Source organism: Lissotriton vulgaris, chromosome 9 (assembly GCF_964263255.1).
Source record: "Lissotriton vulgaris chromosome 9, aLisVul1.2, whole genome shotgun sequence".
Classification (NCBI taxonomy): domain Eukaryota; kingdom Metazoa; phylum Chordata; class Amphibia; order Caudata; family Salamandridae; genus Lissotriton; species Lissotriton vulgaris.
The window spans coordinates 476,085,145-477,138,098 of record NC_141697.1 but is presented as its reverse complement, the minus strand read 5'-3'; the positions used below and the strand labels follow the sequence as shown (position 1 = coordinate 477,138,098).

Sequence of the window (1,052,954 nt, the reverse complement as noted above, 5' to 3'; positions counted from 1 at the left end):
CCAAAACAAATAACACTGGGCGAAGGACTTCCCTACGCCCACGGAGTGGGCGTAGTGTCGCCTACTTCGCCCTTTGCAAAGTAGGCGTAGCAGTCAACACTACGCCCACTCCGTGGGCGTAGCGAAGTTGCCCGCCACCCGCCTCCCTCCCGCCCTCCCCATCATTCGTAATTTGTGTTAGATAGTCTTAGAAAAGTAAATAAAAAGCACTTACGTTGTCCTCTGCGTCCCGGGGCTCCCTCTTCTAATCGCACCGCTGTCTTGGATACCAATGTGTATGTGCGGCCGCCCGCGCATGCGCATTTCTCGCGAGAAACATCAACATTGCCAATCAAAAAATGTTTAGGGCCCTTGTCTGTCGTGGGTTCTTGGGCCTCCCACACAAGTGAGGCACCATTTCTATAGGGAGACCTGTCGGTATGCTGGGCAGTAGGAAATTTGTGTGAGCCTGGTGATGCCACACTTTCCCTCACAAAAATGTGTGAAAAAACAGATTTTTTCAGCTAAAATTGAGGTTTGCAAGGGATTCTGGGTAAGGAAACGTTGGGGGATACACGCAAGCCATACCTCCTTGGAAGCCCCCGGGTGTCTAGTTTTCAGAAATGTGTGGGCTTGGTAGGCTTTCCTAGATGGCCACCGAGCACGGGGCCAAAAACCCAGGTGACCCCCCTTGCCTGTTGCGGGTACTTAGCCCACACAAGTGAGGCACCATTTTTATCGGGAGACCTAGGGGTACTCTGGGTGGTAGGAAATTTGTGTGAGACCAGTGATACCACACTTTCCCACACAAAAATGTGTGAGACAACTTATTTTTTCAGCTAAAATCCACGCAAGCCATACCTCCTTGGAAGCCCCCGGGTATCTAGTTTTCAGAAATGTGTGGGCTTGGTAGGTTTCCCTAGATGGCCACCGAGCACGGGGCCAAAAACCCAGGTGGCTCCCCTTGCAAAACCAGGTGGTTTTGAGATAGGCAATTTTGATGTCGCCTCACTGCGTTTTGGGGCCTTGCCTGTCGCAGGTACTTAGGTCTCCCACACAAGTGAGGCACCATTTTTATCGGGAGACCTGGGGGAACACTGGGTGGTAGGAAAACTGTGCGAGCCCGGTGATACCACACTTTCCCATACAAAAATGTGTGAAACAACGTATTTTTCAGCTAATATTGAGGTTTGCAAGGGATTCTGGGTAAGGAAACGTTGTGGGATGCACGCAAGCCATACCTCCTTTGAAGCCCCCGGGTATCTAGTTTTCAGAAATGTGTGGGCTTGGTAGGTTTCCCTAGATGGCCGCCGAGCACGAGGCCAAAAACCCAGGTGACCCCGCTTGCAAAACCAGGTGGTTTTTACATAATTATGTGTTTATTTCTGCAACATGAGATTTTTGGCACAATATTGCAAGGAAAATGTGACAGACATTTTTAAGTTTGCAGGACATTGTGGTTAAAATAACTTGTCGGAATTCACAAGAGAGACATCACCATGTGCTCCCATGGGTTAACAATAATATCTACATTTGGTAGGTTATTCTTAGATTAAATGTACACCTTGACAGAGAGACTCAAAAGACAAAGATTCCAGCACAGCCATCTATTCCTCAAATACACACACATGCTGGTTGGATTTGGCACGAGGGCGAATGATGGTTCAGTACATAGAATTTTATTAACAAGAGATTTCACAAAAATGAAATGCACTGTCAATAATTAAATGCACAAAAAACCGAACCATTGACTCGCAGCTTATGAACTGTAAAGCCACACAAGGCACCAACCGTATTACAGGCCATTCACGCACCTTTCATATGTGATACACACAAGACCATTCACACCACCATGCACAAAACCAACACATTACAACATTCACAAAAAGGGACAAGGTACACCCTGCTTCAGAAAGACAAAAAAGACAAATATTAATGCACAGCCATCTAATCCTCAAGCACACACACATACTGGTTGGATTTGGCAAGAGGATGTGTGATGATTCAGTGTACACAATTGTATTAGCAAGTGATTTCACAAAAATGAAATGCACTGTTAATAAGTGACAGGACGAGAAACTGAACCATTGACTCACGGCTCGTGAGCTGTAAAGCCACGACAAGGCACCAACCTCTTTACAGGCCATTTATACGCCTTTCATGCGTGTGACACATACAAAACATTCACACCGCCAGACGCGGGCCCATCACATTACAACACTCACACCAGCAGACAGCGCTATTCAAGGGCCCATCACTTACACACTCCCACATTCCTGACACAGCAACTACACAAACGGATGGATTGCGTGGAGTGGCGCTTAGCTAGCAGTGTGTGTAGGGACTAACAGCAAGTCACTACTCACACCCCCCCAGCCGAGCGCCAGTCCACGCACACCGCCATCCAAGCACCAGTCCCTGTACACCGCCAGCCAAGCGCCAATCCATGCACACCGCCAGCCAAGCACCAGTCCACGCACACAGCCAGCCAAGCAGCAGTCAACGCACACCGCCAGCCAATCGCCAATCCCCGCACACCAGCAGCCATGCGCCAGTCCACGCACACCGCCAGCCAAGCGCCAGTCCACGCACACCGCCAGCCAAGCGCCAGTCCACGCACACCGCCATCACATTTAGGATTTTTTATACAAAAAAACCACAAACAAATTGCAAATAGATACAAATCTACTAACACAAAATCTGAAACTAAATACATTGCACTAATGCCAACCTTGAAACAGAATACAAATGTTTAAACAATACAGACCAGGCAGTTCACTTTACCACTCCTGGATACTCCCAGAAAATTATTTTGCGTCCGGTACGCTCTATAACAAGCAGGCACACACAGCCCAGGCTTAGAAGGACACCCGGGGCAGAAAAGACAAGTCTCCTTCCGCAAACCTCTTCACCAACAAACATCTCCTAGTGGGAAAGTCTTTGGAAGTTGTGGGAGGAATGTAATCAGGAATGTGGCGATCTTTCAATGGAGCCACATCCTCCACCACTCCAAATCTAGGAACACTTACCTGTTCCACAACAACAAGGCTAGTTATCACAGAGTGCTGAAACTGAAGAAATGTCACCTTTGACGCAGGAGAACACTCCTTGAACACAATAAAAGCATTGAAAGTTGCAAAGTTGAAAAAATGGATGACCAATTTCTTATACCAAACATAAGCCTTCCGAATAGCAGTGTAAGGTTCCAATCTTTGATCTACTCTGTCAACACCACCCATGTGCTTATTGTAGTCTACAATGCACACAGGTACTCTCATCATGGATGGTAGTCAGCATGTACACATTCCTCCTGTCCACAAATTTCAAGGCCAGTAGTTTCACACTACGCAAGGAACTGCACTGATCCCTCAGATAGCCTTTGCTGTTAGAGCGGATTGTGCCACATGCAAAAGTGTCCACTTTAAACAATTCCTTAAATAATTGCACAGCAGTGTAGAAGTTATCAAGGTACAAATGGGGGCCTCTGTTAAACAGTCTTCTAGCAATATCCCATACAATTTCTCTGAAACTCCAAAAGTGGATGCACAACCTGTGGGGTCAAATGTGGAATCTCTACCAGTGTACACACGAAAATGTAAAACATATCCTGTCCTACTCTCAGACAATATATACAGCCTAATTCCATAGCGGCCCTCTTGCTAGGGATGTACTGCCTAAAAACCAAACGACCCTTAAACAAAACCAAAGACTCATCAATAGATATTTCTTTCCCTGGAGTATAGATCTCTGAAAATTGATCTACAAAGTGATCAAGAACAGGCTGAAACTTAAAAAGACGGTCACAGTCAGGGTGAATACGTGGCAACGCCAAAGAATTATCAACAAAATGCAGCATGCGTAGCAACAGTAAATACCAATCACGAGTCATAACTGCAGGAAATATGGCTGATGCCATCAAGGGGCTGGAAGACCAATATGAAGCCAGGTTCGGCTTCCTTAGCAAACCCATCAATAAAGTCGAACCCAGAAACTTCTTAATCTCTTCCAGATTTTTGGGAGTCCATCGGGTAGCTCTACAGTGGGGCCTAAGTTTGTTACTGTTGTCCCTAAAAAACTGTTCAGCATACAAATTAGTCTGCTCAACAATTTCACCCCGAAATACATCATCCATAAATAACTGAAAAAACTGTATAGGCAAAACATTTTCACAATCCACTCTACACCCTGCATCACCGCTAAAGGCAGGCAACACCGGCTGCACCATGTTTGGATCAATCCAGAGTCCAGCACTTCCATTAGGAAGCCTAGAAGCCTCAGGCTGCAATCGGGATGCCTCTTGCACCATCGGCACAGCAGAATCCTCCTCTAAAACAGGCACTTCATCTGCACTGAGAGAACCTTCATCATCTGATGATTCCATGTGGAGAGAAAACTCACTGCCAGAATCTCCCCCCCCTCCTCTCCCTCAGACGCACTGTCAGTGTCATAATCCGTCTCAGAGGAAGATTCAAGAAGCATACCAACCACCTGCTGAGCAGTCATTCTACGGCTAGCCATAATGATTACTAATAAAGGTAACTTGTCAAACAAGTCAACAACAACAAACACTTTGTAAAATAAGTAATAAACAAAATGCACCTTTATCAAAAACACCTATACACTCCAAAACGATACCACTCACTTGCAAAAAGCAGCTAAACTCAGCTAAACTCACTACCACATACTCTGCACAGACACAGTATGGATCAACAATATCCCACTAAAAAAGAAAGAGAAAAGAAAATTACACATAAAACAATGCAAAACACATCACAAAGATTTTTATGCTCAAAACACTAACTAAATATGCTGCCACTATGACACCACTTACAAAAAAATTCATTCATACATTACAATATTACTCATTTGGAGTACATACAAAAACATTTTTTTCTTACCAAAAAAATGCAACTACACAAAACTGCAGAACAACCACTGTCGCAAACAGGAATCTAAAGCTTTACACTAGATTTAAAAGGAGAAAAAACATTACAATCACATATGCAAATAATGCACCAGTCCACCTGCCAAGCTAAGGGGTAGGTGGGCCTAACAGTATAAATTCAGTATTCACCCCCGTAAAAGGAAAGCAACCCTTGCCCTTGAGGCCACCCCCCAAAACAAACATTTTAAAAACTCTGGTGTCTAGTGGCTTCTGCCCCCCTGGGGGCAGATGGGCCTAAACACATACTGCTACTCTGCCACCCAAAGAGGGCAGAAATGGCCACAATCATCCTCCCATAAAGGGGAGCGACCCATGTCCAAGGGGCGGCTCCCCAACATAAAAATAAACCCTGGTGCACTAGTGGCCCTACAAAAAAAAAACAGCCGAACTGCCCCTCAAGGTGATACCAAAGGGAATGATGGACGGAGTGCTTGAACAAATCTAGTACTCACCCCGTCAACTGATCTTGGTTTAATCCATCATCATTGTTTAGCTCACTCCACCACCCCAGTTCAGACATGGCCATATGCAAATCAGTGTGACCCTGTGCGCCTTGATTGCCCTAAGTTGGTAGGGTATGCCCAGACGCGGGTCCTTGCTCACTTTGCCACTGGACTCAAGCTAGCCTGGCTGATGACGGCTGATTAGCCAGAAACCGGTCCCAGGATGGTTGTTTCTGGGCCAGGGACGATATGGGTTTGGCAGTTTGGGCTGGACTGTTCTCATGAGGCACAGGGTCTGACTAATTTGCATAGGGCCATGCCTGAACTGGGGTGGTGGAGTGAGCTAAAGCATGATGATGGATTAAAGCATGATGATGGATTAAACCAACCAAACCTAACATCATGGGCATACTTAAAGGGCCCCTAAAGGGGAGTGACCCTTGCCCAAGGGGCCACTCCCCACTATATTTCGTTTCAATCCCCCCCTCCCCAGCTCCAAAACTCACCTCTAAGTTCGCTGACGCGCAGGAAGCAAATGGCTTTCTGCAAGTATGTAAACACAGGGAAATCTCCAATGACAGCGTACAACGTCATTGATGACGCAGAGGGGGTGGGGCGGGGGAGGCAGGGGAAGACCTTCCCCGGTGCAAAGACGCCGATTGACCGCCCACGTGGGAGCGCCAGCGCTTCCCCGTTGGGTGGGTGTCATGACAAGCGGAGCTCGTCATGAGCACACAGCAAATGTGTGCCATGACGAGCTCAGCTCGTCATTAGCACACAAGGGGTTAATAGTACTACTTACATACTACAAAATCGTATTCGAAAACCTAAGTGTCGCCTCTAGTATCTGTCCTAGGCAGAGTTATTAAGGTCTCCACACACATAGGTATACCATTTAATAGTAAATGTGGAGGAACCTGGAGGAATGACTGGAAAATGGTGAATATCTATTCCTAAGAGTGGTAATGATAGGTTCAGTGAGGGTTGGGGGGGAGTTTAGGAAGAAACATTAAAATATAAACAGCCACTAAAGAGTATGCCTATTGCTATTCTTAGACAGTTCTACATTTACTACAGTCAAAAATGACCCGAAACAGTAGAATAAATACTCCAATCTAGCCTTGGAGTAAGTCCAGTATCATACATGGGCAATTACGGTACTGAAATTCAGATGGTTACTTTTATTTTATGTATTTTTCTTTTTTTGCAGTTTTATATAGTGCAAACTCGGCTCCAGAGCATCAGAGTGCTTTACATGAACACCACATTACATTACACAAGGTCAGATTATTATTCTCTTTCAGGTGTCAGGAGATTATGGCCCATATTTATCATGGTTTTGCATCGCCCTTGCAAGGGCGACACAAAACCTTGAATTATATTAAAATTACCAAGCCAAGTAAGGCGACCTGGCGTGGCCCTGCATGGCTGGGTAAATGTGGAGTATCCCAAGGCAAATCAAATCACTACCATGCGTTATTCTGCCATAGGGAGGCCTTACATGGGTGGAACGTGGGTGTTCCCACGCACCCATCCAGGTATTTTGGCATATTCCCATATTTTTCATTACCTATGAATGCGTCATATTCCTATGCCACCCCGTAGCGGGTGTTTCTGTGCATTCTCCCATGGGTTTTGGCGCATTCCCATATTTACTAAGACTAAATCTGGGAATGCGTCAAAATGCTACACCTCAGGTGAGACATGTGGGAGAGAAATATGTCCTTGTTATTTCCTCTTTGAATGTGTGCTGCAGAATGCAGCACACATTGAAAGAGGAACATGCCTCAGGATTGTTTTTGTGCAGGAAGTTGTCCCTTCCTGCACAAGAGCAATCCTGGCTGTAACGTAGGTGCCCTGGCACAATGGCGGTAGGGTGCTTGCATTGGCGCTTGGTAGCCATAAGTGCACCAGCAGAGACAGAGCAGGAATGCGGCATATATTAGTAATTATGGTGCATTCCAACTCTGTCTATTTGATGCAGCACAGTGCAGCAACTTTTCTTGCTGTGCTGCGTTGTGCCAAAATTTGATAAATCTGTGCCCGGGATTCAAACCTAGGGGCCCATTAGGATGTCGGACGGTTTGCCCCCGCCAGGCTGGCGGTAGCCACCGCCATCCTTCCCAGAATTCCCCCCCGCCATATTACAATGGCGGGGGGACCGCAGCGGAGTAAAACACCACCGCCCGCCACTTGTCCGCCCCGGTCGCCTTGCGGCCGGGGGGGAAAAGGAATAATATGGTGGCGGTGTCTATCGGACACCGCCAACCATATTATGATGTGCTTTAGGCAATGCCTTTCCGTGGCGGCAGGCGGACTTCATTCTGGGGGCCCCTTGCGGGCCCCCAGAGTGAAGGAGAGTAGGGGGGTGCACATGAGGGGTACCTGTGGTACCCCCCTGCATTTTCATAACCAAAGCGGCAGGCACCGTGCGTTGCCTGCCGCTTTGATTATGCAAATGTAAAAGTGTTTTTTAAGCATTGTGGCGGGCAGTGCTGAGAGCAACGCCCGCCACAATGCTTTACATGCAGGATGTGCCCGCCATTGTGGCGGGCACATCCTAATACCACCCCCGGGATCCCCGCCCTTATGGCGTCCCATACTGACAGGATGGCGGGTGGACAAAGTCCGCCCATCATCCTAATGACCCCCCTAGTTCCGCTGTTCTAAAGTTACCAGTTATGGTCATTAGGCCGCATCTCCTCCCAACACCTACTTCTAACTGCAGATTTCTCACCAAGTCATGTAAAGAGTGCACCAAAGGTGATCCCAGACTGGAAATTTAAGCTGTATGTCACCGAACACTAGAAAAAGTTGCAGGTCTCCAGTAAATCCCACTTCTTCTCCAAGTAGAGAGCAAGGACCAGCTATTGCTTCTGAGGTTGTTTCCGTTGGAAGCTGCCCCCTCAATATACTGTACTAAAATAATAATCCCAAATGCTCTCTTTTGTGGTAGTGTGGGTGAGCAGTTTAGGCTTATCAGAGGACACCAATTTATAAAAATAAAACTGTTTTTTATATGAATTTAGACACTAAGATCATTGTAATCAAGTAAGTACTTTTTGAGCCAGTGATTTTTCAAGACTTCTTTAAAGCAGTAATGTTATCCTATGGGGGAAAAATATATACTGAATTTGGTCACTTGGCAATGACCTACAGAACTGTTCTTCTGGACTTAAGGTTAGTATGGGGCAAGGTCCAAGGAAGCACCAACAAGTCGCTTCAGTCAGCTCTGAGGCATCCGGGTGCAGAGGTGCTTTTCGGCATCGGGTGCCACTTTTAAGTCAATGGGAAACGGTCCTGTTGAAAAGAGGCCGCACTCGAGGACTGGGAGCCAGTCTGGTAGATCTCAAATGGGTACTCAAGTCTTGAGGTTTTTGGCATGCAGGGACACCATCAGTACACTCAAACTCGGGCTTGGGGGTTCATGAGCAATGGGACTTTGTCCGGCGGGGTCTTGTCGCCGAAGACTCTTGCAATTCTCGGTTGCTGCAGAAAGAGGCTACAGGTGGTGACTGGGGAACCAGTCTGACCAAACTCAAGGGTGGGCTCAGCTCTTAAGGGTCTCAGGACCACGTTGGGACTGTCGCCTCTCTGGAACTAGGTGCGCAGGTGCATGGGAGCTTTGAGGTGTCGGTTAACGGTCAATCAGACACTCATTTTGTGTCTTGGTGACGTGGCGAGGAGGGGAAACTGGGCAGCACAGCCACTTTTGGTGCTGGCCTGGTGGATAATGAAATCTCTCAACAGTAGGTCTGGCTTTGCACTGTTGGAGTCCGGACAGGACCATCAACAACCTTGGTACTGCAACTGTTCCGGTACCCAAGGTATTGGTGCTGGGGAGGTCCTGTTGTCTCCAAACCTGTCAAGGAGATTGCTATGACCTCCTGGAGAACAAAGACCTTTCTCCTGTCAAACAGCTCCTTAGGTGAGCCCACAGGCTAGCATCAGGGTGGACCGGCAGATGCTTTGAGGTGACTGTAGATGCAACGGAGAAGCTCCCTTACTATAATGGAGATCTTTCCTGGTTGTTGTGCTGGACAGTCATCCAAGGGTTTTGGGGAGGGTGACCAGCGTTTGTCAAAGTCAGTCCAGCGATGGTCAAAGTGCAAGCAGCCTGGCAGGGTTCTGTGCCAATGTTTGGTGCATGTCTTCAGTTCTCGCTCTCTCAGTCCTTCTTCTTTCTTCCTCGGTTCCCAGTAGTTGAATCTGTTTTCCTGGTGTCAGGGGGCCACTCAAATTACTACATTTAGGGGCATTAAGGGGAGTGAACGGTGGTAGCTAATTGACTGCTTATCCCTGAGGTCACTACACCTCTTCAATAACCACTTCCTATGGGGAGTGAGCCATCACCCTGTCCCATAGTTCCTAATTCCACCACACACAAGATAGCGGAATCTTACTGTTCGAGGCTTTTGAGCTGTAGATCACATGCTTTGCATAAGTCTGCCATCTAGTGTTGGGTCTGGATGTTTACACTTTGTTTTTGTTCAAAGAAGTCTTTTCCAGTCACGAGGTAGGTGACTCCTCTTTTCGGTGCATCGACTCCATTGTTAGATTGTTTTTTTCTGCCATCAGGTTTGGACGTGAATCCCTTCGCTCCGGTTCGACACCGTTCTTGGGTTCCCCTCGGTGCACAATCCACTACCCTCGATGGTATTGTTTCTCAATCACGTATTTCTAACTTCACGTATCGTATACATTCCTAAAAACTCTTGTGCAAGCCCTTTGGGCCTAGTGACGTCGCCCAAGTTTGCATTAGATGGAATGGACTCCATTCCAATTCTGCCCCGGATGCCACTCTTAGGACCCCCGCCCCGATCTACATGACGTGTGCAATTTGTGTTTATCCTCTGAGCACAACGAAGACGACTACAAAGCCTGACGATCGTTCTGATTGAAGAAGACGCTCCGTGACTGTCGGGCACGACGTCACGAAATGGATCAGCAACACAGAGACTCCGCTCCAGATCTTTTCAGAGAAAATGTCGACCAGGAGATTCTCGAAGCACATGGAGCCGAGGCAGAGGAGGAAGACCACATCTACGAGTCCGAGGAAGACATCACGCCCGGTCAGCGTACCATGAGTAAAGATACTCCTCTGCCCCAAAAGGTACACTCTAAAAAGGTTCTGGTCCCTCCTCTGCCTTCAGGCCAAGGTCGGAACCAAGTTAAAGTTTTGACCGCTCCACCTTCGGGCCCGGCACCAAAACACCTATCAAAGCCTTCCGGCTTGGGAACGAGTCGCCCTCCTTCGGGGACCGAGCCCAAAACTTCGGCACTGAAAACCAAATCCACTGATTCCTCAAACACTTTTGCACCGAAACAGCCTTCGGATCCAAAATCCTCGGCTCTGGAATCATCAGCACCAAAATCTTCCACCATGAAAATTCAGTCCCCAAGAGAAACAGCGGCTCCTCCATCATCTAAGGAACCTTGTTTGGATGTTCCGCATGCTACCACAGACCCCAAACAAAAGGAACTTGCTATTAACCCTAAAACAGGACACCTTTATGCAAAGTTGCCTGGAAAAAGAAATCCAAATTTGAGGACTCTTATATCCCTTTAAAGAGAAAGAGTATAAGTACTAACATTTCTCCACCACCTCTTTCACCTTCTTCACCTTCTCCACCTATTGATCCTAATTTGTTCATAACGTCCACAAATTCCCCTCAACGACAATCTCCAGATCATCAAGCTTATGGGGATGGGGATCAAGATGGGGGACACACATGGGGATGTGCCACAAGATAATGCTCCAGACCCATAGACCAACTATAACACTGATCCCAATAATGACCCAGACCTCTACCCATCTGAGCCTTCTCCTCCAGATGACAATGTGAGGTTCATTGAACTGCTTAATAGAGCTGCACAGTACCATGGAGTACAGCTCCATAAGGAGCCCCTTGAGGAAGATTTCTAATTTGAGACACCAAGTGCATCGCAAAAGACTACACATACATTATCTATGCTCAAAGGTATGTTAAAACATGTAGATGAGGTATTTAAAGATTAAGTGTGAGCTAGGGTCCTCACACCTAGAGTTGACAAAAAATTATAATGCTGCAACTACAGACCCAATTTACATCAGGGATCAGGTTCCATTAGATTTTTAAGTGGTATCAAATACTTGTAAACAAGCTAATTCTCAAACAACATGAGACGCGCGCCTCCTGATAAAGAATCTAAATTTATAAGATTCCTCAGGCAAAAGAGTAGACTGTTACTACCAAGTTAACTAGGACATTAGACCAACAATTGTAAAGTCGTCATGCTTTATTTCGCTTAGTTGGTAACTTTTTAACAAAGACAAAATTAAATCATTAGGTCTCACCTACGCAGCGCGCAAGTGTTGCGTAGGAAGGAGACCTTTAGCAATTGATTAGCCTATTCAGCCAAAAACGTGCACGGGTTGCATTGCCTTCAATGGCAACGCGTGCACGTTTGGTGATTCCCTTGCGGGAGCAAGCTTTGACAAATGGTTCCTGTTCACTCTTGCAAGGGAAACCGGCGCTGGCCCTCTCTTCTCTCCCTGCTGCTGCGCGAGGTGCTCACGCTTGATTTTTTTTAAAAAAGGTACAGCTTGTGCTTTTACATCAGAGATGCTGCCTGAAGACGTTATTCGACAAGAGCCCTGCACGATTTAATGAGTTGTATATTATATATGGACTTTTATTACAAATGTTAGCACAATCAGTCCATTCAATGCCTTTCAGTGTTGTTTCATAATCGTGCTCACATCAGTCTACCTACTTGTGTTTCACGTAAATCATTTATACAAATACTTACCTATGAAAGTGGTACATCAGCTACTGATCCATCCATCGATCTCAGACAAGGAACTTAGGGGCATATTACCAAGCAATAGCGATAATTATCGCTGTTGCTTGGTTAGAGACAAAAATTTACCGCTGAGCTGCGGCGATTTTTACCGCAAATAAACCTTGGTATTACCAAGGTTTATCGCTAATGCGATAAAAATCGCCGCAATGCATGAATATCGCTGAAAAGTAAGCAATATTCATGCATTACCGAGCTAATGCTCTTAGCCATGTTATCCACCTCCCATTGGATAACATGGCTAAGAACTGCTCAGGGCAGGTGTTAGCTTTTGGAGATATTCGCGCTTAGCGCGAATATCTCCAAAAGTTGGTAATAGGAGATAGCGATGTTAGCGATTGTTTTCAGTCGCTAACATCTTGGCACGCCCACTTTGCATGTCATTAGTGATAAATATCACTGACATGCAAAGTGGGGCCCAAGATGGTCGCTATCTCCTACCAGCTGTCGCTAACTTGTGTTAGCGACAACTAGGTAATAGGGAGATAATTTTATCTCCGCTTTCTTGGCTTTTAAAGCCAAAAAAGCGGAGATAAACCCCCTTGATAATATGCCCCTTTGTTCTGTGAAAGTTGATGTCTTGCTTAGAAACAAGAATAACAGAACAGAACATTTTTCATTCAAGATTCTGTTTAAATAGTGCCTTGTGTAATGGGTGGTTTCAAAGCACTAGGAAAGAGTGAAATACTTAATAAAAATGCATATTCAAACATTTAGTTTACTTCTATTGGGAACTTATATTCCAGTAATAGTAATAATGTAAAAACCCCTTAAAGTATTCCTGCTGTAATGCCGCTGCTGTCTCGCTCAATAAAATTTTAAAGGAAAAGTTCATTGCCTCTCCTTTGTAATCCTTAAACATGTGACAAGGGACCACTGCAGGGCATTTTCAAGGAGGAGAGATATGCGAATGGAGCCATTCATCCCTGTTTATCCTTCTGCGCCAAGGCTTTAATGGACACATTGCAAGTGGGCTGAAGGGAGAGCGGAACTACAGGGGCCACAAACAGCAATTAAGAAACAACCTCCTTGACTCTTCAAAGTCCTTTGGTTGGCCTGTGAAACAATATTCAGCCTTGCGTGCACATCAGCTCTGCTGTGAGAGTCCTGCCTGCCTTAGAAGCAGCTCTGGCTACAGTGCACACCTGAGGGAGAGGAGAGCAGGGGCTGAATCACTTTTAGCCCAATCTGCGTTGCGTGCCTGATAGCATGCCACTCCAAGTGGTTGGCAAGCAACATGCACGTAATGCTAACTTCAACTCCCGTATTCCTGTCTTCCGGAGGTAAAGTTGAAGTACTTTATCTGAGAACACGTGTTACCCACAACAAAAGGACTTCATAGCAGAACTTAACCAGAGTGAAAATGCTCAAGGGCTCTTAAGGCAGTTAAGGAACTTTCCGACCTGTATCATGTGTCACTACTTTCCATTCTTCATAATAGTCCGCAAACTAAACAATAAGGAAAGTTCTAGGATTCCCTACGACCACGCGTTTGCTCCAGTATGCACTTCCGCCTGGGGGCAACAAGCGCTGTAGGCATGGCAGAGGTAGGTGCAGAGATTGGATTCATCTGCGTTCCTGATATATTCAAATGCACTTGGCTCCTTCTTTACTATTTATTTTCTTTGAAGATGGCCCTGCCTTGTAGTGATGAGTCATTGTCAGAGCATATTTTTCGTGGTTCAGTCCATCAAGAAGGCATGTCTCACCCTATATTGTTTTTGCTTTTAACTATGTGAAGTGTGTACCTTGGCCCAACAATTTGTTTAACTGTGACATGGGAGGAGAGAGTGTGCCTTTTTAGGTCAAGCCTGGGCAATGCATGCACTGCTCTGTGAGGCATGCTGTATTCGAGTATGGACTTGAAGCTGCTCCCACTCTCTACCCATCTTTTCAATTGGCTTGTGTCATTGTTCTTTGTAAATGCTGGCTTCTGATTCGTTAATAGGCTTGTTAGTCCCTCCTTAGTACCGCCTTGTCCTCATTTGTAACCTTCCATGAGAACTGACCCTTTTACTTCCGTTATTACATGGTACGTCTTATTTAGTTTGTAAGCACTATTTTCTTAAATGAGTTTCTCCTACTGCAAGCACAACATGGTTTCCTGCAACATTCAATGTGCATTGCGCCCTTTCACTTGTCAAGCAGGCCAGGACAATGGCGGCCGCTTCTTTGAAATGAAATAGGTCTTGCATTTACAAGAATTTGAGCTTATGGCATTGTAAATGATAATGCCTTTTATTTGTGTGTTAATTATCAAAACAGATAAATAAAAGGCATTCTCATTTATAATGCCAATAGCTTAAACTCTCGCAAATCCGAGACCTATTGCATTGCTAATGCTTGTTTTTTCTTTGTCATGAAATCGGCAACACATCATTTGGATGCACATTATCATATGATAAACATTTGTACACAAATGCACATAACACATCAAAACAACACAATTGTGAAAAAACACAGTGCAACAAAGTCAAAACAAAAATGGGAACGTACATAGACACTCACCCAAGAAAATAGCGCCCAAGACCAGTCCAATCCCTAAGGAGACCGTCCTAGCAAGTTGGGGTTCGAAAAGCGTTGGCTCCAGAGTATGGGTTAACCGACACAGGGTGTGCCATGCGGGAATGATTTAGAAGTGTTTTCCCCCCTCAGACAAAACTGGTTGAAACTGTGTAACCCTATGACTCATCACATAGGCAGGACAACAGGCGCATGCCTTGGTGCAAAACAAGATAGCGTTCGCCTAGTGCAAGCCTTGATTTTGGGACTGGTTAATTGCATTGTTTATTGAGTGTCTATATACGTTCACATTTTTGTTCTGATTTTGTTGCACTGTGTTTTTGTCACAACTGTTTTGCTGTGTTATGTGCTTTTTCGTACAAATGTTTATCATATGAAAATGTGCATCCAAATGATGTGTTACCCATTTCATGGCAAAGAAAACATTATATAATGTTGTCTTTGTTAAAAAGCTAAAAACTAAGCAAAATAATGCATAAAGACTTTAGAATTGTTGGTCTAAGGTCCTAGGTAACTTGGTAGTAACAGTCTACTTGTACACTAGGTTTGTTTGATATTATTGAAGTGATCCAGTCCAGGTAGTTAAGGGACCCAAGCCTTGCTTGTTTATAAAGTCAGGCAAAAGAGTAGCAGGGCAAGTAGCCAATTATTGGTGCATAGCTAATACACAAGCACGCTTAGCAAGGTATGACAGAGCTCATTATGATGAGCTAGAGCAGCTAATCCATCATCTGGCCTGGTGAGTATAAAGCTAAAGCTTACAACCTCATCCAGTAAGAGAAGCTTATTTCCAACACTTCAATCAGGTGTCCTCTAGACTCAGCCGACACTACTTCACACGCTATTAACACCAGTGTCCTACTTAGACGTCAATGTACAAAGAAATAATTCCCTTGAACAGAACTAGATAAACAAGGCACAAAGGTCAAAAGAACAATAAAAAGATTCGCTTATGTAAAAAGAATTCTTAACAATTTATTGAAAATACAAATGTTAAAAAAGTGGACATACAAGAACCACTATGGCAGAACTTAAAAAACAATAAAACTGTTTAACATTCAATATTGACCAGCAAGATTGAAACATGAAGACAGAACACAGTGAGACATGAAACTTGTACAGTACTAAATGTATATTCCAACTCTATTTCCAACACCTATGTTATGCGCACCACAGAATCGCATATCAACAAAGGTGTATGAGTCATGAATTATACTGCGATGGTGCGTCGACGCGTTTCGGTGGGTTTCCACGTTTTTATCCACCTTTGTCAAGACAACATTTGGCAATCAGTCGTAGTGAGTAGGTCAATATGATCTCCCTGATATTAGAACTTGAAGGCGTTGACTTAGCTGTTGTCTAGTATTTAGGCCTTGTGATGCAATTTCTTTTATTTATTAAAAGACCAGAGGCGCTTAAGTCGTGTCCTTGCGTCGTGAATTAATGTTTCACACTGTGGCGCAGAGGGACTGCTTACTTCCCTGGTTCTAGGGGGTTTTCTTAAGGCGCTTTCGTCATGTCCCTGTGGCGCATGGGCGTATATCACTGCTGTTCCATCAGGGACTGCCTGCTTCTCTGGTTACGAAACTAGAGAAGCAGCCAGTCCCTGATGGAACAGCAGTGATATACGCCCATGTGCCACAGGGACATGTCGAAAGCGCCTCTGGTACTTTTTTAAGAAAACCCCCTAGAACCAGGGAAGTAAGCAGTCCCTCTGCGCCACAGTGTGAAACATTAATTCACAACGCAAGGACACGACTTAAGCGCCTCTGGTCTTTTAATAAATAAAAGAAAACGCATAACAAGGCCTAAATACTAGACAACAGCTAAAGTCAACGCCTTCAAGTTCTAATATCAGGGAGATCATATTGACCTACTTACTACGACAGATACCAAATGATGTCTTGACAAAGGTGGATAAAAACGTGGAAACCCACCGAAACGCGTCGACGCACCATCGCAGTATAATTCATGACTCATACACCTTTGTTGATATGCGATTCTGTGGTGTGCACAACATAGGTGTTGGAAATAGAGTTGGAATATACATTTAGTACTGTACAAGTTTCATGTCTCACTGTGTTATGTCTTTATGTTTCAATCTTGCTGGTCAATATTGAATGTTAAACAGTTTTATTGTTTTTTAAATTCTGCCATAGTGGTTCTTGTATGTCCACTTTTTTAACATTTGTATTTTCAATAAATTGTTAAGAATTATTTTTACATAAGCGAATCTTTTTATTGTTCTTTTGACCTTTGTGCCTTGTTTATCTAGTTCTGTTCAAGGGAATTATTTCTTTGTACATTGGTTGGTTGACCCTATTTCCCTTGACCTTGTTTAAGGGGTACCTCTCACACTCTTCCATTCCCTACTTAGACGTCACACATGGCTAAGGGTATCATGATTTAGACCGGAGGTTTAAGCTTCCATTTTAAATGTACCATTTAACAAGGAACATTTATTTAGCCCGACAGTTGACACTTCATTAGAAAAAATGAAGAAAGACACTGAGGTAGCCAAATTAATGGGAGCACTGCAGTTTTCATCAAACCGTGGTTCCTTTTACCGCTCCTTTTACAGGGGAGGCTCAAAGGCCATGCCTACTGACAGGTCCTCTACTTCATATTGACGCAATAGTCAATCCCTTCTATGGTTGCTTGAAAGTGGAATTTTAACACTGCCACCTAATGTTCATGTTTCGGAACTGTTTAGTGATCAGCAAACTATTGATATTTCTTGCTGGTCCTTTACTGGGTTTAGCACACTACTTTGTTTTGGATAACCACTCAGTGCTGATTTAACAGTGATTGGCACACTGCTGTTTCTACAGTGATCAGCACATTTTTTCAGCATAAGTTATTGCTGTTATATGTCTTTAAGTAAATTTACATTTATTTAAGGTATTACCTAAAAGTGGAGTAACATTTATTTGCCATGATGCAAGAGGTTACTCCACCGGCCCCATTTTTACAAGCACCTGGAGAACCCCCTTTAAGATAGTGTGTTTGGTTTAGAACATTAAATAAGTATCTTGGGGCCAGTGATTGTATGAAATTCAAACCTGACAGGAAACGCAGTTCATTGTATTACCATTTAGGCATTGAAGGTCAAAATGTGTTTGATCACTTATCAGAGAATGTTAGTTATGATTAAGAAAAATATGATGAGTTTGAATAGCTGTTAAACAATTGGAAATGTATTTTGTAGGAAAAATCAATTCAATGGTACTCTTTCACAAATTCTTCACTTGAGTTCAGTCTCCCAATGAATCCATTGATTTCCACGTCAGAGCGTTAAAGGTACTAACAGCGTATTGCAAATTTGAGAGTTTGACCTCACAACTTATTACAGATCAAATTGTTTCCAGATGTTACTATAAGAAAATTTAACAAATGATAATCAAAGGTGACCTGGACTGGTCTAGATACACGGCAATATGGCTGGCCCTGGCTTTGGTAATCGTGAAACGCGACATTGCTAGGGGGTGGGGGTCGCCGGCGCCTCCCCAGCTGGAGGAATGGAAACGAGAACTTGACTGGTGCCAACGGGCCAAAGATACGGTGTATAAAAGCAGGGGATGTGCTAAAAAATCGAAAAGAGTGAGGGCGCCCTGGCGAAAATACAGAGAACCTGTGGTGTTTACATAGATGTATACTGGATGGGTATCTCTGTGCTGTCATTGTTGTTACCTCATGAATGTTTTGTTATTGTTCTCGTGATCACCTCATGGATAGATCTACGAAATTGTCATGTATGGCATGGTCTCTTGAGCACTTGTTAATAAAAAGAATTACAAAAAAAATTCAACAAAGACAATTGGCTTGTAAAATATCTATAGCTTAACAAAGCTATAGGCATTGCACAAAGTACTGAATAGTCACTTGAGGATTCCAAACAACTAGAACTTTATAAATCAGTAACTTGTGTAGCTAAAGTTTCTCAAGTTAATCCACACAATGACCACACCCATGCTTTTTCTCTTAATAAACAAACTGCTTCACAACAACCACGTTTTAGTACAAACAGAGCCAAAACATCTGTTTGGGGCATAAGTAAGCCTGTGTGTTATGGCTGTGGTTCATTATTGCATTAGTCAAATTTACAAGCTGTCCAGCTACACACCAAGAATGCTGGAAATGCAAGAAAGTAGGACATTTTGGGAAAGTATGTAGAGGTAGGGGCAAATGATTGGGAATACGCAGATGATGAATGTAGCATGTCCAACAAAGTGGAGGAGTTCGTACTTTCTGAGGACTGTATTAAAATTGGGAGCATACATAGCAACAGGTACCGGATCCGGAAATTCCTAAATTTATTGAGGCCATTTTAATTCCCTTGTTGTAGGATTCTGGAGCGAAGATTATGATTATTTTCATTGAAAAATAGAAGGAATTCTGGGCAGATAAAGGTTGTCTTCCTCCTGATGTTATTACGACAGCATTTGAGAGTAGCAGAATTGATTTAGTTTGCAACTTTTGGGCAAATCTGTCGTTTGAAACTAAAATCATGAGAGCTAAAGTGTATGTGGCCCACAAAGGAATTACTTTACTTGGCTGGTGGTATCAAGCAGACTTTAATGTGTTAATCAGACCTGGACATAAACATCCAGTATCTCTGATCAATTCAGTTTTGCATGTTGACTGGAAAAAAAACTTAAAAGAAGTTTTTCAGGATAAAGAGGGCAAAATCAAAACGTTTGTGCATAAAATAAAAGGTAAGGACGGTGTTACTCAGGTAAAACACAAATTGTGAAACGTGCTCTCATGGAGTAACTGGGTACATTTCTACCACCCTAAAAAAGATGCGAAACTATGGCATAATAGAACCTGTTGATGCCACTTTGTCGCTCTCTCTAATTGTTTTAGTAAAAAACAAATCGGGAGAGTTAAGGCTGCAGATTGAATTGCGATCAGTTAATAAGGCCATTTGGGCAGACAATTTCCTTTAACACGCATTGATAACGTCATCAACGCTGTAAGTCAGACCAAGTGGTTCTTGCAATTAGAACTTCGAGCAGCATATCATTCAGTGGATTTGGATGAACAAAGTAGCCATTTAACGGCATTTGTAACACCTGATGGGACATTTCAATTTTGCCGCATACCATTTGGACTGGCCTCGGCTGCTGTTGTTTTTGAAACGGTTATGTTTAGAATGTCTGAAAATATGTACAATGTTGTAATATGTCAGTACAACATTATATTTTTGGAGAAAACTGAGGAAAAACAGAAAGAGTGTGTGGAGAGAGTGCTGGCAATCTTTGAGCTGAATGCTGTCAGGGAGAGCGGAACTACAGGGGCCACAAACAGCAATAAGAAACAACCTCCTTGACTTCTCAAAGTCCTTTAGTTGGCCTGCAAAACAATATTCAGCCCTGCGTGCACATCAGCACTGCTGTGAGAGTCCTACCTGCCTAAGAAGCAGCTCTGGCTACAGTGCAGACCTGAGGGAGAGGAGAGCAGGGGCTAAATGACTTTTAGCCCAATCTGCGTTGCGTGCCTGATAGCATGCCACTCCAAGTGGTTGGCAAGCAACATGCACGTAATGCTAACTTCAAGTCCCGTATTCCTGTCTTCTGGAGGTAAAGTTGAAGTACTTTATCTGAGAACACGTGTGACCCACAACAAAAAGACTTCATAGCAGAACTTAACCAGAGTGTAATTGCTCAAGGGATCTTATGGCAGTTAAGGAACTTTCTGTCCTGTATCATGTGTCACTACTTTCCATTCTTCATAATAGTCCGCAAACTAAACAATAAGGAAAGTTCTAGGATTACCTCAGACCACGCGTTTGCTCCAGTATGCACTTCCGCCTGGGTGTAACAAGCCCTGTAGGCATGGCAGAGGTAGGTGCAGAGATTGGATTCATCTGCGTTCCTGATATATTCAAATGCACTTGGCTCCTTCTTTACTGTTTAACTTGTTTGAAGATGGCCCTGCCTTGTAGTGATGAGTCATTGACAGAGCATATTTTTGGTGGTTCAGTCCATCAAGAAGGCATGTCTCACCCTATATTGTTTTTGCTTTTAACTATGTGAAGTGTGTACCTTGGCCCAACAATTTGTTTAACTGTGACATGGGAGGAGAGAGTGTGCCTTTTTAGGTCAAGCCTGGGCAATGCATGCACTGCTCTGTGAGGCATGCTGTATTCGAGTATGGACTTGAAGCTGCTCCCACTCTCCACCCATCTTTTCAATTGACTTGTGTCATTGTTCTTTGTAAAGGCTGGCTTCTGATTCGTTAATAGGCTTGTTAGTCCCTCCTTAGTACGGCCTTGTCCTTATTTGTAACCTTCCATGAGAACTGGCCCTTTTACTTCGGTTATTACATGGTACGTCTTATTTAGTTTGTAAGCACTATTTTCTTAAATGAGTTTCTCCTACTGCAGGCACAACATGGTTTCCTGCAACATTCAGTGTGCATTGCGCCCTTTCACTTTTCAAGCAGGCCAGGACAATGGCGGCCACTTCTTTGAAATGAAATAGGTCTTGCATTTACAAGAATTTGAGCTTATGGCATTGAAATTATAATGCCTTTTATTTGTGTGTTAATTATCAAAACAGATAAATAAAAGGCATTCTCATTTATAATGCCAATAGCCTAAACTCTCGCAAATCTGAGACCTATTGCATTGCTAATGCTTGTTTTTTCTTTGTCATGAAATGGGCAACACATCATTTGGATGCACATTATCATATGATAAACATTTGTAAAAAATGCACATAACACATCAAAACAACACAATTGTGAAAAAACACAGTGCAAAAAAGTCAAAACGAAAATGGGAACGTACATAGACACTCACTCAAGAAAACAGCGTCCAAGACCAGTCCAAGCCCTGAGGAGACCGTCATAGCAAGTTGGGGTTCGAAATGCGTTGGCTCCTGAGTATGGGTTAACCGACACAGGGTGTGCCGCGAGGGAATGATTTAGAAGTGTTTTCCCCCCTCAGACAAAACTGGTTGAAACTGTGTAACCCTATTACTCATCACACAGGCAGGACAACAGGCGTATGCCTTGGTGCAAAACAAGATAGTGTCCTTCTAGTGCAAGCCTTGATTTTGGGACTGGTTAATTGCATTGTTTATTGAGTGTCTGCAGTTTCACTGCAGTTTCCATCAAACCGTGGTTCCTTTTACCGCTCCTTTTACAGGGGATGCTCAAAGGCAATGCCTATTGACGGGTCCTCTACTTCATATTGAGGCAATAGTCAATCCCTTCTATGGTTGCTTGAAAGTGGAATTCTAACACTGCCACCTAATGTTCATGTTTCGGAACTGTTTAGTGATCAGCAAACTATTTATATTTCTTGCAGGTCCTTTACTGGGTTTAGCACACTACTTTGTTTGGATAACCACTCAGTGCTGATTTAACAGTGATTGGCACACTGCTGTTTCTACAGTGATCAGCACATTTTTTCAGCATAAGTTATTGCTGTTTTATTTCTTTAACTAAATTTACATTTATTTAAGGTAATACTTAAAAGTGGAGTAACATTTATTTGCCATGATGCAAGAGGTTACTCCACCGGCCCAATTTTTACAAGCACCTGGAGAACCCCCTTTAAGATGGTGTGTTTGGTTTAGAACATTAAATGAGTATCTTGGGGCCAGTGATTGTATGAAATTCAAACCTGACAGGAAACGCAATTCATTGTATTACCATTTAGGCATTGAAGGTCAAAATGTGTTTGATCAATTATCAGAGAATGTTAGTTATGATGAAGAAAAATATGATGCGTTTGAATAGCTGTTAAACAATTGGACATTTATTTTGTAGGAAAAATCAATTCAATGGTACTCTATCACAAGTTCTTCACTTGAGTTCAGTCTCCCTATGAATCCATTGACTTCTACATCAGAGCGTTAAAGGTACTAGCAGCGTATTGCAAATTTGAGAGTTTGAACTCACGACTTATTATATATCAAATTGTTTCCAGATGTTACTATAAAAAAATTCAACACATGATAATCAAAGGTGACCTGAACTGGTCTAGATACACGGCAATATGGCTGGTCCTGGCTGCGGGAATCGCGAAACGCGACATTGCTAGGTGGTGGGGGTCGCCGGCGCCTCCCCAGCTGGAGGAATGGAAATGAGACCTTAACTGGTGTCAACGGGCCGAAGATACGGTGTATAAAAGCAGGGGATATGCCAAAAAATCGAGAAGAGTGTGGGCGCCCTGGCAAAAATACAGAGAATCTGGGGTGTTTACATAGATGTATACTGGATGGGTATCTCTGTGCTGTCATTGTTGTTACCTCATGAATGTTTTGTTATTGTTCTCGTGATCCCCTCATGGATAGATCTACGGAATTGTCATGTATGGCATGGTCTCATGAGCACTTGTTAATAAAAAGAATTACAAAAAAAATTCAACAAAGACTATTGGTTTGCAAAATATCTATCGCTCAACAATGCTATAGGCATTGCACAAAGTACTGAATAGTCACTTGAGGATTCCAAACAACTAGAACTTCATAAATCAGTAACTTGTGTAGCTAAAGTTTCTCAAGTTAATCCACACAATGACCACACACATGCTTTTTCTCTTAATAAACATACTGCTTCACAACAACCACGTTTTAGTACAAACAGAGACAAAACATCTTTTTGGGGCACGAGTAAGCCTGTGTGTTATGGCTGTGGTTCATTATTGCATTTGTCAAATTTACGAGCTGTCCAGCTACACACCAAGAATGCTGGAAATGCAAGAAAGTAGGACATTTTGGGAATTTATGTAGAGGTAGAGCAAATGATTGGGAATGAGCAGATGATGAATGTAGCATGTCCCACAAAGTGGAGGAGTTAGTACTTTCTGAGGACTGTATTAAAATTGGGAGCATACATAGCAACAGGTACCGGATCCGGAAATTCCTAAATTTATTGAGGCCATTTTAATTCCCTTGTTGTAGGATTCTGGAGCGAAGATTATGATTATTTTCATTGATAAATGCAAGGAATTCTGGGCAGATAAAGGCTGTCTTCCTCCTGATGTTATTACGACAGCATTTGAGAGTAGCAGAATTGATTTAGTTTGCAACTTTTGGGCAAATCTGTCGTTTGAAACTAAAATCATGAGAGGTAAAGTGTATGTGGCCCACAAAGGAATTAATTTACTTGGCTGGTGGTATCAAGCAGACTTTAACGTGTTAATCAGACCTGGACATAAACATCCAGTCTCTCTGATCAATTCAGTTTTGCATGTTGACTGGAAAAAAAAGTTAAAAGAAGTTTTTCAGGATAAAGAGGGCAAAATCAAAACGTTTGTGCATAAAATAAAAGGTAAGGACGGTGTTACTCCGGTAAAACACAAATTGTGAAACGTGCCTCATGGAGTAACGAGGTAAATTTCTACCACCCTAAAAAAGATGCAAAACTATGAAATAATAGAACCTGTTGATGCCACTTTGTCGCTTTCTCTAATTGTTTTAGTAAAAAACAAATCGGGAGAGTTAAGGCTGCAGATTGATTTGCGATCAGTTAATAAGGCCATTTAGGCAGACAATTTCCTTAAACACGCATTGATAACGTAATCAACGCTGTAAATCAGACCAAGTGGTTCTTGCAATTAGAACTTTGAGCAGCATATCATTAAGTGGATTCAGATGAACAAAGTAGCCATTTAACGGCATTTGTAACACCTGATGGGACATTTCAATTTTGCCGCATACCATTTGGACTGGCCTCGGCTGCTGTTGTTTTTGAAACGGTTATGTTTAGAATGTCTGAAAATATGTACAATGTTGTAATATGTCAGTACAACATTATATTTTTGGAGAAACTGAGGAAAAACAGAAAGAGTGTGTAGAGAGAGTGTTGGCAATCTTTGAGCTGAATGCTGTCAGGGAGAGCGGAACTACAGGGGCCACAAACAGCAATTAAGAAACAACCTCCTTGACTTTTCAAAGTCCTTTGGTTGGCCTGTAAAACAATATGGTTGGGATACCCGACACCCCCTCTCAACACAATCCCCAAGGATGGGAAGACGGAAACGGTTCTGAACTTTTGGAAGGCGGGAGGGAGTTACCCTCCCGGCCGTATTTATTAAAAATATGAAACAAAATTAAAACATTAAAATAGCAGTTTCATATCATGTACAATTTCATTTACACATTACGATGTTCATGGCTAACCTTAACACATCTCTAATACAAAGGTTCTCCTAGCCGATACTAAAACATCCTGTAAATGCATTTCTCAAAATTGAAATTGTACATCCTAACATTACGGGCCAACGGCAAGGTCGTAACCGGTGTCAGATCCCTAATACCAGAACCCCCCCCCCCACTTGTGAGGGGCGGGCGCACAGAGGACTGTACCTCTGTGCCAACTTCCAATTTCCCTTGTCTTAACGGGGGCCCCATATTTACTCGACGCCATCTTAGTGGTCGTCCGAGGACTCGTGTGAGGTGTCTAGAAGGTAGCGTAGACCCCCCTCCCACCCCACACTGCTTACCACATCTGCCGTCGCAGATGTCCTGGCCCCGGGAAATTCCCAGGAGGGGCCCGTAGCCCCTCCTCCCCAGGGAGGGGCCTTGACCGCCTTCCCTTTCGGCGTCCCCATCCTTAGAAGGGGACCGCCTCCCCGTTTGAGGGGCCAATGGCCACCTCCCCCCAGGCGCTCCCATCCATAATGGGTGACGCCCCACCTCTAGGGATCTCCAATTACTGCTCACCGATCATGACCTTACCGCCCGACCAAAAATAAATACGACATTTTGAACTAAGAGAGAATACAACAGACAATTATACTGAGCAATTCAACGTATAATTTCTACTAAGCACTACATTTAACTCTGCTGTAATTACTTTGTCGAAACACATGCTGAAAGATCAACCACTTTATTACATATCAAAATTATCAACTTTATTCACAACAACCTGAAAAAGAAACAGTATCATGTCACTCGACTTTATTCAAAACAAATCGCTGTCATCAGGGGCTGGTGGGTGGGTCAAAATTGGCTCTTCGTTCCGTCTCGAGCTCACGTGCAACGGGGAGGTGCAGCTTCAGAGCACAGGAACAAGAGGATGCTTCCTTGGCTTGTTGCTCCTTTTATCCTTCTTCGGGCGGGCGTGGACCCTCCTCCAATCCGCCTACGGGGCGTGGCCATCGGTGTCGGTGTCTAGGACAGCCCCCTCTTGGGCGGGAAAAGGCGCGCCCCGGCTACGCCGCTTCGGGCATACCAGCCGAGACTCGCCTCCCGCCCAAAATGGCTTCCCGGGGGGGATCGGGGTACTCCACCATACGTTCGGGGGGACCGAGCGGTCGCCCCTTTCCATATTCAGCCCTGCGTGCACATCAGCTCTGCTGTGAGAGTCCTGCCTGCCTTAGAAGCAGCTCTGGCTACAGTGCACACCTGAGGTAGAGGAGAACAGGGGCTGCATCACTTTTAGCCCAATCTGCATTGCATGCCTGATAGCATGCCACTCCAAGTGGTTGGCAAGCAACATGCACGTAATGCTAACTTCAACTCCCGTATTCCTGTCTTCCGGAGGTAAAGTTGAAGTACTTTATCTAAGAACACGTGTGACCCACAACAAAAGGACTTCATAGCAGAACTTAACCAGAGTGTAAATGCTCAAGGGCTCTTAAGGCAGTTAAGGAACATTCTGTCCTGTATCATGTGTCACTACTTTCCATTCTTCATAATAGTCCTCAAACTAAACAATAAGGAAAGTTCTAGGATTCCCTCAGACCACGCATTTGCTCCAGTATGCACTTCCGCCTGGGGGCAACAAGCGCTGTAGGCATGGCAGAGGTAGGTGCAGAGATTGGCTTCATCTGCGGACCTGATATATTCAAATGCACTTGGCTCCTTCATTACTATTTAACTTCTTTGAAGATGGCCCTGCCTTGTAGAGATGAGTCATTGACAGAGCATATTTTTCGTGGTTCAGTCCATCAAGAAGGCATGTCTCACCCTATATTGTTTTTGCTTTTAACTATGTGAAGTGTGTACCTTGGCCCAACAATTTGTTTAACTGTGACATGGGAGGAGAGAGTCTGCCTTTTTAGGTCAAGCCTGGGCAATGCATGCACTGCTCTGTGAGGCATGCCGTATTCGAGTATGGACTTGAAGCTGCTCCCACTCTCCACCCATCTTTTCAATTGGCTTGTGTGATTGTTCTTTGTAAATACTGGCTTCTGATTCGTTAATAGGCTTGTTAGTCCCTCCTTAGTACCGCCTTGTCCTCATTTGTAACCTTCCATGAGAACTGGCCCTTGTACTTCGGTTATTACATGGTACGTCTTATTTAGTTCGTAAGCACTATTTTCTTAAATGAGTTTCTCCTACTGCAGGCACGACAGGGTTTCCTGCAACATTCAGTGTGCATTGCGCCCTTTCACTTTTCAAGCAGGCCAGCACAATGGCGGCCACTTCTTTGAAATGAAATAGGTCTTGCATTTACAAGAATTTGAGCTTATGGCATTGTAAATGATAATGCCTTTTATTTGTGTGTTAATTATCAAAACAGATAAATAAAAGGCATTCTCATTTATAATGCCAATAGCTTAAACTCTCGCAAATCCGAGACCTATTGCATTGCTAATGCTTGTTTTTTCTTTGTCATGAAATGGGCAAGACATCATTTGGAAGCACATTATCATATGATAAACATTTGCACAAAAATGCACATAACACATCAAAACAACAGAATTGTGAAAAACACAGTGCAACAAAGTCAAAACAAAAATGGGAATGTACATAGACACTCACCCAAGAAAACAGCGCCCAAGACCAGTCCAAGCCCTGAGGAGACCGTCCATGCAAGTTGGGGTTCGAAACGCGTTGGCTCCAGAGTATGGGTTAACCGACACAGGGTGTGCCGCGAGGGAATGATTTAGCAGTGTTTTCTCCCCTCAGACAAAACTGGTTGAAACTGTGTAACCCTATTACTCATCACACAGGCAGGACAACAGGCGTATGCCGTGGTGCAAAACAAGACGGTGTCCTCCTAGTGCAAGCCTTGATTTTGGGACTGGTTAATTGCATTGTTTATTGAGTGTCTATATACGTTCACATTTTTGTTCTGAATTTGTTGCACTGTATTTTTGTCACAACTGTTTTGCTATGTTATGTGCATTTTTGCACAAATGTTTATCATATGATAATGTACATCCAAATGATGTGTTGCCCATCTCATGGCAAAGAAAAAAGTTATATAATTTTGTCTTTGTTAAAAAGCTAAAAACTAAGCGAAATAAAGCATAAAGACTTTAGAATTGTTGGTCTAAGGTCCTAGGTAACTTGGTAGTAACAGTCTACTTGTACACTAGGTTTGTTTGATATTATTGAAGTGGTCCAGTCCAGTTAGTTAAGGGACCCAAGCCTTGCTTGTTTATAAAGTCAGGCAAAAGAGTAGCAGGGCAAGTAGCCAATTATTGGTACATAGCTAATACACAAGCACGCTTAGCAAGGTATGACAGAGCTCATTATGATGAGCTAGAGCAGCTAATCCATCATATGCCTGGTGAGCATAACGCTAAAGCTTATAACCTCATCCAGGAAGGGAAGCTTATTTCCAACACTTCAATCAGGTGTGCTCTAAACTCAGCCGACACTGCTTCACACGCTATTAACACCAGTTTCCTACTTAGACGTCACACATGGCTAAGGGTATCATGATTTAAACCGGAGGTTTAAGCTTCCATTTTAAATGTACCATTTAACAAGGAACATTTATTTAGCCCGACAGTTGACACTTCATTAGAAAAAATGAAGAAAGACACTGAGGTAGCCAAATTAATGGGAGCACTGCAGTTTCCATCAAACCGTGGTTCCTTTTACCGCTCCTTTTACAGGGGATGCTCAAAGGCAATGCCTATTGACGGGTCGTCTACTTCATATTGAGGCAATAGTCAATCCCTTCTATGGTTGCTTGAAAGTGGAATTCTAACGCTGCCACCTAATGTTCATGTTTCGGGACTGTTTAGTGATCAGCAAACTATTGAAATTTCTTGCTGGTCCTTTACTGGGTTTAGCACACTACTTTGTTTGGATAACCACTCAGTGCTGATTTAACAGTGATTGGCACACTGCTGTTTCTACAGTGATCAGCACATTTTTTCAGCATAAGTTATTGCTGTTTTATTTCTTTATCTAAATTTACATTTATTTAAGGTATTACCTAAAAGTGGAGTAACATTTATTTGCCATGATGCAAGAGGTTACTCTACCGGCCCCATTTTTACAAGCACCTGGAGAACCCCCTTTAAGATGGTGTGTTTGGTTTAGAACATTAAATGAGTATCTTGGGGCCAGGGATTGTATGAAATTCAAACCTGACAGTAAACGCAATTCATTGTATTACCATTTAGGCATTGAAGGTCAAAATGTGTTTGATCACTTATCAGAGAATGTTAGTTATGATGAAGAAAAATATGATGCGTTTGAATAGCTGTTAAACAATTGGAAATGTATTTTGTAGGAAAAATCAATTCAATGGTACTCTTTCACAAGTTCTTCACTCGAGTTCAGTCTCCCAATGAATCCATTGACTTCTACGTCAGAGCGTTAAAGGTTCTAGCAGCGTATTGCAAATTTGAGAGTTTGACCTCACGACTTATTACAGATTAAATTGTTTCCAGATGTTACTATAAAAAAATTCAACAAATGATAATCAAAGGTGACCTGAACTGGTCTAGATACACGGCAATATGGCTGGCCCTGGCTGCGGGAATCGCAAAATGCGACATTGCTAGGGTTTGGGGGTCGCCGGCGCCTCCCCAGCTGGAGGAATGGAAACGAGACCTTGACTGGTGTCAACAGGCCGAAGATACGGTGTATAAAAGCAGGGGATGTCCTAAAAAATCGAAAAGAGTGAGGGCGCCCTGGCGAAAATACAGAGAACCTGTGGTGTTTACATAGCTGTATACTGGATGGGTATCTCTGTGCTGTCATTGTTGTTACCTCATGAATGTTTTGTTATTGTTCTCGTGATCACCTCATGGATAGATCTACGGAATTGTCATGTATGGCATGGTCTCATGAGCACTTGTTAATAAAAAGAATTACAAAAAAAATTCAACAAAGACAATTGGCTTGTAAAATATCTATCGCTTAACAAAGCTATAGGCATTGCACAAAGTACTGAATAGTCACTTGAGGATTCCAAAGAACTAGAACTTTATAAATCAGTAACTTATGTAGCTAAAGTTTCTCAAGTTAATCTACACAATTACCACACACATGCTTTTTCTCTTAATAAAAAAACTGCTTCACAACAACCACGTTTTAGTAAAAACAGAGACAAAATATCTATTTGGGGCACAAGTAAGCCTGTGTGTTATGGCTGTGGTTGTTTGTTGCATTTGTCAAATTTACGAGCTGTCCAGCTACACACCAATGCCTGGCTGCATCAACCTTTTTAGGATGTGCAAACGGTGCGATTCGCAAAAATCGGCCTTTTGCACTTCCTAAAATGGTTTTTGGGATGCATCAAGCATTTTTGGGAAATCGCTTTTTTTTGCGAGTTCCAAAAATGCGATTGCTTTTAAGGAATCGCAAATTTGCGATTCCTTAAATGCAATGCATCATTCTCAACACATTTGCGATTTTCAAAATTGCAAATGCAAATTACCACGAAGTTGAACTTCGTGGTAATTTGCAAAACTGTTTAAAAACGCACAAAAATGCATTTTTTAAACTGTTAAGTTACAGACACACATGTCCTTAGGACATGTGTGTATGTAACTTACATGTAAAAGTGCATTTCATAGATGCAGGGGGGGGTCCTTTGGACCCCCCTCTCCACCCTTGAAAGGCTTTGTTGAATTCCGTTTTCAAATTGCGAATTCGCAATTCCCATTCATTCCTATGGGCATTTCAGCCCATAGGAATGAATGGGAATTGCGAATTCGCAATTTGAAACTCGCAATTTTATTGCGATCCGGTAAAAATTACGATTTTTACCGAATCTCAATAAAATAGCGAAATTAATGATGCATTGCCATTTGCGATTCCTTATTTGCGATTCCTTATTTTTCGCAAATAAGGAATCGCAAATGACAACGTTGATGCATCTAGGGGCAAGAATGCTGGAAATGCAAGAAAGTAGGACATTTTGGGAAAGTATGTAGAGGTAGGGGCAAATGATTGGGAATAAGCAGATGATGAATGTAGCATGTCCAACAAAGTAGAGGAGTTAGTACTTTCTGAGGAATTGTATTAAAATTGGGGAGCATACATAGCAACAGGTACCGGATTGTATGAAATTCAAACCTGACAGTAAACGCAATTCATTGTATTACCATTTAGGCATTGAAGGTCAAAATGTGTTTGATCACTTATCAGAGAATGTTAGTTATGATGAAGAAAAATATGATGCATTTGAATAGCTGTTAAACAATTGGAAATGTATTTTGTAGGAAAAATCAATTCAATGGTACTCTTTCACAAGTTCTTCACTCGAGTTCAGTCTCCCAATGAATCCATTGACTTCTACGTCAGAGCGTTAAAGGTTCTAGCAGCGTATTGCAAATTTGAGAGTTTGACCTCACGACTTATTACAGATTAAATTGTTTCCAGATGTTACTATAAAAAAATTCAACAAATGATAATCAAAGGTGACCTGAACTGGTCTAGATACACGGCAATATGGCTGGCCCTGGCTGCGGGAATCGCGAAATGCGACATTGCTAGGGGTTGGAGGTCGCCGGCGCCTCCCCAGCTGGAGGAATGGAAACGAGACCTTGACTGGTATCAACAGGCCGAAGATACGGTGTATAAAAGCAGGGGATGTCCTAAAAAATCGAAAAGAGTGAGGGCGCCATGGCGAAAATACAGAGAATCTGGGGTGTTTACATAGATGTATACTGGATGGGTATCTCTGTGCTGTCATTGTTGTTACCTCATGAATGTTTTGTTATTGTTCTCGTGATCACCTCATGGATAGATCTACGGAATTGCCATGTATGGCATGGTCTCATGAGCACTTGTTAATAAAAAGAATTACAAAAAAAATCAACAAAGACAATTGGCTTGTAAAATATCTATCGCTTAACAAAGCTATAGGCATTGCACACCAAGAATGCTGGAAATGCAAGAAAGTAGGACATTTTGGGAAAGTATGTAGAGGTAGGGGCAAATGATTGGGAATAAGCAGATGATGAATGTAGCATGTCCAACAAAGTGGAGGAGTTAGTACTTTCTGAGGAATTGTATTAAAATTGGGGAGCATACATAGCAACAGGTACCGGATCCAGAAATTCCTAAATTTATTGAGGCCATTTTAATTCCCTTGTTGTAGGATTCTGGAGCGAAGATTATGATTATTTTCATTGATAAATACAAGGAATTCTGGTCAGAGAAAGGCTGTCTTCCTCCTGATGTTATTACGACAGCATTTGAGAGTAGCAGAATTGATTTAGTTTGCAACTTTTGGGCAAATCTGTCGTTTGAAACTAAAATCATGAGAGGTAAAGTGTATGTGGCCCACAAAGGAATTAATTTACTTGGCTGGTGGTATCAAGCAGACTTTAACGTGTTAATCAGACCTGGACATAAACATCCAGTATCTCTGATCAATTCAGTTTTGCATGTTGACTGGAAAAAAATTAAAAGAAGTTTTTCAGGATAAAGAGGGCAAAATCAAAACGTTTGTGCATAAAATAAAAGGTAAGGACGGTGTTACTCCGGTAAAACACAAATTGTAAAACGTGCCTCATGGAGTAACGGGGTAAATTTCTACCACCCTACAAAAGATGCAAAACTATGAAATAATAGAACCTGTTGATGCCACTTTGTCGCTTTCTCTAATTGTTTTAGTAAAAAACAAATCGGGAGAGTTAAGGCTGCAGATTGATTTGCGATCAGTTAATAAGGCCATTTAGGCGGACAATTTCCTTTAACACGCATTGATAACGTCATCAACGCTGTAAATCAGACCAAGTGGTTCTTGCAATTAGAACTTTGAGCAGCATATCATTCAGTGGATTCGGATGAACAAAGTAGCCATTTAACGGCATTTGTAACACCTGATGGGACATTTCAATTTTGCCGCATACCATTTGGACTGGCCTCGGCTGCTGTTGTTTTTGAAACGGTTATGTTTAGAATGTCTGAAAATATGTACAATGTTGTAATATGTCAGTACAACATTATATTTTTGGAGAAACTGAGGAAAAACAGAAATAGTGTGTAGAGAGAGTGTTGGCAATCTTTGAGCTGAATGCTATCAGGGAGAGCGGAACTACAGGGGCCACAAACAGCAATTAAGAAACAACCTCCTTGACTTTTCAAAGTCCTTTGGTTGGCCTGCGAAACAATATTCAGCCCTGCGTGCACATCAGCTCTGCTATGAGAGTCCTGCCTGCCTTAGAAGCAGCTCTGGCTACAGTGCACACCTGAGGTAGAGGAGAACAGGGGCTAAATCACTTTTAGCCCAATCTGCGTTGCATGCCTGATAGCATGCCAAGTGGTTGGCAAGCAACATGCACGTAATGCTAACTTCAACTCCTGTATTCCTGTCTTCCGGAGGTAAAGTTGAAGTACTTTATCTGAGAACACGTGTGACCCACAACAAAAGGACTTCATAGCAGAACTTAACCAGAGTGTAAATGCTCAAAGGCTCTTAAGGCAGTTAAGGAACTTTCTGTCCTGTATCATGTGTCACTACTTTCCATTCTTCATAATAGTCCTCAAACTAAACAATAAGGAAAGTTCTAGGATTCCCTCAGACCACGCATTTGCTCCAGTATGCACTTCCGCCTGGGGGCAACAAGCGCTGTAGGCATGGCAGAGGTAGGTGCAGAGATTGGCTTCATCTGCGTTCCTGATATATCCAAATGCACTTGGCTCCTTCATTAATATATAACGTCTTTGAAGATGGCCCTGCCTTGTAGTGATGAGTCATTGACAGAGCATATTTTTCGTGGTTCAGTCCATCAAGAAGGCATGTCCCACCCTATATTGTTTTTGCTTTTAACTATGTGAAGTGTGTACCTTGGCCCAACAATTTGTTTAACTGTGACATGGGAGGAGAGAGTCTGCCTTTTTAGGTCAAGCCTGGGAAATGCATGCACTGCTCTGTGAGGCATGCTGTATTCGAGTATGGACTTGAAGCTGCTCCCACTCTCCACCCATCTTTTCAATTGGCTTGTGTCATTGTTCTTTGTAAATGCTGGCTTCTGATTCGTTAATAGGCTTGTTAGTCCCTCCTTAGTACCGCCTTGTCCTAATTTGTAACCTTCCATGAGAACTGGCCCTTGTACTTCGGTTATTACATGGTACGTCTTATTTAGTTTGTAAGCACTATTTTCTTAAATGAGTTTCTCCTACTGCTGGCACGACATGGTTTCCTGCAACATTCAGTGTGCATTGCGCCCTTTCACTTTTCAAGCAGGCGAGCACAATGGCGGCCACTTCTTTGAAATGAAATAGGTCTTGCTTTTACAAGAATTTGAGCTTATGGCATTGTAAATGATAATGCCTTTTATTTGTGTGTTAATTATCCAAACAGATAAATAAAAGGCATTCTCATTTATAATGCCAATAGCTTAAACTCTCGCAAATCCGAGACCTATTGCATTGCTAATGCTTGTTTATTCTTTGTCATGAAATGGGCAAGACATCATTTGGAAGCACATTATCATATGATAAACATTTGTACAAAAAGGCACATAACACATCAAAACAACAGAATTGTGAAAAACACAGTGCAACAAAGTCAAAACAAAAATGGGAACGTACATAGACACTCACCCAAGAAAACAGCGCCCAAGACCAGTCCAAGCCCTGAGGAGACTGTCCATGCAAGTTGGGGTTCGAAACGCGTTGGCTCCAGAGTATGGGTTAACCGACACAGGGTGTGCCGCGAGGGAATGATTTAGAAGTGTTTTCTCCCCTCAGACAAAACTGGTTGAAACTGTTTAACCCTTTTACTCATCACACAGGCAGAACAACAGGCGTATGCCGTGGTGCAAAACAAGACGGTGCCCTCCTAGTGCAAGCCTTGATTTTGGGACTCGTTAATTGCATTGTTTATTGAGTGTCTATATACGTTCACATTTTTGTTCTGATTTTGTTGCACTGTGTTTTTGTCACAATTGTTTTGCTGTGTTATGTGCATTTTTGTACAAATGTTTATCATATAATAATGTACATCCAAATGATGTGTTGCCCATCTCATGGCAATTAAAACTTATATAATTTTGTCTTTGTTAAAAAGCTAAAAACTAAGCAAAATAAAGCATAAAGACTTTAGAATTGTTGGTCTAAGGTCCTAGGTAACTTGGTAGTAACAGTCTACTTGTACACTAGGTTTGTTTGATATTATTGAAGTGGTCCAGTCCAGGTAGTTAAGGGACCCAAGCTTGCTTGTTTATAAAGTCAGGCAAAAGAGTAGCAGGGCAAGTAGCCAATTATTGGTGCATAGCTAATACACAAGCACGCTTAGCAAGGTATGACAGAGCTCATTATGATGAGCTAGAGCAGCTAATCCATCATCTGCCTGGTGAGCATAACGCTAAAGCTTATAACCTCATCCAGGAAGGGAAGCTTATTTCCAACACTTCAATCAGGTGTGCTCTAGACTCAGCCGACACTGCTTCACACGCTATTAACACCAGTGTCCTACTTAGACGTCACACATGGCTAAGGGTATCATGATTTAAACCGGAGGTTTAAGCTTCCATTTTAAATGTACCATTTAACAAGGAACATTTATTTAGCCCGACAGTTGACACCTCATTAGAAAAAATGAAGAAAGACACTGAGGTAGCCAAATTAATGGGAGCACTGCAGTTTCCATCAAACCGTGGTTCCTTTTACCGCTCCTTTTACAGGGGAGGCTCAAAGGCAATGCCTATTGACGGGTTCTCTACTTCATATTGAGGCAATAGTCAATCCCTTCTATGGTTGCTTGAAAGTGGAATTCTAACACTGCCACCTAATGTTCATGTTTTGGAACTGTTTAGTGATCAGCAATCTATTGATATTTCTTACTGGCCCTTTACTGGGTTTAGCACACTACTTTGTTTGGATAACCACTCAGTGCTGATTTAACAGTGATTGGCACACTGCTGTTTCTACAGTGATCAGCACATTTTTTCAGCATAAGTTATTCCTGTTTTATTTCTTTAACAAAATTTACATTTATTTAAGGTATTACCTAAAAGTGGAGTAACATTTATTTGCCATGATGCAAGAGGTTACGCCACCGGCCCCATTTTTACAAGCACCTGGAGAACCCCCTTTAAGATGGTGTGTTTGGTTTAGATTATTAAATGAGTATCTGGGGGCGAGTGATTGTATGAAATTCAAACCTGACAGGAAACACAATTCATTGTATTACCATTTAGGCATTGAAGGTCAAAATGTGTTTGATCACTTATCAGAGAATGTTAGTTATGATGATGAAAAATATGATGCATTTGAATAGCTGTTAAACAATTGGAAATTTATTGTGTAGGAAAAATCAATTCAATGGTACTCTTTCACAAGTTCTTCACTTGAGTTCAGTCTCCCAATGAATCCATTGACTTCTATGTCAGAGCGTTAAAGGTACTAGCAGCGTATTGCAAATTTGAGAGTTTGACCTCACGACTTATTAGAGATCAAATTGTTTCCAGATGTTACTATAAAAAAATTCTACAAATGATAATCAAGATACAGGCCAATATGGCTGGCCGTGGCTGCGGGAATCGCGAAACATGACATTGCTAGGGGGTGGGGGTCGGCGGCGCCTCCCCAGCAGGAGGAATGGAAACGAGACCTTGACTCGTGGCAACGGGCCGAAGATACGGTGTATAAAAGCAGGGGATGTGCTAAAAAATGGAAAAGAGTGTGGGCCCCCTGGCGAAAATACTGAGAATCTGGGGTGTTTACATAGATGTGTACTGGATGGGTATCTCTGTACTGTCATTGTTGTTACCTCATGAATGTTTTGTTATTGTTCTCTGTGATCACCTCATGGATGGATCTACGGAATTGTCATGTATGGCATGGTCTCATGAGCATTTGTTAATAAAAAGAATTACAAAAAAAAATTCAACAAAGTCTATTGGCCTGTAAAATATCTATCGCTCAACAAAGCTATAAGCATTGCACAAAGTACTGAATAGTCACTTGAGGATTCCAAACAACTAGAACTTTATAAATCAGTAACTTGTGTAGCTAAAGTTTCTCAAGTTAATCCACACAATGACCACACACATGCTTTTTCTCTTAATAAACAAACTGCTTCACAACAACCACGTTTTAGTACAAACAGAGGCAAAACATCTGTTTGGGGCATAAGTAAGCCTGTGTGTTATGGCTGTGGTTCATTATTGCATTTGTCAAATTGACGAACTGAACAGCTACACACCAAGAATGCTGAAAATGCAAGAAAGTAGGACATTTTGGGAAAGTATGTAGAGGTAGGGGCAAATGATTGGGAATAAGCAGATGATGAATGTAGCATGTCCAACAAAGTAGAGGAGTTAGTACTTTCTGAGGATTGTATTAAAATTGGGAGCATACATAGCAACAGGTACCGGATCCGGAAATTCCTAAATTTATTGAGGCTATTTTAATTCCCTTGTTGTAGGATTCTGGAGCAAAGATTATGATTATTTTCATTGATAAATACAAGGAATTCTGGGCAGATAAAGGTCGTCTTCCTCTTGATGTTATTACGACAGGATTTGAGAGTAGCAGAATTGATTTAGTTTGCAACTTTTGGGCAAATCTGTCGTTTGAAACTAAAATCATGAGAGGTAAAGTGTATGTGGCCCACAAAGGAATTAATTTACTGGGCTGGTGGTATCAAGCAGACTTTAACCTGTTAATCAGACCTGGACATAAACATCCAGTAACTCTGATCAATTCAGTTTTGAATGTTGACTGGAAAAAAAATTAAAAGAAGTTTTTCAGGATAAAGTGGGCACAATCAAAACGTTTGTGCATAAAATAAAAGGTAAGGAAGGTGTTACTCCGGTAAAACACAAATTGTGTAACGTGCCTCATGGAGTAACAGGGTAAATTTCTACCACCCTAAAAAAGATGCGAAACTATGGAATAATAGTACCTGTTGATGCCACTTTGTCGCTTTTTTTAATTGTTTTAGTAAAAAACTAATCGGGAGAGTTAACGCTGCAGATTGAATTGCGATCAGTTAATAATGCCATTTGGGCAGACAATTTCCATTAACACGCATTGAGGATGTCATCAACGCTGTAAGTCAGACCAAGTGGTTCTTGCAATTAGAACTTCGAGCAGCATATCATTAAGTGGATTTGGATGAACAAAGTAGCCATTTAACGGCATTTGTAAACCTTATGGGACATTTCAATTTTGCCGCACACCATTTGGACTGGCCTCGACTGCTGTTATTTTTGAAACAGTTATGTTTAGAATGTCTGAAAATATGTACAATGTTGTAATATTTCAGTACAACATTATATTTTTGGAGAAACTGAGGAAAAACAGAAAGAGTGTGCGGAGAGAGTGTTGGCAATCTTTGAGCTGAATGGTGTCACTATGTGTGAAAACAAATGTATATTTGGGGTGAATGAAAGAGTATTTAGGACATGTTTTAACATCTAACCGTGTCAAACTTAGACTAAGCATCATTAATGGGATTCTAAAGGCTCCTCATCCAACTGACTGATTAAGATCTTTTCTAGGTCTTTGTGAATGTTTTTATTACTCTAAGTTCATTAGAGATTTTGCAGGAATGACTGAATGTGTGAGGTTTCTTCTGAAAAAGAACACTAATTTTGACCCATTTGAAAGTCTTGCGGAGGATGCGGAGGGTGTTGAAGCAGCTGAAGGTGACGACGTTGACCTGTCGGTTTATGGTAAGTGATGAGTCGAGTACGATGCCGGGGTTTTTGGCGTGGTCTGAGGGGGTAGGTGGGCTTCCAAGGGCGGTTGGCCACCAGGTGTTGTCCCATGCTGAAGGGGTCATTCCAAGGACGAGGACTTCTGTCTTCTCTCTGGGGGCAGAAAACTTTGCATAAGAACAGACCATTGGTTGACATTTTGTAAGGCATGGTTGACAACTAAATTTGGAACTCAATTTTGATGTTGTTCGCATTGCAGGAGGGAAAAATGACAGAGCTTATTTTTTGTCTCGTCTACCAGTTGAGGATGATTCTGTTGACATGGAAGATCAAGAGGAAATTGAAGAATGCATTATAGCTTTGGTTGAAGATGTGGTTGTGTGTTTGGATATGGAAACGTGGTGTAGTCAGCTGAAGATGATGTAATTTTGAGTCAGGTCTTACAGCATGTGAAAATGGGATGGGCTAGAGAAAAAAGATTGAAAGCTTCCTTACAAAATTATAGGAGAGTGGCTAATGAGTTGTTTTTGGAAGGAAATTTGTCACTGAGAGGGGACAAATTGATACCTCTGGAATTTATTTCTTAGGTAGGCTGGAAATTGCTCATGTTGGACATTTAGAGATGACTGCTACGAAACGCAGATTGAGAAATGTTTTCTGGTGGCCTGGCATTGATGGTGATGTGGAGAGATTGGTAATGTAATGCATACAATTTTGTTGTAGTGGCAAGGATTTAATTGCTGCAATCTCTGACACAAGTCAGGTATTGTCTCCAAAGTACTGCTATTGATTTTCTAGGACCACTTCATATCCTGCCGCACAATAGGAAGTATTTTATTGTGATAATGGATCATCTTTCCATGTAGGTGAACATACATGGGGTGACCAAGCCTAATAACAAAGCAGTAATTCAATTTTTCAATGAGGTATTTACCAGAGAGGGTTTTTCTGAAGACATATTAACTGACTATGGTGTGCGATTTACCTCCTCAACCGAGACTTGTGGTATTAAACATCTACGCACTACACTTTATCACCCTCAAGCACATGGCAAAGTCGAGAGATTTAATAGGATATTTGTGTAGTGTATACAAAGTGCTATGAAATATGGAAAGAAATGTGCTACGAAATATGGAAAGAAATGTGAAACTGCTGTTAGAGATCTAATTTGGGCTTACAGATCTACTCCCCATTCGATCAAAGGAAGAGTTCCATTTGAACATATGAGAGGCAGAAACTTATTTTCTTCTTTATGTCCCTTGTGAAGGATGAAAATGAAGGGTCAAGGATGTGACATTCTGATGCATTTCGAAATATCAAAGAAACAAGGCATTCTAGGGATTTTCCAACAGGAAAACAAAGTTTGAAATTGGTTATCTGGTACACATCAAAGAACTCATTATTCTTAAGAAAGGGTCTGTAAAATTTAGAGATCCTGTTAGTGTCATTGAAGTTAGAGAAAATTCTGAACGAGTGTCGATGAACAATGGTGGAATATAGGAAGAGCAGCTAAAATTGACATAAAGAATGTTGTGAGGTTGATTCAAGAAGTGTAAAAGACCTCAAACATTTTTCAGACAATAATGATCACAAGTCTAATGTGAGAAAAACTCAGGGTATTGTAGTAAGTGCCGCTTTTGACACGGCCTCCCACCCCATCCTTATCAATGCCCTTAGATCATCAGGCATCACCGGCCCAGCCCTTAACTGGCTTATTAGTTTTCTTTCAGACCGTACTTTCCAAGTCTTTTCCCCCTTTTCTGTTTCTCAAACCTTTAAATCGGCGCATGGTGTTCCCCAGGGCTCCATTTTAAGCCCCTTACTTTTCAATCTGTATGTCGGTTCTCTGGCTAACATTGCGGAACAAGCGGGGCTAACCATCTACTCATACGCCGATGATACACAGATCATCTACTCTCTTTCAACCGGTTCTCACTCCACCCCTTCTTCCCTCTGTGTTGGCCTCAGTAACATCGCCAAATGGATGCACAAAAACAAACTTAAGTTGAACGGGGAAAAACAGAGCTCCTTCTATTTGGTAAGAACACTGCTCTGTGGGGGCCCCAACATTGGCCCACACAAATGGGTACGCTCCCCGTTCCATCTAAAACAGCTCGCAATCTGGGCATCACTTTTGATGATCAACTTTCCATGAAACACCACGTGGTAAAAACCTCCTCCACCTGCATTACCATCATCAAGTGGCTCCGTAAGATAATTTGGATGCTCCCTCAGGAGACCCAGAAAACCGTAGTCCAGGCCTTAATCACCTCTACACTGGACTACGGCAATATTCTTCTCCTGGGGGCGTGCAAAGAGGTGACCCGTAAATTACAGACAGGCCAAAACATGGTGGCTCGACTGCTCTGCAAACTTCCCAACCTATCCCCCACCTCCAACGCTCTTCGCAAATTGCACTGGTTACGCATCGAAAGTCGCACGAAATTTAAGGCCCTCTGCTACATGCACAGGATCAACGCAGGCCTGGCTCCATCCTACCTTAGTACTTTAGTGCATTGATACTGCCCTGCCCACACCCTTCGATCTTCCAATCAGTACAGGTTTCAAGTTCCCAGAGTTAAGAGAGCCAGGATGGGTGGTCGTTCTTTCTCTGTCCTGGCTCCCTCCCTCTGGAACTCTCTTCCACCATCTCTTCGCACTGAATCCTGTTACCTCAAGTTTCGCAGACAAATCTTAATCTGGTCCTTAGCGCCGGGAAACCTCCGGGTAGCTGTGCGCTTTACAAGCTTAAATATAATAATAATAATAATAATAATAATAATAAAGCAGCTCTAGAACGCTCAGGGTAACTATGTAATTTTGAATTAACTATTTATTCCTGCTTTGTTTATGGAAATATGTTTTCTATTTAAATTGTTGAGTATAAGTGCATTATGCATTTAGTAAGTGCATGATCATTATTCATATGCTATATAAGATCTTTCTGAAATGGATTTTCTTTTCTTTTTTTCCCTCCTCTGCTTTTCTTTTAAAAAAAGGAAGAGGAAAGATGTGTGGCATCTTGTCATATTATATTCTAGTATTAGATTGCTAATTAAATTGCTTTCATGTCATTGGTTAAGGCATTCATTCTCTTTTGGAATCCTATAGTGTCTGGATTTGAATGTATTAACAGTTGGGGCACTTCTCTGGCCTTTGTACACCTTGGAAGCTGTGTCTTTCTTCTATCAAAAAATTTCTATGAAATGGAATTGAATTTGTCTTCTACACTTTAGGCTGGGGTTTTATTATTTAAACAGCGTCTGTTTTAAATTTGGTGAGCGGCACTTCACACTGGAGTTGTCATGGAAGCTGTTGTGAGCTGTGACTGAGATGCAGCTCCAAAGGCCCTGACATTCATCCTAAGATGGAAGATAGCAGTGCAAACAGACATGTGTGCAGGCTTACAGACTCAGATGGAGTGCATTTGTTATTGCAATGATGCCAGCTTCCTGAGACTTAATCCAAGGTGTGGGGCTAGATCATTCCAATAAAATTACTCCCACAGTGCTCTCCCTAGATTATCGGTATTAATGATATATAGTGTAACATTAGGATCAATTAAACATGGTTGAATTGTTCATTTTCACCATTCTAATAATGATTATAACAATGAAGTGTCTCATCTGTGTAATAATGGTAGGTCATGTTTTACTTACATTGATTTGATCATTTAAATACAGATTTGAAAATGTATCATTGTCTCTTCTCTTTGTGAAACATTGGGCATGCAAAAGTGACAAAGGAAAGGGTTAGATCTGTTTCCACAAATTCCTTGGAAATAAGAGTGGTCATGTTCGAGGTTGCTGACAGCATCTATAACTCTGAAGGTTTCAGAGTTTAGATGTGGTACTGTGAGCTGGCCTTGATGATATAAGAAGACTCTTTGCCTATATTATTAAGTTTTTGATCTATTACACAGACCTACTAAATTTGTAGGAACCGTATAACAGAAAGGCTCAAAACGCAACATTGATACATCACATTTTTCCACTCAAATCTGACCTTTTTGTTGCAAGTCGATAGCTGTGGATTTGTATGATTCTCACCAGGTGTTTTACCCAGAATCCCTTGCAAACCTCAAACTTTGACAAAAAAACATTTTCCTCACATTTCTGTGATGGAAAGTTCCTTCCACCCAGCATCCCCCTAAGTTTACCTATACAAATAGTACTTCACATGTGTGGATAGGTCTAGTGCCCACGATAGGAAATGTCCCACAATCCAACATGGACACATCACATGTTTAGCCCACTTTTATTCAATATTTACCTGGTTCCACTCTTCACGCTGATTGCAAACTGAGGGGTCAAGGCAATTTCATATGCCGACGACACCCAACTGGTGTTTCCATATTCAGAAGTGTCGGAGATGTCCTTTTTGAGCTTCAAGGGCTGTCTCCAAGATGTGGCTTGCTGGATGAACACAAATAAACTAAAACTTAACGCTAACAAGACGGAAGTCCCCCTCCTCCATCTGAATTTTGGTGGCCGGCAGAGATGGGACAAGCCCCCTCGTCTAGCCATTCGGCAAAAAATGTGGGGGTGCGGTGGGACGACAGTCTGTCCTTTGCATCACATATCCAGCAAATAGCTGGCTGCTGTCTGTGTAAGCTGAGGAATCTCCGTAAGATTCTGCGACTCTTACCAGCAAGCTGCCGAAAAACAGTAATCCATGCCACAGTGACATCCAGGCTGGATTACGCTAACGGCCTGTATCTGGGCTTACCAAAGTACCTTATACAGCGACTGCAACTGGTCCAAAACGCGGCTGAGAGACTATTAATGCGGATCCCCTTCAAGCATTCAGCCTCTCCGCATCTTCTCTCCCTTCATTGGTTACCAGTAGCAAGCAGAATAAAATTTAAGGCACTTACACTGGCCTTCAGATCTCTGTATGGCACCTGCCCAAACTATCTGAAAGCCCGACTGCCAAGATACACCCAAGCTCGCTCTCTCCGATCCAACAACTGTGTTCAGATTGCAGTTCCTAGAGCAAAAAGAGCTCGGCTGGGAGGACGGACTTTTTCGGCCAATGTGGCGACACTTTGGAACTCCCTGCCCCCTGCTCTTCAACAGGCCCCCTCCGAGTTATGCTTCAAGCGTTTGCTGAAAACCTGGCTCTTCGCCCAACCGCGCTAGAGGCCAACACCCCTAGCCCTCATGGTAAAAAAATATCTTGTTCATATAGCGCCGGGACACCTCCTCGCGAGGTAGCTGTTCGCGCTTTATAAAATTCCGTATTATTATTATTATTATTATTATTATTTTTCCAACTGGTTATTTTTATGCAACGGGGGTAGCAGTGGATTTTGAGCCCTAGCTCAGTGGGAACCTGGGCAAACCTAACAAACCTGCACATTTCTGAAAACTAGACAACCAGGGAAGTCATGGGGTGCATGACTCACAGGGCTTTTACCAGGTATGTGTACCCAGAAGCCTTTGCAAACGTCAAACTTTGGTAAAAAGCACACATTTTCCTCATATTTCTGTGACAAAAGCTCTGGAATCTGTGAGGAGCCATACATCTCCCATTACCCTGAGTTTCCGCACATCTCCCGATAACAACGGTATCCCACCTGTGTGAGTGGGCCATGACAGCACTTTCCTAAAGTTCTACATTGAAAACAAAGCAAAAGGGGTAACTGCTGTATTTGATGCTGTGCTGTGGCGCCACCCATGCAAACTTATGAACCCCTGACATTTTTGAAAACTAGTCAACCAGGGGAGTCCAGGGTGGTGTGCCTTCAGTGGATCCCACAAGGTTTTCTTACCCACAATGCCCTACAAACCTCAGACTTTGCCGAAAATAACAGATTTTCCTTACATTTATGTGATGGAAACTTCCGGAATCACAGAAATCCACAAAATTCCTACCACCCTGCATTAACCTTCTTGTGCTAATAACAATGCTGCCCTACTTGTGTGGCTGGGCCTAGTGCCCACTACAGAAACGGATCAAACCAAGATCAACGGGAGTCTTTAACTATGAAAAAGAAATCTTCTGGTGTGAGACCTGGAAGATCTCTTGTAGCTCTCCCCACTGCCGGCCAAGACCCGACATATGCTTTGATGAAAGGTTTCGGGTGTTGGCCATTGGTGAATACCGGCACCAATGGCATTAAAAACCATTGCCTACATGCATGAGTAAAATATTTTCTAGCAAACCTCATTCACAGCAGCATATACAAGGGTTTGAGTGTAATTAAGAATTTTTTGTTTTTTTGTTCAAATCTGTTTTTATTGATTTTAGTTTTTCCATAGTCATGATGGGCAACTTACATGAAAACATACAGTTGTGCATGGGGTCATTCACCAACCTCTGGGTTTATATTGTCTTCGGGTGCACATGCATACTGAGTATGCCGTAATTCATAAGTGGAGCACTCACACAGGAACAAAGTTAACTTTGATATGGGAGTCATATTACAGAACGCAGAGGTTACCGTTCAATAGCAGTGCGTTAACAGCATGACAGCGTTAAGGTCCTTTCCAGTTCTCTCCCCTTTGGCGTTTAAACAGATGACATAAGTAAGAACCAAGAAAACCGTAACAAAAGCAGCATTGACCGGTATATATACATTTAACTCCCTCACCCCCTCCCCACACCCCGCACCCAGTGTCCGTCATTTACATGGTGATTGTAGCTGTGCATTAGTGGCGACTACTTGTGTGTAGTAGCTTAATCAACGGGTGAAGCTGTACTGGCATATCATGGCAGTGTGTTAATGGAGGGCGCATTCCCTCCTGAGTGTTCATTTTCCATTCCCTCAGGGTGTCTCCCTGGTACCTCCCTCTCCATCTGTTGTAATGCACAGAGTATTTCTTCCCAAAGATCTGCTATGGGTTCTTTCTGTAGCCCCAGTGTTTCTTCCCTCAGAATGGCAATTCTCTCCACCTTAGCCCATGCCAAAAGCGAATAGCTCCATGCCCGCATGTGCAGAGGGTCCTGCGCTTTCCACCGCTTTGTTAAGAGACGTTTCGCAACCACTAGTCCCAGATCTAGGAACCAGGACATCACCTTTTCCGCAGGGGTCCTCCTGAAATGGTGCAAGAGGTTCACAGGCCATTCAAATGGTATAGTGCAGCCTGTACATCCTTGTAACAGCCTGATGATTGTATGCCAGTATATACCTAGCCTAGGGCAACTCCGCAACATATGTAGTAGTCCTGCCCCTTGATCACTACACCTGGGGCATGCCGCATAGTTGCGGTGAAAATACCTGTTGATCAGCTCAGGTGTAAGATATGCCCTATGGACAATGAATAACTGTATTTGGTAGAATATCATGTTTCTGAGATAATGCACCAGGCTTTTTAGTATCCTCTCCCATTCCTTATCTGCTTACTGCCGCCCCAGATCCAGTTCCCATTTGCGGCGGAGTGGTTCTAGGCTTAATGCTGTGTGTTTTCGGAACGACGCCGCAAAACAGCAAACAAGGTGCCTGCCTCTTCCCATAACACAAGAGATACTGTATGATTAGGTGGGCTCTGTGGTCATATCCCCCCATTTGGCTGTCAGCTTTGCCACTAAGTCAAGTCAAGTCAAGTCAAGTCAAGTCAAGTCAAAAATATTTGTATAGCGCGCTACATACCCAGAGGGTCTCAAGGCGCTTGAAGAAGGGTGGGGAGTTACTTGTCGAATATCCAAGTTTTGAGTTGCTTTCTGAATGCTAGGTGGTTCTGGGTAAGGCGAAGGTGAGTGGGAAGTGAGTTCCAACTTTTAGCTGCTAGGTAGGAGAAGGATCTACCTCCCATGGTGGTTTTGTTGATGCGAGGTACAGTGGCAAGGGCTTGGTTGGAGGATCGTAGCTGGCGGGAGGGGGTGTAGAAGGATAGTCGTGTGTTGAGGCATTCGGGTCCGATTTCGTAGAGTGCTTTGTGTGCGTGGGTTAGGAGCCGGAAAGTGATTCTCTTATTGACGGGGAGTCAGTGGAGGTTTTTCAGGTGATCAGAGATGTGTTCTTTACGCGGGATGTCTAATATTAGCCTGGCTGAGGCGTTCTGGATGCGTTGTAGTTTTTTCTGGAGTTTTGCGGTGGTGCCGTCGGGATGGGTGCTTTTCCAAGGGCCTCTGGCCACCAAGAGTCGTCCCAGGCGGAGGGGGAGGTACCTAAGATGAGGACTTCTGTTTTGTCCGAGTTCAGTTTCAGACGGCTGTGCTTCATCCATTCGGCTACTTCTTTCATTCCTTTGTGTAGGTTGGTTTTGGCTGTGTTAGGGTCTCTGGTGAGTGATAGGATCAGTTGAGTGTCGTCGGCGTAGGAGATGATGTTGAGGTTATGCTGGCGTGCGATGGTCGCGAGGGGGCTCATGTAAACGTTGAAGAGGGTGGGACTGAGTGAGGACCCTTGAGGTACGCCGCAGATGACTTCAGTAGCCTCTGACTTGAATGGTGGAAGGCGGACTCTCTGGGTTCTTCCGGTGAGGAACGAGGTGATCCATTCCAGTGCTTTTCCTTGGATTCCGACGTTTCTGAGGCGCTGTAATAGGGTGTTATGACAGACTGTGTCGAAGGCTGCGGAGAGGTCGAGGAGGATGAGGGCGACTGTGTCTCCATTGTCCAGTAGAGTCCGAATGTCGTCTGTTGCTGCGATGAGGGCGGTTTCGGTGCTGTGCTTGGCTCGGAAGCCGGATTGTGAGGAGTCGAGGGATTTGTTAGTTTCGAGGAATGCGGCGAGTTGGTTGTTGACAGCTTTCTTGATGACTTTGGCCGGGAAGGGAAGGAGTGAGATAGGGCGATAGTTTTTGAGATCGGTGGGGTCAGCTGTGGGTTTCTTCAGGAGGGCGCTGAGTTCGGCATGTTTCCAACTTTCCGGGAAGGTTGCGGAGTTGAGGGAGCAGTTGATGACGTCTCGGAGGTGCGGTGCAATAATGGAGTCTGCTTTGTTAAAGATGTACAGCCTTATTCATCAAGGCCAAATCGGCTCGCAAAGGGCCAGATTCTGAGAATCTGGCCCTTTGCGAGTGCGATTTTTGCATTTGGGATTCAACATCCCAAATGCAAAAATCGCTATTTGCTAATTCGCATATTTGCGAGGATTTACATTTAAGGAATCTCTATTTGAGATTCCTTAAATGTAATTCATCATCCATTTTACAATTGCGAAATCGCAATTTCGGGCCGCAATTTACCGCGAGGTCAAACCTCGTGGTAAATTGCGAAAACTGCATTTTTCTGAGTTGCACTTTACACACACACATGTCCTTTGGACATGTGTGTGTGCAACACCTGTGTTAATTTCCATTGCAGGGGTGCTACAGGGTGTCCTTTGGACACCCCTGGCACCCTTGTACTCGCAATCACATTTGCGATTAGCTAATTGCTAATCGCAAATGAGGAATGACTCCCCATGCATTTCTATGGGCCTTTTGGCCCATAGGAATGCATGGGGAATGCATGGGGAGTTATTCCTTATTTGCGATTAGCAATTAGCTAATCGCAAATAAGGAATCAGTGGGAATCGCAATTAATATTGCGATTCCTACATGAATACCGTTTTGCGAGTCTCAAATAGCGATTCCTTATGATTCGCTATTTGAGCCTCGCAAAACGGCCCGTTCATGAATCAGGCTGGTAGTGAGGGCAGGGGTCTGTGGGGGATCCTGAGTGGATAGAGTTCATCAGACGGAGGGTGTCCTCAGTAGAGATTGGCTTCCAGTCATTGAGGATGTTCAGGGGGGGAGGGGGTCCTGCAGGGGAATGGGTGGGTTGATCTCCGGGTTGGTTGTCGAAGCTGTTGTGGATGTCTGCAATTTTGTTGTAGAAGAATGAGGCTAGGGAGTCACAGAGGGCTTGAGAGGGGGTGATGTCGTTGGAGTTGGCTGATGGGTTGGTAAATTCCTTGACGATGTTGAATAATTCCTTGCTGTTGTGGGCGTTGTTGTCTAGTCGGTCTTTGAATGCGGCTTTCTTGGCAGACCGGATCAGTTGGTGGTGTATGCTGGTGGCGTTTTTGAAGGCGTCCTTGGTGCTGGTGGTTGGGTCTTTTTTCCAGGCCTTCTCGAGGGAGCGACAGAATTTCTTGGATTTCTTAAGGTCATCGTTGAACCAGGAGGCCTTCTTGCTGCCTAGTTTAATTTGTCGTTTTTTCAGTGGTGCTAGGATGTCGGCGCTGTTGGATAACCATTGAGTGAGGTTGGTGGCTGCTTGGTCAGGGTTAGAGGATTGGGCGGGGGGCTTTTGAAGAAGCGATGAGGAGATCTGGTCGATGGTGATTTTGTTCCAGTTTCTTTGCAATGTGGGTCGGGGGTGGTTGTTGGATGTAGGCTTGTTGTAGGTGAAGTGAACGCAGTTGTGGTCAGTCCAAAGGAGGGCTGTGGTGTGGCTGAAGGAAACATGCTTGCTGGAGGTGAAGATGGGGTCGAGAGTGTGACCTGCGATGTGAGTGGGGGTAGTGACAAGTTGTTTAAGACCGAGGTTTGCGAGGTTGTCCAAAAGGGTGGTGGTGTTGCAGTCGTTGTTCTTTTCAAGGTGAAAGTTGAGGTCTCCCAAAAGGATGTAGTCCTCGGAGGGGAGCGCGTGTGGAGTGATGAAGTCCGTGATGTCTTCACTAAATTGTGCGCGGGGTCCTGGTGGCCTGTAAAGGAGGGTGCCTCTGAGTGTGGTCTTGGGGTCGATGTGGATCTGAAAGTGAAGGTGTTCAGACTTGGCGAGATTGACGTCTGAGCTGGTTGAGATGCGGATGGATTTCTTATGGATGATAGCGATGCCTCCTCCTGTGTGGCCGGTGCGGTCCTTGCGAATGATCTTATAGTCTTCCGGGATGGCAATGGGGATGTCTGGGGCTGAAGAGGTATTCATCCATGTTTCTGTTAGGAAGGCGACGTCCGGAGAGATGGTGTCGAGTAGATTCCAGAGGTCAATGGCGTGTCTGTGGACCGAGCGGGTGTTGAGCAGGATGCATTGTAGGTGGTTGGGATCGGATATCTGTTGTGTGTTCGTGGATGAGGAGTTGTTCTTGGTGCCGTCGAACTTGCATGAGTAGCAGGAAAAGGGTCCATGGGTGTGTCCAGGAGCGGCTTGGACGCAGTTGGGGGAACGGCCGGGGTTGAGGGCTAGGAGGGTGCTGGCATCGTATGTGATGCGGGAGGGGTGGACTTTACGAGGACCAGGGGCTCTGGCGCTGGGCGCGGTCCAGGCGCGGACGGGCGTAGACGGGCTTACCTTTGGCGCATCTTCGGCGCGGATTGGGCGCGGTCGCTGCGCGTGAACGCTGCGCGTTAATGCAGCGGTCATATATGGATGGTGGAGGGGGAGGGGCGAGGGCGGCTCAGCTGGGAGGCGGGGCGGTCTCCAGAGGACGACAACAACAAACAAAATGGCAGCGTGGGGTCAGCACAGCAGAGCGCTTGGGGCAAACGCGCAAACAGAGTGAAAGTTTCAATTGCAAATCAAAAAGTGCATACAAAGCAAAGCGGCAACCAGGCAGACAGCAGGCAATAATTATTATGCAGTTTTGATCAGTAGCGCAGCACAACGATACCGAATGTCGCCAGGGACACTGGGGAGCGACCACTCAGCCCGAGAGAGAGGAGCGAGTCACGGCGCTTTTAGGTAAGGGAGCGCTGTTTGTAGTTTGTGGGAGGGCGGCTCAGCTGGGAGGCGGGGCGGTCTCCAGAGGACGACAACAACAAACAAAATGGCAGCGTGGGGTCAGCACAGCAGAGCGCTTGGGGCAAACGCGCAAACAGAGTGAAAGTTTCAATTGCAAATCAAAAAGTGCATACAAAGCAAAGCGGCAACCAGGCAGACAGCAGGCAATAATTATTATGCAGTTTTGATCAGTAGCACAGCACAACGATACCGAATGTCGCCAGGGACACTGGGGAGCGACCACTCAGCCCGAGAGAGAGGAGCGAGTCACGGCGCTTTTAAGTAAGGGAGCGCTGTTTATAGTTTGTGGGAGGGCGGCTCAGCTGGGAGGCGGGGCGGTCTCCAGAGGACGACAACAACAAACAAAATGGCAGCGTGGGGTCAGCACAGCAGAGCGCTTGGGGCAAACGCGCAAACAGAGTGAAAGTTTCAATTGCAAATCAAAAAGTGCATACAAAGCAAAGCGGCAACCAGGCAGACAGCAGGCAATAATTATTATGCAGTTTTGATCAGTAGCGCAGCACAACGATACCGAATGTCGCCAGGGACACTGGGGAGCGACCACTCAGCCCGAGAGAGAGGAGCGAGTCACGGCGCTTTTAGGTAAGGGAGCGCTGTTTGTAGTTTGTGGGCGGGCGGCTCAGCTGGGAGGCGGGGCGGTCTCCAGAGGACGACAACAACAAACAAAATGGCAGCGTGGGGTCAGCACAGCAGAGCGCTTGGGGCAAACGCGCAAACAGAGTGAAAGTTTCAATTGCAAATCAAAAAGTGCATACAAAGCAAAGCGGCAACCAGGCAGACAGCAGGCAATAATTATTATGCAGTTTTGATCAGTAGCACAGCACAACGATACCGAATGTCGCCAGGGACACTGGGGAGCGACCACTCAGCCCGAAGGAGCAGTGCGCTAAAAACTGCCCGGGTGGGAGCACGTCACCAGGGACTCGTATGGTACGACCGTGCCATCTCGGTATAAATCCCAGAGGGTTTGTATATCAGCCTCCCTCCATTCTGCGAGTGTAGGAGCCATGAGTACTCCCTCTCTGCTAGGGGATCCCTCCAGTGGCATTGCGGGGGCATAGGGGACAGTAGTTTTTGTTAGATATAGGGCCCTATGGTAGCATTTATATGCCACCGCTAGTACAAGCCGCGCTGGCGGGGTGACACTGGCAGCAGAGTGAAAGAGTCGAGTTATATGCTCCAGCGAGCATGGCGGCAGCATTGTTGCTGTGTCCTCTCGGCCTCTGTCTGCGAGCCAGCGGGCAACCCATTGCAGTTGGGCAGCAAGATCATAGTGTTCAAAACAGGGCGCAGTTATGCCTCCCTGATTCGTAGGCAAATATAATTTCGCTAATGCCAGTCTATGCCGAGCGTCACCCCAGATAAAGTCCCTTAGCAGTTTGGTGAGGGTGGCTCTGTTCTTTTTTAAACCATCGCTGTGACCATGTAACGACTTTTGATTGGGCACTAATGGATTGTTATTGCTTTCAATGTTCACTATGACAAACATGTAAACAGGTGTTTCCTTGCTTATTTTAACTAATGGTTTACAGTGAAAATATTTGAGATTATTCGGCTTTACATGATCATCGCCATGCTTGGTTGAGAGGAACTGGTGATCACAATGCAGGTCCCTACTATAAGACCTGTATATAAATCAAGACATTCACTATATCCTGTAATTCTAAACTGTTCCCTCCCCAATTAATTTCTGGCTATCATTGTATCTTGAATCACCATAGTTTCTATGAAGTATCTAGTATCTTTGCTTCTTTTAAGACTTAACATTTTAATATAGGTTCTTTGTATACTTAACGACATTGGGACCAACACCTATTTTTTTGGCTTGCTCTCTTTTCTCTCCCTAGGATACTTTGCCTTTTAATGAGAAGCTTCTGGAATTATATTTGAAAAACATTTTTCTTGCATACCATGGAGAGAGTACGCTGTCACTATATTATTTTAAGTAAGCTATCTCTACTAAAATTAACCTTAGAAATTAACTGCGTATGCCCTCACTTTCTTCTTTGTCTAAACTCTTTATTCATTGACGATTTTTCACAGCATTTCATTTTTGATCAACACCACTGATGAAACATATTCAGTTCAGAATCTGCCCTTTATATATCATCAGGTATGCACTTTTTGCAGCAAATGTCTAAAATAACGTTAGATACGTACAAATAGGGTTGTTCCTCCGTTCCCCATTTTCTGACTATATATTTGTACATATATATTCTCTCTGCACTTTTGTTGTATGTTTGATATGGTTTGGAGCATTACAATGGATATACAAATGTTGTTATCATATTGCAGATATGTTCATGTATGTTTATGCATAGGGTATGTCATGTTTAGGACATATATACATAAAGTCAACTGTTTCTCTTCTCCCTCTCTTTAATAGTTTTTTAAATATTGTTCATGTATTGTCGATGTCTGTATAAATTCATTATTTATTCGTACAATCTTGTAAATAGTCTCTTTTCTGTACACTTTTGCAGCCCTGAAGAAGCCCCTGAAGGGGACGAAACGCGTTGGCGGTTTCAAAAGTAATTTAAAAAAAAAAGGGATTGAATAAAGAATTGAAACTCAATGCAGCATCTACTCATCTTTGGATCAATCCTTACTTTTTGATTGTTGTACTATTGTAACATTTATGCGCATAAGTGTGCTGGGCTATTCAATATATTAGGGTGGCATAGAAGGCTGCTGGCATAAATAGGGGTAAATAGATGAAAATAGTACGGAGTCGGGGGGAGCATGATCATTTTAGCGAGCGGTACCATGCCAGTGGTCGTCAGCGGTAGCATGTTCCAAAAGCGCACCTGTGATTTAATCGCCGTTATAGCCCTCCCTAGATTCCCGTCGAACAGGTCATTCGGTTGGCAGTATATATGTATCCCCAAGTAGCGGAATGTACACTCCTTACACTGTACTCGTGTACCGCCAAGGGTGTACCCCGGGTCCAGGTTTCCCTCACCGAATGCATAAATGCAGGATTCCCGGAGTCCCGAAAGGGTGGCGAAGTTATGCAGTAGGTGAGCCACCTGGTTAGGTATGTTCTCCATGTCCTTCACATATACCAACAGGTCGTTGGCGTAGAGCGACACCTGATGGACCGCGTCCCCTAGTGGTATTCCATCCCCTAGCTTTGCACGTATCGCCACGGTAATAATAATCAGACCCACAGCCCAGCTGTTCTCTCTCTAAATTGATGCTATGTACTTTAGGTACATACCAGATTGGGTATTGGGTCACCTTTGTGAGCCCCTGTATAGTGTACCATAGGTATCCAGGGCATAGGTGCATCCAAGGCCTACCAGGAGCTGCAGCGTGTAATATGCCACCCCTGGCTGGCCCTCCAAACTGACACCACAGGCTGATCACTCAGCTTGGGTAAGGTGGTGTAATCACCCATTATTTAGATATAGTATATTTATATCTACCTATACAGATAGACACATATGCACCTATAAGTCACTCCTATGGTAGGCCTCCATAATCCTGGCGGCAGCGTGCTTGGTTTTATGTGAGAAAGTGCCCTAGCATGAGTTGAACCCCTCTGCCCCTTTCGGAAACATCTCCTTATAGCTGTTCTATGGTATAGCCATACCATATATTCTTAAATGTATTATTAGACACATATGCACATATAAGTCACTCCTATGGTAGGCCTCAACAATCCTGGAGGCAGAGTGCTTGGTTTTATGTGAGAGGGTGCCCTAGAATGAGCTGAGACCCTCTGCAGCTTTCTGAACCATCTCCTTATAGCTGTTGTATGATATAGCCATACCATATACTCTTAAGTGCATTGCAATCCTCGCAGGTAATGCTAACTTTGGTTTGGCTTTGTCAGAACATGTCGTGTAAGGTATCAAACACTTTGGAATACTACCCCCCCCCCCCCCCCCCCCCCCCCACCAATTCTGGTTGTGGGGTAGCATTCCACCCTTCTAGAGGGAAAAGACATGACATGTATTTTACTGCTTTACCCGGTTAAAGTTCAACAGAGCCCCAGCATCACAAAATGGATGCTGCTGCCACAGACACAAGTCTGACCTCCTGCTGCTGGACAAAACTCCAGCAGGGGAGGCCTGGACAATAGGTTTCCTGTCCAGGGAGGTGCCAGCACCTCCCCAGACAGGCAGATATGTATTGGGACAGGGAGGGCTGCATCAGCAGATGCTTTTTGAGACACTGCCTGGGGCACACAAGGTGCTCCATGCATAGCCCGGTTCAAACCAGTTCCTGGGGCACTCCAGCCCCAGATCTGGCGCGAAACTGGACAAAGGGAAAGGAGTGTAACCACCCCCTTCCTAGGTCCACCCATAGGAGGGACCTAGGCAGTTAATCCAGTCCCTTAGCTTAGTATAAATATAGGAGCTCTGTCCCCAGGATTTATGATTATCCTGGAAAGAAACTTTGATACAGAACTCTTGGACCTTCGACATTCTATTCTGACTAGAAGACGGAAGACATCTCCTTTGTGGTCAAGGAGTGACCACCCTGTGCAAACAGGCACCACCAGTAACTTGCCAGTCTGCTTTGTCGATGCTCCCACTGGAACCCGAAGACTCAGCGACACAGGAACTGGACTCTCAGACTTTCCTAACTCCGACCCACATTCACAGCAAAGCTGAGACCCGTGGCAGACACGAGAGACGTGGGACCGGACACCGTGGACATCCTGCATTTTGCTAACTGCTCAACTATCGAGGTATCCTCGCAGTTGTGCATTGGGGTACGAGAAACCCTAGACCCGAGCCCCATTTGCACCGAAGCTCAGCCCTCCAAACTTCACGAGTGCCACGCGGGGCCCGCTCTTGCATGTCAGCTTGATGTGTCTTCCCAGTTCCTTGCCCATTAGCTAGTGAGCCCCCTGAAGACTTTCCTTTTAAACTAAACTGCTTTCCTGGTTGCTCAAGGCTTGCTCCAGCTTCCCTTCAAAGGAGAAGTGCCACAGAACTTGCTGGTCTGCGACAGAGCCAATCTTGACATTCTGCGTGGGTTGCGGTTGCCAAGGCTTGTTGGGTCCAATCTGGATACCGACACCGCAGTCAAGTAGATCCATCATGAGATAGCTTGAATCCAGCGACTGGTCATCGCCGATGCCTCCTGGACCTCGTGGCTGAAGAGACAAGCTCACCTTCTTCACCTTCAAGTACGTGACATCACCTGGTTCCTTCCTGGTTCCTTCCTGGTCACTGGCTAGTGACCCAGACTCTGTCCCCTCTGCTTTCAGGTTCTTCACATCACCGATCCACCCTTGGATCCACCTGGACACTTTTCCTCTGGTCGCCTGCAGCACCTCTTTGCAGCTCTCCATAGAAAACGACGACGAAACCCGACACCAAAAGGCACCTATGCACCCGGCTTCCCTGGGTGAGGTAACACGAGTAGTCCGGTGCTCCCGTGGATCTTGACTCTCAAATTGTCCTAGTCTAAAGGGGTATCATAGTCCATCCGGAAGTGTCCTTAAACAGTAACTTTGTAACTTCTTAGTTTCCCATTATAAGTCAATGGTAACTCGCGACTGTGTTTAGACACTGCAAGCGTCTCCCAGGGCCTCCTACTTCCTAACCTTTGGTTGTTTAGTGTAGCCCCAGCGATTCTACAGGCCCTAGGCCTGCTGTCTAACTCTCACATGGTTCTTATACCACTTCTTTTGTATATGGTTTGTGAGGCCCCTAGGGCATAACTGTATTTCTGCAACTTATTGTATGCTAATTGAGTAACTTGTGATGTACTTTTACCTCTGACCTCATAAAGAGTGCAGAGGGGTTGTGTTTAGAATAAATACTTATATATTTGATATATACCTTGTGTGGTGTCCTTTCATTTGGTATTCAAGGGATTATATTTGGTAAAACAGCTTGCCTCACATGCTCTCTGAAGTCTTAGCCTAAGTCTGCTGGTCCATGCTACCACTATGATAGCTTGTCTATAAGGTTGACTTTACAACCAACATCAATAAGGGTCGATTAGACTGGTGCAAGGTGCCCACTACAATAGTGGACATCATATGCCAGGCTAACTTTTCACATTGGTGGCAGCGGTGGGATAAGAGCTTGCTGTTGTTTTACCATATAATCTTAAAATATCATTTGAAAGATCACATTAAGGTACCTGTAGGTACATATACATCAAGTTCTTATAATACATAAGCTCTACTGAACTTAGCAGTTGTAGGTGGTAAGGGCCTAGCACACCCTGACTACAATTCCTAGAGAGGTTCTAGTAGGAAAACATTTAGTGTTGGTAGGTGCACACACCACACCTCACTAGAAAAAGTCCTTGGATGCAGGGCTTAGTGGGCCTCTGCCAGAAGCTGACCCTCCCAGGGCACCTTCTAAATATGACACATTCACTGTTCATGACTTGAGGAGCCTATGTACAGCCAAAAGGCTGAGACAAGAACAGAGTCCAACCTTTAACCACCTAGTAGATATTTTAGTGGAGTATGATGTAGAAAAGACATCCATCCCAGATCAAACAGGTAGTACAGAGGGGGGCCATCCCTCAACAGAAGATCTCACTGGTGAGAACCAAGTGGAGTCTGATGATGATGTGGATGCTAACCAGGTAGAAGTCAGGGAACAGAACCAGGTTAACCTAGGACTATTTGGGACTGGAGGAGGAAGAATCCAATCCAGACCCCCAAGTAGGCCTAACCCTGAGCACAGAAGAGGAAGAACACTCTCTAGTGAGTCCAACCACTCTGATGACTCAGTAGGGTCCCATGCCCCAGCTCTAGGGAGAATGACTTCCCCTCAGAGAAGAGAGCATAAGGCTAGGATGAGGGAATCCAAGTTTAGAATTAGGAGGCCAGAAGTTGCCCTTGCAAAAGAGACCCTGGCGCTTGAAAGAGAGAAAATGTTGTGTGGGCTAGAGCCCACTGGTGGCAGCACAGTACCTAGAAATAGGGAAAGGTCTCATGACTAGAGAAACCTGAATAAGATTGTCCCTCCCTAAAGGTTGGGGATGACATCCTCAACTGGATAACTGCTTTGGAGAGGGCTTGCAAAGTACAGCAGGTACCCCAAAGTCAGTGGGCGGCAATCTTGTGGCTCTCCTTTTCAGATAAAGGCAGAGACAAGCTCCTGACAGTTAATGAACAGGATGCTGACAACTACTATGTCCTGAAGAGTGCTCTGATAGATGGGTTTGGCTTAACCGCTGAGCAGTACAGGTTGCTGTTCAGAGATACACAGAAGACAGACTCAGGACTGGACTGACTTTGTAAATTGTGCTACTAAGGCTCTGGAAAGCTGGTTACTGGGCAGTAAGGTTAATGACTATACAGGATTGTATAATTTGATCATGAGAGAACAAATTCTTAACAACTGTCAAAACCAGTTATTGCATCAGCACCTGATTGACTCTGATTTGACCTCTCCCCAAGAATTGGGAAAGAAGGCAGACAAAAGGGTCAGAGCCAGGGTAAAGCAGAAGGTACAGAACCAAGGTGGTGATCAGCAGAAGCAAGACCAAAAGGGTGGGGAGAAAGCAAAAGACCAGGAGTCTTCTCAAGGTCCCCCAAAAACTTCTAATGGTGGGGGTTCCCAACCTGCAAAAAGAGAGAAGGTCCTAAGAAACCATGGTGCAAAGTATGTAAGGTAAATACTCACTGGACCAGTGAATGCACCAAGAAGGAGGCTGCTCCAGCCACCATTGCCCCTAAGGCAACAGTTCCCCCTAGTACAGCTAATAGTGGTGGTTCTCAACAGAAGGGTGTAGTAGGGTTAACCCTGGGAACTGAGGTGGATTCTGGCCTAGTCAGAATACCAACTCAAGCTGTTCTTGTCTGTGATGTTGACATGGCCATGTCCTCTACTGTGAGCCCCAGTAACTTGGGCAAGTACAGACAGACTCCTTTAATTAATAAAAAAGCGGCTCAGGCCTACAGGGACACCTGTGCTAGTGTCACAATGGTGACACCCAGCTTTGTGGACCCTGGACAGATCATACAAGGTGAAAATTACCTAGTGACCAATGCAAGCAATGTCACTACCACCCATATTATGGCAATTGTTAATTTCTCCTGAGGAGAAGCAGTAGTATTAAGGCAGTGCCTTCCCCCTTGCCTCTGGAAGAGGATCAGCCTTCTCAGGAAGCTGATTGTGAGACCCAGGAGGAAACTGTCCTAGAAGAGCTTGAGCCTGATCAGGTTGAGTTTCTTGGGACATGGGGACCCTCCAGGGCAGATCTGATGCAGGCGCAGTTGGACTGCCCTTCTCTTGAACCCATCAGACAACAAGCTGCTGCTGAGGGTGCTGGGAATGCTAGTGGGACCCACAAAGTCTATTGGGATGATGGGCTCCTGTATTCCGAGGCTAGAGACCCCAAGCCTGGTGCTTCCAGGAGGTTGGTCATACCTTTGGAATTCAGGGGCTTCCTTCTCACACTAGCCCATGATATTCCCCTTTCAGGACATCTTGGCCAGAACAGGCTTGTCCCTCACTTTCCCTGGCACCACAGGTCAGAAGACACCAAGGAGTTTTGTCACTCAAGTGTCACCTGCCAAGCCAGTGGCAAATCAGGTGGCACCACAAAGGCCCCCCTAATACCACCACCTGTGGTGGGGGAGGGGTCCCATTGAAAGAGTAGGGATTGACATTGTTGGACCAATGGATCCCCAAACAGCCTCTGGGTACAGGTTTATTCTGGTGGTAGTGGATCATACCACCAGATACCCAGAAGCTATTCCCCTAAGGACCACAACAGCACCTGTTGTGGCAAGAGCCCTCCTGGGAGTTTTCTCAAGAGTGGGTTTTCCAAAGGAGGTTGTATCAGACAGAGGTGCGAACGTTATGTCTGGATATTTGACTGCTATGTGGAAGGAGTGTGGAGTGAACTACAAGTTCACCACACCCTATCATCCACAGTGGAATGGTCTGGTGGAGAAATTCAACAAGACCTTAAAGGGCATGACAAGGGTTTACCTGAAAAGCTTAGGCGAAGATGGGACATCCTGCTGCCCTACCTTTTGTTTGCTTACAGAAAGGTCCCACAGAAGGGGGTTGGCTACAGCCCCTTTGAGCTTCTGTTTGGGCATCCTGTAAGAGGACCCACTTGTCTGGTGAAGGAGGGATGGGAGTTACCTCTCAAACCTCCCAAACAGGACATTGTGGATTATGTACTTGTTCTTCGCTCCAGGATGGCTGAGTATATGAAAAAGGCATCCAAAAACCTTGAGGCTAGCCAGGAATTACAGAAAGCCTGGCATGACCAAAAGGGTGTTAGAGCCAGTGGCCCCAGCAGCTCTCCAAGACAAATGGTCTGGACCCCACACTATTGTTGAGCAAAAGGGAGAGGTAACCTATTTGGTTGATCTTGGAACTCCCAGGAGCCCCCACAGGGTGCTTCATGTCAACAGATTGAAACTATATGTTGACAGGGCAGACATGGGCTTGGTCCTGGCTACAGATGAGGGACAGGAGGAGGAGAGTGACCCTCTCCCAGACCTGCTTTCTCAGAACCCTGATGATGGTTCAGTTGATGGTGTAGCCTTGGCAGGCAGCCTCACTGACCGACAGCAACAGGACTGCAGCCAAGTTCTACAGTCCTACAGACATATGTTTTCTCTGACTCCAAGTCAGACTACCTGGTGCACTCATGAAGTGGACACTGGGGACAGTCTGCCTGTTAAAAGTAAGATTTACAGGCAACCTGATCATGTCAGGGACTGTATCAGGACAGAGGTCCAAAAGATGCTGGAGCTGGGAGTCATTCAGCCCTCAGAGAGCCCTTGGGCCAGTCTGGTAGTCCTAGTGCCTAAACCTCTCACCCAAGATGGTAAGAGAGAGATGAGGTTTTGCGTGGATTACAGAGGCCTCAATGCTGTCGCTAGGACAGATACCCACCCAATACCCAGGGAAGATGAACTCATTGACAGATTGGCATCTGCCAAGTTTTTGAGTACATTTGACTTGACAGCTAGCTACTGGCAGATTAGACTAGCTGATGATGCAAAAGCCAAAACAGCATTTTCAACCCCAGGAGGACATTATCAATTTGCAGTAATGCCCTTTGATCTGAAAAATGCACCTGCCACATTCCAAAGGTTGGTGAACCAAGTCCTCTCAGTTCTGGATGACTACTGTGCTGCTTATCTAGTTGATATTGCTGTCTTTAGCTCCACTTGTTGCGTGCTAATCTAGGACCCTGATCGATACTGTGACCTTATGCCCCTATTCGGCTATAAATCCATTTATTCCCTATATTGGCATAACCGTTCAAGTGCAATATTCAGAAACTCGTCTCTGGCCTCACACGAACAGAGCCACATTTCAGAATAGCTTTCTCTGCCACTTCCTTTGCAACCAATTAGTGCAATGACATAGCAGAAGTTACTATCTGAGATTCCTAGATTAACACTCCGAGTTCTTCAAGAAGATAAAAACTCAGCAACCTGGAAATCCCCGCTTGCTGTGTTTTAATTAGTAATAGAACTCTAATGAGCACTGATAGACGATCACTTCCTAGTGACATCTTTATTGACGTCTTATGTCCAAAAACTTACGTCAAACAAGGCACCTTTCAGGTATAAATATTACCAACGTTGCCTTAAGCAAACGCTGTCTGCTGCTGTCTGCTGTGTTGCTGTCTGCCGTTGTTTCGCTGAAGCTGATGCTGCCAGCTATCTCGCTGCTGCTGAAGAAGCTGTCATGCTGATGATACCATAGCTGCTATCGCTACTGCTATCGCTGCTAACTAGCGAATGATGGTGTGGTGAACTTAGGAGCTGAACAGCCGTCCCCTGCAAGAGCCCAGCAGATGCAAGCTGCCCGCGGACGCAGCCCCTCCTCCTCCTCCTCGACGCGCTGAGAAGAGACGCTGTCTTTCTCCTGCAGAGAAACCCAGCTCCGGCGTTTCTAGTCTACCCTTGCGGGTGACTGGGATATCGAGTCCTGAGGGAGATACCAGACCTCCATCATTCTATTCCAGAGGTATGGTGTTGACTAAACCCTTAGAGAGAATTCTTGAAGCAAACCTTGGCAAAACCAACTTAACTTAAAGCTACTTACTTACTCCCCTCCCAAGTATTAGGCTTAGGTCAGGTACACTGGGGTAGGCGTACTTAGAAGCACCAGTTGAGTATTTTAGCCTAATGTATATATGAATGTCTATATGTTTTATTCCTTTTAAACCATTGTATGGCTAAGAAACCATATCAATGCTTTTACAGTATTATTTCGCAATACTTATCTTACTGTACGTACTTTTTATAATAACAAGTCTTGCAATTGTGGCAATTCATTTCTCTTGTACGAGAAGAAAGACTGTTCAATAAATGTTACCCTTTATTGACAACGCCTGTCTCTCTATTCTCTACATATTGTGAAAGTAATCTGCACCAACCTGACTGAGTAAAATAACTGTCTATTGTTTCACACGACCCTAGAGATTGACTCTTGATCTGAGGAGCAAAGTTGTCATGTTGCACGGTTGCTGGAAAACTGAATCCCTTCTTGTCTGTGCCAGGGAAGCTGATCACTTTCTATTCAGTCAAGAAAGTTTCCAGTGACCTCTGAGCTAGTTGGTAACAACCCCAATTAAGTTTAGCATAGTCAGTGGAGGCCTGGAAGATCCGCACTTCTACGTCGATACTACTGTTTATGTTATTCCAATGCGCAGGGCCTATTGGGAAAATAGGAACTACACTACATGGCGCCCAACGTTTGGTAAGGCGATAAACTAACGCAAGACGTTAGAGTAACTCAGTCGTGCATATTTCACACAGACCCCTTTCTCCCGTAAATACTCCAATAGACGTCTGGAGTGGGTGAAAGGTTAAAATCCGCCCGACCTTAGTAGGAAGAGATTCCTATGTAAAGCTCTGGTTTATTCAACGTTGAAGGATACAGTGTTACAAAATATTGTGCACCTAATCTTTGTCTCCTTGGAGACCTAGTCTGCAAAGCCTGCATTTATAAAATGTCAGACAGTGAAGAAGAAAGGGAAGCAGCTAGGTTTGCAACCCTACTAATAGAGGAAGACTCGAGTCTCCTACAGACTGACCCGGATGCTATCGACATCCCGGTACATTTAAGAAAATCTATAACTTTAAAGCTTATAGAAAACGGACTGACACCACAAGGTGGTACAGTAATTTCCGTGATAGAGGCACACGAATATCGGCAGACAGAGGTATTCTATTCATGGATAAACTTTCCAGCGGCAAACGCTAGAACAAAAGAGTTTCACTATTACAAAATAGAGAAACCACCGGAAGAGTACGCTCCTTTCGAGGAGACTGAAATCCCACTAAAATTCCAAGAGCACCTGCTCTGGTTTAATAGCGCCCTAAAACATAATGATCATATTACCAGGCTCGGTCCACTAGGTAGACCAGGAGCAACGTGGCCGGTTCTAGCCAGCTACACACCACATCCGGACATTGCAAAAATGTCTAGAGAAGAGCTGTTAGTACAGCTAAAAACACTTATAAAAATACATAGGCAATTAGTCCAATATGTAATGCGGACTGCAACAGTCCAACCAGCTGTTAATGTACCACAGCTGACCCCTCATCAGGGGAACACTAATAAAATTACACCACAGAACATACAGTCATGTCTTGGTAAAACACCCGTAAAACGGGAACAAATTCCTTTCTGGTTAGCACAGAAAATCACTCAAATAGAGGCAGTATTTCCGGATACTACCCCTATTGAGAAACACAGAATCTTGACCATCTGCCTTCCTATGAGAATCGCACCACACATGGAGGACTGTGACACTTGAGGTACAGTCTTTGCTTCCATTTACACAAAAACACATGGTGTTCCATCTATGGCGGTAATACCGGATGTGCTAAAACAGATTCAGAATGAATACGGTCCAGAGCCCGCTTTAACTCTTGGTATGAAATTACTGAAAGACTTCAAGCAGGTCTCGGCTATATTATTAGCCAACATAAAGGGAGAAGCAGCATCTGTGGCGAAGTTGAAGGAAACAGATATAACAGATCAGCCAATTGAGCTTGCCAGAATCATAGAAAAATGCTATGAAGAATTAGGTAGAGACAGCTTGGGTGGAAAACCAGTAAAGCCCCAACTGCTCGAAAATCCTGAAAAATTATTTATTAAAAATAATTTAAACACTCCTAAAAAGAGCTGGGATGGAAATAAACAATCCACTCCCAAGGAAAAAGTTTTCCAGTCCAGAGGAAGGTCTCCTCGACGGAGGGAAAGAACTCCGACTCGAGAACACCAGTCTCCCCAGAGGGAGCCCTCTGAGAAAAGATATATCCTTAGAAATAGGGATAATTTGAAAAAACCTGATAGATATCAAAGTATTGATACACGTCCCTCTCGATCTTTTTCGCAGAAATCGGAACGAAGAGGACGGTCAGACCCAGGAGAGCACACCAAGTCCAAAGACAAGGAACCTGCTCAGAGTAAAAAATCTCAATTTCCAAAAAAGAAGGTAGCCAGTATTAGAGTAATCAACCATGCCGAGAATACTGAGGACACAGTTGAAAAACGGGGAGTGGGCACAGACAATGCTAGACAGTGCAGCAGAAATCAGTATAGCCCGCAAGATCCTGATGAGTCATCTGGAGACAGTGGACACGAATGAATACATTCAGGTCGAAACTGCCGACACCAGACTTAGCGAGCCCCATAAAATATACGAAATAACATTGCGTATAGAGGGTGATACGACTAGGAAAATAAAGGGTCTATTTTGGGATAAACTCTCAAAAGGCTATGATATTCTGTTAGCTGAAAAAGATTGGCCCCCAGATTTTGTCAGGGAGTGCCCTCGTGGCGAAGAAATGATTATGCCTGCCTTCTCGAATCACATTCCGATTCACAAAAAATATACATATGCAAGGAAATGGGCAGTGGCCCAGGCACCGGCATTATATAAAAATCATGTAGGATGGGATGAGGACTCTCCTCCCCACAAAATCCAGTTAAAAAGTGAACCAACTGCCCAACGGCAGTATCCCATTAAGCAAGAAGCTAAAAAACAAGTCAGGGAGATCTTAGATCAACTTGAATACCAGGGGGTGATTGAAACATGCACCTCTCAAATGAACAATCCTTTGTTTCCTGTCTCCAAGCCAGACAATTCATATTGTCTAGTTTTGGACTACAGACACCTTAATGCATGTTGCAAAACATTTGCAGTACAAAACTCGCATAGTGCAGCCCTAATGAATAACATAGTTAGGAAAAAATATAAAAAGACATTAGACATATCTAATGGTTTCTTTTGTCAAAACATTGCACCAGAAAGCAGATACTTGACCGCTTTCTCAGCATTTGGGTCGCAGAAAAAATTCTCTCGACTCCCACAGGGGTTCAAGAACAGCCCAGGACTATTCTCAGCTAGGGTAACAGAGTTACTACAAATATATGATGATGAGGCATTGTCTTACGTAGATGATATCTATCTCACAGACGACGACTTGGATACTCACTTGAAAAGAGTGAACACCATTATACTTGGGTTCGCGGCAGAGGGTTACAAATTCAACTTTAAAAAGTCTCGAATTGCCCATCTGACAGTACTATTCTTAGGGTACGAATTATCAAGTGAAGAAAAAAGCCTAGCGGACAACTTCTAAGAGAAGTGCGCTGTACTCCAAGCTCCAAAAACGCTGAAGAATTTACAATCCATTTTAGGTTTTCTGAATTTCGGAAGAACCTACATTCTAAATTACGCGGAGAGGGTTAAACCTCTCTACGAACTAATTAAACCTGATTTTAAACAAATCACCTGGACTCAAAAACAAACAGAAATTTTGAGATCACTGCAAACAGACATGTTAGCTAAAACTAAATTAGATACACGTGACAACACACGCGATCTTGTAATCCGAGTCATCCCAGGAGGATGCGGATTCACGTACCTGACCTCTAATGAGGGTGAAAAGGTACCAATTTCATTTAAATATCACTTGTACACACAAGTAGAAAAAACATTCAGTCACACAGAAAGAACTGTGAAAGCAGTGCAAATTGCATTAGCAAATGAAAGAGAACTAGCACACGGCAAACGGATTAATATCCTCACAGCGGAATCCGCCTTCGAGGCGCTATTCAGCCCAGTAAACCTGCCTACAGTGTCACTGGATCCGAAATGGATACAGTGTATAGATTCTCTAGGAGCGGAAGATGTGAAATACTATTTCGCCTCGCAATTCGAAGAACTGAATGATTTAGAATATGAAGAAGAATATCCTCTGCCAATCGAACTTCTGCCTCTCCCACAGTACGCCTGTATAATCTATACAGATAGATTTGTACAGCATTTCAACGTAGAGAGCAAATCCTACGATGCAGCCTGTGCGATTATTAAAGGTCGTTGGCTGTGCGGTAAATTCAGACCGAAAGTAACAAAAACTGAATCAGTAAGAAACTGTTCGGCTCAGAGAGCTGAAATCAGATCTTTAAAGATGGCGCTCGAAAATGCAGAACGTGAATTCCCGACACTTATCGTGTGTGATTCTCATTTATGCGTCAACTCTTACAATAATAAACTGCAGAGCTGGATTGAAAACGATTACAAAGATGATACAGGTGCCACAATAAAGCATAAATTGCTCTGGAAACAGGTAGCTCTTTTACAGAAAGAACTACAAAAGACTCACGTGATACACACTCTGAGTCATCAACGTGATGGCGTTCACGTTGCAGGGAATTTATTGGCTAACACAGCCACAGCGGAAGCAACTAAACCGGCTTCCGTAGCCACAAAAAAGCGTGCAGAAAAATACATAGACGGGGAAACCATGCTGGCAGTAAAAACGACCGTAAAAGGCGACTGTGCTGCACTACCCGTGAACTATCCACTCAATTATGCATACATAATCGATGCAAACTCCGTTCCTTTTGCTCGAATCCCTGGAGTGGGGGATAGGGTAATTCCAAACACGAACAGGAGAATATTTTTAATAGCAGACGCACACATGGGTTTGGGTCCTAAGCACAGAAAGATCAAGGAATCCCGGACTGAATTACAATCAGTATACTGGTGGCCGGGAATGAGTGTACAACACCAAATATATGCAAACAACTGTGAAAACTGTAACAGGGATCGCACTAGTGAACTATGCTACCGGCTACCAATCAGAAACAGCGTAACGCTGTCTACACCCCATCCTGCGTCCTATTAATCGTTAAGGCAAAACACACTTAAAAAATGTGGCCTCCAGCGCTCGGCTGACGCTAGAACGGTTATAAAAGATCTGCGAGTCTTTATCGGCACATACGCAATTACCACGTTCCATTCTGACCAGGGTCCTGCTTTTAGCTCTCGAGCTTATAGGGAGGCCATGGCCAGCATGGAAATTGGGTTGCGGTATTCTTGTCCGTCGCACCCCGAAGGGAATAGTGTGGTAGAAAGAAAAAACCGGGACATAAAGCGATCTATAACAGCGAAGGTATTAGGTTCAGGCGCTGGGTGGGTCAAACATTTAATAAGTGTCCAGACCAGTCTTAACAATTTGCCAAGAAAATCTCTAAAAGGTTTCAGCCCATACGAACTATTGTTCGGAATTAGAATGACAATTCAGGACTTAGATAGTCAGATATCAGTGGTACAAGAAAAAACAACAGGCTTTGACATCAAAGATCGTTTGGCTGTTTTACAGGAACTGAATGAAACAAGAAAATCCATAAGCAACATAAAGTTAAAACAACAGCCAGATACCACTGACGAGGCACCACAAGCAACAGCCCCAGCAAGGCCTGTCTGGATTCCAAAGATTGGGGATCTAGTCAGAGCAAAAATCGCGGTGAAGAAGGAATTTGGGCCTTCTTACAGAAAAGCAGTACCTGTCTTGGCAGTCACCGGAACAAGATCAGTAGTACTACCGCCCCTTGCTGGTAAAAAGGAGAACAGAGTTGTATCTATAGACCTGGTAAAACCACAAGCATGTGGCCTATAATCAACAGTAGGCCCAGTGGACTCCCAAGAAACAACAGAATACCCAAACTTGCAACAATCCAAGAGGTTCAAACTGAAAGACTAATCACATTCGATCAGCTTGCAGTGCACAGAGAAGGACTATGCAATAATGCCATGGAACTCGTGCCTCTTGAGACACAGATTGAAACAGTTCGTCAAGAAACACCAGTCTACAATAATGTGGCATCAGAAAGTGCTACCGAAAGACAGATTGAAAGAACAATCCAACCAATTGACAGAACTGCCTCTGGTTATTTCATCGACTTCGACAACTTTTCCGAGGATCAAAGTAACCCCGAAGTGATGCGAGAAATAAAAATGACTTTTAAAGAAAAAGCAACGGAACTCTTTCATCAACTGAAGGAAATCTACCTTATTTCCCCTTGGTTAGAGTTCTGGTTCGGTCTAGGTGTATTTTTCCTCCTGCTTTGGCTCATCATGGTACTTTGTTTGGGAAAATTCATTGAGGGAAAATATAGTACAATGGACACAGCAAGTCAGAACATCAACCTAGTCCTCAAACCACACAGATCATCCCACGTGAAGAAAAGAGAACTGTCAACAGTAAATGTCACAGCCATTCCAATACCCGGTGGGGTAGTATGGGAGAAAACTGACTATGAGATCTATGGTCCGGTCGAAATCCTGAAGTATCCTCATCAACTGAAGGTTTCCTTAAGTAACTTTGTAAAACCTAGTACATTCTCTGATGATTGGGATTATAACAGTATTAATGACATGATGTCTGATTTAGTAATGTCAGCTAGATTCACAGAACATGATTATTTACAAGGTTCGTCTAGTTATGAACAGTTATTCTGTTTTACACATTATGGCGATCATTATTTGCATAAATCTGTACAGCCTAGAAATGTTTTTAAGTATAATCAATGGGAACATTGTGCTACACCACCTAAAAGCAGTTCTAAAACATTTTTTGAGAAATTCAAGTACTTCTCAGGGTTTAACACCAGTGATGCAGAAACGTTTTATTACAAACTGTTAGATAAAACAGGAATGAAAACAATGCTGACAAATACTAAATTAATATATTCAGAAGCATTTTATGAAAAAATGATGACATTTGGCTTTGATTATTGGAAAAATAACATTGAAACAAAAACCATTTGGGGTACAAAAGATTGGCAGGTACAAGGCCTAGAAGCACTATTCAGAACCTGCATGATACCAGAACAAATGATGTTCTTAAATGACACAATTCACCAAACATCCTGATTGGAAACAGTGGTTAATCTGGCTTACTGACACAAACAACTGTCAAGATAGATTCCTGAACAAAACACAGGGGTTAAAAATGACCAGACAAGACCCTAGATACTCCCAGAGACAACATCCAGGGATAGTAACAACATACAGTGTAGGGAAACTCTGCCTTGAATGGCTAGGATCATCCACACTGGCTGAAATTAAGCAACACTTATCTTTACTTAAAGATGGTGCTGATTTGCGCGATTTCATTCTTGGACCACGCAAACAGCGTCAAAAGTGTTTCATAGCGGCCAGCATCTATGCTGCGTACAACGAGGCTTGGAAAGTCACAGAAATTGAAACAGCAGAAAAAATATGAGAAATTGATCGTATTAATTTGAAAAAATCACTTTCTGTAGTGGACAATGGGTTAATGACTCTGTCCTCCAGAATATATTTGTTGGACATTATTGTATCTTCTGCCTTTGACATAATAGACAGAGACTTGCTAATGTTACAGCATGGCCAATCTCAATTACGTTCTATTGTACAATTAGGCTGGACGCTGCAAAATCTTCGTTCAGGCTATGTGTCTTGGCGTTTAATCAACACAACGTCATTGTTTTCCATTTTTAACCTTACTGATAAACAAATCAGTTTGGCACAGAAAGGAGCAGACTATACAATCCTGAGCATCGAAAAACTTGAGAGATTACCATTGACAATGTCAGAAAGTCCTGTCATTGAATGGATAATACACGGAATTATCACTATTCCGATAACAACTTTCCGATTTAAAAAGTGCCTTGAATACATACCTACTGGCCAGTATGAACGATTAGGTAAAGGTTATGTTAAATCAGCATGGAAATTACCATACACACATTCATGCTATGGTGACAGCGACAAAAATGTATTTCTTAGTGGTGAAAACTGTAAACGTTCACTAAGCGGTATACTTTTGTGCCAGGGTATTAATTTACATGGAGCCTGTGAAGGTAATACTAACAACCTTTCATGCCACCAGCTTGTCACACCTGCAACGCAGATAGAGCCCTTCTTTATGCAACTCGCGAATGGGAGTTACATTCTAAGAACGGATCACAGATGTTGTGGCCTTGTTCCAGGGAAAAGTTATCTCGTAAGCGTAACTTCCATGGTCAAATGCTGTATGCAAGCATTGTTCCCGAGCGGGCCTGGAGACATAGAGACTCCCATCTGGCCTCGTCTGCATTTCTCTTCTACACGAATTGATACTTTAAGCAAAATGAAGTCTGTGCTTTTACAGACAACAGTGCCCATAACGTCATCGAAAGAGACGTATGATCTCCTAGTTGCAAGGACAGCTACGGAGGTTCATGACCTTTTATCAACAAATTGCCCCGTGCATTTCGTAGAAATGCTTAGCCAACTCCTTAACATGTCCAGTGCCACAGGCATCCCAGGCATATTTAAGACGATTTTTACGGGACTGCTAACACCATTTCAAGCAATTCTGGGAATCGTTCCAAATTTTGTCCACTCTGTTTTTGGCGGCATACCCCTATTTTTGGGACTTGTAGCAGGGATTTTATTTTTGACCCTCCTGCTTCATTATGGCAAGCCACAGCTCAGACATGACTCCTATGGGAATGGAAGAGACAATCCTAGCAATCCGCTACCGGGACAGAATAACTAGAGTCCTTGGATTGGCCAGGCTGAGAGATCTAAACATGACCTGGTTCCTTTCATTCAGACCGATATGGCAAAATTGCATCTTACCTGTACTACGATGTATGCTATGCGGAGATGAGTGCGTGTTGGACATCTGTCTTTCACTTCCATCAGCAGTACCAATGGATATCGATACTTTGCTAAGTCTGATAACGGCTCACGCATTGTGTTGTCCTCAGCGGCTACCAATCCTGATGACGGCATTCGTTGAGACTCCTGTGCTACGACTAGGTGGTAACAGTGGAGCGAGTGACAAAAGCAACATCACCCAGGTACGACCTTCTGTGAGCATTGCTGATCCCGACTTTGATGACAGCAATCATTCTCACACCTGCCAAGTTACAGCACTATCGAATTTGGTCGAACTGTCACCTGATTTTGTAGACCAATTCTTTGAGAGCCTGTCTGATATGATGTTCTCACCCGAACAGAAACAATAACTTTGGAGAAGCATTCCGACACACAGCGTTCCCATGAACTCTGAATTCGGCCTTCAGTTTTGAACAACAAAAACTGCTAAAAGCGTTGGAACTCTATTTTTCCCGTTCAAGCATTAATTCTTTTGAATTGAACACTTTTTAATATTCACGTTTTTCTGGCACGAAAAATTCTTTGCTTAAAGTAAAACTATTTATAGAGAACAGAAGCTTCAACTTCTATTTCTAAATACATCTAGAGACATAATAACTTTACACCAGCCTCTAGCACATTTATTACAATGCATTTATATGTGATGAAATTATCTCGCCCTTCTTCTGTTTCATAGATATTTCATGTGTAATTCTTTTTGCATAATCGTTCATTGATTTCATATGCTATAATTTTTGAATGATTTCTATGCTTCAAAAACGTACAGTACCTAAATTTTCACGTATTACAAATACGCCTATTTCAAATGCACATATGTATTTTGGGGTGGGCAATGTTACACATGCATCTTATTGCTCTAGTTTTAGTAATTTGATGGACATGAATTCGTGGAGTGGGTGTTGCGTGCTAATCTAGGACCCTGATCGATACTGTGACCTTATGCCCCTATTCGGCTATAAATCCATTTATTCCCTATATTGGCATAACCGTTCAAGTGCAATATTCAGAAACTCATCTCTGGCCTCACACGAACAGAGCCACATTTCAGAATAGCTTTCTCTGCCACTTCCTTTGCAACCAATTAGTGCAATGACATAGCAGAAGTTACTATCTGAGATTCCTAGCTTAACACTCCGAGTTCTTCAACAAGATAAAAACTCAGCAACCTGGAAATCCCCGCTTGCTGTGTTTTGATTAGTAATAGAACTCTAATGAGCACTAATAGACGATCACTTCCTAGTGACATCTTTATTGACGTCTTATGTCCAAAAACTTACGTCAAACAAGGCACCTTTCAGGTATAAATATTACCAACGTTGCCTTAAGCAAACGCTGTCTGCTGCTGTCTGCTGTGTTGCTGTCTGCCATTGTTTCGCTGAAGCTGATGCTGCCAGCTATCTCGCTGCTGCTGAAGAAGCTGTCATGCTGATGATACCATAGCTGCTATCGCTACTGCTATCGCTGCTAACTAGTGAACGATGGTGTGGTGAACTTAGGAGCTGAACAGCCGTCCCCTGCAAGAGCCCAGCAGATGCAAGCTGCCCGCGGACGCTGCCCCTCCTCTTCCTCCTCGACGCGCTGAGAAGAGACGCTGTCTTTCTCCTGCAGAGAAACCCAGCTCCGGCGTTTCTAGTCTACCCTTGCGGGTGACTGGGATATCGAGTCCTGAGGGAGATACCAGACCTCCATCATTCTATTCCAGAGGTATGGTGTTGACTAAACCCTTAGAGAGAATTCTTGAAGCAAACCTTGGCAAAACCAACTTAACTTAAAGCTACTTACTTACTCCCCTCCCAAGTATTAGGCTTAGGTCAGGTACACTGGGGTAGGCGTAGTTAGAAGCACCAGTTGAGAATTTTAGCCTAATGTATATATGAATGTATATATGTTTTATTCCTTTTAAACCATTGTATGGCTAAGAAACCATATCAATGCTTTTACAGTATTATTTCGCAATACTTATCTTACTGTACGTAATTTTTATAATAACAAGTCTTGCAATTGTGGCAATTCATTTCTCTTGTACGAGAAGAAAGACTGTTCAATAAATGTTACCCTTTATTGACAACGCCCGTCTCTCTATTCTCTACATATTGTGAAAGTAATCTGCACCAACCTGACTGAGTAAAATAACTGTCTATTGTTTCACACGACCCTAGAGATTGACTCTTGATCTGAGGAGCAAAGTTGTCATGTTGCACGGTTGTTGGAAAACTGAATCCCTTCTTGTCTGCGCCAGGGAAGCTGATCACTTCCTATTCAGTCAAGAAAGTTTCCAGTGACCTCTGAGCTAGTTGGTAACAACCCCAATTAAGTTTAGCATAGTAAGTGGAGGCCTGGAAGATCCGCACTTCTACGTCGATACTACTGTTTATGTTATTCCAATGCGCAGGGCCTATTGGGAAAATAGGAACTACACTACACACTTGGGAAGATCACCTGATCCACCTGAAGAATGTTTTGGAGGCCCTACAAAAGGCAGGCCTAACTATCAAAGCTACCAAGTGCCAGATAGGGCAGAGCAAGGTTGTATACCTGGGCCACCTTGTAGGTGGAGGTCAGGTTCAACCATTGGAGATCAAGATCCAGACCATAAAAGACTGGACTGCTCCCACCACCACGGGTCAGAGCTTTCTTGGGCCTGACTGGGTACTACAGGAAATTTGTTAAGGGGTATGGTTCCATAGTGACACCCCTTAATGACTTAACTTCCAAGAAAATGCCAAAGAAAGTTCAGTGGACAGTAAGCTGTCAAAAAACATTTGATGACCTGAAGCAGGCCATGTGCACTGCTCCTGTTCTGCAAAGTCCAGACTACTCCAAATAATTAATAGTTCAAACAGATGCTTCTGAGTTGGGTGTAGGTGCTGTTCTTTCACAACTGAATAAAGATGGTCAAGACCAGCCAGTAGCTTTTATTAGCAGAAGGCTGACCCCTAGAGAGAAACTTTGGTCAGCTATTGAGAGGGAGGCCTTTGCTGTGGTTTGGGCACTGAAGAAGCTGAGGCCATACTTGTTTGGTACTCACTTCAGGATTCAGATAGACCATAAGCCCCTCTTGTGGCTAAATCAGATGAAGGGTGAAAATCCCGAACTGCTTAGGTGGTCCATTTCCCTACAGGGGATGGACTGTACACGGAACATAGACCTGGGACTGACCATGCCAATGCAGATGGACTCTCCAGATATTTCCACTTAGAACATGAAGACTCAACTGGTCAAGGTTAGTTTAATGTCCCTGCGTTTGGGGGGAGGGGGGTTGTGTAGGAGAGTAGGATCTGCTTCCTTTGGTCACCCCCACTTTTTTGCTGTGATTTTCTGGTTTTTCGACTTTAATGTGGCTGTGAACCTGCTAATCAGACCCACAGCCCAGCTGTTCTCTCTCTAAATTGATACCATGGGCCTCATTTATGAAAAGTGACGCATCGCTGGGTGTAAACAGCGATGCGTCACTTTTTATTGCGCCCTCCTTGCGACACCAATGATGCGTCATATTTACAGTACGACGCATCATGTCGCAAGGAGTTACAGATACGTCAGCATTTCTGACGTATCTATAGGCACAAAAGTGACGCATTGCTGGAGTGTGTCACAAAAGTGAAGCAACTCCAGCAATGTGTCCTTTCACACAGGGCAAGCCCCATGTGAAAGGGCCTGCATTAGTCTTACACCTGCTGTGAGGCAGGCGTAAGATTTTGACGCATTTGAGTCCCAGAAGTGGCGCAGTAAAATCTCATAGATTTCACTGCATCACTTCTATGACCCTTTCTTTCGTCAAAACACCCCCCTGCATACATTATACCTGGCGCAGATATAATGTAGCGCAGGGGTTTACAAAGTGATGCATCTACCTAGATGCGTCACTTTGTAAATATGGTGCAACAAGGCAAATTTTTTACGCTGCTGGTGCGTCAAAAAAAGTGACGCACCGGCGGCGTAAAATTGACGCACGGCCTCATAAATGAGGCCCCATGTACTTTAGGTACATACCAGATTGGGTATTGGGTCACCTTTGTGAGCCCCTGTATAGTGTACCATAGGTACCCAGGGCATGGGTGCATCAAAGGCCTACCAGGGGCTGCAGCATGTATTATACCACCCCTGGCTGGCCCTCCAAACTGACACCACAGGCTGATCACTCAGCGTGGGTAAGGTGGTGTAATCACCCCTTACTTAGATATAGTATATCTATGTCTACCTATACAGATAGACACATATGCACCTATAAGTCACTCCTATGGTAGGCCTCCATAATCCTGGAGGCAGCGTGCTTGGTTTTATGTGAGAAAGTGCCCTAGCATGAGTTGAACCCCTCTGCCCCTTTCGGAAACATCTCCTTATAGCTGTTCTATGATATAGCCATACCATATATTCTTAAATGCATTATAATCCTCTCGGTTAATGCTAACTTTGGTTTGGTTTTATAAAAACATGTTGTGTAAGGTGTCAAACACTTTGGAATACTACGCCACCCCTGCCAATTCTGGCGGTGGGGGTAGCATTCCACCCTTCTAGATGGAAAAGACATGTATGTTACTGCTTTACCCGGTTAAAGTTAAACAGAGCCCCAGCATCACAAAATGGATGCTGCTGCCACAGACACAAGTCTGATCTCCTGCTGCTGGACAAAACTCCTGCAGGGGAGGCCTGGACAATAGGTTGGGACAGGGAGGGCTACATCAGCAGATGCTTTTTGAGACACTGCCTGGGGCACACAAGGTGCTCCATGCATAGCCCAGTTCAAACCAGTTGCTGGAGCACTCCAGCCCCAGCTCTGACGCGAAATTGGACAAAGGGAAAGGGGTGTGAACACCCCCTTCTCAGGTCCACCCATAGGAGGGACCTAGGCAGGTAATCCAGGCCCCTAGCTTAGTAAAAGTATAGGAGCTGTGTCCCCAGGACTTCAGATTATCCTGGAAAGACAATTTGATACAGAACTCTTGGACCTTCGACATTCTATTCTGACTAGAAGATGAAAGACATCTCCTTTGTGGTCAAGGAGTGACCACCCTGTGCAAACAGGCACCACCAGTAACTTGCCGGTCTGCTTTGTCGATGCTCCACCTGGAACCTGAAGACTCAGCGACACAGGAACTAGACTCTCAGACTTCTCTAACTCCGACCCACGTTCACAGCAAAGCTAAGACCCGTGGCGAACACGAGAGACGTAGGACCGGAGACTCTGGACATCCTGCATTTTGCTAACTGCTCAACTACCGAGGTACCCTCGCAGTTGTGTATTAAGGTATGAAAAGCCCCAGACCCGAACACCATTTGCACCAAAGCTCAGCCCTTCACACTGCATGAGTGCCACGTGGCGCCCGCTCTTGCATTTCAGTTCAAATGCGTCTTCCCGGTTCCTTGCCCGTTGGCTAGCGAGCCCCCAGAAGGCTTTCCTTTTGAACTAAACTGCTTTCCTGATTACTCCAGGCTTGCTCCAGCTTCCCTTTAAAGGAAAAGCACAACAGACCTTGCTGATCTGCAACAGAGCCAATCTCGACACCCTGCGTGGGTTGCACTTGCCAAGGCTTGTTGGGTCCAATCCGGATACCGACAGCGCAGTCAACTAGATCCGTTGTGGGTCAGCTCGAATCCCATGCCTGGTCATCGTCGATGCCTCCTGGACCTCGTGGCTGAAGAGACAAGCTCACCTTCTTCACATTCAAGTACGCGACATCGCCTGGTTCCTTCCTGATTCCTTCCTGGTCACTGGCTAGTGACCCAGACTCTATCCCCTCTGCTTTTAGGTTCTTCACATCACCGATCCACCTGGACACTTTTTCTCTGGTCGCCTGCAGCACTTCTTTGCAGCTCTCCATAGAAAACGATGACGAATCCCGACACCAAAAGGCACCTATGCACCCGGCTTCCCTGGGTGAGGTAAAATTAGTACTCTGGTGCTCCAGTGGGTCTTGACTCTCGAAGTGTCCTAGTCTAAAGGGGTTTTATCGTAGTCCATCCGGAAGTGTCCTTAAACAGTAACTTTGTAACTTCTTTGTTTTCCATTATAAGTCAATGGTAACTCGCGACTGTGTTTATACACTGCACGCGTCTCCTGTGGGCCTCCTACTTCCTAACATTTGGTTGTTTAGTGTAGCCCCAGCAGTTCTACAGGCCCTAGGCCTGCTGTCTAACTCTTACGTGGTTTTTATACCACTTCTTTAGTATATGGTTTGTGAGACCCCTAGGGCATAACTGTATTTGTGCAACTTATCGTATGCTAATTGAGTAACTTGTGATGTACTTTTACCTCTGACCTCATAAAGAGTGCAGAGGGGTTGTGTTTAGAATAAATACATATATATTTGATATATACCTTGTAAGACTGCTGGTCCATGCTACCACTAGGATAGCTTGTCTATAAGGTTGACTTTACAACCACCATCAATAAGGGTCGATTAGACTGGTGCAAGGTGCCCACTAGAATAGTGGACATCATATGCCAGGCTAACTTCTCACAATCTCTAGCATCTCTGTGTAAATAATGCCTTTAGCTATTTCCTATTAGGTCACATTATACAAAGCTCCCCTTTGCTACCATTTCTTAGACTGCTCGCAGATACGAAAGTTCCTTCGAGTGGGGTCTGCACTGAAATATGAACAGATCATTGTTACCTTTTTCTAAAACAAACGTGCATTAATACTAGAACCCCATTGCAAACCACTAAAATCCCACTTTAAGAGGCCTGTCATGCACCCAAGTAGCTTCAAAGCTTGCTGCATACCCAGCAGCATTTACCCTCACTAATGTCTACAGGGCACACCTAAGCTGGATGTCACTGGCCCAGTCAACAAATGAGAGAGTCATCGTCAGGGAAAATATGGCGGTCAGCTAGAGTAGTGGGTCGCAAGCTCCACCCACTGGATTCTAGGAGCGTCGTAAGAAAGCATGCCGTAACCTCGTTCTCCCTTTTGAGTTGGGTATATCTTATAATTCCACTCTGAGCAAAGATTGAACTTTTCTTTTCATTGTTGGCTCCTGTAAGGCCTGATGTACGCGCATTTGGGGCTGCAAGTGGTCTCTGGCGGTGAACGTGCTCCACGATGTGGTGAGTTAGCGTGCCAGCGTTTCGTGCTGATGCACGTGACGGAAATGTCCGGCCCCAGGGTTTGCGCTGGAGGGCGGAGCACATAGTTAAAATAAATGGGGCAAGACTCCGCTAGGAGGTCCGCCGCCAACACTAACAGTGTGTGGGTGTATAGTCAATGCTGCGGCGCTCAGACAATGCGCGCTAGGCGCCACGTGGCCCCCTTGATGGCCTCACACTTTACACTGGCGACAAGAGGTGTTACGGCCCACGCTCCAGGCCACCCTAAGGAGGGCAGCTGCAGCACTCCCCATAGTGTGCAGTCCACACTGAGGACCACCATTACAACAAGCTAACCATCCCAGGTGACACCATTTGGCAGGAGGCCTCCCGCCTGTCCTCAGGGAGGTCCAGATGGTGGCACAGCAGGACAAGGTCACTCTAAATTTAGTGAGTTGTGCATGACACGCAGGAGAGGCATACAGGCGGTTTCCAGCGTGGCAGAGGTCACCCACGTGCCACAGGGCTGCGCTCACAGGCGCTGCCCGTGCCGGACCCCAGCAGTGCCAGTTCCACTGGCCAACATGCCAAATCTGGCCCTTTTGGCACTACACCCTCATTCAAACACAGAGACATCTCCTCAGCTGGCATTATGGGAGACCAAGGAGATGGAGAACAGCCCCCAGTGAGAGCCACGATACAGGACCCTACCTCCAGAGTCCTACCTCCTTTTAGTGAATCGGCAGACCCCTCTACGGCCTCGCTGAGGTGGCAGGTTTGGCTCGGCCACCCGAAAATTTTAAGCTGAGGCAAGCAAGACAAAGGGAAGGAGAATCTGTGGACTCTTTTCACGCAAAGCCGAGGGCGCTCGCTAGCACTCACCTTGTAGGGGACAGTGCCCCAGAATAAATCAGGGCACAACTGATTCTGGGGATCCACAGTAAAGTCCTACAAGGCCTCATCCTAAGGCAGCCAAATATACCAATGAATGACATACTGGTGTTGGCACGATCCCATGACCTCTCAGCCGAGTGTGCTGAAGAAATGGACCTTGCGCTCATGCGCAACACAGAAGATGCGTCGCCGTCAAGACTGAACATGCTGATGTCATCAAGATGCGGGACAGGACCAACACACCAAGAGATCGCCCACCACCAACCCCGAAAGGCCAATGTGGGTACTGCGGTTTTGAGAAACATCCCCCGCAGTCATGTCCAGCACAAGGGAAAACATGCACTAACTGCGGAATTGCAAACCATTTCGCCTCCGTATGCAGAAAGAAACTACCATGAAAAGAAGGCAAACAACCCAAGCCTATGCGGAGGATGGTCCGCAAACTATCAAGCGTATTGCCATCGTCCTCGTCAGGGAGAAAGTAGACAGGCACAACCGTCTACCAAGCCAACAACTCCTCACCAGATCAGGAAGGAGAGACATGCCTAGTCTTTTCACTCAAGCCCTGAAAAAACAGAGACGTCCTCAACCCCGATCCAGGGTGTTGATAGCAGGGTCAGAAGTCAAAGCCATAATAGACACCGGAGGATCTGTCATCGTCATGGGAATCCAACAATATAACAAATTGAAGCCCAGGCCAGAGCGGCGTCCCTCAAAGACAAAGATCTTCGCCTATGGGAGTGATTCGCCATTACCCCTCCGAGGCAAAATGACTGTGCCTGTATGGTCAGAAGACAACACAATCACGGTTGACATCCACATCATCAACCAAGAGGCCGACACACTGCTGAGCAGCCACATGGCTGAAGACCTGGGACTAGTAAAGTTTGCCACAAGCCTGCAAAACAACCAGACCAAAGAGCTACTCGGGGGGGGGGGAGCTTCGCGCGCATCCGAGATGGCCGCCTGAGCACAGGGCTCCCGCATATATCCTGAACGGTATCCTGATTATGAAGACGGGTTATTGGAGATGAAACTCAGCTGATGGATTAGCTGCTTTCAAAAATTGATTCGGACTTCGGGAACCGCTACTACGACAACCTGAACTTTTGAGGCCCATCCCATGGCGACGCCTAGGGCTCGAGTCATTGAGATACCCAGGAACTAGTTGAATAACAACGGCCCATGGGGCTCTGCTCATTGCCTTGGAGTTAACTTTCATTTTCGCTTTTGGGTCTTTGGCCTTATCCTATCTCAAGATCGATCTGGTTGCCCGAGGTCTATCCGAACTCTGTGAATCCACTGTGTGCCAACGATCGCTAGTGTCTGTGTGCTGAGCTACAGCTGCTGGCGCCTGCTTTTGAAGACTCCGGTCGGTTGACCTCGAAGGGCCATTTTCACCAGGTTTCACAGGCCCCTCGGGGGCACATTACCCAGCATGGCAGGCAGGCCCAACAACGAGAAGCGAAAAACCAAGACGCCTCTTCGGGGGGGAACCGTTCAAACGAATGTCATGGATCGATATACCCATTCCAAGGGGTCCCCAGGTGGTATGAATAAGACCCTGGAAGAGGCAAAGGAAGACCCGGCTGCGTCGATCGAGTTGACTCTACAGGATGTCATGGGCGCCATTGCTGGTATTAAGACTTCCATTGGCCAGCAATATGAGGCTCTCGCCCTTAAGCTCGACACTGTAGCCATTGACGTCAATTTGATTAGAGCGGACTTATCGAAGACTAACGAGAAGGTCAAATCCTTAGATCTGAAGACCTCCAGCCTCACAACCGATGTGTCCGACTTACAGACGGAGGTCGGCAATCTGCGATCCTCCAATGATCTCATGGCTCGTCGACTGGAGGATTTTGAAAATAGGGCCAGACGCAATAATGTACGTATTATTGGGGTCCCTGAAAAATCGGAAAATCCCGCTGCAGATCTCCTTGTGGAGGATCTCATCTTAAATTACCTCGCCCCAAAAGGCCTAAGTAAATTCTTTGCTGTGGAGCGTGCCCACCGGGTGCCGGGTGGGAAGCCTAAGCCGGGTGCCCCCCGAGGGCGATTATCGCCAGAATTTTCAACTTTAGAGACAGAGACGCTATCCTGCAGGAATCACGGGTGGGCAGCCCCGTGAAGTTTGAAAACACGACAGTGAGCTTCTACCCGGACTTTACCCAGTTCGTTCAGAGGCAGAGGATGGGGTTTCAGGGGGTGAAGCGACGGTTGAGAGACATGGGCTTGAAATACGCGATGCTATTTCCAACCAGGCTCCGTGTCGAATATGAGGACCGGACGTTTTTCTCTGACCGTCCCGAGAGAGTGAGTGACTGGCTGGATACACTACCAATTCGAAGCGATCGAATGCAACACTCGGGTGGAGCAGGGGGTGGAGTGCCGGAGCAAGAATGACAATGTGGTTCCTGATTTATGAACAATTAACATACCATACAGCTCGGTTTGATGTCTTTCATACTTATGTGATGTATGGTGGCATACCCGAGGGTGGCGGGGGGAGTGGGACTCTTTCCTCCTCTGGGTTTCTTTTTGTAGACTAGTTTAATGTTAGGGCGACAGGCACACTGCAAGTTGGGGTGGCTCTCGAGTCTAACGCAGGGGTGCAGGGTGGGGGGTATTGAAACGGGTCACTGTGGAGGGGGGAGTTTGGGTATGTTTCATTTTTTCTCAAGGCAACGTATTGTTTTATTCTTGGATCTGGGTACTGTGTTCGCTATGGGGTGGATTCTGCATTAATTTCCGGGATGGGGGGTAGTGGGTTGAAACTGATGTGTTGGAATGTCAATGCGTTGGGGGATAGGATAAAGCGGGGAGTAGTGTTGCAATTGCTGAGACACCTCTCCCCTGATGTTGTGTTGTTGCAGGAGACGCACTTGATTGGAAACACTTGCCATGCCATGAACCGGCGAGGATATTGTCTTGCTGTACACTCTGGGTTTACTACTGGTTCTAGGGGCGTGGGCATCCTAGTCAAGAATTCTCTCCCATTGGAAATAGACAACATAATCCTTGATGACAGGGGGCGCTACGCTGCTCTCACAGGGAGGTGGGAGGGGAGGACTGTCTCGCTGGTTTCTGTGTATGTCCCGCCTGGTCTACAGACCTCGACTTTTGCTGATCTTGGGTGTGTGGTACTGGGGCTTCCGGATGGTATCCATGTGGTGGGCGGAGATTCCTACTCGGTTGTCTCCGGTAGTGTAGATCGCTACCCCCCAGAGACCTCACTCGGTCACAGTCATAGTTAAGTGGGTTTTTGGAGACACTGGGTTTGGTAGATTGTTGGCGACTGATGCATCCGGGACAGGTACAATACACCTTTCACTCTGGGGCCCACGGCAGTCTCTCTAGGCTTGATTATGTTTTGATGCCTGCGGGCAGGCCTCCTCTGTCAGGGAGATTAGGCATCTGGCCCGGGGTATTTCAGATCACTCCCCACTGTGGCTCCAGATCGGCACTAGCATGGGTGTCGAGAGACGGATTGCCCCGATCAACCCCTGGTATCTTCGCAACCCCAAAACACGTGCTGAGTTGATCACGTCCCTGGATCAGTACTTTGCTGAGAACTAGGGGTCTGTGTCCTCTTCTGTGTCACTCTGGGAGGCATTTAAGATGGTCATCCGTGGACAGGCATTGTTGTTAATCGCTGGTGCCAAGAAAAGTAAAAATGAGGAGGTGGTGGTTTAGAGAATGAAATAACTGAGTTAGAAAGGGATTTGGAGCTAGATGTGACTCGTAACAAGCTTCATGACTTCAGCCTCAAACAACTGGATTATAGGACCCTGGTGACGGATGCAGCTAAAGTCATGAGTAGAGAGCAGCAGGGCAGACTGTATGATTTGGGAGATAAGGCAGGGAAACTGATTGCTTGGCTGGATAAAAAGGAGAGGGCGAATCGTGTGGTTCCTGTGATTGAGAAAAATGATGGAGTGTGTGTGACCGACCCGACTGAGATAGTCAAGTGTTTCGCGGAACATTTCCAAAATGTGTATTCTCCGATAGACCGGAGGATGACTCCCACCTGTTGCTGCGTGACATTGCATTGCCTCGTCTGTCGGATTCAGATAGGGACCTAATGGACGCTGCATTCTCAGCTGACGAGGTGGCCCTCACTATTTGCTCTGTGCGCTCGGGCAAAGCTATGGGCCCTAATGGTTTTCCCATCGAACTCTACAAGTTGCGCCCCAACAAAATGGCGCCGTATCTCCGTGATATGTTTTTAGACATCGGCTCCCTTCCTCGTGATCAGCGTCTTGCGACCATCGTGGTGATTCATAAGGAGGGGAAACCGCGTGATCGCTGTGCGTCCTACAGGCCCATTTCGCTCTTAAATGCCGAAACCAAAGATTCTCGCTAAGTTGCTGGAAAACCGCTTGATAAAAGTAATTAGTGACTTGATTCACCCGGATCAGTCCGGTTTCATCCCGCACCGCAATACAGCACTTAACCTGAGGCGCTTGCACGGTGTTCTAGCGCGGGCGGCGTCGCTGTGTGAGCCGGCTATTTTGGCTTCCTTGGACGCTACGATGGCCTTTGATACGGTGGAGTGGCCGTACCTCTGGGCAGCTCTTGCGAAATTTGGCTTCGGTCCTGGTTTCATTGGCTGGGTGAAACTTTTGTATGAGGAGCCATTGGCGCAGGTAGTAGTGAATGGTCGAGTGTCTAAGCCCTTTGTTCTCGGGAGGGGTACGCGGCAGGGCTGCCCGTTGTCCCCACTTCTTTTCGCCCTCGCCCCTCTGGCTGCCTGGCTGAGATGGGAGCCTTCGATGAAGGGTATTCAGTGGACCCAGGAATTCGAGGATCGCATATCGTTCTATGCAGACGACATTTTGTTGTACCTCACGTCCCCTCGTAAGTCGTTAAATGTATTGTTTGATGTGCTCACCTCGTTTGGAAGGAACTCCGGCCTTGTGATCAATTGGACCAAGTCCTGTGTGTATGTGCTTTCGGGTGATATACCCCCCTTACCGCACGGATGTCCCATCCAGGTGTCGCAGATGGGATTTAAGTACTTGGGGATTTTTATAACTTTAGATCCCGTGGCTCGTTATGACCGTAATCTGCTCCCTCCTCTTCAGAGGTTAAAATCTGACGTTGCGGGCTGGCTCAGGCTACCACTTTCACCACTTGGGCGAGCAGCTCTCTTTAAAATTATGTCCTTACCGTGATTTCTATACGCGCTCCAGAATACGTTTGATGTTATTCCGGCGAGTTATTTTCGGGAGGTGGAGAGTCTGCAGAGACGATTGATCTGGGATGGACGCTCGCGTATTGCCCTCTCCAAGCTCACAGTTCCCTGATTTGACGGAGGTATAGCGCTTCCGGATATCAGGCGATATTATTGGGCCTCTCAGTTCGGAGCGATTAATCATGGAATGTATGGACCAGCCTCTAACCCCGCATTCGAGATGGGTAAGTACTTGTTACCGGGTGGGGACTATAACAGGGCCCTTTATTCCAAAGCAGCGGGAAGGGAACTCTCGGGACCCACCAAGATAGCGGTGCGAGTGTGGCATGATGCAAATGCGGCAACGGGATGGAGGGATCGACTGACCCGTGCGACTCCGCTTTACGCGTCTGAAAGACTGGGTGGCCTGTGGAAGACGAAAGGATGTGAAAAATGTGACATGATTGGTATTAGTAGGGTGAGTGATCTGTGGGTCAAGGGTAAAATCAAGACCTTCGAGGCACTGAAGGTAGAGTATGAGCTGAGTGACAGGGAATTCTTCCATTATGTACAGATCACCCACGCATTGAATTCGGTCTTTCCTGAGGGTACTGACATGCCAGAATCCTCCCCACTAGAAGATCGGGTGCTTGAGGGCTACATGCCTTACAGCAGTATTTCTTTGATATATAAGAAATTGATTAATAATCGAACGGATCTGTTGGTGCGGCTCAGAGAGGTTTGGACCAGCGACGGTTTAGAGTTGGACGACGAGGACTGGCAGTCGGCGCTATTCTCTCCTAAGGAGGTCGCGATTCTGGCCCGTCTCCGACTCCTTCAACTTAAAATCCTACATCGGATATATGTTACTGGCCCGCGATTGATTCATATGGGTTATTCAGTGGATGGGTTGTGTAGGCGTGGTTGTGGACTGGTTGGAACCTTCCTCCATATAATTTGGGAGTGTCCGGGGGTGGTGGTATTCTGGAATCGTGTACATGCTGTGATGGAAAGAGTCACGGGGGTGACATTATTACCCGAAGCTAGGCGTTGCCTGTTGAATGTCTGGGAACCGAATGACTATGATGTGGCACAAACGCAGTGGGCGACCCTTGGGAATATGATTGCTAAGAGAGACATCGCGCAGTTGTGGGGCTCCCAGCGGCCCCCACGGTTTTGGCATGGAAGGAGAACATGGACTGGTGTATGTTCAGGGAATAAAATTTGGAGCCAGTGGAACGCCTACCGCGGAAATATATGCACGCCTCCATTCGTGGAGAACCCAGAGGTTCCCCTTTCCCCCTGATCCGGCATTCCAAGTCTTGTGTAGCTATTATGATCACTGATTTTGTTTCCTCACTGCCCCCCCCTGCAGCAATGATGTTTGTATTATATTGTACTGCAGTGGCCCTCCTCTTTGAACACATGTCCGAATGTATTGTCTCATTGCCTTGTGTATAAGTTCTTTTTCTTTAATAAAATAAAAATTATACCAAAATAAAAAAAGAGCTACTCAGCCAGTTTAAGGATCTGTTCGGAGGACTGGGACAGATTAAAAAAGCCCCCATAAACTGCACATTGACCCAACCGTCGTGCCAAAGGCACTACATCACAGGAGGATCCTCTTCTACCTCCAGCCGCTGGTGGAAGAAGATCTGCAGAAGCTAGAAGACCAAGGGGTCATAGAGAAGGTCTCAGGGCCCACACCCTGGGTGTACTCCATGGTGATCGCTGAAAAGCCTCATCAACCAGGGAAAATAAGACTCTGCATTGACATGCACCTTCCCAACAAGGCCATTCGGCGCGAACGCCACATTAAGCCGACCTTGGACGATATCTTGGCCGACCTGAATGGGTCCTGGTGGTTTTCGAAAATAGACTGGAATGCGGGCTACCACCAGCTGGTGCTCGCGAAAGAAAGCTAATACATAAACACTTTCAGCATGCACTTGGGACTCAGAAGGTACAATAGCCTGAATTTTGGCATATCTTCAGCTGCTGAATTTTTCCAGAATGCAGTCAAAGAAATCCTGGTCGGGCTACTAAACATGAGTGACGACATCCTCATCCACTCACGGACTGCCGAGGAACACTACCTGCACCTGAGAGCCACGCTGCAAAGGCTCCAAGACCACAAGGTCACATTACATCGGGAGAACTGTCTGCTGCTCCAACAACGCATAGAATTCTTCAGCTACACATTCACGCAGGATGGAATCCAGGTCGACCCCCAGAAGTCGCAAGCCATCAAAAACGCAGCTGCACCCCTCACCGTGGCTGAAGTTCGCAGTTTCCTCGGAATGGCAACCTACTGTGGCTGCTTCATCTCGGAGCTGCTCCGAAATCCCACGCGAGCCGATGCCATGTGGCAGTGGGGCCCAAGTGAAGAAGCGGCCTTCAAGCAGTCAAGAATGTTCTCCCCGACCACACCACACTAGTATACTTCAATCCCACCAAACTGACTGAAATACTAATAGACGCCAGCCCCGTGTGCTAGGAGCTGTCCTTACCTAGGAGCAAGAGCCAGGACAGTGAGCTGCCCTAGCATATGCCAGCAAATCGCTTTCCCTGACCAAGAAACGATATGCCCAGATTGAGAGGGAAGACCTAGCCATTCACTGGGCATGCCGGCATTTTCATTTGTACATATATGGGCACCCATTCAAAATCATTACGGATCATCAACCCCTTGTACCATTGTTCAAAGGATCAGCGCCTCACCCCGCAATGCATCGAACGATGGACCATTGGACTACAGCAGTACGAGATGGACGTGGCATACCGACCGGGCGCCAAGAACACTGCCGATTTCCTCTCTAGACACCCGGGACTAGCGACAGACGAAGGCGAATAACTAAGGTGCTGATCCCACTGAGACACACTTGAACATGATTGCTGCACTCACGTGCTCCTGAGCGCTGACCCTTGAGGAGGTGGCATCTGCAGCGGAGGTAGACCCAGTCATTGCCAAGGTCCGAGCAGCCATCCAAGGAGGGCACTGGCACCAGTTCCTTCAATGAGCCAACTCATAGGTGGGCCCAGAGAAGCAGAATCTAGTGCACATGTGGCGGGTCAGAAATTAACTGAGCGTGACCCAACAAGGAATCCTGCTGAGAGGCTCGCAGATTGTGATCCCTGCATCACTCCAGTCACAAGAGACACAACTCGCCCACGGAGGACACCAAGGGGTCAAGAAGATGAAGGTCCGCATGCGAGAGAAGGTTTGGTTTCCAGTTATGGAGGCCCATGCTGACGAGACCGTGCAGAGATGTCCCTCCTGTCAGGTGACAAGTGGCCCCGAAAGACCTGCGCCCATCCACACCAAAGAGCACGGGAAGAATCCATGGGAGAAGCTGAGCGTGGACTTCAGGAGCTTCTCAGACGGCAGAGTTATCCAGGCTCTGATCAACAGCTACTTGAAGTACCCAATCATAAAGATAATCCCCTCAATGGCCTTTTCTCACGTCGGCCCCATGCTAGTAAAGATATTTGCCATATTTGCCATGTTTGGATGCCCAGAATTGTATTGTATTGTATTGTATTGTATATTGGATTTATATAGCGCTTATCACCCAGGGGTCTCTAAGCGCTTGCCTTGGGAACCCGTCCTGGCTTTTCCCTGTGAGATAGCCCCTACAGGGCATTCCCAAGGTGAAAGCCAGGCATCCCACCGCGGGGGGCAGTTGTGGAGATTAAGCAAGCTTAATGCCCAGAGTTGCAGAGTATGAACCCATGATTAGGTCAGGCACCGAAGCGAGAATTATCGAGTCCGTGGACATTTGAGCTCAAGACCCTGCCGCGTCGGGAATTGAACCCTGGTCCCGGGTCTGACCTCTGCTTCAGGGTCTGCCTGCTCTAACCAGTGAGCCACACTTCTCCACCGAAGAACTCCGAAGTGATAACGGACCTCCGTTTCAAGGGCACAAGTTGCAGGAGTTCATGCAACGCCATGGCATCCGACACAGAGGCATCCCCCCGCAGTGGTCCCAAGGGAACTGCGAGATCAAACGATTTATGAGGATGATTAACAAAGCCCTACACATCGCCGTAGCTGAGCAGGCCGATCTGGAACAACACCTACAGAAGTTCCTGCGGGAATACCGGAGCACCCCTCGAAGCTCCACCTTTCGAGCACAGTGGGCGCTGATGTTCAAAGGGTCCCGCTGCGATGGTCTCCCTTACGCCCCAGGGTGGAAACCCACTCCCTTTGATGAAGAAGGCACCTTCCAGAAGAGGGAACAATGCAGCATCACAGCCAGCCAAACCAGAAGAGCTGTGTCTCGTCATATGCAATGAGGGGACACCGTCATCATGAGGGACTGGAGGTCAGGGGGGAAGTTCTGAACCCGCTATGAACAGGGCTACTGGACTGTGACAGACGTAAAAGGAACCATGGTGACAGTTGACAAGGAAGGAGAAGTCATCACCCGCAACATCTCATTGTTCAAAAATGTGGTCAACCCCGAACACTGTACTGAAGCAACCAGCGATCCTGGGGAACCGAGGGCGACATCAGCAGAGCCAGGAGAGGCAGAGGACTACAAACCAGCATCTGCCTCCCCACCAAGTGCCCCAGAAGTGACCAAAAGGCCCCCATAGGCACCACCCCAGCTCAACGAATCAGCCGCCGAACCCAGGTCCGGCCGTGGCCAGCACAGGTGTGCTCTGAGAATCACTGACAAATTATCGGTTTAACTAAAATCGACCTACACAAATATCGAGTCTCAAACATCGATTACAATTACATCGACACCCTATACTTATTTAAAAAAATACTAAAACTTCAATCCCACAATATCGATATACAAAAACATTGACTAAACAAATTTCGAAAGCACATTTATCGAAATATATAATATCGGCATTTATAATTAAATATAGAACATTAAAATTATATTGATTACTCTAATATCGACAGCACATATTTCGACTATCTCTAAATGAATAAATACATATTTTCTTAACACTACTCATGAAAGACTATTAAAAATACACCCATAGAAATATATTTTAACATACAAAAGACATTTATATGAATACATCTCTCTAAAACAATTATTAAAAATTACAACATCAATAAATAAAATGTATACACACACATTTAATATATAGACTGTCTTAAACAAAGATTAATCTTATTTTACAACCTATAAAAATTCAATAAAGTATTAGTAAAATACTTACTAATACACTACTCCTCTGTATAAACTTTTAACAGACAACTAACTTAATTAATTAACTTAAAAAAATTCAAACTAACCAATACAAACACACCTCAAGGTATGTGACCAATCACAAAACAACACTAATTAAACATACCCTATATAAAGAAGTTAAAATAATACCTTAAAACCAGCAGAAAATATTCAGCTTCAAGATATACTGCCAAATTTTCGACGACCTTAAAGATTCTTCTGTGAAGGAAAATACTGCAAACTACAAAAAGTAAGTAATGTTATAGCTCAGAATGAAATGTTTTATCTAATGTAACCTACTACTCATACTCAAAAGTTTATAACTGATTATTTCTTTCCACTACAGATTCTACTATAAAAAACAGATGAACATTCTCATCAAAAGTACTACAACCTAATTATAACGTAAGTATATTAAAAATCGTTTATTTACACTGAAAAAACCTAAATAAATAGGTAAAATGATAAAAAAAAGTAATAAATTAGACTTCACTTTCTAACGTTTAAAAATTAGTAAACACAGGTTTAAAAGACAAAACAAGTGAAATTATTTTTGTAAAAAATGAAACTTCTATTATAAATACTGAACTAATTATTACTCATACATTTTTATTTTACAACAGATAACTGAAAAACGAAAATCTGCAGGACATCATCAAAAAATCTACATTCAACAACTAAGAATTAACACTTGGCAAGTATATAATACAAACACATGTACTAATATTTAGCTTTCAGAAATCGACAATGTTAGTACTTGAATTTATTAAAAGTTATAAATGTGTTTTCTGAAAATGTTATCTATTTTAAAATAAATAAACTGAACTATTGCATTATAAAAGGTAACACCCTACCAAATGTGTAACCAAAAAACACATATAAACATTGTCTAAAATATTGTTTTCTTTCTTTCAACAGACCAGTACAAACTATAAAAGCATCAAGCTAAAAAGACATCTACATTCACAATCTACAATTTTACTGTTGGTAAGTAAGTAGCTACAAATTATACAAAAATAATTAAATACTCTTTTAAAGTATAAACTTTTCCTAATATTATATAATACACCCTTTCTAGATTTAAGAAAACAACAATGACAGAAGAAGCAAGATTTATAACATCTCAGAAAGGAAAATGTTTATTATGCTATATGGGGTATACTTATACTCAGGAAAAACAAAAAGACCTTAAAGTTAACTGGAAATGTACTAAGTATTACTCTAACAAATGCTATGGGCGTGCAACAACCAGAGAAACAAGTGTCATTAATACTACTGAACATAACCGTCCACCTAACATCTCAGAAATAGAGGTTAGATCTACTCTAGAAAATATTAAAGAATGAAGTAGCATATCTGACCTACCAACAAGTGTAATTCTTAAAGAATTACTTCCTAGAGTACCTAGAGAAGCAAGAGGTCAGTTACCATCAATAGCCTCTATAAAAAGAACAATAGCCAGGACCAAAAAATCCAGTAGACCAACAATACCAATACCTAAAACTTTTGAAGAGATCATAATTCCACCTGAGCTTACAATAACACATAATGATGAAACTTTTATCTTCTACGATAATAACAACAAAGATAAAAGGATAATAATGTTTGCTACAAATAACAACCTTTAAAAATGAAAAGACAGTCAAACATGGATGATGGATGGCACTTTTACCATATGCCCTAAACCATTCTATCAATTATATACCATACATGGTCAATACCATAATACCTGTATCCCATTCATCTATTGTTTGTTACCAAACAAACAAACATCTACTTACACAGAAATATTGAACAATATAAAAGAAGAAACATCAGACTTCTTTCCACTAAAATTCATAATAGACTTCGAACAAGCAATGATCAATTCCATTCTTAAAACATATCCACACACATCCATACAAGGATGTTACTTCCATTTTAACCAATGTCTATGGAGACATTTGCAAAAATCAACACTTAGGGGTCCATTACGATGTCGGGCGGTTTGCCACCACCAGGCTGGCGGTGGCCACCGCCGGCCTGGCGGAGGCAAACCGCCCGACATCGCAAGCCCAAATCCCCCCCGCCATATTAGGATGGCGGAGGAGAAGGTGGCGGTGCAAAATCCCGCCCGCCTGTTTTCCGCCCCAGTCGCCTTGCGGCCGGGGCGGAAAACGAGTGACATATAGGCGGTGTCTGTCAGACACCGCCGGCAATATTGCAATGGGCTTTTTTCAATTGCATACCAAATCAAACACCTAATAGCCCTAGCATACGTGCCAATAACCGATGTGGCTGAACACTATAACCTTTTAATAGAAAGTCCTTTCTACACACAAAACGAACAAAAACTAGCTCCACTTTTGGATTACTTTGAGGACACCTGGGTGGGGAGACTACACAGGTCAGGCCACAGACGCCAACCTAAGTTCCTAATACCTTGGTGGAATGTATATCTACAAACCCTAAACCAAGAAACCAAGACAAACAACGCAGTTGAGGGTTGGCATAATGCCTTCCTATCTTCAACTGGACGGATAACTCCCACACTACACAAACTCCTAACAGCAATCCAAAAAGAGCAAAGTTTTCAAGAATTAAGAATGGAGCAATCTGTCTTACAACTAAAACCCAAACTATCAAGACAAACTGTCCAAATGTACCAATATTTACAACAACAAGTACAACTTTACCCTACAACAAGAGGACTCGAATACTTGAAAATGATAGCCAAAACACTAAACTAAAAACACTAACCATAAAAAAGGATCAAAATCCTAATAAAACCTGAAATATAACACCACACATCTCCATAGAAAATCATAACATATTTATTTTGTCTAATATATTTATTTAATTTTAAATATATATACAAAATAATTATGTAACTATAGTAATAAAGCTGAATAATAGCACATTTCCCAACCCACATAAATATTAATATTAAATCACTTACCTTTCACAGCAACGTAATAGGCAAATCCAATAATCCATAACAATCCATGTAGTGATAAATCCACAAAATATTTAAAAAAAAACATAAAATGAAAAAACTACAACTGTGCTAAATCCATCCAACATCCAAATAAATCGATAGTTCCAAATCCATCAAAAACCCGAACATAGTTAAAAAATGTAATAAACGCTCCAGGAAACCCGATAAATAAAGGAAGTGTAAAAAACATCTCAGTTAAAACTACTGAAACACACTTCCTTTAATAAAAAAAAACGTCACAGCTCGGAAACGGAAAAGGCTGTATCCAAACACCTAGAAGAAAAAAAGAAACATTCCCACCCACGTAAAACTTAGAACGATACATTAATAATAAACATAACATACATATTTTTAACAAAATATAAATAAACATTCACAAACACACTAACTCCAACTTCAGGAAACAACAAAACGCCTCGAAAACAGAAAAATTTACCTACTCAACTCCATAATATTTAAATCCTAATATACTAATCCACAAACCCTAAATAACAAACTACTACCTTCAAAAGTTAGTGAAAATAGTTAAAATATAACGAAAAGTACTCTTATCTGCTCATACGTGAAGTAACTTCCAACCGCAAGCTTCAATCTTCAAAAATGACCCAAAAAGACTAAGAGCGGTTACAAAATAAAAGACCCAAATAATACTATTATCAAGGAAATAGTGAAAAAAATGTCAAATACATTTATTTTACTAAGAGAAAAATTGTTAAAATGTTACAAATTGTTTACCAACATGATACCAATTTATTTATATTCCTCCCATTACTATATTTTTTATATTTATTACATTAAATATTATTACAGTTTAATATTTAATGAAATAATTATTAAAAAATCTTCTGTTAAAATTGTGAAAATAAATGTATAATTTGTCTGTATTTATTTTTCCTATTTCACTAAGAATTTCTAAATTATTAATATTAATAATATAAAATTAATAATAATACATTTAAAATATATAAATGATATTATAATTTTGAAATGTTATTGAAATTATGTTGATTGTATTATATAAAATATTTCTAATATCAATGTTCCAATTCAAACATATAAAAATATGTATAACATCATTTGTACTGCACATTAATATGTTAAAAAATGTAATAAATGTTCATTTAATATCAATGTATAAATATTTTAATTTCTATCAAAATGTATGTACTCTATGTATTGTATTCCTCAATCTATTTTCATTTACTACATTATTTGTATATACCTAACATTTACTTTACTGAACAACTATGCAAAAATCTATAATTTCAAATTACATTGTACTTATACTTATTTGTTGAAATATTATACATTTATAATTTACTTTATGTACTATATGAACAAATAAAAAAACATTGAAAAACAGCTGTGTTATTTTTGTCTACTACCTATTATAAAATCATGACTAAAATATAATACATTTTTATTTAATAAACTTTATATAGATATATATATAAAAATTATAAATAAATAAATTACAATATTGTAAACCTTTTAATATTCACACATATAACTACAATTAATTTAGGTAGATACTACACACTTAACCTATTTAATTTACCATTCCTACTCAAATTACATTTAATTAAGGTAGGTGCTGGACTCTGAACCTATTTAATTTACTATTCCAACTCCAATCTACATTTAAATAGGGTAGGAGCTGGACACTGAACCTAATTATTTTATTATTCCAACTCCAATCTACATTTAATTAGGGTAGGTGCTGGACACTGAAAAAATGTAATTTACTATTCCAACTCCAATCTACATTTAATTAGGGTAGGTGCTGGACACTGAAAAAAATTAATTTACTATTCCAACTCCAATATACATTTAATTAGGGTAGGTGCTGGACACTGAACCTAATTATTTTACTATTCCAACTCCAATCTACATTTAATTAGGGTAGGTGCTTGACACTGAACCTATATAATTTACTATTCCAACACCAATCTACATTTAATTAGGGTAGGTGCTGGACACTGAACCTAATTAATTTACTATTCCAACTCCAATCTACATTTAATTAGGGTAGGTGCTGGACACTGAACCTAATTAATTTACTATTCCAACTCCAATCTACATTTAATTAGGGTAAGTGCTGGACACTGAAAAAATTTAGTTTACTATTGCAACTCCAATCTACATTTAATTAGGGTAGTTGCTGGACACTGAACCTAATTATTTTACTATTCCAACTCCAATCTACATTTAATTAGGGTAGGTGCTGGACACTGAACCTAATTAATTTACTATTCCATCTCCAATCTATATTTAATTAGGGTAGGTGCTGGACACTGAACCTAATTAATTTACTATTCCAACTCCAATCTACATTTAATTAGAGTAGGTGGTAGACACTAAACCTATTTAATTTACTATTCCAACTCCAATCTACATTTAATTAGGGTAGGTGCTGGACACTGAACCTATTTAATTTACTATTCCAACTAGAATCTACATTTAAGTAGGGTAGGTGCTGGACACTGGAAAAATGTAATGTACTATTCCAAGTCCAATCTACATTTAATTAGGGTAGGTGCTGGACACTGAAAAAATTTAATTTACTATTCCAACTCCAATCTACCTATAATTAGGGTAGGTGCTTGGCACTGAACCTATATTATTTACTATTCCAACACCAATCTACATTTAATTAAGGTAGGTGCTGGACACTGAACCTGATTAATTTACTATTCCAACTCCAATCTACATTTAATTAGGGTAGGTGCTGGACACTGAACCTATTTAGTTTACTATTCCAACTCCAATCTACATTTAATTAGAGTAGGTGCTGGACACTGAACCTAATTATTTTACTATTCCATCTCCAATCTACATTTAATTAGGGTAGGTGCTTGACACCGAACCTATATAATTTACTATTCCAACACTAATCTACATTTAATTAGGGTAGGTGCTGGACACTGAACCTAATTAATTTACTATTCCAACTGCAATCTACATTTATTTAGGGTAGGTGCTGGACAATGAACCTAATTAATTTACTATTCCAACTCCAATCTACATTTAATTAGAGTAGGTGCTGGACACTGAACCTAATTAATTTACTATTCCAACTCCAATCTACATTTAATTAGAGTAGGTGGTGGACACTAAACCTAATTAATTTACTATTCCAACTCCAATCTACATTTAATTAGGTAGGTGCTGGACACTGAACCTATTTAGTTTACTATTCCAACTCCAATGTACATTTCATTAGGGTAGGTGCTGGACACTAAACCTAATTAACTTACTATTCCAACTCCAATCCACATTTAATTAGGGTAGGTGCTGAACACTGAAAAAATTTAATTTACTATTCAAACTCCAATCTACATTTAATTAGGGTAGGTGCTGTACAATGAAGCTATTTAAATTAATATTCAACATCTAATTTAGATAGAATTACTCCCCATACTTATACCCTATAAACCCTACATCCCACTTGTAAAAAAATATTATTATAAAAAAACAAATATTTTATTTCCAAAAATAATGAACATTTTCGAATTTCTATAATTTTTCTAATTTCTAATTTGCATTTCACATTTCTAACTTTTTTTGTCAAACATATTATATACTCTATATATATTTTAAAAACACTCCCCAACCTTATCCCCTATAAACCCTACATCCCACTACTAACAATTAAAATAATATAATTGTTTTTTATTTTTTCAAATGTATAATTTCAAAATAAATTCTAAATTCTAATTTTCAATTCAAATTTCTAATTAATATTTTTAAATCTTTTAAATAAACTCAGTATATATTTTTATAACACTCCCCACCCTTATCCCCTATAAACCCTACATCCCACTACAAAAATGAAATTACAATTGTAATTTAATTTTCTAATCTAATTTCGATATTTGAAATAATTTCGATTTTCTAATTTTCAATTCAAATTTGTATGTAATTTTTTTTTAATTTAAAAAAAAAAATCAGTATATATTTTTAAAACACTCCCCACCCTTATCCCCTATAAACCCTACATCCCACTACTAAAAATTAAATCAAATTTTTTATTTCAATTTTTAATGTAATTTCAATTTTTTAACTAATTTCGATGTTCAAATTTTCAATTCTAATTTGTTTTTAATTTTTTTTTTAAATTGTAAAAAAATTAATATATATTTTTAAAACACTCCCTACCCTTATCCCCTATAAACCCTACATCCCGCTACTAAAAACTTATATTAAATTTGTAATTGAAATTTTAAATCTAATTTCGAATTTTGAAATAATTTCAAATTTCTAATTTTAAATTCACATTTCAATTTAATTATTTTATAAAAAAATTACAAACTCAGTATATATTTTTAAAACACTCCCCACTCTTATCCCCTATAAACCCTATATCCCGCTCCTAAAAATTTAAATTTTTTTAACATTTCTAATTTCTAAATCTTATTTCTATTTCATTATTTAAAATTTTTTTATATTATAAATACAACATTTTAAAACACTCCCCACCCATGTCCCCTATAAACCCAACATCCCGCTCCTAAATATATATATTAATTTATAAAACTATTTATTACTAATATAAACTATTATAGCTAAAATTTTACACATTTAGTAGTTTACAAACATTTAACAAACACTTTTTAACATGTCGATATTTTTGCTTTTCGATATTTTTAACATCGATATTTGTTATCTCGACATTACTTAACTCGATATTTTTTCCTATACACAAAAAACGATATTTAGTACAACGATATTTCAAACATCGACATTTCTTACCTTCGCTTTTTTATACTCGATATTAGTGCAAGTCAACATAAAAAACTCAATATTTTGACTGTGTACCGTGCTCTGAGGAGCAACCCACAGCCGAGCATGCGCCCAAGGGACCTCACAATGAAGTGAACTATGAGACACTTGGGATCCAGTCAAGGACTGAGTTAAGATGGGATGTGGAGAGTTAGCGTGCCAGCGTTTGGTGCTGATGCACAAGCAGGAAATGTCCAGCCCCAGGGCTCACGCCGGAAGCCCGTAGTAAAAATAAACGGGGCGTGACCGTGCTAGGTGGTCCGCGGCCAACACTAACAGCATGTGGGTGTATATTCATTACTGCGGCGCTCAGGCAAAGCGCGCTAGGTGCCACGTGGGCCCCCATGCTGGCCTCACACTTTATTCACAGAATCAGAGTGGCTCAGCGTGTCTACTGAGGACATGGGAGCAATCTTGGCAGAATTATCACAAGCGAAGGTAAACAAGTGGTTGAGGGAAGGCCACAACTTGGCAAGCAAGGGCGATATATGTCTTGTGGAACTGAACCGAATCAAGAGAGGGGATAATGTCCAACTAAGACAGCAGTTGGGAACTGGGAGACGGTGGTTGGGGAGTAAGGCTACATTTGGGGAGTCAGGAATAGCTCGGGGAGAACATAAGAGCTCTGATGCTGACAGGCAGGCTCTGGGATAAGAGGCATTCAGTAAGAGGTATAGATTGAGTCTGACCCCCTAGTTGTGGCTGGCGAAGTGAAGGGTAGTCTTCAGGTTAAGCAGCCAACACATTAAGAAGCCTTCAAATAAAGCCCCACCAAGAAAGGATCCTGTGTTAACAGACAGGAACAGTGGCACAGTCACTAGAAACTCCAGAGTAAAACCTTCACTGAGGTCTTATTTTAAGGTAACTGTGATGAGTAGCTGGTCTCTTAAATGTTAGATCTATGGTCAAACATAATGTTCAGACAGCCGAGCTAATTGAAAGCCAACATTTGGACCTTCTGTTCGTAACCGAAACATGGGCAGATGAAGCCTCAGATACAGATCTGACTCTAGCAATCCCAGAGGGCTTCTCCATTTATAGAGCAGACAGAAAAATAAAACGAGGAGGAGGTTTAGCAATCTTAGCGAAGGAGGGACTACAGATTAAAAGTTCAGACAAAGGAAGTAACCCAGACTGTGAAACGCTATCTTTCGAAATAAAAATCACCAATAATTATACTTTTAGTGGTCCACTAATTTACAGTAATGAATATAAAGGAGAAGCACACCTGAATTTTAAACTGTTTTAACTCTATGTATATATTAACTTAACGTAAATATTCTATGCGTGCTACAGTGGTGGCTCGTATGTCCTTACGTGCCGAAACTGACCCTACCTACCTCGAGTGAAATCACACCCGACCACTGTGCACTGTTGCAGGACAATTTTTGTTTATTTGATTGTGAAAGGTTTTATCATTTTCCGTTTTCAAAATTAAATCAAATTTAAACACATTTTTTTTATTCAAAACATTGAACAAAACATTCTCAGTTGTTTCAACAATTAGCAAATCTGACAGCAAGATTAGTATAATCAACAAGCATATCAAGTAATTCATTGCATTTTACTAGGCTCTTCTTCCGGGGCCTGAAAACTAAACAGAGATGAAACATATGTGTAAGAAACAATCCGGCAGATGGGGGACCAAAACATTTATATATAGTGCATGTTTGTGCTCTAACTAAAAAACCTCCACCTCTAACCACGTGATTAAAGAAAAACGCTTACCCTGCGCCTTTTATCACTCAATTCGTTATCTACAAATACAAAAAATGGGTGGCACACCAACATTACCCTGAGTCAAAATTAAGAGAGGTTACTCTCAGTACAAACTCTGTTTGAAAAGAACCTGATTGCTTCGAGGAAGCAAAACTCACCCTTGGTGAACAAAATGGAACTCGTCTGTTCTGAAAAACATTAAAAAGGAAACAAAGACTAAGAAAACTGATTCTGGCTCACTACCTTACTTCAAACCGCTGGGTTCAACGCATACCTTAAGTGCTCGTTGTTTCGACTCCTCTGCCGTCTCCGCTAATGCTGCAGTGATTGCATTCACGACCGGGACCATCATTTTTACGCGACGTACCTCAAACCTATTGTCCAATCAAAACGGACCATCCTGCATTGCCAACAAATTACAACTAGAACGCACCTAGTTGCATGAGCGGCTGTGCTTCCTAGTTCCTCCTTGGTCATGTGAACGCTCTCCACTCACTAATCCTATCAAAAGTCCGCAAAAAATCGACGCGTTTTTAGATGGGAGCCAATCTGGTTTCTATAAAGTACGCTGTGCTCTGAACCCCTACAAGCTAAAAGATCGGTGAAAAAGACTCTTATTTAGACGGCGCAATTTCAAGGAAAAAGTGAATAAATAAAGTGAAGAAAATAAAGTGAAAAAAATAAATAAAGTGAAAAAATAAAACACAAGAGATCATGCAGTGACATGATTTATCTTTGATCAAGTCTTAATGGCTACTAATTTACAGACCACCAAATGCTAAAACACCTCTAATTGATCTATTAAGCCCATTTCTAGAATCTAGTGTGACATACTGTGACTACACAATTCTAGGAGATTTTAATTTACACCTAGGAAAAACATCAGACCCTAAGGTAAAGTCATTTAAAGATGAAATGACAAATTTTGATTTAGAGCAGAAAGTATATACAGATACGCATTGCGCCGGCCACACTCTGGATGGAATTTTTACCTCATGTCAGAAGTTAAATATAACTGACACGCTCTCGATCCCGTGGTCAGACCACAAGATGGTCTCTTTCCAGTTAGAAAATACGCAAGATATGGGAAAACCGGTCAAAGCTAAAAAAAACACATATCATGAATGGTCCAAAATTCAGCCCCAAAGACTCATAGATACTTAATGTTCCTCGTACCCAACTTTAGATGAAGACTGCAACAAAGCATGTAAACAAATTAATACATGGCTAGAGAACGCAGTCCAACTAACTACTCCAATGAAGCAAATCACTCTCCAAAGAAAAACCCCTTCACAGCCATGGTTCTCAGAAGCTCTGAAGGAAAAAAAACAATAATGTGGAAGAGCAGAAAAGAAATGGAGAGCTAACTATGAGGTACAGCAAAGACAAGAATACAAAACAATACTCACCAGCTATAAAAAATTAATAACATCAGAGAAACGTAGATACTTTGTCCAAAAAATTAATGAATCAAAAAATTCTAGGAAAACTCTTTTCTCCACTGTTAAAAAACTTTCAAAAATAGAAAATAACAGGCCAGAAGAAATATCACCTGATTTTTGCAATACTTTGGGTAATTTCTTTAATAAAGTTTCGTCAGTCTACGATTCTTTTAAAAAATACAAATCAGATAAAACTAATCAAACAGATGAAGTCATAGTTCAAACAATAAATTTAGAGGAACAACCAGTCGAACCTACAATGTTCCAATTCACTATTCCAACAAAAGACCAAATTCAAAAAGAATTACTTAACATTTATTCAGGCAGTCCAACAGACCCATGTCTGCCCAAAATAATGCACATTTGTTCAGAACAAATGAGCATTGTACTAGAAAGATTATTTGGCCAAATAATTGATACCAACACCTTTCCGGATGACTGGAAAAAGATTTCCATTAGACCACTACTAAAAAAGCCCAATCTGGATAGAGACGAACCAAGCAGTTATAGACCCATAGCCAGAATTCCTTTCGCTGCCAAAATTTTGGAAAAACTCCTGAATAAACAACTATCCCGCTACCTGATTGACGGCAACTGGCTGGATGACTCTCAGTTTGGCTTCCGGGAAGCACACGGAACATAAACTGCTCTAATCACAGCAGTAGAAGAACTCCGAAAAGTGATGGACAATGGAGCGAAGGCCGCCTTGATATTACCTGACTTATCGGCCGCCTTCGACACGGTCAGTCATGAAACTCTTTTACAACGATTAAAAACAGCAGAAATACATGACTCAACTTGTACCCTCATTGAATCCTATCTTGCTAACAGAACTTTTACAGTAGAAGTAGAAGGATCAAAATCTAAAGCCTTTTCTCTACCATGTGAAGTTCCGCAGGGATCATCATTAAGTCCCACCCTTTTTCACCTTTATGTAGCCCCACTTGCAGAGATAATAAGAAACTGTGGTTTCACCCCAATATCATACGCTGATGACACTCAGATTGTAGTGACCATCAACAAAGACATAGACGAAACAGCAGAAAAACTCCAACATTGTATGATACAGGTCAGCCAATGGATGGAAAGGAATTGCCTGAAGCTCAATGGAGACAAGAGTGAAGTGATGATAATAGGGGGTGACACAAACATCTGGTCCCCCGCCTGGTGGCCCAAGGACATGGGCAGATGCCCTGGATCATCAGAAAAAGTGAAGAATCTGGGTTTCACCATTGATATGAATTTATCATTTGAAGCTCAACCAACAAGCTGTCATCAACACTCTGGTACATCGTAAAAATGATAAAAAAACTATTTCCATATCTACCACAAGATTCTCGTAAAACGGTAGTTACAGCATTAGCACTAGCAAGACTGGACTATGGAAATGGTCTATATGCCGGAGCCAGGAAAAAGGTCATAGATAAACTACAACGCCTACAAAATACAGCAGCTAGACTGGTTCTAGACATACCCAGGTTTGAGCCAATCAGACATAGACTGAAAAATTTACACTGGCTGCCAATCGAAAAGAGGGTGAAATTTAAATCACTCTGTCTAACCTACAAGGCACTTCAGGGAAAAGGTTCACAATTTCTGAGGGACCACTTGAAACAGTATAAACCCATGAGACCTTTGAGATCGGGCCAGTTCGATAAATCTCTGCCACCTTTACTACTGGAGCAGGCATCAGCCGGTGAGGGTAGCAGCTTGGCTGGCTGAGGGGTTATCCAGGAGATGCTTAATCAGCTGTTACAAGAGATTAAGGGACGTTTTTCAACTTCTGAAGCAAGTCAGGGAGAAATACAGGCTACATGCTTTAGCTTGGAGGAGAAAATGTTAAGTCTGGCGCAGTGGACGGATGCATTAGAAAGTAGGGTTCACAAGCTAAGCTTACCTGTGAGTGCAAATGTAAATGTAAATGTGTGTATACTTGTAAAGCGCACTATCACCTAGAAGGTATCTTGGCGCTGTATACCGCTGTGGAACCCTTCCTGGCTTTCCCTGTGAGATGCCCCTTACTGGGCACCTCCAAGGTGAGGCCAGGCATCCTAGCGCTTTCAGGGCCATTGTGTAGATTAAGCAAGCTATTGCCCAGAGTTGCAGAGTGGGACCCATGATTAGAGTAGGCACCTAGGCGAGAATTATCGAGTCCATGGACATTGAGCCCAAGACCCTGCCGCGTCGGGAATTGATCCCTGGTCCCGGGCCAGACCTCTGCCTCAGGGTCTGCCGCTCGAATTGGTGAGCCACACTTCTCCAATATGTAGGAGGTAGCTCTGCTGAGGCATAGGGAAAAGGAGCTAACCAGGGAACAAGTCCTAAAACAAGAAGTCAAGGGACTAACCAGGATAGGCAGTATGCAAGTGAAATCATGACGCATTACATTTTGATAAATATAGCTGTAACGACCTAAATTTGTTAAGGGTTTTCCACGAGGCACAGCACAATTTTTCTCTGCACTCATACGAGCATATTTATGAGAATGTCATGCAGCACAGTGCAGCAATTCAACTTGCTGTGCTGCGTTGCAGGGAAAGGGCAGGAATGCACCACGTTTAAAATAATATGGCACATTCCTGCCTTTGTCCCTGCGCTGGCGGGGTTTTGGCTGCCTACCGCCAACGCAGGCACCCTTGCACCATGCTGTAAAGGTGACTGTGTTGCATGCAGGATTGGTTTTGTGCAGGAAATGGACACCTTCTTGCACAAAAAGAATCCAGAGAGGTATATTCCTCTTTCTATGTGTGCTGCAGAATGCATGCTCACATTAAATGAAGAAGTAACTCAACATCTGGCCCCCTGATGGTCTGGAGTTTGTCTTATTTTCAGATGATTGTCAGTACAGCAGTCATATGTTTATGCTGAAAGGAACCACCATTACAGCAGTTCCTTTCAAGGTACAAAACGTTTGGTGGATGGCCGTCTTTGTTTTTGACAGCCATCCACCATATTTTTAAAATTTTGTTTCTCAAAATGGAAGTTTGTTATTGAAAAACAAAATATGAATGATCTCCACACCCTGGGAATTTTCTATGAAGTTATTGGGGATGGGAGCTCTATTTTTCGGTCCCTCAATGCCAGGTTTATCCTGGCAGTCGCAGACAGAACTCCCCTCCCCCATCAGATTATCCAGTCTGAATATAGTGGGTGCAGTGAAGGCTTTACTTCAACATCCCTACTACGTTTATGGTCAGAGGTAGCTTCCATCGATGGAGCATTGAGGTCTGTACTGAAAGTTGACGATTCAGCCATCTCTAAATGAGGCAGGTGGACCGTGAGTTTAGCGGACACAAGGTACTCTGTCCCCTTTAGTTTATAATTGAATATGAGGAGTAGAAGCAAATGACATACATTCATGTACTTGGCAGATTTCCAGAATGGATTTATTTAACTTCGCTGCAAAAATGGTTTCATCTTATACTTGACTAAACACACACACATACATGTCCAAGTGCATCTGCGAAATTAAGCTACCAATTGGAATGCCTTCAGAAACCTCAATGCACTGCAAGATATACTTGGATTTTAGTGGCAAAATGGATGCACTGGCCAAAGACTATAAATCCTCTATACAAAGGCATTTTGTGGTACATAAAGTAGTACTTCTGCTGTACTCTTTTACATACTCTTACATGCCTTTGTGAGTTGGTCCCAAAAATAAAAAATGGGAAAATATGAGAATATTCAGGAAATATTCATATATAAGTAGTACAAATAGAAAGGACTGTGCCCTATTCTGACTTTTACTAATAGAGAGTATGATATTTCAGGATGATTCACAAAGGCATGTTACAATATGTAAAACAGTACTCCTGTAGTGCTAATTCCCATACTCATAAATGCTTTTGTGAATCTGCCCCAGTGTATCCAAAATTGCATGTCTTCTGTTGAAAGGGAATTAGCACACAGTGGAATAACTGCAACACTCAAACAGTGTTACGTTTTGAGTTCTACCCGTTCCTTTCTCTCCTATTCCCTACAGATATTGGACATCAGGACTAATTACCCAATTTCATTAAATCACTTCTGGTGTCATTGGCATTACTTCAAATGCCTTCAACATTAACAACACATCTTCTCTCTAGCTCAGAGTCAGACCAGTGTGTAAAGAATCCAATTGGTAAGGCAGTAGGGGAGAAAGGCTACAGTTTCAATGTGAGGTATAACTCCCACATTGCCCAAATAAAATTGCCCACAAGTGTAAAACCAGTTTGACATATCTTATGCTTAGATGATGATGGATGAGGCCCTTTCTGTAGGGTCACCCCCAAATGTCTTGTCTTCCTCTTCCTCTTTTTGCTGAATTCATTTTTGCTGGCTATAGGATTCAGTGCACTTAACCACTGCTAACCAGTGCTAACGTACATATGTGCTGTACTCATAACCTGGTAACATTGGTAACATTGGCTTATCCATAATGGGTATAATTAATTTGCTTGTAAGTCTCTTGTAAAGTGCACTATATTTTCCCAGGGCCTGTACATTAAGTGCTACTAGTGGGCCTGTGGCACTGATTGTGTCAGCCACTTCAGTAGTCCTTTAAACATGGCTCAAGCCTGCCACTGTAGAGCCGTGTGGGCAGTCTAAACTGCCATTTTGACCTGGCAAGTTGATCTACTTGCAGGGTCCAAACCTTCCTTTTTATTACATATGTCACCCCTAAGATAGGCCCTAGGCAGCCCTATTGGCCAGGGCAGTATATTTACACAATAGGACATTTACTTTTGTAATGTCCTGGTAGTGAAAAACTGTTAAATTCGCTTTTCACTACTGCAAGTCCTATCTCTTCAATTGGTTAGAATTGGGATTGCCTTAAAACATATTTTAAGTGTAACTTCCAATTGGGAAAAGATAGAGATTTGGAGTTTGGTGTTTCGGGACTCACAATTTAAAGTCACAACTTATGGTGAAGTCGGATTTTAAATTGTAAGTCTGAAAATGCCACTTTTAGAAAGTTTACATTTTCTTACTTTAACCATTCTGTGCCTCTGCTTGTCTCAGAATACACACCTGGGATGGGTGAGAGCTGGGATTTGTGCATTCCCTCTAGACAGTCACACAAAGGGGGCAGGGGTCTGACATTTGCATCCTGATGGGCCATCACCACACTGATAGGCCTTCCTGAGGTAGAATGGGAGAGAGGAGCTGACACTTGCACCTAAATAGGGCTGTGCCTGCCCCCACACAAAGAGCTGTATACCCCCCTGTAGTGAGTCTGGAGCCAGCGCAGAAAAGCCAGGGACCTTGTAATCTTCAAAGGCCTCTTCGTTGTCTCCTTCCCTTCAAACGTCACATTTGGGTATAAGCCCGGAGACCCCTGACTCCACCAAATCAGAACTTTGCTGGAAACAAGGACATTCTGCCTGGAAGAAGAGCTGCTGAGTTGCAGAAGGCACTGCCGCTTTGTTACCTGCATTGCTGTGTTGGGCTGCTAATTGCTATGTGTATGAGCAACTGCCACTTTGCTACCTGCTCTGCAGTGTTAGCCTGTTGCTTTTTGCCTGGGAGTGAGAGGGAATGGACCTGCTCTCTACATCCTTGAACCCAAGTTTCTAGATGGGCTTGTTAGCTTGGTTTTTGTTTGTTCTGCGAAGTCTCTGGGTCACAAAAGACATCCTGCAACTCTGCTGATGCTGCTGAACTCTGCCATCTGTGAGTTGAACAGTTGGACCGCTGCAAGGCTCAACTCCGACGCAGCACGACCCTTCGACACAGATTTCGAGGCTTGACATCAACTGTGAGGCTTATCTTCGACTCATCGCCCTGACTGCGTGAATCGGAACCAGCACAAAGAGTTTTCGACACCGAGCCAAGGTACTTTTTCCGTTGGCCCCTGCATGGTGGAGTGGTGTGGCTCACTGGTTAGAGGCGGCAGACCCAGAAGCAGAGGACGGCCCGGGGCCAGGGTTCAATTCTCGACGCGGCAGGGTCGTGGACCAGGGTCAGCGGACTAGATAATTTTCACCTCGGTGCCTACTCTAACCAGGGATCACACTCGGCAACTCTGGGCATTAGCTTGCCACATCTCCACAATGGCCCCCCACATACGCCGGGGATGCCTGGTTTCACCCTGGAGATACCCAGTAGGGTCCATCTCACAGGGAAAGCCAGGACGGGTTCCCCAGTGGTCTACAGCGCGGAGATACTCCTTGTGGGGTGGTTCATGCGCTTTACAAGACATCATTACATGACATTACATTACATGGGTCATGTAGCTGGCCTGCCTTCATTGCGGTTGGCCTGGAACTTTGGATTTACTGCAGTATAGCATGACCTCAAGTAACCTTTTAGTGCTATTTAGTTCTAAGCACTGTTTTTGGATTTAAGTTCTACTTATTGGAGTTTTGTCGTTTTGGGATTGTTTTCCTCAGATAAATATTCGCTATTTTCCTAAACCAGCTTGGAGTCCTTTTGTTTTTTAAATTTTTTTTATTGTGTTTATCATGAAAAAGAAAGGCACATTACATAGTACGAAGAGCCATTCGCCTACATCCCGTCGCGGGCCGGCAGTGGGCTGCCTCGCCATAACCATGACACATATGTATAACAAGCAGAAGGACATACAGAGCAAGTCCAGGTCTCCACAGTGGTGTGGCCTATTCTGGGCTACCCCCGCCTGCCAATCCGATTTGTGTTGCGGTGTGCACTGTATGAATATGGACAAAACTATACATTTTTATCATTTTCTCCCAACCAACACTCCAACCCCTGAACCCCCCCACCCCACAACTGGTCCCCTGTTGGTGCTCCTCGTGTTTGGTGGTGTGCGTTGCGGTAATGTGTTTTGGCTCGTGCAGCATACTACTCTCCAGCATTTCAGAGGGTGATTCCTATAGTCTCACACAGCTAGGGGTGGGGAGACTCCCCCACCCAGTGACGTTCTATAGTGTAGGGAAGAGCCCCGGAAGAGTTATCCAGGCTCCACGTGCGGGTCACTCTCATGATCCTCCCCCTCAACTTCCGCTAATACATCCTCGTCCATTCTGGAAGTTAGGTAGGTCTGATACAGCCCCCAGAAGTTCTTGGGTCGACTTCGGGGCGGGAGGAGCTCACTGTATGCGTCCGCTTGAGTGTTGCAGTACTTCATGTCGCCAGCCCACCGCTTCAGTGTAGGTAGGGGGCCCCTCATCCAGCATAAAGCCACTACCCGTTTTGCAAGGAGCATGCCCATGCTCACCAATTTCCTCACTGAGACGGGTATCTTTCTTGTGTATCCCATCAGAGCGAGGGCCGGGTCAAGCACCAAGTCCAGCTCCACTATATTGCTAAGTTCTGTAAATATGCAGGTCCAGAACTTCTGAACCCCCGGGCACCACCAGGCTAAATGCAGGAAGTCCGCAACCTGGGCATGACATCTCTCACAGCATGCTGTGTCCCGTAGGCCGTATCTGTGCAGTCGTTCCGGCGTGTGATATACTCGTTGCAAGAATTTAAAGTGGATCAGGCGGTGCCTCCCGTTCAGGGAAATGCGCCTAGAGGCCGCACAGCAGTACTCCCACATGCCGTCGTCAATTTGGGTCCCTAAATCAGTCTGCCAGGCTAAGCGCGCCCTCGTGTAGTGGAGTGCCGTGTGCTCGTGGCCTATCTTATAAAGCCTGGAAACCAGCTTCTTCGGGTTCTCAGTCTCTATGACATATGCCAGTTCCGGGACTTCAGGAGGCTCTTCCAAGTCAGGGCCCAGCTGCTCCAGCAGCGCGCTTCTTACCCTATGGTACTGGAAGCGTTGAAGCAAGGAGGTGCGCTCCCTCCCGTGTGCGAGCTGTTCCCACTTCTTCACCTTCCCCTGCTCAAAAAGGTCTCCCATGGTGCGTGCGCCTAGATCGTTGAGAGCCTTGCATACACCAGGCTCCGTCAATGTTGGGAGCCAAAGCGCCCATTGTATCGGCATGTTGGGTGCCTACATCAACACCTTGTCCTGCCGCTGCACTATAGAGTGCCAGGCATGGTTAGTGGACAGAAGAAAGTCCAGCATGCCCACTCTGCGGTCCTTGGGACCGCAGACGGTCGCTGGGAGTGGGGTGGGGTCCGCAAACAGCCGCTCCATGATCACATGCGGAATGTCCTGGTTACCATGTATCCAGGTGTGGAGATGGGAGGCTTGCGCAATCCTGTAATAGCGCTCCAGGTCTGGGGCAGCCAGACCCCCTTGCTCGTATGGCAATTGGAGCACCTTCCATTGCACTCTAGGTTGCTTACCAGCCCACGCCAGTCTCACTAATAATTTGTTCATGGTCGCAAAAAAAGCTTTCGAGAGGACCATCGGGAGGGTATTGAAGAGAAACAGAAACCTCGGGAGAATGACCATTTTCATCATGGCTATTCTTCCCATCAGCGACAGCGGAAGCTTTATCCAAAGCTCCACGTCGTCCACGAGCTTGCTGTATGCAACCCCGTAGTTCTCCCTCATCATAATGTCAGGATCTGTGTGGAGCATAATGCCCAAGTACCTTACCGGTTCTGTGGACCATTGGAGCGGGTAGTCCATCTCAAAAGGTTCGGTTATTGGGGTCAGCGGGAAAGCCACCGATTTTGACCAGTTGACCTTTAGTCCCGACAGTGCGCCAAACCTAACCACTTCCCTCAAGACCGATGACAGATTATTGGTCGGGTCCCTGATGTACAACAGGGTGTCATCCGCATACGTGGATATGCCGATCTTGTAGGTAGGGTAGTTGATGGCTTCGTAAGAGTGGTATTCCCGAATCGCGCACGCCAGTGGCTCCGCCACCAATGCGTATAGTAGCGGGGAGAGGGGGCACCCCTGCCTCGTGCCTCTCCTTATGGTGATCGGTTTCGAGACTGCGTCCCCAAGTCTGATCCTCGCCGTGGGCATATGGTAAAGCGCGCCCAGGAGTTGGAGGAATAGCTCCCCCAGCCCCAGCTTCTTTAGGACTCTACGCATGAAGGGCCACTCCACGGAGTCAAAGGCCTTCTCCATGTTGAGGAAGACCGCCATGGCTTTGGTATCATGTCTAGTGTGCTGCATGACCCCCATGACAGTACGGATGTTGTAAGTGAGGTTCCTAGCTGGGATAAACCCTGCTTGTTCCGGGACTACTAGATCCGGGGCCACAAGTGCCAGTCTGGTCGCCAGGACCTTCGCATAGAGCTTAGCATCTACATTTAGAAGGGACAGGGGGCGGTATGAACCCGGAAGATCAGGAGGCTTGCCTGGCTTCAAGATCGTGACGATGAGTGCCTCTCTCATAGAGAGCGGCATAGAACCGTAGTCACATATCTCGTCAAAGAGGGTGGAGAGGTAAGGCAATAGCTTGTCTTTGTACGCCTTGTAGAATGCCACCGTCAGTCCATCAACCCCGGGCGCACTTTCGGACCTCATGGAGTCTAGCGCGTCTGATATTTCCTCACGGAGTATAGGGGACATCAGGAATTCCCTCTGCCAGTTCTCGAGGAACGGCATTTTGATATAGTCTAAATAGTTGTCAATTTGGTCTTCCACCCCTGTGATCTTGGTGGTGTAGAGGTCCTCGTAGAATCTCCTAAACTCCGCTAGGATGTCTTCCTCCGCGGTTACCCTCACCCCCCCCTGGAGTTTGTAGTTCCAGGACTGCCTGACTGCGCCTGGCGCCCTTCATAATCCTAGCTAGGAGTGCTCCAGGTCGTTCTCCCTCTCCATACGTGCGCGCTGTCGCATATTTCCCTAGATGTCTGACCTCCCTGTCTGCCTCCTCATGGAACTCTTTCAGTAGGCCTTGCAAGGACTCATCCCCAAGCAGTGTCGGGCCCAGTAGCTGGCGGCGTTCACAGTCTGCAATCTGCCCCTCAAGATGCTTCAGCCTGTTTCTAATTGCCTTTAGGACACTAGAGTGTTTCGCCATGACCACCCCCCTGACGTAAACTTTGAATGCCTCCCAAACTGTGCCAAAACTGCCTAAAAAGTTAGTGGCGAAGAAGGTATCTATGTCCTCCCCCAGGTCAGCCCTAAACGCCTCATCTAGTAGTGAATAAGGCGGAAAACGCCACGTGAACGGGGGAATCCTGTGCTTGGGAGTGGTCAGTACCAGCAATACTGGGGAGTGGTCCGAGAGGGTGCGGGGAAGCACCCTGCAGCCCCTGATCATGGGGAGCAGTGTATGCGTGGACAGCCAGTAATCTATCCTGGTATGGATGTTATGAAACGCGGAGTAGTGTGTGTATGCCCCCTTGTCACTGTGCCTATCTCTCCAAACATCTACCAGGCCTAGTCGCACCATTTCAGCTTGCATCTGTTGCGCGGCCGCCGCCGGGCGCCGAGGGGGGCCCGCCGACCTATCTAGCTCTGCGCTAAATGTGAAGTTGAAGTCACCCCCCCAAAGCATTCTATCTGTGGGGCACTCAGCACAGTGGTCCGCCACTGCCGCGTAGAAGTCAGGGGAGTCATAGTTCGGGCCATAGACGTTCATAACTAGTATGTCGTGGCCGTTGCCTACGCACCTGCTCAACGCAAACCTCCCTTCCGGGTCCGCCTTCAGTAGTGTGAGGGATAACTTGGATTTCGGGTTGACCCATGTGAGTACCCCCCTCGCGTGTGTGGTGAAGCCTGCGTAAGTGGAGTTTCCCTGAAGCCCCCTGTGTGTGAGCATCTTACTGGTGTTGGGCAAGTGAGTCTCCTGCAGTAGCGCCAGGTCTATGTGGTGCCTGAGTAGGTACTGCAGCACCTTGCAGAGTTTTCGGTAGTCATTTAACCCCCTCACGTTCCACGTGACGGCCTTGAGGGTCTCTGTATCACTCAGCAAATCATCATGTGGTGCATCAGCCATTGTCCCTGAAAGAGCACATCAGTGTCAAAGCCCATACAATCACCACCCCCCTCTGTACGTAGCAGCCGCCTACGCTCTCTATGGCATACAACATTTCAGAGCACAGTTTGGACCCCCCCCCCGAACATCCCTGAACCCAGAACTCCCAACTCCCCCCACCTCCCACAGCCAACCAACCCCAACCTGGTGTGACCGAGTTCCCTGCATCCCTCCCCCCCACCCGCCTTCAATCCCATTCAAAACTTCCCCAATCAGGCTCAATAAGAGCCGTAAGCACTCTAAGCACCAGGGCAGAGGTAGCCTACTCAATGTCCTTATCGACCACAGTCCGGTCGTGCCTCCCGTGCAATGTCAATAAGCCGCCCCTTCGCCAGCGCCCCCAAACACTAGTGCGGCATTGAGTAGAGAGTGCAGTATCATACCAGCATTTACGGGCCTTCCTGCCCCCTCCCCCCCCCACCCCAACCCGATCGCTTTGTTCCTTCCATGTGTCGGGCCCCCCCCGAGACCACCCCGGCTCAGTCTAACAGTAGCATGGTGAGCGCCGCCCCCCATTGGAACCAATGTAGCCTGTGCAGATCTCACCCACAATCTCAGATACAGTAGTCCGCCCACGTCAATGGCGCGCCCCGAGTGGGCTCTTCCCGGTCCGGCAGATGGGGATTGTCACATTGGCCGGACTAGCAGAGTCTCTGGAAATTGCCACCGTGCCCCCCCCTCTCATCAGTCCTGCTCATCCAGGTCCCCTTCGCCAGTGTGCTCCTCCGCGGGCGCAGTCGGGTCCCCTCGGTTCTCCTTGATCCATTGCTTCAACGATTTTTGCAGTTCTCTGGGATCGGTGAAAAAGTGCGAGTGGCCTTGCCTGTTGATGCGCAGCCGCGCCGGGTACAACATGGCGTAGTCCAAGCCCAGGTCTCTGAGTTGCTGCTTGTAGGGAACGAATCGCCGCCTCTCCTCCTGTACCTTGGAGGTGAAATCAGGGTATAACGAAATGTTCATTCCTTCGTACTGCAATTTCCCCTTCTCTCGAGCGGCACGGAGGGCAGCGTCCCTGTAGTTGAGGATTTTCGCTATTATCGGCCTAGGATTCGCGCCCGGAGGAGGCCTTGGTCCCAGGGTGCGGTGGGCTCGCTCCACTATAAACATGGGGGAAAAGGTGTCGTCCCCCAATAAAGCCTTAAGAAGTTTCTCGACAAATAGTTCCATTTTACCCGTTTGGGTCGACTCCGCCACACCCGTGACGCGGATGTTAGACCGCCTGGAGCGTGCTTCCAAGTCTTCCGATTTCTCCTGTATCACCTGAAGCAGCCTCCCAAATTGCTTGCGGTCAGCGTCCCATTCTGTCTGTGCCTCCTCCGCCTCCGTCAACCTGCGCTCTGCCATGTCCAGCCTCTCCGCATGCTTGTCCACTCTCTCCGTCATCCTGTCCATCCGGTACGCAAGGGCGTCAATCTTGGTGCCAATGGCTGACATGCTTTCCTGCAGGCCTTTCTCCATCGTGTTAAGCATACCTTTTATTTCTGCACACAGTGCGGCACTCGGGTCAGCAGCAGCTCCCGGGGACTGTGCAGCCGGAGGCGCTGGCGCCTTCTGCTTCCTCTGATCAAACGTGAGTTTCGTCTGCGTCCTGTCGCCCTTGCCCATCGTTGCAGCGACTGGGGAGGCCAGTGTCCACAGGCTTAAATTGTCGATGGTCCCCCAAATGAGCGATGCGGGATCCCTCCCCGTCCGTAGGCCGGTACCGGGGGTCCGTTGGCCTGGTCACCTGTTGCGTACGGCCTGGCGCGCTCAGTGAGGCCCACAGGCCAAGATGGGCGCCCGCCGTTATCTCCCACACAAGGTACGTCGGTTCTAGGACGCCCCCGGACCTTCTCAGCGTGCAGCCCTCGTGGTGTGAGCTCTCCGTCCCAGAGCCGCCTTTCTCTCCCCAAGTCTCTCTCCGCAAGGTCGGGTGGCCAGGGAGTTCTTACCGGCAGAGTGTAGAGGCGCTCGTGATAGCGCAGGGCTCCGCCGGCGCCACGTGTGCACGATTGGTGACTTCCCTGCAACGTCGCCACACTCTCGATTCCTCTGAGCGCTTTGGGGTGGTCAGCCAGCTCTTCAGGGGCCCCACGTTGTGGTTGAAGCATGCAGGAGGGGCCGCGGGAGCTGCCGATCACGGGGCCCGCTCAGCGTCGGGGCGCCCTCACCAGGCGGCCGCACGTCGGGTGACGCAACCCGGCTTCGCGTCCCAGGATAGAGCGGGGATCTTGGCCTGGTCCGCAGCTCTCCGGTCGGTGGTGCTGCAGGGGGTTCCCGTGCACGCACCTCATTCAAAGTCACATCGGAGGTCCGCTGGGGGTAGGGGAGTTAGCCCCCGCTGGAATTACGCAAAGTTCGCCGCTGTAAAAGGATATATTACGGATAATTGGCAGCGCTAGCACGGAGCTCCGCTCTTATGCGTCCGCCATGAACGCCGGCTAGCTCCGCCCCCCACTTGGAGTCCTTTTGTGGTGCTGTAATTGTGTTACTGTAATTTAAGTGTTGCACTAATACTTTACAAATTGCTTCTTAAGTTAAGCCTAACTGCTCTCTGCCAAGTTACCAGAGGGGGAGCACAGGTTAATTTAGGTTGTTTATCTGACTTATCCTGACTAGGATTGTGGCTCCAGCTTTGACAGGGTGCATACTCTGCCAACCAGAAACCTCAATTCATAACAGATAACCTCTGGTAGATTGGACTGAACAGTAAGGAGAATGTCCAGATAAAGGTCTTAGATTTTTCTATGCACTAAACCAAACAAGAATAGACGAAAAGACTTCAAATATGTAGACTAAGTTTAGTTAAAAAGACGGATACAAATGTAATACGCTAAGGGGCTTATTTACAAGGATTGAGCGTTGCAGGAGTGGTAATTTTTTCAATGTTACATCGCTTTTTTTTATCCCATTTTTACAAGTTGCCACAAAGTCCAGTTAGCTGCATTTCTTCCAGCGTTAATATGATTTTTTCATAGCTGCACTTCTGTTAGCGTGACTTACCCAAAATGAGATGCAAAGTAGGTGTTCCAGCATAAAACACCCGCAAGACACACAACACGATATTTACAAGGATTTCTATGTACGTTGCTAAAAAAGAAAAACTGCTGCTATGTCCCATTAGAGGCAGTTTTTGAAAGTCAGAAACTAGCTGGTCTTAAAAATGGTGCAAATACATTTGGGGCCTAATTTAAGAGGATTTGGTGCAGGACAGCGCTGTAAGGAATCTTGCTGCATTGTCCTGCAGCAAAACAAAGGGGCAGGAATGTGCCCTATCAAAAAGATAGGGCACGTTTCTGTCTTTTTTGCCTTCGTTGGCGCACAATGGCTGCTGTGCGCCAATGCAGGCAGCCTTGTGCCATGGTGCAAGGGTGCCTGCGTTGCACAGCTGATTGATGTTGTGCAGGTAGGGACACCCTCCTGCACTAAATCAATCAATCCAGGCGAATTCCTCTTTCTATCTGTGCTACAGAATGCTGCACACATAGAAAAGGGAAAACATTAGGAGAAATGAAACTTTGTTGTGCCTCCCAAATGCCCCCTTAGGGTGGTGTTAGATTCTGACACATTTCCAGGTTTACGGTTTCCTCGTAAATCTGGGTATGCTTCCGATTCCATAGGTTTTGGGTGGGAACGCCCACAGCAACACCCACGGAACTCCTCTGTCACCCTGTTTTATGTGTGAAAGGGCACATATTTAAAGTGGTTCTACGTGGCCTTGTAAATATGCTGTGACACATTGCGCTACCGGAACATCAAAAAAGTGATGTTCCAGCTGTGCTAAAGTGCCGCTAGGGCTTCAGAAATAAGGCCCTTGCATAATAGAAGAACTCCCACAATTCATCCTTGGCAAGGTCAATGATGCCATGGACCTCCTGCCATTGCAGCTAGGAGCACCATGGAGACCACCACCACCCCCCTGTCATGTGCACTCCCCTGAACAACTGCTCAGTTCCCTTTGGATAACGACTGGACCTGATCCTCTCTAAGTGCTGACCTCGGTAGACTGGACCATCATTAACAGGAACCTGGAGACCGGGAACTGCAGAAAGTCAGAGACTCTCTGGAGCCGCCTGGAACCGTGGAAGAAGGCGAGACGCATGACTAGTTAACTTTAAATTAGGTCCTCTGCCATCTGATGAGTCACATCAGGAGGCCGCCCGACTCCGCACCGGATGGCCCCGTGGAGCCATCATCGCTGGGGAAGCGTTCAGGGGACGAGTCGGGATTGGGTCTGTGAGTGCAATTGTGCATCATCGCGGATTAGGAGCGGCTTATAGTTGTGGCGGGGTAGGCCTGCTCCTCTAAAGTCTCCCACTATGACTGGCTCCCCGAATGACAGCTTGTTGTGCAGATCCTTCACTACCCGGTCCGCAGCACCTGGCGACCAGTAGATTCCAGGCAGGTCCAGACCTGTTTAGCGGCGTCAAAGAATCGCCTGTTACAATCTGAGACCACTAGCAGCCTTGCCGGGAAGGAGGGAGTATTTGATGCCCAACTCTCAGAGGAGTTGCTTAACCACTAGAAACAAGACACTCTGCCTCTGTACCCCCGTGGCGTAGTCAGGTAAGAAAAGTACTGTGGTGTTATCCACTTTCAACTCCACCAGCTTGTGTACCATCATCAGGACAGCATCATGATCCCTGTAGGAGGCAGAAGAGAAAGGGTCTAGGACCTGTCCCCGGCGTTGGACAGCTCACCGGCACTCAATTGGCCCGCTCCACAACAAAGAATGAGGAGAGTGCACCTGCTGGCACTAGGTCACACAACCATGTCTCAGTATATGCCACTGCATCAGCTCCTTCTGCTAACTCAGGCATACCCACACCCACCCACACGTTGTTCCACTGGGAGAGGCCCTCTGCATCCTCCACTGTTCTTTCTAGTGACTTCACACATGCCATTAGCTGCTGTACCTTCAATACTGTGGCCCGGGTAAAAGGGTGGACTTTGGCCAGTTCTTGCTCAATATTGTGTATCTTGTCAGTCAGCTTGCGATGATCTGCGCACTCTAGGGTGAAGTCAACTGTTATTTTGTCAATGTAATGGTAAGTGCGCATTTGTTCGACGGAGGTACCTATTTTCTCCACAGCCTCAAGTACAGAGTCTAGTTTGGAGTCCAGGGTGTCCGCGGTCACCTGCCCTGGCAGCCAGCGACCCTCAGCCGCTCGGCCCACAGACACAGAGGGGTGGCCAGGTGTCAACGCCGTCCCCGTGTGCAGGTGGCCCATCTTTTTGCCAGATGCCCAAGCACTATGCATGATATGATAAAAGAATTTATACAGCGCACATTCACCAACGGCTTCTTGGCGCTTTGGACAAACAGAGGAGGGAACTGCCGGATGAAAACCTCAGTCATTTGATGACTAATCGAATGCTTGAGAGAATAACCAAGTCTTCAACACCTTCCTAAAGGAGTGAAAGGAAGGAATAAGACGGAGGCCATATGGCAGGGAGTTCCAGAAGAGGGGAGCTTGGGAAGCGAATCTAAGTCCCCCCAATCCTTTCCGCTTGAAAGGGCATTGCAGCAGCAGATTGGAACTCGAGGAATGGAGGGCTCGGGAAGGGATATATCGATGAAGACGAGAGGAAATGAAAGCCGGGCCTTGTTGGGCAAGGGCTTGATGAATCAGGCAGCCCACCTTAAAGAGGCTGCGCTGGATCACAGGGAGCCAGTGCAAGTTCTTCAGGAGGGGCTTTGCCGAGCTAGTCCTAGGCTGCCGGAAGACCAGCCTGGCTGCTTGGTTCTGGATAAGCTGGAGCTGGTGGGACTGATAGAGGGGATACCAGCATACAGCGCAGTCCCATAATCAATACAGGAAACAACCAGCCCAAGCATAGTCTGAACCAGGGCCTCGTGAGTGAGGAACCTGCTAATCTTTCTGATACGGCGGAGATGGAAGAAACAAGCCGAGAGAACAGATTTAATTTGGGGTTTCATGGTCAGGTCCTAACTAATGGTGACTCCAAGACTCTTGACCAAGCTCATCGGGCAGGGGGGACTGCCCAGTGAGTGTGGCCAGAAGCCGGAGCTCCAAGGGTTGGCCGGGGGCCCAGTAAGCACAAGCTCGGTCTTTCCTGGGTTCAGCTTAAGTTGGTTTGCACTCATCCAATTGCTGATGAAAGACATGGTAGATTGGAAATTCTCAATAAAGGTAGGAGAAGAATCAATATCAAAAATGAGCTGGAGATCATCAGCATAATTGAGGATGACCCCTGGTTGCTCACGCAGTCTGGAAATGAGAGGGGAGATGTAAAGGTTAAATAATAACGGGGAAAGGGAAGAGCCCTGAGGGACCCCACAAGTAAGGTCTTTAGCTTCAGATGTAAAGGGGCCAAGGCGAACACCTTGTAGAAAGGAGGTGAGCCACCTTAGCGGGAGTCAAGGAGCACCAAGGCTTGGGAGATATTATTGTCCGCCCCCTTTCTCAGTTCGTCGTGGACTGCCACCATCACAGCTTCTGTGGAGTGCTTCGGTCCAAAACCGGCCTGATGTTCGTCTAGAAACGGAGAACTTTCCACAAAAGAGCCAAGGCAGCTAGTTACATAGGCCTCGAGAGGTTTGCCCAGAAAAGGGAGCAGGGATATTGGACGAAAATTGCTCAAAATCAGTGGGTCTGCCCCAGGTTTCTTAAGGATGGGTGAGACGACAGCAGATTTGAATGCGCTAGGGACCATCCCCGCTGCGAGGGAATTGTTAAGCAGCAAGAGAGGTACCTCTGGGAGACTAAGAAAGATCTCACGGGCAATGTGGGCAGGGCAGCAGTCGGCGGGAGAGCCAGAGCGAACCTTCCTGAGCAGAGATATAAACATTTCCCGTGTGATTCGAGGGAAGTTCGAAAATGAGGCAGGGTTGTCAAGAATACTGCCTGTGTAGAAACCTGCATCGGGTGTGGGGATACTTGCCTTAATTAAGGCGATTTTCTCAACAAAATAGTTGTTGGGAGAGTCACAGAGAGGCTGTGAGAAGGAGGGGGTCATTGTAATCCGGTCAGGTTTAGCCAACTCATCAACAATGGTGAATATCTCCCAGGACCTGTTGGTGGAATTCAGAATTTTTTCGGAAAAGTATTTGGTTTTGGCCTCAAGAATGGCCAGTTTATATTCTTTCAGCGCGGCTAGGAATATAAGCTTTTTGAGCGGACAATAATCCGCCCTCCACTTGCGCTCAGCTTGTCGAAGTGCCTGCTTCAGGTCAATCAGGGACTTGCAAAACCAGCGCTGTACATCATGAGGGCGCTTGGTCCTGAGCTTCTTAAGAGGGGCAACGGTGTCTCGAGCGTCTGCAATCCAAGTATGAATTCTCTCGGCCTGGGTATGAACAGACAGACGGGAGCCTGCCTCGTCCAATAGGGAGGGAGTTGTAGTGGCCAATGAGAGACAAAGCGAGGGGATGTCTACCTTGCCCCAGTTACGGATGAGTATGCGATAAATGGGGCGCAATTTAATGGCGGGGGCTTTAGGTACCAAGAAGGAAATAAAAAAATGGTCTGACCATGCGCATGGGGAGATCTGTAAGTTTAAGACTTCCTGATTTAAGGCCCATAACTGGTCCAGGATGTGACCCGTGACATGGGTAGCAGCGTGGACGTGTTGGAGAAAATTTAGACCGGTTAACAGGTCCATGAACTCCCTAGAGGAAGCACTTTCATGTTGGGTCTGGGGCCAATAGTTAAAATCTCCTAAGATGAGAGACCTGGCGTGGTTGATGGCCAGTTCAGCCGCTATATCGCCAAAAGAATACAGGAAGCCGGACAACTGTCCTGGGGGACGATAAAAGACAGCAACAGTGAGGGGAAAGCTTTCTAATTCAAATTTGAAGATTACATAATCCACTGACTGTATGGGGTGCATACTGAGAGATTTAACTTTGTGGGCATGAGAGAATATGGCGGCGACCCCCCCCCCAGTCTTCCCCTGCTGCCGATTTGCCTGAAGGATATAATAACCGTCAGGAACGGCAGCCAAGAAGTCGGGAATAGAATCAGGTGTGAGCCACGTTTCGGACAGCAACAATATATCTGGCTTATTTGTTTCTAAGTGGTAGAATATCTCAGCTTGGTGTTTCATCAGTGAGCGGGTGTTTAAGTACCAGAAAGATAGACAGTTCTGTTCACAGCCAGGACGGCCAGGGGAAGCGTTTTGTTGTAAAACAACAGGGTCTGAATCAGCGACAGGCATAGTGGTCAAGGTGGCCTGCATGACATGTAGTGTAGTGCAGTGTGGCCAGCCGGCCCCTCTCCTCCAGTCAAGTGTATGCTAGCCAGGAATCTTCATTCAGCGACACAGAGGGAATCCCCCATATGCCCAAAAGCACACTAACAGGGGGCGAGGAAAGACAGCACCACCCAGTCACCTCCTCCGATCTAGCAGTGGTGACCAGATTCCGTGTTCCCTAGTGCCCCAGTGAGTAACGGCAGATCAAGCTGCGTGCCTAAGGGCCTGGACCTGAACTGACCCAGTGCCCCTGGCACCAGCTGCCACCCGCTGCCACCAACAGCTGATATCAGTAACTTGAACCAGTTAGTGGAGTCCCCCACCAGTCTTGTACAGTGTGGGTCCTCCGCAGCACAGGGATTACTCAGGGCACGGTGTGTGGTGGTAGACCTGGGCCCAACACGACCCCCAGGCTTCCTCCGCTCCCCGTCCCATCTTCTACTCACCTGAACTTCGACACCGGGGCTCAATCCGCCGCGCTCTCTCCGCATCTGTGCATCAGCCACCAGGAGCCTCAGCGTGGCTGGATTTCACAAGCCTGGGTACAGCAGTCAGCGCCAAGTACGCTGGGGAACCTCCCGATACAGGTGATGCAAAAGGGCCCTCTTAGACCGTAAGTCGTGGCGCCCCTGCCACACAGGTTCGGCGCTGCTCAGGGGCCTCACCCTCCATAGTATCATGGCAGCAACACCTCCTCCAGCCTGTGACGGAGAGAGGCATGGCCCACCACCGGCAATCTCCTCCATGCACCCTGGTGTAGTGGAGGCGCATGTTATGCAATGCAGACCTCCCCACACTTGGTGCGCAGGAGCGCCTCTACCGATCACAGCTCCTAGTGGTACTAGACGGTCTTCTCACACAGGGCAGCAATGTGTCTACCAGCCAGACTTCGCGATCAGGTAAGGGAGATCACCGACGCCTCAATGTATACCGCTGCGGCCCACCTCCACCATCAGTCCGCAGTATCTCCACAGCACCGGCCCTTCCCAATCAGGGCCTCAGATGCAGGTCCAGCGAGGCCTCCAGGCCCCGGTGACTGTCCGCGCCTCCAGGCAACAGCTGCCATGGTGTCGCAAGGATGGTGCAAAGAAAAGTGCTGAATCACTGTTTTTTCCCAGTGATGCACCACTTTTCATAAATGAGGCCCTGATTTTGCATTTCCTCTTCCCCTGGGACTCTGGCTGGTCTTCCTGGCTGTTGGAGAGTCTGGAGTGGGGTTGTGGACCTGTGTTGAACTTAGTCTTGGTTGATCCTTTCTGCCTTCCAGTGTTTTTCTTTTCCTTAGAGGTGTATTTGTAAGCTCTTTTTGCTTCTAGAGGCTGAAAAGTGAGGTTGGACTGACTGACATGAATTTTTTTTGCCGCTAATTGGCCGTTTGTCACTTTTTTCACACAAGCATCAAGGTTTTTATCTCTGTGACACTAGAGTTAGCAGCAATTTTCGCCGCCGCTAGCTGATCCTAACGCCATGTAACGACATATTGTAAATATTTAGCAAATATGGCAATGGATTTCGGCGATAGACAGCAGTAAAAAAAATTGCTGCTAAGCAACGTCAAAACTGCTTAGCAGCAATTCTTGTAAATATACCCCTCAATGTCACAACATGGAGAAATCCAGTAAGGGCAGAAAATAGGAAGATGAACTTCAATTTAAGTATATAAGAGTGGTAGGAATCTGAAAAGGGACAACATTCCCTACTACATTGCTCAATTGGACCTAGGGACGTAGGTGGAATCACCTATGTGTACACGCTGTCAAATAGATGTTTCCTTTTGAGCCCCTTAAAGTTCATACACCTTTGGACTTTTAACCGTTTATAGAAGACAATTCAAAGTAAATGGGGCTAATTCAGTAGCTCAGTGAACAGCCTTTACAGAGGTGAAAAATCTCAGATCTAGTCTGGTATATTGGTTTATCCACAGATGTTGCATATTTCGTGTTTCAGAGACTTGCAGGCGACTGAATACCTGTATGAAAAGGACTTGTTCCAAACTGGCAGTATCATAACTCTGCTGCTATTTCCTCCCACAAGCAAGTTTCTTCCCAGAAAGTAGAGATCCTCCTCCCTCAATAATTTCCAGTTTCCAAGAAATTTGTGCCTAGATGGCAGGTGCTAACATAGCATTATTCAGCACCCCTAATACCCTAATACTGTGCTGCCTTTTATTTGCCCAATATCCCTTTTGCAGCAGTGGGATATAGTTTCACGTTTGAGACTTGGAACATGGTTAGTATAACCCTCCCAAAAAATTACCTATTAATTTCAAATGACTAACACACCTCTTGTATCGTCAGACCTCAGACCCGAAATGAAGACTTGTTCTCTCCACATTCCTAGGGGCATATTGACAAGGGGATTGCGCCACGGAGCGTCACTTTTCTAGACTTTCTGGTGTGGCAATGCTGTGCATCATATTTGCAAAGTGGCATTAAGCCGCTTTGCATGGCTTAACACCGCTTTGTAAATATGGTACCCTTTCATGCAGGTATCGATGTGAAAGGGTCGTGGAATGGGTGTTGCTGTGGACATTCCATCGCAACACCCTTTGCTTTTTGACGCTGCTCCTGATTTACAAGGATGTGTTAATCTGAGGTAGCACCAAAAAACTAACGCCATGTAAAAGCAGTCATTAGATTGATGCAATGGGGAGAAATACTTTTATTTCTCCTCCTTTTTGCTCTCTGAATGCCGCACACATAGACAGAGCAAATAGCCTTTAAAGAATGTTTATGTGCAATTTGATTATCAAAAAAAGATTGTTTATGTGCAGGAAGGTGTCCATTACTGCAATTAAAAAATAATTCCCTGCAACACAGACACCCTTGCACTGTGGTGCAAGGGTGCCTATGTTGGTACCAGGCAGCTATTTTTGCGCCAGTGGAAAGGAAAACACAGGGGTGCGCTGTATTCTTGTGAATACCGCGCATCCCTGAATTTTTAAAATTATGAAGTGCGGCGCTGCAAACGTTTGCCACAGTGCTGCGCGATTTCATTGTGAATATACCCCTAGCTTCTTGTTTGGCACAGAAAATCGCCTCTCCTCATTTCCATCCATTGTCCAGGACGCCTTTGTAACTGAGAGCAGAAGAGGTGTCCTGCCAGTCACATCTGCATATGCGAATTGTTTCTGTCTCCAGTCCTGAGGTGTGAATAGCTAGATGAAGTATAAAATAGTAAACATATGATAATAAAATCACAAAATCGTTAAAAAAAATTGTAAAAATGAGTTTTGATTTGTGTGTTTTGACTCAATTACATACATTTTTTAAATATCTTTTCAGTTTTGCTTCCAGACCTTCAAGTGAATTTAGGTCAAATGCATTTGTAGGCGATGTGCTGCTGCAAGTATAGCATGTCAGCTTTCCAAGTGCACATAAAGACCAAATTAGACATATTTGACTGTGGAAAAAATCTCTAGTTCCACAGTAACCTAATAAAACACATGAATAACTGAACAGTAACTTATAAAGTGCTGGTTATTTGATGATTGACACATTACACTGTCCTGGTACAATGCCAGCTACATAGTGAATCAAAATAGAACACAATTTTAGATTTAATACTTGTCGGTGAAGCTTGGTCAGTCAACACCAAGGGAAGATGTAAACCTTGTAGTTCCTGCTCTTGCCCCAAAACTTGTGTCATGAACTGTTCAGTGAATATCTCCCCCCTAAGCCACACGACTCTTGCTATACTTGTTGTCAAAGATGGCATCACACACACACTGTTAGGCCTGGAATCTTTTGGCGTGATTTCCCCCAGACTTTTTGCCCTCTGACTTCTGTTTTGACGGTGTGCTGAACTTCGTTTTTGCTGGCTATAGGACTCTACACTTTTTCACTGCTGGCATGCTCTTTGTGTCTAAAATGTGATGGAATCTGGTTTCTCCATGATTGTCTTATTTGATTTACTGATAAGTTCCTAGTACAGTGCACTATATGTGTCCAGGGTCTTTAAATCAAATGCTACTAGTGGGCCTACAGCACTGAATGTGCCACCCACGTGAGTAGCCCTTCAAACCTGTCTCAGGCCTGCAACTGAAGAGCCTCAATTACAAGAAAGTGCTGCAGCCCTTTGGCTGAGCCACGCTGCAGCACTTTCGAAGCACAGGAATGCAACATATTTACAATATTATGTTGCATTCCTGTGCTGGCACACAATGGTCTGCCATGCACCAATAAAGGCACCCTTGCACCATGGTGCAAAGATGCCTGCGTCCCAGGGATGATTGTTTGTGTGCAGGAAGGGTTTCCTTAATGCACATAAACAATCTGAAATCTGGCGTTTTTCAAATTCTATGAGTGCTGCATTAGCACACATAGAACTAGCAAAATTCATTTTTTTAATGATTGTTTATGTGCAGGAAGGGACACCTTCCTGTACATAAACAATCACCAGAGGTGATTTCCTTGTTTTATGTGTGCTGCAGAATGCAGCAGGCATAGAAAGAGGAAAAAATGAGGAGAAATTAATACATTTATCCTTGTTGCGCCTCCCAACGCCCCCATGGGGAGGCTTCGCATTAGACGCATTTCCAGGTTTACAATATCTTGTTAATCTGGAAATGCGTCAGGTTCCATGGGTGTTGCCTGAGAACACCCACAGCAACACCCATAGAATGCCCCCTTCACCCAAACTGCTGCGTGTAATGGGGCCATATTTATGGACAGGAAAAGCAATGCAGGGTGGCCTTTCCTGTCCTTTTAAATATGGGGCAGTAAAATGCGCCACCACTGCGTCACAAAAAGTGACGCACCAGTGGCACAGGGGCTTGTATATAAGCTCCTGTGTCTGCAGCTTTAAACTGTCATTTCGACCTGACTAGTTAACCTACTTGTTAGACCTAAATCTTCCTTTTTATGACACATAGGGCACCCCTAGAGTCGGCCCTGGACTGCCTATGGACGGTGCAGTTTATTAAAAAAAAGGTGGGACATATACCTTTCAGTTTTACATGTCCTAGTTGCGAAATACTCTTACATTTATATTTTACTACAGCAAGGTCTAACTTTCCCACAGGTTAGCATTGGAGCTGCCTTGGAACATGTTATAAGTGTAACTGCCAATTGAGAAAATATAGGAAGTGTACGTTTGGTGTTGCTAGAATTACAATTTAAAAATACATCTTTTAATGAAGTTGGTTTAACCGCATCGCTGCGGCGGCTTTTCCCGCTGTGCGCGGCAAATTCGAAATTACCGCGTTACGTGACGAGCTGGCCTTGTCATCCGCGCAGGACAGGTAAGCGCGATGACGAGCCCAGCTCGTCAATAGCCTCGAAGGGGTTAAGTTGCAGGTCTGAAATTGCCCCTTTTAGAAAGGTGGCATTTTCTTACTTCTGGGTTGGGTGACCGCTGGACTTTGTGCATTCCCTCTAGATAGTCACAAAGAGAGCTCAGGTGTGCCACTCACATACTGATGGCCCATCACCAGGCTGATGGGTCTTCCTGAGCTAGACTGAGAGGGAGCAGCTGACACGTGCACCTGTGCCTGTCCTCACACATAGGGTTGCATGCACCCGCTATAGTGAGTCTGAAGTCAGTGTGGGAAAGGGCAGGGTCTTGTGTATGTCAACAACCTTTCTTTGACGCCTCCCTACTTCAAAGGTCAAAATGGATGTAAGTACTGGACCTTTTCCACCATATACTATGAACACTTCTGGAACTGAGGGTATTCTACCAAGAAGAAGAGCTATTGTGCTGCCAGGAGGGACTGCCACATTGCTGCTTGCTTTGCTGTGTTGGCCTGCTTCTTGCCTTGGTGTGAGGGGACATGACTTGACTCTCTACAGCATGCATCTCTAAAGGTTCTCCAAAAGCTTGTTGGGCTTACCTCCTGTTTCTCAAGTCTCAGGGATATCAAAGACTTCACCTGCACCTTACTACCAGCACCTGTGCTCCTCTGCTGTGAGTCCTGCTCTGCCAAGTGGTGCCAAATCCAGTCCTTGTCCCCTGGATGTTAGTGTTTGGTGCTGCAATCCAAGAGACTTACAACACAGCCCTGACTTTGTCAATGCAGTGCCTTCACATCACTGCTGCTGCACTAGTCTCAGACACCTCCCAGTACTCCAATGCATTCCCGGCCATGCAAGGCTTTGCACCAACATATCGCCTACAGCCCAGTGGTTCAACATCGACACATTGGCCCGATGCACAGTGCTCTTGAGCTCAACACATCAACGACGTTGTAGAAACGTGGAGGCAGCACCAGTTAGAAAATAACTTGCAGAGGCATCTAGTTGTATCAAAATTTCTTTTATTGTTCTTTTTTCAAAAGTGCACAAGACAGCCAACGCGTTTCGCTCCCATCTCGGGAGCTTCTTCAGGGCAGAGTAAAAGTCAAGGTCTGGATTGAATATTCCAGAAACTGCAGGGCAGTGTGACGTTCGGTTGAACTTCAGATGAATCAAAATGATCAACAGAAGGGTTCGATTTGTAGTCAATGGGGCGTGTCACCGGATATGGATTTATGTCGATATAATACGAAAAACGGTACCAATCACAGTGATATATAAATGGTGGCAAACTGTAGTCGATTTTGTTTAGCTGGTAACTCGTGAAAGTACTTCAGTCACCAGGTGTAAGGATGTATATCAAGTAGTTATAGAAAAGAAGTTTCTGGTGCGTAATCCGATGTTGATGCCCCAAACGGGATAAGCAGACCTTAATAAGCTGCCAAGGAACCTCGTTCTGAAGGCTAAAGGTAGCCGGTGTTGTCCTACGAATCGGGACGCCAGACGTTCCACCATTTATATAGCACTTTGATTGGTACCGTTTTTCGTATTATATCGGCATAAATCCATATCCGGTGATACACCCTATTGACTACAAATCGAACCCTTCTGTTGATAATTTTGATTCATCTGAAGTTCATACGAACGTCACACTGCCCTGCAGTTTCTGGAATATTCAATCCAGACCTTGACTTTAACTCTGCCCTGACGAAGCTTGAGGTTCCGTGACAATTGTAAGTGGTGTTTCCGACTCGCACGAATATGGTCGAGTCTGGTATCTATGAACCGCAAATGACGGGTTTAGTGGGTATACGCGTTTTCGCTGTGCTAGCCTAAACCGTTTGTTTGTTTCGTGGGTTTCTTCATCTAAACCCACGGGTTCCATCTTAGATACGGCATCCATTTTGCTTCTTGCCCTCAAGTAGCCAGCGAACGGACGCTGTCCGCTTCGCGACCCTGGGATTCCCAAACTCTTGCGGAAGACACGTGTTCCTTTGAAGGTGCCTTTATGATGAGGGGGATGACACTGTAAGGCAGATGGCCCCGCTCGAGGCTCATCTTGCCGTGCCGGTCTATTGTCTTAGTTGTGCATTCATTAGGCACGTCCCTTTGATGCCTGCAACTCGTGTTTCTTGATACCAACCCTTTTACACCCTCTTCGATCTGTTCACTGTCCTCGTTTTCCTCTGCACCTGTTTTTGTCTCTTCCTTGATTCGTTTACTGCCGAACGGAATGTACTAATGGTGGGAAGATGTACTTTTACAGTTGGGAACTGCCAAATGCTACTGTAATTATGTTCCGGGCCCTGAATACATGAAAGCGACCCCTTATGATCTTTACGATGGGAACCAGGTTGTAATTCTTTGTGCACCATGTTATCCTATGCCCAAAACCTGTATAAAAAGAGCGATCCACAGATACAATTTGAAGCAGATTCCTCGAACTTGCACATGTTGTACTTCCTGTGACTTCTGTGTTCCCTGCAGTAATAAACCTCGAATCTTTGACGCCGAAGGAAGTGTCCCGTGTCTCTGTCATTTGTACGCTGGAACAGGTTACCCACGAAGGTTTTAGGTGTTATCCCTGGCACCGCTGGGTTTTAGGAAGACCCAGTCCTTCAGTTGGCGACCAACGTGGGGCTGCATCAGTGGTACCGGTCCAAAGCCCGACGATCGTGAGGAACTTCGTGTGAAATCTCCGAGGGAAGGTACACCCCGCTTCATCGATCCTGTTGTCGAAACAAGTGGCCCGACGACTTTTCCCGCGAAGATCCCCGCCTCCTGACGGCTGTGACGGACTGCTGCCCTGACTGTAGACCTGTTTTGGCGCCTGGCGTAGACCTTGGTACAGCAAGATGATTGACGGGCCTTCCTGGTGACGCCATTGATCTTTGAGTTAAGTATTTGTGGGTCGCTCCCAGAGTCCTTTGTTGTGGGTGCTTAGTTGTTGCATGGTTCCATTGCATTTGTGGTTCTTGGTATTTTGTTCTTTGTTGTGATATTTGACGTCTGCAGTCGCCAAAAACCGAGGGTTTTTGCTCTTTGCAGGGACATTGTAATCCTATAACCCTTGACGTTTGTGAAACTCGGCTAGTGTGCACGATGCCTGGCCGTAGTACTTTGTTCAGTTGCTTTAGAGGTTGTGGTGCGGATTCCCGACTGGAGGACTCGTGTCCGATACCTCCGGTTGGAACTCCTACTTACGAATTGTATAGCCAACACGGCTTGGGTCCAATTGCATTCAATGAGTGTTGGGTTCGTTACACTAAAAAAGACGGTGTCCTTAGTTGGCCACCTCATGGTAGTTTTGAGGCCCCGATTTTAGATAATCTTGAAGCTAACTTGTTCCGAAGAAAAGCAACGCCGGCCATGTTTGATTCCTTTCGGTTGTGGCGTAAAGAAGCCAAGCAGAAAGAAATCAAGCAGCTTAAACGTAATAAGAGAGAAGGAATTGTTACCACGGTAAGAAATGCAGAGCAGTTCCAGCGAGATAAGGAGGAAAAGGAAAAGGAAGTTTTCGATAGATTGCAGCGTATGACTGTGGATAAGTGTTACCCCGCTTTACCGACGGGTACGGACACGACAGAGGAGGTAGTAGAGGACCCTTTGTTGTCCTATCTCTTGAAGTCACCACCTCCGTATGCACAGGGTACCGCAGTTCCTGTGGTTCCCCCTGTCCCTGTTCCTCAACCTGTTCCTGTTCCTGTTCCCCATCCTGTTCCTGCTCCCTTACCTGCTCCTGTCCCTACTGCTCCCCCGCTTGTGCTTCCTCATACTCCTGTTCCCACTACTTCTACTGTTTTGGTTACTCCTGCTGTCCCTTCTGTTCCTGACACTTCTCTTGTTACCCCGTTGAGTTACTCTTCTACCCCATCTGCTCGACGTCGTGTCCCTTCTGTTGCTGCTAACTTCTTTACTTCTCTTGGACCGATTCTTGAGTCAGCTGGTTCTGATGCTCCCCAAAGACGAAGTCAGCTTCCTGGTGGTAAGGAACGTGACTCGCTATATAATATGGCGATGAGTTGGATTAGATACCCCCTTAGGAATCCTCCGCGTGTGGTGCTTGATACGTTCTCTCAATTCAACGAACCGACACAGAGGTTCGTGTTTGAGGAAATGTGCAAGCTTTTACGTGATCAAATATCAGCCGATGCGACTGATGATGTATTGGCTGCTCTAACTAATCTTCAGTTTCAGTTTGCGAGCGGAATAATGGTGGGTAGCAATGTTCGACGTGCTGTCGAGCAGTTGCTATCTTTTCATCCTTCTATAATGCCTCGGGCATTGTTTTTAGAAGACATTGAGGAACCGCCAGCAGCGCCTGGTCAGTATCCCATGCGCGAAGTTCCACCGGTGTGGATGCCTGGCGATCCTACTGCTAATCCCATTATTCCGCCATATTTCCAGAGAGTGTGGATACATCTTCCGTGGAAACGGTCGGAAGTTTTGCAGGTTAAGCAGACTTTGCCCGACCCTCGCAAAAATCCTGCAGGGTACTATAAAGAATTGTCGCAGCTAGTGGATGCAACGATAATGAATCTTGCCGACATCGATATGCTATTCGGCAATGTTGTACCACAACCGGTATGGGCAAAGATTTGTCAGGAAGACCATGCGGCAGAATTAGGTGGTGACTGGCCTGCACTTCTTGCTGCGGATGCCTTGCAAGTCGGTGGGGCTAAACCCGAACAGCTGATTTCTAATCTCCCTCAGAGAATAATAACTCTTATGAAAACGTTTATGCCAGCTATGAAGGTGAATTGGGACAAGTTGTCTGCTTGTAAACAAAAGAAGGATGAGAGTGTCTCTGATTTCTTTACAAGATTTGAGGAGGCATTCATTGATCATAGTGGTCAAGATATGGGTACCGAGGGTGGTCAGAGATTGTTTGTGGACAAGTTTGTGTCGAATTTGTTGCCGGACCTAAGCAACAAATTAAGGAATTCAGAAAGTGCGTGGGCCGTTTCCACTTCTGCTCAAATATTGGCTACGGCCCAATATTATGAGAATAGAGAGAAAGAGGAAAATGATCGCGCCGATAAAAAGACGAAAGAACTCAAAACGAAAGTGTTGCTGCAACAGGCGTATCCTCCACGTTCGAATCAGAATGACTCGCAACAGCGGAATCGATCGCAGTCTCAGTCGAATAGGCCGCAATCACGAAATGACTCCTCTTCGCAGAGATCTACGTTGGGGTACAATCAGTGTGCCTATTGTAGGGGAGAGGGTCATTTGAAATTCGATTGTCCAGTTTTGCGTGATCGAAATAGTGTTAATTCATCTAGAGGAGGTCGTAGTGGTCCTCAACAGGCCTCTCGTGGTAGAGGTCGCAGTGCTCAAAATGATCGTTCAAATAATTCTTCTGATTCTAATAATTGTTTCGATCAGCGTGGATCGTCGCAAGGAAGATCTGCGCAGTACAATGCAGACGATTATTACGTTGATCAGGGCACTGACGATGGTAATTACTAGGACAGCCATAGACAAGGAGAGGGAGTAGTATCAGTTCCGGTTGATCAGAGAGGGCCTTATTTATTTATTTATTTATTTATTTACGTCGCAGTTGCCACCTCGGGCGTCGTTGAGCCTTTTCTGTTGGACACTGGTGCAGCGAAAAGTTCCATCATGCATTCGAAACTCCCTGGCGCACCTTTGTCTGGCTTAACAAATGTTTCCGTTGGATTCTCTGGCGCCCCTGTTAGCAATCCGGTTTCGCGCCCTTTGCCCCTTGCAATTGGGCCTCGTGCGCTGAAAGCTCCTTTGATTTTGACAACTCGTTGTGGTGAAAATCTTTTGGGCCTGGATTTGCTGAAACGTCTGTATGCGACTTTGTATTGTTCTCCTGCGGGAGTGAAGCTTACATTGGGTGAGAAAGTTGTCTCTCCTATGTACTTGTCCATTGACAAGCTTCCACCGGAATTGAGTTCTCTTCCTGCATCTTTGTGGGCAGCAGGTCCCAATGACATGGGCCTGCTTGACATCTCCCCTTATGTTGTTCACTTGAAATCTAATGTGCGTTTGCCACGTATTCCCCAGTATCGTATCTCCCTTGATGGCGAGCGAGCACTGTTAGCGATCATCTACGATTTGATTGAGAAAGATGTTATCGAGGAGGCTCGGGGAAACGTGTGCAATAGCCCTGTGTTGCCCATTCTGAAATGCACTGATCCATCAAAGCCTCCTGTTTATCGTTTTGTCATCGATTTACGGGAGGTGAATAAAATTGTGATTCCTCAGTTCCCTGTGGTGCCCGACATAACGGCTCTACTGACTCTGATTCCAGCCTCTGCATCTTGGTTCACAGTGATCGATCTGAAGAATGCTTTCTTCAGCATTCCGATTGCTGAGGAGAGTAGGGACCTTTTCGGTTTCTCTCTTGGTGGCCGCAGCTTTAGGTTTAAACGCGCTCCTCAGGGCTACTGTGAGAGTCCATCGATATACAGCTAAGCCTTGAAGAGTCAACTTGATGCGTTTGTGTTGCCGGCCGGTGCGGCCTTGATCCAATATGTCGATGACTTATTGGTGGCTGCGGACACTCAGGACATTTGCAAAATTGCTACGGTGTCGTTGTTGCAGCATCTCTGTGACTTACATCACAAGGTGTCACCTTCTAAACTGCAATATTGTTGCCAAGAAGTGACCTATCTAGGTCACTTATTGTCAAAGGAGGGAAGAAGGTTGACCCGAGAGAGAATTGCAGCGATTGCTCGAATGACTGTGCCAACAACTCAGAGAGATGTGCGTGCCTTTTTAGGTATCACGTCATACTGCAGGCAATGGATCCCAAATTTTTCATTGCTAGCGAAACCATTGGTGGCTCTTACGTGCAAGGATGTTCCAACTCCTTTACCATGGACGGAAGAATGTCAGAAAAGTTTTTCTGAACTACGTGACGCGTTGTGTTCGGCCCCTGTGTTAGGTACCCCTGACTACAGTAAGCCGTTTACACTATACGTTCACGAGAGGGAAGGTTGCGCGTTGAGTGTCTTGACGCAACAATTTGGTGGTAAGCAGCGTCCATGTGCATATTTTTCCTCGACCTTGGACCCAGTAGCTAGAGCATTGCCGAGTTGTTTGAGAGCAACGGCGGCAGCTGCGGTGTCCATCCAACAATCTGCAGGATTGGTCATGGATAATATGCTTACGGTGATGGTTCCGCATGCAGTTGACACTCTCTTGAACCGTACGAAAACCCAACACCTGACGAGTGCAAGGTTGTCTGGGTATGAGTTGACGCTTTTGGCGAGTCACATTCAAATAAAACGCTGTAATGTCCTGAACCCGGCGACCTTGTTGCCAATCAGTATGGAATCAGACGAAGTAGCACCTCATGACTGCTACTTACGAACTGAGGAGGAAACAAAAGGTCGTGTGGATCTGAAAAATACTCCATTGGAAGACCCCGATGGTACCCTGTATGTGGATGGGTCGTGTTTTAAGTTGCCGAATGGTGATGTGACGACTGCGTATGCTGTGGTGACATTGAGTACGGTTGTGGAGACTGCGAGACTGAATCAGAATTCTGCACAGGCGGCAGAGCTGATTGCCTTGACTAGAGCGTGCGTGTTGTCGAAAGGGAAACGGGTGAATGTGTTTACGGACAGCCAGTATGCATTTGGTGTTGCTCATAGCTTCGGACGTTTGTGGAGAGAGAGAGGTTTTATGACGTCGCATGGTACAAAGATTCAGCATGGACAGCTTGTGAATGATCTTTTGGATGCACTTACATTGCCTGAGCAGGTGGCGATTATTAAATGTAGTGCACACCGTAAGGTGACGGATGATGTTGGTCGTGGCAATGCGTTCGCTGATGAGATTGCTAAAGAGACTGCCAGGAACCTTAGCACTAAAATGTATGTGACGAGTTCGGTAAGGTGGCCTGCAGAAACTGGTATGTGTGAGGACACTATTGAGAGTGTGAAAGCGATTCAGAACGAGGCCACTAAATCTGAAAAGACGAAGTGGAAAGAGAGTACGGGAAAATTGGATGCGAATGGCTGTTGGATCGATTTGTCGGAGAATAAGAGGTGGATGTTGCCGGATGCGTATGTGCTAGCTGTTGTGACGATGGCACACGGCTTGGCACATATTAGTGCGAAAGGTATCTGCAAGTTGTTGTCCCCTGTATGGAAAAATGATGGTATTACTAAGTGTGCTGAGAGATTGGTTAAGAATTGTATGATATGTATGATGTACAATCCTGGTAAGGGGACTCTTACACCCCCTGGCCATTTTGCCCCTCCGTCATGTCCCTTTGAGGTGATTCAGCTAGACTTCATCCATATGGAGCGATGCAATAATCTAAAGTACGTTTTAGTTGTGGTTTGCGCATTCTCCCGATGGATTGAAGCCTACCCTCTTAAAGACAACACTGCTCTGTCCACTGCAAAACTCCTACTGAAGGAATACTTTCCTCGGTATGGAATGCCACGGATTGTATGGTCCGATAACAGAAGTGAGTTTGTGGGGAGTGTGATGAAGAATGTGTGTAAGGGCCTTGGAATTACACAGAAATTCCACAGCGCCAATCATCCCCAGTCAGCAGGTTTGGTTGAAGGGTACAATGGCACCCTTAAATTGAAACTAGCGAATATTCAGGCTACGACTGGTCTCTCGTGGCCTGACTCTTTGCCCTTAGCTCTTCTGTCAACCAGGGCGACTGTGCACTCCCGAGTAGGGCTCAGTCCCTATGAGATTGTGTTCGGCCGCCCTGCCAATGTTTGGGGGGTCCCTAGACCCAGTGTGTTCTCTGATCTTGAATATCCAATGTTGATCGATTATCTTCATGATCTGACTGCTAAACTGAGGTTAATTCACCAACAGGTCTTTGAAGCACTGCCGACGCAGACGGAGGGTCCAGGCCACCAGCTCCAGCCCGGAGACTGGGTGGTGACGAGGAATTTTGGCCGAAAACGCAACCTTGAGCCTCGTTTCACCGGACCCTACCAGGTGCTCCTTGCCACGAGGACTGCTGTTCTTTTGGAGGGGCGTAAGAATTGGGTACACGCCACCCATACCAAAAAGGTACCTATACCTTTACCAGCGGACTCGTGGGTGAGGAAGGGCATCGCCTCGTCTGAAGTTGAAACTGTACCGAACTTTGTTCCATTCAGCGACGCTCAGCCTGTCGGAGATACCTCAGTGCAGCAGAACGATATTGTTGAACATTTGTCATCACAGAACTCAAGATCTGAACAATTGGCTGGTCAACACAACTCTGTGTCATCATCGGACTAACTGTTTGACGAACAGACTCGTCCTGGGAGAAGCCGATATTTTCTGCGCTCCAACACCAGAGACTAATAAACAAATATCTTTGCTTTCTCCCCTGACATCCACGTTACCCCATTGCCACTATCCAGTCTGAACACACTTGCATAATTGTGATTTTGTAAATTTTGAGTCTCTTTCCACCTATGTGTTTTTGCTTCCACAGCTAGGAGGTTTTTTATATATTGTTGATTAAAAAATACCTTACATCCGGGTGGACCGTAGGGCCGCGAGGGTACTTCCTTCTGGTTAGTAGGTCTTGACACTAGGTCAGAGACCGTCGATTCCTAGGAACTCCTGGGGATTGACTACTGCTACACAGAACGAAGTGCGTCAAGAACGTTGCGGACGGTCTTAGAGGATGGCTTTCTCGAAGCTGTCGGAATTGGAAAAGGCTCAGGCTCAAAGATTCGAATTGCATGGAATTGCACGTACAAAATGCTTCATGTTTCAGGTGTTCCTTCTATTCCTAACTGTTTCTTCGTTATTGGTGGGTGGGGTGTATTACATGATACAGTCATTGTTGCCTTCTGCCTCACCTACCCCTTCCTCTGAACCTAAACTTACCTCCACTGTCTCTCCTCATTCCTTCCACATCTTACCCCAACACGAGCAGGTTAGACGTGCGGAATTCATGAACAATTCCTTCGTTCAGCTCCTTCATCAGCATCAGTTGGTGATGAATACTACCAATTGTTGGGTGTGTGGGTTAATGCCACATACCACCGATAAGGGAATTCCGTACTTGGTCCTTCCTTATAGTTCCCAGGGTTCAGCTCGAGCATTTCAAACAATGTTTCGAAGCGCACTAGATTCTTACCCCAATCGAGAGCCACGTTCTCCACACTTTGGTACCGGTCCGTACCATAAGCCTTTGGCAATAGCGATTGCTGATTTAGATAGGGATATCTATGAACCATCGCTCATCCCAGAGGAAGAGGTGCGAGCCTATAGGGATCTGAGTGAGGTTGAGTATAGTGCGCTCGTGGGCGAAAGACAGCTCAAAAGTTCATCTCCAATATGGATCGTACCCCACCTTGGTAATTTCTGTCTAAAAGGTCGTGGCCGAAGCCCAAGAGCTCACCTTGTGGAGAGTGCTTGCTCTGAGATGTATGTTTTACCAATGCTCTCTTCCCCTGTTCTCCTGACTGCCAAGGGTACGTACTTTGTCTGTTACGATAGTGCATATACATGGTTGCCCCTTGACTTCGCAGGCACCTGTTACATTGCAAACTTGTTGCCACCGACTTTTACAGTCGCCTCCGATTATCACAAGACCAGAGTAGTGAGGGGCGTGATTAGCAAAGAGGACACTGCCGGTCAAGAGGCAGGAGACTTTTTCAAGGGTTTCTTGCCGTTTTGGGGGCCTATGATCAATAGTAGGAACCTGAGACAGTTGACTCGAGTGGTGGAATCGACAGCTAACATCACTGCCAGTGCCCTTGGTAATATCACAGCAGAGCTTCAGGCGGATAGGCTTATGACGTTACAAAATCGTATGGTTTTAGACGTCGTCTTAGCAGATCGAGGTGGAGTATGTAAGGTGATCCATTCGAGTTGTTGTATATTCATGCCAGACAACGCTCCGACTGTCTATCAAGCCATCTCGAAGTTGCATAAGATCTCTGAGTCCATACACGTGGACGTAGGGGATTGGACGCTACTCGGGTGGTTTTGGGGCCTAATGTCGACTTGGGGTTGGAAGATTCTGATGATCATTGGGGTTGTTGTAGCATTTCTGTTCACGTGTTGTCTTTGTGTGCAGTGTGGTCCTGCCTTATGTGGCCTCTGTGCTACGACGTGTATAAGACAGCTGCCTGTTACCAAAGGAGCTCTGATGGATAGAATTATGCTGCAACGGCATCAAGATGGTCTGATGAATATCGAGATCGATTTTGATTCCGATTAGTGCTTGCCTACATGAGGGCAAAAGGAGCGTCTGAGGTTCCGTGACAATTGTAAGTGGTGTTTCCGACTCGCACGAATATGGTCGAGTCTGGTATCTATGAACCGCAAATGACGGGATTAGTGGGTGTACGCGTTTTCGCTGTGCTAGCCTAAACCGTTTGTTTGTTTCGTGGGTTTCTTCATCTGAACCCACAGGTTCCATCTTAGATACGGCATCCATTTTGTTTCTTGCCCTCAAGTAGCCAGCGAACGGACGCTGTCCGCTTCGCGACCCTGGGATTCCCAAACTCTTGCGGAAGACACGTGTTCCTTTGAAGGTGCCTTTATGATGAGGGGATGACACTGTAAGGCAGATGGCCCCGCTCGAGGCTCATCTTGCCGTGCCGGTCTATTGTCTTAGTTGTGCATTCATTAGGCACGTCCCTTTGATGCCTGCAACTCGTGTTTCTTGATACCACCCCTTTTACACCCTCTTCGATCTGTTCACTGTCCTCGTTTTCCTCTGCACCTGTTTTTGTCTCTTCCTTGATTCGTTTACTGCCGAACGGAATGTACTAATGGTGGGAAGATGTACTTTTACAGTTGGGAACTGCCAAATGCTACTGTAATTATGTTCCGGGCCCTGAATACATGAAAGCGACCCCTTATGATCTTTACGATGGGAACCAGGTTGTAATTCTTTGTGCACCATGTTATCCTATGCCCAAAACCTGTATAAAAAGAGCGATCCACAGATACAATTTGAAGCAGACTCCTCGAACTTGCACATGTTGTACTTCCTGTGACTTCTGTGTTCCCTGCAGTAATAAACCTCGAATCTTTGACGCCGAAGGAAGTGTCCCGTGTCTCTGTCATTTGTACGCCGGAACAGGTTACCCACGAAGGTTTTAGGTGTTATCCCTGGCACCGCTGGGTTTTAGGAAGACCCAGTCCTTCAAGCTCCCGGGGTGGGAGCGAAACGCGTTGGCTGTCTTGTGCACTTTTGAAAAAAGAACAATAAAAGAAATGTTGATACAACTAGATGCCTCTGCAAGTTACTTTCTAACTGGTGCTGCCTCCAGGTTTCTACAAGTTGTTATCTGGAAATCCAGTGGGACCGAAACACAGCTGGTCTTGGAGGTTGTACAGCACAGAACTTTTAACACTGTTTGGGACTACTGAAGTTTGAGGTGCTTATTGCTTGGTCCGCTGTGGTGATCTTTTTGTTGACATCAATGACGTTGATCGACTTCAGAAATGATGCATCATCTTTGACAGCAACGCATCCCCTCCTTTAGTCAATGCATCAACTTTCAGCAGGTCTGTGAGACTCCTGTATTCAGCCCATGCTCCCTCACGATCAAACAGAACTTTTGGATTGGCCCAGGACAAGCGTGAACAGATAGCCTCAATTGGAGATATTGATGTCAAGGCACTGCTTTTTTTAATCTAATCTTGCTAAATTTGCATCTTGACATGTGTGTTGGATTTTTATCGTTCTGGTCTTCTTTTGCTCAGATAATTATTGGCTATTTGTCTAAACTAGTGTGGAGTACTTCTGTGGTTCTTTCACTCTGTGTTGTGCACAAACACTTTACATATTGCCTCTTTAGTTTTGCCTGACTGCTCTGTGCCCATCTATCAGAAGGTGAGCACAGGTAAACATTTAGTGTGTCCTAGCACTTACCCTGACTCATTGATGGCATTTACTCTTTCTATGTGTGCTGCAGAATGAGGGAAAAACAAGGAGAAATACAAGTATTTCTCCTCATTGCAGTCAGACTCATTCACAGGTTTACAAAAAGTTGTAAATCTAGGAATGTGTCAGATTCCATGGATGTTGCTTGGGAACACCCACAACAATGCCCATGTAATGCCACTTTCATGCAGAGTAATGCTTGAAAGAGGCCCATATTTACATGGCAATGAAAAGTCATTCAGGGTGACTTTACGTGGCCTTGTAACTATGGGCAAGCCTATTGCGTCACTGGTGCATCAAAAAAAGTGAGTCACCGGCAGCGTAATGGGCTTGTAAATGAGGCCCAAAAGCTAATCACAGTCCTGATCTTGTAAAATGTGTACATCCAAGAACATGAATCCATGTACACTGTGCTGTGCATTATTGACAATAGGCATCAACAAAAGAAACACTTAAACTGTATGAAGTTTATTTTTACATAAAAATGTACAACATGATGCAAAATTCTGAAAACTTCACATTGTAATCCTTCTCTCTAGGAAGAAAGCGTTTAATTTGTCCATTTTTCCACTGGAAACTTCTACGTGGCAATGAAAGAAATTGTGAAAGTTCCCAGGTTTTGTATGATACCAAAAATATTTACATAGGTATGAACCTTCCTAAGAATAATAAGTTATGCATTTATTTTGGAGGCCTTTTTCCAATACAAAGTTCAGTATAAGATATTTGTACACAACATCTACAGCTCAAATTGCAAATGGATCCAAGTTACCATACAAACATGGTTGGTTGAGTGGTTCTGGTAGAAGAGGTTAACGTTGACGTTGAGTCATGCCATGATTGTGTCTTAAATAGTGGTTCATTGATCTTAAAATGGACATATAGAGAGAGATGTATTAGCGCTTGTAGTTTTTGCAAGGCACAAGCTTAAGTTGCCGGCAGATCTCGCAGCATCCAGACAATGGCTGGAGTGACGTACGGTGACTAGTGACCAGGTCCCTCGTCAATTGCAGTTGCCCTTATGTACACGCTCCTATGGACATTCAGAGCACAGATACCTCTCCACCTCCAGTGGTTCTGTCAGTCATGACTTATGAGCGTCATGTTCCAATAAATCTCAAAATGGTCGGTGACTTGGTCTCTTTCAGTGCTATCTGCTCCACCTCTGCCACGCCATCAAGTCACTGAGCTGTCAAACACGAGTCCCTCTTTTCATGCTCCTTCGATGGGCTGCTAGAAGAGCCAGCGTTTATGGGCTTCCTGTGCTCTCTCAGGGTGTGAGCATTCAGCATCTCCAGCAACAAGTCGTAGACTGGTACAACATTTTTACACCTCATGCTGAGGAGATGTTCCATCCCTTTGTTGCTGTGAATAGAAACAAAGAAGTGTGTGATTTCTCTCTGATTTCATTTAGGAAGTCACAGAAGACAAGCAGTTATTTTCATCTGTTAGGAGGTATAATGTAATTGCATGTAAAGCTAGTCTAATGTTGAAACAGTTTCCCATATTACTTCATACGAGCTGTTGTTTAGATTCACCGAACACAAGCATTGGAAACATCCTTAACAACGCGGGCATTACCCCGCGCTGCTATAACGACGCTGCCTTTACAACGAAGTCGTTACGACGACTTGCACTGGAGGGCGCTATTGTATAGGGAATAGTTAATTTTCTATTCCAACACCTTCCCTACTGTAACGTGGGCTGGAGTTGGAAAAGAAAATTAAACTATTCCACTATCCAGCCCTTACAGCACAAGTCATTGTAACGACTTGCGTTGTAAAAACAGCGTTGTAACGGCACGCGGTGTAAAAGCCTGCGTTGTAATGCCATACATCCACAAGCATACAACGGTCTAGTTTTAATCTGCTGATATAAGTAAACTGGATGTGTGCTTGCATGGGTTAGCACATTAAAGCAGATCTAGAGGCATATTTATCAGAGTTTTGCGTCACCCTTGCTCCACACAAGGGGACTTAAGGTCACACAAAATCGAAACGAGATTTATGAAGCGATGCTAGGCCACCTTGCGGCTCTGAGTGGAGTGACTTGATGAATCTAGAGTAACGCAGTAGGAGCCAGTGTCCGGGCAAAGTGGTGGGGCCGGGGGATGGGGGACCGAAGGGGACGGACAAACAAATAAAAAAATTTTTTAAAACTTACCTGCCGCATTGCCGGTCTTCAGCTCCTCTATGGCTCCAGTCCACGGCAGGCACAGGCTCCCAGACTACCCTGGGGGTAATCCTGACAATGCGTTCATGCTGCACAGCATAAGAGCTGTGTCAGGATTGGCCTGAGCACCCTCATTTTGCATCCCAGTGAGACTGGAAGCCTGTGCCTGCTATCTCAAACCCAGCATAACAGCTCGGGTTGGAGACAGATTCAGTGCGCATGCCGGTTTGGCCGTCCTGAGACGGCCGGCCAAACCTGCATGCACACTGAAGCTAGTGAGTGCAACCACTCCCCTCAGTGCCTGTCATCCCCCTGGCCCTTCCCCAAAGACTCAGCCAAGAAACAAAATAAAACGATAATAAACCCAGGATTATTATTGTTTTCTTTTTTTTAGGCTGCTGTCAGGGGGGCGACGCTCCTCCCCCATAGCATTGGCGCCACTGCTGGAGTAACATAAGGCAGCACAAATCACTGCTTTGTTTTACTCTGCACCAGGAAGGCATGCCATGGGTGGAGTGTGGGTGTTCTCAAGCCTTCACCCCTGGATTCAGACATATTTCCAGAGTTACCCATTGTGGTAGACCTGGGAATGCAGACTGGGTAGATTAGGCACGGCGCACAGCGATGGGTGTCAGGGGAGGGTTAAGTGTGGGTTGAAAAAGGTGATCAGTTTAAGGTGCTCCTGCAGGTGACGTAACTGTTCAGGTGCGTCCTAGAGGATTAAGGGGTTGAGTGCGCTACTGAGGTGTAGGCGCATCCCTGCGATGGGCACACTTGTGTGGTGCTGTGTGTGGAACACAGCAAATTCCAGATATAGTTCAAATAAAGTTCAAATGAATTTGGAGTTTCAAGATTTATTTAACGTTTTCTATAGAAATGTGCTTCATATTTCTTTCATATGCGTCGTCAGACAATTGATTTTAACAACATCAAAGATTGAGATAGCTCCAATGCATTTCGGACGGAAAGTCCTTTTTCAAGGAGCACTGCAACAAAGAATATACAAAAAATGCGAATCAGTACAAATGGTTGTGCACAGCAAAGTGATAGAGGTTACGCTGGTGTCTAGGTGAATAGATCTCATGCATCCCTAGAGAAGGATAAGAATAGTGAGAAGCGAGGAAAGTCACACCAGGGTTTGAAAGGTGAATCGGGATGTGGTCGGCTCGAAAAAGACGTGTATACGGATCGGTGATGTGGGGAATAACGGAGTGGTCGGAGTTAAAGATAGGAATGCGAGGTGATGTGCCCGGAGGTTAGAGGAAAGTGAAAAGGCGGTGTGCCCAAGTTGCGGAGAAAAGTGAAACAAGTACAAAAGTGAATTCAAACTGCTCGGGGAAATACGAGGCTTACGTGAACATCTTCAGTGTTCAAGTGGATCCTAAAAGGAAAGAATTGTGATCTGGCATAAGCTAAAGACGCGGAAAAGTAAAAGGAATCCAGTGCGGGTGGTGAGATTAAAGGAAGCCTTACTTGATCTGACGGTTGGGCATGGAGTGTACGAGTCGGGTTCCGTGTGTGAGAAACTCCGCGGAGTGAATGCGGAGTTTGGGAAAAAGTGGTGGTAGTAGAAGAGGGACTGCTGGGGAAAAGGAAACTAGCGCGGCCATCTTGAAGAGGGGAAGAAGGCGAGGTGAAAGAGGTGGAATGTCAAGAAAGTGAAAGAACAAACATGAACAAAAATGAACGAAGTAACAATCAGCAAAACAGAATTAGGATGCATCAATAAACGCCCGCTATTGGCATCATAAGTAGCAGCTCAGTTCAGTGCGGTCATTGAGACCGAATGGTTTCTGCGATTGCAATCTGTATATCCATGCTGTTTCTCTTTGCAGAAGAGTCTTATTGTTGTCTCTCCCTTCAGTTTTAGGGACAATTTCAAGGACCATATACTTAAGTTGGGCCACGCTGTGGTTGGCCTCGTTGAAGTGGATGGCAACATTAGATTTGGTGTTTTTAGTCCGTATGTTGGACTTGTGTTTGTTCAACCGAGTCTTAATTTTTCTGCTGGTCTTGCCCACGTAGGTTTTGCCACATGGGCACTTGAGGAGATAGATTAAGTTAGAGGAGTCGCATGTAGCGTCCACGTTTAGTTTGAGGTTGAACCCTCTCATGGGGTGGTTGAGGGTGTTACCTTTAATGGTATTATTGCAGTTGCTGCAATGATGGCAGGGACGTGTACCAGTGTGGATGGTTGGAGTGGATTGGATTGTTCTCTTAGACAGAATTTCTTTGAGGTTCATTGGTCGGGTGTAGGCAAAGATAGGGGGTTCCTTAAAAAGGTCCCCGAAATCCGGTTCAGATGATAGGATACGCCAGTGTTTCAGTATAATTTTTTTGTTGTAGTTCTTGCTTGAGGTAGAGTATCTTGAGACGAGTACCATTCTCTGGTTGTCTGTTTTGGGTGTGCTCCGTAGAGCTTCTATCCATGAGGTTGCAGAGGTTCGGTCAATGGCCTCCTTGAGAATAGCGTCTGGGTAACCTCTGTTGCGGAATCTTGTTGCCATGGATGAGATTTGATTAGTTCTGGTGTCTGGGTCAGAGACAATGCGGGTTACTCTTAGCATTTGGCTGTAAGGCAAGTGTCTTTTTAATGAATTCTGGTGGAAGCTGCTGTAAAGTAGGGCATTATTACAGTCCGTGGTTTTGCGAAATAAGTCTGTCTGATTCCATGAGGGGATATCTTAATGAGGACATCAAGGAATGCTATCTCCTGGTGGTTGATATTCCAAGTAAAGTCTATACGGTCGTCTTTGGAATTGAGATCTGTTAGAGCAAGTTCTAAATTCTCTTCGGAGTCCATCCAAATGAAGAACAGATCGTCGATGTAACGAACATATAGTTTGAGGTTGTCCATCCAATTCCTGTTCTTATAAATGTGGTTAAGTTCAAAATTGCCCATGTACAGATTGGCGTACGTGGGAGCCGCACAATTGCCCATAGCCATTCCGGACATTTGCAGATACCATTTCTCTTCGTGTTTGAAATAACTATGGTATAGGGTATATACCATGAGTTCAAGAATGAAAGGTTTCAAAGAATCGCTGATTTCAGATTGAAGTAAGGCATGTTCCACAGCGTTTATTCCTCCTTCGTGAGGGATCGAGGTGTATAAACTCCTTACGTCGGCTGTGCATAAGATTAATTTCTCATTTTCAAGAACTTGTATGGTGGACAGTTTGTTCAGGAACTCCGTGGTGTGTTTGATATAGCTTGGTAGACCTGAAACGGTGGGTTGCAGGTATCGGTCTATGAATTTCCCAGTAGGCTCGTGGATGGAGCCTCTGGTGGAGACAATTGGACGGAATGGGGGATCCATCAAATTCTTGTGTATTTTGGGCAGCATGGTGATAGATGGGCTCCTAGGATGTTCTGTGGGCAGGTATTTTCTTGTTCTGTCATCGATGACTCCATCTGCTGCAGCTTTGTCAATAATGGTGAGTAGTTCTGTTTTATACTCGTTGGTAGGGTTACCATCAAGTGGGAGGTAAACGTTTGGGTCCGTGACATGTTCTGTCGTTCTCTGATTGTACAAATCCGTGTTGAGGATGACAAGGGCACCCCCCTTGTCGGCTTTCAGGCATTTGATGGAGGGATTCCTGGCGATGTTCTTTAAGGTGTCCATGTCTTTGTTTGTCATGTTCTTGCGAGTCCTCTTACGGAAATTGATTTTAGAGATATCCTGTTTCACGAGGGTTTCAAAAGTATCAATGCTTTTGTGACTTACAGAAGGCACAAAAGTGCTGGAAGGTCGTAAACCCATTAGCTGGTCAGGTTTTGGGTCTATAGGAGGGTCTAAAATGTTTTCAAAGAAGTGCCTTAGTCTTAATTTTCTTGTGAGTTTGAACGTGCTCACGTCTAATTCAAGTAGGTTGGTATCGCTGGTGGGAGCGAATGACATGCCTTTTTGGAGCATTCTCGTTTCATGATCAGTAAGATGGACATTTGAAATGTTAATTACTAGCGATTCTTCCTGGTCTTCTGTTTGACCTTCAAGGGTTGTTGGGTGTCTGCGTTGTCTTTTTCCTGCCCTTTTGCCCCGTCTGGGTCTGCGATTTTGTCTGGGCCTCCCTCTAAAAAAGGCTCGGTGGTGGTTAAATCGATGTTACGTGTCGAAGGTGTTGCACTGGGTGGAGGGATGGATGTCGGTGCTCCTGTCGGAGTTCTCTTGGGTGGACGGTTGGTACTGTCACTCCCTGATGAAGAAGTGTCGGTGTTGGGGTTGAAGGGTTTGTTCCTGCGCCGTTGAGCGTAGACGTCCGCCCACGTATACACCTCTCCTAGTTTGTAATCCAAGGTGTCCCGACGGAATTTCCGTAGCTTGCGCTCATTAATTTCTTTTGTGTGTCTATCCAATTGTACTTTGATATCTTGAAGTGTGGCGGTTAATTCTTCCGGGGTGATTAGTTCCTTTAACTCACTCTCAATGGTAGTAATTTCATGTGATAGTTCAGACAAGATACCTGATAATTCCTCGACTATTAGTAGTATCAAATCGAGACTGCACTTGTTGAGGATGGCGTTCCATCTCTCAATAAATGTCTTCGAGTTCTTACATAGGGACGGTTTCAGGGCGATCCGTAGGCCACGGGGAATGCGGAGTACCTTGTGGTACTTGATCAGAGTATTAGCATGTAGTTTTTGATTAATGCGGCGTCTTGAAAGATACAAGAGTTGCTTTCACCTCGCCTTCTTCCCCTCTTCAAGATGGCCGCGCTAGTTTCCTTTTCCCCAGCAGTCCCTCTTCTACTACCACCACTTTTTCCCAAACTCTGCATTCACTCCGCGGAGTTTCTCACACACGGAACCCGACTCGTACACTCCATGCCCAACCGTCAGATCAAGTAAGGCTTCCTTTAATCTCACCACCCACACTGGATTCCTTTTACTTTTCCGCGTCTTTAGCTTATGCCAGATCACAATTCTTTCCTTTTAGGATCCACTTGAACACTGAAGATGTTCACATAAGCCTCGTATTTCCCCGAGCAGTTTGAATTAACTTTTGTACTTGTTTCACTTTTCTCCGCAACTTGGGCACACCGCCTTTTCACTTTCCTCTAACCTCCGGGCACATCACCTCGCATTTCTATCTTTAACTCCGACCACTCCGTTATTCCCCACTTCACCGATCAGTATACACGTCTTTTTCGAGCCGACCACATCCCGATTCACCTTTCAAACCCTGGTGTGACTTTCCTCGCTTCTCACTATTCTTATCCTTCTCTAGGGATGCATGAGATCTATTCACCTAGACACCAGCGTAACCTCTATCACTTTGCTGTGCACAACCATTTGTACTGATTCGCATTTTTTTTATATTCTTTGTTGCAGTGCTCCTTGAAAAAGGACTTTCCGTCCGAAATGCATTGGAGCTATCTCAATCTTTGATGTTGTTAAAATCAATTGTCTGACGACGCATATGAAAGAAATATGAAGCACATTTCTATAGAAAACGTTAAATAAATCTTGAAACTCCAAATTCATTTGAACTATATCTGGAATTTGCTGTGTTCCACACACAGCACCACACAAGTGTGCCCATCGCAGGGATGCGCCTACACCTCAGTAGCGCACTCAACCCCTTAATCCTCTAGGACGCACCTGAACAGTTACGTCACCTGCAGGAGCACCTTAAACTGATCACCTTTTTCAACCCACACTTAACCCTCCCCTGACACCCATCGCTGTGCGCCGTGCCTAATCTACCCAGTCTGCTTGTACCCTACACTGTTCTTGTGGCTGGCAGCACGCAACTCTTCAACATGCAATACGAAGAAATCTCCAAATCGACGGAAGCTCGAGCTGAAACCCAAGCTTTTGACACTGATGCAACAGAGAGAATATACGCACTTATCAATGAAGATCTCACCCAGACTACAACCAGCAGAACGAAGGAACAATGCATCAAGCAACTCTTATATCTTTCAAGACGCCGCATTAATCAAAAACTACATGCTAATACTCTGATCAAGTACCACAAGGTACTCCGCATTCCCCGTGGCCTACGGATCGCCCTGAAACCGTCCCTATGTAAGAACTCGAAGACATTTATTGAGAGATGGAACGCCATCCTCAACAAGTGCAGTCTCGATTTGATACTACTAATAGTCGAGGAATTATCAGGTATCTTGTCTGAACTATCACATGAAATTACTACCATTGAGAGTGAGTTAAAGGAACTAATCACCCCGGAAGAATTAACCGCCACACTTCAAGATATCAACGTACAATTGGATAGACACACAAAAGAAATTAATGAGCGCAAGCTACGGAAATTCCGTCGGGACACCTTGGATTACAAACTAGGAGAGGTGTATACGTGGGCGGACGTCTACGCTCAACGGCGCAGGAACAAACCCTTCAACCCCAACACCGACACTTCTTCATCAGGGAGTGACAGTACCTACCGTCCACCCAAGAGAACTCCGACAGGAGCACCGACATCCATCCCTCCACCCAGTGCAACACCTTCGACACGTAACATCGATTTAACCACCACCGAGCCTTTTTTAGAGGGAGGCCCAGACAAAATCGCAGACCCAGACGGGGCAAAAGGGCAGGAAAAAGACAACGCAGACACCCAACAACCCTTGAAGGTCAAACAGAAGACCAGGAAGAATCGCTAGTAATTAACATTTCAAATGTCCATCTTACTGATCATGAAACGAGAATTCTCCAAAAAGGCATGTCATTCGTTCCCACCAGCGATACCAACCTACTTGAATTAGACGTGAGCACGTTCAAACTCACAAGAAAATTAAGACTAAGGCACTTCTTTGAAAACATTTTAGACCCTCCTATAGACCCAAAACCTGACCAGCTAATGGGTTTACGACCTTCCAGCACTTTTGTGCCTTCTGTAAGTCACAAAAGCATTGATACTTTTGAAACCCTCGTGAAACAGGATATCTCTAAAATCAATTTCCGTAAGAGGACTCGCAAGAACATGACAAACAAAGACATGGACACCTTAAAGAACATCGCCAGGAATCCCTCCATCAAATGCCTGAAAGCCGACAAGGGGGGTGCCCTTGTCATCCTCAACACGGATTTGTACAATCAGAGAACGACAGAACATGTCACGGACCCAAACGTTTACCTCCCACTTGATGGTAACCCTACCAACGAGTATAAAACAGAACTACTCACCATTATTGACAAAGCTGCAGCAGATGGAGTCATCGATGACAGAACAAGAAAATACCTGCCCACAGAACATCCTAGGAGCCCATCTATCACCATGCTGCCCAAAATACACAAGAATTTGATGGATCCCCCATTCCGTCCAATTGTCTCCACCAGAGGCTCCATCCACGAGCCTACTGGGAAATTCATAGACCGATACCTGCAACCCACCGTTTCAGGTCTACCAAGCTATATCAAACACACCACGGAGTTCCTGAACAAACTGTCCACCATACAAGTTCTTGAAAATGAGAAATTAATCTTATGCACAGCCGACGTAAGGAGTTTATACACCTCGATCCCTCACGAAGGAGGAATAAACGCTGTGGAACATGCCTTACTTCAATCTGAAATCAGCGATTCTTTGAAACCTTTCATTCTTGAACTCATGGTATATACCCTATACCATAGTTATTTCAAACACGAAGAGAAATGGTATCTGCAAATGTCCGGAATGGCTATGGGCAATTGTGCGGCTCCCACGTACGCCAATCTGTACATGGGCAATTTTGAACTTAACCACATTTATAAGAACAGGAATTGGATGGACAACCTCAAACTATATGTTCGTTACATCGACGATCTGTTCTTCATTTGGAAGGACTCCGAAGAGAATTTAGAACTTGCTCTAACAGATCTCAATTCCAAAGACGACCGTATAGACTTTACTTGGAATATCAACCACCAGGAGATAGCATTCCTTGATGTCCTCATTAAGATATCCCCTCATGGAATCCAGACAGACTTATTTCGCAAAACCACGGACCGTAATAATGCCCTACTTTACAGCAGCTTCCACCAGAATTCATTAAAAAGACACTTGCCTTACAGCCAAATGCTAAGAGTAACCCGCATTGTCTCTGACCCAGACACCAGAACTAATCAAATCTCATCCATGGCAACAAGATTCTGCAACAGAGGTTACCCAGACACTATTCTCAAGGAGGCCATTGACCGAACCTCTGCAACCTCACGGATAGAAGCTCTACGGAGCACACCCAAAACAGACAACCAGAGAATGGTACTCGTCTCAAGATACTCTACCTCAAGCAAGAACTACAAAAAAATCATACTGAAACACTGGCGTATCCTATCATCTGAACCGGATTTCGGGGACCTTTTTAAGGAACCCCCTATCTTTGCCTACACCCGACCAATGAACCTCAAAGAAATTCTGTCTAAGAGAACAATCCAATCCACTCCAACCATCCACACTGGTACACGTCCCTGCCATCATTGCAGCAACTGCAATAATACCATTAAAGGTAACACCCTCAACCACCCCATGAGAGGGTTCAACATCAAACTAAACGTGGACGCTACATGCGACTCCTCTAACTTAATCTATCTCCTCAAGTGCCCATGTGGCAAAACCTACGTGGGCAAGACCAGCAGAAAAATTAAGACTCGGTTGAACGAACACAAGTCCAACATACGGACTAAAAACACCAAATCTAATGTTGCCATCCACTTCAACGAGGCCAACCACAGCGTGGCCCAACTTAAGTATATGGTCCTTGAAATTGTCCCTAAAACTGAAGGGAGAGACAACAATAAGACTCTTCTGCAAAGAGAAACAGCATGGATATACAGATTGCAATCGCAGAAACCATTCGGTCTCAATGACCGCACTGAACTGAGCTGCTACTTATGATGCCAATAGCGGGCGTTTATTGATGCATCCTAATTCTGTTTTGCTGATTGTTACTTCGTTCATTTTTGTTCATGTTTGTTCTTTCACTTTCTTGACATTCCACCTCTTTCACCTCGCCTTCTTCCCCTCTTCAAGATGGCCGCGCTAGTTTCCTTTTCCCCAGCAGTCCCTCTTCTACTACCACCACTTTTTCCCAAACTCCGCATTCACTCCGCGGAGTTTCTCACACACGGAACCCGACTCGTACACTCCATGCCCAACCGTCAGATCAAGTAAGGCTTCCTTTAATCTCACCACCCGCACTGGATTCCTTTTACTTTTCCGCGTCTTTAGCTTATGCCAGATCACAATTCTTTCCTTTTAGGATCCACTTGAACACTGAAGATGTTCACGTAAGCCTCGTATTTCCCCGAGCAGTTTGAATTCACTTTTGTACTTGTTTCACTTTTCTCCGCAACTTGGGCACACCGCCTTTTCACTTTCCTCTAACCTCCGGGCACATCACCTCGCATTCCTATCTTTAACTCCGACCACTCCGTTATTCCCCACTTCACCGATCCGTATACACGTCTTTTTCGAGCCGACCACATCCCGATTCACCTTTCAAACCCTGGTGTGACTTTCCTCGCTTCTCACTATTCTTATCCTTCTCTAGGGATGCATGAGATCTATTCACCTAGACACCAGCGTAACCTCTATCACTTTGCTGTGCACAACCATTTGTACTGATTCGCATTTTTTGTATATTCTTTGTTGCAGTGCTCCTTGAAAAAGGAATTTCCGTCCGAAATGCATTGGAGCTATCTCAATCTTTGATGTTGTTAAAATCAATTGTCTGACGACGCATATGAAAGAAATATGAAGCACATTTCTATAGAAAACGTTAAATAAATCTTGAAACTCCAAATTCATTTGAACTTTATTTGAACTATATCTGGAATTTGCTGTGTTCCACACACAGCACCACACAAGTGTGCCCATCGCAGGGATGCGCCTACACCTCAGTAGCGCACTCAACCCCTTAGACCTGGGAATGCATCAGAAATGTATCCCTCCCCACCAGAGGTGTAACAAGGAGAAAATCCTTTATTTCTCCTTGGTGTCTACTCTTTCTAAGTGTGCTGAATTGTGTAGCACACTAAGAGGACAATCCCTCCGAGGTTTGCTTTTCTGTAGGAAGGCGCTTCTCCCTGCGCAAAAACTATCCTGCCTGCAATGCGGGCACCCAATGCAACATGATGTAAGGGTGCCTGCATTGGCGATAGGCAGCCAATAGTGCACCAGCACTAAGGGGCAGATTTATGAATTCTGGCGCATCTCTGCAAATCAGCAGGGATGCGCCAGAACTGATGCGTCACGCAATTCCCTCCTTGCGGCACCACAGATGCGCCGCATTTACAATGCGGCGCACCATGGTGCAAGGAAGGGCAGATGCGTGACGCATCTTGTGGTGTACGGGCGGCGCATTGCTGTTGTAGCGTCGCAAGTGCGACGCAACTCCTGCAATGTACAGAGGCCACCCATATATAACGTGGTGCGTCACTCCTTGCGCCTGCTTCAAGCAGGCGTAAGGATTTGACGGAGCAGCCTCGTAAAACTGACTCAGTGAAATCTTGTAGATTTCACTGCGTCAGTTTCACGGGGCTTTCCTACGAGGGAACGCCCATCCTGCGACAGAACGCCCACATGAAACCTGACGCAGGTTTCATGTGGTGCAGGGCTTTACAACGTGACGCATCTGCCTAGATGCGTCACGTTGTAAATAGGTCGCAGGGATGCGCCAAGTTTCCGCGCCGTTGCATCACGCAACGGCGGCGTAAACGTGGCGCAAGTCCATCATAAATCTGCCCCTAAGAAAGGACAGGAATGAGCTGCATAATAGTAAATACAGCACATTGCTTCCCTTTCATGCAGAACAGCGCAGCAAGGCGGCGTGCTGTGTTGCGTGTATTTTTGATAAATATTGCTTTGCTCTTACTTGTTTTCTCCTTTTTGCTTTTATGTTTTGACTGTAAACATATCCTATGAGATAATAGAAAAGGCCCATTTTGTCTTTGCCTGTTAACTGGAGTTAAGCTTAGGAAAAGAAAACACTGGAGATGTTGGGAAATTGAACTTCAGATCTCATTTGTGCAAACTCACACCCTATCACTGAGCAACAGCCTCATTGCTGTGACACCACAGGACGAGTAGAAGGGCAGGGGGTTGGAAAAATCATCTAAAGGCACACTCTTCTGCATAGAAATAAAAACACTCAGCAAGTGGTACGTCCATATTCACGTTTGAAAAAATCACCCATAATATTCTAAAAAAGGCAGACTTTGATCGTGAAACATCTGTATGAAATTAATATTCCTACATCCACAAACATGACAGAAAATGCACAAATACATTTTTGGGAAAAAATGCAGGTGGAAGGGTCCTCACCCACTAAGCTACAGCCACATTGCTGTGATATGGATGTGGAGTAATGAGTAGTGAACAGAGAGGTGTGTATAAAAGTGAAAGTGTTGGAAAGGGGAAAGGATAGTTCTGGATTGGGAACAGAAGCAAGCCCTGGCAATTCCTCTCGACAGGCCATGGGGGTGGGAAGGAGTTGCTACTGAGAAGCCTCGGCCCTTGGGGAGAGGGGGTGGGGTGCTAGTGTCAAGCACCGCTGCCACTTGTGTTGCAGGGGGCCGATATTGCAGCACTGCTGTGAAACCGGCCCCCAGTAACAAAACCAGCCCCCACCCTTCTGGCTCACCGGGAAAATGCCCAGTGCCCGCTACGGCCAGTCCAACACTGGAAGATAGATGGGTGGAAAGATGTTCGAAAAATTTGCATGAAAATTGTCCATCTTGCTTGAAACAACTGAATTTAGAAAATTCAATTTAGCAAACAACTCAATAATGCCTGCTTTTATACTTGTGTGAAACTGTGAAAAAGGTCCTAGTGCAAGAAAGATTCAGAAAAGGGGGTGGTGATGAACAGAGTGTCTGAATTAAGCAGACCACTCTTACCCAGTCCAAAGATCAGGGCTTGATACATCACCGTTATTTATCTCACTGCACCATCCCAGCTCAGAACCTGGCTATATGCAAATCAGTCTGTCCCTGGCCCAGTGCATCATGGGAACAGGGCATACTAAACTACCAAGCCAATTCTTCACCAGAAAGGAGACAAGCTACCGGGGACCGGTTTCTGGCATTTCATCCGTCTTCGGCCCGGCTTGCTTGAATCCTGATGGTGCAGTGAGAAAGGGACTCATGTCTGAGTATACCCTGCCACACCTATAGTGGCCAAAAACGATTCAGAAAAGGGGGTGGTGATGAACAGAGTGTCTGAATTAAGCAGACCACTCTTACCCAGTCCAAAGATCAGGGCTTGATACATCACCGTTATTTATCTCACTGCACCATCCCAGCTCAGAACCTGGCTATATGCAAATCAGTCTGTCCCTGGCCCAGTGCATCATGGGAACAGGGCAGACTAAACTACCAAGCCAATTCTTCACCAGAAAGGAGACAAGCTACCGGGGACCGGTTTCTGGCATTTCAGCCGTCTTCGGCCCGGCTTGCTTGAATCCTGATGGTGCAGTGAGAAAGGGACTCATGTCTGAGTATACCCTGCCACACCTATAGTGGCCAAAAACGATTCATTTTTGTCCACCATAAGCGTGGAAGGGTATACTCAGATGTGAGTCCCTAGCTCATTACACCATCAGGATTCAAGCAAGCCGGGCCGAAGACGGCTGAAATGCCAGAAACCGGTCCCCGGTAGCTTATTTCCTTCCCAGTATAAGAATTGGCTTGGTAGTTTGGTCTGCCCTGTTCCCATGATGCACTGGGCCAGGGTCAGACTAATTTGCATATAGCCAAGTTCTGAGCTGGGATGGTGCAGTGAGCTAAAAAACGGTGATGGATCAAGCCCTGATCTTTGGACTAGGTAAGAGTGGTCTGCTTAATTCAGACACTCTGTTCATCACCACCCCCTTTTCTGAATCATTTTTGTCCACCATAAGCGTGGAAGGGTATACTCAGATGTGAGTCCCTAGCTCATTGCACCATCAGGATTCAAGCAAGCCGGGCCGAAGACGGCTGAAATGCCAGAAACCGGTCCCCGGTAGCTTGTTTCCTTCCCAGTATAAGAATTGGCTTGGTAGTTTGGTTTGGTCTGCTCTGTTCCCATGATGCACTGGGCCAGGGTCAGACTAATTTGCATATAGCCAAGTTCCGAGCTGTGATGGTGCAGTGAGCTAAAAAACGGTGATGGATCAAGACCTGATCTTTGGACTAGGTAAGAGTGGTCTGCTTAATTCAGACACTCTGTTCATCACCACCCCCTTTTCTGAATCTAGTGCAAGAAAGGCAAACCCCTTACCTGCCATGATGTCTGTAGGAAATGAATAAAATACTGATGCCCAGATTTATCAAACTGTCACGCAACTCAACACAGCAAGAACACCTTGCGGCGCTGTGTGAAAAGGAGATGACAGGAATGTACCATATTTGGGATTATATGACGGATTCCTGTCTTCTCCTTGCGCTGGCACACAATGTGCTGCCTTGCTCCAACACAGGCACTCTTGGCCGTGGTGCAAGAGTGCCTGTGTTGTAGACAGGATTTTCTTTTGCAGGAAGGAAGTCTTTCCTAGATAAAAACAATCCTTAGAGGCTTTTTCCATATTCTATGAAACACATGTAGAAAGAGGAAGAAATGGGGAGAAATAAACATAATTCTACTTGTTATGCCTCCACTTGGAAGGCGCAGCATTTTGACACATTTCTAGGTCCACCGCTCATGGAAAATCTGGGAATGCGCCAAAATCCTTGGATGAATTAATGGGAACATCCACGCTCTACCCATGGCACGCTTTCACAGGGCAGAGTAACACAAGGCCGTGACTTACACTTCCCTGCGTTACCCCAGATTTGCCAAGCACCACAGGGCCATGCAAGGTGGCCGAGCATTGCTTGGGAAATCTGACTTTAGTGTTGGGTTGCCCTTGCGTTACCTTGTGTGATGCAATGCAACACTATAATAAATCTATCCCTGAATATATAAACACAATTGAAAAAACAAGAACTGATTTTATCAATTAACGAATTTGAAAACTCATTTATGAAGAGCACTTTCCAAATCTTTGAGATAGAACAACCTTGGTGCTTCACTGTACAGATTGTGTTTTTTTCATACACACTTTGCTGTAACCAAAGGTTCCTTTTATCTAGAGGTGCTGGAGATGCTACCTAGCCTTACAACCAGGGCAGCGCACACAGTCAGCTCCAGTGGACAGGTCTTAATGGAATGTGCTGATGCCCTAAGGCTGACTCCTTTGTCTCTCAGAGCACACACATTCTTGCTGCCGGTGAAGATGCAATGAGGGAAAATGATGACACTCACACTTGCAGACACTACAAACACTAAATAGCTATTGTGTGGGTTGATGAACAAGTTACTTACCTTCAGGAACAATATATCTGTAAGAAACATTAGTTAGTGATAGATACCTTAAATTAGGATTACCCCAGGCGTCAAACTGGATCCGGAAAGTTTTTGTCAGCAGTACCCCTGCGCGTCGGAAGGTGGCGTTGTGCGGCTCCGCGTCCGTCGTTGGCGTAGAGATTAAGTTGTGGCAGCTACTTGGACGTCACCCTCGTGTGCTGACGTCAGTTCTGTATGCGACTTTCCATGCCAGGAACGCAGAGCCATGCAAGATACTGACCACTGGTGCATCAAAACTAGGGCCCTGAAAAGGATGACCTTAACCCTAGCAATCAGTTTGCAGAACGGGGAGGATGGGTGGGGCGGTAAGGAATCTATCACTAACTAATGTTTTTTGCAGATATATTGTTACCGAAGGTAAGTAACTACTTGTTCATCTGAAAGAAAAACGTAGTGATAGATTCCTTACCTTAGAATAGATACTCCAGCTATACCAACCCCGGAGGTGGGTCTGCGAACCAAGATCACACCAGAAAGTCCCGGAGAACAGAACGGCCAAAGAAGCTGTTTCTCCGGACTTGGCTGTCCAGGCAATAGTGCTTAGTAAAAGTGTGCAGCGAGGCCCACGTAGCTGCCTGACAGATGTCTTGTCGCAATGCCGTGGTGGCAGCCGTCGCCCTGGTGGAATGGGCACGTAGCCCCACTGGAAGCTCCTTTTTAGGCAGAGAATAACAGGCTTAATACCCAAGAAGGCCCATCTGGAGATATTCCGCTTGTGCAGGGCCCAACCTTTCTTGGCGCCAACGTAGCCAACAAAGAGCTGGTCATCCACCCGGAACTGTTGTGTGCGGTTCAGGTAAAAGGAGAGCGCACTTTTTGGATCCAGATGGTGGAGCCTCTCTGGAAGGATGTGGAGGCGGAAAGAAGGTGGGCAAAGTGATGGTCTGCCCGATGTGAAAGGCAGTGACAACCTTTGGCAGAAAGGATGGACGGGTCTGAGCACAACCTTGTCCGAATGGACAGATAAAGAGGTTTACAAGAAAGAGACTGGAGCTCACTCACCCTCCTGACGGAGGTGATAGCAACCAGGAAAGCAGACTTCAAAGTCAGCAGACGAAGAGGACAGTTGTGAAGAGGCTCAAAGGGAGCGCACATTAAATATGTAAGAACCAGGTTCAAGTCCCACTGTGGTATTATGAAAGGAATAGGAGGGGAAAGATGGGTAATGCCTTTGAGGAATCTATTTACAACAGGGGACTTGAAAAGAGAGGGCTGATCAGGGAGCTGGAGAAAGGCTGAAATAGCAGAAAGGTAGCCATTGATAGTGCCCAGTGTCAAAAGTAACAAGGGAACCCTCAAGGTAATTAAGGACCTTGGGTATCAGTTATAGACATAAACAGTGGTCTGTAAATAATCAGTGTTAGACCTGGCACCTTGGCGTGAGTCTCCTTTCCACTTTTTGCTGATGTGCCTCAGATGTTTTGCTGGTGTTCGATGCTCAGGGCACTGCGCCACGGCCAATCCGTGCTGCAGTGCAAGTGCTCCCAATATAAAGTGTATCCGTAATTGATTTCCATGATTGGCTTATTTGGTTTACTGTCAGTCCCCAGTAACGTGCACAAGGAGTGCCGGGGCTTGTAGATACAAATGCCGCTAGTGGGCCTGCAGCGCTGGTTGCGCCACCCACTGAAGTGGCCTCGTAAAAGATGTCTCGGATCTGCCATCACAGACCCTGCGTACGGTCTGGTACTGTCACACACTTGCCAGTCCCTAAACCTTCCCTAACCTTCATATCAATCACCCCTATGGTAGGCCTACGGGCCGGGTGCATTGTAAGTGTAAGGTAGGACAAGCCCTGATGTGTGTGGCATGTCCTAGTAGTGAATTACCGTCCTTTTGCGTTCTTCACTATTGAAGGGCTGCCTGTTCTCTTAGGCCAAGGTGAGCTGCTGGAATTATTACACGCTATAGTCCCGGCCGGCTCAGGGAACACGGTGGCACGTCGAGTTTGATAAGCCTGAACTCAGAATAATAAAATACTTCCGTTAGCAAGGTTTATTTTAATATCCTGTGTTTGCAAATGCTACTTTTAGAAAGTTAGCATTTGCTCGCCTGACTATTTCAGCCCGCCTCTGCCAGGATGTGTATCTATTGTCTGGGTTTGTGTGAGTGACAGGGCTGGGGAATTCCCAGGGACAGTCGGGGTTACTAGGTGGTGAATAGGGTGCTTACACCAGGATGGGTGGGCAGAGTAGTCCTTGACTCTGAATAGGGTTGTGCTCCACCACCACAATACTGGCTCCACCTCCTGCGGAGCGTCTGATGTACCTGCCCTGCACCCTGAAAGAAGATGGCAGCTTCCTGTCAACAGAGTACTCCAAAACCGGGTTGAACCAGGCGAGGCCCCCTGGCCTGCCAAGACAAAAGAAACAGAGTATAAAGGTAGGAGCCCTGCTCCTAAGAAATTAGATCCAGTTTTGACCACGACGAACCTCTGTCTGACTAGAAGGACCAAGAGAAGCTGAGGAAAGGAAACCTGCAGTGGTGCCTTGCTGAGGACGGAGAGGAAAAGACCAGAGAGGACTTTGAAGACTTGTGCCTGAAACTATCTCCAAGGGCTTGATCACGAGCTTGCCCCCTGAACGGAACCCCAGGACCATTGGGTTCTATTCTGCCTGTGCCCGTTTGCTGTGGGCCTTTGGTTCTTATTCCCTCGGCGGAGTTGTGACTCGGGTGCCTTCGCCCTCCAAGGTCGTGACAGCTCGGAGCCTGGTCGCCCCGCTGTTGAGAGCCCCACTCAAGCTTGAGTCGCTCTCCGCTTCAGAGCTGGGCCGCCCGCTCTCCTGTCACCTCGCCTCCTACGGAGCACGCTGTGCGCCTCTCATCTTCTCCCACCGGAATCTGCACGGAGCGCATCTGATAGCCTCGGACGGTCCGTACGTCGTAACGTACCCGACTGTCTCGCTTTGCTCTCCTGCATACCAAGGCCGTACCGCACCTCAAGAAAGGCCTTCCGTACTGTGGTACCGAAGGCCCGGTGCTGCACCCGTCTGCCTGAGAACACGACGCCCCACACAAATCCACAGGTACGACCTGACGTGCTAAGACGTAGTACACCCGCAGGCCTGAACGGCGCCTCGCCCCGTGAGCTGCATCAGACCCCGGATCGCCACAACCCTCCACACCGTCCCGCTCACCCGCCTCGCACCTCGAGGGGGCTTCGAGCCAGATAGATCCTTTAGAGAACCGTTGGCCTCGTCCTGGGTCCGCCCTCCCCAGTAGCCACGCCTGAAACGCCTCGGACACTCATCACAAGGTACACTTGAACTCTATCCCGAGTTCGCATCGGATCCAGGGTCCGCAACGTTTGTTTTCCCTGTCATCGTACCTTGCTAACCAAGAACACTTAAGAACAATCGCCTATTCAAATCTGGTGGCCTTCAATCGCTAAACGTTATATGGTCTTGTGATAAATCTGCATATGAAGTACTTTTACATAAAGTCTACGTATTTTTGATACAATCCTATGACTGGTGTCCGTCTGTGGTGGGTCAGTGGGTTTCCTGTATGTGATCATAAATGCTTAACTAACTATCGCCCTGAAGATTAGCCTTGTCTGCCCGCACCACACTACCTAGAGGGTGAGCAAGGGTTATTTCTAAAGGAGTAGTTCTCTTACCCTGACTAGAAGAGAGGGTCCCTGTTTGCTACAAGTGTATACCTGTGCCAACCATAGACCCCCGATTCTAACAATCAGATATCTAACATGATAAATATTGACTGAAATCAGAGCTATATTAAACATGTCCAGCCGGACAGTAATTTTTAATAATGCGAACAGTTGGACAACTGTAGTTGAGAACATCAATCTAGTGGGACACAATCCTGTATCCTCTGTGGAACATGACAAGTACAAAACATACACAAAGACATTTCAGGCAAGACAGGTATAGCTTGTCAAATTACAAATTCTACCAAGCTTAGTATAGACAGTCAGTGCACTTGTTTTACACAGTGGATTAATGCGCAAAGCTGTCTAACATGGGTCGACGACTTTTAGATCCTTTCAGCACGATAATAGGATCATCTTCAGGACAATGATAAGTACATGCCTGATTCGATTAAGAAATTGCCTCAACATGTGAGGGAACCGACTTCTATCGTCCACTACAAGGGAGATCCAAACACTGGGATATTCCGGAGTGTGGTTAATCAGTTCTCTGTAAGTAATTTAATCCCTGAGAAATTCATCAATTCAATCCAGAGACCGCACCTACATATCCTAACAATGTATGATATCATGCAGCGTCCTCGCTGAGAATCGACGAGTGAAAGAAGGAACAGAAAAACTTCTGAAAGAGGGTCAGAAAGGGGATCCACAGCCTTTGCTGTGCACCACAAATGTATTCCACCTGCAGGCGTATACCAACTTAGTGGAGAGACCCCTGGCTGCCAGAATGACATCACAGACTTCAGGAGGCAAGTCAAAAGGAATCAACTGCTGCCGCTCAATCTCTACGCAAAGAGGTGGAGACTGGACAGGTTCGGTGGAGGACTGTCCCCTGCTGCTGCGACAGAGGATCCTCCCGAAGAGGCCGTCAGATCGGGGGATAGATCGTCATAACGAGTAGCTCTGGATACCAAACTCTTCGAGCCCATTCCGAAGCCACAAGAATGACTTGGGCCCGGTCGCATCTGAGCTTCTTCAGCACTCTGGGCAGAAGTGGCATAAGCGGAAAGGCGTACAACAGACAGCAACTCAACTCACGATGAAAAGCATCGCCTAGCGAGTGCCGCCTTGGAAATTGCACTGCGCAGAATTGCTGACATTGCACGCTCTCTTTGGTGACAAATAGATCTAACCAAGGCTGTCCCCACTGTTGAAAGAGATCTTGCGCCATGTCCGAGTGAAGATGCCATTCGTGATCAATCATGCACCTGCGGCTGAGTTTGTCCGCCCTGGCATTCAGTGAACCTGGCAGGTGTTGAACCACCAGGGAAATACCCTGCTGTTCCAGCCATGTCCAGAGGTGCAGAGCCTCCTGACATGGGGTCCATGACCCCACCCCCCCTGTTTGTTGCAGTACCACATGGCGGTGGTGTTGTCTGTGAACACCTGCACCACTTTCCCTTTGACAGAGGGAAGGAATGCCTTCAGTGCAAGTCGGATCGCCCGAAGCTCCAAAAGGTTGATATGGAGCTTGGACTCTGCTCTCCGCCTCTCCCATGTGGCCCCCCATCCTAGGAGGGATGCGTCTGTCACTACTGTGTGCTACTGTGTGCTCCGGTTGGGGAAGGGAGAGGGAGAGGGATCTGCTTTGGACCCAATGCTGGTTCGTGAGCCACCACTGCAGCTGCTGTGCAGTGCCCCCTGAGATCTGGACATAATCAGATAGGTTCCCCTGATGCTGCGCCCACTGGAACTTCAGGTCCCACTGCAGAGCCCGCATATGCAATCTGGCATGAGTGACCAGCAGGATGCAGGAGGCCATGAAGCCCAGCAGCCTCAGGGTCATCCTGACCGAAACCCAGGATAGAGGATGAAAGATTGGAATCAGAGCCTGAATATCCAGGACTCGCCGTTTGGGAGGATGGGCCCGTATCCAGACCCGCTCTGATGAAGAGGAGCTTATGAGAGGGAGTCAGGTGCGACTTTGGCACATTGATGGAGAACCCCAAATGCAGGAGGTCGGCCGTAGTCTGGAGGTGGGAGACAACTGTCCGGGACGAGGCCGCCTTCAACAACCAGTCTGATCTGTGCTGATGAGCTGCGACCACTGCCATCACCTTCGGAAACACCCGAGGGGCAATCGTAAGGCCAAAGGGCACAGGGTAAACTGAAAGTGCTCGTGACCTACCGTGAACCGCAGGTAAAACCTGTGGGCCGGTAGGACGGGAATGTGGAAATATGCATCCTGCAGGTCCAATGCTACCATCCAGTCTACAGGGTTCAGGGCAGACAAGACCTGGGCGAGGGCTAGCATCTTGAAATTCTCCTTCTGGAAGAAGCGATTGACGTCCCTGGGGTCCAAAATAGGGCACAGGCCCTTGTCCTCCTTGGGCACCAGAAAGTACCAGAAAGTAGTGGGAATAACAACCACGTCCTACTTCTGGCGCAGGAACGTGCTTGATGGCCCCCTTGGCCAAGAGGGCAGTGACTTCCGGTTGAAGAAGTGCCAAATGATCCCCCGACATGCAGTGGTACTGGGGTGGCATGGCTGGAGAGGTAGTCTTGAAGAGGAGGGAGTAGCCCCTTCGGACTATTTACAAAAGCCACCTGTCCGAAGTGATGGTGCGCCTGTGGGGGAGGTGATGGCGAATCCTGCCACCCACTGGTGTTTGATGGGCCTGAAAGACCGGACTAGGAAGGTTTTGGTGGCAATGGTGGCTGGGGTGAATTGGACTCAACAACCCGCTGGCCCCCTGACCCGCCTCTGCGGGTCCCACGTCTACAGCTGCGCTGAGACTGCTGCTGCTTCTGCTGCAGCCTGTGGCTCTGAAGCGAACGTGTTGGGGGACTCCTTCTGTGGCCACTAAAGGAGCGAAAAACAGAAGGCGGAGGAGGGCGAGTGTCCAAAATGCCCAAGGACTTGGCCGTAGCCCGCAAGTCCTTAAAACGCTCCAACGCACTATCTGCCTTGTTTCCAAAAGGCAAATGCCATCAAAGGGCATGTCTATCAGGGTGTTCTGGACATCCTCTGAGAAGCCAGTAGTCCTCAGCCAGGCATGGCAGCGGAGCGCCACTGAAGTGGAAATCGCCCTGCCCAGCGAGTCGGCGGTGTCAAGGCCACATCGTATTGTGAACTTCGCTGCATGTCTCCCCTCAGCAATAGCCTGAGAGAGTATTGTCTGTGTCTCCTCTGGATAATGAGGTAGCACATGCGTCACCGTATCCCACACAGAGTGGGAATAACAGCCCAAGAGGCATGCGGTGTTCACAGACCACAACCCTGAACTGGCGGAAGAAAAGATCATCTTCCCAACCTGTTCCAGTCTCTTGGATTCCCTGTCCGGGGGTGCCATAGGGAATGCACTCTGGGACGTGGAGGCTTGGACAACCAAGCTCTCAGGGGTGTGGTGTTGGGAGAGGAAAAAGGGGTCGCCTGGGCAATGGTGTTGGGCCACATTCCTATCCACAGGAGCCCCTGTGTTGGGCCTGGACCAGGTGTCCAAAAGAACGTCAGAAAGTGCATCATTGAAAGGCAGCAATGGCTCTGCAGAGGTAGCCGCTGGCTGAAACACTTATGTCAGGAGGTTAGTCCTGATGGCCACTGTAGGAAGTTGAAGGTGGAAAGCCTTGGCCGCCCTACGCAACACCACTGCATAACTCGCACCCTCCTCCATAGCCACGGTAGGAGTAGTTAGCAGGCCAAGGTCAGGAGAGGTGTCAAGACCGCTGGTATCCCCCAATTCCTCAACCCAGTCCGGGTCCAACTCATACTGTTCTGTGAGAGGGTCCTCAGACCCCTCCCAGTCCTCCCTTCCTCCGAAGGCTGCTGGACAGGCCAAAAAAAAGGAGGCTGGACATAGGGGTAGAAAGGCCACATCAGCGTCGAGTGACGCCATTTCGGCGCCGTGTCCACATCAGGGCTGAAACTGGGGCTCTGTCATCCGGGGGCACAGGCGACATCAGAAGTGGTGCTGTTGGTGTCGACGTCAGCGGAGGTGTCACTAGGTCAACCAGCATCGACAGGGATCCAGGCCTGGATCCTTTGGGGCCCTGCAGCACCGGGTTCAGAGCCAACAGCGATGCTGGAGCCATCAACAGTGAAGGGTGAGGACCCCCAGTCAGGCCTAAAAGCTCGCCGGTGGGGTCGACGGCCCAAAGAGGCGGGCCATGTCTGACAGAAATTCCTGCAGCTGGGCCTGAGTCACCGACGGACCCGGGAAGGGTGGGTAGGCCGACGGTGACACCATGGCTTCTGCTAGAGCCAAGGGGGAGGCACCACCTGCACCGTCAGCCGCGTCACGCGATAGCCGAGGGAAGTCGGTGAGCGATGACGCTTCTCCGATTTCTTGTGATGCTTCGTCTTACCTGACCCCGAGACTTCGTTTCTGACGAACGATGGTGATGGCTCTGCGACCGGTCCCTCGACCTCCCACGGGACCAGGACCTTGAGCGGCGCGGAGCCGACCCCCGGACTTCAGGCAACTTTTGGGACTGCTCCAGCAAAGTCTTCGGTGCCATGGCCCAGCAGTCGGGGCACAACTTGGGGTCGTGTTCGCGCCCCAGGCAGTAGAGTCACGCACAGTGCGGTTCCGTCACCGACATCATTGGATGACAGTCCCGGCAGGACTTGAAACCGGGCATCCCACCAGGAGTCGATAGACTCAAAAAAAGGGAGACAAAAGCCTTGAAAAACTCAGTCAAAAAGTGACTGGGGCTACCACTCTCTCTGGATCTGCACTTGCTGGCGCAGATAAAGAAAGAATTGACGTCAGCGTGCAAAGGCGGCTTCTAAGTAGCTGCCGCAATGTCATCTCGGCGACCATGATGCCAATAATGGACATGGAGCTGCACAACACCACCTTCCGACGCGCAGGGGTACTGCTGACAAAAACTTTCCAGATCCAGTTTGATGCCTGGGGGTAATTCCAAGGTACGGAATGTATCACTGCATGTTTCTTTCAGATCTAAAATGCGGATGATGCAAAGCCAGTGGATGAAAGGGAGTTGATCCATTCCCAACTCTATTTTTGCTTTTCTATAGGCCGAGCAAAATTGTGAAATGGCACTTCAATCAAGCAATGACTGTAGGAGGCTGACTCAAAGCCCGTCTCTGTACAAAATTATTTAAGGTGATCTTCTATCTATGTTAATGTTCTAATATCTAAGGTTCAGTCAGGCCACTAACACTTGTGCCAGACTTAAAAAGAGGTGTTATGACTGATTAACAATATCATCCAGTAGAGTATCACACAAATTACACAACATTTTCCGAAAAAGTCCATCAATGGTGTGTTATGGTCATAATTTAAAACCAAAAACCTACTGGAATTGCCTAGTTATGGTTAGCTATAAGACAGCCCTTATACATTACTCGCAACCTCTATAGTTGACCTTACAGATTACATCACAAATGACACAAATGATGATATCACTTGACAACACATACAAAATCACCAGTACCTTAGTCACACCATTGGTGTGGCATCACATGACATTTATTACCTCAAGAAGAAAGACTGCAATACACTGAAAGGCAAAATGAGAAATGTCATGCACAACAAAGGCTGTAGTTCCACTAACAACCAACAGGTGGCATCTGTAGGCTAACATAGGTAAGAAGGCCACAGTTCCACTGACTACAAAGCACATCTTTGCACAGTTAACCAGGGGAGGAAAGGCTGCATTTGCCGTCAGCAGAGGGCATATTTACGAAAATACTGGGTTAGTGCAGCAAGTTACCTTTCATCATTGGGAAAGGCCAGGAATGTGCTGTATTTATCCAATATGACACATTTCTGTTCTTTCCCTCTGGTGCCGGGTCTGTAGGCCCAGCGCAGGCACCCTTGCAGCATAGAGGCATTTTCCTCTTTCAGTGTGCTGCAGAGAAAAACTGAGAAGATATACAAATATTTCGCCTTATTGCGGCTCACCTGGGGAGGCATATTTTATTGGCGCATTTCAGGGGGATGCGTAACAAAACATGGGATTTGCGCGAAAACACCTGCCGCAACACCCATGGAACACCTCCTTGCGCAGAGTATTGCAACGCAGCATTTTGCACTGCATTGCATTACTTCACATTTTTGAAGCCATTCAAAGCCACGCAAAGTGGCTTTCAATGGCTTAATAAATATGACTTAGAGCTTTGCATTTTACATGTACACGTTGAGTGGTACAAGCCTGTTCCACAGTTCTCTTAAATATGCCCATATGTGTGTTCAACATTAAGGGAAAGTGCTCACCATTTCAGGGACTCTGAAGTTGGAAGAGGCGCTAGATTTCAGTGCAATCAGACATGGGGCGGGGCTATCAAGATTGCTGCAGAATAACGCGGTGTGAAAATTAGATTTGCTACTAAACGTTTGCAATTTAGTGTAATGTATATGTTCTTCATGGGGCAATGGTTAGGTCACCTTAAGGCACAGGCACACAAAGAACCCCATGCTCTGCAATACAAGAGTCACACAAATGATAAACTACGGATCACTGACAAAATATTGAATACAAAAATATAGAAGAAAAAATATCGAAGTAAAAATATAGAAAGCAAAAACATTGAAGTCCTATCTACAAACAGGTAAGTACAAAAATATCAAATCAAAAATATCGAAAAAATATATAGTAAATCAAAATATCGAATTTTTTTAAAGTCTTAAAAGTAACTTAAGATTAATGAAATAACTAACTAAAACATACTTAAAAATACTTAAATAACTTTAAAAGTATTACATAATTAATTTAAGTTAACAAAATAAACATACAATTTAACTTTTTTAACACACATATATATATATATTAACATAATATTAATTAATAATCTACAATATTTTTACTGTAGGATAGCGGGAGAGTAAAATTTACTATTACCACTCCAGCAACTGCAACAGTAGGGTAAACGATGGATAGCGTGGGGATAAAAATTACTATTCCCACTCCCGTGAGTGCAACAGTAGGAAAAGCGTTGGATAGCGTAGGGGTAAAAATTACTATTCCCACTCTAGTGAGTGCAACAGTAGGGAAAGCGTTGGATAGCGTAGGGGTAAAAATTACTATTCCCACTCCAGTGAGTGCAACAGTAGGGAAAGCCTTGGATAGCATAGGGGTTACAAATTACTATTCCCACTCCAGAGAGTACAACAGTAGGGAAAGCGTTGGATAGCGTAGGGGTAAAAATTACTATTCCCACTCCAGACAGTGAACAGTAGGGAAAGCATTGGATAGCATAGGGGTAAAAATTACTATTCCCACCCAGAGAGTGCAACAGTAGGGAAAGCGTTGGATAGCGTAGGGGTAAAAATTACTATTCCCACTCCAGAGAGTGCAACAGTAGGGAAAGCGTTAAATAGCGTAAGGGTAAAAATTACTATTCCCACTCCAGAGAGTGCAACCTTAGGGAAAGCGTTGGATAGCGTAGGGGTAAAAATTACTATTCCCACTCCAGTGAGTGCAACAGTAGGGAAAGTAATTACTTCATATATTAATACAAATAAATTAAATATTAATACCAATAAAAAATGTATCAAAAGTAATTTCCAATTTAATATAATATAATAATTAATCGATTAAAAACACAAATAAAAATTAATTAAAATGCATTACCTATTATTACAAATTAATTAGCAATCATCAATTGCGGTGAGTGAGCAGTGGCAGGGCTTACAGCTGCTTTGCGCGCAGGCATTGTGTTTTAAACAGCGGTCACGCTGGGCTTTTAACTACGGACTGTGCTGCACAGCATAATTTTAATTTGTTTTCCTGTTTGTTTTTCGGCGGCATTCGTGGCAGTGATTCCTCCGGGGTCAAGTGGGCTGGTGGGCTAGTGGGCTGTCAAGTCCTAGTGGGCTGAGGCTTTGTTAACACCCCCGTATCCCCCCGTATCCCCCGACTCACCGGACGCATTTGGGGTGACTGTCTTGTCTTCCCTCCTCCACGCCTCGGTCCGACAGGGTGGCTAGCACCGTTGAGCGGAGGGCGTGGAGGTGAGAGACAGTCACTTCCGCTTCCGCCTGTGAGTGACCGGTTAGTGGTCTAGTGGCTGTGAGGCAGACGGGCTGAGGGCTTCAAAAGGGAACCAGAGACGTGGGGCGAGTGGCGGTGAGTGAGCAGTGGCAGGGCTTACAGCTGCTTTGCGCGCAGGCATTGTGTTTTAAACAGCGGTCACGCTGGGCTTTTAACTACGGACTGTGCTGCACAGCATAATTTTAATTTGTTTTCCTGTTTGTTTTTCGGCGGCATTCGTGGCGGTGATTCCGCCGGGGTCAAGTCCTAGTGGGCTGTCAAGTCCTAGTGGGCTGAGGCTTTGTTAACCCCCCCGTATCCCCCCCGTATCCCCCGACTCACCGGACGCATTTGGGGTGACTGTCTTGTCTTCCCTCCTCCACGCCTCGGTCCGACAGGGTGGCTAGCACCGTTGAGCGGAGGGCGTGGAGGTGAGAGACAGTCACTTCCGCTTCCGCCTGTGAGTGACCGGTTAGCGGTCTAGTGGCTGTGAGGCAGACGGGCTGAGGGCTTCAAAAGGAGGATGTCCTTCCGGAAGCGCAGCGGGCGCGACGAAGGCGCGCCGAAGTGTCGCCAAAGTCGAGCCCGTCTGCGCCCGTCCGCGGCCGACCGCGGGCTAGGGCTAGAACCCCTGGTCCGGTCAGTAACATCTGCTGGGACAGGGAGCAGCTCCTTAGCCTACGGCCGGTGACCATTTGCTCCCGCTTGCATGGCATGTCAAGTGAGGATAAGGAGTGTGGCCAATGCCGGTATCATTTCACCACCGTGCTGGATACCATCGAGGAGCGTGCCGCACTATTGTGCGGACTTCTCAATGTGAGGTCACTGCGTAAGCACAGACTCGATATCTTCGAGCTGCTCACGGAGAGAAAGTTTGATCTCCTGTTCCTCACGGAAACGTGGTTAGACCAGTTTTCCGACTCTGATGTCATCGAGGCCATGCCTGAGAATTACTCCATGGTCAGGCAGGATAGGCCTGTGGGGAAGGGAGGAGGAATTGCTATCCTTTTTAAGAAAAATCTTGATTGTGCACTGGAGTCCACCCCGGTTGCGGAGAGTGAAGCAGGTACTTTTACCATACAAATACATGGGGGGACGGTGATTAAAGGCTTTCTTGTCTACCGACCCCCTGGGCCTTGCACCAAGTTTAGAGAGAGCCTGGTAGAGAGTCTTACCGAGGCTGCGTTACGTAGGGACAAATTTCTTTTACTGGGAGATCTGAATTTACACCTTAATAGCCCAGAGGATAAAGGAGCGGAGGATTTCTGTAGGGACATCCAAGCACTTCAGCTTGAACTCAAGCTCTCTAGTCCCACGCATCGTCAAGGACATCTGCTGGACCCGGTGTTTGCTAACTGGGGAGGGGTTCAAGTCTCTTCAATTGAGCCAATTCCCTGGACAGACCACTCTCTGGTGGCATTCTCTATAAATAACATGAAACCTATAAAGTGTAGTCAGGCACCCCTGAACTATTCCCGGAGGAAATGGGCAAAATTCTCTTTGGAGGAGTTTAATCTAGCACTGATAAGGGAAGGCCAGCCTGGAGGTGCGGACATTGAATCTGCTGTTTTCAACCTGAATAGGCGCATCACTGAGGCGTTAGATCAGACAGCGCCACTCTGCCGCACATCTGAGGGCGGCCGCAAGGAAAGATCTGCTCCTTGGTTCAATGGAGAGCTGCGGCGGACAAAGGCAGAGTGTAAGCGTGCTGAACGAGCCTGGAGGGTATCTTATGATGCTCACGCCAGGGAACTGTTCTTAGCGAAGAGGCGGCTGCATCACAGACTGATCAAAAAGTCGAAGGCTGCCTTTTACGCAGGGAAAATTCTAGGGGCAAAAAACTCTGCTAAGGAGCTCTTCTGTATCTACAAGTCACTGACCACAATCGACTCGTCTGTTGACCCGAAGAGCTGTTCGATTGAAACATGTGACCGCATCGCCAACTATTTCTCCACCAAAGTCGAGAAAATCTACTCGACCTTCCCCAACCCTCCTCCCATGGGGGCTGAGTTTGAAGTTACGGCAGTGGGTAGGGAGATCCTGGGATCCCTCACAAATTTCATCACGCCACCTCCCGAGGAGCTGGTCAGGACGTGCCTCTCGGTAAAATCTGGCTCCCCTATGGACCCGGTGTCTCCTAAGCGGCTGGGGGACAGTCTGAGTGTCCTGGAGCCTTACATAAGGCACGTCTTGGATATTTCCTTCAACTCTGGCACGCTTCCTGAGGGGTGGAAACAGGCGGTGGTACTCCCCCTCCGTAAGAAGTCTCACATTGGTTTTGAGGTGTTGGAAAATCTGAGGCCCATCTCACTCCTACCTTTTCTGTCCAAAGTGGCTGAGAAGGTAGTGAACACCCAAATCATGAAGCATGTAGAGGAGGTGGGTTTGCTCCACGATACGCAGTTTGGTTTCAGACCGCGTCATTCTACAGAGTCCGCCCTTCTCATGGCAACCGAACATCTGCGACAGGGCGTAGACGAGGGGCAAACCATGGCCTTGATCCTGCTTGACCTCAGCGCGGCGTTCGACACTGTAGCACATTCCACCTTGCTGCAGTGTCTGAGCAAAGGTGGCATCGCCGGCACCGCGCTGAGGTGGATCCAGGCCTTCCTTACAGGAAGGAGCTTTCAAGTGAGGCTGGGCGACTACTACTCCAAAGGGGTACCTTTGGGCCAGGGCGTGCCTCAGGGCTCGTCCCTGAGCCCGACCCTTTTTAACTTGTATGTGGCACCTGTTGCATCGATTGTGGAGAGCTATGGCCTCCAATTGGTAACTTACGCTGACGACACGCAGCTGGTCATCTCCCTGTCGCACGCGCCCTGTCTTGCTGCAGATGGCTTCCAATCGTGCATGAAAGATCTTGCCGATTGGATGGCCATGAATTGTTTGAAGCTAAACGGCAGCAAGACAGAGGTGCTGGTGGTAGGGAGAGCCCAGTCAGCCTGGTCGTCAGCCTGGTGGCCATCCTGTCTTGGACCAACTCCTGCCCCTTGTCAGGAGGCCAAAAACCTGGGCGTTTGGTTCGATGCGGCTTTGACCTTTGGGCCTCAGATCAATCGGGTGGCAGGAGTATGCTTCGGGGTCCTGAAGAGACTAAGGAAAGTCCTAGACCTTCTGCCATTGGAAGCCCGCCAAACCTTGGTGCATGCCCTGGTGACCGCAAGGCTTGACTATGCGAACCTGCTGTACCTTGGGGCACCGAGTAAAAGCGTGGCACGTCTTCAGGTGCTGCAGAATGCGGCGGCACGCCTGATTCTTAGGCTGCCCAAAAGGGCGCCCTCGAAGCTGGCACTTCAAAAATTACACTGGCTACCAGTAAAGAGCAGAGTTGAGTACAAAGCCCTCTGCACATGTCACCGGATTTTATATGGTAGGGCGCCCCGACCTCTGCAGAAACTGATCGAAGCCTATGAACCTCCCAGAGCGCTCAGATCTGCGGGCGGAGGACTGCTGAGGACTCCCAGGATAAAGAAAGCTCGTATGGGAGGTAGGTCCTTCAGGCACCTGGCCCCCAACCACTGGAACAAACTCCCAGTGGACCTTCGCCTGGAACCAGCAGAAATGGAGTTTCGAGCTAAGCTAAAAACCTACCTCTTTACTAGATAATTGTGTCCTGCCAGCACTGTTTTCCCTGTTTTATGTTTTCTCACTGTCAGCGCGGGGACACGCCGGTGCGCGTAACTCAGCGCTTTATAAATGCCCCTATTATTATTATTATTATTAACTAATTAATTAGTAATTAAAAATTAATTAACAAATAATTCAAAATAAATACCAATAAATAAATTAAAATATTAAATTAATTAAAATTAAATTACTTCCCACCCTATTCTCCTATAAACCTACAACCCACTACGGAAAATCAATTAATAAAATTAACATAATTATCAAATAATCAATTAAATAAAATTAATTACCAATTAAAATTTAATTATTACCAATTAAAAATGAATTAACAATTAATTCAAAATAAATACCAATAAATACATTTAAATATTTAATTAATTATAATTAAATTACTTCCCACCCTATTTCCCTATAAACCCATAACCCGCTACAGAATTAAATTACGCAAAAATTAAGGGGCATATGTATCAAGCAAATTCGCATTCGCAAAGGCCGAAATTCACCGAATTTCGGCCTTAGCGAATGCAAATAGGCCGAACGGTATGTATGAAAGCAAAAGCCATGCAAAATAGGGAATCGCTAAAAATGCGAATCTGTAGAATGCGAAAAGAGCCATTCTGCGAAAAAATAGCGATATTGAATTTTTGCGATTTTCCTGTTAGCGAAAATCGCAAAATGAAAATCGCTAATGTAGGAATTCGCATAAAAATTGCAGAATGGCCTTTTTCACAATGTACAGAATCGCAATGATATGTATGAAAAAATCGCAATTAGCAATTTTCGCAAATTTCGCAAAATACAGAATCGCAATTACCACCAAGTAGGAGCAGGTGGTAACCAGGTGCAAACTATTTAAGCAGCAACAGAATTCAAACAACTGTGTACCACAATGGCGGGGCTTTACATCATAGCAAGGAGGATGCATCTGAGAGCTGCTGCACAGAGGAGGCTGCGGCAGGAAAGGGTATTCCGTTTGCGCATCAGCATCTCCCAGCGCCTTGAGGAGGACCTCTACACCAATTACAGGCTTGATGAAGACAGCATAAATGATTTAATAGCAGAACTCAGACCCTACCTTGAACATCCCACTCGCAGGACAAATGCCATTCCCACTGAAATACAGGTCCTGTGTTCACTACACCTCTTGGCCTCTGGAAGTTTCCAGGGAGTGATAGCGTCAGCAGGAGGGGTGTCACAAAGTTCTCTTTCACTATTCTTCCATGCCTTCCTAGATGCCATGGTTCGGAGGATGCACCATCACATTTACTTCCCCAGCACACCCCAGGCAATTGCACAGACAAAGCAGGACTTCTATCAAATATCGCATTTCCCACACGTGATAGGATGTATTGATGGCACACATGTTGCTATACCCCCCCCCCTCAAACAATGAATACATCTTTAGAAATCGGAAGTGCTACCACTCACTGAACATTCAGGTGGTGTGTGATGCCAAACACATCATAACTGACATTGTAGCAAAGTACCCTGGCAGCACACATGATGCTTTCATCTTCAGACACAGTGGGATATATCGTAGACTCTCAAGAGGGGAGTTTGGCGAGGGATACCTACTCAGTAAATACCTTCAGACATAGGGGTCATTAGTACCAACTACCATGTGCATGTCACAGGCTAGCATATTTTTGTCTAACCCTCAGGTGACAGTGCTTATGCTGTACGTGATTTCATCTTGACTCCCTACCTCAATCCCAACAATGGAAGTGAACGCAGATACAACAGGGCACACATTGCTACCAGAGGCACCATCGAACGGACATTTGGTATCCTGAAAAGCAGATTCCGGTGCCTCCATAAGAGTGGAGGTGCACTCCAATACAGCCCCAATACGTGTTGTAAAATAGTGGTGGCTTGTGCCATGCTCCATAACATTACCACAAGAAAAGGGACACCAGTGGAACGGAGTGACTCTGGATCCTCTGATGTAGAGGGGCCAGGACCTGGACGTATGGTAGCTGGTAGAGCTGTTGCAGCAGCTGGGCGACAGAGGCGTGATGAGATTATGGGCAACTATTTTTAGGTAAGAAAAAACGACATAATGCCAAGTAATGTAAGTGAGAAAATTTGCTTTTAATCCTTAATAGCAGGATATGTATGAACTGAAAACGTACAGTAGTGTACAAGACATTTTTTGCACATGTTAAATTCACAGTGCCCTCAAAAGAAATGGAATGACGCACAAGTCAAATGCTGCACAGCCTATTGTTCATTTGTAGGTGCAGCCCGATTGTTCCTGGCACTACGGCGTCTCTCTAGGGTTGGCGGTGGGGTGGTGCTGCTCCGAACAGACTGGTTGTCTTCCTCACTGGGAGTCAGCACTCCCAGCCCTGTTGCGCGTATTTGGCGCAACTCATCCACAGCGGTGGTCACCTGCAAAAGTGCGTTAGCAATGTCTTGTGCAGCATGAGTAAATTGGCGCTGCATCTCAATGCTGCGCCTGGACTGGATGTTAGACATAGCCGCCAAGCGGTTGATGGCCCGGGTGTACCTGTCTTGGCGTTGACTACCTCTGCGCATTTGATCACATACGGCCTGTAGGACATCCTGCAGGTCCTTCCTGAGTCCACGGAATCCCTCCCTCATCTCCCTTTGTAAGAGTTTCATATTTTTTGCCTGCAGGCGCCACACCTGCAACATGTTCAGTTCCAGTCCTGCATACACAGATTCATCACCTCGCCCTTCAAATAAGTTGGCTGCACGTCGTCTGCGCCTGGCTGCACTACGTGGGACGTGCTGGTCTGTTGCAGGTCCCTCTTGCTCTGGCTGTGTGTCCACATTGTTTTCATTGTCACCAATTACATCTGCCTCATCCTGGATTGGCGCCAGAGAACTGACAATGTGTCTCCTCCTATGTCTGCGGGTGGTCACTGGGCTGTCATCTCCATCTGTGTTGACATCTTGGCAGGCATCTCCTGACTCGTGACTCTCAACCACTGTCCCACTGCCCGAGGGTTGTGTTGTAGATGGTGCTGTGAATAGAACAGCACACATTAATTTACTTCACTAACTTGCACTGTGTTAATACATTTTTCAAAAATATTTCTTTTACATTGGGCTCTTGTTTCACTGTCAAGACCAGCAGATTATGTGGTAGACTATTTGTCTTGCAATTTTTACACTTTGAATTACATGTGACTACATCTCCCATAATGCATTGCTATGGCTGCCTGTGTGCCTGCTCTGGACTACCTATCTAGTTTCCCGCCCCTGGCTCACTGCTGGGGGGTGTTAGGGGGTGTGAGGGGGTGTGAGGGTTGTGAGGGCATGATTCTTACCTTTTCCTGCTGCTGGCTGGTCAGAACTGTCAAAATCAGCCACTCCTCCCACACTCTCTGGTTGCAGGGTCCCCTCAACCAGTTCCTCCAGGGGTGTAGAATCAGGAACAGATGAGGTCCCACCACCTGTTAACCTGGACTGTTCAAGCCTGGAAGCTAGTTTCTCCTTAGAGCGCAGGCGCAGGTCGTGCCATCGCTTTCGGAGGTCCTCTACACTCCGGGGTGTCACACCCACAGCATTGACCTTGTGCTGGATTTCTTCCCAGATCCTCCTTTTGCGGCTCTCTGGCACCTCTCTGGATTTCCTTCCAAAAAATAGTTCATGGTTTAACACCATTTCATGTATCAGAGCCTCCAATTCTGTCTCTGAAAACTTTTGTTTTCTCTTCCTGGAGCTCTCAGTCTCCTGCTGCTGGGAATCCTGCCTGGGCGTGGCTCCACTCTCAGCCATGTTTCTCCAGGTGCACACTGCTCAGTTCCAAACACTCCTTCACTCTGCCTCAGATTCAGGAAGTCAGGTGCAGCATGGGAAGTCAATCACTTCCTGGTTGTGATGTCATCATGCTGCACCAGAGTTCCTGATTGGCTCATTTGCGAAAATCACAAAATTGCGATTTTTTTCCCGCGATTTGCGATTTTTCGCTATTATTGCGAATTTTAGGTGCGATTTCTAAAATTGTGTGATTCCTACTGGTTCAGGAATCGCATTTGGGGAAATCGCAAATAAATAGCGATTTTTAAGGAATCGCTATTTATTTGCGATTTCTTTCATACATACCCATTTGCGATTCTGAATGTGCGATTCGGTAAGAATCGCATTTTCAGAATCGCAATTCAGCACTTTCATACATATGCCCCTAAATAACATAAAATTCATTACTTTAAATAAATTATAAATTAAATATACACTTTTCACACATATACTAACATACAAAACACTTTAAAAAATTTGATATTATTAAAAATTCGATATATTTAATACCTATATAATAAACTTCGATATTTTGACTTTCTTTATTTATGAAAATCGATATTAAATTACTTACCTTAAATTCGATATTTTTGTTGACTATATTCTGTCCATTCGATATTTTGTCCATTCTATATTTTCACTTTGATATTAGTGCTATTCTATATTTTTGATTCGATATTATGTCTGTATACCACGGGTCAAATATAGTATGATGACTTACACCGAAGTGCTCTTCACTCTGTATCACCTGGCGAGAGAAATGCTCCATATATTTAAAGTAATGGTGTAGTACTGCTGTCTCCAAACACTGGCACACTTGTGGCGTCCTAGCTCAAACACAAGTGCCCTTGCTCCAAAGTGCAAGGGCGCCTGTGTTATGGGCAGGATAGATTTTGTGCTGGAAGTGGTATCTTCTTCCTGAACTGAATATCCTTGGTGGCTTTTTTCTTTTTGTACGTCTGCTGCAGAATGCAGCGCACGTGCGTGCAAAGAGGAAATAAGAAGGAGAAATTAAGATGTATCTCCTCGTTAATCCAGCCTCAGACAAGCACACCTTTTTTTTAATCTCAAACCATGTCCACTCATCCCAGGCCGTGGCTTTTGGACACACCTGGTGCCAAGCACCTCCTGCTCCTTGCGCTGCACGTACCAATGAGAAATGCTCATTTGGGAGACAGTTTTGTGAACCCATGTTACTCCACTTTACCCATGCGCAATATGCAGGCAACTAACTTAGATGACCGTATATTGTAAAGTTTGGTAGGGATTCGTTATGGAAGCAAGGTTATAAATAATCAAATACATGAATTTAATATTATAATAGTAATTGTCTTTATGTAGTGCTAACTTGCCCTGATGCGGCGCTGAAGTGCTTTTTCGGCGAGTAGCACTCCGAAACCCAAAAAGGATTAGTGGTGAATTAGTATAGGGAAATATACAATTAATTTGAGTATTGGACATGTTAGTCTGTTATTTGGATTTAAAAGGACAATGGCAGGATAGAAGAAGGAAGGGTTTGCATTTATATAGCGCTTGCTACCCCTGATGAGGTGTTGAAGTGGTTTTCGGAGAGTAGCGCACTACTCCGGACCCAAAACAGAATAGTGGCGAATTAGTATAGGGAAATATAAAATTAATTTGAGCGGTGGACATGTTAGTCTGTTATTTGGATTGAAAAAAATAGTGGAGGGATAGAAGATGGAAGGTTTTGCATGTATGTAGTGCATGCTACTCCTGATGAGGTGTTGACGCTCTTTATCTGCGAGTAGCACACTACTCTGGCTGCATTCCTTATATGATAGTACTAGCTGTCACTGGGAACCGAGGGGCATATTTAGTAGGAAGTGATAGAGAGTGGCGTTAGCCTCCTTAGCTTAAGGCTGCCTCTTTCGAAACACCTCCAGCGCCAACGCAGACACCCTTGCACCATAGTGCAAGGGTTCTTGCGTTGCAGGAGAAGATTGTTTATGTGCATGCAGGTGTCCCTTCCTACACCTAAACAATCTGAAATTTCGTTTTTTAATGTGTATGTGTGCTGCTTAATGCAGCACACATAGAAGTTGCAAAATGTCTTTTTTTAAATGTTTTTTTATGTGCAGAAAGGGACACCGTCCTGCACATTAACAATCAATGGGCTTTTGCTGTTTCTAGGTGGGCTGCACAACGTAGGACACATGAAAACAGCAAAAACAAGAAGAAATTAAACATTTTTCCTTGTTGCGCAATTTTGGTGCTGCCTCATATTTACGCCACCCTTGTAAATATGGGGAAGCATCAAAATCAATGGGGGTTGCGGTGGAAAGCCCACCCCAACAGCCATTGCCCACCCTTTTCACACTCAGTATAGCGTGAAAGGGTGAATTATTTACAAGGCACCGTTAAGCCACGTGCCTTAATGCTGCCTTGTAAATAAGGCCTCTATCTCCACCACAACGTCAGAAAAATTGACGTTGTGGTGGCGATAGGGGCTTGTAAATATGCCCCAAAGTATGGCTGAGGGAAATGTCCTGAGTACAGTACTACCTGATTCTGGTTCAGGGATAGTAGTTGGGGTAATAAAGTAAAGGGAATATTGAAATATAAAAACATTGCATATTGTCTTGCAATTGAAATATCAGATTCACAAGTTCTCCAGCCAAATTTTGCCTTCATTTTTTTTTTATGACACTTTCTCCTTCTCTGCCTGTACTCGCCTCATTCTTTCTGTAGTAGAGTGTGTCCGCTACATACCCTTGATGACTGCAAATGATGGTTTTCACAGCTCAGTTTGTTGTGTGAGTCACGCAACAATTTTGTCTACTCGCAAGTTCCAACTGTTGGTTTGCTCTTCTATATCTATCAGAAAGAGGGATTTTGATTTGAGACCCAATTTAAAACTCAAACTGGCACAAGCCAATAAATGTTCCTTTTGCCGATATTTCAAAAACAGCTTGACAAATTTACACAAAAATCACAGAAAGCAATCGGAAATCAATGTCCATTGTCCTCGTGTCAGGTTTAGTGTAATTTCATCATGTGGTTCTTGGGCTGTTCCAGAAGCAGAAAATACTGCTTAATGCACTCTTTTCTTTCTTTCTGTTTACAAATAGAAGTGCCAGGGCACGTGTTTTCGAAGGAGGCTGCCGCCTGCTTACACTGTAGCCCAATTTTGAGGTCTCACCAGCCCTACAGCATGTGTTGGTACTAATTATGTGATCTATTAAGTGTGGTTGTGGTTAACACTGTAGGTTTTGGGAAGTGCACACTTGTGCTGTTTCTTTCATAACATTCAACACTGTGCCAGCCAATAAAGAAACACAGTAAGAGGTGAATGACACAGCAGCTGCGCACGGCTTGTTAACTTGCTGCTCTGTGTGTGGTCGCCAAGCGCCACATGCTACAACCTAGCAGACTGCCTCAGCATTTCATCCTCTGATGTTAAATAAATCAATAGTTGTGAGTTATTTTGGTATAGCAATTACAGTAAAGCACCAAGGGACAATGTAGCCTGGAGACTGGGTAGGCTGCGTCGGCTCCTCAGCTATGGCGGAGGAGCGTATCCCCACCTGCCGGCAGCAGCTGCAAAACTTGATAAATAAAATGATAATAAAGCATGTTTATTATCGTATTTTTCTCCTACCATGGACTCTAGGGGGCGGGGCATTGGGAATGACAGGTACGAGGTGGTTGGTGGGTGCACTGTTGTCAGTGCGCATGACGGTTTGGCCGGCCATCTCAGGGCGGCCAAACCGCTATTCTCACTGATGCAGTCTCCAACCTGAGCTGCGTTGCCGTGTTGGAGACAGCAGGAACAGGCTCTCCGTCTCCCTGGGAGCACAAACTAAAGGGTGCTCAGGCCAATCCTGAGGCTGCATTCAAGCTGTGAGAGCAGCGTAAGGATTGACGCAGGACAGTCTTGGAGCCTATGCCAGCAGTGGAGCCAGAAGAGCGGCGATGTGGAAGAATACAGGAAAGTTTTTTATTTTATTTGGCGTTTGTTTTGTCCCCCACCCTCTTTTCCCGCCTGACACTTTTCCCTGACACCAGCCACATCTGTGCGTAGGTCTGCCAAGGGTACCACCTTGCATGTGATACAATTGCAAATTAGATCTAACCCAACACTGCAGTCTAATGGTCAAGTCACACAGATTTCTCAGTTTTTATAGCTGATCTGTTTTGGTGGGATACACGTCAGCTGTCAAACGAAGGGCTAGCACTTGTGCTAGTGAGAAATGTGTCTAAGCTGTCCTTTCTGATAGCAAGGGGCATGTTTACTAATGTTTCATGCAAACAGGGCAGCAAACAAAGTTGTTGTGCTGCACTGCGTGAAGCAAACAGCGCAGAAATGCTCCATATTTACAAATAAATTAACATTTCTTCTCTATCCTTGCTGTGGGGCACTGTGTAATCCTTAAGGCCAACGCAGGCACCCTGGCACCATAGTGCCAGGATACCTGCCTAAAGGGCGGGATTTTTGTACGAGGAGGGATGCCTTCCTGCACCAAAGTATCCTTAGAGCCATTTTCCTTGTTCTACGCATGATACAGAATGCATCACACGTACAAAGAGGAAATAACAAAGAGAAAAAGATTTTTCTCGTTGTTATGTCATTCTCTGGGAGGTGTACTAACTTGACGCAATCCCAGGTTTACAGACCTGTATAAATCTCACATTGTGCCAAATCCATAGGTCGACGCACCGGAAAGCCCATGCTCCACCCATGCGACGCTTACCAGCTTAAATGTAAAAGCAGCTCCTGCCTCTGTGTTGAGTTACAGTTCCTTACAAAGCCATGCAAGTCGCCTTGTGTTGTTAAAGATTGCAAGAATCGCTGTTAGCATGAGCTGAAAGCCATTTTGTACTTGGCAGCCATCTTAATAGCCATGTGTTTGCCATGTGCTTTCTCCCTCTTCCAGAGCCTTGCACATGCTCAGAAAGGCCCAGCTGTCAGAATGCATCTGCTCCTAGTATAGAACTGTCAGGCTATTCTTGCTGATGTAAGGAGAAATGTCCCCCCTCCCACTTTGTTGACCAAGCAAATTTCGTATAGCCATATTAGTCAGTAAGCATGCTTACATATGCCAGGACCTCCCCTTGGTTTTATGCTGACTAATGTAACCTATGCATATATAAGGCCCCTGTTCTCAGTACTCCTTCGAATGCCTCCTACAGTGGCTTGAGTGTAGTTTGTGACGCAATCTCCCTCATCTGAGGTTAATAAAAGTATTATTTTTATATTACAGCTTCTGTGCTAATTTCTTCTTTGTTGGTTAAAAGGACCAGGTGTATCAGTGAACCCCTTAGGAGGTTTATATTTCTTCAGTGTGACTCAAAGAAAATGCAAAGGCTTAGTAAATCTGTAACAAGGCTTATTCTTGTTTTCCATATACATTCAAAGCTTCAGTATTTAGGGCTAGCTTTTATAAATATTTACAAGTCTTTATTTAAATTCTCAGTCAAGCAGTGCACAGAGGCGTTTCAACGCACAGGCAAAGTGGCAATTGCCCATGACCTTAACGTTCCAAGGGGCCCCTTGGCAAAATTAACTTTCCTTCTGTTTTTCCCCTGTCTTCTGTATTTATCTATCTAAACCTCTCTACCTACCTCTACTTCTTACTTTGTCTCACTACCCATTGTCATCTCAAAGATTTCTGGGGCCTTATGCAAGACTTAATTCAGCTGTTGTTTTTTGACCCTGTTAAAGATTCAAATATAATTTAGTACAGTTTTACATCACGCAAGCTCTAATTAGCAGGGAATTGGTAAAAAAAAATCATTTTTTTCCGTACCGGGACCCCCAACTATGTTTTGCCCAGAGCCCCCAAAATCCATATGATGACACTGTGTATGGGGATAACAGGGTTTTTCAGGAGAGGGTCGAACAAGGTTAAACCTACCTCATTTGTAAATAGTCATTTTTGATCTCTTTATTTATTTTTCATTACATGTATGTTTGGGTTGTATGACATGACAACGGGTGGTATTACCACACGTGCCATTACAACGCAGGAATTACAACAAAAGTCGTTACAACGACTTTGGCTGGAGGACGATGGATAGTGGAAAAGTTTAATTTTCTATTCCAACTCCAGCCCACGTTGACAGTAGGGAAGGAGTTTGATAGAAAATTAAACTATTCCCTATCCAAGAGTGCCCTCCAGCGAAAGTCGTTGTAACGACTTTCAATGTAATTCCTGCGTTGTAATGGCAGTGCGGGGTAATCCCCGCGTTGTCATGGCTGTTCACCGTATGTTTGCATTAACAAGTGGGAAAAGTAAAAAAAAGGTGATCAGAAAGCAAGGAACAACATAGGACTAGAAAAGCTATCTAACCTGACATGGAACAATTTGCGATTCGCTGTTATAAAATTATCAGGTTATGGCTTTGCTTGAAACACATATTTTTTTTCACTCTCCCGAATAAATGTGTCTTCCACCATAGGATTTTGGTATATGTCCTAATGCTTTCATTATAAATACAAAACTTTTATCGCGTGACATTGTCAATCGAAGTGTTACACATGAGCCCTGCCAACGTCACATAGGGGGCGGGGCACACTGCAAATTTAATGGAACACATGCATATCGAAAGTGGGTGGGTCAGCTGTGGCTAATTTTCTACTTTCATTGTAGTGTAGGTCAGTGCTTAATGTGAGCCTGTAGTTTCCGGTGTTCAGCCCCAGCACTTATAACAGTCTGCTGTTTGACTAAATTAGAGATGAACACAACGACAGTTGTTTAGAAATAATAAAATATACATTAAAAATGACTAATACCTGCTGCCCAAGCCTTAGGGGGCCTGGAGTAGTCTGAATTGTCACACTTGTAGGGTGTGATGGTTAGTAGTTGCGTTGATATTGTCACTGGCGGCGCTGGCAATGGCAATGGGTGGTGTAAGCTGCAGTGGAATCCTGGCAAGGGCCCTGGCACTTATTTATTTTACAAATTAAGCACTGTAGGTATGGAGCAGATTCCACTTCTTGCATTGGGCCTTAAACCTATATCAGCCCATAGTGGGTGGCCGAAGGGGGAGGGAATTGTAAAGAAGCCAGTACTGCAGCTCAATCTCTTTTAGAATTGGACATAATGAGTTACAGGTCACAGGGTGCCCTCTACCAGGCCTACATAAAAAATAATTTAAAAAATCAGTAACTGTCTGAGAGACGAGCGCAGCCCCACGCTACACAAAATGTCCCGACATCCAAGAATACATATCGACACTCAGCAGAGAACTCTAACTTTGCTCTGGAGAAGACATCGACTTATAAATTGAGCTACCCTTTATTTCATGGGGTACCGTGCAGAGAAAATAATGCTCACTTAGGATTTATTAATTGTATAAATTGATTTATTAAAAGGAAAAAATCATGGAGCGTGGTCAAGCGCTCCGTAGGATGGCCGCAAGCCTGTGAGGCTCCGCACGACACTGGAGGCGAAACGCGAATGCTGGCGGCGGTGATGGATTCCGCGGTTCATGGGTGAGAAGATTCGGTGTGTGAGCGTGGGGAAGTGAGGTATTTTCCTTTTTTTGGCTTTTTTATAAGCATTTACCTCTCTTTTGCTTCCCCAAGTTGCACACCACAGAGACGGCAGTTGCGGCTGCCATTTTGTTAGTTGCTGAGGTGCGCTGGTGCCGGTTTTGGCTCTTGGTCGTGCTGCTATATTTATTTATTTTCAAGGCTCCCAGGTCCATTTTGAAGACATAGTAGCCTGGAAGACCTATTTTCCTTTATGTTCCCTGCCACACAATGGTTGATATATTGTGTCTTGGCAATTTAGGAATATAAATGCATATGGCATCATCCTCAATACATATTAAGTAATGTGCTGAAATTAGTTTTGGACTGCAATTTAAAAAAAATCGTCTCTATATATTTATCCGCTTGATTTCAATATTTCAGTTTTGAAGGAAATGGTCGTACTCACTATTTAATGCACAGGACAGCTCACAGCTTGGTCTGTGTTTGAATATACTCTACTTTCAAGACAACAAACTTTGCTCATATTCAATAATATTTTTCAGTGTGTTGCATTTTCCCATTTACTGCGTTTTTTTGCATTCTTATGGAGTCCTCTGTAAAAGCTCCTATTCCATCTCTAAGCATGCCCATGGCTCGTAAAGACTCAAATGCTCCACCTAAGAGGCAAAAAAAGGACCCAAGTTCTGCCACTAAGCCTCCCTTACTTGTTAGAAGACAATAAGCATTTGAAGCCCTTTGTCATGGAGACTAATAAAGCACTCCAAGGTATTGGAGAAGTGGTCTGCACTGGAGTCCAGAGTGACAAATGTCGAACAACGGATAAGTGATGTGCAAGACGTTGCTGTCAAGTTTGAGGGTATGTCTAAGGAGATAGCACTTTTGAAACAACAGACAGAAGAGATAGAAAATCGCAACAGGTGTAACAATCTTCGAATTTATGGAATTCCGGAGGGAGCTGAAGGATCAGACATGCTTGGCTTTTTTTTGGGGTACATATCCCAAAACTGGTAAGCCTGGAAGAAGGCACTCCTCTCAAATTGCAACATGCCCATCGCATTGGTCTGAATTCTACACATGCTTTAAGTTCTGGCCAACCCAGAGGAAGAATTGTTCTTTTTCTGGAATACACTTAAATGCTTATGGTTCTAATAGCAGCTAAGCAAAGAAAGCAAATTCTATGGTCTGGACAGAAAGTTTTTATCTCTCAAGATGTAGCTTTCTCAACTGCTGCCGGACGAAAAGGAATTTTTGTCTTTCGGACCAACCCTACGATCCATGAACAGAAGATATGGACTTGTGCACCCATGCTTCTTTAAAGTCTCTCCATGAAACCATTATCTCATTAAGGGCCTTACCTGTTCATCCTTTATGTTAAATTGATAACCATTGCTGGAATCTAGTGTCTCATTATGAATGAGTCTGCACATTTTTCAAAAACTCATGCAGCGCAGCAAGTCACTTTGCTGCGCTGTGCGATAGAGAAAGGGCAGGAATGCTCTGTTTTCAACATTATATGCCGCATTCCTGTCTTTTTCCTGGGTTGGCGCACAATGTGCTGCCTAGCGCCAACACAGCCTCCCTTGCACCTTGGTGCAAGGGTGCCTGCGTTGTAAGCAGGATTGTTTTTGTGCAGCAAGGGGCACCTTTCTACACAAAAACAATCCTATGAGGCATTGTCCTCTTTCTAGCACACTTATAAAGAGGAAGTAACAAGGAGAAATAAAGATATTTCTCCTCATTATGCCTCACCTGGGGAGGCATAACTTTATGACACATTCCCAGATCTACTCGTGTTGGTAAATCTTGGAATGTGCCAAAATCCATGGATGGATTTGTGGCACCACTCACGCTCCACCCATGGAACGACTGCCTGGGGCAGAGTAACACAACACAGCGATTTGAGATGCTTTGTGTTACACTAGATTATCAAGCCAAGCAGGGCCACGCAAAGTGGCCTTGCATGGCTTGATAAATCTATCTTGGTAGTTGCATCGCCATCGTCGCCCTATTGCGTGGCGCAAGGGCGATGCAACTATTTTATAAATCTGGCCCTCTATATGGTGCAATACTTTTACTATGTTTAGAATACATCTTTCTTTTTTACAAGCTGAAGCAGTAAATTGAGCTTAAATGCACAGCACTGCCTCCGTTCTGTTGTTCCAAATGATTAGCCCGTACTGTAGAAAGTCAGTGCCAGAAGCCAGTAATTTTGGGCTCGGATCATAGGTATCTTTGAGTGTCGAGAATAAATACTGATATTTCAATCTGTAAATCGAGCAAAACTATGGAACACAGCAACTCCATTTGACATCCAACCAAACTGCCAAAATACTAAAAATCATTTATTAGTCAGGTCCTCAATCAAATTAGGTTCACTTGTCGTAACACAAAGGCCACCATGGCCAAAGAAAGAAAGAAGAGAGAAGCTAAGAAACAATAAGATGAAATAACACTCTTGCAAACTACATTGGAGACTACACTTCCATCAACCCATGTACACCTCCCTGCCAAGGGCTACACCAAAAACTTGCACAAATTATCCTCAAAGGATCTGACAGGCTTAACTGACAAGAAAGCATATCTTCTGATCTTTTGCGCCTCTTAGAACTTGACACAATGTCCTCATGTCCCTTACAGTAATTTCATATTTCACCTGTAAAAATGCTATCTTTTTGGCCAATGTGTCCAGGGTTAATGTCAGAGAAGAATAGGAGTCAATGTTTGCCAGAGCAGAAGGCAACCAACTCTTCAATTGCATCTTTGATCTGCATTAATCAGCTTTCCAACAACTGTACTCTTCTGGTAGACTTATCAGTCTAGGCTCCTGCTGTGCTTGTTACATTGTTATGCTATTGAACTGGATTTACTTTGTGGACCAATGCTCTTTTGAAATTCTGTATCTGAACAATGCTGAATTTGCATGAATTTGAATTGATCGCTAATTTGTAGTAAACCCTTTGACTTTAGTTACTGATTCCTGCTCCTTATTGTGTGGCCAAATGGGTTACACAAATTTCAACTGGTTTGTTGAATGCCAACTCTACTTTTTCTCCCTCAACCACAAAGGTCTGTGGCATGTAAATTGCAACTGCATGCCAACATTTAGGGGCTTATTTATCAAATTTGTGTGTCGCCCTTGTGCCATGCAAGAGGTGCAGGGTGACGCGAAACCTAGAATTAAATTTACCAAGCCACCCCAGGCCACCTTGCGGGCCCTAGTGGCATGGTAAATCTGGAGTAATGCAAGGCAGTGCATGTCATGGCCTTGCGTTAATCTACCCATGTGAGGCATTCTATGGGTGGCACATCGGTGTACTCCTGCATCGACCCATGGATTCTGAAGCATTCCCACATTAACCATGAGGGATAGATCTGGCAATGCATCAGAATGCTACACCTTCCCCAGGGAGGCTTAACGATGGGAAATGTCTTTATTTCTCCTTATTTTTCCCCTTTCTACATCTACTGCATTCTGCAGCACATGAAGAAAAAGAAAAAAAAACGTAGAGGTTTATTTTTGTGCAGGGAGGTGTTCCTTCCAGCACAAAAACAATCCTGACTGTTACAGAGGCACCCTTGCACCATGGTGTAAGGGTGCCTGCCTTGGCACAAGGCAGACGTTTATGAAACTGCGCAGGCAGAGAGCAGGAATGTTCAATACCTTGATAAATATGTTGCATTCCTGACCTCTCCATTTCATGCAGCGCAGTGTAGTGTCTCGCTGAGTTGCATTGCAAGAAATAATGATAATCACGGCCCTTTGTTTTTATTCCAATACCTTCATGGCTGATTTAATGCTTTTGGTTTCCTGGGAGTTCACTCACTGAAGGATCTACCAAAGCCCTTTCATCTCCCAAGTTGGGGTTGTAAGTCATTTTTGAAAGAGAATGGTTCTTTGTGAAATAACATTTTCAAAAGTAGTCAGTGTTCCAACGCTGCTCCGTTTCATTTAAGAAAAAAGGTCTGATTTTAAAAAAAATAGTTTACTTAATTTAATTGCAATCACAGACATGGTGGTCTGCTGACCCCAGCAGGCCACCATCCTTGTAATGGCTCCAGTGCTTAATTTGTAAAAAAAAAAAAGTGCAGGTGCTGAAAATGTTGCCAAGGAGGCCACAGCACACGTCTTCCTCCAGTGAGCCCCACTTCAAACACTCTCACTGCCTCAGTCTCTATCTTCTAACCTTGATCTGTTGTCTGTCCCCTATGTCTTTGCTCTAAGAATCTATCCTCTCACCTCTCTAATTGTTTTCTATAACCTTTGTCACACCCTGTATTTCTGATTTACCGTCTATTCTTTTTTATCCCTGCCCTTTTTTCTCTTCACTTTTATCCATGCTCCGCTCTCTCTCCCCTCGATCTTGGCTCTTTACTATCACTCTCTAGCAGTGATTAGCTGTGTCTCCATTTTATCATTTGTCTGTTTTTTTTCCTCTGTCCTGTCCTCCAGATCCTTTCATTCTATCTTCTCTCTTCTTAATGGTCTCTTCTTCACATCATGGCTGCTTTCTCTTTGTATGTGATTTGCTCTCCTCCTTTTCTTCTACCTTGCTCCGTTTTATCTCTCTCCTCTCTTGTTGTTTCTTCTCCTTTTTACTCTCGCTGTCTCTCATCTCTAACACTGCTGATGCCTGTGACCCCTGTCGTCAGCCTGTACATGTCCCTGCTATTTTGAACTCTGTATTTTCCTGTTGTCATTCCTAAAGAAGCTGAAGATGTTTTACTTTCGTACCTACACTAAGTGCAAAAACAAAATGTACACCAAATGAAATTGCTTTTTTGCATATATTAATCAGTGTGGTATGACTGGGTTTATTGCGGAACAGGTGGCTGCTTGAGCAAAGCAGGTCATGTCACTGCTAGTGCTGCCTGCAATTAGTAGGTCCAGGGATGGCGACGCCATCAGCATCCACTGCTCAACTTGCAGTGAACCTGCCTGCTACAGCACAGGCATTGACCCCAGCAATAATGCTGCCAATGCCGGTAAGTATGGCTGTGGTGCCTTCTGGACTCACTCAGGCTCAGCAATTACCATGCTGGGGTGCAGCGCACAGATTCCACTGGTGATGCCATGGCGCACAAAAGTTGTGTTGGGCCGCAGCCTCATCGAGCACATTGAGCATAGCAGCAATGCAGGGCTGCCGGATATGCTACTCTGGCTACGCAACAAGATGGGAGGTCCACACTTACTTTCATTTATTCTTCCTCAAGAGCCCTCACTTCCAAGTTCTAAATGCGCTCTTGCAGTGTCCTTGTCTCAACTCTGTCATGAGCCATCCTCCAGCTACAATTATTCAATGGGAGGTTTAGGCTCAGGCAGTGGCAGGGTGCAGCAGACTAGGGGAATAGAATGCAAGACATAGTTTGTCGATGACTACTTGGATTTGTGATCAGCGTGATGATATCACCATTAACGCGGTGATACACAATCATGCCTGCCGGACAGGCATATGCTGGCCTGCCTATGAACATTTACCAGCCAGTCACCATGCAATGTATGTTATTCTTTTTATTTTTAATTGAACAAATAATATTGAGACCAGCACCTGCAGGTTCAGAAATTGTAGCCCCGGCCCTGTGAAAGAAGTGCAGGTGCTGAGCACCTGAAAGCACCTGCTCAAATTAAGCACTGAATGGCTCCGATTCAGAGTAAGTCTCAATTTGAGTCCATCTTTTTAATATTTATGAGGTAGATCATCAGATGGCGACCCACTCAGAATGGAAATTGTATATATATAATTTAATGTATATATACATATATATATATATATACATATATATATATATATATATATATATATATATATATATATATATATATATATATATATATATATATATATATATATATATATATATATATATATATATATAGTGGATATAGTGGATGCTGCAATACATTGGTAGTACCAAATTGCAGGTCCACAAAAGGGTACTCCAGCATATTAGGGCAATCAACACTAATGACGCCACATACCCTGTCGCACGACACTTTAAGGAGTTCCATGATAACAACAGTGGTCTCCTTAAATATTATGCTATTGACTCAGTGGGCCCTTTGAGGAGAGGGGGTAACCGGGATCGTATCTTAAGGGCACTTGAGACCAGATACATCCTAGAGATGGACAGCAAAAGCCCGAATGGCCTCAACTCCATGGAGGATTTTTACACCTGTTTGTAAGAATTACAATATCTGAAAGCCTTTTGCTGCACTTTTACCATCCTTTCCTCTCATAAATAGTGTTGGCTATAGGCAGAAATGTTACCTGTTTTAGCCGTTATTGTCAGGTGTGGTGGTGATGAAATATGACTATACAAGATATAAGATACTAGGTCATATGAATAACGTCGGTAATTAGTGGTTGTAATAAGACCTCAGAAGTTCCATGTAACTGTTGTTAAGCTTAGTTCTCCAGAGAGAAGAAAAAAAATACTGTTTTTTAATATTGCACTTATTTTTATTTAACACTCTCAACAGCGATGGCTTTTTGGTATGATTGTTTGTTAACACCTAATAGTGGGTTAGGTAGGGGACAGTTTAATATGTACGCATAGCGTTGCCCTTCCTATCCGGTAGTTAGACTACTACACCGTATGTATTTATCTGGATGGTAGTAGCTTGAAATATTTATGATGTATATAGATGTAAATATATGAAATTTTGTGTATATATTTTATATATGTGGGACGTTTGGGTATGTTGTGCATTGACTTTTGCAGCATTTAAGGCATTTATGCCGGCAGCACTTAGACATATGCTTTTCAATACAATTTGATTTTGTTTGAGGGTTTCCCTTTGCACATTTTGTAATTATATGAAATTTCATATGAAGCTTGTAAATACCCTATGTGCCCATGAATTGACTAAAATCTGTAATTATCGGATATTACTAATGTATTTAAACAGTTATCAAAGTGAAAGGCAATTGCGTAAATAAGTTTGGTTCCCCGCCCTTGCAATTGCAAGTAAATCAGTATCAAGCGTGGTAAAACACTCCCACTGTTTCAAATGTAACCAATCAAATGTGTCCATCAATGCTGCGTGAGCACTTTAAATTTCTTGCAACTCTCTCAGTGCGCCATGTGACCAAGGCCTCTGTGTAGGCCGAAACGTTATGCTGGCGTGGTGTGCTGAAGATTAAAGAAAACTCACCTGCACTCTGGGTCTTCCGTGTTTTTCCTGTCAGATGGCTGAGAATTCAAGTCTGTTGCAGTAAAGGCGCAGTGCGGAAATATATATATATATATATATATATATATATATATATATATATATATATATATATATATACACACACACACACACACAATATAATAAAATATATGTACAAATATGTATTTATTTTAAAATATATACTTGACTTGATTCTTATTATAGAACTCAAGGTTTAAAATAAGCTGTCCTTAATTAATTGATGAGGCATGAGGTCAATTTCGGCATTTTTTAGGGGATAAGTATTTTCACACAGTACAAACATATCGCAACTACATGGAAATATGTATAGTTTGTAGATAGCAATGAAACTTTTGGACAGCAATATAAAATTCTTTTAAAGGCATTTTTATAATAGATAATTGAGTGATCTTGCACATTTTGTCCCTGGGCAGCATACAGCATTTGATACATCGGTTAAAACCATTACCTAGGCTTCTTTAGGTATCTGCATCATGAATTGTATAACCATGGTCTCCTGAGAGCGCTTTACTGTGGACAGATTAATATAAAAGTCCATCAAGCACTAAACTAAATTCACGCCGCTGGCACATTTACCACTCGACCTAACCTCCCCACTGAAGTAAGGGCATCTTTAGCAGATGTTAGCCGCCTGCTCTTTGTACAGGCGAAGGTGGAAATAAACCATGCTTCAGCAAGGATTTGCTGATGTGGATTTGACCGATCTTACACTCACCAACCCTTTTGAACGCAGTAACTTAATGATGGAATCTGCCCAAGGCACAGTGGAGACGCGGAAAATTGAGGAGACATGTAGAGATATGGACTTGAGGAGGCATGAGCATACTTTGACATCTGCAGAGCCTGCTGCTGTCTCCTTTTAATAAATATCACAGGGACTATCATTCAGAATGTCCCCAATCTGGCCGCGGATTTAGAAAACAAGGACCAATCACTCTTTGTCAAGATCTTTATCCTTGTTGTCCCCATCAAGCTAACCAATCCTTTGATGGTAATCAGACCTGTGGGTGTAGCTGATTGAGGTAGTGGTGGGCTAGAAGAGAATTGAGATATTGGCTGCCCTCTATCTTCGGATTGTGTGGTGGTGATCTATCCTAGATTAGAAAGTTTACTGATTTTTTTTTAAATGCTCGGATTGAACCGTGTTTCCAAAACTACTGTTGAAAACCAACCTTAGCCTATTTTTTGGCCTTTCTTTGCCTGACCTACCACCTGGTACTGAACCTCATTCAGTGATCTGCACACATTCTACCAATCACCATCATAAAACCTTTCTTTTCGATCACAAAATCTTATAAAGTACATCTCAAAAATGATGATGATTCTTCCAATCAGTACACTGCTGCCGCAGTCAGTCTGAAAGGACCCAAAGGTGTGAACTGCCAAGTAACCCGCCCCCTGCGCATGACATTTTCTACGTTGCTTAATCTGCAACCTTTTGTGCTCCAAAACACCTAAAGGCTAGGATTGTCCCTCGAGGGGTATACACATTCTAGTCTTGGAGTGCTGTGGTCATTCTCGTATTACCCTCTTCAAGGACTTTTTGAGTTCTAAGGAAAGTAGTCGCCTTTTCCTGACCCCCAGTAGTCTCAGACTCCAGTGACTGCAGCAGCGGCCGGTGCAGGTAAGGGTGGTGGGGCAGTGGGGCGGGTCGCTGCGCGGGGATGTCAACGGACGACGGAACTGGAGTTATTTATTTAATAATTTCCCCTATTCTATCGTCTGTCGACATACACCTCGCACCACCGCACTTACCTGCACCGGCTGCCGCTGAGTGACTGCAGGTTAAATGGACCTCTGACTGCTATTTGGGTTGTAAAGTACAGCAATAATCAGCGTTCGTGGGGGCTGGCAGCCAATCGGCCCTGTTGCCACTGCACCTATTGCACAATGGAAGCTCCATTATTGTTTATCCCTCTCAATTAGATGAGCACCGTTTCCAAACAAGGGGCTTCTCTCTGATCTCCCATTGAGTGCAACTGTATCTGAAGTGGTTGTAATTTCCGCTGCTGGTCCTTCCACACTTCCACTATGATTTTCTAAAGCATAATATGCAGGAATTGCACTGTACAGCAGCCATTCGCATTATTTCTGTTCTGCCTTCAACCGAAAAGAGCACATTTACAACAGGAATTACTGCATGGACAAAAATGCTTGATAACAGACAACAAAGTGGAAGTGGGGCTGCAAAAGAGGAGGGGATGGCAGACAGAGATCACAAAAGAAGGTATGACCTACTGGAAACCTTACATGAGTGATCCCTTTTGAAAATGAGCACTTTATGATTCTCAGATTTAGCCCACGCTATTTCCATCATCGCTTTTACTAGGCTCAAGCCCTTTTATGAGTTGGAGTAAAAGCCAAAAGGCCGACCAAGCTACTGACAAATGTGTGCGTCATTAGCACATAGCAAAAGGAAATGCCAAGAACCCGTAATAGTCCCACAGGAGGCAACAGCTAAATGCTGAAAAATGTTTCTCAAAGTTAAGCAAAATGAAAACTTATTTTTTCTTTTATTTAATTAATAAGTGGTTGGCGTGCACGAATCAGGCACAAAAATGAGAAACGCTGAACAAACCAAAGCGCTGAAAACTGTAACCGTCAACCCTGAAAGGGAGGAAAGTACAACACGGCTGAGCAGTTTCCGTCCCCGGCATCTGTTTTTTTCTAGAAAAAGGAGGTTCCACTCCGATGTTTTGTGTAGCATGGCTACTAAACAGATGAAAACAATGGCAAGCCGGGTAACCACAAAATGCGTTTTGCTAAAGTTATGGACACTGATTTTTGCTCCCACAAAAAACATTGAGCCCCTCATAACTAAATGAAGGAAAACAGGATTCAACTTACAAAAGCACAAAGTGGGGCAAAATACCACCTCGGTGCTCAATTAGAACAGAGTAAAAAAAAAACAATACTTTTTCAATGTTAAGTAACTTGGCCCTAGAGTATAGGTTTAATATTTTGCATCAAAGTTTTAATGAGCTGTGTTGCTAGATCACGTGATCTGTTTTACACTCTTTCTGTACTGCAGCACTACCCAATTCATACACAGCAGCCCACACCACCAACAACAAAGAGGTCAAGGCGCATACACCTGTTCCTTAAACACACACACAACTAAGCTAACCCCGGGTTATATACATTAAAATATGGAAGACAGCAGTTCAAACAGAAGTGCACATTACCTGGCATGCCTAACATGAGAAAGCAGCATCAACAAGTTTGCCAAGCGAGTCGACTGTTGCCGGAAAGGGATTCCGCTCTTTGCAATAATCCACACCAATGCATCTGTGATTGCATTAAGCAACTGATGTATCTTCCTGTTGCCTTCTGGTTCGTCTGAAGCAGTAGCCACAGGAATCATATCTGTACAAGAGAATGCACGTCAGTTAATGAGTTGTCCATAGATTCCACACATACACTGTACTGAAAGTAAGCATTGAAAAGGGTGGGATGAAGCCTATAAATTCTCACTATTAAAGATATTTACAACAATTTTTTTTTGATGAAACATGGTAACTGCCTAAGTCGAAAAATCTGACACCTCACGCAGAGTGTTCGACAATGATAATACAAACACTTAGAGGAAGAGAGAAACAATGATAAGTACACATGTACGTATTTACGTGATATGAAAATAAACAAAATATAGCTAACATAGAGAGTGATGTGACGATAATATTCCAATGAGCGTTAAAATTGAAATAAATGTCTGCATAATGAAGCTTCTGAAAATCCAGTGGAGGACCGCGATCTATGGTAATGAGTGTGTATTATACTAATGGGCTCAGTTGTAATTGTGTGTTTGTGATTAAAAGAAAATTATATGAGCTTTCCGCTGCATCAGGTTTATCTGCATCCGGGGACTTTCATTGGACACCACACATTGGGCCAATTCACAAAGGACGTCCGCGCTTGTGGCACAGGCCTTGCACTCATGGCGGGAGGGTGGGTGGGGGCTCGCAGTTGTGGCAGGACCGCCGCAATGAGAAACTGCAATGCGGAAGTCCCGCCACGAGTGCAGGGTCCTTAACATGAGTGCGGGGCCTCTGACACGAGTGCAGGGCCTCTGCCACGAGTTCGGAGGCCCTTTGTGAATCGGGTCTATTATGTTTATGCTGTATAGTTTAAGATAGTGATGCAAAATGTTAGTCTTTCTAACCCAAACTTTAGAAACTGGCATGGCTGAGGATCCAGCAGATTTAAGGGGCATATTAACAAGGCCAGGCGATAATTATCACTAAGCGCACTTAGCGCTAGGATAATTATCGCCGGCCATCTCTGAATTTTATCACGGAGATAGCGTGCTATCAGCAACGCTTATCTCTAAAGCGATAAAATTCAGAGCGCAAGCTGCCAATTGTGAGATTATCGCTGAAAATATAGCGATAATCCCACAAGGTTTGGCAATAGCTTGCTGATAGCGATAGACATACTTAGCCATGATATCCACCTTACATAGGACATCATGGCTAAATCAGAAAAACACCAGGCGTAAAAAAGCAGTGTTAACCATGGTTAGCGCTGCTTTTCTTTTTCCATCGCTAACAGGGTTAGCAATATCCTTGATAATAGGAGAAATGTCGCTTAATGACATTTCTCCCATTATTTTACTCTGGAAAGCCCCCTTTGCATCTCATTAGAGATGCAAGGGGAAGCGTCGAGTAAAAGGATGTTAACATGCCAATTTGCGTGTTAGCACCCTGTTGCTGATAGGGCGCTAGTTTTATCTCTGCTTTTTTGGCTTTTAAAGCCAAGAAAGCAGAGATAAAGCCCTTGTTAATATGCTAATATGCCCCTAAATTCGTTAAGATTTTAGCAGTGATAAGGAGTACATGACATAGTGTTAATCTCCATTCTATCTTCTTAATGTTTACTAAAATAAGTTGTGCGACCCTTTACCGTAGCCCGACAATGAGAAGATTTCCAGCTGAAGCCTTCAAGATACCGTCTGGATATCATGGTGTCTATTCCTTTCACTTGCCACCAAGCTTGATCTTATCATGGTTTCTATTCCTTTTCGCTTCCCACCAAGTTCAATCTAATGCAAATTGAGGTGTACAATTCTCCCTAAACTGTTATGTATTAGATGAAGTACCCACTACCATACATACATTATAAAGATGTTGCAAATCAATGAGAAGTTCCTTGATCATATAGAGGAACAAGATAGAGAGCCTTTCTAAAGTCTTGGAAGTGGCTTGAATATCCTAATAATGTAATGCAGTAGGTGGAATTTTATACCTTTCAATACATTGTAACACAAACACTCTTCCGCAAGCCCTCTTTGAAATAATTCGACTCCTACTCATTCTTAAGAAAGGGATACTGTGGGTGAAGATTAGTAGAATACACGGGGAAGTAAATACACCAATATGCAACTGGAAGAAGTATATTTTCAGCTGTTGAAAAAAAGTCACTTTAAAACATGTGAAGTTGAAAATGTATATTGACTTGCAGATGATCGAAATTCAATCTTTCTTGTCATAAATTCCAGCGGTGTAATAAATAAACATTCTCAGCGTAAAAGCCTTGTTATTAGCTAATCACTGTAAGTATACAGGCAAAAATAGTCCAGAAGAAAGAGTTGAAACAATAGTTATCCCTTTCATTATGGCATACCACATTGGGGAAAGCAGACACCAGTCCAGCGGGTTCATTGCTGTATGCCTTATATTAAAAAAAGTTGCAGCTTCATTCTCTTTTAGGGGATTGGGCTACTATGTCGGTGTTAGAACTGGAGGTCTCTAGTTGGCAATGGTATACACCTTTGACTAAATAGGGACCCTTGCTTCTAAGTCAGGGAAAGGGGATTACACTATTGGATTACCCCTGCTCACCTCCTTGGTAGCTTGGCACGAGCAGACAGGTTTATCTCAGAGGCAGTGTTTTAAGCATTTGTGAACACACTTAGTAATACAGGGAAAACACTACAGATGAACACCACATAGGTTTTATAAAAAGAAGTATTCTTTAAATAGACTTATCACAAGACCATAAACGACAAAAATCCACAATACCGAATTCAATAAGAATTCTTCCAGATGGTAGAATTAGTTCAAAAATAGGTTATTCACTTAAAAATACTCTGTAGCAACGAATAACCCCACCTGGAATTATCCCGATGTCAAGGTCAAAGAAATCCCAAAGTACGGCGCCGAACACGAGGTGCGCGGCACCAGGCCCGGAGTCAAAACAGACCCACAGAGAACACTACCTGGGACAAGTGAAAACAAAGAACTAGAAGGGGTGTGCAGTTCCTGTCAGGACTTGTGGGAAAGACAGGTCTTTCTTTGTGATACCCTCACACACCCAGAGAGGTGTCATGCTTCATCATCGGGCGTTTGCCCCTTGTCAGGCCGGCGCTACAATGCCTGACGGGCTCCCGAAGCCGGGGCTCTTTGCCGGGGATCTATTGAAGAAGAAGCCGTATGGTGCATGCAGGTGTGGGGGCTAGGTAGAGCACAAGGGGGTGAAATAATTAAAAAAGGTATGGAGCAGTCCTGTTGAATAAAATGTTAATAAACTAGGTAGCTCTGACCTAATTAAAAACTGTGCGTATGCCCCTGTGTGAAAAATAATGTTCATTGTTGTATACTGAAGAACCGTACTTTAGATAAAACCATAGATGTGGCAAGACATATGGAGAATACTTGTTGCTATGTTAAAGAGTAAGGTGGTGCAAGGGCTAAGGGTGGTGCTGAGCCAGTAAGAGTGTGTTGTGTGAACACAGTAAGGAAATCCACATGAAGAATTTGTGATGGGAATAGAAGGGAGTGAAAACTTTAGAGTTTGAGAAAAAGAAAGTGTGTGTTACAGGTGTGGTAGCATGTGGCACACAGCTGAGGCAATTAATTGCCCGCTGCAAATAGCACTTTTTAAAAATGTAAAAAGATAGGTCACGTCTCTAGAGTGTGTAAGATGTTAGACAACTTAAGTTCCAGGGGCCTTATTTATGAAGGCCTTGCGCCGCCGGTGCGTCACTTTTAAAATGGGAAAAAGTGACGCACCGGTGGCGCAAGGCCTTCATAAATAAGGCCCCAGAAAAGCTGTAAATTTGATAAATGAACAAGAAACATCAGGGTACAAAGAGGATTTGAGTATGAGTGAAGAGGATGAAATTGAAGTGTTAGTGGTATGTGAGATGGAACCACAGCTTGCAGATCATTCAAGGGAGATGGGTGACATGTAACCCCAGCAAAGTGTGCTTTCACGATGAACGGTAAGGAAGGACACGTTTGGGTGGATTCGTGCTCACCATTTATGCTCATGGACAAATCAAAGTTTGGATGGATGCTAGTTGTGTCCCTCGGATGTAGAGACTGAATGGATGATTGGTTATGGGATATTTCTGGGTTGGACAGGAAGTTCAGGATAGGAAGGCATAGAGAAACATTTATGTGGTCAAGGAGGGGAGGTTGTTCTTAGGATGGGAGGAGTAATGTGCTTTCTTGATTATCTTGAACCACGGTCATCCTAAGCAGGTATTTCTGACAGCCTCCCAAGGAATGAATGAATGGGTCACAATGTTTCCAAGTTTATTTGGAAAAAAATTGGGGTGTTTAAAGAAATTTGAACATTAGATCATGCTGACAAGAGGAGCAGTGCCGAAGGTACACAAGTTGCGAATCATACCAATGGCTTTGAGGGGATCAGAAAGAGGAACTGTAACGTTAGTGTTAGGAGGGCGTGATCGAACCAATAGAAGCGCCTGAGTGGTTAAGTTTGATTGTCATAGCTAAAAAACCAAATGGTAGCATATGCATGTGTGTTGACCTCAGGGATGGGAATGAGTGCACATATAAATGAAATGCTGATGGATGCGATGGGGGCAGATGTTTTACTACCCTAGACTTCTTTACCATCAGGTACGATTGCACTCTGAGTCCAGGCATTTGATGTCCTTCATAACACCTGAGGGAGCGCACCAATTTATCCACATTCCTTTTGGGCTGGCCTCTGAATCAGCAGTGTTCCAGAGAGTAATTCAAGTTTTTTTAAAGTCTTGTTGAATGTGCAGGTATTCCAGGATGATGAATTAGTCTGGGGAGTAGACAGGGAAAAGCATGATGGATTATTAAAGAACATTTTGCAAAGGTTGGAAAAGGAAAGGCGGGACTTGCCATTGGGCCGGAGAAGTGCAAGTTTGTCATGTAAGAAGTGGAGTACTTGGGGCATACTTTGAATAAGGAAGGCATTAAATCCAAACTCAGCTTGGTGGAGACGATTTAAAAGGCACTCTATCCTCAGGATAAGGATCAGTTAAGATTGTTCCTGGGTCTTTGTCAGAAGAGTGTCAGCAGGCATTTGAGCAAGTGAAGGATTCCATAGAAAAGCTATTGCTTTGAAACCATTTGACCCTGATGATGAGACCATCGTTGTGATGGATATCTAAATTGCCCTTGAAAGTTGACACCAGGGTTGCTGAAGTTGAATGGATGGTAGAGGATATCAAAGAAGCATGTGGAGCTACAGGAGGGGATGAGTGGAGGGAAGCTATTTTAGAGGATCCATCATTAGTCAAATTGACAGAGGCACAACTAGATGTGCAGGGTTGGGAAATGGCACAGGGGTTTTAGATGTTTAAGAGTGTGTGGGAGGAGATGTCAGTGGTGGAAGGCATTGTAAGGAGAAGTGAAAGGTTGGTGGTGCTGAGCAACTTGTGGCAAAGATTATTAGTATTGCTACTTGAGGAGCATGGGGAATTTCGGCGAGTGGGAATAGATAAAAATGTCTTCAAATTGGATGAGAACATTTACCTACGAAAGCACGGGGCCAGCATGGGCAGCACTGAAAATAGCTGGTCTCTAAGCACACAACCTTGAAAAACACAAATTCCTATGCTCCCAGAATCCTTACATCATGCACATCAGGGTATGGAAACGATATATGTATATGACATTTTCGTCATTTGTCAAGGAGAGAAAGATCTAGCTTTTGGGATTTTCTCAAATGGTTCAACAGACATTTCAAACCAACAGCCAAAAACTGCCTCCTTTCCTTTGACAGTTTCCATCCCAGACACCTCAAAGGAAACTTGCCCTTCAGACAATTCCTTTGACTCAGACGCAATCAGACTAAACTGGGCGACTGTAAAGAACAGGCGAAGAGCTTGGCCTCTAAGTTAAAAGCTAGGAACTATCCTGACAGATTTGTACCTAAAGCAATGCAATAACCCAGAAACAACCATAGGGAGGCACTGTTAGAAATCAACCCAAACCAACATTAGAAAGACCCATATGCATAGCAACTTACAATTACGTTTCCAATCAAGTGAGCAAGCACTGGCACACACTTAATGGCGGCACCCTTAATTTTCCAAAACCGATGTTCTCGCACAGAAGGGGACGCATTTTACATGTCATCCTGGTGCATACCCGACCACGTATGACAAACGTAACTATAGGTAATCAAGGTTTATAGCACCTATCAAAGAACACCACCCCTGTGGGATTTGAAATGTCTGCCACCTCACCAAGACAACTCAACAGATCACATTTAATAACAATACCAGCTGGTAAATGAGACACTTACTTTACTAACTTCAGTTAGGCAATCTCCGCGTATTAAAATGCATGAAGCATGGAAACTTATTGCCTCTGATGTGATGGTTAAAAACTAATGAAACTTTGGAATAAACTGGATTAACTTGGATAAACTGCGGAGTACATGTGAATATTGTCTACTGATGTGTGTATCGCTATACAACTCCTTTATGACACGCAGTTTGTGTGTCACAAAATTCATTTTACTAACTGCAACTCCCAACTAGTTGTATGCATGATCACGCACCCTTGTAACTTACATTACATAGGAATGATGACAGGCAAAGTTAAGACCAGGATATACAAACATCACAGCAATCTGAGATGTGGGCGCGCTACGACTAAGATGTCAGCACACTACATTGAACATGGTCATACTGTAAGGGATCTACACTGGGTCATCCTTGAACGAGTCAGCAAAGAATAAATGCTTTTTGAGAAGGAGCAACAATGGGTTTTCAGGCTCAAGACCCACATCAAGGGTCTGAACGAAAATATTCCCTAGAGCCTATTCAAGTGATACCCAAGTGGAGGTAGTTCCTAATGTGGATGCTACTTAAAATCTCTATTTTCGGACCCTTTAAAAATTCTTTAGGTGAGTTTTTAAATACTTTTTTTGATAATCCCTAAGATTTTTCCATAACGTTTCTTTCTCATAAATTACATTCTTTGAGGGGTTTAACTAAGACATGTTCTGCTCCCCTGCTTTTTAGAGTAATAACCACACATGATGGACATGAAAAGTAAACATCAACTAAAGGAATTACTCCTTTAAGTTGAACATTTATCTGTTTTATACACTCCATTCATCCCTTTCTCTTCCTTCCTTTAAGAAATGTACATTTTTACTATATCGCATAGATTACAGGAGATGCAAACTCACACCGGTGGACTAAGGCACAAGGAAGTAGTCCCGCACTAGGCGGCCATCTTTTAAAGATCGACTTTTCAGTCTTTTTGAGACACGAGGACGCCAACATCAAATCCGGTTCCAGGACACCCAAGCAGTGCCGACACACTTGTGGGCATCTCCGAAGTCACAGGTGGAGGCGCACCCTGATTGAGGCAGTAGCTTGAAGAAGCAAGCACTAAAGCTCTCTTTTCCTGTCTTTGTTTTCCCCTCAGGCAAGACACCCTATGCAATAACGCTTGTGACTATTATTTTTCCTCACACAGTGTGACTACAAGCGTCCCCCTTTCCACCGTTTTGGACTCATGATGCCTACTTAAGCTTACAACATGTATGTTATTTTCCCTAGTTTGGCATGTTGAGATTTATATTTGTGCGTGTCTTTATGTTTTATGTCATGCGTCATTTTTGGACATGGTATCACTAGAAGTGGTCACTGTTACAGCAGAAAAATATATCACCATTGCGCACTGAGATGTAACACAATAAGTGCAACATGACCTAGTAACTTTTAACCTTTTCACTTCATGTACTCTACAGATTCTCAAAGTTTGATACCAATTAAGTGCTGTTTGTTTTTCACCTTTGTTATTATTATTTTTCTGATTAGCATGCAATAAATTGCACAGTTTACAGGAGTGGTATCAGGGAGTAGACACCTTGGTCCTGAATAAAAGCCTTGGGGTAGGGCATGGGACATTTTCCCTTAGGATATTCTCTTTTCCCCATTTTTAACCATACTGTGCAGGGGTGCAAATAAACAGTGTTTTTTCCCACTGTGCAGATATTTTTAGATCACTTTATACAAGCCCCCCCACTCCTAGTTTTCATCAGTAATACTCTTCCATCATGATTAATCATAATACTATCAGTGGTCCCACGTAGTCGTTGGTCGCAGCATGCCCCGTTCCACAGCGGAACAGGAAGAACCCAAAGATGAAGCATGCCACCTAGGGGATATCCTGGTGGGTGAGGGTTATCCAAATAAACGTTTCTATCTCTCAGCAGACCAGTAGGCCATACAATAATCTCTTCACAATACATTTTTCTATAGAAACATGACAGAGCGACTCTGTCTTTTTTTAGATTTAAAAGTTTTTCTTCAGTGAGGGAATAGCTGGATTCCGGTTAAAAAAAATACCCCTACCAAATGTGTATCAAGGTCTTGTCCTATCCAAACCAATAGAAGTAGGTAAGACTACCCATTGTACACATTGTTCCTTTATATGCTAAAATGGAACACAGTGCAAGTAATGAAAGTGGAAAATACTCAGGAGAGAATTGTAGAAGGACAGGCAAATGCCTCATGTTAACTAGAAATACCATGTGTCTGAAAGATATTTTTGGGCTTGCACTGAGGCATGAGGATAGAAGGGTAATATGAGACAACAGCAATCGTGTTATGGCAACAGTGTACCAAGCCATTTGTGCCTACATCCTGCATCTGAAGGGTACCAGTCTGACTGTGGCTTGTGCCATAATCCATTTTGGAGACACCTGACTGCGACGCCTTCAGTTTTAGGAGCCTGTTATTGCTGTAGCTTTGCATTGGCAGGCATTGTGAGCTGAAGTGCGAGGTGTGGCTCTTGCATTGCTGTTCGCCGCTGTGGCGTGAAAAACAGGTCTCACTGGAGCTTTGCTTTGCTGGTTGTTGCCGGTGGCAGAGTCTTGGCGGGAATGGGCCCATTCGCGGCCACGAGTAGCCCAAACTTCAGGATTTTCACCTTTTCCTTTAGGAGGAGTACACTTTGATGCCAGGCAAGCGTCCTAGAGCCGGGGTGGCACCTCTTGGGTATCAGGGACTCACTCAAGCAGAGGTAAACAGGGCTCATGCAGGTCCAGTTGCAGGTCCAGGCAGGCAGCAGAGCATTGCAGGGAGGCCTCTGAAGTTATTCTGACCCTGTAGCTCACACAGGAGGGCAGCAAACTGACCATTGGTGTCACTCTGTTTAGCTTGGGATGAAGGCAAGTAGGTCCAATCTTTCTTCTCAGACAGCAAGACAGCCCTTCAAGCAGCAGGGCAGTCCTCCAGCAGTAAGGCAGTTCTTCTTTTACTGTAACTTCAACAAGGTCAGGAGTGTTCTACAGAGTTGCTCTGGAGGTCCAATATTTATACCTGGTGCCAGCCTTTATGTGGGAGGACTCCCTGTTTTACCCCCACATCTTGTTCTCAAAAGTTCTTTCTATTCCCTGTCAAGTCTCCAAACTGACTGGGGGTGACAAAAGTCAGGGTAGGCCTGTCGTCGGATTCTATTTGTGTGCAGGAGGCAATGCTCTTTGAAGTGTAAACAAGGCGGGGTACAGCTCTTCTGCAGTCATGGTACCATGATGACCCATTCTGTCTGAATCACGCCTCATTTGTGTCACTGTTGGGAAATAATACACAATCCCCAACAGTAGAGCCATTACAGTCATGAGACCCAGGACGCTGGCAGAAGGTACGGATGGCTGGGATAAGTTAATGCCAACTTTCTGAAAGTGGCATTTTCAGAATTGTAACATAAAATCTGATTACACCATTAAAGGCCAGGTCCAACATGACCACCCTCCAGCCTGAAATCAGAAGAGACTAATTAATACTTTGAGGGGCTTTTCTTCTCTGGGGTTACAAAGTGGACAACTACCCTCTTCTTCAGAACACCTTGTCTCTTAAGCTCACATCATCTAACCAATGTGGCACTGTGGCAAACAAGCCTTTGCTCTGGTGGAATGAGCACACAAACTGTAGTAATGGGTTATGTTTTGTAAGCCTGACTTAGAATGTTGTGGGGGTTCGTTATACTTCATGTGGTATATGGAATGCCCAGGAGTCAGTAGTGTTTATGCTGTGCAGCGGTGATATCGTGCTGTGTACATCTTTGCATATGGAACAAATATTTTAAATACAGAAGATATATGTGCTTCATCTCTACAGTATTTTGGTGATGATCAGGAACAACAACCTTTGGATCGATGACCTTTTAAAACCGGATCCTACTTTGTGGAACTGAAAACTATAGTGTTGAATGAGAATTCACCCTCCAGGCTAAGAACTTTGCAAGGGTATTTATTTATCGGCAAACATCAGTGAAGCTGTGTGGCCAGTGTGATTTTTGGGGGACTTTACCATAGGAAGCATCAGAACCGAGTGACCGTTGGTTCACGCTGACCGTTATCGAGTGCATGAAGGCTGCAGTGTGAGGTTAACTGGCTTGTGCTGGCAACATTACCCTCTGCTGGTGAAGTACTGCTAAGAGGTATTTCCTTTGGAAACAAATGAGCAGTGACGTAAGACATGCTGCTCTATTGGCCTGTGAAAACAATGCGCAACCACCATGTTGGACCATCGGGAAGAACTCAATTGCACTCTTTTGAACATGCGTCGTTCAGATAAACGCGGAGATAATTATGTGCCATTTTGCCAGATTGATGTATTTTCCCTTCAGGGTTGACAGAAGGTAGAGTGTGATATCTACATTGGCAGGGTGCAGGTAATGTAGTGAACTTTGAAGGTGTGTTCTATTAGGAAAATTTGCACCGCAGAGGATTTCAGCAAGGATATATGCAGGGTTGTAAGTGAAAAAACGATTGAATATCATTTTTGTGTGTAGGATAGTTCTCGTACTAAGCTAGCATGTCATCTAGCAAAACTGAGTATCCCATACATTCAAATTCACCCAAAGAGGTCTTGTCGTCTCGCAGGGAACTGGCAGTACAGTGGAGCGACTGGAAGGAGTACTTCTTGAACGATATAGTGAATGTAGGAAGTTTTTAAAACATTTTGCTTCCCCCTGGACAGGTTTCCTGACATAGAGTTACCAATTTGGATGCTTTGGCTACTTCGCCACTGCTGATAAGTGTTAAAGTACAAGTGTTCCCTATGTAAAGTGTAATGGTAATTGGTTTGCCATGATTGGTATGCTTGCCTTACTAGTAAAGTCCCTAGTGATGTGCACTGTGTGCCATGCCAGGGCTAGTAATGCAAAGGAATGCAGAGAAGGGAACTCAGGCCTGCAGTCTAGGGCCTGTGCGCAGTTTGCTAAGATAGCATGTTGCCTGACAGTGCAACCACTTGTCAGGCCTTACTTTGCCTTTTGCATACACCTTGGGCACCCCTGTGGTAGGTCCCAGGTAACCCCAGGGCAGGGTGCAGGGTAAGTAAAAGGCAGGACATATGTATACTAAGGTGTGTGTTATGTCCTGACAGTGAAAGACACTACATTTCGTTTTTTACAGCTGAAAGGCCACCCTGCGCATAGGACAGAATGAAGGAGGCTGGGTGTTGTGTTTGTTAGCCAAGTTTCCTATAAGTTTAAAATGGAGAGGTGAAGTTTAATATGTATGAACTCACAGTGTCATAACACATCTTTCTGTGAAAATGGTTTTGTCACTGTGTGTTCAGAAACCACTCTTTTAGAAAGTGGCTGAGTTGTGTGCTTTAAGCACTTCTGTGTGTCTCTGTTGAATGTAGATTGACTGTCTGGATCTGAGAGGTGAGAGAAGCTGGGAGAGGTCTTGACCCAGGGAGGGGCTGAGATGGCACCAGGCTACCCTGCATCGGGAGAGTAGGGGGAGGAGAAGCCCGGGAGGTGAAAAGGCCTGGGCTGGTGCTATAAACCAATTGACCCATCTCCTGCTGGGTGATTAAGGATCCAGACCCCCAGTATCAAAGGGAGAAAGGTGACAATGGGAAGGAGACAATCAGAAATAATTTAAGGAGGGGTCAGGTACGCCCGAGCACAACAAACTTCAAAGTCATTGAGGGGTTTAACTATGAGAGCTGAAACCCCTGAACGTTGGAATGAAACAGAAATGGATTGCGACTGAAAAGGCCATTTTGTGTTCAAGAGGAACCTCTGCTAAAGAAGGAGCAACTGAAGAGAGTGCTGTGGAAAGACCAATCCTTGCTTCGTGATCTGGGGCTGGTCTGCAGTTTGCTGTCTAACCAAGGAAGAGGCTGTTGGGACTGTTCTTGGAGGTGCTGGGCCCCCCTGCTTGACAAAGACTGTGCATTGTGCTGTGTATTGAACCCCAAGGGCCCGAGGTGAGCTGGGTCCCTGTTTGAAAACACAGGAACATAAAAGATTCTGGAGATGTCCCAAGCAATGTGGTGTGCGCATGCTTTTGCAACTTGAGACCCTCAGAAGTTTTGCCTTGTGATTGTGGGCATGCAGGAGTGAGCTGAGTCTCGGACGCTCGGGGTGCATGTCGTGGTGCAGCCAAAGCGTTGGTGAGGAGCGCCTGGTCGTTGTGTGCACCAAAAGAAGAAGTGAGTCTCGGATGTGCAGGGTGCGTGTCGTGGTGCAAGCCAGGGCACTGGTGAAGAGCACCTTGTCATCATGAGCATCGAGCGTAGAAGTGAGTATCGGAGATGCAGAGTGTGTGTCATGGTGCAAGCCTGGGTGTTGATGAAGAGCGCCTGGTCGTTGTGTGCACCGGGAGAAGAGGTGAGACTCGTATGCACAGGGTGTGTGTCGAGGTGCAAGCCGAGGCGTTGGTGAAGAGCACCTGGTCATAGTGTGCACCAGAGAAGAGGCGAGACTCGGACGCCAGAGTGCGTGTCGAGGTGCAACCAGAGGAGCTGGTGAGGAGTGCCTGGGTAGTGTGTGTTCGAATTTGAAGTGCTGAGACCGGGTCTCGGTGACCACTGAGACCGCCGGAAGGAGGGCCAGGCCATTAGGTCCTCGGAGTGAAACAGCAGCGGCCCGGACCGGCAGCCCCGGAGGAGCTGAGCCACCGGCCAGAGCTCGCCATGCCTATTGACGGAGTTCTGGATCAAGGCTCGAGTCATTAAAAGAGGAGAGGAGAGTGGGGTCGCGCCCCCCCCCCCCAGGTAAAGTGGATCACCACCAGGGGTGGGGTGTGAGCCCGGAGGGACACTCGGCCTCTCGCTTCTGTCAGCTGCGCAAGCCTGTTGCTTCGGCTCGGATCTTGGCCCGTGCTAGCCCAAGGAGGTGCAGTACTGGGGCCCGAGTGAGAAGCGGTACCTTTGTGTCATCATTGACCCATATTGAGGGCACTGTTAAAGGAGCACCTAAACTGTTGTAGTACACTTTGCATTATTGCTGCTAACGAATGATTGAACTGTCATATGACGTCTGACCTTATTTGTGCCTGACGAACTACATGCTTGGTGCGCTACGCACTGCATTATTTTTCCCTTGCAGAGTACGTGATTGTAACATGGCGCATTGCATTATTTCTTCATCGCACAGTACATGATTATAACGTGGCGCATTGCATTATTTCATCATTGCACAGTACATGATTGTAGCGTGACAAACTACTTTGTTTCTTCCTTGCACAGGGCCTGCTGGTAGTGATACGCATTCCATTATTCCTTCTATTGCAAAGTACATGACTGGGCGCTATGTATTTCCTTTTTTCTCTATTGGACAGTACAGGAATATATCGTTACGCATTGCAGTATTTCTTTTCTTTTGCAAGGTGGGTGATTCTAGCAATACGTCTTGCCTAACCTTTTGGAAACGGTTAGAAGTAAGCTTAACTGTTGGTTAGAAGCTGTGGTTGGGATTAGAACATACCGATCCACCGGAAGGAATACTACCCATTATTATATGTTGGTTTTATATCGTGTGATCATATCTTATATCTTCTTATAAAAAGATTATACTTGTTTTATAAAAACTTGTGTGGAGTCTATTTGTGGTGACATCATTGGGTTGCTCTGAGTGTGGTTGCACATACTGTACACTTGTGCCTTGGAGATAAGCCTTACAAAAGGGGGTGGTGATGGACGGAGCATCTGAATCAATCAAACACTCACACCCAGTCAAAAGATCTAGGTTTAATCCATCACCATTCTTTAGCCCACTCTGCCACCCCAGTTCAGACATGGCTATATGCAAATCAGTCTGACCCTGTGCCTCATGGAAAAAGTCCAGCCCGAACAGCCAAGCCATGTCTTCCCTGGACCGAAAACAAGCTTCCGAGGACCGGTTTCTTGCATTCCAGCAATCTTCAGCCCGGCTTGCTTGAATCCAGTGGCAAAGTGAGCAAGGGACTCACGTCTGAGCATTACCTGCCACACTTATGGCGGCCAAAAGCGGTACAAAAGGGGGTGGTGATGGACGGAGCATCTGAATCAATCAAACACTCACACCCAGTCAAAAGATCTGGGTTTAATCCATCACCGTTCTTTAGCCCACTCTTCCACCCCAGTTCAGACATGGCTATATACAAATCAGTCTGACCCTGGGTTTGTACCGCTTTTGGCCGCCATAAGTGTGGCAGGGTATGCTCAGACGTGAGTCCCTTGCTCACTTTGCCACTGGATTCAAGCAAGCTGGGCTGAAGACGGCTGGAATGCCAGAAACCGGTCCTCGGAAGCTTGTTTCCGGTCCAGGGAAGACATGGCTTGGCAGATCGGGCTGGACTGTTCCCATGAGGCACAGGGCCAGACTGATTTGCATATAGCCATGTCTGAACTGGGGTGGCAGAGTGGGCTAAAGAACGGTGATGGATTAAACCCAGATCTTTTGACTGGGTGTGAGTGTTTGGTTGATTCAGATGCTCCATCCATCACCACCCCCTTTTGTACCGTTTGAGATAAGCCTGGCTGCTCATGCCATGCTACTAAGGGGGTGAGGAGGGCTGGCTCAGATGGTGTCCTTACTTAGCCTAAGGTTGAAACGAGGGGTCCAGATCTCGCACTTGGCGACAGCGGAGTGGGACAAGGACTCCCGCCTCCAGCATTTGCTGGCGGGGGTGAGGGATAAGGATTCCCACTTCCAACATTTGGCGGCAGAGTGGTGGGATTAGATCCTGGTATAAATTAAAGGCGTATGTGCAAAATCACTCACAGTAATTGATGTACATTATAAATTGATTGCAGACCACAACGTAACAACATATAGTTTTGATTTGGTGGGTCTATTGTTAAGTAACCTTTAATCCAAACATCATGTCTCAGGGAGAGAGCCAGATAGCCGGTGAGGCTGAAGCTGCAGAATTAGAGTTTGACATTGAGGCACGTGTTTACCTACAAGGTTGATCAGTTGAGGTGATTCTGCAGAGCTTTGGGATGTCCCATGAAGAGTAGCTCCAGGAACGAGGAGCTGCAAGTTGCCTTGAAGGGCTGGTGGAAAGCCAAAGAGGCTCAGGAGACGGGTGATGTTGAGGTTGATGAGGATGACCCATGAAATGGATTTGGTCCACAGGATTTACCAGTGGAGGGACCAGCTGCAGTGGCTGATAGCAGCCCTTCAGGGAGGAGTTTTTCACCAAAGGAGTTGGAGGAAAACCAAAGGGTCAGGCTGCATGAGTTGAAGATGTTATAACTTAAAACTCAAGCAGAGGAGAGCAGGAATGCTCTCATGTTGGAAGAGAAACGGATTCCCTTAGTTCATGAGTTCAGCATGAGGGAATCGGACATTAAGGGCGGACAAGGTGAGTTCAGTGTGATTGGTGGCAGCACACAGCCAGTGCTTAGTGTGGATGAGTACAAGTGTGCACTGGAAGATTGGGTAGTGGTTAGCATGATAAATGATTTGGAAGGGTTGTCCAATTTGGCCCCAGGGGAGTCTAGGCTCAGATATTATTTTCCAGGATTGCGCCACCACGGATTAAGGTGTGGGCTCTTTGATTTTCGGGAGCCTGCACCAGAACCGGACCCCTGGTCATGGGTCCAGGGGCCTCAAAAGGCCCCAGAGAGGAAAGAAGGGCCAAGTGGCACGAGGAGATCCCAGAGTAGTGAGTAGGGGTTGCTTACTAGCCCCTTGTCTCAAAAGAAGGGGAGGCAGAAAGAGCAGCATGCCCAGAGATCAGCAGCACCACGCGGGAAACTGGGTGGGCCGTGGGAGAGTCCCCAGGTGGAGACCTAGTGCCTATTTGCAAGAGGTGTGAGGAAGGACACCTAGTGTTAGGAGGGTGTGGGGAGTCGGAATCCAGAACTCCTGCCGCCCTCAAGTCTGTGGGTGCTAATTCTAAGTGGCAGGCCCAGAAGATTAAATGGAAGATTAAGAGAGGGTTGTGTTCCCCAGTGGGGACACCAATGGGCCATTGTCCAGCCAGTAGGGTTGGGTGCCCTAGAAATGACCAAGGTAGACCTACTCTTCAGGATAATTGGAGGTAGTATCCTGACTGATGGGTCTTTCCAAGGTACCACTCCAGGGGGGGTTGGCATGGGTCCAGCACCCTTGGAGGGGTCCCCCTAGCAGGGAGGGATTCATGAAACAGCATTGCTGGCTTAGGGGTTGGGATCAAGCAGTCCCCCTGGGGGCAGGAAGGCGAGGAACAGGAGGGGGTACCTGTGGTGGAGGGCCTGCATCCTGGTTCTATTGCCCGAAGCCGGGACGTCCATCAAAGTAATGATTGGTCTACCCTGGCTTTTGGCTGGGAGGGGGTTGTGTAGGACTTGGCATTTTTGGCTAAAGTTCCCTAAACGTTTTGCTTTCTTTCCCCTTAGACCATTTTCCTGACATAGAGTTGCCAATTTAGATGCTTTGGGTACTATGCCACTGCTGATAAGTGTAAAAGTACAAGTGTTCCCTATGTAAAGTGTAATGATACTAGGCTGGCCATGATTGATATGCTTGCCTTACTAGTAAAGTCCCTAGTGATGTGCACTGTATGCGCCAGGGCTAGTAATACAAAGGTGCGTGGAGAAGGGAACTCAGACCGGCTGTGTAGGGCCTGCGCGCAGTTTGCTAAGTTTGCATGTTGTCCTGACAAGTGCAACCACTTGTCAGGCCTTACTTTCCCTTTTGCATACACCTTGGGCACCCCTGTGGTAGGTCCCGGGTAATCCCTGGGCAGGGTGCAGTGTAGGTAAAAGGCAGGACATATACTAAGGTGTGTGTCCTGACAGTGAAAAACACTCCATTTAGTTTTTCACTGCTGAAAGGCCATCCTGCCCACAGGACTGAATGGGGGAGGCTGGTTGTGGTGTTTGTTAGCCTAGTTTCCTATAGTTTAAAATGGAGTGGTGAAGTTTAGTATGTATAAACTCACAGTGTCATAACACATTTTTCTGTGAAAATGGTTTTGTCACTGTATGTTCAGAAACCACTCTTTTAGAAAGTGACTGAGTTTTGTGCTTTAAGCATTTCTGTGTATCTCTGTTGATTGTGGGTTGACTGTCTGGATCTGAGAGGTGAGAGGAGCTCGGAGAGGTTTTGTCCCAGGGAGGGGTTGAGATGGCACCAGGCTGCCCTGCATCTGGAGAGTAGGGGAGGAGAAGCCTGGGAGGGGAAAAGGCCTGGGCTGGTGCTATAAACAAATTGACCCATCTCCTGCTGAGTGATTAAGGATCCAAACCCCCAGTATCAAAGGGAGAAAGGTGACACTGGGAGGGAGACAGGTTTTCAAAGGGAGGGAGGCGAAAGGACACTATTTACCACTCAAGGTGGTGGAAGGTCCAGTAGCAGCTCAGTGTCCGTACTAAGTACTAGAGATACCAACAAAAGGAGAGGGTGCTGCAGGGGAGACACCCAGAACTGATTTAGGGAGGGGTCAGGGACCCCTGAGCAAAACAAACTTCAAAGACATTAAGGGGTATAACTATGAGAGCTGAAACCTCTGAACGTTGGAATAAAACAGAAATGGATTGAGGCTGAAAAGGCTTGGACCCGTTTCGTGGTCATGAGGAACCTCTGTTAAAGAAGGAGCAACTGAAGAGACTGCTGTGGAAAGACCAAACCTTGCTTCATGATCTGGGACTGGTCTGCAGTTTGATGTTTGCCGGGAGAAGAGGTGAGACTCGGACGTGTAGGGTGCATGTTGCGGTGCAAGCCGAGGTGTTGGTGAAGAGCGCCTTGTCATTGTGTGCAGCAGAGAAGAGGTGAGTCTCAGACGCGCAGAGTGCATGTCGAGGTGCATCCAGAGGCGCTGCTGAGGAGTGCCTGGGTAGTGTGCGCACCAAATTCAAAGTAAGTCTCCACAGTGATGAGGGCGGGTCTCGGTGTCCACTGAGACCGCCGGAAGGAGGCCCAGGTCATTGGGCCCTTTGAGTGACACTGTAGCGGCACCGGACCGGCAGCCCCGGAGGAGCTGAGCCGTTGGCCAGAGCTCGCCTTGCCCATTGATGGAGTTCTGGATCAAGGTCCAAGTCACTGAAGGAGGAGAGCAGAGTAGGGTTGCGCCTCCCCCCAGGTAACCTGGATCACCACTTGGGGTGGGGTGCGGACCTGGAGGGACACTCTCTCGGCCTCTCGCTTCTGTCAGCTGCGCAAGCCTGTTGCTTCGGCTCGGATTTAGGCCTGTGCTGGCCCAAGGAGGGGCAGTACTGGGGCTGGAGTGAGAAGCGGTGCTTTTGTGTTATCATTGTTATTAACGGAGCACCTAAACTGTCGTATTACACTTTGCATTATTGCTGCTAACGATCTATCGAACTATCTTATGACGCCTGACCTTATTTGTGCCTGACGAACTACATGCTTAGTGCGCTACGCACTGAGTTATTTTTCCCTTGCAGAGTACATGATTGTAACGTGGGGCATTGCATTATTTCTTCATCGCACAGTACAAGATTATAACATGGTACATTGCATTATTTCTTCATTGCACCGTACATGATTGTAGCGTGACGCATTGCATTATTTCTTCATTGCACAGTACATGATTGTAGCGTGACACATTGCTTTGTTTCTTCCTTGCACAGGGTATGCTGGTAGTGATACGTATTGCTTTATTCTATTGCAAAGTACATGACTGTGGCACTACATATGGCATTCGTTCCCAATTGCATAGTACAGGAATATATCAGTATTTCTTTTCTTTTGCAACATGTGTGATTCTAGCAATACTACTTGCCTAACCTTTTGGAAACAGTTAGAAGTAAGCTTAACTGTTGGTTCGAAGTGGTGGGTGGGATTAGAACCTACCAATCCACCGGAAGTAATACTACCCAATATTATATGTTGGTTTTGTATTGTGTGGTCATATGGTATATCTTCTTATATAAAGTTTATACTTGTTTTATAAACACTTGTGTGAAGTCTATTTGTGGTGACATCACTGGGTTGCTGTGAGTGTGGTTGCACATACTGTACGATCGTGCCTTGGAGATAAGCCTGGCTGCTCGTGCCAAGGTACTAAGGGGGTGAGCAGGGCTATCTCAGACGGTGTCCTTACTTAGCCTATCATTGAAACGAGGGGTCCGGATCTCGCACTTGGCGACATCGGTGTGAGACAGGGACTCCCGCCTCCAGCATTTGGTGGCGGCGGTGAGGGATGAGGATCCCCACTTCAAACAGTGAACATAGAAGATAGTAATGGTTTATTCGCAGTTGAGAGGAAGAAAATAATCCTAATGTTCTGCCTAGGTCTGGAAGGTTATGCATTTATAATCAATTACAGAAACCTGACAGGAGTGGAGGTGATATAGATGTTTTTTAAAGTGCAATACAGGATTTGGATGAGCACTTTTCACACACGGCGTGCACTGCGGTAACACAGCATGCATTCTTTCAAAGGAAACAGGAGAAGCATGAGAATATTGAAGACTATTTTTCTGTCTTGAAGAAGTTGGGGATCTTGAGTAGGTTTGGGAATTCGCATGACAAACTGCTTCATGATCAAATTGTGATGTATGCAAAAAACAAATCTATACAAGAGATGTTGTGGGTGGAAGCTGAGGCGAACCTCAAAGATATTGTGGCAATTGTCAAGAAAGCAGAAATTTTGGAGCATTGCACTAAAGCTACATTAACACAGGAAAATAAAGTGTTGAAGGCAGTGAATAAAGTGTCAATAGGAAGACAGAAGAGTGCACAGACTGGGCGATTTGCAGACCAAAGGAAAAATAGGAGGAAAGTCAACAATTTGAAACAAGCTAAAAGTTTGAGCATTGTATGTTTCTGATGGGGTAGCACATCACATTCAGATAGGTTTGAGAGGTGTCTGGCTAAAGCTGCCTAATGATTGGAATGCAGCATAATAGGACATTATGCAGAGTATGCAAGAGAAAACAAAGGAAGAAGAGCAGTACCACCACGCAACAGTGATGGGGAAGAGTCTTCAAGGGAAAGTGAAGAGAGTAAAGAGACGGGTAGGCACACAGGGCGGAAGAAGGTGGTGCTGAATGTTGCAGGGGAAGGGAGTAGTAAACCTTTGTGTTGGTTAACCTTTGGAGGAGTCTGACTCGGGGTCCCCGTACACTATCATTGCTGAGAGTATTTGGAAGGAATTCTTTGTGAGCAAGGTTGGGGATCAATTGGAACCCCGACATATCTTCGGAGAGCTATACTGGAGATGGGATAGACATAGTGGGGTTAGGTAATTAGTCTTCAGTTTCAAAAACAGACATCTGTTGGTTAAACTCTATATAGTCAAAGAGTGGCCTTCAATATTGGCCTTGAAAGAATTAAAGAACTTGAGTGTAGTCCTGGATCTGACTAGCAAGTCTTATTAGCATGTGAGGAGGAAGACACTAAAAGGTGGGCGTTAGAGGAATTTCTTGGGGTCTTCCAAGGTAATATTGGCCACCATTGCATACAATTAAATGAATGAGCTTTGCCCAAAATTCATAATGTGTGCAGTATTCCTTTCATTTTGGAGAGCAGGTGCAGAAAGAGTTAGAGAAGTTACATCAGTCACAGGTCATTGAATCTGTAGAGTCATCAGAATGGGTGTCTCCTTTGGTCGTTGCAAGCAAGGTTCGTTTGTGTGTGGACTTGAAGGGACTTAACAATAATATTGTGGTGGATCACTTCCCACTGCCTTCCATTGAGGTTATCATGTCTTTAACTCGAAACGCTAAATGGTTTTCAATGCTGGGCTTGTCTGCAGTGTATCACCAAGTAGTACTGGATCACAACAGCAGACATTTCACTACATTCTGCACACTGTTCGGTTATTACCAATTTAAATGCATGCCATGTCGATTGGCATCAGCCGCAGAGGTGTTCCAGAGATTGACTGCACAACTGACTTTAAATGCAGGTTTACTCAGAAGAAGGTCATGTATTTGGGCCATGAAATCAGCGATGAAGGGATCAAACCAAAGAAAACGCTTGTGGAAACTATTGTAAATGCTCCATCTCCAAAATCCAAAGAAGAATTGATCTCTTTTTGAGGATTGGCAGGATTTTATTCAAATTTGGTGGTGAATTTTTCACACAAGTCCCATGAAATGAGGCTTTTATTGAAGAATAAAGTCAAGTTTGAATGGAATGAAAGCTGTCAATCAGCATTTCTAGGGAGATAGGCAAGCTATAGCTAATGCACTGAGGTTTCAAGGTTTTGATCCTAAAGCATACTTGATTGACACCACTGATACTAGTGGTAAGTGTCTTGGTGGTGTATTGACTCAGAAAAACAAATGGGGTAATAAATGTGAGATTGCATTTGCTTCTCACTGTTTATCACCCACGGAGGAGAAGTACTCCGTGAAAGAGAGAAAAAGTCTAGCATGTGTGTGGGTTCTTGAGCATTTTCATAAGTTTATTTAGGGGAGAAAATTCATTTTGGGGTCTTATCACAATGCGCTTTCCAAATTACTTACCACAGAGGGTAGGTCCAGGGCCTCTGCGACGAGTGCTAGACTGTCCATGAGACTTGAAGATTTCTTCTATGATGTGCAGTATGTACCAGGAGCTAAAAATATGAATGCTGATTTTTTTAACAGAATGTCAATGCCTCTGAAAGAATTAAATTAGGATCCCTGGAATGAGTGGTGTGTTGCATGGATTTTTACAGGAGGGATTGCGAGCACTATACAACAAGAAGAGTGGATGGAGGCATACGGCAAGGATTAAGGAGGAATTGAAAGCCTTCTGGGAGGTGAGAGATGAGCTGAGTGTGGATGATGCATTTATGTGTAGAGGTGAAAAAGTTATTCCCCCTGTGGCATTAGACAAAGGATTATTTCCATTGGACTTGGAGGACACTTCGGTATCATATGTACAAAAAAGTTTAAAAATGCTATATTGTTGGCCTAAAGTGGATTTAGAGATGGAGAGGTATCTATGAGAGTATGTTTATCATGAGACTAGTGACAAATTGCAGAAAATGTTGACTCCTCCCATGTCCTCGCTAGGTTGTCCCATGTCACAATGGGACAAAGTAGCATTGGACATCATGGGTCCCATTATATGGTGTGATGGCACATGTAAATGCATAGTTGCTCTGGTGGATTAGTTCTCCAAGAGGATTGAGTTGATTGTGGCGCAAAGTGTTAATACTGTGATGAAGGAAGTGTTTCTTAGGGACGGATTTCTGCTGTCTATACTAACGGATAAGGGTGTGTACTTTAAGTCAGAGGAAATTAGAATGTTTCTTAAGATGGCTGGCATAGAACAGAAATTCACAGAGTTGTATCATCCTTGGGGTGATTCTGTGGTGGAAAGAGTTAATAAAGCGATTAGAGGAATTATTTGGATGGCGAAAAAGGTCAGAAGAACTGGGAACATGAGCATAAAAAGATGGATTAGCGCACAGAAGGACGCCTCATGTGACTGTTGGTGAAGTCCTTTTGGGTTAAAGAGAGGCAGACCACGTATTCCAGAGTGAATCTGGGGTGGATGATCAGGAGTAAGAAATTGAATTGGGAGGCAAAGAATGTGAGGAGATGTATTTTTCGCTTAAAATAAGATTACAAATATTTTGATGCTAAGCATGGAGTGAAAGGGGTACATGTAAAAGTTGGGCAAGGGGTGCGTGTGAAGTCGGTCAAAAAAGTGGTTAAAGGAGAAAGTAAATTCAGTAACCCAAAAAGGGTCAAGAGGGTGATGAAGATTACGATGCACTTAGAAGATGGCAGCATTTGTCAAATGCGTTGTATTGCTCTGGTCAAAGGAGGTAGAGCCGATGAAAGTTGTGAATAAAGAAAGTTGTAGAAAGTAAGAGGTGACAGGTATTGGTGTTTGAATGAGTCTGTGGATGGGAAAGGGAACAGCAGGATAAGTGATGGAAGGTTTGGGTCAAAGGATTTAGTCAAAACGAGTAGGTCCTTGACGGAATGCGATGTGAGGGAGACCGTAGGTGTTCATCCTGAAGAGAGGGGAGAGAATTTGATGGAAGCAAGAGTAGAATGAGCACTTTTGGAAGAATTTTAAGGAAACCTAGGATGGTAGAGGATTTTGTTTGTCAGTAAGTGCTCATCAACAAGGCAAAATCGACCAAACAGGCAATTCACTTTTGTTTCATCAACTTTAAGGCATCCTTTGACAATGTTAATCGAGTACGACTGTGGAGGAAGCTGGCGCTTTGGGGAATACCGTCAGCTCTTTTGAACCTTTTAATATACCTCCATACCAACACATGGATACAGGTAAATCCAGGCAACGGCTCACATCTATCGAGGTGCATACCTACCACCAAAGGCCTCAAACAGGGATGTGTGCTTGCATCAACACTGTTTACGGCAGGTATGACATCAGTTCTAGGCACTTGCAACCCGCATGCACCTCGACTCGATGGAAAAGCCATCTCTAGTATTTCGTATGCCAATGACGTTGTCCTGGTAAGCCACACCCAAGTTGGCCTGCAATGCTTACTCAACACAATGCATGAGTATCCAGTAGAAAATCATCGAAAAGTGAATCTCAACAAAGCAAAAACCTTGACAATTAATGCAAACAACAGTCCAATTCTTGATACCTGAAAAAACTCCAATTGTGAACATCCTGGCCTACAAATACTTAGGGGTAACCATCGAAGAGGGTTGTCGATTTGCCAACCAACTTGAGGCAATCAGGAGGAAGGGGATGGCAATAGCAATAACATTAAGGCTGTTAAAAACAAAATTCACAGGCCCTATTCTTTCCCCTCTCCTTCGGGTAGCACAAGATAAAATTCTACCCACCATCGCCTATGGTAGTGAAGCACTAAGGGGCAGGGACGCAAAATTTCTGGACACCACCATGGCCAGGGCCTATAGAGTTATGTTTAACCTTAAAAACCTATGCCTCACCAGCACAGATTCGATTAGAGTTTGGCATAACCAAACAAATCCTAGCAAGGCAAGGTTCCTATATAACGTGTTGGCACAAAATTAAGAACTCTTCCCCGAATACACTGAACCATCAGCTCTGGCAAGAAAGTTGCAAAATTTCCAACTCGCCGGCCAGACAGTATTTGAAGGATTCACTTGTCTCTACCGGGTTAGCTGACCTATGGGAAACTCAAACTACCCATTCCGTTTTCAAGCAAATAGTAAAAAAAGTAATCAAGAAAATCTCCCTTGTAGAAGATAAGGCTGCCTTTGCCCGCAGGAGCCAAGCCTGGATGACACTGAGTGGCTATAAATCACTTAGGTCACAGGCATACTTCGAATTGGGGTACTCCAGGAAGACCAAAGAACAATTCTTAAAATACAGACTAGGAATCCTTGCACCATGGCTGAGGGAGAACTACCACATGCAGACTATGCGGCAACAGTACTGAGAATATGGTATACCTAATCTGCACTTTTACTAACTTAAAGGAGGTAAGGGATGGACTACTAAAGGCGCACTTTAAAGAATGAGGGATTCAAGCTCAGAGACAGGCAGTGATTGCATGCTTTGACTCCAAGGACCCGCTGCTAAATGGGAAGCTAGTGAAATGTTTGTCACTAGTAGAAACCAAGCAAGGGAGAGCAGCACCCCTTGCAAATGCAAAAACAGAATGAGGTAGTTTCAACTCACACAACTGAAAACATTTAATACAGACATTCGAACCTCTTCAGAAAACGCCAAACAAGGCGCTTTTACACTAGAAGCGTTTATGTTTTTAGAAACGTTAAAAAAAAATGCCTCCTTTCCCTTCCTCACATGATTCTTTATCTACTCTCTCTTGTCTTAAGAAGCATGCATATGCTATGTGTACTTCTTGTAATGGTTTTAAATAATCAAATACAATAAATTATTACAATCTCTCTAGATGTCGGTAAGTGGGGGATAACAGTATTTTTACGTTAACTAGAAAAGGGGAATTGGGATGTAGAGTTTTCATGTTACTTTCTCTGTTAGTCCAGTTTTAAATTATAAGAAAAAGGGATGTGTAGCAATGGGTATGTATTATAGGCCTGACATAGAAAGTGCATAGGATAGAATGTTGTGGGGGCTCCTTCTACTTAATACGCTGTATGGAATGTCCCGGAATCAGTAGTGTTTATGCTGCACTGCGATGATATTGTGATGTGTACATCCTTGTATATGGAATAAAATGTAAGTAAAGAAGATACGTACACTTCATCTCTGCACAAACCCTCTGGGGTTTCTCCTTGGCCATTGCGTAGCAGATTTTAATTCAGAGCATGAGCCATCAGGAGATGGTCCATTTCTACACTGCCTTCCCTTTCTTCGTTCGAACATACCCCACATAGGGATGGTAATCTGCAAGGACCTCTTTTGTGCAGTCAAGGTAGAATGATAATGTTCTTTTTGGGTCCAATCGATGGAGTCGTTTTAATGGTAAGTAGATTCATAGGACAGTTGTGTAGCCTCTCAAAGGGAGTGCATATGAGAAAGGTGAGTATTAAATTTAGGTCTCACTTGGGCATGATGATGGATAAAGGTGGGAGAATGTGTTAGAGACCTTTCAAAAACCTATTCACAATAGGGGATTTGAACAAGGATGTCTGATTTTGTCACCACAGAAATGCTGAGGTGGCCGAAAGATAGCCTTTTAAGGTGCCACTGTAGGGGATGAGAAAGAAAAAACTGAAGGACCAGAGAAAGGGGGCAGAAAAGGCGTTACCCGGGTCTTTCTGCACACAATGCCACAAACTTTCCCCAATAGCAGGTATATATGCCTTGGTGGAGAGACGACTGGCTACAGAGATAACATTACAGACTTCATGAGGAAGTTTGAAAGCTGTCAATTGTCGCCGCTTAATCTACACACATGAAGGTGAAGTATTGGCAGGTTTGGGTGGAGAACCCCAGGCTTCTGCTGCAAATGAAGATCCTCCCGGAGGAGCAGTCTGATCAGAGGACCAACGACCATGCTCAACTGCTCAGGATACCAAACTCACTGAGCCCAGTCCAGAGCTACAAGGATGAATTGGTCAGGTCGTTCCTGATCTTCTTTAGAACTCTGGGCAGGAGTGGTATGGGCAGAAAAGCGTACAGGAGGCCTGAGCTTCACTTGAGGTGAAAACATCTTGAGCCCTCAGAACCGCTTACATTGAAGGTTGTCAATGGTGGCGAATCAAGGCTCTCCCCACTGCTGAAAGAGTGCACCATTTCCGTATGGAAATGCTATTCATGATCCGCTAGGCATCTTTGGCTGAGTTTGTCCACCCTGGCATTCAGGGAGCCCGACAAGTGTTGAACCACCAGGAATATGCCCTGCTGTTTCAGACATGTCAAAATATGCAGGGCCTCTTGACATAGGGTCCACCATCCCACCCTTCCCTGCTTGTTGCATCCTACTTGGCGGTGGTGTTTTCTGTGACCACCTGCACTAGACTTTCCTTGATGGAGAGTAGTAAGGCTTTCAATGCCAGTCTGATCACTTGGAGCTTCAAAAGAGTGATGTGGAGCCCAGATTTCTCTGGAGACCAGAGGGCTCTGATCTCCATCTCTCCCAGATGGCCACCCCATCCCAGGAGTGACACATCTGTCACTGAGGTCAGATCTGGTTGGGTAAGGGAGAGGGGTCTGCTGCTGACTCAATCGCAGTTCGTTAACTACCACTGCAGATCCTTTGCAGTACCCTCCGAGATCTGGACCATGTCGGAGACATTTCCCCTGATGCTGCGCCCACTGGAAATTCAGTTACCACTGCAGAGCCTGCATATACGAGCAGGCAGGTGTCACAAGTAGGATGCAGGTGGACATAAGGTCCAGCAGAGTCAGTCTCACTGAAACACAGAACAGAGGCTGAAATATTGGAATCATAGTCTTAATTCAGGACCCCACTTTGGGAGGATAATCCAGAAACGTTACCATGTCCAAAACAGCTCTGATGAAAAGAAGCATCCCAGAGGGAGTCAAGTATGTCTTCGGCATGTTAATAGTGAAACCCAGTGAGTGCAGGAGGTCCGCCATAGACTGGTGGTAGGAGAGGGCTCCCTGGGGCGAGCCCTGCTTTAACAGCCAATTTTCGAGATAGGGAAAGACTGGCACCCTGATCTCAGCAGAATAGCTGGCCCCACTGACATCACCTTGGTGAACACCTAAGCGGCGCTGGTATGGTCAAAAGGGAACATGCCAAATTGAAAGTGCTCACAGCCCACCATGACCCACAGGCAGGACGGCAATGTGAAGGTATGAGTACAGCAAGTACAATACCACCATCCAGTATCCCGGTCCGATCGTAGACAGAACTTGTAAGACTTGAGCGTCAGTAGTAAATGGAGAGGGCGCAGATCTAGGATAGGACAAAGCCTTTTGTTCTTCTTTGCCACCAGAAAGTAGCAGGAATAACAATGACGACCTACTTCTGGTATTGGTACCCTCTCCATGGTTCTCTTGGCAAAAAGAGCATCCTGTTGGAGTAATGAGAGATGGTCCTCCATCAGCCTGTGACAAGTAGATGGCATGGGTGGAGGGGCAGTCATGAAGGGTAGGGAGTAGCCCCTTTGAACAATCTGGAGGACTCAGTGGTCTGATGTTATCAACCTCCAGTCGGTCAGGTGATGGCATATCTTGCCTACCACCGGTTGCCCATAGTGGTTGAAGGGCAAACTAAAGAGGCTTGGAGGTTTTGGCTGCTGGGGGAGGGTGGTGGACTGGCCTGACCTCTGGCTGCCTGATCCAGTGGGTCTGTGGGTACCGAGTCCTTGGCCACGCAGAGGCTGGGAGCTTGCAGGATTTGGTGGCTGGGCAGGTAAGGACACTGCTGGACACCCCTCCCATAGCCACAAAAGGAGCAAAAGGTGGACTGGGTTGAGGGGGGCTATGGAAAGGCCCAAGGACATGGCCATAACCCTGCTGTCCGTGAAGCACTCCAGTGCTTAGTCCGCCTCAACTCCAAAGAAAAAGGCACCATCAAAGGGAATGTCCATAAGCAAAGCTTGGACATCCCCTGAAAAGCCAGTTGTCCTTAGCCAGATGTGGTACCTTAAGGCCACCAAGAAAGAAACCGCTCTGCCTAGCAAGTCAGTCTTGTCCAGCCAACATTGAATTCTGAACTTGGGCATGTCTCTGCCATCTCTCATTTTTTGGGAGAATGGCCTGGGCGTCCTCCGGGACCATGGGCAGCTGCTGCGCAATTGATACCGAAGGACATGGGAGCAATAGCCCAAAGGCATTCAGTATTTACAGACCGCAATCCAGGTTTGTAGAAGGAACATTTTATTATCAATGGTGTCCAGCCTTTTGAATTCCCTACCCCGTAGAGTAGTAGGGAATGCACAAGAATTGACTCAGAATGTGTAGACTTGAACCACCAAGCTCTCAGAGGAGGATCGCTCCCTCAAGGCATTGGGGTGTACGCAGCGACAATTGATGCAAGTCTTGGCATCGTGGTCTCGCTCAAGAAACCAGAGGAAAATGAGGTGTGGGTCTGTCACTGACATTTGTTAGTGCAGGTGCCGCAGGGCTCACAATCAGCCTTCCTAGTAGACACACCTGCCACACCAGGAGATATGTCTCCAAAAACCTCAACAAAATGTCGAAAAAGAGCAGTCAAAAAATGACTGGGGGTACCTCTCTCCGGATCTTCACTGAATGGAGCAAAAAGAAAAGAAGTGACATCAGTGCACTGGGGTAGCTCCTATGTAAGTAAAGCGCAAGTCACTTCTGGTGCGGATGACATTGACAACACCACACAGAGCTGAACTATGCTACTTACTGGTGCACAGGGGTACTGCTCACGAATAATGACTGGATCCAGTCTGACGCTTGGGGATAATTCTAAGGGAAAGAATCTGCGGCTAGAAGTCTCTATCAGATGTGACGGCGTAAGCGTAGCATTTTGAGGCATTCCATGGTTCACTTCCCTTGGTAAATCTGGTTCTGATCCAAAATTCATGTGTGCATCAATTGGGAACACCCACACTCCACACATGGAATGCCTTCCCAGCACAGAGTAACACAAGGCTTTCTGGCGTTACTCTGGAATTACCAAACCACGCAAGGTGGCTTAGCGTGGCTTGGTAAATCGGACTTAATCCCTTGCATTGCTTTGTGTCACCTTGCTTTACACAAGGGCAATGCAAGGGGTTAGTAAATCTGGGCCTAAATTTCATATTCGAGAAGCTTATACATTCTAGCACATCAAAGAATAGAAACAGAACTATCTTATTCACTCTCGAGGTCTGAATAAAGCACTTTAAAAAAGGGTATTACATTTTATTTAATTAATACAATCCCCTTAATTAGAACTAACCTGGACATATCATATCAGAAAACCCCCAAACCCCCTGCATTACAAATGTTGAATAATTGATTAGGATAGGATAGACCATATCAAACTTTTTCCATCATTTGCATGGTTTTCACCAGGAAGCATAGTATGTGGGAAATACTATTGCAAACCTGCAATAAATCAAAGGCGAATTCTTCATGGACTCACTGGAGTTAAGAAGGATCAATGCTTTGAGACAAACAAATTCCTTCTGTTGCAGCTTTAGTTCTCGAAATCTTGAAGTTGCAGCTAGTAACATGTCAAAGATTTCATGAAGTCCTTCCACACATTTCTCTTCATTCCTGTAAAATAAAAGTAAGAATTATTATGTTAAAAACGCAAATGCTAATTACATTGATGTCACCTTAGAAATTTGTAGCATGCAACATGGGTATGTTATTGCACTCAAAACATTTCAAACATTTGGTCATGCTTTCAATAGCTAAATGTGGGTTATCAATAACGTTAAGCCTTATGTTTGAGAGAGATGTTACATTTTATACAAATATTTCCGGCATAATATAAGGAAAAAGGTAGGACAGACAGAGTGATGATATTTTGTTTTACTTTCAGCGAGATGTAAAATTAATAGGGATGTAAATGGTCCAACACCACAACTGGGGCCAAAATATTCTTCAGTTATGACACATAAAGATAAAATATGGGGGCATATTATCAAGGGGGTTTAGCTCTGCTTTTTTGGCTTTAAAAGCCAAGAAAGCGGAGATAAAATTATCTCCCTATTACCTAGCTGCCGCTAACACCAGTTACCGACAGCTAGTAGGAGATAACGACCATCTTGGGCCCCACTTTGCATGTCAGTGATATTTATCACTAATGAGATGCAAAGTGGGCGTGCCAAGATGTTAGCGACTGAAAACATCGCTATCTCCTATTACCAACTTTTGGAGATATTCGCGCTAAGCGGGAATATCTCCAAAAGCTAACACCTGCCCTGAGCAGTTCTTAGCCATGTTATCCAATGGGAGGTGGATAACATGGCTAAGAGCATTAGCTCGCTAATGCATGAATATCGCTGACTTTTCAGCGATATTCATGCTTTGCAGCGATTTTTACCGCATTTGCGTTAAACCTTGGTAATACCAAGTAAAAATCGCCGCAGCGCTGCAGTAAATTTTTCTCTCTAACCAAGCAATAGCGATAATTATCGCTATTGCTTGGTAATATGCCCCATGGTCTTCATATCAAAGAAAGGATTCCATTGGTGACCCTTGACCCTTCCAGGTAGGTCGCTCCCCCTCCGCACAGCACCGCCTGTGTGTCCCTGCCCCAGCTTCGGCTGCTGAGGAAGTTCGAGGCCTTCCTCCACCCTCAGGCCACCACCTGCGCCTCCTCCCTGGTGGCCAGTGGTAGGCCGTAGGTTTGCTCATCCTCCATTGTATTACCTGTATTTTCTTTCATTGCTCCCGTTGAAGTGACTGCATTTTCATTGTTGTATCTGTGACTGCTGTTGTCTTCTCCCCCGCTGCCTGTACGTGGTCTGCGCCCATTCTCTCCCTCTGTTCCCCTCACTGCCCCCGTGTCTCTCTGCCCAGTTTCCCTTCTGCTCCACTCGCTGCCCCCATGTCTATCTGTCTGTTTTTTCCTTCAGCTCCCCTTGTGGCCCCCGTGTCTCTATGCCCATTTTTGCCTTCTGTTGCTTAGCTGCCCCTGCATTTCTGTGACCTTTCTGCCTTCTGTGCCACTCGTTCCCCCCCGTTTTTTGTGACCTTTCTGCCCTTTTCTGTTGATCTTTTGCCTTCTGTGCCACTCGTTTCCCCCGTTTTCTGGGACCTTTTGCCCTTTTGTGACCTTTCTGCCCTCTGTGCCACTCGTTTACCCCTCAATTGTTGTGCCCTTTGCCTTCTGTTTCCTTCGTCGCCCCTCACTGCCCCCGCTGCTGTGTCCTCTGCGTTCTGCCCCCTGACTACCCATTCCCTGCCCCTGCATCCCGCCTCCCAGCTGCTCCTCACTCCCACCACCCCATACATGCCGGCCGCTGCGCAGTCACGCCGCTGGCGTGCGGCAAGCCCTTCTGTGCTGTCCGCGCCTGGACCACACCCAGCGCTAGCACCCCAGGCCCCCGCACCCACCATGACGACCGCCGCCACTATGACGCCAGCACGCTCTCAACCCCGGACGGACCCACAACTGCTTCAAGGCCGCCGCTAAACGCACACACGATCCTTTCACCTGTCGGAACTGCAGTTACACCAGCCACAGAGCCGACAAACCACCCACCAAGAAAGACCTCAACCACCTCCAATGCATACTACTGAACACCCGCTCCGCACTCAAACATGCCGTCGAGCTCTGGGATCTGCTCAACACAACCTTCCCGGACGTCGCCTTCCTGATAGAAACCTGGTTGAACAACTCCTCTGCACCCGACATCGCCATAGCCATCCCAAACGGCTACAAGATCACCCGCAGAGACCGCACCAACAGAGTAGGAGGAGGAATCACCATCGTCCACAAGAACAGCATCAGGATCTCGACTAGCACAGACGACGCGCTCAGCACCGCCGAACACATGCATTTCCAGATTCACACAGACCCCAACTCCAACCTCAGAGACACCCTCGTCTAACGATCCCCCGGACCCCACCCCCAGTTCAACGACTCCATCGCGGACTTCATCAGCACACATGCCCTGACCTCCACCGACTACATCCTCCTTGGAGACCTGAACTTTCACCTTGAGAACAACAATGACAACAACTCTACAACCCTGATGGATAACCTTGCCAACCTCGGACTGAGACAACTCGTCATAACGCCCACCCACTCCGCCGGCCACACGCTCGACCCCGCCTTCTCCTCAAGCCCGCACGTCTCCGTCAGCCACACCACCGAACTCCCTGGACCGGCCACCATTGTATCCACTTCACTTTCCAGAAACCCACCACACACCACCGCACCCAACAGATCCCCCGCCGCCGCTGGAGCAAAATCACTAAATACCAACTACATGCAAACCTCACTCTCAGCCCACCCACCGAACCCTCCAACACAGACGTTACTGCCCACAACTTCAGACGCTGGATCGAGGACTGCACCAACACCCTCGCCCTGCTGAAGAAACCCCCCCACAGAGACACCAGCAAGAGGGCCAGCTGGTTCACAGCAGAACTCCTAGATTCCAAGCAAGCCTGCCGGAAACTAGAGAAGAAATGGCACAGTGAACAAACTCCGGACAGCCACGCAGCACACAAGGACGTCGTCCGCAACCCACAACACCTCATTAGAGCTGCCAAGCCCTCTTTCAAAGACCACCTCGACAACAATGCACACAACAGCAAGGAGCTCTTTTACATCGTGAAGGAACTCTCTAACCCCAGCTCCAACACCAACGACATCCCGCCGTCGCAAGCCCTGTGCGAGTCCCTCGCCACCTTCTTCCACCGCAAGATAGCAGACATCCACGACAGCTTCAACACCCAGACAGCCCCAACAGACAGCACCACAACAGACCCTCCGCACATCATCGACCATGTCCCCTTACTAGCCTGGAGAAGCGTGAGCGTCGATGACACCATCAAGACCATGAGCACAATCCACTCCTGCTCTCCGTCAGACCCATTCCCGCACCACGTCTTCAACAAAGGAAGCAGCTCCATCGCACCCCACCTACGCAACGTCATCAATCTCTCCCTTGAGACTGCGACCTTCCCAGAGAGCTGGAAACACGCTCAGATCAACGCACTACTAAAAACACCTAAGGCAGACCCAAGAGACCTCAAGAACTTTCGACCTATCTCTCTGCTCCCATTCCCGGCCAAGGTCTTCGAGAAAATCGTTAACAGACAGCTAACCCGATACCTTGAAAAGAACAGAATCCTTGACCCTTCCCAGTCAGGGTTCCGCAGCAACCACAGCACCGAAACCGCCCTCATCGCCGCCACCGACGACATCAGGACCCTGCTAGACAACGAGGAGACTGCAGCACTCATCCTCCTAGACCTCTCCGCCGCCTTCGACACCGTCTGCCACCGCACACTACGTGCACATCTCCACGCCGCAGGGATCCGAGACAAGGCTCTGGAATGGATCACCTCCTTCCTCTCCGGCAGAACCCAAAGCGTCCGCCTCCCCCATTCCGTTCCGAAGCCTCCGAGATCATCTGCGGCGTACCCCAAGGATCCTCCAGCAGCCTGACACTGTTCAACATTTACATGGCCCCGCATGCACACGTCGCCCGACAGCACGACCTCAATATAATCTCCTACGCTGATGACACTCAACTGATCCTCTCCCTCACCAAGGACCCCTTCACCGCCAAAGCCAACCTCCATGAAGGAATGAAGGCCGTCATCGACAGGATGAAGATCAGCCGTCTGAAGCTGAACTCAGACAAGATGGAGGTCCTCATCCTCGGCTCCAACCCGTTAGCCGGGACGACTCCTGGTGGCCAACAGCACTGGGGACAGCCCCGACCCACACCGACCACGCACGCAACCTGGTAATCATCCTCGACTCAACGCTCTCAATGACCAAGCAAGTCAACGCCGTCTCCTCCTCCTGCTTCAACACCCTCCACATGCTCCGCAAGATCTACAGATGGATCCTGACAGATACAAGAAAGACAGTCACCCAGGCCCTCGTCAGCAGCAGACTCGAATACGGAAACACCCTCTACGCGGGAGCCCCAACCAAGCTCATCAATCGAGTACAACGCATCCAAAACGCCTTGGCACGACTGATCCTCGATGTACCACAACATGGCCACATCACCCCCCACCTGAGAAACCTGCACTGGCTCCCCGTCAACAAGAGTATATCCTTCAAGCTCCTCATCCACGCACACAAGGCACTCCACAAGACCGGCCCAGCCTACCTCAACAGACGGCTCTCCTTCTACACCCCCAACCGCCAGCTACGCTCCGCCGACCTCTCACTCGCCACCGACCCACGCATCCGAAGAACAACCACCGGCGGGAGATCCTTCTCCCACCTCGCCGCCAAGACATGGAACACCCTCTCACTGAGCCTACGACAGACCCAAGACCTGCAGACCTTCACAAGGACACTAAAGACCTAGCTGTTTGATCAGTAGCGGCCCCCACCTGCCCCCCAGTGCCTTGAGACCCTCACAGGTATGTAGTGCACTTAACAAATGACTGATTGATTGATTGTGTTAAATGAAATAATCAACACTGCTGAACAAGTTAATACACAAAATAACGGAATGTTGAACCTATACACTGAAGGCGAATAGAATGTAGTAAGCTAAAGTAGGTTACCCCTCAGCCCCTGGCTAATGTAGGAGTCATTCACATATTGACCAGTCAGTATGCATCAGCATTGGCTGATGTTAACTGTTGGTTATGACTCAGTCTTTACCCACAGTATTTCATTGGTAGAATTAACCAGAGCTGCTGCACGTCTGCACAGTGGGAAGTTGCTGCACCATAGACAAGCCCATCTGTGCCTGTCCGGACCTGGTTGACGCCAGATGCCTGCCTTTTCAACATGGATCTATAGATGACACTGACATACGCTCACTCCTTCTCTCCTTTAGGGGCCCCTTTATGTCTAGTGATAAATGCTGTAAAGCCACTCCTGTTACCAGTGAAAGTCCTATTTCCTGCTTGCACTCCAGGACCTTGTGCGCCTCCACAAAAGCCTGGAAGATGCTACCACCTTCTTGAGATCAATTAATAATTCTCCATTAAGTCATGTGACTTCTAGTTTAGCCGTGGGCCCCCCTGCTCAGTGTAACACACAGCTAAATATTATTTGTTCCTACTTTAATACAGGATCTTTCTCTAAGCACAATATACCAGTGTGGGACACTGTACATAATTTAACACCAGATCTATGATAAGGAAACTTGCTCAGTGTCTCAACAAACCCATACATTTCGTTTGCCGTTCTATGGGGCTCAAAAGGTATTAGTTTGGAGAGTCCTCACAAAATATACAGAGGTTTGCTAATAACTTCGATTATACACACCAAAGTACTCTGGAAGAAAACATTTGCACCACCAGATATGACATTCTTCTGTTTTGTATGGCTTTGTAACCACCGCCTCTTCTGTGTCGAGTTTTGATCTACAGACCCTCCTGGGATCTACAGACCTCCTGTCTTCTGAACCTGTTTCTGTTGGTGTTTATGACTCTGCACTTTACCCCAGCTAACCAGTGCTTAAGGGCTAGTGGTCTCTCCTTAAAACATGGTAGAATTGGTTTTCATCCAATTGGCCTATTTAATGTACTTCTAAGTACTACATGTGCTCAGGGCCTATAAATTAAATGCTACTTGTGGGCAGCAGCACTGATTGTGCTACCCACTCAAGTAGCACATTAACATGTCTCATACCTTCCATTGCAGCCTGTGTGTGCAGTTTCTAAACTGGGATATCAAACTGGCAAAATAAACCTTTTTCCAGGATCAAAACATTCCTTTTATGTACATATACTTAGGGCTCCCAGCTTATGGTATTTATTTTTGTAACATTTCCATCTGCATTTTCCATATTTATTTTTGGGCCATTTTATCAGTATTTATCCATATCTATTTTGTGTTCCATCAATAAATGAAATGGTAAAATGGTATAGTTCCACATTTTTTAGCTAATAAATATGCATTCATACCTTGACACCTGTCTTGTCTTAGCAAATTAGGTAGCCAAATATTACATGGCAATATACCCACAGGTATATATTAGAATGGATGTTGACATATGTTGGTATTTAAGGAAATGTTATACTGTTTTTTAACTCCCCTTGCCATCTGTTTGCTCATCTGTTATGCTGGAATTAATGAAAGACAGTATGGAAAGTCACACAAAAGAAGCCCCATTTTCTATATTTTTCCATTTTTTAAAATAAATACAGACAAAAACTATACTGTTTTCTGTCTGTATTTATCTGTAAAAATGATTAAAAACAGAAAACAGGGAGGAGGAGCTACGCGGGCATCCAAGATGGTCGCGTGAGCAGAGGGCTCCCGAGACCCGCGCCGCCCTTATTGATTTATCCTTCGGCTATCCTGGTCACTTTGACGGGCTTTTGAAGTGTTACTCTTGCTGATGCTGCTGAACTTTTTTGGTCCGGGATCGGACTTCGGGGACCATTTTTACGTCGTCTCAAGTTTTCTGGCCTAGCCCCAGACGGGACCGGGGACTCTGCTACCTCGGATGGCCGAGCAGTAATGCAACAACAACGGCTGCCTGGCATCTGCTTCGCCGATGATGTGCCACTTTCACTTTCGGTTTCTGGTCCACCCTTGTATTGACTGCCTGAGACCTGCTCTATAATCCTGGCTTGGTGCTTTCACTGGCAGCACGCTTCCTTTGCAGCGCCGGCTCAGTGGTCTGTGACTTTTTCTTGCAAAAACCAGGCTTTCGGGGTTCGAGGATTGCTGCCATTCTATCGCACCCGGGAGGTCCCAGTGAGGTGCTGAATTCAACATGGCGACGAAACCCGAGGTGGAGAAGCGCAGGAAGGCCACCACTCGTGGGGGATCGGTCCAGTCTAACGTGATCGATCGCTATATGCAGCCGAGAGGTTCCCCCAGTGCTGCCAGCCGTGACTCGGTGGACCCAAAGACGAACATGGCGACATCTTCGGAAGTGTCACTTCAGGACCTACTGGCCGCCATTGCGGGGCTCAAGGCTGATATGGGCCAGCAATATGAGGCCATCGTGTCCAAGATAGACACGGTGGCGGTTGATGTTACCCTTATTCGAGCAGATCTAGCCAAGACGAATGAGAGGGTCAAGGCACTGGACCTGAAGGCGTCCAGTTAGGTAACGGACATGGTGGAAGCGCAGTCGGAGATTGGGAATCTGCGTTCATCACAAGACCTGCTAACCAAACGCATGGAGGAATACGATAATAGGGCCCGACGAAACAACATCCGCTTAGTCGGGGTGCCCGAGGACAGTTGCGCTGCCTCGATCGATTTACTGGTCGAGGAGCTGATTGTTGCTAAACTCGCTCCCGCAGGCCTTAGTAAGTTCTTTGCGGTCGAGCGCGCCTATCGCTTCCCAGGTGGGCAAGTTAAGCCGGGGGCACCCCCGAGGCCTATAATCGCTAGGCTGTTTCACTTTCGAGACAGGAACGCCATTCTTCAGGCCGCCCGTAAGCACGGCCCGTTAAAGTTCAACAACAATTCTGTCTCGATCTATCCTGACTTTACTCCTCAAGTGCAGTGGCAACGTTCTGGATTCCTCGGAGTGAAGCGTCGCTTGAGGGATTTGGGACTAAAATATGCGATGTTGTTTCCCGCTTGCCTGCGTATCGAATACAGGGACCGTGCTTACTTCTTCGATCAGCCGGACAGTGCCAGTTACTGGTTGGACTCATTGCCAAAGGACGACGCCGAGAGCGGAGGCCCCGGAGGTGCGGACGGAGGCGCAACGGCGCAGGACTGAATTTTGGCCCCCGAGGTCCGGTTTTGGATCGTAATCTTTACAGAGTAACTTTATCATGTGCTTTATGTTTATGTCCGGGGTGGGGCGGGTTGGGGCAGTTTCTCCCTTCCTCCTCAGGGGTTTATTTGTGTAGATCAGATGGGGCAACAGGCACACTGCAGTTTGGGGTGGCTCTTTAGTCAGCAGGGGTGCAGGGTGGGGGGCGTTGTAACGGGTTCATGGTTGGGGGGTGGGTGGTGGGGACTTGGTTGTGCTGCGTGTTTTTTGTTTCTCTTTTCACATGGTATTCTATTGCTTGCGTACATCCTTGATTTGAGGTTCCGGGAGGGGGTCGGGCTGGGACACTCTTTTTGGGATGGGGGGGGGGGGGGTGATGTGAAGGTTCTTTCTTGGAACGTCAATGGCTTGGGAGATAGGATTAAACGTGGTATTGTGTTGCAATTTATAAGACGTCATGCCCCTGATGTTGTTTTACTTCAAGAAACCCATTTGATTGGTAGTGCCTGTAAAGCTCTCGACCGCCGAGGTTACCGGCTTGTCGCTCATGCTGGTTTTACGTCCGGCTCTCGAGGGGTGGGTATAATGGTAAAATCCTCCTTGGCCCTTGAAATTGATGATGTCACCCTTGATGATCGTGGTCGATATGCAGCTGTCTCGGGGAGATGGGAGGGGAAGCTAATAGTGATAGTTACTGTCTATGTTCCCCCGGGGCTGCAGGCTACCACTTATGCTGATCTCGGCAAGACTCTCCTGGGGCTCCCTGATGGACTGCTGATCATGGGTGGGGATTTTAACTCGGTGATGTCGGGTGAATGTGATCGGCTGCCCCCTAGAGTTCTGCCATTGTCCCAGATGTGGCTAGCTGACATGACGGAAACTTTTGGTCTGGTTGATGTTTGCCGATCGTTACACCCCTCACAGACTCAATACACTTTCCACTCTGGTGCCATGGCAGCCTCTCAAGGATAGACTACTTTTTTATGCTGACTTCTAACTTATCCTTAGTGCGGGAAGTTTGACATCTCCCCTTTCAGATCATTTCCCCTTACTGCTTGAAGTTTCCGTGGGAGGTATTTTTGGAAGCAGGGTTCCCCCTGTCCCGCCCTGGTACTTTCGGAACCCTCGGCTCCGCTCAGACTTGGTTAAGGCGATTGATTGCTACTTCGATGAGAATGTAGGTTCAGTAGCTTCCCCTACGGTTCTTTGGGAGGCCTTCAAGACTGTTATACGGGGTTCCGCCCTGTCTCTCATTGCTGCTGAAAGGAAAGCCAGGAGGGAGATTGTGCTGGCCCTTGAAACCGAAATAACCGCACTTAAAAGTGAGTTGGGTGGGGATGATACGCCTGCGCTCCTACACTCCTACACTCCTTGGAACTGAAACAGGCGGACTATAGAGCTTGTGTGACTGATGCTGCTAAGGTGATGCGTGTGAATCAGCTGGGCCGTTTGTATGATGTGGGTGACAAGGCTAGCAAGCTCCTTGCGTGGCTGGATAAGGCTGAAAGAATGAATCGTGTTGTACCCGTCATTACCCGCGAGACTGGTGAAAGTGTGTCTGACCCCGGTGAGATTGTTGACTGTTTCGTGGACCATTTTCGGAAGGTTTACAGCCCGGTTAGTGACCGGGATGAGGCTGACTCCCGTTTACTGTTGCGTGATATTGCTCTTCCCTGTGTCTCAGAGGAGGACAGATTAGCCCTGGAAGCCCCTTTTACGGTAGACGAGATCGCTCTTGCCATTAGATCCCTGCGATCGGGTAAAGCGATGGGGCCCAATGGCTTGCCTATCGAGCTCTATAAACTTCGACCAGACAAAATGGCCGCCCACTTGCAGACCATGTTTCTGGATGCATTTGAGGCTGGAGTCCTTCCATCTGAACAGCGCCTGGCTACCATAGTGGTCATTCATAAAGATGGCAAGCCTCGGGACCGCTGCACCTCCTATCGCCCCATCTCATTACTAAATGCTGAGCCCAAAATTCTTGCCAAAGTCCTGGCTAATCGGTTGTTGTCTGTTATCTGTGACTTGATCCATCCGGATCAATCCGGTTTTATACCCCATCGAAACACAGCCCTTAATCTGCGTAGACTCCACGGCGTTCTCGCGAGAGCCGGAACTCTCGCTGGGCCTGCTGTGGTGGCCTCCCTAGACGCTACAATGGCTTTTGATACCATCGAATGGCCATATTTGTGGGCGGCCCTTTCCAAGTTCGGCTTCGGCCCTAGTTTCATTGCGTGGGTGAGGCTCCTGTACGAGCGACCGTTGGCTCAAGTCGTAGTGAACGGCAGAAGCTCCGATTCATTTCCATTGGGACGTGGCACCCGTCAGGGGTGCCCGCTTTCCCCACTTCTTTTTGCACTGGCGCTTGAGCCCCTTGCGGCGTGGCTTCGGTGGGAGCCCTCGATTAAAGGGATCCGGTGGGCGCCGGATCTGGAGGATCGCGTCTCGCTTTACGCCAACGACATCCTTCTCTATTTCACCTCTCCCCAGAAGTCTTTGAACGTGCTCTTTGACGTTCTCACTTCCTTTGGTAAGAACTCCGGGCTGGTTATCAATTGGACCAAGTCATGTGTTTATGTCATAGCGGGGGTACTACCTCCGCTGCCCCGTAGGTTTCATATCCAGGTGGCGGAAGATGGTTTCAAATATCTGGGGGTTTTTGTCTCCATGGATTCCTCGATGCGATACGATCGGAACCTCTACGCTCCCCTCCGTTGCCTCAAGCAGGTCGTGCGGCGGTGGCGTGAACTCCCCTTGTCCCCATTGGGACGAGCGGCACTTTTTAAAATGATGTTGCTTCCCAGGTTCCTTTATGCCTTGCAGAATTTTTTCGACCCGGTCCCCGCTCGCTATTTCCGTGAAATTGAAAGCCTACAGAGGCAATTGATTTGGGATGGACGTGCCCCTATTGCATTATCTAAACTTACACTCCCCTGGTATGATGGCGGTATCGCTTTACCCGACATTAAACAGTACTACTGGGCCTCACATTTAAGTGCAATCAATCATGTGACATATTCTTCTGAGCCCGCTCCCGCTTTTGCCCTGGATAAACTCCTGTTGCCAGGCGGTAACTTTAATAGAGCTTTGTACTCAAAGCCACCACTACGTCTCCTGACTGGTCCTACAAAATGTGCAGTGCGTGCCTGGAAGGATGCTACTGTGGCTACAGGTTGGGGCGGCAGATTGACGCGCATGACCCCGTTGTATGATTCTGAACGATTGGGCAACCTGTGGCGGACGAAAGGGTTTGATAGATGGTATATGATCGGGATTAGCAAGGTGGAGGATCTCTGGGCCAGGGGTACTGTGAAATCCTTTGAGGCCCTGAAGGTGGAATACCAACTGGATGATAGGGAGTATTTTCGATATCTTCAGGTACGGCATGCCATATCCTCCGCTTTACCCCCCGGGACTGACGTCCCCCAGTCATCCCCGTTGGAAGACCGCATTCTTGATGGCCACGTCCCTGACAGTACGATTTCCTTAATTTATAAGAAACTTATTAACAACAGGGCTGACCTGCTGGAGAAGCTTCGTGCCTCCTGGGTGGCGGATGGCCTCGAACTGGATGACGAAGACTGGCAAATGGCTATTTCTTCCCCTAAGGAGGTGGCTATTCCGGCTCGGCTTCGTTTTGTCCAATTAAAGATCCTCCACCATGTGTATGTGACTGGTACGCGTCTGGTACGGATGGGGCTTGCGACGGACGGACTGTGTAGACGTGGCTGTGGTATGGATGGTACCTTTCTGCATGTGTTATGGGAATGCCCGGTTACCTCCACCTTTTGGTCTAGGGTCCATGATGTGATGGGACGTGTTACTGGAGTCCCCCTCCTTCCCGAGGCACGACGCTGTTTACTCAATGTGTGGGAGCCTACGGACTGTACGGCTGCTCAGACCTTCTGGATCACTCTGGGCAACATGGTCGCCAAGAGAGACATAGCTCAGCTCTGGGGCTCCAATAGACCGCCTAGGCTCAGTGCCTGGAAAGAAAACATGGACTGGTGCATGTTTCGGGAGAAGACGGTGTACGAGGCACCGGGTCGTTCTAGGAAGTGGAACAGGATCTGGGCGCAATGGAATGCTTACCGGGGTGATATCTGTACCCCTCCGCTTGATTATGCCGAGGCCATTCCCTCCTCCCCATAACTTGCGTTCTTTTTATTATTTTTACTCTACATTCCCTTCATCAACCCCTCCCATAGTAGACTTGCTTCCATTCTTTTCTACTGATTCCCGTCCCCCCCCCCTCCTGTGAGCCTTGCCATTAATTTACCATGTGTTTGTTTCCTTTTTTTTCGTTTTTCATTTCGACAAAATTACAAAATTAAACCTTTGTTATCCTTTTGATTGTTGTATTATGCACTGCACCATAATGGACCGCGAAGCGGCCACCCCTGCTACATACTGTGTTCTACTTTTCGAATGTTTGTCATAGCGGCCGGCCCGACAGGGTTGTAGGCAGACGCTGTGTATTGTGCATTTGATAAATAAAGGTTTTCAAAAAAAAAAAAAAAAAAACCAAAACAGGGAGCCTTACATTTAAGTCATCCCTAGGTCAGGCCCTGAATTGCACGGAGAGTATGGTGCATTGTTTTGAAAAGTGGACATGCATATTAACTTTTACATGTCCTAGTAGTAAAAACCCCAAAATGTGTTTTTCACTACTTCAAGGCATACCTCTCCTGAAAGATTACATTGGGCTATCTTTTTACATTTAATAACTGATAACTTCCAATTGGGAGCAGGTTGACAGATCACGTTTTGTGTCTAGAAGAATTGTAATTGAAAGCCACCTATAATGGTAAAGCCAGAGTGTTACACAAAGTAGCAATCTCCCAGGGGGGGGTTGTCCCCCAGTGCACCGCGTTGTATGATACCCGTAGGTATGATAAAGTTCAAACAAATACCAAGTTCATTCCAAAATATTTAGTAGTAGTGTTCAAATTTACATTACACATCCATTTGTTTTTTCATGTGGTACAATTATTCCTTAAATGTCAGTAAATACATCCACAGTTTTTCTCTACATCCCTACTGTGGATGTATTTACTGACATTTAAGGAATGCTTGTACCACATGAAAAAACAAATGGATTTGTAATGTAAATTTGAACACTACTTCTAAATATTTTGGAATGAACTTGGTATTTGTTTGAACTTTATCATACCTACGGGTATCATACAACGCGGTGCACTGGGGGACAACTCCCACTGGGAGATTGCTACTTTGTGTTGATCTTAACGATGTTTTGTTCAGACAGCGAAGCCCTGGTCTGCACGCAACAACCTTTCATCTATTCAACTTTTGGTATACTGATACGGTGCGTGTCTTATCCTATTTGTGTAAAGCCAGAGTGTTAGTCATAATTCTTTAAATGCCATTTTTAGAAAATTAAAAATTAAACATTGAGACCCCTCATACCATAGATGCATTCGCTATTTTCAAAAGGCTACGTAATGAATCCGTACATTTCAAAGTCAACTATGGTTGTAGGTTTTACTCTGTTTCTTGTTTTAATATAAAGAAATCCTCTCACTAGTGTATTACACTTTTTTGCAAATAGGTGTCAGGTTTCCAAATAACATAAAATGTACAAATTTTGGTTGAGACAGAAAGAAAACACAGAAGACCATATGTTCTCTATGGGTTTGTCCATTACCCAAATTATTTTGATTCCTTTTAAAAAAAAGAAAAAATGTATTGAACCAGATCCGAACAGACAGTATAAACAGAAAAAGACAGATTACACTAGCTTATTACAAATAATACAAATACAGATAATACATCAATACTGAATCAATAAAACTATTGAGAGAAATGACATACAGTTGTAAAACAAGGCATATAACAAAAAAGCATATATAACAAGAACATTGGCTTAACTCATAGTTACGACACCAGTTTCCCAATTTGTTATTGGGTGCCATATTGAATCATCACGTTTCTTTGCTCTAGTTCCCCTAGTAGCATAAATAGCCGTCTCAAAGCTAAAAACTGCTAAGAATCGAGCTAACCACATGTGGAAGCTAGGGGGTTCTAGTTCTTTCCAGCGGGCTGACAAAATGATTCTAAGAACAGCCGTTCCAATAAATAACAATCTTTCCTCTTGTTTTAAGAGTTCGACCGAGGAGTCATAGCCAAACATAAACAGTGTTTCGGATTCAGGGAGTTTATGCCCAAATATCACCTGCCAATAATCACTAATCGCTATTTTAATGAGATCGAGCTTTGGACAATTGCTAAACATATGTATTAGTGTCGCTGGGCCCTGCGAACATCTAGGACACAAATCATTTTCCCTTTTACCCCAGTTGAATAGTTTGGCAGGAGTATAGTAAAGGTTGAATACAGTTTTATACGTCTGAGCTTTAAGATTACTAGCCATAAACAAAGAACCACTTAGTTCCAACACTTTATAACTATCGACATTAGGATTACTAATTTTTCTAGCCCAGTTTGCTTCAGTTTTTTCCAAATCATCTTGGATGTTAGTTAATAAAATATCATACAGTAATCCTATTTTTATATTTGGTCTATTAACAGCTTCTATAATATCCACTCTTGTTAGACTTATGGCCGATCCTTTTGCTTTGAGATTAGCATAGATTTGCACATATTTAATATAATCACCCTTAGATAATTGATATTTATTCTTTAAATCTATAAACTTAGTTTCAAAATTATTTAACAGAAAATCCTTTATTCTACAGATTCCAAGTCTTTGCCATTTCCTAGCTATAACATCATGGGAGAGGCCATGAGTAGTTTTCGGTTGCCATAGTGAGGTGTATCTATTAAATTTCGTAATTTTCATATGTTTATCAATCTTAGCCCAAACCTTCCAAGCACTGCTTACAATTTCGAATTTACATATCTTTCTAATATCGTTGGCTTCTGTTTGTTGTAAAAACAGCCCATTTACATCTCTTCCGAGACCTAGCTCATAAATTGATGGTAAAACACGGACGTCTACGATAGCTATCTCAGGACTAAAATTAAGCAGGGGTGACATTTGTTTAAGGAGTGCTGCCCAATGATATAGGCTAGTATTGGGAATGGCAAGCCCACCTCTATCTCTAGGTGATGATAATAACTTGTGGGATCTCCTGATCTTTCCTTGTTGCCATAAAAATTTGCTCATAAGAGAGTCGAGTATTTTTAGGGATTTAGAGGCTACTGCAAAGGGAATTGCACGGCCACTATTTATGTAAATCGATGTCTTGCACATTGGAATCAAGTTATTTTGATTCCAATGTGCAAGACATCGATTTACATAAATAGAGGCTTAAAAACACAATAACAAATACATTTACAAAGTCTCACATAACTAATCAGTGCATAAATTAACATTATTTGCAGATTTTTGAAATAACAAGTAAATATATAACCAACATAAGTGTTCAACATTTAAAGTGTTATTTTTAGAAAATTTGCCAGACTGAAAACATATCATTTAAGCATCCCTTAAGTACTGAAAATTACCGTCACACTGATATGTTTGTAACTCAGGCGATAAATATATATCACCCTCTATCTTATAGTCCTTCAGATACCAAGATGTCCCTATGAAATCGGGGCAAACAACAGCAGTTTAAATGAACATGGAGTAAAGAGTTATCAATTCTCTCATTCTTTTCCGTGATGATTTAGTCATATTTTCTAGATACTGGGTGCCCTCAAATTGCTAATGCATCTATGGTACAAGGGGTCTCCATTTTTATTTTTTTTATTTTGAGTGAACAGGATCTCTCCCCTTTTTTGATACATACTTTTAGAAAAGTGGAAATTTCTTGTCCTAACTACTTAGTGCTGCAGTCTGATCCTGCATCACATGATTAGGTGTAGCTGGCAGTTGGTCTTTGTGTATTGTTCCAGATAGTGAGACAAAGGAAAGCTTTGTGTTGGCAGGATGGACCACTCTGAGTTGATGAGGGGAAGAAGCTGTCACCTACCACACTTGCACATCACAAAGGCTCTACCTGAGCACTCTCACAAAGGGCGATTGACACTGGTCTTTTGTGACCCCAGACAAGCTGGGGCCTGGACAGGGAGGAGGGGATGCCTGATACCTCAGGAGGATGGAAATCTCTACAAGCTTCCTCTAATAAAGTGGACGATAAATAAAAATATTGAACGCTTAGACCCAGCTCTTCAGTACCTGGATCTGTGGACTATGCCAGGAACAATGACTGCTGAGCTGTTGAAAGGACTGCCATTCTGCTGGACAGCTGCACTGAAGAAATGCTGCCCTGCTGCCCTCTTTCCTAGATGAGATGTCCTGGAACGTCAACTCTAAACCCAGGACCCGAGAGTGACTCCAAGTGCCTGTTGGCTGGTCTCAGATCAGAAGCCTTAGGGACAGAACAGGCTTCCAACAACTGTAAATCCAGCACCTGGACTATGCCAACTATGAGTCCTACCCTCCCAAGTGGTGTCATCCCAGTGGGAGGGGCTACCCCAGTGGAAATCAGCAAAGACCTACCAGCAAACAACCTGTGTGTGGGCGTGGCGAAAAAGAAGCCTGACAGAGACAGCTGGGGCAGCTCCAGTAGGTAAGCAACAGACACTGCTTTTGTTAGGAGTGGGGGAGGCTCGCACCTCCAGGGAACACTTGGCTAGGCATGTCACACAGGAGGTTATAGAAAAAATAGGGAAGGGGAGTTATGTTAATATGTTTTTTTTGCTGTTAGATGATATGGAAAGGGAAGAGGCCAAGAAACAGAAGAACTGGATGCTCTGAGGGAATGGGCTAATGAATTACTCAAGTATAGGATTGACGAGAATGTTATTAATTGGGTCAGAGGTTTCTCAGTTTACATGGCAATCATGGCAGACCGTTTCCCCAATATGCAGGCAGAAATGGCATGCTGTTTATGTTCATTTCACCTAACTGAGAGTACTACACATGAATGCTGCCGGTCGTTGTCTAATTGCACATAATGTTAAGCTTTAGAATGTCTTCCACGGTGTCATTGTAAGTGCATTTTGTTATACGGAGAAATTAGAAAATAAAGTAAAGAAAAAAAGAAATGGCATGCTACCAGAGCAGGATCACTGGCGCGCATGACAAATATGGGGGGGGGGGGATGGAAAGAGTAAGACAAAACTTTCAGGAGAGCTAAAGCGTCCGACCCCTCACTTTCTTGGAAACAAATCGATATGATTGCCTGGTTAGACCAGTTTGGCTGTGGGTCCCAGGAGATGCCCAAAGTGCAGTCCTTAAAGTCCTTTCAGCCCTTTCGGTCACAACCCCCTGGGAGTTCCCATGCAGGTCCCAGCAGTGCGGGGGGAGGAAAGGGACATGTTGGGATTTCAATAGGCGCACATGTACTAGAGCCGCAGGCACGTGTAAGTTCAAACATGCATGCTCTTTCTATGCCAATCCATCTCACCCTGAGTCCATATGTTTCAAAAAGTTAAAGGACAAAGAGAGAAAGGAGCAAGAGTAAGGGTATTGTGTCACAGATGGCACGCGGACCCATTAGGGTTACGGCATTGACACCTTGGTTAAACAGATATCCTTATTATTCAAAGGCAAAATTGTTACTAGATGGTTTCAGTTACGGTTTTAGGATCCCCACACCAGATTATGTTGGTACCCCAGAATGCAAGAATCAGCTCTCTGTAAGGGATAACCCCATGTGGTGGCAACAAACATTGAAAAGGAGTTGCGCTTGGGCAGAATAGCAGGGCCTTTTGACAGCATCCCAGTAAAGAATTTAGGTGTGGTTCCTAAAAAAGAGAAGGGGGAATTCAGGTTGATCCATAACCTATCTGCTCCTAGGGGAAAATCCTTCAATGATGCCATCAGTGAAGAGTTATGTAGTGTAAAATATTCATCTTTTGACCAAGCAGTGGAGATGCTCAGGTGTTTGGGTCCAGGCGCTTTACTGGCAAAGTCAGACATTGAGTCAGCTTTCCGCTTGTTGCTGATCCATCTTTCAGATTTCCACCTACTGGGGTTCCAATTCCAGATTTTTTTTTTACATGGATATGTGTATGCCAATGGGGTGCTCTGTCTCCTGCGGCTATTTTGAGAAATTGAGTTCATTTTTGGAATGGGTTTTTAGGCAAGTGACAGGGCACCAATATGTTTTGCATTACCTTGATGACTTCCTTCTATTGTGGTCACCATGCTCTCGAGAGCGTGGGTGAGCACTGTAGGAATTTTGCGCGCTCATGCGGGCTTTCGGGGTCTCTTTGGCACCTGGAAAGACGGTTGGGCCAACAACAGCGATACCGTTCTTGGGGATTGAGCTAGACTCCATCCAGGGTTGTTTTAGGTTGCCTGAATAGAAGATTGTTGAATTCAGGGCAGGGTTGCAGCAATGTTTGGCGAAAGACAAAGGTACCTTTCACCAACTGCAACAGACAGTAGGACAACTGAACTTCGCTTTGCGGGTTATCCCTATGGCGCGACCTTTCTCAAAATCCATCACGCGACCTCAAGGAGAAACACCATCACACCAGGTTGTCAGCTGAGGTTCGGCAGCATATACTGATATGGTTGGCATTCTTGTAGGACTTCAATGGCAAGGTAGTGTGCCCCGGTCTGCTCACCACTTTGGCAGAGTTGGGTTTGATGACTGACGCGGCTGGTAGTGAGGGATTTGGTGCTATACTCGGTACTGAGTGGGTGGCACAGTGATGGCCGGCATGGTGGGTGCAGAGCGGTTTGACAGCAAACATTGGTTGCTTGGAGCTGTTCCACATCTGTGTGACACTGTCAGTCTGGCCAGAACAACTGCAAAATCAAGCTGTGTTGTTCTGGTCAGATAATATGACAGTAGTGGAATGCATCAACCAACAGGCAGCACGATGTAAGATGATCCGTTTGTTGAAGGAAATAGTCTTGTTATCCATGAGATTAAATATGCAATTTAGGGTGAAACATGTCCCGGGGGTACTGTATCATGCAGCTGATGCACTCTCTCGTTTCAAGATGCAGGTTTTCAGGGAACACCTCCCGAATGCATCCAAGGACCCCACATGCTTCCAAGAACTACTCTGGCAGATTGGTGCCCCAACTACCGAACCTCGTGGCAGCTAGTCTAGCACCCAGGACCAGGAAGGCATATGAAGGGGCGTTTGGTTCATACAGTACCTTTTTGCAAAAAGATGGGTCTAAGAGGTGGCATGACACGGGCGGATCTTGCTTACCTTGGGGCTCTGCATAAGGAAGGGCAGTCAGCAGCGGGGGCTAGGCGACATGTGGCAGCAATCTCTTTCTTTGCACAGGCTAAAGGAGTAGGGGATCCCACCAATAGTTTCACGGTCAGGAAAGATTTGAAGGGGTGCAAGTGCTTACAAGGGGCAGAACCAGACACAAGGCGGCCGATAGGGGTGGATATTCTAGGGTCTTTACTGGAGGCCCTACACCATATTTGCCACTCCACAGAGGAAGCCCAGTTGTTCAGCGCTGCCTTTACATTGGCTTTCTATGGTGCACTGAGAATTGGTGAACTGGTAGCAAAAAACAAACAGGATGAACAAGGGTATCTGCAGTTTGACTGCGTTAAGATCCAGGGAAACTCCTTATTGATATCTATTCAGAGGTCAAAACTGATCAGGAGGCTTGAGGGGAAGGTGTGATGCTACATCGGGCACGTGGTAATGCTTGCTGCCCTATCGCAAACCTGGAGGTATTTCTGAAGGGGAGACCCAGGGACAAGGGGGGAGTCATTGTTAATGCATGCTGGTGGTACCCCACTCACGAGATTTCAGTTCAAAAGAGTCTAGGAAGGCAGGCCTGGACCCGAGTTGCTTTGGTACTCATTCATTCAGGATGGGGCCGCCACCGAAGCGACAGCGAGGGGCTTTCACAGGGTGACGTGCAAAGAATTGGCAGATGGTCCATCAATTGTTACAAGAGCTATGTGCTGCTGCATATATTATGAGTACGACATGGGCCTTGTTCTGATACGTGTTTTTTTATCTCTGCTCAATTTTTAGTTTCTCAAGCCTGTCACTCGGGGGAACCCAACAGCAGCACAGCAACAGCATTAATTGGCCACAGGACAATTATGCGCTCTCAAGGAAGGACCACAGGTCATTTGGGTGATCGGTCATTCATATGTGCGGCGCTTGAATAATTTTTTCCTTACAGGCACTTATGAGTCCCGAGCAAGGCAAGCTGTTTTTAGGGTGTCATTCCATGGTCAGGGGGTCTCCGCTTCAATCAATTCAGGGGGGTGGTGCTAGACTTGCTGGGCAGAAGTAGTCTTCCTAATGTTATTATCCTACATTTGGGAGAGAATGATCTGGTAAATCTGGGTAGAAGAGGGCTGACAGAGACTCTACTTACTGAAGTGGGTTTGCTAGCAAGGACATGCCCGGGGTGTACCATAGTTTGGTCACAAACGGTGCCAAGATTTCAGTGGCGGGGGGGTGAGTCGGTGAGGGCACTGAACCATTCGGTAAGGAGGATTAATAATAAAATGGAGAGACTTTTCAGGGCCCCGCATTTGCAAACGATCGCCCATGGATGCATCAGGGGGAGCCATGCTTTTTAAAAGATGGCGTACATCTGTCTAACCTGGGTAGTCAAATCTTCATGGAAAATCTGCTAGCTTGGTTGGGTGGCTTTAAGGATAGGTCATGACCTTGCAGTGAGGGTAGGGGGGTGGCCTGTCGCGGTAAGGTCATAATTGGTGAGCAGTAAATGTAAGGTATTTAGAGGACGGCGCCATTCTTGAATGGGGTCGACCAAGGGGGAGGGACAAGTGGTCTCTCATAGAACTCCAGGGGCGTTACAGCCGGTTGGATGGATGGGTGCGGGGGAATGGGAGTTACGCTTTCCAGCAGGCTAGTTGGCCAGCACGCACATGTGCACAATGGCACAAGTAAACGGCGCATAACTGCAACGGCCCCTTATGGAGATAAGCTACAGAGCATACGGGGTGACCGGGGGGGCGGGCGTACCCTCACGGTGAATGGGCCCTTGGCGCATGCGCACTCCGGTTGGAGGGCGGGCATATTTGATAAGGATCTTATTCCAGTTATTGACCTTGCCGTAGACTCAAATAGGGATACGCAGAAATTAGATGCTATTATGACTATTTTGAATAAGGTATGTTAAGATTCGGATAGGTATATCTTTGTATTAGAGATATGTTAAGGTTAGCAATCTGACATCTGTACCTAGCAATGTAAGACGATTTTTGTTGCCTATTATGTAAATAATGTATACTAATGGTTTTAAAAAAAAAAGTTTATTTTAATAAAATATGGCCAGGGGGTTACATGACTCCCTAATCCAAAAAACTCAATTCTAATAGTAAACGTGTTACTATCTGGGTAATGAGAAGGGAGGAGGGGTTCTAGGCTGTAACTGGCCTTAAGGACTTCAGTCTGTCGATGAGACAGCAGTTTTGTAATTGACTTGTAGTCTTATTTCTCTGGCAAGAAAAAACTTCAGCTGTGTTACACACGCCTTTATATCCATATCGAGAGGTCAGGCTGCCATAGCCACTGGTTGTTGTAAGTGCCATTCACATGTTGATCATCCATTCAGCTAGAGGTTCACTCAAAATGTCAATGATCACTTTTGGAGTTTTCTCATTTTCTGTCCTGCTGACATTTCATTCAGAAATTGAATTGACCCACTTACGGAAGAGCAACCACTCCACCTTAAAGTCGAACTCCAGAGCCACGGCCATGCACCCCATCCCACATCAGACCTTTCTGAAGCTACTCTCCAGCATGGCACACAGGTAGTGGGGCGAAAGACACCACCGTGGCTTGCACTTTGGGTAACTAGACTGTGACTCAGCAGAAGCATTTGTAGCACCCTCTAGTGCCATGTGGCATGTAGCTTTATCATGAAAATGTGCGGGTATCACTTACCATGAGGTTCGAGGGTAGCTAGGTACCAGGAACAAGCTTTGAGAGCAAGTACCACTGCCTATACACAGGCCCTGCATGTAGCTGCTGTGCTAAGTAATGCAGGTAGTAGGGCCAGAGGCATTTCCACAATTCCCTGCACATACCTAGACTGTAATTCTGCAGCAGCATCTGTGCTGCACTCTGGAGTCAAGTGCCATCCAGCCTGTACCCACATCATAAGTGTGTGCAGGGGATCCCGTCTCCACAGCTCTATGCTTTCCCTGTGGCTGCAGAAGAGCTGCTGGAAAGCACCACCAATTCAAATCAGACGAGGAGCTTTCTGAGCACAAAGAGCAAGGTTGAGAACAGAAGATTGAGGTATATAGAAAAAAACTATAACTATATGGCATTGTTGTGTGTGTGGTGGTACATGTCTCCTTGTATATCAGAGAAAAAGTGTGTGACAGGGTGCCTGTATTACTGTAACTAGTGATCTATCCCCTATATCTCAGATCACCAATGTCACCTGGTGCCCCGCAACGCATTCTGGGGCCTCGTCTGAAGTGATATGGTCCAAGTCATAACAATTTTAATTCCTGACATGATATGATTTATTTTCAGCATCATGTATGTATCAACAGCATGATGGTGCCCACTCCTAGCATAATGCTGGCCCTGGCATAAACGTGGACATTCTTTGCAAACTGTAGACACCTTTTTCATGATAGCGCCCACCTCTGACATAATTGTGGCCCTGGCATTATAGTGGCAATTCATGGAAAAATGGTGGCAATTCTTGGAACGAGGTGGGCAACCATGGAATTATGACGCCTACTCCAACCACAAAGCTGCAAATTATGGAATATTTTGGCATAACGGATAACAATGCCCACTTCTGGCCTAGTGCTGGCACTGGAATAACAGTGGTTATTCGTAGCCCATTGAGGACATTCATTGCATGATGTTGCCCACCCGGCAGCAATGGCATCAAGATATCTACTTTTGGCATAATGCTGATGTCAGCATCATGGTAGCAACTCTAGGTGTATTGGGGGCATCCTCACACATACACTACAAGTTACTTTTAAGAAAAGATGGTGGGGATGGTTTGCAACAATGTTTAACAGGTTGAGAAAGACAGACCGCTTGCATCTTACCCTTTAATGGCAAGCCTAACCTGCCAACAATCCGACATAAATATACCGAAAAAGTCCCATTTATCCATCAATGTACACACTCAAACATCCATCCAAGCGCTGACTGCTTCCCACCTCCATGCTTTTATCCACTCATGGACTCATTCTTACATCCATCCACCCACTCATCCACAGTACCAGGCAAACAAATTTGCCAATCAGTGAAGAAACACGTTCAATTACTATACATCCAGACTGGCTTTATATTTATAAACCAGAATAAAAGGGTTACAGACATAGCAGATACATTATTATCCCTGTATAGCTCTTGTAAGCCATTAATGCCTGCTCAGAAATATGATATTTGTGGGCAGAAAGTTTTTGTTGTACTATTAGAACCCTTCCCCAGACGGCTGCCGAGCTCGGAGCCAGAAGAAACAGAAATGAATTATACCACTCCTACGTCTCTCTTGCTTGTGTGGTTGGCCCTCCCGCTGTCCTCTCTCCCCCACCCCTCATTAGTCCCTCACCCCCGCCTCCTTTCCCCTTCTTGATTTCTGCATAGAACTGTTTGTACTGTAAAAATCTCTGTTTAATAAGATATTGTCCAGTATAAAAACAATTTATAGCTCTATTTTATCGTTTTTCCGTGTACTTTCCAGTTTAAATCTCCAAAGCGAGATTTATCTGTAAAAATACTGTGGCCTAACACCCAAACAGCTGTTGGGCACCTGGAAATACATCAACTTGCTGCACTCAAAAGGTTGCATTGTGGTGAACTTTCTAAGAACACAGATCTCAAAGCCAATAAGCCATCTGACTCGTGTGCACTAAAAATACACAACGAAAAGATAAAAGAAGTTACCAAAAAAGCCGAAGTTAAGATTTCGATGCAAACTGAAATATAAGAGCAGTGCTTGGAAATATATTCCTCTCTTGTTTCTCCATTGAAATAAGGATGTTACAGGCCTGGCCTACATAGGAGGAAAATGGGAGATCATTTTTACTCATATTGCCATGGCGAGGGACGATAAGCATCATATACATTAGAAATATCTAAACACATCCTATAATAGTCTCTTGGCAGTAAAACGCTCAACTGTTGCAGATTAGTTTAGGAAAGTTAGACACATTTAGTATAGGCACAGATCACGCTACCTGCAGCGGGTTTCCGGACAAAGGGTAAACACGAGTAAAACAAGTATTTAGAAAGTCAGTAGGTTTGACCTTTGTATAGTACACGCTCCAGGCACACAACCCCCCCCCCCACACACACACACAAAAACTGATATAAATCAAGCATGAATGCAAAGAAGCAGACCAAGTAATATGCCCACACATATTTAACACACAGACCAGCACGGCTTCAAACATAAGCACTGTGGAGACCCACCCAGCTTCTACATTCAAATGTATCTATTGCAAACCTCGATGCTGGGCTCGGCCCAAGGGTATAAATAAATGGGCTGAAGGTCGCTCTGGGTCTTAGCCGAGATATAGCTGGTGTGTGTGCTTCAGCTTCTTCGGCGGACCATATAGGCCTGGATGGCCGTTCCTCAGGCAACTTCACACTGGTAACGAGGAGGTATGACCCCTCACTTTAACTCTGTTGCAACCCTTGCTCATGTGCCGCTACCAGCAGAGGCCGTCAACCGCACTGCTAACGCCACCCCTACCTCCAGCTCCAGCGCTGGGCCTGCTTGCTCCCCATGGCCACGGCAATACCCTGGCTGGAGATCTCCTGGTGCCTGCCCGCTTGCATCCAGCAGCTCCAGGTGTATCAGACCGCTGTCCCTAGGTGCGCCGTCTGCACGGTTGAGGCTGGCTCTGCATTCGGGTTGCGCCATGCTCCTGTGGCTCCGGTGCATGCGGCTTTCCACCTGGCTCGGCCTCGGTGGCTGTGCCTCCGGCCTTGCCAGACACCCTACCAGCTCCACCTGCACTGGTACACTGCTCCTCCCCACCGGCCCAGGACCAAGCTCATGATGTGCAAAGCTGTCGGTAGACCTGCACGTGGCATGCACCAGCAGCACATGGCACATGGTCAGGACAAGGAACTTACTCCCCACGCCAGGTATCATGCTTTACCTGGGTCTCTCCCTGCTTGTCCCCCACTCTACTAAATTTTGCCATAGACAGGGTGGGGACCGTGCCTGGCTAGGCTGCAGGACCTGCAAAAAGAAACAAGCATTGGCATAGCCAATAGGTCTCGCCTGGGACCTTATAAGTGTTTAGCCACGCAACAGTTGATGTTGTTGCACCAAGGATATTGTGCTGCATAGCTAAATACTTAGAATGTCCAGCAGCTGGGCAGGAAAGGGTTGCCACAAAGGTTTGAAAAGAAGTTTAAAAACTACGTAAAAGAAACCACTTCACAGAGAGTGGGAATACACTGCATGATTTTCAGAAGGGCACAGCAGACCTGCAATGCATTTAGCTGCAGCCTGGGACTTACAAGGTCAGTAAAATTCAATTGATTGCCTCTGCACCTCGTTTTTACCGAGCCTCAGAGCGCTGCAAAAAAAGTCTAGTGAAACCACTAATAGCAGAACGCATAAGGGAACCCAGAAGACAAAAACACATGCTACTACAGTGCTGCAACGGCGATCGGTCGTGCCATTAAAATCCACTTCAAACGAGTTCTGCAAGTATGAAATGTCGGACGAGCATGCGTTTTAATTAAAGGGTGTTCACAGTCTGCGGGCAGGTTAATGAGTTCGAGGATAACACTGAGGCAAGGTTATTCGAGTTAATTAGAGGCAAACGCACTTTAGCTCCAGCCGGAACTGCTCGCCTCTAGCAAGTGCACCAAACCACTGTGGTGCCGGCGGCCTCACACAGTTGGAATCATGCCAGACTCACATTATGTTCAAAAGTTTCACCGTCCGGAACCGCAAGAAAATAATTACAGGGCAGAATTATAAACACGTGGGAATACCCGATGCGGCGCTGCTATGGATTCTGATGGTACCATACATCATACGACAAATCTCACACCATCTGCCCGGTTTCTGCCAGTGGTTGTTGATGGAGTAAGAGCAGAGCCTGCCCCAATGGTCTCTGCTTCCACTGGCGAACTAAGTCAATCACTGCAATATCACTCTGAGGCTTAAGGTGAGTGGTTAAGCAATCTGGTGGGCACTACAACCTTCCTCTAAGGAACTGGATGCTGGATACTTGGCAAGTTGGATCCTGCTGCTACACACTTAACCAAAAAAAGTTTGATTTGCAAGTATTAAAATTGCGAAGTTTTATAGAGGTGAGTTGACTAGAAATGTTACTGGGCCAGTTGAACTTGACTCTGTTTAAAAAACAAATTTCGGCTACAATAAGCTTTTGCACTTGTTATAAGAAAAGCCAAAGCCTCAATGTTAATAGTTCAAGCAGGTTTGTTTGATTTAAAATTCCGCACGACTTTATGGTGTGCAGACTATCAGGTAAAGAAACAAGCTCAAACACATCATCGCGATCACGAATGCTAGGAAAGCGAATGTGATCGCGATGACGCGCTAAAACACGCAAGAGATGCACGCACAGGCACGCGTCCTTGTGCGCATTCTAGCAAGCTGGTCGCCGCTTTGGGAGCACTTCCCAAAGCTGCTACTAAATGTCTCTCCGAACAGCGCATGCGTGATGACTCAGCGAGACCTAAAAAGAGACAACAGGAGACAAGAACAAGTTCATAGAAGGATCAGTCCATTCACACTTGGCATCGATGGAGACCCACCACCACAGGGCCCGGCGCCCCCTGCGCCCTAAACACATGCTTCTGTCACGCTTCTGTCACCCCTCTGCCTCCTTTCAGCCAGCTGGCTGTCCCCGCAATGGCTACGCCCCGATGGAGGCTGTAGCTTGGCCAATTCAATCACTACTTTCACGGCACAAGAGAGAAGGATGGTGCTGTGAAATGATTGCTGATGATGCATTACGGTGTAATGCGCTCTACGAACTGTTTGAGACTCTGCAAAATGTGGGGGAAGACGATGACTATGACGCTGCAATAGCTGCCCTCAATAGGCATTTTGATCGACAGATGAATCCAGACTATAAGCGCTTTAAGTTGCATCAAAGAAAACAGGAGGACTCTGAGTCAATTAACATGTTGTAGTGTAGTTCCTATTTTCCCAATAGGCTCTGCGTATTGGAATAACATAAACAGCAGTGTAGACGTAGGACTGAGGTCATCTAGGTCTCTACTGACTATGTTAGACTTAATTTAGGTTTGCGCCAGCTAGCTCAGAGGTCACTGGAAACTTTCTTGAATGAATAGGAAGCGATCAGCTTCCCTGGCTCAGACAAGAAGGTATTCAGTTTCCGACAACCGCATAAACATGACAATTTTGCTCCCTCAGAATAGGAGTAAATCTCTAGAGTCGTGTGAAAACAATAGACAGCTATTTCACTCAGTCAGATGTGCATTCTTAGTTTCACCAGAGTGCAGAGAATAGAGAGACGGGCGTTTTCAATAAAAGATATTATTTATTGAGCAGTCTGCCTTCTCATGCAAGAGAAATGAATTGCCACAATTGCAATACTTAATATAAAGTAAAGTACGTACAGTAAAAGGAGTATTATGAAATAATACTGTAAAAGCATTGATATGGTTTCTTAGCCATAAGACACTTTAAAATGGATAAAATGGATAAAATATATACATACATATATACATAGGCTAACGTGCTCAACTGGTGCTTCTAAAATACGCCTACCCCGGTGTACCTGACCTAAGCCTAATACGCGGGAAGGAGTAAGGAAGTGGCAGTTAAGTCAAGTTGGTTTTGCCAAGAATCTGACTCAAGAATTCTCTCTAAGGGTTTAGTCAGCACTGTACCTTGGGAATAGAATGTAGGAGGTCTGGTATCTCTCTCTCAGGACTCGATATCCCAGTCGCCCGCAAGGGTAGGCTGGAAACACCGGAGCTGGATTTTCTCGGCAGGAGAAAAGACAGCGTCTTTCTCAGCGCGTCAAAGAGCAGGGGCAGCGTCCGTGGGCTCTCCGCGTCTGCTGGGCTCTCGGCAAGTAGATTAGCTGCTCTGCTCCAAAACCACCACCGTGTGTTTGCTTAAGGCAACGTTGGTATATTTATACCTGAAAGGTGCCAAGTTTGACGTAAGGTTTGGACATAAGACGTCAATAAAGATGTCACTAAGAACTGGCCGTTCTTACAGTGCTCGCAGGAGTTCTATTACAAATCAAAACAAAGCAAGTGGGGATTTCCCAGGTTGCTGGAGGTTTGGTGTGTTGAAAGAACTCGTTGTGCTTTCTAGGAATCTAAGGAAATAGCTTTTGCCGTGCCTTGGACTGCAAGGGCGATTTACTGAAATATGGATCTGATTCTTATGCCATTATAGAGATATTATTCATTATAGCCGTACAAGGGCATACAATGGTAATATTGATTCAGGTTCCTAGATAAAAACACAATACCCACTCCACGATCTAATGTCCATAAATTACTAAAACTAAGCAATAAAGGTGCATGTGTATTCCATCCCACCCCAAAATACATTTTGCATTCGAAATGGTGTATGCGGAATACACGAAAGATTATAGGTACTGTACTTTTTTAAGCAGTGTAATCATTCACTAAAAAAAGGGATGCATATATATTTAGCTGAACGATTTGCGAAAATTACACATGAAATGTCTCTTAATACAGAAAAGAAGGTCGAGACTATTTGATCACATATAAATGAAATTACTTGTAAGTCTGCTAGACGCTAAGGTAATATTTTGTCTAGAATTACTAAAAATAGAAGCTCTGTTCTTTATGAATATTTCTACTGTAAGCAGAGTACATGTGCCAAAAAAAAAAAGGTAAATATTTTGGAATTTTGGAAAAAATGATTTCGTTTTCAGGGGAAAAAATAGTTGAAAATGTTTTCAGTAGCTTTTGTTTATCAAAGCTGAAGGCCAAATTCAGAGTTCAGAGGAACGCTGTGTGCCGGTTTGCTTAAAAGTTATTCTTTCGGTTCAGGGGAGAACATTACTTCAGACAGATGTGCAAACAACAGTCTACAGCTTCAGGTGAAAGTTCGACCATGGTTGAAAATGCTGTAACCGAGCAGTCGTGAGAATGATTGCTATCATCGGTGTCCGGATCAGCAGTGCTCACAGAAGGTCGCACCTGGGTGATGTTGCTCTAATTTCTTGCTTCACTCCCACCTAATGGTAGTGGTGAAGTTTCAACGAATGCCGTCATCGGGATTGGTAACCGCTGGGGGCAACACGATGCATGAGCCGTTACAGGACTTAGCAAAGTATCGATATCCATTGGTACTGCTGATTGTAGTGTAATACAGGTGTCCAACACGCATTCTTCTCCGCATAGCATACATCGAAGCACAGGTAAGATGCAGTTCTGCCATATAGGTCTGAATGAAAGAAACTAGGTCATATTCAGATCTCTTAGCCGGGCTAATCCAAGGACTTTAGTTATGCGGTCCCGGTAGCGTATAGCTAGGATCGTTTCTTCCATTGTTGCTGGAGTCATGTCTGCGTTTTGGCTTGCCATATCGGAGCAGAAGGGTCAAAAATAAAATTCCTGCTACGAGTCCCAAAAGTAGTGGTAGGCCGCCAAAGACCGAATGGACAAAATTGGGAAAGATGCCCAGGACTGCTTCGAAGGGTGTTAACAGTCCCGAAAAAATTGGCTTAAATACATGTGCGATACCACTGGTATCTGACATATTTAGGATTTGGCTTAGCATTTCTACAAAATGCACGGGGCAATTAGTTGATAAAAGTGTATGTATCTCTGCTGTTGTCCTTGCAACTTGAAGATCATACGTTTCTTTTGATGACGAAATAGGCACTGTTGTCTGTAAAAGCACAGACTTCATTCTGCTTAAAGTATCAATTCGTATAGAAGAGATATTCAAGGGAGCCCAAATCGTCGCCTCTGTATCAGTAGGGACGTTTGGATACAATGCTTGCATACAGCAAGTGGCCATGGAACTAACGCTTATGAGATATGCTTTCCCTGGCACTATGCCACAACAGCTTTGATCTGTTATTAGAACGTAACTCCCGTTAGAAAGTTGTCTAAAGAATGGCTCTATTTGTGCTGCAGGTGTGCCGTGCTGGTGGCATGAAAGGTTATTTGAAGTTCCCTCACAGGCCCCATGTAAATTAATACCTTGGCACAGAAGTATACCGCTTAGTGATCGTTTACAATTATTACCACTAAGAAATACATTCTGGTTTTTGTCACTATAACATGTATGTGTATAAGGTAATTTCCATGATGACTTAATATACCCTTTACCCAACCTTTCATACTGGCCTGCTGGTATATACTCTTGGCATTTTTTAAATTGGAAAGTTGTTATCGGAATTGTGATTATTCCGTGTATTATCCATTCAATAACAGATCTTTCTGGCATTGTCAATGGTAATCTCTCAAGTTTTTCAATGCTCAGAATCGTATAGTCTGCTCCTTTTTGTGCCAAAGTGATTTGTTAATCAGTAAGGTTAAAGATAGAGAACAATGACGTTGTGTTGATTAAACGCCAAGGCACATAGCCTGAACGCAGATTTTGCAATGTCCAGCCTAGCTGTACAATAGAACGTAATTGGGACTGACCGTGTTGTAACATTAGTAAGTCCTGATCTATTATATCTATAGCAGATGATACAATACTGTCCAGTGAATATATTCTGGAGGACAGAGTCATTAACCCATTGTCCACAACAGAAAGTGATTTTTCCAAATTAATACGATCAATTTCTCGTATTTTCTCTGCTGTCTCAATTTGAGTCACTTTCCAAGCTTCGTTGTACGCAGCGTATATACTGGCCGCTATGAAACGTTTTTGACACTGTTTGCGTGGTCCCATTATGAAATCGTGCAAGTAATGTAATGTAGTGTTGTAATGTTGGCTTCTTATATAGCGCACTAATCACCCCAAAGGGTCTCAAGGCGCTTGCTTTGGGAACACGTCCTGGTTTTTCCCTGTGAGATAGCCCCTACTGGGCACCCCCAAGGTGAAAGCCAGGCATCCCGCTGCTGGGGCCGTAGTGGAGATTGAGCAAGCTATTGTCCAGAGTTGCAGAGTGTGAGCCCCTGATTTGAGTAGGCACCAAAGCGAGAATTATCGAGTCCGTGGACATTTTGAGCTCAGGACCCTGCCGCGTCGGGAATTGAACCCTGGTCCCGGTCTGACCTCTGCTTCAGGGTCTGCCTCCTCTAACCAGTGAGCCACACTTCTCCAGTCAGCACCGTCTTTAAGTAAAGTCAAGTGTTGCTTAATTTCTGCCAGTGTGGATGTCTGTAGCCATTCAAGGCATAATTTCCCTACACTGTATGTTGTTACTATCCCTGGATGTTGTCTCTGGGAGTATCTAGGGTCTGGTCTGGTCATTTTTGAACCCCTGTATTTTGTTCAGGAATCTATCTTGACATTTATTTGTGTCTGTTGGCCAGATTAACCATTTTTTCCAATCAGGATGTGTTCTGTTTTGATGTAAAATTTGGGATACGTCTATCTCAATATCTGTGGTTGTATTATCAGGCATTGGATTTGGAATAGACGGTTTGTTTAAGTCTTTGATCTTGGCTAGGCCAAGACAGGTAGTTTGTTGAATGGTGTCATTCAAGAACATTATTTGTTCTGGGATCATGCAGGCTCCAAATAATGCTTCTAATCCTTGGACCTGCCATTCTTTTGTACCCCAGATGGTTTTTGTTTCAATGTTGTTTTTCCAGAAGTCAAAACCAAATGTAATCATTTTTTCATAAAATGTTTCCGAATAAATCAATTTAGTATTTGTCAGCATGGTTTTTGTCCCTGTTTTATCTAACAGTTTGTAATAAAATGTTTCTGCATCACTTGTGTTAAACCCTGAGAAGTATGGGAATTTCTCATAGAATGTTTTCGAACTGCTTTTAGGTGGAGTTGCACAATGTTCCCATTGATTATATTTAAAAACATTTCTAGGTTGAGCAGATTTGTGCAAATAGTGGCGTGCATAGTGGTTATAGCAATACATCTGTTCATAGTTCGATGAACCCTGTAAATAATCATGTTCTGTGAATTTTGCTGACATTACTAGATCTGACATCATAATATTTATGCTTTCAAAGTCCCAATCATCAGAGAAAGTACTTGGTTTTACAAAGTCACTCAATGAAACCTTAAACTGATGAGGATATTTCAAGAGTTCGACCGGGCCATAGATTTCGTAATCTGTTTTGTCCCAAACTACCCGCCGGGTATTGGAATGGCTGTGACATTCACTGATGATAGTTCTCTTTTCTTGATGTGAGATGACTTGTGTGGCTTTAGGACCAAGTTGATGTTCTGACTTGCTGTGTCCATTGTACTGTATTTTCCCTCAATGAATTTTCCCAAACAAAGTACCATGATGAGCCAAAGAGAAAAGTACACCTAACACAATCCAAAATTCTATCCATGGAGAAATAAGATAGGTATCTTTGAGTTGATGAAAGAGTTCTGTTACTTTGTCTTTAAAACTTTTTGTTGCTGGCGTTACTTCAGGGTCGCTTTGATCTTCAGAAAAGTTATCAAAATTGATGAAGTAGCCAGATGCAGTTCTGTCAATTGTTGGGATTGTTTTTTCAATTTGTCTTTCATTAGAACAGTCTGAGGCTACATCGTTGTAGACTGGTGTTTCTTTTTTTTTTGTTTGTTTTTTCTGGAGAACCTTTATTATTACTTCAAGCAATTACAAGTATGGGCCTACAACCACCCCGGCCGGCCGCTAGTCAGAGCAAAAGTACAACAAAGCAATGCGAAAAATTGTAGCAGTTCGAAAACCGGGGTCTTACAAATGTGCAGGACACGACTTGTATTGAGGCGTACAGGTCTGAATGCAGGAGTATAAAGGTTCATTTTATAATAAAGGAGTAACTAAAAGTAATTGCCATACAGTCATACATGGTCCCACAATAGTGAGCATAAATCAGGATATCCACGAATAGTACAAATACAAATGAAGCAGTGGGGAGAAGGTAAGCAAATCAGGATAAATGTAGGCACAAAGCCGTTACGTAGCAAAGCTCAACCCCACCCCTCAATACGAAACATATTGTTGGAGACATGACGATCGACGACACTAAAGAAGGAGAAAGACTAAAGGGCCATAGAAACAAATAACGGACACTTGAACAAACCCCATCCCCCCTACCCCCCACCCTGCACCCCTGCAGAAGGCCACGGCCTACCCCCCCCCAGCAGCGGCCTGTCGCCCTAATGGAGACCCGAAATGTAGAAAGAGGAGAAAGAAGAAGAGAAGAAAAAAGTGGAGGAGGGCCCTCATTCTTACCACCCGGCCCCACCCTACACCCCTATGCCCAGGAGACATCCCAAATGCAAGAGCAGAATAACCGTGGAGAACGTCAATCATCGACCAAACCAGCCTTACAGTCCCGGTCGAGTGTCCCCTAAGCACTGTCAGTCAACAATAAGTCCACTAGACTCTAGACGGTGTCATCCCTGGCCTTGTCTATCAATGGAACCAATGTACGTCCACTTATCAATCGGTACACAGAGCGGCGTGGAAGGTCCAAGGGATCCGGGCGGGCAAGGCCGAGTTACCGCTGCATGGGACTTCAGCAACCCGAACCCATCCGAACATGCATGGCGGAAATCCGTTTGCGTCGACATTGACCCCGGGAACATCCCCAAGGCCGTACACAGTCTCATCGTCCAAGGAGGGAGAGTCACACAACATGGCAAGCGCCGAGACAGCGCCGGGGCAGTCCAAAATAGAGATCGGCGTTGTTTTCCCAGCCTCCAAGTAGACGTGTGCCCCGAAGAGACACTCGCATGCATCACCAAGCTGTCCAGGGCGATAAAAGGAGACGGGTCTTGCAGCGGCTCCAGGAAATTAGGTGTAGCTGGAGCACTCCGCACGGACACAGAGGCGGGCACGGCGGCACTCCGTTGAGGTCGAACTGTGCCTGCATGAAACAGCGGGACAGCAATGGCGGCCATCCTTCTTCCCAAGTCTCGGGCATTACAGATCAGGGTTTCGTGCATGTTCGTTAGTGCAGCCAGTACATCTTTGTACGTGGGCTCCTTCTCGCGCCGCCAGTCCCCTGATCTCATCCACACGGCAGCCATTGGACCTAGATGTGGTCCGCATAGGGGGGCGCCGGCCGCCATCTTAGCCGATCCGGCCACATCCTTCTACACCTCACCTCGGGGACCAGGCCCCAAACCAGGGCGCTACAGGGTGCACAACCGGGACTCCAAAATGCAAGGCAGGCTCCCCGGAGAAGAGTCACCAAAGGGCTAAACAAAATCTCTGCTGCCCCCCGGGAGCCGCCCACCGATTCCGGGGGTAGTTCTTGAGTATGCCCGGACACAGACCTGGGGAGGGGGGCCAGATACCATGCACCCCCCTCGACCCTGCTTTGCCACGCAGCCCCACGGGGCACTCCGTTAAGTGGACTGGGTCGTCACTGCCGCCATCGGCCCATCAATTCACCGGCGCCCTCTGGCCGACTCCTCACCACCACCAGTGGCCGCTGTTGTCGCAGTCGCGGCCGGCTGCTCCTTCCAATCGACACCCCGGTCTCAGCGCCGCGAGGGTCTCAGAAGAGTCGGGGACATATCTCCGGGTCCGTCGCATGTAGAAGCCTCAGGAGCAGACGGTGAGTGGCAGTTCTCCTTCGCCTACTTGAATATGCCGTTACGGCTCAGGATAGTTGCCAGGATATATGCGTGGGGTGAAATGGCTCACGGAGCCGGGCATCTATGCGGCCATCTCGGTCGCTGGCTTGGCTCCTCCCCCAGACTGGTGTTTCTTGACGGACTGCTTCAATTTGGGTTTCAAGAGGCACAAGTTCCATGGCATTGTTGCGTAGTCCTGTTGTATTCACTGTAGGTTTATCAAATGTGATTAGTCTCTCAGTTTGAACCTCTTGGTTTGTAGCAAATTTTGGTATTCTGCTATTTCTTGGGAGTCCACTGGGCCTACTACTTATTATTGGCCACATGATTGTGGTTTTACCAGGTCGATGGATACAACTCGGTTCTCCTTTTTACCACAAGGGGTGGTAGTACAACTGATCTTGTTCCGTTGATAGCTAAGACAGGTACTGCTTTTCTGTAAGAAGGCCCAAATTCCTTCTTCACCGCTATCTTCTCTCTGACCAGATCCCCAATCTTTGGAATCCAGATAGGTCTTGCTGGGACAGGTGGTGTATCTTCAGTGGTTGGTGGCTGTTGTTTTAACTTTATGTTGCTCAGGGCTTTTCTTGTTTCATTTAAGTCCTGTAAAACAGCCAAACGATCTTTGATGTCAAAGCATTTTTTCTTATCTTCTAGCACTGAAGTCTGACTATCTAAATCCTGAATATACATTCTAGTTCCGAACAATAGTTCGTATGGGCTGAAACCTTTTAGAGAATTTCTTGGCAGATTGTTAAGACTACGTTGGACACTTATTAAATGCTGGACCCACCCATCACCCGAACCTAGTACCTTTGCCGTTATAGATTGCTTTATGTCTCGGTTTTTTCTTTCCACAATCCCATTTCCCTCAGGATGGAAGAGACAAGAGTACCGCAACTCAATGCCCATGCTGGTCATGGCCTCCTTATAAGCTCGAGAGCTAAAAGCAGGACCCTGGTCAGAATGTAGCATGGCAATTGCGTATGTGCCGATAAAGATTTCAAATCTTTTATAACAGTTTTGGCGTCAGCCGAGCGCTGGGGCCACATTTTTAAGTGAACCTAGTCTTAAAAGGAATTAATGGGACGCAGGATTTTTCGTATTAGGTAGCCTTATGCTAACTACAGAAATGGCCAAGGCAATACTCCGGTTGGCTCGTTACTGCGATCTCTGTTGCAGTCTGGACAGCTTTTTGCAAATTTATAATGTTGCAGGCTCATCCCCGGCCATCAGTATTCTGATTGTAATTCTGTCAGAGATTCCTTGATCTGTTTGTGCCTTGGACCTTCACCCATGTGTGCATCTGATATTACTAAGATTCTCCTGTTCATGTTTGGAATTACTCTATCCCCCACTCCAGTGATTTGAGCAAAATGAACGGAGTTTGCGTCAATTGCGTATGTATAATTGAGTGGATAGTTCACGGGTAGTGCTGCACAGTTGCCTTTTGAAGACGTTTTTACCTCCAGCATGGTTTCCCCGTCTATGTATTTTTCTGAACTTTTTTTGTGGCTACGGAAGCCGGTTTACTTGCTTCCGCTTTGGCTGTATTAGCCAATGAATTCCCTGCAACGTGAACGCCATCACGTTGATGACTCAGAGTGTGTATCACGTGAGTCTTTTGTAGTTCTTTTTGTAAAAGAACTACCTGTTTCCAAAGCATTTTATGCTTGATTGTGGCACCTGTGTCATCTTTGTAATCGTTTTGAACCCAGTTCTGCAAATCATTATTGTAAGATCTGACGCAGAAATGCAAATCGCACACTATTAGTGTCGGGAATTCACGATCGGCATTTTCAAGCGCCATCTTTAAAGATCTGATTTCAGCTCGCTGAGCCAAACAGTTTCTCAGTGATTCAGTTTTTGTTATTTTCGGTCTGAATTTACTGCAGAGCCAGCGACCTTTAACAATCGTGCAGGCTGCATTGTAGGATTTATCATCTACATTGTAATGCTGTACAAATCTGTCTGTATAGATTATACAAGAGTACTGTTGGAGAGGTAGAATTTCGATTGGCAGAGGATATTCTTCTTCATATTTGAAATCATTCAGTTTTTTCATGTTCGGGACAAAATAGTATGTCACGTCTTCTGCAGCAAGAGAATTTTCCCACTGTATCCATTTTGGATTTAGTGCCACCGTTTTTAGATTAACTGGGCTGAATAATGCCTCAAAGGCTGATTCTGCTGTAAAAACAGTTATTCTTTTGCCTTGGGCTAGGGCTCTTACTTTTGCTATAGCCGTCTGACCGCCTTTCTGTAAGACTGAATGTTTTTTCTGCTTGTGTGTACAAATGTGATTTGTATGCTATTGGTACCGTTTCTCCCTCATTAGAGGTCAGGTACGTGAATCCGCATCTTCCTGGGATGACTCGGATTACAAGGTTGCGTGTATTGTCGCGTGTTTCTAATTTTGTTTTAGCTAACATGTCTGTTTGCAGTGATCTCAAAATTTCTGTGTGTTTTTGAGTCCAATTTATTGGTTTGAAATCAGGTTTTATTCATTCGTAGAGAGGTTTAACCCTCTCTGCATAATTTAGAATGTAAGTTCTTACGAAATTCAGGAAGCCTAGTATCGATTGTAAGTTCTTCAGCGTTTTTGGTGCTTGGAGTACAGCGCACTTCTCTAAGAAGTTGTCTGCTAGGCTTTTGCCTTCACTTGATAATTCATATCCTAAAAATAGGACAGTTAGATGGGCAATTTGTGACTTTTTAAAGTTGAATTTGTAACCCTCTGCTGCGAACCCAAGTATTATGGTGTTCACTCTTTTCAAGTGAGTATCCAAGTCGTCATTTGTGAGATAGATGTCATCGACATAAGATAATGCCTCATCATCATACATTTGTAGTAACTCTGTTACTCTTGCTGTGAATAATCCTGGGCTATTCATGAATCCCTGTGGGAGTCGACAGAAATTTTTCTGTGACCCCATTATTGAGAAAGCGGTTAAATACCTGCTTTCCGGTGCAATGTTTTGACAAAAGACTCCATTAGAAATGTCTAATGTTGTTTTGTATTTTTTGCAAACTATGTTATTCATTAGTGCCGCACTGTGCGAATTTTGTACCGCAAATGTTTTGCAACATGAGTTAAGGTGTCTGTTGTCCAAGACTAGACAATATGAATCGTCTGGTTTGGAGACAGGAAACAAAGGATTGTTCATTTGATAGGTGCATGTTTCAATCACCCCTTGGTATTCAAGTTGATCTAAGATCTCCCTGACCTGTTTTTTCGCTTCTTGCTTAATTGGGTACTGTCTTTGTGCAGTCGGTTGACTTTTTAACTGGATTTTGTGAGGAGGAGAGTCCTCATCCCATCCTACATGATTCTTATATAATGCAGGTGCTTGAGCTACTGCCCATTTTCTGGCATATATTTATTTTCTATGTATTGGAATATGATTTGAGAAGGCAGGCATAATCATTTCTTCGCCATGAGGGCACTCCCTGACAAACTCTGGTGGCCAGTCTTTTTCAGCTAATAGGATGTCATAACCTTTTGAGAGGTTATCCCAAAATAGACCCCTTACCTTCCTAGTCTTATCTCCCTCTATACGCCGTGTTATTTTGTATATTTTATGAGGTTCGCTAACTCTGGTATCTGCAGTTTCCACCTGAATGTATTAATTCGTGTCCACTGTCTCCAGATGATTCATCAGGATCTTGCGAGCTATGGTGACTTCTGCTGCACTGTCTAGTATTGTCTATGCCCACTCTCCGTTTTTCAGCTGTGTCCTCAGTATCCTCGGCATGTTCGATTATTTTAATACTGGCTACCTTCTTTCTTGGAAATTGTAATTTTTTTCTTTGAGCAGGTTCCTTGTCTTTGGACTTGACGTGCTCTTCCCTGTGTTCTGACCGTCCTCTTCTTTCCGATTCCTGCGAAAAAGATCGAGAGGGACGTGTATCAATATTTTGATATCTATCAGGCTTTTTCAAATTATCCCTATTTCTAAGGTTGTATCTTTTCTCAGAGGGCTCCCTTTGGGGAGACTGGTGTTCTCAGTTCGGAGTTCTTTCCCTCCACCGAGGAGACCTTCCTCTGGACTGGAATCTTTTTTCTTCGGGAGTGGATTGTTTATTTCCATCCCGGCTCTTTTTTGGAGTGTTTAGATTATTTTTAATAAATATCTTTTCAGGATTTTCAAGTAGTTGGGGTTTTACTGGTTTCCCACCCAAACTATCTCTACCTAGTTCTTCATAGGATTTTTCTATGATTCTGGCAAGTTCAATTGGTTGTCTGCTGTATCGGTTTCTTTCAATTTCTGGCGGATCGCCACAGATGCTGCTTCTCCTTTTATGTTGGCTAATAATATAGCCGAGACCTGCTTGAAGTCTTTCAGTAATTTCATACCAAGAGTTAAAGCAGGTTCTGGACCGTATTCATTTTGAATTTGTCTTAGCACATCTGGTATTACCGCCAGAGACGGAACACCATGTGTTTTTGTATAAATGGAAGCAAAGACTGTGCCCCAAGTGTCACAGTCCTCCACATGTGGTGCGACCCCCATTGGAAGGCAGATAGTCAGAATTCTGTGTTTCTCACTAGGGGTAGTATTTGGGAATACTGCCTCTATTTGAGTTATTTTCTGTGCTAGCCAGAATGGAATTTGTTCCCGTTTTGCAGGTGTTTTACCAAGACATGATTGTATGTTCTGTGGTGTAATTTTATTTGTGTTCCCCTGATGAGGGGTCAGCAGTGGAATGTTAACAGCTGGTTGGACTGTTGCAGTCCGCATTACATATTGGACTAACTGTCTGTGAATTTTAATTAGTAATTTTAGCTGGGCTAAAAGTTCCTTGTCTGACATTTTTTCTATGTCTGGATGTGGTGTGTAGCTGGCTAGAACCGGCCACGTTGCTCCTGGTCTACCTAGTGGACCGAGCCTGGTGATGTGATCATTAGGTTTTAGGGCGCCTTTAAACCAGAGCAGGTGCTCTTGGTAATTTAGTGGAATTTCCACATCCTCGAAAGGAGTGTATTCATCCGGAGGTTCCTCTATTTTGTAATAGTGGAATTCGTGTGTTGTAGCGTTTGCCGCTGGAAAGTTTATCCATGAATAGAATACCTCTGTCTGCCGATATTAGTGTGCCTCTATCACAAAAATGACTGTACCACCTCGTGATGTCAGTCCGTTTTCTATAAGTTTTAAAGTTATAGTTTCTCTTATGTTTGCCGGGAAGATAATTGCACCCGGTTCATTTTCATTAAATCCTGCAACATCGAACCCCCGTTGATTCGCATCTACTGCGGCTTCATTGGTTTCGTTGTTGTCGCCGTTATTTGACATTGTTTTAATGAAAGTTTGCAGAACAGGTTTCCAAGGAGACAAAAGATTAGGTGCACAATATTTTGGAACACTGTATCCTTCAACGTTGACTAAACCAAAAACTCTACATAGGAATCTCTTCCTACTAAATTCTGGCGGATTTTAAGCTTTCACCCACTCCAGACGTCTATTGGAGTATTTACGGGAAAAAAGAGTCCGCGTGAAAAAGCACGACTGAGTTACTCTAGCGTCTTGCGTTAGTTTTATCGCCTTACCAAACGTTGGGCGCCATGTAGTGTAGTTCCTATTTTCCCAATAGGCTCTGCCCATTGGAATAACATAAACAGCAGTGTAGACGTAGGACAGAGGTCATCTAGGTCTCTACTGACTATGTTAGACTTAATTTAGGTTTGCGCCAGCTAGCTCAGAGGTCACTGGAAACTTTCCTGAATGAATAGGAAGGGATCAGCTTCCCTGGCTCAGACAAGAAGGGATTCAGTTTCCGACAACCGCATAAACATGACAACTTTGCTCCCTCAGAATAAGAGTAAATCTCTAGAGTCGTGTGAAAACAATAGACAGCTATTTCACTCAGTCAGATGTGCATTCTTAGTTTTCATGCAAGAGAAATGAATTGCCACAATTGCAATAGTTAATATAAAGTAAAGTACGTACAGTAAAAGGAGTATTATGAAATAATACTGTAAAAGCATTGATATGGTTTCTTAGCCATAAGACACTTTAAAATGGATAAAATATATACATACATATATACATAGGCTAACGTGCTCAACTGGTGCTTCTAAAATACGCCTACCCCGGTGTACCTGACCTAAGCCCAATACGCAGGAAGGAGTAAGGAAGTAGCAGTTTAAGTCAAGTTGGTTTTGCCAAGAATCTGACTCAAGAATTCTCTCTAAGGGTTTAGTCAGCACTGTACCTTGGGAATAGAATGTAGGAGGTCTGGTATCTCTCTCTCAGGACTCGATATCCAAGCCACCCGCAAGGGTAGGCTGGAAACGCCGGAGCTGGATTTTCTCGGCAGGAGAAAAGACAGCGTATTTCTCAGCGCGTCAAAGAGGAGGGGCAGCGTCCGTGGGCTCTCCGCGTCTGCTGGGCTCTCGGCAAGTAGATTAGCTGCTCTGCTCCAAAACCACCACCGTGTGTTTGCTTAAGGCAACGTTGGTATATTTATACCTGAAAGGTGCCGAGTTTGACGTAAGGTTTGGACATAAGACGTCAATAAAGATGTCACTAAGAACTGGCCGTTCTTACAGTGCTCGCAGGAGTTCTATTACAAATCAAAACAAAGCAAGTGGGGATTTCCAAGGTTGCTGGAGGTTTGGTGTGTTGAAAGAACTCGTTGTGCTTTCTAGGAATCTAAGGAAGTAGCTTTTGCCGTGCCTTGGACTGCTAGGGCGATTTACTGAAATATGGATCTGATTCTTATGCCATTATAGGGATATTATTGATTATAGCCGTACAAGGGCATAAAATGGTAATATTGATTCAGGTTCCTAGATAAAAACACAATAATGTTTTACACCAGACTGCGGAAAATCGCACGCATGTGCATAGCCATTGACCAACGCAAGAAAATACGCACACAAATCATCCAAGGGTGCAAGTCTGTCACACTTCATTGCCTCATACTCCGCCAGCCAGGGGTATCCTTGGACGAGAACCTGTTTCTTGCATGATTTCATGAACTGTTAAATTGCCGAGCAGAGGAGATGGAAGCCGCCTGCGTCAGAACTACACCCGCCCCTTCAGCCACGCGGGCATCCAGTATCAAGGAGGAAAGGGTAGATGCGGTGAAAAGGCACCTGGACAATCACAGCCATGAGGAGCCCCTGGAAAGCACTGCAAAGAAGTGTGGCTACTGTGGATTTGACCGCAAACCATCCAAAACATGCCCAGCCAAAGGTCAGACCTGTTCTAAGTGTGGAAGACTCAACCATTATGCGAGCGTTTGCCGGGGTGGAAGGTGCAGACTGAGAAGCGTGCCTCCAAGGGACGCTCACTGACTCTGAGACATCTGACACTGGAGGAAACAGCCGAGGCGAAACTGCGGCCACCCCTCTTTGTCATCTCATTCGCCGGACGCTCGAGCTGAAAATGACGTCCCCCCACCCATGTGCACAGTACACATGAAGCACATCCCAGTGCTAACCTTGATAGACACTTTTTCATCAATGAATGTGGTGGACTCCATGCAATAAAAAAATGTGATATCCTGTCTCACAAGATCGGAGCCCTATGGTTCTCAAAGTTAGATCTAAACTCAGGGTATCATCAGTTGTAGTTAACACTGGAAAGTCAGTAATCACAACATTTTCCACGCATGTGGGTCTCCAGCGTTACACGCGGCTGAGCTTCAGCGTCCCCTCTACCGCAGAGGTGTTCCAGAACGCCATCAAAGAAACACTCTCATGGCTGATAGGCATGATAAATCTTAGCGGCGATATCCTCATCAGCAAAGCCTGGAAGAACACCACGTCTGACTTTGGGCCACCCTCAAATGCTTATAGGAATGTGGCCTCACCCTACACTGGAAAAAATGTTACTTCTACTAGAATTTTGATTGACTTTTTTGGATATGCCTTCTTCCGGGACAGGCTCAAGGTTGACCCAGGGAAGATAAAGCCAATCCAGAATGTATCGACACCTTTAGAGCCTGACAGAGGTACGAAGTTTCCTGGGAATGGCAACATACTGCGGGAGAGAACGTGAGTCTCTTGCTATCCAGTGGGCATGTCAACATTTCCATCTCTACCTGTTCGGTTACAAGTTCCGGGTGATAATGGATCATTAGGTGCTGATATCACTGCTCACTGGTTCATCTCAACTTGTCCCACCGCTAATAAAACTGTGGACCATACAACTCCAGGCCTACACCTTCCAACTGGTCTACAGATCTGGCGCCAGCAACCTCATGGAATTCCTGTCACACCACCCGGAGCAGAGAACCCTCAGTCAGCAGGACCATGAAGAAGACTGCCCAGAGTGTTTTGTAAGGAAGGTCCTAGATAATGCCTGCCCGTTGCCGTCACCCTGGTGGACATACAGGATGCCACGGATGCAGATGACATCCTCATAAAAGTGACTGAGGCTCTGGCCCAAGGTCAATGGCACTGGTTCCCGGACAGATACAGGTCGATGATGTGGGAGGAGAAGAACATGTGCTATCAGCTCTGGGGAGTAAGACACAAGCTCGGTGTGAGTAGCACCAGTCTGGTGCTGCAAGGACAATGAATCACCATCCCTAAAACCCTCCAGAGTCAGATGGTCACCCTCGCCCAACAAGGACACCAAGGGGCCGCGAAGACCAAGGCAAGACTGAGAGCCAAGATCTGGTTCCTGGGCATGGATGATCTGGTCAATGAGGAGCTCAGAAAATGTCACCCATGGGCCATAAACAGCAAAGACTCAATCTCTGCATCCGTGCTGACAGAGGAGCTACGTCTCACCCTGTGGTGAAAGGTCATCATCAACTTCAGGAGTTTTCCTAATGGGCGCAACACCCTGGTGGTCATGTACTAATACTAAACGTTACCCCGTGGTTGAACTGGTTCCCTGCACTGTGTTTGCCCACGTCTAACCAGCACTGGAGAAAACTTTTGCTTTGCCAGGTGTGCCCAAGGAGGTGAAGTCTGAAAATACACTCCAACCCTTCCAGGGGCAAGATTCCAGGACTTCTTGGCGTGGCAAGAATTCCGGCACTGGAGAATTACCCCCAATGGACAAAGGCCAACAGGGAGGTAGAGAGGACATTAAACCGGGCCCTTCGAATTGGGTAGTCCAACACCAGAATGCTGAAGTCTGCCTCCATCAATTCCTTCAACATACCACCAGACCCCACATTCAACTACAGGTTGTGCCCCAGCGGCGCTTCTGTTCAAGCGAATACCTCGAGACATCATTCCCGAAGATCATGATTGGATGTCCCCAAGCATTGATGTGGAGAAGGCCCAGAAAAAGCGACACATGACAAACGAAAAGGCCAGTGTGGATCGGCATGTGAAGATCCCGACTCTGAAGGTTGGGGCACAATTTGTTCTCAAAGACCTCCACCCAGGGTAGAAGTTTAGGACACCATATGAACTTGAGGTATGGCCTGTCATGCAAATCAAAGGGACCATGGTAACAGCGAAATGTGGTTGGCAGAAAGTCACAAGAAATATTTCATGGTCCAAGGAGATATCGAGAGGCACTGAGCCCGCTAGTGCAAGAAGAGGCGATAACTGCAACAAGGAAGAGATCGATGACACGCAGGACGTGGCCGAAGGTGAAGGCCTTCCTGTGTTGCTTCAGCAAGTGGTGAAGAACAAGAGCGTCATCTGGGTGCCATTTGACAGGTCCCCATAGTCTCCGTCAGCCCATCCAATGAGGTTCCACAAGGAGAGCAGCACAATGGGCAGGAACCGGACGCAATGCCCAGGAGCCAAAGGTACCAGCTGCACCCAAACCCGGCACCCAGTCAGAAATTAAAAGACTTGTGATGCTAATGTTCTGGTTGTGTTTTCTGGGCATGCCTTTTGATTAAAATATGGAAGGGATGCAGAGAGCCATCGGCCTCTATGTTCAAATGTATCCATTGCAACACTCGAGGCTGGGCTCAGCCCAAGGGTATAAATAAAGGGCTGAAGGTCGCTCGGGCCTTAGCCAAGATTTACCTGTGGTGTGTGCTTCCCCTTTTTTGGTGGCCCTTATAGGCCTAGCTGGTCATTGCTTTGGCCACTTCACAAGTATGTGTAGACCAACAGAAAAACAGACACCCATGACTGCGGATCACCAGACATGCAGTACTCATGAAAACAGACAAGTAGGCTTTTTATGTTGTTTGCCTACATGAAATCTCAAAGCGCGGTAGATTGGGTAAACAGCGACCTGTTGAAAGCAGAGCAGAGACTGGAACAGGCTATTACTGAGGGGTGGGAGTTGGAACAATATCTAATGGAGACCAGGATGGCTAAAGCGGAAGCAGAAGAGAGTATAGCAATAAAATCAGCTAAGATTTACAATGCTAAGAGAGAGCAATGCTATGAATACAGCGAAAGGGTAGGGCGGACACTCGGAACACGCATGAGACAAGGGATGGCAAAAGGTGAAATTAAAGAGATAAGAGACAGCGGGGGTAATATGGTTTCCGATAGGGAAGGTATCCTCGAGGTCTTTAGGGAGTTCTATAGCAAGCTTTATGAGGAGGAGCAGGACAGGGATCCTGCCGATATTCAGAGGTACCTGCAAGACCTACCAATTAAAACCCTACAGGAGATAGATAGGGACTCTCTCTCGACCTGCTTAGAGGCAGAAGAAATTCAGGAGGATATGCTCAGCCTGCCTTCCGGTAAGGCTGCCGGGCCGGATTTGATACCCGGGGAATTTTACAAAGTGTTTTTTGCATCAATTATCGCAGAGCTAGTCAGGAAACTTAGGGAGGGACAGGCGGGGCATTCTATACCAGCCAGCTGGGCAGGGGCAGATATTGTTGTAATCCTTAAAAAAGGGAAACCCCCCGCAGAGCCCGGATCATACCGCCCGATTACACTGATTAATGCTGACCTAAAAATATTCTCTAAAACATTAGCGAACAGACTTGCTAGGGTAATAGAGCAATTAGTAAGCATTAATCAGCATGGCTTTATTACACACAGAGGAACTACACTCCATGTTAGAAAAATGATCACGCTATTTGACGTAAAAGGGGAGGAGGAGAAACCTATGGCAGCTATGTTACTAGATGCCGAAAAGGCCTTCGACCGCGTGGCGTGTGGCCAGTGCTAAGGAAAGGGAGAATCGGAGAAGGATTTATAAAATCGATACAATCATTGTATGTAGGACCAACGGCGTGTGTAAGGGTGAATGCAAGCCGCACTACCCCATTTAGAATTACACTGGGCACACGACAGGGGTGCCCGTGCTCACCCCTGCTCTTTGCACTTTACATAGACCCATTAATTAAGAAATTGGAGCTAAATGATGGAATTAGGCCACTAGATACTAAGATGGAACTGATTAAGGTACTAGCATACGCAGATGATATCGCGATTATCACACCCTCACCATCAGAGGCCATCAGCAAAATAGAACAGGAGGCGGAGCAATTTGGGCAGGTGGCGGGGTACGCACTAAATAAAACTAAGACACAAATTATAAAGAACATATACGCAACATGCACAGATTCATGGGTGGTGGCTGAGGGGGTTTACTTAGGAATAACAATCACTGCTGACCTGGGCAATTTAGTGGACTTAAACACTTCTCCTATCATTGCGAAAGCGAAGAAGGATTTGGATAGGTTACATAATCTGCACATGTCTATAGTTGGCAGGGTACATTTTATCAAAATGAATCTCCTCCCGAAATTTCTATATATATTTAGAACTATAGCTCTATTTTTTAGCCCACTTTTGTTTGGTAGAATAGAGCTCATAATAAACCGGTTTATTTGGTCACAGGGTAAAACAAGAAGGGCACTAAAATTTATGGCATTACCAAGAGAGAGGGGGGGGTGGGCACTACCGGATCTGAGACTCTATTACTGGGCTGCAGTGCTGCAGCAAATAACGGGCCTCATTGGCGGGGCCGAGATGGAAACAGAATTCTATACCGGCTCGTTAGAGATTTTCGGTTTGATTTTAGGTGTGGAGGCACAGAATGTGTTCCTGAGATATACTGAACTGAGTTATTTTAAGAGGACCAGATTCAAGACCCTGTAGGCAGCCTATAAGGTGTGGAAAGCATTTAAAAAGAGCTTTGGACTGGGTAGATACAATGCATATACTAGGTTAGGGAACAACCCCACATTATCGCCAGAGATCTTTGCTGATACTGTTTTCAAGGAATGGGGACGGTTAGGAGTGAAAAGAATGGGGGATTTGATAGGCCCGCTAGGAGTGCGCCAATTCTCAGAGATACAGAGAAAATTTGGGGTCATTACAAGGACATTTTTTAAGTATTTACAGATAAGAAGCTTATTGGCTGGAAAGAGAGGATGCCCCTAGGATTTGGAGACAATTCAATATTACAAGTAATAGAAGGGGGACACGGCTGCACGATAAAAAGGTTCTACCAGAACTTATAGCACACAGGGGAGATGACTTGGGTAAATTTGAAGCAAAATGGATGGATGCACCAGGGATTACGGAGGGGATCTTTGAGAAGTCATTGCAGATGGGACAGGAGGTTCTCTGCTCTTCTTCACTGCAAGCCCAGCACTATAAGACCTTGTACAAGCTATACTATACCCCAGCCAGAATTGCACAGTGGGGGAGGGGGGGCACACATGGGATAACATGCTCAAGATGCGACAGCCAGGAGGGAGACATAGTTCACATGTTTGGCGAATGCCCCAACCTGGTTCCTCTGATAAAAGAAATCGAAGGGTTTTTAGATAGATCACTGAATTGTAAGTTAACGATGACACCCAAAGTAATATCAATGGGATTGGACGGAACTGGAGAGCAATCACAGTTGGAGAACTTTCTGTTTGTAGCCATTACAGTATTTCGTCTATGCATAGCTTCAGCATGGCGAGACAAGCTCCCCCCCACCATTCAGTAATGGTTGGCCAGGCTTTTATATATATATACACAACATGGAAAAAGCACTATATGCCAGAAAAGGGAAGAAGGGCAGATCCCTTGGTCTGCAGATCTGGAAACCAATAACAGATTGGAAGAATAGAGTGGCAGGAAACATAGAACCTCCATAGGGTCTCAAGGCGGGTATATAATGTAAATCAGGAATATTATTCAAGCTGTATGCATGGGTTTATGTTTAGATGTTCGCCCTTCAAGGGGTTTTTACCAGCTGTTTTTGACTGATGCTCTAGCTTACCCAGTATAATTTGCCAGGCTGAATTATTGTAACTTGAGATATAGTAATGTCGTGGAAAAAACGAAACTTGATTGTATTTTTTTGCTTTTTTTTCATGTCCTGTGCAGGGGGGGGGGAGGAGTTAGGGGAATAAATGTTGAATATTTTTTTTGAATCAAAATATAAAAAATAAAAAAAAATAGAAATCTCAAAGCGCTATAGGTAACATGAGTGAAAAGGCGAGCCAAAGAGAAGGAATGTAAAGAAACATTGTGAATTAAATGATATTCTAAAAAATTAAGCAGTATTGAGCAGCTAATCTTAGATGCTTAGTTAGCAAGAATACAGCAACTGAAAACGTAGGAACTAACCATGGCCTGAGAGAGAGAGGGTGAGATGCAAGAGCAAGTCAGTGAGGACCAGCACCTATGTACACACATAAGTGGACACACGCAGACAGCAAACATAAAGACACACATACAGTCCTAAACAACACAGAAGGAGGACAGCAGCAAAAAGCCAGGTACATATATAGAGATGGGAGTGGAATAGAGTTTGGATGGATGTTTGTCAAATTGATGTCCATCTATTCTTTAGTTTACAGCACAGAGAAGGTGGCAGGTACTATTGCTGCACTAACAGACAGTTGTTATAATCGTTCTTTAGATCACACTAAGTTTTCCACTCTTGCCCACCTCCTAAGACCAGCCACCAATGTTGGTCTTAACATGTAAACTTATTTTGCACAGCTATGGAGAGGCAAAGCGTATCAATACATGTTGATAGCTTTAAATGCCGTATATATAAACAGACATAGATGACAGGAGTAATGGTTTTCCAGACGATGACGTGATTTTCAGATGCTTTTATTGTGTTTCACAAAAATTCATAGCCAAAATCCACAGCCTACGCGTTTCGCCCAACACGGGCTTCTTCAGGGCTTGTTTTCGTATCTTGGTAATACAGAGGCTCCAAATCTGGATGTCTCAGATACTGTAGTCCCAACCACTGGTGAATAAGTCCCACTTCCTGGGATCACGTTTTCATTAGGGGATTTTGGTGTTTGTCCCGTAATCCTTTCTATGTTGGCAGATTCCGTGGTTCTGAGGATGACGAAAGAACTTAGTAAATAGCCATGTCGCTCTACCTTGCCGATTAGGTCACAGTGTACCGTCTCCTGTGTCGGAGTTCTTCTACAAGGAAGTGTACCGTCTCCTGTGTCGGAGTTCTTCTACCTTGTAGAAGAACTCCGACACAGGAGACGGTACACTGTGCCCTAATCGGCAAGGCAGAGCGGCACGGCTATTTACTAAGTTCTTTCGTCATCCTCAGAACCACGGAATCTGCCAACATAGAAAGGATTACGGGACAAACACCTAAATCCCCTAATGAAAACGTGATCCCAGGAAGTGGGACTTATTCACCAGTGGTTGGGACTACAGTATCTGAGACATCCAGATTTAGAGCCACTGTATTACCAAGATACAAGCCCTGAAGAAGCCCGTGTTGGGCGAAACGCGTAGGCTGTGGATTTTGGCTATGGATTTTTGTGAAACACAATAAAAGCATCTGAAAATCACGTCATCGTCTGGAAAACCATCTATTCTTTATCCTGTTTCTGGTGAAATCAAATTGGCTTCTTCTTGAACAAATCACAGCAAGGGGATGACAGACTACTTTAGACTTTGTGCCCATCCAAACCATGCCCTCTTTCTAATGGACACTGGTAGGTAGTAATGAAGTGTTCTCTGCATAACCATGTGTTCCTTGGCCACTCTTGTATAAGCCTTAATGTGCAGCACTGCTTTTAAGTACTGACTCTTGGGTTTGGCTGGTCGCTCTACATATACCGAACAGCCGCGACAGAAATGGAGTGGTGGGGCAGAGGGGAATGAAAAAAAAAGAAGAAAAACAGCACTTACCTGGGAATGTTCAGCTACCTCCCGCTGTTTTCTTCATCTTCTTTCTTCCTGCCTCCAGTCCTGGCAGCAGAAAGCACCCAGGCTCCCCTAAGCCAATCACAACGCTGCAATGCCTACCTCGGCATGCTAGGGCATCAGAGCTGCTTGCTTCCCTTCATTGGCTTCCTGTCAAGAAGCGGATTACTTTCAAAGCTCTCACATTAGCCCACAAGGCACTTCATTCGATGGGGGCCTCGTACATCCAAAAACGGCTTGTTTTTTACAAACCCACCAGATCTCTCCGATCTGAATGTCTTGGCCTCGCAACGGTTCCTCCCATTAGGAGGGTCAGGATAGGGGGACGTTCCTTTAAACATCTCGCCCCTAAACTTTGGAACTCCCTTCCTGTTGATCTTCGTCGTACTTCCAATCTGCTTGCCTTCAGAAAGGCCTTGAAAACTTGGCTCTATAATCAGTAATGTGTTATGTTCTGTTTCCCCTTTTCTCTGATGTGGGTCAGAAAGCGCCGGGACACTCCTCGGAGTAGCCGTGCGCTATATAAGCAACCCCCATTAACATTAACAATGCAGCATTGTGAGTGGTCTGAGAGCTGTGGTTTAATGCTCAGACGGGGACTGGGAGGCTGTGCATGTTACCCTCCAGGCTGTGGTTGCATCCTTGCAGGGAACAAGCAAAGTGCACATGACTGTCTGATCGGCCCAAGACGGCCAGCAAAACAGTCATGCGCACTTAGAGAGTGCATATATGCTTCCCCCCTGCTCTGCTCAGCCCTTCCTCTCCCCACATGAAACAGAGCCACTAACTGCAATATGAAAAATGTAATTATAATATCGATGCATTTTTATAATTTTATTTTTCCTTTTGAGCAGTGGGGCGACACTCCTCTGCCTTAGAGGAGGAGCCACCACTGAACCCCAAGTATCCAGCATCAGACCCTTCACAAATACTTATCAAATGCATTGGTTTGATTGAAGCCAAGAATTCACTGAACTGTTAAAGAAAAGCCCACAATTAGAAACATGGGGCCAGATTTATTAAAGGTTTTTCCACGTATCCAACCATAGATCTTGGAGCATTCTCAAATTTACCATGAGTGGTAGACCAGGAAATGAGTCAAAATGCTATGCCTCCCCAGGTGTTGCGTTACGAGGAGAAATGTCTTAATTTCTCCTCGTTTTTTCCTCTTTCTATGTGTGCTGCATTCTGTGGCACACACAGAAAGAGGAACGGCCTTAATGGATTGTGTTTGTGCAGGAAGATCTCCTTTCTTGCAGACAAAACCATCCTGCACCACAGAGCAAGGGTGGCCGCTTTAGCGATAGGCAGCACATAGGAATGCACTATATAATGTTAAATATGGTGCAATCCTGCCCTCTCCCACTCACGCAATGCAGCTCGCCAAGGTGTCTGAGCTGCTATGCAGGACATTTTGATAAATCTGCCCCATAGTGCTTGGCAAACCTGGAGCAAACTGGCAAAATATTTTCCTACATCTGCTTTCAAACAAAGTAACTCTGTCCTGGCATTTGGCAGAGGAAAAAACGTACACTGTGCTGAAAAAATATTTGCTGTTCATGATGTTTCATTTCATACTGCTGCTTGAAAATTAATGTTAGGATTTGATTTATTTTTCTTTCTGATAAGTGCTTCCATGCACTAAATAAATCAGTGTGAAGGTGTGAAGAATTTTGCAAACTGAGCCATGTTTAGAAAAGAGTATTGCACCAGAATACATTGCTATCTATCACAACAGATGCATGCCTCAAAGTGCTCTCAGTATTGACCCGCCCTTGGCTCAGATTTATTAAATTTACGCAACACAATGCAGTACAGCAAGGGAACTTGCTGCATTGCGTAAAAGGGGGAGAGCAGAAAAGAACCATATGTACTAAGATGTGGTGCACTTCTGCTCTGTCCTTGTAGTGGAGCAGCTGTGACAACTTAGCACCAATGCCTGCACCCAAGCTCAACAACGCAAATGTGCCTATGTTGTGGTCACAACAGCTTTAGTGTAGGGAGGAATATCTTCCTGAACAAAAAAGCATCCTTATGAGGCTAGTTCCTCTTTGCATATGTGCTGCAGAATGCAGTCCTTCACCTCCAAAAAGGGATCAGCTAGACGCCCCTTCTTTAATCGGACTAAGGGGGAGGAAGGTGCTTCCAAGAATTGGGATGAGATCCCTTTATTGTCATTAAACCAGCCAACAAGGGTGGAGCGGTTATGGATGCTGTGATGTACCGGGCTGAGTGTTTACGCCAGCTACAAGACACCAAACACTACAAGCTGATCACACATGAACCCAAAACTAGACTTCAAAAAAACATCTCCAATATTGTCAGAATTTACGCTGGCATCCTCTCACCATGTAGATCACCTTCTCTGCGACCATAAATAGATCGATATTAGACCTCCATTCTGTGAGAGTAGGAAGTCGTTGAGCCCTCCAACACTTAGCTATATCTCTCTTGGCTACTACTAACCCTAAGTTAGCCAACAGGAGCATATGTCGCGGTAGGTCAATATCTGTGGGGATACCCAATAAGAGAAACTTTGCATCCAACCCCAGCTGAGCTCCAAGGACATCATTCAATTCTTCCACTATCCTGTGCCAGTAGGTTTGAATGTGTCTGCACTTCCAGAGGGTGTGTATATACGTACCACGCTCCATATGGCATCTAAGACAATCTGGGTTCTCTGCCCTGTCAAAATAGGTTATATGTAGGATCTTATATTGTATGATGCACAGTCGCAATCTAGTCGCTACTTCACGTGGGTGCATAAGGGTCGCTTCCCAATCAATATCGTCTAGTGGGCCGGTGGTGAGTTCCCATTTGGCACGGAGCGGACCAAGGTTGTCGGGTATATTATTGATTTGTGTCTTATATGTCAAGTATATGGCTTGGGTCGGGATCTCCTTTTGTAGGAGCCTACCTTCTAACGGGGCATATTCTGACAGTGTCTCAACGTTCAACCCCTCAGCATGCCAGGTGTGTTTAAGTCTAAGGTAGGCATATGCTTGGGAATCATTGAGTTGGTATTAAGACTGCAGTGAATAAACGAGTCTAGAGAGCCCATCTCCAACAAATCCCCTATCTTAGAAATACCTATGAGGTCCCACTTCTTAAAGCCCCTCAATTTTCTGATCTCGGTCAATCTAGCGCCCTCCCACAGAGGGGTCTCCCGTGTATGTTTCCCATCCCATTTCATCTGCTTTTCCGCACTCTTCCAGGTCACCAGCTATAGTCGGGTGGCTGGCAGGAGACACGCACCACCAGCACCCCGTATATGTACTGTAATTAGGAGTGTTTCGGAATTGCAGTCTTTCCAGTCTATAGGTAGGATGATCTCCCGGCGCGTGATTCCATTCGTTGATGACTATAAGATGGGCCGCTCTATCGTATGCTCTGATATCCGGTAGGGCCAAACCCCTATTATATGGATTGCATTGCAACCTTCGCAGCGCTATTCGTGGATGGGCTCCCTTGCAGAGAAGGAGACGTAGTTCACTGTTAATGGAAGTAAAAATGGTGTCTGGTAGTTTGTAGTAGGTATTTTGTAAAATACAAAGGAGCTGAGGAAGCGTTATCATCTTATACATGGTGGCCCTCCCCATGATGGTCAGAGGGAGTTTCCTCCACCTCTTCACACCTTCCTGAAAATTCAGAAGCACTCGTCTAATATTATGGTCCAGTCTAGCCACAGGGTCAGTGGTAATATAGAGTCCCAAGTAGGTAAACCCGCAATAGAGAGCCGCAACCGGGTAGGTGTGAGGCTCCACCTCCCCACTCAACGGATATAGGGTAGATTTATTCCAGTTAATCTTATAGCCCACGTGGTTACCATACTCTCCAAATATTTGGGGGTGTATCTCGACCGGTTGTGACATAGAGCAGTATGTAATCTGCATATAGTGTTATGCTTTCCCCGTCTAGAAGATGGGACTCTTCTAAGAAGCCGCCAAGTTCTCGTCGGGTTCTGACCACACAGGCCAATGGTTCCAAGATGAGGTCAAACAGTTGAGGAGATAGGGGGGGAACCTTTCCTGGTGCTCCGTTGAATCTGCCAGCTCGCTGAAACAACCCCATTGACCCGGACCCTAGCCTCAGGTGCGTTGTATAAAAGGGCCAACCAGTCTCGGAACACCGGGCCAAAGCCCAGTCTTTCCAGGGTGCACCACATGAAGGGCCAGTGAATCGTGTCAAATGCTTTCTTGGGGTCAAGCGAGAGAAGCAGATGGGGGCTATCTCGACTCTGTACTGTGTCCATACAGTTAGCAAGACGGCAAAAATTAAAACGCGTGCCACGCTTCGGCATAAAACCTGACTGGTCCCTATGTATCGGGGGGGTTAATTACTGCCAGGAGGCGCCTAGCTAGTATTGTGGCCAGAATCTTTGTCATAATATTGAGTAGGGATATGGGGCGATATGACCCACACTTATCTGGGGATTTACCCGCCTTAGGAATGACCACCACTGTGGCCAGACCGAGGTCCAGTGGCAAAATCCCCTGACTCCTTGAACATCTTATGCAGGTGTGGCACCAGCAATGTATTATTTAGTTTAAAAACTTCACTAGGAAGACCGTTAGGACCCGAGGTTTTGCCCACCCTCTGCTGGCCAATAGCCTTGGTCACTTCTGCCAATGTCAAATCCCCTTCTAGACTGTCTCTCTCCTCTTGTGTGAGCGAGGGCAGGTCAATTGCATTTAAGTATTGGGGTATTTGCGGCTCCTCCTTCTGGTGTTTGGCTGCGTACAGTGCTGTTTTGTATCGCACAAAGGCCCCCGCTATAGCCTTGGGTGTGGTGTGTGTGAGTGTTTTTCTTAATAGACATTACCCATCGTGCCTCTATTGTCTTCCTTCCTAAACATGCTAGTAGCTTCCATGCTCTATCCCCCCTTTCGTAAAGCCGATGTTGGGTTGCCAGTTGTTGCGTCCTCACCTCGTTGGTCGCAAGGGCTAGATAGTCTCATTTAGTTACTTAAATTTGGCGGAGGGTATGAGCAGTTTGTGCGGTAGGGTCGCTCTCCTCCAGACTTAAAAGTTTGTGTTCTAAATCTTCAGTCTCCTGAATTTCGCGTTTCTTTTTGTGGGTAATTATATTTTGTGCTCTATCACGGAGAACCGTTTTGTATGCCTCCCACAAAGTGACCGCCGACTGTACCGAGCCTGCATCTATATATATATAAAAACGAATGTATGTCTGTATGTCTGTCTGTCCTTTATGCATTACTACACCATTCATCCGATCGGCATGAAACTTTGGGAAGTTGTTGAGTACACTCCAGCGAAGGTTTCTGGCAAAAAAAAAAAAAAATTGGTAAAAGTTGTTGAGTACACTCCCGCGAAGGTTTCTGGCAAAAAAAAATAGAAAAATGTGTTAAATATCGGCCCTCATAATCTTTCCAATACTGAACGTTTACAGTTTCCGGTGCGACTCGCTTTGCAATGATCATCAACAAAGCACAAGGACAATCGCTGCAAGTGTGTGGACTAGATTTGGAGAATCCGTGCTTCTCACATGGACAACTGTATGTGGCCAGCTCTCGCGTCGGAAAACCTTCTGATTTATTTGTGTACGCACCAGACGGAAAAACAAAAAATACAGTGTATCCACAAGCACTCGAATAAATAAACAGAATTGAAACAACACTTTAAAATGTTTTCCATATTATAAATGAATAAGTTTCAATAAAAATGACACAATGTAAATTAAAGGTTATCATAACAAGTTTTCTTAAATTTCCTTTCTTCTGAGAGCGCAGCAACGTGCAACGGGTAAGCTAGTTTTCATTAGAATAGAGCTTGGAGCCTACCCAAAGCTCTTTAGTAACTGTCTCGTCCTGCAATGTCCAAGAGTTCAATCGCCACTGTGCTACTTGGTGCCTTCCCCTTCCACCCACCTTCATTAGGAGAGGTGAGTGGTCAGAGATGCCCATAGCTAGATATTCTACGGTGTCCACCTGACGGACCTCTCCCGCCGGGGCAAGAAAGTAGTCCACCCATTAGAAAACTCTGTGGCCCCCCGAAAAGTAAGAGTATGCTCGTTGATGTGGGTGGTGTCGCCCCCACAGGTCAGTCAGTCCCAGGATGTCTAAAAATTGAGCCAGAGTTGTAGTCTTGTGGATTCCAGGTTGGATGCGGGTGCGGTTCAAAGAGGGATCAAGCATGTCATTAAAATCTCCCCCCATTATATGTATGGCAGGGCCAGAATGCAAGAGGAGTTCAGTCAATAAACCCAACGTACGTTGCTGCATCTGAGGGGGTGCATATACACTAATAAGTCCCTTCTGTGTCTTCCCATTGTTGTGTGACATGGAAGGGAGGAGACTTTTTAATGAGAATTGCCACCCGTTGTGAACCTTTGGTAAATCCCACATGAGCCAGAGCTGTGTACTGCCCCCTTCCCAGGAAAGAACAGCTCGAGCCCAGCAGGTGGGTTTCCTGTAAAAATATTATATATGGTTTATGCCTCTTGAGATACCGGGTCACCAACACCCTCTTGACCTTAGTACCTGACCCATTAACATTCCATGTCAGTAATGTATATTTGTAGTCTACCAATGTGATATATCTCTCTAATCATCACCTGCCCAGTGTCCCACCGGAAGTCTGCTCCTCCTGCCCCCACCCTCCCTTGCCCTAGCATTATGTTCAACAAATTGAGCCAAACACTCCCTTTTCCCATAAAACAATATCAACTAACTATGCCAAACAGTGTTCAGATCACCCCCACCCCACACTCTTCAGAAACCCACACCACCCCCCAATTCGTCAACATGACAACTCTGGCATGGGTAATCCACTAAAAGGTCTGTAGCCCTCCCTTACCCCCCACTCAATTAATTACACAATAATAAAACAGAATCACACATAAGGTATTTCCCCGGCATGGGCACAAGTCTTAGAATGCCCATTAGGTCTTAGGAAAGTCCTACTGTTTGTTGGCGGCCATCTGGGCACGATTCTGAGTCCTCCTCGCCATTGTTGGATAGTTGTTGCCGCTGCGCATCAGGTGCAGGCCGGTTCTGCTCCGATGCTTCTAGTCGTTGAATGCTTTCAAGCAGCGGGTGCTCACTGTCCGGACTGCTGAATCCTCTCTCTCGGTTTGGCCGGCGTCATCTGATCTAATCAGGGTCTGCGATGGGCGTGAACTAAACACCTCCTCTTCAGGCTCCGACAGGTGTGTCTCGGCATCTCTGGATCACAATTGTCTTCCCGGTGTGCCCCCCATAGAGTTCCGGGTCTTAACACTCGTCTCCGATGCTTTTCCTTGTGTCTTTTCTACCTTGGGCCCCCTCGTTTTGTCAAGAGTTGGCTTGAGGCATTTGGTGTCGCCGCCGCAACTGTGGCTGCTCCTCAATTCAGGACCATGCCTCATCTGGGGTTTGAAAAAACAATGTGGAGCCTTGAAAGATAACCTTCAGCTAGGCCAGGAATAGTAACATATATTGAAGTCCAAGCGCCCTTAACTTAACTTCACCTTGACCGGGTCAAACGTCCGTCGTTGCTTCTGCACATCACAGGAATAGTCCGGGAAAACCATCCCTTGAGTGTTCTCGTAGCGGACCTCTTCTTTCTTTAGCAATTCTAGCAATATCAAATCTCTGTCTTGAAAGTTTTGAAAACAAGCTATCCGGGGTCGGAGAGGAGCTCCCGGAGGCAGAGGGAAATTCGGCATTCTGTGTGTACGTCCTATGACAAAACAGGTTCAGAGTGGCACTTGTGGTAGGGTGTCTTTTTAGGAATGTCAAAAGAAATTGTCCCGGATCTCACCCCTCTGCTTTTTCCAGAAAACCAATAAATCGCAGGTTATTCGTTCGAGCCCTATTTTCGGCGCCGTTCACCCTCCAGGCAACCTCCACCATAGATGTCAAGAGTCCTGTTACATCCTTCTGTGTGGTTTGGGAGACATCCTCAAGTTCTGAGATGTGGTGCTCAGCCTCAGTCACCCGTTGAGAGACTTTGCTGAGGTCGTGACAAAGCAGCGTCACCTCTGAACGGATCCCCGCTATCTTCCCCTCAAGGCTTTCTCTGGACTCATGTATGGCTTGCAGGATGGTTGCAGTGTCTGGACGAGGAGCAGGGCTGCCCTCTGTTGTCGTTGGGAGCACCTTGCCATAACGGTCCAGTTTACCTTGTCGGGACGCTTTGAGTTCTTTATCCTTCTCCATTGTGGGTGGCCCGAGTCAATGTACGCCGCAATAAATCTGCTCACGGCCTCTGCCCTTGGCGCTTCTTCAGCAACTTTACCACACCTGTTCCCCCCAGAGGTCTCGGCATTCCCAGATCAGTTACGGCAACACCGGGCAGTCGCAGAAACCAGAGTAGGGCTTTAAAAGCGCCCTCTTAGATGTGCCGGCCCATGGAGAGAATCAGCATCCCAAGGCGCTGGTTAGGCCCCCAATAGGCAGCTTCTACAGAATCATTCCGGGTAGGCTGTGGGTATTATGATCAGGTGCCCCGGCTGAGTGGGTAGAGTGGCGTAGATCGCCCGGTGTTCAATGCATGCGACATGGGAAAGCGTAAGGTCCAAATATAACGCAACTCATCATCGACTCACCCCCAGAAGCATGTGCAACTGTGCAGGTTGGTGGGTTCAAGGGTAGAAGTGTAAATCAGGGCAGGAGGCGGACAGAGCAAAGCCAAGTGCCAGAGCCCAGACAGTCAATAGGTGAGGGAGGTGCTACCCCTCCATGGGTCACTACCCAGCTCCCCTCCTCCAGTAGTGTGGTCAGTTCATTATCTGTAAAAGTGAAGGCTGAGTGGAGGGGGGATAACGCGGCTGCAGCCCGAGCGGGCCTCACCCCATGGTGTCACCCCTCCCTCATTACCAGCACCGGGCGAAGCCGCAGGCCAAGGCAGGGCCCTCACCGCCCTATTTGGAAGGGTGCCGATACTCGCAGCAGATTTTCAGGGACTGTTGGATGTACTGCAGCCAGGTCCGGGCGTGAGCCACCTCCAGGTGCGAGTCCAGGGATGGGACGCAGGGACGGTGTTGCCTTCAGGGGACATCGCGGAAAGACTCGCCGCTCAACCAGCCGCACGCCATAGTCCACATCAGAGGGGAGGCCTCGATCCCTCTCACCAGGAACTCTGTGAGGCCGTCCCCTCACCTCAAAGACCTCTGCGGGGCTCCAGGAGACAGGTGGCGACCCGCGATCGCTTGTTCCAGCCGCGTAGATTTCCTGTTCAGCAGTGCGGGTGGGGGTATTCCAAGCATCCCTTCCCCACACCACCAGCTGCGGTCGCTCGGCAGCGGCGTCAGGGTCTCCCAGCGCAGTTCAGGGCCGCCGACGGCACCGTCGAGGATCAAAGCTGTTTGCAGCCGCAACCTCCTTAATCGCCATTGGTATTCACCTGGACCTCCTGTCTTCAGGTCTCAGAGGAGAACCACAGCTTCGGCCTCAGGACTCGATCAACATATAGCAGGTGCCATTTTGAGAGGGACCGTGCGCCGACCAGCGTGCCGAAGAGGTCTCTAATTTGGGTCAGGAAAGCCGCAGCACAGCTACCGGGGCACACAAGTGCTTTCCGGTGTCCAGTAGTCGCCAGTAGCTCGGTGTGACGGCGAAAAGGAATGGGATTACATCAGGATTTCAATCGGGCCAGCGGAGTAATGTATATTTGTAGTCTACCAATGTGATATATCTCTCTAATCCTCACCTGCCCAGTGTCCCACCGGAAGTCTGCTCCTCCTGCCCCCACCCTCCCTCGTCCTAGCATTATGTTCAACAAATTGAGCCAAACACTCCCTTTTCCCATAAAACAATATCAACTAACTATGCCAAACAGTGTTCAGATCACCCCCACCCCACACTCTTCAGAAACCCACATCACCCCCCAATTCGTCAACATGACAACTCTGGCATGGGTAATCCACTAAAAGGTCTGTAGCCCTCCCTTACCCCCCACTCAATTAATTACACAATAATAAAACAGAATCACACATAAGGTATTTCCCCAGCATGGGCACAAGTCTTAGAATGCCCATTAGGTCTTAGTAAAGTCTTACTGTTTGTTGGCGGCCATCTGGGCACGATTCTGAGTCCTCTTCGCCATTGTTGGATAGTTGTTGCTGCTGCGCATCAGGTGCAGGCCGGTTCTGCTCCGATGCTTCTAGTCGTTGAATGCTTTCAAGCAGCGGGTGCTCACTGTCCGGACTGCTGAATCCTCTCTCTCGGTTTGGCCGGCGTCATCTGATCTAATCAGGGTCTGCGATGGGCGTGAACTAAACACCTCCTCTTCAGGCTCCGACAGGTGTGTCTCGGCATCTCTGGATCACAATTGTCTTCCCGGTGTGCCCCCCATAGAGTTCCGGGTCTTAACACTCGTCTCCGATGCTTTTCCTTGGGTCTTTTCTACCTTGGGCCCCCTCGTTTTGTCAAGAGTTGGCTTGAGGCATTTGGTGTCGCCCGCCGCAACTGTGGCTGCTCCTCAATTCAGGACCATGCCTCATCTGGGGTTTGAAAAAACAATGTGGAGCCTTGAAAGATAACCTTCAGCTAGGCCAGGAATAGTAACATATATTGAAGTCCAAGCGCCCTTAACTTAACTTCACCTTGACCGGGTCAAACGTCCGTCTTTGCTTCTGCACATCACAGGAATAGTCCGGGAAAACCATCACTTGAGTGTTCTCGTAGCGGACCTCTTCTTTCTTTAGCAATTCTAGCAATATCAAATCTCTGTCTTGAAAGTTTTGAAAACAAGCTATCCGGGGTCGGAGAGGAGCTCCCGGAGGCGGAGGGAAATTCGGCATTCTGTGTGTACGTCCTATGACAAAACAGGTTCAGAGTGGCACTTGTGGTAGGGTGTCTTTTTAGGAATGTCAAAAGAAATTGTCCCGGATCTCACCCCTCTGCTTTTTCCAGAAAACCAATAAATCGCAGGTTATTCGTTCGAGCCCTATTTTCGGCGCCGTTCACCCTCCAGGCAACCTCCACCATAGATGTCAAGAGTCTTGTTACATCCTTCTGTGTGGTTTGGAAGACATCCTCAAGTTCTGAGATGTGGTGCTCAGCCTCAGTCACCCGTTGAGAGACTTTGCTGAGGTCGTGACGAAGCAGCGTCACCTCTGAACGGATCCCCGCTATCTTCCCCTCAAGGCTTTCTCTGGACTCATGTATGGCTTGCAGGATGGTTGCAGTGTCTGGACGAGGAGCAGGGCTGCCCTCTGTTGTCGTTGGGAGCACCTTGCCATAACGGTCCAGTTTACCTTGTCGGGACGCTTTGAGTTCTTTATCCTTCTCCATTGTGGGTGGCCCGAGTCAATGTACGCCGCAATAAATCTGCTCACGGCCTCTGCCCTTGGCGCTTCTTTAGCAACTTTACCACACCTGTTCCCCCCAGAGGTCTCGGCATTCCCAGATCAGTTACGGCGACACTGGGCAGTCGCAGAAACCAGAGTAGGGCTTTAAAAGCGCCCTCCTAGATGTGCCGGCCCATGGAGAGAATCAGCATCCCAAGGCGCTGGTTAGGCCCCCAATAGGCAGCGTCTACAGAATCATTCCGGGTAGGCTGTGGGTATTATGATCAGGTGCCCCGGCTGAGTGGGTAGAGTGGCGTAGATCGCCCGGTGTTCAATGCATGCGACATGGGAAAGCGTAAGGTCCAAATATAACGCAACTCATCATCGACTCACCCCCAGAAGCATGTGCAACTGTGCAGGTTGGTGGGTTCAAGGGTAGAAGTGTAAATCAGGGCAGGAGGCGGACAGAGCAAAGCCAAGTGCCAGAGCCCAGACAGTCAATAGGTGAGGGAGGTGCTACCCCTCCATGGGTCAATACCCAGCTCCCCTCCTCCAGTAGTGTGGTCAGTTCATTATCTGTAAAAGTGAAGGCTGAGTGGAGGGGGGATAACGCGGCTGCAGCCCGAGCGGGCCTCACCCCACGGTGTCACCCCTCCCTCATTACCAGCACCGGGTGAAGCCGCAGGCCAAGGCAGGGCCCTCACCGCCCTATTTGGAAGGGTGCCGATACTCGCAGCAGATTTTCAGGGACTGTTGGATGTACTGCGGCCAGGTCCGGGCGTGAGCCACCACCAGGTGAGTCCAGGGATGGGACGCAGGGACGGTGTTGCCTTCAGGGGACACCGCGGCAAGACTCGCCGCTCAACCAGCCGCACGGCATAGTCCACATCAGAGGGGAGGCCTCGATCCCTCTCACCAGGAACTCTGTGAGGCCGTCCCCTCACCTCAAAGACCTCTGCGGGGCTCCAGGAGACAAGTGGCGACCCGCCATCGCTTGTTCCAGCCGCGTACATTTCCTGTTCAGCAGTGCGGGTGGGGGTATTCCAAGCATCCCTTCCCCACACCACCAGCTGCGGTCGCTCGGCAGCGGCGTCAGGGTCTCCCAGCGCAGTTGAGGGCCGCCGTCGAGGATCAAAGCTGTTTGCAGCCGCAACCTCCTTAATCGCCATTGGTATTCACCTGGACCTCCTGTCGTCACGTCTCAGAGGAGAACCACAGCTTCGGACTCAGGTCTCGATCAACATATAGCAGGTGCCATTTTGAGAGGGACCGTGCGCCGACCAGCGTGCCGAAGAGCTCTCTAATTTGGGTCAGGAAAGCCGCAGCACAGCTACCGGGGCACACAAGTGCTTTCCGGTGTCCAGTAGTCGCCAGTAGCTCGGTGTGACGGCGAAAAGGAATGGGATTACACCAGGATTTCAATCGGGGCCAGCGGAGCTCACAAGCAACACTGCTATCTCGGCCATGTTGCTGGCCACGCCCCCTTACTTCATATTTTCTGATTTATCTCCCGGAATCTTCTCTTTGCAAGTGCTTTGTTTGTTTATGCTACAAGCCCGTTTGGCCTATTTTGTGGGTTGCCTCGCCTTTAACCAGAGTCGGGCCCCTACAATAAGTACATTCCATATCGCGCAATAAACAGACCACGCAGTTATAGGCGTAAAAGGCCATTTATTAGACCAGAACTGCGCATAACAATAGAACAGTAAACAATAACAGAAACATCCCACTCATACATCCCCCCCATTCGTTTTCAATCATTCCTGTCAGTACTGAGCCCTAGCGGCTCCAAACACCCTCCACTTGCCGTCAATCACCCTTCCAGCCCCCAGCCATTGCCAACTTCAAAACCAGTTCGATCCGTCCTGACCAAGTCTCCCCCCCCAAGGGATGGGTATGCCCGCTCTTGACCCCCTATCCCTTCGGAACCTGCCTACCGCAGCTCTGGCCTAAACTGGCAACGCAACCAAGCCAACCCACAAGCCACCTCTAACTGCCGGGTGGGTGGGTGGTCTTTTTCGAGCTCCCTCCCGATGGTGCCAGGCGCGGAAAAGAGGAAGATCCCTTCCTCCCCCGCGCTTAAGTACCCACCCCCTAACTCCTCCCCTTCCCCTGCCTGGACTATCCCCTGCGCGAAAGACCCCGGGGAAAGACTAGTCTGCGACTCTGCTTTCCCCGGGGCCCGGCATCGCGCAATAAACAGACCACGCAGTTATAGGCGTAAAAGGCCATTTATTAGACCAGAACTGCGCATAACAATAGAACAGTAAACAATAACAGAAACATCCCACTCATACATCCCCCCCATTCGTTTTCAATCATTCCTGTCAGTACTGAGCCCTAGCGGCTCCAAACACCCTCCACTTGCCGTCAATCACCCTTCCAGCCCCCAGCCATTGCCAACTTCAAAACCAGTTCGATCCGTCCTGACCAAGTCTCCCCCCCCAAGGGATGGGTATGCCCGCTCTTGACCCCCTATCCCTTCGGAACCTGCCACCCAGTGGACCCCCTGTAGGGCGGTACACTGCCCCACCCCCCCCGCCCCGGGGCTGTCCGTCTGTCAGGGCCAAGTCACTCCCTCCGACACCAGATCGATTCATTCCACAGCTTGCTCACCACATCCCTCAGCTCCATCATATACCAAGCATTCCCCAGCCGAGACAGATGTACACCGTCCTCCCTAAAGGCTAAAGGCTCCTCCAGGCGAATTCCAGGATGTGAGATGACCTTCACCCCCCTGTCAACACAGTAAAGTCTCATTGCCCGATTCAACTTCCTCCGGGCCTTCTCAACGGCCCCATGTTTCATGGCCCCTCTCCAAACTTTTCGGGGGACCAGCTCCGTCCAGGCAATGCAGGCCCCCGACATCCTCGATTTAAGCACATCCAAGTCCCTCTGCATCAATTGCAACAGAGCCAGTCCGGACAATTGCACCAGGTCGTTCTCCCCCAGATGGATGATCAACAAATCCGGGCAGCCCCTCTGGGGCACCATCTTCGCGAGCCAGGGCAGTAGTGCCCCCCATCGCATTCCGCTCTTTCCCCACCACTTCACCTCGTGCAATTGTCCTCTCAGTCCCAGGTTACGTCCGTAAACCTGTTGGTCAGCGTACTTGGATGCCCAGTGCACAAAAGAGTGCCCGACGATCCACGTCACCGTCTTACCACCCGGGCCACCCACGCAACCTACGAAGAAAAAAGAAGTTAGAAACGGGCAAAACAGAAATCACAAACCAACAACCTGCCTGGGACCCCCACTACTTCCTCACATACCGCTCGCAACAGCGAGACTTCCAACGACCAATGCTCCGAATCCGGTCCCAGGACCAACCCAGACGGGCCGCTGCAGTGGCAGCACCAATCCGGAAGGAATGAGTACCAAACCCCGTACCATTCATCCCCAGTCGACCCAAAGCCTTCCTCAACACCGCCAACAGCTGGCCCGCCGTCAACCTTGCACCCGAAGCATGCCGGAAAATCTCGCCCCCCCGCGGGCCCCCCGCCCCGCAGAAGGAGCGCCACTCTCGCACCGGGCAAACCGCCCCACCAGCCTCGTTCAACCACACCCACGTACCCCGGCCCAACTGATCAGTCTTCGAGCGGCCCAGCCAGATCCCCAAACGACCCGCATCCACTCGCACATCCTCGCACAAGCGCCCAGGCCCCCGCCTCGTGCCCAGCAACTCAGACACCCGGAAGGCCCCAAAAAACATCCACACCATGCACAAACGAAACAGGCCCACCTCAGTACCGTCATAGCAACACTCAGGCAACACCCCCACCAGACGCACCAACAGGTCAAACGTCACCGCCTCCCGCGGGCGCCCCCCCCCAACACTCCTCTCCCGACCCCACCCCCGCAACATGCGAGCCAGTACCACATCCTTGGTGGGGTCGTAACCCAGAAACAAAACACAGTAAAAAGAAATGCCAGCCAGCTTTCCAGATATCGTAGCAGCAGTCAGGCCCCGGTCCATGCAAGAGAGCACATAGCCCCGCACACCACCCCGGACCTCCGACTCCCCACTCACCACACCATCCACCGTCCAACCCATGAAAGAACTAAATTCAGACCATGCCAAACGATATGTCCTCCTCGTGGACGGGGCCAACGAACCCTCCACCAGACCAATCATCCTCACTCCCCCAAGGCCCAGATGCCGGCCGGCAGCTCGGTCTTGCAGGCATCCGCTCCCGGCGCCAGATGTCGGAACCGCTGCCACTGCGAACGAGACAAAGCATCCGCAATGTCATTATTCGCCCCAGGGACATGCTTGGCCCGAAACACCACATTCAATTGCAGACAAGCCAACATGAACCTCCTCAACAGCTTCAACACTCGCAGGTCCCTCGCCCTCTGGTTATTCACAAGGTCCACAACCGTCATGTTGTCAACGTGGAAAAGCACTGCCCTGTCCCGAAAGTCCTCCCCCCACACCACCAGAGCCACCAGCAAAGGGAAGAACTCGAGAAAAGCAATACTCCTGCCCTGCTTCATCCAGGAGGCCGGCCAGCTCTCCGCGCACCATCGCCCGTCCCAAAAGACTCCAAACCCCGCTGACCCAGCCGCGTCAGAAAAGATCTGGCATTGCCACACTGCCCTCTCCTCATCAAACTCCAAGGGCACTCCCTGAAACTCCTGCAAAAAGGTGATCCAAGTCCTCAAATCCGACCGCACCCCCAGCGAGATCCTCACCCGGTGATGCGGAAGCACTGCCCCCGACATGGCCATGCCGAGCCGCCGACAGAACGTGCGCCCCGCCCGCACAACCCGGCAAGCGAAGTTAAGGAAACCCAGCAACCTCTGAACCGCCCGCAACGGAATCCGCCTCTCCCCCACAGCCCACTCCAGACACTCCAAAATCTCCTTCACCTTAGTCGCAGGCAGACGCGCCAACCAATCAACCGAGTCCAATTCGATCCCCAGGAACGTGAGGCAACAGCTGGGACCAGCCGTCTTCTCAGGCGCGAGAGGCACTCCAAACTGCACCGCCAAGGCCTGGAAACGCGACAGAGCCCTGCCACAATCCCCCGACCCCGCCCTGCCCAGGAAGAGAAAATCGTCCAGGTAGTGAGTGACCTCGCGGCACCCGCTCACCCGCACCATGACCCACTGCAGAAACGTGCTAAACAATTCAAACAAAGCACAGGAGACGGCACAACCCATGGGCAGGACCTTGTCGACATAGATGGCACCCCCGAATTGCATGCCCAAGAGCCCGAAATCCGCTGGGTGAATAGGCAGGAGCCGGAAAGCTGACTTGATGTCGCACTTCGCCAGCTCCGCCCCGGGCCCGCAAGAACGCACCATCCGAACCGCATCGTCCACCGACGCATACAGCACCCTCGAGTCGTCCTCGGCGATGAAGTCATTCACCGACCTACCCTCCGGCCAAGACAAGTGATGAATCATCCTGAACTCCCCCACCTCCTTCTTCGGCACAACCCCCAGTGGCGAGACAATCAGGTCAGGCATCGGCCAGGCTAGGAAAGGTCCCGCAACTCTCCCCTCCGCCACCTCCTTCTGCAGCTTCGCAGCCACCACCTCCGGCAGTTCCCGCGCCGACCTCAAATTCTCGGCCCACCGCCGCTCCCTGGGGCCCTGATAACCCACCCGAAAGCCCTCGGTGAATCCCCAAAAGAGCCGCGCCGCAGCCTCGCGGTCAGGGTAGCACGCGAGCCACGGGGCCATCGCCTCCACCCTAACCGGAGTAGGCGCCCTTCGGGCCAGGCTGTCCTCGCCCCCTGGCATTCCGCCACTGTTCAGAGGGGGTTGCGAGCGAGAGGCACTGAGTGATAGGGTGCTTCCCACCGCACTTAGAACACTCATGTTTAAACTTGCACGGGTACCTGGAGCAGAAACCCCGACTGTAGCTCCAACACACTCCTGTGGTGGCCCCCCCTCCCCCTGGCTTGGGCGACTGTCCGGACACAATGGTGCTGGGCACAGTTCCGCCCCCCGCCCCGCCCTGGGCGGGACGCGTCGGAAAAGACCGATACAACACCGGGAGACCGCTGGCCGTATGAGTAGAGGCCGACGAGTGCGACGACGCCATCCACTGCATCCAGAGTTCCTGATCCACCTCCCCCCAGCACTTCTCAGGATCGGCGCTGACCCGGGCCCGAAACTCCTCATCATAGCTCAACCAAGCAAAGCCCCCAAACTGCATCTGCGCCTTGCGCACAATGTCCATGTATTTGAACAAGGCAATCGCCCGGTCAAGGTACTTCACACAATACACACTAGCATAGGTCAGAAAAGCCGAAGTCCAATTCTCCATCGTGATAGGCACTCTAGGCCGCCTCGTCAACTCCCACTCCTCCTCCTTGGAACCCTCCTTCGCCTGCACCTCCCTGTGCAACAACTTAAAAACATCCACAAACTCATGTTTCCAGATCCTTTCCCTCATTTTCTCGGACAAATGGGACCCCAACGGCATTGCCAGCCCCATGTACGGCATCTTCTTCGGGACCTTCACCCCTTTCTCATCCTTCCCGTCACCCTTGTCAGTTTGTACCCCCAAAGTCACCGACTTACCATCCACCTTCTTACCATCCTCAGGTGGACCGCCCGAAGGCGCCCCCCCCCTCCCGCACAGACCCATCTCCCACTCCCACCGAACGGCAGGGCCGCTTCCTCCCCTCCCCCCCCCGGGGCACGTCATCCCAAACCGCCCACCAGGCACTCTCACCTGTTGGTGCCTCCGTCCGCTCCCGGGGCCGTTCCCTGGACTCCGTCCCACGGGCCTTCACCGGTCCAGTCCTCTTCCGAGATCCGGGGTCGACCTGCAAGACACCAAGGTCGTCACCCCCCGCTGCGCGGCCTACGCCTTCCAGGTCATCCCGCACCTCCCCTTCTTCCAACTCCTCGCTCTCAGCACCGTAATCCAGTTCAAGCACCGGTTCCTGATCCACACCTTCAGACGAGACACCTTTCATTGCACGTTTCACACCCTTGGCTCCACACACGCGGCCACGCTGTACGGTGGCGCCACCAGAAACCGTTGCCCGATCCCGCGGGGGAGGGACAGCCGCCGCGGACTGCCCTGCTGCTTCCGGCCTGCGTCTCGGAGCCGTGTTGCGCCCCGCTAGGCCCCCCTTGGCTCTGCCGACACCTGCCGACTTGGATCCCCTCCCGCCCCCCAGGTCGCTCGAACCTGGCAGGGCCCCGGCACCATCGGGCCTCAAAGCCGTGCTGGCCGTCCCTACCCCGGCCGCGCCCCCAGGAGGGTGGGCGGCCAGGCCTGACCTCTGCAACCTCGCCCGCCGAATCTCCTCCTCCTGCCTCTCAGCCTCCCTCTCCTCCTCCGAGGTGGGGGTGGGGGGCCCTTCAATGTCGGGGCCCCACACAGAACCAACCCGGGCCCTGGTCTCCTCGGCCCACCTGACCTCCTGAATCTGCTCCAAGATACGTTCTCCCCTGGCCCTCTCATCCCAGGAGACTGAACCCCAGATCGGGGGGGGGAGCGGCTGGCCGCGGCCATAAAAGTCGCACCCCCGGGGGAAGAACCCCACCTGATGGAAACCCTGGACCCAACCCGGGCCGCCAATGGGAACCAGAGAGGGGGAAGCACTCCTGCCCACCGAAAACCCAGGCAACAACGGCCGAACCACGGCCGGGGTGCCCGCCCTCGAGCCCCGGGACAAGTCAATCGGGCCGCCCCCAGACACCCGCAGGTCCAGCCCAGGCCCATCCCCACTAAAAGAAGCCCCATCCAAACGAACCAAGGCCCCGGGGGCCCCGTCGTCACCCCCCGACCCGACCAGGCCCTGCGCGGGCCCAGCCCGGGCGTCACCTAGCTCCACCCCCTGCTCAGCACCGTCCGGCGCCATCAGAGGACCCCGGAGCGGAAGTCCCTCGGGCACGGCCCGCACGGCCGCCCCCGAGGCCCCAGGCACAAAATCCAGTTGGGGGAAGGGGCGAGTGGAAGTCGACCGGCGCTTCCCGCCCCGCGCAGTATCTTTAGGGACACCCCCCCCCCTCCCGGCCTCCGAGCCACCCTCCTGGACCTGATCGTCCTCCAGGCAGGCAAAAACCGCCGCCTGCACCCCCGCCGAGGCAGCCCTCATGCCTCTGGTGGCCCCCACCCAGGCCTGATCCATGACCCCGGGCCTAATCAAGTCATCGCGGCCGGCCCTAGCAAGCAGCAGCAAAGCCTCACGGACCTGTTCCGCCGGCACCCCAGACATCCCACCCAACACAGTAACAACAAACAAGGGGAAGAAGCACAAACCCAGCCGTCGAACGAACAGCTCCGAGAACAAATCCTAAAAGTAGCACTAGGCCTCATCTACGCACTAACTACAACTCTTTTTCGAGCTCCCTCCCGATGGTGCCAGGCGCGGAAAAGAGGAAGATCCCTTCCTCCCCCGCGCTTAAGTACCCACCCCCTAACTCCTCCCCTTCCCCTGCCTGGACTATCCCCTGCGCGAAAGACCCCGGGAAAGACTAGTCTGCGACTCTGCTTTCCCCGGGGCCCGGCATTGTCAGCGGAGCGGCAAATTTTAACACGGGAGCGCCGAAGGATGCTTTTTTCCTCATTATGTTGCTACGGCTACGGCAATTATTCATTGGGTTCTCAGCAGGACGCTTCCTCCTTGGCCGCATTGCTCTGACAACCACAAATACGCATGTCGTTTTCGACGTCACACGTATGCGGACATGGTAGTCAATTTCAATTTGGTGCATTTTTAGTTCCACTTCCACCTTAAAGACACTCCGACTAGGCGGCTCCTCACTCCCTCCAGAGGCTATGACGAGGGCCATCGTGATACGTAAGGTGAGTGTAGTCAATTGCTCTGCCTGATTTTGCCGGCAAGGCAACGCAGTGCATATTTTAGCCGGGTGGGGTGGTTGTAGAGCCCCTTTAGCTTGTTAATCTTTAGGGTTTCTCCATTATACTAAAACTGACAGACCTAAAATGGGTCGGTTCCTTTAGGGCCTTCTTTATTTTGTTAACCTTTGGGGCATTGTCTATATTGCAGAGCTTGCAGACATTCTTTTTGTTGAGTAACCGTCCAGTATTTTGGCTTGCCTAGATGTTTCCCGATATTAAGTGTCTGGATACCATCTCAGTATTTTTACAGATGACCACACTTAGACCTAAATGCCCTTTGTACGCTAGTGTGTGGGCCTCGTTACAGCTCCGGGCCTCTTTACAGTTCCTGGACCCATAAAGCTCCACACATGAGGTCCTTTATAGCTTAGTCTTCCTGGAGCCATTACACTGTTTGTTTACCTGTTATGTGCCACATTGCACTGACTTTTATTGTGAAATGTGATAAATTCACAGCAGACCACCATGGAGACACTATGAAGCCCTCATTATGTCTTAATGATGGCACCGTTGATGGGCCATGAATCAGTGCACTTTCTGCAGCTGAATGCACACAATTACTCTGCATTTCTTTCAGCATTCATTGAGGATGGGTGCCTTTCAAATTTCGATGCAACCACACACTTATTCAATACGTAATTGGTTTGCCGTAGCACTCTATAAAGTAAAGACGTTTTGTACAATGACAATATACAAGCATGTTCCAGAGCACAAAATGACAGAAGTTGACAAATTCCACAAGATGAGTAAATCTTGGCGTCTTTAATGAAGATTACAGCCAGCCGACACGTGTTTCATCGCCTTCGCGATTCATCAGGGCTGAAACAAATAAATAAGTTGCATATAGCATATACTTTGTACATATAAATTACTTATACCAGACCATGTTGTCTGGGTATTAAATCTATAAAATAAATGCTTCCTCCAGCAGTGAGCATACAGTGATTAGTTCCAGCTTGTCATTTCTAGTGCTACCACAACACATCCGTGTCGAATCCAGTGTCTACCGTCGAAATTAAAACAGACGTGAGTGTACGTGATAGTGATCGTGAAGGGATGTGTGGGAGAAGGTGGTAATTCACTGTATGTGGTTATGGTATTCAATGACACAGAGTGACAAAAACCTAAGGCGCAACGAGAGTGTCCTGACCGTGCGCGGCTCTTACATCCTTCATGCCAAACTTGTGATAGAGTGCAACAATGTGTCATTGAGAAGACATACCTAGACGGCCGTGTCAACATCCGAAGGTCTATATTAATGTTCAAAAAGGGAGAAAAAACCGAAAGATCTCATCACCAAATGTACTAGAGTGATGTCTGGGCAAGAAATCGTCACAGTAAGACTCATCTAAAAACTTGCAATTGAACTCACCGCTTAGCTGGTGATAATTCCAACCCAGCCGGGCCTTCCCTGTTAGCACTAGTGTGAGTGCGTCCAGAAGCGGTGAAAATCCTAGTATCTGTGACATAATTGAGATAAAATATGTCACTAACGATATGCAGTGTCGCCATCATCTATTAGTGGCTCTAAGCAGAATCTGCCTACGCCAGAGATGTCACAGGCATTTTTAAACTGAAGTCCTATTGCTATATACCAGTGCTATGGAATTCGCTGTTTACTATGGTAAATGATACATGTTCATTAGTCTCTACACTTCTGTATTCCTGCGTAGGATACTTTATGTACTATCATACACGGAAGTGCACTTAGACTTACATCTGTTATGACAGTATATACTTTCAAGGACGGGCTCGGAAATCACTCGAAATCTTACATCAGACTTTCGAAACTTCTCTGGTTAGAAGTATGCTGTAAAAGGGAGAATACTGTTTTTATCTGTACTATTATGAATCGTTATCATATAGTGCTAATATCTGCTCACGCGTGATTCTAGTCTTACCCACATTAGTTCAATACCATGAGAACCTGGTGCGGTCCCCAGATTGGTTGGTGTCGTAAGCTGTAGACAGTAAGAAAAGGCGGGATTAAGGAAACTCACTCGTTGCTACTAAATACCCACATTCTGCACCCATCTTGATAAGCGTGGACGCATCGTTCCCACTTACCCGTGTGCGGCGTTTCTACGGAGCAGCAAGTGAGTGCAGCTCTTCCCGGGCCCGGTTCCGTGTATGGACACGTGACCACGTTTACGCCTATTTAACAGCGCGTCATGAGCGCACGATGCTGCTTGCAATGTGAGTGTAGTCTGGGACGAAAAACGGGTCGGCCATATTAGAACGATGGATTATCGTATCTCTACATAATAAATAGGTTTTAACTGTTGTTCCTGCATTTAATTAGTAGAGATGGATATTACGATTAAAGCTGAGAATTGTATTTAATCGGCGAAACAGTATTACCGTCAAAGAGTGAAACAGTAAAACGCCATAATGACGTGCGCAATATACTACGTCATGAATACAGAATTTAGTGTTTGTCTGCATCACGGAATTCCATATCATTATTTGTTACGTTCCCATTCCCCAGTGCATAGTGACATGTGTGTGCTATGGTGCAGCATGCACCGTGATTAAAACTATGTAAAATATCCATTTGTCTATTATTGTGAGAAATGCCCAATCATACTGTGACAGCCTATCACAATACAATAAGTATTTTCTCTTGATCCATGTTTCAGTATTTACATCAGTATCTGTCGGCGCGGGAAATACATCCTAGCATTAAGAGAGATGTAACATCACAATCCTCTCACATGTATCCACATATGATGATCTACAGTTTTGCTGAATCTCTTGACCCTCTAAGATACGTTCAAAATCACAATCTATTATATTCAGTCACCCAAAAAGTATTGCATCTCATGGTCATAATTCAAACCCAATTTTACAGATTTCAAACGCATAATCCAGGTCGCTTCTGTGCGTCTTAGTCTTAATTCGCGATTGCCACCTCTTATGGCCAAAGGTATCGTTTCTATGCCAAAAAATTGTACATTTTTGTTTGTGTGACTTTGTTGGCAGGAGGCCACATGTAAAGCCACCGGATATTTGGGGTCACAGTTGACAATAGCTCTCATATGTTCCAACATTCTTTCTTTCAAAGATCTGATCGTGCTCCCCACATATCTTTTGCCACATAAACATTCAATGATATAGATGACAAATTTAGTTGTGCAGTTAATATTGCTTTTGATGTTATAACATACTCCATCAGGGCCCTTAAAACAGGTTGTTCCATGTTTAGCCCATTTACACATGCTGCAGAATCCGCATTTGTGGAAACCCAGACCACGTTGTGTCAACCAATCTGCACTCCTAGTGTCCCGGGGTACAGTGGGACTCAACTTGTTCCGTAATGTATTGCCTCTTCTGAATGAGATAAGTGGTCGTTCTGTGATGCAGTCACACAGTGCTTTTTCGGACTTCAAAAAACTCCAGTGTTTCGTTAGACTTTTTCTTAGATCAGAGTGGAGTGAGTTGAAGTCCGTGACCATTCTTATGATATTCTTATCATCAGTATTCAGTTTTTGTTTAGTGGTTAGAGTGTCTATTCTCTTCACTTTCTTAATCCTCTGTTCAGCTTTCACAATAGAGTTTTTTACATAGCCCCTGGCCTGAAATCTTTCTTTCATGCTAGTCATGCATCTCCCGAACTCAACATCCTCACTACAGTTTCTTCTTGCCCGTACAAATTCACCAAAAGGTATGGCGTTAATTTGGTGTGGGGGGTGAGAGCTGGTGGCATGCAAGATTGCATTGCATGCTGTTGACTTCCTGAACAATCTACTGTGCAAGCAATTAGAAGATACATAGAATTCAATGTCTAGGAATTCTATATTTGTTTTGCTCCACTGCATAGTGAAGCTGATTTTCCATGTATTGTCATTTAAATATTGAAAGAAATGTTGTAGTAATTCCTCTGAGCCTGACCAAATAAGGATGCAATCAAACACTATGAAGCCCTCATTATGTCTTAATGATGGCACCGTTGATGGGCCATGAATTAGTGCACTTTCTGCAGCTGAATGCACACAATTACTCTGCATTTCTTTCAGCATTCATTGAGGATGGGTGCCTTTCAAATTTCGATGCAACCACACACTTATTCAATAGTAGCTACATTGAAGCATATGTCTGTTTCCTGACCTTTTCATGCTTGTGATGCATTTTTGTTGTACCTCTAACTAGAGGAATTTAAGTGGTGAGAGACTCTGTAGATTGCAGAGTCGGACTATACACGTTGTTCATAGGTAAGACCACTATGAACTTATTGTGGAAAAGGTATTCATTTGTGTACATGGTGATAGTGCACACTGGTGTTTTGTTATAACTTCTTGAAATGTTGTTTTTATTGTTCTTCTATCACAGGGCCATCTGACCTTCTCCACTGATTGTTACTGCTACGCATGGTTGGTCAAGAGTAGAGGCCTGAGTATATTTCTTATTTTACTTTTGCACGTTTTTCTAGCAGAGTGACTGAAGATCTTGGTCCTGATGAATTCCTTGAACTTATATGTTAAATAGGGCAGAAACATGTTGACCATACTACAGGGTACACATCCATAACCCTGTCTCACATTGCTTTTATCCCCTATCCCGTAGGACGTAATAATAAAGTTGTTGTCCGTACTTAGATAGTTTTAAACACACACTTTTTTGTTGCACTCTGCCCCTCACTTTCACCCTTGAGGTTTTGAAATCTGACGTGCTCTACATAAAACACTCTTGCTCCTTCCCTGAGGGGAAGTTGTAGTCCACAGTTGGCACCATGCGGTCCCAGTAGGTTGAAGGAACCCAGTGATAAAGCATGTCAACCTCGGTTGAGTGAGGGTTCTCGTCCAAACACATATTGTGCCTCTCCTGTCACAGCCTTTCCTTAGTTGCATCCTGCTACCCTATATCTTGTGTGAGTAATATGTTATTACATTCACAATTCTAACATTTATTTTATTTAAGAGGTTTTATATAGCGCTGGCCAGACCCAAGGGTATCGGAGCGCTTTACAGTAGATATAGGGGAGAAATCACATAAAAGAGGCAAAGGTAAGCATAAATGTTCGAAAGGCCCAGTGTGCTGTGCGTCATTGAGGTAGACAGGTCCTTAGGTATTCTCGATGCATGCACAGAGTCTTGGGCTAAACCTCCCTCCAAGGGGAGGTGAACGAAGAGGGGGTTAGGGAGCGGGAATGAGGAAGGTAGTGGTGGAACATTGAAGAGGGTCTGTAAAGTGCAGGAAGAGGTAGGTTGCGGTGGAACATTGCCTGGTGGCTGCAGAGTGCAGGCTTGTGCGTTTCGGTGACAGTTCTCAGTTCGGGAAGGCGTGGTTGAGGTAGAGGTCTTTTAGGAGTCTTTTGAATTTTATAAAAGAAGGGATAGTCCTGATATCGGCTGGGATAGAGTTCCAGATTTTGGGTGCGTTTCCAGCGAAGGATCGTGCCCTGGTTTTTTGTTTGCGTTTTTTGAAAGGGATGAGTAAGACGGTGTTGGAGCTCCTGAAGTTTCTTGTCTGGCTGGCTTTCTTAAATTTGGAGGCCAGGTATTCCGGTTTCCTTGTATGCAGGGCTTTGTGCATGAGGCAGGCAGTTCTAAAGCTGGCACGCATTTCGACTAGGAGCGTTTTGATTCTCTGAGTGCGGGAGATAAGTGGTCATATTTTTTAACTCTGGTGACCATTCTGGCAGCAGCATTGAGTTGCTTTGAGTGGTGCTAGGTGGGAACAAGCTGTACCGGAGAGGACTGCGTTCCCATAGTCAAGTCTAGATAACACCAGTCATTGGGTGGCTGTTTTGAGGTCCATGGGCGAGATGAAGGGTTTAATTTTGTTGAGAAGCTTCAGATTGAGGAAGGCACTCTTTGCGGAGATCTTAATGTGTTTGGTCATGCTTAATTTTTGGTCGAGGGTGATTCCTAGAGATTTCACTGAGTTAGCCAGGGTGAGATTACCGTTGAGAGCATCGATTGCGTTCAGCCACTCTACGATTTGAGGGTTTACTTCTTTGTTGGAGATGAGGAGGATTTCGGTTTTATCTTGATTGAGTTATGGTGGGTTGTTGATAGCCACTGTTGAACTTCTCTAAGAGTGTTGTTAACACTCTATATTAATACAACAAAAGATTATATGCGGGTGCGATCTACAAGTGATTATACTGGACCCCTACAAATACAATGCATTTTCTGCCACATCAAATGCAAACTGACCAAGGCTACTGATAAGACAACCACAGATAAATAGGTCAAAAGCCTTTTTCCCTCTTCCCATGACACAGGATGGCAATCAAATGGCTCAACTTAGAGAATGCCAAATTCACACGGGCCTAAAAGTTCCCAATATTACATTATAGCTGCTAATCCGATAAAAAACCCTGTTACATTTAATATAGCAGATGTTTAAACAGATTTTGTACATGGACGTCTGTTAATTTTAAGGTGCATTGTTACCTGCATTTTGCACGGATATTGACCGGTATGAACTGCACAGCACTGGATTTTTTCCAGGAACACTGATATTTGCTGACCCAAAAGGTAAGTGACACTGGGATCTAAAGAGAAACCATCTTTCAAATGTCTTCTGGTGGATCTTGGGCTTTTATTTAAGTATTAATTATTTAAAAAGTTAAAAGCCATTGCTATTTGTAATATCAATACATCTAAGTCACGTAAATACAAAACATGTTGCATTACAAATGCGATAGGTGTCACATTTGCAAAAGATAAAAGTATTGGCATTGTAAATGACAAAGCTATTAATTTCGCTATTTTCAAAACCAACACATAAATAAAAAAATTGTCATTTTCAAGACCAATAGTTCAAACTTTCCTAATGCGAGACCTATTGTATTGCAAATGCTTGTTTATCGAGAGGCCAGTTTCATGGGAGGAACAAGAGATGGGGCCCAGAAAGAGGGGAGCCACAACAGATGGCGCCTCAACATCAGCAGCCATATTTGAAAACAGGGAAACAGCAGTCTTGGCGTTAGAGATGGTTGATGGAGGAGAACAGGGAAGAACAGATACTCTACCCATTTTCAATCTATCATCATCTAGCCTGAATCAGGAAGAACGCTTAGTTTTAAGTAGAGGTCTGTCGTTCGTTCCAAGTACCCGCCCAAATCTTTTCAAATTACACCAAGATTTATTTGCCTTCTTCAGGAAAGTAAAACTGAAAAAATATTTTCAAGATCGACCCATGGTAACCGATGAGGTCAATCGTTCAAGGTGTAAACCGCCATCGCAATTCACCCTGACCCTTGAAATGGTGGGCCCGAAATCCACATCTTTGAACAGAATGTTTTGAAAGAAATAGCTAGGGCTATTAAACACCCTCCTTTGGTACATAAGAACTTGTCACCTACAGAAAATGAGGCACTACAAAATATTAGAACTAACAAAGATCTGATTATTAAACTCTGTGACAAGGGAGGAGGTATAACTGTTATGGATAAATGCGAGTATGATGACAATATGGAGAAAATGCTGGCGGTGACACACCACTATAAAAAATCTCACCCAAGAGAATTGTCATAACTAAAGGATCGTATAAAATCAGTGACGATGAGAGCATTGGAACAGGGTGACATTTGTCTACAGGAGTACAACTTCTTGAATAAATCCTGCCCTAGAACGCCGGCACTGTATGGTCTTCCGAAAACGCACAAAGATGTAGTCAATCCACCCATGCGCCCTATTATATCGACCATAGGCTCAAGTACAGAGCCCTTATCAAAGTATGTTGATTCATATCTGTGTCCTTTAACACAAACTTATGCATCATTTATTCGGGACACTGGAGACATCATTGGAAAGTTGGAAGGTATGCAGTTTGACTCTGAGATGGAGATACTAGTAACGCTTGACATTGAGACTTTGTACACCAACATTCCTCAATGTCAGGCGTTACAGGCAGTAGCTGACTTGCTACAAAGAACTCCAGGAGATAGACCAGACAAATGTATTCTTGATTGCCTGGAGATAGTCTTTCTGAATAACTTTTTTGAATTTAATGGATCCCTGCACCAGCAAATTAAGGGCACCAGCATGGGGGCTTCCTGTGTGCTGAGTGTCGCGAATATATATATGGGAGAATGGGAGAGAAGGAATGTCTTCAATGAGGTGGCTCCATTTTTTGACCAGGTCATCACATCGAGGCGCTTCATTGACGACATTTTCTTCATCTGGAAGGGCGACAGCGACTCCCTTGACAAATATGTGGCATGGCTAAATGCGAGTGATCAAAATCTAAAATTTACTGCCAGGAGTAGCCCCCAATGCGTAGAGTTTCTTGACATCCTTATTTCAGGATGTAATTCTGTCCTAGAAGTTCGCTTATTTCATAAACCTATTGCGAAAAATACAATACTGCAATACCAGAGCTACCATCCTGGCATTCAAAAGGATTCCATCCCCTTTGGGGAATTCCTTCATATTAGGAGGAATTGTACCAACATGGGTGAATTCCACAAACATGGAGATGCTTTAAAAGAGAGACTGCTGATAAGAGGCTATCCAAGAAGGCTAGTTCGTCACGCATACAAGAGGGCAAAATACTATAACCGTGATGCTCTACTAGAAGGAAGAACACGTAGTCCAAGTGAACAGGTGGTTTGTGTTGTGAATCATTCACAATTCAATTTTAAAATAAAAAACATCATACAGAAAAACTGGAAAATTTTGAATACAGCCGGGGAGGAAACCAAGCTAGAACAACCGCTGGTTGCCTTCTGGAGAAACCAAAATCTACGTGATATACTTGTTCATACATGGCCTTACAAGCAGGACAAGATTCGACAAACAACTGTTACAGGGCTACCATTAGTGATAGGTAATCACAGATGTGGCTCTTGCCACGCCTGCGATACAGCTATGGTAACAAATTGTGTAGAATATCACGGGAAGAAATTCCAGTTAAGAGACTTAACAAATTGCAGGAGCCAAAATGTTATTTATAGCATAACCTGCCCTTGCGATTTATCCTACATTGGAGAAGCATCGCGTGAGTTCAGTGTACAGTACAGTGAACATAAATCTGCTGTACGAAGAAGCAGAAGTAATGCCCCCTTAGTACAACATTGTTTAGCCAAGCAACACACAGAAAATGATTTTAAATGGTGTATTTTGGAAAAGGTAAAAGGGCAGCCAGGGACGCCAATGGATATTGTGCGGAAAAGAAGAGAATGTTTTTGGATTTTCACTATGGATACGGTTAAAAATGCCCTAAACGAGGAAATCCAATGGAATATCACTAAGCCCCGGTAAAATTCAAAATTTAAAAGACATCTGTGATATGGGTCAGTCAGTGGGTTAGACGGATGATGGAATATAGACCTGGTATGGGATACTTATTTGGTTAATGAAGAAGGTTGTGTTCCGGTCACCCTCTTATTTGTGTGATAAGGATGTAGGTATGAATCATGTAAGGTAAGGACGACTTGGTAGGGAACAATGACCTTAGATTAATAGTGCCTATGTATTGGTTCTGCAAATATGAATATTTGATATTCATAAACTCTTATCTATAGCATCAGGTCTAATACGGTCCCCCCTTTTTTATGGTACTTTTATAGAGGTAATTTTTTTGTTTGTTATATATATATATATATATATATATATATATATATATATATATATATATTCACTGAAAAAACCATAGGTTATAGACCATATATAGTTAGGAATTCGCATTTACAAAACCTTATTTTACTCACACAAAACCATTGAAATTCCATATATAGTTAGTTGCACTAACTATATATCGCGCACCCGCAATCCACTGCTGATGATGTCACATATTACATCATTCATGACATGGTCAGTGACATCACTGATGACATCACTGATGACATCTCAAATGACATCACTGATGACATCTCAAATGACATCACTGATGACATCACTGATGACATCTCATTTGACATTACTGATCACATCACTGATGATATCATTCATGTGATAATACGATGAACCTCTTCAGACTCTAATATAACCTTAGATACAATCAGTGTAAACAGACACTCACAGACTGTCACTCATCCATGGAGTTACTCACACACCTAGTCAGTCATGCAAAGAATCAATCACACCTCCATTTCCTCAACTATACAGTTATACAAACTTTACTTATTCAAACATATACTAACACATATTTACTCTCTTATACAATCCCTGATACAAGTTCACAATGATCCATACAGCCACTCACACATTCACTGGCTCTTATGCACAGTTATTTATATATGTCAACTCTCACATGTACTGTGTTTTACATATGTACTTACTTTGACATGTAGCACTGAGATATCCATTCACTCACCAATACAGTCATGCACACAGTCAACCGCCCATACAGCTGTTTCCACATGCACTTTTGAAACCATACATCTAGTGAATCAACTGCTCACACATCTATGCACAGAGTCATACACCTCCCAGCCACCCACACACACACTCAGTCTCCCATACAAATACTTGGGCAACCAATCAATAACCCATATAGTTACTCATATAGCTACTTATCAACACATGCAACAGTTTACAGAACAACAGACATAATGATGCACAAATTAAGACAGTTTAGTCACTAACCCATGCACTCAGTGAGACACATTTAATCACTCACTCATACAGTCAGTCATGCACCTACTAAATCCTTCATCCAGACACTTATACATCCACTCATTCTTCAATATGTAAGACATATTTTAACTTTACAGAAACATACAGTCACTGGATGTTGTCATCAGTGATGTCATCAGTGATGTCATTTGAGATGTCATCAGTGATGTCATCAGTGATGTCACTGACCATGTCATGAATGATGTAATATGTGACATCATCAGCAGTGGATTGCGGGTGCGCGATATATAGTTAGTGCAACTAACTATATATGGAATTTCAATGGTTTTGTGTGAGTAAAATAAGGTTTTGTAAATGCGAATTCCTAACTATATATGGTCTATAACCTATGGTTTTTTCAGTGAATTTTCAAGGTTTTGTAAATGCTAATTCCTAACTATATATGGTCTATAACCTATGGTTTTTTCAGTGAATTTTCAAGGTTTTGTAAATGCTAATTCCTAACTATATATGGTCTATAACCTATGGTTTTTTCAGTGAATATATATATATATATATACATACATATATAAACATATATCATCTGTATATCTATATAAATACAAACATAAATGCATGCATACATATACTTATATGCATACAGATGCATGTTATTTACATGAAAGTTGAAAAAACACTAATAAAAGCAAAGCTAAAAAGCCACCTCATTACAAACAGAATGACTTTAACTTAAACGAGGGCGAGATCTATTGCATTTTCAATGCTTGTTTACTTTGGTTCCATCAAGAAGGCATTCAGATGTGTCACACATTTGCCATAAATTCTGAATGTTAGCACTCTAGTTGCACATTAGATCACTGTAGTAAAGCTACTGATCACCAGGGACGTCTGCTGCTGGTATTCAAAGTGCATGTTTCAGTCTGCATGTCAGAATTTTTTTAATGAAATAGAAGAGGATTTGAGAAGTCACTCAAAATGATCCCTAATTTTTCTTTCTGAAGCACTAATCATACTTTCTATGGCAAAATTAACCCCCTCATGTTGTTCCTTTTTAAATTGATTTTTTTCAGACTTACCACTTCATTCCAATCAAGATGGCTTCTGGTGTGCCATACTTTTGTCATAAGTAAGACTGTTAGCGCTCTAGTTGTTCTTTAGAACACTCTGGGACATTGTGTCATTGGGCTATACTTGGGGTACATCTGGGTGATATTTGGGCTACATTTAGGCTCTTTTGTCTCTGGTGGCCATCTTGGGAGACTGTATGTCAGAATTTTTTAATGAAATTGAAGAGGGTTTGAGAAGTCACTCAAAATGTGCCCTAATTTTTCTTTCTGCAGCACTAATCATAATTCATATGGCAAAATATACCCCCTCATTTTGTTCCTTTTTAAATTAAATGTTTTAAGAGTTACCACTTTATTCCAATCAAGATGGCTTCAGGTGTGCCATACCTTTGTAATAAGTAGGACTGTTAGCGCTCTAGTTGTTCTTTAGAACACTCTGGGACATTCTGTCATTGGGCTATACTTGGGCTACATCTGGGTGATATTTGGGCTACATTTGGGCTCTTTTGTCTCTGGTGGCCATTTTGGGAGACTGCATGTCAGAATGTTTTAATGAAATAGAAAAGGATTTGAGAAGTCACTCAAAATGTGCCCTAATTTTTCATTCTGCAGCACTAATCATACTTTCTATGGCAAAATATACCCCCTGTTTTAAGAGTTACCACTTTATTCCAATCAAGATGGCTTCAGGTGTGCCATACCTTTGTAATAAGTAGGACTGTTAGCGCTCTAGTTGTTCCTTAGAACACTGTAGGAGGCTGCAGTAGAACACAAAGGAATCAACTGACAGTCTCTGTCCTTGTTGGATGTACATGTTTTACTGAGAATGTCAGACTTCATTTTCACATGACTGAGAAAGATAATGTGAATTTACAGAAAATATGCTTTCAGTTTAGCTTATAGATCCCCTTCCAAACCACTGTGGGAAAATCATGAGATATTAGTTTTCTTTCAAACAATATTCATGATATCACAGCAGAAGGTTTTTTCACATGGTAAAATCACCTTAGAACCCACCACAATTCCTAAAACGAGTATGGTACCATCAACAAATGATTTATAATGTAACTAAAGTCCTAAAACCCTCTATTAACTACAATGCTTTTTAATGAGGTGCTATCATGTATATTGGTCCCAAGATGGCTGCCAACACTTCTTGGATGAAGTGCTGACAGCCAATCAGATCAGATGTGTGGTTAGGCTCCGCCCAGATATATATCTTTTTTTGAACCTAAATTACTCAAAATCCACTGGAGCACATATATTGAGACCTAGCAAAGGCACATCGGGCTAACAGTCCCTACAATTTTGCCAAGTTTCGTGCAAATCCATTCAGCCGTTCGAGCTAAAAGTGAGGCCAACCGCCCTATGGAAATTAACATGGGAAAAACGCGTTTTGGGACCCCCCTTTTTTCTCGGCCCCCCCTTGATGAAACCCCCCCAAATTGTCAGGGGCTGCTCAGAAACAAAATGTTCCATTTTCCTGAAAATTTCAGCCAATTCCGTCCACAAACGCCAAAGTTATTAGACATAGAATTTTCAAAAATCCCATAGAGAAAAAATCCTAACTATATATACCTACTGGCGACCGCCAGTAGGTAATATATATATATATATATATATATATATATATATATATATATATATATATATATATATATATATATATATATATATATATATATATATATATATATATATATATATATATATATATATATATATATATATATATTTTTTTTTTAATAACCTCATGTGTAAACATGTAATAAAAATAGGAAGATAGGTGCCCACAAAAGGTTTGAAGGATACCTGGTGCCATACTAATACCATCTTAAGATGGCGCCTGTAAAATTTGTACACTTGTGGCTTTGGTCAGTGCTTTAAATGGGGAAAAATAAGTGCAGGTACTCATCAAATTGAGGTAGGGGCGGGGCAAGGGGCGGAGCTGGGGGCGGGGCATAATTATATAAAGACACTACTGCCATCTGTCAAGTAATCATTTTGCCCTTAAACACTTATCAACAGTCTCAAATTGCCTGGATGTGCAAATTACCTCTGCACATGTGCGCATGACATATGTAGACAATTAATAACCTGTCTCCTAATATGCCCCTTTCAACTGTGTAAGCCGCTCATTGCATTTAAAGGAACATGTTAGTTACAGCAGTTTCAGCACACACAAAAAAACATGATAAATGTATGAACATAAAGTGGTTATTTCCTCACAAAAAATTACATCAAGGCCAAACAATGTGTTATGCTTTAGTTTCTGCGTTTTTTTTATATTTGCAGCTTCAGATCTTATTTGTTTTATTTTGGTACAGCATTCATACATTCTTGCCTATGAGCATGCGCTCATACACAGGCCCAAGATCAAGCCGACATGCACACACAAAACATTCCTCACATTTTCAGTTAAAATACCTTCATATTATGTCCCGATGCTCTCTCTGTCGCTTCCGCTCTCTCACACAAAAGCACATATTCAATGACACAAAAGGCTCACCACAGAATTAACAAGCAATGGCATAGCCAATGGGTCTCGCCTTTGGGACCTTATAAGTGTAACAGCTGATGTTGTTGCACCAAGCATATTGTGCTGCGTAACTAAATACTTATGAGGTCCCAAAAGCGTGACCTATTGGCAATGCCAACACAGAGACATCTGACTTCAAGCCCAAATCTGAAGATCCCAGAACTCAGCTCAGGGATGATCCCAGCCTTGGGTCCAACCCACCCCAGCCAAGTCTAGAGCTAATCTCCTTCAGTGAACCAGTCCTGCCCTCAGCTCACCTCTCTTTGGAAGTGCAACCCAACCCTGCCCTTTAATCTATCCTACCCTTGGCTCAGCCCTTTCCTTCTCACAGCACAGCCAAGAGCCAGTCTGTCCCCTGCTCAGACGAGGGTGGAGTCCAGCTCAGGGCCTAACACAGGACCCAGCCCAGAACACAGCTGTGTCCAGAAGAACCCAGTGCAGAACCCAACCTTATCCAGAAGAACACAGCCCAGAACACAACCCTGTCCAGAAGAACCCAGTCCAGAACCCTAGAACCCAGTCCAGAACCTAACCCTCCCCAGAAGAACTCAGTCCAGAATACAACCCTGCCCAGAAGAACCCAGTGCAGAATCCAACCCTGCCCAGAAGAACCCAGTGCAGAATCCAACCCTGCCCAGAAGAACCCAGTCCAGAACCCAAAAACCCAGTCCAGAACCTAACCCTGCCCAAAAGATTTTTATCCAGAACCCAACGCTGCCTGAACAACAGAGTCCTGAACCCACTCCTATCTAGAAGAACCCAACCCAGAACACAACCCTGCCCAGAAGAACCCAGCCCATAACCCAACCCTGCCCAGAAGAACTCAGTTCAGATTCCAACCCTGTCCGAAGAACCCAGTGCAGAACCTAACCCTGCCCAGAAGAACTCAGTCCAGAACCCAACTCCCAGAACACAACCCTGCCCAGAAGAACCCAGTGCAGAATCCAACCCTGCCCAGAAGAACCCGGTCCAGAACCCAAGAACCCAGTCCAGAACCTAACTCTGCCCTGAAGAACTCAGTCCAGAATCCAACTCTGCCCAGAAGAACCCAGTGCAGAATCCAACCCTGCCTAGAAGAACCCAGTCAAGGACCCAGTCCAGAACCTAACCCTGCCCAGAAGAACCCAGTCCAGAACCCAAGAACCCAGTCCAGAACTTAATCCTGCCCAGAAGAACTCAGTCCAGACGACCCCAACCCTGCCCAGAAGAACCGAGCCCTGAACCCAACCCTATCTAGAAGAACCCAACCCAGAACCCAATCCTGCCCAGAAGAACCCAGCCCATAACCCAACCCTGCCCAGAAGAACTCAGTGCAGAAGCCAACCCTGCCCAGAAGAACCCAGCCCATAACCCAACCATGTCCGAAGAACCCAGTGCAGAATCCAACCCTGCCCAGAAGAACACAGTCCAGAACCCAAGAACCCAGTCCAGAGCCTAACTCTGCCCAGAGAACTCAGTCCAGAACCATTCTGCCCAGAAGAACCCAATGCAGTATCCAACCTTGCTCAGTAGAACCCAGTCCAGAACCTAACCCTGCCCAGAAGAACTCAGTCCCAAACCCAACTCTGCCCAGAAGAACCCAGTCCATACCCAACCCTGCCCAGAAGAACTCCGTGCAGAGCCCAACCCTATCCAGAATAACTCAGTGCAGAACCCAACCCTATCCAGGAGAACCCAACCCTACCCAAAATGACCCAGCCCATAACCCTGCCTGGGCCAGAGACAGGAGCTGCTTGCGAGCCACTCCCTGTTCTTGTGAGGCGATGTGTGAGTAGTAAGTGTTGTCAGTTCGTCTTCGGTAAGTGTGTGGCTGGTGCGGATCTGTCCCAGTTGTGCTTTCTGTGAGTAAACTCCAGCATCAGCCTCCCACGTGCAGCCATTTTATCACCCGTTTTCAGCGCGCCCATGTCTGCAGCTCACTCCAGTCCTGTTCTCTGTCCAACTGGGTGAGGGTTAATGATTCTAGCCCATTCACTGACCAGTTGATGAACCAGCACAGCTCAGAGCCCACCTAAGTTTAGAATTTAGTTTTTTTGTCCAGCTCAGAGCCTAGATAAGCACATAATTCATCAATCTCTCCGGCTGGGCACAAAACGCAGCCCAGGCCTAGCCATCTTCCAGCCTAAAACTAGAGACCACCCCCAGTCCCACAGAGACCCTAAATCACAGTCCAGTTCAGCTTTGAAACCTGAAAAGATTTCAAATCCAACCCCACCCCGACCACAGCTCAACCTTGCTCGGATTTTCAGACCAGAGGCCAGGCTCAGGACAGCATGGATATTAATTACCAGGAGCAGACCATGGCGGTAAGCTGTGTATCAACAGGAACAGAGCCTTAAATATGTAAGTCTTTAGCTCCTTTCACTTTCAAATAAATAACCCACACGATTCCTTTACTATACACCAGTTTTCATGACTCTTGTCAATAATCAGAATTCGCCAGAGCCCTAGTTTTATGTATTTATGCTTCGTGGTGTGCAGTATACAAACTTTAGCCTCATTATTTGTGAACATACCTTAAATTCATCCAGATCACAATTCTGTACAAATTTTATTTTGATTATAATATACGGACTGCTGACTGGAACCATCCCTGATGAACACCACATAAACCACTATGGTTCCCCATCCCGAATGCTTCTGCAGATGCCGGTGAATATGCATTTTTTTTCTTTACTTCGGTGGCTACCGGTAAATGGTAGGAACTAGACGGAGCCAGTAGAGACATCTCGATGACGAAAAGTGAAGGAGCAGCAGACAGGGAAGATAGAAGCCTACACTACAGAAAAGGGAGAGAGACAGTGACTTCCAACACCCCTCTCACCCGGTCAAGAGAGCATCAATGCCGCCAGTTCCTATCTCCCACGGCTTTCTAAGTGCAGACTCTCAGCCAGTTGTCTGGACCTTGAGTGGCTGCGAAATTTCACACCTGTGATTAATAGTGCAGGGTCTGATCGGACCCTGTCACCCACAGCGTGATACTGAGCGTGCCCCCCTTTCACTCACAGCGTGATACTGAGGTTGCTCCCCTGCCACGCTGCTGAATGATTCAGCCGCGGCTCGGCACAGGGCTACGGTGGCGCTTTGTCTGAGTTGTGTTCAGACAACCTCATCCTCAGCAGCACAATGAGTACCGGTACGCTCCATGACGATGAAAAAAGTGCCGGTACTCGGGAGGTTAAAAATTAAAAGTGCCGGTACTCAGTACCGGTGAGTACCGGCCCATTTAAAGCACTGGCTTTGGTTAATAATACCGGCACTCTGTGACATCGAGGGACCGTACCATACTGTAATAACATTTCTATCCTTTACATATGGCCTTTATAATTCATAACCTGTGAGATATGCCAACCTCATTGGAATGTTTTGTACAGACGAAGAGTCCGTAGTCCATGATTAGGGACGTGTAATACACTCTAGCCATTCTAAGATGGCGCTCAGAGTGGATAACGAATGAGACAAACCTAGTGTATTGGGACTCTGTGTAAAAGTGATGAGTCAGTTGTTTGTCTCGATGATCATTGACAGGTGCGCTCACTTGTTTGAATTTGGCGGTAGGGGTTACACGGCCGAACACGTATAAATAGATCATTTACGAATATCACAAATCTGATGCTGACGGCGTGCAATGCAGGACGGAGACGCGTGAAATGGCTTAAAATTGGTAAGTGTAGGTCAGCGCTCTCTTAGCTCTGAGAATTCATAATCGGTAAATAGTTCTAATTTCCCCGAGATAAGTTTGTAATTAGTATTTAGTAACGCATGTCACAGCCCGGATTATCAGCGATGGTGTAGAAGTTCGTATTTGAGCTATGCGTGTCCGCAAATGAGCTCTGCAGTCATAGACACATTTTTTAAAACCGTTACCTCGTGTAATTCAGAACAGTAAGTCGGAATAATATGTCTAGTTCATGAGAGAAAATCCCAGAAAACATGTAAGCTTCTCCATGACATGAGTATAATAAAGAAATGACTCGTGTCTGCTATGAGAGCTGCAACAATGGAAAAGTCTTTGTATTTGTCATCTCGTGTTTTTTGATTAACGGTCAGTCGTATTGATCAAGTTCACGAGAGAGAGTTTCTAACCTGCAAAAGTTTTTCAGTGACATGAGTAAAACACAAAAGTGATTCGTGTCCGTATATTCCTGCAGTTAGTATCCGCCTGGAGAAAATATGCGTGTCTGCAGGAGTACTCCCTGAATGGAATATATTCATCGCAAACATTAAGGTACTCTCCTTTCGAAACAATACAGAAATGTGGAGTTCGTCCATAAGTCTCTAAAGAAAAATGGGCAGCCTATTTAGGTATTGTTATTGTATCTTTTTGCAAACAGGTGACGACAGTATTTAATGGAACTTCACTTACTAGTAACAGCGAATGCAGATTTTGACTAAAGGACTTAACGGTGGATGTCCTTTTTCAATCTTGGCCTAACCCATTTAAAGGTAAATACCTCTTGTGTTAGCGAGTGATACAGGCCTTTGCTTTAGAACAACAAACAATAGAACAATGTCTCACATTGTTTTGCTGAAGTTCTTTTTGAAATACCTGGAGCTAGCCGCTGTATTTACATATATTAGAAAAAGGAAGGAGAGAGTAGATGTCCCTCCATTTTGCTGAAAAAACTACAGGTAAAATGGGTAGAGTTATGGTGAAAGTAGGGACCATGGAGTTTATTTGTAAATAGGTATATAAACTTTATTCTATCTGTCCTTCAGGTAACATTAGCAAAGTCTGCTGGTAATTAGATGCTCTTCTAGCAAGTTGTTAGAGGAAAAAAAACAACGAAAAAGATCAGAGTTTTTGAGTAAGTTGGGATTCCAATATTTGAAAATAGCAGACAAGTGATATGTGTTAAAGTTGAAAGCGTAGGATGATCTCAAGTGGTGGTCATATGAAGGATAGGTATGAAACTGACCTTTTGCCTTGAGTAGGTGAAGGCAAGTTGGAGCTCAAATTTATATACTGTATTCTGTAGAATAGTGGGTTAATCACCTCCAGTTTGGGGTATAAGGTAGCACTTGTGGGTGATGTGTGTGTAAGCCGTAATGTACATAGATGTGCGGTCCAAACAATGTTCCTTATTTATAATTTTAGAAATATTGTGGGCATTAAGATAATTAAGGCTTTCTCTTTGCAGATCCTAACCAGAGTAGAAAGAACATAGACTGGTAAATCTGGCGGGTCCTGATGAAGGTGGTTCTAACGCCTTTTCCTTCCACCGAAACGCGTTGACCTAAGTCCTCTTAACATCCCACTGAATTGAGTGGATACATACTGGACAATAGAGACAACAAATAATAGGAATGTTAAAATGCCCAGACATATGAGTGTTATGACTGTGTGTGATTGTGAGTAAATGTGGAGTGTGTATGTTTGTGTTCTCTACCTGGCTATCGGTTTAGTATTTGTGTATGAATAATATAAAATGTTGGTTGGAATCATGATGTCTTTCTGACTACAATAAATTATGTAAAGAAATGAATTGCTTTTAAAGATTGAAAAAAGTGTTATGAAAATAATCATGTTATAATCGTTTAAAAAAAGTAAGAAAATAATAACTTTAATAAAAAAAGAAATGAAAAAGTAAAAATGATGTATTATTACTGATTGGTTATGCCCAGATAATCCAAGGTAAAACCTGTGAAAATAATAAGAGGCCATGGGGGAGTTGTTTTTTGACTGAAGAGAAGTTACACCAGTACCTAGTGGACTCAAAGCTGTATAGTCCTACAGAGCTAGTCAAGGCAGCTGATGAGTGGGTGAGAACCTGGGTTTGTTCTCAGCACCAAGGGGTAAGCGGTAGAAAGTAGGTACTGGTCCGTCCCCAGGGGAAAGCCCAGGGTAAGGAAGGTCAAAAACAGAAGGAGTCCTCCAAAGACCTACTAAAACCTGATCAAGGAGGTGGACCCGGGCCAACCTAAATTCAAAGGGAGGGAGTATCAGGGAAAGAATGGCAGGTTCTTTGATCCCTCAAAGGTGGGTAAGGGCTTTGACTGCAACCAGCCAGGACACAAAAAGGGAGATACTGTCTGCACCAAGAAGCTCCCCCCTAAGGGTCCATTCCCGGGGATTGCCAGTGTACGTGTGGGGGTGGAGAGTGGTGCTCCAGATAGGGGTAGGCAGGTGGTAGAACGCCTTGTATCCCTGGATATGGTGAATATTGCAACCCTTGCTGTCTTACTTCCAAACTTGGACAAGTACAGGCAGAGGCCTAAAGTGAATGGGACTGAGGTTGAGCTTATCGGAGACACACCGGCTAGTGTAACTATGGTCCTGGACGTCCAGAGAGGTTGCTACCTGGTGAGTAGGTTACCTATGCAGACAGCACTACCAAACTCCATCCATTCATTGGCTGTGATGGATTTAGAATGGGGAGGTGTGATAGGCCCTATGAAGGTAGCTGTGTCTATGGTGCTCCCAGTGCAGTGTTTACTGGGCAATGTTCTTGAAGCCTCTGAGTGATCAGAGGTGGAGAGAGGACTCAATATGAAAATGTTCACAGACTAGTCACCCCACATACCCAGTCAGGGAGCTCCAACATTCAAGTGATCAGCCTTTCCCTTCTGGCTAGGTCACAGACTAGCCAGAAGGGAAAGGCTGGACACTTAGACCCTGGAACATAGGGCCATACATCCAAGGGTACTGGGCATGCTGAGCCAGCCCAGGGAACTCCATAGGTACAGGAAGGCTCTAGCCCTGATGGGGAGGATCTGGCCTATGAGGGAGGGACTCCAAACCTGCTAGAGCTGTCAGAATTGGCCGAACTGACAGGAGCAGGTTGACCCTCCAGTAGTTCAGTAAGGGACAGAGAGGCTGGGGATGACAGTGGGTTTCACAGAATCTACTAGGAGGATGGCCTGCTTTATACTCAGGCCAGAAACCCAAGGAGGGTGCCACAGAAGTACAGAGTTCATCCTGACTTTGGGTCCTTATACCCCCTTGGCAGGACATTCAGGACATACAACACAATGAACCGGGTGAACCATTTCTACTGGTCTCATATATCTGAAAAGGTAAAGGAGTTTGGCAGCTCCTGTGTCACCTGATAGGCCAGTGGCAAGGCAGCGGGCAAGGTAAAGGCTCCCCTAATACCACTGCCAGTAATTGGGGTACCTTTTTAAAGGGTGGGGATGGGCATTGTTGTTCACCTAGACTCACCTATCACATCAGGCAATAGGTATATCTTGGTGGTAGTGGACCATGCCACTAGATACCCTACAGCAATCCCTCTTAGAACAATTGATGCTCCTGCAGTGGCTAGGGCACTGCTTGGTGTGTTCACCAGGGTTGGTTTTCCGAAAGAGTTTGTATCAGCTAGGGGCACAAACCTTCTGTCCAGCCATCTGACTGCTGTGCGGGATGAGTGTGGTGCCAACTACAAGTTCACCACCCCCCTATAACCCTCAAACAAATGGTCTAGTTGAGAGGTTTAACAAGACCATGAAAGGCATGATAAATGGGTTGTCAGAGAAACTCAGGAGGAGATAGGATGTTCTCCTTCCATGCCTGCTGTTTGTCGACAGGGAGGTTCCACAGAAAAGGGTTGCCCCTTTGAGTTGCTGTTTGGACACCCTGTGAGGGGGCCATTGTGCCTGTTCAGAGAGCCTTTAGAGAAGCCTCTTAAAGAAGCAAAGGGCAATGTGCTTAATTATGTACTAGGCCCGAGATCTAGAATGGCAGAGTACATGTACAATGCAATTAGGAAACTGGAGGCAAGGCAGGAGCGTATGAAGCACTGGTATGATCAGAAGGTCATAATGCCTGAGTATACAATAGGACAATTTGTGTGGGTGTTGGAGCCTGTAGCTCCCTGGGGCATGCATGATAAGTGGAGTGGGCCTTATCCCATCTTAGAAAAGAAGGGTGAGGTTACCAATTTAGTTGACCTTGGCAACCACAGGAACCCTCATAGGAACCTGAACGTGAACAGTTTGCAACCCCACCATGACAGGGCAGACATGACCATGTTACTGGTCACTGATGAGGGAGTGGAGGAGGGAACTGAGCCAGTGCCCAACCTCCTCTCCACTAATGTGCATGATGGGTCAGTGAAGGGAGTTGTACTCTCTCCCAAGTTCACAGACCAGCCGTATAGAGACTGCAAGCAGGTGCTGGAGCACTTTGTTGGCCTGTTCTCTTTAACCCCAGGTATCACTTAGTGGTGTGTGCCCCACATTGATACTGGTGACAGCCTACCTGTCAAAAAGAAGCTGTACATGTTGTCTGACCACGTCAATGCCATCATTAACGCTGATGTAGCTAAAATGCAGGAATTTGGGCTAATTGGGCCATCTGAAAGTCCAGGGGCCAGTCCAGTGGTGCTGGTGCCCAAACCTAATCGTCAGGGGGGCCCACGGAGTTAAGGTTCTATGTGGACTACAGAGGATTGAATGCATCCACAAAGACTGATGCTCACCCTATAGCAGAGCTGATGAGCTCATTGACAGGTTATGGACTGCTAAGTACCTGAGTACTTTTGATTTGACTGCAGGTTATTGACAGATTGCCCTCACTGCTGGAGCAAAGGATAGGTCAGTGTTCTCCACACCAGGGGGACATTATCATTTCAAGATAATGCCCTTTGGATTAAAGAATGCACCTGCCACCTTCCAAAAGTTGGTGAACAGGGTCTTGTCTGGGTTGTAACAGTTCAGTGCAGCTTATCTGTATGATATAGCTGTATACAGTTCTACCTGGCGTGAATCACGTAAGCCACCTAAGGGAAGTGTTTCAGGCAGTGCAGCAGGCAGGCCTGACTACTAAGGGGCTACATGCCAAATAGGGCAGAGTTCTGCGGTGTACCTGGGCCACCTGGTAGGTGGAGGCCATGTACATCCTCTCTAGGCCACGACTCAAACTATTTTGGATTGGACAGCTTCTGTTACCGAGACTCAGGTCAGGGCATTCCTTGGACTGACAGGGTATTATAAAAGGTTTTTTCAAAATTATGGGTCCAACGTGCAGCCACTAACATAACTCACTTCTAAGAAGAGGCCCAAAAAGGTGGATTGGACCCCAGAGTGTCAGAAGACTTTTGACACTCTGAAAGGTACAATGTGTTCAACACCAGTGTTGCTGCCCCGGACTACACAAAAGAATGTGTGGTTCAGACAAATGCTTCAGACCAAGATATTGGGGCAGTGTTGTCACAGCTAAATGAAGAGTGCTTTGACCAGCCAGATGCCTTTATTAGCAGGCAACTTCTTCCCAGAGAGCAGAGGTGGAGTGCCATTGAGAGAGAGGCTTTTACTGTGGTGTGGTCCCTGAAAAAGCTGAAACCATATTTGTTTGGGACTCACTTTCATGCTCAAACTGACCACAGGCTTCTCAGATAAGTCATGCAGATAGAAGGGGAGAATCCCAAGCTGTTAAGGTGGTCCGTTTCCCTACAGGACATGGACTTTACAGTGGAACATAGACATGGGGTTGCCCATGCAAATGCGGATGAACTTTCCAAGTTTTTCCACTTAGCTGATGAGGACTACTAGTGTGTAGGTTAGTAACCCATCATCTTTCGTTGGAGGAGGGGAGGATATGTTTCAAAGTCATCTTGTGCCCTGGGCATGACCCCAACTTTTTTTGCTGACTGGTACTGGTGGTAACTGACCTTGGGCTCCCGCCTAATCAAGCACATGACCAGTGCTATGCTGAAAGAGACACTTAGAATACAGTGAAAACACCCACATACACTATGGTACACTATGAGTTAGGATACCCCTATGATTGGTATGACCTCCCCTACAAGGGCCAAGTACATACTAGGGTATGGGGGTTGAAACTACCTTTAGGTCCCTAGTATTTAATAGGGCATGGCAGTTTAGAGGCCATCAGCCATTGCTGCACGTGCATGTGTTCACTACTGCAGCCTGGGGTCAGTTTAAAAGCAGTCCTTGGGTGCAGGCCTGCTTTTAAAATGCAAATTGTGCCCAAACTCGACTTTGGTGTTTGGGGCACTTACAAATTGTTGAACTACAATGTTTTGGCATTTTAGGATCTCCCCTAGGTGTCACAGGTGTGGTATTTTGGGAATACCCTTTTCAAATGAGTTTTATATGCCCTGGGTTACATGAAATTGCACATTTGGGAGTGGAGTGAAGATCTGAAATATGTTTACATATTCAGAACCCCTAAAATCTCCCCTCAGTATCCCAGGGATGTGGGGTTCTGTAGATATAAGCAGGGTCCTTCCTTATAAAAGATGTTTTATAAGCCCTGGTGTTGGAAAAATGGCCCAAGTCATTTTACCCACTGTAAATCGCCTGACACATAGGTTAACATGGCAATAAGTTGTTAACTTAACAATTCCGGCTAGGAGAAAAATCATAAAATATCCATTCAAAAAATTCCTAAAATGGTATTGATACATCCAACAATATTGTATTGTTGAATTTCTCCTAAAGGGTACAGAAAAGAAGTTATACGACGTTCTTGTCTGTAAGCCAAAATGCAGCCTTCCAGTGGTCTGTCCTGGTTGGTCAGTATTAAGTGGATTAGCCAGGCTCCTTTGATGAGGTGATAAATAGCCCCTGGGATTAGTCAGCAATTCTGGCAGGGCAGGGTTCTACTACATAGGAATGCCAGAGCAGGGGGAGGGGTCGTAAACAATATCCTTCAACGGAAGGAGGAGACAGGCAGACAGTGTCATTTACACCTCTCCTCTTTGAACACAGCCATGTGGTAGGATTAAGGAAGGAATGAACAGATGCAAGGGGGAGGTACTATGGAGATTAACCAACCTGGGGGTATGTTCAGTCAGCTCTTCTCTCCCTCATGGAAAATCAGCCAAGAGGAATTTTGGGGAAATGGTACTCTCTTGGAGAAAATAGTGCCACACTTTGGAGGATGTGGTCATTCCCTGGGGTGTAGCCCTGCACCTCATTGTACAGAAGTGCCCTCCTATTTGATACAGAAAGCTTGGAATAAGTATCTGAGAGGGGCAGAGCCTCTCAGATCTGCTGCTTGAAACTTAAGAGAGATGAAGGGTCCATGCTGAGACGTTTGATTTGCACCAACCAGGCCCTGCACTGTGAAGACTGCACCTGCTTACAATCCAGAACTTCAGCCCTGTGGACTTCCTTACTTCAGAAGAACTAAAGATTGGACTCCCTGCAAGCTACAGGTTAACAGAGCTCACTTGAAACTCCACCACCAAGAATCCTCAACCTGGATTACTACCTATGGATTTGTAAGGGTTTTGTCTAAGTGGATTGTGGGAAATGAAGTCTCAAACTTTTGAGGATCCAGATCATTTGGAGTAAGTTTTGAACATTTTTAGGCCCTTTGGGGAACTTCAGGAAGAAGTTCCAGACGTTTGGAGAATTTTGGAGCAAACTTTGGAAAAAGTTCCATAAGTGGACCAACTCAACCTGGCCAACCAAGCTGGCGACCGTCAACAGCTAGTCGGCCTGCTGCCCAGATTAGTCTAGCTGAAAAGCTCCAGAGGTCCTACGTCCAGAGTTTGACCGGGAGTAAGCTGAAACCCAAGCTGGCGAACCCTCACCAAATTCGGCTTGGTGAAGAGCATCGAGGGACCCTGCAAGAATAAGCTTAGTAAAAGTTTCTAAGTCTGAACGTAGGAAAGGTGACCGGGACCAACCACGAGAGCCAATCCGCCCAACTTCAACCACGAGCCGACCTGGATCCCTAGTTCGTCACGCTGGAAGGTTCCAGAGGTCAGACTTCCACAAGCTTGACCGGGAGCTCGTTGCAAGGCTAGTCGGTGAACTCTCACTGAATCCGGACTGGCTCAGAGGATCGTGGGACCCCGGGAAGAAAGGCTCCAGAAAAGTTTCAAAGTCAGAAGGTAAAAACTTTGACCGAGACCTACTGCGCGGGTTAGCTGCACAGGGCTCCATCGTGGTTGGCCTGAAACTTTGACTTTGACCTGGTCTAGCATGACCAGATGCCCCAATAGGCGCTATAGGTTTCTATGTGCTATATAGTGCTAAATCTTTCAAAATGCATATCTCCGTGGCCTTCATGAATCTCTCCTCCGCTTTTGACTGTCAATCGGGGGAAGATGTGGCAGTCCATGAGGGCCATGGGGGTGGAGGCAGATTTGGTGGACGTTCTGATGGATTTGCATAAAGACACCAAGGCAAACATCAGATTCGCCCAGGACCTGAGGGTCTTTAGGTACTTTAGTACAGAAAGGGGTGTACGGCAGGGGTGCATTCTAGCCATGCTTCTTTTTAACCTTTATATCAACGATTTAGATAAAATCTTAAGAGAAACAGGGGCTGACTTCCCATTTGTGGGACGCAGGGGACTGCCCGTCTTGCTTTATGTAGACAATGCAGTTCTCCTGGCCCGCACCCCAAAAAGCTTACAGATTTTGCTTGACACTTTTCGTAGGTTTATGGCCGAACATGATCTGGCCATAAACAATTCTAAATCCTACGTAATGCAAGTCGGGCTGCGCCCCAAGAAACAGTACTCCTTTAAGGTGAACGGAGAAAAAGTACCTATAACATCAACTTTCTCCTACCTGGATGTCTTATTGGATGACCGCCTGGACTGGGGTCCCTTACTTAGGAAGAAAAGGGGGGGAAGTGTCTAGGACTAATGCAGCGATTTTTAACTTCGATACAAAAATGGGCAAGCGCCCGATAGTTGCCATGATAAAAATTTATCAAGCAAAGAGTGTAGCGATTGCCAGTTATGGTAGCAAATTGTGGGGATATTCAGGTCTGGAGGGTATTCAGGTGGTAGAAAATAATTTTTAAAAACAGCTGTTGGGGTTCCTAAAGGGACCTCGAACTTAATAGTTCACGAAGAGACTGGACTAACATTTATTGGTGATATTCTGGCTATGAGCCCATTGCTTTTTTGGCTCAATTGCTGGCTGAACGAGGATCTCGACCTTACTCAAGAGTTAATGAAAGAAATTCTGAGCCTGGATCACATGATTGAAATGCCCTGGTTAAAATACCTAAAGGGTTGCTTTGGAGAGCTGGGACGTCTGGACCTTTTTCAAGACCTGATTGTATCACTAGATCAGATGTGGCCTTTGTGAAGCAATCTTTTATTTTGCAATAAAAACTAAAAAGAGATGGGATGGAATTGTAAGTACGTGATGCTCAAGTCTACTCCAGATATGGAGCCATACCTGTCGTGGCCTGTGTCGGCTCACAAGCGTTTTTTTTTTTTTACTATTTAGGTTCCGACTGGATTGTTTCCATCTTTTACTTGCCGTACCAAAGGGGTGTCACAAAGGACAAGTGTTAGCACCCTGTGGCTTCGACAGTCTGTCTCCACAGTATCTGCTGCACTTTGTGTTTTTTTTTAGTTTTTATGATGCCCCTCGGAGGCTCTTTTTAAAATCTTTTTGAAAAAAGTTACATTTTAGTCAGGTTCGCCCCGCTCTCTATTTTATGCAATTATTAAAGCCAGATTGTATCCCATTTGTGGTTGGTTTTCTGAAATCTTCCTTAAGGTACAGAAACTATGTGGATCCCTAAAAATTGGTTGATATATTTTATGAAGTGACTTTTTAAACCTCGACGATGTTGTGTTCAAATCTTTTTTTAATTTGCTGTATGTATTGGGATATTTGTATAATATGTCTGGATATGTATATTTGTGCTTTTTATATTTTTAAGAATGAATTGCAAACTTTTATGGTTTTCTAACATGTAAACCGAATAAAGTATTTTGAAATATCTCCGGTTCCCTACAATGGATTTTTTTTCATTTTGGTGTTGGATTTTTATTGCGTGATGTGTCTTAATTATTTACTGCATTGGTGTTTTTAAATGCTTTACATACCTGTCTTTGAAGGTAAGCAGGCCTCCTCGCAACCAAGCTACCAAGGGCTTCGCATTGGGTATACTTTTCTAAGGCCTGTACTTAGCCTACATTGTGTTAGTAGCTTTATTGCCAGTGATAGATATACATGTATCACTACTAATAACTTACTTTCCAACAGTGTAAAACTAAAAATCCCTGTACATAATAATCTGACATCAAATACATTTTTAAAAAATTCTCCTTGATTGGCTATTGTTTCCTTTTTGCAAATTCAACACTTACCTCATTTTGTGTGCCTGTGACTCTTGTCTGCAAAGATGGAGTTGGATATCGACAACCATGAAAGGTGCAGTATGAATGAGCTGAAAAAGTTGTGCTGGGAGAGGGGACTGAAGCCAACCAAGGGCTCTCTAAAGTTGTAGTATGAGATAGCCCTCTGAGCCTGGGAGGATGTCCACAGAATGTGAGCTGCAGCACAGGAGGAGGGGAATGATGAGGGGGATGAAATGAATGAGGAGCAGGATGAAATAATGGCTGAGGAGGATAGATTTGAAACAGCTCCAGAGCTAGAAGGAGAGGAGAATCTTTAGCCTCTGGCCCTAGAACCAGAGGAGAAAGGCCAGCTACTGGCTCCGGTACAGAAAGTAGTATCTTCGCCAACCTCAGGTTCCCAGAGGAACTGGAGGACAAGAACGGTCAAAAGGAGTTCAAGCTAACAGCAGGAACTGGCTGCAAAAGCAACCAGGGCTGAGGCAGAGACTGCCCAGGATAGGGCTTGGAGTAGAGAAAGCTACTTCTGGGAGAAAATAAACTTCTGTGGGCTCATGAAGTGAGTGAAAAGGAGCTGGACTTAAAGATCAAGCAAGTCAGAGAGTCCAGTGGTAATGGTGGCAGCAACAACACAGTGTCCAATGGAGACAGAAGGTTCCACATACTCATAGACTTGGTTCCTAGCTTTGAGGTGGCGAATATTATTGGTGGTTTACAGCCTATGAGAGAGGCCTAAGAATGCATATGGTCCCAGAGGAATGTGGGGGGCTACTCTATGGAAGCCCATGCCAAAATTTTAGAGGGTTACCCAGTTGGCTTTAGAGGTGGCTGGCCATATATCCTATGCCCCCAAGAAAGCAGCACTTATTCCAAAGTTTGGCCTGACCCTAGTAGGAGATTGCTTAAGATTTAGGGACAGTCACAGACTGTCTGACAAGTCTTGGATAGATTTTATTGACTTCTCCAATAAAGTGCTGGATGGTTAGGTGAAGGGCAGAAATAAGAATAGTTATCAAGAGCTGTACAATCTATTTTCGAGAGAGCACATGTTTAGTGACTGTTTTCCAGAGCTGCACCAACAGCTGAAAAACAGCAAGCTCACTGATTCCAGGGAGATTGCCAAGGAAGTGGACCTGTGGCTCAGCACCACAGTCCACAAGAAGGTACCAGGAAGTGACCCCAAGGAGGGTGGCTCAGATTCCCCCCAGCAGAGAGAGGAATAGGTCCACACTGACCAAGACAGGCTCCAAAATAGTGTGGGGGAAAGGTTTCCCATGTCCCTTGTTAGATTAGGGGAGGTTCTTATGGGCAAACGCCCAGGGAACCCATTTCTAACCCAGTGCTTTGATTGCTCTCAGTTGGGGCACAAGCAAAGGAACCTGGTCTGTACCAAGAGACCATCCACTAGTGGGAGCTCCACAAAGTTAGCCAGTGAGGTCTTAGTGAGTGGTAGTCCCCAGGTGCAGCGGATAGAGCATACACTGGTGTTCCTTAGTGAATTCCAAGGGTGAACTTGTGACCGCTGAGGGTGGGGGCATCACTTCCATTAGGTATGGAGGCCTAGATGGAGGAGTAGGAGGTGAACAGTCTACAGTGGGAGGACCAGTAGATCAGGGGTTGCCAGCTCTTAGAAAAGAGCACACCAAGACGGACACTGTTGAGGCCACTACTGACCTGGAGGTGCTCTCTGCACTGCCAGAGAGACCTGCACCAGGTAGACTCCTGCATGACACAGACAGTGTATGTCACCCTTGAAGGGGGTAATGGTTCCCACCTAAAAGTCCTGGATTCCCTGGCACCTGTTCAGTCTCAGAGTACCCTGGGCAGGGAGACCAGCCTCAGGATATCACCTCTGAGCTGATAGGAGGGAGAGTGGAAGTAGGGTGCCCAGCACCCCGGGCTGTTGCCTCCCACTCTCACAGACCTCAAAGGTCTGGGAAAACTCATCAGCAGTTAGGGAACTCCTTGCCAGCCCCAAGGCTCTCGCTAGGACACCTCAATTGGCAGTGGATGCCCTGGGGCATGGCTCTTGACACTGGCAGCTGTCAGTGGCTTCTGGTGGTTGTTGTCCTTATAGGCAGAATATCTACTGGGTGGGGGACAGAGGTCTGATCCAAAGAGGTCTGATCCAAGGGGCTGAAGGAAGGGGCTGAAGGGCCACATCACTTTGTTGGCCATGGTGGTACTGTCTGCATACTGGGATGCATCTGTGAGCAAACGAAGGTTAGGAGCTTCATAGATGGGGTCCACAAGTGAGGAGATGGGTTCCCATGGGCCAGTCTAGTAATTTCAGAGAGTGTTGACAGAAATGTCTACTTCACTGAGTTGAAGGCTTTCCGTAAGTCGACGGACAGAAGGCTCCTGTGTCTGGATTGTGTCTCACTCAAGGCTATCACGTAAGAAACTCACCAAAAATTGTGCCGAGTAGCACGCTGGGGCATGAACCCGTACTGATTTGGATAGACTAATCAAATTTTGGCCCAATCTTTGTCCTCCATGTTTAAGAGTGAAACAGGATGAAAATCGCCACAATGAGCACCCTCCAAACCTGGTTTTGTCAATATCACTATCGAGGTGGGTCAGAGGTCGGAGGGTTATTCTCCCTCCACCAAGGCCTCCTGAAAAAATGCAAACAGCATGCTAATCTGCAGCCATTCCAGATGCCTAAAACGCAGCCAGAAAACTGTTAGGTCCAGCCCTCTTCCCAGCGTTAAGCTGTGCCAGGGCGCTGCTCAGCTTGTTCCTTGTAACGTCTGCTCCCAGTGCCTCGTGTTCTACGAAGGACAAGCCAGGCAACTGGAGATCTGATGCAGGTCATCGCAAAGTCTCATTGTGTCTGCTCCATATAAAGAATGGTAGTATGCCCGCAAATACGTCTAAGATGAGCCCACTTCCAGTTATCCTCGAGCCATCCCCTGCCACTGGGTAGGCTACCGAGGCCCCACCTCCCTGGGGCTGCACAGCAATGCAGTGTTTTGCTAGCCTTATTGCTCCATTGATATACTGTAGTATGTGTGGCTAATCAGGCCTTCATCACCTCCTGTGTGAGTTCTGCCGAAGCAGGGTTTGAGTATACAGTGATTCGCGCAGGATAGAGCCTTGTATTGTTGACAAATATTGTTGTTCCAACTCCAGCACTCTGCCCTCCAGGTATTTGAACTTCCTCTCACTCCTGTCCCTTTGGCCTTTAACATAACTAATGATGCACTCCCAAAGTGTGGCCTTCTGAGCCTCCCAGACCGAAGCACTGGAAGTCACAGGACCCTGTATTCAGTAAGGAAACGCTGACATGTATTTTGACTTATCTCTCAGAAATCATACTTCTGAAGAAGGCAGCTATCTAGTTGCCATCTCCTTCCTGATTCCCTCAACACCGATGACTCGATGTCCATCTCGACCATGCATGAAGAAGTGATCTAATTGAGAGAAGGAGTGGTGGGCACCCAAGTAAAAGGTGTATCCCCTTTCCAGGGAATGTGGACCCACCACACATCCATCAATCCCCAGTTATTCATAAAGGAGGACAGGAGTGTGGACCCATGACTAGGCCCTGAACTCACTGAGGAGTGTTTTAAAGCCATATCACACACCCTGTAAAAATCACCTACCATAATCCCTGGTACCTTCAGCAACTCCCTTACCAGGTCCCCAAGTCTGATCGTACTCTGAGGAAAGGTGCAGTGGTATAAACACAAATCAATTAGAGGGTTTATCCATGGAGTCCCCTGATCACCACAAAGTGACCTAGCCTGTCGTTCCACCTCTAGAGAACGCTAAAGGGGTGCAGCCCTGAATGAGGATGGCTGTCCCCCTGGATCCCCTATGAAACCCAGAGTGATAAACTTGTGTGTAGGCTTTACGGGTCAGAAAGGAGAATTTAGTACCCATTAGATGGGTTTATTGGAGCATAACAACATCTGCATTGGCCCAAAGGGTCGTCTTAAGTACTGCCTCTCTCTTTATTTAATCCAAAATGCCGTTAACGTCCCATGACAGGAGCGCAAATATGTTCTGGACTATGCAATCCTGCGTGGAGCCAGGTATGTTAAGGGTGTCACTTATGACTCTGGTGGAACTGTGTAGTGTTACTAACTCCTAGAGATGTCTCAAGAGTCCACACACATGGTCTCCATGCCAGAACAAAAACAGAATCAACAACAAAAGTCTATCACCTGCCCCCACCCTCAACACCCCCCCATACTTTGTGAATGGGTGTACCTGTTGTGGTGCAGCTTGGGATTGACACCAACAGGGCAGTCTTGTGAACTGTATCAACCCTTCCTCCTTTCCCCCTCCCACAACTCAAACTATCCCTAAGGAATTAGTCTAAAGGAGAGTAAAGACCAAGAACAGCAGAGCAGAACAATGAAACAAGTGTGCATCGCTCTTCAGCAATACCACCAGAGAGCATCACTGTGTAGAAGACGCCGCCTACAGGAGGTCATCAGTGCCGGATAGCATAGAATGTTCATCTCCTGAAGCAAGCAAGACCGCTCCAGGGGCCACGTGGTCAGGACCCAGTGAACGAGCCCTTCGATATCTTCTCTGAGCGTTTGTGCTGGGCCATGCGCCATTCCCTTGTCAGGCATCCACCACCTCTTCGGGCCCCTCCCTCTCTTTCGGTGGAGGAAGCAGCTGTTTGGTGCTGAGCAAGCCTCTCCTCTATCCATTCCCACACCGCCTCAGGAGAGTCAAAGAACAGGCTTTTGTCTTGGAAGAGTACTTTCAGATGGACTGGGAACAAGTGCATATCTGTAAGTCCCTTGGCGCTCAGTTTGTGTTTAGCTGTGTGAAAGGACTGGCACCACTGCTGTACCTTCAGAGTGTGATGCGGGAAGATAATCACCAGAGATGATTGGAAAGTCAATTGACTGGCCTTGCGGGCAGCCCAAAGGGCAGCATCCCTGTCCGTGTAGTTGAGTTCGTGCAGAATAAACGCTCTAAATGGTTCACCGACCGGAGGCTTGTAAATCAGTGCCCTGTATGCCTGCTCCACAATGAAGCATCCTGACACGTCATCCCTAGGGACCCAGCTGTTCAGCCTTTCCCATATGATTTTCATTGGTGCAGAGTCCTCTGCACCCTGTGGCATACTCACCACGGGCAGATTGTTCCCCGGGACCTGTCTTCCACGCGTCCTCCAGCTGACCCACCAGGCGCTGTAGGGTGACCAAGCGCATTCATGCGATTTGAGGGTGTCTTCAGCCTCAAACACCTTAAGTTCCCCCATTTTGCATTCTAAAGTGTCCTTGAGGTCTTTGGATAGCATTGAGCATAGTTGAGGTCAACTGGCACATGAGCACCTTCCTTCGCTGCCGTCCCCCGCGGGGGTCTGTTCTGTAGTGTACTTATCTATTTTTTGTTGGGAGGCTGTAGTGGCTAGTCTGTCTTTTGCTATGTCGTTTCGGGTCAAAGGGGAAATGTCGCCAGGAGGGAAACACTGTCAAGACAGAATCCACTGTTGGAAGGCAGACACCTCACCAACCCGCTGGTATAATCTCCCACTCAAAAGACCGAATCTCAGCACACCGCCCCCAGGTCCCCGCTCATCAGCACACTCCTTTGTGGAACAGCTGTTAAGAGGGAGGGAAGGGAACTCCAAGCAATCTCACCGACCTTCCACGCCACCTTCACCAATCAGATCCAAGTGGGGTCTACTCCAGAGCTCCAGCCAGGGGTGGAAAAAGCGTGACTCTCAGAAGTCGATGCAGCACAGTGTCTCGGGCCTAGTAGAGGAACAGGGGGGCAAGGGAGGGTGTCAAAGTGACCCCAATGCCAATAGAGCCCAAACCAACAGTCTTAAAGCACAATAGCAGTGCGGGCCAGGGCAGTCAGAGCAAGCCTCGTCCCCCAGGTCGCACCTTATAAGTCTAGACAAGCCACACATGGGAGGCCCCAACAGTTCTGATTTAAGTTTCTACAGGGCCCACAACTCTTCACTCAAATCAAACCGGCATCATAGTCATTCGCCATGAAGGGAGGTCCAGACACTCCGCCTCCTTTTTTAAATTTGAAGGGTTCCCCCCCCTCAATCCTCCGCACACTTGTGGTAAAATGGGGTGCCCCCTAGCACTCATCGGCGAGGGGCAGACAGGAAGCCATCGTGGCTCGTCCCGCCCGATGCTGTACATTTGCTTCATTCCCCAGGGACTTTGACATGCCAATTACTCTCTGCCATGGTCAGGTCACAGAGCTCTTCAATGCCTCCTCAGTGCACATTCTGGGCCCAACCCCAAAGATAGGCCGTCACAACAGACAGTGGGCCTGTCCTTTGTTCGGGTCCCTTCAGGCAGAATCAATATGTCAGCAGCCGCATGCTGCCAATAATGCCTCCCCCTGCACCTCCGGTTTGTGCTACGCATCTCCTCTCGGCCACTGTGGTCACCCTCCCAAGATAGCACCAATCACTCTCTTGCAGGTAATGGCAGCTGCAAGCCACATGGCTATTTTGACTCTCTGGGGGTCTTGTTGAGCCAGAAAAATGTGTCCATGATGGCGCTCTGGTTCTCCACCACAATTCAACTCAAACCGGGGAAGATAGCCTCTGGGAGCGGCGGTGGAATGATGGATTCATTGTTCTTCAAGCAAAGCTATTCACAGAGTGACAGCCATGCTCCCTGGCTAAGCCACTCCCCTCCCACACTATATAATTTTATCAGTAAAACTGAATGTTAGTGGGAATGATTTTTGCCATTACAATGGGAAATTTACTGTCTGAAAATGCCAGTGTACTACCACATCATGCTTTAGTAATATATTTATCAAAAGTGAGGGCCATGTTTATAGGCACGTCATGCAGTGCAGGAAGTCATCTTGCTGTGCTGCACTGTGTGACAGGAAAAGGGCAGGAATACACTGTATTTAAGGCAATACGGAGCATTCCTGTGTTTTCCCCTGCCCTGGCTGAGAGATGCAGTTGAACTTTGACCAAGAGGTGGCGCTGTCGAGACAAGACGAGACGGTTCGAGTCAGAAAGTGAGGAGCGTACTGAGTGGAGCGGTGAAGAGGAGCGCAGCCACTGAGGAACCGCAAATCAGCGGCAGGGGCAGGGGGCCGCGGAGCCCTATCGACATCCATTCCCCTCATTTCCTCGTGAGGCGCAGCTCGGCAGCGGCAAGCAGCGGCGGTAGTGACTCGCGACCCACAAGTGGTCAGCGGAAACAAACCAGCCGCTACCTGTGAGGAGCTGCGAGGAGGAAGTAGCAGCACCTGTGGAAAAAGGTTGGGCCGATGACCTTTTTCAAAGTTGCCCGGCGCTAACCGCCTCTATTACCACTCAAGTTACCAAACAAAGAGGCAGGCGCTGGAGACTGGAAGACATGAAACAGAAGTTTTATTCCAACGGAGCAGAACACATCAAATCAGACAACAGGGTATCTTCTCGAGGTGCTCTAACCGCATCTCTCAGGCCTGGCCTCTTATACACAGGTTTATGGTCTTTATTACATTTTATTGCATGTGGTACATTCTTGCAAATGCTTTGAAGTATGAAAGGACATCCTCGGAATCCCCGCTTCAGGCCCGTTCCCACACACATTTACAGTTGAAGTTCCCACCCCGGTCACAACAGGTGACGATTGTTGCGCAGCTGGACATTCCGCCGATTCACGGAATGTATGTGGTTGATCGGATCTCATGGGGTGGGGGCTTTGATCAACTCGTGGATCCTTTGATGGGAGAAGCTTCCTACTGTATGGGGGGGCAATAAACAGCATCCGCAGGGCCAGGCGGCGGCCTGGGAACGAGTAAGACAATCGAGCACAGAGGAAAGGGGGTTTTATCAAAGGACCCGGGATCATGAAAGGAATGGAGGGAGGTGTTGAGCTGGGAACAGGATGGGGTTCCGAGGCAGAGTTGCGCTGAAGAGGGGTTTATGGCCCAAGGCATGTGAGAGCGGGGGCTGTCAGCGCGCGGGGGATACCTGCGCGCGGGGGATACCTGCGAGGTCGAGAGAGAGAGAGAGAGAGAGAGAGAGAGAGACGCGCTGGCTGTGGGCGATGGGCAGAGAGGCCATGGTATTTTAAAATGGCTGCCGCTTACGCGCATGAATGGGCTCAAAAGGGAAACAAGATGGCGCCGATAATGTTGACACTGCAGTCTAGGTTTTAACAGTCCTCCCTTTCCAACATATCTAGCCAGCTTGTCTACTCAATGTCTATCTGCATTAGATTCCTAACCTCATCATACAGTGCTCCCATGCGTTCCTTTCCAAAGTCCACAGTCTTAGGGCAGATACAATTCGCACATAATGAACACAGAGGTGGCAGGCATTGAATTCCTAAGCAGAACCCACATATTACAACCACAGGAATCAGGATAATGGTAAACAGTCTCCAGCCCCAGTTCTTAACAGTACTCCAAAACCATCCACCAAGCGACCATTCTTCCTGCTCCTGGTGAACTTCTCAGGAGAGTCTGTGGAGATGATCGATGGCTTTGTACACTGAGGGTGAATTGTCCGGTGTATATGTACAGCAGCTGGACCCAATAATGCGGCATGCTCCACCACGATCCGCTAGAACCACATCTAGAACAAGGCGGTTCTGGAGAGCCACCAGGCGGACCGCTTGAAGCTCGGCTGTGTTGTTTGCAAGGATACCAGCTGTGATGTTCATTGTTGTCTCGACTGCCTGAGTCAAATGTCGGATGGCACGGCTGTTTGCCATCGGGCCCCAGAGTGGAACAAGTCCCTTCATTGCATCGAGGAACTGTGCTCCTGTAGAGTCGGCTTGTTCAATGTCCTTGGCTCGTTTTTGTCTATGGTGATTCGCCGGAGCCACATAGGTCGGAGGAAGGATGAAGGAGATAAAACAAGTGCCCCCCCAGCCTTTGGGGAGCCAGGTGTAAGCTTTTGTGCCGCAAACAAAGTACATATTTGGAGAGGATACAAAGGAAGGTGGATCGGTGGAGTCCAAAGTTCTGGTGATGCGGCAAGCACTGCGGCCCACCAGCTGTGTCCCAAGCCCTTCTATGCACATAAGGCCTGTGACGTTGATGACAGATAGGGCCACAGTCAGGGTGGCGGCTGTTCGCTTCCGAAGGTAGGAGAAGGTGGGTCTGGTCGGATTGTTGAACACCTGCATTTCAATTCGTTCTTTGGCAGGAATGTCCATGTGGATAGAGTCGTTGGAGGTCTGCGGGCAGAATTGTGTCTTCGTTTTGTTTCGCCAGACCTCATGAAAGAAATGAGTCATAGTTTTGCTGGAGGTGGCATTGTCCCTATAGCTCTCTTGCAGGAGGATCAGCCAAGCAAGGCAGGAGCCGTGAATTGAGAAGGGTGAAGGGATGAAGGGTATCGAATGTCCAGTGGCGTGGGGTAGCAACCCACAGATCCAGCAGTTGGTGGCATTGGTGGCAAGATTGTGCTGGTGCAGCAGCTGCACAAAGGAGTTGTTCCAAAACTCCTTTCGCCTTTCTCTGAGTTGGGGAGAGAGAGAAATCAAATAATGTTCCTTCATGGTGGTAGGCTGTGCAGTGGTCAGGAATGTCTCATGAGCGGGTGCGTTTTCTTCCACAATCCAGAGTGTGGTCATGAGGAGAAGGCAGAAGAGGATTGTGATAAAAAGTGCAATTGTCTTTGAACTGTGGATTCTGTCTGTCTTTGGGTTTCTGTAGCGAATTTTCGGAGGTCCGGTTGCTTCCATCATCTTCTTATCGGGCGCTTCCATCATCTTCTTATCGGGCGCTTGCATCATCTTCTTATCGGGTGCTTCCATCATCTTCAAGGGAGCTCGGTAGCGGGCAGAACCAAAAACCTCGTCTGGCTTTCTCTCCTGACAGCCTTTGTAGTGTTAGGCCACCGATCTGAGAATTATGACATAGTCAATGGTCTGCTTAGCCGAAACTCCCTCCTTTCGTCGCAGGTTATACCCTTCTTTGGATGGCACGGTGGGGTCAGGAATCTTTGCTAGTTCGAGTGTCTCTGTGTCTGGATAGCAGTTCAGTGATGGTCGGTCTTTGTTCAGGAGCTCTTCCTGGACGGTCACGTCTTCGGTCGTCGTCAGAGTCGGGGGAATCCGTTTGCAGTGGTGCGCATGCACCCAGGTCTGCTTTCCTTCCACTCGAAGAGCTATTCGGGTGGTGAGTAGGACTTGCCAGGGGCCCGTCCACCGGGGTTCCAGACTTTTGGCGCGCTGGAAATTCTTTATCAATACGAAATCCCCGGGTTGCAGGTTGTGTCCGGGACCCCTGGAAGCGTCAGGGATGGCATGCAGCACCTGTTGGTGAATGACAGACAGAGTTTCAGTCAATTTATACAAGTAATCAGACATTAGGACGTCCGGGACGTCATGAATGGAAGTCGGTTTTGGTGCAGACCAGACGCTCATGGGTCGGCCGAAAACGACCTCGTAAGGTGTCAAGTGGTGTTTGGTGGGGGTGGAACGCATCGATAGCAATGCCAGTGGGAGAGCGTCTGGCCATTTCAGTCCTGTGGTAGCCACTATCTTGGCTAGTTTTAGTTTTAGTGTGGCATTGTGTCGCTCAACAAGTCCAGCAGACTGGGGGTGGAAGACTGCGTGGAACTTCTGTTTTACACCCAGCCCTTTCAAGATGAGCTGGATAACTTCGGCTACGAAGTGGGGGCCATTGTCGCTCCACAAAATTCGACAAAGGCCGTAGCGAGGGAAAAATTATTTTAATAGTACTTTTGCAGTGGCCATAGCAGTGTTATCACGGGTTGGGTATGCTTCCACCCATTTGCTGAATGCACACACCACAACAAGTACGTATTTCAGGCCTTGGCATCTGTCTAGTTGGATGTAGTCCATCTGCAGGACTTCAAATGGGTGATTGGGAACCCCAAACCCTCCCCGGGGTACCACAGTTCCTTTCCCGGGGTTATGTTGCAAGCATATCAAGCATTGTTGGACCAGACATTTGGCGGAGTCTGTGATTTTGGCGTTGTGCCAAACTCTGGAGACAAGTTCAATCATGGGGGCTGATCCTATTTGTGCAGGGGAGTGTGCCATAGTCAATATGGGAATCAGGTATGAGTCAGGTAGCAACCATTTGTTCATGTCCTTTGTCCGCCAGCAGCCTTCATCGTCTTTCAGTCCCACCCGTGCCCATTCAGTCAATTCGTGTTGTGAGCTAGCCATTTGAATGTCCCTAATAGTGTCCCTAGCGTCGGTCCATTTCTCTGCTTGGGACCTGGTCATGTACATGCGCGTCGTCGTCCTATTTTCAGCTGTGGTTCGAGCAGTGATGTCGGCTAGTGCATTTCCCTGTCCAATAACGTCTGTCACTTTCTTGTGTGCCTGGCATTTGATGACCGCAAGTCTTTTGGGGAGAAGGACGGCTTCGATCAGGGCGGAGACTAGATCTCCATTTAAGATGGGGGTGCCGTGTGAGGTCAAGAATCCCCTTTCCTTCCAAAGGAGCCCAAAATGGTGAACCACCCCGAAGGCATACTGGCTGTTGGTGTAAATGTTCGCTGTGGTTCCTGCTGCTAGGATGCATGCTCGTGTCAGGGCAATCAGTTCTGCTGCCTGTGCAGATCGTTGTGTGATGCGGGCTGTCTCTAGTACAGTTCGGGCCGTGGTGACTGCATAGGCAGCTGAAGTGGTGCCATCGGGGAGTTTGATGCAAGAGCCGTCCACCCACAGCTCTCCGTCAGGGTCAGGAAAAGCCGTGTCTCTGAGGTCAACCCTACTTCTAGTCTGTTCGTCTGTGAGGGTCACACAGTCATGTACAGGGGACACATTTGGATCGTTCTCCGGTAGGGGCAACAAAGTTGCCGGGTTCAGTGTGGTGCATCTTTTCAGGGTGATGTGGGGTGCAAGCAAAGTCAGTTCGTATCCAGTCAGTCGTGCACTCGTCAGGTGTTGCGTCTTAGTTTGGTTCAGGAGGGTGTCAACTGCATGGGGTACTAATACCGTGAGGGAATTCGAGAGCACGATCCCCTCACTCTGTCGGATAGAGATAGCAGCGGCAGCTACAGCTCGAAGGCAGGCAGGCAAGGCTCTGGCTACGGGGTCAAGAGTGGCAGAGAAGTAAGCGCATGGTCGTTGCTTTGGGCCAATGGACTGGGTCAAGACAGGTAAAGCATACCCCTCCCTTTCGTGAGTATAGAGGGAGAAGGGCTTCGTGTAGTCGGGGGTTACTAGGACAGGGGCTGAACAAAGGGCATCTCGTAGCTCTATGAAGGAGGATTGGCATTCAGGGGTCCAAGGGAGGGGGAAGGGGACATCTTTAGCTAGCAGAGAAAGCAGCGGTTTCACAATGAGGCTGAAGTTTGGCAATCACTGTCGACAGAAGGAGGTGAGGCCTAGTAGGGAGCGGACCTGTTTCTGAGTCTTAGGGACAGGGGTTTCAAGAATGGTTTGGATCCGGTCGGGAGTAAGTTTCCTTCCGTCTTTGGACAAAAGGTGGCCTAAGTAAGTGACCTGGGGTTGGCAGAATTGCAACTTCTTCTTGGAGACCTTGTGGCCATTTTCCACAAGGAAGTGCAGGAGTTGAATGGTGGCTGTGACTGCTAGTGGAGTGGTATCGGCCGCCAAAAGGATGTCATTGACGTATTGTATTAACACCACTCCATCGGGTAACTGGACCTCATCCAGTTGTCTCTTGAGGGCCTGACTGTAGATGCTGGGGCTTTCTGTGTAGCCTTGGGGTGCTCGACAGAATCTATATGAGCGGGCTTTTAGGGTGAAGCCGAAGAGATATCGGCTGTCTGGGTGGATGGGGATAGAGAAAAATGCGTTTTTGAGGTCAATGACAGTGAAGGTGGTGGCAGTAGAAGGAATCAAAGTCAGGATAGTGGTGATGTCTGAGACCACGGGGTACTGAGGTACAACTACTTTGTTGATCTCTCGAAGGTCGATGATGAAGCGGTATGCTTTCTCATCTCCCTCTCCTTGTTTCTTGATGATGGGCAAGATAGGGCTGTTGCAAACGTTGCTAACCACTTCCTCTACCACTCCTGCGTCTATCAGTGACTGAATAATCTTTACCAATGCCTTCTCGCCCTCGGGCGATATCCGATATTGTGGAAGTTTTGGGAGTATTGCGTCCGGTCGAACAGTGATGTGCACTGGGTCAATCATCATGCGTCCTACGTCCGAATCTGTCTTGGCCCACAGATACGGAGGCAGAGTGTCAAGTAGGGACGAGTCAGTGTCAGTGATAGAAAACATGCGTCGGGAAGGGCAATGTCTGAGCAGAATGGGGTTGTCGTACAGGAAAACTCGAACTCAGTCTTGTGAACATCTAATAGTCGCTCGGAAATGCTTCAGCAAGTCAAGTCCCATAATGGCGTCAGGAGTATTGGCGGAAAGCAAAAACGTTGTGTCAGTTGTGTTGTTCTCTAAGTCAAAGGGGATCGGTGTGGACAAAGGGTTAGTGGAGGGCGTTCCATCGAAACCTATCGATGTTACAAGTGAGCCAGACAAGGGTGCCCTTGGAATCAGTCCTTTAGATAACGCACTACGTGTCGCGCCAGTGTCTACCAGAAATGGAGACTTTGTACCCAGGACCTTAGCGGTGACATAAGGACCTTGCTGGTCAACATAGAGCTCGACTGGATCCCTCCCTTGCCCTTGGCAGTCCTATGCGAAGTCATGGGCATCGTCGCAGTCAGACTGCTGGTACTGGTTCTGTCGGGGTCGGTCAAATGTATTTGGTCTGTTTGATCTATCGTTAGTCGTGTCATTTGCGGACCCCCGTTGCTGTCCTCTATTTCTCGGTCCACCCGCTACGTCCTTGGGGGTCCCTATTTCTGTTCATCTCCAACAGAACCGGGCACTGGGATTTCCAATGGCCGAATCCTTTGCAGAAGGCACACTGGTCCTCGCTAATGTCTCTACGTCCAATGTGGGGTGTTGGGGTGCGGTCTTTAGGAGGTGCGTTCCTAGGGACATTTGTCTGGTAGTTCCCTTTATATTGCTCTCGTCCTATAGTCACCCCTTGCAACTCCACAATCATTACCCTTTCTTTTAAGTCTTTCTTCTTTTTCTCTGTTGCTCTATCGTTTTCATTTTTCTGGTGCTCGTAATATTGGGCCATCTGAAGGATAGCCGCAGGTTTGGAGGCCGCCCAACTACTCTCAATGGCCTGCAGTTTCTGAGAGACCTCCGGCGACAAACCCTTTACATAATTCTGGACAAACAGATGGAGTCCGGTTGCAGTGGTCATGTCCTGGCCGCTGTAATCGGAGAACACTGTTTCAAACCGGGAGAAGTAGTCCGATACGTCTTCCTGGGGTTTCTGACGACAAGCCGTTACTATCGACCAGTCCACTTTCTTTTCTGGGATCAGGGTTTTCAATTTCTGTACAATTTTGTCTGGGAGGTCTAAAATGGATTTCAAAGGGTTCTGTCCAGGTTCTCGTTGCCTATCTATGCCATCGAGTTGTGACCAGGTATGTCCGAACAGCTCAAGGTGGTCAACTTTCCGGATTTGCTTCCACACATCAGCTGGCAGACATAACCTGAAAAACAAGTCGATGTCAGCCACGGTCATAATCGTTGAACCTAGGGCTGTACCTAATTCAGTGTAGAAGGCAGTGGGGTTTTTACGTAAATCGGGCAGAGATTTCCGGAACGTCAGAATATCTTGCCGATCCCATGGCTGGTAGACCCAGTTGTACACTACCCTCCCTCTTGCATCTTGGTGGTTGACGTCATTGTGTGTTCCTAGACCTCGTGGAGGAACCCAGTAGGGGGCAGCCTCTCTTATAGTCATCATGGTGCTAGCTCGCTCAGTTCGTGGTTCGGTTGCTACGGGTGTCGTAGGTTTAGCTTCCGATTCCTGTTCAGTGAGGTGGCGGAAAACCTCAAGCGTACGCGTAAGGAGGTCCGTCACGTCACACTCATCCCCGATATCGACCTTTCTATACAGAGTCGTTAGGCTCTCGGGACCTTTGTCTCGATATCGGTCCTCGTACGCATTCAGGGCATGATAACACAGTCGTAAGGCAAAATGCCGTCTGTGGCTCCCTGCATATGAGTTGAACATATCCGTGATGTGCTCCTCACTCTCCTTTCTTTCTACCAGTGTCCTCACTATCTTGTCAATCCCTGCTCGCTCATCCTTGCTTAATCTGTTCGTTCTTGTGGAATCTGCCTTTCGGGTCTCTGGGTCATCTAACACTGTCGCTTGTGCTGTATCTAGTACAAGGGGTTCGGCCGGCGCGGAGGCCATGGGGACCGAAGCTCTGGTACTACTCTTGTCTGTGCTTGGGGGTAGCGAGTGCTGTGCTAAGGGTTGGGAAGGGGCATATGGAGGGGGCATGTAGATGATCGGAGGACCTAACAAAAGATCATCGTTGGCTCGCTGTTTCAAGGGCAATTCAGGATAGAGCGTAGAGGGCGTTCTAACCGGACACTGGCTTGATGTCTCTACCTCTAGTTTCTGTTTGGCTTCTTCGCTTTCCTTAATCTCTTCTTCTAATTTTTTAGCAGCTAGGTGGGCTGCCTTTCGCAGCTCTTTTCCCAACCTACTTTCATTTCTCTTTTTACGCTGCTCGGTTTCTTTGCGCCACATGCCGAGACTATCAAGCATAGTGGGCGTTGTCTTGTGTTTCCCAAGGGCTGTTTCTAGCGCGCTTCTTTTATCTTCGTCGAAGGATCCTATCAGTGGCCACTGACTTTTCTGATCCTTCTTCATATATTTATGCCACAGCTTGCTATAAGCTATAGCGATCAATCCATGCTTCATGAACATGTCCTTATTAGGGGTGCCCTCCAGTGGAGCTGGATGGTTCATCTCTAATAAGCGGTCCGGGCTAAACAGGCTACCAATCAGTGGGGAGAAGATAGGCATGACGGATTACAACGGGGACAAAAGTCTGCACTACCTATCTTATCACTGCGTGCAAAGACTAGACAGAATATTTCTATTCTTCGTTGTTTGCAGGCGGTGAATACCTCAAAAGAACCAATATCGAACAGTCAATGTTCGGTCAAACAAACAATCAATGGGGAGAATAAGTAGGCACGACGGGTTACAACGGGGACAAAAGTCTGCGTTACCTACCCTTTCACTACCTGCAAAGAGAGAACCTGTTCTTCCCTGTTTGCAGACAGAGAATCTCCAGAAAACAATCCGCGAACAACAGTTCGGGCCAAACAATCAATCAGTGGGGGAGGAAGATAGGCACGACGGATTACAACGGGGACAAAAGTCTGCGTTACCTATCCTTCACTGCTTGCAAAGAGAGAGCCTGTTGTTTCTCCGTTTGCAGACAGTGAATCTCCAAATGAACCAACAATTCAAAGAGTAATACTAGTATTATCCAAATCAAACAATCATTTCGCAATTTGTCGCGTTACACGACCTTACCCGGACCGCATGGACAGTTTCTTGTCTTCCGAATCCAGCGCCCGATCGTCCTCTATTCTTCGTGATCTTCGCGGCACTCCTGATGGTTCCCAGTCAGGACTGTAGATCACTCGAGAGAGGTCTGTTCGGAACCAGTGAAGTTCGGATGATCGGCTGCCAGACGAGGGTCTATCGGGCAGGTGCACTCCCGATCGTTGCAGTCGTTCACTCTGTCGTCAGGACCTCTCCCACTGGATCCACGAGTCACTGATGGGCCCCACGTTTGGGATGCCAATTGTGGAAAAAGGTAGGGCCGATGACCTTTTTCAAAGTTGCCCGGCGCTAACCGCCTCTATTACCACTCAAGTTACCAAACAAAGAGGCAGGCGCTGGAGACTGGAAGGCAGGAAACAGATGTTTTATTCTGACGGAGCAGAACACATCAAATCAGACAACAGGGTATCTTCTCGAGGTGCTCTAACCGCATCTCTCAGGCCTGGCCTCTTATACACAGGTTTATGGTCTTTATTACATTTTATTGCATGTGGTACATTCTTGCAAATGCTTTGAAGTATGAAAGGACATCCTCGGAATCCCCGCTTCAGGCCCGTTCCCACACACATTTACAGTTGAAGTTCCTACCCCGGTCACAACAGGTGACGATTGTTGCGCAGCTGGACATTCCGCCGATTCACGGAATGTATGTGGTTGATCGGATCTCATGGGGTGGGGGCTTTGATCAACTCGTGGATCCTTTGATGGGAGAAGCTTCTTACTGTATGGGGGGGGGCAATAAACAGCATCCGCAGGGCCAGGTGGCGGCCTGGGAACGAGTAAGACAATCGAGCACAGAGGAAAGGGGGTTTTATCAAAGGACCCGGGATCATGAAAGGAATGGAGGGAGGTGTTGAGCTGGGAACAGGATGGGGTTCCGAGGCAGAGTTGCGCTGAAGAGGGGTTTATGGCCCAAGGCATGTGAGAGCGGGGGCTGTCAGCGCGCGGGGGATACCCGCGAGGTCGAGAGAGAGACGCGCTGGCTGTGGGCGATGGGCAGAGAGGCCATGGTATTTTAAAATGGCTGCCGCTTACGCGCATGAATGGGCTCAAAAGGGAAACAAGATGGCGCCGATAATGTTGACACTGCAGTCTAGGTTTTAACAGTCGGTGGTGAAGAGGACTGGCGTCGAAGAAGTTGGTGCTTGACAAACTTCCCGGAAAGCCGTTCCTGTGACATAGGACCTGTTTCTCCTGAAGCATTTCGAATCTGTGTCCTGATTAAAGACAGAAGGTACAGTTCATTCCTATGTTCATCCCTATGTTCCCGTAAAGGGTCAAAGACCGCGCTTCCTCACACTCCCGTGTCTCGGAGGACTACAAGCGGCCATTATTTCCCACAAGCTGCTCTTGAGCATTTCATTGTTGGTTACTGCACGAGAGTCGGAGACTGTGCATGAGGCGCTCTCCTCGCGTTTGTACATTACGGTCAACGTTTCCCTGCAAGCTGCATCTTAGGCCATTCTTTCTTTCTTTATTTGAAGCACGCGAGTCGGAGGCAGCGCATAAAGGCGCTCTCCTTGCGTTTGAACATTGCGGTTAACGCTTTCCTGCAAGCCGCTTCCTGGGCCATTCTTTCTTTATCCTTTATTTGAATCACGCGAGTCGGAGACAACGCATAAAGGCGCTCTCCTCGCGTTTGAACATTGTGGCCAACATCTGCCTGCAAGCCGCTTCCTGGGCCATTCTATAATTATTGAAAACATGCGAGTCGGAGACAGCGCATAAGGGGCTTTCCTCGTATGCTTCACTGCAACTTTGCATTTACAGGAAGGCGCTTTACTCGTGACATTATACCGCAGTAATCCTTTCTTGTATACAGCTTTTACACAGCTCCCCAGGGCACGTTCTGTGTTTAAGGCTCTATTAAATACAACTGGGAATTGTCCTGTAACTGGAGCAGCAGTGTTCGATACTGTACTATTTCAAGTACATATAGAATATTACCCTTGAGGTATCTGAGCTCTGGTGATTGTTAAGAATACTCAGAATTACCCAAGGAAGGCAGACGGCTATCCAGATTAGTGCCCGCAGGTCCCTATCCGTCATCCCCCGACGGCTGCTGTTCGCAGTGCCCGGCCCATTACCATTTGCCTTGCTTGTTTCATATTGGAGGTTTTACCAGTAAAGGCAATTGAGTGTTGGGCACTTACCTAGCGAGCAGACAAGCAGGGGGAGGCCATGTTGGACCCTGTGGGTTTCTGGTGGAGCGCGAAACGCCGGTGTGCTCCAATAGTTGGAGATCTGAGGTGCAATGTGTAGAGAGGTGTGGAGGTTGAAGAAAGACACAGGTCTAACCCAACTAAATTTAATCATCTTAAGAGTCTGTGGATATGAGATCTGGCAACCAACGTGGGACGCTACCCAAACAGAAAAAAAGACTAAAAAGGGAGGAGAATAAGGACATTACTACTCCACCCAAGCAGAGCCAAGAACATGTAAATGAAGCCTGCCCCGGAGTTTGCGCTAAGGAGGCAACCGAGTATAAAATTGAGTTGGCAGAGGCAGTAACATCGGCCTTAAGAAAGGAAAATCCAAATGACCAGGCCCAACTGGTTGTAGCTCCTACTACCTTAGGTCAAGACAACAAGGTCGTGCCACATGTCACCCATGCTATTCAGCCATCCATTCAGAGTCTTTTTCTTAATTATCAACAAAAACAGACACAAAAACAACAAAGAAAAAACAAAAATAATTGTGGATATGATGACACCTGTGAAATGTTTTCTTCATCCTCAGTTCCATGGGGTAAAAAGGGAGCTAAACCATGTGTATTATCAGAGGCCTCCTTAGAAATAGATGAACCGAAGGAGGTCGTAGTCAACTACAACAAGATCATTCCTAGTATGGGCAAAAAGGGGAATAGTGCAGAAAAGGCTGAAAAGGTAGACAATGTTTAAAATGAAAAAAAGGCAGGGACAACATCAGAGCCTAAACTTTCCTATCAGTCTTCGGGTCAGATTGGGTCAAAAGCAACATTTCATAAAGCCCAAATTCATTCGCACAACTTGCATGACTCTGTATTATGTTGTACGGAGTCCATCGGGGTCGGTAGCGGACCGGCCCCACTCGGTACCCGGATGGCTGGAGGTTCAGTTATCAATATCTCCTCCGGTCTAGAACAGAATTCAGTCAGTCAGTCAGGATTCTTTATTTGATGATTAAAAATCTTCATAAAAGTACAAACATACAAAATACATTCACCCCCAACTTTTCCCCATTTTTGTTTAAAAATGTAACAATTCAATTTGCATGAATCCCAATGTTAATACAGACAAATCACAATGTTAAAAGGAGACATAACTGGCCTTTAACAGGAATCAGTAAAACCTCACAGTTCCCCTCCCCCTCTAGTAGCTCTCAGACGAACCGCGACTTTATTAAAATTAATAATACAGCACAAAGTTATAGGATCAGGCCGCTTGTTGCAGAAAAATCAAAGCTTTTTGAGCACTTTTTATGTTAACTTGTTTTAAAATATCAACCAGGAATCTACGCCTAGGCTCAGAATAAAAAGAACATAACAATACAAAATGAAGGGAATCCTGCGGAGACCTATTGTCGCAACCGCAGGTTCCCTTTGCTCAATCGTGGATGAGTACCCTAATGGTGATGCCAATAAATACGGTAAAAGATGGAGCCCAAAACGGTTCATTAAAAACATGTCCTGTGCATTGTGTATCAAATATAGGTAAGGTTCCATTCCTTCTTTAATCTTTACTAGATTGTAGGCACACACTGTGGTTTTTTTCTTGCTCTGTTCTCTGTATAGCCCTGTGTTCCAAAAACGCTTTTTTTACAGTCCTTTTATGTTGTGCGGTAATTGCTCCTGGATCGGAGAATAAATTCCCAAGGCCCAAAATTTCCAATGCTGACTTAATATAACTGAGCCACGGGATTCGCCTCCATTTATCTCTTCCCGACAATCATTCATGATTTCCCTACTTAAAGTTGCATCTGGGTTAACCCAGATTTTTAACCAAGCTAAGATAGGCTTAACCTTCACCAGGTCTTCAAGATAAGGTATCCCTAACTCCCTGTGTGTAATTGATGCTGCTAAGCTCTGTGGGGCTTTCAGGACAGAGAGTAGATGTTTATTCTCTTCCCGCTGTAGATGACAAGTGTTCACAAAGCCCCACACCTCTGCCCCATAGATGACCTTAGAGCAACATATAGAGTTATATAGATTCAGGAACTGTTCAGGGCACCATCTCCCCAACCTTCGCCCATATCCTGCAATTGCCCCATTTGTGACGTTCATTTTACGACAGTGTTCCTCCACCAAGTGATTACATTTTAATGCACCATCGAATAGTAAGCCTAGATATGAGAATGATTTTACTTTCTCTATCTTGTGGCTCCCTATTGTGAATGTACATTTATTACAGGGGTTATTGCCTACGGCTAAAACATAAAATTTACTCAAGTTAACCGACAGATCTAATGACGCCATAAAAAATACAAAACCATCAATTAAAATCTGTAGACTCCTTGGTGTACGTCCGAGAAGGACCGCGTCATCTGCGTAAAGTAACACAGGAACATGACGGGTCCCTGCTCGTGGGCAATCTGTTCTCAGCTGAAGAAGATGCTGCTCCAAATTATTGATATATAGGGAGAACAGAAATGGCGCCAGAATACAACCTTGGCGTACTCCACTATTACAAGAAAAGGAGTCAGTACATCCACCCTCAATGTTATACCTAACCTTCGCTGAGGTACTGCTATGCAATTCTCTTAGGATGTTAATGAGGCCGATCTCTATCCCCATTCTGGTCATCATATTCCAGAGCTTGTCCCTATTTACATGGTCAAAAGCAGCTGCCAGATCCATGAATCCCATATAAATTGATTCATTACTGGCCTTCGTGTATTTGGCTGCTAACATGTAAAGGTTCAGGCATTGGTCACTTGTAGACCGGCCCGTCCTGAAGCCGTACTGGGTGTCTGAGATTATGTTGTTTGCCTCTGTCTATTCCGACAGCAGGTTTAATATCCCCCTCCCTAAAATTGTGGCTGATACGTCAATCAGGGAGATTGGGCGATAGCATTGGGGGTCGTCTCTGCTGCCCTTTTTATAAATAGGGACTATAATGGCCGTTGACCAGGATGGCGGTAATCCATAACATATTGCTGTATTAATGACTCTTGTCATTAGAGGGGCCCATAATTCCACCGAGCTTAGGAATAAGTCTGGCGGGATGCCGTCTGGGCCAGGGGCTTTGTTTTTAGATAAACCCTCAATTCCGTCCTTAATTTCCTTTAATGAGAACACTACGGGCTGGCCCTGATCAGCATCCCACTGTTTACTAGACGTTTCCATTTCGTGGTTATATAAACCCCTATAATGAGTGATCCACATATCAGGCGTAATGTTCGTTCCTATTTCAGGTGCCCTATCATCCTGGAATGTGGGTCTATTAATAATCCTCCAAAATTCCGACATGTCCCTCTTTTCCCCCGCCTCCCGTAAGTCTGCCCATCCTTCTGCTTGAAGTGCCAATTTTCTCCTACTCAGTTCACTCCTGTATTTTTGCCTACAAATTGCAACTCGGGAGGCATCCCTTGGCTTCGCTTTAATACTGTTCTTGAGCTCCCTCAAGGCCTTCGAGCAATCCCGGTCAAACCATCGCGGCTGGCTGCAAATACTTTTTACCGGGGCGCTAGTCTTTAACAGGCCATCTACTAATCCAGCAATCTGATCGAAGGCTATAAGTATCTGCTGCCCTTCTATTGATGTATTTAGACATTTTTCAAAAGCTGGTTTCCCCTTTTCCATCAGTGATCTATAAGACTGTTCTCCATTAATTTTAGACCACCTAAGGCGTCTGCCCTGGTCAGTGACCCTCTCAGGTATCGCAATAGGCATACTCCCTCTTGGACAAGCCCAGTAAAGTACATCTAGCACCAGGGGGTTATGGTCACTGAACAGGTTCCAGTCAATACCAACTCTATAAATTCTATTTTTAAAAACCCTTGAGACAATAATATAGTCAATATATGAGGAACATCCCCTTCCCTTAAAGGTTGTTGGCAGAGTACCATCCTGCGGTATATGCATCATATCCATGGTATGAACCAGATCTTGGTTATGTAAAAATGTTGTTAGAGCATGACCATCCATTGAGTGCTCAAAATGAGCCCCGTTGTCCTCTGGGCAGCGTGACCAAGCCTTGTCTAGAGGGAAAAGAGCCGGGCAGAGATGACAATTAAGGTCCCCCATGACCAGAATATTTTGGCCAACGCTCCCCCTTTCATCAACCAAATCCAGGCACAATCTGCACTCTAGTTCGCTTATCAGTGTGTTACAATCTCCACCCCCTCCGTTGTTATAAACATTAAACATGGTCAATTTTAATCCTTTACCATTAAACCGGACCTCTTGGATGTTTTGTGAGTTACGGTTTAAGGTCGACCATGTGCCGGGGATGTTCAGGTCCACATACAATGATAGCCCTACCATGGCTCTGCCTGAGCTAGATTTCTTTGCAGGAACAAAGAAGCATTTGTAACCTTGAATATGTAGGGACCTATTGTCCACTGCCCAAGTTTCTTGTAAACAGATTATATTAGATTTGCTTACATACTGTCGCCATTCTTTGTTGTTAAATTTGGCTGCCAAACCGGCTATGTTCCAGGACACTATTCTAACTGCTGTGTATCACACACAAGGTACTTTACAATACAGGCCCTACCATTCTACACAATAAAGTCAAATTCCATAGACCATCGAGGAACCTTCGATCCAGAACTTCAGGAAGAGCAAACACTACCCACGTGAAGACTGTCAGGATGGGAGAGCGGGCTTTCTCTCATCTAGCTGCAACCAAGTGGAATGATCTACCTCCCAATCTCAGACTGACAGAATGTCTCTTATCATTTAGGAAACAATTAAAGACACTACTCTTCCCTAAACCAGAATAATCAGTAACCAATGCGGTCACCGTACCCCTCAGCACCAAACCTCAGCGCCGTGATATCCTACCTAGGATGATTGTTAGCGCTTTATAAATAAATTAAATACAAATACAAATGTACGTGATCTGTTTGCCCATCAACTACTTCTACATTAGCTATCTGTATTTCCTGGGTGCCTATGTGCTTTAGGGAAGGTAAATGTATGCCGTTATAATTTAATTCAACCGTTAAGGAGGGCCCCTTCTGTGAAGCACCAATATCCTCATCTGATGCTCCCCCTAAAGCAAGTCAGTCAACTCCCTCCATGCCCGCCAGCACCGAAAAACGGTTGTAAGTGGGCAAGGAGTAGTCGACCTGTTGCAGGGGGATTTGACTAAATCCGCCTCCATGCCTGGGGAGTGAAGACCCAAAACCCAAGCCAACACCCTAGTAACCAGGTATAAAACCAGAGAGACTACTCTGATGATAAAGCAGGGGCCTAAGGTTAGGTGCCGCGACCACTATTCCTCTGGGATAGAAGTAAGTCAGATCGCGTACCATGATAGAATTATTAGTGTTATGGGGGAACCAATTAACAATGTGTCTAACTGCTCTCTCGTCACGAAAATTAATCATGATAATGTCACCCATTGTGTCCTTAGGTCTATGTCCTAACCATGGTAGGCGCCTAACATTAAGAATGACCCCATTTATATCAGGGGGTAGTGGGCAATTTTGTCTCAGCCAATGAATAACTTTATTTTTCAGCTGGAACTGATCTTCTCTACTGCCATCCTTTAAAACTGGCACTCCCGTAAGAACCACTACATACGGGACTGCTTCCGGAGGCAGTTCTACTCTAAACCTTTTGGGAGGGAATGCCCTATCTGTTTTGTCCTGACCAGTGGGTTTGGGGGCATTTCCTAAGGGATTCGATTTTGCGCACTCCTGTATGTCCTTTTCCTTATTCTTACTGTTTATCTCTGCTGTGTTAGGGAGCATTATTTTCCGGGGTTTCGGTTTAGGCAAAATAGGTAAATTAGTCTTATTTGAACCATTTTTGTCGGTAATAGTTGGGTGCAACCCAGGGGTTGGGGGTACTGGTGTTAGTTTAGTTAAATCCTTGATTGCCACTTTAATTTCCCCGACTGCCCGTTCTAATTTCTCCAGTTGAGAGGTTAAGCCTTTTAGTCTCTCTACTAATGGCAATGAAAATGATTTCATTAAAAATTCTATACTGCCCATTAGCTTAACACTAGCTGGATCATTTGTAGAAGTAAATATAGGGTTAACCATTATGGGGGGTGTGGGTAGATTTGATGTGGAGCTTTCACTAAGTTGTAACTTATTGTTATCAGAGGTCTTATTTTACCGTAAGTAGTTCCCCCTCTTTTTTCTTCTTTTGGGTGGAGGACCTTGGGCTCTTGGGGTCTTAGAGCTTTCATTTAAGTTATGAGCTGGATCAACTCGCGGTTGCAAAGCGTCATGCAAAACTTCTACCTCCGGTGTTATATTACAATGCAGTACCGACTCATTAGTAATCATATCAGTAATTACAACAGCAGGGGGCGTTATATCTTGCAGAAGTAATGGTATACTGTCATTGAAGGATGCCTCGTGAACCTCATTTATAGAGGGAGTACTATGGATTGGTGAGATCGCCATTTGGAGCGAGCCCAGGGATGATCGCTTATTCTTGATGGATTCGATGGAGCGGCGTCTCTCAGCCCGTCGTTCCGCGAGAGCGATTTCCTTATCAGTTCCTGGGACTACCCTGATTATATAATTATCAAGCGTGCGTTGGGTAGCTCCTCCTGTTGGTGACAGCTTGGCCTTAATTGGAGACGACATCTCCTATCGCTTGTAAGATCTGTTCAAACCGCGCTATTACAACCCACCCTGATGAGTCAGATAACAGTCTTTACAAGCAATCCAATTAAGTGTTAGATGTATATCGACTTACTGTTGCATAATACCGGGTAATAGACTCCCCAACGTAACTTCAAAAGGGGGGGGCCCAGCCCGGTCTTCTTCAGTCTCTGAGGGCCTCAGAGGGCCCGCCCTTTGCCCGGGCTTAGCCCGGGCGCTCCTGTGCAGCGGTGGTGTGCACTCGATAATATAGGTGGAATACGTGCTGTGGGCGTGGCGGGCAGGGAGCGCTGACCAGGTGTAACAGGTCAAGCAGGGACTCCTGGGAAAGCGAGTCCCTGCAGCGTTGCTCCACCTGCCTCGCCCCACAGGCAAACAGCTCCTCCGGTCTCCTCCACTTGGCAGAAGTCAGCGCAGCGGCACCCGCCAAGCGGGTGCGGCAAGCAGTTGCAGCGGGTCCCCTCACAGGCAAGACTCCGTACTAGCGCCCACACGTCAGCAAGGTAGGCAGGATTCAAGTGATGAGGTTTTTGTATTGGATCATATTGCCAAAGATATGGCTTTACTAACTATTGATCTAGTATCTAGCCCAAACGGTCATCCTGAGAATGATGGCGATGTAAGACCTCTCAAACTGGACCAATCAAGTATAATCTTGGAGAATAGTTACTACTTGAATAAATCACTACTGGTTCCAGGCGCAGTTAATGGTGAAAAGGTCCATTGTATATCTGAACGAAAAAAATCCATTATCTCAGATCTAAAAGATCGGATGAATCCACTGGATTTTTCTTTGCTAACAAAATTTGATGGGTATTTTCAACCAAGATCAGAGCAGAGAGAAAATAAAACTGGTCGTGAAGGTGACTTATGGGCCAATCTTCTGCACACTATGAATTCAATCACTAATGCCCTAAACTTTCATTCAGATAAATTAGATATGCAGGTTGATATTTTAAGTACATTAGCAACACATGTAGTTGGAATAGATGAAAAGTTGCACCATTTATCTGATTGATTACTTGGGTACAAAAGGATAATGAAGGCCAACTAATAACTTGTACCCGTGCTCAACTGATTGATAAAATATCAGATCTACCGGTAATTGTTAGCTCTTTGACCGTCCTGATTCACTCAGAAGCGGTCGCTCCACCACGCTCCCTGGCCACTTAAGTATCTGTGCTTCGCTTTGATAGCAGCGCGCATTGCTTGGTTGTTTGCATCTTCGGTGACGCTTTAAAGCCCATTTCCTCTGTGCATTATTTGTCTCGTAGCGCTTCATTGAAATCAGCTGTTTGATTGCCATAATTACATGCGAAGTGCCTGTAGCATATCGTAAGCCTCGCTTTGTATTTTAAAGAACATATTCATCAGCGCGCTTTATAATCATAGCGCTTCATTGCTCCCAGTGCCCACTGCTGTAACTTTATTCGTCCTGCGCCTGGAATCATCGTGTTTATCCTGCGGCCATTTTACTGTTTGTTGTTCTGCCTCCTGGCCCGTCTGTACACCCCGCCCCCGCTTCCCAGCTGACCCTCCCTCCCACGATTAGATCTGGAGTGTCCTGCCTAGTGAAGCGCTGTGACCGTCCTGATTCACTCAGAAGCGGTCGCTCCACCACGCTCACTGGCCACTTAAGTATCTGTGCTTCGCTTTGATAGCAGCACGCATTGCTTGGTTGTTTGCATCTCCTGTGACGCTTTAAAGCCCATTTCCTCTGTGCATTATTTGTCTTGTAGCGCTTCATTGAAATCATCTGTTTGATTGCCATAATTACATGCGAAGTGCCTGTAGCATATCGTAAGCCTCGCTTTGTATTTTAAAGAACATATTCATCAGCGCGCTTTATAATCATAGCGCTTCATTGCTCCCAGTGCCCACTGCTGTAACTTTATTCGTCCTGCGCCTGGAATCATCGTGTTTATCCTGCGGCCATTTTACTGTTTGTTGTTCTGCCTCCTGGCCCGTCTGTACACCCCGCCCCCGCCTCCCAGCTGACCCTCCCTCGCCCCTCCCCTTCCACTATCCACATATGACAGATGCATTCGCGTGCAGCGTTCACGCGCAGCGATCGCGCCCCAGTCGCGCCGAAGGTGCGCCAAAGGTAAGCCCGTCTGTGCCCGTCCGCGCCTGGACCGCGCCCAGTACCTGTCCCCCTTGTCCCCGCCGCTCCCAACCCACTAGACTCACATATAATGCCGCAACTCTCCTCGCCCTCAACCCCGGACGCACATCACAATGCTGCGAAGAAACCCCAGGACGTATCCACGGCCCATTCGCCTGCCTCTCCTGCAAGTTCAACTGCTTCAGGACCCTCACCAAACCCACTTCCTCCACACACAGCTCCGACTCCAACCGCCTGAAGTGCATCCTGCTTAACACCCGCTCGGTCCACAGACACGCAACTGAACTCTGGGACCTACTCGACACTGCGTCACCGGACATCGCCTTCCTGACAGAAACATGGATGAACACATCATCAGCACCCGACATCGCCATAGCCATACCGGACGCTTACAAGATTATCCGAAAAGACCGCACCAATCAAACAGGAGGAGGCATCGCCATCATCCACAGGAACACCATCAAAATCACCACCAGCTCCAACGATAATCTTGCTACCGCCGAACATCTCCACTTCCAAATTCACACCGACCCTAGGACCACACTTAGAGGCACCCTCATCTACAGACCTCCAGGTACCCGCACTCAATTCAGCGATGACATCACGGACTTCGTCAGCCCACATGCCCTCGCCTCCGAGAACTACATTCTTTTAGGAGATCTCAACTACCACCTTGAAAACAAACACGACAGCAACACCACCACCCTTCTGGACAACCTGGCCAATCTCGGACTCAAACAACTTGTTGACACCCCCACCCATGCAGCCGGACACACGCTCGACCTTATCTTCACCTCCAGCAAGCACATCTCCTTCGATCGCACCACAGCTCTCCACTGGACGGATCACAGCTGTGTTCATTTCAGCTACAAAACCACCATGACCCACTACCGTCCACAACCTATTCCTCTGAGAAACTGGAACAAAATCACCTCCGACCAACTCCTCACATCACTCAACCAAAACCCTCCCACCCTCTCAATGGACCCAGACCAAGCGGCCACCAACCTCAGGCAATGGATTACTCACAGTGCGGACGAATTAGCACCCCTGAAAAAGCACCAGATGAAATCAGCCAGCAAAAAGGCTTCCTGGTTCAATGATGAACTCAAAAGATCCAAGAAGCTATGCCGCACCATGGAGAAGAATTGGGGAAAAAACCCAACCTCAGACAACATGGCCTCCCTCAAGACAGCCACCCGCAAACACCACCAACTGATTCAATCCGCCAAGAAATCAGCATTCAAGGATCGTCTCGACAACAACACTCACACCAGCAAGGAACTCTTCAATATCGTCAAAGAATTCACCAACCCCACCGCAGCATCTAACGACATCACTCCCTCCCAAGACCTCTGCAATGCGCTATCCTCCTTCTTCTACAACAAAATTGCCGACATCCACAACAGCTTCGAGAATTCTCCCAGTGATCAACCCGCCCCACCCCCCTCAGATCCTACCCCTCCAACTAACAACCTCCTCAGCGCCTGGAACCCAATCACCACTGAAGACACCATTCGCCTCATGAACTCAATCCACTCTGGCTCGCCTTCTGACCCCTGTCCCCACCACATCTTCAACAAAGCTGACTCCATCATCGCACCCCAACTCCGCGATGTCATCAACTGCTCTTTTAACTCTGCCACCTTTCCAGATAGCTGGAAACACGCCGAACTCAGCGCCCTTCTGAAGAAACCCACAGCAGACCCCTCAGAACCGAAAAACTACCGACCCATATCCCTCCTCCCTTTTCCGGCCAAAGTCATCGAGAAAGCCGTCAACAGCCAGCTTGCCGCCTTCCTTGAATCCAACAACTCCCTTGATCCATCTCAATCCGGGTTTCGAGCCAAACACAGCACCGAAACCGCCCTCATTGCAGCGACCGACGACATCCGAACACTCCTGGACAACGGAGAAACAGTGGCCTCATCCTACTCGACCTTTCCGCCGCTTTCGACACAGTCTGCCACAGCACCCTTATACATCGCCTCAGCAACATCGGCATACAAGGAAAAGCCTTGGACTGGATCATCTCATTCCTCGCTGGGAGAACTCAAAGTGTCCGACTTCCCCCATTCTACTCAGAGGCCACCGAAGTCATCTGCGGCGTACCTCAAGGATCCTCACTCAGCCCCACCCTCTTCAACGTCTACATGAGTCCTCTCGCTTCCATCCCGCGTCAACACAACCTCAACATCATCTCTTACGCCGACGACACCCAGCTAATCCTTTCCCTCACCAAAGACCCCAACACCGCCAAAACCAATCTTCACGAAGGCATGAAAGAAGTAGCCGAATGGATGAAACAGAGCCGCCTAAAACTCAACTCAGACAAAACGGAGGTGCTCATCCTAGGATCTTCGCCCTCAGCTTGGGACGACTCTTGGTGGCCTTCCACTCTGGGCACAGCACCCACGCCCACAGACCATGCACGTAACCTTGGCTTCATCCTAGACTCATCTCTCTCGATGTCCAGACAAGTCAACGCCGTCTCGTCCTCCTGCTTCAACGTACTTCGCATTCTCAAAAAGATCTTCCGCTGGATCCCCCTCGAGACAAGAAAGACTGTCACCCATGCACTGGTCACGAGTCGACTGGATTATGGTAACACACTTTACGCCGGAATCACAACAAAATTACAGAAAAAACTCCAGCGCATCCAAAACCCGTCAGCGAGGCTCATATTAGACATCCCGCGCCAAGATCACATCACCGGACATCTAAAAGACCTCCACTGGCTTCCCGTCAACAAAAGAATTACTTTCCGCCTTCTCACCCACGCACACAAGGCCCTCTACAATCTAGGTCCCGAATGCCTCAACACTCGACTGTCCTTCTACAAACCCACCCGCCAACTAAGATCATCCAATCAAGCCCTCGCCGCAGTCCCGCGCATCTGGAAATCCACCATGGGTGGCAGATCCTTCTCCTTCCTGGCTGCCAAGACCTGGAACTCACTCCCCACCCACCTCCGCCTTACTCAGAACCACATCTCCTTCAGAAAAGAACTGAAAACCTGGCTATTCGACAAATAATGAACCCCTCCCTCTAGCGCCTTGAGACCCTCTGGGTGAGTAGTGCACTATACAAATGCCCGAACTTGAACTTGAACTTTGGTACAGGAGGTAAAATTGCTATCTGTTAGAAAGGTTCAAGGTATCAAAGAGGGTATAAATTGTTTATGTAGACAATCTACTACCAATGACCTCATGGATGGTGGGGGGAATATCACAGATAAAACAGGTTTTATATATGAAGACAGGCACAAATCAGTTAACGATAATAAAATAAACCAGTCTCTACTGTTGCATGAAGAAACGACAAGTAAAGTTGTGGAGACAAATAAAACGTTAATTGATATCTCCAATAAAGCTCAAGATATACAGCCACCAGAAATTAGTCAAGTTCTGAACGTAAAACATAATCATAAAATCTTATCTAAAAGGGAAAGAAAAAGATTGAGGAAGAACCATAATAAAACCCCTTTTGGAACAAAACATATTATAGATGAGGTAACCACAAATCATATAAATATCAAAGACTCCTCAAGAGTGGAAGTTACTGTAAACCGTACCAAAGAATTTGGAAAAAAAGCTCTATTTCCAATTTGTAAGCGTGTTAATAAACCTGAACCTAAAATAAGGGATGTACAAAATGATATCCACTTAACACAGGGTGAGGCCCTTTTTAATGCATGTCCTGAGGCTGCTCAAAAAAGGGATCCCATGTCTGACCATCCATGTGGTAAATCGGTGAAACAACTTGGAGTGCAAACAACCCCAAATGGGGAAACTGTAAGTTTTACAAATCCTCATGTTTCAAGAACAAAACCCTATGTTGCTCCCCTCTGTACTTTAGCACAGAAATCCATTGAGTTGCCTACCTCATGTCAACAGGTAGAGCCTATATTGGACCATGTTGTTGTGAGGAAGTTACAGGTTGTTTCTTTAGATAAGGATGAAGCCGAATCCTCAATAGGACAAATGGATAAAAGGAAAGTAGTCTTCAGCCCTGAGTACATCACGAGAGGAACTCATGATGTTCTGAACCGTGGCAATATCCTGAAGTTATTTACTGCAATCCCAGATCTGATAGACATAACATCGGAAGATCTGGAATTTGTGGAGTTTAAGATCGATCGCAATATTGAAACAACTGTGACTACTTGGCGAATTGAGGATATTGTCAGTAAAATATTGGCCAATGCCGATACATTTGAAAAATGGGGCATTAAACTCAGGACCATTTGTGAAACTCAATACCCAACTTTGTTGATTCCGGTTAAATCACCTTGCAATATGATACAAACAAAGGGTATACAAAAAACAGCTTATGGTTCACCGGTTAGAGTACTGAAAGGTGCCTCAGGTCCATCAACTGAGGTGAATATGATGCGGGTGTTAAGATTAAGAGCTGTCAGTCTGGATCCTGAGTCTTTGTTGAATTACGGTCCACACCTAATCCAACTGAGGATTGAAGTTGGCTTCCCTCAATACTATCAAAGGTTAACTCTGCAAAGAAGGACTGAAAGCTATCTTCCTCTGAAAAAACATTTAAATCTCTAAAGTTTTGTTCTTGGAACGTAAACGGTCTCAAAACACTTCTTGAGGATCCGAGTGTAACAAGTATTTTGTACTCCTTTGATATCTTAATATTGCAGGAGACCATTTGGACTCAATGATCATTATAACTGGGGATTTTAATATGCATCTTTTCTCATATAAAAAAGGAATGGTACCATCATCCACCCTATTAGAATGGTCTAATTGTGAGTTCAGAAAATATAACTTAAATATTCTCAAAGATGCTGATAATACTCCCACATTTAGGAAAAGTGTTAGTCCTTCGATAATAGACTACAGCATAATTTCCGAAAATCTTGTAAAGGCAGTCCAAAGTTATCAAGTTGTACCAAGGATTGAGAGTGACCAGAACCCACAAGTTATTACTCTTGCTTTAGCGTTCAATTATCTGCCTGAGTCAAAAACAATTAGAACATCAACTTCCGCCTTTAATTTCAAAAGGCTCATATGGAATGATAAAATTAAAAAGGATATCTTGGACTTTCTAGCTGGCCTAATTGCTGATTTACAAGATGCGATACTTGAGGGAAAAAATCCGGTAGACCTTTGGCCTTGTTTATGTACTGCACTTTTGTCAAATTTTTCTAAATTAAAATCTACAGGTGGTAAGACGTTAACTCAAAAGAACCCAGGATGGTTTTCCCCTCGCGTAAAATATCTTAAAAGAAAACTCAATAAAATCCTAAAATCACCATATAGGAAAGCGAAAGGGTCCATTTGTGCTGTGGTCGCTCAACAAATTAGACAATTAAAAAAGATTTACAGGAATGAAAGTTGGAAGTCCAAACAAGTCTATTATGAAACAATTTGGTCCAAATTATATTATGCCTGCAAATCGAAAAACCCTAGGCTCTTTGGAGTTTAATTAATAATTTAGAAAATGGAAACAATAGAAGCAACAGTGCAAATATTGATGAATCAACTTGGGTATCTTTTCTAAATAACTCGAAAATGGCTCAATTAGGCCCTCGGTTTGTTCAAGACAAATCTATTCTTATGCGTAATAAATGTCCAGAGATCACCGTAATATCTGGGCAACCCCCGACAAATATCCTGGTTATTGAGCCATGGACAGTTGATAAAGTAAAAAAAGTGGTACATAGGATTCGATCAAATGGTGCGCCTGGCCCTAACGGAATGCCAAATGCAATATTTAAAGCTGCCTTGAAGGATTGGCCAGAGGTTCTTACCCTGCTGTTTAATGATGTACTTAGAACCAGTAAAATTCCAGACTCTTGGCAGGGTAGTATCGTTCAACCAATCTACAAAAGCGGCCCTCAAGATAATCCAGCAAATTATAGATTAATAGCCCTAACTGATGTTGATGCTAAAATATTCGCAACCTGCTTGCTAGAGGAATTGGAATTATGGGCCTCAAAAGAAAAACTGATACCAAATTTACAAACTGGCTTCAGAAAGGGAGAATCAACCTGCTCAAATTTAGTTTTATTAACTCTATTAGGCGAAAGAGCTAAAATTAGGAAACAAAATCTGTATATATGTTTTATTGATTTAAAAGCAGCCTTCGACTCTGTGCCCCGCGACATATTATGGTCAAAATTAGCTAATTGGGGAATATCCGACGCACTCTTAAAAATGATTAAACTGCTATATTCGGATACTTGGGTCCAGATTAAAGTAGGCGACGGTAGTCATTTAACCCGCCGCCTGGAAACAAAACATCAGCTTGAAACAAGGTTGTGTTTTGGCCCCTTGCCTTTTTAATCTTTTTATGTCTGATCTCCCTGCCCATTTTAAAGATATTAATGCTCATTCCCCTTTTGTGATGGGCCAAGAGATTAAATATTTACAATACGCTGACGATACTATTTTATTAAGTCAGACAGCTATTGGCCTTAAAAGATTAATAGACTCTTTTAATGTCTATGTCGCAAGGAATGGTCTAAAAATAAATATTAAAAAAACAAAAATAATGACCATGGGAAAAGGTAAACTAGGTGTTAAAGAATAGAATATCAATGGTATGGTTGTTGACTGTGTAAAAACCTATAAATATTTGGGTATTGCATTTGATCATAATTTATCTTTCAGGAAACATTTTAACAACCTAGAAGCTAAAGGCTCATCTCTTACATTTGCCTTTAGACAATTGAGGGATAAGTTACAATGCCCAAATCATGACCATTTGATGAAGGCCATGAAAGTGAAGTTAATTCCTTCATTGGACTATGGTTCTGTTATTTTTCGGGGCAAAGATGCGAAACTTTTAGATGATATTGAAATAAGATCATATAAATCGGTATTTAGAATCCCAAAAAACATCAGTCGAGCGAATGTCAGACTGGAATTTGGATTGAAGAAACAGTGTCTCCATAGGCAATCTACATTTTTAAAATCTTTACTGTTATTATCCAGATCAGAGGAAGGCTCGCTGGCCAACCTTTGTTGGCTTGAGATTCAAAGAGGGGCCTATTCGGGAAGCTGGCGAACTTATTTAAACAAATGTTTGCTTGCCTTTGATTGCCCGAACTTAGAGGACGAAACAAGGTGTAAAATGGTCTTTAGAAAAACAATCAATCAATCAGCAGCACTTTTGTCTTGTATACGGATAAAGACGATTTAAGGGAAAAAAACATCTTTGGACAATAGCAAACTCTTTTAACAATTTGTATCCCCAGCCTTATTTGAAATTTTATTTAAAACCTTATATTAAAAATAAATTCATGCTGCTACGGTTTGGGAGATACCCAACCAAAGATGGAATCCCAAAATGGGAAAAAAATTGGCCCTCTAATTTCTGTAGATTATGTGGTAAGAACGAAGAAACTCTACAGCATATTGTAACTTTGTGCCCAAGATTGCTTGTTGAACGAAAGATGTTTTTAAAACCGCTTTTTAAGGAAATGGGAGTAAGAACGTGCAGAACTGCAATCATTGTATGTCTAAGAGGTATTACACCTAGATTAGTTCGTCAGTTTGTTAAATATGTCCTTATAGTGGAAACAAAATTATGTAAGTAAGACACTACAACTGATGAAATCCATGTAATGAATGCTATCTAAAATGTCAATGACTCTATAATAGTAAATGCTTTTAGGTATCATGAGGAAATTTTATAGAAATTTTTAATTTTAATTGTTATAAATGTATTACTTCATTTTATAGATAATATTTGCTGTTAGCATACAATTTTTTTAATTTGTTGCCTTAAAGTACATCAAATCAGTTGGGGAGATAGTATACTAATTTTATTCTAAGTTTAAAATGGTTTTATCAGAATTCTTTGATTAGCATCTAAAGTATTTGATATGGAACTAGAGCGTACATTGCACTTTATTTAACTTTTGCTGCTAAATCGTTCGTTGTCAACTCGTTGAACTTTATTTCACTTTCGCTGCTAAATTGTTCATTGATCATCCTACTACAGCTGAACTAAGTATGTATATGGGCGCTGGATAATCTGGTTCTGTGTTATTGCTTTTCTCAAATCAGGTTGTAAACTGAATTTGCTCTTTGCTGTTTGTAATGGTTTTAATTAATCAACAAAATAAACTTTACTTTACACTTTACTTTACACCCTGCGCTGGCTGCCTAACACCAATGCAGGCACCCTTGCAACATGGTGCAAGGGTGCCTGGGTTTTAAGGAGGATGGTTTTTGTGCAGAAGGAACTACTTCCTGCACAAAACCATTCCCCTGAGGCTTTTTCCTCTTTCTATGTGTGCTGAAGAATGCAGCACACAGAGAAAGAGGAAAAAACAAGAAGAACTAAACATATTTCTCTTTGTTATGCTTTACCTGGGGATGAGTAGGCTTTTGGCGCATTCCCAGGTCTATCATATGTGGTAAATCTGGGAATGCGTCACAATCCAAGGATGTTGCATGGGAACACCCAAGCAACGCCCATGGAAATGCCTCCCTGGTACAGAGTAATGCAACGCAGCAATTTGCACTGCGTTGCATTACTTGAGATTTATGAAGCGACTCAGGGTGACGTAAGGTAGCCTTGCATAGCTTCATAAATCTCATTTTGAAGTTTTGTCACTCCTGCACCACGTTGTGTGGTGCAAGAGCAATGCAAAGAGGCTTTTAAATATGCCCCTGAGTTTTAAGCATGAACTAAGAAACACTCCTGCTCTGCCCTGATGTCAATGCTATTAGTGAACTGAGAGGCAAGTCAAGGATCATGAGTACCCTATATGTAGGCTAGATTCTTATTATACATTCAGCAAACGTTTAGTCTATTTAGTTAAACAAAAGAGGTTTTCTTGCAAAGCATAAATGCTGAGCTCACGTATGTGAAGATGCTCTCAAATATGATAATGAAGAAAAAGGTGGCTCTGTAAAATAAAATATTTGCCTAGGTTTACACAATTTGAGACCAGTTTAGCGGTCAAGTACATTACAGTTAGGTAAAGTAGATTAGTCAAGTTACTAGACTTGCAGGTCTATTAAAATTTTTATGATTTTTCAAGGCCTGATTATTGGTAAACCTTTTGCATAAGGACTGGACCAAATGTGGATCCCAGGGCAAACTGGCTTGGTGGCTGCAGTCCTCTCTACAGATTTCACTTCAAATTCCCATCAAAGAGTAATTGTTGGTGTGGAACTAAGAAGGTTATAGTTTATAATAAAATGAATGTGGGAAACAAGTGAAGCATTAGCGTCAATTGACCCACATAGCTCAGCTCCATAAATGGGGCTGAGATCACACAACCTTCCATCTTGAAATTATACAGCTATGATACGTGTGTTGTGTTCACCAGATGTTGCTATCTGTTATGGACTTGAGCTGTCCATTCACTACAAATGCATAAATGCTGCCTTGAATGACCAAACCTCTCAACTGGCCCAGCTTAATCACAATTAAGAGGAAGGATTTACATTGGATAACCTCTTTTCCAAGGACAACATTTTAAATTTACCAGCATTTATTTTTTACTTTTTGGTACCAATAAAATGCAAGAACAACTAATAGTTAGCATAGAACGAACTCTAGCCATGAGGTCAGTGTTGTCAGTGTATATAATGCTAGAATTAGTACTCCATTAAAATTAGGGACAGCTGATGTCCCTTTAAACAGAATAGAAACAGGTCTCTTGCCCATATGGGCAGGATGCAAGCAGTGGATGGAAATTATACACAAATATTTAGTGACTTTCATGTCATTTTGCGATGTGACTTATGCATGAATAGGCAGCATCGCAAAATGCCCATTTGCAGAGGATATCAAAATGAACCATCTAATTATTATTAATTAGGCAGGTCACTATTTGTTCCCCTGTATTTGCCTATGAATGCATTGATGGTGGCCTACAAGGGGCAAGTGTCCCTTCCATCCATGCGTTTACGTCCTACATGATAAACTCTTTTGTTAGCAACCCAGATCTTTTAAAGGGAGAGGTGCTGCTGTTAAAATACGTTTTACATTTAGGGGGAGCATGCAGTGTTTTCCCAGTTGAAGTGTCTGCTCAACCTCCCTAGCAACTGAGATGATTTACAAAGGGAGAGCTGTCCAACAGGAATAGCTTAGCTTTGAAACAAGATTCCACCCCAGCTCAGGTGTCCCTATCTGAGCAATAGTTTTCAGCAGCAATTGTGGGCACAGTTAGGAAAGGTTAACCCCCTTTTACTCCCTCGGCTGAATTGCAAATTAAAATGAAATCGCAAATTAAAAAAACCCTTTTGTGATTTGACAGTTTTTTCTGACTCGCAAAGGTATTTGTACATACCAAAACACTCTTTGGTAGGGGGCATGGCTTGAGCAGCCACAGGATGGCCGCACCCGGCTGAGGCTCCACATTTCGAGCGGGTCCTACATATATTCCAGAACCGTTTCTGCCGAGTTTTGGGGCAATGCAGTGATTCCCCTTGAAAAGCAGGCGCGGAGGCATAGGTAGCAATCTTTTTTTTCAATTTTTTTTGCTGTTTTATGCCGTTTCCTCCTCACCTCAGATTTCTTAGCCGTGGCTGCCATTTTGCTGCAGCGGGATGTCGCTTTGATTTATTGCCTTTTTTTCATTGCCTGGGATACGTCTTTGGGGCAACGCTGATCTATGCCCCTGAATGCTTTATGTTTTTGTCAAGTATTTTATTCCTAAAGTAAGGAGAAATCTTTAAACAACATCATAACTTTCTTTTGCCTGAAGTGTCCCAAATGTTGGGAACAATGTGTACTTCAACAAGTTGGCCTCATCCACTGAGACCACATTTCTTGAACTGGTTTGCCTCTCCTGTGAGACTGGTGCTGCTGAATCTGGGCATGGTGTGTTAAGTGATCTCTTCATTTGTGTATCAGCAGCATTTGACACTCTGCTCCCAGCGGTCTGTGGTGGTGTTCAGTGGAATTTTCTGACTACCTGTTTCTTGATATGCTGCAATCTCTATTAGCAGTCAGCAAGTAGCGCTTATTCAACACATTTCAACTGCTTTTAGATTCCTCTGGGCTGACTTTGCAACCTCCCAACACCAATCTCATTATTGGATCAATTTTTTACTTTTTTGACTGCTCTGCACGTTGCTGAAGAGCGTTTTGTGTCTCTCGAGTCTTCAATATCCTAGTATACTCTTCTATATGGAGTCCTCTTCCTCCCTTGGTCAGAAGAATACTTCTGAAAGTATGTCTTCCCTCCGCAAGGATTCTAACTCTGCGAACTCCACCAAAAGAAGGAACCAAACACTCCCACTAAATCTCCTCTTCCTATAACACCGGAAGATCTCATAAAAGAGGTAAAGTCTTTTGTGATTGACACAAACGCAACCCTTCAAAGGATTGAAGAGAAGTGGTCTAACTTGGATTCAAGAGTGTCCCTAGTGGAGCTACTCAAAAACAAACTTTCTCTACCATAATACTTATTATGCGCTATAAGTCGCTAATATACAAACACCCAGGGAGCTGGCCAAAAAGACAAAGGCATGTCACAACGCACAATTTAGAAACATATCAAAATGTATTAATAATTCATTAGCATCCTATTTGTAAAATGAACGTATATAAGATCCCACGCTACACTCACACATTCATACCAGCAGATTCATACTCTCACGTACTAACACATCCTGGAAATCAGGAATTCAATCATACTCATACCAACAATACAGAAGATAAGAATAAATAGACCAATTTAACAGATAAAAATAACAATAGTCATAATCCGAAAACAGATAAATACTCCAACATTCAGGTAGCGCCAAACATATCCAGGGTCCTCAAGATACATTGGAATAAGGATGATAACCAAGAGTATAGATCATGAGTTTAGATGTGGTCCATAGAGTAGAAACAACGCTGACGCGAGTTTCGGTGATCAGCCCAATGCGGGTCTCACCTTCCTCAGTGCAGAAAGCTCCAAAGGCGTGGCTGTAGGATGAGCCTGTAATAATTACAAGCCATCAAACATACAATATTCAAAGAGGATTTTCAACAGCATTAAGATGAATACACATGATGCTACGAAAATAATGTGCATGCCATGCTTGTCAAAAAAAGGGACTCAGCTGCCAGAGTTTAAGGTTCAATTAATAGTCAGGTACCCAGAAGCACACAGAAAAATAAAGTGCACAAAAATAAAATATGCAAGGTGCATAATAACGTAAAGAGCAACAACCAGTGTCTCGGAATATAAACCAAGATATGAAGAGTCAATATAGTAGATGGTGCAGATCAGAAATGGTGACAAAATCAAGTATGAAAGAAAACACCCCATGAACCAATACCGCCATGAACCATGGCGGAAGACATAAATATAAAGAGAAAAATAAGATAAGTGCTCAGAAACAAATGAAAAGTAGCGATAATTACCAAGCTCAAGAAACCAACTAGGAAGTTCTGAAGTTCACAGCAAAAGAGATTAGAATCAAAGTAGAGTACTTATCTCTAGAGGAGACTAGAAGAATCAAAAAAGAGAATAAGGGTATCCAGTCAACATATAGAAAAAAACGAAACCATGTAAACATCTGAACAGCACACAGGTCTTACCCTAAATAGTAATGCAGGAATCTAAACAAAGAGAGGAGAAGACTCCATTCAGGCTAAGTACAAAGTACATAGAAGAAGAGGTAAAAGACATGTCCTCCGCATATATTAATGGACGCAAGGTTCCGTCTAAATAAGGAAAGAGAGCAACGGATCAGTGATACTGAGGATGTAATCCCTCAAGTTGCTCCTCTGTCTAAAGAGATCGCTCTCCTCAAACTGTAAACGGAAGACTTAGAAAATTGCAACAGGCACAACACTCTTCGAATTTATGGTATTCCTGAGGGAGAGGAGGGGTCTGACATGCTCGCCTTTTTAAAGACTCACATTCCGAAGATTGCTGGTCTTAAAGATGGTACTACCCTCAACCTGCAACGTGCCCATCATATCGGTCCTAAATCTGGAGGTTCCCCTTCTACCTTTCAGTCAACCGCCCCAGAGGGATTATTGTTTTATATCTGGAGTACACTGAACTGTTAATGGTTCTCTCTGTGGCAAAGCTAAGAGAGCAGATGCTGTGGTCTGGTCAAAAGGTTTTCTCCTCTCAAGATGTGGCTCGAGCCACTGCTGCTCGTCGCAAGGAATTCCTCTCTCTTCGGCCATTCGGCTATTCCGTAAATAATGAAACCCAGACATCTGGTTCATGAGTACAGAGACCAGTTAACATAAAAAAAAGAAAGAATGACATATAAGCAAACAAAGCAATTTCATATGGCAACTAAAAGACAAACAAAAAGAGAGCCAAACCCCGAATCAATTCAATTCATATCAGAGCTGGAAAAAGACATCCCCAGATTCTGTGTACTTTCTTAAGTGCTCTATCACCCCTTTTCCTAGCTAGAGATAATTCCATATCATGTATCTCTTTCACCAGAAACCACCATTCGTTTACATGAGGTGGTTGATCGGAAATCCATACCCTTGCAATAATCAATCTTGCACATGATAACAAAATGAAAACAAGATCGGTAAATGGAGCAGTAGTTGGCTGCATACCTAGAAGAATCATTTCAGGTAATAGTGGTGTGTAGATTAACTGTTTCTGTTTCAAAATGTTTTCTAAACTATCCCAAAATAAAAGCAAAGCAGGGCATGAAACAATCATATGTTCTAGGTCAGCAGCCTGTAAATGACACTTTGGGCATTTCGTGCGATCATTAAAAGCATTATTAGAAGACCACTCACAGATTTGTAGCGGAGTATAGTATAACTGGCATACGGTCTTATAGGCTTGAAGTTTTAAACTGGATGAGTGAACAAGAGTATCAATATTATTTAAAAATGAAGAAATGTTGTTCGTGGAGATACCAGTCGTAAATTTTGAGGCGCATTTCTGCGCCAGTTTAGGTCAGTCATCTATTTTAAATTGACTGAAACATTTATAACCTAGGCTAATCATAGCTTTATTTTTCCCCCCTCCCCCATACATACAAGTCCAAAAATATGAATCTGAAATCTCTTTAAGTTTTAGTTTCCCAATAAGAAAATCACGGATTTTTATGGATTTGAAGTGCGCCTGCTTGGGTAATTTATAAAGTAGCCTAAGTGTTTCAAACTCTAAAAAGCCGGATGAGCCATATAGATCGCCCAATTTCATTATGCCTAGATTGGCCCAAATCCTCCACCCTGAATCACTAAAAATGCCCGGTAAACCCGGGTTATTCCAAAGAGTTAGATTAGGGTGAAAAATCGAGGTTTTTTTCAGAGCCAATATTATATTCCATATATGAATCGTGTCTTTAGCGGGCTTAAACCTGACTCTTTTAAAATAGTTTGGGTCGTTAGTTCTAGCAAGGAATTGTAAGGAATTGGATCCAAGCATAAATTGGTGAAAATAATAAGGGTTGCTGAAGTTAAAGAGACTGTAAACGCCCCAAAAAGGAGGCGAGAAAATAAGTTCTAAAATCTGGAAAATTAAGACCGCCCTTGCTAAACGGTAACTTGAAGTGGAGAGTGCTCTGCGTTTTTTTTAAGCCCCATATAAAAGTTCCTAGAATACCATCAAGTTTTCTGAAATATAATGTATTAATTTTCAAAGGGATACACCTAAATAAATACAAAAATGTTGGCAGAATGTTCATTTTAATAAGGTTTATTCGTTCAATGAGGTTTAGGGGAACTTTATGCCATTTTTTAAGAAGAACATTAGTATCCTTTAATAGAGCATCATAATTCAGTGCCATAATGCCCCTAATGTTGGATGTAATTTTAATACCTAAATAGGTAGCTGTGTGGCATATGCCCGAGAATGGGATCCGTGGTTTATGATTAACTATACTTTGTGGTCTTACTCAGGTTTGATTTATAGCCCGAGACAGCACCAAAAACGTCGGCTTCTTTAATGATTCCGGCCATGGCTTCTGTCACATCGGTTGTATATATCGCCAAGTCGTCAGCATATGCTGTAATTTTAAGTGAATTAGCACCAAAATTGAATGATTTTATACGTTCCTGAGATTGTATAGCATTGATAAATGGCTCCATAGTAAGAGCAAATAGGAGCGGTGATAGCGGGCACCCCTGATGAGTGCCTCTTTAAATTGGGAACCTAGAAGACAACAAATTATCATATCCTATTATAGCATTTGGACAGTCATAAAGTGCTTGTATTCTCATTAGGAACTGTGTTTTAAAACCAATTTCTCTAAGAGTAGCCCAAAGATATTCCAACCCAATCGGTCAAATGCTTTTTCAGCGTCGAGTAGTACCATGCCGAGTGGGGAGGAATTAGTTGCTGCAACATCCAACACTGTGATGGTCATATTAACATGGTCATATTAACATGTAAGGTTGTGTCTCTGCCTTCAACGAAACCGTGTTGGTGTTGGCTAACTAACTTGGGCATAAGAGGAGAAAGTCTTGTTGCAATTAATTTAGCGTATGCTTTAGCATCTGCATTAATCAGAGAAATGGGCTGGTAGGACCCACACTCTACAGGTACTTTATTCTTTTTTAGGAAAAAAATAATTTTAGCAGTTCTCCAAGAAGTCGGAGCCCTACCAGTTTCCCCTATCTGATTAATGACAGAGCAGAGTAGAGGAAGGAGCTCCTCACTACAACTTTTATATATTATATATTTCGATCGGGAGCGAGTCGTCTCCAGCGGCTTTCCCAGATGGAAGAGAAAAGATAGTTAATTTTAATTCTGCAAGGCTAAAGACTTTTCCAGTTCTTCCATCACTTCTGCATCTCTTTCTAATAGCCAGTTATTTCTAATGTATCTTTGCACAGATTCAATCGGGGGAAAGTACTCAGGAGTATAAAGTTTAGTGTAGTACTTAACAAATTGTTGAAGAATCTGCTCGGTTTGTGTGTAATTAGTTCCGTCGGCCCCTCTTATGCTCTTAATTAAAGAACTAGCTCTGTCCTCTGCAACCTTATAGGCGAGAATTTTACCAATTCTATCACCACTCTCATATTGTGATAGCTTGTACTTATGGAGCTTAGTACTAACTCTATCTCTAAGAAATGTTTTGGTCTCACAGCGTAAGGTAATTAATTTAAGTTCCAGTTTTGCTTTGTTTAAGTTAATAGTTATCCCTGCACCTTCCTGCCTTATAATTTCTGCCAGATGTTCTAAAGCCCGGATACTTGATGTAATGCCCCAGATCTCCTCTTTTCGATTAGCATTCTGCTGAATGATAAACTGCTGGGTAAACCCTCTAATACTTGCTTTGCAAGCATCCCACACATAAATAAGTTGGGCAGAGTCGATATTAAACTCCAGAAATTCTTTAATATGTTCTTTCAGCTGATTAATAAATAAGGAGTCGGATATCAAATGTCTGGGAAATGAAAATAACCTGGGTTCTTGTTTTTTAGATATAATATTAAAACATAAAAGAATGGGATTGTGGTCCGAAGTTACTCTAGGACAGATCTACATTTTACAACCTTCAAGTATATTATCAGCGGCCCAAGCCATATCGATGCGGGAGCACATTTTATGTGGTATTGAATAATAAGTATATCCTGCCAGTGTAGGGTGGAGATTCCTCCAAACGTCTTTTAAATTATGTCTACGTGCAAGTTCTCAGATGGCGGCTCTTGTTTTACGCATAAGTTGTGAGGGGATGCCCTACGTAGTATCTTTTGCATAATTAATAACACAATTGAAATCGCCCAATAATATTAGCTCCCCCTCCCAATCTAGTAATTCAATAGGAAGCTTCTGGGATGTTACTAAAAATGTATTCCAAATTCTATGGAGGTGTTGGACCCGGCCCATTAGGCAGGTTCACCCCTAGACTTTTTGCTTTTTCCTAGCCTCTTTCTGGAACCTGGTGTTGGTGATTTTAGGCCTCTGCGCACTTTTTCACTGTGGTACAGTGTAAAGTGCTTGAGCTCTCTGTATGAAGGGTGAGTGACCTGCCCTCCCATAGGAATGAATGGGGAATATGTATGCCCATGGTAGTTCCTGTTGTGTGGGGAGTGCAGGGGTCGAGTTTGGTATGTATAAACTCGTGAGAATGAATGCTGCAAAATGATGTATGCGGCATGACTGTGTCTAGTCTAGAAGTATTACTTTTGGAAGTTGGTATATTTGTGTAAGTTGGTTCTGGCGTGTGATTGGCTGGTGAGTCTGCCCAGGAGTGCCTGGACCTGCTGGTGGATGGACTATCTGGTTTGAGTAGGACAGGGTCTGCAGGGTCTGCAAGGCCCCGGAGGAGGGGGTCTGAGTCAGCCGTAGATGAACGGCCCCTCTGCTGTCAGGGATGGGAGGAAAGAGCGTCTGGTGGTGCCGGGCTGTGCCTGCCGCCCACCCTGCTGGCTCTCCATCCTGACGGCCCACTGTCACCTCTGGCCCTGAAGCTGTCAGGAAGACGAAAACCAGAAACATTCCAGTAATCAGGGCCCCTTGCACGAAGTACTTCAAAGGCATTTCTGTGTATAAGAAGGGGCTGTGTCTCCTTCCAACTTGTTCTTGTTCTTGCTCTTGTGGCTGACTTGGATCTACCAGGGGTGGGCGCTGCCCAGCCCCTGGATGCCTGGATTCCTGGACTCCTGGGGGACCCTTCTGCCCTGCCTGGGCTGAAGGGGGGACTTGGCTTTGCCCCTGGGGAAGTTCTGGGGCCATGGCAGCATGGAGAAGCTGCCTTTTCCTGTGGAGAGCGCTGGAGTTGGTTTCTAGCGCCTGGAGGCGCTGGGCTTCGCCTTGAGCGCCTGGGAGCGCTCTGCCTGCTGTCTAGCGCTTTGGAGCGCTTAATTTCCCCCAAGCGCTTGAGAGCGCTTTCTCTGGACTCTCTAGCGCTTAGGAGCGCCTTCCTGCTTGCTTATAGTGCTGGACGCGCTGAGGATTCCTGCCTGCGTTGATTTAATTATTTCCGAGTGCCCACCTCGATTTGCCGCGGAGAAAAACCACCACGAAGGGGCCGCGACGGGATTGGCCCGTGGATCGTCGTGTCATCGGCGAGGCCGCGCTGCCATTGGTTGGCGGCCTCGCGTCATGAGGGGCTCGTCGCAGGAGCCGCGACGTGATTGGCTGGGCCGCCCTGAGGCCGGGGGCACGAGGGATGAGGCGGAGGAGAAGCATGGCGGCGGGTCGGCCGGGCTCCCGTGATCTGAGGGAACCCGGCGGCCTCTGAAGAGGCGTGTGGTCGGCTTCGGGGGCTCCCGTGGGCAGAGGGAGCCCCGAGTGAAGGAGGAGCGGCAGGCGGAGACTTGCGGCGGGGGCGCAAGGCACGTTGTCGGTGCCTGCCCCACCGCGAGCGAAGGAGAGCCCCGCCCACTGCCGGTGAAGAGACCTGGTCCCAGGGAGGGAGACCGGGCAAAGAGGAGCCCCCGCCGAGAACAGCCCGGTGAGTCAAGAGGGCTGGGGGGGGCTCCGTGATGCTGCTGCTCTGTGAGGGAGCAGATGGGTTCTCGTGGTGCCGGTCGAGGCCCCAAGGAAGGGCGGCCCCGAATGGCAGTGGGTCGCCCCACCGTGAGCACAGAGCCCGCGAGGGGCTCTTGAGGGCCCGCATTGCTTCGTGTTGGTGCCGGTTTAGAGGCACTGCTTCAGGGCGGCCCCGGATGGCAGCGGGCCGCCCCAACGGTGTGTAGAGCCTGTTGAGGCTCGTGGGGGCCATGATAGATAAGCGGGGGCGTCGGGGCATATTGTCGGTGCTCGTCCCCTCCTGCCTGGGAGAAGCTCGTGTCCAGAGTCCGGCGAGGCTCATGGGGGCACCATTGTTTTAAGAGCCTCTGTGGCTCCAACGTCTGGGGCATGTGCTATGCCCAGAGCCTGTGTGGCTCCAGCAGTGGCGCAGTTGGCGCCTAAGGGCCAGTGAGGGCCCTGGCGCAGTTCTGTTGTTCTCCAGGTGCCCAGCACTTTGTGGGCACCTGCTACGTTTAGGCTTTTTGTACTGAGACTGGCGCTGCATGGCAGCGCACCCCTGACACTGAGACTCAGGGCGTCTGAGCCCCAACAAGGCCATTGGCCTAGGGACTGCCACAGGTAGTGGCTTATGTGAGTTTGCGCAATGGTATGGTTATTGCACCTCTGAATGTGATCTCTTGCATCATGTGTTATTCCTGCACCTCTGAAGGTTTTTAGGCCTCATGTGATATTTGCGCTATGGTATTACTCTTGACGCCTCTGGATGTTTTATGCATTATGTGTCTTTCTTTTCATGCGCTGCACCTCTGAATGTTTAGTCATCATGTGTCTTCTTGCGCTGCACCCCTGAATGTATTTTGATTGCATCATGTGCTCTGTCTTTAACACCGCTGAATGTGTAGGTCTATACATCATGTGTTTTCTTTCTTTACCACTCCTCTGAATGTATATTCATGCATCATGGGTAATGTGTTCTGATTTATACCCCTAAGTGGATTTTATCCTTAGGTGGTTGTTCTTTCTAGTACAGGTGGTCCTAGCGAGGTCCTGGTTACCTGCGTGACATGCTCCTAAGGTGTTTAGGGTTGCGTAGTGTGTACTTACCTGTTCCCAGTAGTTACTGGATGTGATTCATAACTGTTACTTTGTGCTACAGTGATTTTATATTCTTTTATTCTAAGTTCTGACAGTATTTCATTTCTACTAAGTGCTGATTATGACAGTGGCCCATGTGGCCCTGTCTTGTGAATAATCCCATGTGAATATTGCCCGTGCCAGTTGGCACCATGTATATGTGTGATTTTATCTGATGTGCTTTTACAATACAAAAGTTATTTTTATAATAACCTTGTGTGGAGTCTCTTTTGTGGTGTGCCTAGTATGTTGTTGCTGTTGTGCGCTGACGCAAATGCCTTACACATTGCCTCTGAGTTTAGCCTAGACTGCTCGTGCCAAGCTACCAATGGGGTGAGCAGGGGTTATCTTGGCGTGTGACTTCCTTGCCCTGACTAGATTGGTGGTTTCTGCCTGGCTTTGGCGTCAGCCTTAGCCTACCAGAAATTGCCAGTTCTAACAGGAGGTTACAATAGAGCCGGTAAATTGCTGGCAAACAATTTGAAGATTAAATCCTAAAGATCTAGAATAATTAAAATCACTGACGATAGTGGCCTTAATCACTTCAAGGACGAAGATATACTGAATTGTTTCACAGACTAATATAAGACCCTTTATACTCCTCAATCCTCCCCGTCTGATGCTGCCTTGGATTCATTTTTTTATTCACTACCCCCACTTTCCTCCTCCCCCTGATTGTTCCATACTGGATACAGATATGTTTCTCTCTGAGATTAAGTCAGCCTTGGCTAAGTTACCTAAGGTTAAGGCCACTGGTCCGGACGGCTTTACTGCCGAATTTTATTCCTGTTTCTCTCAAATCCTTTTGCCTCATCCTTTATCTCTTTTTCAATATTTTATTTCTCACAATGAGGCTCACAGCTCTTTTCTCAAGGTTATGATTTGTTTAATTCCAAAAAAAGATAATGATCCCTCATTGTGTGATAATTATCGCCCTATTTCATTGATCAATTTAGATTGTAAAATTTTTGCCAGGGTACTGGCCCTTCGAATAAATCAGGTACTTCTAGAACTGATTGGTTCTGAACAGACAGGATTTGTTAAGGGAAGGACTTTGGCTGATAACTCTAGAACTTTTCTTAATATCATCCATCTTTCTTCTAAGAGTTCAACTCCTGTAGCAGCCATAACCCTTGACACTGAGAAAGCTTTTGATCGTATTCACTAGCTTATCATGATGCGTGCCCACAGGTGGCATGGTTTCGGCCCTCCTAGTCCTTCCCTTATCAATTTGTTATACTCCTTTCCTACTACCTCAGTGTTTGTTAATGGACCTCAATCTTCTTATTTCACTTTGCAACGGGGTACTCGCCAAGGGTGCCCTCTTTCTCCCTTGCTCTTTATCCTCTCTCTTGAACCTTTTCTTCACTCTCTACGTCATTCATCCACTTTTCGAGGTTTCAAACACAAGGCAACCGAAGTTAAATTCCCTGCTTATGCGGATGACGTCATGCTATACATTTCTGATCCCTATACCTCTCGGCCCACCTTCACACATCTCCTCTTCTCTTATGCCGCTCTGTCTGGTTACAAGTTACATTTTTCCAAATCTGAAGTGCTTCCATTAAATAAGTATTGTTTAAAGAGCATGTTCGACGGGATTGATTTTAAATGGAATATTAATGGTATCACTTGCCTAGGCATTAAGTATTCTTCTTCAATTGTGAGAACTGTTCAGATTAATTTGGACGATGTTTTATGAAAAGTAAATAATATGGTAGGAAGATGGCCCCCCCCCCCGTTTTTTGTCATGGTGGGGTAGACTGGACACAATCAAAATGATGATGCTCCCTGTTATTAATTTCTATCTTTCCATGCTACCAGTGAAACTTCCACAAAATGTTTTTAAAACCCTCAATGGTGTTTTGAGTAAATTCCTTTGGAATGGTCGTAAAGCCCGTATTTCTCTATCTTTCCTGTCTGCTCCCAAGGATCGGGGAGGTGTCAATTTTCTCAATTTTCGTCAATATCATTCCTCCTTTTTAATTCGTCAAGTGCTACTATATTTGTCCCCCTCGGACCTTATTCCCTCATCAGTTTGGCATAAACTGGAAGAATCTGATTCATCCTTTCCCCTTTTCCTCGCTAGTTAATTTTACCCATCCTCCTCGTTCTTTTAACTATCCAACCATTTCGTAATTTATTTCAACCTTCCATCCGGCCCAGCGCAAATCCCATACTCCTTTACAAATATTTCTAGATCCACCTTTTTGGCATACCAAATCCATTAAACTGTCCAACCACACTATTTTCTGGAAAAACTGGGCAGCTAAGGGGATCCTCTTAGTTAAACACCTAAAAAATATTTCGATTTTTCTTTCTCCACAGGAAGTTCAATCCAGGTTTGGCCTACCTGTCTCCTCACTTCTTAGGTATGACTTTCTACGATTGCTCTTAACAAATCAATTTTCTCTCCTCTCCGGATCTCCCCCCTCTGCTTCAGATCCCGGCTTGGAGCCTTTGTCCACCTCTCCTTCCCTTCGGGCTTCTCATAATTATAAATATGTTCATTTCTCCTCCCCTAACTGTCCCAAGAGTAAGGTTGAAGTCCTATGGGAATCCGATTTGCAGCGTACCCTCTCTACTCATACATGGAACTCGATTTGGGCACGCATTCATCACACTTTCTGCACTGCAAGCACTCCTCAGACCCTTTACTATTTTTATCATAGGTTATTTCTAACACCATTATCCCTTTCCAAGTATAGTTTAGGCCTATCCCCGAACTGCTGGTCCTATTAAAACACCCGGCTCATTTAAATATTCCTTTTTTCTTTGCCCCAGCATTACTCTGTTTTGGACCAAGGTGTGTGAATCAATCTCTTCCATTTGCTCTGTTAATTTTTCTTTTGACGTTTACTCCATATTTCTGGGAAGTAATTCTGTAAAGTGGTTTGGATCTCGCAAGGTGGGTATTTTTGTGGATTTGTTAATTGCTATTGCCTTTCAGGTAATTACATCCAATTGGAAGGATGCCACTAAGGTGTCTTTTTCTGCTTGGTGGAACCTTCTCTGCTACCATCACACACTGGATAGAACTTCTGCTATCACCTCTCAGCAGCTTTTTCGAAAAGAAGTCTTCTGGTCCCAACTCACTATTTATCTTTCGGCATCTGCATTGCACAACAAGGACAATGTCTTTGTTTATCAGCCACCATGACTATTTCATTTCTCTTTTCTTAAATAGTTTTTATAAGTCAACGTTTAATCGCTACTCTGCTTTGCAGGATATAATATACTGATTGTACCTTGGTGGTCTTACATATGTTCTCTGATAAGGGTGCTAAATTCTCTTCTTTTATTTTCTTTTCTTTCCTTTCCTTTCCTTTTCCTTTTTCTCTTTTCTTTTTCTTTTCTTTTCTTTTCTTTTCTTTTCTTTTCTTTTCTTTCCTACCTTCCTTTCTCTTTTTCTAGCTTCCCTTTCAATCTGGAAATATAAAACGCTACTTTGTTTAACGATACAATCCATCACTAATACCTTCACTCTCTGGTTTTATTCGTTTGACAATGGTAGTTTCTTAAGTTATCATTTTTTGCTGTTATACATCTTGCTTGTTAGTTTTTTACATTTTTCTATAATCATTGCTGTAATGTTGTACACATGTTCTTATTTGCTTCATTAAAGCTCTTTAAAGTAAAAAAAAACACTCTTTGGTGTTACAAGCCAATTGCAAGGGTTGCAATCTCAAAAGTGGGTTGTGCATTACGTATTGCGACATTTATAAACACAAAAGTGGGTACCTACATTCTTAAGATACTCCTCTTATGTACCTCAAATTCTTATGTACAGTTGCCTTGAAGCCTTCACATCATGGCTGCCATGCAATTTTAATGTAAGCAAAAAATAGCTTCATTGAAATCGAAGGACACATTACGGCAAGTCAATAATTTTCTCAACAGGTATCAACTGCAGAATCTAAACCAAAACAGGACTAAAAATTCAGGCAGTCTTAAATAAAATAAAAATTGTTATGACCAGCTTATTCCACTGGCCATGCTCCACTGTACCAAATGGTTTACTGAATAAGGATTGATTTGCCTCTATTGTCCCTTTTGAATCCATCATTTCTTGTAGTATATTGCATAAACCCTTCCCATGGAGCTTTCCATGGTTTGCATTTCGGAGTCGTCTTGTACATTTCTTGGCAGGCTTTTAGGAAGCCTTCCTGTATGGTTGCTACATTTTTATTGGGTTCAAATGAGGAGAGCTTGACAGGTAGCTTCAAGGTTTCCAAACAAAAGTCCAAGTTTATTGTATAAAAATCATGCAGAATCAATAAAGTCCACCACATGCATAGCAAAAGTAGATCAGAAAAATAAATAGTAATTAGAAAATAGTGTACATTTGCAACAAACCGATTCCTGTGATTATACATACTTTAAAAGTTTAAACAACCACGTATGCTAAGAATAATTACGTATGCATCCTCAAATATCCTACACTAGGGCTACTTTTGTCCTAAAGTTGTGCATATATATGATATCTCCGAGCTAGCGCCTTGAAATTGTTCACTCTTTATAAAAATCTATAACATAATATAAAATTGCAATTTGATCATAAGCTGACTGGAATCAATAAAAACCATCACATTCATCATACATACCAATTAAAGACAGTTCAAATTTGTGTCAAACAAGATCCTGTGATTATCCATACTTAAATTAGAAGTTAAAGGTTAAAAAGACCACATATACTGACATTGGTTATGCTCACGCGCCTGCACTAGGCCTACTTTTGCCCTATAAATAAGCATACATTTTATGTAATTGTAGTTTAGTATTGGATTTGCAGGATTCTGTACCTCCACCGCGGCTTGACAGCAAGTCCGGACTAAGAGATAATTAAACAGTGAACGGTGCATTGAGCGCCGCTCTTTCAAAAGTACCAGAAAGATACATAGAGCATGCAACAATGTTTCTTCTGTTGCCCCACATAGCCTGCAACTCAGGTCGTCATTGCTTTTCTGCCAGGGTGGAAAGGTAGATAAGGTGGAGTGGATACCAAAACTATGTAATACCAATTTTATTTTTAAATGTTTTGGAAAGCTGCTATCAAAGTATGTTTGTACCTTTAAAATTGTATAAGAGTTTACAATTTGCCAGGACTTTCGTTTTACTATTAAATCTAAGGGTCCCATTAGGATGTCGGGCGGATTGCCATCGCCATGCAGGCGGTGGCGATCCGCCCGACATCCTTCCCCGCCCGCTACCCATATTACTATGGAGGGGGGACCGTGGCGGACGGAAAGACCGCCCACCACTTTTCCACCCGGTCAATGAGTTGAGTGACAAATGTGCAGGGTATTTGGGAGGTGAGCAATATATACAGTGCGAACATATATATAGAATCTTTTTGATGCTGGACCTAATGTTACATTAGGTCCAGCATCAACAAGATTATAAACTTAGATAGATAGAAATCCTTGTTTGTGTAACATTTTTCTGGCCTATCCTTACTTACTGCTTGTACATATGTATATGTTCGCACTGTATATATCGCTCACCACCCAAATACCCTGCACATTTGTCACTCTCTTCACTTTGTATTCTTCTTGACAGTCTGTATTAAGATATTGTATTTATCAGTGAATGAAGTAATTCTGTGATAAAATATTTTTGATCAAGCAATTTGGTTTTTTCTCATGCTTTATTCATTAAGTATGTCCAAACAATTGATTCTTACATGCTTCATTTATTAAGTATGTTTTTGTGTGTCTAAAGCCTCAATTCTAAGACTGCAGTAATAGCATTGGTCAATTTATGTTTGCTAAACCCGACAGAACCACTTTTGCTATATTTAACAAGCCCCTGGAGTCACTCTGGGTTCAAGTGATGCAGGCCCAATCCTTCTCACCTAGGCACAGAGAGAGGGGCAGCAGTAGGGCAACACAGCAAGGCAAGAGTTCATCAAACAGCAGATCCTCTTCTTTCTGCCAGTGTTGTCACAGGTTCAGAAGTGTATTTCATTGTTGGGCCATAGTTCCAGTACTTATACCCAAATGTGCCTTTGAAGCAGGGTGATTTTAAAGAATGGGCTTTAAAGTGCACCAGGTCCTTTCTTCCCAGCTTGGTCTCCAGACTATCAGTAGGGGGTAATCCGCCCATTGTGTGGGGTCAGGCCACTACCTTTTGAAGTGTGTCAGCCCTTCCCTCCCTTCTTGCTCAGGAAGTGCCATCAGAATGCAGATGTATGTAGATGGGTACTCAGACAAACCTAGCCTTCTTGTGTTTTTGGCTGTCTAGAGAGAAGGCATAAAGTGTAGCTGTCTCCCAACCCAGAGGTGTACTGGAGGCAGATTGCAAGGTACACAGAGCTAAGAGCAGAGAAATGCCCACTTTTTAAAAGTGAAAAACTGGGGGAGTTACCTTGCTACTATTTAGTGTTCCTGCTCATAAATTCAACAGATACACATAACGAACTAGCATTATATTACGCTTAGATCTGGTTATTTATTTAACCTTTTTTCTTTTATAACTTTCAAGACTGCTTATGGGTCTTAAAGCGTCTGATCATGACGGAAACACTTTACATTTATATACATTCAAAATCACAATCTTTGAACAAACAAATAAACAAGAATTCATAACTGTGAAATTTATAATTTATTTATATTCATTACACTCCTTGACGACACACCAACGTTCTTGGCTAAAAATCTCCCCAAGAGCTTAGACTAATCAACACACTCACCAGGTTTGAGCATAACCTAAAACAATTCCTGCATAAGCATCTAACATGAACAAGTCAATGAAATCCGTTGCTGCCACCCCACAAGTCTCCATAGTGATCTGTTTCCCTTACCTTCCCTCCCACTTCATTCTGCTTACCATCACATTTTAAGTCCACTTGATGCTTAAATATATCCCAACAGTCTTTATTTTTGACACTATGCAGATTTCCATTCTGTCATGACTGCTTATTGTATGACCTCTACACTTGTTTTACCTTATGCTTGGTCATTTCCTCTTGTTTTATTTCTCTGCACTTGTTTGTTGTATACTGCACCTAGAAGCTGGATTCCTGGCACTTGCTGCATAATACTAATAACCAGTAACAATAATAGCCTAAAAGTGATTTTTTGCAGCTATCTGCACTGTGTTGTAGGAGTTTTAATGCAGAAGGGACTGCTACCTTGGTTTTCTCATTTCCTTTAACCTCATGCGCGCGGCGGCTTTTCCCGCTGTGCGCTGAAGTTTTGTAAATACCGCGGTTCATGACGAGCTCAGCTTGTCATGAGCGTACGAGAGGTGTACCTCATGACGAGCTCAGCTGGTCATCAGCGAGGAAGGGGTTAAAATTGTTTGGTGGGTGGGGCACAAAAAAATGGCTGTATGAGTAGGCGTACATTTTTATGGAGCGAGACTTTCCATGCAACAAACTAGTGTTTCTGGCCAGCTCCCAGATTTATGAGAAAGAAAATGGGAATAATTTTCAGGGCCGGTCAGGCCTTTTATTCCACTGGGCATTTTGGCAGCAGGCCGAAGGCCTCTGGGTTGAACGCCCAGGGCTGCTCACTCTCTCCAGCTACCTGAGGTTAATTGCAGCAGGCACAGAGGGGATTCAAGAGAGAAAAAAAGAGAGGGAGGGAGGTGCAACGTATAGAGAAAGCGATCAATGAATTAAAAGCGGGAGAGGATGGATGGAAGGAGAGAGATTGTGCAAGGAGACTAAAGCAGCAGGGCTGGTTTGAGCATTTTCGCCAGGGCTGCTTTTGGTTCCCCACTCCTACCCTATTGGTTTTGAGAAATTTCAAGCCATTCACAGATAATACAATTAGGAAATCTGATTGAGCATGAAATCAGCACCAGCCAAAATAACTGTCAAAAAGAAAGCAGGAAAAAAAATACAGAACTTGTCAGATACCTTATTCGTACATGGTGGTCAAAATTCAGGGCACGAGTCAGGGGTACCCCACTATTTTCACAGGGTGAACGCTGTACACCCTGCCAAGAATTTGGGCCCCACTGAATAATGTGCTAAACTCATCCCGGTGTAATTTCCAAACACGGGGACACTATTAGCAGCGCCTGCATGTTGTCTGCTTTCCATCTGCAACAAGCAACAATGTGCAGGCAGGGACGGGGCTTTCTTATTTAAGACTCCTGCTGGGCCCATAACAAAGGTAGAATTTGAGGGGTCATCAGGCCTACTTTTGGTAGAGTCTCTTGGCTCGGAGGAGTCAGGAGTATCACACCTGATGCAAATGAAGCGGAGGGGAAACAAAGTCTCATGCCTTGTTAGCACTTCACACATACTTAAGAGAGGCAGCTTTTCACTTTGTTCAGTCCCTGTTTAGGAGATATGCATGCACTGTAAGAATGTCAGGTGTGTTGGTCTCTCCCAGTATTTACACAAAGCAAATTGCATTTATATAGAGCTTACTACACCTGAGGAGGCATTAAAATGATTAATTACCGCAATTTTTTCTTGTATTGCCCTACTCATCCCAATGCCGGATGTCAGAGCGCTTTAAATGTAAATGTAAATGTAAGAGACATTTCTACCGCGCAACTTCCACTCCAAGGAGTATCTTGGCGCTCATACAACTCAGATAGGGGAGTTGGAAAGGGAAAAAGAGTGCCCTGATGTCTGCACACACATTACACTAAGGTCCTACAGGTGGCGTCAGGCAAAGAGAAAATCCACGTTTTTAATGCCTTCCTGAAGGGGGCTTCTTGGGAGAAAGACCGCAAGGAAAGAGGAAGTTTGTTCCAGGCTTTAGTTCCCAGTACAAAAAGGGATTTGCCACCCTTTGTGGCCAGCTTGAAATAAGGTGGAGTAAGTAGGTTTTGGCTTGCAGATCTCAGACAACGCGCTGGATGGTATCTTTTAAACCCATTTCGTAAATAGGTAGGGCCTCGTTGGTGGAATGCCCTAAAGGTGATTAAAAGAAGTTTAAACAAAATTCTTTTACCTATTGGCAGCCAATGGAGAGTGTTTAAGGCTGCTGGGGCTGACGACTTACGGGGCAGGCGCAGAACAAGGCGGGCTGCCGCATTTTGGACCATCTGTAATTTATGGAGAACGGTTTTATTAGCTCCAACGTACAGTCCATTACAATAGTCCAGCCTAGAACTTATTAAGGCCACTGCGACTGTCTTCCTCGCCGATAGTGGGAGAAGATCAAAGAACTTCCTAAGTGCTTTTATGATTTGAAAGCACATGCCTGCTACTGCTACAGCCTGGGGTTTAAAGGATAGGTGATTGTCAAATTTAATGCCCAGATTGCGGGCGGATGCAATTGTATTGGGGGGCACTTCAGCATCCGATGGCCAGCATGCTGTGGGGGAAAACAAATTGTGATTCCCTATGGGTAGGATTTCGGTTTTTCCGGCGTTGCACTTTAAATGGTTGTTGGTCATCCATTTAAAAGTTGCTGCAAGGCAGTCCTTAAGATCTTCCGCGGCGCCTGGCCGCTCCCTGTCCAACACCAATATCAATTGGGTGTCGTCAGCGTATGAGATAGAACTGATCCTGAATGACGCGATCAGATTCATCAGTGGTGCCATATATAAGTTGAAAAGAACAAGGCTCAAAGTAGAGCCCTGTGGCACCCCCGAGCTGACGTTTTTAGCCTCAGATTGATATGGGCCTAGCACTGTTATTTGGCGTCTGTCGGTCAGGAAATTCCTACACCAGGCCAACACCTGTCCTCCTACTCCTGCGGCAGCCAACCGGTCTACTAAGATGTTGTGGGAGACCGTATCGAAGGCTGCCGACAGGTCAAGTAGGATGAGGACAGCCTTCTTTCCTTGATCCATTGCTGCCCTTAAAGTTTCTGCAGTGTATAATAGGGCTGATTCGGTGGAGTGTTCTGACCGAAATCCTGACTGATTAGGATGGAGAACGTTATTCTTCTCCAAAAAGTTAGTCAGTTGACTGTTGACAAACTTTTCAGTCAGCTTGAATAGAATGGGTAACAAGGAAATCGGGCGTAGGTTGGAAAGGGTAGTAGGATCGGCAAGGGCCTTTTTTTGGAGTGGCTTAACAGCTGCCAATTTCCAATCGTTAAGGATAGTTGCCGTTGCTAGAGAGGAATTGATGATCTTGTTAATCATTGGATTAACCATCTCTATTAGAAGATGCAACACCGGGGGGGGACAGGGATCAAAAGGGGAACCCGATTTGCTGGATAAGATCGCTTTGGCAGTTTCCTCCAGGGATACTGGGGCGAAATCATCAAAGCAGGGGGAAGATGTCGTCTTCACTATCTCTTCAACATCCATCGTTGCGGTAGCTCCCGATGGAAAGGTCTTTGTAACGGCCAGGATTTTATTGTCAAAATAATCAGATATCGCATTACAGAGGTCTTGTGATGGAGGGATCTCTTGCGATAGAGCTGAAGGATTCATAAAATTACATCAACAAGTGCATATTACATGTACAATAAATTATAGACGTCAGTCCAGATTTTGTTGTTATGCAATCGAGGACTTGTAATGTGTATACCATTAGGAAATTATAACTTAAAGTCCCAGAATGCCGAGAATTTTATATAACTGAGTGCTCGAGAGACTCAGGCCTCTATCTGTGACACTTGAGATCCCTGCATATGCATGCAATATGAATTCCACCAACTACTGATTGGAGTCTGTCAACCTAAAAAACAAGCATGGGCATAACCAATAGGTCTCGCTTTTGGGACCTTATCAGTATTTAGTTATGCAGCACGATATCCTTGGTGCAACATCAACTGTTGCATGGTTAAATACTTATAAGGTCCCAAAGGCGAGACCTATTGGCTATGCCAATGCTTGTTTAGGACTTGTGCCTTGTCAAAATAACTCTCTGTAACTAAACATAGCAGTTTGTCACGGACATCTGTTTTGGTGTTTGCCCAAAAACAGTCAGCTCCGGTCTAAAAATGACAAACGCGCATCGAAACGCCGCAGTCACGCTTGCTTCAAAGAAAAGGAACGAAATAGAGCACCCATTTGGCACGGGAAACGAACAGCCAAATAGACATATAACAACGTGCTACATCGGACAGCGATTAATACAGAAACAGGAGATATTCTTGGAAAGGGTTTTAGTCTTTGAATTAAGTGGACTTAAAAATAGCCCCACTGCCCGCATTCACATACGTGTATTAAGTGCCACCAGATTCGGATACATTTACAATTTCTTCACATCTGTGTCTGTTTCGTCACTGCACATCTGGACGGCCTTTATTTCTCTGTATTTTGTTTTAAGCTAAACAATGGCTTAAAAAATACATTGAATACCCCCTTAAATTAGGCTGGCGGTGACCCTAGAAAGGACACTGCCTGGGTCGGTCCCCGCGGCTCGCAGCCCCGTGGTGACCCTTATGTAAAACAGCAAATGCAGGGGCTGCGGCAGGGTTACTGGGACCAGCAAAGTGGACACAGCGTACATAATACATCACTGCTTGGAAACGTTTTAACTTTTTACTGCTTAATAAAGACAGTGCGTCGACGGAATATCCTAGCCAAGTGCGAACTCTGCTTTAACTTATCAAAGAAGACTGAGTATGTTGCCTTCCAGCCAGGACTTGCAGTTTATAAAACAAACTCTTGAAACTGAGTAGTTCATGGAAAACCAAAATGTAACATCACTAATGAATGACGTAAATTATTTGCAAGTTAAATGTGTGCCGTTGTATCACCGAAAACACCAGTTACAAATAACAATCAGACAACTGTGAAGTTGGAAGGGACCCCATGGACTACTGCCTTCAATTCATTGCTGTGGGGCAGAGCCCCGTCTAGACCACTAAACTAATCACGTTAATCGATCAAGCTTGATTGGAAAGGTGTGTCCTGACAGAAGAGTCATTAAGGGGCATATTTACAATTATCGCCGCTCTAGCCGCTAAAGCGGTGATAATGGGCTTGATAATAGGCTCTTGAGAATTCCTGCGAATTCCAATAGAGGCCCACGTTTATACCAGAACATGGGCTTCTATTGGAATTCTCTGGAATTCTCAAGAGCCTATTATCAAGCCCATTATCGCCGCTTTAGCAGCAGTTTCCTGCCGCTAAAGAGGCGATAATTTTAACTCCGTCCTTCTAAACATGCCCCCTAATGTTTTACTATAAAAACATAAGACTTGTACGAGCATTTAGAACATTTTCCAGGGCCAGAGTTTTCACAAGGCGAGGTAAGGCAGCAGCCTTCTGGCGCCACCTAATGACAATAAAATACCTTACTTAGCTATGGTTGTATGACGTTTCAACGCATGCTTTTACCACGCATGCCTTTACAACGCAGGTATTACAACGCAAGTCGTTACGACTTGCGTTGGGGGGCGCTGGATAGTAGAATAGTTTAATTTTCTGTTCCAACTCCAGTACCCACGGATAGTAGGGAAGGTGTTGGATAGAAAATTAAACTATTCCCTATCCAACAGCGTCCTCCAGCGAAAGTCGTTGTAACGACTTTCGTTGTAATTCCTGCGTTGTAATGGTAGTGCGTGGTAAAAGTTTTGTTGTAAACGATGTTCCCCCATAGCTATGTTGGCAGAGGAGCTCGCCAGGCATAATGTGATTTTGCCTAGTGTGCTCAACACGCTTGCATTGTTCCTGAAATTAATGCATTCTTGTGGATTCTTACCCTCTACGATTTCTATAGTTTAACAGCATGCCACCTTTAAATCCAATTATTCACAAAAGTAGCATAAGGGATATGTAAATAAAGCCAGCAGTAATGGTAAATACCTGCAAGTGGTTCATTTACTACCAGCTTAGACAGGTGAAATAGTGCCAGTGAACGGTGATAAAAGTGCAGCAGAAAATCATGCTGCGCTGCTGCTTGATTAAGATGGCCATAATCCTTACCATTGCTTTTCTGGACTAACAGATGTGCAAATCTAAATCACCTTTAGCACAAGTGAGCCAGCAAATAGAAGGTCAAACCCACTTTACAATAACGGAGTTGGTGGTAGATGAAAACTCTTCTTTTCCTTATAAGTATAATGCCAGCTATAATTCTTAGCTGAAGTAATTTAGGATATTATTCATAAAGAATACGCCTTGCTCAACTTTATTCAAATACACATAATTCAATGCAGTACTGCACAATTGGAAAGGGAGTTTGGAGTCTTCTATGTTACCCATATTCAGCTCCACCACCTATTGTCTTTAAAGTTTTGTAGCAACCATGGCTGCGAAAGGTATGTCTTGTCTTTACCACTGTATGACAAGTTCATCACACTTACGGAGGAACTGTGTTTTCGTCTGACACTGTGAGGGATGAATTGGGTGGAGCCATATTTCATCAGGCCCTAAAGCTAGCAAGTAGTAGTATAGGAGATACCGAAGACCCCCGTGAAAAAATTGGGGCCGATTAGGATGGCGGACGGACTTTGTCATCCGCCATCCCGTCGTAGGAAGGGACCGTCCGCCACAGGGGCGTAAGTCCAGTGTGACGAATTAGGATGCATCCGACACAGTGGCGGGTGCATGCATCCTGCATTTTTAACATTGCGGCGGGCGGTGCTGAAAGCACGTCCGCTGCAATGCCAAAAATGCATGTTGTGCGTTTCAAAGCACAACATGACAGGCACTGTGCCGTGCCTGCCATGTTGTACTTTGAAACGCAGAGGGGTACAATAGGTACCCCCCATGTGCACCCCCCACCCCCCTTCACCGTGGGGGCCTGCAACGGGCCCCCAAAGCAAAGACCGTATGCCTTTCCACGGCGGCAATGTCGCTGTGGAAATGCATAGGACCGCCGGCATCGTAATATGGTTGGTGGCGTCTCGCAGACACCTTCTCCATTTGTAAGCACTTTTTTCCACCTGTCATGAAGGTGAACGGCGGAAAAGTGGCAGACGGTCTTGCTGTCCGCCGCGGACTCCCCCGCCATCCTAATGTGGCGGGGGTCATTTCTGTGAGGATGGCAGACGGATTGCCCCCGCCGGGCCGGCGGTGGCTACCGCCAGCCCGGCGGGGGCAATCCGTCCGCCATCCTAATAGGCCCCATTGTTTGGTAAACCTGTTATTCTACAATCCCCATCCGAAAAAAATGATAATCACTTTCAAGATACTCCTGATAAAGGCTTCAGAGGACAGAAACCTACACCAATCCTGGGTTCCATTTTCCTTTAAATGCATCAGTGGTCATACATGCATTACTTGAGTGTTTTAACTTTACTCCTCATCAAGCGAAATTTCATAATTCTGTGTGTTGTAGGGTAACTTACAAATAAAGAAATAGACAGACTCCTCTTGGCATTGTAAAGACAAATCGTTAGTGTTGCGACAGGGAGAGTGACAGTGTCCACACATGTAAACAGCTGGTCTCAATCTACTGCTTCACAGTCAGATAATACTTTATATTTTTATACTGAGTCAGACAATACTTTATTACAAAACTTTAAATAATAAATCGCTTTGTGGTTACATATTAGTTGTGGAAAAACATCATGTCACATGTGACCCTAAATGTTAACCTAATTCTCTCAACATACTTTATTGCAGTTCTAAGAAGGCATAACAAACGAACCATTTTTTACTCTTGAATGCAGGTGTATTTGTGGTGAATGCATATACATTTGCATTAAATGCATGTGTATTTGTGTGTGTGCTTTAACATTGTGCTCCTATGACCTCTTATTTTGTTTGTTCTTGGCTAATTTAATCCTTCCCGCTCCTATTGTCTAATCATTTTCCAATCTATTGAAAACACAGAATACATTCCAGTGTGCCTGTGTGCTAAGGACATAAATTCCCTTACATTAGTCAAACACAAGTTTTCCTTATTTTTTGGCCTGCACTGCTTTTCACTACGTATATCTGTGTGACGCTCTCTGCTGTTATCTGCTGTAGCGCCATGTTTTCATATTTCATTTCTTCCATAACACGTGTCAACAATGACGTAAATCAAGGGCAGTACCAGCTTCTGCATAAAACTTTACTATCTCAACCCACGGCTGAGTATTGTCTCAAGTTCCTTTGCCTGTTTCAACAAGAGCCACCACTTAGAGATATGTACCTAGCGTCGCCGAGACTATCTATCCCTCTTGTGCCATAAGCAAGGGGAGACTAAACCAACCCAGCTTGAGAGTCCTCTTTAGAGGCCCTTATATACAGCTCCTACAGACACTATTCAAGTTTGAACTCTAATGTCCAGATGAACCTTGACGGATACACAGTCCTTAAGAACCCTAAGGCTAGTACAGGCTGCCATCTTGTTACAGTGTCTTAGTGAGGTAGATGCATAGGATAAGCATGAACCACTCTATGTGTGTACTGCTTAAGGGAACCCATTCATATCATACTCAGGAGAAATCAAGACAGAACATCCACCACTGTTTTTAAGTCTGGAGATAGCCAAGACCTTTTGATTTTTCAAAACAATATATGTATAATAAACATATTTAAAGAGCTTTTGGCCAGCTGTCTTTCAGCCATTGGTCTGTTTGTGCGTCATTCACATTTTGCTTCCACTAAACCACAGCATACAGCATGGGGCAGGGGGTCAGCCCACTTCATCCACTGAGTAACTTCACTTTGAGTGACTGCATTTTGCTCTTTCACAAGGTGCACATCCACACACAAGGGGACAGTGTTTTTCTTTTTTTCATTATTGCTCTGGTATTGCCTTTTGGTTTAGAGACTGATATAATAGCAGGAGGCTTTCTACTAGCTCTTACATGTTGGAAACAAGGAGCATTCCAGCTTTATCAGTTCATATCTCCTGCTAAAGGTGTTATGTGTTCCTTTTGAAGTGGCCTTTTTTCTTTTCTCGCTGCTTCTATTTCTCAGCATATCAAATTCTACTTGAAACGGTTTCAGGAAATTGTTATTTGTTTATGAAGTGCATTTCTAACTGCACTCCTGTATGCTATTCTAGTATATATTTTAATTTAGGGCTACAGTTATATTTGTAAACCAATTTAGTCCATATGTCCTGTCTGTATGGCTTTCTAGTTTGCATTCAGTGCTTTTGTATGTCATTATATATTTCTAAATCAATTTAGTCTCTGTCCTGCTTGTATGGCTTTCTAGTGTGCTTTCAGCACTATTGTAAGGCCTCCTTATATAGACATGTAACTATTACATTACTAATTTTACCTCTGCCAATTTTTGCAGTTTCACTATCTACCTATCTATCTATCTATCTATCTATCTATCTATCTATCTATCTATCTATCTATCTATCTATCTATCTATCTATCTATCTATCTATCTATCTATCTATCTATCTATCTATCTATCTATCTATCTATCTATCTATCTATCTATCTATCTGTCTGTCTGTCTGTCTGTCTGTCTGTCTGTCTGTCTGTCTGTCTATCTTTACCCTTGCAACTCTGTCTGTCTGTCTGTCCATCTACCTTTGTAACTGTATATAACTGTGTGTCTGCCCATCTGTCTTTGGAACCCTATCTATCTGCCTGTCTGTCCATCTATATTTGCAACTCTGTCTGAAAGGACATCTATCTTTGTAATTCTGTCTGTCTGTGCAAGCCTCTCTGTCTGTCTGTGCAAGCTTCTGTCTGTTTGTGCACGCCTTTCTGTCTATCTGTTTGTGCAAGTGTTAGATCTGTTTGCCATAGGGTAGACCTCCTCCAAATGTTTTGCCTTCACCCTTCTTATTTTGGCTGATCTCGTTTTCGCTGGTTTTAGGACTCCGCACTTTACCACTGCTAGCCAGTGTTAAAGTGCTTGTGCTCTCTCCGTTATACATGGTGGAATTGGTGAATACCCGATTGTCACATTTAATGTACTTGTATGTCCCTAGTAAAGAGGTACTACAGGTTTCCAGGACCTGTACATTTAATGCTACTAGTAGGCCTGCAGCACTTATTGTGCCACCATCTTAAGTAGCCCTTTTAATCATGTCTTAGGTATGCCATTGCAGCCTGTGTGTGTGCAGTTTTGAACTGCCATTTCCACTTGGCGAAATAAATGTTTGCCAGGCAAAATCTGCCTTTTTAATACATATAAGTCACCCCTAGGGTAGGCTCTACACAGTCCAAAGGGCCGAGTGCAGTGTATTTAAAAAGGTGGACATGCACTTTTAGGTACATGTCCTGATAGTGAAAAACTCCTGAATTAATTTTTACTACCTAGCTCTCCCATAGGACAACACCAGGTTACATTTTTACATTTAATACATGATCATTTCCAATTGGCAGGAAGTTGACAGGTCAAGGTTGGTGACTAACGAATTGTAATTAAAAGTCCACTGTGATGGGCTTCAAGTTAGATTTATTAATCAGAATTCTGAAAAGGACACTTTTAGAAAATTGGAATTTTCTTGTCCTAACCCTTTGGTGTCTGTTGCCTGTATCCTGGGGCACATGACTAGGTGTAGTTGGCAGTTGGTTGTTGTGTATTGCTTCCAGACAGTGAGACAAAAGGATAGCTAGGTGTTGGTAGGATGGCCACTTTGAGTTATCGAGTGGAAGGAGCTGTCACCTACCACACTTGCACATCACGAAGGCCCTGCCTGAGCACTCCCACAAAGGGGGTTGACACTTGTCTATTGTGACCTCAGACAAGCTGAAGCTACGGCAGGGAGGCAGGAAGTTCCAAGCACCTCTGAAAGGGGTAGTGGAAACCTCTAAAAGCTTTTCCTACTTCAAAAGGGCTATCAGACATAACTATTGCACCTCAGACCCTAAAGTCTGGACCTGTGAAATACTCAGCAGAAGGACTGCAGTGCTGCTTGCTGCAAGAAGAGTCTGCCACTCTTCTGCCCTGCTGCCCCCTGCCTGAGTGAGAAGGCCTGGACTTGCATCCTAAATCCAGGACCACCAGAGTGACTAAGGGCTAGTTGACTGGCTTCCTCATAACCAACAGGGGGAGAGAAGCAGACATACTCAGCTTCCCATTGCACTATCCCCAATCAAAGGAGAGTGAACCACAAACATTTGATAGGATCTCTAGGAGGATTGTCTTGCAGTACCTCAACCACATCTTCATAGTCAATGGTGTATGTCATCACCTTAGGTGTTTTATGGTGAATAGATATACTAGACCCAATGATGTTTCTATCCACCATATCACGGCTAGGGTGATGACATACACCATTAGCTGTGAAGACGTGGTTGAGGGTCTTTGAGACAATCCTCTTAGAGATCCAGTCAAATGTTTGTGGTTCACTATCCTTTGATTATGGATAGTTGTCTGGCCTCCTGATCAGAAGCCTTAGGGACAGAACAGTGTTCCTCCATCTTGAAACCTGTAAGCTGGGCGTCCTGACCGCCCAAGTGCTGCCTCCCCAGTCCTAGACCCTTGGAAGCGGGCCTGAAGGTGCTCTGCCAGCCCAACTGTGGTATCAGAAGAACCAACACAGCGGCTCCCTATAACTCCACATCAAAGCTGCTGTGTGATGCATCGCCTCACAAAACTCCGCATCGGGACCGCTCTGTAAAGTATTCCTGGAACAGAACTTCACATTGCCTCCTGCAACTTTCCATGAACCTCAGCTGAGTGATGCATGCTAAAAACAGGCATTCGCATTGCAAGCCCCTTATCAATGGCATCCTCGATGATGATGCAGGACTCCACTTTGCAAGCCCCGCAGCTCCTTCGGAACCAGCCAGTGCACGATACATCTCGACGCAGAACTTCTCATCACATGCCCCTTGTCCATGGCATTCTCGATGACGATACAGGACCTTGCTTTGCAGCTCCTAGGAATCACCACTGCGCTACAAATTCTTAACCTTGGACTCTGCATCGCTCCGCAACCAGGATTAAAAGTACTCTTGTTCGGTAGGCCTAACTCGGTCTCTGTAGTCAGAGCCCACTCCATTGCGGTTGGACTTCCCTTTGTCCTTATCTGGATAGCCACAGTTTGGTGCTTTGTGTTTTTTTGGTGCTATTTTCATTAAATCTTTAAAACTGCATATCTCTGTTAATACTGATTGGATTTATGTCATTGTGGGCTTAAAATATTTATTACATTTTAATCTATTTCTCTTTCAATTGGTGGGGGATTTTTCCTGTGCTGTGTTTCACTTTATCACTGTTTGAAGTGCTGTAAAATTACACATTGCCTCTAAGTTAAGCCTGACTGCTTTTGTGCTAAGGTACCGAGGGATACACAGAGGTTAATTTGGAGTTTGCTCATGACTTCAGCCTGACAAGGAGTGTGGTTGCTGCTTGAGTAGGGTTTCACCCACCACTCCCGAACCAGTGACCCAGTTTCACATAGCGAGCCTTTATGCCTGTGCAAGCCTGTCTGTCTGTGCAAGACTCTGTCTGTCTCTTCAAGCCTTTCTTTCCATCTATCTAAGCCCCTATGGCTGTATGTCAGTATGTGCCAGCCTGTCTGTTTGCCCACACCTCTCTGTTTGTCTGTCTGTGCAAGCCTGTCTGTATGTGCAAGCCTCTCTTTCTGTCTGTCTCTCTGTGCAAACTTGTCTGTCCATTCCAGCCTCTCTGTCTGTACAAAACCTATTTCTTTAAAGTAGCTGAAAACAATCAGCGCATATTCAAAACATTTTTACCTTCAAGGGTGTTGCTCATGTGTCTACACCAAATCATAAATGAACTCAGTTCCTTAGAAAAAGATATATCACTACAGCACCAATATATCAAAGAAGGCAAGAAAACAATGTTTAATTCATCGTTTCTAATCACATAACTGATAATTTTTTACAATTTTATCCATATTTTCAAATGAAAAGATTGCCCAAAGGAGCGTGCACAGAAAGATGTGATCAAAATAGGAGTGAGGTGAATCAAGAAAGAAAAGGAAAAATTAAAGAGATAAGCAAAAAATTAATAATTTCATTGATTTTTCTGTAGTCACGGTTTTACAATTTCCGTGACGCAACAACCTGGCCCACATAGAATTTTAATACCAACTCATCTGTAAATCATACAAACACAACAGTAATGTCGATTTGTGTGCACTTTATGTAGAAACTGGGTCCAAGTTGAGTTTAGTGTCGTCGACAAACAGTCAGTTGGACGATTGATTAATCCACACGACTAGAGAATTAAGGATCCGGTCTTGCTAGAGCACGAGGTTGACGCACCGTAGCCTTATACCCTTGGGGTCATCTTTTACCCCTGGTTGCCCATCTTTCAATGTCCTGATGAAGACTCGCATGGTCCAGGTTTAATTCACCGGTTGACCTCAAGTCGAGTCGAAACGTCAACGACACTAAACTCACCTTGGACCCAGTTTCTACATAAAGTGCACACAAATCGACATTACTGTTGTGTTTGTATGATTTACAGATAAGTTGGTATTAAAATTCTATGTGGGCCAGGTTGTTGCATCACAGAAATTGTAAAACCGTGACTACAGAAAATCAATGAAATTATAAATTTTTTGCTTATCTCTTTGATTTTTCCTTTTCTTTCTTGATTCACCTCACTCCTTTTTTGATCACATCTTTCTGTGCACACTCCTTTGGGCAATCTTTTCATTTGAAAATATGGATAAAATTGTAAAAAATTATCAGTTATGTGATTAGAAACGATGAATTAAACATTGTTTTCTTGCCTTCTTTGATATATTGGTGCTGTAGTGATATATTTTTTTCTAAGGAACTGAGTTCATTTATGATTTGGTGTAGACACATGAGCAACACCCTTGAAGGTAAAAATGTTTTGAATACGCGCTGATTGTTTTCAGCTACTTTAAAGAAATAGGTTTTGGACCACTGTCTTTTCTTACCGCATTATACCCAGGTCCTTATCCTTTGGGTCACCCCCTTGTATTAACGGTTCCCTGTCTGTACAAGCCTTTCTGTCTGTGCAAGCTTCTATGTCCGTCAGTTTGTCTGTGCAAGCCTCTATCTGTCTGCTGAGTCTCTCTTTCTGAATGTCTGTCTGTCTGTCAGTGCAAGCATTTCTTCCTGTTTAGGTGCAAGTCTCTCTGTCAGTACACGTCTCTCTGTATATCTGTCTGAACAACTCTCTCTGTTTGTCTGTGCAAGCCGTTCTTTCTGTCTGTCTCTCTGAACAAGCTTGTCTGTCTGCTCAAGACTCTCTGTCTGTACAAGCCTGTCTGTCTGTGCAAGCTTCTCTGTCTGCCAGTTAGCAGGTGCACGTCTCTGTCTGCTAAGCATCTCTTTCTGAATGTCTGTCTGTATGTGTAAGCATTTCATTCTGTCTGTGCAAGCATCTCTGCCTGTCTGTCTGTGCATGTCTCTCTGTCTATCTGTGCAAGCCTCTCTGTCTCTACGTGCAAGTCTTTCTGTCTGTCAGTACAAGTCTCTCTGTATGTCTGTCTGAGCAACTCTCTCTATGCAAGCCTCTGTCTGTCTATCTGTCTATCTGTCTGTGCAAGACTCTCTGTATCTGTGTTTGTAAGAAAGTTTTAACAACATTTTTACATAAAAGTAAAGGCAATAGGCTGGTAGACAACAGAAAACCAATTGTTATTTTAGCTCTGGTGTTGGCGAAGATCTTTTCATTTGTCTAGAGGCATGTGCATGATATAGTTACTTATAGGGTTTTTTGCCCAGACTTCATCTATTAGTCTGTTCTTGTGACGTTCACATTCTTTTCTAGCACTGCAGCCTGCATCATGGGTAGGCTATCTGGCTTTAGATTTAAACCTATAATAACTGATAAAACCCCACCGAAAGGTAAATAGCCATCACCAGTGTAAACACATAAACACTGAAAAAACACATTTGCAACAACAAACTAAGTGCCATTCAAGGAAAGGAAAAGATGAGTGAAAGAGACATGTTTATTTCTTCCTGAAGGGGCCAGTATAATGTAACTTTGCTATACATGGTAGCATGAAGAAAGACTGGGCTAACATTATTCTGCTTGAGTTTTGTTTTTTAGGGATGTCACTAAAACATTGTCTCTTCTTCCTTCAGCTTTTTTCAGTTTTGTGGTCTTTGGCCTGAAGATGCAGTGTTTATAAGCATGTTTTAGGTCTTATTTAGCTATTTTATAAGCTGTAGAGAATCGGGAAATATCAAAATCATATTTGGATATTTTAATTTCACTGATAGATAAAATGGCTGGTTTCATAAGAATCTTTCCCAGACGTGGGTCCCGTGCTCACTAAGCCACTGGAGTCAAGCTATCCTGGCTGAAGATGGCTGATAGCCAGAAACCGGTCCTAGGATGCTTGATTCCGGTCCAGGAAAGACCTTGCTTGGCAGTTCGATCTGGACTGTTCCCATGAGGCACAGGGTCAAGACTGATTTGCATATGGCCATGTCTGAACTGGGGTGGCTTGGTGATCAAAATAACGATGGATTAAACCCAGATCTGTGACTGGGGGTGAATGTTTTGCCATTGTGCAACATTCCGTCCATCATCTTGTGTATTTTGCTGTTCACCCTATGTGGGAAGGGTATGCCCAGACGTGGGTCCCGTGCTCACTAAGCCACTGGAGTCAAGCTATCCTGGCTGAAGATGGCAGATAGCCAGAAACCGGTCCTAGGATGCTTGATTCCGGTCCAGGAAAGACATGGCTTGGCAGTTCGGTCTGGACTGTTCCCATGAGGCACAGGGTCAAGACTGATTTGCATATGGCCATGTCTGAACTGGGGTGGCTTGGTGAGAAAAATAACGATGGATTAAACACAGATCTGTGACTGGGGGTGAATGTTTTGCCATTGTGCAACATTCCGTCCATCATCTTGTGTATTTTGCTGTTCACCCGATGTGGGAAGGGTATGCCAGGATGTGGGTCCTGTGCTCACTAAGCCACTGGAGTCAAGCTATCCTGGCTGAAGATGGCTGATAGCCAGAAACCGGTCCTAGGATGCTTGATTCCGGTCCTGGAAAGACATGGCTTGGCAGCTCGGTCTGGACTGTTCCCATGAGGCACAGGGGCACAACTTATTTGCATATGACCATGTCTGAACTGGGGTGGCTTGGTGAGCAAAATAATGACGGATTAAACCCAGATCTGTGACTGGGGGTGAATGTTTTGCCATTGTGCAACATTCCGTCCATCATCTTGTGTATTTTGCTGTTCACCCTATGTGGGAAGGGTATTCTCAGACGTGGGTCCCGTGCTCACTAAGCCACTGGAGTCAAGCTATCCTGGCTGAAGATGGATGATAGCCAGAAACCAGTCGTAGGATGCATTATTCCGGTCCAGGAAAGACATGGCTAAGCAGTTCGGTCTGGACTGCTCCAATGAGGCACAGGGTCAAGACTTATTTGCATATGGCCATGTCTGAAATGGGGTGGCTTGGTAAGAAAAATAACGATGGATTAAACCCAGATCTGTGACTGGGGGTGAATGTTTTGCCATTGTGCAACATTCCGTCCATCATCTTGTGCATTTTGCTGTTCACCCTATGTGGGAAGGGTGTGCCCAGACGTGGGTCCCGTGCTCACTAAGCCACTGGAGTCAAGCTATCCTGGCTGAAGATGGCTGACAGCCAGAAACCGGTCCTAGGATGCTTGATTCCGGTCCAGGAAAGACATGGCTTGGCAGTTCTGTCTGGACTGTTCCCATGAGGCACAGAGTCAAGACTGATTTGCATATGGCCATGTCTGAACTGGGGACGCTTGGTGAGCAAAATAACGATGGATTAAACCCAGATCTGTGACTGGGGGTGAATGTTTTGCCATTGTGCAACATTCCGTCCATCATCTTGTGTATTTTGCTGTTCACCCTATGTGGGAAGGGTATGCCCAGACGTGGGTCCCGTGCTCACTAAGCCACTGGAGTCAAGCTATCCTGGCTGAAGATGGCTGACAGCCAGAAATTGGTCCTAGGATGCTTCATTCCGGTCCAGGAAAGACATGGCTTGGCAGTTCGGTCTGGACTGTTCCCATGAGACACAGGGTCAAGACTGATTTGCATATGGCCATGTCTGAACTGGGGAGGCTTGGTAAGCAAAATAACGAAGGATTAAACCCAGATCTGTGACTGGGGGTGAATGTTTTGCAATTGTGCAACATTCCGTCCATCATCTTGTGTATTTGGCTGTTCACCCTCTGTGGGAAGGTTATGCCCAGACGTGGGTACCGTGCTCACTAAGCCACTAGAGTCAAGCTATCCTGGCTGAAGATGCCTGATAGCCAGAAACCAGTCGTAGGATGCTTGATTCCGGTCCAGGAAAGACATGGCTAAGCAGTTCAGTCTGGACTGTTCCCATGAGGCACAGGGTCAAGACTAATTAGTATATGGCCATGTCTGAACTGGGGTGACTTGGTGAGCAAATTAACGATGGATTAAACCCAGATCTGTGACTGGGGGTGAATGTTTTACCATTGTGCAACATTCCGTCAATCATATTGTGTATTTTGCTGTTCACCCTATGTGGGAAGGGTATGCCCAGACTTGGGTCCCGTCTCACAAAGCCACTGGAGTCGAGCTATCCTGGCTGAGGATGGCTGATAACCAGAAACCGGTCCTAGGATGCTTGATTCCGGTCCAGAAAAGACATGGCTTGGCATTTTGGTCTGGACTGTTCCCATGAGGCACAGGGTCAAGACTGATTTGTATATGGCCATGTCTGAACTGGAGTAGCTTGGTGAGCAAAATAACGATGGATTAAACCAAGATCTGTGCCTGGGGGTGAATGTTTTGCCATTGTGCAACATTCCGTCCATCATCTTGTGTATTTTGCTGTTCACCCTATGTGGGAAGGGTATGCCCAGGCGTGGGTCCCTTGCTCACTAAGCCACTGGAGTCAAGCTATCCTGGCTGAAGATTGCTGATAGCCAGAAACCGGTCCTAGGATGCTTGATTCCAGTCCAGGAAAGACATGGCTTGGCAGTTTGGTCTGGACTGTTCCCATGAGGGACAGGGTCAAGACTGATTTGCATATGGCCATGTCTGAACTGGGGTGGCCTGGTGAGCAAAATAACAATGGATTAAACCCAGATCTGTGACTGGGGTGAATGTTTTGCCATTGTGCAACATTCCGTCCACCATCGTCTGTATTTTGCTGTTCACCCTATGTGGGAAGGTATGCCCGGATGTGGTTCCCGTGCTCACTAAGCCACTGGAGTCAAGCTATCCTGGCTGAAGATGGCTGATAGCCAGAAACCAGTCCTAGGATGCTTGATTCTAGTCCAGGAAAGACATGGCTTGGCAGTTCGATCTGGACTGTTCCCATGAGGCACAGGGTGAAGACTGATTTGCATATGGCCATGTTTGAACTGGGGAGGCTTGGTGAGCAAAATGACGATGGATTAAACCCAGATCTGTGACTGGGAGTGAATGTTTTGCCATTGTGCAACATTCCGTCCATCATCTTGTGTATTTTGCTGTTCACCCTATGTGGGAAGGGTATGCCCAGACGTGGGTCCCGTGCTCACTAAGCCACTGGAGTCAAGCTATCCTGGCTGAAGATGGCTGACAGCCAGAAACCGGTCCTAGGATGCTTGATTCCGGTCCAGGAAAGACATGGCTTGGCAGTTCTGTCTGGACTGTTCCCATGAGGCACAGAGTCAAGACTGATTTGCATATGGCCATGTCTGAACTGGGGAGGCTTGGTGAGCAAAATAACGATGGATTAAACCCAGATCTGTGACTGGGGGTGAATGTTTTGCCATTGTGCAACATTCCGTCCATCATCTTGTGTATTTTGCTGTTCACCCTATGTGGGAAGGGTATGCCCAGACTTGGGTCCCGTACTCACTAAGCCACTGGAGTCAAGCTATCCTGGCTGAGGATGGCTGACAGCCAGAAACTGGTCCTAGGATGCTTCATTCCGGTCCAGGAAAGACATGGCTTGGCAGTTCGGTCTGGACTGTTCCCATGAGACACAGGGTCAAGACTGATTTGCATATGGCCCTGTCTGAACTGGGGAGGCTTGGTAAGCAAAATAACGAAGGATTAAACCCAGATCTGTGACTGGGGGTGAATGTTTTGCAATTGTGCAACATTCCGTCCATCATCTTGTGTATTTGGCTGTTCACCCTCTGTGGGAAGGGTATGCCCAGACGTGGGTCCCGTGCTCACTAAGCCACTAGAGTCAAGCTATCCTGGCTGAAGATGCCTGATAGCCAGAAACCAGTCGTAGGATGCTTGATTCCGGTCCAGGAAAGACATGGCTAAGCAGTTCAGTCTGGACCGTTCCCATGAGACACTGGGTCAAGACTAATTAGTATATGGCCATGTCTGAACTGGGGTGGCTTGGTGAGCAAAATAACGATGGATTAAACCCAGATCTGTGACTGGGGGTGAATGTTTTGCCATTGTGCAACATTCCGTCCATCATATTGTGTATTTTGCTGTTTACCCTATGTGGGAAGGGTATGCCCAGACTTGGGTCCCGTCTCACAAAGCCACTGGAGTCGAGCTATCCTGGCTGAGGATGGCTGATAACCAGAAACCGGTCCTAGGATGCTTGATTCCGGTCCAGAAAAGACATGGCTTGGCATTTTGGTCTGGACTGTTCCCATGAGGCACAGGGTCAAGACTGATTTGTATATGGCCATGTCTGAACTGGAGTAGCTTGGTGAGCAAAATAACGATGGATTAAACCCAGATCTGTGCCTGGGGGTGAATGTTTTGCCATTGTGCAACATTCCGTCCATCATCTTGTGTATTTTGCTGTTCACCCTATGTGGGAAGGGTATGCCCAGGCGTGGGTCCCTTGCTCACTAAGCCACTGGAGTCAAGTCAAGTCAAGTCAAGTCAAAGGATTTATATAGCCCACTACATACCCAGAGGGTCTCAAGGCGCTTAAGAGGGGGTGGGGAGTTACTTGTCAAATATCCACGTTTTAAGTTGCTTTCTGAATGCTAGGTGGTTCTGGGTAAGGCGAAGGTAAGTGGGAAGAGAGTTCCAGGTTTTAGCTGCCAGGTAGGAGAAGGATCTACCTCCCATGGTGGTCTTGTTGATGCGGGGTACAGTGGCAAGGGCTTGGTTGGAAGATCGAAGCTGGCGGGAGGGGGTGTAGAAGGACAGTCGTGTGTTGAGGCATTCTGGTCCGATTTCGTAGAAACCGGTCCTAGGATGCTTGATTCCAGTCCTGGAAAGACATGGCTTGGCAGTTTGGTCTGGACTGTTCCCATGAGGGACAGGGCCAAGACTGATTTGCATATGGCCATGTCTGAACTGGGGTGGCTTGGTGAGCAAAATAACGATGGATTAAACCCAGATCTGTGACTGGGGGTGAATGTTTTGACATTGTGCAACATTCCGTCCATCATCGTCTGTATTTTGCTGTTCACCCTATGTGGGAAGGTATGCCCAGATGTGGGTCCCGTGCTCACTAAGTCACTGGAGTCAAGCTATCCTGGCTGAAGATGGCTGATAGCCAGAAACCAGTCCTAGGATGCTTGATTCTGGTCCAGGAAAGACATGGCTTAGCAGTTCGATCTGGACTGTTCCCATGAGGTACAGGGTGAAGACTGATTTGCATATGGCCATGTCTGAACTGGGGAGGCTTGGTGAGCAAAATAACGATAGATTAAACCCAGATCTGTGACTGGGGGTGAATGTTTTGCCATTGTGCAACATTCCGTCCATCATCTTGTGTATTTTGCTGTTCACCCTATGTGGGAAGGGTATGCCCAGACTTGGGTCCCGTCTCACAAAGCCACTGGAGTCGAGCTATCCTGGCTGAGGATGGCTGATAACCAGAAACCGGTCCTAGGATGCTTGATTCCGGTCCAGAAAAGACATGGCTTGGCATTTTGGTCTGGACTGTTCCCATGAGGCACAGGGTCAAGACTGATTTGCATATGGCCATATCTGAACTGGGGTGGCTTGGTGAGAAAAATAATGATGGATTAAACCCAGATCTGTGACTGGGGTGAATGTTTTGCCATTGTGCAACATTCCGTCCATCATCTTGTGTATTTTGCTGTTCACCCTATGGGGGAAGGGTATTCCCAGACGTGGGTCCCGTGCTCACTAAGCCACTGGAGTCAAGTTATCCTGGCTGAAGATGGCTGATAGCCAGAAACCAGTCGTAGGATGCTTGATTCCGGTCCAGGAAAGACATGGCTGAGCAGTTTGTTCTGGACTGTTCTCATGAGGCAGAGGGTCAAGACTGATTTGCATATGGCCATGTCTTAACTGGGGTGGCTTGGTGAGCAAAATAACGATGGATTAAACCCAGATCTGTGACTGGGGGTAAATGTTTTGCCATTGTGCAACATTCCATCCATCATCTTGTGTATTTTGCTGTTCACCCTATGTGGGAAGGGTATGCCTAGACGTGGGTCCCGTGCTCACTAAGACACTGGAGTCAAGCTATCCTGGCTGAAGATGGCTGATAGCCAGAAACCGGTCCTAGGATGCTTGATTCCGGTCCAGAAAAGACATGGCTTGGCATTTTTGGTCTGGACTGTTCCCATGAGGCACAGGGTCAAGACTAATTTGTATAAGGCCATGTCTGAACTGGAGTGGCTTGGTGAGCAAAATAACGATGGATTAAACCCAGATCTGTACCTGGGGGTGAATGTTTTGCCATTGTGCAACATTCCGTCCATCATCTTGTGTATTTTGCTGTTCACCCTATGTGGGAAGGGTATGCCCAGGCGTGGGTCCCTTGCTCACTAAGCCACTGGAGTCAAGCCATCCTGGCTGAAGATTGCTGATAGCCAGAAACCGGTCCTAGGATGCTTGATTCCAGTCCAGGAAAGACATGGCTTGGCAGTTTGGTCTGGACTGTTCCCATGAGGGACAGGGTCAAGGCTGATTTGCATATGGCCATGTCTGAACTGGGGAGGCTTGGTGAGCAAAATAACGATGGATTAAACCCAGATCTGTGACTGGGGGTGAATGTTTTGCCATTGTGCAACATTCTGTCCATTATCTTGTGTATTTTGCTGTTCACCCTATGTGGGAAGGGTATGCCCAGACGTTGGTCCCGTGCTCACTAAGCCACTGGAGTCAAGTTATCCTGGCTGAAGATGGCTGATAGCCAGAAACCAGTCGTAGGATGCTTGATTCCGGTCCAGGAAAGACATGGCTAAGCAGTTTGTTCTGGACTGTTCCCATGAGGCACAGGGTCAAGACTGATTTGCATATGGCCATGTCTTAACTGGGGTGGCTTGGTGAGCAAAATAACGATGGATTAAACCCAGATCTGTGACTGGGGGTAAATGTTTTGCCATTGTGCAACATTCCATCCATCATCTTGTGTATTTTGCTGTTCACCCTATGTGGGGAGGGTATTCCCAGACGTGGGTCCCGTGCTCACTAAGCCACTGGAGTCAAGCTATCCTGGCTGAAGATGGCTCATAGCCAGAAACCGGTCCTAGGATGCTTGATTTAGGTCCAGGAAAGACATGGCTTGGCAGTTCGGTCTGGACGGTTCCCATGAGGCACAGGGTCAAGAATGATTTGCATATGGCCATGTCTGAACTGGGGTGGCTTGGTGAGCAAAATAACTATGGATTAAACCCAGATCTGTGACTGGGGTGAATGTTTTGCCATTGTGCAACATTCCGTCCATCATCTTGTGTATTTTGCTGTTCACCCTATGTGGGAAGGGTATGCCCAGACGTGGGTCCCGTGCTCACTAAGCCAATGGAGTCAAGCTATCCTGGCTGAAGATGGCTGATAGCCAGAAACCGGTCCTAGGATGCTTGATTCCGGTCCAGGAAAGGCCTGGCTTGGTAGTTGGGTCTGGACTGTTCCCATGAGGCACAGGGTCAAGACTGATGTGCATATGGCCATGTCTGAACTGGGGTGGCTTGGTGAGCAAAATAATGATGGATTAAACCCAGATCTGTGACTGGGGTGAATGTTTTGCCATTGTGCAACATTCCATCCATCATCTTGTGTATTTTGCTGTTCACCCTATGTGGGGAGGGTATTCCCAGACGTTGGTCCCGTGCTCACTAAGCCACTGGAGTCAAGCTATCCTGGCTGAAGATGGCTCATAGCCAGAAACCAGTCGTAGGATGCTTGATTCCGGTCCAGGAAAGACATGGCTAAGCAGTTTGTTCTGGACTGTTCCCATGAGGCACAGGGTCAAGACTGATTTGCATATGGCCATGTCTTAACTGGGGTGGCTTGGTGAGCAAAATAACGATGAATTAAACCCAGATCTGTGACTGGGGGTAAATGTTTTGCCATTGTGCAACATTCCATCCATCATCTTGTGTATTTTGCTGTTCACCCTATGTGGGAAGGGTATGCCCAGACGCGGGTCCCGTGCTCACTAAGACACTGGAGTCAAGCTATCCTGGCTGAAGATGGCTGATAGCCAGAAACCGGTCCTAGGATGCTTGATTCCGGTCCAGAAAAGACATGGCTTGGCATTTTTGGTCTGGACTGTTCCCATGAGGCACAGGGTCAAGACTAATTTGTATAAGGCCATGTCTGAACTGGAGTGGCTTGGTGAGCAAAATAACGATGGATTAAACCCAGATCTGTGCCTGGGGGTGAATGTTTTGCCATTGTGCAACATTCCGTCCATCATCTTGTGTATTTTGCTGTTCACCCTATGTGGGAAGGGTATGCCCAGGCGTGGGTCCCTTGCTCTCTAAGCCACTGGAGTCAAGCCATCCTGGCTGAAGATTGCTGATAGCCAGAAACCGGTCCTAGGATGCTTGATTCCAGTCCAGGAAAGACATGGCTTGGCAGTTTGGTCTGGACTGTTCCCATGAGGGACAGGGTCAAGGCTGATTTGCATATGGCCATGTCTGAACTGGGGTGGCTTGGTGAGCAAAATCACCGGATTAAACCCAGATTTGTGACTGGGGGTGAATGTTTTGCCATTGTGCAACATTCCGTCCATCATCATCTGTATTTTGCTGTTCACCCTATGTGGGAAGGGTATGCCCAGGCGTGGGTCCCTTGCTCACTAAGCCACTGGAGTCAAGCCATCCTGGCTGAAGATTGCTGATAGCCAGAAACCGGTCGTAGGATGCTTGATTCCAGTCCAGGAAAGACATGGCTTGGCAGTTTGGTCTGGACTGTTCCCATGAGGCACAGGGTCAAGACTGATTTGCATATGGCCATGTCTTAACTGGGGTGGCTTGGTGAGCAAAATAACGATGGATTAAACCCAGATCTGTGACTGGGGGTAAATGTTTTGCCATTGTGCAACATTCCATCCATCATCTTGTGTATTTTGCTGTTCACCCTATGTGGGGAGGGTATTCCCAGACGTGGGTCCCGTGCTCACTAAGCCACTGGAGTCAAGCTATCCTGGCTGAAGATGGCTCATAGCCAGAAACCGGTCCTAGGATGCTTGATTTAGGTCCAGGAAAGACATGGCTTGGCAGTTCGGTCTGGACGGTTCCCATGAGGCACAGGGTCAAGAATGATTTGCATATGGCCATGTCTGAACTGGGGTGGCTTGGTGAGCAAAATAACTATGGATTAAACCCAGATCTGTGACTGGGGTGAATGTTTTGCCATTGTGCAACATTCCGTCCATCATCTTGTGTATTTTGCTGTTCACCCTATGTGGGAAGGGTATGCCCAGACGTGGGTCCCGTGCTCACTAAGCCAATGGAGTCAAGCTATCCTGGCTGAAGATGGCTGATAGCCAGAAACCAGTCCTAGGATGCTTGATTCCGGTCCAGGAAAGGCATGGCTTGGTAGTTGGGTCTGGACTGTTCCCATGAGGCACAGGGTCAAGACTGATGTGCATATGGCCATGTCTGAACTGGGGTGGCTTGGTGAGCAAAATAATGATGGATTAAACCCAGATCTGTGACTGGGGTGAATGTTTTGCCGTTGTGCAACATTCCATCCATCATCTTGTGTATTTTGCTGTTCACCCTATGTGGGGAGGGTATTCCCAGACGTGGGTCCCGTGCTCACTAAGCCACTGGAGTCAAGCTATCCTGGCTGAAGATGGCTCATAGCCAGAAACCAGTCGTAGGATGCTTGATTCCGGTCCAGGAAAGACATGGCTAAGCAGTTTGTTCTGGACTGTTCCCATGAGGCACAGGGTCAAGACTGATTTGCATATGGCCATGTCTTAACTGGGGTGGCTTGGTGAGCAAAATAACGATGAATTAAACCCAGATCTGTGACTGGGGGTAAATGTTTTGCCATTGTGCAACATTCCATCCATCATCTTGTGTATTTTGCTGTTCACCCTATGTGGGAAGGGTATGCCCAGACGTGGGTCCCGTGCTCACTAAGACACTGGAGTCAAGCTATCCTGGCTGAAGATGGCTGATAGCCAGAAACCGGTCCTAGGATGCTTGATTCCGGTCCAGAAAAGACATGGCTTGGCATTTTTGGTCTGGACTGTTCCCATGAGGCACAGGGTCAAGACTAATTTGTATAAGGCCATGTCTGAACTGGAGTGGCTTGGTGAGCAAAATAACGATGGATTAAACCCAGATCTGTGCCTGGGGGTGAATGTTTTGCCATTGTGCAACATTCCGTCCATCATCTTGTGTATTTTGCTGTTCACCCTATGTGGGAAGGGTATGCCCAGGCGTGGGTCCCTTGCTCACTAAGCCACTGGAGTCAAGCCATCCTGGCTGAAGATTGCTGATAGCCAGAAACCGGTCCTAGGATGCTTGATTCCAGTCCAGGAAAGACATGGCTTGGCAGTTTGGTCTGGACTGTTCCCATGAGGGACAGGGTCAAGGCTGATTTGCATATGGCCATGTCTGAACTGGGGTGGCTTGGTGAGCAAAATCACCGGATTAAACCCAGATTTGTGACTGGGGGTGAATGTTTTGCCATTGTGCAACATTCCGTCCATCATCATCTGTATTTTGCTGTTCACCCTATGTGGGAAGGTATGCCCGGATGTGGGTCCCGTGCTCACTAAGCCACTGGAGTCAAGCTATCCTGGCTGAAGATGGCTGATAGCCAGAAACCAGTCCTAGGATGCTTGATTCTAGTCCAGGAAAGACATGGCTTGGCAGTTCGATCTGGACTGTTCCCATGAGGCACAGGGTGAAGACTGATTTGCATATGGCCATGTTTGAACTGGGGAGGCTTGGTGAGCAAAATGACGATGGATTAAACCCAGATCTGTGACTGGGAGTGAATGTTTTGCCATTGTGCAACATTCTGTCCATTATCTTGTGTATTTTGCTGTTCACCCTATGTGGGAAGGGTATGCCCAGATGTGGGTCCCGTGCTCACTAAGCCACTGGAGTCAAGCTATCTTGGCTGAAGATGGCTGATAGCCAGAAACCGGTCCTAGGATGCTTGATTCCGGTCCAGGAAAGACATGGCTTGGTAGTTGGGTCTGGACTTTTCCCATGAGGCACAGGGTCAAGACTGATTTGCATATAGCCATATCTGAACTGGGGTGGCTTGGTGAGCAAAATAATGATGGATTAAACCCAGATCTGTGACTGGGGTGAATGTTTTGCCATTGTGCAACATTCCGTCCATCATCTTGTGTATTTTGCTGTTCACCCTATGGGGGAAGGGTATGCCCAGACGTTGGTCCCGTGCTCACTAAGCCACTGGAGTCAAGTTATCCTGGCTGAAGATGGCTGATAGCCAGAAACCAGTCGTAGGATGCTTGATTCCGGTCCAGGAAAGACATGGCTAAGCAGTTTGTTCTGGACTGTTCCCATGAGGCACAGGGTCAAGACTGATTTGCATATGGCCATGTCTTAACTGGGGTGGCTTGGTGAGCAAAATAACGATGGATTAAACCCAGATCTGTGACTGGGGGTAAATGTTTTGCCATTGTGCAACATTCCATCCATCATCTTGTGTATTTTGCTGTTCACCCTATGTGGGGAGGGTATTCCCAGACGTGGGTCCCGTGCTCACTAAGCCACTGGAGTCAAGCTATCCTGGCTGAAGATGGCTCATAGCCAGAAACCGGTCCTAGGATGCTTGATTTAGGTCCAGGAAAGACATGGCTTGGCAGTTCGGTCTGGACGGTTCCCATGAGGCACAGGGTCAAGAATGATTTGCATATGGCCATGTCTGAACTGGGGTGGCTTGGTGAGCAAAATAACTATGGATTAAACCCAGATCTGTGACTGGGGTGAATGTTTTGCCATTGTGCAACATTCCGTCCATCATCTTGTGTATTTTGCTGTTCACCCTATGTGGGAAGGGTATGCCCAGACGTGGGTCCCGTGCTCACTAAGCCAATGGAGTCAAGCTATCCTGGCTGAAGATGGCTGATAGCCAGAAACCGGTCCTAGGATGCTTGATTCCGGTCCAGGAAAGGCATGGCTTGGTAGTTGGGTCTGGACTGTTCCCATGAGGCACAGGGTCAAGACTGATGTGCATATGGCCATGTCTGAACTGGGGTGGCTTGGTGAGCAAAATAATGATGGATTAAACCCAGATCTGTGACTGGGGTGAATGTTTTGCCATTGTGCAACATTCCATCCATCATCTTGTGTATTTTGCTGTTCACCCTATGTGGGGAGGGTATTCCCAGACGTGGGTCCCGTGCTCACTAAGCCACTGGAGTCAAGCTATCCTGGCTGAAGATGGCTCATAGCCAGAAACCAGTCGTAGGATGCTTGATTCCGGTCCAGGAAAGACATGGCTAAGCAGTTTGTTCTGGACTGTTCCCATGAGGCACAGGGTCAAGACTGATTTGCATATGGCCATGTCTTAACTGGGGTGGCTTGGTGAGCAAAATAACGATGAATTAAACCCAGATCTGTGACTGGGGGTAAATGTTTTGCCATTGTGCAACATTCCATCCATCATCTTGTGTATTTTGCTGTTCACCCTATGTGGGAAGGGTATGCCCAGACGCGGGTCCCGTGCTCACTAAGACACTGGAGTCAAGCTATCCTGGCTGAAGATGGCTGATAGCCAGAAACCGGTCCTAGGATGCTTGATTCCGGTCCAGAAAAGACATGGCTTGGCATTTTTGGTCTGGACTGTTCCCATGAGGCACAGGGTCAAGACTAATTTGTATAAGGCCATGTCTGAACTGGAGTGGCTTGGTGAGCAAAATAACGATGGATTAAACCCAGATCTGTGCCTGGGGGTGAATGTTTTGCCATTGTGCAACATTCCGTCCATCATCTTGTGTATTTTGCTGTTCACCCTATGTGGGAAGGGTATGCCCAGGCGTGGGTCCCTTGCTCACTAAGCCACTGGAGTCAAGCCATCCTGGCTGAAGATTGCTGATAGCCAGAAACCGGTCCTAGGATGCTTGATTCCAGTCCAGGAAAGACATGGCTTGGCAGTTTGGTCTGGACTGTTCCCATGAGGGACAGGGTCAAGGCTGATTTGCATATGGCCATGTCTGAACTGGGGTGGCTTGGTGAGCAAAATCACCGGATTAAACCCAGATTTGTGACTGGGGGTGAATGTTTTGCCATTGTGCAACATTCCGTCCATCATCATCTGTATTTTGCTGTTCACCCTATGTGGGAAGGGTATGCCCAGGCGTGGTTCCCTTGCTCACTAAGCCACTGGAGTCAAGCCATCCTGGCTGAAGATTGCTGATAGCCAGAAACCGGTCGTAGGATGCTTGATTCCAGTCCAGGAAAGACATGGCTTGGCAGTTTGGTCTGGACTGTTCCCATGAGGCACAGGGTCAAGACTGATTTGCATATGGCCATGTCTTAACTGGGGTGGCTTGGTGAGCAAAATAACGATGGATTAAACCCAGATCTGTGACTGGGGGTAAATGTTTTGCCATTGTGCAACATTCCATCCATCATCTTGTGTATTTTGCTGTTCACCCTATGTGGGGAGGGTATTCCCAGACGTGGGTCCCGTGCTCACTAAGCCACTGGAGTCAAGCTATCCTGGCTGAAGATGGCTCATAGCCAGAAACCGGTCCTAGGATGCTTGATTTAGGTCCAGGAAAGACATGGCTTGGCAGTTCGGTCTGGACGGTTCCCATGAGGCACAGGGTCAAGAATGATTTGCATATGGCCATGTCTGAACTGGGGTGGCTTGGTGAGCAAAATAACTATGGATTAAACCCAGATCTGTGACTGGGGTGAATGTTTTGCCATTGTGCAACATTCCGTCCATCATCTTGTGTATTTTGCTGTTCACCCTATGTGGGAAGGGTATGCCCAGACGTGGGTCCCGTGCTCACTAAGCCAATGGAGTCAAGCTATCCTGGCTGAAGATGGCTGATAGCCAGAAACCGGTCCTAGGATGCTTGATTCCGGTCCAGGAAAGGCATGGCTTGGTAGTTGGGTCTGGACTGTTCCCATGAGGCACAGGGTCAAGACTGATGTGCATATGGCCATGTCTGAACTGGGGTGGCTTGGTGAGCAAAATAATGATGGATTAAACCCAGATCTGTGACTGGGGTGAATGTTTTGCCATTGTGCAACATTCCATCCATCATCTTGTGTATTTTGCTGTTCACCCTATGTGGGGAGGGTATTCCCAGACGTGGGTCCCGTGCTCACTAAGCCACTGGAGTCAAGCTATCCTGGCTGAAGATGGCTCATAGCCAGAAACCAGTCGTAGGATGCTTGATTCCGGTCCAGGAAAGACATGGCTAAGCAGTTTGTTCTGGACTGTTCCCATGAGGCACAGGGTCAAGACTGATTTGCATATGGCCATGTCTTAACTGGGGTGGCTTGGTGAGCAAAATAACGATGAATTAAACCCAGATCTGTGACTGGGGGTAAATGTTTTGCCATTGTGCAACATTCCATCCATCATCTTGTGTATTTTGCTGTTCACCCTATGTGGGAAGGGTATGCCCAGACGTGGGTCCCGTGCTCACTAAGACACTGGAGTCAAGCTATCCTGGCTGAAGATGGCTGATAGCCAGAAATCGGTCCTAGGATGCTTGATTCCGGTCCAGAAAAGACATGGCTTGGCATTTTTGCTCTGGACTGTTCCCATGAGGCACAGGGTCAAGACTAATTTGTATAAGGCCATGTCTGAACTGGAGTGGCTTGGTGAGCAAAATAACGATGGATTAAACCCAGATCTGTGCCTGGGGGTGAATGTTTTGCCATTGTGCAACATTCCGTCCATCATCTTGTGTATTTTGCTGTTCACCCTATGTGGGAAGGGTATGCCCAGGCGTGGGTCCCTTGCTCACTAAGCCACTGGAGTCAAGCCATCCTGGCTGAAGATTGCTGATAGCCAGAAACCGGTCCTAGGATGCTTGATTCCAGTCCAGGAAAGACATGGCTTGGCAGTTTGGTCTGGACTGTTCCCATGAGGGACAGGGTCAAGGCTGATTTGCATATGGCCATGTCTGAACTGGGGTGGCTTGGTGAGCAAAATCACCGGATTAAACCCAGATTTGTGACTGGGGGTGAATGTTTTGCCATTGTGCAACATTCCGTCCATCATCATCTGTATTTTGCTGTTCACCCTATGTGGGAAGGTATGCCCGGATGTGGGTCCCGTGCTCACTAAGCCACTGGAGTCAAGCTATCCTGGCTGAAGATGGCTGATAGCCAGAAACCAGTCCTAGGATGCTTGATTCTAGTCCAGGAAAGACATGGCTTGGCAGTTCGATCTGGACTGTTCCCATGAGGCACAGGGTGAAGACTGATTTGCATATGGCCATGTTTGAACTGGGGAGGCTTGGTGAGCAAAATGACGATGGATTAAACCCAGATCTGTGACTGGGAGTGAATGTTTTGCCATTGTGCAACATTCTGTCCATTATCTTGTGTATTTTGCTGTTCACCCTATGTGGGAAGGGTATGCCCAGATGTGGGTCCCGTGCTCACTAAGCCACTGGAGTCAAGCTATCTTGGCTGAAGATGGCTGATAGCCAGAAACCGGTCCTAGGATGCTTGATTCCGGTCCAGGAAAGACATGGCTTGGTAGTTGGGTCTGGACTTTTCCCATGAGGCACAGGGTCAAGACTGATTTGCATATAGCCATATCTGAACTGGGGTGGCTTGGTGAGCAAAATAATAATGGATTAAACCCAGATCTGTGACTGGGGTGAATGTTTTGCCATTGTGCAACATTCCGTCCATCATCTTGTGTATTTTGCTGTTCACCCTATGGGGGAAGGGTATGCCCAGACGTTGGTCCCGTGCTCACTAAGCCACTGGAGTCAAGTTATCCTGGCTGAAGATGGCTGATAGCCAGAAACCAGTCGTAGGATGCTTGATTCCGGTCCAGGAAAGACATGGCTAAGCAGTTTGTTCTGGACTGTTCCCATGAGGCACAGGGTCAAGACTGATTTGCATATGGCCATGTCTTAACTGGGGTGGCTTGGTGAGCAAAATAACGATGGATTAAACCCAGATCTGTGACTGGGGGTAAATGTTTTGCCATTGTGCAACATTCCATTCATCATCTTGTGTATTTTGCGGTTCACCCTATGTGGGGAGGGTATTCCCAGACGTGGGTCCCGTGCTCACTAAGCCACTGGAGTCAAGCTATCCTGGCTGAAGATGGCTCATAGCCAGAAACCGGTCCTAGGATGCTTGATTTAGGTCCTGGAAAGACATGGCTTGGCAGTTCGGTCTGGACGGTTCCTATGAGGCACAGGGTCAAGACTGATTTGCATATGGCCATGTCTGAACTGGGGTGGCTTGGTGAGCAAAATAACTATGGATTAAACCCAGATCTGTGACTGGGGTGAATGTTTTGCCATTGTGCAACATTCCGTCCATCATCTTGTGTATTTTGCTGTTCACCCTATGTGGGAAGGGTATGCCCAGACGTGGGTCCCGTGCTCACTAAGCCAATGCAGTCAAGCTATCCTGGCTGAAGATGGCTGATAGCCAGAAACCGGTCCTAGGATGCTTGATTCCGGTCCAGGAAAGGCATGGCTTGGTAGTTGGGTCTGGACTGTTCCCATGAGGCACAGGGTCAAGACTGATGTGCATATGGCCATGTCTGAACTGGGGTGGCTTGGTGAGCAAAATAATGATGGATTAAACCCAGATCTGTGACTGGGGTGAATGTTTTGCCATTGTGCAACATTCCATCCATCATCTTGTGTATTTTGCTGTTCACCCTATGTGGGGAGGGTATTCCCAGACGTGGGTCCCGTGCTCACTAAGCCACTGGAGTCAAGCTATCCTGGCTGAAGATGGCTCATAGCCAGAAACCAGTCGTAGGATGCTTGATTCCGGTCCAGGAAAGACATGGCTAAGCAGTTTGTTCTGGACTGTTCCCATGAGGCACAGGGTCAAGACTGATTTGCATATGGCCATGTCTTAACTGGGGTGGCTTGGTGAGCAAAATAACGATGGATTAAACCCAGATCTGTGACTGGGGTAAATGTTTTGCCATTGTGCAACATTCCATCCATCATCTTGTGTTTTTTGCTGTTCACCCTATGTGGGAAGGGTATGCCCAGACGTGGGTCCCGTGCTCACTAAGACACTGGAGTCAAGCTATCCTGGCTGAAGATGGCTGATAGCCAGAAACCGGTCCTAGGATGCTTGATTCCAGTCCAGGAAAGACATGGCTTGGCAGTTTGGTCTGGACTGTTCCCATGAGGGACAGGGTCAAGGCTGATTTGCATATGGCCATGTCTGAACTGGGGTGGCTTGGTGAGCAAAATCACCGGATGAAACCCAGATCTGTGACTGGGGGTAAATGTTTTGCCATTGTGCAACATTCCATCCATCATCTTGTGTTTTTTGCTGTTCACCCTATGTGGGGAGGGTATTCCCAGACGTGGGTCCCGTGCTCACTAAGCCACTGGAGTCAAGCTATCCTGGCTGAAGATGGCTCATAGCCAGAAACCAGTCGTAGGATGCTTGATTCCGGTCCAGGAAAGACATGGCTAAGCAGTTTGTTCTGGACTGTTCCCATGAGGCACAAGGTCAAGACTGATTTGCATTTGGCCATGTCTTAACTGGGGTGGCTTGGTGAGCAAAATAACGATGGATTAAACCCAGATCTGTGACTGGGGGTAAATGTTTTGCCATTGTGCAACATTCCATCCATCATCTTGTGTTTTTTGCAGTTCACCGTATGTGGGAAGGGTATGCCCAGACGTGGGTCCCGTGCTCACTAAGACACTGGAGTCAAGCTATCCTGGCTGAAGATGGCTGATAGCCAGAAACCGGTCCTAGGATGCTTGATTCCGGTCCAGAAAAGACATGGCTTGGCATTTTTGGTCTGGACTGTTCCCATGAGGCACAGGGTCAAGACTAATTTGTATAAGGCCATGTCTGAACTGGAGTGGCTTGGTGAGCAAAATAACGATGGATTAAACCCAGATCTGTGCCTGGGGGTGAATGTTTTGCCATTGTGCAACATTCCGTCCATCATCTTGTGTATTTTGCTGTTCACCCTATGTGGGAAGGGTATGCCCAGGCGTGGGTCCCTTGCTCACTAAGCCACTGGAGTCAAGCCATCCTGGCTGAAGATTGCTGATAGCCAGAAACCGGTCCTAGGATGCTTGATTCCAGTCCAGGAAAGACATGGCTTGGCAGTTTGGTCTGGACTGTTCCCATGAGGGACAGGGTCAAGGCTGATTTGCATATGGCCATGTCTGAACTGGGGTGGCTTGGTGAGCAAAATCACCGGATGAAACCCAGATCCGTGACTGGGGGTGAATGTTTTGCAATTGTGCAACATTCCGTCCATCATCTTGTGTATTTTGCTGTTCACCCTATGTGGGAAGGGTATTCCCAGACTAGGGTCCCGTGCTCACTAAGATACTGGAGTCAAGCTATCCTGGCTGAAGATGGATGATAGCCAGAAACCAGTCGTAGGATGCTTGATTCCGGTCCAGAAAAGACATGGCTAAGCAGTTCGGTCTGGACTGTTCCCATGAGGCACAGGGTCAAGTCTGATTTGCATATGGCCATGTCTGAACTGGGGCGGCTTGGTAAGAAAAATAACGATGCATTAAACCCAGATCTGTGACTGGGGGTGAATGTTTTACCATTGTGCAACATTCCGTCCATCATCTTGTGTATTTTGCTGTTCACCCTATGTGGGAAGGGTATGCCCAGATGTGGGTCCCGTGCTCACTAAGCCACTGGAGTCAAACTATCCTGGCTGAGGTTGGCTGATAGCCAGAAACCGGTCCTAGGATGCCTGATTCCGGTCCAGGAAAGACATGGTTTGGCAGTTCGGTCTGGACTGTTCCCATGAGGCACAGGGTCAAGACTGATTTGCATATGGCCATGTCTGAACTGGGGTGGCTTGGTGAGCAAAATAATGATGGATTAAACCCAGATCTGTGACTGGGGGTGAATGTTTTGCAATTGTGCAACATTCCGTCCATCATCTTGTGTATTTTGCTGTTCACCCTATGTGGGAAGGGTATGCCCAGACGTGGGTCCCGTGCTCACTAGGGGCCAGATGTAGGTAGGCATTTACCGGTCGGTAACGGCCGAATTCGGCCGTTACCGACCGGTAAATGCAATTTGAGATGTAGGGCCCTGTATTTTACAGAATCGGTAAATTTACCGATCGGTAAATTTACCGATTCTGTAAAATACCGAATCGGTATTTTTTCCGATTCGGTAAAATTGATATATAGGTGGGACTCTTCTGAGTCCCACAAGCATTACAGAATTGGTATTTTACCATCAAATACTATTTGATGGTAAAATAACGATTCTGGTGTGCATGCACATGTGTGCATGCACACCTGTGCCATATGACAGGCAGACCTGCCCTTAGGGCAGGTATGCCTGCCACATGGCCCCCGAAGCTTTTTTGGGGGTGCTAGAGGGTGTCAAAGTGACCCCCCCTGCACCCTTGTCAGAATCGGTATTTACCGATTCGGTAAATACCGAATCGGTAAAGCCTATTGGTTCCTATGGGCTTTGAAGCCCATAGGAATCAATAGGCTTTACCGATTCGGTATTTACCGAATCGGTAAATACCGACTTTTACCGATTCGGTAAAAGGGAACATCTGGATTCCCTACATACCAACCCCTCACATTTACCGAATCTTAATTACCGAATCGGTAAAATTCGGTAATTTTCGGTAATTAAGATTCGGTAAATGTTACTTACCTACATCTGGCCCTAAGCCACTAGAGTCAAGCTATCCTGGCTGAAGATGGCTGATAGCCAGAAACCAGTCGTAGGATGCTTGATTCCGGTCCAAGAAAGACATGGCTAAGCAGTTCGGTCTGGACTGTTCCCATGAGGCACAGGGTCAAGACTAATTTGCATATGGCCATGTCTGAACTGGGGTGGCTTGGTGAACAAAATAACAATGGATTAAACCCAGATCTGTGACTGGGGGTGAATGTTTTGCCATTGTGCAACATTCCGTCCATCATCTTGTGTATTTTTCTGTTCACCCTATGTGGGATGGGTATGCCCAGACTTGGGTCTCGTCTCACAAAGCCACTGGAGTCAAGCTATCCTGGCTGAAGATGGCTGATAGCAAGAAACCGGTCCTAGGATGCTTGATTCCGGTCCAGGAAAGACATGGCTTGGCAGTTCGGTCTGGACTGTTCCCATGAGGCACAGGGTCAAGACTGATTTGCATATGGCCATGTCTGAACTGGGGTGGCTTGGTGAGCAAAATAATGATGGATTAAACCCAGATCTGTGACAGGAGGTGAATGTTTTGCCATAGTGCAACATTCCGTCCATCATCTTGTGTATTTTGCTGTTCACCCTATGTGAGAAGGGTATGCCCAGACGCGGGTCCCGTGCTCACTAAGCCACTGGAGTCAAGCTATCCTGGCTGAAGATGGCTGATAGCTAGAAACCGGTCCATGGATTCTTGATTCCGGTCCAGGCAAGACATGGCTTGTCAGTTCGGTCTGGACTGTTCCCATGAGGCACAGGTTCAAGACTGATTTGCTCATGGCCATGTCTGAACTGGGGTGGCTTGGTAAGCAAAATAACGATGGATTAAACCCAGATCTGTGACTTGGGTGAATGTTTTGCCATTGTGCAACATTCCGTCCATCATCTTGTGTATTTTGCTGTTCACCCTATGTGGGAAGGGTATGCCCAGACGTGGGTCCCTTGCTCACTATGCCACTGGAGTCAAGCTTTTATGTCTGAAGATGGCTGATAGCCAGAAACCGGTCCTAGGATGCTTGATTCTGGTCCAGGAAAGACATGGCTTAGCAGTTCGATCTGGACTGTTCCCATGAGGCACAGGGTGAAGACTGATTTGCATATGGCCATGTCTGAACTGGGGTGGCTTGGTGAGCAAAATAACGATGGGTTAAACCCAGATCTGTGACTGGGGGTGAATGTTTTGCCATTGTGCAACATTCCGTCCATCATCTTGTGTATTTTGCTGTTCATCCTATTTGGGTAGGGTATGCCCAGACGTGGGTCCCGTGCCAACTAAGCCACTGGAGTCAAGCTATCCTGGCTGAAGATGGCTGATAGCCAGAAACCAGTCCTAGGATGCTTGATTCCGGTCCAGGAAAGACATGGCTTAGCAGTTCGATCTGGACTCTTCCCATGAGGCAGAGGGTCCAGACTGATTTGCATATGGCCATGTCTGAACTGGGGTGGCTTGGTGAGAAAAATAACAATGGATTAAAGCCAGATCTGTGACTGGGGTGAATGTTTTTCCATTGTGCAACATTCCGTCCATCATCTTGTGTATTTTGTCTTTCCTAATATGTACCATAAAATGTACCCACAGACAGAGAATGGGTGAAATCCATTGATACATCAGCCCCCTTTTCTAGTGAGTCAGTATTGATTGTAAGTTAATTGCCTAACACTGCAAGCTTTAAAAATGCAATGCAAGATGAACTGACAGGTATATGTGAAAAGAATATTGTCACCAAACATCTGAGATAGTGGTGAAAACATGACACCAGACGTTTGGTAAACATGGAACGCAGTCACTTCGAATGTTAATGAAAAAAGTTTCTACCAAGTACAATAAAGATTAGAGTGATATTGTTTGCATTTGCAGTAATTCAGGTACCTATGTGAAAAAGTTGCATGATGGTCTGTCAAAATCGATAGCTGAGCTGAAGTGCTTCTCTGTAAGAGATGCTTGTCACTTGCTAGATGGTATGTTGAAAGCATCTTTACAATCTTCAGAGTTAATGAAGAACGCTATCGACTTTGTAGTCCATTCTGGTGCAGTAAAAATGTATTTGGACCTCATATACCCTGTGCACATGCTATCTATACCGATGCACTATCAGTGCAGAAAGCAAGCAATAATTAAAATTAAATAAAAGTTCCATAAACACTGGAAAAACATTGTTTCTGTTGTTTTTAATGGCACAAAAATGTGTAACCACTGATAACCACTGTTTTTTTAAGATATTGAAAAAAACTCACCAGAATTAACCAAAAATAGAAACTGAAAACAGAAAAGCCTAATCATGGGGCAGTGGAGTATCACACTTCAGTCACTGCTTGATTTCACTTTGACTTACTGCAAGCTACTCTTTCACAAAGAAGCATTCAAAAAAGTGATGGATGAATGATTTAATTAATCTTAGCAACTGGTATTTACTTGGGCAACATCCCAGTCTATCATTATTCTGCACAACTTGCCACTTTAGTTTGCACCTTAGTTTGCACCTTCGTTGGACTGCAAATCAGTCTTAACCTTACTTCAGTGGGAGCAATCCATCCAGGTCCTCCATGAAACAGAGCACAAGCAACCCAGGACTGGTTTTGCCCTGATTATGGCTCATCAGCCAGGAATAGCTTTAAAAAGGTGCACACCCACACACAAAGTAGTCCTCTTCAGCGCCACAGACTGCTTCGTCAATGTGTGCTTTTTTGAACCCCAAAAATATTTTGGGCTTAGTGAATGATTTTTTTAGATTGATAGCCTGGCTGATTCCCTAACAATAAGGTTTTGCACACACCATGACAGAATTAAACAAGAATTGCCAAAGCCAAAAGGCTAGTGACGAATGACTGACCTATTGGCTTTGCCAATGCTTGTTGAAATGTGAGACATCTCCCATGAAGAATTAGGGCCCTGACTCTAGAAGAAGAGCAATGAAAAATGTTCTAAACTGAAACACAGAAGCTCACCAGGGAACCTCCAGAGTATGTTGATTCTTTATTACAAACACCTCACTACTTCCTCTTTTCAAATCTACTCCTATCATTCTATCCCCACCCCATCCTTTACTAAACACACAAGAAATCAAAAGCACATTCCTAACACAACTAATGCACAAGGAAAAACAAAACAAAACAATTGTACTAACCTACTAACTACTAATTTCGGGTTCTGGAGTAGCATGCTACTCCCCGAAAGAAGCCCGTCAATGCATTGTCAGGGCTTGTCAGCGCTATATAAACGCGTTTACAATTAGATGCCTTCAGTCCAGATAGACCGACACAAGATAAAGCGCCTGCATTGTGAACTAAATCTAACAAGACATATGCTAACTCAGGCTAGGGACACTGCACCGTAATTAACTGACTTCAGTCTAAAGAGATCTCCAACACACCTAAAAAGCGAAATCCTGAAGTAACTCAGGGACCTATTTATGAGGCCATTTGCATCGCTTTTGCACCACACAACAGGGTGCAAGAATGACGCCAACCTTAAGACAGAAATTTAGAAGTCACATATAGCCACTTTGCTTTGCTCTGAGTGGCTCCAATAATCTGGAGTAACACAACGCAGTGGAAATGGCTGCATTGCGTTACGCTGCCCTGGGAAGGCGTTCCATGGGCATTGCGTGGGTGTTCCCATGCAACTCCCATGAATTTTGATGCATCCCCAGACTTACAAAAACGTGTAAAACTGAGGATGCGTCAAAATCTGAAACCTTCCCAGGGGATGCAGATCTAGGAGAAATACCTACATTTCTCCTCGTTTTATCCTGTTTCTAGGGAAAGAGGAATATGCCTCCCAGGATTGTTTTTGTGCAGGTAGGTGCTGGTTCTTCATCATCACGTAGACCACCACAGGATTGAGAAACCACAGATCTGTCACTGTATTTTTTAAACTAAACCATTGTTTACCTGTGAGACTTACTACTACGTTCTAGATCTTCCGGGTCATGTGCCCTTACACATCTAAACAATCTGGCTTTAGCTTATCTAGTTAAATTGATTTAGAAATACTCTCCCTTATGGGCAGTGTTCTCTGTAGATCAGGATCTCTTGCTCATTCCCAGATATAAAATTGTAAGAGGGTGCTTTCCCATCTCAGCGCCTTGTTTAGGCAACAGTCTTTCCCCTGCTTTCAAGATTCCCCATCATCATGTTTTCCATTGTGTGTTTAACACTCACTTGTTTTAATGCCTGGGTTCTTGGAACTGTTTTCTGAAATGATGTTTTACATCAGGTGCTTAGTATCCAGAAACAATTTGTTTTCCGAGAGGTACTACACAAATATTTCAAACAAAAAATACACTTTTTTCTGCTTGACCAAATTCCACCACTAACTGAAGCAGCCACATTGCCATATGACTAGTCCTGAAACTAGTGCGCCACGAAGACGCACAAGACAACAGTTAGTATTTCTACAAGACATTTTGCACCTGTATTCTATAGACTTTAAAAAATAGGTTTTCCTAAAAATCTTTTTTCTAATGCTATAATACTTAATTCTCATTTGGCAAGATGCAGTGTTATGGCCAGGTCTTGTTCCTTCCTTACTGGCACAAGTCTTTGCCCATCCATCCAGAGTTGTCATTGATCTGTGGTGTGAATCAGGGTTCAGCACTTTCACCAAACCTATTAAATCATGTTGCTCCTTTGGCCAAGCTCATCCGCTTAATGAGGGTCACCTTCTATATGCATGCTGATGATACCCAACTTCCATTGAGGCTGGGAGGTAATCTATTGTCTGGTACTAACTTCTAGTAATGCATAAGTGACAGCTGTGAATAGATAATTAGTAACTAGCTAAAACTCAAGGAAGAGGATTTTTACTGGCCTTTAGAGATGAGTTCACTTACTGTGTCTGTCTGAGTTTAGGTGTCATAATTAATTCTAAACTATCCATATTCAATCAGACCTTAGACATGAAGCCAACAGACTCTTTCCATATGAAAAATATAACACAACTTCTTTGTTTACTTTCGTTGGAGAGTCAAAGATAAGCCATTTCAGCGATCACTGGCTCAAGGCTGGACAATGCTAATCTATATATATAAAAATGAAAGTATGTCTGTTTCTCCTTTATGCATTACTACACCATTCATCCGATCGGCATGAAACTTTGGGAAGTTGTTGAGTACACTCCTGCCAAGGTTTCTGGCAAAATAAAAAAATACATTTGTTAAAAGTTGTTGAGTACACTCCCACAAAGTGTTCTGGCAAAAAAAAGAAAAATGTGTTAAATATCGGCCCCCGGCCCTCCAGGGCCCTCATAATCTTTCCAATACTGAACGTTTACAGTTTCCGGTGCGACTCGCTTTTGCAATGACCATCAACAAATCACAAGGACAATCGCTGCAAGTGTGTGGACTAGATTTGGAGAATCTGTGCTTCTCACATGGACAACTGTATGTGGCCAGCTCACGCGTCGGTAAACCTTCTGATTAATCTTTCAAACACTGAAATAGACAGCGAATTTGCGAGCATCGTCGACAGTTATAACCCCCAAACGGAAATCGATTGGTCAATCTACATCAGAAGCACGAAAGAAAAAGGCATTATGAGCTTCAGAAACAGATGAGCAACGGGAAGCAAGATTAGAAGCTGTTCGAATACAAACTGCTCAAGTCCGTAATTCTCAAACAAACGAGCAACGGGAATCAAGATTGGAAGCCGATCGAGTACGCACTGCTCAAGCCTGTTCTTCTCAAATGAACAAGCAACGAGAATTAAGATTGGAAACAGATCGATTACGCACTGCTCAAGCCCGCTCAAATGAAACAGGAGAGCAACAAGAATCAAGGTTGGAAAATGATCAATTACGCACTGCTCAATCCAGCTCGAATGAAACAGGAGAGCAACCAGAATCAGGATTGGAAGCCAATCGAGGACGCACTGCTCAAGCCACACTTAGAAATGTATTCCATATTAAAATTAATAAGTTTCAATAACAATGACACAATGTAAATTGAATGTTATCATAACGAGTTTCCTTGAATTTCCTTTCTTCTGAGCTTGCAGCAACGCGCGACTGGTAAGCTAGTTTGTTATATCTTTTCTCACTAGAATAGATGCTGTGCTGTATAAGCTATAGGCTATCCAGCATCAGCTATGTTTGTCTATTGCTAAAAAGAATTAAATTACACTGGCTCCTCATTAAGATGCGCATAGTCTTTAACCCTTTGACGCAGATTTACAAACATTTTGCTCTGTGTTTAAAAGTGCAATTTTTTGTTTGTTATTTACTTTTCATCACAAAACTTCACCACAAACAGAGCCATCCCTGGATTTTGACACATTCCCAGCTTTCCCATGAGTGGTAGACCTGGGAATGCAACAAAAGGCTACACCTACTTAGGGAAGTCGTACTGAGGAAAAATGTGTATAGAAGAGAATATAGCTTCGGAGGATTGCTTTTGTGCTGGAAGGTGTCCTTTCCTGCACAAAAACAATATTGCCTGCAACGAAGGCACCCTTCCACCATGGTGCAAGGGTGCCTGCATTGGCGCTAGGCAGCACATAGTGCACCAGCGCAAGTACAGGACTGCACCATATAATGGTAAATATGGTGCACTCCTGCCCTCTCCTTGTCACGTAACACAGCACAGCAAGGTGTCTAGCTGCACTGCGTGACATTTTGATAAATCTGCCCCAATGTGTACTTTTTATTCCTTAATGTCTTTATGCTGTAGAGCTTAGGTATGCTTTATTACTTCAAGAGATACTTGTTAACATTTTGAATATTGTTCTTAAAAATTGTTATTTTTATTAGTTGTGAATTAATTTTTATAATAACCAAATATAATGAATTGGTAGATTGTTATACCTTACTCTGACAACAATAAAAAATGATGAATTGAAATCCGATTGTTCCTGACAGTCTGTCTATAGATATGTGATATACAGATTGTAGGGAATTGAGTTATTAGTTGTGCAGGATGTGAAGCCTGTCCTACTACTGGGAACCATGCACCTCTTTTTAGCGCTTGACTCTCTCAGGGAAGTGAAGCAAAGCAGTCCAAGGACTACTCAGAGGAGGTGATGTGGGCTAGTAGACACCATTTGCTGGCAAACATTAATAACACTCAATAAATGATCGTCCAGTCAGTGGTTTTTCTTTAGAAAAGGAAAAGTACATGTAATACACATTAATTTATAAATATATGCATAAGGCAGATAGAAAATACCTTAGGTTACATTAAGAAATCACACTTGACCTCTAAAGGGTCATGACCCCCAAAGTCACAGACAGCACATCACAATATAACACGGTATCACTTTAAATAAAACAAACCAGGTACACCACTGTTAAAGGCAAACAAACCATATGTTAAACATCATCAACCTTTCACTATTATCATCAGTCATGTGTAAATGTAATCCTTAATATCAATAAAGCATTAATCAAAATCAGAGTGAGCATAAAGGGTTAGTAACTTATTGAAAATAAACATTATGTGTTTTTTATACGCTTTCAGGCCACATAAAATGCAGTGATAGAACCATGTACTGGCGAACACAGTACTACTGTACTCCCAACCATAAATCTAGAGCTCTATCCTTGGAAGTTCTTAAATATTTATGAAAGTTCTTTGGAGGGAGCATACTTTTGGATGTTTATAGACTCTAGTCTCTCAAATTGACTCCAAGTAAATCAAGTCTCCAAGCATAGTTTCTATGTTATGAGATAACTTTGGTAAGTCTTCCCATACCTTGACTATCGCAAACAAAAATGTCCAAACTACTATTGACTTAATACGTTTTCTCCTTCACAATGCCAACAGGCCATACATTGGAGCACTTCCTGCTGGTACTTTGAACATTTCAGAGAATTCAAAAGGCAGCAGCCAGACAATTTCTCAATCTGTTGATCCAAGCTCAAATCACAACAGGCACACTATCATTACACAGAATTCTGATGACTAAATGCCTTATCTTTAAGGCAGTGAGCATTACTAATTGAGCAATCCATTGGATTACACCATTTTCCTTCAGTGGAAATTAAGCACCTTTCACCACAAAAAATCCGTAGTTTACAGGAACTATTCTCTTTTGACAATCCCTTCTTTAAAAATGTCACAAACAGTATCGGCAGCGATGTAGTGAGACGTGCTTTCCGCGAGCTCCGGTGCTCTGCCGCCTTTATGAGCCTTATTTAGCGGAATTGGGGTGCTGCACTGTGAGCCCAGGAGTGGTGGAGGCTGCCTGCGGAGAGCAGTGATCTGTTGGGAAATTGCACTGCGGGTTGGCGGCGACTGCCAACGTTCCTGGGAGCAGCCATGCCTGCCATTTTGTGCAACCCGGCGGAGAAGGTGACCCGCGCCCAGGGGGCTGCCTGGGGTCCCGCTTAGCTCCGCCTGTGTGTCTCCTGCGGACTGGGTCTGGGCTGGCAGTGGAGCACTCTGGAGCAGGAGCTTTGCCGACAGTTGCGAAGCAAGACCCGACGAGGCAGTGTGGCGAGAGGAGGCGGCGCGGCCTTGTGGGGCCGCCGTGGTGAAGAACGCAGTGGACTGACGGCGCCTGGCCCCGAGGTGGTGCAGCAGTTGGTGCGTGGGCCGGCCTTGAACTGCAGCCTCTCAAAGGAGCGGTGAGTCCACGGAGAACAGCGGTGCCCGGCTGTGCTATATGTAGTGGAGTGGAGGCCCGGGGGTGAAACAGCAGAGGCGGCGCAGGATTGGCGGACGCTGCTCTGCGGGCCTGAGCTGAAGTGGCCTGAGAGGTGAGGTGGACCGGCGGGTCCCTCTTGGACGAGCGGCAGGAGGCAGGCTGCAGACCCGGCCTTGTAGCACCAGAGGCGGGTCATTGAGCTTTGTGAAGGGCTTTACCGACAGTTGCAGAGGGCAGGCCTGACGAGGCAATGCGGCGAGAGGAGGCAGCAAGACCTGGTGGGGCCACCCTGGTGAAGAGCTCGGTGGACTGACGGCGCCTGGCCCGAGGTGGTGCGGGAGTTGGTGCGCGGGCTGGTTTTGAACTGCGGCCCCGACGGAGCGGTGAGTCCCCGGAGAACAGTTTGCCTGTCTCTGCTCTGTGTAGTGGAGCGGAGGCCCGGGGTGAACCAGTGGAGGCGGCGCAAGATTGGCAGGTGATGCTCGGCGGCGGCTCTGGCTTCGACCGCCATTTTGAGACTGAGGCCTGGAGGTACTGACCGCCTCGACCACGGCTCGCACTGCACTGCTGTGGGCGAGTGTTCTCCGGTGGTCGCCCTCTGAGACATGTGAGGGGGCTGTGGAGCGGGTATTGCTGGGGGTGACGGAGACATTTGGCACTGGCAAGGGAGGGCGAACATTTCAGGGCGCCAGTGTCGCCATTTCATGACTTTAACTCGTTGCCTGGAGTTTAGCACTCTGGAGAGAGGGGACCATTTTATGTAGCTGTGTGACTACCCTGGGGCTGGGGCTGGTGAGCTGGAGTGGAGAGGCTGTGGCCCAGATTGACCTGCAGGGGTCGGCGCGGACTGGTGCATTCGCCCTGCGCAGCCCCCCCCTTTTCTTCCTCTCTCCTGGGCGCATACTGACCAACAGGCACAGTGTATGCTGATTGGCCACAGCCGCAGAACTGGCAATGACGCGGTCTAAGGGGATAGGGCCGACTCAGCGGCAACAACCAGAGACAACTCAGTTGTAGCCATGTGGGGCAAGGCCGGGGCAACGACGCCTGCTGAGGGATCTTTGTAGGCTGCTGGAGACTCGCTGCCGGTGACCAAGGCTTTTATGACCTCCTTTATGTCTGAGCGCAAGATGGAAATAGGCTCCCTACGCTCCGAGGTGCATTCTTGCGTCAAGGAATTGCGGAAAGAGGTCACCGACTTGTGAGACCGGGTCGACGGGCTTGAGAAAATAGTAGATGCACGTATGGAAGACCAGGAGCAATTGTGACAATGCCTAGCAGCGCTGGAGGAACAAAATATAGAATTACAAGTCAAGCAGGAGGACCTTGAAAACAGAAGCTGCCGGAACAACCTCCACATCCGGGGGGTTCCTCTCGGAGCGGAGGGAAAGGACATTATGACCTATGTGGCACAACTCCTCCACGAGGTTTGGGGGGATGAGGACGCCTCTCCGCCGGCTTTGGACCGAGCCCATTGAGTTTCCGGGCCCGCGTGGAGGCCGGGTATCCTTCCAGACATTCTGACGCAAGTGCATTTCTTCACCGAGACAAGCCAGATCTTAGCTATGACGGTCACAAGATCCAAATCTTTCAGGACTTGGCGCCCAACACCCTGTGCAGACGGAGGGCTTTCATGCCGGTGACGGAGAAGTTACGGGCCCTCCGCATCTCCTACCAATGGGGTCACCCATTCGCCCTCATCTTTCACTGGGACGATAAACACAGAGTATTCAGGACCTATCGGGAAGTGGCACAACTGCTTAAACTACCGGAGTCGCCGGCGCATAGCCCTCCTTGACCGCGGCGCCAGGAGAGGATCCCGGTCGGACCGTCCTGGACCCTGGTGCAGCGCCGCTGTCGCTCCCCTCCGCTGGATGAGAGATCCACCTCACAGGCTAAATAAGACATCATAGCGCACATCCGGTCTCTCGAAGGGGAGTGCGAGGGACCGCCGTCACACCCATCCACCCCGTAACCTAGCGGCTGTTTCCCTGAGCTCCAGCTTCTGATCGGGCGGTAGGGGTACCGGGGCTCTGGGGATGTTAGTTCCGGAGATTACTGTAGGTACCCCCCAAACTGTTACCTAGGGAGTGACATCTCTGAGTGCATCTGAACCCTTGGGTAGAAGATGCCCTGTGACTGGGACAGTATAATGTGGCCCTGTTGGCCTCTGTTGACATCTTTTGTCGAAAGGCCTAATTGGCCGCCTATGGAGCTCCTATCCCTTTCCTCCCTATCTGCCTCCTTCCTGACTCTCTTCCCTTTCTATCTTCTCTTTTCTTGTGTGCAATGGGGTGTGGATCGAGTTGCCGCAATCTCCTGGGCGGGTGGGGATGGGGGGTGCTGCTCCTGTGTCCCTTCCCTCACAGTGGCGGGAGTGGGGGGTGTGGGTGAGCCCCAATTGTTACGCAGTCTGGCTGTGACTGTCCCCAGTCCTTTAAAGATCTTAACACTTAATGTTAAGGGCTTAAACTCCCCCAACACACGTAGACAGACATGGTGCTATCTTCTCCAGCAGAACCCCCGACACAATATTCCTACAGCAAACCCATTTGCTGCAAGCGGACACGAAGCGCATGGCACACCCTAAGTATCCTCTTCAGTTTTGGGCTGCTGCTGACACTAAAACGGCGGGTGTGGCCATATTGTGCAGGGCTGGCTTCAGGCGGGGGGGACACTAAGCCTTTTAGGGGTAGAGATGGGCGTTTCCTTAAAGTTAAGGTACACATGGGGAGGCGTCAGTTCACTTTATGTAATATATATGCACCCAACCAGATGCAGGATAGATACCTCCAGACACTTCTGCGGGAGCAGATGCCATGTGGTGACCCGTCCTTGGTACTGGGAGGGGACTTTAACTTAGTTTGGGTTCCGGACATGGACAGTAGCGACGCCTCATTCAGCAGAACCGGGGCTATGTCCTCTGCGTTGCACACACAGATTACGGAGCTGGGGTTGATTGACGCATGGCGCTACCACTGCCCGGGGCTGAGGGACTATTCATTTTATTCTCACGCCCACCGGTCATACTCCTGCATAGATTTCTTATTTACCTCGCTTGATCTGGTGCGGGACACGCTGGGAGCCTCCATGTCAGACATTTCGCTCATGTTGAGCTGCTCTTGCAGGACCCGCCCATATGCCCTACTCGGGAGGCACGTTGGTGTTTGCCACCGAGTATCCTCTGAGATGCCACTGACGTTGAAGGCATTCAGGAGCCCATAGATTCTTATTTTAATAGTATTGACATCCCGGAGTCACCCTTCCCTGTGGTATGGGACGCCTTCAAGGCCACGATCCGGGGCCATATCACCTCCCTAGCGATCGCGCGGCGACGCATAGCCTGTAAATTGGAAGTTAGCCTGACGAAGGACATAAAAAGTGCTGAGATCCAGGATCTGGAGCGTTCGTCACTAGAGTCCAGAAGGAGGCTTGCCAACCTAAGAGGGCAGCTCAGGCTTCTAAGCACCAACAAGGCAGAACACTTTCTGCTGGCACTGAAGCAGAGATACTTTGAGGGAGGAGACAAGGTGGTACACCTGCTGGCGAGGAGGTTGAGAGCGCGTGCGGCTAGGGCCCACATAGCTAATGTCCAGCTCCTGGATGGGAACAGGGCTGTCTCAGAGAGGGACAAACGCGAGGCTTTCAAGGGCTACTACACCGCCCTGTATCGGAGGGAGACCCCCCGCCAGACGCAATTGCGGCTGTCCTTGTCAATTACGAGGGGACACCGCTGCCCCCAGTGTGCGCGGCGGAGCTGGAGGATCCCATCCTCGAGAAGGAGATAACGACAGCAATCAGAGATCTCCCTTTGGGGAAAACACCAGGGCAGGATGGCCTACCCCTGTCCTTTTATCGCACGTTCCAGACCCAGCTTAGACCTTACCTTCTGAGACTGTTCAACTCTTTCACAGATACAGAGGGACCATCCTCCGACATGGGTATGGTGGAGATCGCGTTGATACCGAAGCCTGGAAAAGACCCCACAATGTGTGCATCCTATCGCCCTACAGCTTTACTGAATACTGACCTTAAAATCTATACTAAGTTCCTCGCCAAACGCCTGCACCCCTATATGCCGGGGCTTGTGGACCCAGACCAGGCCGGCTTTATCCGGGACCGGCAGGGAGCGGACAATGTGCGCAAGCTTGCACATCTTGTGGGGAAGGTGCATCATTGGAAAATCCCGGCCTGCCTTCTGTCGCTAGACGCAGAGAAGGCCTTCGACCAGGTGGACTGGACCTTCCTTCGGGCGATACTTCACAAATTTGGACTGGGCCCGCAGATGATTACAAGGATCATGGCCCCGTATGTAGGGCCGCAGGCCAGAATTCGGGTCAATGGCCATCTTACGCCGCCGTTACCTATCCATAGGGGCACAAGACAGGGGTGCCCTCTATCGCCCCTGCTGTTTGCCCTCGCAGTAGAGCCTCTCGCAGAGATGATACGCCAAGAGCCAGATATCCACTGCGTTATTCATGGTGGGTGGGACAATAAGGTGGCAGTTTTTTATGGATGACCTGATACTAACTCTTACACGTCCGCAGGAGTCTCTCCCGGCCCTGCACAGGGTCCTCTGCCTCTATGAGAGGGTTTCTGGTCTCAAGATCAACCATGACAAGTCTTGGGCCCTTAACCTCACCATCCCCAAGGAGGAGATACCCTCTTTGAAAGACGCAGCACCCTATCAGTGGGCTGAGCACCATATCCGCTACCTAGGCCTTCTTCTGACCCTCTCTTTGGACGCATGGTCATCGGTAAACTAGCGGAAATGTCGAAAAACGGTCCTAGAGGACCTACGGAGGTGGAAGCCTCTGATGTTGCCGTGGTTGGGTAGACTCCACGCCGTTAAGATGTCAATCCTTCCCAAAATCCTGTATGTATTTCAATGTCTCCCCACTCCGATCCCGCTTCACTGTATACAGGGTTTGCAACGTGAGCTCACGTCCTTCATATGGGGCGGAAAACGGTCCAGCCTGCCCCAACCTAGTGCACTATTACTGGGCCTCTCACCTCCGCTTTGTGGTGGAGTGGGAAGTGCGAAAGAGCGAGAAAGGATGGTCACATATGGATCGAGCAGTAACGGGGCGAACCATCTGGGACCTAGCATGGTTACACCGGACGGCCCGCTCTAAAAATGCTTACATGGCGGTGCCCACGAGGACGGTCTTAGACATATGGGACAGCGTAGCCGTGTCCAAGGGACTTACCACGTTTCCATCCCCGCATACCCCCATAGTGGGGAACCCACACTTCCCACCGGCCTATCAATCTCGAGCATTTGACAAATGGACACAAGGAGATTGCAGGGTGATTTGCCACCTATATGAAGGGGGCACACTCAAAACCTTTGACCCCTGTCGGGAGGAGTTTTGAGTACCATCGGAGGCAAGACTGCAATATGCGCAGTTGCGACACTGGGTCTCTGAAGGGGAAATGTACCAGGCAGCCACACACAATTTCACCCCTTTCGAGAAGCTGGCGCGCTCCCTTGGGAGATTAAAGGGGCTGATCTCCCAGATCTACCACATCCTACAACACCCGCCGACTGTGCCCTCTCACCCATACCAACTGGCGGTCGGCGCGGACATTGAGCCCTCGCAGTGGGACAGACTTTGGAGAGATATTCCCAAGATATATCGGAGCATCCCGCAAAGGGAAAGTGCTTACAAACTCCTGACCCAGTGGTACTACACGCCCCTGCGGCTCCATAAGATGTTCCCCACGGTCTCTCCCTTGTGCTGGAGGTGTCAGTCTGCATCCGGGGATTTTATCCATGTTTGGTGGGCGTGCCCGATCCTGACTGTCTTTTGCAAGGAGGTTCTCAGCCACATTAGAGGGGTGCTGGGGTTCCCCCTGCCTGAAGCCGTGAGCACAATCCTACTTGGTATCAGACCTGCCACCTTTAAGGCACTCACCCGCAGCGATTGGATCCTGGCGCTCCAAATGCTGGGGGCGGCCAAGCAGCTTACAGCCCTATACTGAAAGAGAACCGAAGCCCCACCTATAGCAGTCTGGTTTGTACGGCTTTGGCATGTCATAGCGATGGAACTTCTCACAGCACGACTGCAAGCACGCGACATGCGTTTTGGGGCGGTTTGGCGGCCCCTAGTGTGATACCTCTGCTCCATAGAACACGTGCGCCACATGCCTACCAAGCTCAGAAGAACCCTGCGCCTCTTTGACGACGCTGTCGCCCCTCCAGACCCCGACAGACTACTCCCTTAGACATCCTCTATGACGCTAGAGTTACCTGGGGCGTCTTCTCCCCGCTGACCCCCCCCCATGGCGCACGCACACTCTGCCTTCACTGTTCTCTTTATATCTCCCACCTCTCCTATTCTGCTTTCATTTTCTACTCTCCTTTTCTCTGCTTTTAGACTCTACACATGTTTACTGAGCCACGTTGGGCTGCCCTTAAGTGTTGGGCCAGTTGCCCGGTAGTCAATTGCCAATGGACCTGTGATCTGGGTTATCTACACGCCAAATGGATACAACAGCTTATGTCATGCCACGCGGCCGCCCCGTGGGGTTGTAGGCAAGGCGCTGTGTAAATTTGTTTTTTTGTGCAAGCCCTCTGGCCCTAACGCTGTTTTCCTTCGCCGCCGGCCCTTGTCTAGGGTTGTAGGCTTAACGCTGTGTTTAAATGACCCTGTTATGAGTGTTAACTCTTAAAAATAAAACAGACTTGAAACAAAGGCTTGTCAAAGGCAAAAAAAAATGTCGCAAACAGGCAGAAGCTTGTTCTTCATCCAGCTTTCCTATTTCTGTGACTTAATCCTTGTACAAATACGAAGTATTTACAATCACATTTCATTTCAGAGATCATTCAAAGCCTGCCTTTTTCCATCACAGAATAACAGGATTCAGAAGACCTACTATATAAAAAGGAAGGTAGCTATACACAAATGGATCTACTCTCACACTCTCCACGATAGGCCATGCTATTTGCAAAGTATTATATAGCAAAACAAATTTGAGGCATCTCTTTGATGCTAATTCACCTCACCCAAACGTCTCCCAGGCAGAACATAATATATCCAAATTCCTTCAAACCACATACACAGGAATCTGATGTGCATCACAGCACTTTTTGTCTTTGTAATGGGTATGAAGTATATGCACATTCTGCAAAACAACACAATATAGTCAAAGCTAATGCAATTTAAGCACATCAACGTGGCTTGTATTCACAGATGAGGCTTCATATATTCCCAGTCTGATCAGAGTTTTGCCTGAGATGTGGGGGCAGCCCGGCCTCCCTTATACCTATGACTGGTCCCACCCAAGAATAGTCCCCTATTGGACCACAGTGGTGGACGAGCTACAGGGCGTGATGGTGCTGGATAGGTGACAGCTACGATAAAGCACTGTTTGCTGGAGCTCATACCTACACTTACGAGGGGACAAAAGATGAGGAACAGATTTGCACTGCTGGGCATTCTACTGGGTAAGGAGCGTCGGAGAGTTATTCGCTGTCTCTCCCCCGCGAGCCACAACTCCCCCTCCTGGGAGGTGGATGTGAATGAATGGGCTTTTGCTGAGCTACAGAGTCATTGTCAGCTGAGAGTGGAGGAGCATGGGAGGGGAACCTTGATATTTGGCAGGGTATGCTTGAGAAATTCATACAGGCCCAAGGAGTTATATTCTGAGTTCAGGTGAGGAGCCCAACTAACCTACTCCCTTGAAGGACTGCTGGAGGAGGGACAGGAATGTCAGGATAGCGAAGCCTGAAGGGAGGGATGCAAGACTTTATTTATTTATAGTTTATTTTACTTATCTCTCCTGCTTTGAGGCCTTCACCAGCGCCAGCTTAATTGCACTTATTGTTTGCCTCCTATGCAGCTTCCCTATGCCTTGACTCATAAAAAATACACTGATTATAATGTATGAAGTTGTATTCTGCTGAAAACCATATCTCATAATTCGATTTTGCAACACATCTGTAAAGATTCTAAAATGTGAACCTACAATCTGCGTCTCATGTCCTATATGTAGACGCGGAAGTGCAGAGTTCCTTTATTTTAATTGGTACTGACCTGGAGTAAATGAATTATGTTCTATAGTTGAATCCTTGTGTTGTAGCTCTTTCACAAACTCTTTTTTTAGTCTATGGACATAAAACCCAACACTCCTTCTCGATAATGTCATACATGAGACCCCCAGGAATATGTCTTTTACATGCACGTTTCACTTTTACCTCATCAAGTGTGGTCTCCTATGAGGATATGAGTTTCTTACCTCCCACCCCTAGACAGGTTTAGCTCCATCCCTTGTATGCTCTAATCACACTTTTTAATGCTTTTCCTCCTCTTTGCTTCATCTAAATTTGAAATTTTCCCTTCATTGCTGTGCTGAGTCTGCAATCACCGGGGATGTCACATCCAGACCTTGGCAGCGCATATTGGAGGCAGTTATGGTAGGAGTTTATATGAGAGTCTCTATAGATTTTTCGAGTGCATCTAAGCAGCACAGATGAAAGCAGGGTGAAACTTCAACATCCAATAATTACTCGAGTATTAATCTGGAATGAAATATATGTAGCACTTGAATTCAAGAGAGGTCGATCACTGAGGAATCAATTCTTAGCTGGTCAATCCCAGGTACAGGCACTTTGAAATCGTGCTTTACAAGCTTCTCTGCTGGTTTGCAGATCATGCACAGCAGTTAACTTGCTTATTTTTAATATACTTGATAACACCTCGAAGGCTACTGGAGGTACTCTGTGCTCCAGTGTGTGCACTTGAGTGGTAAATAGTAAACATTTCTTTTCAAAGGGGTCTTTGAACTAGAGTCCTCCAACAGGACTTGCTGATCAATAACATGGCAATGCAGTGCAGTGGTAATAGCTTTAAAGCAAGGTAATGTCACAGTATTTAGGGCCAGATGTAGGACACCAAATACCGGTCGGTAACGGCCGATTTCGGCCGTTACTGACCGGTATTTGGTGTTTGAGATGTAGGGGCCTTTAAATTTACCGAATTAGTAAATTTACCGATTCGGTAAAATACCGAATCGGTAAATTTACCGAATCAGTAAATCTATATGTAGGTGGCACTAAAAACAGTGCCACAGGCCCTTAAGAATTCGTTATTTACCACCAAATACTATTTGATGGTAAATAACGAATTCCTGTGTACATGCACATCTGTGCATCTACACCTGTGCCATGTGGCACACATACTGCCTGAATCAGGGGTGCAACAGGGTGTCAAAGTGACACCCTGTTCCCCTTGACAATTCAGTAATTTTACCGATTCGGTAATTACCGAATCGGTATTTGCCATTGATTCCTATGGGCCTCAAGGCCCATAGGAATCAATGGCAAATACCGATTTGGTAATTACTGAATCGGTAAATACCGAATCCTACCGATTCGGTATTTTTTACTGAATTTTTACCCACATCTCTTTGCCCGAATCTAAAATACCGAATCGGTAAACTTCGGTATTTTAAAGACGGTAAACGAGATTTACCTACATCTGGCCCTTAGTGATTTGCACGTATTGGTGGGAAATAATCAGTGTGCATTTATTTATTGGTGGCAAACTCTGCATTTTCCTTGAGCTGTTTTCTGGTATTCATGGAATAGTGGTGATCCGATATTACCTTGAGTTGTCAAGATAATATATGGAAATTATTGGAGCACAGCGGCTAAAATGTTCAGTAACCAGGCATTTGTACTGCTTTGCTCTATGGCCAACAAACTGGAGAAAAGGACGTGATGGGCCAAACGTTTATTGCCAACAATTAAAAAAGATGTGTGACTCCACATTAGAAATCCCTCTTTGGAAGATGTGCTTTAGGGATTCCTCACAAATTGTAATTGTTTAGCAAGTGTCTCGATGTTTTGCGAATTAAATCCATGTGCAAAACACTGAAAACGTTAATCTCCAGAGTTGGGCTTGTAAACCATTCACAAAAGGGAAGAGGTTCCCAGGTGATCCCTTCCCCTTTAGGAATAAAAAAAATGTTCGGGAGGAAGCAGGGGTCCAGGGCATCACTACCATCTCTTTAACAAACATTTTTAAAAAGCAATTATTTTTAAACGCAGCTCTGTATCCTTTATGGAAAACAGTCTTTAAAAAAAAAAAAAAAGTTTGATGCAATTACAAACATGAAATCACAAACAAGCAAACGCAGACATAAATGGCATCCAATCAGAATGAGACACAATTTGCAAATTAAATCATTGATATTCATGAGATAGGTCGGATAGCAAACCTCTCAGAATTGGACAGTTCTGAACCAACCTATTTGTATTTAGGTTGATTCACAAAATTTCTCGCTGTTCGCAAAAATATGGGCTGCAAATTGTATGCAATATTTTGCTACCAGTGTTTTGTACATCAGGCTCCTAGGGGCACATGCATCCAGCATTTTTTCTTCGAAAATGGTCCGATTTGCAGAATCGGCGCATTTGCGAACACAAAAAATGCTTTTCAGATGCATGAAACCCCATTTTGTGATTCGATAACCTGTTCCAAATACACAAAATGGGTTTGCGATTTGCTATTAGGAAGGGGTGTGTTTATGGCGGGCGTTCCCAATACCAAATCGCATCGGTATGTAGGAATGTTTTGCAACCAAAATGCAGTCGCAAAACATTTACATTTTACTACCTACTTCAAGTAGGTGGTAACCCATTCGCAAATGGGAAGGGGTCCCCAAGAGACCCACTTCTCCTCTGTGAATGTTTGTAAAAGCATTTTTTAAGAACAGACAGTGAGAAAACGTTTAATTTTTATTTTTGTAAAGTATCCCATTTTCCTTTAGTGAAAACGGGTTGCTTTACAAAAAAAAAGATTGCTTTATTTCAAAGCAATCACGGACATGGTGGTCTGCTGACCCCAGTAGGCCACCATCCCTGGGATTTTTGCAATTCCTAATGCGTCGCAAATTGCGACCTACCTCATTAATATCCATGAGGTAGGTCATTTGCGATCCCCAAGGAATCACAGAAAGTGTTCAACACACTTTCATGCATGCTGTTTAGCGATTTCCTAAAAGCGAAGCGCAAGGATTGCTCAGTGAGGTTGCTTTTGTCTGTATGATTACTTAACTTTACACTGGTATGGCACGTCAAGGGATGTATGACATCACAACGCATGCTTTTACATTGCATGCTTTTACATCGCAAGTTTTACAATGCATGCCTTTACAACGCATAGTGTTGAGGGGTGCTGGATAGTGAATAGTTTAATTTACTATTCCAACTCCAATCCCCGTGGATAGTAGGGAAGGTGTTGGATAGTAAATTAAATCTAATCCCTATCCTAGAGCGCCCCCCCAGTGCAATGCGTTGTAATGGTTTGCGTTGTAAAAGTTTCGATGTAAAAGCACTGCGTGGTAAAAGTTGCGTTGTAAAGGATGTTTCCTCACGTCAAGGAATTATATACACCAGGGTGCATATTATGGGATTCTTGCAGTGAATAGGAACTATACTGTGCCTCTCTCCCCATCGCCCTTAAATCCCCACCTGTTATATAAATGCTGTACAAGTAATAAAATAAGACAAATAGGTAAAAAATTATTTCAGAAGCATACGATCTGATGTTATAGTTTGTTTTTAAGAGTTCATGTTCCAGATATTTAATGCTGTCCTTTTACTTTTAAGTATTACATGAATTACAAATGTTTAGCCGCAAATTTAACATAAGTGTCTGTAAAGCAGTGCGATGACGAAATTAATTGTGCAGGAAAGGGTGCATTGTCTAACTTTTGTCTTTTCCTTTTCAATTAAAATTCAAGGTCAGTGAAGGTCTTACAAACACCCATTTCCAAGTGAAAAACGCGGTTTCGCAGCCACACATTATGAAGCACTATAGTGCCACTTGAAAGGCTCTAAAGTCTGCAGAGGCACTGTTCCAGGTTTCTAGGATTCTTGACATTAGAAAGAGCTCATGACATTACAACATCAACAACTTGCAATTTTTGGTGTGAAATCTCTTTTTTTTGCAGTATTCCTGTGATTGTGCTCCTCTTGGTCAAAATGCAGAGCTTATACGATTAAATACTCTCGTCTTCAAAAGTAAATCAATGCCCAGGGAGCACCTATTTTTTTTAGAAAAACGCAGAAAAAAGAAATGGTGTGCAGTATCACAGAGTAGAAAGAAACTTTCGCTCACCTGTTCACCACAAGGTCTGGTGCGAAGATGAGCTGACCAGGATGATCGATGGAGCGCCACATTAGACCGACCATCAACACCTCCAACCAACAGCTCTCAAGTAACCGCACTTGATCATACAGACTGAGCTCGATGAAACCTTAAAGAATGGAAAAGACTGTGTCGGATAAGTTTGTCGTAAAGAGCATAAATGTTTACGGTGCCCTTAGGCAGTAGAGCTTGCTGGTAATCTTCAACTAATCCCTGATTTGTTATGTTATCTTATGTTATGTTAAACAAATTTGTAAGGCGCAACTAACACCATTAGGTTTCTTGATTTGCAGAGTGCATAGTGGATCCAGTGATTGAATAATTAATTGATACTAAACAGTCCCAAGCGATTTTTAAAAAACTTTGTTTAGCTTTTGGCAGAAACAATACAATGTTACTTCTAATGCATCGACTATTTGCACCTTCGATTCTACAGTCTCTAATAGCTTAACAATCAATTTTCTTAGTGCTGAACAAAGAAAAAGTCACATGGATTTTTCTGAGAGTAGATATACAATTAATTCAAGTGGACTTTCATGGAAGAGGATGTTTAAAGTTCAGTCAGTACCATAGTGAGTAAGTAAAGGTGAGTTCATTAGCAAGACATTAGCAACTTACTTAGAATAAATCAAGAGAAGTATTCCTGCTGTTAGGATCAAAGGGGTGCACAACCAGCATTTGCACCTCTGAGGTTTGTCTATTGGCGTAATTTTGAAAGGATGTCCAAATTCTCTCAATTAGTGATAATTTATCGTTCACCATTACTATCAATCTGGCTGCGGCGTTCTGGATGGTTTGGAGTTTGTGTAGAAGGGTTCTGTTTATACCGGCGCATAGGGCATTGCCATAGTCCAGTCTGCTGGTTATGAGTGTGTGGGTGACAGTTCTTCTGCATTTGGGGGGGAATCCACTTGAAGATCTTGTAGAGGATGCGTAGGCAGTTGAAACTGGTGGAGGCGACGGCGTTGATCTGGTGGTTCATGGAGCGGGAGGAGTTGAGGATGATGCTGAGGTTTTGTACATGGTCTGTGGGGGTGGGTGGGCTGCTGAAGGCAGCGAGCCACCATGTGTTGTCCCAGGCGGAGGGGAAGGTTCTGAGGATGAGGACCTCTGTTTTCTCAGAGTTGAGCTTCAAACAGCTGTCTTTCATCCAGGCTGCCACAATCTTCATTACTTCTTGGGCTTCTTTGTGAATGAGAGGATGAGCTGGGTGTCGTTAGCATAGGATACCATGCTGAGCCCATGCTGTCTGACAATGGCAGCTAGGGGGGCCATGTAGATGTTGAAGAGCGTGGGGCTGAGCGTTGATCCTTGGGGTACTCCGCAGATGATATTGGTGGATTCGGAGAGGAAGGGAGGGAGTCTGATCCTCTGGGTTTGGCCGGAGAGGAAGGATTGTATCCAGTCGAGGGCAGTTCCTTGTATCCCTGCGTCGTGAATTCTGGCTGCGAGTATGCGATGTGAGATGGTGTCGAGGGCTGCGGAGAGGTCCAGAAGGATGAGGGCCGCCGTGTGTCCCGGGTCAAGTAGAATGCGTATGTCATCTGTTGCGGCAAGAAGGGCGGTCTCAGTGCTGTGGTTGCTGTGGAATCCAAACAGGGAGGCATCCAGGATGGAGTTCTCTTCGATGAAGGCAGTCAGTTGGGTGTTTTCGAGTCTCTCTGTGACTTTGGCAGGAAAGGGGAGGAGAGAGATGGGCCGATAGTTTTTCAGGTCCGATGGGTCGGCCGTTGGTTTCTTGAGGAGGGGTTTAATCTCCGCCTGCTTCCACTTGTCTTGGAAGTTGCAGGACCTGAAGGAGGCGTTGAGGGTCTGTCCTAGTTCGGGAGCGATGGCAGTGGTGGCCCAGTGGAATATGTGCGGTGGGCAGGGGTCCGTTAGGGCATACTCGTAATATCTTTATTTTGAGATACCTTTAAGCATGGGTAAATTTTGCGAATCTGGCGTTCGTGAATTTGCGTATTTGCGAACTCGCAATCCGCAAAATCCGTGAATTCTCGCGAATTTGCGGATTTTTTTTTGTGTTCGCAAGGGTTTCTGCCAGTTCGCGAGGGTTTTGTACCAGTTCGCAATTGCGAACTTACTTGTCGGCTCGCAACGGTCGCGACTTTGTTGTTTCTACGTCTGGTTCATCATCACAGGTTCACAGCACCCTCTGTTTCACCACTGCCTCCCTCTGATTCACCCATGCCACCCTCTGGTACATCACTGCCACCCTCTGATTCATCACTGTAGATTATGGGGGATAAAAGCAAGCACACCTGCCCTGCTTCAACTGACATGAATTAATTTGGGGTTGATTAATGCGTCACTGAATTTAAACTTCCTGTCTGGCACCTGCTTCCTTATCTGTAATTTGCTTTCTGTTGCAGTGCAATTTTTTTTCCCAGGACCTTTGTGGCCTACTTGTAGCTATTCTATGAGCCTGCTGTGAGGGTCAGAGCAGGGTCATAGAACTCTACAGGGAATGGTTACTAATGATGACTTTGAACTTTTGCACCTGCTGAGTGCTTTCAGTTTTGCAAAACTCGTTTTTCTGCAGAACAGCAACTGTAATGCCCCAAACAAACGTAGGCAACTGAACTCTGGAGGGGCCCCCTCAGGAAGCACTACAGGGAATGGTTACTAATGATGAGTGAACTTTTGCACCTGCTGAGTGCTTTAAGTTTTGCAAAACTCGTTTTTCTGCAGAACAGCAACTGTAATGCCCCAAACAAACTTACTTGTGAAAGTTGATTTCTAATCCAAAAGTGATCCAAAGAAAGTCAAAAAGGCCTCAAATCCAAAAAAGTGCAGGCAAATGTCAACCTGAGGAGTTATTCTGATAAAAATCATCATTTATGCTGCTTGCTGGTGGATTTCTTGTGGAGAATTGCAAATTTTGTAATTTCGCGAGTGCGAGATTGTTGCTGCCCGCCGCATCTACATGTTCGCAATTGCGAACTCTCGCAATGGGTCGCCAAACTCAGGTGGGATCTCGCAGCAAGATCCAAAATGGCGCAGCACTCGCAAAATATCGAGAAAAACAACTCGGCAAACGCTGAATGACGGTAAGTGAACGCCGCAATATTGTATCACCAAGAAAAAAAATCCGCTGCGTGCGAATTTGCGGATTTTCGGTAAATTCGCGAGAGTTTGCGGATTGCGAATTTACCAAAAATCCGCAAAATCCGCGAGCGGAACGGATTTTTCGCCCATGCTTAGATACCTTCTTAAAATAAGTCTGGATGTATCTATACCTCCAAAACATGAGGTAGAGGTATCCTCTATCACTGCACCCTTTATGGCATATTTCAAAGCTCCCATATATGGCTTTACAGGAAGTGTCACAGGAGGCCCTTACATGTTTAAAGTCTAATTTGCACCTTGGTTTGTGATCAGACAAGGACACCCATGTAAGAATTGTCATTCACTGTGTTGCTTATGTATATATGTTTATGCAAGGAGCTCTGCGCCCACCATCATATGAGATTCTATAAAGTATTACATTAGCTACTTGAGTGGATTTGTTGTAAAATATACAATTCCAAATCTTCATCTGTATATTTCTCACTGAATCTATTTGGATAGCTCTAGGTAAAGGCTTGGCCAGGTATAGGGATCTAGGTACAACATTGATATTTCTCCCTATTAATGACATTTGAAGTTTTACCCATCTGTATAGGTCCTTATATAATCTCCTCCAGTGCTTTTGCTGCCCCATACCCAGGGACTTTCTAGAGTTGACTTTAAAATCTACCACAGCAAGGACCTTTGGTAATTCTTCTAACAGTGCTGGGAAAGGAGTAGATAGATTTATTAAAAAGCGAAGTATGTCACCTACAAATAGTGCCAATTTTATTTGACCTTTTGTGGCAAGCTTATAACCTATCTGTCCTCCATTACATTTTGCATGAAAGATTCCATAGTCAACACAAATACAGAAGGTAAAAATGGACACCCTTGTCTCGTTGCTGTGGACAGGACATTTCGATCTGATAGTCTGGACCTCACTGTTATGTTCTGAACGTTAAGAAGAATTCCAGTGGGCTTAGTGAAGGGTAAAGTGAGGTTTGGAATGTTCTTGAGGATAGCATTGAGGAGTATTCCGGGGCAGCTGGTAGCAACAGCTGAGCTGACACAACATGTACGGGTACTCCTGTATTAATTAAACTTACCTTTTCAACCTGAGAGCTGTGTATGCCGTCATCATTTAACTAAAATCACTAAACCTTTTGTTGGTGACGAGTGAGAGCCAGAGCTGCCATTACTAGGATGACCCATGCAAAATTTAGAAAGACTGAAACCGCAAATGACATTCAATCTTAATCCACCACCTCCATTTTTAGAATGTCTGTGTGAACCAACTGTGTCTTGGAGGAACTAGTTTGATGCATTCCAAACATATCTTGGGGCAATAGGTGCTTCAAGGTTCCAATAATCCAGAAAGAAGTGCCTGCTTTAAACACTTGCGATTTGAAAGGTGTGCAATTTTCAAACATCTACCAGAAATTGAGGTTACAAATGAGGAACCAGTGAATGAGTACACAGAAACCATCACAAAGTTGGAAAAAGCATTTGATGTCCAATTAAGCATTTTTGTGCTACAACATAAATTCTTATTGAGAAAACAATTCAATGGAGAGGGTGTGAATGCACATGTACCTGCAGCTTAGGAGATTAGTCACAGATTGCAATTTTGAAAACTTTACAGATCAGCTAGTACAAGATCAATTCATCTGTCACTGTATCAATAAAGCCATCCAGAAGAAGCTCTTATCATTAAACAATCTGTTATTTGAAGAAACTTTGAGGATTACATCACAAATGTCAGTTTAGGAGCTTGAGGAAAAAAACTGAAGTAGTGGAGAACGTTCGTCTAAAGAGTAAAATCACTTCAAATGAGTGCACATGAATAAGGAAGTATCAAGAACAGCTAAGGCATTTTTCAAACAAACCATGTTTGTTTTAGATGTGGGAATATACAGCACTTTAAGTCAGAGAAAAAAATGTTCAGCCAAAAATGTGGTTTGCAGCAAATGTGGTAAGGTGGGACATTTTTAAAAAGTTTGCCAAAGTAAATTGATCCCAATAAAGAATAGCACCAATGGTTGTTGCAAATCTAACTGGTGATGATCATGATACACATCTAGAGAAGATATAGAATGGTATCCGGTATATTGCGTTGGTGGATGGGGATGAAGTTTGCATCAGGGATCCATCAGAGTGCCATGATCCTTATGTGGAGGTACTAGTGGGTAATAGCTCTATCAAGCTTTTTGGTTGATTCTGGTGCAAGAATCACAAAGGTGTCAAGAAGTTTTTGATGAATTGTGACCCAGAAGAATCCTGGAACCACCGGATCTTGCTCCAGTTTTGTATGAAAGGAGACATTTATCAGGGTATTTTGAGAAGACTTTAGTCTTCAAGAGCCAAAAGATTTTTGGCAAAGTCTATGTAGCAGTCAAAGGAATAAACATGTCTTCAGAATTGTTCTGAGACCTGGCACAAAAGACCAAAGGCCTGAATATGAGTTTGGTGGTCTTGTAGCGGGCCACCATACCAGAGCCACCTGCCCAACAGATTACGAGTCATTTCGTGGTCTGACGGGCAGGGGGCGGGGCAGTCCTGCGGCAGTGCAGGTCAAAGGCTCATATGTGAGCCTTTGAAAGGCACCATCGAAGGAGCACCAAAGCAATTCCCTCCACATCATGGACTTTGCAATCAATGCCATGCAGGAACTGAGGTGCATTCACACAGGGGGGCACACCATGTGCCTTCCTGCATGCACTACCATGCATAAGGGCACCAGGGGGCCCTGTAGGGCTCTCTTACTTTCCTGACCACCACACTTTTCATGGTGAGATCAGAACCATGAAAAGTGTGGAGATCAGGAAAGTCATAATATGCTTGGCGGTGCTGCAGCTGCTCCAGCAGCATATTACTGGCCCAGACCACCACGCCAATGCAGAGGGATCACGGATCCCCAGCAGTTGTGGCAGTCCGACTGCCAAAGTTGTAACACGGTGGTCAGACCTCTGGTGCGGCAGTAGCTGCCACGCCACCCTGAGTTTGGCGCTCCTATGGCCCTCTAAACTCAAAATTAGGCTCCGAGTGTCTGTGGTCACAGGAGATTCAGCTGGTGACATCAGTATCAGATATCCGAAAAACATTTTCAGGCAAGTTGGGCACTATAAAGGGGTTCAGCATAAAATTAAGGTCAAGCAAGATGCAATCCTCACTAAGCACAAAATGCAAAATGTCCCATTTTCTGCAAGGGAGGATTGGGAAAAAGTTAAAGAAATTACGTGTCAGTGGCATCATTGCACTCATATAGTCATTGTTATAGTTATCTCCCCTGGTAGTGGCTTGTAAGAAAAATGGTGAATTGAGGGTCTGCGTTGATTTGCGGGGCCTAACAGTGCCATTTGGGTTGATTTGCACCCACGCCCTAGGAATATCAACTTGTTGACAATAATGGCAGGAGCAAGTTGTTTTACAAAACTTGATTTAGCATCTGCCTTTCACAGGGTTGTTTTGGAACCTGAGTCAAGACATCTCATACCTTTTGTGTCACCAACCGGTACATTTCATTATTGCCGGATGCCTTTCGGTTTGGCCTCTGCAGCATCCATTTTCAGCAGATCATGTATCATCTGCTCAAGTATATAAAAGGTGTAGTTACCTTTCAGGATGACAATTTGTTTTTGTGTTAACAAAAATTAGGAACATGATACAATATTAGACCAAGTGTTGCTTCTCCCACAGGAAAGGGGAGTTGTGCTAAAATTGAGAAATACGAAATTGCCAAGACAAGGGTTGAATATCTGGGACATGTGGTTTTAGGTAATGACATTGAGTGAAGACTAGGTCTATTAAATGTCATCATCAATGCAAAGCCACCAGCTGACAAGTTGGATTTGAAATTGTTCATGGAAATGTGAGAATTTTATTATCGCTTTATCCCTGACTATGCATCTCATATCCAACCTTTGACCAATCTGTTGAAGAAAATGCAATATTGAACTGGGACACCATGTGCAAAAAGTAATTTGAAAGGGTTAAGAAAGAACTAGTCAGCTCAAGGGTGTTGAGGCTATTTGACCCAAGGTTACAATGTTCCATAATGTTTGATGCCTCCAAATGGTGATTAGAGGAATTCTCACACAACTAGATGGTAAGGATGAGAACAATATCTGCTATACATCTCGAGTTTTGAGGGAGTCAAACCCACTATTCCACAAGTATTATTGGCTTGTTGGTTGGTGATTCAAAAGTTTGAATCATATGAGTGGGAAACTAAGTTTACGATTGTGACTATCATAAACCATTAGTTGTCATTCTTTCTGGGGCTAACATAAAGGAGCTGATCCCTAGGATTGCTAGGATCACAGTAAAATTGTTGCAATATCAATTTGACATAAAGCACATCAAAGGTGCAAATAATGCTTGGGCTGATTTTTTGTCAAGGTTTCCAGCCTCAGATGGAAATCCACAAGACAAAAGTGAGGGTGTTGCTGAGGATTGTCTTATTGCTTCAATGGATTTAGAGTAAATTTGCCCAGTGTCCAAGGATGACAGAAAATCACAGTTTGCTCAAGATGAGGTTTTAAAACTGGTTATATTTATGTGAAAGGAGAGTGGCCACAAGAGAGATCATTAGAGTTACCAGTTACCATGTCAGCCTTTTTGGAACAAACATGATGAATTGTCTATAGTGGATGGTTTTCTTTTGAGAAGAGATAAATTGATCTAACCGTAAGATATCAGAGTTAGGCTAATCCAAATGGGTCATTATGGATTTTTAGGAAAGACCGTTACTAAGCGCAACATCAGACAGATGTTGTGGTGGCCATCCATGGATAAAGAGATCTACAATGTTGTAGAAAGGTGTGTGGTGTGTTCAATTGCAGAAAAGAGGTTGGTTGTCAGGAAGCCTACATTGCAACCAATTGAGTGTCCTTCAAAAGCCTGGGAGAAAATTGGCATTGATTTTGCCAGCCCATTCAACTGCTTACCAAACTATCTACATTATGCATTGGTAGTAGCGGATCTCTATTCAAAATGGCCTGACATAAAATTAATTCCAGTGCCCAGTACTAAGGCTGTTATAATTTGTTTAAATGAAATTATTCTTAGAGAAAGTTTCCCCAGGTTCCTAACATCAGAAAATGGGGTTCAGTTTTTGAGTGGGAAGATGGAGAAGTTTCTGAAAGCAGGTGACATCAAGCATCTCAGGACATCACTCTACCATCCCCAAACAAACACCCAACAAAGTTTTAAACTAGTTTGTGCAATGGGCGGTGGCAAACAGATATGTTGTTTTGAATGCTGTACACTCTATGTTAAGCTTTTATAGAACAAGTCCCCATTCCATCACTTAAGTGTCCCTTTTTGAACTCTTGCTGTGAAGAAGCCGTCCACACTAGATTTGTCCCAGTTGCATGAGCAGATGTGTCAAGTTTGTTTTTAATTCTAGTTTTGATGATCTTAGAAAAGTTTTTCACATCACTATTTCAAAGGATGACTGCGCTATATGAATGACAAGACTCTGGGTCTTTATTCGGTTTCAGTATTAGAGTGAGGATTGATTTAATCATACGTGAAGTCACAGTTCCAGACTCTGAAATGGAGTTGAACAGTTTGGTCAGTGGGGAGATGAATATATCAATACATTCCTTATAAAAGGAGTTCAAGAGCCCATCTAGGCCCACCACCTTGTTATTAGGAAGTAATATAGTGGCCAGATGCACCTCTCCTTCAGATATTGGGGTTTTAAGCTCCTTTCAAAATCATGGGTGGGATTGCAGGAAAGTGTTCTTCCTGTAGTGAAGGATTCCTAATTTGCATCATACATGCACATACAGAAGCAAGTACAGGGTTTTATGTATCTTGGTCCAATGTCTGACCAACATTAATTGTATCTTATCCTGCTCCTATATAGTTCCCAGTCTGTGCTTTACTGATTTTATACACCAATAATTTATCTTCATTGTCATCATTTTAGTATTATGTCTGTTTGATAGCTAGTAGTTTACAAGCAGCCTCTTTGTCTAAGGGCTTCTAGTTCTTTTCTAGACCGTCAGCATATAGTCATTACTTTTGTGTTCAGATTCAGGTCTACTAATTTTGTGCTATTACTTCACCTCTCATCACAGCTTTTGTTTCAGCCTGCATCATAGCCCAGGGCATACCCTCAGTATCATTTTCTGACAAGTAATTGGTTAATACTTCTCAAAGAGGGCCGCTCAACTATAGACCATTGCCTTGGTTTATGGGCAATAGCAAAAAAGGCAATGGAAGTGTGAGGAAATCTGTTCTGCTGATTTGTTGATTTCCCAGCTGCCTTTGACTCGGTAGACCTTAGTCTGCTGTGGACTATGCTGGCAAAGCTTGGAATCAACATGACGGTACTTTCATTAATTCAGAAAATCCATTCTCAGAACTGGGCCAGAGTAATCTTGGATACAATTGGAACTTTATCTAAGAAAATTCAGATAAAGAATGTATTGTGCCAGGGCTATGTTTTGGCCCCACTGTTAGTTTCTTTGTTCCTTTCTGACTTACCAATTAAGGCTGGTGGATTAATCCCTAAAATGGGGGGGGACCCATATATCATATCCACTATACGCCGATGATCTAGTGATAACAGACATGACAGAGCGGGGTTTGCAAAACAAATTGGACAGTTTTTACGATTATTGCTTAAAAATACGTCTCACGGTTAATTTGGAAAAGACTAAAATAATGGTGTTGGGTAAAAGAAAGAGCTCCTTTTACTGGAAGCTGGGTGAGGTTAAAATTGAAGAAGTGGACAAATATAAATACTTGGGTATGTGGTTCGATTGCAAGTAAAATTTGGAGGGACCACATAGAGTCATTAAAATCAAAGGCTCCGTCTTCAGTATAGGGGTTCAAACAATTTAAGCAGAAGTATGGTGGACCCTCCATGCAGCCCATATTATCAGCTTTTAATGCAATGGTTCGCCCACAATTCCAATACGGTTCAGAGGTTTTATCCTTGGGTGGTAAATTGGATTGAAATCTAGAGGAGGGTAAACATGTGAAACAGCTCCTTACTCTTTCCCTGTCAACTATGACACAGGTTGTGAGAGTGGAATGTCATCTCACAGCCTGGAATTTTCAGAGAATGCAAACACAATTGAATGTTTGGCAGAGATTGAATAGAGAAGGATCCCCCAAAATATCAAATCTTTGCAAAAAGGAAAGAGGAAAGTGAACCTAATTGGGCATCCCAAGTTAGACATGAACTAGATAAGCTATGCGTTAAACTTTCATTAGAACGAGGTCAACGGAAAGCAGGGCAGCAGACCCCTAAGCAGGAACTACGTGATATCACTAACATTAAGGCCTTTGAGCAAAATCGTCCACCCAATTTTTGGTAAACGGGTGGACTAATGATCAGATGTTCTCCTACATCGAGGCCATGCCAAACTCAAAGTTTCGAAATGCAGTATTGAAAGTCAGAATCGGTCTGAATCCTTGCAATGCTGATTGGAAGATGAAATCGGCAATGACGAATGAACAGGGTCTGTGCACATGTGGTTTACAAGTAAAATGCAGGGGTCCACATATTTTGTTGGATTGTTTGTGGTTCCAGAAAGAATGGAAAGAACTTTTAAAACCTCTTTTTATTGCCTATAAAATTGATAATAGGGACCAAGCACTTAGCCTATAGACAAACATGAGATTTTTAAATGTGACATGTGCAATAGGAAGAGTTTTAATTGCAATACAGGAATCACTGAATGAATTGATAATATAATCTGAATTGGACTTGGGGTAAATATATTCTGAACTGGACTTGAGGTAGCAATATGATGACCTGGGAACATTTCTGTTCATTGGAGGCCTGTATGTGTGTGGGAATGTATATTTAATGTACAAGTGACCCTTTCTTCATATGGCAAATGGCAATTAATTAAGATCGTTTTATAGAGTGGCACAGATTCCTTTTCATATTTTATTACTATTTTATTGAATTTTATACAGCCTTTGCAGCAGCAATGTTTGTGCAATTTGTATTTTAACTGTATGGTGTAGTGTAATATCTTTCTTTTTATAGCTTTATGCCGAATAAAAAAATATTATTAACAACAATACTTCTCAAACATTAGCCAGAGACGCTTATATCTAGTGTTTTGACTGTCTCTGTCGAAGTAGATGATATTAGGAAATAATCCGTTAGTGAGTAGGCTCTATGAACATTAGAATTGAACCTGAAGTCCCTGCCTCATGCATATGTAGTTCATGATATGTCAGTAAATTCAAATCTGTAATCCTTGCTGCTATTGATAGTGGGTCATTGATAGTAGCCATTAATCTAATGCCAGAGATTATCTACTTAATGTCATATCCAGCACTATGCTAAAGTTCCTCCAATCACTAATCCAATGCTAGTGAATCAAGCAATTGTAGGGAATAATTATGAATAGAGTGTTTCTTTGTTGTCAGTATGACCATAAATTGAATTACTGTATGGAGCTTGCTTGAGGCCTAGTACCCTTCCCTCTCAATCTTTATGCATAATTTTGCAGGGAAAAGCCTAACTTTTAACCTCTGCATGTCCTGTGCTAATATATGTGTGTATTGATGAAGTACAACATCTCCCACTTTTGTATGCTGCCATTTTATAAGTGCTTTTGGGGGAATCTAGGCCTGTGTATTAAGATTCTAAAAGTTGTTTCAGAGCCTGTTGGCCAATATGGCAGAAGCTTAACTTCATGTCTCTGCTGCAACCCACTACTATCCCCTACTATCCTACATCATTATACTCGTTAGGGGCTTGGAGACATAATAAAAAGTGGTTGTCTTCCCTCACATATTGATTAGCTAATGGAAGGGAACTTCTTTGACTGAAAAGGGAGCGGTAAGGCAAGCATATCCCAGGGACTCCCTCTGAGCATGCAAGTACAAGATGGCAGCCATAAGAAGGAGTCATGAGCGAGCCAACGGTAGGAGTCAGCAAGGTTGGAATCCTTTTGATGTCCCTGACGAGGGGGGAGATTCACTTTAATTAACCAGATACAATGCTATTTACTGTTCAAGAATACACAGGACAAGAGGAAGTTCCTGGTTCAGGCCACTTGGATAAATCAGGTGAAAAAAACAGAAGGGCTGGAGGTGGAGTTAGGAAATTAGTTAATATTTATTTGTAATACTTCCTGCATCCAATGTGCATCCTACACAATTGTTAGGGTTGAACTGAACAATCTAATGAATTTAAGGCACTGGTACTATTCAAAAAGAGTAATAAAACAACAAAATAGTGGGTCAAAGAGAAAGGACAGAGACGCAGTTGCTCTCTGGTGTGCAATGGTACTTTTGCACACAACACAACTCCTGCCCCCAAGTCTGTAAAATTTCTTAAGAATTTAAGGCCCTCTATTGTGACAATACTCCCTATTTAGTGGACGTCCATTTGGATTTATATGAACATTGAATGTCTTCGCTTGGTCTCCATGGTAATCCAATTAAAATGCTTTAAACAAATTGGAGTGTCTCCCCAGAATATAGGTCCTTCATTAGGAGTTTAGCAGCAGGATATTATATCATGTAGCAAGTAAACAGTGGCAAAACCTGTAAGAAACTTACAGCCAGATTCATGAAAACCAGTTTTTTATGAAACCCATTCTGCGAATTCTAAATTGCGATTAATACCGAATCGCAATTTAGAATTCGCAGAATGGGTTTCATTAAAAACTGCGATAAAATAAAGCGAATCGCAACCGGCCGCAAAAGGCGATAGCGATTCTCCAAAATCTCAGAAAAATCGCTAAATCCGTCCCATTCCGTGTAGGAATAGCGATCTCGCAATTTGCAAAAGGGTTTTACATACTATTCCGCTCCACACCAAACCTGTGTAAGATTGGACTACTTTTTCGTTTCAAGTACAGTTCTTTCGGACTCAAAGATAGAAAGACTCCCGCGGATCCTCAGATCCTGTGGACTTTTGAAAGAGGGCTTCTACAAGAAGATAAATATGTGGAACATATGAAAAAATGGATTAGGGAATTTTTTTAGATCAACAGGGGTAGTGCTATTACAGGGGTAGTTTGGGATGCCTTTAAGGCGGGGGTCCGGGGGGAGACGTTGAGCTTTAATTCTTTTAAATGAAAGCAGGAGCAATTGCGGAATATAGAAATAGCGGGGGCAGTACTTAAGGCTGAGGAGGAGTTGGAGAAGTGTGTCATGACTGGAACCCCATTAGATACTGTTATGATAGAACTCCTGAAAGCTAAAGGGGAGGCAGAGGGAGATATTGCTAGAAAAGCTGCGAAAATATATACGACAAAAAGAGAGAGATGTCATGAATTCAGTGAGACAGTAGGGAGAACTCTGGCTATACGAACAAGGCAACAAGAAGCGTCGGGCACTGTGAGGGAGATCAGGGATACCGCAGGCAGGATTCATACTGATTCAGAGGAAATAAGGGAGGTTTTCAGAACCTTTTATGAGAAATTGTATGATGAACCAACGAGGGGAGATATCCGGGGAATCAGAGATTACTTACAGGAGATTCCGGTAGTTAAGTTCACGGAGGAGGAGGCAGAAGGTTTGGAAGAGGTTTTGCATGTAGAAGAAATCAAAAATGCTATCTTGAACCTCCCCTCAGGGAAAGCTGCGGGCCCTGATCAAATCCCAATAGAGTTTTATAGAGTGTTCTGGGACACCCTAGAAGGGGATATAATTAAGACAATGCAGCAGGCACAGATAGGTGAATCTATTCCTGGATCATGGGGGGGTGCGGAAATCACGATAATTTTGAAAAAAGGGAAGCCTCCGGAAGAACCTGGATCATATAGGCCCATCACCCCAATACGGATACTAAGGTATTTTCTAAAGCGCTAGCAACAAGATATGCTAGGATAATAGATAAGGTGGTGAGCAAGAGTCAGCATGGCTTTATACCTGGAAGGGGCACTACCCACCACACACGTAAGGTGATAACTCTATTTGATGCCATAGCAGTCTCAGGGGACCCAATGGCGGTTATGCTGTGAGATGCAGAAAAAGCATTTGATTGGGTCTCCTGGGACTACCTCTGGCACGTAATGGAAAGATCAGGTGTTAAAAAGCGATTTGTTAAAGCAATCCAGGCACTATATGTAGATCCAGTGGCTTCTGTACGAGTGAATGCGGGGTCCACAGGACAATTTCGGATAAAGAGAGGTACGAGACAGGGATGCCCCTGCTCACCACTTTTATTCGCCATGTATATGGATCCACTGATCCGTAGAATAGAGATGTGTGAGCTAGTAACGCCATTGCCTACACGTATTGGCCATTGTAAGATACTAGCATACGCCGACGACGTTGCAGTGATCACACCGACCCCTATGGAGGCTATTGTCCAAGTTGAAATTGAGGCCCTGAGGTTTGGGCAGATTTCGGGCTACAAACTAAATACGGCCAAGACACAGATAATTAAAAACTGTCATACTATCTGTACAGATAGCCGAGTGGTCCAGGCAGGAACATACTTAGGGGTGACTATCTCGGCGGATCTAGATAGCTTAGTAGAAAAGAATATAACACCTCTAATCAATAAAGTGCGGAAGGACTTGGATAGATTGGATAATCTGCATCTTTCTATTGTGGGGTGGACGAATGTCGTAAAGATGTTGGTTTTACCCAAGTTTTTATATTTTTTTAGAGCAATACCCCTATTATTTGAGGCCAAGCTGTTTAAGAACATCGAACATTTGATCAATAGATTCATTTAGGCAAAGGGGAAAACTAGGAGGGCACTCAGGTTTATGACACTTCCACGGGAGAGGGGAGGGTGGGCACTGCCAGATTTAAAGCTATATTATTGGGCAGCAGCTTTACAATATATGGTAGGCTTGGTGGGGGGGCAGAGTCTGAAGGCTGGAGTGAGCTTGGCTCATTGGCGATATATGGTCTAGTTTTGGGACCAGAAGCTGAGAATGTACTTTTAAAATATACGGAGCCTAGCTATTTCAAAAGGACACGGTTTAAGACGCTCATTGCGGCTTATACAGTTTGGAAAGCTTTCGCTAAAAGGTTTGGGCTGGGGAGGTATAATTTTTATACTTGATTGAAAGAAAATCCAAATCTGCCAGAGGAGGTCTTCGCTGGCCCTATATTCATAGAATGGGAAAGGAAGGGAGTCAGAAGGGTAGGCGATGTTTTGGGACAGCAAGGGGTCTACCAGTTTTCTGAACTACAGACAAAGTATGCTTGAGACAATAGACAATTTTATAAATATCTACAAATAAGGAGCTTTTTGTATAATAAGAAGGGAGGACCGGCGGGCTTCAGCAAAAATCCTATTATGGAAGTGATCCAAGTAGGGGAGGATTGTACAATAAAGAGGTTCTACGCTGAATTGATAATCTCAAAGGAGGATGATACTGAAAAATGGGCAAACAAATGGAAAAATAGCTTGGATATTAGGGAGGAAAGCTTCCACATGTCTCTAGAAAAGGGATATACACTGTTGTGCTCAGTGCCTCTCCAGGCACAACACTATAAAACTATATACCATCTTTATCACACGCCTGCAAAGATAGCTCAGTGGGGAGGCACAACAGGAATCAGCTGTTTTAGGTGTGGAAGCTTGGATGCAGATTTGCTACATGTGTTTGCAACATGCCCTCACCTGCAACTGCTTAAAAAAGGCATCGAGGGTTTTATAAATAAAGTATTAGGAGCTGAAACTCTCTTAACCCCTTCGATAATTCTTTTGGGAGTGAAGGAGGATGAGGGGCAATTGCAGGGTGGGGGTGAATTCTTGTTTGTAGCTATATCAGTTATGAGACTTTGCATTGCATCTGCATGGTTAGACCCTCTGCCACCTTCATTTCATCATTGGTTGGCCAAATTACTAGTAGTATATAACCTGGAGACTGAGATATATGCAAGGAAGGGGAAAAAGGGAAGGAAGCTTGGTAAACAAATCTGGGGTCCCATTACCCGATGGAAAGAAGGGAGCATGGATTAAACTGTTAGAAATATATATGTTTACTGTGTGTCGGACCATATAATGTGAGTGCTTGATGTTTTCCTTAAACCCCCTCTGTGCTCTGTTTTTTTATTGTTTGGTAATTATTATTTATACCTGGTACTAGATGTTAAAGTGAAGAGACTTTATGTACTAGAAAGATTTGAAGTATGTCAATTGCTTTCCATTCTGATTGTATTGTGGCTTATTCTTTAACAGAGAAGAAAAAGTGAAATATATTATATTTAGTTTGGTTGTAACAAGTTGCCGTGCCCTGCACGTAAAAGTGAAAAATCTTTAATAAAAATAAAAAATAAATAAAAAAAAGGCCTTAAAATTAATTGAGGAGTGGTTTAACCCCTTTGAGAAGGTCTTGTTACCAATTGTATGGGCATTTCATAATTTCTGCAAGTTTATATAAGGGGAGATTGTCATAATAAATCACCTATGAAACTCTCCAATACTTGAAAAGCGATCAAATCATAGATGGTATTTGTTATATTCCCACATCAATAGTTAGCTGATTACTTTGCAATTGTTCTCATAGAAATAAGATTTGGACAATTCAACATGGAAGACTATTTATAATCCTCACACAAATTCTAAAATGAGATCTTGTGTAAGAGAACACCTACACTAAATAAAGCTGTAAGTTCCTTCACCATCTGAAAAGAGATGGGTGATGAAATTGTGGCCAGCCCAGTTAGTGATTAAAGCACTGAACTTCGAAGTAGTTTAGCACCTTAACCATTGTCAATTTACAAATGGCAGTCAACCAAAAATGGGATTAATTGTGGAGAAGTGTGGCTCAAGTGGTTGGAGCGGCAGACCCTGATGCAGAGGTCTGGCCCGGACCAGGGTTCAATTCCCCGCCTCGGCGGGTCTTGGGCTCAAATCTCCCCAGACCTGACAATTCTCGCCTCAGCGCCTATTCCAATCATGGAGTCCCACTCTGCAACTCTGGGCAATAGCTTGCTTAATCTCCATGATGGCCCCCCGCAGCGGGATGCCTGGCTTTCACCTTGGGGATGCCCAGTAATGGGTTATCTAACAGGGGAATACCAGGACGGGTTCCCTAAGCGAAGCGCTTAGAAACCGGTCGGTGATACAGCGCTATATAAATGAATCTACATTTACATTAATTATTTATTGTAATAGACCCTCATTATGTTCAATACGGATTTGTTGCCTAGCTGGATATACAGAGATATGTTCTGTTCAAATAAGAATCATTAAAGTATGGGAATCTGATCCAAGTCACTGATGGCCTCGTAGAGTCTAAAGGGTTTACTATTTATTGGAGGAAGACTAAGGGTCCCTCCTGGGTAGCAGGGACCCATAAGGTCAGAAATTATGAAGCAAATAGATAGGATAATGAGGGTGCACGATAATGAGGGTGCACTGCATGGACAATATAGTGTCCTGGGGCATCTTTAAAGTGAAAACCAAACTTCTTATGTGACTCCGATCTCAGGATAGGAAAGAGGATCAACTATTTACTCTCCACTGGCAGCTTCACACCACACATGCAAATTTAATTAAAACCCAAGAAAAAGATCCAATAATTGGCCTGAATTATAACTACATCCACGATTCCCAAACCAATCATCTCACCTCATATGCTTGTGCAGGGAAAGAGGAAATAAAAAGTGCTTTTAAACATTAAAAGTCATTTGAAATAAATATGGATTGTTGGTGCGAAAGTACCAATTTGATAGACTCAAGCCTTTAGAGGTATCATGCAGTATCATGTTCACTCAGCAATTACAGCAGAACAACAGTGTGTTAAAAATCATTTCTGAGAGTTTAGGAGAGGCTGGTTATCGATCCTTATTCAAAGCATGATATCGAAATTTATTGCAGAGACTATTTAATTTGTGCGCAGTTTCAGCCCAATTCTCCCCAACACTGCAAGACAGAGGTTTAGCAGCTCTACCCTGTTTCGACCTCTAGAATGATTGTAATGCAGAGATGGCAGCCCTTTTGATTATAAACTAACCCACTTTTCCTCGTATTTACCCTGCCACACAGGTTGAAATATGCCCACACTTGCTATAGCAATCACACAGTGGTTTGTAGCAGTTCAACTATCTACTTGCCCAACGCACCCTTCTACAGCAAGTGCCGAAGGAAGCCGACCCTCCAGCAGATGCACTGAGAGAGAGGCTGTCTTTTCTCCTGCTGAGAAATCCAGCTCCAGTGTTTCCAAGCTACCCTTGCAGGTTGTTGGGAAATCGATTCCGGAGATTGAATCTCTTCTTTCTAACCCAAGGTATGAAGCTGATTAGACCCTAAGAGAAATCTTGGATAGATTCTTGGCAAAGAATACTAAATTTATGCTACACCTCACTTACTTCTTCCCTCGTACTAAGCTTAGGTTAGGTACATCGGGGTAGGCATATTGTAGAAGCACCAGTTGAGTACTTTTTAGCCTCTGTTATTTATGTATGTATTTATCTATGGTCTAGGAACCATACAATGCTCTTATAGTATTATTTTATTCTACTCTTATTACTGTATGCACTATATTTTGCAACCAGTTTTACGATTGTAGCAGTTCATTTCTTATGCTTGAGAAAGAAGACTGTTCAATAAATTATTTTATTGAAAACACCTGTATATCTATTTCTCTGCACCTATGGTGAAACGAAGCATGCATGAATGACTGAGTAAAATATCTATCTATTGTTTCCACAACTCTGAAGATTAGTTTTATCTTGGGAAACAAAGTTGTCATGTTTATGCGGTTGTCAGAAACTAAATCCCTTCTTGTGAACTAGAGAACGTTTCTAGTGACCTCTGAGCTAGCTGGCACTCACAAGTAAGTCTAATATATTTCAATAGAGACCTAATCAACATAAGTGGAAAGAGCCTGGAGGAAGCACTATCTAGAGTCAGATAGGGCTCCTTTTAAACAGGCACTCCTGGACTACAAAGCACAGATCAAGTGTGCCAAAGCCAAATATCTTGAGGATATGTTGGCTCAGGCAGGGAACAAATCACAGACCCTTTTTAAAATTGTCAATGACTTTTTCCATCCGGCCTGTGCCACTAATAACATCCCGGCCTCTCAGTCCTTATGTGACTCCTTGGCATCTGCCTTTGAAGATAAGATCGCTAACATTCTCCGATCCGAGCACTCCCTGTTTCCAGCCCTCGGATGATTTAGCACCTTCACCAACTCCAGGGACTTTTAAGGAAGTTATAGGGTGTCCACGGCTGGACAGTTTCACTCTCCCTTCCTATGAGGATTTTTGTCTTGTGGCCAACGGTGTGTCTTCAGGCTCCCCGCTGGACCCGCTACCTCATAAATTCTGGAAGCTGTTCCAGGAGGAACTCTTTCCCCTTCTCTACTCTCTTTGCTGCCAGTCCCTTAGCACCGCTACAGTTCCTGAAGGTTGGAAACTAGCAGTGGCCTCTCCTCTTCTGAAGAAGGCCACGCTGGACCCCACTTGTTCGGCGAACTATAGAGCTATTTCGCTGCTCCCTTACCCCATTAAGATCTTGGAGAAACTTGTCACCAAGTCTCTGTCCAGTTTTCTGGAGACTAATGTCTGTTTGGACATGGCTCAGTTCGGCTTCCGGCCAGCTCATGGCACGGAGACCGCGCTGGTGGTGGCCCTGGATGATCTTCGTTCGCGGGTCGACCCTGGTCGGGCAGCTTTTTTAGTGCTGCTCGACATGACGGCCGCGTTCGACACGGTCAACCACGCCACTTTAAACAGCAGACTGGAAGAGATTGGGGTAGCTGGCCTGGCCCGAGATTGGTTAGTTTCCTACCTTCAGAACAGGCGCCAAATGGTGGCTTTGCCGCCTTTTAGATCTGGCATTAAGAAAGTGGGGCAAGGCATGCCTCAAGGGTCGGCAATTAGTCCGATTTTATTTAACCTGTACCTCCGCCCTCTGATCAAGCTGATCAAATCTTTCGGTATATCGGTAATTAATTACGCCGACGATACGCAGCTCATATTCTCCTTTGAAGGCAGGGATGCTGTTTCTAAGGAGACTTTTCATCGCTGCATGACAGCCACCGCGGATTGGTTGAGAAATAATTCCCTCCAGTTCAATGGTCCCAAAACCGAGGTACTGCACTGTTCAATGGACCGAACCCCTCGCCCCCTGCAGGCGGATTTTTGGCCAGTTTCCTCCTTGGGCACGGTTGCGGCGACGGATGCTGCCCGCAACTTGGGTATTATGTTTGGCCCTAACTTACAGCTGGAGGCCTTTGTGAACAAGACAATTGCCACATGTATGATGCTGCTCCGGACTCTGCGTAAGATCCTTCCAATGCTTCCGGCACTTGCTAGACCAGAGGTAGTGCGTAGTATTATTCTTAGCAGGCTTGATTACTGCAACGCACTGCTTCTGGGTGCCCCCAGCACTTTGATTGGTAAGCTGCAGCACGTACAGAACATGGCTGCTAAGCTGGCCCTTTCGCGGCTGCGCTCAGCCTCTTCTACTTTGGCGCTTAAAGATCTTCACTGGCTACCAATCCATCAGCGTATATGCTTTAAAGCGTCTTGCATAGTTTTTAGGGCCCTGCACGGACAGGGTCCTGTCTTGTTGCAAGAACTCTTTTCTTGGTACTCAGCAGCCAGACCTTTACGGTCTGTGTCGGCCTGCCTGGCGGTAGTCCCCAGAATTCAGAGGATACGGATGGGTGGCCGTTCCTTTGGTTATACTGCCGCTAAACTCTGGAATTCTCTTCCCCTGTGTCTGAGAAATCTGAGGGAACTCTCCTCCTTTAGAAAAGGACTGAAGTCCCATCTCTTCCCCAGGGCAGTGTAATCTTGTGATTACGTAAAGTTAGGTAGAGTCAAAGCGCCAGGATACCCTCTGGGTGACAGTCTGCTCTATAAAAGTACGCGATGCATACATACATAAGTCCTAAGTCAACATCTATAGGATATATTATTCCAATGCGCAGAGCCTATTGGAAATATAGGAACTACACTACAATACATATAGGCCAGCCACAACATAGTGTCAACTTCATGTGTTTTGCAATAAATAATAAACAGTAAGGTTTCAATATGAAGACATGGGAAAAATCCCTCATCGAAAACAGCTTTCCCAGTGCCTCTTTCACCTGCTGGTTGAACCCTAAAGTGAGTTGTTCACTTAATCAGCCATAAAACAACCCCACAGTGCATGAAATAGTTTCAATCGCCCCACCTTCTTTGCGAGCAACCTCTCTCTGCCCCCTATTCTCGTAATTTTACCGAACCAATCCGTGACGGATAGGGTGATTTTGGATCTCCAATTTCGATCTAGCCACAAACATTGAAATAAATCAAATTTTCTTCTGATGCCTCTTCGCTACCAAAGCAATATGGCAATAGCCCAGCAGCCCGAGTAAGGGAATCTGGGAAATCTCAATCTGCAGTTCATATTCCAGAATTTTAACAAGGCTGTTCCAAAAGTTGCCTAATTTAGCACAGTGCCAGAGTGTGTGACACCAGGTCCATCCCCTCACATCTAAAGCATTGATTAGGATGGTCTTTGTATGGTTTACTTAAAAATTGAGGAGTCCGATAAAAGAGGCATTTTGAAAAAAATGCATTTTGCCAAAATTGCAGCCCCTCAAAATTCAGAAATTAAATTAATTTATTGCAAGGCAAATGTCTTGTGTCAATAATAATCCTTCCCCCTTAGACCAGTTTGCAGAGATTGAGCTATATATAGGCTATCCTGTTTTAGGTTTAAACCTATAATAACTGATAAATCCCAGCTGAAAGGAAACTAGCTCTCACCAGTGTAAATTATAAGCACTGAAAAACACCTTCCCAACCTCAAGCTAAATGCCATTCAAAGAAAGGAAAAGGTAATTGAAAATATTTTTTTTTTTTTCCTGAAGGGTTCAATACAATGTAACTTTGTTATACAAGACAGCAGCAAGAAAGACTGGGCTAAAATTATTCTACTCAAGGTTTGTTGTTTAGTAATGTCACTAAAATATTGTTTCTTCTTCCTATGCTTTTTTCAGTTTTATGGTCTTTATTTCTAGAGATGCAGGATTTAGAAGCATGTTTCAGGTCTTACTTATTTATTTTATAAAATGTAGAGAATCAGGAAGTACCAAAATCATATTTTATATTTTGGCTACGTGCGATTCTTTCACTGATAGGTAAAATGGCTGAGTTAATAAGAATCTTTCCCAATATGTACCATCACATTTACCCACAGACAGAGAATGGATGAAACCCTTTGATACATCAGCCCCCTTTTCTAGCGAGTCAGTACTTATAGTAGGTGAATTGACAAACACCCCAAGCTTTAAACATTGAATGCAAAGTGTAGTGACAGGTATATGTGGAAAGAGTGCTGTCACCAAGCATCTGGGACGGTGGTGAAAACATGAGACCAGATGTTTGGAAAACATGGAACGCAGTGTCACTTGGAATGCTGCTGCAAAAAGTTCTTCCCAAGTTCAACAAAGATTGGAGTGATATTGTTTGTATTTGCAATAATTCAGCTCTGTATATGAAAAAGTTGTGTGATGACCTGTCAAAATCGATACCTGAGCTGAAGTGCTTCACTGTAAGAGATCCTTGTCACTTGCTAGTTGGTATGCTGAAAGTATCTTTTTCATCTTCAGAATTAAAGAAGAATACTATTGACTTTATAGTCCATTCTGGCGCACTGTTTCATTATTCTTGGGAACTAAAATGCAAATATTTCTTCTTTTGTGCTTTGTGTGACATAAAAGAAAGTCATTCCAACTGTGTCATTTAGCTGGTGGTTCTCGGTCCGAGAGGATGTGAATGCTTCATTATCCATGTGGTGACCATTTACTGAATTTTTACTTAGTGATGATGCCAAAGGCAAGAAATGTGAGGATCTTTAGCCGCATATTATTAGTGATGTGAAACAAAGTACACTCTACTGCATTCTTAGATTTTTACAGTAAAACATGACTGCTGTAGTGGACATAATCAAAAAACCGAGAGTGTGAAAACACCCTTGTCTACCAAGTGTTCAGCATAATTGGTGTAGATGGGAAACATCTCCTTGAGAGTAGAGTGGGTAACACTTTTAGTGACTTCGGCACTGCAACATGTTCCATGTTAGAATGCTTGCCACTTAGTAAGCAAAGAAATGTTGAGGAGAAATTCAGGACATTTCATTTTACAGTGCATGGGCAATGGCTTGCCGTGATGCAAAGAAATGTCCCTTCACCAACCATGGCATTTGAAGTCAATGAAGCCTCACTGAGGTACTCTGCACACGTTCTAGATCTCTTCCGTAAAGGAGATTTTTGTCTGGACTTTGAAAAGTACTGCCTCATTTTTGACCACTTCAATAACTGAGGGCCTATGCGCCCAGTTCAATGCATATGTTGCAGAACCTGTCCCAGAGAGGCGCAATCTTCAGGTGCACCAGTATTGGCATGGAAAGTTATGTCAGTGGCCAGAGTTAACAAATTGCGTACTGGCTGTTCTGCTGTTGCCTGTCTCCAGTACCAATGTTGGGAGGGCCTTTTCACAGATAAACCTTTACATATGAAGGAAAGACAGAGTGCGCATGACCAAAGACTCACTAAAGAAGTATTGTAGTATGTACTCCAATAAGTTTGATTTGTAAAAATGTATTTGTACCTCATAGACCCTGTACGCACACCATGTATACATATACACTATCAGTGCAGAAAGCAAGCAAAAATAAAAGCATAAGATTCCATAAATACCAGAAAAACACTTTCTGTTGTTTTTAATGGTGCGGAAATTTGTAACCACTGATAACCAGCTTTTTTAAGGTATTGAAAACACAGGAAAAAAAACACCAAAATGTATCAAAAATAGAAACTAAAAATAGGAAAGTCTAGCCACATATTTTAATTTTCTCACATGATAACGAATAGCTAACCAGAACCCAACTTCTTCTTAAGAGGGATTCTAATTAGATTTTCAGCTAACTCCCTCTTCTCGGCCAGGGCCTTGAGATCGATGTGCTGCAGATAGTCATTAATGTCCCAAAACAACTGATAGAGCCAGATTATATTACTAGTGACAGAAGACTTTATTTCTTCCCAGATTTTCATTTATCACAGACCAGGTAATCATCTAATTAAGCAAATCTGTCGGCTTGCCAACTTTTAGCAGTGGCTGCATCCAATAATATACTGACTCCCCATTTGATCTGACCTATAATGGACTCTGAATTTATAAAAGGGAAATTATATTTTTTGTTAAATTGCGCTTTCCTTCCAAATAAAAAACCATTGAAGAGTCTTATATCTAACTTTGTTTTTTAGATTTGGACAAGTGTAAGGGATCAAAAATTATGTTTTCCGAGGTCATTATATCAACAAGATTGTTGTGCAGATGGTTAAGCGATGGACAAGGTTTTCTAAATCTAAAAGCAAACTGTGCAAAATGAGCACAATAATGTAATCTCAAATTTAGAAGGGCTAGTCCCCATCACAAACATTCCTAGATAAAATTTCTAAGGATACACTCAGGCTACCTTTGGTCCTCGGAATGACGAGATCATTGAATCAGGTTTTTAAAAAATCAGGAGCACTGTATACAGGGAGCAGCAGTGAACAAGATATTAAATAAAGGGAGATTAAATAAATGGGGGGAACTCTGATCTTTATAAGAGCAACCCATCCCAATATTGTAAGAGGTAAAAGCATCCACTTATTTAATAATGCTTTTACTTTATTCAGAAGGGGCTTATAATTCACGTCATACAGCCCACCTAAATCCTCAGAGACAAAGACGCCCAAATAACGTTTAGGTCAAGTATGCATGCAAGGCCTAAACTCAACCAGCTGTTTCTCACTCAGACAGTTGCAGAGAATGACTTTGGTCTTGGCTTTAGTGATTTTATAGCCCCCTAGGATGCTAAATGCCATAAAAATCTCAAACACCCTCTCTTGCACTGAACTCTCCAGTGCCAGTAATAACATTACATCACAGCATATAATTTGATTTTGGACATTTGGGACAAAGGTGCCTGATAGAGCACTTACAGCACTCTATAAATTGTATGGGTGCCCTATACTCATGGATTAAACGGATTCATGTATTTTTATTGTTTGCAGTGTTTCACGATTATTAAGATGCATTTATTCAAAGTTATATTAGCATTGAAATGTAGTGTGCACATTTAAGTATGATTTTGTATGTATTAAAGAAACCTATATTTCCTGTATGTATACGTTGCATAAGGAAATATTATTGCATGCAATGTAATTCATGTCTAGTTTAACACCTTGGCTGCTAAGGCAATTCCCCTCCTCTGCTGGAAATTGCTATAGTCCATAATTCATGACGAGCTCAGCTCGTCATAAGCACAGCTCCAGTGTGCCTCATGACGAGCTGAGCTCGTCATGAGCAGCGAAGGGGTTACGTTGCCTGAATTGTATGCTCAAACTGCAAGTTGTTCTGAGTTTGGTGTCTCCTTGGATTGCTCAAGAATTATAATTAAAATTAATCCTTTTAGTGTTTGAAGACAGTATGTTCTCATCCTACTGCAAGTGCAGGAATTGGACCTCGTTATTCTTAGATTTAAGGAGATATCCGGAATTTCTTTGAAGAAGGCTGGAGAGTAAAAAGGGAGGACACCTTTCGTGCATGGCCTATCTGAAACCCAAGACCACTGAACATGGACTGATTTAATTAAAGCTTCTGTGGAAACCTACCGACTATGTTGCAAATGGAAAAGTTTATCTTATGACGTATTGTGGGTTGAACTGTGCCTTTTTGTATGATGTGCAGGGACAGATTCAGGAGACTTCTGCTTATTTTTGGAGGAGAAGGAGCATCCTAGAAAGAGCTCCATATCTTTAAGCTATCCAACCCATTTGATGTGGGTACTTCTTAGGAAGTCAAAACGTGCTGACATCTATGGGATAGAATAGGGGAAATAGGTAGGATTTCCATAAAGAGCAGTGTAGGTAAAGACACTTTTCTGTTCTTCTCTAATGAAAAGAGAATTTGACTGAGCATCTATTCTTTGTTGCATTTTGATTTTGGAGTTCATTATATATATATATATATATATATATATATATATATATATATATATATATATATATATATATATATATATATATATATGTATATATATATATATATTATGCCTTTTGTGCCGAATCAATTATATGCATAGATTCGGCTCAGTAGTGATTTTTATATATCTGTATACTCTGATATTGAGGTGTGTTTATATTCAATTATTTTTGGCCTTATAGTAAATCCACAAAACTGAATTTGGAGTCTGTGGTCCTTTACAAGCATGACTCAATTGAAAGTATAACCTTGCGTTGTTTGCTCCCCTCAAACACTTTTAGCGGCAATAAAAAGACCATCCGATTTGACTTTAGGAGGGAAAATAAGGAGTATAATTTGGCGTAATCATGCCTCAATGCCTACATCTTGTATGATGGCCTAAGCTAAGAGCTCAATAAAGTAGGTACAACGGGCAGGCGAGAGGGGGCAGTTCTGCCTGGTCCCTCGTGGGACTTTGGAAAAAAAACAGCCTTAGATGCATTCAAAATTAAGTATGCCTCGGCGTTAACATACATTTTTCTTATAAATCCTGTGGTCTGAGAGGAAAAGACAAATCACTCAAGTATCCGGTACAGCGTTTCCCAAACCACAAAATGAAATGCCTTTTCAGCATCCAAAAGAAAAATTGCGTCTGGGACCTGCTTTGTGACTCATATGTTAATAGCCTTAATTGAATAATTAGTGTTAATGTAAAGCACTCGCCCGCTACAAACCCATTCTGATCCTCATGTATCAGCTTAGAAGCCACATCGTGGAGCCTATTAGGAAATAGCTTCATTGTAATGTTATAGTCTGCATTAAGCAATGTCCTAGGGCGATAAGAATTAGGGTCTAGAGCATCTTTACCTTTTTTCACAAAGCGTATTATATTGCCCCAGTTACAAGTAGGGGGTTGACCCATCTTTCAATATAAAGTTAGCCACTTTCAATAGGAAAGGGTTTAAGAGATCCCCAGACATCTTATACAATTCAGATGGAAATCCATGTGACACACCTAAAGTTCAATTGTCCTCAGATAAAACTGGAATTAACATATCCTTTAAAAAATAAAGCAGCACCACCTGATTAATTTATTTTTAAATTCTTTTTATTGATTGCAACAAAAAACAGTACAGATTTCACAATTATTACAGCGGTTAATTCACCAGATTCATTAACGCGGAACGCTTGGGTCAGTTTCATTAATTTATGTGTTGTAATGCTTGTAGATGCTTAGCGTTATTTAGTTCTATTGTTCCATGAGTCTGCATTCCAGTCTCCATGGTGATGTCTCTCTCTCAGGCAGATTGAGACTGGAGACTGGAAGGGCAGGAAGCGTCTGTTGGTGGTGTCTCCTAATAAATTTCTTTTGGATATATCCAGTGTACATCTTATTTAACACTGGCGGCGATGGAAAGCTAGGAAGGGACAAGCTATGACACCACCATTTAACCATTGAACCCACAAAATATTTTTCATATGCGTCTGGTGTATACCCTCAAGATTGAACAAGAGATTTACTTTGAGTGCAGTTTACTCTTGGAACGGCTTTATTTTGGACGCCTGTAAGTAAAACATTTTTACTTATTACTAACCCACTGTGCCTCTTACGGAAGTACTACAGTTTGCTGAACTGGCTCTGACACGTCCTGCCACGATTTTATTGCATAAATACCACTGTTTCTGAGTGACTTGGCACAGTTTGACCATTACGCACATTTGCTACTGATGAAGCGAACTTTTAGAATTAATTGTATTTTTGTTCGCAGATTTCAACTTCCATAATGAAATAATAATATTAATGAGTGTTGCATGTTTTTGTATTAATTCAACCTAGAATAATGTGCACCTTCATAAACACGCGGGATTAATATTATGTGCTCTTGTTGCATTTGTTGGTACGTTCAAATAATATATTAACTTTGTCTTTTCATTTTGTCAACATTAACTGCGGCTGATTAACCCCTTCGCTGCGGCGGCTATTCCGCCGCAGCGCTAAGGGGGCGGGGCGGCCACGCGGCGGCCGCATGCTGGTGACGGAGCCACTCCGTCACCAGCCTCAGTTGAGCTGTGCTGATGACGGAGCGGTTCCGTCATGGCCCGCCCCGCTCAATAGAACGTTCAGCGCAGGCGCGAAATTCACGCCGCGCATGAGCGCCAACCGGCCATGACGGTACCGCTCCGTCATCAGCACAGCGCACCCGCAGCTGATGACTGAGCGGTTCCGTCATCAGCGTGCAACGGGTTAAATAATAGCATGTGCTTATTTTTAAATGTGCTCTTGTCTATGTTGTGTCTTTTATGTGACAGAGTTTTGTTCATTTCTTGTGCTTAAAGCAAGGTAACATAAACTAATGGGTTAACATTAGTGAAGGGGGAGGGTAGCAGAATAATTTTCATTACTCAAATTAATTGATGTCTTGTGTTTCCTTGCATTCTAGAGTCTCGGTAAAGAGGCCTGTGGCCTGTTCTAAATGGATGTCCCCGAAGTCCTGTCGAGATGGGCCACGCACAGCAAAGAATGAATAAAAGCTTTTTGTTTATAATCTTCGAAAGACAAATACGTGGAACTTAACTGTGCAGGATGTGCCTAGCGTTGTATAACTTTTCTTTGCCAAGGACAGGACATAGCGGCGGAAAAGCTTGAACTGAGGAAGCAACAAACTGTTATTTAATAAAATGTTGCGAAGATCCTCGGAAGAGCTAGTGTCACACGTAGACAATGGACAAGGCCGCTTTTAAAAAATATGATTTTGAATGAGAAGGCGATGACTTCATGGACTGACGCTTGACAGCCAATCATTTACCGAGATGGTTTGTTAACTGTATTCTTTTAGCTAGTTTTAGATAGAGAAAAGGTATAAAACTTGGCCCCTTGGGAGGAGCGTTGTTGGCTCGTTCCTGTGTTCGTGAGATGCTGTCGGACTTTTGACTCACGTAAGACAACTCTGAACTTTACATTTACCCTTTAGGTTTCATTTATTTAAGACAGAGAATTAGAGTTTAGGGGATGAGACTCAATTTGCTTGAATACTTCTTGCGCTGATTTGATTTGAACTGACAGTCAAATGTGCCTTACTAAATAAAATGATGCTTATTAAATGCAAATAAAAGAATTAATATTCTGAAATTGCTCTTTACTTGATAATAAAGTTAATAAAATAGATTTTGAAATGACAAGCTGGTCTTAGTTATTTCGTGTCAAGTTACCATCAGTTAATCCATTGCCTAGGTTTTTGACTTAATTAAATGTACATATATAAGAATGACAAAGATAAACTGCAGTTGTTTATAAATATAAATAGTTTTGTGAATAGTTTGATTAATTAGGTCACATGATTTAGTTGGTAAATTCTTGTCTCAGTCATTTATGGGCCTAGTGTTGATTTTATGAATAATGGTGAGTATCATGGTGTAGAGTTGTGCATATGAGACAGAATTTCCTTTGGCCCGCTGGATCAATTTCCTGGTAGCAGAGTTCGGTTACTATGGTAACTGGCATGTTACATGGTAATTACATAGGATACATGTTTAACATATGTTAAGGTTTGTCTAGTTGTTATATGTAGTCGAAAGGTTTTTTCCAGCAGTGTGAAAATTCCTGGTTAAGTTCCGGCAGAGTGGTGTGACAGGTGAAGTTACACAGTTCATTTGTTCTGTTTCAAATTAGTGGTATTGAATATATCACTAGTGTTGTGGACGTACAGCACAAGTTTTAGGGATTTTTAGGTATGACAGGTTGTATGTATAGTGAGGTTTGTATATGAAATTTTAGCTCTGAGTATAGGGACTAGGAGCCCGTTTTAAAACTCGTTGCGAAAAGAGTAGTAGGATTTTTTCCGAGCTTGAGTGAAGGGTAAGGAGGCGTCGTCTATTCTTACTGGCGATTGAGGATTTCTATTGGTTGGTTAAAGTCCTGCCAAAGATTTCATGTATACGTGAACAGGGTTTTTCCGTTTGAATGCGTAAAATTGATTTTGTAAAAATAGCGTCGTCTACTTCACGAGAGTGAAAACTTGAATGTCTGATAAAAACTATCACTTTGTTTAGCAAAACAGACAAATGGTTTGTTTTTCTGTAGTTATTAACTGAAATTCATTGAAAAGAATTGTTTTAAAATGGCGCTGTGAAAATATTTTGTGAAGGAGGGGTGAGTTTGTGGTGCGGAGACAGCGAAGCTGCAGCGGCAGTATACGTCACAGGGTTCGCGCTGCGATTGGTCGACATACGTCACAACAAGCGCACTGATTGGTTCATGTGACCAAAACAAGCTGTTAGCTGATTGGTCCTTTCTGAAAACAGTATTTTCATTGGTTGAGCAAGGTAGTGACGTAGCTTAACCTGATTGGCTTGTTGGTGAGTTTCGCGCACAGATTGGCTAGAGTAGCGGAACAACAAGGAAATATTTACGATCTTTTCTAAATTAAACGAAATAGTTTTAAATCATGAGTTATTGGTACAATAAAGAGGAAAAGAAGCCTTCATGGTTACAGAAATTTAAAAATGTATTCAACCCCGACAAGAAAATTGAAACGCGTGGTGGAAAATGACTTCATAAGTACAAAACACCCGCAGCATACATGGCAGGTGAATATGGTTATTATACTGTTCACTGGTTTGAAAATTGGATGCAATATACCAAAGATGATGGTGTATTAGCGTGGCCGGAAGACGGATCATTTAATGTTAAGGTTTTGAGAAATTTAAGAGACAAAATGATGGCTCTTACGCCAAAGCCCAGACCCACTCAATTTAAAGCTTTAGTTGAATGGGAGATTGAAATGATAGAACTCGAACGAGAAAGCAGGGGAATATCAAGAGGCCCAAAATTAGATATAAATAGGGAAACTCATCAAGATAGAGTGCGTCGTTGGAGAAAAGCAGACATGCATGATGGTTTGTACCCAGTTAGAGAAATGGTTGTTGAAACATCAGGTCAAAAGAATACCCGAAAGAAAGGTCATCTTGATGAAGAATTAGATGATGCAGTTTTAGAAGAAATTCTTACTAATCCACCACCTTATCAGCCAAGCTGTTCACAGTCAACCCCGAGAGATTCTTCAGGAATCTCTCCTAGTGCACCTCCTAGAGATGATGAAAATTCACCCAGATTTTTAAGATTACCTGAAAGGGTAAGGTCAAGAAGCAAATCAAATACCCCAAGAGAAAGCAGACATTATCCAGAAATTCCAGAATTGAGAAATAATTTCCCGAAAAATTATAAAAGAGCAGATGTACCTGAAGATATACCAAATATGTCAGAATATTTAAAAGCGAAGGAAGAATTAATTCAGCAATTAACAAAAGGGATGGAAGCAGTAACGGTACCAGTAACAATTGGTCCTGTTGTACCAGTTTTTGAGCAAGGTGACAACAGACATTCAGCTCTGACTATTCCATTAAATGCGGAAATTCAGAAAGTGGCTGAAAATTTTTATTCGGAATTAACAGAAATCCATCGAGATAAAACAATGCCAAATTTAACTTTTAATCAAAGTTTGTCAAATGGTCTGACACCATCAGCTGCAGGATCTGATTCTGGGTCTTTAGAAAAGACCATGAACAAAACAGATTTAATACAGATTCCATTAATTCCACAAGTTTCTGAGTCTAAACAACTTGATGTTGCAAAATTAAAAGCAGATTTAGAAGAATTAATAATTGGCACAATTGAAACTGACTGTTTAAAGCAATATCAGGATGATGAATTGTTATTTATCTGCAAAAGTATTCAATGTTATGTTATGTTATGTTATTGGTTTTTGTACCGCGCACAGCTGCCCCAGCAAAGGGGCGTCCTGGCGCCAAGAAAGGTATACACAACATCACAAAACGCAACTGAATCAAGAAGTATTAATTAAAAAGAAAGGTTTTAATGGCGCGTCTGAACTGAAATAGATCCTCCATAGCTCGGATTTCACTGGGAAGAGAGTTCCACAATTTGGCCGCTACTACTTGGAAGGAGCGGCCACCCATCCGACTCAGCAGAAAGCGTGGAACAACAGACAGATTCTGACCCATCGATCTCAAGGATCGAGAGGGAACATATGGGGTTAGTAAGTTCATCAAAATAGGTGGGGCCGTACCTTTCAAAATTTTAAAAGCCAGGCAGAGCACCTTGAACTCGATCCGACGAGCAACAGACAACCAATGAAGCGATTGCAGTGCTCTGGACACTGAGCAACGCCTGGGCAACCCTAGTACCGCTCTTGCGGCGGCATTCTGCACTCGTTGCAACCGCATGAGTTCTGCCTTGTTCGTGCCTGCTAGCAGGACACTGGCATAGTCTATCCTAGATAGTACAGAGGCCTGAACCACAAGCTGTCTAGTGGGGGCATCAAAGAATTTCAGCACCGGCCTGATACCCCTGATTATGCCAAAACAGGAGGCAGCCACCCTCTTAGATTGGCAGGTAAAACTAAGTGTGGGGTCCAGCCATACCCCAAAATTTTTTATTTCCATAGCAGGAGATGGAATCATTCCTAGCTCGGGGGGCCACCAGTTGTCATTCCACCATCCAGGTTGCTTCCCAACCACCATCACCTCGGTCTTCTTTGTGTTCAATTTGAGACAGTTTTGGTTCATCCAATTGGCCACCGCACGTAGCCCCTCACAAAAGTTGAGGGCGTCTACAGCCGAGTCCCCACTTAATGTGACCGCCAGCTGCGTGTCATCCGCATAGGACACCATTGTCAGGCCCCAGCGTTTGACTACCGCAGCCAGCGGACTCACATAAAGATTAAAAAGAGTGGGGCTCAAAGATGATCCCTGTGGGACTCCCAAGGTGAGCGGGTGAGAGGTGGATTTACCGGGTGGTATCGCAACCTGAAAAGATCTGTTGGAAAGGAAGGAGCGGAACCACCCTAGAGCCAAACCCCTGACCCCAGCTTCCTCTAACCGCCGCAACAGGATCTCGTGGGATACCGTATCGAAGGCGGCACTCAGATCTAACAACAAGAGTGCCGCTGTTCGTCCGGTATCCAGCACGGAGCGCAGATGTTCAACCATGTATAACAAGGCAGTCTCCGTGCTGTGGCCTGCACGGAATCCATTTTGCGTGGGATCTAAGATGTCAGCTTTGGCAAGATGGTCGGCCAGGATCCTATTCACGTGGGCTTCGGTGACTTTAGCAGCCCACGGCAGCAGTGAGATGGGGCGATAGTTCTCGGGTTTTATAGGATCAAGGGTAGGCTTTTTTAGTATGGGTGTAACTACCACTTGCTTCCACTTGGTGGGCACCATCCCTGAGGCCAGTGACATGTTGATAAGGGCCAACAGGGGTGAGCGACATGTTGCCTGCATGGTTTTGAACTGGGCCGGTATGAGGGGATCTGCAGGGGAGCCAGATTTAATTTTTTGGCTCAGTAGATCAAAACCCTCCTCAGAAAGGGGGGCCAACATATCTAAGGTCAAAGCATTGCGCTTTGAACAGACGACTGAGTCCGCGAGGTGCATGGTAGTTGGAAAGGTGCGGTAGATTACTTGCACCTTTTGGACAAAGAAAGAGGCCAGACTCTCGCAAAATGAATAAGATCAATTTGAAGAGGTGGCTGCTGAATTAGACATAGATTTAAGTCGACAGAAGCAATTGCAAAAACATGACAGAGTAGATTTTTCTGAGAAAGACATTGAGAATCTGAATACCACAGGCAGGATAACCCATGTAAAAGAGTTAATTGTGTTTCTAAAAAGATTGGGTGAAATAAGTAAATGGAGAGTTAAATGGACAAAGAAAAGAGAAGAAGAAAAAAGAGAAAGAGGAGAAGTCATAAACGAGTTTCCTATGAGGGAAATAGCTGGTGGAGGTTATGTTCATGTTCCTTGGTCAAGACAGGATATTTTGCTCTTTACGAATGATTTCCCTCGGCTGAGAGAGAAGCCAGTGGAATGGTATTGTCAGGTAGACAGATTTATAAAAGTCTCAAAAGTTCTGTGGATTGATCTTGATGGTTTCTTTGACATTGTTGTCCCATCTGATCTTTGGACAGTATGTAAAATTTCTGTAGGTTGGCTCAGAGAAGAACCAGCTCAAAATAAAATAACAGGTGCTCCTTCAGCCGATGTCATGGATTTCTATGACAAAGTAATTGTGTGGCTGAAAAATAAGATTCCTCCAAAAGAAGTAGATTGGGTTAAAATTGACAGAACAAATCAAGAACCAAAAGAATCAGTTCATTCCTTTTATGAAAGATTACTTCTGGTATTTAAACAATACAGTGGCTATGAAAAATTAAGTGAGAAGGACATGAGCCACTTCATTTACAGGTTTGTTTATGGCTTAAGACCTGAAATTGGAGAAATGATTAGAAACGGAATTGTCGGCTGGCAATCACTTACAGTTGACGATATCCTGAGAAAAGCAAAATACTGTAGTGATGAGATAGATGCTAAACAGAAAAAGTTTAAAGAAAAGGCAATGTGGGCACAAGTGAAGGTAGCTGAACAGCAAATAGCAACCTTAGAAAATAAAAATGTTCAGCAGAATCAAGGAAAATTCAAGGGAAATTTTGTGAATAAACCAAAATTTAATGTAAATATTGAAGAGCTTAAATAAAAGCTCCCATGTTTTAATTACGGCAAGATTGGACACTGGAAGCGAGAATGTAAAAATCCGCCCAGAAATTTTAAAAATTCATCATTAAATCCACAGATGCAGAATGAGATAAATCAGCAGCAACAGCTACAGCGACAGTTAAATGAAATAAGTCAGCAGCAACAGCTACAGCAACAGTTAGTGAATCAGCAGAGCCAGTTGAATCAGCAGAGCCAAATTCCACAGCCACCACTACCAAATTGTATGAATGCACAGAGATTCAGTCCTGAGACGGGATTCTGCGGAGCTGAACAGGTAAACAGATCACAAAGAGTGAATGTGTCGAATGTCTCTCAACAATTTTGGCTAAAGGAAAATGAGAGCAGTGACTCAGAAGATTACTCATGACGGTGCCTGAGAGAGGAGGAAGAGTGTGTGCTTTGAGCCACTCTTGAGGTAGATCACTCAGGTCCATTTGTAAATGGTAAAGTGAATGATGTAGATGCCACTTTTCTTGTGGACACTGGTGCTACTCGTTCTACTGTTAGATCAGTGGAAATTGAAAACCTTCCTCTCTCGGGTGAAACAATCCAGGTTGTAGGTGTAGCTAATCAACAAATTAAAACAGATTTGACAGAACCAGTTAATATGGAAATTGGAAATTACAAAGATAAACACAGATTTGTTGTCTGTAACAGCAGTCCCGTTAACCTATTAGGTCAGGATTTGTTGTGTAAGATGAACTGTAAAATGTATTGCTCACCGGATGGTATTGAGCTTCAGACCTTAGAAGAAGATGGTCTGTATAAATTAACAATGCTAATGGTTGAAGAAGAAAACAAAATCTTTACTGCCTTTGATAAAAACAATTTGCCTGATGAATTGAAAGAGGCAGTTAATCTGAAAATTTGGGATTTAACTGGTGATGAAATGGGTTTAATGAAAAATGTGGACCCAGTAAAAATTACTGTAAAGCAAGGGATAGATTTTCCAAACATTCCCCAGTATAAAATGAAAGCTGAAACTATTGAAGGTGTCATTCCTGTGATTGAAAAATTCATTAAGCAAGGTGTTTTAAAAGAAATTGAGAGCAGCCCATGTAATTCACCGATTATGGGAATCAAAAAGCCAAATGGGACTTACAGAATAGTTCAGGACCTGAGAAAGGTTAACCAAATTGTTGTTCCTTGCTGTCCAGTTGTACCAAACCCAGCGATAATTCTATATCAGATTCCGCATGATGCAGAATGGTATACGGTCATTGACCTATGTAATGCCTTCTTTACAGTTCCACTGCATCCAGAAAGCCAACACATTTTTGCGTTCAGATTCCATGGTGTCGTATCCCTCAGGGATATACTGAGAGTCCATCTATCTTTAATCAGTTGTTAAAGAAATCCTTGGAAGATTTAGAGTTGCCTGGAAAATCAACATTGGTCCAGTATATTGATGACCTCCTTGTGGCTGCAAAAACTAGAGAAAATTGTGTGACAGACACCATTACACTTTTGAATCGGTTAGCAGATGAGGGACATAAAGTGTCACCTGCGAAACTACAGTTTTGCAAACAAGAGGTAAAATACCTTGGCCATAGAATTGCAAAAGGAGTCAGACAAGTGACAATTGAAAGAATAAAAATGATTCGAGCAATACAACCTCCAACAACACAAAGACAGATCAGAATGTTTCTAGGAATGGTAGGTTATTGTCGTCAATGGATTAGTGGATTTTCAGTAATTGCGAAGCCACTACAAAGGCTGACAAAAGCAGACATAAAAGACCCAATTATTTTGACAAACACTGAATTAGAAGCTTTTGAAAAACTAAAGAGAATCGAGCGGTCACAGGACGCACCATATGGGACCTGCCATGGCTCCCGTGGATGGCACGTTCCAGAAGTGCGTACATGGCAGTCCCCACAAAAACGGTCCTGGATATTTGAGACAGGGTACCTGTGTCTAGAGGTCTCACCACATTCCCATCCCCGCACACCCCGATACCGGGAAACCCACAATTCCCCCCGGCCTACCGGACTCGGGCGTTTGAAAAATGGACGCAAGGGGACTGCAGAGTTATTGGGGACCTCTTTCTCGGGGGCTCGCCCAAAACTTGGGAGGACTGCAGGGAGGAATTCAGGATACCACCGACAGCTGGCTTGCAGTATGCCCAGTTACGCCACTGGACTACGGGTGAAGACATGTACCAAGCGGCCACTAGGGCCTACACGCCCTTCAAGAAGCTTGCACGTTCCCTTGGGGGATGAAGAGGCTAATCTCGCAAATATACTACATACTGCAGCACCCTACATCGACGCCTGCACACCCCTATCAGAGACAATGGCAATTAGCGGCAGACTCAGACATTGAACCCTCCCAATGGCACAGACTATGGCGAGATATCCCCAAAATATACCGCAGTGTCCCGCAGAGGGAAAATGCCTATAAGCTGCTCACTCAATGGTACTACACCCCGCTGCGACTCAGCAAGATGTTCCCCAACGCCTCGCCGATGTGCTGGAGATGTGGCTCTGCGACTGGTGACTTTGTGCCCTATATGGTGGACGTGTCCGACCCTAGCTGTTTTCTGGAAGGAGGTGCTCAGCCATATCAAAGGGGTGCTGGGTTTCCCCCTGCCTGAAGACGTGAGCACGATCTTGCTTGGCATTCGGCCTACCGCACTTAGGGCACTCACCCACAGTGACTGGATCCTTACGCTCCAAATGCTGGGTACAGCTAAACAACTCATCGCCCTATACTGGAAGCGAACTGAGGCGCCACCAATAGCTTCCTGGTTTGTGCGCCTCTGGCAGGTCTTGGCAATGGAAATACTCACGGCAAGGTTACAGGCCTGGGACACATGCTTCAAAGCGGTTTGGGAGCCCTTAGTGCGGTATCTCTGCTCTATAAGTTATGCGCGACATATGCCCCCTAGACTCCGCGCTCTGCACCTCTTTGAAGACGCAATCGCCCCTGCGGATCCTGTCAGGCTATGCCCTTGACTACCATCCACATTACAGATTCTGCTGCCGCTTCACCCCCCCCCATACCCTACTCCCTGACACGCCGCGCATAACCACCACCCTCTCTCCTTTTCTCTGCCTACACTCAGGCTCTCTGGTCTCACATACCTCCTTCCTTCCTACTTGCCACTCTGGCCTTTGTCTCTCTATGAGACAGTTGCGCCCTGTTGGGCTATTTGTGACAATTGAGCCAGTTACCCGCCATATACCTTCCTTACAAAGCGGATAAACACCTGCATGCGACAAGCCTCTGCGAAACTCACTCCTAAGCCACGCGGCCGGCCCTCCCTAGAGGGTTGTAGGCAAGGCGCTGTGTTAAAGCTCCTTCCCCGTCCAAGTTGGCACAGAAACACAAGAGCTATCATATACGCGGCCGGCCTCGGCATGAGGTTGTAGGCTTAACGCTGTGTTCACAATAAAAACAGATTTGAACTAAAAACTAAAGAGAAGTCTGTGTGAAGCTCCAGCATTGGGAATGCCAGATTATGATAAGAAGTTTGAGCTGTACTGCAGTGAAAGGGAAGGTTGTGCATTGTCAGTTCTGATTCAGAGACATGGAAAAATTAGAAAGCCAATAGCTTACTTTTCAGCTGTTATTGATCCTGTTGCGAAAGCATTGCCAGGTTGCTTAAAAGCAGTGGCTGCAACAAGTGTAAGCCTTGAGCAAAGTGAAGGAATCATGATGGGGTTTCCTGTAAAAGTATATGTACCTCATTCAGTTGAAACTCTTCTTACCAGATGTAAAACACAGCACCTGTCGAGTAACAGGTTGACCAAATATGAAAAGGTTATTCTAGGATCAGATAATGTATCAATTGCGAGGTGTGTTAATCTTAACCCCTCTACACTTTTACCAGATGGTGTGGTTACTGAAATTGGAAATGAAGCTGATGTTGATCATGAGTGCTTGGATGTTTTGGAAAACTGTACTAAACCTAGAAAAGACATTAAGGATGTGCCTTTACCAGAATCAGATATTATTTATTTTGTTGATGGCTCCTGTCTGAGAACAGATAAGGGCATTCTAAGAGCAGCATATTCAGTTTGCACAGTTGCGGAAGCAGTTGAAGGTTCAACTCTTGAAGGAATTCGTTCAGCTCAAGTGGCAGAATTAATTGGCTTAATTCGTGCATGTGAAAGAGCAAAAGGGAAAAAGGTTACCATAGTGACTGATAGTCAGTATGGATATGGCGTAGTCCATGACTATGGCCAGCTCTGGTCTCAAAGAGGTTATTTGACTTCTGCGGGAACACCAATTAGAAATGCAAAATTGATCAAAAGACTGATCGATGGCATTCAATTACCTGAGAAAATAGCTGTTGTGAAATGTGGAGCACACAAAAAGGGTGAGGCTTATATTACTAAATGCAATTCCTTTGCAGATGAAATTGCACGTTATTGTGTGAAAAACAATCTTTCAATTAATCAGGAAAAAGACAATGATCACATTATGAACTCTCTTATGCTAATATCTGTAGTTAAAACATGGCAGGGAGTAAAAGATTTAGAAGATGAGGCAAATGATGAGGAGAAAACACATGGCTAAAAGAAGGTTGCAGACTGAGGGAGGAAGATGAAATTTGGGTTTACAAAGATGGCAGACCTGTTATGCCAAATTGCATGATTGCTGACATGGCACGGATGTACCATGGTCCAGGTCATTTAGGAAGAGACTCAATGATTAGAATGTTCAGGGAGACTTGGTATAATCCAAAATTTAGGATTATTGCGGAGTCACTTTGCCAAAGATGTTTGATCTTCCAGCAAATCAATCCAAACAGAAAAACAGTTTGAAGCATGGGAACAATAGGTCGGGAGGGTGGTCCTTTTACCAGGTTGCAAATGGATTTTATTGACATGCCGCCCCATAACAAGCTGAGATATGTCCTTGTTATTTTCTGTCTATTTTCAAGATGGGTGGAAGCGTTCCCAACTCGTCACAATGACTCAGTTACTGTGGCAAAATTGCTTTTAAGGGAGATCATACCAAGGTACAGATTTCCAGTAACAATTGAAAGTGATCGCGGCACACACTTTGAAAACAGATTGCTGAAATTAATTTGTGAGGCCTTCAGCATAAAGCAGAAATTACACTGTGCATACAGACCAAAAGCATCAGGTGTTGTTGAGCAAATTAATGGCACAATTAAAAATAGAATTGGAAAAATGTGCCTAGCTACAGGAATGAAATGGACAGATGCACACCCACTTGTTTTGATGTCTTTGAGGAGCACACCTGATAAAAAGACAGGTCTTTGCCCTCATGATGTTCTCATGGGAAGAGTAATGAGACAGGCTTTTATACCAGTTGGAAAATTGTTGAGCATAAATGAAAGTGCAATTATGGAGTATTGCAAACAATTATCTGACGTGGTAACTTCTGTATTCCATCAGGTGGGAACAGATGTGATTTCAAAAGAAAAGGAGCAGGCTCATGATCTGTTGCCAGGAGACTGGGTCAGAACAAAAGTTCATCGGAGAAGAAACTGTTTAGTACCCAGGTGGCAAAAGGCAAGACTGGTGATACTAGTCACAACAAATGCAGTTAAATGCAAAGGTCTGAAAAGGTGGGTGCATGCAAGTCATACCATTCGTGTACCACCTCCTGATAATCCTGATGAGGATAGTGACAACACAAAAACTGATTCAGACTCTGAAGAAGAACCTGAAAATCCAGATTCTGAAGATCGACAAGAAAGTCGACATCTGGAAGATTCAGATGCGGATCAGGCATCTAATGAAAAAGATCTAGAGATTGTGATTCTAGATTCAGAAAACGATGAAAATGTTCTAGAAAAAGGAACTGAAAAAGAAACTGTGTCAGAAGAGATTCAAGATCAGGAGAGTATTGAAAAGCAGATTGAAAGCTCTGAAAGCAGGAACAAAAATTCTGAAACTGGGAAGTTAGAAGTAATTCCAGAAGAGGAGAAAGACGAATTACCAAGTACCAGCTACAGGGATGTTGTTCCTAACGGAGTGAAGCTGCCGAGTAAAGAAGTTCCTAGATTTAAAATTGAAATCTCTGAAACTGACTTGCAGGAGAGTGATGAAGAGTCTGAAATAAGAAAATTCTGAAAAAGGGCTTGGAAAGCTGAATGTAATGAAACAGAGCCTAAGGAGAAACTCTTGAGAAAGGGTGATATCTGGCCAAAAGAAAATCTAAAGTTCAAATTGGTGAACAAATCAAGGGAGCAGATCAATGAGATATCAAGTCGAAAGGGTGACTCAGATAAAACAGATCAACAGGAAAGAAAATTGAAGTAATTAGCAGAAGGGGCAAAAGACCATTGAGGCCAAATCAAAAGTACAAGTCTCCTGAGTGGACCTACATAATTATCCCACCAGTAGTGGAGATCAGTAGCAGTAGTCAGGAGGATTTGGAAGAAAACAGTGACAAAGATTAGAAATAATTCTCTTTAGGTTGGGGTTTTATTTTTGGCATAAGGCTGGAGAAATTGTGTTAGGTGACACAAGGTCGAAGAAATTGTGTTAACTGGAAAAACACTTTGATGTAAGACGCAAGGTCGAAGAAAAGCTGTTAGAGGGTTACTAAAAAAATTAAAAAGGGGAGGTGTATATAGTACTACTATTTTTAAATTTTTGTTTAAGTAAAAACTTTGTAAAAAAAAATGCCTAATACTGACAATTCAAGGTGTGCTATTCTTAGGAGATGTTGTAAAATGTCTTCTATTTGTGTGATTTTAATTATTTTAGTTTGGTTAATTTTGGCAGTTATTTCTCCTCTTGGCATAGACAAGGAGGATTATAAAGTAAATATGACAAGCAAAGCTGAATCTAAACAAGCTGTTCATGGTGTTGCAGGCAAAACTAACAGAATTATTGAGCACAAGCCAGAGATCCACCAAGATAGATCTGTTGGTGATTTTTCTACCAATTCTTTTTCAAGACTTCTGTCAGAATATGTAAGGGTCATGGATGTAAAAGACTGTTAAGTTTGTGTAAAGCTTCCTACTTCAGTTTCAGAAGGGGCCAAATATAACATGCTTCCCCTTACTTATGGAATAACATGTAGTGTTATAGCTAGTTTGTTTTATCAAACAGGTCGTCTGGAGTACTATTACTCAGATTTTGATTAAATCTTTGCTAACTTGACAGTTGTAAATAGCTTAAACAAAGTTAGACCTGCTAAACAGATGAGGGAATTCTTTTTGGTGACTAATGAACTCACCTACGAATATGCTTACAAAAACAATTTAACCTGCAAAATGAGAGATGAAGAAAGGTCTTTTCTCAAATTGGTTGAGGAGAGAAGGGCGATTTACAAAAGAAATGAGATGCTGAAACAGACAAAATCCAAGTTTTGGCAGCTTGAGGACGAGAAGCTCAATGGTGAAAATAGATATGCTGCTATTCACATAGATGATCCTGTTAGTGGGAAATTCTGTATTAGAAGAAACAACACGCTTTACGACAATTATTTAGTCGGTGCTAGCCAATGTGAGGACACTTATCGTATTGTAGGGGGATGGGGATTTAACCCCTTCCATGCTGATGACGAACCCCAGCCGTCATGCACTACGGTGCTCGTGTGCTGATGATGGCTGGGGTTCGTCACGGCCCGCCCCTGTTCGTGCTGTTTACAGCACACCAGGGGAATCGCGGCCGCATGGAAAGGGTTAAAGGGGGTAAGGATCCAATTTTCCCTAGAATTTATTTTGTTTGTGGGAACAAAGCATACTTTAGTCTCCCAGACCATTGGTATGGGACGTGCTACCTTGGTCTAGTTTTTTCCAAAATTTTTCATGAGGACAGAAATGGAGAAGGTTCATTTGAAATTGGCAAACACCTGAACAGGTACAAGAGAGAAAGCTTCTCTGAAATTATGGGAGATATCTTTGGTGCAATAATTCCTATGGTGGGAATAACCCTGAATGCAATTAAAATTAGAAAAGTTTCTACAATTGTTGACAGATTGTCCACTCATACTGCAAGTGGTTTCCAATTAGTTAATACTGAACTTATTGCCACCAGAAGCATGGTTATGCAGAACCGTCTTGCTTTAGACAGTCTGCTAGCAAAAGAGGGAGGAGTCTGTGGGATTTTACATGTTCAGCATTGCTGTACTTATATCCCAGACAAAAGCCAGAACATAGAGATGCTTATAAAAAATATTACTGAATTTCACTCAGAAATCGAACCCATGGAAAGTGACAATTTTTCAGAACGTCTGAGCAAAAGATTTGAGGCAATTAGGAAATGGTTTGCTGAAATTGGCAGTTCAATCATTGGCAAAGCACTTTATCCTGTAATAATCATTGCTATAGTGACACTTTTGTTAAAAATCAGTTGCATGATTCACAAGAGAAAGAAGCATGTGAGGGAAAAGAAGAGAATATACAAACTCAGAAAAGCTCAGGAGAAGGAGAAAGAAATGGAAGAATTTCGTAGGGCTCAATATGAGAGCTCCAGATAAACTGATGAAACAGGGGTTTAGAAATACTAACACAGAGAGGGTTCATAATGTGATGTTTTTAAAAGTTAAATTTTGGTAAAAGTTTTGGGTTTTGTTTGGTGATTTTGAATTCACCAGATGAGGGAGTTGATGAAGCGAACTTTTAGAATTAATTGTATTTTTGGTCGCAGATTTCAACTTCCATAATGAAATAATAATATTAATGAGTGTTGCATGTTTTTGTATTAATTCAACCTAGAATAATGTGCACCTTCATAAACACGCGGGATTAATATTATGTGCTCTTGTTGCATTTGTTGGTACATTCAAATAATATATTAACTTTGTCTTTTCGTTTTGTCAATATTAACTGCGGCTGATTAAATAATAGCATGTGCTTATTTTTAAATGTGCTCTTGTCTATGTAGTGTCTTTTATGTGACAGAGTTTTGTTCATTTCTTGTGCTTAAAGCTAGGTAACGTAAACTAATGGGTTACCATTAGTGAAGGGGGTGGATAACAGAATAATTTTCATTACTCAAATTAATTGATGTCTTGTGTTTCCTTGCATACTAGAGTCTCGTTAAAGAGGCCTGTGGCCTGTTCTAAAATGGATGTCCCCGAAGTCCTGTTGAGATGGGCCACGCACAGCAAAGAATGAATAAAAGCTTTTTGTTTATAATCTTCGAAAGACAAATACATGGAACTGAACTGTGCAGGATGTGCCTAGCGTTGTATAACTTTTCTTTGCCAAGGACAGGACATAGCGGCGGAAAAGCTTGAGCTGAGGAAGCAACAAACTGTTATTTAATAAAATGTTGCGAAGCTCCTCGGAAGAGCTAGTGTCACACGTAGACAATGGACAAGGCCGCTTTTAAAAAATATGATTTTGAATGAGAAGGCAATGACTTCATGGACTGACGCTTGACAGCCAATCATTTTGCGAGATGGTTTGTTAACTGTATTCTTTTAGCTAGTTTTAGATAGAGAAAAGGTATAAAACGTGGCCCCTTGGGAGGAGCGTTGTTGGCTCGTTTCTGTGTTCGTGAGATGCTGTCGGACTTTTGACTCACGTAAGACAACTCTGAACTTTACATTTTCCCTTTAGGTTTCATTTAGTTAAGACAGGGAATTAGGGTTTAGGGGATGAGACTCAATTTGCTTGAATACTTCCTGCGCTGATTTGATTTGAACTGACAGTCTAATGTGCCTTACTAAATAAAATGATGCTTATTAAATGCAAATAAAAGAATTAATATTCTGAAATTGCTCTTTACTTGATAATAAAGTTAATAAAATAGATTTTGAAATGACAAGCTGGTCTTAGTTATTTCGTGTCAAGTTACCATTAGTTAATCCATTGCCTAGGTTTTTGACTTAATTAAATGTACATATATAGGAATGACAAAGATAAACTGCAGTTGTTTATAAATATAAATAGTTTTGTGAATAGTTTGATTAATTAGGTCACATGATTTAGTTGGTCAATTCTTGTCTCAGTCATTTATGGGCCTAGTGTTGATTTTATGAATAATGGTGAGTATCGTGGTGTAGAGTTGTGCATATGTGACAGAATTTCCTTTGGCCCGCTGGATCACTACCTTTTCAATTTGCTTTTGAAGAGACATTGGGATTCAGTGTGTAACGAAGACATTAATATTCAGCGCGCAATGCTCTTTGCTTATGTTTAACTTGCAATGGTCACACTCTCCGTTTACTACTTGCGCTTCCGTCTTCACTCACGCGCAACGCCCATTCAGTCGGAGTTCTTCCTTTCTCTGTTGTGTGTGGTGTGACGCGCGATGCGACGTACGGTGTCTAAACACCACGTCACGCACGTAGACACGCAGTCACGCACGTAGACACGCAGTCACGCACGTAAACACGTAAAGGAAGCCATCTCGGAAACCCATAGCAACGCATCTACGGAGCTTGAAAAAAATCACGAAGCGGATTCTTGTGTATTTAGTGCTCAAACCAAGCATTCACCAAGTGCATTAATTCAGTATTTAGGATATCGACTTACAGTGTATTACTGCAGTGGTACACTCACTTGTCATCATCATCAAAAAAAAAAATTGGGGGGTTTTCTTAGGTGTGTTTAACAGTGACACACACACTTTCATGACAACAGTGTGTTCAACAGTGACATACACACTTTTACGACAACAGTGACACACACACTTTTGTGACTTGTTTCCTGAGTAAAAAACTTTTTTTATCTCTGCTTACAGTATTAATCTTTGTTTTTGTTGAAGTTTACATTTTATTATCTCATTTTATTAGCTAATACAGCACAGCAAAATGTCTTCAAGTTCTATGAGCCAACCTCCAGCCTTCCTCTGTGAAAAAGGTGAGCCTTTACTTCCATGGAAAAGGTGGAAGAACTTATTTGACTCTTATCTTGTAGCAATTGGTGGAGAAAGTTTTTCTGCGTTCAGGAAACAAGCTATTCTTCTTCATAATCTTGGGGTTGAAGGTCGTAATATCTATGACAGTATTGATGAACTACCGATTGGTGAGGGTTCTGACGAACCTTCTGATATTTTTGAAATGTTGTTGAAAATGTTGGAGAATTACTTTGGGCCACGAATTAATGTGGTTCTTGAACGGCACACATTTTTTATGGGGATACAAGAGCCTAATTAGAAAGTTGGAAACTATGTGGCATCCTTAAAAACATTAGCACAAACCTGTGAGTTTGGCAAACTTACTGAATCATTGATCCGTGATCAGCTTGTGAGATGCACAAACAGCTCCAGAGTGCAAGAGAAGCTCTTATCAAAAAATCCTTCTTTAAGAGAGGCCATATCTATTGTGGAAGGAATAGAGAATACTTCAGGAAGGGCGAAGGAAATGAAGGAACATAAGACTTCCACAGACTGTTCCCCCACTCCCAGTAATATTCACGAGGTTTCTAGTGGTACCCAACCAATTGCAACTGGAGTTCCTGATGGTATCCAACCAATTGCATTTGGAGACAGTATTTGTAAAGTTATTCAGAACCCAAAAACAAAAGTTCAATTTGACCGTAGTAAGATAAAATGTTATCGTTGTGGAAGTGCTAGTCACTACTCCTCTTTTCCTAATTGTTATGCTAAATCAGCAACGTGTCTTAAGTGTGGTATAAAAGGGCATTACGCTAGGGTTTGTAGGTCTACTGGGAAGGTTCAGTGTGTAGAGAATGTTGAAGCTGTATCTGCTAATCCAAGGCTGGTTATATCCAGTGTAAGAAGTGATGGAGTGATTGATGCTGATCCTATTACTATGCCTGAATGCAAAGTTGAGATTGGTGGTGACATTTTTGTAGTTCTAGCAGATTCAGGTTCTCCCTTCACAATGATTGGTAATGAAATCTGGACCAAAACCTTTCCTAATGAACAACTACTTGAACCTGATAGTAATCCAGTCAGCTATGGTGGCTCTCATATTGATGTCTCTGTTTATACCGTTATAAGGATACATTTTAAAGGTTGTGAAACTGTTGGTAAAATATATGTTGCTCACAGAGGGGACAAACTATTAGGATGGAGACATCAAAGAGATTTGGGTATCATCCTTAATCCCAATGCCCTCAAACTATCTGATCAAGTCATGTTAATTGATCAAATTTCCTCCTCTAACACATTCTTTTATGAGTTTCCAAAAGTGTTTTCAGACAAACTTGGTTTGCTGAAGGATTTTGAGCATTGTATTATTCTCAAGAAGAATGCTGTACCGTGTGTACATAAAGTCAGGAAGGTCCCAAATTTGATGCTAGCTCCCCTCAAAGATGAACTTGATATACTGAAAGGGTTGAACATATTGAGGAGATAGAATCATCAGAGTGGTTGGCCCCAGTGGTTTTGGCCCCCAAGGATCGTGGGAAGAGTATTCGCATGTGTGTGGATCTCAGGGGTTGAATAAATGGATATGAGTTGATCGACAACTCCTTCAAATATTGCTGAATCTATCACAATGCTCGCTGGAGCAAGGGTATTTTCGGTACTTGACTTGTCTTAGGTGTATCATCAGGTGCCTCTTCATCAAGTCTCAAAACATCTGACGTCCTTCGTTACGCCGTTGGGGGCATTTCGTTTTGTCAGAATGCCTTTTGGCTTGGCGTCGGCCGCAGCATGTTTTCAACGGATTATGAAGTTGGTAATTGGTGAGATGTCGAATGTGATCTTTTTCCAAGATGATATTTTGATTTATGGCAAAGATGATTGTGAACATGATGCTGTCTTGAGGGGGGTTCTGGAAAAGCTGGCCAACAAAGGTCTCACTGTGAACAAGGCTAAATGTAAAATTGGGATATCTTCAGTAACTTACTTAGGTCATGTGATTTCAGGTGAGGGGATCCAACCAAAACATGAACTAGCCAAGAGTATTGTAGACGCTCCTACTCCGAGTGACAAGGATCAGTAGATCTTTCCTTGTGTGAGCAGAATTTTATGCCAAGTTTATTAAAGGTTTTGCATCTGTAGTGGAACCGATTAGGAATTTATTGAAGAAAGGTTCCCATTTTGAATGGAATGATGAGTGCAAGAACGCTTTCATGATTGTTAAAAAAACTATCAGTCAATTACCCAGTCTTGATCACTTTGACACCAAAAAGAAAACCTTTTTAACAACAGATGCCAGTTTATCTGGTCTTGGTGCCATTCTCACTCAAGGTGATGCTGGGGAAGAGAAAGTTGTGGCATTTGCTTAACGAGGTTTAAAAAAGGCTGAAGGACAATATTCATGCATTGAGAGAGAAGCTCTTGCTATTATCTGGGCTGTTAAACATTTTAAGTTTTATCTTTGAGGCATTCCTTTCATTGTGAGATCAGATCATCGGCCCTTAGTGCAAGTGTTTTCTTGTATGAAGAGCGAAATATTAACTCCAAGACTAAAACGTTGAAGTGAAGGGTTGGAGGAGTTTAATTTCCAAGTGCAATATTTGCCTGGTTCTTCCAATAAAGCTGCAGATTGTCTCTCTAGATTGCCTTTGCAGATCCAAGATGACCATGTAGATGTTGAAACTATCAGAGTTTCTTGGGTCAGGAAAACCGCTTTTTCTCATGAAGAATGGGAAGAAGCCAAATCTCATGATCAAGTATATTCCCTTGTAAAAAATTTGGTTATAAAAGGTTGGCCTGCACGCAGCAAAGGGATTGATTCTGATCTTATGCCTTTTTGGTCTGTCAAAGAAGAATTGACTGTAATAGATGATATTTTAATAAGGGGAGATAGATTGGTTACTCCTATGAATTTGAGACCTAAATTGATCAATCTTGCTCATGAAGGACACCTTGGAAGGAGTCTTACAAAATCGTGTTTGCGTGAGCGGTATTGGTGGCCTAATATGGACCATCAAGTGGACAGTGTGGTCAAGGATTGTTACCACTGTTCAACCAATGACAAATCTAAAGTTGTTAACAATGCGCCTTTGTCACAAGTTGAAGTTCCAGGTCAACCCTGGTCAAAGTTAGGGTTAGATATAATGGGTCCTTTGATCTATTGTTACCTTCTGAAAGGTTTGTGATTATTTTAGTAGAATACACATCTAAATGGGTCTCCACCAAGTGTGTGGGTACTGTTAATACAAAAGTTGTCTTGGATTTTCTTAGAGACGAATTTGCATGTGAAGGAATCCCTAAATGTCTTTTTACAGATAATGGTGTGCAATTTGTTTCTATGGAAATGAAAGATTTCCTGGATGACCATGGTATGTTGCATCTCAAGACTGCACTTTACTCTCCACAAGCTAACGGTCTTGCGGAACGCATGAACCGTGTGGTTAAAGGTTGTGTCCAAAGATCTTTGGATACTAAGACTCCTCTTAAGGATGTTTTACGTGATATTTGGCGGGCTCATCGCACCACAGTTAATCACGTCTTGTTGAAGAACTCTCCTTTCATTTTATTGCAGGGTAGCAAGCCAATTCCAAGCTAAATCCTGCATGGCTATCTACTCAAAATCTAGTTCCTTTGGAAAGAGAAGAGGTGGAGTCTAGATCACTCTTATCCAAAAAATACAAGGAACGTTATGATTCAAAGAATTCTACAAGATACAAATTATGGAACAGAATTTATGGGTCCTTTTAGGATCATTTCCACATACAGAAACGTTGTTACCATGCAAAATGGTTGTAAATAGAGCATGTCTAGACTTGTAAAATTCTCTGATGCTAAACCTCCACCTTCATCATGTTTTGATTGGGCTTCAACTTCTCACTCTTCTTTTAAATCTGGTGATGTTCAATCAAGGAGGTTTCCTCAGAGATCTCATTGTACTCCTGCACGTTTTAAAGATTTTGTGTAGAGTTTTTGCTTAATGTTGTTTATTTTTATTTATGCCAGTTTTGCATTTTTCTTTTCCTTATTCTTTCTGTTCTTTGTCCTTCAAGTATAGGAGATGTGTTATTTAACATTATCCCTGCCCTTTGTTCGATTATTCTTGAATCTCAAATGTCCAATTAGTTTGAGGAGGCCTGTTACGGTAATACATATATCTGTAGGCGTTCCATCGACCCCATATTTACATCCACTTTCTCGGGCACACCTGGCCACATATAATGTTGTGACCTTGAACATGCACCAGTCCATTTCATTTTCCCATTCCTCCACAGTCTGTACATCCTGTGCCCTCCATTTCCTTGCTATGTTTCTCTTAGCAACCATCTCAACCAGAGAAACCCATGCTCTCTCCTTACTGCCCAAATCTGTTGGTTCCCACCCATGTAGCAAACAACGTTTTGGCTCTGGTGCTAGTCTATCTCCCAGTACTGCCCCTTACAACGGACAACAGCACTCCCGTACCTAGTAATGTATGGGCATTCCCATGTAATATGTAGGAACGTACCCTCCAGGCCACATTTTCTTCTGCAGTTAGGGTCTTGCCTATATCCCATCTTGACAAATGCTTGCCTCGTGACATATATTCTGTGCAATATTTTCAGGTGCATTAACTTCAATTTAGGGGATATGCTACCTTCTTTGGCGATGCCAATGCCTCCTCCCACTCCTCCTCCTCTAGCTCCGACAAGTCTTTCTCCCACATTTCACGGAGTTGCAGAAGGGGATCTGGTGAGTGGTTTATCAATTTCGAATAAGTCAGGGAAATTGCCTTACGTGGCATGTAGCCATCCAGGACCCTACTCCCGTTGGGATCACCGAACCCCACGGCATGTCATACCTGCAACTACTGGAATCTCTCGGTTTCCGCCACCTCATGTTCTCGTTGTAGTGTCTCGAAGGGCATCACCTCTCCCTTTTTCTACAGGTCCCCCACCCGAGATATCCCAATGTTATCCCATTTATCAAAATCCTTTGTTCTTCAGAGGGAATCCAATTGTTCCATATCCCACAGCAGAGTGGCCAGTGTTAAGGTCTTAGCTCATCCCATACTCCTCTGTACCGAATGCCACACCTGCACTGAGACCGTTTTTCGTGGGTCTAGAATATAACGCCTGTGTATGATTACTCCCAGGCTGGAGCCACCTATCCATAGCATATACTGGATCACTCTGAAGCTGGTATAAGCAATGGTTAATGGCTGCTATATGCGCTGCCCAGTAATACTTTTTGATGTTTGCCAGCCCAATTCCTCCATCATACCAGCCCCTTACTAATTTCGGAAAGTATAATAAAGTTTGAGATCTTTCGTAATGAACAGCCCTAGATATTCAAAGCTGTCTTTGGCTAACGCCACTTTGGAGGCCCTGGGAAGGCTTGGTGGGTTGCCATTCAATACAAATAATATTGATTTTGACCAGTTGATGGTATAACCGGAATAGGTACCAAAGTTAGTATTTATATTAAGAACCCTATGTAGGGACCTCTCTGGAGAGGCCAGGTATAGCAGAATGTCATCTGCGTATAGGGAGATACGTTTTCCCAACCCTCTACCCCTCACAGTCCCCGAATTATAGGGTCTTTTCGTATCCAGTAGGCTTGGGGCTCTAATGTTAATGCAAATAATAGCAGTGAAATTGGACAACCCTGTTGCGTTCCTCTGTGGAGCTGAAAGACGGCTGACTTTTTGTTGTTAACAACTACCTGGGTGAGGGGGGTCTGCATATAGGAGTCATACCCAGTCAATACATTTCAGACCAAACCCAAGTTTCTCCAGGACAGCAAAGAGATATGGCCATTCAATGGTATCAGATGCCAAGGTGGCATCCAAGGCACCACTACTGCATCTTCTCTTATGGTGTCCACCCTTCCAATCACTCCAAGCAATTGTCGCACGTTTAATAATGTGTTTCTGGATGGCATAAAGCCTGATTGGTCCAGATGGACTAAACCTGCAATTACCTGAGCCAGTCAGGTGGTTAGTAATTTAGCCAGAATTTTGACCCCTGCATTCAGCAGCAAATTAGGTCAATATGAAGAGTATTTATTTTTAGGTTTTCGATCTTTGTAAATCACCACCAGAGTGGCTATCCTCTGGTCTCGTGGAAGGCGTCCCTTCTCAAGGCTTTCTTCATACATCCCCTTAAGGTGTGGGGCTATTCTATCCAGCCTCAATTAATAAAGCTCAATCTGGAGACCATTTGGGTCCATCGCTTTCCCTGTCTGATGAGTCCGAATAGCTTGAGTTATTTCTTCCAGGGCGAGCTCCCTATCTAGCAAAGTTCTAGCTCCTTTGGCTAGTAACCTTAGACGCATTTCCGACAGCAACCCTTTCAATTCCCTGTCCTGCCTGGTTACCACAGATGTGTAAAATTGCTTGTAATATATAGTAAATTTGTTAACGATGTCTTGCATTTGTGTGAGACTGTCCCCAGAGTCCCTTACAAGTGCTGTGACCAGCCGACTCGCCATGTCTCTCCTGTCCAGCCATGCCAGCAGCTTCCTGGCTTTGTCCCCTAGCTCAAATATGTACCCCCAGCATGTTTCTAGCCAGCATTCTCACCATATCTCTCGCTTCACTCCTATACTTCTCCTACTTCAACTTGAGAATTTCCGCACTATCTCGCCACTCCGGTGCAGACAGTTCACTTTCTAGTTTCAGTATCTCCTCTTCTAATCGGAAAAGCACTGTATTATTTTCCTTCTTTGCTCCTGCTATCTGGAACACCACATGACCCCGTATCACCATTTTGAAGACTTCCCAGAGGATCTGTGCCCCGTCTACAGAACCTTCATTTTCCCTAAAATAGTGATCTATTTCCTGAGTGACTTTCAACTTGATATTGGGATTGCGGCTACGGGTTTATGGGTGCCAACCTAGTACTGCTACACTTCCCCATCTCCACTTGCCCCCAAACTGGAGAGTGGTCTGATATACCCCTCACTAAATGCCTGATCTCCTGAACGTACCTGACATGGTCAGCAGGGGTAAGAATATAGTCGATTCATGAGAAACTATTATGGGTCCCAGAATGAAAAGTAAAGTGTGACTCAGTTGGTGATGAACCCGACAAGGTATCCTCTCTGCCCAGTGTGTCTAGGAAATGCACAAGTATTACCTGCAATGGGGCTATATCTCTCGGGGGATATTGAGCTACCCTTCCCGAAAGCACAGAATTAAGGTTCCCCCATAATCAATATCCCCGTGAGAAACATTAACATCACCTTCCCAAGATCTCTGAGTGCAGCCTCCTGCAGGCCTGGTGGCAAGTATACCGCTAATATGTTAAGCACTTTGCATTCCCAAATTCCAGACACCGCTGCATATCTCCCCAAACTATTGGTATACACATGATCTACTGCAATGGGAAACAACCTGGGGGCATATTACCAAGCAATAGCGATAATTATCGCTATTGCTTGGTTAGAGACAAAAATTTAATGGAGCGATTTTTATCGCAAATAAACCTTGGTATTACCAAGGTTTATCGCAAATGCGATAAAAATCGTCCGCAATGCATGAATATCGCTGAAAAGTCAGCGATATTCATGCATTACCGAGCTAATGCTCTTAGCCATGTTATCCACCTCCCATTGGATAACAAGGCTAAGAACTGCTCAGGGCAGGTGTTAGCTTTTGGAGATATTCGCGCTTAGCACGAATATCTCCAAAAGTTGGTAATAGGAGATAGCGATGTTAGCAACTGTTTCCAGTCGCTAACATCTTGGCACGCCCACTTTGCATGTCATTAGTGATAAATATCACTGACATGCAAAGTGGGGCCCAAGATGGTCGCTATCTCCTACTAGCTGTCGCTAACTGGTGTTAGCGACAGCTAGGTAATAGGGAGATAATTTTATCTCCGCTTTCTTGGCTTTTAAAGCCAAAAAAGTGGAGATAAACCCCTTTGATAATATGCCCCCTTGTTCTCATGATACCCACTCCTTGTGAGCCCGTGGTAAACCCTGAGTGTGCCACCAGTTGATAACCCCATCGAGCTAGAGCCTTACACATATTACAGATCAGGTGAGTTTCCTGGAGTAATACTATCTCCGGGGCAGATTGTTTAATAAACTGTAATACAATTCCCCTTTTGAGTTTGTCCTGCAATACTTTTACATTCCAGGACAGGAGCCAGAATCTCTCTCAGTTCAGATGACGTGCAATAGTAAATGACTAGGTGTTGTGTCTTACATATGGTGTTGTCTCTGTTATGCTGGTCATAACGGTTTTTGTAATTTGAGCCGATCAATTTCCTCTGTATTACATGTACTGTATTCTTAAGTGTCTATTGGGTCATACATGTGATGTCATATGTTTTTAAAAAGAATTGTTTTTAATCTTGTATTTTTTAATAAAAACTTTTGAAATGTGTGTATTGAATATGGTATTTGCAATTCTGATGTATTGTTAAACATTGCGTATTGACATTAGTGTGTGGTCAAGGGAATTAGTCCTTTTTTTTGGTTGTAAGTACCTCCCCGATACTTGTCAGCATCTCCATGTCCACCAATTGCGCTCCCCGCAACTTGAGGCTGAGGCCCCACCTTCCGTCCAGGCTGCACCTCTTGTCCCGAGCTGGCTGCGCTTTCTTCAACCTCCACTCAACCAGCACCGCCTTCCCTTTGAGTTTCGGCATGAGATGCAGCTATTTTCAGGATTAATTATTGGCAGAAGCCCGGGGAGACACAGAGCCTCACAGAAGTGCGGACATCGCTCCAGGCGCCGAAGCCATGACCCCACCTCATCTACGTTGATAGCAGTGCCATAAATATTCTTATACTGCTCCCAAAAAAAGCTTCCTATTTTCCAAGTCAGAGGTAAAAATAGCACTTGTCTTAGGGCAGTTTATCCTGTTAATTACATTATTATTACAGCGCTCCCAGGTTTGCCATGCCATGAATCCTCCATGCACAATTGCTCTCTTCATAGAGTTTATGCAGGTAAGGAGGGTTCTGCACGAAATTTCAGCAAAGCAATAATCCTGAAGCATCAATTTAGCCTCATACAGGTTTTCCTGCTTTCTCTAGACCCCACTCAAGAAATGTCAGGTATTTATTATTAATTCAACTTTCCAGATAGATTTGCTCAGCTTTTGAAAATTTAAATCAGGATATATCTCCGGAGAATAGAAAAGCTTATAGAGAGGCTTTTATGGCATCCCAGACCACAGTCACAGAGATTGTTCCTATATTTTTCTCCAGGAAATTCTCAATGTCAATTCTGCAAGTGTCCAGCCAATTGTTATCCTTCAAATTAAGCTTATTAAAGACCAACATCTTTTATTTATAATCTAAGTCACAAAAGGATGTCTCCGGAGAAAAGAAACCGTAACCCACTGACCTATTTTTTTTATATGCACTTTGTGATCTGAATGGTACACATTCTTTGCGGCAGGAACATTAACTCTCTGCGCTACTTTACTACGAGTCAAAACTTCCAAAAGACAAACCTTCGATCTCTCTCTAAGAAGCACATTCATCACCGGAGTTATCTTGACATTTGTATTTTTGCCTGTAAAAGACTGATTGGCATATGGCTGGGTCCAAACTGAGGCGGCATGGTGTGCAAAATAACGATGGATCAGGATACAGCCCAACGTAATTACTAGTGACTAAGATTAATTCAAGCATTCCATCAATCACTTTTTGTATACTTTTATAGCAGTATTGAGCTTCTAGGAAACTGGCCCATCTTTTTGGTCTGAATACAGGGCAGTGGATGCCGGGACACTGGTACAGCCCATATCATCACCCAGAGGTCCAGAGACCAAAATAAGTAATCTGTCCATCAATACAAAGACCTTAAAACTATAAGAATTGACAATACATGTACTTTGGCTTTTCTATGCTTTAATTTACAGAGATATAGAGGATTATATGCTAATAATATTTTAATACATAAATTATTATCTCATTTCCTCAAAGCAAGATCAAAAGCTTATACCTTGATGTAATGGCAATAGGAAGATCTATGGTGTATCTTAACCATGAACATCACTGGAGTTGGAAAAGAATAAGGAATACTATTGTTCTTCATTATTAGGTGTAATTAACCTCTTTTTCAGTTTTGAGTGAGAGAATGAATCTCTACATCAAGCAAAAAGATTGAGATGTTCATTGACGTTATATATTGCAATATTTCCTGTTTTTTTTTAAACTAATTTGATTCAACATACAGCATACAACAGCCAACACACTGATAGTTTTCTAGTCCTTTGATAGTTTTTTTATACACCACACATATGATTACTAGGAGTTTGTATATAGTTTACCATCAGCGTTACATGGATTTCATACATTTACCCACTACAAGATGGCCCCCAGTTTGACCCGTAGCGAGTCTCTCTTTTATGTCTAATATTCCGCTGTTGAACGCGGATTTCTAGCTTTATTTAACAAAGCTACACACAACCTTGCGGTAACCACATCGAGTGATGATGCAGGTTGACTGATACTACTCTGAGTAAGTACATTTTCCCAATGTTGACCCTTGGGGCGTTTACGAGATAATCTATAGTTAGCCGAAACTGGACTTTACCTCACGAATGTTGAGATTGTTTTTTACGCATATCCAAATGACATTCAGACCGCACAGCAATTTCTAACAGCTATAAACATTGTGCGACTTCAATTTAATTACATTTGTTTCCGAGTGTAAACTGTTAACGGAAAGTACACACATTAAGATGACTCGAACGCGTTACTAGATTATAACACAACATTCACACTTAATGGTGGGGAGGATGTCTATATACCAGTAAACATGCGTAACCAACTGCTTTTCTACACAAGAACATCGTTTGATAGAGTATGTTTTGAAAGAACCGCTGCTTCAACAATGCCAATTTTGCCATAAGATGCAGTATCACTTATTATTATTATTTTTATTCATTATTACTGTCAATGATTTTTTTAAATGATGTAACGTTGATACATGTTGAATGAAATAGACTACAGAGGACTGACCACCATAATCAGACTAATTTATTTTTGTTACAGAGATTTCCCCTGATGAAGTGCTTTGAAAGGCACGAAATGCATAGGGATCTATGTTGAAATGCTTTGGGAAACTCAGATTGATAAAATGAAGAATTGAATCGGATTGTACAAATGATTGATAATTTGGACATCAAAAACTAAATGAAGTAAAGAACTTAATTAATTGACAATCGCATTGGTGTACTTTCTATATATACCCTACTAAGGGTCCATTTATGCTGTGCAACGGGGGGACAAACCCTAATAGGATTTGCTCTATAGATTAATGTGTAATGTACCCATGTTTCAGGATTGAACCAGAAACGCTACTAATCAAATCAATTTAAAGGGGCTAGGCAAAATACACAAGCTCCGGATAAAGTCTATCAGCCGGTGAGATCCTTAATGACAATGAACTAACTTCTCCAGGCTGTTCCTCAAGTCCGCCATCAACCTTTTAGAGGGTGGCCTTTTTCTTTTTTAGCAGACCCTTGCTCCAATGTTTTAGGCAGGTTGCAGACTTCCGCGAATTTAGGGAGGCGCAGAAGACATGGTTAATTAGATAGCATTTCTAGCTGGTCTTTCAAGGTGTAATTTTGATTCTGATGTCTTTTGAGGTCTGAGTTAGTTTCTTAGCGCCATGATACTCCTTTGGGATGAATGCAGCGCGTTACAAAACACCTAATTTGAGCCAAATTAAACTAAAAGTGGAATCCAGGAAAAGAAAACACACTTTGGGCCTCATTTATGAAGCCCTAGTGGCACTTTTGCGCCATCAGCAAGTCACTTTTTCGACTCTCCATTGGCACAATGTGGCGGAACATATTTGCCATACAACACCCATGGAATCTGAAGCATTCCCAGATTTACAAGTAATTGTCAACCTGGGAATGCGTCAGATTCTAATGCCACCTAGGGAGGTGCACTGAAGCAAAATATCCTTATTTCTCCTTGTTTTTTCCTCTTTCTATGTGTGTTGCAGAAACCTCTTTCTATGTGTGCTGCATTCTGCACTTTTAGAATGGCGCAGCGCAGCACTGCAAAATTGCTTGCAGCATCTTGCTGCGCCCTTCTATTGAAAATGAGGCCCTTTGTCTGTGTAAGGTTTTGACACACAAGAGGTTTTTAGTGCTCAGTGGGAATTTATACAAACAACAGTACTCCTGCCAACAACAAAACCATTTTTTATACAATATGAGTCCTATACAGATCTTGTCTTGGAATATTAATGGCCTGCGAACCAGACCTAGAAGTGATAGGATAATACAGTATCTCCAAGATTCACCAGCCCAGGTCCTGATACTTCAGGAAACACATCTCCTAAAGGAAGAGAAATGTTCTCTTCTTAAAAGTAAAAGCTGGGTAGGTTCATATATATGCACAAACCAGACAGTTAATGTTAGAAGAGTCCTTATAATGTTCAAGAAATCATCCCAAGCTCATGTTTTACCGCAATTGGTTAACCTAGGTGGCAGATGGGTCATTGCTAAAGTTAAGATGATGGAAACTCTATATACTTTGGTTGGCTATTACGGACCTAACCGAGATGATCCCTCAACTCTTAAGACCATCTTTTCCCATTTATTAGATTTTCCTGAGGCAATATTTATGACCGGAGATTTCAATAAAGTTCTAAATCCTGGCCTGGATAAAACCACAAATAGCAGAGCTGCAGCCCTTTTTAAATCTCGTGTTTTCCTTCTAGAGGCAATGCAGCAATTTGCTCTTTTAGATCTATGGAGAGAAAGATCAGGCCTGCAGCAGGGGGTATCAATTAGAAATTATAAATATCGGCATCCATCAAGAATTGATTATATGCTGATAAGTAATTTGCTCAGGGATAGAGTTAACAACATGATCAACATCACTTATCTGGCGAATCATCTTTCTGATCACTGAGGCGTTCTTTTATGCTTGGATGGGCAATCAACAGAGCCTATTTGCACTTGGTTATTTGATCGTTCTTTACTTTTGATGGAGGACGAACACTTTTTTTATTAGAAGAAACGGAATGGTTCTTTGAAGTAAACTTGGAGTCAACATCAATATTAAATGTGTGGGACTCTTTCAAATCTTTCTTACGGGGTCAGATTATTAGCAGGGCAAGTCTCAGGAATAAGAAATATAAAGATGAGGTATCCTCTATCGAGGGGAGTTGAAAGATCTAGAAGCCGACACATCCCCGTTAGCCTCGCCCGAAGCCCAGCAAGAGTGGAAAGTCAAATGGGATAGCTTAAAAGAGCAATTAGAAAATGTACTTCAGTCCAGGCTTATACGCAGATGGGAGGCCAGCAAAATTGCCCATTTTGAATATGGAGAAGGAGGGGCAAACTCCTTGCCTGGAAGGCCAAGTCTGATCGGGCTAGGAATCATATTATGAGATTATCAGTGGAGATGAGACCTTCCGCACAGACTGGGATATCAGCCAGACCTTTCAGAGGTATTTTCAAGATATATATTGCGAGGATAAAAACTTAGATGTTGCCACTGCTCAGAACTGGTTAAGGGATATTCCTCTTCCCTTGTTAGAGCAGGACCAGCAGCAAGACTTAGATCAAGCCTTCACTCAATTTGGGGTTAGGGAAGCTATCCAATGCTCTAAGTCCGAGAAAGCGGCAGGCCCTGATGACCTTCCTGCAGAAATGTATAAGATGCTGGGAGAAAAGATCATCCCCGTCTTAACGCAGTTGTTTAATCATGTGCTGAAGGTCGGCCTAGGGCTCCCTGCCTCTTGGAACGATGCCTTAATAATTTTGATATTAAAACCCGGGAAGCCTCCATCAAGTTGTGGGTTGTATAGACCGATCTCGCTTCTTAACGTAGATTATAAAATGTTCACTTCTATTTTGTCAGCGAGATTGGGTCTCATTGTGGGAGATGTCCTTCATCTAGATCAGAAAGGTTTTGTAAGGAACCGGCAGCTTTCTGATCTCACGTATAATCTTATTGGCGCCATTGATCTCGCCTCTACATATTCCCTCCCATTGGCTGCAATGACATTGGATGCCACCAAGGCCTTCGACAGAGTCAATTGGATCTATCTGTCGGAGGCCTTGAAGAAGTTTAATATAGGGGAAGGATTTCGCAATATGGTACGGTTGATCTACTAGAATCCCAGGGCTAGGCTGATGGTCAATGGGAATATCACCGACTCGTTTGAGATCACAAAAGGAACCAGACAGGGCTGCCCACTCTCCCCACTCCTTTTCCATCTTTACATTGAGCCACTTGCTCAAAGGCTCAGGGCGGACCCTAACATAGCGCCATTTAAGTATGAAGGGTGGGAGAGGAAGGTAGCCCTGTATGCCAATGATATCCTGTTTTTTTCGGCAGACTTACAATTGGCTTTCCCAGGAGTCGTCAGCTTGGCCAGGGAGTTTGGCTCTGTATCTGGATACGAGATCAACGCTACAAAAACCGAAATCATGTCCTGGAATTTGTCAGAGTCTCAGCAGGGTTACCAGCCTAACTCCAAAATGAGATATCTGAGAGTTCAGGTAGTTCAGGACATCTCAAAGATAGCTGAGATTCACTTAGCTACGGTGGCAAGGGAGTGTAGAATGCTTAGGAAATCTTGGACTTTTCTTCCACTATCAATCTTGGGAAGAACTAACCTGGTTAAGATGACGATACTCCCAAAGATCTCTTTTCTTTTTAATTGCATCCCCCTTTATTTTGAAAAATCCACGATTGCGAAGCTTCGGAGCGACATCAATTCCTTTATCTGGGCATCCAAGACATCTAGGATTGCTTGGAAGAAGTTGAGTTGGAAAAGAAAGAAGGGTGGCCTGGCCTTACCAGATCTCCAGCAATATGCTTGGGCTTTCCAGCTCTCACATTTATTTATTTATTTATTACATTTTGTAAAGCGCTTGGTTACACTAGCAAGTGTGTCCCTGCGCTGGTAGCTTAGCATCCGCATTCTCGTATGCTATTGAGAATGCCTGTGGATGCGGGGCATGAGGGATGTTTTTGGCCATGTTAAGGGGTGTTAACTTGCCAGAGAACGGGTTTTTGTTTAAATTTGGGGACCCGAAGTTTTACTAAAAAATCAGGATGAAGGTTCTTCAGGAGGTAGCTAAAACCAGGGCCCAAGTTAGGGGGGCAGTGGGTCTTGATTATTTTTCCAGCTTAGCTCCCCTTTGGGATTCTCCTGGAACCCCAGAATGTTTAAGGGACAGTTTGGCAAAACCCTTGAGGGATGCAGGGCTTTCGGTATGGGGGGACCTTCTGCTGGGAGGTGCACTTATTCCTTGGGAACATCTCCAGGACAGGGTTGGGGGAGGACTCTTCAGGTTTAAGCATTATCAGCTTGCAGGTTAGGTCCATGCTCACCCACGGAAGCATGCCTTGGGAGGCAGCAGCATTTTAGAACATCAGCTTGCGACCAAGCCCGCAGGTAAGAAAAAAGTCTCCCTTTGGTACCAAACCCTGTTGGAGGAAGTAGATGGTGAATTTAAGTTGGCCGAAGAATTGGGGGGGGGGTCTTTGCCCACACATGATAGTACTAAACTTTGGCAGAAATCATGTAAGATTTTGCATAAAGCAGTGAAACCAGCTTGGCTAAAAAGAAATCACCTGTTCACCATCCACAGGGCCTTCTTTACTTCCCATAAATTGACATAAATCTCAGATGGGCCACCAGTTAGCTGTAAAAATGTGGCCTGGTTTCTGCCTCAGATATTCACATGTTTATGGAATGTCTTTCTCTCGCTTCCTTCTGGCAGGAGGTTGGAAATGTTTTGAGAGGTGTTTTTGGCTGTGCTATTAATGTAGATTTGTCTTTAATAATATTTGGTTTTACAGAACACATTCGGGGCCTGCGGAAACTCTGCTTTTTTACTCTGTCCTGCTAGCTAGGAGGCAAATCTGCATAAATTGGACTGAATTTAGTCCTCCTACTTTTGCGGACTGGTAGTCATCAGTTTTAGCAGTCTCCAAATTGGACCTGGCCAGACAGTGAAGTAGTAAAAAGAAGACATTCTGGAATCTTTTGCAACTTAAATGGGATTCTCAGATGAGGAGGTGAAATCGTGTTTTTTTCCCCTTAAGTCCTATGAATATGCTGTTAATACCCTTCGGGCTAAGCCCTGTGTCGCCAGATATTGTGGTGGTTTATCGGCGAAAGTCAACTAGCCTTGAGCTTGGCAGAAAAGGTATCTCAGTGGATCCTTCATTTTGATACCCAGAGTGGCTCTGGCACAAGTAGGCGGGCCCCATTCCAATAGCCTGCTATCCTCAGGTCATGAGAGTGAGTACAGATGCCCAAGGTGGATAATGAAGGGCGATAGACAGCGAATGAGGATAAAAAAAACCCAACAAAAAAACAAAACAATTTCTTACCAGGCTCCAGAAAAGACTGAAGGGAGAAGTAGCAGAACTATCTCTGAATAATTGGTAGCTACTAGGTGAAAGGTAGCTGATTTAAAATGCGTTTTTGAAAACAGGACTGAGTGGGACTAAATAGCAGCTGCAATTTGACCTGCAAGAACACTGCACCTCATTCCCAATGGGGTCGCAAAATGCGAGGCTCATAAATATTAATGAGCCACTCGCAATTTGCGACCCCACTGGGAATGACTGGCCCTCCCAGGGATGGTAGTCTGCTGGGCTCAGCAGACCTCCATGTCTGGGACTGCTTGTCAATAAAGCAGTTTTTTTTTAAATGCACCGTTTTCCTTAAAAAATAATGGGACACATTTAAAAAATAAAGAAATAAAACGTTTTTGTTTCATTATTCATGGGCAGGTAGTGGTCCCTTAATAAATACTTTTAGAGCCAGTTACAAAGGGGAAAGCGACCCCTAGGGACTCCTTCCCATTTGAAACTCTATTACCACCCTCTTGAAGAGGGCGGTAAATTGTGAGTGTTTTGCGACTGCAATTGCGGTCGCAAAACATTCATACATGGCTAGAGTTTCACTATTAGGGAGGGAACACCCTTTCCTAATATCAAGTTGCAAAACACTATTCTGTGAGTTGCAATTTTTTGCGACTCGCAAAATAGTGTTTATACATAGCCATGTAGGTTTTGCGTGCACAAACGGGTCGCAACCCCGTTTGGGCATGCAATAACTGGTTGTACATCTGGCCCTTTCTCTTTTAGCTTCTCTGTTGATGACAGTAAACGGGCGTCCCCGTAGAAGCCCAATGTTTCTTCATCAGCCTACACCTCCTTGGTGTTGGTATGAAGAGAGCTTGAGCAGGTGTACCTCAACAGGGTGCCACCCTGTTGAGATGAATGACCGGCTTTTAGGGGCATACTGCGCATGTGTACACAGGCTATACACAACTCAACAATATTTGCTGCACATCTGTGCAGAGGGTGCACCGCTGGCATGCTGAAGGTGCACCAGGGGGAAGCGGGTTTTTGCTGGTCCATGGTCAGGGCAGATTACCTACCTGGCACTTCGTAAGTTGTGCTATAGCTGGAGAGAGCTGTAGGACCCGTGGCGTACACAGGCCCCCACAGCACCAGGGTTGTGAGGAGGCACCGAGCTGCAGGGGGCCCCCTCAGCACAATACTCTGGTTTCAGTACACTGCTGTCTAGGACCTTAATAATTTATCATATACCATCTTTCTAACACAATGCAGGCAATAGGAAGGGATATGTATTGACTTGTCATGGGGATCGTTTCAGCAGAAACAGTCTTGGTGCATGTCCGTTGAGCTCTCGCTCATAAGATATACCTGGCAGGGTTGCCTTTAGTCAAACATTTATGGCCAGCTTATTATATGTCTGCTTGCTTCATGCCCACAGCACCTAAATAGCCAACAATCTCCAGGGGATGTAAGTGGGATACTGTTTTTCTGATCGAGACTGGAATGAGACCTCTATGCCAGAGCTTGCTGAGCTTATTCTGGAGCCGTTTAGAATCCTTCAGGTACACAATGCAGGTAAATGGGTTGCATTAGTGCTCTTGTTCTTCGCAAGCCTTTTGTCAGCACTATTGCTGACACTTTTGGGGGAGATAATGTAGAGGCGCTGATCTGTAGATGCACATTATCCATTGAATGTGCTTTTCATTTTCTTTTAATTCATCATTCCTTTACTTCATATATTTTACTTACATCAGTCTCTACCGTGCAGCCCTGTAATATTGTTGTTAGTATCATTTAATAAATGTCCTAAAAGACCCTAAGGAGATCCTAACTGCTGGTTCAGAAGTGCAAACAGAAATGGTGATCATCATCTAATGATAATGATTTTTCTAAATAGAAAATTAAAACAGAACAATTAGATTTTCCAGGCTAAATCTCTGAATATTGTAGATATTAGTCATGCTTTGTTTTATCCTGCTAAAGATCTATTCAAATCCATAAAGTCTTTGATATCCCTGCAGTCCTCTTTTTTCTCAGTCGGCCCACTGCTACTCTTTGGTGCAAGCTGGCCAATCCATTTACATTCAAGATTTAAAACATTTACAAGAGTATTTAGAATTCTGTAGTTTCTCTGCCTGATTTTCAGGAATTGAGGGCATTGCCTTCTCCCTTACTTCCTAATCATCTTTCAGCTTAAATGACCTCAAAGACGTGAACATTTTGTTGAAGATGGTAAAACCAGGCTCTCCTGATGACCCTTGTCTGGTGGCTTTCTTACATCCTTGAGCCTCTGATATTCTACCTATTCGGGTGGAGATTATTACTCTGTCCCTCATGACTCTATAGTTGATCAGGGTGACTCAGAGGTCCTCTTGTTAAAGGATCTGTCTGCGAGGCAGATCAAAACATCATGATACAACGCCTGGGAGAATTTTGCTTAAAGCATCAGGTACTTGCCTAGTTTGCATCTGTTTTGATTAATCATACACAGGCGGTGGTTCTACAACCATTTTGCTCTTAAATAGAAGGGATTTCCTGTGCTTCCCGCACCCAAGGTTCCTTCTTCTTGCCTATGCTCTTTAACACTTGCGTATGCTCTTTAACATTTGTATCCCTCATTTGAAGCCATTCATTGAATCTGATGTCTGCTCGTTTGCATCCTATGCAGATGATATCCAGATTATAATTCAACTAGACTTGGCTTTTCCACACATTAAAATAATTTGCTTATAGCTATCCAGTGCTGGATGCTACTAAACTTAAAATAAATCAGTGCTAACAAGAGGTGTTCCTTTAAATAGGCATACACCTGGATCCATGGTATAACTTTCTATGGCCCATTCTTTTGGGTTCTGTACCGATGACATGAACTTTGGTGAAATCTCTGGGATCTACTTTGTCCCCAATGTTTATGCTGCCCCAGATTAAGGTTGTGGTCTCGCCTCTCTTTTTCCATACAAAGTATTAATCAAGGCTCTTTGATTTCTGCCACAACAGCTGCATGGTCAATTTATTAGATACATGTTTTTCTTTATTTGATTTGAACATACTTCAATAACTTTTTTAATTTACAAATTAATGTAACCTTATTTTTCTTAAAATAGTTAATTACTTTTAATTAATACTACTAATTATCTCTTTTAATAATTAATAATACATAATGAACAATAGTTTTATTATTGAATATTTAAAAAAAACTAATGTTATTTGAATTAATTAAATATTTGATTCAAAATGATAGTGCTGTAGCATCATTTTTTAAATTTTCTCTTTAGATTACCCTCCCCCGGTGGTGGATATCACCCTGTGGTAAAGTATAGGGAAAAGTAAAAGAATTTACGAAACATGAAAAAAATTGTAAAAATATTTTTATGCTACATATAATTGTAAAAAACTGTATGCATTCTTTTTATCGGTGGGGCAAATAAAAAAATGTGAAAGCACTATAAACTTAAATATTTAACATTACTTTTTTCTGAAGTTTTAATAAAAATAACCTGAGCTAAATAAAATATATTATATTTTCTGTTATGCATTTTTAATTATTAAAAGTGATGTATAGAATCAAATAAAAGCAATGTAAATGTAATGTTATTAAAAATTAATGTTACATTATATTTGAATTCAAAAATGTTATCGAAATATTAAAGATTATTTTATTTTTAGACTTTTAAGATTAAATGTACTTTATTTACATTTTTAGCTATATAAAAATGTGATTATATTTAACATTATATCCTATGAGGGTTTATTTTCAGTCCTTACTGCCATTATTTTCTATGGACCGGTGTTGCAGTACCAGTGCTTGGCCGAGTGTGGTGCTGAAGTTACTAAAGCTCTGAAATGAGTACACTTACTACTGTTGGGATCTTTTTGGCTGCGGTAACTTTAAATGTGAAGTTTGTGAATAGGATTACTCTTTTGTGAGTTGGGGCACGTTTCTCGCTCCTCTTTAAACCTTCCTAATTCTTTCTTTAGCATCTCACTACCACTACTCCCCCTTGTCGATCCCCTTGCCTTTCCCACAATGACTACTAAAAGATATACTTACATGTGCAGAGACTCCGCATAAAAAAAGGTAGGAGAGGTGGATGTGGAACCTACACACATACGTTTGTGAATAGCATTGGCTGTACATTGGTAGTTCCAATATAGTACTACAAAATGTACTGTAAAATGCAGTTTGTGAATAGATCCATCTGTGCAATAAAATACATCATTGCCTAGACCAGATAGTCTAAGTAAGTCATCTTTTGTCTACGATAGCTTCTGAGTGCCATGAGGATTGATGTCCTACAAAAGTGAAGGTCTGCAGAAGAATATGCATCAAGCTTAATTGCGTTTCTGTGTGCAAGGCTAAGATGTTAAAATGATATAAGAAAATGACAACATCCAAAAGAGACTTGGGTGTTAATGTGACAGCATCAGAAAAGGAAGTTGGACACTGAACATAAAATGGTACTTTCAACCACCACCAGAAAGGCCAATATGATCAAAGTTTACGGCCAAGCTACTCCATCCCCAGGAGCATCTCAGATTTCAAACATGTAAGAAGACCATCTACTTGAGCCTGTTAGAAAAAACATGTATGGTCAATGCACAGCCTAAGCTCAAACATAGGTCCTCCCCAAGCAGCCACTAATACCTAGTGGTTATTTACAAAATGGATTGATACTGATCAGATGAAATTATACAAAAACTCTTATGGATCATCAAGTGCATATGAGGAAAACATCTAGTACATTCCAAAGGCATTACAAAGGAGGAGATGCCTGATCATTTAGTAGCCTGAGAATAAAAGGGGTTAATGACAATTTAAATCTTAAGGTACAGCGTGCTCATCAGGACCGCACAATAAAAGTCAGTAAGTCAAAGGGTTTATTACAAACTCAAAACCAAAGTACTATAAATCAATCTCAAGAATATACCTTAGAAACATAATATTATCAAAGGAAGACAAAAGTGGCGTACACTATTAGTCATCAACAGCAAAGAGCATATAAGAATTTCTGTGGCAGCAATGCAAAAAATAAGGAAAAGGCTTTGATGGCTAGACAAATAGTTTTGTATCCTTCTCCCTATACATGGAAAAGATTTGCAACATCTACTAAACCCTACACTAACCTAAAAATATGGGGAACCCTGTTGACCAAGGAAGCAAGTTAGGTGTCAGCATCAGAACCTCTGCAACAGATCTATATGTAAGGCGTTATGTATAGCATGAAGCCACACAATCGGAGATGACAAGATAGGTCTGTACCTTTCCGGGTCTACTTGTAATCTGACTAAATCCAAAGTGGGTTCACTAATTAAAATGCACAAATGAACATTTGCAAAACATGACCTCATACACATCATACTACTGAAGAATACTTTATTGTTTGATTAATAAAAATCATTACAATAATGGGCCTGCATCAATGAAAAAAAAATGTATGTCGAACAATTGCTGAAATATTTACACATAAAGTAGTAAACAATCATTAACTAAATCCTGTGTTTTTGCTCACATTATTTCCTCTTGCTTTTTTAGAATCCGCCTAAATGTGTCCATTTAATGCATTAATACCGTCGCAAGCAAATAGAAAAATGTGAAGTTCAACAATAAATAGTAAAAAAAACGAATAATCTATTATTATTCATGATGTTAAGATGTAAACTTCATCTAGACAATTTGGCCTTTTTAAGAAACAGTTAAGAAGCAGTTGAGAGTCATGGTGGTCAGTCCTAATTTGGCATCAACTAAGGCCACAGGGCAAGACATTAATCATTATTAAAAAGCTGATAACTAAACTGCTAATAGTGCAATTCTATTTATAAATTAAAACCCCTTCATGCAATAGTTTAAAGTTCCACGGTCGCACAAGACAGAGAACAGTAAGTAAACCATGTGCAAAGAGCCATATTCCACTGCTGTTAAGTAGCACGGTGAAGGGAGTAGATCGAAAAAACAACATCGGGCTTAGTTCTCCCCGTTATGGATTAACAGTTGTTAGCTTGCTGGCTCTTGCAGTTTATAAGTCTTTTTTATGCTCTTGTGACAAACTTGGTGAACCGGATATTCAGCAGTGGATTGTCTGGATTCATAGATGCAAGGATAGCTTGTCGACCAGTGCCGATGCCAAGTTTGTTCCATTCGCCCTTTAGCAAAATCTTTTGATCATTAAGGAGTGCAGGGCAAAGACATACCACATGCTCAATTGTTTACTTGCTGCTCCCACACCCCCTGCACGTTATGTTGGCACTTGTGCGGGGCCAACTTGGCAAGTGATACAGGAATGGCCATTCACCCATTCTGAGGGCCCAAAAATGTTTTTTCACATCACTGAGTGGGTGCATGACACATGAGGCGCCACAATCCCTGGCTTATACCCTGATACGATTGACCGGGTGTGATTATGTTGTACCAGTTGGGCTCTGTCCGAATGGAAAGAACAGAAGCAGACGCTTTGTTTCATGTAGATTTTAAGTGCCTGCTGGGATGGATTGGAGCTCCAGAGTCTTGTAAATAGCACCGGTCCGATCTACTAAGCTGACCGACTGAGATTTCCTGCCACAAACAGGCCTACAAGCTTCCTTCTCTGGAGGTATGTAACTTGTCACACAACCTGATGAATGCTCCAGCCCCTACTGCTCGGTGATCTTGGAGAAAAAACTCAAGTCGTATTTGAGTGGAGGATGAGGTTTTTTGTGAGGCTCAGCACTTGTTTGAAGATTCTTGTTATTATTTTGTTCACAAGACTGTTGTCTTCTCCTTGCATGCTCTCCTGGCTGTAAATGAGGAAATTGAGGGTTTTCGTCTTCATGACACTTATGAGAGGGGTCAGACTTGGGCCGGGCAACTGCCTTGCGAGGTTCTTAAATGCCACCTGGATTGTCATAGCTTTGGCTTCTACCTCGTCTCTATGTTTGGAGAATGAACCCCTTCTAACCACGTGGATCCCCAGATATTTATATGAAGCAGCCCTATCAATACTTTTACCCTTTAACTGCCAACCGCCACCTTGGTATTTCCTTAACCCAAAGGTGATTGCCCTTGTCTTTGATAAGTTCAATTCCAGTTTGTTTTCGATGGTGTAAGAAGACAGCCGATCGAGTAATCTCTGCAAGCCGACCCTGGTATGGCTGAGCAGGACAAGGTCATCCGCATACAGTAAATTCCTAACTCTAACCCCAGCAAGTTTTGGAGGATGAGAGTTGACTTCGTTGAGTGACTCCGACAGGTCGGAAATGAAGAGATTAAAAAGGAGGGACACCAGCACTCAACTTTGTTTTACTCCACAAGATGTTTGTATTTCCCTGGAGATATAGGATCCGTCTCCAAGTTTTATAGGGATCCGTGTGTTAGTGTGTAGCTCCATTATGGCTTGTAAAAGCACTGGTGGAACCCCCCATTTCCGGAGTTTGAGCCATAATCGGCGTCGGGGCACATGGTCGAAAGTGGCCTTGAAGTCAACAAAACAGCCATGCATTAGCATTCCTGACGCTGCCATTTATCCAACATGACAGATATTGTAAGCAAGTTGGTTATAGTACCTGATTTTGGCACAAATCCTGTCTGGTTAAAGGGTATAAGATGTTTTTTTTGTAGCCCAAGACGCCAGATCTTGAAGGAGCAGCTTGGCGTAGTATTTGGATTCCACATCCAATAGAGTAATCATCCTGTAATTTTTCAGATCTGATCTCGTGCCACCTTTGTAAATTGGGTGTATAATGGCGCCACACCAAGATTCCGGTAATACCTAGTTAATCCAGCAGTAAGTAAGTAAGGGTGCCAATTGTTTAGCCCAGAATTTAGTTTCCTGTTTGTACAGAGCCTGGGGTAGACCATTGGGCCGAGGAGCTCTGTCTGAGCGGCCCTCGGTTATAATTCGTGATGTTTTTGTCATTAGAATTTCTAGCATTGTGGGTACCCATTGAGGCAGTTCTTCATGCTGGAGCAACAATTTGGTATTGGTTACTGATGGCATCCTTATATTCAATTCAGCGGGTTCCTCAAGTGTCCCAACATGTGCTGTACCTAGCGATTTGCTTAAGTTAGGTTGCGGGCCAAAGTTGGAGGTTTGGCAGATGGACCTTCTTCCTTTTCTGTTTTTTCAAAATGGGTCGTTAGAAAGGATACCCATTCGACTTCAGAGATGTTCGCACTACTTTGTCCTCTTTGGTTATGTGTTTTTGAATTAACAAGCGACCAAAAAAATTTTGGGGTGTGGTTTTTACTTGCATGTATCAGTTTTAATGAGAACTGCTCGGAGCGGTTGTTGTTCTCTAGGAATATTGCATGTTGAATTGCTTTTTGAGCTTGCTTATATGTATTGAATATGTGATATTCCCAGTGTCTACGTGCTTGTTTTAGCGCACTGTTGTGTAGTGATTTTCATTTCTTAATTTCAGCAGTTGTCATTGTTGAATTTCCTTTTTTGGATTTTCATGTGGTACATTGAAAGTTTTTAAGCAGTTCCTGGGAGAAGAGTTCCCATGCTGCAGTGGGCAGGATTACATTGATGTTCCTTAAATGTTGCAGAGCTCTGCATTTGGTCATTATTGTTGGTATAAAAGAATCTGACCATTTCAACCTTTTGAGGTTTTCAGTGCCAATTCCTCTTGTGGTCTGGCTTGTCGCGGTGTGCAGGCTACGTGGAGTGACATAGTGATCACTTGAAGTAGATGTTCACTATCTCCTCATGCAGATGGTGAAATCTAGAAAGGAATGAGTATGACCGTTAGATCTTGTCCAGTTTGGTGGACTTCCATGGGGAAGCGACCGTTCAGAATTGTGTAACCCAGAATACTGAGTTGTAGCACCATGTATTCGCCAAGTTTGCTATGTTTGTTACCAGTAGGCTTTGTTTGTTTCAAAATATCTGGCCATGGTGCATCATACTCTTCAGGAAGTTCTTGAAAAAGGTTTGCCTTAAAGTCGCCAGATATTAAACGGGCTGTTCTTCTGGGATTACTTTATTGGTTACACAAAATCTGGATTAGATGGTCGAACTTGGATTTTTTTCTCCCTGACGCTTGATGAAATGTAGACGTTATTCAAGAACAGTTGTTCAGTCTGTTCGGAGTTGCCAATCCTTATGCCGGAGATCCAGTCTTCCTCGAGCGTCAGTTGAGTATATTAGCATTTAACTTGGCTGAAATGTAGATTAAAAGACTTGCGAAGCCTCTGGGCCGGTGTCCTATATTCCAAATAACCTTCTATTGGAAGGCTAGCCACAGGCCAAGTTTCCTGCAATAGTATAACCTTGTGGTGTTTTAAAAACTGTATCATTTCTGGAGATTGAAATTTTGGGGTAAGGCCGTTAATATTCCATGAGCATACTGAGAGACCGGGTTGAGTGCCGGTTCAATTGTGGTTCCCCCGTCCAGGGCCGCTGGCAGCCATGCACAATCAATCACTGTGGTTTTGGACTCCTCTATTTCAGGGTGGGTAGCCCTTCTGGGGGATCGACCTTTAGCTGATCTTAGTATTGAAAAAGATGGTAGTCCGAATTTATCTAGTGGGGCCGGGGATTTTGCAAGTACCAATAGATACCGTGGTTCGTTTTGGAGAACTATTTTAATGCCCCATTTGTTAAATAGATCAGACCTTAGTAATACCTGCTCCTTAATTACTACAGTTGAAAAAGTAATTAGCGTTGGTTCGGTGGGTTGGTTACTTCTGATGGATTTAAATTCAATTGAAATTATATCGCTAGATTCAATATGACGGAGTTCAGAGGTAGATTTGAAGAGTATGAGGGAGGATCATTCTATTCAAGATGTCCTGTGGTCCTAGAGTGAGGAATTCAGGGATAAATAACAATTTAGCTTTTTGGTTTATTTGAGTAGAAACCTGGCCAGGGATCGTGTGGTTACTTTTATCCGTTGTCTGGGGTAGATCAATTCTTCTTTGAATGTGTGATAGTTGTTGCTTGTGTCGCACTTGCAAACCTCAAGGTTGGTAATCCACTTTATTGGGAGGGTGTTTACCCATTTGTGTTGTGTTCGAATTCTTTAACAGTGTTATCTGAAAATTCTCCTTGCCTCTTGACCTATATTCATCCTCATACTGTTCTGTGGCTTCCCTATTTTGGTCCTCCTTGTGTGTGTTTGCCATATTTATTGGAGTTGTTGAGTCTTCTAGTCCGGTCTTGAAGATATAAGGTAGTGGTTTTGACTTGCTGACCTTTTCCAGCTCATCCATGATCAAGGGTTGTGGGGTCTTCGCTGAAACCTCTCCCCTGGCCCCAAGAGGATCCTTGTGGTCTTTACAGTGGGTGGGTGCTAATGATGCCTTGCTAATCAGCTCTATTATTGTTGTGGCAATGGGGGATTGCTATCAGAACTTGCAGAGCTGATCGAGCCAAGTCGTGTGTTACCTTTTTTGGTAGGGGAGAGATCACTGGTCGTGTTTTGAGTCACTATTCTGCGCTTATCGTGTTTTTTCGTAGTCTCTTTCTTTCCCTTTTACTCAGATGTTGATTTTGAGGGGATTTATTTATTATTCCCATCCCATGGCCAGCGTCTCTAATGTCAGTACTTTGCGTTATCTTGGACGTAAACAAATGTTCTATTTTTGACGTAATTTTATTCTTATTGTTTGGTTTGGCAGTTTGGAAAATACCATATTCCTTTGAGTGCCGCTTGAACACTATTCCCATATTCCATTCCCTACTTCCAAAGCATCCTTGGATTCCTCCCTTCGTCTGATATTACCAACTGGTAACATTCCCTTTGTTCTTCATTATACTTTGTTGACCTTGCCAGTTTTTGCTGCCTCACTACCTCTGTAATACAATGTGCTTTCACTAAGTAATGAATGCCTTTGGTCTACTCTGCACCTGCAGAGGAGAAAACATGCTGAACAAAACTTTCTTGTTAGTATTGAGTGTCTTGACTGCAAGCTTAAGGCCCACAATCACGCTATCTTAACAGTTTCTTTTAAGAACTGCGGCCGACTTCGGGCTAGGGCGATAACCCCTGCTCCTGATGGTCTACTGGGACAGGGAGCAGCTCCTCGGCCTACGTCCGGACACCACCTATCCTTGCAGGCACGGCATGTCAAGTGAGGATGCGGAATGTGGGCATTGTTGGTTTCGTTTCATCACCTTGTTGCAAGGTACTGGGGAGCAAGCTGCGCTATTATGCGGCCTTCTTAACGTGAGATCACTGCGTAAGCATAGACTCGATATATTCGAGCTGCTCACGGAGAGAAAGTTTGATCTTTTGTTCCTCACGGAAACGTGGCTAGACCAGTTTTCCGACTCGGATATTATCGAGGCTATGCCTGAGAACTACTCCATGGTCAGGCAGGATAGGCCAGAGGGGAAGGGAGGGGGGATAGCGAATATTTTTAAGAAAAGTCTTGGATGTTTATTGGAGTCTACCCCGGTCGCTGAGAGTGAGGCGGGAGCTTTCACCATACAAATTAATGGGGGGATGACGATTAAAGGCTTTCTTATATATAGACCCCCTGGGTCCTGTACTAAGTTCAGGGAGAGTCTGTTAGAAAGTGTAACAGAGGCAGCGCTACGCAGGGACAAATTCCTCCTACTGGGAGATTTGAATTTGCATCTGAACAGTCCAGAGGATAAGGGAGCGGAGGAGTTTTGCAGGGGCATTCAAGCCCTTCAGCTCGAACTCAAGCTCTCAAGTCCCACGCATCGTCAAGGTCATCTTTTGGACCCGGTCTTTGCAAACTGGGGAGGGGTTGAGGTCTCCACAGTCGAGCCGATCCCCTGGACAGATCACTTTCTGGTGGTATTCTCCATAAATAGCACTAAAACCATAAAACATAGTCAGGCACCCCTGAACTATTAAGGAGGAAGTGGGCAAAATTCTCCTTGGAAGACTTTAATGAAGCACTGACAAGGGAAGGCCAGCCTGGAGGTGAGGACATAGAATCTGCTGTTTTTAACTTGAATAGTCGCATTATAGAGGCGCTAGATCAGACCGCACCACTCTGCCGAACATCCGCGTGCGGCCGCAAGGAAAGATCTGCCCCTTGGTTCAATGGAGAGCTGCGGCGGACTAAGGCAGAATGTAAGCGAGCTGAAAGAGCCTGGAGGGTATCATATGACACTCAGGCCAGGGAACTGTTCTTAGAAAAAAGGCGGCTGCACCATAGGCTGATTAAAAAGTCGAAGGCGGCATTCTATGCAGGGCAAATTCTAGGGGCAAAAAATTCTGCTAAGGAGCTCTTCTGCATTTACAAGTCTTTGACTACTATAGACTCATCTGCAGACCCGGAGAGTTGTGCGACGGAAACATGCGATCGCATCGCCGACTACTTCTCCACTAAAGTCGAGAAAATTTACTCAACCTTCCCTAATCCTCCCCCCACAGGGGTTGAGTTTGAGGTAACATCGGAGGGCACGGAGAATTCGGGGCTCCTCACAAATTTCACCACTCCTCCTCCTGAAGAGCAAGTCAGGGTATGTCTCTAAGTAAAATCTGGCTCCCCTCTGGACCCGGTGTCCCCTAAACGGCTGGGGGACAGCTTGGAAGTCCTGGAGCCCTACATAAGGCATGTCCTGGATACCTCCTTTAAGTCTGGCATGTTACCCAAGGGGTGGAAACAGGCGGTGGTGCTCCCTCTCCGGAAGAAATCTCACATTGGTTTTGAGGTGTTGGAAAATCTGAGGCCCATCTCACTCCTGCCTTTTCTGTCCAAAGTGGCTGAGAAGGTGGTAAACACCCAAATCATGGAACATGTGGAGGAGGCGGGTTTGCTCCACGCTACGCAGTTCGGTTTCAGACCGCGTCACTCCACAGAGTCCGCCCTTCTTATGGCAACAGAACATCTGAGACAGGGTGTAGATGAGGGGCAAACTATGGCCTTGATCCTGCTAGACCTCAGCGCGGCGTTCGACACTCTAGCACACTCCACCTTGCTACAGTGTCTGAACAGAGGTGGCATCGCTAACACCGCGCTGAGGTGGATCCAGGCCTTCCTAACGGGAAGAAGCTTCCAAGTGAGGCAGGGCGACTGCTATTCCAAAGGGGTACTTTTGGGCCAGGGCGTGCCTCAGGGCTCGTCCCTGAGCCCGACCCTTTTTAACTTGTATGTAGCGCCTGTTGCCTCTATTGTGGAGAGTCATGGCCTCCAAATGGTATCTTACGCCGATGATACGCAACTGGTCATCTCCCTGTCGCATGCGCCCTGTCTTGCTGCAGATGGCTTCTGATCGTGCATGAAAGATCTTGCCGATTGGATGGCCACGAATTGTTTGAAACTTAACGGCAGCAAGACAGAGGTGCTGGTGGTAGGGAGAGCCCAGTCTGCCTGGTCATCGGCCTGGTGGCCATCCTGTCTAGGACCGACCCCCACCCCTTGTCTGGAGGCAAAAAACCTAGGAGTATGGTTCGATGCGGGTCTTACTTTTGGGCCCCAGATCAACCGCGTGGTCGGCGTGTGCTTCGGGGTCTTGAAAAGGCTGAGGAAAGTCCTTGACCTACTGCCGATGGAAGCTCGTCAAACCCTGGTACATGCATTGGTGACCGCAAGGCTGGACTATGCGAACCTGCTGTATCTGGGGGCACCGGGTAAAAGTGTTGGTCGCCTTCAAGTGCTGCAGAATGCGGCAGCACGTTGGATCCTTAGGCTGCCCAAAAGGGCGCCCTCGAAGGTGGCCCTGCAGAAGCTACATTGGCTCCCTGTGAGGAGCAGAGTCGAGTACAAGGCTCTCTGCACTTGTCAACGGATTCTGAATGGCAGGGCACCTCGACCACTGCAGAGACTGATTGAAGCCGATGAACCTGCCCGCGCGCTTAGATCTACGGGTGGGGGACTGCTGAGGATCCCCAAGGTGAAGAAAGCTCGCATGGGAGGCAGATCCTTTAGGTATTTAGCGCCAAACCACTGGAACAAACTCCTAGTCGACCTACGCTTGGAACCAGCAGAAACGAGGTTTCGAGCTAAATTAAAAACCTACCTCTATGTTAGATAGTGGCCTGCCTGGCAGCTCCATTTCCCTGTTTTCCGCCTCTCTCATCGTCAGCGCGGGGACACGCCGGTGTGCGTAACTCAGCGCTCTATAAATGCCCCTATTATTATTAATATTATTAATAAATACAGATTAGGTCTACAATTTACATACAATCCAATAAATGAACTCTTCAATAAAGGAATCAAACTATTTTATACTGTACTCTTATATATGGAACAGTAAACTAATACATATATTAATAAACAAAATGACTACTGGTCACAATTTAGAAAGAAAGCATTGAACAGACATATCATTCATTCTCACCAATCCCTGGTGAAGGCACTGCATTAGATGTATTTTAGAGCACCACTTAACAATCTAAACCTATATCAGCAAACCAGATATAAATATATGTATATATCTATGACCTAGTCAAACATAGAAGGATGGAGACAAAATTATACTATTCCAGACCTAAGACCTGCAAGTAAGGTCAGATACACAGACATCATTTAAGGGTCGCCAGTGGTTGCACCTGCCTTGTCCCTTGTGACCCCTGTCACTGTCTTTGCGATCTCTAGCTTCATGGATAGTCAAGTCTGTGCCAGGAACACAGGGGCATCTTGTCATTATGGACTTCGGTTGGAGCCCATCTCTCCTTGTTTTATGTCAATCTTTTTATACTAATAGTGAATAATATTGCATTATTCACTACTAGGGTTATAAAAATGGAGTACAAATAGCTGGAAAATTAATGTAGTGCTTTTAAATGTATGTTTGTGTGCATGCTTGTGGTACTTTATGTATTAGTGAATGCATGTGTATACGTAAGCAGAGTGCATGTATATATGAATATGTGAGTGTGAGTGAAAGCGAAGGGCATGTGATGTCCCTCCCACTACCCCTTGCATTTTGGTGAGTTGACATCTGTGGCCAGAGACTGGATACTGCCCCCTCTAGACAATTGCAAATAGATTTGACAACACACACACACACACATGCACACACACATGCACAGAGGTTTGAAATAAACGTACATACAATAAAACTTACTTTCAAAATAGAACTGCACACATTTTAAAAAAATACAACCTGTGAGACCTTTACACCACTACACATCTCCATGGAAAGTGCAGCTAAAAAAACAACACACAAAATCATATTGGAAACAATCTCTCTAAATAAAAAAATAATATTTCTCCCCTATGTACACGCACACATATGTCTCACGAATGCACTACTTCACACGCTTGCCAATCCTGTGTGTCTATAAACAGACATATAACCACACACACACAAACACACCTGCACACTCACTCACATATATGTGTGACAAACATGAGTGCACTGAAGTTGCAGAGATTATTGAAGGAATTGCACCATTTCCATCGCTGTTGTAAGTGCACCTTTCTTAAACCTTTCTTACACATTTGTAACAGGGCTTGCATTGTTTTGTCTTGAACCTTATGAATGCCTAAACTGTAACTAGAATCTCCATAGCAGGTATAAAAAGCTTACAAACACTACCTACTTGCCACAAGTATTTATTTTATACTGAACACTTGCATCTTCAACAGACTGGCAAAAAGTGATCAAGGGTAGATCAGTGAACAGGATAATGGCCAGCGAAGTACAGGAGATGGGCTCAAGAGTTGCAATCAGCTGTGTCTTTGATTTTGTGGATACTTCTTATTTGATGTATAGAATTTCGACTTATAGGAGGTAGTATTGCATCGTGGGCTTGGTGATTTCTACATAACCTGTAGGGGTAGCCCGGGCTGGGGGTAGCCGGGCGCTTAATACATTTCAATAAGAATAATAATAATAACCTACATTGGAGTTTTTTGACAAAAAATTAAAAGTTCAAAAATGTCATGGTATTTTGACTTGAACATTACAGGTCAATTTAATATTCAGATTTTTGTTGTTAAGCAATGGCAGGTACCTTATGGTGGATCTTTTGTCACCATGGCAGATTAGGAGGATACTATCTATAAATATCTGCCAAAAGATGAACATCTTTTCATGTTCACTGCTGAAACAAGCTTCCTGGGACCGGTTTCGGGGTAGCACCCCTCATCAGCCAAGCTAGCTTGAATCCAGTGGGCAAGTGAGCAAGGGACCCATGTCTGGGCAAGGAAAGACCTGGCTTAGCAGTTTGGGCTGGATTGTTCCCATGAGGCACAGGGTCAAGACTGATTTGCATATAGCTGGGTCTGAACTGGGGTGGCGAAGTGAGCTGAAGAACAATGATAGATTCAACCCATTACTATGAATAAGGGTGAGTTTCTGAAAGGTTTCAGTGTACCCTCCATCATCTCCTTCAGTTTGCTTTGTTCACCCTACGTTTGCAGGGTATGCCCAGACGTGGGTCCCTTGATCACTTTGCCACTGGATTCAAGCTAGACTGGCTGATATGGGGTGTTTCCCCAAAACCGGTCCCAGGATGCTTGATCTATGACTGGAGGTGAGTGTCTCAAAAGTTTCAGAGCTCCGCCCATCATTTCTTTGTGTTTGCTTTGTTCGCCCTAAGTTGGCAGGGTATGCCCAGACATGGGTCCCTTGCTCACTTTGCCACTGGATTCAAGCTAACCTCGCTGATGAGGGGTGTTACCCTGAAACCGGCCCCAGGATGCTTGTTTCCGGTCCATGGAAGACATGGCTTAACAGTTCAGACCGGACTGTTGCCATGAGGCTGGGGGTGAGTGTCTGAAAGGTTTCAGCACTTTGTACATCATCTCCTTGTGCTTGCATAAGCAGTGAATACCAGAGGGCAAGTTATATATTAGCTCAGCCAGTTATAACTGGTAAAGTACATTTTTTTTGGTTTAAAACAATAGTTTTTTATATTTTTACAAGGCCATACTATAACTTCAATGGAATCTTTGTTTTTTCAGTGAAAAAAATCTATTCACAAAACAAAGTATGTTAAAGGGACATTATAGTTAGGTGAAAATGTCCATAAAAACACACTGCTTTTGTTTTTTTGCAATATAAAATATAATAAAATAAGTCATTAGTTGAATTCCCAGATATGACATGACTTTGCCCTTTGGGGTTTTTCAGTTAATAGTTTTTTTTAACGTAAACTATGATGTCCATCACTGTACGCTGCATGAGGTTGGGCGAATGACTTTGAACTATGGTTACTCAAAAACCACTGAATGGATTTATACCAAATCACAAAACCACTCTTTTGGAACCAAGAATTACTTTCTGACAAATCTGGTGCAATTCCTTTCAGCCGTTCTTGTAGTATTGCTGGTCAACTTGGAAAATTGTATGGAGAACATGTGTTTTGGTATCCCTCTTTTTTCTTGGCTCTGGGTTAATGGATCACCCCTAAACATTCAAAGAAGCTGAACTGAATAAGTCTTTTTTTTGGGGAAGTTTTGTGAAGGTTTATACCCAACATTATTGTGCAGTGTACAAATTATGCTAATCAGAGAGACTTTCTTTTCTCTGTTATTTTTAACCCAGTGGGTTTGAATGACAAAGTGCTTATATTTTAGAGCTACAAATCTTTTCTATATTATTTAGTGCAACACCCTTTCAAGAAAATATGGATATGAGAGTATTAGCACTCATTCACGTATGCCTTGTGGCGTGTGTAGCTTCTGACAATGTACCTACGATCCAAGCACTGATATAATCATAAAAAGCAGATAGCACCGCTCTGCACATTTAGACATTTTTCCATGTAAACATACTTGTATATATGTTTGCACCAGATCGCTGACATAAAATCGTGAACATTAAGATATAGAGACAAAAATATTGTGTCAAACAAATCATTAGCCAAAGAAACTGTGATCCTATACTCATAATGTACTACATAAATAAATATTGACTTTAATGTAATGTATTTGGTGAAGTTTATTATTTAAAAGTAATACATTATGAAATGTTCAAAAATAATAATAATAGAAACAAGAAATCAACAAAAAGCTGTATAAATAAAAAATGATAAACTTTACCAGTTTAGTAAATATAAAAAACTTGTACTAATATGAGAAACCTAAACAAATGTTAACAACAAACATAAATATTAATAATTATAAGAAAATAAAAATCACTATTCTCAATCAAGTCTAAGCAACAGTAGGGAAAGTATTGGACTTCGAAGGGGTTAGAATTATCATTCCCACACCAATTTAAGCAACAATAAAGCATTGGCTTTTGGAGGGATTAGATTTAATGAACAAGTTACTTACCGCTGGTAACACCTTATTTGGTAGAGACTCCATCTGCCATAGAGTCCTCACCTTAGAATGTTCCCCAGGCGTCAGACTGGATCCAGAACTTTTTTTTTTAGAGCAGTACTCCTGAGCACCAGTAGGTGGCGTCTTTCAGCTCTTTGTGGCATTAGTGTTGTCTGCCCTGTAAATCTTGTGTCCAGTGCCAACATAGGAGCCACCCCAGCATGCTGACACCAGTTCTTTTCTTTCTGCTCCAGGCAAAGCAGATTTGAAGAGAGCTACCTGCAGTCACCTTATGTTTCAATAAACGGAACATACACATTTATAGGTCAGTGTTGCATGGGTTCAGGCCAACTCTAAATTTCAGGATTATATTTCTAAGGTTTGAGTTAAGCATGGCCTCAATATAGGGGAATATATGATCATTGGTCCACCCGTTTATCAAGAACTGGGAGGACGATTTGCTCCTCAAAGCACCCAAATCTTCTTCTCGGGCCTTCGTATTAACCGCATCGCTGCAGCGGTTATTTTTCCGCTGTGTGGCTTTTTTCTAAAAGCCGCGTTACATGACGAGCTCAGCTCGTCATCCGCACACGACCACCGTGGCTGATGACGTGCTGAGCTCGTCATCAGCAGCGAAGGGGTTAATAATAGCACCAACACCGACTTGGGAATCTGCTGCCCCAAACTCCATTGATCTGGTTCTAGGGAAAGTTTCTATCTAGCTTATTTCTAGCATGGAAAGCCCAATTTAATTTGCTATCCTCTATTTGTTTTTTTACGCTTGCACACCCCGAAAATTCCAGGCTGTAAGATGACATACCACCTGTATCATAGTTGATGAAGGGAGTGCGAGGAGCTGTTTAACGCATTTGCCCTCCTCTAAGTTCCAATGCGATTTACCTCCCATAAATAAAACCTCTACGCCATAGTGGAACTGTGGGCGGACCAATACATTAAAAGCCGATAGAATTGGCCGCAACGAGGGGCCTCCATACTTTTGCTTAAATTGTTTAAGGCCCCATACTGAGGAGAGAGCCTTTGATTTGAGTGACTGTATGTGATCCCTTCAGTTTAGCTTACTGTTGAACCACATACCCAAATATTTATATTTATCCATTTCTTTGACTCTGACCTCTCACAATTTCCAGTACAAGGAGCTCTTCTTTTTACCCAGGACCATTATTTTGGTCTTTTTTAGGTTGACCATGAGGCATTTTTTTTGGCAATATTCATAAAAGGCATCCAGTTTTTTTGCAAGCCCAACTCTGTCCTATCGGTTATCACAAAATCATCTGCATATAGCAGACAAGATATATGCCCCACACCCATCTTGGGGCTTACACCACCTGCCCTATGTAATATATTAGGTAAATCAGATAAAAACAGGGAGAATAACAATGGGACAAGAACACAGCCCTGCCGCAAACCATTCATTAACTGAATTTTATTAAATATGATTCCATGGGTATCCAAGATAACCTTGGCCCAATTCCTTGAGTGCATTTCCTGAATTAAAGCAAGTACTGCCTTGTTGATTCCAAGCTCTGCCAGTATACTCCACAATAGACAATAGATCTACTGATTTGAAGGCAGCTCGGAAGTTCAGAAAGCAGCAGAATAGGTTACCTCGCACTTCTATTGCCTTTTTTGACATTGCTCATAAACTAAGACAATTGTCGATAGTTGGCCCTCCTTAAACCCACCTTGCTCTATTGGTATCAAGTTATACTGCTCTGCCCAGGTCTTCACTATGCCTAATATTATCTTAGAAAAACATTCTCCCCCACATCCAGCAAACTTATAAGGCAGTAATTCTGAGGTAATGTATCATCCTCTTTTTTATAAATTGGCCTAACGATAGCCCCTTTCCAACTATGTGAAAACTCCCAGAAATTAAAATGTTTTGGAAGGTCGCATTTAAGAAGCTTGCCCACCATTCTCTACTATTTTTTAATATGATTGCAGGTAGATTATTTGGCCCTGAAACTTTAGTTAACTTTAGGGATTGAACAGTTTCTTTTATGTTTTGAAAGAAGTGCAGCCTCATTAGTTCTGTCTCCTCACACCTTATTTCCAAGATCTTTTTCTTATTATTACCATTATACAGATTACTCAAATGGTTAATCCAATTGTCTTCATCCACTAAACACTGCATTTCCTCTTGTACATTTCCCTCTTTTACCAGACGCCAGAATAATCTTATATTATTTGAGTTTATCACTTCTAACATTGTATCCCAATTTTTGGACATATATTCTAATTTCCTGTCTTTCAACTTATTTTTATATTCCAATTTGCCACTCTAAGGCTCCCCATAGTACCCTTATCCGGTCTTTTCCTTAATTCTCTTTCCCATTTTCGTACCCTCAATTTTAAATTTCTACACTCATTATTGAACCAACCATTTGTTCGCACTTATTTCTTAAAGGCGGGCCCTGCTTTTACTTGTATCCTTGGACAGTTTACGACCTACTCAATTGTATGCTCGTACCGGGTTAGAATTGTATCTCCTTGCGCCAGTTCATCAACGGCCCTATAATCAATCATTAAATTATTAACCAATTCCAGGCTATCTTCAATTATGCGCGTTGTTATACGTCTAGGATGTTCAATCTGTAAGGGGACTACTTTTTCTCTTTCCGACTCTTGTTCTATCTTGATTAGTAATTGTAAGAGCCAGTGTTCGCTACCTTCACACTGCAGTATTTCAAATCGTTCTACTTTCGTAAAATATCATATTGGGCAATTGTGATTCCCTGTGTGGAAGGTCTTCCTTGCAGGGCAGTCAGTATTTCACCGTCCATTGGCACAAAATAATCCTATGGATCCAAGGAATTTAACTAAATGTTTATCTTGTTATCAAAATTTGCTCCTGGTACTTGTGCAATGGTTAAAAGGTCTCTAAACAATTTGTCGCTATAGGAAGGATCTAGTTTATGGTTAAAATCTCCTAAGATCATTATCAGATATGGTGCTTTTACTATACTAATAGCCTCTAGGTCCTTCTCTAGCAAATCCAGTTGATTTTCATAATCTAGTATTGCACCTGGCTGAATATATACGTTGATCACTACTATTAGTTCCCTTGCCCGCATACCACTGTACAATTCTACCTGACAGGCTAACAGCCACCTACATTTCACCCGGCCCTGATAATTTCACTTGTGAATGTTATAAAGTATTTTGCCCCACAGAATGTGCCAACATTGACAAAAGTTCTGCAATCAATAGCAAACAACGGAGGAGTTAAGCCAACAATGATGGAGGCAGATTTAATTTAATACCCTAAGTCTAGGACAGAGCATCTGGACTGCAAGGCCTGTAGAGCAACTGTACTCTTAAACATAAATAATAACTACGCTTGAAAGTCCTGGCCCACAGGCTGGATGAATTATTCCTGTATTAATACACAAAGAGCAATCAGGCTTCATCAAAACATACAGACTTTCGATACTATTGGGAATTAAGCTTGCCACATCAAAAAGGGCAACAGGAAAAGAATAAGCACTGTCATAATTGACGTAGATGCAGAGAAGGTATTCAATAGTTTGAGTTGGGAAGAGGGGTGGAGCAGAGGTGCCCATTATTTCATCACTGTTTGCCATTACCATAGAACTGCTACCAAATATGATTAAGGCCTCAGTGAAAATTCTGGGAGTGCTATTTGGTGGGATAGAGGGGAATTGAATTTTTCTGTTTGTGGATGATGACATGTTCAACTCACAGAACCAACCTTGTTGCAGGTACTGTAGAATATTGCTGTGGCACCGTGATATACAATTGCTATACAAAGATCCCTGATTTTACCAATACCTACAGGGAGGGAGGGGAGCAATAAAACCTACACCATTTAAGCTGGCAAAGGAATCAATTAAATACTTCGGGGTAAATATCAAGGAGGAATTAAGTAAACGTATCCTACCAGTGTAACCGAAATACTAGGCAAAATGAAAAAAGATTAACATAGATCAAGAGACAAATACATCTTCTGGCTCATTTGAATAGCTTAAAAATGAACGTCTCCTCCCAGATTCAGTGGCAGACAAGGCATAGATTCATACCATAATGTGAGGGCATTTTTATCGAATTTTTAAACCTTTTAGCCACCATTTCCTTAGAGCAGTCAACTGGCTTATGCAATATTTGTTCGTATCTTCTGATTTGTACTAGACTTAGCACTTTACTTTTTACAGTGCATAAAACTTTACAAATTACTGAAGTATTGTAAATAACAGCGTCACATTATGCTGCTTTGCAGGCGTGGATAGATGTAATTAATTTTATCAACCAATCTTAGAAACTCTTGGCCAAAATTGCAGACATGCTGAACTTTCTTTGTTAAATGTCTTTATGATTATTATGTTATTACAATTACGCATCTGCACTTTATACCGCTAATTGTGATTAGTTTGATATGTTTTTAGTACATCATAAATCAGAAACGTGTTTGACTTGTATACTTCTTTTAAAAACTTGTTCGCACTTTAACGGATTTAGAGCCAGATGTACGACCCTTTTTTGCGTCTGCAAATGGGAGATCCTTCCGCTTGTGACAGTAAAACAGTTCAATGGTATGTACAAATGTTATCTTGCGTGTCACTGACTCACAAAATAGAATTTGCGACTCTAGCTATTAGGAAGGGGTGTCCCTTCTTAACAGCGAGACACACTACTATGTACTCGCAAAACACTTGCTGTTTACCATCTACTTGAAGTAGGTGGTAAAATACTCGCAAATGGGAAGGAGTCCCCAGGGGACTCCTTCCCCTATGTGAGCATGTGAAAACATATTTTTTAAGAGCAGGCAGTGGTCCCTGTGAGTGCTAGCCATTCCCAATGGGGTTGCATATTGCGACTGCCTCATGAATTTTAATGAGGAATGCAATTTGCGACCCCAATGGGAATCGCAAAAAGTGTCTGAAACACTGATGTACATTCACATTTACGAGTCGCACATTGCGAGCCGCAATTGGATGCAATTTGCGACTCGCAAATGTGAATGCTTGTACATCGGGCCCTCCACTATCTAAATTGAGTAAAATGAACTTAAAGCTAGAAAAAGAACAAGGATAGCCAACAATAATCATCAGGATATTAGACATCTCTAATATCACAGCTGCCCCACCGTCAATGCAGTATTCTTTTATGATCAGATGTATCACAAAAAAACATGATCACATTAGCTGTTTCCCCAGTCGAGGTAGAAACCCAAAGGAACACTTGTCCTGCAGATCTTCACTGCATTCGTTTCTTTATCTGGATTAGCAGATCGTTGTCATGAGGAGAATAGATAACCCAAGAAGTTCTCTTGTTTCACTAATTTGGCTGGATGAATGCCTTAAAGACAGCTATGGCCATCGACAGATTTGGTCCCTACTCCCAACATCTGTGAAAGGAGATTCCCCCATGAACAAGTCAGCTTGCCTAATTCTGTCCAATTTCCGAGCATCTTTTTTTAGTGGGCGTGCTGAAAAATGTTTTCTGCTGCCAGAGAGAAATGTAACTCAAAAAATAACAGCTCCTTCAAAATCACCAAATTGTCGTTTTTAAACTCCTAAGAATGGTGTCTGCGGTGGCTGACACAGTGGATAATGGCAGTGACTTTTCAGAGTGGTCAGCTGAGCCTGCTAAACAGCTCCCCACAATACAAGCTTGCCTAAAAATGAAAAAGATTTCGCAATTAAACTGGAACATTTGACCCTTTTATAAGAACGCTGTAAAACTTTATTCCAGTAACATGTGAAGCAAAGCCTGCAATATGACCTATACAACAACCATGCAGTAGCAACTGCTAAGTCTGGATTTTTCAAGAGTGAAAAGTAAAACGTTTGTTGGCATTTAAAATGATAGATTTACCCCTCTTTACGTCAGCACGAAATTTGATTGTGCAGGTGGCAGTATAAAACAATCACCATGACATTAAACATTTTTTTCCAACGGAATCGATATAAAAAACACAATCACATTTAACAGTGTGTAAGAAAATAAGGATTCAAATCATTGAACATGTATTCATAATCTTCAGTGCAAAAATTACTTTTGAACATAATCACATTTCTGCCTAGAGATTGACAGGTCTTACGTGCTGGCCCTAAGTAATCTCTTTAGCTGTATCTCATTCGGCTTCTGCATAATACCTGATGTTCAAACCTCACCTTTATTGTCCAACACATATATAAAACGACTAGCTAGTATAATCTATAAGCGTTTCATAAAGTTTTACTTGTATATGCGTCAATACAAAAACTTGGGTAGTGAAGGCATATAAAAAAATACAATTCAGTAAGGAATACTGGTATATATGAAGCACACATATGTATATGTCCTTATAGGACAACAATCTTTACACTCAAAGAATTATTTACTTGAAGTAGGTGGTTGGATGAACAAGACCTGATTGAAATGAAACTGATTACACGCACTGTGGTAGATGTAGAATTGGAACAAGATTTAAAGGGTGACAGGTATTTCTCGTCACGGTTTTAAGTAATTAGCTTGAGCATCCTCTTAATTAGTGAATTTCACCATCTAAGAGCACAGTTCGACTCTAGCCGCAACATGCATGTCATTGTAGACAAGACATGCCTGTAGATACAGTGAGTGCAAGTTGTATTATCCAGGGATCCTGTAATAATTGGAAGGAGCACACACCTTGCAGATCCAACACTAGTGAAGACACTGCTTTGAGATGTCAAATCCATTTAAGATACCCGCTCTTGCTTTTACCTGAATGGACACCTAAATAAATACAAAACTGACTTATTCCACCACATTTCAGGAAAATGTGCTGCACACTCTTCATGTAATAAAACAAGACAATGGTCCCTTTGGGGGAAGTATAAGCCTCTATGTCCTTGGCAATTATCACAAGACAATCAATTAAATTGCTTGTTAAAGAGATAATAATCAGTTTTTCTTTAATAAAGGCAACTGATATATTTTATCAGAATATGTACAAATATATATATGGACACATTGTACCCAAATGTGCTCCACAAAATGATGCAGTGACAGTGAATACATGAAATAAAGGGCGCAAGGGGTAAATGTAAGGCATATATACGCAACGTTAGAGGCTAATATGTTTGTAAATTTCAATGACACACCTCAAAGTCAGAGATGATGTGAATAATCTTAATTATAATCAATCAATCAATGTACTGACCCTAAAAAATATTATTTTGAGACAGGGTCATCATCCTATGAGTTCAGTCCTGACCTCTCCCTTCCTCCCCTACACAGACAGAGCAGAAATAGGAGCATATACTGCCATCCTGCTAGTTTCAATATTTCATGAAAAAAAAAATGCACCCAATACAAGAGTTCATTAGACAGCCTCACAAACATGGACCATTAATCCTGAGAGATCATACGTAGCAGCCCCTGTGCTTCATCAATGTCCGTGAATAAGTGAAATTTGCCCTTCACCAAAACTTCTAATTTTGATTGCTGAGCAATCATTGCAGGCGCTCCCCTGTCTTTAAACAATTGCAGCATTTTTACGAATTCCTTCCTCCTCCTAGCCGCGACAGCAGACATGTCTGAAAAGATCCGGCATTTAGTGGAAGAGTTAACCGAGAATTGCCTTTGCTTGAAGGCCTTAGAGAGAATAGTTTCTTTCACTCGGATATCTGAAAAATTAACAAGAATAGTCCGGTCAAGGGGTGCTAATCCAAGGCACCTTATGGGTAGGAGTGGTCCCGCATGGCCAGCGTGGGGGAAGGGCCATAAAGGAAGGGCGCGTTACAGGGGTTGGGGGGGAGAGGAGGGCAGGGGGCACAAAACAAAAAAAAGAAGTCTTGGATATGTGCATGTAATTTCCTTCTTTATAGTTGGAAGGCTAAGTATGTTATGAATACTGGATTGGTGTATTTGTTGAAAAATGGGGTACCTAAATGGTTTACTATCAGCTTTGGAGTTCGGGTGTGGGGTGTTTTTTGTGTTCACTCTTTATTATGGGGCTGAAAATTATTTCCTTTAACGTAAATGGCCTAAATAATAAGAAAAAAATGAGAGCAATAGAATTATGGGCCAAAACGCAACAACCTGATGTGATTCTATTACAAGAGACCCATATACCTAGGTTAAAACTTGAGGAATTCTCTATGTTTAAAAGTTGAGCTTCTTGTAGAGCATTTTCTTCATGTTCTGAGTCACAGAGGGGAGTGGCGTAATTTTGTCAGTAAAAAATTAGAGGCCCAGATGGGCCAAGTGGAACAAGGGGGGTCGGGCCGATGGTGCTGGGCCACCTGTGTGATTCCAAATAGAATCAATCCTGTTACGTTAGTGAGTTTTTATGCTCCAACAGAGGATAGACCAGAGATATATGAGGAGCTTTTTCATTCTTTGTTGATGGTCAAGGGTGAGATTATTATTGTTGGGGATTTCAACATTATGATGAACAGAGAGCTGGATTCATCCAGCAAGTCGAAGACACAATTTAAGCCTAAATCTCTTAGGTCTATCAAGAATAATATGTTGCTATTTAACCTGTGGGACCCTTGGCGTAATCAAAATCCGGACAAAAGAAAATATACTTGTTGGTCCGGCAGATTTAATTCGTCCTCTCGAACTGATTTTTTTCTAATTTCACGTAAAATCATTTTTTCTAAACAGACGCTGCTCCACAACGGGTTCTCGGATCATGCAATGATTATTATGGAATTGGGATTGGTAGATAGGGTAAGAACCCCTAAACGTTGGGTCTTTAATAAAAAATATTTGACTGATGACACTTGGGTGGTGGCTATTAAAATTGAGATATCAGCCTTATTTTCTCGGAATATGGGAACTGCCCCCCTCAACTATGTGTGGGACTCCAGGCGTATATTCGAGGCCTGGTGATTGGTAGAGATGCAGCAGATTTTTCAGCAGTTAAGAATAAAAATAAATTGCTCCAACAAAAAATTCAGGCTCTGACTGTACTCAGGCAACAAAATTCTGCTAGATCGGTTCAAGATCAATTAAATGCGGCCAACCGAGAGCTCTCTCAGGAGCTCTATACTCAGAGTGATGAGATCTTTCGCAAGAGCTCACAAAAAATTTATGAAGAGAGTAACTTTACTGGTAAACTCCTGGCGTGGCAGGCCAGAGAGCAAGCCTCGTCTAATCTTATACACTCTCTACATTCTCCAGACACTCTTAGGGATACATCGGTTCTAGCTGAAATTGGAGAAATAATGGTCGCACACTATAAAAGGATCTATAACACTCAATCGACGATAGATCATCAAAAATTATTGAATTATCTGGAAAAGTACTCTCTTCCCACTCTTTCCCCTGTAGATCAAGTTAGCATGGCAACTACATTTACTAGAGAGGAAGTAGAGAAAGTTGGACAACAGCTTCCACTAGGGAAAGCGGCCGGCCCGGATGGGTTTCCCTCAGAGTTTTTTAAAAGTTTTTTTAGTTCCTTCTCAGATTTTTTAGTTCAATTATTAAACTTTATGTTGTCTGGTGGATATGTCCCGGATTCTTTCAGGGAAGGAACAGTAGTAGGTTTTCTTAAAAAGGGTAAACCCCCCAACGATCCGAATTCTTATAGACCCATCACGCTACTGAACACAGATTACAAAATTACCACTAAATTATTATCTACACGATTTAACTCTTTTTCTTCAGATTTGATTCACGCAGACCAGAATGGCTTTGTTGCCGGCAGGCAACTGTTGACTAACACTCATTTTTTAACAGAGGATTTAGATTTTTTTGAGTCACGTAAGGTCCCCGCTTTAATTTTATTATTTGATGCCGAAAAAGCTTTTGATTTGGTGGTATGGGAGACACTTTTTATTATTTTACAGCACTTTGCTATCCCAAAGGTAATTATAAATTTGATTCGGAGTCTTTATTCAGGGGCTAGGGCTAATATTATAATTAATGCCGAGTCTGTGGGGCTAGTATCGGTTAAACGCGGTACTAGACAAGGTTGTCCACTGTCTCCGGTATTATTTGCTTTCTTCATTGAACCCTTAGCAACTGCAATCAGGAAAGCTCCTCTTTTATTCCCCCTATTAATTTGATGCCTAAAGTCAAACTTTACGCAGACGATATCATTTTGTTAATTAAGCCGGAAATGCAATGTCAATCTCATGCACTTCAAATTTTTGAAGAGTTTGAGGCGTTGGGGGGCTATCGGATAAACAAAAAAAAAACGAAATCCTAGTTTGCGGGGGCATTAATCCTGTAATTCACCCTGATTTAAGATCATGCATTAATAACAAACCGAAAAGATATTTGGGGGTTATGTTCTCTCCCTCAGTTTCAGATCTTTACAGTTTGAATTTCGTACCATTGTTACAGAAGGTACGAGCAATGTTTGAAAGATGGAATCCTTTACCATGAACTATTATTGGTCGTGTTGCACTAATTAAGATGTAGGTCCTTCCTTTATTTAATTTTTTATTTTCAACCATACCTTGTGCTCTGCCGGGATCATTCTTCTCCAAAGCTGAATCCTTGTTTTCCTCCTTTATTTGGGAAAAAAGACGCCTCGTATTGCCTTGAATACTTTATTCGAAGATATGGGACAAGGTGGGCTGGCCCTTCCCAATCTTAAAGACTATTATAATGCATATTTGGCTCAATTCATGACCAGATTCAAGGATAACAATCAGCAAATTTTATTAATTTTTTCATTGAGTTGATTTGTGAAGAAACCCAGATTCCCTCCCGCTTAAATTATTTAAATCACCAAAAACAGTCAGGTATAAGGTGCTGCACTGGTTTTTTAAGAGACGTTCAGCACTCCTAAAGAGATACTCCCTTTCTTTTCTCAATACATCCTCTTCCCTCAGCTCGGCTTTCTCATTTTTCGGAGTGGATATTAGCATGGATCTGCTAGAAAAATGGCAGAGGATAGGGTTTAAGAAGTTAAGCGATTATATGGAATATGGCGCTTTGATTAGGATGTCTGATATGTCATACCTGGTTCAAGGTCATTTCTTATTGCTGGGATCGTATCAGTTGATTTATGGAGTTTTGACCCAATTAGACCCTTCACTCCTTTTTTCCCCTGCTCCGTTATTCAATGAATTATTTTTTTTAATACGTGAAAGAAAGCCGGGGGAGTGGAAACGATGCTTAACCGCGAATAGGGACCCGGACTTAAGTCTCAAAGCAATCAATAAGTGGCAAGGGCAGGAAAATATGGTATTAACCCCTGCTATATGGAAGAGAATTAATGAACTGAATTTTTCCGTATTAAAAGGTGCCAACTGGCACAGAATGCTGTTTTTTAGTAAATGGCTTCTGTATTTCACTCCGGCAACAGTTAGTAAAATGTATCCTAATTGCTCTTCCAATTGTTATAGGTGTCTGCATTATAACCCTGCTAATTGGTCTCATGTTGTTGCTCAATGTTCTAAAATTGTACCTTTTTGGGAAGAAATATTTGCATTTATACAAAACCAGTGTAAAATATCAATTTCGGTTAATGTTAAATTGATTTTGTTTGGATTTGATCCTGAATTGATGTTAGATGGGCAACTAGTTAAACTAATATATATAGCTATGGCTGTAGCAAGACCGCTAATTCTTCAGAACTGGCGTTCACAATATTGCCCTAATTTACATGAATGGTGCTATAAAATGCAAAAAGTCAGAAATAGCGAACATTTGTATGCTCAAAGAGTTGGGGCGACTCATAAATTTGAGAAAATCTGGGGTTCGTATTTAGATTTTAATTGATTCAAATTGATTATGTTGGTTTGTTCTTTTTTCAGTGTTTTACCTTCATGAGATGGCCTTATGTGTGGCTTCTGAATTTGTTGTGGTATCTGTATATTATGGCTAGCACATGATATGTTAGCGTATGTTTTTGCTTAGATTATCCAAGACTTCAATAAAAAATAAAAAAAAATTAAAAAGAGACAGGATCATCATCAGAACTAAAATCAAGGTAGTACTAATCTCAACCTCTTGTCACTTTCAGGATACCCCACCTTATATCACTCTTAGGTGGATTAAGCCAGGAGCGAGTACAAAATGTAGCAAAAGAATTCACTGTATCACCGTCAACAGATCGCTTACACCTGGCTTGCATTAGTTTAGAGCTCTAAGCTGGATGTTGTATGTTTCAGAATCTGTCAGAAGGTGACAGAGCGAAGTCTTTTGCCGCATTTTTACTCGCTGGTCTAATGTTCACTGCTGTCATTGTGTACCTAGTAATCTTCCTATCACAACAACAAATTATTCCATACATCTGGAAATGGAAAAAGAGCAGCTGGATAAATCAGATGTTCATCCCTTTTCAATACTTTTTTACATGAAGAAATTAGTTAGTTAATGATCATACATACCAGGTATTTTCTTGGCCCAGCCAATCATATGGACCAGTTCTTTGTCAGCAAGTTTTGTTAGTGACATCATCATGGATGCTTCAGTGAATGGCTTGGCTGGGCTGTTCATTAGCAGTATATTTGGTGGTTCAGCTTCTACTAGTGTCAAAACAAAGTGCTCTGGACTAAGGACACTAGTAGCAATGTCTTTGACCCGGGATCCGTTTTCAATGCTCTTTTTGGACTTGGCGATGCAATGCAGTTGATCTTCTGAATGGCGTCGATGCCGTACGATGCGATAACCACACCGCTCCCGTCTCGTACCTGCATAACAAAACATACTTAGCTTGTTCTCCTTATAACCATTTCTACTTTTCAAATAATTCAAGGATCCTGGAGAATAGACTATGATATGTTTTAACTTGTATCTAACAATAGTTATTTTTAATCATTGTCTTCACATGAAAGAAATGCTTAACTTTAGCAGACAGAAAATATTAAACAGTCTCAATTACAGCTTAGCCCCTATTGTCCAGTGCTATAATTCCTTAGAGGAAGGTATCAAAGAAACATTATCATATGGAACAGGCTGCTTCATTTAGTTAGTCAGATGTTTTTAATTTCTTAGTGCTTGAGTCTCAGAATGCCAGTAGTGACTGTGGTACAGCAGGAGTCATGATCGTTGGATTGTGTTATGAATGGTCAACACCCTCTCACCCAAATTAGGCATTTCCAAATGGCAACCTCATGAAGGTGGATGTCCTGTCAAAACAAAATCTAGATCTCTTACATCATATTTCTTCATCTACAATCACCAATAATAAGGATTCCAAAATGTCGCTGTGTTTATTGACATCTGGTTGGATTGTAAAACATATTGCGATATAACTCACAGGTGGTTGTATGATAAAGGCACACATTGTTAAACAATGCGTGCATCTTAAGCACACATTCCTCTACCACACATGCTTTTACCACACAATTTCGTGGCATAGGCATGAATGGTAAAGGGGCTTGTGTGGCTACGGTTGGTACTCCTCCACCCCCTCACCCCCCAAGTTGTCACTAAATCCCTTCACCTTTACAAACACTACCCTGACACCCCCACCCCCTGCGTTGTCCCTAAACCTACCCTGTATACCCATTCCCCTGCCCCTACCCTAAGGCTGGAAACCCTGCCCCATTACATGCATTACCTCGACCCACCCCCACCCCACGCGCACCTCTGCTCTCCAGAGCACGCAGTGCTGTGTCTGCAGCACACAGCACATCCCGGGAGAGCGTTCCTGCGACAAAAGGCAGAAAATGCTCATGCACTTACTGCCTTTCTTTTCTAATTAAAGTGCAGCTGTGGGCTGATTGTGGGCCTTTGGAAAGTATTTATGTTGATCACAGCGGCCACCAAGGGCTTCATTTAACACAAATACTTTCAAAGGCAAATAATCAGCCCCACAGCTGTGCTTTATTGCTTTATTTAGAAAAGAAATGCAGCAAGTCTACAAACACAAGGTGTGTTTTAAGAATCACCTGAAAGCACATGATCGTGCTTTTAAACTTGATGCATTTCTTTTCTAAATAGAGCTCGGCTGTGGGGCTGATTGTGTGCCTTTTGAAAGTATTTATGTTAAATGCAGCCCTTGATGGGAGCCGTGATGAACATAAATACTTTCAAAAGGCACACAATCAGCCCCGCAGCCGTGCTGCATTAAGATAAGAAATGCAGCAAGTTAAAAAGCACAATGTGTGCTTTCAGATGATCCTGGATCCTGAAAGCACACGTTGTGCTTTTAAACTTACTGCAACGCCCATAGGGCTAAAAGCGCGACAGAAACCCCCCCACCCTCCGGTCGTGTGTCGCAGCCCGGGCTGCTGCGGCTCGAGTTGGACATTGTCTGTAGTCTTTACTTCGGCACACCCTCGTTTTTCACAGGTCTTTAAAGACCATTTGCATATTTACATACCTTTGTAAACTGGTTACTGAGGCTTAGTTTATTTTTTCTGGTTTCAATATCCCCTGGGCCCCCACCGTGACTATTTCTTACATTTGTATTTTACATTTACTGCCATAGTTTGAGAATGCATTTCATGAAAAGGCATATCAAGTAGGGTTGCCAAAACAAAAATGCCAGTCATGTGTTGTTTAAAGAGCCTGCAAGTACCTCGCCTTGACACTAAATAGGGTTATAAATAAAAAACTATGTATTCATTTATAATGTGACTTTTCTTTCTTTGTTCATTCAGGCAGCCCTAGAACACAATTAAAAGTGCTTTCTATTTATATTTGCTATTCAAAGTATGCACAGATAAGTGCTGAAAATACTACTTTAGGTGACTGCTTATTTTTGTACCGTCTGGGACATCAAAATAATGAGCTGACCACCTTAATAAGACTGAAAGTTTGTTGCAGGATCAGCACATTATTTGTTTCCTCCAACCTAGATCCCTGATTAATGCCATAATAGCAATAGTTTAACTTATATCTGAAACCCTAAGCCGCTGTCAATAACTAGCTGAGTTACTTCAAGTGTCTGAGAATGCACCCTGCATTCAGACAACTCATTCCTCATTTTTTCCCTTCACTTTCCTGCTCACCCTGCACTCACACTGATCACAATGCAATCACACTCATCACCATGCTCTCACACCCAGCACTGGCTCACCCTGCACTCAGTGATCACTCTGCACTCACAATACACTTGTGCTGTTCACCCTGTACTTTGCCCTGCAGTCACACAAGCACACTACTCACCCTGCACTCATGTGATACTTCACTCACCTGTAATCCTCACTGCTCAATCTGCAATCTCACTCAAACAAACCCATCACTAACCATACATTTATTTGCCCCACTCAGCACTTACATACGCACCCAAATACATATTGTCACCTTACTCACCCTGCAGTCACTCCTCTTACCCTACTCTCACACTGTTGCATCACTCACCATACACTCACATGGGCACTCCTGCCACCCACATAGTTCAGAGGGTTAATGTGCCTTCTACAAAGAACGTGTGTACCATGCAGATCACAGAACTGAGTGTGAGTAAACTAGGAGCAGCGAAATAAAAAAATTAAATGTTTGTCAGAAAGGTGCTATAGAGAGATGAGGTGCATTGTTGGTGAGTGGTAGTGAGGGAATTCATGGAGGAAATGGGGGAGGGTGACAAAAAAGACTTCTGCACAGAGTGCTGCCAGTGCTAGGGCCACACATGGCTGGGAGTCTTAGCACCCCCCCCCCCCGAAGTTCGGGTCTAGTTGCTCCTCTGATCACAGCGTCTGTCATGGGCTGTTTTTAAAATAAATTCTTTCAAAAGGCTAACCATCTGCCTCACATTTAGAAAAAAAATGCTGCAAGTTTTATATAGTGTGAACTCAACCCAAAAGTATTGGAGCGATTTACATGATTTATTAATTTATTTATTTTTATGCATGGGGAGATTCATTGATTTGCTGAGAATCACAGGATGTTTATCAGACCCGAGACTCAAAACCCATCTCCTAAATCAGCAGCTCGAGCATTATGTTACAACCTCTACCACAAGGTCAGAAGCATTTTCCATACTATATACAACTTTATGCAACAAACAACCATTGAGAAAGCCAATAGTCCTGGCTTCTTGTAGGTGTAGTGTTACTTGTATGATATATCTGGGTGCAATGACAGAAGAAGCAAAATATCAGTCAGATGGCAAACTATGCTAAGCACAGATGTTTAGCTTAATTGCTTTTAAGCCACGCCCTTAATTCCATCAGCCATGCCCCTTTGAGAGACCCCCTGGTTTTTCATCCCACTTAAAGCCCTGGTCTACACATACGGTCAGGTTCTTGGCGCACGTAGCCTTGGCTGCAGCACACAGAGACCTTACTCTTCCACACATAGATTAAAAAAAATAAGAGAGAACATTGCTACCCGACCCCCTCCGGCACCCCGCCCTGAAAACTACCCCCTAGCCCAACTTACGTCACCCCATCTCTTCCTGGTGTCTTCCTGCTTCTGCCTTCCCCACGGTGATGGATCAAGCCCTGATCTTTGGACTGGGTAGGAGTGTTCTGCTTAATTCAGATACTCTGTCCATCACCACCCCCTTTTCTGAATCTGCCTTCCCCACAGCAGCAGTAGCCAGCAGCTAGATCACTCACTGCCTTAACCACGCATATGCCTGGTTAAGGCAAGCGTGGTTGAGCTTGCGTAGTTGGAACACGCATGGTTAAGACTGCAGTGTTCGGACTGTTACCCTTCACGGGAAGACAACTTTAAAATTCTCTGTCTCACTACTTTCAATATGCACTACTTTCAATATATTTCTTCATTTACTAGGAACTGGCATAGGGCAGCACCACAAGTCATTTTTCGGTGCTGCCCTCCGCCAATTCAAAAAAGTAGGAATGCACTGCATTTAGAAGATACATTGTAAAACATACCTGGTCTTTCAGCCAGCGTCGGCGCATCACAATCTACAGTCAACAATTAAACTAATATTGTAGGAGAATGTAAACCATATTGTTGGCTACCAGGAAAATGTTATCTGAATTTATGTGCATCAACACAACCTTTTGAGATAATTGAATCACAGGAAATACACATATTTCAATCAGTCAAGAAAAACATAGAGCAGATCTTACTCATTGAGATACTTGTGTCTCTCTGTCACTCCTACACTATGAAATATATCAAACATGAATTTTTTTAAACACAAACTTTATTGCATTTTCACATACAGACATGCACCACTGTATAGCGATGTATAGAGGAGCACAGTTACCAATCTCCGCGCCATGTGAGTGAAAGCAGCAATTGTTGGAAATGACAGTACAGGTGGAAGAAATGTCAAGGAAATCAAATCTGCCATACATGTGGTCATTGGAATGTGTTTAAAATAATCTTCAAACATAAACAATCAACCTCATCCCTCCCCACCCCCAAACCTCACATCGTCACAATATTCATATATAATATGCAAGTGAGTGGAGACATCCATGTGGGGACAAGACTAGTGGGACAAACGAGCCCATGGACATCAGGCACAATGTGTATACTGGTTCACACCAGACCCAAACCAAATAGCACAACGAGGCAGACCACAATTGGGATACAGGGACATTTTCCCTGTGGCAATTGCAGTAGTTGTCATCTCACGCAGAAAAGCAACACCTTGACATTCAGAAATGGCACAACCTGGGAGCAACGACAATTCACAAATTGCAATACTAAGAATGTTGTGTACATGATCACATGCCCATGTGGTTTGGAATAGGTGGGCATGACCACGAGGCCTGTAAAAACGAGAGTGGGTGAACATAAAAGCAACGTCCGCTGCAAGAAGTCCACAACAAAAATGGCCAGTCATTACTTGAAAAAGCAACACAACCTCAACATCATCTCTTACGCGGATGACACTCAACTGATCCTTTCTCTCACCAATGACCCCAACACTGCCAAAACTAACCTACACGAAGGAATGAAAGAAGTTGCCGAATGGATGAAACACAGCCGTCTGAAACTGAATTCAGATAAAACTGAAGTCCTCATCTTAGGTACATCCCCCTCTGCATGGGACGACTCTTGGTGGCCGGAAGCCCTTGGAAAAGCACCCATCCCGACAGACCACGCACGGAACCTAGGCATTATCCTGGATTCTTCACTTTCAATGAATAGACAAGTCAGCGCCGTATCCTCATCCTGCTTCAACATTCTTCGCATGCTCAAAAAAACATTTCGTTGGATCCCCACCGAGACCAGAAAAACAGTCACCCATGCTCTGGTCACGAGCCGACTGGACTACGGAAACACCCTCTACGCAGGTACTACCGCTAAACTCCAGAAGAAACTCCAACGAATCCAAAACGCCTCAGCCAGGATCATATTAGACATCCCGCGTAACGAACACATCTCTGGTCACCTGAGAGACCTCCACTGGCTACCCGTCAACAAGAGGATCACTTTCCGACTGCTCACCCACGCACACAAATCACTCTACGACATCGGACCAGAATGCCTCAACTCACGACTGTCCTTCTACACCCCCTCCCGCCAACTGCGCTCTTCCAGCCAAGCCCTCGCCACTATACCTCGCATCAACAAGACAACCATGGGAGGCAGATCCTTCTCATACCTGGCTGCTAAAACATGGAACTCACTCCCCACTCACCTTCGCCTTACCCAGAACCACCTAGCATTCAGAAAGCAACTTAAAACGTGGATATTTGACAAATAATCCTCCTCCCCTCCCTAAGCGCCTTGAGACCCTCTGGGTATGTAGTGCACTATATAAATTCTTTGACTTGACTTGACTTGACTTGAACGATTTAAAATGGACTGTAATCGAACACATGCCATCGGAAATAGGTCTATTCCAAAAGGAGCAACGATGGGTGTTCCACCTGGGCACACACACCCAGGGTCTGAACGATGATGTCCCTTGGGGTCAGCTGTCTAGCTAACCAAAATGCCCCCTACAGTAAATTGGGTCAACTACCCAGTACCCTCTGCAGGCTTAATGGCAGTTCTCACATTGTGATTATGTGAATAAAGATAAGAGTCTCACAAACATATTGCTGCAACAATCCACCGATTTAGTACCATCACTAGGGTACACTCGCGTTGCACTGTGACTAGCGTCGCTATAATAATCCCCTTCCCCACAACGTATGCGCAACTAAGAGAATAATCGCGCATGCGCATCCGAGAGACCTACGCACTGGTACAGACGCTTCCCAATCGCGCATGCGCCTCTTAGAGATCAACACGCTGGAATAGCCGCTTTCCACACACGTGCGCACGTCATAGAAACTTTGCGCATGCGCGCTTCTAGCAACTGACACCGCACCGAGGCTGAGTGTTTACGCTGAGTTGCTTAAACCGGACATACCATATAAGGTGTGTCAACTAACCATTAAGTGGACGGATTATCAATATATGGGCATCAGGCGCATCTGAGAATTAGCCTATGACTGCCAAACCAATTAGTGAATCTTAGCATAAATACCACACGGCGTGCATCCACAGCCATTACCAGCGGAGCAGCGTGTGGGGTAGCACGGAGGCAAACTCGGCCCGAGTCTGTGAGTATTGGGTAAACAAAACACCATTTCCCGTCCAAAAAGTGAGTACAAGATACTAAAACTGATTCTTTATCCATCTAGATTGCAAAATTAGCAATCAACCCCAGACGTTCTTGAATGCTCATGAAGCAAGACAACTCTTAACAATGAGTATGACCAAAGTGTTTCAAATAACTTTATGTGTGTTATCTATGTTGTGTGTCTTGTCTGTCATTTTCCTTTACAGGGCTAATATGCCAATGGTGTTCCAGGTGACTGCACCTGTATGAGCCACCCTAATCAGGGTAACCATATTCATTTTTCTTTTTTGCTCTTTTCAGGTCATGCAAATGCATGGTCATAAACCGCTGTAGGCACATTATAGCCTTAATCTAGCATTAAAACACTGTAAATAGTCCTGCACTTTTGGTTATTTACACAAACTATAGAGATACGTGAGTAAGGTGGGGAAGTTGTACCCCCGTCCTGAAGAAGGAGCAAATGCTCCGAAACATGTCGACGCACACCAGAGGTACTGTCCATAGTCACGACAGATAATTACCTCACACTGCACTTCTTTTAACAGTAGCAGCCCGGGGTTGTGAATAAAGTTTTTTCCTATACACCCATGAGCCAGGTACTTTTTAAACCTTCACTATATCCCACCACTCACATCAAAATACCCCAACCACTTCCACCACACACACCACACATAGTCCATACTTTCAGTGCTCCCACGTAGTCGTAGGTCGCAGCACGCCGCATCCCGTTAGAGGGGTGCGAAGACCCCTATGATGAAGCATGACACCAAGGGGCCTGTTGGTGTGTGAGGGGTATTTTACAAAACACTGAGTGTCCCCACACTTGTGGTAGACACTTTCCTTTTCCACTGTGAGTAGGATTCCTTTTGTTTATGTAACAATCTGTAGAGCAACATGCAAAGCCATAGTGCTTATTATTTTCACGGTGCCACTTTCAGTCTTTCCCCACCTCAACACCTCCTCCCACCACTGGGAGACAAGGGGTGAAACCGGAGACTTCTATAGTCTCGTTAGGAGGGGCTTTGCTAGGAAAAGTGCTAAATCCATGAAACACCAGCACTCTGAGCCCTTGGGTCTGGGATGTTATCACAGAGCACAGTCTTCCACAGTATGCCAGTGTTCCAACTCAGTCAACTCCGATAAAGTGGTTCGGATATCTACCCAATAGGAGATAACAAGGGACAGACCAATAACACATGCAGAAGATCTGTGTCAGGAGTTCGGCAATGGGGGCAGTCTAGTTGGTCCCCTGATCACAGTGTCCGTCATGGGCTGCTTTTAACATAAATTCTTTCAAAAGGCAAACCATCAGCCCCGCATTTAGAAAAGAAATGCCAAAAGTTTTATATAGTGTGAACTCAACCCAAAAGTATTGGAGCGATTTACATTATTTATTAATTTATTTATTTTTATGCATGGGGAGATTCATTGATTTGCTGAGAATCACAGGATGTTTATCAGACCCGAGACTCAAAACCCATCTCCTAAATCGGCAGCTCGAGCATTATGTTACAACCTCTACCACAAGGTGGGAAGCATTTTCCATACTATATACAACTTTATGCAACAAACAACCATTTACAAAGCCAATAGTCCTGGCTTCTTGTATGTGTAATGGGTGCAATGAAAGAAGAAGCAAAATATCAGTCAGATGGCAAACTATGCTAAGCACAGATGTTTAGCTTAATGGCTTTTAAGCCACGCCCTTAATTCCATCAGTCATGACCCTTTGAGAGACCCCCTATTTTTTCATCCCACTTAAAGCCCTGGTCTACACACACGGTCGGGGTCTTAGCGCACATAGTCTTGGTTGCAACGCACAGAGACCTTACTCTGCCACACATAGATTAAAAAAATTAGAGGGAACATTGCTACCCTGACCCCCTCCAGCACCTCAGCCCTGAAAACTACCCCCTAGCCCAACTTACGTCACTGTATCTCTTCCTGGGGTCTTCCTGCTTCTTCCTTCTCTACAGCAGCAGTAGCCAGCAGCTAGATCACTCACTGCCTTAACCACGCATATGCCTGGTTAAGGCAAGCGTAAATTGAGCTTGCGTAGTTGGAACACGCATGGTTAAGACTGCAGTGTTCGGACTGTTACCCTTCACGGGAAGGCAACTTTAAAATTCTCTGTCTCACTACTTTCAATATAGTTCCTCTTTTACTAGGAACTGGCATAGGGCAGCACCGCAAGTCATTTTTCTGTTCTGCCCTCCGCCAATTCAAAAAGGCAGGAATGCACCGCATTTAGAAGATACAGTGCATAACTGTTCTTTCAGCCAGCGTCGGCGCATCACAATCTACAGTCAAAAATGAAACTAATATTGTGGGAAAATGTAAACCATATTGTGGGCTATCAAGAAAATGTTATCTCAATTTATGTGCATCATCACAACCTTTTGAGATAATCGAATCACAGGAAACACACATATTTCAATCAGTCAAGAAAAACATGGAGTAGATCTCACTCATTGAGATACTTGAGTCTCTCTGTCACTCCTACACAATGAAGTATATCAAACATGATTTTTTTGAAACACAAACTGTATTGCATTTTCACATACAGACATGCACCACTGTATAGCGATGTATAGAGGAGCACAATTACCAATCTTCGCGCCATGTAAGTGAAATCAGGAATTGTTGGAAATGACAGTACAGGTGGAAAAAATGTTAAGGAAATCAAATCTGCCATACATGTGGTCATTGGAATGTGTTGGATAATGGATAATACAATGGCGAATTGGAGCCTGGGCAGATCAGATAGTGCAGTTTACCCTGATTAAGCATAGGGTTTCTATACCCAGTCTCTGTCAGATTATGGCTGACCAGCAAATATAATAGCCATTGCAGTTGTCCAGCCTAGAAGTAGGCTTTAAAATCCAGGGAGCCCATCACTCCCTTATCGGAGGACAACTGCATCTTGATCAAACTAACACTGCACTGTCCAGTGCCTCACACCTAATCAATCAATAGTGTATTAAAAGATTTGAAAACCTGGGCTGGTACAAGCACCGGTAAATTTACAAAGTGGGATAGTAATTGGGGCAACATTTTATCAAGAGTCGGTCAACCCGCCACTGACAATGTTAAAGTAATCTGAAAGCCACTTTGATGATTTGAGGAACAAGGTCATTCTCAAGAGATTCCGAACTAATAAATATTGCGATTCCCAATATATTGTATGCCTAAATAACGGAATGTCTGGGATTTGACAATTTACATCACCAAAAGGCAGAGAATGCCCATTATAAGTGTCCACAAATGAAAAGGCATAGGACTTATTGAAGTTTAGGTGGAGACTGGAGAAATTGCCAAATGTGGAGAGCTACTGGGAGATCTCATTCTGATCTACACCGAGATTCTTTACATACAATACACTGTCATCAGCGTACAAGAATACTACATGTATTGTGGGACCCTAGGGGATCCTCCACCTATGAACATCCTGCCGAATCATCTGTGTCAGAGGCTCCAGTGCAAGAACAAAGAGCAATGGGGAAAGCAAAGATATCTCTCTCTAGTGCCACGTCACACTAGATATAGAAAGGAGATATTTGGTCTCGTTCGAGCCCGTGCGGTGGGACAGGTGTACAGTCATTTAACCCAGCACAGATAGGTGGAATGAATACCAAAATGAGTCAGGGCAGCAAATATGAAGTCCCACCCCAGGGTATCAAAGGCCTGCCGAAGATCTAACGAGAGGCTACCGGTCATCAGGTATTGACCTTGGACAATATCTATGATCTGGTAAAAGCGCTGTATGTTCAGTGAGGTATTACGGAGCACAACAAACCCCAATGATCAGCCTGTATCAACGGTGGGAGCAGGGGGAGCAACCAGCATGCCAGGACCTGATTCGGGATTTTATATTTAGGGTTGTGGAATGGCAAAGGCCTGTAATAGGGCATTTCATCCAGAGGCTCGCCTGACTTTAAAAGAGAGGAGACCAGGGCGTGGCTAGCAGCTGAGCAAGATGGCCACAGCTTAATAGAGCTCCATAACCGACGGGGATTCTCCAAATCAATCCGCTCAATAATCCTGTCACCACACGGTAATATTTGACAAGACCGTGATCCGCATTACTTGCGATAACGGCTAAGCTGAACTGAGCTCCCGGGGGTGAGACGGCCACGACGCTGGACCGAGGTAAAAAATACGGCCTGCAAGTCGCGCTGAGACCAGGGCCTTGCATAGTAGCTGGACCGACGGAGATGCAGACCCGAGGGGCCCGTGAACAGCGGAAGACCAGTGCACATAAATTAGCCCTGCCGGACCCAAAGCAATCGACTCGTGCAGCGGAAAGCAACATTATTTGCAGATTTACATCCTGGAGGGAGAAACTAGAAGAGCGGCAAGGGGGGACAACGATCACGCCAAATCCCATTGATCACACAAGAAAGTGCGGGACCAGCCATAATCCAGGGGTCGGCGGCACCCCTCCCGGGGGGAAGCAACGCTTACACGTCCATTAAGGTTTGCAGGAGCGGGCTCCAGAAGGCACGGCTTATTAAACGATAATATCACTCCTTGTGCCGAAATCTGGTATTGGCGTTTACAGCAGTGAGCCAGTTATGGTAAAAACATCCTCAATAGCTGAGTTCAAATATATCCGGTTACGAGTTTAAAAAACGTTGCGCAAATCAGGCTTGCAGAGCGGGAGCTAAATGTTCTGTGGCAAGATAAAGACTCTGACCATGTCCGAGTACTGAAGATTCGTTTAGAATAAGCCAGCTGTTAGCAACGTGTTGGTAGTTGCAAAACCCGTAGTTGTTAAGTCAGAGTAGAAAAGGATTAGATTATAAGCTATCTGTGTTGAAATCCGCGTTGCTGACCTGAGTGGCTTCTAGTACCTGATTAAGCAGATCGAAAAACCTGGCATCCACAAGCCTGTGTGCTCCCAAGGTCTGAGGGACAAGTGGATCGCAACTAAGCTGCTGGCACTGTACAGCCCCATGCCCCACAGCACACTCCGGCCCGCAGCCTGCGCATACCTCGGAGCCGATCGGCGCTTCGTGGATCATTCTGCGAAACTCTGCTGGTTCCACTGTAGTGCTATCTGAGGGACAGCCACCCCCACAGGCTGTAACAGGTAGTCAGGGGATATACATTGCCATCTACACCACCCCCTTGTTGACACAGCAGGTGTCTTGATCTTAGCTGCAGGCCCCAGAATCATGGTGGCTGCCCTTGCAGCAGGACTCAGTAATCGCCAGGTCACCTCAGTTGTTGTATAGAGTCTGTCGGCACCCGCAGCACGCTGTAACACCTGCAATGCCCTTATAATTGGTTAATAGAGGGGGATTCCAGGGCTCGGGTCTGGAGTGCTCAAATCATACACCCGCCATCTTTGGCAGTAATCCACACCCCCACACACGTCTTCTCTTTCTTGCTTCAGGCGTGAGGCATATCCACTCTCGCTAGCAGCATCCAAAAAGACTTGAGAAAATCCACTGAATGTGAGATTTTCTCTATGGAAGTGGCGGGTCCACCATCAGTGGTGGTGCCAAGCTCATGTGAATATGGGTGTTAGCCCTGCCAGCCACAGGGTGGCCTTCCCCCAAACCTTTGCCTTCACTCCTCCTGTTTTGCTGGAATTTGTTTTCATTGGCCTTAGGAATCTAATCACTGCTAAAGTTCTTGTATACACTTCCCTAAGCATGTGCCTGATTGGCACATTTAATTTACTTATAAGTCCCAAGTAAAGTGGTACGACATGTACGCATGGCCTTTAAATGCTACAAGTGGACCTGCAGCACTTATTGTGCCGGATCTATGACAGAATTTCGACAGACAGAATTTCGACCTACACAAATATCGGCGTAATTATATCGATAGCAAAAATATCGAAGCCCTATGTACAACATGGTAAGTACCAAAATATAGAAAATATAATATTGATGTAAAAAATATCGTTGTTAAATATATCGATTTTTATTAAATTTAAAATAACATAAAAAATACTGTAAATAATACTTATTAATTACTTAAACATATTTAAATATATGTAATAATGGTAAAAAATGTAATAATACATATTTAATTTAAAAAATAATAATTAAAAATCATATATAATATATACTTACTTAACAATAATTACTATTCCCACTCCAGTGGGTGCAACAGTAGGGAAAACTGACCCTGAACCCTAAAAATACCCCTTTACCCAAAAACCTAAAACTGACCCTGAACCCTAAAAATACCCCTTTACCCAAAAACTGAAAACTGACCCTGAACCCAAAAAATACCCCTTTACCCAAAAACTGAAAACTGACCCTGAACCCCAAAAATACCCCTTTACCCAAAAACTGAAAACTGACCCTGAACCCTAAAAATACCCCTTTACCCAAAAACTGAAAACTGACCCTGAACCCTAAAAATACCCCTTTACCGAAAAACTGAAAACTGACCCTGAATCCTAAAAATACCCCTTTACCCCAAAAACCAAAACTGACCCAGAACACTAAAAATACCCCTTTACCCAAAAACCCAAAACTGACCCTGAACACTAAAAATACTCCTTTACCCAAAATTAATTAATATTACAATTAAATTACTTCCCACCCTATTCCCCTATAAACCCACAACCCGCTCCAGTAGTAAAACATATAATTTAGTTAAAAATAAACATAAATTATCAAATAATTATTCTATTAATCAATTGAAATAATTCATTGCCAATTAATATTTAATAGCAAAATAAATAAATCATTAAAAAAGAATTATTTAATTACAAATAAATTACTTCCCACCATATTCCCCTATAAACCCACAACCCGCTCCAGTAGTAAAACATATAATTTAATTAAAAAAATACATAAATTATCAATTAATTAATCAATTAATCAATTAAAATAATTCATTGCCAATTAATATTGAATTAAAAAATAAATTAATCATTGAAAAATAATTATTTAATTACAAATAAATTACTTCCCACCCTATTCCCCTACAAACCCACAACCCGCTCCAGTAGTAAAACATATAATTTACTTAAAAATATACATAAATTATCAATTAATTAATCAATTAATCAATTAAAATAATTCATTGCCAATTAATATTTAATTGCAAAATAAATTAATCATTAAAAAACAATTATTTAATTACAAATAAATTACTTCCCACCCTATTCCCCTAAAAACCCACAACCCGCTCTGGTAGTAAAACATATTATTTACTTTTATATATTTTTTATTTATAAAAACATATTAAACACATATTATAACAATTAATTTAAATACTTAACTAAAATTTCTAACACATATTAGTAAATCGAAATTACTTACATCGATATATATGCTATCGATATAAGTAATTTCGATATTACTTACCTTATGGTCGATATTCTGGCCATCGATATTCTGGACATCGATATTCTGTCCCATCGATATTAGCAACTCGATATAAGTGTAAGTCGAAATTAAAAAATCGATATTTTGACTGTTTACCTATTGTGCCACCCACTTAAATAGCCTTTTAAAACATGTCTCAGTCCTGCCATTGCAGCCTGTTTCAGTTTTAAATTGCCAATTCGACCCAGGAAAATTAACCTTTTGCCAGGTCTGAAACTCCCTTTTTAATGCACATAGGTCATTCCTGAGGTAGGTCCCACACAACCCATAGGGCAAGGTGCAGAGCACTTAAAACGTTGGACATTTACTTTTTAGTTTTACATGTCCTGGTAGTGTAAAACTCAAAAACAGTTTTATCTCTACTATGAGACCTACTTCTCCCATATGATAAAATTGAGTTACCTTATTACTGGTAACTTTTGTTTGGGAGCTGGTAGAAATGTCATGTTTGGTGTCTAAAGAATTGTAATTGTGTATCCTCTTTAATGGTGAAGTTGGATTGTAAGCCACAATTCAGAAAATGCCACTTTTAGAAAGTTGCTATTTTCTTGTCCTAACCATTTGGTGCCTGCAGTGAGTATGCTGGTGTCACCTGACTGTAATTACCATGGCAGTTGGCGTTTGTGTATTCCTTCCAGACAGTAACACAAAAAGGGACTACCTGTTGGCAGGATGGGCCATCCTGCCTGATGGGAGGAGTGGAGCTGTGCAAAACCATACTTACATTTCATAGGAGCTTCCTCGGCACACTCAAAAAGGGGTTCACACTAACCTTTTGTCAACCCAGACATCCTAGGACCATGGCAGGAGGAAGGAAATTCCAGAACCGTTTGTGAGTGTCCGGGAGAGAACTCCAGAAGTTTCCACCACTTCAAAGCTGGCCTCAGGTATAACAAGCATTTGCAATGCAATAGACCTCGCATTAGGAAAGTTTGAGCTTTTGGTATTGTAAATGACACATTTTGTATTTATGTGTTGCTTTTGAAAATAGCTAAATTAATAGCTTTGTCATTTACAATGCCAATAGTTTAAACTTTCGCAAATATTACACCTATAGCATTTGTAATGCAATATGTGTTGTATTTATGTGACTTAGATGTATTGATATTACAAATAAAAATGGCTTTTTTTAATAATGAATACTTAAATAAAAGTTACTGTAATTTATATTGGCAATAGCTTTTGTAAATAACTTTTGTGAAGATTATGTTCATTGTATTTTATTGTGACGAAAAACCAAGAACAGAAGCTTGAAACATTGAGAGAACATATTTGAACCAGTTGTTGTTGAATGGTTGCACAGATTGATGCAGTGGTGCGCTGAGTGATGTTGTGGTGGCGACGAGTGATGCTGTGGCGTACAGTGATGCTGTGGTAGCGCATAGTGATGTTTTGCTGCCCCTGAGTGATGCTGTGGTGGTGCTGAGTGATGCTATGGTGATGCGATAGAGTGAGTGCGATAGATAGAGTGAGGGCCATAGATAGATAGATAGAGTGAGGGTGATCAATAGATAGATAGAGTGATGGCGATAGATAGAGTGAGTGCGATAGATAGACAGATAGAGTGAGGGCATAGATAGATAGACAGATAGATAAAGTGTATCTATGTTGCATTGAGTAGAGTGTAAGTATGAGGTGTGTAATTATATGGCACTGAGTGGTAATATGGGGAGTGTATGTTGTATTCAGTAGAGTGTATTTTTGTGGCATGTAATTATGTGGTACCGAGTGGTATTTAGAGTGTATGCTGCATTGAGTGCAGTGTAATTATGTAGCATATAATTATATGGCACTGAGTGGTATTGTTTGGAGTGTATGTTGCATTGAATGCAGTGTAATTATGAAGCATATAATTATGTGGCACTGAGTGTATGTTGCATTGAGTGCTGTGTAATTATGTGGCACTGAGTGGGATTTGGAGTGTATGTTGCATTGAGTGCAGTGCAATTATGTGGCGTGTAATTATGTGGCACTGAGTGGTACTTGGAGTGTATGTTGCATTGAGTGCAGAGTAATTATGTGGCGTGTAGTTATGTGGCACTGAGTGGTATTTGGAGTGTATGTTGCATTGAGTGCAGTGTAATTATGTGGCATGAAATTATGTGGCACTGAGTGGTATTTGGAGTGTATGTGGCATTGAGTGCAGTGTAATTATGTGGTGTGTAATTATGTGGCACTGAGTGGTATTTGGAGTGTATGTTGCATTGAGTGCTGTGTAATTATGTGGCGTGTAATTATGTGGCACTGAAATCAAAGATACTTGCTATGGATGCAATAAATGTGCTGGTTTGTAGAGAGGATTCCTGTAAACAACAAGCTCTTGGCATTACTGTGATTAGGGGGGGAGGAGAAATGCAGCTTGGGAGCAAATGGGGGAAGGAGGCAGGGAGGCCAGAGGAGCTGTGAAGGTGAGGCCAGAAAGAGATGAGAAGGGCGGATGGAGAGGGGAGAGAGGACATATGGCGATGGGGATGGAAACATGCTAGAAATGACGAGCAGAAAGTGAACAAGAAAACGAGTGCAATCAGGGGAGCAGAAGACACGAAAAACGAGTACAATCAGAGGAGAAGAAGGCACAAAAAATAGAAGAAATGGAGAAGCATGGGGAGCGGGCAGGAAAGAGATGGGGGTGAGAGGATAAAGAGTTAGATAGAAGGAACAGGAGAAAATGATGGAAGGTGGTGAGAAGAGGGTGGATGAGATAAGGGCGAGGATGTAGGTGGAAGAGAGAGACTCAAAAGAGATGGGAGTGGAAAGAGACTATAGAGGAAAAGGAGGCTGGAGAGGAGAGGAGCAAGAAAGAGATCAGGGGGGAGGGGCATGGAGGCCAGAGGAGCTGTGAAGCATCCAGACTGTCCTGAAGAAAATAAGGTGCGAGGTCGAGGTGAGGCCAGAAAGAGATGCAGGGGTTGCGCTGAGTGAAGCAGGGTTCGCGCTGAGTGATGCAGGGGTTGCGCTGCGTGATGCAGGGGTTGCGCTGAGTGATGCAGGCGTTGCGCTGAGTGATGCAGGCGTTGCGCTGAGTGATGCAGGGGTTGCGCTGAGTGATGCAGGGGTTGTGCTGAGTGATACAGGGGTTGCACTGAGTGATGCAGGGGTTACGATGAGTGATGCAGGGGTTGCGCTGAGTGTTGCAGGGGTTGTGCTGAGTGATGCAGGGGTTGCGCTGAGTGATGCAGGGGTTGCGCTGATGAGTGATGTAGGGGTTGCGCTGAGTGATGCAGGGGTTGCGCTGAGTGATGCAGGGGTTGTGCTGAGTGATGCAGGGGTTGCGCTGAGTGATGCAGGGGTTGCGCTGAGTGAGGCAGGGGTTGGGCTGAGTGATGCAGGGGTTGCGCTGAGTGATGCCGGGGTTGCGCTGAGTGATGCTGGGGTTGCGCTGAGTGATGCTGGGGTCGCGCTGAGTGATGATGGGGTTGCGCTGAGTGATGCAGGTGTTGGGCTGTGTGATGCAGTATTGGGGGCTGTGGCCAGATGATGAAGAAAGGAGTGCAGTTTGTGGTGCATTATATCTGCAGAGCTGCCATTTGTGTAAAGAGCAGGAGCTCTGGGACAGTGTATCAGAAAGCTACGAAACGTTGTGGTTACGACTCTTACTTGTGCAGGGACTGGACTGTATACAAGGGATGTACAGTAGAGTGAGGTGCAGACACAGTGTGTGATCGTGTGCACTTTTACAGCAGCGGTAAAGCCGCAGATGCACAATCTGTCCGTTCACACTGTGCAACAGACAAGTATGTTTATCTGCAGTCAGACCTAGCATTTGCACAGAAAGCGCCGTGGGCCAAAGCAAGGTTTGGGCCTCCTCCCAGCGTGCGTTTTCAATTGTCTGAGTGTTGGAAAAATGGGAGGGGCGGGGGAAGGTGAGGGTACAGGAGTTAGGAGAGCTGGCAGAGAAAAACTAGGAGGGGCGGACAAGAGATTTTCAAAGGCAGCCGTGCTCAAAGCTGTGCTCTTAAAGTGACGTCACGTATTAACCATAGCGAAGGAGAAGGTGTGCTGAAATGAACAAGGTATAATCAAAAGCTTACCTTTGAAGCCGTCCGCTGTTGGGAGCCGTCTAGCCGCGCAGCCAAGCTGTTTGTTTCTGAGCTATGCTGTCTGCATTTTTTGCAGTAATTTGGTTATTTTTCATGTTAATGGGTATGCCGAATACCGAAAAAAGAAAGCGCAGACACTTATTCATAGCAACCTGAAGTTCGGGAGCGTGAAGCCGGTTGTGCGGCGGGACTTCCACCTTCTGCGTGAATCCCGCATCCACGGAGTGCCAGAGAGCAGCATTGGTGACGCGGGGCTCCCATGCCTGAGCGAGAGCCCCGCGGTGGCTGCAGAAGGCAGGAGTGGTGACGATGCGGTGAGTGGGGCTTAGTTGTAAGGGGGGCAGGGGTGTGTGTCTGTGTGTGTGTGCAGGGGGGGTAGGGAGCGGCGGCGTGTGTATGCGTGCGTGCGTGTCTGTGTGTGTGCGAGTCTGTATGTGTGTGTGTGTGCAGGGGGGGTGGGGGGCGGCAGCGTGTGTATGTGTGCGCGCACCTGTGTGTGTGTAGGGGGGTGGGGGCTGACTGTGTGTGTGTGTGCGCCGTTAGTGCATGCGAGCCAAGCGAAAGCAGGGGCTGTGTGTGCGTCTGCGCAAGTACGTCTCAGAAGCGCGCTCACATGGACAAATCTGAGACAGGAGAGGCGCGTGGCCGAACGCTGTCTCAGATTCCCAGGAAACTAACCACAATAGATGTCGAGCTAGACCGCATGGTACGCATGCGCAACTCTAGCTCGACCTAAAAACAGGGCCCTCGGACACAATCTTCAGTTCACTTCTGGACTTGTAGAGGACCCCCATAGGACTTCCCTGCTACTTGAAGCCTGCTGTATACTTCAGAGTACTGCCTTGCTAATTCCAGAGGACTGCCCTGAAGCCTGTCCTGTGCGCCCAGAGAACTTACTGACTCAGTCCTTGTGATATGCTTTGCTGCCTGAAACCAGGACTACCAGAGTGACTCATAGGTCTAGTTGGCTGGACTCCACTTCAGAGCTACAGGGACATAACAAGCTCCAAGAACTTGAACCCTGCACCTGAACACAGCCTGAAGTGAGGCCTATCATCCAAGTGGTGCCTATCAAGTCCTGGATCCTTGGAAGTGGTGCTAACGGTGCCCAAACAGCCAAAATCCACAACTTGGGACTTTCAGCCCAAATGTGCTGTGAGAACTAATGGGAGACCAGGACCTACCTGCTCATCGATCCACCCAAGATGCATCGCCGTTCGGTCTGACTTCATGGTAGCTCCAGCTACATTTATCTCTAAAGCAGCAAATTCTGTTCAGCAGCACTTGGAGAATGGGTATCAAGCCTCCTGGAACTCTTGTTGGCAAAAGCATTTAGCCTTGTCCCACTGGAGATGTTCAACTTCCAAAAAAGTGACAAAGTCGGAATGAAGAAATCTTCACTGCAACCTTGTCCAGCGATTCTCCGACACTGATGCCTCCTCCTCCACCACCTGCTGCCTTGCCCTGCTGACCTCTACCTTCTCAAACATTTTTTTCCAAAATGTCTTCTAAGTACAAAGGTAAACGGAGACCGGGCCCCATCTACCTACCAACACAACCAGATATCCATAGTTAGCGCGTTGTGGTTTTTGGTGCTATTGTCACTAAAATACTTCAAATTGTATACCTCCGGTTCTACTGATATGGGTTTCCTTTTTGGAGTGTTTTTAATGTATTACTGTTTGAAGTGTTGCACAGATACATTACACGTTGCCTCTAAGTTAAGCCTGACTGTTCTGTTCCAAGCTATCAAAGGGTTGATCATTGGTTAATTTAGGGTTAGCTTGTGTCTCGTCCTGACGAGGAATGTGGTTGCTGCTTGGCAGCGCTCACGCGTTAGTCAACCAACAACCCAATTTCTTACTGCCACAATTTGTGTAATGTGCATTCCTTATTAGCCCGATCCTGTTCAATCTTTACCTCCGTCCCCTAATTCAGTTGATAAAATCTTATGGCATAGCAGTCACCAACTATGCGGATGACACCCAACTTGTCTTCGCTTTCGAGGGCAAGGAGGCAGTGTCACAAGAGACGTTTCATCAGTGCATGTCCATGACGGCGGAATGGTTGAGTCGGAATTCTCTGCAATTCAATGGCTCTAAAACGGAAGTGTTGCACTGCTCTATGGACCATTCTCCTAGGCCTTTGCCATCGAACTTCTGGCCTTAAACCTTCCAGGACACCAGTATGCCGGCCCAATCAGTCCGTAACCTGGGAGTGATGTTTGATTCCAACCTGCAGCTAGATGTGTCGGTAAATAAAACAGTGGCCACTTGTATGGCTCTTCTGCGAATGTTGCGGAAAATATTACCGATGCTCCTGATTCAATCTAGGCCAGAAGTAGTGAGAAGCATAATCTTAAGTAGACTTGACTACTGTAACTCACTACTTCTAGGGACACCAAAGACTCTGGTGGCAAAATTGCAACGTGTGCAAAATCTTGCTGCCAAGCTGGCTCTCTCGCGTAGTCGTTTTGACTCTTCAACAAAAGCACTTAGGGAGCTCCATTGGCTTCCAATCCCTCAGAGGATTGAGTTTAAAGCCCTTTGCTTGGTACATAAGGCCCTTCATGGACAGGGTCCCTCTTCCCTGCAAAATCAGTTCACCTGGTATGTACCCTCTCGACCCCTCCACTCGGCCTTAGCGTGTACGGTGACAGTTCCCAAGATTCAGAGGATTCGGTTGGGTGGCCGATCCTTTAGATTCACAGCGGCAAAACTGTGGAACTCTATACCACTTGGTCTACGTCGCACCGATGATTTTATTTCCTTTAAGAAGAATTTGAAAACCTACTAGTTTCCTAAAAATTGCTAAAACTCTTCTTTAAGCCATGCAATCTGTTTATATACTGTGTATGTATCATCTAAGTCTAAGCGCCAGGATACCCGATGGGTGACAGTCAATGCGCTATATAAAAGCATCTATACATACATACATACATGGAACTTCCTTTTCTGGTATTCACATTTAAGTTAATATAATCGTGCTTTGTTCTGTTTAATCATTAAGGCGGTCCCTAGTGAAATATATGTGCGCCTTTGTTAAACACAGAGACATAGTCTAGTGGTGACATTTTGAACTTTGAAACCATGAATCTTGGGTTTTTATAAATGGAAGACGGGGACATAGGTAAATGTGACTTGTGATCGAATTTAACATACTGTTACAGGCTTGTTGGCAAATGCTTTTATGATATACAGCCCAGACCATCCAGTCTTTGTATCGCGGCTTCCCCAATAGATCGCAATGAATAATTCTTAGTAAAGCAATCTTCCCATGCCTCAGAATGTCCCTTAGTAAGGCTTAGAAACTGGCAAAAATCAGACATTACACGCTACATTAAAACCTGCACATTTGCAAGTGTTTACTTTCATCCAGATGTGCAGGAATAAAGAAATCTTACATATGCACAAGTCCACTAGCATTCTCCGTTGTCCTTCATAAGTCACAACGCGTTGTTCAATTTTTTTTCCTAATATTATGTGTGAAATAATTTCTTCTTTCCAGAGTTCTGGGACTGCAGAACGCAGATCCTTTCAGCTCTTGCTAACAATAACTTTTGATGAATGGCAGCATGCAAATTGAAAATCTCTTTAATCATAAATGTAATGTCTTTCGATACTTTTTTTATTCCCAATATAGCCAATTTCCAATGACATTCATAAAATCCAGCTGAACTCCTTCTTTCAATTCTGCTAATGATTCTTGCCTTTTATATGCAAAGCATACCTTCCAAAATGTACCCAAAGGCAATATGTTTCAAAAACAGCTTAAAATCAATATTGGGTCAAATACATTAATTCACAGTACGAGCACATAGAAACTATAAATTGTGAAAAGTTTGTGTCATATTTTCATTGCCTAAAATGTCACGGCCATCTATTCAACATTTAAAATGTACTTTTTACCCCATGTTTTCCTCCTAAGTGATCAATCGGCGAGCTCGAGGAAATTATCCCATACTTAGTTGTACATTGTGGCATGGCGTTCATGTTATAGCTCAACATATATAATACTGATTGATGAGACGTTTCCCCTTTCGTTACGCCTTTTTGAGTTAATGTATAACTTGATGGTCTTCAAAGGAATGCAAAGTGGGGGCTCGTTTCACAAACGTTTTGCTATGAGTAGACTAGTGGGGTCAGAGGGCTCCTTAAAGCATTGAAGCTTTCAACAACCCCAGCCATTCAGACAAAGATGCCAATATTCATTTCAGTGGCCCATTCTGGATTGTACTGAGCTTGTTATTGGCTATTGAACACAGTCAGGTATGATTTCAAATTAATCTACCACACATCTCGTGAGGTCCATCTTAAACAGGAATCATGCTCTAATTCTTAGGAGTCAGGCACCTTGTTTTATATTTTGGAAAACCTAACTTCCGGGACCCCAATACTGTGGCTCTTTGTAAGGCGGCATTATTTACTCTCTTGAGTACTGGTGTTCACATCAATGGGTGGTGGGATAAGCTGAGGCTTCCTTTTTAGAACCTAAATTTGAACAATTCTACCTGAGGCCCCAAGCTTAACCAGGCCTTCATATATTTTGACTAAAATGCCCCAATCCCCGGCAGGTGTCTCCAACCTTTTCTGTACTGAGAGCTACCTACGTTCAATGAAATGCATTGAGAGCTACTAATATTATTAGTATTGTATTATCTCAATTTGGTTATATATAATTACTTCAACCAAGCAAAAGCTTTCTAATTTATTAACTGGGTGGAACCCAGGTGAGCTACTCAGATGTAGCTGGAGAGCTACAGTAGCTCACAAGCTACTGGTTGGAGACCCCTGTGTGGCATACTGTAAATGGTGGTTATATTTCCCAATCCTGACTGTATCAGTCCATTTGTCACTTCAATCCAAATTTTCAAATGCCTGGAAAGGCTTTCAGAACCAATTTAGGCTGGACAGGGAATCTTGAGTGAGTTTTCCTTGGCTCTATACCAGGTCTTTAAAGTTGTGCTTCATGGTAATGTGTAAAGAATAGAGGTTGAAAGATATTTACAGTTGATTCGTTTTGGAATTAAGATTTGCAATGGGTTAAATTTCTCAAGTCTTACAAATCTTTACAAATAGGCCAAGATTCGCCATTTGAAACATACACCATCTTGGCCTGCTTGTACTTTTTCTAGGGGAGCTGTATGTGTTGACTACAAAAATATGTATCACGGTTGAAAGAGAACATCTGCCTTGTCCCACAAGCAAATGGTAATATTTTGCTTTCTTCAAGATACCAACATTGTGCCTTGATCCTGTGTTACAAGTCCTAATACCTCCTGTGAAGAACATGGAACTAGCCAGGGAAAAGGACTGCACAGAAAAACTGAAACATGAGCTTTGTTTTGTCTAGACGTGATTTGTAGGTGCACCAGAGAGATGTTCCTAATCTTGCCAAATTCTCGGTGTCAAAACCAATGCTGCAGTCTGACCACTTCGACAATTGAATATCAATCCTGAAGATGCAGTCAAAACGAGGAGGCAGTTTCAAAGTCTACTTAACAGCACTTGCAGGGAAGAATTATGACCCAAGAAAGATTTGTGAACTTCTCATCAACCATCCAAAGGACCAAGATAAAGTGACCAAATAGATTTAGAAACTCCTGCTGCTTTTTAACTGCTTTGCCTTACTCACAGCTTTTATCACTCAGCAGAATAATTCACCCAAGAGCTCCTGCTCAAGCAATATGGCCTTGCTGTTCCCTACCCAACATCACCCTTCTGTACCTCACAGTTAGACACATCTGAGCTGTTTCTGGCACTGAAGAACTGACTGGGAGATGGCTTACATGTCCCATCAACCACAGACCGTTACCATCCTAGTCAGGAGCATTTGACTAAGGGCCTTCTTACAAGTATGGCTGCCCTGGGACCGCCGTACTCGCGTGGGCAGTCCGACCACTGACACCCATCTGTCCAGGTACAAGTGTGGTGGAGGGACTATCGCAAGCCCACCGCCTCTACTGGAATCCAGGATCCCGCTGAGGCGGTGGTCTGACAACTGATCTGAATATGCTGGCAGAGACAATGCCGCCACCGAGCATATTCGGACCTGCATATTCACTGCCCTATTCATGGTGGGGACCCCATCATGAAAAAGGTGGTGAACATGCAGGAAAGGGGGCCCTAACAGGGCCCCCAGCAGATTCTGGGCCTGGGGGTGCATGCAGGGGGCACATGTTGTTCCCCCCTGGAATTGCACTCTTGTTCCTGCATGGCATTCGTGACATGGTGCATGACACACCATGCAGGAATGTCCTACAGGCTCTCCCACAGCAGTAGTATGCTTGTTAGGCTCTCCTATGAGCCTAACATACTACTGTCGTGATACCACTGCAGTACCACCCGCCCACCCTGGAACAAAGTCGTAATCCAGTGGGCAGGCTCATCATAGCTTTGGCGGTCTTCCTGGAACCGCGGCTGTGTCAATCCCAGTTGAAGACCGCCAAAGTCGTAATAAGGCCCTACATTTTCTAATCCTTATTTAGAGGCTCAAGCCAATACTTTACAAGTTTATGGAACTCATATCAGCCAGTGCTTGCAGACTGCTAAAATTATTTGTGCTGAGCCCCAGTACAAAGGCAACATATTTTACTATCCACAAGCTTTTCCTTAAGTCCCAATATATCCACTCATGATTCACGCATAGGTGTTTGGCTTTGTCTAAGAGAAAGTCTCATCTTTGTAATTTTGCATCAGTGCATACATTACACAGGCTTTTGTGATCTTCCATAGACTCCTACTTTTATTTGGGACTCTCACTGATATTTTTAACATTTGCTCTATTGCTCATTTCGAAACCTTTTACCTTGTTTAATTTAATTAATGCACATTTACAAATTACCTTCTTTGTATATTTGGTGTTTCTATTAACCTACAGTTTTGGATAATGATTTCTGTCCACACTGTCTCACAACCAGCACCTCTGGTCTGCTCTAACACTGGCAAGCGAAAGCACACTTCAAATAGCCCTACGTGCCTTTGTTAGCAAACCTTTAGCAGTATATGTTGTGAGAGCTTGTCAAAGGTGAGTTAAACCTCCACCAACTCTCCCTCTGCTGCCAGTCAGTCACTCAAATGCACTCAATCACCAATGAAAAAGTCTGGTTTCACAGTCGTTTTTGATATTTGAGCTCAGAGTATATTGTTTACCCTAATACAATGGTTGCAGTACAAGCCATTTGAATTAAGATCAAAAGCAAGGCAGTAGTGAAACAATTCTCCAATCTGGATCCTACAGCATTTCTTATCAAAAATGTAACTCCAAGGCATTAGTATGTGCAGAAAACAAACATACTTTTAGATTTTTTTAAATATACAGAAGTTTCTCTTGGCCCAAGAGCTGGATAACAGAAATTCATAGAAAGACAAATTGAGCAGTGGCACTGGATAGCTAACAAGAAATTCAAACTAATGAGTAGAAAACAACCACGTAAAGAAGATGATGAACAGTCAAATCCACTGATTTTGGTTGACTTGTCAGACCATCATGCCCTCCCATTATCCCTTTGGATGGCCTCCAAAGTAATGATTAACGATCAATTAAAAAAACATAGATATGGATCAAAGACCCCAAATAAATTGAGATCTCCAATCTGTTATCAAGAATTTCATCAAAACTACAAATGCCTAAGAAATGATTCAGGTGAACTCTTTTGGAGTCCTTTTGAACAGCAGCTTGAGAGAATTTATAATGCACTATCCCCCATGACATTTGGTAGACCTATCAGCCTTAAGGTGATCTTCCCCCAAACGTTTTACCTTACTCCTCCTATTTTTGCTGATTTTATTTTTGTTGGCTTTAGGTCTCTGCACACTTTACCATAGATAACCAGCTCCAAATTACTTATGCTCTCTCCTTTAAACGTGGTGAAATTGACTTGCACCCAATTGACCCATTTATTTACTTGTAAGCCCCTAGTAAAGTGGTACTATATCTACACAGGACATGTAAATTAAATACTAGTAGAGGGCCTGAAGCACTCATTGTGCCACCCCTTTGAGTAGCCCTTTAAACATATTCCAGACCTGCCACTGCAGTCTATGTGTGCAGTTTTAAACTTCCATTTTGGCCTTGCAAAATAAACATTTTTCCAGGCCTAAACGTTTCTTTTAATACACATAATTCAACTGTAGGGGAGGCCCCAAACTGCTCATATTGCAGGTTGCAGTGTTATTAAAAAGCTGGTCACGTATTTTTAACTTTTACATGACCTGGTTGTGAAAAATTCTTATATTCGTTTTCTTAGGTCTCACCTACGCAGCATGCATGCGCTACATAGGAAAGAGACCTTTAGAAATCGTTCCAGGTTTGCAGACTAAAACATGGACGTGTTGCTTTGCTTTAACTGGCAACACGTGCACGTTTGGCGATTCCCTTGCGGGAGCGAGCAGCACCATGTGTTAGTATTTATCGCAAATACATGGTGCCCCTAACTCGCTCTCGCACGGGAAACGCTTTGGTTGCTCTCGGCCGCACTTCCCTCAACCCTCCCACTTTTAGCGCGAAGTGCACGCTTGTTTATTTCCTTTTTGCACGTGCGCGCGCACACAACTCCCGGTCTGGCTGAAAATCACTGCAGCTGGTTTCAAAGCACTTCTAATAGTTTGCGCGTGCTGCCTTCTTGAAAGAATCAAATGTGCACTAGTTGTGAAACAGAACACCTGTTTCTTTTTTAGCATGTGTTTCTGCTGATGATTGTTGTTGTCAAAGCAACTTGATGCCGACCAGCCCTGTTTACATTCCTGTTCCCCCCAAAGGATTAACAGCGTTCTCTCAATATATTTGCAGCCTTTTCTCCTCTTAGAGGTGGCTGATTCCGAGGGTGGTGTGAACAAGGCAACAAGTGCCTGCTAATCATTTGAACATACATAATTAGTGACAGTCTGGTGCACTGGAGTCTTTGTACCACTGACTGGCAGGCCTGGGTAACAATGGCGTAGGCAAGATGGTCCGCCATTGGATCAGCCGCACTTGAAGTAAAAAACATCAGACATTTTAAGTAGATTATCTTATCATGGTTCTTCACTGTGGAACAGATTGTTAGCACTGGTCTGTTGTTATTAGTTCATCTCATCTGTGTTATTGGCTTCCCTTCTGTGGATTCTATTGACTCGAGTCGTCCACCCTTTCATGCATTCGACAGGCTATTGTGAATAGAAGGCAGAAGCTGGGTTAATGAGAAGGAGGAATGATTTATTAGCCTGTGAGATCCATGTGGTGGTTATAAATATTCGCCACGTTTCAGCCGGCTGTAGTAAATTGCGAGCATTCTTCAGAATTGTTATTGTTAAGATAAAATTTGAAATGCTAGAGTTTCCCTATTTGTTGGCATTAGGTTCCTGCTTATATTAATTTTACTAGAGGTGGACAAGCAAGGTAGAGCCCGAGCATGGTTCTGTCCAGATATCAAGGTCTGGCTGGGCTCTTGGTCACATGGTTTCTGGCAAGCCAAAATAGAGCTGGACCATGCACACCAGGCACTTATCCTCCCTAATGCCTTTTTGAAATACACAAATGCTGTCCTATTTTTTTGTTTCAAGTTTTAGTTTTAGCAGATTTCACTGGATGTGGTGAAGTAATGGAATGTACTAAATTGAAATACAGAGGTGGAACATTTTTTCAATTTTAAAGGGGCTGCATGATATTTTTACATCATATTGCATGAGATGCATGCCCAATCTTTCAAGGGCATGACTCGCGCTTCGACTCTTACAGTTACGCCATTCTATGACGTGGCTCTATCTTGGCTCACTTTATGAATTGGCTTGCTAACCCACCTCTACTTTCTGTCTTGCTCTTAGACCCCACCCGGTTTTACTATTTAACTTCCCATCTTGCTCTTTGACTCATGAATAATACTCCATCTACTAAGAGGAGACAGTGCTCATCTGACAACCAGCCCGGTGCAGTGAAACACTACCAATGCCAACACACAACAGCACTCTATGAAAGGATTGGTTTGTGTGAGCTTTCCCACATCAAACAGGTTTCTAGAAAATGTACAGTGGTAGATCCCTCACAGTGAAATAGGTATCCAGTTAATTTACAAGATGGTGCTAGTATCACAATGAATCTACCTCTCTCTCTCTACCTCTCTTCCTCTCTCTCTACCTCTCTCTACCTCTCTCTCTCTACCTCTCTCTCTACCTCTCTACCCCTCTCTCTCTACCCCTCCCCTCTCTCTATCCCTACCTCTACCAACCTCTCTCTACCCACATCTCTCTACACACCTCTCTCTACACACCTCTCTCTACATACCTCTCTCTCTCTCTCTACACACCCCTCTCTCTCTACACACCTTTCTCTCTCTACACACCTCTCTCTCTCTCTCTCTACACCTCTCCCTCTCTCTCTCTCTCTCTACCTCAACCTCTCTCTCTCTACCTCTACCTGTCTCTCTCTACCTCTACCTCTCTCTCTGTACCTCTACCTCTCTCTCTACCTCTACCTCTACCTCTCTACCTCTTTCTCTACCTCTCTCTACCTCTCACTACCTCTCTCTACCTCTGTCTACCTCTCTCTCTCTACCTCTCTAACTCTCTCTCTACCTCTCTACCTCTCTCTACCGCTCTTTCTCTACCTCTCTACCTCTCTTTAACTCTCTCTCTACCTCTCTCTACCGCTCTCTCTCTACCTCTGTACCTCTCTCTCAACCTCTCTACACCTCTCTCTACACCCCTCTCTCTAGACCCCTCTCTCCACACCCCTCTCTCTAGACCTCTCTCTCTAAACCTCTTTCTCCACACCTCTCTCTCTACACCTCTCTATCTACCCCTTTCTCTGCCCCTCTTTCTCTGCCCCTCTCTCTCTAACCCTCTCTCTCTACCCCTCTCGCTACCCCTCTCTCTCTACCCCTCTATACCCACCTCTCTCAACTCACCTCTCTCTACCCACCTCTCTCTACACACCTCTTTCTTTCCCTCTACACACCTCTCTCTCCCTCTCCACACACCCCTCTCTCTCTCTCTCTCTCTCTCTCTACACATCTCTCTCTCTCTCTTCACACCTCTCTCTCTCTCTTCACACCTCTCTCTCTCTCTCTACCTCTAAGTGGCAGCCGGAGCCTGATAGCACTGCTTGTCCTTTAAAAAACAAAACAAAACATTGCCATAGCCAATAGGTCTCGCCTTTTGGACCTTATAAGTGTTTAACCATGCAACAGTTAATGTTGTTGCACCAAGGATATTGTGCTGCATACCTAGATACTTATGAGGTCCCAAAAGCGAGACCTATTGGCCATGCCAATGCTTGTTACAATTGCAAGGCCTAACTTTTCCATAGCATAACATTTGGTTACCTTATTACATTTACTAAGCAATACTTTCCAATTGGGAGCAGGTAAGAATGCCGAGTTTTGTCTCTAACTAATTGTAATTTAAAACCCTCTTTAAAAGTAATGATGAATTTTAAGTCACAATTCTGAAAAACGCCACTTTTAGAGTGTTGTTTTTTTCTTGTCCCAACCATTTGGTGCCTGCAGCCTGTATCCTGGGCCACATGACTAGAGTTAGCTGGCAGTTGCTCTTTGTGTATTACTCTAAGATAGTGAGACAAAGGGGGGGATAGGGGGGATAGGTGATGGCGGATGGGCCATCTCTGACTTGAGAGGGGGGCGGAGCTGTCACCTATCACACTTGCATAACCAGAGAATATGGCTCAGAACACTCACAACGGTTTTCACACTAGTCTTTTGTGCCCCTAGGCAAGCTGGTACCAGGGCAGAGAGACAGGAAATTCCAGAAACCTCTGTAGTGGGAGGGCTCAAGAAGCTTCTACCACTTCAAAGTGGGCACCACATTAAACATAAAGAGCACTTTCATTATTTGCGCTGGGCGCACTTTTAAAAAGGTTCGCCCACCATAAATAATGAAAATGCCCCCGATTACTATAAATTAACTGTCCTAGAGCAGCCGTGAACTTGTGCATTCAGGTGAAATATTTTCACAGTGCAGGCGGCAACCTGCCTGCACTTTTGAAAGGGATTAGAGATCCCCTTCCAGGTGGGTGCAGTCAGTGACTATATCCGCCTGCAAGGGGATGTCTGGGGGTCCATGGGACCCCTTATCTCACGCCAGAGGGCTGCTATCAGGGGGCACACTGACAGTGCGTCACCTGTTCGGTAGCACACTGTCAGTGCGCCTCGTGAGGGCTTCTTTGGCTCTGCTCCCATGTTGGTAATACGGTGTGGGTGCGAGGCAAAGGGATTCCTTCATTAGCATGGGCCACACACCCATACAAATGAGGCAACACCCTCTTGAAGATAGAGAGAATGCCCCCTTAAAGACACATGTGTGCCAGTGCTATTGGTATTACAAAAGGGGCCACACAAATATCCGCTGCCCCTTCGGTAATACCAAAGTGCCCTGGGGGCCCCCAAAGCAGGCGTAAAACCTGTTGTGTCCCTGCAAAATTTTATGTAATAAGGTCACAGGTGTAAATATTGGTCCCTAAGAGCCAACTCTACAGTACTCCTCTGGGCCTGTGGAACACTCAGAAGAACTGCTGTGCTGCTCTGCTGCCAGAAGGACTGCTACTCTTCTGCACAGCTACTATGCTGCCCTACTGCCTGAGTAAGAAGGATTGGACTTGCACTTTCAACCCAGGACCACCAGAATGACACTAAGGACTTGTTGGCTGGCCTCCTGAGCAGAGTCTTAGGGACACAAAATACCCCAAGCACCTTGAACCCTGCACCTTGACTCTGTCTGCTGTGAGTCCAGCCCCCCACATATTGTCATCCCAGTCCTGGTCCCTTGTAAGTGAGCCTGGAGATGCTCTGCCAGCCGAGCTGTGGTCCTAGCAGTACTGATGCAGGGCGATGCATCCCCTAGCAGCTCCGCATCAGAACTGGCGCAGTACGTTTTATCTCCAAACCAGGATTTCGCAGCTCCACAGGACCGCAGCTGCGTGATGCATCCTTGACGCAGGAACTTGCATTGAAGCCCCGCAGCTCCTCAAAACCACAGCTGCCCCATGCATCCTTGATGCAGGACCTCACATTGCAGCCCACTGAAATCACTGCTGCATGATGCATTCTCAACACAGAGCCTTGCATACGCTGCTGCGCGACGCATCCTTTGCACAGGATCTTACAAGGATCCGCACCCAAATTTTAAGGTACTTTGTTCAGCAGGCCAAACATGGTTCTTGTATCTGGCCCAGACTCCATTGCAGTCAATCTGAACTTATGACGTTGGGCTTGATTAGGTACATCCGACCGCCATCCCTTCAGAAACGGAACCGCCCGACTGCCTCTAAGCAGTCCCGCAATCGGTATCACGAAGCGACCAACTTCAAGGCGGTCGCAATGTGTTTCTCTTGTATTGGGACATGTGCTGCTGGCTGCAGCACATGCTGCAGTACAAAAGATACACTCTGTACATATCCCTGCACTATGTGGCAGGCACCATGCAGTGTCTACCACATGGTGAAGGGATATGTAGGGGGCACCATAGGTGTCCCCCAGGGCCCATGTCCGAGAGCCAGGGGAGAAGGGGTGCCTGCTACGGGCCCCTAATGTCCCTTTCCACCTGCCTTTTCATGAAGGTTAAACCTCCATGAAACGTCCGGCGATAAAGAAGGGGCTCATTACGATGACGGTGAACCCACCACCTACTGGCTGTCGGTGGCGGGCTCACCTCCATCCTGAGGCCATTTCCCGCCAGCCATATTATAATTGTGGGTGAGTCCGCGGCGGTCGGAAATTTTGACCGCCATGCATCCGACAGGCTCCTTGAGCCCACCGGTGTAGCGGAAGCCTTCCCACCCCCAAGATGGTGGCGGTGCCTATCAGGTATCGCCATAGGGATTATGGCCATGAAAAGGCTGGTGGGGATGGACATTGGGGTCCGTAGCGGGCCCCACTCCGTCCCTGCGACCAAGTTCTGGGCACTTGGGGACACCCTTGGTGCCTGCCACGTAGTGCAGGGAAATGTTACATGTGCCGTTTTTACATTGTGGTAGGTGCTGCACCCAGCAGCACCCACTGCAATGTAAAACATAGCCATTGCGCCTGCCGTGGTGGCAGTCACATCCTAATCCCTACTATGGGACTGCTGACAGCATGTCGGGTGGTCCCATTCCCCAATCCGCAGTCCGTCCGCTATCGTAACCACCCCTTAACATTGTAATACCTATGGCATTGCCTGAGCAGGCACCGCCGCCATTGAGGGCAATACACTCCGTCTGGCGGTGCGACAGGCTCCTTTAGCCCGTCAGATCTGTGACCTTGAGTCTCTCCAACTATCTGCCCGCTGTCATAATGTGACAGGCGGTAATGCAGGATCCTATAGCTGTGGGACCACCACCGATGGGCTGACGGGCGTGGTCCCAAGAGCCATTGTAATGAGGACCTTCGTCCAAGTCCACAGTTGGCACTATGTGCTTTTAGGCACTATTTTTTTATCGAAATATTTAAAATTGCCTATCACTGGTTTGACAAATTAGATTTTCATCATTTTGGTGTCAAATAACTTATTACATTTTATTTTATATTTCTAAATTGATGAGGGGTTTTAGCTATGCTGTGATTTAACTTTATTACTGTTTAAAATGCTGCTTAAATACTTTACTCATTGCCTCTAAGTTGAGCCCGATTGATTGTGTCAAGCTAACCGAGGGTTAACACACATTATGTTGGGGTTTGCTTTTGTTTCACCCTGACAAGAAATGGGGTTGTTGCTTGAGCAATCACCCCTACCAGTAAACAGTAATCTAACTTCATACAACATTAAAAAAAGAAAAAGAAAAAAAGTAATTAGCAACAGGTGACTTAAAATATTTCTAACAAAAGACGTCAGCTCATCTCATGCCCCTTCCTAGACTAACCTTATAAATGCATTGATGCCTAATAAAAAATTCCCACATTGCCTTAAAAAAGTGCATGTCCAACAATTTTTGACTTGAAACAAAGGTACGCCTTTTAGAAAAAGTTATGGAAAGTCACAAAACAGAGAAACTCATTGATGACAAACTATGGGAATTAGGTCATGCTGTAAAAAACAGAAACAGCTAATTTTCAACTGGACATCAGAGACATGTTGAATTAAATCCTGGGAGAAATATGCGAAATGAAAGAAGCACAGCAGATGGAAATCACTGCCCTGCATCAAAGATTGGGGAATATTGAGGAAGTAATATCTGGCTTTCCCATTAGATTGCCGGAGGCAGAAGTCAGAATTTCCGCATTGGAGGATCAAATGAATGTGGCCATGGGAGAGGCAAAAGAGGCGGCTAAAAGGAAAACCTACCTCAAGAATCAACTAGAGGAACTGGAAAATCATTCTCGGAGGTCCAACCTCCGGCTCGTTGGGGTCCCAGAAGGGATTGAAGGCTCTTAACCCCTCCAATGGGTTAACACATTTATTAAACAGAAGGTTCTGTCTGACTTCGAGGGTGACCTTACTATTACACGAGCTCACCGAGTTCCAGCGCAACCATTTCCTAATTCTACCATACCTAGAACTAATCTGCTGAATTTCGCGGACTTTCGTATCAAGGAGAGAGTTTTGACAAGAGCGATTCAGCAAAGACAGTTTCCTGTCGACGGGACCAACGAATGCCGCATATTTTCAGATATGACTGCTGCCGCTGCACGCAGAAGAGAATTTGTAAAAATCTTGCATTTGTTTAAAGCCCATGGTGCGCAAGCATCAATCGCTCACAGTCAAAACTAAGAGTTTTAGTTAAAGGGAATTTTTATATGTTTTCAGACTTGGAAGAAGCACAGGCTTTGCTAAAAGAGATTTCAACAGGGTCTAGTATGTGAATATTGATATATATATAGAGTTATCAGTTGAAATGACAATATTTAGCGAATTGACTTTCTTTAGGATTGTCGGGGGCCGGGGGTCTGTAGCGTCACTAAGGGTGTAATTACATGACACCCAGGAAGTTTGGGAGGGGAAAATGTAGGTAGCCTGGGTGGTGGGGTTTTTTCCACATTTCAAGGGGTGGGTATTTCTTTTCTGGGGTGGGAAGCGGAGCAAAGCAGGAAAAAGAGCACGAGTAAAAGGTTCGGAAAGTATAGGAAATGCACAAGTAAGGGTCAATCATGGAGACCTGTAAATGTAAGATCTTGTCAGTCAACACTAATGGTTTATATAGCAAAAGGAAATATGGTGCTTTTATTAGGTAGTTATCTTCATTAAATACCCAAGTATTGTTTTTTCAGGAGACCCATTTTAAATCTAATTCTCCTAATCTGTTTATACCCAAGGTTTTTTCTAAAGCATTTTTTGCTTCTTCAGGTTTTGCGGTTAGAGGGGTAGCAATCTACTTTTCTAGCAAACTTCCCTGGGAAATCACACAAGTACACAGGGATATACATGGGAGGTGGATATGGGTAGTAGCCAAACTACAGGAGAAAACGCTAAACTTTATAAATTATTATGGTCCAGTTTCGGATGATATCGTTGCCCTGACCCAGATTAATGATTTACTGATAGGATCCCCCGGGGAGGTGATATTTGGTGGGGACTATATACGGGATATTAGGAAAGACACCTCGAATAAAAACAAAAAACAACTAAAACCTTATACAAAGAAAATAATGGGAACCATTACTCGCGAACACCAATTGGTGGACCCATGGCGGAAAGTTCATCTAGATAAAGAATTCTACACCTGCTACTCACATGCTGAATAGATTATTTTCTTACTTCTAGATCCCTACGGATTCAAGATGCCTGCATAGGCTGTAACCCATTTTCAGGCCATGCCTATGTTGGGATAGATTTGGTGCTTAGGGGAAGAGGTAGGGAACGTACAAGGTGGCAGCTGAATCGTCTCCTATTGCAAAATGAAGAATGGGTTCAGGGATTTAGAAAGTGGATTTTAGAATATTTTTTAATTAATGAGAACACGGCTTCCCCTTTCTCTGTGTGGGGGGGTTTAAGGCAGCAGCCCGTGGACAGATAATAGCCTACACAGCCGCTCAGTCCAGTACCCGGAACACTAAGATAGCCCAGCTGCAAACCGAAGTGGATCAAGAGTATGCTCTCCATCTTCAGCTTCTTCCAAATTGATATGAGCAGGCAAGAACAGCGCTGAGGGACTTTTTTTTATTTTAGAAGAGGTCTGTAATTCACAAATATTTCAACAGCAGGTTTATGAAGAAAGCCAGCTAATTGGTAAATTTCTGGCAAACTCCACGAGGAAAAAACAAGAATCATCTATAATAACTAATATCATGGATCCTCTGACTGGCCCAGAAACAGCCAATAGCAGTAATATTTTACAGATCTCTTTGGAACATTTTCGCCAGCTATACTCTGCTGAGTATTTAGTGGAGGAGGACCACATTCAGGAATATTTTATCAATATGAATGTCCCCAAATTATCAGACAATTGGATTGGGGAATTAGGAAGGGAAGTAGATGCTACCGAGATTTCAACAGCTATTAAATCAACAGCTGGGGCAAAATTCCATGGGCAGGATGGCTTCCCTATCGAGTTTTATGAAGTATTTCTAAAAGAACTTGCTACTCCGTTGAAAAATTTGTTTAACTTTGTTAAGAAAAGTAGTGAAGTCCCAGAGATTTTTAAAGAAGCAATAATTGTCTCTTTCGTAAAAAAGGATAAAAATCCGGAAGATGTGAATTCATATAGGCCCATTAGTCTGTTGAATTCGGACTACAAAAGTTTGATGAAGATATGGGCAGAGCACTTTTTACGGGCCACCCAAGAAATAATCCACAGTGATCAAACCGGCTTTATAGCTGGAAGATCAATGGCCACTAATACCCAGTTTTTAATACATGTCCTGGGTTATTTTAACACAAATTGCATCCCAGCTAGTATAATAATGGTTGATGCAGAAAAAGCCTTTGATCTTGTTACCTGGAAGACTTTGGGCCAGATGTAGGTAATTCTATTTTACCGATTCATAAATACCAAATTTTACCGATTTGGTATTTATGAATCGGTAAAATAGAAGGGGGGAGATGTAGGTGAAATCGGTAATTGAATTACCGATTCTGTAACAATCGGTATTTACCGAATCGGTAAATACCGATTCGGTAATGCCCATTGATTCCTATGGGCATTGAAGCCCATAGGAATCAATGGGCATTACCGAATCGGTATTTACCGATTCGGTAAATACAGATTCCAGCAAGGGTGCAGGGGGTGTCACTTTGACACCCTCTAGCACCCCAAATACTGGCATGTGTGCCATGTGGCACACAGACATGCCCTGAGGGCATGTCTGTCTGTTACATGGCATAGGTGTGCATGCACACATGTGCATGCACACCTGGATTCGGTATTTTACCACCCAATTGGATTGGGTGGTAGAATACCGAATCTGTAAGGCCATTGGGACTCAGAAGAGTCCCACCTACATTAGGAAGTTACCAAATCGGTAAAAATACCGATTTGGTATTTTACCGATTCGGTAAATTTACCGAATCGGTAAAATAGGGCCCCTACATGCCAATTACTAAATACCGGTCGGTAACGGCCGAAATCGGCCGTTTTCCTACCGGTATTTCGGCTCCTACATCTGGCCCTTTGTTTTTTACCTTGGGCCAGTTCGGGTTTCCTGCACAGGTAGTTAATATGTTACGAAATATATACCAGGGGCAACCACCCAGGTTATAATTAACTCAAACTGTGCAGGAACCATAAATATCAATTGCGGCACCAGGCAGGCCTGCCCGCTTTTGCCTCTACTTTTTACCTTTTTTATAGAACCTCTGGTTTTAAAGATTCAAAATAATGCTGCTATCCAACCCCCGATACCTGGTATGGCTAAAGTAAAACTTTTTGCCCACGACAATATTTTATACCTGATTCCTGACAGAGAGAACCTCGAAACAGCTTTGAGAGAATTTTCACAGTTTGAGCAAATAGGCGGTTATAAAATAAATACCAGAAAAACCGAGGTTTTGGCCCTCAATGCTGATGTGAATTCCTTTCCATCTTGTCTAAGGATACAAGCAATTAAAACTGATCCCATAAGATATCTCGGGATATACGTATCTAACCAATTTCATCAGGTATTTAAATTGAATTATTTAAGAACGAAGGGCAAGATTAAGAAGATGCTGGAACAATGGACACTACTCCCACTTTCGATTGTGGGTAGTCTCAATGATTAAAATGTCTGTACTCCCTCTGCTTACTTTTCTATTTTCTAATGTCCTGATTAAAATAAATAAGTCATATTTTAACGAAATCAATACATTACTTAGGGAATTTATATGGGGTAGGAAAGTTTCTAGAGTGAAATTAAATGTGGTCCAATTACCTGTAGGTCAAGGGGGCTTAGCGCTACCTCACTCGAGGACTTACTATGAGGCTGCCCTATTGAATTTAGTGTCTGGTTTGATAGGATCTAATTGTACTAATGACAGCTTTTTTATAGATAAAATGACACAAGAAATTGGATCTTTACCCCAAGTCTTTTTAAAAACTGCTAAACTTCCAAAAAAGACACGCTATAAGACTTTAAAATATTATTCTATTAGACTCCAATCCTTTTTCAAGAAGACGGGCTTGTCTGGTCTCCAGTACTTAAAATTAAGAGAATGTGTGAGTCTCGGCCTCCAGTTACAATAAAGGCATATAAGGATTTGGGAAGGCTACGGATTTTTTGAGCTAAGACATTTTATAGTCCCAAATAGGCCAATCTCCTGACAAGAAATAACTGCAAGGGCGGAAGGCCATCAAACCCAACTTTTCTCGAATATTTACGAGTTGTGCATTTCATAACGAATACCAGTGGTATTTTGGACACCCCTAGTCAACTCATAATTGCTCTTTATGGGGTCAATATTAAAGGGGTGGGAAACTGGTATAAGATGATACATAAGGAGGGACAGGCCTTCGTGATAGAGACTCATCTGGACAAAATAATTCGGGAGATAGGTGTAGGTTGAATGTGAAGAAATGGGAATCTATATGCCTCCCAGGAAGTAATTCCTTGCGTGCCGCAAATTTTAAAAGGATGGCCTTCCTATCACGATGGCTATCTTATTTAACTACGGCCACTTTAAATAAAAGATTTCCAGGCATAGAAAATAGGTGCTTTCGTTGCCAAATGGATGGGGAGGGTGGGTGGTATCATATTTTTTTCACATGCTCAGGACTTAGGCCTTTTTGGGAAGAAGTTTTTTGGGATATTGGGCAAGCAATCGATAAGAGTATTTCGCTCGAGGCCGAAGCTGTATTGTTCGGTACCAGTCGAGATGAAAAGATACTATCAAAGCTTGAAAAGGCCTTTCTATCTATCTCATGTATGGTCGCTCGCTCCCTAATTTTACAGAATTGGAAATTTAGGGAAATACCTTCTCATCTGAAGTGGTTCAATAAAATGAAAAAAACTCAAAAATGTGAAAAGAATTGGAAGTTTTTTAATGAACTGATAGAGTTTAAAGAAAGATCATAGTGCCAGGGATGGCTAATTAATGTAAGCAGCTCTTTGGTAAATTGCATTAGCACTTTGTTCTTATTGCACTTTAATAGCATTTGCACTTTTTCTGGCACTTTGTAGAATGTATTTTGCACTGTGGCCTAAGATGTAAGAAATTGCTACTGCCACCAAATATAAATTAATTGTATTTATGCTGGTCCTTAGGCGATAAGATGGCACTAGCACTTTATCTATATTGCAAAATAGAAGTATTGGGAATGTGCTCTTATTACTTTGTCCTAAGACTAAGTTGCAAAACACAATTAGCTGAGTTCGTTTTAGCTTCTTGTCTTTTTCTGTTATGTGGTTTTTGGTTGTCAATCTAATTTTGTAACTAGTTTTAATGCTAATATCAGTGTAATGTGCTTTAGTACAGCATGTATTTACCTGAACCTAATGCTCTGCTCAATAAAAAGTTTTATTTTAAAAAAAAAGCATAAAAGTTGTTTTTTCCAGTGACATTAGATTCAAAGCTGGTATGTTCCATATGCAAATTAAAGCATCGGCGTTTTTTTATCAGATTATCTCTGTTTGTCTCACAGCATAGTTGTAACCCCAGTAATTCTGACCCCCTCTCCGCACCATCCAACCAGTAAAATGGGCCAAAGAGAAGGACCACATACCTGCATTTTAAGGACCCAGGAGGGAGCTACTGGAGGGAACATTCTGTGAGCTTTCCTTAGTGGTTTCTTCCAGGGGAACCACCGTACGCCCGACCACCTCACCTTCTACATCCTTATTTTCCCATATAAGGCGATAGTATAAGCACCCCATCCACCTTCTTCCTCTTTCCTCTTTCCCCCTATATACCCTTTTTAACACCCCTTCACCTTTTACACCTTCTTTCGCCACCACTTTAATTAATACCCCTGGGAGGTCTAGGGCTTGCCAGTGACCCAGCATGGCATACAAGTAAATTGAAGTGGGAGGATGGCCTGTACCACAGGAACCTTTTCCAGCACTATGCCTAGGATTGGGAATCAACTGGAGCACTACAGATGAGGGTAAGAGTAATGTGTCTTAGAGGTGTAATGGAAAAGAATCGGACACTGATGGTTAAACTCTGTGTTTGAGTTTGCATGTTAGAACAATGAAAATAAAAATTAGAAAAAAAAGTTAGAAAAATGCAAATCTGTGGCCTAATGTTACGTGCAATACTTTGGAATAGGCACATTAACCCTCCAAACTATGCCTCTTTGGGCACTAGAAAGAGACATTATTGGCAGTGCTTTGAAACCATTTGAGGAATGAGGTGCTATTGCAAAAGCACCTTATAACCTGGACTCCTTTCCAAAATCCGTCTCAAAAGGCTTGGTATGACTTCTGCACTTAGGATCACAAAGGGCAAGCCAGGGGTCGCAGCAGCGACCCTGGCAACCACTAAATGACGTCCATGCCCGTGACGTTTGTCATCTCAAGTGCAATTACATCATATATGGGGGGGCGGGGCAGATGTCTCTTCACATAATCATGCTTCTGTCCCTCCTCCCACATGGGTGATAGGGACCAATAGATTACTGTCAGGACATTTACACAGCTCTCCTGCTCACCACTTAGCCCCATCACAACGTGGAAGTCCTCTTTGTGAGTGTGGTCCTTGTTAATCATACCATTTGCCAATGATGCTTTAGACTCCTAAAGGCCCCTTGTGTGAATAGAATAAATATATTACTTTTTTTTCTCCAAATAGCCTAGAGTCCATTTATGCTTCATTTTATTATTTTAATTTCAATGTATAGTGCGTATCTAGTGACCAAACAAAATAGACACAACATTTAAAATAAAACTTAAAATGTAACTGCTCAATGCTGTTAGATATTGGCAAAATAAGACTTGGCAAATGCTAAGTAATGCTATTTTAAGAAATGTTTCTGGGTTCTAAAGACGAAAACCAATGAATTTCAACGCAGTATCCCAATTTAACACGCAAGTTCCCAAAGTTAACACTTTAGTTTTATTATCACTGAAATCATACGCATTTGCACTTAAACTAATGGAAGAGCAACATATTCAAGCAAAATACTGTAATAATCATGAACATTACAAGCAGAGATTTCATCATATTACGGCAAAATTACATGATTTTATTTAATGATTGGAAAAAAGAGCTTTACACAGAGTGGCTGCGCAGAATACTCCTCCCATTAGGCAAAAGAAAAGGTTGGGTACATTATTTTTAATTTTTGGCTAGAGAAAGCTTGTGCTGTCTGCTAGAGCTTCTGCGGTACTATAATTGTAAAAGAAAGAGTGCTGGTGCCCAAAAGCTCTGCTCAGAAGCCTGTGGCTGCTGCTATTAAATGTCAGCCCGCCGAATGCCAAGGCTGCTTGCTCTTAAATCCACCCCAGCCCTCTTTAATCCACTGCAAGACACATCCGGCACATTTATCTCACTCTTGTGGGTTGCTGCTTTCTCTATTTGTGACGGCTTTTTCATCTTTCACTGCCCTATGTGTGTTTTTCCCTATTTTGCTCTCTGGATACGTCTGAAAAGGAAAAATAGGTGCTGGACCTCAAAATGAGTGCCGCTAGCCCCCACCATTAACCCCCGGCTCAAATTAAGCACTGGGCTTGTCCAATAACAAAAATGATTAAATGACACTGGAGAGTTTATACTGTTAACTCTGTGACAAATACAATAGGAAATTGCATTACATTGCTAACTCTGTGGCAAATGCCATAAGAAGGGGGTGTACGTTGCTTAACACAGAATCCTTCTTACAAAGATCTGCATTTAGGAGGAGCTAGAAAGGTTGAGAATTCATTGTGTTCAAATGACATTTTATGCTTAGTATTTAAGTGTGTGTGAGTTGAGGCATTTAATCTTTTAAACAATGAAAGTACTGGCTGGACATTGATTTGTTAAGTGTTACTGCATGTTTGGCATAGGTCTAAGTTCTTTTTTACCAACTCAACCTCCATGAGTTATCTTTGGACAGCTTTGCATTTTTACCCAGATGGCCAAGCACTAAAGGATGTGCCTGGTGTTCAGTTTGATTACAAAGGGATGGTGGCTCTAGGGATATGGCGCCTCACTTTTGCAGATCTTCTTTAGGGGTATTTTATTAGGCAGCTGCTGTGTCCGTCTGCCTTGTACCTTAACGCATAACTGGTTGACGCATTGTTAACAAAACCCACAGTACCTCCAAGTAAGACTTGGACTGCTGTACCTCTCTGCACCCTGACAGTCGGTGCTACCGGGCTGTGCTCGGTGCTCATTTTGAGTGCAATAGTAATGCGGCTCCAGGGCTCTACTCCTTCCTTAATCTTCTTCTTTATGAGTAATTGGGCAGCAGTTAAGTTGGTCCACCCATGAAGTGATGCTATTCTTCATAACTGATAGAGACTTGCTCATGCAGTCTAAAGGCCAAACGCATTAGGAAGGGGTTTTGTGTGGTGCACGCCTTTGCCAATTTCAGTGAGAGGAGATGTTTACTTTGTGAACCCTCTAACAACTCCCTGACAAATGCAGCAGTAAGAGATGTTCCTTCTTTAAAAAGAAAGTGCACAGATTTGACAATGATATATTAAGTGTTATTGTTAATTTTGTGAAGTACTGTGTTTCTAAGCAATATCATTTCTCTGAAAACATTTGGAATGCTTTCCCTTGCTGCCCTGAAATGTAAGTCCTAAAGATTGGCAACTGTGGCTAGGTTTGGGCTCAAATATAAGAGGGGCTCAGATCACCAGTGGTAAAAGACTTCAAATTGTCAGGATCGGACCCCAGTAGTCCATGATCATCCTGAGACCCTCAAACCAGTTTCCACATTCCCCTCTGAACTGCAATGGAGGTATCTTGCAATTGCCCATCTCCTCGAAAGAAACCAGTCCAGCTGCTGCCCATCTCACCCAGTGCCCTGGGAGGTGGCACTGCAGGCTCCAATAGCTTCAGTGCCAGTCGCCTCTGAAAAACTATCACCTCATACTACATGAGCTAGCAGCAGCAAAACTGGTAAAATATGGCATTATCTACTCCGAAGGTAGCAACTGAGTTCAAACATAAATCATACAGCATCATATAAAATGGGCTGGCGGGGGTTACATTTTGCAGTTAACACCCTGAAGCCAGTCTGGGACCTTCCCCAGACCGGATTCAGGGATTGGTGTACTGGGACCGGTGTCAACCAGAGAGCAGCTACAGAAAACCGCTGTTGATCAACTCATATGCCACCAGAGACAAGGCTTTGGTTAGAGTCTGATTATCTCCAAGTGCTATTTGATAAGAGGTAAGGGGCTGAAACTCTGTTCACTGGTCTGACTAGCGTGTGGGTGGCAGAGACCTGCCAGCAGTCATTGGGTGAAGGGTCTCAATAGTAAACACATTAACACACAAATGAATTAATGCCCCACCAAATCATTGAGCAGCACCATTAAGGAAAACTGACCTCAAGCTCAAAAGCAGAGGAAGAGGACTCTTCTTAAGAAGGATTGCTACAGAAATGTTCCAAGAGTAAAACTCATCCAGCATTAACCGCATGCGCGCTAGCGGGTTTTCCCGCTGCGCGCTGAAGATTCGAAATTCGCGGGTTACGTGACAAAGCCAGCTCGTCATGCGCGCAGCGCAGGTAACGCCCATGACGAGTTGGCTTTGTCATCCGCATCGAAGGGGTTGAAGAAGAATAGAGCCTGCCTTAATTAAAACATTGTGGAAAAGTAAAACACCCTAAATATCAACAACTCTCTTATACCCATCTCAGAGAACCGGTCACATGCTACCAGAAGCATTCCTTTCCCCCTCAAAGTACTCACACACTACCAACAGTACTCACACCGGTGCAAGCTCTCATAGACTTGTAGTCACACACCACCAACAGTACTTCCACCTCTCAAAGAGTAACAGTCTGACACTACCTATAGCAGCCTCACACCGCTCATTCACCGGCTAGCACACATTACTGAGAGCACTCACATGCCCCTCATAGTCCAGGAGACAGACACTAAGGGGCATATTTACTAAACGTTTATGCAGCGCAGCAATCAAAGTTGCTGCGCTGTGCTGTGTTGCATGAATGGGAGAGAGCTGAACAGCTAGATTTTACCAAGATATGGCACTCTTCAGCTCTCTACCTGTGCTGGCACATGAGGTTGGCTAGCGACAACGCAGGCACCCTTGGGGCATGCTGCAAGGGTGCCTGCTACAGGCAGGATTGTATTTGTGCAGGAAGAGACACCTTCCTACACAAAAACAATCCTAAGAGGCAATTCCCTTTTCGTATGCTCAGGGGTCTTCATCTAGTTTTATTAAGACTTACATGCAAAATATATTAACAGATAACCTACTGCATACAATTTAATACACCAATATATAAGATCGGGATATACAAGATGTCAATTTAACCAAGCAGCAGCTATAACTGAAGACATTTGATCTGAAGACAACAATTTATTTTCAAAAAAGGGAAATGCTGGGGGCCCACTGTTCAGTAAACAATTGACTTCTGTTTGCAGTGACAGACCAGTGACAAACCGTATACAAATATTGTTTACTAGAAGAAGGTGGACTGCTGTGAGTCATTTTAAAGCATATAAGTAACGGAATCCTTAAATCAATAATGTATCCTTGTAGATAACACTAATGTGAAAGATGCTTACAGGTTTTTCCTCACTTGGACGAGCAATGCAGACAACCGTGCCCCAACGCTGACAATAGGTCTACTGGCTAGTAATTGTAGTCGTGTCTGACAGGAATAAACTAGGAGAGTGCCTATTAGAACTCCGCGCTGCAGCGAGAGCCACACGGTTCATGTCAATCTGTGTCTCACAAAAGGAACGTAATGGAGGCAGTTCATGAGAAGATTGCAACGTTTTATTTCAGTAACCTCCCAGCTCTTTGGTTAAAATAGAAAGAAATACCATATCAAATTGGCAGTTTTTCTATCCAAAAGACTCATATACGAAGTACATTTATTTGACCGAATTTTTCTTTTTTGAATGAGCTGGAACTCGGGCTGCTTTTAAAACAAGCATTAAGGAAATCAATGATTCTAGCTTTTTGTGAATTCATGTTATTTCATCTGTACTTGAGTGTACTTGTGGAAACTGGACAATAGACTGGTTTGGATGTATTGTTGTCTTTTAGTGAGTGCTTGGATTTTTGGTAATATCAATCAGTTAAATCCATCAGTAATCTTATAAAGCGTGACTACTCACCCGTGAGGGTCTCAAGGCGCTATGTATGCTTATGCGTAGTTTCTCATAGCCGTCAAGTTTTCAAAATGCACATGGGTGTGACATTTGTGTGCTTGCTGCGGTCTTATGAGTGGTATTTCAACGCCCCGAGTACACCTGGCAACATTTGGGAGCATCTAGGCATTCATCAGTTTTAGAGGGACGGAGGTTCCAAGTAGGACAAGGTTCAAATATCATCATTAAGATGGAAAATAACTGAGGGCCTGATTTAGAGTTTGGCGAATGGGCTACTTGCCACAAACGTGAAGGATATCCCAGATATAATATGTAATATGGCGGACTTTATATCCATCATGTTTGTGATGGAGTAACCTGTTCCACAAACTCTAAAGCAGGCCCTGAGTGTTTTCGTCCTGAATCTGGACTTTTGATGTGTCTGATTTCTGTGAAAGCCTAAAGTATTCTGGGTATTGTAGTGTATTGTAGTGGAGGAGTGTGGCTCACTGATTAGAACGGCAGACCCTGATGCAGAGGTCTGGCCCGGGACCAGGGTTCAATTCCCGACGCGGCAGGGTCCTGAGCCCAAAATTTCCACGGACTTGATAATTCTCGCCTCGGTGCCTACTCTAATCATGGGGTCCCATGCTGCAACTCTGGGCAATAGCTTGCTTAATCTCCACTATGGCGGCCCACCTGCTGCAGGATGCCTGACTTTCACCTTGGGGATGCCCAGTAGGGGTTATCTCACAGGGAAAAAGCCAGGACGGGTTCCCAAGGCAAGCGCCTTGATGCCTTCGGGTGATACGTGCGCTATATAAGTCGCAATACACATACATACATTAGTCTTGGGTAACATCCATCTAACCAATTAGACTAATACTCCTGATAGCCCAGGACTGGAAGCAGCGTCCACAATGATAAGGAATGACTTATCCTCCCTGTTTTCAGTCTTGTTTTAAACTTTGTAGATCCCTGTGGTTCAGTATTTATAGAGAAAATATCTAAACTACAAGTAGCAGAATACAACGTAGTAAGCAAAGATCTATTCACAACTGACGGGACAACAGAGATCTCCTAATTTGCCCACAGTCAGATCCCATCTTACTTTTTTCTTTGTGACTTAGCCCCTTTTTTCTTGAGTGCAATTAAAATTGTTTTTGACGCGAAAGGACTACTTTCTAAAATGTGTAACATATCTTAACTAATCCTAACTTTCTGCATGCAATGTGTAATTAGCTCATTCCATTGAATGCTGGGGACTAGTGCTTAAATTCGGTTAGCTTTCTTAACAAGAAGGTAAGAAAGACAAACTCAATCATACTTTTGAACCTTTCTTATATATCTATAAGTGATTGATATGTGGCTGTTTGTAGGCAAATTTAGCTTTATATATTTTCATTGTATACAGAATTTTGAATTGATATAATGTGCTGCATATGTTTAGCTTACGCATAGTGGCAGCTGGCATCTATGGGGCGGGCGCACGTGCAAATAATATATTAAATAAAACGTGCGTGCAAATAATATATAAAACAAACCCCACTTACCTTACACGAACGTGAAGTTCTCCGGTCAGGACCTTTTCTTTTGCAGGAACTGGAACTGCATGCAGCAACTCCCTTGGCAATCCTGGTGCTGCTCACACCAGCGTGACAGCAGCACTAGGATTGGTGGGAGCGGCCTCACTCAGCGCTCCACAGTGCTCTGGAGGCTGTAGCTTGTCCGAAGACAGCTGTGTTAGAGATGTTTAAAGTGCACATGTGTCACAAGATGGTCAGCCAAAAAGAGAAACGCACTTTAAACAATGCAAGGCCATCCTACCCTCCTCCCTGCTGCTGTCATTCAGCAGTGGCCCGCCCCTGTCCTGACACTCTGTTCGGGATGGGGCATGAAAAAGATGATGGTAATAAATTGCAATTTTATTTTTCATCTCTGGGCCTTTGGGGGTGGGGTTTAGCGGGGCAATGCTCCTCCGCTCCAATGGAGGAGCAGCCCCTGCTTATACTGCTTTCTAAATTTACATAGGGTGTTTTTGATGTAATGGGTATAAGTTGTATTATGTAAGTTTGGAAGCACAAACAGAAAACTCAAATCAAGAAACCCATATGCACACAGATGCAAATGAACACACACAGATAATGGGCATATCAACATATAGGCAACATGCATGTGAACACATTATGACACTGATAGAGGGGGGTCCGGTTTCAGCGATGGTGGTACCCGGTGCAAAAATGTTTGTTGGCACCCCCAATTACCACCTCCACCGCTGATTCTCTCACTACCACCCTTTAACACAGTGGCATAACAAAAGTTTAAAGGGCCCACCTACTATGAACAGAGAGGGGCCCCTGCTCCGGATTTTATCCGGAGTGCTCAGACCTCAGTAGTAGTACTGTGCTGAGGGGGTTCCCCGCATCGCGGGGTATGCGGGGGCCTGTGGTACGCCCCTGCTTTAACAGTGCCACTCAAGTCTCCATTACCACTCTCTCTCAGATTAATTTAATTTTGTTTTATAGCGCCACTAATACCAGGTAGAGTTTCAGAGCACTTTACATCACACACACATTACACAGAGACAATCAATCATACGTGTGCAAATCAGGTTATGGTAGATTGTATGTAAGACAGAGGACTACCAGGTGTAGGAGCCACTTCCTTACTGGTAGACAGTATACTTTAAGGGGGCTTGGTCTGGAGAAGCACAAACTCAGAATTTAAAACGTAAAACCATGGTTGGAGGTTCTGTTTAGTAATAAGAATTGATTTCTACCCAAATTAACACCTCTTTGCAACGTTAGGATAATGAAAGACTGGGAAAAAATCACACCACTCTAATCTATACCTTGCAGTTTTCATGAAGCTCTTTGATGACATTTAATAGCTCACTGTTCTATTTTAACTTATAAACTGCAAGTAACACAACTATCTTTCTGACAAAAGCAGTAACCCATTGATCTATTTATATTATATGCACTTTCTGATCTGCATAGTACATGTTCTTTGCAGCAGGCATATAAACCCTCTGTGCTACCCTAGGATGAGTCGAAACTTCCACTATACAAAACTCCACTCTCTCTTCAGGAAGAACATTAACCGGACCCGAAGTCAGTGCCCTGTGCGGTGGCACCAGTGGCAGCGCCCTAGAGCCGGCCCTTGGTGAGCCAACAGATTAACAGGGAGAGCTAAGAGTTGACTGGCACTAAGAGCCCATGCACGGGACTATTCTTGAAAATATTTGTCATATGAATCATGCAACAAAGAACACGTTAGAATAAGATAAGGGGTTTTTCAAAATAAAAAAAAAGGTTATTCTTTAACAAAGGCGTTTCACCTTAGTACATCAGAATTTTTGAGAAATATACATTAAAAGTGAGAGTTTTAAAATATGTACTAAGAAACAGTGAGAGTTTTAAAATATGTACTAAGAAACATTCCTGCCCCGCCATGATGACAATGCTATTTGTGAGGCTCGTCCGGATTCGTGTGCAGGCCGTATATGGCTATGAATTTTACATAAATGGAGCAATATTATATGCTATTAAACACAAAAGAGATTTTTGTACAGCACTTTTGTTGAATTCGCATATTTGAAGGTGCTCTTGCACCTGGTAATTAACAAAAAGAAGACTGGGTGAAATCACGTATTTACCTACAATCACCCAATTTGGTCAGGCAGAGAAGTTGAAATGGTTTCAGATCTCTCAGTTTCACACTCTGCAATTCATTCACTGAATGGGTATTTCTTACGGGCTTCAAAAGTTACACGTTTGCCTTTCATTCACGGAAGATGTAATTAGCGCGTGGAAGACAGGCAGAATTGACATTTAATTTTGGGTAGTTTTACATAGTGCAAACTTTGCCCACGGATATAAGGGCGCATCCTAACAAACAGTGTTACACGTTTATTTTTTCATCACGTGGTGATTTACCGGGATTCATAGGATGGTGAGCGGAGATTAGGATTCGAACCGGGTCCTGAATGGTAATCAGCTTTAGACACTACAAGAGGACCAGGAGCAGAGCCAGAGCCAGACATCTGGACTGAGTCTGGCTCAAGCTTTCATTGGCCAGCCCACCTCAAGCTGCAGGTGGATGTTGGTTAGATGATTGAATGGCTGGATTGATCACAATGAGGCTTGATAGTTGATTAATAGGTGGTTGGACGGCTGTAGGTGCACACAATGGCGGATTGCTAGAAGGATGGGTGTGGTTGCATAGCTGAAGGGATGAAAGCATGGATGGATGAATGAACGCTTGATTGAGGGTTGATGGATGAATGCATATGTATACGGATATGTTCTTATGTGAACGCGTGGTAATACAATGTGACTAGAAGAGTGGAGGGACAGATTATATGGCTACATTTGTGAGTGTAGAAGGACAAGTGGATGTTTTTGAATTCAGTAACTAATTTCCAATTACAATGTTTTACTAGCGAATACCAAATATTTCATACAAGTATAGAGAAGTGTTAGCATTAGCATTAGAATAAGTATTTTATATATGTCAATTCGTTGTTGTTCGAGGAGATGTACAATATACGTGAAGGGGTGTGAATAGACAATTTGACAACACTGTCCATGGTGAGGTCTTGCTCTACAAGAGAGGCATCTTCCATCTTGCTTCAGACAAGTTACAGCCTGAAATAATTCCTTTGGTAGTCAATATTCAGTGTCAGTGCCCAAAGATCTACTCAGAAGCCCGCCACTGGCGCTACTGAATGTTGGTGCCCGCAATGAGTTTATTCCACCCTATGCCTCTTTCATCCACTGCCAGGCGTACCCTGCCCCTTTATCTCTCTGAGTGCATAGGAACCCATTTAGAGAATGTGTGCTCTATTATATACAAAGGCACTGTATCAATCGTCTCGAGCGAAATATTCAGGCAAGTTTTGGAAGAGGCGAAATGTGCTCTTTTGTCCTGTCTATGGGGTATAATTTGGGTTGCTCTGATGCAATACAAGCAGAAAAAAAGCACAACTCACTGTGTGCAGCAATATGAAGGGTCAGACTATGTATTTAACCGAATAATAATTGCACTAAGGTACATATATTTGTCAGACTCCAGACAGTGCCCTTGAAGGCAATTTCCACAGCAGAGAAGCCTTTGTGCAGCACCTGCTTCCAGGTTCCTCCAAGCACTCTAGCAGGCAAGCACCCCACACAGGCTTACTGACAGAAATTGAAATATTATTTGGGAGCCTGGGAACCCTACAAACCTAATAAACGCAGTCTGATTTGACGGATACACTGTTTTTAGAGACTCTCTGCGCAACTCCTGGTAGGTCTGGCAAAAGCAGATGGCAATCTCACCAGAGAAATATTCATGAAGTGCAAACATTACCAACACTTTTAAAGTCAAGAAAAAAAACACAATAAAACGCCCAAACCAATTTAGAAACTGCAGAGAAAAATGTAATGAGCACAAAGACACACAGATCATTAAAATGGATGAAGGAAACCAGAGATATGAATCTTTAAAATTGTAAGGACAAAGAGCACCCAGAAAAAATAAAGCACTATTGAAAAACAACAGTGAGGGGTTCATCAGGACCTAGCCGAGTTTACAAATCAAATGGGATGGAATAAAGGTCAGATACTACAAGCAGGCTATCCCCTTCAAGGTTTTGACTTTCAGAGTTAGGGGGAGATTTACTCCGTTTTTGCATCGTCTTTGCGTCAGAAAAGTGATCCAAAAAAGCACAAAATCTTTTTTTCCTAATTTACTTTCCAGCGTTAGTCAGTCAGTCAAAACATCTTTATTTGACTGACTATCTGTCATAAAAGAATGCATCAAAAGACATTTAAAACATGAGTTAAAAAGGTGATACAGACAATAAATGTGTTTCGAAGCAATGACAATTCATAATCAGAATATCTTAGTAATAATCACTGAATTAGCACAAGGTAGCAGTATAAATTAGAGACAGGGTATAAATGAATTCAGAACAATCCCCTGTGAGCAATAGGGCCGAGAGATGGATTGTTAAAACAGATAAAATAATTTTCCAACAATGTCACTCAAACGAACAGCCGAAGAAATATATCTATAAATCATTAGACAAGTACATTCATCATTTAAAAGCTGGAGATGATATAAAGCTGCATGACACTTCCTGATGTTTAAAAACTTTAGGAGAGGGATGATAAAATCACACCTTGGCTAAATATAAAGTTGACAAAAGAAGATGAAATGAAGCGTGCTTTAGTGGACTTGGAGTCACAAGGGCACAGATCCAGTTTGGCATCACAGTAGACTTTGCAGGGATAGGAGACCAAAAATGCAAAATACCAAAACTGAATCTAATGAGGTAGAACAATTTGGTATGACTAAAATAAAAGGAGAGATAAGGCTCAACGCCTAATGAGCGTACCAGAAGCGACTGTTCTAAGACACTTATGGCCGGGATGCCCGTCACCCCCTCCCAACACAATCCCCAAGGATGGGAAGTCGGACACAGCTTCGAACTTTTGGAAGGCGGGAGGGAGTCACCCTCCCGGCAGTATTTATTAAAATATGAAACAAAATTTAAAACATTAAATAAAAGTTTCATAATCATGTACAATTTTCATTTATTACATTTCGATGAAGACATGTTCTTTGGCTAACCTTAACAAATCTCTAATACAAAGGTTTCCTAGTCGAGCCGAGCCGAAAATTGAACAACCTAGCGTTAAGGGCCAACGGCAAGGTCTTAACCGGTGTCAGATCCCTACTACCAAAAACTCTCGCCTCACGGTGTGAGTGGCGGCCGCGCAGAGGACTGTACCCTCCTTGCCAACTCTAATTTCCCTTGTCTTGTCGGGGGCCCTCCTTTCCGCTCGACGCCATCTTAAGGTCGTCCGAGCACCCGTGTGAGGTATCTGTAGGAAGGACAGCGTGGACTCCCCCACCACCCCCACACTCTCTATCACATCCGCCGTCTCAGATATCCGGGCCCCGGGAAATTCGTAGGAGGGGCATATAGCCGCCTCCTCCCCTGGAAGGGGCCAATGACCGTCTCCCCTTAGGCGACCCATCCTTAGTGGGTGCCGCCTCCCAGTGGGAGGGGCCAATGGCCGCCTCCCCCCGGGCGCTCCCATCCATATTGGGTGGCGCCCCCCTCTAGGGACCTTGAAATTACTGCTCACCGATCATGACCTTACCGCCCGACCAAAGAATAAATACGACATTTGTTTACCTACTAAGGAAGAAAAATATCAGCCTGTCCAATTGTATCAAGCTATCTACTCATAAAAGAAAAACAGTAACCTACAGACAGAAGTCACATCATCAACTCGACATTTATTTTCCTTCTATACGGAGGGAAAAAAGGGGGTTATCAGAGCAAAACTTTATTGCAAAACCAAACATTGCCATAAGGGGCTGGTGGGTGGGTCAAAATTGCTCCTTGTTCCGTCGAGGGCTCACGAGCAATGAGTGGGTGCAGCCTTCCAAGCACAGGAACAAGAGGGCGCTTCTTCGGATTCCCGCTCCATTTATTCTTCTTCGGGAGAGCGTGTACCCTCCCCCAGTACGCCTACTGGGCGTGGCCTTCGGTGTAGGTGTCTAGGACAAACCCCCTTGGGCGGGAAAAGGCGCGCCCCGGCTACGCCGCTTCGGGCACACCAGCCGAGACACGCCTCCCGCCCAAAACGGTTTCCCGGGAGGATCGGGGCACCCAACCATACGTTCGGGGGGACCGAGTGGTCGCCCCTTTCCATATGGCCGGGATGCCAGTCACCCCCTCCCAACACAATCCCCAAGGATGGGAAGTCGGACACAGCTTCAAACTTTTGGAAGGCGGGAGGGAGTCACCCTCCCGGCCGTATTTATTAAAATATGAAACAAAATTTAAAACATTAAATAAAAGTTTCATAATCATGTACAATTTTCATTTATTACATTTCGATGAAGACATGTTCTTTGGCTAACCTTAACAAATCTCTAATACAAAGGTTTCCTAGCCGAGTCTAACATCCTGCAAATGCATACATTCTAATTAAAATTGTACAACCTAGCATTAAGGGCCAACGGCAAGGTCTTAACCGGTGTCAGATCCCTACTACCAAAAACTCTCGCCTCACGGTGTGAGTGGCGGCCGCGCAGAGGACTGTACCCTCCTTGCCAACTCTAATTTCCCTTGTCTTGTCGGGGGCCCTCCTTTCCGCTCGACGCCATCTTAAGGTCGTCCGAGCACCCGTGTGAGGTATGTGTAGGAAGGACAGCGTGGACTCCCCCCCCACCCCCACACTCTCTATCACATCCGCCGTCGCGGATATCCGGGCCCCGGGAAATTCGTAGGAGGGGCATATAGCCGCCTCCTCCCCTGGAAGGGGCCTATGGCCGTCTCCCCATCCTTAGTGGGTGCCACCTCCCAGTGGGAGGGGCCAATGGCCGCCTCTCCCCGGGCGCTCCCATCCATATTGGGTGGAGCCCCCCTCTAGGGACCTTGAAATTACTGCTCACCGATCATGACCTTACCGCCACAGGCCGGATAGTTGACCGGCTATCCGCCCCCCCCCAAACTCCTCCTAAAGGTCATGCTTCCTCAAACCCCTTAGCCATGCTATGAAGTCTCCTATGAGTAAAACATTCCCCTCCTGGGACAGATGAACCCCATCATTCTGATACATGTGATCACCCCGAATACACCCATGAGGAATGCTATGCAACTGGGCAGAGCGAAACAATCTACCAATCTTGTTGTTAACCTTCTTCACCGACTGGTTCAGTGCTGACACGGAAAGGCCCCCCGCCATACCTTTCTGGGAATCATGTGGGACCAGGCAATCGTGCACCCCGGGATTCTTTTAGCCAACCAGCTAACGGCAGACAAAATTTGCTCGAGTAACACTCGTCTACCCAGTGTCACCAAGTCATTGCCCCCCAGGTGTACTATGACTACAGATGGCGGTGACCTCTGCCGCCCTAAGAGACCCTCAATGAAACATTCGAACTGGTCAATACAGACCCCGCCCCTTCCGTGGAAGGCCACTCTGTACCCGTATCCCCCAGCTGCGCGAGTCGCGTCACCTGCATTGAATACGTCCCCGGCCTGCCTCACGTATGAGTGGCCCACGACCCAAACCACTCTCTCCTCAGACGGTGATCCATGACCGCTGGTCCCCTGGTACTGGGTCAACTGCAAATTCCGCCCCGCATGACATGCTCGCGAAACTGTAATTCAAACAGAAGACAAGAAGCATGAGTGCATGTTACTTGACTTCACAACATGTGCAATCGCACGTACCTTTTGAAACAATTTGAGGACCATCGTCCCAACTGTTTCACTTCTTCTGCACTCTGACCCCTGGCTGTAGCCTCCGTAGCAGCCCCTGTCCTAAAGGAGTGGGTCCCAAAATCGCACGGGTCCATGCCCGCCGCAGCGATTGTCAGTGCTAACACCCTCTGGAACTGAAACCTCGATAGTGGGGTGCCATCGATGTGCCTCAGCAAACTTCCCCCCCATGTATCCGCCCTCAGTGTCAAGTATTCCTCTAAACACATTATCGGGCACGAGGGGGACCCTCGCATGCGCTGGACAACAACACTGTTTCCCATGGCTCCCTGGTCAGTCTTGGACCTAGCTATCGTGACTACCATCGAATCACCCCTAATTAGGATGTGATCCCTGCACAGGCCTCCCTTCACATCTTTCTTATTCCTTGCGACCAGTTCGCTCACCCGCATAGCCCCATGGAATGCTAATGCGAAAGCTGCCCGGAACAGAGCTACTTCAAATTGGGAGGAGCATGTCGAGACTAGCTTCGCCAAGAGTAAGGACAACCTCTCTAAGCCAATCGGGTGCCTCACATCTTGCTTGCGACCCTCGAGGCGCTGCCAGCCACGAAGGGCTTTTTTCGCCAAAAAGGAACCAGTTGGGTCTTTGATGCCATGCACCTGCGCCATGAATGAGATGGCCGCCCTGTGCCTATTGGCTGTTGCCACTGATCGGCCTTCCCTATGCAGTGCTACCAGGAAACCTAGGAATGAATCCTCCTGACCCCAGTTCTGATTCCCTGTCAGACCCAAAAATGCACAATAGGAACGAAACGCTCCTTCGTATGCCTTCCTCGTCCTGGGGGCTAAGCTTGCTGCCACGAGGTCTTGTAATCCGGGGCACCGATTAGCCAGAGTGCTTCAGGGAATGGTGCCGCCGCTAGGTCCGCTGTAGGTAGATAACCCCTGAACGCCTGCATATGTGAACAAGAGAGTGCATCAGCCGCATGATTCAGTACACCCGGCACATGTTTCGCCCTGAACTGCACATTCAGTCTCATGCAAAGCAGCACAATTTCTTTTAACAATCGCAAGATCCATTTGCAGCGTGCTGCCTGTTGGTTAATACATTCTACAACAGTCATATTATCAGACCAAAATACCACAGAGCGGTCCCTGAACTTGTCTGGCCATGCCATCAGAGCAACAAAGATAGAGAATAGCTCAAGGAACCCTATGTTACCTGTGAGACCGCTGGTGTGCAACCACGTCGGCCATGTTTGCGCCGACCATCGATTACCAAAGATGGCGCCAAATCCCACGCTCCCCGCCGAGTCAGTCCACAGACCCAGCTCGTCCGAAGACGCTGGCGGCTTGTTCCACACTACTCGACCGTTGAAATCCGCCAGAAATGCCAACCAAATGCGCATATCCTGGCGAACCTCTGCAGACAGTCTTGTGCGGTGGTGCCCTTCCTTGAGACCAACCATAGCTTGTGCAATAGAGCGTGAAAAAGGGCGGGCCATTGGTATCACTCTCAAGGCAAAGTTAAGCTGATCCACTGCTTGCTGCAACTGGTGCAGGGTCACTTTCCCCTTACTAAGGCAAAGTTCCAGGGAAGCCCTAAATTTAGCTACCTTTTCCGCTGGCAAACGGAAACATCCCTCCACGAAATCGAGCTCAATCCCCAGAAACTCCAGTGAAGTAGATGGTCCGACCGTCTTACCTGGTGCCAATGGGACTCCAAACTGACTCATGAGGCTGCCAAATTCCTGCAGCGCCTGCGCACATCCCGTGTGGCCGGCTGCTCCCAAGAACAGAAAATCATCTAAGTAATGCATAACATGCTTATGCCCTGTGGCCTCGGTGAATGCCCATTCTAAAAAACAGCTGAATTTTTCAAAATAAGCACAAGAGATGAAGCAACCCATCGGCATGCATTTATCCATGTAAAAACGCTCTTGGAACGCAAAACCCAGCAAACACTGATCCTGTGGGTGTACCGGGAGCAACCGGAACGCTGATTCGATATCAGATTTCGCCATCAGCGCCCCGGGGCCCAGGCGATGTAACATGGTGACGGCAACATCGAATGATGCGTACCGCACCGAACAAACTTCTGGGTTAATAGCATCGTTTACTGATAAACCCCTTGGTGCAGACAGATTATGGATCAACCTAAACTCCCCCGGGTCCTTCTTGGGGACCACCCCTAATGGGGAACAGATGAAATCCGCCACTGGCGGGTGCTGAAAAGGCCCCGCCACTCGGCCTAGGCTCACCTCTTTAGCAATTTTTCTCTCCACTACACCGGGATTATGCTGTGCCGAAAGCTGGTTTTTACAAAACGGTTCCCCACAAAAATCCCCCGCCGGGATGTGGAAGCCATATAAGAATCCCTTCTTCAACACCCCGGCAGAGACATAATCAGGGTATTTGTTTAACCAGGGAGTCATAGCCATGATATCAACGGGAGTAGGCAATTGCACACTACAATCCACCTCAGTCTGGTTTGGGCCCTCCTTTTCCTCCTGACCCGCTATTCTTTGATCTGCAAGAACTCTCCGGGTGAGAGGAATTCCCACAACCCACACACACATGCTTGAACCTACAAGTACCTTACGGTCTGTTACAGTTGCCCCTATTGAAGCCCCAACAGACCCCCCGCCTTCCACCATTCCCGCCACCATTCCCGCCGGTTCTCGGCTGGTGATCACCACCGGTGCCTGCACGAAAGGGCAAAGCGGGCTTTTGGCGGGAAACACCCGACCCGTTCCCGCCTGGCGAAGATGTCCCTGTCGCCCCAGGCAGGAGCTGCTTATGCCAAGAAATAGAGTTGAGGCAATTCCATGTCAGAGAGGAATCATACTCTTTTGCTTTACGAAATTTCATGTTGTAACCTTTCCATTCGTCCCCCTCATACATTCCGTAAAAATCCATTATAAGTGCCTGATAACAAGACAGTTCGGTCAATACCTCGGGCTTACGTTCACCAATAATCGCCGTAAACATTGCAAAGGCCTTTGCCCAATTCGTTATCGTCTCCTCCACCCTGAACTCCGCCATCTTGGCGCGCCAGACGCTCGGGTGCCATAGATCTTTCTGGGTTTTAGCATATTCCATCTCGCGATGGTCAGTCAACAACGAAAACATATTGACATACTTGTCTGCCCATATCAATTCTTTCGTGGCCAGCAGTATATGTTGAACCACCCTTTCCCGCCTTGAGGGTAATGAGCCCTCCCCAGCTACTGGCAAAGCGAGCTTACCAGATTCTGTCGTTGTTCCCGCCGTTTTCTCGAGACCAGCTGCTGGTCCTTCCGGTATCACCTGTGGGGGAACAAGAGGGAGATTCGCCTTCGCAGCATCTCGCGACTGCCGCAACTGCTGCATTAGTAATTTGGCCTCTTCGGCCGTGTCTCCAGGCGCCGTAGCACCCCCTGCTTTCCTATTGAGCCATGCGGCCAACTGGGTGGCCAATTCAGGAGGCATATCCTCCTCGTTAGCGGGCGTGATCACAACCGGAATCGGTTGACCCGCGTCTGGGGTTGGTACTGGGTCATCGGATGGTATGGCAGGGATGACTGGGGATACCTCAGGGACCGGGACTTCCCCTGCAACCGCCCTCCTCTTGGCCCGTTTCCCTCTACCCTCGGGGACGACTCCCGGCAATGCCGGGCCTATTACCTTCCTCGGGTTACCAGGCTTGTTCATTGCGGCCAGTTGTTTCTTGATGCCCGCCGTATCCCGACCAAGCGCTGGGACTTGTCCGATGCTTCGTTCCATTCTCGCTATTCTGTTCACCAACATGCGAAGCACCTGGTCTGTCTCGGAACCCTTTCCTGCCTTCTTGCCAGACATGGTTTCGATTATCCACTCCGGGTCGATCCACACGGTCCGAACCCTTCGCTGTAAAGTCCCTGAAAGAGAAATACAAGAATTACAAGTTCTCAAAATTGCTCCTTGTTCCGTCGAGGGCTCACGAGCAACGAGTGGGTGCAGCCTTCCAAGCACAGGAACAAGAGGGCGCTTCTTCGGATTCCCGCTCCATTTATTCTTCTTCGGGAGGGCGTGTACCCTCCCCCAGTACGCCTACTGGGCGTGGCCTTCGGTGTAGGTGTCTAGGACAACCCCCCTTGGGCGGGAAAAGGCGCGCACCGGCTACGCCGCTTCGGGCATACCAGCCGAGACACGCCTCCCGCCCAAAACGGTTTCCCGGGAGGATCGGGGCACCCAACCATACGTTCGGGGGGACCGAGTGGTCGCCCCTTTCCATATTTTTGCTGTCTCTACATTTCCTCTGGTTGAATTTAGGCAGGTTAGGAGGTCTCTTTTCAGATTTGCTTTTGGGTTCTTGGCAATATTAGCTGGATTATGAAAACAATCCACCAACCCCAGAGACTCAAACTGTTTTATTTACATAACTGAGCCAAGGTGTCTTCGACATGTAATCCAGTTTAAAACAGTCTAAGAAAATTGCGCAGTTACGGCTGGTTCTTCCTTCACCCAGATGTAATGCCAAAATAGAGTAGGGTCTATTGTATGCGGAAGAACAAAGTAATCAAGCTTTTCCCTGTGACAGACAGTAGCAGGGAGGCTATTGGGGACTGTCAACAAGCGTCTCATAAAGATATTCTCGGCTCTCTGTAGACCCACCGGGTTACAAAAACCCCATACTCCTGCCCCATACAGCACAACAGAACAAGAGCGAGCCTTGTAGATGTTAATGATTGTATTAATCGGCCATGAGCCTAGCTTTCGCCTAAATCTGAATATCGCCTCCAGGTTTTGGTTGAAGCTACTGATCCTTGTTTCAACTAGGTGGTGCCAGGTGCTTTTTTGATCGAATTGGATTCCCAAATAAGAAAAAGTAGGGACATATGACAGCTTTTAATTTTTGATAAAACATCGATTTTAAAATGGTGGGGGATTTGCCCACCACCATAGTGTAAGAATTCCCTATATTGGTCTTTAAACCAAGTCCATTCATAACATTTTTAAACCTGGTCACAAGTTTCTGCAAACCCACACTAGTTCTAGATATTAGAACACAATCATCTGCGTAAAGTTATGCCAGAACATTTCTGGTACCTATCTTGGAGGCATCCACATTCCCACAATTAATGTAACTTTCTAAATCATTGATATATAAACAAAATAAAAAGGGGTCTAGGACACAGCCTTGGCGAACCCCACGATTCATTTCTACTGGAGCAGAGAGTTCCCCGCCCACTCCATATCTTACCCTCCCAGTCACATCTTGATGCATTGTGGCTAAAAAATGGACAATACATGGGGCAATGCCAAGTTCAACATCTTTCCCCATAGTCTCCTTCTCTGCACTCAGTCCAAAGCAGACGTAAGGTCCATGAACCCGAGATAGAGAGATCCGGGCTTGGCTGTTGTATACTTGCTTATGACCAGATGCAAATTAAGACATTGTTCCATGGTTCTCAGGCCCCTCATAAACCATTTTGCACATCTGAAATTCCCCACTGTTTTTTACCCAGACCTCCAAATGCTCTAATATAACCCTACCCATCAATTTGCAGGTGCAGTCAATTAATGAAATGGGCTGATAACATTTTGGGTCTGACCTGTCCCGTTTCTTAAAAATGGGGACTATTATCACGGATCCCTATGATTTAGGAGGGCCCTGGGATGCTATGCAGCTTAAAATGTTAGTCAGCAGAGGGAGCCATAAAGGAGAGTAAGCCAAAAACAGATCTGCTGGGATGCCGTCAGGGCTAGGTGCCTTGTGCTTCACTGTTTGGTTTATTGCTCTTTCGACTTCGTCAAGCGTTGGCGGAGCCAGCTCTGATGCCCCCTAATTTAAGTTGGAATAGTGCTCACCATTGGTGCTGTATACACAGGAAAAATATTCTACCCACACTTCAGGCATGATTGTAACATCAATACTGCTATTGTGGGAGCTCTGGAGAAAGTCCAAATTAACAGTATTCCAGAAGAGTCTGGGGTCTTTACTTTGACAAACTACATGCAGTTGTTTCCAAGATTCTTTTCTTATATCTAGTTTGTGTCTCCCTAGCGCCTGTTTATATTTATATCGAATATGTTTTACCACCAAGTTGTCCTGTTTTTTTCCCCAGTGCCTTGACAAGTTTATTGTGGGATTGTGAGCAATCACTGTTAAACCACTTGCATTGCTTCCGGGGTCTCATTCTGTAGTCACTGGCTAAAGCAGCATTAATAGTCTCAGATATTGTAGCAAAGGCATTTAATATGGATGGTGGATTTACACTATCTTCCAGGCATTCTAAGACTTTGCTCATGTTGGTGGTCAAGATCCGTTGAAGAATGGAGTCTGGATTAACGGTAGACCACTTGCCTAATAGCCCCTTGTTTTTTTTATAGGTTATGGGACATATTTTAATTGTCCCAGAGGCGTCACCAAGTTTGAAACTCTAAACGGATAGACAGTGGGTAATGATCACTAATAGAAAAGGTCACAGATTGAGGTTTAAAATATTCAGAAAGGGCAATAACATCAATTAGAGTCCCTTGCCCTCTACCCATGAATGAGACTAAGTCCAGACCTTCTGGTTGAATAAGATCAACTGTGAGAAATTTTGAGAGCAGTGAATTAAAAATATTCACAGGGGGTTGTGATAAAAGTGGCTACCAACGTCCCTGACCCAATCTAGCAAACAACATACAGACTGCTTTGATAAAGGGCATAATTTACAGTTAAAATCACCCCTCAAGAGAACAATAAAATCTGTATTTATCTCCTGTATGTGTCTGCATAATGAATTCTCTAGGTCTTTGGCAATGGCGGTATTATTGGAAATAAAATTGCTATGATGAAAATTAACAAAGACCAACGTCACAGTCTGTCTAAAAGGAATATTAATAATTAGAAAATGTGGTTAATGAAGCTGGGTCTTACCTACTCTGTCTGATAGTGTTATCACTACCAAAGTTATTAGACCACCCTTAGAATGACTGCCCAGAGCTGTATTGGCTGGGATGTATATGGAGGCTTAACCATTAATATAAACAGTCTCTCTCATCCCGGTTTCTAGTGGACATACACTACTATAACCTTTTATCAAATCAAACCATTGTATAGATTTCAGCTTATTAGACAGGCCAACAATATTCCCAAAAAGGCAGCCATAGACAATTGTGCTGTGTGACTGCGAAATGCTTCCTCAATGCTTGTATGAGCAGTTATCTCACAGTTACCCTCGAATTTATTGGCCATATGAGAAGGCACAAAGTGTTGGACCTGCTTGCCTGGTGGGATGTTATTGGATTCCATCAATACTAACCTTGATACGTCGAGGAGGATAGGGCTGCCTACATGTAGGAGGACATTCTGTGTTCATTTTTCCTAGCCACCAGTGCTACGCTTGGCAAAGCTCTGTTCTAAATCACGCATAGTGTACCAAGCAGATCCATGCACCGTATAGTGTAGTTAATCCACGTGATCAAGAGGAGAAAAACAATTAGAAATAGAAAAATTATCTATACCATTATCAGTTGTAAAAAGTGGCCTATGCGCTACGACTGAATATGGCTTATAAAAATAGCCCTGGGGTACTGCCTCGATAGGGCCAATGGCATTGCTGCACGGAAAGAGCCTATCAATAAGGGAATTAACTAATGACCTGCTTTTAAAATTTACAACACAATCGCCCGAATACATTTTAGGATGTGTGCCCACCCATGAAACTCGTTCAACATTGTTTATGTGCTGGAATAAATCTTCGCTTTTCGGCCAGTCCGTGACTTTCACTTGCCAATGTACAGTTTTGTTCTTTAACTGCGACAAGTCTTACTCCTTGCTAGATGGCAGAGATGGCACATTCTTAAGGACTATTACCAGCGGATTAGCTTCAGGTGGGAGATGGAGGGTTCTTTTGTGACTTTTCCTTAATTTAACATGACGATTGACAGCAGGATTAAGAGCTCAAACATCATTTGTCCCATTTAAAATGGTTGACTGACCTCCAGCTAAGAGAGGTGCAATATTTGTTTGAGATTGAGAGAGGCTAGATAAAATATTAGTGTTAATAGCAGAGCAGCGACCTAGAGGCGTGTCCGAAATCGAGGGGGATAAGCTCGGGGTGGGCAAAGTAGTATGGCACGAATGCAAAGGGTCAAAATCTGGTGCGTTTTTTGTCCCTGAGGTTAGGCTAGATAGACTTGAACCAATCAGAATTTTCAGTGACATATCAATGCTTTTTAAAATGCTTAAAAATGGGATTTCACTACTAATTCGAGGGAACTGACTAATTGTGCATGCAACAGTAAGTCTCCACTGTCTCCATTATCTTTGGGACCTACGTCAACTTCCAAGTCAGGAACCTTACGCTTTTCCTCGGGTGCTGGTGTTTTTCTCAGAGATCTACAACTGCACATCTTAAGGTTCTGGAGTCTCTCCAAATAGGTAAAGGTCCCTCAAATATATGAAATCTCCTCCCATGAGACCTGTTTTTTTGTACTTCTTAGCCCACCCTGCTCATGGCTAGTGGGTTAATCCCATCTGCTGACTCTTTTTTCAGTTTCCTATAATAAATTAGTATCTTCCCCCTCACTTTACAAGCCCAGGCTAGTTTGCTTTGCAATATCTCCTTTTTACACATCAGGGAAATTCTTAAGACTTCCACTCTATCAATTTGTAGTCAACATTTTATAATCTCTATATGTGCTAAATGAGTCAATGTTGTCCGGCCTGTTTCCATTCTGACTGCCTGTACCATAGACGATGATGGAAGCAAAAGTAGCCTTTTCAGACACCTGCCTTCTTCAAGGGGCCACCTCTTTTGCCCCCTAATCATATCACCATTCTAAAACTGGGGCCTTATCATTGCCTGATATGCCACCAGCGCTGACCGCAGGGAGGGCCACTCATAACGGTTATCAAATGTCTTCAATCCCCCTACAGAGGAAAGAGCTTTGGCTTGTGTCAAGGTGAGATGATACTTCCATCCTAAAACATGAGAGAACCATACCCCTAGGTATTTTTATTTTTTTAACCCTCTCGATCCTGACTGTATTTATTGCCCAACACAGACTGTGCCTTTGTTTCCCTATCGGGAGCACTCTGGTCTTTTCCATATATTTTTTTAATTTCCTCACCTTGCAGCAGTCTGTGAATATATCTAACTTTCTTTGGAGCCCTATTCCTGTCAGATCAAAGATCACTAAGTCGTCTGCATACAGAAGACAGCTCACTATTGGGGCTTACAGTATTTGATTTTAGGAAGACCAGCCAGAAACAATGAACATAGTGGTGGTGCCAATAGGCACCCTTGTCTCAGGCCATTTTTTATGTTTATTATTTTGGAAAGTGATCCGTCACTATCTAGTTCTACTTGGGCCCAGTTGTCTCTATGAAGCTCCTGTAAAATTAAAAGCAAATCTTTTGGGATCCCATATGTCAATAATGCTTCCCATAGCAGGGTACGATTGACAGAGTTGAAGTCTACAAAACAGCAACACACTGCTCCATACACTTCTTGGCAATGGCCCAAAGACTAAAGCAGTGGTCAATCGTTAAGTGGTTCCACTTAAAACCACCCTATTCGTGAGGAATAATCGAATTTGCTTCAGCCCACTCCTTTAACATTCCCAACAGAATTTTTAAGTATACCTTTCCACTTACATCCGGCAGGTTTATTTGCTGGTAGTTTCTAGGAAGGGTCTACTCGTCCATTTTTATATATTGGTTTGATCACTGCTCTCTTCCATCTATCCGGAAATATTCCTGCTGCAAGAATTTCCTGGAAGAGGGTGTGAAGTGGATTACTACTGCAGGTAGATTATCGGGGCTGGCAGCCCGTGTAAATTTTAACGTTACAATCCTTTTTTTATCATTTCTGGCTCTGTGAATCCATCCTTCACCTCCTTCCCTATAATAAACCTATTGGGACTCTGGACAGTTGTGCTTGGTTTCTATAGTCCCCCCTTGGCCAGTTCCTACTTACACAACTAGTATCATCAGACCACCAGACAAGAAAGAGTATTAACTCTCTCTTCCGTAAGTGTGTGCAGGGTACCTTAAATTCTGATGGTAGCCTGAACTATCTGGATTCTTTTATAGAAAAATATGAGTTTATCTTCAAAGTCAATTTAGTGAGAAGATAAAACCCCCGAGTTATATCATGGGTGCCTCACACAGGTAATGTTCCTTATCTTCAGTTGCAGAGGGGAGGCAAGCGATTCGTGGTCTAACTTTCTTGAGGAGACGTCCTGTTATTTAAAACGGTGAGGTGTACTCTTCAGTCCTTTTTAATGTGATGCCTTTTTCAAATCGATTTAATTCCTCTCTTCCTTAATAGCTGCAGTCTTGCTGTATTATTTTTCCAGGTCCGTTCGGTCGTCTTGCCTCATGCCGCTCGTTCAAACTAATGCAGGGCTAAATCAGAATTTAAGGTACTCTGCACACACTTACGGAAGAGAGAGTTAATACTCTTTCTTGTCTGGTCCTGAGGAAGGTGGTTTCAATCCACCGAAACGCGCGTAGACCTGGCGTGGATAAGACACAAATGACATCTGTGTCACTTTAACCTTAGAATCAGCCTTTTGCTAGGATTAGAATAAATGTGGAGAATGTATGAATGTGTCAGTGTGATTGTTGGTTGATGTGTGTATGGCACAACTCTGTGAAGATCATGGTACTGTGTACTACAATTTTAAATTGAACTGAATTGAGAATGATATTTATGAATTTGATGTATAGAAAAGAAATGATTCAAAAAAGTAAAATATAAAAAAATATATATATCTTTTGATACACTTTTAAAAAAAGAAAATAAACGAAATATATATAATTAAATTTTTGTCGTTGCCTTACCTATGCTACTAAGAAGGTGAATACATTTGTTTGATGATACTAGTTGTGTAAGTAGGAACTGGCCAAGGGGGGATTTTTGTATGCTCATATTGTCGTTTTTCTCTCCTTCCCCTGGTCATTAATCCAAACATAGAGAGGGTCCCATTTTTCATGTGACTTGGTTTGTATAGTCTCCATCGTTGTTTCCCAATATTTAGCATTTGCTTCTCTCTTCTTCCTATTTACGTTTTTTTTAAATTATTTCTTTAAACTAAGCAGATGGAGCCCCCCAACTTTATTTCTTGAGCATCTAGTGTATCTTTCGAGCTTTTGAATATTACTTTTTAAGATTGAACATAATTTATCGAACCAACTGTTTCTGGCCTGCCTCACAGATCTTATTTTCATTTGTGTGGTATTTTATTCATGGCCACTTCAATTTTTAAACAAGCAACAACCTTTCTTATTACTTTTTCATAGCAGGATCAGACACCCGACATGGTTATCCCATGTAATAATCCTTCATACTTATGTTGAAGGGTCTCCAATAATCTTGGATGCTTCTCTGAGAGTCTTGTTCTCAGACACTTGGAGCAGCCGATCTTTAAAGGGAGGACTCTCATCTGCATTGGTGCGGTGTCCAATTTATGAATTGTACTTAACGGGTAATGGTCACTCCCCTCCATCAGGAAAACATCAAATTTTCAGATTAAATGAAAAACACACTTGTACCTGTACCAATACATAGTCGATTGGGCAGTTCGGATTACCATGCTGGAATGTTTTCCTTGCGGGGATGTCCCCCGGGCATTCGCCTGTTTAGGCTCACAAAAACACTTGATAGAAGGAAGTCTAATAATGCTTCCTCTTTCCCTGAGGCTTCATTTAACAAGGGGCAAGCTTGTTGTACATTGTTTGGGAGAGTCCCTATTCAACCATTTGCTTGCTTGTGTCAGCTGCCCTACCATCATTGGCTTGATACATTTTCAGCCACAATTTGGAACAGTCAGGAAGAGTATTTATCTCTCACCATCATGATATTGGCTCATTATATGTATTCTTTATCTTCTGGTGAGTGGGTCAATTCCACTGAATAGGGGCTGTTGTTCAAAGATGCAGGGAGTACTTGCTTCAGTGCAAAACCATCTTGAATAGAAGGCTTTCCCCACCAAAGCTTCCTAAACAAAGATTTAACCCCTTCCATGCTGATGACGGAATCGCTCCGTCATCAGCTACAGTTGAGCTGTGCTGATGACGGAGCGGTTCCGTCATGGCCCGGCCGCCGCGCCTGCGCGGCGCTGATTTCGCGCCTGCGCGGGCGTTCTAAAGAGCGGGGCGGGTCATGACGGAACCGCTCCGTCACCAGCACAGCTCAACTGTAGCTGGTGACGGAGCGGTTCTGTCACCAGCATGCGGCGGCCGCGCGGCCGCCCCGCCCCTTTAGCGCTGCGGCGGAATAGCCGCCGCAGCGAAGGGGTTAGTGAAAGTAAAATATAAATAAGTTTGTACATGCTTTGCAATGTCTGACAGGTCTTACTTTTCAAGACAACCTTTGGAGTGCCCAAGAAGAGGAAACACAATATATGAATTACTTGGCGCCTGATTCACAAAGGTAACCTGACACTTTCATGTAACTTTACATTTTCTTTTTGCTATTCACAAGTTACGAGCTAATAGTTTGTTTACAACTGCAAAGACTCCGCAGTACGGCACAGAACTTTGCATATAAATAGATGGACCTGTCTTCTGTATGTGCTGAGTTCTCCACTCTGACTGCGGAATCTCTGCAGTCGTAACCTAACAATTAACGCGTAGTTTGTGAATAGCAAAAAGTAGTAAACTTACTCAAAGGGTCAGTTTACCTTTGTGAATTAGGCCCTTGACAATTAAAAAAAAAAAAGTAAGACCTCTCAAATGTATGTGCATTTTTTCAGTAGGAGCGGCCATTTAGTCAAAGATATTGCATTGCTTGTTTGTTTCCTTCTTCCTTTCCTTTTCCACAAAGTTATAAAATGTTCTCAAAACACAGTTTCCTTTCTGGGGGGAGAAACAGATACTCCCATAAAGATCCCTTTGAGTCTTTCCTTCCATTCTGTCCACTTTCTCTGTGTCAAAGCTTATGTTATGTGTTTGTATTGTCAAAGGTTTATACATATTGCTCGGAATTTCTCAAAGTTAATGTTAGTGGGGTTATGCAACATGATGACGCCCCCTTGCAGAATGTGGTGAGGGGCCCCAGAGACTCATGTACCTCACAGATATTCTTTGGCATTAGGCTGAATGGGACCCCCCTAAACAATTAGGGTCCCCTTGATGGGTTGGGGGCCCACATGCACTCCAGGGGCTGCAGGTGTACTGCGTTACCCCTGGTTATTGTATGGATGTCAGAGATCACAAGTCAGAAATCGAGAAATCCTGCCCACTTTGGGGCCTATTTACAAGTCCCTATTGCCAATACAATGTCACTTTCAGTGACTTTGCGATGATGATAGGGGTCTCACCTTATTTACAAGGCAGCGTTATGCCACTTAACGTGGGCACCCTTTCACACTGTATTTATTGTGAAAGGGGAGGGAATGGGTGTTGTGGTGGACGTTCCACTGAAGCACCCATTGATTTTGACGCTGTCCTCTTCTTACAAGGCCATATAGGAGACAGCGCCAAAAGTAAGAACAGGCAAAACAAGGAGAAATGCTTTATTTCTCCTCGTTTTTGCTGTTTCCATGTATGTTGCCTTGTGAAGCACACATAGAAACAACAAATTGCCTATGATTGTTTATGTGCAGGAAGATACACCTTCCTGCACATAAACAATCTTCCCCTCAACACAGGCACTGTTGCACTATGGTGCAAGGGTGCCTGCTTTGGTTCTAAGCAGCTAAAGTTAGCCCCAGCGCAAGGGTAAACACAGGGCTGCACCATATTCTAGTAAATATGATGCAGCCCTGCGTTTCTAAAGAGACAAAGCGTGTCATTAGCCTTTTTGCCTTAACAGCACACTTCACCACTTTATTATAAATATGCCCCTGTATCCGACGGGTGTTGTCTGCATGTCATTCATTAACTAGAGATCATCTGAAACTCCTGAAAACAAGCACTTGGCTCTGTGCTGAGGCAGCACAATTGTTCATTATACGGCCCTCTATGTTTATCGCTGCTCCCAATCGAAATAAAGCGCCAGCAGAGAGCGTAGAGCTTGTTGTCTTCTTTCTCGTGTTCACGGACAGTTGCATTTTGTGCCATGTCTCTAAGGGAAGGGCAACGAGGGCAAAACCTGCCATAGTGATGTAATAAAGCAGGGGTTTATGTTGGCCAGAAAGACTGGTGGGTGGGGTGACCTTCAGATTTTCCAACAATCACACTGGCATGTCCAGTTAAAATATATGAATATGACAAGGACGGCAGGGAGGGGCTGAAGGAGCAGTGGCGAGGGAGAGGTGTATGGATTGTTAGAGCAACTAAGTGGCAGAAAACATCATTTTTTTGCAAAGTAACCAACATTTTCAAAGACCTTTAAAACAGATGGGGGGTGCAAGAGAGATAGAAGGAGAGAGTGTCTGTGTGCGTGAGAGTTCTTGTCTTTGAGTGAATATTAAATTCCAGGTGAAATCTGACAGTTACCTCACTTTACTGACTGAGAGCAACAGTACCACACTATCTACTTCAGAATATATAAAAAAAACTTGAAGCTATGCCCCTGGACAAATAAACGTGAGCCATTTCTACGGTCATGGGCTCAGTGGACTTGGACGATGCATTAGAAGTGCAGCTCACTTCAGATCACGTTTCAGTGTTTATCTTTCGGTGTGGCCATGAGTTTTCCTGGTAGCATAGCAATGCACATGATCCAATTGTGCATATGCCATCTCTTTGTGGGCATACCGCTGCTTGGCACTGTTGTGCAATAAGACGGGCTTTTGAAGTTGTTTGCATCAAACTTCAGCTGCATAAAAGTTGCTAACGGCAACTTAAATATACCCTAAATAAAGATGCGGTGCCTATGGAGCAATAACTTAAATATATATAGTTTTGAAGTGTTATATAGCAACAACCCCGCCTAAGGGCATTAAGTGCTTTACAACAGAACCCGATTTCATTTCACATTTTCTGCCCTCCTTTGGAGAAGCTGGCTGATAAGGTGTTTTTCCCAGAATCACAGGATGCTGAGTCAATCCTGGGTTTCAAATAACTTCCCCATATTTTAAGGTCAGCGGATCTAGTAGACACTAGGCCAGATCGCTTGTTATTGTTTACCTTCTGCTTTTAAATTGCAAATAATGAAACACTACATTTTTGAACTTCTGGAGTAGTTAAGTTGGAAGGCTTCTTTATATAGGCTCTCCTTCCAAGCGGAATGGCCCTGGAGCCATGGTCAATTTGCATGCACATGTATTGTTATTGAGCAGTAGATCGAATACAGTACCATGCAATTACAAGTTAACCCGTGGAATAGGGAATTATCATGCGGGGCTAATATTTACAGTTGTAAAACCACATGTAATTCCCATCATTTACCAACCACCCAGCATCCCTCCATGAAAAAAAGCAGAATAAGCCTTGCCTGCTCCTGAAGCTAAAGTTTTATGCGATACAACCATGAAGTATTATCATACGGAAAATTGCATCTGGTTTTCCAACACCAGGAATAACCATATTGAAGATTTGCTAAACTGTGACGCAATGCAACACAGCAAGGAAAGTTGCTGTGCTGGATTGCGTAAGGGAGAGAGCAAAAATGCACCAAGATATTGTTAGAAATGGGGGTCTCTAATTGGCAGTGGTATGCACCCAGTCCAAGTAGGGACCCTTCGTTCTCGTCAGGGTAAGAGAGTTACACACCCAAGATAACCCCTGCTCACACCTTCGTAGCTTGGCTCGAGAGCAGTCAGGCCTATCTCAGAGGCAATGTGTAATGAATTTGTCCTTAACACACACAGTAAGACAGTGAAAACACGACAAATGGACACCACATCAGTTTAGAAAAATAACCAATGTTTATCTAAACCAAACAAGACAAAAATCCAACATGCACAAGTAGAAATATCACTTTTTCAAATTTGTCAATAGAACTTTATAGATACATTGATTTTAGCGCAAATTACCTTTGATGCGTCAAAATCCAAGACGAAAAACAGCCGTAAAGGAGGGACGCATGGGAAAGCACAAGCGATGCATCAATTCTTGAGTCCTAGGAAAAGTGTTGTTTTTATTGCTTACTGAGAGGAGAAGCGATGTGTTGATTCTTAGGGATGGCACCTTACTGTGGGACGATGTGGTGGAAACTTGGTGCACAGGTGCGATGCATGGAAAAAACAGGATACGCTAGGACGATGCAGCGGCAAAACAGGCGCTGCGTCGATTCCTCCTGTCACAAACAGGAGATGTGTTCATTTCTTCAGCTGTACAGCAGGGCCTGCGTCGGGCCAGGGTCTTGGACATTAGAGACATGGACTTGGGCGCAGCATTGATTTTTGGACGGCACCATGGCGATGAGTTGGTTTTTCAACTGCACTGCAACCTTGGAAAAGACAAACTTACAGTAGTAAAAATGGTGCTAAAGAGTTATGTGTGTATTTTCAGCTCTTGAAGCAGCCAAACCCCCTCCAAGGGCCCAGAACTGGAGTTGGCATCACTTGGCAGGTCAGAACTCCCAACAGAGAAGTTCTGGGCGCTTCGGATGAAGTCTTTGATGGTCCTGAGACTTCCAAATGGAGGCAAGCACACACAAGCCCTTGGTGAACTTTGAGCAGCAGGATTCAAGAAAGTAAAGTCCAGTTCTTTCACTTCCCACAGACAGAAGCAGCAATTGCAGGCCAACCCAGCAAGGCAACACAGCAAAGGGGGCAGTACTCCTGACAGCTCTTCAGGTCTTCTTCTTGGCAGAGTCCTCAGTCCAAAAGTGTTCTACTAATGTGGGGTTACAGGCCCACTACTTATCCCCCTTTCTGTCTTTGAAGTAGGCATACTTCAAAGGATAGTCTTTGTAGTGCACTGATCATGCCTTACCCTGACCTGGCTCCAGACACATTACAGGTGAGTGGAGACAGCATTGTGCAAAGACAGGCACAGCCCCATTCAGGTGTCAGTGACAACTCCTACCACCACTCTAGCTCAGGAAGGCCCATTAGCCTGATGAAGGCCAATCAGGATATGGAGGACACACCTCAGCTCCCTTTGTGTGACTGTCTAGAGTGAAGTTGAACGCAAAAACAGACCAACTGTCAGTCTAAACCAGACATGGATTCCACAGGCAAGCAGAGGCACAGGATGGTAAAGCAAGAAAATGCTTCCTTTCTAAAAGTGGCATTTCCAAACACATAATTTAAAAACCACCTTCACAGAAAGATGTGTTGTTAAATTCTGAGTTCAGGGAGCCCAAAATCCAAATCACAATCACTTCCCAATTAAAAGTTACATGTGTAAGGTGTCACCAGTCAGCTTCAATGATAACCTATGGGAGAGGTTGCAATAGTGAAAATTGAAATTAGCAGTATTACACTAGCAAAACATGTAAAACACACCAGTACATGTCTTACCTTTCACATACACTGCACCCTCCCCATGGGGCTAGCTTGGCCCTGCCTTAGGGGTGCCTTACATGTCGAAAAAGAGAAGGTTTGTGTCTGGCAAGTAGATGCACTTGCCAGGTTGACGTGGCAGTTTAAAAATGCACTCAAAACACTGCAGTGACAGGTAAGAGGCATGTTTACAAGGCTACTCATGTTGTGTTACATAAGCACTGCTGGAGGCCCACTAGTAGCATTTGATTTACAGGCCCTGGACAAACACAGTGCACTTTACTAGTGACTTACCAGTAAATCAAATATGCCAATTATGGATAACCAATCACAACCATATTTTACACAAGGAGTACTTGCACTTTAGCACTGATCAGCAGTGGTAAAGTGCCCAGAGTGCAGAAACTAAGTCCAGCATATAGTCAAAAATACAGGAGGCAGAAGCAAAATAACTGGGAAAACCATGCCAAGGATTCAAGGTCTAACAGGTATTGTGCAGTCCTACTTTTTCTTAGTGCTAGCAAACATCTGACTGCCTGGCACAGACTCATGTACCCATGTGCTGTGGTGCACTGGTGCCTGTGTTACGTTCAGAATAGATTAATGCAGGAATTATCCCTTTCTGCACAAAAATATTTTTAGAGGCATATTCCTCTTTGTGTGTGTGCTTTAGAATGCAGCACACATGCAAAGAGGAAATAACAATATTTCTCCTTGTTATGCCAGCCTCGGATAGGCACACCATTTTAGCACAAACCATTGTTTACTGACTTTAGTAGATATGGGTTTGTGACAAAATACATGAGGGGATACGTAGAAACACCCATGCTCCACCATGCAATGACTCCCCAACGCAAGGTAACTTTTTGCACTACCATTTGAATTTCATGACGTTTCTTATATATATACTCCGGGTTACGGGAGCAGTGTCAGCACAAGCAGCGCACGAGGCATGGAGCTTTAGTAAAGCCCGCTCGACTCCCGTAAACATCCGAGGAAGTGTGACAATTTCACACTTAAGGTACACTGTGACCTTCCATACTGAAAAGAAACAGGTTGAATTTTTCATTTTCTTACACTGTTTATAATGAGGCAATATTTGTTATAAACACTCACATTTTTCACCTTGCATTATTGGTCCTGAAGAAAGCCCATAAGACCTAACCAGGCAAATTGGGCTGAAACATGTCGGCCACGTTTTAATCATTTACCTCTGAGTGCGTTAGAATACATTACACATTCGCTGAACGCACAACTTTTTAATACCCAGTGACGGGCTACCCGAATCCAGACCGAATAAAGTGAAATATCTGGCTGTCCGGGTATTTTATTTAATCTGAGCACTGTCCACATCACTCGATCACTACTGTTTTAACCATGGGTAGAAACCTCCTTGTGGAGGCTGCATAACCAAACTGACCCTATGATTATGCACACACGTGAATGAAGAGCGGAGAACCAACATATACCGCTACCTCGACTTTCACATCATGTGCATGAGGGTTTTTTATTGTGAGGCACCCCACAAAGTTCCTGTATACCCTGGTTGTACAGGACAAGTGATCCTTTCCCTATGATTAATTGAGATTGAATACCAGGAAACTGAATGGATCAGAACATCCTCCTCCCCCACAATATTGATAGAGTTTCTTATATGGGGCCATATGTATGAGGGCAATTTTGCGATGCGATCGCAAAACAGCAGTGTCATATGTTTGACACAAAAGTACCCCTTGCAAAATAAGGAATCGTGATTCCTTAAATGCAATGTAAGAAGCACAGAAAAAGTGCAATTTGGACTAAATGAATCTCAAATTACCAGCAACTTCAAGTTCGTGGTAATTTGCGTTTTCCTTGAAAAATACACTTTTATGCATTTTTGAAAGTGCCATGTGACACATACATGCCCTTAGGGCATGTATGTGCGCCACATCTGCAGCCATGCTCATTTCAGGGGTGCAGCAGGGTGTATTTTTGACACCCTTTCTCCCTTGAAATTGAATTCTCAATTTGCGATTCTCTAATTGAGAATTGCAAATTGAGAATGTCTTTCCATTCATTCCTATGGGCCTCTACGCCCATAGGAATGAATGGGGAAGTATTTCTTAATTGCGATTCGCAATTTGCGATTCGCAGTTAAGGAATATGTAGGAGTCGCAAAATTATTTGCAAATCCTACAAACCCCCTCAGTAATGAAGTACAACCCCCTCAGTATAAAGCATTCGAAACTGCACCACCAGTATCCCCATTGGTAGACTCAAAAGTTACAAGTATGGTCACGAAGAAACCTGCACAAAAAAACTCAAGCAGAAAACCTTACAATTCACAAAAACTCAAGTGGCACAAAACTCTATTAACCCGGAACCAACCCCTCCTGAACTCGTGCCAACACGAGGAAGAGTGGATACCGCCATGGCTAACAATACTGAGTCCTCCCTACATTCGACACCTACACCGGCTAGTATCACCGGGAATTCACACATAGCCAATAATCAACGTGAACAATCAAACGCTCCAGTTATACCAGACGCAAGTAACCTTTCTCAACCAACCCAACAGGGAGTCAAGAGACCACCGCTGGACCCAACCAAACTACAGTTGGTGAACAGTCCAACACCAATCCTTTTCATCCCGGAATATACATCTTGTGGCAGGAGTGACATACTGAATAGGGGAAGCATAATAAGGCTAATGCATTCAATACCAAATCTATCAAACATCAGTTCATCTGATCTTTTGGCAATTGAATTCCAGTCAAACACCGAACCTCATTGTCCAGAAATCACAAAAGCAACTTGGCACTCACTTGAGACAGCACTTAAAATTATGGAAGAAATAGCGACGTTTCAGCTATGGGGGATAGAGCTTAGACTTGAAGAAAGACCTCGCTATCCTACCCCTTTTCTTCCTTTAGACAGACCCCCAGCGCAAAAAAGCACTACCTCAATATTAAAAGGAGCGAGAAGCAGCTCGCCTGGGCCATGCCCCCGAGACAAAGAAAATCCCAATTCTGAACAAAACCAAAAGCTTAGCAGTTGTTTACCGCGTAAAACTAGTCACAATTGGAACTTAATTCAACGCACATTCACAAGTTCCACTATCAACAACTGACAGAAAGGGAAAGAGCTTACTAACCCATCAGAGGGAAATATGGACATTAGAATTTGCTCTTGGAACATCAACGGTTTGGCGACCAAAAGACATGACCCCGAGTTTCTAGAATATCTGACTACATTTGACCTTATCCTGCTCCAAGAGACTTGGGAAGAAAAAGCATTCGAGCTCCAAGGGTTCACGTCCTGCTGTATTCCAGCAAACAAAAACTCAACCTTTGGCCGAAGATCAGGCGGTCTGATGTTCTTTGCATCAATATCGACAATAGGCGAAATCGAGGCAATGGATCTTCAGATTCCTCCCCCAAGTGTCATTCAGGTGGTAAAAATCCCACTCTGGCTAAAGAAGCAGCCCCAAGCAGTAACTATAATTAACACATACATCCATCCCAAAGACAAACAAAAAGGTGCGAAAGACCTAGCCAAACTGATGAAAAAAACAATGGAGGAAAGCGTGTCTGATTCATTCATCTTGACAGGGGACTTCAATATGCTTCTAATTAATAAAGAGCAACCTAGCGACCTCTCCCGGGACCTGAACGCTGCATGGGGCGTGCCGACGCAAGGCCTTACAAAAAACAAGAATTCAACAAAGTATTCAAAACTTTTACTTCAACATTTGGAACAACTGAACTTAAGGGCCCTGAACGGCCGCTACCCTGATGATGATCCACCAGTTGCCACCTTCCATGCGAATAATCAATCCTCCCATCTCGACTACATGTTCACATCCCTAAACATGCTTTGTCGGGTAAAGTCCTTTAGAATAGGTACGACCGACCTCAGTGATCACCTGCCACAAGAGGCCACAATAAATACCACTTCCCACCTGGGAACTGAAACCTTCATAGGCCTTGACACAGATATTGCCCCAAATTTAAGGCGGCTTTGTTGTACCGCCGAGAACATCGATTCAATTAGCCCCATGGTGAAAAACCTCTTCTCCCAAGCCACCAGCTATGCATCCAAGGGATCGGAAGTCTGGGACATTTTCATCAAAACCATTAGGGAGCAAATGGCAAAAAAGGTTCCCACCAAGTTACATCATCAACAGTTGCCCATTCGTGGGATTCACTCATGTCCAGAAATGAAACTACAAAAAAGATTAGTAAATCAATTACTGAGACAGTTGCGAAAGGATCCCACAAATCATAGCTTGCAAACTGCCCTACGGGGAGCTAAAACAAAATTGAAACAGATAAAATGGGGCAACCAGCAGCGAAGGAACGAAGAACTATGGGTGAAACTAGTGTACGAGGGGAAGCAGAAGAACAGCTCCAGATTCTGGCAAATAGTTAAAAGAATACAGAATCCTGACCTCCCTGGTCAGAACTCGCACATAACTGAAGAAGTATGGTCGAAATACCTACTAGCGCACTTCAACAACGATGGGACCATAGACAAAGTTACTACAAATAAATCTTCCCTAACAATTACAAAGCATAACAAAAAATCAAACCTTAATTATTACACCCCCACAAACCCCCCTGGAATGGGGGAACACACTGTCATGAATACACCAAAAATTGACAAACCAAAATTGGATGAAAACCTAACAAAAGCTCTTGAGTTAGGGCCCAAGCCAACTCGCCAATCAGACATCCAACGACAAATATCAAGGGGGCGACCAACCGGTGCTCCTGGGCCGAATGGCTTACCACCTATGCTCTACAAATCAGATGCCGAATTTTGGAGCGCATCTTTAGCACCAGTGTTTAACAGTATCAGACTCACACAGACCCTTCCTGAGTCTTGGCACGGTTCAATCATCAGCCCGATACACAAACAAGGTAGCAAGAGTCTTCCAAACAACTACCGCCTTATTGCTCTCCTAGACGTGGAGGCAAAATACTTTGCTGGCCTTATCCTGGAGGAGCTAACATCATGGGCAACTGAGAATGCCATCATGCCAATCAACCAAACGGGTTTCTGTAAAGGCCAAGGGACTACAACCAATCTAATGGCACTATCACTGCTGATGGAAGCAGCAAAAGAAACTAAGTCATCTCTATTCTTTTCATTTATTGACTATACCGCTGCATTTGACCATGTGGACCGAAACAAACTTTGGATGAAACTGGACAAATTGGGAATACCTAAACACCTATTAGACGTCCTAATACTGCTCCACTCAAACACCTGGATCAAAATCAAACTTGGGGCTGGAACACATCTTTCAAAACCCATAACGACAACAAAAGGATTGAAACAGGGATGTCTACTTGCACCGATCCTATTCAATCTTTTTTTAGCCGATTTACCTGGGCAACTAGACAAATGCTCCAACCATGCACCGAAACTAGGGAAAATCATCCTCTCAAACCTGTTATATGCGGCTGATCTGTTGTTGATAAGTCGGACCCCAATGGGCCTCCAACATCTTTTGAACACAACCAATGCCTTTTCAGTAAAAAATGCACTACAAATAAACTTCAATAAATCAAAGGTGATCGCTGTGAATTATAAGAAAAAAAAGAACCCTTGCTAGTACTTGAATGGCAAAAAGCTCGACCAGGTCACCACATACAAGTACTTGGGAGTAATTCTGGACTCAAATAACACCTCGAGGGCGCAGTTTAAATCTTTGAGAGGGAAGGCTACAGTGACTTATCTGGCTCTAAAATCATTGAAGGCCAAACTACCTGATCTGACACTTAAACCTCTTCTCGAACTATTGAGTGCCAAATTAAAACCGACTCTCACTTACGGGAGTGAATCACATCACGGCAAGGATGCGGCGTTACTAGACACACTCATTGCCAATTCATACAGGGCTATTTTCAATCTTCCCAAATACGTTTCCCCGGCTCAGATTCGATTAGAATTCGGTATCTTGAAACAAACTCTAGAGAGGCGGAGCGTATATGCAACAATCTGGCACAAAATCCGCAATGCAAATGCTGGATCTTTATGTGCAAACTTATGGGAAGAACTATTTCGGCACCGCAACCTCGCGCCGAGAGCCTACTTATATGAATCACTCAAAGTTCTAGGCCTGATTGACACCTGGGAAACATCAATCGATCTCTTGTCCTTTAAAAAAGTAGCTAAAAAATCAGCTAGCATCATCTCAGCGATAGAAGACAAGAAAGACCTAGCTAATAGAGCACATGGATGGCTAACGGTGGGTGCCTATGATAAACTGCGGCCACAAGCGTACTTCAACATCGGCATGAAAATAACCGTTAAAGAAAAATTCCTAAAACTACGGCTCGGGGTAATTCCCATACTTCCACATCTTCCACCTTGGGAGAGAAATAACCCCTCACAACAGTGTCGCATGTGCAAAACCGGCAAGGAGGACATAATTCATGTGATTTGCATCTGCCCTAGTGTAAAGGACTTGAGGATCAATCTCTTACGTCCTTTTTTTAACCTTCACGCCGTTCGGACCTGTGTACAGGCAGCCATACTGTGCTTTTCTACTAGCGACACTAAACTGAACTGTCAAGTTGTGAAATTCTTTGACCTAATAAGAAAGAGACTTAACCATGCTAGATGAACTTTTTAAATCCTTTGATGGTAACCATAAAACTGTTAATAACACTGTAATTTTATGCATCCCATTTTATTGTTATGTTTAAGTAACAACAACTATGGACGTTTTTCAATTTTGTAAAAGATTTTAATTAATCATAAACAAATAAACACTTACTTACTTACTTACAAACATAGGGTTTTGCGATTCTCAAATAGCGATTCGCAAAAAATTGCTATTTCAGAATCGCAAATGGTACTTTTCATACATATGGCCCATGATTCCTATTTTTTTTCAAGACTGAATTCCACCTTAATTTCATATAACCTCGCCAAAGAAAAAGTGTCACGTTCGCATAAGTGCTTTAATAATTTCAATATCTGCGGAGATGACTGGACAGCACAAGGAAAGGTATTTCACAATAGCAAAGTTTAATACAACAGAAGCATTTAATAAAAAGCCTCCATCTTTTATTTTTTCGTGGCATGTGAACAATAGATGTCAGATACTTGTTCATTAAACTGAGGCATTGTATGCGTGTGTGCATTTATGACAGGGCGGGGTTGCTTACACAGTGATCCTACCGCCTTTCATGTTGTTTTTAATCATTCTGCACCTTGCATTTATGCTATATCTCTGAGCAACCTGCCCCTATCTTTGCCTTCTGCTTCTGTGTCCTATTTTTATTTCCAAATCTTCAAGTGCTGCAAGGCCCCAGCACCTGAAGCTCAGGAATTAAAAAAAGCTGTACCGTAGGTTTGGCGAATAGAACGCAGGGCACAATCTTGCGAGCGACAGGTATAGATGAGTTTCACAAACACATGATACAAATTGTTGATGGTGTTTCGTTTTCAAGAATTTTTTTATTGTTTTGAATAGATCAGTAAAATATATTCAACATTCTCAAAATCGAAAATACTACCCGTGCAACTTCAAAGTGAATGCAATGTCTTCACATTCCTCAAATGCATTCCTAGAGCCCAGCAAGTATCAGCTTTGTACACAAACTGTACACTTCTTACTTGTTCAAAGAGGTCTAAGCATTGTACACTAAAATAACATACATTGCTATGCGAGGTTGCCCGGCTGAGATAATATACTTTAAATTAAGAGTGAAATCGAGAAACCAAAAGAAACAATGCATTTTTAAGCCCTTCTGTTTGTCTACATTTTTGAGGACTCCGGTATATAACTGTGGAGTGTGTTTAAAGGGCTTTTATCTCCATGTAGCACGCGACTTGAGTAGATCTGACAATGTTTAAATTTGCATCTGATTGTTCTAAGTACTGTAAATGATGATTTGAGTTCTTGACGGAAATAGAAATCCACAGATAAGCTTATTATGATTCCCTCAGAACACAATGTCAAATTGTGTTACAAACTGAGATGAAAATATCAAATCATGGACTGCTTTGTGCTCTGAGATTCTACAGACAGCTAGACAGGGCGAATTGTAAAATATGTTTTCCTTTAAACAACTGATCGGCATTTGCCCAGTCCCTTCCCATTATGGCAGAAACAAGCTACCGTATTTTCCGGCGTATAAGACGACCCGGCGTATAAGACGACCCCCTACTTTTCTTGAAAAAATTTAGGTTTTGTGCTATATTCGCCGTATAAGACTACCCGTGATTCTAGCCCTCCTCCGTGACATGAAGTGTAAAGAACTTTCCATCCGATCTTAAAAAGAATGTATGAAAAAACTGTTTAAAAAGGTACTAACATTTCTTGTATCAAGAGCAAGCAGCAATTTAAACCTGCCAGAACAGGCAGACTGTGATCGCTCACAGCCTCTGATTACATGGTGTTAATTTCTCGCAAAAAGAATGGAATGTCTTCTCATAGACTTAAGTTTACTTTTAGAGTTACTTGCTGGCTTAATTGGAATTTACTCGGGATTCCAGAAGAAGTGTACTGTTATCACCCTTCTGAAATACCGTACGGTAACTGCAGCAAAACATTATGTTGCTGTATTGCCGGCGGGGAAATATTACAGTCCCCTTTCTATGGCCATTAACTGACGCTCCTCTCCTTCCGATGACCGCGAGATTTCTGGCCACATCGGAAGGAGAGAGACGCCAGATCAGGACATGCTGCTGCATCCCCCCACCCTCCCACGAGCAGTGGCAGATAACAGGGCGCCCGAATTCCTCCCCACTGGAGCTGCTGCGCTGCCATCACTGACTGCACCGACGCGGAGGCATATTTTTTTGGCCCAGCTGAGTGGCATCAGTACCTGGGTCGTGAAAGCGGAGCGGCACGTCTACCATAGCAGGTAAGGACAACAGCAGGCAGGCATAGGCAAGGTTGGTCGAGCGGTAACATTTGGTTACCGGCGTATAAGACGACCCCCGACTTTCTAGCACATTTTAAAGGGTTAAAAAGTCGTCTTATACGCCGGAAAATACGGTATACAAATATGGAATGGAATGCTATCCATGGGAATTCTCTGTGACTGAGAAACTTAGTTTTAGAAATTTCCATTTCTCTCCTTTTTGTTCTTTCATTGAGCTTCTCTGAGTGGTGTGGCTATGTCGAAACATGATTTCCCTACTTGCTGTACCTAGATACTCAACCTGAAGCTCAACGTTGGGGTCCACGAACGCTCAAGCATGTCTGGGTGTGTTTGTGATTCCATTGGGAGATGATGGGGTCTAGCAGCTCCTCCTGGTGGGTTGTTTCTTTAAAGTAGGGGAGGAGATGTGGCAATATGGCCAAAGCTTCCGACTGGAACTGGGTAACCAGGTTGGAGTCTTGACATCGGCTAAACATCATGAACTGTCACCTTGTGTCACTCAGCTGATTAGAAGTTGCAGTGGTGTAATAAAGTACAGGAAGATGTATACTGGCATGAAATAACCTCTTTAAAACACTATGCTTTTGGGCAAATCACTTAATCTCCCCGTGACTAAAAACAATAATATAACAAAAATAATCTGGTCTTGTGTAATGTAACTAGTGCTCATGTAAAGCACTACAGTACCTTTTTTAAAAAAGTAACGCACAGACCGAGGAATATATTTATAAGGCCTGTGGGCCGCTGGAGTGTCACTTTTTGTGATACTGCAGCAGCACAAACCACAAAATCATATTTATGAGGTCACACAGGAGCCACTTTAAGTAGCTTTTTTAATGGTTTCATAGATGTAGAGTAAGGCACGGCAGCGCAAATTGCTGCATTGCCTTACTCTGAGCTAATGAGACTTCCATGGGTGAGGGGGGAGGGTGTTCCCATGCACCACCCATGGATTTTGATGCGGCCCTAGATTTAAAAAACCACGTAAACCTGGCGATACTCCAATGTGGTACAAGTCATTGGGCATTCCCACTGGTTAAATAGGGGAGACAGCGTTTACAACCCTGTCAGTACCACCTGCACTGGTAACAACGCGGACGTTACATCATCCGTGTGGTTACCACGCACGGCATTACATAGCGAGTCGTTTCTACGACTTGTGCTAGATGGTGTGCAACACCAGGGAATGTGTTGGATTTTAAGTCCAACACATTCCCTGCTGTTGCGCTAACTGGAGTAGAAATAGAAATTTATGCTATTCCTAAATCCAGTGCGCCATCTAGTGCAAGTCGTAGAAATGACTTGTGCTGCAATGCCATGCGTGGTAACAACGCGGACGATGTAAGGTCCGCGCTGTTACCTACCGCAATGTAATGTGGCGTTGTAATATCACATATTCGTTAAATAGTATTGTTCAAGCATTTTACTCCATCACTTTATTGTTGTCTCAGTGTCATTACCTAAGTTGTGGCTATATCCAGAACTAGGGTCCTGAGCCTGCTATGTGTATAAACTGGAGTTGCATCTAACTCAGTTGGACAGGGGCCAGTCTGGGGTTTCATATCTGCCTATACAGAATGGACAAGGCAGAGCAGTTTGGGGTAGACTGTTCTGCATTGTCAGGCCTTTCCTATCCTAATAATGAACAGTTAAATATGTATGAAACTGAATGCTATTCAGAGGAATTCCCAGGGTTTAGGCAACTGCTTTCTCAAGCATTTCCACCCATCACTTGTTGGATTCTACGGGATATTAAAGAGAGTAAAACATATTTTCTGCAGCTGCTTGGCGTGTAAAGTAGGAAACAACACAGTATCTGATTCCTAGGCAATGAATTGCAAGAATATGTTCCAAGAGAGATTTATTAAGGGCCCAATCAGCCTCAGTGGATGGTAGAAAAAATGTGCAGCAATAGTGGCCTTGGCAGCTCGCCCCACTCAGAAGGTCAAAAAGGTAAAAAAATAAAATGATACTAACTCATTGGTATTATCATTTTATTTTTTATGTCCTTGCTCAGCTGGGGCGAGGCTGCTCTGCTAACAGAGCAGGGCGGACGAGGCGTCGTATGCCCACTCCTAGCGTCACGCACACTTTGTATGTTCTCCATGCAGGCTGTAATGCAGCCTGCAAGGAGAACATGCCCAGCCTCCCTTTCTCAGGCTGAGCAACGATCCACAGCGCTCAGACCAATCACAACGGTGCATTGCAGCGTTGTGCTTGGCTTTCGGGAAGCTGGGAGCAGGTTTCTTCCTGCTTCCTGCCCTGTGGGCGAAGAGGACTAAGAGGAGGAGGCAGCAGCGGCAGAAGACAGGTAAGTGCATTTTTATTTTAAGTCCACCCCGCGCCCCCCCCCCCCCACTGCCAGTAAATGCAAGCTGCCACTAAATAGTAGGGGTAGCTAATCCTGAAAGGTTTTTAGTGTCAGATAAGCAATGGGCGCTCTGCCATCAGTAGGCGCATATGTAATGTGGCGTGTTAAGTATAAGTGGTGCAACTGGGTGAGTAGGAAAACCCTTGGAACCACTCAAAGGTTGGTAAACAGGTCCACCAACCAACTGAAACAAAAGGAATACCCTATGCACACACATGAAAATACATTAAGTCGTATATGAGTCAATATACAATGCAAAAAGCATCAAAGCAACAGAAAATTCTGGGATCTCCTTTAAGGTGATAGTCCGATGAAATTCTTTTATTTTGTAAAACAGCCAGCTTCTGGGAGGAACCGAAGGCTGTAGAAAAGATCCCAGTGAATAGATAACATTGCCATGACATGCATTGCAGTTTAGCAGCGACAGACTTCCAATAAAGTTACCAAAAGATTATATTTCTTAAATGCAGGGTGAAAGCCACAATTTTTACTAGCAGTCATAGCAATGCATTTTCCAGAGCAACTAGGAATTTCAAGTCATGCTTATCCCATCGTCAGCACTGGCCACCCATCCTCACAAAACAAGTCATACGTGCACCAGATCCATGGCAGCAGTGGGCATTCGGCCTGCAGCTTTTACAGCATTTACAAACTCTAGCCGAGAAGTTTACAGCATTCAAAGGAATTGAGACAGATGAGGTAAGTACTTCCATTTGTCTTATTGCCAGATTTTGGAAAGGCTTAGAAGGACCGAATTTCATGTACTAATGTGATTAAAATATTGTCCAACTAGTTTTATGTTTTATCTTTCCTCCATATCCAGTTCCATTTCATTGCCAAAGACCTCCTGCCAAGGACTTTTATGTGTGCGCATCAATGTTTCACTAGAAATTTGCTTTATCCTGGACAGTAAGGGCTCATTTAACAAACATGAAAATTGCACAAATCGTTCCATCATTCAAGAATTGTGTCACCAGAGACACAGGAGTCCCTGGAATTGTAATTTGAATGCAGGAAAGAAAAATATTTTCACTTTTTTATGTCTTTTATTCATAACCATATATGTTATGGTATTTTATTTAATCTTGATATAGCACATGACTCACTCCCGAAGGAGTATCTCGGCACTTGGCTGCTCAGAAACAAATGCACTTTAGAACATCCACATTTTTAACTTCTTCTTAAAATTTGTGAAATCGGAGTAGGTGTGGATATGAAAAGGAAGTTTCTTCCAATGAAAAGGGGCCAAATATGAGAAAGATCTGCCCCTAAATCTGTAGCTGCCTATGCGTGGGATCTGCAAGAAAGCTTACTTGTGGGCCTTAACTGTCTGGAGGAGTGATAAATAAGGAGTCTCGAATGAAGATAGAAAGGAAGGGTCTTATTTGTCAGGCAGTATAGCTTGAAAATTGCCCAGTTCCCGATAGTTCCTGAAAGGCAACAAATGTTGTTGTTTAAGAGAGGGGCTGATGAGGACTATGGAGGAAGGCTGCAAATCATCCGTGCAGCTGTATTCTGCACAACCTGCAGTTTCACCAGCAAGTTGTCTTTATCTGCTACCAAGAATGCATTCTCAAAGTCCAAGCGACTAGTAGTAAGTGCCTGGAGAAGGGTTTTTCTGGAGGTGGAAGGGAGCCAGGGAAAAACTTTTTAAGAGCCTCATTGTGGCAAAACAAGTGCTGCATGTTGCTTTGACTTAATCTTTCACAGATAGCATTTGGTCTATTTTGAGAGATTTTTCACCATGAAGAGGCTGGGGCAAGTTTAATGAGCTGGGCCACCAACCATCAGCCAACACAAGCTCATGTGCCTTACCAAATAGCACAATCACAGTCTTCTGGACATTTAGCTGGAGACAGTTGATGGTCATCCAGTTCGCGATTCCCCTCATACAGCTCATAAATTGAGATTGAACTTTTTCTGGATTTGGTCTGAAGGAGATGAGAAGGTGGGGTCATCGGCATATGACATCATTTATTTATTTTATTGACTTGTAAAGCGCCCGAATCACCCTCAAAGAGGTCTCTCTGCACTACGGAGGTGCAGCAGTCAGGGCAGATTAGATGTAGGTATTTTAGAAATATTATTTATTTTATTGACTTGAAAAAAGCCTGCCTCACCTCCAAAGGGGGTGCTCCACACTGCAAGATCCCACAAATTGTTCCAGAGGTGCTACATAGATATTAAATAGTATTGGGCCCAGTCACGAACGACTTTGGGATGCCAAACATCTTTCTCCATCTGAAGGGGTGAGACAGACATTTTGGGAACGTGTGTTAAAAAAGACCCAGGGACAGTGTAGCACTCTGCTTAAAGTCCTGCCTCATGTAATCTGCGGATAGAGTGAGAGACTGTGTCAATAGATCCAGTAATACCAACATGTGTGGAGTTCCTGCATCTAATGAGAGTCTGACGGTATCAGTGACTGCCACCAATGTGGTCTTGGTATTGTATAACGCTCTGAAACCAGATTGTGAGGAGTCTAAGGTCCTATGTTCATTTAGAAAGTTTATTAGCTTTTATCAATGTAATTTTCTAGTGTTTTTTCAAGAAGAGCATAATGTACAAATTGATTGTCACACATACGTATTTTTTTCAGTTACACATGTGCATAAGTATGATGTAGTTAAAAATCCACACTGTGACATCCATACTTTACGCATGAATCATAAATTGTAATGGAGTGTACACAAATATCACAAAAGTTGTAAACGATGTATAACTGTAAGCATAGTGTATACTTTACTTAGGTCACAGGTTTAAGCAAATACATTTGTGAACGAGTCTATGCCATTGTTGAAGCTAAGTTTGAATTGTCATGGTCAAACTCACATCAACAAGGAATCAAAGCTTGAAAAAGGAGTTTCTTTGATTTAGTTACAACCGGCTATCCACACTACTTTTCAAATTAAAGCACCTAAACAAAAACAAGACTTCTTGACTTTTTCAAACATCTTTAAGCCAGAACAGTGGATATGAGCTTCTCCCAAACGATATAAGAACATTTGAAATTCACAATTCTCTGCACACTCTGTTCCTTCACTCTCCTTATTTATTTGGCACAAGTTTAAGACTGAGGCCAAGGAGGCCTGATTAAAAAGCAACTTTAAAATGTACAGGTCATTCACATATTCAGTTTTGCAGGCATTGCGGTGACATACACATGCATAATTCGAGATATGCTCATTCTCGTTATAAATGACACTAGAATAGAAGTATAGTCATTTTGATAGAAGTGAGGCTGGCGGGTCAAGAAAAATGCAATAAAAAGGACGTGAACACCCTCTCGGTTATCGCTTTATGAATATTCATAAACATTTGCAACATCTCTCCACATATGCACTTCCTAACTTACACCTAAACCTCTTAGATGGAAATGGTGCTACTTCTCAGAACCACCCACACTTCCACAACATAAGGCAAGTTCTGCCTGATCTACTAATAAGATCACAGTCTGCGCCCACACAGATTACGCTTTATTCACATTTGACTCCAAAACACTATAGCAAAACAACATGCAAACCAACCCACACCACATTTGCACACCCCACCTCCATGAAACAATGCTAACTTTTTACAAGATGTATACATGACCACAATTAAACATCTATACTCATGAGAGCATTGCCGCGTTTATCTCAACAAACAGAATGAGTAACTTCAATCTAAAAAGCAACGGTAAGGTCAATCAAAATCAGTAAATATCACATCTTGAACAAATCTTACGTTTTCAACAAACAGAATTAAGGCCCATCATAGCGCTGACACACAATTAAATGAGCGGGTAATTGAGAGACAGGCATTCTTCACTATAATTCCTCTTCAGTTTCCAAAAATGTCCATAGACAGCAGCATGCATGCTTCCTGGTACTTTTAGTCAAAGGTTAGGAGAAGGAGAACATTGAATAGCCATTAGGAGGGAGAGATTATAGAACACAGAATCTATGGTTAAACTCTGAGACCATAAATATGGCATCACTCACATTAGAAGGATCCCAGTCTGCAAACTGAAGCACCAGATGGGATGGTCACAGGGTTGGAGGGGGGCGAGGCTATTGCTCCAGGCCCGCACCTTTCCATGCCGACGCTGCAAATGTATTTAATGTTCAAAGCCCTAGAACTCCATGAAGAAGCTAAAGGTAAATGTTAAACTCAATGATGCCACATCCACGAGCTGCTTGACGATATGAACAGTATTTAGCTTTTCCCTCAGAATTTTGAGGCCTGTTGTAATATGCATATTAATGGAGTTTCGAGTCCTTCTCAATTGGCTCCAATGGTTCAGAACGCTACAGTAATTCACTTGAGACATTTTCAATGACATCTTGATTCAGGTTTTTGGTGAAATTTAGTCTCACTGTCTTTCTCTGTGCTGTTTGGATTTTTTTAAATAACTTTTTATTAAGCAGTTGTTCAAATTCACAAAAGTACAGATGGGAGGATTAAGAAATCTCATGGGCCCTTGCAGGGAGTTTGTGCACATTTAGGGCCAGATGTAGGAAGGCTATTACCGGTTGGTAACGGGCGAAATTGTCCGTTACCGACGAGTAATAGACTTTTCCTATGTAGGGGGCATATTTACAGATTCCTTAAATAACGAATCGGTATTTACCGATTCGGGAATTGCCATTCATTCCTATGGGCCTCCAGGCCCATAGGAATGAATGGCAAAAACCGAATCGGTAATTACCAATTCGGTAAATACCGAATCTTAACGATTCGGTATTTTTTACTGATTAATTACCCAAATAGCATTTACCGATTCGAAAATACTGAATCGGTAAAATTCGGTATTTAGACTCAACACTAATAACACCCAGCCCTTGCACATGTACAGTGCATATCACACCGGCTACACCAACTGATGCATCCAGCATCGGGCTGCCTTGCCCCCTCCCCTATTACCCTCCCAGTCCCTCCCTTAGGTCCCCGTGTATTGTGTCCATGGTCCCCAAATCTTATCAAATTAATGGTCCGACCCTGATAGATCCTGCGTTCTGCCATCCAACACCAGTCAAGGTAATTTTCCCAGTCCTGGACTGTTGGGGGTCTGCTGGCTCCCCACAATCTAGCCAAATTTCTCTTTGCTACCCCAGCGGCTACTGTTTGGTACTAGGGACATTTCTGTTCCCCAGTGATACCCAGGAGCAGCCCTTTGGCTTCCAGTGGGAGTGTAAGTCCTGTAACTGCAGCCATCACTGCTGTGACCTTCCTCCAGAAGCACCGAATTATTGGGCAGTCCCAGATTGTGTGATAGAAGGTACCTGGTGCCCCACACCCCTGGGTACATCGAGCCGAGTCACATCTCCCCATCCTATGTAGTCTGGTGCGAGAGAAGAAGGATCTGTGTAGTATGCAGAGCTGCACCAGTTGGATTTGGGCTATCGGTCTTGAGCTCTGGAGGGCCACCGCCCAGTTCTTGTCCTTCATGGGTCCCAAATCTCCCTCCCATGCCTCTCGTAATTGATGTAGAATGTCAGGTAAAGTGTTAATTTGTTTCTTGTATATTAGGGAGCCTGCCTTTGTCAGCATGGGATCAAGCAGCAGTCAATCCTCCATGAGCGAGTAATCTGGTAGCTGCTCATCCTCAGGTAGGAGGCACCTCAGTGCATGTTTCAGCTGCAAGTATCGGAAAATCTCCCTTTGCTCCAGAGTGTATTGTGTCTGAAAGCTCAGTGAAAGGAAGCATTGAGCCCTCTATCCAGACATCTCCTAGCTTGTCCACCCCAATCAGACCCCATTTTATATGATTTAGCAGTTTCTTCATCTACCCAAGGCAGTCGCTATCATTGTCCCTGCTGTTAGTTTAGCACTGTTTGGATTTATCCATTTATTGTAATGTGATGCATGGGGGTTTATTTACATATAAACATGAAGAACAATTATCACACCTTCGATATTACAAGTCCAACTTTCATGCTTTTTGGCAGGGCTCAAGTGAGATCTTGTCACTGAGAAGGCTGTCCATGAACTCTTGTCCACTGCAGCTGGGCCCCCTTCTTAGTGTCAAACTCGAGTACATACAAAAATAATCTCTGATGTGGTAACATCTAAATACTATGACAAAAATAGCAAAAGCACCAGGGTATTTTTTTGATGTTGTCAGATCTGAGATGGCTGTCTGACAGCTCCTCTCCCTCGTTGCATGAGTGTTATTCACACACTGAGCAGGCCAACAGATGTCCTTCCCTAGTGTTGCGGTTCCTTTGTTCTGCAGCTGACCTGCTGCATCCTATCAATGTGCGAGGTGGATCTGCTGTGTGCGCGCTGCCTGGTTGCTATTGCTGCAGCGGGACTAGAGGCTCCTGTTGCAGCTGTAGCTTTTTACTCAGATCAACCTAACACTGGGCCCATACAAGTAAAATAGGATTGATTTAATTCTTTACTTCACCATTCAGAGGCTATGTTCCTCAAACTGATATTTATTTGTCATAGTGATGAATAAGAAATCAGGATGTCCCACTGCCAACCATCCAATGAGGACCCTTAATTGATAGCCAACTCACAACTTGGAGATCAGGTTAAAATATATTACTCTCTGAACCACGCTGTAAAAACAGATTATTGCAACTGGAAAACCAAATATCCTAAAGAAATTTAGCTTGACAAGAATCATACAAACCAATAAATACCTCTGCTGTGGCTACACAGAACAAGAGTAAAAGAACCTGATGTTCTGAAGATAATCTGTGACCTTCCCTATTTTGCATTTAAAAATCAGATTATTGAAGGCCCACTTTCTGTGGAAAGGACATCATGACACCATAAAAGACTCAGACAAATTTAGATAGTTTGGTTATTGTATTAAAGATTCAAAATCAATCCATATAAGTGGCATTTTAATAAGCTCAGTCATGAGTGTTGAAATATAAAGTCACACATCTAGCCAAAGTAAATCTACTGCTTAATACAGGCATCCATAAAAGGATGGTTCCAATTGTTAGAGATTCGGACCACTCACAAAGGTAGGGTGATGATTTCACAAGGGTTTTCTTAGCATGGGAAATGAAGTTAAAGTCCACTAAGTAAAAGTCCATGGGCATGGGCAAGGGTAGTGGAGTGGAGCAGAAATGTCTGCTATCTCACCAAACTGCTCCAAATTGTTCAACAGGCAAGTTCATCAGTATAGGCAAAAAAGCAAGGGGCATGATAGAGAAAGTCAGGCAGTCGGGCTGAAATCAGGGGGAAAGTGGAAAGGGGGTAGCCGGGCCTCCCTCCTCCTAGTAAAGTCACTTTTCACAGTACAAATTGTCCAATAGTGACATCAAGTGTTACCCTACGATCGTCTGATCATCATGTGACCATTCTTCTATTCTCCAAGTACGAATTGATACTCCAGCTTACTTTCCCATGCTCCTCATGGGAAATGACTGTCCATTCTGTCTTCACAGTTTAGTTGACAAAAAACCTATTTACTTTGTTGTTTTCCATGGATATAGTGACAAGGTCAGGTCCTCACCATTCATACACAAAGAAATGCTGCTAGAAAGTCTCTTGTTGCTTAAAGAATGTTGCATGAAGAAGAACAAATAAAGCAACATTTGAAGAAACGTCTTAAAGTCCATTGCACAAGGCTATGAAATAATGCCTAATCGCACACTGAGAAGAAAGGCAATGTAGATCACTTTTAAAGAGAGATAAAGAATGGCAAAGTGCAATGCTTAGAAAAGACTGCCCTCACCCACACGTTTGTATTGTCTTCCCCACCCTATTGCTCCACCTCATACGTTGATCTGCGCAGAGGTTTTTGTAGCAGCCCAATGATGAAGCATGCCACAAACTTTTGTGGGTTAGGGCAGTTTTTTCTAAGAATTGCACTTTGCCATTCTTTATCTCTCTTTAAAAGCGATCTACATTTCCTTACTTCTCAGTGTGTGATTAGGTATACCCAGAGGAGGGCGAAGTAAGGTTATTTCCTCCTCCCCCTCTTTCTGTGTGAGGTTTATGAGATAATGCTGCCTAAGGAGAAAATAAAATCAAATGCTTTTTAAAGTTAACATTTCTTATTTAGTGAAATAAACTCCTAATTAAGGGGCCTATTAGGATGGCGGACGAACTTGCGTCCGTCCGCCACCCCCAGGTGGAGGGACCGTCCGCAAGGGCAGCGGCGTTCCCTCCATGCCAATTAGGATGTGACTGCCACCCTGGCGGTCACATCCTGTATCTTTAACATTGCGGCGGGTGCTGCTTCAAGCAGCACCTGCCGCAATGTTAAAAATGCATGCATTGCATTTGCATGCACAAAGCGGCAGGCACTGCGCGGTGCCTACCGCTTTGTGCATGCAATTGCAGGGCGGTACCATAGGTACACCCCATGTGCACCACCACCCCCCCCTTCACCCTGGGGGCCTCCCAGATGCAAAGGTCCACATGCTTTTCCACGGCGGAAAAACCAACGCGGAAAAGCATGTTTACACACGCTTCCTAATTTGGCTGGCGGTGTCCGCCACCAAATAGCAGGCTACATCCCGCAGATCAGCGGCGGACGGACCTGCCGTCCGCCGCCGATCCTACCGCCATCCTGATCTGGCGGGTGGTGTTTACAGGGACCGCAGCGGTTAATCCGCATCCTCCGGGCCGGTGGTGGCTTCCACCAGCCCGGAGGATGCGGATTCACCGCCATCCTAATCGACCCCTAAGTTCGAGGAAAATAAAATATATCCTATATGACTATTTTGTGAGGTTGTCAGTGATTGTTTGGCCTACTACCACAATTTCAAAAAGTAGCAACATGTAAACTATTTCTAGAAATCATGAAAATAAAATCATTTCTATGATTAAAAGATCTTTATAATGTTAGACACTTATACTGAAAGGTGAAATCATATAGCACATTGCATGCACAAATTGTCGAGTTTGTTATGGTGCTCTACAATGAAATCAATATAAATAATACATTTCATCATTAATTTTCATATCTTTTATCAGATACTGAACATCTTAAATTTACTGTTTGATTTAACATACTGTTTCTACCTAGTAAAGTAAACTTTTACAGTGCTGGTACTTCAACTTTTCTCAGTTTTGATGTTGTTTTTCTAGACATGTGCAAAGTGCACACATATTTTTTCATTGTCAACACTGGTTTATGTGTTGTGTAAAACATGATCATTTTTTACTTATCACTCCCTGCTGCCAACCATCTTTGGTTTTGCCATTGATTATTTTTCTTTGGTACCAGGTGGCTGCAGTGTGAACAGCAGCGTACTGTGCTGCATTATACCCTACCCTCTAATGCTTATAGTGGGCCGTGCCTGGTGAAACAGAGTTCTTTGTCTCCAGTTAGGGCCCTAAGTGTTCCTATTCCCTGTTTGTTACAGAGCCAGAAAAGAGACCCACCTCCAGTTCAGGGCAACAGGTGGGTTGAGTGGGAGAGAGGATAATGGAGGTGGGGCAGGAGAGATATTTCACTACTGAATCCAAAATATTCATGTCTTCCACGGGTTCTCCATTTCTCTAGGTTATTCCAGTGTTTCCAATTCTGCTGAGACCAAATTGCTAGCACCAATATGCAATTTTCTTACCTTCACATTGCTGATCACTGGGTAGGAGCTTTCTTTCCCTTTGACTGTGTGTACATGTCCGTTTAAACATCCCCAAACCTCCCTCAATGATTCTGAATATTTTTCCTTAAAGTTATTTTGATATTTTGCTACACTATTAATTGGCATTGGTGGATCTGCTATCGATTGGAGATTAAAGCCCAATAATCTTTGGTGTGGCCAGTATAGCCCACAGATGGCTTACACTGCTACAAAAACATTTCCTCCCCCATGTTTTTCTCCAAATATAATATCAATTTCAAAATATTCTTTTAATATGAGTTTACTCCCATATTCCTTTGATCTCACAGCTAGCTTGCATAGTGTTGTTTGGTTTTCAAATCTGCCTTCAAATATATATTTGGGAAATTGAGTCAAAATCGCTTCAGAATTGACAAGCATCTCGATATTCCTGTTGAGTATTGCATATTTGGGATTTCTCCCTATTTCGTCTCCCACTAGAAGCACAATTTCTTCACAAGTGTCACTAATTTCATCTGCTTTGTTCATTCATGCTTACTTCTGTAACACACGATGCAGCGTCCCTTTTAATTGCATATTTCATATGACACTCTCAAAGCTGGATACCCTTTGCTGTTAGCCATGTGCGCCATAATTCCACATCTACAACACTGTCCTTTAAATTAATGCATCTCCTTCATTCCTGGGATCCCTCTTGTTTGCAACAGTTTGAACACTTTCCTTCTACTTTTGCTTTTTTATTTCTTCTGCACATTCTTTCAAGTATTTTTCTACATATTACAAATATTTTGCTACTAATAAAACTCCATTGAGGCGAGCCTCCTCTTTTAACCACTGTTGCTCCCTTAAGGGCATATTATCAAGAACGGCGTTAAAATTATCGCTGGTGATAATGGGCTTGATAATATTCCCTAGAGAATTCCTATTGAAGCCCATGTTCACACCAGAAGATGGAGTTCTATTGGAATTCTCAAGGGCATATTATCAAGCCCATTATTGCCACTGTAGTGGCAGTTTTCTGCCACTAAACCGGCGATCATTTTTAACGCCGTTCTTAATAATATGCCCCTTAGCTTCTTACTTCTGAAGCTTAAAATAAATTAATCTCTTGTTCTGTCATCCGTTCTCCTGCCAAACGAGCTCATGGCTGCCAATTTATTTATTTCAGTCACATATTGGTCTACGCTCACCTTTTCTTTGAGTTTGATATTAAAATGGCATCTTTCCAAGATCATATTAACCGTAGGTAGACAATGCAAGTCAAGTCAAGTTTCTCGATGCAAATTTCAGATTTATTGAGACCAACTGCACTTTGTCAAATTCTGACTGTCAGCCCGTGAACAGCGTATTCATTCATAGTGATGTCCAACACTTTTGCTTGCATTTAATCCATTTCATTGGTTGGTTCACACGCAAGGGCAGCAGAAAAAGTGTAGTTTTGATGTTCTGCATCCTCAATACACAGAAACACAACACTAGTACAAAACTTACTGGGACTCACTTAAGAACGCACAGAAAGAATCATGTGAGTATCCAAAAAGATATCCTAAAACCACTTTTATTTTCGCTCTGTCCTTACAGTCTGCACCAGCTCTAGGACCAGGTAGGAAAATCCTAAGTATATGTGCTGCTAAAAAAGGAGCGGTACAAAAGGGGGTGGTGATGGACGGAGCATCTGAATCAATCAAACACTCACACCCAGTCAAAAGATCTGGGTTTAATCCATCACCGTTCGTTAGCCCACTCTGCCACCCCAGTTCAGACATGGCTATATGCAAATCAGTCTGACCCTGTGCCTCATGGGAACAGTCCAGCCCAAACTGCCCAGCCATGTCTTCCCTGGACCGGAAACAAGCTTCCGAGGACCGGTTTCTGGCATTCCAGCCGTCTTCCGCCCGGCTTGCTTGAATCCAGTGGCAAAGTGAGCAAGGGACTCACGTCTGAGCATACCCTGCCACACTTATGGTGGCCAAAAGCGGTACAAAAGGGGGTGGTGATGGACGGAGCATCTGAATCAATCAAACACTCACACCCAGTCAAAAGATCTGGGTTTAATCCATCACCGTTCTTTAGCCCACTCTGCCACCCCAGTTCAGACATGGCTATATGCAAACTGGGGTGGCAGAGTGGGCTAAAGAACGGTGATGGATTAAACCCAGATCTTTTGACTGAGTGTGAGTGTTTAATTGATTCAGATGCTCCGTCCATCACCACCCCCTTGTGTACCGCTAAAAAAGGAGGGGCATATTATCAAGAACCGGTGTTAAAATTGGTGGTGCAAACTCTTCCAAGGCTATTCACTTTCCAGTGCATAAGTTATTTTGCACTGGAAAGGTGGCCTTTTTTCAGTGAAAATAGCGCTTTGAACTGCACTCACCACCTTGTTCCATGGTGGAGTTACTTGGGTGTAACTTGGGTTACACCCATAGTTTTCTTTTTTTTGTTCACACGTTTTATTGAGTTTGACACAATATATACAAGATATAACTACAAAGCATGAAGAAGCGCAATGGACATGCCAGAATATCAACTTTACACAGGGCGTATCGCAGTTTTTGAAAGAAGGCCCATTCTACTAAGATAGCCAGACTGTGCTTTGCGTAAGAAACAGAAAGCTTCCTTGAAGCAAGGGCTAACAAAACATTCCACATGTTACATTTGTGCTGCACTGTGCAACACATATACAATAGACTTGATTCACAATGGTAAAATGAGACGAAAGTCTAACTTTACAACTTCTGGTATTGATAAAGGACATTTACTATTCATAAATGCCCTTTGTGAATAATGAAAGTCGTAAAGTTCAACTTTCGGTATTCACAACCTGCATTTGCGAGTAGTAAATGCCCTTTTTGAATACCAAAAGTCATAAAGTTAGACTTCCTTCTCAGTTTACCTTTGTAAATTAGGCCCAATGTGTGGAATGTTTAAGAATTTCTGTAGGCATGGGATTTTGCACTGGAATGGTGAGCTTCCAGTACAAAGCTAATGCTAGATCACACATGCACACCTCAGCAGCATGGTGCAAAGGTTGTATGTGGTGCAAGGCAGTCTCTTTTGTGTGGCAGCACAGGGGTGGTAAGCAGTAGCAAGGCATTTTTTCATAAATATGACTGCGCTGCATTCTTCTTGTGCAATGCAGAACAGCAACAACGCAGCACAGCAAGTACCAGATGTACTAAGATCTGGGGCAACGCAGCACAGCAAGACAACATGCTGGGCTGCGTCAAATAAATAGAGCAGGAATGCGCCATATTGACTAACTATAGCACATGCCTGCTCTCTCTGCACTGTTGCACTATATGCTGCCTAGCACCAACACAGATACGCTTGAGCCATGGTGCAAGGGTGCCTGCGTAACTGGCAAGATACCGTTCTGCACAAAAACAATCTTCAAACTCTTTTCCCTCTTTCTATGTGTGATGCAGAAAAGGTAGTAAGAGGAAGAAGCGATGCACAATAGAGATATTTTTCCTCATTACACCTCTGTTGGGATGGCATGCCATTTTGATACATTGACAGGTTTACTAGTCTTAGTAAATCTGGGAATGCATAACCCATGGGCGGATGCTTGGGCACACCCATGCTCCTCCCACGGAGCGCCTTCCCAATGCAGAGTAACTCAAGGCAGCGAGTTTTGCTGCCTTCTGGTACTCCTTTTACTGAGCCACACAAGGAGACTGTGCGTGGCTTAGTAATTCTGACTTAAGGCCTTGCATGAGGCAATGGCAACGCAATCCCTTAGTGCATTGGGCCCAACTTCGATTGCGGTTATGCGTTGTGCTCATAAATAATAAATACGCCCATGTGGTAAAAGGTTTATGCCAATTTCCTCACTGAAAGTAACACAGACACTTCAGTTTATTTACATAAGACCTCCGTTATGGCATCAGACACCATTGCTTCCATCCAACTTGAAGAGATACTCCCGCCATGCGTATGCCACACTGGTCAATGGATAAGTTGCTTTTGATGGGAAGCAGAACCCTCAGGTGTCTCACCCGATGACGTAAAGCATGCAGGAGTGCACAGTGCAGCACTCCGAGGGTCACACCTGGCCCAGTACCTGTGAAGCAGCGAGCCTAAGCAAAGGGTTATGGACCAGCGAACATAGGCACATATTAGCAAGAACCTCGTTAAAATTATTGCAGTTTTTAGTGGCAGGAAACTGCCGCTAAAATGGCGATAATGGACTTGCTAGTATGCGGTATAGAATTCCAATAGAAACCCATGTTAGATGTTCTGCACATCTAACCTGGGCTTCTATTGGAATTCCCTAACGCATATTAGCAAGTCCATTATCGCCGTTTTAGCGGCAGTTTCCTGCCTCTAAAACGGCGACCATTGTAACAAAGTTCTGGCTAATATGCCCCATAATTTGCAGAGGGCATTTCATTTTGCATTGCCCTTTTAAAAAAACATTAATTGTGTTCCCTCTATAAAATGAATTGTTGACAATGTTCAGAAGAGGATAGATTCAGGTAATACTTTTGAAACATTTGCACTTTTTCTCTGCAAAACAGTCAGTTTCCCCTTCTTCACCACAGTCACACATTTAAGCATTCGTTTTTAAACTTCATTCATGAGACCACTCTGTACAAACATTAACATTTTATCCCATGGGGTTCTTTTTATTTTTACACCTACAGGTTTTGCTTTTATAAAGGAAGCAAGTGCAAAGAAAAAACACACAAAGAAAGCAGGAAGGGAATGCACATAATTTTGTATTTTCAGAATTCAGACTAAACGTATGCTAATACCTTGAAGACAGCAAATTCATGTGTGTGAATAGGAACAAAGGTTAACTAGCAATAACTCTGTTTACAAGCACATTTTTCCATAGAAGCAAGTGAATTATTTAGTCAATGTCAGAAAAAAACTTCTGCGTTTTGTGCTTCAGTCGAACAGATGTTATTCTTGGTGATGCCACTTAGACAAACTAATTCAACTACAGTAACAACACGCATAGGCAAAGCCAATACATCTTGTGTTTGCTGCCAGCCTTTTACCTTCGACAATGCTTGTTTTGTCATTGGTTTTATAAAATTGTGTTGATGAATGATATGCAAGGTACTCGCCAATACAAAAAAAGACACAATTTACTGGCCAAAAAAAGCACGTGTCCATAGTAGTACCTGCATGACTATGTTTTCATAGTAGTTTCTGCATTGACTGCTTCATCTGTGAATGTACTCCTTGTTCTCCTTGCTCAAGAGCAGAAAGCTGCCACTCACTTTTAAGTTAGCTAATGGTACAAGTGGGCTGACCCATTGTCTATGCTGGATGCTGTAGTGGGTGGAAGAACAATTTGAATGACATACCAACAGACCAATAGTCTAAGATGGCTATCCGAAGGCTCCTAAGAGTAAGTATATTATATACTTAATTCTAGTAAAATCAAAAGGTCTTGCCTACATCACCCCTAATAAAACGACTCTGAATGTCTAGTGAAGCATTATTATTGTTATTAATATTAATAATTTACCTGATTTGTAAAGCTCATGCCTTTCTAAAAAAGGTGTCCCAGATCTAGCCTACTCACTTAAACAGTCACCAAAACATTACCAGTTGACCACGGTACGATATGATAGAAAAGGTAACTGCACGGGTAAAATCAGCATCACCAATGGTGTAAGGCAGGGATGCATTCTAGCTCCCCTGCTCTTTACACTATATATAAACGATCTGGGTGGTGTTTTGGGAGCAGCGTGTAAGGACATCCCGAGGGCAGGGAAGTACCTATTGCCCGCATTATTATATGCGGGCGACGCTGCTCTCCTAGCTAGAACTGCAGTGGGTCTCCAAAGCCTGTTAAATTCATTTTATGATTTTATGATAAATCTTGACTTAAGTGTTAATTATGGTAAATCCCATGTTATGGTGGTGGCCCAGAAAGGGAAGGCCAAGAAAAATGTAATTACATTGCATTGTAATGGACATAAACTGACAAGAGTCTCCAGATTTCCCTATTTGGGGGTTGTATTCGATGATTGTTCAACGTGGCACCCCCAACTGTTGGAGAAAAAAAACGCCCTGGCACGCTCTATTTCTGCAGTGCTGGGCTTTTCACGTAAATTAGGGGTGAAACCTCTGGAGGCAGTTTTAAAGGTATATGCTGCTTAATGTATTGCTATCGCCATGTATGGCGCAGACCTGTGGGGTTTTAGGCCAGTCAAAATGCTTCAGGTAACGGAAGATAACTTCCTTAAAACGATTCTTTCCCTGCCAAGATCCACGGCCAGCTTCATAGTTCATCAGGAATGAAGCGTGGATTATCTGGAGGATCGACTCGCCATGGCCCCCCTATTAAAATGGATATCAGTCTGGCTTAACCTGGAACTGGAAGTGAACCACGAAATTTTTAAGGACTGCCTAACGCTAGATCATTGGGACAAGATCCCTTGGTTGAAATATGTACAACAACTATGTGTAAAGTTAGGTCGGCCTGAATTGTTTAATAAACCATCTAACTTAGTGAAAGGTGATTTGAAGTGGGTTAAAAACACTTTTTTGTTGAACCGAGGGATGGACAGAGAAGGCTTGGAGCTGTTAAAGCCATCTGTTAGGACTCATCAACTGATTGCATCCTCTGGACATGATCTGGAACTTTACCTAAAGGTTGTTAACAACTCAAATCATAGGTATCTTTTAACCAAGTTCCGATTGGATAAAATTCACCTGCTAATTTCAGGCCGCCCTGGTTGGACCAAGCCACTTGATCTAGATTTGTGTAAATGTGACGGCTGTTCGATTATGGATACTGTTCACTTTCTGTTTTTTTGTGATTATTTTAAGGATATCAGGAAAAAGTTTATTATACCCCTGTTAAAGGGGAAAGGGTTCAGGCAAGTCAAGCCAGCTTTATTGTATCTTCAACTATTAGTAGATATATGGGAAATTTACAATGTAGCTAAATTTTTAACCATAGCGGTGAGACTCAGTAAAAAGATCAACTGGTCCTAGATGAATTACTGTATATATTAACTCCTGTAACTTGAATCAAGTTTTAAATCAAATTTTCCTATGTTGCTCTTTTAACTACAGAATGATGTACACATTGTTGTTTTTAAATCTTGACATCATGTGTTAGCATATTTTAAATTGGGTACTCCCTCCCTTTTTATATTGTATTTTTATGTCATTATGCTGCCTGGTGTCTTGTGGACCATTTTTGTGTGTTTTTGTACTTTTGTGGTTTTTGTAATTGAACCGAATAAAGTATTTCTTGAACTTGAGTCTGCTGTCTAGTGAAGCATTATTATAATTTTTATTATTATTATGCCTAATTTGTAAAGCTCATGGCTTCCTAAAAAAGTTTTCAGCAAATTTGTGTGTGTAAATAGGAACAAAGGTTAACTAGCAACAACTCTGTTTACAAGCACATTTTTCCATATAAGCACGTGAATTATTTAGTCAACGTCTGAAAAAAAGTTCTGCGTTTTGTGCTTCAGTAGAACAGATGTTTTTCTTGGTAAAACCAATTAGACAAACTAGTTCAACTACAGTAACAACAAGCATAGGCAAAGCCAATACATCTTGTGTTTGCTGCCAGCCTTCTACCTTTGACCATGTTTGCTTTGTCATAGGTTTTGTAAAATTGTGTTGATGAGTGAGCTGCAGGGTACTCGCCAATACAAAAAAAGACATGTGTTAAAAACAAAAAACATATTTGGCCTCAAAAAACACGTTTCAATAGTAGTACCTGCATGACTATGTTTTCATAGTAGTTTCTGCATTGACTGCTTCATCTGTGAATGTACTCCTTGTTCTCCTTGCTCAAGAGCAGAATACTGCCACTCATTTTTAAGTTAGCCAATGGTACAAGTGGACTGACCCATTGTCTATGCTGTATGCTGTAGTGGGTGGAAGAACAATTTGAATGACATACCAACAGACCAATGGACTAAGATGGCTATCCGAAGGCTCCTAAGAGTAAGTTTATTATATACTTAATTCTAGTAAAATCAAAAGGTCTTGCCTACATCACCCCTAATAAAATGACTCTGAATGTCTAGTGAAGCATTATTATTGTTATTAATATTAATAATTTACCTGATTTGTAAAGCTCATGCCTTTCTAAAAAAGGTGTCCCAGATCTAGCCTACTCACTTAACCAGTCACCAAAACATTACCAGTTGACCAACAGTAATTGAAAGCATTACATACTTTTCACTGGCCCACGGCATTATGTCATTCTGAAAGATACGATTCCTTTAACACACTGTATATAGATGGACCATATCAATGAGGCCCAATAAAGCAGAACCACATGTGTTCTTTTCAAATGGAAAGGAGCTTAGCAGTCCAGGCTCGACTGTTTCTTTGGACCAGGCAAAGTCAAATATTCTGAATCTGTGAGCACTCGTCATGGCAAAACAAGCTAAAAGTAATGGAATGGAATTAACACAGATTATTGCTAGTGCTTCAGATTAATTCACGCCCTTCCCTGATTCACTTTTGTGCTAATTAAATAACACTAAGTGGCAAAGTATGCTTAGATGTAGGTCCTGGAAACGTCTTACCCTGGAGACTCAGGTTGCTATTTACTGCTAAAGCTCGATAATGTGTTTGCATTCGGCCCTTTTGAGATGTTTCAGAGAGAGTTTTAGCTCTTGCATGGAGCACATTCTTCCACACGTACCCTAAAAGTAGTCTGCTGCAGAGTGAGACATATCAGGGAGCATATTACCCTATTGCATTGTGTATTTCTGATTAGTGGGATTGCCAGTTGCACGATGTGTGCGTCCATCACTGGAAAAGGCCATATCCAGTGTGCCAACAATGCTGGGGTATGACACTCGGAGAGTAATCAATACAGAGGCCACTTAGGGTTTGGCCTTTTAAAAAAATAGAAGCTCTCTTCTGTATATGTCGGTTGAACAATATTCATAATTAGAAAATGTTTTACTGTAGGCACAGAAAGAAGTCCTTCAACTACTTCCTACAGCAAAGAAGGTGGGCGATCAGAGTAAGACATCACCATAAGATCCACTTTTAAGAATCTTCTTGATTCATTTAGTAGTGGGCCTAGCGGAAATGCCGCACTCTGCATCTGCAGCTATCTCTGCTATAGAAATAGAAGAGATATTCCACCGTAGTAAAAAGTGGACTGTTTTATCAGGCGGGAAGTGTCTATACTCAATGATTGATGTTGGTGTTGGGCAAAAAAAAAACATTTCAGCGTCGCACCAATGTCATCATCATGTGTTCCAGCCTAAACAATTCAGGAGGAGGACAAATAGAATCTCTAAAGCCTAATTGGAGGAAACAACACCGAACAGGTGGAACAGCACAAAATCTTCCGCCAAAACTATCTTTAGTTGTGTTTTTATCCAAAGGGCACAAACACGCATGGGCTTCTTGGTGCTAGGAGAGGCAGTTAGAAAGGAGGTACATTCATAATAATGTAAAATGGAGAGCCTATAAATATTCATCACACTCCTGTAAGCCTGTTTATTTAAGAGGTTAAAAAGTTGTAGTCAGAACTTGCTCTCTATGTCATTCTTTTTATTTTTTAGGTTTTATCGGTATATGAAAGTTATGCAAAAGACATAAAAGTAGGTAAAATCACATGAGGTAGATAAGGCGAAAAACATATGAGACTTTACTAATAGAAAAGTATCAGTGTTGCCAGCCTATTGGTGTAAAGAGAGCCTTTTTCACAGTGGCGTACCTAGCCACTTTGCCGCCCTGACTTTGCGGGGTGAAAGAGTGGTGGGCCCACAAAACTTGTGCCGCCCGGTGCCCTCACCCCCCCTTGCTACATCACTGCTTTTTCATCATAACTAGCCACTATTGCAAGCTGTTATTCCCTACACTTCAACTGAGCTGCTAGGAGCCATCCCGTTTTCTCACCAAGCTCGTAGTGATGCCATTTCAATAGGGTTAAAGCATATTCCGCTCAGTAAGTGTGGACGTGTGAGACCCCTGAATTATTACACCACAAAAGATACCTCAATAACACGCTCACAGCTGGATGGGGCATCTAGGTGTTAAACCACAATTTCATGAGGCAATCAGTCCCAACACAAGGCACCACACAGCACTTAAAAAATACAATCAGTTAAGTAAGGACAGATTCAATGTGTATTTTGCAGGGCAATATTAGAAAATGTAAAAAGATTGATTGCAAAAAGAGAGAAACCGTAAACTATAATAATAATTCACATTTGTAAAGCGCGAACCATCACCCGTTAGGATCTCTAGGCGCTGGGGGCCGTTGGGAAGATGAAGCAAGCTATTGCCCAGAGTCACATGGTGCTGGGCTAATCTGCAGCTGGCCCCGGGGATCGAACCGTGATCTACAGATGCATAAGTCATTGCCATTAAGGCTCTCACAAACAGTGTAAAACAGAATAGGAAGCAAAATCAGACACATTCTAAATCCCAAACGAGCAGCAAAACCAATAAGAAATCAGACAGCATCCCTATTCGCATTAGAAAAATCCTGGCTTACCCCAAAAATCGAGGATTTATATGGAGTCTGATTATGATGGCGGTATTAGAATGTAGGCGATTGGAGCTTGGCTGTCGGTGGGGGGATAGACCAACAACCCTGACAGGATCAAGGATCCCATGGTGGAAGGCTGGCAGACTCCTATTTCCTACAAAGAGGGCGGTGCCTGCACAGGCACCGCTGTAGGGATTAGGATGTCTTTTTATGACAGCCTGTTCATGGCAGTTAGAACGCTATGAACAGGCTGTCAGAAAAGGACTTTGGGGTCCCCTAGCAAGGCCCATTTCCCATGTGGGACACTGTACATGCACATCCATGCACCCTGTGCCAGGCACCACATGGTGCATAGCACACAGTGCATGGATGTTTAAAAACATGCCAATTTCAATTGCGGCTAGTGCGGCAGCCGGAAGAGGGCTGCAGCATGAGCCGCAAAAGAAAAAGGCATGTTTCCAACTGCCTTCGTGGCGGTCAGATCGCAATAAGATGGGTGGAATCACCGACTACATGTCAGGCAGTCTCCATCCAGATACGATGGGGGTCCATAGAGAATCTTGTCATAGAACATAACTTAAACTGATAATTCATCATGGTGTGAGCAAAAAAGTTATAATTTCAGCAAACCAGAGCATGGTTTAATTATATGGCATATTGCCTTTGAGCCCGAAGCACCATCCCACTACATGAATTTTGATTCAACCCTTCTATGCTAATGTCATCCAGAGGTGGCGGGACAAACTAGTTACGAAACAACTGTGAGCTAATGAGCATGAATATGGTACAGTAAGCTAGCGAAAGGGACCTTGAATGATCTCAACATTACTTAGCCCAAGTTGGAAAGTTGTATTCAAGAACCGCAATGCAATGAACAACATAACTTTGCTTGACTGTTTGCTGCAGAAATAATATACAGTGAACGTGTTAGACATCCATTTTGATGAAGATGGTGCTGAAGCCTAACTGGGGCCTCGTTACTATAAGCCAGAAAAAGGAACTTTAACTTCTAACAGAAATCATTATTTACAACGTACGCGTTACAATGCGTGTAATTACACTGCATTTTTTACATTGCAAAATCCATTACAACGCATTTCATTACATCGAATAATCCATTACAACCAATTCCCCAAAGTAATGCCTCAGCGGAGTTAGAATAGTAATTGCGTTGTAATGGATTATGTGTTGTAACGACATGCGTTGTAATGACATGCCTTGTAATGGATTTGCGATGTAAAAAATGTGTTGTAATGACACGCGTTGTAACAAATGCGTTGTAAAGTGTCATATTCACTTCTAACATCAGTGTAGAAACACATTCTGTACAATACTAATAATGCACAAATGTATAAATGCAAAAAAACTCTTATAGAAGTATATAGTACATTAGGATTAAGATTTTTTCTAATTCCATTATCGAAATTTCAGAGTGCCAGCGACCTGGCATCGCTTGTGATGAGAAAGTAGTCAATCATTAAGAAAGAGCTATGAGCGCATGACACATACGTAAACTCAATAGATTGATGATGGGCTATCGAGACCACAGTCAGAGAAATTACATCCTATAAAATAGCTTTGCCTTTGTCGCTAGCCTTGTCAAACTGACCTGTTCTGTCCAGCACCAGGTCCTGTGGCAGTTTCCAATTCCCACCAATTATGATTCAGATGCTGAAAATTCAGGCAACAACCTAAAGATTTTTTAGACAAATGAGTTATCTATGTTACCCCCATAGACAAAGATTAAAATCAGATTGGAACCATCTGCTACCTACCTACCTTTTCCCTCCTGAGGCGGAAGCCGGGAGGTCTCCTTACTTTTCTTTTGGCTTTTAAACTTAGCGTGTGAGACTTTCATGCTGCTATTTTAATTGTGTGCCCTTTGCAGCTCGTGCTCGCGCTTGTGTTATAAGCGTGTAGGAGCACAGCGCTGCCTGCCATTAGACTTCCCAGCGCTTGTAAGCGCTTCGCTTTCTCCCCTCCTTTGCCTGGGACTCTGAGACCGCCCTCGGCTGAGTGTTGACGCCGAGGGCTGGGATCTCACTTTGGCCGCCATCTTGGGGGTAGGACTCTTCACCCTCGCGCTCTAGCAGCGCTATAAAAAGCTAACCCCTCCCTCCGCGCAGCGGACGCGATCAGCGGGCGCGCCGGATCTGCGCCGGAGTCGTGCCAGAGTCCTGCCCGTCTGCGCCCGTCAGCGTCCCGGAGGCGTTTGGCGTGGCAGGTACCTCTGGCCATTATGCTTTCCTACTCCGCTCAGGAGCTCTACTCTTTGCGCAATTGGAATGCGTCGTGTCACTCGGTTTTTCCTGGCCGATATAGGGGTAAGCATAAGTGCCCTGCTTGTCTTTGGCACCCTGTCCGCTCCCTCCCTTCCCCTATCCCTGCTAAGGAGAGTAGCATAAAACACCTTTGCCTACTCCTCAATACGAGGTCGTTGCATCGTCACACTCAAGAGATCTTTGATCTCCTTTCGACGACTAGTCCCACCTGTTTGATGCTCACTGAGACATGGCTTAATGATTCCTCCCACCCGGACATTGTGGCAGCCATTCCCACTGACTATACCATCCATCGACAGGACAGAGACAAGGGCAGGGGAGGAGGAGTTGCCTTGGTTGTGAAAAAATCTCTTCCGTGCACGGTCACGCATACTCACACCATCGCCGGGGCTGACTCTCTAGCCTTTACCATCTCCCTATCGCCGCAACAAGCATTGAAGGGTCTGATTGTTTACAGACCTCCGGGCCCAGTGGGATCCTTTCTTGACGATCTCCAGCAGGTCATGTCGGTCCTTGTCCTTAGATCGGAGCGCTGCTTATTGGCGGGAGATTTTAATTTCCATATGGACGACCACAATGACCAGGATGCCATCAAACTGCTAGATATCGCATCCACCTTAGGCCTTTCCCCCTATCTCTCTGGTCCGACCCACGACAAAGGCCACACACTTGATCAGGTTTTTTCCACCACACCTATCATGGCTGTAACACTTCTGCCAGTCGTTTGGTCTGATCATTTTCTTGCCCATTTTGAAATACCATCTACTGTGGCTTCTCCGGCCAGCGCTACGAGACAGCAGGGCAGCAGCTATAGGGCACTCCATCGGGTGACCCCAGATATGCTCACGCATGCTCTGGTAGATCACCCTGTGTCCTGTACGGGCGACCTGGAGAAAGATCTGGAGAGCCTGCAATCCTGGCTTCTTGCCAGACTAAATGAGCTCGCTCCTTTACAGCCACCCAGGTCCGCTGCCCTACGGGTCTCTGCCCCCTGGTTTACGGAGGAATTAGCCCACGCCCGTAGGCAATGCAAAGTTGCTGAGCGGGCTTGGAGAGCCCAGTACGAGCCTGAGGCTAAACAACGTTATAGAATCATGATGAAGTCATACCATGATCTAGTCCTTCAGAGCAAGAAATGTTATTTCGCCAAAAGGATTGACGACGCAGCTAACTCCTGTAAGGAGATTTTTTCAATTGTGCGTGAATTCACCAGCCCCCGGTCCATCTCTACTCAGGGTGCTCCAGTGGAGACCTGGGCTAACACTATTGCCAACTTCTTTACCACCAAAATTAGGCAAATCCAGGTTTCTTTCCCGTTGAGAGCTCCAGATGATGTGTCTGCGGTGCCGACTGAGACAGCCTCTCTGTCTCCCCCAGGCCCAGCTTTGCTTGACTTTCCTCCCCTTTCGGCTGCCACATCTTTAGCCTTGATGAGGAACCTTAAATCGGGCTCACCGTTAGATCCGTGCCCAGCAAAATTTCTAGCAAAAATGGCAGACGTCATCAACCCCATAGCCAATCCCATCCTTAATCTATCCCTGAGTCAGGGCTTTCTGCCCCAGGCCTGGAAGCAAGCCATGGTCATCCCCCTGATCAAGAAGCCCAATCTTGACCCAGAGGCACCTTCTAATTATAGGCCAATTTCGCTCCTTCCAGCACTGACTAAGATCCTGGAGAAACACATGCACAGCGTGCTTTCCAACTTCCTGGAGTCTAATGAATTACTTCATGAATCCCAATCGGGCTTTCGCTCCAACCTAAGCACCGAGACGGCGCTCCTGGAAGTCTCGGAGATCGTTAAAGAGGTGCTGGACACGGGAGGCAGGGTGATGTTAGTCATGCTAGACCTGTCGGCGGCGTTTGACACCGTCCCCCATGAGGATCTCCTCACTAGGCTTTATGACATCGGGCTAGGGGGGACGGTGCTCAACTGGTTTCGTTCCTTTCTGGCCAACCGCCGCCAGACGGTCTGGGTCCCACCCGGATCCGCCGAGATGCCGCCATTGGGAGTCGGAGTGCCTCAGGGCTCTGTATTGAGCCCCACTCTATTTAACATCCTTATGACCCCTCTGGCGACATTGGCGGAGTCCTACGGGGCCCGGATCGTCTCTTATGCTGACGACACCCAGCTCCTTTTCACCTGTCGTAAGAGCGAAGAGTTTGATGGAGAAAGGATCCGTGAGTGCCTTGGGGCTGTTTTTAGCTGGTTCTCACACAACAGCCTTAAGTGCAACTCGGACAAATCTGAAATACTATTCTTCGGATGCCCATCGGAACCAGATTGGCAGGGATGGTGGCCTGCTGACATGTTCCCTCCCACTCAGTCTTCTAAGTGTGCTAAGAACCTGGGAGTTAAAATTGACAACGAGCTTTCGCTCAAATCCCAGGTTTCTACTCTCACGGGAACATGTTTTGGGATTCTCAGAATGCTGCGCAAGTTCTTTCCCCTTCTCTCGGAGCAACATCGGAGGATCACTGTTCAGGCACTCATAGGGTCCAGATTGGACTATGCAAATGTCCTATATCTGGGCCTGCCTGAATACCTCCTCCAGCGTCTGCAGGTCACCCAGAACGCTGCTGCGCGTGCAATTTTTGGCCTACACCGCCGCACTAGTGCCTCCAATCTCCTTATATCCCTTCACTGGCTTCCGGTGCGGAAGAGGATACTGTTCAAGGCCATGACTCTTGCCCATAAGGCCTTGCATGGCAATGGTGCCAAATATCTTCAGAGGAGGCTGGACTTCTATCGACCTGCACGATCCCTCAGGTCAGAAGCTCTGGCTTTGGCTCGGGTGCCACGCATCAAAAGGGCTTGGCTAGGCGGCCGGTCCTTTAGTTTCCTTGCTCCTCAGCTATGGAACTCTCTACCAGTGTCCTTGCGAAACACTGCTAACCTGCTTGTCTTCAGGAAAGACTTAAAAACCTGGCTGTTCGCTGGATAATTTGCCCCCTCTTCTATGCCCCTGCTCTTTTACTGTTATGTTTTCCAGCTCTCTTCTTTGGTCTGGAGCTCAAAGCGCCGGGACACTCCTTTGGAGTAGCCGTTGCGCTATAAAAGTCCCATTTTAACATAACATAACATAACATAACATAACACAGGGAATCTATTTTTGTGGAAGCAAACCTGTCTTTAGGCTGCCTCGTAGTTTTAATATGCTTAAAGGAAAGTGTTTTTTTGAACAGTATAGTGGCACCACACAGCAAGGTGACAAGGATGCACCCGATGAATGGGTACAAAAGTTAGAAATGGGTTGCGGTCTCAAGAAGGGATAGTGAGAGGGATCGAGGGGAGAATGAGAAGAAATTACACTAGGAACAGAATCATTTATAAACATGAGCATCAAACAATACAAATGGCAACCAGGGTGCCCTCAGTGGAGCTTCCTCGCAAGATCCAGTGTACCGGGCCTAGTAATTAAACTCGTTCAGTGCAATGAATAGTGGAGTCTCCTATGACTTTTTTGTGGGAAGTGAAATATATATCCGTTTTTCCCAGAACCTCCAGTACTTGGGAAAGATCTTCTTTATCATTACATCGGTTTGGTGGCCCATGAGATCCTCTTGAAAGTTCTGCACTTGGACTGTGTTTGTTGCTTGCTAAATTCTCTCTGTTGGAGAAGGTGTTGCTTTCCATTTTCAATGATTTGCGGGAGTTGAAAAAGAGTTCTAGTGCATCCAAACTTAATATTCCACTACTTAAGAGAAGTTTGTAGTGTGAAAAGATTTTCCTCTTCAAGTCTGTTTCAAGGGAGATATCTGTTGAGAGATGAATATTGTGGCTTTCAAATTGGAAGGGAATGTGTTTCTTAGCAGCCCCTTTCAGCTGCTATACTTCATGTTTATGTCAAAAGAACCAAGCAACGATTGGCCTCAGGGGTTTGATTTGTCAGGATGATGAAGTGTTATCTTGTTAGCCAAATGGAATTCCAGGGTAGGTGTGAAAGACATATTGATTACTTTTATCAAGACTTTTGCGAGAAATTTGACAACAGTAGAACTTCCCAGTTTCTCTGGGATCCCAAAGTATCAGATATTGTCCCTGCCGGATTGATCTGCTAAATCCACAACTATCTCCTGCTCGATCCAAAGATCTTGTGCAGATAATGATGGAGGGAGTTGTGCTTTGCCCTCAGTAATTGAAGTTCTGTCGACATTTCACTTATTTTATCATCCACTGACAAAAGTGATAGATATATGCCGCATTTCTTTCATAGTAAGTCCAAGCATCACTTCTATTAGAGCTGCAGGTGAATATTAGGGAATTCAATCTTTCTGCCCCTGACAAAGCCTCCGAACATGATAGGATTTTTGTGAAGACATCCTAACACAGTTGTGTATAATGTAGAGGGAGTAGAGTCAATAAAAGATGATTTGCAACCAATCCCGCTTTGTCAGAACCCGGCGTTAAGTCAGGTACATGAGGTAAATCACAGGAATATATTAGTGATCATTCATGGTACACCCCTATGTCCACTTAGATGACAGGAAGGTCAAGGTTCCTGTTAGTAACTTGCCGTACATGACACAGAAGATGTTTATAGTGAAACATGTAAGAGTAGGGAACTATCACTCCTCAAAGAGTGTGCCTTCCAGCTCATGAATGTGCAGGCACAAAAATTGATATTGTATTTTCAGGGTACTTTGTCCCTCCCACTACATAAGAGGGAAGAATAAACCAGGCACTGCTGTTAATAAGTGTAGACTGCAGTAATCTGCATTCATGCATAATGTCTCAGTACATTGAAATGAAGGTTCCCCATTGTAGAAGTACCCTTATTATATCTGAGCACTGTGCCATTATTGTGCCTTCATCTTGTTGCCCAAGATGAAGGCATAATAATGTTACAACGCGGTGGTGCAGACAAACAGGCTCATAAAGGAGGGTAGAGCTTACATATAATATCCACAGTTCTTCCCATGGGCATGCTTCAATTAAATGAGCATATAAAATAATCCCCTAAATGAGAATAGTTTGCATCACAGAATTCAAGTCCCACTCATAATGACAAGATCTATGGACACTCACCTCAAGGTCCTGCTGCAGACCACAGACCAAATGGAGGTCTCCATCAAATTTAGCACAGCAGCTTTCGTCAAGGCTGTAGAAAAGGTGAGGAAAGGGGGAAGTGCACCCAGTTTTTAACTCCCATTGTCTACATAAAATGCACCATTGGATGCTGACTTGCCTCCTGGCCTTCAACATGCTGGACTTCCTCTGCTATTCTCCTGTGATGTGAGTATTCAATAGATAAGTGATCTGCCGGCACTTCTGCGACAACGACGGATGATGGTGAGTGTAGTGGGATACAAATGGCTAGGGTACATAATAGCAGTGATGCTCCTCATGGGTCACCCACATCCTGACTCACTAACCCAACCAACAGACTCCTCTACCAGCCCTCCTTCAGACATCCCAATGTCCACGAGATCCTTGCAGCTTCATTGAGGAGCAGCCATTTTTCAAGTAGCCAAGCAGCTGGTAAAGTGGTATACCATATATAATAAGGCCTGTAAAATAAATGCTAGTGGGTCTGTAGTACCTGTTGTGCCACCCGCTTAAGTAGCTCCTTGAATTTGTCCCAGGTCTGCCATTGCAGCCTGCATGAAGTTTTAAATTTGCTATTTGAATTGGCAGTATAACCCAATTGCCAATCCTTAGACTCCTCTTTTATTGCATAAAAGTCATCCCAAAGGTAGCCCCTACTTAGCCCATAGGGCAAGGTGCATTGTAATTAAAAGGTTGGGCCTGCACTTTTAAGTTTTAGATATCCTGGCAGTGAAAGACTCCTAAATTTGTTTTTCACTACTGTTAGGCCTACCTGTCTGATAGGATAACATTGGATTGCCTTATTACATTTAATGTGAGCTAACTTTTGATTGGGGAGAGATAGGCATTTCACGTTTGGTATCTATGAATATGTAATTAAAAATCTTGTATGGTAAAGTTCGATTGGTGCCTGCAGCCTTTCCTGGGTCAAATGACTATGTGTAACTGGTAGATAGACTATGTGAATTCTTCCCAGAATAGAAGGATTAGGTATGCCTTAATAGGCCGAGAATAGGGGCGGGTGGAGCTGGGCACTGCTCTGCATGCAAATAAATAGTCTGTGCTCTGCCGTCACACAAAGGGCTTGTCACCTCAACATTGTCTCTGAGGCCAGCCTGGAACCAGGACAGAGGAGTCAATAAATTCAAAGCACTTCAAGCAGAAACCTCTAGAAAATTCTCCCAACTACAAAGATGGCACCAAGTATAAGAATACTTACCTTCAGTTCACTTTCTGGACCTGTGGAAGGACTTTCAGAGGAGTGTCTGCTGCTGTGGCCTGCTGTATTCTCCACAAGACTGCTTTGCTACACCTGGAAGGACTGCTTTGCTGCCAGGAGCCTTAAACCCTCAGATGCCAGCCTTGCTTTTTGCACCCTGCTTCTTCACCTGATCATAGGACTAGCAGATTGACTTCCTGGGCTAGTGTGCTGGGCTCCTGTTCATAGCTTCAGGGACATAACAGTCTCCCACCATCTTGAACCTGATCTGCACCTAGCCTGAGTAAGTCCTGACCCCCCTCCCCACTCCAATTGGTGTGCCACTGGTCCTGGAACCTTTGGTTTGGTGCTAATCCTGGAACATTTGGTTTGGTGCTAAAGGAGAGCCAAAATCCAAACCTTGGAACTTAAGGAATGTTTGCCCAAAACTGCTCCGAGAACTGAAGGAAGACTGGGACCAACCTGCTTGTCGAACCACCTAAGGTGCATCGCCAGTCAGCCTGACTTTGTGGCTACCCCACTACGTTCTTCTGCACAGCAGCAAGTCTTGTCCATCGTGCTTCGTCAAAGGGGTATATGACTTCCTGGAACTATCCTCAGCCACAGCCTCCTGCCTGAACACACTGGAGATTTCCAACTTTCAAAAAGTGACTAAGGGTCTGATTTAGATCATGGCAGGACTGCTGTTGTTCCTCTGTTGCAGTGGTTCCAAGTACTCAGTGGAGCTGACAGAGTCTCGCCCACCGTATTAAGATGTGGGCCGGCTGAACCATCATATGCATCAACAGACTGTTTGCCATCGCGTGAACGGCGCACCTCCGTCGTCCATATGGCGGACTCGTCTGCTGCCTAATAGTCAGGATGTGGGTTTGTGCCAAAACTATTTAGATATCCCAAATTATACTGGTGTTGTCCTAGTGGCGGTTTCCTAATGGAGTGGGTTCCTGGTGGGGTGGAGACTCGTAAGTACTACATAATAATGTGTCATTACACATAATGTTGTGTTTGCTTCTTAATTTTATGTAGGTAAGGTGTAATGCCCCTTTTTTTACATACTGCATACCAAACAAACAGCATACACACACTATTGAATACACAGGCACCACAAGCACAACACCCACAAGCAACACAGTAATAAAAATAAAAGTGGTAATACAGGGGTGTTTATTTTAACTTGATAAGTTGTAAAATGAACATGAATGCATTGCACATAGGAAAAAATTGCACGAATTAGCAATGTTTAATGTTTAAATATGTAAGGCAAAAGCAAATGTCAAAACACAACTCATAGTAAGACAAGTGTATCAGAAGCTTACATTAGATCCCGGTAACAACAGAGCTGATCGCTGTTATGGTCAAGTAGTAGGAAGGACCAGGACAATGTGGTTTAAGACGGAAGTCAGAAACCAAAAAAAAGATACGTTTCTACCTCATTTCCTTCAATTCTGCCAACTCAAGATAGGAGGTATCCCTGCCACAATTTCCTCGACGGAAAGGCACATAATGATTGGCCCAGTGGTAAAATCAGCTGGACTTCCTCCGACAGCTGCTTTTGCCAATGACGTCGTCGATGCAGGAGGAAAGATGATGGCGGCAGTCGGAAGGTCTTTTGTCCATGGACTGTCAAAATTATAGAGCAGGCCCTAAGTCCGAATGTAGAAATCTTCTCTGCGACTTTGTACAACGGCTCCCCAATGGCGACACTCCTTCCTCAGTCCCCACATTCTCCTTGCACGGCTGAAGTTTTACCTTCTCAGAAATTTTTTCTTGAAAATTCTTCAGAGTCGGAACGTAAGTGCTGACAGGATCCAACCCATATCTTGTATCCGACCGATGCTTTATCGTGGTGAGCCAGATTTTCCAGCTTTTACAAGGTCTCATGCATCCAGGTACATGCAAGTGAAGCTTTAATTTTTTGGGGCGCTAGTTTTTACTAAAAGCTTATACAATTCATAACTCCAGCTCTAATAATTAGATTTTTGTTTTTCTGGTGTCAAATAATTTATTAAAATGCACTCTATGTTTCTAAATTGGTGTTGTATTTTTCTTGTATTTTCACTTTATTGCAGTTTGTGTTCTAAATAAATACTTTAAACATTGCCTTTAAGTTAAGCATGACTGCTTTTTGCTCCAAGCTACCGAGGAATAAGCACAGGCTAATTGTGTTACTTTTTATGGCTCACCCTGCCTAAGAGTGTGGTTATTGCTTGACCAGGGCTTACACACCAGTCAATCAACAACCCGATTTCTCACACTTATCTTGTGTAATGCATATGGATCTTGGTGATATTTGAAATCATCCAATAGCACCTTCAGTTTCCCTGTCTAGGCCACTCACAAGAGATCTAGACAGGGGAAGAGGTGCTGCACTTCTCACACAATCAATATCTTGATAAAAATGAAATGGGTGACTGGTGAATTATGAAAGATATGTGTTCAACCAATGTGTTTTGACATGAATTACCCTCTTCCGGTCCTATCTTTCATTAAGGTCCATTACAGGTCCAATGAGATTCACCACCAGGCTAATGATCAGCTATGTTCATTCTTCGTCAGATTTACACATTTTGTTTTTTTTTACTATGAAAAGGGACCTCAATGTTCCCAAAAGGAAGGTTGACAAAAACAGTCTATCCTCATATGTGCAGTTACTCAGTAACTGGTCAACTGTTAAGCTGCCATAAAGAGGCTCATCGACAAAGAGATGAAGCCACAACTCAAATCTGTATTCTTTTTTTTTCTCCTTTTTTTCTTTTTTGTCATGATACGAGCTACAATACACAATGAAAGCTGCCTCTAGCCAGATCTAGAGAAGTCAAAAGCTCATATGGATGGATGTACTATCCAAACAAACCAAATTGGAGTTTGCGACCGCAAACATAGATTTTAAAATGTACAATTTTATTTTACAAATCCCATTGTAAACATATGTATATGTTCACTGACTCCTAAAATAAAATAGATAACATTTTTATATCTGGGAGGGACATGTTGTAGGCAGTGGTGTCCTGCTCAGGTAAGATCGGTGAGACGGGGAAGTCGGGGAAGTTGGCAAATGACAGGCTAAGTTAAATTAATTTACAACAAAAATAAAAGCACTTACCTTGTGCTGGCTGCCTCGCCAAGTGGATGATGCAGCCAGTGGACCGTAAGTTTTTTTTCTTCAATTCTTTATTTAACTGTTGATTTCCCTGACCCCCACCAGCCCCAGCCCCACTGCTCTCACCTGTGCCGGCCGTGACTGGTTGTGGGCTTCCCTTCCAAATACTGAACTGATATGCAATGGATCGTTGTTTCGCGACAGAAATCCAGTTGCAAGTCAATGAAAAATTACCAACTCCTGAGTGGGGGTAGTAAACCACTTGCAAAAAGGAAGAAGTCCACCTTGCAGAATCTCAAACAAACACTTACAAAGAGTAGACTTTCCTTTTTAAAAGCAGCTCGATTTCATTTAAGAAAAACGGTCTGCATAAAATAAAACTGTATATGCATATACTTACTTTATCAAAAGGCAATGACAGACATGGAAGTCTACTGATCATTAGCAGGCCACAATCCCTGTGATAGCCACAAACTGGAGTGAGTTGAAATTTGCAACCTCCCTCATGAATATTAATAAGGAAGATTGGATTAAGGCACATTCCAATTCGGAATTGTACTTACCAACATATTTGTTCATAGGTCGGTTTAATTGCTGGTCAAAATAATACTGGTTGCAAATTTAAGCAATTCTTTAGCCATCTGTGTTTAGTACATCTGGCCTATAGTTATAATTTTAGGCCTTTCTAGTAGAGCTGGTCGCAATCTTGATGTGCATGAAAATGCTTGGTCTCTCACAAAAGGATGTTTAACTTTAATGATTTTACAGGGAGCACCGCTTGGTCTTTCTTAGAACAGGTAAAATCTCTTTATGAAGGTTTTTGATAGACTGAAACTGTAATTAAAGAAATGTTTTTATTCAAATGTTTTAAGGTAAGTGGGAGCACTATTAATGTAATGATAAAAATGCACTTACAAAACTACCAAATTACAGCACACTGCACCACCGACTTGTCAATATAAAAACATTTTGAAATGCAAAGGTTACCACCAACTTGATCCTTTTTTCATACTTAGCAGCAATTTTGTTCTAATGTAAAAAGGAATACTAACAACACATTTCTAAAGATAAGTAACCAACTGCAGTGTCAGAATATGAGAAGTACTTACTAGAATGCCTATCCGTATTCCTTATGTAAAATGATCAAACTAAACAGTGTAATCTCTCTGAGGTTTGAGATGCTTTAGCTTGGTATAATGAGAACATTAGATGACTCCAGGTAGGGTCAGATGCGTCATAGAAGCACATGGGGCTTCATTACGGTTGTCTAGAGTGGAATCCAAGGGGAGTGAATACTGCTCTGGGCAACTACATCTTTCCCAGTATTTTCGGACTACAACTATTTGCTCCGTCTTAGACCTGACAACCTTAGTGTGGTCTCTCCCCAAACTTTTGGCATGCTTGCCTCCAATTTTGCTGAATTTGTTTTGTTGGCCATTGGACTCTGTGCACTTTACCACTGCTAACTAGTGCTAAAGGGCTCGTTCTCACTCTCCTAAACATGGTTTTATTGACATACACTTAATTGACATATTGAATTTACCACTAAGTCCCTTGTAGAGTGGTATACCATGTACCCACGGCCTGTATATTAAATGCTACCATTGGGCCGGGTGCACTCTTTGTGCACTCACCTAAGCAGCACACTAAAACTTGTTCCAGACCTACCATTGTAGCCTGAAAGCAGTGTCCCACTACCATGTTGACTTGGCATTTACAACTCTTTCCAAGCCTTGAACTCCCCATTTAATACATATATGTCACCCCTAAGATAGGCCATAGGTAGCCATAGGGCAGGGAGCTATGTAAGTAAAAGGTAGAATAATGTACCTTTAAGCTTTATAAAACTCCCACATTCTTGTTCACTACTGTGAGACATACCCGTCTCCTACAATAACTTTGGGGATTCCTTATTACATTTATTAAACTGTCATTCCTAATTGCGAGGAGGTGGATCTGTAATGTTTGGTACCTCTGGAATTGTAATGGTAACTCCTCTTTAATGTCAAAGTAAGATTTGGCATTACAAACTTGAAAATGCCCCTTTTAGAAAGTTGTTGTACAAAGAAAGTGCTCATGGAGGAATTCGTTTTTCTCAAATGAATAGTTTGTTGGTCAAAAAATGATCCAGCTGTGAACAACACATATTAAACCAAAGGAGTACTAATTTCACAAAATAATGTTTGCATTAAGCTAAAAAAATACATGAGATTCAAAAAGTACAGTACACATTAAACAGATAAAAGGCTACACTGACGCACCCAAACAGATCACAACATTAGTTGAATACATCCGTTCCGAGGATCTTTGGTAAGCGCAATCTCCTCTTAACCATATTGGTTTATGAATGGCTGCAAGCGCCGGGAAGCCTCTCCACTGAGGCAGCTGTTGCACTATACAAGTTCACCTAACATAACATAACATAACAAGTCACAGTTCTATGGAGTTTTTCCTTTGTTTCAACTCTGAAGTGGACTGATGCGCCATATGGTTTAGTGAATGATGTTAAAAAGGACGAACAGTCGATGTTTCAGTCTTTTATGGCCAAAACGGTCCTCGAGACCATCTTCGGAACTCAGTGTAGTGAATGCTCAATTTGCGAAATAGTCTAAATATACTACAAATAAACACTAATGAGGATGTATGACAATACACACAAGATGATTGACGGAATGTTGCACATTGGAAAAACCTTCACCTCCCAATCACAGATCTGGGTTTAATCCATCGTTATTTTGCTCACCACGCCACCCCAGTGTAGACATGGCCATATGTAAATCAGCCTTGACCCTGTGCCTCATGGGAACAGTCCAACCCGAACTGCCAAGCCATGTCTTCCCTGCACCGGAATCAAGCATCATCGGACCGGTTTCTGGCTATCAGCCGTCATCAGCCAGGATAGCTTGACTCCAGTGGCGTAGTGAGTACAGGACCCAGGTCTGAGCATACCCTTCCCACATAGGGCGAATAGCAAACCACACAAGATGATGGACGGAATGTTGCACATTGGCAAAACATTCACCCCCAGTCACAGATCTGTGTTTAATCCATTGTTATTTTGCTCATCACGCCACCCCAGTTCAAGCATGGCCTTATGCAAATCAGCCTTGACCCTGTGCCTCATGGGAACAGTCCAGCCCGAACTGCCAAGCCATGTCTTCCCTGGACCTGAATCCTCGGACCGGTTTCTGGCTATCAGCCATCATCAGCCAGGATAGCTTGACTCCAGTGGCGTAGTTAGCAAGGGACCCACATCTGGGCATACCCTTCCCACATAGGGTGAACAGTAAAACACACAAGATGATGGACGGAATGTTGCACATTGGCAAAACATTCACCCCCAGTCACAGATCTGGGTTTAATCCATCGTTATTCTGCTCACCACGCCACCCCAGTTCAGACATGGTCATATGCAAATCAGCCTTGACCCTGTGCCTCATGGAAACAGTCCAGCCCGAACTGCCAAGCCATGTCCTCCCTGCACGGGAATCAAGCATCATCGGACCGGTTTCTGGCTATCAGCCGTCATCAGCCAGGATAGCTTGACTCCAGTGGCGTAGTGAGTACGGAACCCAGGTCTGAGCATACCCTTCCCACATAGGGCGAATAGCAAACCACACAAGATGATGGACGGAATGTTACACCTTGGCAAAACATTCACCCCCAGTCACAGATCTGGGTTTAATCCATTGTTATTTTGCTCATCACGCCACCCCAGTTCAGACATGGCCTTATGCAAATCAGCCTTGACCCTGTGCCTCATGGGAACAGTCCAGCCCGAACTGCCAAGCCATGTCTTCCCTGCACGGGAATAAAGCATCATCGGACCGGTTTCTGGCTATCAGCCGTCATCAGCCAGGATAGCTTGACTCCAGTGGTGTAGTGAGTACGGGACCCAGGTCTGAGCATACCCTTCCCACATAGGGCGAATAGCAAACCACACAAGATGATGGACGGAATGTTGCACATTGGCAAAACATTCACCCCCAGTCATAGATCTGGGTTTAATCCATTGTTATTTTGCTCATCACGCCACCCCAGTTCAGACATGGCCTTATGCAAATCAGCCTTGACCCTGTGCCTCATGGGAACAGTCCAGCCCGAACTGCCAAGCCATGTCTTCCCTGGACCTGAATCAAGCATCCTCGGACCGGTTTCTGGCTATCAGCCATCATCAGCCAGGATAGCTTGACTCCAGTGACGTAGTTAGCAAGGGACCCACATCTGGGCATACCCTTCCCACATAGGGTGAACAGCAAAACACACAAGATGATGGACGGAATGTTGCACATTGGCAAAACATTCACCCCCAGTCACAGATCTGGGTTTAATCCATCGTTATTTTGCTCACCACGCCACCCCAGTTCAGACATGGCCATATGCAAATCAGCCTTGACCCTGTGCCTCATGGGAACAGTCCAGCCCGAACTGCCAAGCCATGTCTTCCCTGGACCGGAATCAAGCGTCCTCGGACTGGTTTCTGGCTATCAGCCGTCATCAGCCAGGTTAGCTTGAGTCCAGTGGTTTGGGACTTTCTTGTGTTGTGATTTCACTTTTTTACTGCTTGTGTGCAGCATAAATACTCACACATTGCCTCTAAGTTAAACCTGACTGATTCTTGCACCGATCTACCAAGAGCTAAGCACAGGTTAATTTAGTGACTTTTTGTGGTTCACCCCGAACGGGATTGTGGATGTTGATTGAACCAGGGCTCACACCCTAGTCAATCAACAACCCAATTTCTCACAGTCCGTAAACTTCAAATCTAACAATTTCAGGCCCAGAGACATCAGGCCAGACTTTAATTTGGAGCTACAGGGGTTGCTGGCAGCTGATTTGCCTGGCTCCTGCCTGCCTTTACCCTTAAGCTGGAGAAGAACAGAAGCTGCTCTCCCTTGTTGAAGTAAAAAGGTATCTACCTTTCTACAGTCCATAACTTTCTACTGCCGAATCAAGGGTAAAAGAAAAATCCCTGAAGAATTTACAACCTGCTGCAAGCAGGTGTTAAATGTTTGCAGATTTGGATTTTTTTTTTCTGCAAACACCTTATAAAGCCTGTTATATTACAAAAAGATACCACCTGGGTCTGTTATCGCCTTGCTGAAATAAAGGGAAACTTGTAATGGAGCCCTCTAGAGGGGAAAGGCACCCTCTTCATCCACCTCAGTGAGACAGCAGGATATGGGGTATTTGCGATTAAAGGCAATTACAAATAAGCAAAGAATGACATGCCAAAATGCAGGAACCTTCTGCCCTATCATTCTTTGTGCATATTGGAATAGTGGGCCAATCAGCACAGCCAAAACATCCTGAAACATTGTGCTATCAGTGCACATTGATGCGTAAATTGCACGCAAGCAGATTATTCTTCCTTCTAACCTCAAAGAACATGAATATTTATGCAGTGGTGTAAACACTGTGTAATCCCTGCCTCTTAGAACACAAAACAGATGATGACTATATAACTGTATAATGCTAATATTCACTAGATGACATTAAAGAACATATTCCCAATTCGTTTTGTGAGAACAACCCTTAGCTAGTAGCATTGATCTCCCATTTCAATAATTTGGAAAGTAGGATGTCAATAGCTCAGCTGTAGAGGACTGGAGAAAAATTAACTTTTTTGTAATTTTGTATAGCATGGACTTGACATGAAGGTATTGGAGCACTTTACGTGAGAACCAGTTACATGGAACAAGGTTATATTCATTTTTTTAGGCACAGGGTGATTAATGTTTTCAGTTGTTAATTTAATTTATTGAGTTTTATATAAAGCAAACAATACCCTTTTGGGTGACAGAGCAATTTGCAGGAGAAGCAAAACATGGAAAATATGATACAAACTAGTTAACATACAAAGGATGGAATATATCACGAGGAACACTATAGCACAAATAGGTAGAAGAAAGATGAAAGCACACAATTCAACATAGTTCCAGGCCTGAGCAAGTCCGATGGGTGATATAATGTTGTGTGGATGACAGGACAATGCAAAAGATAGAACAGTGCAGGTCTTGAGGAACAGTAAACAAATTACCACTCATGGGGACAAGGGGGTGAAAGTCCTTAACCCCTTCCATGCTGATGACAGAACGGTTCCGTCATCAGCGTCGGTTGAGCTGTGCTGATGACGGAACCGTTCCGTCATGACTCCGCCCGCACAAGGCGGAGTCAGCATGGGCGGGGAATTCACGCCGCACGGAAGCGGTTAAAGAGTGATACATTTGTTGTATAGTAGAATTTTCACTTCTTTACTGAAGATGGATGTGGAAGGATTGTAGCTCCTTGAGATAAAATTAGTCATTGCCTAGATCACAAAAAGACTACAAACACAAGTTGTCATATGTTACTGAAAATGTACCATAGGTGTATTATTTCTGGGCGGGTGGTAGAATGTGTGAAGAGAGCACCTTGAGTTTTCATTGGATGTGATGTTGATCATGAGGTACTCTCAGGAGGGCATTGGCGGAGTGAGTGATTGATTTACCCGGAATCACAGGATGTTAAACTGGCGGCAAAACTCAAACCTAGGTCCACAGTTCCAAAGTTGGCAGCTCTGGCCACAACGTCATATCAGACTTACTTAAAGCAGCATTCCTATTGAACAAATAATTTCAAATAAAGATATTAATGTATGAAATAATATATATACCTAAATATATATGTATATATATATATATATATATATATATATATATATATATATATATATATATATATATATATATATATATATATATATATATATATATATATATATATATATATATATATATATATATATATATATATATATATATGTAAAGGAGTCCCAGCCTGTCAGTGAGTGACAGGCAGCAGCAGGGTGCAGGCCTCGCAGCGCCACAGCAGACAGTCGAAAGTAAAGCTCTCCAATAATCCAAACTCAAGTGAGTAGCAGGTTCAAAACGTTTATTATGAGGTAACGCGTTTCACTCCACTAGGGAGCTTGATCACACAAATGCACTCATAAAAGTGAGGATATATATACAGGGTGTGGGAGGGGCTTGATTGGGAAAAAGAAACGCCCAAAAAGAGTAAAGAAACAGAAAAAATAAAAATATACATATTCAAGCTCTAGGGTGCCCTCAGGCGAGGCAGCACTGCAGCAGCGGCTCGGCGGGTAAAGCACACCTCAACACTCCGGTAATTGTCTTCAGCTCTCAAGTCTGGGGTTCTTCAGCCTGATGCGTTTCTAAGCCTATCGCTCGTCATCAGAGGCTCAACATGAGTGCATTCGTTCTGACACTCCCACCATTTATACTTAATGGCCCTCAGATGGGCGCGCAATGTCTTGTGGGATTTGCTGTCCGTATTTGTTCCCTGGATGGGTGCTTGAATTATTGCTTATACAATACAATACAAAAGCCCCGGATGGGCCCCAGGATGTGAAGCGTCCATTGATCCCTTAAGCCGCTGCTCCACAGGTGGGCTCGGCAGCATTCAAGCCTGTGACCTTCATTATGGGGTGGTGCAAGCCTCCGCGGCTGGGCTGCCGCGTAAATATTCAAGCTCTAGGGTGCCCTCAGGCGAGGCAGCACTGCAGCACCGGCTCTCGGCGGGTAAAGCACACCTCAACACTCCAGTAATTGTCTTCAGCTCTCAAGTCTGGGGTTCTTCAGCCTGACGCGTTTCTGAGCCTATCGCTCGTCATCAGAGGCTCGACATGAGTGCATTCGTTCTGACACTCCCACCATTTACACTTAATGGCCCTCAGATGGGCGCGCAATGTCTTGTGGGATTTGCAGTCCGTATTTGTTCCCTGGATGGGTGCTTGAATTACAGCTGATTCAATACGATACAAAAGCCCCGGATGGGCCCCAGGATGTGAAGCGTCCATTGATCCCTTAAGCCGCTGCTCCACAGGTGGGCTCGGCAGCATTCGAGCCCGTGACCTTCATTATGGGGTGGTGCAAGCCTCCGCGGCTGGGCTGCCACGTATATATTCAAGCTCTAGGGTGCCCTCATGCGAGGCAGCACTGCAGCAGCGGCTCTCGGCGGGTAAAGCACACCTCAACACTCCGGTAATTGTCTTCAGCTCTCAAGTCTGGGGTTTTTCAGCCTGACGCGTTTCTGAGCCTATCGCTCGTCATCAGAGGCTCGACATGAGTGCATTCGTTCTGACACTCCCACCATTTATACTTAATGGCCCTTAGATGGGCGCGCAATGTCTTGTTGGATTTGCAGTTCGTATTTGTTCCCTGGATGGGTGCTTGAATTACAGCTGATACAATACGATACAAAAGCCCCGGATGGGCCCCAGGATGTGAAGCGTCCATTGATCCCTTAAGCCGCTGCTCCACAGGTGGGCTCTGCAGCATTCGAGCCCGTGACCTACATTATGGGGTGGTGCAAGCCTCTGCGGCTGGGCTGCCGTGTAAATATTCAAGCTCTAGGGTGCCCTCAGGCGAGGCAGCACTGCAGCAGCGGCTCTCGGAGGGTAAAGCACACCTCAACACTCCGGTAATTGTCTTCAGCTCTCAAGTCTGGGGTTCTTCAGCCTGACGCGTTTCTGAGCCTATAGCTCGTCATCAGAGGCTCAACATGAGTGCATTCGTTCTGACACTCCCACCATTTATACTAAATGGCCCTCAGATGGGCGTGCAATGAAAGGATGAGAAACAATTTGGATTATTTTCCCAATAATGTCCTGAAATATCTCAGCAGCAAATGTTACTCCAAAGCTTGTTCTCTTATATCTGAACAAACCAACATGATTCAATAAAGTAGTAATGCAGTTCTCCTCCCATTGATGGTATCTTTATTCCTGTCAAGGTGGGAAAAGACTTTGGCTTTGTTCAATTGCATGATCATGTCTGCGATGTGTGGACCAGGGTGTCTCTTCCTCTGAATGGCTTTGTTTGCTAGGCGCATATCAACAGAAATGCTCACTGCTCTGCTTCTGTCCTTTTTTGGTACTAAACCTGTTTGCAAAACCCATGGTGTGGGGCCTATGGAGTGTTCGATGATGTCTTGTTTTAAGAGTGTTGCTAACTCTTTCTCCACAGCTTCCAGTCAATGAAAAGCAACTCTATGGTGTCACTGAGCAAATGTCTTCATTGATATGAAACTGTACTTTTATTTTCTTGAGTTTTCCCAGGCCATGGGAATGATGGGAATTTGCTTGTTATCGCAGACTGAGCACAGAGGTAGTAGATATCAACCCCATGCCAGCAGCCCCTCAACAAAATCCCTTGTAAAACATGAACGGTGGCTTGCACCAATGTCTGTTTGTGTCGCGTTGTCACTGTGAACGACCCTTGGACTCAGAAGCGACTCAGGTATACACTTTTCTGGCTGAAGGAGTGAGGCAAGGCACAGTGGATAGGCTGTTAAACTTTTTCACTTGCATGATAATAATCAACGCACCACTGTCTATGATAAAAGTGAATGGGGAATCGTTCACTTTAAATGTGATTTTGGGACAGTGTTCCAATGAAGTTTGTCTCTTTATTTTGTAAACTGTCTTCGAGCTGTGATTTTCTTCACAGTTAGCTAACCCCACATGTGCACACCATCCTTTTGTATATATCATCAGTGCACAGCCATCTTCTTCTCTAGTATTCGATAGTGCTGTCTTGGTGTAGAGCAGGACATTTAATGTGTTGGTATGCAGGAGCTGGAATTCTGACATGCAGAGACCTAGCAGTGTCTGCTGAGTGCTCCCCTGTCTTACCAGGAAAGTGATTATGTATATATAACAATAGCACCAATATCGCCATGTTACAACCCCTGTCAGGCCACACTTGTTTATACTAGTTGGATATCATTGCTGCTTAGAGCACAATAGCATAAATAATATTAGTGCAATGAACTTCATCCCTTGTACTGAATGTTCAAGATGTCATGATAGTGTGCCAACGAAGTGGAAATGTAAGCATTGCAGATTCAGAGAATGTTATGTATGTCGAAAGTCACTGTGTGTAAAAGAGAAGACAACACAAGAAATGTGACATGTAAATCTATCTGGCCTATTCTCACCACGTGACACCCACTCCTTGGACGTAAGTCCGTAAAAGCTATCCCTAGACAAATGCAAAAAGAAAATGAGGGTCAAGAAGTATAAAAAATGTACTTAAGTATAAAAAAGCATCACACTAATTAAAGCTATTAAAAACAAATGTGAACAGCAATTTTGCATCAAAATAAAGCTGAATTAAAAATGTCCCACGAATAGAAACTGCCAGATTGTTTACGTGTTCTGCGAAGTAGATGAAACATTGCTGTTCCCAGCAATCACAGACAATGTTCACAGAGGCACTCATCAGGTCAGGTCCATTGAGCAAACATGTTTCCATCTATCAGCAGCTGATGAAGGAGGAGCAGTCAGTGTATTATCCGCAGGAACCAAGCCAAGATCCAGATCACTAGGGGCAGAAGCGTCCCAGAATGACTCATAGAATGCATTCAGGGGCGATGGCAAATCCAAAGGACAAAATCGCAAGTGTGCCGTTAACAGGCTCACCAGTTGGTCAGTGTCTAAAGACCGAACCAGTTCCATTCCTCTACATGAGTCCAGGCACACTCAAAGGTACTGCTAATCTGCGAGGGGTGAATGCATCTGGTAGTGCCTGACTGCTAGTCTGTGAGGAGTGAGTGCATATGGCAGTGTGTGACTGCTAGTCTGCTAGGGGTGAGTACATCTGCTAGTACATGGCTGTTAGTCTGTGAAGGGTGACTGCATTGAGTAGTGTGTGGCTGCTAGTCTGCGAGGGGTGAGTGCATCTGGTAGTGTGTGTGTCTTAGTCTGAAGGGGTTGAGTGCATCTCGTAGTGTGACTGTTAGTCTGCAAGTGCACTTGGTAGTACATGACTACTAGTCTGGTTGGGGTGAGTGCATCGGGGTACTAACCAAGCCATAGCCTATTTTCTTGATATTTGATATTTATGTGTATTTGTAAAGCGCAAACGTTCGCTCCCAAGGAAGCATCGTGGCGCTGAGCAAGCTGCAGAGGATAACTGAAAAGTGGAATGTGGTGAAAGATTGAAGCTAGATGGCAGCTAATACAGAGGTGTCTGGTTGTTGGTAGACCCATGTCTTAAGGAGTTTTCTGAAACTGTTCTCATTTTCAATTAGTCTAAGGTTGGCTGGAAGGTTGTTTCAGGCCTTGGCTGCCAGGACAGTAAAAGATTTCCCACCTTTAGTCTTGTATTTGAATCTAGGGATCGTGACAAGGTTTGTCCCAGAGGATCTCAAGCAACGCGGGGGATTGTAACGCGTAAAGCGATTTGCAAAGTAGTGGGGCCCTGTGTTTTGCATGGATTTGAAAACAGCGAGGAGCAATTTAAAGAGGATTCTTTTATGCAATGGTAACCAGTGCAGAGATTTTAGTGCTGCTGAAGCTGATGACCTTCTGGGGAGTTTTAAAACCAGTCTAGCAGCTGCATGTTGTATGCTCTGCAGCTTTCGGAGGGTGGACTTTTTCACTCCAGCCATTAATCCATTGCAGTAATCAAGTCGGGAGAGTATTAGGGCTACCGCAACTGATTTTCTGGCTGCAATGGGGAGGAAATCAAAGAATTTTTTCAGGGATTTATTGAGTCCAAAACAGCGACCAGCAGTAATCCTAGCGTGGTCATCGAAAGAAAGGGATGAATCGAATTGCACGCCTAGGTTCCGTGCTGATAATACTGCACTGGGAGGGGCCTCCGATCCTTTCGGACAGAAGGACAGATTTTTACCCAGTGGAATGATTTCTGTCTTGGCACTATTGCATCTTAAGTGGTTTGTATTTAGCCATTTGAATACATCAGAGAGGCAGTTTTTGAACCGTAGGTCCGCGTCCGTCCACTTTTTGTCGATAGTGACGACCAATTGAGTGTCGTCAGCATATGACGTGACAAGGATCCCATGTGATTCTATCACAGCGAGGAGGGGTGCCATGTAGATGTTAAAAAAGAGAGGACTTAATATGGACCCCTGAGGCACTCCAGATGTGATGGATTTTTCGCTGGATAGATAGGGACCAAGGGACACAGTCTGGGACCTATTAGATAGGAAAGATGTAATCCATGCCAAGGCTGTGTCTGTCACGCCAATCTCTCGCATTCTGTTAATCAGGATGACATGCGAGATAGTGTCGAACGCTGCTGTAAGGTCAAGCAGGATGAGGACTGCTTGCCTACCCTCATCCTGCAGGAACTTGATGGAATCTTGCAAGTTCGATCAAAGCTGTTTCGGTGGAGTGACCGGAGCGAAAACCCGACTGTTGAGGGTGCAGGATGTTATGGGCCTCTGCAAATGTTTTTAGCTCCTCATGTACTAGCTGTTCTGTGATTTTGCTGAGGACAGGAAGTAAAGAGATGGGGCGCATGTTGGTGAGGTCCGTTGGCGATTTATTCTGCTTCTTCATCAGGGGTTTTACAATGGCCTTCTTCCAGTCGTCCGGTACTAGTCCGGATTGGAAGGATTCATTAATAATAACATTTATGTAAGGGTTGACTGCCTCAATCAAGTGATGCAAAATGATAGGAGGACAGGAGTCAGTGGGTGCTCCTGATTTACATGGCAGAATTGCCTTGCTAGTTTGTTGCAGGGAGGCGGGTTTAAAACTGGAGAGAGGGGGGTAGTTATCTGTTACCTCTAGGGAGTTAGTCGGAGGAGGAGGAAAATCTTTCTGGATGTTGACGATTTTATCAACAAAGAAGTCTGCGATTTGGTTGCATAGGCTCTCTGAAGGAGGTATTTCAGGCGTAAGGGCTTTCGGATGGGTAAAAGACTTGACTATTGTAAAGACAGTTTTTGATTTTGATGGGCTACAGCTATGACCTTAGTGAAATATTCCTTTTTTGCCGTTTTTATGTCGGCGAGGTATAATTTCCTCTGTTGGACATAACGTGCTCTAGCGGCCTTATCATACGTTTGTCTCCATTGTCTTTCTAATCTCCGACAGAGAAGATGACTATCGGATAAAGTCTGAGTGAACCAGGGAGCATTAGGTTTTCTCTTAAGACCTTTTACATGATGGTTTTTAGATTCGGTATTGTCCGAGACGATTTGGTTCATCCAGGTATGGAAATTACTTTTGGGGATAGAGGTAGCGGTTTAGAATCCAGTTTAATGCGTTCGGTCACCTTCTTCCAGTTAACTGTGAAGGAGGCCGGGGAGCGCCTAGTGCTGGGTAAGGTGGGAGTAGGTATCACAATATCAAACGGGATAAAACAATAAGAAAGTGCTCCACTCCCACGGCAGTAGGCATGTTAAAAATGCAGTGTACAAGTTCCCAAAAACTTAGTGGGAAATTAGTGAGAAGTAGCGATTGTATCTTAGATGAGGGCCTTGCAATTTGAAGATCAAATGTTTCCCTTGCAGATGTAAAGGTCACATACCCTGGAACAATATGGCTTTCAGTCTGCTAAAAGCACCAAAGTGCACATTTGAAAGCTTTATCGAAGACTAGAGTGTTGCCTCCTTAACTCTGTGGACATGTGGAAACAGTGCTTTTGTGCAACAAGTTACAAGTACCGACAGCCCTGATCATTCAACATCAAATAACTCCCATTTGAGAGCAATCTGAAAGCCAGATGTATCACAGCAGCTTCAAATAGCAACACATTTGCCATGGATGTATTGCATGCCCCATGAAGCGCAACCTCCCTACACACAGTACACACATCAAGGAATGCCCCAAAGTATTTTCACAGTCAATCTTGCCATTTCGACAGCCATATCTAAAAGGTAGATTTCATGACTCATGCACATAGCGCTTCATATTTGCCTATGTGATGGTGTTTTGAACTGTATTGGAAGAGGAATATGGATATTAGCTGAGAAATAAACCTATAGATAACCCAATCCATGGAAGGTATTTCTGCAACAGTGAATGGTAATTTCTCTAACTTGTCTATATTAAACATAGTGTATGTTGTGCCCTTGCTTGCTGTTAGTGAGATAAAAAAACAAGCTTGTGGCATTACAGTGTCACCATTGTATACAACTGGAAAAAGTGTCTGCAGAGTGCAGCATGATAACATATTCTATATCTAATCTGTGACTGCCCATGTTGTAAAGAGGACATGTCATTCTGTAAGATGTCTATCACAGATGACACGATGTTACCCAGAGAGTTACCCAGAGAGTATATCCTAGGTAAAAATATAGTTACACCATTATCAACTACTGCTAGAGCCCTTACTACATTTGCCCTGTCAAATTTGCACAGTCTCTCAAGACTCTCCTGCTGGGAAATCTCCCATACTTCATTGCATATTGCATACAAGAAGCGCTTTTGATGTGGTTTTCGAGGACGTAGTAGAAAGTCGTATAGTCCCATGTCATCTGAAAGAAGGGGCATGTGTTGTTTCACCTGGGACAATATTGAGGTCTTTAGCCAAACAAGTAACAATTTTCCCAACACTTTAAGTTTTTACCACCCGAGTGTTGTGGGTCAGGCCTGCTGCTCTTGAAACCTTCAGTGTCACCCAGGAAACGTGCATGACATCCGTTTAACAGCCAAACTGATTATTCCCTCTGCTTAGTTACTGAAGAATTGTATGAACTGTTACAAAACATGGTGTCTAATGCTTCCTCCATGTAGTTTTTTGAACCATTGCCAATTTGCAGAGTGTGCAAAAGCAGGAATGTTAGCTGTATCTAAATAGTTTATCTTAGCTAAGACATGACATCTGCTGCACAGTTTTGTTCAGCAAAATCATTTGATGTGGTGTCTGGCATTCCTGAGCCTGCTGATCTTTAGTTCCCCAAAATAATTTTAAATCAAGTGTCTCTCCAAAAGTTGCACTCTTGTGTAGACAATTAGAAAAGAAAAGATTCCGGGCCCGATTCACAAAGGTAAACTTACACTTTTGTGTAGGTTTACTACTTTTCAGTATTCACAAAGGTAACTTTACTACTTTTCAGTATGCACAAAGGTAAACTTAGTCCAAAGGTCTATATTTACTAGTAGTAACTTACCTTTGTAAATACTGAAAAGTAGTAAAGGTAATCTTTTGGTCCTAGTTTACTTTTATAAATGTAGAAAAGTAGTTAACTTGAAAAAACAGTACAAGTTTACCTTTTAAATTGGGTCCTCAGAGTATATCAGTTTCATATTGGTAAGAATATTTTCCTTGGCTGGTGATAGTGTGAGCCTATCATAATAAGACACTGGGTCAGTTGTATTGTGACTAACCCTGGGCTAAGCACTACGCTACGCTCGCATTGTTTGCGAAGTTTGCGCAACTTCGCACTACGCGAGCTGCACGTAGCACAGGGCAAACATGTGTAGCGTAGTGCAGCAGTCATTTTTTGCTTGCTCGCGGTCCTCAACGTCAAGTTGGCGACCGCAAGCAAGCAAAATTACATCCTTGCAAGACTTTTTCCTTGTTCGCGATCGCGAGCATGTAAAATAAACCTCCCGGCGACATTCTCAACGCGGGGAGGTCAGGTTTCTCATTGCGAGTGGTCGCGCATGCTCGCGACCGCTCGCGATGAGAAACTACCAGTCAGCGCTTAGAAAGCTGCAGCTCGAGTAAAAATCTACTCGAGCGGCAGAAAAGTATAGCTCGCACTGTGCAAGATGCCGTTTTCAATGACTGCACAGTGCCGGATGCTTGTCCGCACTGTGCAATCATTGAAAACGACATCTTGCACAGTGCGAACATGCTACTATGCAGTACGCGTAGTGATACGCGTAGCTCGCGTAGTGCTAAGTGCACTTCGCGTAGCTTCACATAGCGCTACTTCGCGATCTACGACCACCCCTAATTGTGACCAGAAAAATATGCAAACTTCTGTGCAAACATTTGTGAGCTACCCTGTGGTGGTGTAGGGCAGTGTTCCCACTGTATGAAATCAAATACTGGACATGGAGTACTTGCTTTATGCAAGAAGTGGTCACCATAATGTTGAAATCATAACATTTCATCATAATTAGACGTGTCATCATACAGTTCCTCAGAATTAAAAAAACAGTGGAATACTTTAGATCTTTGAGCATTTAATGCACTCTAAAGAATGTCCCAATCATTGTAGACAGTACAATCTGAAATAAAATTGAAAGAAATGCTAAAATACATATGGAATTTGCAAACATTCAGTAGGACCGAATATATGATACAATACTCTATTCCAAACAATTCTACCAGGACCCAGAACAGCAGAAGTGCTCACCAGGGAAAGGGCGCTTAGCACTTTGTGTGTTGAAGAATGGGGTGTTAAAACCAAGTTCACCAATTGTACAGCAGAGCGTTCCTAAAGATAGTGTCCATTCAGAAACAGGAAAAGACTGTCACAAACAAATCCATAGGACAAGGAAAAGTAACACATTTGTAATCCAAGGGTACAGCCATGGAGGAAAAAAGTACATCTTCTTCAGCCAAATGCAGAATACACACAATAAAGGTGGTGGACCCAATTGAGACCAGAGTCTAATACCATCACTGTTAAAGACTGTGGTTCTTCCTTTCCACTACTGAATTTCCCTCAGGATGATAGGGGAAGCAGTACCACTCAGTGACATCCAATTTTCCCAGGGTGTGTTTGTAAGCTTTAGAGACGAACGCTGGCCCCTGGTCTGAATGTAACGTGCCAACTGCATATGTCCTGATAAAGACTTGATGATCTTTTATAACAGTTTAGGCCGATCACTCTGGCCATACCCATAGGAATCAAGAGCAGGAATCCACTGAAACCAACATGTATTGGTAAGCCCCATTTGACTGTAAGGGGCTGATGTGGTCCAAATAAATACAAGCAAGAGGCTTATTTGATATTAATAGTGGTGGCTGTGGTGGGCGTGATACTGTGGAACCCTTCATCTGTTGGCATATGTTACATTTAAAGATTAAATCCATAATCTGTTTGTAAAGACCTGACCACCAATTGCGGTGCTGCAGTAATGAAATTGTAGCCTCCACCCCTGCATGTGCAGATGCTAAACCCTCATGTGCTACAAGGATTAAACCTAATTTACGATCTGAGTTTGGTATTATTCTATCCCCTACTCTAGGAATGTGAGCAAATGGTGTGTTTTGCACACTTAACTGGTAGGAGTACTTTGCTGGGAAGCAAACGTGTGTCTTCCCATACAGTTTTGACTGCCATTATAATTTCTCTATATTTTCTCATACTGGAATGAGTAACCCCTTAACAACCATTCTTTCAGCTTAGCCACCTGTCCCCAAAGCGCTCTCTGCTTCATGGTGCAACTTTTGGAATCTCTGAATCCATTCAGCTCCAGTAATGTAGATACTCATTGTAAGATTGGGTACAATAATCTGAATCAAACACTATAAGTGTGGGGATTTCAGAATTCGTATTTTCAAGTGCAAGAATTAGTTCTTTTAGGACCTCATTAGGCTGTTGGTGGGACCACCACTGATTGCCCATCTGTGGTGGTCCCACCATCATCCAGGATAGCGGTCCGAGCTCCAGATTATGATGCAGTAGATCAGACTGCAGCATTTGGAGCGACTGACCACCGTCTCCAATTGGCTCATCGGGATGGCGATTGGATTGATAAACCCTACAGTGGGGCAGTGTCTGCACGGGCTCCGCCGTAGGGATTAGGATATCCCTCTCTGACTACCTGTTCATGGCAGGCCCACCGCTATGAACAAGCAGCCAGAAATTTACTTTGGGGGCCCTAGCAGGGCCCTTGTCTCCTGGGAGCCACACAAATGTGGGCATTTGATGCTCCCCCAAACATCCGTGCATCGTGTGCCAGGCACCACATGGTGCATCGATGTTTGAAATCTGCCCTGTTCCACTGTCCTTTGGCTCTGGCCCTTTTCTAGGGCCGCAGCACAAGTCACAATAGAAAAGAACAGTTTACCGACCATCTGCACAGCAGTCAAATCGTAATCGAGCAGGTTAGACTGCCCACACACTCTCAGTCGGAAACCTGCCCAAGGCAATGGCGGTCGGACGGTCTTCGGACCACCATCGTAATGAGAGCCTTAGTTCTATCAGACCAGAAAGTTCACATTGATATCTTTGTTTTTATTATTGCTATCTATATGTAATTTAACCTATTTTTTTGACACAATATATCCCACCCTAGTAGCACGCTTTTACCTTTCACTTTTTAATACAACTCTTCTTTTTTTAATTAATATAATGTTTAAGTATGCAGTTTACCAAAAATACATTGCCATCTAAATACGTTCTGGCAATATTTTCTTGTTTTACAATTGTCAGCACTTAGATATTGATATATTTTCTATCTGTTCTTGTCTTGTAGACAATATACTTTAACATACATTCAATAGGATCCTTGCTCAATATGTCCCTAGGTAACTTATTTTGTGTTAGTAAAATAGCATGCTAAAGTCACCATTTTCGACTTAATCTGGGCCAGGCAGGGGTAAGGGAACAGAAGAGGCTGTCATAGACTCCCATACAAGTCTGAAAAGCTCAAGAGCCTATGGCTGTCAAATAGTTCCAAGAGGCCAGTAGCTATCCGTCACTAAATACAGTTAAAAAGTGTCCCCTATTTGGGTAGTCACGCCCAAATTTTCATTTCTTTTGAAGACTCACCCGGTGGTAATCTTGAACTTTAACAATGGGACACTGCTATCCAGGGCCCACTGTATGTGCTCTGGCCCCTAAGTCATGTCAAAATTGGCTGAAAACCTGATTTGCACATTTTACCTTTCCAATGATGCCATAGTATATGGGACACGTACCCCCACAGCATGGAAAGTTCAATGCCACTTTTAGGCCATCTAATTCAGTGGCAATGTAAACACAGCTTCAGGCCCACCCTGTAGAGCTTGACAGCAGCAGCTTGAACCCTGCTGCACAGACCGGTCAAATTCCCCCTTTTGACAAGTAGAACTACCTTCTTTTAAATATTAAATACGCCACACCTAATTACACCTTGCTGCTTGGAAATGGCATGTTTCCTCAGTTGCTAGGAATCAAAACTACATTGTCACTGGTCAGGTTGTAGCTGATACTTAGGAAAAGTCAAAGTGTAGATTATAGACTGTATCCTATAACGTTTGACCTGGACTAGCTACAGACTCCGTTCAAAGACTTATTTTTTATTTATTAATAACCCAATCCAATGGTGAAGTAGTCGGATTTTTAATACATAGATTGGGATTGTAACTTTTAAAACGTTACGTGTATCCTGCCCGAGGCTGGTGGAGGCCGATTTGCCGTAGCTCCTCAGCAACTGCAGAGATGTGTTTTGCTTGAATTAGGTGTTTTCTTCCCCTAGCAGAAAGACCAGTCTTGGCCATTACAAAGTGATTGCAGGCTTTAGACATACATTTGGCAGGTTCAGCACTTCTCACTCAAGCTTTGTAGATTCATAAGGGCAAGGGAGAATTCTGAAGAGCTGAAAGACGTTTTTGCGATTTTGATAGGAGGGCTTATATTTATTATATATATATATATATATATATATATATATATATATATATATATATATATATATATATATATATATATATATATATATATATATATATATATATATATATATATATATATATCAGGGGAGGAAATAAATTACAAAAACTAAGAAGGCTTCAATCACGATACATAGTAGATCTTGAAACAAAAACACTGGGGGGACTCAGCACGGGGAAGAGATGGCTTCACATCTCGGGTAAAACCAATGAAATGTGACTTATGCCAATCTAATAACTTCTGTATGATAATCTGTAATCTTATCTCTTTTTCAAGGTTAATCTATAGTCTAGATCTGGTTATTTGATGTCTCATGATGTGTGTAATCTGACAGCTCCTTTTAACAAGAAAATGTAATTAATGTTATTAATTATATATGTAATTTTTGTGAATAATCGGAGGTATATATTTTTGAAAATTCTGGAGATAATCTTTTTTCATTGACAAGATAAAGTGGTGTGTGTCTGAAGAACATGTCTCCCTCTTACATATGAGGAAAAGCAGCCATTTGGCTGCAATTGCCGATCCACGGCAAGATTCACATCTTTGGAAGCACGCTCACTGCAACATAAAATTAGCAGGTTTTTACCAGTAAATGACAGTGTCACTCATAATTTCAGTGAGTGATACACAGTCCTCATATACTCGGTTCACAAAGAGAGATATGGACTGGACACATACCGGCAATCTTAGTCATAAAAACAGAAATTGTGAGACTATGTTTTCAAGGGACAGATGTCTCTCTTTTGGAGAGACACCTATGCCGATACACGGCTATATCAAAGTGTAGCTGTATTTGTTTAGATACAGAAAATGAATGCTTAAATGTGCATAAAAACACACTCAAAGATGGCGCCCATGATCGTGCAGAGTGCAGTCCTTTGTCTACTGGCATCACACTGTTTTAATGGTTTAAAAATGGCGCCATGCATCGCGTTCCTTTATGACACTGAGGAAGGGACGCTTCCCGAAACACGTTTGTCTTGAATAAAGTTTGTTGGAAATTGCCAAAAACCCGTGAGTGCTGCCGTTTTTCTTCCACTGAAGGATTTGTGAAGAAAGCTGTGGAGCAAATCTATATATATATATATATATATATATATATATATATATACATACACAATTACCGCTCCGGTGCTTAGCCCACCATAAGGAGAAACAAGGACGCCGGAATTGCTGTTCTCACTGCTGGCAACAGTGACTTTTATTTAAACCAGGTGTGCAAAAAGTCAGGCAGGATGACACGTTTCAGCTAACACAGTAGCCTTGTTCACATACCTGCACTGCTCAAACGAATGCATTTAAATACACAGGTGCAAAATAACCACGTGACTTGAGTACTACACATACCATAGAAAGTGAAAACATACTGCTTGTCAAAGAAGACTACAAAAAAGGAAAGAAAAAACCTTTGTTTGTAAATTGCGGTTCAAATACTTTAAAATTGCTATTTGCTCATTACTCATTAATTTATATTATTCTTATTTTTCTTGAAGCATGGTAGTAATTTTTGCATGATTAATACAATGTACAAATACACATTTGAGCTGTCAGAGTAATTAACATTGCAACGTCTTGGTAATCTGGTGGTACTGATTAAATTCGAATTTCTCGTCTCAGAGCGGGTTGACTCTCCTATTCGGGTCCTAGAATGTTTCCATGCAAAAAATGCAAGTATCATTGAAATAACTCCAAACCATCATCCGTATGCTTGCGACTAAATACCAAGCTAGTTTGGTTTCCCATTCCTGGTGTTGCAAACCCCCTTCTACCTCCAGCTCAATAGTGATTGGATTACAGCTACTTTGCTTTTAGTCTAAAACCATCTAAAGATACAGCAGTATGATACAATACAGGAGTGAAATGTGAGGATATAGTGAAAAGGGTGTGGTAGTTAAAAAACTTGGGTGTGTTGCACGTTGGAATGTGCATCGAGAGAAGGAACAAATAGAATCTGTAGTTCTGATTAATGTTATATCTAATTCACCCATAGACTCTTGTTACCATGGAACGTATTACTTCCTATTTTTATCTAGGTACTAATGTCATAGAGTGAATATGATTAGATTTAACTTAAAGAAACCAAAACATGAAAAGGTGAAAATGTAAAAGGAAGGCAAATTTAAGTTCGCTCGAGACAAACATCGCTCTTATCCATATTGCTGCCTGTATAACCTTTTCTACCTGAAGGACATGATGGAACTAACTGAGTAAGAAAACAGGGCTTACTCCCTTATAGTGCTGTCATTGAGAACAGACTGTGGGCTACCTGACCACTCTAAAGGTAATGGTGTATGTCTGTACACATATTTAATCCCTTAGGGGTCTTGGTATCCAGCTTGAGTATATAGTTTGTTTCTAGTTGCCGCAATTTATTTTCGCGGTCACCACCTAATTTACTGATAGGAACACTGTCAATGACAAAGTATTTGAGCATATTAAGGTTACTTGAATGCTCTTCATTAATATGGCGGGCTACAGGGTATGTATTATCAGAATTTACAGTTGCCCGTAGGTGCTGTAAAATTCTTTGGTGGACTGGCAGCTTAGTGCTACCTACGTAGCGCAATCCACAACCACATTGTAACACATAAACCGCATGGTCAATGCAGCATGTGTAGTGTCCCTTCAGTTTACATGGAACCTCTGAGAAGCCAGTGATATACGTCTTGGTGTTTATACCAAACTTACAGGCACGGCATGTGCTGCATTTATAAAAGCCCAAACTCGCTGTTAACCACCCTTTATTCACATCTAGTTCAGCACTAGTTCTCACCAAATCGTTACGCATGGAACGTGCTTTTCTGTATGTGTAATTGGGTCTAGTAGGAAGTACTTGGGCCAATATGGTAACTGTTAATACAATTGGCCATTGGGCATTGATAATCCTTTTAATGGCGCTGGCCTGCCTGTTAAATGTCGATATGAACCTGCATGCCACTGTTGTGCTGGAATTATTTATGTGGTTCTGCCTATCGTCATCTTGTGCCTCTACCTGCACTGTCTCTTTGTCCAAAGTTGTTGCTAACAATTCTCTCCTACCCCTGGAGTTGGCTTTGGCTAACGCAGAATCTAGTAGTTGGGCTTTATAGCCACGTTGTAACAATCTGTTTCTGGCTGCTAGTTGTGCTGCTGCCGTGGCTGTAGGTGTACTGCAGGCTCTACGTATTCTTAAAAACTCCCCATATGGTAAGCTAGTGATGGTATGCTGTGGGTGGAAACTCGAAGCATGTAGCAAGGATTTCCCCACGGTCGGTTTGCGGAACAGCTGTGTTGTTATCCTGTTATCCTCAATACTGACAGTAATGTCCAAAAAGTTGACCTTATACTAATTTATATGTGCTGTGAACTGCAAATTATAATAGTTGTCATTGATGGTATTGACAAATGTATGGGCTTCCGCTTCTGTTCCGTTCCAAACAATGAATATGTCATCGATATACCTCCATATGTGGACCAGATGTCTTTCAGCTAAGGTCCTAAGTTGCCCCATATATATATATATATATATATATGTATATATATATATATATATATATATATATATATATATATATATATATATTTATATATTGTAGGCTCGTTGGGGTGACCAAGGTAAGCAGCACTCAAACACAATGTACTTTCCTCCATTGAAAGCTGTTTATTGGCATGCATCGCTTCATTCCTTCTTACAGTCTGCCACCTCACGCGTTTCGTTTCCACTTCTTCAGAGGCACAGCAGTCATGGAAGCAAACAGGGCCACCTCCACCTTTATAACCCTATCACACGCTGATATGCAGATATGTTTGCTTCCATGACTGCTGTGCCTCTGAAGAAGTGGAAACGAAACGCGTCAGGTGGCTTTCATGGCTATCATGGAGGCTTGTAGGTGCCTGCTGACCCATTGTCCATGGAAAGTAAATCCACAAAGAAAGACTCAAAGGCACTCTCTCAAAAAAAGGATGGCTTGACTCTTTCTTGGATGTTACGTAAGTGAAGATTTACCTAAAATTAGAGGCGGAACAAGTGGCAAAATATCAAGTAGCAGTGCATGAGAATTAAGACGTTTAAAAAGAAGCCCTGTGCAATCCTATACAGCTTGCTCAAGCAGAAAAATGATGATGTTGAAAAGAGAGACAAAAGAAAATTAAAATAATCTGGACCGGTGATTCAAACAAAAAATTAGCCACCATCAGCAATTGTTAACAAGCTCAAAGTTACAAAAACTGGGAAGAGCAAAACGGAAAATGAATAACACATTTGTTCTTTTGACTGACAAATCTCCTTATTCACTGTGGGAGTAGGTCAGAAGACCACCATTTACCCTGTCAAATCAAATGGTTCTTTGGAGGAAACTGCAGCTATAATTGACAAAAATGGTCATTGTTCCTGTGGCATCATAGAAGAAATTCATGCCTGTTATAAATTCATTTATAGATTGAAAGAAAGTGAAACAACTGAACATAACAGTTTCCTGCCAGATCCTTTACTCTAAGGATCTAATGTAGTTGGAGGCAAAGAAAAGTGATATAATAGCAGGCCCTATTTCTGAGAAAGGTATTTCATGCATGATAGGTAAGGCTGTTAACTTAACCAGAGATGGATCCCAAGAAATGTGGAAAGTATCAGCCTATTCACTTAATCAGTTTAACCACTAAAATTGTGCTCAAAGTTTTTAATGTCATTGCTGGTAGACTGGTAGATTCCATTAGGTAGCATTTGCAAGTGACATTTGCTTATAAAAGACCACAAAGGAACAGGTGAGCACATTTCGCACGATAGGTGAACAATGAAATGTATTCAGAAGTCTACCATGACAGGAGCTTGAGGTCAAGATTCATCAACGGGGTTAAACTCATGCAGAGTAAAACTAAAACCAGGATAAAGTGTGGATGATTCATATTCAAAACAATTTGTCCATGCACCCACTAGCATTTCATGTCTTGGTGTTTGCTAAACTGTGTGATGTAAGATGGTAATCAAGTTGTTTTTGAACATTCAATATGCAAAAGAAATTAAATACAACTTTAAAAAGAAAACTATTCCCTACAAATAGGATGACAAGTCGGTCCGGGTTCTCACATAACATATTCTTATTTATTAATTGATCTGGCCGACAGGGTGTGCCCAATTACTTTCTCTGTAAAGGCTCCAAACTACATATTTAATCAATGAAGAGATATACATAAACATTAAGCACCAATTTAGGAGTGATAGAATTGCACAATTATATCAATATTTTTCTTTTTGCAAAATCAATATTGGACAGTGTACGTGTGTTAACCTTCCTGTACTGTCACTGTTTATTGCCTTGTATGTCTATTTGACTAATTCTTTCCTTTACTTCATCTAACCCATTTGAGAAATGTTTCTTGTTATCTTACAAAATAAAGGAAATTTGGGTCCCCAACAACCATGGACTAAAGATGCCTTATTGATCTAATGTAGACATATGAAATGATTCCTATTTATCCATAGTTCACATTTTTTTTTAAACAGACCGCATATGCTGCTTCAGTTACCATATTTGTCACAATTCAATAATCATCAATGTTCAATAATTCACAATTGACAAAAAAAACAACACTTAATGGTGAGTAAGTAACTTTGGATACAGTGCCAACCGTGGAAAAAAAACTTTTCCAAACTCTAATATGCACTTTGAATAATAATGGAAAACTAAAAGTACTGGACTCTCAGTACAAAGAAAACATTTTCCACTGTTAATTAAACATCAAATGGTTACAGTTTTGAAGATTTTCGCAAGGGTACTGCTGGGACCCTCATAGGGATGTGGAGACTTAACTCCTTCCTTGTCCTTGACTTAGAACAAAATCAACCCCTGGTGAAGGTACACTCGGAGGACCTCTAGTTTTTATTCCATGTCATCTTTTTTGGCAAACATAGGGTGTGAAAAAGGTTACTAAAAAACCCTTTCAGTCATATGTATCTCTCAGGTTTACAGTTGAAGCATTTCGAACCTCGGCTCACTCTTATCATAACTTATAAATCTCTTCATCTAGTCTAAAATGAGATCCCCAGTTTCCTCTCATTTGGGATGAACTATGTATTGATTTAAACCGGATTTACCCATAAAAATTGTGACCTGGATTGTGGGTTCTGTCTTCAGGTCCTTTGGTCCAGGTTAGCTTCAATAAGCAGATTCCTATCATTCAATTCTGGACTAGCACTTTTGTTTACGGCATTAGCATAACCCTGCGTGTGCAGCCCGTCCTGTCATCAGGCTAGGTGAAGCCTTGAGCTCTCTGCCTGCTTGTGTGCCAGCTGAGGAATCTACCAGCCTCAGCAGAGAATTATTTTAACACTGCTGTACATTTTTGCCATCCTTAGTGTTCATCTCCGTTTTTATCCCCTTAGTTGCAGTATAGAATTATATCTTTTTATGTTCAAAGTTTAAGTGTTGACAGGGCCTCTTTCATATTGTCATGGTGACTGTGTATTCCAGCGGTTGGTTTTGCCTTGTGCATGCTATTTACTGCGTCTTTTAAAATGGTTGTATAATATTACATCAAAGTCAATAATATCAATCAACAATAACATTGCGTCTACTACATTGCCTAACAATACATTGTCTAGATTGTGTAAATAAATATATAATTACTATTCTTACCTTCACATCTACTTACCTACACTTAGCTTCCGATCTAGTGTTTTGGTTGTTGTAGTTGGTTGTAAAATGTTTGCCATGTGATATAAAACATACAGTACATTGGGACTATAACTTCAAAATATTTCCATCCCATTTTTGTCCCTGCCAAAGCTTGGCGTTGTGCTACCTTTCTTGGTTTTCCCATTTTGAAACTCTCCTTTCATGGCTATCATGGAGGCTTGTAGGTGCCGCTGACCCGTTGTCCACTCTCCCTACGTGACAAATGTACTTCCGCCAAATGCTCTCAGCTGGCTTGGTATTTTGTGAATTGCACAGTCCATTAGTGGCTCCTCCACTGACTTGATCACCATATCATGATATTTTTCTCCTTTAGTTGCTAAATGTTGCAAAGTCTTCAGTGAAACTTTGTTTTTCGGAGTACAGAGAATAAGATGGGATGGGTTAAATCATATTCGAGTGCTATCCAATTTTCTTATATAAAATCATTATGCCTTAATTTCTTTTCTAATTACCCTTATATTTAGAGTTTGGATCTTTATTTATCAGATTTGTGGTCATTTGGGTTATTTCTCAAATATTTTGGCAGAGGCTAAAGGTAAAGTAGCCATTTCTGCTGGCATGTAAGTCAAGTTGCAAGGCCTCTTCTAATATGTGGTGTTGACAACTGGATGCATTTTTCTATATTTGTCCCAATATTCATTAACAGAAGGGCATGTCAGCTTCTTCTGGTAGCATTATTTTTTATAATAATCTTGTATCCCATCTCTTTTTACATATGCCTCCTTATACTTTCCGGTCACTACTGGACCACCAGATACGACAACCATCTGTCCTCTCTCCTATTTGGTAATTATCAGACATCAATTCTATATCACTATGAACTTCAGAGAATTATTGGCCTGTTATACTATCACTCTGTATTTTTTAACCTATTATTGGACCCATTATTTTTTGTGCTTTACAAATGTCTGTACTTTAACACTGCTAACCAGTAGTAAAGTGTCTTTGCTCCTGTGTGGTTGAATTGACATATTCCTTATTGGCATCTTTAACTTAAATATAGGCCCCTAGCCCCTAGTTTATGGTACTAAATGTACCCTGGGCCTGGAAGCTAAATGCTACTAGTGGACTGCAGCACCTATTGCCAGTGGTAGTCCAAACTTGGTTTCAGGCCTATCTGTGTATCACGCACACAACAGGAGGTAGAAGGAATGCTTCCAATCCAACCCATTGTTATTTTGCCCACCATACCACCTCAGTTTGAACCGAGCAATAGGCATATCAGTACAAACATGGCAAGGTCTCTCCATGAACCAGAACACAAGCAACCCAAGACCGGTTTTGCCTTGATTTGGTCTTTTCAGTCACCTGTAGTTCTGTTCCACTGGCACAGCTCCACTCTTGCACAACACCCAGTAAGTCTTACCTTTCACAGAGAAAACAAGACTCATTTCTGGGCCTCCTAGTTTGTTACATTAAACACACAAAAGTTGATGGGAGGAATGCTTGCTTATAAGCCTATCTCAGGCAATTTCTCAGGGTAGCGTTCCAACCCATCGTTCTTTTACCAACCATGGCACCTCAGTTTGGACCCAGCCATATGCAAACAGTTAAGTCCGAACTACCAAGCCAGGTCCTCTCTGAGCAAGTATACAAGCAAACTCAAGGCTCTTTGTTCCTGGGTCACAGTGAGCACTGGACCCATGGCTAGACATATCCTATATCTTTAGCCACTTAGGGCAACAAATCCTAGCAGTGTAGCCTGACTATAGTAGTGTACAAACTGCAATTTCTCTTTGACCCGTCAAAACCACCCTTTTACATATTAATAGGGTATACCTATATAGGCCTTGTACTTCACAAGGCAGAGTGCATACCATTTAAAAATAGGACATGTAGAAATTTTATTTTAACATATCCTTACATTACACAGCACCCTAAAGTTCATTTCACTGTTGCAAGCCTAGTAGTCCTACATAGAAAACCAAAGTACTTACTAAAATCTTAATACTGTATCTCCAGAGGACTATCAAGAAAAACATTTAAATACATATTTGTAATTGTTATGAAAAATCCAATTCAATTGCGAAGTTCAATTTCTAATGACTATTAAGGAAAAGTAACTTCATAAAGTTTTTTTATCCCGATCTGAAGGTCCTGGAGGTTACATTTGTATTTGTTCTTCCAGTTCTAACAGCCAGTAATTAGCCTTTGAATAGGTGTGAAAAATATGTGAAATGTCTCCCAAGAACAACTTGCACGTTGACCAGAATGTCCAGAAATAACTCCTCTGAACCTTAACCAATATGCAGGAGACTATAAACACCCTTTTTGGCATTACAGTGTCAAATCCTGCTTGAGTGTCAAAGCCTTCTTGACGGGTTTTTATCACTTTGGGGTGTACTTGAAAGGCAGAGAAGAGGATACCAAGATAATTCTTGTGTATCCAGTGTCATTTTTTTTAATATAAAGAAAAACATAATTTATTTTTATTTTATTTTTTTTAAAACATTTTATTTCATAATGTTGACATTTACACAGCACATCATCATAAACTCAATCTGTCAGTATAGAATATAATTAACACACGCATTATTTGAATATACACAGCCATTTAGCGAACATACCTACATGGGCAGGCGGCGTCAACCATCGAATTGGGAGAATGAAAGGGACCGGGGAATCGCACAGGGGAAGGTACAATTATTAGAACCCAGCGCTATGTTAGGAGGTTAACCCTCTAGGTTGCAGCTCGCTAAACTACCCATCGATAACCAACCTCCAATGGCCGTCAACCCCACACACTCTAGTGCCATAGTTTCTTCAATGAGCTATTCACACTGCAGGCACACTCTCGTCACCCCCCAGCCCCCTTGTACAGAGTCGCCAAGACCTCAGCCAATCCCCGCTGGCTCGTGTACACTCTAAGATCTCCCGCCACTTAAACCATCTGCATCCTCCTCTGCGTTTCGTTCATCATGCTGCATGTAAGAGACATATAAGTCCCAAATGATTTTTGGTCTACTTCTGGGGGGCAGAAACTCACTGTATGCTTCCGACTGTGTGGAGCAATATATCATATCTCGGGACCAATGTCGCAGCGTCAGGGCTGGCCCCCTCATCCAACACAACGCCACTCGTCTCTTGGCAATAAGCAGCCCCATATCAACCAGTATACGCGCCGCCTTAGGTAGCGCCTTTGTATACCCCAAAAGTGCCAACAGTGGGTCCAGTGCCAGATTCAGGTAAACTACTCTGCCCAATTCCTCAAACACACTTTCCCAGTAGGAATAAACTCCCGGCACAACCATGTTAGATGCATAAAATCTGCAACTGGTGAATCACATCTCTCACACCTGGCATTATCTCGTAAGCCACATCTGCACAGCCTTTCAGGGGTATAGTAGATCCTGTTCAGAAGCTTAAAATGCACTAACCTATGTCTACCATGTAGTGACACTTTCCTGGTGTTCGTGCAGCAATAAAACCACTTGCCGTCCTCCAATTGCACATCCAAATCATGTTGCCATGCAAGTCTGGCCGTAGTGTACTTATGTGACCTATGCAACATCGCTATCCTGTAGATAGACGTAACCATTTTGTGGGTGGGGGGGCGCTTTTGATAACATGCGTCAACTCCAGTACTTCCGATGGCTCCTCCATACTATCACCCAATTGCGTCCTAAGAGCTCTTCTCACTCTATGAAATTGAAATCTAGTCAGTAGAGAGACCTCTTTCATTTCGCCCACCACCTGCTCCAAAGTGCAGACTACCACGTCGTGGAACAGATCTCCAGCGACCTCTGCTTTAAGTTCACGCAATGCCTGAACGACACCTCGTTCAGTGCAGGGTCCCAGCCACCTCATCCACTCTATAGGCAAGTCTGGGGAGTACAATAAATGCACCCGCTTGAATCTGTAATAGCCAATTCCACGCATGCTGAGTGGTATTCAATAAGTCTATAATGCCTGTTCTGCGAACAAAGGGCTCCATAATAATTTCTGGCTGAGGGGCAGGGTCAGCAAAGAGTCTCTCTAGTCGCAAATATGGGACGTCTGCGCTTCCGTGAATCCAAGCATGCAGCTGCGCTCCTTGGGCCGCCCTATAATATAGTTTGAAGTCCGGCGCACCCAGTCCACCTAGATGATACCGTAGTGTGGGCACTCCCCACTTCACCCTAGCTTGCCTTCCTCCCCATGCCCATTTTAACATCAATTGCCTCAGTCAGTGAAAGAATATGCGTGGCAGTACCAGCGGAATATCTGTCTGGGCAGTACTACCATTTTCATAATAGAGATACGCCCCATCAAGGACAGTGGTAGACGACACCACAGATGGAAATGGCCGTGCCGTAGTTTTCCGTAGTTTGCCGTAGTTTTCTCTAAAAACTATGTCTGCATCCGTGTGTAGACGCATGCCTAAGTATCCTACAGAGTCCGTAGTCCACTGTAACGGATATTCCATGTCAAATCCGGTAGTGGTTGGCGTAAGCGGGAACACAAGGGATTTGCCCCAGTTAACCCAGAGTCCAGACAACGCACCAAATCGGATTACCTCCCTAATAACCGGGGCTAAGTTGTTCTCTGGGTCTCTTACATACAATAGCGTATCATCCGCATATGTAGATACTACTATTCTATGCGTCGGGAATCCGATGCCTTCATTCCCATGATACTCCCTCAATGCGCAAGCTAATGGCTCTGCTACCAGAGCGTACAACAGCGGGGACAGTGGGAAGCCCTGTCTAGTGCCCCTAGTAATATTAAAAGAAGCTGTGACCAGATCACCGATTTGCACCTTGGCTGTTAGTTTATAGTAGAGAGTTCCTAGCATCTGTAAGAACACCGCCCCCAGCCCCATTCTTTGCAATACTTGTGTTAGGAATGACCATTCCACGGAATTGAATGCTTTTTCCATATCTAGGAAGACTGCCACCGCCTTTATGTCCTGTTGGATATGCTGCATTAAGCCAAAGACCGTGCGGAGATTATATGTTTAATTCCAGGACGGAATAAATCCCGCCTGTTCAGGGTCTACCAAGATATGTGCCATCAGAGCGAGCCTTGTGGCTAAGATTTTGGCGAATATTTTTACATCCACGTTAAGAAAAGACAGCGGACAGAACGGACTGCACTCGTCCAACAGTTTACCCGGCTTTGGGATAGCAACTAGCATAGCCTCTCTCAAAGATGGGGGCAGAGTGTCCGCTTCACACATATCGTCAAAGAGGGTTGCAATATGTGGGAGCAATTGTTCTAGGAATGTCTTATAGAAGGCAACTATCAATCCATCTGTCCCCGGAGTGCTGCCCGTCTTCATGCTACCCACCGCCTCAATTATCTCATCTCTCTCTATCGGGTGCGTTAGCAGTTCCCTGTGTGCGTTTGGAAGAAAGGGAAGCTGGATATGCTCCAGATATTCAACTATTTGTTCATCAGTCCCCGTCGACCAGGAGCTGTATAGCTCTGTATAATATGGCCGGAAGCGTTCAGCTACCTCCGCCTCCTCCATCAAAAGCTCCCCTCCCTCCAACTTAATCTCAGTGACTTGCATCTTGCCTCGCCTCGTCTTCAATAAGCAAGCCAGGACAGATCCCAGCCTAAATTATCCACCGTGCCAGTGTTTGTGTCAAAGAAGGTATCAATGGCTTCAGCCATCCCCTCCCTAAACACCGGATCTAGTAAGGAGTAAGGGGTGTACCTCCACGTAAATGGCGGTAAGCGCCCGCCCGGGGTCTCCAACACTATCAGTAATGGGGAGTGGTCTAAGAGCAAACACGGCAGCACCAAATAGTGCCGCACCTTATGAATCAGTGAATTTGAAACCATCCAGTAGTCAATTTGTGTATGTATGTTGTGGTACGCCGAGTAGTGTGTATAGCCCCTCTTCTCTGCATTCCTCTCTCGCCACACGTCACACACATCCAAACACACTATGACTTCTTCAAGCTTTCTGGCAGCTGCCGACGGGCTCCTGACGGGTCCTGCAGATCTGTCCCTATCCGGGTCTCTGGCCAAAATAAAGTCTCCTCTCCAAAGAATCGTAGCATCCCCCCATTGGGAAACAGTCTTAGCCATGTCACTAAAAAATTCTGGGCAGTCTAAGTTAGGACCATAAACATTAACTACGAGCAGGTCAACACCCCTACCTGTACACTTGGAAATGACATATCTGCCTTCAGGGTCCCCTTTAAGCATCGTAAGTTTAGGCGATGACCTGGGGTTAACCCAGTTCAGTACTCCCCTAGCATGTGTGGTAAAACCCGACGAGTTAACATTACCCACCAGCCCCCTATACTTCAACATAGGACTCAATTGCGGCAGGTGGGTCTCCTGCAGAAGGGCCAGATCTACATTCTGCATGTTAAGGTAGTTCAAAACCTTCCTGCGTTTGGCGATGACCTGGGGTTAACCCAGTTCAGTACTCCCCTAGCATGTGTGGTAAAACCCGAGGAGTTAACATTACCCACCAGCCCCCTATACTTCAACATAGGACTCAATTGCAGCAGGTGGGTCTCCTGCAGAAGGGCCAGATCTACATTCTGCCTGTTAAGGTAGTTCAAAACCTTCCTGCGTTTGCGGTGATTATTGAGTCCTCTGACATTCCATGACAAAGACCTTATGTCCCCTCCCTGTTCCCGTGTCTCACATTGATCGCCTGCCATTCGTTGTATATTGCGTGCATAAAGTAAATTTGAACTTAGACGTGCCACGTTGCGTCAATTCAATCCACATCCAACTTCCAAACCATTCCCCCTTCTGAAGCCCACTATCTCACCCCCCTGTCCCCCTCCCACAGCAGACCTTCCCCAACATGGCCGCATGCAATACAATTCTCCATCCAACTTCCCCCAAGCCCCCCCTTTCCCTGCCCATAAGCCCTTCTATGCAAAAAGCAACAACAACAGTGCTAGGCACACGTGAGCGGAGGTAACTCCTCGCGTCCAACTTCTGTAAGTAGTAACAACAATTGGAAACTGGCCCTAGCTCCATTTTGCCACCCCAATAACATTTACAGCTGAGGCCATTAAGCGTCCGGCCCCCACAGACAAGTTTGCAGGCACCCCCGACTTATCTCAGTGTGCTAGTCCCAGCTGTCTCTTCTAGCATCACCGCAAGGAAATCTGGTCCATTGCCATCCCATGTAGCCTGCTTGTGTGTAGTAGTCTAACCCGCAACCTAGCAACCAATTCACATATTCGTAGCAACCCTATCAGTCCTACGTTTCCGTTTCAGGCGGCCATCGCGCTCCCGCTCAAGCTTCACCCCCTTGTGTATCCATTGTCTGCTGTGCTAATGGACCTCCTCAGTTCCACCAGACCTATTTACATATTAAAATGGAGGTGCATTTGAATCAAAGGGAGATCAGATGTTAAAACGGATCACATGAATTATGTGTCTGGTTGATGGAAAATCCTAATTTTGTTCTATCAGCCCACAGGGCTTTACATAAAACTGGCCCCACAATTCTCCAAGGGAAGATCGAATTTTATGTACCCAATAGGAAACTATGTTCATGTCAATCCGCTCTGGATAAAACCAAATGCATCTACAAAGTCAGAAAAAGCGGTCGCTCTTTTTCTTACCTTGCAGCAAAAAGGTGGAATGAGCTCCCTACCGACCTAAGACATACTACAAATTACCTTCAGTTTTAAAAAAAACTGAAAACACACCTCTTCCCCAAACCGTAACCTCTCAGCATACGCCATCAGTAGTCCTTTTGGTATATAGCGCCGTGATATCCCTAGGGATGAGTGTTGCGCTCTATAAATACTGCAAATAAATAAATATCTCTCAGTGTATTGTGGGCACAGTGTCTGCCTCCAACTGAGGTTTAGTGTTTGAGGACACTCAGATTGCCTTAGGACAATCCACACACTTACCCCTAGCCCTAAGAGCCTACCTTTTGTGTGACTGAAGACTTTTACCATATTGAAAATACCCACAACGATGGGCTTTACTTTGGGAACTTTCACTCCTTTAGTTAGGGCGAGCCCAGGAGTCATTCGTACACACTAGCTTGTGTCAGACATGCATGTGACTTCTACAGGCTCCCACTTTTCAATACTTTCCGGATCTGAGGAAGAATAGACAAGGTCTGGACCTGCTGTCTGTGACCTGAGGGGTGCCCTGAATAACTGGACCTATTACGCTTGTACCCTGGACAAAGAAATGAACTTCAAGGGTCAGTTGTCTGACCTCCTGTGTGGCTACAGGGAGACAATAAGCTACAAAAAGCCTTTCCTGCAACTGCCTAGCTGATCGTTGTCAATTGGACTTGAACTGGACTCTGCTGTTGGCCTCTGTCAGACACCCAGTGAGTCTGCAAGTTTCTCCCCTGTGGTCCTGTAGTGAATTGGGGCTTATAAAGGACTAAAGTCAGATAGCAACAATTTTGACGAGGACAAACCTGTTTGGCGGATCCAAACCACTCTCCATTTTGCTCATCTTCAAATTGTGCCTAGGTCTCAGTCTACCATGACTATCATTGGCAATTTATGCTTCTTGACAGTATTCCTACTTAAAACTTTAAAAAAAACATTATCAATGTTTACCTTATTGTTTTTTGTCAGTTTAGAATTTGTTTTACATTTTTACTATATTACAGTTTTATTACTACATAAATACTTTACACATTGCCCTATGTTAAGCCTGTCTGTTTTGTGACATCCCTAGGAAGGGTTGAATTCAGGTTAATATAGAGACTTTGTGTGTTCTCCCTAAGAAGAGTTGTGATTATTCCTTGATATGGGTGATCACCCTCAAAATAATAATCCAATTTTTCACGTATTGCTTTCACAAACAATTTGTCGCAAATTGCGAGCCAACCTTTTGCAAATTAGATAGAATTGTGCAAACTGATCAATGTACTGAGTTCAAAATATTTTATTGATTTTTGTTTAAAGACAACTAATAAAGACAATACATAAAATATTATTAATTAGCAAAAAATACCTAAATAACAATTCATAAATTATCCAAAGTCATTAAAAAACACCAATAGGTATTGACATATTACATATTCAAAAGATAAATAAAGGGAAGATGGAAGTGTCAGGATTCCCGGCCGCTGATGAATCACTGCCTGCAGTCTGAGTGATTTACGGGATGTAAACTACAAATCCCATGATCCTTTGCGCGTCGCGTCGGTATGACGCTAGGCGACAGGAAAATACATATTAGGAAACAAGCTGAAAGACGCGCTGCCGATTATTCTTGGTTGATGGCAGAGCATCTGGTTCCGGTTTTTGGTATTATCGTAGTGGAGTGGTGTTGTGCTTTCTCCTCTTCTGCATTGTGGATTCTTGGCAGGGGCTTAGGAAGCGCCCGAATAGTTTGGACTTCGTGTGTTCCTCCTGTGGATTACGTGGTGGGGCTTAGGAAGCGCCCGCATCGTTTGGACTTCGTGTGTTCCTCCTGTGGATTACGTGGTGGGGCTTAGGAAGCGCCCGCATCGATGGGACCCTCGAATCAGGTTTTATTCTGGGGATTCATTTTGGATAACGTTAATGGGTACTGTGTGCCGTGTCCCCGGTAACTACCTGAGGTGACAATTGCAGGTTTGGGTCTTTGGGTTTCATATAGGCACCGGGAGACGTGGTGCTCTTTCCTGAAGGCTTAATACACTTTCTCTTGTTTGCAGAGGTGTTATCTGCAGCAGTGACGTTTCATTCCTTTAGTTTGAGCTGGGCTGCCTTTCTTTTGTTGTTTATTCTAGCCGAACTGCAGTAACTGACTACGAGATAACGTGGTGTTTGCTGCTTCTATGGTGACTGAACTAATCCTCATCTACATACACACACAGTTGATACTAGATGTACTGTATTATTGATCAACCTCGGAGGGGACGATGGATAACTTCTGGTGAAAGAACCAGAACGTATTTTTGGTGCATGTGTTACGTTATATGGAAAAGGGTGATAGAAGAAGGTAACAGAAGTCCAAAGGGCAGTCAGTTCTTCCTCATTCCGAATAGGGTAGGTGTGCCCCTATTTTCTCTACCTGATAGCTCCGCACTCAGTTCTGGGAAGTCAAGTAAGAGTGAGTTTGTCATTTATCTTTTACATTAGGAAACCTGGGGGATGAGAAGAGGCCCATTCTATTGCTCGATTTATTCAGCCTTCCTGTTTAGTATTACAGGTGAGAAATGTATAGCTTTCTTTTTGGATTAGTATGTTAGTACTAGGGTGACAGTGCCACTTATTTCGTGCTTTGTATATTTACAGGTCTCCAGTTCCTGCAGCCCAGCCGTTCCCCTCCGGACCTATTTTCCCCCGCTTGATCTCCTTAACAGTCTGTGAACATTTATTGCCAGACTTGGGATGATCTAGAGGAGGGCCCCTTTACAGCATCAATACAATCCTGGGGATTAGCAACGGAGGATTCTGACAGGAAGGATGGGGAGGGAGGGAACACATATAGCACCTAATGCATAAGATGTACACAGAGCTACTATATTTTATAATAAGAATAGTCCACGTAAGTTAAAATCAAATTTAAAGTTATAAATACAACATTAAGAGGATAAATATACATCAACTGGTAACCAAAAAGATAACCGAGTGAATTGTGAGTAATCTCATTCAAGGATAATTGAGCAACTCTTCTAGTAAAAATAACCCAAGACCACCAAGCATTAACAGATAATATAGAAACATATTTCCAACAAAAAGTGATGGATTTTAAAGCTGCTGAGATCAGGAAATTGAAAAGTTTGTTGTCTAAATCATGTAGGTTTTGTGATATAATAGCAGATTTACATATTATTAATTGATAGGAAATATCTATATGAAGTTTTAAAATCTTTTTTTATAAAATCTCAAACTTCAGACCAAAATTTAAAAACCAGAGGACAATCAAAAATCATATGTTTTAATGTACCTGGATGTAATTTACAATGCCAACAATCTGCAGAGGGAAGACGTTTAGCCTTGAATAAACGAGAAGGAGTCTATAAACGAGTGTATAGGATAAAAGAATTTGCTTGGTAGATTGAAACCGGTAGCCAACCAGATATACTACTAAGCCAAATATCCTTCCACGTGTCAATAGATAAAGAAAGTGAAAGTTCATTGTTCTAAAAAGTTGAAAAACTCTCTAAATTGCTACCTAGAGTATCTGATAATTTTTTTTATATAGAATGGAAACCCCATGAGATGATCTAGAAACTGTTTGAATGTAAATTGATAAATCACCTGTAACATTAGAAGGAATAGCATTGGGGAAGGAATCTAAGATTGAGTTGCACAAATATTGATACTTAATAAAATCAGATTTGATTAAACCAGATAAAAGTATTATTGGAATAAACATCTTTGAGATAAAAAATACCAGCTTTTGGGAGCAATAGTCATTTTGATAGAATCCATTCTGCCCCACCATGAAAGATGTAATGATGCCCATTTAGACGTTTTGTTTTTAATATTCTTTAGGATGAAATCACAATTTAACCCCTTCCATGCTCATGACGAGCTCAGCTCGTCATGAGGCATGGTTGAGCTGTGCTGATGACGAGCTGAGCTCGTCATAGTACAATGATAATCAAAAAAAGTCAGCACAGGAGGGGAAAACACCTAGCAGCCAAGGTATTAAATTTATTGTCGATTTTATGGATGAAGAAAATAAAATTCCAAGATATTTTACCTTATTCTTTTGCCAAATAATTTCACGCATGGGAAGCATATCAGGGGTGCAATAAACATTTAAGGGGAAAAAAAACAGTTTTATTGGTATTTAAAGTGTATCCTGAAACTGTAGAGTAATTTGTTATAATATCCATTAATGAGGGGAATGAAGAAATAGGGTCACTAACAAATAAAAGCACATCCTCCGCATAAGCAAGGGTTTTAACAATAACCTCCTTGATATTGATTCCTTTAATATTATCACACTTTCTTATAGAGGTAAGAAAAGGTTCAATGCCAATTAAAAATAAGAGGGGGGAAAGAGGACATCCTTGTCTTGTACCTCTAAAAAGAGAAAATCGATTTGAGACTTGGCCATTAATAAATAAATGAGCAGTGTGGGCAAAATATAGAGCTGAAATCATGCGTATAAAAGTATATCCAAAATTAAATGAGGATAACATATGAAATAAAAATTGCTAATGGATTTTATCAAATGCCTTCTCAGCATCTAAAGCTTAACTTCCAGATGGCAACGTTAAAGTAGGACTTTGTTCAATAATCAGAGCAAAGTTCTTGTATTATTTGCAGAATATCTATTCTTCATAAAACCAGATTGGTCAGGGGGTATAATAGAATCTAATATGGGGCCCAATCTAGTAGCAAGTAATTTAGCATATAATTTACAATCTTGATTAATCAAGGATAAAGGACGATAATTAGACACAAGAGTGGGATCTTTATCTGGTTTCGGAAGTACTATAAATAAAGCTTCTGTAAAAGAACCAGAGGTAGTTCCTGTGGATCCAAAAAACGTAAATAGTTGGTGTAAAAAAGGTAAAAGGTGTGACTGAAATTCTTTGTATTTGTTCTTTTTACGGGATTTTATAGCTGACAAGATTTCATCTTTAGTAATAGGTGCATCAAGTCCACTTTTATCTGTTTGTGAAATCTTGGGTAATTCAAAGGAATTTAAAAAGGAATTTAAAAAGGAATCGATTAAGGAAACCTCCTGAAAATCGGGTTTAATATATAATGCAGAATAGAAATTCAAAATTCATTAGCAATTTCATTGTGAGAGAGAGAGCAATTTTACCATGGGAACCATGAATTGAATTGATTTGAGTTTTATCTTTTTTTATACATAAATATTTAGCTAATAGTGTTCCGGATCTATTGGCATTAATACTAAATCTGGCTTTAGCATTAGAGATTTGCATACCTGCTCTTTTAATAAGGATTAAATTAAATTCATAACGTAATTTTTGTAGTTTAAATTTATATTGAGGATTGTTGGATGTAATAAAAAGTCGTTCAAATTCCGCAATCTGTTTTTGTAGGTTTTTAGCATTTGTATGAAAGGTTTTATTTTCGTGGGCTATAATAGATATAGTTACACTCCTAATATAAGCTTTGAAAGCATCCCATCTATTAATCATAGAAGTAGAACCTTCAGAGTTTAGTATAAAATATTCTTGAATGGCGGTTAAAAGTTTAGGCTTGTAATACTCATTTAAAATTATACCAGTGTACATTTGCCATCAAGATTGTTTAGTAAAAGTTGATTCGAAACTCAACACCACAGAAATCATAGCATGATCTGAGATGTCAATGTTACCAATGTTAGGAGTAGTTATTTAACTAATTAGTTGCCTGGAAACCAATAACAATCAATTATAGAATGGCAATTGTAAGGATTTGAGAAAAACTTAAAACTTGTTTCTGTAGGAAAATGTAATCTCCAAATATCAACTAACTTAGTGGCTTAAATAAATGATTTGAAAGCAAAATAAACTTTAAAAGGGTTAAACTTTGTAAGAGATAATCTATCTAAAAAAGGGTCAGAGATACCATTAAAATCACCACCAACAATTAAAGGGGCATTACCGACCTTTAGAACCTCTGTTGTAAGATTAGTCCAAAAAACTGGGTCATCTGCTGTAGGAGCATAAACATTTAATAGAAATAAAAATAAAAATGAGTCATGAACTTTAATTTTAACGAGTATATATTGATCATCCTTATCAGAAGTTTTACTCAAAATTTGACAGTGTAGTTTTTTAAAAAACAAAATAGCTACACCTTTTTTTATCATTAGCAGGAGAAGAGACAATAGCATCTACCCATTTCTTCTTTATATAATCTAAATTTTTATCATCTATATGAGTCTCTTGTATAAAACAAACATCCTCTTTGCAATTGCATAGATAATCTAGAATTTTTGTACGTTTAACTGGATGGTGCAATCCTTTAACATTTAATGAAACTACTTTAATATTATGTGTATTAGCCATAATAGAAAAAAGGATAAGAGAGATCAAGAAGAGGAAGATAAAGGAAGAAGATCAAGAGAATGAGAAACAGGTAGCTCCAAATAAGGAAGAAGGAAAGGAAAAAAGAAAAAACATGGGAAAAACGACAAACAGAAGACATAAATGTGAAATGTGAAACGCACACACGCTTTACAAGCATGACCGGAACTGCTGGAACCCTTTATAAAGAAATTTCAGTACTGTGTCAGAAAAGACATAGCAGGTAAAAATCATGTAGCTGAGTCTTTGGTATCCATTGAGTGCTGTGACTGATGATCCAAAAAATGTCTCAAATCTTCTGGACGCTGAAAAGATTTCGCGGAATTATCCTTCCAAATGCGCATCATCAATGGATCAAAGAGACCATATTTGTAGCCTAGACTTCGTAGTAGAGGACAAAGAGCAATGAATTCTTTATGAATTGAGACAGTTTCTTTGGCAAAATCTTGATGAATAAATATTTTATTTCCATTTACCATTAATGAAGGTATTTCTCTAGCTGGTTTTCTAATTCAAACCAAATGGTGGTGCCAAAGAACTTTAAAAATCATTTGTAGCAGTTTTGTGTGTAGAGGGTTCCTATGTAAGCATGGGCGTAAAATCCGTTCCGCTCGCGGATTTTGCGGATTTTCGGTAAATTCGCAATCCGCGAACCCTCGCGAATTTGTCGAAAGTCCGCAAATTCGCACGCGGCGGATTTCTTTGCTTGGTGATACAATATTGCGGCCCGCGGCGTTCACTTACCGTCATTCAGCGTTTGCCGAGTTGTTTTTCTCGATATTTTGCGAGTGCTGCGCCATTTTGGATCTTGCTGCGGGATCCCGCGGGAGTTTGGCGACCGCGATTACGTCATCGCGGCTTGCCATCTTGCACAGCGAGAGTTTGTCAACGCGAGTACGCCGGCCCGTGATCACGTATCGCGGGAGTTCGCAATTGCGAACACGTAGATGTGGCGGCAGCAACAATCTTGCACTCGCGAAATTATAAAATTTGCAATTCTGCACAAGGAATCCACCAGCAAGCAGCATAAACCTTCTGAAAATGATGATTTTCATCAGAATAACTCCTCAGGTTGACATTTGCCTGCACTTTTTTTTGCAAGGAGTCCATTTTGGGGGGGGGCGGGAGGAAGTGCCCCACAGGCTCCAATTTCCTGTTCCTGTCCAGCAGGCTCCTCCCAGTGCTTTCTTCATGTGCTGGTCACTTTCATTTGGATTCTTGACCTGGAAGGATTACTTTTTGTGGATGCTGCTGTATATTTGGATTTGAGGCCTTTTTGACTTTCTTTGGATCACTTTTGGATTAGAAATCAACTTTCACAAGTAAGTTTGTTTGGGGCATTACAATTGCTGTTCTGCAGAAAAATTAGTTTTGCAAAACTGAAAGCACTCAGCAGGTGCAAAAGTTCAAACTCATCATTAGTAACCATTCCCCGTAGTGCTTCCTGAGGGGCCCCTCCAGAGTTCAGTTGCCTATTTGCAACTATTCTATGACCCTGCTCTGACCCTCACAGCAGGCTCATAGAATAGCTACAAGTAGGCCACAAAGGTCCTGGGAAAAAAAATTGCACTGCAACAGAAAGCAAATTACAGATAAGGAAGCAGGTGCCAGACTGGAAGTTTAAATTCAGTGACACATTAATAAATCAACCCCAAATTAATTCATGGCAGTTGAAGCAGGGCAGGTGTGCTTGCTTTCCCCCCCATAATCTACAGTGATGAACCAGAGGGTGGCAGTGATGTACCAGAGGGTGGCATGGGTGAACCAGAGGGTGGCAGTGGTGAAACAGAGGGTGCTGTGAACCTGTGATGATGAACCAGACGTAGAAACAACATAGTCGCGACCGTTGCGAGCCAACAAGTAAGTTCGCAATTGCGAACTGGTACTTTACCCTCACAAACTGGCAGAAACCCATGCGAACACAAAAAAACAAAAAATCCGCAAATTCGCGAGAGATCGCAGATTTTGAGGATTGCGAATTTGCGAATATGCAAATTCGCGAACGCCAGATTCGCAAAATTCGCCCATGCATATTCCTATGTGAGGGAATCCTATGAGCCTTATCGATTTCAAACGTTTCTAAAAATGTAATTTGTAAAGGATCAGGCAATAAATTCTCCAAATATTATCTACAGTTATTTCCCTCAATCTTCAGGCAAATTAAATATGCGTAGATTATATTGTCTGTTACCGTTTTCTATGTCCAATAGTGTTGAGCACATAGGTGACATTTTTGCCACAAGTGGAGTAAATGTTTCAATTTTGACCTTATTATCCTATATTTTGATGGAATTATCCGATATTTTCATTGATAGGCTGGCCATTTCTTTGTGCACATTTTTAACTTCAGATGCAATAGTGTCTGTATTAACATGTAGTGCCTGAATTGCCTCCAATATTAAAGATAGTGAGGGTTCAGAAGACTCCACTACTTTAGATTTAGCAGGAGGAGGAGAAACTTGCTCCTTCCTTTTATTATTAATTGAACTTTTATTTTCCATTTTGAAGTAACTGGAGTCAGAATTATAATAGCAAAAGCAAAATAATGCCTGAAAAGTGAAAGCTGTAGAAATAACCAACAACTGACTGGTGCAGCAGCTAAAATGGGATGGGGGAGTGGCTAGGCTCAAGCCATACCTTTTCCTGAAAGTTCACTCCGCCCCCTTGACAGGAAGCCTGGCTGTACCTAAATGCTGTGCAGGGAACAGGAACCGCATGCTGAAAAACCCACTTCTGCTGCATGAAATCCAGGAAAATTGTTCACAAAGCAGGTAAGGGCTTTCCAGATGCAGCGACATCCTTTAATTAAAGTTTCTGACGAAATTTGTCGTTTTTTAACCGAAAATGGGCTTAAAACGCGCCAAGACTCTTAAGTGGCAGCCATCTTTGATTGCGCGCTCCAACTGATCTATGTACTAATAGGTCAGTTCACAAAATATCGAAAAGCAGCGAGTTGCAGAATCACCTGTCTGATTATTATTCATTAGTAAGGTCACAATTTGCAACCCCCTGTGATTTGCTTCAATCACAGGAAAAGTGAACTGTAGGAACAGAAGACTACCATCTGTATGAATTAATTCCAAAATGAGCCAGTGCTGTTTTAAAAAAATGTTTTGCTTTTGGGAGAACTTCTAAGAGAACAGGCCTTCTACTCCTTTGCAAATCAGTTTCCACACCAGCTCGGGAATTGGTGGATCATCAATAGTTTGTGACCTCAACTGTAGTTGTAAACCATAGATACATTCCTTTCCTAATTGGAAATAAACAGGGGCCATGCCCCCTTCACACTCTGTTCTATTTGCAATTCTAAGAGGATATAAAAGTCCATTTATGGGTTGTAAAGTATTTAAAGACTCATAAAAGTGCCTTTGTACATGAACAAAAGCCATTTTACAGGTTTAACCCTTGAGATTCTGCAAATTGCTTTTGCAGTCACCAAAGAACTTGGGGGCATATTATCAAGAACAGTGTTAAAAATGATCGCCGGTTTAGCGGCAGAAAACTGCCTCTAAAGCGGCAATAATGGGCTTGATAATATGCCCTTGAGAATTCCAATAGAAGTCCATGTTCGGCGATAATTTTAACGTTGGCCTTGATAATATGCCCCTTTGTGTATGAGGCTCAGGGTAATTCCTACCGTATTCCAGTCCCTCCATTGAGGCTTCCCATTTAAATTATTTTGTAGAAACATCTGGGTAACCAACCTTGTTGGCATTCACAATAAGGCAGATTTTAGCTTCTGAAGCCCCAGAGCCTCTGCAATGTTGTTCATGATTGATCAAAACCAGTGCCTAGAAATAGATGCTCATTGTTCCCTGGTAGCACAAGTGGTCTGTAATCCCAGTGAAAGAGTTTACCTCCATACTTTAATACTGAACACTCAACTCATTTTCAGACAAGTTCAATAATTTAGTTGAATCTCCTTTGTACCCAGCGTGTTTATTTTTGGTTAATGTAGGACTTTGGATAAAAGGCTTCCTGAAATGCATGGAGGTTACAGCAATCTGTTTTTAACAGTCAGTTTTTCTGAATAGACATATAAAGAACGCAATCTTCCTTGACTGAGCTATATCCTAGTGAATCAGTCATCCCATTACAGCTAGGCACATTGGACCATCGACTGTTGAAAACCAGAAAAGTATTTTTGATATTTACAATGATTGGGTATTATTGATTATTGTTGCGACATATAATGATCGGTAGAGCCAATCACATCTTTATTCTTACAAAGTCTGACAATTATTAAAGTAGCAGAACTGTACGTCATCATTAAAACCAGCTGAATGACCATAGTATTTCATTTTGAACAGCAATTTAGTTAATGCCTTAAGCATTGCTTTTAATGGGGCGGTACTCGCCGGTACTGATTACCTGCACTTCTCAGTGTTCACAGTATATATAGCAAAAACTTGGCAGGAGGGCATTACAACACTTTATATGAGAAGGACAAGGTATACATGAAGGCATATTTTTCTGTTTTTCTGGCACAGGGAAGGTTCAAAATCCTGTGATTCTGGCCAAATCATTTAAATCTCCCAGTACCAATTAAAAATGAAAGTATGCTTACATATAAAACTTTTGCATTAATGCCCTCAGACCAAGTTCACGCGATATAACACTACAAAAAATACCAATTACTCCCTGGTTTATGAGCTGAACTTGGCCAATGAACCGCTGGGGCATTTCATATCGGAGAAGAAAATTATGATTTTGTCCAGGCCTGCCTTGAAGCCTCGCCTCCCCCAGATACGCCCCTTCCAGACCTACCCCAATCAATTTGGTGAGTACCGGCACTTCCCTTTTTACATTAAAAGCACTGGCTTTAGGGGTACACATAGCAGATAGTGCCACACAAATCATATCCTTATGCACACCTGTACAAGGATGCACTAAAGTAGTTGATAGAATTTTTCAATCAGCTTTATACATATGTTTGTTTTGCAGTTATATATAGTGCAAACTTAACCCGAAGGAATTGGAGGGCTTTACATAAGCACCTGTTACATTACACCATAACACATTCGTTTTTGGTCGGCAGGAGGAAATGTAGTGATTTGCCCAAAATCACAGGATGGTGAGCCGGCCCTGAGACTTGAACCTGGTTCCCCAGCGCCATAGTCGGCAGCTCTGGCCTTTATGCCATATCCTTACATATTATGTTATTACTCTAATCAGATATTAATCCAAATACAATGTACATTATAAACGAGGTAAAAGTGAAATACATCAAACTTCATAGGCAAATTACTTTAACTCTGACTACAGAGCATGTTGCTACTGTAAGTTCCCCAGCTAACTGTTGTGCTGAGAACGTTTCAGGTCTGACTTTTTAGACAGCTTTAGCTGTGTACCCAGACTACTGTTTCTACCCCCAAAAACACACACAACACACATACATAGTTAGGCTTTTCGTCAGTGGGCTTCATCCACTGGTCTGTTCAACAGTTCTTCACATTTGGCTCCCACCAACCATAGTGTACAGCTGGGGGTAATGAGCCGGCCCCCTTTTCCTATTGGCTCCTTTCACTTTCAGTGGCTTCACAAATTCCTGCGCACACTATTCACACCTGCCTAAAGTTCCTTTTCAATCAGTTGCAAAGTTGGTTTCAAGTGTTTTTTGTAACGTTTTATTTATTGTTTATTTTTAGCTTTAATTACTGGCTATTTATTGGCCTGCACTCGTTTATAAAATGTTGGTTTCAAGTGTTTAAGTCACATTGTAACATTGTAGCTTCCTGCAATTTGAGAGCTTACTTAGGTGATGATTTAGACTAGTCTGCTTCATGAATATTAGCAATAAAAAGTTTGGCGCAACAGAAAGAGTGTTATTTTTAAAAATCATTAATAATAGAACATCATCTGTGAATATTTTTACAATGTAAAACTTTTGTTGCAACCATTACTTGGCCCTGTGTAGGTGACAACATGTTTTCTTTTTTTCTTTTTCTTTTTGGGAAATTTACTTGCAATATTTTTTTAAGTGACTGTCAAAACGGCTAACCAAGGACAGACCTATTGGCTTTTCCAAGGCTTGCTCGATTATTGGGAGAAGTCACGCTTCAGCCTGTATAATAAATATGATGCAATCTGCGAAAGCAACTAAAATACACAAACATATTTTGCACAATTTCTTTTTTTAAGCAAAATCAATATTAGATGTAGGCCCACATTACATGTTGGACAGCACTCCTGATTCAACCAGTAACAGGAGTGACTGGTTGAATCTCGATTACGCTATTTGAGGGAATACTACACTTCGATGGGTTTCACTATTGGCATTTCATGCGGGAAACGTGTGCAAAATCTGGAGGGGCGAAAAGGCCTGGTTGTCGAAAAAAACTTGCATAAATGGGTGCAATATGGGTGCCAGTTGTAGGATTACCTGTCCGGGAGAGCTGCAGTTTGAGGAATGAGACAGTTACTGTACTAAATTCTACATTTTGATTATTTTGTCATTTGTAGATCTCAAATGACAGTGTAGTCCCTTCAACCATTAGCTAGTTTTGGTTAGCCTCTCCGGCTATTAGTTTGAGACTTTGTCAATTACATCTTAGATGAACCCAGAGGAGTATACATATATTTATTTATTTATTTATTTATTTATTTATTTATTTATTATAGTGTTTTGTATAGCGCGAACAAGACCCGTGGGTATCAGAGCGCTTCACCACATAAAAGAGCATGTTAAAGATTAACATATAAAGTCACACTGATCACATCACATAGATATGAGGTAGATAGTCACATCACACATATATGAGGTAGATAATTATAAGGCTTTGGGAGGAGCGTATAGATATATATCCCTCCGTATGAACATTATGCATTAAGAGGTCGGTTAAGGTTAACTTATATCATATCTATTTACGCAACCCAGTATGAGGTACAAGATTGTATGGCTTTACGATGTGAGATAATATATAAATTCACATTGACATGAGGTAGCCTTAAGTATACAGCTTAGTCTCAGTAGTGATGCCCGCCTCAGTAATGACACCAGTCTCATATCGTCAAATCCTACAACTTATTCCCGTTGAGGCTCCCCTTTCTGATGGCGTGAATGTTCTGAAGTAGGGATGCACTTGTTTGTAACCGTGATCAATAAACCTATGTAAGGTATTTACTCATCATGAAGCTCTTCACTTCTCGCTTAAATGTTCCAATATTCTGAATCTTCTTCATGTTTGGAGGGAGTGAGTTTCAGATTCTGGGGGCGGCTCCGGAGAATGCTCTGTCATAAGTTTTTTTTTTTCTGAAAAATGCTGGCCGCAGCAGCAACTCCTTGGCACTCCTAGTTGGTCTGTTACCTCCCGATAGCTTAATTTTTTTGGCTAGGTATCTTGGCGTGTTGTAGTGGAGCGCTTTATGGGTGATACACGCTATCTTTAGATGTATTCTGGCTTCAAAGGGTAGCCAGTTTAAAGCTTTCAGGTGAGGGGATGTATGGTCAAATTTTCTCGAACCCGTGATGAGTCTTGCAGCTGCGTTGAGGCAAGCTTTTAGAGGTGCTGTGGATGTTTTTGGTAAGCCAGCTAGGGTGGTGCAACCATATTCGATCCTAGAGATAACTAGGGATTGGATTGCAAGTTTAAGATCCGCCTCTGAGAGGAATGGTTTCAATTTTCTTAAGTAATTCAGGTGGAAGCGGGCACTTTTAGCCATTGAATTAATGTGAACTTTCATGTCAAGGTTTTCATCTAAGGTGATTCCTAGCGATTTAGCTGAATTGAACAGAGTTGGGGTGAAGTTTAGCGCCGTCACCAGCTTGGTCCATTCCTTTATTTCTGCCTGGCTCCTTGTTGGTGAAATTAGTAGGAACTCTGTCTTGTGGGCGTTTAGCTTCAGATGATTGGAAGTTAACCATTGCAATGCCGTTTTTAAAGTCTCATTCATTAGCTCAATGTCTTCAAGGGAGGCGATCTTTATGTATATCTGCGTGTCATCCGCATACATGTGATAGGATATCTGTGATTTTCTGAGAATTTCTGTAAGAGGTTCGACATACAAGTTAAACAAGTCAGGGGATAGTGTCGATCCTTGTGGAACTCCAATTGAATTAGGGCATATAGGTGAAATAGATTGGTTGACCAGGAATCGTTGAGTTCTGGTCCGTAAGAAAGACTCGAACCATTTCAGCACATTTCCCGTTAGTCCCATCCTGTCCTGCAGCCTAGTCAGTAATGCTTCGTGATTTACTGTGTCAAATGCCAACGACAGGTCCAGGAGAATCAGTAAGCATGCTAGGTTTTGGTCTAGGGCCTGTAGCGCATCATCAACAATATGGAGGATCGCTGTTTCCGTGCTATGCCCAGATCTGAATACTGATTGGCATTCATCTAGTAGGGAGAACTTGGTGATGTGTTGGCTCAGTTGGCACTGCACGCATTTCTCAATTAGTTTGGCCAATATAGGGATGTTGGTTACTGGGCGAAAGTTATTCGGATCTGTTGCATCCGCTGCATGAAGACACAGTCCTTTCTTTTTCCAATAAGTGTACATGAATTTTCCCCAAATATACCCACTTTTTAAAATTTTAGATGTTTGGGGCTAATTCAAAAATGTATCTGAGAGTACTACAGGCATACTACTTTACGCATTCCAAAGTGCATTTGTGAATAGATCCATAAATATTAGAGAGCAATAATATCAGTGCTGTGCAGAATCAGGGCTTTGCAATGGTCTGTGAAATATGGCTAGCCCTGGCTCATGCATTTAATTGTTCTTTTATCTGTTAATATATGATTTTGTGAAGGGTAATGTGTTATTTTTATTTTAAGGCAGAGAACGGCAATAAAACTCTTTAATAGGCCAGGGAGAAATTTCAATTATGCTACCGTAATTTGTGCAATTTTGAGAATTTACTTGTTACGTTCCTTGTGTTAGAGTTCTGAGATTATGCCATTTATGCCTCATTGTGTTATTTTGCCACAGGAACAATACAAATGACTAGAATGAGACCACTGTCATTAGGGGCACTTGTGTTTTCCAAGCTATATTTTAGAGTGAAATGTAAACATAAGTGATGCATTTTGCGCTAAAAGATAGAGCTGCATACTGATATGTTTACTAGATTCTTCTAGAAATACAGAGCTTAGTTTCCTAGATCCCCTGGCATCAACAACCCACTCAATGTGCCACCCCAAATAAGAAAATACACTGTACTTCAACCACCCTAAACCTACTGAGCAATATCAGGGAAAAATGTGTAAAGAATTTTGAGTGGACCTGGAAATCTTCTTTCAGAATCTATGACGTTATTATGACATACATTACCACGCAGTAGGTTACAACACGGATGTTACATCGTCCACGTTGGTACCACGCATGGCTTTACATCGCAAGTCCTTTGTACGACTTGCACTAGATGGCGCGCTGGACTTAGGAATAGTATAAATTACTATTCCTACTCCACTTAGATAGGGGATTTAAAATCCAACACATTCCTTGGTGTTGTGCGCCATCTAGCGCAAGTCATAGAAATGACTTGCGATGTACTGGCATGCATGGTAACAACGCATATGATGTAACGTCCGCATTGTTACCTACCCGCGTGGTATTGACAGCGTTATAAACGCTGTTTCCCCTTCTTTCATTGAGGAATTACAAATTAAGGCCCCCTGTTTTCAGTTTGTCAGATTTTTACAGATAACTACAGATAGAAAACAATGTGATTTCTGTATACATTTATATTTAAAAGTGGATAAATATAGAATATTGTGCTTTTTTTAAGTGACCCTTAGTGCTGTCTTCATGAATTATAACAAATACCACATTCAGGAGGCTAAATGTTCATGTCAGGAAAAACCATTTGTTTTATATGAAAACCCTCACCCACCAACATAGTTGGTGGCATGCTTCATCATCAGGTCCCACCCAAGTTGCCGAGTGCAAGGAAATATCATCATTTTAAGCAACAATGGCAGAAAACCACCTTCCTTTTTACGCAGTAACTTCACTGCACACTCACCACACCCAAAACCAGCTCCGCTGTAAATCAGGCATCGTAGCACACCCAATGTGCACTCGGCACTTTGGGTGGGGCCCGATGATGAAGCATGCAACCAACTAGGTTGGTGGGTGAGGGTTTTCATATAAAACAAATGGTTATTCCTGACATGAACATATGTGTTCCTGAATGTGAGCTAGTTCTCCTTGACATTTTGTGTACTCATCAGGGGAAGTGAACTAGCCCCCATACTTAGTCCTCTCTCTCACATTTGATATACATATTTCATAAATTATAGCCTAACCGCTGAGCAGATTAAAAGCATTGGTAATTAAAAAACAGAATGACATTTCTTTAAATAATGGCATATGTCAACATACATTTGTGGTGTAATGCTAATATTTAGTGGATGTATTGTTACATATTATTTGGCAGCTTAAATAGCTAAATCACGATAGACATCAAAGTATGAGTGCATACCCGATCAGCTAAATAAATGTGGAAATGTACAGTCTTACAACTTAATTTATACACAAAATTCAAAATAAATATGGATAAATACAAATAAAATGACCAAAAAATAAATATGGATAAATACAGACCAAAATGTAAAAAAAATAATGACCTTGAAGCCAGGAGCCCTATTTACACTCTAGAACACTAGAACTGGTGAGGTGCATTTTAAAGATTTATTTTAAAATCAAAATACTAGTGTAGTGCACAGAATATGAATTGCAACCACAAAAAAGATCAATAAAATGGCACCATCAAAATTTACTGAATGCGTTACTAAAAGGCACCATTCCGACATGACTGTTGTAATAAATATTTAGCAATCTTACCCTAATTTTTCTACTTCTAAGCGCTAATCTAATTATAGCTCAGCAAATAGTTCACTCTTGCATACCTGCTCAAACAACAGAGACTATGTTCAGTGGAACAGAAAGGTCTGCTATTCTCGTCTCGGAAGACCAGCAGCACTGATAAGTCAGAGAACAAAGGCTAAGGGCCACCCGGCCCAGTAAACTGGAACGAGAGTATTGATTCTTTTTTCAGAGTTTTATGTAGCACAAACTTGACTTGAAGGTATCAGAAAGCTTTACGTCAGCAGCAGTTGCATTACATAAGGATACATTCATTTTTGTTAGGCAGAGTGATTTGCGCAGAATCACAGAATCTTGAGCGTCGGTGCCGAGCCTCGAACCCTGTTCCCCAGAATTGAGGTTGTTCGCCCTAGCCCTTAGGCCACATTCTCAGTCCCAGTGTTGCTTGGCGTAAAAACTCCTCTCTAACCTTCACTCTTTGTGTTCAGCGTTTACAACCTTATTGCATTGTTGTTAAAACTCTCTGCATAAACAAATGTAATTCTCCAAGACAGAGGGGCTCATTATAATGGCCGGCAGTCCGCCCGCCTGCCATCATAACGGTGATGGGACCGCCAACCAGACATGCGGTGGTCCCACCAGTGCAATTAGGATGCACCAGCCACACTGGTGGGCGCATCCTGGCCTTCTAACATTGCGGATGGTGCTGCTGGCTGCAGCACCGTCTGAAATGTTAGAAGAGCATGCACAGCATTACCCTGCACCACGTGTCAGGCACCAAGCAGTGCCTGCCACTTCGGGTTTGGAACTGCAGGGGGGTACCATGGGTACCCCCCAGTGCACCCCATACCCCTCCCCACAGAGGGGGCCCGCAACAGGCCCCCAAAGCCAGTCTCCGTCTGTCTTTTTGCGGCGGGATATCTGCAGCAAAAAGACAGGCGGAAGGGCATATCATAATCACTACGGCGGTGCCTGCACGGCACCGCCCCAATGTTGCCCTGGTTCCGGGTCCTGCAAGGTGGGCAGAAAAGGACCACCTTGCGGAACCATGGCGGACAGACTTTTCGTCTGCCACGGAACCATTGTGTTGTCCACCGCCATCCTAATTTGGGGGTGGGTAAATCGCATTCTGATGGCGGAAGGATCGCCACCGCCAGCCCCGCAGTTGCTGTCCTCCTGCGATCATAATGAGCCCCTATGTTCTTTTGAATACTAACAATAAACAGGGCACATAATTCTCAAGCTTCTGGAAACTCTTATAAATCAACAATAAAATTGTAAAATAAAGCAGTCAGCATTTAGATCAAATACTGTGAATATATTTAAGTGTGCTGGATTTTCACATTTCAAAACATGATATAAACTAATTGTGAGTTGCATTATATACATGTATTTGCTTTTGTTTGATTAACTGGCACAAGTAACTTAAGCAGGGGAATGTCCAGACTAGAGAATAAACAACATTCATAACAATGCCACATTTCCATTTTATGTAATAACGTATAACGGTATGTAATTCTCCTAAATTTCATGTCCCGAATTTCATGCAACTATTATGCGAAAGCAAATTACGTGAATTTCGCACACCCCTTGCTTTACCTGGCTGCACTCAGTGTGTGTATTTCAATATGCAGACACATCCTGATAGTCAAGTTTCATGGATTTTTTAGCTCTTTTTTTGTCAATGTATTTTAATAAAATAGTATGTTTTCTAGCTTTTAGTGCATTCAGTGGCAGAGCTCGGTTAACCATTAGTTTTTTTTTTCTAGTCATTTTAGTGTGCTTGGACTGTAACTATGTGGTCTCTCGAATGCCTGGATTTTGTGGGCCAATTTACGCTTAATCCTATAAAGATGTCTATGTTTATTGACAAATTATTAGCTGTGGGTTACGGATATGCGTGCTCTTTTATTTTGTTCATATATTTTACTGAGGTGCGATGTGTTCTGGTTTTCAGTAAAGACAGTGCTCGCTGTAGCTGTAATAACTCCATGGGCATGTATGCTTTGTACAATCCGGTTGCACGTGGTTTATGGATTTCATTCCTATTTTATTTTGTTTATTTATTTTAATGAACGACGTCCTTTTCTGGATTTTAGTTCAGACATCGGCATATTGATTCCAAAGTTTATTTTTTTAGAAAATATTTACTTTATAAACGGCTTTCACCATGTTATGTGTGTGATGAAAGTCCTTGTAATATACTAGTACCATACAAATACTAGGATTACATGTTAATATTTTAAAAGAATGCTTCAAACCACAACTATGGAGACTATAACAACTGAAAACTACAATACAATATATAAAACTCGAGGGTATATTACCAAGGCAGGCGAAATGAAATTATTTTTGCGGCCGTTTTCGGCCGCAAAGTGGCGATAATTTCTTCACCCTATTAGCAAGCTGTCGCTATCATCAGTTAGTGACAGCTTTTAGGTGATAGCGAGCGGTTTGGGGCCCGCTTTGCATGTCAGCGATATTTATCACTAATGACATGCAAAGTGGGCGTACCAAACCAGTGAGCGACTGAAAGCAGTCGCTAACACCGCTATTGTCTATTATCAACGCAGGCGTAGCGATTAAAATATTCACGCTAAGCGCGAATATCGCCAAATCTAACGCCTGCTCAGACCACTTCGTAGCCTGTATATCCAATGGGAGGTGGATATTCAGGTTAAGTCCCTATTAGCGATAATGCATGAATATCTCTGAATTACCAGCGATATTTACGCATTTCGCCGCTATCGCCGGATATTTTATCGCTTTGGAGATAAACGTTGCTAATAGCACGTTATCTCTGCGATAAAATACGGCGATGTGTGGCGATAAAAAAAATGTCGCTAAGCCTATTGCTAGTTGTTGATAATATGCCCCTCAGTTTCCACAGCACTGTAGTCTAACTCTTTTGCTAAACCTTGTTTACAAATGTACGTTTTTACTCTATTCGTAAATGCACTTAATACCTTTTGTTTCTGTTGCTTCCAATGATGATGGTGTAGTAAAGACAATGGGCCCGATTCACAGAACTAATCTGAGACAAAATCCTAATCTACAACTTTTGGTATTCATAGAATGCACTTTCTTCTTTTGGTATTTACAGAAGGCATTAAGTAGTAGTAAACTAACTTTACTACTACTAAATGCCTTCAGTGAATACCAAAAGTAGTAAGTTTAACCAAAAGTACTAAATACATTCTGTGAATATCAAAAGTAGTAAGTGCCTTCTGTGAATACCAAAAGTAGTAAGTGCCTTCTGTGAATACCAAAAGTAGTAGATTTAGGATTTTGTCTCTGATTAGTTGTGTGAAACGGTCCCCCTATGTCTGGTTTTAACCTGTTTACACATGCAAATACCCACACAATTGCTGTTTCCATGCACTGCATGCACCAACATTGTTATTGGCTTTCCCACTGATTGTTTCAAGCGACAGTCAGTATTTGTTATTTCTGCTGTTTCTATATGCTTAAAATGAGTGGAAAAAGTAAGTGCTAAAAACACGAGTGAGCCCAGATAGTATGAATTTCTGACCCTAGAAAAGTAGATCAATTTCTAAATATGTATATTGGTCAAGGTTTCCTCCTACAAATTTCTTACTTAATTAACAAAATACTGAATTCCAAATTTCAGAAATTCTAAATTTGTGGCAAGGTTTGCAGCAGTAATTGTTGAAGACTAGTCTGAAAATGAAATGCATACCCTGGGGCACATGAGGGCATTAAGGGGGCACTTTCAAGATTTACTTGAGGGCATCGAACAATCTAGAAAAATAGACGGCAGCAATTTCTGAACAAAGCATTTTCGTAAAAGCAAGACGTTTTCTTCTTTCTAGTTTTTGTGCCAGAGGTGGAATGCTCTTTTTTGACAGTGCGGGTTGTTGGGAGTACTCGGAAATTATAAAATTATGGGGTATCTGCTCAGAGAAATGGCACATAGACTGCTGCTTTATTTGAAGGAAAGTTACCCTGCTGTCTGCCATAATAAAAACTCACCACATTTCATCATGCCTACTTCAAAGCATTTACGTAGTCGACAGGCTTGGCAGCTTTTGCGTCGGTTCTTGTCAATCGTGCACTGATTGGTCGCCGGACAGATGTAATCGTTATGCCCTGGAAGAGTTCATACAAAGAAAAGTTTCACAATAATGGCTAATAAAACAGCGGTTTATATTTTTCGTGATATTTTTCTTGTGGAAGATTTGAGCTTACGTGCTTGTCGACATAACTGCATAACTGCATAACTCACACAACGTGTTTTTATAAGGCTATAACAAATTTGATGATCTTTTTCTGGAAGGAAGAAACAAGTGGTACATAAGCACGGCATTGCAATTAACTCTGTGGGGTTTTGACATTGGCGGTATTTAGCATTTTCTATCAGATCCAGCAGTATGGAACTGTCATTAATAGTAAACAGAGTTAGTACTGAGTTCTCTGGCCATAGAGATACCACTGATAAAATGCTTTTCTGATGAGCAGCAGTGAAGATAGGAGATTTTTTGTGCCTGCGGTGGCATACACTTGGGAGCTTATTTATGGGAGGCTTACGCTGCTGGACAGTCACTCGTTTGGACGCTCCTGCGGCGCGAGCCTCTCAATCGTATCTATGAGGCGACGCATGACCTCATAGATATGGAGGAAGCCAGAGCAGCAAAAGCACTGCCTTGCCTTACTCTAAGTCAGGGGTCTCCAAACCGGTCCTGGAGGGCCGGATCCATGCCAGATTTTTGGGATATCCCCATTGAGATACATGTAGTAATTTAAAAAATCTGGCATGGATCCGGCCCTCCAGGACCGGTTTGGAGACCCCTGCTCGAAGTCAAGGAAGCATTCCATGGGGGCTGCAGTGGCCTTTCCCATGCAGCACCCATGGATTTTGACGCTGAGCCAGATTTACTTAATCATGTGAATATGTGGCAGCGCTAAAGCCTTACGCCTCCCCAGAGCAGGCATAACGAGAAGAAATGTTTTTATTCCTCCTTGTTTTTTACCTCTTTCCTTGTGTGCTGCATTCAGCATACATAGAAAGAAGAAAACGCCTCTTGAGATAGTTTTTTTGCAGCAAGATGCATCTCCCTGTACAAAAACAATCCTGCCTGCCACAGAGGCATCATGGTGCAAGGGTGTCTACTTTGCCACTAGGCCTCAAATTGTGCACCAGGGTAGGGGGAAAGGATAGAATTGCATTTCATACATACAATGCATTCCTGTCTTTCACATTGGCAAAGGGAAGTACAGCAAAAAGTCTTACAGGGCTGCCCTGTGCCAATTGCTCATAAATTAGGCCCTTAGGGCATAATTTATGGCATTTTGGCATGGGGCAGTGTAACTAGGCACTTTGTTGTATTGCCCCACGTCAAAGTAAAAGCACATGAATGCACAGTATTTAAGCATTACTGTGCATTCCTGTCCTTTCTGCCTGCACTGGTGCCGTTTTGGCAGCCTAGTGCCAACATAGGCACCCTTACAGGCAGGATTGTTTTTGTGCAGAAAGGGGTACTTTCCTGCACAAACACAATCCTAGGAGGCATTTTGCTCTTTCTAGGTTTGCTGCAGAATGCAGGGCACATGGAAAGAGGAAAAATCTAAGGGAAATTAAGATATTTCTCCTTATTTTTCTTCACCCTGGGAGGCGAACAGATTTGGCACTTCCAGGTTCACATCACTCTGTAAATCTGGGGCTGCGACAAATTCCTTGTGTGTTAAATGGGAAAACGCATGGCAACCACTATGGACCTTCTCCTGGGTGCTGAGCAAGGTGACGCAGCAATTTTCATTGCATCGCCTTACTCATGATTTATAGGGTCATCAACGCCTCGCAGTGTGGCTTTCCAATACTTCGTAAATCTCTGTGAGAGCCTTGCGTCACGCATGTGCCAATTTGCATGGTGCAAAAGTGTCACAGGGCTCTCATAAATAAGCTCCTCACTACAGTAGTAATGCAGTCCACAGCTCAGAAATCAAATTATGATTTTTCAGAGCAGGGACAGGTGTCATCACCTGAGCATAAGGAGACCAAATGCATAGCGTGTACTTCAGCTAGTGGCACCTGGGTTTGGTTTTCAAGTTGCTGTTAGAAAACAACATTCAATAAGTCATGAAGACGTTTAACCCCCCTAACCCCTGTGAATTCCGCCATTGCGCGAGGGAGCTAGAGGATGGGCGCGGCGCTTCAGTGCTAATGAAGGCTCCACGCCTTCGGTGTTGTGCCGTCATGACCCCGCCCGCTCATTTATTCGCCCGCACATGCGGGGAATTAGTGCCGCATGTGAGGAGCGGCAGCGCCATGACAGCTCCATGCCGTCATGAGCACATGCCGCCCGTGAATCATGACGGCGCAGAGCCATCAGCAGCAGTGAAGGGATTAAGGAGAGCACAAATTTCATTGGTCAGTAATTGGCGTGCAACCATTCCCAGGTGCTGGAAGGCTAACACAGCCTTTTTAAAGTTCTTAGCTACTCTGAATGTAAGCAATAGTAGAGAAGGTGCTATCTGCATGTGCACTTCCTTGGCCTGGTGGGTTCCTCATAGGGTGGCATCTGAGTGAAAGTTAATGTGCTGGAGAGAGGCAGCCCCTCCTTTTAGCTGAAGTATGCAGGCCTGCCTTTCAACACACTTAAGCCAGAATCCTATGTATGACATTATATACCACCAGCCTCTGCTGCCTGTGCAGGCTGGTATAGAGGGCATCGCAGCTTGTGAAGAACTGGGAGACCGATGTTAGGGGCTCATTAGGATGACGGGCGGACTTTGTCCCGAATTCCGCTATCCTGTCGGAATTCGGGACCGCCCGCCATTAGGGTGGGGGGTCCCAGGGGGGGTATTAGGATGTGCCCGCCACAGTGGCTCTCTGCACCGCCCGCCACAATGCTATAAATGCATTTGCATTAAAAAAACAGCAGGCACCGCGCGGTGCCTGCCATGTTGTTTATGCAAATGAAGGGGGGTACCACAGGTACCCCCCCCCATGTGCAGCCACCTCTCCTTCACTCTGGGGCCCCGCAGGGGACCCCCAGAGTGAAGACTGCATGCCTTTCCGTGGCGGCATCGCCGCCGTGGAAAGGCATCTACACAAGCCCATCATAATATGGCTGCCGGTGTCTAATAGACACCGCCACCATATTAAACCTTTTCCGCCCCGGTCGCAAGGCGACGGGGGCGGAAAAGCGGTGGACGGTCTTTCCATCCGCCGCGGTCCCCCCCGCCATCCTAATATGGCGGGGGAGAATTTAGGTGCGGATGGAGGGCGGATTGCCCCCGCCAGGCTGGCGGTGGCTACCTCCAGCCTGGCGGGGGCAATCCGCCCGCCATCATAATGGGCCCCTTAGTGTTTACCACAGTGGGAGGCCCCAGTTGTGATCAGAGGGGATGGGGAAGGATCCTAGACAGTTATACCCCAATCCATTCTTGGGACAAATACATTTCCAGGAATGCTCGTCCTCAGGAAGAACCATATATGAACCCTAATTCGAGAAACTGTTTTTGTTACAGGGCTTAATTTAATGCTAGATATAATTAGGCCTGGCAATAATGCTTGTAGTTTTACACCGGAAATTTGCATAGTATTTGTGAAAATTATGTCTACTATGCAAAATATGCTTGGGCAGTCATGCACGTGAAAATTGTAATTAAGAAATGTCTGCACATACAAATGTCGCACCATATACCTTCTCTGTGTATTTTTCTGAAAGTTTTTATGGTTAGCAGAGTAATGATGCTTGCACAGGAAATGATGTAGTAGCTCGCTTTCAGCTGCACAGTACTGGAGAGATATTTTGTGCTTGAAATAGTCACCCACAAGAAAAAAATTATAGAAAAAATAACACAAAAAGCGTGAATCTCAATAACCTAGATATTTGCAAGATCACAACCAACTTCATAGAAATCTCACCAGGGCCTCGTTTTAATGAACTGTTCTTTTAAAAGCAACTGTTTAAAGGAACAAGGAATTCCCAGTGCTATATACTGTGCATGGTCTTGTAAGACAATTATCATCTACCTGTTTGAGCACGACCCATACAAGCAGCATTTCCAGGATTGGCTCTTGAGTTCAGAGTAGTGATTAGCTTATAACAACACTGTCCTCCCTATGCAGAAGGGTACCAGTAACACCATTTTACAATCATCCTGTATGCCTTTGGAAACTGTTCATGTCACAGAGTTACAATGGGTTCATAAATTCCCAACCTAATATGCAGGCCAAATAATTTGTAACCTTAAGGAAAACAGAGAGCCTGCCCTCCGTACAACACTAATTTCTTCAGAATATCAATGTATGCAAACATGTCCCAATAGAAACCTGGTAATGCACGCCTTGAACAGTCTAGCAACTGACCCTTGAAGATCCAGCTCATTCCTTTGCGACTGCTGCCAAAGGTCTTGTGTATAATGCTTTCTGTGTGCCTAATTCACTTTTTGGTTTCAAGCACTGGAAATGAATATGAAGTTCTTAATTTTTTTTATCCATCCATCTTGTTTCACACTGCATATTTATTTGATTTTTTGAGATGTTGTCTTCTCTCTGTCAGGGGTTTCATCAAGGCCTGTCAACTCTTGCTTGTCAACCATACCCTAAGTAGATCTTCCTAGACAGGTGAGGCAAAGTCACCCAACTGAAATAGGGGTTAGGACTAAACCACTCAGCTCTCAAGGATGTAAAATCTATCATCCTTTTAAAATGCTGAAAAAAGCAGAATGTCTATGTTGGAAAATTAGGCAGCATCTGTGAGGCCTGCACAAATAACAGGACACATTTGTCCTTCACTGGGAACCGAACACCATAGGGCACGCCTGACTCTCAGAGGGTAGCGTTGCAGAGCAGTCTGAGGCTTACTCAAGGGAGGTGGTGTGGGCTAGTAATCGCCATTTGCAGGTGCGCAAAAGTAACACTCAATAATTGACTGTCCAGTCTGTACTTTGCTTTATAAAAGTAAGAGTGCATTTATTAAACATACACACTACTCAATACTATGCACCAATTTACAAATATACATAAGCTGATGGAATTACTTTGTGACATTGCATAACATCTCCACCCCTCCCAAAGGGGGATGGGGTCTAGTACCACCACTCCCATGTATGCACATTGTCTTGCCCCCCAATGCAATTTGTTGAACATAACCTGGAGCGAGGGCCCTGCGCACTTGCACCAGTCCCAGTGGCGTCCCCCCATTACCTCAACAGGGGTACACCTGCCTTGGTGACACATGACCCTGACTGAGCATCTCCTACTGACCATAAAGTATGCACCGCTACATCTTAAGGGCTAACAGTCTGGGGTCTTCACCTAAGCACAGCAGCAAGAATACATGTTTACACACACTTTAGAATGACAGTACTCATAACATTTGGACATCATTAAAGATGCATTGCAATTACAGCCCCTAAAGGCATCACCTATGAAATCACAGGATTACGCCTACTCAACAAGACACCCTAGCAGGAACGTCGCCAACATAACCCCACTTTGCTTATGACATCCCTTACACCAGAACTTCACATTACACATGACCTTCAGTTCCTCTATAAGGAATAACATTAGTAAAAGCATTTGTGGTGCAATGACACCTCTTCACCTCCAGGAGATGCCCTTTTCCAGACATCCCCAACTCAGCCCTTCACTCCATGATGCATTTGTTAAAACACCCTCAGCTGAAGAACAAAAGTTCCAGCCCAGAAGGTGATAATGGTTGGCTGAGCCCTTGAGGGGTTGGTTCATTTAAATCCCCAAGACACTTAGGGTGGGACTTTCCTTTTTGTGCTGGGGGGAGACTGCAATTCTCCAGCAGCTCCCCCAGCATCTTAGCACATGTGTGGTGGTGACCCTGCTCTCCTGGGGCCACCACAAGCTGTGAAAACACGGATTTGCCTTTGCAGGCCGTTCCTGGCCTGCAAGGCATCATGGGTGTTGCAGGACATTATAGTAGCAGCGCCCCTCGCTGCTTTGGGGGGAGCTGCGATCTCACTGTGGCTTTCGCCACATCGCCCGTTCTTGATGGGGGGCACGGTCCCACCCCCACCGGGACCCCCAGATGACTGGCTGCGGCTCGTTGGGGGGCTCGGTCCCACCCAGACCCCCAGGGGACTCATGGCCGCTCAAGCAGCACACCCCCGGCTGCTCCTGCAGGTGAGTGGTTTCGCTTCCGGGAGGTCCGGTCCCACCCGGACCTCCCGCGAGACCCCTGTGCCTTTCGCAGCCAAGGGAGCCCACCCCCGGCTACTCCGGCCGGCTCCCCGCGTGCGTCAGCGGGAGCCGGCATCTTCCTTCTGGTCTGCCCGCTCTGATGGGCAGACACAGAGGTTCCCGCTGGTGTCGGAGGACCTCATGGGAGTGCGCCGGGACTCCCCCCACCTCCCTCCAGCTTCAGCCGGTCTTCGGGGCCCGGGGATGGGGCCCAGGCCCCCTCCTTGACTTCAGGGCCTGGGGATTGGTTCCCAGGCCCCAAACATCTTCGGGGGGGGGGGGTGTCACAACAGCGCTCCGCCGTATCCCGCATTGGCGGGGGCCAGGGCGGGCCATTTTCACGGGGGGGTGAGCTCGCTCCCCTACCCCCCTCCTTCAAACTTGGGACCAGGATATGGGGTACCTGCATGGGGTTGCGCAACCGCACGCCCCATCACCATTTTCGTAAGGGGCCAGGGTGGGCACCCCTTGGGGGCATTGTTATGGGGCTTTCCTCCTCGGGGGCATGACGGTGCTCCCCCGCCTCCATCTTCGGTGGGGGCCAGGGTGGGCTCCTGGCCCCCCTGCAGGGCACCTTCACGGGGAGAGCAACGGTATTCCCTGGCTTTACTTCTCCTTGGGGGAAGCCTCCGGGACCTGACCCACACCAGGGCCATCTCTGGGACTGGAGGCGGAACCCCACGCGCTTCGTCGTAGGTCTTCTTAGGGGTCAAAGGTCGCCTACCTTCCAGGGGCCATATCTCAGCCCCTGAGGGTCCGACCTGCCCCATTTCATTTTTGCGTCTTTGTGCTCCTGGTGGCATCCCCCAGCCACTGAGAGCACTCGACTTTGCCCTCCGGGTCTCCAAGAGGGTGAATTCTGCAGGGAGTGGTCTTCACTGGCTCCCTGCACCTCCCTTCTCCCTGCGCAGAGGCCCCTGCTTCTGCGCACCGGTCCGGGACTCTTCTTCTGGCACTGTTAGGGGCATGGGGGGGCAGTAAGGGGGGGTCCTCCTTCCAACTGCCCATTGCCAGGCTCCAGCTCCTTCCGTCTCAGCAGACCACACCCCAGAGAGAGCTTCTCTTCCTGTGCGAGTACTTTTCAAAAGTTGAGTAGGGGGCTGGCAGGAAGTCTCTGTGTGTCCTATCAAACAGCGACACATTGCTTCCCTGCCCCTGCTCCCTCCTTCTTGTCCAGCCTCTGGGTTTGTTCAAAATGGCGCCATCCAGTGTCTCTGGCCACATGGCCTCTGAAACCCAACTCCTTCCCTCCTTACTGCCTTCACCGTGGTTCAGCTTGGTGCCTGGCACCCAGCGACAGTAGTTGATGGATTGGCTTGTAGCTCCACCTATCTTTTCTCCTTGGAGGGAAGTTATTTGCTCTGGGAAGAAAAGTCATTAATCTAACGTGCCAGGGACAGACCCCAGCCCGGAACTCAGAGAAATATGACATTTCCGGACGACCCAAAAGCAGTACAAATATGAATACTTATTTTCACATTCGCTACACAGGACTTTAGTGCATGTCTGGAATTTGTAGGCCTTGTGGAAATTACTCTAGCCATGGGTTCCACCTCCCCATAAGGGAATAATGACGTGAAAAACACAGTAAAACAAGCTGACTTTCCCTGGCATGTTTCTTTCCAGTGTATAAAGCCTATTCCATATCACCACCCAACTCTGCATAAGTCCTGCCACACCATTCACTTTTTAGCTACTCCTGGACTGCGCACACTAGGAACCTCCCCTGCGCAGCCCCTACCCGTGTGCACACGCATGTACACATGTGTCTGCATGTAACTAGCCCGGTGCCCCTTACTCCAGCTGCTGCGCAGCGGCCTAGTCAAGCCAGGGGGACACCAGTAAAATCTCCATGCAGTCTCCTTCATTATGAGTTCACTGTGGGTGAGTCCCAAAATATGAGGCTCCCCCACAGTAAAAGCTCAACAATTAAGTGCTCAAAAAGCGAAAAATCTGTGTTGCCACTAGTGTCAGAACCACCTTCTAACAGTCTAATACTTGTGGGGATGATCAATCCAGAATGGTCAATGAAGAGAAACTCATGCGTCTTTCAAATATGCCAGCTTCTGCATTTCTAAATAAAAAAGTACCACACCCACGCTGGAAAGATGTCCCACTCCCTCACATATCTGGCAGCCTGCTGACTTCATGGAAATCTATTCAGCTCAACAACCCTCATGGTGCACATTAACTATCAATCTGCAAATCCAGATCTAACTTGTTTATAAAGACCATCTCTTGACTATTCCGAAGAGGCAAACCATGTGTTCATTTTAGAGACTGTATAATGCCGCCCCACCACATGAAAAGTCCATGAAGCTGAACAACTTCTCCATCAAGTTAGCAAACACAACGGCATCATTGAACTATTAACAAGAGCTATCAAATCTCTAACACCAATCTCCTTGCATCTGTCATTTCAACATTCCTCCATCCAGCCCTTCCTAGTGAAGACATATACAACTTCCCACAATCCCCTAAAGCAATATCTTAGCCCAATGATATACTTCCTACTTCACTGTTCAAGTTCTCCTGCTTTGACTCATTATTGGATATTACCTCGTTCCTGTTTGTCGCTTGCAAGTTCTTATTATTCCTTAAAAAGCGACACCATACCATTGCCGAAATGACGCTAAAATTGCCCCATACACAGACCCTACACCACGCTACAGTTTCTTTCATTAAAATAAAGTTTTATGTTAATTCATAGACAATAAAACCTAGGGGCACCACATCAAAGACTGACAATGTAAAAGTAATGTATACATAAAGTAAAAATATGACAATGTGCTCACAATGCCCATGGAGTAGTTTTGTTGTATAAAATGAACAAACATCAACTAATTTGATCAATCTAAAACTCAAAACCATTACATCACAATTTGGCAAAACTACTTATTCCTTTACTCTATTGAGCATTTGTCAAAGATCAAGGCACTGCATGCCCAGCTTTAACCATGTCAAAAATGCCTCAATATGCTTTCCACTTTCTGTTAAATCAGTGATGGTTTGTCCCACGATGTACTGAGAGCATATATCAAGAGTGGACATTCTTTTACTAGCCCTAGCTGGGCAATGAAATGTAACAATCAATGTTCAGACACTGTAGGACAGAACTGCTGTTTCCTCCTCTGGCAAGGGACACCATAACATGCATCAAACATGGCACAACTCGAAATCTGAACTCATTTAATTACTTTGGACACAAGAAGACAGGTCAGCGCAGCGTTCAGATAGGATTTCATATCCCTGCAATTAAAGCATTGATTTGTTGCTTTATGTTTGAAGCAACATTTCTATAAAGCAAGATTAAGACAAAGATTACACTTTTCCTGATGGAGAATATATAACGCACAATTTTCCGACCAAGATCAACATCAATTAAAGCATAAATCAACCGAGTGCTTGCAGTTTATATTTTAGAGTTATGCTCTTTTCAACCCAAGTATATCATGGCACAGAGACAATCCAGAGACAATCCATTAACAAAGTGCACTTAAGAAAACACAGACTTACGCAGAGGATCTCTCAATTACCTCACATACACATTGTAGGTTCCTTCTGAGTACAATTATTCAAGGAAAGTTTCATTAGGAAAAATGCTTGAATCTCTTGTAATGATTTATTCTATAAAGTTTTCTAAGAAAACATAGATATCTGAAAATATTACTAGAGTCTTCAAAACTGATGGAAATGTTAGTATATTTATTATGCAGAGTTTAAGAGCGCTGGTATACTGTTTTCTATTGATACATGTTTTGGCATAGTCTCTAGACAGACAATAATGTGTGCTTTGCCTCTGGTTTTTCAGTGCCACAAAATAGATTTTTTAGACTCTTATCAAAAAACACTATGAGAAAGTTTTGTTCGTCTTTGTACTCTGAAGAGATGTGTGCATTAAAGTGGACTACAGCCAAAGCTTTCCCTGTTTCAAGTAAAATTGGGCAATCATACTGATCCTCACAAAAGCATTGTTCTAGCAGTCTCTCATCTGTTTGTTGTGCCACAACATTTGAGTTAGGAAGCCAGTTGCCCTATGCCTTAGCAAAGGATTGGTGACCACAAAAGTGCAATTCACAATCTGCAAAGTACACACTGTGCAAGGTAAGATATATTCTGACTCACAAAATTTCCTTTACAACTAATTTCCAATTTGAAGGATGGCAGGACGTGAAAGGGGTGTCCCACTCTCCCATCCAAGGTGCAATCGTATGTATCAATTGTGTTTTGTTTTTTTATTGAAATTTTGTTCAGACATATACATGCTATAGGCAAATTTGTACAATGTCATTACACAGCATTGCTTAAATTCACAGCATTACAGATTTTGTGAAACACTAGTTTTAAATTGAAAACACGTACATTGCTCCAGTGTACATTGTTCTGTTAAAGAAAGAACAAAAGAGAGAACCATCAGCAGTTTACACAGTTATGGTGACTGGAACATAACAAAGATTGTTGTAGGCTAGGCAAGTGCAGGAAGTTGCGGCTCCATCATTAGTGGGTAGGGTAGATTGGCCATGATCAGCACTACCATGTGTTACGAATTAGGCGGGCGGATATATGTACTTATTATTTGTACAAATTAACAAGTGTTGAGGCAGTGTGGCGAGCCTTACAGGGGAACACCTGGCACTTGATTAGAGTCATCAAGGAGGACCACATCCCGTACATTGAGCCAGGTAGTGAAAGAACCCCATTTGTCCCTTGGTCGAGACGCCATTGGCATTAGTTCTCAGAATAGTGCCAACTGTTCCTGAAAGTGAGCAATGTCACGTATCCACAGAGCAACCCGGGGTGCTTAGGGGCACCCCATTGTATGGCTAGTCTACGCTTTGCAAGTAGTAACATCTTGGCCACCAAACAATGTTTTGCATGTGGGATGTCCCCAATATATCCTAGCAGTGCCACCAGTGGGGTGCATTCCAGTAACAATCCTGTGACAGCTTGTATAGTCTCATATACCTCTTTCCAAAATCCAGCAATGAGCAGGCAACTCCATGCAATGTGCAGAAAGGCTGCAGCGTCCTGTTTGCATTTCCAGCATAAGTCTCAGCTTATAGTTCTGAGATAAATATCTCAACTGTGAGCAACAAAATGACCATTGCTCATGTGCCGGTAGTTCTTCAAGATCAGTCCTCTATTGTGTTAATGCCCTGGGGACCACCCATGGGGTGTGCATTTGCATGAGGTTATATAGTCCAGTAATTCATCTATGAGGTGAAGGTGCGGTTAATAGATGTTCTAGCAGATTTATTATATCTGGGGGTGCTGGGAATGTCAAGTGAATCGTCGTGCAAGCAGCTGAGCTGAGTTGCAAATAAAGGAATACGTTCAAAATTGGTATTTGAGTGTCTTCCCGTTATTGTGGCTGCTCTAAAAAAAGTGCCCTCTGGGTACAGGTCTCCCAATGTGGAAATACCCATGCTATCTGCCTGGGCTATGGAGCCCCTGTCATTAGGAAAGGGAAAATGTGGATGATGTGCAACTGGGGTAGAAGGAGAGTAGAGCAGAGGAGTCCCAACACATTTCCTTAAACCTTCCCAGGCCCAACGCAAGGTTTCTACAGTATTTATTTAATTGGCCGATCTATGATATGGCTGATATACAATCACGTGTTGAGGAATGGGGTCAGCCATATCTGCTTCAATGGCCACGTGTGACTGGAACGGGGTGGGATGGATCCAGAAATGAAGGAATTGGGCTGGTGCACATAATGCATAAAGTTCGAAGTCAGGCGCATCCATTCCTCCAACAGAGAGCGAGCGTGGTAGCAGTTCCCAGCTAACACGGGGTTGTTTGCAGGCCCAAACCAATATAATCACCAAAGAGCATAGGGAGTTAAAAAAGGCCTTAGATAAAGGTATGGGTATATTGACAAGTAGGTATAAAAAATTCAGGAAGAAGTATCATTTTGGTGATAGCGATTCTGCCAGATAGGGATAAAGATAGAGCAGCCCAGATTTTTTATTTAAGCTCCAACCAGTCCAACAACCTACCAAAGTTAATTCGCCATATGTCCTGTATATCCCTACTGAGCCATACACCCAGGTATTTTACAGCACCATCTGACCATTTAAATGAGAACTCCAACTCGGTTTCCAACTGGGCCCCAGTCAGAGAATAAATAGAGGATTTTGACCAATTGATCTGTATGCCAGATATTCCCCCAAAGCGCAGTACTTCTCTCACCACGGGGTAAAGGTTCTCATCTGGTTTACGAATATATAACATTATATCATCTGTATATATTGATATTATTAGGCCTCTGCCTGTGAAACCCAGTCCGCGAGCAGTGAGGTGCTGGCGAATTCTGGCCACTAAGCGCTCCATTGCCACTGCGAAGAGCAGCGGCAAGAGTGGGCAACTTTGCCGGGTGCCACGAGTTATACAGAATGGTTTTCATATTAGATTGTTTGCTCTGAGTCAGGCTGTGGGCTTAGTATAGAGCAGAGCTATTAGTTTAATAAAATTGGGAGTGAACCCTAATCTAGGTAATATTGTGAAGAAGAAAGGCCATTCCAAGGAGTCAAACACCTCGAGGCTAAGTCCACAGAACCTTCGTTAGTGGAGAAATATTGTGTACTGTCAGTTCTGATATCTTGTATGAATACTGTGTCCAGGAGAGCGTGTGGTGGTAGGCACCAGCTGAATGCACAGGGTAATGTTTGAGGTATTTTCCAGTGCAGTACCACTGGACGTGATCGAGCAGCATGAGAGAAAGGTGTAAGATGTCTATGGTCCATGACGCCACATCGCATGTGACTAACCAGTAGTCTATCCTAGACCAGGTATTATGTTGCGAAGTGATACATGTTCCCTCCCTCGTTGTTGGGTTCCTTCTACACCAGATATCAATGAGACCATGCTCAAGAATAATGTTATTGAGGTACAGGGCTGCCTTGGGATGTGAGTTTCGAGCAGCAGCCAGCCTGTCACCATCATTGTTAAGAGTTACGTTTAAGTCCCCGCCCCAAATTATCGCGTCTCTTCCCAACGCCAATTATTTTAGCCCATATATTGAGGAGAAGTTGTGGGTCATCCACATTTCGGGCCGTAGATTGCTACTAAGGTGATCTTTGTTGTCATGAGGGTACTGGTTAAAATAAGATAGCACCCGTCAGGGTCTTTCTGTATATGTTTGGTTGACCAGCCAAGACCACATTTGATCAATATCGAAACCCCCCTGGCATAGTTAGAGTAGGGGGCTGAGTGGATCTCACCCCAATATCTAATCTTTAATGTAGGGTCAGAATCGTATTGCAGATGGGTTTCTTGGAGGAAGCACACATCTATGCGGTGTCTACGTAAATATGTATGTATCAACCGAGCCTTCCTAAAAGCACTGAGCCCACGCACTTTCCATGTGAGGAATTTGGTCTCTGTCATTTGTCAGTATACAGGATGTGTGAGACATGTATGAGTAGGAAGATCGCACATTGGACACCACAGAATATAGCATAAACCATAATCCCTTTTTGTACAACATGTGAAGGATACAAATTAAACTGAGCTGTGAGAAAAACAAAGATGCTATTAATTTCGTACATATGCTGCATAATTAAAAGCAATGCATCTGAATATATTATGTTCCCCCATTCCTCACACCAACCACATTGACCACCCAAACAGTGACTTGTGGCCACCCCCCACCCTAGAAACACCCTTTTAACAAAACAAAGGCACAGGGGAGATCACCCCGTAGGGCTTGGGAAGACAACTATAACCTGCCATAAGGCAGGGTGACCAGGCTTTGATGTGTATTACGGAATCTACCAACAGAAGAGCTAACATTCTCACAGTACCATGAGTAGTGGGCCATATACTACTGTTCAGAAAAGGGGGTGGTGATGGACAGAGTATCTGAATTAAACAGAACACTCATACCCAGTCAACAGATCAGGGCTTGACCCATCACCGTTTTTTTAGCTCACTGCACCATCCCAGCTCAGAACCTGGCTACATGCAAATTAGTCTGTCCCTGGCCCAGTGCATCATGGGAAGAGGGCAGACCAAACTACCAAGCCAATTCTTATACTGGGAAGGAAACAAGCTTCCGGGGACCGGTTTCTGGCATTACAGCCGTCTTCGGCCCGGCTTGCTTGAATCCTGATGGTGCAATGAGCAAGGGACTCACATCTGAGTATACCCTTCCACGCTTATGGTGGACAAAACGATTCAGAAAAGGGGGTGGTGATGGACAGAGTATCTGAATTAAACAGAACACTCATACCCAGTCAACAGATCAGGGCTTGATCCATCACCGTTTTTTAGCTCACTGCACCATCCCAGCTCAGAACCTGGCTACATGCAAATTAGTCTGTCCCTGGCCCAGTGCATCATTGGAACAGGGCAGACCAAACTACCAAGCCAATTCTTATACTGGGAAGGAAACAAGCTTCCGGGGACCGGTTTCTGGCATTACAGCCGTCTTCGGCCCGGCTTGCTTGAATCCTGATGGTGCAATGAGCAAGGGACTCACATCTGAGTATACCCTTCCACGCTTATGGTGGACAAAACAATTCAGAAAAGGGGGTGGTGATGGACAGAGTATCTGAATTAAACAGAACACTCATACCCAGTCAACAGATCAGGGCTTGATCCATCACCGTTTTTTAGCTCACTGCACCATCCCAGCTCAGAACCTGGCTACATGCAAATTAGTCTGTCCCTGGCCCAGTGCATCATGGGAACAGGGCAGACCAAACTACCAAGCCAATTCTTATACTGGGAAGGAAACAAGCTTCCGGGGACCGGTTTCTGGCATTACAGCCGTCTTCGGCCCGGCTTGCTTGAATCCTGATGGTGCAATGAGCAAGGGACTCACATCTGAGTATACCCTTCCACGCTTATGGTGGACAAAACGATTCAGAAAAGGGGGTGGTGATGGACAGAGTATCTGAATTAAACAGAACACTCATACCCAGTCAACAGATCAGGGCTTGATCCATCACCGTTTTTTAGCTCACTGCACCATCCCAGCTCAGAACCTGGCTACATGCAAATTAGTCTGTCCCTGGCCCAGTGCATCATTGGAACAGGGCAGACCAAACTACCAAGCCAATTCTTATACTGGGAAGGAAACAAGCTTCCGGGGACCGGTTTCTGGCATTACAGCCGTCTTCGGCCCGGCTTGCTTGAATCCTGATGGTGCATTGAGCAAGGGACTCACATCTGAGTATACCCTTCCACGCTTATGGTGGACAAAACGATTCAGAAAAGGGGGTGGTGATGGCAGAGTATCTGAATTAAACAGAACCCTCATACCCAGTCAACAGATCAGGGCTTGATCCATCACCGTTTTTTAGCTCACTGCACCATCCCAGCTCAGAACCTGGCTACATGCAAATTAGTCTGTCCCTGGCCCAGTGCATCATGGGAACAGGGCAGACCAAACTACCAAGCCAATTCTTATACTGGGAAGGAAACAAGCTTCCAGGGACCGGTTTCTGGCATTACAGCCGTCTTCGGCCCGGCTTGCTTGAACCCTGATGGTGGAATGAGCAAGGGACTCACATCTGAGTATACCCTTCCACGCTTATGGTGGACAAAACGATTCAGAAAAGGGGGTGGTGATGGACAGAGTATCTGAATTAAACAGAACACTCATACCCAGTCAACAGATCAGGGCTTGATCCATCACCGTTTTTTAGCTCACTGCACCATCCCAGCTCAGAACCTGGCTACATGCAAATTAGTCTGTCCCTGGCCCAGTGCATCATGGGAACAGGGCAGACCAAACTACCAAGCCAATTCTTATACTGGGAAGGAAACAAGCTTCCGGGGACCGGTTTCTGGCATTACAGCCGTCTTCGGCCCGGCTTGCTTGAATCCTGATGGTGCAATGAGCAAGGGACTCACATCTGAGTATACCCTTCCACGATTATGGTGGACAAAACGATTCAGAAAAGGGGGGTGGTGATGGACAGAGTATCTGAATTAAACAGAACACTCATACCCAGTCAACAGATCAGGGCTTGATCCATCACCGTTTTTTAGCTCACTGCACCATCCCAGCTCAGAACCTGGCTACCTGCAAATTAGTCTGTCCCTGACCCAGTGCATCATGGGAACAGGGCAGACCAAACTACCAAGCCAATTCTTATACTGGGAAGGAAACAAGCTTCCGGGGACCGGTTTCTGGCATTATAGCCGTCTTCAGCCCGGCTTGCTTGAATCCTGATGGTGCAATGAACAAGGGACTCACATCTGAGTATACCCTTCCACGCTTATGGTGGACAAAACGATTCAGAAAAGGGGGTGGTGATGGACAGAGTATCTGAATTAAACAGAACACTCATACCTAGTCAACAGATCAGGGCTTGATCCATCACCGTTTTTTAGCTCACTGCACCATCCCAGCTCAGAACCTGGCTACATGCAAATTAGTCTGTCCCTGGCCCAGTGCATCATGGGAACAGGGCAGACCAAACTACCAGGCCAATTCTTATACTGGGAAGGAAACAAGCTTCCGGGGACCGGTTTCTGGCATTACAGCCGTCTTCGGCCCGGCTTGCTTGAATCCTGATGGTGCAATGAGCAAGGGACTCATATCTGAGTATACCCTTCCACGCTTATGGTGGACAAAACGATTCAGAAAAGGGGGTGGTGATGGACAGAGTATCTGAATTAAACAGAACACTCATACCCAGTCAACAGATCAGGGCTTGATCCATCACCGTTTTTTAGCTCACTGCACCATCCCAGCTCAGAACCTGGCTACATGCAAATTAGTCTGCCCCTGGCCCAGTGCATCATGGGAACAGGGCAGACCAAACTACCAAGCCAATTCTTATACTGGGAAGGAAACAAGCTCAGACATGAGTCCCTTGCTCACTGCACCACCAGGATTCAAGCAAGCCGGGCCGACGACGGCTGAAATGCCAGAAACCGGTCCCCGGAAGCTTGTCTCCTTTCCGGTGAAGAATTGGCTTGGTAGTTTGGTCTTCCCTGTTCCCATGAGGCACTGGGTCAGACTAATTTGCATATAGCCAGGTTCTGAACTGGGGTGATGCAGTGAGCTAAATAATGGTGATGGATCAAGCCCTGATCTCTTGACTGGGTAAGAGTGGTCTGCTTAATTCAGACACTCTGTTCATCACCACCCCTTTTTGAATCGTTTTTGGCCACCACAAGTGTGGCAGGGTATACTCAGACATGAGTCCCTTGCTCACTGCACCACCAGGATTCAAGCAAGCCGGGCCGACGACGGCTGAAATGCCAGAAAACGGTCCCCGGAAGCTTGTCTCCTTTTCGGTGAAGAATTGGCTTGGTAGTTGGTCTGCCCTGTTCCCATGATGCACTGGGTCAGACTAATTTGCATATAGCCAGGTTGTGAACTGGGGTGATGCAGTAAGCTAAATAACGGTGATGGATCAAGCCCTCATCTCTTGACTGGGTAAGAGTGGTCTGCTTAATTCAGACACTCTGTTCATCACCACCCCCTTTTTGAATCGTTTTTGGCCACCACAAGTGTGGCAGGGTATACTCAGACATGAGTCCGTTGCTCACTGCACCACCAGGATTCAAGCAAGCCGGGCCGACGACGGCTGAAATGCCGGAAACCGGTCCCCGGAAGCTTGTCTCCTTTCCGGTGAAGAATTGGCTTGGTAGTTTGGTCTGCCCTGTTCCCATGAGGCACTGGGTCAGACTAATTTGCATATAGCCAGGTTCTGAACTGGGGTGATGCAGTGAGCTAAATAACGGTGATGGATCAAGCCCTGATCTCTTGACTGGGTAAGAGTGGTCTGTTTAATTCAGACACTCTGTTCATCACTACCCCCTTTTTGAATCGTTTTTGGCCACCACAAGTGTGGCAGGGTATACTCAGACATGAGTCCCTTGCTCACTGCACCACCAGGATTCAAGCAAGCCGGGCCGACGACGGCTGAAATGCCAGAAACCGGTCCCCGGAAGCTTGTCTCCTTTCCGGTGAAGAATTGGCTTGGTAGTTTGGTCTGCCCTGTTCCCATGAGGCACTGGGTCAGACTATTTTGCATATAGCCAGGTTCTGAACTGGGGTGATGCAGTGAGCTAAATAACGGTGATGGATCAAGCCCTGATCTCTTGACTGGGTAAGAGTGGTCTGCTTAATTCAGACACACTGTTTATCACCACCCCCTTTTTGAATCGTTTTTGGCCACCACAAGTGTGGCAGGGTATACTCAGACATGAGTCCCTTGCTCACTGCACCCCCAGGATTCAAGCAAGCCGAGCCGACGACGGCTGAAATGCCAGAAACCGGTCCCCGGAAGCTTGTCTCCTTTCCGGTGAAGAATTGGCTTGGTAGTTTGGTCCGCCCTGTTCCCATGAGGCACTGGGTCAGACTAATTTGCATATAGCCAGGTTCTGAACTGGGGTGATGCAGTGAGCTAAATAACGGTCATGGATCAAGCCCTGTTCTCTTGACTGGGTAAGAGTGGTCTGCTTAATTCAGACACTCTGTTCATCACCACCCCCTTTTTGAATCGTTTTTGGCCACCACAAGTGTGGCAGGGTATACTCAGACATGAGTCCGTTGCTCACTGCACCACCAGGATTCAAGCAAGCCGGGCCGACGACGGCTGAAATGCCGGAAACCGGTCCCCGGAAGCTTGTCTCCTTTCCGGTGAAGAATTGGCTTGGTAGTTTGGTCTGCCCTGTTCCCATGAGGCACTGGGTCAGACTAATTTGCATATAGCCAGGTTCTGAACTGGGGTGATGCAGTGAGCTAAATAACGGTGATGGATCAAGCCCTGATCTCTTGACTGGGTAAGAGTGGTCTGCTTAATTCAGACACTCTGTTCATCACCACCCCCTTTTTGAATCGTTTTTGGCCACCACAAGTGTGGCAGGGTATACTCAGACATGAGTCCATTTCTCACTGCACCACCAGGATTCAAGCAAGCCGGGCCGACGACGGCTGAAATGCCAGAAACCGGTCCCCGGAAGCTTGTCTCCTTTCCGGTGAAGAATTGGCTTGGTAGTTTGGTCTGCCCTGTTCCCATGAGGCACTGGGTCAGACTATTTTGCATATAGCCAGGTTCTGAACTGGGGTGATGCAGTGAGCTAAATAACGGTGATGGATCAAGCCCTGATCTCTTGACTGGGTAAGAGTGGTCTGCTTAATTCAGACACACTGTTTATCACCACCCTCTTTTTGAATCGTTTTTGGCCACCACAAGTGTGGCAGGGTATACTCAGACATGAGTCCCTTGCTCCCTGCACCACCAGGATTCAAGCAAGCCGGGCCGACGATGGCTGAAATGCCAGAAACCGGTCCCTGGAAGCTTGTCTCCTTTCCGGTGAAGAATTGGCTTGGTAGTTTGGTCCGCCCTGTTCCCATGAGGCACTGGGTCAGACTAATTTGCATATAGCCAGGTTCTGAACTGGGGTGATGCAGTGAGCTAAATAACGGTCATGGATCAAGCCCTGTTCTCTTGACTGGGTAAGAGTTGTCTGCTTAATTCAGACACTCTGTTCATCACCACCCCCTTTTTGAATCGTTTTTGGCCACCACAAGTGTGGCAGGGTATACTCAGACATGAGTCCCTTGCTCACTGCACCACCAGGATTCAAACAAGCCGGGCCGACGAGAGCTGAAATGCCGGAAACCGGCCCCCGGAAGCTTGTCTCCTTTCCAGTGAAGAATTGGCTTGGTAGTTTGGTCTGCCCTGTTCCCATGAGGCACTGGGTCAGACTAATTTGCATATAGCCAGGTTCTGAACTGGGGTGATGCAGTGAGCTAAATAACGGTGATGGATCAAGCCCTGATCTCTTGACTGGGTAAGAGTGGTCTGCTTAATTCAGACACTCTGTTCATCACCACCCCCTTTTTGAATCGTTTTTGGCCACCACAAGTGTGGCAGGGTATACTCAGACATGAGTCCCTTGCTCACTGCACCACCAGGATTCAAGCAAGCCGGGCCGACGACGGCTGAAATGCCAGAAACCGGTCCCCGGAAGCTTGTCTCCTTTCCGGTGAAGAATTGGCTTGGTAGTTTGGTCTGCCCTGTTCCCATGAGGCACTGGGTCAGACTAATTTGCATATAGCCAGGTTCTGAACTGGGGTGATGCAGTGAGCTAAATAACAGTGATGGATCAAGCCCTGATCTCTTGACTGGGTAAGAGTGGTCTGCTTAATTCAGACACTCTGTTCATCACCACCCCCTTTTTGAATCATATACTACTGTAACCAAAAATAACATACAGCATTATTGCAATAACACTGATAAAATTCGACTTGCGTAATTAGGTGTAGTTCCACCTGAGTAGGCAAATCGATCATTGTCACTTAAGTTCTGTTCAGATGCAGTTTGTCTTGAGGAATGCAATGACGACCTCCTTGCACATATTTGTTTGGCATACTTAAGGGCTGATTTATTGTCCGTGAAGAATTGCACCTTCACATCATATGTAATTTTGAGCTTGGCTGGATATAACATAGCACAGGGAATGGAGGCAGTTTGCAGGATGCGTTTCGCTGGGGTGAACTCCCTGCGTCCTGCCTGGACAGTAGGCATGTAGTCTGGAACAAATGAAGGGAGGTTCCCTGATGAGTAATGGGGCTTTTGTCCCTAGCTGCTTTGAGAATTGCATCTCTGTCCCTATAATTCAAAAGCTGTGTGATTATTGGAAGTGCCAGGGCACCAGGCGGGGGTCTAGAGCCCAATGAACGATGCACCCTGCCAACGATCATAACTTGCTAGAGAACTGGCCCATACAGGTCCAGTAGTAGGTTTTCTCTGCATGTTTTCATCTTTGGGATTGCATTGGATTCTGGCAGTCCATAGGTTATTGCACCAAGAGCGTGCCTCCAAATCTTCATTTTTTACTTTTATCGCAGCCAACACTTTTTCCATGTTGAGGATTTACGTTTTGAACTCAGCATGGGAGTCCTGGTTATCCGATGACCTGTTCTCTAGAGTATCAAGCTGGCCCTAATGAGCGCCTGCACGTTTTTGTTTTGCTATATCTAGACTGGAAGCAAGAGCATCTATCTTGTTATCTACTGTTTTGATACTGAAGCGTGCATCTGGAAAAAAAGTGCGCAGGAGTTTTTCCTGTTGCTCTATGTGCTCTTTGGACCCTTGCGCAGTGTCCAGCTCAGGGCCTGAGTCGTTCATTCTGGTTTGGCGTTTGCATTCAAAGGGCAGCTTCACCTGTTTGAGGTTAGCCTTCCCCCTTTGATCAGGCGTTGTATATGCAATTGGAGGCAATGTGAGTTATGGACAGCGTTGGAATAATGCAGGGAGTTTGCACTGCTTCGGTGTTCACCTGTGCTTATGAGTGACTGAATCTGTTGTATTTGTTCTGCTCGTCATGTGTCATTCATGCATAAAGAAAGGTCTCAGGGTTGTGGCACCTGCAAGGACACCCTGCTCGTCTCAGTGGGGGGAGGGCCAGCCAACGAGCAGTTGAATGTAAGGAGCCCAGTACTTATGCACTTACTGGCGCCCAAGTAGGCCCGGAACGTGAGGCGCTCACACTCCCAAAGCAGGCCTATGCACCTAACATTCAGGCGCAGGGGGGGTAAAGGGGAAGACAGAGGCCTGCACAATTCTCCCACCCACTCGAGCCTCCAGCCCTGTGCACAAGTCTGGTAATAGGTCAGCGTGGCTGGAGGACGCCTCGTCGTGGGCCTGATCATGCCACCCACCACCCCAGCACAGTCCTCATGGCGCAAGCTGATTTAGGTTTGGGCCTGTTTAGTGGGAGCGCGTGCAGTCCAGCACCACCTTAGAGCCCCAGCCCACACGCACAACCCATGATTTTGCCGGGTCTTCTTTTCCTCCCGCCGGCTCATCTGAGGCATTCCCAATCCGCAATGGCACAATGTGCTCCAACGACCAGGTGTCCGATCAGCACAAAGATACTTCGGCGTCTCCTCCCCAATGTCAGAGCATCACTCTTGCCTCATAAGTAGACACAGGACTTATTTGGGTGCCGGTCTCTGGATCCCCTCCAATCTGCCCAACTCTGACTTCTACGGAGGCATCGCCCCACACGTTCATTGTTGCCTGAGCTTTAGGAAGCTCGCTAGTCCAATTCCGCCTTCAGTTAGTGCGCAGTGGCCATGATGCCTGCTCAGCCAGGCCTTGGGGAGTCAAGTCAGATATCTCAGCTTCGGTGCAGTCTCCGACTTTCAAAGCTTGCCCTGGCAGCGCAATTGAGATCAGCAACTGATTGCGGTAATTGGCATACATAGATTCCGTATTTGAGCTGTCATGGCTAAGGATAATTGAGCCTGGTCTGCGGAGCCCCTTCAAAAGGTGGCCATTCTGCAGCACAACGTAGCCATGCCCCCATGTATCAATTGTTTGTGACTGTAGTTACGATCAAACATCATTGATGAAATATCAACTTGTCAAAGCACATGATAGCCAATCACAAAATGGAAACTGTCAATGATAGAGAACTTCCACTTTGTGCATGCCAACTTTTATTTTTGAAAGCAGCCGCTGTCCTTTTTTGTAGACTCAACGTTATGACGGCAAATGGATAACTCCTCTATAAAGAAATACAATTCAGTTTAAATGAGAGGTAAAAAATAATTCTCCCACTAATTTTGCTCATGTATTATCAATTAAGGGAAACAATATATTAGATTACACTTCCATTGGTTGAGCAGACAAAGTTGGTGATTGACCATTCTATGGATAATAAAAACTGAAGACGTTCATATGCCTCAGATTTCAACCTTTCAGCTTTTATGTAATGCATCATTGAAGAGACAAATACAGGTAATATACTGGAAACGGGGAAACTATAATTGGATGAGTTGGTTATATTTTAATAGTGAAGGAATGTTGAATTTCCTAGCTTTTGGAGAATAATGATTGATCATGTAGGCTATTTTGTGATTTGGCAACCTATTACCAAATCGCAAAAATGGGTTTGCGATCCGCTGTTCGGTTAGGGCGTGTTTAGGGCGTCCCTTCCTAATACTGAATCGCATCGGTATGTAGGAATGTTTTGGTACCGAATGCAGTCACAAAACATTCGCATTTTGCCACCTACTTTAAGTAGGTGGTATCCCATTTGCGCATGGGAAGAGGTCCCTAAGGGACCCCTCACCCTTAGTGAATGTTTGTTCCAGCGTTTTTAGGAGCAGGCATTGGTCCCACGGACCACTGCCTATTCGTAGAAAATTTAAAGAAAGCTTGTCCTTTTACTTTTTGTAAAGCATCTACTTTTCCTTTAAGGAAAACGGGCTGCTTTACAAAACAAATGATTGCTTTATTTAAGAGAAGTCACAGACATGGTGGTCTGCTGACCGCAGCAGACCACCATCTCTGTGATTTTTGCGATTCCTAGGGGGTCTTAAATAACAATATAGCTCATTAATATTAATGTATGAGAATGATTTGCGAACCCCTAAGAATCACTATCTGAAACTCTTTGAGTTTTATACACTGTAAATTGCGATTACCTTATTGCGATTCTCAGGAATTCATAATTAGGCATTTGCAATTTACAATTTTAATCCATTTAGCCAAAAAAAAACTAAAATGCACAATGAGCTATGGCAACTGAGGATCTGGGAAATTCATAGACGTTATTCATAAGCGGAGAAATTTTACATGGTTGTTGTTCATAAATTCGAGCTATAGCAATGGGAACAGACAATTTAATGTGTACTGGCAAAGGACACAAAGCAGTTTTCAGACTGGCTGGCAAGAGTGTTGAGAGGGGACCTAGTGGGCCAGCTTTGACAATTTTAGAGAAAAGATGAGGCCCGGCAGTGGCGATCTGCCCGCCATCAACCCTAAAATTCCCACCGCCAAATTAGGATGGTGGTAGGAATGTGGATGGTAGCGCGGCTGATGGAAAGACCGTCCGCCGTGGTCCTGCAATATTGGTGGTTATTATTTTTGTTTATATTCTTAATTTTATATTATTTGTTCATATTTTTATTTGTTTTAAAAATGTTATCATATTTTTTCTAAATGTCTTATTAACATTATTTGTATATTTTATTTCTTTGGCAATTTATTTAATGTTTTAGAATTGAATTGCTAATATTTTTTATGCTTCATAAAAATGTATATGCATATAATATGCTTTTTATAGCTGTAAATTTAAAGAATTCAATGAAAAACGAATATAATGTAACATTATTTTTTAAATAATTGTGTTACATTATATTTATGCAATATATATATATATATATATATATATATATATATATATATATATATATACATACATCCACCATAAAAAAAATATGTATGTGTTTATATAAATATATAATTATATATAGTAGTAAATATTAATGAAATGCAACTAATTAACATTCTATCAATGGTCCATATTACAGTATTTAAGATTAAGGGCCCGATGTAGGTACCAAATACCGGTCGGAAACGGCCGATTTCGGCCGTTTCCGACCGGTATTTGGCCTACTGAGATGTAGGGGACCTTTTCTTGTCCGATTCGGTATTTTACCGATTCGGTAAAATTACCGAATCGCAAAAATACCGAATCGGTAATTTTACCGATATTTTAAATTTGGGATGTAGGTGGGACTACTTTCAGTCCCACAGGCCCTTCAGATTCGGTATTTTAACACCCAATCCAATTGGGTGTTAAAATACCGAATCCAGGTGTGCATGCACATGTGTGCATGCACACCTATGCCATGTGACAGACAGACATGCCCTTAGGGCATGTCTGTGTGCCACATGGCTCACATGCCTTTTTTTGGGGTGCTGGAGGGTGTCAAAGTGACACCCCCTGCACCCTTGCACAAATCGGTAATTACCGAATCGGTAATTACCTATTCGGTAATGCCCATTGATTCCTATGGGCTTCAAGGCCCATAGGAAGCAATGGGGGATACCGAATCGGTATTTACAGAGTCGGTAAATACCGAATCTTACAGATTCGGTATTTACCGAATCTGAAATACCTACATCTCCCCCCCTCTAATTTACCACTTCATAAATACCGATTCGGTATGATTCGGTATTTATGAAGTGGTAAATGTAGATTTACCTACATCGGGCCCTAAGTACTTTAAACTAGATATATATTAAGAAACAATATTTTAGACATGATATTTGAGTTACAAGGTATTGATGACTTCGATATTGTGTCAGTGATCCAGAATAGTACCTGTGCTTATTAGAAAGCAGGTATACTTAAAACAGGTGATGAAACCCACTTTAGCATTAAAATACAACACAGAAAAGTATGAGTCTAATTAGCACAAAGAAAATAAACTAATGGGTTTGAATAACTGCAGCCCTAAGACATGGGGCCTCATAAAGATGCCAGTCAGACTTGGGTTTGACCGCCATCTCTTTAGAAACAGGACCGCCTGACTATCTGTCGGCTGTCCCGCCATTGAAATCAAGATGGGACCACCTTCAAGGCAGTCGCAATGTGTGACTCTTGTATTGTGGCGTGTGCTGTGGGTTGCAGCACACTCTGCAGTACAAAAAATACACAATCTGCATATCCCTGCACTATGTGGCAGGCACCATGCAGTGCTTGCCTTATGGTCCAGGGATATGTAGGGGGCACCATAGGTGCCCCACCCGGGCACATACCAGAGGGCCAGGGAGGAAGGGGGGCACGCTAGGGACCCCCAAACTCACTTTCCGCCAGCCTTCTCATGGTGGGTTAACCACCATGAAACGGCCTGTGGAAACTGACAGTGTGATGCCTATGGCGGTGCCTGGGCAGGCACCGCCACCATTGGTAGCCTTACAGACCGTCTGATGGGCTCCTTGAGCCTATCGGATTAGTGTTGGATGGTATTTCCTTCCCTGACCTTCTCCCCGTCATCCTAATGTGGCGGCGGTCTTACGTGGTCTGATGGTGGTGGGACCGCCACAGACGGGCTGACGGTGGCACTCCCACTGCCATTCTCATAAGGCCCATAGCTTAAACAGAGAACAAAGTCTAACAAAGACAATAATGGATAACAAATATGGTAAATCATAAGTTAAGTATTGACCTACGAGCTCTAACACTGAAATTTACTTTCCTTTAGGTGAATATGACATGTTTTCAGATAAAATGTGACACTGATAGTGCAAGAGAGGCTTTGCCTCTTGGTTTATGCTGTGATGAGCTGAAGGAAAATATATAGAGCATTTGAACAGATCTGTGAATGAAAAAGGCTGATCCAAAGCTTTTTACATATGAATATATGTATGCATCATTTGATTTTTTTTTTATTTGTCTGTATGCTAGATCTAAAGGCATGGTCTTCGTCAAAAGTGTGCTTTCACAACTGAGGGCCATATTATAACTTTAGCAGTCTCGCAGTGGAGCCACCACCCTGCCGCCCCACTCCGAGACTGCCAAAGCCATTAAAGATTACCCGCTAGAGTACGATTTATTTTCACTCTCACTTTTGGTGGTCCCACTGCGGTGCATTTGGATTGTCAAGTCCATGCCCTGCAAGTACTGGGGGTGCATGCACACAGGGTACACAACATGTGCCCCCCTGCCTGCACTCCATGACACAGAGGCACAAGGGGGCCCTTTGGGGCCCCCTTTGTTTCCTCACGGCCACACTTATGATGGCAGCCGCACTACCATGAAAAATATGCTGGTGAGGAAACTCCTTATATGCTTGGTGGTCAGCAGCGCCCCCACCTGTGTATTGCAGCCTCAAGGCTGCCACAATACCGCCATGTATCTCTGGTACCTAGGGACTGAACTGGTCATAGGAAGGCTCGACTGCCCTGGTCCTAATAGGGTGGTCGGAAGACTGCCACGCCCCCATGACTCTGACAGTCTGTGGACTGCCAGACTCGTAATAAGCCCCTAAATCTCTGCTATAAGGAAAATGATCTGATACAAGTGGACTTTTGACAAGATTTAATTATATTTTCACTGATTGAACATATGTATGGAGAGCAGGCGGTAAACTGTAATTTGATTGCACAGTGTATGGCTGTGTTTAACATTGTTTTCTTTGTTCACAAAATAATAACTTTTGGTGAATGATAAAAAAGGCCTCAGATACAATACAAGATCTTAGCTCAATAAAATGTCCAAAAAGCAAGACTTTAAAAGGGCATGTGATAAATTTGATAGTGTGTGTTTTAACTGAGGTGTATATTTTGAGAACAAGGGTACCCCATAAGGCGAACCTGGGGTGAGTATATGCTTTTTAAGAAACAATGGTTCAGGGGTGGCCTGATAAGGTCCTAAAAGAAATAAAGCGAATGATTAATTAACGCTAAGGAGCTAAAGATGTAGGTTCTTGTAGAATCTTTTATTTATTTTCTTTTTTATTCTTATTTACAATTATTATAGTATAATTTCAGGTGCTCAAGTAAGTGACAAGGTGCAGAACGTGACATAAGTGAACAAAGTGAAAGACGAAATGTCACACAACAACAAGGTTTAAAACCACAGAATTATATACAATGAAGTGGGTGTATTTCCTTGGGTAGGTCGACGACGTTTCGATCTATATTAGTTTAGATCATCATCAGGACTGATGAGCCTCCTGAAACTAAGGGTAGTGTTGTCTGACAGAAAATTATTCTGAAACAGGCTATCTGGTCTTCCAGTAGTTTACCAGAGAGAGGTTTTCGTTGTATTTAGAACATAATTTCTAGGAGATCCAGGTTGTATTTGATAAAAAGCGGCTTCCAAAAGTCTTATTTTCGCTGGAGGTATGTATAAACCGTAATGGTCGAAGGGATCTGAGTAGCGCTCACTTATTTTCAATTATGGGAGGGTCCTACCGGAACTCAGTTTAAATTGAATCTGGGGCTTTTCTAGGGGGTCCTGGTAGCGCTTCTGTCGCTTTGAATACAGGTGCTCATGTGCGCCTGGAGTTAATCCCGGCGTTACCGCGGCTGTACGGGGGAGCCCGAGTGCTTCCCTGTGCAGGGCAGCTGCACAGCGAAGAAAATAAATAAAAGATTCTACAAGAACCTACATCTTTAGCTCCTTAGCGTTATTTAATCATTCGCTTTATTTCTTTTAGGACCTTATCAGGCCACCCCTGAACCATTGTTTCTTAAAAAGCATTAACGGAGGTGTAGACATGTTTGTTAAAGTTGTTTTTATTGGCAACACTTCAAGCACAATATTGTGTACAGCATATAGGATATTGGTTTCAGGCGTTTTGCCATCGCTTTGCATGTGCAGTGCACTATAACATATCAATAACATATTGCAGCATCTGCATAGAGCATATCAAAACAAACAAAACACATTTCTTAAACCCAAACACGCCTTCTACCCCACCCACTGTGCTCCCATCTATCCATGTGACCAGCGCGCTTAAGATGCAATCTGAGTTACCCTTCATTTTTTCCTCCACTAGAAACAGCCATTCAGTCCCCATGTATTCCAGGGTCCGGGCCCGCCCACCACTCAGGCACTCCACCATCCATTTGTCACTAGCTATCCGTTGGTGTCAGGCATGCCCTTCATAGAGGCTTGGCATTGGAAGGGTTCGTTAGGGCCTGCATTATGGCTCCTTACAGGATCAAGTCATCTGCTTTCCTCTCAACCCTTTGCGACTTTCTTATATACACTTCCTCAGTCCCCATCCATTCCAAAAAATCTCTCTGTCACTCCTGTTGCAAGGGGGGTATGGGCTCAGCTAATTACTGGTGATGTACCTTTTAGCTAATATGAGATCCAGCATTGCAAACTTCCTACTCAGTTTCTTCTTGGCTTTGTCAGGGAGTAGGTCCAGGAGACACTGTTTGACCATCAGTGGGATGTCCCATCCCATAGCCCGGGTCAGCACCTCCAACCATAATTTTGAGATGACAGGGCAGCTCCACACTATATGTAAGAAATCAGCCATCACACTCCCACACAGTGCACATCCCAGGTCTCTTGTTGGGTACAGCCAGAACCAGTTGCACGTTATGCTACTACTACCTGTGTGAGGAAGTAGTCCAATCTATTATGTGCACCTGCCCCTGGGGTGTAACAGGAGCACACTAGCATCTGAGGGTGCTGTACCCACCATACATTGACCGACCACACACTTCCCATTGTCTGTTTAAGCGCTGCAGTCATTATGTGTTTAGTGCCTCGTCTGGCTGGGGACCGATCAACCTCACCATCTAGCACACAAATACAGTTGCCTGCCATGGCCTCTGTCTTCATATGGCCCTGTGATAGCCCCAGCACTGTACCAAAATAATTGTCACTGTCCATGTTAGGCGCTTATACATTGAAAAGGCATAGCTTGTGGGCGTCACCAGAATAAAGTAACACTCCTCAGGCTCTGTCTGGACAAGTGTCATCTGGAATGGAACGAGGTGTAGACATGTTGATCTACATGAGGCAATTTTTGTGATTTGTGCTGTCTTTCATTTGAGAGAAGAGCTAAGAAGACAGAAGGCAGTCTGATTACAATACTTTTGTAACAATCCAACAAGTTGATAGAACTTGCGCATACACATCAACTCTACTGTTTCATTACTCGGGAATTACACATGGATTCCTTCTGAGAAAGGGAGGAAGCTGACTGCCTTTGTTCCATGCTTTGGGCAAAATATAAAGTTTGTTGGACTCCGTTGGTCCGGGTTCAGAGGCTATTTCATCCACCATCCTGACAGACTCCCCTTGCCCTTATTTTTTAAATCCCTGCTAGCCCAGTGGAGATTTCTGTACTTTGATAGGAACCACCATCATGGATATTCCTGTCAAGGTACTAAAAGGTTGGTAGGCGGCCACCATTGGTTTTGATGGCCATCCACCAAACAATTACAAAGTATTTGTTTTTGCAAAGATTCTGCTGTTGGAAAACAAAAATATAAATTACCCCATTTCCAAAGAGGGTCATTATTTACTTATATATTTGATCTTCACAGCCAGTCACAGACAAAAGAAAAAAGAACACCATACTGTCCAACCTAAATAGGGAAAATGGTGCATTGTCCTTTCTCCAGTGACTTCAACAAAGATTTCTGTTGATTGAGCCATTAGGGGCTCAGAAGAGGGAACCATAACAATCATTCCAACACAAAAAAGGGCAGCCATACTATAAGTTTGGCAGGCATGCTACTCCCTTGCATTTTGTAAGGAGTAACCTATCTGCCAAACTTTAAATTTGGCCCATGATGTGAAATTAAAAATCAGCAGAGGCCAAGAGATGTCCAGAGACTCAAGTGTGACCTGGACTCCTGACAATTCTGATTTGATGATAAAGTAGGAAGGCCAGGATTTCTTGCAGAGCTGGCCAGATGCTGAATAAATGCTCTAATCACACAAACTGAGTCATAGTTTTTACAACAAATTATATCTTCCAGTGTATTTTGAACTCCTAAAATATCGATGCTATGATGCTGGCATTTCTTCTTAAAAAAAAAGGAAAGAGAGCAGCTATGTGTGTACAATTTGTTCTGAGCATTCAGCAGTGTATATCATGAGGTTCGTCCTAGCTGGTGCTACTCATTTGCATGCCAAGGTGCTGCTTTGACAAGACAGGTGGTACTCAGTTGCATGCCTTCTGCCTCCTCTGCCAAGTGAGGCACCACTCTGCTGAGCACCTTCAATTACCTTTGGTAAGCAGTGTTATCTCAAGACTATACAGTCACAGTTATCTGCACCTTTCACTGTGAAACAATTGATTCTAGCAAGTCCTGGCATCTTAACTGCAAAGGCGTTCTCTCTTGAGGATGTAAAAAAACTGCTCCTGCTCAAGTGCTGGGCTTTTAAAACTTGTAATGAAAACATGTGTTTGAAATATGCTTTCGTACAAAGGGAACATCAGGATCATATCAAAGATCACCAGTGAACCACATTCTATAAGTGCTTTCCATGGAGACACCAGCAAATATCTTTGTTGCTCTTGAGGAATAAATCAAGATGTGGCTTCCAACAGCTCTGTAGCAGTGTGTGGGGAGCTGCCTGGCCCTCAAAAAAGGCTAATATATATTTTTTAAAGAACACTTTGGCTTACCAGCCCTAGCGGTGATCGTGACTACTCTTGTAGAGACTGTCTATACTGTGCACAAGTCAAATGCTGCAACTCACAGTGACGGAAGCCTCTTGCTAAAATGGGTTGAACCAGAGTCCCATGTTATGTGTTGTGATGGGTGTAAGCAAACTGCGAATGCCAATTTAACTGACCAAATGATGAAGACCCTCCATGTATATATTTTTAATACGTATAACATTTAAACCAATAGTTTGGCAAAGTGGATTAAGATGCCTCAAAGGCTAGATCAAAAAAGGTGCAAGATCAGCTCCTGTAATTATAACTGGTTGCCCTCTTAGATTTGAATGCCTGTATGATTTTGGATCATATTTTGGTTGGATAGATGTGAGAACAGTTCTGCCAATTGTACAATTTACACTTATTAGATGCCTTGCAGTATAAGATAACAATGGCGTAATCTCAGTGCTCTGTCAAGGGGGACTGAGGAAGAAGTGAATCTATTCTGTTGTCTAGTAATTTACTCAACAGCATCTGACCACAAATGCGGGACTATGGGCACATAGTCAGATATGGATAAATATCAAGGCCTGCTTACATTGGTTAAATGCTTTTATTGTAAAACGTGCGTCCAAGGCAGACAAGCCATGATGGTGCCAGCACAGGGAAGCTATATCCTGGAAGGTACATAAAACAAGACTGTGTGGTGACCCCACAACTGATCAACTTGTAAATGGCAGATCTGTCTGGATGTTTTCATTTTTTTAAACGATTCTCTCCAAAACCTGGAATCCTGCACCTGTTAGGACTGACTTCTGCAGACAATTTGGTTATCATAGACCACGCTCCAGCAGGTCTCTTTTTGAATATTATACAAGAATATAACACAATAAACTGCCTTAATATTAGTATCATAAAAACAACAAAATCAAGCTCTGGCAAAAGCAGGTGTAAACTAATATCATGTATTGATGGGGCTTTGGTTGAGGAAGTAAACATATTTTTTTATTGCAGAATGCATCTACATTATCTTGGAAACTTCTTTAGCGACAAGAAATGCAGTGGCTGGTCTGCAGATCCATGACTAACTGTCATCATAAATTGATTAAATGCTGGAATGTGGCACAGAGTAATTACTGTGGCTGAGATCAATCCAAGTATTCCACCCATCATTTTTTTATTTTTTTGGTGTGATGCCCTCAGTGTGACAGATATTTCAAGACTTCAATCCCATGCTCACTGTGCCTTAGGAATCCAAAGGCAATTCCCTCATTTAGGCTGAAACTTGTTTGTGGTTCCTTATTTCCTGATCCAAAGGAACCTGGCCTGCCAGTTTGGGTGGGACTGTTCATATTGGAGTAGGTTCAAAAAAAAAAACAAGTCCCTATCCAGCAATAGTTTTATAACTAAAGTACTACACAGTGCTAGTGGTCAGAGTGAGCACAGAACTCCATGAAATCATACAGTAACAGTGAGTCAATGCAATATAGAATATTAAAACCAAAATAACATAAGGCATGTACAAATTAATATGTATTAGCAGATATATATACAATCAAGATTACAAACGTTTCATCTTAAAATACATAATCACAAGAAACCTGGGGTCTTCATCAGAAACCAGAAATGTATTGAAAACTGGACATTCATAGCCAATCAATGTAGCCGTGATTGGATGTTATCGATTATAGAAACTGCCTATGAAGTTCTGATCATTGAGAGAGGTGGGATAGAAAAGATGGAGTTGAGATTTAAAGAAAATTCTGCACTTGAGGAAGCAAAAAATGAAGTTGGAGGAAATCCAGGAGGATATCTCTGGATTTAAAGAATATTTAGTTAACACAAAATCTAATAAATTACGGAAAGATATTTCCAAGTATAATTTGGAACATGTCTGCCCATACCTCTAAAAAGACTTTTATGATAGACCTAGGGAGGATTGCTCAAATAGGAGACCATGGCAACAACCTACTAAAAACTTCCCCAAAAAGAATGTGAGGTTTTTTGATACCTCATATACAAGTCCAGACTCTGACAGTGATATTCAACAAGATAATCAGAACAACAAGGAAAGAGAACCAATCCCCAACTCTAGTAGAGATACATTATCTTTTTTAGAACAATGTCAAAAGAACTATGGACAGACCAGGGGAAGGGGAAGGAGGAGAGGCAATTTCCATGCACAAAATCAGTTTCAACACCACCCTACATGAACACAAGGAGTCAGAAGAAATGGGATTAGATGACAAGGCCTCGATTATATTATCTCTCACATAGGATTCTGTCACAGGAGGAGGTAAATGTTTTAGAAAAAGGGTTAAGATACGCCATTGCTTCCCCTGTGGATAGGTATAATGTAGAGCAAGATTTACAAGGTTTCTTTACAAAGATTAGATTGAATGCCTTCTTTGAAGGGAAAGGAAGATTACAAACAGATAACAATTCAGGTCTAAAACTTAAGTCTACATGGACACCCCAAATAAAACTTGTTAGCAAAGATATAGAGGTTATTGAACAGGTAGTCAAAAACAGCATAGATGTCTTACTCAACAAGAAAAGATGAGTTAACAATAACCTTAAGGCCCGCGAAAGGCTGGCTCTTAAGACCTTGGAACAATGTCATAATCTTACAATCAAACCAGCTGATAAAGGCAGTAGTATTGTGATGGAGACTGAAGATTACAATAGAAGAATGCACACGCTTTTGAATAATATTCAACATTACCAAAGATCAAGCAAAGAAGAGTGGAATACCTTGACTCAGAATATTACCAATTTATTAAATTTGGCTAAAGAGGATAGCATTATATGTAATGATGAATTGAATTTCTTGTGCAATAACAATCCGATCATTCCAGCACTGTATGGTCTCCCTAAAGTACATAAGAATATAGAGGACCCTTCTATGAGACCGATTGTTTCTAGTATTAATTCCTTGACGGAGCCTCCTAGTAAGTATGTTGATATCTTCTTGCAGCCACTGGTAGTACTACAAAAAGCATATATAAAGGACACCACTGCTATGATCCAGAAGATAGAACACTTAGGGCCCCATTAGGATGGCGGGCGGCGGACTTTATCCGCATGCCATACCCTCGGGAAATGGGACCGCCCGCTGAGGGTGTGGCAGTCCCGCACTTCCGATTAGGATGTTCCCGCCACACTGGCAAGCGCATGGCGCATTTGCAACATTGCGGCAGGTGGTGCAGAGAGCACCGCCCGCTGCAATGCCACAAAGGCAGGTTGTGCGTTTCAATGCACAACATGACAGCCACAGCGCAGTGCCTGCCACGTTGTTCATTGAAAGGCAGAGTCCCTGGGGGCCCGCAATGGTCCCCCACAAGCAGACTCTGCATGCCTTTCTGTGGCGGCAATGCAGCCACGGAAAGGCATGTTCACGGCCACTTTGTAATATGGCTGAACCCTTTTCCACCCGGTAGACTTGTCGACCAAGCGGAAAAGTGGCGGACCGTCTTTCTGTCATTGTAATATGGCGGGGGTCTTTGCTGCAAGGATGGTGGGCGGATCGCCCCGCCAGGCCGGCGGTGACTACCGCCGGCCCTGCGGGGCGATCCGCACACCATCCTAATGGAGCCCTATGACTTTAGTCCTGAGATACAGTGCATACCAATATCCCTCAAGATAATACAATATGTATGATTGAGAACCTCCAAAACATCGAAGATAAAGATCTGTCTCCCCATGCAACCTTTATTGTTGACTGTGTGAGCATCATATTAAAAAACAACATTTTTCAATTCGAAAAATAGTTTTTTAAACAGATCAAGGGGACCAGTATGGGAGCGACCTGTGCTCTCAGCCTGACCTGTCTATATGTGGCACAGGTTGAGGAAAAGCACATCTTCAATGTATCAGTACCATTCTTTGAGAACATCTCCAATTGGTCCCGATACATAGACAATGTGTTTTTTATACGGACCGGCACTGTAGATACTTTGTCCGAGTTCATACAGTAGATAAATCTGGGAGATGACAATCTTAAATTCACTTGTAATGTGAATAAATATGAATGTGAATTTCTGGACATCAAAATTAAACATGCGGAGGGGTTACTAAATGTAGAACTTTTTACGAAACCCACTGATATGAACACCATGCTCCACTATAATAGTAATCACCCCATCTGTCAAAAGGACAATATTCCTTTTGGACAATTCTTGCGGTTAAAATGCAATTGTACTAACATTAAAGATTATGATAAACACGCTGAAAAACTGACTAAAAAGTTCCTGATCAGAGGTTACCCTAAAAGGTTAATTAGACGTGCATACAAAAGAGCCAAATATTTCAATAGGGACTCCCTTTTTGAGAGTAAATCCAATAAATCGACCGTGGAGAATTTGCCCTTGATTTTTGTTACTAATCATAGTAGTATGAGCACCAAATTAAAAACATTGTAAATAGAAATTGGCATTTGATCACCAATCAAAAGAGAGAAACCTTACCGAAACCCATGTTTTCTTTTAGGCGTAATCGCACCATTAGGAACTGTTTGGTACATACCTACAGAGAGACTAATATAAATAGACAACCCTGCATAATGAATGCCCCATTACCAACTGGTACTTTTGCGTGCATTGGGTGCAATAATTGTAATACAATTATGAAAGGACCTTCCATCATCCACAATGGAGTATCCCATAAGTGTAATAACTTCATAAATTGCCGTACTAAAAACTTGATATATTTTATCATGTGCCCATGCCTTTTAGGTTATGTGGGTGAGACCTCAAGAGAAATCAGGATAAGAAAAAATGAACATAAGTCAGCTATAAGAACGAACAAAAAAATCTGCCCCATTAGTAGAACATTGGATCAAAGAACAGCATAAAATTGAAGACTTGAAATGGTGTGGAATAGAAGTTATCCACATGAGCTTATGAGGTGGTGATGCACCTTTAAAAAGAAAGAAATGCAAACAATTCTATATCTCCCACTTCACACCTTTAGAAAAGGATTAAACAGCAAGGAAGATTGGGAGAGGCTCATTTGATTATAGTCGCCCCCCCTAATATCATGATTGTTGCTCTCAGATAAGAGATGGCTTTTAACTTCTTCATGTAGCTCATTTCATTTTTCCCAGTAGAGTTCACACCGGTTGTGTGTGTACATATATCTTTACACATAACTTGCTAAGAGCCTATTTTGAACTGCCCAATGAGGGAACACAAAAGGACAGAATACTGTTGTTTTTTTCAGTTATATAGTCGAGATGGTGACCAGATAAATAACTTGGTTTTTGTACATTGTGCATGGCGAAATTCCCTTTTCCAAAATGGCCGCCACACTTACGTTTTTAAGCGGCTCTATTTAAGATAACTTCATGACGTATAAAGTTCTCATATAAAACATAGGGTGCTCGGTATAGGAATTCCTAATACTGTGCTTATTGACATTATGTGATTTCTTTCCAATCAGAATGGAAATAGGTAATGTAATAGCAAACGGAGGAAAAATATAGAGTATTGCCCCCACTATAAAATGGCCACCATATTTACAGTCCTCCTACATGTGCACTCGTGAAAATATACATACGTTTTTTTTTTTTTAAATGCACTGTGGACTATTGCATTTCTATAAATATTAGAATTTTTGTCTCATAACAAATATTATTAATACCCTTTAATAGGATTGTGTTGTTTCGCCAGGCCCTGGGAGGACAGACCACGTGACCTTCACAAAATCTGGATAAAAGGAGCTCTGGGTCAAACACTTTAGTGTATCCTGACCCAGGAGCTGTGTATTGGTTGCAAGGAAGCCGGACTAATTCTAAAAGGTGAGCGGAAGGCCATGTTAGTCAGGTTCTGATGTAGAGGGAATATCTTAGAACTATGAGATTGCCAATAATTAGGACTCCTATGTGAATGGTGATTATGTGAGCCCATCATTACATATGGCTAATCAGGATATGTGCTGTTATGAAAGTAAGGATTTTTGTGCAGCATTTCCTTCTCTTATTTTTTATGTCTAGGTGAGACACAAGAGATATGTGGGTTACACCACTCGTCCTATATATATATATATATATGCTTTTAAGCTCCAAAAGCGCCACTTCCAAATCCACCCAGGACCGGCGAAGCAAGGTAGGAGACGGACCACTGAAGTTCACAGGTACTTTTATTGCAGTGTCAGCTGGTAAAACAGGAGGGCAATACGCGTTTCGGGCTCCACGAGCCCTTGTTCACATGCAAAGATCTAGTAAAACTTTTTGGGTTTTGTAATGCTTAGTGACTTGCTTAAGCCTCATCTTCAATCTCGTCACATGACTATAGACATAGAAAACATATCATGTTTCCTTAAAATGTTTTGTGTGCAAATACGCTAAATAAGTTATATACATATACATTTGTTAAAAATAACTTAGCAAGACAGTCATAATTTCGTAACTTGAAAATTATTTTAAAAACCATGTCTTGGTGCGAAATTTGTAAACAGATAAGAGGATAAATCCATTAGATACTATGTCACAAGGTATATAGTGAAGGTCTTCAGATATTTAGGGAGGCAAGCAAGATATAAAAGTGCGAATAACAGTGCTACTAGATCAGTGTCTAGTTGTGCGAAAAGCAAAATCACACGTGCTGTAGGGAGAAAAGTGTAAAATATTAAAAGTGCATGATAAAGTGACCTGTGTGTAAAAATGCAACAATGCTCAATTCAACAATTAGGATAAAATCACAATTTTGTCATTTCTGAAAAGCAATATTAAAACATTTCTTACAGGTATAAAAATATTATCATGTTAAAAGTGATAAGAACACCCCTTGATGAAAAGTGCTAAAAATGTGAAAAGTAATATGAATATATATAAGGAAGTGAAGGATTGATTAATTGTGTTACCGTGGCTAACAAGGAACTTGACTAGCCACGGAAACTGTCATACAAATGAACAGAGATAATCAGGATTATTAAATCGGACAGTCTATATGATTGAGATCTTCTCTAGGTAACAGGGAACCTGACTACTTAGAGGATGTTAAAGTCTGCACTGTGCAATTAGGTACCAGGGTTAGATGTTAGTTTAGAGAAAATTGCGTAAATCCTCAGTATTGTTTAGCCCGTTCGGCCACTTGCTGTCGTATTCGAGAATCATGCTGGACTCTAATTGCCTAAGTTTGAGCTCTCGGTTGCCTCCCCGCCTGAGTGTGGGGACGGAGGCTACAACATAATAAGTTAGGCAGTTGACATCTTTATTATGTGTACTCTGAAAGTGACGAGCCACCGGGTATGTTTGATCACAGTGCAGAATAGCCCTGATATGCTGCAAGATCCTGACGTGCACCTGTTGTTTAGTACTGCCAATATAATTTAGGCCACAGGTGCACGTCAGGACATAAACAGCATATTCAGTTTTACAGGTATGGTAGCCTACAATAGGAGTATCCACTGGCTTAAATGGAGTGCTGTAGTGAGTTTTATTGATGCCAAATTGGCATGCTCTACAGTTGGAGCACTTACGGAACCCAGATGCCGGTTGTAGCCAGATAGCTTTTTGCTTTAGTTCTGGACTACTCTGATCCAGCACTGATCCCATACTCTGCGCTCTACGAAAAGTTACCAGTGTTTTTTTCGGCAACATACATCCCAAAAAAGTATCCGTGAGAACAGTTGGCCAGTTGCGGTTAATGATTTGTCTGATCTTTTTGTCTTGTCTACTGAATGCTGTAATGAATCTAGGACAGTCATTTGAACTTGCATCTACTGAAGTTACTACTGTCTGATCATTATCTGTATGTTCTGGGAATAAACTGGATCTTGGTCGTTTGTCAGCCTTTGCTAAAGCCCAATCAAACACTTGATCTGAGTACCCTCGAGCTTTTAATCGTATCCTTAATTCCCTGACACATTTTAGACAATATTCTGGAGAGCTACATATTCTTTTAATTCGTAGGATTTCTCCTAATGGTATGCTTTCAATGGTGTGCATAGGATGGAGTCTGGAGGCATGAAAGGTCGTGTTTCCTGCAGTAGCTTTTCTGTGTAGGGTCGTCTGTAACCTGTTATTGTCATCTATATAAACATTGACATCTAAAAATTCAATTTGTTTGGCACTAATGTGAGACGTGAATTTCAAGTTAAGGGCATTAATATTAATTTCATCAATGAATTGACAAGCTTCCTTTTCATCTCCCTGCCATACTATGTGAGACACAAGAGAGTATGTGGGTTACACCACTCATCCTATATATATACATATTTCCTCTTCATTATTCTTTGTTTAGAGCATTATGATATATTTGCATTCAAGTGTTCTCAATTTCTTAACCCAATCACCTCCTCTCTCTGTTCTTATTAGCTGATCCAAAATGAAGAAGCTCAGCAGATTGCTATTGCTTTTGTGCATCTTCTCATAATGTCGAGCCACTGGATAGCTTTGGATCAGCTAATAAGAACAGAGAGAGGAGGTGATTGGGTTAAGCAATTGAGAACCCTTGAATCCAAATATATCATAATGCTCCAAACAAAGAATCCTGTAGGGTTGAATAATGAAGAGGAAATGTGGGTGCATATTGGGTAAATGAGAAATAACTTCCCAATTTTACAATTATAGTAGGACAATACTGGTCACCTCATATCACAAACCCTTCTCCGTCCTCTTCCCTTCCTATTTCCCCTAAGAAAATTCTCTAAATTTGACCTACAGAGTAACTCTTTCCTTAATCTTGATAGGTCACGTAATATATGTAGCATGAAATAGCCCATTCAGGGCTTTATCATTTAACCATACGTGACAGAACAGGCATAAATATATAGGCCAAACACCAGTACATCTATAACGTTAGTAATAAGAAGCCGAAAGCCCATTCAGGGCTTGATTGAGGGCGAAATATCAATGTATCAATTTATGAGTATAGGAATAATGAGACATTGAGTCAAATAGTCACATATATATGAAATGTAATGTGAACAATGCTTCTCATATACGTGAATGATGATGTACTTAGACATTGCAAGATGGCCGCTGCATAGCAATGAATGAAATTGAAATGCCTTCTTTTATGTTGTTTTTAATCATGTGACATGGTGTCATGGAGAAACTTTATTTAAACACAAAAAATGTCTCAGTCAGTCAACACTGACGAAGGCAGCAACGCGGAAACGTGTCTGTTGACTTGGCATATGTGAAAGCGCTATGAATAAATATGGCAATGGGACTATAAAGAATGGCTGGAGTGTCCTTAATTGAGGAGCGGTTCTAAGGATCAGAACTGTGGGTTTGACGATAATATACGCACTCCACCGTGCGTTAAGGAGGCACCCGAGGACAAGAGGAGCGGCAGTTGGTGGAAAGGTGTTTTGTATATATATATGTGTAGCCGCTTACCTCTGTCAGGAGATTGAGTTGTTTCCTGGCGTTTAACTCGTTTCCAGGCTGGATCTTGAGACGCTTCGCGATCGCCGAAGCAGATAATGTTTGTTTGTTTTCCAACTTTGAGTCCCGGGTTTCTGCTAACCGGCGATCATTCCGTGGTGCGTTTTCCGACGGCTGGACCACGCCGTGATTTATTACCAAAAAGCTTTAGTTTCCCAAAGCAGAGAGGGTCGCACTCACCAAGGATGTTCAATTTCAAAAATTTATTGCATATAGTATTCCATTGTCATGCTCCAACCAGACAGCAAAACAAAAAAGCCACTTGCATATAACATGTTTGAAAACCAAAAACATTACATCACTTCCTGACATGTGATCCACATACCCCTTGGGCTTATGGGACTTGTAGTCAAAAACGCTTTTCATAGTCTATTTTGTATTACACCATACACTTTAAGGGATTTTTTCTGCGACTGGCAACAAAAACCGTCCGACACATTACTGTTTTTTATATATCAATATGTTACATCGTGCATTATCTTGTTTTATCCTGTTAATTCATATCTTTGATATATACAATATTGTTATCATATCCTTATATATCTGTTTTGAGTCTTAAGTTATTTTATATGCACATATAATTCTTCGGACTGATTCAGCCCAAACGGGGTCATAGTCCTGAAGTTTAAAATGTGTCAGAATTCTTTTTGACGTAGTATTCTCTCAAGATTTCCTCCTCGTTTATTCTCTGATACTTGGTCAATGCCATAGAACTTTAGTAGTTTCCAGTCCCCGTTATGGCTTGTTTCCATGTGTTTGGCAATGGCATTATTTTTGTCTTTGTTGGTGGTTGCACGTGTATGTTCGAGAATTCTTTTCTTTAATTCACACGTTGTGCTCCCTATATATTTTTTCTTACAGGGGCATTCAACCACGTACACCACATATCTGCTTTTGCATGTGATAAGTTTCTCAATTTTCCACATTTTGTTATTTGCCATTTGGACCTCAAATGTTGGCTTTGCTATTTGGCACGTCTTGCAATTATAGCATTTTACAAATCCCTTTGTTTTCAACCAGTCACTATTTTTGTTTTCAATGTTGAAATGACTTTGTATAAGTCGATCCTTTAAGTTTGTAGCACGACGATATGTTATTGTGGGGTGATCCCCCACCAAAGTACCAATGCTGCAATCTAATTTCAAGATTTTCCAATTCTTTTTCAGGATTGAGTTTATTTCTCTGTGATTTTGAGTATAGTCTGTTATGAATCTTATTTCCTGTGGATTCATTGTTTCTTTTTGTTTCAACATTAGGCAGTCTTTTCTGGTTTCTTCATTCGCTCTTTTCCAGCAATTACCCACGGTGCTGGCACTATATTTTCGGTTTTGGAGTCTTTGCATTGAGTCTTTGCTATTTTTCAGCCATTCATTTTCCTCACTGCATATTCTGCGTATCCACAGAAATTCCCCGTATGGGATGCTCTCAATCAGCGATTTTTGGTGGAAGCTGTCAGCCTGCAGAGTGGCGTTTGTGGATGTTGATTTTCGATGTAGAGTGGTCTCCAATTTATTATCCTTTACGTATATTCTTAGATCCAGAAAGATAGCTTCACTTTTGTCCATCTGATAAGTGAATTTGATGTTTTCCATACTTGTATTCAGTATGTTGAAATATTCCTGGAATTCCGATGAAGTGCCTTTCCATATAATGAATAAATCATCGATAAATCTTGTCCATTGGACTATTTTAGTCACATATTTTTTGTTTGTTGTCTTCCACGCCACTTCTCTTTCCCACCATCCCATGGTGAGGCAGGCATAGCTGGGGCTACAAGAAAAGCCCATTGCAGTTCCATTGCATTGTTTATATATTTCATCTCCAATATATATATATATATATATATATATATATATATATATATATATATATATATATATATATATATATATATATATATATATATATATATATATATATATATATATATATATATATATATATATATATATATATATTCATATATCATACTGGCAGTCGCTAGTGGGTAGTTATTAGCTACCATAGGAAATCTGCAACATTCTGTTGGGAATAATGTTGGCGCCGGTTGAGGAATTTGCGTGTAATTTTCCAAAATTTTGCCCAGCTCCGCTCCGCTCCTTCCCTGAAAGTTTCGGGGGGATTCGTGAAGTGGGGGCTGAGAAAAAAGGGGGGACCCAAAACGTGTTTCCCCATGCAATTTTCCATAGGACGATCTGACACGGCTACAGCTCGAACCGCTGAACCGATTTATGCCAAACTTTGCAAAATTGTAGGGACTGGTACTCAGATGTGCCTCTGCTATATTTGGTGAAATGTGCTCCAGTGGTTTTTACGAAAATTAACTTCAAAAACACAGATATTTCTATAGGCGCGCTCCGAGCGCTCACCGGTACGCGTACCGGGGAGCGCACCCGGCGCACTACGGCGCGAGCGGAAAGGTGATTGGCTGTCGGATGTCTGTCAACAGGGTAAACAGTTCGGAGAGTCCGCCATCTTGTGTCTCGGTAAAATCGAGACACCTGAGGTGAAAATAAAAAGGGGGAAATGATTACAAGGGGGCAGGGTAGACATCCCCTGACCCCCTAGGTTTTCTGAGGGGGGCCTAAAAGGACCCTGAAGGGCAAAAAAACTTTTTTTTGTTTTTTAACTTTCGCGGGGTAAGCGCTGGGTGCGTTCCCAGGTGCGCTCTCCTGTACGCGCACCGTGAGCGCACCACGGGGAAAAACAGTGTAAAAAATAGAGTAAAAAAATCATTTGGAGTGCTTAGAGGTAAGTTAGCTCTGAAAATAGCTGTTGTGTTATGTGGGTGTTTTTTGTACCTACAAGTAGGTACCAATGCAGAGTCTAAAATTCAAGAGGAAGACTCTATTCCCTTCATCTGTAAAATGTACACCATCTCTCCTATAGATGTCTTGCATGTTGTAACGCAAGTTGTTGTGGTATATGGAACCCATACCATAATCTCTGAGAAAAACAGAAACAGATTTATTCACATGTTTCCTTGCTTTCTCAATCTGTGGACAAAATTGGTTGGACCAGTTCCATGTTTGCCTTTGGCATATATTAGAAAATACCAAGGCAACTTTTGGAAAAAGTGAAATCAATTGCCCAAAGATGTCCTTTAAAAGCATTTCCAGACCAACCCCAGTCAAAGTGCCCAGGTCATTTCCACCACAGTGCGCAATTATAAGGTCAGGTTGTGGTAGATGCATAAAGGATTTTATCAATGGTATCAATCGGTGACTTCTTAATCCTCTCTGTCCAATCCACACAATGTCCACATTTGGTAAATCAAGGCTGTAAATACCTCTGTTACTGAGCTGGAATGGTGCAGTGAGGTAAAAAACGGTGATGGATCAAGCCCTGATCTTTTGACTGGGTAAGAGTATTCTGCATCATTCAGAAACTCTGTCCATCACCACCCCCTTTTCCAAAATCGATTTTGTCCACACTAAGTGTGGGAGGGTATACTCAGACGTGAGTCCCTTGCTCATTGCACCCTCAGGATTCAAGCAAGCCGGGCCGACGACGGCTGAAATGCCAGAAACCGGTCCCCGGAAGCTTGTTTCCTTCCCAGTATAAGAATTGGCTTGGTAGTTTGGTTTGCCCTGTTCCCATCATGCACTGGGACGGAACAGACTAATTTGCATGTAGCCAGGTTCTGAGCTGGGTTGGTGCAGTGAGCTAAAAAACGGTGATGGATCAAGCCCTGATCTTTTGACTGGGTAAGAGTATTCTGCATCATTCAGAAACTATGTCCATCACCACCCCCTTTCCCAAAATCCACTTCTGTTACTTACACATTTTTCACTCCAGAAGACATAGCTATGACCCACAAACCAGACTTTTGGCATCTTGAAGGTAGATTGTATTCAGATGAATTGTGGAAATGAAATGGCAGTTTGAAAGTAGGAGTTATGAAAAAATAGTGGTTGAGATTCAGTGCACTTGAAAAACAAGAAATGATTGGTGCTTTCTTAAAATTCACCACTGAAAATTAGGGTGCATGCTTTTTTTTTTTTAAAGAAGTCATTTTAATGGTTGAGAAAAAGTCATTTAAAGAAACATTGTACATGATTAGCTAGTACATTGAGAGGTCAAACACCCTTGCTAGATTCTTTTGCATGAACTTTTGAACTGTGTGCTGGGCTAGGAGAGAGTTACCATGGTAACTGGGTAAATGAACACTGGGGGATGGGTGAATATTATGTGAGTTTCAAAGTGTTCAAATGTACAACCAATTAAAATGTGCAGTTTGGTTTTCAATTTGTGTGGGAAGAATTTTGATTGGTTGTGTACAAGAATATGGGTCTGTATTGAGAAAGAATCTGTGCCATTATTCTGAGGCTCCAGTGACAGAAGCATTATTCAGAGATTCTGCTAAAGAAAATCTGTTGTGTGGGACTGACACTGTTCTACATCTTTCAAAGCATTTTTAAAGGTGAGTAATGATTCTTTTAATAAAGATAGACTGCTATATGCACTATGGGGAAGATTAAGAAGCATATTGTGCTTCTTTATTCTTGCATTTTGTGTCATGTTTTTTTGTAATGCTGTTTGAAAATAGAATGGTGCATATTGGAAATGTATTTTGAAAATGAGTTAGGTTTCTGCTTTGTTTCTGTAGTGGTCATTTAAATGAGCTGTGCTTTGTGTCAAAAACGATTTACTATTGAAAATGTTTTCTGGTAAAAAGACTGGTTTTTAAATTTTAGTGAAGGATCACATTGAGTGTCTGTGTGAAATAGGGAATTATATTTTCACATTTTTCAATAATGTCACCTGTGCTTTGTAACAGTTTGCCTCTCTTAGGTTAAAAGGTACTCTGTGCCTGTGTCTCATGTCACTTAGCACGTGTATAATCTCTCTTTTTCTGTGTGTCATTTCTCTCCTTGTGTGTGTGTCATGACATGTGTCTTATGTGCCTAAGATCACACTGTGAGTCAAGCTTGATTTTAAATGGATCTGGGTGTATAAAATGCGTAGTTGATGTCTTTAAAAATATGGAAGTACATTTTTTTAAAAGACATGGTAGATTGCATGTAACATCCTGGTCACGTGCCTAAGATCCCACTAATGGATGAATCAAGCTTCACTCACAGTGTGATCTTAGGCACATGACCAGGATGTTACATGTAATGAGAAATTCATGTTATGTCTTGCTTATATATAGGGGGCCTGTTTCTTGCCAGTAGAGGCAGTGAAATAATATGAGCAGAGACACACATACTGCTTGCAGAGACAGACATGGTAGATTATATGTAACATCCAGGTCATGTGCGTAAGATCACACTGTGAGTCAAGCTTGATTTTAAATGGATTTGGGTGTATAAAATGCGAGGTTGATGTCTTTAAAAATATGGAAGTACATGTTTTTTAAAGATATGGTAGATTGCATGTAACATCCTGGTCATGTGCCTGAGATCACAGTGTGAGTCAAGCTTGATTTTAAATGGATCTGGGTGAATAAAATGCTTAGTTGATGTCTTTAAAAATATGGAAGTACATGTTTTTTAAAGACATGGTAGATTGCATGTAACATCCTGGTCATGTGCCTAAGATCACACTGATGGATGAATCAAGCTTCACTCACAGTGTGATCTTAGGCACATGACCAGGATGTTACATGTTATGAGAAATTTATGTTATGTCTTGCTTATATATAGGTGGCCTGTTTTTTGCCAGTAGAGACACTGAAGTAATATGAGCAGAGACACACATACTGCTTACAGAGACAGACATGGTAGATTATATGTAACATCCTGGTCATGTGCCTAAGATCACACTGTGAGTCAAGCTTGATTTTAAATGGATCTGAGTGAATAAAATGCTTAGTTGATGTCTTTAAACATATGAAAGTACATGTTTTTTAAAGCCATGGTAGATTGCATGTAACATCCTGGTCATGTACCTAAGATGACACTGATGGATGAATCAAGCTTCACTCACAGTGTGATCTTAGGCACATGAGCAGGATGTTACATGTAATGAGAAATTCATGTTATGTCGTGCTTATATATAGGGGGCCTGTTTTTTGCCAGTAGAGACAGTGAAATAATATGAGCAGAGACACACATACTGCTTGTAAAGACAGACATGGTAGATTATATTTAACATCCTGGTCATGTGCCTAAGATCACACTGTGAGTCAAGCTTGATTTTAAATGGATCTGAGTGAATACAATGCTTAGTTGATGTCTTTAAAAATATGGAAGTACATGTTTTTTAAAGACATGGTAGATTACATGTAACATCCTGGTCATGTGTCTAAGATCACACAGATGGATGAATCAAGCTTCACTCACAGTGTGATCTTAGGCACATGAGCAGGATTTTACATGTAATGAGACATTCATGTTATGTCGTGCTTATATATAGGGGGCCTGTTTTTTGCCAGTAGAGACAGTGAAATAATATGAGCAGAGACACACATACTGCTTGTAGAGACAGACATGGTAGATTATATGTAACATCCTGGTCATGTGCCTAAGATCACACTGTGAGTCAAGCTTGATTTTAACTAGATCTGGGTGAATACAATGCTAGTTGATGTCTTTAAAAATATGGAAGTACATGTTTTTTAAGACATGGTAGATTACATGTAACATCCTGGTCATGTGCCTAAGATCACACTGATGGTCGAATCAAGCTTCACTCTCAGGGTGATCTTAGGCACATGAGCAGGATGTTACATGTAATGAGAAATTCATGTTATGTCTTGCTTATATATAGGGGGCCTGTTTTTTGCCAGTAGAGACAGTGAAATAATATGAGCATAGACACACATACGGCTTTCAGAGACAGACATGGTAGATTATATGTAACATCCTGGTCATATGCCTAAGATCACACTGTGAGTCAAACTTGATTTTAAATGGATCTGGGTGAATAAAATGCTTAGTTGATGTCTTTAAAAATATGGAAGTACATGTTTTTTAAAGACATGGTAGATTACATGTAACATCCTGGTCATGTGCCTAAGATCACACTGATGGATGAATCAAGCTTCTCTCACAGTGTGATCTTAGGCACATGACCAGGATGTTACATGTAATGAGAAATTCATGTTATGTCTTGCTTATATATAGGGGGCCTATTTCTTGCCAGTAGAGACAGTGAAATAATATGAGCGGAGACACACATACTGCTTGCAGAGACAGATATGGTAGATTATATGTAACATCCTGGTCATGTGCCTAAGATCACACTCTGACTCAAGCTTGATTTTAAATGGATCTGGGTGAATAAAATGCTCAGTTGATGTCTTTAAAAATATGGGAGTACATGTTTTTTAAAGACAAGGTAGATTACATGTAACATCCTGGTCATGTGCCTAAGATTACACTGATGGATGAATCAAGCTTCACTCACAGTGTGATCTTAGGCACATGATTAGGATGTTACATGTAATGAGAAATTAATGTTATGTCTTGCTTATATATATGTAACATATATAACACACCCTGGATCTTGATGGCACAGCTTTGAGCCTAACAGACATGCTGCCTCAGATTTCCTAGTAGTACATGTACTAAGCAAATTATTCACCCAGATCCATTTAAAATCAAGATTGACTCACAGTGTGATGTTAGGCACATGAGACACATGTCATGACACACATACAAAGATAGAAATGACACACAGAAAAAGAGAGTTTAAGCACGTGCATAGTGACATGAGACACAGACACAGAGTACCTTTTACGCTAAAAGAGACAAACTGTTCGAAGGCACAGGTGACATTATTGAAAAATGTGAAAATGTAATTCCTCATTTCACACAGACACTCAGTGTGATCTTTGATAAAAATGTTAAAGCCAGTCATTTTACCAGAAAACATTTTACATAGTAAATCTTTTTTGTCACAAAGCATAGCACATGTAATGTAAATCAGCCTTATGTTGTAAACTACTGTTTATATCGTTTACTTATTGTAATTGCTATGTAATATGTTTGTAGTGGTCTATAATATGTTATTTTTTTCACAGACTATAATCATCTATACGAAGATGCAACACTATGCCATCCAAAGCAAGACGTAAAAAAAAATATAAAAAAATGTAAGGTCTAAGGAAAGAAAAATACAAGATTCATCCAAAACAAAATCTTCAGTGAAAAAAAATAATGCTCCTGGTAAGCAAACTAAGAATTTTCTCAGGAACTTATTGAAATGTCAAAAAATAAAAGGTGTTGTTTTAAAGAACAACAAGACACCTCTAATTACAAAAAAGAAATTGTGTCCCTCCAAAAATGTTAGACCTGTAGAAGGAGATGATATTGTGTATAGCAAGAGAAGAAATCAATTTATTGAAATTCGTAGACGACTGTTTTATAACAGAATACTATCTAATTTATTAAAAAATGTAAAGAGGTATCAAAAAAAGACCTCTTTTTACATGAAAAAAAAGCATAATTAAGATTGTGGATGAAGCATTTAAAGTGAAAAATAAGTTATATGGATTAGTAATGAATAAAATTCGTACACTAGATAAATTAATCAATGTTTTTAAATCAAAATGTAAGATGAGGAGAGTAATTAATCGGACTAATTTTTGGGATGTTTTTTCTGGAGAATGGAAGCATAGTTCAAGTTGTGAGCCATTTTTTAATGAAGAAAGTTACTTTCAGGATAATGATTTGGTGCATGCATTTGACACCAGTGGTCCAGCATATGAGGTGAAGGACGGTTGTCCAGTTGAAAAAGAAAAGATTGTGCCTAGAAATACAGAAGAGGTGTTAGCTGGTGAAGTTTTAGGGAGATGTCCTAAGACTCCAGTGTATACTTGCAATTGCAGTGGTATTTGTAGTGTGCGACAGGATTCAATTGATCTGTTTCGCAGTTTCTAAAGAACATATACTAAGAAAAGTGTAAAACAAAAAATAAAAAATTTGCAAGAGTTGGATCCTTGTAGAGTGAGAGAAAAAACAGGTTTGCAAGGGCATTCACTGGCTTGTCTTTCAAGAAAAGTATGTCAGAGTGTTTTTCACCATGTTAGCAGTACATCATATTAAAGTGAGGAAATTAGTGAGAAGGTTGTATTATGCAAAAAGTCCAGCACTTAAACTAAAACAGTGAAACAGTGCTCTTTTGCTTACGCGACGCACCTTAATGACGTTTTGCTAGCTTTTCGGAAATGCATATAATGTTAAAATACGGTTATTTAAAATCAAAAATAATAATTTTATAAGTATGTCACTGAATATCTTGCATTATTATTTAGTATAAATACATACTTTTTTTTCCGCACGCGGAAATAGCGCTCTCCTTTCGCTCTCAGGTGAGCTTACCGGTGTGCGCACCCTGAGCGCTCCAAGACAAAATGATAAAAAAAACCTACATGAAAAATACATTGAAAAAATATTTTTTTTATTTTTTTAATTATAATTAATAAAAAACAGCTAATAAAAAAAAATCAATTTAAAATCGTAGGTTACAAACTCGACATACAAAGGAATAAGCTTTTAAAAAACCTTTGAAATTCACTGAAAAAAAACATAGGTTTCACAATCGGTATAGTTAGGAATTAGCATTTCAAAAATCTTTGAAATTCACTGAAAAAACCATAGGTTTCACATTTGTTATAGTTAGGAATTAGCATTAAAAAACCTTTGAAATTCACTGAAAAAACCATAGGTTTCACACCAGTTATCGTTAGCTGAACATTTTACTCATACAAAATCATTGAAATTTCCACGTTATAGTTCGTTGGACTCACTATAACTCGCGCGCCCGCAATCCACTGCTGATGATGTCACATATTACATCATTCATGACATGGTCAGTGACATCACTGATGACATCTCAAATGACATCACTGATGACATCACTGATGACATCATCCAGTGTCTGTGTGTTTCTGTAAAGTTCTATACAAATTTGATTCATCCGAAAGTCTAGCAATATTAAATTCTAGCAATGTTATAAAGTGTTTTTAGATTTGTGTTTTCTTTTAATCTTGTGATATGATGTACAATATTTATAGTGCTAAGTAATGTCGAGGTAAAAATGTTATTCATTATGAAGGGTGAATAATACTTATTTCTAGTGCTAGTGGTAATTGGAGTGATGATAAACTGTCAAGATATTGTAAACAAAAAATATGTCATCTAACAGCGTATATGAAAGTCAGCAACGTATGTTTTTGATAATAAGATAATGTTTTTATTGTCTAGAAAACTGACCTGAAGAAGGTGTATATCTGTCTACTCACCGAAATGCCGCGTCTACAACCCCGTTATCTTGTGATTATGTATTTTATGATGAAATGTTTTTAATCTTGATTGTATATATATCTGCTAATAAATATTAATTTATATATGCCTTATGTTATTTTGGTTTTTTAATATTCTATGTTGCATTGACTCACTGTTACTGTATGATTGTATGGAGTTCTGTGCTCACTCTGACCACTAGCACTGTGTAGTACTTTAGTTATAAAACTATTGCTGAATAGAGACTTGTCTGTTTTTTCGAATGTACTTACCCTGCCCCTGACTGGATTTTAAGGGTACCTCCCTTGTTTATTCCATATTGGAGTAGGGCCAATCTTAATTGCCTGATGGCGGTTCTGGTCTGGCACAAAAAAACTGTGTATTGGAATGCAACCCAAAGTAATCACATTTTTTGCCCTCAAAATTGAGGCATCAGTTTTTGACTCCTACTGATATGGGTTTTTTGAGACTTGACTGCTTAGTACCTCAGTTCTACTGCAAATAAAAGGTGGAATCGCAAACAGTTGATTTGCAAAAACATTGACTGCTTTGAGAACTCACCAAAGTCCATTAGGTCCACATTCCTTATTCAAATTTACGGTTCTGTCAAAGCTCACTTTTCCATAAGAATTTTGCTGGGGTATTGCTAGAAACATCAATTTCTCGAGTCAGTCTCATACTTTTATCAAAAGAAGATGTAAAATGTCCGGTCAGAAGCAGCCTACGAGAGATCAAGTTCAGTAGGACAAGCAGCAAGAAACTCTGGGCATGCTAACCAATTTTGACTGGATCTCACAAGATTACTAAACATTGAAATGTATATCACATCTCCTTGAAAGGAAGGAGAGAAGTGCAAGAAAATAATCAACATCTACATTTCCTAATCTAATCAGTGAACAAATTGAAAACATAAAATTGCACTGAGATAAATCAGAAACTCTTTTGAAGAAGTGCAAATTCAGCAATGCCACTTAATAAAATCAATTTTCAACCAAAGACAACCTATGTGTTATCCAATATTTAACTAATTTATTTAACATGTGAACCTATGTTGGGATTAAACCACATCCAAGTCCCTGGCAAATGGAAACATTGTGACCCAGAATATGGGCCAAGTTTTCTATACAAAATGCAACAGTATATTTTAGTACAAACATAGTGCTCCCCAACTAAAACATTAAAAGAAATAGAATATTCATAAAGAGATAAAGGGTTTGGCAGTTTACTAACATGAAGGTGTATTTACCTTGTGAGGTAGAAACTCACAGAGGAGGAGCTTGTACAGTGGAAAATAATGAAAGGCCTTCATGTTTATAAATGTGAACCACACAATTTGTTATCAGAATTCAATAGAGTCCATGTAAATCTAGCACTTTTCCTCTGACTCACAATAGGAAACCTACAAAACCTTATAGACAGAATGCTAATCCTTCTTACATATACAATATGGCAAACAAAAAATTATAAACCCTAACCTTGGGAATGTGTACATCTTTTAAAATATTGACTTTCCCCAGATTGGTAAGTTAGATACAGTCAACCTATACAATTACATGTAATTCTCGATAAAACAACCTTAACATTAATTTGAATTAATATATTTAAATTTAGTAATAGTTTGTATCCCCACACATTTAAAAGAAGCCTCTCACCACTCTGACCACTTGATCTAGGACCTGTCTATATGCCATTTTAGACACAGTTTTAGTAGATGAAATATGTAAATGTTTTTAACAGTCATGGATACGTTTCACTGATATTGCCCAAGGACTATCTACAAAGACACTATCTTTTTCTTATCAATATTTAAAATAAAAATGGACATGCAGTCAACTCTGAAAACTCTTTATAGATTAATTAAAGTTAGTGCCACATACATAGGCAAATAAAATTACACACTGTTCCACCAAAACTCTCAAGCAAACAAACCTAATCTCCATGTTAGCCAAAAGATCCTTGGCCACTTACTTCTAATGCTTACCAAACAAAAAAGACAAGCCCTTCTTCTTTGACAGGTAGGCACAGAAGTAGGTCTTTCAAAAAACTTTGCTTTTGGAAAATTAATTCTCTAATAATTGCATCTCCTATAGGATAGTCAAGTCCATCATATTCATTTGAGAAATAAGAAATTGTTTGCATCCAAACATTTCAGGTTCTGTTAAACAATACAAGTCCCTGCCATGCTGGAATAAACTTGAACAAAAATTAATGCAAATGATAATTAGAGCAATGGTTGATATAAGACTATTTCAACAACTGCAAAAGCAGACAACATCAAGACAACAACCAAAATGACACAAGCATAAAATGTAGAAAACAAAGAAAGACACCACAAATAATGCCTGAGAACAACTAAAAATGTTGATGATCGATGAAATCCAATGATACAATTGTCAATTCTTAAATACATGAAATTATAAAAACTGTACATTCTGAGACATTGTATGAGAAAGGTAATGCTGCTCACCAAGTCCTGCACAGTAACAATGAAACATAAGGAAAATGACAAAATAAATTGGTATCTGAAATCGAGTAAATAGAAAAAAGCTATAATGCAAAAACTATCAAAGAGCAAACATTGCTGGGGTGCTTTCTAAACTGTGCCTAGAATGCCCGCCACCAGCAGTGAGTGAGGAATGCTATATAATCAGATAACTGAACTCTTACTCAACCACCAATTTCGATGAGGGAAGAAAATAAAAAAAGCAATGGCCGTCATGGCCACTAGCTGAGCATGAAACAATTGACGGCTCTCATCATCTCCCAATTACTTAAAATCATCCTTAAAAAGAGTGTGGTGGTTTAGTCCAAGCATTATAGCTCTTCTCCACCACCCCTTTTGCTCCCAACATAACATTTTGATTAGATTGCCTGGTCAAAATAGCACTGCGCTCTTCCTGACTGCCACAATCACTGAATTGACTTGAAGTCAGCAGAGCTTAGTTACAACATGCAAAAGTTTTCCACAGGGCACATTCCACTACCCTCACTTCTCAGGGTCAACAAAAAAAAGAATACAGGCTAATATTAGTAGACATTAGTAGACATTAACTTGAGGTTACCATTCGCCATGTCAATCTTTCACGTCAGGCATGCAAACAAAATGCCATGCTATCACTTCAAAACTTCCACTTCAAAACTAGAAAATGCTCCTTCCATGAGCCATCCCACACTTTCTTAAATTGTTTTATTTAAGGGGAGGTACAGCAGACTTCAATGTACAGCCTTGTCACTCAAACTTAAATTGCACACAAGAGCCACATGTGGAAATAAAAGACCATTTGTATATTCTGTATTCAGTATATGAATACCCAAACCAAAAGTAAGCAATATGTACTGGACAAAAACGATGTAAAATGCATTCCAGGATATATATTACCTACTGGCAGTCACCAGTAGGTAGTTAGTTATAGGTAGGACCTAGTTTCCATAGGAAAAGCGTTTTTTGTTTTGCCAATATCCTTGGCGCCGTTTGATGAATCTTTGTGAAATATTCAAAACGAATGGCCCGCTCACTCCACCTGTTGTGTTGAAAGTCCTGGGGTGATTCGTAAAGCATGGGCCGTGAAAAAGGGGGGGGTGTCCAAAAACGTGTTTTTGCCAAGTTAATTTCCATAGGAAACTTTAAATACGGAATTACACCAGATTTTGCAAAGAGGTACCTCTTGTTTCAGAAAACGCTCTTTTTGTTAAATGGTGTAAATCTGTTCAGTAGTTCCTGAGAAATTGAAACATCTCTCAGAAATACAAACATCCCCGTGGACCCACCCGATCTTGGACTTGCAATCTGATTGTCTGCCAACAGTTTCAACCAGTTAGTGTTGGCAGCCATCTTGTGACTTGGTTGAACTGAGTCACAAGAAAAAAAGGTTAAAAAAAGGATTAAAAACAAGAAAATGAGGCAGGGTAGAAACAACCTCAACCCCTAGATGTGGTCAGAGGACCCCTAAAGGACCCCCAGTGCCAAGAAAAGCATTTTTATTTAAAAAAAGCGTAGGGTCACGCTTTGTTTCTTTTAAGCTCATGGATGGTCCAGGTCCGGGAGGTAATTATCAAAATACATGCGGGGGTCCGGGGACCCCCACGTCCCCGGGGCTATGTTCATAAAATGCATGGGCAAGGAGCCCCCCGCAGACCCAGACACCGCCACCTCCCTGGGGCTATAGTTATTAAAAGTGGGGGCTACGTGGCCCCTCAGCCCCATGGACTACCTCCTCCCCACAGCTATATGGATTAAATGCGGGTGGGGCATGCAGCCCCCCACAGCCCTGGGGATTGCCACCTCTGCGGGCCCCAAGTAATTAAATGTGGGGGTCTGTTGCATACCCCCGGGGCCAGGGGCCACCACTTAACTGACAGATGATCAGAAGAGGGCCACACAGCCCCCTCCAGGAGTTCTCCATGGCCCTGGGGACTGCCACCCCCGAGGGCCGGCTCCAGCAATGTCCCGGGGTGCCCACCCCAGGACATTGCAGCAGCTTTCTATGACCTTAGCATAGCATGTCATTGGAGATGTCATCAGCGATGTGTTGTTACAGACCGTGCCATGAGTGATGTAATATGTAACATCATCAGCAGTGCATTGCGGGGGATAGTTAGCTCAGCTGGTTTTGAACGAGTGAAATGTCAGCCTAACTATAACATTTGAATATATATATTACACACATAACCTCAACACTTTATCAATACAGAGTGCATTTATGACCTCAGGAAGGAAGCTAAAGGGCTAATTTAGAGTTTGGTATAGAGACCTCAGTTTCAACAATGATAGAGTACCCTGTCCACCAAACTCTCATTCAGCCCTCTTGACTTTGAGGTACTCAGACCATCAAATGTATACCATTGTGTAATATTTACTCTGTTGGGGTAAAACGTCCTCAGATGCTTTAAGGAATTAGAGGCCGTCAGAGGCAAGTCATCAAACTGTGTGCCCTGTTCAGAGTGAGTCAGATAGCTTTTTTTTACTGTTCGATACTAACAGGTATACCTTAACAGTGAAAGACACAATGATAATTACCCCACAACATATGGGAGAAATCTCCCAAGGTGTCAGGGTCGTTATTTTTTTTTTCAAAAACAATTGTGCACCAAACTTTCCAAACATTGATAGGAGCAGCTATAACCGAGATACCTGGCAATGTATTTGGTGGGAGGAGGTAAGGGAGTGTGGTGGATGTAAAGTCCTCTGCCATCCTTTCTGCCTTTACTTTGTCCTCCAAACCCTAAATCAGTCCCTCTGTCTTTACATAGTTCAACAGTGCCTTTGGAACCCAGCCAGCCACCAACGATAGCATCTTACTGTTTCCTGTTCACATCATAAGTAAGCAATGTCTCAAATACAACTATTGGTCCATCTTGACTATTGAACGTTTATTCTGCTTGTTGCACTGTTTTGTGCTGTGGCCAGAGGCTGCACCTCTGTGGCGACTAATGTGTTGCGCTACTTCCTGACCCCATGCACTCTTTCAGGTCTTCTGCAGAGGTGAGCAAACTGCCACAGTGCATTCTTTAGCAATTATCCTGAACAATGTTCTCGTGTTCTCAGTGCTGTCAATCAATGTTTATGGAATAGACTGTTCATCACAAGGTCTTGTGGGATCACCCCAACTTGCGTCACTTTGGGCCTCAGGTAGGAACCAAGAAAAGTTTCAGAAGATGAACTCAGATCACATGGTAGGTCACAGCTCTTGCATGGTGCGTGGGTATGTCCTATGAGAATTTCTGGTCATGCTTGTGTAACAATAACTTACTTGCAAATACTTAAAAAAAACTGGTGACATGTTTACAAATCATCTGTAAACTATGAACTTGGCTTAAATTGTACCTGTATTTCACCGGAGCTTCTAATGGCTAAAGGTAGATTTAAAATATATACAGAGAACAAATAGGTCACATTAGGACATGTTTTGACCCTGAACATTTACAATCCCGAAAGCTTTGATCCTCTGTTCCTGTCTGACAACACCAGTGATCCTTATATTTACAAAGCTAGAATCTTCAGTGAAAGAAGCATTATAGGTGGGGGATATGGCACACTAAAACTGTATTTCCATTTTCATGTTCTTGCATGCATCAGCAGGCCGGCATCCATGTCAGTGAGCTGCTGCTTCATGCTTGATCTGTGTAGAGTAGATTACAAGTACAGATATAGATCACTTACTATAGTTTAGTAATGTTTATATTCGAAATGAGAAATCATTGAAAGATGTATTTTCCTATTTCAGGATCTACTCCCTGGCAACCATCAAAACTCCTGCCTCCTACTCCCACACTCATTTCTGTAACAAGATATAAATTGATCTCAACTTCAGTAATGTGACCCTGACTATAGGCAGACATGCACAGTTGGTTGGGGCACAAAAATACCAACTTTTTACATTTTTAGAATTGTAACTTAAAATCCAACATTACCATTAAAGAGGGTTTCTAAATTACAATTCAATAGAGTACAGCGAGTATGTGTCTATCTACTCTCATTCAAAGTATAACGTGAGAAAACAACATTGGGAGTTTTTCAGTGCCTGGACAAGTGAAACTTAAACCCACTGTTCTACTTTCTAAATACCATGTACCCTGCCCTAGGAGCTTTTTGGGTGTACCTTAGGGATGAGTTATAATTATTAAATAGGAAAGTTTGGGCCTGACAAGAGGTTTATTTTTCCAGGTCACATTGGTAGTTTAAAGCTGTGCTACAGGCCGCATTGGCAGGACTTAGACATGTTTTAAAGTGCTCCCTTAGTGAGTTGGAAAAAGAGTGCTGCAGGCCCACTAGAAGCCTTTATTTTACAGGCTCTTGGTAAAAGTAGTACCATTTACTAGGGGCTTACAAGTAAATTAATTGTGTCAATTAAGTGTAGACCAATTGTGGCATGCTTTAGGGAGCTAGTACAAGCACTTTAGCACTGTTAGCAGTAGTAAAGTGCACAGAGTCTCAAATCCAACAAAAATAAATTCATTACAACCGTAAGGGGGAAAGCAACATGTTTGCAAGACTACAACCCATGGGTATCAGGTCTAACACTTATGTTAAAAAGCCTGGTATGGTAATGATATCTTTGCGTTCATTAAAAAACCCTAGTAATTCATTGAAAAAAAACAGGGTAATAGTAAAGTTATAGTTAGGTGTTAAAATGAGTTGAAAACGAACTCATAAAAAAAGTAAAAACGGTTACAGTTCATGAGCTAACTACAACTTGTGCCTGTGCCATGCACTGCTTATGACTGCACATATAACATCACTCATGGCATGCTACATGACATCATTGAGGACATCACTGATGACATCTCAAATGACATAACTTGTGACATCATGCAATGAGAGTGACAGTTTGCTATGCATTTCTGACACAGAAAGCTATTTAGTAGGCTATATCTAGAGCAAATCTGCTATAGGTGTACTGCTAATGCACTTGCTTAGCCTCAGAATAGGACCTGCATGCATGGAGGATGTGGGCTCTCCGTGATGTGTTGTCCATAGGACAAGGGCTGTGCGTAGTAGGGACTTTATCAATGAAAGGTTTGTGAAAATGAGTAGGGAGTAGGCTCTACGTGAAAGTTTGTGCACAGTGATGGCTGTGCATAGGAGAGGCTTGGTGCCCTAATGGGGGTTTGTTGTTTGGAAGGAGTGAGCTCTCCTTGAAGAGCTGTACACAGGGCAAAGGCTGTGTGAAGTAGGGGCTTAACTACCAAATGCTACTTTAGTAACTGGAAGGAGTGACCTCTCTGTGAAGAGCTCTGCCCAGAGTGAAGGCCATATATAATAAGGATTGGACAACCTAATGGATCTTGAGTGTCTGGAGGGACTAGGCTTCAGTGAAGAGCTATGCACAGGGGCAAGGCAGTATGTAGTAGGGGCTCAGTCATCAAATCGGGCTTGAGTGTCTTGAGGTAGAGGCATCTCCTTCAAACATCTATGAAAATTCTGGAGAATGTGCTTTGTAGGGGTTTGGGCACCGAATAGAGCTTGTAAATATAAAGAGCGTACATTCATCTAGTTATTTAATATAAGCCCGTGTTTATGTAATTTGTGCTTTCACATGATTCTGCAGCACTTAGTACTTAGTATCAAAGGCAGTATTGGTTTATAGAGTAAGTTGAACATTAGTACCCTGCATGACTTCATCAGTGATGTCATCAAGGATGTTTTCTGAGATGTCGCCAGTGATATCATCATTGATGTCATTGAACATGTGATGAGGGATGTAGTATGTGAGGTTATAAGCAGTGGATGGTGGGGAGCAAGTTATAGTTATCTCAGGGAATTTTAACTGGTAAATTTCAGTGTTTTTTTTGTACTTTCAAATGGTATGTTCTCACTTCCTTTTTTACCTAACAATAACATCAATGTAACCTTTGTTCTTGCATTGAATTTTATTTTTTTTATTTTTAAAGTAAGATGTTTACCATACTTGACTATAACGTGTCCTTAACATTTGATTTGTTCGTTGAATTTCAAGGGCCTTTTTAAAGTAAGGTTGCAAATTATTACCACCCTGAACAATAATGTGACATAAATCTTTGGTTTTGTCAGTGAGTTGCTATGGGTTTTTAAACATAAAGTAAAATATTACTAACATGTCTAACTGTAAGTATTAGGCCATTGGCTACATAAGTAACTTGAGTTTATGGAGATAGTGGATTGTACAAGAAGAGCTTTGCAGAGAGCACAGGATGGTAGTTATTGCTTAGGTGTCTGGATGGAGTGAGCTGTACACACACTCTGCACACAGAGCAGAGATTTTGAATAGTAGGGTTTGGTTAGGGACTGGTCTCTTCGCAAAGACCTTTGTTCAGTTCAAAGGATGTGCAAAGGATGTGCATTGTAGGGGTTGGTGTGATACTGGACTCTGCATGAAGACCTTGTAGAGGACGAAGGTTGCGCATAGTAGAGTTTGGTAAGGGACCAGTCTCTGCGTGATGACCTTGTGGAGGGTGAAGACTGTGCACCATAGACTTTAGCGAAGGACTAGTCTCCGAACGAAGACCTCTGTACCGGGTGAAGGCTGTGCAAAGTAGAATTGGGTGAGTGACTGATTACTGCATAAAGACCTCTGTGCAGGACCAATGCTGTACACATAGGTTTGCTTCATCCTGCAGAACTCCTGCAAGAGTCTTGCTGGAGTTCGCAAGACCACATACGGCCATGTTGGCTCCTGCAAGGCTCTATTTTTCTTCTCAATTTGACCCCAAAACTTGCCTTTTTAAATAAGTTTTTATGTTTTTTGCAGAATACATGGACTGAGTGCCCGTGTCCTAAAACATCAGCTGCAACATTTTTCCACATGTCGCAGTCTCCAATCATATCACTCTTACCTTCAAGTGTCTTGTGGGTGCCTCTAATGAGAATGCACATTTTTATTTTCCAGTGAGAGTCCTGTGAGACTCTTGCTGGATTCCCACAGCAATATATATCAATACATTTTGAACGTTAATTTCTCAAATACTTCTAAACAAAACTGCTGGTAGGGGGATGAAGTCTGCTTGCCTGCTGAGGGTCCTTGGGGGCTAACTACATCTCCTTCCACTTCCAGTAAGTCCCGTAGTGTGCGATTATTGATGGGACTTTGGAGGCCACTCCCCCTTTCTCGGCCACTCTACAAACATGCTTCCTGATGCAATACAGGATGAAGGATGACATCCACTTGGATGCTGTGGGACCTTGGGGCCAAGAAGCCCTCCTGTTACCTGCAGTAATTCCCTGAAAGTGGGATTCATGAGAGCTGATCAATGGCCCCACCCCCTTCTCCACCACTCTGCAAATGCAAGTACCAGTTACCAAAATCATACGAATTCACTTATAAAGACCAAAGGTTACAGGGATGTTGAAGTTAGGAAATAGATTTTGATAAACGTTAAAAATTTACTGACAAAACCAGAGGTTACAGGGATGTTATAGTTATGAAATAGTATTTAAAAAACCTTAGACGTTCACTTACAAAACCAAAGGTTACAGGGATGTTATATTTAGGATTAAAAAACCTTATAAATTCTCTGAAAAAAAACAAGGTTACAGGGACTTTATAGTTACCTGAGCTAACTAAAACGTATGCCCCTGAAATGCACTACTTATGACCTCACATTTTACACCCCCTCACATATTACACCCCTCATGGCATAGTCAGTGACATCACTGATGATATCTCAAATAACATCACTGATGACATCACTGATGACCATCCACAGAACCTCTCACACATCTACTCACAGATCCATATAACTAACCACATACCCATTCAAAGACCCATACCTAATAATAATAATAATAATAAAGAGCTTATAGAGCGCTCAGTAACGCCATCACGGCGTGTCCCCGCGCTGAAGCTATCAGTGAACAGCGAGAGAGCCTAGGATCTACGCAGTGTATAGATGTGTTTTAAGCATGGCCCTAAACCGCGATTCACTGCTCTCCAGTCTCAGAGCAGGGGGAAGTTTGTTCCATTGTTGAGCTGCTTGGAGCGCAAAAGAGCGTCCACCCATTCTAGCCTTCCTAATCCTGGGGACTGTCAGCAGTCCGGCACCCTCCGAACGGAGGGTCCTAGTTGGTTCATATCGGCTGACTAGATCCTTTAGGTATGCGGGCGACCTGTCCCAGACAATTCGGTGACAGAAGAGGAGGCACTTAAACAGCACACGCTTCTTCACAGGCAGCCAATGAAGCGCGTCCAGCGCCTTTTTCGAGTTAGCTCTCCTGGGTCTTCTTAACACCAGTCTGGCGGCGGAGTTCTGTATGACTTGTAGGTGGCCTATGCTGGCCTCGGTTGCCCCAAGGAACAGAATGTTTCCATAATCTAACCGCGAGGTCACCAGTGCCTGAGTTAGTGTCCTTCTGGCCGCTAAGGGAAGGAGGTCTAAAGTTTTATTTAGGGTCTTTAGTACTCCAAAACATTTGCCCACAAGACGCCTTATGTGGCCATCGTATGAAAGAGAGGGGTTCATCCAGATTCCTAAATTCTTAGCCTCCTGACATGGTATGGGGGTAGGGCCCAGACATGAAGGCCACCACTCGGCCGACCAGTTTTCGCTTTTACCCCCTACCACCAGCACCTCTGTTTTAGAGCCATTGAGTTTTAAGCAATGGGCATCCATCCACTCTGCTAGTGCCTGCATGCAGGATTTAAAGTTGTTGGGGGTGTTGGAGGTGTTCTGCGATAGGGAGATCAGCAGCTGGGTGTCGTCGGCGTACGACACCAATTCCACCCCAAATGAATGTACAACTTTCGCCAGGGAGGCCATGTATAGATTAAAAAGAGTAGGGCTCAAAGCTGAGCCCTGAGGCACTCCCTGGTCTAGTGACATCTCAACTGAGCGGCATGTCCCTTGCTGTACCTGGAAACACCTTTCCGTAAGAAACGATTGTAGCCAGCACAGCGCAGGACCAACGACCCCGGCTTCGCTCAGACACCGTAGCAAGATGGAATGCGCTACGGTGTCAAAAGCCGCGCTTAGGTCGAGCATGATCAAGGCCATTGTATGACCTGCATCTGCCCCTGCTCTTAAGGTCTCAGTGGCTCGTAGGAGAGCCGTCTCCGTGGAGTAGCCCGCCCTAAAACCTGATTGTGAGGGATGGAGTAGATTCCATTTCTCCAGGTGCTCCGTAAGCTGAGCGTTAACCACCTTCTCAGCCACCTTCGCCACGTACGGCAATAAGGAAATAGGTCTAAGGTTTTCCAGCACCTCCATGCTTACATTTGGTTTTTTCCTTATTGGCAGTTCTATGGCCTTCTTCCACCCCATAGGGACTTGTTGAGTGGAAAAGGAGGTTTGTAGGACGTGTCTGATGTGAGGTTCCAGGGCTATCAGACCCTCTGAGATGACCCAGGCCGGAGCCGGATCGTTGGGGGAACCGGACTTCACACACCTGTACTCACATGCCCATTTACTCTTCCACAGAGGCACTCGCTCACTTACTCACTCACTCATAGAGCCACTCACACAACCGTTCACTCATCTATAGAGCCGCTCATACAACCGTTCACTCAACCATACAGCTACTCACACACCCATGTATTTACCTACACAGTCACTCACACACCCACTCTCTCACCAATGTAGCCTTTCAGCACAGCCCCTCACCCATCCATCCAAGCATTCACACACCCACACACCACTTACATACCTATTCACACATCCGTACAAGCACTCACACATCCTCCCACTCATTCATACAACCATTCAGACACCCACCCATTCAGTCACTAATACAGCCACTCACACAGCATCTCACACACCCACACAGCTATTCACATATCCACTTATACACCCATACAGCCACTTACACACCCATACACACAAGGAATTGCAACCTGCCTCATTAATATTAATAAGGTAGGTCGATTTGCTACCCATTAGGAAACACTAACAGGCACATGCATCAAAGCTTTTTGCGATCGCAAACGGTGCGATTTGCAAAAATCGGCTGTTTGCAATAGCAAAATTAGCTTTTGCGATGCATCGAGGGTCAAGGCCCTCGCAATTTGAGAATTTGCAATTAATTACGAGTTCTCGAATTGTGATTGCATTTAAGGAATCGCAAATTGAGATTCCCTAAATGCAATGCATTAAAGTAAAATAATTAGCGACTGGTAATTTGCAAAAAAACTTTGAAGAATGCACTAAAGTGCATTTTTCAAAGTTCCATTTTGCACACGCACATGCCCTTGAGGCATGTGCTTGTGCAAGATGTACTCATATGCAGATTTCAGGGGTGCAACAGGATGTCCTTTTGACACCCTGGCACCCTTGAAATTGCATTCTCAATTTGAGATTCTCTAATTGAGAATCACACATTGAGGATGTCTTCCCATTCATTCCTATGGGCCTCACAATTAAGGAATGTTTAGAAATCGCTATTTTTTAATCGATTTCTACGTGAATAGGTTTTTGCGATTAATGAATCTCATGGAGTTTCAAACATTCAAATAGCGATTACCTAATTGCAATTCACAGAGAACCGCAATTCGGTAATCGCTATTTGAAACAATACAGGAGGCCTTTAGTCATCCGAAAAATCACAGTAGACTTCATTCACAGTATCTGCTAATGAAATGCTAGCACCCATTCTCTTAATCTTTTCTGTACTGGTTGAATATAGCGATGTTACCACATTTTCAAGAGTATCAATAATTCTTCCTTATATTTTTGTTACTTTCACTAGAAAAGTCATATCATATCATGTATACACATAGAAAGGACAACCATTCACAGAGAATAACTGACAGATGCGCTACATCTATTTTATTAAATGTGTACAAGGACGCATGGAACAACTCCTTTGCATATTTGGTACGTTTATTGCACAGAATGCATTCATATAAAAATACGTCTTTTGTAGGGAACTGTGAAATGTAGGAAACCTTTCAGGTTTGCCTGTGAAATACGGACTTCATAATCGTAATGTCAACCCCTAATTCACTCTGCAGAGCTTGAATATTGTCAGGACTATTAAGATTCTGCAACATGGAAGACCAAATTATGAAGCAGAACTATCTAAATTACGTGATTCAAAATTCCAATGATTGTGCACATTCTCTGTCAGTATTGTTTTTATCCATTTGAGATATAAACATTTCTGGTGGAATCTGCAAATTGCGTGGCAGATGCAGTAACTCCATAATTATGTCATACATTCTGTAGTCACAGGCTCAACTAAATCCCCTGACCCTCACCACTAGCCATTGTTGTATTAATAATTTATTCAAGACAGGTAAATAGAACCTAGGCATTCTAATTCCAATAAGTGGACACGGTAAGCTACACTTTGAAGAAAACAGCTTTTTCAGGCTAACTGACCCAAAATAAACGTAACATAAAAATGCATAACTGATACCATGAATAATCTGGTCCTTTATTGGGTTTGACCTTGTAGATTATACAGAAGATACACAATAGGTAACTATGTGGCACATAACAATGTAACTTTTAGCCACAGAAAGCCCACTAGAAACTAGGCTTTGTTTCATTAAAAGAAATATTGGGGTGGGGACCGGCCCATCCTGATATCAGCCTCCATCCCCTACGCCAATTGCCCAGACAGACTTTCGGACCTACCCCCAATTTGTTGTCCCTGAGGGTTGGGGGCAAGGCTGCTTAACACCAGGGATTGGTATATTTTTAAGAAAAATGAATAGGCTCATGGACAATGTGGCCACGCATCTGGTTGCATGCCCTCACCGCTAAAGCCACAACAATTAGTTTGCACTCCTAGGGGAAAGATTGGTGGAGTTTGAAATTGTATTAGATACTAAATATTATTTTTTTAGCACTTAATAACTGCAGAAACTGTGGTAAAAAAGTTGGGCCATATGTATTATTATTGGAAATAAAAATTACCTAATTGCGATTCATTGTGAAGCGAAATTAGGTAATCGCTGTTCCTGATGTATAAAACTCCATGAGTTTCATTTAGTGGTTCCTATTGGGTCGCAAATTGACCTATCTCATGAATATTAGTGAGGTAGGTCGCAATTTGTGACCCATTAGGAATCGCTAAAATCACGGGCATGGTGGCCTGCTGGGGTCAGCAGACCACCATGTCCGTGATTGCTTTTAAATAAAGCAATCATTTCTTTTTTGAAATGCATTCTGTTTTCCTTAAAGGAAAATCGAAAAGTGAAAGTTTTCTTTTCCGTTTTCAAGAGCAGTCCATGGGACAACTGCCTACTCTGAAAAAAACGTTTTTGCTATCATTCCCAGAGGGGAAGGGGTCCCTTGGAGATCCCATCCCAATTGCAAATGGGTTACAACCTACTTGAAATAGTGCTAAAATGCAAATGTTTTGAGACCGCTTTTTGGTTGCAAAACATTCTTACATACTGCTGCGATTCGGTATTAGGAAGGGATGCAATGAACACGCCCCTTGCTAATACAGAATCGGCATGTATTGGCAATTCCAAATTGCAATTAGATAGCATGTTACTGAATCGCAAATTGGAATTCATACAAGCCAAAATGTATTTTAGTGGTATCAAATGGCCAGAATCGGGCCTTTTGCGAACAATAAAATGCATGACACTTATGGCCGATGGTGGCTTTTTTCACAACTCTGCCTGTTCCAGAAAGCAGAGAAGAGGGTAATCTCAGTACATTAAACCTTTTGTTGACGCTATTCTAAAAAAAAAAAACATACTTTCTCACACAGCACATTTTCTTACTAAAATAAATCTGTGTTGGCTGTTGTCTTGGTTTCTTACAGAGGGGAATCCACAAGCCCTTCAGAATACCCAATAAGTGGGCACATTTTGCCTGCATACCCATTGAGGGGAAAAAGGTATTAAAGCTTAAGAAAGAACTTTCCTAAACGTAAAAAATGGGCTCATCATAGCAGAGGACATGCATCAGCACTTAAATGGTTAACACCGTTTATTTATTAACTATCTACCCATAAAGGCCTATTACCTCTAACATATACTTTGCACAATAACTAAAACAGGCATACTACATGGAGGTCACAAAGCAAGTATGCCATTGGGCATTTCCCTGGGTGGCTGGAGCCATTGGAGGCAGTGTTTTTTGAAGATCACCTGCTACAGCCTCTGTCTCCACATGCCCGGGGTTTATGAAAGCAGGCACAGCAGGCCGAGAAATAGGCAGAACATTTTGGCAGGGCAGCTTTGAACATTTTGGACAGAGCTTCTCTTGATTCCCAGCCCTGCATGCTAAAAGACAGAATGCAGACAACGTTCCCTGCAGTCCCATGGAGGGGTTTGTCTGTGCATTCACAATTGACCACAAGGGCTGGAAGATGGAATCCTGCCTCAGGAAGATTGATGAGGCTGGGTTTCTCCAATTCCTTGCATTGTGCTGCATTGATACCTGGTAATTGGTTTACCTGGATGGCGCCCGATTGTTGTGGACTAAGGGATTGAAGCTACATCGAACATAGTTTGTCATTGAGGGAGATTGCGACTGTGGAGCTGGATTACTGCAAGGGCTCCCCTCCTCCCCTTTCCTATTGCGAACATTTTGAACTAAACAGAGCAAGTGCTCATAAGATTTTCTCACTACTGTGAGCCCCCTACGCAGGATGCCATTGGATTGGCTCCAGGAGTTCTTTATCACCCTGTCCTGAGGAGGCAAGATTGATTGGAAGGCCGAAACGCGACCGCGTCAACACTTTCATTACAGAGGAGTCTTTATGTTGAAATATTTTGGAATTTATAAACCATTTGACACATTCCTTTTAGGTTCTGTGTAATTATGTTTGGAACCGCTTGTGTCTGACTACCTCTATGTGTTCCTTCTAGACTGTATAGGAGGACACTAAGCAGTATCTTTGTGTGGGAGAAGACGACATTTTCTGTGATTCGTTTTTTGAACAAATTGATGTGTTTGTTTTGTGTTTATATATATTTTTTGTATATATTTGTGTACATATATATGTATAAAGGTGTATAGTGTTCGAATACAAAATATATATATATATATATATATATATATATATATATATATATATATATATATATATATATATATATATATATATATATATATATATATATATATATATATATGTGTGTGTATATATATATATATATATATATATATATATATATATATATATATATATATATATATATATAAAAAATCTTACGATAAAAAATCGTGGGTGATTACTGCAAATAAATTATGTAATCACGTCCTCTGTGTAAAGTGATGGTTAATTGAATGTATAGTATTACAGGAGTGGAATGAAGCCACCGAGATAGGAGAATTTTTAGTTTCCTATTTGTTGAATACTTCTTTATTTATCCCTCCTTTTTCCATTTTAATTTTTCTTGCATTGATACCTAAGGCATAGCACAAGGAACAGGCTATGAAGGTGCTGTTCATATCCGCCACTGTTACGTGAACTGGCCAAAAATTATGTCCCAGTGGTACCCCTCCCTATTAAAAAAGATTAGCTGTTTTGGCTATTAATTTCCAAAAATAAGAATGAAGGCAGTCAAAGCAGTCAGAATCCAAATTCTCGAAGTGTTTTTGAACTGCAGTGGTTTGCAGACCTCCAGGGTACAGTAGCCTATTTTCTCCAGGAAGCTTTCAACATCATGTTTTATGCACGGAGTTAATGGAATCGGACATTAAAGATAATCCCTATTTATTACTGGCTTAGGGATGCCCAGAATAAAGGGGAAGGAGTAGTTATAAACAGATATTAAACAGTTCGTTTATGAATAATTGAGGTAGTCAGCATCCTGGATACAACGTTCAATGATTAATCATCAGTGCCCCCTAAGAAGTGAATTCCCCAATTCTAGCCAGGTCAAGCTTTTCATCACTTTCTAGGAGGACAGATAGGCCTAAAGGAAAACTACAATAACAGTGCACCTATTTGACAGATCAGCAGTGAATTTTAACTGTAAGGCAATACTGCAGCCCTGCACATGGGTAACTTTGAAAATTTCACGGGACACCCACATCAATGAACAAAAAAATGGACTAATGTACTAAGACGAGAACATTTGCTTTTTTAGCATCCTTAGGGAAAGGGCACTATATATTCAGCAGAGCTTAGGATTGGCCTATAAGCAATCAGGCAGTGTCCAACGGGCTGGTCTAAAAGGCCATTGGTTTGGTTGTTTGTGGGCCTGATTGCAGTCCGCTGTGCCGATTTTGTACTACTGCTGATGTCTCAGGTAGTTAAACATTGCAAGCAGAGCCGAACTGGGAACCCAAAGCAGCCCTGGCAATATTTTCGAACCAGTCCCCGAGGAAGCACTGCCTGGCCCCAGAAGCCTGGAAATGCTTGTTTGCTGCTTTTGTTACTGCGAGCCGATATTGCAGCACTGCTGCAAAACCTTCCCCAGTAACAAAACCGGACCCCACTTCTGCAAAACCGACCCCCACCCTTCTAGCCTCTCAGGGAAATGCCCGATTCTCGGTATGGCCAGTCCGGCCCTGATTGCAAGGTAGATCCTCGTGGTCTTCCATAACATGCACAACACTATATACAAAGTATCTTTCCAAGTTCAAAACTGCCCCAATTTACAATGGGCCACTCTTTTAGCTCTCTAATTCACTGAAGGGGGCCACTTACGTTTTGTTGCCTGGGCCTATTTTCTGTCCCAGTCCAACACTGATTCAGCAACCATTTGGCAAAAGCAAGCGTGCAAAGAAATTACAAAGGTGAGTTGATGAATGCTGTGTATTATTCTCAAATTGTGTGGAGATTTGAACGCAAATGATAAGGAGATTTTAGCCCCTTCTAGAAGTATTGTGCAGATATAGTAATGAGATAGGTAAGGTACACAGAGATGTCTCCCGTGATTTAAAATCAAATCAGGACAGGAACTTCTTTACCCTATTTTAAATTATGATGTCAACAAAAGAAAGGCTCTACCGTGAAAAAACTATGAAAGGAATATTTGATTAGTGACTGATTGGAAGGCTATAACAACGACTGCTGGTCTTTGAAGAGCGAATTTGTTCTGACAAAGACCTTGTAAACTGAAGACAAAATGATCAACACATTTCTGAAAGTTCAGGGTGTCTTCAATTCAGTGATGGACTGCAAGGCCATTTAAAGATAGTGATTCCCCCTCACCTTGACAAGGAGTGATCTGATCTGTAAATGTGGTCGCCTAAAAGAAAGGGCTTCCATATATATTCCTTTAATCTTCATAGTCTGTATTATTAATGCCAAGATCATTGGTTTTGAGGCCACCTTTGAGTACAATGACATCAATCGCTTTGATATTGATTTTTTTCATCACTGTCCGAATTATGAGGATAGATGACATCCCCTTGGTGGATGGAATACACAATATGTGACATGTGAATGTACAAATGCAGATGTCTTGTTTTGAACAAAAATTGCTTCGTTGCTGAATATTTTATCATGATGAAATATTTGGCAATCACTTACGTAGTTATATGGGATATATTGTAAATTATTGTATATACCTGATAAGTAGATACTGACTGACATTAGAAAAAACTCTGAATGTAAGACTTTCCCAATTAATGGATTGATTTATGGTTAATGAGGAACTGCTCAATTGCCATCCCAATATCTCTGACTGACACCATGAAAACAAACGCAGGAATTGAAAAAAAAAAGCATTGACCCTTCTGATATGATACCATCAAGGCGAATGTATTTTTACTAGATGCTGCAAAGGCTTTCCATCTTGTGAGTTGGAGATGTTTTTTCCAACTGTTAGGGAAGTTCCAGTTCATATCGCAGCTTACAACATCGATTTGTGCTTTATATCAAGGTGCCACAGCACAGTTAATTGTTACCAATTCCTCAGCAGGAGAGATCATTTTGAACTGCTGCACCTTACAAAGATGCCCCCTCTCCCCACTATTATTCACCCTTTTAATTGAACCCCTGTCACAGCATATCTGTCAGAATAAAAATATCATATAACCTACGGGTGCTCATAGTACGGCCGCGGGCAGCCAGCTGCCTGGCAAGCCTTCCTTGGCGGCCCGCTGACCTTGCAGACATCTACCAGTGTGACTCGGAGACTCTGCTGCTCTGTGGGGGGCCAGCCATAGTCAGAGTAACATGCGAATGGTCTTTTAAAGACCTGTGAAGTGCTCGGGTGCGGCTGTGAGTATGAGTGTGTGTGCCCAGAAGCTGTCTCTGCCCGGGCATACACAGGCAGGGTGAGATGACGAAGAGGGAGGGAGGGAAAGGGAGGGAGACAGAGGGAGAGGGAGGGAGGGAAAGGGAGGGAGAGAGAATGAGAGGGAGGGAGGGGGGAAAGGGAGACAGAGGGAGGGAAAGGGAGTGAGAGAGAGGGAGAGGGAGGGAAGGAAAGGGAGGCAGAGGGAGAGTGAGGGAGGGAGAGAGAGTGAGGGAGGGAAAGGGAGACAGAGCCAGAGTGAGGGAGGGAAAGGGAGACAGAGGGAGAGTGAGGGAGGGGGGGGAAGGGAGACAGATGGAGAGGGATGGAGGGAAAGGGAGGCGGAGGCAGAGCAAAGGGAGAGGGAGGAAGGGAAAGGGAGGAAGAGGGAGAGAGAGGGAAAGGGAAGGAGACAGAGGGAGAGGAAGGGAGGGAAAGGGAGGAAGAGAGAGACAGAGGGAGAGTGAGGGTGGGCGAGAGAGGGAGAGGGAGGGAGGGAGAGAGGGAGGGAGGGAAAAGGAGGGAGACGGAGGGAGAGTGAGGTAGGGAGGGAGAGGGAGACAGAGGGTGAGATGACAGAGGGAGAGGAGGGAGGGAGAGGCAGATGGAGAGAGGGAGAGGGGGAGAGAGAGGGAGGGAAAGGGAGAGAAAGGGAGACAGAGTGAGGGAGGGAAAGGGAGACAGTCTGAGGGAGGAAAAGGGAGACAGAGTGAGGGAGAGAGAGGGAGAGAGAGGGAGAGAGAGAGAGAGAGAGAGAGAGAGAGAGAGAGAGAGAGAGAGAGAGAGAGAGAGAGAGAGGGAGGGAGAGAGAGAGAAAGAGAGAGAGAGAAAGAGAGAGATGTGTGTATGCCAGGTCTGGTGGCTCAGTGGACGAAGGTGTCCGCTGCAGGGACCAGTGATGAACCTCATGGTTAGTTTTTTTTGTTGCTCTAGCCCCGCCCCCTCTCCCACTGCCCCTGCCCCCACTGGTGCAGCCCTCGGACACAAACCACACTGTAAATTTGGCCCCCGAGAGAAAGTTTGTGAGTACCCATGATATAGCCCATGCCTTCCTGTCACTTTATTTTTAACTTGTACTGTGTCCATTGTAGATCTGGCTTTGTAGTTGATTAAAACTTTGAAGAGTCTGGGGGGGCTATAAGATCAATGAGACTAAGAAAGAGTTCTTATTGTTTAATGCTCACAGTGGTTTATAAAAAGTATATGCTGGAGCTCTCCTTTGACCCCATCTTGCACAAGCCCATTTCTTCCGTTAGGGCCACCTGAAACAGAACCATAAAAATGGGGAGAGGAATTGATGTAATGGTCAGAGCTGCCAACTTTGGAGCTGGGGAACCAGGTTCGAGTCTCTGCGTCAGCTCAACATCCTGTGATTCTGGGCAAATCACGTAATTTCACCGTAAATAAACGTGTCCTCGGCAAACCATTTATTCGCCTTACTAGGTTTAGGGGTATTTATGGTGGCACTGTGTGCTAGCAGGACTTCAGATCAACATATCCTGAGGGGGTGCACGGAATCAATCTGGCACCATTCTAACACTTATGTTGTCCAACAGATGAATAATTCCTGCTGAAAAGTGGAAACCGTGTGACACTATCTATTACTAACCACATAGCATTGCAGCAATTTCAATTTTACCTTTGACTTTGTTTCCCTTCGGTCAATCTCTTGCAAGTTAGAATCCACTTTTTTGTAAAAGTGGAGCAGATTATATCATCTTTTGTATGGAATCAGACATGTACCCGCATCAAGCTAAAGGTCTTACAAATGCCTAAGAGTGAGGGCATTTTGGACTCCCTTTTCTTCTCAGTTCTCAAATCTCAATAATTCAATTATTCAACTTAAGTTAAAGGAGGTTGACGTACGACCTTCACTTGAGTATTGAAACCCATAATTATCCAAGAAAGTAAATTATAAGTCATTGAACCTCATTTAGACTTGAGACAATAGTTCTTCACTAAGCAGACAATCCCTGCTGTTAATGCTGAAATGTTTTTGCAGTACTGCCGACATGTGTCACCTAGTTTGACTACAGCATAATAAGTACATGGACAGATTTATCAAATACAAAAATTGGGGATTTTATGAGGGAGCTAGTTTAACATCAATTCAAAATCTTTTTTTAGCAAAACAGCTGCATAAGCATCACCATTTTTCAATGTGCGCTCCAATAGGTGCCGTTTTTCGAAACTCGGTGAGAGCAGACATAGAATTCTCCTGGAGTCTTGTAAAGAAGTTGTTCAGAGAAGATAGGGTCAATCAAACCCTGAGTTTAGATATAGTTGGCTGTATCCCAATTCTGAAGTAATTATGGAAAGGATGAGATCAAAATGTGAACAGTATCCCAGACAGTTAGGAGAAGAGCAATGGGGAAACTATTTTGATCTTAGCTATTTGATTTTTTGAGAGGTTAATTTCCAGAGCATGGCATTGTTTAACAGATGGATGTTACATCTTAGCACTGCAGACTCTGAACAAGATGCTTCCCACCTATTCCAGAAAGTTCCCCAAATGCAACCAGGAAGTGAAAGGGAGGCAAATGCTCTGGTCCTGAAGCACCTTGGCTTGGATTCCAGGTCTTTGGCTTTTTCAATTATTGTTTTGTCAAAATGTTTGTAAAATATTACTATTTGGGGAACTGCTGAACCATCACCACTAAAAAAAGAGCTTCATTTGAAAATACTTTTTGGGTCTCAAAATGCAAACATTGCACTAATTGAAAGCCTCTTAGAGTGGGTGTGAGAAAATGCCCCTTGGACCGATGCTGCTGGTTTGGGAATTTACTGCGGTACTGCTGTCCAGTCCCTAGTGCTCTGACCCCTAAAACATGCTAAAATTACCTAATATCCAGTTGGCATATTTAACTCTCTAGTAAGGTCATATTATATGGTTTAACAAAATACACTAATGGCATAGAAAGGAAAGTGTCACATGTAGACTGCAGCACCTATATTGTGCCATTCACTAGGCTGACAAGGGAAACATAGCTTTAGGCCTGCATTTGTAGCCTGGGTCCTGTAGCTTTTAACCCTGCATGCATACCTGTCAGAATACATCTTTTTACAAGAGGAAAGCCAAGCTTTAAGTATTAACAAAGTATCCCTTGAGTAGGTCTTATAGACTAAAAAGTAGGGTGGCCGGTATTTAAAAGTGGAAGATGTAAGAATGTAATGTTTGCATGTTCCTACAGAGACTAATTTCCAAAGGCTCTTTTCGCTGTTAAAGCGGCACTAGCTTTAATATTAATTTAAAAAAATCAATGCAGTGGTGAAGCTGGATTTTTGATAATTATGCAGGAAAAGTAACTTCAAAAGTAATACTTTGCCTGCCTGAACCCCTTGAAGAATAATTAACAGTAGCCTGCTGGTGACTACCCTGTCAGTCCTGCTTTGATAAGATGTGAAATACTGCTCTCAGAGCAGAAACAACAGCTTGCTCTTGCCAAAATGGTTAATGGGAGAAATGTGGCCCTGCTTCACCCAAGGAGGCCTGTTTAACAGTGTCCATGAACTTCACTAACTTAGAAGGGGCTAGGGGGAGTCATGTTCTTTTATAGTTTACTGATAAGGGAAGACCGGAGAGATATGCCTTTTGATCCTGAAACGAAATGTAGAATCCAGGCTTTAGTGTCAATGTAGAAAGGAGCTGGCCCCATAAGCAGTTTAGAGTCATTGAGTGGGAGGGGACTGCTTTTTACCTTAAACACACCTTTATGTATGGCACAAGCTTCTTCTAGGTCACGAAAGAGTTTGCCATGTTGTATTTCACCGAAAATGGTGCACTGCGGGCTAATTTGTTGTGAGGCAAACAAGGTGTGCTGCAACCATAGAAGTTTTTTCCCTTGGAAACTTTTTGCACATTGGATAGGAGTCACCTTGTTGCACTTGGCCCTCAGTGCAGGATCACCTGAAAACATGTTGCCTTCACCTCTCCTATTTTTATGAATTCGTTTTTTGTTGGTATTAAAACCAGTGCTAACCAGTACTAAAGTGCTTGTACCCTGTCTCAAAAACATGGTAAGACTTGCCTACACCTGATTGGCACATCTAATATACTTATAAGTTGCTAGTTTTTTGCACTACATGGTATCCAGGGCATTTACATTAAATGCTACGAGTGGACCTGCAGCACTCATTATGCCACTCACTTAAGTAGCACTTTAAATCCCTGTAAGGCCTATCTCTCCCATTGGATATCACGGGGTTACCTTATTTCATTCCATATGTGCTCACTTTTGATTGGAAGCAGGTATATATATCATATTGGGAGTCAAATTAATTGTAATGTAATATCCTCTTTAACTGTAAAGTTGGATTTTAAGTCACAAGTCGGAATAAGCCACCATTAGAAATATGGAATTAAGTTAAGCAGATACATGTTATTGCAATTTCAAAAAGTAATATCCTTCAGTGACTCTTTCTGTATATTGATATAGATACCCAGTCTCCTGTTGGGTTCCAGGTTGCCCTATTGTATTGTGATTTGCTTATCGAAAGTTGTCTTTCTTGCACTAACCATTTGGTGTCTGGTGCCAGTGCCCTGGGTCACATGACTGTGAAGGGCTCTGTGATTGGGCTTGGTTATTCCTGTCAGACAGTGGGACAACGGTGGTGGGTGTAGGCAGTATGGGTCAGTCTGCCTGGATGGCTGGGTGCAGAGCTGTGTCCAGTCCTACTTACAATTCAAAGGGTTTGACTCCAGCATACACAAAGGAACCTGACACCAGCCTTTTGTCACCCCAGACTTCTTGGAACCTTGGCAGGGGAAGGGAAGAACTTTCTAGACCAGAGGTAGTGCTAGATGTTCCTCCACTTCAAAGGATTGCACCAGTTATAAATGCTGGACCCTTAGAACACCTCTTCAGTAAACTCCTGGACCTGTGGAAGATTTCAGAAGGGCTGCTTGTACCCCCAGAGAATTACCCTGCTGCTACCAGAGGACTGCCATATTGCTTGAAGACCTGCCCTGCTTCTTAATGGAGAGCTGGACCATCGCATTGAACTCAGGTATACCAGAAGTGACTCCAAGTGCAAGTTGACTGGCCTCTTGTGTGAGCTATGGGAAAATAACAAGCTCCAGAGACCTTGTATCCTGCACCTGGCCTCAGGGAGAGTGAGTCCTAACCCCCACCCCTCCAAGAAGTGTCCCCCAGTATATGGACCCTTAGCAGTGGAGGTTAGAGGTGCTGCTCTGCATAACCCTAAAACTTGGGACTTAGACATTTTTTCACCAATTACTGCCCTCAGAACAGACAGAAGTCCCAGACCAACCAGCCAGCTGATCCATTCAAGGTGCCTCGCCGGTTGGCCTGACGTTGTGGTAGCTCCCACTATGTTTGTATCTGCAGTAGCAAAGGTTGTGCAGGACCTTTTGTCAAAGCTATCCAGCCTCGTGGAGCCCTCGTCCATTACAGCCTGCAGCTTTGTATCGCTGAGGAGTTTCAACTTACAAAACAATGACAAAGTCTGCAGGTAGAATTCTTCACTGTGACTCCATCTAATGGCTTCTTGATAACAACACCTCCTCTTCGGACACTCTGTGCTGACTTGCCCCACTGAACTCGACCCTCTCAGGAACATTTCTTCAAAATTTCTTCTAAGTCTGATTTTTCTCAGAACTGCATTGGATTTTGATGCCAGAATCCAGATCCATTCACAGGTTAGTTTAGTGGCTTTGGTGGTTCACTCTGATAAGGATTTTGGTTTTTGCTTGAGAAGGGTTTGCACCCCCTTAACCAATAACCCAGTTTCTTGCACACCCCCACCCACTAGATAATGAACTGGATAAGCACCTCCCCCTCAGTCCATTGGAACACTGCTCGATCTGAGGCAGAACACAAGAGGACTGGACCTGCTTCCTTCCATGGTAAGGGAGGCATTGAGCACTTTTTAGTGCCCATTACCGCAGTCTTTTACTTGTGGTGATGGGCATTGAAAAACATCTGCAAGTAAGCCCATCTTAATCAGATGGGTGGGCATACAGTCAAACCTCTGTCAGCCTTTAATCTATTGGGTCTGTGATAGAAGTTTGACAAAGGTGGAGTTGAAGTAGTCTCTGCTGTCATCAAACTGTGGTGCACTCAGATTTTAATCCGATGGGCAGACCAGTATGTTGATGGGGATAGAACTCATTTGCGATGGAGTTCCCTCTCCGCCAACATATACTTCGGGCCCTAAGTCCGAAGGTGGATACCTTAACCAGGTGAAGTCGAGAAAAGGATCCGCCCAACACAAGGACTTTGTTGGATGTGAAATCTGAAATTCTCCCATTCATAAGCTTTTACATCTAAAACCAATTGCTTCAGCGAGAAATCGGCCAGCAGGTGTTGAGCTTATAGAGTACTATGGCAGATACAGCCTTCAACCTTTCCCTGTATTAGGATATCTTCTTCCTTAAAGGAGACTAAGGACCTGATTTTGAGTTTGGCAGACAGAGTGAGGGAGAGAGAGGGAGAGAGAGGGACAGAGAGAGAGAGAGAGAGAGAGAGAGAGAGAGAGAGAGAGAGAGAGAGAGAGAGAGAGGAGGGAGGGAGAGAGAGAGAGAGAGAAAGAGAGAGAGAGAAAGAGAGAGATGTGTGTATGCCAGGTCTGGTGGCTCAGTGGACGAAGGTGTCCGCTGCAGGGACCAGTGATGAACCTCATGGTTAGTTTTTTTTGTTGCTCTAGCCCCGCCCCCTCTCCCACTGCCCCTGCCCCCACTGGTGCAGCCCTCGGACACAAACCACACTGTAAATTTGGCCCCCGAGAGAAAGTTTGTGAGTACCCATGATATAGCCCATGCCTTCCTGTCACTTTATTTTTAACTTGTACTGTGTCCATTGTAGATCTGGCTTTGTAGTTGATTAAAACTTTGAAGAGTCTGGGGGGGCTATAAGATCAATGAGACTAAGAAAGAGTTCTTATTGTTTAATGCTCACAGTGGTTTATAAAAAGTATATGCTGGAGCTCTCCTTTGACCCCATCTTGCACAAGCCCATTTCTTCCGTTAGGGCCACCTGAAACAGAACCATAAAAATGGGGAGAGGAATTGATGTAATGGTCAGAGCTGCCAACTTTGGAGCTGGGGAACCAGGTTCTAGTCTCTGCGTCAGCTCAACATCCTGTGATTCTGGGCAAATCACGTAATTTCACCGTAAATAAACGTGTCCTCGGCAAACCATTTATTCGCCTTACTAGGTTTAGGGGTATTTATGGTGGCACTGTGTGCTAGCAGGACTTCAGATCAACATATCCTGAGGGGGTGCACGGAATCAATCTGGCACCATTCTAACACTTATGTTGTCCAACAGATGAATAATTCCTGCTGAAAAGTGGAAACCGTGTGACACTATCTATTACTAACCACATAGCATTGCAGCAATTTCAATTTTACCTTTGACTTTGTTTCCCTTCGGTCAATCTCTTGCAAGTTAGAATCCACTTTTTTGTAAAAGTGGAGCAGATTATATCATCTTTTGTATGGAATCAGACATGTACCCGCATCAAGCTAAAGGTCTTACAAATGCCTAAGAGTGAGGGCATTTTGGACTCCCTTTTCTTCTCAGTTCTCAAATCTCAATAATTCAATTATTCAACTTAAGTTAAAGGAGGTTGACGTACGACCTTCACTTGAGTATTGAAACCCATAATTATCCAAGAAAGTAAATTATAAGTCATTGAACCTCATTTAGACTTGAGACAATAGTTCTTCACTAAGCAGACAATCCCTGCTGTTAATGCTGAAATGTTTTTGCAGTACTGCCGACATGTGTCACCTAGTTTGACTACAGCATAATAAGTACATGGACAGATTTATCAAATACAAAAATTGGGGATTTTATGAGGGAGCTAGTTTAACATCAATTCAAAATCTTTTTTTAGCAAAACAGCTGCATAAGCATCACCATTTTTCAATGTGCGCTCCAATCGGTGCCGTTTTTCGAAACTCGGTGAGAGCAGACATAGAATTCTCCTGGAGTCTTGTAAAGAAGTTGTTCAGAGAAGATAGGGTCAATCAAACCCTGAGTTTAGATATAGTTGGCTGTATCCCAATTCTGAAGTAATTATGGAAAGGATGAGATCAAAATGTGAACAGTATCCCAGACAGTTAGGAGAAGAGCAATGGGGAAACTATTTTGATCTTAGCTATTTGATTTTTTGAGAGGTTAATTTCCAGAGCATGGCATTGTTTAACAGATGGATGTTACATCTTAGCACTGCAGACTCTGAACAAGATGCTTCCCACCTATTCCAGAAAGTTCCCCAAATGCAACCAGGAAGTGAAAGGGAGGCAAATGCTCTGGTCCTGAAGCACCTTGGCTTGGATTCCAGGTCTTTGGCTTTTTCAATTATTGTTTTGTCAAAATGTTTGTAAAATATTACTATTTGGGGAACTGCTGAACCATCACCACTAAAAAAAGAGCTTCATTTGAAAATACTTTTTGGGTCTCAAAATGCAAACATTGCACTAATTGAAAGCCTCTTAGAGTGGGTGTGAGAAAATGCCCCTTGGACCGATGCTGCTGGTTTGGGAATTTACTGCGGTACTGCTGTCCAGTCCCTAGTGCTCTGACCCCTAAAACATGCTAAAATTACCTAATATCCAGTTGGCATATTTAACTCTCTAGTAAGGTCATATTATATGGTTTAACAAAATACACTAATGGCATAGAAAGGAAAGTGTCACATGTAGACTGCAGCACCTATATTGTGCCATTCACTAGGCTGACAAGGGAAACATAGCTTTAGGCCTGCATTTGTAGCCTGGGTCCTGTAGCTTTTAACCCTGCATGCATACCTGTCAGAATACATCTTTTTACAAGAGGAAAGCCAAGCTTTAAGTATTAACAAAGTATCCCTTGAGTAGGTCTTATAGACTAAAAAGTAGGGTGGCCGGTATTTAAAAGTGGAAGATGTAAGAATGTAATGTTTGCATGTTCCTACAGAGACTAATTTCCAAAGGCTCTTTTCGCTGTTAAAGCGGCACTAGCTTTAATATTAATTAAAAAAAATCAATGCAGTGGTGAAGCTGGATTTTTGATAATTATGCAGGAAAAGTAACTTCAAAAGTAATACTTTGCCTGCCTGAACCCCTTGAAGAATAATTAACAGTAGCCTGCTGGTGACTACCCTGTCAGTCCTGCTTTGATAAGATGTGAAATACTGCTCTCAGAGCAGAAACAACAGCTTGCTCTTGCCAAAATGGTTAATGGGAGAAATGTGGCCCTGCTTCACCCAAGGAGGCCTGTTTAACAGTGTCCATGAACTTCACTAACTTAGAAGGGGCTAGGGGGAGTCATGTTCTTTTATAGTTTACTGATAAGGGAAGACCGGAGAGATATGCCTTTTGATCCTGAAACGAAATGTAGAATCCAGGCTTTAGTGTCAATGTAGAAAGGAGCTGGCCCCATAAGCAGTTTAGAGTCATTGAGTGGGAGGGGACTGCTTTTTACCTTAAACACACCTTTATGTATGGCATAAGCTTCTTCTAGGTCACGAAAGAGTTTGCCATGTTGTATTTCACCGAAAATGGTGCACTGCGGGCTAATTTGTTGTGAGGCAAACAAGGTGTGCTGCAACCATAGAAGTTTTTTCCCTTGGAAACTTTTTGCACATTGGATAGGAGTCACCTTGTTGCACTTGGCCCTCAGTGCAGGATCACCTGAAAACATGTTGCCTTCACCTCTCCTATTTTTATGAATTCGTTTTTTGTTGGTATTAAAACCAGTGCTAACCAGTACTAAAGTGCTTGTACCCTGTCTCAAAAACATGGTAAGACTTGCCTACACCTGATTGGCACATCTAATATACTTATAAGTTGCTAGTTTTTTGCACTACATGGTATCCAGGGCATTTACATTAAATGCTACGAGTGGACCTGCAGCACTCATTATGCCACTCACTTAAGTAGCACTTTAAATCCCTGTAAGGCCTATCTCTCCCATTGGATATCACGGGGTTACCTTATTTCATTCCATATGTGCTCACTTTTGATTGGAAGCAGGTATATATATCATATTGGGAGTCAAATTAATTGTAATGTAATATCCTCTTTAACTGTAAAGTTGGATTTTAAGTCACAAGTCGGAATAAGCCACCATTAGAAATATGGAATTAAGTTAAGCAGATACATGTTATTGCAATTTCAAAAAGTAATATCCTTCAGTGACTCTTTCTGTATATTGATATAGATACCCAGTCTCCTGTTGGGTTCCAGGTTGCCCTATTGTATTGTGATTTGCTTATCGAAAGTTGTCTTTCTTGCACTAACCATTTGGTGTCTGGTGCCAGTGCCCTGGGTCACATGACTGTGAAGGGCTCTGTGATTGGGCTTGGTTATTCCTGTCAGACAGTGGGACAACGGTGGTGGGTGTAGGCAGTATGGGTCAGTCTGCCTGGATGGCTGGGTGCAGAGCTGTGTCCAGTCCTACTTACAATTCAAAGGGTTTGACTCCAGCATACACAAAGGAACCTGACACCAGCCTTTTGTCACCCCAGACTTCTTGGAACCTTGGCAGGGGAAGGGAAGAACTTTCTAGACCAGAGGTAGTGCTAGATGTTCCTCCACTTCAAAGGATTGCACCAGTTATAAATGCTGGACCCTTAGAACACCTCTTCAGTAAACTCCTGGACCTGTGGAAGATTTCAGAAGGGCTGCTTGTACCCCCAGAGAATTACCCTGCTGCTACCAGAGGACTGCCATATTGCTTGAAGACCTGCCCTGCTTCTTAATGGAGAGCTGGACCATCGCATTGAACTCAGGTATACCAGAAGTGACTCCAAGTGCAAGTTGACTGGCCTCTTGTGTGAGCTATGGGAAAATAACAAGCTCCAGAGACCTTGTATCCTGCACCTGGCCTCAGGGAGAGTGAGTCCTAACCCCCACCCCTCCAAGAAGTGTCCCCCAGTATATGGACCCTTAGCAGTGGAGGTTAGAGGTGCTGCTCTGCATAACCCTAAAACTTGGGACTTAGACATTTTTTCACCAATTACTGCCCTCAGAACAGACAGAAGTCCCAGACCAACCAGCCAGCTGATCCATTCAAGGTGCCTCGCCGGTTGGCCTGACGTTGTGGTAGCTCCCACTATGTTTGTATCTGCAGTAGCAAAGGTTGTGCAGGACCTTTTGTCAAAGCTATCCAGCCTCGTGGAGCCCTCGTCCATTACAGCCTGCAGCTTTGTATCGCTGAGGAGTTTCAACTTACAAAACAATGACAAAGTCTGCAGGTAGAATTCTTCACTGTGACTCCATCTAATGGCTTCTTGATAACAACACCTCCTCTTCGGACACTCTGTGCTGACTTGCCCCACTGAACTCGACCCTCTCAGGAACATTTCTTCAAAATTTCTTCTAAGTCTGATTTTTCTCAGAACTGCATTGGATTTTGATGCCAGAATCCAGATCCATTCACAGGTTAGTTTAGTGGCTTTGGTGGTTCACTCTGATAAGGATTTTGGTTTTTGCTTGAGAAGGGTTTGCACCCCCTTAACCAATAACCCAGTTTCTTGCAAACCCCCACCCACTAGATAATGAACTGGATAAGCACCTCCCCCTCAGTCCATTGGAACACTGCTCGATCTGAGGCAGAACACAAGAGGACTGGACCTGCTTCCTTCCATGGTAAGGGAGGCATTGAGCACTTTTTAGTGCCCATTACCGCAGTCTTTTACTTGTGGTGATGGGCATTGAAAAACATCTGCAAGTAAGCCCATCTTAATCAGATGGGTGGGCATACAGTCAAACCTCTGTCAGCCTTTAATCTATTGGGTCTGTGATAGAAGTTTGACAAAGGTGGAGTTGAAGTAGTCTCTGCTGTCATCAAACTGTGGTGCACTCAGATTTTAATCCGATGGGCAGACCAGTATGTTGATGGGGATAGAACTCATTTGCGATGGAGTTCCCTCTCTGCCAACATATACTTCGGGCCCTAAGTCCGAAGGTGGATACCTTAACCAGGTGAAGTCGAGAAAAGGATCCGCCCAACACAAGGACTTTGTTGGATGTGAAATCTGAAATTCTCCCATTCATAAGCTTTTACATCTAAAACCAATTGCTTCAGCGAGAAATCGGCCAGCAGGTGTTGAGCTTATAGAGTACTATGGCAGATACAGCCTTCAACCTTTCCCTGTATTAGGATATCTTCTTCCTTAAAGGAGACTAAGGACCTGATTTTGAGTTTGGCTGACATCATACAAATGTAACAGATATCCCGTCCAATGTATTACAAGCCCCATTCGTGAAAGAGTAACCCATCCACCAAAGTCAAAATCAGGCTCTAAGTCAGAAGGGAAAAACTTTGACCAGGACAACCCGCTTGGTGTATCTGGTCTATACTACATCTTGGTTGCCCTGAAATTGCACATAGGTCCTAATTAACCTAGAACAGTGATATATATGCTCAGCCACACAAACACACCTATACATTCAAAGAAGACTCTCATATACAATGTACAGCTCACCATACTACTATCTTTGTAATGCCCCTTTCAGACTGCAGACACTCTTGATGCTGTAGAAATCATTGGGTCTGTGATGACCATGAGTTCTGAGCAGCTCACTTCCTCAAGGCCTCTTCCTTATAAGTCTAAATCAACTGGACTTTACTGTTTGTCATCCTTTTCAGAGGCCTCACCAGGCAGGTTGGTGCAGCAGGTCTACTCATGATCCTTGGTTTGGTCCAAGACCTAAGAAGGAAACAGTGACAGACAGGGTGTTGTTCCTGATAATTGTGTCTTTCTGCTTGTGCCACAGAGCACCTTTATGTACTTTAGAAGACATACAAGTTAAAAGTTTGAAGGTAAAAGAAGTCATAATTATGTCGAGGAACAAAATACCAAGGGTACTAAGAGAGCGCATGAGACTGTGCCTTAACCCCTTCGGTGCTCATGACGGCCCCCGGTCGTCATGAGTCACGGTAGGAGTGTGTGCACAACGGCCGGGTCCATTTCAACCACGCACAAGCAGTGGTTTAATATAGGTTATCTGGCGCCACTTAGTGAGAAGATCCAATAAACCTGGTTAGATAAACACACAAAGGGCTTTTATAGCTGTAACAACTGCAGTGCATGTAAATGGGCCTACAAAAAAGTGACGGAATTTGAAGGTCCATATGGGAGAAAATACCGCATCTACACCAACATTAACTGTATGACGAAATTTGTAACTTATGCCCTGGTCTGCAAATGTGGTAAAAAATACATAGGCAGCACAATACGGACACTTAGGGAAAGAATCAATGAACACACTAGGGCAGTTAAACAGGGTGATATGCGATACCCAGTTGCTGCCCATATGTCAATCTGCCCTGCACAAACAACACATCGAATGTTTGAATTCTTTGGAGTAGAACACACACCTAGGCATCCTAGGGGAGGTAATAGGGAGCTAACCTTAAGACAGAGAGAAGCCCTGTGGATTATGAAGATGCGAAGCGTAGAACAGGGCTTAAATATTGACCATGAGCTACATTACTTCCTAGGGAGGTAGTTGACTAAACACATACTCTATACACAATACGTTCACATGTGGACACACCGAACTGTAATATAATTTTGAAATGAGGTTCGCATATGAATGTATGAATAATGTATCCCATGATGGAGCTCAGAAAATGTTCTATGATAATATATTTGTTTATAAATGTTAGTACCATGACTATGTACTGACCCTACATGATGGAGAGACCATTAGATCACCATCTACCTGAGAAATCTATTCTCTCATGCACAAGTGCATTTCTATATACACAACCTGCTAGTCTATTAGTGACAACTGGTATAGAACACCAATAGTGAATGACCACTCACTGAATTCACTAAAAGGGGATACACAGAGTTATTTTAAGTCCCGTTGCATTATTTGGCACTCACGGTTCATACGTAACAAATACATTAAAAAATTGCTAGCGTATTAATGGCAATCAATTTGAAAAATCAGTAATCAATACCCACTCACTGATCGTATCACAATAAAATACACAACAACACTATAAGTCACATCACATTAGGGGCAATCGCGGTCAAGACGATAGAGATATCTTAAGAGACACACCGACTTCTACATGGTTATGATTAGAAATGCGTGAAGTTTAAAGATGAAATAAGAAATATATTTGATGTTCAATATATGTAGTAAAATCAGCATAATAAAGGAAAAATGTATATTAAGCCTGAGGCCAGAAACTAGGATCCCCATAATTACTGATAGACCGACTAACTGAGCTAATGTTAGAATAAGTTCGACCCTGGAACTGTTCTTTCTAAGGAAATTGGTCGATATTAGCCACTGCATTAAATCATAAAAACTAAATCTCATCGTAATTCTACACTAAAAAGGGTGTTTTAGAACTAATAGAAAATAATAGCAACGGTACTTCATTACAAACAAAAAGAAAAGAAACAATGACTTTACACAGATAACATTAATTTCAAATAGATTGTGTAATATAATTAGATTAATAATGAAAACACTACATACAAATATTTTATGTGGTGTTAATAAATGACAACCCGAGTACTCAAATTATGTGCCATTACAAATCAACGATTCCGAGTAAATGGACTAAAAATATACAAAAATAGACCGATATCGACTTTAGGATAAATGTTATAAGATGCCGACCGTGTTTCTGTATTAAAAACACCCAGAACACCTAAACCAGGCAGGCTCACGTGCCCTTTCTGCCCCAATCGGCATAACACCAATGATGCGTAGGTCACAAGGTTCTAAATGACCTATCAAGAACGCTCCTAGAAAACGGAAGTGTTTGTAATAAATACGCGGCGGGCTTGAAAGACAATAATCGAGCGGATACGCTGATTGTGAACGGGGAGCCTTTGCGAACAAGAATACACGGGCGAAAGGTAAGAGGGACACAAACCCGATAATTGGGGATACATGTACTTAGTACTAGATCTTAAATTTTAATGAGATTTCCAAATTAACAGAATAAATACGGGGATCAACAGGTCATAACAAGCGGCAGGGTCCACAAGCTTTAAAGATGTACTTAAAAGTACAGGCATGTCGGACCGTACAGTGTCATATGGCAAACGATAGGAAGAAAGCTAAGATGAGCTATTTGTTTTAATGAAAACTATTAATAATAACAATATATATACTCTGATATAATAGACCAGACTTGCTACATCATATACGATGTTAACAAGAATTAACATGAGTAAAGATTGCCAACAAAAAAGACAGTATAAGAATATATCTAGGGATGTATCAAAATCACCCTTAATGACACTACAATCTAAAAATACATAAAGTACCAGTTGAACCTACGTATTATTAAAGATAAATTACGAATTAATAAGAGCTCTAACGGTAATGTTCCTTTCAGCCTTTCAATATAAACTGAGATTTGGAGCCATTTTGGACAACATATGCTGAATATCAGACATCAGAAGACCCCCGTAGAACCCCCATGCGGGTTGGAATTATCACCGCATACTGAGTAAGTCAGCAACTTTAAATAAGTACAAAACACATTTGTGTGATAAATGATAATACAAAATAATACTTAAACTATAAAAAAATGTTCACTTACTACTCCCACAGCTAAAAGAGAACAGATCTAGAAATAGGTATTTACGAATATGTACCAATCACGTAGTGTTATACTAGCGATGCATGAATCGCCTGCACTTGAAAATAAATTGAGCACTATAGACCACTATTTTTTCAAAAAATCTTGACACATGGTGCTGGTTTAGGGTGTGTTGAGAATAAAATATGCACAATGATCAGAATGAAACACTGTATCAAATCACGCCTTAATAAGACTATCCGAGTACTGGATCTCTCCATTTCATACAGGTTCATAGACCTCTGTAAGAAACAGAGGTGCATTCTGTGTTATACAACAATAGAATTGTATCTGATCACATTGTGATTTTCTACTGGAAAAATGCGTAATATCAACTGTGTACTGTGACAGCTTATCAAGGTGTGGGTTACTTCTTCTAAATGAGAAGAAATGTTGTACAATATGTTTTTTCTAAACCCACTAAGTATACATATTATCATAACTTATCACGGTGAGGGCCACATTTATAAACATAATGGTCATATACCAAATGTTTATAATTAGAAACTATGATTCAAAGTACATATACAGATGGCAATATATCTTTGTTTTCTTTGTTTTGAAATTCTGCAGCCTTGAAAAAGTCCTGGGTTACGTTCCCAATTACGACGAAACACGTGTCGGCTGTGTGGAAAACTTCCAGTGAACAAGAATAAACATAAATTGATGTACTAATAACAACTACGTATTGTGATTGTTTCAAAATGTGGAAACACCTATATTTATAACAGTACTATGATATACGTGTGCTAAGGAGTGTTACCATTTCAACCACGCCCAAGAATGGAATGTCCAGCACCGCGGCAGAATTTGCACCGCAGCCAAGGTGTTAATAGGTCAGAGATAGGATGAATGCTAATTTAATGCCAAGCCTATGATCTAAGAGTCTATAGCACGATCAGTCATTTGGGATGACCCTCAATGGTAAAAGTATCATGGAGATAAAAGTATAAGAACAGAGAAGAAGTGACTGTAATTTGCAGAATTTATGAGGCTGGAATCATGACACAACAGATTCTGTTAAATATACACCACAAAATCTAAACAGACATAGATACAGCAGGTAGTGAGTACTGAGGGATGTGGTGTTGGCATTATAGGATATCTGTTCAAGAACGTTCGAGAAAAAATGGAGTAAGGAGTCAGGGCAGTAGTTAGCAGGGACATAAAGGTCTACAGTGTTTTTAGCAGGTGGTACAGATAGTGCAAATTGAGAGTGGTTAGAGAGAGATGCCAAGCAAAACAGAAAATCAGATGAGAAAGCAAGGTTTTTTTCATGATTTGGCGACTGTGGGGATCAGGTGGTACTCATCATCTGTAGGAAGCTTTGAGTATGTGTATCGGTTCAGTTGGAGATATGCGCAAGACAACAGAGAGCTTGATGTAAGATTGTGTGTGTGTGTGTGTACAATAGCATCAGGACTGTGGAGGGTATGCAAATATTCTACTGAGTCTCTGGCAGGTTCTTTGCATGTCTTTAATTTACTATACCTATGAAATGACCAATTGGTGGACTCCCGAGTCCCCTGTCTGTTTCTTATACTCCAAGGGACTGACCGGCTATAACAATGAGTCCTGGTGACCAGGAAATATGTACTTGTTGCACCCCAAATCATGTCAAGCATCATAGGCGCAAGCCACACAGGGTTTAGCCAGGGAACCAGGATTAGTCCTTTTGCTAACACCAAGTAAAGTTCAGGCAGACTGTGTGACATCATATAACATTTAAGAGCCAAAAAATGAAAATAATCAAAATCAAATGTTTCCATTCTTTTTGTCATGCTTATCTCCACAATGCAAATTACAAGTTCAGAGCATTTTCCTAATAAGCATTGGATACTCGCTTTATGGTCAATCTGTCACGCTTTAAAACGGAGGCTTTCTCGGAATGTGCACAACCATGTGTTTTAAGCATGCTGTGCTTTTAAGAGACAAGTGGGGAAAACTTCTCCGTCTAGCCGACATTCCAGATCCGAACAAGGCGCAGCTGTGCAACACGTTTGCACAATTCAAAGACCGATTTACCAAAGTCTCAAATTTAGTAACTTAAAGAACAGATTTCATTTTTTTATGCACGGCACATGCAGTTATGAGCTAATTGGCAGGTTCCAACTTCTTGAGTGCAGATAACAGATGTTCAGACTATACCAGGGAGCATGGCAAAAGGTGAATTTCTTACAATCAAACATTAATTTTGGCCTTTTTGAGGACTTCATTAGCAGTGAGATCTGTAATCTGAGGATGCTTTCATTTAATAATATTGCTACTTAGTCTGTCATTTTGAAAGCTCGAAACTGATTGGAGGTATTTAGTTATGATTGGGAAGCTTAAGAAGCACAAAGGTGTTGAATCCATGACTGGTTTTGAGGATTTTCACATGCGATGCATGTACGTTTAAAGGGCCTAAAAGGACTCCATTTATATAGCCGACCCGACGTGGCATGGGCACGAATAACTGTTTCTCTGTTACACACCTATCTTATGGTGTCAGGGTTCATTGACAATTTTGTTCATGCCAATCAAGTGTGGCATCCGCTATTTTCCTGTTGACATGGACGGGTTGAACGAGTTGATATAATACTGATTCAAATACAACTGTACTAAGTGAATGCAGAATAGCTGATTCACTGTTTCTTTTTGATTTGTCATTCTGGGGAAAAATCTTCCAAATTTAACCAAAAATATGCCTGCCCAGAATGAACTCTTCCTGATCTAGATCACTCAGCACTGAATTCCATGATCCCTAGAACCAGAAATTCTCTGGGTCTACGAACATTATAGAAGTACTTATAAGACAACGTAACATAATATAACATACCATAATATAACCTACTCAGTGCCTTTATTATCATTATTAGAAATAGTGTAAACATGGTTTGATCTATACTAATCTGTGGGCTTGGTTTATATGCTGCAGGTTGTCCTTTGGATCTGTTGAGACCGTTGCCTCAACCTCTGAATCTGAGAAACAGCTTACATCCCAAAAGGAACTATATACATTTCTCTAGGGTTGATATGAGTGCATGTATTTTATAGAACATGGTGTATAAACCCACCTGGAGAAAGGACTTTTATAGATTAAAGAGCCTTGTGGGCTACAGAGGTAATTGTACTTCGATGGAGCTATGCTTGTTTTTCTGAATAAGAAAATATCAATATAACCCTATGAACGTGGGGGCCATGATGAGTGTCTCTCTGCCCAGATCTGCAATTCCAGGCATGGTGGATCTAAAAAAAGAAACATTCATGATATCAACCCACCCTATCTAGGGAGGGAAGAACATCAATGTAACCTGGTGTCCCAGCTGATAGGTCAAGGAATTCTACTGGAGGAGCTAGCTAATGCTTTGCCATAGGAAACCCGCCCACCTATAAATGGGGTGGGGAATATCAAGAATCGCAGTCAAAGCATCTTCCATTATTTGGCAGATGGTTTGTGTACCACAACCTTGAAATGACCCTGTACATGTTTTGCCATGGGTTTCTTAGATTTTCCAATGAGGCAGGGCATTATTTTAGTCTGCAGGTTCTGAATGCATTCATCAATTGTATTGGTTCGAATTCTATATTTTAGCCTGATTTTTATCCATTCATTCTGCCAGTGCATCAACTTACAGGAGGGCACCTTAGCGCCTGACATATGATTTAATTCCATACAGTTTTTGGTGTAAGGTTTTGTAGCATTTGTATAGCCCTTACTAACTCTATGTGGGCTGATGAAGCACTTAAAGACATGGACAGCATGCTGCATCATGTAGCATGTGTGGTTAGCAGGTTGGTGTTGGTTTTTTTTTTGCCTGAGTGTGAAGTATTTTCATGTTGTGCATGATTACCAATGAGGTGTGGTTGTTGTGATGTGTAACTCAGCGCCTGGAACTGTAATGAGTAAGAGAGCATGAGGGATAGACATGCAACATATAATTGTAATAAGAACACATATACAGGTACACAGTACCAGCCTAGCCATAGAGGCAGTGTGATGCTAGGTGTATGTGCATGAAAAAGGGGGGTAATCAAAGATGCTCCAGTAAACCATATAGCAACATGACCAAGGCAGAGATGCTAACGAATGAGGAAAAAGATGCAAAAAGGGCAAGACCAGAAATTGGTGAAATGAGCAGTAGCCATGCAGCATTTTATTATTATTATTATTTATTTTATGAAATTAATCAAAAAGAAAAGGACACTTGTAACAAATCATAACCATTGGTTAGATGGGTGGAGCATCTTTAAAATCTCAATGTTGTTCGTATTTAGCGGTATATGTGTTTCATCCGCCCCATTGGAGTTATGGCAGTTATCATTGGATGCTCCAATAACGTGCTTTTTGCCTGCCTCATCCAGAGGCACCTCTGGTTAAGGAATGCAGTGTCCAGAGATTAAGAGGTTTCCCCCAAAAAAGAAAAATATTGTGAACTAGACTAGAGGTGAATTAAGAAAGAGAAAGTCACCCTTGTGCTTTAATGTGAGGTGAAATTCTGCTTAGCTAAAAGTAGACTGATACTACAAAAAGATCGTGTTACTGGATCTAATAGTATTTATAACAAATCAATGTTATAAATACTATTAGATCCAGTAACACAATCGTTTTGTAGTATCAGTCTACTTTTAGCTAACCAGAATTTCACCTCACATTAAAGCATACGGGTGACTTTCTCTTTCTTAATTCACCTCTAGTCTAGTTCACAATATTTTTCTTTTTTGGGGGAACCTCTTAATCTCTGGACACTGCATTCCTTAACCAGAGGTGCCTCTGGATGAGGCAGCCAAAAAGTACGTTATTGGAGCATCCAATGATAACTGCCATAACTCCAATGTGGGGCGGATGAAACACATATACCGCTAAATACGAACAACATTGAGTTTTTGAGGATGCTCCACCCATCTAACCAATGGTTATGATTTGTTACAAGTGTCCTTTTCTTTTTGATTAATTTCATACTCACCCGGGGAAATAAAACGGACACGACAGTTTCCTCTTCCCTCCTAATTGATTAACTATTATTTATTTTATAAATTTTTAAAGACAGGGGGTTATGCATAATGTTGAACAACTATAAGGAAGTCGAAGAGCATTCTCTCTTCTTTTAATCTTAATTTGATCACTGAAAAGCAGATCATAAAAACACATCATAACACATGAATACAAAAATTATAAAGGTATTTAAAAAAAAGGATTGAAAACATGATAAAAACTGTTGAAAGAGCATTCAATGGGCAACCTAAGCAGAAACTACACAATCTTCAAAATGCACAGATTCTAAATGCTTGGCTGAAGGAAGCCTAAATGTTGATTAGGGTTCATGCCCCAAGTCCCTTCTAAGCTACAGAAGGATGGCAAAAGTGCTTGACCACCAATTGTGTGAGTCCATGTCAGGTTTAAGCTCAGAAACAGCAGACTGGAACCCTGCACATGTGATGGTGAGAGATGAAGCTCTTGACAGGTCGCTACCCTGACCAGAAAAGAGCCAATCAGCCTAATTCTTTTTCTTAAACCCCACAGAGAACTTCATTATAGTTCATATCAGCCTGATCTTTTAGAATTTCACCACAAACAACTTTTATTTTCATTATTAACGATGATTATCATTCCAGGATAAAAAGAGACAATGTGATCATAGAAGACTAACCCTAATTACACGGGGTTTGGCCAGGACAGCAGCATGGCACTGATTTGGTAGTTCTCACTTTGTTCAAATGTAGCCTAACTGTTCTCTGATCTGTGAGACTTGCAAAAAATGTGACTTTTATATATGTCTCCACAAGTTAATTTTCTTTCTGATTTCCTCTTTCTGGCTCCTTCCCACTTCCCCCATACTCTTATACTCCCAACCCAATTATTTCTGCTCTCACCTGTAGTAAGAGGCCTTTGATCTAAAACAATAGTAGCCGACAGGTGCAATTTCCTATCCTAGACATCTTCTAGTTCATTCTAAACTTTGAAAGCATCTCCTTTTACAGCAGACTTTCTCTGGTATGAGTCAGAGTACTACAACAGCATTGAAAAATATTTATAAGTTCATATGAGACATTTGCTAAGATAACTGTCAAAAGTGAATAAGGTGTACTCATTTTATAAGTGTGTACAGTTATAGGACTAGGGAGCAGAATATGTGTTCCCACTAATTCTAAATCATGTATTTGACATTTTTTAGATCACAAAGTCTGGTGCCATGATACTGCAATACGATTTATACATCAATAATTTCTTTAAAACATGAAACTTGTAATATTGTAATGTTTGTGCCACGTGATTTCACATTGCAAATTTATATAGAGTTTCCAGAAACACACAGATTCAAATTTCAATTAAGATAACAGTTATAGTTTTTGAGATTGTTTTGGTTCATTTTTTCAATCACACCGTAATTCAATAGTATGCAATTATTTTCGGAATTATTGGTAAAGCCAAAAAGCATGTAGTAATGTGCGTCGGGGTATCTGCACGCAATCGAACAATTGTTTTCCTGGCCAAAGATTGAAGCAGGAGAGGGTTCATTAGGGGATGAACCCTCTGGATGAGAAATGCTACTCACCTGGCTGTTACATCACCAAAAAGCCCTGCTGTGTCTCCTTTAGCAACAACTTGACTAGCTAGTTTTAGTCACCAAGACATGGGGAAAGCTGTTGATGTCTTTAGAGGATAATTGGAATCTTTTATAAAAATTTTTGCCACTTGGGAGAGGCTTTTTCATTTTAGGGAACCTTCCGTCACATAGTTTTCTGCTTGGAGGTCTCTGTGGAGTTTAGGTAACGAAAGAAAATTCCTACAGGACTTCAGGTGTAGCTTAGTGATATAGATGTGTGTGTATTTACCTCAGGGATTCTTTTCCTATTGGCTGTTTTCCAGTCCACAGGCATGAAAGAACTTTTCTGTAAATAATCTCAGATAACAATTATTCACTTTTTAAGACTTTACGACGGATCAGGGTAAGAAAGACAATCCCCTGTACTCCTTATAAGTAAATATTTGGGATTTTTCCAACTCACAACTTGACTTCACTTGCTGGAGAGCACATGGAGCAGGACTTTTTATAGACAGTCTCCTGAACTGCGCTCCAGGAACATTCCGCCTAGGTCTACTGTGAAAGTGTTTTTGGCTGCTGCACAATTTTCTCCTCATGAAAACTAGTGCTTGGAGATGATCCTGTAGAAGTTTCAAAAGAAGGACTGTCCCACTGTCTGAAGAAGGAAGACTGGACATGCTTGCCTTGAACCCAAGCTACCCAGAAGTGACTCTATCGGTCAGTTGGCAGATCTCCTCTTAGAGCTACAGGGAAACAACATGCTTCTAGTGGCCTTCTCAGCAACAGTCCAGCTGGCCAGAACCAACTGGATCTACCTGAACCCTTATGCTGTCCTGATCCCCAAACGTTGCCCCACAGGTCTTGGACCCTTGGCTGGCATCGGAGTGTACTCCTGCTGCTTTAAAACTAAGCTGCAGGTGAAAATCCAAATGTTTGGCACTATTCGCACCCACAACCTGGCTCTTCGCCTCAGCACCAATTGCTGAACCCCATCATAATTGAACCTCCAATGTTAACCTGCTCTTCACACCAAACAGAGACCATAAATCCAGTTGCAAATCATTGTACAGTTACCTACGCCTTAATAGAGGAGATAACTGATTACAAAATAGGAAGGGTCTATTTATTCCTTACCCTTTGGGAATCATACTGTCAGCCTCAGGGGTGTATCCAGTGGTCCAGGGGACCATTGCTAGCTCCCCCTAATGCTTCTTCAAACAGAAAACTTTTATTTTAATTTTACTTTTTTTTAAATCAGCACTAGTTTTGTAAATAAATAATGGTTGCTTTAAAAAGATTTTCTGCTTGGAATTGCAGACACAGGGATGGTGGTTTGTTGCCCTTGCAAGAAACCATCTCTATGTTTGTAGCCAATCACAAGGTGTCGCAAATTCTGACCTGCCTGTTTTAATATTCATTAGGCAGTTTATTCTGTGGGGCACTGAAAGTGGTGAGTTTTTGCAAATTGACCTAATACTTCAAAGGTCGGGTTGCAAAATCAGATACTGGTCACAAAAGTCGGTGCGTAACTTGTAACCACTTTTTGCAACTAATATATTAGTAGTACATGTGGTCCTTAGTTTATATTTGAATTCATATCCCCATTATAGTTCTGGTTCTCATTCTTCATCTTTTTAATTCATAAAATGTGGATGTTGAAAAATTGCCAATTGCAAAGTTGTGGAGCCTTAACCAACTAAGCTGAGCTCAGGTGAATCACAGAAAAAAAAGAAACATGAGTTTATTGTCTGTACTTAGGACAGTGGTTTTCATGACAGGTTTACTATGTTTCACTACAGTAGAAGCAAGTTCTCTTAGCAACTCCAAGCACAGTGAGGACTGTAGTTGCTCAAAGTGAAACAAGTCATATTCTGCATTCCCGATTTCACAAGATATTTCTTAAAAAGTTTGCCTCCACCTGGACCTAAATTTCCATTGTATCATTAACACCCAGGCTTGAAAGAAAGAAAACTAATTGTGTAAAGATGGTGGGTAACAATGTCCACTAAAAAAATATAAATGTAAATCTCAATATCAGCAATTGTAGAGATTTGTATGGAAAAGCATTTTTTTAATTACTTAAAATTAGATTTGACCCCATGCTGTATGAGACTGACACATTTGGTTCTAATACAATGACACTTTTTTTATTTTTGTTTTTATTCAACTTACCACAATACAGTCAGCACTGCTATTCTTGGTCTGAACTCTTCACCCCCGCTGATAGCACTCCAATGTGTGTCACCTCTCTCTCTCTGAGTAGTAAGCCAGTCATTGAGTCTCAAGACACCGTTGCTAATATGGATCCAAATAACCTAAGCTCAAGGGGTTGCTTGTGGTCTCTGATAGGCTGTAATGCATGTAAGATTATCTGCCCCCAATCTATCCAAGAACGCTGCTAAGCGCTTCAAACATAATCTTCTAAAAACAAAACTCGGAAACACTCATATTTAGCGCTTATTATTGTGCTAATAAAGATGCGGTGGTTACAGATCTAATCTTCTTCACCAATAGATGGGCATAATGGAGGAGAGCTATCGCTGCAACCCTACAGATAAATTCCTCAAGGAAAACTCTACACCAGCTTAGTGTCACCATAACACCTTCAGCGGATTTCAATTGGAGGCAACGATCTCCCTATACAGCAATGGAAACATTCTCATTCAATCTTCTGATCGCAATCTAGAGATCTTAGACAAGATTTTAATGAAGATCAAAAGCACATTGCCTAACAATAAGCACATCTCGTCTCAAAGTCAAGGTACCTTCCACAACTAAGGAACCGTAACACAGGTATCCTCCCCTCCTGCCTCCATCCTAACTCCCATGTATTTTCCTACCTTTCCCTGGTCTTAGTGACACAGAAATTTACTCTGATGGACCCAGATCCCCCGCTCCTAATGATGATTGATTCTTGCTGTTCTCCCACTCTCCATTTATTGGAGTGGTACAGGACTGTAGCTCTTAGAAGACCAAGAAATGATAATCACTGCCTGAGATTAGTCAATAGCCTCAACCCGATGACTAAACAGGTGGCGATAATATCACTCTTGCTGCCCTCCGATTCTCTAAAGCTGATCTCCCAACAACAGAGCTTCCCAATCGATGTTGCATCTATTAAGCAACTGCCTAGCCCTCTCCCTACCATCACACCCAGCAGTCTTTCCCCTAACCCTTCTCCTCCAGCCTCTCCTTCACACAACTCTTGTGATCCACTTGGGCTGTAGTCCTCCCACCACACACCTGAGAGCACACACTCCCCCGCCTCCCTTAAGCCACACTATATCTGCCTCGACAAGGATATTACCCTGAGAACAAACTTTCTGACAATAGTCACGATATTTAGTCAGTTAAAGCCAATCTCCAGAACCTTATACGCATCACCTTTAAGCTTGAAAAACATTCAAATCTTAACTGGACCTCCAGGGATATTATAATCCCTCACTGTAGGACTTGACCCTTTTTGGCTAAAGTCCCTAAACTTTTTGCTTTCCCCCTAGACCTTTTTCTGACTTGGTGTTGCCAACATAGATGCTTTCGGCACTTTGCCACTGATAAACAGTGTCATAGTGCAAGTGTTTCCTGTATAAAGTGTAGTGGTAATTGGTTGTCCATGAATGGTATATTTGCCTTAGTAAGTGAAGTCCATAGTAAAGTGCACTGTGTGTACCAGGGCTGGTAATGCAACCGCTACTAGTGGGCCTGCAGCACTATTTGTGCCATCCACACACGTAGCCTTAAAATGGGAACTCAGGCCTGCCATTGCAGGGCCTGCGCGCAGTTTTGGTAAACTACCATGTTGTTCTGTCAAGTGCACTCACGTGCCAGTCCTTACCCTTCCTTTTCTATGCACATCAAACACCCTATTGTAGGGCTAGGGTACCCCCTGTACAGGGTGCAGAGCATATGAAAGGTAGGACATGTACTAAGGTGTGTGCCATGCCCCGACAGTGAAATAATCTCCATTTTTGTATTTCACTGTTGAAAGTCCATCTTGCCCATAGGATAGAATGGGAAGGCTGTGTAATATGCTTTCCAGCCTAACTTCCCAAAGGCATAGGATGGAAAGGTGAAGTTTAGTATGCCTGAACTCACAATGTAATAACACATCTTTTTATGAAGGTGGCTTTTGCATTGTGTGTTCAGAAGCCACTCTTGTAGAAGTGGCTGAGTTTTTGTGCTCTAACATTTCTGTGTGTCTCTGCCTGGCTGTGGATTGATTGTCTGGATTTAAAAGCGATAGGATCTGGGGAATGTGATTGAGAATCCAGACCCCCACTAATCAAATGAAGAAAGGTGTCACTGGCAGGGAGGCACCCAGAACTGGTTTGAACAGGGGTCAGTGCCCCCTGAAACACAAAGACTTCAAAGCCATTGAGGGGTATACCTATGAGAGCTGAAGCCCCAGAACCTTGGAGAATTGCTTGATTAAGTGTGAGCAAGACTGGAGCTACTTCATGGTCAAGAGGGCCTTTGTCAAGGAGGAACAACTGACGGATAGGACTGACCTTTGCTGTGTTTTTTTTCCGGGGCTGGCCTGCAGTTTGCTATTTTAACCAAGGAAAGGCTAAAGGAACTTTGTTGTGTGCTGTGTCCCCCTGCTTGAAGAACTTTGCTGTGTCCTGAAGTAACTCATCCCCAGGGGCCTGAGGTCAGCTGGCTCCCTGTTCGGAAACACAGGAACTCAAAAGTTGACAGGAGAATCTCAGTGGCGCTGTGTGAGCGTGCGTGGTGCAGTCTAAGACCCTCGTAAGAACTGCCCTGTGATCGTGGGCGCCAGGAATCCAAGTGAGTCTCAGCGATGCTGTGTGCGTGTGCTGTGTGCAGCTGAGACCTTCAGGAGGATCGGCCCGTGATCGTGGGCACCTGGAATCCAAGCAAGGATCAGTGACGCTGTGTGTGTGTGCTTTGTGCAGCCTGAAACCTGTTGTGAGGACTGTCCATTGATCGTGTGCACCGGAATCCAAGTGAGTCTCATCAACGCTGTGAGCGTGTGCATTGTGCACTGTGAGACCTTTGTGAGGATTTGCCTTGTTATCCTGTGCACCGGAATCCAAGTGAGTCTTATTGCCGCTGTGTGCGGGTGCATTGTGCACCAGGAGACTTTTGTGAGGATTTGCTGTGTTATCGCGTGTACCGGAGACAAGTGGGTCTCAGCGACGCTGTGCGCATGATCTTCGTGCAGCCTGAGACCTGTGTGTGGAGTGCCCAGTGATCGTGCACCCAGAGTGAAAGATGACTCAGCGACGCTGTGTGTGTGTACTTTGTGGCAGGCTGAGATCTTCATAAGTGAAGCGGCCTGGACTGGCAGTCCTGGAGGAGCTGAGTTGCCGGCCCGAGCCACCGTTGCCATTTAAAAAAACTGCATTGGAGGCCCAGCCACTGGATGAGGAGAGGAGAGTGGGTTTGCATCCCCCAGGTAATGTGTTCTGACTCCTGGGGCGCTGCACAGGCTCAGAGGGAGATGCTCTCGGCCTCTCTCTCGTGTTGGCAACGCAATCCTCTGTTTCAGCTCATATTGCGCCCCGGGTTGCCAAGGGAGTGGCGGTACAGGGGCCGCAGTGCAAAGCTGCACTTTGGGATTACATCGTACTGTGTTGGGGACAACTGTGAGAGACTGACTGAAGGTCAGAAGAAGAGACGGAGAGACCGCCTAAGGCCTGGTGATCGGGGCCTGAGTGTACTACGTAGTATTCCATTTCTGCAGAACAGAGTACCTGACTGACGTATTACACATTGCATCATTTCTGTATAACCAACTACCTGATTGTCATATGACGCATTGCCTTGTTTCTGCATAACAAACTACCTGATTAACGTATTGCTCACTGCATTATTCCTGCATAACGAATTACCTGATTAGTGTATACGCATTGACTTATTTCCACAGAACGACGTATCTGGTGGTTGTATTATGCATTGCATTATTTTACCTTGCAAAGTGCTTTATTGTTGCGTTGCACATTGCATTCCTTTCATGGCAGAGTGTCTGATTGCTACGTTAGGCATTACAGTATTTTTACATTGCAAAAGTGCCAGATTCTAGCATTACGAACTGCATGATATGATATTAGGAGTACAGGAGAATGTTTAGAAGTGCTCATTGACATCGCCAGAACTTACAAGGGCTGGCTGGCCTAACAACCTGCCAGGAGAAATAATACACAACCTCATATGTTGGTTTTATATTGTGTGGTTTTATCCTATATCTTTTTACATAAAGTTTTATAAAACTCGTGTGTAGTCTATTTGTGGTGCCATCATTGGATTATTGTGAGCGTGGTTGCGAATACTTTACACATTTGCCTTGAAGATAAGCCTGGCTGCTTGTGCCAAGCTACCGAGGGGGCGGGGGGGGGGGGTGCGGAGCAATCTAAGAAGGAGACCTTCCATTCCCTGACATTGGAACGCGGGTACCTACTTGGCCTAAGGTACCTACCTCAGCCAACCAGGGATCCCGGGTCTAACAGTCACACTAATCATCTTGCTCCATTCTCCACGGTATGACCCAACTCCTTTCATCATGTTTCAATAATTAACAAGAATTCATTAAACTTCCTTAGGAGATTCTCACCCTACTACAATCTAACCTCCAGACCCCCAAAGGGTCACTGAACACCTGTCTGATGTCGATATATACTCCCTTTTCCTTTCATATACCAATACTCATTACGATTCAACACCCTCACAGACTATTCCCTCCAACCCACATAGAGAACCCACTCTCATGAATATATCCTTGTACAAGCACAACCTTTTACAAATCCACACGACACAACAGGAGACATTAGTTACTAAATCTCATGTTAGATCTCAGCTCCTTAATTGCAGATCTGCAGTAAAACATGCAGCTGACATTGCTGATCTCATTGTCGCTCAAGACCTCAACCTCCTTATCCTTACTAAAACTTTGCTCAATGATTCATTCCCTCCTACTCTTGACATACTAGTATCACCCAACTACGACATCATTAGACTTAACAGATCTGGTAAAATTGATTGTGGCATAGCATGCATTTATAGCTTCATAGTCATCCTAAAACAATCAAAATGGCTAGCATGACACCATGTGAATACCTTGGTAGAGAAATATGGAGCAATAACAAACCTATCTGTAAACTTCACACAATCCATCACACCCGAGTAACAACCTAATTGATGATGATGCAGACCATCTCCTCTAACTCAGACCAACACATCAATCAGATATTCCTTGGGGATTTCAACATACACAGGAATGACTTAAATGGCCTAATTCTTAACACCTTTAAGGCCTTCCTTATGGAGATCAACCTCACCCAATTTTGCAATGGTCCACAACTCTACCCTTGAATTAATCATCGCCAAGGATAACAGGATACAACTTGAATCCATAATCCCTTGTGACTGGTCTGCACATTACTTTATCTCCTTCCTTATTCTGGAAAATGTAGAAAGGAGCAACTACTTAAACTCAAGCAATGGTCCAAAGAACTTAATTAAATGAAACCTACTGAGCTAATTGCTTTAGCAACACCATTCTTTCTCTTTCCACAAACATGATAAACATGAATGAACTTACTGCTCATTACACTTAGTCTATGGCAGACATACTAGACACGATTGCTCCGAAGCAGCTTAAGAGAATGCCAATCAGACAGCCCAAACCATGGTTTAATGGCAATCTAAACAAGGAAAGGCGTAATCTAAGTCTTGCTGAGAGATGTGGTGAATCTCCCTATCGGACTCTAACCACAAACATTTGAAGGCAATAAGAAATTCTGATAACAAACACATACACAGGTTAAAAGCAGAATACTTCAGGTTGCAATTAGATAATACCGAAAAACCGTCCTAAAAAACTTTTTGAAATCATCACACCACTAACCCCATGTCACTGTAAACCACACTCTGTAGACAAGGAGACACTACCAAATGGTGATGAGTTCTCCAACCACTTCATCAATAACACAAGGAAGATTGAACTAGAACTGTAACTCGCATCCCAGCTTTTCATCAGCACTGACCATCCCAGTCCTCCCCCGGTGCACCACCTGTTCAGCTCTGGTTTTGGATATTCGAAAAATAATAAGGCTATGTGCTCCTCCTTCAAAATCTCTGAAGAATTCGACATACTCACAAATATGACCTCTTTGAAACCATCTAACCATTTTAATGATTCTCTTCCAGCTAAGCTTGTCAAAGAGCTCAGTTCTTCCCAACTCCCTTTATGGATGAAGGTCATCAAAGCATATCTCTCTCAAAACGTGGTCCAGATATTCCAGAGATAGGTCAGGTCACCCCAATTAAAAACGAATGCTGACCAATCTGACCCCAACAGTTTTCACCCTATCTCCAACATCCTGACTCTAGCAAAACCTCTGGATAAATGTGTACACCTACAACTCTGTAACCACTCTGAACAATTCCAACTGCTAAACCAATACCAATCCAGTTTCAGATCTAGTCATAGCACTGAAAACAATCCTAATGCATGTCATAGTTGATGCCCTGAGATTGCTGGATCAGAATTAACCCTGTCTTCTTATACTTCTTGATCTCTCATCGGCGTTTGATATGGTCAAACCTGACAACATGATTGACCTCCTTGCAAATAGGTTGCAGCTATCGGGTACCATTTTTAAATGGTTCGCCTGTTTCCTTCAAAACAGAACTCAGAGAATAAAAATCAACCAATCCTTATCAGACACTACACCGGTAAATATTGAAGTACCCCAAGGTTCTACATTCTCTCCCACTTCATTCAGCCTGTTCAAGGAACCTCTTACCGACAACTTGAAGTACTCAAACATCCATTACCACATGTATGCTGATGATACACAAATGTATCTGAAAATATCTTCACATGAAGATATCAAAACGCTGAACTGCACTTTGTCAAAAAACCAACAATGGCTGGCCTGCAATCACCTCATGCTCAACACCATGAAAAATAAATTCCTTTTGATCGGCCCCCCACAATCTCTTGGCCCCCGTAGAAGACTGGGTCAAACATCTCACAGCTCTGAACTGTTCCCCCCACATTATTGACTCTACTGGAACTCTAGGTATTACTCCGGACAAAAATCTTAATATACAAGATCATATTAGTGCCACTTTCAGAGGAGCCAACCACCAAATTTACATTCTAAGAAAAAGTCAAACCCTTTCTGCCCATATAGATTTTCAATTAGCAGTTCAATCTCTGATCATTTCCCAATTAGATAACAGGAGTGCCACGCTTACTGGCCTACCTAAAGTAAAGTGGGCCCCGTTAAAGACCACATTGAACTCAGCAGCCAGACAACAGGTTCCAGGAGAATAGACCACACTACCCCAGACTTAAAGCATCTTAACTGGCTGCCATATGAATCAAGAATTCAGTTAAAGATTGTATGCATGACGCACGAGGCTCTCCATCACAATACTCCTGTATACTTGGCCAAATAACTTGGGTTATCCGGGGGAGGCACTCCTTAAGAAGCACCAACTGAAACCACAGAAGTAAAAAAAAAGAAAACGTACAACCACTCCTCCTCCAGCCTTGTCACTAAAAGTTGGAACACTCTGCCTCTGGAAATCAGGACTAACACCTAGGGGTCCATTAGGATGCCATCCCATCGTGTGAAGGGACCGCCCGCCATAAGGGCAAGGGTCCCGTGGGGGTATTAGGATGCGCCCGCCACAGTGGCGGGTGCATCCCGTATTCTTAGCATTGTGGCAGGCGGTGCTGAAAGCACCACCCGCCACAATGCTAAGAATACATCTTGTGCATTTCAAAGCACAACGTGACAGGCACTGCGCGGTGCCTGCGCGGTGCCTGCCATGTTGTTCCTTGAAATGCAGGGGGATACCATAGGTACCCCCCAAGTGCAACCCCCACCCTCCCGGAGTCCCTGGGGGCCTGCAACTGGCCCCCAGAGGGAGGCTCTGCATGCCTTTCCGCGGCGGCAGGCATTGTTGAATGCCCATTGTAATATGGCTGGCAGTGTCTAATAGACACCGCCACCATATACAAACCTTTTCCGCCTCGGTCGCAAGGCGACCGGGGCGGAAAAGCGGCGGACGCTCTTTCCGTCTGGCGCAGACCCCCCAGCCATGTTAATATGGCGGGAGGTCTTTGCATCAAGGATGGCGGGCGTATCGCCTCCGCCAGGCCGGCGGTGGCTACCGCCAGCCTGGCGGGTGCGATCCGCCCGCCATCCTAATGGGCCCTTTAGTATGCACACTTAAAAAAAGAAGAAAAAAAGCTCTTGATGCATAGATTCCTTCACTAGGTGCGATAAACCTTCTTCAGCCTGGCTAGCGTTGGGTGACTTCCAGAGGTTCTTAGAACTGATAAGCTTAATAATACACTGTATATTTGTACCTCCATGGTTATTCCTTCTCCGACTGTCGTTTGTTTTTCTCCTTTGTTGATATTGTATGACTTGATAGCTATTCGTACTGCGCTCTGATACCCGGACAGATGATGTTTGTGCTATATAATACTCCAAAGTAAACAAATAAATAAATAAATTAACCCCTTCGATGCGGATGACAAAGCCAGCTCGTCATGGGCGTTACCTGCGCTGCGCGCATGACGAGCTGGCTTTGTCACAAAAGTCGCGATTTTCAAATTTCAGCGCACAGCGGGAAAACCCGCTAGCGCGTATGTGGTTAAACTTTTTGGGTAAATAAGGATTGACTGGCCAAATGTAAGAAAAAGTATTTGCTAGTTTTGTAATCTATTTCTAGCTTTTCCAGTTCAATGCCCTAGGAGTAAATTCGGCTTCAGGTACATAAAGTACTCAGTTGTGTGTCCTTCAGATGGTAGTACGATCAGTGGACATGTGTTAGGTAATAATAATGTGACAAATGTACATCTGGTTATGTGAGTCCAGGTATTCCATTCTTCTAAAGCTGTCAAAATAGATGACAGTGATTTGGATGAAAATAATACCTAACAACACGTTACTTAACTTTGCTAACTGTCTTTCTGGTGTATATTCTAACATGAGATTCGTTACATTTAAGAATATTCTCAGGTGCATGAATGGATTCGGAGAGCTTTCAGAGCAATAGCTCTGACAAAGGAGGTACTTAACAACTCTGCAATGGCCTTGCACTGCCCCAGAAATGACAGAGAGAAGCCACATAAAGTCATCACCCAAAGCATTGACATCAGTTTTTATATTGTTCTCCTTCCATACACTCTGATGCACATTATCTCAAAAAAATGTCAAGCAATAGAGTGTCGAAGTGTAACGTTGGACTTTTTTAAGGTACAGGATTCCAATCCACAGAACAGGAAAGAAGGAGAGCATTGATAAATATAAAGTTAAATAGAGTATTCACCAAAAAGAACATTACTGAAAGTAAGTAACTCTGATGGTTACTTCTAACTGCAGATTCCTCATCCTTCGATTACTCAACAGTATCTCCCAAAAAGGTGAAGCAGGGATTGAGGAGTGGCCTCTAACCAAAATAAATTGCAGGACCAAACATGCAAAATGACCTCACTGTGGACTGAAGTGCTTGGTACATTTTGCCCTTATGCCATAAATCAGGTTTACACATGTCCATTACAGAAGCTTCCCTCTCCAATACCAGCATAATGTCCTTGTCTCAAGTGCAATGGTCCCCTAGGCCTTCTGGGAGCTCCCTCTTGGCTAGAAAGTAGCTCATGTTTATACACAGGATGATTCACTCCTTCTGTAACCCATTTCCCTTTCTAGCACCACAGAACCCCATGAAAAGCTTTTCATCAAAATGATGCTCCTTCATGTGGATTAGTGTAGATGCTTATGAAGATTCTTAAAACTCTCTTGGTATTAAGGCGATAGAGTCTCTGCTCCACTTTCAATGGAGATGGCAGAGTGAAAAATGCTGGTAGTGTGATGAATTGTCCCAAGTGAAATACTAATACCACTTTAGGCAGAAAAGCGTGCCAGGTCCTCAGCACCAATTTGTCAGGAAAGAAGGTGGTGCATAGAAGCTGCACTAACAGTTCCTGCAGTTCACTGACAACAGCACACCGAAGTGGTAGCAGTAGGAAAAACAATCTTGATGTTCAGGAGTCACAAGGAACAGTTGTACACACTCAAATGACATGCACATAAGAAGCATGAGCATCAAATGAAGGTCCCTCTGACGTATGATGTAAGAGTTTAAGGGGAACCAAACACATCAAGCTTTTCATATACTGGATCTCAAAAGATCATTTGAGGAAGAAAGTCTGCTCTAGCAAACATAAAAATGTCTAAAGTGAAGACATGTAACCTTTAATTGTGCCCACTTGAAAGCCTTGGGGGCCAGGCCAACAACGAAACACACAATAACGCATCTAATAGCTTAGCCTGCAGGGTATCAAGGTCACACCAGGCCACTAGCTTGATCTAGCACCACCAATAAATAGGTTTTCTTGAGTGCCATTTGGTTGCTAGGATCACATAAACTTCAGATGACAATTAAAAGTTCTCAAATTCTGCCACTCATACTCCATTCAAGGAGGTGTAGATTACGGAGATACAGGAGAATTACCCTGCCTGATCCTCAGACAGAAGTCCCTACAGAAGGGGTAGCTGGCTCAAGAGATCTGAGGACCGTGTTCCCCAGGCCCAATCTGGGCTATTAAGATGACTTGAGCCTAGTGTTTCTTGACTTTCTTCAGAACTCGAAAGAATAGAGGTAATGTGGGTGTGACTACACGACACTTGCGGTCCACCTCAGGTGAAAAGTATCTCCTTATGACATTCTTGGTGTAAACTTCAGCGCTCAGTAATCTTGACATTGCACATTCTTGGCAGTGGCAAAAAAAATCCATCCAGGGCTTGTCCCACTGGTCGCAGATAGCTTGATGTGAAGAGGCCATTCATGATACACCAGCCACCACCTGCTGAGTTTGTCGCTCAAGCATACAGGAACTTAGCCAGATGGTTGGCCATTTAGAAAAATCCCCAGCCTCCTCCAAAAATGCAGTGCCCCCTGGCAGAGAATCCAAGACTTCATCCTGCACTGATCGTTGCAGTACCAAATGGTATATTGCAAGAGTACCACATGGTTTCTGTTAGAACATGGGCCCCTTTCCCTTTGATGACAAGTAGGAAGGCTTTCAGAGCCAGCCAGATGGCTTTAAGTTCCAACCTCTATGGGGACTGGCCCAGGGATACAAATTTCAAAAAGTAGGTTGGATCTTGTTTCTATTATGGGCAGGTGTAAGTAAAGGACACCCGCTTCTCTGTGCCCCACAACTATGAAAAGGGGACTTTATTCCGTTGGTATACTAGGTGTGGATTTCAGCAGAGTTTATGTAGAGGTATCCAAACCACTGGCATTCAATAGGCCCACAGACCTGTATCTATTTAACCCTTTTGATGCTGATGACGAGCTCAGCTCGTCATCACCCACGGGTGTCGTGTGCTGATGACGAGCTGAGCTCGTCATGGAAACAGCAAAATGGTAATTCCCAGCACAGGAGGGGGAAAACGCCTAGCAGCCAAGAGGTTAAAGAGGGATAGTAGGTTGTTTTACTCATCATCATCAATGTCATCATATGCTGCAAAACCTAGACTGCATTCAAGTTGGAGTCAAACATCCCCTTCAATGTTTGGTGGTACTGGTGTTGTGGAAAATGTTGTGAGTCAGGTTCAGGTATGGTTGACTGCACTTTGATTATTTCATACATTGACATAGGTCTGGTATAGGCTGATGTCGGCTCCAGATCGAAGACTGGCATGGGAATGGATCCGGTATAGCAGAGTTGGAAGCGGTGCCAGCAAGGAAGGCACCGAAACATAGAACAAGTGGTTCTGTGGGACTCAATTAACATAACTCATGAGGTTAAGGTACATGTCAGTCTTGATCATCTACAACAATCACAATTTGATTGTTCTTTACATAAGGTACTAGAAAATAAATCAAAGTGCAGACAGCACAGTGATCATAAGTACAATAGAGAAACAATGAAAATATGATGCATATATACAACGTGGGTATCCATAATTCAGAATTATCAGTCTAGCCCAAATACTGATCCAGAATTAGAAATTATTTCATATTACATGATTCCCAAGTCAGTGTTGACATTTCGACCTATACATTATTTATAGTGGGTCACCTAAGGTCAAACACTCCAAAAAATCACCTTTCAACTGTATTTATCTCACATTGTAGCAGTCTCAACTACTTTCCCTTTTTACACAGGCTAAAGCAGCCTCGTTGTCAGTACCATATCAATTGGTTTGGGAACTGACCAGTTTCGCTGCCGCTCATTTTAAATCTCAGAGTCGAAAGGAAGGCACCAGCATGGATTTTGGAGCAGGATTGGAAGTATGAACCAGTGCTGGAAAAGGGCCAGATGTAAGTCCTGTGACTGGTGGCCCCTGTGACTCCATGGTGCTTAAAGGCACAAGAGGAAGCCAGGGACCAGCTGTAGAACCGGCCCAGAGTCGGAGGTCGCTGATAGAGGAAGGTCCTTGAAGTTCCGCGATCTAGACTAGTGGTAGGGATACAAATTCCATTTGGCCTCCTTTCACTTGTGGGAGCCTTAGACTTCAACTTACCTGTTGACTTTGAGCTGGACCGAGGTTTGCACTGGAATGCCCCTGCAAACAGGAGCTGGAGTGACCCAGTGACCTGGAGAGGGAGTGAAATGATTGCTTTAAATGCAATCTATTGTAGTGTTCTGTGACATACAACTTTGCTTCCCACTCTCTAATTGCCTTCAGGTGCAACAGGGCTCGCGTATCACACCATTTTTCAAAACCAGACACATGTGTCCGAGATCAAATGACTGGCATCTGCTTCCTGCAGTCACAGCACAGTTTGAATCCTGTGGTTTTGGAGGAAGCATTTTCTTCCCTAGCACAATTTCTAAGAATATTGAAGATATCAGGAAACGGCAAAGCTGGGAGCGCAGCTCTTAATCTGTAGCAAAGGAAGAAAGGAGGTAACACCAGTGAGCGGCTCTGCTCTGTCAATTCCAGGGTGGTCGAGGGCCATTGTGCAGTCAGACAGTACCTCCTACTTAAGCACAGGAGCTATTGCTTGAAAGTTCTCTGGATCCGAGCCAGTGAGAAATGTTCTACAGATGAGAAATCTGCAGGTAGAAATATTAATCAGAAATTAATTTTGATGTCGTGTTCAAATTCAGTTAGGGGTGTGTTCGATTTACTATTTCAAGGTGGATATAATGAGTACCGGTGACCTGTATTATGAACATAACTAACAATACACTGCTTTTCAAAGACCAAGGGAAACTGAGGTCTTGCTGGGATTCAACCATGTCCCCTTTAGGTTACAAATATCTCCACAACACACTGGAGTTAGATTGTTATTTCTTTATTTGCATTCAGCAACCAGGAGTTTTGCTTAGCAAAACATACAATATCAATATAAAATACTTATGCAGTAAAAAGTGAAAATTCTGGAAAGAGTGGGATAAGGAAAGAGAAAAGTTTTGATCACTGAAAGAGATTGCTTTTCTACTTTTCATGCATCCACAAGGGGAAGGTGGCCCGATCAGGATAAGTTGGATAGTCTGGGTATCTCTTCATAGTCCATTTGTAACTCCTGCAAAGTATGATCTCTCCATGCAATCTAGGGTTCTCATACTTGGAGATGACATTTGCTTGGACCACACAACTATCTTTATGCACCCCTTTGTAATCCATGTTTCATCTCATTGTGGCTCTACCTATATGGTGGAAGCTGCTCTAGCAATTGATTGACCTAGGATGGGTGTATTCAATCATATCGTCTTTTTTCTTCTTTTAGATGCATTTACAGTGGAAGACAATGCTTTCAAAACATACATAAGCTGGTCAGATAGTATAAATGAGAGTTAAGCTTGCTTTCCCTTTTCTGCCACTTGCAGAGATCTAACCAGAAATCTTGTCTTTAGGAGCTTCCATTTGTGACAGTACAAAAGCAGATATGGCATGTACTCAATCTGTTGATCACTACACAGGCAGATACTGTGTGGGTTCTTGTTTTCCTTGCCTCAACCTCATTAGTTGGTAGCCAGTTGAACTGTGCAAGAAAGCACCATTTTCTTTCCACTCTATTCTCCAAATTGTCAAAGAGTTCTTCATTGTAGGATGATCTTTAAACAAATGAATACAAGGCAAACATTTAGTTAATGTCATCCTCCCTTCAAGTCCCAGAGTTTTTTTTTTACTGAAATGTAGGGTCAAATTCTTCTGGAGCATGTTGTAAGTAAGCCTGCAGCAATAGTTTCAGTTTTTTTCTACAAGACTTTGAAATGTCTAGATCAGTTCTTATAGGAGCAGAACCTCCATTTACTTTCACCCCACCTTAGATTTGGTGGACCCTGAGGTAGATATATTTGAAAAAACTGCACTAAAAGAACTACTCTGTGTCACCAAAGTTCCCCCGTACAAACAACATAATTTGTCATTGGGAGACCATCAAGCACTCAATAACATCAGAGAAAATAAGAACATCATTATTAAACTGTGTGACAAAGGTGGAGGGATCGTGATTATGGACCAGAGTAAATATAATGACAAACTTCTTGCCATGTTGGAAGTAAAGGAGCACTACAGGAAGTCTCACCCTAGGGAGTTAGGTAAACTCAACATCACTATTCAAGATATGACCCAAAGGGCGCTAGAACAGGGCTCCATTTGCCAACAAGAGTACTTGTTTCTCAATAAATCTTGCTCCATAGTACCAGCATTGTATAGAGTCCCCAAGACTCATAAAAATGTTTTAGACCCTCCCCTACGTCCCATTATTTCCACCATTGGGTCGAGCACAGAGCCACTTTCCAAATACATTTTTATGTCCCCTCACAAAGAATTATGATTTATACATCCGTGATACATGGGACATGATGGAAAAAATGTAAGGAATCTCATTCGATCAAAATAGGGACATCTTAGTGACGTTTGACATTGAGGCGTTGTACACCAACATCCCTCAATGTCAAGCGTTACAGGTAGTGGCTTCTCTTCTCAATAGAACACCTGGTACAAGACCCGACGCTTTCATACTGGATTGCTTGGAAATAGTCTTAATGAACAACTTTTTTAACTTCGAGGGCATTACATACCAACAGATTAAGGGCACCAGTATAGGAGCTTTGTTTGTGCCCAGTAGTGCGAACATCTACATGGGTGAATGGGAACGGAGAAATATTTTCAATGAGGCAGCTCCATTTTTTGAGAATGTCAGCCATTGGAAGCACTTCATTGACAATATTGTCTTTATTTGGAAGGGAGAAGCAACACCCTTGAGGAATATATTGAGTGGCTCAATGCCAGTGATAGCAATTTGAAGTTCACATCACATTCCAGCTCTGTAGAAGTCGAATTCCTAGACATAGTGATCCGAGGCTCGGATCAAGGCATATCAGTGAGTTTTTTCAGAAAGCCTATGGCTAAAAATACTATCTTACAACATCAGAGCTTCCACCCTACTTGCCAGAAGGACTCAATCCCCTTTGAAGAATTCTTACGTGTAAGGCGTAATTGCACAACCATGTATGATTTTCACACTCATGGCGACGCTTTAAAAAAATGTCTACTGGCCCGTGTTTATCCTAGGCGCTTGGTTAAGACGGCATTCAAGAGTGCCAAATACTACAACCGAGACGGCATTCAAGAGTGCCAAATACTACAACCGAGAGGCCCGGTTACAGGGTAACATTCGTGCTCCAAAAGATCAGACAGTCTGCGTTATCACTCACTTTCAGCTTAACTATAAAATCAAGAGCATCATTGCCAAAAATTGGAAAATTTTGCAAGTACACGAAGGGGAAGAACTTCCACCGCCCCTAATAGCATATATCAGAAATAAAAATCTACGAGATATGATAGTACACACGAGGCAAAAAGCTCGCAAGGTACATCAACAGACCACCCTTACTGGACTACCCCCATTTTTGGGGAACCTCAAATGCGGCTTGTGTCATGCCTGTAACACAGCAAAGGTTACTGATACCATCATATACAATGGCAAAACTATGACATTAAGAGATCTTAGTAATTGCAGGAGTTTTAATATCATTTATATTATCATGTGCCCATGTGATTTGGCATATATAGGGGAAACCAGCCGAGAGTTCCGCACTAGATACAGCGAGAACAAATCAGCTGTTCGCATGAAAAGAGTAACAGCCCCCATGGTTGTGCGCTGTTTGGAGAAGCATCATGGTGAGCACGATCTTCGGTGTTGCATCCTGGAGAAGATTAAATTCAAACCAGGGCAGTCCACTGAAATAATTCGCAATCGAAGGGAAACCTTCTGGATTTTCTCTTTTTATAGTGTAAAGAACGGATTAAACGAAGAAATCGTTTGGAACATCACTAACCATTAGGTATAGCGATATGTCCATTGTGCAATAGCTTACTCCGGTGATAATTCCTATATTGACATCATAGGTTGTCTTTGCTCTGTACCTGGTCCTTCGAGGAAATGTGTTGGACCAGTTAACTATACTGTACAGGTTCTTGGAAGTAGTGTGTTGTATTGTGCTCCTTTGCTTATTATGAATACCCATTTTGTATCTTGAAAGTTTTCTAAATTGATTATTACAACGGCAAGTATAGGTAATTTGTCTATATCACTTGCAGATTCCCATTCCTGATTCTCCAGTTATGGGCACAGTGGGAGTATCATGTATAACTGTGGTTGAGGCATTTGTGGTTCAATTATAGTGCCACGTCACCGGCTCTGTGCCGGGTTTCAACATATTAGGTGCCATCAGTGGTGTCAACATGCATTTTCCATCCAACTCACAAGGCAGGGTCATTGATATCATACAGTCTTGATCATCATTTCAAGTAGTCGGCAGCCACCATCCCTATCCATCACTCTAGGATGGCGGCTGCAATTCCTCATTTGCTGGTCAGTTACTTGCGGATGATGATTGTGAAGTTAGTAGACAAGATGAGATGTAGCGCTACACATAACCAGAGTTAGAATTTATAAGTACCGTGTGATGCCTTATCTCTGCAGTATTGTCTTTCATTTTTATATTGTGTCACCCTTAGTTTGTTTTTTTCATGATAAGGGCTGCACTCGATATTAACAGTATTCACTAATTAAAAATCATTGACAGGAGAGGTAGTTAATTCTTTGTATGTCAGATTTGAAAATACAGTTTACTTTCCACCACTCCAAGATGGGGGCAATATACCTTTGTAGAGCGGGCTAGTTACTACCGTAGGGCAGCCCTGATGATATTACGTAACAGGCCACATATTGGTACACGCATGCGCAGCCATTAAAAGCCAGCCTCTGGGGCTCGGGCAGATTAGCATTTTTCAGATGCGTGTGGAGTAACGCAGAAGACGTTGCTGAGGGAGTGGGTGAGTACCTAGATAGGATTTCAAAACTATGCAGGGCCGACCAAGAGTAGTCTTGTTTGTTGTAACATATACTCCCACTGTCCCATGCGTATACACAAGTGTATATTACACCAGTTTTTTGAGACGTGACAGGATCCTCTCTCCATAAAACAGAGACTGTAGGGTCTGCCCCATATGCTCACTGGTCTGCGCATCTCTTTTAATCAACACCATACCACCGTTGCGTTGATAGTTGCCACGTAAATAAGCATAAGTTCTCCATAATACTAGAAGGTGACGGTAGGGGCAGTATAACATGTTAGATAACATGCTTACCACCTCCACATAAAGTATTGCCCAAGATATTAATTTCATAGCATAGCTAGGGTATGCAGTTTTGTATACCGCATAAATATGCATCAGCTTCTCATTATCTTGGGAAAATAAGGTGGGATAGTTGGTATTGTTGGACGGTATGGATACTACATCCCCTGGACATGTCTTAGATCATCACAGGTTGTTACATCAGATATCGTATTGCATGTTAATACCTATTAGGCAACGTAGCCCCCCCCTGTTTCAGTGTGAAGGATGTATGTGTATAGCGATACTCATATATGCCATCTACGTAGTAGTTGAGACTTACTCAATTCTATCAGTACCACAAATAGTCTTAATCCTACAATATAGTAGGGGCAGACAGAAAAGTGGAGACCATGACTGGTTATAACATCCTCACAGAATACAGGCAGGATTGCATACTAGGCGATAGTTACAATTTTGTAAACCCCTTTTCCAGGTACGTCTAAGAAGGTCGTAGCCCATGGGGCTCATCAGGAAATACTAGAAGGATCCTGCATTATAACGGCTCTGAGTGCAGGTCAATCAAGGGCTCCGTAAATAAGAACAAACAACACAGAACATACCTAGCAATGAGTATTTGATTATCCATTATCTACCTGAGGTTATCTTAAAGGGAGGGGCCCATGAAAATGGGTCAATATCTGTGCATGACAGCCCTTTACCACAAAATAATTATTTATTTTGACTTTCGTAGAATTTTTTATATCGGTGGTTGAGGACGTATAATATATCTAACAAACTATTTAGTGGCAACTTTCACCCTGTACTAGTAGGTAAGGACACAGTTGTAGGGGCGCTAGGTGGCACGCGAGTGGAATGGCCGAAACTCTGTGAGGCTCCCGCTGTCCGGCTGATTATTTTTCAATTATCGTGGTTACACGATCCTCCATATGAGCATCAACTTCTGCCCATGTTTCACTAACAGATGGTGAACCCCGGGGGCCGTGAGCCGTGACAGTGTAGCAGCGGCGGCGGTTTCTTCAGCGACTGGAGTTGTCTCAGTGATGCGCTTCTGCAGCTGGTGAGGAGCGCGACGCAGGGGTGGCAACTGCGCGAGTGCTGTGGTCCCCACATGGTGTGCAGGCCGCAGATCGCACATGGGCGCAGGACTGCCTTCCGGAGCACTGGCAGCTAAGGCGGAGAACGAACACGGGGGTGTATAGACCCGGGCACGGACACAGCTGCGGAGCAGAGCTAACGGACGGTGCGGACACACGTGAACCAGGGTGCAGCTCTCTATCCTCTCTCCCGGTGGCGGCCATTACGGGGATGCATGGGGCCTGATACTTATCGACTGGTGACTCGCTAACTACTAAGGCTGTGGTGAAAGACAGGTAGGAAGGTGGTGGTGGGCGAGGGGAGGTACAGCCCCACGTCCCTTGAGAACTGTGTGACATTGGACGCACTGGTGGCTACGCGAGCACCGCGGCCTCGCTGTGGAAACTAGGCCCTGCAACTTTGAATGCGGGCCGTACATTCTACAATTGGGGATAGAGTGCCTGCTGCTGCTTAGCTAGTGACACCGCTTGGACCAGTGGCTGGTTCTGAAGGTGAGGTGCAGATGGACTGTTCCCTCAATGCTCTTTTAATCATGGTGGTGCACACGCTGAGAGTCTAAGCGGGCTGCATCGTAGACATGGCGCTGGGAGACTTATGAACTGGCTGGCAGGAGTGCGGCGGAGGCTACATAACGAACTGGCTGGACTGGGTTCTTGGATGACGGCGTGGGTGTCCCTTGTCTGGCAGCAGCGGCTGCCCCCCTTGACGGCACTACGAGGCTGCGGACCTTCGATCGCTGGTGTGCTGACGAGGACCTGAGAAGCTACTACGATAGAGTGGGGGCTCTTGTTCTGCGCAGCCATCACCCCCCACCTGGGCCTGTGGCTACGGTACTACTAGCCTTTAATAGTGGGCAGACAATGGTACGGCCTTCATTTCCCTAAGAGACACTGTTTGTGGCACGATATCTCAAGGTGCTAGAGGGAGACGTCAGTGTATTTGCGGTTGTTGCCCTATTGCGTGACGTTGAAGTCTGCTGTCACTGCACGGGGAACTAGCCATTGACAGAGGTGTGCCGGCCTACATACTACTAGCCTGATATCACACAGTGCCTGGACGCAGTGTTGGACGGGTGTGAGTGTCGCACCATGGGCCGCCTCGACTCACGACAGCCGCGCCTCACCTTTGAGGCTAAGAGAAACCCCAAAAAGACACCAGCGGAGGAGGAGCCTGGTGTGTCGGAGGCGGTGGCTGGTGGGTCTCCCAGCCCTACAAACGAGATGCACACCATTCTCACTGAAATGCGACAAGGCTTCACGACGATAGCCGAGAAGGTGGACACACTCACAACCAGGATGGATGGTATTGCGCGAAAGCTGGAAAACCACGATACCCGCCTCAAAGAAGCTGAACAGCGGATTTCATACTCAGAGGATGTCACTGAACAATTGAAGTCAGCGGTGACGCAAATGGATAAGCTCATGAGGATAATCGATGCCAAGAACGAGGATATTGATGCCCGCAGTCCGGGTCAATAATGTGCGCATCCTAGGTGTGCCAGAAAGCACCAACACAGGGCGCTTAGAACACTACGTGGAGAAACTACTGATGACAATCACAGATGAGGGCGCACTCTCTCCCCAATTCATAGTTGAAAGAGCTCATCGATCGCTTGGTCCACGGCTGCCCCCGGGGGCGACTCCACGTCCCATCATTGCAAGCCTCCTAAATTACTGAGACCGCGAAATAGTTCTCAGAGTGGCGAGAGAAAAGAAACAACTTAACTACGATGGGGTTTCCTTCACTATTTTCCCTGACTTCACGGTACGTGTGCAAGAAGAGCGGAGGAAATTCAACGGCGTGAAGCAGAAGCTGCGGCAGGAACAGGTGGACTACGCCCTACTATACCCTGCGCGTCTACGGATCACCCATCAAGGCAAACAGACCTTTCACACGACGCCTCAATCGGTGGAAAACTTTTTAAAAGCGATGAAACGGTGGAAAAATGCCTCTGCAGGACGAGACGAAGAATGACCACTTGCAGTGATGGCGGTTCAACGATGGCACGGCATGCTCTTAACAATGGTGACGGGCCTCGGACTCAGGACTATCGTAATGTATACTGTTGGTGATGTATTGGGACTGTAATCATCTGTTAACACTTGAATGTTCGATTATGATGCTGTGGAGGGGGGGGTAACCTGCTCGGATGCTGTAGCCGGCGTCCCTTACTGGTACTGGGGACTACTGTGCTCAGAAGGCTTCTTAGCCAGAAGCAAGGTTAAAGTGCGTCATCTAGAAGGTCGACCCCAATGGGAATACCCCCTATTGCTACATGGTTAAAGGTTTGTGGGAAGGGGGGAGAGGGCGGGCTGTTGGTTGACTGGCATGATTGGGATGCTTCAGTGGGAGGGAGAGGGGGCAGGGGACGTTCTTCCCTTGCGGGAGAGTGCGGTGCAATGTGGGTTCTGCTACAGGTCTGTTTGTTAACATACACCACACAGTGTGGCGGGCACTGGAGGGGAATCGGCTTTAACAATACTGTCTTGGAATGTACAGGGTCTGAATGATGCGAGGAAAGGATGGAATGTTTTGGCATATTTAGAACGTCATCAGGTGCACATTACACTCTTGCAAGAGACACATCTCCCTCTACACACTCGTACCACTTTTGCTAGTAGATGGTCGACTGTGCGGTTGTTCTCATCTTACTCCTCGTACGCCAGGGAGGTGGTCATATTGATTAAGAAGACTGTACGATTCTCTGTATTGGGAGAAATTGTGGATCCAGGTGGAAGGTATGCTATTTTGTGGGGTAGGTTGGGGTCTGACACTGTTACTATTGTGAACTGCTATGCCCCTAACATTGATACGCCGGAATTTTTTACAACACAGTAGGGTAAAGTGGTAAATGTTGGGACACAGCATATCGTCTGGGGGGGGGAATTTAATGTGGCACTGGTCCCTTCTCAGGACAGGGCTGATGGTAACGCACAGTACAATGGCCGTTCTCAGGAGGTACAGCAGGGTATTGTGGAAGAGGGAGGATTACTCGACAGCTGGCGCTTTCTACACCCCCTTAGGACGGAAGGGACACATTACACTTCTTATACTGTCACCTGGGCACGCCTTGACTATTGTTTCATCCCTAGAGGGCTGAGTGCGGAGCTCACGAAGGCTGTTCACTTGGCCAGGACATATTCCGATCATTGTCCGGTTTTGATACAAAAGCGTCTGCCGGGTTGCGATAGGCCTCGGCCGACGTGGTGCCTACAACATACTGCCCTATTGCATGAGGTATTTAAGACGGAACTGGGGGAGGAGATAGCGGCATTCTTTCCTCGTAACAAAGGCTCTGTGGATAGCGTTAAAGTAGTGTGGGAAGCATTCAAGGAAACGGTCAGAGGGTATTGTATCTCTAAGAGTTTTGGTGTTAGAGACAATCATGGCGCAGGGAGAGACGGGACAGGTGCATAAGGACTTTTGGGCTACATTGTCGAAGTATGAGGAGGAGGCTGTGCGGGAGGCTAAATTCCGGGGGTGACATTGGGTCGCACGCAGATATTGTGAAGGAGAGCGGCCGGGTAAGGCATTGGCGGAGATCACCAGGCATCCACGGTATGGTACTCATATCTTGGAATTTAATAGGCCAGAGGGTGGGACATGTCAGGACACTGAGGGTATCCTTGAAATATTTGCGGTGCATTATGGTCAATTGTATACCACGCAGTGTGCGGATGTGGCGGGATGTGAGGACTTCTTGGAGGATAATGCTTTATGCTGGCTAAGCGATGTACACAGGACATTCCTTAGCGCACCATTAGAATTAGATGAGATACGGGAGGCAATAATGTCACTAAAGAATGGGAAGGCACCGGGGCTCAACGGATTGCCTGCGGAATTCTACAAATGCTACATAGATATAAAGGCCCCTGTGCTCCGGGAGGTGTTTGAGGAGTCGCTAGAGGTGGGAGTGCTTCCCCGCACAATGCGAGAAGTAGTGATTACGTCCCTCTTGAAGCCCGGTAAAAACCCCACGGATTGTAACTCCTACCGCCCGTTGTCATTAATCAACTGCGACGTGAAATTTTTTGCTAAGGTATTGGCCACATGCTTATCTCATCTGATGACGAGTATCATCCTTCCTGATCAAGCCGGTTTCGTCCCGGGCAGGTCTACCACACATAATTTGCGCACGCTATTCTCCCTGATACAGACTATTTCCCCTGATTTTCGACCTGCGGCAATATTTTTGGATGCGTCCAAAGCATTCGATTCGGTTGAATGGAATTATTTATTTGTGGTTTTGCAACGCAAGGGGTTCCCTAAATTATTTATGTCATGGATACAACTACTTTATACCCAGCCTACTGCCCGGGTTCTTGTTAGCGTCCGGCTTTCCAATTCACTCTCTATCACGAGGGGCACCAGACAGGGGTGCACGCTTTCCCCTCTTATTTTTGCCATAGCTGTGGAGCCACTAGCTTGTCGGCTACTGCAGCGCCATAGGGACAGCGCTTTTAAATGTTTTCAACGCCAAATTGGGATATCGCTTTACGCTATGATCTAACGCTCTATGTTACAAACCCGCAGCAAAATCTTAATCTGCTATTACGCGAATTCTTGGTGTTTGGTATGATGTCAGGGGTACAGATTAATTGGGGGAAGTCCCAATTCTTTCCACTCACGCCCGCAGTTTCCGAATTTCAATTGGATTATCCCCTTGAATGGTGCCACGATGATCTCTGCTATTTGGGGATTCAGGTGACTAGGAACAGGGAAGAAACGCTTCGACTAAATTATGGCATTGCTGTTACCAAACTATCCTCAGATGTTACGCAATGGATCTCTCTCCCCTTATCCATGGTGGGCAGAGCCTCACTTATTAAAATGGTGGTACTGCCACGTTTCTTATATCGCTTCTTGAATATCCCGTACTATCCAGGTTCTTTCTTCTTTAAATCACTGCGAATGGAGTTGATTCACTTATTGTGGGGTGGTAAGCAACCACGGCCTTAAATGGTCGATTCTAGCACAGCCCTATGAGAAAGGCGGGTTTGATATCCCCGACTTTGAAGTTTATTATATGAGCGCGCAGGCTCACTATGCCTATTACTGGATGGCACCCACGCCCTTTATGCCTCAAATAGCGGCTGAAGATTGGCTGGCACATCCCCTACCCCTGAATGGTCTTATACACGGCCCTACCAGTGCTCTAGAGACACCGCCTACGATGGTGACATGCACGATTGATGCTTGGGGACGCATTGCAAAGATTTTCCAAACTCAGCTGCTATACTCTGCACGCATGCCACTTACTTACCATCCCAAATCAGTGCTCCTGCAGGAACAGGGATTTCAAGCAATGTGCCGGCGCCTCAAGATAGCTACTTGGGGCGACCTTTTCTTGGAGGGACAGTTGCGGCGCATGGATTCTTTTTTTGGAAGTACACGGCCTACACCCCTTGAGATATTTTATTACGTAAGGCTGAGACAGGGAATCAGGGAAATATTGCCGGACTTCCCCTGGAACCAGAGAACCTTGCCTCATTGCATTGTCTGTTAGGCCCTGATGGGCGTCACCTGGTATCTAACATTTATGACAGTATTAGGACGCAACGCCAGGGAATTGAGGGAACAGCTCGGGTGCTTTGGGGGGAGGACATGGGCGTGGAGATCTCTGATGCGCAGTGGAGCTATTGCTGTGGCATTACAGCAAACATATCGGCTAGAGATTATTCATTATAAGTTTTTGCAGAGACTCTACTACACAACGGCTAAAAAGTATAGGTTTCACCTGTCTGACAATGATTGCTGTGACAGATGCAGGGTGGAAGGTGCTGGATTTATGCATCTGGCGTGGGAGTGTCCTGGTATATGGGAATACTGGGCGCAGGTGCATGCGGCACTACAGGCTATGGTGGAGGTTGAACTGGGTAGAGATCCTTTAGTACTGTTGCTGGGATACACTATGCAAATACCCAAGTCATACAGGAAGTTCCTTGACATAGCCTTGCTGCTGGCAAAGCGACGATTGGCATGCCGCTGGGGCAGAGGGAGAGCCCCCAAATTTAAGGATTGGCTCACTGATGTTCTCTACTGTCAAGAACAACATACTATATATGCTGAAACACAACCGATGGCAAGCAGGTCAAGGTATATATGGGGGCCACTACAGACCTACCTTATCAGCACAGCGGCGTCAGAATCGGGAGGGTCATCGCGCAGAGAGGCCTCAAGAGACGAGTTTGGGGAAGACACGACCTAAATGTTCATGATTGGTTTTTTTTAACTTGCTACTAACATGCTTTGTGGGGATGCGTTATATATAACATCATGGCAGGAATTGTACTGTGCTATACAAAGAAAGCTGTTCTATCTGAATATGCCTGGTATAATGCATTCTATTAATATGTCTCATTTTTTCCTTCCTGGACTTTGCCTATATTCAGACTGTGATTTGCCGTATTACTCAGGCCCAATACATGATGGGCAAAACCTCTTGGACCCGCTACACGTGACTGGACAGTGTACTATGTATTGCTTATTGGTTTTCATGCTTATGTATCTCACCCTATGTCGATGCCTGTGATGGACCACACTGAAATGTATTTATGATAAATAAATCTTAACAAAAAAAAAATGACAGTTGTAGAATTGTCATCAGTATACATCTCTAAATTAGTGATCGTATCAAATATAGTATTCATCATTACACATTTTTTGCGGAGGACGACAAGCCAGAGGCGACACAGACTCTGTTGTCCATATCTCTCAAATATCGGTTACACTGCATAATGAGTATTATATTCAATTTCAACTAGTAAGTCAAACGTGGTTCAACCTCCTTAACTGTGTGGCTATTCTGTTAGATATCTAGCTTTAAAAATCTTGTGAGCATGACATCTATGAAATTTTGCTAATTAATTTTCACTTCATGTCACCTGTTTAGACATATCTATGAATGGCATGATGTGGTGTTCTCTAAGATACTTTTCTGCCTCTTTCACCTTGCGTTTCACATTTCTGAAACCTTCTGGGTGAGTAATGTGCCAGGAGCCACGTTATATTCTTCATGCATGGAGCACTTTTGAAGGTATAGTCTCGAATGGGCAATTTCTTTGGGTTCTTTTTCTTCTTTCGTCCTCTAACAATGATATGGTCTGGTCAATTGTTCAGAGTAATCCTTATACTAAGTATGGGTTGATAAAAATATGTATTGTTATTATTATCTAGGTATCCCCACTTTATTCATTTTGGGCGAGGTCCTGATGAAGGTGGTTCACAGTTTTGCTATCCCACCGAAATGCGCGTAGACCATGTGCGCCCAGACCTTTTGGCTTTTGTCATCTAATCGATCTATTGGAAACGTTTTACATCTTTGTGTTCCTTATACCCAAATGTGCATAGGTGTCTTGTATGACTGTGTGTGTGTGTGTGAGGATTGTATGTGTCTGTTGGGGGTAATCATAGTTATTTCACACTGTTTATAATATGGTGTATTTATCTTTGTACCACAAGATGTTTTTTAAAAATATGTTTTTTTGTGAACAAAAAAATATAAAATAATATGTACTGATAAACAATAGATCAAAACTAATAAGAATCAAAAATAAAATGAATTTTTATAAAAAACTGAACATGTACATGTGTATTTGAATGTTATACTAATGTAAAGTTAGATTTGTATCTCAACCCATACGATATTTAATCACTGGTAAAGAAATATAGGTCTTAGGTGAGCTGTTTTTGTTTCAGTTGCTTTGGTTTCCCCTCTTTCTCCCTGACCTCACTTGCCTCTCAGAGGGGGTCCCTTTATTTACAAGCAGAACCAATCTGCTCCATCCATTTCACTGTATATTTATTGCACCTACCAAGCAGATGAGATTTTGTGCAAAGTAAGAAATTCCCACAGTTTGGAAAGATTTTGCTCACCATTTTCCTTTGTGACTGAATGCTCTTGCAAATAATGCGCGGATACTCAAACTTTATTTAATTTATTCTTTATATGCTTGTGTCACAGAAGGCTGGCTCTGATGAAATTCCACGCATTTCACATGAAGCTCTCCCTGCTTGACATTAGATACCTATAAAAAGTATTCTTTTTTTTTTTTCTGTGTCCTCATATATGCCACCAGTAGATATTAGCTCTAAATAGGCGTACTCCAGGCCACTGACACAAAGCAACCTTTCCTGCCCTTGGGTTTGTGGATAGCCAATGGAGATTGCCCAGAGGTAGGTCGTTTCCAGTCCTACTCCCTCTCACGATGTTGCTTGCCACATAGGGAGGACGGGACCACTTAACCTCTGGCATAATCATTGGACTTTGTTGTTATTTGTCACACCATGCTTTTAAGGCAGACCAGAGTTTAACAGAATTTACCCCTCCACACAACAAATCCAATTTGCTCACCGCCATAATATTTCTAAGACAATCAGCGAATTTGGGAGGGTTTTCAGATTTCCATTCTTTACAGATCTCACTTCTGGCAATAACAACCACATAAAAAATAAACTGTGATGTACAACTATTTATATCATAATCAGAAGGGAAACCAAAAAAGACTAGTCTAGGAGTACATGCAATTGGTAATAAGAGTACTTCTTCTAAAAAAGCTACACACCTGTCTCCAATAGCTAGCTATTTCAGGGCATCCAACAAACATATGACCATCATCTGCTGCTGGAAACCTACATCTTGGGCATGAGTACTCTTCTGTTGTGATTTTTGAAAGCTTCACCGGAGTCCAATAAGCCCTGTATGCAGTAAACAAGTGATTTCTTCTCAAGTTGGATGGTTTTATAATTTTCTGAGAGAGTGTGAAAGAGTCTGTCCAGACTTTTGATATAACACCTGGAATCTGTACTGAAGAGGTGTCCCATAACTTAGTTATTTCACCCTCTAAGTTATCCTTGCTTCCCACTAGTGTTCTATACCACACAGCTACCTCCCCCTTCCATCCCTTCTCCCTACTTATTAATTCAAGAAGAGAACTCTCCACTTCTGTGTTCCAATTTTGACTTCCCCACCACGCAGACAGCTGGTAAAATTTGAATCTTGTGATGGTGCCTTCTGTTAATCTTGATAGCGTTTCCCAGCTTAATAGTGTCAGGCCATTACACAGGTCCCCCCATTTCATGAGGCCAGCTTTTCTCAATGGGAGAGCAAGTTGATCCATTAGGTATTCTGGAGTGCCAGGGGAATCCCAAAATGGAGCTTGAGAATGGTGATAAGGGATATTTAAGATTCTTCTTATCGATTGCCAATTATCTAGGGCTGTCCGTAATAGCTTCAAACACATTTTTTTAAAGAACTTCTGATCTCCAAACTTAAAAAGAAAAAAATCTGAACTATGTGGAAGGTCTGATAACATGGTTTGAAAGAGTCTACCATGTGAGGTAGAATCCAACTTATTAACTAAGAGTCTAAACTTTTTAAACTGTAAGGCGTAGCAATAGAGAAGTAAATCTGGGAGTGCCAACCCGCCAAGTTTTAGTCCCCTTCTCAACTTCTTCCAGGCAACTCTGGGGGACTTGGTAGCCCAAATAAAGGAGCCAATCCTCCCTTGCAAATTAGAAATATCTTTTTTGTTAAAGGTCAAAGGAATAGAGTTAAATAAAAAGGTAAGCTTAGGCAAAATTATCATTTTGACCAGGTTCACCCTACCATAGATGTTTAAAGGCAAGGTGTTCCAACGGGTCAAAAGCTTCCTGACTTCCTTTACAACTATTAACCAACTGGTCTTAGAAATTTCTTGCAGATTATGAGTGAGATGAATCCCCAAGTATCTAATTTTTGTTTTTGCTTCTGTGATCGGGGTAAGATTGTTCCAGCTCATTATGTCAGTTTTATCTTTGTTGATGCTATACCCCGATACTATACCAAAATCTTCGGCCAATGCAAATAGCCTGGGTATTGCCTCCTCTGGGTTGGATGCATAAAGAAGGAGGTCATCGACATAAAGAGCTGTCTTGAGCATTAAGTCTCCAAATATGAATGGTTTAATTACTCAATCTTGCCTTAGAGAGCAAACGTAAGGCTCAATATAAATATCAAATAAGAGGGGGGATAGGGGACAACCCTGCCTTGTTCCTCTAGAGATATTCAACCATTCGGACAGACTACCATTCACTAGAATTTTTGCTCTGGGACCCCTATATAGTGTCTCAATTCCTTTAATAAAAATTTCCGGAAAAGCAAATTTTGTCATTTTTCCGCCACAAGAAGAGCCAGTTAACTTGGTTGAACACTTTTGCAGCGTCTATTGCTAAAATGGTGAGCGGCATCTTCTTCTCAATTGCTGTATCTATCGCTCCAATAACTTGAAATGTCAGTTCATTCAATTGGCGGCCAGGTATAAACCCCCTCTGGTCTGGATGAATAATGGACTTAATAATTTTAGCTAATCTAGATGCCAATATGCCAGAATAAATTTTTGAGTCCGAGTTTAAGAGCGAAATCGGTCGATATGACTCAATCATTTTCGGATCTTTATTCGGTTTAGCTATCAAAGAGATTGTGGCATCTGACCAGGAGGTTGGAGTTTGCTCTCCCTGTAAAAATATTTTATTAAAGAGTCTTAGAAGTGGGACTAAAATTTCTTCAATGTTATCTTTATAAACCTCTGTCAGCAGTCCATCAGGTCCGATAGCCTTATTTCTAGCCATCTTTTTCAGTTGTGACCTAACCTCTCCCTCCGTAATCTCAGTGACTAGAGAAGCTTTATCTGAGTCACTCAACTGGGGCAATTCTCTCAAAGCCCACCAATTATCCAGCTCTTCCAAACCCCTGCTTTTCTTCTCTTGATATAATTCCTCATAAAAGGCTCTAGCCTCTCTTTTAATCTCTATTTCCTCTATTAAAGGCAATCCCGTGCCACGCTGTGTTAAAAGATTGATATTATTTCTGCTCTTCTCTGTCCTTGACTTCCAAGCTAACAAGGAACCACATTTCTCACCATACTCAAAATTACGAAGCTTGCTTACTTCCCACTTATCTTTGATTGTTTTTTCAGTTCTAGCTCTAAAGTCTGTTTGTAACTCTAATATTTCCCTTTCAAGACCCGGTATACTAGCTCTGTCTTCGGAAGCAGCAAGTTGTAATTGTTGTTCCTTTATTTTGATTTGGTTAAGCTCGTGATTATCTCTTTCTTTTTTAAGTTTCCTATTTAAAATCATATGTTAGCTATAAATTCCTCTTAGGTAAGACTTAAGTGTATCCCATACAGTTTGATCAGAAGCTGTATTCTCATTAAACATGAAGAATTCCAATAGACTTTCCTTAATCTTATTTTTAATCTCGTCATTTAGCAGGATAGTCCTATCCAGTGTCCACCTGTGCTCTAAGGGACTATTTTTAAAGGTTATTTTTGGCTCAACCCCCGAATGATCTGACAGTCCAACTGGGATATAAGAGATTGAAGCAATATCAGCTAAAAAGGATTGATCTAACAGAAAGAAATCTATTCTTGAGAACTGACTATACTTTTTGCTATAAAAGAATACTCTCTGAGATTGCCATGTTTGACTCTCCAAGCATCTAGTAGTGTATAGTCTTTCATTATGTTTTTTAAGGCTAAAAGAGATTTATTTGGAGGATTATATTTAGCTTTAGAGGTGCGGTCCAACTGTGGATCTAGTAATAGGTTAAAATCACCTCCTAGTATGACTGGAGCTGTATGTTGTAACATATATTTTTCAAGCCTTTGAAGGAAACAGGCATTATCTTCATTAGGACCGTAATATACCCCACATAGTAATTTAGTGCCACCAATTGAGATAACTGCAGCCAGCCACCTTCCTGACTGATCGGTCCCCCAGTCATGAATCTTAATCCCTTTATTAGCACGCACCACCATACCTACCCCTCTTGTAGAGCCAGTTTGTTTAGAACAAAAAATTTCCTGAACCCAATTATATCTTACAAATATTTTCCTGCACTCTTCAGCTTCCAGGTGGGTTTCTTGGAGAAGATATATGCTAGCTTCAGAATTTTTCAAGAATTCGCAGACACTTTGCTGTTTCTTCCGGCTCCCCAAGCCGTTCAAGTTCCAGGAAAGAATTTTACTACTAGGTTTCAAATTTGAAGCCATTATGTGGTATGACCCAAAGTGGCCAGTGGTTACATTTAAGATTAAAAGCATGATGACTTATTGCAAGTGAGGACATTTTTTTTTCTCCCCTTCCCCCCTGTGACCCCTCCCCTCCCTCCCCCGAGGAACCCAACCCTCCTGTTTGGCTTAAATGCGCCTTTAGGAGGCCCTGCACCCTCAGCACACCCTCTTAGTGAAACTAAGCATTTGTCTTTTTCTCATTGTCATTTCATTTTTTTTTCTTTTGTTTTTTTTTCCTCCTCCCCCTTTATTAAAAAGTGTTTAAGAGGTATTTCTTATAAGGTGTATCACCCCCCATTTTTTATTTTTTTATTTCTATTGACTTTTTTTTTTTGATTCAATCTCTAGTAACACAATTCCATAAGAGTTAGCTACTCTCTCATTTTAACTAGTAAGTCATCGACGTCTTCTGGAAAATGGCAAGTGTACATCTTATTGTTCCACATTATTAAAAAGTATTCTAGACAAAAAAAACTCGAGGTTGTCTAGCCATTGTTTACAAAGCTTCACTTCAGACTATACTATCACCCTTAAACAATTTAGCTGCCATTATTACACTGACGTGTGGTACCCACAGGTAATTATGGACTCCAATCTCTGCCTCGGTCTGCAATTGAATCAAGTGGCCAGGCAAAGTTTCCACATGATGACATGTCTTTGATAAATATTTCCAACCCTCGCCTTTTTAAATGAGGTTCAAGCTAACATTGACCCAGTACTCTCCCATTGTTACTATGCCACTGGGCCATACGTTTCAGCACTCCTCCTTATACTACAGAAATGACAGAGGATCCAGAATGCTGCTTTAAACAGATTCTCAGTCTATTTATTTGGACACCCAACATGCCCTACGTCATAGCTGTTGATCACCTGATAAGCAGTGTTCATTGCTGATCATACAAACCATAGAACTGCAGCATACTAACTTCAAACAAAGACATAATACCTATTGTCAAACAAGACCACTGATTTCCAGGCTGGCTCCACTGTTGATCAGTCCAACATCAAAAAGTGACAAATGGGTGCAGCTCCTGCTCGGTTCAGACAGATAAATCTTGGAACTCAACCCCTGCATTAATAAGAATTGATAATCACCTGGGATTTTGGGGAGTACTAACAGCCTCGCTCTTCCCATGCGTATAATCATAAGTAGCAGATGATGATCTATTAGTAATTAACTTTGTGTGACTGTCTCTATTCTCACACTCTCTGCAACACTTCACACTTATGAGCAGTGATATACGTCACACCTTGTTCGAAACTTGCCTTTGACTTTCATGCAACAACTTCTATATACGACATTCTAGGTCTACCACAGACTGCAAATGTGCACCCATTAAACTGATGCAAATTTGAGAAATCCATTGCCTCATTAAGGGTGACAATATAAGAATATAAGCCAATCCATCCAATACAATACACATGTTCATTGCCACTATCATGTGAATTGATGATTCAACAGACCAAATTCTACCAGATGCTACTTGTCCTTTTATTTTTTGAAATATAGAAAGTATTTGGGGTTTGGCAGAATAAAACAACATCCATAAATGAGAGGTGGTCTCCACACCAAACATACAGTAACTCCACCTCATTGAGGGGTAGATGAGATGTCAGGTTTCCAAAGGTGCAGCCTCAGCTATTTACTGAATGCAGAAAGGCCCCCCTTGTTTAGGGCAGCTCTTCCAGCATTTTGAAAAGGGAAAAAATGTCCCCCTAACACATGGAGAAAATTGCTTTTACAGAAACAAAACCCCGCTTGGGGTTGTTTCCGTCAAAAAAAAAGAAATGCTGTGCTGACCGCCATGACATGGTGACATGCTGGGCATTTCTTTTTATTGAAAGGGGTCCTACAGGCTCAGCAGAACCTCTTTTGGTAAAAAATGCACAACTTTTTGAACAGGGAATTTACAAACGGGGAGAGGCTGCATGAGGTTGATTGGAACAGGGCCTCCACTGCCATCTTGACTTGGCAGCCTAATAGGCATATAATAACTATGATTAAAGAGAAAATACTTGGGGCCAGTCCTTCACGTTAACCTACAAACCTTTCCCTAAGGAATACCTTCTATTACTTGGACTGCAAAGTCCTTTTTATTTTTATTTTTACATAGTGTGAAAATAGTTTCTTTTCAAATACCACGGGACAAAATTGTGGCTGAAGCTACTGCTCCGAAATTGCAATCTTGGATTTTTTACTTTTTTCTGGCCTCCCAATTCCATGTTTCCAAGAGCCATGTCTGTTTCAGAAGCATTTCTATAACGAACGCACAGATAGTTACACTTATTGTAAAAATAAAATAAAAATAGAACCCTAAATCTCTGCACTCTCTAGTGATCTCCTGTTGACATGAAAGTATGGGCCAGTAATTCAATGACTACATTTTAAAGTCCATTATCCTCTTTTAGACTGTAGGATGATATCTGTTATTAAAAATGCGATGATTGTACAAGGCTGAAGCATAAAATGCATATTATGGCTTCAATTTTAATTGCTTTCATACCAGCCTAGGGGCCTATTTATGAGCCCCTTCCAACACTTTTGCGATACAGTTGCGTCACTTTTCGTGATGCAGCGGCAGCGTAAAAAATACGGCAAGTTGCACCATATTTACAAAGTGACATATCTAGGCAGATGTGTCATCCCTGTGCCACATTATACCTGCGTCAGGTATAATGTATGCACTGTGGGGGTTCCCCCCAAGAAGGCCTCCTAGAAGTCGCGCAGTGAAAGCGCCCCTTCATGGACGCCCCTGCGTCAAAACCTTACACCTGCCTCATAGCAGGCATAAGGTGACAGTGCAATAGTTATAACCCTCCCCCATGCATTGCTGGAGTTGTGTCATGCTTATGACACAACTTCAGCAATGCGTGTGTTTTGCGCCGACAGATACGTAAGGATTCCTGACGCATATGTCAATCCGGGGACATGGAGCGCCATACAGTTAATATGGGGCATTCATGGTGTCGCAAGAAAGGGAAAAGTGTTGCATCGCTGCTTTAACACAGGGATGCAGCACTTTTTGTAAGTGAATGCCCCTAATGTTTTTCTTAGGCACCAATGAATCAACAGATCCCCGCCCAGATTTCAATTTAAGCTTTGAGAAATAGCGCAATATGTATTTTTTGTAAACTGTTTGCCTTGAGAGAGACCCACTGCATTTGCGATCAAAATATGTATTGGAAACAATATAGATGATTAAAACGAATAAAAAGCAAATGTTTCTGACCATTAGGTGTCCCGTATTGCTCAGTCTGGAGCATACAGAATAGGTAATTTCCCAAAAAAGTCACTTCTTTACCATACACTCGCACACCATGTACTTTTAACATTAATGGATGCAGCCAGACTGTATATATGTATTTTCTCTCTATAACACTGTAGAAATGCTGCGAAACAATAACAAAAATAAATATATTTTTTGCCAGAACCTCTTAGGTTTTATAAACCAAATATAGAACTTGTAAAACTTTTAACAACATCTGTGCTTTTACTATTTTACTCTGGGGCCTCTCATGCATCTCAGGGGATTCAGCTCTCTTCATCTTCTACAGAAGTAGTTTTCGGCAATCAAGGGAAAATAGTCAACTTTCTTGATTGCTTAATAATTCATTACTAATAGGCACTGTTTTCCTATCTTTATTTTGAATCCCTGTTGAAAACCTCAAGACATTTCTTACATTGCTCTCTGTAAATGTTTGACTTCCTTGAGGTGTCTTTATTTTCTACTGTTCTCTGCATCACTATTATCTTCCTTGAACATAATTGGCAGTATCTCATTCTTCTGCTTTGATCTCTTTGGGGGTTGTGAGTACCAGTTGCAGTTGTGCTGTTCAGGCTACTTTGGCTTTACTCAAACTCCTGACCTGATAAATGCAGCTGCGGTCCGTTCAGGTAACAGCGGTGTAGCGGTGTTGCCGTATAAGGGACGATTTCGAGGGACGATGCAGAGGGAAATCAAATAAATAATACATTTTCCCTCTGCATCGTCTCTCAAAATCCCCCTTATCCTTGCCCCACCGTTGTTACCCGCAGGGACAGCGGCTGGATAAATGCAGGTCCAGAACACTGAATGAATCCCGACCGTGGAGGAGCAATCAGAGTCACCAGCTCCCTGACTGTGTAGGGGAGAAGCAGCAAATGCTCTTCCCTCTCCCGATCTTCCTCCCCATCCCACACAAGAAAGGGGCCGATGAAAGCCTGAAACACATCAACTGCCATCTCCACACATATGGTAAATGTGTGCAGATTTAAGCCCCCTGTTTTCTCTGGAATGAGGAAAATCGTGCAAATTTGGACCTCTTCTTCCTGGATCTGCATGTTATTCCCCATTCTGGGAGAAATAACTTGAGAGAACTTGAAATGCCCAGATTTAGGTGCGACAATTTCATCCCTGGGAACTCCTAAATTAATGAGGGCCTTTGTGCATGAGAATACATACGAATCATTAGATCATAAAAAATAATTTAATAGAAAGAATTAAGACATTTTGAGCAGAAGTGCAGGTGGCCTGTAGCGAAGTGTCAGTCATGTGTTTTTCCAAGTCCAGCACGATGATCCTAGCTAGACTGGGGGAATGTATCCATCATATCAGGACTGCCCTAAAACTGGCAAATGAACTAAATGAAAATTTGGAGAAGAACAATCCAAAACCAGCACAAGGGTGTTGAGGTGGCCAAGTCCGTGCATTGATGCTTGTCTGCACTTCCAACATCCCGTCCAGGAAAGCCCCTCTCAATGTTAATGGTCTAGAGGCCAAGGGGAATGAATCATAGCCTGAGAATGCCACCCATAGAACAACATGGGAATCTGGGCCGCCTTCAAAGCCAGACCTCCATAAACACAAATCTGGGGAAGATTGACTTTGGTGGAACTTGGGGAGGGGAGTCAAACTTTTCTTATCAAAACATATTTTAAACCCCTGTTACAAATAACAGTTTTTAATTATTTGTTCTAGTTGCAACATGATGAGCACCTTTTACAGTAATGATTTTAATTAATTGTACAGTTAATAATAAAAATGTACTGGAGTTGCCACAACTTCATATTGCTGATTCTCCCATGGACCTTCTTGATGGATGTCAGTAAAGACATTACAACATCCTGCAGTGGTAGCATCAACAACCCATTCTTGGTAATGAAGCATCCACAGCAGGGGCCTGTCAAATGCTGCCATTGCTAGATCCCAATGCTACCTACTGGTGATTCAACCTCATGCTTCCCTTTTCATCACCCTACACTTTCCCTCATCTTATTTTACAATTGCAGGTTCTATTTCATGCCCATAACTCCCCATTCTACCTTTTCTGCCTTTCTCTTTCTTACTCTAGGTCAAACTCTGAAGATGGAAAATAAATTTGCTTCAGTCCCAATAAGAGGTTTCTTTGTGGTAAATAGTATTTACGCCAAGTATGCAATTCTCGACATTGAAAATGTTGGTAAGTTTGTGAGCATCAGCTACCTTCAGTAACACTTCTCCCTGCAAAAAAAGGTTTTTGAAGGATATCAATTGGACAAAACCATTTTGAATGAAAACCGTTTTAGCAGCTTTTCCCACCAAAAAACAGAGCAAATACCCTCAATTATTTAATTCTTGACTTTGCGAAGAGTATGTATTTGTTTTTGCCAAAATGGTGAAAAACTAATCAGAAAACCACCCAGTAACTCCGAGTCTTAAAGTTATTACCCATTTTGGAGAAAAAAAAAACTTTGGGGTGGAGATACTGGCCGATAATGTAGATTTCAGCTCCTGGTAGCTCTGCAGCAAAGTTGGCCACCCCAAAGTTGGCCACCCCATAAAAAGTGCCTTATTGAAAGCATGAACACATGACCACGATAGAATTTAACAGAAAACAAAATATAACATCAAAACGCTATGGTGCAATATATTATAACTATTGACATGGCAGCCTTCCTTACCTTGAATACTTCTTTTAAAAAATGCCTTGCATCCTTCACAGGACCAAACGCCATAGTGATACCCCGACGCATAATCACTGCACACAGCACAGAAATGTGTGTCCCTTTTTGAACCAGGGTTGTTTGGAATGTGACTTGGACAATCGCCACCGCTCGTTTTCCTCTTTAATATTTCCCTGTTGAGAAAGTAAAGCCAAGACGTTCAGAGGAATCTTACCCACAAAAAGGAATAGGTTTTAAATATGCCAGAGTTGAATGCATAATTTATTTCACTCTCTTTAAAAAAACGTTTTGGAGCCAGTATTAAACAGGTTGAATGAACATATGCCAGGGAAGTATTTCTTAAATGTTTTGGACGACAAAGTGTTGCCCAAAAACTGAAAATCAAACTGTCGAAAGTCAGAGTTTGTGATTTCAAAAGACGCAGGGGCATATTTACAAGGGGTTTTAAGCCAAAAAAGCGGAGATAAAACTATCGCCCTATTTACAAGAGGGAGGTAACATGCATAATCGCATTTTAGCACCCTTTTCCCCGACGCCTCCCTTTGCATCTCTAATGAGATGCAAAGTGGGTGTCACTGGAAGTACCCCAATGGACTACCTTGTAAAATATTGCTACTGTTCACATCGCAATATTTACAGCCCACAGGATTTTAGCAGACTTTAGATTTTGGCGAAAACTGCGGTTTTCGGCAAAATCCAACATCTGCTAAAATCCTGAATTAGCCATCCCTAACATAGGGGGTGGATTATGCTGATACGACCACAGGGTCGTATCAGCAAGGTTATCGCCGTTTTGCAGGGAAAATCGATGGAAAACTAGCGATGTTCCCTGCAAAACAGCTATTGCAGGAATTTTTATCGCCTTGGAGATACGCGTTGCTAATAACGCGATATCTCCATGATAAAAACCTGCGATAGCCTGTGTTAAAAAAATAGCGCTAGGCGCGCTTTGCGATAGTTATCACAATTCACTAAGAAAACATAGGGACATATTTACAAGCCCCTATTGCCACAGGGACGTCACAATTTTTTACGTTCCTGTGGCGATGCGGGCTCCGCCTTATTTACAAGGCAGTGTCTAGCCACTTAGCGCTGTCTTGTAAATAAGGCACCCTTTCCTGATATACTTAGCGTGAAAGGGTTGGGCAGCGGGTACTGTGGTAGGTGTTCCGCCCCAACACCCATTGTTTTTGATGCTGCCTCTTATTTACAAGGGTGGTGTAATTATGGGGCAGCGACAAAATTAAGACAAATAAACCTCAGATCATTTCAAGGCGCAACAAGGAGAAATGCTTCATTTCTCCTCATTTATGCTGTTTCTATGTGTGCTGCACTGTGCAGCACACACAAAAAACTGCAAACCGCCATGCAAGATTGATTATGTGCAGGAAAGTGTCCCTTCCTGCACAGAAACAATCATTTTCAAAATGAAGTGACAAATCGCCTTTTTTAAATTGTTTATGTGCAGGAAGAGACACATTCCTGTACATGAGCAATCATTCCCACAAGGCAGGCACCTTTGCACCATGGTGCTTGAGTTGGCTCTAGGCAGCTGTAATTAGTGCCAGTGCAGGGGGAAACACAGGGCTGCACTGTATTGCTGCAAATACAGTGCAGCCCTGTGTTTCAAAAGTGGCGGAGCGCAGCGTTAAGCCAAGAAGGCTAACACTGCGCTCTGGCACTTTTCCTATAAATATGCCCCATAATTCTCTGCACTTACGCCAACACATAGCTGTGATGTACAATTTTTCCCCAAATTTGAAAAACACTAAAGCATAATTAATTTAAATGTATGTTTCTAATACATTTTCTGGTGCATATCTGTTTCCCCCTACCCTATGTGTATGGCATATCTGCATAGTATGCAGACCTAGTGCATGGAGTTAGAGACTTTGTAAAATTTCTCTAAAAAACTTGTTTTAAATATTTTTTTTCAAGGTGGTTTGCCCTTTCCCTAGCTCACCTGAAAAAATTTGACTACTTTTCGGTACTCTCAAATTGCACTTTTGTAGTACCTTACACTGGTACTGCAAACCTCCATTCTTTTCTATGAGAGGGTGTTGCAGTACATGTGGCTGGCCATGTGTAGTATTGGACTTAGAAAAGTTTTTTGTTCTATAGTAGCAATTTACACTCTGAGTTTGTGAACACTAAAACGTGGTAAACTTGCTCAAAAGTGTAAACTTACTCAAAGGTGTAAGTTACCTTTGTAAATCATGCTCATGCCTTTCGATTTTATCCCCCCCTCTTAATTGACTAAGGCCTAGATTCCCCTAATTTTGGTTGATATTCTTTCCCTAATAATGCTATAGAAGAACAACTTATATTTTACATGTATTCTTTGGATGAACACACAAACGTGGCTGCTGTCTAATCAATTCCATTCTTTAAACTGGAACAAGCAGGTTCATCATTACAGCCCTACTGCAGAGACAGAATAGTGGACAGGGAAGAGCTTTCTGCTCTCTTTTGGAAACGCATTAGCATCAGTTATCCGTTGTTCCCTGCAGAAAATTAGGCAAGTTGGTTTCATGTGTTCTTTCCTACCTCATCCTAGTTCCTACTATTAGGGGTTTAGTTATAACCGCTTAAAAACGCATACCGCATATGCATTGTTAAAGTGGTTTGCTGTGGATATTTTGCTCGCACAGTAGCATTTCCCTTTCAATGCATGGTCACCTGAGGTGGCATTTTGCCTTTTGAAGATTTGTGTTGGACTTTAAACTAATTGATATAGCATACTCTAAAGTGACCAAGTTTCCACTCCTTGCCTCTTCAGCAGCAAGTAGTAGGCTGGTGAGGGGCTAAAGGTCGGACATGGGGGGGGGGGGGGGGGGGGGGGGGGGGCAGTGACGTCATCTGGGGTTAAAAGGTGCTTGAAGTCACTTCCACGGTTCCAGGCTTTTGGTGAATCAATGTCTACGGTTGGATTCATTATTTCTTTTTTGGTGACATCTGTTTTCCTTTTCACACTTGTATCAATATCTTCCTACATCTGCATGTGATCTTTGCATTTTCACATATACCATATTTAACTTTAATTTTAAGTCACCCTTCAGTTAAGCATTTCTCGCTCTCCCAATCAAAGGAGTAATCAGCATTCATTACCCTTTCAGCCTGCTTGTCAGCAGAAGCTCTCTATTTAAAAAAAAAACAGATTTAAAAAAAAATACTCTTTTCTTGTGGGTGAATTAACCCGGATATGTCTTCAGTCCTTTCTTAGATGCTTTTGACCTTTTCACATCTACCCACGCACCTGATAATTAGTGCACTTCAGTGTCTGTACTGGTGGCTATGCCGTTAGTTTTCCATTATTTTCCTTGCCATTTGTTTATTTCCTTCTTTTTCATTTTTAGAGCATCTTGCACCTCATGGCAGTCTCACTTGGCCGCTCACTTGACATCCATTCCATCATAATTGTTCTGCATTCTGTGTGGCCACTATTTGTAAACTAGCCGGCCATTTTGGAATGGTAATCTCCTTAGATTATCAGATTTTTACCGTACCAATATGTTCACCATGTTTTTCAGTCGGCCACTTTAGATCAGTACAACAGTGAAACACTTTTCTTCACTGTAACACTTGAAGATGGCCACCCAGTGCAATGTTTACTGAGCTTTCTTGAAATGGAATTGTGCATAGTATGTCATTGTTTTTACCAATCAATGAAAGCCACCACGTTGCTTCCAAAAGTGAGAACCATGTTGGAACATTAAAAGAACGAACCACTGTGCACAATACCATTGCAAGACGGTGTCTCTCTGCTATGTTTCATTTTATTATTGTATTGTAAGAAAATGCCTGCCAGGTTTATGTAGCAGCATGTGTTTTTTTCTACTTTTATTGTTTTCATTTATCTTCCACTTGCTTGTGGGAGTTGCTGGGCCTGTTTTATTTGTGATGGGTGAGTGGATGAATGCAAGAATGAGCCACTGGGTGGATTAACAGATGTATGAGTGTAAGGATGACTAACAGAATGCATGTATGATGACATTTTGAGTGGCTAAACTCGTAAGTGACTGAAGAGGCAGTTTCAGTTATTCACCAGACCTATTGGCTTTGTCAATGTGAGTTGTTTTTCCGTCCGTCAAACCCTTTTTCCCTTATCTACTTTTAGACAACACCCCTATGCCACAGGAACACTCTTCAACCTCCCTTACCATCCTCGTGGAGATCAATTGAAAATGCACATACATTTCCTCCCCAAAGTCTAGGTCACCAGCCAACAGGGATATAGAATCAGGTTCAGTTTTGCAAGATGGCCAAGTACACCACAAAGAATATAGTACCAGAATATTGTGTACTAAATATTGTCCAACACTAATATTGTGACCTTCTTACAAAATTGCCACCACAGTTAAATAAATAAAAGATCATCAGCCCCCATTGGGACAATATTTTTGTAACCAATATTTAGGACATAAGGTTTATGTCAAAGGATATTTATGACAATAATGTTCTGTCATACAATCACTCAAATCCCTTATTTCAGTTGTGAAAGTCAAAGGTGGTGTGGGCCTTGATCTGGTGCATACTCACAAATGCACTTCTCCTTCAACAGAACAGATATATCAATATGTTGGTGCTCAAGAAGGGAGAAGCAGCCACGATAACAGCCATTAATGACCAAGGGGCATATGTATCAAGCCCTTTTCCCGTTCGCAAATGGGCAAAGGGCTTTTGGGATGTATCATCCCAAAAGGGCATACCAAATTAGAGAATTGCAAAATTTGCGATTCTCTATTTTGCGATTGCATTTAAGGAATCGCAAATTGCGATTCCTTAAATGCAATGTATGAAGCACAGAAAAATTGCAATTTGACCTTAAGAAATCGCAAATTACCGCCAATTTCAAGTTGGTGGTAATTTGCGATTTCTTTGAAAAATGCACTTTTTTGCATTTTTCAAAGTGCCATGTGGCGTGCATAGATGCCCTTAGGCCATGCATGTGCGCCACATGTGTACACATAATATTTCAGGGGTGCAACAGAGTGTCCTTTTGACACCCTGGCACCCTTGAAATTTCATTCTCAATTTGCGATTCTCTAATTGCAAATCGCAAATTGAGAATGTCTTCCTATTCATTCCTATGGGCCTCCTAGCCCATAGGAATGAATGGGAAGGTGTTCCTTAATTGCGAATTGCGATTCGCAATTAAGGAATATTAAGGAATCTCAATTATTAATGCGATTCCTACATACATAGCATTTTGCGATTCCTTAATAGCAATTCGCTAAAAATCGCTATTAAGGAATTGCAAAACAGCTCGTTCATTCATATGCCCCCAAATGTCCTCCAACATAAAACGTCTTTCAGCACCCTGTCCATGGTAAGACAAGTCACACAACAAAGTTGATATGCTGATCCTTGCGTTGTTTTGTTCTTGAACAAATCAACATAGTGCTTCTAGCCAACACATGTTTAGTCGCTAGTCCTTGTATGCCATCAACGTCCTCAAGGCAATATTGTAAATCCAAGCATTCAATAATCAAAATGAATAGTACATGACAGAACGAGTTTCGTTCAAAGGGTTACTAAGAAGAGTGCTCCTTCAAATCCATGTCCTACATACATACTCCATCTTCAAAATGGGCATCAGAGTCTAATTTCTCACAAATTGCTTTATTCTGTGAGGTTGAATTGCTGGATGGTTAAAAGGAATGCTAAACAGCCTCACCTCCCTAAAATAGATATCCAACAATTTTACTATCAAAGGGAATCTCAACCAGGATATTAAAGTAGAAGAAGACTGGATTGAAAGGAATGCTTAGTAAGGGAGCATCCTCCTCTGGTCACCAATCAAATGCCAGTAGTTTCCCTGCTCCAAAAAGGCTCAGTAGAGCATGGATTTTACCAGTAAATATGGAAATAGACATCTTTATTGGAGTATCCCCAAGTAAGTCTGGGAAGAAGTACCCACTCTTTCCAGCTCCTTCTAATTATCAGAAAACTCAGGGGCATATCATCAAGGGCATTATCGCCACTTTAGCGGCACTTTTTGCCGAATTCCCAATGCCTGGCATCTCAGCGATAAACATCGCTAATGAGATGCAAAGTAGGTGTGGCTAGAAAAACTGCATGGGAGAATATCGCTAAGGCAGCTTCGCGATATCAGCAAAGAGCTTTAGCGATAATTGTCATCGAGTTAACTATGTCCTGGCGCAGGAATTTAACATCTGTTAAATTCCTGACTAACGCATACCTAACGTGGGAGGTGAATTATGGTGATAGGACGTCGTATCACCGTTTTGAGCACAACATTGCTGGTTTTCCAGCGATGTTGGCCCATTTCCCTGGATATTGCTGGAATGTTATCGCACTGGAGTAACCCGTTGTTGATAACACGCTAACCGGGCGATAAATTCCAGTGATAGACGGCGATAAATATAAAAGCGCTAAGCGCGCTTTGTGATATTTATCACCGTCTGTTGCTGATATGCCCCTCAGTTTTTAAAGGGTGCACCCACTCCACAATCCATTCTCCATGATTTAAATGGTAAACAGTTTTTTAAACAATCTGCATTATTCAATACATACAGCAACACCCCTAACCTTTTCTTCTCTCTACCAAGGATTTGTAGCCATCCAAGGGATTTTACTTATATGATCTGAAGTGCTTCCCTGATCATCTTTCAATGTTTAGCTCTTTGATATTTTGGGGAAAACTCCTTCCACCCCAGACTCAAAAATAGTTTTGCCATTAAAGGGGCAGTCATTCTAAAAGACATGCTATGTACTGGTTTCTATGAAAAGGTAAATGACATTCATCCAGCACATTTCCATTATACAGTTTGGGTGAGATGGTTTCTCAGTAATGGTGTTCTATGGAATCGTTTTTCTATGAAATCACATACAACTGTTAAAAATTAACACAAGTTCATCAATTATCACGTTGTTTTTCTGCTCTGTGGCATTTGGCCCAGTGTTCAATGTAACACACACTCTACATGTGTGTATTTAGGTGTCTGTGTGTGTGTAAATGATTATCTCAACTTGTGAGATAAAAGAATGTCTTGTGACTACGGTTGAATACTCTTCACAGATGGTATCTTGAATAAAGGCATATTTGAATTAGGGAAATTGATTCGAATTTATGTTTATGCACTAAGGGATTTTTATTATTCCTTGAATGACTCATTCGGGACACCAGCGTCTTTCCTCTAACCATAGTGTCAGCTATGTCTTTTATGAGAACTTTTCCATGTGACTTTTTCTTACCTAGTTCATTGTTTTCAGTATTGCTTGCCTGTTTTTAATTCTTGCACTTTTTTTTTCACTTCCATAGTGATGTATAAATATGAGGTAACATGCTTAGGATTACTTGCAAACAAGGAAACGAAAGGTTTAAAAGGCCCTACCAGCAACTGCGAAGCATAACGGGAAATGCTAGGCCCTGATAAGAATCAACAGCGTTTCTTATTTCATTTGTTACATACTGTATATATAAAGGATCTTAGAACAATGTCTCGTGAGTAATCGTCTACTGCTTCATGAGTTATGTTCTTGCACTGCTGTTAATACAAACAGTGAAGTGGAAAATCCCTTGATCATATACCACTATGCATCTGCTTTATAAGGACAGTGATGCACAAAAATAGACCATTTTCTGGGTATTCTATCAGTATGAGAACAAACTGTACTCTTGATTCTAGGGTGCAGTGTCTGCGTTACAGACTCGGAACATGGAGAGCTACAGCCAAATGCAGGGGACTGCCTTAAATAGAGCTCTTCAGTGAAGTTGTCTGCATCTAACAGAGTGCTGGAGTGTCTGCCTTTCCCTTAGTCAGCAGGGTCAGGGTTTAGTGTAACACAGAAAGTTTGATTCTGTGAAAGAAACCGTGGTGTGTCACCTTAATCTGTTTCCCACCCTGAGGCCACGTTTCCCACCTACAACACCCACAGACGAAGCTTAGTCAACAAGACGGGGGGAGGGGGGGGGGTGGTGTCAGATTTACCAACAATCATGCTGGCATATAATATAAACATATTTTATGAGAAGCAGGGCCTCGCAGGGGGGCATAAGAGGCAGATGAGAGGGATGAGAGTAGGGATTGTTAGCGGTACTTAAAACACAATATTTTGCAAAATAAGCACTATTTTTAACACCTTCAAAACAGAGACAAGAGAAAGAGTGCATGGGTGCATTTTTTGGTTTGTGTGTGTATGTAAAAATCCCAGCTGAAAGCCGACAGACACCTCACCGTCCCCGACTGTAAGCACTTGCACCCGACTAATTACTAGTTAATACATTTATTAGGAGGTGTAACATCCCAAACTCCCCCCTTAAGCTACGCCCCTGACATTGCCCAGAATTCTTGAAGCAACTGTCACAGTGGACCATACTCAACATTTTGGAGTGGGCGGGTGACAAGTGAGATGGTGCAAAACCCAATATCAGAACTTTCTCTAAACAGTGGTAACAGCACAGAGGAGAATTTGGCCCCAGCCATAGGAGGAAAATGCCAGTTCTCAGAAGGTGGCACCAATATTCTGACGTGCCTGGCATTCAGCTCACAGCACTATTATGGCACTACACCTTTTGGTTTTTATTATCCCTTTTTAAGATTGTTTCAAGGTCACCTAGACATGAAAAGGTAGTTCTCCTCCCTTGTCAAGGCGTGTACATCTGTTGAATCTGAATACAAAGTTTATGTAAAATACACATTTTTGGTAGCAAACACACCCCTTGCTGTTGTGGTTTCACTAACAGCCAGGGTAACAGAAATTATACAATTCTGGAGTCGCAGCTGTTTCTACACAACCATGTATTTATCGCACTTGCCACAAATTGAACAATTTGCTGCATAATCTGGGAATTGCAACTAAAAAATTGTCGTAGTTCAAAGGGATCAAAAGTTGCTAAAATAAATGTAGCACGTCACGCATTGCAGTGGCAGACTATCACTTTTTGGTTGTTGATTGCTACATGTATGTATGTCTGTTTGTGTGAATTATTGTAAAATGCAAATTTATCTAGGGAACCAGAGCGCTAAAAAGGACCAGACGCCAGGTTATAATTCAGTAAATCAAGACTTTTTACAAGGTGCAGTAGGAGGAGGATTTTAAGCAGTTAGTACAGCATTGAGCGTTAATAAGGTGCCGAGAAGAACACATTGCTTACCATTGAAAGCACTTTTTCTGGTGGATTCCTCACTTATTAATTCTCTCAGGCGCCAGAGTAGATCCGTAAACATTTCGAGCAATGGCTCCCATGCAGGGCCTGACCGGGAACCAAAACCGGCCCTGGCAAAGTGCTTGGACAACCAACCCCCCCCCCCCCCTCCCTGTTACAAAAATGGTCCCCATGGGCCTCAAATCGCCCCCTCCTGCGGGGCACCGGGGGATTGCCCGTTGCCCGCTACGGCCAATCCGGTCCTGCTCGCATGTGCAAATAGGTGGTGCCATTGAACTCAGAAAAGACCTCGCCCCACTTCCAAAAGTGACAATTACGAGCCGTATACAGAAGCTCCCTCTGCATGCTGATGTCAGTTCCCTTTTCTCTGCATCCTTCAAAGCAGATCTGGAGCTCCATTCCTGAACTTTGATGATTTCTAACAAACCTTCAAAACGATTTTGCTGACAGCATTCCAAAATTGACAGGCCTCCGATTCGAAGTCATGCAACAAACGCTCCTGAATGTATCTAAAAGTCATCCGGGAGTGGCAGGCAAAGTTTTATGTTGCTGAGCATATGAAGCTGGGCTAGTCCCACTCCAAATTAGGTTACAGCTCCTCCTCAAAGTCCAGGTCCCTGACCTTTGGTAAGGCTAAGACAAAGAACAAGGGTAACTCTAGGGACAACATTAAATGTCCAGAAGGAAGTCTCTGTTGCCCCAAGTTCAGGCAGCATTTATGCAGCCAGCAATCAAGGGCCTCGCCTCCATGCTAGTTGACCGGTACTGACCCCACTTCTCATTTGCAGCCATAGTGCCATCACGGGCCATCTGCATCTCCTCAGCAGGTAGGTGCCTTGGCAGAAATAGTACTGCAGCTCTACTGGATTGTTCTGGGTCACCCTGGAAGACCTTTGCACCCCACAGGTCCATGGGGTCCTCTACTTGGATATAGAATCATCTGGATCATTCTCAGCCAATATCTAGGTTTGAGATCACTTAGACACAAGTAGAGGTAATGAAAATTTCTCTGATAGCCTCTGTGTCACTGCTGGTACTTTCAGCACATAGAGGCTATGTTTGGATGAGATTTGGATATAGCAGGATATTTGAAAAATACATAGAATTCACTCACATGGTGATGATGACGAAGGGGCTGAGGATTCGCCACCTCACTATACTAATGATGAACTTTATCTAGACTTCCAGGTCTTGATGCATCACAGAAATTGAATTGGACTCCAATAATGGGTCACCCACTGAGAAAAGTGCCTCCTTTGCTGTGGAGGTAACTTGAGGTTTTTGAATTACCACTGCCTACGGTAGAAACTAATGCTAATCTTAGTTTAGAGTCCTTTCTGCCCTTCAATGAAGCCCTGACAGGCACTATGGTGATGGTGTGGGCAAAGTCCTGTTCAGCATCACCAATAGGTCACAAAACTGATCCGGGCGAACCAGACTTTTTGACTCAACACCCTTTGCCAAAAAGCCTTGTAATGCAGGTTTTGGCCAGCACAATCAATTCAAATGCCTTGATAAGTTTTAGCAGGATAGTCAGCAATGACAGTCCAGTTTTAGACTCCAAAATCTTCTGACATGTGCTGGCTTAGGCAGCTTAGGCAGCTTATTAACTTCAGCCAGGAGGTCAGGCGGACTATAACCCAAGTGCCTTCCATGACCTACTTGGGTAAGGTGCATCTAGGGTAGGGGTCAGTCCTGTCAGACTGCAGGATTATTTATTAGTTATTAGGGAGTTCTGGAGCCCTTTTTCCCAATGGATGAACACAAACAAGAAATCCACACTATATATTTGAAAGGCTTTATTATAATTAAAGCCCTAACCTGGTACAGATAAAATAAATAAAAGTTGTAACAAAAATAAATACAACGTTTAAAATTGAAGAGGTTTTTACCCAACATATAAAATAAATGTGACTTTCACCATTATGTGAATTTTTAGAGCACTGCTAATCACCAATGATGGTATCCAGGTGCTGATTAGTGCAGGCCTGAGGGTGGAAGATCATCCCTGTCTTGAGGTTCCTTTGGAAGTCCATGAGGGAGGGGGAGGTTCTCAGGTGTTTTGGGAGGTCGTTCCAGGTTTTGGCTGCGGGATATGAGAAGGAGCATCATCCACTTCTCATCTTCCTGATGCAGGGGAGGTGTCATTTTGCCTGGAAAGCAGATTGAAGGTGTCTGGTGGGTTGATAGAAGTTGAGGCGGTGGATGAGGTAAGCTGGACCACTGTCGTGGAGAACTTTGAAGGTGTGGGTGAGTAGATTTAACTTACATCGTTCCTGGAAGGAAGCCAGTGGAGAGTTATGGAGAGATGTGGTTATTTCACGAGATGTTCCAGATGAGTCTGGCATCAACATACTGAGTGGTTTTGTTTCAGCTTAGGACATGGGCTGGTATTCCGATGAAGAGGGCGTTTTCATAATCAAGTCTACTTTTGATAAGAGCCAGGGTGACCTTTGGTCTTCTGCTCAGTGGGATTCATTTGAAAATCCTGTGCAGCATTTGCAGCATGTGGAAGCATGATGTGGAGGTGGCGTTGATCTATCTGCTCATGCAGACGTTGTTGTCCAGGATGATCCCAAGGTTCTTGGCATGGTCTACAGCGGTGGGTGGGGGGCAAGTTTGGATGGCCACCAGGAGGCGTTGCAGGGGGAACGGTTGTTGCAGGTAAGCAGGACTTCGGTTTTATCTGTGTTGAGCTGGGGGCAGTTGTTTTCCATCGAAGTAGCAACGTTGCTCATGTAGTTGGTGAAGTTTGCTTTGGGAGTGCTCGTTGAGTCAGTAAGGGAGAGGATGAGCTGTGTGTTGTTGGGGAAACAGCCATTACAACGCACCTTTTTCAACGCACTACCATTACAACGCAACTTTTACAACGCAGGATCCATTACAACGCATGCCTTTACAACGCATGACATTACATAGCAGATGCTATTACAACGCATGCCATTACAACATAAGTATAGGTAAGTATTTAATTTTATTTTATCTTTTATTTAATTCATAACATTTTATAATTAATTTAATTTATATATAAAATAAATAAATATATTAATTTATATATTTTTATGTAATAAATTAAATATATTAATGTAAGTAATTTTAAAAAATAAGTATGAGTATAGGAGTATATGTTTTGGGGTACTGAGGTATATGTTTTGGGGTGTTTGGGTATTTTTAGGGTTCAGGGCTAGATTTGGGTAATGGGTACAGGGGTATTTTTAGGGTTCAGGGCTAGGTTTGGGTTATGGGGTACAGGGGTATTTTTAGGGTTCAGGGCTAGGTTTGGGTTATGGGGTACAGGGGTATTTTTAGGGTTCAGGGCTAGGTTTGGGTTATGGGATACAGGGGTATTTTTAGGGTTCAGGGCTAGGTTTGGGTTATGGGGTACAGGGGTATTTGTAGGGTTCAGGGCTAGGTTTGGGTTATGGGGTACAGGGGTATTTTTAGGGTTCAGGGCTAGGTTTGGGTTATGGGATACAGGGGTATTTTTAGTGTTCAGGGCTAGGTTTGGGTTATGGGGTACAGGGGTATTTTTACGGTTCAGGGCTAGGTTTGGGTAAAGGGGTACAGGGGTATTTTTAGGGTTCAGGGCTAGGTTTGAGTTATGGGGTACAGGGGTATTTTTAGGGTTCAGGGCTAGGTTTGGGTTATGGGGTACAGGTTTTTTTTAGGGTTAATGGCTAGGTTTGGGTTATGGGGTACAGGGGTATTTTTAGGGTTCAGGGCTAGGTTTGGGTTATGGGGTAGAGGGGTATTTTTAGGGTTCAGGGCTAGGTTTGGATTATGGGGTACAGGGGTATTTTTAGGGTTCAGGGCTAGGTTTGGGTTATGGGGTACAGGGGTATTTTTAGGGTTCAGGGCTAGGTTTGGGTTATGAGGTACATGGGTATTTTTAGGGTTCAGGGCTAGGTTTGGGTTATGGAGTACAGGGGTATTTTTAGGGAGCAGGGCTAGGTTTGGGTTATGGGATACAGGGGTATTTTTAGGGTTCAGGGCTAGGTTTGGGTTATGGGATACAGGGGTATTTTTAGGGTTCAGGGCTAGGTTTGGGTTATGGGGTACAGGGGTATTTTTAGGGTTTAGGGCTAGGTTTGGGTTTTGGGGTACAGGGGTATTTTAAGGGTTTAGTGTTAAAAATAGTACTTTAAATAATTTAAATTAATTAATTTAAGTAATTTTAATATTAATTAAAAAGGTTCACAAAAAAATTAATTTATAAAAAAATAAAGAAAATATTTATAAATTACATTTAAAAATATATATATATATATACTTACCTATACTTACGTTGTAATGGCTTGCGTTGTAATAGCATCTGCGATGTAATGTCATGCGTTGTAAAGGCATTCGTTGTAATGGATCCTGCGTTGTAAAAGTTGCGTTGTAATGGTATGCGTTGTGAAAGTATGCGTTGTAACGTCATACATCCGTGTTGTTGGCGTAGGATACTATGTTGATGCCGTTAGCACTGATAACGTCTGTGATTGGCTTCATGTCGATGTTAAAGAGTGCTGGGCAGAGCGGCAATCCTTGAGGGACTCAGCCATTACAACGCACCTTTTTCAACGCACTACCATTACAACGCAACTTTTACAACGCAGGATCCATTACAACGCATGCCTTTACAACGCATGACATTACATAGCAGATGCTATTACAACGCATGCCATTACAACATAAGTATAGGTAAGTATTTAATTTTATTTTATCTTTTATTTAATTCATAACATTTTATAATTAATTTAATGTATATATAAAATAAATAAATATATTAATTTATGTATTTTTATGTAATAAATTAAATATATGAATGTAAGTAATTTTAAAAAATAAGTATGAGTATAGGAGTATATGTTTTGGGGTACTGAGGTATATGTTTTGGGGTGTTTGGGTATTTGGGTATTTTTAGGATTCAGGGCTAGATTTGGGTAATGGGTACAGGGGTATTTTTAGGGTTCAGGGCTAGGTTTGGGTTATGGGGTACAGGGGTATTTTTAGGGTTCAGGGCTAGGTTTGGGTTATGGGGTACAGGGGTATTTTTAGGGTTCAGGGCTAGGTTTGGGTTATGGGATACAGGGGTATTTTTAGTGTTCAGGGCTAGGTTTGGGTTATGGGGTACAGGGGTATTTTTACGGTTCAGGGCTAGGTTTGGGTAATGGGGTACAGGGGTATTTTTAGGGTTCAGGGCTAGGTTTGGGTTATGGGATACAGGGGTATTTTTAGTGTTCAGGGCTAGGTTTGGGTTATGGGGTACAGGGGTATTTTTACGGTTCAGGGCTAGGTTTGGGTTATGGGGTAGAGGGGTATTTTTAGGGTTCAGGGCTAGGTTTGGATTATGGGGTACAGGGGTATTTTTAGGGTTCAGGGCTAGGTTTGGGTTATGGGGTACAGGGGTATTTTTAGGGTTCAGGGCTAGGTTTGGGTTATGAGGTTCATGGGTATTTTTAGGGTTCAGGGCTAGGTTTGGGTTATGGAGTACAGGGGTATTTTTAGGGAGCAGGGCTAGGTTTGGGTTATGGGATACGGGGGTATTTTTAGGGTTCAGGGCTAGGTTTGGGTTATGGGATACAGGGGTATTTTTAGGGTTCAGGGCTAGGTTTGGGTTATGGGGTACAGGGGTATTTTTAGGGTTTAGGGCTAGGTTTGGGTTTTGGGGTACAGGGGTATTTTTAGTGTTCAGTGCTAGGTTTGGGTTATGGGGTACAGGGGTATTTTTACGGTTCAGGGCTAGGTTTGGGTAATGGGGTACAGGGGTATTTTTAGGGTTCAGGGCTAGGTTTGAGTTATGGGGTACAGGGGTATTTTTAGGGTTCAGGGCTAGGTTTGGGTTATGGGGTACAGGGTTTTTTTAGGGTTCATGGCTAGGTTTGGGTTATGGGGTACAGGGGTATTTTTAGGGTTCAGGGCTAGGTTTGGGTTATGGGGTAGAGGGGTATTTTTAGGGTTCAGGGCTAGGTTTGGATTATGGGGTACAGGGGTATTTTTAGGGTTCAGGGCTAGGTTTGGGTTATGGGGTACAGGGGTATTTTTAGGGTTCAGGGCTAGGTTTGGGTTATGAGGTACATGGGTATTTTTAGGGTTCAGGGCTAGGTTTGGGTTATGGAGTACAGGGGTATTTTTAGGGAGCAGGGCTAGGTTTGGGTTATGGGATACAGGGGTATTTTTAGGGTTCAGGGCTAGGTTTGGGTTATGGGATACAGGGGTATTTTTAGGGTTCAGGGCTAGGTTTGGGTTATGGGGTACAGGGGTATTTTTAGGGTTTAGGGCTAGGTTTGGGTTTTGGGGTACAGGGGTATTTTAAGGGTTTAGTGTTAAAAATAGTACTTTAAATAATTTAAATTAATTAATTTAAGTAATTTTAATATTAATTAAAAAGGTTCACAAAAAAATTAATTTATAAAAAAATAAAGAAAATATTTATAAATTACATTTAAAAAAATATATATATATATATACTTACCTATACTTACGTTGTAATGGCTTGCGTTGTAATAGCATCTGCAATGTAATGTCATGCATTGTAAAGGCATTCGTTGTAATGGATCCTGCGTTGTAAAAGTTGCATTGTAATGGTATGCGTTGTGAAAGTATGCGTTGTAACGTCATACATCCGTGTTGTTGGCGTAGGATACTATGTTGATGCCGTTGGCACTGATAACGTCTGTGATTGGCTTCATGTCGATGTTAAAGAGTGCTGGGCAGAGCGGCAATCCTTGAGGGACTCCGCAGATGAGTTTCTTTGATTCTGAAGTGGAGGTGGGAAGTCTAACTCATTGAGTTCAGGCTGTGAGGAAGTAAGATATGCACTTGAGGGCCAGTCCAGAGATACGCAAGTGCTGGAGATTTCTGATGAAAACACAAGGAGATGATGGACAGAGCACAGAAACTTTTCAGACACTCACTACCAGTCACCGATCTGGGTTGAATCAATCATCGTTCTTTAGCTCACTCCGCCACCCCAGTTCAGACCCAGCTATATGCAAATCAGTCTTGACCTTGTGGCGCATGGGAACAGTCAAGCCCAAACTGCCAAGCCAAGACTTCCCTGGACCGGAAACACGCATCCTGGGACAGGTTTCAGTGTAACACCCATCGTCAGCCAGGCTACCTTGAATTCAGTGCAAAGTGAGCATGGGACCCATGTCTGGGCATACCATGCCAATTTAGGGTGAACAAAGGAAACCCAAGGAGATGATGGATGGAGCGCTGAAACTTTTCAGACACTCAATCACTGTCACAGATCTTGTGGGGGCCATTTCAACATCTGTGGAGGGGTCGAGGAGAATGAGTGCAGCATTTTCTGTTCAGTCAAGGATGCTTCTGATGTCATCAGGGGATACAACGAGGTCAGTCTTTGCTGTGGTTGGTGCAAATGCCTGATTGAGAGTTGTCTATGAGTTGATAGAGTTCTAGGTGGTCTGCGCATTGGGTATTGATAGCTTTCTCCAGACTTTAGCTGAAAAGGGTCAGTAGCTGCTGAGGGTGTTTGGGTCTGCTGTTGATTTCTCCTGTAGGGCATTGACTTCTGTATTGTTCCAGCTAGATTTGAAGGTGATGGAGGGTATTGAGGTGTTGATGATAGCAGTGAGTACGTGAGAGATGATGGTATTTCCAAGGTTGTATATGAAGTGGGGGCATGGGTCTGAGGGGGCTCTTGAGTGTAGGGTATTCATCAAGGCAGTGGTTTCTTCATTCGAGAGGGGCTTCCGGTTGCTTAGCTGCTGTTTGTATGGCTGGTCGAGGAAGTTTGTATTGGTATGCTGTAGGCCAAATGTGTTGTAGATCTTGGCAGTCTTCTTTTCAAAGAAGTTTGAGAGGTTATTGTAGAGTGTCTAGGATGAGACAATGTCTTTGTTGGCAGCTGGGGGATTTAGAACTCCTTGATGAGGGTGAAGAAAATGTTGTTGTTGGAGCTGACTTCAAGTCTAAGAGTTAGGGCCTTTTTCTTTGCATTTTGTAGTTGTTGGTGATAGAGGTTGAGGGCTACTTTATATGCAGATTTTGCAGGGGTGTTTTTGTTGAGTCTCCATGTTCTTCAAGTTGTTTGCAGTAGTGCTTGAACACCCTAAGGTCGTTCCTTTACCAGGTGGGTCATTTGTTGTTTTTGTAGGTCTTGTTTCTGATGGGAGTAGTTGGTTGGAGCAGTCAGTGAGCTAAATATTGAAGAGCTTGGTGCTGACAAGGACGTTCCCGGTGTGGTTGGAGGGCATTCCTGTAGAGTCTTGGTCCAGTTTTCTTTGGATATTTTACCCTGGTGTCTTGATGGTGCTTTGTGTTTTTCTGGTGGGGTGACTTGGTGAGCGGGTATCTTGAAATGTATGATGTATTAGTCAGACCATATGAGAGGGGTCATTTGGAGGGTGGTGGTTCTGTTGGTGGAAGAGAAAATAGGGTTGAGGGTGTAGCCAGCTGTGAGGGTCTATGGTGTCTTCCATGTGGAAATTGAGGTCCCAGAGGAGAATGTAGTTGGTTAATCTGATGTAGAGGGGAGCGATGAAGTCTGCAATGTGGTTGCAGTATTCCGTTCGGTGGATGGTAGGCGAGGGTTTCCTTAAGGGTGGCGTTGTCGTCTGTTCATGTTTTGAAGTGGAGTTGTTCCATGCGATTAGTGTCCGAGTCCGTGGAGGTGGTGCAGTCAATTGTGGTTTTTTGTAGATGATCATGAGCCCTCCGCCTTTTTTGTGACTTTGGTCATGGTTTATGAATTTGTATGAGGGCGGGATGTCTGCGGAGATGTCTGAATTGGAGGCTGGGTTGAGCCAAGTTTCGGTCAAGAAGAGTAGGTCGGGTGTGTTACTGTTAAGGAAGTCCCAGATTTTGGTGGAGTGTTACCAGAGGGGTATTTAATTGGTAATCATTAAATAAAAGCATTGGTTAATGGAGACAGTCTATAATAAAATGACTCCCCCTCTACCTCTATCTAAATCTGTCTTAGAATCATGCACCCATACGAGTTTCCCATATGATCTCCTACAAGCATACCTTTGGTGCATAATAAAGTTGTTTGCTTTATGCTTTTGTTCTTTGAGAAGGCCACAGCATGGCTATATTTTGGCATTCTGTGCTGTGATGGCACAGATAAAACCAACAATGCTACTGATAAAATACAATTTTAAAAATCCTAATACATGACACATTTGCCGACTTGAGACATGAAAACCTGAAAGTACACTTTGCACACATTAGACACAGTGTTAAATGAAAGGGATTTACGTGTAGTAGAAGCACCATAAAAGCGTGCTTTTAAATGGAAAAACAACGAAAACACATACAAAGTAATACTAATACATATAAACGAGTTGTACCAATGAGAAATACTTATGAAAATGTTGTTTCGTTGTTTATTAGCGGTTACTGATGAATTAAAGTGGTATTTATGGAGTGGTCTAGTGATTCAATTACTTTTCCATTAGAATGCGCTATGTAGAAAAGTTGGTACAAATATGTGGAGAAGGATGGTACGAACTTGAAACTATGCATAATATTATTAGAGATTCTATAGGTTATAAAAGTTTGAAGCAACTTTTATAATATGAACCTTGAAAATGATATACACATATGAAGTTTGAGAAAATATTTGTGGGAGTAGGAAATTTCTAACGTTAGGTATTTTCATGTAATAATATGAATTGAAAGTTCTACTTTATTTCCTATTTTATATATTTGCATTATATTTTATATTAATATAGAGTTTATTTCATATAAAATGAGATATGCCAATTTAAAGTGTTATTTTCCAAATGTGCTTTCTTTAATGCTGACATGTTTCTCGACCTAATACAATGGGTCTTTAACAGCAAGTGAAATGTTGCATTATTTGTTCAGTACATTTGTAACTTTTGATGTTCCTAAATGTTTCTATAATGTTCACAGAGAGTTTTTCCTGTGGGAACAGGATTTCAGCTATTGCTATAGATAGCAACTTTTTTCATTTCTTTTTCACCGATGTTAGGCCTATGTGAATTTTCGAATCTTTCATTTCTCATGGCTAATGTGAGAAAGCAAGTCAAAGTTGCAATGTTCTAGGTGAAATTATGTGAATCTGAGCATATGACTGCCTCCTGATGGTGGTGTGATGCTACATCACTGGAAAGTTTTACAGAGACAGTATAAATGTGAAAAGGAGAGGCAACCACCGCCATTCTGATTTTTGTTGCTTTGGAACCAGGACGCTATGCTGATCAATTTTTGATGTTCTTTAAGATACAATAACCAAATTAATGAACAATCTGTCTGAGTCTTGTTAATTCTTCCATTAAAACAGTGCTATTTTACTAATGCTTTAAATGTGTTTTAGGGAGAATCAGTGAGCTTTTACTGAACACTAAGGGCCCCATTAGGATGTCGGGTGGATCACCCCAGCCAGGTCGGCGGTAGCCAACGCCGGCCTGACGGGGTTGATCCACCCGACATCTGTGCCGGAATGACCCCCGCCATATTTTAATGGCTGGATGGCTGGGGGGTCCGCGGCGGATGGAAAGACCGTACTCCGCTTTTCCGCCCGGTTGACATGAAAAGGGTTCTTTAGGGTGGCGTTGTCTTTCAGACACCGCCAGCCATATGAGAATGTGCTAATGTGAATGCCTTTCCGTGGAGGCATGCAGAGTCTGCTTTTGGGGCTCCCTGCAGGCCCCAATGGACTCTGGGGGGTGCACATGGTGGGTACCTAAGGTACCCCCTGCCTTTCAAAGAACAACGTGGCAGGCACCGCACAGTGCCTGTCATGTTGTGCTTTGAAATGCATAACATGCATTTTAGCATTGCTGCAGGCGGTGCTTTCAGCACAGCCCGCCGCAATGTTAAAAATACAGGATGCCCGCCACTGTGGCGGGCGTATTCTAGTTGCCCCCACGGGACCCCCACCCTTATGGCGGGCGGTCCCTTTCACTGTGAGGATGGCGGGCAGACAAAGTCCACCCGCCATCTTAATGGGGCCCTAAGTTCTGCTTCTTTTGTACTGTGTAGTCGTAGCAAAGCTTTTGGTCTGTATGATTATAGTCTGACTTTACATCTTCAGGAGGTTAGGTCTTCCCTAAGTAATTCATTATTTCTATAAAATGTGTCTGAGAGTGGTGTACCCAAACCTGATCTAAAATGTGTGAGTTAGCTGTCAATTTATGGTCTTCATTGGACAGGTAACGTGTTGTCTGGTTACCCTAATTTTCACCCCTCCTATCGGCATAGAAAGATTCATCAGAGAATCATTGCCTCTGTTGTAAAGGGAAATGCTGCAGTCTGATTACAGAAGTGAAGAGAGTAAACATGTTATCACACTTGCACTGCAACATCAGTCTATCCACTTCAAGTCAGATGTCTGCAGCATCCTGCACACCCTGCTTGCAGATCCTAGTAAAAATCTAAAGGTGTCACTCCATTAGGATTCCTATTCATCAGAATTAAATACACTTTTCTAATTGCTATGAGAAGACCAAGTCCTTATAATTAGAATGTAAAAAACAAGTATTAGCATACAAATGATATTGCACATTTACAAAAATCTGCTGCACATAAATTCACACATTAATGCATAATGAATTAGCAATCGGTGCACTATAAACTGGTAACAAAGCTACATCATTTGATAAAAGTGTGCAATTAATACTATATGAAACACAGCTTTAAAAATGAGAAATGTGCACATGAATGAATGAAGTCTAATTAGCAGCATCCAAGTATCAGATTCAACAAGGGACTCGGACCCAAGTACAAACACGTTAATTTCACCAGGCAGGGGTTGTTTTTTAGGAAGAGGACTAAGAAAGACAGCAGCCCTGAAGAAAAGGAGACATAAATATATGGACATACAGATTAGGGATGAAGACGTGAATCCATAAAATCTCCAAGAGAACCCTTGATTGCGATGAAAATAGTGTACTAGAAAATGATTATCTATCGTACCTACAAATCGTGTGGATTTTCACTGAAGTTAGAAGGACGCTTCCTAATTTTTTCCATAAGTTCAGACTACAAGCATTTTTTGGAACATTAGATACACCAACTGAACCTTCATAGGCCATCTACACTTGTCCCGAAACGAAAAATGGAAATTGAAAAGACCACATTCAATAAAACAGTGTTGAAGGAGATGGATAAAATTGAAAATAAAAAAAAGAAACAACAAATTCAGTGTCTCCAAGCAAGAGACCAATGCCCTCCAACATCTAAAAGAAGCAGACACATCATCTTGTATCCAGCATACAAGGCAGGTACCATTGTGATCCAAGGAAAACACTTTATGAAAATGAGATTAAAATTCAACTCAGTAAAACTGAACACTACAAAAAATTAAATCATGATCCAACAAGGGAAATTCAGGCAGAAATGTCTTCGACCAAGGTTGATACGTACTTGTTCATTTGTTTGATTAATAAAAATCATTATTAATTTCTTTGAAAAAATCAATACAAAGTTAATTTAAAACAGTGAAAGGCACAATGTCAATAACATAATATGACCTAAAAATTAATGACATTTAACATGAGGTTCCCAAACGTAATCAACGCACCTCTATATTAGATTCTGAAAAACTCTTAATAAGTAATAATAAAAGTTTAATAATCCAATATATTTAAAAGACAAATATTCCCAACACTTTTATACACTAAAAGCCAAGTGCAAAATCCGGGTCAGCCCAAAGAAATTTGTAATCTAAAAAAGAATTGCGAATCTGTGAATATTGGATCAACCAATAGTCTGCCTGACGTTGCACAGGTGACTCAAGAAGCATTACCTTTGTCTGCAGGTTACACAGTGCAAGAAGTCACCATGATGATAGTGCTCCGTAACTGCCAATTCCGTATATTTTACCAACCAGCAGTTTACCTGACTATCGATTCCCAGCAGGCACTTCTAAATGCCAGATTCAGCTGTATATGTGCCCAGTCTACGAAAAACCCACACGTAAAGGTCTTCGATGCAGGTGTACCAAAGAGGACAACTGCAAATAATGTGCACCGACGACACTTGATGAAGCATGCATCCTCTTCAATATGGGCAATTCTTGAACTTAGAGGCACTCAGACCATATTTCAGGGAGTAGAGCTTAACTGAGAGAAATCTGAGTCTTATAAACTTGTCTCTGACCTTGTGTTTCAAATGCATCTCCATATATAAGACTGAACAGCCGGGGATGTATAAGCTGGCAAGAGTAGTGTGCAGCATGAAGGTTTGCAGGGACCAATCATTTTTAGGTCGAAGCATGCGTTGCATCGCATGCTCTGCTGCAGGCGAGAGTTTTGTAAACAAGAAGGGGCATGAAACGACGCCCCTTCTGCCATTGGACGGCCTCGCGAAATGGTGGCCTGCCATTGGACAATGACACTGTCCGGTTGATTTGTCCGGCTGTGATCCCTCCTTTTCAGGACTCCGTGACCTGACTTCTGGTGCCGCAAACCAATTTCCAGAAACGTTGCTCTGGCAATCACAAGGCCGGTCACGGAGTCCTGGAGGGGAGGGATTCGGCAGCTGTTCCCGCCCCTTTTTTCTTTTTCTTGTGCTTGCAGTTTTCGTCATTGTTGCCTCGTTCTCCTTGCTGGGAGGACCCTCCTTGTTCTATCTGTATCTGGATTTCCTAGGCTCCCAAGAACCGCTACCGCCCAAGATCTTTAACGCAGTATTTTTTTAGTTTCTAGTATACTATTAAAGTTACCCATTCCCTCTGAAGCTCGAGGTTTTGACAGCGTGGATTGCATTTCATTGCATGCACACCGGTACGAGGTCAAGCAGCCCATAAGTAAAAGCCGAAACAAAAGACGACAAGAGTGCAGGGCTCCTCCGGATAACGCCCCGTGTCGGTGAGTCAGGGGAATCTGCCGAAACTGAAAGAGGAGGAGCCGGTGAGTCACTGATCCTCCATTCCAGTACCGGCGACAGTAGGTTCCATATCCAGTGCGTCCCGCCGCCGCACAGTCTGCCAGCCTCTCCCATGGCCCTCAAGCGGATACATAAGGTGAGCATTGCAAACATCCTAACAAAAGAGGCGCCAGGGCGAGCTCACTGCCCAACTCTGCGCCTCTTCCGGGCAGATCACTAGTGTTGCTTACAAGGCCGCTGTAGAAATAGACCGTGATCACACATCTATGACTCCTGGGCCACCACTTTGCCAGGTTCACCCAGTAAAGTGTCCCAGTCCCCTATTTCTGGGTAATGGGTTAGGTTGCACGGTTACACCGTCACAGATGTGTGTTAGAGTGTACCTTCCTGATTTAGACCATCGCTCCCATTCGCCCGCCATCTCTCTCTTGCTTCCGCCTCTCGCAGCATTGAGGAAGCGGCCTTGAAGCCTTGCAGTTGAAAGAAGTAAATCAACTCTACCTTGCGCTTTTAGGCTTCACTGGCATGTGCTATAGTTCTTTATCTGACTATCTCGTATACCTTCACATATAACCCATAAAGCATGAGCTAACTAAAAGTGCCCTCGCCCCAAACACACCCCATATATGGTAGTGGTCTAACAAATAAATCGCACAGGAAGCTGGAATAAGACCTGAATGCCTAAGCAGGGGCGGCATTCGTCTACCTGCCCGTATTTACTGGACTGTAGGAAAGCCTAGATCTGTCTGCGCCTAAAAGCCGTGTAAATGGCAGACGGGCTATATGTAAACTGTGTAACATAAAACCCAAACATTGAGAGTAATCTTCTGTTACTTAATGCCCTTAAGCCTGTCATACCTTTGAACAAGCACATGTCTGTTTTCTGGTACTTTGTGTTTCACTATTCACATCCGGTAATGGCTTAAACATGTTCGCATGCAAAGTCTTTTTGGTTAAATAGCATTGACTGCATGGAACGAGACATGACGTGAAACCACTTGCACTATATATTATTATGAGGCATCTTATATGCCTGCTTTAAACAACATATAAAGGGTGCTCTAATAATATTTATTGGACGCATTCTTACTTACTAATTTGCCTTATCACGTAGTGGGCGAATTACAGTTTGGATGTGCCACAATAAGTATAATTCGTATTTAGTTGAATTCACTGAACAATGAATCTTGGTGCCTTGCTTAGGTCGTTCGTGAGCTCACTATGGGCCAGATGTGGGTAAATCTAATTTACCGACTCATAAATACCGAATCATACCGAATCGGTATTTATGAATCGGTAAATTAGAAGGAGGGAGATGTAGGTAATTTTATTTTGAATTACCAAATCTGTAAGATTCGGTATTTACTGAGTCGGTAAATACCAAATCGGTATTCCCCATTGCTTCCTATGGGCTATCAATGGGAAATACTGATTCGGTATTTACCGACTCGGTAAATATCGAATACAGCGAGGGTGCAGGGGGTGTCACTTTGACACCCTCTAGCACCCCAAGTGCAGGCTTGTGTGCCATGTGGCACACATACATGCCCTAAGGGCATGTCTGTGTGTCACATGGCACAGGTGTGCATGCACACCTGAATTCGGTATTTTACCACCCAGTAGGATTGGGTGGGAAAATACCGACTCTTAAGGGCCTGTGGCACTCTGTGGAGTGCCACCTGTGAGAAGGTGGCCCGATATGCAGCGTTCGCTATTCTAGCGACCACTATGTATCGTTCCAACGACCCTTATGGTGATTGGTTGTAATTCAACCTTAGACCAGCTATCCTAGTAGCGTGGATACGAGCAGTCTTCGGGCTAAACTCTAGAGGGCGTGTTAAGCCAGCTGTAATACCATCACATACCCCTTGAACACCAAGTGAAAGGACACCACACAAGTGTTATGAAAATAAACAGTATATTTATTAAGAATCACAACAGCCCTGGACTCTTTATGAGGACAGGGTACTAAGCACAGAACCAAAAGCTCTTAGAAAATACTTCAAGTGCACAATTAAAAACAAGTGCCCGAGGGCACGGAAAGTTTAGTGGTCTCGGGCGGACCCGATAAGGCAAGTCGGAAGCGAGGGAATCGGGACCCTAGAGTAAGGAGGCTATGCAGGCACCGGAATGCCGAAGTTACCTAGCCACGAGGGCTGCGGCTGCACAAGTCTTACAGGCGTCGGGGGTCTTCGCTGACGAGCCAGGAGCCGGAAGAAAAGGAGTTGCTGGCCGGCGACCAGTGATGAATAGTTCGCAGAGATCCAAGCCTGGATCAGTGATTGTTGACACCTGAAAGCAGAGGGGACCAAGTTCGTACTACTAGCCAGTAGTCAGAGGGTACCAGGAAGGCACCGGATGGCCGTCACCTCGACTAGGTGAGTGGGCGACGCTAGGCTCTGCAGTCTCACGGACCAGGAGGCGTTGTCGGCGACCAGGATGGAGGTGCGAGCTGTCCCACGAAGGTTGATGCGGTCGGCGTCGCTGGGCCCAGGATTGGGGCAAAAAGCCTTGGCAGATCTCAGGGCCACGTGGTGGGCCTAAGATGGCGTCTTGAGTGGACCAGGAGGGTCCGGAGTGCTCCTCTCGAAAAAGGGAGTCTGGAGCAACCAGACCAGCAGCGTTGGTTGTCGGATGTCGTCAAAGAAGGACACAAGCCAGCGGCTAGTGACCAGACAACGTGCTGAGCAGCGAGCAGAAGGGCCCCACGCAGATCGTGGAGATGCTGGGAGACTGCACTTCGGTGCTGGAGCTGCTCAGGGTCAGGGCTTCTCGGACCCCAGAGCACTCACCAGAGAATTGCTTCGATGGTCGTGCTGGTTAAGAAAGCGTGCAGGTTTTGATGATGGCCGGTCCCTCGAGGTCTTGTCGCACCCACAGATCTCAGCTGAGCTGACGACGTGGGTAGAGGTCAGAGGTGCCAGGGAAGCCGGTTCTCGTCGAGCTGGGCCGTCGGATCCTTGAGGAAGGACTTGCAGCAAACCGCAGAGTTCTTAGATGGTGCCTGCGGATGCAGGGTGACTACTCCTTAGCCACAAGGGAGAAATCTTAAGAAGAGTCTCGAAGTCCTTTCGTAGAAAGTATTCTTGATTCAAAGATGATCTCTTTTGGAAGGGTCCCCGCTCCGGCCTTTATCCTAAAGAAAGGGGCGGGTACATGACTAGGTCCGGCCCTAAGGGTGGGACCAGGAAGGGGGGTAGTTACACCCCTCTCCCCCTGCTGGACTTTCCCCAGGTCAGGGGCTGCGCGCCCCTGGAACTGGTTCTAGCCGGCAGATGCGTAGTGAGCACCGGGGTGCCACTCCGCAGTCACCTTCTTGCAAAGCCCTACCTACCCAGAATACACAAACGCTGTCTGGGACGGTGCGAACACCGCCCTTGACAGGAAACCCTTTGTCCAAGCTCTCCTTGCTGGAAGGACTCCCAGCAGCAGGAGGTCAGACTTGTGTCTGTGGTGGCAGCGTCCATTTTGTGGAGCTGAGGCTTCAGTTAACTTTAACCGGGGTTCACAGTTACGTACATGTCGTGTCCCTCTAGAAGGGCGGAATGCTAACCTCATCGCCAGGGATGGTGAGAGGGCAGCACCCCGATTCGTATGACACCTTACTCGACATGTCTTGATAACGCGATACCGAAGTTACCGATATGGGACGCGTTATCATGGAACAGCCATTGGGTCTTGGTTCCGCAAGCTGCAACCGGGCTCGGCTCGTGCCGGAGTCCAATTCACACAGTTCCATGCACTCTGCCTTCAGGATTGTCAAGGCCTGCCATAGGAGTGACTGATAGGAACTCGGGTGTCCATTTTAAGGTTAGGCATAGGGATACTATACCTATAGCAACGGGCGAGTACGCCACGTTGCCACAGCTGTCGTGCAGCCAGTTGTGTCAGATTTAGATGGCCATCCAGGGGTGGCACAATACATGCTTCAGCTCCTGGTAGGCCCTGGGTACACCGATGCCCTGAGTTACAGGGTCTGACAGGGTGGCCCAGTTCCAATTGGGTAATGCACCTAAGGTACACATATCAATTTAGCGAGAGAACAGCTAGGCTGTGGGTCTGATTGGCAGGCCCACAGCCCGAGAAAGTCGTAAACCAGTGAAACAAAAGCAAAAAGTCCGGGTGATCATAGGATTGCAGACCCTACTCTCCTACATGACCCCCCCCCCCCAAACGTTGGGACAATAAGCTAACCTTGACCAGGTGAGTCTTCTTGTTCTAAGTGGAAATACCTGGAGAGCCCATCTGCATTGCCATGATCAGTGCCAGGTCTATGCTCCACTGTGAAGTCCATCCCCTGTAGGGAAATGGACCACCTAAGCAGTTTGGGGTTTTCACCCTTCATCTGATTTAGCCATAGGAGGGGCTTATGGTCGGTCTGAATCTTGAAATGAGTGCCAAACAAGTATGGCCTCAGTTTCTTCAGGGCCCACACCACAGCGAAGGCCTCCCTCTCTATAGCTGACCAATTTTTCTCTCTGGGGGTCAGCCGTCTGCTTATAAAAGCAATGGGCTGGTCATTACCATCAAAATTCAGTTGAGATAGAACAGCTCCCACATCCAACTCAGAAGCATCTGTTTGGACAATGAATGGTTTGGAGTAGTCTGGACTCTTGAGGATAGGTGCCGTGCACATGGCCTGTTTTAGGTCATCGAATGCTTTTTGACAGCTCGCTGTCCACTGAACCTTTTTTGGCATTTTTTTACTCGTCAGTTCATTGAGCGGAGTCACAATCGACCCGTAATTTCTGACGAACTTCCGGTAGTAACCAGTCAGGCCCAAGAAAGCTCGAACCTGAGTCTGGGTGGTTGGAGGAGCCCAGTCCCTGATTGACTGTATCTTGCTCTCCAGTGGTTGAACTTGGCCTCCACCGACAAGGTGGCCCAAGTATACAACCTGTGTCTGCCCTATCTGGCACTTGGTAGCCTTGATAGTGAGACCTGCTGCTTGCAGAGCCTCTAACACTTTCCGCAGGTGGACCAGGTGATCCTCCCAGGTGGAGCTAAAGACAGCGATATCATCAAGATACGCCGCACAGAAGTCATCCAGCCCGGTGAGAACGTGATTCACCAACCGTTGGAAGGTGGCAGGTGCATTTTTCAAACCAAAGGGCATCACCACGAACTGATAATGCCCACCAGGGGTAGAAAATGCAGTCTTAGGCTTGGCGTCCTCAGCTAACCTGATTTGCCAATACCCAGCTGTCAGGTCAAACGTACTTAAGTAGTTGGCCGAAGCCAATCTATTGATAAGCTCGTCTGCCCTTGGTATTGGGTGGGCGTCAGTCTTAGTGACTGTATTGAGACCCCTGTAGTCTACGCAGAACCTCATCTCTTTCTTACCGCCCGGGGTGTGAGGTTTCGGCACTAGAACTACGGGACTAGCCCAAGGGCTATCCGAGTGTTCAATGACTCCCAGCTCCAACATTTTCTGCACTTCACTCTTGATGCAGTCTCTAACGTGATCAGGCTGCCGGTAGATTTTACTCTTGACGGGCAAGCTGTCACCAGTGTCAACCTCATGGGTGCACCAATTGGTCTGACTGGGTGTTAGAGAGAACATATGCCGGAAGGATTGAAGAACCTGTTTACAATCCTCCTGTTGATGTTCGGAAAGGGTGCCACAAAAGACAACACCATCTACCGATCCATCGTCAGGATTCTGAGTGAGCAGGTCGGGGAGAGGGTCACTCTCCTCTTCCTGTCCCTCATCTATGGCCATGAGCAAACTCATGTCCTTCCTGTCGACATATGCTTTGAGCCTGTTGACATGAAGCACCCTGTGGGGGCTCCGGGGAGTTCCCAGGTCGACCAGGTAGGTGACCTCTCCCTTTTTCTCCAGGATGGTGTAGGGCCCGGACCATTTGTCCTTGAGTGCTGCTGGGGCCACTGGCTCCAACACCCACACCTTCTGTCCGGGCTGGTAAACAGTCAAGACAGCCTTTTGGTCATGCCAAGCTTTTTGGAGTTCTTGGCTGGCCGTAAGGTTTTCGGATGCCTTCTCCATGTATTCAGCCATCTGCGAGCGGAGACCAAGCACATAGTCCACTATGTTGGTTGCAGGCTTTTTGAGAGGTCTCTCCCATCCTTCCTTCACCAAACACAGGGGTCCTCTTACAGGATGCCCGTACAAAAGTTCAAAAGGGCTGTAGCCAATCCCCTTCTGTGGGACTTCTCTGTAAGCGAATAAAAGGCAGGGGATCAGGACGTCCCATCTACGCCGAAGCTTTTCAGGTAGTCCATGAATCATCCCTTTGAGGGTCCTGTTGAATCTCTCAACAAGCCCATTGCATTGTGGATGATAGGGTGTAGTGAACTTGTAGTTGACACCACATTCCTTCCACATAGCAGTTAAGTAGCTCGACATAAAGTTTGCACCTCTGTCGGAGACGACCTCCTTAGGGAAGCCCACTCTGGAGAATACTCCAACTAGGGCTCTTGCCACAACAGGCGCTGTAGTGGTCCTAAGGGGAATAGCTTCAGGATACCTGGTGGCATGATCCACTACCACCAGTATAAACTTGTGCCCTGATGCTGTTGGTGGTTCCATGGGACCGACGATGTCAATCCCCACCCGTTCAAAGGGCACCCCCACCACAGGCATTGGTATAAGGGGGGCCTTTGTCGTGCCACCTGACTTACCACTGGCCTGGCAAGTGACACAGGAGCGGCAAAACTCCTTGGTATCTTCGTTCATGTGAGGCCAGTGAAAGTGCGAGACAAGCCTGTCCCACGTCTTCGTCTGGCCTAAGTGTCCTGCTAAGGGAATCTCGTGGGCCAAGGTAAGGAGGAAACCACGCTGAGACAAGGGGACGACCAGCCTCCTGGTCATGCCAGGCTTGGGGTCTCTTGCCTCAGTGTACAGGAGTCCATCTTCCCAGTATACCTTGTGGGTACCTGTGGCGTTCCCAGCAGCCTCAGCAGCAGCCTGCTGTCTGAGGGGTTTAAGGGAAGGGCAGTCTAACTGGTCCTTCCCCAGGTCCTCTCGTGTGGGTCCCCCTGAGCCCAGAAACTCAACTTGATCAAGTTCGAGTTCTTTAGGTTCAGTTTCCCGCAATTCCTGGAGGTCAGCCTCCTCTGAGACTTGATCCTCGACCTGGGGCAAGAGGGAAGGTGAAGCCTTAACCCGACTGCTCTTCTTCTTGGGAGGTGCTGGTCCGTTGTTCCAGGATCCAGCACCTGTTCAGTGGGGCATCGTCTGACCTGTGACCTGGTCACAGCAAACACGTGTGCTGGCAAGCCTAACATCTCCATGTGAGTCCGTTGCTCCACTTCTGACCATTGTGATGACTCCAAATCATTGCCCAACAAACAATCCACTGGGAGGTCTGAACTAACAACAACCATTTTCTGGCCATTTACCCCTCCCCAGGAGAAAGCAACAATCACCATACTATGACTGGTAGTGACGTTGCTGGCATTGGTCACCAGGAAATCTGTACCTGGCATGATCTGTCCAGGATCCACAAAGTTAGGCGTCACCATGGTGACGCTGGCACAAGTGTCCCTATAGGCCTGAGCCATTCTTCCATTTATTAAAGGCGTCTGTCGGTATTTGCCCAAAGTATTGGGACTGACATCAGGGGATATATCCACATCCCCTGTACAGACAAGGACAGCCTGAGTGAGCGTACCAGCTAAGCTGTCAGACCCCTCAGAAGCCCAGGTTAACCCAACTAGTCCCTTGGGAGGCGCACTGTTACTGCTGGCTGTACTAGGGGGCACAGGTGCCTTAGGGGCTGAAGTAGCAGGAGTCTGCCCTCCTTTCTTGGTGCACTCACTAAACCAGTGAGTTTTACTTTTACAGTATTGGCACCACCTTTTCGATTGGCCTTCTTGATTCTTCTTTTTCTGGGAAACCTGACCCCCCCCTCTTTGGGTTGTTGGGGACCTGTCGAAGACTTCTGGTCAGTTTGTTCCCCTTTCGAATCTTTACCCTTCTGGTCTGCTTTCTTCTGACCACCCTGGTTCTGGCCCTGGTTTTGCTTAACCCTTGTTCTGACCCATCTGTCTGCCTTCTTTCCCAATTCTTGGGGAGAGGTCAGATCCGAGTCGACAAGGTGCTGATGCAACAACTGGTTCTGACAATTGTTTGAAATCTGTTCTCGCATGATCAAATTATACAATCCTGTGTAATCAGTAACCTTACTGCCCAGCAACCAGCCCTCCAAAGCCTTAGTGGCACAATCAACGAAATCAGACCAGTCCTGAGACTGAGTTTTCTGGGTATCCCTGAACAGCAACCTGTACTGCTCAGTGGTTAGGCCGAACCCATCAATCAGTGTGTTCTTCAGGACCTGGTAATTGTTAGCGTCCTCGACTCCAGTAGTGAGGAGCTTATCTCTACCGTTACCGTCAAAGGAGAGCCACAAGATAGCTGCCCACTGACTCTGGGGGATGCACTGTACAGTGCAGGCCCGCTCCAAAGCAGTAATCCATTTGTGGATGTCGTCCCCTTGCTTAAAGGGGGGCACTATCTTATTCAGGTGCTTAGTGTCTAAACTCCTGGGTTCCCTTGGGGGAATGCTGCCACCAGTGGGAATTGTCCCACTCAACTCTTGCTCTCGAGCAAAGGCGAGTCTCTCTTTGGCTAGGGCAAGTTCTTCCCTCTCGATCCGCAGATTGACTTCCCTCTCCTTTGCTTCGTACATTCTCCTCTGAGGTGATGTCATCCCTCTTCGAGCAGAACCTCGAGAGCCATTGGTTCGAGCGGATCTGTTAGAGCCTCTCGACAGAGACCTAACTCGTCCGTTCCCAATGTTAAGCTGGCTCGAGAGAGGGCCCAGGGGTCCCCTAGTACCAATCTCGTGCCGGCTTAAGTTGTCCTGAGTTAGCTGACTAACTATGACTGGACCTTCGTCTGCCTCGTCCCCGGATGTCTCTGGCTCCTCGTCCTCCTCTTCACCCTCGGCGGAGAGATGGATAAGGTCAGGGTCACCTCGGGTTCCCTCGAGGGGAGGCATCTCCATTTCTGGATGAGAAGGGTCGGTGTTACCCGCCCTCCTTGCATCATAAGTCTCCAAGAGACCAATCAGAAACGGAATGGTAGGGTTTGCACCCTGTTTTAACTTCCGAGATGTACAGATCTGTCGCATCTCGTGGAAGCTAAGTGCAGCATATCTGGAGGTGACCTGTGGAGGGTCGACTGACACAAGGGGAGACTCAGAGTTTCCTCCTTTGTCCGACATGCTGCTTCTAGTGTGGTGTAAGTGATGCACCTACCTACACTATGGGTTTACCTACTGATCCCTTGCTAAGAGTTGTAGCCAAGGTGTGCTAAGCCTTGAGGAGCTACAACAGCTGGTTCAGTAGAACTCAGAGTATTCTAAGCTAAGTTATATGTACCTGGAGTACTTATGCGATCTTTCACAAGATATTCTTAGGATACGCGTGGTAAAACAACAGCAAGCTCAAATCCCAACCGCTGCTCACCAATGTGAGAAGGTGGCCCGACATGCAGCGTTCGCTATTCTAGCGACCACTATGTATCGTTCCAACGACCCTTATGGTGATTGGTTGTAAGTCAACCTTAGACCAGCTATCCTAGTAGCGTGGATACGAGCAGTCTTTGGGCTAAACTCTAGAGGGCGTGTTAAGCCAGCTGTAATACCATCACATACCCCTTGAACACCAAGTGAAAGGACACCACACAAGTGTTATGAAAATAAACAGTATATTTATTAAGAATCACAACAGCCCTGGACTCTTTATGAGGACAGGGTACTAAGCACAGAACCAAAAGCTCTTAGAAAATACTTCAAGTGCACAATTAAAAACAAGTGCCCGAGGGCACGGAAAGTTTAGTGGTCTCGGGCGGACCCGATAAGGCAAGTCGGAAGCGAGGGACTCGGGACCCTAGAGTAAGGAGGCTATGCAGGCACCGGAATGCCGAAGTTACCTAGCCACGAGGGCTGCGGCTGCACAAGTCTTACAGGCGTCGGGGGTCTTCGCTGACGAGCCAGGAGCCGGAAGAAAAGGAGTTGCTGGCCGGCGACCAGTGATGAATAGTTCGCAGAGATCCAAGCCTGGATCAGTGATTGTTGACACCTGAAAGCAGAGGGGACCAAGTTCGTACTACTAGCCAGTAGTCAGAGGGTACCAGGAAGGCACCGGATGGCCGTCACCTCGACTAGGTGAGTGGGCGACGCTAGGCTCTGCAGTCTCACGGACCAGGAGGCGTTGTCGGCGACCAGGATGGAGGTGCGAGCTGTCCCACAAAGGTTGATGCGGTCGGCGTCGCTGGGCCCAGGATTGGGGCAACAAGCCTTGGCAGATCTCAGGGCCACGTGGTGGGCCTAAGATGGCGCTTGAGTGGACCAGGAGGGTCCGGAGTGCTCCTCTCGAAAAAGGGAGCAAGGGCCGGTCTGGAGCAACCAGACCAGCAGCGTTGGTTGTCGGATGTCGTCAAAGAAGGACACAAGCCAGCGGCTAGTGACCAGACAACGTGCTGAGCAGCGAGCAGAAGGGCCCCACGCAGATCGTGGAGATGCTGGGAGACTGCACTTCGGTGCTGGAGCTGCTCAGGGTCGGGGCTTCTCGGACCCCAGAGCACTCACCAGAGAATTGCTTCGATGGTCGTGCTGGTTAAGAAAGCGTGCAGGTTTTGATGATGGCCGGTCCCTCGAGGTCTCGTCGCACCCACAGATCTCAGCTGAGCTGACGACGTGGGTAGAGGTCAGAGGTGCCAGGGAAGCCGGTTCTCGTCGAGCTTGGCCGTCGGATCCTTGAGGAAGGACTTGCAGCAAACCGCAGAGTTCTTAGATGGTGCCTGCGGATGCAGGGTGACTACTCCTTAGCCACAAGGGAGAAATCTTAAGAAGAGTCTCGAAGTCCTTTCGTAGAAAGTATTCTTGATTCAAAGATGATCTCTTTTGGAAGGGTCCCCGCTCCGGCCTTTATCCTAAAGAAAGGGCCGGGTACATGACTAGGTCCGGCCCTAAGGGTGGGACCAGGAAGGGGGGTAGTTACACCCCTCTCCCCCTGCTGGACTTTCCCCAGGTCAGGGGCTGCGCGCCCCTGGAACTGGTTCTAGCCGGCAGATGCGTAGTCAGCACCGGGGTGCCACTCCGCAGTCACCTTCTTGCAAAGCCCTACCTACCCAGAATACACAAACCCTGTCTGGGACGGTGCGAACACCGCCCTTGACAGGAAACCCTTTGTCCAAGCTCTCCTTGCTGGAAGGACTCCCAGCAGCAGGAGGTCAGACTTGTGTCTGTGGTGGCAGCGTCCATTTTGTGGAGCTGAGGCTTCAGTTAACTTTAACCGGGGTTCACAGTTACGTACATGTCGTGTCCCTCTAGAAGGGCGGAATGCTAACCTCGTCGCCAGGGATGGTGAGAGGGCAGCACCCCGATTCGTATGACACCTTACTCGACATGTCTTGATAACGCGATACCGAAGTTACCGATATGGGACGCGTTATCATGGAACAGCCATTGGGTCTTGGTTCCGCAAGCTGCAACCGGGCTCGGCTCGTGCCGGAGTCCAATTCACACAGTTCCATGCACTCTGCCTTCAGGATTGTCAAGGCCTGCCATAGGAGTGACTGATAGGAACTCGGGTGTCCATTTTAAGGTCAGGCATAGGGATACTATACCTATAGCAACGGGCGAGTACGCCACGTTGCCCCAGCTGTCGTGCAGCCAGTTGTGTCAGATTTAGATGGCCATCCAGGGGTGGCACAATACATGCTTCAGCTCCTGGTAGGCCCTGGGTACACCGATGCCCTGAGTTACAGGGTCTGACAGGGTGGCCCAGTTCCAATTGGGTAATGCACCTAAGGTACACATATCAATTTAGCGAGAGAACAGCTAGGCTGTGGGTCTGATTGGCAGGCCCACAGCCCGAGAAAGTCGTAAACCAGTGAAACAAAAGCAAAAAGTCCGGGTGATCATAGGATTGCAGACCCTACTCTCCTACACCACCTACATCTTGATTTACCGAATTCGGTAAAATTACCGATTCGGTATTTTACAGAATCGGTATTTACTGATTTGGTAAATTTACAGATTCTGTAAAATAATGGCCCCTACATCTCACCGACCGGTAATTGGCGACCTACATCTGGCCCTATATGTTTATATAGCTTATCACTAAATCACAGCACTGCTTCAAAACATGACGTTTGACTGCTTTCTACAGGGACAAAGTAGGTGCTGCTGTTGGCCAGAGCTTTGCTTCTTCCTCTCCACGTGCTCTGTTTGAAGACCACTGTTTATAAGAGGGAGCGTCACTGTTAGGCTGTTGTGCCCCCTAAAATTAGGATTTTTTGCGAAACATGCACTTTAATCTATGAAAAAATATAATTTCTAGTCACACAGGCAAGGTTGCTATGTGAAGAAATATTTTTGGTTTCTAGGTGGCTAATTATGAACTCCATCCCAGATTATGTTCGTGACATTTATTGTTTTTTAATCTAATCTCTTGACTTGTGTTCGGTTTCTGATGAACGTTATTTCTGTCTGTAGCCCAAATGATTCTTACTCAATAGTTTTGCAAACCAGGAGTCGAAAGGACAAGTAGAGACTGCACGAGTAAATTACTGTGTTACAGTGCATGAAAGTTAAAAGTTTAAAACTGGCATTCTTAGAAAGTTTCAAAGTGCATGGATTCGACGAGAAACCTTAAGGGCCTCGGGTATTTTATTCCCTCTACTGATGGCAATGGTCGTAAATTATCTGCTGCCTATCTTTTTCCTAATGCTTTTTAGTAGAAGGACCAGTTTTTTTACCCTAATCTCCTCCCTCGCTAGCTGAGAATCTTCAAATCATTGCCAGATTCAGAACTGTTAATAGAGACTGATTTATGAAGAATTGAGAGACTCTTGAATTGAATCCACGGGGTCAGTGGGGAACTAGAGACGAGCTGTCCTTACTGTATTTGTGATTGCACTAGAGGCTTTATTCTATATGACTTGCAGTTTATCTACAGTGACTGTAAATGATTTATCAAAAACGGGAATCCCTAATATTGCTTTGTCGCGATAATGGCCTTGGCAGTTCTAGACTGATCTGCTTCATAGTAAAGGTGACAAGACCTGCTTAGCAGCCTCAAGGTATAGTGGGAGAAAGATAGTTATGGCTTTTGATAGGCATCTTGAAATTCATGTTCTGATGAGTTGATCCAGGGACTGGGCAATTTTTGCCTAACTTTAGAAAAACGCAAGAAAGATCCACTTTAGTACTTTATATCAAATATTTATTCTATTTGCTCTTTCCATTCACAATCAGAGCCTTTCTCTTGGACATGATTGGCTCTAAGCGCCTCCTGATACCAAACTAAACACTGCTCAATAGGGTGGGGTGCTCAGAAGCGTGTTAGTCAGCTGACAAATTGAACACAATAAACTGGGCCACCTACATCAGCAATATAGGGAATGGCTGTTTGGATAGCTAACACAAGCTGCATGCTTCTGAGGTTCAAATCCTGACTTAGGCTCTGAATTGTATTGTTCGTGCTGGCAGTTGGATAGAGGGCACCTTCCCAAATGTTTTTACCAAAAAAGAATATTTAACACTGGGTATTATTTCGTATGCAATAACTGTAGAATATTTTAAGTATTTTTGAATAACTTTTTTAAAATATTTAACTTTGGCTTATTAAATTTTGTAATTTCATGTGTTTTAATTTAATTTTATTGTGTTATCTTTTATGATTTATACGAAAACCGAAATAAGATTGACTAATTTTTCAAAAGAAGACCTACTCGATTTCCTTCATAACATTGGAGATGCACCAAAATGATAAACATACACTGGGTGGGGTGTGTCCAAGATGGCAACGGAGTAGAAGCCTTGTATCCCCGCTCTGCACCCAAGAAAAGTCGCCCTCATGTCTTCCTGCCCGGGCCCTCATAGTTACCATTGGGCTGCAGATGTTGAGCGAGTGATTTTGAGGTCTGTGTATGAAGAGCTAGGGCCTGCAGCTGCAGTGTGGGGACCTGGAGCTGAGGAAGAGCATAGCGCTCTGGGGTGGGTGACCGATTACTGCCAACTCATCCCCCAGCTATGAAGAGGAGCCGCACTGCTGCCTCAGGGCCTACACTGCAAGTTCCTGCAGTAGGGAGATGCTGGGCAGCGGGCTCCATGTACCCTTGTTTTTTTTTTAACTTGCTGATCCAACTCGGATCAGTAATAAAATTAACAACAAACAAGCATTGGCATAGCCAATAGGTCTCGCCTTTGGGACCTTATAAGTGGTTAGCCATGCAACAGTTGATGTTGTTGCACCAAGGATATTGTGCTGCATAACTAAATACTTATAAGGTCCCAAACGCGCGAACTATTGGCTATGCCAATGCTTGTTCTATTATGGAAGCCCACAATAGCTGTCGTCCTAGCAATAGTTCTGAAAGCATTATATTGTATGTTGCCCTGCTGTTCTTCTTGTATGGTCAATGAATCGAATATCCTTTTCAAGTCTGCAGTCCCATTCGAGGTATACACGTTAGCTTGAACATTAATTTCCCTCCAAATGAGATTCTTGAAGGACTCACCCTCTGAACATCGCAACCTAAAACAATAATTCAAGAACTGGAGGTCAATTAAGGATCCTAGATTCATCAAGCCAAACACCTATCTTAGCTGGTAATGGGGCATACTTTGCAGAAGACTAGAAATTGTACGTTTAGATTAGCCACATATGAGGCTGAGACATAGATAAGTGTGGGGACACTTTTGTCCTCATCAGGGCTATTAAACCAGAAGGGCTACGGAGTTTGTGCTAAAGTTTCCTCAACTTGAACTGTAACAATGTTGCTCTGTTACGCATAGCCATTAAAAATAGATGGCAATTTTGTTTGTTCTGACACATGCCTAGGTATTTATACACTTTAATCGTAGAAAACCACGCCACAAGGAATGGGCTCTGCTGGTTTTGCCATCCTGGACTATCTCCCTTTTTTCCACATTGAGCCTGAGATCATTCACATTATTATATTTTTGGAGGCAGTTTAGTGCTCACTGTAGACCAATTGGAGTGCAATCTAACAGAACGGTACGATTGGCATATTGTAAAGCTGGAATATGGGTAGAATTAAATTTCGGAGAATAAATCCTTTCCTTCTGAAAAATCAGAACTAGGTCAGCGGAATAGAGATTAAATAGCAGTGGTGCGTGCACGCAACCCTGCTTCACCCCTCTATTATTATAGATTTTCTGTGTGACAGTTCAGCCCAATCCACTCTTCATCATCACCCAAGTGTCTGTGTGCAATATTCTAACAGCTTTAAATAGTCTTGAAGAAATGCCCCCAGACTATAACTTCCCCGTAGTGTTGCTCTGTTAATGCTATCAAATACAACAATATAGTCCAAATAACAGGCATACAGAGCCGTACTCTGCTTGATAGCTATCTGGACCATAAAGCTAATTGCCAGAATATTATCTATGGTCTCTGAGCCTTTCAGGAAACATGTTTGGTGGAGAGGTAACATTTTCCTGGTATTGACCTGTGCTTCCAGCTCCTCTAACAACAAGCGAGCATACGTGCTTGCATGAATATCCAATAGTGTAATTATCCTAACGTTTTTTTGGATCACCTACACTGCTCTTCTTGTGAATAGAACATAAAATAGCACATTTCCAAGATTTTTGTTTGGACTCTGTCTCCATTGTGCTTGTAAAAAGATGGTAAAGAGTTGTTTTCCATTCCTCTGAGTTCAATTGAAATACTTAAACAGGAACTGCATTGGAACACAGAGCACTAAATGTTCTTGAAGAGGCCAATAGCCCCATATTGGTTCTTCAGTGATCACTGTATTCCTGATGAATGCCTGAGTGCTTACTCATAACAAGTTCCCTTGTTTGAGGTTATACCCGAAGGTACCAAAATTAGGGCCCGATGTAGGTAATCCCAGATTACCGATTCTTAAATTTAAGAACTGGCAATCGGGATGTAGGTAATTTTACCGATTTAATTACCGAATCGGTATGATTCGGTATGATTCGGCAAGATGGCGGCCGTGTACGACGGCCGGGAAGCAGTGAGGCCGAGGAGATGCGGATTTGATGCGGTTCTGAGAGCATGAATCAGGGCACTGCCGGCTAGACACCTACTAACCACACCAAACGAGGACGGTGAAAGACGTTGGTTCAACTTTGTAAAAACGGCAGAGTAACTAAATAAATCAAACGACTGCCGTATGTTCCTTACCTGCCGCTCAAGCGGCTTCTGCTGGATCTGACGCAGGCATTGAGGTCGCTCACGTCAGGAGACGTACCCAGAGCAGGCCTGCTAGCGGAGCTAGCGGAGCGGAGTTCACGGAGCTTGCGGCTCAGGAGGCAGCAGCTGCATCAGCGGGTGAACCTGCGGCAAAAGACGGGGCAAAAGACGTGGAACACCCTAGAGACTGCGGAGGCAGAAAAGAGAAGGGGGAGCGGTCAACTGGATTCCAGGGAGCAATTTGGTGATAAAGAGCGGAGAAGGGCGATTATGGCCCCCAAAGCGAGTGCAAGCGCCAAAGCAGCCTCAAGAAGGAAGGCTGCAGCGGAGTTGGCAGAGATTGCCGCAGGGAAAGAACATGAAGGTAATAAAAATAAAAAACAAGCATTCCCCGCAAGGAAGACAGTGCAGCAACAAGCAGCATTGAAGGGCAAACAAGGTACTACCCCTATTTCAGACATTTTTCTAAAAGTTATCAAAGAAAAAGATCCCAATAGTGAGGCCTCAGCTGAGGTGTTGGAGGGAGTTGGTTGCCCAAAAGACGATGGAGGGGCCACAGAAGATATAGTGGACATCCCAGTGCAGTTAAGTGCTGTAACAAACCTAAAAGAGAATGCTGGCCTTCTGGGGGAAGCTGAGGGTAATACCCCTGTGACTCTGGACACAGATATAGCCCCCCCTGTCTTGGAGGAGGAGACAAGCGATAAGAAGGAAGCTACTAGTGAGGCTTTTTTCTCGGTTTCGGAGGGGGGGGAATGGTCTGAGGAAGATGACAGCCTGGAGCAAGAAGCCAGTGGCTCGGTCACTGATAGTGACTTGGAGCAGGAGGATTTCAGCCCCCCAACAACGGCGGTGAAGTCCAATACAGGAACAAAAACACAGCGACGCAGATGGGAACATCCGACTACTAATCCCCTACTCGAGAGCCCGGGAGGGGAAGCGGCACAGATGTCACTTCTGGAGGTGATACACCAGGAGATAATTGCGCATAGGGAAGAGGCCCGCCAAGAAAGTCGCAAATCACAGGCGGCGGTGAGAAAAATGCAAGGGGTAGTAAGGAAACTGACTAAAGTGTGTGTGAATCTGAGAGATCGGGTTACAAATTTGGAGGAGAGAGTGGTATCGACTGAAGCAGAGACAGCGGCCGCCTCTAGCAGGGTAGATCTCCAGGGCGAACAGATGACAGATGTACAATGGAAGCTGGAGGCGTTGGAGAATAGGTCTCGACAGAATAATCTTCGTGTACTGGGGATCCCGGAAGGATCAGAGGGGTCGGACATGAGTGCTTTTGTGATCAAACTATTCGAGCATGCCTTCACGAAGTTGAAGGGATGGGACTGGGCAAGGGAGATCCAAAGGGCCCATTGTACCCCTTTCAAAATACATAAAAACGCCAAGGAGGGGGATAAGCCCAGAGCAATTCTTATTTTTCTGGGTAACTATAACCTGAGGCAGGCAATATCAGAAAGGGCAAGACCGGATCTGAAAAAGGACGCGGATGGTTTCACCTTTTTTGTTCGCCCGGATTTCTGCCATGTTACCGTGGAGAGGCGCTGGAGACTAAGGCAGATGATAAAACCATTTCAGGACAAGGGTATGCAGGCATACCTGATTAACCCAGCGCAGTTAAAAATAATCAACGGTGGTAGAACCTTGTACTTCTCTTCCGAGGTGAAAGCTAAGGAATATTTGGACGCACAAAGGGTTTAGCAACACATTGAAGAGCAGAGGTGACTAGGGATCTCATGGTTAAAGATGTGCTAAAACCCAACATGTTGATAGGCCAGAATAAGGAAACTGATCAAAGAGGACTAAGGATGACTTTTTGATGGACAAAAAAAAAAAAATAAGGGGGGGGGGAATGGTTATCAGGAATTATGTGGGGATGTGGTGTGTAGGGTTGTGGGGAAATGGGTGCAATAGGTAGGGGTTCTAACTTAAAGGAAGGGAAAAAAAAAGAAAGCTCTCCTATAAGATATCAGAAATCTCCTCGGTCTCAACTGCGAGCCATCACGTGCACAGACCAGCAGGTCTGAGCGCCTCTGAAAAGATGGGGTGGGGGAGGGGGTTAGAGGGGTCAGAGGGGGTGATGGGAGGGAAGGTAGGGAAGGGGAGGGGGGGAAAGGTGGGAGGAAAGTGGGGAGAAAAGGAAAAAGAATCGAGATGGTAATGGGCAAGGAGTCGGTATTTAGCAGAATAATGGATAAGAACAGTCAGACTGGATACAGCAATAATACCAACGATGTCACACATTAAGATTTGTACCATTAATGCAGGGGGGCTAAATGACTGGAAGAAACGGCTGAGATTGAGTTATTTCGCCAAGTTTAATAATATAGATATATTGTGTATACAGGAGACCCATCTGCCTTGGGCCAAAAGGAAATTATTGAATATGAATGGTTATGCTCTGTTAGGGTGTTCATCGCAATCCTCAATGATAAGGGGGGTTGCCATCATGGGAAAATGCAATCTGGGGGGGTGAGACGCACCAAGTCTGATGGGACGGGCAGATGGGTTCTAGCAGAACTGAATCTAGGTATTACATTGTGTGTGGTCTATGGCTCGAATGAGGATGATCCAGCAGTATTTGATGATTTGGAAGAGGAGCTGGCAGATTGGGGGACTCCCATTGTTTTCTGTGGGGATATGAATATCTCGGGTGATTGGAGGCAGGGAGTTAAATATAAGGGACGCAAACCCAAGGTATTTCGGGCATTAGGCTCCTTACTGCAATCACATGGGTTAGCGGATGTTTGGGGGGAAAAAGAACCTGCTGATCCAGGTTTTACTTATTTCTCGCACCCTTGCCAGAAATACTCTAAGCTGGATTACTTTTTTGTTTCGGTAGGGGAGCTATGTAATGTTAATATTCTCAAGCTTCCCAGAACAGTTTCTGACCATAATCCTTTGGTATTACTATATAAAGTGCTCAATATATCGAGGAAAGCAATAAAGTGGACATTTGAAAGGAAATTGTTAAATGATGATAGGTTTGTAAAACATCTCAAACAATGGGCGAAAGAGTTCTTTGACGCCAACAGATATAGCTCATCCCGTAATGGGGTGTGGGAAGCCTTCAAGGCCTCCCTAAGGGGGAAAACGATATGCTGTTCTGCCAGGTTAAGAAAGGAGGATAGAAATATAGTAGAGAAGCTTATTTCGGAGTTGGCGATAATAGAGAAATGGCATATAGAGGAAATAGGGCTAGGCCAGGATGGTAGGGAAACGGCGAGAACTATGGCTGTGATCAAGGGAGATATCCAGAAGGTGGTTACACAAAAGGAAACCAGAGAGTATCAGGCATCAAGAGCAAGGCGCTACGAGACAGGGGAACAAGCTGGAAGAGCGCTAGCACTACGGATTAGGCAAGAAAACAATAAAAATAACATTCCCAGAATTGAGGATAATGGGATAGAGTATTCAGACCCGAAAGAGATAGTAGGAGTGTTCCAGAAATTTTATAAAAAATTATATGACCAGGAGGCGGGGGGGGGTCAGCTTTATGTCAGGGGTTCGGGCCTGCATGCCCGGTCCTAGACGATAAAAATAGGGAGGAGCTGGAAAAAGATATAACCTTGGATGAGATAAGGAATGCAATACAGGATCTAGCAGCAGGGAAAGCGGCAGGCCCAGATGGGATTCCACTGGAAGTTTATAAGATCTTAGAGGAGGAAATTGCTCCATTATTGCTTGACTTATTTTATGGCATAATCTGCTCCGGGGAGATTCCTGATTCCTGGAAAGAGACTAACATAGTGGTATTTCACAAAAAGGGGAAACCAGAGAAGAACCCGGGCTCCTATCGGCCAATATCGCTGATGAATGCTGACCCCAAATTATATTCTAAGGTGTGAGCAAAGAGATTGGGGGGGATCATTGGCCAGCTAGTCTCCCTGTGGCAGCATGGATTTGTTCCAGGTAGAGGTACCACCGATCACACCTCGCGGGCGATCTCGCTATTTGATGCTATGGCTGTCACGGGGGGAGAAATGGCTGTGATCCTCCTCGATGCGGAGAAAGCCTTCGACCGTGTGGTATGCGAATTCTTATGGGATGTCCTGGTCAGAAGATGCTTTGGAGAAAATTGTCTGAAAGCAATAAAGGCAATGTACTCAGATCCGGTTGCCAGGATTACAGCTATGGGTTTGCGTTCGGAGGAGGTGGTAATTAGGAGAGGTCAGGGATGCCCTTGTTCCCCAATACTTTTTTCACTTTATATAGATCCCCTGATCAGGGAAATCTTAGCCTCAGACAAAATTTCCCCCGTAATAGTAAATGGTCACACTACCAAATTATTGGCATATGCAGACGACCTGGCAATTGTTACCACTAATCCGCAGACAGCAATGGTGGAATTGAGTCAACTGGCTAAAGCATATGGGATCTGTTCTGGGTATAAGTTGAATGAGGAAAAAACATTAATAATCAGTAAAAACAATATTCATAAAGTCGATCAGAGGTATGTGGAGTCTGCAGTATATCTTGGGGTGAGGATCAATGCGAATGTTGATAAAATTATACAGGAGAATTATGTACCCTTGATTGTGGCAATTGAAAAAGAACTAAGAAGAATAGATGTATTACATCTATCTCTGATTGGTAGGGTGAATGTATTGAAAATGTCAATGTTCCCCAAATTACTGTATTTATTCCGTGCTATTCCGCTATTAGTTGATGAGGGCCTGTTGAAGAAAATGGAAGCTGTTTTCTCATAATTCGTGTGGCAATATGGTAAAATACGTAGGTCACTGGCCAGATTATCTGCACCTTTGGAGAGAGGGGGACTGTCGGCACCAAATTTGAGGCTGTATCATTGGGTCTGTTTAATGATGCAGATGAATGTCCTATTTAAATATGAAGAAATCGGTTTGTTGACTGGTATGTACAGAACCCCCACCATATATGAGCTGTTAGTAGGTGAAAGAGCACTGGGGCTCTTTACACGAGAAATCAGCAATAGATATTACAAAAGGAGCAGAAGCAAAGTGATGCTTAGTGCCTGGGGGACCTGGAAGTCGATAATGAGATTCTTGAAGATACCGAAAATCAATAGCACACTAGATCTCTGGAGGTCAACCCATTCGTTCATCTAGGCCAGAATAGCAACAGTAGGTTATGGAAGGGGCTGGGTGTTAGATGTTTGGGGGATGTCATGATTGATGATGAATTAATGGGGTTTGATATACTTCAGCAAAAGTATGGTATACCAGCCAGTCAATGGCTATTATATAGACAATTGGAACAAACAGTCAAATCAATCAGACCCAGGATTGTAATTCAGGAGATTAACCCAATTGTGGATTATGTAAGCAAAGGTGGCAAGAAGATTAAAATTGGGTATAGCTATCTTTTGCAGGGTCTGGGAGACGACATTGAAAAAACTGAATCGTCTTGGGCTCAAAGAATTGGGGATCCAGATGTAGACATCGATTATGCGTTAGTATTGAATAAGAAAATACTGAGAGCGTCAAATCTTAAGGCCCAGCACTATAAGACTATTTTTAATTTGTACTTTACGCCTGCCAAGTTGTTCATGTGGGGTAAGAGAGAAAACAACAGGTGTCCTAGGTGTGATCAAGGTCCTGCAGATCTATCCCACATGTTTTTCCACTGCCAGAGTCTTACTCCAGTTCTTAAAGGAATTGAACGGTTTTTAACGGGGCTGCTAGAGCAACAGATCACTCTATCCCCAACGACTGTTTTGATCGGCAGGGATGGTAACTTAAAGGTAGAGCGAGATGCCGAAGCTTTTATTTTTCTGTCCATGTCAGTTTTTCGGATTTTAATATTGGCCGGATGGAAAGACTCTGTGGCCCCCACGTATCAGATGTGGATAACGAGGCTCCTGGGAACACATAATATAGAGGAATGTCTGTATGATTTTAAAGGAAAGAGGTCGAGGGACTTTGGTAAAAAGATATGGGCTCCCCTTAGAAAATGGAGAGAAGTTAGATAAGTAAGATTGAGAGATCTATTGGTGTTAATTAATCTAACTGTTCATATTTAGTATTGTGTGACCTCTGTGTCTCTTTTTTTTTTTTTTACCTGGATTTTTACTGTTGCAAATGTAAGAAGTATGTATCAATTTTAATGTCTGATCTTATCCTGTTGTTTTATGTACTTTGATACCCGGAACCATCTCAATAAAAAAATTTTTTTTAAAAAATGATTCGGTAATAACCGATTAAGTAATTGACATTCATTCCTATGGGCCTCCAGGCCCATAGGAATGAATGGCAATTACCGAATCGGTAAATACCGATTCGGTAATTGCCATTCATTCCTATGGGCCTGGAGGCCCATAGGAATGAATGGCAATTACGTAATCGATAAATACGGATTTGGTAATTGGGAGAAACATAGAAGGGTGGCAGGGTGTCACTTTGACACCCTGTTGCACCCCTCAATTGTGCATGGGTGCACATGTTGCCGACATACATTCCCTTAGGGCATGTATGTCTGCAACATGGTACTGTTTTAAAAGCAAAAAAAACGTTTTTTAAAGGGTTTTCATTATTTACCACCAACTTCTAGTTGTTGGTAAATAACGAATTCTTAAACCCCTGTAGCACTGATTACAGTGCTACCTACATGTCAAGATACAGAATCGGTAGTTTTACTGAATCAGTATTTTACCGAATCAGTAAAATTACCGATTGGATAAAATTACCGAATCTGTATTTTGACATGCCCCTACATCCCAAACTCCAAATACCGGTCGGTAATGGCCGAAATCGGCCGTTACAGACCGGTATTTGCCTTCCTACATCTGGCCCTGTATGTATGTTGATGCCCATTCTGGAAACTGTAGTGCCACAGAATCAAAATAAAGAGCAATCAAATAAGACCTCTGTGTTGCAGCAGCAATGGTATTCAATGAGGGGGCTGGGAGCTCAAGATTCCTAATTAAACCCCATAAAGACTTAGCGTCAAGCAGTTTGGCCCATCTAATATTATCATGCCAATGCCTCGCTTCAAGATATGTCTTCTCTTTTGAGCATTTGGCTTTATACTTGGCTGTATATATTTACAATTCTTGATGGGCTTCTGGAGTACGGTACTTAGCAAAGTACTTTACCAGCTAATTAAGATCTTTCTTCATGGCTCGCAATTCAGTAGTATACCAAAAAGATACAAGTTAATTAATTAATTTCCCCTAGAGAGGCAAGAATCCACTAATGAAGTGAGATTGTTACAGTGGCACAAGATGATGAAGGGTGGCTAACTAGAAAGAAACTAGCTTACCTGGATAATCGAGGTGCAAGAAAACTCATCCTTTACACATGCCCCAAGATTCATTAATATACGTCAAAATCCACTGGAGATCAATAATGTAAGGGCTTAACTATATTCTGGAACTCATAGCTAAATATGTGAAGGTTTTCCAAATACCTTTGGTCACAAATATTCCATCATATGTCAGAGACACCATGGACCTCATCACCAAAATTGAAGATCTGGAATGCGATGCGCAAGAGGAAATTCTAGTCCCCATAGAAGTGGAAACTCTTAGCAAAACACAGGTTTAGAGGTACTCAAATGGTATTCAGACACAGTATCACAACCCAAAAAATATACAATACAACTCACTAGATTATACTTAACTAAGAACTTCTTTAATTTAACCACAAATACTAGACCAAATCAAAGGGACTGTACTGTTCCATCTGTCCCTTTACCCCAGAATTGACATATTGTTTATGGCTAAGTACTATGTGATGGCCTATAACCCTTTTGAAATGGCGAAGATATGTTGATGTTGTGTAAATGATCAGGAAAGGAAGTAATGAAAGCCTTTGTTCCTTCCTCTCAATATACACAAAATCAGCTGGCATCAATTATCCTTAAACTATAGCAAAACACAGATTAACTTTCTCAATGTGATGATTATACTTGAAGACAGTTTAATCTATACAACATTACACAACAAAACTCCTTCTTACATTATCGAAGATTCCAACAAAGGAATCTTAGGAATAATCTTCCTTACAGCCAAGTTTTGATGATCTGACAAAATTGCAAAAAGTAAGATTATTTCACCAATTAAAAAAAATACACCTTGAAAATTTAAGAAAATAATGACCCTAAAAATTGTTACGTTGATTACACAAAAGGGCTGGGAACACCTCACAAGACTGTTTACTTCAGCAATAGGAGAAGCAACACAGTTTCAAACTAGAAGGAATACAATGACAAAGTAGTGTGTGTGACAACATTTAACACTCACAACAATCAGACCAAAGGGATCATACAAAGGTACTGGCACATAGTGAACAACTTTAATCAGTCATTAAAAATGTCAATATTTGCCTTGAAGAGAAACAGAAACCTTGAACCTCGTGAGATCCAACAAGCAAAAAAAAAAAACAACGAGTTCACTACAGTCAACCATTGAGCGACCACTGGCAGTCAGTCACCACAAATGTGGAAACTCCTCAGTTTGTACTATCATTCAAAAAAAGGCATTTGTACAGCGCATGGCTGCCTCAGCAGAGGAGTCCCGGCACTCAAAAGCAAGAACAAGATCATCACTTATATCTATACTTGATTGAAGAATCAGGTTTTTAAATCTTTTCTGAAATAGTGTTTGGGTTCAGCCGTGCAAAGTGGGATAGACAAGGTGTTCCCGAGCTTGATCTTCAGTACCGAAAAAGACTGGCCGCCTAAATGAATCTTGGAAAACCTCAGGATGCGCAAGAGTCACAGTAGATTAGATCTTAAGGCTCTCTCCTGATGGTACTGACTAAGCCAAATTCCCATGGATCTTTGCCCTTAATGCTCTGAATGCCAATGTCAGGGATTTGAACTCAACCCCATCATGTCAACCAGAAGCCAATGAAACTGCTTCAAATGAGGGGGGCTGTGATGATGAAAAAAGACCAGTCGAATCAACCTGACCACAACATTGTGTATCATTTGAAGTCTGTGCGTCAGGAAAGCTGGAAGACCCAGATATAAGCTGTTAGCGTAATCCAAATGCGATGTCACCAGTGCATGGATTACGATATTTCCTTACTCTTACTATGACAATTAAAGGCAAAGAAATAAAGCACAACAATTCTCTAACTGCAGGACAAAGAATGTTGTTTATATCATTATCTGCCCCTGCAATACCTCATGCTTTGGAAAAAATGACACGAGTTTAAGTAACAGAATATTCAGCATAAATCCCACACCAGAGACAAAACCACCTATAGTACAACACTATGTGAAACATAATCATTCTCAAATGAGCTAGAGTATACTGAAACATATAAAATCAAAAGGAGATAAAAATTAGACAGTGCTAGGACACTTTAAAGCCACGATGATTTTGACATTCGATACCAAAGAATACAGCCTAAGCGAATTATCTAAGATTAACAATATCAAATTAAAAAATGATTATCCGAACAGATAAGTCTGAGTCTGACTACAGAATCCACATTGAATTACCCGAGGTCACTCTTTGGATTACCAAACTCTGATTAATACCAATCTAGATTGGACATTATAGCCTAAAATGATACCAGCAGAAAATATAAGTGAAGTGGCCCTTTTACCAAGAAGAATTAGTCGCAGAAATATTTGTTCCAGCATATTTCATGAAGAATATACCTCCTGGACTACATCACCATAAACCAAAGGTCTGTAGCAGCATGAGCATGGGATGAAGAAACAAATAAGATACAACATGCCACATATTCCCCATCTAGAAATTCAAGATCATTGAGGAGTTTGCACTTTTGATGCATGAAGAGCATCAAAAGATAAAAACATGCCAAGCTATTAAACTATATGACATTGTAAATAGACTACATTTTCCATCATCTGCCTAGCATGAACAAGGCAGACATGATGACATAACTGGGCGGAACCAATCCACTACATTCGCAAATAACTGCAAACTCATAGGAAAGGGGTTAAGACACTGACCGACCCTGAGACTCATTGACCTATAATAGATGGAGGAAAAATCTCTCCGCAACCACTTGGTATGCCAAAGAAAACTCAGAACCAGAGGAAGTGACAGTGATCACGTCAAAACTAGCATCCCTAAAGTAAGTCCCCATGGCAAAACGTGATCTTTAAGGCATATTTATGCTTTAAATGTACCTCCAACTGTGAATAGCCATAATGTGACAAGTAAAAGTATATCTTGTGTGTTGGCCTGGACACCACATGCTGTGTAGGCTGTGCTATGGGCACTAGTGTGGGTAATTGTCCTGGTTTCTTCAGGGTGTTCATGTATGCTTCATGGACATACACTTTGAATGCACCAGGCACCAGGCAGTTAGAAGACAAGGGGGATAAGTTCTGGCGCAATTTAAAAAAAGCTGTGTAACAGCTTACTACTTAGGCTTCATGCCCTTGTGGTGCCCTACGGCTTTATCCATGGTCGTACAGGTTTGCACGTAGAAGGCTCCAGACTATTTGGAGGCAAGGCAGATTAAGCTATGGATTGATTTAACGATATGCATGCTACAGTTTGTTCTTGGGCTTGCTAGCTCCACCCCAAGCATTCCACTGGGAACACTGGAAGTTCAGGGGTTCATTGCGGGCTCGGCTTACCAGCAGAGGCACCATTTCAGTACATGCTCTCAGGCCTTTTGGCACTCCAAGGGAATATGGTGGTGGGAAAGGACTGGCCCAAAAACAGCATGGTCAATCGCCATGACAAAACGTGATCTTTACGGAATAGTTATGCTTTCAATGTAGCGCCAACTGTGACCATCCATATTGTGACAAGTAGAAGTATGTTGTTGCTCCTCTTTCTGTATGACACAAAAAGCTTACTGCCTGCTTTTCCAGCTGAGATCACCAGGATGAGTAAATAGAACCAGGTGTATCAGAATTCCTGCACCATTTATTTCTTTTTACAACACCATATGAAATTCTATTGGGTATCTCCTCCTATGAATACTACCAGGCTACTTATAGAATAATGTAATTTGAGGGATCCTCATCAAAGTCTCTTTTATCTCTTTAAGACTTTCATGACTTCTTTTTTTTCAAACCTTATACCAGGAAGATGTCACTGGATTGTTGTCTCTAAAATGGCGATCAAAATGCGTAGACTAGTATGAGGAGCAACTAGCTGCCATTTCGAATTTTAAAGGTTGACCACAGACAAGAATTTAAAAAATTGGTTATTTAGATAATATTTGGATGCCCCCTCAGTACCCTCATATGGGTCCACATTGACTGTAGTATTCGCCTACTGGTTACAAGTGTCTACAAATGAACAAAGGATTAAAACACCAAATTATTTCAGTTTATAAGTCATGAGCTGTTTTTGTTTTGTCTGTTCTATTTAAAAATATCTTTTTTAAAGGTATATATATACATGTGATCAAGGCTGTTGTGATACAGCCGAAACGCGTCATGTTGATGGTGAGGGGAGAATAAAGACACGTTATTGCACAATTTTTGATGTTTGAGACATCTGTACCTGGAGGAGGAGTACGGCGTCGTGAGCCAAACTCACAGGACTTTGCTTGTATATATATATATACTAGCAGCCCGTCCCGACGTTGTCCGGGTATGAATTGCTGCCGGCCAGTAGTATATTGTTTTGTAGGATTTCGTTTTGATAGCGTTTCTTATCTGTGACAGGCCTGTGAAACGCTCCGATTCACAGAGCACTGCTAATGCACTTAAGAGTGCGCGTTCAGTAGTGTGTGAACTCTAGTTTCCCTATTTTATTTTTCCTTGCAATATTATATATCGCGAACTCGACTACATGGCATGAGCACAATTTACATTACAGAAGAACACATTCATTTGTGGTAGGCACGGGGAGACAAACCGATTTGCCTGGAATCACAGGATGTTGAGCTGATGCAGAGATTCGAACGTAGCTCCCCAGCTCTAAAGTTCGCAATTCTAGAACTTGTGGCGGGGGGTGTGTCTAAAAGTGTATGTCGGTGCTGCCCATCAATGAGAGAGACCTGGGCATTTTTCAAATGGGTGGTGAAAAAATATTAGTATGATGCTGGAGATGTGGGCCGCCGTGCCACCAATGTACTTACCGGGGAGGGTAAACACCATTATTCCGCAACTTTCTTTCCACATACCATCACTCCTAATACTTTCATTACGAAAGTACCATGAATCCGCAATGCCATTAGAACGCATGGCATTACATTTTATATGCTTTTACCACGCATACATTTACAACGAAATTTGTTGTAAATGCATGAATGGTAAAAGAATGTTTATTTTTTTTAATGTTTGGATGAGGTAAGTATGGGTATAGGGGGTATATGTTTTGGGGTACTGAGGTATATGTTTTGGGGTGTTTGGGTATTTGAAGGGTTCAGATATAGTTTTGGGTTATGGGGTACAGGGGTAGTTTTAGGGATAGGTATGGGTTTTGGGGTACAGGGGTATTTTAAGGGTTCAGGGCTAGGTTGGGTTTTGGGGTACAGGAGTATTTTAGGGTTCAGGGCTAGGTTTGAGTTTTGGGGTATAGGGGTATTTTTTGGGTTCAGGGGTAGGTTTGGGTTTTGGGGTACAGGGGTATTTTAAGGGTTCAGGGCTAGGTTGGGTTTTGGGGTACAGGGGTATTTTAGGGTTCAGGGCTAGGTTTGGGTTTTGGGGTACAGGGGTATTTTAGGGTTCAGGGGTAGGTTTGAGTTTTGGGGTACAGGGTTATTTTTAGGGTTCAGGGGTAGGTTTGGGTTTTGGGTACAGGGGTATTTTAAGGGTTCAGGGCTAGGTTTGGGTTTTGGGGTACAGGGGTATTTTAGGGTACAGGGGTAGGTTTGGGTTTTGGGGTACCGTGGTATTTTTAGGGTTCAGGGCTAGGTTTGGGTTTTGGGGTACAAGGGTATTTTTAGGGTTCAGGAGTCAGGGTGGGTTATGATTATGGGGTGCAGGGGTACTTAAAGGGAGCAGGGTGGGATTAGCACACGATATGAGACATGGCATGAAGGGCGGAACGTACCACACGCCCCCAGCGTTTGTCACGCCCCTAGCACACGCCCACAGCACAACGCAGACACGCCCACAAGGGACTACTTTGCTGGCACAGTTCTTTTACCTTTTAAATGTATATGGTTGGCGTCTGCATAGCCTATGTCCTTCTGCTGCAACTGCCCTTTCCAACGCTGTATTGGGTGTTGTGATTGGTACTGTGGTTCCTGAGATTACCCACCTCAAAGGTTTGGGCTCTCTCTTTATTATATTAGTATAGATATATATATATATATATATATATATATATATATCCAAAAAGGTACTTCATTCATCCGAATAAACGTCACCAACACTCTGGAAGTTGCTGTGCACGCAAGATTTAATTTGTCAGGAAAACAATGCATTTCGCTTTACAGCTTGATCACGTTTACAAGTGAACACCAAACAATTGTCCTTTTACTCTTTCCAGTGACCTAGAAAACGGACAAACACCCAAAGTATACCATAGTGAGTACCAACATGGCGGACATATTTAAGGAGCAAACAAACATATGTGTATAACGATCCTTGGTGTGTATCATTATTTACAAAAATAGTGTAAACAAATAGAAAAGTTTAGCGAGCACTGAAAAGTCCTTAAGTAAACCCGAATTCAGGTGTACATGTTGACTGACCATGGTTGGTTTGTCGCACCTCTAACAATGTTGTAAATTTTCATTGGTATTGTTGATCATATTATGCTGTTCCAAATATTAACGGAAACAGATTTAAGCGGAAAAACGTATCCCAAAGACATTTCCCGCTACGACGTTTCACCCTAGTGGGCGGGTTCAGGATGTTAGGCCACGCCCAGGTGGGCTAATTGCGCAATGGTACACGTGATTTCTCCCATAATGAAACATAGTTGTTACAAAGTCCATGCCCAAGTGGGCAAAATTCTTCACTGTTTCCCATGATCATATATATATATATATATCTTGGTATATAACAGGTATATTTAAATGAAAGAATTATTTGATAACAAATTTGAAAATCAACATGATGAAGAAAGTCTGCCTCTTAAGTATATATGAAAAAGTGTTACTGGTAAATGATGAACCTTTGCATAATGACAAACCTCCAAAGAAGTCTTTTCATACTGAGCACGCCGCCGACTACGTCAGTGGCAATAAAGAAAAAAATCTCAAAACAAGCAGCCTTCCAACTTGTCTTATAATATCTAATAATACAATAGTATGTATGAATGTGTTGCGACTGAAATGTGGTCGCAGAACATTCACATTTTACCTCCTGCTTCAAGTAGGTGGTAACCCATTCGCAAATGGGAAGGGGGTCCGTTCGCAAATGGAAAGGGGTCCCCAAGGCCCCCTTCCCCTTTGTGATTCATTTTTCTTTTTGTAAAGCACCCCGTTTCCTTTTAGGAAAAAAAGATTGCTTTATTTAAAAGCAATCACAGACATGGTGGTCTGCTGACCAAGTAGGCCACCATCACAGTGATTTTTGCAAATCCTAATAGGTCGCAAATTGCAACCTACCTCATTAATATACATGAGGTAGGTCATTCGCGAATCAATGGGAATTGCAGAAAGTGTTCAACGCGCTTTCATACATCCCATTTTGCAATTCCCTAATTGTGAATCTTTGTGATTCGCAATGAGGATATTGCAAAACGGTTTCTTCATACATCTGCCCCTTAATTTCTTGCTTTAAACTCAAGACAGATATCCCACACACTGCAAGCTTTAATGAAAACAAAGTCTGTTGCAGCAAGAAAATGCTCCACCATGCCCTCCTTTTATATAAGACCACTGTGGAATATGAAATGAGACAAAGTTTCCCATCTACACTGCAACTGACAGTGAATTGGAACGTTGGCAGCAATTGACCTAGTAGATATTAACCCCTTCGACGCTCATGACGAGCTCAGCTCGTCATGAGTTACGCCTGTCGTACGCTCATGACGAGCTGAGCTCGTCATGAACCGCGGGATTTGAAAAAAGTCAGCGCACAGCGGGAAAACGGCCCGTGGAAGCAGATTTCTCAATGCATATGTGACAGGACATGTGGAGGTCCTTGGAGCCACAGCAAACGCACTTGAATGCCAATCAAATACATCTGATCTACAAATATCCTTATTAGAAAGCTTAGAATAATACATAAGGGGGAAATATTTTTTTAAACTGTGACAATCAATGGCTTAGAACAGTTCTTTTTTAAGTAGTGTGTTTTTCAAAGAAAATCGTTTTTTAAAATCTGTTGCTTTGCACTGGTTTTAAAAAAGAAAATCAATTTTTAAAGTTGGCTGCTTTGCACTGAGAACGAAGGGGGAGTGGGGAAAACTGCCACATAGCACAGGAGCACTTTCAATAGCATACTCATATTATAGAGACACCAGTCAGGCTGGCACTGTAGCTGTTGAATTGCCCTCAGCCTTAAATGACGGCTGGGGCATGGGTGCACAGGTGAGACTAGCACTGCCCTGATAAGGGGAAATACTTTTAAAAACTGTGACAGTCACAGTAAATCTTGCTTTTTAGGTAGTGTGTTTTTAAAGGGAAGTCATTTTTTGAATATGCTGCTTTGCACTGGTTCTTAAAATCAAAATCACTTTTTTAAAGAAGGGGGAGTGGGTAAAATAGCCATATAGCACGGGAGCACTCACAATAGCATACTCCTTCCATAGACACAGCAGTCAGGTCGGCACTCTAGCAGTTGAATTGCCCTCAGCCTTAAATGATGACTGGGGTGCACAGTGGATTCCCATCTGCGCCCACACGGGACCTGGGGCCAGGAACCCTGCCCAATGTGCCACACGTAAAGTAGGATTCACCTACCAACAGCTACCCAAACTAAGACCACCACCTCTCTTACACTTCTGCCCTCCTCTAAACCTTGAAAGCGGGAACTGTTTTGCTCGAGGTGCTACTTTTCCTTGGTTACATCGAAGGACGTCAGTCCAGAACTTCCTACGAAAAATTGTTGCTGGAATATGTTCCTGATTAATTGCAGGGCCCTTCCTCGCCATAAAATAGAGCAATCATTGTTGATAAATGAGGAACTGCAATCAATCAATCAAAAAGTATTTGTAAGGCCAGGACTGTCACCCCTAGGGGTATCTGGTCGCCGAGGGTACTGTGTCCCCTTCAAAAAACCAGGTCTTGAGTTTCTTTCTGACGTCCAACAGGGAGGGAGCTGTTTGAAGGTGAAGGGGCAGGTTGTTCCAGGTCAAGGCAGCAATGTAGTAGAAGGAGAAGCCCCCGCTGCAGCTGCAGAGGATGCAGGGGGTGAGTGTGAGGGCGAGTGAGGTGGAGCGCAGGAGTCTTGCAGGCACATGGAAGTTCAGTCGATGGCTGATGTAGGATGGTCCTTGATTGTGTAGGGGTTTTGCATGTGTTGGTGAGGATCTTGAATTGGCGTCTCTCCTGGATGGGGAGCCAGTGGAGATTTATTTCGGTGATCAATGCAATGTCGGGGGAGAGGGAGGTGATTGAGTCACGGATTTCCATGGTGTGTTTGCAGAAAGAGCCAAGTTTGAGCAGGATGCAGTGTAGCGGTTCTGGGTTGTCCATGATCATCTGAGAGGAAGCGGTGCTAGGCACAGTGCTGCAGGTGGTCTTGTGTGGCAGGAGAAGCAGTAGTGTTTGCAGGTGAAGAGTCCTTTGGATGATCACAGAAAGACTGTGAAGCAGCTGTTGCTAGAGTGTCCGAGGCCCAGAGCCAAAAGATCCTTGGCAGTGCATTGGTGGGTGGTGGGAGGGGTGAGGGACCCTGGTGCTAGAAATGGTCCAGGCGTGTACAGGCACAGGCGGACTTGCCTTTGCCACGTCTTCAGAAAGCTGGCAGCAAGGCTGCGCAGCGGCCTCCATCAGTAGCCCTGGGAGGTGGGAAGGGCTGTCATGTCCTGCGGGTGGACAGGGAGCAGGAACAGTGATGAGGAGGGAAAAATATGGAGGGAAGAGGTGGGAAACAACTACGGCTACGAACCGAGTATAACCCCCAAATGAAGTGCCTATAATCAAATTAACCCCAATAAAAAAAAATAATGGGCATATTAGTAATATTTAACGTCAATAAATAGCAGGCAAAATTGATTGGGACCCAGCAGACGGAAATGCTTAACTCAGTAGTCCTCCAGACAGTAGTCTTGAATTGGAAGCACCAGGGACTGGGATCACAATCCAAGTCTCGAGGAGCTAGCAGCATCAGGGAGAGGAGTGCAAGACCAGAAGTTCAAGGGCTACTGCAGACATAATTTTCCTTATGGAAACCTGCCTTCACTAGAACACTATACCTGACATGAACCAAACACTCCCCACAGGGCATAATATGCGCAGGAAAGATTGTTTAAATAAAAAGGGTGGCAACATTGTAATTATTTTAAAATATTTCTACAGATGCGTGCCCAACTCCCTTTCATTCCTGGATGCGAGACTCTTGCATTCACAACAAATCCGTCACCCACCTGCACCTTTTCTGGAGTATTGAATTATAGACCACCTGGACTCTGGTCCATGTTTTCTGATACACTTCCAGACATGTTGGCTAGCCTGGCACTCGAAAAATTAAATATTACCCTTCTGGGTGACCTCAATATACATTTTGTACAAGATTATTAACGCACTTGCAGAAGGGATAATACAGGAAATGGGCACTGTTCAGCTGACGAAAAGAGTTGAAGGCCCTACACACTTCAAAGGTCCCCCACCTGATCCGACATTTAGCATTAACAACAAAATCATTGTAAAAAGTCCCTGTCCTATTCCCTGGACAGACCTGTTTTAATCCCGTTCACACTTGAAAAGTATGGGCCCATGACTGGGATTAAATACTCTCCAAGAATTGATCATGGGTGGTCTAAGCTGAATACAGTAGAATGGACTTCATCCCTAGACTTTATCAAACCTTTATTAGGAGAAAACACAGATTCTGCCATCACAAAATTGGAAGAATGAATCATACAGTCTCTGGATGAAAAGTTCCCAAATACAAAGATCGAAAGAGGTCACAATATGGAAACTGCACTCCTCGTAGTAGCTGACAAATTGAAAATGCTGCTGAACCAGGGAGGAACAGCTGCTATGATACTCCTGGACCTAAGTACAGAGCTCGACATGGTTGACCATAGAAACTTACGTACAGAATGGGCAAAGCTGGAATAAAGAGCTCTTTATTGCCTCATTACTATTTGAAGAAAAATTCTTTCCACATTTGTGAGGATTCATGCTCCTCTAACGTGCTTCCCTTGAAGTGTGGGGTCCCACACTTTTCGGCCCTCAGCCCCACACTTTTTAACCAGTACATGCGCCCATTGGCTGATATTGTTCAAGACTTTGGGCTGTCAATAGTATCATATGCCGATGACCCGCAAATGGTCATCTCCCTTACCCCTTGAAAAGGTGCACAGTCCCAACAGCTGTCTCTTGGCTTGGAAAAAGTATCCAAGTGGATGGCAAATTGCTGCTTAAAACTGAACAGGGAACAGAATTAGCTAATGATTATGGGGAACAGATCTGACCCCCAACTGCCTACAGACTGGCCAGAATGTTTGGGCAAACCACCCATCCCCTCTTGCCCTATCAAAAGCCTTGGTAAGTGACTGGACAAGCCCCTTTTAATGGATATCCAGGCCAATAAAGTGGTGTCAACTTGTTTTGGCACCCTCAGAACACATAAAATCTTAAACATTATCCCGAGTGTGTCCAGAAGAATAGTGGCCCAATCCCTTGTTCTTGCCCGATTGGAAGATGGAAACTCTTGGTACATACTCTTCCCCATATATGTCATCAAAAGGCTCCATGTTGTCCAAAATACTCCTGCAAAGATCCTATAAAAGGAACCAAACTTAGCCTATTTGCACTGGCTACCCATTGAGGCAAGAATAAAATGTAAAACACTTTGTCTGGTGCGTAGAGTGCTTAATGTTCAAGGACCCACTATACTAAGGGCCCTCTTGACCACCTACTTCCCCAGTAGGGCTTTAAGATCATCTACAGGTTGATTCTTGAAGGTACCTAGAATACAGACCAGGCCAGATGGAGAAGTAGGTCCTTTTCAAAGTTCATCCTCAAACTCTGGAACACACTCCTCATGGAATTAGGATGCCTAAACAACTAATCAAAGTTTCGAAAAAGCCTAAATGCATGGCTATATCCACATTAGTATCCCCTCTGTGTTTCTTCACTTGTTTCTAAGCAGTGCTATGTCTCAGCCAGTGCTAGGAAGCCTACGGGTAGGCACATGCTTTAGAAATCCACATACATAGCAAAGCATTGACCTGGACTTTGAATGTTCAAATACAATTATTCAAGAACTTTTAACAAATGCTCAGAAGCAAATTGCATCACCACCATAGTGTATGTGCACTGCCTTTAGAAAAATGTACTACTTTTCGATTGTCAGTGCCTTAGTCTGAGAAGTTAAAGCTCTCAAAATGAACAAACTGATGAAACTCGTATTCATGTCTCTTCTTAACACATTATACAGTTGTGTGTTCTTCTGTACAATCCAATTAAATGCAGCTGACACATGTTTAGTCACATCATGACTTTATCAAGGCTGAAAAAGTATACCAATGAAAAATGAACTTAAGATCAAACATATAATGTAAAGGATAACATATTAAAGATGTGAGAAGTGATAGAGAATGTTGATGGGATGTAGTGAAAGATATAGATATCAAAGACAAGAAAATGTCTTATAAAAGTAAGTGTAAATCGGAAATGGAAGAAATCAGACAAAGTAGGAAAAATAAGGAAGAGCACCTGTGATGAAAAAAAATATATAGAACGTGGGAAGAACCTTGACCATAAAGATAGTGATATGAGCTTGAAACTGTTCTATCCAAGAAGAAAACCAAATATTGAGAGAGAAGTTTGGTGATTACTCTGACCAACCCTAATAGGATATGAAAGCGGTCCAAGAACATGTATATCCTGGCAATAAAGTTTCTATAGTATTCCGTAGTATCTAGACAAGGGAACAACCTGAGATGTAGGTGTCACAAGTCTTGACCAATGGTAATCTACAACGTAATAAATGGGACCAACCTTTGGATCACTAGACATTGTTCGATTGTCAAATTCTTCCATGAAATGTGCCAAGAAAACTCGGCTAAGGACCCATTGATATTAGAAAGCCCACAGGCAGGGTTTGGTTAAGGATTCATCAGCTACTAAAAGAAAATAGTCCTAGCTAATAGAATGCAACCAACTTTATATATAAGTAAGACTACATAACCCAATTTCTTTAGAGGTCTACCAAGGTATGTCACTGACATAATAAAAAAAATCAATGTATAGCGATCTTCAACCTCACAATTTTAGACAATGAAAGTGATAAATTACATGCACATTCAAATAGTTGTAAACAAATATAGTAATCACCCTTGATACTCTTTTGTGTCAGAGAGATTCCAGTGAATGCATAAATTGTATAGAAACTTATTTGCTCACTCAAAAATGACTTTTTATGTGAACTGATTAGGGATTCCCACATTATTCTTACTATACCTATAAATTAGATTACAATATTTGCACAAATAGTATTTAAATACAACTGTACTTCTGAACCAAACCCTGGTTGGCTCACGGAGACTAATATATACTCTAAAAAACGATTGCAGCGTCAACGAAATGACAGTAAACCTAAAAAGAAACAAATATAGTAAACTTTGGGAGAAAAATAATCAAACAAGTAGTTTGACATTTGGAGAAACTGGGTCTGTCAAAAGCAACAAGTATAAGTACTCAGAGGTTTGACTAGAAAATCATGAGGATCATCTACAACATCTCAATGCACTAAAAACCAAAAATTGCCTCCCTGCTCTTCACATTCCAATCCCTTTTGAAATTGACTAGATATTCAGCTCTGAGTCGGATTTTAAAAATGATAAAAGCTAAGCTAATTTCCACAATTGACTATGGCACTGAGGCATCTCCAGAGAAATCCGGCACTTTTCAAAACAATACCCAAAGCAAAATCCATAGATCTCTATTTGGACTGCCGCACTTATACATTGGCTTACCGTAAACATGCGCATACATTAACAATGAAACAAAGTTCCACATCAAAGTTCTTTATTTGGGAGGCAATAAATCCTGCACATTCCACAAAGAACAGTGCTTGATCTTACACTCACAATGCCAGCCTACAGCTGGAAGGAGGTGAAGGTCTATGAAATCACAAGTGTCACATGCTCTCTTTAAGAAGCTGCTAAACAAAATGACCAAAAACATTTCTCTTGTCTGGACAAACACAACTTCATCGACAGAAGTCACACTCGACTTGTAATACATTCCTACAGAAGCAGCCATACTAAGGGATACTTGTCAGAATCCTTTAAAGTCAATTACAAATTGAATGTAATGGAGCTTCATTCAGGTTTCGTCCATATCTTGACTTTCTCTCTAAATGGGCATGAGGCCTCTACCCCAAACCTACAATTTGCGTGCCTATTATCTGGAAAGTTTGGGTCACCTTTCATGTATTACTTAAGTGCAACATTTTTACTAATTTTTATTTATTCATTTTTATTCAATCAAGTCAAGTCATGTCAAAACAGCTTTATTCGGTATAAAAATGTACATCCATAAAAGCATACTTATAAAAACAGGAATGAAATTGATCAAGGGTACAATATTCAAATTTAAAAATTCAGATCATTTACAGTTAATTTCTATAGAGATGCCAGGGGATCAGTAATCAAAATATATTTAAGAGTCTGAGGGGGACTAATAGCATACAATAATGTCATAACAATGTTCATACTACAAAAGACATTCTACAAAACATTATTAGGTTCAGCGATAGATATATTGCATCCTATGGGCAAATCAATGCACGATGTATTAACAGGGGAGAATATAAAAAGTGTATAATCAATCAAGTAGTATTTGTATAGCACAGATAATCACTCTGGGAAGTATCCAGGTGCTTTGCTGCAGGTATCATTTGATGAGCTAGGTTTTGAGTCCCTTCCTGAACTGGCTCTGCAAGGGTGTGGTGCATTGGTGGTGGGGGAGGGAGTTCCAGGATTTTTCAGTGAGGTGGGAGAAGGCACATCCTCAGGGGCGGCAGGTGCAATGTGTTTGAGAGAGATTGAGGTGTGGTGAGCAGAGGTTGCTAGTGGGTTGATGGAATGTCGGGGGGTGATTCATGTAGTTGGCATTTGGTTGTGGCGGGCTTTGTAGGCGTGGGTTAGGAGCTGGGTGATGTATGTCCTCTTCAGTCTCGCTGGTGCGTTCTGGATTGTCTGGAGTCTTTCCATGAGTTCGGTGGTGGTGCCGCTATAGAGTGCATTGCCTTAGCCAAGCCGGATGGTGAGTAGGGCCTGTATTACATTCTTCATGGTGCTGATGGGGAGCCATTTGGGATCTTATGGAGCGTGCAAATCGTATGAAAGCAGGCTGAGGAGATGGTGTTGACCTGATGTTTCATGGAGAGTTTGCTGTCCAGAATGATGCGGAGGTTGTGGGCGTGGTCCGAACTCTGCTGGCCACCAGGAGTTGTTCCAAAGAGTGGTATGCTTGCTGAAGGTCAGGGCTTCTGTTTTGTCAGTGTTGAGTTACAGGAAGTTGTTTTTCATCTATTTTGCAACGTTCTTCATGCAGTTGTGGAAGTTGGAGTTGGTCTAGGTGGGCTTCGCTGACAGTAAGAGGACGAGTTAGGTGTCATCAACATAGGAGATGATGTTTCAGAGTAAAAAAGAGCGCACTAAGCCTTTGATATATATGCCTAAAGGGCTGCTCTTTGTCTCTTTAAAAATAAAGGTCGACTTTCCTCCGGACTATATTTGACTCTAAATCTAATTATTACATCTGATAATTGGTTAGAACACAACAATGACTTACAATGATGGATGGCAGATTTAAAAACTGCTAATGATTAAAGAGGAGAGATGCACTTCCTTTGTAATCCTTCAGTTAAACGTGTTCTTTCCTTTGTAGTTTTTTGGCGTGCGTCTCAAAGCACTGTAACAATACAATGGAACCACAAGGAACCTCCAATCCGATTCCCTCAGGCTGCACTGCCACACTCTAAGGTTTGAATCAAATGAATCAATTTCATTATTTTACTCTTGTTTTCTTCGTAATTTAAGGGATATCGGGCTGGTGGATGTATGGCCTAGTCTGAGGGCTCATGAGCCAGTCTATACTTATTATTCAGCACCCCATGGTAAATTTGCAAGGCTTGATTACTTTTTAATTTCACCATCCCTACTCCACGAGGCTCTGGTAGAGCTCTTTCCTAGGGGGATGTCAGATCACAACCCCTTTGTTTTTTTTAATTTTCTCTGGCAGGGCCAAGAAAGGAGCATAACGAATTTTGAGAGAGCACTCCTTTCAGATAAGGAGTACGTTGAGTATATGAATTGTTGATTTTTTCAGTAACAATAAAGATAGCGTTCCCCCCGGAATGATTTGGGACGCCTTCAAACCATTATTAAGAGGCGAGATGCTTCGATATAGCCTGATTAAACAGAAAAATGGAGCAGCCCAGATTAAAAGGCACAGTCAAAGACAAGCCCGTCTTGAAATAGAACTAATTAACGTGGTGATTAACGGGGCGACACCACTTTAATTATAAATCTAATAGCTGTTACTAAAACCTCTCTAAATGATTTTCATACCAAGAAGACAGCAGTGTTATGAATACAGTGAGAATGTTGGGCCATTGCTTGCAGTCAGGGCTAGGCAATAAATTGCTGCAGGACATATTAAGTAGGTTTTGAACAGGGAGAGAGATATATTCTCTGACCCCGCAGATATTAGAGAGGCATTCAGGGGGTACCATGAGGAGTTATATACTGCTCTACCTGTAGGGAGCCGTCATAGACAGGATGACTGGAGCGAGTTTGTGCCAAAGATGAGGATGCCCCAGGAGGAGAGTCTCCTGCTGGGGTCGGAATTTTCCCAATAGGAGTTCCATCTAGCTCTTCAAGCTCTTCCATTCGTAAAGGCCACAGGGACTGATTGTATTCTACTAGAATTTTACAAAACATTTGTCAATGAAGTCACCCAGGAATTACTTGGATTATTTAAAGAGGTAAGGGAAGGGGCGGCACCATCAGATACATGGGGCACTGCCAATATCTTTATTTTCTTAAAGAAAGGAAAGATCCCACAAATCTGGGCTCCTATAGGCCTATAACACTCTTAAATAGCGATACTAAGCTTTACTCAAAGATCATCGTCACTCGATTGAATAAGGCAATGCACCATCTAGTTTCAGTATGGAAGCATGGATTTATTCAAGGAAGGGGGACTGTTTACCATGTTAGGCGTGGTATCTCACTCTTTGATGTTACAGAGGCCCTCACAAAATCTATGGGGGTGGCCGTTTTGGATGCCGGGAAGGCCTTTGATAGGGTGTCTTGGGGATAGCGATGGAGGGTCTTGGAAGTCAATGGTCTAGGGGGCTCCTTTATCAGATCAGTACAGGTTTTATAATGTAATCCTACAACACAATTGCAAATATTGGGTGAAGAGTCTGGGACCTTTTCAATTAGTAGCGGAACTAGACAAGGGTGCCTCTCATCTCCCTTGCCATTCGCGCGATACATAGATCCCTTTAGTAGACTGCTGGAGGCATCTCCAGATATTTTGCCTATAACTCTACTAGACTGGGATACAAAATTATTGGCCTAAGCCGATGATGTGGCAATTAGCAAGGCGGACCCTGATAGGGCATTGCTTGTAGTGGAAACCATTGTGGAAAATTTGGGGCCTCTTTTGGGGTTCTCTTTGAACAAGATAAAAACTCAGATCTTGACAAATAGATTTATCACTTCCACTGATAGCAGGATTGTGGAGGTCGCAGTTTATCTAGGAGTACACATCACGGCAAAGATAGATGACATTGTTAACATAAACGTGGCTCCTATAATGGGTAAATTAAAGAATGATTTGCGGTGATGGGATAATTTAAAGCTGTCTATTATTGGAAGACGCAATCTGATTAAAATGAGGATTTTGCCTAAATTGCTATATATTTTTCGTTCGGTTCCTTTAAAAATACGCAATGACTGGTTTAGGTTAATTGAGAGAGAGGTGGCGAGATTCATTTGGTCATAAGGCAGAATTAGAAGATCCAATGTATTTTTGTCCCTCCCTGTGGACAGGGGCGGGTTGGCCCTTCACAACTTCACAATTTTAAACTATATTACCTTGCCGCATCTCTGTAATATTATTGACCCTTGTTCGGTACCAGGTGTAGAAAAGAATACGGCCCCAGCGTTATTCCATCAATTTACGGGATGATGATTGGATCACGGGCTAATGGATGCCTCTTAAAGTTCTATGAACTAAGCTATTTTAAAAGGACACAGTTTAAGATTCTGATTACAGCATTCCACAACTGGGCAGCTGTCACGGAAAAAAATGGAAATTGGTAGGTTTAGTAGATATAGCCCCCTGGTTGGTAAAGATCAATTGCCAGGGTTTTGCAGGATAACTGCCTAGCAAGGTGGGAAAAAGATGGCTTCTTTAGGATAGCTGATATGCTGGCGGAGGACCACATAGCATTATTCGAAATGGTTAGGAAAAGATTTAATTTGGGTCATCAGGACTTCTTCAAATTTTTGCAATTAAGGGATTTTCGCCTAAAAAAAGCAGGCGGAGCCGCTGGCTTCCCAAAAGTATCTCTGATGGAATTATTAATAAGGCCTTTTACAAATGCGATCTCACAATTATATAACTGTATGCTAGAAGATGTGACGGACGATGTGCAGAGGCATGGGCAGAAGTGGAATGACAAACTTGAGCAACTCTATATTATGCTCTGCAAACCTGCGGGCCCAATATTACAAAACCCTCTTTGACTTATACACCACCCCTGCAAAAATAGCTAAGTGGGGCAGAGTGGAAGGGGCCCAATGCTTCAAGTGCAAGACATATGGGGGGATTTGGTTAATATTTTTGCTACCTTCACATTAATAGAACCTATTGGTCGAGAAATAGCGGGCTTCCTGCAGCACATACTGAAAGAAGGCGTCCTGCTGTCACCGCAGTTGATGTAATTAGGGGTGAATGAACGAAAGGGGAAAATTGGGGAGGAACTCACGTTTATAGCAATGGCGGGGCTTGGACTCTGTGTTGAGTCAACCTGGCTAGATTCCTCTCCTCCGACCTTTCAGCAGTGGTAAGGCTGCTTCCTACACATATTTAATCTGGAAAAAGCACTTTCTGTTCGGAGAGGTAGAAAAAGTAGGATTAAAGGTAAAAGCATATGGGGGCCATTAACCACATGGATGGCTCAACATGCCCCTGTACAATAAAAACCGAGGCAGTTTTTAAATAGGGTCCTACTTTCTTTTTTTGTTGGAATCTTTAAAAATGTGTGTCGAGTTTGTTTGAATTGTGATACACAGGTGTATGTACTGCATCATCATTTATGATATCCTTGTTATTGTCACTGCACCGTATGTTCTTTAATTATCGAAAATGGAGAGCCCTTAGTAGCATATTTGTAGGACTATCTAAATTCATGTCTTTATAAGAATGGTCTGTCTATTTTTCTTTTTCAATGAATTGTTATCAATTTCATGGTTCCGATTGACATATGGGAAATATGGCTTCTCTGAATTGTATCTATTTGCTTTTTTCTATTTTTTGCATGATTTTGTTTTGTTCTTTGCTGCATTTGCATCTCATTTCTGTGTAATACTTTTGACTTACGTAAAAATAAAAAAATAATTTAAAAAAAAAGGGAAAATGTCTTTTTTAACAAGAGATTATTTTTGCTCTGAATTCCCTTAGGGTTTGTGAACAGATGAAGACCCCCCCCCCCCCGTCATTCTGAGCCATCCTTGAATTAAGATATCTATGGAGTCTCCAGACCACTGTCACCCGCTAAACTACAAGGATTATATCTTGGTTCAGCTTAGTGCGTTGATTTTCCCATATGTAACACCATAAAAACAGGGGAAATAAGCTTATAAGGTCTGCAGCATAACCTATTCCTAGTACCTCATGAATACCAAAAAGCCAAATAAGAACTAGTAGGGGGCGCTCCCAATAGATAATAATGAGGGGCATTTTTGCCTTTGCCTGAATGCAGCTTTAGTTCCTTCACCTGCAAATGCTAGCCCAGGAATACATTTTCTATCATAAATTTCCTGAAAGGGAACTATGGGCTTATTGTCCATGTTTACAGCCAAATTAAACAAAAGAACAACAGACTAAGCAAAACATTAGTTTCTGCTTTGCTCCAGAGTGCCCATGCTATCAAATGTCATGCCTAATTAAAATAATTGTTGGGTTCTTTCTATCCTATGCCCCTTGTTAGAAAAAGCTAAAATCTTAACATTTTTCCACCCATAAGCCATGTAAAACGTTTTTGTTAAATTAGTTTCAAGGTTCATGGCTTACATCAAATTCATAAAAAGTGTTATCAAGGTATTTAAGCACTTAGCGGTTCGCACCACTAGGACTGCATCATTGGAGTACCAAAGCACAGGTACCGGTTTATTATTGACCAGCATGATATCATGTCCATTTTCAATTAGATGTGCTTCTTAACCATTGGTATAAAGGACAAACAAAATTGGCACCAAAACACATCCTCGGCGAACGTCAAGAGTGAACTAGATGAACTGGTGTATTCGCCATTCTCTCTAAAGTTACACTGTAGGGCCCTTAAGAAGTCCACCAGATCATTGACAAGGCATTTATGGAGTCAGATTTACACAGTTTGGATCTGTTAACACAGTCAAAAGTGCTTGATAGATCTATAAAGGACAAACATGAAGGGCCCGATGTAGGTGTCCATTTACCGACCGGTAACGGCCGATTTCGGCCGTTACCGACCGGTAAATGGTCATTTGAGATGTAGGGGTCCTTTTTTACCGATTCAGTAAATTTACCGAATCGGTAAATTTACCGAATCGGTAAAATACTGAATCGGTATTTTTACCTATTCGGTAACTTGGAGATGTAGGTGGGACTCTTCTGAGTCCCATAGGCCTCACAGAATCGGTATTTTACCACCCAATCCTATTCGGTGGTAAAATACCGAATACAGGTGTGCATGCACATGTGTGCATGCACACCTGTGCCATGTGACAGACAGACATGCCCTTAGGGCATGTCTGTGTGCCACATGTCACACGTGCTGGAATTCGGGGTGCTAGAGGGTGTCAAAGTGACACCCCCTGCACCCTTGCAAAATTCAGTATTTACCGAATCGGTAAATTCCGATTCGGTAATGCCCATTGATTCCTATGGGCTTCAATGCCCATAGGAATCAATGGGCATTACCGATTCGGTATTTACAGAATCGGTAAATACCGAATCAGAACGATTCGGTATTTACCGAATCTGACATACCTACATCACCCCCCCTCCATTTTACCACTTCTTAAATACCGAATCGGTATGATTCGGTATTTATGAAGTGGTAAAATGAATTTACCTACATTGGGCCCGAAGTGCTTAACTTAGATACTTTTTATTTGTCAATAAGGAGATGTAAATGTAAACACTGTTTGAGTGTCCCAATGCAGTCCGAAACCCATCCTGGTCAACTGAAAGGATATTATGATTATAGATAAATGTCAAAATTCAATCTAGCATGAACCTTCCTATTATCTGTACCGTTGAATCCAATGACAAGATTGGACACTAACAATGGATGTCGTCATGGACGCCCTTCTTGAAGATATGTTAACTACTAAATTATATTAATATTATAAATTAATACAGTGACTTAACTTGAACCAAAAGAAATAGTCAATACTAACCTATAAATCTATATATCAGTAGCTATATTACCTACTGGTGGTCGCCAGTAGGTAGTTTTTGTTATGACCTAGTTTTCATAGAAAAAACTTTTTTTGTCTTGCTTTAACTTTTGAGCTGTTTGAAGAATCTTCACAAAACTTCTCCCAAAAAATGCCCTCCTAATTCTAAGTGTGCATGGAAAGTTTCGGGGTTATCCGAAGAGCAAGAGCTGAGAAAAAAGGGGGGTCAAAAAAGTGTATTTCCAATGTTATTTCCCATTGAGATTTTAGACACAACTACAGCCCGAACCGCTGGAAGAAATTACAACACATTTGGCAGAAAGGTAGCTCTTGGTCCAGAATGGCCCTTTTTAGGTTTTGGCTCTAAGACAGCACACATGCACTGTCTCAAACCGAGAAAAGATGTAGCTATATCGTGGGCTTCTGCCCGCCCATTGACTTGCCATCGGCTGTAACCATCCTCGCTCCATTTCGCGGTCTTACCATTTGCGAAGGGATACATAGGTCACGCCTCCTCTGAATTTTAGCCCTGCCCAAGCGCCCGCACCAACTACTGTTGAACATCTACAGTGGTCATTGTGAGCATGTTTTCGGGACTGCTTATTTAAAAAACTGTAGCCCAAACGTAAAAGATACAGGGTGCTATCCCCTTTCCACCCGGCTCCCATCCGAATGGGGCATTGGTTACACGTTACCTTTGTTCTGAAGCTCCAGTCACGTTTTTCAAGTTTCGGGTGTTTATTAACAGTTACACTTTCTCCCAGAAAGAGTGCAAGCCTACTTATAACACAGTGAATCCCTTCATTGTACTGATTTGTAAAAACTGATAACACGCACACTCCCCCCACTGCGACCCCGCGGGTTACCCTCCTTCTTCAAAGACTTCATGCAAAAAGTCCTGTTGATTCTGTCCTAGACTGAATAAAAAGTCTTGCACAATGATACTGCCCCATGCCCTGGCCAGCTTAGCTCTGAGGGCTTGAGAAGCATAGCCAGCTCGCTTCTGCAGCCTCTTGTTTCTTTACAAAACCTGCCACAGCGACAGGAGGCACTGCAATCCATGAGGTCATGTTTTCAGTTGCAGAAACAGGCTCAGCTCACAAGGGTTTATGGCTAAAGTGAAACCCTTAGAGGAGTGCACACTGAAGTATCAACCCCCCCTCCCCCCCGCCCCCCGGAGATAAAGAAACAGACAAGCGTTGATAAACTGTATTTTTAATCAAATATGCCCTACTGGCAGGATGTTCTTCAAACAGGCCAATTAGCGAATGCAAAAAATGCTTTTCACATGTAACAAACCCCATTTTGAGATTCGGTAGCCTATTACCGAATTGCATTCGTAAAATGGATTTGAAAGGGGTGTGTTTAGGGCGTCCCTTCCAAATACCGAATGGCAAAAGGATGTATGAATGTTTTGTGATTGTGAATGCGATGCCAAAACGTTTGCAATAAACCATCAACTTGAACCATTCGCAAACGGGAAGGGGATTCCCAAGGGACCCCCACCCCTTTGTGAATGCATGCAAAAACTTTTTATAAGAGCAGGAATCATTTTATTTTTCATTTTGTAAAGCAGCACATTTTACTTTAAGGAAAACTGATTGCTTCACAAAAATGATTGCTTTATTTAAAAGCGATCATGAAAATGGTGGTCTGTTGAACCCAACATCCCCTAATTTTAGCGATTACTAGGGAGTCGCAAATTGCGATCTACCTCATTTAATATTAACGAGGTTAGTCGATTTGTGAGCACTACGAATTGCTAAATGAAACTCTTAGAGTTACATACATTTGGAATAGTGATTACCTAAATGCGATTCGCTGAAAATCGCAATTAGGTATGCAATATTCCAAATCTAGCCGCATGTGGCACTCAGTTACTTGCTTGATTAGAACAACAGCTCAAGCTAATCTCTCTGCTGAGGCGTTGAATCCAATTTGTCAGAGCAAAATGTCAGCTATACCGCCGGGTATAAGTGACCTAAGGAAATAAGGCTGTTACAGTGGGCAATAAATAACATATTGAGAGTTAGTGAGCTTATGTCACTATCAATATCAATGTGACGCCTGTCATCTGAGGCTTTTATGTAGTGAGTTTATAAATTACATATCAGAACACACAATCCCACACCACATAGTTCTACTACACTCAATCCCACACAAGTGCTAGCCACATAAATCTAATGCACAACATGCCACTTATTTCCACTGCACATACCTCCACTCAACACCACACAATTAGTAATTGCACTCCCACCCACATATCTCCACACCACAAACATCTGCTCCACTCCATAAAACATAGCTAAAATATATTAACATTGACAAAGCCTATAGCTCTCGGGATGCTGCGACCTATTAGCTTTGCCAATGCTTGTTGGTATTTGGTGTACATCTGTTGAGTAGTTTTGAGATATTAAGGAAAAAGTATTTGTATATCTAGAGGTGCTGATATTGTGCAGCGATCTAATTGGCTGCCAACACTTCAACCAGGAAGTTTTGGCAGCCATCTTAGGACTTAGACCCCAAACCAAAATAAGAAAAAAGAGAATGTGGCAGGTAGGAATACCCTGACCCGCTTGGCCTGGTCCTAGGGTCCCCCAGGGGATACGTCAGGACCAGAAAGCATTGTTTTTTTTAACGTTTTTATGGTGAAATTCACAACGGATTTACGAATTCACAAGAAAAATAGAAAAACTCAAGGGCCTCCTTTGGCCTTTAAGGGCCCTGGGACCACCACCTCCCTGGGCCATGTTTTCATAAATTGCACTGTCTTTCTATGACATTAAAAATTGACCTGGGGAACACCACCTCCCCAGGGCACAACAAAATTAATTACGAGGGGGGGCCGATTGTCCCTCCAGGCTGTTTGGTGCCCCGGCGAATACCACCTCCCTGGGGCTGGCCCTGTACACAGTAAAGAAGGAGGGCCATGCAGTCCAACCGCCTTGAGCCATTACTGGCCCTGGGGCCCACCAACCCCCAGGACTGACTCCCTATCTCCTGCGGTGCCCACCCTCGGGAGATAGCAGTCTGCTCTCACTTGGCAGGAGCTTTGACAGCTCTCACCAAGTGAGATCACACTGTAAGTCTGCTCCCAGTGGGTGGGCTCGCTGGGAGCCAGATGTGTATCTGTCTTCTTACCCACTGTCAAGTGGGCAGTAAAAAACAGCATGTGGGAACAATGCCGGCTCCTGCTGGAGGCGGGAGCTGTCAGGGACCATGGGGGAATTGAGGCTCCCCGTGGTCTCCAGTATGAAGAGAGTGGGCCAAATGGAGGGGGTTTCCGGGGCCAAAATCGGCCTAGGGGGGATTTTGGGCAGTTGCATGCGTTTTAAATAATACAAGGGGCCCCTCCCCTCGTAATATTTAAAAAGCATGCAAATGTGCAAAATCCTCTGCAGGCTCCGCTCGTGTAGCCCTACCTGGTTTTCCATAATAACATGCAAAGATCTTTCCAAATTTTTTCATGTTATTGGCCAGTTTTCCTAAAGGCCCCCCAGCTGGTTTCCTACCGATTTTGGTGATGCGTTCTTGTAGAGGAATATGAGGGCATCTCCACCAAACAAGCAGACAAAACTGTGGTCTCTTTTTGAAAAAAATGAGGCACCATTCTTGCCCTGATGCTCATTTTAGAGAAATTAAATCTCAACAGGAAGCACTTACAAGCATTTATAAACACAGCAGGTGTTCCAGTTAAAGCACCACTTCAGTGAAGCACAAATGATACTAACTTCTTTGCTTGGCGAATGAAAAGCAAGTGTGTTCCCTTTCGTATTCCACGTTGAAAAAATCTAAAAACCTTAAGGAAGGTAAATGCATTGTTGATCTATTGGAGAGCTATCTAATCTGCAGTGAGTGTGAAGAGTGGTTTCGTTCTTGACTTGGGAGCAGGGTCCATGGTTCTCCCTTTTAGTTACCCTAAGTATGCATATGCCTAAAATCATCTGCAAGGCCGCCAATTTGTCCGCCCAATTTTCCTTAGTAATATGGGAAGGTCACCCTCCCTTTTCCCATTTTGTTGGACAGCTTATCAAACTAGCTTCGCTAGACGAGGATTCATGTTATCACCGATTTGTGGATTAAAATGCTAAAGAAACAATCACATTGCTGAAACTACATGCATGCAAGGTCACTGGAGACATTTCCTCATGGCCCATTATGCTGCTTTAGTGTAGAATATGCACTAGTCATTACCCAGCCAGGTAGTTCCTACTAATTAACCAGCAGAAAGTACTCCTGTTGGGTCTCCTTTTTCAGCAAAACTGTGGACTCTTGTTCAATAAAGAGGCAGGTGAGACACATACCCATACAGACACTAACACACCCACTCGGATACCCATACTGCCACTCACATAGCCACTCACACACCCATAAAGCCACTCATGTTATGTTAATTTATTTTTCGAATGCGCGCAGCTACCCAACAAGGGTTTCCCAGCGCAGGCCATAAAAGAGACTCAAGACTTCTGAATTAGCAATGTTGATTGAAGAGCCAAGTTTTTAATTGCTTACGAAAATTGGGGTACAACTTCTCTTTCCGCATCACATCAGGTAAGGAATTCCACAAAGTAGGACCAAGAAGAGAGAAGAAGCGGCCTCCCATTCTCGTCAATTTGATCCTGGGAATTTCAAAGAACTCTTCTGAAGAGGAGCGAAGCAGGCGAGAAGGATGGGAGGGGTGTACCAGATCATGGAAGTATTTAGGAGCAGAGCCGATCTTAATTCTGTACATATAGCATAGGACTTTAAATTTTATGCAATGTTCTACCTTAAGCCAATGTAATTCTCTCAGGGGAATTTCCCGCATTGGACAATCTGGGAAGTCCACACAGCAATCTGGCTGCAGGATTCTGCACCACCTGGAGTTTACGCAATACATCCCTGTTAGACCCCAAAAAAAGAACGTTACCGTAGTCCAGGCGAGATGTTACAAGTGCCTGGACTACCGTCCTTTAGGAATCAACAGGGAGCATCCAAATGATTTTTTTTAACCATTTTAAGATGTTAAAACAGGTAGTTGCAATTTGTACTGCCTGTTGTTTCATTGACAATTTATTGTCAATAATAAAGCCTAGATTGCGGACCTGAGAGGAAGGCGTAGGTAAAGGCCCCATTTCAGCTGACCAATGTTGAGGGCCCCAATGTTCAGAATTTTTCCCAGAGATAAGCACTTCCGTCTTTTCCCCATTGAGCTTGAGCAAATTAAGTTGCATCCATGATGCATAATTGCGCAAGCCCAATTGCAGAGTAGAAGGACCCTGTTTCATATCAGCCGATAGGGAAAAGATGATTTGAGTATCATCGGCGTATGAAAACAGTGTCAGCCCTGATGCTTCAGCAATCACTGCCAGGGGTTGCACGTAGATGTTAAAAAAGAGTGGGCTCAAAATTGAGCCCTGTGGCACCCCATACAGGGATGTGTAGGACTTTGAAGTGGCCCTAGTGGAAAACACTTGGAATGTTCGCTCCAATAAAAAAGAGGACAGCCAGCCAAGCGCTGATCAAGAGATGCCCAATGCCTGTAAGGATTTTATTAATACGGTGTGGGAAACCGTATCAAACGGGGCACTTAGATCTAATAGTATAAGGACCACTGTATCACCAGCATCCAGACGCTGGCATAGCATCTCAGTGACGCCCAGCAATGTAGTCTCCGTTGAGAACCATGCCATAAAACCTGATTGTGAGATGTGTAGAAAGTGAGAGGATTCCACAAATGTAGATAGCTGGTCATTTACATGTCTTTCCAAGACCTTGGAAAAAGTCGGGAGCAAGGAAATAGGCCTAAAATTAGATGGCATTGCAGGGTCTGCATTTGGCTTTTTCAACAACGGCAAGGCCATTGCATGTTTCCAGATGGCTGGCATCACTGCCTCACTAAGAGAGGCATTTAATAGCTCCATAACCACTCTTAAGGCAGGCTCATTTACACACACACACACCCACTCACACACCCACATAACCACTCACACACCCACATAACTACTCACACACCCACTCACAGAACCATACACTCACACACACAGAAAACTACTCACACACCCATACAGCCACTCATAAATACACTTATAGATCCATATAGACATACACACAGACCCATTCAGCCACTCCATGACCCATTCACAAATGTTACAGGTTACAATTATGAAATATTATCTAAAAAACTTCAAAATCCACAAAAAAAGCAAAGGTTACAGAGACGTTATAGTTAAGAAATAACATTAAACCAGTGATTACAATGCCAATTGGTCCCGCTGATGGGAGACCTATTGGCTTTGTCAACGGGGTTGGGGTGGCTAACGGTATAGTAAACACAAGTGCATGTATGTGTATTTATACATCATACATTTCTAATTTATCAATCTACTATGGTGGGAGCCTATGTTAGATCAAGTAATAGGAAAATAAAAAGAATGTGCACACATGTACATAAATGAAGTGAACAGTCCAGCAGCACTTTGCATCTTCCGGGCCCTCATTAAAAAAAAAAAGGACAAAAAAGGACATTAAAAACTTATGTGGGACGGGGATCAGTGGCAGAAACGGAGGGGAGGCCACACACAGAGAACAACAGAACAAATACACATTGCAGCAGATCACACACAGAGAGGAATACAACAGATACAGACAGCAGCAAAGCACTTACAGACAACTGTCAGGCACACACAGAGAGCAACACAACAAATAGAGACAGCAGCAGGGCACATACACACAGCTGGTGGGCATGCACAGAGAGCAAAGCAAAAAATACAGACATTAGGAGCCCACATGCAGAGAGATGCAGAGAGATGCAACAAATATAGAAAAAAAGCAGAGCAAATACAAACTGCTACAGGGCACCCTCACAGAGCAATACAATAAATACAAATAGCAGCAAGGTATATACAGACAGAACAATTCAAGTCCTGACAGCAACAGAGCACATTCATAGACTAACGCAACTACAGAAAAAGGCAATAGCACAAACAGACAACTGCAAGGCACAAACAGACAGCTGCACAGCTAAGGCCTAGGGGCCTCGGTGTCTTAATGGCCGAGGCAAATGATACAGACTTCAACACAGTGTGCAGCAGCGCAGAGATCCGTGCGGTGCACAATGTAGTAGGTGGCAGCATTCCTATCTTTTTACAATCACCCTCTGTTGCAGTGACATAACCCACAGAGCTGAAATCAGTGCTGCAACGCAGTCACCGCAGACACCACGAGCTGATACTAATAGCTGCTCCACACAGCCGGAGCCGTCCCCTGATCCCCATCTGGAAGCGGCGTCAGTGCATCCTGCAGAGGAGCGTTCAACTCCTGCAGTGTTCTCCCAGTGCTCTGGGGACCTGGCATTCTCTGAGCCCGGAAGACCTGGACCACTGCAAACTGGGGCACAGTGCAGTGACTGTGCCGTGTAGTGCTTCAGTGCAGCCCTGACATAATCCACAGAGCAGGAATCAGTGATGCCACACAGTGATGGCTGACACCCGCCAAGCTGATACTACGGGTTGCCCCACATAGCCGGTGCTCTCCCTTCAGCTCCCTCTGGAAGCAGCACCAGTGCGTCCTGCAGAGGAGTGAGAAGGGCACACGTTGTGGGTACACGACGTCCACCCACTATATTCACAGTGTGAATGCTGTCCACCCTGCAAGAAGCTAAGCCCCACTGAAATATGCTGAACTTGTTCTAGTGTAATTTCCAGGCACCGGGACGGATTCAGCAGCGTCTGCACGTTGTTTACTTTCATAGCAGCAACTTGCAGGCAGCTAGGGGGCTTTCATATTTCAGACTCCAGCTGGGCCCATAACAAAAGCCGAATTTAAGGGGCCATCAGGCCTCCTTTTGTTCCACTATCCTGGCTGGGAGCTATCTGAGTGGTTATACCTAGATGCAAGGGGGGGGAAGCAAAGGCTCGCAGCTTGTTATCTCTTCACAAATACTTAAGGGCCTGATTCACAAAAGTAATCTGAGACAAAATCCTAACGTTACGACTTTCGGTATTCACAAAAGGCATTTAGGAGTAGTAAAGTTAGGAGTCCTAACTTTACTACACTTAAGTGCCTTTTGTGAATTCCGAAAGTTGTAAAGTTAGGATTTTGTCTCAGTTTAAGAGTAGTAAAGTTTGGAATCCCAACTTTACTACTCCTAAATGCCTTTTGTGAATACTGAAAGTTGTAAAGTTAGGATTTTGTCTCAGATTTCTTTTGTGAATGGGGCCCTAAGAGAGGAGTGCTTTTTACTTTCTTCAATGCCTGTATATAAGTGATTTGCATGCACTGTAAGAATGTCAAATTTGATAGTCTGTCCCAGTATCTACACAAATAGCATTTTAAATACCTTTATTTTATGTTCTCATAACCTTAAGATATTTAGAGTTCAAATAATTATATTAAGAATTTTTAGAAATGAAACAGGGTATAGAACATGACGTTATACTAGAATAATTGAGTCGAAGAATATGATCCATTGCTAGCATAAAATTAGAAGAGCATTTACAAGCATACAGCAGTATATAATACAAAATCCACACAAAAACAATCAATCAATGTAAGAAATGAAAATAAATAAACGAAACAATCTATAACGGGTGGCCTGAGTGCCTATGTATCGGATAAGAAACCGGTAGTTTTACAGAGATGAGACGAGGGAGCGTGGGTTCAAACCCCAAGAATGATTGTGTAAAAGCATACGTGTAATTTGGCGTAAGCAGAGTTGAGAGAGAAAGGGTTATTGTTTTTTTCAGGAACATAATATGAGAGGGAATCCCAGTTAAGCGGCTTCCCCCACAATTCGTGTCATGGCGGTTTATTTATGGCGAAGTAATTATCTAGTTTCTCCAATATATGTCTGACAGGCACATTCCAAGAAGAGTGTAGGAGGGCAATATTGTCCGCTCCCCTAATATGGAGGAGCCAGTTAATCCAACTTTTAAAGGAGGCTTTATCAGTGTCCTTCCAGTTATTCAAGACTATTTTTATTGCAGAGGTGAGAAGGAGATTCAAAAGAGTCATGCCTGCTTGTCTTTTTTTATTCCAACATTAAGAAAACCTGCAATTAGAGATGGGAATTCTCTTTTTAGGTGACAATCAAAAAGGTTAGATAAGAACTTAAAAACTTTGTTCTAGAACTTTGACAGAGTTTTGCAGTGGTGGAAAAGACGGGGTAAGTCTCCTATCCCTTCTTTGCAATTCCAACAGGTAGGGTCTGGACGGGGATTTTGTGAGTGTAAGCGTGCCGGTGTCCAGTAAGCTTTATGTATGAGCCAAAGTTTTGTTTGAGATAGGACAGGGGAGATTTTACTCTGGGTAACTGATTTGCAAATTTGGGTCAACTTCAATTCAGACAGGGGGCTAGTAGAGTGTTGTTCCCAGAATGTGATAATATTTTTGTTCAAGGACAAGGTTTTTGGCCATAGACGTTTATAAGTATGAGAGACTTGGTGTCCCAGCTCGTTGATGTTAGAGATGAAGCTTGTTAGCAACCGAGGGGATTTATGTATTTTAGATTTTGATAAGGCTGTTTTGATTTCAAGAACGTTATAGAATTCTGTCTTATCTAAAACCTATTTACTTTGTATTTCCATGAAAGATAACGTATACAAAGAATATTGCAGTTGATGGGGAAAGAAAATGCCCTTATTGGTCCAGGGTTCAAGTGTAGGGGTTTGCCTTTGTATTTGATATTACAGTTGTTCCATAAGGATTCTATATTTGAAAGTCTGATGCTGGACTTGAGTTTCTTGTCCGGCTGTAAAAGTGAGTTTTTTGTATATTTGAATATAGATTTAGATCTGCTTAGTTTTGTAAAATTGGAGGTCAGTAAAGTGAGATGGTTTAGATTGTCTAATATAGCTTTTTCTACTAATAACCAAACCAGAATGTAATTATTGGGAGTAGAGAACCAGTATGAACCATGTTTCGGGAGGAATGAAGTTTGGTATGATTTAAAATCAGTCAGGTTAATGCCCCCCAAGGGTTCTATCTAGTCTGAGCTTTTTGAGGGAAATTATAGCTTTTTTTACCCTGTCAGGTGAATCTGGAAATGAGATTGATGATTTGTGGTGAAAATCCTCTGATAGAACAAGGGGTAGCATGTTGATGAGGTAGTTTACTACTGGGCAGATCATCATCTTTATCGTTTCGATTTTGCCCCACCAGGTGATTAATTTGTGGGACCAATTGTCAAGTCGTTTTTTGATTTTCTCTAGGGTAGAGTTTTCATTGTGCAGCAGAGTGTCAATGATGTTGCGGCCAAACTCAATCCACGGATATTTTATGTAACCAGTCTGCCATGCCAGACCTGCTGAACCTAGGATCTCTTTTGTGCAGTGAATGTTTAATGGTTTTACTTCTGATTTGTCTTTATTCAGTTTATAGCCTGAGTGTTTAGAGTAGGTGCTTATTGTGTTCATCGGGGCAAAAATAGAGGATTCCGGGTTTTCTGTAACTATCAGGATGTCGTCTGCTTAAGCAGCCAGTTTAACCTGAATGTTATTAAAGTTTATTCCAGTGATATCGGTATTTTGTTTTATATCTTGTAGGAGGGGTTCTAGTGCTAGCAAAAAAAGAGAAGGGGATAGCAGACAACCTTGTCTAGTACCTTGTTGGAGGATGAGGGACTCAGAGAGGGAGCCGTTGAGGGCTTTGCGTAAAGTGCCATGACCATTCTAATAAAGGACTCACCAAGAAGGAATGCATGCATTGCTTTAAAAGGGAACACAACACCCTATCAAATGCCTTCTCAGTGTCAAGGGTTATGGATATAGACGGGCGGGATTAAAAAGCGCATTTTCGAGGACATGGCATAACAGACGGGTATTGTCATAGGACATGCGGTGTTTGATGAAAACCAACTTGGGAATTGCTTATGAGTTGTGGCAGAAAGGCGTTGAGCGTGTTGGCCAATATTTATACATACATTTTACAATCAGCGTTCATGAGGGAAATCGGTCTATAATTTTTGTGAACTAAGGGGTCTTTACCCTCTTTTGGAAGAACAACAATGTTAGCTTCTATCATTGAGTCAGATATAATACCTTACTCGGCTATGTTGTTATATACCTTTAACAGGGTTGGTTTATAGAATTTGGCTGTAAACCCGTATGGGCCCTTAGCTTTTTTATGGTTTAGGGACTTAATGGTCATAGACACCTCCAATTCATTTATCTGAGTAGATCTTTCATTTTCTGATCGTTTAGGGAGATTTAATCTTCCTAGGTATTGTGTGCATTCTTCCGTATTAAAATTTTGGTTGTTACGATATAGGTTTTCGTAATTTTTTTGAAGCAATCTAGTATTTCCTTAGGTTTAGTTATTTGTACCTTTGATTGAGTTGATATTAAATTGATCTTGTTTATGCTTGAGGTAGAATGCTATAATTTTACCGGTTTTATTAGCTTCACACAGTTTGAGACTTTTAAATTTGTTTATCCATACCCCTGTTCGTATGCTCAGGATTTTTTTGTATTCATATTTCTTTTGTGTTAGGAGGTCAAGGGTATTATTGTTAATATCCTGTTCTACGCTGTGATTTGACTATTAATTTGAGTGTTAGTCAGCGGTAAACCCTGACTGTAGGCGCTAGGTGGTAGGTGCTAGGTTCAGGCAAGCACAGAAGATAGTTCCAGATGCAGATGCAGGTGCTGCTGTCTCACTATAACATCTGACCATAACATCAACTGGGCTGATGTGGGAAGATTATGTCATTTTTTGGTTCAATGGTGTACGAATGCCTGCACAAACCCTGACAGCAGCATAGGTCACTCAATTTTAGGGTCAGGCACCAAGGTCAGGCAAGGTCAGGCAAGATCAGACAAGAAAGGAGGTTTAGAATTTTAGAATTCAAATGCAGTAGCAGGACATATAATGATGATTAGCTAATGGACTAGACAGAGAGAACACTGAGGAGCTTGTCCGGATGTCTGATGGTTCATTTGAAACCTCCCAATGTACGGGGATGACTTAATTGGAGCTGGGCGCTTGTGCGCAACACATTAGGTAGAGGGGGAAGCACTCAATATCCTTCTCAGTCGGCTAACACGCTTTGTGATTTTGCGAGACTATCTGTACTACGGCCAACATCTTAGGTTCAGGCCATATCTGAAAAAAGCTTGCTGCGACGATAAGGTTGGACGAAGTTGCTGGAAGCTGATTGTACCTTAGATGGAGATTGAGGCAGCTTAAATCCCCTTGAAGCGGCTGATCAGATGGATAGTCAGACTTGTAGTTGGTCCGCTGTCCCAGCAGATGCGGGTGGCACACAAAGTTCGTCATTTTGAGATACTCACCACAATGATAAAGTCACCTTAATTTCCTGTATTTTGCTGTAAGGGGATTGTACCTTAGACGTGGATTGAGGCCGCTTAAATCACCATGTAGCGGGTGTTCGGATGGGTAGTCAGGCTTGTAGTAGGTCTGCCGTCACAGCAGATGCGGGTGCCTCTCGATGCCCAACATTTTGGGATACCGCATTTTCCCCGGTCGGCGCAGTTACAGGCAGAGATTATGCCTAAATTAGTACGCTTTAGTGTACGCTGGTGGCATTATTAGTAGCAGTGATACACCGGAAACCGAAGCCTGGTATTTGGTCTGCGAATAGCCTCTGTGGTCTCTAGAAGAGAGGCTTGATGTCTCCGTGTTGTACTGAGAGATGGGATCAGGCAGCCATCAGCTCTGCCATCCAAGCCAAGCCACACCTTAAGGTATTTAAAAATATGGACTCTGCATCCAATTGAGCAGAACAGAATTACTGCTATGCTTCTCCCTTTTGCCAATTTCTTTGTGCCAGAGTTTTTACAAAATAAATGTATACGTTGAGGCTCACATTTTGCTTCTGGGGTGTCATTTTTTTGGCAACCGTGAAGCAAAATCTCAATTGTTAAATCTCATAATGAGCTCATGACAGATCTGAGAAACATATGTGTGAAGTGCTAGAATCTGATGTCACTTCCTGTGAGGTCATGGGTTGTGATGTCACTTTTTGTGAAGCCGTGCCATGATGTTGCGCTGTGATGTCATGCGCCATGATGTCACTTGTACACTGCCAAACTTGGTTAGTCCCCCTACTTCTGTTTTTTAGGACTTGTGCCCTGGGAGTAAGCGCCTGCTGCAGTGATCTCCCAGCATTGCAGGGACTAGGCATTCAAGCCCAGCAGGCCAGGAATGCGGCAAACTGGGGGCACCATGCAGTTACAACGCTGTGTGGTGCTGAGGTGCAGCCCTCCTCTGATGCATGCAGCCACGTCCATCCTCCTGCAATATAAGACACACACCTGAAATGGCGCGTGCAGTTCACCCATCTTATTTTCTTCCTCATGGACGCGACTCCAAGCGGGGTTTCCCGGAACACTTCACTAAGGAAGAGACACCGATAGAGGACTGGGAGGGGATCCAGAGGTCACACAGGCAACCCTGGACATACACAAAATGTCTATACATGCTTGCCCAACTCTAATATATAGTGGCAGAGCAATTTCTGCAATGTTGCTGTACATGTTACATTGTATAAGCTGCCGACCTGCAACAAGCATCTGTGCACACCAGGAAGGAAGGAGGGGGAAGTGGGGGCTGTATTTTAAATTTTGGGTTTTAGATTGTTACCTTGGGTTATTAGACTCATATTTTCTATCATTTGTATTTACAATTTATCAGTATTTTCCGGAATTGTATCCTATGGATCATCATTTCACTGACCAGCTATGAAATCGTAACTTCTATCCTAATTTAGTCATTTATTTTGGGGGAATTGTTAATTTTTTGGATGATATTGATCTTTATTTTTTTGACTACATATGATTCTAACGGTATTGCCATAGCCTAGATTATTTGAAAAACGTATGCTTAAGGATCATCTGTGGCGGTGCTTTCATGTGCTCCGGGTCAAGTGTTAATAGCACCCATAAATTTCACTGTGTGGGTGGATATTAAGTATGGTTGAAATCATTGCCTTTTCAAACCTAAAAAAAAGTGGGATCTAGTTGTTATTGTGTTGTCTCATAAGCGTTAGTATTTCATCGTTAGGTAAAATATTTTTATTAGGTGAAAGTGTATACACTAATGGGATGTTTCTAATTTGATATTGACCATGCATTGTGCACATTCGACTGAAAAGTGGAGAGCCCAACATAAAGTTTCATCCATATTCCAGGTGTTACGTTAATTTAAGGTAAGTAGATTGTTACTAGTAGCATACATATTTTTTTATTGTAATTGTGTTTATCATATAATAAAAAATTATCTTTTTATGTATGATTAGTAAGTGTTGAGGTAGGTCTATATCTCCATATTTTTTTGGTCCGACAGGTGTTTCTCTGGTTGTCCTACGTGTTCTAGGAAGTAATCTTTATAAGGTTGGTATGCCAGGAAGTTGACCTATTGCTTGTTCAGGAACAATTTATAAAATATTTTAAGTGTTGTTCCTGGTGGCTCTTCTGAGCTTAAATTGGCCTCTTTTAGTTTCCTAGAGAATAATATTTGGTGACTTTTCAGCGTGTTTACTTACTGGCGGTGCTTGCCTTACTATAAGTAGGGAGAGGATGTAGCATTATGGCTAGAGCGGTCGACCTCAAAACTGGTGAAACCAGGTTCGAGTCTTGGCAATGACGCTCAACATCCTGTGATTCTGGGCAAATCACTTAAACTCCCGTGCCTAACAAAATAAAAATGAATATGTCCATTTGTAACGAAAACAGTGCTCATGTAAAGTGCTCTGATACCTGATATTCTCAATTCTAGTTCGTGATATATAAAACTCAGAAAAAAAAGAAAGTATAACCACTATAGTTAAATAAAAGCTTCGTTTTTTTTGGAAGGTGATGTATTTGACTTTTTCCAATGTTTTATCTGTGGATTTTAGAGTTTATAAAATATGCACTGATTAAAAATAAACAAATAGGTGAAGTTATGTTAATTTTAACTTTTTTGCAATACTGAAGCTATTTTTATTGCAGTTTTCAAAAGGTAGCAACTTGTGAAACTCAATGCAGCAGTACAGTAAGCCAAGAGCGATAAGTAGCTAAAGGATAAACACATCTTTCCCACAAGTATTCGGCAAGGTCTGACCCATTAAAGGTACAAATATCCTCTTAGACGGTTAGTTCTACGAACCATCAACATAATACTGAATGCTTCTGCGCCACATTTACTCGTATCACAATTTAACGGAAAAACTAAGTAACCAGACAAAACAAAGCAATCCTATGAGTTATAACTCACGTGCACTAAGAATCAGAGGGGTCTGATGGGCAAGCAGAGGCGGACCTGGAAGGGGAGGGAGGCAACGGGCCAGCATCCCGCCCGCCACAGACACGGATGCCAGAAGCAGAAGGGTCGGGCATCCCAGAGGCCCCAGGGCCAACATCATGGGGCTTGGCTCCTAGGTCTGGAAGAGGTACAGAGCATGCAGTGTGGGACTACAGGCAAAAAGCGGCAACCCTACTCAAAAGTAAACTACCAACGGGCTCCAAATGCAGTCAAACCCTGTACGGAACTCTGGCATTATAACCTGCTCAAGCGACAAAGCTCGTCACAACCGGGCATTCCTTTGGGAGAGCGAAGGAGGCTCCACCTTCTTCCACACCACTGCCACCGCCATCTTGGCCACCCCTAAGCATAGTCACATGATGGAGCGATCCCTCCCCATGTCAGACAGGGATCGCGCACCCCCAAAAGGACATGTTCCAGGTACTTTGATATTGGGTAACCAAGGATCTTTCTGATCTGGGCCAGGACTTCTTTCCAAAAAGATTGGATGGCAGGGCAATCCCACCAAATATGGCGAAAGTTGCCCAGTAGACCGCAGCCCAAGAACAGTTTGTAGTGGGCTTCTCTAAGAAAAATGGATCTATTAAATGTCCCAATATATTTATAGAAGAACCCCATTGTTCCTCCATCAGAGGTATCTCTAGCATAGTGTCTCAAAAGACAGTGGGGCCGATTCACAGAACTAATCTGAGATAAAATCCTAAACTTACTACTTTTGGTATTCACAGAAAGAATTTAGTAGTAGTAAAGTTAGGACTCCTAACTTTACTACTGCTAAACTGAGATAAAGTCCTAAACGTACTACTTTTGGTATTCACAGAAGGCATTTAGTAGTAGTAAATATTAAATGCCTTCTGTGAATACCAAAACTAATAAGTTTGGGATTTTAACTAAGTTTAGAAGCGCTATAGGTCTGTAAGGGGAGCAAAGTTGTGGGTTTGTCCCTGCCTTTGGGACAAGCGTAATCAACGCTTCTCCCATTGAGGGGAATACCTGATAATGGGTAGCAATTGCATTAAAGAGCTCTGTCAAATAGGATGCCAACTCCACCCGAAATGTTCTGTAGAATACATTGCTAAAGCCATTGGGCCCTGTGGACTGTTGAAGTTTTAAGGCATCTATTGCCTTTTTTACTTCCTCCTGTGATATAGGTTGGCTCAGAGATTCATTGGTCTCCAAAGAGACCTGGGCTAGTTCAAGCGGGTTCCGATAATGGAGTTGGTCTCCCTCACTAAGTGGTTCTGCCTTACAAAGTTTTTTTAGAATTCCCGGAAGGCTCCTGCCTTCCCCTCCTCCCCATGGTGCAACGTACCCGAGTCCTCAATTATCAAACTGATGTATTCCTTCCCTTGTTTGGCTCGTAACTGCCTTTTCAGCCACAAGCCAATTTTGTCATTGCCATCTTACCCCCTGGCCTGTAGACATAAAAACATCTTTCCGCTCTGTTAGCATAGATCGCTTGAAGTTAACCTCTTACTGCCATGACCTTTCTTTGAGTGGCCAAAGACGGGGTCTCCTTATGCAATTTTTCCATTTTCTGCAGTTTCCCTTCAAAAGCCAGCCTCTCTGAGGTGTGTTGCCATGGGAGGGAGTTGGCCAGGGTGATAGACTTACCCTGAATAACAGCCTTGAAGCCATCCCAGTTGATAATGGTAGAGGTGTCCTTGGGGTCATTGTACCTAAAATAGTCCCTGCTTGACTGTCGTAATTTGTCTCAGAGCAGTCAGTCCCCTATTTCTAGTGGCGCGTGATCCGACAAGCATATCGAGTAGAGTTTACCCATCGGGTAGCAGAGCGAAGTGATTGGCTAAGAGTTATGTGCTCAATCTTCTAGCATACTCTATGTGCATGCGATAAGAAGGTAGTCACGCGTAGAGGGATTCAGGTCTCTCCAAATATCTATTAACCTCATCCTATTAGGCGTGCAGGAGCTCTGTGTGGGTGAGTGGTATCTATAGAAGGGTCCTAGATAAGGTTGAAATCCCCCAGTAAAATCGTGTCCCCCAGGGCAAAACTCTTGAGGGCCATGAAGAATGTGAGAGAAATCCACCTGACCTAAGTTCATAACATAAACCGTAGCAATGGTGCATGGGTGACCCGCAAGACCCCCCTCATGTCTAACGGCTAAAAGGGCACCGAGGAGTGAAACAGGAGTGCCACTCCATTTTGTTTAGAGATATTAGAGGATCGAAAAAACCTATGTCACAGGTGTAGTTAGTCTCCCTTCTTCAAGTTTGTTTGCTATAGGGCAACTATTTGTGCATGGTTGTCCCCTAAAAACTTCTAGATGCATTGCCTTTTTTTTTAGCTGAGTTGAGCCCCCTGACGTTCAAGGACAAGCACTTAAGGGACATCAGATCATGTAGGGAGATTTATTGATGGCATCTGGGGTCATCCCACCCCCACTAACCCCTGCCCCACCCATCACAATGAGAGATTAGATGAGATTCATCACAGGAATAACCTAATAACATATGAACAATACAACAATAGAATACAGAGTCTCCAATATGGTGAGACAGTCTTACTGGTGGTGACTCCGGGGCACATCCATGACTGTTCCCGGCGCCTCGCACTGCCAATTGTTGGACACTCAAAGGCCGATGGGGACCTGAGTGTGGAAAGTTCGAGAGAGAGAGAACTTTATTGGCCATTGTGCTGCATCTCCAGCCTCTAGGGTGGAGGGCACCCCACTGCAAGTCATCTCCAAGGAGACGTGAACCCCTGAAATTCCATAAGTCAAGGGCACACCTACATGGGCAGAAAGAGAACAGTGTCGGGGATCCAACTTCTGCTGCCGGGACGACTACTTGCCACCCTTCTTGTGAGTTTGTCAGTGTCTAAGTCCTCGTTGCTCCAATGGCCGTTCTGCAGCAGCCGGAGTCGCATTCTTTTGCAGCAGCGGCGTATACTGACCCAGCAGGGCAGCCGCCCAAAACAGCTCAGTGGAGTGACATTGCTTGTGGTTGAAAGAGAAAGCGATACCAAAGGGGTAAATCCATCTGTATTTGATTTGACTCTCTCTCAGTGCTGTAGTTAGCATTCAAAACTGCTGCTGGCGAGCCAGCATGGTAAGAGCTACATCTAGGAAAAGCGAACATGTGAACCCCTGAAATGAGACTGCCATCTTTGTAGAAATAGGTCCTTGGTTTTGAAAGAGCTGAATTTGGCCAGGGACGCTTGCTCCCCCCTTCAGTTCTCTGGTCAACTCTATGCGCCGGCTCCAGCCTGACTTCCGGGGTGCCCTCTCCTAGGACATTAGAAAAAAGGCCCAACATGAACGCCTACAGGTCTGGGCCTTCACAACTTTCCTCTAGGTCCCTCACTCGGATCTTGTCTCTGCGGGAGCAGTTTTCGTGGTCTTTGCATTTGAGGAGGTGATGTGTCGTTGGTCAGATACATTGACGGAACCCATTTCCAGGGGCGCCACGCACGCCTCAAGCTTCTGATACTTTCATTTCAAGTCCAGGGTGTGGGTATCAAGCGAGTCCACATCAGCCTGCAGCACTGTCAGCTTGGAACCCATCTCCTTCCTTCTTGCACTCTCTTAGTATCTCTAGGAGGTCATACCTAATGAGTGTCATGTTGGTCTGCGCATGCCCCCTCATGTCTGCCTGGGATTCCGCAGGAGCAAAGTAACTGGGGACGCGGTTATTTTGCGTCTTTTTGGGAGGCATATAGGCGCGGGCCACTGCCCGATGCTACCACTCCAAGATAGAACCTACATCAAGGCGGCAAACCCCCAGGCCACTTGGTAATGTCCATGTATAGAGCCACTCCCTAACCTGCCCACCTCCACCGCTGACGAGAGTCCTCTGACGTGTTCACTCTCAGCGCCACCATTCAGTTTACCAAGTGGGCCTCTTGATTCTCTGTGCAGGCATCATTTGGAAAGGCCCCCTGTAGCTGGCTGATCCTCTCTTCCACAGCGGAGTTATTGGTGCTTGAGCAGCCTCCCTCAGCTCCCGGGCGCCACCTTAGGGTCCAGCCATCTGCCTGACTCGCTCCACATGGACTCAAGTGGTGCTCGGGCCAGCCACGGTACCCACATCTGCAGGCATCTGGGTGGAGGGGGCCGGTCGCAGCACCCCGCCACCCGGAGTGAGCCACACGCCTGGGGACCTACCACACCACAGCCCACAGATCCGGAGGGCTCAACCCGGAACCCGGAACTGTCGGGAACCCAGAAGAAACTGCATATTCAGTGGCTCACCCCGTCCGTGCACCCTGAACTGCCACTGTCCAGCTCTCCAGAGGCTCTCAGCGGCTGGCAGCGCCCACCATCTTGCCCTGCTTCCCTCCCCACTGCTGCAGCCTGGATCCCACCACTTCGTCACTAGACCAGGTGAGTTCGGCCGATGGCAAGGGGTCCGTCAGCAACTACGCCTTGCTCATCATTGACACACTTGATTTGGGGCTCATAAGCAAGATGCGCAGCCCAAAAGCACGGGGCGAGATGCAGAGCCTACTCGGAGCACCTCCTCGCGGCCATAATGGTTGGCCACACCCCCTCCTGCTACTCTTTTTAACTTAAGTTCTGGATGTTGTCTTTACTTTGTTTTAGTGGCAGAACATTGCTTTGCAGGTCTGTTTGGTTGTGATTTCCGCACAGTTTTCTTCTTTTGTCATCAGTAGAGAGGAAAAACCTATTAGTTGTGTTGGTTTATTTTTTAATCCAAAATTCATTTGGGGATGTGTTTTTTTATTTTGCTAAAGTGTCATTGTTACTTTTGTGCTTTGGTTGCTAAACTTACTTTTGAGGTAGTGTCTGTGTCTTTATTGTTTTTTTCTCAAGAGTAGGCACCTGTATCTTGAGAAATAATGTAGCATAGTTCTAATTGTTTGATATCTTAAAATACATTTAGCCAATATTTAAGCTTGTTAGCTTTCATTGATTGATAAACGTACTTTATGTGTACTGTTTAGTGGTACATTGATGTGTTGCAACCTTCGTTTGGAGCTTTGCAACCTGGCAGAGTGACAATGTCATGCTGTAAATCTTTTTAGGAAGCACTTTGATGTGCATTTTTATTGTCTTTTTATACTGTCTGTTAATTGTAAAATTGTTGTTATTTGTTAACTGTTGATTGGATGGTTGGAGACTAGTTTGAGTTATTTTTTTTACAATTTATGGTACATGCGAATTAGCGTTTTATTTATTTATTTAATGTACATTAATTTTATTTAGAGTTATTTTTATATGTGCACATATAAGTAAAGTAATATTGTGTATCCTATTTAGAATGAATGATTTTGGTGTTTGATATTTTTCATTTTTATGATTGTTATTTTTGATTAGTTGTAATATGTTGGTGATATTTGTTATTGTTTGTGTTTATGATATTGCTATATTTAGATATTTTTTCTGACATATATTTGTCCATAAATATTAAGGTGTTCAGTGCTTAAGTCATAATATCTATGTTTTCAATTCTTTTTTGGGAATATTTGTGCATGTGGATATTGTCTTTCTCAATATAGTGTTATATTACCCTGTTGTACAGGTCTCTACTTGTCACAGCTACCATAAAGCAATGGAGATGAGACCACATAATTCTTTCTAACACTAACTTTTGACGGCAGACTAGTTGTTTACTGGCTAATTTATCTGTACTGCTCCCCAAATCTTCACTCTGTGCCACAGTTTGCAGTTAATCTAGCACAACACTTTGGAAGCATGGGTAAATGTTTTAACTCAATCTTTAGTAAGTTATACCATACTTATAAAGGTTTGTTCACAAAAGTTCAAAAATCCAAAAGCCAGCATATTAAGATGCACCCGGTAAATACAGGCACTACATATGAGGTACTTATTGGTGTAGCAAATAATTCCTTCTGCAAGAAAAGTGATAATCCTGAGGTTTTGGCTCTTTGCAGCCATGATTGAGCCCGTTTACACCTTACTCTGCTCTGCATGACGACCGCTGATGCAAAGAGCTGGTAAAACTGTTCTTTTTTGGTGACAGCTATTGTCCACGTCGACCGGCAATGCAAGACCTGCACTTTGCCCTAAAGCAACACCAGATCTCGCTGACCACCATCCCGAAGCTACAGCAACAACCATTTACGATGACTTTGTGCTACAATGACAACCCTGTGCCACGCCTGACCTGCTCTTTCTGCTACAGTGACAACCATCCACAGACCTCTGCCTGCTGCTTCGGCCTTCTCCCATGCCAACATAACTCTTTGTGCCAGACTTGAGAAGGTAACTCCTCGGCAGGACTAACCTGGTCCCTGTATGCAACCTGCGCTTCATCCTGGTCAGCCAGTCTAGTACAACCGAATGACTGTGAGTGGCACTTTGTGCTTTTAGGTGCTATTTTCACTAACAAGCTTAAAATTGAAAGTCTGGTTCTACTGGTTGGACTGCTGTCCTTATGTTATCATTTTTTTATTAGAATGTCCTCTATGTTTCCAAATTGCATTGGGATCTTTCTTGCATTGTGTTTTCACTTTATTACCGTTAGTGTGGTGCATACATACTTTACACATTGCGTCTAAGTTGATTTTGTGCCAAGCTACCAGAGGGTTAAGCAAAGGATAATTTAGTCACTTTTGTGGTTCACCTTGACTAGGATTGTGGTTATTTCCTGAATGGGGCTTCCACCCCCTCAGACAATCCCCAATTTCTTTCATATATCTGTTAGTGGAATACACAAAAATAGACACATGAAAACAATCGTGGGTGCATTTTCAGGGATTTCAATTCACTAGTTCATATAGTACATGTATTGATGCAATACACAAACAAAGGGATATGAAAACATACATAGGTGCCTTTTTTAGTACATTCTCAGTGCTTAAGATTCTTTTTTAAGACAGGTATAAGTTACTCCTGTTTGGGAAGCAAAGCTTAGTGACTACTCCTATTTGGTGTTCCTAAAGAATAAAGGCAGACATAACTTTGGAGAGTTATACATTATGCCTATTTAAGCGAGGCAGCCTCTAAATTATTATGGCATGAACTGCTTTACAAATGAGCGAAATCAAAAAGTGGAAGCATTTGTGGCCATGTGCGCATCTGGAGAGAAGTGCCATCAATTCCTTTTACTGACCTATGGTCACACAAAGAGAGACATAGGGGCCTTGATTAGCCTTTACTGATGGAGTGGGAGACAAGGCTACAACTTAATTAACAAGGATAAACCATACCACGTCACAAGGTAGCTGGCAAGTTGCATGCTCTACATTTTGGCAAGCAGAGTATTGGCTGTTGTATGTTCAATTGAACAGTGTTCAAAACTAAGCATGCAGAAAAGTTGACATGGTCATGACTTGGAGTCATGTAGGCAGTGGCGGATCGCCGCTGGAGTGCCGGGGGTGGTGAGGCGGACGGGCCGGGGAGGGGCGGGGTGGGGGGTTGGTGGAGTCTGACATACCACAGACAAGAGCAAGGTAAGTAATTATATAAAACAATTTACCTTACGCGCACTGGATCGTCAAGGTGGCGATGCAGCAGTGCGCGCAAGGTAAATTGTTTCATTTATTTAATTACTTACCTTAGTCTTGTCCGTCGTATGGCGGAATCCACTAGCCCCTCACCCTGCCCATCCCCTGCCCCGCCCCCTACCCCACAGCACTGCCACAGCAAGCAGCAGCTGCATGTAGGAGATAACACATAATCTTTATGAGTGAAACCTGAGCCAGTAGAATTACTGAGCCCCTTAAAACTGACGAATTATCTACCCTACAACTGGATTCCCTAACTCTCTTTGTTAATGTAGCTTGGAAAGAATCTGAAGGCACAGCCAGCACACGCAACTTAGGCGGTCAGGTAGAGCTGGTCGGCAGCTGCTGTACTTTGAGGTTTGCGCATGATTCACAGTGTCTTAGCGGCTCTGAAACACAATTATCAACATCAACATCAAGTAGTTGCTAGTTTGACCTTGGGTAAGCCCAAAGTGAAATGCTGTTTTTCTTTCAAGGATAAGGGGGCACTCAGGAAGTGAATGGACACATAGGCAACGCTTTTAGGGCTGGGTCTCCCTAGCCTGTGGGGGGACCCTCCCTCATCGGCTATCTGAATCTGAGTCTGAAGGTCCTAGGGGCCCCATTTTTTAAGTGTGGACTCCAGGAAAGGGGGAGCCCCAGCAAAACGGCAAATACAGTAAACATGTAACAGTGGACAAAATATTGAGCTCAAGAGGATCCTGGGTTTTTAAACAGGAATCTGAAACTGCGATTCAGCTTGCCTAGATAGCAATGGCCTTCTCTTCAAGGAGAGGATGGGGCCTGCTTTGTAGAGGATAATACATGGATACATTGCAGTAGGTCTCAACTTTGAGAATGAGCATGCTCCTTTCCGAAGTGCCCCAATGCTGGGTGAAAAGTTCCAGCAATTATAATGCAAGCACCATTTTTAGTGTGGGGCCCCATTTCAGTTTCAGTCCAGTGAGTGTTCTGAAGGATGAGGGGTTCTCCTACACATGCAGCCGGCATCTACATCACGCAAGCCCATGGGTCTACATGAAAAACTGCTGACACACTGACCCTGATCTAATTCTGGTAGTCTTGCCCATTACCTGCCCTTGGCACAGTGGCTTGGTAACTTGAACCCCCATTACTTCCTCCAGATCAGAGGCTGAATGTTGCTGAGACCTCTCATTAGTAATGTAGCACTACTGACTGCTTAACCTTGGTAAGAGCCAGAATAGAGCAGAAAAGAAACTGAAGATGACACTTTGTTATGCGTGTGCTGCTTCCAACAAGTTGACTTAAGGTTTCCATTGCATGAGTAAATAGGTCATCCAGTCCCGCTTTTAACTTTGCATTTAATGGGGAAAATAAAACTACAAGTAACAAATTGAAAAGCTCTGTGTGTCTCAATTTCCGCTTGTAAAACTGCATCCACCCAAAATATTCCCATGGATATTCTTTCTGTAGACATGTCAATATCCCCTTTCTAACATTTCACTTCTGGAAAGGCGAATGCATACATTAGAGCATCTAATCATTTACAATACTGATAGCCTTTAACCCTTCACAATACATTTAGCCTTCAACTTGTAACATTTAATGCTTTTACACCACTGACAGCCACAAAGTTTCCACAATGGATGTCAATCCTGACTTGCACTAGGCACTGTTGTCTCAAGACTATGACTTTGAGAGATCTCTTACAGTGTAGCTCTACTTGGCCTGTACTTTGCACTGTTATCTCATACTGAGACTTCCTCATTATGCTCACAAAGTACCTCCTGCTCTCCTGACTGTCACCTTACACTTCACTCCATGTAACATCCATTGCAGTACTAAGACATCCATAAAGATATCACAATATCTTAATGGACCCTGATTTGTTTTGCACTGTGCACGGAAATCCCACTAATGAGACATTAAGGACCCGATTCACAAAGGTAAACTTAAATGTTTGGTCTGAACTTAGACCAATCAGCTAAGTTGACGACTATGGGAATTCACAAAGGGAAATTACGAGTGCTATGTTTATGTCCGCACTCAGGGCAGAGATGGCAAACGGCATGACACTCCCCAAAGTTCACAAACTACTCCATTGACCACTTTTGGTCTTCTAGAATAGACTATATATTAGCTGCAATAGCAGGTGTCCACATACTTTCCTGAGGGCTATTCGACCTTTCTCAGATGGAGCTGTACTTCCAACACCAGGCTAAGGATTATCTGGGTGTGTGGAAGCTGAACACCTGGTAGCTGTAGGACACTCAGCTGCCTGATCTTCTCAGACAAATTGTAGTTGAATACATTGAGAACAACAAAGAATTTTGTACATTGTGAAGGCCAAGTTATGTAAAGGATTTTGTATCTTGAAGGAATCAGAAGATAGCTCAAGACGCCATTGTTCCTCATCAATGATTCCTTCACCAACTTCACACACACGAAAGTCAACATCCTCACAATCTTCGTTAAGAGCATCATTTTCACCTTTTCCGACCAACCTAGAAAGGATGTCAGCTATACTGTTTTCCACTCCCGGAATATACCTAATATCAAAATCATACTCTTGGAGAGTATGACCCATTTTGTTATTCTGCTAGATATCAGGTCAATTCCCTTTTTAGTGAAAGTCTCACAAAGAGGCTTATGATCAGTTTTTACTAAGAACTTGGTACCCCACAAATATTTTTTTAACTTCTTAATAGCCCAATACACTGCCAAAGCCTCTCATTCAATAACAGAGTAGCGGGACCCAGCGTCTTTGAGTCCCCGCAAAAGAAACATGATGGTCTTCATACTCTCTTCGCCTTCCTGTTGGAGAACGGCTCCCAAACCTTTGAGGCTGGCGTCCGTTTTAATGATGGACATTTTGGAGGGGTCAAAACTCTTGAGTTTGTGAGCGTCACTGAGTTTTCTCTTGAGAAAATCAAACTCCTGGTCACACTCTTTAGACCAGTTGAAGTCTGAACCCTTCCTCAAGGGAACCCTCATGTCAACACTACCTTCGCAAAGCTTTCGATTAATTTATTATAATATTCAATCATTCCAAAAAATGTAAGAAGCTCCTCCCTGCAGGAAGGAGCAGGCATGTGAGTAATAGTGTCAACAAAATTGGCCTTGGGAGCAATTTTCTCACCCAAGATCATGTGTCCCAAATAGTGAATGGAGGACGTACCAAATTGACACTTCTCAGATTTGACGGTAAGATTTCCATCACTCAACCTCGCTAACACAATGTTAAGACGGTCATAATGCTCCTTATGATCCTTCCCAAACACAAGGATATCGCCTTGGTAGATGCAAACCCCCTTACAACCTTTAAGTACTTTTTGTATTACACCCTGAAAGACGGATGCCGACGACACAAGGCCAAACGGCATCCTTATAAACCTAGATGTCCCAAAAGGTGTAACAAAAAGCTGTATAATCCCTCAAGGTTTCCGCCAGTTCTATCTGGTGATAGGCTGAGGCTTAATCAATCGTGCTGAAAATTTTGGCTCCCCCTAGCAACACCAACAGTTCCAGAATATTTGGAAGAGGGTAATGATCAACTACAGCATATTAATTCAACGACCTTAAGTCCACACAAAAACAGAGAGACCCGTTGGCCTTGCGAGCAGCTACAACCGGAGCCAACCAATCTGTCCCTTTAACCTCCTCAATGATTCCTCCTTGCTTGAGTTTGGCCAATTCCCTACTCATTTGTTCCCTCACTGCTTAGGGAACACTCCTAACTTTGCAACTGGAAGATTGAGAATCAGGGTGAAGATGTATTTCAAGCTTGAAGTCTTTGAGGCATCCAAGTTCATCCTTAAAAACATTAAGAAAACTTTGCTTGACGGTAGTCTCAACGTCAAGATCAGATCCTACAACAACTGTGTTCACATCATCCTTAACTTTGATGGGACAATTCCTACTCGGGTCAAGCATAACTCCCAGCTCCCCTCGATGGAACCAACTGATGATGCTGTCACCTTTTTCTGAGACATAAATCTTTCCAGAGGTGTGGCAGTACTTGTACTCTATAAGACCTACAAAGTACCCACATAGTGGAATGGGCGCACCACCATAAGCCAAAGGAATATGTCCGGTTTCAACAGAGAAGTCTTGTGAGCCAGCTTATTGTGATGAAAGACCCTAGAAATAATGGTGATTTTGGCACCCGAGTAGAAAAGAACTTTGGTGGATTCACCATCAACCAAAATGTCATCTACTGGGGAAGGTCTCCGTTCCCTTCCAGAATCCACTTGAACAACAACCTGGCCACAGAGAAAGTCTTCCTCAGGAATCTCAGCCTCAACACATTTGATGTTAGAAGAAGAAATTATGGATTTGCAGACACTGGAGAGATGACCCTTCTTCTTACATTTGGAGCAAATTACATTTAATGCTGGACATTTTTTGTCGTTAGCTAAATGGCCCAACTTGTCACACCTATAACATTAGCCTACAAAAGGTTTGCTTTTGTTTTTAGATATTTTACTCAGCTTGGAAACACTTTTAGCTCTTTCATGAACAACTTGAACTGCCATTTGCTTATCCTTTTTCAAAGTTTCAACACACTTGAGAAAGTTTTCCACCCTCTTTGCTACCTGTATAACCTCGTCTAGAGCAGGTTCATCCTTTAAAAGTTCATCACGGATCTTGTCATTGTTGCACCCTTGCATGAACTGATCTCTAATTCTTTCATCAAGCAAGCAGGCAAACTTGCAAGATGAAGCAAGTTTTCTAAGTTGTGTGATGTAACTTTCAACACTTTCATCATCATTTTGCATCCTTTTTGCGAATTGGTACCTTTCAAGTATGGTGCTGACTCTAGGCAAATAGTCTTTATCCAGTCTTTTTATGAATATTTCATTCAAACCAGTACTCTCTGCATCAGTAAGATTGGGAAGATGGTCGAAGACATCTTGCCCTTCTGACCTTAAACAATGGAGCAGAAGAGAAGATCTACGCTCAGCACTAAGGCTAACTCCACAAACCCTAGCATAGCGCTCAAACACCTTTTTCCATTTTTGCCACATAATAGGTGGTTTACCAGGTGACATGAGAAAGAAAGGAGGCGCAGTTACATTTTGCATGGTTGCGGATCGGAAGGTGGAGGCCAGGGAGATTTGAGATCACTGCTGGACTTGCGTGATGCACGAGATGAGAGCCGTCAGTTGAAATATTTTAAAAACTAACAGCAAGACTCGCTTTACACTTGAGTCACACTTCCCCACAAAATACAAGAAAATAGTCCAATCAGCTACAAACAATGTAGTGACACTGCAATCTGGCCACAGTTTGTGAACAAAGTACAATCACTGCAAAGTTGTGTTATAATGCAACAGAAAAGCAAGGGAAATCCAGTGATAGTTTGAGAGGGATGTGCCCGCATCGATTGACTGTCCCAAAGAAAAACTCAGAGATGAGAAGCGCAGCAATAGCTCCAAGTCCCAATGATGTCAATGCCGAGAATAGGAAGGCAAATACTCCTCTATGAAAACAGGACCCAGGAAATAAATACACAGTACCTGAGTTAGGCGTGTCCATTCACTACCTATAAACAGGAAAGTTGAAGAAAATAGTTGAGGTGTGTTGTGTTCTTCTTGCCTTTCAGCTGCCGACTACACCAGTGTAAGATCCCTGTAGCAGCTGAAAGGATTACACAGAGGCAGGTATGATGAAGATGAAGAAATTCAGGTTTATTCTTCAGCAAGAAGTAACCCATCCAGGGCTCAGCCAGCTCAGCAGAAACTCCACTACATTTCATTTTAAAGACAAACCATTCTATCGCCAGGGAGTTCGCTGAGGTTCTCTGGTAACCAAGACAGCGTGACCTCAGAAGCACACATGCCTCAGATGCCACAGTAGGTCCTGCATGAAAGGGTACTATCAGAACTACACTAAAAAAGGGTCCATGTTTCATTCATGTATAGCTCCAAACTTGGAACAGAACCCTCTGCTCAAGTATGGCACTTCGGCTGATCAGTAACAAGTACAAGAAAAAGCATATTGGTGAACCTCATTCGACATAAAAACAGCAAAACTGTGGCATTTCCTCTCACTGGTAAAAACATATCCAAAATCACTTGGAACCTGTCAGGGGGGATCTGGTATTGAGGTTCACAAGATCAACAAACATATATGATTTTCTCCATAAGGAAAGTGTGGAGATCCTATGACCCAGGACCATATCCACTTAAGAAATGTAACCTATTTCCCCTAGTTCACATGCTTAACTATCTCTAACCTTTCATTCCACACCAAGAATAAGCACAGTTGCATGATAGTAGCAACATAAATTGTGAAATTCCCTACATATGAATGAGATCACTGAAAGACTTCCCAAATAGGCTACTCTGACAATCCACACCCTTCCAACCAAACACAACAATTATATGAAGGGTTCAGACTCACTCCCATGCGTAGGCACAGTGGCAGAAGACATGATAGGAGCACTACTCTAATCACCCCACGCAACACCAACAATGTCTCAACCAGGGTATATTAGAACTTAATATCCTTCAAATGAGTACACCCTATGGGCACACCCTAGGGCAGGTGCCTCCAACGAGTCGATCACGAGCTACCAGTAGCTCACAAACACCTTCAGAGTAGATCACAGCCTTGATTTTAAAATAAATAAGCACAGGGTCCCATTTCCTTTTTACAGTTAAGGGAAGGCTGTGTTCATTTTATTTTATTATCTTCAGGCTGAAGATAGCAGGGCTTGATAACGAACAGTGTTGGAGCTAGATTTATATTCCAAGGTACAGAGGTGAAAAATTGCAGCAGTGAGGTAATTAAGTCTTAAATAAATGTCATTGTCAACTCAGTATTGGATGAGAACAAAATAGGTTTTCTGAAAGCTTTTAAATGGGGGAACATTAAATTGATGAGTTACCTTTAATGATTATTGTAACTCTTCATTTTTATTTTCTCCCATTTTTAGGTGTTCCATTTACAAACCGCAGGCCCTTTGCTCACAGAGGTCAGTAGACACTGAACCATATTTATAGCATACAAAATCTGTCTTTTTTTAAATGGAGGAAATTTAGAGTGAAGAAAAATATTTCTATGAAACATTAAGTCAATGCATTTCTCAACTTTCAATTAAGCAAATTATGTCTTCAGATTTTATGAAACATGTTTCTTCACTTAAAATTCCTCCCATTTAAACAAATGGCTAGATTATAAATATGACACGAGGGCCCAAGTCACAATGGCAATCTGAGACAAAAGTCTAACTTTACGACGTTTGTAATTCACGGAGGTCAGTTACAAGTCATATCTTTATGTATGCAGTTGGGCCGTACTCTCAGCACCCAGGACGTACTCTCCGGCTCGGGCTGGACTCTCTGGCTTGGGCTGGATGAAGTGTATTCAATGGGCTGGAAAACAATGTTTTACACAGAGGAACATTAGGAATGTGTGATAAATGGTAGAGGAGGTCATGAAAATCGGTTTGGGCAGGGAAAAGGCTGTGGCCTGACACTACATCATATCCCAGAAAAGTTTTCACATTTGCATACTAGTTTATGCAGTCCACAATTTGCGCTTAGTGTTTAAACTACAGTCAACACTGAGGGGAGTGCAATTTGTGGACTGCATGTACCATTATGCAAAGGAGCAAACTTTTCTGGGATATGATGTAGTGTTTGGTCACACCCTTTTCCCTGCCCAAATTGATTGTCAAGACTGATTTTCATGACCTCCTCTACCATTTATCACACTTTCCTAATGTTCCTTTTTGTTAAAAATGTTTTATTCCGGCTCATTGATTACAGTTTCCCGTTTTAACTGATTTTAACAGATAAATACACATAGAACACTATTTATTTTCCTGTCTGTATTTATTTTTAAACAAAGAAAAATACGGAAAATAGTCCGTCTTTGGATATTTTTTTCTACCGTCAATCATGAGTGTCAGGTCAGTAGGTGTACGGATTGAGAGGTGGGGAGATTAAAAAGGACAATAGATATCCTAATTTATCTTAATTACATGCAGATCTACAGTTATTTCTGCTATTCTACAATGCAAGTGTTTTCAGATAACACCATTGCACTGAACACTGCTGAAACGTTTGGACTTTCAAATTCGAATATACATTTATCATTTAAGTACATACGGAAAAATACCAATTGCAGCTTCTTTTGTACAGAAAACACAAAATAAAAATGGATAAACACATTCTGCGGTACCTGTTAGCTGGAAGGAGGCTATAGTTCGACCTATGCTAAAGAAGCCCTCATCAGACCCTGAACAGGCAAATAATTACCAACCAATTTCCCTCATCCCCTTTGTTTGGTAAAATCTTAGAGTCATTTATAAATGGGAAATTAACCAAACACCTGGAGAACAACAAAGTGCTAGATCCCTCTCAGTTGGGATTTCGGACCTACCACAGCACTGAAACGGCCCGACTAGAAGAGGTGGATGGCATAAGATTATCTCTGGCTGACCGTAACTCTGCCATCCTGGTCCTCCTGGATTTGTCAGCTGCCTTCAACACCATCTCCCATGGCAGCCTTCTGGAGCGCATACGGGAGTCGGGTGTCGGAGGCTCCGCATTAGCCTGGCTTAAGTGCTATTTAAGTGACCGTTCTTCTAGAGTCCAAATTGGTGCCTATACTTCCAAGAGTCAATCCATCAACAGGGGTGTCCCTCAGGGATCCATCCTTAGCCCCACGCTTTTTAACTTATATGTGTCCCCCCCTGGCCAAAGTCATTAAGGCCCACGGCTTCAATACTTTGTCATACGCTGATGATACACAGTTGTTTATTACTCTCAGCCTAGACATTGCTGATACCAAACATAGATTCAGACAATGTATGCTGGACATTAACAACTGGATGCTAACTAATAACCTCCAACTAAATGTAAATAAAACAGAAATTGTTATTTTTAGCAACGCCCAATCAATATGGACAAACGACTGGTGGCCCACGACCTTAGGTACCTGCCCCTCTCCGAAGGAAACAGCTTGCAAGCTTGGAATAATGATTGATAATAAACTCTCCATGCGGGAGCACGTCAATCACGTTGCGCGCACATGCTATGGGCTAATGCACACCCTCCGCAAAACTTTTAATGGATCCCATTGCCATCCCATATGCCACTGATCCAGGGCTTAATTATGAGCTGAGTAGACTATGGCAATGCTCTACTCACGCCAGTAACGAAGGACACCTCTCTAAGCTCCAGGTTCTCCAGAACAGAGCAGTAAGACTGGTTTTTAACCTTCAGTCTCGCTCCCCCTCTGCTCACAGTCTAAAAGTCCTTCATTGGCTACCTATTAAGAAGCAGTTTGATTTTAAAATTTGTTGTCTTGTCCACAAAACTCTTAATGGACAGGACTCTCAGTATCTGGTAAATAAATTAAAAATATATCAACTAGCTAGAACTCTTTGTTGCATAAATAAACATCTTTTAATAAATCCCAAGGTTCGCACAGTCAGAAATGGTGGCAGATCATTTTCAAAGCTGAATCCTACTCTTTGGAACTCTTTGCCACTTCACCTTCGGACAGAGATTGAACTCCAGAAGTTCCGTAAGTCCCTGAAGACATGGCTATTTTACCTTACCTCTCCTTTAGCCCTCCTTCTTCCTTTCTGAGTCAAGTCAAAGCGCTATGAGACCTCCGGGTGAAATATGCGCTCACAAGAATCATTACATAGATACATAGACAAAAAATTAGCAAAAAATAAATAAGGATAAATACAGACAGAAATGTCAAAAACATAAATACCACAAAACCGGGAGCCCTAATTACACTTCATCCGGCCTAAGCCAGAGAGTACAGTCCGAGCCGAAGAGTACTGCATGAGCCAGGGAGTATGGCCCAGATGCGGAGATTCTGGCCCGACTGCGGACCTAAAGATATGACTTGTAAATGACCTCAGTGAACACCAAAAGTTGTAAGGTTAGACTTTTGTCTCAGATTGCCTTTGTGAATCGGGCCCCTTGTCTTTAGGCCACTGGGTGCCAGATGCCTGCTGTTTGTAATTGTGACACTTTGAAATGAGAAAGAATGTAAATGAGGAGTTTTATGGAATCCATATAAACATAAAATTACCTCTTTAGTTTAATTTTCTCCCATTTCAAAGTGTCACATTACAAACAGCAAGAATATTGCTACCAGTGGCTGGGAGAGTGTCATATATACATAACTGAAAAATGCAGTCAAGTGTGAGAAATTGAAAATGTAGAAACATGTTCCATATTATAGACATGTTTGCAGAACATTTTCTGCACTTTAAGAGTGGGCCCCAGGTACCTCAACAACCGCCTGACCTTCTACACTCCCACCCGCCAGCTACGATCGACCAGCCACGCCCTACCGCCGTTCCACGCATTCGAAGAGCCACCATGGGAGGAAGATACTTCTCCTACCTGGCAGCCAAGACTTGGAACTCCCTCCCCATCCATCTCCGTCTTACCCAAGACCACCTCTTCTTCAGGAAGCAACTCAAGACCTGGCTGTTCGAGCAGTAGCTGACCCCTCTCCCCCAAGCGCCTTGAGACCCTCCGGGTGAGTAGCGCGCTATACAAATTTCTTGATTGATTGATTGATTGAAATGCCTCCATTTAAAATGAATGATTGTATGTTTGTGTTGGACATGTGATGGCGCCACATATGATGAAAGGTTTGCCCCGTGCCACAAGTACATACAACACAGACTCTCATTCACACATACATATTCATACGGACACAGAACTGAGACACATGGCAGCCCTGTCATATTGCCCCTAGCCAAAATATTTTGTTCAAACCATTATATCTGGCTCTATGGACATTAGTCAATGATGCTGGGTGTGGGGGTGTCTGGTAACACTGTGCAAGTGGCTTGGCCTTCATTAGCTCAAAATGATTTTCACTGCTCAGATATAGCTCTCACTACAGAAACGGTTGGAGACCCCAGCCCTAAGTGTAGGACGCTATCCCTTTGCTCATGCATTTCAGCAGCTGAAAGAAGGGCTACAACTAAAATACAATACAAAGTATGTTGTTAAAGCAAGTAATCTTCTAGTAAGATTGGAGATGGGCTCAGTATGCTATTTCAGAGATCTGTGTCATCTACAAATTCACAGGTTATATAATCCCAAATGAATACCACTGAGTTGAGTTATGTTAACAACTATAACGCATCTAAAGGCACTTCAAATATAATCAATCAATCAGAAATCTAGCATAGTGCAACTATTCACCTGTGAGGTTCTCAAGGTGCTGAGGGGGAAGGAGGATCTGTAGTTCAGTGCAAGAGTCAGGTCTTGAGGTCCAACCTGAAATGCGGCAGTGATGGTGATTTCCTAAGGCACAGAGGACAGGAGTTCCAGGTCTTCGCAGCCAGGTAGAAGAAGGATCTTCCTCAGGCTCTGGTCTTACAGATACATGGGATAGTGGCCAGGGTCAGTTGGGCACAGAAGAGATGTCTGGTGGTAGTGTAGGAGGAGACCTGGTGTTTGAGGCATGCAGGTCCAGCATTGTGGAGACTTTGTAAGCATGCATGAAGAGCTTGAAGGTAATTCTTTTGTTGATAGGTAGGATGTGGAGGTCTGTCAGCTGGCTAGTGATGTGGCTGTGGCGTGAGATGTTCAGGATGAGTCTGATAGAGGCATTCTGGATCTTCTGCAGTGTCTTTTGAAGTTTTTGTGTGGTACCAGTGTAGAGTTCACTGCCGTAGTCAAGTCTGCTACTGATGAGCTCATGGGTAACTGGTTTCCTGTACTTGATGGAGATCCGTTTGAAGATTTTGCCGCTGGATTCAGGCAAGCCTGGCTAAAGACGGCTGAGATGCCAGAAACTGGTCCTAGGAAGCTTGTTTCTGGTCCAGGGAAGGCATGGCTTGGCAGTTCGGGCTGGACTGGTCCCATGAGGCACAGGGTCAGACTGATTTGCATATGGCCATGTCTGAACTGGGGTGGCAGAGTGGGCTAAAGAATGGTGATGGATTAAACCCAGATCTGTTGACTGGGAATGAGTGTTTGATGGGTTCAGATGCTCCGTCCATCACAACCCCCTTTTGTACTGCTTTGTTCGCCATAAGTTGGCAGGGAATGCTCAGACGTGAGTCCCTTGCTCACTTTGCCACTGGATTCAAGCAAGCTTGACTGAAGACGGCTGGGATGCCAGAAACTGGTCCTAGGAAGCTTGTTTCCGGTCCAGGGAAGGCATGGCTTGGCAGTTCGGGCTGGACTGTTCCCATGAGGCACAGGGTCAGACTGATTTGCATATGGCCATGTCTGAACAGGGGTGGCAGAGTGGGCTAAAGAACGGTGATGGATTAACACTGTGGCTGCTAAGGTAATTCCCCTCCTGTGCTGGGAATTGCCATTTTGCTGGTGTCATGACGAGCTCAGCTCGTCATGAGCACAGCTCCAGGCTACCTCATGACGAGCTGAGCTTGTCATGAGCATGGAAGGGGTTAAACCCAGATCTGTTGACTGGGTGTGAGTGTTTGATTGGTTCAGATACTCCGCCCATCACCACCCCCTTTTGTAGTGCTTTGTTCACCATAAGTTGGCAGGGAATGCTCAGACGTGAGTCCCTTGCTCACTTTGCCACTGGATTCAAGCAAGCCTGACTGAAGACGGCGGAATGGCAGAAACCGGTCCTAGGAAACTTGTTTCTGGTCCAGGGAAGGCATGGCTTGGCAGTTCGGGCTGGACTGTTCCCATGAGGCACATGGTCAGACTGATTTGCATATGGCCATGTCTGAACTGGGGTGGCAGAGTGGGCTAAAGAACGGTGATGGATTAAACCCAGATCTGTTGACTGGGTGTGAGTGTTTGATTGGTTCAGATACTCCGTCCATCACCACCCCCTTTTGTAGTGCTTTGTTTGCCATAAGTTGGCAGGGAATGTTCAGACGTGAGTCCCTTGCTCACTTTGCCACTGGATTCAAGCAAGCCTGACTGAAGACGGCTGGAATGCCAGAAACCGGTCCTAGGACACTTGTTTCCGGTCCAGGGAAGGCATTGCTTGGCAGTTCGGGCTGGACTGTTCCCATGAGACACAGGGTCAGACTTATTTGCATATAGCATGTCTGAACTAGGGTGGGAGAGTGGGCTAAAGAACGGTGATGAATTAAACCCAGATCTGTTGACTGGGTGTGAGTGTTTGATTGGTTCAGATGCTCCATCCATCAACACCCCCTCTTGTACCGTGAAGATTTTATGAAGCAGATGGAGACTGTGGAAGCAGGAGGACAAAACAGCATTGATTCAACTATTCATAGATGGCGAGGAGTCTAGGCTGAGGTTTTGTGCATGTTCCATGGGTGCGGGGAGGTTCTGAGCACTACAGGCCACTAGAAGTCATCCCAGGTGGATGGGATAAAGCTTGTGATGAGGACTTTGGTCTTGTCGGAGTTAAGCTTGAGGCAGCTATCCTTCATCCAGATGGCCACTGTCTTCATCCAGTTGTGGAAGTTGCTCTTAGCGGCTTTGGGTTCGTCTGTGAGGGAGAGAATCAGCCGTGTGTCATCAGCGTAGGAGACAATGTTGAGTTCATGGCTTCAGACGATGGCTGCAAGTGGGGCCGTGTAGATGTTGAAGAGGCTGGCGCTCGGGCAGGATCCTTGAGACACTCCGCAGCTGATGTCTGTGGGCTCCTTGTGTTTAGCTGGTGAGGAAGGAGCAGATACATTCTAGCACTTTGTTGCAGATGCCGAAGTCGTGGAGTCTTGCGCAGAGGGTGTGGTGGGAGACTGTGTCGAGGGTAGCTGAGAAGTCCAGGAGAATGAGGGCAGCAGTTCTGCCTTGATCAAGGAGGGTGCAGATGTCGTCTGTAGGGACGAGGAGAGTGGTCTCTTTGTTGTGTTTGCTTCTGAAGCCTGATTGGGAGACGTCCAGGATGTGGTTCGTTTTAATGATTTTGGAGACTTGGGTGTTAATAGCTTCCTTAATGACTTTGGCTGGGAAGGGGAGCAGAGAGAGGTGTTGTGGTCGTCGAGGTTGTCCAGGTAGAAACTGAGGTAGCTGAGGAGGCTATAGTTCCAACTTTCTTATCTTCATGCCTGAGAGATTAGCAAAACATAACCACTGTGTAGAGTGTGATTAAACAAACATCTAACTAAACCTTGGAGGTCTATAAGGTTTTTGTGTAACTTGTAAATCATGGTTTCAGTAAGATAGGGTGGCAGGTTAATGCTAGCGCTGCAGAGATCTGAGCTTAGCCTGCAGATCAAGATTTCAATTGCCAGTATAGCTCAGTGCTGTAAGGTTCCTATGAACAATCAAGTATCTCACTTGCTTTTCACAGATTTGAAACCAAGGATGCTCAACTTTGTCCTTCATCCTTCTAGAGGTGAATATATTTATTCAATGGACATGGGCAATTAAAGCAACTGATATAACAGCTTGACTGTTTCACAATTTAGAGCTTAATATACAAAAATCCTATATAAAATGGAATTCAATGCAATTTTCTCTAGATAGTAGGTAGGTATTTAACCTGCTTCCCATTCATCATCCCTTTTTGCTCACTCTCCAACAGCAGAAACATATGGGTATAGGAACCCAAAAGCTCAGAAATGTAATTGAAACATGCAAGTTTGTACTAACATCTAAGAAATTATAGAAGTAAAAGGAGGAATATGTGTATTTTTTTCTTCTTCCCAGAAATAAACAAAAGAGCCTTGGATTTGTTCTTACCTGATGACTCACAAGCCCCAAAAACGAAATACTTTTTTTTAATTTGAGTTTCCCTTTTCTCTTATCCTGGCAACAGCAAATAAATGTTAACATTGTGAATGTGTGCCTCCAAACAATTCCCAAAATAATCAAATAATCAGTTTTATCTTCACAAAGGTTTCTCTGCAATAGCTTTTATCTTAGTAGTTAGTAAGATGTAAATAATGTAGTCACTCCCCTCATGTATCACTGCCCTGCAGGAAGCAGATATTAAAGGTTGAAAATACTTCAAAGGTTTAGGGGGAACTCATCACCAAAACACTCTATGTCCCCTGGTATCTCTTGTACTGTCAATTACTATCCTCATGGAACCTGATTCCTAAAGCTTTCTGACATGAGAATACCATCTATGTCGTACAGTTCTTCTAAAATCTATCGTCGTTGGACAGGTCTTTTCTCTCTTCCAATGAAAATGGTAATACCTACTGGCCTGCTCATGTAAAGTTATAGCTGCATGTCATGCATAGTCCTTGCGCTAAAATCCATGTGAGTATGTCAAGTATGTGTTGTTGTAAGTGTGTCTATGCTGTAGACTGTGAGATCCCTTCAGATAGCCCATAGTTTAATATGGTACAAGTGCTGATACACTTGAAGCGTATCGCCTACATTCCTGAGCTGGATGGTGTTGCACCAGACACTAGAATTAGTTAGGGAAGGAGGCATAGCTCCCTATATAAATTCCATCTGACCTATTTGGCAGGGAATTGCTGATTAGTCCCCTGACCACTGCCATTTTGGTGATGGTAAGGAAATAAGGGGTGATTCAGCAGATTCTGTTGAGAGAGGAAACTTTCTAGTCTGGGCATTGGGCCTTTTGTCTTTCCTCAAGTAACCCCTCTAGGAAGGCTTAGGACAGCCAGGTATTGAGCTTCACACGTATTGTGGTCATGATATGGGAAATCCTGTTTGAAGCCAGCATCATCACTACCTGCTGTGAGGGCCATTACCTCCCCCAATTTTTTTTGGTTTAACTCTTTCGTAAATCACGTTATGAATGACAGAGTTTGATTATTTTTTTGTCACTAATTGGACTTCCGAATTAATTTAAAAAACACCTCTGTACTATTTCTGTTTGATGTATTCCCTTGTTAAGCTGGTTACCTTACAATAGGCAAACACTCAAGATCCTCAGGAGGTGTTATTGGATTGCCCTTTTGTTTCAAATAAAATAAAATAAAGTGCAGCTTCCTTGGGCATCCAAATGTAGCAAAAGATTGCAAAAGTCTATGGGAACACAGAAGGGCACATTTACAATAGAATGGCGAAACATAGTGATAAGCAAAAATTGCTATCATTAAAAACAGATAAGGGGAGAGGGTCAACCGTATCTACAACTCTACCACCCCAAACCCCCTGAATCACAATTAAACACACATAGAGGGGTGGAGAGACTCAAAGAAACCCCAAAGCAAACCACACAACAAAACAAAAATAGTTGTTTTGAAAATACTGCCCTCACTCACACACCGAAGTGTGTGACATGCTTCATCATCGGGTCTGCTTACAATACGTCCAGGTGTAGCCACACTCTGGACGGAGCATAGGAGAGGGGTTTAGACATAAAAGACCACAAGACACAATACAAAGACCAAACAACATATATACATAAACAAAAATGTGACCAGTGAGTGTCACCCTGTGACTGGAACTGAAGTGTAACACGTGCAGTTAATAGGTAAGTGTTTAAAACTGGTTTAGGGATACCAAACAAGACTTTATTAATGGGTTCCGCAACCAGGATTAAAAGAAAAAGAAAGGATGGGTAGTGTTTTCAAGAGAAAATGAAGTTCGCAAAACAACCCTCCTAATACCGCTGTTGTCAACATGTTTTGACCGACTTACTGCGCCAAGAAGGTCACCCCGGTCTTCTTCAGGACGTGTGTTGCTACCAGTCCTGCTTATGGTCAAGCCGCTGTTCGGTCAAAGTACCAATTAACTGGTCACACGGGATTCTAATTGAATCTACATGTGTAGAGGGGACTCCAACAACACGGGAAACATAAACTGGAATTATGATAATCCCATATTAATATGTTGTAAAAGAGGGATGTACACAGTCTAATTGCAATACCCCATGAATTACAATATGAAAAAATTCAAAGATTGGTCCGTTATTCTGGCCTAAAGGGATATTATATTCATCGCTCATCAATATCAATCTAAAACTCTTATTATATGCAATGCTATGATCAAACAGAAATCTACACTTCTTTAGAGGTCCGGAGTAAATATTCGGTAGTAGTATTGATTTACATAATGTATGCCCCACATGCAAAGTCTGTGAGAATAGTATAGTATCACTCCCATTCAAGAACTCACCGAGTTTATTCAAGATGTAAACTCGACATGGCGCCCTGCAGGTAGGTGTCCCAAGAACACAACCTGTATGCACAAGGACAAAGTGAGAGAACCACATAGCACCAAAACCGGACTTTGTCATATCAAGCTCAATCACAAAATGAAATGGACCACTGCCATCAGCATCAATGACAAAATATAAGTAAGCCAAGCTCAATGAAGTGCGCTCGCGATAGCCCATGGTGGGGAGTCTGCATCAGAAACTAAAATAATTGCCATCCCCCCTGTAACCTCCTTACTGTTCCGAGGGAGAAACCTTGTACAACTGCCTGCTCTCGAATCGCCGTGTAGATGACAGCGGTATTCGGGAATCCATTGAAGTACCCTCTGTGTTGCGCCGGCAGTACGCGCATTATGCGCATCATGTGACACGCCGTCCAACGTCATAGCGTCCGATGCGTGAGACACGGTAATCATGGGAAATAGAGTTCCCGCTCGCGGGTGCCGGTTGAATTCTCGGACACGCCGCTCAATATGCCTCTGTTCGATTATTTAGGTTGTAAGGAGAAGAGACATGCAAAAGGATATAAAAATACAAAAATACAACCTCAGAAACCCCAACTGCCTCGAGACGTGGTTCAGATCGACTCACAATAGATCAAAGAAGAATAAATATATATGTATATATCTATGTAGACTCACATTCCCCTGAGGCTGCCTAAAACGGTAATAGGTGCAGCATTATTTATTGTATCACTATAACAGCCAAGTATAGCGCCAAAAGGGGGAGTCAAAAGGAACCCCTGTGAGAATATACAGTAGCATTCTTAGCAAATATCACAGTGAAAAATGATGTCTGTAGCTAGTCCCGGTTGCAATGACGAGGTAATAAGGCACCATGTCACGTAGCCGTCACTACCAAATGCCCCAACCGTCAAATCCCATGTGGGAGCAACAAATTTTACAAGTTCTTTTAGTGTTGCTATATCAGCCCATTGATTTTATTGATTTGTAATAAACTGCTTTTTTAATACAATACACATGTATTTTTTATGATTTTTGGTATCATGATGTTTTCACTATAGATTTAAAATTGAGTAATTTTGTATACTTTTCGATCAAGTCGGCATTGTGAGTGATTAGGGCAATACACCAAAGGGTATCTTAATAGTTGAATTTTTTGGGACCTCTCAATTTTTTCACTTCTAATCTCCTTGTCCATAATTGGATTATATAGGAGACCTCCCTTTTCTTTTACTTGCTATATCAGCCCATTCATAATGAATAAACTAGTGTCTGCCCAATGATTGCCAAGGTATATCATCATTAAGCCCTAATATATGACTTCTCAGGCGGTAAACCCATTTTTGTTCACGATGAAGTAAAATGCGTTGTTCATCCCCCATATGTCTGCCTAAATTCAATTTCTCAATGACAGTCCATCTTAATTCATCCGCAGAGTGTCCCATTTCTACAAAATGTGCTGTCAGCTTGGTTTTCGATCTGCAACATGGTATTGTACTGCGGTGTTCAGTAATCCTTGTGCAAACCCTCCTACTCATCATCCCCACATAAAATTTGTTACAGGGGCATGTAATAAGATAGATCTCCCCCTGGGAATTACAGTTGGTGTGAGATCTCTGTTCCCAGGGAGTGTGGAGGCCCAAGTCAATTTGTTTGGTGTTGGACGTCAGGGTGCCTACACTACAGGAACCACACCTAGTGTGGCCCGTCAGTCTACCAGTCACTGACACGATATCCATAGTCGAGTTAGTAACTCTGGGTCTCGTGTGGACAAGCAAGTCCTTCAGGTTCTGGCTCTGTCTAAACAAAAAAAGAGGCTTCTCTATGTACAGCCCCCCTGTGTTTAGAATTTTCCAATTACGCAGCACCAGTCGTCTAATCTGCTGGGATGCTGTATTGAAGGTTGAAACAAAGACAGGTTTAATGGTCTTGGGTCTGGTAGTTATGGCAAGAAGGGAGTCACGGTTGGCGTTCAGTACCCGTTTCTTAGCTCTCTTGATGGTGTTCGATGGATAACCCTTGTGCTGTAATTTCAGTGTTACAGCATTGGTTTCTGTGGCAAAATCTGCCCGATCAGAACAGTTGCGGCGAATTCGGAAGTATTGGCCCACCGGTAAATTCTCCCGTAGTGACTTCAGGTGAAAACTTTCGTATGCCAACAACGCGTTCTTGTCTGTGGGTTTGTGGAAAACCCTGTTTTTTTAAAAACCTTCACTTGGTTCAAGTAACAAGTCCAAAAAGGGAAGACTGGTCTTGCTGACGGTCGAGGTGAAATGGAGGAGGGGGTTTCTCTCGTTTAGAATCCACTCTTCCAAAGACGGGTGTATTCTCCAGTGGTGGGGAAAACCCTTGTTGTTTTGATACCTGAAAATCCTCACTCACACCACCCCTTGGGCCCGATGTAGGTACCAAATACCGGTCGTAAACGGCCGATTTCGGCCGTTTCCGACCGGTATTTGGCCTACTGAGATGTAGGGGACCTTTTTTTGTCTGATTCGGTATTTTACCGATTCGGTAAAATTACCCAATCGCAAAAATACCGAATCGGTAATTTTACCGATTTTTTAAATTTGGGATGTAGGTGGGACTACTTTCAGTCCCACAGGCCCTTCAGATTCGGTATTTTAACACCCAATCCAATTGGGTGTTAAAATACCGAATCCAGGTGTGCATGCACATGTGTGCATGCACACCTATGCCATGTGACAGACAGACATGCCCTTAGGGCATGTCTGTGTGCCACATGGCTCACATGCCTTTTTTTGGGGTGCTGGAGGGTGTCAAAGTGACACCCCCTGCACCCTTGCACCAATCGGTAATTACCGAATCGGTAATCACCGATTCGGTAATGCCAATTGATTCCTATGGGCTTCAAGGCCCATAGGAAGCAATGGGGGATACCGAATCGGTATTTACAGAATCTGAAATACCTACATCTCCCCCCCTCTAATTTACCACTTCATAAATACCGATTCGGTATGAATCGGTATTTATGAAGTGGTAAATGTAGATTTACCTACATCGGGCCCCTAGTCTTTGTAAGTGCTCCCACGTAGTCGTAGGTTGCAGCACGCCGCACCCCGTAGAGGGGTGCGAGGGCCCCGATGATGAAGCATGACACCAAGGGGCCTGTTGGTGTGTGAGGGGTATCAAAACAACTAGGGGGTTCCCCACCACTGGAGAATACACCCGTCTTTGAAAGAGTGGATTCTCTTTGTTTAAAAACATTAGCCAAGGGAGAACAAATCCATTTCGACCTTTCTCTCTCTCCCCCCCCTTTGATATTGATTGTTTCTCTTGTTTAGCCATTCAAGGAAACACTCCACAGATGTCCCGTCGCCTGTCCAAATCACCAAGACGTCGTCAATGTAGCGAGAGAACCAAGGGCCTGTAGTGTCAAAGATGGTAAGTTGTTCAAATGCCCCCACGTACAATCCAGTCAGACTGGGGGCAAAGACACTACCCATGGAAGTACCATGGGTTTGTAGGTACATTGTACCCTCGAATTCAAAAAAGTTTCTCATTAAGGCTATTTCTGCTAAGTGTAGTATAAAGGCTCTAGGTGTGTAGTATCGCCATTCCTCCTCAAAAATGACTAACACCACACTCTGCCATTCTGAAAATACAGGGATGCACTGTATTCACAAGAATGCATCTCACCCCTGTGTTTCCACTAGAGCTGGTGCTAAATCTAGCTGTCTAGACCAATGAAGACACCCTTGCACCATAGTGCAAGGGTGCCTGCGTTGGAGTGTATAATTTTTTATGTGCAGGAAGGTGTTCCTTCCTGCACATAAACAATCAATAATGGTGATTTGTAACTCCTATGTCCGCTGCATTGTGCAACACACATATCAATCAATCACGGATTTGTTAAGCGCTACTACTCACCCATGAGGGTCTCAAGGCGCATGGGGAGGGGGTTCGCAGGTTCCAGTCCATCAAGGAGGGGGTCCCTCGAAGAGCTAGGTTTTGAGGTTTCTTGTGAAGATGGGAGAGATGCTGTCTGTCTGAGGTGGAGAGGGAGGGCGTTCCAGGATCTGCCCACGAGGAAGGAGAACAAGCGACCGCCTGATCTGGACTTTCTGGTGCCGGGGACAACAGTGTAGGAGAGCTGGGCTGATCGTAGGGTCCTTTGGGGTGCATGGAATTTGAGTCGGCTGTTCAGGTACAGAACATAGAAGTTACAATCGTCATGATTGTTTATGTGCAGGAAGGAACATCTTTCTACACATGAACAATCATTCATGGTGATTTGCTGTTTCTATGTGTGCTGCACAATGCAGCACACATAGAAACAGCAAAATCAAGGAGAAATTAAGCATTTCTCTTCATCTCGCCATGTTAAAATCAGGTATTCCTTTATCTTTCATTTTGGCGCTGCCTCCTATTTACACCACCCTTGTAAATAGAGGGGGTAGCGTCAAAATCAATTGGCGCTGCAGCGGAACACGCACGGTAACACCCATTGCAAACCCCTTTCACCCTAAGTGTAGGGTGAAAGGGGGCCTTGTTCACAAGCTGTGTTAAGTCACATTAAATGGCTTAACAGCACCTTGTAAATAAGGCAAAGGGTTTATCACCTCAGGAAAGTAGTAAGGGGGTTGTAAATATGCCCCACACACGTACAAAGTAAAGGTTGCAGTGCCAGTAACAACTTATAAGTAGTTAAGGAAAGAAAGCTGAATTTGAAACTCTGGGAATGTATTCATGAGTGTCTTACATGTAACAGATCAACAAGAATTAAAATGCGTAAAAAGTGGATTCGTTTGGAATAAAACTTGATGAAATGGATTTACTTTGGCATTATTGTTATGCACAATTCAATGCTGTGCGTCCGGATTGGGGCGTCAATACGCCCCAGTGATTGAAGTGGTTTCACTAGCACGTGATTGGACAGTTCACGATACCGGGCTTGCACGCAAACAGGTTGAAACAAAAGTAAAAAGGAGGAACTGGAGAAAGAAGGAGTGCACCATGGCATTTGTTTTTGATGAAACTCGGGGAACGGCAGGGGGAACTCTGTCAATTAGCAATCACCTTGGCCATTATACTATCGGTTCACCCCAACCCAGAATCTTCATTCTGACGTATTCCAAAAAAACTGATGGGATTTTAGTAAATATTCACATTAATTTGCAGAATGCTATACTAATTTCTTTTTTATATCATGACATTAAATAGGGGTGGGTACGCAATTTTGTTAAGTGCTATATAAATAACGCAAAGAATAACCAGAAAGGGCTTTAGCCCCCACGAGAGATACACAAAGCGCTACATAAATACAAAATAAAATACAATTAAAACACCCAAAAAAGTCATTATTTTATTTCTAAAAACGCTGCAGGAAGAATTTTGTATGTATGTATGTATATCTGTATGTATGTAACTATGTATTATTATTATTGTTATTATTTTACTGCTACTACTACATCTACTACTATTACTCCTCCTAATACTACTACTACTACTAATAATAATAATATTAATAATAATTTACCATTGGTTTTGTGGGAAGAGCAAGTAAAACAACACCAATTTGTAAGCTCATAAACACACAAAAGGAGAGAGAACACAACATTAGCATAACGTTTTATAGCATGCATAATAGAACACATCACATCACACAGCAAAACGTGCCATGACATGGCATAACATAGCAAAGAAAAGCGCCACCAACAAATGGCATTTCCCAATACATGGAAGTGTACCACTTTGTATGTACATGAAAGGGTCGTTGTTGGAAATGGCCCTTTTTAGGGCCCTTTCCCTCGACATTTAGATGTTGTCCCTCCTGGTTTTCCACTTATCTATGTGCTAGCCTTTTGACTTTTGTCACTTTTGTCACTTCTATTCAGTACTCAAGCGCTGCGCTTGTCATACACTTACTGATGGTTGATTCACTGATTTGAGTTAGCTGTAAATCCCTTTTCTACGGTTGAGACATATACCTAAGGCTTGTAACTCAAATGTTGCTCTGTGGGCCTGCAGCACTGGTTGTGCCACCCACGGAGGTAGCTCTTCAAATGTGCCACAAGTTTGCCCTGGCGGGGCCTGTGTGTGCAGCTTACTGTGACTCTGCTTGGCATTTAAAAAGCTACTTGCCAAGGTTCTGCATGTCTCTCTCTATATTGGAGTGCTCTTTGGGGGGAGGGTGTAGTGCCTAGAAGAGGCAGGGCATAGGCCTGGGTGTTTTACGTGCACTGGTAGCAAATGTTACCGGATGGTGCGTTCGGTACGATGGGGCCTGCTTCTCACGTCGATTAACAAGGGGGACCAGTAGAAAAGCTATTGGGCAGTATTACCTACATGCAGAAGAGTAGCAGTATTGTATTTGATACTGATGGGTTAGCAATAACAAATCCTCTCCAGTTGCAAGAGTGGATTCAACATTACTAATGTGGAAATGCCACTTTGGGAAAGTGGGCATTTCTGTGCTTGTGGCTCTGTATGCCTGTTGCCTGGCTCCAATCCAAATCTGAGTGCTGGGGGGACAGCTACATCTGTGTATTCCTGTTAGAAGGCCATAAAATAGGGGCTCAAGGGAAACTGCAGACACCTGACTCTGAGGGGCCTTCCTTGGTACGGATATGAGGAGTGGAATTGGCACCTGCCTTCCAAGGGGCAGGGCCCTGGCCCCACTTAAGATATTGATGAAGCCTATCAGGGTAGGATGGCATTTAAAGAGGAACTGTGCATTTCAACTGTGGCCTTTTGAACTGATATTATCTTCAAAGGCCATTGTGGGTATAACTACGGGGGCTCTTCCCTCAGGAGTTAGAGACGCTTTTGGGATTGGAACCATACGCTGGTTCGACACTGGGATATCAACAAGGTAACCACTGGGGTAGGAGGGACTGCAATTGGATTATCCACAGACTTGGGGTGGCCTAGGGCTTGTCATGCCACATGGATGTTGCTGGCCTGCAACTGATTGCCAACTGTGGTGGCTCGGGTGCCTAAGCACCCCCCCATGGGCCAATTGGCTGGCCTACTGTCCATGAACCAGATCCCAGGAACAGGAAAGATCTTCCTGTTTCCACGAAATCTTAAGGACTGTGCAATGAGGACCAGAAATGGGTGGAGAGATTGTTGGTTAAGACAAGGACCGTCTTGACGGACGCCATATTCACACTCTGCAGAGGAGCATGCTCTCAAGGGACCTGTGCTGGCAACCGGAAACCAATGCTAGCTCGCAGTCCATAGCGTGTGGTGTCCAAGGTGTATGGGGGGAAGTTTACTGAGTCTGACGGACCCGAGCTGGAAGCCACACCATGAGGTACTCTGTTGTTGAGAATATTGTAACTGGACCCAAGGGGTCTCGTTGTGCCTTGTGTGCAGCCACGGCTGGCTGCTTGGAGCAACTGCAGCTTGCACCTCAGCCTGAGGGGAAACATTTCTCCAATTTGGAAGTGCACCAGCTTACGGTGTCACAGTCTTTTGCCTACGGGGCGATAGTGATCTTGCTCTCATGAAGGTGCCGATGGGTGCCTGAAGGCCTTATCTGGAGGGATGAAACCAAGCAGCTGTTTTCTTCTGCTAAAGGTGGTCCCGGGAATCTAATGGAAGATTTAACCAGCGGGTGCAAGGTGTATCTTTGGCTGGTGTAGTTTGAGTGGCTGAGGGGATGGGTCATGAGACGTAGTCAAAACCTGGGATTTCCTGACCATTACAATTGTACGGCATATGTGATATTGGGAATGTTGTGTTCTATGCTCATGTGTTAGCGCAAAAGTGGAATACCTCTGAATAGCTTGCATATATGTTTCTGTTGCGTTTAATGTGAGAGGGATTGTTTGGATCCGGAACACCTCGGGGACGTACCCACATGGGTTTATGTAGCTTCTGGGGTTAAGGGATTAACGGTGCAGGGGAATACTTATGACTAGTACAAATATGTTCATGCCATTCTGCTGCTAATAGGAGAGTTCGACAATTACATATAACTGTAAAGCCTATTTACAATAAGTATGTAATTTTGATTTCAATGTGTGCATGATACAAAAAACTGTGTTTTATACATACTATGTGGAGTCTTTTTGTAGTATACTCAGTGTGTTGTGAGGGTGATGTTGTGCCAATACTTTACTCTTTAACCCTGAGCAGAAGCCTGACTGCTCTGTGCCTAGCTAGCTAAGAGTGAGCGCAGGTTATCAGACAAATGTATCATATCTTCCGATCTAGGACGGTGGATTCTGCCTGGGTTCCATGTGTCCCAGCCTGTCAGAAATCACTGGGCCTAGCAATTGTGAAATGAATGTCGCAGAGAATACAGTGTGCATAGTCCAAGACTTCTTACTTGAAAAGTTATTATTTGTCTGATTCTCAAGCAATTAATTTATCTCATCATGCGAACATTATAGACTTTACGCAGGATTTTTCTCACTTATCAGCTGCAGTTATCCTCTATTAAGTTATGAGTAAATGCTGCAAAAAGGGAGGGGCCCTTGTGCTACCGGGACACTTCAGATTAAATGTTACTGGCACAGAAGGTGGTGGCCTAGTGAATACAGACTCTCTACGATGGCTCCACTGGTGCATTAAAAGTAGCTCAGGGCATGGGGCTACAATTTATGTGAGATGGAAGGTTGTCAAGCTGTTCACCATTCGTGGGATTGGTGGAACTGCACCAGTCCACTGGGGAATTGGAGGCAGACAAGAGTGGTCTAAGTAGATTCAGATGAAATATTCTCACATTTGATATATGAAATCAACCACATCAGTATTCTTGAAGAGTGGGTGTGGCAGGGAAAAATATATTCATTAAATTCGAGTCAATAGGAGGCCATATTGTACTATCACATGGTACACTTTGTTGTTCATAGAGCAGGTGTCATTTGCATCCATGCAATCTGTGTATTTTGAAAGATAAAGAAGACTGACCTGATTCTCATACTGCAGTATTTAGTACATTGTGTAGTACTACAAAATGTATGTTTGCCCAAACTAATAAATGCAAAGTTCTCTGACCAAATGCGGAGTCTCCACAAATGTAGGTATAGAGTTGAGTAGTAAATGTTGGAAGTGCACAGGGGATTGGGTGGGAAAAGTTGCAGATTTACTTCTAAAAGGGATGGGATTAAGGAGGAATAGGAGTGGCTTAGGGAGGGTCTAGGAGAGGTTTAGGGAGGGATTCCACCCACCAACACAAGAGCAGGTCAATTGAGTTAATCTGGGGGTACACTTTGCAGTAAGTTTACACTTCTGAATTAGTCTACTACTGTTCGGTATACACAAACTGCACTTTAGTAGTAACTTACACTTTTGTAGTAAACGTACACTTTTGTAGTAAGTTTAGCACTGCACAAGGACAACCAGACAACCACCAGTACTGCAACACCGTTCCTTGGAAGAAATTGAAGCAGGGACTTACAACAATAGTGTAAGCTACTACAAACATGCAGTTTGTGAATACTGAAAAGTAGTAAACATACTCAAAAGGGTAAGTACTACAAAAGTGCAGTTAGTCAATAAGACTTTGTAGTACGTGTTGTAGTATTACTGTGAATCAGGCCCGAAATGTTATATTTTCTGGAAATACGAACACACATCTTTTTGCAGCAAAATTATTCTTCAACAAAAACACATTTACCTCTGATATGGATCAGCCGACAGAGGACTAGTATATCAGCCGACAGAGGACTAGTGGTGCACAATGGCACGGATAATATAGGTGATGGACTTGGAACACGGGTGGTGGGTGGGGTAGGGAAGGGAAGGGTTTAGGGGTTTTCATATAGTTTTGTTTTTCTTCTGTCAAGTTATAGCATATACAAGGCTTTCTTAAAGTAGCTCAAGCCCACATGAGCACTGATGGACTTCAGTTGTCCCTTTCAAACTCTAGATTTAACACTGTTAAATGATGTGATGGCAATATCTGCAAGTATTTTTTGTATGTGCTTCAATATTTCAATAAAAAGATTTAATACTAAAAACACATTTGCCTTAACATATCACGAAAAGACTTTTGCAGATCATCAATTACTTGTTTTCTGACACTATTGTTGACTTATGGGGCATAGAATAAAAAAGTCTCCATGTGGAAATTACGTCAACTTGGTTTATCACTTACCTGTTTACTGGTAGTAAATGGTCTTCTGATTTTGCATCAAACCATGGACTCCTTGGCTGCTCTGCATACAGATGGGTTGACTGGCAATGCAGGGTCAAAGGGGATAAGCGTTCCGCAGCTGGCCATAGCAGAGCTGGGCTAAGCTGCTGCCTGACAATTGCAGTGTCACAGTCTCTTCCACTGCTGCCCATGTTATAGTTGATCATAGAGGGATTACAGAATGCCATAGAGGGATAGTCATGTCTGCTTTCCATGTACGATGAAGGTATGTACACTGGGCTGTGCTCCACTGTCAAGGTTGGCTGTAGACTGTGGTAAGGTATGGGAGATCCAAGGTCTGATGGAGAACTCTTCATTTCAGTTTTACCGCGCCCAGTGTCATAGAAAGATTGAAGTAGAGAAAACTCCTTATGCGGATGAGCTGACATTTTGAGTCAAGACAAAACCTGCGATGTATGCATTTCCAATCGTTAAGAGAAAACAGGAAGGCTGAAAAAGAAGCAGAAAAAATTACTTCTCAATCTGTTTTTTGAGTATTGAAGTCAATTCTGAATAGAACAGAAATGCATGATGGTAACTGTAAAGCATTCAGAGGCTGCTTGTAATCAGACTGCCCAAAATGCATCTTAAAATAATTTCCTGCGCAGTTGTAGGCTGGGTTAAGATTGAGAAAATTGCTTCAAAAATATTTAAAAGGGCTTTGCTTTCACAGCGAAAATGAAAACCACAAATACAAATAATGCGGAGTATTCAGAATCAAGTAGTGAGAAGGTGCCTGAATTTAAAAAAGCATGAGCTTGTCACTCCTGCTTAGGTATTCTGCCAGTGGGCTTCCAACCATTTAAAGGAACTAGTTTGTAGTAATTCCCTAAGCCTACACAGTGCTAACAAGGCCTAACATATAAAATGTACTTTACACCTGAAAATCTAGCCTCACACTACAGTCCTACAAGAAATTTGATTTCCAAGAAGGTAGCTTGTTTCTGCCAAAGCAAGCAAGGATGAATCAGACACAGATAATTCTCAAAATCATGGGTTTCCATCTCCGGAATGATATACATATATCCTTAAGAGATCAACCAAAATAGACTAAATTCAGGAAAGACCTAAATTAATTTATCTTTAAAAATGCTTTTAGCTCAACACTGATACACTGGGGCAATCCTGTTCCATTCCCGGGCCCCATCTCACCAACAAATCTTCACTTGGCCAGATGTTTCTGATATTTTTCAGAAAGACTGTCTAAGATATCCTTTTTGCCTAAAGATCTTGCAATAAACTTAAGTTATAGTCGGAATCTTCCAACATCATTTTACGTAGTTGCAAATCATCTTATGTAGTGCTATTAGAAATCTGACACAAATAAATGAATAAAACAAGCATTTAAAAAAAAAATTCTAGAATGGCACATTTCATTTTTGTTATTTTTGCTAATTCATTCGCAGCATGCAAAAGCTACAGAAATAACCTCGTTTAAACCAACCAATTACTAAGCAAAGCAATAAATAAATATGCATTAGAAAGCTTGAAATGATTATTGAATTCTTAAGAACATTCAAAATCCACCATTTATTTCTCTTACTCTTTCTTCACTCTTCTAACATTATGGGAACATTGAAGAAATGCAGTGAACTTCATTGTTTGATACGAGTGAAAATTTAACAACAAACACCCAAATTAAGTTGGTCTTTCACTTCACATTATCAGAGGTCCTCTTAAATCTTGTGACCAAAGATCATAAAGAATGTAGGCGAGAAGCAGGGCAATACGTGAAAATAAAGAAACAAAAGTCAAGAAACCCACAATAAGGAAAAGAAAATGAAGAAAAGTGAAAATGACAGTTATTTTTTTAGGTTATGTTGACACTAAAAGAAGGACATTATTAAAATAGGCAGTAAGCACGTTTAATAAGGTGGATACAAGGTCAGGAAAAAAGTTAGGTTTGAGATTAGGGTAACGGTTGAGGTAGGTCTCTGGGTAACATTTAATGGTTTGGTTTAGTGTGAGAGGGGCTGATTCACAAATGTATTTGTATACTTAATCTGAACTTTGGTAGGCAAATACCTTGATTCTCAAGAACATTTTCACTTGCAAAAGAACAGTCTGTTGTAGTTTTACACATATGCACAGTTGTGCTCTGTGGCGGGTCATGCAGTTTTGATAGGTGAGAGAATGCCTGTCTTTTTAGAGTGGAGATGGCGAAGGATCACCACTTATTGATGGGATTCAGAAAAAAAGGGGTTTATCCATAAAAACATTTTCTCTATGGACAACGAAAATACATGTGCAAAAGCACAAATGAGATATTTTACTTATGCGTAAATGTATATCCAAGCCTAGTCAAACCTAGGGTCTAATGGGTCTATTCGAAAAGCCAGGCCAACAACTTTTTGCGGATTTCAGGAAGTGAGGAAGAGGCTCATATGTGCAGTGGCAGCTTGTTTCATGGTTTGTGAGTGATGTAGGAGACTGTCCATCACTTAATCTGGTTTATGGTACAAGTGGAATATGTGCAAGCAGGAGCCCGGACAGGTGGAGGTGTCTGGAAGGTTTGTGAATGCAGATACGATTGTTGAGGTATACTGGGCTAGTGTTATGTAGCGCCTTGAAAGTGTGTATGACGAGTTTGATTTGAATTAGAATTGTTTGTGTAGTGGGAGCCAGTGGAGCTCCTCCAGGTGTGGTCTGAGGTAAGTGTGGCAAGGGAGATTGTGAGGGATTCTGGCTGCTGAGTTCGAAATGGTCTGCTGCCTTCGGGTGAGTTTTTATTGATCTTGGCTTGGAGGTGTTCCCATAGTCCATCTTGCGTGTGACCAGGACGTGCATTGCTGTTTTAACGGTGCTGATTGGGAGCCATTTAAAAATCTTTCTCAACATCTTCAGGGTATGAAAGTATGAGGTGGGGACGGTGTTGACTTAGGGATTCATGTTGAGTTTGCTCTCGATGATGATACCAAGAATTTTAGCATAGGTGGTGAGGATGGGTGTAGAGCCTAGCTCTGTTGGCCACCAGGTAGTGTCAAACTGTGTAATGTTTTTCCCGAAGATCACAATTTCGGTCTTGTCAGTGTTCAGCGTAAGACAGCTGTTCTTCACCCAGTGGACTATTTCACTCATGCAGGCATTGAGTTTGATCTGGTTTCAGGGTGTCTTGTCAATTACGAAGAGAATGAGTTGCGTGCTATCAGCGTAGGAGAAAACATTGATGTAGTAGGAATCCACTTTCACTGTACCTTTTGTTGCTGTCATTTGTGCCCTTAGTTTTTTTTTACGATTACTTCAGCTCAATCTTCAGGGTGAATTCTAGTCCACTTTCCTTTCGGTCATACCCAGTTCTTCCACTGCTACTTATCTGCTTTTGTAGATTCTCAATCAGACCCTCTGATAGGAGGTTTGGGCAAATTAATATAACCTTACAGTGCCCTAAGCACAATTCACTTCCATTAAGCATGAGCGTTCCTTTATTTTTTTTATTTTTTTGGGAGCCAGCATATATATCCTTCCCAAAAAGAAAAGAAGGAACAACAAACTGTTGTGTATCCAATGCACGAGTCAGCGCGAGTATACGCTCGCGCATTCATTCACAAAGACTCGTGCCAGTGTTTTCTTTCAAGTGTGTGTCTCGTGACATGTTATTGCTTGATTGTGTATACCTCGCTACCATGTACAGTTTGTTCATGATGTATTCTATGCTTCAACTGTTAATGTAGAGTCAGTTACCGCTACCTCTTGGAGCCTTCAGTTGTATGCAGGGAGTGCTTCTTAATCTACAAATAAACTTATTTTTTCATCAACTACTCTGTGGATATTTACTCTACAATTTGGCGACGAGGGACGGAGCATTTTGAACCTTCAAAGAAGCATTTCCTGTTCAAATTTACGCAAATTTACACATTTTCATTTTTTCTGATTGAACTTCGGAAAGTTACTGAATATTTTTATTAATTCCTGTACCTGCTACGGAAGCGGAGAATAGCCATCCGAAGTGTGGAATTCAATTGCTTCCCTTTTCTGTGTGTTGAAGTGCGCGTTTTCGTTTCTTGTTCGCGCTGGTGAATCTCTTCATCTACACTGACGCGTGGATGATTTTGGGCGGAAGCGATTGCTGCATTTCTTTCGAGACGCTGCTTTCCATTGGTTACTCTCCGTTGGGTGAAACTAAAGAGGTGACTTCATTTCTTTTCCCGGCTGTGCCTGATTACACTTTAAAAAAACGGGGATACTAACTACGAAGTTGTAATTGAAAGGCAGAAAAGCGGAGTGGAAATTTGAAAAGCAGAAAAGCGGAGTGGATATTGAAAAACAGGAAAACAACTGTAATCTCCAAATGAACACAGGAAAACCTTTTTATTCTTTAGGAATCGTTTGACTGGGTTTTTTTCAACAACCAAGTACTTTATTCTTCTCATTGGAATTATTCTTTTACAGCTAGATTTTTTTTATTTATTTATCTAATGATACACTAGTTATTGATATTGAGTGTAAATTAACTTATTTAATCTCTTATTTCCATCATTATGTGTGCTCAAGGTTATACTCTTTCTCCACCACAAAGTTATTGGTCAGCTGGTAGCTCTCCTTGTATGCCTTGGATTGAATGGAAAGCTTATTTTTTAAATTATATTGAGACATTAGATGCCAATGGTAAAATGAAAGCTCCAGAAAAAAAAGGTATTTTCTTACACTGTTTGGGACCGGAAGGGTTAAAAGCCTTCAATCAACTTCCTACATCACAAGCAAGTGGTGATATGAATGTTTTTGATAAGGCTGTATATGATTTTGATAAATACTGCTCTCCCAAGGTGTGCATAGGAATTTCTAGATTTAAGTTTTTTCAGAGAAAACAGTTAAGTGAAGAATCTGTAGATAATTTTGTTTCCTCTCTTAAAACTCTGGCATTAGATTGTAAATTTGGTAATTTACAAGAAGATCTCATTAGAGATCAGGTGGTTATGCACTCCAGTAATGAAACTATACAGGAAAGACTATGGATAAATGGTGATGAAAACTTAGATTTTGTAGTATCCATTGTAAGGAAAGCTGAACTTTCCTGTAGGAGTGCACTACAGGTTAAAGGTAAAGATGTTTCAATTAGTAAAGACGTTGTTGCAAAAATTAATCATAAGTATGATAATAAAAATAAGGATTCCTCTAAAAAGAAACAAATATTTCCTTCCAAAGGAAATTCTGAAGACTTCAAAAGTAACCTTAAGTGTTTTAGATGCAACAGCAAGTCACACTTAGCAAATAACAAAACTTGTCCAGGTTTAAAACAGAAATGTTCCAATTGTGGCTTAATAGGACATTTTACTTCTGCTTGCAGAAGGGGTAAAGTTAACCAAAAAGTGAAATGTATTGAACTAAGTGAAAATAGTGATGATGAAGATTTCACAAATGACTCTAATAACTGTTCTTTTGTTCTAAACATAAAAGATTCCGTAATCTTGAATGTAAATAACAATACTATTAAGAAGAAGCCATTATGTGATATGGTTATTGGAGGTGTAAAGATCAACATGTATGCTGATTCTGGATCACCTTATTCTATAGTGTGTGAATCGGTCTGGAAAAAATTATTTGTGCCAAGACTAGGTAGTCATTTAGAAGAGAGTGATATCAATCCTGAGGCGTATTCAGGTGGAAGGATAGATATTTTAGGGTTCAGAACCTTAGTTTTCAGATTTAAGAACAGAAAGTGTATTGCAAAATTATATGTCTCGAAGAAGGGTCCTTCAGAGCTTAGCTGGTTTGACTTTGGTAAACTTGACATTGTGCTGAACCCTAATAGTCCCAATCCGGTGATGTTAATTGATGAGCAGAATGGAATATCTTCATTAATGTTAAATAAGTTTCCAAATGTTTTTTCAAAAGGCATTGGGAGGTTAACCAACTTTAAACATGAAATTCGTTTAAAAGAAAATGCTTGCCCTAAAGTACACAAACCTAGAAATATTCCCTTTGCTGTCAGAGATGAAGTTAAAAATGAATTAAATGCTTTGGTGGAAGGTGGCATAATAGATAGAATTGAATCATCTGAATGGGTTTCGCCCATAGTGGTTGCTAGACGGGCCAATGGCAACGTGAGACTATGCATTGACCTTCGCCACCTCAACAACAATATTGTTGTAGATCAGTTTCCTCTTCCCCGTATTTCTGAAATGTTGTCTGTTGTTGGGGGGTCTAATTTTTTTTCAACCATCGATTTATCTGCTGCTTACCATCAGATAGAGCTAAATGACAAAAGCAAAGACCTAACAGCATTTATTACACCTTTTGGGTGCTTCAGATTCAACAGGATGCCATTTGGTCTGGCATCCGCAGCAGCAATTTTTCAAAGAGTTATGCAAGACATTTTAAAGGATTGTAAAAATGCTATCTGTTTTCAAGATGACATCTTAGTATTCAATGATGACAAGGACAAGCACATTGCTGCCTTAGAGGAAGTTTTGAATGCACTTAATGTACATGGCCTTACCATTAAGCATGAGAAGTGTAAATTTGGTGTTCATTCTGTAAACTACTTAGGTCATGAACTTTGTGTAGAAGGGATCAAACCAAAACCTTCACTTTTAGAAGCAATTAAGTCTGCTCCTCATCCTCAATCTAAAGATGATGTAAGATCCTTTTTAGGTTTAGTCGAGTTCTACGCCAGGTATGTGCCTGATTTTTCGTGTAGAACATATAATATCAGGCAGTTAATTAAGAATAGAGTTGTTTTTGAATGGACAAATGAATGTGAGAAGGAGTTTTGTGATGTGAAGAGTGCTATTTGCTCAGCAAGTGCGCTCTCTTGTTTTGACCCTTCTCTACAAAACATTATCACTACTGATGCTAGTGCAAAAGGACTGGGTGCTGTGTTTACTCAAAAAACTAAGGAGGGAAAAGAAGTTATTATTGCGCATGCCTCCAGGGCTCTTACCCCTGCTGAAGAAAAGTATTCCACAATAGAAAGAGAGACTTTAGCGTGCATTTGGGCTTTGGAACATTTCAGAGTGTTTGTCTGGGGAAAGGAATGTACACTGAGGAGTGATCACAAACCTTTGGTACGGCTTCTCACTACAGAAGGCATGTTGAGAGCCTCAGCCCGTATTGCACGCATGTCCATGTGTTTACAAGACTTTATTTATAATATACAATATTTACCTGGTAAGGAAAATGTTTCTGCTGATTTTTTATCTAGGATGCCTTTACCCATTCAGGAGGATTTACACAATGAATGGGACGATTTCCATATTGCCATGATTCATGATGAGGGTCCTATTTCTATTGATCAAACTCTGTGGAGAGAGAAATTTGAAGATAATGAGATTTTAAAGAATGTTGCTAATTACATCACTAGTGCTTGGCCTGACAAAAAGTGTTTGAATTCAGAGTTAAAATGTTTCTGGGAAGTGAGATCAGAACTTTCATGTTGTGAGAACATCATCAAAAGAGGTGAACGTATTGTTCCACCAGTGGGTGTGAGGAAAGTTATAGTTTTACAGGGCCATGATGGTCATAGTGGCATGGTTAGAACCAAGCAACAAGTTAAGCATTTATTTTGGTGGCCAGGGATGGATATGTTTATTGAACGACTGGTTAGGAATTGTGTTGTGTGTGCTAATTCTGATAAGTCTTTAGTTACCCTGAAACCAAATATGGGTGCGCATACTATTCCTAACAATCCATGGGAAACCATCGCTATAGACATTATGGGTCCTATTGGTTGCGAATCTAAGTATGTCATTTCAGCCATTGACATTTTCTCTAAATGGCCAATTATCAAAATTGTTCAAAAAATAGATACAGATTCGGTGCTATGTTTTCTGGATAAAGTTTTTATTGAAGAAGGACTACCGGTAAGAATTATATCTGACAATGGTGTACAATTCAATTTGAAGAAAGCCAATGATTATTTTTCAAGGCTTGGCATTGCCCATTCCACTACTTATTTATATAACCCTAGTGGGAATTGAGTAATAGAAAGATTCAATAGGGTTCTGAAGGGTGCCATACAGTTTACTGGTAATGATGACAAAAAATGGGAAGTTGAAATTTTTAAGAAGGTGTGGATGTACAGAACAACCATGAATTCCATGACTGGGTATTCTCCTTTTGAGATCATGAGGGGAAGAATTCCTAGAACTAAGGTGAATCCTTCGTGGTTGGTCAAATCTACTTCTTCAAATGTGGATCTAGGTAAAGTTAAAGAAAATCTTATTCGCACCCATTGCTCTAATAAAAAGTACTTTGATGAGAAATGTGGTTCAAAAAAGGATCAGAGAGTGGAAGTTGGTATGATGGTGAAGGTTAAAAAACCGTGGAAGGTCAAGAAATGCGAAAGTTCATTTATGGGCCCTTTTGAAGTTTTAGAGGTATTAAAAAACTCTGTGGGATTATCAAACAATAAAGTTTGGAATCTCAGTAGAATTGCTATTCTCAAGGCTGACAAGGATGTTTATTGTAAAGAACCTATTCCTGAACATCCTGATTTATCTTACTTGGATGAGGATTCAGGTGAGGGTGTAGTTTGTGATGATACAGCTGCTATACCTTGCTGTTCAAGCAGTTGTTATACTAATCAAAATACTACATCTGCAGTACCCTGTTGTTCAAGTAATAGTATCACCAGTCAAGATGTTGCTATTCAACATGGTGTTTCTTTACCCAAAAGAACTACAAGGAAACCAAAGTGGTTGTCAGATTTTGTTGCTTACGTGACAGGAAAAATGTAATTCTCAGTTTGTTTGTTTTTTTCTTTCATAAGGCGGGAAGGTGTGTTGTGTATCCAATGCACGAGTCAGCGCGAGTATACGCTCGCGCATTCATTCACAAAGACTCGTGCCAGTGTTTTCTTTCAAGTGTATGTCTCGTGACATGTTATTGCTTGATTGTGTATACCTCGCTACCATGTACAGTTTGTTCATGATGTATTCTATGCTTCAACTGTTAATGTAGAGTCAGTTACCGCTACCTCTTGGAGCCTTCAGTTGTATGCAGGGAGTGCTTCTTAATCTACAAATAAACTTATTTTTTCATCAACTACTCTGTGGATATTTACTCTACACAAACTTTTGTTGAATACATAACAAACTTCTAATTAAATACTCGATAATCGGGTCAAGGCAAGTCAAGTCAAATAATACTTTTATTTGATTTCAATAAAATCATAAAAGAGTGGGCGTACTACTGTGATTCATAAAACCAAGGGTCAACATTTTAAAAGGGGAATTTAGAAAGGAACAGGAAATGTGGGAAGAAGGCAAAAGAAGAATAGAGCTAAATTGTGTCAACGAGCAATAAATAATAGAGAAATTAAACAATTCTTTTGCCTCTCTTTTCCAGAAGTTTGTAACATGATAAAGCCGACCTGGGCAGTCAGCCGCTGATTCATTAAAAAGATTATGTAATCGGTGCAAATAAATAATTGGGGACAGTTATTTTCAAGCTGCTTATGTTAATTCACTACTTTTGTCCAGTTTTTTTGCTGCCGTTTTCCAAAGGTTTATGGCTCTGCAGGACAGTTGAATAGACGTCATTCAGAGGCATTTAATTACTGCCGCTCTGCATGTCCTTATTTGTGCTTTTCTTAGTGCCTCCCGCAAAAAAGTTTTCCTGATTTCTAATAGTGCATGGCAGATACATAGGAGGTGCAACAAAGTCTTGTCCCCCTGTCCACGTAGCTGACATTCTTTAGTTGGCCATATGTGTTTCCATTTGGGGGTCAGGTCCTTTGTGGGGTATACCCCCAGCCTCAACAACGTCAAGTAGTGCTTTTTATGATGTGAGAAGTGTTTGGACAGTTACTGTTGTGGTTTTAGAGTCTGGTACGATTGTCTCACAGCCCAAACATGGCTTTTTTTTTAAATAGCTGTTTTATCGATAAGTGAGGATAGTCGTTTGATCGCGTTATTCACAGCTTTTTTAAATCCGGAAAACGTTGTGATGGTCAACCATGCCTCCTCCAACTGTAGCACCAGGAGAGAATTTTTTATCACTGATGTAATTGCGTTTTTTAGCCTGGTTTGGGTTTCAATCTCCACCCAACAACGGTGTGCTAAAGTGTCATATTCGGCTTCTCTCATCCTCCAGTAGTATTTGGCTAGTGCGCCTTGTCTGGCTGGTTGGTGGTTTTTTAATCCGTATTCCAGTCAGATTTGAGTTTGCGAGATGTTTTCAGGGAATTGAGAATAAGCGTTTGAAAAGGGTGGATTGAGCTGTGTTTAGTGCGGTCGCATCTTTGGTATTCAATATTTCTGAGCTGTATGCAATGGAAGCGATTTCACGGTGATTACTTGGCCTGTTGAGCAACCTGAGAGCTTTTGCTGTAGGCTTTTAAATGCAAAGAGCAGTTGTTTAGCTTTCATGCAGCCTTGGTCCAGATGTTGTATAAAGTTGAGGTGGCAATCCAGCTGGAAGCCTAGTATTTGTACAAAGCCACCCTGATCAACGGTTTCTCGTCTAATTTCCAGATTAAATTACTTTTTTTACTTGTTGAATGGTGTTTGGAGAAGCACATCACCTTCGTTTATTATGATTGATTATGAGTTTAACTTAAGTGACGTAAGCACCTAGTTTGGAGATTAGTCGCTGCAGACCTACTGTGGTTTGCGCTAATAGGACAATATCATCCGTGAATTGAAGACTTGGAGTTGGAATTTTGCCCAATTTTGGGGGGTCGGCTTGAACAAGACGAAGGTACTTGTCTAGGTCTCCGGTGTAAATATTAAATGAGCAGGGGGCCAATACACCCCTGTTTTATCAGTTGGATGTTGCAAACTTACTAGTTATGCTGCACCCATCTCCTTTCCTGATTTGGACCCACGAATCTGAGTACAGGTTAATGACGGCCGTCAGAAGTTTAGTTGGTACCCCCTAGCTTTGCAACTTGGCCCATAGTTTGGCTCTCGATATCTTGTTGAACGCAGCTTTGAGGTCTTTGAAGCATGCGTACATGGTGTTGGAATTTGATATGGCTTTATTGGCCAAGAGCGTAACTGCAGAGATATTTGTGAGGGTGCCTATCCCTACCCTGAATCCAGTTTGCACGGTGGGAATAAGGTTTGTCCGGCAAACCGAGTCCTCTAGGTCTGTCAACAGGTCCGAAGCAAACATTTTTGCCTCCACATCGATTACTGCATTTACCCTATAATTAGTTGGGTCTGAGCATGCGCCCGACTTGTAGATTTAGGAAACTACCTCGCTAAGAGTCATGAAGTGGACCGGACACCAGCGCGTGCGTGAAGAGGAGGGTCAGGAGACCAGACCAGAATGGTAGATCGTGGTGAAACAGGGCTTTTGGAAGTCCATTAGGCCCTGGTGCTCCCTCCGTTCCCAACTTGTCCATAGCTTTGAGGACTTACTCTTGTGATATCTGCGGAGAGAAATTGGATGTGTCTAGACTTGAGGTGTCACTGGTCCTGCACTGGAATCCCCCTTCCCTATTAATATTCCTTTGGTTGGAATGCCTGGTGATGGAGTTTCATTGTATAAAAGTTTGATGTGGGCTCTCCAGGTGTCCTCCATTATATCTGAGTTGTGGTGTCAGTGCCTGCCATTTATTAGTTGGTTGATGGTTTCCCAGAGAGTTTTGAATCTCTTTTTTTGCTGGCTTGGAGGAGTTTTGCCCAGGTTTGTTCATTGTACATTTTCTTTGCTCGCTGACGTCTCGTTTTAGGTCTGTTCTTGTTAGAGATATAAGTAACAGAATTTCCTGGCAGGTTTCTGGTTTCCTGTTTCTTAACAGTCTTATATATTTATTCAAACATTGCTTTTGTTTCCTCAAGGTGTTGGTAAACCAAATTGCCCTTGTTTGTCTTCCTGTTTTGCGGCCATTAGTCGGGTTCGGGAATTTGTTGTGTAGTTCACGTGAATGAAAGACTCCCAGGCCCTTGGGCACGATGATTCTGATTTGACGTTCTTTGAGAGACTGATACATGTACTCATGATATCATTGATGCTTTCATGTTTCCAGATTAGCCGTTTAAGGTTGTAGCTTTGGGTTGATTGGGACATTGTGATATTTTTGACTGGAGTTGCCGTATTTCTATGCAGCGTGACGGTTTGTGGTAGGTGATCCCTTTCCGCCCTGTCAATTATTTAAAAATTAGAGATGTGGGAAATCAGTTCCTTATCGCTGGACGTGTAATCTATTGTAGATCTTGTTTTTTTAGTTACCCTAGTGACATGACTACGTGATAATCATACAAACTTTTACAAACACAAATCAAATAGAGCCGGGAAAGAAAGGAATTTAGGGAAAAAGCCATGGAGAAAATCCAAAGCAAAGAATCAAGTTTTTCCATCATTTGTACAGGTTCTCAAACACAGGACTATTCCCAATGCATATCATATCAGATCCTTTTTAACTTAGAAAGGGCTTCTGGTCTTAGCCAAGGCTGCTTCAGATTCATAAACCTGTCGCAATACTTTCCACCCTTCTTTGACAGTCGGTGCAGTGGCATTTATCCAAGCACTGGCAAGGAAGGAGCTTTCCAAAAACTGTAAAGGTTGAATTGAAGAGAAAAATGCAGTAATATTTTGACAGATCCAATATACTCTCTTTCTTATATTACAATTTTCTGACATGGTAAACATACATTTCATCTAGATAATACGCTTCTCGATCTTGTTAATGACTTTCAAATATGAATGAATGAATGAATTAATTTTTATTGTTTGGTTACTCAAAACCATTACATTAAAACCAAGTGCAAAAATACAAAAGTTACTGAGGTTAAAAGAGTAATCATCTTTTTTTTGTTTTAAGACAAGTCTGTGTGATGAAAAATCTGAATGCTTATGGGCTGGAAGAGAATAATGTCCAAGACCTTACAGGCCAACATGCCTCCGCTGAGTCTCCGGTTGTTTTAACTCGAAATGGCCATCAGATTAGTGCAAGTCTGATGAATAAATTTGCCAAATGTGGCCATTTGTTTTACTGAGTTCAGAGTGTATAGTCGGTGAACCGCCTCCTTTGCGGTGCGTGTCCCCAGCTGTAAAATGATCGGCCTCAGATAAAGGCTGCGAGCTGTGTGCAAAGCCGGGCAGCAAAATAGGAGATGGGCCAGGGATTCTCGTTTGTATTTGCAGAGCCTACATTTGTTGATCATGGAACCTGCCCGTTCGATTCTGTATAATTCTTTAAGTGGCAGGGGATGTAGTCTGTAGGCTAACATCTTGTATAGGGCTGGGCAGCCTACTGCCTGAGTGAGATGGAGTTTGGAGTTATGCACTGTGTGTGGCAGACTTTGTGACTCGTGGAGGCCTCTTTTTGCCAATGACTCCAAATTCGATGCGCGAGAGCAGATGTGGACTTGTTTTTTAATTGGATTTTTGATGGTCGCATAATTTGCTAACTCTGAGCCCCAGTTCTCCATAGCTAAATTAAGGAGATCCTTAGCCGAATTAAGCGTCACTGACCAAGGATTCCCAGGTTCCAGGAAGATGTTTTTTAAGACTGCTGTCAATGTCTTCTCCTTAGCTGTTATTGTAAGGTAGTAGTATTTACTCAAGGCAGCCATCTCTTCCAGCTTTTGTTGATTTACAGAAAATTAGAGTCGTATGAGTGTATTTCTGGTGCACGCGGGGAGATGGAACAGTCTCTTATACGCGCTGCAGTTAATTTTTTCTAGGTCCTTGTTTAATTTTCCGGGGAACGCTTGTTGGGCGTAGTTAAGGGCTGGCATTAGTTTGGCCTTTAGTACTCTTTGGATAGCCGTTGTGGTGGGGCTGTGTAAGGTGGATTGTAATTTGCAAAGGGCATAGATGATAGATTTCCCTTTGCCTTGAATTTTCCTTAGATGTACACCAGGTAGCCCTGATTCATGATACCAGATGCTCAGGTAGTTGTATTGCTGCGTGCATCCCAAGACCAAGTGGCCTAGCCTCCATTTAAGTGATTATTTTTTCGGATAATGCCCAAAAATTACGATTTTTGATTTGGATTGGTTGGCCACCAGCCTGTTATTTTTGTTGTATTTTGCCTTTTGCAGGCCTATCCAGGAGGACCAAGTCGTCGGCGTATTGCATGAAATTAATTTTGGTACCCCCGATCCTTGGTGTGGCTAAAGCTGCTCCAGTCAAGGCTTGGTCCATGTCCGCTGTATATAGGTTAAACAGCAGTGGTGCTAAAACGCACCCCTGCTTTCAACCTCGATCTGTTTCGATCTTTTCTGATGCGGTGTTGCTCGAAAGTTTGATTCTGACCCACGTGCGTTGATACAGTGACTGAATTGCTTTCAGTAGGGAGGGGTTGATGTTCCAGTGTGCCAGCTTCTTCCAGAGAATGGTGCGGTCTACCCCGTCAAACGCTGCAGAGTAGTCGATGAAGCATGCGAATAGGGGGAGACTTTTGCGCGACCGTGCTTGGTGGACTAGCTAGGAGAGTGCTGTTATATTGTCCACGGTAGAAGACCCAGGTCTGAATCCTGTCTGGAACAAGAGCAGGAGTCCTTCTGTGCTTGCCCAATTTGCTAGTTCCTCCAAGATGGTACTCGCGTAGGGCCTTGCCCTCGATGTCCAGGAGGGCAATCATGCGATAATTGGATGGATCTGATTTAGGCCTTTCTTGTGTATTGGGTGCAAGAGCGACCCTCTCCAGGAGTCTGGAACGTCACCCCGGAGCCAGCAATCTGTGTATAGGTGGGTTAGATTTGCAGACCAAAATGCTACGTTCGCCTTGAACATGCAGCCTGGGAGGCCGTTCGGACCCGGTGCGCCGTTTAGTCTGATTTTTTTTAGAATTTTGGATTTTTCCAGGAGCGGCCATCATGCCGAAATTTAACAGGGGAAATTTGTATGGTATTTATAGTACTATGTAGATTTTGGTGCGTTAAACATCAAAATCCGCATTGATAATAATAAAGAAATTTGTAAAGCGCATGGTTACGCCATCTGGGCGTGTCCCCGCGCTGAGTGAGAGGGAGGTGAAAGTTGACCGCATCTGAGGTCCACTTCGTGCTAACCGGAGAACAGATATGTTTTAAGCGTCCTTCTAAATTTAGCTTCAGAACTTTCCATCCTGAGTTTAAGAGGGAGCTTGTTCCAGTTCTGAGCTGCCTGGAACCTGAAGGATCGGCCCCCCATTCTGGCCTCCTTTACTTTCGGGATTTCCAGCAGCCCGGTCCCACTGGATCTAAGAGACCTCCCTGGTACATACCTGGTGACTAAGTCACTCAGATATGAAGGGCCAAGGTTCTGGGAAATACAGTGACAGGTGCATAATGTCTTAAACATAACTCTTTCCTTAACTCTCAGCCAGTGCAGTGAGTCAAGGGCTTTTTTTGAAGCCGCCCTCCTAGGCTGCATGAGTAGCAGCTGTGCGGCAGCATTCCCCAAGACCTGTAGTCTCCCTAGACCTTTTGCCGTGGCCCCAAGATAGAGTATGTTGCCATAGTCTAGGCGAGATGTGATAAAAGTGTGCACCATCGTCTTCCTAGCCCCTATCGGGAGGAGATCCAACGGTTTACGTAGATTTTTAAGGACTCCAAAACATTTCCCGATTACCCGTCTAATATGTTCATCATAGGAGAGAGTGGAGTCCACCTAGATCCCCAGATTTTTTGCCTCAGTGCAAGGTATGGGGGTAGGGCCCAAACTTGGAGGCCACCATGCCGACGTCCAGCTCGATGTATCACCTCCCACCACAAGCACCTCTGTCTTGCTGCCATTCAATTTCAGGCAGTTCTTATCCATCCAAGAGGCAAGCTCCTGCATGCAAGCCCTGAAATTAGAGGCTGCTACCTCCGGTGCCTGGGATAGGGAGATCAACAGCTAGGTGTCGTCAGCATAAGAGACAACCCCAATTCCAAAACCCTGTACCATCTCCGCCAAAGGAGACATGTATAGGTTAAACAGGGTAGGACTAAGGGCAGAGCCCTGAGGCACTCCCTGCTCCAATTTAATGTCATTGGAGTAGTGTACACCCAGTCTGACCTGAAAACGCAATCTACTAGGAAGGATTTCAGCCACTTCAGGGCCGGGTCTAAGACACCTCCCTTATTCAGACACTGCAGCAAGGTATAGTGTGCTACAGTGTCGAAGGCGGCATTGTATTCCCTATGAGCTTGTAATAGGTTCTATTTACCACACAGGATAAATACCGTACCCTGTGGTATTCTTCTTTATCAGGTGCATTAAAAAGCACCTACACTCGTAATAAGGGCCTAAAAGAAGTCTTGACATGTTTCATCTTCATCCAGTAGCATGAAACACTATATACACATTCAACTGCCCGTGTTTGGGTGAAAAGTTAGGGTTTGAAGAATAGGTAAAACTCCTGCCCCACTGATCTTTCTACTGGTAACTGGATGTCTGCACTCAGTTAAGGTTGTTATACTGTGTTATCTCTTTGCTTAGATTTCAGGCACAGATTCGTAATGCTAACATGTATGCTGATGATTTCCTTTTGAGTGGTGATGTTTATTTATCACTGCGAGATACTCTTCTTCTAGTCGCGAATTCAGAAAGTAAAACAAGCTCCCTGTAATAAACAAACCATCAAAAACCTAGGTGCCAGTCACTCAAAATCGTAGGACCAGTGCCATTTAGTGGGATGTATGACGTTACAACGCATACTTTTACCACGCATACCTTTACAACGCGGTTTTTACCACGCATACCATTACAACGCATAGCGCTTTGGGGTGCTGGATAGTGAATAGTTTAATTTACTATTCCAACTCCAGTCCCCGTGGACACTAGGGAAGGTGTTGGATAGTAAATTAAACTTATTCCCTATCCTAGAGCGCCCCCCAGCGCAATGCGTTGTAATGGTATGCGTGGTAATGGTCGCGTTGTAATGGTAGTGCGTTGTAAAAGTTTCGTTGTAACGGTTTACACCCATTTAGTGTGTGAAATGTATTTTTAGAAGTTAAAAGCTGTGGAAAAATATGCATGCTCTCCTTCTTTGCATTAGCAATAGAATCAATAACTTTAAACTAGCTATTTTGTTGATGTTTCAACGCTTATTGGAAGTTATCGTTGTGCTTTTCTGATTGTCATTAATAAATCGCACTGGCAGGATCGCCATTACGCCTTCGGGAGCCAAGTTGCATTCAAAAACAATGTGAACAGTAAAATTTTAATATTTTTCTAACATTTTAGCCTTGTATGGGTTCGTGGTCGGCTTGGCTGCCGCATAGCAGTATTAGTCAGTGTGCCTTGAGACTAGCAGCCATGAAATATAAACCGTAGTCTTGGAGACATAAAAACGGTTAAAAACGGTTAAAAAGGATAAAGTATTATTTAGGATGCCTGGGATCTTGATAACTAACATCTCAAGAGGGAGTGATCGAATCCATGTAGCGAATCTCTATGGCCCCAACTCAGACGACCTCCAATTCTGGGAGGAAGTGGCTATCGCCCTTGACAAAATCGCGCATAATGAACTACTGATAGTTGCAGGAGATATCGACATGCCCCTAGATCCACTGTTAGGCAGACAAACCCACTGCCACTACCACCCCAACAGCTCCCACAAGGCACTGCTCAACATATGTACCAGATTCAACCTCAGAGATACATGGCGACTCACACACCCAACCACGAGAGACTATATTTTTTACTCAAACCCACACAAATCACACACAAGAATAGACTACATCCTAATAGCAGGGACACACACACACATGATAGAAGAAGCACTAATAGACCCAAGGCTAGTATCGGATCACTCAGCAATCAGCCTAAAATTAACTGGCCAACACAATAAGGCAAGAGCACGTAGATGGACGTACAGAAGCAGCATTATTAAAGACCCCGTCCACAGAAAAGAAATCACTAACGCCCTCAACGAATACATTGCTACCAATGATAATGACGAGGTAAGCACAGATACACTATGGGACGCCATGAAAGCCACAATTAGAGGGAAACTAATCGACATTTCTGCCAGGATCAGAAAGAAGGCAAATCTAAGACTGACAGAGCTAGAGGCTGAAATCAAAAGACTGGAACTCGAATTCATTAGGGTCAATCGGGCAGACCTCACCCTCCACCATTTAACGTCCGTCAGATACGAATACAAAAAAATCATTAGTGAAAGAGCCGGCCTCTGGTTCAACAGAGGCAAGGCTCTGAATCTATGCGAAGCTAAGAAAGCAGGAAAACTGCTCGCCTCATACCTGAAATACAAAAGCAATCAGAGGGCAGTCACGTCAATCACCGACACTGATAACAAGACACACACCAAACACAAAGACATTCTCATAGTATTCAGGCAATTCTATTCAGACATGTACAGAAACGAGAAAAAATTAGACAAAGACACGTGCAGGAAATACCTAGATAAATTAGAGCTACCCAAGCTAGACGACGCAGACAGCAAGACACTAGGGGCAGAATTCTCCATAGCAGAGATAGAAAAGGCAGTCAAGTCCCTAAAAAAGAACAAAGCCCCTGGCCCAGATGGGTTCACTGGAGACTTCTTCAAGTCCTTCCTTCCGCAACTCGCACCGCTCATGAAAAGAGTGTTCGACCACACAGCACACACAGGGAAAATACCAGCAACCATGACGGGGGCGACCACAAAAGTTATCCCAAAAGAGAACAAAGACCATCAACTACCCAAAAACTACAGACCAATCTCTCTGATCAACGTAGATTGCAAAATCTAAGCAATGATCCTAGCCGCAAGACCAAACAAAATACTTCCCAAACTAATAAGTAACACCCAAGTGGGCTACATGAAAGGCAGAATGGCAAGCGACAACACACGACTTCTATGTCATGTACTCCAACACGCCTAAAAGACCTCCGCCCAGGCCGTCGCCATAGCGCTTGATGCTGAAAAAACCTTCAACAACCATTCCTGGGCTTTCCTAGAACACTGCTTGGTAAATTTCAACCTTGGGAAAGATTGCATAAGAAAGATAATGGCCCTGTACCAAATACCCACAGCAGGAGTCACAATAAACAGTGAGCTATCAGAACTACTGACCTTCAAACAAGGTACGAGACAGGGCTGCCCACTCTCGCCCACCCTCTTCCAACTAGCCCTAGAACCCCTAATCCAAATTATTTTAAAAAATGAAGATATTCGAGGTATATGCATAGGTGACACCTCCATAAAAATAGCAGCCTACGCCGATGATATATTAATAATGACAGAACAACCGAAAACCTCAATAGAAGCCCTCATGTCCTCTATTAACAAATACGCGTCCCTTGCGGGATACAAACTGAACAACGACAAGTCTGAATGCATACCACTAAACATCCACTGCAGCAGAGAGGTGCTAAGTTCATCGGGAATCAGATGGCAGACTGGATATGTCAGATACCTGGGTATCCACTTCGACAACGACCTGATTGCCATCCTTAGACACAATGAGAAACTAGTGCTAGACAAGATAAAGAAGCAACTGGATGCATGGTCCCCCAAATTCATGTCCTGGTGGGGACGAATAGAAACATTTAAAAATGATGACTACCCCATTAGTGAATCACCTCGCAAGCATGCTTCCAATATTCCTCTCAGAAGACTTCCACCAAAAACTAGATACAATGTGCGCCAGATTCCTGTGGCGTGACAAAAAGGCCAGAATAAGTATGAAGAAATTAAGAAGACCAAAAAACCAAGGGGGGGTCAACCTGGCAGACTTTAAGACCTTCCAAATTGCTTTCCTAGCCAGGCAAGGCACACACTGGATAGAGCAAGCGAATGAATACACATCAACCTGGGTACAGCTGGAGAGAGCAATACTAAAAAACCTCAACCCAGTTGCCCTTCTCACAGCCTCCACACACCCACTCGTAAGCAACCCGATATTGAAAAACACCAGGATAGCACTGCTGAAGTTGGATAGCAAACTAGAGGTGAACATTAAGGGCTTAAAGGCTGAATCCCTATGGTTGAATAGCGCCATTAAATACAAGGGCAAAAAACTCTATTTCGAAAATTGGATAATGAAAGGCATTTCACACCCATATCAACTCGAGGCCAACTCCACACCACTAACGTTTAACAACCTGAAATCGTCCCATCAACTAGAAGACCCAGACCTATACAAGTTCTTAAAGATCAAAACAGCTCTTACGAAGTCCAAAATAACAGACTCATAGCCCTCCTTATTCCAATACGTCACAAAGATAAACAGAATAGGACACCAGGCCTCCCATATATATAAAACTCTCACAGTGAAAAAAAACAACACCAATGGAAAGATAGAGAAATACTGGAATTCAAACATACACCCACCACTAGAGGACAAGGAATGGGACATGCTATCGGCTTCAGCCACACAGACCAAGATCACCCCTGTAAAACGTTCTAGACTCCAAAGCGTTTTCACAAGCTGGGACTAAGAGACACCAGTGAGTGCTGGAGCTGCGGCGAGGACAGGGGGGACCTAGAACACCTGATCTTTCTGTACCCGACTCTCAAGGCTTTCTGGGGGAAGGTCTTTGATTTCATAGACAAAATATTCAAATGCAAAATGCCAAGAGGATCCCACTCGATCATCACGGCTTCCATTCGTACTAACCTCGCCACAAGGGAAGACAGAGAACTCCTAGACCTTTTCCTAATTGCAGCAACCAAGCTAATACTCAAAAACTGGAAAGACACGGCTAACGTGTTTTATGGCGGATGGCTCTCCTGGATAACATATCTAAGGGGAGCCGACACAATAGCGAAAAGATACTCACCCTGGAAATCCACCTCCAGAGACTTTTGGAACTCACTGGACGCCACCCTGCCAGCCTTCGAACCACCATAGGATACGAACATTACATGCATGACAACAAATTGACAGATATATATATATACATATGCGATCCTGCCAATACCAGACTGCAGTAACCTTTCTCTTCTCTCCCTTTACTTATTAATTTTCTTCTTTTTCATTTCTCCCTATACCACTCCTACGAGCAAGGGACCCGTCACAAACCAAATATGTACGATGCTAAAATGCTAACCGGCAGTCTTCCCACAATGAAGCCACCACCTTCACTGTATGTATATATGCAAATACCATAAATAAAAATAAAAAATAAAAAATAAAAAAACAAAAATAACAATATATTGCACTGCTCCCACTAGCTGACCTGAAGAGTTGTCACCTCACCCATGATGGCCTACAAGTGCATTATTGCACTGATGAAAAGGATATTGGCTGGAGTGACATACGTCTACAGAGGAAGGTGTTGAGGTGTAATATAAGAGGTGATCTAATGACAGAGGTTGGGGGCATTTTGAGGGATGGATGTGCAAGTGTACATAATAGCAGTGGTCGAGCTCTGTGTATCTGTTTTTCCCATTTTATGTAGTCAGCAGTGCTGCATCTGAAATAAAAAGGGGGAAACACAAGCTTCTGAAGGATTCCAGCATTGTGTCACAAAAATGGAGGCATGAATGCTTAGGATGAAATTGATTTGTTGTTTCTACTTACACAGGGCATATCTACCTCTGGGGAAAATTGCTTGGATTTACCAGACAGCTGTTGCGTGCCCGCATTGGTGGAATACAAGAGGGAGGTAGTCTACTACAGTAATGAGGTGACGCAGTGATCTATTGAGTGTGCTCCTGTGGTCTGTCTTCTGGGGGGATTTTCAAGACCTGCTAATGGTGAAAAAACACAACAGGATTTATTGACATGGCCCTGGTATTTGTTATACAGGAGGTAACTATGAATTGGTAGGTGCCCAGGCCCCCCAGGGTGGAAAAATAGAATGAGGAACTAGTTTAGTGGGTGGTTTATGAGAGCGCGGCATTGTATAGTGCAGTAAGGAAAGGAAGAGGATCAATTGAAAGGGTAAAAACATGGGATCACTTATTAGATTCCCTTAAAAATTTGAATATGAGTGATGAATCAGGGGAAGAAAACAAGTAGAAGTGTAGCCAGGATTAGGGCACTTGTATTGACCTGAAATGTGCTTTGCAAATTAATGTGTGTTATATAAGTGCTGTGGTGGGAATTGGACTTTAGGGTGGGGGGAAGTGGGGAGGACGTAGATTAGTGCTAGGTATTGTGATGCTGTTCATGTTTTACTAAAAATAGAAAACAAACTATGTTTACGAAAAAAATGGATGGTTAGGATAAATAGGTAGACTGGAATGGTGCACTAAGGACCTGGGCAAACAGTTAAAAGAAAATGAAAAAAGTGAAATTCTCTTTGTAAAATATTCATGAATATCTTTCAATTGAGATCTATTACTTGACTATATCTCACAGGTTGAACGGTTGGAAAACGAATATTTCCTATTTAGTAATTATTGAAAAGAGATAACGACTGAGGAAGTTCCTGTTTCAGTTAAAGTACAGCATCAATTAGCATGGCTGACCTGAAGTAAAAATCCGGCTTCCAAAGAAAAAAATGGAAGTAGTAGTTAGTTTTCGCAGTCATGATAAGTCTTTCTTTTGCCCTAAAACTCATAGTTAGATCTCCAGCGTTATTCAGATTTTCTACACTCAATCTTAACTTTTCTTAGCTCATCAATGTATCAAGCCACCATCATTGGCACTGCCCTATCAATCACTCGTGCTGTCCAAACATCATAAGTCTCCACTATCATGTCAACTGACATTGGTTGTTAACCGGGGAAGAGATATTGTTAATTGACTGCTTACCTCATTTATTTCCATTATCCCCCATGGCCGCTTAAGAGTGTCTAGTTGTTTTCTGCACCTCCCAGCACTTTTTGATGACCCATCCTAATGCGAAAATGGATCAGAAAGTGATCTGACCAGGACTGAGGTGCTATTTTTCCTTTCACAATTAAACTTTATGGGCCAAAAATCGGGTCTGGGGTATGACCGGCAAAATGCGCTGGGTCACTAACAGACTGAGTTAGCCCTACAGCTTGTAACAAATGAACATAATCTGTAGCATGAGTAATATTACTCAACTCTGCCTATAAAGTAAAGTCACCTAGTACTGTTAGAGTAGAGTGAGATAGGAGTAAGGGTACCAGAAAGTATACAAATCCATCTATGAAATGTACTGCTGAGCCTGGTGGCCTTTAACAGAGGAACCCCATCAGGAAGGAGGAGCCTGAAAACTGTATTGAGAAACCCAAAATTTCGGCTTCCATGAAAACCCGGAAATCTATTTGTCAAAGATATAACCTCTCCTTAAAAATGATTACTATTCCCTCTCCATGGCCAACTTGGTGGGGAAGGTGCACAGGTTTATATCCCATCAAACATGCTAGCCCAAAATTAGAGTACTTTGTAATAAAAACGGATCTACATTGTGGTCCCTCAGAACGTCATGAATTTCTGCTGCATGCTTAGGTAAGGAACTTGCATTTATCAGAGCACAGTTTAGTGCATCTTGTGCATTCCTCAAATTATAAGAAATATTTGTATCAGTATATTCCCCGGGTTGGTACTGTTGTTCTCATGGAGCCCCCCACGATAATAAGTATTTAATTGTTTTACTCGTTGATAATAACTACTGTGAACTTTCATGGATAACATTCAAGGAGATTGAATGAGAATCTCTTAGATTTTCCAATAGTTGGTGGAACCACACAACTCAAAATAGCTTTTCAACCTATGTAGAGTTTGTTGTATAAGATAACAGCATACTCAGATGCAAAGTGTTGTGTGTGAGGACTGGAGCTGTGCTCTTGGGGTATCACAAGAAGCCAAGAGGAAGTGGGAATCTTACATAGGTTTGGTAGGCTTGTTAGGCATGTGTCGAGCTTGACTGCAAAAGTGGAGCTGTATGAGCACTGCTCACGAGTGGCAAAGATGTATACTGATCATGGACTTAGAGTACTACTAAAGTGCAGGGTAGCAACTTTGCTGTACGTATGGAGAAAATTAAGGCTCAAGTCAAGAGCTGTTGGATTTCAGTTTTTTTTTTTATTCGGATACGAGCTTTTGATGGGGACTCCTTGATTAAATGATATACATTGTGGATAATGCAGAGGGCTTAAATAAAACTCCCCAGCTTAATGAGGCAAGTGCACGGCACAGAGAACTAGGCTAGGTAGTGTATGTAAAAGATACTCAAGTACACTGAATTAGTGGACCTACTGCATATTCTAAAATAGCTGCCTGAATGTAATGCTTAGTTGGTAAAAGAAGGTCCCAACAACCATGTTGATATGGGGTGCAAGGCTGTATTTAGAATGACCCTTACATGTTTTATAAAAGTTCAGGGATAGATTGGTTTGCCCTACTAAGAAGGTCACAGAGATAAAGGAAACATATGTGGCAACGATCTACAGTTGATGGCTTCCGGTTTAGCTTCAGATGATTATTAGTCAGCAGGTTTTGATGGTGACAACAAAAGAACTAGGCACTGTGCATTAAATTTTTCCTTCTGGTTCCAGTCCCTGCATTGCCAGTGAGCTCTCTGCAGAGTTATTGCACATTAGTCTGGAAAGATCAAATTCAGAGAGGGCAGTACTTGAAGAAAATGTTGAATGGTATCAGAGCAATGAAGGAAACATGTGTTGTCAGGGGTCAGGGGAGGAGGTGAAATAAAGATCATGTGGAGGGAAAAAAGGGAAAAGATCAATACCAACCCAAGGTATTTCACTGTACTTCAATTTAAACCTGCACGAGCTAGAAGGGTGAGTGCCTTGAAGTAATCGATAAAGAGCCTGAAAGCAGCTTTCTCACTTGACCCAGAAAAATTCTGATGTAAACCGGTCTGTTATTATTTGGGTCTTTTGGAGTAAAGGGAGGGTGACTTCTGAGGTGGCTTGTTGTAAGAGGGATTCTGTAAGTTAGGCAAAGGAGGAGCTGAGTATGTTTGGTGCTTACAATGAATTTGAGAGAAAGTCAGGCTCACCTTGAAGAATGTTAGATGACATACTTCAGCAGCAATTCGCTTAGAGAATTTAGAATTTAACTGCTGAGTGAAAAGGTAGGGGGTGACAAATGCATCAGGTGAAGGCGGAGTCAAGGAGTGGTGTACATTGTTGTACACTAGTGAATACTTGGTGAGACGAGGTTCAATATGCAGTGCCATCTTCAGAGAATGAGCTCTCATACCAAATATAAATAGATGTGATGGGAGTATGACTACTCAAGGCTATGGATCTCGGAATTGTGGCATGATTCTGAACTTTTTTTACTGGGCATTTGATATTGTAAGTTGGATGGCGCAGTACATTACTTAGTAGTTCTCAACAAAGCCTTCTAGAATCTCAGTTGTAGGTAGTTTAGCAGCTAGTTGCCTAAAACAGACCTGTGCTTTCATTTATATTACAATATGTGATTGTAGGATTTGAGACAGAACAAAATTTGTTATATAAATTTGCAAGAATTTGAAATTGGGACAGAGTCACTGGGGGAATGGCACCAAAGAAGACAAGAGCATGAGATGTTCCAGGATAGAAAAGTATAAATTCTTTCAGGCCTCTGCCATGGTGCCTGAGAAATCTTTGTCCACACATTTTTCTTGAGAGGTGTCCTGGATGTGCAAGAGATCACAGGATGGCCAATTCAGTGGAGTAGGAATAGCTGATATACATTGACAGTGGGATTGTTGGCTAAAATGTCCTTTTTGGCAGGCCTAGAAGACCAAGTAAGTCCTGAATTGTGTTGGTGAAGGCCAGGAGCTTCCAGGTAATGGGGATAGATTGTGTAGCACCAGAGCCAGTAAAGTTAAGCCACATAGTAAAATCTCCAAGTATGATAAAGGAGGGGTTATTAAGAACCACTGGTGTGATGAAGTGACAGTGTGAGTTTGAGAATGTAGCATTAGAAGGAGGCATTAAACTGGTGAGGAGAAACATAATTGTGAGGAATGCCTGCATGTCACATAGAGACATTCAGATTCCGAAGCAGAGATTGCAAGAAAGATTAGACATCAGTGATAACGTGTGGACAACCAAGTGGCCCTAATGTTAGGTCATCTCTTGAGATGATTTCTGTATCTGTTGGATTTAGTGTTGATGAGGATGTATCAGTTCCAACGGTGTGGGTGTAATGGGAGTGATAGTTGGAGAATGAGGAGAGGGAGAAGGGGAGAGCAAGGTGGAAAGTCAGATTAAGGGTTGGTCTGAAAGGGTCTAAACATGACAGGAGAAATGTTAATTTGGAGGAAATGACATTGGGGTGTGACAGGGAAGAGGTAGGGTAGGAGTACATATATGTTGTGGTGGTTGTAGAGGTTGCACATTATTGATAAAGGTGGTTGGATAAAATAGTATGTAATCATTCTGAAGCCATAAAAGGGAGAGTATAGGGGAGTAAAGCAAGCCAGTGGAAGTGAGCTGAGGAATACAGAGAGACACATAGGAGTTAGATGGGCAGAAGATTAGCAGGAGAATTAATAAGTGTCTTTGCATGCTGTCAGACAAGAAGGTGGGCACAATGCAGTGGTAGAAATTTAATGAGCGAATAAAAGTGAGAAAAAGAGAATGGGTTTGTCTGAAGTGAAATGAGCCAGGAAAAGTTGGGTAGGGGATGCGGATTAGCTGGAATGTAGGAGAAGTGCATATGAATCAGGAGGTGGCTGAAAGAGATTGAAAGGTGTGCATGCTAAATGGTTGGCTAGTTAGAGGTACACATAACGAGAAAGTTAGAGTTAAAGTTAGAGAAAGCATGGTAGGGAATGAATCATAGTGGGCAGAAAGCGAAGAGCGTGATTGGGGAAGTCAGGAAGATGGGAGAGAGTGAGGGAAGATTTTAGGACTGGCAACGATGGATGGTCAGGGGAAGGGAGCTACAGGAAGGCTGGGAAATGGAGGTAGAACAAAATGGTTGAGGAAGAAGGGAAGAGTTGTGGTTTAGGGAAGTGGAGGAGAAGAGGTAGTGATAATGTGGATGTGAATAGAGAGAGGTATGTTGTAACAATTGCGATTATGCAGATGGGTGTCATAGGTAGGAGAAGAAAGAAACAAGAGGGTTGGAGGAGGTGAGGCAACAAAATGTTAGCTGTAAGTTCAGGGAGGGGAGAAAGAATTAGAGCATGAGAGTTAGAGGGAAGGAACAACAGTGGGGTTAAAAATGGTGAAGGGCAAAAGGACAGTTAGTCGCAAGGTTGACGGATGGGATATGAGCACATTAGAGAGTCAAGTGGTCCCTGCGTCAGCAGTGACTAAGGACAGGACCAGACAACAGAAGGCGTGGCAACACAGGCAGCTGGTGGGCAATGCCGGTAAGTGTGAACAATGCATTGGTTGTACACAGCTGAGTATACAGCTCCTGAAGGTAGGCCATTTACAGATAGGAAGTAGAGGTGAGAAGAATGTTAGGCCACTGATGCACCCAATTACAGCAACAAGTCATAAAGTGCACCAAGATACAGGTAGAATTGACCACACCAATACCCAGTGTGAGGCAATGACTGGGTATCACCTAAATGCAGAGTAGTCAGTACTTAGATGTAGTGCGAAAGACTGGCAGATTAAGCAAACATTAACCAGGCAATGGGGGCAATTCAAATATAACATTTCATTGGAATAATCCATCTGCAAGTAATTCACAAGCTGGATAAGAAAATAATACACAGTTCTCAAACATTGCCCAGCTGCAGAGTGAAAGGAAACACCCGGGTGGATGAAAATTCAGAAATGGAATAAATGAAAAACAACTCACCGTACCTGTACAGTTGAAGGCCGAATTCAATTCACAGTCAGCCCCTGATGCAAGTGGTTCATAAGTGGGGAGAAAACTATGCCAACAGTTCATAAGCAGCACACAGATGCTGACGGGAAGCAATACTTAGCCATCAAACCAACTGCATATAGTTCACCTGAGGGATACCGAGCACAAAGACAGTTCACACGACTTACCTGGATGTGCAGAGGAAGCAGTTCAAAGGATATCCAGATGAAAGCAGTTCACATGTGGGATCAACGATTCTAGAGAGTTATGCTGTCGTTGGTAGATAAGGGGTGAATGCAGTTCCCAGGCAGCACCTAGATGCAAGTAGGCCACAAGTCGGGAAAACTGTAAATTGGTAGTTCATAAGCAGGTCGAACCAGCTGCAGAAAAGCAATTTACATGCTGCCACTGAAGTACAAGTAATTTACGAAATGGATAGTAAAAATAGTGATCACAGGTAAAACCAAAATGAGATGTAAATGCAATTTGTAGGCAATATACGGATCCAATAAATACTCAGGTGGGAAAATATTTACAGCGACTTCTTTTCAATCAGAATTCAGATGTGGAAAGGGACAAATCAAGAGACAGCACGGGCTATCCGGTGAGACAACTTACCTCGACAAAATAGGCATTTCACAGGCAACAGCCAGTGCCACGATGCAGAATAATGCGTTGTGAATTGTGATAGGCATTATCTGACTGGGAAAATACATCTGGACAATAACAAAAACATGTTTAATTAGTATCTGACTAAAATTGTTCTCTATACATCCGCTTGCTATGTATAGAGAACAATTTTAGTCAGATACTAATTAAACATGTTTTTGTTATTGTCCAGATGTATTTTCCCGGTCAGATAATGCCTATCACAATTCACAAGTAGTACCCGATGCATGTTAAGATAATTCACAGGATTTACCTAAATGGGAATAAACCATTCACAGATCGCACATAGATATCATAAAACGGTAATACCATTCTGCAAGAGACACCCAAATAACAGTAGTTCTATGTATTGCATCCGATTGTGCCCTAGGACTGCCTCAGTGGCTAGCTCACCGGTGCCTGCTGTGGCTGTCTCTTCTATGTTTCCTCAGCCTCCCACCACGAGACCTGGAAGAGCGGTTCACGCATCTCAATGACTCATTAAGGAACAATGATGTATATGTGTTTTGTTTTTATCTTTTTATTTAAGAAAGTGGGAGATGTAGTGTCTTGTGTATTATGGAGAACGGGACCCCTATGGTCCCTAAAGGATGTTGTAGTCTAGTGACGTAAGTGATTAGGTGTGGTTCCTAAAATCCATGCTGCAGTATGTTTCAGTTAACAGTTCCTCTCTAGAGAAAAAAGATGTGTTATACCAAGCTCCATGTTTGACATGATTCATTTACATGCTACTGGTCTGGGGAGGACGCTACGCTCATGATGAGGAGCAATTACTGATATCTCTTTGCTATTAACATACCAAAAGCACTTACATTAATGTGTCTTTAATATCTGAAAGATTAATGATTTGTCCAAGATGTTCCCTCCTATTCGCAGTGGTATGCCAGGTGCCCGTGATTAGTAGGATGGTGTAGAACATTTGATTTAATTTTGTGGACATCATGTGCTTTATATTGGATGAAGATTTCGATTTATACACAGTATTGATTATTTTGGAATGATATGTGCAGCAAAGAGGATTCACGGTGCTTGCTAATTATCACGCAGTTCATGAGGATATGGAAGAAAAAAGATTTCATTCTCAAAAAGTATAAAAAGACATATATTAGTAAAACTAGGAATGTAGAACAGTAAATGAAAAGATTGAGGGAAGGAGAGACGCCAACGCTTTTTGGGCTAGAGGGACCATTTGGCAGGAAATTAATAACATCATAGTCATCTAGTTAGGTAGCCATGCCTAAAATGATTTAACCTAGGCAGGCACTCTCAATTAAAGCCCTATTGTTATTTAGGGACATTAGAGGATGGTTGTCCTGTGCATGTACAAACGCAAGGCTAATGTCGAACTTAGGGGCATATTATCAACAAATAGCGATATTTATCGCTAAGTAGGGTTAGCAGCAATTTTTTTATCGCCGCGCATCACCGGATTTTATTGCTGAGATAACGTGCTATTAGAAACGTTTATCTCAAAAGCGATAACATTTCTGGCGATAGCGGCGAAATCCGTGAATATCGTTGAGAATACAGCGATATTCACGCATTATCGCTAACAGGGTCTTAGCCATTATATCCACCTCTCATTGGATATAATGGCTAAGAACTGGTCTGAGCAGGCGTTCATTTTTGGAGATATTCGCGCTTAGCGCGAATATTTCCATCGCTACGCCTGTGTTGGTAATAGGCGATAGCGATGTTAGCGACTGCTTTCAGTCGCTAAACAGTTGGGTACGCCCACGTTGCATTTCATTAGCGATAAATATCGCTGACATGCAAAGCAGGCCCCAAACTGCTCGCTTTCGCCTACAAGCTGTCGCTAACTGCTGTTAGCGACAGCTTGCTAATAGGGCGATAGAATAATCGTCGCTTAGCAGCCGAAAACGGCAGCTAAAGCAGCGATAATTGCCTATCGCCCCCCTTGGTAATATGCCCCTCAGTTCTCAGAGAAGGATAATGAAATACTTAAATATTCTCATCTTCTTCACCAATGGGATTCACAGAATGGGTATGCATAATGAATTGTATTTCTCTAGACTACATTTTTTTATATTCAAGAATACTTCTTAGAATATTCAGGAACAGCATCTGTACAGCACTTGTATCTAAAAATAATAGTGGAATAAAGTCTGCTTTTATTCATATAAGCCTTCATTACCACTAATGGCCCTTTTGATGCCTCATGTATATGCTCTTCTTGATGTGCGATCTGATGTACTTTTTTTATTACTGTGTATTGATTAGTATGACTCTTGAAACACAACAAGCCTAATGATGGCATTTCGAGTCTGGTATGTTATTCTTTTATCAAAGCCTTTTTTAGGGGCCTTATTTAGGATTAACTCACAGAAACGAGGTATTTGGTTAATGTTTTAAAAGGAACAGATAAGTTGGCTTTAGTAGTAGATGCATTTGACTCAAAAGATAGATCTGGTGATATACAGCAAATGTGATTACTATTGCTATATATAGTACCTGTAAGAATGACGAAATTCAAGGTTTATTTCCTCTTTTGGAAAGATACTTTCTCACATTTCAGGAATTCCTAAAGGTTGGGTCTGTTTGTTTGGTTTATCCTCATTAATATGTGAAAATGTAGTTGTAATGTTGATCTAATTTTTACAATTCTTGCATTAACTTTCGACGAATTGTCGATAGAAAATAACAATCTATTTCTCTTAGTAAAATCAATCAGTGTTGTGTATGTGCTTGGAACTTTTCCTTTCACTCCCAAATTAGTGTCATCGTTTTTATACAGCCACTCTAATGGCATTTTGTATGATATCTAGGTAAACAGGTCATGGGCCTCCTTCCAGGTGTACCTTTGGAGCAATGTATGGCCTAATTATTCTCATAATGAACAGGAAAATCTCAAATAATTGTTCAACTTCTAAGGGCCTGAGTTACAGTTTGGTGGACAAAGAACTCTGCTGGACTGGGTATTGTCTTTTAGAAACAGGAGGACCTTAAGTTTTCCATTGCTGGAGCCCTTTTGGTTCCATCAATGGAAAACATCGTCCAACAACTATGGTGTAAGGACCATCGGAGGAAGGACATTGCACTGCTCTCCCTAGTTAGAGTGAACTGTGCAATAACCAGTGGCGGCTCCCCAAGAAGGTGCTGCAGGGCGGTGGGGGCGGAGTGGTGGAGGGCCAGGGTGGGTGGTAGTCAACTCTGGCATATGGCGGAAAGGAGTTAAGTAACTAAATAAGCAAACAAAACAATTTACATTGCTTGCGCTGCAACGCCAACTCGGCAATGCAGCACGCCCAATGTAAATTGTTTTATTTATTTATTTATTTACTTAACTCTGTTCTGCCGTATGCCGGAGTTTACTACCCCCCACTCTGCCCCTCCCCTGCCCCGCCCCGCCCCACCACCCCGCAGCACTCGCTCGGCGAGCCGCCACTGGTAATAACTTGTTTTCCTGTCTGTCTCCACCAAGAATATCTTCCGCCACCCTGACTGACTGAGTATGGTCCATCAGGCCATAAATCAGGCCCTTAGTCTTTGCTGCAAGTAATAGAATCACCAGCACCTAGAGTTCAGTGCCTAAGTTTCATGAAAGACAATAGAATATAAGTGTTACATTCTAAGTGAATTAGCATCAGCCAATCGCATTTCTGATCAGTTGCTGAAGGCCCACGTTTTTCCTGTTCAATCTAGGCTATACAGCAGGTTCTTACTGACTGCACACTGGGCAACAACAGAGATGATGCAGATGCCCTCATAGACCAGAGTGCAGCTGTTGAATCCTTAGGAGCTTCCCTATTGTGTACACAAATGCCCTCTCTCACACACACACACACACACACACGTGTACACATGTCACATATGCACACACATGCATCCTTTAAGAGGTTCCATATGTAGATTTTGTTCTGAAGGAGCGATTACTGACGTGGCTTTTTTCCAGAATCAAAGGCACCTGTCTCCCGTGCCAGATAGTAAAGCACGCGTGCTCTGAGATTCTGGCCAATTTAGCACTTAGTGCATAAAATGTTCAGCAATTTTCAGACCTATCTGGGCCAAACGAGACTTGTCTGGCTTCAGTTCAATATATGGCAGATGGGTGGGGTGGTGGGTAGACGGTTAGTACACATTCGGGAAGTGTGCACCTTTGCAGTGCCACAGAGCCTGGCTTCTGTAAGACGGCCCCAAAAGCAGAAACTCAGAGAAGCTAAGCAAACTTAATTTTATATTTTGCAGGTAGGTTTTGAGAGACTAAGGATTCATTTAGAGTTTGGCAGATCGAAAACTCCATCACAAATGCAGGGAAAGCTCCACCTGCCATATTAGAAACAAATGATAGCCTATGGCACGTGTAATACAGCTAAGAGGATAGCCACCATGTTCCGACCGAGTATTCAGCCACTAAATTCAAAGTAAGGCCCTAAATATAAAGATCTGTTGCAGCCTTCGTCATATAGCAAAGGTCTCTAATTGTGCAACCCTCACACCTGGTAATGTTTAGTTCAGCCCCTACATTGAAATCCCTGAATATTTCTTTCATGGCTTGAAACTACAATAAGCCAGTGATCCTAATTCCAGTACATGAATTATATGTTAGATGGGAAGGTGGCTCAAGAAGTTAATACACCTTCTACCGCTAGATAATAATAAAAAAAAAAAAATTACTGGAAAACATTAGCGTTAAACATAACACAATATTTACGTGCATGCTATATTTAGGTTTATGCATGCCACAACAACGGAAACCAATACATTAAAATCAATTATTCAGTTTACCTGGTATTTACCTTACGCTTAGACCGATATTCTGCAAAACCCTATCCCTGTTCCAGTTCCCATCAACATTTCCTATAGTTGTCATCTTGCAGGAATATGTATGCCCCATTGCTACACCCAAATATTCCAATGTATGCCGAAAAAACACCAGTCCTGCGGCCCTATCTCAGAGTATTCCTCTACGCAGAAAAGTATAGCCTCTTTCATACTCCCTTAAAATGGAAAGGCTTGTGCCCTTTGATCAGGCAGCTGATGAATGCAGGAGCTGTTGTGACCTTTCAAATGAGTTTGCAGTGTTGAGGTTGTTCGTCACACAATGGAAACAAACCATTAAATACTCTCACACAAGAAGTACATACAATAACCTGTTCCTCGAACCAGAAACCCCACAGACCTGTCAATGTTTGGGCTGTTTTAAGAGTTGCACTAATCAACAAATCATACCACAGCATTTGAACATTTGTCAGATTTACTCCCTTGACTCTCCCAAGTTGTTGGTAAAAGCAGATGATTGCACTTCTTGTTTTATAGTGTTTGTGACATTTGCATTTTATCTTCTTCTTTTTCTTTGTTTTATGGGTATGTAAAGTACCCAGAGCTGGAAGCGAGACAGCGTGGGTGGGGAGGGGAAGCAAAGATTATATTTAAGAGGGAAAAACTTCTTGTTGGCATGAAAACAGTTCAAGGCTTAGTGCTTTTGTACTTTGCACACATGGTCTTCATAACTCAGAACATTGTTGCTTTAGCTTAATGGAGAAATCTCTATGAAGATTTAATAGGACCCAGGACAATGAAGTCTAATGAGCCACTGAACACTTGGGGAAACGTAAACAACTGTCTTTGAGTAATCGAAATTAATTGTGGCTTTGATCTGGCTAAACCATTATAAAGATGATTTAATATAGGAAAAGCTTTTAAATGTCTTTGCAAGGATTCCAAACACAAGCTCTAAAAGAGCTCTTTAAACTATTGACCGTTTTGTGACTCAAACATTATGAAACGTTTTCGGTGTTTTCGAATGTGTATATTTAAATAGCTTAACTTTTGTAAGACATAAAGTTGGTGATTTTTCTGTTTTTAGATGATGGCCATAATACTGCCAGCAGTTTGTACTATCGTTTGACCAGCTGGTCTGGTGGTTGTTGTCTGCCAATATAAAGGACAGGAGAACAGACTCACACCAGCCCTACAATCCAATTGCCTAATTATTTTCGGCAACACTTCAGTAGGCCTCGGCTCTTCCCGGCAGCTTATTGCACTTGGAAACTTTTCCGGTTGTTGCACTTCCACCGGGCAGATTATTGGTGTACACTCAAGTACAAGCTGCACTTGAGCCTATGGTCATTTAGTCCTGGGCCGAGGTCTTACAACAGAAAATCAGCAATATATTAATGGCAGTAAAGCCCATTAGGGCCCAGAAGGATGACAGAGAGTAGTAGATTTGGAAACCATGAAGGTTTAATAGCAGATTGGCAAAGTTGCACACTCAAATTCCTCATATAAGTCATAAGACAATACTCATCATATAAGTGCATTAGTTAGTATTATTCAAAACGATTAAAAAAGGCAAATACAAAGACAAACGGTTTGAAGTTGTCATTAGCAATCAAGTAAAGTCAGTTTCCCAAGAAGAGAACATTTCCTAACTTAATAAGCTAAAGGAAATCGCCAAATTCACTGGAAAAGGTGTCAGCAAAGGAAGCCTCTAAAAGGCAGAATCCATGAAGATTCAGTCAGGTATGTATGTAACAATACATTTACTCAGGAGTCTAATTCTTGAGCAGGAGCAACGTAAGACATCTAGTCTTGAGAGAGGAGAAATGGGCATCTGCTCCCAAGCAAGTTTAAACGCATCCCTAACTCACAAATTCAGAGCTACACTATAAAAACATACAATTCTCAACAGTGTGCAATGCTGCCCACAGTTCTCAGTGAGAGGTGACCAATCATGATCGAACATTTTCTGATAAAGATGGCGTCAGCCACCTTCGCAAAATTGACGTTTTTAGTTCCAGACCTTTTCAGAGATATCTTGTAGCAGGATGATACATTGCAATCAGCCTGCCCCAGGCACAAGTGTGGACATTCACAATCATTTCTCTATATAACACAGGCCTATCCAGGCCTTTGGCTTCCTCTGCTGACTAATATTCTAAGCTGTGTAGCTTCCCTGGGCCCCAAAAGCTTGGAGCACCGTGATTATAGTTCCCATTTTTAAAAAAGGGGACAGGTCAGACTCAAGATGTTATTGCCCAATTTCATTAACTGATTGCTCTTGTAAACTGATGGGCATGGTCATCCTAGATCATTTGGAGACTTGGGTCGCTGGATCTGGGAAGTTTTTGGCCATACAATATGGCTGCAGGAGGGGCCTGGGAACTGTTGAACAGTGTCTCAACCTCCACCTGGTCATAAGCTAGAACACAATAGCTAAGGCCGGTCCCCTTTATCTCAGGGTTATGAATCTCTCATGAGCTTTTGATTGGGTGCAGAGAGGGAAGCTATAGTAAAAAATGCTGGTCCTGGGCATTGAACCATCCCTTGTTTATTTTTTAGCCCAGATGCACCAGAATGTGACTGGGAGGGTCAGGTATGGGGCGAGTGGGGTACCCACAGCTCCTATTAAAATGAACCGTGGGGTTCGTCAAGGGTGTGTCCTTGCCCCCTTTCTATTCTGTCTTTATATTAACAACCTAGAAAGTTACAGTAACCAATGGCATTCTGATGTCACCAAGATAGGCATTAGAAATCTCCCGGCATTACTCTATGCCGATGACTGTGTGTTAATGTCCAGAACCAGTATAGCCCTGCAAAATCTTGTCACTAGATTTAATTATTTCATGACTGAACTGGCTCTAAAGACTAATACGGTCAAGTCTTATACCATGGTGGCAGGCACATCTCCCCTCTTTTAAAATCATGTTTTATTAATAATGAAAGGTTGTCCTATGTCCCAACTTTTTCGAACTTGGGAATCCCTTTTGACCAGAAAAGTACTTGGCATCACTTGGTTGAATCAAGGGTCAGTAGTTTTAATCAAAATCTGGAGGCGCCGTTTAGGTTCACAAAGAAACTAGGCTCAAGATCAATTGATTAAATAATTCAATAATTGATATTGTTTATAAGGCCCACTCTTGTTCTGTAATTTTGCATGGGTTGGAGTGTGGGATCTTGCAATCCAGCTCGCCGCCAGGCAGCTGAGATTAATTCTATGAGACGTTAATTAACAGTTTCTCGATATTTTGACTCCTTTAACTCATCGTATACAAATTTAATCAATTTTATTAATGCATTCAATTTGGGCAAAGGTGATTACATGCAGAAGATACCTTGGTTTAACTATATAAAAAGGCAGCAGGAGACAGTGGGGATGGTGGACTGTTTTTACAACCCAGAGTGCATTGCAATGATCTAAAAAAAGCTGAAAAAGGACTTTGTATCCTATTTAAAGTTGTATAGTGAGCGTTTGGAGATGGGGAAAAAGAGAGTCTCCGAATATCTGCTTCTAGTACGCTCTCCAAGTGTTGAGCCCTATCTCTCTTTTTATTTCTGTCATGTTAAAATGTTTTATGTTATCAGATTCAGGTTTGGCATTGCGCACTTCTTGGTTTCCTATCCTCGCAAAGCTTACTGTGATGCTAAGCTGGATCTATGCCCATGTGATTCCAAATCTACATAGAATACGCTGCACTTCCTGTTTTTTTGTCAACTCTACACTAAGCAGAGGTGGGATTTTATTATTCCTCTACTAAAAATTTTCAATATCAGGACTTGCCCGCCGGCCCTATACCATCTCCAGCTTTTAAATTGCAAATATACATGTTTAATGGTTTATAGATATATTTCCACAGCTGTTATTTTACGGAAATTGATTGGGAAATGATTTCTTAAACTGTAATCGGATTTTGAATGAATTACTTTGGAATTGTATGGTTTTAGGGACATAGGGTTGTCTTAAAGATTAATATATGCCGTCTGTATGTCACGCTGTTATTTGCTGAAACATTAATTTAATTATCACTGTTACATTTCTGATTATGAATTTCTATTGTTATGAAGTCTATTATATATAATCTGTATCATATTTGAAATGCTTTATTTTGTTAAATTTTGTTTAATTTTTTGATGTACTCTTTTTATGGCTGCTTGCCGGCTGAATAAAGATATTTGACTGAACACATACAGTTAACATTTCCCCCAGAAATTAAAACATTTGGAACAATCTAATTAATTCAAACTACTGCATCTTGGACGCTGGAATGAGATAAAGAACATAGCAGCCAACAGTATTCATTGTTTTAACATGTGTTACTCAAATGAGGCCTACTTTAACTAAGGCTAACATAACGTGGGGACACTGTCACTGTGGTCAAACTTATTATGAAAAATCATACTCTAAACATTTGTAAATGTAGTGCAGATTAATGCATGAGCCATGCAAAATAGAAAATAGTAACAGAGTTTCACTAAGGTACTGCAAATGTGACATCCGGCCCATCAGAATTGAGGGGCAGATTGGTCATTATTCTCCATGCCCCATGTTTTTTCAGGGCATTATGTTTGCCCTGCAACATTGGTTCATGGATTTTAAAGAAAATGTGGTCTATCTATCATTGACAAGGTAACTAGCACAGCTAATGCTAGTACAAGGAGCCAGACGCTGGATCAGCCATTTATCCTCTTTTCGAACAGGACATTTCCTTTAAACTTGGAAGATAGTCCTCATTCTATGGGTGAGTTTATGTTTATGTTTACGGGTTTTATATAGCGCATAGCGCCCCGAAGGCTTCCCAGCGCTGCGGAACAGGAGGTCATAGTTAGCATTAACTCATTCATTTTTTCATTTTCATAACTTTATTACGACTGTTACAGTCATAAAAGCACAAAGGTTAATAAAAAAAACAGCAATACAATTTCATACACAATAACAAAGATTATGGTAGAGCCATTTACAGTTTTGAGGTGCAAAACTAGCTAAGCTTTTTGGCCAGAAAAACGTTTTCGAGTATAAATCCCAATTTAATCAATGTTCTTTTTTTTCCCCTTTTTCTTAAAAAATAAGTTAGAATAAAAAACGTTAAAACAGTTATTAAACATTTCATACAATTCATTAAAATGCTCCAGAGTGGTTACAGCAAAATAGCACAGTCATAATTAACTAGATATTAATATCCAGGAGATGCCTTCGTTTTGACCACATTGACTGGAGAAATTTGGAAGTTGCAAACACATACAGAGCATCCATATCCGTTTTCAGAATTCTGAAAAAAGTGGAGTACTCCCTAATGCTCAAATTCCTGCAGAGTTGTATAGTCCATTTGGACCTAGCCTGCGTATAAGCTGGGCAAAAGAAAAATACATGGATTTCAGTTTCCTCCGCCACATGGCATCCAGGACAAAGATAGGAGACCTTACCCGACCATTTATTAGTAGTTGCAAAAAGCGGGAGGGTCCCATATCTAAATTGAAGGTAAAGTCTCCTTGTGAACAAGGGATAAATTGTATCCAATACCTGTTCGAAATAGTACTGTGCTTTGAAATTCAAAAACCCGTGAGTCAGACTCGTAGGGCTAACGACTTGGTTTAGACTTGCTAATTTAAAATCTCTCAGTTCTTTAGATAAGGTATTTTTCGGGATCGCTGGGCATGCCACCTTACGGATGGCTTAAAACGAATCCCACACATATGTCAGCCATGGTATACTTCCAACAGCCCCAGGTAACAGTAACAATGCCTTCAGTTCCTTCCTGTAGTGGCTAGGCTCAGCTGTGCTCCATAACCGATGCCAATATAACAGTGGTCGGCATGAAATTAGATCTGCTACTGGGAGGATACCAAGGTCCATCCTAAGAGGGACCAACGGAGTATTGGTTAGAAGGGCTGTGATACTTCTGAGGAATGTATTCTCAGTAGAAGTCAGTATTGCAACTTTGCTGTGCCCCCACAGCTCTGCACCATACATAGAGGCTGAGCGTGCTTGCACTTTATAAATTTCCAGGGGAGGGCTAATTGCCTTGCATGCACAGCCACTCAGCACTTTCCGTAGTCCCCCCACTGCTTGGGTGAGCTTCAGATTAGCCTTGTCGATTTGCGGGCCCCAGGTCATTTTGTCATTCAGAGTCAATCCAAGATAGTCGAAAATATGGACTTGTTCTAGTGGTATATCATCCATTACTGGGTGTGGATAGGTGGAGGGTTTGGCATTAAATACCATGTCTTTTGTTTTACTGATGTTAACTAGAAGTTTTCTCTTTTTGCAGAACTGGGTAAATTCCCCTAATACTCGCTGCATCCCCATAGGTGACTTAGAGAGAAGCAGGGTATCATCCGCAAACATTAATGCAGGAAATTTACGTGAGCCTTTTTTTGGGGAATCCAAGTCTTTTACAAGAAGTATGGGGCATATTATCAAGCCTGTGCGCTAAAATTATCGCCGCTTTATCGGCCGAAAACGGCCGATAAAGCGGCGATAATGGGCTTGATAATATGCTCTGTGGAATTCCAATCGAAGCACATGTTAGATGTGAAGACATCTAACATGGGCTTCGATTGGAATTCCACAGAGCATATTATCAAGCCCATTATCGCCGCTTTATCGGCCGTTTTCGGCCGATAAAGCGGCGATAATTTTAGCGCACAGGCTTGATAATATGCCCCTATGTCTTCTATCAAGCCATTAAGAAAAAGTGTTAAGAGGGTTGGGGCGAGCACACAGCCCTGCCTAACCCCCTTGTCTACAGGAAATGGAGCCGTCAGTCGGGCGTCTTTCTCATATCTTACTCTGGCATAAGTGCTCTCATGGAGGCGTTGAAGTTGTAAACAAAGGTAGGGTGGAACCCCCATATCTAGTAGGATACCCCATAACTGGTACTGATCAACCATGTCAAACGCAGATTTTAAGTCCACGAAAGTAAGATAGAGGCTCCCCTGTTCCAGGACCACGTGCTTCTAGTGGATCAGCTGTAGCCTAAACAACTGCTTCACCGTAGACAAATTGGATCTGAAACCAGCTTGGAGTGTGGTGAGTATATCACACTCGTTAACCACATGCGCGCTAGTGGAATTCTCCTTCTATGCTGAGATTTTAAAAAACCCATGTTACATGACAAGCTGGGCTCGTCATCAGCGTGCGAGGAGGCTACGCCATGACGAGCCCAGCTCGTCATGAGCCTGGAAGGGGTTAATCCAATCCTGCAGTCTTCCTAGCAACAATCTACCATACAGTTTCTGGGGGACATCAATGAGACTGATAGGCCTATAGTTTGACGGTTTCAATGGGGATCCTTTTTTATAAATTGGAACGATCTCTGCACCCGCCGACTTTGGCGGTGCAGGAAGGCCATATTGGATCGTACTGAATAAAGCTAAAAGGTATGGGGCCCAAATCGTCTGCTCACTATTGAATAAATCACCCGGGATTCGATCCAATCCCGGGGATTTATTAGGCTGTAGTTTAGCTAAAGCAGATAAAAGCTCGCCCATGACAAACGGGGGTGCATCACATGGGTTCTGGGAGTTAAAATTGCACAGTGGAGCATTATTAATACTTACAACTGGGTGGGAGCTAGAATATAATTCCTTAAAAGGCGAGAGCCAAGCTTCCTCATCAATGTTGGCATCAAGGGTGGTTCTACCTTCCACTTTCCCAAAGTGGACAGAGTTCCAAAAACCTTTACTATCTTTTTGGTCCAAGGCCAGCTTGATCTCGTGCCATCTTTCTATTTCCCACTCGGTTTTTGCGGTTAAAATTATACTCTTGTAGGCCGCCCTCGCCTCCCTAATATGGGAAGGATCAGCCCCCTTTAGTGCTAACAACAAAGTTAGTTTTGCTACCTTACAGGGTTTTGAGTACCATAGGTTCCTGGCACCGCCGGTTTTGCGTTTATGGGTGCAATCTGTGTAAAAAAAAACAGACAGATCCTCGGTCATTTCTTGGTGTAGTTGCCCTAAGTCACTATCAAAGGCGGGGTATATTTGTTTTGCCACTACTGCACTGGTTCTTTCTAGTAGAAACAGCTGTGTTATCAGTTTTTTTCTAAAGCTGGGCTCATCCGTAAGAAGCCTTAATTCCTTTGACATGAAGTTCCAGAGTTTAGGCACCAAGTGTGAGAATGATATTCCTCTCCATCTGGCTCGTCTTATCCTGGTGGATTTGGCCAGGTGATTTGAAGTGTATTTTAGGGATCTTTTCAGTGTATATGCTGTGATGAGTGCCCTGAGGGGAGCGGGCCCTTTGCCATTCAAGGCCCTGTGTGATATGCATAATGCTTTAAATTTAACCCTGGCCTGTACTGGCAGTCAGTGAAGTAGTCTCAGGTCCTCTTTAGCTGACTCATACCTGGGTATGTTTTTAAGTACCCTGGTATCTGCATTCGGCAGCACCTGCAGCCTGTTCAATACGTATTTAGGTGACTGTTAGATTTGGGGATCTCTAGTTGGTACAGGCAAGTACTTGTGACAAATAGGGACCCTTGCCTCTAGTCAGGATAAGGGAATTACTCTCCTAAATAACCCCTGCTCACCCCCTTGGTAGCTTGGAACAAGCAGCCAGGCTTATCTCGCAGGCAGTGTGTAAAGCATTTGTGACCACATACAGTAACCCAGTGACAACACTACAAATGGACACTACACAAGGTTTATATAAAAAATTAGTATACTTTGTATAGATTTACCACAGACCATAAACAACAAAAATACACAATACTATACTCAAGATGGTAGTTTTAGCTACGTTCAGTTCAGTTCTTAAGATGCGACACTTTGCGTCAATGTACCTTTCAATGCGTTGCGCTTCCACAAAAAGTTGTAGCGATGGAAATGCGGCAAAGTTTCTGTGCAAAGAATATAAAGACGTGAAGATCTTCCAGATGCGGCGCACTTCTCCGGGGATCCGAGAAGTTCTCGGTTCGATGCGTTGACTGCAGCGGCGACACCCTTGTTCAGCCATGCGACGGCAACAGCTTCAGCTGCGACACTCTTCTCCCTTGTTTGCGTGAAGCTAGCGCACGAGGCGACCACTACAGCGGCGACATCCTTTCTCAGAAATACGACGGCAGCAGCTCTGACGGCGGCGCGCTTCTGGGGGATGCGAGGTGCTTTCCTCAATGCAGTGCAATACGACGTTCCAACGGCGACACCCTTGTTCAGAAGTGCGATGGCAGAAACAGCGACAGCGACACACTTCTTCCTCGTTGCGAGACTCTTTTCTCGATGTGATGCAATACGACAGCTCCAGCGGCGACACCCTTGTTCAGCAGTGCGACGGCAGGCGGCAGCGACGGCGACACGCTACCTTTTTTTCTGTGAGACGCTTCTCTCGATGCGGTGCAGTGCGCAACTCCAGCGGCGACACCCTTGTTCAGAAGTGCGACGGCAGCAGTAGTGACACGCTTCTTCTTCGTTGAGTCACGCTTCCAGCTCCTTGCGACATGCAGTCCCTCAGAAAGCCCAAAACAGCACAATCACTGCAGGCCAATCCCCTAAGCACCACCTCAGCTTTGGAATAGTCTCTCCTCAGTTTCTTAGGTTCCTCTCCTCAGCAGAGGTTTCTGCTTGTAGTCCAAAAGTGATCTAATTTCATGGGATCAGGGTCCCAATGTTTATACCCCAAAATCCTTTGTTCCATGAGGGAAGAGGGGCCTTTGCCCAGCCCAAACTAGTTCTGAAGCACTCTGTTTACCAGACTCCTCCTTTCCTTTCACAGTGCATGGCAGAAACATCAGATGTCCCACAGGAGGTGGAGCCAGCATTGTGGAAGGCAAGTACAGCCCTGGAGCACTTTGTTGACAGGATTCCTTCTCTTCTTTCAGTGTGCAGTGCAGAGATATCAGCCAAACCCCAGGAGGTGGAGCCAGCATTGTGGAAAGAAGGCACAGCCCTATTCAAGGTCAGGTGCAACTCCTCCCTCCCATCTAGCTGCAGATCTCTTTATTCACCACTGGGCTGACTCATCTTGTCTCTTGGAATCCCCAGCCCTGTCACTCACAACCTCCAGACAAGGAATACACAACCTAGCAGAGGCAGGTTTTGGATAGTTAGACAAGAAAATACCTACTTTCTAAAAGTGGTATTTTCAAACACAGAATGTTAAAACCACCTTCACTAAAAGATGTATTTTATCATTCTGAGTTCAGGCATACTAAACGCGAATTTCTACTGTGTTATCTGAGTCAGTTAATATTATAAGAATGTAATAATCTAACTTCCCATTCTGGCCTATGGAGAATAGGTAGCCTTGCAATAGTGAAAAATGATAATGGCTGTAATTCACCATCAGGACATGCCACACACATCAGGACTTGTCCTACCTTATACTCACAATGCACCCTGCCCTTGGGCCTACCATAGGGGTGTCTGATATAAAGAAAAGGGAAGGTTTAGGGACTGGCAAGTGGGTGCACTTGCCCAGTCAGTGTGACAGTGCCAGACTGCACACAGGCTCTGCCATGGCAGACCCTAGACACATTTTACAAGAGTGCTTCTGTGGGTGGCACAACCAGTGCTGCAAGCCCACCAGAAGCATTTGGATTTACACGCCCTGGGCGCACTCAGTGCACTAGACTAGGGTCTGACAAATAAACCAATTAGCCAAAGATGGAACTACTGATTAATACATCAATTTACAATAGGGAGCACTCACACTGTGGCACTGGACAGCAGTGGCACAGTTCCCAAAGCATCTAACACCAGCAGAAATACATGAGGCAACAGAAAACATGGAAGGGAGACCCACACCAATGGTGCCAGGTCTAACAGTGACCCCAAGAAGAGATAGTTTCCACAGTCCAGGCTCGAAATCACTAGGGACTGCATCACTGTTTTTTGGGTCTCCTCTGGAATGAGGCCTAGGATTTTACGAAGCATTTGCAGGATTCCAAAACATGTGGTGGTCAGTTTTCTGGCTTGTGTTTCCATCGTCAGGTTAAGGTCTAGCCACATTTCTAAGTTCTTTATGGAGTTTTTGTGAACCGGCGAACAGCCCAGTCCTTTTGGCCACTCAATGGTGACTTGTGATGGAAGATTATTTCCTAGGAATATAAGTTCCGTTTTGTCTCCATTCAGTTTTAGTCTACAGTTTGTCATCCAGCTCGCTACCTTTTCAATGCTGGAGGCCACCTGCTTGTGTTTCGACTTGGGGCCCTCTGCCACTGAGACTATAAGTTGGGTGTCGTCCGCATAAGATACTTTTATTTTAAATATATTTTTATTGCAGAGTTATAAACAGCAGGAAAAAAGTAATCAGCCAGTACATTTGTGGGCCCCTCCCACTAGTAACAGTTCACAATTGTACACAGCCATTCAGCCCGCATCCCGGAGGCCGGGCGGCATATCAGATCGCTCCGGAGGAGCACAACACAGTGTACGTCCCATTGGGACCCTGGCGAAAGGTCGTTTTAAGTATCTGCTTTTACCCCCCCACCCGCAACAACAGTCCCGTCAGCCAACTCCGAGGTATCAACGTAATCGCCCCCACCGGGGCCTGCTTTAGGCTATTCGGGCCTTCGTGCCAGGCCGTTCCAACCACTCAATCCGCCCGCCACTCAATACCCCCAGTCCCAGTAGATCCAGGCCTCCACCAGCGACCCTCCAACGGCTTCCGGCCCTCCCCAACCCCCCCCTACAACTAACCCCCCCAACGCCCCCCCCCCCCCTGGCAACTGCTAAGGTGTGTGCTTCGCTCTACTGGACTGGATGGTTCCACTACAGTGCGTGATGTCATACTCCTGTGTTCGCCCTGCGGCGTCCAGCGGCTTAGTCCTCGCCGTCTTCATCCTCAACCAAAGCATCCCGCAGAGCCTGTACTACTAACTCCCACGCACGCGCTGCATCCAGAGCCTTCTCATTCCCCAACTTCACTGCTTGCTTCATCCGGAGCACGCTCTCGCAGTCAGACCATCGCAGCAACTCATTCTTCCACCTACGCAGTGAGGGACCCCCCCTGGCCTTCCAGTGCCACGATATTTCCCTTTGAGCCAATATCAGACCCAGATCTATAAATTTACTGGTCACCTTGGTGTGCTTAGTATGTGGGAACCAGAGCAATAGACACGTCGCCATGTCGAAGTCTACCTCCCTGTCAGTCACTTCATTCAGGAGGTCCCCTACCTCCGCCCAATAAGTTCCCAGTTGCGGACACCCCCAAAACAAGTGGTCCATGTCCGCCCCTAGGGACGAGCACCGGGGGCAACAGGCATCCGGCACCCTAAAGTGCCGCTGTAGTTTTTCTGGAGTTAGGTAGGCCCTATGGAGCACATAAAAATGGACCTGCTGAAAGCGCGCATTCCTAGTGCCCTTCCACGTGCGTCGCAGGATATGGCCCCATGCCGTGTCCGGTATGGGCCGGCCAACGCTCTCCTCCCACTTAGCCTTGAGCCCATGGAGTGGTTCCAGCCCATCGTTCAGCATCCTGTTATGGAGGCACGTCACAGCTTTGAATGTACCAGCCGCCATCACCACATATTGGCATGCCATAGTCGTCGCGGGTTCCAGGAGCCCCTCCTTCCAGTGCTTTTGCACGGCAGCCACTATAGCCGCATGCAGTAGGAAGCCCCCTTCAGGCAGACCGAACTGGTCCCGGAGCACGTCGAACGGTGCCAACGCCCCATCTATATACAAGTCACCCACCACCTGCAACCCCGCGTCCTCCCAATCCATCAGCGGAGACCAGTCCCCTCCGTGCGGCAAAGCTGTCAACATCCCGATCGGGATCTCCGGGGCATAAGGCCGCGATGCTCTCGCTCTCCGAAGGCTCCTCTGCCGGCACAGCCGGAGCGTCCGCTCCTCCATGGTGAGAGCCCGTACTTCGAGCCGTTGCTGCATAATGATGTACGACAGCACGTGGCGCTGTATCCCCCGACCCCGGTCTTCCTCCGGCCCCCGGAACACCCTGGCTACATTCTGCGTTAGGACCTGCAACTGCGCCGCTAAATAATATAACTCAAGATCGGGTACAGCCATGCCCCCCTCCAGCTTGGGGCGAAGGAGCGTGCTCAAGGCTACCCTGCGACGACCATGCCCCCACAGAAAGCCAATAATCATGGACCGCAGGTCCCTAAACACCCCCTGGGGGATCCAAACCGGTAGCGTTCGGAAATAATAAAGGAAGCGCGGGAGCGCCACCATTTTCAGCAATGCTATCCTGCCCAGGACTGTCAGCGGTAGGGTCGACCAGAAAGACAAGCTACCCCGCAGTGACCGGACACAACGGCCAATGTTGCCCTCCAGGAGGTCGGCGGCCGAGTGGTAGATGCGGACACCCAAGTAGACGATGCAAGAGGGCTCCCACGTCACACCCAGGTCGCTGCTAGGGGCCGGCGATCCCGCTCTCAGCGGAAACACGCAGGTCTTTGCCCAATTGACCCTAAGGCCCGACAATCGGCCGAACTCGGACAGCAGAGCCATCGCTCCGACCAATGCCCCCGAGGTGTCTGCTAGGTACAGGAGCAGGTCATCCGCATAAAGCGATATATAATGCCATTGCCCATCCCCCACTACTCCCGCGTAACGGTCGCCGGACCTCGCATGGACCGCCAAGGGTTCCATCGCCAGGGCAAACAATAGAGGGGAGAGAGAGCATCCCTGTCGTGTCCCCCTGCCCACCGGATACGCGGCGGATACCAGGCCGCCCAATCGTACCCTCGCCGTCGCCGAGTTATACAAGACCCTCGTCCACCTCCTAAACCCATCGCCCATGCCAAACCGCTCCAGCACTCCATCCAGGAAAGGCCATTCCAAACTATCGAAGGCCTTCTCAATATCCACGGACAGTACCGCTGGCGACCCCTCCCCTTCCAAGATGGCGTCCATTATTCCCACTAGGCGGCGGATATTCATCGCCGTGCTCCTCGTGGGTATAAACCCGGCCTGGTCCCTGTGCACCAGGCCCGTCATGTGTGGGGCCAGTCTAGTGGCTAGGATGCGACTCAGGATCTTGTAATCCACCGTCAGCATGGACAGTGGGCGATAAGACCTCACGTCCGAGGCATCCCGGCCAGGCTTGAGGAGTGGTACTATCAAGGCCTCCCGCATGGAGGCAGGCAACATCCCCTTCTCGAAGGCCTCCGTATATACCACCAGCAGCCTGGGCGCCAGAGCGTCTACATAGTGCTGATAGAACTCGATTGGGAGTCCGTCCACCCCTGGTGTCTTGTTACGGGCCATATGTTTGATAGCCACTCGAATTTCCGTTAGCGTGATCGGGCTACCCAGGTCCTTCGCGTCGCCCTCGTCCAAGACCGAAAGCGGCCTCTCCCCCAGGTACTCCACGATGTCTTGCACCCCCACTCCCAGCTGACTCCGGTACAATTCCTCATAGTAACCCCGAAAGCGGTCCACTACAGCTGCCTGAGAGTACACCATCTCTCCCTGTGCGTCAACAATGCTGAGGATCGGGCAACCCCTGAGTTCCGGGCTAGCCAATCTGGCCAAGAGGGTACCCACCTTGTCCCTTTCTGCGTGCGCCCTAATCATGTACTGCCTGTAATCATAGCATCTCAAACGTTCCGTCTCCGCGGCTACCACTTCCTTCGCGTCCAGTAACTGGGCCTGTAAATCTGGCCTGGTTGGCCTGCGGCGTTCCAGGTCCCTCAAAGTCTCCTCCGCTTTCATTAGGTCATTCAGCACAGTCGTTCGAGCATTCGAGAACCTACCCAGGCACACCCCTCTCACCACCACTTTCATTGCATCCCATTCAACAGACCTGCTCGTCGCCGTTCCGTCGTTCACACCGAAATAACTATCAATGCCCTGCCGGACCGCATCGTCGAACACAGAATCCTCTAGCGTCTCCGGCCGAAGCCGCCATGTTGGAATTACTGAGCGCTCCCTCTGCCATTGAATATGCACCAACAGGGGGTTATGATCAGATATCGTCCTAGCAAGGTACTCAGCATGGGTGATCAATGGTGCTAGGGAGCCCCCACAAAGCACCGAATCAATCCTAACATGTAAATCATGTAAGGCAGAATAAAAGGAGTAATCCCTGGTTCCCCTGTGCCTCTCCCTCCAGACATCCAGCAACCCCCACCGTTCTTGCCAGTCCTTCCTGTGCGCGGCCAGCCTGCGCACAGGAGAGTCTACTAGGGGGGGATGGGACCTATCCAGAGCCACATCCGTGATTGAATTGAAGTCCCCCCCTAATACTATCGGACCCGCCAGGAAAGAGGCCAAGGACCCCGAGAGGCCATCAAAGTATCGGCCTTGGTCGGTGTTAGGTGCATAAACACAACATAAAACCACATCCCGTCCATACAGTCTCCCCTCCACCGCTACAAACCTGCCATCCGGATCTATTATCCGATTCAGGACCTGGAAGGGGATCCCCGCCCTCACCCAGATCAAGACCCCCCTGGCATACGCTGAATAAGTGGTGCCAAAAACCTGGCCCCGCCATCTTTTCTGCAAGGCAGCGCACTCTTTTTTAGTGAGGTGAGTCTCCTGGAGCATAGCTATCTGAACCCCCCTGCGTACCAGGTATGCATGCACTTTGTGACGTTTCACCATAGTCCGCAGCCCCCGGACATTCCACGTTAGGCATTTCAAATTAGGTAATGTCCCCATTCCAAGTCCGTACAATCCAATTCACACTCCAACGGTCCACGACCCCCCCAATGCAGTTGCCCCCCCCCCAACAACCCCAAAACTGAAACATTCCCCAACCCCCACTCCCCAGGACAGAGCTTACGAACCCAATGGCCGCCCCCATCCAAACCTTGATCCAACTGCTCGCACACTTACCCTGTGGTCTCCACCACAGTCGGCCTTAAGGGCCTAGGGGGGGTGAGTCACCGCCGACCCCAGCCAGCGGAGCCCGCGTCCGCCCTTCATCCCCTCAGATACACTCCGCTCCCCCACCCGGCAACCCGCCCTCCAGCAACAGGATATCACCCTACCATGAAGTCCCGATCAAGACCAAAGTCTGTCTTAGCCGCAGATGATATTATCCGAAGTCTGTGGGGTCACTGTCGGCCCCTTCTGGCTCTCTGCCTCCGAAAGTTCCTCTCCTGTTCTGCTGCCCTCTCCTCCCGAGTCCGTTTCGGCTCGTTCACTATTCTGTTGCGACCCTGTAATGGCCGCCGTCGCCGCGAGTGCGTCCCTCTTCTCCGCCGCCATCTGGGCCTCCCGCTTCTCCCGCTGGCGCCTGTTGCGGGACCTGATACGTTGTGACTGCCGCACCCGGGGCTGCTTGGGCTGGTCTCGCCTACTTTGGTGTGTCCTGTCCGTCCCCGCTCTGTACAACTCAAGCCAGTGCCAAACTTCGTCCGGAGTTTGGAAAAAGTGTGTGGTGCCATCCATGATAATCCGCAGCTTGGCCGGGTAGAGCAAGGAGTACTGAATGCCTTCCTCCCTGAGCTCCTTCTTCACAGCAAGGAACGATGCCCTGTCCTTCTGGACCGCCTGCGTGTAGTCCGGAAATATCGTCACCTTGCTGTTCTCCACCCCGTAAGGGCCCGACATCCTGGCCCGCTGGATGAGAAGGTCTCGGTCTTTGTAATGGAGGAGCCGCACCACCATTGGACGGGGGGGGCGGCCAAGCCCCGGCGGGCGAGCGGGCACCCGGTGGGCTCGCTCCAGAGTGAAAAATGGAGTAAGCCCCTCCGGCGCCACCACAGTGCGGAACCAGTTCTCCATGTAGGCCACCGCATCCTCCCCCTCAATCCGTTCCGGCAGGCCTACGACCCGCACGTTGTTCCGCCTATTGCGGCCTTCGGCATCCTCCGCCCTCCGTTCCAGAGTGTCCAGCCGGGCCAAAATGTCTGTAATCCTGTGCTCCGCGGTCACCACCGAGGGCTTCAGGTCCAGCAACAGTTGGTCATGATCCTTGACCCGATCCGCCAGCTTCGCGTGATCCGCACGTAGCAGCCCCAGGCCCGTGGCCACTTGGGCAATGTCGTTATGTAACGCCTCCTTGGTGGAGGTGATCGCCTCAAGGATGGCATCCAAGCGCCGGTTCAGCCGCTGTTCTTGCTCAAGCTCCGGGGAGGGACTCTCACTCAACCGGGTCGATGTCGCCGAGTCCCCTTCGCGGCTCCCTGGTGTCGGCCCTCCGATCGCCGCCATGTCAGGGCGCTGCGTCACAAGTCCGGCCACCCTTTCTGTGGGGCGCTCTCGTGGGCCCGTGCCGAGCACCGGGCACCAAGCAGCACAATGTCACCGCCAATGGTCTCAGGAGCAATGACCAGGCGGATGAGCTCCGGTCCGTCACCCCCTCTAGTCCGGTGGGGGGAGGATGAGTCACGGGACGGCGGCCGACGAGGGCCCCGGGTCCCCTGGGTGAATCGGGCAGCGTCCCCCGATCTCAAGGCTTCGCGCCGCCAATCCCAGTGCGTCGGGCAGTCGGGTGCAGGGTCCCTCTCTGCTTGGCGACAGCCGGACTCAGGGCTGTAGTTCGGGACCATCCGATCTCCTCGCCGCCATTTTCTTCACACCCTGGTCTACACCTCGGCCGCCTCTTCCTCGATCTCCTCGGGGCCAGCAGTCCCCCAGCAATTAACCGATTATGTCCAGCTGTCCCCCTCCACTTCAGAGGGCAGGAACGTCTTCTCCGGGTCGCCTGGGGTCCCGAAAAACAGGAGAATTAGCGGGAATCCGCGCGGAGCTACGAGCTCACGCCGCCATCCCGATCGGCGTCCAAGCCACGCCCCCGTCGTCCGCATAAGATACGATGGCAACTCAAATTCCTAAACAATCTCAGCCTAGGGGTTGCATATATACATTAAAAAGGGTAGGGCTAAGTGCAGAGGCCTGTGGCACTCCACATGTTGCTTCTAGGATGTCCAAGTAGTATCCACCTTCTGTGGTCTGAAAGGAATGACCCTAGCCATCGAAGGGCACTGTCTTGTATACCTGCTTTCTCTAACCTAAAGATGTGTGTTTGTGGTCAACCGTATCAAAGGCTGCACTTAATTCTAGCAGCAGGATGGCAGTGGTGCCCCCTTGATTGAGGAGTTCCATGAGTTCGTTCGTGACCAATAGTAAGGCAGATTCGGTGCTATGGGATGGTCTAAAACCCATTTGAGTATGGTGAAGCGCCTCGTTATCCTCCAGGAAGTGTGATAGTGTATTGTTGACGTTTTTTTCAACTATCTTTCCTAAGATTGGGTAGGAGTGAGATGAGCCGGTAGTTTCCTAGATCTATAGGATCTAGTTGTGGTTCTTTCAATAATGGCTGGACTATGGCATGCTTCCAGGCCTTCGGCACGTTCCCTTTTATTAGGGATAGTGTGATTAATTCTGTGGCGGTGGTCATTATGGTATCTTCCCTTGAATCAAAATGTGTGTGGGGAATCGGATCTTTAGGAGAACCTGATTTGATGCCTTGTAAAATCTTATTCGTGGTGTCTATGTTTATCACTGGAAATTCCTTTAGGGGTGGTCTTGCCATGTGCCCTGTGGAGGCCTTGGTACTATGAGTGTCTGGGTTATTGCTGCTCCCTTGCATGGAGTTATAGATATTTTCAACTTTAGTTTTAAAAAAGACTGCAAGTTCATTGCATCTCTCATTAAAAGAGCGTCATGGGGCGTGTCAGGCTCTGTTGACGAGAGGGATTTAAACACCTTGAACAGTTCTCTGGATGAGTGTGTGGCCGAGTTAATTTTTTCCTGGAAATATCTTGCTCGTGCTATTTTAATTTAATTGTGATAGTGTCTGATCTCTTTCTTGTATTGTTCCTTAGTGATAGTGTCATATGTTTTCCGCCAGTTCCTTTCATTTTTTTGCATGCTTTTTTCAGGGATGTCAGATGGCTATTAACCCAGCTTGTTTTCCTTTGTGTCCGATTAGTCCCTGTTCTCTCTTTCTTACAGCAATGTTCTGTCGCGTCAGTGAGCCATTTATCACAGAGCCGGTCTTCTTTCTCTACCTCCCCAACCATTTTCAGGGTATTTCTTTCTAGTGACTCAATCACTTTTTCTGGAATGGTTCTAGGCCATTTCCTGCCTAAATTAAATACATTTCTTCCTGTATTTTGCACCTTCATAATGTTCAGTGATAGAGGGATATAAAAGTGATCTGACCAAGGCACTGGAATAGGGTTAGCTATTTTTAGTTTAAGCTTGCTGTTAAATATAGCATCTAAAATATGCCCTTTTCCATGTGTTGCTGTTTGCACCAATCAGCTGAGATGAATGGCAACCATATCTTGGATACATCTGTAGGTGGTGGGTTCATTTGGTTTGTCTAGATGGATATTGAGATCGCCTAGTATGGTCATTGTCCTTTTAGTAGTGATGCTCTCTGATATGAGATCTGGGAAAAGCTCCAAGAAAGGGATACAGGTTCCAGGTGGTCGATAAATAAGTATTCCTGAAAAGGTATGGCTGGGGGATAGCCCCAGGCTAAACAGCGTAGTGTCGCAGTTGAGCAGGGGCTTAGAAGAGATGTTGCATCTATAGATATCTTTGTATATAATAGCTACCCCCACCCCACTTTTCCCTCTGTGTCAGGACTTCTGATATTGAATCCTTTGGGAAGGGTCAGTGTTAAGTCTGGGGTGGAACAATCTTTAAGCCGTGTCTTGGTCACAAATAAGACGTCTAGATGTCTTTCCTCAATGAGAAAACTGATCTCTCTTTTATGTTCTGGGATGGACCTGCAGTTTATCAATCCCATTTACCAACTTAATTTCCTCTTTGTTTCTGTTGGGGGCCCCATTGGACGAGAGATCTCCTCACTCACCATACCCTTACATCAAATGCAAGTGATCTTTCTTCCTGTCATACTTTGGGGTGTGACTGAGTGGGCACATTGTGTTGTTATATCGGGTCTCAGTTTTATAAGTTCTTTTGCACTATATCTAATCACTTCTTGTATGACATAGTTGTAACAGGCAGGGTTCCTGGCCCCTGGCCCTGGCCGGACACAGACGGGCACAGATGGGCTTGCCTTTGGCGTGCAATGGCGCGCTCGCTGCACACGTCCACTGAGTGTCCGGGCCTCCATTTGGTCAAAATATCAGCCCCCGGAAGTGCCATTAAATGGCTCCACCCCTTCACCTCTGCTCCCTCCACGCTATCCGAAAATCCGTGGGGGACCGGGGAGCAGAATGAAGGAGATAGCGAGGCGAGGCCTAGAGGTGAGTTAGTTCTCACGTTTACGTATTGAAATCCTGATTAAAAGTCTTAAAATTGTCAGATAGCTAAAAATTGAAGGGAGATAGTTTTCCACCACTGATGAATGCCAGGAGAGACCCCCTGTCAACCACTGCATCCAAGCGGTCTAAATATCAGCTCCTGGGAGTGCAATTACAAGGCACTGCCCCTTCACCTCAGCTCCCTCCACGCAATCGGAAAATCAATTGTAGACCGGGGAGCAGAGCGAGGAGGATAGCGAGGCGAGGCTTAGGAGTGAGTTAGTTCACACGTTTACCCGTTAAAATCCTGATTAAAAGTCTTAAATGGTCAGATAGATAGTCTCTTGAATTTGTGGATGCAGGCACTGCAAATACGTCTGACGTTCTAGGTACAGAATCAGAAGCTAATATGTGAGTTGCACAACTAAACAAGCATTAGCCAAGCCAATGGGTCTCACTTATACAAGAGCTATTGGCTTTTTCAATGTATTTTAGCTATGTTGTAAAGCCGCACGCCCAATGTGGAGCATGGCTAAAATGAGAAAATAAGTACCGTGACGTGACCAGCGCTGCCGGGGTCATACTGTTTTTTTCTGGTAAGATGGAGGTGCTGGGAGCTAACAATGATGGGATGGTGAGAAAGAGACACTCAAAGCAATAAGAAAAAAAAGTACCTTCATCCGAGCACAAGCAGTGGAATGACACTAACAAAGCAATCAATCAGTACTTGATCCATGCTCCAGGTAAGGGACAAACACACATAGAGAAAGCGAAACCAGCATGCGTTGGCTGATGAGAAGCCTGGAAATAAGACTGGCAATGAAACCAGAGAATTGGAAGCAATTGGTGAGTTCCAAGCCCCTTTTAGTTAACAAAATGTCTCGCAAGTGACATCGCATGAGCTTTCTCAGGCGAAACCTAAAAATTAAATAGGATGTGAATCATGAACATTTCCTCAGTCATTGCTAGGTATATTTCCGATATAAGGATCATTCTTTCTTCTAGAAATGTGATTTAAAAGATTGAGCCAGCACTGTTAATTAATCAGATTTTTACTACCTAGAGTGCCTTGTTCCATATGATGCCACAAGTGAATAGATTGAAGATTCTATCCTGTTTTATAGGATGTAAGAAGTCAATGGATTTACCTTGTTTTGTATGATGATAAGTCAAATGGATCAAATGTCCAACCTTGTTTTGTATGATGTAATGTCAATCGAATTGACAGCCAACTTGTCTGGTATGCTTTAAAAAGTCAATGGATTGAGTATCCAAATCAAAAGAACTTATCAGGTGTGTGAATAAGTATCTTAATACTCCCAATCTGAATATCAATAATATCCACATCTATTCTGGAAAACAGCATCACATTTAAGAGAACCTTGAAAAGACAATGCAAATGAAGTTGGTTATGGCCCCTCTAACAGGTGCATATAAACTGTACTATCACAAGAACATTTGCAATTTATACAATTGCACTTTTAAGTCTCAGAAAGGATTATTGCTCACTCATAGGTTTACAAAGGCAAATATAACGGGCATGGCAGAACTCTCAATAAGAAATTGAGAATTCACATGTTTATTTGAGAGCAAAATGACAGTAGTATGTCCTCAATATTTTTGTTCATCAACAGATCATCAAGAAATTCAAGAGTGGTAGAGAGCTGTCACTGACCACAAGTGACAACAGTAGTTGATAATACTGATCTCTACTAATATGTTGCACCTGTATCAGGTCCATGATGACCAACCCCTGCACAATTACTCTGCATGTTCTTGGCAAACCAGATCAGGAAGATTTCTTCATCATCATCGCAGTCTTTGTGGTGCATTCCAGGAAGTCACCTACTTCAATAAGAATGTGCTTTGTCACTTCTATCTGTGACCATGCATAGGCCTCTATAAGGGGTGCATTAAGGTCTGGTATCCCTTTGGCTTTTTCCACCTCAACAAACCCTAATAAAACTAATAAGGAGGTCCCCGCTTTTACATGTCTTCCCACAGGCTGGGCACTCGCTTGAGGGGTGCAGCAATATCCCACAGTCTCCATTGTCTTTTTTGACATTTTTTTTTATCTTTCCAGGGCATGCCTGCTCTTTGGAGGTTCTCAATTTTCCTGGCCCCATCCTGATTGGCCTGGGATCTTTAGTCTCATCTTTGACCTTCACCTTGGCCAGTGCTGATTCCATCTGCTTCACCCTAATGTTCGACAATTTGTGAGTGTTGTGACACCTTGCCAGTTTCAGAATCTCACCCAGCAAAATGCCATGATACCTCATAATGAGTTGGTTCAAGAATCCAAATAGCATACCTGGATGATCTGTGTCTGCACCTACTTGTTTGGGTCATCCTCTGTGCATGTACTCGCCATTTCAGTTGTGCATGGAAGACATTGATGGACTCACCCTTCCTCAAACAAGACTTGTCCAATTATAAAGTGCTCAAAGTCTGGATTTTGGGATGTTGTGGTAGTTTGAACATCTCCTCCCCAGCAAAGTGCTGTAGCAGTGATTGGTTTACCTTTCCCTTAGCCTCCTTCATTGAATTACAGTACTTATTAACCTGAGCATCCCACTGGTTCACTCTCACTATATGGTAAGTGGTGGTTGGTGTTGCTGCCCATCTGGTGACAAGGCAGAAGTGAGTGTGTATCCCAGGGTTCAACAGTGGTTGAACTAGCTAAGAGCCAGGGGCCAGCGAGACGTCTTCCAGGGGGGTGTCTGTGTTGTCCTTGTCCAGGTCACTGTCATCCATTACTGGAGCTTTGCACTGAGGCTCCAGCAATCTAATAGATGCTGGGCAACTTTTGCTGATCATTGGTGGTAGTGAGTGTGATAGGGGATTTAAACTGTACTCACCAACCATGCAGTAGTGAGCTACATACAGACGCAGGCAGGGCAGGGCTATGCTATAGTCCCTTCTTCTATGTCCACTAACAAAATGCAGCACTCATAAGAAGGAGTGAGCAGGTGCATCTCTTCCATTTGGGCCTTTGCAGGTGAGATGATTGACACATGAGTTCTTGAGGCTGAACAAGTACAATGCCAGGTTTTAGGACATGTGCACACAGGCTCAGCTAAACTCAGAAGTGGAACAGCCAGCATGTGAGGAACAGCAGAATATGCTCCCCCAGGCCCTTCGTCATTGTACGGTGTCTGCTACCAATAAGGACAAGGTGAAAGATTGCTAAAGTCTCCGTCTTGGGGATCTTCTTGTTAAGTTGTCAGGTTGGCATACATGATCTGTCTCTTATCCTAGTGTGAAGAGGTGTGAAGGAGAATGATCATAAAAGATCACTCTTCAAATATTTCACATTCAAGCATTCTACACATAGCTCAAAAATCACAAAATAATAGTCCAACATGCTCCATGACCTCTGTTGAGACAAGTAAAAAGAGAAAAATTGATATTTTCTGATGCTGTCCCTACCAGAGATCCAGGTCTAGCTGGAATACTCTGTCAGAGAACTGCAGCAAAAGCCAATGTTCAGTTCCTTGTCTCTGAGTTAGAAACTACACCCATATATTTTTGGTTCCTAACCATGGTGGCAATTTTAATAATAAAGACATATCCATGACATCCGAAGCATACATGCAGAAGTGCACAAATCGACCACCTGGATCTCACACTTCTTTGCTTTGAACAAGGCACCTCTCTCAATCCATATTACAAACCCTCTCAAGAAGGAGGAATGAGGAGAAAAAATCCAGGCTGCCCCATCATGTTTTGGCTAAATGAGCATGCTCCTGGACATTGAGATATGTCTCCTGTAGAATAGCAATCCCATCTATTTGGCATAGTTGGAATAGTTTTTGAAGCCCCGACATTCCAAGTAAGCTTTCTTATTAATTACGGCCCTGTAGTATTTTTAATAATCCGATCCAGGCCTTCTGTCACACTCACTCCCAATTTAGCCCATAGGCTATGCTGCTAAACAGTTTCTGTCTGTTCCCAACTCTCCACCTGCTTAACAAACTCTAATAAGCAGAACACCTTTAAAGAAATGACCAACCACTAGGGTACAAGGAATATAATCTACCACTGAAAAACTTCTGATTTCCAGCATCCATTGTAATAATCAAATAGATTCCAACAGGAGGAGCCATTTGCATCACAAAACCAGACCTCCACCCTCCCAAAAGCACACTAAGCAATATAAATCGAAAGCCACCTAACAGAGAATAGCCGTGGGATATAGTAATCAGACTGTCAAGCAACACAGGCTAATCAACAGTTTAACAGAAGAGCCAGAGCCGCTCCCATTGAGAGTCCTGTAATCCAAGACCAAATACCATGGTGGTAGCCATCATCTTGAGCTTCTCTCTGCTTCACAGTATGGCCCCCTATACCTCCATCATTTCTCCAATGACCATGGTGACCCATATAATTATCATTGTCCCGAGTTTTCCTTTCACTGAACTCAGGTCTCAACACCAAGGATGCCATCTTCATTTACCATTACTCTCCTTGTGGAAAGAGCTTAATGATTAGTTCCTTCCAACTCAGGATCAGTGGCATCAGATGCCATGTGCATTTGTACTGTTTCAAGAGATGCCAGGAATGGCGTTCTATCTGTTTAAAACTCAAATGTGCATGAAAGAGCGAAGCGAGCAATGAGTGTTCAGTGTATCAATGGGCGTTTGTTGGTGATGTACCATTTGGGATTAGTCCAAGAACACTAAGATTGCCAGGCCCTCATATTGTGATGCATTCACATTTCTCATACTTTGTAGTATCACATCTGTGTCACAGTGATTCAAAAGTCTGGTTGAAATCCTTTTTGATAGAGCATCCAGCTTGGGGGCAAGTTAAATGCCATGTGAGGTCATTCAGTAGAGAAGAGCTTGGAAAGACCCCTGTGATGAAGCATTTTGAGGTTCTACTTCCCTAGGAAAATGTCCACAGATGGTGCCCATACCTTTTCAGGAAGCCCTGCAAAGCAGGGCTGTTTTGTCTGTCTCTTCGCATATTCCATTATTTCTTTACTTTTTTGCGTGGTTTTCTGGCATGCACCCATTATGATTCTTGAATCAATCTCTTCTTCCTATTCCTTTCTCCTGCAAAGTTTGCTCTGGTGACAGATACTGTTTGGTAGCCTCTGCTCGGCTTTGAAATACTTTCCCACTGTACTTTTGGTTCCAATCTTCTCTTGTTACTTTCAGAAAGCTAAAAACCTTGGGGCATATTACCAACAACTAGCGATAATTTTTGTCTCTAACTTGTTTAGAGACAAAAATTATCGCCGCACATCGGCGATTTTTATCGCAGATAAACCTTGGTATTACCAAGGTTTAACGCAAATGCGGTAAATATCGCCGCAAATCATGAATATCGCTGAAAAGTCAGCGATATTCATGCATTAGCGAGCTAATGCTCTTAGCCATGTTATCCACCTCCCATTGGTTAACATGGCTAAGAACTGCTCAGGGCAGGTGTTAGCTTTTGGAGATATTCCCGCTTAGCGCGAATATCTCCAAAAGTTGGTAATAGGAGATAGCGATGTTAGAGACTGTTTTCAGTCTCTAACATCTTGGCACGCCCACTTTGCATCTCATTAGTGATAAATATCACTGACATGCAAAGTGGGGCCCAAGATGGTCGCTATCTCCTACTAGCTGTCGCTAACTGGTGTTAGCAGCAGCTAGGTAATAGGGAGATAATTTTATCTCCGCTTTCTTGGCTTTTAAAGCCAAAAAAGCGGAGATAAACCCCCTTGATAATATGCCCCCTTGATTTTCAACAAATACTTTACTATCCTTTTCAGATTCTAGCATTTTTGCTAGATTTTGGTGCCATAAAGCTTTTGCCATATCACAGTTTACAAATTCCTAACATAACAGATACTGTTTGATTAACTTGTTGACCGCGGCGCGAATTGCGCTGCGGTGAGGGTGATTTATGACTGGGCGTGGTTCGGACACCCGCTGGCCGTCCGACGCACGCAAAGGGTTAAGAAGGAGCGCATCTCGTTGCACTATTTATGGCAGTCTCAACTGTTTCCTCAACTTTAATTTTTTTGACACCTCTTCAAAATCTGCTTTAATCAACTTCATTTCCACAGACAAAGTATTGATCTTATGTTCCAAGGCATTCAGAAAACCCTGGTAGCCTTCATCATATCCACAGCATAATGTTCAGTGGGGGCCTCTTACTGTCATGTCTAGAGCACCCTTATATTGTATTTTTATTTAACACATGTTGTTTTGCTTATTTTGTCATGTACCATGGTGCCCAGAGAATTTACATCCACAATATTTCAGTGTTGCACAATAAAAAGTGAGGAGTAGACATCAAACACTAGCCCATATGTGCTCAGTAAAGTTTTTCAAGGATGCAAACCTCCCCAGGCTGAAGTCCAAAGATTGAGGCACAAATACACTAATATTTGAAACAAGGCAATACATCAATCAAAGTTGTTGTGCTGCCTCGTTTCAAAGGGAGAGAGAAGAAAGCTGCCATATCTAATAAGATATGGTTAATTTTTTCTCTCACCAAGTGCTACCACACCTTTGGCTGCTATGTGCCACAAACCCATATGCCATAGTAAAAGGGTGCATGCAATCTCTCAATCATAGGTTTTGCTATTGAAGGAGACTCTTGAAGTACAAAATCGATCATTTAGTACTTTTCCCGAATTGTATGTGTGCTGTACAATGCAGTACGTATGCAAAGTTTAAAAAATAAGGAAAAATTAAAACATTTCTTCTCATTATGCCTTTCTCAAGAAGGTGCCGGGTTGTGGCCCAACCTCTCCAAAAATGTTAGTAGATAGGAATTAGTGGCAAAACCTATGGGTGGTTGCATGGGAATGTCCACATACCACCCAGGGAACACCATTGTGATGCAAAGTAATGCAAAGTAGCACATAAATAAAAAGTGACACAAACCTGGTGAAAATTGTTAGTAACTCTGGGCCCACATGGCTTACGTCAGCCTAGGGTCAGTAGCTTCCTCTGTTAGGCACCGTAGACCATGACTATGAGGAGGAATGCACTGTAATAATGTCAGGCACTATTCTTGCAAGGTGACTCCTCCTGTATCTGTAGAAAACTGTTGTTTGCCAGTCTCCACACCTACGTCACTCTACACAACCACCACTTGTAAGTGCTTTCCTCTGGTGTGCTGGTCACCGGCATTGCCACCTGAATGATCATGGTAAATAAAGTCTCCTCTCAGACTGATATTCGACCTGACACACAACAGTGAGAAGCATCCACAGGAACCACCCTATCTCAGTGAGTGCCCAACAGGTTCTGGTCCTATACGCGCATAGGGGCTCTGCAGTACAACATAAACAAGTACCTGTGTGAGGAACAACTCACGTTATTGTTGCTGCAACCAGTCACACCTCCATCCTCTCTTGAGGTAATCCAGCCCGATCCACCAAGTGCTGCAGAACAATTGTCCACTTTTCACCACTTGTATTACCTGCCATGCTACAAATCCTAGCTGAATTATTTGCTCATAGCCTCATCTGGTGTGCTCATTCTCATCTTCCCCTTAACGAGCAAAAGGAAGAAATCAAGATCATTGGGAGACAAACAGTCTGACAGAACATTTTACTTCAGCCAGTTCCCACCTTGCCTGTCATCAACCCTACTTTGCACAACTACAGCCATGGGGAAAGTTGGACTTCTCCTCACAGACCTAGCAGCTTTGCTTTAACTCTCACCCATGGAGGCTTTCACAGTTGTAACTCATGCAAGAAAACAGAATTAGGTAGTAGGTCCACAAATCACCTAAGATGGTCTTTCACTGTTCCCACATCGGCAGGCCACTTGGCAGGGCTGATGTCACAAGGGTGACCAGGAGTTTTCAGGATAATCAAGGAACCGACAGCTAATGGAATTCAAGTTCATTTGGCCACAACGCTTATCATGTCAATAGCCCATTAACATTTCAATGCAGTTATTTTGCATACTTTATTATCTAAGGAGCCCACTATATTTTCTCTAACCTGTAGCTTACTTAATCTACATGCTGGGAGCCTACCTTTTCCCTGTTGAGGATCCTAAAATGAATGTATTGCTACTGAACATGGAGAACCTCACTGTAAGAAATTGGATTATTGGTTGCGAAGAATGGAAGCCTCACTCAGGCAACAACCACAATCCTTGTTAGGGTGAACCACAAAAGTCTCTTAATTAACCTGCGTTTAACCCTCTAGAAGCTTGGCACAAAGCAGCCAGACACAAACAGTTATAAAGTGAAAACACAACACAACCAATTAAGACACATAGAGTAAATTTTAATATATAAAATTAGACCAAAAAGACAAAATCCAAGCAGAATTACTGTAGATATGCAATCCCAAACTTTTAGGTAATTATAGTATCTTAATAGCACACATTGCCACTTGCGGTCATCTGGTCATGCTAGATCGGGGGAAAGTCGCAAGTTCATACTACAGCTTTGGTTACTTTCTCAAAGTCTGGTGCAAAGAGTTCCATTTGTGGTGGAAGTCTTTTAATATTTTACTTTTTTTGCTAAACAATATACTTTTTTCGTCAAACTAACCCAACCGGTGCAATTCGGCACTTTATTATTCATAGCAGATAAATAATACAGAGTCTTCAACTTCTTTCTTGATAAATTCTTAAATGTACTATTCAGCACTTCAGAGAAGAGCTTGTCCAAAGACCCCTGTTGATTTTCAACCAAGGTGACATGGACCAAACCTGAGATGAAGGTTCATCTGCATCAGCAGATGGTTAAGGACGTACCAGATACACCAAGGGACTGCGACTGATACTTAGCTCGCACTGCCCCCTGTACACCTGGCTTAGAGAATGATAACGAGCTACTGGACATATGATGTCAAGGATTGTAATTAAAGAAGGTTTGGCTTGAGAAAGCATCTAAAACCCATTTGTGGTCCAGAACGTACCACTTGCATTTCATGGTCTGGGCCCAGTTGCACCGAACTTCGAACTATTGAAACAATCATTCTATGAATTATGTGTCCCAAAGTACTGTGGATGGAAAGTGCAGTGACACCCTTACCAGGGTGCGACTTTGTCCCACCAGGTGCTAACTATTTCAGTGGGTGCCTTTAGACCCAAGAGAGCCTCAACTGCAAGAAAATACTGAGTAGCATTTACTGAGTTACAGTCTTGTTCAATTTGTGACATCTTTGGGTACCAACCACAAGGTGCCATTCTCTCTCCAGGAACCCCTTTGCACACTGAATTGCAGCAGGACCAAGTTGAAGGCCCATACAGCTCGTTTAAAAGGGTCACTAGCCCACTCTTACCATTACTGGATCCCAGGTGGCTTGGTAGCACTAGAAACCCTATTAATAACAACCATTGTCTAGCTGTCAATGTGCCAACCATAGATATATGAGATTTGGATTTCGAAATTCACCTTTGGGTGGTGTTTTTTTTGTTTTTAGCATGTGATTAGCTCTCAGCCACTGAACTACCCTCCATGAATCCTGAGCAAAAGGACACATTTGGACAAATGGCACAAGGGTTCCTTGAGGGTGTCTAATAGAGTAATCACTGACTGCTTGAATGTGCTTTCCCTGGAGAGTCAAGTATATATTAAGGGAGTGTATTGTACTTTTGTATAGGGCAATAGTGCTGTAGGCCTTGGGACAGAAGTGTTAAATGCCAATATCTAACACACATATCGAGCAGAGACCGCCCACAGTCACATAAATTAGAGAAAATGCCTCACATCATATACTTGATGTGTGCTGTTAATAGGATTTGCTATTCACTCTCTCTGTGACGTCCATATTGGTTTATGGGTTGACCAGTCAAGCTGTGCGCTCCAGCAGTGTTATTCTTTATTAACCTTTTGCATCTAATAGGTGCACATACTTAGCATTATTTTCTTGGTATGTTCTACTTCGAATACATCTGAAATTGCCTACTATAAACTGAATTCCCTAAACATCTAACCTTCTACGGACAGGAAGAAACATAATATTAAAGATTATTTTCATCAACAAAATTCTATATTATTATTTTCTAGTAGCCATTAAGCCCGTAAAGCAGTGGTCTCGGAGGCAACCTCTCTCTTTTTCCATCAATATATTCAAGGTAGAGATAAAGTGGTTTGTCTTTTCTGTATCTGTTCTCGTACCTCGTCGCATCAGCCCAAGGAAAGACACCCTAGTGAACATAACAAAGCACAAATGCCAGCAATTGCAAAGCACATAAACCTGTCACCATTTGTTTTTTATTTTAGTGGGATTTTTCAGAAAGATATAGCATGGCCCTGATTCTTATGTTCCAATTACACAGATTTGTGCTTTGTATTTACGTCTGAATTGTTCCTTTCTAGCAGCAGTAGGGCTGATGTGATGTCTGATCTCATTAGCAGAACACAGTGCGTTTAATTGCCCTTTGTATACTCATTCTGTAGCTTTTCCTAGAATTTTTGTGTATGCCTTTGCGATTTGGTTTACCAAACAAAGGATTTGGATTTTTCAGCTACATGTGGCTGATGAACGAGGGAGGGGAGCGAACTGTGAAACCAGGAACGCGGTAGAAGGGAAGGAGTTGAGATGCACGGGCTCCTCTGGAGCGTCCCAAAAGAAGGGTGCTACCTCATTTTTAGGTCTGGCTTAGAGACAGCACTAGCCATTTAGCAGGACCTTTGAAATTAATACCAAAAAAAAAAACATAACACAACACAGAGGGGCTTTTTGTCAGCTCCCTTGAGTCTTTAGTTTGTTGAAGTACTAACCCTATTTTGTATCAAGCTACAGGCTAGCCGGGTGGTACTTTGAGTGTAGGAATCTTGAGGGATCACATATTTCTCATTTGCTGTTAGAGTGTCTTCACTCCAAGTGATCTTCAAGGGCACATTGGCTTGCCAGCCGTTGCTTGAGACTCAGGGGTATCACAGTCTTGACCCCTGCTCCTGTGCCTAGCTCACTGGAAGTTGCCCAGATACTTGCAACTGAATTTCGACATGTCTCCTGTCTGCGTGTAGTAGAACCAGTGCACTGACTCAGTTACAGGAGTAAAATTGGCACATCACCTCGGAACCAGCGATCTGCCTCCAGAGATCAACGTATCGAACAGCTTATCGCGGCCTCTGATGGGTATGCCCAGTCTAGGGTCCGGTGCTCACTACACCACTGGATTCAAGCTAGCCTGGCTGATGAAGGGTATGGCCCTGAAACCGGTCCCAGGATGCTTGTTTCCGTTTCAGGGTGGACCTGACTTGGCAGTTCGGGCTGAACTGTTCCCACAAGAAACAGGGTCAAGACTGATTTGCCTATGGCTGGGTCCAAACTGTGGTAGTGTGCATTGTCCAGCCTTCCATCCATCAATTGTTTATTTTACATATGGTGAGATCAAAGCATTCTCTTGAATACGTGGCCAAATCCGGTGCATTGCTTGATGCCTCTTGATTCCAGTACCAGTCTTCGGAACTGAGGCATCGCCTTCACTGTGTGGAGAAGATCGACGCACCCTTTGGGCCTCGACATTGACGCATCTCGCTGTTTGCGACCAGGAAAGGAATTTTTTTCACCGGGGCCTGAATGGGTCCTGTAGCACTCCATCATGGTCAGCCTGAACTTTGATGTTGCCCCGATCCAGCAAGACCTAAAGTAACCTTTTTAGGGCAACTTGTTTCTAAGCACTTTATTGCATTCATTCTATTAAAATTCTATATCTCATCTTCTATAAATTTGATTTTTTTTTCATTTTGGTCTTGTTTTGTTCAGAATTTAGTAATCAAGTTTTCTAAACCTGCGTGGAGTCCTTTTGTGGTGCAGTCATTGTGTTACTGTGTGAGTGAGTTGCACAAATACTTTAGACATTGCCTCTTTAGATAAGCCTGAGATTTTGTGAATACTGCTTTGTGTATTTTAAAACTTTAACAATTTGTGTGATACTGTGTTTCTTAAAACCTAAAATCCTACCTGCCACTCGCCCAGTGTAACCCCAGCGCAGCAGACCTTAGCGCTGAGAGGGGAAACTTTCCACGGCTGACGCCATTGACTGGAAGCACTGCGGCCACGCCCACCACCCTTAGGCCACGCCCCCTCATTCTATATAAATGCGCTTCCCCCGGAAGCGCAGCGGACGAGCGCAGCGGGCGTGCCGTTTGCGCGCCGATGGCGCGCCTAAGGCAAGCCCGTCTGCGCCCGTCCGCGGCCGGACGGGGCCCGGGGCCACAGACCCTGGTTCACCCACACCAACCACTATAAGGTATGGCAGACATGCTTTGCTTGATCTCCAACCTGACATGCCTGCAGCTTGTAAGCATGCCATGACCGCCCAGTCGTTAAGTAAATGTACAGGGTGTAGCTTTGAACCCATGATTCACATTCCAACAACTAGCATGGGTCATTCCATGAAAGCAGCTCTACTCAATTGTAGATCTCTCCGCAAGCACGCCCTCGAAATATTTCATCTAGTCGAGGATCAAAATCTTAACATTCTATTCTTGACGGAGACCTGGTTAGATGAGTACTCAGACCCTGACATTATCCAGGCTATGCCCCACGGCTACTCCCTCTCTAGATTGGACAGAAAAGACGGAAGGGGGGGAGGCATTGCCATAGCTACGAAAGCCCCTCTAGTCTGCTCCTTAGCCCCTATACAGATCGATCACAGTGAAGCTGGATCCTTCACAATAAATACCGGCCCCAACCACTCCGTATCGGGCATCCTGATTTATCGCCCACCTGGCAGAATGTATGATTTTACTTCTACTTTAATGGAAGCCATCACTCACTTAGCACTTAGAAAATCCAGATTTCTAGTGCTAGGTGATCTCAATGCTCATTTTGAAGATCCACTAGACAATGATGCCTCTGAGATTCAAACGGAGCTTCTTTCGGTTCAACTTGAAATGAAAAACAAGGAACCGTCTCATCAATTAGGTCACCTACTGGATCCTATCTTTGGTAAATGGCAGGGAGTTCACACCTTAGAGCCTATACCCATACCTTGGTCGGATCACTACATTATCCCGATCACGATTCAATTGGACAGAACTGAGCATTTCCAACATCTATCTCTGCGGTATAAACGCAGAAAATGGAAGAGCTTTTCTATAGAATCTTTTATTAAAATTACCCAGGAGGAGGGCCCTCCTAAAGGGGAAGACTGTGAAGCAGCTAGCAACAACCTAAATAATATCGTAATCAAGGCCCTCGATATTACTGCCCCCAGTCATATCATGACCAATGCCAGGAGACTAAAAAAAGCTGCTCCCTGGTTTAGCCAAGAACTGCAGACCATGAAAACAACCTGCAAAAAACTTGAGAGAGCTTGGCGCCAGAATTTCTGTGCAGAAACTAAAATGAAGTATAAAAACTCACAAAGAGTGTATTATAAATCTGTACGTCTGGCTAAGGCAGAGCACTATCATTCCCGTATCATGGAAGCAGGCAATTCCTCGAAGGAATTATTTCAGATTTACAAAGAAATATCTGTAGTGGATACTAACTCCTCCACTCAAAATGATTCTGTGGAATCATGTAATGAAGTTGCACAGTACTTCTCAGGTAAGATCAACAAAATATATACAAGCTTCTCCAATCATGTAGAGTCGGGTTCTGACTTCACAGAAAATGACAGTCTTATTAAGACTCTAAAGTGCCTCAATTCTTTTGAAGTTCCCCCGTACGAAGTCCTATCTAAATTGTGTAATAAAATCAAATCGGGCTCTCCCCGAGACCCGGCGCCTCCGAAAATTTTAGCTGAAGCCTTCCCTGCTCTAGAACCCCATTATAGACATCTACTTCAGATCTCATTCTCCACAGCTTGCCTGCCGGCGGATTGGAAACAGGCAGTTGTACTACCGATCAAGAAAAAGCCGAATGTCAGCCAAGACATTATGGACAACCTCCGGCCAATTACCCTGCTACCATACTTAGCTAAGCTAGCCGAGAAAATTGCCAACATCCAACTCATGAAACATCTGGAAGAACACGATGTTTTCCATAAATCCCAGTCGGGCTTCAGATCCAACTTCTCAACGGAAACGGCTCTCCTCAGGGCCACTGAAACCCTACGAGAGGGAGCAGACGAGGGCAAGACCATGGCCCTCATCATGCTCGACCTCAGTGCCGCGTTTGACACTGTAGCACATTCCATCTTGCTACAGTGTCTAAACAAAGCTGGAGTAACCAACAGGGCACTGGGATGGCTGAAAGCCTTTCTGATCAATAGGAGCTTCCAAGTCCAAAGAGGGACTTCCCTCTCAGACAGTGTACGGCTTGAACAGGGGGTGCCTCAGGGCTCGGCCCTGAGTCCCACCCTGTTTAATCTATACATGGCCCCCCTGGCAGAGGTGGTGCAATCGTTCGGCGTGGAGCTTGTCTCTTACGCCGACGATACGCAACTTTTAATATCTTTGACGCAAGCCCCATCCAGGGAAGCCGTTAACTTTAACAACTGTATGAGCAGGCTGGCCTCTTGGATGACAGAGCACTGTTTAAAACTGAACGGAACCAAAACAGAGGTCATCATCATTGGAGGTAATGAGACCAATTGGACTAAAGAATGGTGGCCCACCTGTTTGGGTCCTTTGCCCCCTCCCAGCCGGGAGGCGAAGAATTTAGGAGTCTGGGTTGATAATAAGCTATCTTTTGATAGCCATATAAAGAGAACTGTAGGCAAGTGCTTCGGAGTGATGAAGACTCTCAACCGCACCCTTGACTTGTTGCCTCTCAACTCCAGACGGACTATGACGCAGGCACTAATAACTTCCCGGATTGATTACGGGAATGTATTACTCTTAGGCACTTCAGAGAAAAATATAAAGAAATTACAGGTCCTACAAAATTCGGCAGCACGCCTAGTATTAAGACTGACCCGTAGAGCCCCTTCACGACCCTCTCTGGCAACCCTCCATTGGCTGCCTATCAAGAAGAGGATCATTTTCAAAGCTATGCTATGGTGTCACAAGATCCTCCATAACAAGGCACCTGCCTATATGTCGGATCTGGCTTCGCTATATGAACCTAACAGAACCCTGAGATCCAAAGGTACAGGTCTGCTCAGAATTGCCCGTCCTAAAAAGGCCAGAATGGGAGGCAGATCCTTCCGCACAATGGCAGCGAAGCACTGGAACCTCCTGCCCATGGACACCAGAGTAGAGGTGAATGAGACCTCTTTTAGGAAGAAATTGAAAACTTGCCTCTTTAATCTGTGATAGGTTCTTTCTCCATAAAACTTACTCTCTCCACAGCGCGGGGACATGCCGGGAGGCGTCACCAGGTGCTTTATAAGCTCCTTTAAACTAAACTAAACTAAACTCTGTGCCAAGCTACCAGAGGGTGTGCACGGGTTATCTTTTATTGTGTATTTAGCTAACCCTGACTAGAGTAGTGGTCCCTGCCTGGTCTGGATGCATACCTCAGCCAACCAAGAATCCTATTTCTAACACCCATTGTCTAAAGTGAGTCCATCTGCTTGAATAACATACAGAGCCATGTCATTGCCACTTCTAAACAGATTAATTAATATAGAGCCCAATTAGCAGACATGAAACATACACACACTAACAAGCCAGATCGTCCCCATAGCTGTCCTTTTTAACGATGGAGATGGTGTAAAAAGCAGCTTCTACAGCTAAGAAATACAAAATAATACATTTTCGTTATTTCATAATGAGACTGTAGTCTATTGCTATACTTACAGCACCCCAACCCTACACTATCTGGCTTAAACATAGAATGTTAGTTTTTTCAACTCTCAATTGAGGGATAGAATCGGTTCGGCAAACAACAAATCTGCCACATTTAGTTGCACAATTGGAATTTGCTTAGCAAACAACTTACCTGCCACATCTAAAATCAAAGTTGGTCTATAATCGTGTTGCATAGTTTTGTGGACTTTTTTAAATAGCGGCATAATGTTAGTCATGTGCCCTCAACTCAGATTTTACTTGGATTTTACCTGGAGAACAAACCTCTTCAGCTTAACATATTGTATATCAGTAGTCAGTCGAGAATCAGTCGATTTGCTGCATTTCTAAACAAAGTTTACAATAAACTGTAATCTGTAAATCTTTAAGTATTACAGAGCGTAACAAGATCTGTTAGGATGGGAAAGAGAGGGGGACGTGGCTAACTGCCCCCAAAGAAGGCAGCGTTTGTGTGAGCTGTGTTTGTGTGAGCTAAGGTGGTGAGAGGTATAAATGTTGCTGATTAATTCAGTCGTTTTATGACTGTATTGTGACCTCATTGCTCTGAGCAGTGCTGGTACAGTCAACCACCATTTAGTTTAATTTCTGTCAGAAAGCATGGCTCCTGCGGTGATGACCTGACACCTCTAGTGGGTGACCGAACGAAAATGGAATTGCCTTTTGCTACAGTGTAATTTAATATGTTGCTTCATATTTGAAAAAACATGGGCCTTCTTATATGTTGGCAGAGAGGGAATTCCATCTCAACAGCAACGGTGTTCCTTTCAAGCCAACATAGTGGTCTGCCCGTCTGATTGAAATGTGGGTGGACCATAGGTTTAATCACAGCTGAGACTCCATTGTCTCCACCGCTATGAAACCCCTCCAACAGCCCTGTAGGGTAAGGATATTAACAGGGGTTCTGCTTTTAGCTTTAATGTTTCTGGTTCTGCGGCACTCAGAAACACAATTCTCAGAGAGCAGAGCATTGCTTTTAGGCTTAGTAAGAGTCCCTTGAGGAAAAGTGGTCTGGTTTGGATATTAGAATGACGAAAGCAGAGAATTGGTAAAGTATAGGATGATGTAATAAAAATTAAGGGCATGGCTACAGAAATTACCTATTTGAAAAAACTTGCAGAGGATTTGGAAAATAGAAAAAGGAGGAACGATCTTCGAAATGTACTATTCTGGAAGGTTCTCAGGGATCAGACATGTTCCTTATTCTTAAGCTGTAACTTCCAATAATGTTGGGGATTTCAACTTCTTTATCCATCCACATTCAAAGAGCTCATTGAGCTGGTACTAATCCAAGTTCTGCCACTTATACCGATAAGCCTAGAGCTGTTATCTCGTACTCATTACAATACACTGATTTTTCAACAATTCTAATGTTGACCAAGGAGAAAAAGGAGATTCTATTGAAAGATCACAAGGTCTTTCTCTCACAGGATATTTTGAGGCCACCGGCCAGTAGAAAGAAAGAAATAATGTTTAGATCTTTGTTCTCAACTTAAACTAATGAATGCTAGATATGGGTTGAGCCACCCAGGGCTTTTTTAAATGTACCTATAAAGATAGAGCTCATTCTTTCAAGGATTCTTGCAAGCACAAAGAGTTTTATAATAAAGAACAAGGTGGATGATATGAACGTTGGACATATAGGTGTTCCTTGAGTAAGAAGACCCCCACAACCAGTACCAACTTGGAGGCTTCAACCTAACACTGTGGTAGAATGGGAGGCACTCCAGGTGGTGTTGCAGGGATACAATGATTGGATTTTTTTGATAAATTAAACCATAAATTGAAGTTAGACATGACCAGGAGTCCTTCTTCTATAGATTAAGCTTAAGCGTAAGTGAGATACACACAAATACTGAGAGTCTGTGCTGTTATAATTTTAGGGAATATGCTGATAGGAAATTTCTGACATGGCTGGCTTGCTACCAGAGCAGAGGGTCACTGATTACACAAATCCAAACTACCAATTGCCAAATGGTGCTCTCTAAAGACCAGATCAATTACACCGTTTTGGAATATTACAGTGCTCTATGGACAGACAAGCGAGGCACTCATGGAAAATGTGTAGGCCTTTTTCGATAGAGAGCCACTCAGAACGTTAGACTCAGAAAGTGGGGGTGGGGTGGGGGGGGGCCCAAATAGTTTGAATGAGATATGGGGAGCTATTAAGGACTTGGCTAGGAGTAAGACAACTGGATTGGATGAGCTGTGTGCAGAATTCTATCATACTCACTCTGCCATCCTAGTACCACATTATGTTAAAGTATATGCAATGGCTCTGGAGAGAGGCGAGTTACCAGCTTCGACTAGAGAAGCCTGGGTGATACCATTCCCTACACTAAAGAGAAAGACACGGACACGTGTTCCCGGTACAGGGCCATATCACTATTAAACCTGTATTTTAAAATACTTAGCAAGGTTTTAGTGATTAGACTATATGAACACTTATCCGCACTGATCCACAAGGATCAAAATGGATTTATACCCATGTGCAATACATCTTACATCTTAGAACCTTAAGACATTATACAGAGTACTGGACAAGATTGACACAGCCATATTCCCTGGAGCAATTGTGACCTTAATAGATCGTGAGAAGGCATTGGACACCAAACAATGGTGGTATCTCAAAGCTGCTGTGGCTCATATGGGCCAAGGGTCGGGTGGATCATCTGGATTAGGGTGCTATACTCTGATGCACTGGTCCAAGTAAAAAGAGGTGACTAAATTTCTTGACAGTACTGAATATTCCATGGCACTTGACCAGACTGCCTTTTGTCTCCTCTCCTTTTCGCCATTGCTATCGAGACTCTTGCTGTGGTGGCTGGAGTGGAGGGGCACCAGGGGTATCCTGCTGTAGGGTGGTATACATATATAGACATGTATGCCCCTTATACTACAGCCCTAAATGCCCCTACAAAACAGCCCTATATGCAGAGAATGTACTACTCTATTTTAGAAATAGAGCATGGGAGTTAAAGTCAACACTACAGTTTCTGGTGGAGATTGAAGCATTTTTTTGGACTTAAAACAAATAATTCTAAGACATCTTTCTTCTCAATTGCACTGGAGTGTGCAGAACATAACTTGGAGGAACCTGGGATATGCTGGACCCTCCATATCTTTAAGTAGTTGGGAATTAATGTTTACTACCAGCCGACAGAACAATGAGAAGGTAATCTGGGTACTACAATGAGGACACTGTGGGGCTCTGTAGCATTTTGGTGATCACTTCGATTACCAACTATGAACAACGATTACCCTTATCAACATATCTTCTTACCTAAATTGTTATACTTCTTTGTTAATCATCCAATCTGGGTATCAGCCAGATGGTTTAAGATACTTACAAGGAAGACCAAGTTACACTAAGCACCCTCTTTACAGTTCAAAGTCAAGCTTGGCTGGAAAAAAACGTTTTAATGTGTTCAAAATAAAGACTTTGAAAGTATTACACACGGTTTTGGATCCATGCTTTGAAGCCTTACTACCAATGGACTGACTGTTGAAATTGGTGAAAAAGAACCATAACTTTATTTTCGCATTTGGAAACAAAAAAGAATGTCTGTTTCTTGACTTTGAACTGTAAAGAGGGTGCTTAGTGTAACTTGGTCTTCCTTGTTATTATTGATACGAGCATTAAGTTGCTCTGTGTAACACCCCGGGTGGTGGGTGTCTTACCAGGTTCTTAGTGCACCTCTTCCCTTGACACTGTACACACGACTTGCCCAGAGGAAATAGTCTTTGACAGAAGGTGCGGACGATTTCTCTCACTGAGAAACGCTACCACCAACATTATTGTATTGGTTTAAGATACTTGACTTGCTGATTAGGGAACTGATTTGGGAAGGAGGTCGACAGAGGGCTGTATTACGGCACATAAAAAACTATTCTAGAGGAAGGTCTGTGTGTATCAGACGATGAATTGCATTATCCTGCAGCACAACTACAGTTGATTGCATGATGGCTGGAGGGAGAGAGTACTGAGGAGATATGGGTAGTAGGGAAGCAACTAAAACAAGGTGTTCTGAATGCACTCTTAATGCAGAGTACCACAAGAACATCATGTCCCAAAATATGACTTTCCATCCCCTTGAGATGCTGGAAAAGATGTGTCAAAAATACTTATGGCCATCTCTTCAATGTACAGCCTTGCTCCTGATAGGCCTCCCATATGGGGAACTCTTCTCATTCTTCACTGCACGCCAAATGACGCGGTGGTGAAAAGTGGGAATACTCATTGTAGGAGATTGCTACTCAAATGGGTTGATTATCTGCCTGGAAACATTTATAGGAGAATATGGTGTAGCGGGTCAAGAAATTTACAGGTGATTATTGAGGACAGTCATAGCTAGATGCTACCACTAGCCATATAACTGAAGAAATTACAGGAGCCAGGTCTGGTTAGTGTCTGGTCTCTGACACCCATCAGTCACCACTCAGAACCGCACTTCATCATTTGGGGCTCCGAGGACCAACACTGCACCCGATCTTTTTCCTAACAGGAACGGCTTGATCTTCCTATTGGTTGGTGCATAATCGTTTGGAGTTGGAAATCTATGTGCTGGTAATGTAACTAACGGGGTAAAAAAGTGTGTGCAGTGCAAGGAACAAAGTGATACCAAAAATATTTGGAAAAAGTGAATAAAATTGGTTTAAGGAGCCAGGTGGGGTGAGGTCTCTACTTCTTACAAATCAGTCTACCATTGATTGTGTGAGAAGACCCAGAACAAGCACACCTAGGAGGTCCAGGTGACACTTATCTAAGTTGCTCCAGTTATCTTCTCTTTTATACAAAAACACTTCTTCACATGTTAGGGTTTTTTTTCTGTTTGCAGTAGCGGTATGTTTAGGTCCTGAAGAAAGCAAGGCCAATAATTGCTGAAACATGTCGACCACGTTCCACCACTAGACAGTTTATAAATATTCCCTGTCTTGGCTATTTTTAACATTGGTGTTGGGAGCTATATTCTATTAAAATTTCCGTTGCTCCTTAAACCAATTTTATTCACTTTTTCTATTATTTTTGGTATCACTTCGTTTTGGACATATGGATTGTGTGTGGTCAATATAAAAAAAAGTATTTACCCGTAAGATGTTAGGGGCAATTGTAAAAACAAGGCAGGAGGCCAACCTCGATATGTAAGGTTTAAGAAAATGGGAGAGTGTGAGTCCTTTCTAAGTAACTAGTCCAAAAACTTCTCAGGTCCAACAGACAAGTTCAATAGATTAACATGGGCTGAACCTCGGTATCTAGGCACAGAGCAGACAATCTTAGCTTAAGTAAAAGTGTGTAAATTATTAAAACAATAAAAAAGCTCAAATAAAACACAATAAAACATTTGTATGAGCAAATAACACAGCCAGAGGTTAGGGGCACACACCAATATGGCGAGTGAGTGGTGGCAGGTAACAATGGACAGCTGGAGAAGGGCAGAAGGGGAAAGCAGCAATGCAGACAGTGGGAGGGGCAAGCAACAACACAGACAGTGGGAGGAAACAAGCAACAACACAGAAGCAGGTGGCAGCAACATGTGCACTTGAGGGGGCAGAAGCACATGAGTGAGAAAGAGCAACATGAATCATGGGGAGGCACATGAGAGAAAAAGCTTGAAAACACATAAATTCTCACAGAGTGCTACAACAAAAAGAAAACAGTATCTCTCAAAGCATGAGCTTGGTCCATGCTCCATGGGAGAGTTAAACAGGAGAGGAGGTTGTGAAACCTTCACACATTAACATATCAGAAGCAAGCAAATAAGAGTGATGATGAAGCCAACCAATGGTAAGCAATGGGTAAGCTCTAAACTCACCGTGAGCTAGAAAAATATCTCACAAGTAACAGTGCATGCGCTGTCTCAGGTGAGTCCTAACGGGATAGCAAGAAAAATAAAATCCAATCGGTGGAACCAGAGACATTTTTTTTCAAAGATTTTAGGTAAAAACCACCTACAAAAAGTAAAACACAATCAGAATTTTCTGTTTGCTGCTGACCGGGGCTTATGCATGTTTGCAGGTCTAATGTGATGGAGCGGAGAGCGGATACCCCAAGTGTTGTCCTGGCCAAAGATTTTATCTGCTGTCTCTGAAATGAAAGTCAAAATCCTCCACAGGTGCAAGGTTGAAGTTTGTAACCGGCGAAGTCCTCTTAAAGTCAGATAGCCATTGAACCAAGTCACTCTGAAGCTGTGAGTATTGGCATTGAAGAGGAAAATTCCAAATTTGAGCCCACAAAAGTTTGCTGGTCATTTGTATACTTTTCACACCTTCTCCCGCTCAAGATTTATACCTTCAAACTTATCACCTGTTATGTAGATCAAAAAACCTCTTAGTGGGGCAAGCAAGAAAACAAAGTCCTCTCAAAATTAGACACCGTGTCCGTGAGGTCCCACTGAACATCCAGAGGCCAATGAAGTCTAAAAATGTATAACCCTTAACTTTTCCAACTTTCTGCAGCAGGCCCTATTAGATTCCTCTAAGACTCCCATGATATAAGGGACAACATTTAGGGGCCAGGACTCACCCCAGCAGAGACCACCAGCCAAGGTTCACTCTCTGTCTAGTTTTTACAGGTTATTTGGTTACTTCAAGAAAAGGGTCTCTTGCAGGTTGTTGTGTCCCTGCAGCGACACAGAAGGGCAACCACATGACACTTGGAATCCTTTTGTCTATCTTGGATACAAGTGGGAGCAGGTCTATCTCCTAGGATTTCCACACAGTTCAGAGAAAGAAGGTTCAGTCCTCTTCTGCTTTTCCAAAGTTATCCGGCGTGTTGTAATGAGCTTGGGAAGAAGTCCCATTTTTTGTTTGTTATCACTTCCAGTGATGAAAGTGACTCCACAGCACTCCTCAATCAATGAGAAAAAAGTTCCCCCTGACAACCCACATTCAAGCACATCCTGTTTGCTTGACTGCAAAATATCCCAAAGAGCAGAATTCTGATAAAAATTCACTATGGCATCACCCTTCTTCCATTGGAAGTGGCCGCTGTCCCAGCCCGGGGTGTTCCCTCTCCCACTGAGTTGGTGCCAAGCTGGCTTCAGTTGGCTAATGGAACTACGCCTTCTCTTCCCACGGTATCTCTTTGCACTTAACTGAATGGGCAGGCCTCATCCTGGTCCCTTTCAAGGTAATAAAGTTAAAATCTTCTCCCGTTGTCTTTCTAGAGTTGTGAGGAGTCATATACCTCACACCCAAGCCTTCCTGCCTAAACGCCTAAGTCACTAGTTTAGCTGAAAGAGCAACTTTCACATCTCAATATGGGTAAGCACTTGCAGGAGCCAGATGCTGGCACACTAATGCTAATTAGCTACTGGAGTTTCAGACATGCAATGCTTAACTTTTTAAAAGTTACTTTTCCTAAATGTTCATCAAACATTGAACTTTACCATTCAATTGGATTTTTAATATATATTTAAAACAGTGGTTCAATCATTTCTGTATATTATCCCAAATCACTGTTATCATAAATTGCATTTTATATGAAGTATAGTTTTTCTAATTAGAGCAGCTACAGATGTTTACAGTGAAAATAGATTTTGCAGGCTAGTCACTGGCAGAGCATGTCAACACTAATGGCCTCATTAGGATGGCGGTTGGACATTCCTCTGACTGCCATCCATTCGGAAAAGGGACCACCCGACTACAACGCGATGGTCCCGTATTCCGAATAAGGATGCGACCGCCATCACGGCGGTCGCAATGTATATTTTATGTATTGTGGCAGGTGCTGCGGGCTGCAGCACCTGCCACAGTGCATACAATATGCCTGAAACATATCCCTGGACTACGTGGCAGGCACCATGCAGTGCCTGCTACATGGTGCAGGGATATGTAGGGGGCACCATAGGTGCTCCCAAAACTGAGGACCAGGGAGGCAAGGGGGCTCACTACGGGCCCCCAATGTCCCTTTTTGCCTGCCTTTTCATGGCGAGTGAAACACCATGAAAGGGCCGGCAGGCGGGAACATCATAATGCCCACAGCAGTGCCTGGCATGCACTGCCACCATTGTAGGAATTACTCCACCTCTGATGGACCGACAGGCTCCTTGAGCCCGTCGGATCCGTGGCATCCGGTCCTTCCGACCACCACACATCTGCCCGCCATCCAAATGTGATAGGCTGTCGGCGACGGTCATAACATCAGCCTTAAGTTCTTGCTCGCAACACTTTTAAATACTAGGTACCTTATTGCGCGTTACAAGGCCTACTTAGGAGTCAAGTCAAGTCAAGGAATTTATATAGCGCGCTACATACCCAGAGGGTCTTAAGGCGCTTGAGGAGGGGTGGGGAATTACTTGTCAAATATCCACGTTTTAAGTTGCTTTCTGAATGCTAGGTGGTTCTGGGTAAGGCGAAGGTAAGTGGGAAGTGAGTTCCAGGTTTTAGCTGCCAGGTAGGAGAAGGATCTACCTCCCATGGTGGTTTTGTTGATGCGGGGTAAGGCATATCTTTTGGATGGGGAGCCATTGGCGGTCTCTCAGGTGGAGGCTAAGTGGGTTCATTTGGGGGGGTCCAGTATGATTCTGGCTGCAGCCTTCTGTATGGTCTGGAGTCTTCTGAGAGGCTGGGTGGAGATGCTGGCGTAGAGGGTGTTGCCGAGGTCGAGGAAGCTGGTGATGAGGTCCTGAGTGATGGTCTTTCTGATGTTGGTTGGGATCCATCTAGAGATTCTGTAAGGCAGGGGAAGTGTGTGGAAGCAGGAGGAGGTGTGTTGACTTGTCGTTTCATGGTCAGTTGGCTGTTGAGGATGATGAAGAGGTTACATGCGTGGACGGTCAGGGTGGGTGTAGGTCTGAGTTCTGCAGGTCACCAGCTGTGGTCCCATGCAGAGGTGTTCTTCCCGAAGATCAGTACTTCAGACTAGTTAGAGTTGAGTTGGAGGCAGTTGTCTCTCATCCATTTGGCTACATTGGCCATGGCATTGGAGAAGTTGGTTTTGGCTTTAGAGGGGTCTTCGGTGAGCAAAATAATCAGTTGAGTGTTGTCTGCTTAGGAGATTATGTTGAGTTCGGTGGGATCTGATGACATCTTTGAGGGTGTCATGTAGATGTTAAACAGAGTAGGGCTGAGTGATGATCCTTGTGAAACGCCACATATGATGTCCTTGGGTGCGGAGGTGAGGGGATGCAGTCAGATGCTCTGTGTGCATCCTGTTAGGAAGTAGGTGAATTATCTAAATAAAATACCAGCATTTGTAAAGCACACAGCTACCTCCGGAGAGGTGTCCTGGCACTGGGGGCCGTCGGGAGATTAAGCAAGCTATTGCCCAGAGTCCCAAGGCGCTGGGCTAGCGTGCCGCGGATTGAACCTTGGACCCGGTGGTCCAGAGTCAGGCACCCTGGCCGCTGCGCCACACCTCTTTCACCTCTCAAGGGCGTCTTGTAGCATGCATATGTTGTAGAGTCTGTTGATGAGGGTGTTGTGGGAGACAGTGTCCATACCGTGGAAAGGTCGAGGAGGATCATGGCCACAGTTTCTCTGCACTCAGGGAGCGTTATGATGTCGTCTGTGACAGAAATCAGCGTTGTCTGTTGCGCTGTTTGACACTGAATTCTGACTATGAGGTGTGACTGGTCCACAAACATTGGGCTGACTACGTAAAAAAGTGTACATGTTTTCACAGTACTCTACTGAGGGGGACCAGAATTTAAACTCTGGAAGAATTTAGCTCTTTTAATAACTTTAATGAAGCACATAACAATATTTCTATATGTGTAATGCATTTCTTCATCAAAGATCTACTGTGTTTTCAATACAGATCATGTTCCTAAAGCAATCCCTATCACCTCTAGTACACAAGAACACACTTTCTGTGGCATAATTGTTACCAGTATCTTTACATTTGTAGATATTTAGTTATTTAATTGTGTGTCTAACTATCAATATTCTCAATTATATTCTTTAATAACATTTCTAGTTTTGCAAAGAAGGTAGCACTGAAGACAGGCTTCCTTCCTGTCCCCAAAAGTGATGATGTAGAATGCATAACCTTTACTTAACTAATGATTATTTTTATTGAAAAACCTGGGAAAGATTCACTGCTGACCAGAAATTATCATCAAATCTCATTGTTAAACATAGAATATAAATACTGTGAAGATTTGCACAATGAGGACTGAGTCTCTGGCTAAGGAGGTTTAGTTAAGGCAGTGTCATCTCTGGTAATACAATATGGCTCATCTGCCTGGCCTGCCCTTTGGAACAATGAAAGGAATCTTATGGGAGTCATCTTTGGTGAGGAAAAGGTCTTAGAGAGAATTTGATGCCTTGTTACCTGGACTCTGTTGGATGTCAGAGGGTTCGCCAAGGTGGTTTGGATATAACTGCCACACAGCCTGTATCTTTTCAGGTAACCTGTGGTCTCCAATAGTTTGAAAAAAAAGTCAGACAGTGCCATACATTCTTGTTCTTAGACCCTTATTAGAAAAGCTCAGGTACAGCCCAGCACAAAGGTTATAATTAGCAAAACTGATATTATATTTTCAGCAATCTACAAGTGTTGTTCACTAAAATGGAATGTTGGAAGAATATGCATGACTAGAAAAGCACAAATACATTAAGGATATTGTTGAAGTATTTCTATCTAAGCACCTACAACAGTCACCTGTGAATGGACCTTGCAATTTTGGTTCATATATTTCCAAATATAATGAATGATCTACTGGAAAAGGTCAGAGAGGCATTTTTACTGTCTTAGTGAGTGCCTTTTGCAAATATTAAAATGATAACACCTATGATTCAGTATCTATTGTTAATTGTCCCTGTCCCTCTCCTGGTATTGAATTAATTTCAAGAGTATAAGCAATGTCTAATAAGAACAGTGATACCTCATATATTGTCAAGACAAATGGTCAACTATATGTCAACATCCTAATGTAAACCTGCATGGGAAAATGAAGGTGGCATTGTATTAAAAATCAATTGATGGACAAGATTGAAGTATTAGAAAACATGGCCAAATTGCATACTTTCTTAAGTAAAGGTCTTCAGATCCCTTAAAGGATACTGGAGTCTGGTGTTTCAGATCTCTGCTGCCATCACTAAACTTAACATAAAGAAGGGTGTACTAAGAGTCAGGTTGCAAATAGTAGTCAATAATTGTCTACTGACTTTGCATTCTACTTCTCATTTTGTGATGCAACATATGTACTTACAAAGCACGTCACAAAATCTCCAGTCAGAGGATCTCAGAACGACATGCCTGGTAAATATGAAATAGAGCACTTTTTGAGACCCTATACATTTGGCTATATACCGAGATGGTGGACTGCACGTCAATGCAGACCACAATTCTGTGTTTGCATTTCCATGTGATTTTTTTTTTAAACATCCCATCCATGTGTCTTAAAGCAACAAGTGCTGCTTTAAAAAACAAAACGATTCCATTCAGCAATACATTGTGTGAAGCTGGCAGTGGTGACTCGATCACTGCTTACTCCCCTTGAGGTCACTCAATAGAACTCATAAGTGACAGGGGGGCATATTACCAACAAGTAGCGATATTTATCGCTAAATAGGCTTAGCGACGATGTTTTCTATCTCTGCGTATCGCTGGATACCTTTTCGGAGAAATCATGCTATTAGCAACGTTTTTTTCCATTGTGCTAAAATATCCAGCGATAGCGGCGAAATGCGTGAATATCGCTGAGAATACAGCGATATTCACGCATTAGCGACGAAATGCTCTTAGCCATGTTATCCACCTCACATTGGACAACATGGCTAAGAATTGGTCTGGGCAGGTGTTAGTATTCTGGAGATATTCGCGCTTAGCGTGAATATTTCCAACGCTACGCCTGCCTTGCTAATAGGCGATAGCGACGTTAGCGACTGCTTTCAGTCGCTAACTGGTTGGGTACGCCCACTTTGCATGTCATTAGCGATAAACATCGCTGACATGCAAAGCGGGCCCCAAACCGCTCGCTATCGCCTAAAAGCTGTCGCTAACATCAGTTAGCAACAGCTTGCTAATAGAGCGATAGAATTATTGCCGCTTAGCGGCCGAAAACGGCCGCTAAATTGGCGATAATTGCCTATCGCCCCCCTTGGTAATATGCCTCCGGGTATCACAAGAGAACACCCTTACCTTTGTAAATAAGTTACCACCTAAATTGGCTTGCGGTTTTGCGACTAGAATTGTGATTGAAAACCATTGGTAAATGACATTTTGACTCGCAATTAAGAGGGAAGGATACTTTCACGCTCTCTCCTAATTGGAGTTCAGAATGGGTCACAAAAACATTTTTCAAGTTGGAAAGATTTCTCTAACTTGCAACATGGATTCAATCAATAGAAAAAAAGCCTTTTAGGGTGTTAAAACTTCTGATTTGTGAATGGCGGGTTTTCGATTGCAAAATGGCTAAGTGCATCGGGTCCCTGTTTCTATCTATCCAATTTACAGAGCCCGAGGTTCATTTGGAAATATTTAGAAAGCTTATAAAATGTTTCTGATGGGTTACCCGAATGAGAAAAGAAGTTTGCCTTGATTGGTTTCTAGTTTGTAACCATGAGCTCTGATTATTACTGGTATATTAATAAGAAAAGAAATTGTTCTTCTGCAAATAGAAGGAAAAGTCAGCGCGCATATCATCCCCACATGGATTGCTGTAAGGTTTTATGCTTCTGAATATATAACCAAACCTATTTAAAAGGGAACACAGCATACTTTAACTTGGAAAGAGAAATTACGCACTTTGAAAAGTCATCTCCTGTTAGGCGTGTTTTTTTGGTTTTCCTGAGCTTCACGAAATACAAATTAATATTATGACCAGAATGTTTATAACCCTACATTTTGTGTGGTTTATTTCTCAAAATTATTAGTTATTTTTATGTAAAGCGCTTATGTACAATCAATAAAAGCCAATAACAGGAATTCTCAATTAAGCTATGCTCTTCTAAAACATCTGAATCATATTCAGGTTACTGGGAATACATCAAATGTGCCATACATGTAGTATAACCTTATACTTGATAAACGTTATTCACTATGAATCAGGATCAGTGTGCCACTTTTTATTCCCAAATAGCTCTCTGTATGCCCAATCATGTTGATAAAATAGTGAATAGGACGTTGACAGCATTTTTATTTAAACCGACAGATAAATGGCGAGTACACTGCACCGGCACTTATGCAGTTCTCATGAGACTTTATTCAGGTTAAAATCACCTGTTTCATATCTATGCCTATGCGTAGGCATGGCGCCATGCTCCTGGATTAACTGTAGTGTTATAAACATTTTGTCTCTAAGATATTCATCTCAACCCCATCACTCAAAACTAAGGTGGGCTTAAATAAAACAACAGATTAAAAGGAACATGCACATTTTAGTCACATAAACCACAATATAAATCCACTGATATCTGGAGCTGCTTGCAATAGTCATTCGTAATGCTAAGTTTCCTTCCCAGAATCCATTTCAAGGAGATCTGTGGCATGTTCATGCATTTCCTTCCTCGTTGAATGTCAGGCCCCTTGAATGTCAGGCCAAAACAGGCATGGTAGGCACCCAACACTTCTGAAGAACTCCTCCAGCTCCTGATGGAAACAGGCTAGCTGTTAGAGTCTCCCAAAAGGGGTGAGCAGTGCAAGCACGAGGCTGTAAAGAACTTGTATCACATCACAACGATTTAACATGAGTGTCATACAACCAACAGAACATTCTCATTTCATCTGATGAGAAACTTAAAGGAACATTTGCAATCCAAATAAATCCAAAGTCAATCCCCACAACTCAATCATTCCGATTCTCCCTCGTGCTTCAGTGTCCAAGTGTGTGAAGTTGCTCCTTGTCCTCATTACAAAACATTATCCCAGAAATACCACAGAACCTCAAAGGTTCCAAAGTCTGAATGATCATCAAAGTATTAAATTCAACAGATTAAAGCCACATGAAAGTATATGTCCCAAAAATCCTAGGAGGGTGAAACATGGCAGGTGCTCTCGCAGGAAAAACAACTGTGATGCAGAAATGGCTTTCTGCAAGATGGTTAACTCCCCTAAAAGAAACTATTTATGTTATGAGACTATTGCCACATTATTACCACACATGACTAATCAAACCACCTATGTACCCTAGGAATAACATATAATGGTTATTGCCATGAGCATTACTTAGAGTATGACAGCCAGTCCCCGCCAGAGCCGAGGAGGGATGGAGCCTGCGGCCATGGAAGAAGACCTCCGCCAGGGAGCCATCATCAAGACAGGCCCACTAAAGACACTGCAGGGCATATTATCTAGAAACGGAGTTAAAATTATCGCCGCTTTAGCGGCAGAAAACTGTCGCTAAAGCGGCAATAATGTTCTGGTGTCAACATGGGCTTCTATTGGAATTCTCTAGGGCATATTATCAAGCCCATTATCGCCGCTTTAGCGGCAGTTTTCTGCCTCTAAAGCGGCGATAATTTTTACTCCGTGCTTGATAATATGCCCCTGCAACTTTGCAGAGTGGTTGCCATGTCCATGTTACAAAAACAAACTCCCAAAATTATTTGCTATTTAAAAATAATAAAGGAATGCCCCTGACATGTTCCCAGTTTTCCTAGCACATGGGGGTAATTTCTTTGGTTTGCTATTCACAGAACCTACAGGCTTGCCCTAGTAGTCCTGAACAGGAAAAACCTACATCCGAACATCTACCCTAAATAGGGCAGACAGTCCAAGGTGCTTTGATGGATGTCTCAATGTCTGATGGAAAATCAGTAAAATGTTTCCACTGGCAGTGCCAGCTTAGCCTATAGGTAGGAAACATGGCACTTCCATAGACTCTGAGTGGAGCAGTGGATCGCACGTTTGATTGTCCAGGACGTCCGCCACATAGTTGAAGAAGAAATCTGTCCACCAAACTCTGCCTCAGACCCTAAGCGTACAGAAAGCCCATGCCTCTGTTTTCATTACATCAGTATGAGCCACGCTGCCTACGGTACCACTGCTTACCTAATATTTCAATTGTATTCTTTTGCATGTTGGAATACAAGGAATCAAACCAAAAACCCTCATGGCGTCCATGATCTTCTACTAGGTCAGTGGCTAAAAGGCATTCACCATCATGACAGAGTAATTTTCAAGAACATATACTTTGAGCAAGACGTCATCAGGAAGAAGAAGCAACACTGAAAGTGTATTTGTGAGTGTTGAGGGAAATAGATGGTTCCGGTAGTCTTGAAAACACATTTGCAGTTCGGAATGAGTAGTTCTAGATAGGACTTTTTATTTCACTGTCTTGACCAACACATTGTGAGTGCCTCTCCTTGGTACTGGATAAAACGAGGTCTGGGAAACTTTGACATACATTCATTTCCCGTTCATGATTACTCGGAACGAGCAGCTCATGGTTGCCCTAGGCAGGGAGAGTAGGTAGGGGGCCCCGGAAGAGGGGGTCCGGGTGGGGCGGAGCCCCAGGAGCCCAGGAACGTACCAGCGGACCAGCAGTGGGTAGGGAAAAAAAGAAATCAATCAGGAAACAGGAGGAACGCAGGCGCGGAGGCCAGTGAAGAGGGGGAGTCAGGGTGTTTGGAAGTGGAACAGAGCCAGAGGCCGCCTCATCCCTGCAAGGGGCCGCCACGCAAATATGTATCCATCCTCAGAGGTTGGGGTTTGGGTTTGGCTGGGGTTTGGTGGCCCTGTGCAGGTGCACAGGTTGCACATACCTAAGGCCGCCCCTGGAACGAGTGATGGAACTTATTAAGTCCACTGTTCTTACCTAAAGATACTGCAGTGCTTGTAAAGGTGCCAGACTGAAAACAAGGCATTGAATCATTCTCTAGAGAGCATTACCATATTCTGTTCAATACACCGTTACTCTTTGCTAATGACCTGTAAGCTCAGACAAGAGCACTGGCGGATAGAGCACTTGGAATCTCATTCTGCCCAACAAAAAGCTTCAGTGTTATATTGAAGCGCAGCTACATTTATACGTGCTTAGAAAAGCCTCAAGTATTATTGCTAGTTACATCTTTTCTATTTGGTTCAACTTCATGTTGTACACCTCTTTATTGAATTTACAAATACAAAGCATTCAGCAGCAAGTGGCCCAAATGCTATGGCGTCCTTTTTAACTGTCAAACAATCAACATCCCCACCTCCCTCCCTCCCTCCCCTGGGACCATGCAGATCAATCAGAAGAATAAGTAGTTTCATAGGAATGTATGTATATGCATTGTCTTTATCTCCCTCAGGTGGAACCCTGGGACCTGTCTGTGAGACACAGAAAGTGTAGATATTTGGGGCAAGGGAGTTCACGAAACTCTGAAGTCAGGAGCGACAGGGATGGATGTCAGAGATCTGGGAAGGATGTCCCTTCATTCAGCAGGAAGAGGGATATGAGCTCAGTGCCAAGAATATACCACAGTCTGTGTAACCATCCCTGGTAGGTAGGAACTTGTTCCATACCCCACTGCAATAATATGGTTTGCTAAGCTGCACCTAGTGCAAGACCTTTCTGCCAGCCTCTGCGGGGCTTAAGTGGGAGAGTGAGGGAATTGGGCAGTCCCAAAATAATATAAGCGGGGAAGCGGGGCACTTTTGGTCAAGTTTAAACGAAGTTTGCTTCCACTGAGAAAAAGAGGTTGTGGTAAAATATATTGAAATCTTGAACCTGCCATATGATGGAAAACAGTTTGTCAGAGACCAAGGAGAAAGGAGCTGACTGGTGCCCTGGAGCAGAACTCTTGCTGTGTGTGTTCATGTGATTAACTGCAAGAAAAGAAAAGCAAAAGCTGTGGGAGGATCAAGCATCGAAGGCATTGGGACTAGCGAAGTCCCTGTATCTCCTGAGAGCCTGTTTTTATTTCAATTACATACAGTAACCCTATTTTGGAGACTCTGGAGACCTGCAAAATAGGTGGAAGATCCCTTGTCTTCATCCCTTTCCATATTTCCGTGTTCATATGGCGGGAATGCCACGCTCTAAGAGGTCTGAGCATTCCAGAGATGCAAAATGAATATATTTTTCCATTTGCACTTCTACAGTCTGTCTTCCATGGGTACACACCTTCTTCTCTCTCATGGGGACAGAGAAGAACTCCCTCATTATAGACTGAGGAGTGGTACTCTCCTCTGCTCCTTCTTCCAGGAGAAAGTCCTGGTAAAAATACAGGACAGTGACGTGGATGCAAACTCTCTCAAGCCCAGATATGTTCTCAGAGTCAGGAGGCGGGAACGCCATCCAGATAAGTAAAGACAGTGATGAAAAAAATCAGACATGGCATTACTGTGAAATGTAGAAACTATGGTACCATTTCCAAGCACTGCAGTACCACAGCACCTAAAAATGCAGAAATGTTTGAAAAAATGTAAGACATGTTGCTTATTTCTACTTGTAAAGAAACCTCTAGGCTCAAAGCTTTAAATAAAATTACTGCTTCATATTAAACACACCACCTTTTTAAGTTTAAAGGACATGGTGCAGGAAGACAAACCCACACAGCATTCCTGTGGTATTCTCTCATCAGATGTATGGGTCCCACAGGAGTATTACAGTATCTATCGGAGGTTAAAAAAAATAAAAAATATTGTTTGCCATTACCAGATAGTTGTTTAAGAGAGGCAGTCTGATGTAAATGCAGTCTAAGTCCATAATGGCCTCAGACAAAAGTGTACACCAAAAATAAACCAACCACAACATCCACCAGACCAGGAAACACCAACCAAGTCATCCACCAGACCTATCACAAGTGCAGCATCAAGAAGATGGCGCCCGAGTGACATCTCCGCCGCGAAGCTCCGCAGATTGGACCCCCTAAACACTTCATTATATATTTACTGGAGTCATAATGTGGAAAAATAGACTGATCAAGTAAAAATGCAGCTGAGAGACCTATACGGGTGTGCGCAAGTGAACCTTATCTGCCCTGCCGGCTCAAGGAATATTCTCTCATCTCTCCCCAGCCTTGAGGGTGCTTGCACGGATTGGGCATCCTGGATCCTACCACCTTGTGTGATTTTCCTCCTATGCTGACAAGCGTACCGCTTGTCACAAGGAAAGCTTCTCTGAGTCTACAGCATACTGGGCGGCAAGTCGCTTTACTGGTAATTGGATACTTTCACAAGATACCTTGTTGCAGCAACCGGAGTTTGTGTAAACAACTAAGGACGGCTGGCAGGGGGACAAAAGCAGTTAAGTGGAAAAATGTGCCTTCGCTGAGTTCCCTTTTGCACACATCCTCAAAGCCCAGCTCAGCGATAGTGGACACCTGACTGAAAAGGCCGGACACCCGGGGCGCTAAGAATAAGAGTGGCGACGGAGGAGAGAGGGGGGAGTGCACTGGTAAAAATACGGGTGAAAGACATGCAGAAAATGCAGAGAATGTAAAAAAAACACAAATAAAAGCCCACAAAGGAACCGGGTACTTCCAGCCATTAATCACTAGCAGCTTCGGTGTAATAGTAGAGCTCGGACCTGGGCCCAAGACCTCAGGAGGAGCTTTGACTATTGTAGAGCAGGTGGTTGAGCAGAATGAGAGAACACTGTTTATTCTGAAGCTACCAACTGCACTCTATGAACCGGGACTTCCAGGCACTCCCTTCCCCACAGAACAGGTGGCCAAAACAAGAGCTGAGACACACTCTACACCTCTAACGCAACAACAACATACAGATGAGGGTTGCTCTGGGGGCAAGCCAGCAAAACTCAGCAGCAAACCAAGCAAAGCAAAAGATGATGCAAATGCTACTGAAGGAGCTGTAGAAATCGTAGAGACGTCACAAGATATAAGCTCTGCGCTCCATGGCCACTTACTCAAAATGCCTGATAATCAAGAAAAGTTCTTCTCGTTAACGGATGAATCAGAGATATCAGATATAAGCATCTCTGTATCAAGTGGGGAAGATGACGAAAAATGGTATAGTAGCTCTAATACAGACCCTCAGAATAATAAAACTGGCCAAAAACAATTGCGAAAAAAGAAAAATGGAAGTCGCCAAAGAAGACACAATATCTCTGACAGAGGAAGCACCACAGATCTGAGATGGGACTATACTGATACAAAGCTCACAATAGTATCAGACACAATGGATGCTGCAAGTGGCAATCAAACAATTACAGGCAGCACCAAAAGAGAGGAGGAATGAGGGACACAGAGTGAGCCAGCACTGGCAGTTGAACTACATTTCATCAAGAGCTTCCAGGAGGAAGCTAAAGCAGATAGCTGCAGATCACATTTGGCTGCCAAGAAACTACAAGGGGCTGTCAGGAGGGTCGGCAAATGGCTTCTGTAGAGTTACGTACGGAGCATCTAGAGAAAGATGTAGCCACACTGAAATCTCAAAGAGATGAACACGAGAGCATAGTCAAGGATCTTATGTGGAAGATGGAGGAGCAGGAAAATAGGCAGCGGCAAAACAATCTCTGCTTTTTAGGGATTCCTGAAGGTGCGGAAAGGGATGATCCCAGAAGCTTTATGATCACGCTTCTCAAAGGGGCTTTTCCAGAACTGCAGTCTTGGGACTGGGGTAAAGAAGTTCAGCGGGCGCACAGATTCCCGCTAACCCTAGCAAAATGCTCCTCATCACCGCAGCAACACACCCGTGCTATGCTTTTATTGTTTGGGAATTTCCTCCTCTGTCAAACTCTTTATGATCTGGCTAGTCCCATAAGTAGAAGAACCTTTAATGGAATCACCTTTTTTTACTAGACTTGACTTTGCTCACGCCACAGTCGAATGCAGATGGAGACTAAGGCAGCTCTTTGCCCCTTTTCAAAAACTAGGAGCTGATGTGTATCTTCAGAACCCTGCTTGATTAAAGATCGTATACAAGGGGACTACACATAGTTTTGTTTCAGAGATCCAGGCCAAAGTATACCTAGAAGAAGTTACTGGGAATAAGTAATGGTAGCAGTAGTAAATTATTCTACATTCCGGTCTGATCAAGAGAACTGTGTAGCTGGTCAGTTAACTTATAGATATGGCGTTCAATATTTTTTCTATCCCTGTTTATAGAGTATAAATATGTTCTTTTACATAGAAAAGTAAGGGACTACACTGGGGGGGGGGATTAGTCGGGAGCGCTGGGCTCTGTTCCCTCGGATGCAAACTCCCTGGACTTGGTTAGGCCAGGTAACCTCAATAATTGGTGGAGGGGTGGGAGATGGAGGTGGGGAAGGGTGTCAGACAGGCATTAAAAAAGGATAGGAGAAACAAGTGTATGTCATTTGAGGTAGATTATTCCGGCTTAAACTGGTATGTTGGTAATATCAGGATATCTGGTGACTGACTGGTTACGCTAAACACAGAGCATGGAGTTCTATCTGGAATGCAAAATGTAAGTAGATGGGTGTGTTAAAGATTATGTCCATGAATATATGTGGTCTAAACGATATTAAAAAAAGGCGAAAAGTGGCAGTAGGACTGCAAGCACTGGGTGTTAACATTGTATGTCTACAAGAAACACACGTAGCAGGCACTCAAACACATCTTTTAAAAACACTAGTGTTTAGGTTAATATGTGCAACGTCACAGGGTGCCAGGGTCTGGGGGTAGCTATTTTAGCTAAAGGGAGTGGGCCTGTGTTTAGCCGATCAAAAGCAGATAAATGTGGCCGTTGGCATTTACTGAATGTCAATATGGGGGGGAGCAATATATATGGAAGCAACAGCGATGATCCGGCGGTGTTTGATAATATCTCAAATGAACTTACACATTGGCCGTTACCTTTAATAGTCTGCGGGGACTTTAACATTAACCTTACTAACAACTGGTCTATGAAGGAGGGTTGGCAATATGTCGTCCATAAACCTAAAGTGTTTAGGGCATTAAAGAATATGTGTTAGACACATGGTTTAGTGGATGGCTGGCAGACTCTAAATGCCAATGACCCAGGGTATACTTTTTTTCTAACCCACATCTCACTCACGTTAGAATAGAATATGTACTTATTTTCAACTCATTAAAAGCAAAATGCCAAAATTGAGAAGCTGGCATGTGCCCTATCGGATCATGACCCATTAATTTGTAATTTAGAAAAAGGGATGGGTAATTTACCAATAAGGTCCTGGACATTCAAGAAGTCCCTGCTTCTAGGTAGTGAATACCGTGCACACATGAGAGAATGGATCCCGAACTTTTTGGAAGATAATCTAGGGAGCACGTCAATTGAAATAGTTTGGGTTGCCTTAAAGGCGGGAGTTCTAGGGGAAACGTTATGATTCGCACTAAACGCTAAAAAGCAAGCGAGGGAATCTCTGAAGTTATTACATGAGAATCTAAGGCTGGCTGAAGGGAACTGGTTAGAGCGGCTATAACAAATAATGGGATAGTGGAAATACAAAAAATACAAAGACAGGTTGCAATTGCAGAAGCAGCAATTACGAACACATTTACTGATAAAGCTGTAAAAAAAGCTTTATCACAAAAAGAAACGGTTTATGAGGTAAATGAGCAAATCGGCCATCAACTTGCCATGCGTACAAGACAACAGGCCTCTTCAAACTTCATACGTGAGATTACTGATCCTCTCTTAGGTCCAACAACTGATCCTGAACTCACAAGAGATGCTTTTTGGAGATTCTATCGGCATTTATATACTGCAGAGGTGGGGAGTGGTCAACTAGATATCGAGGGTTATCTAGATAATGTAGTAGGTGAAAAATTTGATGATGAAGATCAGGCAATCTTGGAGGAGCTACCTGATGACGAAGAAATTTTAACAACAATCAAAAGTCTGGCAAATGGGAAGGAGACTGGAATAGATTGTATCCCGTCTGAATTCTATGTCACCTTTGTAGATCAAATCAAAATTATTTTCTCAGACCTCATGATATATATTATTAAGGGTGGTAAAACTCCAAGCTCCTGGTCTAGGGCAAAAATAGTTATTTTTCCAAAAAAGAGCAAACCTTTAGAACAATTAGGGTCTTATCGACCTTTTACACTCATTAACGCTGACTCGAAGATATATTAAAAAATCCTGGCTAATAGAATTGCACCCATCATCTATAAAGTGATCACCAAATGTCAACATGGTTTCGTGCCAGGGAGATCCACTATAAATCATATCCAAAGAGTGATCACTTTATTTGATACTATGGATGTTGCAGGAGACTCTATGGCATTTAGGGCCATATGTATCAAGATACCCATTTGCGATTCTCAAATAGCGATTTTTAAGAAATCGCTATTTGAGAATCGCAAATGGGTATGTATGTACAAAATCACATTTTTTTGCGATTCCTTAGAATTCATTAACCACATGGCTGCTGGGCGTTTTCCCCCCCTGTGCTGGAAAATGCCATTTTAGTGGCACCATGACGAGCTCAGCTCGTCATCAGCACACGACACCCGTGGGTGATGACGAGCTGAGCTCGTCATCAGCATCGAAAGGGTTAATTGCGATTAGCAAATTGCGAATCGCAATTAAGGAATACTTTCCCATTCATTTCTATGGGCCAGGAGGTCCATAGGAATGAATGGGAAGTAATTCTCAATTTGCGATTCGCAATTTGCTAATCGCAAATTGAGAATAATTTCAAGGGTGCAGGGGTGTCCGAAGGACACCCTGTTGCATCCCTGAAATATGCATGGTTGCACATGTGGCGCACATACATGCCCTAAGGGCATGTATGTGCGTCACATGGCACTTTGAAAAATGCAAAAATTTGCATTTTTCAAGGAATTTGCAACTTACCACCAACTAGAAGTTGGTGGTAATTTGCGATTCCTTAAGGGCATTTTGCTATTTTTTTTTGCTACATAGATTGCATTTAAGGAATCGCAAAATTTGTGATTCCTTAAATGCAATTGCAAAATAAGGAATCGCAAATTTTGCGATTCCTTATTTTGCAACAGTTTTGCATCATACATTCCATTTAACAAATTCTCATTCGCAAAGGCCGAAATTCTGCGAATTTCGGCCTTTGCATTGCGAATTTGCATGATACATATGGCCCATAGTCTACTAGATGCCGAGAAAGCCTTTGATAGGGTCTCCTGGCAATATCTGTGGGCTGCCATGTCCAGGGTCGGAATTAGGGAGGGGTATATCCAGGAAGTACAAAAACTGTATATTAAACCAATTGAGGCAGTAATGGTGAATGGTATTTTATCTAAGGAATTCACAATATACTGCGGTACGCTGCAGGGCTGTCCATGTTCACCGCTGTTATTTGCGATCTACATCGATCCCTTCATCCGTAGACTTGAAGAAAACATTGAAATAATACCTATATGGTCACAGGATTATCCCACCAAATCCCTGGCTTATGCGGATGATATAGCTGTGGTAACTACTGATCCTAACCCAGCTATGACTGCTATTGAAGACGAGGCCAAGTGTTTTGGACAAGTTTCTGGGTATGCTTTAAACCAAGGAAAAACTCAGATTGTTTTGAATGATAAAGCTAAAATGAATGACGCACGTGTCTTAAAAAAGGCTACATATTTAGCGGTCTGCATTTCATCCAAACTTGATAATGTGGTTAAATTAAATCTAAAACCAATTATGGATACAATGCAAAAAGATCTCCAACCCCTTTGATAATTTGCATCTTTCTATTATTGGCAGCGTTAACGTTGTTAAGATGTTATTTTTTCCTTATATTCTATATTTATTCAGAGCGATTTTTTTAGAATTTTCAACACAATGGCTTAAATCGATAGAACGCATTTTTACTAGTTTTATTTGGGGTTACTCGCAACCTCGCCGGACCTATAAATTCCTCACCCTTTCCAAGGATAGTGGAGGGCTCGCACTTCCAAATTTAAAAGCATATTATTGGGCTTCTGTTTTACTGTGCAGCAGAGAGTTAATTCACAACGATAGTGAGGAGGTACCAGTGGACAGTACACCATCTATTTTCCAACTAGTACTTGGCAGTAAGAGTAGAGGATATCTGTGGCGTCATCTGCATGACAGTTACTATAAAAAAGTCAGGTACAAAACTCTATATAGTGGGTTAAGGTATGGAATTCATTAAGAAGAATGCTCGGCATAGGGAGAATATCCTTTTATACCCCTTTAACCGACAATCCCCCCGGAGATCTTTAGAGGAACTTATATGCAAAAATGGAAAGAGGCAGGGATTGTGCAAATAGGCTGTCTTCTCTCCCCTACAGGGATACAATCCTTTGAAGAAATAAAAAAATAATTTAATTTAGACTGGCTGGACTTCTTTAAGTACCTCCAAATTAGAGACTTTTTGTCACAAAAGTATGGGGAAGGGCACAATTCAAGAAAGTCGGAATCGTTGAAAAATTACTTCACGCCAAAATAAGTACTCTCGAGATATATATTCTCTTATCAATGCGGTATTTCCTGACGATATGGATAAAATATCACAGAAGTGGCAGGAGAAAGTAGGAACTTCCAATGATGAATTTAATTATGCATATTCATTGTCACAAACTATCCTTATGTCTACGAAATTACAAGCACAGTTTTTTAAAACATGTTTTTTTTATATTATACACCAGATAAAATTGCTAAGTGGGGGAGTGGTAAGGGAACATTTTGTCCAAGATGTATGCTATTTAATGCAGATAGCATACATATCTTCTCGGCATGCGATGAGCTAACAGCATTGAAGAAAGATAAAGGGAAATTCATGACCGAAGTATTACAAATGGAAATAATACTGATCAGAGATGCTATTTTGTATATTAATTTATTTTTATTTCCATGGCGGTTTTAAGAATGTGTATCGCGTCCGCATGGTTGGACCCTAATGCCCCTTCAGCAATGGTTAGCCAGGTTGTTAGCAATCTGCAATCTAGAAGTTGCCATGTATAAACGAAAGGGTAGGAAAATGCGTAGAAGAGGGGTTAAGATCTGGACCCCCCTACTGTATTGGAGTCAATCTCAAAGTACTGTGTAAACAACTGAAGATTTTTCAGCCCTGTGTAGAATTCAATTTAAAGATGATGATGTATATAACTGCTATTGAAAGGCATAATGGATTGTATGATTGAATAAGATGTTAGATATTGATGTAATGAATTAGAATCGATATTCCTGTCTGACGGGGGTGGAGGGAGGGTCTGAGTTGTTTTTTCTGGTGGAAAACCGAATAAAGATCGCTAAATAAAAAAAAAACAAGTGCAGCATCAGAAGATGATGACATTATTTTCATTACATTGACTTCTGCCGCATCACAACAACCAACGCACAAGAAAAAGTCAGTGGTGTGATCGTTTTTTTTATTTTCCAGCAGGTCAAAAACATAAGTGTGCAGGAAGTTACCTGCGCTTTTTGCAGCCAGATGTTGCATAAGAAAAATACTGTACAATATTCAAAGGCAGCCAGTGGGATCTTGAAGCACTTGAGGTCTATGCATCCCAACAGCATAGCTCATGCTGAGATGCAGAAAAGTTGAGCACCTCAAGGACAACAGACTGCTTCACGGGAAGTGCTCTGTCAATACAGCAGGAAAGTGATAGGCAGATGCAGTATTTTGCAATTTAATGCAATGTACTGCAGGCACTGACTTAAGGTAATGGCCTGTGGGGAAATTAATAAAAGAAAATTTTCAAAGGCCATCAAACACCATACAGGACATAAAAACTCGTGGAAAAATTGGAGAAATAAAAAAAATAATTAAAAGTAACATTAAAAAAAGATATTAAAAAAGAGTAGTTCTGAACTGTAAACTTTAAAAAAGTCAAACCAAAAATAAAACAACATCCATATTTATAAACGCTAACATATCACCCTTTAAGGTTTCATTGAGCTGGGGGCTTTCGGGGAGATTAAGTGAGCTATTGCCCAGAGTCACAGAATGCTGAGCTGAGCTGCTGCCAGGGATCGAACTGTGATCACCATCCTCTAGAGTCAGCCGCTCTGGCTGCTGCACCACACCACACCTCTCCTCACACAGAAGTGTGAAAAACAATACAAAAAAAAAGAAAAAGAAAAGAATACATTCAATCTCTTCTACACACATTCAGAGGTTGTCTGAAGTTGGAGTCATTTTGGACTAGATGGCTGTGTACAACTAAGACTGGCTGCCCATGTGGGGGAGCGTGCAGGACCTTGTTGAAGGCCAGGTGCTGCGGCCTGTACTCCTCCCTGCGCACAGCTAAAGGCAGTGTGCAGTGAGTGGTTGGCTGCCCTCTGCATGTCTGGGCACAGGGCCTGGTCAAAAGCTGTGCGTGTCAGGGCAGTTGGCTGAATATTTAAAAAAAAGGAAATTCATCCGAAAAAAGGTTACAGTTACGTTATAGTTAGGTATGGCAATAAAACCTCAGCTTACATAAAAAAAACTCTTAGAAATTAACTGAACAATACAAAGTTAAAATAACATTTTACTCAGGTGTTGAAGTAAAACCAAAGAAACACTGAAATTCACCAGTTATAATTTACTGAGCTAACTATATTTATTTATTTATTTATTTATTTAAAGGGTTTTATATAGCGCTGGCTAGACCCAAAGGTATCAGAGCGCTTTACATGAGAATGAACAATGTAACAGAACAAGTTCAACAAATTACACAATACACAAAAAAATAAGCAATACAATTAGGAGGGGAGAGAAAGGAGAGAGAGAAGTAGTGAGGGAGCAGGGGAGGTGAGAAAGGGAGGATAGGGGAAGAGACAATAAGGAGAGACGAAAAGATGTCTGTCTAAAGACCGACTGGGTAGGTGACGACCAAGGAGGGAATCCACTGCCCATCTCCTCTATAGCTAAACCAGGTAGCTCCATCGGGCGTCAGACAAAATAGTTCAGTCTCAATACATTGAGAGAGGAGAGAAGGAGAGACATAAAATAGAGGGAGGATGCGGGAGGAGAGGACAGGAGAGACGAAAGGAAGTGGAACAATGTGGTTCAACAGTATAACAGAAAAAGATCAACAATTACACATTACATCAAACAATCAGCAATACATTAGGAGAGGAGAGAAAGGAGAGAGAAAAGTAATGGGGTATAGGGGAGGTGAGAAAGTGAGGATAAGGGAAGAGACAATAAGGAGAGACGAAAAGAAGTCTGTCTAATGACTGACTGGGTAGGTGACGACCAAGGAGGGAATCAACGGCCCATCTCCCCTATAGCTAAACCAGGTAGCTCCATTGGGCATCAGACAAAATAGTTCAGTCTCAATAGATTGAGAGAGGAGAGAAGGAGAGACATAACTAGAGGGAGGATGCGGGAGGAGACGACAGGAGAGACGAAGGGAAGTGCAACAGTGTGGTTCAACAATATAACAGAAAAAGATCGACAATTACAAATTACATCAGACAATCAGCAATACATTAGGAAAGGAGAGAAGGGAGAGATAAGTAGTGGGGGTATGAGAGGTGAGAAAGTGAGGATAAGGGAAGAGACAACCGTAGAGACTAAAGGAAGTCTGTCTGAAGACCGATTGGGTAGGTGACGACCAAGGAGGGAATCCATGGCCTATAACTTGCACTCCAGCCATGCACTGCTTACGACAACACATATTGCATACCCTATATCACCCCACAAAAGTTAACCCAGGTCTTGACTCTTCCTTCTTCTTGCTACCCTCTGTCCTGCCCCCATTGGTGGGCGGCCAAACCTTGCTGCGCAAAGCCTGAGCAAGGGGATTCAGCTGCATGGTGTGGTCTAGAGCCAGACTCCTTTTTTTTTTAAATGTGTTTTAGGATCCACGGATGCGCATCTGAAGTTTGTAATTTAGTAAACATCATACCAAGGGTGATATATTTGTCAATTATTTTCATCTTCCTAGCACTGAGATGCCCACGAGACGTCCAGCATTTCCTTAGGTATACTAAAATCTTGGTTTTGGAGAGCTTAATCACCAGTTTATTAGCAACACAACAATGCCGGAGTTCTACAATTTTACTTTGCAGGCCTAATAGTTTCAACCTCAATAAAAAAAGTCAACCGCAAACAAAAGGCAATTAAAAATATTTATGGGAGGGGGGTAATTTATATCACTAAGTGCATTTGGGAGGTAAATACGTTAAAAAGTAAAGACAGTAATGGACAGTCTTGCTTGAGGCCATTTTTAGTTGTAAATGTATTGGTTAGACATCCATTTACTGATAATCCTAGCCTTACTTGAGTTTCACTGGCTGGCAGCTGAATAGCACACAGCCTAGGGCGTGTTTTTTGGAATGTTATTTTGGCCAATTGACAGGTATGATCCTTGGAATCAAAAGCAGTATAAAAGTCTAACTGAAAAAGTAGCCATTTTTACATAAAGCTCCTTCGCATAAAATAGAACCTTGATCGCTGCAGAGCTGCAGGGCTGAAAGCCTGCTTGCTCTACTAGGATTATTTTGTCATACTTTACCCAAGACATCAATTTATTCACTGAGAATTTGGAAGACTAATGAAAATTACATCCATCAAGGAAATTAATCTATCGCATGACGGATTCATGTGTCCCCCTTTTTACAAAAATGCTTTTACAATTGCACCGCGCAAGAAGAGGAAATTGTACCACGATACCCAATCCATCTAAAAAGGACACCGCTCCATAGTGCATCAACTGTTATTAATCCAAAATATGATACCAGGTAATTTATCAGAACGAACTGTCCTAGGCATATTTTACTATTTAAATACTTCCAAGAGTGAATCCCAGCATTAATACCTGTATGAAAGCTGTTTATCTATTCACAAGGAAGTATAATATTTTTTAGCTGCTTTTACCCTTAATATCATGCTTAAACTGTTGTTTTTACGGGAACGACGTTTCAAAGGACAACCGTGTACTTTTTGAGGATTGGCATTCAAAAGGCATTCGTTTTTCTTTTCAATGAAGCGTGTCCGAACGAAACTGCTGAGCCCAAGTAGGTTCGTTTAAAAGCTACCATTATGAAAAGATCAGTGGTGGATGCTCAGCCCTTTGAAACATTTTTCCCTAACAAAGAATTTCTAAGTTTGATTTCAGAAATTATGGGCCCCTCAATTGAAAGATGCACCAATAAAGTGTGGAACGTTAAAGCAAAAAATGTGCTTTGCACAGAGGGAACAAGCAGACAGGGTAAGTGGCACTTTTTAAATCACTTGACACCAGAGGCGCACAATGCCCCACACCACACATAAGCTAAGCAATGTTGGATGGGATGCCCTCCATGCCGCTCTTCTCTTACCCTTGCCTCTACCCACCCACAAGGGACACCAGTGGATGTCCTAGAAACCAGGCATGCACACCCTGCTAATATCCGATCTGTAGTAGCTGGGTCTGGGTGCCCTGTCAATATTCCATTACTGATAGCTGGGCCTGGGCCCCCTGCTAATATCCCATCTGTAAAAGCAAGACCTGGGCCTACTGCTAACATCCCATGTGTAATAGCTGGGCCCGGGTCTCTGCTAGAATCGCATGTGTAACAGCTGGGCCTGGGCCCCCTGCTAATATCGCATGTGTAATAGCTGGGTCTGGCCCCCTGCTAATATCCCATCTGTAATAGCAAGACCTGGGCCTACTGCTAACATCCCATGTGTAATAGCTGGGCCCGGGTCCCTGCTAGAATCGCATGTGTAACAGCTGGGCCTGGGCCCCCTGCTAATATCGCATGTGTAATAGCTGGGCCTGGCCCCCTGCTAATATCCCATCTGTAACAGCTAGGCCTGGAGCCCCTGGTAATATCCCATCTCTATAGCTGGGCCTGGGCCCCTGCTAATATCCCATCTGTAATAGCCAGACCTGGGCCTACTGCTAATATCCCATGTGTAATAGCTGGGCCCGGGTCCCTGCTAATATCGCATGTGTAATAGCTGGGCCCAGGTCCCTGCTAATATCGCATGTGTAATAGCTGGGCCTGTCCCCCTGCTAATATCCCATCTGTAATAGCTAGGCCGGGAGCCCCTGGTAATATCCCATCTCAATTAGCTGAGCCTGTGCCCCCTCCTAATAACCCATCTCTAATAGGTGGGCAAAGTCCCCCTGCTAATATCCCATCGAATAATAGCTGGGCCTGGACACCTGCTACTATCCCCCCTTTAATAGCTGGGCCTGGCCCCCTGCTAATATCCCATCTGTTAAAGCTGGGCCTGGCCCCCTGCTAATATCCCATCTGTAATAGCTGGACCTGGGCCGCCGGCTAATATCCCATCTCTAATAGCTGGGCCTGGCCCCCTGCTAATATCTCATCTGTAACAGCTAGGCCTGGAGCCCCTGGTAATATCCCATCTCTATAGCTGGGCCTGGGCCCCTGCTAATATCCCATCTGTAATAGCCAGACCTGGGCCTACTGCTAATATCCCATGTGTAATAGCTGGGCCCGGGTCCCTGCTAATATCGCATGTGTAATAGCTGGGCCCGGGTCCCTGCTAATATCGCATGTGTAATAGCTGGGCCTGTCCCCCTGCTAATATCCCATCTGTAATAGCTAGGCCTGGAGCCCCTGGTAATATCCCATCTCTAATAGCTGAGCCTGTGCCCCCTCCTAATAACCCATCTCTAATAGGTGGGCAAAGTCCCCCTGCTAATATCCCATCGAATAATAGCTGGGCCTGGCCACCTGCTACTATCCCCCCTTTAATAGCTGGGCCTGGCCCCCTGCTAATATCCCATCTGTTAAAGCTGGGCCTGGCCCCCTGCTAATATCCCATCTGTAATAGCTGGACCTGGGCCGCCGGCTAATATCCCATCTCTAATAGCTGGGCCTGAGCCCCCTGCTAATATCTCATTTGTAATAGCTGCGACTGGATCCCTTGTTAATTCCACATCTGTAACAGCTGGGCCTGGCCCCCTGCTAATACACCATCTGTAGTAGCTGGGCCTGCCCCCTGCTAATATCCCACCTGTAAAAGCCAGGCCTGGCCCCCTGCTAATATCTCATCTGTAATAGCTGCGCCTGGACCCCGGCTAATATTCCATCTGTGGGAACAACCTTTACAACGCAACTTTTACAACGCACTACCATTACAATGAAAGTTTTACAAAGCAACATCCATTACAATGCATGCCATTACAACGCAACCATTACAACGCATGACACTACAACGCATACCACTACAACGTATGTCATTACAACGCAGTCATTACAACGCATACCATTACAACACATACCATTACAACGCATAGTACCCTTACACTATCCAACACTTACCCTGCTGTTGCACCCCCTGGAGTTAGAATAGTAATTTTTACCCCTACACTATCCAACACTTACCCTACTGTTGCACCCCCTGGAGTTACAATAGTAATTTTTACCCCTACACTATCCAACACTTACCCTGCTGTTGCACCCCCTGGAGTTAGAATAGTAAATGTTACCCCTACACTATCCAATATTTACCATACATGCTATGTAATGGTATGCGTTGTAAAGGTAGTATTCAGTGTAATGGAATGCGTTGTAATGGTAGTTTTGTGAAATGCGTTCTAATGACGTGCGTTGTAATGGAATGCGTTGTAATGGATGTTGCGTTGTAAAAGTTTTGTCGTAATGGCATTAGTTGTAAAAGTATGCGTTGTAATGACATACATCCCCCATCTGTAATAGCAGGGACTGCCCCCCGGCTAATTCCCCATCTGTAATAGCTGGGCCTGTCCTCCTGCTACTATCTCAGGAGGGGCTACTGAGTTACTACCTCTCACAGGGACATCCCCAGTGGTGTAACGCTAAATGATGGGACCCCCACCCCCCTGCAGAATGTGCAGAGGGCCGTCTGAGTCTCCCATATCTCATGGATGTTCTTTGTTCTTGAACTGAATGCCCATACCCCCCTAAATGTTTGAGGGGCCCCCGAAGGGTTGGAGGCCCCACTGAGCTGTAGGGACTGCAGAGACCTGTGTTAAGCCCCTTGACGAACCAAACACTGTAAATTTGTGACCTCCCACAAGGACGAGAGGAACACTGGAGAGGGGTTGAAGTACTTTATTAGAGGGAGAGCCAGGCTCATCACTCTGCTGCCAGCTCCCAGTCATCAATCCCGCCCCTTCCCACAGGGCGTAGCGGCTTCACGTGATAGTAAGCGGCTAGAGCGCGACACCATACATCTTCCCCCTTAATAACAATAACCAGAATACACGGGATAATACATCTGCATACAACATGAACAAAAGGTTGGCTAAACCTTAAAATACACAATGGTTAAGCAAGGTTGCACCTCAAGGAGGAACCGCTAAGAACATCAATGTGTCTACTGATGTGGAAGAGAGAGAGAGAGAGACAGAAGGAGTGAGAGAGAGAGAGAGAGAGCGAGAGAGAGAGAGATTTACATATCATACTTGCTGTGTTTTTTAGGTAACACCACTGCCCCACCATTGTGGGTGCGCATGAGGGGGATTTGTTGTTCAACTGCTTCCCCTGAGGGGGAACTGCTCTCTATCCTGCTCCCCTCCGGGCCTCTGTCCTGTGATGTCTGGGTTGCCTGTGTCATTGGTTCCCTGAGATGGGGTGTGCTGTGTGGAGTCAGGGTTATTCTTTCCTGTTGTGACACCTGCCTCACCCCCTGTCCCCCTCCTCTCAAGGTTCCTCTGCCTATTTGAGGTAAACCCCCCTTCTTCGGTGTCTGAATCCTATCCGGTATAGCCGGCATGAATTATGTCGATGTCTTTGTTCCATTGGATGATCTTGTTGCATTTGGCCATTCTGATTTGTGACCACACTTTGCCATCGCTCAACATGGCAGAGCGTGAGTAAAGTTCTCTGATTTATAGAGGCTTGCTGAATTTGCTGTCACCTTTCTTCCCAAGACTGCTCAATTTAACTCGGACCCAATCTCCAGTTGCTAAGGAGACCTCTTGCACTCTATGTCTCTGGTCATAGTTGGCTTTGTAAATTTTATGCGCCTTCTCTATATTGCTTCTGACTACTACTGGTGACCATTTGCTTTGTAATTGCAGGTACATCCAAACATGGTCTGTCTCTGGTGAATGGTTCCCGTCCTCTGAGAATCTTGAAAGGGCTGTATCCTGTTAGAGTGGGTGTTATATAATACGCCAACACTGTGCTTCTGAGTTCCTTTTCCCAGCTTTTTCCCATGCTGATGGCCGCCTGAACGGAAGCCATTATAACCCGGTTGAACAGTTCCACTAGGCCATTCCCTGCGGGATGATATACTGGCGTGTGGTTCGCCTTGACTCCGTTGTTTCTGAGGAAGACCGTCCATTTCTTCGAGGTAAACTGGGGGCACGTTATCACTCTTAGAATGCCTTCTCTTAAGAATGCGTTGGTGAGAAAAGAAATGACGGCATTGTGTCTACTTTCTCACAGACTTCCACCTCCGGCCACTTATAGTATCTATCGACTAGGGCAATAACATATTTGGGTATCCCCAAGAGTCCAGTACGGGGCCCAAAATGTTGATTGACAACTCCTCCCAGGGATTGGTAGCAGTGGTGAATTCTCCCATAGGAGGTCTTAACATGGTCAGTGATCTAACATACTTCTCTACAGAGGTGTTGATGGCTGGCCACCAGTACAACTGTTTGACTCTCCATTTCAACTTCACGATTCCCAGGTGTCCTTTGTGCGTTATGTTGAGGATGTGGTTGACTAAGTCTCTCGATGGAACTACTTTGTCTCCTCTCAGCAGAAAGATGGAGTTGTCGCTGATGGACAGTTCATCATAAACCTCCCAATATTTTCTGAGGTTGTCTCGCATGTGCTGCTTCTTGGGCCATCCTTGTGTAACACACATCTTCACTTGAGAAAGTACTGATTCCTTGTTGTAGGCTGTCTCCCAATCCTGGGCACTGATACTGTCCTCTTGGTCTGATGTGAATGCGACATTGTACTCGTCCTATGCACTGTGAGTTGGAGCCCCCTCCATGGCAGCAGAATGGCTAAGATAATCCGCCGTGGTTTAATCAAAAGGAGACTAGCTCATGTGTTACGAAATTAACAAAAGTACGGGACTCTGGTATGTTTCGTCAGGGGGTACGAACACCTGGTAAGTGTGCTCATGAAGCCCTCACCCACCAACCTAGTTGGTGGCATGCTTCATCATCGGGCCCACCCAGTGACACCTAGCGTGTCCCGGGTGTGCTTCGACGCCTGATTACAGCGGAGCAGGTATGTTGCTGAGTGTGCAGTGAAGAGTGTTATGAAAGTGATTTTAAAACGGCTTGGCGGGGGTCCCAGTACCCGAGGGTAAATTAAGCTTTAATACCTGGGCCACAGTCAGCGGTTAAAAATAAGGCTGTTGGATGTTAGAGGCGAGTTACGACCTCCTACATCCAGTGGTGGGTCAACATGTTTCAGCCAGTGCCTTATGAATATGCTGGCTTTCTTCAGGACCTATATAAAAATGTGTATGTGATTAAACTAGTGGGTGTGTAATTCAGACTATGTGTATACACGCCCTAAAGTGTTTTTCTATGTGTGAGAGGGGGATTCCCTTCTCAAAACACGCTAGTTTTATCAGTTTTTTGCTCCAAGGTTGAGAAGTGGCGAGGGGTTGACCAGCTTTTCTGGGCAGAGCCTGCTCTGGACCTGTAGTGCCTCCTTCGCATACCGGTACACATAGAAAAACACTAACATCCAACAGCCTTATTTTTAACCGCTGACGGTGGCCCAGGTATTAAACTTTAATTTACCCTCGGGTACTGGGATCCCCGCCAAGCCGTTTTAAAATCACTTTCACTCTTCACTGCACACTCAGCGACATACCTGCTCCGCTGTAATCAGGCGTCGAAGCACACCCGGGACACGCTAGGTGTCACTGGGTGGGCCCGATGATGAAGCATGCCACCAACTAGGTTGGTGGGTGAGGGCTTCATGAGCACACTTACCAGGTGTTCCTACCCCCTGACGAAACATACCAGAGTCCCGTACTTTTGTTAATTTCGTAACACATGAGCTAGTCTCCTTTTGATTAAACCGCATATAAACTCCGGGGATAAGGACTAGCTTTCGGGTCCTCTCTCTCTCTCTTGATAGGCAATCAATAAGGTAATCCGCCACCTTGTTCTTCTTTCCAGGCAGGTATTCTACATCATTGACAAAGTCCAACATTTTGAGGGTCATCTTGGCTATTCGAGGGGTAGCCGTGGTGTGAGCACTGGACGTGAGGACTTTAATCAATGGTTTGTGGTCTGAACTGAGCATAAACCGGGAACCCCATAGGTACTGACAACATTTTTCCATGGCCCAAATGGACGCCAACAACTAATTTTTTTCGATGACGCTGGACTTCTCCTCGTTGGGAGCATGGGTACTGGAGGCAAAAGCTATTGTGGTTTCCGTGCCATCCGTGGAACGTTGGGATAGGACTGCCCCTAAACCCTTTTCGCTAGCATCCGTCGTCAAGAAACTAGGGGCAGAATTGTCGAATCATTGGAGGGGGATGGCATTGCAAATGTCCTTCTTGATGTTCACAAATTCCGTGTCAGACTCCGACAACCAACTGAAAGTGTTCTTTTCCTTCAAAAGTTGGCGCATGCTGTGGGTTTTAGTGGCGAAGTTCCTGACAAACTTGCAGTAAAATTCTGCTAACCCCAGAAATGAGCGGACCTCATCCTTGTTGCGTGGATTGGCTGCAGACCTGATGGCCTCAAAGTTCGCCTTCTTTGGAGAAATCCCAGTGTCACTGATCTCATGTCCTAAGTAGGTGACGGTATGTAGACCGAACCTGCATTTCTCCAGTTCAGCCATGAGACCGTTTGCTGACAGTGTCCGTAACACGGTTCTCAGTTTGTCGTTGTGCTCTGATTTGTTCTTCCCCATGACGAGGATATCATCTTGGAAATACAAGACGCCGCTGAGGTCCATGAATAACCTGTACATTAGCTTTTGAAACACAGCAGTGGCGGACACTAGGCCAAATGGTATTCGTTGGAATCTGTAGCAGTCAAATGGCGTGATGAAGGAGATCAGCTTCCTACATGAGGGGTGAAGCGAAATTTGATGATACGCCCCTATGAGGTCTATCGTAGAGAACCATTTGACTCCCTTGGTCTGGGCCAGCAGTTCGTTGATCCGTGACAGCGGGTATTCGTCCACTAGTATGTTCTTGTTCAACTCTCTGAGGTCTTTGCAGAGACACACCTTCCCACTTGGTTTCCGTGCCACAGCCAAAGGCGACAACCATTCAGCACTCTCGATTGGCTCTATGATGCTGTTATCCTAAAAAGGCTTCAATTCAAGCTGTACCGCTTCTCTGCAATTGAAGGGAATATTCCAAACTTTATGGCGGACTGGTATGGCGCCTTCTTTTAACATTATCTTGTGCGTGAATTTGTAAAGTTTCCCTATAGCCCCACCAAAGATCTCGGGAAATTCTTATTGCAATCTGGAGCATTCGGACAGGGTTGGGTTATCTGTCATAAGTACTTGTGTTTCTCCACTGGGGTTGAGTTGGATGCCCAACTCCCTTTGGTCGGCCCATCCTTGGACTGAAGGCCCTTTATCTGCAACATACAGTTTGCCAGTGGTTTCCCTCTCCTTGAACTCAAAAACGAAGATGTCTAAACCCAACCATGGGGATTTTTTCTCCAGTGAAGGTGACGGGATGTACATCAGTGGGATGTAGGTGACTCCCTATTGTGTTGGCAAAGTCCCTTGCCCAGATATCCCTCCAGATGATTGTGTAAGGGGAACCCGAGTCTGCTACCATGTGAACCTGTATCCCACCAATAGTCAACATACAGGATGGCTTTTTTCTGCTATTGCAATCAATGCCCTTGACATGTTACTCAATACATAGAACACAATCATCATCAACATTACCCTCCTCAAAGTCCACATCAGATTCATACATGACACATTTGACCACTGCATTGCTGAGTTTACGTCTACAGGCCTTACCGAAGTGTCCCACCACCCCACAAAATGAGCATTTTACATGGAAGGCAGGGCATCTCCTGTCATTTGCCATGTGAGACTGACTACTGCATCTGTAGCAACAACTTTTTTTGTCACTGGGATGTCTGATGGGCACAGCAGACTTATGGACGGGCCTCCTATTATTCCTGTGCCCTGCGCTGGGTGTGGGTTTATCACTGGACACTTTTTTTGTCGCTCACTTTGCACACCGTGGTTTTACAGTCAGTGTCCTTCTTAGCTGCCATTGCACACCGTTTGGACAGTTCTGCCTCCTTGACGATCGCTATGATTTCATTGAGTGGTGCTTCCCCACTAACCCACAATTTTTCTTGTAAACTGGTGTTCACTGTGTGCATTATGATTTGATCCATCACAATGTCATCATGAAGAGAGTCAAACTTGCAATTCACCACCAGTTTTTTTAGTGCTGCCACGTAGTCTTCCTCTGTTTTCGTGTCACTTTGTTTTCTCTGAAAGAAATTGTATCTGTCAATGGCAGGGCACACAACAGGCTGATAATGGCTGTCTAAATCATCTAAGGCATGCTGGAAGACATCTGTGTCATCCGTGAGTCTTGGTTGTTTCACCATGCCTTCGTAGACACGTAACCCTTCCGAGCCAAGATTGTGTGGAATTTTTGGGGCGTTTACTGGAGAAGTCCTCTTCCCCCTCATCCTCAGGATGGACAAGTAATTGAGGAAGTAACACTTCCAATCAGCGCATTTCATGGATGGCTCCCCAGGCTTCGGGAGGAAGGAAAATGGGTTCCTCAGTGGGAAGGTTTGCACACACATCGTGGCTGACAGGAAGGCGGAGGCACTTGAATCAGTTACGGTAAGAAAGTTATGCTGAGGAGCAAGCCTCTATGATGGGGGCACACAGACGTGCTCAACCATCAGCACTGAAGGATACAGCTGGCTGACAGGATCCCAGATGGCCACTAGGAATGTGGGAAGTGTGCGTGTCACTGCGGGGACCTGCGCTCTGGACACACTGCAAGGTGTATATAGCAGTAGGCCACCTGCCGGATGGTATCGGGGGAAACGGGTAGTCTAGATGTGCAGAGGGGAATTAGTGGTGAGGCGTGCATGGGTGCTGGATGAGCAGAAGGTCGTCATCCTGACCCTTGCTTGTGAGCTGGCTGATATCATTTGTGGCCAAGATGGCCGTTGGCGCCTTGCATTCCACTGCCTGATTGAAGGAATGGGCGTGTAAGGACAAACAGCATTGACACATTCCTTGGAGTCTGAAAATCTGTCGAAGCGGCAATATGCAGTACCGAGGGATCATGTAGAAATCCCAATAGCCGGCAGCTTCGCCGCCGCTCTCCCTCTCGGACTGACCTGGCTGTGATCGGGGCTCCGGCTGTGCGTCGTGGTGTACTGCAAGCTCAATGGCCGCCGCGTATTTGCAGCAGTTTCGCAGGCAGGGACGCGGAAGTCCGTCCAACTCGTCGCCAGTCTGTAAAGTCGTGGCCTCCCACAAGGACGACAGGAACACTGGAGTTGGGTTAAAGTTCTGCTTTCTTTATTAGAGGGAAAGCCCAGCTCATCACTCTGCTGCCAGTTCCCATTCATCAATCCCACCCCCTTCCCACAGGGCGTAGCGGCCTCAGGTGATAGCAAGCAGCTAGAGCGGGACTCCACAAACACCACAGGTCAGGTGCCATCTGTACTGCTGGCAACACTCCTGGTCCTTATTACTGTGGGTCCTTATTACTGTGGTAGTACTCCAGTAGAGAGGGACTCTCTTTATAAAATGTCTCTCCGCCATATTATAACACCACTCCTGGGCATGTGGGTGCTTCATTAGTTAACAGTCCATGGGCGAATATGTTAGAAGGAATAAAATGAATGATAAAACGCAAAAGTTCTCTCAGGATATTTTAATCTCAACATCACCATGGCGAACTGATTAGGAAATATATTTACTTATTCTGCAAGTTATTACAAGAAAAATTGAGGAACATGAGCGAATAATAAGTTCTCGTTTTATGAACTGGCGTACAGCAGGTTTAATTTCCAAGACAAGCACACAGTGACACAAACGTTAGCACACATCCACACTATATTCTTAAACAGTAAATTTCTTTCAGCAATATCTAAATATAAAGTTGACAGAAAATGCACAATTTTCTAAATAACCGCAGGAGGTAGAAGAACAGCCCAGGTTCTCATTTGCAGTCATTTTAGAAATCCACTCAGTGTTGAGTTAACTGGCAATCTCTCTCTGTGATGTTTTTTACACTTCCAGCTCCCGTAATGAAAAATGGAAACAAAAAAATGAACTTTAGACACGAAAATCATTATGTTGGGTAGGAGAACCTAGCGTTTTGGTTTTAAAAATGTTAAAACAAAATTTTGCAATAAATACATCTGCGTTTATGAGACCAAGGACCCTAAGAAACACAAACACTTTAATTTATATAACCGAACTGATGTACATGTATGTTCAAATACATTAAACATTGGGAATTAATTAATTTGGATGCGCTCTCTTGCGCTGAGGCTGCTACAGTGACTTTAGTAATATGCATTTTTATGAATTGTCAAAGCTTTACGACTTTTGAACGTATGGCTTTCAAAGGAACAGCAATCCCGGCATTTTGTACGCAAGATCTAAAGGGGTAGTGCGTAATTGACGACACTCTGCTTCATTTGCAATACTTAAGGGGTAATTATTAATTAGCAAATAGTATCTTATATAGAACTCAACTTTCATAATGATACTGGGGATCACAATGTTTACTTACTGCAAATGCATGTGAAATATTGCAAAGAAAGTCTCAGATATTTTGTATGTTTTTTTGGTAGAAATATCTTTGTTTTCTTGAGTTTCAAGATAGCGCGAACTCGACTCAAAGGCGCCAGAGCGCTTTACACAAGAACCAGTTGCATGACAGATGGACACATTAATTTAGGCTCAGTGACCAGAAGCACAGAATGTTGAGTGTCCCTGCCGAGACTCGAACCGCGTTCCCCAGCTTCGAGGGCGGCCGCTCTAGCCCCTAAGCCACATCCTCCCTTATGTGCAGCCTTGGTTTTATAAGATGTGCAAGCTATCCAATGGCCGTTCAAAGTACATTATACATCTACCTGGTCTAGACCCTAAGTTTATTGCAATAAAAAAGTCCTAATGAAAGCAATGGTATATGTATGTAGCAAAATTGAGTGCAAAATAAGGAATCGCAAAATTTGCGATTGCATTTAAGGAATCGCAAATTTTGCAATGTAAGAAACATTAAAAAAATGAAAATTGGCCTTAAGGAATCGCAAATTACCACCAACTTTAAGTTGGTGGTAATTTGCGAATTCCTTGAAAAATGCACTTTTTGCATTTTTCAAAGTGCAATGTGAAGCACATACATGCCGTTAGGGCATGTATGTGCGCCACATGTGCACCCATGCTAATTTCAGGGGTGCAACAGGGTGTCCTTTGGACACCCCTGCGCCCTTGAAATTATTCTCAATTTGCGATTCTCAAATTGCTAATCGCAAATTGAGAATACCTTCCCATTCACTTCTATGGGCCTCCTGGCCCATAGTAAGTAATGGGAAATTATTCATTAATTGCGATTCGCAATTTGCTAATAGCAATTAAGGAATTTTAAGAAATCGCAAAATAAAATCGATTTTCTACATACATACCAATTTGCAAATATCAAATAGCGATTTCTAAAAAATCGCTATTTGAGATTCGCAAATCTGGATGTTGATACATATGGCCCTTAATTCAGTCAAAACATTAAATCATGTAAAGAATCGTTGGCAATGGCATGGAGGGAACTGGAATATGCAAAAACAACAAATAGACCCATATTTGCTAACTCTTTGCAGCGTTACATTTGTAACATAACCCGGGACAAAGAGTTGTGATGGTATTAACCTTCTAACGCAAATCAGGATTTGCATTGTGAGTTTGGCCACAGTAACCCAAAGTTGTGCTATGCAATACTTAGTGCTAGCTTTTGTTAAAGCGGCGTTCCATGGGAATTCCCATGGAACCATCCATGGACTTTGAAAAAAAACCCTATCTACACAGAGAAGAAATGTTTACATTTTTCAATACTTATCATACTTTGCATGGGTGCTGCATTGTGTAATATAAACACTATGGGGCATATTTACAAGCCCCTTGAGCTGAAAGTGCGTCACTTTTTGTGACCCACGAGCGGCGCATCTCACTGCCCCATATTTACAAAGACACGAAAAGCCACCCTGAGTGGCTTTTCCTGTCCTTGTAAATACGGCCCCTTTACACGCAGCACTGTGCGTGAAAGGGGCATTCCATGAGTGTTGCTGTGCTCGTTCCCAAGCAACACCCATGAAAGTAACTTGGCACATTTCCAGATTTACGAGAAATCATGCACCTGGAAATGCATCAGAATGCTATGCCTCCCTTTGTGGTAGATGAGGCTCAAAGTGAGAAAAGTACTAAAGTATAGTTTTTGTACTGGAAGAGTCTCCTTCCAGTACAACACTTATGCTGAGCAGAATGCACAGACCCTTGCGCTACAGTGAAAGAATGTGCGCCTTTGTTGGGGAAAAGGAAAAAACACCATATCCTAGTAGAAATGGTGCAATTTTTCACTCTCCCGTCGATACAAAGCAGCACAGCAACACTGGTTGCTGTGCTGTGTTGTGTGGCATTTTAGCAAATTCTTCCTTAGCGAGATTATTTTTTTCTTAAATCAGTTGCCAAACTTTTCTTCAGAATTCGTACTACTACATGAAAATTGCCTATCTAATAGAGACTGGCTGACACATTTTTACAAACTTGACAAAGATGTGAAAATGGGGTAAATTTCGAGGTGAACAAAGTTCGGGGCAAACTTGATGTAGAACCATTCAGTCTCATAGAAGTTGTTTATCCGTTGTAAATGTGCCTGGTACGGATGGTGTCCAAGTAGATTTATATAAATTGAGTACAGATATCTGAGGGTCCTTACTGTATTCAGTATTTATGGTGTAACACAGGATGGGCGGCCCCGCACAATCATTGTTATGAATCAGCTAAAAAGAGTGTGAAAAAACCTGGGCCTAGATGTATCAAGCCTTTTGCGATTCGCAAAGGCCGAAATTCGACGAATTTCGGCCTTTGCGAATCGTAAACTGTCTTTTTGCATATTTTGAGATGCATTAAAAAATCGTAAAATAAAGAATCGCAAAAATTTGCGATTCCTTATTTTGCTTTAGCATTTAAGGAATCGCAATTTTGCGATTCCTTAAATGCTATGTAGAAACTTTTAAATTTTGCGATTTTGGGTTAAGAAATCGCAAATTACCACCAACTTGAAGTTGGTGTTAATTTGCGAAATCTTAAAATAATCCCAAATGTTGCATTTTTAAAGGTGGCATATGACGCACATACATGCCCATAGGGCATGTATGTGCGCCATATGCACACAAATGCTGATTTCAGGGGTACAGCAGGGTGTCCTTGAGACACCCCTGCACCCTTGAAATCATTCTCATTTTGCGATTAGCAAATTGCGAATCACAAAATGAGATGTATTTCACAATAATTCCTATGGGCCTCCTGGCCCATAGGAATGAATGGGAAATTATTCCTTATTTGCGAATTCGCAACTTGCGAATTCGCAAATAAAGAATATTAAGAAATCGCAAAAAAATTGCGATTTTAAACATACATCCCATTTTGCGATTTCTAAATAGCGATTCCCTAAAAATCGCTATTAAGAAATCGCAAATAGGAACGATGATACATCTGGGCCTGAGTCTACTATAATCCAATTTCACTTCGGCCAGGTTCATTTTATTTATTTATTTTTATTTTAAAAAAAAGAAAATTCCGACTGTTTTCAATTCAAGTTTGTTGGTTACTTTCAAGTCAACCCCTCCCCCCCCGCCCCCCCCCCGGGGGGCGGGGGGGGGGGGGTGGAAACCAACAAGGAAAAAAAAGAAAAACAAACGATACATATATGCATTAAGTACATTTAGATACATATTCGAAAAATACTGTTTTTTCATGCCAATGAGAGCGGGTCATTTCTGAAGAGAAAACAATAATCGAACTAGGCAGCATAAGTAAGAAGGGAGTGAATTGCTGGAGGGAAGAACATAAAGATGGAAGGAGGGGGTCGAGTGGAAGAGCGCAGGAGGATGCGGCCAGGTTCTTGGAAGAACTTTTCCTCTGAAGGCTGCAGTCCCCTAAAGGGGGCAACACTACCCAATGTAGCGGATTTCTCTTATTTGTAATGCTGGAAATGGGGTCCCTTCCTGTGGGGCAATTCCGAGAGAGGGCTCACAGATTAAGAACAAAGTTTAGAATTAATGTGATCGAAAAGGAACTTATTTGAACAATATTCAAATAGTTTTGTTAACAGAATTAGAGTGGGAGGATAAATATAACTATAGGGCAGGTACTGGAGGTAGCACATTAAGCCGTATGTGGCCATGCATACTGCACCCATAATATGTGACAAACTGCATATGGAGAATCCTCTGCACTTTTGAAAATATTGGTGTCAATTTTAAACTCAGAAGTTGTGGATCGTTTCATATCTTTTTGATTGTGGCTTTCTCACGTGCCTTCTCAAGCAGAAATCGATGGCCATTCTGATGAACCATTGTCTATTACTGAAGACTGCAGTATAAGAGTAAACCAGATATATTGCTAGGGCTGGCCAGTTTTTGGGTTGGAGATGGCTACTAACAATGACAACAGCAACACAAATGATTCCACTAACAACAGCAATACCTAATGTGCTTATGATGATGATGATGGCGATTATTATTACCAATAATGTTTTTTGTGGGAAGGAATATCTATTTTGCCTCCTCACACGTTTTTTTTATAAACTGCTAGTCCACTTCTCCTTTTCCATTATAACAAAGTTATTTTTGGGAATGGATTTCTGACATAGCGCTCTTCACCTGAATTCCCATTTTGTGTATGTGTACTTATTCCGAGTCCACTTTCCCTTCCCTATTCGGGAAGTGGAAAATCCCAGTTTCAGTGAGGCCCTCATTTCACCTGGCTGTGAAAAGTTCTAGATAAGGGTATACCTTCAACTTCAGTCCAGTCGGTGGAGAGAGTTTTTATATAACTAAAGTACAGCTAACCATCATGGGAAAAGGGTAAATAACCAATCCTGGGTGGGCCGGCACGTGACAAGGGATGGGAGTTAAGCATACCTGGCTCAATTAGCATGGGATGGATATATTTGGGAATTTTGGCAAAAGCTCAAAGTTATGAAAAGAGGAGAACATTGGCAATCCAGTGGATTTTCTTCCCATAGCCATTATCACAAACGTGAGCTACAAATAGTTTTATATGATAATATTGGTGTGTGAGCACTTCACACTAGAAAGAAACTACCACTATTCTGTCAAGATAGCTTCTTTGATTCTATTGTATTATATTGCTGTTGTATTCGCATAGCACTTCATACTCTTGGTGTTCAGGGCCGGATCTGCCATGCTGGGCATCAGGCGTTTCCCTGGGAGGCTGGAGGGGTGGGTGCTGGTTTTGCAGGCCGTGGACGGTTTTGTTAGTGGGTCCGGTTTTGCAGTGGTGCTGCAGCATTGGCTACTATGGGCCTTTACACTTGCATCCCCCCACTCACAACCCGGGGTTAGTCTGACCAAATTCCCATGGCTGCTTTGGGTTCCCAATCAGGCCCTGTTGGTGTTGCGTCAATGTTTATTAGTAGACTATTAGCATGCTATACCATGGGGAGTGCTTGGTTGGAGGGGTGCTTAAATGCAGTGTGAATGATATACCTACCGGAGGGGTGCTCTTAGGTGTGTAATGGTAAAATATGTGTAATATACTTTAACTGAAATTCCTGAATCACAGTATGTTGAGTTGGGATCTGTGTCGAAGTGACTAAACTGCAGTTCATGACGTGCACTTGATAAATCAAGACACTTGAGTCAAGTGGGCAATAACTAGCAACCCCACTCAAAAATTGTTCAAGCGCCACTGAGTCCGGGGGGGGGGGGGGGGGGGAGGGGGGGGAATAGAGGTGCAGGCCACAGGCTTGCAAGGATACAGGCAGCCATGGTAAATGCTCTGGAGAACCTCCCTGGAGCAATACAGAATCAACCCACAAGAGTGGACTAGATAGAACCAACCAGGGTACACAGTCTATGGGATCAATCCGTGAGTGACTCTCTAGAAATTGTATAGAGAGTATTTAGCACTCCTAGGAGTCAAAGAGTTAAAAGTAGAGTAATGCTCTGAAAATATTATGATTAATGGGTTAAATCATTTGGAGGAGGAAAGGGGCTCACATGAGGAAAGGTCTGACAGAACTCCTAGAGTAGGATGGCTGGTCCAAGGCCCTTAAGGACCCAAGCAGGGAAAATGCCACAGGAAGATGCACTCAATTTCTACATTTTAACCTGGTACCTGAAGTGGACGCCCGGAGAGGAGAGGTTAAGTAAGGTATGTGGAAGTCAACTATCAGAAGGAGGAATAAAGTACCAATTGAGAGGGCAGGGTCACTGGAAACTTCAACAAGTCATTGTGGAGAGCCTAGGCCTAGCACTCGTTTTGGGAGGTAGGTGGGGAGCCAAGGCCTGTGCAAAGGGAGAACCTGGGAGAAAACTCTCCCTAAATCACTATACTATGCACAGAAAAAACATTCACATAAATAGGCAAATCAAGTAAAATTTACAATTATTTTTCCTACAACACAGTGATGGTGTCAGATTTAATTGTCTCAAAAAATATTATGAGTGGTAACAGTGGATTATGCTTGAAAGCAATTACTATCACTCCTCACATGGAACATGAGCTCTACTTTTAAGCGGGAGAGTTTCTAAGCCCAAGGGTCATCTCTTCACGAGTTTGGGTGTGAATCGGTTGACAAGCATTGGATCCACCTGCACTCTTTACAGTGGTACTTGTCCTAATGAGCTACAAGAAGCACTCCAAATCTGAACTTCTATTTCCTCTTGAAGACAGGAATGCAGAGTCATACCAGCATGCTTCATGAACTGATAGTGGGCTTTTCCTTACTTGTTAGTTACTGTAAATATTACCCACTTTAATTAACACAATGCAATGGGGAGTTTGTGCTGCTATGTATTCAGTGTGCTCTGTCCCCCACAGTACTGTGAAGTTTCCCCTAGGACTGATTAGGTTGAAGAGCCTTGGGATGCACCTGTGTGCTTTAGATTGGTCCTGGACCTGATGAAACACAAGCAACATTTCAAGCACTCTGAATCTAAACTGCTACTTCCCATGGAAGACAGGCGAGGCCGGAAATGCACACAAATACCAGCACTGACTATATCACCTGATGATGAAATCCTACTTACTCGTGAGTTACCTGAAATATTATGAACTGAATTACCACAAAGCAAAAGAGACTGTAAAATGTTATACCTGCAGTGTGCTCCCCCTCCCCCGTATTGCCTTCTCAAGTTCATCTGTAGATTCAAAGATAGCAACAACCCAGGTACTGGTAGAGAGAGGGCCCAAACTGAAGGCCCTGAGAAGGGACCTTAAGTAAGGGAAGTGAGCCTCAACCTCCAGAAGAAAGCGGGAGGGGTTGATGTAGAGGCAAGGGTCTAGGGGGACTGCAACAGGTCCATGAGTAGAGCGTAGGCCTAGCATTGGTATTCCGAGGTGGGCTGAGAGACAAGGGCCAGGGAAAGGGGGCAGCTGGGAGAAAACTCCATAATTCATAATACTATGCAGGACAAAACAACCAAAAGCAGGCAAATTGTATGCAAATAACATTTGCTAAAATTACATTCATATCAATTAAATGTATAATTCCCACAGAACAGCAGAGGTTCGCAAGGGGGTTAAAACATGGAAAGTTGTATGGAACACATTATAAGGTTGCTTCCCAATGAAGTGATACGACGGGATAGGTGGCTCAATTAAATGTATCACTTCTTGAAACAGATTCAGGTGGACGGAAATAGGAAACTGGTATTTTAAAAAGTGTTTATGGATCTTAAACATAAATACCTTGGTTTTTGACATCTGGCAGAGTTAACAATAACCACCTAGCTGAGGAGGATGGCCTGTTGAGGCCTCTGTTTACCTCCACAGAGCAGAGGATGTCAACGGGTCATCCAATAGGGAGGGGGGCAGGGCGGAGGGAACAACACTTCGGAGGGAAGAAACACATGGCCTCCGGAAATTTCCGATTTCCCAAGAATGGGAGGCTATGCACATTACACTGGAGAGCGAGGACCTCAGCCTGAGCGTAGGGAATGGGCCGGAGACCTAGGAAGGGAAAAACCTCACGGAATATAGTGAGTGAGGGAGGGCCCCAGTCAGCCGTATTCTTAGTATTAGCACCTGTAATGCGCCACGAGGCAACATATATTACCGCCCATACCAGCCGGGTACGCCCGCGCAATCTTTAGCTAGGAAAATGTATCTACCGCCGGGAGAGGGGAAGTTCACATACACTGATGGGTGGGGGGGGGGGGGGAGGGATGTTGTGACATTACCTTTGTATCATAATATAATGCTGAAATGAGACAGAATTGTAAATTACTAAGGTTTACGTTCTCCTGTCTAGTATCACTGTTGAGAAATGATAAGATGGGTAATGCATGGGGAGAAAATAGAAAACACCGGCTGATATGTTGACACTGTGTAAAGCAATGCGGAAAAATGTGAGACTGCAGCTGTGAATAAAGTTTAAAAAAAAAATCCAATGGGGAGGGTGCTCGCACCAGAAGCTTCCCCTCATGTGGGCACCTGTAGTGGCTGATGTGGAATCACTTCTGTTTCAGCCCTCCAACCATCAGTGACATTGATGCACTACAAGTTGTGCTGACATCACAGATCTCATCAGGCAGTGCTACAGGGAGCAGGTAAGGGCAGCTCCATATGCGTCCATTGGGATACCTCTCCCCAGTCTCCACCTGTCTGTTTGAGGGAGGCATCATTGGAAATGGACTGTTTTCCCTTTCCACCAATGCTTTTTCGAAAACAGATCCAGGGTCATGAATCCCACTAGACACCAGGGATTTGTTGTGCACACTATGGCCTCTCCCAGGGAAGGGAATGTTTTAATCTTTACTTATGCTGCCAGGATCCTTTGTGCACCCCCACCAGGCCCTCCCTAGAGCAGCACAGCAAAAAATAGAAGGAAATGGCCCGTTGCCGCATGAGATATGTTGTGATGGGGAAAAGTAAAATGTAAATGGTACAAAAGTGATCAGTGGATTAAGTGGGCTCTCTGACTGCCCCATGATTTATGTTGCAGTGTGTGGAAGTACACTGTGAAAGGCACAATCATTGATCAATGTCTGAAGTGGGTTGACACATTGCTCTATGCCATGGAGGGCAGAAACAAAATGTGCATGGCTGCATACAACTTTTGGCTGAAGGAGGCTCTCCTATAGCCCCATGATGTATGCTGTGCTGAGTGGAAGTACAATGTGAACGGCAGAACAACTGATTATTGGCTGTAGTGGGCTCACACATTTCCCAAATATATATGTTATGCTGGGTAGAAATTCAATGTGAATGGAAAAATAACTGATCAATGGCTGAAGTGGACTCACTCATTGTCCCGTTCGGTTTGATGCGGTGAGTGGAAGCAAAATGTGAATGTCACAATAACTGATCAAATGCACAAGAGGGCTCACACATTGCCCAATGTTGTGCTAAGTGGAAGTGGAGGAGCACACAATGCACATGACTGACTTCAATGTGAGTCACCCACATTCTGCTCATTCACAAGAATCCAGACTGGTTG

General features: G+C 43.9%; 1 protein-coding gene across 1 annotated transcript; it reads right to left on the bottom strand.

The window, feature by feature from the left end:
- Positions 1-136,790: 136,790 nt before the first annotated feature.
- On the bottom strand, positions 136,791-963,787 carry ESR2 (estrogen receptor 2). Its single transcript, XM_086936664.1, has 9 exons — positions 963,694-963,787; positions 936,012-936,500; positions 818,530-818,705; positions 687,561-687,677; positions 518,460-518,762; positions 426,460-426,598; positions 219,340-219,473; positions 189,684-189,864; positions 136,791-137,708 (listed from the first exon to the last, which is right to left on the bottom strand). Exons 2-9 carry the CDS (start codon positions 936,437-936,439, stop codon positions 137,525-137,527), a joined length of 1,662 nt encoding a protein of 553 aa, XP_086792790.1. The 5' UTR covers positions 936,440-936,500; positions 963,694-963,787; the 3' UTR covers positions 136,791-137,524.
- Between the last annotated feature and the right edge of the window lie 89,167 nt (positions 963,788-1,052,954).

Coding starts and splice junctions, on each gene's coding strand:
- ESR2 (XM_086936664.1), bottom strand. CDS start 936,439: ATGTCAGCTCATCCGCATAAGGAGTTTTCTCTACTTCAATCTTTCTAT. Junction 426,599..518,459: donor CTGGGCCAAGAAAATACCTG/GTATGTATGATC, acceptor CCATTCTTTAAG/GTTTCATCGAGCTCAGTCTG. Junction 219,474..426,459: donor CCAGACCTTGTGGTGAACAG/GTGAGCGAAAGT, acceptor TTTATTTTACAG/GAATGAAGAGAAATGTGTGG.